General features: G+C 39.0%; 3 protein-coding genes across 10 annotated transcripts; 2 read left to right on the top strand and 1 right to left on the bottom strand.

Moving 5' to 3' along the window:
* The first annotated feature begins 130,394 nt into the window (after positions 1 to 130,394).
* LOC136874046 (uncharacterized) lies at positions 130,395 to 747,240 on the top strand. 8 transcript variants are annotated; one of them, XR_010860213.2, is made up of 26 exons: positions 130,395 to 130,523; positions 157,848 to 158,082; positions 185,509 to 185,665; positions 185,746 to 185,887; positions 211,762 to 211,814; positions 340,444 to 340,579; positions 365,850 to 365,963; positions 379,294 to 379,506; positions 387,722 to 387,942; positions 397,915 to 398,136; positions 404,977 to 405,102; positions 452,521 to 452,757; positions 468,747 to 468,888; positions 469,311 to 469,492; positions 497,982 to 498,044; positions 544,575 to 544,847; positions 553,727 to 553,897; positions 569,616 to 569,795; positions 577,519 to 577,632; positions 609,399 to 609,516; positions 614,876 to 615,101; positions 634,449 to 634,633; positions 634,730 to 634,957; positions 659,783 to 659,929; positions 690,774 to 690,853; positions 746,255 to 746,391. XR_010860213.2 is itself a non-coding variant. In XM_067147551.2 (25 exons), exons 2-25 carry the CDS (start codon positions 157,862 to 157,864, stop codon positions 746,572 to 746,574), a joined length of 4,188 nt encoding a protein of 1,395 aa, XP_067003652.2. In that variant the 5' UTR covers positions 130,395 to 130,523; positions 157,848 to 157,861; the 3' UTR covers positions 746,575 to 747,240. The 8 variants fall into 8 exon arrangements, 7 of the variants coding, with proteins under 7 accessions (XP_067003652.2, XP_067003647.2, XP_067003653.2 ...); XM_067147551.2 differs by lacking the exon at positions 690,774 to 690,853 and having other exon boundaries at positions 185,512 to 185,665; positions 746,255 to 747,240; XM_067147546.2 differs by lacking the exon at positions 690,774 to 690,853 and having other exon boundaries at positions 746,255 to 747,240.
* Positions 747,241 to 805,259: 58,019 nt separating this feature from the next.
* On the bottom strand, positions 805,260 to 868,001 carry ND-19 (NADH dehydrogenase [ubiquinone] 1 alpha subcomplex subunit 8). Its single transcript, XM_067147545.2, has 3 exons — positions 867,742 to 868,001; positions 849,446 to 849,621; positions 805,260 to 805,763 (listed from the first exon to the last, which is right to left on the bottom strand). The coding sequence occupies exons 1-3, from the start codon at positions 867,868 to 867,870 to the stop codon at positions 805,541 to 805,543; spliced, it is 528 nt and encodes a 175-aa protein (XP_067003646.1). The 5' UTR covers positions 867,871 to 868,001; the 3' UTR covers positions 805,260 to 805,540.
* Positions 868,002 to 919,688: 51,687 nt separating this feature from the next.
* LOC136874873 (uncharacterized) lies at positions 919,689 to 938,348 on the top strand. Its single transcript, XM_067148568.2, has 5 exons — positions 919,689 to 919,705; positions 927,685 to 927,734; positions 931,109 to 931,155; positions 935,675 to 935,905; positions 937,610 to 938,348. The coding sequence occupies exons 2-5, from the start codon at positions 927,689 to 927,691 to the stop codon at positions 937,721 to 937,723; spliced, it is 438 nt and encodes a 145-aa protein (XP_067004669.1). The 5' UTR covers positions 919,689 to 919,705; positions 927,685 to 927,688; the 3' UTR covers positions 937,724 to 938,348.
* The last annotated feature ends 103,592 nt before the right edge of the window (positions 938,349 to 1,041,940 follow it).

The following is a 1,041,940-nucleotide window of genomic DNA, read 5'->3' as shown; positions in this document are numbered from 1 at the left end:
ACACCAAGCCAAACATCAATTGACAAGTAGTTTTTAATTCTCTAATCTAATAAAATAAAGTACATTGGATATAAAAGCGCCCAACATGATGGCAAAATCCTTTTTTTTTTTTTTTTTTTTTAAATCTTCCATTGTTATTTGGTCACCGGTATACTGTTCATAGTCAGTTTATGAAAATCTTGTACCACGTAAATTAGGTCTACATCGACTTTTAAAGGTTATGTTGAACTCGAGAATATGGTTTTGAATTTAAGTATCGATTCTCAAGTTCTCGAATGCATTGTGTTCATTCCTGCTTGTCACTAATCACAATCAAATTGGGAAGGAAAAAAATCATCAAAACTTCCTAAATTATGGTTATTCGCGACCTTGAACTCAGCTGGAAAGCACACTCGCTGTGCAAGTTGGTACGAGTGCAAAATGATACAAAAAATTTTAATGTAACATACGCAGATAAAATGACTGCGGTTTTTATAACATTTTAACACAAAAACGTGAAATTCCCAGTCTTATATTAGGACCAAAACAGTAATAGGTAATTCCAAAACCTCCTATGGCTTTATGTACCGGTAGCTTATGTAAGGTGCAACATCTGTTCTGGTCTCGATAACATAATCGTATACGATACTATGAAAATACTGAATTTGTGTTACTTAAGAAGGAGCCATTTTGATTCCTACCTGAAAGCTCAGTGACTATATATATATATATATATATATATATATATATATATAAAATAGGAGTTTTGTCTGTATATTGCTCAGAATTTGAAAAGAATGGTATTTCTGTATCGATCATGTCCACAGTGACAAGGAAATGCATTTTTTACTTTTCCGTAATTTCTGTCTGTATGTATGTATGTATGTATGTATGTATGTATGTATGTATGTATGTATGTATGTACACGCATCACGAGAAAATGGTTGAAGAGAATTTAATGAAAATCGGTATGTGAAGTCGGGGGATGAACCACTACAATCTAGGCTATAAATAATTTTACTCACGCTGATTGAAATGGTAGTTTAGGGGAAGGCCTAAAATTTTATACTCAAATATGTATGTTATTAGTGGTCCTATCGATAAATCCTACATAACTAAAGTTACACAGAATTAAATTCCCGATCATTTGTGTCATACATCGTTACCATACAGGCTTTGATAACACAGATATTAATGAATTTGTATTTTTGTTGCCAAGTCCATATCAACGCCAAGCCACGAGAAAATGGGTTAACAGAATTTAATAAAAGTCTGTATATTGAGTTGGGGAATAAGAAACTACAGTCTAAGTTGTAAACAACTTTATTTGTCCTGTATGAAATTGTAATTTAGGGAAAGGCGCCTAAAATTTAATTTTTAGATACCTATGTTATTGGTCCTATCGAAATGTACTACATAACAAAAGTTATAGAGAATACAATTTCCGACCATTTATGCAGTGTTGCCAACCCATAAATCTTTTCTCCGCTAAATTTTAGTTGAAAATCCGCTAAATTCTACTAAATTTCGAACTGAAGCAAAATAAGATATACCAGCTGTTTTAATAAAGGATATTAACTCAACACTCACCAGTTTCAGAAAAGGAGTTCATCATCTTCTCCTCCCCGTACAATATGCTCTGAAGCAGATGTGCAGGTTTGAGGTCCTGTAGTTTCATTTGAAGCTACATGGTACTATTTTTTTTAAGAATATGCTGGCAGTTCACACAAGCAAAGCACATACGGAAATTTTCAAATCTATTTTGAAAAGTTATTTTCACTTTCATTACTGTTTTCATTGTTTTTGATAAGTCCGGAAAGAAATAATGTCAAAGAATTTCACGTTTATATTGCGCTGCCAATAGACACACCGTCTATATTTGGGATCACTGGGAAGCTCAACCAACTTAAAGTTTAATTATTTAACCACTCTTCACGAAATATCTGACTACCTATTCTTTCGACATATTGACGTACCAAAAAGAACCTGATGTCAAAAGAACCACGTTATCAAACACGACACTACGCGGCTCATCAATAGTGTAGTAACGATTGTAACAAATTCTGACTGAGCCTGTGGGCCAGAGCTAGTCTAGAAAATGAGTGGTAGTAACTTATGCAGCATAAGTTCAATACAACGGGAATAAATAGTCTGTTACGCCATACTAAGTTCTATATTATTTTTTTTCTCCTGGTGATGAAAGGTGATATTGTTACCACTGAAAATCGCTAAAAGAAGTTTGAAAATCTGTCAAAAAATCCGCTGTCCGCTAAATAGAAAATTTTCCCGCCTTTATATTTAAAAATCCGCCAAATTTGGTGGAAAATCCACTGTGTTGGCAACACTGCATTTATGTTTTATTCAATTTTACCGTACCGACCATGATAAGAGTGGTATTTCAGAGTTGGAAGAAAACTAAATGTGAAGGCTTACAATACTGAAAGCCCATAACACTGATCAACAATAACTTTACATTGACCATTGTTTGTGGTGATGTTCTTTGTCTCTTATGCTGCCGCTCAACTCCGATATATGGGATTACTGCTGCGTACCGAGTATAACAGCCTGACTGAATACTGGCAGGAAATAACTGGGGAGTTAGAAAACTTTGTTATTTAGCACGTCATTCCCCTGGGTCATACATTTTCTGATACCGTACTGCTGGTACTTAACTCACTGGTTCATCATAGTATTCCAGCTATTCTATCCCTACTATGACGCGCTCTATGAATGAGCAGTGTGCACTCTTAAGGCAGCGGCTCACATAGTAGTAGTAGTATGACCTGGTCTAGAATTACAATTTAGGCATATTCCAAATTATAACACCACAATTCACTAAATAACTCAAAATTCAACCCTGAAAAGAGCCGTTTCTTAAAATGAGCTTCTTCCTCCTCACTTTTATTAAATTCTACACTCATTTTATTTAAAATTAGCAGTGAAGAGGTTGTTTCTCCTCTGGCTTGGAGGAAAAAATTGCCTCCAAGTCAGATAGATTTTTCTGCTGCCAGTGTAGTGAATTGAGATTTTCCAACTCATCGGGTACTCCTAGGAAACAGGTATTTAAAAGGGCATAGTTTTGCCCTCGGAGTCTCCACTATTCGACCCTCTCCCCTCCGAAAAAGGACTAAGAGTGTTCACGGATCACGGCTGTCTGCGGCCTGGTCATTCCAGCTCTGGAACTTTGGACTCTTAGATCGGCACCGTAGTACTAATAATACCAATATAAATGGTCCGTTATTGGACATTATAAATTTTCCAGCTAGCTCATTCCTGGTTGCCAGCGTTTCGCCCTCGTGTGCTAGGGTGGGCTCATCAGTTGGTACCTAGCACACCTACCAATACATCAACATCTATATCACCGTAGTACTGTTCGTTAAAAGTGAGAAAATGTGTGGTATTTCATTTGATCAAGTTTTTCATGTGAAATCATTGCTTTTACTCGTGCTACTCCTACTGACGTCATTGTAATGACCTATGTTCATTTTATTTGGGAAAACCACTAAGACAGTCTTTCTGAGGATGTAAAGAGGAAGGTGGAGAGTGAGTGACTGCCATTATAATGCAATTCTCCAACCTGATTGTGACTGACGGTAGACAAGCGGACCTACAATTACAATGAAAATTCCCTAACCCAGTCTTCATATGAGAAAAGACGTTTGGTGTTTTCTCCGTCGCGTTTCCAGGGTAACGTTAAGAACTATGCAATTTAATGCAGTCTTGCTCACAACGTGTACTCTACCTAACCTACAACTCTGTATACAATGTAGAATTCCGTAGCGAAGCAAGGGTACATCAGCTAGTAGACTTCTAACCCTGGACATAATGTAGACGTTTTGCAAATACGAACATTTGTTGAAACTCGTTCCGTCTTCAAGTAAAGCTGTCGAAATGCACTCTATCTCCTTCCAATTGTTGTGGACACTCTCTGCTTTATGATTTTGATTCTCTAAACAATACCACCTGAATGCGATGCTAAGATGGTCCCTTATGCAAGTTCACCGCCGTTTGCTTTTCCGGTATAGTACTTCCTCAAATTACCGCAATGATGGGACGTTAACACCAGATTCGTAAGTATGTCGTAGCCGTCCTTTTGTGAGATACAGTTTTGTGAAAAACACGTGTTCGAGGATTTAGAGTTGATGGGACTGAAATTTCTGGATGGTTGATATGGGAAATTGTTTCTTCGAGGAACGGATAATGCAGGATTTTTACGTCACCTGATTAGGATGCTCGCGGGACCATGTAATTTGAATGAATAATATGGGAAAACGTAGCTTCCGGGAACGTATAATCAAGGTTCTACGTTTATAAAAGATAAACAGGATCGTATTATTTGCTGTGCAATAACTTGACACAATTTACTAGAATTACCATGCAGTTATACAATCAATCAATCAATCAATCAATCAATCAATCAATCAATACTGATCTGCATTTAGGGCAGTTGCCCAGGTGGCAGATTCCCTATCTGTTGCTTTCCTAGCCTTTTCCTAAATGATTTCAAAGAAATTGGAAATTTATTGAACATCTCCCTTGGTAAGTTATTCCAATCCCTAACTCCCCTTCCTATAAATGAATATAAAATTATTGACGACCAATGACTCAAGAAAACCAATCATCAGCAGCAAACATATTGCAATCCACATCACAAAAATATTCTGTGTGTGACCCTGAATGCCGTGCAATCCAGTACAATAGAATATAGTTCTAAGACATGTCCACAGATAGCGACACTAGTATGCTTGGACTCGCCTGTGGAGTCAAGTATACAGATTCTAAGAGCACATTACTTGATTCTACTCGATTGCATTTGTTGTGAATTTGTTGTTTTGTGAAACATTTGTTGTAACTGTAAATTTAATTTGTCAAGTTTATGGTTAGCTTGGATGTGTAGTATGAAACAAGCTCGCTGTCATCATCATTTTCCCATTTCCAGCTGACACCAGGTGGGAGGAAATATGATTCCTCTCCACTTTGTTCTGTCATTCCACTATCCTTCTTCCAACACCATGTTCCAATTCATGTTTTGTTTTCTAATACTACTCTTCACGAAGAGCATCCACTGCATTCTTGGTCTTCCTCATCCTCTCTTCCCTGTCATCCGTCCTTCCAGTGATCGTCTTGGTAGTCTTACTTCATCCGTTTGACATGTCCAAAACATTTCAACCTGTTTTTCTCCGGTTTGTCCTTTAATTTCTGTACTCCCAGCTCTTTCCGTATATCTTCATTTCTTAGTCTGTCTCTCCTCATTTTTTGTACAATACTTCTCAGGAATTTCATTTCAGCTGCTTGTACTGTGTTCTCATACCTCTGAACCATTGTCCAAGTTTCTGTTGCATATGTCATTATAGGAACATAATAAGCTTTATACATAACTTCTTTAGCCTTCATTGGTATATCCTTGTTCCATACTAGAAAGCACTCCCCAGTTGTATTCTTCTGTTAATTTCCAAATCTATTCTTCCATCTTCAGACAGTACACTTCCCAAGTAAAAGTGTTTTACTACTTCCAATTTCGTATCTCCCACTTTGATAATTCCTTTTCCTTCTTTCTCACCTCTACTCATCACCACTGTTTTACTCTTCTCCACATTTATCTTCAATCCCCATTTTTCAATATTTTTATTTGTTGTGTCTAACTGTTCTCGGACCTCCACTTCATCCTCACCCCAAATCACCACATCATCTGCAAACAACATCACCTTCATCTTCTTCCTACTGTAATCTTTCATTGCTGCCTTCATGATGTCATCCATCACCATTAAGAACAATAAGGGTGACAACACACTTCCTTGTTTTAATCCATTCTCAATTCTAAACCATTCTGATGCCCCGACTGTAGTCTTCACACTACTGTAGCAATCTTTGTACATTGCATTTATCATGCTTCTCAATTCCTTGTCAATCCCTCTGTTTATTAGGCATTCCCAAACTTTTGTTCTAGGGATGCTATCATAAGCCTTCTCCAAATCGATAAAGGTCATTATCATATCCTTCCCATATTCCCAACTTTTTTCCATATTTTGTCTCGGGATGAAAATGGGTTCTACTATTGACCTGCCTCCTCTAAATCCAAACTGTTCTTCTTCTATTTGGCTTTCTACCTTAAATCTAATTCATTTTTCTAGTATTCTTTCCATTACTTTGGCAATATGTGAGATGATTGTGAGTCCTCGGTACTTAACACATATCTTCCTATCTCCTTTCTTGAATATTGGTAATATTATTCCTTTTTTCCAGTATTCAGGAACTTTCTTCTCTCCACACACATCTGAGAAGTCTGTATGTCCATTGCAATTCCACTGGTCCTGCTACTTTGATCATTTCTATTGACACTTCATCTATTCCCACAGCTTTTCCCATTTTCATTTTACTAACTGCCCATTCCACTTCAGCCATAGTAATGTCTGATTCTTCTTTTATTTTTTCCTCCTCAATTTTGTTTGCTTGTATAATTTCTCCACTTACCTCATGTCTCACTTTTAGTAGCTCACTGAAATATTCTTTCCACCTGTCCATTATCTCTTCTGGTTTAGTCAATATTTCTCTTTCTTTGTTTTTTATGAATCCAGTGCTCACCTTTCTTTCTATTTTTTACAACTCCAAAAAGTAATTTTTCCCCACAATTTAAATCCTCCCTGATTTCCCGGGTGAATTCTTCCCAGCTTCTCTTTTCCTCTGCAATTACTTTCTTGCAATCTCTTTTTGCTTCTATATATTTTGTTTTACTTTCTTCAGTCCTTTTTGTTTTCCATTCCTTCCAAGTTTTCTTCTTTTCTTTTAAAGGAAAATTATATTCCAAGGTAGGATTGTTAAAAGGATATGCTGTTGCCACACAACAGGTATAGGATCAGGGGATAATTAATAGTAATGCTTTTAGAGTCCCCTTGATGTTCTTATAAATTAATACATTTTTCTAAATTATCAACCTGTACAGCCCCACGGTGTAGGGGGTACCGCATCCGCCTGTCACCTGGTGGCCCTTGGTTCGATTCCTGGCCAAGTCAGGGGTTTTAATTGTAATGATTAATATCCCTGGCCTGGGGACTGGGTGTTTGTGACGTCCTTAATCTTCCTTTCCTCCACACAACATTCCACACTACTGCCATTCCAATTACACGCAGGTTCATACAATATGGTGCCGGTAGGGGCAAAAAGATCCACATGGGTCGACGCCCCGAACAAAGAGTTATTAAAAAAAAAATTATCAACCTCTATTTAACCATTAATTTATTGTGATTTGAAATATCCCTGTAATGATAATATTTTAAGCCATATGGCAATTTTTATGAGCTGGGACATCATGTAGGTTCCAAAGGCAGAACCACAAATTCAAGTGCCTACAGATGTGTAGTTCTTAAATTGCACAGTAAAGCGATTTTGTTATTTTCCTTATATTGAAAGTTGGTAAAGCTCATGCTTACCTTAATTTTCCTTATACCGGGAGAGTTGGCCATGCGGTTAGAGTCGCACAGCTGTGAGCTTGCATCCGGGAGATAGTGGGTTCGAATCCCTCTGTCGGCAGCCCTGAAGATGGTTTTCCATGGTTTTCCATTTTCACACCAGGCAAACACTGGGGCTGTACCTTAATTAAGGCCACGGCCACTTCCTTCCCACTCCTAGGCCTTCTCTATCCCATCATCGCCATAAGATCTATCTGTGCCGGTGCGATGTAAAACACATAGCAATTTTCCTTATATGTCCCCCAAGCAGGAGTGATTTTCAAGCTAATTATGTTTGGGATTAATTCCATTAGTACAGTTCCTTCTTTTGGATGATATTAATTATGCTATATTTTAATTTTAATAAAATGTTTTAGTAAGAATTCTTGACTTCCATGTTCTGATAGCTCATCGCTCCAACAGGTTACAATTCCTGGACTTGCTTCCCACTCTTTGTTTAATCATTTTTAGTATGTGTTTAATTGTATGCCTTACCGTTTTGAAATTTTTTGTGTACCGTATCCTTGGCTTTATACTTTATCACCTTGGTGTGATGCCTTGTGAGTGCTGGAGCTCCAACATTGTCAAACACTCAATGTGATGTATATTGATACTTAGAATGTAACAACAATACATCATACAAACCTACATCCTCATTATAGATTGTTATGCCTTTTAGCGTTCAGTCTGCAAGCCTCTGTAAATTCACTACATTCCTCTACAATCCTCTATTTCCAGCCAACTCTTAAATTCAAATCATCAAAACTGAGTCTAACCATCGCCGTCTTGGTCTACCACTACTTCACCTACCCTCTATGGCCAAGTCCATTATTATTCTCCTAGCTAACCTATCCTCCTCCATTCTCCTCACATGATCCCACCACCAAAGCCAGTTATGCATACAGTTTCATCCACTGAATTTATTCCTTGTTATTTGTCTCCTCATTCTGAGTGCCCTCCTGCCATTATTTCCACAAGCTTGTACCAGCAATAATTCTCACTACTTTCATGTCCATTACTTCCAACTTACACATAGGATATATTGAATCCACCCAGCTTTCATTCCCTTACAACAAAGTTGGTCTGAAAGCAGACCAGTGTAAAGAAAATTTTGTCTGAAAACTCGCTTCTTTATTACAGAATACTGTTGATCGCATCTGTTAGCTTACTGCATGACATTCAATGTTCTTATATTTCTTCCCTACTGACATCACTTTAGTTTTGGAAAAGCTCATTTTCATATTATACTCATTGCATCCATTTTTAAGTTCAAAAATTTTAGACTGCAGGCTTTCAACACAGTCTGCTATTAAGACCAGGCCACTGGTATAGGTCAAACTGCTTACTACACTTCCACCTCACTGAATCCCTTCCTGTCCTTCTTATACCTTTCAATAAGTGAACCATCTAACTATGGACAACAAAGGTGAAACCCCTGCCTAACCTCTGTAACTATTTTGAACCAAGAACTCATTTCACCATCAATTCTCACTGCAGCCTGATTGTCAACATAAATGCCTTTGATTGCCTCTAATAACCTATGCCTAATGCCACTATACTTCAATACCAAAGACATCGTTCCCATTGGTACTCTTGTCAAAACGTCATTTCTAGATCTACAGAACATAACCATAAGTACCTACTCCTTTTGTAGCATTTTTCACTTACTTGACGCATGCTGAAAGTCTGGTCCTGACAATTTCTTCAAGGTTAAAAAGCACACTGGTTTTCATCCAACTTACTTTCAGCCACTGATAGCATGCCACATTCCAAAATACCTGTGACCTGGTATACCGATCAATGAAATACCATGAAAATTGTTGCAAACCTTTCTCTTCCCTTGTGTATAGATAGTTGCATTTACTGCTTCCATCCAATCAAAAGGTATCCTACTCACATTCCATGCTAATCCTACTGCTTTAGGAAGTCATGTTTCACCATTTCAGGTCAAATTTCATCTATTCCAGCTGCTTTAAGAAGATGCAGTTTATTTATCATCCTTTCCAATTCTAGTGCATTTTCACCACCTTCGTTATTACCATCCCAATGAACTCCATTGTTCAGAATTCCAGCAGAGACATTTCCTTTCACTTCTTCTTCTTCTTCTTTTGCTACCACTTTTTTCCACACCTGTGAGGCCGCGCGTGCGAACTGCATCGCACATGTGGATTTGGCCCTGTTTTACGGTCAGATGCCCTTCCTGACGCAACCCTATATGGAGGGGTGTAATCACTATTGCATGTTTCTGTGGTGGTTAGTGGTGTGGTATGTTGTCTGAATATGATGAGGAGAGTGTTGGGACAGACACATAAACCCAGTCCCCAAGCCAGAAGAATTAATCAGAACCAATTAAAATCCCCAACCCAGCAGGGATTTGAACCCAGGATCCTCTGAACCGAAGGCCAGTACGCTGACCTTTCAGCCAACGAGTCGGACAGACATTTCCTTTCACGTTGGGAAGATATTCAAAATCTTCCTTCCATTTGTCTAGTGATTGCATAGGATCCACAATGAGTCTACTTGAGTTATCCAAAATGCAAACTGCTATTCATTTCCCTTTTCCCTCCTTTTCTAAGATATTACAATCCAGACTGGTTTCCCTGTCACATGACAAAAACTTTATTAAAAAATCTTCCCATGATTTCTTATGGACTCTACAATGATTTTTTTAAACTCTATTTCTTTCACTCTAACAAATAATTCCCTGTCTGCATTAGTCCTTGTTTGGAGCCATACCTCCCTTCTACCGTAACTTCTGCAGCAACTTCTCCGGTATTTCGTATAGATATACGTTCAAACTATCGCGAAGGTAATAATTTACTACATTAAAAAACACGATACGCCTGTAAACTTCCATTTAAAAAGAAGTTAAAGAGATTACACGGTAATAGTTAACAGTCGTATTGTTATTGATTATTGTCGCTCCTCATATTCAAATATTGCATTGTTGGCTACAGTCGTGAACAAAAGGTGTAGTGTAGTCAAGTAAATATAAATAAAAATCAGCTGACCTTGTATTCCATTCATTTGTACTTCTGAGTAGGTAGTTAGTATCCGTAATTTATATTTCGCTCCCTCGATCTTTCAGTATTTATGAGTGGTTAGCTAATAATAATAAAGTTCATATATCCCAGTAATTGCAGTTCAAGTCCCTGGAGTAATAGTAGTAGTAGTTTTGACAGAAATATTTGAGAAATTATTGTAGACAACCTCGTATTTTTCAGTAGGCCCATGGAGTAGGGAAAATAATAGTAATCCACCAGCTGTAATAATCACATAACCACATTTCAGTAGAATTGTAGTGAAGATAAGGTATAATATATTAGATAGTATCTTGCCAGTTATATTCGTGTTTTTCTTCGTGTATGGCAATCCTTTTGATACTTAAGCATTTAACCAAACGCAGTATAGTGTAGTGTAGATACATTGTAGTATAGATACAGTACGGTACATTTAGATAGTGCCGTATCTTGCCTGCTATATTCGTGTGTTACCTTTCGTGTGTATCTATTAGACCCTAATACTAATAATAATTTGTCTAAGCATTTAGCTTCGTTGGTAATCTTTGAGTACAGTAGTCCTTGCAAATTTCATTTCTGTTGTGCTTAGTAGTGACATACGGTACGGTACCGGTATCGTAATTAGGATACGTCTGAAAGTAGTTTAAAAATTACTGTAGTGTACTGTACAGTAGTATACGAGTAATATCCTATTAGAATTTAGTGTGCTTATTTTATTATTGTAAAATATTTGTGTAGTACTGGTGTAGTAGAGGTATCCGTAGAAACTCTTACTAAAATATTGTTGAAATTAGGATAGGCTTAATTGAAGTTTGGAATTGTGTAGTTTTTGTGTATTACTTTTGATATTCAGTAATTAACAGCAGTTTTTATCCTGTTAGGGGTTGTAGGATAAAAAAAAAATAGAGCACGACTAAGTAGTATTGTAGTGTAGTCATATATTAATTATCTTATTGTTGTGTACTATCCCAGACAATATATCCCTCTGTTCATTTATTTTTTTGCAAATAAGTTACTTAATTTTTTTAATTTATAATTTTTCCCCCGTAAAGAATGGCTAAGGAGCGCAAGTGTACTTATTGTGGGTGTGGTGAGGCATTGAGGGGTATGAGGGAGGAGTTGGAAAGTTTGAGGGAGATAATTAGGATTCTCACAGAAGACAGGAAAGAAGATAGGACTCCCTCAAACAATGTACAGGTTACAGTAGGTGTACAAGAGGGAGGGGAAGGAAAGGGAGGAGTTGTAGAAGACAGGTGGTCTAATGTTCTAAGGGGAAGGAGACTGCAGGCCAAGGGCTCTATTCAGGATCAGAATTCAGGACAGGTGTCTGTGCGAAATCGGTACGAGTCACTCCAGGTAGAACAACAGAGGGAAGATGAGGGACAGGGAACTGTTGCTGAGATGCATGGAAAGTAGGAGGAAGGGAAAAGGTAGGAAAGGGAAATGTAGAGTAGAGGATAGGAAAAGACAGGTGGAACAGGGTCATGGGAAGGAGAAAAGGGAGGAGGAAGTAGATTCTGCAGCTATCAGGAAAGATAGGGCTGACCAGGAGGGGAGGGGATCAAATGAGGTGGGTAGGGTTGAGGCTCTGGTCATGGGGGATTCCATCGTTAGACACGTGGGGAAAGTGTGTGGAGGAAAGGGAACCAGGGTAGAATGTTATCCAGGAATTAGGTTGAGGCAGATGTTGAGGAAAGTAGAAGAGAGGGAGGAGGGGAAGGAGAAGGTGGTAGTGTTTCACGTTGGTACCAACAATGTAAGGCAAGCTGATATAAGTACCAACATAGTTGGAGATGTGTGGGATCTGGTAAATGCAGCACGGGTGAAGTTTAAGAAAGCGGAGATTGTTATTAGTGGAATACTGTGTAGGAGGGATACTGACTGGAGGGTGATTGGGGATTTAAATGAGACTATGGAGTGGGTATGTGGGAAACTGGGAGTGAAATTTCTAGATCCTAATGGGTGGGTAGGAGATAGGGATCTGCGCTCGGATGGCCTTCATTTAAACCGCAGTGGTACGTATAAGTTAGGAAATTTGTTTGGAAGGGTAATAGGGAGGTACATTCAGGGAAACGGGATGGCCTAGGGAGCGGTGATAAGGGAACAGGGAACTGGAAATCAAGTAGGGATGACATAAAATTGTTAGTGCTGAACTGTAGAAGTATTGTAAAGAAAGGAATAGAATTAAGTAATTTAATAGATATATATTTACCAGATATTGTAATAGGAGTTGAATCATGGCTGAGAAATGATATAATGGATGCAGAAATTTTCTCACGGCACTGGAGTGTGTATCGTAGAGATAGGATAGGAAAGGTGGGAGGGGGAGTTTTCATTCTGGTGAAAGAAGAATTTGTAAGCTACGAAAAAGTTAAAGATGAGACACATGAAATTCTAGGTGTAAGGCTCATTTCTAAAGATAATAGGCAACTTGATATATTTGGAGTGTACAGATCGGGAAAGGGTAGCACTGATGCGGATTCGGAATTATTTGATAGGATAGTCAGCTATGTGGGAAACAACATGGAAAGAAATGTGATTGTAGCGGGAGATCTGAATTTGCCAGATGTAAATTGGGAAGGAAATGCAAACGACAGGAAGCATGACTAACAAATGGCAAATAAGTTAATATGGGAAGGACAGCTGATTCAGAAAGTGATGGAACCAACCAGAGGGAAAAATATCCTGGATGTGGTGCTGATAAAACCAGATGAGCTCTATAGGGAAACTGAAGTAATAGATGGTATTAGTGATCATGAAGCTGTTTTTGTGGTAGTTAAAAATAAATGCGATAGAAAGGAAGGTCTTAAAAGTAGGACTGTTAGGCAGTACCATATGGCTGATAAAGCAGGTATGAGGCAGTTTCTAAAAAGTAACTATGATAGGTGGAAAACGGTAAATAAAAATGTAAACAGACTCTGGGATGGGTTTAAAGAAATTGTTGAGGAATGCGAAAACAGGTTTGTACCTTTAAGGGTGGTAAGGAATGGTAAAGACCCACCTTATTATAATAGAGAAATAAAGAGACTAAGAAGGAAGTGCAGACTGGAAAGAAATAGAGTTAGAAATGGCTGTGGAAGTAAGGAGAAATTGAAGGAACTAGCAAAGAAGGCAGCTAAGGATAACATGATAGCAAGCATAATTGGCAGTCATACAAATTTTAGTGAAAAATGGAAGGGTATGTATAGGTATTTTAAGGCAGAAACAGGTTCCAAGAAGGACATTCCAGGAATAATTAATGAACAAGGGGAGTGTGTATGTGAGGATCTTCAAAAGGCAGAAGTATTCAGTCAGCAGTATGTAAAGATTGTTGGTTACAAGGATAATGTCGAGATAGAGGAAGAGACTAAGGCCAAAGAAGTAATAAAATTTACATATGATAACAATGACATTTACAATAAGATACAAAAGTTGAAAACTAGAAAAGCGGCTGGAATTGATCAGATTTCTGGGGATATACTAAAGATAATGGGTTGGAATGTAGTACCATATCTGAAGTACTTATTTGATTATTGTTTGGTCGAAGGAGCTATACCAGATGAATGGAGAGTTGCTATAGTAGCCCCTGTGTATAAAGGAAAGGGTGATAGACATAAAGCTGAAAATTACAGGCCAGTAAGTTTGACATGCATTGTATGTAAGCTCTGGGAAGGCATTCTTTCTGATTATATTAGACATGTTTGTGAAATTAATAACTGGTTCGATAGAAGGCAATTCGGTTTTAGGAAAGGTTATTCCACTGAAGCTCAACTTGTAGGATTCCAGCAAGATATAGCAGATATCTTGGATTCTGGAGGTCAAATGGACTGTATCGCGATTGACATGTCTAAAGCATTTGATAGGGTGGATCATGGGAGACTACTGGCAAAAATGAGTGCAATTGGACTAGACAAAAGAGTGACTGAATGGGTTGCTATATTTCTAGAAAATAGATCTCAGAGAGTTAGAGTAGGTGAAGCTTTGTCTGACCCTGTAATAGTTGAGAGGGGAGTTCCTCAGGGCAGTGTTATCGGACCTTTATGTTTTCTTATATATATAAATGATATGAGTAAAGGAGTGGATTCGGAGGTAAGGCTTTTTGCGGATGATGTTATTCTCTATAGAGTGATAAATAAGTTACAAGATTGTGAGCAACTGCAACGTGACCTCGAAAATGTTGTGAGATGGACAGCAGGCAATGGTATGTTGATAAACGGGGCTAAAAGTCAGGTTGTGAGTTTCACAAATAGGAAAAGTCCTCTCAGTTTTAATTACTGCGTTGATGGGGTGAAAGTTCCTTTTGGGGATCATTGTAAGTATCTAGGTGTTAATATAAGGAAAGATCTTCACTGGGGTAATCACATAAATGGGATTGTAAATAAAGTGTACCGATCTCTACACATGGTTATGAGGGTGTTTAGGGGTTGTAGTAAGGATGTAAAGGAGAGTGCATATAAGTCTCTGGTAAGACCCCAACTAGAGTATGGTTCCAGTGTATGGGACCCTCACCAGGATTACCTGATTCAAGAACTGGAAAAAATCCAAAGAAAAGCAGCTAGATTTGTTCTGGGTGATTTCCGACAAAAGAGTAGCGTTACAAAAATGTTGCAATGTTTGGGTTGGGAAGAATTGAGAGAAAGAAGAAGAGCTGCTCGACTAAGTGGTATGTTCCGAGCTGTCAGCGGAGAGATGGCGTGGAATGACATTAGTAGACAAATAGGTTTGAATGGCGTTTATAAAAGTAGGAAAGATCACGATATGAAGATAAAGTTGGAATTCAAGAGGACAAACTGGGGCAAATATTCATTTATAGGAAGGGGAGTTAGGGATTGGAATAACTTACCAATTTCCAATTTCTTTGAAATCATTTTGGAAACGGCTAGGAAAGCAACAGATAGGGAATCTGCCACCTGGGCGACTGCCCTAAATGCAGATCAATATTGATTGATTTTATATTTACAAGCAGCTCTCACTCAATCATTCCACCAAGATGTTTGCTTTTTCCCCATCTTTATACACAGTTGTCCCTAGGCATTCTCTTGCTGTTTGTACTGCAGTTATGCCACCACATTCTCCTTCTATATCCTGAACCTGCTTACCATCTATTGTTTGCAACTTTTCACTAATCATATCCATGTACCTCTGTCTAATTTCCTTACCCTGGAGACTTTCTACCCTTATTCACTGCAGACAGATTTTAGTTTCTCTATTCTAGGCCCAGAGATACTTAGTTCACTATGGATTAGACATTCATCTTTAACACTGAAAAATTCGAACAGATTTCAGGAATTCAAAGTTGGTTATGATGTAGTCTATTATGGATCTGGTACCCCTACACTTGCAACTGTTACAGCATAACAGTGAATAGCCTTATGCATGAAGAATTAATTTGAACCTGATGATCCCATATTAGCACAGAAGTCCAGTAAACAATTCCCATTCCTATTAGCTTTCATATCTTCCCCACGTTTGCCCATCACTTTCTCATATCCTTCAATTCTATTTCCAACTCCTGCATTGAAACTGCCAATTAGCACTATCCTACCCTTGCTGTTAACCCTGACTATGATGTCACTCAGTGCTCCATAAAAAATGTCAACATCATCCTCATCTCCACCTTCACAAGGCGATTAGACTGAGACAGTTCTTGTCCTAATTCCTCAAAATTTTAAATCTACCCACATCATTCACTCATTTCCATGCCCAACAGGAACTATGTTGTGTGCTATGACATTCCTGATGGAAAGTCTTACCCTACATTCTGCCCTTCTTTTTTACAACAATTAAGAACACTTTATAATTTCCTATCTCTTCCTCAGTATCTCCTCTTACCTGAACATCATTAACTGCTAACACAACCATACACATCCTCTGCTGACTTGACAAGTTTTACTTTCTTTCTTCCATAAGCCCTATTAATATTGATAGCTCTCCTTTGAATTCCATTTCATTTGCCAAGCTGTTTCCAAGGAGTTCCTGGCCTCTCAAATGGGAGTGGGACTCCATCATTGCTACTTTCGAAGTTTGATTAAAACATTATGAACTCAGTGAATTTCTGTGAAGTAGGATGCTACCCTACTTCGACACAGCCCCATTGAGAGTTACTGTATTCCTCTAACAGTCAGAGATCCTTCATGGACTGTATAGTCCTAGCAGCCTGAACAAAGGTGCAGATGAGGATGAAGTTGACAAGTTTTATTAAGCATTGAGTGACATCGTGGTCAGAGTCAAAAGCAAGGATAGAATAGTGCTAATCGGCAATTTCAATGCAAGAGTTGGGAATAGAACTGAAGGATATGAAAGGCTGATTGGTAAATGTGGGGAAGATATGGAAGCTAATGGCAATGGGAAGCATTTGCTGGACTTCTGTGCTAGTATGGGTTTAGCAATTACAAACACATTCTTCAAGCATAAGGCTATTCACCGCTACATATGGGAAGCTAGGGGTACCAGATCCATAATAGACTATATCTTAACCAACTTCGAATTCAGGAAATCTGTTAGGAATGTACAAGTTTTCCAGGGATTTTTCGATGATACAGACCACTATCTGATCTGTAGTGAGCTAAGTATCTCTAGGCCTAGAGTAGAGAAAGTGAAATCTGTCTGCAAACCAATAAGGGTAGAAAATCTCCAGGACGAGGAGATTAGACATAAGTAGATGGATATGATTAGTGAGAAGTTTCGAACAGTAGAGAGTAAGCAGGTTCAGAATATAGAAAGAGAATGGGTGGCATACAGGGATGCTGTAGTAGAAACAGCAAGGGAATGCCTAGGAACAACTGTGTGTAAAGATGGGGAAAGGCGAACATCTTGGTGGAATGATGAAGTGAGAGCAGCTTGTAAATGCAAAAAGAAGGCTTATCAGAAATGGCTCCAAACAAAGGCCGAGGCAGACAGGGAATTGTACGTAGGTGAAAGAAACAGAGCAAAACAAATAGTTATAGAATCCAAAAAGAAGTCATGGGAAGACTTTGGTAATCACCTGGAAAGGCTAGGTCAAGCAGCAGGGAAACCTTTCTGGACAATAATAAACAATCTTGGGAAGGGAGGGAAAAAGGAAATGAACAGTGTTTTGTGTAATTCAGGTGAACTCATAATAGATCCCAGGGAATCACTGGAGAGGTGGAGGGAATATTTTGAACATCTTCTCAACATAAAAGGAAATCTTCCTGGTGGTGTTGGGAACAGCCAGGCTCATGGGGAGGAGGAAAATGATGTTGGTGAAATTACGCTTGAGGAAGTGGAAAGGATGGTAAATAAACTCCATTGTCATAAAGCAGCACCTCCCGTAAGTCCAACCCCTCATCCGCGTCGTGGAAGGTGGGCAACGGCATGAAGTAAGGGATTGCCTGCAAGGGTGATGTACAGCGGGGAGTGTGTGTGCCCCATGACCACTACGGTAGCTGTGAAGGCCCTACAGCAACCCTGAAAAGTGGCGGCTAACGGGGCTCTGGTGAAATCCTCAATGGCAGATGCGGCGGAAAAAGATACTTTTGGAACGGCAAATCTGGCAGACGAGGCAACCCTCTTCCCGTGGGGTTTAAAGAAACACGGGGAACCACTGCCTTGTGGTGAAGAAGGATCCTCAAAGGCTAAGGGAGACAACCCCTACAGAAAACAGCAGGCTTGGAGGCTTAGGTGGCAGTCCCACCACCAAGCTCGGGTTGCTGTGGGCTAATAACTCGCACAGCCTTAAATATAAACTATTAAAGAAACCGAAGTGAAACACAACCGGATGGATAATAAGTTGACGACTTTTGGCATGAAACGGAAAACGAAAATAGGTTTTTGGAATGTCAGAACCCTGAGAGAGAGCAGTAAATTGAAGCAAGTGGCTAAGGTGATGGAGGAATACAGGCTGGATATCCTTGATTTAGTGAAGTACGGTGGCCAGACTTCGGAGAAATACAGACTCTTAATAGGTGCACATGCCTGTATTCTGGGCAAATGGGGGAGGATGCAGAACATAGAGAAGGTGTAGGATTGCTACTGAATGAAACTGCAAAGAGGAGCCTCCTTGATTGGAAACCCATCTCAGAAAGACTGATGACAGCTCGATTCAAGACCCAGGTTCGCAATGTGACTGTGATCCAGTGTTATGCTCCCACAGAAATGTCAGAGATTGAAAAAAAAGGAAGAATTCTACTGCCAGCTAAATGAGACTATTAAGAAAGTTGAAAAGAGAGATATTATTATTGTGATGGGGGATTTAAATGCAAAGGTTGGTTCTAACAATGAGGGACTGGAACAAATTATGGGAGTGCATGGAGTTGGTGACTGTAACGAAAATGGGGAGCTTTTCATTGATTTCTGTGCTAGCTATGATTTGGTAGTGGGTGGCACTTTATTCCCTCATAAAGGTTGGTTCTAACAATGAGGGACTGGAACAAATTATGGGAGTGCATGGAGTTGGTGACTGTAATGAAAATGGGGAGCTTTTCATTGATTTCTGTGCTAGCTATGATTTGGTAGTGGGTGGCACTTTATTCCCTCATAAACCATGCCATAAGATTACATGGCTGTTGCCAGATCAGGTTACAGAAAACCAGATAGACCACATCGTCATAAGTAGAAAGTTTAGAAGATCATTGACTGATATTAGAAATAAAAGGGGGCGGATATTGGAAGTGATCATCACCTGGTAGTTGCAGAGTTTAGAATGAAAATTGTGGCAAATGGAAGGAAATTTGAAAGGCGAAACAAGAAATTTGATTCAGGTAAATTGCAAGATGAAAGTAAAAGGAAAGAATTCCAGATAAAATTAAGAAACAGCTTTGAAGCTCTTGCTGTTGAACCAGAACTTATGATGGATGTTGAACTCTCATGGAAGAAAGTTAAGGACACATATTTAGACGTTAGTGAGAAGGTGCTTGGATTTCACAATTATCTTAAGAAGGAATGGATGTCTGATGATACTTGGAAAAAAATAGAGACTAGAAAGCTAGTTAAGGCAAAAATTAATATGTGTAAAACAAGACAACAGAAAGTCGCAGCACAAAAGGAATATGTGGAAGCTGATAAGAGTGTGAAGAAAAGTGCAAGAAAAGATCATATACAGTGGGTAAATAATGAAATGTCGTATGGCTTTTTTTGGTGCCGGGACATCCCAGGACAGGTTCGGCTCACCAGGTGCAGGTCTTTTCATTTGACGCCCGTAGGCGACCTGCGCGTCATGATGAGGATGAAATGATGATGAAGACAACACATACACCCAGCCCCTGCGTCACTGGAATTAACCAATTAAGGTTAAAATCCCCGACCCGGCTGGAAATCGAACCTGGGACCCTCTGAACCGAAGGCCAGTACGCTGACCGTTCAGCCAATGAGTCGGACAGTGAGTAGATGAACAAGCACGAATGGCAGAAGAGGCATCAGCAAGGGGAGATGCTAATTGTATAGTATCACAAAGAAACTGTCAAGGAGAGGATTTATCAGGAATAAACCCGTTAAAAACAAGAGAGGTCAACTACTGACAACCTGGGAAGAACAGCTACGGAGATGGAAGGAACATTTCTCAGAGTTGCTCAATAGAGATACAGAACAGAATTATAACCAACAAATGGAACCAGTAGATAGTGACCCAAGAATAAATTTACATCCTCCAACCTGTTCAGAAATAGAGAAGGCCTTGAAACAGATAGAACTGGAAAAGCACCCGGTATGGATAATATCGCGCCAGAAATACTTAAAACAGATACTGAAACCTCGGCAAAATTATTGCACCCCCTGTTGGAAAGAATCTGGAATGAAGAAAAGCGACCAGCTGAATGGAAGAAAGGCTTGATTGTTAAGATACCGGTACCAAAGAAAGGGGATATTACTAAGTGTGATAATTGGAGAGGAATTACATTGTTGTCGGTACCAAGTAAGGTGCTTTCAAGGATCATTTTAGAGCGGGTGAAGGATGTTGTGGAATTGCGCCTTAGAAGGGAACAGACTGGCTTTCGTAAACACCGTAGCTGTGTCAATCTCATAAACACTCTGAGAATCATCTTGGAACAAAGTACAGAATGTCAGAACACCCTCTACTTGACTTTCATTGATTTTGAGAAGGCCTTCAACACTGTAAATAGAAGAGTTATGTGGCAAACACTTGAAAAATATGGTATACCACAAAAGATTCTGAATATTATAAAGGATATGTACGAGGGTTATAAATGTCAGGTTCTGCATATGGGAGATCTTACTGAACCAATAGATGTGACCTCGGAGTTCTCCGACGCTTTTCCTACTTGTGTTGGATAGGCTCAAGAGAGTGTATCGAGGTCAGAAAAGGGTGATCCAGTGGGGCTTACAAGATAGGTTAGAAGACCTTGTTTTTGCAGATGACATCTGCCTACTGGCTCAATGGTTCAGAGATATGGAAGAGAAGATTAAGCGGTTGAAGGAGGAGGCAGAGTATGCTGGACTTAAAATAAGTATTAATAAGACCAAGGAAATGAGGGTCAATTCCAAGATTGATGATAAATAGTCTATAGATGATAAAGAGATAGAACAAGTAGACTCCCTCATATACCTTGGGAGTATGGTTACTAGACTGGAGGAGCAGAAGAAGACATTAAGAGTCGTATCAGGAAAGCAAATGGTGCTTTTGTTCAATTGTATCCTATATGGAAAAACAAGAACATTTCTAGGAAAACTAAGTTACGACTTTTTTAACACAAATGTTAAGTCCATTCTGCTTTACAGCTGTGAAACATGGAAAGTTACCCAGACGACGACTAAACAACTGCAAGTTTTCGTGAATCGCTGTCTAAGACGTATCATCAACAGAAGATGGCCGGATGTTATTTCAAATGAAGATCTATGGGAAGGAACTAACCAGCAGCCAATTGAAATGCAGATAAGGGAGAGAAAATGGCGTTGGATAGGACATACTTTAAGGAAGCCCGCTGGAGCCATTGAAAAGACAGCGCTCGACTGGAACCCCCAAGGCGCTAGAAAGCGTGGACATCTGAAGAAGACCTGGTAAAGGACGATCGAAGAGGAATGTCTAACAGTGGAAAAAACTTGGAATGAAGTGAAGAGGTTAGCCAACAATAGGAACAGATGGAAGTGTTTCACGGAAGCCCTATGCTCCAGAAGGAGCAACAGGAATTAAGTCAAGTAAATCAAGTCATAAAGCAGCAGGAATAGATGAAATTGGACCTGAAATGGTGAAGTATAGTGGGAAGGCAGGGATGAAATGGCTTCATAGAGTAGTAAGATTAGCATGGAGTGTTGGTAAGGTACCTTCAGATTGGACAAAAGTAGTAATTGCACCTATCTATAAGCAAGGGAACAGGAAGAATTGCAACAACTATCGAGGTATCTCATTGATTAGTGTACCAGGCAAACTATTCACTGGCATCTTGGAAGGGAGAGTGCAATCATTGGTTGAGAGGAAGTTGGATGAAAACCAGTATGGTTTCAGACCACAGAGGGGCTGTCAGGATCAGATTTTCAATATGCGCCAGGTAAATGAAAACTGCTACGAGAGGAATAGGCAGTTGTGTTTATGTTTCCTAGATCTAGAGAAGGCATATGACAGGGTACAGAGGGAAAAGATGTTCACTATACTGGGGGACTATGGAATTAAAGGTAGATTATTAACACGTTCCCTGCGGCAGTGAATTTCGATGACTTAATGTTACGTCGTATCGGCCCACCGGTGACCCGATGCTGCCTTTAGTTATTATCGGTTCGGGTCACCGGTGACCTGACGAATTTGACTTTGTTTACTCCCTAGTATGAAATCCTAAACAATACAAGTGCGCTTGTTGTGTGCGTTATTGTTGAGGAGACATTCCAGCGTATTTACCTGTGCGACAGTGTTCCGATTCAACAATTGCGTGAAACAGAAATGACCCCTGAAATAATTGGGTCACCGGTGGGCCGATCAAAACTAGCAGTATGCCTTGATCCTTTACTTCAATTGGAACACTATGCTGCCATCAGTTAACAGAAATTCGTAACTAGGACGTAGTTACTTACTTCGCAATTCTGGGAAGTTCGCACGGACGGATAAGAGTAACGTTTCAGGGCACATGGTGACCCGAACCGCACGGAACGTGATATAGGCCCACCCCAGTGCTGTCCTAACCCTCTTTCTTTTCCGTGCCACCGGTGTGTCAGAATGTAAAAGCTCCATACCTAAAAAAGGACGTGAAATTCTTTGTAAATATTATATACGGAAGATAATAAATATGTCAATAACTACTCCAATAACCTTTACTGGCTTTCCTAAGAGCAATGTAGAAAGCAGATATCAGAAGGGTGGTACTCCTTAAACAACAATCTACGATCTGCGGGCAGCAACACTCTAGGCTTCATTCGCCGTAACCGCGCTAAGCGATTCCCGCGTAAAAATATAGGTCAGACAAAAATCGGGACTCAGGGTGACCCGAAGCGATATGAATGGAAAATGAAAAAAACTTCCTTCGGGTCACCGGTGGGCCGATCAAAACTAGCAGTATGCCTCGATCCTTTGCTTCAATTGGAACACTATGTTGCCATTAGTTGACGGAAATTCGTAACTAGGACGTAGTTACTTACTTCGCAATTCTGGGAAGTTCGCACTGACGGATAAGAGTAACATGTTTCGGGGCACATGGTGACCCGAACCACACGGAACGTGTTAAAATCAATCAAAGATATTTACGTTGACAACTGGGCTTTAGTGAGAATTGATGGCAGAATGAGTTCTTGGTTCAGGGTACATACAGGGGTTAGGCAAGGCTGTAATCTTTCACCTTTGCTGTTCGTAGTTTACATGGTTCATCTGCTGAAAGGTATAAAATGGCAGGGAGATATTCAGTTAGGTGGAAATGTAGTAAGCAGTTTGGCCTATGCTGATGACTTTTTCTTAATGGCAGATGGTGCCAAAAGCCTGCAGTCTAATATCTTGGAATTTGAAAATAGGTGCAATGATTACAGTACGAAAATTAGCCTCTCGAAGACTACATTGATACCAGTGGGTAAGAAATTCGACAGAATTGAATGTCAGATTAGTGATACAAAACTAGAACAGGTCAATAATTTCAAGTGTTTAGGTTGTGTGTTCTCCTAGGATGGTAATTTAGTAAGTGAGATTGAATCAAGGTGTGGTAAAGCTAATGCAGTGAGCTCACAGTTGCGATCAACAATATTCTGTAAGAAAGAAGTCAGCTCCCAGACGAAACTTTCTTTACATCGGTCTGTTTTGAGACCAACTTTGCTTTACGGGAGCGAAAGCTGGATGGACTCGGGATATCTTATTCATAAGTTAGAAGTAACAGACATGAAAGTAGCGAGAATGATTGCTGGTACAAACAGGTGAGGACAATGGCAGAATGGTACTCGGAATGAGGAGATAAAGGCTAATTTAGGAATGAACTCGATGGATGAAGCTGTACGCACAAACCGGCTATGGTGGTGGGGTCATGTGCGGCGAATGGAGGAGGATAGGTTACGTAGGAGAATAATGGACTCTGTTATGGGAGGTAAGAGAAGTAGAGGTAGACCAAGACGACGATGGTTAGACTCAGTTTCTTTTTTTTTTTTTTTTTGCTAGGGGCTTTACGTCGCACCGACACAGATAGGTCTTATGGCGACGATGGGATAGGAAAGGCCTAGGAGTTGGAAGGAAGCGGCCGTGGCCTTAATTAAGGTACAGCCCCAGCATTTGCCTGGTGTGAAAATGGGAAACCACGGAAAACCATTTTCAGGGCTGCCGATAGTGGGATTCGAACCTACTATCTCCCGGATGCAAGCTCACAGCCGCGCGCCTCTACACGCACGGCCAACTCGCCCGGTAGACTCAGTTTCTAACGATTTAAAGATAAGAGGTATAGAACTAAATGAGGCCATAGCACTAGTTGCAAACAGAGGATTGTGGCAATGTTTAGTACATTCACAGAGGCTTGCAGACTTAATGCTGAAAGGCATAACAGTCTATAATGATGATGTATGTATGTATGTACTGGTTTTGTTATTTAGCTGTTGTTTCTCAGGCACATTTTACTTTTACTACATTTTTATCACTTGTTTACACAAGCGCTTTTAATTTTTATCATTCTTTTAGTGAGATGATACGATGGCACAATAGTATCTGGTGTTGCCTGGGAAAATTTATTAAATGCAATTAACTGCATCACCCCACCCCAGCACCACCCCCACCCCTCTGAGCCTATAAAAATTACCTGTTTTCTATTTTCTCTTCCAGTTTGCCTTGAACTTCAATACTGAGGTTTTGTATGTGCAGTAGTTTATCCTTGCCAGCCCCGTGGTGTAGGGGTAGCATGCCTGCCTCTTACCCAGAGGCCCCGGGTTCAATTCCCAGCCAGGTCAGAGATTTTTACCTGTATCTGAGGGCTGGTTCAAGGTCCACTCAGCCTATGTGATTAGAATTGAGGAGCTATCTGATGGTGAGATAGCAGCCCCAGTCTAGAAAGCCAACAATAACTGCCGAGAGGATTCGTCGTGCTCTGACCACGTAACACCTTGTAATCTGCAGGCCTTCGGGCTTAGCAGCGGTCTCTTGGTAGGCCAAGGCTCTTCAGGGCTGTAGTGCCATGGGGTTAGTTAGTAGTTTATCCTTGTTACTGTAAAAACCTAAATAAGTCCCATCTACAACCCCTGTACCCTAGATTTCATCAAAATAATTTGCAGCTTAGTTTCTTCCCCCATTTATCTTGAACTTAAAATACAGATTTCACAAATTTATGCACTGCCATTTTCCCATATTTCTGCAAAAACCAAAATTAGCCCCCACTACCCCCACCAACCGCTTAAGTTAATAAAAATAATTTGCAGCTTAGTTTCTTTCCCCCTTTATCTAGAAATTAAATACTTAATTTCATAAATTATGTACCGCCATTTTCCTGTATTGCTGTGAAAACAAAAATGAGCCCCTGACTAAACCCTCCATCCTCTTGACTTAAAAATAACAATTTTAAGCTTAGTCTTTTTCCCCTTTTATCTTGAAATTAAATGTTGAATTTCACAAATTTATGTGCCACCGTTTCCCTGTATTGCTGTTAAAAACAAAATGATCCCCCTCTCAAAAACCCCTATTCCCTTGAGTTCCAAAAAATAATTGTCAGTTTAGTTTCTTCCTCCTCTTATATTGAACTTAAACACAGAGTTTCACAAATTTATGTTCCACTGTTTTCCCTTATTGCTGTGAAAACCAAAATGAGCCGCCTCTACAGCCCAATACCTTTGAGCTAATAAAAATTTAATAAAAGTAATTTCCAGCTCAGTCTCTTTCTCCTTTTATCAAACCCCACGGCGCAACATCCCTGAAGGATCGTGGCCTGCCAAACGACCACTCCTCAGCCCGAAGACCTGCAGATTATGAGGTGTTATGTGGTCAGCACAACAAATCCTCTCAGTCATTATTCTTGGCTTTCTTGATCGGGGCTGCCATCTCACCATCAGATAGCTCCTCAATTGTAATCATGTAGGCTGAGAGGAACTTGAACCAACCCTCAGATCCAGGTAAAAATCCCTGACCTGGCCAGGAATTGAACCCGGAGCCTCCAGGTGAGAGGCAGGTATGCTACCCCTACACTATGGGGCTGGTTCTTCCCCCTTTGATTTGGAACTTAAATGTTGTGTTTCACAAATTTATATTACACAGTTTTCCTGTATTGCTGTGAAAACCAAAGTAAACACCCTCTAAAACCCCTGTCCCCTTGAGTTCCTAAAAATAATTTCCAGCTTAGTTTCTCCCCCCGCCCCCCGCAATTAAATTCTAAGTTTCACCAATATATGGACCGCCGTTTTCTTGTGATGCTGTTGAGCAGAGCTGTTCGGTATGGCAACCTTGTTGTCATAAGAACAATACCCTTTTCTTAACATGGAATGACTATAGTTAAAACATATATAACACCATAACATACCTGTAAAAATAGTGTGTATTTTTGCATACTGGAAAGCTTTTAAATTACATTAACTAAGTTGACACTAGAAAGTATGGCTTCCTTCTTAACTAACAAACAAACAAACAAACAAACAAATAAATAAACAAACAAACAAAAATTGAACTAACAAAAAGAGTGTAAATCTTCAACTTCAATCCTGTCACGTTGAACTTAAAGCTAAGGTGAATGAACTTAAGGGTGGGTAGTACAAGTTAGAGGAAGTGCATCCTCTTGAAGTAAGATTACAAAGTGACGTTATGTAGGATGTAAGTGAAATGATACAAAATCCATTCAAGGTAATTCCTGAGACTGAGTCGAGGGTTTGTGATCTGAGGCAATAGATGAATGAAATGGTTCATAAACAGTTCAAGGTGATTTGTAACATCATGGAGTTCTGTGTTCAAGACTTGAGGCAAGAAATTAATAAAATGGTTGATAAATATTTCAAGGTAATACTTCAGATTATCGAGTCCTATGTTCAAGAATTGAGGCAAGTAATCTATAGGGATAAATGACGGCCCTAGAGACCAGAATGGTGCCTAACAGCAGCAATAGTGGCACCAGCATCACAAAAGTGAAACACCTGCGCTTTGATGGGACTACATCTTGGGTTGACGTTCCCGACCCAATTTGAGACCATGGCCAACAATATTGTATGGACACTGGAGGAGAGAACTGTACAACTCATCGCTGGGCTGCATGGATGAGCGATGGAGGTGCTACATAGCATCTGGCTGGGTGCTGTGTATGAAGAGATCATGGGGGCGCTTGAGGGACACTATGGCAGCTGGTAGCTGCCTACCAAATCCAAATGAAGAAGTGGACACAGCATGTGGGTGAATCACTACAAGAATTTGCCGTGGAGGAAGAACAGCTGGCCCACAAAGGATATTAGGTGGGTTATCACTGGAGCATGTAGAGCAGGAAGCAGAGAGTTGCCAACATCTCATATTTAGTGGGTAGCATTGCCTTAAGGAGGCAAGGAGGCCCTCACCATCACCCTTAGGATGGAAGCAGTGAAGACGACTGCAACTTTGACAACATTGGCAAATGTACGAGCCATCCAGGGTGAAGAGAACTCAGAGAGCGTTTTGTTATCACTGGAGTGATGCTTGCTACCTTCAGAATGTTGAAGCTCGAAGGTATTTATCTGCTGGCAATACAGCAAGTGTAGCCATTTGAGGAAGCTCTGCCAGCAGGAGGCAGCCCTCACCAGGAAAATGAAATGGGGCTGACAGAAAGAGGTGTTTATTGGCATCATCATTACAATCCCGTCACTTCATACTGAATATAGTCAGTAAGAGGAGTGACTACAGCTTCTCTCCTGAAGCCTTCCACAGCACTTAAGGATGATTCAGCTCCCTCTCTATCTGTCCCTTGGCGATGTTGGTCTTGCAATAGTGAGGGCTGCCCTCATGTCTTATCATAACACCACCTAAGGGTAGCCATCAACCAAATGAAGGTACGGTATGACCTGCAGGCAAACTCAGCAGGTTTCTGGAAAGGTGATCAGGTGTGGCTATACCAACCAGTACAGACAAAGGGGAAGTTGCCAAACCTCCAGTCACCTTGAGAAGATCCCTACATCATTATCACCAGGATTAAGAACATATTCTACAGGATTCAGCGGCCTCGCAAAATGAAAATGATGCTCGTCCACCTAGACTGGGTTGTGCCTCATCATAGAGCTACTCAGGGTGAGCAGTTTTAAGGAGGGAGCATTATGGCAATGAAGGTCGAGAGTGGGACAGTTGGCAATAATACCAGTGAGAGAAAATAACTGAGGTGCAGCAGCTGACAGTGTGGACAAGGCCAGTAGGAAGTAAAACAATAATGCTGGCAAACTGTTGAGGTTCGCGATGAAGAAGCTGGAAGCTTATTAACAATAGAACTGGTGCCAAAAACAATCTGGAGTTGAAAACATTTACAATCTTCTGTGAACCTATATAAAGAGCTCAACGGGCATGTGCCAGTTAGTCTGGAGTCAGTCTCAAGTGAATCAATCTTAAGTGAGACTGTGGCAAGTCTTTGACAAGTCATTCATTGGAAAAGTATCCATCACACGGCTATGTGGAGTTCAATGAGGGTTGCTATTGTGAACTCTACTGGAACAACACTCCACTGCACTGCACTGCACTGCACTGCATATGTGTGTTTGAGTGTGTTAGGATCAAGAGTAAAAACTGTGTCAAGTGGAAAACTCAAATTGGTGTGAACTTGCAATTAACTATAAATATTAGTTCAATAAATTTAATGGCTAGTAAAACACGCTACCTCTCGGTGTAGTCATTTTAGTTTTAAGGACCCTAATAATCTATGACAATATCACAGATTATTATTATTATTATTATTATTATTATTATTATTATTATTATTATTATTATTATTATTATTATTATGTTGCCCCTATATAGAATTTATACCTGCATGAGCGTATCAGTTTCAATATAACTCCTCAACAGTGATTTTTTTTTATTTATTTATTTATTTTTTTGTTATTAGTTTAACGTTGCACTAACACAGAAGGATTTTGGCAATGGAAGAATGAGAAATGGCTAGGATTGGAAAGGTAGCGACCATGGCCTCTATTAAGGTATAACCCTAGCATTTGCCTGGTGTGAAAATGGAAAACCATAGAAAACCATCTTCAGGACTGCTGACGGTCAGATTTGAACCCACCATTTCCTGAATGCAAACTCACAGCTGCACATCCATAACTGTACAGCCAACATACTTGGGGCTTGTTATTTTAAGGGATAAACAACTTCATTATCAGCACCTCTTAACAAATACTATGAATGCAACATTTGACATTTTAACAGAGCTTCAAGATGCCTCAGATAAAGATTCTCTAGTCACAGGCTTATTCACAGACTTACATAAAGCTTTCGATACAGTGAACTATGAGCTGCTAAGGGGAAAACTAATAGAAATTTGTATATGTGGAACAGTTTTAAGAAAGTTTCAAGATAATTTAAAAGATAGGCCCAGTTGGTATCTCTAAAAAAGTACAAAAAGTTCTTTAAAATCTATATCACAATCAAACAAAAATTAATACAGCGAGAGCAATTCACATGACCAGGGATCAGTAAACATTAAAACAACAACAAAATATTTCAGGAACACTTACCAACTCAGATCCCAAGTAAGGTAGTCGCATTGTGTAGAAGGCTGGACACAAGAGGTCGAGCGAACCACGAGGTACATTTTACCATTTTACCTTCTTTTTTTTTTTTTTTTTTTTTGACTGAAATAACAAGACTTATTCCAAGAAGAGAATACGTTAATTAAAATGAATTACCTCAAAACTCCAACAACGATCAATGATTAAAATTAAGAAAAATAATCTATAATGATTATATAAATCCTTGAAATCAATTAGGGTGAAAATTTTAAAAAAACTCAGGCAAAGTTTTGAAGATAAATTAATAATTATGACAAAGATTCCTTTTTTTAATATCATGAAATTAATTCTTTAGTAAACAAACTTACATAAATAACCATCACTGGCTATAAGAACAGATGATTAGATAATTAAAGTCAAAACAATTCCTAACGACTACCAGAGTAACCTCAAATTAAAATAACACAACGAGACAAACAGAAACAAAGGTTAAATAACCATAGATAGGTAGGTAAAATCGTGAGAATAATATAAAGATAACACCCGCGAAGTAATAATAAAATAATCACATAAGGTTTTAAGATACCAAAATTCGTTGAACGGTAGGTCAATTAAATACAACAAGCCTAAATCAAACCACCTGACCGTCAAATGTCACCTTCAACAAGGAACACGACACTTAAATGTCAAGATCAACAGAGCATATGCCCACAAAACGTTTATGCTATTACCATGGCAACAAATCACATGACACCACCAACAAAATGGCAGCCACAAAACAATTTCACTAGTCATTAGAAAATGACTTCACTTTACCATTTTATGCACGACCTAGGTGGTTGTGAGATAAACAGAACCAATACAATAACTCAATTAATTAAAGAGAAATACACTTGAACCACCAGATCAAGAGTTACACCCATTACATATAAATTAATATAGTTGTTAGGAGCTCCTAAACGATAGCTTAAACACCACTTATAAAGTTTGGAAGACTTTGAAGTAAATATTCAATTAAATTACCACCTTACAATTTCATATAAGCCCCATCTTAACTACCAACACATTACACAATTATGATATGACCTGAATTTCCTCTGCTAAGTCCAGGTTTCTTCAAATTTGAATAAACGGTAACCTTTTAACATCCATAAAGCAAAACTTGTTTCCCGTTGCACTTCCATAGTACCTTTACTCGTTGAATCCAATGGTCACTACGGTTTTGAAGAAATACAAATTATAAGCTACTTACAGTTGTCAGCAAGGTTATTTAAAAAAAATTTAAATTTGATAGGCTTCTCGCCAAGTTGGTGATTGACTCATCCAGGATCGAAATCAAACATTGTCTCTTCTTATCTAATTTCCAGTATAATTAATTTCACCAACACCAATACGTGAGAAGCTTCCTTCTTCAACTAGACAAATAAAAATCAACTGAATTACGATGCATTGTCTCCTCTCATGAGTTGACGATCAACTCAGTTTCATAGGATACCACTAGATGGCATCAGCGTATAGTCAGCCGCTCAGACACGTACATATCTCGCAGCATGGATGCATTCTCCAACCAAGCACAGAATGAGGTGACACATTATAATAACTCCCAGACAACTCAATGGACCCAAATCTCATAATTACATTACATGGAGATACTAATCAGTTCATGGGCCAAGTAAAATAATTAAAACTCAATTATACTATAGAGATAGGAGTGCCTCAGGGATATGTACTTGGACCAATGTTGTTTAATTTTTATTAATGATATAAGGAAATTAGATCTAAGAGATTTACCTGAGTCAGAGGCTATACAAATTTTAACATTGTGTAATTCTGTAAAATAATGGAATATTACAAAAGGACAATTAAGTAATACCATCTCTAAGGGAAGAAAATTAAATACGCTAATCTTTGCCCAGAATCGGGCAATGATGACTTCATTTTCTTCAGCCTTCATTAACTCTCCTTCTCTGCATGACTCAGGATAGAGTGGGCATTGACAGAGATGACTCATTGTCTGTTCTTCTCCACAGTCAGATTGTGTTCGTTCTTTGGAATGGCCACCTTTGACAATGTTGTCCCTGAATTTACCAACACCTCATCATAGCCTGTTCAATGATCTCCAGGTTATCAGGTCTAAAGTACATGCAGGAGGTAAACATTCAGCAGTTTTCATAAACATTTGAAGATGGTAACATCTAGCAGCCGACAGCTGTTCTCTGGTTCTCTGCAGACAAATAGTTAGTGCTGAAGTTGAACTGAGTAAACTTTATCTGAATTTCAACCTAGATCTTGGTGGTTGATGGCCATGGAGTGGGTGTAACTGATTTATTTCAGCCTTCTTTCTCTCAGCATCTGTAGCTACTTTCTGCTATCAAATGGTACAAAACCTGACAAGCAGTAAACCTTGTCTAAAGGTGTTGGTTTCTGCACCCAGGCACCCAGTGATAAGTCTAACAGTTTCATTTAGCGTGACATTCACTTGCTTTGCATGAGTGGAGCTATGTCATACATGACATGCATATTCCCCTACAAAGAATCAGAGTGCTATGGTGGAAGTTCTAATAACTTGAGGTTGGGCTCCTCAGTTACTGCAAGTGAATTTCCAAATCATGTTATTTTGGGCTGACACTTTTTGCCTTATATTGAAACAGTGTTTATGATATGTTAGAGACCTGTCTAAAGTGATGCCAAGGTATTTTGGCATAAAGCAGTGTTACAACTCGGTGCCCTCCCATTTAACTTTCAGTTTTCTGTTTGCCTGTTTGTTTAGGAGGTGGGAAGCACAGACCTGAGTTTTCTGGGGATTTCTTTTTTTTACAATTTGTTTTTTACGTCGCAATGACACAGATAGGTTTTATGGTGACAATGGAATAGGAAGGGCATAGGAATGGGAAGGAAGTGGCCGTGGCCTTAATTAAGGTACAGCCCCAGCATTTGCCTGGTGTGAAAATTGGGAAACCATGGAAAACCATCTTCAGGGCTCCCGACAGTGGGGTTCGAACCCACTATCTTCCGGATGCAAGCCCACAGCCGCGCACCCCCAACCGCACGGCCAACTCACCTGGTTTTCTGGGGGATTTGGTTTCAGGTGGTTCTTATTATAATATTCAGTTAAAGTTTTCAGTGATATTGTAAGAACTTGTTCAATTTCCTCACACTCTTTGGTTGAGTTGCTGAAGCAAGATCGTCTGCAAATGGAAAGTTTTTCATGTATTAGAGGTCATTAGTGTATTTATTAAACAGCACAGGGGACAAGACACTTCCTTGTAGCAAGCCATTCTTTTGGTTTCTCCAATGACTTTGCCTTCCTTGAAATTCAATGAAGAACCTACGGTTGTATAATGAAGTGCCTATTATTTCCAAGACGCCATAATCGTGTGTCATGTTGTAGATCTTCTGGAGTATTATATGATGTTGAACAGTATCATAGGCTGAGGATAAATCAATAAAAGCAATTCAAGTGTCATTACCTCTTTCAAATTCATCCTCTATGTATTGAGTTAAATGGGCTACTTGTGCTGTGCAATTCATTAGAAGTCTGAAGCATGTCCATTCAAGTACTAAAAAACTATTAATCATACAGTAGGTGTAAGATGGTTCAAAAGAAGCATTTCAGATACTTTATAAAGGTGACATAGGAGTGAAATAGGTCGATAACTTTTGGGGTTGGACGGTTCATTCCCAGGTTTCAGGATGGCAACTACTGTGGTTTTTCTCCATACTTTTGGGATTGTTTCTGTCGCAGACAGGTATTAAAGAATACAACAAGCCAGTTCATGGTTACTTGTCCACCTTTTTATTTGTTCCACCCGTATATCATACAGGCCAGCTGCTCTATTGTTCTTGCATTGTCATATGGCTTCTCGCAATTCTTCCTCAGGAAATTTTGACAATCTAAGAGGTAGGCTAACGTTATTTACTGATGGCTCTAACAGGTTTTATGCCAGAGAGACAGTGAGGGATTTACAGAATCATATGTATGATCTTGAGATTCTTGACAAATGGTTGAATGACAATAAATTATTTATTAATTTAAAACAACAAAATACAGAATGGTATATGATTTTTCACAAGCAGTCTGTTCCTGTTGATAGGTTTGAAATAAGACAATTTTAAAATGTACCACTTACCATGGTGAATGAATTTAAATATCAGGGATTGATAATTAACTCTCAGTTGGTTTGGGATGCTCGCATTACGGTGTATCATAAAGAAAATATCTTCACTCATTGGCGCCTTGTACAGATTATGCTATCCCACTTCCACATCTTGTGAGAAAATATTCATCACACAATGATCCAATGCCATTTTCAATAAATGTGTGTCATTCGGAGTTGGTGCAAAAAAGAACTCTTACAACAACTTTATATCTCACAGCTGTTCTCTGGTTCTTTGAAGACAAATAGTTAGTGCTGAAGTTGAACTGAGAAAACTTTTTCTGAATTTCAACCTAGATCTTGGTGGTTGATGGCCATTGACTTATTTCAGCCTTCTTTCTCTCAGCATCTGCAGCTACTTTCTGCCATATATCAAATGGTACAAAACCTGACAAGCAATGAACCTTGTCTAAAGGTGTTGGTTTCAGGCACCCAGTGATAAGTCTAACAGTTTCATTTAGCATGACATTCACTTGCTTTGCATGAGTGGAGCTATGTCATACAGAACATGCATATTCCCCTACACAGAATCAGAGTGCTATGGTGGAAGTTCTGATGACTTGAGGTTGGGCTTCATGGCTTTGACTAAGACCAATATTATTTTTAAGGATATTAAAATACTCAAAATTGACCATACCAAAATGAAAGTTGAGATAAAAAGGCATTTGTTAAATATGTTAAAAAATTAATTTGTTTTGTTAATAATACTATCACCATTGATCTCTGTATTTATTTATATTGTAATTATTATAATCTGGCATTGCTTTGTATCTCATGATCTCATGTATACTGCTCCTTTCAATGAGTACTTGCTCATGGAAGTCCCTCTTTTGAAAGAATACAAAATATTACATGGAAACAAAAAGAAAAATATTATATATACCTAAGAACGAAAACGTTGCATGTCTGATATAACTAATTTTACAGAAGAAGTAAAAAGCTGTTTTCATTAGATTTTATAGTCTCTCTCAATAGGTTTCTTGATAATTATGTTGCATAACATCCTAGAAACATGCATGTATTGACAACTTAAACAGTATTTACTTAATATACTTGTTACTGGATATACAAGCTTAATCATACTTTTGCAGTTAAGAGCTATGAAGTTTTCATTATATTTCAATACATTTTCAGAGAATATATTGTAACTTATATTGCACGGAAGGTGGGAATAATTTAATTTTTACTTGAAAATATTACTTAATTAAAGGAATGGCAACGGTCAATCTGACATGATCTTTCATTAGTTGTTTTATATTATTAAATAAGCTTTACTACAAGCAAGTAAATCTAAAATGTTTAATCATAATGTATGACCAATGAATATTTCACACTAAATTTTGCCAGCTCAGATATACGTGGGTTACTAACTGGTTGCTGAAGGGCAGTACAATTCAGCTTTTTACTTTTTATCATTTAAACGTAGGCTGTGCTACCATAGTCTAATTAGGAAAGAATCCTAGTATACTAAAAATGTAGCAACATTGCATGATCAGCCTCTTATGAAGTGCTGTTGAGAAACCCTCAGTATTCTAAGTTTCTTCATGTATGCAACTTTCAATTGGCAGATACAGAGCTGCTACATCAATCTTTCATCAAACTGAAATCTCACAAATTAGCACATATCTGCAACCAGCAGACAGTGTTTTGCAAGAGAAGCTCCATGTCACAGTGCATTGACTCAAGTTGACAGAGGTGTACAACAGAGGTTACCACTGCTGAAAAATTAAACCAATGCTATAGGGTCCATCACTGCAACTGTCTCTCAGGGACTGCCCTCCTTCCAGAAGTGAAGTGCAGAACTAAATCATCTACATACAGCATACAGCAATGCAACAACTTTTGACATTGACAATGATTGTGAACAGTGTGACACTTCATGCACATCTGTGTGGCACTAAACTTTCTAGAAAAAATATATCCCTTCTCAACTCCCACTCAAAATAGTTGGAGAGAAATGAAGTTTTCAATTAATGTTGGCAGATTTTCCCACACTGCTCACTGGTGAAGGGAGGAGATGATTCCATACCATTATGTAATAGTATTGTAGGCTAAGCCTTTTTTGAGATCAAAAAATACAGTGTTTACCTTCAAAAGGCACAATGAAGACTGAATTTGCACAAGAGATACTGTATGAATGCAAGTCGTTATGGCCTGAATTGCTATGTCCATTCTTATTATGAGAGGCATTCTTTATAGTATTAGTACCATTCACAACTAGACTCTAAAATAGCAAATGAAATAGCTGGTAGCAATTCACATTTATTTTCATAATATATTGTGAAAATAACATATTTTCAGTGCCAGTTGATTCAATATTAATCATTCATTCATGATACAAGAATAACAGGGCTTTTAAAGAGAAAAGAGAGTTGCAATAAATGTATCCTGAATGATTTTTCATGAATGATAAATAGATTTAAGAGGATATAAGTCTAAATTATATCTATAATAGAGAGGAAGGTACTGAGGATTGAGAACCATGACATTAAGTTATAATGAGCCAAAATCCTTGCTCATTGGCCATTGTTTCTTTGTTGTATACACATTTTTATAATAGATTGTATTATTAAGACCATTTCCTAATTTTTGTATTAGCCATATGTTAAATAACAGGTAATTGACATCAGTGCAGAAATATAATGAACATTCTAAAATAAATTTATGAGTAAACATTTCTTAATTAAAAATGTAATGTTCATTGTCTATAGACCAAAGGAAGAATATGTCATTACTCTGAAAATACCCTCACCTTGATATCATTGCTGAAGCCAACACCAAGGTTATCAATTGCTGTGCCAGCTGCAGCCACTTCTTTCACAGAATGGTCCAATATTTCACCAGTCCTAGGACGTTCATTTGGTGCTCCCGTAGTTATCACAGATGAGTGGAAATCAAATCTGGCACCTGGCCTAGATCAAAGTCAAAATGCATAATTACTGAGTTAACATGAAACATTTTTCTCTATCTTTTAGTAAAGTCTGTAGTTTCTTTATTTGTCAGACTGTAAACTTTCTTAGCAGTGCTTGAAATAGACTTCAGCATATTTGACCATTAAAAATTAACATTAAAAATTAAATAATTGAAGTTCAACCAATTCAATACATAAAAGAAAGAAATGTAGTAATTACATTCTTATTTAAATGGGACCGGTTTCGACGCTAGTCCAGGTCATCGTCAGCCGTAAAAACAAGTAGGCGAAATCACACAATGTTTATGAATATTGGAGAAATGGGTCAGTTTCACACTCTGTCAGGCACAAAGTCACAATCTTTAAATATATTTGACCATGTCGAGTACGTATAGTACATGCCAAGAAAATGTTAAGTACAGTAAAAAATGGCCAACCAGACATTGATGTTAGCACACAACCTTTGGATTTTGTATCTCATGGATGCTCTACTACTGGGCTAAGGTGGCCTAGGTTATTCTTGTTCTGTTGTCAGGGTTCTAAACTACAGGTCTGGCAGTACTGCCACCAGAACTGCAGAATGTGTTTGTTGTCTGCTGTGGGCCATTCAAAACAAATATTTCATTTTCACAACCACATTGTTCTTGAAATAAACTTTCAGCTTAATAGGACATTTTGAGTACATATAGTACATTAAAGTTCATTCCTTTCCAACACATACCAAAGATATGTTAAATACAGAACAGAAATGGGCAACCAGATACTGGTGGGAACCGCACCCCACAACCTTCAGATTTTCATCTGATGCTCTACTACTGTACTAAAGTGGCTGAGGGTATTCTTGTCCTATTGTGAAGGACCTTAGCTGCAGGTATGGCACTATGGAGCATGACTGTTGAGTGCACTAGTCAGCCACTGAAACCATTCAAATTTAATATTTAGCTTTCATGATCATATTATGGTTCATGATGTATGTAGGTGACTGTAGTCATGTCCTGGTTCGTGAACCATGGGCAACAGCTGAGAAGCCTAGTACGTGGTCCTGAGAGACCGGATACCAGTTCCTATGGAAGAGGAGTGGGCATCACAGACATATTCGGAGTTAAGGACCTCCTTGTGCTCAGGTGGCGAGGACAGTACAATCCACTTGTGGTCCCCAACCAATTAGAGGAGAGAATCTCACTGGAACTAAGTAAGGTAGCATCCTACTTCACAGTATTTACCAAACTCAGAACATTTTAAGCAAGTCTCAGATCTATCGGAGTAAAGTCCCACTTCCATTTGACAGGTGAGGGACTTCTTGGAAACAACTTGGCGAACAAAATGGAATTCAATGATGAACTATCAATATTAATGAGGCTTACAGAAAGAAGAAAGAAAGAAAGAACTGGCTGAGACAGCAAAGAGGATGTGTCTGGACATATAAAGATGATATTCGGGTAAGGGGAGATAACGAGGAAGAGATAGATTATAAAGTGTTCTTAAAATGTATTGAAAAGGAAAGGGAAGAGTGCAGGGTAGGACTATTCATCAAGAATACTACTGTATGCAACATAACTTCTGTTTAAGTAAGTAAATGAGTAAATGATGTGGCTAGATTTAGAAGTTGGAGGAATTAGGACAAGAATTGTTTCAATCTATTCACCATGCAAAGGTCCAGAAGAGGATGAAGTTGACAAATTTTATGAAACACTGTGTGAGATCATAGTCAGGGTCAACAGCAAGGATAGGATAGTGCTAATGGGTGATTTCAAAGTGAGAGTTGGAAACAGAACTGAAGGATATGAGAATGTGATGGGTAAATGTGGAGAAGACATGGAAGCTAATAGGAATGGGAAGCGATTACTATACTTGTGATCTAGTATGGGATTAGCTGTTATGAAGATACTCTTCAAGCATAAGGCTATTTAGCACTACACATAGGAAGGGAGGGTGGGAGGAGGAGGGGGGGGACACTAGATCCATAATAGACTATATCATAACTAACCTTGAGTTCACAATATTTGTTAGAAATGTAAGAGTAATCATAGGATATTTTGATGATACAGATCACTATCTGACCTGTAGTGAACTAAGTATCTCTATGCCTAGGATAGAGAAAGTTAATTCTGTCTGCAGACAAATAAGGGTAGAAAATCTCCAGGATGAGGAAATTGGACAGAAGTACATAGATGTGACAAGTGAAAAGTTCCAAACAATAGACAGCAAGAAGTTCAGGATATAGAAAGGGAATGAGTGGCATACAGAGATCCTGTAATAGAAATGACACGGGAATGTCTGGAAACAACTGTGTAAGGATGGGTAGTCAATAATCAATATTAAAATTACAATAGTCTAAAAACCAACTTACATTACATCTAAAAAAAGACCAACAACAACATTAAAGTACTTCTTAAAAACGTGATAACATGAATGATTAAAATGATCACATTGTCAATTCAAAGCCTTGTGTCTGAAACTAATATTGAATCTTCGTCTTAAGAACAGTAGTAAATGTTTTTCTATAAAACAACACCAAGGTGAACACCAATCTTATGGAAAAACGAAATTTAAATGCAACTTGTGTGACGTGGTGTATGTGCTATTGACTTTTTAATATGTTTATGAATGTTCAAGGACATCATTTTAAGATTAATTAAGGCTGAAGATGCTCATTAAGTGAGCGAAACATGTCCCTTAGAGAAATTAATTGTACGAAATTGTAAACGCCAAAAGGTTGATTGTATTGAATAGGTGGGCAAGAAATAACTTCTTATTATAATTGCTGTGAATAACATAATTCATTATGGAGTAACCATGAGGATAATGACCTGTAATGGAACAGCCATCCAGGCAAAGTCATTTAAACAAGTTTATTAATCTTAAAGTGAAAATAAGTAAACTAACTAAGGACATAGCCTTTTTAAAAGAGTGTCTGAAACTAAAACAAATTCCAAAATTTTTAAAGTCAACACAAAGAAGGAATTTAAGTAATTCCAATCAGATTAAAACTCAAAACAAGGTGAACAACTTGGTTAAGAAATGAAGTAAAAGGTTTATATAAAAAGAAAAGTCAGTTGAATGTACAACTATACAAGTCCCATTTAAAAATGGTGCAATTTCTGTCCCCATTGGAATGGTATTCCTTCCAACAATATATGGACTATAAATTAATAGGGATATTAGATAAAAAACAGGCAACTTCAGGTAAAAAACTAGGACAACTAAAAGATTCCCAGTCACGATCATCTAAACAGGATACAAATACATCTAATAAGACTCCAACACATACCAGTAATCCTATGATAATAAATTTGACTAATGTACAGTTTGCAGATATTGAAATGGAGCTCCTTAGTAAAGAAAAACAGAAGAGTACTTCAATGATAATAATTACACAATAGATTTAAAGGACCCATTAATAAGAGTACAATGGAATTTAAAATCTTTAATTAAGAAATCAACATATTTATTTAATGAACAGGACCAGCAGAAACTCATCAACAGGAAACCTAACATACCATTAGCGAGAGCTAAAGTACATAAAAAAAGATATCCCTATCCGACCTATTATTAATTGTCGTAATAGTCCAACTATAATCTATTAGTTTCATGTCCGTATTGATAGTTCAAGTACAGGTATGAAGGATGATTAGGTGGAGACCTCATCCTTCATACTTGTAATAGTCCAACTTATAAGGTATCTAATTACATCCATAAATTCTTAAAAAAACACTACGTTTTTTTATAATAAACAATCCTTGAAGAATTCGGTCAACTTTTGCGACATCTTAAAACAAGTTTACCTTGAAACCCAATCAAGTAATGTGCTCATTCGACGTAGTCAATATGCATCCTAGCTGCCTCTGTGGATCAGTGGTAGAGTGTCGGCCTCCGGATCCCAAGATTGCGGGTTCAAACCTGGCAGAGGTAGTCGGATTTTTGAAGGGCGGAAAAAATTCCATTCGACACTCCATGTCGTACGATATCGGCATGTAAAAGATCTCTGGTGACACATTTGGTGTTTACCCGACAAAATTCTTAAATCTCAGCCACAGACGCCCAAGAGAGTTTTGGTTTACTCGGTCTGCCATCTAGTGAGCCTAGAGTAAAATGGAACATCGAAATTGACGAGCAGACAGCCCGATGGCGTCAACTTGAAATGTCTGCACATGGTAGACGAGACCATATTATTATTATTATTATTATTATTATTATTATTATTATTATTATTATTATTATTATTATTATTATTATTATTATTATTATTATATGTATCCTAATATTCCAGTGACAGAAACAATATTTACAATAACATTTCCAAACACAGTGGCCTGAGTAAATTGGAAGTGAACGAGTTCATGAAGATACTAGAATTCGTATTGAACAACAACTTTTTTTTTTGTTTAACGGTAAAATATTCCAACAAAGTGGACTGGCATTGGGAGACCCTATATCTGGTATCATGGCGGACATATACATGGACACGATCGAACACACGAAGATAAAGGATAAAATCAGAGGCATAGATTTATGGTTAAGATATGTAGACACATTCGTTGTTATAGATAAAGAAATCACTAATAAGAATGAGATACTGGAAAGTTTAAACAGGATTGACCCCAACGTAAAATTTACAAAGGAAGACGAGTCTAATAAATCATCGGAAAAAAAATGAAATGGCGTATGGCTTTTAGTGTCGGGAGTGTTCGAGGACAAGTTTGGCTCGCCAGATGCAGGACTTTCAATTTAACGCCCATAGGCGACCTGCGTGTCGTGATGAAGATGAAATTATGATGAAGGCGACACATACACCCAGTCCCCATGCCAGGGAAAGTAACCAACTATGGTTAAAATTCCTGGCCCTGCAGGGAATCGAACCCAGGACCCCTGTGACCAAAGGCCAGCACGCTAACCATTTAGCCATGGGGCCGGACAATAAAGCACTGGAATTTTTGGACATAACGGTCACAAGATTAAATAACACTTTTGAATCCCACATATACAGCAAACCAACACATGCTCCAATAACCATAAACAACTCGTCATTACAACCCAGTTCATAAAAGCGGGCATCCTTCTATAGTTTGGTTTACAGAGCTTTGAGAATTCCACTCTCCCCTAATAAACTGAAGACAGAATTAAACTACATAAAGAATCAAGCAAAATTAAATGAATTTAAGTTGAGATGGTCAATCGTCAGGTTAATAAAATTAGAAATAAGCTGTTTACAAATCTGACACCAGACAGAATTAAAAAAACCAAATATGCCACATTTACATATAATAACCCAACGATTCACCAAATTACGAATACGTTCAAGAAACACGGTATGAACATAGCCTTTAGAACATCTAATATGAACCAAAGTATATTTAATCATGGTAAAATTAATCAGGGAAATTATCATTACTGAAGATCAGGTGTTTATAGATTGACATGCTCAGAATGCGGGTTTTCATATGTCGGACAAACTGGGAGATGTTTTTTTATGAGGTACATAAGAACATTTTAACGCAGAAAAACATAATAAATACTCGGCAATGAGTATACACATGAAAGAAACAGGACACCATTTTACTTCCATAGAAAAAGATTTGACAATAATTAGGAGTATGGGAAAAGGTAAGCTTTTGAATGAACTGGAAAGTCTATATATATATTTGGATCAGAATTATAATAAGGATAAAAATCTCAATGATGTTACAGAAGTCAGAAGTCCTTTACATGAATTAACACCCAAGTTATTAAATACTGCTAAATCAGGTCAGAAAGGAATCCAACAGATGTTTAAGTTGTTAAATACCAAGTCTTCTACCCCTCCTTCAAACGTTAAGCAAGCTCCTATCACACGTAAGAATGCCCCTCCTATACCACCAATGACGCAAAAGGGTCCACCTACCTCCTCTCCCCTGCCAGGTTCCTCACCACCTTCTACCCCTCCTCCAAACGTTAAGCAAGTTCCCGTCACTCGTAAAAAAGCTCCTCCTACACCGGCAATGACGCAGAAAGATGCGCCCAACCCCTCTCCCACTCCAGTTTCCCCACTACCTCTGTCATACAATTACAGTACTAGGAGCCGCACTAGCAGACAAGTTAACAACTCCGGACCAGTAGGACGTACCTAACATCTTAATAATAACAAGTAAGTTCCCATTTAAATGTTGGACAGTTAGGAAATTCACACACATTTATAATATTAAATTCACTTTTTTCTTTACAGATCCCATTATCTGTATAAATTGGTCGGAGGTCAAGTGCGACGTTCTATACCTCGCAAATTTGTGTAATACAACTTGCTACCTACATCTGTAAACAAGTTGATCAGCATTTTCAACTTGACCCCTGCACATATTCTGCGTCCTGTCTGTTATGTTTTAAAGCAATATGGATTATTGTGTTTTCACTATTCATCCTGTGGGCACTCTATTTTAATACACACATTCTGGATACACCATGTCACACAAGTTGCATTTCAATTTTGTTTTTCCGTAAGATTGGTGTTCACCTTGGTGCTGTTTTATAGAATAACATTTACTACTGTTCTTAAGATGAAGATTCAATATTAGTTTCCAACACAAGGTTTTGAACTGACAATGTGATAATTTTAATTATTAATGTTATCACGTTTTTAAGAAGTACTTTAATGTTGTTGTTTTTTCTTTTTTTTTAGATATAATGTAAGTTGGTTTTTAGACTATTGTAATTTTAATATTGACTATTCAAGAATATCATTTTACAATTAATTAAGGCTGAAGATGCTCATTAAGTGAGCGAAACATGTCCCTTAGAAAAATTAATTGTATGAAATTGTAAACACCAAAAGGTGGATTGTATTGAATAGGTGGGCAAGAAATAACTTCTTATTATAATTGCTGTGAGTTCAAAGGCACTCAAAACGACAAGGTGAAAGATGGATTTTCACCTATCACAAATCACGTTTCAATTATAGGTGGCATCTTAAATTGTGCCGAAGCCTATGGCAGGGTACAATTTATGAACTTCATCATATAGATCCGTATTGATACAGTTAAAACTAAGAAACAAAGTTAGGGTGGACCAAAACCTAACTTTGTTTCTTAGCCTATGGCAGGGTCCGAACAATTTACCTTCTTTATGTACACACAAATCTCTTAGACATTTCTCCCATCCTCACCCGGATTTGAACCCAGAATGTTGAGCAGGCCAGTCAAAGTGCCATTCTGCTGCTGAAATGTACCTGAAAATGAAATCAGTCGCCCAGAGATGGACTGATAAAACCCTGTGAGGGAGGGGAATTACGAGTATGTATTACGATATTTAAGCTGATAAAATTACTGCTCCATGCGGTCAGGGACACACGGCTGTAAGCTTGCATCCGGGAGATAGTGGGTTTGAATCTTACTGCCGGCAGTCCTGAAGATGGTTTTCCGTGGTTTCCCATTTTCACACCAGGCAAATGCTGGGGCTATACCTTAATTAAGGCCACAGCCGCTTCCTTCCAACTTCTAGGCATTTCCTATCCCATTGTTGCCACAAGACCCATCTGTGTCGGTGCGACATAAAGCAATTAGCAAAAAAAATTCTTTTTTAATTTACTGCTGAGCCACCTTGGAATAATAGCAATGAGATTTAATGTTATTTTAACACTCTCATGATTCCTGTACATGGCTATTATTTTCCACAGCACCTAGCACAGAGTGAGAGGCTTTGATTGTAGTTGTAGTAACTCCAGCCGGATCATGTGGCAACACAGCGCTCCCGCTCCTTCGCTCGGCGCAATTTGCTGTGAGCTGTCAGAACATGCACGTTGTTTTAATAGGACTATAATGATTTGTTTAAACATAAATAATGACACAGTAGACCAAAAAATTTATATCAGAGTTTAATTTAAACCAGATGATCTGTAAACAGTATAAAGAATTTGTAGGTGTTTAATACGACTCAAATAGAGTTAGGTTTTGTTATTAGGCACATGTAGTGATGAGTTTAAGGTTATTTTGGCATTTATTCGAGCAAGTAAACTCAATTCAAGAGTTTTATGACAGATTAATTATGGCCAAGATGACCTGAAATTAATTCAGCAAGTGAAAAAATATATTATTATGAATTAGGGTTGTTGTCTTTTCAGTGTATTTTCAATTAACCAAGATATGAGGTTAATCATTTGGTTCTTTCTGGTTTAGGTGTATTTCAAAATATAGTCAAGATCATCAGTTTCATCATCAAGCTTATCTTGAATTACATTGTATACATTTTTGTAACATGGGTGGGTAGATCAAAGAACTTTAACACCATCAAGAAATGACTATTTTTCATTTTACCATCGGAAAATGGCCTTTAATGTGCCATATTATTAATAATTGGCATGGGTGGAGGCGACATGTAGGGGAAACAAATTCTTGATAGGTAGCATATAATGGGCACCGAAATTCATGCCCTGTATACTGTATAAATGAAGGATTGCTGGAATCTCTAAGGAGGGTGCAAAATAAAAATAAAAAATTGGTGTATGGCTTTTAGTGCTGGGAGTGTCTGAGATCAAGTTTGGCTCGCCAGATGCATTTCTTTTGATTTTATGATGATGATGATGTTGATGATGAATGAAATTATGATGAAGATGATACATACACCCAGCCCTCATGCCAGCGGAATTAACCAATTATGGTTAAAATTCCCGGCCCTGCTGGGAATCGAACCCAGGAACCCTGTGACCAAAGGCCAGCATGCTAAGCATTTAGCCATGGAACTGGAGAAAACGAGTGCACAAGTACAATGCCATCTACCTCACAATGGCTTTTTTTAACCTGGACATCATATAGACCCATGATTCTGCTCCCATCACTAGAAATCCATTGGCAGACACATTTCTAATAACGTTCTATGACCTCTTTCTGCTACAGCTTGTTCTGGAAGCAACACATATCTCCAAAACATCCTGCTCTATATTAAACCTATTTCTCACCAATTATCCCTCCTCAGTATCCCAGGTTGAAGTCATACCTGGCTTCAGTGCTCACCATGCCATTTGTGCAACTCTAGCTACCCTAGGCTGCAGAAAACCCGTCAGACATAAATCCAGGCCTCAATATAACTTCAGGAGAGCTGACTGGAAATCCCTCTCCATATTACTACTGAATCACCTACCCACTCCAACCTCCTTATCAACCTGTGACATAGACTCTTTGTGGCTTCCCTGGAAAAATATATTTTTCTGGTGCGTTGACAAAACTGCGGCAAAATGCACTTTAGAAAGAGAGGAGAAAGTTCTGTGGATATAGAAAGAACTTTTGAAGTTAATAAGGAAACGGAACAGTCCATACAAAAAGTGGAAACAATGCCAAACGGAACAAGTGTGGGAAAAGTACAAATCCGCACAGAAAGACACAAAAAATATGATCAGGGAGGCTTACGATGAGTACATTCACAAGGCTTGCTCCAATACCAAAGAGCTGTGGAAACAAGTGAAAAGGAACTGTGCCAGCAATGCACCAAGCTCCTTTCAAACTAATGGGAAATCCATCTCCATGCTCGCAGACATTGCCTCAGCCTGCAGTGAAAAATTTAAAGCAAATTTCTCCCAGGTACAATCACCTGGGGACATGTATATAACCAACAGACCCACACCATCCCTCCCTCTCTCCAGCTTCTTCTTCTTCTTCTCGGAACCTGAGGTACTAGCGAGTTTGAAGAGCATTCGACCCCATGCGGTGAATGGCTCTGATGAAATACCCAGCTGTATACTCAGTGACTGTGCTGAGTCAGTGGCACCATATCTCTGTGAACTATTCAATCTGTCACTTCCTGTGGATCACTGCCTCAAGATTGGAAGTGTGCTGATGTAGTTCTGATTTTCAAGAAAGGGGACAAATCGCTCACTGACAATTATCAGCTGGTGTCTCTCACATCCCACATATGTAAATGTATGGAATGAAGGGTAACCTCCAATATACGGGAATACTTCCAGGAAAGTAATCTGCTAAGTGAAAGCCAACATGGTTTTCTTTCAAGAAGATCCTGTAATATTTTATTAACAAAGGTTATTGATGAGTGGCAGTCCTCCCTCGAGAAATCTAAAATTGTTCAGGTAGACAGCGATCACCATGCCATTTGAGCGACTCTAGCTACCCTAGACTGCAGAAAACCTGTCAAACATAAATCCAGGCCTCAATATAACTTCAGGAGAGCTGACTGGAAATCCCTCTCCACCTTACTATTGAATCACCTACCCACTCCAACCTCCTTATCAACCTGTGACATAGACTCTTTGTGGCTCGCCTGTAAAAATATATTTTTCTGGAGTGTTGACAAAACTGCACCAAAATGCACTTTAGAAAGAGAAGAAAGTTCTATGGCTTTGAACTGGGCTAAAGCTTTTGACGAAATTCCACATGAACGACTTTTGCTAAAATGAAGACAGATGAATATCAGCGGAAGTGAATGGTTGCGGTCTTTTTTCAAGGGTCAAAATCATCGTGTTGTGTTTGATGGAGTTTGATCTTCAACCATTAAAGTAATCTCAGGAGTATGTCTTGCACTGTCTTGAGACTTTTATTATTTAATGAATTTGCCTCTGATTTACCTAAATTTGTGACCTTAACCATGGCCCAATACGCTGAGGACACATTAATGTACAGGGATATACAATGAATAGATGATTGTCTGAAGTTACAGTTGGACTTGGACACTATAGCGGTGTGGTGTTACCTCAATGGTCTCAACATCAATGCTGGCAAATGTAAATGCATTAGGTTAAATAGGTCTCGAAACCCAATAAAATGTATACTTGTTTATCTTAATATGTAGACTTTCAAGACCACTAAATGACATAACAATAATTTGGGGATATTAGGTCATGTAATGTAAATAATCTGCTGACGCGTTTCGATCCTGCAACCAGGATTGTCTTCAGAGCAATAACAAAGCATGTTTTGGCAACTGTCACTCCATAGTAACCAGACTCAAGATAAAGAGAGACCCTGTTAGAAAAATAGTTCATTCCAGGGCCTCCAGAGTCAAGGAGAAAGATGTTGATGAGTTAACTATGGAGAGTAGCCATGAACTATTCAGTATATAGACGTCACCTTTTTAAAATTATTCGGGTGTTTTCTATCTCCTTATGAACGATTCTACATTTAAAATGTTTCTCTTTATAAATGACAGAAGTTGCATCAAAAATGATTTGTTGGTCATTATGTATGGTATGTTCTGCCACAGCAGACTTCTCTGGCTGGCACAGACGTAAGTGCCTGTGATATTCTTTAACCCTCGTTGCTACCTTCCTACATGTTTAGCCACCATAAACCGATCCCCAGGAGCAAGGAATCATAAATACTCCAACACAGTTTAAACCAATAGGATCTTTGACAGATCGCAAGCAATTGCCCCTGATGATATTAGGCTTAAAAAAAGGTCTTAATATTGTGCCTTCTGAGAATATTGGCAATCCTAATCGTGACAGATTGTATGGATAGCAAGAAGGCCAGACTCAAAGGACAAGAGTCACGTGACAATCTGTCTTTTGGCTTAGAATGTTGCACTTCATCAATCTGTTTCCTTGAGTAGTCACTGCTCAGGAATGTTCTGGTTAGGAACTCAAGTTCACTATTTAATCTATCTTCCTCGCAAACCTCCCTTGCTTGAGTAATAAGAGTGTTACGCACAGCACACTTTTGGCAAGGATGGTGATGAGAGGACCCATGAAGATATCTATTAGTATGAGTGGGTTTACCGTAAACCGAATGACCTAAAGTTCCAAAACATCCAGGAACAGCAAACATCTGGCCCCACAGTGAACATGAATTATCATTTTTTGGATCACTTGAACAGCATACATCCAAACACTGAATTTACCATGGAGACTGAATGTGGAGGATGTGAAATGATTTTAAGACTGTAACATATGACAAACTCAAAGAAAGTGGTTTCTAATGATTGTGAATGTACTACAGACAGATCCAGAAAAACATAGACACTCTTTGATTGTTAATATCTTTGGAACAAAATGACATATTGTTGCAATTCTTGCACGGTAGCATAGTCCATTGTTTTCTCAACAGATGATGAAGGTCATGTGAATGGCACAACAATTTTGGCATGCGTTTTGCAGCAGATGAGAGTATAGCAATGACTGAAGTAAGATTGTCGTTTGAGCAACGCAAAGCTGTAATGACATGGTACTGAAGTACAAAAACATGATGGAGGTACAACAGCAATGGTGTAATGTGTATGGAACTCAGCCACCAACATGTACAACAACTTATCGTATTCGGGATAAATTTGAAGCCGACGGTACTGTTCAGGATGTGCATAAGATAAGGTCTGGCTAACCAAAAACATCAACAAGTCCAGCTTCCAGAGCTACTGTGTTGCGACATTTTACTAGGTCACCTCAAAATTCTGTGAATCAGGGTGCATGTGAAAGCGGGGTGAGGTGATCAACTGTACGACGAATTCTGAAGGCTGCAAAGTGGAAAGTGTACATTCCAAGATTGCTGCACGCTATGAACAAGGACAACCCGGATCGAAGGATGGAGTACTGCGAGTGGTTTGAAGGCATGCTTCGCAAGGATGAACGGTATGCAGAGATAGTTATCTGGTCTTATGAAACACAATTCAAACTGAACGGTACTGTAAGCCGCCACAACTGCGTGTACTGGGCTCCTGAAAATCCTCATGTTCACGTGGACAAACACGTTAATCTAACCAGTGTTAATGTGTGGTGTGGTCTCTCATCGCAAGGCTTGATTGGCCCATTCTTCTTTGAAGGTACTGTACCTAGTGAGGTGTATCTTCATATGCTGCAAACATCGATTTTACCAGCCATCCAAGAGGTGTGTGGAAATGAAAGATTTTACCTTCAACAAGACAACGCTCTGCCTTACTACCAGAAAGATGTCAGAGCCTTCTTGGAAGAGAATCTACCAGGACGATAGATAGGTCGAAGAGGAGCTGTTGTGTACCCACCACGGTCTCCAGACCTTACACCTCTTGATTTCTACCAATTAGAAACCTTGAGAAATGAAGTTTATTGACAGATGCCAGTCGGCAACACTGACTGCCATAGTTCGGTCAGCAGTTCAGCGGCATCGACATTGTTTGGCTGATAATGGGGGTCACTTTGAATGCATAAAATAATCTTCCCCCCATGCAATGATTGTTCACGTTTTGTTCCATTAATATTGACTATCAAAGAGTATCTACATTTTTCTGGATGACACCTCTATATTTTAACTGTTAGTGTAAGCAATGGAGGACGAGCCACGGATTGAAACTAGTATTGCAGTTTAGATGTAAATAAATAAATTTTACACCTGCGAGTGTGCAGCAGTCCATTGCAGTCCTGGTACTAGAACCTGCACATCGCATTTCATTTGTGCTGCAGGGTATAGTTCCGAGATCATACTGTGTGGGTCACTTCCTTGCAAGCAGCAAGCCACCTTAAACAAAATCCTGCTTGTGGCACTTTTTCCTGCTGTCACGTCCGTCAACTCAAGTCCAATGGCGATGGGATAAGGATGGCGGAGGCAGGTTTTTGGGTGAAATTCGAAGCCGTTAGTTCAGACCTGCACATTGGCAGCAGATGTGTGATGGTCGTCTTTCTGAGACCCCATGACTACTCAGGAATTTGGTCCTACATCTGTGTTTGTGCAGGCCTATTTAGGATCACTGCTGCCCACCCTGAATGGGGAAGGCCCTAGAAAGTGTGGGCTAAACATTGGTAGTCACACTCTCAGCCGGCTGGGAGGCCGCACCCAGCGGGGCACCCCTTATGTGGTCGAAAAACGAAGATTAAGAAAACTTTGATTACAGGAACCTGGAATGTTCAAACCCTACTTGATCTGAAAGACAATAACAGACCTGAGAGAAGAACAGCGCTTATCTCCCATGAGCTTGGACGAATGAACATTGATATTGCTGCCTTAAGTGAAACCAGACTGTCCAATGAAGGTAAACTTACAGAGTTCAGCTCAGGTTACACAATCTTCTGGAAGGTAAAAGATGAAGGAGGACACTGCATTCATGGTGTTGGATTCGCTGTGAAGACCACATTGGTGAATGATTATCAACTAACTCCAACCGCTGTCAACGAAAAATTATGACTCTCTGAACCACACTCTCAGAAGCTGAATCTATGACACTCTGCACATGCTCCCACATTTCATGAGGATGGAGAAGCTAAAGACCAATTCTACAACCTACTGAGCACTACCATCACCAAAGTACCACCAAGAGACAAGCTCTTACTACTTGGCGATTTCAACACCAGAGTTGGTAAAGATCACCAATTATGGGGCAATGTGATGGGAAAACATGGACTTAGCAAATTTAATGCCCATGATCTAATGCTCCTTGGTTTGTGTGCTGAACGTTAACTCTTTATTATTTTTTTTTGCTAGGGGCTTTACGTCGCACCGACACAGATAGGTCTTATGGCGACGAAACTCTTTATTACTAATACACAGTTCCGCCTGCCTAACTGCTACAAGACCACTTGAATTCATCCTCACTCGAAGCACTGGCTCATCCTTGACTATATCATCACCAGGCAATGTGATAAAAAAGACCAGGCGAGTTGGTCATGCGGTTAGGGGCAGACAGCTGTGAGCTTGCATCCGGGAGATAGTGGGTTCAAACCCCACTGTCGGCAGCCCTGAAGATAGTTTTTCGTTGTTCCTCATTTTCACACCAGACAAATGCTGGGGCTGTACCTTAATTAAGGCCACGGCTGCTTCCTTCCCATTCCTAAGCCTTTCCTATCCCACCATCGCCATAAGACCTATCTGTGTCGGTGCGACGTAAAGCAAATAGCAAAGGAAAAAAAAATTATAAAAAAGATGTCATTGTTACAAGGACTGCAGGAAACGTCGATGACTGCTGGACAGATCATAAGCTCCTTTTTTGCCGGTTGAGAATCTCCTCAATCTGTTGCAAACCAAAAAGATCCATCCACAACCTGCCCAGAAAGAAATTTGATACTTCTAAATGTCAAATTGAATCCATTGCTACAGATTATAGAAATGCAATCTCAAACAAACTGGCTAGTCATCCAGTCAGCAGTGATAGTACAAATCAGGAGTGCACCATGCTTCAGAAGGTCATCACTGAGGAAAAAATTGGTTTTGTGAGGAATAAAAGACAAGACTGGTTTGATGAAAATAATGAAGAAATTAAGTGTCTGATCAATGCCAAATGTGAAGCCCTTCTATCCTTTCTTCAAGATCTATCTTCCAATATGAAGAAATCATGTTTCTTGGAACTTAAGAGGAGAATGTCAGGCACAAATTAGGGAAATCAAGAATAACTGGTAACAACAAAAAACTGAACAACTGCAAAGACTATCTGATGCCTGTGACCTGCAAAACTTCTATGCTGGCATAAAGGAGATTATGGTCCAATTCGATCTTCATCAGGTCATTGGAGACTGCTGAAAACTCCATCATTTTAACTGATAATGGAGAAATTTTAGAGCGCTGGAAGGAACATTTTTCTCCACTTCTAAATTGTGCCTCTAATGTAACTGAGGACTTTCTTTGTAATGCCCCTCAGCAGTCCCAACAACCATGGATGGCAGTTCCACCCACAGACAGAGACTTCACCAAAGCACTCAATCAACTAAAACCAAGAAAGGCTCCTGGTCCTGATAACATCACTCTGGAACTGATACAAAATGGAGGTATACCCTTGAAGACTAGACTTTTCTCACTCATCCTCTTGATTTGGAAAACTTGATAGGTACCTGACAACTTGAAGAATGATGCCATCATCACTATCGTCAAGAAAGACGATCGTAGTATATGTGGGAACTGACGTGGTATATCACTTTTGTCAATTGCAGGTAAAATTCTCACAAGAATTCTATTAAACCAGCTCCAAGTTATCTCAGAGAGGATTTTGCCTGAGTCTCAATGTGGTTTCTGAACATCCAGAGGCACAACAGATATGATCTGTGCTAGACAACTCCAAGAAAAATGCAGAGAGCAACCGCAGCCTCTGTATTTAGTTTTCTATGATCTGGAAAAAGCCTTTGATTTAGTACCAAGATCTGCTATGTGGAAAGTATTCAGACATTTTGGATGTCCTGAACATTATGTGGAATTGGTTCAAGCTCTTCATGATGGCATGTCTGGACAGGTTCTTCATGGTAACTCAGTATCAGATTCGTTCCCAATCATTCATGGATTGAAACAAGGCTGTGTGCTTGCTCCTACACTCTTTGCACTGTACATAGCTGCCATGCTGCACGAATCATCTGCAAACAACTTGGGCACAGAGATTAAATTTAGTTTTAATGGAGGCCTTTTCAATCTGGCAAAGCGCAGCTAAATAGCATTGAGGCAACAATCATCGCTCATAAACTGAGATGGCTAGGCCATGTTCACCGCTTGAGTGATACCAGGCTTTCCCACCAAATTATTTATGGTGAACTTTGCTCCAGTAGTATACCTCATGGAGCCCCTCTTAAGCGTTTTAAGGACCAGCTGAAATACATCATAAAGACAACTGGTATAAATATACAGACATGGGAAGAATCTGCTGTGGACCTTTCACTGTGGCAGAATACTACATCCACTGCTCTCAACTTGTTTGAAAGAGAACGCCGCAGACATCAACAGGCCAAGCGACAAACAAGAAAACTCCGTCAATTACAACCCCACACTCCTGCATCCATTCAGTGTGATTCATGTGGGCGTATGTTTTATGTTAAGACAGGTCTGTTTAGTCATTACAAACACATCCATAAACTGAGTTGAACTGCTCACTTTATGCAGAAAGAAATTATATATATCGGATCGAGTTACAGCCGCCGCTGATGAGTATTGATTAGGTGGGATGTCTGAAAACTCTGTAATTGCAAGATGTAAATCATCAATACGGACAAATAAAACTAATCACACATGACAGTCTCTTTCAGTGTCGACTCACAAGGAAACCCTTTCACCTGTAAGTCTTCAATCTGACTGAGATTTGGTAGGAATATTTTATTCAGCCATATCAAAATTAGATGCCCAGTGGTATATTTAGCACTGTTTTGGAGCATCAAATTTTGCATAGACAGGAGTGATCAGTGGGAAGGAGACAGAGGCGGCGCGACCAGCCAGTTGATCTGCCACGCTCTTGCTCTTTCTCTCTTGCACACACATTACTTCCCTAGCCTCTCCAATTCATGAAAGTTTGAAAAGTTCTGAAATGTACTAGAATTAAGTATCTTACCTCAGTGGAACTGCTTTTATTTTTCAACATAGTCTCCCTGTAGACTAATGCATTTGGTCCAGTGATGTTCCAATGCCTTGATCCCATAACAACAGTTATTGCCATAGAAAACTGTGTTACTGCTATAAATATTTTTTTGCTTGTATTAAGTACGTAGGTGGTTTGAAAAGTTCTCGGAATGTACTAGAATTAAGTATCTTACCTCGGTGGAACTGCTTTTATTTTTAGACATAGTCTCCCTGTAGACTAATGCATTTGGTCCAGCGATGTTCCAAGGCCTTGATCCCATCTCGAAAATGAGATTCCTCCAGGCCTGCAAAATACCTCTCCAATTCGGCTGTCAGTTCTTCCCTTGTAGAAAATCTCCGTCCACTGAGGAAAATTGTCAGCTTGGGGAATAGATGAAAGTCTGATGGTGCCAAATCAGGTGAATAAGGTGGATGTGGCAACAATTCGTACCCCGGTTCATGAAGTTTCGCCTTGGCAATAACACTTGTGTGCAGCGGAGCGTTGTCCTGATGAAAGATGACCTTTTTCCTTGCCAAGCCAGGCCTTGTTTAGCGTATCTTTTCCTGTAGTTGGTCTAGGAGGTTTGCATAGTATTGCCCCATAATTGTTTGGCCAGTAGGAAGATAATCTATCAGCAGAATGCCTTTTGCATCCCAGAAAACTGAGGCCATGACCTTTCCGGCCGAATGCACTGCCTTTGCTTTCTTTGGTGGTGGTGAATCTGCATGTTTCCACTGCTTTGACTGCTGTTTTGTCTCTGGGGTATAGTAGTGGACCCAAGTTTCATCTGTAGTCGCAAACCGGCGCAAGAAATCTTGTTGGTTGCACTGAAAACGGACCAGACTTTGTTCGGAGATTTCCAATCTGGTGCGTTTATTGTCCAATGTCAAGAGCCGCGGCACCCATCTTGCGGATAATTTTTTCATACCCAATTCTTCGCTTAAAATATAATATATCCATTCAGAAGACATCCCTACAGCTTCAGCAATCTCCTGCACTTTCAGTCGACGATCCTCCATGACCATTCTATGCACTTTTGCGATAAATTCTGGGGTCGTAACACTTTTTGGCCGTCCACTACGCGGATCATCATCCAAGCTCTCCCGACCAAATTTAAACTCGCTGGTCCACTTGGCAACAGTTGAAAATGAAGGAGCAGAGTCCCCCAGTGTGTTCTGAAAGTTGGCATGAATTTCCTTTGCTTTCATACCTTTCTTTACAAAGTATTTAATCACTGCTCGAATCTCAGTTTTTTCCAATGTCACAAATCACTACGCGGTAACAATAACAAAGAGTCGTCACTACCACACTCCTCCAGCTAGAGCACTGACGCGCCACGTGTTCACTAACAAAGGATGTGTGATTACTGCGCGGGAACCTCGTTGCTCCAGCACTGACATCTAGCGGTGATTCCGAGAACTTTTCAAACCGTCCTCATATTTTTATTACATTTTCTATTCAGTGTACACATCACCGGGCAAGTTGGCCATGTGGTTAGGAGCGTGCAGCTGTGAGCTTGCATCCGGGAGATAGTGGGTTTGAACCCAACTAGCGGCAGCCCTGAAGATGGTTTTCTGTGGTTTCCCCATTTTCACACCATGCAAATGCTGGGACTGTACCTTAATTAAGGCCACGGCCAATTCCTGCCCACTCCTAGTCCTTTCTTATCCCATCATTGCCATAAGACCTATCTGTGTCAGTACGACGTAAAGCAAATTGTAAAAAAAAAAAATTAAGTGTATACATACAAATGAATACTGTAGAAAAAGTGGTTAAGGCATAAATAAGACTTGCACCACGAGTACTTGATTAGCGATATTTCACTACAAAAAGCACATGAAACTGCGAAATCCGTGGAATGAAAGCAAAATGAAATCGGATTTTCAAAGTGGTCTGGCTGTCATGAACATACCCTGCCCTGTACCACACATATATCCACATTTTAGTAAATCTTAAAGAAGACAGCTCGTTATGTACAAAGACTTGGATGCGAAAAATATTGTTTCTCTCGTGAATATTGAGGTTCAGATTGTGGAACAAAGCAAAATCATAGAAGATTCCAATGATTTGTTCCCATATACTGAATCCGCATGGTTCCCATAGTGCCCTTTGTAATCGTCTTTACAAATACTTCTTTTCCTTCAACTCATATCATTTTAATATTCTTCTCTGTCTGACCCATCCATGAGTCAAGGATAAGCACACTGCTATCAGGTACACTGGGAAACCACGGAAAACCATCTTCAGGGCTGCCGACAGTGGGGCTCGAACCCACTATCTCCCGATTACTGGATACTGGCCGCACTTAAGCGACTGCAGCTATCGAGCTCGGTCTTTGGCTAATGTAGTCTAGTCCCCACGTTCATGTAATGTCCTGCCACCATGGAATTCAAAACTGAACACTGACTGGCCTGTGCTGAATGCACTAAAGAGACCATGTTTGCTGATTTTGCATTTTGCATCACTTAAAAAGTTATTTGAAACTGCAACAATAATGTTGAAATCATTTCAGTATCGTTTCATGACAAACTTTGTAATTTTTCATGACACAGTATTACAAGACTGTTTAAATTTATTCACCCATAAACTGGAAGCACTGCAAGAAAAAAAACGAACCCATGGAGCTGCTTGGTGTGTCCATCTTTTTAAATCATGATCATGGACGATTCTCCGTGTGGTCTTTGCATCCCTGAACTCTCACAACGTTTCTCGGAGGACATACTGGATTTTGTCACGTTTTGTCTCTTCTTCCTGTACCAGTTTTTCCCACCTATAAATATCTGATGGATGTTTTAGCCTTTGGCAAGTGTGCATAACAGACTTCAGATTTCTCTTTTTACCACCATCATTTTGCCAGTAATTGATGCTTCTTTTTGTTTTTTTTTGTTTTTGTTTTTGTTTTTGTAGGAAATATCTATAAAATTCAATTTCTTTTCTGGCATGTTGTCTTTAATGTCTTACCATCACCCACTGCAGTGTTAAGGAAATTAATTCCATATTCAATGGTGTCACCATCGGTAGCAGGATTGGGATCAAGAAACTGTAGTGAATCTCCTGCAATTACATCAACGGACACGTTGCCTTTAGTACATTGTATAAGTCTTGAAAATAAATGAAATAAATAAATAAATACTGTAAATCTAATTAATTAATTAATTAATTAATTAATTAGCACATGGTCTTTCTCCTTGTTTTAGTTTAAAAATATGTACAGAATACTTACTGCATATCTCAAAAGCCAGATCACACTCTGCTTTATTTATTGCAGTTTCCTGCTGGTCTTCAGCAAATAATGCCATTAGGCTTTGAACAACATTCCAGCCATTCATAGACAGCAGGATACAGTCATTCTTTGTGTTAGCTGTTTGTAATTAAAAACAACGATAAGTACTCACAAATAAACAGTATTGGCACATAATTTTTTACATACACATTGTATAACATTTACATAACTATTTACCACTCATCGCAATTAAACACATCTAATTCATGTCACACCGCCATAAAGATGGATTATTTCCACGAATACTGCAAAATATTGCATTGAGACACACACGGTCCTGCTTGCCTCATGGAGTGGCAGCGATTGCTGAGGCTAGGGAAGTAATGTGAGAGATAAAGAGCAAGAGTGTGGCAGATCAACTGGCCAGCTGCGCCGCCTCTACCTGCTTCCCCCGCAAACTTTGACACTCCAAAACAGGTGCTAAATATAAGATTGGGCTTCTAATTTTAATATGGCTGAATAAAACAATTCCAGTGAAGTCATACCAAATTTCAGCCTGATCAGAGACTTACAGATGAAAGTTAATATAACTTCCAAGATATTTAGTCTGTCTCCTACAACAATGGAACTGCTGCCTCCAGGCTCAAGGCAACTACTATAAACAGGTATGTTTAAGTGACCATTAATGACTCTTATCACCTTTCATTTGACCAAACCTTACACTGTAATTTAAATTTAACAAGGAAAAATGTAGACAATCAATATGCTGGCAATGATAATGCTACTGATATATTTTTCATGAGGAAAAATACAATCATCATGTTGGCATAGACAATAAATGATACTGGGGTCTGGAACACAACATTATACCACTGATTCACAGGGGGAGCTACTGTGAACAGTGCAATGTACTGTCAGATTCTGCAATGACTGTAGGCAATTCTATAAAACAAAAGCCAAAGAATGTTACACTCCAATTTTGTATGTTACAAATGTCCCCAAGCCCACACTATAAACTACATCTCTTCAATGCAAATTGCTACAGTAGATCCTGGAACATTCATCCTATAATCCAACAGTCCAGATATGGTACCCTGTGTTTTCCATTTAGTTGCCTTCTTGAGGAAACATCTTAAAGTTTGGGACCACCAGCCCACAGTCTTCTTACTACAACGTAAACATAGGCTCCTGCAACAGTGATACTGCTGCCTCCAGGCTTAAGGCAACTACTATAAACAGGTATGTTTAAGTGACCATTAATGACTCTTATCACCTTTCATTTGAGCATACCTTATAATTTACATTTGATGAGAAAAAATCAAGTCAATCAACATGTTGGCATACACAAAAATGGTCTCTGGCGCATTGCAGTTGGAATTCTTTCATTTCAGGGTTTAAGAATATATAAAAAATAGCTAGATTTTTGAAGTTTTAAAAGCAGAGACAGCATTCAATTGTAGAGGGTCTAAGATGAATAAAATACTAACATAGTTCAGAAAATTGATTTATTTTCTCTTTAATAATAATTTTATTTTGCTAACTGTTAAAAATTAAATCAATGACTCGTATTATGAAGACCCAATATAATATGCCTTATGCTCTTAAGCCCTGGCATGAAAGAATCAATACTCGAAAATCAATGTCAGACTGATATGTAATAGCATCTTCTGGTTCAATGAGGAATGGAATAAGAAACTATCTCACTTCTCATTTCCCTAGTATGCCCCTCCAGTGAGACCTCGGATGTCTATGACAGCTAACAGTAGAGTTGTTGGGAATCCAACCAACCACCAGAGTGACAACTCAACAATAATGCACAAAAGTATATATCTTTTTTTAGGAAAAAATCTCAACCTGTCTGAGCAGGAAACATCAAGCAATAATAAATGAAGAATGGTAAAAATAATAATTACAGTATACCACTACAACAAGAGGTAATCATGGCCACGAACATGAATATTAAGAAGAATAAAAGCAATAAATATGCTTCAAATGATTCAACACAAACTCTTAACAAGAACAAACCCTATTCTATTATTATAAAGTACGAGGGCCATCCAGTAAGTAGTGCCCGTTAGCGCCGCATGAACCGCTGACGACTCGGGTAGCCACTGGACAAGGTCAGACCACGTCAGTGGCTTGTCTGCCTGCTCTGTGCGAGGTTGCGTGATGCTAGCTTTGCCTGTGTTGTGTCTGTGATCATTTAAAATGTTTAAACAAATTGAGAACCCCACCAGTTGTGAAGTGAGGGTCGTGATTAAATTTCTTAATGTATGAAACGTTCCACCTTGTGATATTCATCGCCAATTAACGGAGGTGTATGGAGACAATGTGATGGACGAGTCGTCTATTCGGTGGTGGTGTCGCAACTTCAACCTGGGGAGGGGGAATACACACAACGAGGCGCATTCAGGGAGACCATCTGTCATTACAGACCAACTGTTGAGCGCAGTAGATGAATGTGTGAGGAACAATCGGCGCGTCACAATCGATGAACTCTGTGAACATTTTCCTAATGTGTCTCGAACAATTGTTCATGAAATTGTCAAAGACCATCTGCATTATTCAAAAATCTGTGCAAGGTGGGTCCCTTGCATGCTTACAGAGGAGCACAAAACCAAGTGTATGGCTGCAGCACTGACGTATCTGGGACGTTATTCCGATGAAGGAGACTCTTTCCTGACTCGCATCATTACGGGGGACGAAACATGTGTTTGTTATACATCACCTGAGAGTAAATGACAGCCAATAGAGTGGCATCATGCTCATTCACCAACCAAACCAAAAAAATTCAAGACAGTTCTGTCCACCAGGAAACTCGTGACAACCGTTTTCTGGGATCGCCAAGGTGTACTGCTCATTGATTTTATGGCCTATGGAGACACAATTAATGCTAATGCATACTGTGAAACATTAAAGAAATTACGCCGGGCAATACAAAATCGACGGCGAGGTCTATTGTCTACAGGCATCATTCTCCTTCATGACAATGCCAGGCCTCATGCAGCTGCGATAACACAACAACTTTTGCAGCAATTCAAGTGGGAAACCTTCGACCATCCCCCGTATAGCCCGGACTTGGCACCTTCGGATTTTCATCTCTTTACGAAGCTTAAAGACTTTCTGGCGGGAAAAAGATTTGACAGCGATGAAGAACTTAAATGAGCCGTGACTACGTATCTCAATATGCTGGCGGCAGCGGACTATGATGCTGGAATACAAAAACTCGTCCCACGTTACGACAAATGCCTAAATTTGCTTGGAGATTATGTGGAGAAGTAGTGTAAAGTATGCTCTTTCCAATAAAAATTAGTACATTTGTTAATATTTACTCCTGTGCCTTTATTGCGCAAACAGGTACTACTTTCTGGATAGCCTTCATAGAATTAGCCAAGTGAGTTGACCTGGATGTGTAAGGATTTAGGGAAGTTCATAACAGAGAAGAAATGGAAGAAGCATAAGAAGAAACTAGCGGAGAAAGGAAGCTGAAAGGTGTTTCTATTAAGTGTAAAAAAGGAGCATGGGAGAGAGGAAGGTAGGACTGTTTATCAGGGAAACACAGGTTTTGTTGGGGAACAAATTAATTTGATGAGTACATGAACTACTTACCTTCACCAGGATTACTTCAGATTGGAAGGAACAGATACTTAAATGAGGTACAGTAAGATGTTGTTATTATTATTATTATTATTATTATTATTATTATTATTATTATTATTGAATACTGAATTTTCACGACCGCACTGTAATCAAAATCAACTTTTAACCTATTAGGTCGTGTTACGTACATTTATTACGTGTTGAAGAGATGTTAAGTACGGAACAAAAATGGCCAACCGGACGACCTGATAGGTTGAAAGTTGATTTCGATTACAATGCAGTCGTGAAAATTTAATATTCAGTGACTTGGACCTCAACAGGCAACTTAAATGCACTCTACAGTGTGATGGCAGTAGTGCCAGACCTGTAGCTTAGATCCTTTCCAACAGAACAAAGATGACCTAGGCCACCATAGCTCAATTGGTAGAGCAACCGACGCGAAATCAGGAGGTTGAGGGTTCGGATCCCACTGGTGTCCAGTTGACCATTTTTGTTCTGTACTTAACATCTCTTCAACATGTACTAAATGTGCATAGCATGACCTAATAGGTTGAAAGTTGATTTTGATTATTATTATAACTGATGAGTACAACCGCGATCTGATTAAATGGAAATCAAAGTTTTCTGAAAACCTAACAGACGATGACTGACAATGCTGTTAATGACTTTGTCCAATTCTTAGCTTCAGTACCACATATTTTTTCCGGGCCAAAACACCCCACTCAGAAATATTATGAACTGAGAAGAAAAGGCCAACTTAATTCTGCCCAACGTTCATATAGTACCTCTTCAAACCCTGAAGAGAAGAAGGAAATACATGTATGAATTAACTCAGTTCTACAATTACAATGAGCGGCGAAAATCCATACACAATGTGTTTATAAACGAACAACCTATTTGCAGGCTGAAAGAAGTATTGCATACTACTTTTCGGACATATTTTCTAGGCTGTACAACCACAAAAGACCAGAATACCCTCAAAAAGGCACTGAGAGTGAACTCATGGAGACTAACGACTTATACAGTCCGGTCATATCCAAAGAAGACATTGTTCGGGCAACACAGAAAATCAAGATAGACACTGCAAGTGGTCCTGACCACATAATCGTCCGAACTATTAAAAACAACACGATTTCAGAATAATCGCAATAATCACCACTAGAATGCTAACAACAGGGTTAGTACCATCAACTTTCAAGAAAGCCTGTACAATTCTGGTTCATAAAGGAGGTGATGTAAATGATCCCTTAACTGGTGTCCAATTAATATATGCTCAGTTATTAGATGAGTCACCGAGAAAGTTCTTGATAAACAGCTTCGGAACAACATTGTGTTTTATGACAAACAAAGGGGTTTCATCAATACACCCGGTATTTACATAAATATCACAATTTTGGAAGCCGTTTTACAGCACACTAGGCAAGAAAAGAACGATGCATGCATTACATTTCTGGACGTTCAAAAAGCTTTGGATAACGTTGGACATGCGCACCTCCAGAGTGCATTGGAGTCGGTTGGAGTGCCCAAAAAACTGACGAGGCTGCTAATTGTTCTACAAGACGGAAATGTAACACAGATACAGACCTGAAAACAGGTGTAATGGTTATAGCGACTGCCATGCCAAGTCGCTACGCGCCAGGAGCGTCATCGTTTCGGCCCCACCCACCTTACGCCCAAGCGCACCAATCACGAGCAACACTTGGTGCTAGGTCGGCCCTCTCTCCTTTGTCCACGGTCCCACAGCAGAGGACGATGGAAATTACTTGACTATTAATCTGGAGTCTTCTAAGTCGCGAGGTTCCTGGATACATCTAGCATCCGGACTGTTCTGGAAGGCCCAGAGCAGGTATAGAAGGAGAGGAGTAACTTGGAGTGACAGTCAGTGAGAGTCAATTAGAGTTAGTTAGTGAGTGAGTGAGAGTGAGATTGAGTTCGCTGGAGCACAGTCAGTGATGGCCTGAGAGAGTGCAGCCTGATGGAGTATCTGCCTGTTGGAGTCAAGGACTCGTTCCTGTTCCCCTGACGTCGTGTGTGTGTGAGACCCTTGTGGCCGGCTGCTAGAGAAGAACCTTGGGTGTTCTGGAGTGGCGAAGGGTACACTGGGTGATGACGTGTGTAGACTGCGAACGGGGTTCGACGGATTGAGTGAACAGCGGATACTATCCCGACATGCGAGACTGACTTGTAGGCTGTGGACCGTGACAGCGCTAACGAGTGTGACTGAGTGGCTGAGAGAGTGTACTGTAAATAATCAATGACTCTGTGTGTGTGTCATTGTAGATGGAATATGAGAAGCTAAGAGAGAGAGCGTGAACCGTGTACGTGTGTAAGTAGTAAGCTCGGCTATCGTCTGTGTGTGTGTAAATCTGTAATTGTAGTGCTAAGTGAATGAATCTTAGAATAGGATGCTACCAGGTTCTGTACTCATTTATTTATCTATCTACCCCGCCAACACGTTACACAGGGAAAAAAAATCTTCAAAATTAATCATGGTGTGTTTCAAGGCTCCCCTTCATCACTGGCATTACTTAACATCGCTACCAATCATATTGTGGAAGAACTATCTGAAGATTCTTTAGCAGGGAATTACGGTTACTCGATTGCAAACGAGCAGCCTAACCTCACTATAATGTGTTTCGCCAACAATATGGTAATATTTGGGAAAAACACCGAATCTGCTGCCGAACTAGCCAGGATCGCCATAGAAGGATTCAAGGAACTCAGCCTGGACATCAGCACTTCAAAATCAGCTTCTATCAAGAAAGGTCAGCTAACGGAGGAGAACATCATCACAAATGACGACTGTGAAATTAAATCACAGTGCAACAGAGGTGCGATTCATTACTTAGGTGTCAACTTCATTAATGAACTTAAACTGGATCCACAAGCCATACTTGACAAGACGCAAAACAAGATTGACACCCTTGTTAGCTCACCATTGCTGCAATCCGACCAGGAATTTTCAGTTTTAAATAGTTCAATATCACCTACTCTTATTTACCACAAACATCATCTTCACGGTCCTTTTCAGGACCACAGTTAACAATTATTTCTATTAACATTGAAGGTATATCTTCAACAAAAGAGGAACTGTTACAAAATCTATGCAGTCGACACAATTGCCACATACTGTGCATACAGGAGACACACAGAAGTAGTGAAATGTGTAGACCAAAAATTAATGGAATGCGTCTAGCTGTTGAATGGCCACACCAAAAGTACAGAAGTGCCATATTTGTCCGATCTGATATTCAGCTTCAGTCCACAGCCTTCACGGAGGAAAATGATATTGAAGTCCTCACTATAGAAGTAGGTAGCTGCACCATCTCCTCTCTGTATAAGCCACCTGGAGTTGAATTTACTGTTAGTAATCCTTCCAATTTTCAGAATCAACACACGAAAATAGTAATTGGGGATTTCAATTGCCATAGTAATGTGTGGGGTTATGAATATGAAGATGAGAGTGGTATAGCAGTGCAAGAATGGGCAGAAGCAAACTACCTAACTTTCATTCATGATGCTAAACTACCAGCTTCATTTAACAGTGGCAGATGGAGACGAGGATATAACCCTGATCTGATTTTCAGCAGTAATAATATTAGCCAACAATGTGTAAAGTATGTCTGCAACCCAATACCTAACACGTAGCATAGACCAATAATGTGCCAGATTTATGCAGCAGTCAGACCACAGAGTGTACCATTCCGAAGGAGGTATAACTTCAAAAAGGCAAACTGGTCAAAGTTTGCAGAGATGTTAGATGCTGAAGTGTCCATCATCCAGCCAACACCAGAGTGTTACGATACTTTTGTTGATGCCATAAAGAAATGCTCCAGAAAGTCCATACCTAGAGGCTGTCGGACGTGGTATGTCCCTGGCCTTACCTCAGACCTTGTTGCCCAGCTTACGGAATATGCAACTTTGTTTGAAGAAAATCCCCTAGGAGAAAAGACAGTGGAAGTTGGGAACAATCTCATGTCATCATTGACAACATCAAAATGGAATCAGTGGATGAAAACTATTGAAAGTATAGATCTTACGAGAAATAGCCATAAAGCCTGGAGATTATTGAAACACCTTAACAATGATCCAACGAAGACTACCCAACATTTCAATGTCACTGCAAATCAGATAGCACACCAACTGCTCTTAAATGGGAAAGCAACCAATAAAATCCGAAGGCCAAAAATACAGAGGAAGATTCAAGAAGAAAGAAGTGACCTCACTGTCCCCTTCACCATGTTGGAGTTGGAAAAAGTCATCAAAGAATGTAAAAATGGAAAATCAGCGGGTCTAGATGACATTCAAGTAGAACAGATAAGAAATTTGGGCCTAAAACCAAAGAATGGGTTCTGCAACTCTTCAATAGATGTGTGAGCAGAGGTCAGATACCAAAGACATGGCGAAAAAAGTAGAGTAATTGCTTTGCTCAAACCTGGCAAGGAAGGAAATCATCCTAAAGACTTCAGACCTGTTACCCTTTTGTGTCATCTATATAAATTACTGGAAAGGATGATCCTAAATCGCATTCAACCCATGATTGACCCCCTCCTCATACCACAACAAGCTGGATTTCGTCCGGGTAAGAGCTGCACTGAACAACTACTGAATCTTACACAATTCGTTGAGGATGGCTTTGAAAGACACAAGGTGACAGGTGTAGTCTTTGTAGATTTGACTGCAGCGTATGACACCGTCAACCATCAACTTCTGTTAGTTAAAGTCTACAATCTGACCAAGGATATTAAAATAACCAGATTTATCGCAACCCTTCTTCAGAACCTTAGGTTTTTTGTGGACTTCCAAGGACAGCGCAGTCGGTGGAGGACACAAAGAAATGGTTTACCTCAAGGAAGTGTGCTGGCACCAATCCTCTTTAATATATACACGAATGACCAGCCAGTAGCTCCAAATAGCAGAAGTTTCTTGTATGCTGATGATCTTGCTCTGGCAACACAATGTACAGACTTTGAGACAGTGGAAAGGAATCTAACCATCGCCCTCGAAAGTTTGTTATCCTATTACAAGGCAAACCAGTTAAGGCCTAACCCTATGAAAACACAAGTTTGTGCCTTTCATCTGAAAAATAGGGAAGCTCATCGTAAGCTGCATATAGTGTGGGCAGGTGTTGAGTTACAATACTGTGAAACTCCAAAATACCTAGGAGTGACGCTTGATACAGCTCTTACATTCAAGAAACACTGCATGAACACTAAACTTAAAGTTTCCACCAGGAATCATCTTCTACGTAAATTATCTGGATCAGAATGGGGCAGTCAACCAAAAACTATTCGTGCTTCCGCCATGGCACTATGTTATTCTGCAGCGGAATATGCCTGCCCTGTTTGGTACAATTCATCTCATGCCAGACAGGTAGACATAGCACTTAATGAGACCTGCAGACTTGTTACAGGTTGTCCAAAGTCTACTCCAACTGAAAAACTCTATCGTCTTGCAGGGATAGCACCACCCGGTGTGCGAAGAGAAGTAGCTGCAAATAAGGAAAGGACAAAGGTTAAGCACGTAAGTACTCATCTACTGCATGGACATGAGCTTCCAGTACAGAGACTGAAATCTAGGAAGAGCTTCCTACGAACATTTCAGGAACTTATAGTACCAGCTGAGAAGGCAAGGATACAGCTATGGAAGACGAAGATCCCCCAAGGCTCTGAGCAGATGGCGGTTGAGGAACGTTTGCCACCCGGTTGCAATGAGAGCTGGACAATCTGGAAATCTCTCAATAGGTTGAGATCAGGAGTGGGAAGGTCCAAAGTTAATTTGGCAAGATGGGGCTTCATCAATGGCGACAACACCAAGTGTGACTGCAGAAAAGATCAAACCATCCAGCATATGCTTCAGTGTCCGCTGTGTCCATCTTTGTGCACACAAGATGACCTGCATCGAGCTACGAAGAGAGGACTCGAAGTAGCGTTGTATTGGTCCAAGATTATTTAAATGTTACTTGAAATTATTGTAACTGTTTTCTTTTTTTGATGTATCTGACACGAGAATAATAATAATTTACCCACTCCAAGTTACTACCCTAAACAAGATCCCTCAAACTTTTCTATCAGATGCGGATAAAATATTAAAGAGTGGAACTAAAGAATTATTACAACTACCAGCAGATGTTCCAGATCACATGGTGTACACCGAAAGTAAGTATAAAGACCTCGGTTTGTTTCACGCCACTTGGGAAGACAAACTACAGCATATTAACATCTGTAATAAATTAACGCTTGCAAATAACGGCTAAATTAATGCAACTAGGAACTTGGAGCAAGAACGTACAATTTGCTTGCAAGATCTAGGCATAGAAATGAATGATCAAGTTATGTCCAAAAGCAGCCATCTTCCCAATGTAAGGAAGGTCCGACAGATACTTCGAGACAGAGAAGTTCAGTCATGGATGAAGCTGCCGCACAAAGGAAAGGGTGTTTGACTCTTCCAGGAATACACGCCAGGGAACAAATGGATAAGAGATCACCGAGGCTTATCCTGTGTGGAATGGAGAGAGGCCGTCAAGATGACAGCGAATGTATGCACCATTCGCTCTGTGCCGGGAAGGCCCCAGGACAACACCATCTGTCAGCGTTGCCACAGAGAGCACGAAACTCTTGCCCATGTTCTGGGTGCCTGTCCTCACGGGGAGGTATTGAGAAATTTCTGCCATCATACAATACGACACATGATCGCGAACTCGCTGAGGGATCACGGTTTCACGGTGCACGAAGAGGTTTCTGGCCTAGCTACCGGTGGGAGTAACAGGCGCATTGACATGATAGCCTTTCAACCAGCTAGCAAGCAAGGACTAATCTTAGATCCCACAATACACTTCGAGTCGCGCGTTGGCCAGGCCGAAGAGGTGGACACCGAGAAGACATCGATTTACCAGCCAACTGTGAACTACTATAAAGACATATATCACCTAGACAATATTTTTGTCCATGAACTCAAGATCGAAGCTCGAGGCACAATCCCTAAATTTCTTATACAGCTATGGGATTCTCTCGGTCTCAACCGGACACGACTTCACAACATCGCTATCGCCATAATACGAGGTTCAGTAACCATACTCCGCAATCATCTATATAACATTTGAAGAACCATACATCATGCCACATTCCAAATTTATTCCTGAGCCTTGTGATGGTTATTTCTATCTGGCATACTAGCAAACTCATCAGTAACTTAGAAGACAAAATACTGTGTAGTAGACATACTTTGTCCTTGTGGCAGCCTCCTCATGGGGGAAGTTGTATTAATAATAATATGTCAAAGAATGTGGGAATGATGCCCAAATGAAACCTTGTTTTGGGTGTTCTGCATTTTGAAGAATGTCAGAGTGTGGAAAATATTCCACCCTCGTGTAAGAAGATGCAAAGACTGCTCATTAAAATTCTGCATGTGATTGGTCGATTGGTTTCCTTGTTTTAGAAGTGTGCTGTGTGCAAACTGGGGGGTGATATCTTAAGACGCAAGGTTAGTGCTGGGACTCTGATTTTCGTTCTCAATCAGTGTGGACGTGGTTCGTTCAAGCTCTTGTTCCAAAGAGGAGAATGGCCTAATGGAGATAAGGTAAATTTTATTTTCATTATATTAAATTAACTTGTTTCCCCTACAGGAATTGTCTTTAATTTATTTTAAATAGCTCTTTTCAGTGCTGTGATGAATTTTTATCTCGGAGCAGGCTACTTTACCAAGTAAATCGTAATATAAAAGTAATGTCATTGTATTTTTCCTTCTTGCCTCTCTCAGTAGAATGGGACTAGCTCGTTACAATAAGAGAATCTTCAATTCCGAAGAAGTTTTTTTTATTTACAGGGTTATGTCCTTAGAATCCCCTGGATGTTCATTAGCTCACTTGTGTTTTCTTATCTGCTACTGTTTAACCTTAGTTCTAAAACTGTATATTCCTTTGATATCACCTTTAAAACTGTTGGTGTTTATTTCGTGCATAGGACATTCCCCAGTTTCTGAGAGCAGGACCATGAACCCAAAGTGCATGTCCACACTCCCACAGTAAAATAGTTCATTTAAGAATTTAGTATATCATGAATTTGTGTATTGTAACAGGTCTAATTTCCACCGCCAATCATATCCGTTAATGTCTTTGAGCTATCTCCTTTTTTTTTTTTTTTTTTTTTTTTTGCTATTTGTTTTACGTCGCATCGACACAGATAAGTCTTATGGCGACGATGGGACAGGAAAGGCCTAGGAATGGGAAGGAAGTGATCGTGGCCTTAATTAAGGTAAAGCCCCAGCACTTGCCTGGTGTGAAAATGGGAAACCATGGAAAACTATCTTCAGGGCTGCCGACAGTGGGGTTCAAACCCACTATTTCCTGGATGCGAGCTCACAGCTGCGCGCTCCTAACCACGCGGCCAACTCGCTCGGTATATCTCCTTTTTAAACTGTTTCAAATGTTAAGTTGATTATAATTAATAAATGGTATTTTAAGGAACTTGATATTTGAGAGATCAAGCACTAACAGGTTACTTTTCCAGCAGGGCCATCCAGCATCTTCCACCCATCCTGTTGTGTATTTTGTTTATCTTCCCTCATGTATTATTTTCTAGTTCAATTCCCTTGAAACAATAATTACCACAACTGTGAATCAGTTAGTTAGTATTCTAGCTGGTCTACACTCCTCTATTTGCTTTACATGGCTTTACACTCTAAATTTAAACATATACATATTTTTATCTAATATTTTTATACCATACTTAATCTTGCCTTTATCTAGCAATATTTTCTGTCATTATACTCATTGCTTCCATGTTTGTATCATCCATCTTATGAATTAAAATACATTGTCCATTCAACATTCTTTAAATAAAAAGAAAGGGGATAAAAATTAGGACTGTACTAGAGACAAAAGCATCTCATATAATATACGAGTGACAGCTTGAGAAACTGAGATGCAGCAATGCTTCAAAGAAATTGTTCAGTCATGTTAGAATTGAAATCATACCTATGCATCTCATGTATGCTTTGAGGAACAGTCCCTCCACCATCATAGCCAACATATGCTCTGAAGTCAGTTCCAATAGGTACAGGTGGAAAGTACCCATGGTACTCTTTGTACTCTTTATCTGACCCTACTCGATCTCCATAGATGCTTTCAAGTTTTTCAGTGGATGGTTTGAAGTTCTCTTCCCTCTCATATGATCTCGGGACAGCTGTTCTTACAGTTGACCAGTGAGTTGTTGCATCTGTGTCTCCATAGGCAGAAGGTGGGCCTATGGTTGGAGTGAAAGGCACTTGTTGGTACTGAGCTGCAAAGGAGTGGCCATGGATTGCTACATTGAGATTCTCCCGCACAAAAGTTGGTGTTTCTCCAGAAGAAGGTGGTGGAGGCTGGTAGTCTGTACCTTTCTCATCAAACTTGATGGCAAAGTCCACCTAGAGCGAGAAAATATACATGACTTTAATATATTCACATTAATTTTTAATTTAATTCAGTTTAATTACTTCCCAATTTATGGGTTGCCATTATAACAAAGTAGACCATACAAAGTACATGATTAATGTTACAGAGGAAATATTTACAGAGTTAATAAATATTGAATTTTCACGACCGCATTGTAATCGAAACTGACTTTCGACCTATTAGGTAATGTTGCGTACATTTAGTACGTCATAAGTAACTAATCTCATGCCTATTCTGTATTGAAGATAACAATAAGTACATTTCTTTCAAGAATAAAATTCACTGTGTCCACCTATTCAATACAATTATATTCTGTAGTGATTATATCCTACATGAATTACATATACTAATCAGGTACATGTTTTGCCCTAGTTTTGGGCATCTTCAGCCTATGATAATCTTAAGGTCACATTCTTAATCTAATTAAACATTTGAACTCAAAACTAAACACAATGGTCTTGTACTTAAAAAATTGTATACAAGTTGTGCTTTAGATGATATTTACATAGGTTTAAAATATGTTCATTAATTAAAACACAGAATTTGTGACAAGGAAGCAATTAAAACTATAATACATTGATTAAAAATTGTCCAAAGTGCAAATTTGAACTTCACCAACTGTTGGATGAAACATTAGGTTGATAGTTTGTAAAAATGTGTTCATCCAAAGGTGCTTATGATCACCAATGTCGTAAGTGCGGCAGCTACAAAACCGGATCTGTGGTATAATGTCGATCTTGTTGAGCTTGAATATCCCATTAGGAAGAAGTGTAGTTGGATGGTACTATTTTAGAAGTTAAAAACGTGTATGTTGGAACATTTTGTCAAATCATTCATTAGTTAGGTGCTCATATAATAAAATGTTTCTTAGAATTTTTGTGCCGTTCTTATCGGATTAATGTTCCTGTTGGTACGTTACCCTTGGGATAGAGTCATTCAGACACAACTGGAACAAGTGGATCCAGCTAACATCTGACTGGATAATTACAGACAATACTCATAAATCATCCCAAGGGTAGAACAATGTACCAACAGGAATATCAATCTGAGAAGAACGGCACAAAAATTCCAAGAAACATTTTATCATATGAGCACCTAACTAATGAATGATTTGACAAAATGTTCCAACATACACGTTTTTAACTTCTAAAATAGTACCATAGAGTAATTTAATGTATTATTTGGGTCCACCTTTACAATACAAAATGTAAATAGTTTAAATTACATAAATGATTAGGTAGTAACTAGTCCCTAATCATTTATGTAATTTAAACTATTTACATTTTGTATTGAAAAGGTGGACCCAAATAATACATTAATTTACTCTATTGTAATCACAGTTCAATACGGATCTATCATTATGAAACTTATTTCATTTAATAAAATAGTACCATCCAACTATGCTTCTTCCTAATGGTATATTCAAGCTCAACAAGATCGACATTATACCACAGTTCCGGTTTTGTAGCTGCCGCACTTACGACATTAGTGATCATAAGCACCTTTGGATGAACACATTTTTACAAACTATCAACCTAATGTTTCATCCAACAGTTGGTGAAGTTCCAATTTGCACTTTGGACAATTTTTAGTCAATGTATTATAGTTTTAATTGCTTCTTGTCACAAATTCTGGGTTTTAATTAATGAACATATTTTAAACCTATGTAACTATCATCTAAAGCACAACTTTTTGTATAAAATTTTTTATGTACAAGACCACTGTGTTTAGTTTTAAGTTCAAATGTTTAATTGGATTAAGAACGTGACAATAAGATTATCATTAGGCTGAAGATGCCCAAAACTAGGGCAAAACATGTACCTAATTAGTATATGTAATTCATATAGGATATAATCACTACAGAATATAATTGTATTGAATAGGTGGACACAGTAAATTTTATTCTTGAAAGAAATTTACTCATTTAGTACATCTTGAAGAGATGTTAAGTACAGAACAAAAATGACCAACCGGACACCAGTGGGATCTGAACCCACAACCTCCCAATTTCGCCTAAGCCACCACAGCTCAATTGGTAGAGCAACCAACGCAAAATCGGGAGGTTGTGGGTTCGGATCCCACTGGTGTCTGGTTGGCCATTTTTGTTCTGTACTTAACATCTCTTCAACACGTACTAAATGTTCACAACACGACCTGATAGGTTGAAATACCAATATAATGGTCCGTTATTGGACATTATAAATTTTCCAGCTAACTCATTCTTGGTTGCCTGCGTTTCGCCCTCGTGTGCTAAGTTAGGCTCGTCAGTTGGGATTTACAGAGTTGTTTAGACAGTCTTCTAATCCAAAGTGATTTCTCAAAATCTGAAGGGAGAACTTCAGTGCTAATAGTCCTACACTCTGAACAAATTGTTTTCTTACTCTGAAGAGGGCACAGTACAAAGTCACAAAAGAATTTGGGATTGTTCATTGCAGTCCACTATAAAGTCTATAATGGTAACATTTTAAAGAATGTACATGTTTTTGAAGTAATTTTCCATGGGCTCATAATTATTTATTTTTTCTCCTTTGACAGCTAGCAATGGTTGACCTTTCTTTATTAGTTCAAACTGAACTGTCAGATCAATGATAAAGGTTGAGCTTAGTTTCTTACTGATTGCCACGATGTCAGTTCTACAGGTATTTTCATTGCTTGCAACACAATGGACTCCTCAAAGACCTCAAAAGTTTTGATGGCCACAGCTTATTTTGCTCCTGATCAGATGATATCTTGTATTCCTGAGGAAATCCCCATGCTGGCAGGAGGCAAGAACATGTATAAGAGTTTCAACCTTGTTTCAGAGTCTGCAATGGGTGCCATCCCGACTCCTTTCTTCGACAGCCCTCACAGGAGCGAACATTGCCCTGTTATTCAATAGTGTGACATCTTCCATAACTACTAAGGCCTTGTCTTGAGTCAAGCCACCAATACTGATAAACTTAACCATAATAGGTATTTTATTTGATCCTGTACTGACTTGTCTAAAGCTATTAAAAACTATTTTAAATAGTATGTATTTGCTCCACCTTGTCAATACACTTTTTATAACTGAAAATTATTTTTCATGCATATTTCAGGAACATAGTACATTCCCTTGATCAGTGAAGTCCAATCAAAGCATAAAAACCATATAACACTATCTTTTGTTTAGCCCAAAATTTAAAGAAGTATTATATCATAATTCATCATATCAATGAATAAACAAACATTAGGGTGAAATATTATGAAAATTATCATTACATAAAATTTTAATATTTTGATGATGTTGAATGAGAATACCTAAATAAATTTACGATCTTGTAATTTATCTTTTTCTTCCTTAAATGATTAAATGCTAGTTTATACAATCATTTCTCATTTAAACTTGATTCAAAGCGACTTTTCTGAGCAAGATAAATTTCTAAACTTTCTAAAACATTAATGAATTTTTCCTTTTTGGCTGAATGTATTAATTCCATGTCATTAGAAATGTCAGTAAATTTATGATTCTTTTCAACCATATGCTCTTCTATTGCCGATTACTTTTTATGTTTGACTGCATTAACATGTACTTTGTACCTTATAGCCAAACTTCTTCCAGACAGTCCAATGTATCACTGCCTACATGTTTGACATGTCAATTTGTAAATTCCTGACTCATTAAATATACTGTACATTTATTCTCAATTTTATTTGAAGTGAAAATTATCTTATTAGTATTTTTACCAGTTTTGTATATTATAAAAATAGTAAGAAAGAATTTAATGCAACACAACATATTAAGTAAGGTGGAAACTGAAGTTTTTAACACTACTAGAATTTACTTTGGAAAATAACTATCTTTTTTTTTTTGTTAGTTGTTTTACGTCGCACCGACACAGATAGGTCTTATGGCAATGATGGGACAGGGAAGGGCTAGGAGTGGGAAGGAAGCGGCCGTGGCCTTAATTAAGGTACAGCCCCAGCATTTGCCTGGTGTGAAAATGGGAAACCACGGAAAACCATTTTCAGGGCTGTCGACAGTAGGGTTCGAACCTACTATCTCCCGAATACTGGACACTGGCCGCACTTAAGCGACTGCAGCTATCGAGCTCGGTTAAATAATAACTACCTAAAGGCCTAGCAAAGGGTTTGCTGGTTTCAGGTATTTTAGCAAACATATTCATGGATTACATGGAATATAATAAAATAGTGGATAAAATAGATGGATTGATTACATGGTTAAGATATGTCGATGATATATTTGCTATTAACGATGAACAAAAGGTAAAACCTGATTGGATTATTATTAGAGTATTTAACCCATTTATGCCCAGGTGGGTCATTTTCAACCCATCAAATTATGCTATCCTTCTTTAAGCTATCACACTGTTGACACTTGTAAGATCGATTAAGTTAGCCATTATATATCTTGTCATACCTTTAGGTGGAAATTTGATTCATTGTTGGTGTTATTCTTGGTCTGGAGTCAACAGAAGAAAGATGGACTGTCAGCCCTCTACATGCGGGAGAAGAATGTAAGTAGAATTGACAACTATTCTCATTGGTATGTTATTCATTGCAGTATTTACTATTTAAAACTTCAATAATATACATACATAATTTAAAATCTGCATAACTTGCTTAGAATTTCCAGTATTTTCAGTAGAACCTAGTGTGGGTCGCTAACGACTCGCTGGGCAGTTACCCGAGAACTATCACTGACTTTCCCATTCACTCGATAATGACCTCATATTTATTTTAAACCTTATGTAGTCATACAATTGCTCTGTAACTTATTGCAGAGTACAGCAACTAACAGTTGCAGAAATTTGGATGAACTTGAAGCAGCCGATCCTTCAGATATCCCCAACTCAGGTGTTAATATCTTTATTGGGCTGCCTGAAGATCGAGGAGAAGAAACAGATGCTGACGCTGGTGATGAAGATTGTTCAGATCCTGACAGACTAAATAGTACTCAGCTTCAAGCTCCGGCAGAGTTAGTGATGCAGGTACCAAAAAACAGTAACTTCAATTCAGAACTTCCTCTCGAATTCAGTGATGAACCTGAACCACTTCCAGAAAATGAACAGGTTGACGGTAGTGACTTGGACACAAATTGTACTAATGGGACAGCTAAACCTTACTCCTTCAATTGGGAAATAGGTGATATGAAAATCCCACCTTCTTCTTTGTCCAATGTTCGTCACCCAGATAAAAGAAATTTTACGACCCAATCACACCCTATAGTTTTTTTAAAATGCGTTTCTCAAAGCAGATACAGTTCTTCAAATATTGAAATACAGTATAGTATTGGTTATGCCTTTTACACTAATAATCCACTGTTTCAATTATTGTTGGAAGAGATGTACTCTTTTCTCGGCATACTTTTTCTGAGTGGATATATATCCCTATCACGAAGAAGGATGTTTTGGGAGAACTCAGGTGATGTTAGAAACAAACTTGTTCAGAACAGCATGTGTAGGAATAGGTTTGAGGATGTATATTCCAATTTCTTCATGTTTGTGACAATCTGGATCTCCCAGCAGGTGACAAAATGGGTAAATTGAGAAATCATATGCCAAGTTTGGTACACAACAAATTCTTTTAAAATTTTATAATTGTACCTTTGGGACATTATTAATATTTGAAAACAGTTTTCAGATGCTCCTACATAGTACAAGGAAACACAGTTTGACTACGGGAACCACAGATGAATATTTTTAAGCTGGGAAAATATTTATATAATTATTATTATTGTTTGTGAAAATCCAGAATTTCAAACTTCATCAAATAAGTTTTCATTGATGAAACTTCAGTTTCAGGTGATTCCATTCACTGCAAGAGTGGTAGAGCTGTGTAATCATAGGATGACATTATTAATAAGTGTTGTCCAATATGTTGGAATTCCAAAGTACACTATGCGCCAACACAGTCAGTTAGAAAGAGTGGATTTTCCAATATATAGTTTTGTTGAACACTTACCAAAGTAGCGGTCTATTAATAATCCATTTGGGCTCACCTTTAAACCTTGGCACTAGAGCCCGGATTATATGAGGCGTTCAGAAGCCAAGCCGACTAACTCCAAAATTTTGACAAGTGCAAGTAATAACATGATTGGGTAGCATCATTGAATATTTGTCAGTGGGAAAAACAACTAACTCCACAGTTAAATGTTTTGCAGCCAGAATATGCTATCTGCTCTGGCAACGGAACATTTTACCAGTGGTTTCAGTGGTCAAACTGATTAACTCCACAGCTTTTTCTTTTGTTGAAAAAAAGAGCAAAAACTTGTAGCCACATCTATTCTCCAAGGGATTGGTATGATATCATTCTTGGCTCCAGGAAAACAAACAAATGTATCCTCACAGAAATGAACCATGAAAACTTGTATTCAACAGAAAACTTAGAAAAGTGTATCACCAACAGGAAACAAAGTGTCGAAGGTGAACCAGTTAACTGGCTGACAATGAGATGGATCAGGATTGAGAAGGCTGAACCATTCACTATCAAATTTAAAACTACTTTCTTCACAGAAATGCCTTTTGGAAAAATTAATATCCAGAAGAAAAAATGGAAACGGACGCCCTTTAGAAAGCCTAGCTAATGTTCCACAAGATCTTCTTTATAGCATATCAAGACCGATCTCCATGGCAAAAAAAGAACACTACTATAAAAACTTAAAGACTGCAAGAGATGAACCTGTCAGTGATGACTGCATCACGTATGCAGAAAAGAGGAAACAAATAACGTATTTGTAATTTAGGCACTTTTTATGTGTATTTCAAGTACTACTTAATGACAATAATACTAGTGCCGTGTTCATGTAAACAGGTTTTGATTGGGCATATTTGTTTAATAAAATGACTTGTATGCAAATCATTCAGAAAAACTCCATAGAAAGTGGCTTCTTTACGGGGGACAGAGACATGAGATGTTTTTATATATTTATAAAGTGCTGAATACAAAACCTTAATTGTAAGAATATAAATGAGTGTACTGTAAACATGCTGAAAAATAAATTGAGTTTTTTACAGATCAATAACTTCAACTGTTTGTACTGAACATTTGTATTTGATGGAGGCTTCGCTTCTGAACGCCTCATATGTAATATAAAAATGAGAAATATGTACATAAATATGTAGCTAAAATTGTCAAAATATGTAGTTAATATGTAACTTAAAGGAGAACACAACACGAAAGCACATATTTCATTATTCATTGCTAAATATGTATTATGGGAATGTAATAACAATGCCATTAATCCGGTGCCTCTATGTCCAACCATTCTCAAGTTATGTGCGGAAGTAGTAACTGGTCGTGACGTCACTGCGCTGTAGAGTCTACCTGGCAGCCTTGACGCTGGGAGTAAACTTGCGCAGTCTTTTCCCGCACTCCATCTGCTACTGCCGTGTTCTTCTGTTGCCAGTGTTAGTGGGCTTATTTTTATTTATAATGGATGTAAATATCATTCATCCGTATCAGTATGAGCCAGAACGAACGACGTTTGCTGATGTCTATTCAGATAGCGATCTTGACATGGATATGCTAAACACTACAGGCTGTGCCGGCACGCGAAAACAGTGAAATCTGAGAAATTTATGTGTATAACAAGAAATCGCTCGTTTACAAGGCTTATTTTAGACTGTGAAGTATTGGACAATGACAAGGCATAACATGAGCTTAAAAACAAAGAATATGGCAAGGAAACGTTTACTGACAGCTTTAAATCCATCAAATAGAACTTGGCGTTTTATTTGTTACAAACAGTTCACTTTGTGGGTAAATTCATGGACTGCGATTGGTAAAAAGAACAGAGTTGTCATACCATCATGTGTTGTCAACACCATAAGGAACACATTTCCGGAATCCGATGACACCTATGTGGGCTTCAAGCTATAAATGAAAAAATGAAATTAAAACAGTAGAATTATGTAAGAGTTTACTAAGCTTGTTTGTATGATAAATATAGATAATGTATTATTTTGACATGAAGTACGGTACCTCATTTATTGTTGCGAGTGAAATCATGAGAAGTGCTTCTTGATCAGGTTGTCATTGGAAGGTCGAGGTACTGGAGCAATGTTTTTAGGCAGTGACAGATCCATTACTTGATCTTCAGGTGAGGCTCTACTATAGTTAGTTTGCAAGGGATTTATTTTGTTCATTATTGCCCTCTTCCATCCATCGCTTGACGCCTCATATTTCTGTTTTATCACCAAGGCTCCTGTTGATTTTGAGTACTGAGTTTTGATACCAGCTTTCAATTTATTGATGTTCCAATTATAGTCCAATACAGCAATCACTGACCTGAGCTTTAAGCCTCTGTACAAGAAATGAACTCTTTTAGGAGCGTATTTCAAACGAAGGTTGTGATAACATTCTAGGCTTCTGGTGTGAACGTAGTATTTTATATGTTCCACATCTTTTAAAAAAAATTGTCTAAAACTATTTTCTTCAAGGCTTCATATGAACTTGAATTTCCTTTAATCCACATTTTCTTTCTCTCTTCCTCCTCCGTTAATGTATCGTGTTCACAGGATTTCCATTCACCGTTTTCTAACCACTTATGCTCATTTTTTACGTGGTGCAAAATTGACGTAAATTTATCGATTAACACAGAACTGTTTCCATTACATGTTTGTGCTGCCCACCATAAATGATTATTTATACTGGGCCTTTCACGCTTGAACTTCTGGATGATTTTTATCGAGAGCTTTCATCTTTTTCATTAGACTTTTTGATATGTGCTAAACATCAAATTCATATTCAATATCAGGATACTGCGTTCTCAGTAAATACCTTACTCCTTTGTGTCTATCGGAAAGGAAGAGTTTTATATTACAATTATCTTCCTGTACAATCTTCCTCATCGCGATTTCACATGCAGCTCTTTCAAGATCACCTTTCACCATCACTCTCTGAACAAGTTCCAAATGAGCTATGCGGCCTGTATTTATATCCATTAGTGAATACACTAAATATTTGGCTGAAAAGCCGGAAGCATCGTACTGGCCATCTCCGGTTAACCAAATGGGTTTGGCACTGCTTTTCAAACAATCAATAACATTAGTCCTTTCTTTATCCCAAGCACCCTCCACTATCGGACCAGTTACTCTATGAATAATTCTATCATATACAGTTCGTGACATCATATGTAAGTTAATGGATTTGCAGAATGACCAAAAAGGTTCAAACAGAATGCCTGACAACAATAATGCTGATGATATTAGGACATTTGCCTCCGGTTTCTTTCCTTCCATTGGTTGAGAATACCAACGGACTTTATTACCACAATCGCAAAGTGATTTTACGCACAACATAGTCCCTTTAATGTAATGTGAAATGTTTTTCACTTTACTTTTACAAATGTAACAAATTTCAAAGTGTGTGAGCAAACTTGTCCCCGCTACAAAGAAATATGAACCTGTAATATGTACATCGTCCTGAGTGTGTTCATTATCAGTATCACTGTCACTTTCATCTGGTTCATAGAAACTGTCATTCAACTGTTCTCCCATTACGTCACTGTTCAAGGCTGTGCCGGAAGTTGCAACGTCGAAGTATTTTCTAGCTATTTCACTTCCTAACTCACACTGTATTTCTACATTACATTCATGTCTGTCTGGTGAAATATTTTCACTCATATCATTCTAAATGTCGTATACATCATTATCGTTTTCACTTTCGTTTAATACTGTGTCAACAAACTCCCTTCGTCTTTTAGCCTCATACCTTTCCGTCCTGCTCCTTTAGGTTTCTGACGAGTACTCCCACAGTGTATTTTGTGAAGCGGCTTCTGTATGAATTAGAATTCCTGCCTGAGAAGTATCTCCATCTGTCGACGCCAGACATCTTATTGAAGGAACAGACCCTGGCTTCAATTTTGGATCTTGCAGCTTTTCTGTAGGCATCACCTTTATTTTCAAAAGTTGCGTTTCATCATAGTCTATTTTTAAAATGCATTGAGCACACAGTAGCTCCCTTACCGGGAGAAAAGTGTTTCCTCTTGCAAAATTGTACCCAACTGCTAAACCTTCAAGGCGACTTACTTCGATTTGGAAACCTATGGAAATGTATTTCTTTCTCTCTACACATCGGTTTCTACTCGTTGTGTTGTTACAGCCGTACACACTACAGGAAGGCATTTCGACAAACAGTCACCGCACTATTATAATAAACAACACTTCAAGTAAACGGAAGAGCGGCTGAGCACGAACTGCAGTAATCAACTGGATGGCTCGCTCAGCGCTTACAGCGCAGTGACGTCACAGCTACTCGTGTTTCCTTAGTTCACCGGCCTGTGGAGCGGCGCACAGCAAAAGCAAATATATAGTTGAACACTATCCGATACACTCTTTGATTCTGAGGCAACTTGATTTTTGTGTTGTGTTCTCCTTTAATATCTAAGCTTTATTTGATGTATTCTTGTACACAGGAAAGGAAGCAAAACTGGATAAAGATAAAATTGCAGATTTTACTCAATCTCTAATTTTGATTTGGAGGTGCAATAAATAACTAAATATTTTTCCAAATTTTCTGCGGTCATCGAATGCTTTCTGTCTGTTAGGATGTTCTTATATATAGAAAAAGACCTCTCAACTTCGCATGAAGTCACTGGCGCTTATTTCAAATGAGGAGTGATACTGGAAGATATGTTCTCATTCTCAGGGAGCTGCAAAGGCTCACTGTTAAGAATTTGCCATACATTTGAAACAAATTTTTATCCTGGGTTCTTTTTCAATACATCATTGAATTTTACTGAAACACACTCACCGATTGCTCCCCGCACAGCAGTCAATTTACTGATTACATATTCCACTATAGACATAGATTCATGAAGGAGCAGCCAGAAGTTCCCAGCTTTGTAATGTTGTTCAGAATCCAACTAAAATGGCTTGTGATGTATGCAATCGATGAAGCCGCCTTCGAATCTTGAAAGGCACTTATATGCTCACGTACAGACGCTGCTCTTTCAGGAGGAAATATTTCCATCACTGACTTCACTGCTTCATAATGTTCATTAAAGAAGCTCACAGCTTCTATCCACGTGATAGGGAGATTTTCAGGCCATAGATAATCTTATTCACGCTGAGTGAAATGGTAGTTTAGGAGAAGGCCTAACATTTAATTATCAAATATTTGTGGTCCTATCTTAATGAAAATTGGTATGCAAAGTTTGGGAATAAGTCGCTACAATCTAGGCCATAATGTTATTCACGCTGAGTGAAATGGTAGTTTAGGGGAAGGCCTAACATGTAATTGTCAAATATTTGTGTTATTAGTGGTCCCATTGACAAATACTGCATAACTTAATTTATACAGTATTAAATTTCTGATAATTTAGGTATACATTTTTATGGTACCAGCTATGATAACAGAAATATTCATGAATTTGGATTTTTGTTGCTAAGTCCACATCACCACAGAGTGATGAGAAAATGGGTAAACAGAATTTAATGAAAATTGGTATGTAAAGTCGCGGAATAAGAAACTACAGTCTATACTACAAATAATTTTGTAAGACGCCCTTATATCACCGAGTCAAAAGAAAAATATGTGAAAGCCTACAGTATAGAAAGCTCATAACATTGATCAACAATAACATTACATTGACCATTGTTTGTTGTGATGTGCTTTGTATCTTCTGTTGCCAATCAATAATTCAATACTGATCTGCATTTAGGCAGTTGCCGAGGTGGGATAGATGGAAATACCAAGTTTTTTTTAAATTTGCTTTATGTCGCACCAACACAGAGAGGTCTTATGGCGACGATGGGATAGGAAAGGGCTAAGAGTGGGAAGGAAGTGGCCCTGGCCTTAATTACGGTACAGCGCCAGCATACGGCCAACTCACCCGGTCATACCGAGTGTAACAGCCTGCCTGAATATTGTCGGGAAGTAGCTGGGGAGTTAGATAACTTTCTTCTTTAGCATGGTTCATAAGTTTTCTGATACTATCGGTACATAACAAACTGGTTCATCATAGCATTCAAGCTATTCAATCCCTGCTCTGGGGCACCGATTGGAATGAGCAGTGTGCATATTTAACAGAATAATGGCAGAGGAGTGTTCATGGCTGTCTGTGGCCTGGGCATTCCAGCACTAGATCTTTGGACTGTTAGATCGGCACCGTAGTACTGTTCGTTAAAAGTAAGAAAATGTGCGGTTTTTCATTTGACCGAGTATTTTATATGATAAAATTGCCTTTATTCGCTACATTCCTACTGACATTTTTGTAAGAGCTTAAGTTGACTTCAGTTAAGGAAACCACAAAGACAGTCTTTCCGATAATCCCGTAGCGAAGCACGGGTATATCAGCTAGTATTAAATATAAGTGGGCTTAGTGGATCACCTTGTAAGACACCATTTGTCTGTATAATTGTTTCTGACTTAGATGTTCCTTCATCTATCACAATTCTCTTCAAGGTTAGGGTTCTGTTCACTACACTAGTCACTATTTTCTTCATTTCTCCAATCATGTGTTCCAGTTTGCACATTAGTATTTGCGTATTAATAAAGTCAAAAGCTTTGTTGTAGTCAACAAAGACTACATAGAATATCTGCTTCAGGTGGTGCAGTGTCTCATCTGTGTTCTGCAGCAGATTTTATATTGTGTGCAGCATCAAGCTTCCTTTCTGGAAACCAAATTGTTGGTCTGGAAGCTTGTCACTAATTTTCTCCTCCAACCTTTTTGTTAGTAATCTGGTGAACACTTTCAACAAGCTATTCTCTAAAACAATGACTTTATAGGAATCCAGACAACTTATGTCTCCTTTCCCTTTGTAGTTGAGTTTTAATTATAAAGAAGTAAGTATAAATAACCACCTAATCGATGCTTTATTAATGCCTCAGGCAAAATTGAATAAAATTAAAACTTACAGGACATGTTTCGACCACTTAGTGGTCCTCTTCAGCTGTATAAATAAAGAACTGAAAAGAAAAACATTGACAATAAGCACAAATAAAAGATCTTTGGAGACTCCTTTGACAAAAATGGAGGTCATCAGAACAGGTCATCTTGCTGAAGAGGACCACTAAGTGGTCGAAACATGTCCTGTAAGTTTTAATTTTATTCAATTTTGCCTGAGGCATTAATAAAGTATCGATTAGGTGGTTATTTATACTTACTTCTTGATTAAACATCGATACGGTCATGAAATGGACAACTTGTAATTTTAATTATAAGTTAAAAACTTCATTTTCCCGTATTGAACTGAGATTCACAATTAGAATTACAGGAAGATTCAACCTTTTCAATACAAAATTTGTTGTACAGGTGTTCACAACATATTATTTATATTATTAGTACCAGTTTCGACGCTTAATGCGTCATCATCAGCTAAAAAATCACAAGTGGGCAGAGTACATATCACAAAAGTTGTATAAATAATTCTTACATGGCAAAATACAAATGATAGACTGCTTTTCTCCTTAAAGGGTAAAAGAAAAATGACTAAAATTTGATGATATAATGTGACACATAAAAACGTTATAGTCTAATAAAATAGGTGAGTATTGTGCAATAAAATTGGTCTGATGATTGAACATAAAAATCTGAATGTGATAATAAAACGATGTAGTAAAATTGTCCACTCTTCTGTTGTTGTTGATGGTCTTGCCAACCTCACATAACATCGGACCCGGACTTATGTGTCTCCATTGAACTGGATTTCTTTGGGGGACAAAATAATACACAAGGCCAACTCATTCAAATATCTTGGAGAGTGGATAACCCCAAATGTTAATGAGGATCTTGCAATGAAGAGTAGATGCACTAAATTAGAAAGAGCTTATCATCTTTGTAAGAACATATACAAGTCTAAATCCCTCTTCTTCAATCTTAAACTTAGACACTACAACACTGTAGTAAGACCATCTGTACTGTACGCCTCAGAATGCCTAAACATGACCCGGAAAGGACAACTCAGAAAACTAGAACTGAAAGAGCGAAAGATCCTCAGAAGTATTATGGGTCCCATTAAAGAAGGAGATGGCTACAGAATCAGGTACAACAAGGAACTGTACAGTAAAATAGAGAGCATTACAACAGCTATGAGGAAGAGAAGACTAATCTTCTATGGTCATGTAGTCAGGATGGACAGCCAGAGACTCACTTCAAGAATCTTCAACACTGTATCTAGAGGGAAAGCAACAAATGCCAAATGGACAAATTTAGTACGGAAAGACCTACAATATCTAAACATTGATCACATTGACATTAACAACCGAGATAAATTCAGAAAGTTAGTCAAGACATCTGACTCTCTCCAGTCACTAACAACTAAATCACTGCGTCCAGGAGTAGGAGTGAAATGGACTCAAGAAAGAAAAGACATCCATAGCGCTAGAATGAAAGAATACTGGGCTAAGAGGAAGAAAAGAGCTCACCAGAGTTAAGAACCACGTGGTCCATCGTAGGCCTAGAAGAAGAAGAAGAAGAAGAAGAATGTCTTTACGCCCCACTAAGTACTTGCACGGTTTCCGGAGATGCTGAGGTGTCAGAATTTTCTCCACGGGAGTTCTTTCATGTGCCGCTAAATCTATTTACAAGAGGCTTACTTATTTGAGCACGTTCAAGTAACACCGGACTGAGCCAGGCTCTAACCTGCCAACTTGGGCTCCGAAAGCTAGGGTCTAAACCGGTGATGATAATATTTTGTCTATTTTACCCCAAAATCTCGCCAACGTTTTTAGGCCTAGAAATTCACTCATCCGCTTCGTACGAGAGAGGATATTTTCGGTTGTTGGGCAGAATTATACCAAATTTCTCATCACTTACACAAAAAATAGCGAAATACACAAGCCCTCCTCTTAAACGTATGTTGTTAGAAAACTTAATATAAACAATAAATTGATTTTGTGTTAATTAACTGCACCTGAACACCGTCCTCTTCGCATTTAGTCCCGTATTCATGCTTTTCGGGCTTTCTTTTTTACTGGAGAGAAGCATCGCAAGTATACTGTAGTATCTGAGTAAATTTGCATATAAGAATTTTAAACCTTATGTATATACACACAGTTTTAAAAGGCCCCTATTTACATTGATGAGTACAGCGGAGTGAGATTTTTGCCAAACAGCTGCGATTTCAACATGCTCCGCTCGCTACAGTGATTCTCTTGTAGACGGTGGCGCTAATGCTACCTCTAGTGAATCATTTACTAACTCTATGGGTAGAACTTATGTTACAACAAAATATACAAGAAAAAAATAATCACCCACACATAAATACATAAACATTCTGTGATGACTTCCATCAGTACAAACCCAGGACTGTGACCATGTCCAGAATCGATGTCATATTTCAGAATACCTGAAATGGCCTATTTCCAAACTAGGCATTACTAAATTGAGGTGAATAAATTTTTAAAAAAGATATTGTGCTGTGTTCCTAATTATTCAACCAGACAATTCATGAAAATTATACACCAGGTTTACTTTCAATGACCCTACTCACTGCTGGAACAATTGCTTACAGCTAGGCTCGGTCGTGTGAGAGGCTAATTCTTTCGGGACCCTTGCCCTCTTCATTCACTTAACAGTTGACGACTTTACCCCGTCTCGTTTCACAATACAGCAACACATGGCCATTCTTTTATTCAAAACACTTCCTTATATGCCCTATCTTTGGCTCGCTTTAAAATATCCATTGGTTCATTATTCCACCAGGATTAACATTATATTCTTCTATTCAAATTAAATGAAATAATCTGTTGTTCACACATATGTGTCAAAATAGTATCATATTTTAATTATCTCTTTTCTTGTCTTTCACACGCGATCTTGTTCCTACTGTTTAAAATCACCCTACACGTTCCTAAATGGATAAATATAAAAGAACACCCATGAAATACAAATCACCTCACAACAATCGTATTACTATCAAAATAAAAAAATCAACTTCCTTGAAGAAGATCCTAGCTACATTAGCTGTAAATTGTAGATGGTCACTGGTTCAAACTAGATGCACATACATTGACAGGATTTCTCAAAGAAAATTACACACGAAGAGCGTGCTAATACACCATATGCCCGTGTAAGCACTACTTTAATGTACATAATGTCTTCTATCCTTAAAATCTCCCACTACAAGGAAAGACACATTGTACTCGTCCGGTACCGAAGAATCAACTACCAAATTCTAAAGAATAACACAACGGCAGGCACTAAACATACATGATCAATACGATTTTACAATAATAATTTCCCCCTGGCATTAGTACACCTAACTACTCAAATCAAAGTAATAACTCATGGCTTGAACTACTATTTACAATATGGAAGCTGGGGACGATGACCTAGATGTTAGGCCCCTTTAAACAACAAACATCATCATCATCTTCAACAATATGGAAGACAAACTAGCTAACACATCCTTTTTCATGATTAACAATCTTGCCTGGTCTGCCATCCTCCACATTGCTTCGGACATTGGGTAAAGCCCAAGCGATTCATGTTCACACCTCGCCTTCTATCAATCAATCACTACTGATCTGCATTTAGGGCAGTCGCCCAGGTGGCAGATTCGCTATCTGTTGGTTTCCTAGCCTTTTCTTAAATGATCGCAAAGAAATTGGAAAATTATTGAACATTTCCCTTGGTAAGTTATTCCAATCCCTAACTCCCCTTCCTATAAACGAATATTTGCCCCAATTTGTCCTCTTGAATTCCAACTTTATCTTCATATTGTGATTCTTTCCTACTTTTAAAGACACCACTCGAACTTATTCGTCTACTGAAACTATTAGGAATCTAATAATAATAATAATTTCGTGTGGCTATTTCTAGCCGAGTGCAGCCCTTGTAAGGCAGACCCTCCGATGAGGGTGGGCGGCATCTGCCATACGTAGGTAACTGCGTGTTATTGTGGTGGAGGATAGTGTTATGTGTGGTGTGTGAGTTGCAGGGATGTTGGGGACAGCACAAACATCCAGCCCCCGGGACATTGGAATCAACCAATTAAGGTTAAAATCCCTGACCCGGCCGGGAATCGAACCCGGGACCCTCTGAACCGAAGGTCAGTACGCTGACCATTCAGCCAACGAGTCGGACAGGAATCTAATGATGATTTATTACATTAAAGCAAAAAAGAAAATTATGTCTTTATTAAAAAGTGTTATTGTAAAGAAATTAAATAACTAAATAATTTACAATAGGATAAAAAACATTCTGGAACCACAACTTGGAGAATACCAAGGAGGATTTTGCCCATATAGAAGTTGCCCAGACCTAATTATCAGCCTGAAACTAATAATGGAATATTACAAATACAGAAATAAACAACTGTTTATTTCATTCATAGATTTCAAAAAGACTTATGATAATATACACAGACCCACTCTTTTAAAAATCCTCAGATCATATGGCCTTTATCCTAAATTAACAAATATTATTGAACTAACTAACTTTAACCAACACAATTTCAAAGGTAAAGTTCAGGGGTGAAATGTCAAATGCTTTTACAATAAATACAGGTCTCAGACAAGGTGACGGATTATCCCCACTGCTTTTCAATATGGCTCTAGATTACCGTACATCATGAAAATTTGGCAAAAAGAAAACCCACATAAAATCAAAAGTGGAGCAAAACCCTTAATAAGGACAAACTGCCTAGGATTTGCAGATGATTTAGCTCTCTTAGCCCTTGACATGGAAGAAGCCCATGCTCAGATCACCAGTCTCCAGAAAATTGCATTAAAAATAGGATTACAAATATCCTTTGAGAAAACTGAGATCGTGGCAATGAAACCCCTTGACATAAATGGTCATCATGAATGAAAAAAAGAAAAAAAAAAACAGAGTTCGATAGCTGCAGTCGCAGCCAGTATCCAATATTCAGGAAATAGTGAGTTTGAACCCCACTGTCGGCAGCTCTGAAGATGGTTTTCCGTGGTTTCCCATTTTCACACCAGGCAAATGCTGGAGCTAGCTCTTTCCTATCCCATTGTCGCTGTGAGACCTATCTGTGTCGGTGCGACATAAAGCAACTTGAAAAAAAAAATCAAAATTTAACATAGTCCTACAATTTAAATACCTTGGAGAAATCATTATGCACAACTTAAGCGAGAAAGCAACATGGATAAATAGAACCAACAAAACGAAAAAAGCACAATTTCTAACCTGGTCAACTTATAACAAAAAATGCTTGTCAATAGACACTAAGATCCGATACTACAAAACTGTAACTTTGCCCGAAGCCACTTACTCTTGAAAAACCTTGTTCCAAATTTAAAAAGAAAGAAGAACTGATTAGCACCTCAAAACTGAAAGAAGAATTATCAGAACTTGCATAAATAAAAAGTACCAGGTTGGAGTCTGGAGAATCCTCCCCAACGAAACTGTCTATTGACGATGAAGAAGAAAATAATTTCTTATTTCTTTCACATCTTATGATTACCAGAGAAAAAGGATTTTACAACAACTAGTGATGAGAAATCTGGGAAAGAAGACAGGAGGTCATTGGATCAAAGAAATTCAAGAGGATCTCAAAACAATTCTACTCGAAACTACAGATGCACAAGAATATAATTACCACCCTTCTTAACAATCACAAATTTTCAACTGAAATGATGCACAGAAGGCCTGTAGAGATTTCAAACGAATTAAGAATATTGTGATCAGAACGAATGAAGAAGGACTGGGCAGATAAAAAGAATCAAACTGTACAAGTGGTCCAATGTGGCCAATAAAGTTAATAATAATAAAGAAATTAAAGCAGCAAAAAGCAAGCTAATGATTATTTTTTTAACAACTCAAAAAATAAATGTAAGGAAGCTTGGTCAGTTACAAATGATGAAATTGGTAGTACAGAGGATAAAGTGTCGGTGCCAAAGGAACCTGATTTACTGAATGAATATTTTGTCAATAGTGTCAAATATATGAACCACAGTAACACCTCTCATGATAATGAAACAATGTACAGCAGTATGTTAAAAAATAATGGAATTCCTGAAACCTACAGACCTCCATTTAGGTGAAAAAAGATAAAGCCTGAAAAAGTCCTTAAAATAGTATCAGAATAAAATTCCTCAAATTTCCAAGATTATTATGGCTTAAGTAACTTTATCCTAAAGCAAGCTCCTGACATAATATTAGTTCCTTTAACTCAACTGATCAACTGGATACTGACTGAAGGAATTTTTCCAGATTGTTTGAAATTTACAGTCACAATACCTGTTTTTAAGAATGGTGATAGATTGGATCCAGGCAACTATCGACCCATTCAATTGTTTCAATTATATCTAAAATAACAGAAGATGCAGTTATCAGTATATTTTGAAAATTACAATTTATTAACTACTGCATAATTTGGTTTCAGAACTGGTAAATCCACCATTAAAGCTGTAGAAACTGTTGTGACTGAGGTAATACAGGGTTTTGAGTCTCACCACATAATATGTTCTACACTGTTAGACCTCAGTAAAGCTTTTGATTCTGTACCACATGATATACTAATAAGAAAGCTCAACTATTACGGGGTTAAAGATGTAGAATTATTATTAATCACATCCTCTCTCAACGACAGACGTCAAATTGTACAAGTTGAAAACCAAAGATCTGTGTCTGGCTCCATGGCTAAATGGTTAGCGTGCTGGCCTTTGGTGAGAGGAGTCGCAGGTTTGATTCCCGGCAAGGTCGGGAATTTTAACCGTCATTGGTTAATTTTGCTGGCACGGGGGCTGGATGTGTGTGTCGTCTTCATCCCATTTCATCCTCTTCATGACATGCAGGTCACCTATGGGTGTCAAGTCAGAAGACCTGTACATGGCGAGCTGAACATGTCCTCGGACACTCTCAGCTCTAAAAGCTAGACGCCATTTCATTTACCAAAGATCTGTAGCACTCAAAGTAAAAACAGGCGTAGTTCAGGGATCTGTTATAGGACCTTTTCTCTTCCTCGTGTATATAAATGATACTGTAAGTAATTTACCCTGCACCAAGCTCGATAGCTGCAGTTGTTTAAGTGTGGCCCGTATCCAGTATTCGGGAGATAGTGGGTTCGAACTCCACTGTTGGCAGCCCTGAAGATGGTTTTCCATGGTTTCCCATTTTTACACCAAGCAAATGTACCTTAATTAAGGCCACAGATGCTTCCTTCCCACTCCTAGCCCTTTGCTGTCCCATCGTCGCCATAAGACCTGTCCGTGTCGGTGCGACGTAAAGCAACTTGCAAAAAAATATTTCCCTGCAGGTCAGTACTCTATGCAGATGATATCACTTTAATAAAAAGTGGTAAGAACTTAACAAATGTGCAAGATAAAAGGTTAGAGATGCTACACAAATCATCCAATTGGTTGCAGGTTAATAAACTATTTTTAAATAATAACAAGACAGAACTTATTTATTTTCACTTGTTAAATCAACTTTTGATGAGAATGAACACAGTTCTGTCAAATTATTGGGAATACATTTGGAATGTAAGTTAACCTGGGATACTCACACACAAAAAATATGTAAAATACTGTCTAGAGGGTTATTTTTACTTTAAAGACTGAAAGAGTCAGTTAGTAGTAATTAGATGTTGTGTGCATACTATGCTTTCTTCCATTCTGCTTTTCTTCCATTCACATATCATACGGTACAATATTATGGGGGAATTCAAACAGGTGCACAAGATGTGTTTAAGTGGCAAAAGAAGGCAATAAGATGTATAAAAGGCAAGGCCAATAGGGAGACATGCAGGCCTATGTTCAAGAACTTGCTACTATGACTCCCCCATCACTATACATATTTCATTGCATCCTTAATGTCAAAGAAAATCTTGATGATGTGACATCTTGGAGAAATGTACATTCATGCAATACACAGGGAAGGAATGATTTAGATTTCCCACACGTTAGATTGAAAAAGACACAAGAAAATTATAGATATGATGGGATTAAATTATTCAATAAGCTATCTACCCAGTGGAAAGATATGCCCTTAAATGACTTCAAAACATATCTAAAAAAATGGCTGATAGTAAACAGTTTTTATTCACTATTTGAATTTGAAGAAAAAGTAACACTATCATTAAGGGGCAAATATGTAATTCATCATCATCATCATCATCATTGTACAGTTCCAGTTTCCAGGCTGCTGTTTATGAGCATCTTCAACTTCCTGCCCATATACAACTTGTCATGGAGAACATCATCCACTGTCCATCCTCTGGTAACTAGATCAACCTTGATCATGTCCATCCATTGGGTTTTAGGTCTTCCTGCAGGTCTTTTCCCCTCCACCTGTCTTTCTAAACTTATTCTGGCTGTTCTTGTAGGCTTCATCCTCATCACATGCCCATACCACCTTAGTCTGGATGTGCCGATTCGGTCTGAAAGGGATGTCTTTATTCCGGCTTCTTTGCTCACCTCCTCATTTTTTAACTTGCCCATCATGGTCTTCTGGATAGTGGATCTAAGAAATTTCATCTCTGATGCTTGCAGTCTAAATGATTCCTTTTTTGTGAAGGTGCACGCTTCAATACCATAGGTCAATATAGGTATGAAATAGCTATTAAACATCATCAGTTTGGCAGGTTTTGGAATCATGTCATCTCATAAAAGTGTTCTTACTTGTTGGCAGAATTCCAATCTCTTTTGCACTCTGTGTGTAATTTCATTTCTGACCAAATTATCACTGGAGATTACACTTCCAAAGTAAGGAAAACTATCCACACTCTCTAGCTGGTGGTCTCCTAGTTTTATCTTCCTAATAAGTAGGTAACACTGGTAGTTATGATCAGATCCACAGTTACTATTCAATAGACTAATAGCTCAGTGTCATGACAAACTTTCATTTTATTTTTGTTTAAAAAAATGCTATTTATTCGGGGCGTCGACCTAAGAAGATCTTTTGCCCCTACTTTGCACTATATGTTATGAATCTGCATGTATTTGGAAATTGCAGAAGTGTTAAGTATTGAATGTGAGAAAAGGAACATTAAGGATGACACAAACACCCATGTACAATTAAAAACCCCTTGACCCTGCCAGGAATCGAACCCGAGGCTGCCGGGTGACACATTGCTCCCTACACCGCAGGGCCGGACAAGCTTTCATTTTACTTTTCAGTGTATATAAACCTTTTATATGTAGTACTCTGTTTAATGACAATGAGATGTATTTATATTTTTTAAACTGTAATTTATGTATTGTATTTGACTTTGTCTTTTGCAACTGTATGTTGTCTAATGGCAATAAACTATATTGTATTGTAATGTATTGTATTGTATTGTACCATTCTCCTCATGGTCACGACACTAGTGTTGTATTCACCCATGATGTCCTTCACCATGTCCTCCAGTCCATGAAATACACAATTTGCAACATAATACACTTCCTTGACCCATCACAATGTGCATAACAATGTTCGTACTTCACTGAGCAGAAAAAACATCTATTATTCACACAATAAGATAAACACTGCCATTACATGCAATAAATATTCAGCTACAACACCGTCCAAATGATATTTAAGGAACAATCTGGCCATTCAACTTACCTATTTTCTATTGCCCTTACTCCAACAATTCTATTATAACCTCACTACTTTATCAATTCACGGATATGAAATAAAGCAACTAGTACTGGTACGTTTGCCCAACCACAGTTTATGTGCTCCGACAGACATGTAAGTTTATCATCATAAATTATTTTCTAAAAATGATAAATAACTCCTGTAATTTACAATTATACACAATCCCAGCAGATTACTCCATTTGAACTATAGTGCTTATATAACATTACAGGAATGATCAATAGTCTACCAGGCACGAACTAACACGTTTTTCCAGAGGAACATCGCAGCACATCCAAACCATTAAGATTACACAGTAAGAGTGTTTGCAACATGTCTTCTTTCTATCTTGACAGTGCACCCTAGAGATTCGCCTTGCACATTTCATCATGATTTCCACTTCAAGCAAATTAAGACATATTTAAACCCACAGAGTACACAATATCCTTCCATTGATTTTATTACACATTAATTCTCTTTCCTATTCACCAATGAAACACTTATTACAGAAATAATTCCATTTTTATGATCTCCAAATCATATTATATGCTTGACTCCTTCCCGCTGACTTACATACTGGGCTGTGATTCGCCAATTCGACTGCTACTTTGAAAATTCAAACTCTCCATCCTTTGCACTGCTCTCGTGCTTTCTCTGTCTTATGAATGGAAATTCCCAGAGCTAACGACGTTGCAATTACATCCGCTGTCTGACAAGTGTAGATAACACAGGCTTGAACATGCTCATTTACTATTGCATCATACTGGCAAGCAAAATGCTATATGCATTTCCATGATATCTCATTTATCCTTTCACATAAATAATTGGCAATGAACCAGTAGGGTTCAATATATCAAGATTTGCAGTCCAAATATGCTGACATGTGGTCACTGATACCCGAATAGTGTTAGTAACATCCTCAATGGTTTTACAATGATTCTGGCAAGCACAGTGCACCAAACAATTGAATCGGTCATTGTTATATGTTATGAATAGTTACTAATATGAAGGCTCCTCAGTTTTGCAGTTAGCTCTTCCAAGGGAGAGAGAGTATATAGCTTATCTATCTGAAGTCTTCCAAATCGTAATTGTAAGATGTTTCCTATAATACTGTAATTATAATTTATACTTGAATCAGGAGACTTGTCATATTAGAACTTGTAGATAATTTTCACAAGAAAGGTGGTGGTGGTAGTGATTGCTGTTTTAAGAGGAAGTACTGTTGGGCAACCATTGTCTATTAACACTAATCAGAAGGAAACTGGAAGATGTCTGACACTTTGAAAAATGAAGATATCAGCAAAATGGTACATTTCTGATTTCTAATCAGAGATTAGTCTCCACTCATTGTTGAGTTGTAGGCCTCAAAAACCTAACGCCACCGGGGTCAGAAAAGAACAAGAGTTGACTAAGGGAGGTCGGATAATATAGATGAAAGTGAGGAGCCTAGTACAAGTAAGTAGAAACAATGACAGGATTCAGCTAAGGGCCCCATGGTCACCAATCCACTCTCCCAAGTTAAGTCCCTGGAGCCCCTTTTATGACAGACAGACAGAGGATACCAGATGTTATTCTACTGCCCCCGCCTACAGGGGAATTTTGCAGGAAAGCGAGCATCTAAATAATTATATGAGTTTACTATAAACGGTATTTTTAATGTAGTAGAATTATTTTCACATTGGCCTTTCAACACTTCTTCACCAAGCAGTGTGTGAGTTAGTGCAGACATACTTGTACATACTCATGGGAAGAAAATTTAAACTACAGAAAGCTTTTTAACACACTGCTTTCCTTTCACATCAACATATGATGTAATGTTATAGTCTTGAACTATGGTTTTATTCTTTTTCTGTGAGCTATCAGGATCCAGATTATTTTACAGGAACAGGTTCCACTCAGGGAACTCAGGGAACCCCTCGTTGGGTGGAAACTAGTCCTTTAAATTAAGAAATTGTCTAAAAATCTCTTTGCCACTTTACTTGTAGTGTATTGAAAGGTGGATAACCTTGTACCTATTCTCCTGAAGCGTTTTTGTAATATTGTACAGCTTTGACGGTATCAATGTGGCTTTGTTCAAGGATGTGGAACAACAGATGTGAACTTTGCTGCTCATCAACTCACTGAAAAACACTGGCAGAAAAGAAAACCTCTGTATATAGCATTTTTTTTTTTTTACATCACACCAACCAGATAAGTTTTATGGCAGCGATAGGATAGGAAAGGTTTAGGAGTGGGAAGGAAACAATTAAGGTACAGCCCTAGCATTTGCGTGGTGTAAAGATGGGAAATCATGGAAAACCATTTTCAGGGCTGCCAACAGTGGGGTTCCAATGCACTATCTCCCGAATGCAAGCTGATAGCTATGTGACCCAAACCATGCAGCCACTTGCATGGTTTCACATTTCTTGATCTTGAGAAGGCCTGAGATAACATCCCTCATCAAATAACCTGGTACACTTTATGTCATCATGGAGTACCAAAGCAGCTCGCTAATTGGGTTCAGATGCTTTACCTACACATCAGTCGAGTGAGGTGTGCCACTGGCGTATCAGACAGCTTTCCCATTAAGGTTGGTGTTCACCAAGGCTCTGCATTGTCACCATTACTTTTCAGATGTGTTATGGACAAGATCACCCAAGATCTACAGAGTGAATCTCCTTGGAACTTGCTTTATCCTGATGACGTCATGCTTGCCAGTGCCACCATAGATGATCTGCAACATCAGGTCCAACCTGGAATGACCAATTTAGCAGGTTTGGTCTACAACTTAACATCATGAAGACAGAGTACTTAGTGACATGCCAAAGTGATAGCAACATCCAAGTCAATGGTGAATATCTAGTGAAGACAGAATCCTTCTCGGAAATCTGGAATCTCATCTGCACGGCAATACTGATGTTAGTGAGGAAGTGAGAGCAAGGGTGCATGCTGGATGGATGTGCTGGAGGGAAGTTACTTGTGTACTCTGTGACAGGCAGATGGCAATACACCTAAAATCAACAATATACCGCACAGTAGTTCGTCTAGTAGTCCTAGTAAATGGGCATCTAATGCCTTGACCACCTTTCGAATGCTGTCATCAAACAGAAAATTGGCATTGTCCCAAGCAATGAGAAAGTGCGAGAGAAGTGTCTCCAGTGGTATAGCCATGTCCAGTGTTCTGCACCGAATACCATAGATAATGGTGCTTACCAACTAGAAGTTGATGGAAAATGATGGCAAGACACCATTAATGCTGACTTGAAGCTTCAGCGGTCAAAATCAAATGATAGATTTGATTGAGCAAAACGGCATTCTAGGATCCAAACAGTAGACCCTGTACCAGCAGGACAAATGCTTGGAAGAAGAAGAAGAAGAAGAAGTTACATTCAGTTCAGTAAATGGAAACCTTACACATTTTTCCTTCTTATTTCATAAAAATTTGTCACGCTAGAGCTTGTTTCATTTTCACCTAGTGACAAGGGAACCATCTAAAATGAGGATGTGAGTTACCAAAATAACACCAATCTCATCTGATATAGGATGTAATAAATACCTATAAACAAAATTATACCTGAAGACTGCAATACAGAGAGCCTTGAGTGCCAGAAGACAGTTATGATATGATATCACATAATTTAAGAGAGTCATATGACTGATGGGGAGATGACGGAAAGAGTTGTCTGTTATTAGAAATGAATGCAAGTGTTCATACTGCTATCAGAAGTACATAACACAATAAATGAATAGAATATTTTTATGAGGTAGTCTGCATAAATAGTGTCAGTGAAATTAGAATAAGAAAACATCCTGCAGAGCCAAATTGTAGGCCTATGTATTTAACATGGGGGAGTAATCCAGCTCAACTCTGTGCCGGTCCCAAGCCCAGAAAAATGGTGAGGGTGAATGGCTGGTTATTGAGTCCCAGTGGAGGTACCTGTGCCAAGCAGGTACCTCTGGAAAATACTGGGAAATGCTCTAGTTGGCACGTTTACCTGCCTACGCACCCAGCAAATCCTACCCCGTATGGGGATGGGTGAAGGCGACTGCCCGGCGCCTTAAAACGGGACCTTCTTGGCTAAGGTATGGTAACCCTAACAGAAGGTTCCCTGGTCCTCCAGGTTGGGGGTTGGGCGTGGGGTTAACAGCTCCACCCCAGAAAAAAGAAATTGTTATCAATCCTCAACAAACAGAAGCCAGACGAATTGAATACAGACGACCCTGCAAGGATAAATGGCTACGATTTGGAACACGGAATGTACGATCATTATACAGAGCTGATGCCCTCCAAACTCTTGTAATATACAAGAATTAGCCCTACAAGAGATACGATGACTTGGGTATGGCATTATGGAAAAGAAGGAATACAACATGTATTATAGCTGTCATGATAAAACACACCAGTTTGGTACTGGATTCATTGTGAACAATAGTATGAAGCACCTAGTCATCGATTTTCAACCTATCACACCAAGACTATGCAAACTGCGTATCAGAGGAAGGTTTAGAAACTATACTTTATTCAGTGCTCATGCACCAGCTGAAGAAAAGAATGAGGAAGAAAAGGATTCCTTCTATGAACTCCTAGAAAGAGAATATGGAAAGTGCCCCAGACATGATATTGTGCTGATGCTGGGAGATTTTAATGCCCAAGTGGGTCAAGAGGAACATCTAGCACCTATAATTGGCAAGTATAGTCTTCATAGAGATAGTAATGAAAATGGCATGAGACTAGTTGATTTTGCAGCCTCACCGGGCGAGTTGGCCGTGCACGTAGAGGCGCGCGGCTGTGAAGCTTGCATCCGGGAGATAGTAGGTTCGAATCCCACTATCGACAGCCCTGAAAATGGTTTTCCGTGGTTTCCCATTTTCACACCAGGCAAATGCTGGGGCTGTACCTTAATTAAGGCCACGGCCGCTTCCTTCCAACTCCTAGGCCTTTCCTATCCCATCGTCGCCATAAGACCTATCTGTGTCGGTGCGACGTAAAGCCCATAGCAAAAAATTTTGCAGCCTCAACAGACATGGTAATAAGGAGTACAATGTTCCCGCACAAAAACATTCATAAAGGAACGTGGACTTCCCCTGATGGAAACACAGTTAATCAGATTGACCACATTCTTGTTGATAGACACCACATGACTGACCTGGAAGATGTACGAACCTTTAGAGGAGCTAATGTGGACTTGGATCATTTCTTAGTTATTGTCAAATTGAGAAGTAAAATTAATAGCAACTATAGACATCAGAAACAAAACAAATTAAAGAAATATGAATTGGAAAAGCTAAAAGACCCAGAAACTAAAACCCTCCATCAGGAGCAGATAAAGGAACACTTTGCAATGGTTGAAACTGCTGCAAAAGCCAATGACATAAGTTGGATGGATTGTAAGCGAGTGATAAAAGATACTGCAGAGGAAATAATTGGTGAAGTAAGCAGAAATAAAAGGAGCACATGATTTGATAAAGAATGTGCGGAAATAACTGAAAGGAAGAATATAGCCTACAAAGCAATGATCAATAAACGTACCAAAAATACTGTTGAAACATACAGAGGGCTAAGAAGAAGTGAAAAGCAGGTGTACACAAAAAGAAGAAAAGGGAGTATCATGAAGCAAGGCTGAAGGAAATAGAAGAGATGCATACCCAAAATGATTCAAGAAAGTACTATCGCTTGATTAACAATATGAGAACAGGATTTGCCCCAAGAATATTAAACTGCAGAAAAACTAATGGAGAACTGATGCGCAACAAAGAGGAGGCCTTAGAGAGATGGAAACAATATTTCCAGGAACAGCTTGAGGGAGTAGAGAATGATGCTCACTGTAATAAAGAAGTAATACTGGAAATCAGATCCCCACAAACAGACAATGGAGAAATGAATCTGCCTACTATAGAAGAGGTAGAACTTGCCATCGACAGATCGAAGAACAACAAGGCACCTGGGCCAGAAGATATAAATGCAGAGCTTATTAAAATGGCAAAACCAACTCTCTTGCAAAGGCTTCACAGGGTCATCTGTGAAATATGGAAAAATGAACGCTTACCTAGAGAATGGGAAGAAGGGTTGATCTGCCCAATACATAAGAAAGGAGATCCATTGGACTGCTCAAATTACAGGGGTCATATTGCTGAACATAGGATATAAGATATTCTCCAATATATTGTATATGAGGCTACTGCAGCATGTAGAAGAGACAATAGAAAACTATCAATGTGGTTTCAGAAAAGTGAAGTCGACCACCGATCAGATACATGCATTAAGACAGATCCTACAGAAGACCCAAGAGTACAAGATCACCAGACACCACCTGTTTATTGATTTCAAATCAGCATATGATAGTATAAAATGGGATAAACTACTTAGTGCAATGCAAGAACTTGGTATCCCAGAAAAGCCTTAACAAGAGCATCTCTCAGTACAGTCCGATGTAGAGTTAAACTACAAGGAAACCTCTCAGAACCATTCTGCACACAAAAGGGTATCAGACAGGGAGATGCATTGGCATGTTTGCTGTTTAATATTGCACTGGAAAAGGTCATGCGAGACTCTGGAATTGAAAGGTGGGGTACAATATTTCATAAATCAGTATAAGTATTAGCATATGCTGACGACATTGACATTATTGCAAGAACAGAAAGGGATGTCAAAGAAGCATTTACTAGGCTAAATGCTGAATCAAAACAAATGGGACTCACGGTAAATGAGAAAAAGACAAAATATATGGTGGTGTCAGAAAATCCGTCAAGACTGAAATGCCTTGAGATCGATGGCTATAAATTTGAAAAGGTGACTGAATTTGAGTACTTAGGGTCGCTGATGACATCAGACAACAAAGTCAGTGCAGAAATACACCATAGAATACTAATAGCAAATAGATGTTACCACGGACTAAAAATAAACCTAACGTCACGCTACACAAACCGTAGCTCTAAGGTTAAAACGTATAAGACCGAGCAGATTGGCCATATTTGAGAGGAAGATCTTACGGAAGATTTATGGAGCAGTCAATGATCACGGATGCTGGCACGCAAGGTACAACCATGAACTGTACCTACTGTTCAAGGAACGTGATATTGTAAGCGAAATCAAATGAAGAGTGAGATGGCATGGGCATGTGCGTAGAAAGGATGGAAATGATCCATGTAGGAAGGTGACATTTACAGAACCTTACAGCACCAGAAGAGTGGGATGACCCCCACTGAAATGGCTGGATGAAGTGGAGAAGGATCTAAGGGGAGCTGGAGTCGGAGGATGGAGAATGAAAGCAGATGACTGGGACACCTGGAGGCATGTTGTTGAGGCGGTCAAGGCTGGAACCCGGCTGTAGAACCAAATAAGAAGAAGATGTATTCAACATACATGTATTTATTGTCTGGGGTACATCTTCTCATGCAGTCATATTGTTATGACAGTACAACCCTGGAAATCTGAACTAATTGGGGCTGTGGTCTGTTTGGATTTGGAAATGTTCACATTTTCTGAAAAAATATGCAACACTCTAGATAACAGGCCTACACAATACACAGATACAGGAAAGGCAGCCACTTAGCAAAATAGCATAATGATGAGACAGTAAAGTGAGGATACAAAAAAAGACAATATGTGATCACGTGAACAGTAGCAGTATCTGCAGTACACCAGAATTTTACATACTCTGCAATTGGCTTTTGTTACTGGTAGCCTATACGCACAGAATTAATCAGGATGAGTTAAGTGCTTATAATTTTCATAGTTAAATTATGTGAATACAAATCTAGTGTTGGGTTATGTAATATCATGTACAAAAATGACAAACAAACAGAAATATTACAAGAAAAAAACATACACTTTAAAAGACTTTGGAAGTTTGATGTCAGAAAAGCCACTGTCAGTGACTGGAAAAAATAGCAAGGAAAAGTTTTAAAAGATTGTCATGCAACAAGTAAAAAAATGAATGCCGCAGCACACAACTCCATGTCTGTGCATGATAAAACTGATGAAGCAGCTTTCTTATGGTTTCCTCGGGAGAGACAAAGAGGCATTCCTATTAGCGGCTCATAGATTTAAGAAAAGACAGATCAACGAGTTATGAATGACAATTCACTATTTACTTCCGTAATGGTTGGTTAGACCACTTGAAAAAGAGGCACAGTATTCGGTAACTAACAATAAACAGAGAGAAATCATCAGCCGATGTTGCCACCACATAAAAATACAGTATTTAACACTAGAGTCTCCCATAAGTCCAACCCCTCGTTCACGTCGTGGGAGATGGGCAATGTCATAAAATAAGAGATTGCCTGGTGGGGTGATGTACAAGTAGGAACTGCGTGTGCCCCGTGACCACTTCGGTAGCTGTGAAGGCCCAGCAGGAACCCTGAAAAGTGGTGGCAAACGGGGCTATTGTGAAGATGTTGCTGCCTTGTAGTATGTGGGGTTGGTTCTCCAAAGGCTAAGGGAAGAAAACCCTGATTAAAAATTACCCGTCCTCCGGAAGAGGTTGGACGTAGGGCTGAACCCCGCTCTGTAAAAAAAAGTCAAGTTGCGAAACTTCAATGAAAGAAAGCCGAACTAATCAATGGAGACAAACTTGGCGTGGAAAAGGACAATGATAATTGACCATCAGTGCATGAAAGAAAGAAAAGAAATATAAAGCGTAAGTCAGATTTATATATTGGAACCTGGAATGTGAGATCTTTGTATCTCCCAGGAGCCCTGAAGGTGCTGTTGAACCAAACAATGAAGCTGAAGCAGAGTATCATAGCTCTACAAGAAGTAAGGTGGACCGGAAGTGGGATTCTAGAAAAGTGAGAAGCTAGTATATTCTATAGCTGTAGCAAAGAGGAGCACGAGTTCGGCACAGGATTTGTGGTACACCACCAACTAAAGCACGTTGTAATTGGGTTTACACCTATTATTCCAAGAATGGCAGTACTCAGGATAAAGGGTAAATTCTTTAATTACTCTATAATTAATGCCCATGCACCAACAGAAGAATCTGAGGAAGAAGAGAAAGAATTGTTCTATGAACTTTTGGAAAGAACATATGATGGTTGCCCAGGGCAACATTAAAATAGTACCGGGCGAGTTGGCCGTGCGCGTAGAGGCGCGCGGCTGTGAGCTTGCATCCGGGAGATAGTAGGTTCGAATCCCACTATCGGCAGCCCTGAAAATGGTTTTCCGTGGTTTCCCATTTTCACACCAGGCAAATGCTGGGGCTGTACCTTAATTAAGGCCATGGCCGCTTCCTTCCAACTCCTAGGCCTTTCCTCTCCCATCGTCGCCATACGACCTATCTGTGTCGGTGCGACGTAAAGCCCCTAGCAAAAAAAAAAAAACCATTAAAATAGTTGCTGGTGATCTAAATGCTCAGGTGGGAAGGGAACAGATATATAAGCCAACAATTGGTCCCCACAGCAAACATACTGTAAGTAATGATAATGGAACAAGACTTATATCATTTGCAGCATCTAGAAATATGGTTGTGGGCTCCTCATTGTTCCCATACAAAGACATATATAAAGGAACGTGGACATTGCCCGATGGAAACATAGTTAACCAGATTGATCATGTGTTGATAGATGCAAGGCACAAATCATATCTCTTGGATGTGAGGAGTTTCAGATACCCAAATATAGACTCAGACCACTTCCTGGTATGTGCGTGAATTAGGGCTAGGATCTCCAGTGCATTCAAAGGAACTCAAACCAACATACCAAAATACAATATAACAGTTCTAGAATCATCTGAAGTTAAAAAGCAAGACCACGAGAGGATAATACAGATCCTTGAAAATACTGAAGAATGCAACGACACTGAGTATCAGTGGGAAGTGATTAAAAATGCAGTGAAGACGTCAGCAAATGAAACACTGGGAACTGAAGCAAGATATAAAAGATCTCCTTGGTTTGACACTGAGTGTGAAATAGCAACAGAAGAGAAGAACATGGCATACAGAAAGACATTACAATAAAATTGTACAAGAAGAATGAAGGAAGTCTATAAAGAAACCCCCCCCACCTCCCAATGGCACTACAGCCCTTGAAGGGCCTTGGCCTACCAAGTGACCGCTGCTCAGCCCGAAAGCCTGCAGATTACGAGGTGTCGTGTAGTCAGCACGACGAATCCTCTCGGCCGTTATTCTTAGCTTTCTAGACAGGGGCCGCTATCTCACCGTCAGATAGCTCTTCAATTCTAATCATGTAGGCTGAGTGGACCTCGAACCAGCCCTCAGGTCCAGGTAAAAATCCTTGACCTGGCCAGGAATTGAACCCGGGGCCTCCACGTATGAGGCAGGCACGCTACCCCTACACCACGGGGCCAGCATAAAGAAAAACGGAGGATTGAAAAGAAGATCCATTAGAGGAAAAAGAGAGAGTGGATGAAGGTAAATATCGAAGAAATGGAGCTTCTGAGAAATTAAAATGAGGTGAGGAAATTTAACAGAGAGGTAAATGCTGCATGGAAACCCTTCTGTGGCAAAAATAGCCTGATAAAAGATGAAACAGGAAAAATTGTTAGCGAGGGGAAAGAGATAATGTGAAAGATAGTTATAGAGGAATTATGCTACTTAACTTGGGATATGAAGTATTCTCCAACATTCTATGTGACCGTCTTCTCCCAATTGTTCAGAGAGAGAATGGGATTTATCAGTGTGGATTTATTCCAGTAAAGTTCACTATAGATCAGATTTTCACCTTAAGGCAAATTTTAGAGAAGGCAGTCGAACTTGCGATTGGCACACATCACCTCTTCATTGATTACAAAGGAGCGTATGACAGTATAGCAAAGCAAAGAGCAAAGTCATCTCCCTACAGGCCATGAAGGCCCTTGGAGGGGTGGAAGGTAAAAGCTTCCACTATCCGTAACCTCGGCACTTGATGGGGTAGAGTGGTTAGCTCTACGCCCGGCCGTCTTTGCCCCCAGGAATTACCCTGGTACTCATTTTTGCTGTAGGCTGAGTGAACCTCAGGGCCATATGCACCTCCGGAAGTGGAAATCTCATTTCTTAAATTTTTCGACTTCCTGACGGGGATTCGAACCCACGTCCTTCCGGGCGAGCCAAGCACGCCTTTACCGCCTCGGCCAGGCAGCCCCTATGACAGTATAGACAGAGAGCAATTGTACCATGCTATGATTGAGCTGGGAATTCCTGGAAAATTGGCAAGGCTGTTGAGAATGACAATGAATGGGACACAAAGTAGTCTAAGAACAGAAGGAATGATGCCTGAGACATTAAATATTCAAAATGGGGTACGGCAGGGAGACGCGCTGGCATGTCTCCTTTTTAATGCCGCCTTAGAGGTGATGAGAGATGCAAACCTCCTGAATAGGGGAACAATTTTCTGTAGATCAGTGCAGATACCTGCTTATGCCGATGATATAGATATAGTGGCAAGAACTCGAAAGGCAATGGAAGAGACATTCATCGCCCTTGAACAGGCTAGTAGGAAAATGGGACTGAACATCAACCAGCAGAAAAACTAAATATATGGCTGTTGGGAAAGCACGTAAGGAGAACATGCCACCCTCAATAACCATAGGCAATTACACCTTTGGGAGAGTTGAGAAGTTTAAATATCTGGGATCGACAGTCACCTACTCGAATGATACCTCTCATGAAATTAAACAGAGATTATTAGCAGCCAACAGAGCCTATTTTGCTCTAACAAGGCTTCTCTCCTCAAGGCTCTTGACCTATCTATAAAAAACTTACAAGACCTGTGCTTACATATGCCTCAGAAACTTGGCCATTAACAGCAAAAGATACTGGAATGCTAGATGCCTTTGAAAGAAAGATACTTCGATGAATCATCGGCCCAGTCTGTGAAAGAGGAACATGGATGAGGAGGTACAATCATTAATTGTACAACATTTATATAAAGACCCACCTATTAGAAGAATAGTGAAATCAGCCAGATTGAGGTGGGCCGGGCATGTAGCACGGACGAGTGACACGGAAGTACCTAAAAAGATATTAAATGGAAATTCAGGAGGACAGAGAAGACGAGGTCGACCGAGAACCAGATTGATGGATGGATGGATGGAGTTACTGAAGATCTTCGGGAAATGGGCTACAGGAATTGGAAAGTTTTAGCGTTGGATCAAGATAAATGGCGGAAGATTGTTGAAGAGGCCAAGGTTCACAATGAACTGTAGAGCCATAGAAGAAGAAGAAGATTTAACACTAGAATGGCTGGCCTCTGGCACTCCTAGAAAGGCTGCAATGGTCAATTTGACCGCTGTATTGATAATTACTGTTTTAAAAGATTGTACGACATATTTTAAGGGCACAATTTGTCAAGAAATCTTTTCAAATTATGTCATCACTATGCTTTATTTTCTATTGTTATTTAACAATATGGAACTTTACATTATTGCTGAGAATTACATTCATTCGTCCAACAGGGTGGGACTACCAGTCATTCTTGCTGTGATTAGCTACATGACATTGTAATTCACTCACGCAATCTCTTTTTTTTTTAAATCATGTTTGTGCATTTCCGTACACAACTTTATTACACAATAAGCACACGTCCATTTTTTGTTGCCAGTACAACATGCTATATGTCATTGACGACATTTCATTGTGGTAGGTTCTTCTTCCTCCTCGTGACATTTTCAGATCATGGATAAGGCTTGCTGAATTTTGTAGTTTCTTTCTTTCATAGTTTTCTTAGTTTCTGAGCCACCTGAAGCAAAAATGATCTCTGACTAATTGTCTTTCCAGTGACGCCTGTGTAGAGAACTCGGGCATTGATCCCTGCAAAATCTAGCATATTGTAGAAAACCTGAACAGGTGAATGTCAGGATGGTGTACTCGTTGTCCACTCCATATTTTATTGCATTGTAATACTTATTTGTTTCAAGCAAATTCCTTTTGTGACTGCTTTCTACACCTGGACTTGGATTCACCATACTCAAAATGATAACATTAATTTGTTTCTTTCTTTGATACATATTAAGAGTGGTGTCATGACACTTCAACATTGAGGTGCTATATAACTCTGCATTAGAATTTCTCACTGCATTAGGAACGTCTCACTGTGATTTATTTACTGTACCCACAATACTTGTTCTCCTCTCTTTCAGTTTCTCTGCAGCAAAACTCACCAATGTAAAAAGTTGTCAGTTGTTATATTTCTTTCCTTGTCCAGTAATGGACATTCTCATATAAAATGTCTGGCCAGCTGGTTGCATTTCATCCTTTCCGAGCTACGGAAATGCATTCAAGATATATTTTGAATTTACATCCACATTACCCAGAATTTGATGCCAAACTTGTCAGGTTTGTTTGCTATGAACTGAATGAATCCACATCTCCTTTTAGTAGGAAATACAATAATTGTTCATCAATACACATGTTCAGATCTGGCTTATACATAATTGACAGCTTTAAATTTATTCCAGACTTCTGACATAAGCGCAAACTTATCATTCTGCAGACAATCTGACCTTGTACATTTCATATGCTATAAGTTTCATTTTTGATCCGTACAGGCACCAATTATGTGTGATTTGGTTTTAAATGGTCCACATATTCAGTACAAACACAAGTGAATACAACTATATCTTAGTATCAGTTATATTCTCCTTTTTTATTTTAGTACTAGTTTTGACCTTTTCGGTCATCATCAGCTGTCACAATCATTGGTACATAACAACATTAAACACCTGAATCCATCTAAAAAACATAAAAGACTTTAAAAACACTCCAAAAAAGTCTATTTAGTGATCTTGACACATGATCAGAGTGATCGGTCAGGGTGTAAGTTTTACATTATATATTTTTTCCTCCCCCGGTTCTTTCTTTGGTCTCATTCATTAATCAGTTAATAGGGTTCTTTTCATTTCTTTTCCAGATATTGTTTCTGGTTTCAAATACATGATCCATTGAAAACCTGCCTCAACAGTTTTGTTGGTTTGTATGGATCTGTTTTACGCATGTCCCCCTCATTCATGGTCACACACCTCAGTTTTAGTGACTACCACAAGTTACTAGCTTCATTCAAGGAAAGGTATTATATGCACCAATGTTAAATCAGACTTTTATAGTAGGCAATAATGACTGTCGATCTGATCATCACTGTCAAGATCATTACACAGACTTTTTTGAAGTGTTTTTATGTGTGTTTATGTTTTTAGACAGATTCAGGTGTTTAATGTTTTTATGTACCAATGATTGCGACAGCTGATGATGACCAAAACTGTCAAAACTAGTACCAAAACAAAAAATTATATAACTGATATTAAGATATTTTTGTATTCATACATGTTTGTATTAAGTAGTTGAATCATTTAAGACCAAATCATACGTTGTAGGTTTCATGTCAAAATGGAGGAAACACGTAATAGTTTTGAACTTCTGTCGTGACAGTCTCACTAATCAATCAATCAATCAATCAATCAATCAATCAATCAATCAATCAATCAATCAATCAATCAATCAATCAATCAATCAATCAATCATGCATTTAGGGCTGTCCACCAGGTGGCAGATTCCCTATCAGTTGTTTACCTAACTTTTTCTTGAACATTTTCAAAGAACTCTGAAATTTATTAAACATTTCCCTTCATAATTTATTCCAATCCCTTACTCCTCATCCTACAAATGAATATTTGCCCCAATTTGTCCTCTTGAATTCCAACGTTGTCTTCATATTATGATCTTTCCTACTTCTGAAAAGCTCCGCTCAAGCTTATTTGTTTACTTATATATTTGCCCCAATTTGTCCTCTTGAATTCCAACATTGTCTTCATATTATGAGCTTTCCTACAATTGAAAAGCTCCGCTCAAGCTTATTCGTCTACTTATGTCATTCCACGCCAACTCTCCACATAGTTGAGCATCTCGTCTCCTTACTCCCAAGACTTACCAGCCCGAAGTTTTTAACATGTTCGTAACACTACTCCTTAGTTGGAAATCATCCAGAACAAATGATGCTGCTTTCCTTAGAATTTTTTCCAGTTCTCATATCAAGTAGTCCTGGTGAGTGTCCCATACACTGGAACCATACTCTAACTGTGGTTTTACCACAGATTTATACGCTCTCTCCTTTACATCCTTACTATAACCCTTAAATACTCTTATAACCATGTGAAGAGATCTGTAACCTTTCTTAACAACTTCATTAATGTGATTACCCCAATGATTCATTAATATGATTACCCCAATGAAGAGGGTCCCATACAATGGAACCATACTCTAACTGTGGTCGTACCAGAGATTTATACGCCCTCTCCTTTACATCCTTACTGTAACCCCTAAATACTCTCATAACCATGTGAAGAGATCTGTAACCTTTCTTAATAACTTCATTAAAATGATTACCCCAATGAAGACCATTCCTTATTTTAACACATTAACACATAGATACTTACAGTGTTCCCCATGAGTAAGGAGGGATTTTAATGACCTAAAAATCTTCGAAATATGCAAGCAAATATGACCCAAAAATCTTTAATATATGATCAAAAAAGGAAAAAAAAAATATGACTTCTCATTGTAATTGATTAATTTAAGCCTATAAATTAACATTTGACAATTTTGTTTGTTACATTCAATTTCTGTTAATCACAAAGTTCTTTTTTATCTTCAGATATGGCAGCACACGTATACTGAAAAATCAAGAAATAATTAGCAACAGATGATGATCTGATAAAGCTGAATCGGCAAATTTCTATAAAAATGACAATGAATATATACATATCTGGTCTTTGTATTCCCTTCTGGAAATGAAATTCCACTGGATGATCATGTGCATTTTCAAATTGTCGAACTCGAATCTTCTTCAGTAGTCAGTCAGAATGTTTCTGTACCTGGAGAAATGACGCTCGATGTCACACGATATTATGGAGACAAATTTGAACAAGGTTATGTCCTCTGGAGAAAACTGCTGCTGAAAATCCCCAAATGTTGTATGGTGTCCACAAAGAATGTCTTATCTTACAAAGCATAGAATAACCTACATTTGAGAACAGCACTCTTTGCAGTTGTTCAGAAATTTTTTTCAGCCACTTCACCCTTTCCTTTCTTTAAATAACACTCAATGTTCTTCACAATATCCAACATGTCACTTAGTGGAAGCCCCACAGTTTCAAGACGAGTGATTGCTCTTGGTATCACACTGAAATTCACTGGTATGAACGCCAAATTTCCTACCAAGCTGGCAGAAATAAACAAATTTTGCACAATGCTGATAGATGATGAAATACAAGAATCAAATTCCTGAACAACCGTCTTGAAAGGATCATAATTGCTGCAGTAATATTGAACAGTGTTGAGCCAAGTTCCCCAAAGAGTAAGGACAGGCTGTGGTGGAATAGGCAGAGTAGGAGCAGTTTCTTTCAAGTTTTGAACTTGAAGGGGAGCCTTCAGGAATATTTTCTTTCCATTTGCAATTAACTTATCTACTTCAGGGTAGTTGATCCAAATCTCTTCAGCCACTCTATGCAAAGCATGGGCAAGGCATGTTACATGGACCATTCTCGGATAAAGTAGATTTAGTCCTTTGGCTGCCTTTTTCATGTACAGGGCACCATTAGTTACAAGAAGTAGTATGTTGTTTCTTTTCACCACATCTGGCCACAGTAACTTCATAGCATCATCAAACAGCACTGCAATGGAGGAATGATTACTTTCTCTAAAACCGCACACATCAGGAGAAACACATTACCTGGCTTGTCATCTTTCAGAATGCCATTGGTTGTGGCATCATACACAACCATTAACCCGGCCCAAGGGAGATAGGGTCACCGTTGCTACCCTTCACTTGAGTAATTCTTGTCTGGCGCATCCACGTTGCAGGGGTGTGTATCATCCACATCAGTAGGCTGGTGTGAAGGAGAGCTAAGTTCAGGCAGGGACCCAGTCTCACGGGGTATAACGTGGAACCCATGCCCAGGGGTTACGGGTGAAGACTTAACAGCATCTTAGGCAGAGAAGGAGACCTTTGCTATTTCCTTTACGTCGCACCGACACAGATATGTTTTATGGTGATGATGGGATAGGAAAGGCCTAGGAATGGGAAGGAAGCGGCCGTGGCCTTAATTAAGGTACAGCCCCAACATTTGACTGGTGTGAAAATGGGAAACCACGGAAAACCATCTTCAGGGCTGCCAACAGTGGGGCTCGAACCCACTATCTCCCGATTACTGGATACGACTGCAGCTATCGAGCTCGGGGAGACCTTTGGAATGGCGAAGATGGTGGATGAGGCAACTCATCCTCTCTGGGGAAAATTAGAAGAGGAAACCATTGCCTTGTGGAGAAGAGGGATCTTCAAAGGCTAAGGGAGTAAACCACAAAAGAAAATGCTCAGATGCGTTAGGCTTAGCAGGTCAGCAGATGAGTAAGTTTGTACTTGCTTTCAACTGTAATACAAGCCTCGGATGGAAGTTTAACACTTTCGCTGTGGAAATCGACTTTTGTTGACTTACTTCCCTATAGTATTGACTGCGGTAATCGACTTTTGTCGACTTGGTACTTTCTTGCTATAGTTTCCGCACGCTTCTTTAATAAAGGCGCATTTAATAATACAAACATCTATAGTCATGTATTGACTATGAACTAAGCATTGTTTGAAAAGGTTGCTGCCTATACTGGACCTATGTTTATTTGTTATCATTCACCCGCCTGCCCGCCAACATTCATGTCAGCTGTCTGGCCGATAGCAGGTGCGCTATGAGCACGTAGAACAACATTAGTAATGACAGTGAAGAAATCTTCAATCTTTTTCTGGCTGATTCTGATTCAGACTGTTCAGTAAATTTGGGCAATTAAACAAGTGATTATGTGCATAGTGATTGTTCAGAAGAAAGTGCCAACGAGGAAGATCTTCATTTTGTATCGGACTAGTGGGATATTAGTGATGACATTGAAACTGCACTAATAAATGGAAGAACACTGTACAATAAGCTTCACAAAAGGGCAATTAGTGCTCCTGACTTCAGAAATTCTGTCATAATGGGACTTCTACGAGAGTATCAGCGCAGTTCGCTGGTGAAACAAGGAAGACCTTCTAATTACATACCTCAAGTGCGCCTAACGGAGAGGCACTTTCTTGGGGAGCAGCAGGACAAGAGTCATAAACCTAATTGTGTTGTTTGTTCCATATTACCAGCATAATGTTCAAAGAAAGGAAAGGGACTGTGCAAGAGAAAACAGACAGTATTTTTTGTAAGAATTGCCCAGGACAGCTTGCAATGTGTCCAGTTCCATGTTCGGAGATGTATCACAGTAATGTGTGTTTCAAGGTCAAATGTCACTGATAGTTTGCCAAAGGTGAGTTAAAAATGGTGCAATGGTGCTGAATGTCACTAACCTTTTAAAAAAAAAAAATCAGTTCATTTGGAAAATACAAAAAAATTACATTTTTCTGTAAGTGTTGTGTTTAAAAATAGTGCAGCAAAAGAGTTAAAAACAGAAATGGATTTGACAAGTCTCTGGCTACAGTTGCACAGTGTGATGGTAATGCAAGTGTTAGATCAGAGAACAAAACCTGATTTGGAATAATAAATATTTAAACGATGAAGGAAAATTAATTGATTGACCTAATGGAGAGACAAAAACTTGACATCCTGGGATTAAGTGAAGTAAAATGGAAAGGGAAAGGAATGAAGAAACTAAGAAAGGGGTACACCTTGTACTGGATGGGTAACAGTAAAGAGAAAAGAAATGGAGTGGGATTTATAGTGAATCAGAATGTTGAACCAATAGGTGAAGTTGAGTATGTAAATGAAAGAATTATAATAATGCACATACATGTAAATAAGGAACTACTGAAGATAGTACAGGTGTATGCTCCACAGACAGGATGTAGTGTGGAAGAAAAAGAAGATTGACTCAATGAACTGGAAACACATATTGTTGGAGATGGGATCATGATTATGGGGGATCTGAATGCCCATGCGAAAAAGAAATCAAACATCACATCATTCTGGGACGTACAGCTATGGCAAAATTAAAGAAGATCTGGCAAGATAGAGCAATATCTATGAACACGAAGAAAAGGTTAGTCCATTCGCTTGTGTTCTCGATCTTCCTGTATGGATGCGAAACTTGGACCATAAAAGCTAAAGACAGGAACCGAATCAACGCCTTTTAAATGTGGTGTTGGAGAAGGATGTTGCGAATACCATGGACAGCCAGGCGAACAAATGATTCTGTCATCTGGGAAATTGGAATACAAGAAAGTTTATGCCAAGTTGTATACCAGAGAAACCTGCAATTCTTTGGTCACATTATGAGAAGAGAGGACGACAACCTGGAAAAGTTAATTGTCCAAGGGAAAGTTTCTGGCACAAGGACACGAGGACGGGTCACAAAAAGATGAGTTGATCAAGTAAGAGAGATCATGGACTTACCATGGAGAGTTACTGTCCAGAAAACGCAAGTATGTACAGAATGGTATCAGGTTATAAAAGAAACAACAAAGTCCTTGAGTCACGATACTCAGTCATGAGTGGAACAACTGGAGAGAGAGAATGCCCATGTGGGAACTGATAGAATGGGATATGAGAATGTTCTGAGCCCACATGGGTATGGCAATAGAAATGAAGATGGAGAGAAACTGTTGGACTTTTGTATCAGAAATAACCTGATTATAAAGAACACATGGTTTATGAAGAGGAAAAGCCATAAGATCAGCCGATATATTTGGGATGAACAGTATGGAACACTCATTGATTTTATAATAACAGACCGAGAATGGGGAAGATAAGTCATGAATACAAAGATGAACCCCAGTGAAAGTATGGAAGGTGATCACAGATTATTAATTGTAGAAAACAAGTAAAAATCTCTAAAATTGTACTGATGAAGAAACCAAAGATCAGGACTTGGGAATTGGAAGAGGAGGATAAAAGAATGGTATTCCAAGATTGTATAAAAAGGAAGTTGCATAACACAGAAATACGAAGTGGTGAAGAAGTGTGGGACAATTTAAGACAGACATTTGTGGAAGCAGCAATTGAGGTATGTGGGAAAACAAAAGCAAAGGCTAAGGGAAAGGAGACATGGTGGTGGACAGACAAAATAAATAAAAAATTAATAAAAAAAAAAGAAAGGAACAAGGTGAAGAAAGAAATGGATAAGGAAAAGCAAAAAATGTATCAGAGGGATGAGAATAAAATAGAAAGGTTACATGTGGAATACGAAAGACTGAAACTACAAGTAAAGAGGAGTATCCAGGAAGAAAAGGAGAAATGTTGGGGAAAGTTTACGAACAAAATTGAGCAAGACAGTTGAGGAAATCAGAAACTATTACGGTATACAGAGTAATAGAATCGAAAAGAATAAATCAAGAAAAAATCAAGGCATTAGAGAGAGAAGATGGATCCATAGTACATGATGAAAAGGGTCTTCAGAAGGTGATGGCAAAATATTTTGAAAAACTTTAGAATGAGGAGCCGGCCCCGTGGTGTACGGGTAGCGTACCTCCCTCTTACCTGGAGACCCCGGGTTCGATTCCCGTACAGGTCAGGGATTTTTACCTGGACCTGAGGGCTGGTTCGAGGTCCACTCAGCCTACATGATTAGAATTGAGGAGCTATCTGACGGTGAGATAGCGGCCCCGGTCTAGAAAGCCAAGAATAACGGCCGAGAGGATTCGTTGTGCTGACCACACGACCCCTCGTAATCTGCAGGCCTTCGGGCTGAGCAGCGGTCGCTTGGTAGGCCAAGGCCCTTCAAGGGCTGTAGAGCCATGGGGTTTGGTTTGGTTTTATAATGGGGATGACTGTTCAGAGGAAGGAGATAAGAAAATGGAAATAATAGATGGAGAAAAAGACAAGAACCTGATAACATGGCTGGAACTTGAAAGGGCACCGAAAGCAATGACTGAAGGTATTTTTTATAAAATGCTATTTGTTCGGGGCGTCGACCCATGTGGATCTTTTGCCCATGACCAAAGGTAAAGCAAGTGGTAAAGACGAATTCAATGCTGATATGATTAAGGCAGCAGGAAGCAGTGGACTACAGTGGCTATACCAAGCCCTCAATGCCATATGGAAGGATGAAAGGATACCTGAAGATTGGCAACAAGGAAGCACTGTACCATTGTTCAAAAAAAGAAATGGGAAGAAATGTGAAAATTATAGAGGTATAACCCTATTATCACATGGGCTAAAAATAATGGAGAAAATCATAAACAAAAGACTGAGGGATATAATAGAAACACAGTTAGAGGAAGAACAATATGGCTTTAGACCGAATAGATCAACAACAAACTTGATATTTACAGTGCGAACAATAATGGAAACACACCTGGAAAGGAACAAGGAAATCATCTTTGTATTTTTGGATTTGGAAGAAGCTTATGATACAGTTAAGAGAAAACATGTATGGGAATAACTACAGAAAAATGTATCAAAATCATAAATTAACGAGATAAAAATGTTGTAACATGAGAGTAAAAGCAGTGTACAAGTGGGGAGTGGTGATTGAAACATTTTATACAAAAAAAGTCTCAAACAAGGAAGTGCACTGTCGCCATTATTCTTTATTACATTGATGGATGAAATCATAAAACGTGTAAAACAGAGTATCAGTAGTGACGAAGTGAATGCTTTGATATTTGCAGATGAAGTGGTGATTTGAGGAAAGAGAGAAAAGAAAGTACAAAGGAGACTGGATATTTGGAATGAAAATCGGAAGGAGTTTGGAATGGTAATTAGTACAAAGAAAACTGTGTCATGCACTGTGGAAAAGAGAAAAAGAGAAGCCAAGTAAACATAGACAGAAAATGGTTGGAGAATGTAGAACACTTTATATGTCTGGGTAGCATTATTAATGGAAGTAATGAAATCAAGCCTGAAATTAATAACAGACTAAGTAAAGATACAACATTTTATCATCAAGTTAAAGAGCTTTTATGGGATGACAAAGTACCCAAGAGAACAAAATTAACATTATATAAACAGTATTTCATACCAATTGTAACATACAGACTAGAAAAGCTGGTAACTAATAAGAGACAGTAAGATCCAAGCAGTAGAATGAAACATCGGTTAAAAAGACAAGAAGAGATAGAATCCAAAATACTGTATTAAAATCAGAGAATATCTAACTATAGAACCCTTAGTAGAACATACAGAAAGCAAGACTGAGATGGTTTGGACATGTAAAGAGAATCGGAAAGGAATGGGTAGCAAGAAGAGAATTAGAAAGAGAAGTTAAGGGAAAGAGACCAGTTGGAAGACCGAGAAAAAGGTGGATGGATCAGATTTGGAAGGACATTAGAGAAGCTGGATTTGACATGGCAGAAGTAACGGAACAGGAAAGGTGAAAGGACAGAAAGGAGTGGAGGAGGCTTAACCACACCCGGGCGACTGCAGTGGGACACTGATGATGATGATGATGATGATGATGAATAACTACGTTAGCTACATACCTCCCATTTACATCAGTTGTTTTGTCCAATGAAACCCATATCTTGTAGTTGAGAACTTCAGATCTTATCTTCTTTAAAACATCTTCATGGAGACTCAAGATATAATATTTTCTCAAAGTTGATTCATTGGGAATAGGTTGACTGATATACTTCTCTAAGAAGGGCCTGAAGCTGGTACTGTTCAATTTTTTCAAGGGACTATTTGAAGTAACCATCATCCTGCAGAGATCCTTACAAAATTTCAATCTGTTGTCTGGTGGAGCAGTAGCTGCACGAGGCCCTTTCAAAAAGCAAACGCTGCCTATTCTCTGCCATGGAAGATTTTATTAAGCACTTCTGATGTATAGCTGTAACGCAGTGTTGTTGCATATTAAAATGTTCCTGAGCACATACCTTCACTTCACACCAGATTACAATATAACATAACACCATCACTACTAAAATTCTGCTCACCAAATTCCTTAACAAACTGCCTTAATTTCACACACTCTGAACAGTGGTTTAGGCATGTTGAAACTACACTGAGGAAGTGGTCTCAAAACAACAAGCCAGACAGTCCTCTATTTTCTAGGAAACAGAAATACCAGTTTATTACCTACCTATGCACCCAGGATTACTTTCTCTTGAGTAGCCTATTGGCAATCACTTTGCGCTCTTCATTAGGAAATTCCAAGAAGATCCCTTGTTCATAATTCCCGTTACCTGCTACCAGCCAATTCCCACATACAGAGTAATATTCAGTCCACAAATAGATTCCCTAACTATTACAGCAAGATTTCCTTTGCTGAACAGCATGCCACAAAAATTCACTCAATATGAAAATCCTTAGAATATGACAGGAAATATGACGAGTAGAAATATGACCATTATCTTAAATTAGTCCAAAATACGGCTTTACAAGCAGAAATATGATATGTCATTAAAATCTGCCCTTACTCATGAGATACTATCGCCTCGTCAACACAAAAATTAAAACTGAGAGGACTTTTCTTCTTGGTGAAACTTACAACTTGACTTTTCAACCCATTTACATTCATACCATTGTCTTCTGTCCATCTCACAACATTGTTTACGTACCCCTGCAGTCGCTCACAAACCTGCAACTCATTTACTACTCTATACAGTATAACATCATCCGAAAATAGCCTTATCTGTGATTCCAGTTCTTTAATCATATCATTAATATATATAAAAAAAACATAAAGGTCCAAAAGTCCAAAAGAAAGTCAACAGATTTTCCCTTCACACCATATACACAACAAATGTACAGTAATGTAAAAAAAAAAATGCATCCAATTCTTCCAGTGAAATGGTCCAGGTATTGTCTTGAAGTCTCCTCCTAGCCTCTACTTCAGTGCATTTTTTATTATTTTATATAACGAAGGCTTGATTCATCAATCAACTGCTGAAAAGCACTTGCTACATTATCACAAACACCGCGTTCAGCAAATGCAGTATGAACACCAGATGTTTTGCATAGTACGTTTTGATGTTGAAGTGGCATGAACTTCAATAACATCCAATGATAAACCATCATGAGCAATCAACTGATTGTTCACATCGTTCACAGGGATGTGCACACTTAGTTTCAGGGAGAGATGACAACTGTTGAAGTGCACTTTCAATTGGAAAAAGGGAGAGAACTATTTTAGCGATATGATAATTATATCATATAACTGAAAATAAGGTTCTGTAACTAACAGAACAACGAAAGCATATGGTACTTGAAACCCTACAACTAGAATAAAGTAATAGTATGGGTGCATTAACAATAAATCACAATATATTACATCATGATTTTTACTAGCCTGATTTTCCTGTATTTTGGTGTGCACAAATTTCATTATCACACTCAATGACATTGACACTATCTGCACTTTCACTCTCGGAATCACTGTGAACTGTAGGTAGAATGTATTCCCGATCATTATTGACTGCTGGATTCTTCACGGCCAGACTCTTTTTCTGCAATATTTTGCAGTATTCTCGCTGAGTCCACATGCACGGCAAGACATGCTACTCCACATAAGAACCAGTGTGCGACAACGAATTAGATACATTTATTTTGAGCAGAATCAAGACCATTGTTGTTCCATGATGGATGTATTACTTTGAACAGTTCTAACAGAATACAGTGTTCCAATGTTCTGTATAAATCTGCAGTATTATTCTATATGAAGAGGAAAGGGCATGAAGATCAGAGTGTCTGAAGAAGTACTGGGAGGACTGCTAAGCCCGAACAATCCCTTCAAAGAGACCTGAACGACGGACTGACTAAAGTGATCCTATGTGGTCAATCGGAATGATATAGATGTTGATTCACATAGGGAACCTGAAGATCGTAACTCAAACACGACTCCAGCAATCTATAAAATATTCCCAGTCAATATGACTGCTCCGGCCATTCTACGTAGGTCAACGATTTTTACGCCACTGCTTCAAGTTTTCAATCTAAATAAAAAGATAATGAGAAGAACAGCTAACCACATGAGAATTTTGTAAATGTCTGGTCAAAGGAATAAAAAACATGGAAATGGCAAAGTATTAAAGTTCCCCACTGATCAAACTGACTGCTGCAGCTGTTCTAGGGTTAAGTGAGTTTGCCAAATTGATTGTGTCAGAAAATTATGTGCCATAGCAAGTTTACATCTCTGGTGGAACTGGACTGAATTTCAAAGTGATTCCTACTCTTCCAAAGAGGAGTCATCTACACCAGGCTTTAAGATAAGTAAATAACATCTCACTGTTTTAGCCATTAACCACACTGTGGCAACAAATAAATTATCACTCATGATAATTGGAAAATCTGAAGCTCAGAAGCCCTAAAAAGCATGAACATGAAATCTCTACATGTTTATTACAGAAATCAGAGCAAAGCCTGAATTAAGATTGTTCTGTTTAAGGACTAGTTTGAGGAACAATTTTTTTTTTTTTTTTTTTTTTTTTTTTTGTCTGCTACAAGATTCAATTGAAAAAATAGACTGCCCCTCAAACTTTACTTTTGATTGGCAACATTCCATCTAATCCTTCGGATGTGTAACTAGTGAATGGAGACATAAAAGTAATCATTTCACCACCAAATATGACTTCAATCTTGCAACTTTTGAATCAAAATGCATTACAAAACATAGCTGTCTCTGTGGATCAGAGGTAGAGTGTTGGTCTCCCAGATCCCGAGATACCGGCTTCAAACCCAGCAGAGGTAGTCGGATTTTTGAAGGGCGGAAAGAAGTCCATTTGACACTCCATATCATACAATGTTGGCATGTGACACATTGGTGTTTACCCGACAAAATTCATTAAACCTCAGCCATAGATGGTCAAGAGAAATTTGCTTTACTCTGCTATCTAGTAGGCCTAGAATAAAACAGATATTTCAGATTCCCTATGGGAATCAACATCTATATCGTAAAACAGAATGTCGAAAGTGACGAGCAGACAGCCAGATGGTGTCAAATGGAAATGTCTGCACACAGTAGCTGAGGCCATATATATATTCTTTTTTTTTTTTTTTTTTGCTAGTTGCTTTACGTCGCACTGAAACAGATAGGTCTTATGGCGACGATGGGACAGGGAAGGGCTAGGAGTGGGAAGGAAGCAGCCGTGGCCTTAATTAAGGTACAGCCCCAGCATTTGCCTGGTGTGAAAATGGGAAACCACGGAAAACCATTTTCAGGGCTGCCGACAGTGGGGTTCGAAACTACTACCTCCCGAATACTGGATACTGGCCGCACTTAAGCAACTGCAGCTATCGAGCTCGGTGAGGCCATATAATGATGATGATGATGTTATTATTATTATTATTATTATTATTATTATTATTATTATTATTATTATTATTATTATTATTATTATTATTACAAAGTTTAAAGAACGCTGGCATTCAGAAGGCAAACAAAATGAAAACTAATCAGTTACAAGACCTCTTCATGACAGTGCAAAATGGAAGGAAATAAGGAATGGTATAACTGAGGCTGCTGAAGAAGTGCTGGGAAGAAGACAGTTACAGCCGAGGAAGCCATGGATGACTGTGGAAATCATAAACCTTATTCGCAAATGGAATATTAGAAGAGAGTATGGAATAAAGACAGGTAAAAAGAAATTAGAAATCAGATCACAACAAAATGTTGCGAGGCGAAGGAGAACTGGATGAAGGAGACAAGCAAGATTATAGAAAAGGACATGATAACAGGACAAGTGGAAAAGGCATATTTCAATATCAGAACCCTACAACAAAAACCATAAACCAGAAGCTCCATAGTCAAAGATAAAATGGCAAACCTCCTGTTCAACACCGAAGAAGTCTGTGAATGTTGGAAAGAATACATTGAAGACTTGTACCAAGGAAACGATGTAAGTAATGCAACCAGCTACATTGGAAAAGAATACAGGATAGACGAATGCAGAAAGGGTCCCTCAATCACAACTTCAGAGTTTAATGCAGCACTACACAGTCTGCAGGAAAAGAAAGCATCTGGTCCAGATAACATTCCGGCAGAACTTCTGAAACACTTAGGTGATGATATGAAATGCCTTTTTGTCAGCTGGTGTCAGTTTGCTATGAGAATGGCACAGTTCCTCCTGACTTTAGTAAAACCAGAACTGTTGCAATACCAAAAAAAAAAAGAATACAATGGACTGTTTAGATTATCAAACTATCCTGTTTCATGCTTCAAAAATACTGCTCATCATCATCAAGAATAGAATTAAAGGGAAGTTAGAACGCTATATCGATAAGGACCAATTTGGATTTCGATCAGGGAGGAGTACTAGGGAAGCAATTCTGGCATTACATTTAATTCTGGAGAGAAGACTTGAGAAGAATAGGAAAGTACACGTGACCTTCATCAACTTAGAGAAAGCTTTTGATCAAGTCAACTGGGAACAACTTTTCCTTACCATGAAAAAAGCAGGAATTGATTGGAAGGATAGATGCCTCGTACTAAATTTATACAGAATGCAGAATACTCTTTTAGAAATCAATGGGACAAAGAAAAATGCCAAAATAAGAAGAGGAGTTAGGCAAGGATGTCCACTCTCTCCCTATCTCTTCAATATGTTCATCGAAGAAGCCATTGCAGTCATGAAGAAGAAAACAACTGGGATCAAAATTAATGGTAATCAAGTACACTCTATAAGATTTGCTGGTGATATTGCCATACTAGCAGAAACAGGTAAAAGTATGCAGAGAATGATCAACATATTAACAGAAACTTTAGGCAAATAGAACCTCAAAATTAATAAAGATAACAATAACCATTACAACATGTAAATACAAGAAAACACCTATAACACACTTCAGAATTAGCCCTGATAAAATTGAACAAGTGAAACAGTTTTGCTACCTAGGAACCCTAATCATAAGTGATAATCAGAGCATATCAGAAGTCACGAAAAGGATAGCAATGGCAAAGAGAGCCTTCCAAGATAAAAAGCATCTGCTGGCCAAGCCATATAGATATTCAAACTCGGAAGGCCTTTGCAAAAACCTTTGTATGGAGCATGCTTTTGTATGGTTGCGAAATCCGGACAATTAGGAATGCAAGGAAAGAAAAAAGCTAGAGGTAATTGAAATGTGAATCTGGAGAAGAATGCAGATGATAAGTTGGACTGAAATGAAGAGCAATACCGAAGTCCTCAGAGAGGTAGGAGAAAAACGGAATCTGATAACTGAAACTGAAAAATGGAAATTAAATTTATTATCAAATTCTGCAGCATAAGGAGTTCCTTTGTAATATCATTTAAGGAAGAATTGCCAGCAAAAGAGGAAGAGGATGACCCAGAGTGTCTTATTTTAAGAACCTGCTTCTGAGGATGAACTGCAAGACCTACACTGAGTTGAAAAAACTGGTTCAAGATAGACATCTATGACTGCGGCGACAAGGCTTAGCCTTTAGAATACGATGATGATGATGATGATTATTATTATTATTATTATTATTATTATTATTATTATTATTATTATTACAAAACATAAAATTAAATTACTGGAATTGCTTCTACAAACTCTAACTTAAGGAGAGAACTGATCCGTCTTAGAAAAACTGAATAAAATAACCATAAAAGATGTCATCTACTGAGTAGCTGAGGCTTAGGAATAGTTAGCAAACATTTACTCCAAAAATTGTGGAAGAAACTGTGGCCAAGTCTTATGTTTGAAGAAACTCCGTCTGTTCAAACAATGAACAATGATGACTTTCAAAAACTTGTTCAAGAAATACTGGAATGCAAGGTGCAGGGGAAAATTGCCTTCAAGAGTGGATACCAGTTGATGGCAATGGTCATCAAGACTTCAGTGACGAAGAGATTGTCTCTCTTGTTCAGGATCAACCCGATGACATTTCTGAAGATACAGGATGTTCGGAAACAACGTTATCCGGGTATATGAGCATTAGAGGGTTGGTCATGTTGATAAATAATTTTAAAAATAATTTAATATCTTGCACCCTTGTCATTTTATAAAAGGCTAAGTTAGCCAAACAGATCACTTCACGGGCAAATTCAAATGGGTTTTGCGGGACACTTTTGCTAAATCTGTACGTGGCTTAAGACAAGCATGAGAGCACCAGTCGAAGAATAAAATTTTGACAACAGAGAGTTTTGAATACAGGCCTCCGAGCTGACAAAATCGTGCCAAAGCAAGTACACAACAGTGACACTGGCTGAAACCAACAGTATGTTTGTATTTGATTCCAATTTCTCGGCATGGCTTTCAAGCCACTCTTAAATCACATGCAGATTTAGCAACAATGTTGTGCAAAGCCTATTTGAATCCACCTGCGAAAATGATCTAATTGGCTAAATTCAGCAGCTGATAAAATGACAATGGTGCAAGATATCAAATTATTTCTTTCAAATTATTTATCACCATGACCAACTCTCTATCGCTGGTTACCTGGTTCACATGGTTTCCAACCACCCTGTATATATAGTCATATAGAAGACATCCCTGAAGGACCTTGTGTCACATTCAGATGCTGGAAATGCACTTGAACTGGCATTACGCCACGTACAATGGCATGCTGCTACCACACCAACTGACATATTGTTTATTCGACACATCAACCAGCAGGTTTTGTTCTTTATTCTGAAAGATTACTGATTTTTCTAGTTAAGTGAAAGTTGCTGAGTTTTCATACAAATGTGAGTTAGGCCTACATAATTAAGGTACATACAGGACAATACAGTAATGACGTTTTTATGTAACAAAAGTTCTATTCTGCTAAATGCTGGCTTAAAAACCGGAATCATTTTAAGTATGATATAGATGTTGATTCCAATAGGGAATCTGAAATATTTGTCCCCGAATGAGTAAATTTATAATACCTACCAATATAAATGGTCCGTTATTGGACATTATAAATTTTCCAGCTAACTCATTCCTGGTTGCCAGCGTTTCGCCCCCGTATGCTAGGTTGGGCTCATCAGTTGGTACCTAGCACACCTACCAAGATGCATGGTTAGTGCATACTGTGGAGGCCACTGCGTAGGCTACTTGAAGCCACCGGCAGTGCCAATGCACTATGAGAGACTTTGTCTCACTACCAAAAATTGATGCCTACTTGGCCATCAGATGATATAGATGTTGATTCCAATAGGGAATCTGAAATATTTGTCCCGAATGAGTAAATTTATAATATCTACCAATATAAATAGTCCGTTATTGGACATTATAAATTTTCCAGCTAACCCATTCCTGGTTGCCAGCGTTTCGCCCCCGTGTGCTAGGTTGGGCTTATCAGTTGGTACCTAGCACACCTACCAAGATGCATGGCTAGTGCATACCATGGAGGCCACTGCGTAGGCTAACTCCTTATATCAGTAATCACTAGCTGTACCCACATACTTATTAACTTATCTAACAGTAGCTGAGGCCAAATTATGATGCTGATTATTATTATTATTAGTATTCTTATTACCTAAGATGAGCTTTCTTGTTCTGTGTGATTTTCCTGATGAAAACTGCCACTTTGTAATCTGTTCAACTCTTTTAATACCCTCACCTCTTACTGCTTCTTCCTTCTCCTCTCTTATGCAAACATTACCAAATCCTAACATGTCTCATATCCTCCTCACTAATATAGTAAATAATTCCTTTCTTCCTTCTGTTATCATACAAGTATCATTTGTTTTCATAGCAAAACATTGAAAGCAAAGCCGAGTGCTAGACTTACACATTTCCACGGTGAGATTTTAATTCTTGTTGTTTAGGGACTATACATGCTGAAGTAGTCTGTCAATATAATCCCTATATTTCAATAGTGGAGAAACTTAAGGATGGTTATCTTAAATTTTTAAAACAAAAGCTCACCCAGTCACTTCATTTAGGCTACTGTACACTTATTTCAAAATACCTTAAATCATAACCATATGGTACCCAGAGGATAAACTGGTTATAGGCCTAAATAAAACAAAAATATGTAATGTAATGTAAAATTAACCATGCATTTCTGAGAATGTGAAACTCTGCAGTCTTTGAAGAAAAGCAATTAACTGTAATTATAACACATGCTTTGCAGTTCTTAATGACTGACTACTTATTTTCTGCATATTGACATCAAACTTAACTTGGGGCTGATCTTCCATCTTCTAAAAGTCCAACAACTCGTACGATTCTCAAAAGTTTATATCCAAGTAAATTTCAGTAATTATTTTTCTTACATAGTGATCAATCTTAATATCTAAGTAGTCTCCAAATTACCAGAATCAATCATTCCACACATTCAAGGGTGGGAGAAATTACATACTTGAGGTGGAGGGGTGCAAGCAGACCGAAGAATATTCATTGCGAGAAGATCGCACAGCAAAATGTTATTCTTTTATTATATCATACTGACAACAGGACAAAATTACGATACATAATTTGTTCTCATGAGTAAACGATTAAGAAATACGTTTGTATGCCATAACAAAAATTATAGCTTTTGTTGCAAGGACCATCTTGTGGTTGGTTACGGATGGTTGACGACATTTCTTAACTGCTTGCTGATTTCTTAGTGTGTCCTTCACTGGTACTTTCACACCAAACACTAGACACTCACAATTCAAACATAGCGCCAAACTTCCTGTTTCAATCCATGCTTCAATGTAAACTCATTTTTCTCCGTGGGATTCAAGATACAATGTTGGCAGCAATTCCGGAATATTTTGAATGACTTCTTAATTTTCTTTCTTGCAACATAGTTATTTCTATAACTATGACTTTTTAGCTCATGAATATTAAGACTTAATGAAAAATCAGTAATTGTTGAATCTGTAAGACTTCATATCTCATATTATAGTCTCTCTCTAGATATAAAAATTTGTTATAATTTCCTTCCTAGAAGGAACGCAGTACGCTACACTTTTCGTTTATTTCGTAACGAAGAAACCAAAAACTTCTAAACATGTTCGAATTGTACATAGCCATAATAATAGTTCCTCTGAACTTGAGGCTATACTTTTACAGAATCAGAGGACAAGTTTTAGCTCTTGATATAGAGGGATGTCGTAGAAGTACGGTATTCTACCCTCGGTGCGATAAGTTTGGTACTAGTCAAGAGAGAGACTTAAAATGCATTGTTTGATACATTAAATTCTGTACAAAAAGCGAAACGAAGCACAATAGCGAAGTTTTTCTTTCAATTTGTTTTACGTCGTACCGTAACAGATAGGTCTTATGGTGACGGAGTGGGAGGATACAGTCCTAGCATATGCCTAGTGTGAAAATGGGAAAACACGGAAAACCATCTTCAGGGCTTCCGACAGTAGAGTTCGAACATACTACCTCCCGGATGCAAGTTCACCGCTGCGCGTCCCTAACCGCACGGCCAACTCGCGCGGTAACAGCGAGTTTTGAACAAGCCAGAATGTGGCTTAATGGTGACGCATTAAGTTTCCTTTACTAAACCGGCCGATTTTAATTTATTTTTTGGATAAGGATAGAAATAGAAAAACTGAAATCGTATTTTACCAATATTATTATGTGTGTTAAGGAAGGCTTCGGTTATTCATTGATTTGAAGGAAGATACAAGGTACTGGTACCTAGTCTTTTATTTCGGGCCGATGACCTAGATATTAGGCCCCTTAAAACGACAAGCATCATCAGTCTTTTATTTCAAGTCAGAGGAAACTTATTGTTTCAGTTGCATAGCCCACAACTTCAGGAAACGACCGTAACTGAACCTGTTGAAAAAGTTGAAAAGGTATGCGAATCATAGTTTCATCACAAAAAAAAAAAAAAAGAGAAGACGTAGCTTTTATTGTATTTCGAAAAGACAAAGTCTACTATTACCAACTACTAAAATGTTTCCATTCCGTACCCTGATGGGGTATGGCGGGCCGCCTTGAGGGGAGCGGCCCTGGCCTATAAAAGGGACTGTCCCGGCATTCGCCTTAGTGCAGAAATCGAGAAAAACCGTTCTCAGGACAGCCGACGGTGGGTCCAGAACTGTATAGCCACCGTAAAGCCCTGGTCACTGTTAAACCGAACCCTACTCTGCTGGGTCTTCGAAAGGAACTTAGAGAAACGTCTATAGCTGAAGTGTAGAGCATTTTTAAAAAAATGTTATGAGACAAACTTGCGGCACCTGTATTGCAAAATTGTGAGATTCATTGCATATTCCATATTCGTATTCTTGCTTCCTGTTATCTTTAAATGCCCCTTATGATAATGCTATTACAACTGGTTCAAACACTAGTACTTGATTCATATCTCTAATACATGTATCGCAATTTGCATCGATATTTGTAACACCACAGGTTTCATGATGGATGGAGTCATGATGTATGTATGTATGTATGTATGTATTAGAGTGGGAGACCAGAGTCAAAAATGTGAATAAAATATGGTACCGGTAGTGGTAGTTACTACTTTCAGTCATGATGTGAATTAATGTAAGCTATAGAGAGTATGAGTTGCTGATCTATGACAATGAAAGTTAACAGAGACTTCATAGCTTAAGGGCTCAGAAAAAGGGTGGGGCGACTGAGTAGTCAGGTATGAGAAAGCAGAAAATCAAGCGTGAGTGCGTGCATTTACGCATTTATTTGTGTGCCGTAGTGTATAACTCGTCCCTTTTTTTAGGTACCGTAGCCTAAGTGTAACATGGAAACGACGTAGTTAGATATACGGGACAATATGCATGTGCCCATTGGCTCCAAGGCATTTTCACACAGTGCATACACAACGCACACCGGTACAGAGAAAGGGTTACATGTCATGAGACCCTGAATTTGATTAATCTGAGACAGTTCATGCATTTAAGGACAAGCAAAGTGCTAGGATTTGGAACGTGAGTGTGGTATTTGTCTGCATGTTTTGGATGTTGTTGGCTCCTAAGGCGTTTCTGTGGTGGTTGTGATTGGCATGCAGATTCGGCAGCCTGAATGTGGGGAGGTGATGTCAGTTTGTGTCAAATTTTCTGCATCTTCGTGTATCCTTGAATGTTTCTTTTAGGTGCAGCAGGTGAGTCAATTTGTGGGGATGTTAGATTCAAATAAATTGTTTGTGGAGGCGTAATGAGAACCGTAGCTTTGGAGGTCTGTGTGTGCGAAGATGATATTGGCTGTGTGGGAGGCTGACTTGGTGCTGGATTCACTTTACTGGGTGGAAAGTGACCGTTAGGGGAGGAGGAAAGATAAACATTGGCTGCTGTATGTTAAAATCGCGTCAAATGTACTAAACTATCACACACTATGGAGTTTATGAATCATGTTACTATTATCAAGGTATGAGTTTCCTCAATAATAATAATAATAATAATAATAATAATAATAATAATAATAATAATAATAATAATAATAATAATAATAATAATAATAATAATAATAATAATAACAGCAATCCGCGCGCACAATATGCAAAGTGCATACGGGTAACTTTGTTGTTACAAAATTGTGTGACTGTCACAGTTCTCTTTTTACACTTTTCCACTTGATGTTGTTTATAACGTTGATCACAGGGGGAACAAATGCAATCTTCATTCGGCGTATGAAAGTGCTGAGTACGGCATATCTTGTAACCAAGTGCCGTAAGTCGTAATTGGTTTCTTCCCATTCCTTGCTGATCAAATCGTCTATGACATAAAAATCGCTCCAGATCTCAGCTCACTTTTGGTGGTGACCTTGTAGTAGTTCCTGATAATGAGGTGTAGATGGCAGCGACAGCTCCAGCTTTTCTTACGGCATCTTTTCCTGCACAGTTCGTATATCACTCTTGATGGTGTGTACTTTGGTACACACAGATTCAGACCATAGGTAATCACTGGCTGTACCTTTATCTTAAATAATTCTATTGTTGTTTCTAAGGGAAGTTTATGCAGATGTTAAATGTCATTGATTGCCAACACGGCTGCTACAAATCTCAGCATCACATGTGACGTAAATGTGGTCTCACGAGGCTGGAGGTTCTTCCCTAGATATTTGGACCTGTTAAGTGGCGTCGGCGCTTCCCCTTTGTATGTGATGGCCTCTGGTGCTGTTACGACTTCCGCCTCTTTTCATATCATTATCATCATTTTATTGCTATTCATGGCTAGGTCGTTTTCTTGAGCTCAGACGAGTAGTTTGTCGAAAGCTTCCTGTAGTATGTTCTTGTTAGCCGATGCATCACCATGTCGTCTGCATAATTGTATACATTCACCCTTTCGGTTTTTACTGCTTGTTCCACGTCATATGTTGCAATATTAAATAGGATAGGGCTCAGAGTGTCACTTTATAAGACACCATTCATCTGCTCTGTTCCTGTTTGAGTTGTCGATCTGAATTTTGTTTATTCCTCACTATTTGCACCATATGGTTTCCTTCGCCTATCGTATTCGCCAGCTTGTCGATGCGTTTCCTTCTATTCACTGTATCAAATGCCTTTTAAGAGTGATCAGTTCAACTCTCTGAGAGCTGATCACGTCCTGAATGTCCTTTTGGAAACATTCAAAGGCGTCCAGTGCTGATCGGCTTACCCTGAAACCAAATTGCTCATCTGGGATGCGATTTTCCACTAGTTTCACAAATCCCTTTGTTATTAATTTGGTGAGTATTTTCAGGAGAGTGCATTCCAATGCGATGCCTCTGTAGGCCTTTGGGGCTGCGCTCTTGATGTGTTCATTAAAAACGAATGTTTTCTTGGCCGCAAGCCATTTTTGTACTCAGATTATAAATTACCTTTCTGTACCTCTTCCGAGATGAGAAATTGGTGACTTTCCAGACTACCTCTCGTTTAGATTCACTAGCGGACCTTATGTCTTCCGTTCGGAGTAAATTATTAAAATGCGAGACTCAAGTTTCTATGGGCATGTTCTGCAGAAATTTAGGGTTTCTCAGTGTGAGTGCTCTATTCGGGGCTTACTTTTTGTTGTTTTGTTTTGCTTCTTCAATCCATTTTCTGCGTATGTCCTCTTAATAATCTGTCTAGAATAAGAGGGCTGAAAACTTCCAGTGGTGCGTTGAACAACTGGCACCGTTCCTTGGTGGATAACTGAATGGTGAATTTCTTACATGTACTGGATCTGAGGGGGGTGATTATTCTTTTTAGATTAAGTTTTACTTGGCAACCATCCAGAATGTGAGACATCGTCCTTTACCTAATAATACAGGCAGGAAGTGTCATAATCTTGTACTCAGAGTCGTGGACACCAATTCTCAAGGGATTATGAAGGGAGCGGACCAATTAACCTCGATGACTGTGCTCATTAACAGGTTTTGAGAAGGAAAGAAGGTGGGAGAATGAAGACTAGCAGACGAGGGCGTCCAAAGATTCTAGGTTCTGTCATTGTCATCTAGAATGTGCGATTGATGTTTTACTTTAAAATATGGGTCTTAATGTTAAGTAAAGGGGGAGGATTATAATGGATGGGTAAGAATGAAATTGAGTTGAATCAGCATAGTTAATACGAGTCCTTCAAAACTCGAACGAATTACCACAACTAGTTTGACAAATTGTTTCTTTCTTTGGTTTAAGTTGATTTAGCTGCAGTGAGAGTGGCAATGCTTGTCGTTGCACCATTCGTTACCTCTGGCAGACTGCGTGCAGTTAATATCTTTTGTATGCCCATCTTCTTTTTTCCCTGGCCGTTTACGTGCCCGGAGCTGTATCTGGGCAACTGATGGACGGCTTTCTGTGCAGCATACAGAAATTCATCACGCCGCCAATGTGAAGTAGCGCATCAATGTATTTTGGATCTCCATCGTAGGAGAAAATGTTGCAATTTGGAGTGAAAAGCATCAAGGTCATCATACACCTATGACATACATATGACTTTAGATACCACCAAACTGAGCCGAGATTGAACTCGACTACTTGCAGTTGCAAAATTATTAACCATATGTTCTCTTTGGGATAATTTTTGTTTACTTGTAAGTTCACATTGATGTTAATAATAATAATAATAATAATAATAATAATAATAATAATAATAATAATAATAATAATAATAATAATAATAATAATAATAATAATAATAATAATAATAATAATAATAATAATAATAATAATAATAATAATATCTCCAAGTACAAAGAACTTGCAGAAGAGATAAAGAGGATGTGGAAGATGAAACTGGTACGAATAGTTCCTGTGATTCTGTCAGTCAACGGCCTCATTCCACACACACTTCTCAAGAGTCTGCGAGAACTGGGTCTTCTACCGAACATCTACAAAATTATGCAACATTCTGTCCTCCTGTCAACATGCAACATTGTGCAATCGTTCCTCTCGCAAGAATGAAGATCCCGTCATCTACACTTTTGTATATACCTGTACATCAACCTTTTGTATTATAATGTGTAAATACTTTAATTATGTAAGGCACTTGGTGCATCCCGTGCCCCATTACTACCCATATTTCCTGTGGAGAAGTGTATGAATAATAATAATAATAATAATAATAATAATAATAATAATAATAATAATAATAATAATAATAATAATAATAATAATAATAATAATAATAATAATAATAATTTTACGTCACATTAACCTCTTTTATAATATTTAGAGACGCCGAGGCACCGCAATTTTGTTCGACAATTATTTCATGTGCTTGTATCTCTATAGACACCAGGTTGCCGTTTTTGAGCACCTTCAGATACCACCAAACTGAGCCGACAACTTGTAGTTGCAAAATAAAACGAAAATTTGAGTATTTCTAGATTTATTGTCAAGTTATTGGGACTAAATGACTAAATGTAAAGTTATTCAGCCATTTTATATTTGACCGGAAGTGACATCACCTGAGGCATAAACCGGAAGTTACGTTTTGTAAATTGAGATGTGTATTCTCACGCATTAGATTCGGCGTTCGGTTAATTTTCTGAAAAAATCTACTTGAAAAATGCTGCAGTAATTACTGAATGTATCCAACAGTATCCTATTATACCTCAAAGGCATACACTATATAGTTCTTTTTTGAATCCTCCTCTATGTTGGAATACATCCGAATTTAAACTTTTATATTCGCTGAAGATGTGTAATTTGGGAGCGTATTTTGAACTTGGATCTATTTTACTGTATTACTGAATTATCTACGGTCTAATAGTGTGTGCCAGAGAATGGATTGATGTAAAAATGTTCATAATTTTGGGACTATTTTATTAATGATCAACGTAGTTGAATGACGTAGTTTTCGCGCGGCGAATGAGACTCTCCTATTGGGTAAGATGAGGTCATGTGTTTGAAGCTCAGCAGCCATCTTGTATAGAATTTCGCGGAAAATTACTTGAGTGTCACCCGCTTCCCAGTTAGTCAGTTTTCTCATAAATTGTGTGAAATTGTTTGGCTGTGGCTTGTTTCTGAAGACGGTGAGTTACGGAAAGCAAGTAGCAGATTGTATATACATGTTAGTTGTGTTTTTTACCGTGGAAGAATGTCTGAAATGTTGATATTAGTGAAGAACCGTGTGGGCGCCAAGCATTGATGTCTTTATGCGTATTTGCGGGGTACGGTCACTCAGGAATGTGTCTTAGTGATATCTAGTTGTATGTTTAACCTTTTAATTTGGCCGTGGGCATGGCATTACTTAGTTTGCCAAGATTTTATAGATGGGAAGTTTACTTGGTGGTATGTTCGTATGAGTGTTCCGTTCGTTGTAAGCCTACAGTCGTCGAAAAGTTGGATGAATAGTCATACTCCTTTTTGTTGAGAACTAGACATAACGAACTAAAGCACTGATTATGGATTTGGTATGTATCTGGCTGTAAACATTTCCTCTGAAGAGACGTTGTTGAGGTTAGGTTAGGTTTTGTGTTTTAGATGTTTTGATCCTTATGGCAGTGTTTTAAGTTGGTGAGTGATACTCGTTGATTGTTCGTGCATACTTCCATTAATGTTTGTTGATTTGCACTTAATTTTGTTACACTGAGTACTACAATTTATTGGATAAAGGGTGTCATTGTCCAGACCCTTCATTTTTGTTTTCCTCTGAAGTACTCATTATGGTAGTGTTCATTTCATTCTGTTAAATTATGCATTCCTCATTTTAAACAGTTGGACATCTTCAAGTTTTCTCAATGTTAGTAAGTTTTTTTATGTGGAGTGTTTATTGCTCCTTCTTGGTGTATCATTGTCATGGAATCCCATCAGTGTAGTTACAAAATTGTCAAGTAGTCGGCGATAAACTTATTGAATAACCTTCATACATCAAGTTGGATTTATTTTGTTATTCAAGTGTTGTTATTCTGTGATGCTGTTTCATGTGGTGCATGTTCCACTGTTTGAGCACCCTTGTAGGGTTTTGTTATGTTAGTAATGATTTTCTGCTTATGCAATATTTAGGTGTAGGCCTATAATTCTGAACAAATCTGCTATAGAATTAGGCAACTGCATAGAGTTAGTTTGCCAAGTTTTCAAATCTATTTATTGCCTTTGTGTGTCACTGCGATCATGTTCCGTGTGTTGGATCAGCCTTGTGAAATAATTCTCCCGTTTGCTTTGACATGAGATTTATCGATTAGTTTACTGTAGAAGGGTTAAGAATTATTTTCCAACTTTTCTGATTCTTAATGTCATTTTAGTTTCAATTCTGGATAATTTTGGAACACTTCATTTTTAGTGTGTACTTGTTCTTTTGTTCAACCAGTTTGCATTTGAAATATACTCCCCAAACAGTATCCAGGTGTGACATTTTGTATGTAGTGTGTAATTATTTGGACCTAGGATAGGGACTGACACCCCGGATAGATATGGCATACTTGAATTTTCCTGAAATTCTTGAAGGAATCACTATATTTAGACTTCCCAGTTGTGCGTTTGGTTGCTGTATACTTATTGTTACAAGAGCTGAGCACTCTCCTTGTACCGAAGAATCCGTGTCAAACTTTGTATAGCTCGTCTTGTGGTATAGTCTTTCATATTAAAATACTTCCTTCAGAACATGCATTGGGCCAATAAACACTGTTCCAGTAAACTTGCATAGTTCTATTAAATGTTAAACAGTGGTTAGGGCACTTTGTAGATAAGGTTATCATTTATAGTTGTTTTAAACACATAGAAGTGTCCTTATTTATTTGTTAATTTCCACATATCAACTGCTCCTCCCATTGATTAATTCTGCCATGCTTGTACTTGGATACTTAGAAATTTTCAGCCAATCATTTTGAATCTGAAAGTGTAGGCCTACATGAAGGTGGATTATATATGTTTTTGATATTTAGTGGAGTACCTAAATTACGAAATGAAATGGCAGAGGCATTTTTCCTTTTTGATTGGTTGTTAGTATTAGTGTTATTTTTGCAGTATATCCTATGTTACGAGTGACAGTATAAAAGGAATTAGTTCCTTAAGTACTACAATGCTGCATTGCTATACTACCGTAAATATAAAACATTATAACCCACTATCACATAATCGCATTGTTCATTATTTATATTGCTGTATTTATATTTTTACTCTTCATTTCTTTACTACTACTACTACTACTACTACTACTACTACTAACCACACGCATGCGTGCCAGTCTATTATAATTACACAATCGCAGAGCTTATGTACATATTAACAAAATTCTTCCTGACATCTTGTTTAAAATCTGCCCGAGGTAGGAACTTTATGTGGGATGGGAGATCCAGAGTCGTTCGTGTACGAGTTGTTCAGGTTTATGCATGGGAAAATGAAATAATAATGTTATTGGGTTTATGTCTTGCTAATTACTTTTATACTTTTTGGAGATGCTGAGGTGCCAGAATTTTGTCCCATGGAAGTTCATTTACACGCTGATAAATCTACTGGCTCCCGGCTGAGGTATTTGAGCACTTTCAAAACCCACTGGAATGAGCCAGGATCGAACCTGCTAACTTGGGCTCAGAAAGTTCATGCTTCTACCATCCAAGCCACTCAGTGTGGTGGGAAAGTTTTAAAGGAGCTTTGCATTTCGTATTCCATGCATTCCATTTAATATTAAAAATCCCCAGTATCTTGAGGGTTTCTTAGATGGTGGCCATAGATTTATGAACTAGGCTTAGCATTTACCTTCTCGTGCTAAAACCAGGCTCTTCTCTTACATATATTAATAATAATATTAAATAATAATCGTATGGTCTTGTACTGTGTGTAAGCACTTTAATTTGACACCATCTGGCTGCTTGCTCTTCAATTTTGATGTTCCGTTTTAGTCTAGGGCTACCAGTAAACCGAATCTCCCTTGGACGTTTGTGGCTGATTGTTAATTAATTTTGTCAGGTTAACACCAAGTGTGTATTCATAAAAAAATTATCAGAGATCTTTTACATCTTTATATCATATGACTTTGAGTGTCAAATGGACTCTTTTTCACCCTTCAAAAATCCGACTGCTTCTGCTGGGTTTGAACCCGCAATCTTGGGATGCATAGGCCGACACTCTACCACTGACCCACTTCTCTTAGTTTTCAAAAAAGGGATACATATATTGTTAGTGGTTTTATGTTGCACTAACACACATAGGCTGTCTACATAAGAAAGCATGGGGCAGTCATTTTTGGGATTCCTAATTGTGGGGTTTAGACCCACCATATCCCAAATGCAGTACTGCTTTTGAAGATCATCAATACATCATATTATTGGAAACTAATAGGATATGCTTTGAGAATTGTAAGTTTAGGTTACAAGTATGTAAACACCTCGATGAGTGAAAACTAAGAAATAATTATCATTAAATACTTTTCTTCAGCTGTACATATGGTTACTTTACAGCTGGGCTGAGTGACTTAGACAATAGAAGTGCTCTCCTTCTGAGCCCAAGTTTGAAGGTTTGGTCATAGCTTAGACAGGCTGGTGGTATTTGAAGGCTCTCATGTTGCTAGATTCACTGGCCTGTAGAAGAACTCCTGTAGGACAATATTCCGGCACTGCATCTCTGAAAATTGTAAAATTAGTGGAATATAAAAACCAGTGACATCATTATTATTTATTATTATAATTAATCATTTAAAAGTCGTATCAGCACACTAACACACATGACTGTTAAATGATCAATTATAATGATAAGTACTAATAATAATGTTGATTGCTTTACGTCCCACTAACTACTTTTACAGTTTTTGGAGATGCCAAGGTGCCGGAATTTAGTCTCACAGGAGTTCTTTTACATGCCAGTAATCTACCAATACGATGCTGACATATTTGAGCACCTTCAAACACTACCAGACTGAGCCAGGATCAAACCTGCCAAGTTGAGGTCAGAAGGCCAGCGCCTCAACCGCCTGAGCCACTCAGTCCGGCAATAATAAGTACTATCAGCACTGTTAATAAGATGGCTTTTATATTTTATAATGATTATAATAATAATAATAATCATTATTACTGTTCGGGTCATTTGGGCTTACTCAGGACTATGGAGCTCGTCTTGACTCTTGTCTAGGGCTTTCTATTGCTTCTTAGCCCCGACTGCTTTCATTTTCTGGCTGTGTGCCAACTTTTTCTTCTGTCCATTTGTGTCTAGGGGTCCTTGTACCCATCGTGCTGGTGAGGGACGGTGGGAAGACATCTTATAGAATAATCGGCTGAATTGGGGTTATTATCATTATAAATTTAGATGTTTGACAATGATATTGCAAAATCATAGTTAAGATAGTTCATTTGTGCATTTCTGAACCTTTCTACAGCATTGTGAAGATAAAGATGTATGCAACTTGGTTCTACTGCTTGAAATACTAAGAACAGCTACATACGTACGTACGTCATTCATTGCGAATCGGTGATATTATGATCAACTGAGATACAGTATGAATGTAGAAGTCTGTTATTGGCTTTATGACTTATTATTAGGGAGCAGATTGTTATGTGCTAAAAATGTGAAAAATATTTATTTTTATGTGCTGACAAACTTTAAAATATGTGATAAAAAATTGAAAATATTTTCCTCTAAATATCACATAACTAGTCGCGCTCAAGAAGTAAATAGGTATAATGTTTTGCATTAGAATATGGTGCTACCAAACGTGCTCCTTAAGGCAAAATGATGTCTGTGTATGGAAACGTGCTGTATGGTAGAAAAAATAGTACCATATCGTACTCACCCATCACACGCTGGAATATTAGTTGCTAGAAGTAGTCTCAGAATTGCAGTGAACAACAAAGGTCATCTCCAAATTGTCCATCACAAATGCATGCCGATTATCTCTAAAGAACGCCTTATACTGTGAAAACGATCGCTCCACATCACAGGAAGTCAGACGAGCATAGTTAAAGAGAGGAATGTCACCAACAATAACGTCATCAATTTCGCCAACATGAGCACCTGTAATACATTAGATATTTGGCACATTGTTTGAAATCCTCTGTTTTTCCTGAACAAATTTTGATATTTGACCTTTAACAGGCCCTGTACCTGCGAAGCCGGGAGTGAATCTAATTTATTTTCAACAGCGCGCACTTCCTTCACTGTTTCGGACAACAGGTTAGTGGATTTTTCAAGTATGTCTATAGTTTTACACAAGAAGCTTAGATTGGCAGTTATAAATGCCAAATCATTTTTCAAAGAGCTGTCTTTTAGTATCTCTTAAAGAACCTCAATTGACGACGCGTCGTTTTTATCTAGCACGTTCACAACGGATGCAAAACTTTCGAAATTGTCTGCGTAGTATACCACAGTGCTAAGCCAGGTACCCCACCGTGTAACAATAGGCAGAGGAGGAAGCGGAAGATCCGGGTTTTTCTCTTTAAAGAGATCGATTTTTGAGGGTGCTTTTATGAAGACTTTTTTGCCATTAGACACTAATTTATCCACTTGAGGATACTGAGCCCGCACAGTTTCACATAACCTGTGTAGAGCATGAACAACGCTAGTTACGTGTATCATTTTCGGAAAGCTCACAGAAAGGCCTTCGGGTGCCTTTTTCATGTAAGTTGCACTGTCAGTAAGGAGAAGCAATACATGGTCGTATTTTATACCTTTTGGCCAGGGTAAGTGCATGGCTTCGTTGAATAACCTAGCTACAGTGACATGGTTTGCAGCAAGCATTTCTTTACATGCTAGCAAATAAGAATGTTCACAAGCAGTTTTGTCATTCTTCAACACACCAACTACAACATTTCCTACTTTTCTGCCACTTGAATCAGTGGTTTCGTCAATGCTCACCCACAGTTTTTCGCTATCGCATACTGCCCGAATTCTCTGTAAAGTTTCTTTGTAACATTTTGGGAGATAGTTTTTCCTTAATGTGGATTCGTCTGGAGGCTCAAAATTAATGTACTATGTTAGGAAATTTCTCAGTCCTGGATTATTTATTTTACCAAGAGGAATGTTGGCGCAAACAAATGCTCTGCACACATCTAAATAATACTGGGAATATTTAGATGGGCCTGCATTTGAAGTAGCTGGTTCAGCTATTAGTAATTGTCGCGAACGCACACGCGAAGCAGCCGCAGTATGCTTATTTCCAGACAAATGCTGGATTACTTGAGAACATTGATCTGCACGTACTGTTTTACGATACGGTTGACTTTTCCATCGGTAGTGAAAATGCTTTTAAATTCCACTACATATTGTTGAAGAAGCAACCTTATACTCGACTTCTTTTTTGGCATTATTTTGCAGGTTACGACACACGCATTTACGGTGAATCACTGTTTCAATAAAAAGAATAGCAGCGGACACTGAAGGAAATATTTCTTATAAATCCATACAAAATCACACGACCACGGGAATGATATATATGGACCTGAACAGCTAACCTTACTCTTAGGAGTGATGAAATTCCACTACCTAATGGTGGGGCAATATTCTTCCGAGTCTCCCATGTCGTAACGGAATTACGTCACCTTATCTCTCCGTGATTGCCTTTCGCTTATATTCTATAAACAAAACCCGAGAGGGCTGACTCATAAAGAGTTGGAATGACATCATGCAAAGAAACATCTTGTTCAGCAAATCAAATCGCTGTCTAAATGTAACGACGTAGCCAGTGACCAGCAAGTTTTAGAACTTATGGAGGGAAGTCCATAAATGGTCGAAACATTCAGATACATTATGTTAAATATACTGTTAAAAACAATACCGTAATCGTAAAATGAAAATATGAGCATTGCTTTATAACACAGAAGCATTTTAAATTTTATTGATCAACAAATATTGCCGATTTATGTGCTTATTATAGATTTTTCTTAAAATATGTATTTACATAAATAAAATGTGAAAATATGTGTTTTTATGTGAAATAAGATTCAGTTTTTACACTTAGGGATGCACAATGGGAATAATGAACTTCGTAACTTGCGTTAAAACTTACGCCAAAAAAAAAATGTAATTACATAAAAATCCGCTCCCTACTTATTATGAATAAGATATCCTGAGTCCACCCCCCTTTTACTCTCATACAGTAGATGTAAAGTTTCTTCTGAGATTTCACTTTTTCCATGTAAAATACGATTGATCGCAGCTGCTAGCTTTGCTCTGCCTGGATTCCGTTTCACTTGGTATGCTACCATCCTGGGAGAAAACACACTCTAGATACTTGAAATGATCATCCTGTTCCAGTTTTGTATTCCCAACCTGATATTCAATTCTCTTTAAGTTTCTTTCCTACTGTCATCACTTTTGTTTTGAAAATTCATATCATACTCGCTGCACCCATTTTCAAATTCCAAGATCTACCATTAAAGCCTACTCGTTGGCCGAACTGCTTACTAGATTTCCACCCAGTTAGATCCTTCTTTCATTTTCGTGAAGTGATCCATGCAAACTACGAACAGCTAAGGTGTAAGATGCAAGCTAGATATATCTGTTACATATGTAAAGTTGTAACTTACCCCTGGAACTTCTTTGAACCACAGACTCACCTACCATCAGTCGATCAATTCATCAGTCATTCAGTTCACCAATCAGTCATTCACCGAGCTCGATAGCTGCAGTCGCTTAAGTGCGGCCAGTATCCAGTATTCGGGAGATAGTAGGTTCGAACCCCACTGTCGGCAGCCCTGAAGGTGGTTTTCCGTGGTTTCCAATTTTTCACACCAGGCAAATGCCGGGGCTGTACCTTAATTAAGGCCACGGCTGCTTCCTTCCCACTCCTAGCCCTTTCCTGTTCCATCGTCGCCATAAGACCTATCTGTGTTGGTGCGACGTAAAGCATATGGCGTAAGCATATCAGTCATTCATCAGTGGTCTGTGTTTAGGGCTGTTGCCCAGATGGCAGATTCCCTTTTGATTGTGTTCCTAGCCTTTTCTTAAATGCTTTCAAAGAACTTAGACATTTATCGAACATTTTCCTTCATAAATTATTCCAATCCCTCATCCCTCGTCCTATAAATGAATACTAGTCGCAATTTATGCCCTTGAATTCCAACTTTACCTTCATATTATGATCTTTCCTACTTTTGAAAGCTCCTTCAAGCTTATTCATCTACTAATGTAATTCCTCGCCATCTCTTCACTGACAGCTCAGAACATACTGCATGTGTATGAGCAAGTACAATTTGAAGGTCCACCTGTTCAATACACAAAATAATCCATTGATTATTGTCCAAATATTGGACAAAACATGTTCCACGAATAAAGGCACAATGAGACAATAAACAATGGATTATTTTATTTTGTGTATTGAACAGGTGGACCCTCAAATTGTTCTTGCTCAGACATTGCAATTTTCGATAGGGTTCATAACAAGACATACTGAATAGTGGAGCGCCTAGTTTCCTTACTCCCAACTCTTCCCATCCCGAAGTTTAGAACATTTTGGTAATTTGTAACACTACTCTTTCGTCAGAAATCAATCACCAGAACAAATCGTGATATTTTCTTGTGGATCTTTTCCATTTCTCCTATCAAGTAATACCGATGTCGGGTCTCATACACTGATGTTTTCTCAACATTTTTTACGGGACTAGGACCATAACTAGAACCGGACGATTTGCATGGTGACGGGCTCGTAGAATCACTAGATTTCTGGGAGTCATATTCTAGTTTCAAACTCGGGTCCGCTGCTTACTTGCGATCGGATGAAGTTTTTGTTGAGCAGATTCACATTGGTCGCTTTGACTGTCTCCACTGTCCACTCCAGCATATACATGTACGCTACTCTTGCTACCTCCCATTGATCTAGATGAGAGATTTGCTACATGATTTGAGAGACTTGTAGTTGCATCTGGAGGCTGATTTTCCGCATGTTGTCTTATAGCACAACGATTGTGTCAAAAGAATTCAGGATAGGTTTCGACCTGTCTTACCTGTTATTTCCCTTGTGGGAATACCGTTACAAACGAGGTAATGCTACATTGTTGTGGTTAGCGTAGCTTTCATGTCATCATTGCCTGCCGTTGACTCGGATTACCCAGCCATGTCCTTCGTATACCCCAACATCATATACTCCGATTGGCCCTCACTGAGTTGCATCAGCAGCCTGACATACCAAAGACTATCACCAGAACACCTTGCGGCAAACAGTTATCAGTGATATCAAGCTCATTGATTTAACCTGGAACAAGCCAGAATTTCGTGCTGGGGAACGACCTCATCACCCGATGTGCTCAACAGCATGGGAGTAGTTTAAACTTGAGACTGTTTAGAGCAGGGGAATTTTCTTTGATCCTAGTATTCAATGTGAATGAAAAAGTTTTGTTTTAGAAATCTGTCTGTTACGATTCGTAAGCTGGGAGGCAAGACTTTTCAACACCTGGATGAAAAATGAGTAAGGAACGAATCACAGATCATGTGTATTTCAATGCAAATTTAATATTAAATGGCAGTATACCTCGTTGATGCGGTCAGTTGTCTTTCTTCTACCGAACAAGCGGCTATGCTGTTTGGTCACGTAGCTATTCGCTTGCATTCGGGAGATAATGGGTTCAAACCCCACTGTCAATAGTCATGAAAATGGTGTTCTATGGTTTCCCATTTTCATACCAGACAAATGCTGGGGCTATACCTTAATTACTCCAGATATGCCTAGCATCCTATATGTAGGACACTTGCACTGCTGTGATATTTGATTACTGTAGTTGTTCCTTTTCTGCTTGGGAGATGGCAGTAGTCATCAGTGCTTCATCAGAGAGTAAACAAATGAAGCAAGACCTAAAGTGTCCATTGTTGTGGCAGTGTGATAATGAGTGCCAAAGTTGTAACTCCTTGAAAGATGACTTCAGCTTCACACTGTGATAGTAGAAAGTAAGTAATTATTGCACAATTATTATTGTTACAGGGCATTTATCACTTGTAATGGTCAGAAAACATCCAAAAAGAGACATGCAAATGGGAAGTATATACCGTATTTACGCGAATAATCCCAGCCACCGAATAATCCCCGCACCCTAACTTTAGGTAGGCTTATTTTGAAAAAAAGAAATGCCAACTTTGATGCAAATTTCGTGCTTCAAATTTTTAAAAAATGTGCGAGTATTATTCGCATAAATACAGGTGTTTACGCGAATAATACCCGCCACCGAATAATCCCGCACCCTAAATTTAGGAAGGCTGATTTTGAAAAAAAATGCCAACATTGACGCAAATAAAACCTGCACCCAGTTTCATGTCCCAATTTTTTTTTTTAAAATGTGCAGGTATTATTTGCGTAAGTACGGTACATACTTTCTGTGGTTCGGGTTAGGGTCTCTAGCCTGGTGTCCTATGTAGGACACATGGCAAATATACTACATCATTCAGTTGAAATCAAATTTTTTTTTTTTTCCCTTTTGCCGAACCATATATTTATCTTACATAATTTAAGCTCTAAGACTTCAGTACCAATACATGGGTTTTGTTTCTGATTCAGTACATATACACTGGATGAAATTTTGACACTTTAGGAAAGTAAAGGAATACATGTAAAGGGCAATGGTGAGGTGGATGTGTACATAGTTCCTCCTAATAATGCCAAGGAGAATATAAGTGATGAATACTCGGGGGGGGTGACAATGTTGTCACTCCAAATAACCTACCAGGAGCACTTCTCTTGGCCTCTGCTGGGCAGCCTCAGATGTCCCAGGATGATCATATCAGTGAAGAAGAAGTGAATGGTACCACAAATACACACCAACCTCCTATGAAAATATGCAGGAAAAGAAATGAAAAGACTTGCACTTGGTGTAATATAATTGTGTGCAGATTTTGCACGATAAACTGAGTGGATATTGGATAAAACCATTTCTTCTGTTCTTTGATGAAGATTTAACTTCTTTCATAGTGGATAAAACCAACTGTTATGCTGCTTTGCGCAACAAAAAGGGTGATGTTTCCACTAATGAACTGTTGTTTTATTGGCATACTTTTACTGAGTGGGTATGTCCCTGTGCCTCGGTGACGAATGTTGTGGGAAACTGCACCGGACACTCTAAATGAACTTGTTTTCTCATCAGTGTTTAAGGATCACTTTGAATGTTATCATGGCAAACTTTCACATTTGTGAAAATGACAAATTAAATAAGAAGATAGGTATGCTCAAGTTTGCCCTCTGTATGATGCACTGAACGAAAGGTTCTTACTGCATGCACAACATGAGGAAAACTCAATTGGTATGGGTACAAAACCTGGGTTGGCACTACTTCAAAAGGCTACGTCTTTTGGAAGGACCCTTATCAACGTAGATCTACTACAGTAAACTCTTGAGTATAAGGATCTGGGTGTGGGGGCATCTATTTTTCTTCAGTATTGTGATAATTTAACCTCCGCTGCTCCATTTCCTTACCATTTCGTGTGTGATAATTTCTTTGGGAGCCTTTTGTTATTAGAAGAACTGAAAAACAGAAATATAAGTGCATCATGTACAATGCATGAAAATCAGAGTGCAGAAAATCAAAGTGCAAAGTGTCCTTTGAAAGGCAGTACTGTTATAAAGAAAACGGAGTGGGACATGTTTTGCTTCAAGACAGAACCAAAAAGAAACTTGATTTTTATGAAGTGGAATGACAACAACATTGTCACAGCTGCATCGAATGCTGTTGAAATACACCCAGTTCATCTCACAAAAGGAGAAGAAACATGTAAAAATTACACAGCCTCACCTCATATATGTCTATAAGAAATATATGAGTGGTGGGGACAGATATGACCAGACTGAGAGCTTATATTGCATCACCATTAGAGGAAAGAAATGGTATTTTCCTCTTATAAGTGACTATATTGGCACTGCAGAGCAAAATGCTTGGCTATTCCACAAATGGAGTAGCTGTTGAAGACTAGGCAACTGGGGGAGTTTGTTCCAACATCACCGGTGAAGATGTGCCAATACTAACTCAGTTGGACACGCTTGCAGTTTGTGCTCCATTGCCTGTAATGACAACGGTGTGCAACATGTACTTTCCACGGGACTACAATCCTGGGGATTTTAATCGCTTCCGATTAATTCTTCTGGCTCAGGGACTGGGTGTTCGTCCCAACACACTCTTCATATTCACACAGCACACTACACTACCAACCACCACATAAACACGCAATAGTGATTACATCATTCCATATAGGGTTGGCGCCAGGAAGGGCATCCGACCATAAAACAGGGCCAAATCCACATGTGCGACACAGTTCGCACCTGCGATCCTACACGCGTGGGAAAAGCAGTAGGAAAAGGAGATAAATCAGCCTTAGCTAAGCAACGAATTGCTGAACTTTTGATAGGAAAGAGATGGGGATCAGCTATTACCAGACAGGAGTCTCCATTGAAGAAATCGGGGACAGAAAGGTCATGAAATGTTATCGGAATCAGATTGTTCTCATCAGGAAAGTGTTGAATCAACTTCAAGCTATGCAAGTCCTGCACCTATACCCTACATGTCATGACGGAAACTACAATCCCCATAACTTTGACTCAAGAAAGGTAATATTGTGAAGAAAAAAAGTGCAGGTGAATCATTTTCTGTTCTTTGGATAAGGAGAAGAAGAGACAAGCTTCCAGAGTTAGCAGTATTCGTACAGAAGCTGCTAGGAAGGGAAGGAAAAACATATGGTTCTGGTGACTTCGGTAATGAATCAGGAAGAAAATGTCATTTGAACTTTGATTTAATTTTTCCGCCACTTGTAATTTTTACGATAAATCCCATTTTTCTCCCATAATATTCAACCAATTGCAACAAAATTTGTATGGTATATGTATCACGGCTATATTAAGAAACCTGCATATCAAATTTTTGATTGCAGAATTTCTTCAAGTAGTAGAGATTTTTAAGTCCTAAAATCTATATATATGAAATAAGAGTTTTGTCTGTACATTGCTCAGAATGTGAAAATAATGGTATTTCTGTATCGGTCATGTCCATAGTAACAAGAAAATGCACTTTTTACTTTTCTGTAATTTCTGTCTGTCTGTATGTATGTACCCGCATCACGAGAAAACGGTTGAAGATAATTTAATGAAAATCGGTATGTGAAGTCGGGGGATGAGCCTCTACAATCTAGGCTATAAATCATTTTACTCACGCTGAAGAAATGGTAGTTTAGGGGAAGGCCTAAAATTGAATTCTCAACTATTTATGTTATTAGTGGTCGTATTTTAAAGAAAATGGGTATGCAAAGTTGGGGAATAAGTTGCTACAATCTAGGCTATCAATAATTTTATTCACGGTGAGAAAAATGGTAGTTTAGGGGAAGTCCTAAAATTTAATTCTCAAATATTATTAGTAGTCCTATCTTGATGAAAATCGGTATGCAAAGTCAGGAAATAATTCGCTATAGTCTAGGCTGTAAATTATTTTATTCACACTGAGTGAAATGGTAGTTTAAGGGAAGGCCTAAAATGTAATTCTCAAATATTTCTTATTAGAGGTGTAATTGATGAATGCTACATAACTAAGGTTATATAATATTAAATTTCCTATTATTCATGTCTTATACATTGTTACCGTACTTTCTATGATCATAAACATATTCATGAATTTGGATTTTTGTTACTAAGTCCAAATCAGCGCCGAGTAATGAGAAAATGGGTACCGGTAAACAGTTTTTCTTGAAAATCGCTATGTAAGTCGGAGAATAAGAAACTGCAGTTTACGGTGTAAAATATTTTACAAATCACAGAGTCGAAAGAAAACTAAATGTGAAGGCCTACAATATAGAAAGCTAACAGTGATCAACAATAACATTACATTGACCATTGTTTGTCGTGATGTGCTTTGTGTCTTCTGTTGCCCCTCATCTCCGGTAGATAGGACTACTGCTGCGTACAGAGTATTTTTTATCTGATTTACGTCGCACCGACATAGATAGGTTTTATGGCGACGATGGGATAGGAAAGGGCTAGGAGTGCCTTAGGCCTTAATAAAGGTACAGGCCCAGCATTTGATTGGTGTGAAAGTGGGGAAACCACGAAATACAATCTTCAGTGTTGCCGACAATGGGGTTCGAATCCACTATCTCTCGGATGCAAGCTCACAGCTGCGCACCGCTAACCACACGGTTAACTCGCCCAGTCATACAGAATGTAACAGCCTGCCTGAATATTGATGGGAAGTAGCTGGTGAGATAGATAACTTTCTTCTTTAGCATGCCATTCCCCTGGTTTATAAATTTTGTTATACTACTGGTACGTAACACTCTGAATCATCATAGCATTTGGGCTATTCAATCCCTACTCTGAGGCACTGATTGGAATGAACAGTGTGCATATTTAGCGGAATAATGGCAGATCAGTGTTCATGGCAATCTGCGGCCTGGTCATCCGAGCTCTGGAACTTTGGACTATTAGATTGGCACCGCAATCTATCCGCAGCACTGTTCGTTAAAAGTGATAAAACATGCGGCTTTCCATTTGATCGAGTATTTTATATGATAGCATTGCTTTTAATCGCTACATTCATACTTACGTTTTTATAATGACCTATGTTGATTTCAGTTAGGAAAACCACAAAGTCAGTCTTTCTGAGAATCCCGTAGCGAAGCATGGGTACATCAGCTAGTTTAGAACATAAAAATTACACAAACTTTAGTACGATATATCTCCTTATATAAATTATATACAGAAAAATCTATTCTTAGTGCTTTTAAAAGGTGTATTATCTACCTAATTACAAATTTACATTAAGATGTTAATTAAATTTAATGAAAAAATGGAATTAAAAACTTCATTTTTTTAATGAAAACTAATAGTTCTTGTAAACTAATAGTTATATATGAAAGTGTGTTTCAACCATGCATCAAATTTAAGACATCGTTTCTCCAAAACCCGTCATCTGATCAAATCCACATTTTAACACAATATACATTGGGATGTTTTAAGTATAGTAAGTATAGAATTTTGTTTCCAAGTAACAAGTTATCAAATTTCTAAGGCAACTTTTTCTCGGCTCGGCTGGTTGAAAAATTGCATTCCTGGTCGCGCTTTAAGCTTTACGTATCCAATAGTTATATATGAAAGTGTGTTTCAACCATGCATTAAATTTAAGACATCGTTTCTCCAAAACCCGTCATCTGATCGAATCCACATTTGGACTATGAAATACGGAAATGATTTCTTTTTTTATATCGGTTTGTATTTGGAGTGGGTAGGCCGACATAAATGTGTAGCTGCCTTGTGCTAGGAAGACCCTGTAATGTTACCGCGATATTGCTGGGAACCACGCCGCACTGAAGGTTGTGTCTGTTGATTACAGTTGCACGTACAGTGGCATTTGCTTTGCCATATGAGCTTAAAACGTTCCTCTGATATTTAATAATTACCTGGAATCGGCAATGAAGCAAATGGCATTATGAGGTAACGAAGAAAATTTCCGATCTGCTTTTCCCATAAAGAATAGTAAGCTTGTGTCCTCGTCCCAAGATGGTGCAGTTCTTTTCAGGTATACCTCCATCAGCTGCATGTACCATTCTATAATAGCCTCCCTGCCATTCTTAAATCTCTGGTGTTACTGGTAATCGAGCCCAGGTTCCCCAAGGACGGCAGCAAGTAACGCTAATCGTTACGCTATGGAGGAGGACAGCTTTTCTTTTTACAGTTTTACAATTTGCTTTACGTCACACTGACACAGATAGGTCTTATGGCGATGAGGGTATAGGAAAGAGCTTGGAGCAGCTGTGGTCTTAATTAAGGTACCCCGCCATTTGCATAGTGTGAAAATGTGAAACTACAGAAAATCATCTTCAGGGCTGTCGACAGTGGTGTTCGAACCTACTATCTTACAGCTGCGCGATGCTAATCGCACGGCCAACTCGTTCGGTGGACAGGTTTTCTCGCAAGGACAGTGGACCTCCAATCCAACTTTAAAAATGTGTTATTTTTGTTTTTATGTTTTGCATTTTACAGTTTTTAATTTTTAAAGTATTTGGTATTTACATACCAGTCTGAATTCTCCGCTGCTGCCTGGCCTCTCTTCTTGGAATTCCCGTGCTGGGGTTTTCTGCCCGCAATAAACACATATTTTCCGTCTTCGAATTAACTAGGTTCAGTTCAGTCTTGTTCAGTTTGTTGGGGAGTGCATATTCCTATAAGATGCCTCCATGACCTTCGTTCACTGAATTTGAGCTTTGTATGATAGTAAGTGCCATTTGGTTTTTACTTTAGAGGGCAAGACGCTAGGTGTAAAGTGGTTTCCTATTCATCAACAAACAGCTGATTGCCTTAGAATATCACTTCGGTATGTCAAATACGCAATGAAGAAGAATAACGAAAATAACGGCAAGAAAAACATTGAAGTACTCCCATGTCCATCAAGAAGAAAAGACTGTCAACAGGATTACCATGCATTGTAATAGATTAGTTCACTATTGGAGTTATCAGGCGTACCATTCACAGCCTTTTCTTTTGGAGAAGGCTGTCCCGACCATTTTAAAATTGAAAGAGAGGCTTTAGCATTCAATGACGGACTTTCCAGAAATAATCATTATCATCATTCGGGCTCGGATGTTTAGGAAAAGTCATATTTTTTCTTTGTCTCTATTTTCCCGTCTTGATTTGATTTCGGTGCAAATGAGGTGATTATCGTCTCAATTAAGTGATTTTCATTTGTCATATAAATGCATATTTTGTCTATGTTTTGCCATAAGGTAATATTTTGAGCTATTTTAGTAGAAACATCATATTTCGGCGGTTTGACGGCAGCTGTAGTTGTGCAAAATCATCTTCAACTTACCGAATGCGAATTAGTGTTCAAAAAACTGCCTCTCCGTATCATGCTGTTGATACAAGTGGAATTCCCTTTGTATATAATGAAGGTCATAGACCTGACCCTAACCAGCCCGCTGTACTCGGCAACCCAGTCTCCCAGGTGGTGACAGAAATAATCCGGAAAGTCCCGCCCCACCAGTGAGCTAATTACTGCAGGTAATCGCTCACTTGTCTTTGTTCAGATGTTAGGACCTCAGCCTCCTTTCACTTACACAAGTGTCAGTTTACAGTAAATCATATCCCAGCACACATTCCAGTATGCCTAAGGAAAAGTCTTCTGCTAGTGTTAAGTTACGAAGCTATGCTAAGGAATTTGGAGAAGACTATTTCTGTACATATGGTTTAGTTCTATTTTGCAAGTTGTGTGAAGTGAAAGTCGTGGCTGAAAAATGTTTTAATGTGCAACAACATTGTAACAGGCAAAACACAGCAGCAATGTCAAACGACAACATGCCGATAAGTAGAGGCAGCAATTGATATTCGATAAGGCTGTTTCATCTTCAGCGATGGAAAGATGTTCGGATTTTTCAATGGAACTTTGTGAGATGATGGTATCTGCAAACATTCCTCTAAACAAGGTAAACAATCCCCATTTCAAGAATTTCTTGGAGAAATACACTAAAAAATCTGTTCCTACAGAATCAACACTGCGAAAGAACTATTTATCGCGTTGTTGTGAAGATACTCTAAATCGAATACGACACAGTGTAGGAGACAATAAGATTTGGGTATTTACTGATGAGACGACGGACACTACAGGTAGATATGTAGGGAAAGTAATTATTGGAACACTCCGTGCTGATCACCCTGGGGATATTTTTCTTCTAACCTCAGTATTTTTAGAGAGAGCAAATCATTTGACGATTGCAATTCTTTTTGATAATGCGCTAAAAATTTTGTGGAAGAATGAAATTAAGCGGGAATACATTCTTCTTTTTGTTACTGTTGCTGTTCTGTACATGGTGAAAGCTGCTGAAGGCCTCAAACTGTTTTATCCAAAAATTATTCACGTCACTTGCCTTCCGCTTGCTCTACATAGGGTGGCGGAAGTAATTAGTGGAAATTTTCCTGAAGTCCATAAATTAATATCTAACGTGAGATTTTTTTGAAAGCACCACTGTTGGTTGCGACTTTCAAGGAGTTAGCTCCTTCAACACCACTCCCTCCACAGCCAGTTCGTACTAGGTGGGGGACGTGGCTCGATGCTGTAGCGTATTATTGCGAAAACTACTCCACTGTCAAAAATATTGTTAACTGCTTCAAAAAAGATGATGCTTCTTGTATCAAGATTGCGTGGGAATTGTTTTCCAACAGTTTGTCAGAAAGTCTGTCATATATTAAGTCGAACTTTGCAATTATATCGAGTGCAATTACTCGTTTAGAATCTGCTGGCTTAGAAATTCATGCAAGTATTGACATTGTTAGAAGTGTTGAACTTTCAGTACAACAATCACATGGAATATTTGGTGACAGTATAAAATGGAAACTTCAAAATGTGCTGAATCGAAATGATGGTTTTCACCGTGTGTGCAAGATAAATGATGTTCTTAGAGGAGAAGGTACCAGAAGGTACACTTCAAGATGAAATGCTTACTCGACAGCAGTGATTTAGCGTTATGTAAATATGCACGAATAACATCTTCTGACATAGAAAGGAGCTTCTCTTCTTACTAGAATGTGGTAAGTGATAATCGGAGGTCTTTTGCGCCTGGTGCTTTGAAGATGAATCTTGTCACACGCTTCATTTCCACCCGCGGAGAAACGGTATGGGAGTTTGCACTAGAGGCTGTGACGCCCTACCATAATGTATTGAAAGACATCTACTTAATTCGTTTCTTGGTGCTCAATTTAAACTTAAATGCATTTGAATAATGTTAATGAAATCTGAGCTTAAACTTTTCAAAACATTTTTTTAATGCATAGATTTCTAGTTTTCTCATATTTCAAACCACCAATGCAGGGTGCAAACATGTTTTGACTTTTAAAATGTTCTGTTATCTGATAATCGTAGCAAACTTAGTATTCTGTAGGTATGTATTCACAAATGTTTGATAATTGAATCAAGGATACTAGACTGTGAATAACTGCTGCCTATGTATATTCAGAAAACTAATATGAAAGTAAGAATAAAGAGGTTAGTTAACAAATATGTACCAGTATCAGAGGAATTGCCATTTCGATTTATACTTCATTTTCAAATGGCCATATTTTGATTAATGATTTTCGGATCATATTTTGTAATTTTTAGGTTATATTTAGTCACTTTTGAGGTCATATTTGCTTGCTTATTTGGGCTATTTTTAGGTCTTAAACATCTGAGCCCTAATCGTCATCTTCATTTTCCATTTCCAGCTTCCTGGGTCGGGTTGTGAATCAAGGAGTTCCATCGCTCCCTGTCTCTCCACCACTCTTCTGGTTTTCCTCCCCTCTTCTTTATGCACTCTCACACTGAATCTGTCCATCCCTTTCGGGGCCTTTCTCGTGGTCTCTTTCCTGTTAACTTCTCTGGAAAAGCTTCTTTTTTTGGCACTCTCTCTTCTCCCATTCTCATCATATGTCATACCACTTTAGCTTTGTTGTTTCTATCCTGTCTTGAATTTTCAAGATTCCTGTCCTTTTCCTTATCTCATCATTTCTAATTCTATAATTTCTGGTCTTGCCCTCAATACCTCTTAGGAATTTCATCTCTGCTCCCTGTATTCTACTCTCCTCTCGTTTTGTTGTAGTCCACAATCCAGCTGCATAGGTTAGTATGGGTTCATAATAGGTTGAATATACAGTAATACTTTCTTACATTTCTTCGGGACATCTTGGTTCCACAAAATACTCCTTACACTCTGGTAGAAGCTGTTTGCTTGTTGTATTCTTTTTCCAATTTCCTTGGTAATCTTTCCATCTTCTGTGATCACACTTCCAAAGTACTTGAAACTTTCAACCACTTCCAGAATTTTACCATTCAGTTTTATCTTTCCTTTTCCTTCCTTCTTTCCTTCCTTCCCCTTGTCATCACTATTGTTTTTCTTTTCACTGTGCTTACTTTCATCCCAAATTTTTCTATCTCTTGATTCCATACATCTACTTGTTTTTGCACTTTCATTTCATCTTAACCCCATATCACTATATCATCTCCAAACAATATGGCTATTGTTGCCTGTCTTCACAATCTCTAATGTTCTTATGAATTTCATCCATGACTATGATGAATAGTATGGGGGATACCACACTTCCCTGTTGGAGACCAGTTTCAACTTTAAACCATTTTGTTTTTCCTATACTAGTCTTCGCACTACTAACACAATTTTTGTACATAGCTTTTATCATTTGCACTTCCACTCTGTTAACTTGTTTTTTCCCCAATGTGTCCCATACCAACTTTCTGGGCACGCTGTCATAAGCCTTCTCAATGTCAATAAACGTCATCACTATGTTTTTTTCTAAACTCCCATCTTTTCTCCATCATATGTCTTAGATCAGGTCAAATGTTGATCTGTTTTCCCTAAAACCATACTGTTCTTCCATTTCTCCTAGCTTCCTCCTCAGTCTTCCTTCCAATACTCGCTCAAATATCTTAGTTACATGGCAGTTAGGGTGATCCCTCTGTAGTTATTGCATTCCTTTTTATCACGTTTTAAAATTATCAGGATAATTAAACACTTTCCCCACTCTTCTGGGATCTCTTTCTTCCCCCAGATTATTCTAAATAATTTATACAGAAATGTCCCTTGAAAAATTTAGCCAAATTGTTCATATTATCGGATTTCGCTTTAAAAAACTCAAACGCCTGTTCTTGTGGAATCGTTATGGGTCGCAGCCTCCAGACACACGTTTTTAAGAAGAATTTGCGGACTTTGGGAAGAAAGCTACAAGATTTTCTATACAGATGAAATATTGTGCGCACAAAACCACACGATGACCTAGGCGTGGCAAGAAAAGTTGTTGAAGCTCTGAATAGATGTAATTATGACCAATACCGATGCCACCTGCAGGAAATATACGGATGGAGGGGAGGTTTTAAAATTCCGACAGGAGCTGTACAGTGCATCATAATACTACACATTGGCAGTGAACAGGGATTTCTTCAAGGAACCGAGCTCTTATTGTGGGAAAGATAGGAACACGTGAATATCACCAGGAAATGAATTCCCTCCACTTTGAAGAATGGTTCAGGACGGTTTTAAGCCTACTCCCTCCGAAATCTGCCGTAGGTATAGACCACATATCTTATCACACAGTTTAGCCTACCAAGTCATGGTTAAGAGCCGACATTATTGCGTGGATTGAGAGAGGAAACATCCCACTGCCGCCTGATGCAATTGATTTCAATTCGTTAACAAAAGCAGTACTACTCCATCATGTCAAACCCTACTTAAGAACGTCTCAAAAGAAATTTAATGAATCACTAAAGAATTAAGAAAAGACATTGAACTTTATCTGGCAGCCAGTAGTTCACTGTGAAATGAATGCTACGTAATTGATTTGGGCCTTTGTGAAGAATAAAATTGCAAAAATAAACCTTGTGAGCGCTGAAGAGAAGAGACGAAGCATAAATGTGACAAGAGACCTATGCCAAGAAACCTTATGTTCCGTAAGCCTGAGTTCACATGTAATAAATATCATTTTTGATCCGTATTGATGATATTTGATTAGAATAATAACAGTAAGTTATTTTAGCCTGAGCTCAGGAAAAAATGTATAAAACATGCCATAGACATAGAAAAATATTATTGGAAAAAAGACTACCTTCCTGAAGAGAATCAAGTACAGCCAGTTGTAGTCAGTATTGAAAGTTCCGATTCTGAAAGCAATTAGTATGAATTATAAATTGATGACGATATTTCTAATGATAAACTGTAAGCTAAAATAACCAATGTATATATTGTAAATACCTAGATATACCTAAGTAAAAGCTGTCAAAAGAATCTAAAATAAAATATAAAAAGTATTTTATAGCTGCCATTGGAGTTCCAAAGCACTCGTGAGAAAAGATGATGGGAAATATTTTTCATCACCTCATAATGCCATTTGCTTCAATGCTGATTGTGGCGTGGCATGGGGCGGTGTGGCACTATTGCGGCAACGTCGCAGGGTCTTCCCATCACAAGCCACCTTCCCATTTATGTTGTCCTACCCACTAAAATACAAACTGATATAAAAAAAAAGTGAATCATTTACGTATTTCACAGTCATACAGCATAACTATTGGATTCGTAAAGATTACCACGCGACCAAGAAGGCAATTTTTCAACCAACCAAGTCGAGAAAAAGTTATCTTAGAAAATCGATAACTTTTAATCTAGGAAACACAGGGCCGATGACCTTCGATGTTAGGCCCCTTTAAACAACAAGCAACAAGAAAATACAAAATTCTGAAATTTAAACTATATTTAAAACATCCCAATGAATACTGGGTTAAAATCTGGATTCGATCAGATGGCAGGTTTTGAAGAAACGTTGTCTTAAATTTGATGCATGGTTGCAACACGCTTAAAAATGGGCATTTTTGGCGTTTCACTCGCAATAAAAAAATATTAAAATATAAATTAAAGTTTCAAAACCCATGACCTAACGTGAAATGAAATGAGGATAATGATATTGGATTTTCAATGGGCATATTGGTTATTTCATAAACAACCTCCAAACTAGAGTACACATAATATCTTGGTCGACAGTAGTTGGGTTCGTCCTTGTGACATGTCCATAGAAGGTCAGGCGCCCTTTCCTGGCTGCGCCCTGTGCTATTTTTTAGTATAACTCTATAGCTCCTGGTTTGGTCGCCTCCTGTACTCACCATCTACTTTTCTGGACCTCCAGTTTGTCCAACAATCCTTTCCTGTTCAGCATCAAGCATTCTGTGGCGTATAGGGCTTCTGTGCAGATAACTGTCTGGTAGTGCCTCAGTTTAGTGTTACGAGAGACATTTCTTGTTATAAATGTTCCTCGAATGATAAGAATTTCATTTGGTCCGTATTGAACTGAGATTACAATTAAATTAAAATTATATATTGGGGTTCCACCTATTCAATACAAGAAAACTTATTAATGCAGGTTACGTTATAAGTCAATCACAATAGGGACTGGTTTCAACCTCTAGTCAGGGTCATCTTCAACCTTTTGTTAAAAACGTGCAAGGTGCCAGTGAATTTTTACCTTGCACCTTTTGAACGACAGGCCTGACTAGAGGTCGAAACCGGTCCCAATTGTGACTGATTTATAATGTAACCTTGCATTAATAAGTTTTCTTGTATTGAGTAGATGGAATCACAAAATATTTTTAATTGTTTTAAATGTTCTTGGTCAGTCGATATGCTTACTAGTTTGTTAATCCGGGTTGTTAGTGCTACCCCTTCTGATATATTGGGTTCCAGTCATTCTCCCTGGTCCTTAAATCTGTTGACTTTCTCATAATTTACTGGGTGTATCACCGATACACATTGAAGACATTGTTGATTTTCACAGTAAGTTATATGTTTTTAAAACCAAACCTGAGCAAGGCAATTTTCTCATCAAATACACAAGGGTTACAGAACCTAAAACTCGCATGCCAAGAAACTAGATGAATCCAAGGCCAAGATTAGTAATGTAATACTTAATTAGAAGAAAACCGGACATATTATACGTGTGTGTGGAAAAACCTTTGCTACTATAACCAAAATATCGAGGAGGAAGTTGAATGATATAGCAAAGTGTTTCTCAGCAACTGGTGAAAATAGACCTGAGTGGAGAAGGGGCTCTCGAATTGGATCTAGAGATGTGGAGATTTCATAATCAGTGCCTGATTTCCTGAAGAGTCTGATGTGCAGGAAAAGTCACTACTGTCAGGGGAAATTATACATGTTTCCATGGATCCTTCTCTTTCAGTTAAGGAATGTTGGTGAATTTGGATGATCAAAAGAAATTACAAAGGCAATCCAAGTGCATCATTTTGTCATTAAAAAAAAAAAAAAATCCCAACCATATTTAACATAGGATTTGGAAATCCAGAAACAGATATCTGCTCATTTTGTGAGGATGCCAAAGGTCAAATCAAGAATTCCAGGAGCCCAGGTGAAAAAATAGAATGGATGACAAGACATTTTACACAAGCATAGATCAAAGAAATTTTATGAGATAATGAAGTGTGAGGAAGGAGGGTATTGTGAAGGTTGTCTTTGATATGCGGTAGAACCAGCCTCCTCCAATGATCAGGATATCTGAAACATTTTATGCACAACAGATATGGTTGTATAATCTTACCTTCGTTATTCATGAGAAAGAACAGTGCACAAATAACACTTTCGTCTACAATTGGACTGAAGATCAATCCAGACGTGGAACGAATGGCGTGGTGTCTGTACTACACAGCTTCCTACAGATCCTTGAAGAGAAAATTGCTTGTATTAAAGAGAATGCCCTAGCACTTCCTCATACCCTGAGACTCTTTTTAGATTCTGCAAGCAGCTGTATCAAAAATACAACAATGTTGAGTTTCCTTCTGAACACCAGTCATGTTTTGAATGTAGTAGAGTAGAGTACTACTTCCCGATCAGGGGGCACAGCTTTATGCCTTCTGATCAAGTTTTTGTTGTTGTTTTGCTAGTGGCTTTATGTTGTACTGACACAGATAGGTCTTCTGGCGACGACGGGATAGGTGTGTAACGGTTCAAATCATGTTACAAGCATTCATCATTATTATTATTATTTGATTCAGTTCTATAATCTGATTTTGGTACGTATTAATTATCGCTTGCTTCATTGTAGTTAATTTATTATGTGTTTGTGTATATTAGCATCAAAATAATATAGAGTGAGACTTAATGCCTAATATTGGATATGGATATATTATTTGTGATACTACATTTTAAAACATTGCAGCGCATGCTTCAATACTGTTATAGTAACTGTCGAGTCATCGCTCTGTCATTGTATGCTTTTAGCGATGAGATATATTTAGGGAGTTCCACAGTCTGCCTCAGGCTATTTCAACACAATATGTAACATTTGTAGCTGGGTGGGAGTGACATCATGTCTATTTTCAGCTTTGGCATGGGTGTTATACCATGTGTCAACTAATGGCTATATATAGGGCTGTATCCTATAGCGGCAGTCCGTTGGAGAAGTCAGTTGGATAGTTCATTTGGTAGGAAGGAGATAAATGGAGAGACTTGCCATGAAGTCAATTGGAAGGAGACGACTGGGGAACAGTGATATGGATACATAATCGTCAGTGACCAGATGGATTATACCTGTGTTCGTACTGTGTTTCATGCATCTGTTCGGTTGAGTTCTTGTGTCAGTTCAGTGACAGCCGAATATTGAGTCGTCGTAATTCAGCCTAACAGTTATCAGTGAATTACTTGTAAATTTGATTGTGAAGTGTAAATATAATTTCAAGCCATACTATATCTCAGTCGTGAAACTAAAAGGATACATCACCAAATTAGGCTTGAGATACCTACAGCTGATACCAACTCAAAGGAATACTTTGTAATAACACTCGAAGTGTTGAAGGTACAGTTAAGTGAACCAGTGAAGGATAAATTACTAGTACAACTTTTAAATGTCCGGCCAAGAAGATTTCAAATTTTATGCCTACAGTTTCCTTCAGTTATAATGTCAGAGTTTTATATTATCCTTTGAATTATCACAGTAAATCTCACTCGTTAAAGGCAATTTTTAAAGAATATAATTTGTTTAGTATCAAATAAATTAATTGTTTCATTTCAGTAGTAGATCATATAACCTCAAATTTTAATGGGGAAACCAAAAGCCATTCTCCTTTTCCCAGAACCTATATGTTATGCTGTCAAAGTAAGCATATTACCCTACACCCTAGAGATATTCAAGACTCTCATTCTATTATCATTACATCTAGTTATAGCTGGCGCCCATCAACAATTGTATGTGTAAGTAAGCAGGTAAGTACTAAGTGTGAATACATAGTCCGATGATTGAACATTTTATTGTATTTCATTATGATTCAGTCTTATATTTTTTAAATAAATGAGAGTATTCATATAGGAAAGGCCTAGGATTTAGAAGGAAGCGGCCAGGGGCTTAATTAAGGTACAGCCCCCAGCATTTTCCAGGTGTGAAAGTGGGAAACCACGGAAAACCACCTTCAGGGCTGCCGACAGTGGGATTCGAACCCACTATCTCCCGGATGCAAGCTCACAGCTGCGCTCCTCTAACCGCACGACCAGCTCGCCCGGTGATCAAGTGTTTGGGAGAGTTGAGAACGAGTACTGGTTTCAGCAACAGATACTTCATCCAGATGACTGCCATTTCATCCTGGCTAAACATGGTACTGTAAAAGTTCTTGGTAAAGACTGGAGGCTTCAAAACTTCAAAAATTCCTCTGATAGAGTTTTGAAGTTGAAATGACCATTTTTGATGAGGTAGCAAAGGGTGTTTATTTTCAAAAATACAGGAGTGCAGCAGCATACAGGTCAAAAATACATACACACGGGACACAAGTACATACAGTGTTCTGAAGAAATCAGGATCTTCCTAGAGATCCTGCTCAGAAATTGAAGGGAAGAACAAGATATGTGATTTAAAGAAGTATGTGGACAAACTATTAACATTTATGCATCTCAATCCACAGGACAAGGCCTTTTATGAAAAAGCCCTTGGCCACTGCACATCACTAGCTAAGGACAATGACTATTTTCACTGGAATGATGAAGAAGAACCTTTTCTGTACCAGTAATATAACCTGGATGTCAAGCTGTAAGATAACTTTAGTTATGTTTCAATGAAGGTAGCACTCAGGAATGCTTTTATTTTTATAAGCTATGTACCTAATCACTCATACTTATTTCCAATGATGCGGCCAATGACGATATTCACTGGGATGATGAAAAATCTTTTCTGTACCAGTAATATAACCCTGATGTCAAGCTGTAAGATTACTTTAGTTATGTTTCAATGAAGGCAGCATTCAGAAATGCTTTTATTTTTATAATCTGTGTACTTAACCACTCATACTTTTTTCCAAAATGCAATAAGTCAGCATGACTTAGTTCATTTTGGAAAAACCCAGCATTAAAATCCAGTACTTTTCCGAGAATGGACGTTTGTATTATAAAAATAATCATTCAACCTTTAAGAGGCAATTAAGAAAGGCCGTGGTACAAACATTATGAATAATACCCAAATATATAAAACATGCTTCTCCTGAAAAATACTATTTTTGACTTGGTGCATTTTGGAATCCACCTCTTCAGTTGATTTACCCAAATCATTCCATTTGTGTGAATCAATTGTATTGAGAGGCAGACCCTTATTAGCCCTGTTTTATCACAGATTAATAAATTATTTGTAGTCAATACGGATCTAGCAGAAACCAAAAATTGTCAAGTTCATTAATGCTTCTGTGTGGTGGCCTGAATGTAAGGTGGAAGTTGTGATAAATACGTTGGTGCAAAATTCCTGCTCCTTATTGATCTTGAACATGTGGTGATGGTAGTGGTAGTTTCCTGGAGAACTAGAATTGCATGAGTTGTTGAATATATTTTAAGAAAACTATAAAATTTTTTGGAATAAGTCATTATTTTTGAAATTATGATTTTTAAAAATTTTTAAAAAATGAATTCATTCTCTACTATTTTAAATTATGTGGTGTAACAATGTGCTGTTTATTTCTTATTAGGAAACTGATCCAAAATGAGCCGTGGAGGTGGCCGTAATGCTAAGAGGCCCCCAGATGTGGGTCTTTTGATGGAGTGTTTCGAAGAAGATCTAACTCCATGTCAAGCTAGTCACTACAACAAGGGAGAGCGAGAGTACAACGAAGTCATGGCTCGTGTCGACAGCATGATCAAGAGTGGTGGTGAGATAATTGAGAAGGGAGAAAATGTTATTGTGGTGCAGCTCAGCAATGCCAGGTGAAATATTGCTTTATTTTGAATTCGTCCAATATGCTACCCTGAAGACAGTATTGTAATACATACATTTCTCACTGATTCATAAAGGGTAATCTTTAATTGAATGTAACGGAGGTTGGATAACAATATTTACTAATCCATGATTACAGGTTTGACTTGATTGGGTCTTATTCCTTTGCCCTCAGTGGGTTAAATCAGAAAACCTTTCTCATAGTATATTGATCTGAAAGCTGGTGGAAAGTTGTAAAGATACACTATAGGAATAGTAGCCTTGACAAGTCGGTCATGTTAACTAAAATTGCACTTAAATAAATGGCAGGCTGAGTGCCCGAGACCGTTGAGGTGCTGGTCTTCTGACCCCAACTTCTCAGGCTCGATTCTGGCTCAGTCCATTGGTATTTGAAGGTGTTCAAATACGCCAGCCTCGTGCCGGTAGATTTATTAGCACGTAAAATAATTACTGCAAGACTAAATTCCGGCACCTTGGCATCTCCAAAAACGAAAAAAGTAGTTAGTCTGATGTAAAGCAAATAATACTTTTATTAAACATATAAAATTAAATAGTCCCTGAGAATCATGCTCTGAAGCTTAACTCAGTAGTAAAATTTTTTTTTTGAAAAAACTAATTGCTTTTTGCTCTTTAAAGTATTTACGACTGTAAGTTAGTAAATAATCCTCTTTCATTCTAAGCATAAGAAGTAAATACGTGAACCTTGATTATGGGGGTTCATAGGAGGAAATTTTGGGTGAAAAAGTTGTCAATTAAACATCGATTATGTAAGGTATTGACTGTCTTCTTTTTTCCCCACTGACTGGTGGGTCAGTATGAACTTTGTCTTAGCCCTATTTTATCGAGCTCGATAGCTGCAATCGCTTAAGTACAGCCAGTATCCATTTTCAGGAGGTAGTGGGTTCAAACACCACTGTCGACAGCCCTGAAGATGGTTTTCCGTGGTTTCCAATTTTCACGTCGTGCAAATGCTGGGGCTGTAGGCCTACCTTGATTGGGGCCACGGCCGCTTCCCTTCCCACTCCTAGTTCTTTCCTGCCCCCTTTGTCGCTATAAGACCTAAGACCTATCTGTGTCGGTGCGACGTAAAGTAGCTTGTGAAAAGAGCCCCTTATATTATGACAGGATGCCCGTCCATACAGTAACCCTACGTGGAGGGATATATTCAGTATTGAATTTTTCTACATTCGTGTGTAGTGCAGTGTAGTACAGTGCAGTGCAATGTGTTGTGTGTATATGGAGAGGAGTGTGTTAGTGCAATCACACATCTAGTCCCTGAGCCAGAGGAATTAATCAGGTGCGATTAAAATTCCCAACCACGCTGGTAATCGAACTCCTCTGAAGTAAAGGTCAGGAAATTGACCATTCAGCCACATGGCTAGACATTGACTGGTTAGATATCTTCTTTTAATAAATGACATAAGAATTTTAATCGTCCTGAATTCCCAACACAAAGTTGTGCTCACGATAACTGAAGTTAGTGGGGTTGATAAAGGTGAACTCCAGGAAGAGGTCCTCTGATGTCGATGGCTATCCTTTCAAAGGTCACCCTGACATACTGTTCCATCAGGCCCCTACTTCGGGTACGAGGTCCTTGACCTGCTGCGTAGTTGTTGCACATCTGCAAACTACTACGCGTTTTGCCTTGTAAGAAGATTGCACAACTTATTGATAGCATGCTCACCAAGAGGAAGTTTCGTGTAATACTGGGAAATGGCACTAGCAGTGAGAAAATTCTAAACAAGGGTCTTCCCCAAGGTTCTGTATTAGCTCCTCTGCTTTTCAACCTGTACATAGCTGATATACCTGAAACTAGCTCTAGGAATTTCGGATATGCTGAACATTGGGCTCTGGCAGTACAAGATAAATTCATGGAGGACACCGAAGGAACACTGACAGCTGATCTTACCACCTTGGGACAGTTCTTTCGCGCAAATGGAGATTGCAACCGAATGCTAATAGAAGTGAAGTTGTATGTTTTCACCTTAGCAACAAAATGGCCAGTCGTGAACTGAAGGTTCAGTTTGAGAACACTTTTCTTGCCCACAACAGATATCCACAATATCTAGGGATTACTCTTCACAGAACTCTGTCCTTCAAGAAACATCTTCGGAATACAGCTGCTAAGTTACGATCAAGGAACATCATCTTAAAGAAGCTGTGTGGAATCATCTGGGGATCGTTAGCAGCTACCCTATAGTCTTCAGCTATTCGTCTTGTGTACTCTGCTGCAGAATACAGCTCATCGATATGGCTGAACAGCAGCAACACCAAATTAATTGACTCAGCTGATTCACACTATGCGTATATCAGGGACAATTAGATCTACTCCCACTTTCTGGCTACCTATTCTATCCCATATTTCACCACCTCGCCTCCATTGGGAAAATGCTCTCCTATGAGATTATAAGAAAATAACTAATAACAGTCAGTTGCCAATCCATGGTGACATGAATGATGCTCTTATTAACAGGCTAAAATCGAGACACCCCCCTGTTAGAACAGCCAGAACCCTAGCAGATGCTAACTTTAATCTGCTTCAGGCCTGGAAACAGGTATGGATATCCAGTGCTCCATCAGAATATCAGTCTACCATGGCTGAAAAACAAACCGGAGGGTTTTGATCTTCCACGGAATACCTGGACAACCATCAGTAGGATTCGCACTGGCCATGGCAGATGTTCTGACTCCCTCCATAAATGGGGAATACCTAATTCGGCGGTGTGCAGTTGTGGTGCTGTAGAGCAGGCAGTTTGGCTCATTGAAAGAGAATTGCAGGATGCTGAAATTGAAAGGAAGATAGTTCTAGAAAACATGAAACGAAAACTGTAATGTTTTCGATAAGTTCAAAAGTTTCTTTTTCATTCCTTCCTTTCCTGACTGATTTGTCTTCAAATTTGAATTTGAATATAGGCCTGGACTAATTGGAATTCATTACTGGTATATTCACGTACGTTAGAAACACAAGTTAATTGTTTTTGATCTCAAGCATGCTTGAAATTCACATGAAATAGTATTAGATTGCTGTGGTAAAGTAATTTCATTTTCATACTAGCAGTTACCCACGGCTTCGCTTGTGTGGATTTCGTGAAAAAAAGTAATTGTTCCTCGGTACTGTACTATGACATTATCTGAGAATCCCTATAGTGTAAACACTCGCTGACAAATTGAGTTTTATTTACCCCAGAATCTTGTAAACCACGTTTGTGTTATTGCCTTTTAGGGCTAAGATGACAATGTGACATAGAAATGTACATGTGATAAAGAGTCTTCCTCATATCAAAAACAAAAACAGTTTTGAGGAGATTCCATATCTATTCCCCCGTCTGTAACATCTTCAGTTTTTGAGACATAAGTATCCTGTTAAAAAGAATTCAACCCCTTCATCAGTCCTTCCTCTACACCCACTTAAGTGGATTTTCCGAAAAAGGTAAAAAAATACATGTTTCATTACTTTTAAAGGAGGTTACAGATACCAATTTTCATGTCTGTAACATCTCCAGTTTTTGATATAAGCATCTTATTAAAAAATATTCACATCTTTTTTCACTCCCGTTAGGTGCCTTTTCCGAAAGAAAAAAAGTGTTCCTGTATTTTTAAAGGACTTTCCAAATACCACATTTCATGTCTATAACATGTTAAGTTTTTGACATATGCAGTAGATATGCCAGTACTAATTTTAAAAATTCACCCACTGTTTCAATTCTGTTCAGCCCCTTAAGTAGATTTTCTGAAAACAAAAAAAATGTGTTTCTGTATTTTAAAGGGAGATTCAAAATATCAAAATTCACGTCTGTAACATCTTCAGTTTTTGAGATATTTTCCTCATAAAAATAATTCTACTGCTTCTTCTCTTCTTTCCAACCGATCTCCCCTTTAAGTGGACTTTCCGAAAACAAAAAATGTGTTTCTTTATTTTTAAAGGAGATACAAAATACCAGTTTTCACGTCTGTAACATATTCAGTTTTTGAGGTATAAGCTAGTTATATATAAAACATGTCCTGACTGACGAATTCATCGTCGAGTCAAAACTACCATACGTTTGTGTTAAGAGTGTAGGTGCCCACTAAGGGAGGATTTTTGGATATATCATCGCTAAGGGGGTAAAAGGGGGGGACGAATTGTTTAAATGCGTATATATATATCAAAAACTTAAAACACAATTTTGTTTTCAGAAGCATGAAAGTATGATGTAATTGAACTTTTTTTAAATTTGAGCTTTATTACCGTTCGCTATTTGGTGGGAAGCCTGGCCGAGAAAGCTTGGATGCCATGCGCTATGTGTATGCATTTCTTTTTAACATTTTCTATTCAATACCCTACTTGCATCTTTCATTGATTAATTTTTCTTCTCAATTTACTCTTTCAATAAACTGGGAATTTGTGTGCTAATTCGCTTTTAATTCATAGTAGTGTTAGTCCTTTAGTATTATCACTATTATTAAGGAACTGATCTCCAGTTCAAGGCTAATATATTGTCGCCTTTCCCTATCGTGATTGCCGGACCTCGTGTTATTTGTGCACTCATTTCCTCGTTTTCCCGCATGAATTATTTATAAGAGGATACATATATCCCAGTTCATTTCTTTATCCGATTTCTAGAGCAGGGGTAGTGTAGTGCCAGTATCTCAATAACGGTTGGTTTTAGGGCCTTAAAACATGTTTTTCGGACCTATAGGGCTTTAGGGCTTATAGAGTTTTGTTCTTTGATCATCATCATCATTTCCCTTTATCCAGCTGTAGCCGGTGAGCCAATACTCGCACTCGTATCCCGGAAAAAGAGTTCAAGCGAGAGAACTGAAGATGTTACAGACATTAAAATTGGTACTTGGAATTGCCTTTAAAAATAAATGAACACACTTTTTTTTTTGGAAAATCCACTTAAGGGGGTGAAATAATAAAAAACACAGGTGAATGTTTAAAATGAGTGTCTTCGTCTTCCATTAAACGCTTTTCCCACACCTGTGGGGTCGCGGGATCAAACTGTGTTGCAAATGTGGATTTGACCCTGTTTTACGGCTGTATGCCCTTCCCGATGCCAACCCCATGTGTAGGGATATAATTACTATTGCGTGTTCCTGTTGGGGTTGGTAAAGGGGTGTATTGAGGAGAGTGTTGGGATAAACACAAACAACCCATCCCCGAGCCAGAAGAATTAATCACACGCGATTTAATTCCCCGACTCAGCCCAGAATACAACCCAGAACCCTGTGAACCGAAGGCCTCAACGCTGACCAGTCAGCCAAGGAGTGGAGCAGTTTTTAAAATGAATATATCTACAGTATATTTCATAAACTTAACATATTACAGAGGTGAAAATTGGTATTTGTAATCTCCTTTAAAGATAGCTTGGTCATCTTAGCCCCAAAAGGCAATACCACAAACATGGTTCACAAAGAGGTTCTGGGGTAAATGAAATGCAATTTTTCGGCAAACTTTTATACTTTAGAGATTTTTAGACAATGTCTTAGTGTAGTACCGAGGAACAATTAATTTTTTATCAGTTCCTTAATAATAGTGATAATACTAAAGGACTAACACTACTATGAATTAAAAGCGAATTAGCACACAAATTCCCAGTTTATTGAAAGAGTAAATTGAGAAGAAAAATTAATCAATGAAAGATGCAAGTAGGGTATTGAATAGAAAATGTTAAAAAGAAATGCATACACATAGAGCATGGCATCCAAGCTTTCTCGGCCAGGCTTCCCACCAAATAGCGAACAGTAATAAAGCTCAAATTTAAAAAAAGTTCAATTACACCATACTTTCATGCTTCTCTCCCCATTTTTTTTTTTTTCAAGACGCCCACATGGTCAATATTAACTTACATTGTTACTCTCAGTTCATTAAGCATTCATAAGATGACCCATCAGAAAGGCGAAAAATACATGCGTCAAAGAGGACAAAGGGGGTTGAGAAAATCAGTTATGAACCTCCGTGGCTGGAAACCATGAGATTGCGCATATCAGCAGTCAAGTAAGCAGAGGAATAAGGAAAAGAAAACCGGGAATGTGAGATAAAACGCCGGCCATAAAAAATAAGTCAGACACAAGGCCCAGTCAGGTACGAGCATAAATGGAGGAGCAGTATAAAAAACAGCACATGAATTAATAAGGGCAAAATATACATAATATAGTGTGTCTACTGCTCCATCCAATTCACACACACACAACACACACACGCATGACCATCCGCCCGAACACAATAATAAATATGTGGCGTGAGATCATTGGTCCGTCCCAAGGGCAATTACACAACGGTCTCCCCATCAAGCCGGGTTACCAAAAGAGTTTGCCTCAATATAAGGGACACAGTATTTTATAGAAATGAGAAGCATCGAACACAAGCTTAATGCGATAGGCAAACCAAAACACACGAGGTGATAAAGTCACAATTCGTACAGATCCAATTTTACAGGATCTTACACGAATGACCAGCACTCATGTAATCGAAGAATAAATGTAGAGGCACATAAATCGAAGCAATGGGAACCATACATCAAATAGGCAAATAACTCACCCGACACACCTGCGTGCGCACACACACACACACAACCGTGCGCTCAAGGACAGAACAGCACGCACAAAAGGGTAAAATAAAAATGAACGTACCAAAACGATAGAATAAAATGTACGTACATAGGGAAAATCATAGTTTAAATCTGCTAAAACTCTTCTGATAGGTCAGAAAAGCAGTCTTGTTTAGTGTGGAGTCCATCTTGTTGTTAATACTCCTCGATTCCATTGAAAAAAAAAAAAAAAACCAATGAATAACTATCATTGCATCATTACGACAGGAAACAAGGCCTGGAAATTAAAGATGGCGTAGCACTGCCATTTGACGACAATTTTGAAAATAAAATACAGCTCATGTCCCTCAGGGATAATGTATATTTACTTTAGTAAAATAATTCAAATTGAACCTATGTTGAATAATTAAATTAATAACTTGATGAGGACTGCTGAATGTCATTAATATCTTCTTCTGTTGACTAATATTTTATTGTTGATAGTGTGCTTCTGTTGTTAGAGTATTCGGATGTTGGTTTATTAGTTGAAAGGGGCTGTCAAACTGTGGTAAGATTTTAGCTCGTATATAAGCTCTGAAAGGAAGGAGAAATCCATAATAGAGTTGAAAGAATGAAGGAAAAGAGAGGAGGTTTACGCTTCCATTTTTGAGTCGGTGTTAACGCTTATCTTTAGTGTTGTTGGTCTGTTATCTTGTTGCTTAAGTGTGGAATACTGGAATACTGGCTGTCTGCTCCTCGTATTGTATGTGTGACGTCTTGGTGGGGGGGAGTGGACCTGAGAAGGCGGGGCTGTGGGCTTGTGGCTGGCGCATGGGAGGGAGTTGTGTGCATTGGGAGAGGACGAGGGGCGTGATATGTTTATCGCCCTAGTGGAGGTGCGTATTGATGTTGTCTTAAAAACTGCTGAGAATTTTTTTGTCTTGAAGATTTAACTTATTAAACAAAATCTATATATATAAAATGAGAGTTTTGTCTGTCCATTGCTCAGAATTTGAAAATAATGCTATTTCTGTATCGGTCATGTCCACAGTAACCAGGAAATGCACTTTTTACTTTTCCGTAATTTCTGTTTGTATGTATGTATGTACACGCATCACTAGAAAACGGCCAAAGATAATTTAATGAAAATCGGTATACAAAGTCTTGGAATAAGTTGCTACAATCTAGACTGTAAATACTTTTATTCACGCTGATAGAAATGGTAGTTTAGGGGAAGGCCTAAAATTTCATTTTCAAATATTTGTTTTTAGTAGTCTTATCTTTCCAGGAATACGTCGCTACAATCTAGCCTATGAATAATTTTATTCACACAGAGTGAAATGGTAGTTTAGGGGAAGGCCTAAATGTAATTCTCAAATATTTATATAATTAGTTGTTGTATCGATAAATACTACATAACCAAAGTTATAAAGAATTAAATTTCCGACCATTTATGTCTTATACATTTTTACCGCACCGGCTAGGATAACACAGATATTCATGAATTTGTATTTTTGTTGGTAAACGCCGAGCCACGAGAAAAAGGTTTAACAGAATTTAATGAAAATCGGTATATAGGTATATAGAGTCGGGGAAAAGGAAGCTAAAGTTATAAACAACTTTATTCATCCTGGATGAAATTGTAGTTTAGGGGAAGGTACCTAAAATGTAATTTTTAAATACCAATGTTATTGGTCCTATCGAAAAGTACTATCTAAAAAAGTTACAGAGAATACAATTTCCTATCATTTATCTCTTATTCAGTTTTACCGTACCGACTATGATAAGAGTGGTATTTCATAGTCGGAAGAAAACCAAATGTGAAGGCCTATAATATCGAACAATGACATTACATTGACCATTGTTTATTGTGATGTTCTTTGTCTCTTATGCTGTCACTCAACTCCCATAGATGGGATTACTGCTGCGTACCTAGTATAACAGCCTGACTGAATATTGGCGGGAAATAGCTGGGGAGTTAGAAAACTTTCTTCTTTAGCACGTCATTCCTCTGGTTCATAAATTTTCGTATACAGTTGGTACGTAACAAGCTGGTTCATCATAGTATTTCAGCTATTCGATCCCTACTCTGGCATGCTGTTTTGAATAAGCAGTGTGCATACTTAAGGCAGAGCCTCACTTAGTAGTAGTAGTAGTAGTAGTAGTAGTAGTAGTAGTATTATGGCCTGGTCTAGAAGAACAATTTAGGCTTTTTCCAAATTATAGCACCACAATATTCACTAAATAACTCAAAATTCAACTCTGAAAAGAGCCGTTTCTTAAGAAAAGCTTCTTTCTCTTCACTTTTGAAGAGAGGGTTTCTCTTCTGGCTTGGAGAAAAAATTTGCCTTCAATTCAGATAGATTTTTCCGCCGCCAGTGTAGTGAATTGATATTTACCATCTCATCGGGTACTCCTAGGAAACAGAATAGTAATTGGGCATAGTTTTTGCTCTGGGAACCTCCATTATTCGACACTCTTCCCGCCGAAGAGTGTTCACGGATCACGGCTGTCTGCGGTTTGGTCATTCCAGGTCTGGAACTTTGGACTGTTAGATAGGCAGTGTAGTCCTGTTCGTTAAAAGTGAGAAAATGTGTGGTGTTTCATTTGAACGAGTATTTCGTAATATGAAAGCATTGCTTTTAATTGCGCCATTCCTACTGACGTCATTGTATGTTCATTTCAGTTGGGAACGTAAAAAGGCATTATAATGAAAACATCCCAACCTGATTGACTGATGGTATGAAATTGCGTCTACCATTACAGTGAAAATTCCGTCAGTCTTCATACTGTATGAGAAAAGATGTTTGGTGACCTCCCGTTGCATTTCTAGGGTAACTTTAAGAGCTATACAATTTAAGACAATCTTGCTCACAACGTGTACACTACCTAACCTAGAATTCTGTATACAGTGTAGAATTCCGTAGCGAAGCACGGGTACGTCAGCTAGTAATTATATATGATCGTATAGAGAGGGCTTCTGTTGTCTATTGGATCATTTAGGTTTTTATTTATGTTGTATTTCAGGTCCAAGAAAATGTACAAATTCTCGAACTCGACATGAATTACGACATGAAACCATAGTCTTTTTGCGCTAGGCACATCATTAATACCGAGTGTGCTCAACGGAGGTGGATAGTCTAATGACATTTCGGCAAACTCTTTTGGTTGGTCTACAATAGACTTGCTCAACATATGTGCTCGGGTAGATCTGCGATATGAAAGTAACGTCTTTTTCGGCTAGTCACAAACTAAAAAGCTAAGAAATTCACAACTTGTGTGCTATTTTTGAAATACAGAGACTAAATCAATTCAACTACATAAGTTTTAAGGTTTACACACAACTGTAAATAACAAAAACTTAGTCTAGAAGGTCCTGTTTATGTACATACATATCGTAACCTTTCGTGGTATCAGTACATCAATTGATCATAATTGTCCCGCAACATGATGTTAAAATGGAGCGCCTTGGATGAGGCCTTCGCCCAGGTGGGTGCCGAAGACCCCTTCTCTCCTACTAGCGTTACAAGGCACTAACTGAGCCGGTAGAGACATACGGGTCGCAGTCTGTCCTTACTGGGCAGTAATCTAATAATTTACAGTGGGGGAATCCTAATAATGAGAGGAATACCATTTACCTATGAAATGAGAATGAATTATGTCCTTTTTTTTAATAAATTTTTAATGCCTGAGAAAACACATAGATAATTCATACATGGATATGCCACCATATTAAACCTACAAATGAGACATTGTAAACTTTCTTGAGTGTGTGACTGTCCTCTCTAGTCCTTTCTCTAGAATTGCAATTCACTCTGAAGATATTCAAAACACATTATGCACTAGTACCGTTGTACACAGAAATGATTGGATGATGGCTATCTTGTATTACTCGCTTTCTTTACATTATTAAATTTTATATTTAATTAGCAAGTCGTTGTCCTATCGGCGAGAATTAACATCAGCTATCGAATGAACCAGGTGAGACGTATTTGATATATGAACTTGTCTAAAATATCTGAAAGTAGTCTCACTTATTAGAAAGAAAAACACCTATCTCGCTATCTCATGAAATAAATAATGCACATTGTATGTTCCAATGGGATGTCACTTAAATATATACTCGAATTGGACATTCGTACAACGATGGTCCCTAAACGAATCATATTTAGCGAAACAGAAAACAACACAGTATTGAAATACATATCACTCCTGTGGATAGGAGACAATAAATACACTCGACATTCACAATATAAATCATGGATGGTGGGGGGGGGGGGGTGTCCGCCCGTAGCTGGTGGCAGCAGCGTAACTGCCTCTTGTGCTGACGAGACATGAATTCATGTCCCGTGACAATTGTGAAGTGTGACTTCCACTCTGAAAATCCCTAGTCGTTTTAATTAACATAAAGAAATGGGGAGTCCTCTCATTTATTGGAATTGTAGGTCTACCCAACGGTGTTTATTTCTGACTGGTTGCGTGTAATATCGATGCCAGAGAGACGGAGAACGAGCCCTCCAACACTAAGTCCCTCTCACAGCGGCGATAGCATTCCACAACCCTCCTTACCTGGCCGGACTTTAACTCTAACCGACCAGCTGTTTACATTGCCCTCATCCTGCGCTTTCACTTTCAACACAAGGGAACTTAGTCCCGTTATCTAGCCGCCTCGGCGTTTCGCTTTAAATATCATTATTCTTTGGATGCCACACGCATCAATTAAACACATCGGCTAGCATCTAGCCTAATTTATACCATTGGCGCGGGACAAAAACCTCGCGCATACCATTCATGTGGAGGAGAGGCTTATATATCAACACCGCATTCGATCTATTCCTTATCAGCTAGAGTAGCTCGGTTCCACTTCTCGGCATAACCAATACACGAGTATTATAGAAGAAAGAAAAGCCCTATCATTCGGGACCAATATGTTAACACTCACGTTCTAAATAAATTCACTTGTCACATCGAGGTCTCTTCCCCACCATACTTAATTTATACAAGGGAATGACCTAACACATCACGTGAAGCATTTACTACAGAAAACCTTGAAATTTCTAGATGACTTTTATTACTTGTATTTATTATCGATGATACATGGAGTGATATTTCAGGAATATTAAAGAATCCCTTTTAATTCCCATAGTGCTCCACGGTAAATCAAATCTAGGATCTTAAATTATCATGCATGAATTCCCATATAAAACAAAGAAATACGGTCGCCGACCGTGAAGAAACATAAGTACTAGCCCTATCAATAACTACTACTATCCCTTTGAGAACAACGAAATCCTGCCCTACATTTCTAAAGAATCTGCATGCATTAAATATTTACATTTTTACTGGAAATAGACTTTCAAATATTTTCACAATACTCATCTGCCTGGATCACCCCACAGCTCACCCAAGAAGGCACATCTAGTCGTTTAGTTGCCCATTAAGACTGCATCAGCAACCTGGAGTCCTGTTTTCGGCTACTGCTGGGTCGATGGCATGATGTCTTGACCCCCCGTACACTGTAGGAAGTCCTTGAGGTTCCACGGCGTCTTCGTTAAGTACGGGCCTCCCGTCAATTCTCTTCTTCCTCGGAGACTTATGTCGCTGGCACACAACACAATGAGGGAATCTGACTTAATTATAATTGTGATAATTGGCAACACATTATAATTTCTATGATCAGAGAGACTCATAGGCTCGAGTCCTCCAACCAAGCACCGGTAATGTTTGTAGCCCGTTGCTTTCCCTATTGGCTGTCTATTCCACTGTCGGCAGTTTAGGCCCTAATTATCACGTTCGCAGTTTCACTGTTATTAGGAGTCTCAAAGCTACCCTTACGAACGTGGTTTGACCTTGCCTAATTCAGCACTAGTTTATATGGGAGTACAGATTAGCTCCTACGTCTGGGATTTCTTAACCGATATCGCCCTGAGTTTACGCGTCGCCAATGAGCCGCACTTTCTCCTACACCTTATCATTCATCATTATATGGTTACTGGATCTCCTATGTTATTTCTTCGGTAGTTAATACACTCGTGAATTTACTTACACGATTTCACAACCTACTAGCGTTTGATTTAACGTTCTCTTTACTCATATATTCGTACACTTAAGCACTCTGCATATCACTTGACCGTCATGGTTAGGGTTAAATACCGCACTCTGTTAGTATCAATAAACCTTCACTCCACTGTTACATAATCATATCACTGATAGAACTTCAGATATATAAACACTGTTCAAACAATTATTGACTGGTCACACTTTATAGCACTGAAGCAAAGAATACTGAAGAGTCACTCACATTAGGTACCACCTCACTATGAAACTGGCAGAATAGAACAAGATGCTTGCTTCAGTTCGCACCCCCTTTTATCATGAAACGTGTCAGACTCGGGAGAGAGGGTAAGATTCCTCCTACCTGCAGAAATCGCTCCGGTGGCACGTAGTTCCCCGGATCGATCATTGCATCAAATTAGAGCTAAATTACCCGAGTTTCCACTGATCGCTTATCATTTTGATTGCTTCACGCATTTTTCTTTAATCTCGAAAGCGTCCTATGATATTCCAGTGAGGGAGGGGCTTGCGATTTGGCGGTTCAGTGGCTTCGGTCTCCCCGACAGCTTTCTCCAGATGGTGAACACCTGTGGGATGTCCGTAAACTGTGTAGATTATCCCATTAGAATCATGTAAAGGACTTCTTGGTGTCAAAATTTACCATAAAATTCGCCGCTTTTAATGAACCTTGAGTCATGAAAATCTGCCTTGTAGTATGCGAGTTATGTTAATTCCTCTCCTGAAAACAATTGAAGACAGGTCATTCGCAGTGGTGTTTTTGGGGGAAAAGGAGCGAAAAAGTGATATTTGCCAATGTTGGGCACGGTCTCTGTGACCTACTTACTGTTGGAGTGTTTCTTTCTCTGTCGCGCCTGAGTGAGAGCACTTCTGCCCGGAGGCGAAAATATGTCTCGGTGTAGCAAGTATACATAATGGAAGCTTGACCCATGGAACGAACGGCGCGCGACTCGTATCCTGGGGAGGATAGACGTGTGCTAACTTGGGCGCTAATTAACGTACGAAAGCGCGGAAAACGGCATATTTGAGCGGTAGAACGCCATGATATAGTCTTGATGATGTGATGAACGGTCACAATATATTATTAGTATTTTAATGTAGCTATCAAAAATGTCCTGCCACAATCTCATAGGCTGATGATGGCACAGTGTGTTGCCAAAACCAGTACCAAAAATGATATTCAATAAAAAGTGATGTTTTAATAATTTTACTATTTTGTAGTATTGAAAGGTGGAAAACCCTACCCTTATCTTCGATTGTAAACTGGTCATCCTCGCGAAGCATGCCTTCAAACCACTCGCAGTACTCCACCCTTCAATCCAGGTCGTCCTTGTTCAAAGCGAGCAGCGATCTTGGAATGTACACTTTCCACTTTGCAGCCTTTAGAATTCGTCGTACGGTTGGTCGGCTTGCCCCGCTTTCACGTGCACCCTGATTCACAGATTTTTGAGATGACCTGTTAAAATGTTGCAACACAGTAGTGCTGGAAGCTGGACTTGTTAATGTTTTTGCTGGGCCAGACCTTTTCTTTGCACACCCTGAACAGTACCGTTGGCTTGAAATTTCTCCCCAGTACGATACATTGTTGTACGTGTTGGTGGCTGAGTTCCGTACACATGACACCATTGTTGTACCTCCATCATGTTTTCGTACTTCAGTACCACTTCAATACGGCCTTGCGTTGCTCTAATGGGAATCTTACTTCATTCATTGTTGCACTGTCATCTGCTGGAAAACACATGCCAGGATTGTCACGCCATTTACGTGGCCTTCATCATCTGTTGAGAAAACAATGGATTACGCTCCCGTGAAAGAATTGAATCGATGTCATTTTGTTCCATATATGTTAACTATCAAAGAGTGTCTACATTTTTCTGGACCTCTCTGTATTTTAGCTGATGATAGTCCAATAGTGGACCGTAACTAGTCCTACTTTTAATGAGGTAGAATAAAAATTCAATCATATTTGTGTGGAGTTGATCAATTGGAAAGTCCTGATAAAGTTCTGGTTACTGAAACTGGGAAATCAACATGGAAAATGAAAATAATAAATTATGATTGTATTTTGTGGCAGAAAAGAACATCTGTAACAACGAAAAAGAAGACCAACAAAGAAATAGAAACCATGATAGCAGCAGAAATATTCATAGAAGTTAGGTTTGTTGTAGAATCCTCTGGCCCCCAAAACATGTTAACATTGATTGGAGTTGAATTCAAGCTGAAGATATCTATAGGAAGGTCATTGACTTTAAATGACTGAATGTTTAAATTACCGCATTGGTTATGTAGGACTGCACTGTATGCTGGGTTCACTCTTCGAGCATCCGCTACTCCATACCCTAACTCGCATCGCTCAGCATCTGAATTTGGACCATGGACCATATGCAGTTACACCATAATGCCGGCACTTACCAAAGTGGCGAACTAGTGGAGGCTTTAACCCTTGCCAAGCAGATAAGTTTTTGCTTGCGAGCGTAATTTTTTTTTTTTTTGTAAAAAATATTTTTTTTCTTAACACACAGGAAAATGCAAATATATAAGTAATTTGTGGTTTATTAAGTCATTCATACCTGATTTCAGAAGGTCAGCTTGTAGATATCCATATAATATTGAAAAAGTAAATCCTTAACTTCTGGTTATAGTGCAAAAACCGAGCTAGATAGTTGCAGTCGCTTAAGTGCGGCCAGTATCCAGTATTCGGGAGATAGTGGGTTTGAACCCTACTGTCGGCAGCCCTGAAAATGGTTTTCCGTGATTTCCCATTTTCACACCTTAACCCATTTATGCCCAAATTATTTTTTTCTTCTGATATTGATAACTTGTATATATAAACACTTAATATGACCGATTATTAATGTACAAATGGACAAAACCATATTTACTTGTCTAGAACCCATATAAACACATGGGTTGTTAACGATTTGCTAAGCACTTGCTCGGGAAACAGGGAGAGAGAATATTCTGAACATCAACCTTAGCAACAGTTTATTTCTACAGACTTACAGTTCACTTACCTTTAGAAATGAGTATTATAATGACACAAAGGGCAGTAGTTGTCATTGTTCTGATTGATAGATATATAGATAGATAATGCCTTTATTGGTGGCAAAGTTAGGGCTCGAGGCCCTCTCTTACACTTAACGACTAGATGAGTATACATATACATAACTTTTAATTTTGAATACAAATAAAACAAATAATACTAATAGCAATAATAATAATAATAATAATAATAATAATAATAATAATGAAAGAATCCTTAATTTTAAAATTCACAAAATAACGTACACTTAAATTATGTAACTGCAGTAATCCATTCATTCATCCCATTCCGTGCTTTCACTGGCACCATGGAAGACCTCAACACAGCAACACCCGAAGCAGTGAAGTGGGTGGCGGGTTTGGACATTCACATTTAGTGACATGTACATCACTCGCACTCAGTGTGTATATATGAACTGTCAGAATTGATAGGTGGATAGCGATGTAAATATATTGTATTTTCAAACTTTGTAAATTGCTTTCTTTGACTGTATAGATATGATAATTTGTATTTACTTTGTACTCATCTTTCACTGGTTGTGTAAATAGTTTATAGGTTGTCATTATTCATCATACGCCAAATAAATAAATAAATCCCATTCCTTCATTCACTCAACAATTATCCAGCAAGTCAGTGGGATCTACCCAGCAAATGCTCCCGGCAAGCCACTTTAAACTTGCGATGAGAAGGATTTTCTCTAATGTTCGCAGGTAGCGAATTCCATGACCTAGACACAGAGATTATAAAGGAGAATTTGTACACAGCAGTGCGGTTTACAGGTATGGCAAGAGAGGAACCAGATCTTGTATTGTGTTCATGATAGGACAAGAGGTAAGAAAAAGATGAAGACAGATAGTCGGGAGTATTAGTGGAAAGAACTTTGTGCAGAAGTGATAGCATGTGAAGTTCACGGCGCTGGTGCACTCGAAGCCACGACAGCTCCTTATAATAAGGTGATATATGAGCATCATATCGCAGATTAAAGAGATATCTTATGCAGCTGTTCAGGCTCCGGTCCAGTTTCTTGTTACTGTCCCAGGTTATTCCAGTCAACACAGTGTCACAGTAGTCAAATATAGGTAGTAAAAGAGAGCGAATTATTTGTACTTTAAGTCGAACAGAGAATATATTAGTGAACCGTTTCAGGGGATATAAGCATTTATGTACTTTATTGCATGTGCTTATCACCTGTTGAGTCCAGTTTAGTCTGTCATGATAATTCCTAAGTTGGTCACTGAAGTAGAGTAGGGTATGATTTTATTGTTTAAAATTATTGGGGGGATGTTCTGTTGCTCGAGGGAATAAAGGTTTTTACTGGTACCAATAATAATAACTTGAGTCTTATTTGGATTCATTAATAAACTGTTTTTATTTGCATAGTCACTAAGATGTTGAAGGTCAGAATTTATTTTAGTAATTGCAGTATCAATATCACTCGGTTTTGAATGATAGTAAATCTGTATATCATCCGCGCGCACTTGCAATTTGCAGAATTTAAGAGCTTTTGATATATCATTAATTTGGATGATAAATAGCAGTGGTCCGAGAACCGACCCCTGAGGGACACCGAGGGTCTTCCTTTGCCATCCTGAACTCAAATTTCCAGCTGTTACACGTTGCTGGCGATTTTCAAGATAAGATAAAAAGAAACGAAGTGATACACTATTGAAATTTAGCTCTCGAAGTTTCTGCAGTAGTAACTGAGGATTAACAGTGTCGAAGGCACTACTGAGATCTAATAATGTCAATACAGTCATGTCCCGTTGGTCCATTGCACGTCTGATATCATCTGTCACTCGTAGTAAAGCTGTCGCAGTGCTACGTCCTTTCCTAAAGCCGGATTGAAAGGGATTAAAGAGGGAATGCTTGGTAAGGTATTCAGTAACTTGTGTATGAACTAACGTTCAAGCACCTTGGATAAGGGTGGTAGAATGGATACTGGACAATAATCTGAAGGAGAATCTAACTTGGAGCTCTTTGGGATGGATCTAATTAGTGCATCTTTCCAAACATCTGGGAAAACTCTGTTTGTCAGGCAGTAGTTAAATATGAGTTAGTATTGGCAGAACAGCTCCTAAGATATCCTTAATAAGCGATATAGGAATGTCATCATTACCTGTGGCATTAGATGTTATAGCGTATATCACACGTTTAACTTCATTCGAGCTGACATTTCTAAAACAGAATTGCTCATACACAGACTGCTCTTGTAACAAGGGTAGTGAATTTTCTGGGAAGGAGGTAGAGGCTATTCTTGGCCGTGCGAAATGATCATTTAAGTCGAATTCAAAGGCCAAAAACTTAAGTATAACCCATATTCAAAGTATCTGGGCGTCACAATGGATCGGACACTTTCATATAAGCAACATCTCTCTAACACTGCAGCCAAGATAAAAACAAGGAACAACATATTACACAAGCTCGGTGGAACAGGATGGGGAGCAAATGCGACAGTACTACGAACATCAGCTTTTGCCTTGATCTATCCAGTTGCAGAATACTGCTGCCGTGTGTGGCTTAACAGTGTATATACTTCAAAAGTTGATACACAGCTGAATGATACCATGAGGACAATATCAGGCACCATCAAATCGACACCCCTAAAATGGTTACCCGTTTTATCCAACATCCATCCCCCTCACATACGAAGAGAATGGCAGAAATGTCGCAGTAACCCTCAACTGCCCTTACATCAGGACTGCAACCCTCAGAAACCGAAGAGATTAAAGTCCAGAAACCCATCATGGAAGTTAGGCGAGAAGCTCCTGGAAACACATTTTGATGCTGATGAGATCTGGCGCGAAGAATGGACCTCTTCAAATCCTGACCACCTGGGTTTAATCCTCCATCCTTGTAGAGCTCCTCCTGGTTTCAACTTACCGAGAAGGGAATGGACATCTCTAAACAGAATCAGAACAAACCATGGAAGGTGTAAATTCTGGCTTCGCAAGTGGGGAAAATCTGAAGACCCATTATGTGACTGTAATAATGTGCCTCAGACCATCCAGCACGTTGTTATGGACTGCCCAAAAAGAAGATTCAATGGATCCATTAAAGAACTACATAGTGCCTCTACACAAGCAGTGGACTGGCTGAAAAGTCTGGACATTAAGGTTTGAATGCTGACTTGTAATCACATACTTATTTAAGAAATATGTATTTATATGTACTTATAGTGTATCCTTGTTTTGCCATACGAAATAATAATAATTTAAAACATCTAGCGATATGCTTGGCACATGTTGCTCTACAGCTTTACCTATACCTAACGTGTGTAATTTATTCCATTTTTGTCTCGGGCTGTTATTGTTCATCAGTTCCTGAAAGTATTTATATTTAGCATTCCTAATTAACTGCTTGGTTCTGTTTCTCAGAATCTTGTATCGCTGGAAATCATCTGTGTCATGCGTCTGTCTGTATTGTCTGTACAGTTTGTCACGACTGGCCATAGCAGATCTTATCTCTGCCGTTAGCCAAGCGGAGGAATGGCGGGGGATTCTTACCTGTTTCTTTGGTGTGTGCTTGTCAAATATTTCCAGTACCAGTGAATTGAATTTGTTTACTTTAGAGTTAATGTTCTGAAAATTACGTATACTATCCCAACGCAAGTTATATGCATTGTAGCGTAGTTTATTCCGGTCCATATGTCGTAAGTCCCGTATTGTAGTGTAGCGTGGTTTGTACTTAGGTATTCGAGTAGAATAACACACGTACAATAGATCATGTGAAGAGATGCCAGGAGCAGGGATCTGTCCGTACTTAATTACTTTTTGAGGTTGATTTGTCACAAGAAGATCAATTAAGGTATGACTTGTGCGGTCAGAGTAATGAACATGATTAGTAGCGTTGAGGGGTAAAATTGTCATGTTTGTAGCGATAAATAAATTCAGTAGATTGTTCGCATCACTAGTCTGCTTCAAGAGGTCAGTGTTAAAGTCGCCCATGATTATAATGTCATCGTATGTCGAGATAAGATTTGCTAATGCCTCTTCAAAATCATTTAATCTGTTTAATTATTATAATATTTCGTATGCAAAACACGTAACTTCAGATTCCATTACTGACAGTGGAACTGAAACTCACTCATGGTAATTTACAAAACATCTGTCATGAAGGGGAACATTACACCTCGCACAGGCCTTCACTGTTTTATTACAATCAATCTTGCATCGGCGCCTAGGTTGTCGACTTATCAGCAGGTGCCCTTGATGGCCCTTCCTCTGGTGGTCGACCTCTTCCCTTAGGAGCTGTCCCATATTTGTAGAGAATTGCCTCGGTTGCTTCCTGACGGAAGTTAGGGCATCAAGAGACATACCATAGCTCCTGCTAAGAATCCAGGTATTTTTCATGCATAAATTGAACAATCAAAACAAAATAGGAATGTACCATTTTTTGCCATGAATTGAAATTCGCAAATCTTACACGTTATGTATGGTTCATGAGATCAACACCACCCATGCTTTGGTTGTACTTACGGAAAACATTTGGCTCTTTGACTTTTATTTTCCCCTGTTGGCTGACTGACTATCTTGTGACCTCTTGAAGGGGAGCTACGCCAAACTGATTTGACATAATGTTCACTACACCATTTTCTTTCCAAGACACAACCATCACACATGCTCTTTATCAAAACAAGATTCAAAGTAACCATGCTCTTTCTTTTCATTGACAGGCTTACCAGAAATAGGGCACTTTAGCATTCTGTTGCTTCTGAGAGTTCCTGTAGCATGATGGCCTTTTTCAGAGATCCTACATAGCAGCTTAGCTGACGCAAAAAAGTTGTCGAAATAGAAAGAAAAGGCAGTTCCAGGAAATACTTCAGAAATAATATTCACAAATGTCATCACTACTGCTTCACATAATCCCAATCTTTTCTCCCTCGTTTCTCCTCCTTTATATCCTTGGTAAATGTCAGCCTGGAGACAGTAGCCTGTCCGCTGAGCCTTTGAAGCTACTGGTAGGGCCTCCCTTGCCGGACAGGTCGAAGGTGATGATCCAGACTAAAAGGGATACCCTGGTCCTCCAGGTTAGGGATTGGGCATAGGGTTGACAACTCTATCCCATTAAAAAAAATAAACTGGTGAGAAGCCGCAAAGAGTAAGAACAAACCGGGCGGATAAAATTGACAAACGACCTAGGCGAGGAAATGGTTATGGATTTGTATTAGCGACTTGGAATGTGAGAAGCCTACTCCAGCCAGGGAAAAGCAGAAAACTAGAAGAGGAACTAAGAAAGTATAATGTTGAAATCGCTGCTCTACAAGAAATTAGATGGCGGGAAATTGAGATGTTCGATTTACAGGATTATACTTTAATCAACAGTGGGAATGGCGATAACATCTGTGGAACAGGCTTTATTATATCTAAACAACTGAAGCATACCTTAATGTCTTACAAGGCAGTAAATGAAAGAATCTGTATCATGAGAATCAGGGGCCGCTTCTTCAATTATACACTTATAAGCATTCACGCACCTACGAAGAAAAGGAGGATGAACTAAAGGATAAGTTTTATGAAGAACTAGAGAAACAGTACGATGAGGCACCTAGACATGACATTAAAATAGTAATTGGGGACTTCCATGCAAAAGTGGGACAAGAGGAAGAATTTAGACCCACAATAGGAGCACAGAGTTTACATTTGGAAAGTAACAACAATGGGTTACAGCTTATTGACTTCGCTACAGCAAAGGATATGGTAATCAGTAGCACTACATTTGAGCACAAGAGAATTCGTGAAGAAACTTGGGAGGCACCAGATGGGAACACCAAGAATCAAATCGACCACATACTGATTGATAAAAGACATGCATCTGATGTACAAGATGTGCGTACTTATAGAGGTGCAGATATAGATTCAGACCACTATTTGGTGAAAGCTAAATTGAAACAAAAGCTTGCGGTAAGAGTCAGAGGTAAAGCAGAAAGGAGGAAAGGATTTAACCAAGAACAACTTAATGATGATGCAAGGAGAAAGGAGTATGAAAGACAGGTTGAAGAAGGTTTGAAAAACCATAAAAATGCAGTAACAGTGGATGAATCATGGCGGGTGATTAAAGAAGCCATCACAAATGCAGCCCAGGAGGTACTGGGAGAAAGAAAGAAACAGCCAAAGAAGGATTGGTATGATGAGGAAGTAAAGATAGCCTTGGAGAAAAGAAATAGAGCAAGGATGATGTATATGCAAGGGCAACAAGAGCTACTCACGAAACGTATGTGGAATGTAGAAGGGAAGCCAAGAATCTTTGTAGAAAAAAGAAAAGAGAAATGGAAAAAGATCTGATAAAAGAGATGCAACAAGATTATGAGCATAAGAGAAGTAGAAAGTTTTATAGAAACGTAAAGCAGAGAAAAAGTGGATTTCAACCAAGAGTAAGCTGCATACAAAATGAGGATGGGCAACTACTTGGAAATACCCAGGAAATATTAGATAGATGGGCGGAATATTTTGAGGAGGTTTTGAATCCAGTTAAAATACAAAATGAAGAATATGAATTAGAATTGCCAAATAGTGAATCTAATGAAGGTGAATCTGAGGAATACAGTAGTGAACCACCCACTTGGGAGGAAGTAAAAGGTGTCCTCTTATCGATGAAGAATAATAAGTCACCAGGAGAAGATGGAACAGCTGAGTTGTTAAAATATGGTGGAACGGTATTGATACAAGCATTGTATAAGTTGATACTGGAAATCTGGCGAACAGAGAAATTACCAGAAGAATGGGAAACAGCTTTGGTGTACCCAATTCTTAAGAAGGGAAATAAATTGAAATGTGAAAATTACAGAGGGATATCTCTGCTTTGCATAGGCTACAAGATCTTTAGCATAATAATAGCTAAGCGTCTAACACACAAAGCAGAGCAGGATCTTGGAGAATATCAGTGTGGATTTCGTGCAAACCGTTCAACAATAGATCATATCTTTGCAATGAGGATCATCACCTGGAGAGGTGCTATGAATATAACATACCACTGTATCAACTGTACGTTGATTTTAAACAAGCGTACGATTCAGTGCAAAGAGGAAAACTACTCATCGAAATGAAAGCCCTTGGTTATCCTGGGAAGCTGATTAGGTTGGTAAAAACAGCTTTGAGTGGAAGTAAATCTAAGGTATGTGTACAAGGGAAAGTATCGCAAACCTTCGACGTAAAAGTGGGTTTGAGGCAAGGAGATCCAATGTCTGCTGTCCTCTTCAATATTGCCTTAGAAACAGCTGTGCGTACCATCACTGCAAATCGTGAAAGGAACATATATCATAGACTAATTCAAATAGTGGCATATGCAGATGATGTGGCCATTATTTCTCGTACAAACAATGCACTTCTCGAAACCTATGAAGAATTGGAGAGGGGAGCACAGAATATTGGCCTGGTAGTGAATAACAACAAAACTAAGTTCCTAGTGAGTTCCAGATCTAGTCAACCTCCAAATGCACTTAGGTGTGGAGAAAAGTGTTTTGAAAGGGTACAGGAATTTAGATATCTAGGCTCTCTGATTACTTCACAAAATGAAACAAAAAAGGAAATAAATTCTAGACTGGCTGCAGGAAATCGATGCTATGCTGCCTTAATTCCAACATTAAGAAATAAACAAATATCCAGGAAAGCTAAGTTGACCATTTATAAGACTGTCATTAGACCCGTGGTTACATATGGAGCTGAGACCTGGGTATTAAATAAAACAGAAGAATATAGGTTAATGACATGGGAGAGAAAGGTATTGAGGAAGATTTTTGGGCCAGTTAAAACTGCACTGGGATGGTGTATTAGATCTAATCAGGAGCTTAGAGACCTGTACCAAGAGCAGGATATAGTATCTTTCATGAAGACTGCTAGAGTGCGTTGGCTAGGACATGTCCATCGAATGGAGACTACAAGAGAACCCAAGAAAGTGCTGGAGGGACATCCAGGTGGAAGACGATGTAGAGGTAGACCAAGAAAGCGATGGATAGAAGAGGTGGAGGCTGATCTACGTACCATTGGAGTCCGGAGATGGAGGACCAAGGCAATCGACAGAGAGCTTTGGAAGAAGATTGTTGCGGAGACCGAGGTTCTGCAAGGACCGTAGCGTCAAGGAGTAAGTAAGTAAGTAACCTTCCGTTAAACGCGTGCTCTGTTGTAACACCACTGCACACGCGTAGACTGACAGTCCGCAATTGTTGGCAAGCATCCTTTCCTTTCATTTCAGTTCTTTTTCTAAGAATTCCTTATTTCTCTCTTTTGTCAATCTATTTCACATCGTAATTACTTTATTTTGATTTTTTTTTTAAATATTAATAAATTTATACATAATCTACATTTACAAGAACATTTCAATCCTTCAAAAAGTTATCAACTGAAAATCACATGACTTAGCAAACCCAATTGTAAATTAACAATAATTAATCTAAACTATAAACAAGGCATTTCTGCATTAAGGTGCCAAGTCAAATAAGCCGTAACAGTGATGATGGTAAACAAAATTTATTGTGAGAAACACTTTGGCCTAGATCGAGGAAAAAAAGAAAATATTCCTGCTCATTAGTCCTGTTCTCTTATGCAGGATCGGGAATGAAGTGAAATGTTTGACGCAAATCTCAGATGAGGGGTAAATAAATGACTGAGTGAAACTGGAATCCTGCCCTTGTTGAATACTAAGAGGATGCTAACTGCTTGACACTTTGTCGCTATTCACAGCAACTATAATAATTTCCGTTTCTATGGGGTGGGAGATGAGGTGTCATGCATTCGAATGGATTCGAACCCAGTTACAACAGCAAAGCAAAACTGGGTTTTGAGGATAATGACCTGTAACTTTGTCGCTATTCGAAGTTACTCTTCCATTGTCGTATATCCCCCACAAAAAGGTTTGGAATTTAATTCAGACTTGAAATTACTCTGCCGACTAACATTCTGATAATGAACATTTCTTTTACTACTGGGACTCGAATTACCTAACTTCAGTGTTAAATAAATAAAAAAACACAACTCTTGATGACTATGACTACAATGAATTAATGAATTATTTTCCTCCCTTAACTATTTCATTTTTCTCATTTCTCCCAGCACCTGAAGAGCTGCGCTTCGCTTTTAGCAAGGGACGCCTTAACCCTTTCTGAGGCATCATATCTGCTTTGTCTATATAGGCTATTGTTACGATGGGCTTGCCACACCCAAAGGCATTTTATACCTACTGTCAGGATCAACGCCTTTCCTAACATGGAGACATACGCCTTTCGTAGCCGCTCCTCTGGAGTACAGATGCTGCAGGTTTGCCCCTTCCGCCATCTCCACCGTACCGAAGTCCACCTTCTCCGTAGAGGCCGTTGAGGTCTTTACTTGTAACCCTGAGATGGGACCCATACCAGATGTTACACACCGGGTCAGTGTGCTCTGGGACTCTCACGGGCAGGAGCGCCACTCCCTGGGTAGGGCTGCCTCCGAAGAGGATCCCTAACATTCAAATACCTGGGGAGTGAATTAATGGAGTGTGCTTGACTGGATGCTGAGATTAGTAAGATTATTCAAGCTGGAAGTTGTTTCTATCATGGTGTAAGAAACATGCTATGGGGCAAAGATGTGCCAATGGAAGCAAAGGAAACTATGTACAAGATGTATTACGTACCCATAACAACTTACGGAGCAGAAACTTGGACAGTGACAAAGAAGAATGCAAGTCGAATATAGGCAGCCAAAATGAAGTTCTTGGGAGTATGATCCAGAAGAGTAGAAGAGAGAAAATAAGGAATGAGAAAATCCAGGAAGAAATTGGAGTGGAAAAGATGAATGATAGAGTAGAGAAGAGCCGACCAAGATGGTTTGGGCACATAAAGCGAATGAGTGATGAAAGAATGCCAAAAAAAGTGATGGAAATGCAAGGAAGGAGAGGCCTTGGACGAGCACGATTGAGATGGAAGGATACAATCCAACGCAGTATTATAGAAAAAACCTGGACTGGGACACAGTGTTGGAGTAAGTGTGGTGGAAAGACCGAAGAAAGTGGAGAGGAACCCTATTTGCCCCTATCCCGCTACAGCTAGATAAAGGGAAATGATGATGATGAACTACTTAATTCCATATCTATAGGGTCTGAGATGAGGTGACATGCATTCGAACGGATTCAAACGCAGTTTCAAGAACTAAAACTGCTTCATTCGCAGACCCGCTTGAATACTTTTTATTGTTATTTTTAACAAATACATCACAATTAGGAAATATCCCGGTAGCAATGGTCACTTACAGTAGTGTGATAATAAGGTAAAGTTAAAACAAATTACCCAACAACAACAACAAAACAAAAGTTCAACCTACCCTTCTTGTCATAACCATCAACCAACTGTTTTCAATATATTGTCCATTTAAACCCAGAATCTGGACTAATTCATGTCGGAACACAATATATCAGCTTAAAACTAAGAAACAATGCTAGGTTTTGGTCCACCCAATCAATACACATCATGAAGTTCGTAAATTGTACTATATATCAGGTTATCGTTACATTCTGAGACTGAAAGCAGTGGAAATGTCAAAGGTCCTAAATGACGAATCGGAACAGTTGACCCTACCGGTTCTTAACGTAACGTATTATGTTTGTCAATACTCATGTGGGGCAATTGAAAGGGTGGTAAAAAATTGCTTCTTTTTGCTCTAAAGCCAGGGGGGGTCTAATACACGAGTAAATATGGTATTTAATTTTCAAGTCCTTTGGTTGATGAATTAAATCTTGAGGATAACTCGTTCAAAAAAGGCTCCTGTGGAACAATGATAAGTGTAAAATAGACAATAAAAATGCAGATATTCCTATATCCTTGAATTTAAAAGTACTTTGGATTGTTCCAACTGATATTATTAAAGAACTTAGTTGCCAACTTGAACTACATTAAAATGCCCGTCCTAACACTTAGGTAAACAAGCTATAACTTCACATGTTTGTTATAAAAAATGTGTTGGGTTACCTTGGAGAATCTTATTGTTTAATTGGACTAAGATCCGGGAGAGGAACTACTCTCAATGGTTGTCGTTATTACTGTATTTTTTCACATTTGTTTACATGGCGTGCTTGTTCTACATCTGATATTAGAGATTTCCTTCTTTGCTTGAGGTCCTAAGTCAACTTAATAACATATTTGTGACAAGAAGATCATAACCATTTTTGTTAATATATGTATTTTAATGTTATAATTATTCCTGCAACATTGTCTTTGGTATACATATGTATTAGTTATCACATAATCTGTTTACGTTTTCTTTGGCTGAAGATGGCCACTAAGTGGCTGAAACTTGTCCCAAGACTGATGTAATATCATTTATATTTTGTATTGAAAGAGGGGACCTTCTTGTCAATTTATTTCTTATGAGTATAATATACAGTACCTGTATTGTCATTCTGATTTTTTCTGTGCAGCCTTAACACATAGTTGTCCCTTTATTTGAGAGCTAATAAAATGTTATATTGATCTCTAATTTTTAAATATTTATTTGTGGTAATTTAATATATTATTCATTTATAGCTTTTGAATGGCCCGTTTCTTGATTTCCAGATTCAATGCGATCATGGTCAGTGTTTACATTTGGTTTGATTATTGTGGGATGGAACAAGTTTTATCAAGAATCCCTTATTTTTCCACATTTTACATCCCTGAACATTAGGATATTGTTGATGCCATTATATGTTGTAGTTAAATAGTTATTTGCAAGACCATACCAGGATATCTAATTTACTCCAGATTGGACAATCCAGCACCCCACAATTATTTATGTATCACTTATGTGTTTTTCTTTGTTTCAAGAGAGCCATTAATTTTATTCCAGCAGCACTCCTCCCGTGCCCTCTCTGAATGCTACAACGCCTACAACTGGTAATGCTGCCAATTCTCCTGTTGCTAGACAATCCACTATGATAGCTCAGCCATCAGCAGCTTCAGGTCCTACAATGCTACAAGCTTTGCCCACACCAGTTATATTGCAGGTTTGTAATACATTGAGTTTATTTCATGTAAGTTATTGTACCCAACAGACTTAGTTCTAAACATCAATTACTTTTTATAGGGTACAACAACATCTCCTAGTAGTGTCATAACTCGTACCGGCAACACTATCCATAATCAACCAGGATCGTACCAGCTTGTCATGGATCCACGGGTTGGTCTTATTGTTGGTACAGTCACCACTGCACAACAGCCTTCTACAGGTATTTCCTCGAGCAGTCATTGTCTTTATCTCTTATTCTTCAACTTTTCTTGTTATTGGTAACACTGTGTATGGTAAATATTTTCCTACCTGTTTCCACTTCAGGAATTTAATATTGAAGAAACAACACAAAGGACCACATTTACTAGCTACACCCTGTTATTTTTAAAATCCTATGAAGTATTATCCAGTAAATGAAACATCTAATGCAGATATGATTTATTAGTGGGTTTATTCTTTATCATTTCCTTCTGTTCAGTTTTAACATTCTTTACATGTTAAGATTGATTTAGACCAGCAATGTTCAACTTGATCCTTCTTGTAGTCCATATTCAACATTGTAGAGAAATGTAACCTGGGCCAGATTGTATTTTGTTTCATTTGATCGAATTATTAAAATTGATTATATGAATCTTAATAAAAAATAAAATAATTGATACAGGTCAGTATACTTCTATGTAGATTGCAAGAATATAAGGTGAAAAGGAACGTTTGCTGAAAATCTAAGAATATTTCATTGTTGTGGAGATTAATGTTCAGAAGAATAAAATGCATTTTTTTAGAATTAGTTTTTTAAAAGTAAAATATTACCACATGTTTAAAACCATTCATCAATGCAAACAATGAAGAAATACATGACATAAGAACACCAACAGAAAAAAATTTGGAAGTACTGTAAATACGTGGATAATCCCCACTTATTTTTTTCTGCAGAGGAAAGTTGTGCGTGTAATACCGTACAAACTTGAATATCAGCTGCATCCCTAATTCTTGACTGAAATATTCATATAAATTTTTATGCCAATTAAGAGCTGCATACCCAATTCATGGGAATGCTGCAAGAATGTGGATTTGCTGTAACAAACGGAAAGATCCACTGCTGCGCATAGTCGGAACTCAACAGTTGTGGTGCTTGTTTAGTGAATATTTGATTTGTCATGGGAAAGAGTTAAGTTATTCAGTTTCACTCAGGCTAAGATGGTGAAATTCGCGAAAGAAAGTGGTCACAGAGCAGCGAGCCATGAGTCTTCCGTTCACAAAAAATGAATACAAAATTGGAGAAAGCAGCAAATGGAATTTAAAAAAAAACATTAGTTCATCCATGTATGCAATTTGTCGCCCGAAACAGCGCAAATTCCCACATATTGGGGAAGCACTATTGGTATGGACGAGAGAGATGTGGAATATTATTTAGGTGTAGTGAAGCATTATGGTGCAAAATCAAAACCATATTGGAATGATGTTACCTTTTATACATGGTATGAAAATGAAGTCAAAAGGGGTAGCTCAGAAGTTTCTAGTGCATGTTTTCATTATCTGACAAAGTTTTGTGCTGAAAATTCGTCAGTAAAATTTATTGATCTTTTCTGTGATGGATGCAGTGGCCAAAATAAGAATTACTGTATTTGCTCTCATATAACTCGCCACCCCGTATACCTCACACCCCATTTTCAGCATTTAGATTTTCAGGGAAAAAATCCCTGTACATAACTCACATTCATTTCTGACGTCAAATGGTCGGTTGCATAAACCGTTTGATCTTAGATCAGAGACGAAATTGATTTCAGTTCACTCTGAACTCGGGTGTTTTTATTGTACACTACACTGTTTTCTACACCTAGCCTTAAATCTAACAATCCCTAAAAGTCCAACACTGTGATTATTCCAAAAATCAATCCAAGTACTTCTCGAGGAAATTTAATTTATTCAAACGTTCTTCATTTACCAGCTGGGGACTGCCCTGTTCGATTCATGCTACGTGTGAAACATGAGCTAGCTATTGGCATGCAGAGTTGCTTCACCTTTTCCTGACAGATACATATTTGCTCTGCTGTGCTCATAAAAGCACCATGTCCACATCTATGATTTGGCAACTTTAATATCGCCATAGGTAACAGGAACCATAAAGGAAAAACGCACATGCAACAGGCTGTATGTGACAACGTTTTTATCCTGACGTGATCCCACCATTTAAGTATTGTGCAAGAGCAAAGCTTTTTCGTATTTCATTTCTTTTGCGGTGTTGCCACGTCCACTTTCCTGAACTCCGATTACAGTAATCGCTTCATGCACAAAGGGCGTTAGTCCAAAATAGTTAATTGTTGGGAAAGCAGAAAAAAAACTTATTACGAACCAATATATCACGTAAAACACACGAAAAACTTTTGCATGAAGTAGGTTAAAGAGTAGTACAAACTATGTAAGAGTATTTCATTTTTCAGTTACAAAATTTCCATTTAGGGGCTTTAAAAGTTGGTGGACTATGGCCTTTTCTGCATAAATCAAAAACATTTATAGGCAAGCACTAAACATTTTACAAAAAATGACTGAATTAATGTCATTATTCATACACCATATTTATCAGATACACTGAATACGATTTACGGGTGTTATCAATCATTATAGGCCCCCAACTGTCCTAAATGCAAAAGAAAATACCATATTTACCCGAATAGTCCCCGCCGTCGAATAATGCCTGCACCCTCATTTTAGGAAGGATCATTTTGAAAAAATGAAATGAACTAAAATTCCTTCCATCAAAAGAGTAGGCATAAACAAACATTTTGTATCACTTCGCGAGGTCCACGTGGTCTTTACGCAAATATGAACATGTAAATTTACGGATATAGCTGCTTTGCCTGAGATGATAAAAATACATTATCACTGCTATCAAATATATTTTCCATGAAAATGAGCAAGTAGGCCCACTATCTCCCGGATGCAAGCTCACAGCTGCATGCCCTTAACCGCACGGCCAACTCGCCCACTCACAGTAAGTTTAATATGGTTTACATGTTATACAGTCTTAGCAGAGTGTATACCAAGGATAATATAAAAATAGGCTTATGTTATCAAGAAACGGATGTGTATGAAAATAATATTTACCTGCAAGGATGTCCTATGACTTTCTTCTAAACTTTAATGAGTAGATGAAGAATGGAAAAACTCTAAAGAAAATTGTGGTTGGTACAGCTGAAAAAGTATGTGGATGACAGAGTCAAATAAGGAAACCTAAAGAAACTGCCTGGTGGAATGATGATATTAAAAAGACTATCAATGACAGAAACAATGCAAGAAGATCCTTAAATCAAGCAAGAACAAGGGGAGGTCAACATGACATAGAGGAGAAGCTGTCATTTTGCAGAAAGAAAAATTTACAGGTCAAACAGTTGGTTGTAGCTGAAAAGCAGAAATGCAAGGAAGATCTGGCTACCAAAATCACACAGGATGGAAATAAAAAACTGTTACACAGTATTGTTAAAAATAGAAGAACTCAAAATGAATCTATCCAATCTGTAGAACTTCCTAATGGTAGGGTGACTAGGGATAAGACTAAAATATTACAGGAGTTCCTAAAGCACTTACAAACTTTGCTGAGCTTATAAAAATGTCACCCCATTAGACGACAAACCTTATGATTTTGGCAGCAATTTTCTGTTACTATGATCAGTACAAGAAATATTTGTGACAATTTCAAGGGGTTCACTGACCTCTCCTTTGGCAGGAATTTTAAATATGTAAATTTCTTTCCATAGAAAGGTGATTCTGAGGATGTGTTGCTGTAGTTATGATCAGTGTTATCGTACGCACCAATCACGAAAAGACCCTGAAACAATTATGAGGAGCAAATAACACCTTCTTGAGCTCTGAGAATTTCCAATTAAGGAAGCCTTATCTCGGCATGCTTTCACTAAGCAGGCAGGGTTGCTCTAGTTGTGTTCTCTGCTTGAGTGTAACCATGGAGTAAATAATACACTAGAGCCAGAAGTTCTGGAGGAAAGCTTGCAGTCTGTTGATCTTTCTGGTGACCGTCAAGTCTTTTCTTCTTTTTTTCTTTTCCTAGAATATTACATTTCTAATTTTTTTAATGTATCTTTCACATGCAACAGTAACATCAAGGTTTTTCAGAATGAATGTTTTGAAAAATACTATGATCTCGGTGCAGGAAGAAATCTCTGCCTGAAAGTTCAGCTCTCAGTTGTGGGAAGTGATTGAGAATTCTCTTACATAGATGGGTGTAATGTGTATTTGGAAGGTCTTTACATTCCACACCCAGAAGATTTACTAGACTGTTTGTATCGAGAGGCGTTTTGAAAAAAATCTCAGTATTTCCAGATTCAGAGGCTTAGATTTTCTCTTTTGTGAAGTGTGCAACTTAACCAAAGGCCATACTTTTGCAGATAGAGCTTAACTGTTCCTCTTTTACTCCGCTTGATGTTTTTGGACAATTTGTCAGATTTATGTAGCACTTCAAGTGGTACTTTGCTTCTTTGGCAACTAAATTGCTACCCTTGAGGAACACCATAAGTTCAACGTTATTGATAATTTCAGCACACCTCTTAATTTTCTTTTCTTTTAGAGAAGCAACCTTATAAAGTGTTTTAGAATTGTCCTCTTCTCATTGCAAATAAAACATATTTCATCTTAATAGATTATATTGTGTGGCTCCCAGACCACGTTCCTTTCTTTCTTTTTTCATTGGTTCTGGTGGAGTCTGTATACTGTCTTCGGGTGACGTATTGGGCAAGGACAACATTTGTGTTTCTTTGCCCTGTCAAGTTTTGTTTTCTTCTTCTTCTTTTATGACCACATAGGATCACTTTAGTCAGTCCGTCGTTCAGGTCTCTTTGAAGGGATTGTTCGGGCTTTGCGGTCCTCCCAGTACTTCTTCAGACGCTCCGATCTTCGTGCCCTTTCCTCAGTTGAAAATGTGCGTGTTGTTGGTTTGTTTTGTGTAAGGGTAAAGCGGAGGTTTGTATTCTTGAGTTTTGTATTCAATTTTATCTTATTTTTGGTGTCTTCTGTTGTAAGGCCTATTTCCTTCAGATCCTCCCTTACTTCTCTGATCCATTTACATCCTGTTGTGGTATTTTTTGAGACGAGATTGTGTTGTACTAGTTGTTTCAGAAGTCTCGAGTCCTGCATCCTCATGATATGTCCAAAGAATCCCAGTCTCCTCTTACGCATAGTATCTGTAATGGGTTCTAGCTCTTTGTACACGACTTTGTTAGGTATTAACCGCCACTGTCCATCTTTCTGATATTTTTTGTTGATACAGGTTCTTCCAATCCTCCTTTCAATTTTCTGAAGTCTGTCAGTCTTTGATTGTTTATTCAGGTAAAAGAGTGTTTCTGCTGCATATGTTGCTTCCGGTTTTATAACTGTGTTGTAGTGTTTTATTTTTGTATTTATTGATAGACATTTCTTTTTGTAGATATCCCATGTTAATTTTTGTGCTTTAGCTAATCTATTTGTTCTTACTTGGATTGAGATTTTTTCATTTAAGTTATGTGTTATTACTTCTCCAAGATATTTAAACTGAGTTACTATTTTGATTTTATTACCATTTATAGTGACTTCTTTTAGCTGTGTTGGTTTTTGGGGCATAATTTCTGTTTTTTCAAATGATATTTTGAGGCCAATTTTATTTGCAATGTTTTGAAGTTCTGATATCTGGGTTTTTGCTTCTTTTATGTCCACTGCTAATAATGCTAAGCCGGCCCCGTGGTGTAGGGGTAGCATGCCTGCCTCTCACCTGGAGGCCCCGGGTTCGATTCCCGGCCAGGTCAGGGATTTTTACCTGGACCTGAGGGCTGGTTCGAGGTCCACTCAGCCTACGTGATTAGAATTGAGGAGCTATCTGACGGTGAGATAGCGGCCCCGGTCTAGAAAGCCAAGAATACCGGCCGAGAGGATTCGTCGTGCTGACCACACGACACCTCGTAATCTGCAGGCCTCGGGCTGAGCAGCGGTCGCTTGGTAGGCCAAGGCCCTTCAAGGGCTGTAGTGCCATGGGGTTTGGTTTGGTTTTGGCTAGTAACGCTAAATCGTCAGCAAAACCCAGGCAATTTGTTTTGATTTTTCGGCCAATCTTTATTTTGGGGGGACATTTTCTAAACCATTCCCTCATTACCATTTCTATTAAAGTTAAGGGCACACATATTGTTCCACTTCCTTTGTGTAGTGTTTTTTTAAAATTGTTCCCTCTATTCTTTCTCTCTCATTTAACTTTTGTAAATCCAAACCATGGGGCATTGCACCTAGATTCTGAAATTCCATTAAATGTTCTGCAAACATCCTGTAGCCGGCACCAACGAGTGAATGATTCGGCAGTTTGTTAAAAATTAAATAATTGAAAAAGAGGTTCAACCTATTCAATACATAAGAGAAAGAAATGTAGTGATTACATTCTTATTTAATAGTAATTTGAAATGGGACCGGTTTTGACCTTAGTCCAGGTCATCGTCAGCCGTTCAAAACATAACATGTAAAACAATGCATATGAAAAAGATTAAATGAACCCTGGATCGGTATAAGATGAAATATAAATTGATGATGGGGGTAGAAATTGTGAGTCACTTAAAAGAAAACAGTACGTATTATTATGAATGGTAGTACGGCACAGGGCAAATCAAGTCTCCATCACTAGACTATTAACATAAGAAACAGATGGTCCGGTCTATCACACTAGGAGAAGAATTAATGTGTGCCAGCCATAGATGCCTTGAAGCATTTTAAATTCAGTTTCAAAACGGTTCATTATGATACAAAGAACTTTCTGTGTTTAAAATGAGCAAACCTTTATAACAAACTGAAAAGGAAATAATTGAAAGAACACCCCAAATCATCAAACTACAAAAAAGACCTAAACATTAAAAAAATAATAATAATAATAATAATAATAATAAAATTTTAGAGAACCCTTAAGGTATAAAGACAATTGTATAGGGACAGAAAGTGTCCTCTTCAAAAGTTGAGGGCATACATTTTGTTCCAAAACAAAACAGAGAACATTTAAATCCAACCATTAAGGGTTGAGATCTAAAACAATATAGTGTGCCAGTTGGCAGCTAATGGCGTCATTTTTAATGGATGTCATTTTGGTGTTCTGCACAGATTTTCAAGTAGCTCCCTATCTGGAAAGTTACCTTTGGCATCAACTATGTCCACAGAAAGTGGCACATTCCAATCAAAAAGTGTACCCACCGTACTATCAATTAGTTCTTTTATTGCAAAACAAATTCAGAAACACACTGCATTGTAATGAAGCTGATTGACATCTGATGAGAGGTACCAGTCGTCCTGTAAACAAAGTAATTCGCGCCACAAACTTATTGTGTCCAGTACCCATTTATCCTTCTGGAAGGGTGTCAGGGTTATCTGGGTTAATGATGAGGAACAGCCTAGAACATTCATTCAAGAAGCTACCTCTATTATGTCTGATGGCAAGTTTGAATTACTTGGATATGAGTTCACAAATCCAGATTTACTTATAGAGGCTTGTCTCACTAATGTACTTGGTTTAATCTGGAAGAACAGAAAACATGGCACACTGGCTATAAGCCCAAACTGTTTCCAGATTTTACCAGAGAAAATTACCAAAAGCTGCAAAGTGTTTTTAAGTAATTGGTTTTCCATCTCATGTGACCCTAGAGCCAAAAGTTATTTTAAGAGAATTATGGAGTTTCAAAATTGGGTGGGATGAAGAAGTGGATCAGAGCATTGCCAGCAAAATTTGCAAAATGGGCAAATGATGTCACATTTTTGAAAGACTTGAATACTTCAAGGTGGCTACCTTCTAACAGTGAACCTGTTGAATATAGTGTGCATACTTACTGTGATGGCGGCAAGGATGCCTATGCTGTAGCTGTGTTGTTTGAGGGTGAAGACAATTCAGAAAGTAGATTAAGCAAAAAGGAGAATTTCCTCTACAAAGAATACAATCACAATACCTTGTCTAGAATTGCTTGCTGCATTGATAGGTGCTAGTCCCAGTAGCTGTGTATCATATTTCTGGAGTGATTCATCTACAGTCAGCATGGATTAGAAGAGATCAGTGGACTACCTTTGTGAGGAACCGGGTGAAGAGATAAGAAAGTTGACTCAAGTATAACAGTGGCATGCTCCATGTGTTTGAATTCCTGCTGACCTGCCATCTAGAGATGGTTTGGAGAAAGGGTTGCTTCAGTCATTGTGGTGGGAGCGAGCTGAATGGTTATACCATCAATTAGCAGTTGGCCTTCAGCCAGAGTCAAGTTTGAAGAGGATGATATTGTTGAAGAAAGAATACTGTTGTTTCCTCTATGATTTGTGCAGAAACTGTCTTTGGAGTGATTGGTATTGGTTTGTAAATAATTGTTTAGTAATTGGCTCTGAACATTTTATGAAGACTGGGGCTCTTTCTACTGAAATAACGGTCTTGAAGCTAGTGCAGAAAGATGTATTTCCCAGTACTACAGACTCCAGAATCTCCAGTCTGTAACCCTTCGGAGATCACAATGGTCTCCCCTGCTTACGAACTAAGCGCTCCAGTATACCCGATAGCCATGACTTCCGGTGTCCTGTACTTTTACCCAAAATCATCCCTTTGTGTCACGACTGATTATAGATGTTAATGTTCGAAGGTGTAATGTCGGAATTTTAGGTTTCCTTTCGATTCTGAGGGAAAGATTCTAGGTGATATGACGAAGAAGAACTGTATGGTAAGTTTTAACAGAATGTGTTCTGCAAAAACTATGAAGAGACTTGCTTATTCATGTATGGTGTCACCAGAACAGTCCACTACTCCTATCATTATAAACAGATGCATTTATGCAAGCATTTCATTGGTTTTTAAACAGGAGAGGACGACCAGCTGTAATTTTTTGTGATGACGGCGCTGACTTTTCTGGTACTGAGACTGCCTTCAGTCGAATTGATTGGTCAAAGGTATAAGACTACTGCTCAGTGGAGAGAATAAAGTGTAAAGTCAACCCAACATTTGCTGTCTGGTGGGGAGCTTGTTGGGATAGGTTGATAGGACTTGTAAAAAGGTTACTTTGGAGAACACTAAGATGAACATCTCTCAAAGTGCTTTGTGACTGTGGGAGTGTAGTAAACTTGAGACCTCAGATGCATACAGCTGATATTTCAAATGAACTAGGAGTAATAACGCCTGCCCATGTTTCTTCAGGATATTCATGAAGTTGCTGTGCCTGAGATTGATGCTTAAGTTTTCCAGTTTCAACAAGAGGTTAAGTACAGATTAACACTGAAGGAGAATCTGAGAAAGAGTTTCCGCAGTGAGTCTTTGGGTCAACTGTGACAGCAGATGGATGCAGAGCAACTAAAAAATGTACAGGTTGATGATGATGTCTAGGCCCCGGACTTTTAAAAAATGCATATGCAAATGCATATTTTGAACGTTAGTGCATATACAGACATACTTTTCTCTTATGTGTGATCGATTATCTAAGATTTCTGAATGAAATGAAAAATTTAATGAAATCTGTATGTTGCACATAACTTGGCAACATGAGAAACCTTCCCTGATTAAGGAAAGTGTTCTCAATATCACAATACAAGTAGGTAGAAGGATAATTACGTTTTTCACAACAGCAATTTCCTTCTTTCTGACATTCCTTCCTCCTTCTCCTTACAATTTGCTTAAATAAGTGCATTCATCTGTTAACTTGCTCTTCGTCTATTGCAGCGTATCACCAGATTCTTCTTCTTCTTTTTTTGGTATTGGCTTTACGTCGCACCGACACAGATAGGTCTTATGGCGACGATGGGACAGGATAGGGCTAGGACTGGGAAAGAAGTGGCCGTGTCTTTAATTACGGTACAGCCTGGTGTGAAAATGGTAAACCACGGAAAACCATCTACAGGGCTGCCGACAGTGGGGTTCGAACTCACTATCTCTCGAATACTGGATACTGGCCGTACGTAAGCGACTGCAGCTATCGAGCTCAGTGTTTTACCAGATTAAACTGCAAAAATGCCTAAAGTCTTTGCCAGAAAATGTCCCGAGCAGTCGGTGCCGGTGTAGAAGTATAGCCCAGTTACGTCCGTCGATGTAGAAGGATCATTTTCAGTGTATAAATTACTTCTGTCCGACAATAGAATCTCATTGACTCCTTAAAGGATTGAAAAACTGTTCAAACCTACTGCCACGCATCATTTTCTAAGGAATGAAACTTGTTTATGAATTTAACACTGAGTTAAAATTAAATAATTTGTTTGGTAATTGCAATATGTTTTATTTTTAGTGCATATTTTCGTGCATATTTTTAACATTTTAGTGCATATGTGCATGCATATTTTTGGAGTTTTTAGTGCATATGAATCCGGGCCCTAATGATGTCCTCATTGGCAATGGCAACTTAAAGGGACTGGATTGATCTTTCGGAAAGATCCTAGAACTTCTGCCGGGAAAGGATGTAGTCACCCGTCTTGTCCACCTGAAGACTGCTACTGGAAAAGTTCTGCTCCCAGTTCAAAGACTTTACCTTCTCCTCGAAGCCAAAGGTAGTGAACCTACATCAGATATTAAATCTTCTGTTCCAAACAGGAAAGGGCTGAATAGAATGTGAAAGAAGTTAGTGATGTGTCGTGATATAGTGTGAGTGACATAGGAGAAATAAATATGTATGCACTATTATATAGATAACTGTTATTTTATGTTTAATAACTCCATTTGGTGGAGGGCCGATCACTTGATGATGGTACAAAAGATGAGGCCGAGAGCTAAGTGATAAACTGGAATAGATCAGATGAGATCATTTGGACATTTGAAGCAGATGAAAGAAAACTGACTGCCAAGACAAGCACCGCTAAGACAGCTGACAGGGAAGAGAGAACGAGGAACACCAAGATTACGATGAATTTACTCTGTGAAGGACGGCATAGAACAATGGAAGCTGGACTGGAACACAGTGTTGGATGAGGAGTGGTAGAGAGGCCAAATGAAGTGAGAGGAACCTGTGTTTTCCTCCACCTAGTGTCAACTTTAGGGTAGGGGTTGACTGCCTTCAATATTTCCGTTATTTTTTACTGTAATGTATAAAGGTATAGAACAATAATTTGCAGTGAGCTATTTTCATGCAAAGCATAAAATTTTATGCTTGAGACCCTGTCTGAAGTTGCCCTTCCCAGTTAAACTTTTCAACAACATATAGCTAAGATCCTACTATACATTATTCCATATTGAAATACAATCTTTCATTAAAATCCACCCATCTATTTTTCTGTGATGCTATAACAGACACAGACAGACAAATGTTAAAATTAACTTGGCATAAGTCATTAGTTATTACTAGGGGGCGGATTTCTATGACCTAAAAATGTATGAAATATGTATGCACTTATGACCTAAAAAACATAAAAATATGACCTATAAAATTCAAAATATGACTTAATGAATAGCATTTACGTTACATAGAAGCACTTTTATTACGATTGCTACAGACTGCAATTAATTTAGAGTTTAAAAATGTTTAATTCTTCGAAATCTTTAACCCCAAATCAACTAAAATGATGAATATTTCATGAACTCGTTAAGGTTACACTGCATACTCCTAGGCAAGGACGGACTCTGTGAAGGACATAAACACTACAGTAATTTCACTGTTCAATATTCAATCAGTTTTAATGTATACACAAAACATATGTTATTTTAATGAAATTTTCATACCTGATCTATTCTCCATTATCAGAATTGTTGCAATTTATGACCACATGCATCTTAAGATTGTTGAATGAGAATCCCCTCCTGTTGTCGCTGAGTATCGCCTTGTAGCGAGAAAAACTTCTTTCGACATCACATGATGTAACGGGAGCGTACTTTAATAGAGTTAAATCACTTGGAGAAAATTCCTGGAAATCTGCAGATGAAGGGTTTCCACAAAGAATGTCACTTATTCCACACAGGTACACAAGTCTGCTATTTTTTTCCAGTATATTTTCTAATTTTCTACACACCCTAGATGCTATTGTTCCTTTTGCATGCTTTAATTCCTGTTCGATGCACTTTACAACATCCAGTGCATCGCTTAGTTCTGCACCTGAAACTTCCAGTTGCGTGATTGCTCCAGATAAAGAATTAAAATTGGACTTTATGTAAGCCAGGTCCGCTTTTAATGTAGTGCTTGAAAATAAATCTTGAGTGGCTTTTATGGAGGACGATTCTGCAGGATCAAAAGACTTCACGATCTTCTCCAAGACATCTAAGTTGTTGCAATAGTACACTGCGGCATCAAGCCAAGTCCCCCATCGCGTTATAACTGGCTTGGGAGGTAGGGGTAGTGAAGGTGCTTCTTCTCGAAATTTCTGAACGCAAAGCGGAGCTTTGACAAACACTTTCTTACAGTTCGATATTAATTTATCATCTTCAGGGTAACTACTCCTAACTTGTTCAGCTGCCCTATGCAAGGCATGTGCAAGACATGTCTCATGTATCATTTTCGGGTATAGCATTTTAAGTCCCTTGGCTGCCTTCACCATATACGGAGCAGCGTCAGTTACAAATAGAAAAATGTGCTCTCTCTTTGCCCCGTTTGGCCACAACAGATTCATTGAATTGTTGAAGAGAACTGCAATGGTGGAATGGTTTGTCTTCTCTAGCACTTCACATGTCGGGAGGAATGTATCTCCAGGCCGGTCTTCCTTCAGCGTGCCAACGATCACATTTGCTACATATCTTCCATCCACATCTGTGGTCTCGTCTATTGAAACCCATATCTTACTGTCTCCCATGCCACGCCTTATTATATCCAACATTTCTGCATAACAAGGGGTCAGATAGTCCTTCCTGAGAGTAGATTCGTTGGGCTCAGGATGCTTTGTATATTTTTCAAGAAACTGTCTGAAGCTTCGGCTGTTAAGTTTCTTTAAAGGAATATCAGACAAAACCATCATCTTGCAGAGATCTTGTGAAAATTGTGAACTCTGAGAACTTGATGTCGGGGTTTCGAATAGCAGACGTTGCCTATTTTCGAGTGCAGAATATTTAGTTACACAATTCTTATGTTTTACAGTATTACAGTGTTGTTGCACAGAGAAGCGTTTTTCGGCAGTAACTTTTACCTCACACAATTTACAGAATAATATCACTCCATCCGTACTGAATGTTTTCACCCAACTCGCGAACAAAACTTCGCAACTTTCCACAAATTGAGACTTTCGTTTTAGGCATATTGAAAGGAACTGAATGACTGAAGCTCCCTAATGACCAAGGTCATTCAGTGTGTTGAAGGTGGAAGAGGGAAGGGGAAGGGGAGAGATAAGAACAATGGCAAATAACTGCAGAATTACCTCTGCTTCCGTGTAAACAATTGCCCGGTTTCCAGGAATTGACCCAGCTAGCAAACAATAGCTCCTACCTGTTAGAAACATTCCATACACTACTTTATAATGGTTCTTCAGTAGTATATTCCAGTCTATCCTGAAAAATAATTTCTAGAGCTTATTCTGATTTTTATAATAAGAAATTAAAATGAAAATTACCAAAATATGCCGTTATAATGATATTTTGTTGAAAATATGCCATAAAACTTAAGAAAGCCAAAATATGCATTTATATGCCCAATAAAACCTATTTAATTTTGATTATCATGCTTGGAAACGTGTTGAAAATACAAGACTGTAAGATATAATGTTAAGGGAAAAAATATGACTGGTCATAGAAATCCGCCCCCTAGTTATTACTATGGCATCAGTATTCTTGGCAGAATACGGTATTAACCAGCTGGAATGTCACACAGTTAAAAGCAGTGCTATCATATGAAATGCTCATTCAAATGAAAAAGAATACATTTCCTTAAGGCGGATACAGACATGCGCCCCTAAGTCTGTAACGTAACCATGTCGTGCGCCAAGGTTAAACGAGGCAATGTTACTCACCGCGGTTGCGAGGTAAACTTTTCTACCCCGCGCCACAGGTCGTAATGCGTAACCTACCAGCGTTCCGCCAGTTGAGACAGTGCAGCTTTGAAAGATGGACATAGCTGCAGCAGCATATATTTATTTGCATTATGCAAACAAACGGAAACATAGGCGATGGTGGCAAACTCAGCCTTATTCACTTAGAACTACACATTGTGGTTCAAATTTGCTGGCTGACATGAAGTTTCAGACTGTTAGTGGGCATTATAAAAATTTTACTAGAATGTCACCTACAGACTTTGAATACCTCATCAATTTGATAGGGCCTGAAGTTGCTAAGAAGGATACCACATTCAGAGAGGCTATCTCGGTGCAAGAGAGACTGGCAGTAACAATACGATTTCTAGCAACCGGTGATTCATACACTAGTCTGCAGTATCTTTTCAAAATACCCAAGCAGTCTTTTAGTGTTACCGTACCTGAAGTGAGTCAAGCTCTGATTGCCTGAAAGAAAATATAAGCGTAAGTAAGGAATTTATTGCTGGGATATTCTATGTTACATTCATCAAACATTATCTATTTTAATTGCTTATTCAACACAGAAACACTACTTTGTAAGTTTAATCAAGTCCTGAAAATCCATGTCCACATCGTGGGAATTGCTTACTGTATTTGACTCAGTGGACAGATTGGAGTTCTAGTGAGGAGAATTGGGTGTAGTAGTAGTATTCGGTGAGGATAGGGAAGCTGAATGAGTGTGTGTTGGAACAGTGTAACCTTGAAAATGTGATGGGTTCGGCAACTGATGAACATTATGCTGTGCAGCATGATGGGGATATTGGTCCCGCTTAACAAGAAAATATGCAGACGAATTTCCTTGCGTAGAGAGTGGTATGATTCACCTCCCCCTTTCAAAAACACCTCATTAGAATGTTTTTTTACTTTATTATAGTCTTTGCCAAGTCTCCCGATTTGAGTGGGAGACTCCCGGTTTTTCATCGTTCCTCCCGATTGCCGGGTCCGACCTCCCGATTTTCAGAGCAATATCCGTAATTTTTGTATTATTTTAAACTCCCGCGGATTTTCTCGTTCTATCGATATATGGATGGTCGATAGTAGTTCTAATAATGATACCAGTTGGCAATACGGGGCACGGTGGCCAGTCATGTGCTGCTCTTTGGTCTGTAATACAGTCATTCCCTTTGCAAGCGAGTAACGTTCTCTTTGGAGTAACCTGACCTCAGAAACATAGTCGTTCTACCCGGGGCAAGATCTGCAGATGTGCTCGTGTTGTGCCTTAATATTTGTTTTGGCCAAAATGTCAATAAAAATAAAAATATGATGCGGTGTTTAAAGGTGCTTATGGGGAAGAGTATCCGTGTTTGAGTGAATCCAGAAAGGGACCAACATTCACATTCTGTACTATATGTAGGTGTGATTTTTCAGTTGCACATGGCAGGAAATGCGATATACTCAAGCACATGCAATCGAAAAAACATAAGGAGAGTGCTCAGTGTGTAGAAAGAAACCAGAAACTGAACTTTTTGTGTAAAAACCATGGTGTAAATCCTGTGACGAATGCCGAGGCGTTATTTACGTCATTTATAGTAGAACATAACCTGCCTGTATAATGTGCCGATCACAGAAATGTGCATGGAAGAAAGGGCGGAAATTGTATCGCATTTGCAGGTGAATGCATTTTCTTTTGCTACTGATTGTAGCAATAAAAGCGACTTGAAGATATATCCAATTGTTGTAACATTTTTTAGGCCTGAACTCTATGAAATTCAGAGTTGTCTACTCTCTGTGCCCTATTTAGAAGGGGATGCTAGTGGAGCTAACATTGCCAATCTTTTGCTCTCAACTTTTCGGGAATTCTGCATTCCATTAAAAAACTGCCTAGCTCTTGGTGCTGATAATGCTCCAGTAATGGTAGGATTAAAGAATGGTGTGGCAGGATGTTTGAAGCGGGAAAATAGTAAGATAATCATCGTAGGCTGCCCTTGTCACCTAATTAATCTTGCTGCTGAGAAGGGTGCGGCATGCTTGCCCGTAAATGTAGATGAAAGTATAATTGATATATTTTATTATCTGGAAAAGTGTGCAATGAGGAAAGAAAAAGTTCAGGGAATTTCAGACATTACACAACGTAGAGATCAGGAAAATTCTGAAGCACGTGCTTACTCGATGGTTATCACTAAGACGGTGTTTAGGTACGATTTTGCTTCAGTGGGACCATTTGGTTACATTATTCAGGAGCGAAATTTTGAGTAAGGATTCTCAGATGGGGACTTTGAAGACTTACAAAATTCCTAAGCACAGTTTAAGTGCAGATGTGTCTTGTTTGTCTGAAAACGTTAAGGATTGTCATAACATTTCACCTCACTCCTCAGTTAAAATGAGAACCCAGTCATCGGTTTCATTTAAAAAAATGAAACTACTTATGACACTGAAAGCCATGCATTGTCATGTGAAGAACGACTTTTCATGTTCCTTTCATCAAATTTACATAAATCTTTTGGCCTTTTTCTCTCAAGTTTTATGGATATCTTTGAGAATCCAAACTTAGCTCTTCAGTCAAGTATGCCGCACATCCACTTATTGAAGTCAGTTTTGGAGGAATTATTGAAGACTGTGATGGCAAGTTTTGTGAAACCAGACGTTATTAAAAGATCCTCCTCTCTCCTTGATGTAGATTATATACTCCAGCAAATTAAAAGAATGGTTGTGATCTGATGATAGGGAACTCTGCGTTTGTGTTAGTGAACACCTTGAAGTCTGAGGAAAAGTGCATATTCTTTAAGTCTGTTAGAAAGTGTTTCTCTTCATCGTGTGACTACATGGTACACAAATTTCCATTCAAAGATGTTTTAATTAATGCAGAAGTTGCAAATATTTCTGCTCTAAGGCGTCATTTTCTAGCCTTAGATTTTTCACAAACAAGTGTCCGAACATTTTGACTAGTGAAAAGGAACATTTGGATAAAGAAACTGATATTCTGCACTCCCAGTTCTGTAACTTTCAGCTCGAAGAAACAGACCTGGCAAAAGGAAGAATTGATGTTCAATGGGCATTGGTAGGTCAGATGAAATCAGCTGATGGTGTACTTAAATATGACACTCTCTCTAAGGTGATGCTTGCTATTTTATCAATTCCACACAGCAATGCAGAATGCGGAAGGATTTTTAGCAGAGCCACAAAGACAAAAACACACTTCCAATCCTTGCTGTCTGAACAATCTTTGGAGGAACTTTTAACCTTGAAATCAGTTCAGCAAGGCAAGTGCTTTGAGCAAAAATTTAGTTCCGAGTTTCTGAAGAAGGCTAAGTCAGCTACTGGTGTGTTCAACAACAATTAGTCATAATGTGATCACCATGTTGAAGGATGAGAAGTCACATTTTCCTACAGTTTGGGTATGTCCAGTATTTAGTATTCACATGTAAATGATGGAAAATATATACAGTGAAACTCGGTTAAGAAGTTCCCGCATAACTTTTTCTGCCTAAGAAGTGTGATATTCTTGGTCCCTTGATCAGTTGCATTACAATATATGTATATTTTTCCCGTTTAAAGTGTTCTGTTGTAAATATATTTCCCGGTTAAACAGTTCAGATTTTAGAGCCCCTTGAGATGGAAAACGTCCGCTCAAAGCAGCCCATGGTTAGGACCCTCCAGTCTCCGTGCAAGTTGCACCCTATGTTAGACCATTCACGCGCTCGCGGTGTGTGTCTGGTGTCACGGAACCTCTGCGGCACATTCTCTTTGCTGTGCGGGCTTGCCAATGCCATACAGCGTCACGCTATGGCAACACGGACACCAGATGCTCATTCTCACCTTGTGGGATCGAATCGAACCCATCAGTAGAAATTTCCACTCCACCGTTCCATCTAGCAGAATAGAACTGAACGGGATTCTACATTGGAATCGTAAAGCACGCAATGGATGGCTTGGTTTGATAAAACTTCAATGCAGTAATTTGCAGGCCGCAATAGGGTGAAGTCATTAATCGAGGTGGCCTAATCATTAATTGAAAACTGTAAAGTGTATTTGTCCACAACATTACTGTTAATATACCACAAAATTGAATATTGTAACCTGTTTGATTTTTCATTCCCTTGCTTATTTCCTTCCAGGCATTCTCTCCTACGTTGTTGTTGCAATAATACTTATGGGTCTTGTCATAGAGGAAATTACGTTTTTGAACTAAACTGATAATATTTTCAGTGTCCATTATTAGTGCGGTGAACAAAAACAACTTCCCGATTCTATGCAGGAAATGGCCGACTTGCCAGCAGCCAGCTGATACACATGCAGCCAAACAGCTGGCCGAAAGATCCCGATCGTTTACGAAGTTGAACGAATGTTGATAGCCAACTGGGTGTTGATGGGAGGCACACAGAGGCATTGCAATACCACGTGTTGGCATAAAATTGAAAGTTATTTTTAATTTTACCTTTATACGAGCTAAACATTGTATTATCGTGTCACTCGTAATTATTACATCGCATTATTAGAACATAGCACAAGGATGAGGAGACATAAAATAAAATTCTCGCAAGGAAAGAATTTGTTTACGTTTAGATGTGCTAGCGTTGCTACTGCGCCTTTATCACTCCCACGTAATACCCCAGGTACTTTTCCATACACTCATTTTTGCAACTTCGAACCTGTGTTTCTTTTCTTATTACCTATAGCATGAAGAGGATTGAAGCGGGAAAATTAAACTCAATACTGGCTTGGCCATGTGGTACTTGCGAAGCAGCCAGAAACTATGCCCGTTGCTGTGACAACCAATAGGAATGCAGGGGCGATTTAGGCCTAGGTTCTAAGAATCTCTAAGAATAAGTTGCCAGATTTCCCATTTGCTGCCGTTATCCTTGAATTATGTGTCGGGGGTGTGAGGAAGATGGAAAGCACATGCTAACAAAATGTAGAACACGTCTTTGCGTCTTGTAAGCCTAAGCTACGGATTGCCAAGCATAATGTAGCGTCGTAATTAGTATGAATAGGAGTCGGTGAAGTTAGTTGTACTTGTAATATCAACGCACAGAAACGTTTTAAGTGAAAATGAGCGGAACTCAGAGGAAAGAGATCAAGTGAAAGGCACTAACAATAAAAGACAAAGTGGAGATTATAAGGAAAGTGGAGTAATCTACACCTTTCCTTGTTGCTTTTGCAAAGGAGCTGGGGATGCTGCCGTCTACTTTGAATGGCATTATAGCGAAGAAAGAAGAGAACTTTGCTTCTGCAGGGAGCAAATTGTAAGGAAGTTAAATCTGAAAAGTACGATGAATAGAACAAGCTCTGCTAATATGGTTTAAACAGCAGTGAAGTTTAAACATACCTTTCAGTGGGACTATTATGCAGGAGAAAGCCACATGCAAATTAAGGGTACCTTTTACCGCGTTGAACGGGTGGCTGGACCACTTTAAAAATCGAGCCGGCATCGTTTACAAAAGAATTTGTGGCGAAGCAGAGAGTGTAAGTGCGGAGGAAAGGGAAGCGTGGAAGGAAATGGTTCTGCCTGCTAAAATAAGCAAACCTTGCAACGTTTTTATATGATATGTTCCCTTCTCTTATCAAATATATTTATAATACGGTATTTTCAATTATTTTACTTTATCTCTAAAAATATTGTCATGATAATCGAATTTTTATATTGTGGCTTTATGTTAGCAGCTCTTATATATCGGTCTATTTCGGTATTGTTCACAAACAAGGAAATCTGTTGGCTGTGTGTTTCACATATATTTCAAAGTACAGAATAAGTTTTTGGGCATTACCCCTTTTAAGAAATTTCCTGCTTAAGAAGTTTTTTTTTATTTTTTTAGTTTGCAGTCCCTTGAAAAACTTAGAGTTTCACTGTATATGGGCAAATAGAATTGTTAATGTATTGAATTATAATGAATTTGTACATGTTCTGCCATCAGTGATGTCATAATACGTCACGATTCGCTGCAAAATTTCTCCTGATTTTTCACTTTTGAAAGTTGGCATGTCTGTCTTTGGTTCATTTGGATATAATTTTTTTTTAAATATTCCTCTCAATTTGGTCTTTGTGTTTTTGAATGGGTGATGATTTTGTTATTCTTTATGCTGAGCACTATGAACATTACCTGTTGCAAAACATTCCCTTAATGTGTCTCTTTTAGAACAATTTTTAGTTCAAATTAGTGAGAAATCAGTCCGTATTACCAACAAGTCTTCTATCGTTCCTGTGTGCGCTCTCTAAAGCATCTGACAGTACTAATCACTTGCACTATGGAAAAAAGTGTTTCTCAGCTATGCCACCAGATTCCATCTGTGTTCGTTTATTTTCATTTTGTCTGTCTGTGTTGCAGGTTCTACAGTATTGTTTCCTTTCATGGGGGGTAACTGTGATGTAGTGTTTGTAAACGCTGGAGTTTCAGCCGATTATATGAATTCTCTTTGTGATGAGGGTGACTATATGCTGTCGGATGTTGAAGGAAGTTTTTAATTTTGTGTTTTTTCTTGCTATACATTGTGGAAATTGAACTGGGTGGAAACAAGAGAACTAAATGTGTGGGCTGCCCATCTGGTTGTAGGTGTAATATCTGATTGTAGTAGTCTTTAAAAAATGTCATATCCTGGATTCTATGTAACACAGGGCTGTGAAAATTTCTGTGCTGATGTCAGGAATTACAGAATTTAGGGAAGTGCTCCTGATAAACTATAGATCTTGAGCAATGAAATATATTTTTAATTTTTTTTAAGGTGGATAATACTTCCTTAGAATTGATGAAGTTATGACTACTTCACTCCACCTCTGTATATTAGGCTGTTTTCCTGTGGGTTTCTTATCACATGCTGAGCAGCACTAATATTGTAAAGAATAATAATGAAATGCTAAGGTAGACTACACCATTTGTGCTAGCATTATAATGGAATAGGTTTGTAATTTCTTCTCAACTTGCTTTCATGATTGGTGTTAGTGTAGATCATATTTAGTTTAAACAGATTCAGAGGCAGATTATAATTGTATGAAGCATCTTTGTCAGTAAGGAATGAACTGTTAAGTGTGCATATTCATAATTTGATCCTGGGTACGAGAGGTGAGTATGCTAATTGCTACAGCCTCTGACATGAAACTACAGTTGAACCTCCCTTCTGCAGACACCATCGGTTCCGAGGAAAAATGTTCGTTAAAACAAGTTTGTAAAAATAATCGAACATTTTAACGGCAAAGAGCATCCACCTTAAATATAAGCATACCTATCTTAATTTTTATTATTCTAAGTTTTCTGTGTTTAGTATTTCATACAGAGTTATTATAAGTTATTTTACATCATTTACAAACATTACAGCTTCGTGAATTAATCGTGAAGCTTCGCCTGTGTAAATTTAGCACGTTTTCTTAACTGCCATATTCCCGAGAATGGAATAGTCTATTAAACCGAGCTCGATAGCTGCAGTTGCTTAAGTGCGACCAGTATCCATTCATCGAGAGATTGTGGGTTCGAGCCCCACTGTCGGCAGCCCCTGAAGAGGGTTTTCGGTGGTTTCCCATTTTCACACCAGGCGAATGCCGAGGCTGTACCTTAATTAAGGCCATGGCCGCTTCCTTCCAATTCCTAGGCCTTTCCTATCCCATCGTCGCCATGAGACCTATCTGTGTCGGTGCGACGTAAAGCAATTCGCAAAAAAAAAGTGTCTATTAAACACTTCCATAGTGTTCTCGTCATACTCGTGGTCCAGCATGACACACAAATTCTTTATCTGCTTAACCATATTTAGTCTCTACTTCATTGACAGAACTTCTTGTTTTTCTTCCGCCCCACCGTCAACGTCACTTTTAGTTCCTGATTCAGGCTCTGTAAAACAAGTTTTATTTAAAATGGTCCTTTTGTATGACTAATGAAGACTGCTCTGGATAGCTAGAAATATTTACGAAGCGCAGTGACTCAAATTAAAGCTGAAAATTTAGCTTAAAAGAATTGAAAGCTATCACAAGAAGAAAATGAATGAGGAGTTGAGGTGCAAACAGACATGGACCTTACGATATGCGCAACACACAATTACTGTATAACTTGATAACACAGAAAGCTTGCCGTAAAGTGCGTCCTGGAGTCAGGACTGCCAGTCGTCCTCGAGATTATCACAGCAAAGAATTTTCTCTTCTTCGGCTTCAATATCATACGTCAATCCAGCTGTCGTTGCTAAAGTCTGAAATTCATCATATTAATTTTGAAGCTCTACCTCTGCTTATTCTTCAACTGTAGAATTAGGGATGCTGCATTTTGCAAAACATTTCCTGATTGTGGTTTCGCTGACTGCATTCCAGGCTGCCTTTGTCCACGAAACTGCATTGCCACCATTGATCTTCTTCATCAAATCAAAAGCTGAGTCTGCTTCATCAATGTGTGCCATTAACGACTGTAAAACCTTCTTACGATAGTCTAATTTAAATGCTTGAATGATTCCTTGATCCAATGGCTGAAGATGAGAACTGGTATTGGATGGAAGGAACAAGAGTTTTACATTTGAAAGCCATATTTCTGGATGACACGTAGCATTATCTAGCAATAAGATAATGTTACGGTTTCTGGCCTTCATCTTGGAATCCAAGGCTAGCAGACATTTCTCGAATTTTGCGGATGCCATCCATGCCTTTTTATTCGCATGCCATTTGACACCAAGACGATTTAAGCCTATGTTTTCAAAGCACCTGGGTCTCAAGGATTTACTTATTATTAGAGGATTTTCCTTTTCAACGAGTGCATTACAACAAAACATGATGGTGATTCTTTATTTTGACATTTTCCCACCCTTGCAACTTTCATTCGGCAAAGTTATTGACTTCTTCGGGATTGCCCTAAAGAACAGACTAGTTTCATCAACATTCAAAATGTCTTTCAGTTCGTAACTATTCAAACTATCTGGTAACCTATCTTTCCAATCCGCTACGTCAGTCGCAGACACATCACCACCTTCTGCACAGGCTGTTTTGAAACTAACGTTATGTCGTTTTTAAAAACAATCTAACCTACCATTGCTAGCTACAAAATTCTCAACTTTCAGGTTATTTGCGATTTCTCGAGCTTTTTCTTGTAACATTGGTCCACTCACACACGGTTTCTTCGCTCGAGCACACTTGAACCACTCATATACTGCAACGTTCACTTCTGAAAAAACTGACTCCCGCTTTCTTTTCACTCCTCGATTCCTATTTTCCTCCCACTACTTTATCTATTCTTCACAATAGTGTTTATTTGCGTTTTCCCGCAGTTGAATTTTTCGGCAAGCTTTCTCACTGAAAGTCCCTTGTTACTTTCCACTGTATAATCGCATTTCTTCTTGCCTGTAGATCTAAACACAATCGTCCCTTGTTACTCGTGTTTAACAGACAAACTGAAATGCTATGGTCTTTCTGTTTCACTAAGTAGCGCCTGTACTGTCTTTTCCTTCTCAAGTTGACTACCTGAGCTCGACTTTATTAGCGAAAATCCGAGTTATGAATAGAATGATTCAAGAAGAGAAGAAAATCCCCAGGTAACTTCTGAGTCAAGTCTCTGGCAGCCTTTCTGGGCAATTAGAATTCTTGGAATAGGCCTATACACCACCAGGTAGAACTGCTTCCCAATGTACCTTCTCTCCCCTTGCACTCGAAATAGTACAAACATTCAAAAGGGATTTCCTTATGTCTGAAGAATGGTTTTAAAAGAAAGGATGACATGTGGTCCGGCATAATAATTTGTCCTGCAACGTATAATGTGTCCGCTTAAGTCAAGTGGATGGGCCAAATGGCGATGTCTGCTGTCCGGAGTTTGAGGTGTCCGCTTAAATGAGACCAATTTAACACTTGTCTTATGTAAAATAAAATCACTTCCGAGGAGAATTGTCCATATAGGGAGGTGTCCGCTAAATAAGGGTGTCCGTTAGGGCAGGTTCAACTGTAGTATGTATTTTAATTCTCACTCTTATCAGTGATTGTTTTTAGAAGGGTAGACCAAGATTGAAATTTTTTTTGCAGGGGCCATGTGTGGGTATTGGCTAGTGTCTTCCCTCATTGTCACAAAATAACAACCCACTCATACTAATTACAAGATAGTAGAATCATTCTGTATTTACGGTTTTAATTTTACAAAAGAAAAAATCAATGTATTCTCTTATTCAATACATAATTCCATCATTAGACGGAGTGATAAAATTCGAACGTTTCGACTCGTTTGAGCCATCTGCAGTGAAAAGTGGTGTGGGTAAAGTTATTTACATAATACAAGATAAAAATGTCATATAAACATAATGAAGGACCAAATGAAAAATAAGAGACATGACTGAAATAAAAATACAATTTACAACATTTCCATCATTACATGAAGCAATAAATAACTCATTGAGACAAATTCAATGAAAAAAAAGGTTAATATTATGCATAATTGAATCTATAAAGTATGTTAAACCTAAGAAGAAAATAAATGAAAATAAATGATACAGACGGAAACAAACAATAAAGCCTTAATAGTGAGGTCTCTTAGTCTAAACATTTTTTTTGCAGTTTGATACACTTTAAAAAAACCAGGATGAAATCGCTGTGTTGAAAATTCAGAACTGACCCTCACCACGAATGGCGAGTAGGGCAGCGGAAAATCTTGAGAATACAAGTTCGAGAGGAGACGACATGCCGGGTGAAATGCATGTGACAACGTGATGGAAAAACTTCGATGAATTTCAAATTTTAGAATAGCAGCATTCTCAATTTCTTTCTGAATTTAGTGGTCCTGTTCTTGACATACTAACTTAAGATTAAAATATCTATCGATGGTGCGCGAACAGCACCTCATATCCCACAATGCACTTCTATCTATTATCCTCCTTAATCCATTCAAGTCACAATAAATGGCCACATTGTTGACTGTGGAATCAGAATTTAATTTTCCCACCCATAGTTTGAGCATACCTGTCACACAAAAAGATGCATAAAATAAAAGCTAATGCAGATAATTTACTCAAATTTTGCTTTCCTGCCATTGAAGGTTATGACTTACCTCTTCTTCAATCCTTGAGTGACTGCTGGCAGTTTTAACGATGTGTCATTTGAAATAATTCCAAAATGAGTGGATCCGTGTGCTGTAAAAACATTGCAATTCCGGACAGTGGGCGGACTATAAATTTTTCGTATTTCCGAAACACCGCTGTATCAATGAAATGGATCTATATATATTTATATCAGGATTATAGTCCTTTCTTCTCCAGTTTCCAATCACAACGGTTCTTTTGTCACCAGCTGCTCGCGTTTGGAGGGACCTGGCGCTGCACTTTCACTGTCACTTTCCTCAGTGTTCTGCCCACTTCAATACCTTTCACCGTTGATATAACTATCCTTGAACTCTGAATCATTTTCCAAAATGTCATTGTTCCCATAATCACCATCTAAAACAATGTCTACAATCGCTTTCAATCTCTCGTCAATATTACTGTGAAACCGGTTCTACTGCATAATGAATACTGAATTCCGATGAAAATAAACTGTTAATCACCAGTTTCATCATCACATAGAAATGGTACATGCCCCTTGTTTCCTACAGTGTGTATTGTTAGAAATTATATTGCAAAGGAAATCTAATATGCAAAGATAAGTGACGCACTGCGTCATTGTGAGTTGAACTCGTCATTTGATTCATGCACCAAAACACTGCGCGCGACCACGGTTCGTCATACCACGCAAATGGGTTAACACTTGTCACACCTTCCAGTCACATGGATATGTAATCCATAAGAACAACATTTGTTGTTAGTTTTCCTGTGCTAATATGTAGCGGAAGATGAACCTTAAATGTATTATACTGTAGAAGTGTGTAATACTTTATGGAAATTTACATTCCTACAGTATGGTACAATAAGGTTCATTTTCCTTTACATTTTGGCATAGGAAAATGAACACAGCGAACAGTGTTCTGATGGACTGCATATCCGTGTGTGGCTGGGAGGCATGACCAGTCAAGGAAAATAATGGATTGGAAGCGCGTTGTAGGATATGAGGTATTGCTTGTGCACCGTCGATATATGTCAGCACAGCATACGTGTCTGTAATTCGGTATTGTATGAAATTTGCAGATCAGTTTTTATTTTTCTCAGTGTCTATTTAGATTGCATAAAGCATTCTTTCCCATGATTATTATTATGTAATTTGAAGTTTTGTTGAGAAGGAAATACTATGAATATCATGTTAAAAAGTATTTCATTAAAATGAAAAATTTTCTCCTACCTCAGGCACTCCCACACCTGTCATTCAGACGTCAGCTAGTCTACCGAAGACTCCTGTGGTAAGTAGTAGTATTAATCAATCATTTTGGTACTTTTGTTCTTCGAACATTTTTTGGAGTTTCAAATGGAATAACATGACATGGATTGAACATACATCAAAACTAGTTCTCACTGGGCTTGGTGGACAACATTATGATTTTTAACTGATCACTTATTTGAAACTTCACAGAAAGAATGAAAGAAAGAAAGACATGTATTGTTTCGAACACACTGAATGTGATTCATGAACTGCCTGTTTGTCATAATTTGTACAGTGTGCAGACTGGGGATTGTTTTCTCTCAGCTTCTTAGTCCAATATCTTGTAGTCATCTTTTTTCTCTTCTGACCCTAATAATATTAGTTTTTTGTGACATACAGAGACTGTCATGTTACTGTCCTTCACACTCCTTTACTTTTCGTACCCAGTGCACTTACTCTCTGAAGAGCTGCTTGGAAAATGCTATGCAGATTGGTCCTTATTTGCTTAGGTTTGTACAAGTTGCTTTATCTACTTTTTTCTAGATTACTTTTACACAAACGTGGATTAATCTACATGCCTATTACACATTGGAGGTCACCTGTAGAAACTACAGGTGCGTTATTTCATTGCTCCTCACGGTGCATGGAGAATCTATGGGCACATGTATTCACAGTAGCTAAAAATAGCGGCTGCCATTACATCGAGCTGCGACTTCACCAGTATACTATTGAGTGCTGCTATAAACATAAAATGTACTAGTTATGAGCATATGTTGAGAGCTCTTCTTTCAAGACATTGGTAACACAGCCACGTTCCGACATAACCTGGGTAACTTTTGGTATTGTAAAGGTGGAATATTGACTTAACCTTAAAGTATACGTACGACAATACGGACTTAAAATGAAATTTATTTTATGTAATAACCTGGGGTTGTATGATCTTTCACTCTCAGCTGTGAAATAAGCTGCCTCTGTGGATCAGCGGTAGAGTGTCGGCCTCCGGATCCCAAGATAGCGGGTTCAAACCCGGCAGAGGTAGTCGGATTTTTGAAGGGCGGAAAAAAGTCCATTCGACACTCCATGTCGTACGATGTCGGCATGTAAAAGATCTCTGGTGACACATTTGGTGTTAACCCGACAAAATTCATTAAATCTCAGCCATAGACGCCCAAGAGAGTTTCGGTTTACTCGGTCTGCCATCTAGTGGGGGCCTACAGTAAAACGGAACGTCTAAATTGACGAGCAGACAGCCAGATGGCGTCAAATTGAAATGTCTGCACACGGTAGCTGAGGCCATACGATTATTATTATTATTATTATTATTATTATTATTATTATTATTATTAGCTGTGAAATGGACGGGAAAGTAAGTACTAATAATTTTTAATGTTTTAGGCTTTATGTCTAACTACTTTGACAGTTTTAGGAGATGGCAAGGTGCCAGAATTTAGCCCCACGGGATTTCCTTACGTGACATTAAATGTACAGATCCGAGGCTGACGTGTTTAAGCACCTCAACTGTCTGTGTTAGAGAGACTGGCTTGTTGGTATCATTCTTGTGAATGTTTAGTCTGTTAATTCCAGAGTGCGAAATTTAGACGGTGAATGCAAATTGGATTTTGTAATGGAAGACTAGGGTTCTGAAATTGAGGGCAAGGATAACAAATATACATCAAGTTAACATAATGATTCCTTCTGACCGTCTCCTATCTCCTTTATCAACTTCTCCTGATTTTCTGCTATCCACTTCTGGCTTTCTTCCATCTTCGTATAACCTCCTTACAACTTCTCCATAGTAATTTTCTGGCCTTTTCCTGTTTTCTTTTGGTCGTCTTTCATCTCTTTTCGATTGTCTTCCATCTTCTCCATCTTTTGATTTTCTTCCGTCTTCTCCTCCATCTTCTTCATCATATCGAAGAGCCTCCATTTTCATGTGGTCTCTTGTCTCAACTGGCATGCAGTAATTAACTCAAGATGAAAAGTAAAGATTTATGTGTGTGTGTTCACTATACACTGATGTTATGGAATGTTCCCGATGGCGGTTGAAGCCTGCAGTATCTGGTTCGCTGATTCACGCTGATTGCAATGATGTATCACACATGGAGTCTATTCTAACTTCTGACACCAGTTTGTTGCAAATAAAACTCCATCTGTTTCATTACTCTAATTTATTTCAGGATGACCCAATAAATGCCCCCCCACCCGCACATGCACACGTCTAATCAGCTAGAATGGCCACACTTACTAATTGCTGTGTATTTATGAGTCCCTCTTCCTTATGGCACAGCAGACGGTCCAGCCCATTGCTATACCTGCGAACGGTTAATCTTTACTTTCACTTCCCCAAGTTTAGTCTCCTCGTGTAGCAGCTGTATGTAGATCGCTAGATCTGAACATAGGGCTACAGGCCACTCGACACACTACACGATGACTCTTCGTTGATTCGACTCCACACACAATCCAGTAATTCAGTCACATGCGATGAACAGCTAAGCAGCCCAACAGTATTCAATAGCAGGACGATACTCACAACAGCGAACATTCATACAGGTCCATATGAGGCAGTCTGTTCCAAAACTCGTCTTATCCATTTTTTGAAAAAAATGAGTTAGAGGTAGCATTGCCTTCTTGGTGATGTTTGTGATAGTTCTGTCACAAAATTAAGCACCAAAACTCGCCTTTTCCCATAGAAATCTGTCACCAAACTTAGGCTATTGTTCCATAACTCGCCTTATCCACGGCGCTTGTCGTTCCAAAACTCGCCATATACAATCAACCAATAGGAATGGATAATTTCAGCACATGACTCGCGCTACAATTTACCTGCGTTTTATGCCAGTCTTTTCACGCTTTGAGTTGTTCTTGAACTGTATTAGTCTTTCATGCAGTTTTGTGCCTGAATAGAGTGTATTAAGATGTTGTGGAAGGTATATAAAACTTGCTAATACAGAACAGTTTCACATTCAGGTCTGCCAAAAGACATTCTTGAATGTATTGCATGTCAGCAAAGATTGGGTTGAGAGAATTGCCAGAAATCACTTCACGAAAGGGAAACTTCCAACAGAAAAGAGGGGAGGAGCTAGGATCAAACCAGAGTACACTGAAAAGAGGCACTCCGTGAAACGTTTCATCGAAAGTTTGCAGTGTTGTCAAAATCACTATTGCCGCGGAAATTCACCGGTCAGACAGTATCTACCCGGAAATTTAAGCATCGCTAAACTTTACAAAATGTATAACAAGAAATCACCTGAAGAACTCAGGGTGAAGCGGTGGTTCTTTCATGAAATTTTTACGCGTTGCTACAACATGGGATTCGGAACACCAGTTACTGACGCTTGCTCAAAGTGCATATAGCCCAAGGAGAAAATTAAACTTGAAAGTTCAAACGTATCACTGAAGAATGATTTAATCTTGGAACATAGAGTACACAAACTAAGGGCTGCGGCTTTTTTCAAAAAGCTCCAAGAAGAAAGGGACAGCATGGCAATATTTTCATTTGACTGCCAAAAGAATCTTGTGAATCCAAAAGTTCCAGATCAAATTGCCTATTACAGTCGCCAGTTGTACACCTATAATTTTACCATTGTGAGGGGTACCTCACAAGCCAAGTTGACAAAGGAGAATGTTTTTACATACACATGGATGGAGCATGAATTCAGCAAGTGGTCTAATGAAACGTCATCTACAGTTTACCATCGATTATCACAAACTGATTTGTCAAACTTCACTACTATACGAATTCGTGCGGATGGCTGCGGAGGACAGAACCGCAATTCTACAATGATTGCAATGTGCTCATATTTCTTGACACACACAGCTCCGCCTAATATAGAAAGTGTTGAATTGGTCTTTCCTATGACAGGCCACTCATATCTGCCCTCTGACAGGGTATTTGCTCAAGTCGAGAGAGACAGATACGGAAATGCCCTATAATCTGTAATCCAGCAGAATATGAAGACATCTTTAGCAATCATGCTGAAGTCTTCAAGCTTGGCAGAGACTGCTCAGTGAACAATTGGAAAATGGTTTCTGAAAATATGATGAGAATGCCTGCATCTTGGCACTTCGAATTTTCTTCAGTGAAACGATTTGTTATTAGCAAAGACTCACTGGGAAATGTCTCCCTTTGGGGAGAACCTCATTACAACTCAGACATCGGTTTAGGAAGATCCGTAATGAAAAAGGGAAAACGCCTGTGAGATATGCTAATGCCACCTGAATTATTGCCAGGAGTAAACTTGAATCCCGCCAAAGTAAAGGACGTAAAAAGTTTGCTCGAAAAACATTTTGGAATGGATTGGGATAGGAATGAGTTGCTTTCTTTTTATAAGAATCTGTTCACCTCAATTTCTGTAGACGAAAACAATTTTGTTGAAGAAACAGAAGTTCTTTGTGATGGATCTGAAGAGGAGGGAACAGATTTGAGAGTTTGATTAACAACAAAGTGATGTTTTATTGTTCAAGTTACTTCTATTGTGAGTGCAGTGTAGCCTATAAAGGAAGAATTCTCTCCAAATACTATGGATAGGATGTAAATATGATAAATCACACTGCTGTGTTTAATTTATTTGTGAATATGATTATACTGATAGCAAAAAGGTGCATGAGTGTACTGGTGAGTTTTATTAACAACATTATATTCTCAATCCTTTCATTTTTCTTGTTTTCAAATACAGATCTGTTCAAATTATTAGACTCAACAGGCAGATCAAGCACTTTTTTACTTCTCTTCCCAAAAACATGTTGAAAAACATATTTATATTAACAAAACTAGTATTTTAGCAAAACATCAGTCTCTTGCATAATTCGTTTGCTGTTTGCAGGTATCTCCAGTTAATCTAGCCCACTTTTGTCATTCATCACACCAACTTTTTTTAACTTCATACGTAAAACTTAATCAACCTACAAAAATACTACTACATCATTACAATTAAATCCCTGATTACAACTGAGCATTTTAGTACTTTGTGTGGTACCCTTTGCATTGAATGACACTCTTTAGCCATTTTGGCATGCTTTTCACAAGATTTACGTACATGTCCTTCAGTTCCACATCCATATACCACAGATTGTTTATTTCCGCAATCAGCTTATGTTTGTTGGTTATGTTCTTTTTTCATCACCTTGTGTTTCATGAAGCTCCATACATTTTCTATTGGATTCACGTCACGGCTGTTGTCCGGCCAATGAAGAACACTGATATCCTTGTCCTTTCAAAATTTTATGACACTTTTGGACACTTTTTTGGCCTTATGATAAGGTGCACTATCATGCATGAATATGAAAAAGCCACCGTCAAACCATTCTTCGGCCTGAGGAAGGAGTTCTTCTTCAAGAACCCGTTTGTAATTGTCCTGTTTCATTGTTCCCTCTACAATTTGAATTCGTCCAGGCCCATAGATGAACATCACACCCCGCACCATCACTGCAGTTGGGTGTTTCAGTCTGTTGTATGCACTCCAACTTGTATTCCTCTCCACGTCGACGACGTACATATCTTGAACATTCTTCAGAAATGCTGAAATATGACTCATCGCTAAAACACACTTTCTCCCATTCATCGGACCAGTGCTGAAGTCCTTTTGCCCATTCCAGACATGAATGTACCATTGATCGCTTCCTTCCTTGATCTGCACCATTTGATGCCCTCACTACACAAGATCCTCCGGACACTTCCAGGAGGAACAGCTGATCCATAACCTGCCATTTTAATGCTCAAGTCCTTAAAAGTGCATTTTCTATTGAGAAAAGCCAATTTTTTTTTTGTGCTCTAAGGCCTCATCTAAAAAGATGAGATTTTCGCCCACACTTTCCCACTATTATGGTGACAAGTTGTATTCTTCCTCAATTCTACACTAATTCTACCCACTGCTTTTTGACTTAAAGACACTTTACGTGCAATTTGCCTATGTGAATACCTTCCTTCACTCAGCAGAGTATTGACAACTGCAACTTCACGTGGGGAAATGTCTTTGCCTTTCCCCGTTATCAAAAAACATTCCGAATATACGGTACACAGCACTAGAAGTTGGAAAGAAACAACTAATTGAATAAAATTGTATGGGATCACCTCAAAATTAATGGTTAGAGATAGCTACACTTCCCTAGCAACAGTACAATCCACCAACAGTGGCCATAACTACACATTTTCACTCTTGTCTGAAGCAAGAATCCAATTGCTACTTGCAGTCCCAGAACAGGCAATGACCATCCCTCCAAAACAAAACACCTAAAGGTCAAAACAGAGTTGCCAACAGCTTGATGCGTTCATAAACTGTGTGGGAACTGATGATGCACATGTTCACCAATAATCTGACAAGAAAAGGCCCTTTTATGAAGAGGTATCTTCAATATATTTCAAAATGGCATGAATTTGTCTGTTGAGTGTAATAATTTGAACAGATCTGTAAGTTGCGTGAGGTAATATATTTTGAATTTTTTTGGGTGCTCCAAAACTTGTCTTATCCAAAATACAAATGTAATTTATTAACGTTCTACTAATTATAATTCTTCAGTAAGACGACCCTATGACATTGGACTTGGATGCGTCGTAATACATTTAAACAAGCGAGACTTATATTACAAAAATTACAGGTTTTTCTCTTTTCCTGAAAAATCGCTTATGATGGATAAGACGAGTTTTGGAACGGACCGCCTCATATATCCCCACACTTATGATAGTGGCTTCCCTCGCTGACTTACGCCAAGCCTCAGTTCACTGAAATACATGAACACACAGTACAGTCTTTCATTCAGTTGTCTCCAGTCCACTCACTCACTGGTCTCTCTGACACCTCAACAACAGCTCCTTGTTCAGACCTTGGTGGGGCAGTAGTGACAGTCAATGCCTCTGTTGCCCTCAAGGCATGGAACCCCAACACACTTGAGTCTCACACTCACTCCGCCATGGAGTCCAGCACTGACCATGAGTCCAACACTGACTCCACCACGGAGCCCAACAGTGGACTACTGTCCGTGGCTAGCCTTCCTTTTTTATAGGTCAGGTGATTTGAGCCAGAAGTTTTGCAAGGTGGCTAGAGGCAGAACATTCCCGTTGAATCTCCAAGGAACTCGCAGGTAAGCTGGCCGATGAGAACAGTACACGGAAAGGCCGGCCCCACCCCACAAGCTGGCTGGGAGAACCCAGGTCGTCTGAGTCACTAGCCCCTGCCTGGAAGTACCGAAAGGTGCTACTGTGGGGCTTGCACATAACAGTATATTCATAATATTTCCATTAAATTTGTATATCGATTTACATGAGCACGGAATAAGGGCTCACTGTATTGGCTAAAATGTGTCAACTAAAATCATTAGGGATTGCAAAAGAACTTAAAAAGGAGGGTTTTTCTACAAGCCGTGGGTGGATAAGGAACTTTTGTCGAAGGAACAGATCGTGTATGTGAAGGCCTATATCTATTTCACAATGTCTCCCTGTTGCCTATGAAGAAACGTTGATGGGCTTTCATCGCCATGTTTTTAGTTTGTGGAAGCAATATTCGTACTTGCTTTCTCAAATTGGGAATGCTGAACAGACACCCATTTATTTTGAAATGCTACTAGACAAATCTGTTCACATCAAAGGCTCTAAAAGCATTACTATCAGGACCGATGGTAACGAAAAGCAATGCTGCATGGTAATGTTATGCATGTTAACTGATAGAACCAAATTTCCTCTGTATTTGGTTCTGAAAAGAAAACACTTCCGAATGGAAATTTGCTGTCCAATATTTTTGTTTGAACCGAGGAATCCGGCTGGATGGACAGTGAGCTGATTGAGGACTGGGTGAAGTGTGTTTGGCAACGTCGCCCAGGAGCTTTGTTGCAGAAGAGCCTGCTTGTGCTCGACAGTTATCATGGGCATACTGCAGATGCCATAAAGGAATTGATAAGTAAAGGAAAAACTGATCTGGCAGTATTTCCAGGAGGGCTGACTTCTATGCTTCAGCCATTGGATGTTTGTGTAAACTGGCCTTTCAAAGCTGCATTGAAAGAGCTCTTCACCAAGTTGATGTCGTCTGGCAGTGATAATGCACTGACAACAACTGGACGAGTGAAACGATCTGAAGTGGATTTTTTATGCAAATGGATAAAGACTGCATTGGATTGCATCTCCAACGACTTGAGAAGTTTCAGGAAATGTGGAATTTCAAGTTCTATGGATGGTAGTGGGAACGACTATGTATGGGAAGGTGACAGTTTTCAAAGTTCCAAGGGTCATAGTTCTGATGAATCGTGACGAGTTTGTACATTGAACTAGTTTTATTTCTCCGGAGTTTTTAGTGTTTTTATTACTTGTAAAGTTAAGTTAATTAGCAATTTTGTGACACATTTGTAGAAATTAAAAAAAATTGGTAAGGATTTTTTTTTTTTCCAAATTTTCTCGTTAGACAGTCAGGTTTGCAGGTATAGACTTTGCTGTGATTGTGGCCAACCTTCAGTAATGGAGAAGGCACTGCAAGAAGAAGAAGTTATTCGTTGGTAGTGTATTCGGGGTTATGCAATGTTTTTTAAAATTTCTATAAATATATAAAGTATTGTTTTTCATTTATTACTAGCATTTTTATGAAAAAATGCAGGAATTAAAATAATGTATCAAGTTGCCGCTGTTTTAGATGAACTGGTAGACAACGGGAATATGAGTGTTACTGATATACCCTTTCTGAAGTAAGCAAATCTGACTTTGTGTGACTTAGAATTTTCCACAATATCAGACTCTGTTCATGGACAATCTGCAGAGATTTCAGATGGAGAACTTGGAGATGGTATCCATTGTGCACTGCAATGCCCAGAAATGTTCAGCAATTGAAGTGGTATGACTGATGAGTACTTAACAATTACTTGTGCCGTAGAACACCGCTGTGTAAATGGTATTTGAAAGAAAATATTTTGAACATTTTAGCAAACATTTTCAATTTTTAGCACAGAAGAAATAAATTTATTCAATTTTTTAGGACCTAGAAATCTTTTCCCCAGTTATTATAAGAATTTCATTGAATTAGCATATATCTCGGCTCTTCTAATGAGATATTATCAGTAGAAAGACATACAAATACAATTTTGGGTGCAGACTACTTTACATCTAAAAGAGGATCTGTACCATGTCTTTAAAGCACTGTACCATTTTCTCATTTTACTAGTAGCCTTCTGCATCATTTAGTCGCTGGCTGATTCCTGCTTCTCCGATAGCATAAAACATCCCAGCAGTTATAGGTCCTTTCTGCTCTGATGGCAGGCGGCCTACATGCTGTCAGGGGAAGTGGGGTGCGGGCAGTATGTCACTGCCCAATCAGACAAAAGATCGTCTAGCGGTAGTGCAGAGAACTACTCAGTCGCCTGGGTAGTTTGCCGCGCTCACTTCGTTCTACAAACTGCTGTGTTACATGTTATAATTCTCATGTTTAGATCGTATTGAAATGTATAATGAAGTCAAATAAATATTAAAGTTTATTTATTCCACCTGTTCAATACATAAAAAATATAATTAAATAAAATTACTGGGACATGTTTTGCCCTTTATCTTTTTTATGTATTGAACAGGTGGAATAAATAAACTTTAATATTTTTATTTGACTTAACTGCTGTTGTTGCCGAGTAGTCTTACAGTGTGCGTGTGGGTATTACAAAGAGCTTGTTTGACGAGTTTGTTTTATGGTTATTCTTGTTTTATGAGTAATTCTTACTGCATCCTTTACTGTATTCTTCGATTAGCGTGTTCGTGGCATGTGATGCGACGTTAGTTTGTTTCCATTCTGTTCTATTGTTTCTATTTGCGTTGCTCTTTGCTGTTGTTGTATGTAATAACTGCACTATATATTTTACAATGGCGAAAAGGAAGGAGATAAAGAGCCAGGGTAGAGAAATGATCACCGGCGAGTTGGCCGTGTGGTTAGGAGCGCAGCTGTGAGCTCGCATCCGGGAGATAGTGGGTTTGAACCCCACTGTCGGCAGCCCTGAAGATTGTTTTCCGTGGTTTCCCATTTTCACATCAGGTAAATGCTGGGGCTGTACCTTTAGGCCACGGCCGCTTCTGCTTCCTTCCCAGTCCTAGGCCTTTCCTGTCCCATCTTTGCCATAAGACCTATCTGTGTCGGTACGACGAAAAAAAAGGAAAAAAAAAAGGAAAATGATCAGCAGTGTTCATGAAAATTTTCAAAAGGAAGCAGAAAATAATGGCCCTTTGGTGAGTGTCGGAATCTTGTCAAGTTAGTATGCGAACTGTTCAGCGTATAGTAAAGGAGGGTAAAGACATTACCCAGCCATCTGGTTCCATCTCTTTTCAATTATCGCGCAAACGAATGAAAAGGAACTGTAAAACAAAGGCAATCGAGGGATTCCATGAATATGTAATAAGAACTACTCTCCTCAGTTATGACACTGAACAAATCATGCAGTGATTTAGAAAGATATAAAATTTAAATGGGGAGTTACGTCATTTTGGAAGTCTATGGGTTTAAGTATTTTTAAAAAAGCAACGATGGGAGAAGACATTTAACCCCTTAACTGGGTACTAAATTCTCCACATGCGTAACCTGCCGTGGGTACTTTTTTCCCACTTAGTGATATTTAGATATTTCCTTCATAAATGTGTACATTATTTACATTGTTATGAATCCAAATGTGTTACTAACATTATTTACATTGTTCTGTATCAGGATGATTATAGGTTTTGTAGATTGTTATCTGTGTGATATAGGCGGAAACAAGGTGTTACACACAAAGCCTTTTCACAGTCAGGACACCAGTATGTTGTTTCCTTCCTCTTCCCTTGGGACCAACACACAATACACCTTCGGAACTGTCGAAATACCCGCACAATCAAGCCGATCTACTTTACGTTTGGAAGCCATGCTTCGCGACATAAATGGCTGCGCGGGAACTTCGTGCAAGGCGCCAAAACAAATGCATTTCACGAAGCTGTGACAGCTCTAGACAATAATACACAGCGTGATCTCATAGAAGACATATCAACTAATGCGATAGATTCCATGGACACACCGTATGCCTTCAGCGTCAAGATACATACGCGATAAATTTTATGATCGACTAATGCCGTCATACCCACTGTAGAAGCCCAGCGTGAAAACGTCTAAAGACGTCATACCCACTTAAGGGGTTAATGGAGAGAACCGATATAGTAACAACCAGAGTATCGTTTTTGAGAAAAATGCATCTTCTTAGGAATAAGGACCCTTCGCCACATGTATTTTATTTAGATGAGACTTACGTTCGTCAGATTTACACCCCAACGAAAATCTGGCGTGATAAAGTGGGTACAAGAGGTTTTAAAAAAGTTCCTGTGGGGAAAGGCGGACGAATTATTGTTCCAGTAATACTGGTTTTCTACAGGAATGTAAATTGGTTTTCAGGCCAAAGGTGAAATTGACCAGTGATGACTACCACACTGATATGAATGCTATGGTTTTTATAGAGAGGTTTTTGATGTTTTTAGATGCTCTTGACGAGAGGAACATGAAAGACGCAGTGATTGTAATGGACAGTGCCAGCTACCATTCGGTACAGCTAGAACGAATCCCTACAACGAACACGGCAAAAGATGATGTTATATCGTGATATGTATTGCACGGCAAAAATTAAGAAAGAATTGCCGTAGCAAAAGAAGGCTTTAAGAAAAAATCAAAATTACTTAGTGGACCACTAAACAAATATTTGAAGAAAAGACTTGCTGAGTGTTATATTTGGAGCATAGCGCTGTATGGCGCAGAGACTTGGACGTTGAGAAAGGAAGATGAGAGAAGATTGGAGGCACTAGAGATGTGGGTTTGGAGGGGAATAGAATGAGTGAAATGGGAAGACCGGGTAAGGAATGAGGAGGTATTACGAAGAGTTGGAGAAGAACGAAGTATGCGGCAAATCATTAGAACAAGAAAAATGAACTGTATCGGACATTGTTTGAGGAGGGACTGTTTACTGAAAGAAGGAATAGAAGGAATGGTGAAAGGCAAACGAGGAAGAGGAAGGGAAAAATATCAAATGTTGGACAATATCCAAGCAAATAAATATTCGGACATGAAAAACTTGGCGCAGGACAGGCAACAGTGAATGAGATTCATCCCATGACTAGACCTGCCATAAGGCAGAATACCCTGATGATGATGATGATGATGATGATGATGATGATGATGATGATGATGATAATTATTATTATTATTATTATTATTATTATTATTATTATTATTATTATTATTATTATTATTATTATTATTGACTATCCCATTATAATAATAATAACCACGATATAATATCAGCTTTTCGTGTATTTGTTGTAGGAATATTCCTTATGACATTAATTACACCAGAGTCGAACTGTTGTCTCTTGTGAAACTAGTCAAGCCAAAGGCAAAAATGTATGAAATTGATAAACTTGCTGAGAGAAGAGGTCATGTCGTTATTCGCCTGTCACCCTATCACTGTCAGTATAACCCCATAGAACTGGTTTGGGGAAACGTTAAAAAATGCTGTAAGGAAAAGGAACAAAATGTTCAAACTAGCTGAAGTCCAGTCTTCAGTGGAAGAGGAGTTGGATAAAGTAACCGAACACTAGTGGAAGGCTTGTGTGTCACATGCTGAAAAATTTCAAGAGGGCAATTATAAAAAGGACGTGGTATTGGGCATAGTTATGGATGATACCATCATAAATCTGCGAGGCGACAGTCACAGTGAGGAGTCGAGTGACAAGGATATTTCCTACGACAGCTCTGGTGATCCTGACGAGTGTCGGAGTGCTGTTAAACGGATACTTCAGCTGGAATAAGGTATGGTAAAGTAAGAAAATATGTTGTGTAACTCTATACTTTTGAACGAATTGTTTTTCGGTCTGTTGTTAATGCATTTGTTATATGCATTATTAATTTACTTGTATCATATTACATCGAAGATATAATAAAATAAAAGTAAGTAAACAAGTAATACTCATTCACAGGCCATACTCGAACTCTTACATACGAAGCTGTGTATTTCATAATTACGTAGATTTCAACACAACTTTAACGCGCGTGCGGGCACTCCTGGCAACATTTTAGTAGTGGCCTCTCTCTTTTCCTTAACAGCCTCTTCTGTTATGCTGGATTGGTCGTCCCGATGCTCCCTGCTTCCCCTGACAGCATGTAGGCCGCCCGCCATCATAGCAGTAAAGACTTATAGTTGCTTATCCGAATTGTACCGGAACGTGTATGCAACTGTTGCTTGTGTATATTGCTTATGTATTAAGTAATGGATTTGAAAATTTTTTCAAGGGACTGCAAAAATAAATTCTTAAGCAGGAAACTTCTTAAAAGGGGTAATGCCCAAAAATTTATTATGTAATTTGAAATACATGTGAAACACACAGCTAACAGATTTCCTTGTTTGTGAACAATACCAAAATAGGCCGATATATAAGAGCATCTAACAGAAAGCCACAATATAAAAATTCGCCACAAATTGTTTTGTAAACGATGCTAGCTCGATTTTTAAAGCAGTCCAGCCACCCGTTCGACGCTGTAAAAGGTACCCTTGATTTGCATGCAATTTTTCGGATTTTTCCTTCACAATAGTCCCACTGAAAGATATGTTTAAACTTCGCTGCTGTTTAAACCACATTAGCAGAGTTTGTTCTATATCATCGTACTTTTCAGATTTAACTTCCTTGCAATTTGCGGAAGTATTCCCTGCTGAAGCAATCTTCTTTCTTCGCTATAATGCCGCTCAGAGTAGACGGCGGCATCTCCAGCTCCTTTGCCAAAGCAACATGGGAAAGTGTCGATGACTCCAGTTTCCTTATAATCTCCACTTTGTCTTTTATTGTTAGTGCCTTTCGCTTGATCTCTTTCCTCTGAGTCCCGCTCATTTTCCCTCAAAATGTTTGTACGTTGATATTACAAGTACAACTAACTTCACCAACTCCTATTCATCCTATTTACAACTCTACACTATGCTTGGCAATCCGTAGCTTAGGCTTACAAGACGCAAAGGCAAGACGTGTTCTACAGTTTGTTAGCATGTGCTTTCCATCTTCTTCACACCCCCAACACATAATTCAAGGATAACGGCAGCAAAGGGGAAATCTGGCAACTTATTCTTAGAGATTCTTAGAACCTAGGTCTAAATCGCCCCTGCATTTCTACAGGTTGTCACGGCAATGGGCGTAGTTTCTGTCTGTTTCACAAGTACCGCATGGCCAAGCCAGTACTGATTTTATTTTCCCGCTTCAATCCTCTTCATGCTATAGGTAATGAGGAAAAGAAACACATGTTCGAAATTGCAGAAATGAGTGCATGGATAAGTATCTGGGGTATTACGTGGGAGTGATAAAGGCGCAGTAGCAACGCTAGCACATCTAAACGTAAACAGTTTCTTTCCCCGCAAAAATTTTATTTTATGTCTCCTCAGCTTTGTACTACGTTCTAATAATGCGATGTAATAATTACGAGTGACACGATAATACAATATTTAGCTCGTATAAAGGTAAAATTAAAAATAACTTTCATTTTTATGCCAACACGTGGTATTGCAATGCCTCTGTGCCTCCCACCAATACCCAGTTAGCTATCAACATTTGTTCAACTTCGTAGACGATCGGGATCCTTTGGCCGGCTGTTTGTCGGCATGTGTATCAGCTGGCTGCTGGCAAGTCGGCTGTTTCCTGCATAGAATCGGGAAGTTGTTTTTGTTCACCGCACTAATAATGGACACGGAAAATCTTATCAGTTTAGTTCAAAAACGTAATTTCCTCTACGACAATACCCATAAGTATTATTGCAACAACAACGTAAGAGAGAATGCCTGGAAAGAAATAAGCAAGGGAATGAAAAATCAAACAGGTTACAATATTCAATTTTGTAGTAGATTAACAGTAATGTTGTGGACAAATACATTTTATGGGTTTTAATTAATGTTTAGGCCACCTCGATAAATGACTTCACCCGGTCGCGACCCACAAATTACTACATTAAAGTTTTATCAAACCATCCATTGCGTGCTTTATGTTTCCCACGTAGAATCCCGTTCGATTCTATTCTGCTAGATGGAACGGTGGAGTGGAAATTTCGACTGATGTATTCGAATCAATTCCACAAGGTGAGAGCGAGCATCTGGTATCCGTGTTGTCGTAGCATGACATCGTATGGCCTTGACAAGCCCGCACAGGTTCCGTGACACCAGAGACACACCACGAGCGTGTGAACGGTCTTAACACAGGGTGCAACTTGTGCGGAGACTGGAGGGTTCTAACCATGGGCTGCTTTGAGCGGACGTTTTCTATCTCAAGGGGGCTCTAAAATCTGAAATGTTTAACCGGGAAATATGTTTACGATAGAACACTTTAAACAGGAAAAAAATACATATATCTTAATGCAATTGATCAAGGGACCAATAATATCACACTTCTTAGGCGGGAAAACTTCTTATGCGGGAACTTCTTAGCCGAGTTTCACTGTATTCAGTTGACCAGTAATTTTATTTGGTGGAATGTTACTTGTAAAAAAGAAAGAAAAAAAAAAAAAAGTAAACACTATACAACATTCATTCAGAGATAAGTGGTGTACAACAGGTTCAGTTTGTGATTACAGAAAAAGCAGAAAAGACACGTTTTAACTGAAGATAAACTTGGAGATATTCATACGCGATAAGAAGAAAGTCCCAGAAAATCACTTAATTGTCTAGCACAGGAATTTAACATTTCTATAGGATCGGCCCACAAAGTAACCATACTGAACATTTCTGACCATATAAAATAGTTTATGCAGGAACTTCTGAGACAGATTTTGCTGCAAGGATACAGTTCTGTAATTGGTTTCATGAAAGTGTTTACTGTGGAAATTTGGATCCGCAACTGATGTTTGTGTCTGAGGAGGCATAGTTCCTATCTTTCTAGACATGTGAATTTTCAAAATATGCTATTGTGGAGTACTGACAATCCACATATTGTGCAGGAATTCTCATTAAAGTAGGTGTATGGTTAGAGAGTTAGAGGGAAGTGATCCACCATTCAATACAATACTAAAATGAAATGACTATAAAATATATAATACAACATTTTATGTTTATGGTACTGGTTTCGACCTTCTTGAGGTCATTCTCAGCCATACAATTCTAAATTTGCAAGTGGTGTTAAAAATTTGTACAAAACCTTTTAAAATACACTTATAGAATAACACTAGTTTTAGAGGACATGACAGGTTTTAGATATCATATGAAACACTTCCAAGTCCAAGTTGTGTTGTCTTACGAATCTTTTCCAGATATTTTAATCTTACGATAAATGTATGCGATTGCATAATAAATGAAAAGGCCCACTCATAAATGAGTATGTGCTGAGGTCAAGGTCACGCCTTATAGAGAACACCAGCCATGTAGCATGTATAAAGTACGGGATCTCGAGCACCAAGCGATGAAGGAAATAGCGAAGTGTTATAAATCAAAACAAACAACTAGACTCCAGCAGAGTTCGCGCAGTGATTGTGTGGTATATCGTGGCAGGTACATGAGAATAGGGAAAGTGGGGAAGTAAAGTACACCTCAAAACCACAAGATTCAAACCACAAGATGTATTAGTAACATGACCAAAGGGGAAACGTAATACAACCAAGTAAATTTCACACAATAGTAAAAATTGAGTTACAAAAATAGTTTCGTTTGACTAGAATTTTTAAAGTGTCATAGTTACACAAGTCATTTTCAAAGGGCGATCTTATAGACCAAGACTAGACCTGGGTAATAACCCTATAACTGGGAAAACAACATATTTTTACACTCGAAGAACACACTCCTGGAATAATAAGCAGTTTCGACTCGGAATAGAATAATATTATCGCAGTTAAAGAAGGAAACTAACAGTCATCCTGAAACATTTAAAGAGAGAACAGGTACGACGAATCACACACCAAATACCAATTGTTTTGAAATAAGTATAGGCCACTTTTACAAATCAAAGCAAATGAATTTAAAAAAAAGGGAAGAAAAAGGGCTGGGAATAGGAAATGAATTGACGTGAATGGCAAGGATGGAAGGAGGGAAAAATCAGGGTGGCGAACTCTTTGAAATCACACACACACAGGAAGTACAGAAAGTTAGTAACAGAGAAAGATGTTCGCCCAAGTACAAGTCCTTGCAGAAGTATCACAAACACTGTAGTGCAGAAAAATTCTATCCCAAACTGCTTGAAGTACCCAGCATGGGCCAGAGTTCGAAAAGAGAAAGTAAGTTAGGGCGTAAGAAGCCAACGTTTTTAAGAAGTCAGAATAATATGATTGTAAGTCTGCTCACCCTGCACAGTGAAGAAGAGAAGTCTCGTAGAATTAAATAATAATCTAAAAATCGCCACGGGCCAGCCGTGCGAAAAGGTGCCTGCTCCCACCGCTTATAATCACAGAGAATGCCTGACTGGCTATTCGATGGATACGGCGAGTTTATATACCGCAGCGAAGCGAGGCCCAGAACATACTGGAATCAGGTGACATAATCAAGTGCAGAGCAGGCAGTTGTAGACGAGGCGGATGAGGAGACGGAGTACAGTGATGCCAGTAGAAATGTTTTTAGCAGCAAGGCGATGAAGTAGGCAAAAAGGTAAGACGACAGATGAACATAATAGCGTAATTTTGGGAGCCCGTAACAGTTGTTGTTTAGGTTCTGAGGTTCCAATTTAACATAATTTTGCCTCCTTAGATTAATATAAAAATGAAGAAAGTTGAAGCAACTCCTGGTTTTTTGTGCCTGATAAATAATATTTCCAATGTATGGCTATTGTCTTTATCCTAGGAATCCTGATTGAGTGGCACGTCAATGTTGTTAGAAAGTTGAATGGGTCCATAAGTATGCCCCTGACCATGTCAGTTTGAATCAAGGTGCATAAAGATGTCTGCGAAAAGAAAGAAAATAGTGCAAGTAATGACTAGAGATGGGAATTTGCCTATTTTATTCCTGTGTTCAAAAACATAGGCTTTTGAGATATAAATCCATTTTAGGGTTCTTTAAGCTAGATTTCGTTGGTTTTATTGTGCCTATAAATGCCTATTTCAGGGGTTTGTGCCTATTTGGATTATAATTGCCTATTTGATGCCTTTTGAATATTTTAAAGAAGCCGATCTTCTTCCGGGGTATTATATTGTAACTGATGTGCTCGACGGTTTTATCTTCTAATTTCTCAAGGCCTGTTTACCCCACGAATAAAAATGAGAATTCTCAAAAGTCACCAGAAATAGTTCTTGGGTGATTTTCATCAGGAGAAACAAGGAACAATATGACCTGGAAGCCTTCAACCCCTCCAACCTTCTAACACATATGCGAGTACTACGAAGTACGTTGCGCAACCCATATCCCTTATACCTCTTTCTCGATGTGAACTGTTGTACGCGTACGCTTTATCTTCCGGACATTTTGCGATTTATTGTGAAGAAGTTTGTCTGTGGCAATGCCCAAAGAAAAATTACTGGGCGAGTTGGCTGTGCGCTTAGGGGCGCGCAGCTGTGACCTTGCATCTGGGATATAGTGGGTTCAAGCCTCACCGTCGGCAGCCCTGAAGATGGTTTACCGTGGTTTCCCATTTTCACACCAGGCTGTACCTTAATTAAGGCCACGGTCGCTTCCTTCCCACTCCTAGGCCTTTTCCACCCCATCGTCACCATAAGACCTATCTGTGTCGGCGTGATGTAAAAAAAATGTTATTGCAAAGAAAAATCATCGTCCTACTGGCTGAGGCAGTGGGTCACAGGGGATCCCAGTTTCTCTACGGATGGAAGGGTAGTCTTCTGCCAAGGTTGCTGTAAGGAGGTAAGTTGGTTTGTTCCTTTTGTGATTGAACTACGATCGCATTTCATTGTAGCATTTATAGGCCTATTAATTCATGTATCGTGAAGGGTTGTTTTGTTGCAATGCTGTATTAGACGTGAATTTTCAATAATTTATATTGCTAAAATGTAAATAATCATTTAATTACTGAACGAGGAGTTAGAACGCCGGTGGTCTCTTGTCACAGAATGCATGAAAATTAAAAATCAGTATTTTGAACTCTGATTCATTTCCTGTGAAAATAGAGATTTGCAAATGAAATATTTTCTTTCTTTCTTTCTGTCTCTTTCTTTCTTTCTTTCTTAATATCTTTACCCTCCAGGGTCTGTTTTTCCCTCGGACTCAGCGAAGGATCCCACCTCTACCGTCTCAAGGGCAGTGCCCTGGACTTTGGACCGGGGAATAAAACTGAGTAAGAGGACTAGTACCTCGCCCAGACAGCGTCGCCTTCTCTGCTGAAAAGGGGCCCTGATGAAGGCATAGGAAGATCAGAAGGGACAGGCAAAGAAGAGGGAAGGAAGTGGCCGATTCCTACCATCCTTGCATTTTCCTGGAGAAGTGGGAAACCACAGAAAACCACTTGGAGGATGGCTGAGGTGGGAATCGAACCCACCTCTACTCAGATGACCTCCCAAGGCTGAGTGGACCCGTTCCAGCCCTCGCGCCACTTTTCAAATTTAAGGCAGAGTCGGTAATCGAAGCCGGGCCTCCGCGGGTGGCAGCTAATGACGCTAACTAATACACCATAGAAACGGACTACAACTGACATGTCATTTAGAAAATTTTGAGTAACTTTCACCAGCGCTATGTGTAGGCTGGAGTGAACTCTATTACGCTTGCGCTAAGCCTTCGCGAAACATTGGTTGAAGATCAAATGTGGTGCAGCTAGGACGATGTCACAGCATGTTTTGCAAGGCTCCAAAGACTATCTTTACAAGACCAGGCCAGTGAAAAGACCATTGGTCTTGATTGGTGAGGTCCGGTTAGTAACCGTTGTGCTGTTGGGAGGGGGGCAAGCAAAGAGAGTCTGGGGTGTGTAAGCTCTAGCATCCCATCAAGAATCTTGCTAAATTGTGACAAAAAGTAGGGTATGGGCGTATGTCACCACAATTTCATATCACGCAGTTTTCTAATTTTCAACGCGGGTGGCAGCCTAATGGACACACATGATGCAGGATCTATTGCAGGCAACAGAAAATAGTTTTCATGACAGCTGACCCGGCTGACCAAAGCCGGCGAATTTTAACATAAGAAATTTGCATCCGGGAGATAGTAGGTTCGAATCCCACTATCGGCAGCCCTGAAAATGGTTTTCCGTGGTTTCCCATTTTCACACCGGGCAAATGCTGGGGCTGTACCTTAATTAAGGCCACGGCCGCTTCCTTCCAACTCCTAGTCCTTTCCTATCCAATCGTCGCCATAAGACCTATCTGTGTCGGTGCGACGTAAAGCCCCTAGCAAAAAAACAAAACAAAAAAAAACATAAGAAATGTTCACAAATCGGAGATTTATAGTGCCTCCGTTTTAAATCTTCTATATAAATAAGAATACTGCTAGGGTCAAGGGGCTGCCTGGCCGAGGCGGTAAAGGCGTACTCGGTTCGCCCGGAAGGACGTGGGTTCGAATCCCCATCAGGAAGTCGTAAAATTTAAGAAATGAGATTTCCACTTCTGGAGGTGCATATGGCCCTAAGGTTCACTCAGCCTACACCAAAAATTAGTACCTGGTTAATTCCTGGGGGCAAAGGCGGCCAGGCATTGAGCTGACCACTCTACCCCATCAAGTGCTGAGGTTACGGATAGTGGAAGCCTTTACCTTCCACCCCTTCAAGGGCCTTCATGGCCTGTACGGAGAAGACTTTGCTTTGCTTTTCCTACTTTAAAGTTTTGTACTTCTAGAAACATCACCTCTAATAGTTCTGTTTTTTTTTTTTATGAAACAGATGCATGTTATACATGTTATATACGAAGCAGAGTTGCTAATTAGCCCATCTGTAGAAATTTAAGATATAGGAACATTGTAATTTAAGTAAATTTTATTACTTTTCAGATCAAACGTGAAAATGTGAAAACATCAAGATTTAAATACCGCAATGCCTTTGACACGAGTACAGAAAGCGTTGCCATTGCAGCTTTTCTACCAGTCCATTGTGAACAGCAACCAACAACAATTTTCTATAGATCTGTGCACTGCAATGGTGGGAGCTAATATCCCTCTGCATTAACTGGAGCATTTTCAAACTTCAACAAGCTGCCGGGAGCAATCACCGTGTTGGATAAGAGTGGCTTTCCCTGGTTGAGTCATTTAGGGTTGTGGAAGAAGACTGGAGAAGTTTTGACCGAACCTTTGGGAAGGTAACTGGTATCAGCAAAAAGTTACATAAGAGTCCTGCAGCAGAATCGATTATGAAAAGAGACGTTAAAGGTAGCCAGAGTGCTACGAGGTGAGGCAGATGAAGCAGCTGAAATAATACCAGATGAAGTGGCTTCATTGAAGTTTTGTCCAATCACTTTCTGTGATGCTGAGAGATCTTTCTCTCAGTACAAAACATTCTGCCCTAAAGGAGAACAAGATTGTTATCGAAAAACATTGAAAAGTTGCTTGTTGTAAATTCCTTTTATAGTTATTGAGTGTGTTTTTAAATTATAAGTAATTTTGCCATGCCTATTTTGTTGCCTATTTTACACGTTAGTGCCTATTTACATGCCTATTTTGGCTAATTTAAGAGCCTATATGCCTGCTTATTTTAACTGTTTTTAGTGCCTATAATTCTCATCTCTAGTGATGACTATTGTGTGAAGAGAAAGTGATAAAAGCAGGTTTGTACGAGGCATACCCCTCACTCGTTCCCAGTATATTGTGTGTATTGGCGACTTGTTTGGTTACTGGCCTCAGGTCAGAGCGGAACTACCTGCTGAGCTCATGGTTGAGGGTATGGGAGGTACGTTAATAGGTACTGGCGTAGAATGTAGGGATAACGGTGTAGTTGCTCGTGTATGGTTTGCTGTGAATGCACGGCGGATAATTGGACCTATATCTTTTCACGACTGTGAATTCAGATGTGTATGCAGGAACAATTTTGGGCCCGTTTTTATCAAACTGGCACAGAAGGAAGAGGATTATGGCTATTTTCAACAGGACAGAGCCATAGCAATATATTATAACAGTAACATCTATGTGAAGACAACAGTGGGTAGAACAGAATAGTTTGGAATTGACAATGGGCTAAAACAAGTGTGTGTGTTGACACCTTTGCTGCTCATAATGGTGTTGGATGATTTCATAAAGGTAGCAAGGGGAAAGAATGAATATAATAATGTTTGTGGTGAGAAGATGAGTAGGTGCAAAAACAGCTGAATGTACCGGCTAGAAGGATTGAACAGTGGGGATTGGGGATCAACGTGGAGTAGAGAAAGACAGCAGTGATGAGTAAAGGAAGTTAAGAAGGAAAAGGAACTATCAAAATTGGAGACAAGGAACTGGAAATAGAACACTTCAAATACTTGGGAAATAAACTGATGAAAGATTGTTAATATGGAAATTAGTAGGAGGATACCTCTGGTTAGTGCCTTTTACCACCAGATATGGAGATTAGCATGAAACAAAGATTTGCCAATGAAGGCTTAAGAAGTATTGTACAAGAGATATTATGAGCCTATAATGGCATAGTGACTCAGAGAGATGTGAGTAGAGTGCAGGCAGTAGAAATGAAATTCCTGAGGAGTAAGGTACCGAAGACAAGGAGGGATAAAGTGAGAAATAAAGACGTACAAGAAGAGCTGAACTGCAAAAAACGACATGACAAGCTGGAACAGAACAGATTGGGTGGTTTGGATATGTCACGCAGCTGAAGGAAGAAAGGCTGCGAAGACAAACACTGAAAAGACAGACGACAGGAAAGAGAGGACGAGGGAGATCAAGATTACGATGGATGAACTCTGCAAAGAACAGCATAGAATAACGGAACCTGGATTGGAACGCAGTATTGGATGAGGAATGGTGGAGAGAGAGAGAGAGAGAGACAGAGAGGACGAAAGGGAGAGGAACCATATTTGCCCCCACCTGGTGTCAGCTGGAAAAGCGGAAATCATGATGATGATCATTATTCTAAGAATCAAAACAGAGTATACTGTTATTCTCTATGTACAAACCATTTTTATTTATGATATATTTAATACTAGTTGTTGTTAAACAAACTAAGTTATAATATTCCTCATAAGAATTATGACTCATTTATCCTGCCAGCCAACATTCTGATGGTGAATAATTTTTTCGACCAATGGGACTCGAACTGGCTAACCTCGGTGTCAGACCTTTTAGACTTCAGCGCCTTAACGATCATGGCCACCAGGCGGGTTTCAAATAAATAAATAAATAAATAAAACTATATGAATAAATAAGTATTCATTCACTAATATGCTGCAATGTTATGGTGAATTATTTACAGTTCATAAAGTAACTGAAGAGATCTCTTAACTTGTGTAAACTTAGTTCTGGTACTACTACTTCGTTTGCTCATTGTACAAACCAGTGCATCTGTATATATCAGTGAACAAACAATAGGCCTACATGAAAGTAATTATAATTTATATATACTACTCCTTTAAACAATTAAATAAGTTAAACAAATAAATAAAATACACTGCCTGACAAAAAGTATTGCAGTATGCATAAGAAAGGGTCGGATGCCATTGTAACTTTGTATATGCACACACCATCGGAGGGTATGTAAATATTAGACTTGCAATTCTCTGTGACAGGTAGAACAGCCACCAGAGTGCATTAGTGTTGTTACCAGGTCTGGTAGTGTTTATAAGGGGCATGAACAGCATCAGATGTTGAGTGATCACTGTGAAGGACATGGAGATGCCACATACTTGTGTGAGGCAACGTTATCAGCAGCAGATAAAATTCGAAAGGAGCCTTATTTTGGGTTTCCATTTGGCCGGCTGGTTGAATTGTGCAATATCCAGATCTGTGGGGCATTCAGGTGTGACAGTCACCCGATTTTGGACGGCATGGGAACGTGAGAGCAGGCATACTCGTCGTTAAGGTTCCGGTTGACCACATCTGACCATTACAAGAGAGAATCGCTGTATTGTACACATTGTAACCCGTTCACATCTGTGCCTGCCATCCGAGAACAAGTAATGGACTCCCTACAACATTCTGTGTCATCCTACACTATTGGTCGGAGACTAGCAGTAGCCGGACTAGGGAATTATCGACCCATGCGTAGGCTGCCATTGACACCGTAATGCAAACGGCTGTGTTCGTAGTGGTGCCGCGACCGGGAAGCATGGACAGCTGATTATGGCGTCTCACTGTGTTCAGCGATGAATCGTGGTTCTGCACTACCACAGATGAGCATTGTCAGCGAGTATGGCAGTGACCTGGGAGAGATCCCATTCTTTCAGTGTTTTGGAGGGGCACAGCGGTATTACTCCTGGCGCCATGGTGTGGGGAACCTTCGGTATGACTTCAGGTCACAGGTGGTAGTGATCGAAGGAACTCTGGTGGCACAACTGTACATCATGGACATTCTGCTTCCTCATGTGTTACTTCTCATGCAACAGTATTGTGGTGCCATTTTCAACAGGAAAATGCTCGTTCACACACGGCACGTGTGTCTGTGAACTGTCTGCATGATGTTGAGGTACTCCCATTGTTAGCAAGATCCCTACACCTGTCCTTGATAGAACACGTGTGAATCAGCTTGGATTTCAACTCCGTCCCAATGCCTGTATCCAGGATATCAAGGACCATTTACAACAGAATGGGCCAACTTGCATCTGGAGAAGATACAACGGCTTTGACACCCTTCCCAACCGAATTAGTGTATGCATCCAGGTCAGAGTGGGTGCATCGCCATAGTGATATGCAAGCTTGTACTGCCATGTTCTTTGTAAGTTTGACCCGATTTATAATCACTGAAATAACATCATGTAATCCTCTCTACACGTGAAGTTTAATTTAGATTTCTCCTCCCAGTCTGGGTGCTTCAATTTTTCTGTCAGGCAGTGTATATAAAAACTAAATCAATGAATTTAAACATAAATAACATAATATAAATATTGCCACTTCTCCAGTTATTTACATGTTTTCATGAAGAATTGCAAGGTCATTTCTTTGGATCTAGGTTAGATCGTTTATCTCCTACTAAGAACCCCGAACTGCTGGAAACTCTCACTTGGGGCACTTGTAGCTAGTCCCTTGTTTTGCTATGGTTACCAAATATGGAAATGTATTTCTACTGTTTCTCCACCATTGAAATAAATTATCATTAACCTGTGGATCTACATTTATGTATTGATCAAGTTCATCGTGATCTGTAGGATCTCTTATCCTGTCCTTAACTCTTCTTTTTTTTTTTTGTCACAGTAGTTTCCGTTGATGTTTCAGCTTCCCTCGATGCGATTAATGACACTGAAAATAATATTAATATGCTACAAGAGAGATCATGAAATGAAATAAAATGAACTGAAATGTTCATAAAGAAAACATTGGTGTTCTCACAGACAGACTGAAGCATTGGGCCTACCTATCGCACATAATTCACGCACAGTTGTAATGGAGTTGTTGCCTTTGATCTTGGGGCAGTTTCTTCAGGGAGCGATAACTGGGTACTACAAATGTGGCAAGTTTGTTAGGAATATGAACTTCAAACTGCTGATTCAGAAACATTATGCCAGTTTGTTTCAGTAGCTCTGTTAACTGAAAATAAAGTTATATATCTTTATCTATTTTTTATGTATTTATATTATTTTTAATTTCTTTCTCACAAAGTAAATGTAACATGATATTTGCGGCTGAGCATCTGATAAGTGTAACTAAGCAAGTCTCCTGATTTCAGAATTTTTTTTTTTTCTTTTTTGTATCACATCTAGTTTTAGTGTTAATCATCATTTACTGTGCAAAAATGTGTCATTGCGGCCTGGTGCTACACTGCAATAACAGTGAATCGGCTGTTTGTGTGGCCGCTGTTTGCGTGGTTATCGTTGTGCATGTTTGTCAGTTCACCCCCCTCCGCCAAATTTGTCGCTCCATTGAACTCGTCTGATATTGGAGTCTATTTTTAGAACTATTACTGTCTGAAATACAGAGTTACGGCCTAGTCCAGTGGCAGTCAGTTGAATCATGAGTGTAGTGGAAGTCTGACCTGTTATATTGTGTTGTGTTGTGAAAATGACATGTGTGTCAGGAATTAGATGTTTGAATAAGACAGACTCATTCTATTGCGCACAGTGTAGCGTAGGATATGAATTTCGTTATGATGCACATTGACAAACATTCACAATTATAAGAATTGAGGGAAGGTCCACCTATTCAATACAAATTGATATAGGATGTAGTTCATATATTATATTCTATTCTATTATATTATATTATATTATATTATATTATATTATATTATATTAAAACAAGCACAACACGTTACTTGGCCAACCTACAAGAAGAAATCTCTCTCGATAAATGCAAAATTTAAACACTACAACTCCGTTATTAAGCCTGAAGCAACCTATACTAGTGAATCCTTATTCAATTTGAATACGAAATCAACTACAGATAAATTACAGAAAATAGATAGACGCATCATTAGAACAATTCTGAACAAAAAACTCAAAGTAGGTGGACAATGGCGATTACTGCCCAATGAAATTGTATACCAGGAGACTGAGTCTATAATAGATACAATGTGGAAAAGAAGTCCAAGAAGATTTAAATGAATTAGGCTTGGCAATTCAACAAATTGAAAACAGAGAAGAGGATCCTGGGAAATAACGACGTGAGACTTCAAATGAAGGCCTATACATGCAAACAGTACAACATAACTGACAAAGAACGGGCAATCAGGTCAGAGAGAATGAAACATTTCTGGGAACAAAAGAAGAAAAATCAAACAAATTTGTAACCAATATTCATAAGACTTGACTGTATATAGATTGCTCCAATGTGGGCGTAAAATCAATTAAAAAAAATTGATGATATTATATTATGCGTATTTTATTGTGAAATTAGGAGACTTGGACAATGCATGGGCTCCCCACGTTATTTATAGAACGTATCTTGAAAATCTACGACAGTGGAGCCATGGGAAACTGAAGGCCCTTCCTTTCAGGATGGGAATTATTTGGCATGAGCCCTAGGACCATACCAGCGACTGTTACTTTTGCCCGAGTAAAGCAGCTGGATTTAATAATATAAACCAGGACACTGTTATGTACATCAATGTAAAGTTGGCAATGAGATCCATTCCTTATTAACCAGACATTCCAATACCTTCACCTCCTACCAGTTTACCTGACTCTGAACCTTCCTCAAATTCCAATGATGACCCTGTTGATATGGATATTTCAGCAGCCACTGAAGCAGTAAGTCCACAATTGTTTAACCTGCGGGAGTTGAGTAATTGATGCGAGACCTCCATCTCATGAAGGAAAAGAATGAACTGTTAGGGTCACGATTGAAAGAAAATTGTGCCTGGAACTACCTTTTCTTTTATAGACATAGGGATAAGTAGTTCAGGAAGTATTTCAAGAAGGAAGATGATCTAATCTGCTGTGATCTTCCAGGGCTAATAGAACAACTGTGGAATGATTACAAGCTAGAAGATTGGAGACTGTTTTTGTATTCATGTAAAGGGAGTTTAAAGGCTGTCCTACTTTAAAACGGAAACATTCTAGCTTTGATACTTGCGGTACTTTCTGTTTCACTAAAAGAACATAATATAACAGTGCAAAATGTTCACAACAAAATCAAATATCATGGGTACGGGCGGGATATGTGTAGTGACTTGAAGGTACGCGGTCTTTTATTAGGACAACAAGCAGGCTACACTAAATTCTCTTTCATTTATGTGAATGGGACAGCAGAGCTAGGAATGAACACTGGTCTACACCTACCTGGCCCAAGAAACAACTGTTGACGCCGGGTGTAAACAAATGCTTCCTTACTTGAATAAAGAAGTTATTTTGTCACCATTACACATCAGACCAGGAATCATGAAGCAGTATGTAAAGGCCTTGTACGAAAGTGGCCCGAGTTTTCAGTACATTGCAAGCAAGTTTCCACATTTATCAGGTGCGAAGGTCAAGAAAGGCATGTTTGACAGGACACAAATTAGAAAGCTTCTGAGAGATCAAAACTTTGAAGGGATGTAGGTATGTTAAAGGATAAACAGCTTGAATCAATAGTGAAAACAATGTTGGATCCCGTGAAATGAGCATGGATCTGCACTTCCTTAATTTTCATCTTCATCATTTTACGGAAAATTGGGGGGGCTGTTTGTGAAGAGATGGCGGAGGGGTTTCATGAAGACATCCAAGGGGCAGAAAGAAGATACCAGGAGAGGTAGGATGTACCAGTGATGACCAGAAAAGAGATGGAAAACTTGCAGCACTTAGATGCTGCACAACCAAGCTGTCATTCCAAGGGGACATCTAGGACTGTTCACATTAAGCTGACTACAATTTTTCCCTGTAAAAAGATTTTCTGGTGCTTTTCATATGCAGTGCCTTCTGTGTGAATTCTTTGCTCACACTTTGTTGCTAGAGCACAGAAATCACATCTATCTATCTGCATTTACATGAGCCAAGTGATCCTGGTTCGACCCCAAGTACTGGCAGTTATATAGTTGAAACTTCTGTTTATTTGGTCCGCACTAACAAAAATTATTGGAATACATATGCTGTGGACTATTTACAAAATATAAATATTTTTCTCTGAAAATATTTCCAAACTGACTTTTTTTCAGTACATACTCTTTATTATTATATGCAATATATCTCTTACTTTGGTGTAGTGATTGTGAGATGTGATCGATTGAAACGGACAACAGATTCATGTTCAGTGGCCCAGAGTTGGTTAAGATCACACCATTTGCGTGAAAAATTAAATTTCAAAATGCTGGGCAGTGATATCCGAACATATTAACAGTGAATGTAAATTGAATGTTACCTTGTCATATCCATGTTAACAGTACAATGCGACAGCAGCGTATGAAACCATACCAGTACCAGGTGAAAAGTAGGTTCCTTGTCCCCTTCTCAATCCTTTGTAGCATCCCTGAAAGTCATAAATGAAAGAAAAGTTCCACCTAATCAATACTATTTTATTGTCACATGTAGGACCGGTTTCCACCTCTCAAAAGGTCGTCCTCAGCTACACTAGAATTGCATTTACATATTATGCCTCATATTGAGAGCTAATGACATACTCTAGAATTCAACGATTTTAAAGTGGTTATATCCATGCTGAGAATTCAATATTATACAATTACAAAAATTAATTGCTCTTATTACACTCAATGTACATTTGTAAGAATCTAATATGAGTTTGTCTTTTCTTTAGTGTGATGAGTATGTCGGAGTATTTTTAAACATAGGCATTTGCCTAGTCAGTTTAATTGATCTCTAATCTTATGAATATTTAGTCCTGTATGAAATGAACTTAGTTGAACAATTGGAAATAATCAGTGTTATAGCCGTTTTAACAATAATTTACACTAAATGTAGAAATATACATGTTGATAGTTCAATAAAACAAATGACTAGCCAAAATAAAACAGTAGTAAATATAATTTAACGTGCTTGACTGCACTGTTGAATGTCTAATGCGGCAGGTAATAGTGGTTCTTGCGTTGTACAGTTCGTGTTATATTAGAATAATAAAAAGTTAACACATAAACAAACACTTAGACACATTAAAACAATAAAAGTCGCAATAAAAATTAGTGGACATGGTTTAACTTAATTGCACTGTTGACTGTCTAAAGCTGCAGATAATAGTAGTTCTTGCATTGTTGCAGTGCGTATTATGTTAGAATTATGTGAAATAGCTCATAAGCAAAACTCTTAAACACATTAAAACATTAAAATCACTGTAATGTGCGTTGGATGTAAACTTCAGTTGACAGTCCAAATTAATAAGAGACAGACACCTATGTTTTTTGCAAGTTTTAAGCTTAAAATATTGTAATCATTGCCAATATGTATGGATATTACTCAACCACTTTCCAGTTTAGTATTTTGTAACCTTTAATAATTTGTTTGTTTGACGTTGATTAATGTTCTAGAAATTTGTTCACTTTTTGAATCCAAGGTCATTAATGGTGGCTCTTTCCTTTCTTATGATGGTGAATATTGCTGTGGGGTGGTTGAGATGTTTGCTGTTTGGCTGTCTGTCGCAAGAACCACTATTACCTGCCGCATTAGACATTCAACAGTGCAGTCAAGCACGTTAAATTATATTTACTACTGTTTTATTTTGGCTAGTCATTTGTTTTATTGAACTATCAACATGTATATTTCTACATTTAGTGTAAATTATTGTTAAAACGGCTATAACACTGATTATTTCCAATTGTTCAACTAAGTTCATTTCATACAGGACTAAATATTCATAAGATTAGAGATCAATTAAACTGACTAGGCAAATGCCTATGTTTAAAAATACTCCGACATACTCATCACACTAAAGAAAAGACAAACTCATATTAGATTCTTACATATGTACATTGAGTGTAATAAGAGCAATTAATTTTTGTAATTGTATAATATTGAATTCTCAGCATGGATATAACCACTTTAAAATCGTTGAATTCTAGAGTATGTCATTAGCTCTCAATATGAGGCATAATATGTAAATGCAATTCTAGTGTAGCTGAGGACGACCTTTTGAGAGGTGGAAACCGGTCCTACATGTGACAATAAAATAGTATTGATTAGGTGGAACTTTTCTTTCATTTATGACTTATGGTGACTATCAATACGGAATAAAAATGGAATTTATCAATCAAAAAGCATCCCTGAAAGCCTGTAGGAAGAGCAAAAGGCTGAGCGGCTACATTTTGTTCATAGCAGTCTATTTTTCTCCGTTGCATTTTCTGCGCCGAGGATTATAGTTATATCCTCTATTTGGGAATGAACAGACTCCAGCATGGTCACATAACTATTCCAGCGAGTACAACAGTATTGTTTTAATGAAGACCGAAGTCGAATGCACAGACCTCTTCTCTTGAAGTATGATACAATAGTTTTGATGGCCTGCAGCAACTCATTTGCTTCAGGGATTTTATTTTTTAGGTGCCTCAGTACCGAATTGAGCCTGAGCGCAGTGCAGGGGGAGATGTTTGTAATGTTCTAGGGACTTAACAGTATTTTACTTCTCTGACTGTAACAAATACGACTTTCTACAAGTTTTCTTGAGAAATCCCTAGTTGTAAGAGCCAGAATTCTAACTCCTCTCCAATATTAGCTCCAGTTTTAGGACAGTTGGGGAAAACTGTACACCATAATACATATTTTCTCAGCAGCCACTCTTTGGTTATGTAGTGATAGCTGTCAGTCCACAAGTCTGTAGTGGTTGAGCAATTGCTCTCCTCACTAGCTTTAAGAACTTTTGGTATCATGCTTGCTCGAACTTTATTAGTGCATGCTTTCACGTGACGAGAAATCGTAACTTGTGAAGGCATAACAACCGTCCCCTAATGACATTGAATGATGGAACTACTAAAAGAGAAATATGTCAGTGTGGAAAGATGATGCTCCAAATAAGTGTAAGAAAATCATGTACAAGTTTTATTACATGTCAGTACTGACCTATGCCTCTGAGACATGGACAGTAACAACCAGGGAGTAGAGTAGAATACAGGCATTGGAATTGATGTTCCTCATAAATATGAAAGGTAAAATAGACAAAATAAGGAATGAGGAGTTCAGAAGAAAGTGAAAATATGGGAAACCAGATATGGAAAGTTTGCCTTAGGTGATTTGGGCATGTCAGTGCTATGAAAGCAGACAGAATTCTAAGAGTAATTTTGTAGTAGAGATGTGCTGGAATGAGGCCAAGACAGAGACTAGGAAAGAGATGGGAGAATAAGATTAAGGAAGATATTGGAAGACAAGTGGAGGAAAGAGACGACGAAATGCGGGGCAGTGATGCATTGCTCGACCCAGGAGTTCCCTGAACAATGGTGAGGGAAGTAGCAGCCACCGTATTTATAAAAAGTTGATGGTGTGATTCTTTTCTTTATGTTGCTTAGGCTGTGTTTGAAGGACAATACACCTTTAAAAACAGATTCGTACTTTCTCTGTTTTTTGTTGGTATGAAATTTTATACCGGAGCCATATGGAACGTTTAAAAACAACCACATTTTATGCATGTTTATGCTTTATTTCACATTTAGAACAACCAGCTGAAACCTTGTTTTTTAATATATCACACCATTTCCTAATATTATATGTTAGCAAAGTCAGTACTGTGCAATAGATCTCTAGCAGGAGTACACTAGAAGAACCTTTTTTTTTTCTTCGCTGCTTCTGTCCACTTGTAATCCTCATTCAGTACAGTAACATTATATATATAACAAACTATCAGAGATAGAACCTTCCTGAAATTGCGCCTGTTTCATTTCATGGAAGAGGCAAGACCTGGTGTGGTACAGAGCAAAGCATCCTCTTGGGTGTAGACCAGCTGTCCAACCTTTTCATGTGGTTTGAACCCCACTGTTGGCAGCCCTGAAAATGGTTTTCCGCGGTTTCCCATTTTTCACACCAGTCAAATGCTGGGGCTGTACCTTAATTAAGGCCATGGCCCCTTCCTTGCGACTCCTAGCCCTTCCCTGTCCCATCGTCGCCATAAGACCTACCTGTGTTCGTGCGACGTAAAGCAAAAAAAAAAAAAAAAAAAAAAAACAACACTTTTCATGTAATGCGGCGCATCTGTCTCTTGTCTGTGGAGGTGCGGGCGCCATTTGATTATCACAATAACAAAAGCAATAATAATAATAATAATAATACACAAACATGTAGTATAAAATTGGCTTCTTCCTCTTCTACCGCTTTTCCCACACTTGTGGGGTTGCAGGTGCGAACTATCTCACACATGGATTTTGCCCTGTTTTATAGCCGGATGTCTTTTCTGACGCCACTTATGTAAACACTATTGCGTATTTCTGTGGTGGTTGGTAGTGAGGTATGTGGTCTGAATCTGAGGAGGAGTGTGTTGGGACCTAACACCTGAGAGAATATTCTGAAATATCAGAGGGTGTAGACTGGAGTTGAGTACATCTAAAACTAAGAAGAGAAAGAGGTGTGGGAAAGGCATGGATCTGGGATACAATCAAGGTTACAGTTTTGATAGAATTTAAAAGCATTAAAAAGTGGACATTTATAATTGTTAGTGCTGTTATTCTTTTCTTTTCCCCGGGGGTTGTGCAAGGAATGTTAATCATGTTCTCGGGTATAAATGTAAATGAATGATTTGTGGAGTCCCTCAGAATCTGTATTACTATTTTTTTCTATTTCGCAGAATGGAACTTTCAAATTTTGTAATAAAGTCGATGTCTGACTAGGGAGGGTGCCTCTTGCTCCGAATAGCAGGCCTCTAACAATCCAGTGATCGATAGGTATTTTGTACTTTGCTGACAGGTAAGGCAAGCACGATTAAATAGGTCCACATCCCAAGCCTGATTTCTAATCTCTTTCAAAGCAAATGGTGGGATCTAAGATCATTGCTTTACTGTCTTTTCTGCTGATGTCTGTGAAGTCAGCTCACCGATTAGAGATCATCATTAGAGATGCAGTGAACCTTCTTGTGCACCTCCCATCCACGCTGTCTCAAGGTTCGGGCAGTCGGTGTTGGCGATGAGTGTGCATTAGCCCAGTGCTCCTGCAGAATTCCATCACATGTCCAACAGTTTCTGTCTCGTTGCAGCCATTTTGGCGACAACGGGTTGTGCTGAATGACCTGTCTGGAATCTGTAGCAAGCTGTAGAACTAACTTAAGTTCATTATAGTTTCCTTAGTCGACTATTCCACTTCGTCACCATCTAAATCCTCCAGCCGAGTTCACTCTGGAAAGAGAATTCTTATTTTCCTTTACTGATCATGGTATGAATACTTTATCATTTAACCTCTCATAACTTCTTCCGAATGTTTTGTATAATCCACCCCGTTTATACGCACAGTATGTGTGTTTATATAACTCAAGTCACAGAAGTGACAGTGCCAGGGTCAACAATATCGCTGATTTTGCGGCTTGTTATAGCATTAGATTCTGCACTCTCCACAACAAAGGCAAATGAATTACTGGAATTACACGGTTCAAACAATCTTCATCTACATCAGCCATTCCCAAACAGTGGTCCACGGACTCGTTCATAGCCGTGATGATAATCCAAGCGGTTCGCAGTAATGTAATTTACACTATTGAAAGAGCGAAATTTTATTGCAAACCCACAATTCATAGATTATTATTATAAGTTTAGGAATTATGTCTTCATTGTTGTATAATGTACATACACTATATAAAAGCAAAACCCCCATGGTGCAACCATCCCGAAGGGCCATGGCCTATCAAACGACCGCTGCTCAGCTTGAAGGGCTGCAAATTATGAGGTGTCGTGTGGTCAGCACGGCAGTTCCTCTCGGCCGTTATTCTTGGCTTTCTAGGCTGGGGCCGCAATCTCACAGTCAGATAACTCCTCATTTGTAATCACGTAGGCTGAGTGGACCTCGAACCAGCTGTCAGATGCAGGTAAAATTCCCTGACCTGACCGGGAATCGAACCTGGGGCGTCTTGTGTAGGAGGCTGGCACACTAGCCCTACACCGCGGGGCCAGCACATACAGTATATGCACACCTATCACCCTTGCGAACCCAAAAACGTTGAATTCTACACTAATCTCTGTCATTTTGGACTATTTACGTTTCACCCCATCTAGCCCCCGTCCCATTAGAGGCTCAGTGAGGATTTAAATGGTATCCAGAGTGTCACAATTCATCTTAGCAACCAAAAACAATGGATTCGGCATCATTATCAGCCATTTCCCATTATTTTACTTGCTTTTGCAATACCTCTTTCTAAGTAGGTAGACATATAGAAAGCAGACACATTTATATGTACAAAATAAATGAAAGACAATGGTATTTTGTGCATTAAATCTGTGGTAAAAAGCCAAAAGTTGACATGTCATAAAATGCAACTTTTCAGGAAATGAAATTTAAACTTTACATGGCATTGTAAAATACAAAACTGAATTTATTAACTTCAAACCATAGGAATTTGTAGACCATTATATTACAAAAATGAAGTTGATGTTTTCTATTTCTTTGGCTATTTTTCAGTTCATACATACAATAATTGCTTATTTAACACTTTTTACTAATATTTGATCATAAAATGTCATTGAGCCAAATGTTGATCCAAATGCTCCATTATTATGTACCACATATACAAAATAACAAATTGTGTTAGATGATGTTCTCTTCCTCTGAACATGTATCTTTACAATTTTTGTATTCTGTACCCAGGACGCTAAAGAATTCAGTCCAAATCCTCTTAAGCCCTATGGAATTCCAAAAAAAGACATATCATGGAGCGCAATGCCACACTTGCTGCATGACAATGAGATGTTCTGCTTTTTCCTTTTGTAGTGACATAGGTATTATCCGAAGAGTAGCTAGGAGGCAATTTGGTCCTGGAAGCGATCTTGGTGATCCATAGTTCATTGGAAGTGACCTTGCAAATTCTCTGCAGAACTTCTAATGTGTCTGATGAGTATCCCATTGATTTTGTCAGTTGACAGTCATTGTTCTTTGCTACATCAAACATGCAGAAGATTATAAGGGCATACCACTTCTTTCCTCTGATTGCAATCGGGTAGTGAAAATATTGCCATCCATCTGATCAACACCGCCATGTAGGTGTACTTTTTAGTTTTTTTTTTTGCTTTATGTCGCACCGACACAGATAGGTCTTATGGCGACGGTGGGATAGGAAAGGCCTAGGAAGTGAAAGGAAGCGGCCGTGGCCTTAACTAAGGTACAGCCCCAGCATTTGCCTGGTGTGAAAATGGGAAACCACGGAAAGCCATCTTCAGGGCTGCCAACCGTGGGGCTCGAACCCACTATCTCCCGATTACTGGATACTGGCCGCCCTTAAGCGGCTGCAGCTATCGAGCTCGGTGTACTTTTTAGCTACATTTTGTTGATCTACATCTATCTTACTCATAGTGGCAGCAGAATAGCGTCTCACAGTTCCTAAGGGATGCATGTTACATTCACTGGAGAGGAGGGTAACAACACTATTGTCATACCAGCGTACACCACAAATCTGGCTTGCTTCATCTACACAACAGTCATAAGAACCTCACTCCAATTTTTTCATATCTTTTTAATTCATTAGAGGATGCTTATCAACCAGACTAGACCTATCGAGTTGCTTGAGTATTTCAAAAGTAGTCAGACTTTGCGAATCCCTGAAAAACAATACAACATAAAACCATAATCCCATAAAGAAATTAAAAAATAAGCAGATAATTATATATTTATAGCTATTTTCCAGAAGATAATCTGCTTTTGAGCTTCACGGTACGTGAAAATAATTGAAAACGGACAATTTTGTAAAGAAACCATGTGCTAGGATATTTGCCCACCGGGTCGTTAAAAACCCAAACAAATTTTACCATTGTTTATGACTCAACAGAGAACATTTTCTATATAGATACCTAATATGAATATACTTTCACCCAAACCAATCATTGAACTACCTATGTCATGCCACTGGTGAAGGATACTTACATTTTTCCTCAGTACTGCATCTTCTGTGGAACACGATTGAGAGAATGCACCTATATATAAGGAAGCAACACGCACATTTTTGTCGAAAAGCACCAAGATTTCAAGTATTAACAACAGTGCATAAGGTTATACTCTGGAGCATTATTGTAATAATTCACATTGTACAAAACAGGAGTGGGGGATATACACCCATGGGTCGTTAATGACCCGGCAGGCATATCTGGGTTAATGAGTTTATCTGTCAGCAAATGTGAGTAAGAGTAAAAGTCATTCTGTCCCATCTCAGTAATTTTCATTGGTATCTTTCCTCTCACAGAGCGTACAAAATTATACCAGTCTCTGGGTACCATTATTTCAAATGGATTGTTCTTCTTTGCTCGTTCTATCCGAGCATGGTCCACATCGCACTGATCTGCCATATTGATGTTCCGGTTTTCTGCACCGCAAGTATCGGAATAAGTTGTGAGATGTGTCACTGTGTTCAAGTATGGACATTATTCTCGTGTGCAAACGAGATGCAATTTGCTCTGATCCTCGTCCTGCTGCTCCCTCATGCCACATAAAACACTCGGTTTCATTACGTCTTTCACTGCAATCTCTTACCAATTACATTGTATAGCCACAGCTGTCTTTTGTAATAAACTATATTACTGCTCAGCACTGGCATTGGCAGACATTGTTGCATGTCAAATACCAGTACATTCTGTTATTTTCATCTGCTAATTTCTTATCTTTTTCCTTGCTCTTATATGCATAATCTGCTAAAGCTAAATGATCATCATATTCTTGCTTAATAATATCCATGTTTTCCAGTTTACAACTCTTCAGCTTCATTTGAAACACGTCACATGTTTTACAAGTGTCTATTTTAGGATGTTTGAATCTGAGTGCTGTTGATAGAAATACATCTCTATAAACAGGATAAGCAGTCGCTCACCATTCTACTCCTTCTTAGTCACGTACAGTTTGTACATTTTGGTTATATTAAGATGATGTGGTAAGTATTTGCAACTGGTATGGCGTCTTGAATAATGGCTTTCATGCTGTGGAAAGCTGTTGATGTGAGCTAGTATTTCGTCCCTTTCAGAAACTAGTTTATTACTAGGTTCATGCTTTCCTCTCTGATCAGGCATTACATTACCAACTACATTAGTTTTCTTCTGGCGTATTAGCACATAAACTTTACCTCGTTTAATTCCATAAGCTGACATAATGTCTTACATATTTCTACAGGCACTTTATTTACAGGAACAAAAATTTTAGCAGTTACAGTCCTATCATGAAAGCCACTGTCTCTTTTTCCATGCCCTTTCTTTTCTGTCTTTTTTCCTGTGATATACCATTGCTAAAAATTTGATCTTGAACAGCAGGGTCAGAAGTGCCAAAAGTGAAAATTTTCAGGAAGCAAAGAAAAAAAAAGCTGCATATCTTTGTGAGAAATGAATATTTATTTTTAATTAAACACAAATTAACTTTTTACATGATTATAACATGTTGACAAAGGTTTGTTTAATTATCTTCAAACATGAAATAGTTATGTGGCCTTTTGAGCAGAAAGATGTAAGTACACAAAGTTTTGACACAGCTAATAGATCTAAGTGCTACGTGACAACATTGACTTTATTGAGCTAACAGCTGTTGGAAAAAGTCCTTGTTTTTTTCATCCACGTGATCAATAATGGTGGAAAGATCTTTTGGTTGTTTGGTGCCAACGGAACTGTAAGCTGGAAGTTTTTCCGATTCAACAGCTGCAATGTCTTTCGTTGTTTTGCCTTTCTTCGGTACATGAAAATTCACCCAGTCACACAGATCGGAAAAGGTTGTTTTTCAGGACACAATACCAGGCTGTTGTTTGCTTATTTTCAGCAAAGAAACCTGAATGATACAAATTTTTTTTTTTGTATCAATGCACTCAGAAGTCTTTTTCTCAAATTTGAAGAAACTGTCATACGTGTTCAACACTCGGAAAGGTTTTGTAGGCCTAGCTTGCTTGATCACATTTTAAAGATCTTCCATTACTTGCATTTTGGCTGTTTTGCTGCATTTCTCTATAAGAGCAAAATTGCGGCGGCAACTGAAAAATTGTACTCAGACAATATAAATTTTTGTTCTACTGACTTGAAAATACCTTGTTCTAGTATGTACATGTACAAAAATATTAACATTTGATTCTTTTATTTGGCCTGAGCAATTGTCACTCCATACAACAAGATTCGTTTTTCCGTTTGGATGTAAACCAGAGTTTAGAGCCTGCAAAATACAAGAAGTCATCGTATCGGCAATGTGAATGTTAGTTATAGCAAGAGACTTGACGCAAATAATACATGTTACTGTGCGTCAATTTAGGGAAACGGAAAACTTCTTCTAAATCGACAACAATGGTGCAGTGTTGGCTGCAAGGTAATGTGCTGGATATTGCGTCATTTTTCAATACGGAAAGGGCACTCCAGCTTCTCTATGGTAAAACGTGAGCGTGAGCTCAGCTAGCGGCAGACGGCTGTGGCCCACAGATCCACTAGCAGAGCAGGCCTGTCTGAACATAGGACTAGCACATTCTCTTAGGGACTGTAGCAACTCAAAGGAGCAAATGAAGCACATAAATCCCTTAGCACAGCACTGGCGCGAAGACATAGATTGGTTAATCAGATCAAAATTTAGATGGATGGCTTTTCCGGCATTTGCTCTATTAACCAGCGTTTCGTCTTAGGTCTGACACTAGACTCTTCAGAGTGGGATGTGTCAGACCCTACCCACTGACGCTGGGGTGAACTTATCAGAAGCTTATTTATGAAGCCCAGTCTGATAACTGCATACGGGAGATAAAACTCCACAATGGAACTAATGCCCGCCTAGCAATTCCAAATGGAAATTCTAAGTTCCCATGAAGGGAATTAGATTCTTTTCCACCAATAGAGCATATAAAAAATCAGATCAAAAATTAGATGGATGGCTTTTCTGGCGTTTGCTCTATTAACCAGCGTTTCGTCTTAGGTCTGACACTAGACTCTTCAGAGTGGGATGTGTCAGACCCTACCCACTGACGCTGGGGTGTATGCAGGTGAACTTATCAGAAGCTTATTTATGAAGCACAGTCTGATAACTGCATACGGGAGATAAAACTCCACAATGGAACTAATGCCCGCCTAGCCATTCCAAACGGAAATTCTAAGTTCCCATGAAGGGAATTAGATTCTTTTCCACCAATAGAGCATATCAAAAATCAGATCAAAAATTAGATGGATGGCTTTTCCGGCGTTTGCTCTATTAACCAGCGTCAGTGGGTAGGGTCTGACACATCCCACTCTGAAGAGTCTAGTGTCAGACCTAAGACGAAACGGGTTAATAGAGCAAACGCCGGAAAAGCCATCCATCTAATTTTTGATCTGATTTTTGATCTGATTTTTTATATGCTCTATTGGTGGAAAAGAACCTAATTCCCTTCATGGGAACTTAGAATTTCCATTTGGAATTGCTAGGCGGGCATTAGTTCCATTGTGGAGTTTTATCTCCCGTATGCAGTTATCAGACTGTGCTTCATAAATAAGCTTCTGATAAGTTCACCTGCATACACCCCAGCGTCAGTGGGTAGGGTCTGACACATCCCACTCTGAAGAGTCTAGTGTCAGACCTAAGACGAAACGCTGGTTAATAGAGCAAACGCCGGAAAAGCCATCCATCTAATTTTTGATCTGATTTTTTATATGCTCTATTGGTGGAAAAGAATATAATTCCCTTCATGGGAACTTAGAATTTCCATATAGATTGGTTAGCCGTAAAAAAAACCTGAAAGTTAAAAAATGGCACTTAGATCCTTGAATCCTTTAGCATTTCCACTCCTCAGATATCGATTTCTGATTACTTTCTTTGCATTTGTAACATACTTTGTATGTACGTACATTTCAGTACGGACCTAACATGAGAATTTTAAGTGTAAGATGTATGTTCCGAGCTGTCAGTGGAGAGATGGTGTGGAATGACATTAGTAGACGAATAAGTTTGAGTGGCGTCTTTAAAAGTAGGGAAGTTCACAATATGAAGATAAAGTTAGAATTCAAGAGGACAAACTGGGGCAAATATTCATTTATAGGAAGGGGAGTTAGGGATTGGAATAACTTACCAAGGTAGATGTTCAATAAATTTCCAATATCATTGAAATCATTTAAGAAAATGCTAGGAAAACAACAGATAGGAGATCTGCCACTTATGGTACTGCCTAATAGTCCTACTGTTAAGACCTTCCTTTCTGTGAAATTTTTGACTATGTCAGAAATAGCTTCATGATTACTAATACCATCTATTACTTCGGTTTTTCTATAGAGCTCTGTTTTACCAGCACCCCATCCAAGAAACTTTTACCTCTGGTGGGTTCCATCACTTTCAGAATAAGCTGTCCTTCCCATATTAACTTATTTGCCATTTGTTGGTCATGTTTCCTGTCGTTCGCATTTCCTTCCCAATTGACATCTGGTAAATTCAGATTTCCTGCTACACTCACATTCCTTTCCATGTCGTTTCCCACATAGCTGATTATCTTATCAAATAATTCTGAATCCGTGTCAGCGTTACCCTTTCCTGGTCTGTACACTCCAAAGATATAGAGTTGCCTATTATCTTTAGAAATGAGCCTTACACTTAGAATTTCATGTGTGGCATCTTTAACTTTTTCGTAGCTTACAAATTCTTCTTTCACCAGAATGAATACTCCCCCTCCTACCATTCCTATTCTATCTCTATGATACACACTCCAGTTCCGTAAGAAAATTTCTGCATGCATTAAGTCATTTCTCAGCCATGATTCAGCTCCTATTACAATATCTGGTGAGTATATATCTTTTAAATTACTTACTTCTATTCATTTCTTTACAATACTTCTACAGTTGGGCACTAACATTTTTATGTCATCCCTACTTGAATTCCACTTCCCTGTTTCCTTATCACCGCTCCCCTAGGCCACCCCGTTTCCCTGAATGTACCTCCCTATTACCCTTCATAACAAATTTCCTAACTTATACGTACCACTGCGGTTTAAGTGAAGACCATCTGAGCGCAGATCCCTGTCTCATACCCATCCATTAGGATTTAGAAATTTCACTCCCAGTTTCCCATATACCCGCTCCATAGTCTCATTTAAATCCCCAATCACCCTCCAGTCAGTATCCCTCCTACACAATATTCCACTGATAGCAAACTCTGCTTCATTAAATTTAACTCATGCTGCATTTACCAGATCCCACACATCTCTAACTATATTGGTACATATATCAGCTTGCTTTATGTTATTGGTCCAACGTGAAACACTACCACCTTCTCCTTCCCCTCCCTCTCTTCTACTTTCCTCAACATCTACCTCAACCTAATTCCTGGAAAACACTCTGCCCTGGTTCCCTTTCCTCCACACACTTTCCCCACATGTCTAACGATGGAATCCCCCATGACCAGAGCCTCAACCCTACCCACCTCATTTGATCCCCTCCCTTCCTGGTCAGCCCTATCTTTCCTGATAGCTGCAGAAGCTACTTCCTTCTGCCTTTTCTCCTTCCCATGACCCTGTTCCACCTGTCTTTTCCTATCCTCTACTCTACATTTCCCTTCCTACTTCCACACATCTCAGCAACAGTTCCCTTTTCGTCATCTTCCCTCTGTTGTTCTACCTGGAGTGACTCGTACCGATTTCACACAGACACCTCTCCTGAATTCTGATCCTGAATGGAGCCCTTGGCCTGCAATCTCCCTCCCCTTAGAATGTTAGACCACCTGTCTTCTACAACTCCCCCCTTTCCTTCCCATCCCTCTTTTACACTTACTGTAACCTGTACATTGTTTGAGCGAGTTCTATCTTCCTTCCTGTCTTCTGTGAGAATCCTAATTATCTCCCTAAAACTCTCGAACTTCACCCTCATGCCCCGCAATGCCTCGCCACACCCACAGTTCCTACACTTGCACTCCTTAGTCATTCTTTACGGAAAAAAATGAAAATAAAAGGAAAATAAAATAACTTATTTGCAAAAAAAAAAAAAAGGAAAATAAATGAACAGAGGAATATATTTTCTGGGATAGTACTCAAAGATCACACGGCAATAAGGTAATTAATATACGACTGCACTGCAGCACTACTTAGTCATACTCTGTTTTTATCCTACAACTTCCTACAACTGCTGTTAATTACTGAATACCGAAAGGAATACGCAAGAATTACACAATTATAAACTGCAATTAAGCCTATCCTAAACAACAGAATTGTAGTAAGAGTTTCTACAGATACCTCTACTATACCGGTACTACACAAATATTTTACAATAATAAAATAAGCACGTTAAATTCTAATAGGATATTACTCCTATACTACTGTACAGTACACTACAATAATTTTAAACTACGTTCAGACGTATCCTAATTACAATACCGGTACCGTATGCCACTACTGAGCACAAACAGAAATGAAATTTGCAAGAAGTACTGTACTCAAAGATTACCAACGAAGCTAAATGCTTAGACAGATTATTATTAGTACGGTATTATGCTCTAATACATACACATGAATATAGCATGCAGTATACGGTACTATCTAAATATACTGTATCTACACTACAATTCTCAGCTGAAATGTGGTTATATGAATTTTTACCGCTGGTGGATTACTATTATTTTCCCTACTACGCGGGACGGAGAATAAATGTGTCCTTAAATCCTGAAAAATAAAAGGTTGTCTACAATAATTTATGTCAAAACTACGCCGGGGGCTTGAACTGCAATATTATTGGGATATAGGAATTATTAACTTTTACTCGATGAATAAACGAAGGTGGGAATTATATACAAAATATGCAGGGAACTAAAACTACAAATTATCGGAATAAAGTAATCAGCTGATTTTGTATTTATTTACACAACTACCATGTGCTTCTAGCAACAATCGTCAACAGTCCAAAAAACCGTTAAGTACCGTAATTATCCAGTGAAATTACCGTGTATTCTCTTTAACTTCTTTTAAAATCGAAGTTTACAGGCGTATCATGTTATTTAATTTAATAAATTATTACCTTCATGATAGTTTGAACGGATATCTATACGAAATATCGCAAAAGTTGCGGCGGAAGTTCCAATGACTTACAATTCCTTATGATAATCTGCCTCTGTAAGTATTATACCAACGAACCTACAGATATTTAAAAATTTGTTTTAAAAATTAATAGTATTACTTAAAGTATTTCCTAAACCTAAATTCGAAACAAGGTACACCAAGCTAGCCTACTTAACCTAGAAAACGTAATCTACTGAACATCAGCTTGTTATAAAATTCAAATAATTATCACTACTCCCAATTTCTACCAACAAGCACTAAATGGAATATACACACACAAAATGTAAACAATTTCAATAGGTATTAACTACTTTATAATACAATAATGCAAGAGCTCTCTCAACAGCCAAACGTTCACAAGCGCATTCAACAATGCTCACAATGTTTCACATATCAAGTTTTGGCACACCATAAACTGTAATGCTAAAACATATCATAACTTGCCATGGCCATTTATTCCGTTACTATAATGAGTAGACATATCATCTTCTGGTGGAATATGGAGCATATGAAATATTACCAGCATCTGGCAAAACCTAGAAATGGCAAATTTTGGACATATCCTTTGGCTTTTCACTACAGAAATTCAATTTGACTAGTTTATTAAGGTAAGACCGAATGCCCTATCTCGCCAATGTTAATTTTGTATAATTTATGTTCCTTTTTCTCAGAAACTGGTAAAGATAAATGCATGAAATTTTTACAGTATATTCCTCAACTATTATTAGGTGCTGGGATCTACAATCGGAATTGTGGTTCAATAAATGCGGAAGTAATGAGTTTTTGTTTGAAATGATATATTCTAATAACAAATATCATGAACAATGAGGCATAACTCTCAAGGTGTTAGTTGCAATGACCTGATTGTAGATCCCCAGCTGTATTGTATACACATTAAGTACCTGTCAAAATTTCATGGTTATACATTGTATAGTTTTGAAGAAAAAGGAACATTTATTGAGATTTTTTTAGTTTCAAGAAAATCAACTCCAAAGTTGAAGAGTGAAGAAAGTATCTTAAAAGTTATTCCATTCGTTTTCCTAGACAAATTAGAAGCATCCAGCACCATAATCTGACTCGTCACTGGCTAACCTGCTCCTTTTTTCTTCTTTCTTGCTTCTTTTGTTGCCATATTTGCCGCAAATTCTGTTTTTTGCACCCTTAACCATTCAAGCACTTTCAATCCAGATGCTGTATGCTTTCCTACTCCCAGTTCTTCAAGAACCATAAGCCTGCCTGAATTCCCATGATTTAAGGTTATCCCTAACTTTAATTTATTATATCCCACACATCCTAATCCAGATGATATCATTAAAAAACTGAAAGAAATGTGAAACCACAACAAGGATTCAATAAACATATAACTTTATCGCCAATTATTTGTTTGTAAACAACAGTAGGCAGACTAAGTGGTATGTTCCGAGCTGTCAGCGGAGAGATGGCGTGGAATGACATTAGTAGACGAATAGGTTTGAATGGCGTTTATAAAAGTAGGAAAGATCACGATATGAAGATAAAGTTGGAATTCAAGAGGACAAACTGGGGCAAATATTCATTTATAGGAAGGGGAGTTAGGGATTGGAATAACTTACCAAGGGAGATGTTCAATAAATTTCCAATTTCTTTGAAATCATTTCGGAAAAGGCTAGGAAAGCAAAAGATAGGGAATCTGCCACCTGGGCGACTGCTTTAAATGCAGATAAGTATTGATTGATTGATGATCTTAGAGCGCAACAGTATAGCAAACTTCCGGAGCTTTAAAATTAGCCAAGCCACAGCCTTCTAGGTCAGCAAGTTCCTGATATATCAATGACTATACCAATCGGTGCAAGATGAAACGAAAATCCATGCAGTGTAGATGTAAACTTAAAAAATAATTAAAAATATTTCTAGGACGAATTTGCATATAAATGATACACCAAAATGTTCGTTAAATTCCAAGTTGTAACATAAGTCAATAAACGAAAAATGTCGTTTTTTTCAGATTTTGGCGTTCGGTCTTACCTAAGTGTTTTGGGTTATGCAATATTTTGTGTTATTGCGTCGCTGAATAATGATATCACGCGTATCACTTTCTTGTACATCTATAACAATCGCTACTTCATTGTCGGTAGGTGCGTTGTAGCCTCTGGCATGCTCCTATATGGATGGCGTAATTATCCGCCGGCAAGTTGTCACTTTTTTCAGGTTGTTGTACTGATGCAAAAGGTTTGCAGAGGTTATATAATTCTGACGTTTGTTGCCTGGAATTGCATTGCATCAATGATGGAACTCGCACGTGATCATCGCCTATGAAGAAGATTTGTAAGGATTTATGTTCAGCGTTGGGAAATGGTAGAAATGGACTATTTAATGGTGTCACTGAAGCCGGCAGCGCCATGGCCTTGAGGCTTCAAGTAAAGAAGACCAAGTGGATGGTTATAAGTTTGAAAGAAGTTGGCATTCGAGGTAATCTCACAGCATCAAAGGACCAGATCGCAAGAGTGACAACGTTTAAATACCTGGGATGTCACATCAATGCTGACTGGGACCTTACTCACGAGATCCGATGCAGAATTGAGCAGGCCAGAACTTCTTTTCAGGGCTTAGAAAACTTTTGACAAGCCGTGACCTTTCCATTACACTACGGACACGACTACTCCGGTGCTACGTTTTCAGCATTCTGTTATACGGCGCTGAGGCATGGACACTGAGACCATGTGCAAGAAGTTGCAAGCATTTGAAATGTGGACGTACCGAAGGATGCTAAAGATACCTTGGGCAGCTAAAATTACCAATATAGACGTTTTGCACCGTATGCACAAAGAACCAGAAATTCTCACTACCACCAGGAGAAGGAAGCTAGAATACTTTGGTCATATGATGAGGAATAGTAAATACCACCTTCTGCAAGTAATACTCAAAGGGAAAATGAATGGAAAACGTGGTCCAGCGAGAAGTAGGACATCGTGGCTCGGCAACTTGAGCCAGTGGTGTGGGGTGACAAAGCTTACTCTATTCAGAACAGCTGTGAACAAACAACAGATCATGCTACTGACTGCCAACGTTCTGCGAGGACATGGGCACATGAAGAAGAGGTGATAGCCTGTATTTGCCCTTAAATTTTGAAAGCTGGCATGTATTGGTCTTCGAATACTTTATCGGCTCTAAAGGATGTCAATTGGAAAGTCGAATTGTATTTACGAATGTTTTGTAAAACGTGCTTCGAATCGGCCGAGTTGCCCGAAAGGAATGACAACAGAGCTTCATGTGGTCGATGCAAAATCGGAAGTCTCAACTTCGCAATTCGCGCAGCACATTTCTGGTGTTTAATCTTGGGACATTCGTGCACTGTAATGCCCACACACCTTATTCATTTTGCAGATGTTGTCTACACTTGGTTGCAGATTCTAGTCGTAATTTTTATTATACTGGAATGCACCAAGATTCAAGACAGTATGCATGGTTTGTCGAGATCGAGTAGCTCGTGAACGTTCTGCTTCGACTCTTACTGTTCGTTGCTCTTCTGATTCTGATGCATGCGATTGAGAAACTCGTAAACGATGTGCTTCGTTGCTCGCTTGTCGTTCCTCGCTTCTTTGAAAACCTCGTGAAGCGAAGCAACAATATTGTATATTTTTTAACGTAATAGAGCACAGTGTACATCTACGTACAGATGTATCTTTTAACAGTTTTTAATTAGTGTTCCGTTTCTAGATCTGCCAGTTGCACCCATTATGTTTCTTTGCCATCACTACCAAGGATACCACGATGATGATGTGCACTTTTTCTATTCACGGCGTTGCCTAGGTCGCAGAGCCTGCCCCTACTGTGAGCCATCGTTATTTGCATGGTCATTAACCTCCTAGTAAGAAACGTACTTAATATATATTTGGAATTGCGCACAAATGTGCAAGTACAAATTATGGAATCCAGTCTTTACTGTAATTGACTATCAATCTCACTCTCTTGCTGCAAACAGTTATATGCAAGTTGCTTTTTCAAGTTGCTGTACGTCGCACCGACACGGATAGGTCTTTATGTCGACGATGGGGCAGGAAAGGGCTAGGAATGGGAAAGAAGCGGCCGTCACCTGAATTAAAGTACAGTCCCAGCATTTGCCTGTTGTGAAAATGGGAAACCACGGAAAACCATCTGCGGGGCTGCCGACGGTGGGGTTCGAACCCACTATCTCCCGAATACTGGATACTTGCCGCACTTAAGCGACTGCAGCTATCGAGCTCGGTAACAGTTATGATACTTGTCACATAATTTTCCACATAATACACACACGCACTTAATATTTGGCTCATGAAATTTCTTATTAATACACCATCTATGATGAAAGCCGTGAACTGCGAGTCTTGTCAAAACAGATGTTAATGGTTGGTTTTCATTCATCCATCTCCTGTCAGTCATTGCGTCAGGAGCGTAGAAGTCTTGAGGTATTTCTGCACGTTTTTGTTTTCTTCTCTGGATTACTTTAGTTGCAAGATTAGTAACAGGTAGTGGTAGCTTCAGCTGTAGATCTTCTAAATAGAATTGTTCTCTTGCCAGTTCATAAACTAGATGAGAAGATGCTGTTCTTGAGCCTCCCAACACTCTTTTCAGGTATGCTGCTTTTATTTTTTCCAGTATAGTTAAATCAGTTACATATATTTTTACCCAAATCAATTCTATTACGTATGTTAGTATCCGGGAGATTTTTGCGTGGAATTGCGTTAAGGCGGTTTGCAAAGACAATCTGGTTGTTTTTTTAATACCGTCTTACTAATAAAAACTCCTTATACAGTTGTTTAACTCTTGTATAGTTATACAGTGAATAAACCGTGTATAAAAAAGGAAGTATTCACAATATCCAAAACTATCGCCCTATAAGCTTACTCTCTGTTTTGTACAAACTTTTTATGAAGATCTTGTTACACAGAATCAGCTCTACTCTTGACTCAGCCCAGCCAGTTGAACAAGCAGGATTCCGCAGGAGCTTTAGCACAATGGACCACGTTCTGGCTCTGCGTGAAGTGATTAGCAGACCAAATGAATACCAGATGCCTCTGTGCATAGCCTTTGTTGATTTTGAAAAGGCAGTTGATTCAATCAGCCATTCAGCTATCTTACAAGCCTTAGATGAGCAGGGAGTTGAGGTGGCTTATATCAGAGTTCTCAACAACATCTACAAGTCCTTTTCAGCCTTTGTTAATGTCGGTGAAGCAACTCCAGAATTCCCTATCGGAAAAGGTGTTAAACAAGGTGATCCAATCTCTCCAAAGCTATTCTCAGCTGTTTGGAGATGTCAATGTCGAATTAAATTGGGAAGGAAAGGGTATAAGGATCAATGGCAGAAGGCTTAATAACTTAAGATTTGCTGATGACATTGCATTACTGGCAAACGACAATGATGAACTCCAGACATTAGTTACTGATCTTGCCACGGAATGTGAGTCAGTCGGCTTGAAGATGAACCTTTCCAAAACAAAAGTCATGTCTAACAAGTGGGTCACAGCAGGAAGTGTGAACATCAACAACATGCCGTTAGAGAAGGTCAATGAATATATCTATTTGGGCCAGTTGATGAATATGAAAGGTGATATAAGACCAGAGATTTTTCGACGCATTAAGCTAGGATGGCACGCGTATGGAAGAAACTCAACTGTCTTCAGATCAAATATGCTAGTAAATCTGAAGAAAATGATCAGTGCTTTCTACCTGTGTTGACTTACGGCTGTGAGACCTGGACAATGAACGAATTTACGAAAGGGAAACTTAGGACAGCGCAGAGAGGCATGGAAAGGTCAATGTTGGGTTTTACAAGGAAAGAAAAGAAGAGAGCAGATGACATCAGATCAATCACTAAAGTTAATGACATTCCTGAGAGAATAGCTACCTTAAAATGGCAATGGGCTGGACATATTGCTCGTAGGGAAGATGACAGATGCACGAAGCTTGTATTAGAATGGAGTCCAAGAGATCATCAAAGGCCTAGAGGAAGACCGCCAGACAGATGGGACAAAGACATCAAGAGGATAACTGGTGCTACCTGGCAGAGAACTGCTCGAAACAGTTCTACCTGGAGAGTTCTGTTAAAGTCCTACCTGAGTTCACGACTTAAAGAGGCCACATCATGTAATGATAGAATTGGCTGATGATGAAGCGTTTTACATTTTTCTTACTAATAAACGAGGTATACGCATTGTATTACTATACAGCACGTATACACTCGTTCCAAGGCGTACAAATCTCTTCTTGCAGTTCACTGACGTATTTCGCACGTTCACCGCCTTTATGATCGCTTCTGCTGGTTATCTACGAGCAAAACTTTCCGGAAAGTCGCACAGTAGCAAGGCATCTCAAAAAGGCAGTGGCAACACTGAGACAGCTGGAAATTGGCTTATACTGATATCAACAGTTCTTCAGCTTGCTTTTGTAATGAACCCCAAAAAAAGAAATGGAAAAGCTTAAGAAAAGATCAACAGCTCCTAACTGGGATAGTACGGAAAACGTAAGCATTTGTAATTGAATCGGCGAGTTGAAAAGGGTACATATTCCAAAATCCTTACTTTTAAGGAGAAAGGAAAACCTGTTTTGTCGCCAAAAGAAAGGTTTGATCAAAAAAGTTTCTATTAGGCATTTATACATCATGTTTCTGCGGATTCAACTACAAAGTATGGAAATCATATTATGTACGGTTCTCAAGTTATACCATTTTTTATGTCAAGGAATATGTCCCTTTTTATATTCAAATTTGAGAAAGATTTAAGATCTTTGTAGAGGCAGATATTGTATAATAAACTCGCAATTTGAAAAGTCTATAAAGCAGTAAGACATTATTACACAAACATACGCCCAACCATCATTTCTTTTATAGTTATTCATTGTCATTCCTTGAGACAACTAGAAATTGACTTATATTGATATCAACATTTCTTCAGCTTGCTTGTGTAATGAACGCCAAAAAAGAAATGGAAAAGCTTAAGAAAAGATGAAATGCTCCTAACTGGGCTAGTACGGAAAACGTAAGCATTTGTAATTGAATCGGCGAGTTGAAAACTGTATATATTCCAAAATCCTTACTTTTCAGGAGAAAGGAAAACCTATTTTGTAGCTAAAAGAAAGGTTTGATAAAAAAAGTTTCTATTAGGCATTTATACATCATATTTCTGCGGATTCAACTACAAAGTACGGAAATCATATCATGTACGGTTTTCAAGTTATACTGGTGTTGAGGATGAAGACGAACTAGAGGAGGATTTTGTAGAAGAAACTGCAGAACACAGTGATACTGACGATACACCATGACCAATAGTAGAAGAACAAGAGGATGAAAAACCCGTGCCGATAGAACCTGCTGTTGGAGCAACACATACAGATGCGACATCTATGTTTATGCGTGAGTTTTTATATTGGTAGAGAAAATAGAGAAAGGAAAGAACCATCTCGCTGGTATCTAGAACCCTTAGTCCCACGAACTTCAGGAACATCCGATTTCAAAATAGTACCAGCTTTTCAAGGCCTGGGCCTCAAGGAAATGCAAAACATGCAACAAGTCCACTAGCGTCATTGTCGTGTCTTATCGATGATTAAATGATTCGACATGTAGTTTGATGCACAAACATAATATAGAGGGTCTAGATAAGAAATACATTTAACAGAAATACAGATGCTAAATTTACAGATGAGTTGGAAATCAAATCTCTGCTAGGCATTATGTATACGTGTGGTGTTTTAAAATCAAGCAGGCGTAATGTGTTTGAGCTCTGGGACGATAGTTGTGGGAATGGTTGTGAGGTGATCTATGTCACGATGAGTGAGCATCGATTCAGATTCCTAATTCGATGTTTAAGATTTGATGACGTACGTGACAGAGAACAACGTAGAGCTCTCGGTAAGTTAGCTGCTATTAGGCTAATTTTCGACAAATTCGTCTCAAACTCTGCTAATGCCTTCAAACCGTCTGATTATCTTACCATAGACGAACAGCTTGTGGCTTTTCGTGGAAAATGCCCATTTCGGCAACATATGCCAAACAAACCCGCCAAGTTTGGAATTAAGGTTTATGCCCTAGTGTCTTCATCCAACTATTATACCACTAATCTAGAAGTGTATGTTGGGCAACAGCCAGACGGCCCGTTTCGCAAGAGCAACAAGGTAAATGATCTCGTGTGTCATTAGTTGAACCGATAGTTGGGTCACACAGAAATAAAACAGCGGATAATTTCTTCTCATCGATCCTTCTAGCTAGAATCCTTCTGCAAAAATCTCTGACTTACGTCGGGACTGAATATTTTCTGCCGAACCAAGATAGGGAACCTAAAACCAGCCTTTTTGGATTTCAAGACAAGTGTACACTTGTATCCTATGTTCCACAGAAGAACAAGGCAGTGTGTGCTATATCAACCACGCACCACAACAAGGCAATTGATGGTGACACTGGAGATGAAAAGAAGCCTTGTATCTTCACAACATACAACCGGATTAAGCATGAAGTGGACGTTTCATATAAAATGAGTGGACATTTTGACGTGTCCAGGAACTCCCGCTGGTGGCCGCTAACAGTCTTTTTTCATGTTTTGAATGTTGCGGGTGTGGACGCTATCAACATTTACAAAGCCAACAAGAATGATGCAAATATCAGTCGTAGGTAATTTCTGAATGATTTCGCATTTGAACTGATGGAACCAGCAATAAGACGCCGCGTCGCCATGGAAACCTTGACCAAAGAGATCCGATTTTTGCTTCGTATCCCTGAAGAAGCTCCAGTGGCAAGAGTGCAACCTCGTGCAGTAGGAAAATGTTTTCTCTGCGGCAGGCGTCGCAGTAAATCAACGAGGAAGACTTGTGAAACATGCCAGAGATGGGTATGCCCGGACCACCAGAAACTCGTGTGTGATGACTGCTACGAATAGACACTTTCTGTAGCAGATCGTTGTGCCTCAAAGAAAGGTTCTTTTTTAAAAAATATGTTTTGGATATCTTTGAAATCTTCTATTAAATAAAAATAATGCTGATGTGATGTTTAAAAAACATTAATTTTATTTAATTATGTGTTTATAAAAATAAAATGTTTTAATTCATAACATGGGTTTTATATCCTATATTTTACACACCCAAGTCCAAAATAATTGATAAAGTTATTTTAACAAGTGTAAAAAAAAAAAAAAACACCTGTGTTCTACAACAGTAGAACCCGCGACCATTCACGTAACGCTATGAGGCGCGACCACTGCAGTGTTAAAGTGTTTTACTTTACGAAGATGTCTAGCCTCCATAACCTCTGAATGGTGTATGTCTTCTATGTTTAAAATATCGTGACGATCATCAACGTTATCGTCCATTCTTTCAATGTGTGTTCAATATTAAATGGATGAGTCGAATATTTCACCACGATTGTGTTACTGTAGACAATAAATACCACGAAAATAAACTGCTCACTCGTTTCTTTTTCCGCTACTCGCTGCTATACAACGCTTATTTAAGGGTCCTGGTCTCTATAAACATTTCAGTGAATAACTATAACAGATGTATGCAGATGAGGCTTATACACGGTTTATCAGTAACGAATTTCACATAAACGGTGTATAAACCTTGTATAAAAGTTATACACCGTTTATTAGTAAGACGGATAGTGTATATTCCTCTGATAGCAGCTGTAGCTCTCTCCTTTATGTGGATCCGGAATGAATTACATGAAGTCTGTAGGGTAATACATGAATTTATAGTCTCAATCTCCTTGTTTCCTAGGGTCACTTTGCCTTCTGCTGAGGCTTTTCCCCCTTTTTGGAAGATCATGTGCAATGTTTTGGTGAAAGTAATGGTAAAGTAATTTTCATCAGCCCAGAGATATAAAGCATTTAATGTTCCTTTTAGTTCATACCTGTTTGATGAGCCCAGAACCATACCAACTCCATACATATATAAGGATACTGATTTTGTTGCCTCTAAAATCTTTGTAATATCTGCAGTTGCGATATTGAACAACAAAGGACTCATTGGGTCTCTTTGTAAAACCCCTCCTCGTCTGGGTAATCTCTCGTAATCCGTCCCTTGTTTCCAAATTGTTGAAAGTCAAAATGTTTTTAACAGCTGATGTGATTTCGTTTCCTCCTTTTGTCATGGCATCCAGTTATTCTAAAAGTTTCATTCTGTTTATTAGATGAGTGCTTTGGTGTAGTCGATGAAAACGGTGTGAAACTTTCTTTCAGGATGTCTTAGAGCTTGACCAATGTCGTTTAGAAGATGGCCTATGGCTTGTAGTGTTGATCTCCCTTCCCGGAAACCAAACTGTTGGTCAGGAATAGTGGCTCTATTATCCTCGTAGTGTCTCAGTGAGTAATTTTTAGTGGATTTTAAAAACATTGTTTTCCAAAGCTATTCCACCATATGAATTCGGATCCTTTTGTATCACCTTTTCCCATATAAAGTGCCTTTATTACTGATTTTCTCCTTCTGCAATCTCACTTTTGGGTAAACATTTGTTGAATAGTTCTGTCCAAATTTCGATTAGTACATCTGACAAATCTTTTAGCACCTCCTTATAAACCATATCTGGGCCAGCAGCTTTGTTGTCTTTTGTCTTCTTTATTGCTGATTCTATTTCATTTGCTGTGAATGAGGAGATCTTTTCTATCTCGAAAGATTGCCTTGTATCTGGTGGAGTACCTTTTTGTCCGGAATTCAAGATCCGGGTAAAATGATTCTCCCACTTGTCCATCGGGACCTCACCAGGTGTTGTAATTGGTCTTCTTTTAGGAGCAATGAAGGGGCCCGTGCGGGCTTTCTTTGCCTCTAATAAGGCTTCCTTTTCGATAAACTGTGACTTCTTATGCTTTAGAAGTTTCTTGTATTCCTTTCTCTTCCTCGCGTATTCTTTTAAGAGAATTGTACGGGAGTTATCAGCTAAATGGAAGACATCTACTATTCCTCTCCTGGATTTGTAGCATTCTGTATGGAACCAGGGTTTACTTTTCCTCCTTGTCTGGCATCGTTGCAGCATTCAGAGTATCTTGAATGTTACCCATAGCAAGGTCAATGTTATTTTCTGTCTAGTATCTTTTTGTAAGATTTAAACCCCTTTTGTTGTTGATTAAGCCTGACATATTTAACCTTCTTTAGAGTTTGTGTGAGTCTGAAGCTGGTCGTTTATTGACATTACTAGCCATTAAGGACGTACGTAAGCTGGTACGTATTGGTACATGTTTTGTTAGCGGGGTGTTTGCTGACTTCCGAACACTCTGTTGTTTTATGGCATATATATTATTTCCTTTGTGAAAGACTAAGTCTTCTACAATTGTAAGCAACATAGGTTATATCTTCTGCCTTGTTGATGAGAGTGTACCCTTTCTCTAGCATGATATCCAACATCATTGTTGTTTTGGGGTTTGGCTTGTCTAATCTACAATTAAAGTCTCCTGCCATGATGACGTTATTTTCATTTTTGAATAGTGAAAGGGCCGTTATTATCTGTTCTGCCGTGTCTTCGACCAGAAGGAGAAGTTTCCAATATATTGAATGACGTAGCAGGGAAAATTCAAGATACTGTAAAGGAAGAAAATATGATAATCTTGAAGCTTACGGATTTAACAGTAATTGGGATGTACATCAAATATGGAACCTCCGTCGAAGAAACGTACTTATAAAACATGGCGGCATGTTCCCATCCTACGTACAGCATTTCTTACCTGACTATCATGATACAGTGCCTTTGCTGGCGGGACCTAGTGTTTACAGTACACTACGTCTTCTGGTATGGGCTAGAGCAATTTTGTTACTTTCATTGATCTGTCTCAGCTTTATCCTTGGCTTTGACAAAATGAAAGTGACTGAGGTATGAGTGATACTAGTAATGCCATTCCTTCTGCAGCCTGTCCCTGCTATGAATGGTGTGAAAATATTGCTCATAGGGTCGGTTGGTGCATGCATTTCAGTGGGCTTGGCAGACTGATATGTAATAGCAACTTCTGGCTTAGTGAGGAAAGCAACGGGAAACTACCTCACTCATTTCCCTAGTACGCCTCTTCAGTGATGCCTAGGCTATCTATGACAGCTGAGGCAGAGCTGTTGACCTTTGCTGGCGGGACCTAGTGTTTACAGTATACTATGTCTTCTGGTATGGGCTAGAGCAATTTTGTTACTTTCATTGATCTGTCTCAGCTTTATCCTTGGCTTTGACAAAATGAAAGTGACTGAGGATGAGTGATACTAGTAATGCCATTCCTTCTGCAGCCAGTCCCTGCTATGAATGGTGTGAAAATATTGCTCATAGGGTCGGTTGGTGCATGCATTTCAGTGGGCTTGGCAGACTGATATGTAATAGCAACTTCTGGCTCAGTGAGGAAAGCAACGGGAAACTACCTCACTCCTCATTTCCCAAGTACGCCTCTTCAGTGCTGCCTAGGCCATCTATGACAGCTGATGGCAGAGCTGTTGAGGATCCCACCAGCGGAATCGCTGACGGACTGAACATACATACATCATGATACAGAGGAAGTCGCTGTCGCCTAGTGACAGTCTATCCATCAGATCGATCCAATCTTCGTGCGGCTTTGCCGTTAAATTGATTAGATAAAATTACTCATTAAAATATCTACCAATCGGATTTCCTTCAAATCACTTCGTAAACCCTCTCAGGAGTAATAAGAACAAATTGTGAACTTTTCAGCGAAGTCGAACCAATAGTTTTTGAGTCCAGTCGAGACGAACAAACAAATATTAATTTGTTATATATTAAATATCAAAAGATAAATACTCGATCTTCGCTTTTCCACGTACTCAAAGTCCAGGAATCGAGAAGCGAACGGCAATACAATTTAATAAAAGTGCAATAGTACTCGTAGACGATAATATGAATTGCTGGTTGAGAAACGTAATGGAAACTTTGAGTAGTAATGGTGTGCGTCTCATTCGAAACAATGATTAATGATACAGCTGAGTGTGTCCTGGAGGTCAGATCCGTCAGTCGGGAAACCATTCAACAAGTGCAATAACGTAAATATGCCAATAAATACCTCTACTGGGTTTTCCTGCGGTGAATGTTGGATATGATCAGAAGCCCCACTGTTTGTTGTGTGGTGATGTTTTATCCGAGAAGTGTACGAGACCATCGTATATGCAACGTCATCTCCAAACCATGCATGGCTGTGCAGCTGACAGCTTAATAGACCACCTTCGCAATTAACTCCTGAACTTCAGGAAGCGAAGCAAGTACTCACGAACAGTGTTACGGGAGGCGTGGAAAATGTAGTTTTAGCATCATATCAAATTTTCCTACGACAAGGTAGTGTTGTAGTGTAGCAGTATATTAATTATCTTATTGTCGTGTGATCCTTGTGTACTATCCTAGAAAATATTTCTTTCATTTTTTTTTGGTTCAGAATAAGTTACTTTATTTTTCCTTTTATCCCCCCCCCCCCCCCTGTAAAGAACGGCTGAGGCGTGCAAGTGTAGGAACTGGGTGTGGCCAGGCATTAAAGGAGTATGAGGGAGAAGTTGGAGAGTTTAAGGGAGATAATTAGGATTCTCTCAGAAGACAAGAAGGAAGATAGGACTCCCTCAAGCAATGTACAGGATACGATAGGTGTAAAAGAGGGATGGAAAGGTAAGGGGGAATTGTAGAAGACAGGTGGTCTAATGTTTTAAGGGGTAGGAAATAGCAGGCTAAGGGCTCTATTCAGGACAGGTGTATGTCAGAAATCGGTACGAGTCACTGCCGGTAGAACAACAAGGGGAAGATGAGGAACAGGGAACTGTTGTTGAGAAGTGTGTAAGTAGGAGGAAGGGAAAAGGTAGGAAAGAGAAATGTAGAGTAAAGGGTAGGAAAAGACAGATGGAACAGGGTCATGGAAGGGAGAAAAGGGGGGAGGAAGTAGCTTCTGCAGCGGTCAGGAAAGATAGGGCTGTCCAAGGGGAGAGGGGATTGGATGAGGTGGGCATGGTTGAGGCTTTGGTAATGGGGGGATTCCGTTGTTAGACATATGGGGAAAGTGCATGGAGAAAAGAGAACCAGGGTAGAGTGTTATCCAGGAATTAGGTTGAGGCAGATGTTGAAGAAAGTAGAAGAAAAGGAGGAGGGAAAGGAGAAGGTGGTAGTGTTTCACGTTGATACTAACAACGTAAGGCAAGCAGGTATAAGTACCAACATAATATTGGGGATGAGTGGGATCTGGTAAATGCAGCATGTGGGGAAATATAAGGAAGCGGAGATTGTTTTTAGTGGAATACTGTGTAGGAGGGATACTGACAGGAAGGTGATTGGGGACTTAAATGAGACTATGGTGTGAGTATGTGAGAAACTGGGAGAGTCTAGTAAGACCCCATCTGAAGTGTGGTTCCAGTGTAGGGGACACTCAGCAGGATTACTTGATTTAAGAACCGGAAAAAATCCAAAGAAAACCAGTTCGATTTGTTCTGGGTAATATCTGACAAAAGAGTAGCGTTACAAAAATATTACGAAGTTTGGGCTGGGAAGACTTGGGAGACAGGAGACGAGCTGCTCGACTAAGCAGTATGATTCGAGCTGTCAGTGGAGAGATGGCGTGGAATGAAATTAGTAGACGAATAAATTTAGCGGTGTCTTTAAAAGTAGGAAAGATCACGGTATGAAGATAAAGTTGGAATTGAAGATGACAAATTGGGGCAAGTATTCGTTTATAGGAAAGGGAGTTAGGGACTGGAATAACTTACCAAGGGAGATGTTCAATAAATTTCCAATTTCTTTGCAATCATTTAAGAAAATGCTAGGAAAACAACAGATAGGGAATCTGCCTCCTGGGCGACTAAATGAAGATCAGTAGTGATTGATTGATTGATTGATTGATTGATTGATTGATTGATGCAAAATATGGCCAACCACATACCATTGGAGAGAAACTAGTGCTGCCTGCAGCAAAACATTGTAAATATTACAGTTGGTGAACAGTACTCAAAACAGTTGGATGGTCTATCGCCTGATAACGCCGTCAAGTGAAGAATAGAAGTGGCAGAAAATGTGCTTGATACATTGTTGTAACGAGTGATAACTACTAATTGCTACGCGTTTCAGCTGGACGAAAGCACTGATATTTCTAACAGTGCAAAATTACTAACTTCAATTCGATAGAAATTTGAAAACGTGATCCAGGATTATTTGCTGTTTTGTTCAAACGTACCTACGGACGTGAAAGCCGATAGCATTTTTGCATTGCTCAACACATTCATGACTGAAAGTGGCATACTGGGAGCAATGGTTTGTATTAATTACCGACGGCACTAGGTCCTTATCCTGAAAATATAAAGGCGCAATTGCACACGTGAGGACTGTCTCCCTTCATGTTGAACGCATTGTTGCATCCACTGTGAAGCACTAACAACTCGCAGCATTTCCGCAGAACTGGATTATGTGCTAAAAGAAGCTCTGAAATTTGTTAATTTCATCATAGCCAGGCCTCTAAATGCCAGGTCATTTTTGGAGCTATGCAAGGATATAGTGTGTGACCATGAATAATTGTTTTTGCATGTATATATAAGTGGTTGTCTAGAGGCATATCTTTGACTTGCTTGTTTGAATTGAGTGATGGAGGTACGCCATTTCTTCTCAATGCGATATGCAATTTCAGAGACTTCTTCAATTATTTTTCGCGGTTTGAGAGACTTGGTTATTTAGTATGTATATTCAGTCACTTGAATGAATTGAATTGAAGGCTGCACGGAACACAAGTCACACTCTTCACAGTCCAAAACAAAATAAATCGAACAATAAAGAAAAACTAGTATATGGGCACACCGAATCAGCAAACCCGTATTCGGCTATTTCCCAGCACTTTGATCTGTCTGAAAATGAAGAAATGCTACAAGGCAGTGTAAGTGTTGTAATGAAGAGACACTTGAGATTGCTAGTACCACACTGACAATATTTTTCCGCCTCTGGTTGAGAAAATCTCGTTGATTAGAAATCCTTTCTTAGAAGCTGAACGGGAACTCTCCTCCCTTGACGAAGATCAACTAGCCGAAGTATTTTACGAATCTCTTTTAACAGACCCTGTATCACAACTTCACGTCTCTGATCGACTTTTGGATCCGCGAGTTCACCTAAAACCTACAATTTCTAGAAATAAAATATTGTTTTTAATGCTTTTCATGATAACATACCTGCGTGAATGTACCTTTTCTGCTCTCACACAAGTAATAATATAATGACACGTGGCCTCCGGAGAGACCTGGTGCAGGTCTTTCGAGTTGACACCGTATAGGTGACCTGCACATCTGTTTTGTTAGGATGATTTCTACATCTTTAAGACAAGAGACACGCGCGCGCGCGCCCATCCCCCCTCCCCCCTACCCACAGCCATCAGAATTAACCAATTGAAGTTAAAATCCCCGACCCTGCCTGGAATCGAACCCGGGACTCCCTGGACGAAAGGCCAGCGTGCTAACTATTTAGCCATAGAGCCGGACCTCGCACAAATGAAAAAGAAAACAAATACAGAAACGGAGCTGATGTAGAGGCTGACCTTTGGTTTGAGTGACTGCTTGTAAAGCGCTTGGTCTTAGGAAAACAGCACCGTCGCGTCGGTCTCATTGATCCAGCAATCGTACCAAGTGAATTTTCTCATCTCAGTTTCCAGGTCCAGACTGTTGTAATTATTAGCCAAGTGTCACCTTGTTTTATAATTTCCTACCGAGTGAGTTGGCCGTGAGGTTAGTGGCGCGCAGCTCGGATCTTGCATTCGGGAGATAGTGGGTTCGAACCCCACTGTCGGCAACCGTGAAGATGATTTTTCGTGGATTACCTTTTTCACTCCAAGCAAATGCTGGTGCTGCACCATAATTACGGCCACGTCCTTCCCACTCCTAGTCATTTCCTGTCCCAACGTCGCCATATAACCTATCTGTGTCGGTGCGACGCAAAGTCCATTGTTGTATAATTTTTATGCATATATAAAGTATCTATATGTAAATGAAGTTAAATGAAACTTCAAAGGAAAATACACGTTAGTACTAAATTACACGAATAAAATCAAACATCGTGCCATTGCTACATTCTGTTTTTTGTTTATTTAATTCATTATTATATTCTGTGGCTTGGGGTTCTTGAACATATGAATGTGATATACTAAGGGGGTCTTATACACCAGTATATCACATTCATATGTTCAAGAACCCCAAGCCTGGTCTACACCATTGAACCTACCACACAGGCGTGCATTCAAAAACGTGAGTAATTCACTTTGAAGTTACATCGTGCTTCTGTTACTATGAAATTCCATACCGTGGCCATTATTGGGTTGGATGACCCTTATTTATTGTCTTTTTTTACACTGTGCCGGTAAGGAAGCCTGTATCCATATGTACCGTGATTAAAGTTGCTAAAAATGTCACGTAAGATAAGACTAGAGAGATTCTATTCGTAACGGGCTGCACATGTTCAAGAAAAAGTAGGCGCAGGCAAGGTTCTTAAACACTACTAAAGGTTGGGCCCAACGCGAGCCCAGCTGCTATTTTTGGCTAACGAAACGACGTCACAGTAGAACCAAAGCAGCCGAGCCCAGAGCGCAAAATCAGTAGGAATCTCATAATATCAGCAAACATTACAGTTTCTCAGAAATAATTGCCGACCAGACATAAAGATTACTGCTGTTGTAAGATTGAAAAAGAATACAGCATAGTAAGTTTTCATTATTTCTATTACGAATAAGGCGTAAATGTAACGTGGCGGCACACTGACCAACGCTTGAAATTTATTAACTTTTCCAAGTTCCTCTATTTTGTTTGAGGAAGGTTACGCGCTTTCAAATATGTAAACATAAATATTTAGAGATATGAAATCTTTGTCATATTAAGTATTTACAGCAGAAATTCCGTGATGGAACTACCGTATGTTAACATACGATATACTGACTCACTTCCGGAGGTATCGAGTTTAAAGCTTAACACATATTATAACAGCAGCAGAAGCAAGTTCATATTCGAAACCATGCATAGATAGTCCTGGAAAACCTACAGCCTGTTTTCCTGTCTTTGACCGGGTCATTGATCTAATGAATGAACCATATAAAGGCTAATGTTACAGTGGGGTCGCCACTCCCAAAGTGATATATTAAGGACTGACAAATGCTATGAAATGATAATGGAGAGTGTTGCTGGAATGAAAGATGACAGGGAAAACCGGAGTACCCGGAGAAAAACCTGTCCCGCCTCCACTTTGACCAGCACAAATATCACATGGAGTGACCGGGATTTGAACCACGGTATCCAGTGGGGAGAAGCCGACGCGCTGCCGTCTGAGCCACGGAGGCTCCGCATAGGTAGTCTACTTTTTAAAAATTAAACAATAAGAAAGAACAGGAAAAACACATCATTAGAACACAGTCCTACCTGTGAGATTAGATGTCATGAAGTGGTTGCTTTTGAAGATGAAATCCACTGTCGTGCCTATGGATTTTCCAGTTCTTGTCCGAATGTTCATTTGTCGTATGCGTATAAATATTTTCGTTCTAACATACATTCTTAATATTTCTGGTGGTACAGCGGGGAATTTACTGCTAATTATTTGCCACACTTTGCGTATAATATTAGGTATGCGTCACAGTTCAGCACGTCCGTGAGTGTCCCTGAAAATTAACTCAAATTCCTTTATTTGGTTTACCATTTTAACGATGGAACGAGTAGACCTTCCCGAGATAACATTTCTATCCATCCCACAGGGACTGTACCAGAAGAAATGGAAAGCATTTCCTTAGTGGGACTTCGCATTGAATTGTCATATTTTCTTTCACGGTCGGCGAGGTACCGAAATCCCTCTGCTGAACAATCAGGTGTCGCTGTAGATTGCGGTGAATCTTTTTTTCCTTGCTATTTGCTTTACGTCGCACCGACACAGATAGGTCTTATGGCGACGATGGGACAGGAAAGGCCTACGAATGGGAAGGAAACGTCCGTGGCCTTAATTAAGGTACAGCCCCAGCATTTGCCTGGTATGGAAATGGGAAACCACGAAAAACCAGGGCTGCCGACATTGGGGTTCGAACCCACTATCTCCCGAATACTGGATACTGGCCGCACTTAAGCGACTGCAGCTATCGAGCTCGGTCGGTGAATCATTAACGGCACAGTTTTCTGTCGCAATGATACTGTACTATGAACACATACATTTCAGTCCAGCTACTATTACACTGTTCACGCAACTGACGAAAAGAAAATAAGTGCACCTCACTGCACGAAACACAGCAACTTAACAGAGATCTTACAGAAACGAACTACGACACACACACTACGTAAAATACAGTAGGCCACTATATAAACCAACAGCAATATACGGAAAGAAATTACGTATAGTTATTACGTGGTAATCCTTTCTTTATAAGACAGACATATATAAACAACGAAATGAGATACACGTGCGGTTGTATGCTGCACAGTCACGGTGCTCCTGTGATGACGTCACGAGCAGGACGGGGTGAAACTAACATCTACTGTGCAACCAATCTGGGCCACCCGTGGGCGCAGGTTATTCCGTTGCATACGAGATATACAAGGCCGGGAAGTAGACCGATAGAAATGCGGGTCGCAAGTAGTTTTACGAACGTCCCGCTAGAGGTCTCGACATTGTGCCATGCTGCTCGCGCGAAATACATTCAATTAATGGTACATGTTGGTTTTTAAAGACGTAAAACACCACAAGTAATGAAGTTAGGACCATCTAAATGTGATTTCGAATGATTGGATGTAAAGTAAAGCACATTTACGTGGTTTTGGAGTTGTTTTAGGCGAAGTCAAGTGCAATAAATAATAAAAGTAATACGTTAAAAGTACTTGCCATGATCACTGCTCGTATCACTCACATTTTTAAGATCTTCCAACTTACAGACGTTGTCCTGAGTTCTTTTCCAAGTCATGAGCATCTGTAAATGCATCGGCTTCATTGTCGAGTATTGGTTTTACAAGTTTTGTAATGAGAGTTACAGCCAGTATTCTCTGATCACACTCGTCACATTTGAATGCCTCAGTGAACTTTGGAACAACAAAAACGTTAAGTTTTTAAAACTAAATCCGTATTTCCCAGATAACGTAATTAATGACACGTAAAATTCTACATATTTTGCAGGAAGTCATTTTTGAGGGGTAGCGTAATGCTCCACGATCTTTCATCCTAATGAGGCACATCAGCGGACTGTCAGTAGTGGCCGAGGATACCTGTCCCAAACATGATTCACAGTTGGAATATTCTTCCGCAACTCGAACAAGATAACCACATATCATGGCCAAGGAAGACAACTCAGGAGTGACAGGTTTTTTTTTTCTGAAAAGACATGGTGTCATTCTTAATATCAATAGCGTCTAAGATAATATAAAACTTACAGATATTTTAGGCCTATTAAAATAGTACATCTGAAAGAAAATACAATAATCACGAATTGATTATTTAGCGTACTTTCGAGTGTCTCATCAAGTATTTCCAGAAATGTTGTTGATCAGGATAACGATTATAGTGTACTCTGGGCTTGATAGCTATTTTATCTGTATGATAAGGGATCTTAACGTTTCCTCCACGCATGTCAAATTCATGGCTTCATAATGGATGTTTTACTTTAAAGAGGTGGTGGTGGTGATTATTGTTTTAAGGGGAAGTACAGCTAGGCAACTATCCTCCATATAACACTAATTTGAGGGGGAAAATGAAGATATCGGCCAAAGGAAGACAAAGGCCTCGAAGGGCGTGAAAATGAAAGACTCCCTAGGCCTGGGGAACCTAATACTGTCGAGATCGGAAAATACAAGAGTTGACCAAGAGAAGTCGGATAGGATAGATGACACAAGTAAGTGGAAGCAATAGCAGGACTCAGCTAAGAACCCCGTGGTCGCTAACCCACGCTCCAAAGTTCAGATTTCCTGGGGCTCCTTTTATTCCCCTCTTACGACTGGCTGGGATACCGTGGGTGTTATCTACCCCCACCCCCACCCCACCCACCCGGAGATCTTTAAGGCAGTGAAGTGATCTAATGAATCTGTAGCCCATAATCTGAAGTCTCAATATTTATAATGTAAATTACAGACCTGATGACGTCCCATGCGACCAAACCGAACCTAATTTTCCCCCCTACTGTCCGGATGTAGCACTTCTCCTTTAAAAATGTATAGGCTGGAAATGTTTGAAAACTCCAATTGTTCCCCTTTCTTTGACGAATTGGACTTACAGTACGATATACCATATTTTATAGTGTATATGAAATTTACTTGGGAGTTCATTTGAACACTAACAGTAAGTGAGATCCATAGGTAAACGTATTAAAAACACTTGTCTCCATTATGTTGATACACTACAGCACATGTAAACTGTAGCACGATGTCGAGACATCTGGCGGCGGTACTGCGAACCTGGTTGAGAACGGTTTTTATGCTCAGAACTAGCAAGACCGACTCCAATCCTCAGACCGTAATGTTAAAAAAACATGGAGGCCGAAGTAGCCGGATTGCTGGTATTGGCTAACACGAAAATATCACGTATATATTATATAAACAGCGGTAATTTAACATGATAAATGTAACGTCATATGGAAAATTACTTTTATAGGTATGACAACGCTTCGCCAACAAGTACGTACCACATATAATCAACTAGAATCACATATACTCTACTAGAAAAGAGACCAACAAGCTGATTATTTAGAAATTTTAATTCGTCAAATAACGTTTTCTCTTATATTTCACTTCGCTGAATAGATAAAAATACATAATAAAACTGTTATATTGATATTTCTAACATAATTTTGAATGTTTCAAAATAAATTAAGGTGCGAAATTTCTCGATTCATTCGCTCTCATGAGAACTATGAAACATAATTTGTTGCCTTCGTTTTGAAGTGGTGGAAAATTTCTTAAATTCAGCACCCAATGATTGGGAAGTACACCCGAAATTATAATGTTATTGGCTTTACGCCCCACTAACTACATTTTTTACGGTTTTCGGAGACGTCGAAGTGCTAGAATTTAGTCCTGCAGTAGTTCTTTTACGTGCCAGTAAATCTACCGACACGAGGCTGACGTATTTGAGCACCTTCAAATACCACCGGACGGGGACAGGATCAAATCTGCCAACTTGGGGTCAGAAGGCCAGCGCCTTAACCGTCTGAGTCACTCAGCCCAAGTACACCCGAAATGATTATGTTAACCCAGTGAACGGCCCTCGTAATGTTAACATAATATTGACATATGGCATAACAGCACTTCACACAATGATAGTAACCTTAGCAATGAAACGTTCAGACACTAAAGATATAATAGTCTTTTACCTATTAAACAACATCAGTGCAAAAACTCTTTTGACTAAACATTGATATTTAACCAAATGGGCGAACTTCAGTTCGGCGCAGTCTGCTTGATAACAGATAACTACTGCATGAATCGGAAGGTGTTGGTAGTGTAAACCCCTACGTTACAAACCCAGCTAATTCCTCTAAGACGCTATTTCTTCTGTGCAACAGTGTACAGATTGATCCATCTGTCACACTTATATGTTTTGTTATACTCCAAGATCTAGCCAACATTTCCGCTGGCAAACCACAGATTATTGTAAAATACACTTGCATCTAAATCATTCGACGCTTTGAAGCACATAGACACTGACGGAATATCACAATATCAATTATATTCTGTCTGAATTAATATATTTCGAGGAACACGAATAGTTTGGAAGTAGAGAAATGGTTTCCCTAACCTCAGACTTATACTCAAAATGATGTATACATAGTGCAGTTTTGTCATGGACTTCAAAATAATCGCGATGCATATTCCTAATCCATTTATCTCTTAATTTTCTATTCCTTAGGAAACTTAAGAATAGTTGTATGAGAGGCATTTCCATAGTTAAACTAAAACCTGGTCCACCTAGTGCACTCGTGTTCTTTATTGGGTAAAAATACGATCAAAACAAGCACATTCTGACATTACTGCGTATAATTACAGATCCTAGGTGTCCACTGACTCATATAAATACACTCGCACACTTATATTCTACAAAGAAACTAACATTTATCGTCAACCTTCATAAAATTACACCGACTACATACGATAACAACAAACCAAAACAAACCCACATTTCCAACATTCCGGCTACTCGATTCGCCATCTTTGAACGATCGAGAGTAGCATTAAGGTCTGAGGACTGGAGTCGGTCTTGGAACTAGAGACGGCAAAATATCGATAGTAATCGCCATCGATATTTTCCGATGATATGAGCTCTACTATCGATAGTAATCGATAGTTTTCAAAAAAGTGGAACAAATCATATCCTTATGCCCGAAAATAGTACATTTATCGAACACAATCCACAAAAAATCAGTAGAAAGCACAACTATTTCATGCTATGTAATTTCTGAAATTCAGATCGGAATCGCTCATAAATCTCTTCACTGGCACGTCCGAGACATTCTCGGGCTGCACGCGCTTGCCCATAACGTGACCGCCCGAGAAATTCTCGTTCAGCTGCAGTATTCATTTTGCGACAGCCCGACATTTTCTTGGGTATTGTAATATCTTTGCAAAAATGTTTTACAGCGTTCTCAACATATGGCACAAGAGTATATGTATATATATAATGCTATTTACTTTGCGCCGCACCGACACAGATAGGTCTTATGGTGACGAAGGGATAGGAAAGGCCTGGGAATGGGAAGGAAGCGGCCTTAATTAAGGTACAGCCCCAGCATTTGCCTGGTGTGAAAATGGGAAACCACGGAAAACCATTTTCAGGGTTCCCGACAGTTGGGTTCGAACCCACTATCTCCCGTATGCGAGCTCACAGTTGCGAGCTCCTAACCGCACGGCCAACTTGCCCGATGCAGGAGTGTTTCCAGTTGCTTTCATGAAGTCTTTGACCTAAAATGTGTCTTATATTCTCTCGCCTACATACAGTCTCTGACAACATATAAATATCATTTTTTTTGTCCCGTTTTGTCATCGACTCAACTAAGGTTAGGTTGAATGGAGAATCGCACCTTCCAAAATGCTAAATAGCCTTTCTGCCGGCACTGAAGACGCAGGTACGCGGAGATACTTAAATGCACACGTATCAATGGGAACAAACTCCTCACCATTTAACTGCAAACAGTTGTACAATTTCTTTTAACGCGAAAAATAAGCCAATGAGTGGGGGTCTATCGTTGACTATCGATAATAGGCAACTGACTATCAATGTATGACGATAGTGGTCCCTATCGATAACCATCGATAGCGCTATCGATAGTTTTCCGCCTCTACTCAGAACTAGCGCACACTTCCCGGCCTTGTATATCTCGTAGGCAACGGTTATTCACTCGGTATAGTTAAAAGGTTAGATACAGCTCACTTCAATAGGGTGAACACACATCTTGTTTGTAGGGTATGTGAAGTGTTTGTTGTAAATATTTTTACTAACAGTAACCTAGTGGGCAAGTTCATTCCTCATATTTGGGTGTCATTAGCCGAAGTTTCATTGTTGGAATCTTTTAGACGTATCAGCTAAATTTAACCATCGAGATTGCATAATTCATTGCCATATGTTGACGTCACGGATGTCTTCCTGTTTATTGACGAACTATACAGTTTACAGAAGAGAAGTTTTCAGGAGGCCTTCTGTTGGGATCAGGCCATTTTTAATATCAGCTTTTACAGCTGGTTTTCTACAGTGTGTGTTTGTGTGCATAATTTATTTATGAAGCTTGTACTTCCAGTTTTTCTTTTCTATAATGATGCATAATAGTGCTTGCCGAAGTTTTATTCAGGTACATACCGGTATTATGATCTGTATTAAGTTATCTGAGGTTATGATTGTCTTGTTGTAGTGGTTTATACTAGTGTCATTTCTATCAATGTTTAGGTTAACTTGTTTAAATAAAAAATCTATGTTTTGTGTGAATAGCGTCGTGCAAAATGGACTCGCATAATAATGTGCGCATTTCTTTGTTACGTATTATAAATTCCGAGTGCCTATTAGCGACATGATTGAAAACGTTAACAGAGCTAAGTTTTCGAAGAGCTCAATTATCAATGAACTGGGTTGATCGCTACTTTGAACATGTTCGAATGGTGTTGCAAAATTGCTACTCTTTTCTTGCAAACTATTTTATTTTTTATGATACAACTGTATTGCATTCGGCGAAATTTATAACTTCTCATTGAACAGCCTAGCTTAGAAATGGCGGTTTGTGAAGCTATGATATCGTAGTGCAGAAAATAAGATTTGACTAGAGATTATGGAGTAAGTGTATTTTTTCAAGATCATCATTTAGTGTACGAGGTTATTTATATATTGTAGTAACGTTATTCACTTTAGAGATTATATTGGCCTCATATAAAGAAGTAATTTTCATGCTGCAGAGCACCCAACGTTGAGACAAGACTATGGGTCTTAAGGCGGGATTCCACTGAGGCAACATTTGGGTGACATGGAGCATGCGACAGTGAAGCATGCTGCAGTCGACTTTCAATTGAAGAAACACGGCACGACATGTAGCGTGCGGCTGTGTGGCATGAGACATGTTGCCATCTGTCGAACACACTCTGGTGCCCCATGCCTCAAAAATATGCTCGTCGAACAGTGTCGCCCGGGATCCAACTGCGTGTGGATCGGTGCGACAAGATGAAGTGGGCTATTGAAAACACTGCGAATTTAGTTGGAGATGATCACAATGCTCCGGAATTGCCGTATGTAATATTGAGTGATTATAAAACCAGTAGAAAGGAAAGCATACGTTAAAACGGCCCCCAGAAAAATATGACTGCAATGTCCACGAGCTGAAGAAAATTTACAAAATGTGTTCAGCTTTCCACAAAGAGCATTCAAAATTCAGAAAATGAAAACTGGTGTTGCTTCTCCAATGAGAGGAAATCTGTGGTTCGCGTATAATCTACTTACCTTTCTTCTTGACATCGATGCTCCAAACGTCAGGTGACAATGAGGAACGTGAGGTGAATTGATTGTATGCTACTGTTTTCTTCTAAGAAATGAAATAAGTTAACTGCTTGTGAACTTTTGTAAATAAAATTGTGATTTATTCAATGCCCACCGGGCTGAGTGGCTCAGACGGTTGAGGCGCTGGTCCTCTGACCCCAACTTGGCAGGTTCGATCCTGGCTCAGTCCGGTGGTATTTGAAGGTACTCAAATACGTCAGCCTCATGTCGGTGGCACTTAAAGGAATTCCTGCGGGCCTAAATTGCGGCACCTCGGCGTCTTCGAAAACCGTAAAAGTAGATAGTGGGACGTAAAGCCATTGTTATTATTATTATTATTATTATTCAGTTCCTGGTTTTATCCTTATTAGTACTGGCAATAGTTTGCACTAGAAATAAATAAATTAGAGATAACTATTAAAATAGAATTTAATGACATCATAGTTTAAACTACGACAACAACAATAATAATAAACTTGGCAGGTTCGATTCTAACTCAGTCCGGTGGTATTTGAAGGTGTTCTAGTACTGTAGACCTACGTCAGCCTCGTGTCGGTAGATTTACTGGCACGTAAAATAACGCCTGCTGCACTAAATTCCGACACCTTGGCGACTCAGAAAACCGTAAAAGTAGTTAGTGGGGCTTGAAGCCAATAACGTTATTGAATAATAATAATAATAATAATAATAATAATAATAATAATAATAATAAATTCTGCATATCAGTACATTATGGGATTTCCATGCCTATGGATTTTTCGTAAATACGTCGTATAATAGCATAACAAAAATGGTTCTCTTTTCTACACTGTCAACACACAACAATTTATCTACTTTTTATTCGGATATTCTTCTCCGCTACTCTAATTACGCAGCCTTCCAACACTGTTTCATCATAGTCTTTTTCTTCCTCACTATGTCTACTTATCACCGGCCCCGTGGTGTATGGGGTAGCGTGCCTGTCTCTTACCTGGAGGCCCCGGGCTCGATTCCCGGCCAGGTCAGGGATTTTTACTTGGGCCTGAGGGCTGGTTCGAGGTCCACTTATCCTACGTGATTAGAATTGAGGAGCTATCTGACGGTGAGATAGCGGCCCCGGTCTAGAAATTCAAGAATAACGACCGAGAGAATTCGTCGTGCTGACCACACTACACCTCGTAATCTGCAGGCCTTCGGGCTGAGCAGCGGTCGCTTGGTAGGCCAAGGCCCTTCAAGGGCTGTAGTGCCATGGTATTTTTGTCTACTTATTGTCATAGTTGCCACGAGTTATCTTTCATTCTCCTAGGATAACTGTATTAGAAATGTGAACTATAAGGGGGTAAAATAATCAGAATAGCGTTAGGATATTCTGCTTAGAACTAATACATTTTAATTTTTTAAAATATCATTAAATTCCAGTGAACAAGAAGTTTCTAAATCTTCCCGTACCTCTAGGCATACAGATTCTGTCATGGTACACGACTTTCATCTGACAAAGTACTCCAAAAATCATCACTAATGGCTTTCGCCTCTTGAAAATTCCGACGTGGTTTGTTTGCCAAGGGCTCCATGCCTTGTCAGCTTGGATCACTCCGCGCCATGCACATTTCCGGGATGATTCGTGAGATGATAGGTTGAGAAATTCGAAACAAGGAAGTATAGCTATCACCAGCCGGTCAAAGTCGAGTGAGGAACTGTTGTCTTGGTTGCCTTGATGGAATAACGTTTGTAGTTCGCGACAAGTCTCCACAAGTGACGCATGCTACACCCGGCAACACATGTAGCACACCACATCTTTTGTGCCCGACTGACAACAAGCCGCATGCTACAAAGAGCAACATTTGTTGCCAGCCGCATGCTCCATGTCGCCCAAATGTTGCCTCAGTGGAATCCCGCCTTTACGGGCTCAAAACGCTTCCGTTTTCAAGAAAAAAAAAAAGAAGTTAAACGTCATGACGCAGGATCCTCTTTGGACCAAGTGGAAGTGATGGAACACTAAAAGGTGAACAAATTTTACTTAAATACGTCAGGTCCGCAACCTAATAATTTCCGAAAAATTGATGAATCCCGGACTCCAGTGCAACGCATATAATTAGGCGGGAATTTGCCTATTTTATTCCTGTGGTCGGAAACGTAGGCTTTTGAGATATAAATCCGTTTCAGGTTCCTTTCAGCTAGATTTAGTTGGTTTTATTGTGCCTATAAATGCCTATTTCAGGGGTTTGTGCCTATTTGGAGTATAATTGCCTATTTGATGCCTTTTAAATATATTTTAAAGAAGCCGGTTTTCCTCCAGTGCATTATATTGCAACTGATGCGCTCGACAGTATTATCTTCTCGTTTCTCAAGATCTGTTTACCCCACGAACAAAAATGGGAAATTTTAGAAGTCACCAGAAATAGTCCTTGGGAAATTTCCGTCAGAAGAGACAAGAAAGAATTTGACCTCGAAGCCTTCAACCCCTCCAACATTCTAAGACATATGCGAGAACCAATCAACGTCGAACCCCTGTACCTCCTTCTCGATGTGAACTATTGTACGCGTACGCTTTATCTTCAAAACGTGTTGCGATTTATTGTGAAGAAGAAGGGTGTCTGTGGAAATACCCGAAGAAAAATCATCGGGCGATTTGGATGTGCGCTTAGGGGCGCGCAGCTGTGAGCTTGCATCCGGGAGATAGTGGGTTCGAGCCCCACTGTCGGCAGCCCTGAAGACGGTTTTCTGTGGTTTCCCATTTTCACACCAGGCTGTACCTTAATTAAGGCCACGGTCGCTTCCTTCCCACTTCTAGACCTTTCCCATCCCATCGTCCCCATAAGACTTATCTGTGTCGACGTGAAGTAAAAAATGTAATGGCAAAGAAAAGTCGGAAGTCCTGGCTGAAGCGGAATCCCAATTTCACTACGGATGGAAAAGTAGTCTTCCGCCAAGCTTGGCAAGTTCGTTTGTTTTTTTTTTTTTTTTTTTTTTTTTTTGTAACTGAATTACGATCTCATTTCATTGTAGCATTTATAGGCCTATTAATTTAAGTATTGTGGAAAGTCAATTTTGTTGCAATGCTATATTAGTCGTGAACTTTCAATAATTTTTATTACTAAAATGTAGATAATCATTTTATTACTGAACGAGGAGTTAGAACGCCGATGGTTTCTTGTCACAGAGTTGATGAAAATTAAAAATCGGTAATTTGAACTCTGATTCAATTCCCGCAAAAATAGAGATTTACAACTGAAATATTTTATTTCTGTCTGTCTGTCTGTCTGTCTTTCTTTCTTTCTTTCTTTCTTTCTTTCTTTCTTTCTTTCTTTCTTTCTTTCTTAATCTGTTTACCCTCCAGGATAGGCTTTTTCCTCGGACTCAGCGAAGGATCCAACCTCTACCGTGTCAAGGGCAGTGTCCTGGAGCGTGAGACTTTGGGTCGGGGAATACAACCGGGGAGGAGGACTAGTACCCTTCCCAGACGGCCTCACCTATGCTTAACAGGCGCCTTGTGAAGGCATGGGAAGATTGGAAGGGACAGGCAAATAAGAGGGAAGGAAGTGGCCACGTCTTTAAGTTAGGTACCATCTCGGCATTTCCCTGAGGAGAAGTGGGAAACCACAGAAAAGCACTTCGAGGATGGCTGAGGTGGGAATTTTATTTCTTTGCTAGCGGCTTTAGGTCGCACCGACACAGATAGGTCTTATGGCGACGATGGGATAGGAAAGATCTAGGAGTTGAAAGGAAACGGTATTGGCCTTAATTAAGGTACAGCCCCAGCATTTGCCTGGTGTGAAAATGGGAAACCACGCAAAACCATCTTCATGGCTGCCGACAGTGGGATTCGAACCCACTATCTCCCGGATGCAATCTCACAGCTGCGCGCCCATAACCGCACGGCCAACTCGCCCGGTGATGTGGGAATCGACCCCACCTCTACTCAGTTGACCTCCCAAGGCTTAGTGGACCCCGTTCCAGACTTCGTGCCACTTTTCAAATTTCATGGCAGACCCGGAAATCGAACCCGAGCCTACGTTGGTGGCGTCTAATCACGCTGACTACTACACCCCAGAAACGGACTACAGTTGAATTGTAATTTTTTAAAATGGTGAGTAACTTTCACCAACGCTATGTGTAGGATCTAGTAAATTCTATTACGCTTCCGCTATGCCTTCGTGAAACATAGGGTGCCGATCAAGTGTGGTGCAGCTAGGACGATATCACAGAGGCTAGACGTACAAGATAGGCACACATGATGCAGGATCTATTGCAGGCAACAGAAAATAGTCATGGCAGCTGTCCCGGGTGACCACAGCAGGCGAATAGCAACATATAAAATGTTCACAAATCTGAGATTTATAGTGCCTCCATTTTAATTTTTCTATATAAGTAAGAATACTGCTGGAGGCAGCTTGGTGAGTTTCTGACAAGCATGTAGGAAGAATCTCACCTCTACGCTACTCAGGTATCGTTTCGCATCATTTTCATGATTTTTTCACCCGGTGAACTCGACAGGAAACTGCCAGATTATAACTGAACATTTTGAGGACATATTTCCCATGTAAATTACGAATTCCCTTGTTCCTAGTTTAAAGTTTTGTACTTCTAGAAACATCACCTCTTATACTCTTTCTCTTTTTTATGAAACAAATGCATGTCTATACTGTCTGACTCGTTGGCAGAATGGTCAGCGTACTGGCCTTAGGTTCACAGGGTCCCGGGTTCGATTCCCGGTCGGGTCGGGGATTTTAACCTTAATTGGTTAATTCCATGGCTCTGGGGCTGGGTGTGTGTGGCATATTGAACATTAGAAATCATCACAGACATGCACGTCGCCTAATAGGCAGTCTACGAGAAAAAGACCCGCACCAGGCCTCTCCGGAGGCCATACGCCATTATTATGTTTATATTAAGCATTATTGCCAATTAGCCCAGCTTTAGGAATATAAGACCAGTGTAATTTAAGTCAATTTTATTATTTTTCAGATCAAATGTGAAAAAATACCATATAGATCAACATAGAAATGCTGCGATGCATTTGATATGAGTACAGAAAGCGTTGTCATCGCAGCTTTTCTACCAGTCCACTGTCAACAGTAACCAACAACAATTTGCTATAGACCTGTGCACTGCAATGATGGGAGCTAATATCCCCCTTGCATAAACTGGAGCATCTTCAGATTTCAACAAGCTGCCGGGAGCAATCACCGAGTAGGAGACGAGTGGCTTTCCCCCGGTGGAGTCATTTAGGGTTGTGGAAGAAGTCAGGAGAAATGTTGACCGAACCTCTGAGAAAGCCACTGTCAGTAAAATGTTCCATAAGAGTCCTGCAGCAGAATCCATGATGGAAAACGATGGTAAAAGTAGCCAGGGTGCTACGAGGTTAGGTAGATGAAGCAGTTGAACTTAAACCAGATGAAGTGGCTTCATTGAAGTTTTGTCCAATCACTTCCTGTGATGTTGAGATTTCTCTCAGTACAAAACATTCTGCCCGACAGGAGAATAAGATTGTTACCTGAAAACATTGAAACGTTGCTTGTTGTAAATTCATTTTATAGTAATTGAGCGTTTTATTGAATTATAAGTATTTTTTCATGCCTATTTTACACGTTAGTGCCTATTTACATGCCTATTTTGGCTAATTTAAGAGTCTATATGCCTGCCTATTTTAATTGTTTTTAGTGCCTATAATTCTCGTCTCTACATATAATATATACTTGACGAGTTACACCGTCGTCGATGTTCACAGGAAAGTACGATGACCACTTGGCCACCGCTCCGCTTGACTGCGTTGAAACTCTCCAAGTATACACCGGTATGCGTTGCATTGGAATTGAGGATTAATGAATGTTTGAAACTTAGGGTGCGGGCATGACATGTTTAAGTAAGATGTGTTCGCCTTTTAATGCCTATCACCTCCACTTCGTTCGACGCGGATCCTGTGTCATGACATTTGACCTCATTTTTTTCGAAAACGAAAGCGTATTGACCGAAACCCTTATGCGTAGTTTCATACCTGCCAACCCTTCCGATTTACCCGGAAACTTTCCGGTTTTTAACTCGTCTTCCGATTTTCCGATTTATTTTTACTTCTTCCGATTTTTGACTAGAATAAAGGATAAATTCTTACGTGCTTGTGTAATTTACGAAACCTAATTTTCAAGCGTATTTGATGCTTTATTTCGTGAGTGTTTCGTCCGTCGCCTTCGTGTATCGTGTTTCCCGCTCACCAGAGCAGCGTGTGCGCTTTATACAGCTGGGGATTCGGGGCGGCAATCGTCCTGCAAGCAAGAGGCTAGCGCGCGCTAACGACTCAGTTAATCGGGACGAAAGAATGAGTTTGTTACTGTTGTTCGCGCGCTGTTAACATCGTTTCTGTGCGTAGTTTCGTCGGAGTTGTAGGCCACGTGTTTTTCCTTGCATTTCTATGACCGTTTCTGGTATTTTCTTTTCTCGTTATGGCCAAAAAATATGACAAATGTTATCTCCAAGTGCTCAGAGATGCCTATAAATTTCTGTACATTTTACCGGCTATTGAAGGAAACTACCGTATTTTCCCGCGAACCGTAATCGACGCCCTTGAATAATTTACACATCCCAATATTTTTGGGTCCAAAGTGGAATTCGACGCACCCACAACTTTGAAGATCCATCACTCAGCTCCGGATGCGTTTCGAAATAAAGATGCCAACTACTCAGGTAGCAGGCTTCCTATTGCGAAAACGAGCATTCCAAATACAGGCAACGTGCTGTATTAGCCGGCAGGAAATCCCACTGCACTAGTTTTACGAGTGTTTCGCGTACGGGACATAATGTGATCTCAAAATTGTTTGTCAGTCCACAGTACTCGATTAATACTGCATCATACGAACTTGCGGTGATCAGTTACGCCGAAACATAGTGAATAGAGCAGCGGGCAGCAATTTTTCAGTGTGCAAATGAAACATGCGCTACCGCGGTAACAGAAGTGCACTTCAAGCGGCCAACAAGTCTCGCAAAGCATTTCGCGGACCAAAAAGCGGCAAGTTTCCGCAAGTAGAGGTTTATCTGCTTAACTATATGATTTTGTTACGCAATGTTGGATAAGCAGTTTCTCACAAAATGCTGCATTTTAAAGAATGAGAAATGGCCGCGGCACGTGGAATCATTGTCTCGTACCGTATTTGAAGGTTAGCCGAGGCTGAATTAATTTTATGAAGAGAAATGGACTTTCTCTTCGACGAAGAACAACATTATGCCAAAAAGTGACGAATGATTTCAACCATTTTCAGCGCTTTGTGATTGGGAAGCGTAAAGTGAAGGAATATTTTATCTCCCTTATAGGAACCGCAGGTCAGACGCCAATCAGTTTCCATATACCATTAAGTCGAACAATTGATAAGAAAGGAACGTACAGTGTTATCGCACGCGCTACCGGAAGCAAAAAAAACAACGATGTACTGCAATGCTTGCTGTAACACCTGATGGCAGAAAGCTTGCAGCTTACATTGTTCTAAAACGAAAAACAATGCCTAAAGCAAAATTTCCGCGAGTGATCCACGTTCGTATTCAAGAAAAAAGGTGGATGGACACGTCATTCGTACAAGATTGGATATGAACGGTTTGGGGTAATGTAGCAGGGTCCCTCCATCGATGCCCGGCCCTTCTCGTGTTGGACAGGTTTTTTTTGCCGGTATGTCATTCAGGTCGTATTGTCAGCTCGTAATGGGAAGAATGTTTTCCAGTGTCGGTACTTCAAACCCACGTGTCTAACTTATCTGATGTACCCTATTTGACTTTTCAGAAAAAATCTCACGCCGGAATTTTACGCCAAATGACGATAACTGCAAATGGGTTGAACCAATTGTGTTTGGATTATATTTGATGTACCAGTATCTTTTAAATGTAAATGAATATTGTAAATAATTTGTAAATATCCGATTTCCTTGAATCGCATCCGAAGTTTTCGCCTGTATTTTTCGTCAAAAAGGTGCGTTAATTACGCGAGAATATACGGTATTATGCATTTTGTTGCGCGTGTCGGTGTGACGAATATTATTCGTATGTTAATGTCAAAAACGAGAGTGATTAGGTACATTTTCATGTAACCATTTTTATGTTTTCTTAGTTTAAGATTTTAAATTTAATGGTCAATTCGCATCGTAACTGTAGACAAGTATGCCTTTTATCCTGACCTTTTTTCACGTAGACCTTGGTGGAATATATGTGATGAAATCCAATAATTAAAAAATCTTCCTATTTTTGGTTTCTAAAAGTTGGCAGGTATGGTAGTTTTCAGTGTTCCCCAACAGCTACACTGAATTTTGTTGAAATCGGTTGGGTGCAGGGTCTGGCCTCTCCCTGTTAATCGTTTTAAATGTTTCGCGGTTAGCACGCTGGAAAGAAGAGCCTCGTCCTGTGCTGCATGTTCGTCTGAAGCGAGCACGTGCTCTGAAGCTATCTGTCATTCGTGTAACTGTCGTGTGTCTGCATGCGTGTTTTATTTTCTGTTCAATCGAATTGAAATGCCTGATGTATTAGTGGACGAAGGAGAGGTGAGGCGCTGAGAATAAATATAGGGCTATAGTCGTAAACCTTTTCAACTACCGGTACCGGTATTTAAAGAGTAGATATCCATCAAAAGTGTGAGTTGGATCGCTGTAGAAACTGCTGTTGCTACAGGTGTATCCAGATCATTAGTGTTCAGACTTCGCAGTGAATCGACTCGTGGTCTTCTGGTGACACCTAGTAAGAAATAGGGAAGCAAAGTGGAAAGAAAGCAGACTTACGAAATTTAGTGACTTTGTTGAAAGTGCTATACGGCGCATGGTGTGTGATATTCTTTTAACGAAGCGAGTTGCTGCTCGGTCTTTCTCACGTAGCTTTCTGCTTGTATTCGGGAGATAGTGGGTTCGAACCAAGCTCTGAAGATAAGCACTCCTTGGTTTTCTATTTTAACACCAGGCAAATGTTGTACCCTACTTAAAGCCACGGTCGCTTTCTTCCTATTCCTAGCCCTCTTATATCCCATCGTCGACGTAAGACCTGTCTTATGTCGTGCGTCCTGAAGCAAATTGTAAATAAATAAACGACCTCAAATAATAGCCCCAGTTTTCCGCATTTTAAAAGAGGCACATACAAAACGAAAAATGTATAAACATTGATTCATATATCTTTCGAATTAGTTTCAAATCAAAATTGAAATTATATAGACCATGTGAAAGAAATAGTAGTCAGTATGTGGCTGCAGGAAAATTTAGACTGTTCATACTTCTGTTGTAAGAAAGTTCATCAAGAGACACATCTGGAAATTATGACCGCGATAGCGACATTTATATGGAAGGATTCGAACCACTGGCGATCGAGTGAAGGAATACATGGTAAGGAGAATGACTGAAAAGCCTTATTATTATTATTATTATTATTATTATTATTATTATTATTATTATTATTATTATTATTATTCATAAATTATTAAATAAATATTATTTACTGTCTGTCGTAGGAATACTGCTGGAGAGGTTAGATATTACCATCTCACGCAGGCTATAAAGAACTAACTCTTTCTGAAGTGTATAAAACAGCTCTTTCATCAGATGATTTGTACAAGGCATAAAGTTACATCTATACCTGTATAAAATTAGTTTTGTCTATACATTGCCCAGAATTTTTCTGTCGTGTCTACAGTAACAAGGAAATGCATTTTTTAATTTCTCGTAATTTCTGTCTGTATGTAAGCGCACCACGAGAAAACGGCTGAAGAGAATTTATTGATAATCGGTATGTAAAGTCGAGGAATAAGTCGCTACAATCTAGGCAATAAATACTTTTATTCCCGCTGAGTGAAATGGTAGTTTAGGGGAAGGCCTAAAATTTAATTCTCAAATAATTGTTATTAGTGGCACTATCGATAAATTCTGCATAACTAAATTATATAAATTGTGTTCGTGCAGCAAATTTGAGATACTTTGATATGTACAAGAGCGGGTGTACGGATTAGGAAGAGTTGGAACAAGACTGACACTAATCCTCAGACCGTAATATAAAAAACACATGTCGGCCGAAGTAGCCGGTTTGCTGGTATTTACTAACACGTAAATATCACGTACATATTATATATACGGCGGTAATTTGACATGTTAAATGTAACATCATACGGAAAATAACTTTTTCACGTACGAAAACGCTTCTCCAACAGGTACGCACCACATATAATCAATCGACTAGAATCGCATATATTATACTAGGAAAGAGAAAAACAAGCTTATTATTTATAAATTTCAGTTAGGCCTAGTCAAATAACGGTTTCTCTCAGATTTCACTTCGCTGGATAGAAGAATATACATGATAAAACTGTTAAAATGATATTTATCACGTTATTTTTAATGTTTCAGTATAAATTAAGGTGCAAAATTCCTCAATTTGTTCGCTCTCATGAGAACTATGAAACATAATTTGTTGTCTTAGTTTTGAAGTGATGGACAATTTCCTATATTCAGCACCCAGATGAAAGGGAAGTACACCCGAAGTAATACTGTTATTGGCTTTATGTCTCAGTAACTACATTTTTACGGTTTTCGGATACGTAGAAATGCCGGAATTCAGTCTTGGAGTAGTTGTTTTACGTGGCAGTACACCTACCGACACGAGGCTGACGTATATGAGCATCTTCAAATACCACCGGACTGAGCTAGGATCGAACCTGCCAACTTGGAGTCAGAAAGCCAGCGCCTTAAGCATCTGAGCCACTCAGCCCAAGTACACCTGAAATGATTATGTTAACTCAATGGACGGCCGTGGTAATGTTAACATAATGTTGACATATGGCATAGCAGCACTTCACACAATGATAGTAACCTTAGTAATGAAACGTTGAGGCATTACCAGGGCCGTTCATTGGGTTAACATAATCATTTCGGGTGTACTTGGGCTGAGTGACTCAGACGGTTAAGGCGCCGGCCTTCTGACCCCAAGTTGGCAGATTCGATCCTAGCTCAGTCCGGTGGTATTTGAAGGTGCTCAGATACGTCAGCGTTGTGTCGGTAGGTGTAGTGGCACGTAAAAGAACTACTGCAAGACTAAATTTCGGCACTTAGACGTCTCCGAAAACCGTAAAAAAATGTAGTTAGTGGGACGTAAAGCCAATAAAGTTATTATTTCGGGTGTACTTTCCATTCATTGGGTGCTGAATTTAAGAAATTTTCCACGACTTCAAAACTAAGGCAAGAAATTATGTGTCACACAGTTCTCATGAGAGCGAATAAATCGAAGAATTTTTCACCTTAATTTTTTTATGAACCAACCCCGGAGGCCCGGGTTCGATTCCCGGCTCTGCCACGAAATTTGAAAAGTGGTGCGAGGGCTAGAACGGGGTCCACTCAGCCTCCGGAGGTCAACTGAGTAGAGGTGCGTTCGATTCCCACATCAGCCATCCTGGAACCGGTTTTCCGTGGTTTCCCACTTCTCCAGGCAAATGCCGAGATGGTACCTAACTTAAGGCCACGGTCGCTTCTTTCCCTCTTCCTTGCCCATCCCTTCCAATCTTCCTCTTCCCCCGGCAAGGCCCCTGTTCAGCATAGCAGGTGAGGCCGGGTGGGCGAGGTACTGGTCATCTTCCCCAGTTGTATCCTCCGGCCCAAAGGTCTAAAGCTCCAGGATACTGCCCTTGAGGCGGTAGAGGTGGAATCCCTTGCTGAGTCCGAGGGAAAAACCGACCCTGGAGGGTAAACAGATTAAGAAAGAATTTATTTTGAAACATTCAAAATGATGATAGAAATACAATTTTAACAGTTTTATCATGTATTTTCATCTATCCAGCGAAGTGAAATCTATGAGAAACCGTTATTTGACGAATTGAAATTTCTAAATAATCACCTTGTTAGTCTCTTTTTTCGTAGAATATTATGTGATTCTAGTTGATTATATGTGGTGCGTACTTGTTGGCGAAGCGTTTTCATACGTGTAAAAGTGATTTTCCCTAGGATGTTACATTTATCATGTTAAATTACCGCCGTTTGTATAATATGTACGTGATAGTTTCGTGTTAGCCAATACAGCAATCCGGCTACTTCGGCCACCATGTTTTTTTTTTTTTTTAATGTTACGGTCTGAGGATTGGAGTCGGTCTTGTCAAGGTATAATAGGTTTTTACCCATTGCAGTGCAAAAACTCTCTTGACTCTGAACATTGATATTTAACCGCATGGACGAGCTTCAGTTCGGTGTAATCTGCTTAAAGAGATAACCACAAGCATGAATCGGAAGGTGTTGTTATAAACCCATCTAATCCCTCCAGGTCACCATTTCTTCTGTGAAACGGTATACAGATTGCTCCATCTCTCGCACTTATAAGTTTTGTTATGCTCCAAGATCCAGCCAAACATTTCCGCAAGCCAGCACAGATTATTGTAAAATACACTTGCATCTAAATCATTCGACACTCTGAAGCACATACAGTAGACACTGACGGAATATCATCCCCCTGTGGGTGGGGGTGGTAGAATAACACCCACGGTATCCCCTGCCTGTCGTAAGAGACGACTAAAAGAGCGTGGGTTGGCGACCACGGCGCCCGTAGCTGAGTCCTGGCATTGGTTCCACTTACTTGTGCCAGGCTCCTCACTTTCGTCTATACTATCCGACCTCTCTTGGTCAACTCTTGTTCTTTTCCGACACCGACGGTATTACGCATGGAGGCCTAGGGAGTCTTTCATTTTCACGCCCTTCGTGGCCCTTGTCTTCCATTGGCCGATACCTTCATATTTCGAAGTGTCGGACCCCTTCCATTTTTTCCCTCTGATTAGTGTTATATAGAGGATGGTTGCCCAGTTGTACTTCCTCTTAAAACAATAATCACCACCGCCACCACTGACGGAATGTCTAAATTAATATTTTTCGAGGGACGAGAATGGTTTGGAATTAGAGAAAAGTCTTCCCTAACCTCAGACTTATTCTCAAAATGATGTATGCACACTACAATTTTGTCATCGACTCAAAATAATTACGATGTATATTCCTAATCCATTCTATTTTAATGTTTTATTCTGTAGAAAACATAAGAATAGTTGTATGAGAGGCATTGGCATAGTTAGACTAAAACCTGGTCCACAACACGATCAAAACAAGCACTTTCTCATATTACTGCGTATAATTACAGATAGTAAGTGTCCACTGACTCATACAAATACATTCGCACACTTATGTTATACAAAGAAACTAATATATATTATCAAATTTCTTGAAATTACACCGACTACATACAATAACAAACCAAAACACACCCACACTTCCAACATTTCCGGCTACTCGATTCGCCATCTTTGAACGATCGATAGTAGCATTAAGGTCTGAGGATTGGAATCGGTCTTGGTTGGAAACGGTTTTGGATTCCCTCCTGCGCGAACGGTCACTTAGTAGTAAATATTGCCGTTAAATGTCAGCACCATTCCCAATTAATTTCTATTGGATTTGATGTAATATTAAAGTCTTTGGATTTGATTGAGTTTGTGTTCTACTGAACGCTATATTTGATCATAAATATTGCAAGATAATAAAATAACTTAATTTGAAGTCTATATTATGCAGTATCTACGGATTTGTGCAGGGTAGTATTAATAGCTTAATCAGTGACAATAATACAACACAAGGATGAATGAAAATTTATTTATAAAACAATTAGTTTCATTCTTCGGTCATTCTCTGTTTGGATTAATATCATCAAGGAAATCTAGATTCTCTTCATCAGTTGAAGATTCGCTGGAATCACTCGTAAAACTAATGTCTGACATTCGAAAATATACGGTACAAGTTTTTATATCAACGATCTGTGATATTCGTGTTTAGTTACCACCCTTGTCAGTAAGCATAGACTAACAGATTAAAATGCATCTAGTTTGTCTACAATACCTAGACTGATTTACATTGACAGTTCACATGATTGTGTCTTATCGTGATATTGTTTTTAACTAAGGATATGTACTAGGTGAAAATTAACCGTTCATGTACGGTATGTTCATTAAATAGAATGCGCTGTTGCTACATTTAATTAAGAATTTATTTAAAAATACCGCCGTCAAGGATGTTGTTTTCATGGAAAAAGCGGAGGAAATGTATTTACAAGGGCCTGTGCGTTGTGAACTGCGTGTGACGGGGGCTGATGCGAATGCCTCAGTTAGAAATCCAAAAACAATCCCCAAATTCTGTTGACTGTTCTCAACTGTCCGAAACTGGAATCCACGCCTGCAAGAACAGCAGACTAGCAGCCAGAACACCAAATTCTCGCTGCACGAACGCTTAAAATATAGCAAAGTGCATGTGCTCATGCGCCTGACAGTATGGGATAGTTTCGTATTGCTGCACGAACAAAGCTATAGTATTAAATTTCCGATCATTTATGTCACATATTTTTACCGTGCCGGCTCTGATAAGAGATATTCATGAATTTGGATTATGTCGAGCTTGATAGCTGGAGTCGCTTAAGTACGTCCAATATTCGGGAGATAGTGGGTTCGAATCGTACTGTCTGCAGCCCTGAAAATGGTTTTCCGTGGTTTCCCATTTTCACACCAGGCAAGTGCTGGGGCTGTACCTTAATTAAGGCCGCTTCCTTCCCACTCCTAGCCCTTTCCTGTCCCATCGTCGCCATAAGACCTATCCGTGTCGGTGCGACGTAAAGCAAATTTATAAAAAATGGATTTTTGTTGCTAAGTTCAATCAGCGCCGAGTCACGAGAATATGGGTAAACTGATTTTGATGAAAATCGGTATGTAAAGTCGGGGAATAAGGAACTACAGTGTCTGCTATAAATAGTTTTATAAGATGTCTTAATATCACAGAGTCGGAAGAAAACTAAATGTGAAGGCCTACAATATAGAAAGCTCTTGGAATTGATCAATAATAACATTGCATTGACCATTGTTTGTTGTGATGTGCTTCGTGTCTTCTGCTGCCACTCATCTCCGATAGGTGCTGCGGGAAAAGCACAAAGTCTTCCTGACGTGAGAATTCCGTAGCGAAGCACGGGTACATCAGCTAGTAGGCTATATAAAATAAGATTTTTGTCTGCACATGGCTCAGAATGTAAAAAAAAAGGCATTTCTGTATCAGTCGTGTCCACAGTAACAAGGAAATGCAGTTTTTAACTTTTCGTCATGTATGTATGTATGTATGTATGTATGTATGTATGTATGTATGTATGTACGGGCATCACGAGAAAATGGCTGAAGAGAATTTAATGAAAATAGGTATGTGAAGTCGAGGAATGAGCCACTACAATTTTGACTATACATAATTTTATTCACACTGAGCGAAATGGTAGTTAAGGGAAGGCATAACATTCATTTCTCAAATATTAAAGCTAAAAGGGGTCATATCGATAAATACTGCATAACAAAAGTTATAGAGAATTCAAAGTTTCCGATCATTTATGTCGTATACATGAATATGAATTTTTGTCGCCGAGTCCATGTCAACCCCGAGCCACGAGAAAATGTGTAAACATAATTTAATGAAAATCGGTATGTAAAGTCGGGGTGTAAAGAACTACAGTCTAGGCTATACATAATTTTATTCATCCTGGATGATATGGTAGTTTAGCGGAATCCCTGCTTGTGCTAGTCTGCATTTTATGTTCTTACCTCTCCCATCATTAGTTATTTTGCTCCCCAAGTAACAGTATACTTCCTTTAAGACTTCAATTCCTAATCTGATATTTCCTGCGTCACCTGCCTTTGTTCGACCGCACTCCATTACTTTTGTTTTTGGATTTATTTTCATCTTGCATTCCTATCCCCAGCCTCTGTCCACACAGTTCAGCAATTTCTCCAGATATTTTGCATATTCAGATAAAATAACAATAGCATCAGAAAATCTCAGGGTTTTGATTTCCTCTCCTTGAACTTTGATAACCTTTCCAAATTCCTCTTTGATTTCCTGTATTGCCTGTTCTGTGTAAACATTGAAAAGGAGAGGGGACAAACTGCAGCCTTGCCTCACTCCTTTCTGGATTGCTGCTATTTTTCAAAGCCCTCTATTCTTATTATTGCAGACTGGTTTTTTGTATAGGTTGTAGATAATTCCCCTTTCTCGGTATCTGATCCCGATCACTTTAAGAATCTCAGGAGCTTGGTCCAATCAACATTGTCGAATGCCTTTTCTAGATCTACGAAAGTCATGTACATGGGCTTGTCTTTCTTAATTCGATCCTCTAAGATCAGACCAGACATAAAGTCAGGATTGCTTCTCGTGTTCCCACATTTCTTCTGAAGCCAAATTGGTCTTCTAACCTAGTTTCAGCTTGTCTTTCCATTCCTCTGTACATAATACGTGTTAAAATTTTGCAGGCGTGAGGCACTAAACTAATTGTGCGCTATTTTTCACACTTGTCAGCACCGCCTTTCTTGGGAATGGGCATAACAACATCCTGCCGAAAATCAGATGGCACTTACATCTTACACACTAAATGGAACAACCTTTCCATGCTGGTTTCTCCTAAGGCAGTCAGTAATTCTGACGGTATGTCATAAATTCCCGGTGCCTTGTTCCTGCTTAGGCCTCTTAAAGCTCTGTCGAATTCTGACCTCAAAATTGGGTCTCCCACTTCATCAGCATCAACAGCCCCTTCTTGTTGCAGGACACTATCATCTACTTCTTTACCTTGATACAACTGTTGGATATGTTCCTGCCACCTTCCTGACTTGTCTTCTTTCTCCAAAGGTTTCCTTGATTTTCCTGTATACAGCATCTACCTTACCTCGGGCCATACAGCCTACAACACAGCGCGATTTGGCCGTGCGCGTAAATGCGGCTGTGAGCTTGCATCCGGGATATAGTGGGTTCGAATCCCACTGTCGGCAGACCTGAAGATGGTTTTCCGTGGTTTCCCATTTTCACACCATGCAAATGCTGGGGCTGTACCTTAATTAAGGCCACGGCCGCTTCCTTCCAACTCCCAGGCCTTTCGTATCCCATCGTCGCCATAAGACTTATCTATGTCGGTGCGACGTAAAGCCCCTAGCAAAAAAACAAACAAAAACCTACAACATCCTTGCACTTCTGTTTTAGCCATTCTTCCTTAGCTGTCCTGCACTTTCTATCTACTTCATTCTTTATTTGCCTGTATTCTTTTCTGCCTCCGCCCCCCCCCCCTCATTTTTTTGCATTCTTGTACTTACGTCGTTCGTCAATCACGTCTAGTATTTCTTGAGTTATCCATTGTTTCTTAGGTGATCTTTCCTCTCTTCCTAACTCGTCTTCAGCAGCCTTACTGATTTCATTCTTCATGACTGTCCATTTTTATCTGTTGTGTTTCCTTCATCCTTTTCATTTAGTCCCTGTGTTACACTTTCCTTGAAAGAACCCCTCACACTATTTTCTTTCAACTTGTCTAGATCCCATCTCCTTGCATTCCTTCCTTTCTTCAGTTTCTTGGAACTTCCGATGGCATTTAATGACCAGTATGTTGTGGTCAGAATCTACGTCTGCTCCTCGGAAAGTCTTGCAATGCAACACCTGGTTTCTAAATCTCTGCTAAACATAATGAAGTCTATTTGAAACCTGCCATTGTCTCCAGTTCTCGTCCATGTATACAGCCGCCGTTTGGGGTGTTTGAACCTAGTGTTAGCCAGGGCTAAATTGTGATCGGTGCAGAATTCAACAAGTCGGCTTCCTCTTTCATTCCTCTTTCCCAATCCGAATTCTCCTACTGTATTACCTTCTCTTCCTGGCCTACCAGCGCATTCGTGTCTCCCATCACAAGTAGATTCTCATCACCTTTTACATATTGTATTAAATCTTCTATCTCTTCATGTATTCCTTCGATTTCTTCATCATCCGCTGAACTAATAGGCACATAGTCCTGCACTGTTGTGGGGGGCATTGGCTTCGTGTCTATCCTGACCACAATAATTCTTTTCACTATGCTGGTCATAGTAGCTTACCCGCTGCCCTATTTTCTTACTCATTATTAAAACTACTGTACTCCTGCATTTCCCCTGTTTGATTTTGTGTTAATAATTCTGTTGTCGCATGACTTTAAAGGCGTACTGCTCTTCCTGCCAACGCACTTGCACCAACTACATTTAACTTTAGTTTATCCATCTCCCTTTTTAGATTATCTAACCTACCGCAGCGATTGAAACTTCTAACATTCCACGCTCCGACTCGCAGAATGTCAGTATCCATCTCCCTGATGATTGCCCTGTCTGGTGTAGTCCCCACCCGGAGATCCGGTTGGGGGGCTATTTTACCTCCGGAATATTTTACCCGAGAGGAAGCCATCATCAGTAGATCATTCATACAGAGAGAGCTTATGAATAAGATATCTTGAGTCTTTGCTGGCAGGACCTAGTGTTTACAGTGCACTTTGTCTGCTGGTATAGGCTAGAGCAATTTTGTTACCTTCATTGATCTGTCTCTATCTTATGCTTGGCTTTGACAATATGAAAGTGACTGAGGTATGAGCGATGCTAGTAATGCCATTCCTTCTGCAGTCAGTCCCTGCTATAAATGGTGTGAAAATGTTGCTCATAGAGTCGGCTGGTGCATGCATTTCAGTGGACTTGGCAGACTGATATGTAATAGCAACTTTTGGCTCGGCGAGGAAAGCAACGGGAAACTACCTCACTCCTCACTTCCCTAGTACGCCTCTTCACTGATGCCTATGCCATGTATGGAAGCTGATGGCAGAGCTGTTGAGGATCCAACCAGCCTTAGGGCTGAAGACTGATCATACATACATACATACATACATATATACATACATACATCATGAGTCCACCCAGTTTTCGTTCCCGTAAAGCGAAGTTGGTCTGAAAACATGCGGATGTAAAGATAGTTTCGTCCGGGAGCTGACACTGTTGATCGCAACTGCAAGCTCATTTGCATTAGCTTTTTTATACCTTGATTCAGTCTCACTATATTACCATCCTGGAAGGACACATAACCTAAATACCTGTAATTAGCTACCTGTCCAGCTTTGTATCACCAATCTGACATTCAGTTCTGTTGAATTTCTTACCTACTGTCATCAATTTAGTCTTCGAAGGCTAATTTTCACACCATTCTCACTGCACCTATTTTCAAGTTCCAAGATATTAGACTGAAGGCTTCCGGCACAATCTGTCATTAAGACCAAGTCGTCAGCATAGGCCAGACTGCTTATTGCATTTTCGCCTACCTGAATCCCTCCCTGCCACTTATACCTTTCAGCAGATGATCCATGTAAACTACGAATAGCAAATGTGAAGGATTACAGCCTTGTCTAACCCCTGTAAGTACCCTGAACCAAAAACTAATTCTACCATCAATTCTCACTGCAGCCCAATTGTCAACATAAATGCCTTTGATTGTAATAATCTTCCCTTAATTCCATAGTCACCCAGTATGGCGACCATCTTTTCCCTCGGTACGCTGTCATATGTTTTCTCTAGATCTACGTAACATAAGACAACTGTCTATTCCTCTCGAAGCATTTTTCAGTTACCTGGTGCATACTGAAAATCTGATCCTGTCAGCCCTTCTGTGGTCTGAAATCACACCGGTTTTCATCCAACTTCCTCTCAACCACTGATCGCACCCTCCCTTCCAAGATGCCAGTGAATACTTTGCCTGGTATACTAATCAATGAGATACCTCGATAGTTGTTGCAATTCTTCCTGTTCCCTTGCTAATAGGTAGGTGCAGTTACTGCTTTTGTCCAGTCTGAAGGTACCTTACCAACACTCCCTGCTAATCTTACTACTCTAAGAAGCGATTTCATCCCTGCCTTCCCACTATACTTCACCATTTCAGGTCTAATTTCATCTATTCCTGCTGCTTTGTGGCACTGGATTTTATTTACCATCCTTTCCACTTCCTCAAGCGTAATTTCACCAACATAATTTTCCTCCTCCCCATGAGCTCGCTTGTTCGCGACACCACCAGGAAGGCTTCCTTTTTACGTTGATAAGATGTTTAGAATATTCCCTCCACCTCTCCAGTGATTCCCTGGGATCTATTATGAGGTCACCTGAATTACCCATAACACTGTTAATTTTCTTCCCTTCGTACAGTTATTTCTGTTGAGAATTGTTTCCTTGCTGCTTGAGCTAGCCTTTCCAGGCTATTACCAAAATCTTCCCACGACTTTTTTTTTTCAACAACTATTTGTTTCGCTCTGTTTCTTTCATCTACGTACAATTCCCTGTCTGCATCGGCCCTTGTTTGGAGACATTTCTGATAAAACTTTTTTTACGTGTACAAGCTCCTCTCACTTAATCATTCCACCAAGATGTTCACTTTTCCCCATCTTTACACTCAGTTGTTCCTAGGCATGCTCTTGCTGTTTTTACTACAGCATCCTGTATGCCACACATTCTCTTCCTATATCCTGAACCTGCTTTCTGTCTACTGTTCGAAACTTTTCACCAATCATATCCATGTACTTCTGTTTAATTTCCTTGTCCTGGAGATTTTCTACCCTTATTCGTTTTCATATAGATTTTACTCCTATATCGCAGGCCTAGAGATACTCTACATATCAGATAGTAGTCTTTGTCATCGAAAAATCCCCGGAAAATCCGTACATTCCTTACAGACTTCCTGAAATCGAAGTTTTTTAAGATATAGTCTATTATGGATGTGGTACCCCTAGCCTCCCATTCTAGCGGTGAATATCCGTATGCTTGAAGAATGTATTCGTAACTTCTAATCTCATACTAGCACAGAAGTCCAGCAAACGCTTCCCATTCCCAGTATCTTCCATATCTTCCCCACATTTGCCAATCACCCTTTCTTATCCTTCAGTTCTATTTCCAGCTCTCGCATCGAAATCGCGCATTAGCACTGACTACGATGTCACTCAGTGCTTCATCATGCTTGTCAACTTCATACTCATCTGCAGCCTCACATGGTGGATACACTGAAGCAATTTTCGTGCTCCAACTACCAAATCTGCCCACATCATTCGCTCATTCACTTGCCGAACAGAAACGATGTTGCATGCAATAGTATTCCTGATAAACAACCCTACCCCACACACTGGCCTTCCCTTTTTAACACTCGTCGAGTACACTTTATAATCCATCTCTTCTTCGTCATCTCCCCTTACTCGAATATCACTTACTCCTAGCACATCCAGATGCATCCTCTTTGCTGACTCAGCTATCGATAGCTCCCCATCGAATTTCATTTCGTTCGCCAAGTTGTTTCCTAGGAGTCCCTCGCCTGTCAAATGGGAGTGGAACTTCGTTAAATCCTGTTAAACTACTCCTTCCTGGCCGCGTTCTATTTCAGGTAGGTACTGGTAGGGGCGTAACAAATGTAATACGGACCCACCTGCCAAAATAAAAATTCGGACCCCGCAAATGAAACGTATAACCTGTGTATAACTATAGCAAGCAGAACTAATTAAATATAGTATCAAATTGTATAACAAAGGGATCATTCATCAGTGTAAGATTCTTAACCTTTTAACCGATTGATCGGACGTTCCGGAAAAAAAAAATCCAAGTTATTTATTCGTTTTAATAATGTATAATACATGGTTTGGACTAGTATTGGATTAAATAAGACTATAAGTTGTGGGACTTGCTGCTGAGTGGCTTGGTGGCCAAGCGGCAATTCAGTTCCCGCGGGCAGACAACGACCCCCTTACTCTTTTACCGAAAAAAAGGAAAAAGAAAAGAGAACGCAATTGTTCCGTATGCAGTACTAGTCAAGGAGGTAAATAGAAAAAGACCAGATACATTTGTAAACAGTGCAAGAAGGGTATACACCCTTTGTGCCTCCCTAAGCACATTTTCTAGAACACGTCATAAACATATGTAAATATTAAGTAAGTTCCTTGTATTATATTTTTAAGGCAGGTAAGGTAAGGTAAAGTAAGGTAAGGGTTATTCTGCCCGAAGGCAGGTCCGAACCTCCGCAGAAGTGTTCCTGAGCCGGAGTTTACGTGCGGTAGGGTGGCCCGTTCCTTTCCGCTCCTCCATTCCCTTACCACCCCCCCCCAACAGCGCGTGGCAACCCATCCAACTCCTGACCACGCCCAATGTTGCTTAACTTCGGAGATCTCACGCGATCCGGTGTTTCAACATGGCTACGGCCGTTGGCTTTTTAAGGCAAAGGGTGAATTTTTGAATGTTAAGTTTGTATGAAATGGACATTAGTAATCATATTTTACTTAAAACGAACCAGGAACTGCAGCATTTGCATATAATGTGAGATCAGAAAATTTCACGTTAATGTAATCATTGTACCGGGAGGTACACCTCAACTCCGCTCATTCAAAATAAGCGCCTTGATGAACTCCTCTATCGACCAAAATGTGAAATTGCTACTACATACAGTTTAGACTTTAATCAGAAGATGTCACTAGCGGAGTATTAAGTAATTGTGTTATTCTGAATGCCTTTTGGGTTAGCCCAGAATCCTCTCGAACCTTCCCTGAGGGTATATAATTCGCGGCTTTTCGAGTTTCCTTGCCTATTGATCGTCGTATTTCTGAGTGTGTGTGTGTGTGTGTAAGGCAGGAGACGGGGCGCCTCTTTCTTCGGCCGGCAGAACATCGACCATGTAATGACCACGTAAATTCGATCTTTCTTGCTGTATCCGCATACTTATCCGAGGGGAAGGCCCAAATTTCTATCTATGTAACCGTGTTAATGTAACCTTCTTCCCTTTCATGTAAAATTTCATATAAAATGTTTAACTGTAAATCGGGGCTAGTGAGTGAGCTCCCCTTCATCTTGTTTTGAGGAGACTACGATTTCGCAACTTTTATTTCCTGCAATATATTTAAGTTATTTCCATGCGAGCCACCTGAGTATTTTGGGACTAGCCCCAGTTTCATCGGCCGAGAGCCCTGTAGGTTTCAAATATTTAATTATCTGGGAGCGCAGTGTACGCGTCCATTGAGGTTGTGTTCGGGCCATTTATTTAACCTGTTCTTTTTCCGCAAAGGCCCGGTAGATACCCCTGGGTAAAACTATTTCCATTTGTAATTCGTGCCTTATGAAGCCAGAGTGTGTAAGATTGTGATGTGATGTTGCCTTTGGTAGGCTGTAAGAAATCGATAGCATGTAAGCTCTTTTCAAGGTTTGGTAATAGTGAAGGGTGCCTCTGGAAGACTAGATATTGTAATTTTGGGAGCAAGTGCTCTTGAATTAGGGGATTTCTGCCCTTGTCTAAATTATTCCTCATTTGTGAATTTTGTAAACTTGAGCTCGTAGCTCAGAAATTGTAAATCGAGGGCTTGAAGCCCAAAATTGTTAAATTCCCTATTCTGGGGCGTTCCACCCTTGTTTGGCATTGTATCTGAGATATCATCGTTATTGTCACCTAGTGAAAATTTGTTAAGTTTGCTGTTTTGAGGAAATACAACCTTCAGTTCAAGTTTTAAATTAATTTTGATATTGTAGATAGACCCATTCATCCCAGCACCTTCTTTAACCTCTCTGAGATCCACCAAACCCCGGTAATAATAATAATAATAATAATGATGATGATAATAATAAAGTATTGTAATTGTAGAATTGTACATAAAGCTCTATTTTTATATGTGGCATGCCACCTTTCTAAAATACAGGGCCTTTCATAAAGAATGAACCGATTTCGAAGGCTTATTGCGCCGTACTCAAGCCGCGCAGTGAAACAAGTCGCATATCGCTACAAAGGGCGTGGCCGCACATTTGTATTAGTATTGTTGGGTGATCAGAAGAATGCACTTAGCCAGTGAGGCACGGGGCGAAGGGGTTTTCACCAGCAGAGCCAGGGACGCAATGGTTACCATAGCAATTCCGCTACTACCCAGGGGACCTTATATTATCTTTCACTGGCAACTCTTCGCTCTTGTCAGTTGTAATCCAGCAAACTGCAAAGTGTGAGTCAATGTTTTCGTGTAGCAGATAAGAGCCGATCTGTCTGGGCAGAACAGGAAGTTCGTGCTTGCAGGCCACATTCCTCATTCTTGCATTCTTCTCATCTCTACACAGTAGTCAGTTGAGTGCTCCGCGCCTTCCCCTCCCCCTCCCCTCCCCCTCCCCCACCCCCTCCCCGACTCCATTCAGCCTGCACAGTAGTGAGCTCACTCATTTGCCGCATGAGGTGTTAACAATCGCAATACCTCAGCACAGAGCGTTCTGTGTTGTTGCGTTCGCACGGACCGGGTCTGTTGTCGCGGTGTAACGCGAGTTCCATAGGAGATTTAATGACGACGCCTACAGGTAGGGTTACCAACCGTCCGGCTTTTGCATCATTTTGGTTATGTCCGGCCGGCATTTCTAATTTATCGACATTGTCCGGCATTTTTCGTTACAAGATTGCTCACTTCGGTTTTATTCTGAAGACAGCATGTTATTGTATCGTACATCAACTCCATGTGCTCAGGGCGCTACTTCCGAGGGTGGAAATACTAATATTCGATATATTGAACTCGAAGTCCAGGCATCGATCAACCAATCAACGCGCTTCATTTCCACGTTTATGTTGAGAGAAACTGGAAGTGTCGAGAGCTACAGTTTACACGTGCTTGCCATATGATTTGCAGCTATCGTGTTTGGTTATCTGGTTGTCGCCGTAAATTATAGTGCGAGTATGCAGCGAGTGGAGTGAAATATTAATCTCATTGCATCCTATTACGTACTGGTATGTCATCTTTGCAACCTGAAAGGAGTGAATCTAAAAAAAGAGAGTATACATTTTCGGATAAACTAAAACATAAGTTTCCTTGCTTTACTCACGGACGCAGTGAAAGTGAAGCGAAATGTGCAGTGTGTGATAGCTATGTTAATGTCGGATACAAAGGTGTTGGTGACTTGGAAAGACAAGTTAACAGTGAAAAACACAAAAAGACGCTGATGATAAAAAAGTTCAAGCCGCAGAAGCTACAATGTCATTTCATACAGTTTTCCATCACCAGTCGTACAAATCAATGGACTGCACAGGTAAATTGAATAAGAGTATGTTCTTAGGTTCTGAAGTAGCACAGAAACTGACCTGTGCAAGAACTAAAACAGAAGCCATAATAAATTATGTTATTGCTCCTCACTCGACAGATATTATAATTGAAACTCTTAACAATAAAGTTCCATTTCTTGGCCTAGGAACAGATGCAAGCAATCATGGTGCACTAAAGTTGTTTCCAATTGTCATCCAATTCTTTGATTACAAAAATAATGGCATTCAGATAAAAGTTCTTGATTTACAAGCATGTTCAAATGAAAGTTCTGAATGTATTTCCTCCTGTATTTCAGATACTCTCAAAATGAATAAAAATTACTTCTAGATACATTGCATTTTCTGGAGACAATGCCAATGTTAATTTTGGAGGCCTTCCACACAGGGAATGGAAGAATGTATTGTCTGCTCTCAAAAAAGACTTGAATGAAAACATAGTAGGTGTTGGATTCCTGCTCACATTCTACATAACTGTTTGCAACATGGAGCTGATGCTCTTCCTGTTGATATTGAGTGTGTGGCGATGAACATTTTCAACTTCTTTCATATATATGCAGTGTGCACTCAGGAATTGAAAGACTTTTGTGAATTTGTTGATGTAAATTATCTGCAGCTTTTAAATCATTCTAAGACTAGGTGGTTAACATTGTATCCAGCAGTTGAAAGAATACTGCAGTTGTTCCCAGCTCTGAAATCCTACTTTCTTTCTCAGGGTAGGAAGTCAGTGCCTTGATCAATTAGAAACTTCCTTGAAAATGACTTTTCAGAGCTCTATCTTTTGCTTCTTTCCTCAACCATGCACATTTTTCACTGTAAAATTTTGTCACTTGAGAAAGAACATAATTCAGTTATAGAAGTAAGTCAGACAGATGTTAAATACATTTTCAGAAGGTGGTTTGGATAAAGAATGCAAAGTGTTTATGGAGAATGTATCTTGCTTCTATGAAACCTGCACTGAGTACTTGGATAAATGGATACATCCTATAGAGGAATTCAAGTGTTTCAAATGGTTGAAACTTCAAAACATTAAAGACCTCAGCTTTGACGATATTGTACCATGTATTCAGTACTTAGTCAAAAGGTGTAGAAATAGATGATTCAAGATTATTCGACCCGTTCTGCAACGTAAGGGCTTATTCTAAAACTTCAACTTTGGATAAAGATACAACACTAGACCAACAATGGTCTGTTTTTTAATAAGTGCCAGAACATTGAGGTATTTTCTGAACTTTTTGAACATTTGCCAGTTTTTCCTTGCCATACCAGGCAGCAATGCCTCCACTGAACGTGTGTTTTCATTAATAAATGCTCAATGGACAAATGAAAGGAACCGTTTGCTGGTAGAATCGGTGAAAGGAATGTTACTTGTGAAGTTCAATTTCAAAGATGTGTCGTGTGAAGTATTTTATAAATATGTACTTCAAGAAAATAACTCGCCTCTTCTTTCAAAAGTAGGTACTGTTGAAAAATACAGCTTCAAGGAAATGAACTGCAGCAAGGACTGATCATTAAGTAAGGTATTTCCTTTTGTAAACAATTGTGTGTAGGCTAATATATGTATAATTTTGTTATCGATTGAAATTGTCAGGCATTTTACGCAAATGTCCTGCTTTATTGCTAAGCAATGTCCTGCATTTGGAAATTCTCAGTTGGTAACCCTACGTACAGGCCGTCTCCCAAGAACATCCCACGGTGGTTCCAGGAAACAGGATGTTTGTGTAAAGAGAAAAGCTTCCGTAGACCGCGAACTGCACGGTCAGAAGAAAATGTGGGCAGAATCCAAGAGGCGTTTACTTGGAGCCCCCGGAAATCCATATCTCAAGGTCGCCGTCAGCTTCAGGTGATCAGTACGAGTGTCTGGCGTGTCCTGAAAAGACGTCTACACATGAAACCGTGCAGATTTCGGCTGGTTCAGGCACTGAGACACGTTGACAAGGGACAACGGATGGAATTGTGCTTCGATGCTGAACATGGAAAATGACACCATTTCGCGCCTCATTTTTAGTGACGAAGCAACCTTCCATATCAATGGCTGTGCGAATCGAGCACGAACGGAATTCTTCCAAGGTAAATGTTTTCTGTGCGGTTAGTAATGTCAGGGTTTATTGGCCTTTCTTCTTCAACACCAACACTGTCACAGGACAAAGCTATGTCTCAGTGTTACGGACCTGACCCTTCCCTTTGCTGCAAACACACTCGTGCAACTTCATTTTCCAACAAGATGGAGCCCCGCCCCATTGGAGCTTACCTGTGCGAGCATTTCTGAATGAAACTGTGCCTCAACGGTGAATTGGTCGACACACTGCTACGGATCGTGCTCTACTCGCATGGTCTCTCAGATCCTCAGACCTCACTCCTTGAGACTTCTTCCTATGGGGATACGTCAAGGACAGAATTTGTTCCGCCAACTACCCCCTACTCTGGATGACCTTCAATAGCGGATAACACGTGTGATTAACTCAATGGATCGTGATATTTTGCAACGCGTTTTGGAGGTATTGTCCTATGATGTGGTCCGTGCTGCTTGTGGTGGTCATTTTGAACACTTAGAGGACTAAACTTGAGCATCAGTCAAACACATGTTTCTTAGGTTTATCCTTGTACTACTGACTAGAAAATATAGCTTGATGAAATCTGTTCATTCTTTATGAAGGACCCTGTAATGCAGTTTTTGATAGTAACAATATTGTTCTTAACGTTTTTTTAATTATGAAATACTTTTTCTTCAAAAGAAAGAAAGGAAGAAAGAAAGAAAGAAAGTATTATTTGAATTATCGCTTCATACAATAAAAGTTTATAAATTGAAGGTGCATTAATTTACATCAATAAAATGCCCATCCAGTTTACATAAATTGAACAGACATTATTACGAATAATCTACTGCAAGGTAAAAAGTGCTCATTAGACCTTCAATCAATCAATCAATCAATCAATCAATACTGATCTGCATTTAGGGCAGTCGCCCAGGTGGCAGATTCCCTATCTGTTTTTTTTCCGAGCCTTTTCTTAAATGATTTCAAAGAAATTGGAAAGGTAAAGGACATGGGCACCGCGTATGAGGCTGGCTGTCAAAGTCATGTTATAATAGGTTTACTTTGATTGCATCCTTGGTTTAACGGCGAAGCTGCTGAACTGCCAACGCAACCGTACACTACTTAGATATTCATACTTAAAATTCGTTACTTTTTTTACAGAACTATACTTAAGTCACAGTTATAATTTCAACCCAGAAAAATATACGAACAAAATTTAATAAAAAATTGACACAAAGTTTGAAAAATATTAAGCCCCACAACCTACAGTATAAGTCTTTTATAACCCTGGTGTGGGTGCAAAGAGTATTTGTTCGAAACTGAGTTGACTGATTGTTACTACACCACGTTATTGTTGGAATTATACATTGTTGTAGAAGAAATGTATGAAAAAGTTAAATGATAAACAAAATTTGCTTATACGGTCTCAGGTACACTGCACATCACGAATGCATCATTTTGTAACTGAAATATATTTTGGTTTGCATTTTTATTGCTATAATTATTCTTGAATAATTTGGTGCTGGTCTTTTGTGAGGAGCATGTCACGGTGTTGCGAGAGACGGCGCACAGTTTGTAATTTCAGGAATCTAGGCGGCCAAAAATCGTATCTCGGAAACTAATGGACCGATTTACATAAAACTTAATATGCAACTGCTATTATTGGAGATAATTAAGTGTCTGGTCAATCAAGTACAAAGAACAAATTACTACGCCAGTTGTAGAATTAGTAATCTTTGTAATTTTAATCATTTTTCGTTGTAGCTTTAAGAAATTAAATATATGTTAATAGTGGGACATGCTCTTTAGAATGTTTAAAGACAGATACAGGAATACATGTATTAGTAATTAGATGCAGTTACATCAGAATCGCGGAACTTCACTGTCATTATCTCCTTCGGCAGAACCAGATACAGGAGACTCAGACAGTAAGTTGAGCACTTCTCGTGAAAGCGGAATCAAATTCCTCCTCCTTTATTTCCTTAATCTGGTAATGTAAGGGTCCGATGGAATAAGCAGCCTATGGAAAAGGTCAGTATTTGTGTACTTTCTGGAAGGTTTCCTGTTATCTTTAATCCTGGTCTCCTGGGCTTCCTTGGAGAGTTGTCCAATTGGTATAATGCAGTGCCGCATTACCTCCTCTCCATGAACCAAGAGTTTGTGCAAATTTATAGGCATTTAGTACGATTTGTATTTTTGTAAGTACATTTGTATGGTTTCCTTTGCGTACATTCCAAATGTCACTTTATCAATGGCATACCCACACGAAAGAGTTTCTAAGATGACACGTAGATGGGTTATTAAATTTAGATCTACTCCAGTAATATCCGCAGAAGTGGAAGCCTCTCTGAAGAATTTTCTAGCGGTTTCCATCATTGGTATTGCCAGCATTTAGCTTCGGATATCAACCAATAGACAGGCCCCGATTTCAAGTAGTTAGCGCCCTGGGCAAGCAATATTTAGCCGCCCTCCCCCTCTGCTCGTTTTCCTGTTCCTCTAAAAATAATTGTTTACAAATTAAATATTACAGTTTTCAAGATAATGAGTTTTAAAACAGCACATTATCCGAACACAGTTCTCATAATTAAACTTATCAAACCAAATAAAGATAACAGCCAAATAAGAATGAGGCTGTTTTTATTTTTATTTAAAAACCCGTTGGTTTGTAAACAATTTTAGAAATAAGATACCTTTTTCTTTGTAAAATGTAAATATATATATTAAATTCAGGTTTTAAAGTTAGAATAGTAAGTGTTTTATATAGTCTAATAAAATAATTGGAATAATTTGTGGAATGTAAAAGTAATTTGAATATAATGAATTTAAGACGTAATTCACACAGTCCATAATTACTCGATCCGCCGGCCGCCGCCCCTCAGAAACTGGCGCCATGGGCAAATGCCCAGTCCGCCCATTTGTAAATCGTTTCCTCCCTGAACCGAACATGTATATTCTTCTTTCTTCAACCAGTTTCTTCGCCTCGGCATCTCTTATTTGCCACTTTCCTACATCAAGTCTGTACGCTATATGTAAAAGGCATTCTAAACATCGAATCCATGCATGAAGTGGTCATAACCCAAACTTAAGTGTTGTTGAGGTAATTACTCTTTGTCACTTCAGGAATATTACTCATCCCTGTAGGGGACGCGCCACATATACGAGTAAAGCACCTTTGGGAAGACCGATAGGAAGACAATGCACTGCACACAGTGAAGTGTAGCTCATGTTCAACTGCTGGCAGCTCACTTCTGTAGTGAAGTCATCTACAGTATTTATTTATTGCGTGTGTATTTTAGGCTTTAAATCAGTGTTATGCGATAAGCCTACGTGTGTGATTTCGTTCTTTAACATTAATACTGTGATCTTTTTTAGTCATCTGCCGTATTTATTTATTGCGTCCTTTTTCTATCTTGTATTGTCTGGATAAACTTATTAAATGCAATTAATGACATCCCCCGCCCTCGAGCCCTAAAATTATTTGTCTATTTTCTCCCGCAATTTGCCTTATATTTCAGTGCTGAGATTTCTTACGTGCTGTAGTTTACCTCTGATTCTGTGCAAACCAAAAGTGGCCCCTGTAAACCCCGCGTCCCCTTTAGTTCATAAAAATAATTTGTAGCTTAGTTTCTTTAGCTTTTTGTCTTGAACTTAAATACTGATTTCACAAAATTATGTGCCACCTTTTTCCCGTGATGGCGTTGAGAAAAGCCATTCGATATGGCAACCCCGTTGTCATAAGATCAATACTGTTTTCTTAATATGGAATGAGCTATCGTAGTGGCTGGCTCATCCTGACATTGTTGTGACGCACGTCCTTCTGCAAGGCTCATTCTCTGGACGAACAACTTTTATTGTACTTCAGCAATTTGTCCCTTTTTCTACTATGTTTTGTCCAGCGTGATCGAATTTTATCACACAAAATACTGACAGACTTCCTTATTGAGTTGGATATATCCTCGGAACAATCCTCAAAGCCTACATGTTCAATTACAACATTCGCAATAGCATCGTTCCGCCTTTATTCCCTGCTGTTCCTCAACAGCTCGAAAACCGACCTCCGGGTTACAGAGTACATGGCTTTTGAAAAAAAATTATTACTCTCATGGTCGCGCCTGGTCGCAGCAAAAAGTTAGTTTTCTATTTATTGAAGTATAGATAACTCTTCCAAAATACTTTCATTGCGGAAATCAAAGGCAAACCATTTTGAAAGTCAGCTCAAATTTGTATAATTAGACAGCGCTTGGACACCCTGTACCTGAATTTTAAGTGCATATTCCGGACAAAAATATAGTAATTTTCAGAAAATGCTACATACTATATAAAATACATACCTTCATCTAATATAATCACATTGCGAGCTAAAGAATTATTTAGTTCTGACGTCCTTACTGAGCCCTCACATAATACACTGGCCGGCAAAAAAAGTGGATCACTTTGAAAATGTTGATTTTCTGTTCGCTAAAACAAATTTTTAAGGACATATTTCATTTTGTGATGTTCCTCTTTATAAATAAATGTTTTCAGCACTCTCTGGTAAGTGTGTGGTGCATATGGTCCGAATTGATCGACTATTAGAGATAATTTTCCATGCCATTAGCTTTTATGACGATCCCTTTTAACTTTTATGGTTTTATGACGGTCCCTTTTAACGTGATTCCTCGCCCCCTAATCAAGCGTTAAAGTTACTGTAAACATTTGCTGTGATAAGATGTTCTTTGTAAAAACTCTGGGGAGTTCCAAATCAGTTTTTGTTCGATCCTTGATGAGTCAAGATGTCTCTAAGTAGAGAAAATGTTGCACGCGTAATCGCCTTGGTTGAAGACGGTCGCAGCCTTCGGTATGCGGCCCATGCTGTAGAAGCATCTTATGGAAGTGTACAACGGGCCGTGCAATGTTATCGTGAACGTAGAACATGCGAAAGGAGACCGGGATCTGGACGTCGACGAATTACGAACGCCAGGGATGAACGATTTCTTGTCCTCCAAGTCTTGAGAGACCGAAGAACATCTGCGGTTCAGGCGAGAAATCGTCTAGAGGCTACAAGAAATGTCCGTGTGAGTGAGAGAACCGTAAGACGAAGGCTCCAGGAGGCTAACCTTACTTCAAGAAGGCCCTCTACAGGGCCACTATTAACGGGGCAGCATCGGAGAAGACGACTCGAGTTTGCGATGCAGCATCGAAACTGGACCATTCAGGACTGGAGCATGGTGCTTTTTACAGATGAGAGCCGCTTCTGTCTGAGATCTCCAGATGGGCGAGAAAGAGTGTGGAGGAGGCCTGGAGAGCGATTCTCACCCGTAACTCTCTCCAAAGGACACCATTTGGGGGCGGGCTCTGTGATGGTGTGGGGTGGCATAAACTTTGAATCCCGTACCGAGCTTGTGATTCTTGATGGCGGTTCTCTCACTGCTCACCGCTATGTGGAAGAAGTTATGCAGGATCATGTCCCATTTGCACAATTTACGGGCGACAATTTCATTTTAATGCACGACAATGCTCGCCCGCACGTCGCCCGTATCGTCACCCGTTACCTAGAAGAAGTTGGAATTCAAACTCTAGACTGGCCAGCAAGGAGTCCTGACCTAAATCCCATAGAGCACGTATGGGATATGATTGGGAGAAGACTTCGGTCTCAGAATATCGAGACTCTGGCTGAACTGAGGGCACGATTGGTGACAGAATGGAACAGTATTCCTCAGGAAACAATTAGGAATCTAGAGCGCAGTGTACCACAACGCCTCCAGGAGGTCATCACTGCAAGAGGCGGAAACACCAGATTTTAATGTCTCTAGTGGTTTGCTAAATCATTTTCTGACAGTGTAAATCAGTGAAAGTGTTAAAATTGGAGTTAACTTAAATACAGTGAAAGACATGCAAATGAGTAAAAATTACAGGAATTACAGAAACGATAAAATGTCATAATAAAGTGCATGTCAGATAAATTTTGAAAGTGAATTTAGTGTTAAACGTGAAGGTAACATAATGTTTGATTAGTATTATCAGTATTATTATTTATTTAGGACACTGGACTAACACGATATCCATTGAAACAACTTTTTTCAAAGTGATCCACTTTTTTTGCCGGCCAATGTAATAACTGCGCGCTCGCCTCGCCAGAGTATGATGTCCTAACGGAGGAGAGCCACTTTAGGCCTGTGGTGAGATTAGATAATCAGACAGCGCGACTTTTCAATACTTAATTACTGTACCCAAGAGTCGTCTAAACACGACTCATAGAAAATGTGCACCAAAGACAAGGGTTAAAAATATTATTTTTGGCCGGCTGGATGCTAGAAATTACCCACTGTGCGGCGAGGGCAAGCACTTTTTACACTCAACACAGTTATATTAACAGCTGTTAAAAGCAAGGACATAGCCATACTTCTACATAGAAATAGTAAAAACAAACTATTTCGTTGTGATCTGATCTTCTGACCATTTGTATGCAGAGTGGCAGTAGGCTAGATATACGGTAACTGATATCATTTTATTTTTTTATGAGGAGTCTGCGGGCTCCTTGAAGTCCGGGGCTGGCTTCTGGCTACTAGAGTTATCTCTGACTTGTGAAAACACAGTACTTGAAGCGGTGAAGATAACGCATGGCGTCAATACTACCGCAGCTTTGAGCTAGTAACATTGTCGCCATAAGGTTCCATAGTTTTCCTCAACGCTGGATGCTGTATAGCATGTCAAACAGTAAATATGCGATGTTGGAAGGTAAAAATGAGTCATGTCGTCAGCACGCTTGTGGTATTTTTGTCTCTACTTTCTGTAATTTAACAGGCCACAGTTTCCGTAAATATAGCCTAATTCTGGAAGCAAACTAGTGTTGTCCACTCGGCGAGAGTCGTATAACCTGGCATTCGGATTCTCACTGGTTTCCCATTTTCACGCTAGGCAAATGCCGAGGCTGTACCGTTAACCCGTAGCTTACACGGTGAAATAAATTTACACAACTTACACCCATGGGACCCTAGAGCAAATTTATCTTCTTTCCTCAGAAAGCATAACTTTCCAGATATTTTCTACAATTTCAGGAGTTATAACACTCAATCTGGAATGAAGATATAGATTTTACATTTGCTTCTCTTTTCACATTTTTTACGTTACATATTCATTTAGAAAACTATGCCCATAAAAAATTCACTTCCTGGAGTCATTTGTTGATTGAAATTCATATTATTTACAACATTTTGTCAAAAAATAACGCAAGTTTTAGATCGTCTTTGAAATAACCCAGTATATCTCAAGGAAAAAAAAAATCACAAACGTTTTCTTCATACTAGAAATTATTACATTTCAATGTATGCTTGAAGTGTTCTCACAACAGTGCTGATATACAGACAACCGATGAGAAAAGCAAAACAAATAAACATGAAAGTAGTGACATTGGAATATCAAATAACAAAATCTTCAAATTTCAGCGCACTTTGAACAAATCACAGTTCCACAAGACCCGCAGAGTGGAGTTTCGCACTTGCCACATGCTCGGCAGGCTTTTCTGTCTTTCTTTACTGGACATTGGGAACATCTTTTTCTCTTCGATTTTTCTGGCTTGGGTGGCACCAAACAGATCCCTTGCGCCTCCTCTTTACCCAAACAGTGGAATACCATACCTCGTAAATTCCGTGGGAGTCTCGGGTTCGTGGCTCTCTCTTCCAGGTGTGGAGAGATCAGCTGCTTTCCCAACTGCAGCAAAAATGACCTGCGTTGTGTATCCCTCTCTCTTGGCAGAATACCATTGTAAATTACATGAGCATTTACAGCAGCGATATCCAGAATGGCGAAGAAAATTGCCATCGGCCATCTCTGAGTGCGGCGACCTGTGGTTTAGTTATGACACTTTTCATCCAGGGCATCTACACCACCTTTCGTATCGTTATAAAATAAAATCATCTCTGCCTTGTTGGTTTCAGGACATACAGAAGCCTGGTGATGCATAGTTGACACTAAATTTACTCTTTCCTTTTTTAGGTACAAACGATAGCAAAGTCTTTTTCCCCGAGAAGCTAAATATGGTTGAAGGTACTAATCTTCCTCGAGGTTGAACAAATTCTACTGGCAGTTCTCGCTTGTTTCTTCGTATAATGCCTATAGGTTAGATGCATCTTTTGTAGTTCATCCAATAATTCTATTAAAGTGAACCAGTTATCTCCGGTCACATTTCTGTTGGAACCAACAATGGGTTGTACAAGTCTCTTGACAACCTTTGTTGGGTTCATGAGCTTACAGGCGTTCGAACTTTCTTCTGTTCTTTTGCCGCAGTATATTTCTGCATTGAGGCAGTAGTGCATTTTGGCATCAGCTAAGATGAAAATTTTAATGCCACATTTTCTAGGCTTTGAAGGTATAAACATTCGAAATCGACACTTCCCTCGAAATCCTACTAGCATCTCGTCTATTGTTGTGCTTTCTCCCACAGAGTAGTTGTCTTGACAGTGTGCTATAAACTTGTTGAATAGCCCTGAAATATATGCCGATTTGTCATTCTTCTTGCGCTCATCTCTTGTTGAAAAGTCATCAAATCTGAGACATCTAAGTAAAAAATTAGAGCCGCTGTAATGACATAGTTGCGCGAAAAATATCTCTTCCAGTTCCATCAGTTGCATAGAGTGATGACAAGTCTTCGTTGTGGGATTTGAAAACACCCCATAAATAACATAGTCCAAGAAAAGCTCGTAATTCTGTTATATTTGTTTCACTCTGATAAGACTGCTTTTGTAGTTCGGCGGTGACTTTCCTAATTTTCTCATTTGTGTGAGAGACTATCTCAGAGAGCATATTATCTGAAAATAGAAGACTCCAGCATTCAGAAGCAGTTGATGCTGATGTAAGGCGTAAAGCTGGGCCTGCGATGCGAGGTAAATGGAAACGACTCAATATGAGATTATGCTGAGGGGTTCTCCCACGTACTGACGGGGTTGCTGACCATTTATACCTATTTCGACCATAAAATGAACTTGACGGTGTGTTTTGATCGCTTTCCGATTCAACTTCGTCCTCACTTTCACAACTTTCACAACTGTTGGAATCATGTTCACTGAATTCAAACTCACTCTGACAGTCCGAAATGTCACTTATATCCTCCTCTAATAAAACACGAACTTCATCGTTAGTTAGTGCCATTATATGCCCCAAAACACAAGCACGAATTTAAGACACACAATTACGGAATGTCCCGTAACTTACACAGATGGGTTCCAGGGACCCGAACACTTCAATTGCGCACACAAGGAAACTGTAGAAGTGTCAGCAGCTGTCAAGGTCAGATAGAGGACTGAGAGGGAGGAAAGTACAGAGGATGCTAAGCGCAGTGCGGCCAACGTATGAAAATTTATTCACGCAAGAAAATAGTCTTGGGTCCCAATGACCCAACCATGTAAGTTACGGGTTAATAAAGCCACGCCCGTTTCTTCCCATTTCACCGTCGCCGAAAACGCGTGTGTGTATTAGTGCGACATTAAATTGCTTGTAAATATTGTGTTTAACATTCAGGTCGCGAGAGTGTAGAACCATTAAATTAAAATTGACCATTGTTATTTACTCCCTCCTCGTGGCGATTTCCCCTGACCGTTCCTGGAAGCGACTAAACGGGGGAATTCCCCCTTTGTCCCTTAACTTGAGAGTGTAGCCTGACGACCACGCGGGTTATAGATTAGCCTGGCTTTATTTTCTATCCCTGCAAGGCTCCTGTTATCATTCTTTTCCTATCCCCATTTATGAATTCTTGTACCCTTCTGTCTCCGATGGTAGGCCTATAGGTTTACGATGCTCATTTTCACGAAGTCTTGGGCCTTTTTTATACATATTTTACAAAGCTCGTCAATCTTTTTCCACTGACCAGTGTTATGGGACTATGGTTGCCTCGTTTTACCTTCTGTTAAAACATTTTTAATTCACCACCGCCACTCTTCCGACGCCGGTGGTGTTGGGATTCGGAAAAGGCATAGGGATTCTTTTATTTGCGCGCCCACCGTGTCCCCCCCCCCGCCTTTTTTTGTCAATACAGTATTTTAATGTATTTGAAGGATCGGATCTCTTTCAGTTTTTTAAACAAGTTGTTTTACGTCGCACCGATACAGATAGGCATGGGCGCCCGCAGGATCTTTTCCAGGGGGGAGGCGCAAATTAACAATTTTCTTGAATATAAATACAATATAACGTCAGCAACATTAAATTGTTTACATAAATTTCCGGTTATAACAGATGCTAGCTGACAGTCGGCAAGTTCAGTTTATGAAATAATCTGGTATGATATTAAACAATTGAACATCAACCTTTTTTATAATTCGAGGGGGGGGGGTGGTCAAGCGCTCCGTCCCCTTGCGGGTGCACTTGCAGATATGTCTTATGGCGATGATGTGATAGAAAGTGCTAGGAGTGGGAATGAAGCGGATGTGGCCTTGATTAAGGTACAGCCCCAGCATTTTCCTGGTGTGAAAATTGGGAAACCACGGAAAACCATCTCCAGGGCTGCCGACAGTGGGGTTCGAACCCACTATCTCCCAGATGCAGGCTCACAGCTGTGGGCCCCTAATCGCTCTGCCAAATTTCTTTCAATTTCCAGTCTAGTTATATATACTTCCCCTTATCACTGCCTCCCTGGTAATTGTTATAGTTTGATTTTCGCGAGGAGGGGGGGGTGGAGACAGAATGGTGGACGCTTGATTCCTACTGGCTGTTAGGCAAAAGAGTTGCTGTGCCTGCTGCTGGTATTACATGGCCACTTCGTAAACGTTAAAATACGTAGCACAATGTAAAATATATCGTAGGCTATAGGATATTTCGCCAGTTCTTCGTCGTGAGCGTATTATTTTTATTCTCAACTAGCTGTGCGGCCCGTCGCTGATGGGTCGAATATGTAGGAATCATAGGTTCAGGAGGCGAGTTTCTGAAAAATGTTATAATCACGATAATGGCTTGCCTGGTGGCTATACTTGTTAAGGCGTCAAGTCTGTTCTAACCCCGTTGGGGGGAATCACGACCAGATTATTAGGCGGGGGGGGTGTGTGTGTGTAGGAAAGATACAGATAGTGTTAATCGTTTTCGAATAAAGATTAAAAGCCCAGATTCAGTCCGAATCTCTTTGCAGTGTTCATACGGAGTGAGGGCATATGGCGCTATTGATGTTGATTCTTCCGTTGGATGGGGGGCGTAAATATTTGAGCAGATCCCTAGGTGTTATTCGACAGGAGTAGACTGTACCGACACTCTCCCTACCTCGTCATCATCCCCCCACATCAAGACGCGCTGGTCGTCCATATGTGTCACCTGCACCATGGGAGCTGAACCTGGTCTTGCGGCACTAAAAGCCTTACGATAAATAAAAATCGAGATAAGCTCAGTCTTCCTTTTTTGCTAGTGGCTTTACGTCGCACTGATACTGATAGGTCTTATGGCGACGATGGGATAGGAAAGGCCTAGGAGTTGGGGAGTTGGAAGGAAGCGGCCGTGACCTTTGCCTGATGTTAAAATGGGAAACCACGGAAAACCCCGACAAAAGGATTCGAACCCACTATCTCCCGGATGCATCAGTTTTCTTTGTAGAAAAGATAACACATTACATTTTTTTTTTTACAACTTCTATTACATACAAGTTTTTCGATATTGACATATTAACTGAGAATTTGAACATATACCGTTTTGGCCATCTAAATATTGCTGCGTCACTTTATCACTCAAATAATATATACTGTAGCTTAGATGACATAGGGTTTGCCAGATTTCCTGACGGCAAATAAGGAACATTTTGATTTCGCTAACTTACAGCGCGAAAATGAAACTCCGCAGCCGTTTAATGATTGGCAGTATAAATTATCTAATCAATAACAATATTGTATATTAGTGTATTATATTTGTTACAACTTAGTATAAACTCACATTTCATTTCAACATTATTATATATTATTATCCTAATAGTGCCTCACTCAGCTTGTCAAACGGGCCTACAACGCCATAGAACCAATCTATAACAACAATAATTCAACAGCCTCTTCAAACTTCCATAATACTCTTCAATAGTATAAATGATTAAAATCAACGTTTTATAAAATATATTGTCATCGAAGGAGAACACAACAGCTCTCCAACCTTCACGTCAAAAAACCAAATCAACGTTGAGAATTTCCACCCATCATCATCTCTGCAACTTTCTTGATGACTTAATACAAATTAGGCCAACTATAAACATCTGGTGAACTTCTTGTCAACGCAATCTTGCCGAATAAATCTAAAATAACCTACGAACTGTTGACCAATAAATATCACAGACAAATGCATGCCAACGTCAAGTAACTTTTGTCAAACAATTGGAATGTTTTTCCTTCATATATTTTTTATACTAAGCTTTATATTTTGACTTATATCTTTTTACCATATATTAGCAGTTATTGACCTATACTTTAAACTTTGACTACGGCTTTAAGCCATCAACTGTCATTTATAGTCACATGACGCCTCATTTTTAAATGTACTGCTTATGAATCTACCAGTTTTTATGTATCAATTGATTGTATTATATATTCTCATTGAACTGATTTCATATGCCTTCCACTATTTATTAGACATCTATTAATGACTACGGCTTTAAGCCGTACAATCATACGACGTCCTAATCAACAAAGAACTACATATGTGTTTATCATTTTATTAGATCTTTAGTTATTTCATTGAACATTTTATATGTACTACCTATGAATCCACTAGTTTTTAGTATCAATTGAATGTAATGTATATTCTCATAGAACTGATATTTTATGCCTTCCACTATGTATTAGACATCTATTAATGACTACGGCTTCAAGCCACCTTCTTTTACTATAGTACAATCAAACAAGTCCTATTCAACAAAGAACTACACATGTTTTTATCAATATATTAGATTTTTAGTTACTTCATGAACATGTTTATAACAAACGTAAATCTTACCTCTCTTATAATCATCAAACACATTTTTGAATATCTTTAACCAGATGCCTGGTAAAATAATAAGGTTTTTGATAATGACTGAGGATGCCTCACAGTAGGAGGCGAAACATGTCTCATCTGAATAATGTTTTAAAGTAAATGCCAACATCTTGTAATGTATTGAATAGGTGGAAATAAACAAAAAATATTATCCTTTATACAGTTTATGAAACTTTCAATACGGACGAAAAATGATTTTCATCACTTACCACAGTCATAGCCGGTCATTCGCCCCCATGTACTTAAAGGCCAAGAACAAACAGAAGAGAGAAGGAATTGGAAACAACAATTACTCTCGGCTTCAGTACAGACTTATTCTGTGCAAGAAAAGTGCTAAAAATGAAACCACCACAAAGTTTTTTTTATATCAGTTAGTGAATGAATTTGGAAAAGACCTGTTTACGACAGATTAACGTGTAAATTGTGCAGTGTTAAAGGGAGTGCGGAAAGGAAGTATATTGTGCAGCAGCACATTAAACGAGAAAAAATCTGGAATCTGTCACAAGTGCGAAGAACAGCAAGAATTCCCAGATTTACGTCCAGCAAATCATCATGTCCATATGTACACTTCCAATTAAATTGGGAGATAATTATTTCTCTGAAGACAAGAGCTTTGCATTGAATAGAACAGGGATATGTTCCTTGTAAAACCATTGTTACAGGGTCACTAGAATTGAGTTTGATAAAATAATGGCTTTTTTTTTTTTTACATATTTTATAGCATTTTTTCATAAATTTAAGGGCAATTTTTTATGTCAACAATATCTGCCCCCTACTAATCACTCTATAGCTACTGGCAGGATCAGATGTTATTATGTAAAAGTAAAGCAGTAATTTTATTCATTCTAGCAGAAGTTCAAGTAATTTTGATAAGTCTGTGGAATTAAAATTGATAAAAAATCAGGGATTTGCCTCTTTGGTCGACATTGCAGACGAAGCAAAAGCCATCAGAGCCTTCTCGGACTGTCATATTGAATTTGATACATTCAGCTGTTGTCGTACTGATATTGAAATGTCTCTTTGAATAAGAAGTCACTGAAATTGAAGGTTTCCTTAATCCATTGGCTAAAAACCTGGCATGGTTTCATTTTTAATAGGACGGGAAGGAATGTAATAGCAGCATATGTATGTATAGGAAACAATTTTTTGTAGAACTGCCATACCTGTACAGGCCTGCATTATAATCCTCTGCAGCATGTTGTACCCGTTACCGAATGTGTGAAAGTTGCAAGATACCAATAGCAGTGCCTCTTTTGTTGACGTCCACAATGGAGCATCCTGCTGCTTGATTGATGTATGGCATCTCCTGTATGGAAAAGCTTCTTTTGGAGTGTTTCCTTTAATTTGGGGAACAGTAAGTTGCAGGGACTGTGTCTGAATAGGGTGGATGCAACTGGACCTCCTACCTACATCATACCTTCAACTCTCTCATGAAAGAGCTCTTTTTCTTTAAATTTTAAGCTGTTGATCTTTACATCGTTCAGCAACATGTTTGCTTCTTTTAAGGCACATAAAACTATATAACAGTTTTTTAAAATAACTATTTGTGGATATCTGATGGTTACATTACAATGCTGTAAAACAAAATAATGTGACAGGTTATTTAAATTTTAAGCTGTTGATCTTTACATCGTTCAGCAATATGTTTGCTTCTTTTAAGGCACATAAAACTATATAACAATTTTTTAAATAACTATTTGTGGATATTTGATGGTTACATTACAATGCTGTAAAACAAAATAATGTGACAGGTTATCGGGGTCACTGAAACTAAAAGTTGGTACTCAGAGGTAGCATGTTGTACTCTCTGCTAACTTTACTAAACTACTATTTCTGTTATGTACTGTTAGTTACAAGTTTGCTTGGGTTTGAGTTTCCCAGTTTACTACCTATGCATCTTGGTAGGTGTGCTAGTTACCATCTGAGGAGCCCAAATTGACACTGGGGTGAAATGCTGGCAACAGGAATGAGTTAGCTGGAAAATTTGTCTACTCTCTGTGCCTAATTTAGAAGGGGATGCTACTGGAGCTAACATTGCCAATCTTTTGCACCCACCTTTTCAGGAATTCAGCATTCCATTAAAAAAATGCTGAGGTTTTGGTGATGATAATGCTGCAGTAATGGTAAGATTAAAGAATGGTGTGGCAGGTGGTTTGAAGCAGGAAAATAGTAACATAATCATCATAGGCTGCTCTTGTCACCTAATTAATCTTGCTGCAGAGAAGGGTGCAGTGTGCTTGTCTGTAAATGTAGATGAAAGTATAATTGATGTATTTTATTATCTGGAAAGGAGTGCAAAGAGGAAAGAAAAAGTTCAGGGAATTTCAGACTTTACACAACACAGAGATCAGGAAAATTCTGAAGCATCTGCCTACTCGATGGTTATCACTAAGAAGGTGTTGAGATAGGATTTTGCTGCAGTGGGACCTTTTGGTTACTTCATTCTGGAGCGAAATTGTGAGTAAGGATTCTCAGATGGGAACTTTGAAGACTTGGAAAATTCCTAAGCACAGTCTAAGTGCAAATGTGTCTTGTTTGTCTGAAAAGGTGAAGCATTGTCATAACTACCTAATATCTTGGAATTTGAAAATAGGTGCAATGAGTATGGTATGAAAATTAGCCTATCGAAGACTAAATTGATGTCAGTAGGTAAGAAATTCAACAGAATTGAATGTCGGATTGGTGATACAAAGCTAGAACAGGTCGATAATATCAAGTATTTAGCGAATGTGTGTGTGTTTACGAGTTGATGCAAAAAGTGGTGTAGTGGTTAGTGTGATCAGCTGCCACCCCCGGAGGCCCGGGTTCGATTCCCGGCTTTGCCACGAAATTTGAAAAGTGATACGAGTTCCACTCATCCTCGGGAGGTCAAATGAGTATAAGTGGGTTCAATTCCCACCTCAGCCATCCTGGAAGTGGCTTTCCATGGCTTCCCACTTCTCCTCCAGGCAAATGCCAGGATGGTACCTAACTTAAGGCCATGGCCGCTTCCTTCCCTCTTCCTTGTCTATCCCTTCCGATCTTCCCCTCCCCCACTAAGGCCCCTGTTCAGCATAGCAGGTGAGGCCGCCTGGGCGAGATACTGGTCATTCTCCCCAGTTGTATCCCCTGACCCAATGTCTCACGCTCCAGGACACTGCCCTTGAGGCGGTAGAGGTGGGACCCTCGCTGAGTCCGAGGGAAAAACCAATCCTGGAGGGTAAGCAGATTAAGAAAGAAGAAAGATATGAGAACTGGAAAAAATGCAAAAGAAAGCAGCACGATTTGTTCTGGGCGATTTCCGAGATAGGAATAGTTTTACGAAAATGTTGCAAATTTTGAGCTGGGAAGACTTGGGGTAGGGTTTAGGTTGTGTGTTCTCCCAGGATGGTAATATAGTAAGTGAGATTGAATCAAGGTGTAGTAAAGCTAATGCAGTGAGCTCGCAGTTGCTATCAGCAGTATTCTGTAAGAAGGAAGTCAGCTCCCAGGCGAAACTATCTTTACGTCGGTCTGTTTTCAGACCAACTTTGCTTTACGAGAGCGAAAGCTGGGTGGACTCAGGATATCTTATTCATAAGTTAGAAGTAACAGACATGAAAGTAGCAAGAATGATTTCTGGTACAAACAGGTGGGAACAATGACAGGAGGGTACTCGGAATGAGGAGATAAAGGCTAATTTAGGAATGAACTCAGTGGTTGAAGCTGTATGCATAAACCGACTTCAGTGGTGGGGTCATGTGAGGCGAATGAAGGAAAGGTTACCTAGGAGAATAATGGACTCTGGTATGGAGGGTAAGAGAAGTAGAGGTAGACCAAAACGACGATGGTTAGACTTGGTTTCTAACGATTTAAAGATAAGAGGTATAGAACTAAATGAGGCCACAACACTAGTTGCAAATCGAGGATTGTGGCGACGTTTAGTAAATTCTCAGAGGCTTGCAGACTGAACACTGAAAGGCATAACAGTCTATAATGATTATGTATGTATGTATGTATGTATGTATGTATGTATGTATGTATGTATGTATGTATGTATGTACAAGTTCTGCCATCAGTGATGTGTCGTAATATGTCGCGATACGCTGACAAATTTCTCCTGAATTTTTACTTTGGAAGGTTGGCTCTACCTGTTTCAGTTTTGTATTGCTGACCTAACATCCATCCTTGTAGGTCTCTCTCCTACTGACATCACTTTAGCCTCAAAATGCTAATTTTGATAATCTGTAATAAACTACCCCTAATCCCATAATCACAGAGTGCAGCTACCATCTTTTCCCTGGTACTCTGCCATGTGTTTTCTCTAGATCTAGAAACATTTTTTAGTTACCTCACACATAGTGAAAATCTGGTCCTGACAGACCCTCTGTGGTCTGAAACCACACTGGTTTTCATACAGCTTTCAATCATTGTTATCACCCTCGTTTCTGAAATATGAATGAATACCTTGTCTGGTATGCTGATCAGTAAAATACCTCAATAGTTGTTGCAATCCTTGCTGTTCCCTTGCTTAGAGATAGATTCAGTTACTGCTTTCATCCAATCAGAAAGTACGCTACTAATATTAAAGCTGTTCATATTTTTCTGTGAAACCATTTCATCCTTGCCTCCCCACTATACCGTCATTGTCTTCGGCCGCTAGTCTTTTCCAAGTATACGTTTCTTTTTCCCATGCAATTCTTCTTAAAGCTTGTTGGCTCTGTGGAGACGTCGCTGATGACTGTTAAAGACAATCTTCTTGTGGAATATGCGGCGAGACAAGTCGCATCTAAAGGTGGGTGGAGGACGTAGTTATATCTGACGTAGTTTCCGCTTTTCATGGGTTTCAGTTTCTAGTCTGAGATATGCCTGTTCAAATAGTGAGCCACCTTCTGCAGTAGATTTGCACCAGAGACCATGGTTTAGTGCAGTTGTTGCCCAGATGTCAGCATTTGTTGTCTGAGTCATCAGTCCATAGACTGGTTTGATGCAGCTGTCCATGACCCCTATCCTGTGCTAACCGTTTCATTTCTATGTAAGTATTGCATCCGACATCTGCTCTAATCTGCTTGTCATATACCTTGGTCTACCCCTACCGTTCGTACTGTCTACATTTCCTTCAAAAGCCAGCTGAACAAGTCCTGGGTTTCTTAAGATGTGCCCCATCATTCTATCTCTTCCTCTCGCCAAATTTAGCCAAATCGATGCTTCACCAATTAGATTCATTATCTCTTCATTCATGATTCGATCTATCCATCTTGCCTTCTGCCTTCTTCAGTAACACCACATTTCAAACGCTTCTATTCTCTTTCTTTCTGGGCTAGTTATCGTTCATGTTTCACGTGCATACAATGCCACACTCCAGATGAAAGTTTTCAGAAACATCTTTCTAATTCCTATATCAGTGTTTGAAGTGAGCAAATTTCTTTTCTAAAAAAGCTCTTCCTTGCTTGTGCTAGTCTGCATTTTATATCCTCCTTACTTCTGCCATCGTTAGTTATTTTACAACCCAAGTAACAGTATTCATCTACTTCCTTCAAGACTTCATTTCCTAGTCTAATATTTCCTGCATCACCTGCCTTTGTTCAACTGCCCTCAGTTACTTTTGTTTTGGACTTATTTTCACCTTTACTCCTTACCCAAAACTTTGTTCATACCATTCAGCAACTTCTCGAGATCTTGCAGTCTCAGATAAAATGACAATATCATTGGCAAATCTCGGAGTTTTGATTTCCTCTCCTTGGATTGTGATTCCCCTTTCAAATTCCTTTTTGGTTTCCTTTATTGCCTGTTCTGTGTAAACATTGGGAGGGGAGGGGGGCAAACTGCAGTCTTGCCTCACTTCTTTCTGGGTTAATGCTTTTCAAGGCCCTCAATTCTTATTGCTGCAGACTAATTTATATACAGATTGTAGATAATTCTTCGTTCTTGGTATCTGATCCTAAACACCTTCAGAATCTTAAATAGCTTAGTCCAATATACATTATCGAATGCCTTTTCTAGATCTATGAACGGCATTTATGTGGGCTTGTCAAAAACTGCCACTTTGCTTATGTAGTCATCCCATTTGATCTTCATGTTGGGACTAAATTTCTGCTAATGGAAGCATTCCAGTATCTTTATGTCACATTGGTAAAGTGTCCAGGTTTCACATCCATATAGTAATGTTGTTATGACTACAGCTTGGTACACCGTTAGTTTAGTATTTTTTTTTAGATCCTTATTCAAGAAAATTCAGTGGGAGAGACGGCCATAAGGTGCATGGACAGAGCGTATTCTATTTTTCACATCCTTTTCTGAGTTGCAGCATATAGTTAGAATATTACCAAGGTAGGTGAATTGGTCTACCTGTTCAAGAAGTGTTCCTGCTATGGTGACATTTGGTTCATGGACGGTACCACCTGGTGCCGGCTGTGCAAGTACTTTAGTCTTATGGGTGTTGATGGTCAGACCAAGTCGTTCAAAAGTTCATGGATGTTTGAAGCTCCTCAGGTGTATGGGCCAGTATTGTGTTGTCATCTGCATGCTGAAGCTCCATTATGCAAGTATTATGAGTCAGTCCCTGAGAACGGAGCCTGGTTTGGTAGAACAGTCTGCCATTATACCAAAATTTAATTTCCACTCCAAAATGGTTGATAGTAGAAGTCTCGTGAAGCATGGCTGACAAGTACAGGGTGAAAAGGGCGGGGCAAGCACATAGCCTTGCTTAAGCCCATTTGTGGTAAGTAATTCTTCTGATAGCTCGTTCAGGTGAAGAACTCGTCCAACGATTCCATCATGAAGAGCCTGGATTAAGCCTACAAAATGGTCAGGACAGACAAAGCGCTGTAATACCATCCACATAGCTTCTCTAAGAACAGAATCAAAGGCCTTTTCCAAATTGTAAAATACTAAAAGAAGTGGGATTTTTTGTTCTATGCATTTCTCTTGGCTTCGTTGTCTAGCGCAAAATATCATGTTTGTGGTACTTCTTGAGGCATGAAATTCACATTGAGACCTAGGCAGTACCATTTCAGAGACAGTCTGGAGACTGTTCAACAAAATCCTTGCCAGAACTTTTCCTGCTGTGGATAGCAGGAAAATGTGACGATAATTGCCACGGATACCTCGATCACCTTTCTTGAAAATGGTTACTATGGTGCCGTTTTTCATGTTGGCAGGCACATTCTGTATGTCCCAAGTTACAAGAATTAGGGAGAAAATCCTGGTCTTCAAAGACAGTCTTTATGACATCAGGGCATTTTACATCATCTATCCGCGGGTACAGTGAAAACTATATCTACCATTTCCTCCACTTTGAATAAATTTCAGAGAGATGTTATCTGGTCCGGGAGATTTTCTTGGTTTCAAGGGACCCGGTAAATTGTCGTTACAGTGAAGTGCTGCCATAACCAAGATTTGTGCTGTCACTTAAATGAGCTGGAAAGTGGTACAGAACAAAACTTAATTAAGGCCTATTTAGATTGTACATATTTACTTTTAAGCCTGACATTAAAGTGAAAAAATGAGGTACTGTATGTGTAACATAAAAGATGGGGTGGAGGTATACGTAGGGAGAAGCTTGCCTGAAGATATTTCAGAAGGACGGTAATGGACGGGGAGAGTAAGGAATTTATCGGGCCACTATCTCCCCAACCCCGGCGTATGAATGTTCAAGTGACAATATGTATTTTAAAATACTTTAGTTCTAGACAATCCTGAAATCTTTGGTTAAAATTGACCTTATATACAAGGAAGTCACACATATATATGTCATATAAGAATCTTGTCAGGGCTGAAAAGCACTTTCCTTATGAGGAATATGTTGGTTTCTTCGGATGCCAGATGCTATAGACAAAGAGTCGTTTTAAAAACATTCTGCCGTATTTCACCAATTTAGGTCCACTTTAATCTATTCCTGCTGCTTTATGACATGTAGTTTATTATCCTTTCTACTTCAGCCGTAATTTGACTGCCATTGCTGTTCTCCTGCCTATGAAGGCTGTTCTCAATTTCAACAGAAAGATTTCCTTTTACGTTGAGAATGTTTTCAAAATATTCCTTCCTTCTCTCCAGTGATTCCCTAGGATTTGCAATGAGTCACCTGATTTACCCAAAATACTGTTCATTTCCCTTTTACCTCCATTTCTAAGATTTCTTCTTGGATTCTACATTGATTTGTTTCCTTTTGTATGTTTCCTTTTCAGCATCAGTTTGCCTTTGGAGCCATGTTTAATACATATTCCTTAGTACATCTACAAGATGCCCCGATTTCATCATTCCACCAAGATGTTCTATTTTTTCTCATCTTTATGTTCAGTTGTTCCTAGGCATTCTATTGCTGTTTCTACTAACGCGTCCCTGTATGCCACCCATTCTCTGTCTATACATTGAACTTCTGACTGTGTTTTGCTCTTTGGAACTTTTCTCTAATCATATCCTTGTACCTCTGTGTAATTCCCTTGTCCTTGGGGTATGGAGTTCCTGCTGAAAAGGATGAAAAAGTGTTCCAGAAAGTAACTGAAGTTGGCAAGGCGCTGGGAGTCGATATAAAGCCCGAAGATATTGACGCTGCACACAGACTTCCATCCACGAAACCTGGACCACAACCTATCATCGTGAAGTTTGTTAATCGATGGAAGAAAGAAGAAATCCTCAGTAGCAGACGACAAAAAAAGACACTAAAAACGAACGAAATCGGATATAGCTCGGTAAATAACATCTATATCAACGAGCACTTAACGCCTAGGAATGAGACCCTCGCCAAAAAATGCCGCGAGCTACGGCAACAGGGGAAAATATTTGGCACATGGGTCAGGGACTGTAAAGTGTATATCCGTAAGTTCCAGGACGGTCCTTCGAGGTTAGTGGCAAACCCTGAAGTTCTGCATGAACTTGCTCACTCCAGCTGATCTGGAAACAATGAGGTAACCTTTCCTTGTGTTGTGCCCGCTTCAATTCCAAGCTTTCTTTACTTAATTTCAAATTTTTGTCCTTACATAACCAAACCTGGATCCTGAAAACAAATTTCTTGAAGTACACGAATTTAAATGTGAAACCCTATATAATTATATTAAAGATAGAGTTTCAGAAAGTAGATCATGTGAATTGAAAGGCCTACACATAAATGCACAAAGCATGAAAAATAAATTTGATAATATACAAATTATCTTAGATCAGATTAAAGAAGTAGATATTCTTGCAATCTCTGAAAATTGGTTAACCAACAAACTAACCCACGCTTTTGAAATAAAAAACTACACTTCTCATCATGTGGTAAGAGAGCAGATAGGTGGGGGTGTTTCGCTTTATGTTTCAAACAAATGGAAAAGCAATGTCATAGTAAATTGTTTTTGCGTTGATACTGCTTCAAGTCTTCTAGCTCGTTCACGGCTGCCGTTGTCGCAATTTCCGCATTTTTCTTATCTTTCCTCAAAGTGTCTAGTTCTTTCTTGTGGTCATCATATTTTTCAGAAAGAAAGGTCGCTAATTTCCGTAATTCTTTGTTTTCTTCCGTTAGTACTTTGAGGGACTCTTCCAGTTGTTTGGAGAAGTTCGCCATAACCTCATTTATGTTAGGTTGTGCAATGCAGTCTTCACGTTTACACGACCATTGGAATTGTTCTTCCTTACGGAAGTTTTGGAGAGTTTCTTTGTTCACTTTTACACATGTTACGTGGAATCAACGTTCGCATTTACCATCACAGCCTACAGCCTGTTGATTGTTTTTTATTTTCTTGCCACACGGGGAGCACACGAACACCATGATGTTGTTTATCTTATTTATTTAGTTGTAGCTGTTTGAGTGCTAATTAGATTTTGTTTTAATGGTTTCCTGAGGGTAAGAGAGCAGATAGGTGGGGGTGTTTCGCTTTATGTTTCAAACAAATGGAAAAGCAATGTCATAAATGAAATAAATAAATCTCATAGCATACTGCAAGTCATGATTACAAAAGGAAATCAAAGATATGAAATCATTACCATTTATAACCCACAGGATAGTAACTCTCCAAGTTTTTTGTTTGATCTAGGAAATATCCTAAATAGCAGTTCAGGGCATACTTCAATAATACTTGGAGATACAAATATAGACTTGCTTTCTACCTCCAGAAACAGAACTTTGTATGACAATTTAATAACAACTTACGGCTATATAACATGTAATAACAAATACCCAACTAGAGTAACAAAAACAACCTCCACATTAATTGATCACATACTTGTCACAAATAGTAGTAAAAAATGTCATGTATTCAATATAACAAATAACTTAAGTGATCACTACCTACTGGTATGTGAAATTTCAAGTGAAAAATCAGTTCCAGCAGTACCAATAATCAAAGATAGTGGTAAGCAATTTGTAAATTACAACAAATTAAATCAGTATATCCTACAAAATAAATTTAAATGTGAGGAAATGGATATAAACACTTATTATAATAAATTTATTGAGTATATCAGCACAGGAATTGAAACCAGCTCAATTTCAATAAAAAGAAAGAACCCCAAAGACATTCCCCTAAAACCTTGGGTTACCCAAGAATTACTAACACTGATTCACATCAAAGACTCACTGTTTTCAAAAACTAAAGTAAAAAACCCCTCTGCAGAAGTAATTGAAGAATACAAAAGAATCAGTAATAAAATAACCAAATTGAAGAGAGAGTTACAAAAAAGGTATTATGAACACAGATTACAGAATTGCAAAAACCAAAAAGAAACATGGTATGTAGTCAATGAAGTGTTAAATAGGAAGCTTGGACATAAACATGAAATCAGCCATCTGGTGGTAAATGATGTCAGCATTACAAACACAGAGGACATATGCAATAACCTAAATGAACTATACGTTAATGTAGCTGAAAATATAAGAAAAGGTCTTCCTGAAGACGAGCAAGTTCATGGCAGCACAACAGCTGAAAGTCAAACTAATAGTATTTTCATGTCTCCTACTGATGAATGTGAAGTGCTCAAAATTATCACTTCTCTAAAAAATAAAAATAATTTAACTGAAGATAAAATAACCAATGTCATATTAAAAACCTGTGTTGAAAGTTTAGTACCATATATTGTGGAAATTATTAACCGTTCAATTCTCAGTGGAGAAATACCCCAATTACTCAAATGTGCCAGAATTGTACCTATCTTTAAATCAGGAGATAACACAGATCCATCCAATTACAGACCAATTAGTATATTATCTGCAATTGGAAAACTCATAGAAATGGTAGTAAAAATTAGATTGGTAAATTTTCTGTGTAAAACTAATTACTTCTCCAATAATGAATATGGGTTTCTCCCAAATAGAGGAACTGATAATGCTGTATTTGATACAGTAATAGATGTTCAAAAGACCTTAGATGAAAATAAATTAGCAGCAGGGCTACTCATAGATCTTAAAAAAGCATTTGACCTGGTTGACCACAAAATACTTCTGAACAAGTTAAAATTAGCAGGAATTAGAGGTTTAGCACACAAATGGTTCCAAAATTATTTATCAAATCGAACACAATATGTGATGATTAACGATACTAAAAGTTTTAAGCAGCAGACAAAAACGGAAATACCGCAGGGCTCAGTACTAGGTCCAATTCTATTTCTGATTTATATTAATGACATACAATCTCTAACACTAAAGGGGAAATGTAAAGTATTTGCTGATGATATCTTAATAACTTACAAAGGACTATGTGAAACACGAATTATGGAAGACATAAATTGTGACTTGGACAAGTTATCGGAATGGGCTTTATCTAAAAAAATGATCATAAATGTGACTAAAACAAAATACCTAATCTTTCATAAAACAGCCCATAAGATAACAGCGGCTAACACTGTTAACCTAAAGGACCAAGTAATAGAGCGAGTCAACTCAGCTAAGTATCTTGGTATAATATTAGACTCAACACTTTCCTGGAAAAGCCATATTGATTATGTAATCAGCAAAATTACCCCTTTGATAGGAATAATGCACAGACTAAGATACAGTAATTTTTCTCATCAACAATTGAAGTGTATATATTATGCAATAATCCACCCACATCTAACATACGCAAGCTTTATTTGGGGAAGATGTAGGAAAGATTACATTAATAATTTGGAAATCCTACAAAAAAGAGCCATCAAAATCATGTATGGATTCCCCTTCCTCAAACCATCACATGAAGTTTTTTCAGAGTCAAATATTCTGCCATTCCATAAACAAATTGCATTTTCATCAGCAGTCTTTATGTATAAGCTAGACAGGAAGTTAACCCATTCTACTGTTAACTTCTCCCACTTTAGTGAAATTCATGGATATGAAACTAGAGGATCATTAAGGATATATCCCTCTCATTCTAATTCAGTAAAGTACGGAGTGAAAGGCATAGAATCATCAATGTTTAGGGAATATAATGTGTTGCCTCCTGTTATAAAGAACTCTAAATCGATTATATGTTTTAAGAAAAAACTGAAGGAATATTACTCTTTTACAGATATCTTAATATAATCTCTATATAACTTGCTTTAATTAATACAATAATATATATATTGTCCATATTTAGTATATTACAGCCATGCAATATCTGAATATACTTCTGAAAAATTATGATCCTAACATGTAAAAAGAAAGAAAAAAAAAGTACTTGTCACTTTACAGAAAAGCCATTGTATATGAAATGTAATTATTGTGTTGCCTTAAAAAAGTATGTACTGTATTGTCCCTATCACGAGCCAGAGGCTCATGGGACCTTTTATCACCAATAAATAAATAAATAAATAAATAAATAAATAAATAAAAAAAATTGTCTTCCCATATTCATCTGCATACAGATCTCATTTTCACTACCTAGGCTTAGTTCACTGAAGTTGAGGTAGTGGTCTGTATCATCGGAAAATCCTATGAATACGTGCACATTCCCAACAGATATCCTGAATTCAAAGCTGGTTATGATGCTGTCTGTTATTGAGTAGTGTAGCAGTCAACAGCTTTATGCTTGAAGAATGAATTTCTATTAGCTTCCATATCTTCCCCATATTTACCCATCACCTTTCTCATGACACGTAGCACCACAGATACGATTCAGTGTTACCAACATAGGGGATACGCATCCCCATTATTGTCGGTCAAGTAGTATCATCAAGAGCAATCAGAGGTTGGAGAGGGACACAAACGAAACATGACTAGTCAGATAAACAACAGGTTTGCACTGGGCACTTACCTTAAATTGCACTAAAATTCCTTCTCCATGTGAAAGACATGCAAGGACACATCCCAAGAAAACAGAGGTGGGGAATAAATAAGGGTTGGCTACCATAAAGGATCAGTTCTACCACCAACCACACCCAATTACACTTGCCAATTTTTGAAATTCTAATTTAATGACACAACATTATTTAAGTTCAAATAACCAAAATCAAATGAATTAAAATTTTAAAATAAAAACTGGAATAAAGTATGAAAACATAAACTGAGAAACCCAGGACAATAAAAAAAACTGAAATAAAATATAAAACATATAAGCCGAGAAACCCACGTCGACAATTTATGCCGTAGCATGTACTCAAAAAAATTAAAAAATCGAGAAATAATAAGTGGATATTTAAGAAAACACAAAATCTGAATTTACAATCGCTTTCTGTAGGTAACTATGAAACCTTTTCTCTTGCTGAAATATCGGTACTGTTTATTTTACTCCCATGGAGTCTGAAATATTTGTTAATAAATTGAGGACTCCATAAAATTGAATTCTTTACCCGTAAGTTACCAGTAATAATATTTCATAAACTTCACAAATACTTCACATTTAAATCTGTGTAGCCTACATGGTGTTTATTTTACACTGTCTTCATAATCAGAACAACCCTTTTGAGATTTGAATTCCATACCACGATGTGATACAATGTTAATATTTTGCCTGTGTTCAATATATTAGTTGTTTTAAGATCTTCGCTAATTGGCTGATGATGACACTTGAGATGTGTTGAAACCGGTCCCAATAAACAGGTTGTAACTACTTTTTACTACGGAGTATTGAAAGGTGGATCCTTCCCTATAATATTGTACATCTTCTTATTTCTCTATTCAATACGGAACAATCATGAAGTTTTTAACTTGAAAAGTTTGTCAAAATTAATTAAATTATGCCAAAAATGTTTATAATTATCAAGAAGTCGCATCACAGAAAAACAGCTTCATCAAAACCGAAGCTTATCTTGCATAACCATCAAGTTAAAATACAAAGGATTTATATTCAGGGTTACCGAAATACAAGAATAATTAAGGCAACAACAATTCAGACTTAGTAATATTTCCCTCAGAATTGAGTACAATTACCCTAAATTACATACTAAAATCTTATATGAGGATAATAATAATAATTTCATTACCCAAAACTAGTGCACCGCTTGTTGTGAATTAAAATACAGAAATAACACAGGCTAGATGATAGAGAAGAAGAAAAAAAATGATCCCTATGGCTCTTTTCATGTGATGATGCCTTTGCATACAGATAATTACATTAGTAATTTCCAGATCAGCGCAAATAATTAAGAATGCCGTGCTAGGCCATGAATTCCAAATGGAATTTTTTAACATAGTTATCCAATGCAGCACACGCAAATTATTTCAACACTTCAAACATGTTAGTTTCTTTAATTTACATTGTAGAAGATCAGAACATACACTGTGGATAGGAGTCGTCCCAACTTTCTTCAGAGTGGAAAATAAATTGGTATACTCATGCAGGATGAAGAATCTTGGTGATCAAAAATCAAGTCCTTATCGGAGTACAGAAGATTGCTTGGCATAGTCACATTTTAAAATAAACATCAACCATATTACTTAGTGCACAGAGATGCTATAATGAGAAGAAAACAGATCCTTTAGCCCATATCAAGAGTGATGGCCATGATTTGAGTCTGGCGGCCATTACAGTCCAGACCGGGAGCAGGCACATCAACTCAGTAACAAGACGGGTGAATTACTGTTTGGAGGCGAAGACTCACTCCGGTCAGTAGCACACGCACACAGAGCTACAGGTTCGCAGACAAGCCCACAGTTTAAATTCGTGCCGTTAGATGGCAGACAAGTCCAGTCATGTTACGTTATTCCCAGATAGTTGATATAAAATATACACGCAGCATTCTGGGCGAAAATAGATTAAAGTCTTTCCATCCCACAAACAACACGGCGATATAATATGCATTAATTCACTGTCAGTATATTAACGCTACACCTTCGCTTGTACTTCAGTTCTGTTTCCAGTTCCTGTGATTGAAATTGCCCATTAGCACTATCCTGTCTTTGCTGTTGACTCTCACTATGATATCACTCAGTGCTTCATAAAACTTGTCTCCATCATTCTCATCTGCTACCTCACTTGGTGAATACCCTGAGGGAATTCTCATCTTAATTCCTCCAACCGCGCAATCTGTCCACGTCATTTATTCATTTACATGCCGAACAGAAACTATATTGCATGCTGTTGTGTTCTTGACAAACATTCCCTTCTGCTTTTAATACCTGTTGTGAACACCTTATAATCCTCCCTTCCTCCCTTTGTACAAAGGTCATTAACTCCTTGCATATCTTTGCTGACTTGGCCAGTTCTATTTTCTTTTTTTGACATCCCCATTGTAACTGGTAGCTCCCTATCGAATTCCGTTGTGTTCAATAACCTTCTCAGTGCTGCACATGTTTGTTAGGTACTAGCCTAGAGTGCCGCTCACTTTTTGTCCGATTTGCAACCCTCTAGAAAAGAATTACACTTTCTCAATTTATACCCATTCTCAGTGAAACTTTTTTCTGTTATATAAAAGGAATGTCCCTTTGAATTAACAGAACTTTATACGCAAAAGCATTTATAGTTCAAAGTAATATAAATCATGAATTTAAAAATTTAAAATTCAATGAATGAAAATCCACATTTTAAGGCAAATATGTAGTTCTATAAATCAGTATGAGACACTAACTGATGGTATTTCTTGTAATACAGCCTCCTGACTGTCATATTGGATAAAATTATGTTATTTGTAGTGATAATATGAGATAAAAGTAAAAATATAAGCTATAGGTTCGGCATTGTGAGGACGGGCATGTTTCAGTTCAGGTAACTCAAGGAAGGGGTGAGATGGTTGGTATGTAATTCACTATCAGGGGTAACTTCACTGAATAATGGCAATGTTACCAATATTACCACAGAAGTCTTCGTTACTTTCTTTAAGCACGGCAGTTGTCTGTGTTCCACTTACAAAATCGTTTTCAGAATCACTATCACTGACTATAACCTCACTAGGAGTGTTTTCAACACTTTTATGAAGCCCAGTTCACTTTCTGACTCAGCAGTCATCGTCATTCCCTAAACTATGTATGTAACAGTTAGTTCATCTTCATTTGTAAATACCCAAGAACCTTGTTTATCCGGCCCTCATTAATCTGGATCTCTGGTTTATCCGGATTGAAAATAATAAGAATGCATTCTCCTTTTACGGGGTCGACTCTTCTTGAATGTCTTCTCCACCAAGGATAGTTAACTACAGGAATTGGAAGTAATTCGACCACGGTCTATCAGAGATACTGCCTCGCTCGCCTGCAATATAGAATGGGAAACCGTGGAAAAACTTCCTAGGATGGGAATTCCCGGGATTCGAGCACATGCTCTTCTGAATGCAACACACAACTAACGTACCTCAGCACACAGAGATAAGTTGCTCGGTAAACATTGTTGAGTCACTTCATCAGTCATTTTTTTAATGATTGGTTCTGGTGATTTGGAGTCTATGACTCTCATCTACTACTGCAGATGTTATCTTAGATTCACATCGTTGCTCAATAATGACCTGCTGTGTGATTGTGTAAGACGATGAAAGAGGATGGGAATGAGTCATCACATTCAGTAGTCTGTGAGAGACCACACCAGTAGCTGAAGGTTAACACCACGTTGTACAGTTAGTGTTTTCCTTTGCAGTATTCTATTGTTTGAGTGAGCGGGACAGTGGCTTCGAAATGGAAGAAAGTGGTTATTCGCATGAACAAAAAGTTAGAAGCATTAAGCAGGCTGGACAAAGAAGAACTTTTGAAAAATATTTCTGTATTGCTGGAAGAAAAAGAAGTTGAGGACTTCTGCTTTAAAGGGAAGATGAAAGATAGTTTAGAGAATCGTGCCACAGTAAAGATAGCTAGAAACAAATCTCTAAATGATGCATTATCATGTGGTTTAGTGAAAAAAAAAGAGCATGGTGTTCTTATTTGAGGGCCAATATTACAAGAAAAGGCGCTTAGTTTAAACAACAAGCTAGGAAATAGAGATCCTAACTTACAACTAGTCAGGGTTGGTTGGAAAGGTGGAAAGCTCGTCATAGCATACGCCAACTTTCAGTGACTGGCGAATGTTTTTTAGGGGATAAAGTTGCTGCTGACAGTTTTGTAAAGGAATTTCAGGACATTTATTTGCTCCAATAACCGAATGCCAGATCAGATATAGCCTGTAACGCCGATGAAACTGGGCTGTGTTATCGCATGCTACCAAATAAGACACTAACATCTAAATTAGATCAATCGGCAAGGGGTTTTAAAAGAATTAAAGATCACATTACAATTATGGCTTGCGCCAATGCATCTGGAGGACATAAATTTCCTGTGTTAATAGGGAACTAAAAAAATCCCTGTGCTCTTAAAAATGTGAATTGATCTGCCTTGCCGGTTTCTTACACATCCAAAAGAATGCCTGGATCGACAGTGGAAATTTCAAAAACTGGTTTCAAGAAGACTTCGTGCCAAACGTAAAAAGGTTTTTAACAAAACAAGGTTTGCCACTGAAGGCCATTTTGTTTGTTGACAATGCACCGTCACACCCGGAAGAAGAGTTGGTTAGTGGTGATATTCGAGTGAAATTTCTGCTATATAATGTAACAGCTCTGTCGCAACTATTGGACCAGGGTGTATTGGAAAAATATCAAGCAGTTGCACAGGAGGCAGCTGCTCAGCAAACTGGTTGATGAAGAGGGGGGAATATGGTGTAATTTCAGTATTGAAATCAATAAATATGAAGGACATTATTTATATCATTGCATCTGCATGTGATCAAGTTAGTGAAATGACAAGATGTCTTGGAATCATCTATGGTCTTCTATCTGTGCATCTACCACCAAGATTTGTGATGTTTTGTACTCTTCTGAGTTCTTTGACACATTTGCACGCATTCCCAGATGCTCGGGCATAGACGAGAGCGACGTAAATGACTGGTTGAAAAATTACTGTATTCAGGCTACGGCATAATGACAGATGAAGAAGTTATTGCCTCTTGTTTCTCGGCAGGTAGTGACGAGAGTGATGGTGAATTCAAAAATGAAACCGGCACTCCATCGGAAGAAACAATGACTCATGGAGAGGCAACAGTGCAGCTGGACAAACTGGTGGCCTATTTAGAATTCCAGACTGAAACCACACTGGCAGAACTGATGTTAGTAAAATGTCTTTGTGATTGTGCTGCGCGCAAACGCTATACAAATGTAAAACAGAAAAATCTCTCACATTATTTTAGTGCATAAAACAGTCGCAAATGTAAGAAAAGTGTTCTTATGTTTCTCTGTACAATTGTAAAGAAAGTATTACTGTACAACTTATCTTAATGCATTTTATAACATGTACTGCATAATTTTTTTAGTTTTAGTCCCAAAAGACCACCATCACTTTTGACATATGCGCAAGATGTGCGGACAAGACCTTCACATTTTTAAACATTCGTCAAACGAAAAGAAATAGTTTTATGCGGCTCCTAGGGGTAAATTTGGAGACTGCACACCTTTCTTGATAACAGTACACTGCTATGTGCTACCATGTGCCAGAAAAGGAAAAACTATGACGGTTTTTAAACGAGTCTGCATGAGGGATGAAATATAATTCCTGGCTCTTTTGGTTAGTTCGCAAAGGAATGAAAAATCATCCTTTGGAGCTCAAAGAGTTAAGTTGTTTTCAAGATGTCCCAGCCTGATCCCTTCTTTTTTCAAAATCTTTACTTTGAAATAATATATCTTCTGTGGTATTCTTACTTTATGGCTAGTGTTTCCTTATATGCAACATTTCTTTTTTCACCAAGTGAGTGGTTGTGCGGTTTGGGTCACGTAGCTGTCAGTTTGCGTTTGGGAGATGGTGGATTCGAACCCCTCTGGTGGCAATTGTGAAGATGGTTTTTGCGGTTTCCCATTTTCACACCAGGTAAATGCTTGGCCTGTACCTTAATTAAGGCCATGGCTGCTCCCTTCCCACTACTAGCCCTTTTCTATCCCATCATCTGTCCTATCTGTGTCAGTGCAACGCAAGTCCAAAAAAAATAATCTTTTTTCTTGTTTAGCCAAAACAATTCATTTGAAAAAGTCTACTACTACTACTACTACTGCTGCTGCTGCTGCTGCTGCTGCTGCTGCTGCTGCTGCTGCTGCTACTACTACTACTACTACTACTACTACTACTACTACTACTACTTCCATATTTTAGATATATGACATGAATTAGGAAACTAGGCTGTATTTATGTGAGAGACTATCTGTATTTGTTTGTTACAGGTTTCAAGTTCTCCGCAGGCAGGTAGTCGTTCCACTCCACAGATCCGAGTTAGTGCTCCAAGAACAGTGCAACCTCCTACACCTGTCACCAAACAAACTAATCCTGCTGCAGCAGTACCTGCTAACCAGAGACAAGGTGCAGTTTCAGAATTTGGTCACTTTGCGCAGAGCTGGGTTTTGTGTGCTGTGGGGCTATGAGTCTCAAGTGGTAAAATTGGCATGCAACAGAAATTTGAACATAAATGACTTGGACAGTCAGTAATCAAAACATTTTCTAAACATTATATGAATGTATATAAAGAAAAATAAGAATAGAGTTGGACCTAAACTTTATACAGTTCAAATACCAGTTCAGAAGTTTATTGAATGCGTTTGGCATAATTTTGGCATTTTCCTTATTACTACATGCCATTTTTCCCTCTTCATTTTTCAACATTAATGAGGGTGGTTGAATTTCTTTAGTTGTCTACCAAAGATTTTATAGTTATCTCTAGAATTAGTTTAATGGTAGTTTTCTTCTATTGAAGTGATCATATCTTTCTGAAATTGTCTCTTAATTCTTCTAATAGTTTGAGTGATTTTTTTTTCTAATATTTTTGAGTTTGATAGCATTTTCTTCTGTTTTCTGAGTTTGAAATTTTAACCATGCCTAGTGACTTTCTTCATGACATTTGTCACATTCTGGTGTCCACCAAGCATATCTTTTTTGTGTATTTAAGGGAGCTAAATTTTCTGCCTGTAGTTTGAGAATTGATATAAGTTCTTCTAAATTATCTGTTAATTTTATAGTCCATGTGACTTCGTGATATTTGTCATTTCTGATTAATTGGTGTGGATTGTAATTCCTTTTTCCTTTATTGCTTTTTGATATCTTCTTTAATGGTGTGAATTTAATTTTGATTTTGACTATATAGTGGTCTGAACTGGTGTCTGTTCCTCTCAGCACTTTTACATTGTAAATTTCTCTATGAAAGGATTTGTCCCATACACACATTATCCAGCTGCCATTCCCCTTTTCTCCAGGCAGGGTGTTTCCAAGTTCTAAGTTTGTTCGGACTTCTTTTGAAGGATGTGGATTTGGAAATGAGGTTGTGTTCTCTGCATAATTCAACAAGGCTTTGACAGTTCTTATTTGTAAATTTATGTGGAGCCCAATTTCGAATTCTATCTCAGTATTGTTTTTCCTTTCCCAGTTGGGCATTGAAATCCCCTAATAGAATCTTAATATTGTTTATATTTATTTGATTTATTGTGTGTTGTAGGAGATCCTAAAATTCTTCCACTTCTTTCATGGTCTATGTTAGAAAATTTTTCTCATTTGTGGGGATGTGGGCATTTATATTGGTATAAAGTTTAGTTGTTGTTTTTGATGTTGTGATTATTGGTGAGATGGCTTGAAAGTCCATGCTAGAGTCTATGATGTTATTTACTATAAACCCTGTTACAAATTGCAGGCATTATTTTATAGTCTTTTGTCCAGGTTTCCCATTGTAAATTCTGTATCCTTGAGATTCAAACTGTTCTTCCGTTGTATGTCTCATCTCTTGGAGCCCTACTATCAAAATTTTTTGTTTATTCAATTCAACAATGAAACTTTTATGTTTTCCTGCTTTCAATATTGTATGTCACAATATAGTTGGTTTGGTTATGCTTGATCCTGTTCTTGCCTTCTGATGTATGTTTGGGTGATTGAGTGGCAAAATTTGGTTGTTTGGTGAAATTCTCTTGTGCGATTATTGTTAGGACTTCGTTGGTGGCTACGTTTTTTATGATTTCTCTTTGTGGTGAGGGTATTTTGTCGCAAGGAATTTCTACGTCAGTGTTGAGGTTTTTTATGTTGTTTTCGTTATGACGTTCCTGGCAATTGAATTTGAGGCCTTTCTCTAGCATATTTATTTCATTCTTTGAAAAGGTAGTGTTTGGTCTGTTAATTAATCTAGGGTGAAAATTAGCAAGTTTGTTGTGGTTATTGTTTTCTCGATTTTTCTGTTTAATCATTAGGTTATGGATTTCATTTTCAATGACCATCTCTTTCCGGATTGCTTTTTTAAAAATGTAATAGCTTTAAAAGTTGGAGTAGAACGTCCATTGTGTGTGGTGCCAGAAGTTGCTTAGGTTTAAATAGATGCGTAGAATTTGTTTGTTGATTTCAGTTTTCTTTATGTACGCAAATTTAATTTAGTTTCTGATCCATAATAATTGTGATTGAGATGTTGATATTTTAGCCGAAGTTGTTGTGGGTTTTGCTTTTATGGGTATGTACTTAGGAATGAGCTTTAATTCTAGGCATTTCTTATTAAATGCAATTGATTTGTCAATGTTCATAATTTTGATTTTAAGTGATTTGAGTTTTTTGGCTTTGTAATTTGCCTGACTGGCTGAAATGTCATTATGTCATGCCAGGTCAGCATGACCTATCCCTTATTGCCATTTCAAAAACCTGGCGACCGTTATTGATATGCACTATTCTCACAGAAGTGGATAGGCTCTTTAGAATTCACAGCATTCTTCAACAATCATCTTAAGTTTGTGATATCTGAAGCCATCTCTCTTCAGTTTTCATTCAGTTATTTTGTAACTGTTAGGTTCTTCAGTAGGCCTATGCCGAATCTAATTTTTAATGCATTTATAGACTGTATCTGACCACTTTATGTGTGGAGGGAGCTTCTACTTGCAACACGGTGTTATACTTTGTGATGATGATGATGATGATGATGATGATGATGATGATGATGATGCTTGCTGTTTAACCCTTAAACGCCCGAATTATTTATTTTTCGAAATGTTCAATTTTCTTAACAAAACATTCTTAGGATAGGGTATTATTCAAGGAAGATACATCATTTTGAAGCAAACATGTTTAGTTTCGGAAATATAGGGTGTTGCATATATACCACGCTAGGCGCTTAAGTAGTAGTCTGCAAGGTACCAGCATATATGTTGTTTTCTTCGAGAAAATAATGAAAATGAGCGTGAAGAAGAAGATATAAGTTATTGTTGCGTTTATTATTTACTAAGAGACAGAATAAAATAGTTTACATACAATAAGACATTATTTACACTACCTATTATATACGAGGACGGTTTGAAAAGTTCTCGGAATCACCGCTAGATGTCAGTGCTAGTTCAACGAGGTTCCCGCGCAATAATCACACATCCTTTCTGAGTGAACACGTGGCACGCCAGTGCTCTAGCTGCAGGAGTGTGGTAGTGACAACTTTGTTGTTGTTCCCGCGTAGTGATTTGTGACAATGGAAAAAAACTGAGATTCGAGCAGTGATTAAATACTTTGTAAAGAAAGGTATGAAAGCAAAGGAAATTCATGCCGACTTCTAGAACACACTGGGGGACTCTGCTCCTTCATTTTCAACTATTGCCAAGTGGACCAGCGAGTTTAAATTTGGTCGGGAGAGCTTGGATGATGATCCGCGTGATGGACGGCCAAAAAGTGTTATGACCCCAGAATTTATCGCAAAAGTGCATAAAATGGTCATGGGGGATCGTCGACTGAAGGTGCGGGAGATTGCTAAATCTGTAGGGATGTCTTCTGAACGGGTGTATTATATTTTAAGCAAAGAATTGGGTATGAAAAAATTATCCGCAAGATGGGTGCCGCGGCTCTTGACATTGGACAATAAACGCACCAAATTGGAAATGTCCGAGCAAAGTCTGGCCCGTTTTCAGTGCAACCAACAAAAGTTTTGCGCCGGTTTGTGACTACAGATGAAACTAGGGTCCACTGCTATACCCCAGAGACAAAACGGCAGTCAAAGCAGGGGAAACATGCTGATTCACCACCACCAAAGAAAGTAAAGGCAGTATGTTCGGCCAAAAGGTCATGGCCTCAGTTTTCTGGGATGCAAAAGGCATTCTGCTGATAGATTATCTTCCTACTGGCCAAACAATTACGGGGCAATACTATGCAAACCTCCTAGACCAACTACAGGAAAAGATACGCGAAACAAGGCCTGGTTTGGCAAGGAAACTGTTATCTTTCATCAGGGCAACGCTCCGCCGCACACAAGTGTTATTGTCATGGCAAAACTTCATGAACTGGGGTACGAATTGTTGCCACATCCACTTTATTCACCCGATTTGGCACCATCAGACTTTCGTCTATTCCCCAAGCTGAAAATTTTCCTCGGTGGACGGAGATTTTCTACAAGGGAAGAACTGACAGCCGAATTGGAGAGGTATTTTGCAGGCCTATAGGAATCTTATTTTCGAGATGAGATCAAGGCATTGGAACATCGCTGGACCAAATGCATTAGTCTACAGGGAGACTATGTTGAAAAATAAAAGCAGTTCCATCGAGGTAAGATACTTAATTCTGGTACATTCCGAGAACTTACGTATATACTGTATATATACGGTAATCAAAAATAAATATATTTATTGGAAAATTATATTGAACCGAGCTCGATAGCTGCAGTCGCTTAAGTGCGGCCAGTATCCAGTATTCGGGAGATAGTAGTTTCGAACCCCACTGTCGGCAGCCCTGAAGATGGTTTTCCGTGGTTTCCCATTTTCACACCAGTCAAATGCTGGGGCTGTACCTTAATTAAGGCCACGACCACTTCCTTCCCATTCCTAGGCCTTTCCTGTCCCATCGTCGCCATAAGACCTATCTGTGTCGGCGCGACGTAAAGCAACTAGCAAATTATATTGAAAACTGAAAGGGTATTCAGAGTTCTTCAGTTTACTGGTGTGATCATTTGCTGTGGGTTTCTCTGAAGACTGAGTGATCTGTATGTCCCTTTGTGTGGAACGGAATGAGGCAACTTATGCAGAGCCCAACGTCACACTTTACACATGCTATACTTTGCAAAGTCACTGTCAGAAAAGATACCGGAAGGTGGTGAAAAGTCTCTTACTGCCCAGTTTCGTGTAACTTGAGGTATGAACGGATTTCGATTAGAAACACAATGAGCAGCTGCAGAAGCCCTATCATTAGGCGGGACAATATCACACTTATCATTGCAACCTTCCTCCAGTCTTTCTTGGTTGGAAAGAACAACTTCGGCTCCCGCAGCAAGCTGCCTATGACTCAGGTTGTCAATAAGCCCTCCCTCGTCCTTATCTGCCGAAAGGGGTATAGGCTCAGGGGGTTGTATATAAATAGTACCTACTCCTTCAATTTGCTTCTCTACCTCCTCGAGAATTTCTGCTAATGTCAAGCCCCCGAAATAAATGTGAATCGAATAAATGGCGCTATTCAACTATGATTTACTCCTATATATACGAGATAAAATTTCCTAACACCACTTATAATAATAATAATAATAATAATAATAATAATAATAATAATAATATTATGCATCACAAAACTGGTATATGAGTTTGAATTGTATGCACAGCAACTTAGGGTTGTTATGTCAATAACAAACCCTTCAATACCAAATTGGTACATAAGGAAGTGATTTGACAACGGATCCGCCTAGCGTTGCGAACGTGCAACGCCGGGAATATGTGGATCTCACTCACCCACGAGTTATTAATTGTTAAAGGAATCGTGCTACATTCAAACTCTGATGAATTTACTTCCTGGATTTCCTAAAAGAGGTTAATTATTTCTAAATCGTAAAGTTATATGGCGAACCTTACCTCTTACAGTATGCCATTGTGGTAGCTGGAACACACGGTGAACTTCAAACATATACCTCGTCAACAATAAAGTGTGACTATTGATTAACGGATTCGTAACAAAGCACAACACTTCCCTTTACCGAATACGAGCGCAATTTTCATTCTTTTAATGGAAAACAACTTCATACATTGAAAGAAAAGAGCACCGGCATGCCGTTGCACATATGCAACGCTAGACGTTCGTGGGTTAAAGGGGCCTATCATCAAAGGTCATCGGCCCCTTGTGAAAATGGGAATGTGTTCTTCGGAAATAACAAGTAAAGTTCAATGCCATTATTTTCCATTGCTGCTTTCACTGCAAGAAATTTGCTGTTGCTGGTTTCTTCTGACTTGACTTCTTCCTGAACATGAAACAGCAACTTTTTTTTTTTTTTTTGCTAGTTGTTTTACGTCGCACCGACACGGATAGGTCTTAAATGAAAGAGAAGTTCCACCTAATCAACTATTTTATTGTCACATGTTGGACCGGTTTCGACCTCTCAAAAGGTCATCCTCAGCTACACTAGAATTGCATTTACATATTATGCGTCATTTTGAGAGCTAATGACATACTCTAGAATTCAATGATTTTGAAGTGGTTATACCCATGTTGAGAATTTCAATATTATACAATTACAAAAATTAATTGCTCTTCTTACACTCAATGTACAGATGTGCGAAACTAATATGAGTTCGTCTTTTCTTTAATGTGATGAGTAGGCCTATATCAGAGTATTTTTAAACATAGGGATTTGCCTAGTCAGTTTAATTGATCTCCAAACTTTTGAATATTTAGTCCTGTATAAAATGAACTTAATTGAGCAATTGTAAAATGATCAGTATTATAGTCGTTTTAACAATAATTTACACTAAATATAGAGATATACATGTTAATAGTTCAATAAAACAAATGACTGGCCAAAATAAAACTTTAGTAAATATAGTTTAACGTGCTTGACTGCACTGTCGATTGTCTACTGCGGCTGGTAATATTGGTTCTTGCGTTGTACAGTTTGGGTTATATTAGAATAATAAGAAGTTAGCACATAAACAAACACTTAAACACATTATTCTAATATAACCCAAACTGTACAACGCAAGAACCAATATTACCAGCCGCAGTAGACAATCGACAGTGCAGTCAAGCACGTTAAACTATATTTACTAAAGTTTTATTTTGGCCAGTCATTTGTTTTATTGAACTATTAACATGTATATCTCTACGTTTAGTGTAAATTATTGTTAAAATGACTATAATACTGATCATTTTACAATTGTTCAATTAAGTTCATTTCATACAGGACTAAATATTCAAAAGATTGGAGATCAATTAAACTGACTAGGCAAATGCCTATGTTTAAAAATACTCTGACATACTCATCACATTAAAAAAAAGACGAACTCATATTAGTTTCTCACATATGTATACATTGAGTGTAAGAAGAGCAATTAATTTTTGTAATTGCATAATATTGAAATTCTCAACATGGGTATAACCACTTTAAAATCGTTGAATTCTAGAGTATGTCATTAGCTCTCAAAATGACGCATAATATGTAAATGCAATTCTAGTGTAGCTGAGGATGACCTTTTGAGAGGTCGAAACCGGTCCTACATGTGACAATAAAATAGTATTGATTAGGTGGAACTTCTCTTTCATTTATGACTTATGGTGACTATCAGTACGGAATATAAAAAATGAAATTTATCAAACAGATCGGTCTTACGGCGACGATGGGACAGGAAAGGGCTAGGAGTGGGATGGAAGTGGCCATGGCCTTAATTAAGGTACAGCCTCAGCATTTGCCTGGTGTGAAAATGGGAAACCACGGAAAACCATTTTCAGGGCTGCCGACAGTGGGGTTCGAACCTACTATCTCCTGAATACTGGATACTGGCCGCACTTAAGCGACTGCAGCTATCGAGCTCAGTATAAACATCAATTTCAATGGCTCCCACTGGTCTATCTTGTTTATTGAATCAGTGAGAGATAACCATCTTGCGATGACATGTTTCAAAATTTTGTGGCTTTCAGATATGATTCTGTTACCATGTGTTATCTTTACCACATAGCTTATACATTTCATTTATTCAAAATTAGTTTTGGCAGACTGAAGAACCTAACTGTTATAAATAATCTTAAGTTGGACATTTGTGTGTTCTAAGCTGAGCCTTGTGATGCTTACCTTCCATATGTTAAGCTCTGCTTTTCATTTATTTTTTCATACCAAGCTTGATAGCTGCAGTCGCTTAAGTGCGGCTAGTATCCAGCATTCAGAAGATGGTGGGTTTGAGCTCTACTGTTGGCAGCCCTGAAGATGGTTTTCTATGGTTTCTCATTTTCACACCAGGCATATGCTTGGGCTGTACTTTAAATAAGGCTACAGCCGCTTCCTTCCCAATCCTAGCAGTTTCCTATCCCATCGTCGCCATAAGATCTATTTGTGTCGGTGCGACGTACAGCAACTTGCATTTTTCATGTTCTACCTTTGGAGCCTTATTTTTTCTTTTTTTTTTTTCTTTTCAATTCCGTTGCTGGTTGGAATGTAACATTATCCCTCTGCTGATTTCCACAGCTTTAATTTTTCCTAGCTTGCTACCATCATCCTTAGGAAATACAGATCTTCATTTTGTCTTGGATTTGGTATTATTGATGATAAGCCCATGCAACTCTGCTTGTATTAGTCAGTACTTTGCGGTGTAAGCAGCAGTCTTGGCCTGTTCTTATATCAGTGTCACCAAGCTCGATAGCTGCAGTCGCTTAATTGCGGCCAGTGTCCAGTATTCGGGAGATAATAGGTTCAAACCCCACTATCGGCAGCCCTGAAGATGGTTTTCCGTGGTTTCCCATTTTCACACCAGGCAAATGCTGGGGCTGTACCTTAATTAAGGCCACAACCGATTCCTTCCCACTCCTAGCCATTTCCTGTTCCATCGTCGCCATAAGACCTATCTGAGTCGGTGCGACGTAAAGCAAAAAAAAAAAAAAAAAAAAAAAAAAAAAAAAAAAAAAAAAAATCGGTGTCAGTGAATTGGGTTATTTTTGTTGACCATATAACCTATTTTGCTTCTTTGTCTTTTGTTTAAGGTTACTTTAAAAATAGCAGGAGTTTCTTGCTTCTTTTAGTTGCAGAATTATTCATACAGTATATGTACAATAGCTTGCGATGAATTGGATATTTTTCAGCGATGAATTATTGACTTATATTCCAACTTTAAAACTTAACTGTTTAACGCTAGAAAGACAGAGGGGTCATTTTTGACCCTTTTATGAATTCAACACTCTGCTGTTGCCATAATTTATCTTAGATTACGTTCAGGCTGTATGATTTTTCATCACTTAGGCTTTATTTCCTGTTGTAAAAATTTGGGTGCCCAGCCCTATCAGCTTGGTCCCTATAATTCAATTACCCTAGAAGGACGGAAGGGCCATTTTTGACCCATATTATATTTTACAAGAACGCGCATAGTATTTCAATAACTTTGCTTCTAATTTGTTTCCTATGCATGGTGCAGACTGTTAGCTTCTTCCCCCACTCCACTCCATCTGCTACCTTTTCCTATTTAGCTCCTCCCCTTTCCACCAACGTGAGTCAAGGTTAGAACAAACCCGCCATCCCGCCATTCACGGTATAGAGCTTGTGAAACTTGCATTATAAACAGTTTGTTGTAGTTATTGAGCTGTTTGTTGTGGTTGTTTAACAAATGATTCCTCAAATATGGGGCACAGAAGGTATTTGAGACAGGATGATGCAATAGTTTCTCTCGAGGAACTAAGGAAAACGACTTTGGGGACAAGTCAGGTCCAGCACCACATCGAAAACAAAATATTATTGATGGGTGTGTCACAAGCACATAGAGACTCCTCATGGCTGAATTTATTTTCAAGCACATACAGAAATGTATGTAAACAGAGGCTGAAAGGCAGCTGCAATGTAAGAGCTGGTCTGTGACTATGGATGAACTCTTGATGCATTTCTATAGAGCGTTCCAACCTTAAATTGCAATACAGCGTAGATGGAGCGCGCTGTTGCGAAATCGACTCGTGAAGATCACGCTTGAGTGTGACTTAAACAGGGCGTCACAGTTCCACATTTTTCGTTTGTAATTTTGTAATTTTAAGTTCATTTATTCATAAATTAATATTTGTAGGATGGTAAAATAAATACAACATACCTTAATCACTGGCGTTGCTCTCAGACATTGGACGTACACCTTCTATTCTTTCTGCAAGGCCTGATGTTCCCGCTTTGGATGAACCGGGTTTGGGAGATGAACTTGAGGATGATCCGGACGATGAAGAAAGTCGTATTAAAAACTTTTCGTCGTCGACATCATCCTGTAATTCGTCTGCTTTCCACAAATCTCTATAATTTTTCTTTACTTCGTTCACGTAATTTGCCCAATTGTCTTATGTTTTTATGGCAAAAAAATGTTAGTTCAGCATTTGGAAGAAAACCATGTTCATTACCCGCGTGCACAGGGGTCTCTTCCCGAATCACGCTCACTTGTTTCTCTCCCTGTCCTCCTTCTGCGTGACGTCATGTGGTATGAAACAGTGGTCGCCCGTCCTGCTGACACGTATTACCACTACAGTCTAAAATGGTCATAACTTCTGAACCATTCATGCAAATAATGTCCTGACAAGGTTTTTGTAATCCTTATAAAATACTGGAGGGGGGTCAAACAATTTATTTTGATGAGGAACTCGAGGATAATATTGAAATATTTATTTAATTTTAAGGAGTTACATTTTTTACCGTGGACTGTAGCATAAAATCGCTTTTAGTGGGCAGCCGGTTGGAAATAGGTATGTGCCATCGCGGACTTTTTTGTAGAGGATTCTATGCTCTACATTTCGTATGCTTACACTTGGGGTCTATCGTTGATGGTTCACGCAGCGTAAGCCAAGAAAGCAAGTGACCGACCGACCGACCGACATTTTTATCTCTTTCTACGTATTTACTGTATATCGGATCACGGATATATAGTAATTTTATAGTGGTTCACTACGTGAACAGTGCTCGTGTTGTCAGTATCTGAAGTAGAACCACTGTACTGGTTAAAATGCAGTCAATATATTATGGAAACGTGTGTGGCGCTATAAATTGTCGGCACGTAAAAGAACTCCCGTGGGACAAAATTACGGCACCTCGAGTCTCAGAAAACCGTAAATGTTAGTGAGACGTAACACAAATAACATTATTATTATTTCGCATATTATAAAGACAATAACGACAACAACCATCATAGCCAGTTAGTTTGCTACTGTGATTGCATAACAGTACTTCCACGTCAGCAATGCTTGGTTATTGAAACACTTTGTAATAAACTCTTAAATATCTCCATTATTACAGCTCATATGGTAAAAAGGTGTCTGATATAAATGACTGAATGAAAATCATATTTTCTATAATTAAGGTTATGTGCTAATAGCTGGGCTGAGTAACAACTCAAATGGTAGATCGCTGGCCTTCTTAGCCCAACTTGGCAGGTTCGATCCTGTCTCAGTTCGGTGGTGAAGGTGCTAAAAAACATAGTTAGTGGGACGTAAAATCCAATAACATTAACATTATTATGTGCTAATAACTTATATTTCTGAATATATTTCGAAGCTCGTGAAATAATATAGTATCTGTGATCCGATATACAGTAAATACGAAGAGACAAAAATGTCATGCGAGAAGAGACATGTTACTGGATTTTAAACCTAGGAATTTCATTTCTGTCCGTATTGAACTGAGAAAGGATGATAGGAAAAACTTAAAATGGTCCACCTTTTCAATACAAAAATGTTATATTTATTTATAACATGTATTTGCACTTGGAACTAGTTTCGACGCCGTGTTTGCGTCATCATCAGCCAAAATGTGGGAAATAGGCAAGATGTAGGCATTTATATTACACAAGGTGTTACATTAAACAATACACATCTTACAAGGAGATAAAAACAGGGACGAATATAGAAACAAATGAATCGTTGAGAAAACAAAAGTTATACATATTAAAAATAACCTTAACCACACATCTTGCAGTGCGAAAGTGTTCTTCTTGAATGATTCCTGAATATAAAAACACACGCACACACATTTCTGAAGAGCCAGCAGGCAGGACAAAGTAAAGTGAAACCTTAAGAGTTCTTCTGAGAAGAGTTCCTCATTTTTTCTATGTTACGACTAACTAATGAAGTCTCCCTTGAGTTCCTGATAAACATACACAACAGGAAATTCTCCTTCACTCTCAACAATAGCTCTAAAGACCAACGGTAAAATTTTTACTTTAAATATTGTGCAGAGACGTGAAAGCATGATTTTGAACATGATATAACTCCTTCATATAACCCAGTTGTTTATACAAGGTGTTGCATTAAATAATACACATCTTACGAGGAGATAAAAACAGGGACGAATGTAGAAACACATGCGTCGTTGAGAAAGCAAGTTATACATATTAAAAATAAGCTTAACCACATAACTTGCAGTGCGAAAATATTTGCCTTGAATGATTCCTGAATACAAAACGCGCGCGCACACACTTCTAAAGAGACAGCAGGCAGGAAAAAGTAAGGTGAAACCTTAAGAGTTCTTCTGAGAGGAGTTCATCATTCTTTCTATGATCTGACTAACTAATGAAGTCTCCCTTGAGTTCCTGATAAACATACACAACAGGAAATTAAACAATACACATCTTACAAGGAGATAAAAACAGGGAAAGTTATACATATTAAAAATAACCTTAACCACACATCTTGTAGTGCGAAAATATTCGTCTTGAATGATTCATGAATACAAAACACACGCGCACACATTTCTGAAGAGCCAGCAGGCAGGAAAAAGTAATGTGAAACCTTAAGAGTTCTTCTGAGAGGAGTTCATCATTTTTTCTATGTTCCGACGAACTAATGAAGATCATGCTTCCACATCTCTGCACAGTATTTAAAATACAATTTACCGTGGTCTTTTATAGCTATTGTTGAGAGTTAAGGAGAATTTCCTGTTGTGTATGTTTATCAGGAACTCAAGGGAGACTTCATTAATTAGTCGGAACATAGAAAGAATGATGAACTCTTCTCAGAAGAACTCTTAAGGTTTCACCTTACTTTTTCCTACCTGCTGGCTCTTTAGAAATGTGTGCGCGTGCGTCTTGTATTCAGGAATCATTCAAGGCAAATATTTTCGCACTGCAAGTTGTGTGTTTAAACTTATTTTTAATATGTATAATTTTGGCTTTCTCAACGATGGATTTGTTTCTACATTCATCCCTGCTTTTATCTCCTCGTAAGATGTGTATTGTTTAATGTAACACCTTGTGTAAAAAATTGGGTTAAATGAAGGAGTTATATTATATTCAAGATCATGTTTTCACGTCTCTGCACAATATTTAAAATGAAATTTACCGTGGTCTTTATAGCTATTGTTGAGAGTGAAGGAGGATTTCCTGTTGTGTATGTTTATCAGGAACTCAAGGGAGACTTCATTAGTTAGTCGGAACATAGAAAAAATGATGAACTCCTCTCAGAAGAACTCTTAAGGTTTCACATTACTTTTTCCTGCCTGCTGGCTCTTCAGAAATGTGTGTGCGTGTGTTTTGTATTCATGAATCATTCAAGGCGAATATTTTCGCACTACAAGATGTGTGGTTAAGGTTATTTTTAATATGTATAACTTTCCCTGTTTTTATCTCCTTGTAAGGTGTGTATTGTTTAATTTCCTGTTGTGTATGTTTATCAGGAACTCAAGGGAGACTTCATTAGTTAGTCAGATCATAGAAAGAATGATGAACTCTTCTCAGAAGAACTCTTAAGGTTTCACCTTACTTTTTCCTGCCTGTTGTCTCTTTAGAAGTGTGTGCGCGCGCGTTTTGCATTCAGGAATCATTCAAGGCAAATATTTTCGCACTGCAAGTTATGTGGTTAAGCTTATTTTTAATATGTATAACTTGCTTTCTCAACGATGCATGTGTTTCTACATTCGTCCCTGTTTTTATCTCCTCGTAAGATGTGTATTATTTAATGCAACACCTTGTATAAAAAACTGGGTTATATGAAGGAGTTATATCATGTTCAAAATCATGCTTTCACGTCTCTGCACAATATTTAAAATAAAAATTTTACCGTTGGTCTTTAGAGCTATTGTTGAGAGTGAAGGAGAATTTCCTGTTGTGTATGTTTATCAGGAACTCAAGGGAGACTTCATTAGTTAGTCGGAACATAGGAAAAATGAGGAACTCTTCTCAGAACTCCTCTTAAGGTTTCACTTTACTTTGTCCTGCCTGCTGGCTCTTCAGAAATGTGTGCGCGTGTGTTTTTATATTCAGGAATCATTCAAGAAGAACACTTTCGCACTGCAAGATGTGTGGTTAAGGTTATTTTTAATATGTAAACTTTTGTTTTCTCAACGATTCATTTGTTTCTATATTCGTCCCTGTTTTTATCACCTTGTAAGATGTGTATTGTTTAATGTAACACCTTGTGTAATATAAATGCCTACATCTTGCCTATTTCCCACATTTTGGCTGATGATGACGCAAACACAGCGTCGAAACTAGTTCCAAGTGCAAATACATGTTATAAATAAATATAACATTTTTGTATTGAAAAGGTGGACCGTTTTAAGTTTTTCCTATCATGTTACTGGATCTCGGTTATTTCAAAAGGGGGCCTCACACATCCCAGTCATGAGTGGTTAAGAAATATAGCCCAGTTCGAAATTTCATTTGGTGTGTTTCACGGTAAGACTGTATCCAGATGCAAAAAAGTGAAAACTCTTACTTCTATTATTAAGTCAAAATTTCCAGTATTCCATGACAAAATAATTTGTCTCTACGTAAGGATCAGGACATTTATTAGGATATGGCATTTTAATGCAAAGAGTAAGGAGCTAGCACTGAGAAAATATGCCAATAAGAAGGCTAAGCTTTGGGCTGGTTCATCAAGTAATTAAGTCTCTTGACACGTACGTTTTAATAATTTAATATAATTCCATAATGATGTCGATATGATGCATATTTTCCTATGCCATTTAATCTAAATATTTACTTCATATGGAAATAAATTAATTATTTTGAGTTGCATGGCAATATTTTATTTCTTATCGTATTATATGTCGTGTATTTGATAGTTGATGTTCTACCTGCTCAGCATGTGACGTAATTTAACGAATTTTCACGTTTTAAAATCTATTGGAAGTGCCGTTACTTATCGAATCGGACTAAACCAGACTATTATTTGATGAAAGATTGAGAAGATGTTTCACAGGCACGAGAATTCACAGGCTTGCTGTACTGCGACTGTGTTCCTCACTCGCTATCTTTCATACCGCGTGACGTCAGAGCGCTCCAGCCAATGGAGGCTTCAACCGCCGGAGTAGCCTACCTTATATTCTAGTTACCTTGACCCGCGTGGACTAAGGCAAATCATGGTCCTCGGCTTTTCGGTGGCCTAAGTCCCGAACTCACCCCTTCAATGGTGACCTGCCGTGCACTTTTCACTGTCATATTCTTCCATTCTTTTGTCACTGTCTGCCCAATATTTACCCACGATTCATCTGTGTAAATTATAGCTTTATTTTGTGCCCTCAAACGTTTTATCTCCCTGAAATATGTGTCTCCAATTAATAATTTCATCGGTTTTAATGAAAGCTGCCTTATTACCCCGCCTTAAATAACGGAAGCCTATATCATGTAAGAAGTGATACATCGTAGTTTTGGAAAATCGTGGCAAAGAATCTTCTCCATTTACCCGACTCAAAACCAAGTGGTATGTTAGCAAATAAAAGAGAGTATACCACCCGACGCACTCCACTTCGCACAATTTCATCATATTTAATTTTCCTTGCATTTTTCTGCCGTCCTTCTCTTTTTTCTTTTTTGCGTGAGTTCGCAAAGGAGCATGCATGTGTTCCTTCCTTATAACATAGATTGTTCTTTCGGAACAACCGGTAGCTTTAGCTGTTTCACTGACTGCACTGCTCATATTCATAGTCTTTAAAAATAATCCAGGACACTCATTATAATATTGCGTTCTTTTCCCCTGAGTTTACCTACGGAACGTTTCTTTTTAATTTGATGATCCATTGTACATCCTTCTACACTTTTTCTTCAAACTAAGAACGCATGAGCATGAACTGACAACTACACAGACTACACAAACACAACAAACACAATCCACTTGTCCTCAAGAACTATACATTTATCATTCATCTTGTCTGGCCCCATGGCTTAAATGATTAGCGTGCTGGCGTTTGGTCCATAGGGCCCCGAGTTCGAATCCCGGCCGGGTCGGGGATTTTAACCTTTATTAGTTAATTTCAATGGCTCGGGGTCTGGGTGTGTGTGCCGTCTTCAGCATTAGAATTCATCACAGCTAGGGCCACATTCTTATAGCCGCACAGGTCACCTGTGCGGTGTCAACTCGAAAGACCTGCACTCGGCCTCTTCGGAGACCACACGCCATTATATATATATCACTGATCTTTATTTAATCAATCTTATAATATTAAATGAACACCAGTGCACACGGCTGTCAGTATATTTAAGAGCTCAGCCAGCCGAGTCACTCGTGAAACGTAAACAAACGAGACGTTCTCCCTGTCATAAATTAAGAGATAACGAGGTAAGGACTTGAGGTATGATTTAAAAATAACTTCCATATCCAAAGACCGTTTGCTTTGCTTTAACCACGCCATGATCCTTCTGCACTTTTTCTTCGAAATTAGATCCCCATGCATGAGCACGAACTCACGAACCACACAAACTAAATACACTTTCCCTCAAGAATTGTACATATGTCACTGATATGTATTTAATCACTATTATACATACTACTGATGAAATGAGCACTGTACTGCATGCGACTGTCTGGAAATGTTAAAAGCGCATGTTTGGGAGATCATTACCGGTACTTCAGCCAGCAGAGTCACGCGCGAAACCAAAATTCAAGGTGATATTCTTCCTGTCACAAATTAAGAACTAAGCAAGATAAGAACTTTGGGATTGTTGTAAAAGTAACTTCCATGTCTGAAGACCATTTGCCTCGTTTCGACCCCCCATCCAAATTCACTAGGAAAGATGCTGGCCAGCGACTGACTTTTTCTTTCCTGCACATAATTTTCCCTGAACATGACTGAAAATAAATGCATATACTGCATTTTGTTATCATTTAAATTTAAAAATAAACTTATCTACATCAAGCTGAAATGTTTCTTTACCAGCAGTGAAAAAATTAGGAAAATTACGAATATAAAATAGGAGTTATGACATGATAAGTTCTATGCAATGAAGATTTTGCATTTGGCAAAACTTTCCATTATATTACCATTTTCACACTAAATTATTTGTTTACAATTTTTTTGTTAACGACATCAAATGCACCTTGAAATTCTGTACATAACATGATATTCACCCTTTTTTGCTTTACGTTGCACCGACACAGATAGGTCTTATGGCGACGATGGGACAGGGAAGGGCTAGGAGTGGGAAGGAAGCGGCCGTGGCCTTAAGGTACAGCCCCAGCATTTGCCTGGTGTGAAAATGGGAAACCATGGAAAACCATTTTCAGGGCTGCCAACAGTGGGGCTCGAACCTACTATCTCCTGAATACTGGATACTGGCCGCACTTAAGCGACTGCAGCTATCGAGCTCGGTATTCACCCATTTTAACCGATATCATTTTGATTTACGGATATTTGGCAAACCCGCTGCATTAGAGTAGGACAGCGCTACCCGCAAAACATGGGAGAAGGAAAAAGAGACGGAATTATCCCATTACTGCTGTACTGCAATTTAAGGTTGGAACGCTCTATATGTATGTAGTAGGTATATGCTTGTGGGGGCAACTTGTGCGAGTACCCTGGATTTGAAATCACTCAGATCCAAAAAGTGACTTGAATTGTGTAAGAATGCTATGTCTCAAGATCATATTATAGAAATTTTGAGAGATTCTTGAGTTTCAATATCAGTTCCTCAATGAGAGATTCTTGAGTTTCAATATCAGTTCCTCAATGTCAGAGAAACTTAAAACAGATAAGTTTGCCCTGATATCCGACGTATGGGAAAGGTTTATTTCAAATTGTCAGCTTGGATTACAATTGATGAGCAACTGTTCTCGAGCAAAACTCGCTTTCGCTTTTTGCAGTTTATGGCATCCAAGCCTGACAAATATGGGCAGAAATTCTGGACGGCCATGGATAAAGAATTGAAATACATCTTGAATGTATTTCCTTATCTAGGGAGGGATGAACAATCCCCTAAAAATGTGTGTTTGGATTATGTTGTTGAGAAGTTAATGGCCCCTTTCATAAACAAAGATAGGAATGTCACTTGCGACAGTTTTTATGCATCACTGTAGCTAGCTGAAAAGTTGAAACCCCAGGGATCCTGTCTTCTTGGTACAATAAATCAGGTAAGAGGTTCTGCCGGAGGTGAAACCTTCTCGAGCCCATGTTCTAAAAAGGAACAACATAACTTTCGAGTATTTATGAAGGCAAGGTCTGCAAGAATGTACTGTAATATTTTTAGACATATACTAATAATAATCATAAATAAAATTACTCCAAAACTTATAAAATAATTGAAATAAAATGAATTAATAAAATTAAGAACAATAATTAATTGAAATGTCTGTAGTATGGGTGCCAGAGTTCACCAGAATAGATCCCTCTAATTTAGATAGAGCATGATAATTCTTTATCTCCCAGGGCGTGTACATACTGCTGCGTACTGGTACATCTGTTTCAGGCCTTGCCTAACCTTCTGAAAGTGACTAAATAGGTAGGAACTGCACCTAGCTTCATTAGAAACTCCACTGATTCTAAAACAACTAACTATATTCTCAATAAAATCTGTGCATGAGCACCTCGTCAAAATATACATTTAATAAACACACCAAATATTACTGGAAGACTCCATATTTTCAACAACAATGAAAACAGTGGGAAAACGAAAGGGAGATTTAAGCCACCATTTGCAGTTAGTCCGTTGAACAATGTACATATATGTAGATAAGTACCCTTCACTGTCTCTGTAGCAACACGACTTGCTGATTGTCATAATCGGCTCTTAATCGCACAGTACTGTACCTCATAATACTGTGTTCACTGACTCTAACACTTGTTTTAAAGGTATATACATTTTAGCAACACACGCTTATCATTCCTGAATATAAATTATGGAAAGTCTGAGGTAGCTTTCACCAACATATAATACCAGGCCGCCACAAATTATTACAATACCCAGTGTGTAAGCACTCCACAGTTTGTAGGTCAGCCACTTTCCACTAACATAAAAAGACTATGTTCCATGAACGTTTGAAGTCCAGTCCAGTATAGTGCTGCAGCAGTGTCACTCCAGTACCATATTTCCAGTTTCACTCCTGTATCGTGTGTGTCGGCACTAATTCCTTCCCGTACAGTGTCGTCCTCTCTCGCCGTATCGTGTCATGCATATATAGAGCTCCACTTCCCCCTTCCTCTCAAAAAGATATGTCGATATTGATCCTGGCCAGCCAATCTTGAGTAGATCCTCTAGTCAAGACCACGCTCTGAACTTCTTCCTGTGTCACAAGGCAATCACAAGTTCAACAAACTCTGGGGTGTTTCACATGAGTCATTGGAAGTTCCCGACTACATCAACAAGTCTATCTCATCAGACTGGGATATCGGCATGAGTCATATGAATTTCCTGAGTTATGATAGCTTTGATTTTCCCAGCCGTCATACAAAACAAATTACTCATACCACATATGTAGAGCTCCCAGTTTACAAATATTAATGACAAAATATACAACTAAAATACAATAATAATAATAATAATATAATAATAATAATAATGATGATGATGAATCAAATACTGACAATAATCTCTCTTACTTCTAAATACAGTGCGAGGGTGTGATATATGTACTATCACAGTACATGTGCTTAGTTCACTTCATCCAGATGACCAGGTGGGAACGGACAGAAAGATGAAACCTGACACCGTAACATGTTTCAATGGAACTGAGTATGGAGTCGACGCTGTGGACCAAATGACCGAAAGTATACCGTCAAGCCAGCTGCACACATCCATTAATGTTCTTGAAATAACAGGAATAAACACTTGGGTGTTGTATAAATAGGTTACAAATAATAATATCTTGTGAAATAACTTTCTCCTACAACTTGCTGAGGAATTAACTGCATCAAACACCTAGAGTAGAAAGAAAAGGATCGATACTGCAGACGATGATGATAGTGATACAGAATCATAATCTGGTAAAAAACGCAGGAAATGCCAAGTGCACAACAAATGCAAGTAGGACCTGAAAGGTGGGCACTTGTGTAAGGCATGCAAAAAGGTTGTCTGCAAGAGATGTATTGGAAAAGAGAAAATTGTCATGTGTGTAGAGTCTGTAAGCTTTTAGGTTGACATACTCATTCACAGACATACTGTACTTCATCACATGCTCTTCAGACCACTGAAGGATGTGCTTAGTATGGATACATAGGTTCATGAAAACTAATCACACAAGAGACTTTCATTTTGTATCCACGTAATATCTGATTGTGACCTTCACTTGATTTTAAATTAATTTATAACTGGCCAGGTTGAGTGGCTCAGACGGTTCAGGCGCTGGCTTTCTAACCCCAACTTGGCAGGTTCGATCCTGGCTCAGTCCGGTGGTATTTTAAGGTGCTCAAATACGACAGCCCCATGTCGGTAGATTTACTGGCACGTAAAAGAACTCCTGCGGGACTAAATTCTGGCACCTTGGTGTCTCCGAAGACCTTAAAAAGTAGTTAGTGGGACGTAAAACAAATAACATTATTATTATTAATTTATAACTGAATGTTTGATATGACTGTGTGGGTTAGAACATAATATTTAATATAATATTCAATCAGAAAGGTCATTGATATTTATTTTCATTGTAGAAAATATATCCCCACTTGGGCGGGAAACTTCAAGTAAGAGAATGGAGAAAACTAGACATATAGGATTATATAGAGCCTATGCAGGAGAAGAAGCATGGGGAGATATCCGTGAGAGGCTTCAGTTGGAAAATAATTATATTGGCAGGACTGACCACAAATACAAAATTAGAAGGAATTTTAGCAGAAGTGATTGGGGTAAATTTTCATTCATTGGGAAGGGTGCGAAGGAGTGGAACAGTTTACCAGGGGTAGTGTTTGATCCTTTTCCAAAATCTGTACAGATATTCAAGAGGAGAATAAACAGCAACAGAGAAAATAAATGAAATGTTAGAGGGCATTCGACCAGTGCAGGTTAATGTAAATAAAAAAAAATGTGTGTGAATAAATTAATTCCATCCCCTGGTCTAAGGAGTTTGGACAGCCAAAGTAGTGGACTGCCTGTAGGGGTGAAGTACAGTGGGGACTTAAAGGGCCCTGGGACCGCTACGGTAGCTGTGAAGGCCCTTCAGGAACTGTGAAAAGTGGTGGCAAAAGGGGCTCTGTTTAAGACGCAGCAGGTCGTTATGCTACTTAGGTTCCAGAATGGGGGAAAAAAATAAATATATATATATATATATATATATATTTTAAAAAAATGCAATTTAAATTTTAATCTTATACCAGTTGTATAGTATCTTTTGAAGGAGTTCCACATACTGTATATCAGTTGACTATACTTGTAAGCAGTACAGGAGATATAAGTAGAATTTTGTGTAAACAATATAAATTTATTAAGGATGAGCTGTGTGTTTAATAGAAAAAATTGTTAGCATAAATTGTATAATATTGTATTTTGGGAAAATTTTCTTCACTAGTGCTTGGCAATAATGTTTTTTAGTGTACCATTTGCCACTGAGGAAGACACCTCATTTGCAAATTAAGAGATTTTGATTTGATTTTGATCAGTATTCACAAATCTATATATATAAAAAAATAAGAGTTTTGTCTGTACATTGCTCAGAATTTGAAAAGAATGGTATTTCTTTATCGGTCGTGTCCACAGTAACAAGGAAATGCACTTTTTTTACTTTTCCGTGATTTCTGTCTGTCTGTCTGTCTGTATATATGTATGTATGTATGTACGTATGTATGTATGTATGTATGTACACGCATCACTAGAAAACGGCTAAAGAGAATTTAATGAAAATCGGTATGCAAATTTGGGGTATAAACCGCTACACTCTAAGCCATAAATGATTTTATTCGCGCTCATAGAAATGGTAGTTTAGGGGAAGGCCTAAAATTTAATTTTCAAATATTTACGTTATTAGGAGTCCTATCTTGATAAAAATTGGTATGCAAAGTCGGGGAATAAGTCGCTACAACGTAGGCTATGAATAATTGTATTTACGCTGAGTGAAATGGTAGTTTAGGGGAAGGCCTAAAATTTAATTCTTAAATAATTACGTCATTAGTGGTCCTATCTCATTGGAAACTCATATACAAAGTCGTAGAATGAGCCACTATAACCTAGGCTATACATTATTTTATTCACGCTGAACGAAATGGTAGTTTAGGGGAAGGCCTAAAATTTAATTCTCAAATATTAGTGATCATATCGATACATACAACACAACCAATGTTTTATAGAATTAAATTTCCGAACATTTATGTCTTATACATTTTTACCGTACTGGCTATGATAACACAGATATTCATGAATTTGTATTTTTGTTGCCAAGTCCATAACGACACCCAGCCACAAGAAAAAGGGTTGACAGAATTTAATGAAATTCAGTGTATGGAGTCGGGGAATAAGAAACTACAGTCTAAGCTATAAACAGTTTTATTCACCCTGGATGAAATTGTAGTTTAGACGAAGGCGCCTAAATTTTAATGTTAAAATACCTATGTTTTTGGTCCTATTGAAAAGTGTTAGATATCAAAAGTTACAGAGAATACAATTTCGGAAGAAAACTAAATGGGAAGGCCTACAATATCGAAGGTGCATAACATTGATCAACAATATCATTACAATGACCATTGTTTGTTGTGATGTTATTTGTCCGTTACGCTGCCTCTCAACTCCGATAGATGGGATTACTGCTGCGTACCGAGTACAAAAGCCTGACTGAATATTGGCGGGAAATAGCCGGGGAGTTATAAAACTTTCTTCTTTAGCATGCCATTCCTCTGGTTCATACATTTTCAGATACAGCTGGTATGTAACACACTGTTTCTTCATAGTACAGTATTCCAGGTATACGATCCCTACTCCGACGCGCTATTTTGAATGAGCAGTGTGCGTACTTAAGGCAGAGGCTGACTTGTAGTAGTAGTAGTAGTAGTAGTAGTAGTAGTAGTAGTAGTAGTAGTAGTATGGCCTGGTCTAGAATAACAATTTAGCCCTATTCCAAATTTTAGCACCACAATTCACTTAATAACTCAAAATTCAACTGTGAAAAGAGCTGTTTTTTTTAAGAAAATCTTCCTGTTCACTTTTATTAAATTCTACATTCATTTTATTCCAAATTATCAGTGAAGAGGGGGTTTCTCCTCTGGCTTGGAGGAAAAATTTGCCTCCAAGTGAGATAGATTTTTCCGCCGCCAGTGTAGTGAATTGATATTTTCTGACTCATCGGGTACTCCTAGGAAACAGATTAGTAAAAGGGCATAGATTTGCCCTGGGAGTCTCCACTATTCGACCCTCTCCCTGCCGAAAAAAGACAAAGAGTGTTCACGAATCACGGCCGTCTGCGGCTTGGTCATTCGAGCTCTGGAACTGTGGACTGTTAGATCGGCAGTGTAGTCCTGTTCGTTGAAAGTGAGAAAATGTGTGGTGTTTCATTTGATCGAGTATTTCATATGAAAGCATTGCTTTTAGTCGCACCATTCCTACTTACGTCATTGTAATGTATGTTCATTTCATTTGGGAAAACTACTAAAACAGTCTTTCTGAGGATGTAAAAAGGCAGGTGGAGAGCGAGTGTCTACAATTATAATGAAAACTCCCCAATCTGATTGTGACTGATGGTAGGCAAGCGGGTCTACCATTACAATGAAAATTCCCTAACTGAGTCTTCAAATGAGAAAAGATGTTTGGTGACTTCCCCGCCGCATTTCTAGGGTAACGTTAAGAACTATGCAGTTTAGTACAATCTTGCTCACAACGTGTACACTAGAATTCTGTATGCAGTGCAGAATTCCGTAGCGAAGCACGGGTACATCAGATAGTAATAGAATAAAACTACACTTAACGGTCATTTTTGACCCCTCCGTCTTTCTAAGGTGGTGAGACTCATTCCTTCTTTCTATTGTGTTAATGGCTTCACATTAAATAAACCAGAAGTGTTAAATTACCACTGTTGAATTTTTGATGTTATTTGTTTTTAATGAGCTTTGTAAATAACTTGCTTCTTCATGATTTGTTGTGAAATATATTCAGCTGTTTTTCTGAAAATACTTTTTAACTTATCTCTGCCTACACCTGTTTTTGGAGTGAAGGAAGATTGGGCAATAAATACACCGTATTTTTTGGACCATAAGACACACTTTTTGTTACAGAAGATACTGCCTAAAATAAGGCTATGTCTTAGGTCCGAAGGTCTATCATACTTAGATACTGAGCATACGTGATTTGATACATCAATGCTGAAAAGATTCCTTACAATACTTTCAGCTATGGTATACCTGCGTTCGTCTGACAGGCACGTGAGTTGCTAGGGAATTCCTAACAAGACTGCTCGCAATTCCTTATTGTACCAGGCAAACCTTGACTACCATTATAGCTAACATTCAAGGAAAGGTGGAAGGAAAATCTTTCACTTTGTAATCGGTAGCAATTTACTGTACACAATGTCATTTGTACAGATGTAGTTCCTTTGCGACTTAGCATTTAATTTAAAAGTTATGGAATATGCAAAATTACATGTTAATAGGGTGGCAGGAAGACAATACCTACTTGTGATTTGTAACAGTGACAGTATTGCATTACCTACCGTTAATTTGTGTTTGTACACAAATTAAATTATTTCTGTAAAATTTTGTTTCAAAATACAGTAAAATTATATTTTTCCTTAAATTTTCATCAAAGTATCAGGGTGCATCTTATGGTCTACGTCATCCTGTGGTCCGAAAAATGTGTTAATTCAAGTCTATAACTTATTCAACATAATTCCAAACAAAATCCATGTTGACATGTGTTGAAAATACATTGCTGAGCAATTTAAACAGCTGTTTAAAAATATTCTAGGTATTATTTCGCATCATTCATGGAGTAATTAAAAAGAAACCTTATTAATTTTACTCTGTAGATGAGCATTTTTTCAGTTTGCTTTACAGACATTTGTATTGTAACATTAGTAATGCACTCCCTTGACCATACTTTTGGGTTGTTACATCACATAAAATTTTTATTATTTACTAATGTTTATGCAGTAAATGTGGCTGGCAATTTCGAAACATATGAATCCATCTTGTATAAATAGATTACTTTACCTGTCCTCTGGAAGTTGCCATTGGTACTTCAGTATTTGACGTGTTAATTTAGAGTGTCATTTAATTTTGGAAGCCATGATCAGTATATGATCAGTAAATGATCGGTAAATTTTTCATTATATATGAAAAATATGCATTAATTATACCATCATTTCCTATCTTGTTTTCTTGGTTTCTTGGATGGTACTACCCTCCCTCCCCCCCTCCACTGCAAGAACTGTAAATATATTGAGTATTATAGGATAGTGAGACTTTGGGCTTACATTTCTCCTAGCGCTGTCTGATATGATTATAGACTAGTTTATCAGAAATTATAGGCCAATTTTTATATTATTAGTAATTGTAGATTAAAAATATAATAGAATCATTCCAAATTTTTATATTGTATATTGACAGGCTCAACTAATACCAACGTGCGTGGAAAGAGTAAACAGCAAACCAGCCGCCCAGCTGAGAATAATAGTATTGGAGGTCTCTCGACTGGTGGGAACAAGAAGAACAACCAAGCAGGTATTAGGGTTAAATTGACCATATTCTTGATCTTTTATCATGTTGGCCATGCTTTTGGCTTTGTTTCCAAAATCTTTTTAGTAATGTAGGTAACAAGTACAAGTTGTGTTTGTCATTGATTGAAAATGTTACTGCACTGTTGATAATCTTAACCATAATGGTTAAAATGATTGATTGATCTGTATTGATTAGTTTGAATGTACAGTCGAACCTCCCTTCTGCGGACACCGTCGGTTCCAAGAAAAAATGTCCGTTACGAGAGGTGTCCGCTAAAACTAGTTTGTAGAAATAATCAAACATTTTAACGGTAAAGAACATCCACCTTAAATATAAGCATACATATCTTCATTTTTATTATTCTAGGTCATTTCTGTGTTAGTATTTCATAGAGAGAAGTGATTTTACATCATTTACAAACATTACAGCTTCGTGAAGTAATCGTGAAGCTTCGTCTGTGCAAATTTAACACGTTTTCTCAACTGCGATATTCTCAAAAACTCCTTTAAAATTTCAGTTTTATTCACAGTAGTGTTTGAGTTTTCCCGCAGTTGAATTTTTCGGCAAGCATTCTCATTGAAGGTCCCTTGTCACTTTCTATAATTACTTTTCTTCTTGCCTCGAGATCTAAATACGATCGTCAGTTGTTACTCATGTTTAACAGACAACTGAAATGCTATGGTGGGTACTGTATTTCTGTCTTACTAGTTAGCGCCTGTACTGTCTTTTCTTTCTCAAGTTGACTACCTGAGCTCGACCTAATCAGTGACAATCCGAGTTATGAGTAGAATGATGCAAGAACAGAAGAAAATCCCCAGGTATAACTTGTGAGTCAACAGTCTCTGGCAGCATTTCTGAGCGATTAGAATTCTCAGAATAGGCCTATACACCTCTAGGTAGAATTGCATTCTGATGTACCTTCTCTCCCCTGCACTCGAAATAGTACAAACATTCAAAAGGAATTTCCTTAATGTCTGAAGAATGGTTTTAAAAGAAAGGATGACATGTGGTCCGGCGTAATAAATTGTCCTGCAACATGTAAAGTGTCCGCTTAAGTCAAGTGGATGGGACAAATGGCGATGTCCGCTGTCCGGAATTCGAGGTGTCCGCTTAAATGAGGCCCATTTAACACTTGTCTTATGTAAAATAGAAACGGTTCCGAGAAAATTGTCCGTGTAGGGAGGTGTCCACTGAATAAGGGTGTCCGTTAGGGCAGGTTCGACTGTAGTACAGAAATATTTAAAATAGTTATATTTGAATCAGCCTCGTCAATTCCCGTCATCAGTGGAATGGTTAAATTCCTGAAATATGTTTGGTTGAGTAAATAATTTTCACAAATGCAAAGAGGATAAGAACTCCACTTAATCATTATTATTATTATTATTATTATTATTATTATTATTATTATTATTATTATTATTATTATTATTATTATTATTATTAATATTAATAATAACATTAATAATATTATTAATAATAATAATTGTTAATAATAATAATGCAGAACCGGTTTCGACCCTAACGGGTCATCTTCAGCTGGACATACTTATACGTATAATACATCGTACAGTTGTAAACATTACCCTATTTAGAAAGGAATGTCTTTTGATGGTAACATGAGTAGGGCATTTGTCAAAATACGCATCTGAGAAAAGTGAATATTCTTAAACTTAAAACTAACTTATAAGTATACATGAGATAAAGCAACATATGCATAGAACACTTTCATGTTTGTGAAAGTTCACGTTTATGACTTGCACTGTTTTCTTAGTTCTTCAATTTGACTAAAATTTAAAACTAACATATAAGTATTCATAAAATAATAACATGTGCGTAAAACACTTTCATGCTAGTGAATGTTCAAGTTTCTTGCATTATTTCTTAATTCTTCAGTTTAAGTGTTTTAATAAGTCCAGTTGTCCACAACTGTGCTTATGTTAAATAACTCAGTAGCTTGAATTGTGATATGAGTTACATTTAAAATACCAATATCACATTTAAAAAATATTTTGCCACATGTACACAAAGGATAAGAACATTTTACATCTCTAAAAGATAACATATAGACGTAGTGTAGAAGGCTTGGAAGGTAGTGTAGAAATTACAGCTTGTCGTATATAAAATCCAGTTGTTTACATTAAAGGATGAGTCGTAGTGTTCTTTGCCATATTAAGATGATGATGTGTTACAATAGACCAGAGTGGAGGTTCCTTCTCTTTTGTAGTTGTGTGATATTGTAGAAATTATCTGTGAAAGATAAGAATAAGGTGTAAGTGATACTAATATGTTGAAGGAATGTCTTGGGTCATGTGAGAGAAACTATGCGTGTACTTACTGCTATTGTGGTCTTGAAGTTGTATATGGTTTGAGAGCACATTGTGTACTACTTCGTGTCCGTCTCGGGCTAATGCCGTTTGCTGTGGAGGGAAGGGGTGGAGGGGCGGGAGGAGTGGCTGTTGTGGGGGTAGGGGTGGAGTTGGGCGTGTCTTCTGGTGGTTTTCTGGCGCATGTCAAGTTTTGTTTACTAATTCTCTTGAGATAAGCAATTTTTAGGGATGGAATGACTGTATTAAATGACATTTGTTTTTTCTGTGATTTCGTTTATGTTAAAATTAGGGTTGGCGTATTGATCTAGATTAATGTACAATTCTTCTGTTATGTTGAGCAAGGGGCCCTTGGTATTTATATTCAAAATTTGCATGTCATTTTCAATGTTTGTGAATTTATGTTTATAATCTTCGATGTGTTGGCCTATGGAGGAAAAATGATTGTGTTTTATGGCATTTAGGTGTTGATTATAAAAATTTGAACGTTCCTGCCAGTACGTCCCATATAGCTAGTGTCACAGTTATTGCATTTTATCCGATATACCCCTGAATGGTTGTATTTATTATTGTTGTTGATTGTTTTAGCGTTGTGTATGATATTGGCACTATTGTGTGTAGTTTTGTATGCTATTTTTAACTTGTATTTTTTTTAAATGTTGTTTATAGGATATATATGCGTATTATTGAAGGTAAATAATACGTAATCTTTCTTGGTTTTTTTCTGTTTTTGTTAATTTTGATTAGGAATGAAATTTTATTTTATGAATAATATTGTTGATCATTTCTTTCTTATACCCATTGTGTTTGGCTATTTCATGAATTAGTTGTAATTCTTTATTTAATTCTTCTGTTGTTAATGGTATGCTAAATGCTCTATGTATCATGCTATAGTATGCTGCTCTTTTGTGTATGTTGGGGTGAATACTATCCATTTTAATTGTGTTAGAGGTGTGTGTGGGTTTTCTATATATTCTGTATGATAGGTGATTTTCATGTCTGGTTATGGATATGTCTAAATAGTTTAGGGTACGGTTGTTTTCTATTTCTTTAGTGAATTTTATGTGTGGGTCTGTTGTATTCAATGGGTTCAATATGTTGGTTTCATTGGTAAATCTAGTATCGATGATAACAAAAATGTCATCAACAAATCGGCACCAGAAAAATATGTTATCTATTTTACTAATTGATTGATGCTCCAAATGATCTATGTAGATTTCGGCTAGAATGCCTGACGCAGGAGATCCCATCGGTAGGCCTTGCTGTTGATAAATAGTGTTGTGGAACTTGAAATAATTGTTACTGATGGCAAATTCGAGTAGTTTTATAAATTCTTCTTATTTTTACGGTATCATAATTTATAAGCTTCATATCCGTATTGATCATTTACACAAATGCAAAGAGGATAAGAACTCCACCTAATCAATACTTATTTATTATTATTTTATTATTATTATTATTATTATTATTAAATTTCTCAGGAAGTAAAATAACAAACACAGAAACACTACCCAAACACGCAGTACACAAAAAAGAACAAATAAGATTTGACTAAAAGAGGAAATTAAATTCCTATACCGCAAAAAACATCTGAATAATGAATTATACCAAGCACACCTAAAAGCATCCCACGAGCTACCACATACCTACTGGGACTACTTCCAACAGATATCCAAAGAAAAATTAGAAAACTTAGTGATTCTCAAACAAAACACACTGAATAGGAAACTAGAAGCACTCAAACCAAAACCGCAAACCAAGATTCCGGAAATGAATCCCTTCACCCATCCTAACGGCATTAATGAACACAAATTCCATCCACCTATAAAAAATTAACAGAAACGGAATTCGATGAAACGGAAACTGTCATATTGAGCAAGGGACCCTAACGTAACTGGGGAAACACATCAACTTTCCAGAACATTACAACCATTATCACAGAAACCAAAAACGGATACAAAAAATCCCATTCGATTTACGAGACAAAGCCAGATACGAAAAAAAAAAAAAAGACTTCCACAATATATGAATAGAATTCTCGACAATAGCCATAACAAAAACACTTATCAACAGTTCACATATAAAAAAGCTCAAGGACAAGATCACACAGAACAATCTACTCGTAACTAAAGCTTACAAAGGTAATACTACTGTTATCATTGACAAGGACGAATATATAACAAAAACTAAAGCATGTTTTCAAGATAGTATCTTTCATATCAAATGCAAAGATCCAACTACTAATATAAAAAGAAATTTCAAAGCATTACTAAAAAATACACATTTTCTTTTAATGGAAGAAGAATCCCCGAAACTTGTCGTAATGAATCCGCAATTACCAATTGCCAAAGCTTACCCCAAAATACATAAAGAACACATACCAATGAGACCTATCATAAATTACAGATTAAGCCCGACATATAAACTTTCACAATTTATTCAGAAATTCCTTAAAAAACACAACGTATTCTTAGCCAAAAAAAACAATACGGAATTCAACAGAATTTTGCAATATTACGAAAGAGCTAAAGATTGAACAATACCATATCTTTGCATCATTTGATATAATAAACATGTACCCTAACGTACCTACACAGAAAACCATAAAAATAATTGAATCCAATCTAATAAACTACAGTAATCTAAGCACCTTAGAAATAGAAGAATTTATAAAACTACTCGAATTTGCCATCAGTAACAATTATTTCAAGTTCCACAACACTATTTATCAACAGCAAGGCCTACCGATGGGATCTCCTGCGTCAGGCATACTAGCCGAAATCTACATAGATCATTTGGAGCATCAATCAATTAGTAAAATAGATAACATATTTTTCTGGTGCCGATTTGTTGATGACATTTTTGTTATCATCGATAATAGATTTACCAATGAAACCAACATATTGAACCCATTGAATACAACAGACCCACACATAAAATTCACTAAAGAAATAGAAAACAACCGTACCCTAAACTATTTAGACATATCCATAACCAGACATGAAAATCACCTATCATACAGAATATATAGAAAACCCACACACACCTCTAACACAATTAAAATGGATAGTATTCACCCCAACATACACAAAAGAGCAGCATACTATAGCATGATACATAGAGCATTTAGCATACCATTAACAACAGAAGAATTAAATAAAGAATTACAACTAATTCATGAAATAGCCAAACACAATGGGTATAAGAAAGAAATGATCAACAATATTATTCATAAAATAAAATTTCATTCCTAATCAAAATTAACAAAAACAGAAAAAACCAAGAAAGATTACGTATTATTTACCTTCAACAATACGTATATATATATATCCTATAATGAACATAATAAAAAGAAATACAAGTTAAAAATAGCATACAAAACTACACACAATAGTGCCAATATCATACACAACGCTAAAACAATCAACAACAATAATAAATACCACCATTCAGGGGTATATCGGATAAAATGCAGTAACTGTGACACTAGCTACATCGGACGTACTGGCAGGAACTTTCAAATCCGTTATAATCAACACCTAAATGCCATAAAACACAATCATTTTTCCTCCATAGGCCAACACATCGAAGATTATAAACATAAATTCACAAACATTGAAAATGACATGCAAATTTTGAATATAAATACTAAGGGCCCCTTGCTCAACATAACAGAAGAATTGTACATTAATCTAGATCAATACGCCAACCCTAATTTTAACATAAATGAAATCACAGAAAAAACAAATGTCATATTTAATACAGTCATTCCATCCCTAAAAATTGCTTATCTCAAGAGAATTAGTAAACAAAACTTGACATGCGCCAGAAAACCACCAGAAGACACGCCCAACTCCACCCCTACCCCTTCAACAGCCACTCCTCCCGCCCCTCCACCCCTTCCCTCCACAGCAAACGGCATTAGCCCGAGACGGACACGAAGTAGTACACAATGTGCTCTCAAACCATATACAACTTCAAGACCACAATAGCAGCAAGTACACACATAGTTTCTCTCACATGACCCAAGACATTCCTTCAACATATTAGTATCACTTACACCTTATTCTTATCTTTCACAGATAATTTCTACAATATCACACAACTACAAAAGAGAAGGAACCTCCACTCTGGTCTATTGTAACACATCATCATCTTAATATGGCAAAGAACACTACGACTCATCCTTTAATGTAAACAACTGGATTTTATATACGACAAGCTGTAATTTCTACACTACCTTCCAAGCCTTCTACACTACGTCTATATGTTATCTTTTAGAGATGTAAAATGTTCTTATCCTTTGTGTACATGTGGCAAAATATTTTTTAAATGTGATATTGGTATTTTAAATGTAACTCATATCACAATTCAAGCTACTGAGTTATTTAACATAAGCACAGTTGTGGACAACTGGACTTATTAAAACACTTAAACTGAAGAATTAAGAAATAATGCAAGAAACTTGAACATTCACTAGCATGAAAGTGGTTTACGCACATGTTATTATTTTATGAATACTTATATGTTAGTTTTAAATTTTAGTCAAATTGAAGAACTAAGAAAACAGTGCAAGTCATAAACGTGAACTTTCACAAACATGAAAGTGTTCTATGCATATGTTGCTTTATCTCATGTATACTTATAAGTTAGTTTTAAGTTTAAGAATATTCACTTTTCTCAGATGCGTAATTTGACGAATGCCCTACTCATGTTACCATCACAAGACATTCCTTTCTAAATAGGGTAATGTTTACAATTGTACGATGTATTATACGTATATATATGTCCAGCTGAAGATGACCCGTTAGGGTCGAAACCATCCTGTATTATTAATAATAATAATAAATAAGTATTGATTAGGTGGAGTTCTTATCCTCTTTGCATTTGTGTGAATTATCAATATGGATGTGAAGCTTATAAATTACGATAAATAATTTTCTTTCATTAATAAGTGTATTGACAAGGCTGATTCAAATATTACTATTTTAAATATTTCTGTACTACATTTAAAGGGACTGTATATGTAAGTCCTAACCAATCCAAGGCTCTGTAGTCATCTATGCCTGTTCTTCCAGTTTGAGTCGAAAATGGAAGCCATGTAAATTATAGCCATTTTAGGGATGCCATGGAGCTTAGCACTGAAATTTTTAAATTTCATACTGACATAAGTATGTGTACACACTCACTCACTCTCTCTCTCTCTCTCTCTCTCTCTCTCTGTGCAACAAATGCCTAGAAAAAGGAATATTTCCTACAAATTGTGAAAAAGCCAAAATCATTGAAGTAATTAAGCCAGGTAAAGAAAACTCAAGAAGATGTAAGCAAATATAGACTACTCAGCTTATTGAATATAATAGTGAAGGTGTTAGAGAAACTGTTTATAAACAGATTAATGCATCACTTACACTCGAATAATATGCTACCTGACGGTAAATTCGAGTTCAGGCCTAAATCCAGCGCAGTGGATGCAGTTATGGTTGCCAAGGACAGCGTCACTATGATCAGCTAGGACGTAGAAGGCTCCTTTGATAGTGCTTGGTGGCCTGGGATTCTTGATGCCTTAAGGGAATTTTATTGTTCTAAGAACCTCTACTGCTTGATCAGAAGTTACTTAACCCAGATAAACCTGAAACTTTGTTTTCGCAGATAAATTTGTTTTCTCTCTAAAATGTTTTCAATGGTGTTCCCTAAACACGACTGCAACAGTGTTTGGTCATTCAAAGGTTTGTCTGTGAAATAAATGGTGTCCTATATATAAGACGGGAGGCTTTAGAGGACAACATTTGGACAAACTATATGGAATGCCAGGATGTTTATCATTTATAACAATGACATATTTAATAATTCAAAATAAAATTACAATTATTGACAGATTATCAGGGAATCACATAAATCTCATCAAATAAAAGTTATCGAGCGCTGCACCTATTCCTTAGTATGATATGCCACAAAACACTTGACATGCAAACCAACGTCACACTTTCTACTCCGTGTTGTCTTCTTCTGGTGACAATATCGACATCTTGTTTGAGATTCTTGAGGGATGATCAAATGGCTTAGCCGGTCGTACCTAAAATCAGTGTGCTCCATTTGTGATGGTTTACTTGGTCCCCCTTTTGTTGCCCGCTTATTTGTTTCTACGAGGGCAGTAACAATACGTTGCCAGAATGCCAGGTGGTCAAGCCTCCCTCCACTTTGCATCTCCAAGAAATCTGTATATATAAAATTAGAGTTTTGTGTGTACAATGTTCAGAATGCGAGAAGAATTGTATTTCTGTATCGGTCATGTCCACAGTAACAAGGAAATGCATTTTTTTTTACTTTTCCGTAATTTCTGTCTGTCTCTGTATGTATGTATGTATGTACAGTAGAACCTCGATAATTCAAAATCCCACGTAATTCGAAGAAGCTCTCGTTCCCGGAAACATGAGATACAGTTCTGCATGTTATTTAAATTGTTTAATTCGAAATACGGATAATTCGTAATTCAAAGTACATTGTCGAAACTGCCTTTACATTTTAAAACAATAGTACCGGTATGTTATAGAGTAATTTCAACTCGAAATTTATCCGCGTCATAATACAACGCGTGTTCCGGAACGTGGAGGGGTAGCTTTCTGCATTTACAATCACTTCGGTGGGTCTACAGTGCGCTTCATGATTGCCAAGTTGAATGAAATCGGAATTCTTTTGTACTCAACCTTTTAAGGAACGCCGTAATATCACGCAACAGGCAGTGTGCGGGAAAACATAATGCGCGAACACTGGCGATGCCGACAGTTGACGAAAAAGCGTGGTTCATATAATAAATTCGTAGGCACCGAACAATACTGTCATTGCCGATGAAACTGCATTGTTTATTTTAATGCAAGCCCAAACGGTCTTATGGTTTTAAAGGAGAAAGTGTCAGCCGGGGAATCGTACAAGGGTCGGGGATGATGATCATTGTAGTGCGTTGCAATTGCAGTGCACATGGAAGCGAGAAATTTTATCCTCTCGTCATAGAAAAGTGCGATAAGCTACAATGTTTTAAGGGCGTCGGGCACTTTCCATCCCAGTACAAAGCATCTAAAAATGCAAACAGTACAGATATCCAAAAAATAATGCATTTGCACAGGGGAACCAGCATAATTTATCCTCGTCTTTGCATTGTGTGATTTTTTTCCCTTCCATTGCGTGAGGTTATGTTCGTCAGTGATTTATCCAAGTGCATTATTTGAACATTGTAAATGCACCTTGTTGGATACATTTCGGAAATAGTTTTTCCATGGCACTGGAAAGGTTTAAACCGTGAATCGAGGTGATTGCATGTATTAATGGATCTTAGAATACTTTGTGACGCGGCAAGTGTTTACATTTCTGAAGTACGAGAGAAGTGCCATGGCGGGAAATCGTACAAGGATAGAGTCATAGGAAAGTTTGATTTTAAGGGCATCGGGTACTTTCTGTGTAAATAAAAGGCATCTAAAATGCATACAGTATAGTACTCCAATGAATAAAGCACTTGCACATGGGAGCCAGCATAGATTTCTCCTTGTCTTTGAATCGTGCTTTTTTTTCCTTTCTTTCGTTGCTTGAGGTTATATTTGCCAGTGAGATATGCAAGTATTATTTGAATACTGTAAATGCACATTTTTTGATAAATTTTGGAAGTATTTCTTTTTTCATGGCATTTGAAAGGTATAAACTGTGAATCAAGGTTAACTGCATGCAGTAACGGGCCTTAGAGTATTTCGTAACGTGGCAAGGGTTGGTACTTCTGAATTGCGAATTGGCGGTTAATTCGAAATCACGTAATTCGAAGTCCGATTTTTGAGTCTCAACGACTTCGAATTAACGAGGTTTTACTGTATGTATGTATGTGTGTATGTATGTATGTATGTATGTATGTACGCATATCACGAGAAAACGGCTGAAGAGAATTTAATGAAAATCGGTATGTGAAGTCGGGTGATGAACCACTACAATCTAGGCTATAAATTATTTTATTCACGCTGAGTGAAATGACAGTTTAGGGGAAGACCTGAAATGTAATTCTCAAATAAGTTATTTATGTTATAAGTGGTCGTATCGTTGAATACTACATAACTAACATAACTTTAGTTATGTTGAAAGTTAGTAGTAGTTATGTAAGAAGTTATTAAATTTCCGATTACTTATGTCTTATACATTGTTACCGTACCGCTTATAATCGCAGAGATATTCATGAATTTGGATTTTTGTTACTAAGTCCATATCAGCGCCGAGTCACAAGAAAATGGGTAAACATAATTTAGTGAAAATCGGTATGTAAAGTCTGAGAATAAGCAACTACAGTCTACAATATAAATAATTTTGTAAGGCGCCCTAATATCACACAGTCGAAAGAAAACTAATGTGAAGGCCTGCAATATAGAAAGCTCATAAACTTTATCAACAATAACATTACATTGACCATTGTTTGTTGCAATGTGCTTTTTGTCTTCTGTTTCCACTTATCCCCGATATATAGAATTACTGCAGCGTACCAAGGTTTTTTTTAATAATTTGCTTTACGTCGCACCGACACAGGTAGGTCTTATGGCGACGATGGGATAGGAAAGGAATAGGGGTGTTAGGGAAGCGGCCTTGGCTTTAATTAAGGTACAGCCTGGTGTGACTGGTGTGAAAATGGGAAACCAAGGAATACCATCTTCAGGGATGCCGGCAGTGATGTTTGAATCCACTATCTCCCGGATGCAAGCTCACAGCTGCGCACCCCTAACCACACGGCCAACTTGGCTGGTTGTACCCAGTGTAACAGCTTGCCTGTATATTGGTGGAAAGTAGCTGGGGAGTTAGATAACTTTCTTCTTTAGCATGCCATTCCTCTGGTTCACACATTTTCTGATATTACTAGTACGTAACATACTAGTTCATCATAGCATTCGAGCTATTCAGTCCCTACTCTGAGGCACTGATTGGAATGAGTAGTGTGCATATTTAACGGAATAACGACAGAGGAGTGTTCACGGCAGTCTGCGACCTGGTTATTCCAGCTCTGGAACTTTGGACTGTTAGATCGGCACCGTAGTACTGTTCGTTGAAAGTGAGAAAGTGTGCTGTTTTTCATTTGATTGAGTATTTTATATGATAACATTGCTTTCAATCACTACATTCCTACTGACGTTTTTGTAATGACCTATGTTGAATTCAGTTAGGGAAACCACCAAGTCAGTCTTTCTGAGAATCCCGTAGCGAAGCACGGGTACATCAGCTAGTCATAAATAAAGTTAGTAGGACTTATCAGTAACATTATTTATTATTATGACTTAGTACGGCAGGTTGTTAGGGTCTTAAAAACTTAAATCACTACTCAAGAGAGGTAGTATGTTTTACTGTCCACTGAATTTAATAAACTATCATTCAGAGCTGTTTAAATGTCCACTAGTGTTTGAGTTTTGCAGTTAATGAGTTTCTTAAATATTCGTGATCATAACAGTGACTGATAAACAACTCCTTTTCTCCATCAGGCCTTTTACGGTGCAACCTCTTTCTGTAACAGTTGACTTCCTAGCTCACCACTGTTGTATGTCCGGCGCTCCCTTTCTCGCTCAGCCAGCCAGCTGCACGCGCGCCTGTGTATCATTCTGCTAGCTTCGACGCGCAGCCCTCAGTGCGCGTGCCTGACCATCGAGTGTACTATAAATAGGAGCTCCCTGCCTGCTCAATTGCCCACTCGCCCCGGTGTCCAGCTCCAGAATACACCCTACGTCGAGCACGGAGGCTACTCCTCTTGAAAATGTGCTTCGACCAGGTGGACTGAATTTCTGGCAGTACGAGGTTTCACCTCTGGTCACCGCTCCCTTTCCTGTTTCCACTGCCTATGTTCCGTAATTCTTTTACAAGCCATTTTCATTCCCTAATTCATGCAAGCTCCCTTAGTTTCGCTAGGTGGAATTTCTTCAATCAATTGAACTTGCTTTTTAGGAATTCAGGCACTTCAACAAACAAGGACTCTCAAAGACATTTATGTTAATGTGCCAGATAGTTCTCGACTATCAACGTGTCAATTCACAAAGACTATCTTTTCAAGATAGAAGTGTATATAAAGACTGTAAACCTGTACATATTGTATAAAGACAGACTTTTCTCAAGATTCAATATTCCTTTTTGCTTCAAAATAAATTTCAGTTATTTATGTAAATATCATAAAGTGAAGCAAATAAAAGTTGTGTTCTGTAAATTTCAACCTTAGTTACAACAACCACGATTCATAATCAGGACCATCCTGTTTACTACAGTGTTGTAATTGCCAAAGTGCAGGACTCGCAACTGCTGTAACTTGCTTGTTATTTATGCGATACTGACTCACTCGAGTCTGTCTCTGTGCTTTCACGGCTGTGCTCTTTATATAGGCATCTGGGAGATTTTCATAGTTTTAATTTAAAAATCATTCTTCACTGTTAACCCGCCTCCAGCTGTTTCTAGGAGTTTCTTGATAGCAAAATCTGACAATCTGCTGATGCTGTTGTTTTGCTTGCCGTTTATCCACCAACAGTTGTCACTGCTCCTGCCAGTTTTGTCATCAGTCAGCCTTGTACACATTCGGCTTTCATTGTCACAATATAAATTTCAGTAGGAACTTTTATTAATAGAATCTTACTCGTTCTGCCTAGTTTATATTTCTCGTAAATGAATTTCTAGAACTGGGTGCGTTTGGTATTGGAATATAATGAGAGAAGTTGATTATAGGAATAGTTTCCCATGAGTCTCAGTTCCAGAAAAATGCTGAAATTTAATCCAACATCATTTTGTCTCAAGGACTTCATCCTTTTTACTGCTAGAAGTGTCATGTGTTTTGAGCTGGTTTTCTAAGCAACTCACTTCATTTATAATCAGGCCATAATTGCTTCATTAATCTATTGCTTTCCAGTGAAGGATATTTAGACATTTATTCATTTTATTCCTCTGTGAAATTGAAATATATATCTTTATAATGTTATTTTCTCTCATGTGTTTACCTGAACATTTACTCAATTTTTCAGCAGCAAATGCAGCAGCTCCTATTGTTGATCTTACCGATGATGATCCAAAAGCTAACAGCAGTGTGAGCAATCACAACGTTGCAGACTCTCGTGAGGTGACCTTTAACAAGTTGTCTGGCAAGACGTTCCCTTCACTTGTGGTGGTAGCTCGACCAAGCCTGCGCACCAAAGATATGCCTCAAAGTACTGTCAGCCAGGAACGAGCTGCTCTTGGTAAGACACGTTTTGTACATTTGTTCTGTTGATTCATGGTAGACTTTTGATGACATTAAGGTAATAGTTTGCCTATTCACTTCTATTTGGAGTGAAACATGTCAAATCTGTATGTTGGAATCATGCATTTATCCTTTTATTTATTTACTTATTTATTTAGCTATTTATTTATTATTTCATAATATTACTCATAGTGTAAAGCATTGAATGATAGTGTTTACCAGGTAAGGGTGTGAATGTGGACCTCACATAATGATGGTGAAAATAAATTGCTAGGATAGGATGGATGTTCCTGCTATGTCTAAGGAAGCTGAACTGATAATCACAGAGGAATAGCAAAACTGAAAGTACATAGAATTGGACACTTACAATAAAAGAGATAATAATAATTTCGTGTGGCTATTTCTAGCCGAGTGCAGCCCTTGTAAGGCAGACCCTCCGGTGAGGGTGGGCGGCATCTGCCATGTGTAGAGAACTGCGTGTTATTGTGGTGGAGGATAGTGTTATGTGTGGTGTGTGAGTTGCAGGGATGTTGGGAACAGCACAAACACCCAGCCCCCGAGCCATTGGAATTAACCAATGAAGGTTAAAATCCCCGACCCGGCCGGGAATCGAACCCGGGACCCTCTGAACCGAAGGCCAGTACGCTGACCGTTCAGCCAACGAGTCGGACAAACTCGTGTCCTCATCCCGAGGTGGTGCAGCTCTTTTCAGGCACACCCCCATTGGAGGTGAGCTGCATGTACCATTTCAATCACATACCAGCCCTCCTGCCACTCTTAAATTTCTGGCAGTACCGGGAATCGAACCCGGGCCCCCGAGGACGGCAGCTAATCACACTAACCGCTACGCTACAGAGGCGGATAAACTCGTGTCCTCATCCCGAGGTGGTGCAGCTCTTTTCAGGCACACCCCCAATGGAGGTGAGCTGCATGTACCATTTCAACCACATACCAGCCCTCCTGCCATTCTTAAATTTCTGGCAGTACCGGGAATCGAACCCGGGCCCCCGAGGACGGCAGCTAATAACACTAACCGTTACGCTACAGAGGCGGACAATAAAAGAGATTAAAAATATGTAAATTGAAAGATAAGGGTACTGGAAGAGTTGGCAAAGGAAATTTAAAAAATGTAACGTCAGAAAAACAGATTCAATCACTGAAGAATAGAATATTTTTTGATGTAGATTTGTTGTTAGTGCAAAAAGAAATATGGACAGAACATTCAGAAATGTAAAAGCAAGGGAAAACACAAGGTTAAATTGCTGTATGAAAAAAAAAAAAAAAAAAGGAAAAATAGTGGGAAGAATGGAAAATAACAAAGATTGAAGAGAGTAAGTTGAGGGTATGTTACGAAGGTAGAAAATTTAGGAAATTGCTGTTGTAAAAAGAAAACTGAGTGGTGTTCATTCAGGAAAAGGTGATGATCATTTCTGAGGTAAGGCATTATTTTAGGGGAAGATGAAGATTGTAAAGAATGACGTTGTTAACATTGTATACTCGAAAGATGGCATTTACCGTAAGACGTTGAAATGGTTGTTATTATGGGAAAGGTTGAACTGAATGTTAAAACATGAAAACTGTGAGTACAGATGGAAAAGGAGTTGGCCGGGCTTGCAGTTGATATACCGATCATTCAGAAGTATAAGGAAAGAGAGACAGTTCTAGATGATTAGCTTCAAGAAGTGACATAAGATGTTCATTAATTAGGGACAAATCGTGATTATAACATGCATGTTGTATGTCCGGCGCTCCCTTTCTCGCTCCACCAGCCAGCTGCACGCGCGCCTGTGTATCATTCTGCTAGCTTCGACGCGCAGCCCTCAGTGCGCGTGCCTGACCATCGAGTGTACTATAAATAGGAGCTCCCGGCCTGCTCAATTGCCCACTTGCCCCGGTGTCCAGCTCCAGAATACACCCTACGTCGAGCACGGAGGCTACTCCTCTTGAAAATGTGCTTCGACCAGGTGGACTGAATTTCTGGCAGTACGAGGTTTCACCTCTGGTCACCGCTCCCTTACCTGTTTCCGCTGCCTATGTTCCGTAATTCTTTTACAAGCCATTTTCATTCCCTAATTTATGCAAGCTCCCTTAGTTTCGCTAGGTGGAATTTCTTCTATCAATTGAACTTGCTTTTTAGGAATTCAGGCACTTCAACAAACAAGGACTCTCAAAGACATTCATGTTAATGTGCCAGATAGTTTTCGACTATCAACGTGTCAATTCACAAAGACTATCTTTTCAAGATAGAAGTGTATATAAAGACTGCAAACCTGTACATATTGTATAAAGACAAACTTTTCTCAAGATTCAATATTCCTTTTTTGCTTCAAAATAAATTTCAGTTATTTATGTAAATATCATAAAGTGAAGCAATAAAAGTTGTGTTCTGTAAACTTCAACCTTGGTTACAACACAACTCTATGGCGACGAGGTAAAAAGCAACCACCTACAATTCTTCGACCCCAGTTGCCAACTCTATGGCGACGAGGTAAAAAGCAACAGCCTACCATTCTTCGACCCCAGTTGCCAACTCTATGGCGACGAGGTAAAAACGCAACAACCTACAATTCTTCGACCCCAGTTGCCAACTCTATAGCGACGAGGTCCAAAGCAACAAACTACACGTCATCAACCCCAATCGCCAACTCTATAGCAACGAGGTAAACACGACACTACAATTCAACAGGCCCAGTTGTCAACTCTACGGCGACGTGCTAAACAACAACGACACTCCAACCAGTTCTGACACACAGCTTACCTTACTCTTTCTTGCACGCATCTCGCAATGGCTACTGCGGAACAACTCGCTACGGTCTTCCAAGCCTTACAGCAGCAACAACAACAGTTTATGCAACAACAACAGGCCGCATTAATTCAGGCTATTCAAGCTATTTCTGTCTCTACACAGCCATCAGCTATTCCTCCGTTCTCTGCTTTTGATCCGGCTAAGGAAGAATGGTCAGTTTATTTAGCCCGTTTACAACAGCATTTCATCTGCCATTCTGTCACAGATGATCAACGCCGCCGCGCACTATTTCTTAGTTCGGTTGGCAATGCTACGTGTGAATTACTACGTAAAGTAAGTCCGGAAGAACACTTATCTGGGGTACCCTTCACGCAGCTCTTGGCCCGTCTCACGGAACACTATGCCAAAGCTCCTCACATAGTGGCTGCTCGCTATAAATTTTTTCAGAGCAGAAAGCAACCCCATCAGACACATACTGAATGGATAACTGAATTGCGTGGTCTAGCTAAACCCTGCCAGTTCATCTGCTCCAAGGACGGTTGTGGTTCATCCTACACTGATTCTCTCATTCGGGACATGATAATTTTACATACTCCTGAAGACAAAATACGTTTTGACGCTGTCAAGCAGAGTAACCCTTCTTTAGAAGACGTCCAGTGTATTGCTACGGTTTATGAGCTTACTACCAAGACTGCCGCAGCCATAGCTTCTCCACACGAAGTTGCACAAGTCTCGCCTCAGGCCCGCAAGTCCTCTGCTACAGTGAACCGTACGGATAAGGCGCTCTCCACCAAGCATTCTCGCCAGGTTCCCTCTCGTAATGCTACACGGAAGCCCAATTCTAAAAGCACCTCGAAACTCCTGCCTTCCTGCCGAGGTTGTTTCAAGCATCATGAACGTCGTGACTGTCGTTTTTTCAAAGCTACTTGTGAACGATGTAATAAACTTGGACACATTAAGACTGTCTGTCAAAGTTCGCTCCGCTCTGCTAAGACTACTGCAGCACGCCGGAAGCATATACAGCCCCGCCAAGACATGGAAGTTGATCAAATCAATCTTATTCTTCCCACAAAGGATTCTCACAAAATCATCATTCCTCTCTCATTCTCTGATCGATCTGTCGATTTTCAATTAGATACTGGATCACCTGTCTCTATTATTAACCTGACTACCTACCACAACTTAGGTTCACCTTCATGCTCTCCAGCTGACATCCAGCTCGTGACATTTAACAAGAAGAAAATTGACATCAAAGGTCAAATCAAGCTTCAGGCTAGTTATAAAGGAATTCAGAAGGCCATTCCTCTTCTCGTAGTTAACAACTACACTGCATCAAACATTATGGGCATGGATCTATTTAACTTATTTGGTTTCCAGATACATGACAACATTAACGTCGTATCTACATTGCATCCTACTTCTGACGTTACCGCTCTCCTAGCGCAGTTTCCTGAAGTCTTCGACTCTCAGCTCGGAACAGCCAAAGACTATACAGCTCACATACAGCTGAAATCTGGAGCTAAGCCTCGCTTCTTCAAATCTCGTCCAGTACCCCTAGCACTTCAAGACCAGGTCACGAAAGAATTAGAAAGATGGATACAAACTGGAATTGTTGTACCCGTTACTTCTAGTCAATGGGCTACTCCACTCGTGGTAATCAAGAAACCTGATGGTAATGTTCGACTTTGTGGCGATTTTCGATCTACAGTCAACGCACAACTCGACACAGATATCTTTCCTATTCCACGTCCAGAAGACTTATTCCGTCGTCTCTCTGGTGGACAATTCTTCTCTCGAGTTGATCTTAAAGAAGCATATCTCCAGCTACTTTTAGACGAAGAATCTAAGACATTTCTCACACTCAACACTCCTCTCGGACTGCTCCAGCTCCAGCGGCTCCCATTCGGTGTTTCATCCTCAGCGGCTATTTTTCAGCGCTATTTGGCTCAACTCACCGCCTCCATTCCCGGTTGTGCTAACTACCTGGATGATATTATTGTTACTGGAAAAGATCATCAGGAACATCTAACCAATCTACGCCTCCTTCTCCAGAAATTGAAAGACAATGGCCTACGAGCGAATCTCGCTAAATGTACCTTCTTTCAGCCTCAAGTTCACTACCTAGGACATATACTTGATAAGAATGGAATTCGTCCTAGTACACAGAATGTCTCAGCGATAGTAAACATGCCAGCACCTCAGAACCTCAAACAGCTTCAGTCCTTCATAGGCAAAGCGAACTATTATAATAAGTTCATTCCACGCTTCGCTACAGTGGCAGCTCCATTAAACGCTCTACGTAAAAAAGGTGTTAAGTTTCAGTGGACTCCGCAATGCCAACAGGCATGGAAAACAATCAACAACGCCTTAATTCAAGCTATACAACTCACTCATTTTCAGCCCGACAAGATCATCACGCTAGCTACTGACGCTTCAGACTACGGTGTCGGTGCCGTTCTCTCCCAGAAGGATCGTCATGGACAAGAACGCCCCATCGCCTTCGCTTCGAAAACACTTAATGACCATCAACGTCGATACTCACAGATAGAGAAAGAAGCTTTAGCCATCATCTTTGGTATTCGCCGTTTCAATGAATATCTCTATGGCAACCATTTCCTGATCATTACCGATCATAAGCCTCTCGTACACTTATTCCATCCTGGTAATAAGATCCCAGAGAATTCCCTCAGAAAGCTTCAAAGATGGTCCATGTTCCTTTCTGATTATTCCTATCAGATTGTATATCGAGCCACATCCCAGCATTGTAATGCTGATGCCCTCTCCCGCTTACCCGTTGGTCCTGATACTGCCTTCGATTCTCAAGAATCTGAATGTCTTCAGTTGGACATAGAACTTGAAGATACTGTATCCAGTTTTCCTATTGATGCTACCTGCATAGCTAAAGCTACGGATAAGGACAGTACACTTGCTACTGTACGTACTTACATCCGCAACGGTTGGCCTCTTCAGAGCACACTTCCTGCCCACCTGGCACCTTATCATCGTATGCAGCATCGTCTCACGACTCGTGCCGGAGTTGTATTACTAGAAGCAGGCACCATCTTCCGAGTGGTTATCCCACTTAGCCTACAGAAACAAGTTCTCAGATTATTACACCAAAGCCATTGGGGTATCTCCAGAACAAAGCAACTCGCCCGTCAACACTGCTACTGGCCCGGTATTGATGCCGCCATCGAAAAGCTAATACGTCATTGTGAGCAATGCCAAACGAATCAGAACGCCCCGTCTTCTGATCTTGCTTCATGGCCTCCTGCTACTACTCCATGGGAACGAGTTCACATCGATTTCGCAGGTCCTTTCCTCAATTCCATGTGGTTAATAGTCATCGATTCACTGTCAAATTTTCCATATGTCGTGGATATGCATTCGACTACTACAACCGAAGCTACCATTCGTGCTCTCCAGAAAATCTTTACTACAGAAGGTTTACCGCAAGTACTCATTTCAGACAACGGACCTCAATTTACAGCTACTGCTTTTCAGAACTTTTGTACACATAATGGCATTCGTCATATTCTAGCACCACCTTTTCACCCTCAGTCTAATGGTGAAGCTGAACGCTTCGTACAAACATTTAAAAGAAGTATGAAGAAAGCTGTCTCTTCAGGCTTAACTAAAGACCAAGCCTTGCTCCAACTCTTAAACAACTACAGAACTCTACCCGGCGCTGATAATATCACTCCTGCACAGAAGCTCCATGGACGACCTCACAGAACTTTACTTTCTCTGTTACAGCCTCTTCCAGCCCAGCATAAGACATCACCAACGAAGTTCTCCCTCAACGACAAGGTCTACACCAGGACATTCAAATCCAACCCACTCTGGATACCTGGAGTCATCTGCAGATCTTTGGGTCATCGTCTATACGAGATACAGACTACGGAGAAACGTATCTGCCGCCATCAAGATCAGATACGTCTGCGCTACCGCCCCTGTCCAGCTATTGATGCTATTGCTAAACCAGATAAATCTATTGCTGAACGCGCTTTAGATCATTTAATAACAATGGGTTCCTTTCAGGACGAGACAGCGCCACTCCGCCCAGTTCCAGCTCCGGACAATACAACAGCTACGTCAGCAGCTCCGCCCCAGCATCGCAGTCGCCGCCAGCGCCGCCGCCGTTTCACGCCGTACCGGCGTATTTAGGAGGGGAGGGTGTTGTATGTCCGGCGCTCCCTTTCTCGCTCCACCAGCCAGCTGCACGCGCGCCTGTGTATCATTCTGCTAGCTTCGACGCGCAGCCCTCAGTGCGCGTGCCTGACCATCGAGTGTACTATAAATAGGAGCTCCCGGCCTGCTCAATTGCCCACTTGCCCCGGTGTCCAGCTCCAGAATACACCCTACGTCGAGCACGGAGGCTACTCCTCTTGAAAATGTGCTTCGACCAGGTGGACTGAATTTCTGGCAGTACGAGGTTTCACCTCTGGTCACCGCTCCCTTACCTGTTTCCGCTGCCTATGTTCCGTAATTCTTTTACAAGCCATTTTCATTCCCTAATTTATGCAAGCTCCCTTAGTTTCGCTAGGTGGAATTTCTTCTATCAATTGAACTTGCTTTTTAGGAATTCAGGCACTTCAACAAACAAGGACTCTCAAAGACATTCATGTTAATGTGCCAGATAGTTTTCGACTATCAACGTGTCAATTCACAAAGACTATCTTTTCAAGATAGAAGTGTATATAAAGACTGCAAACCTGTACATATTGTATAAAGACAAACTTTTCTCAAGATTCAATATTCCTTTTTTGCTTCAAAATAAATTTCAGTTATTTATGTAAATATCATAAAGTGAAGCAATAAAAGTTGTGTTCTGTAAACTTCAACCTTGGTTACAACAATGCATGGCTAAAATAATGCAAGCAGAAACTAGAGAGAATTATGCAAGCACTAATCCAATAAGAACAAATTGGTTTTATTGTTTGACAAACTGTGGAACAGCACTGAAAATATGGAAAAGATAGGATCATGATCAGGGCTGCACTCGGCAAGAAATAGCCACATAAAATTATTATTATTATTATTATTATTATTATTATTATTATTATTATTATTATTATTATTATTATTATTATTTTAATAAACACCTGTAAAAATGTCCCCAGAGAAGAAGTTCAAAATGTCTGGTACAGAAATGTTTTGGGAAAGGAATACTGTAATAAAATATTGTGTAGGAGCATCATGACAGAAATGAACAAAACATGATGGTATGAAATTTAAACTTCACTGTGTTAAGGAAGTATCCTGTCACCTATTATGCCCAATGGAGTTCTAATATTAATAATTAATATTAGGCATATATCTCAGTATCATATTGTTTGCATAATTGCAGTTTTTGAGGATAAGTACCTCAAGAATACTGGCATGTTGTATGCAAATGTACATTTTGTGTTATTTATTTCACGTTTGAAGGATATATAAATATGATTTTCTGTACTGATTTTTACAGATTCTAAAGTGAAGAGTGTTTTGATGTTCACTCCTACTAAGTTTACAGAGTGGTTAATTCAGCAAGGATTAGTTCGGAGTGAACAGTATTGCTCTACACATTTTGCTGCTGATAGATCTCCTGTTCGTCTTAAATTGGGGATGTACTCGGATGTGAGCAAGTTCCCATACAGTGGAGGATATGTGTGGATTAGTGAATGCTGCCCGCAGAGGTTTGTCTCTGTAAGTATGTTTAGTATTAGAAGCTTTCTCACCTTAGTTGGTGATGATATTTATTTTATAGACATGATATAGACAATCAAGATTTTCTTATGAAGACATAGAGCAAAGTTCTCTGCAAAACGTAAAGAATTTCACTTTATTTTCTTGACTCCTCATAAACCCAAAAGCTACGGCCTACAAGTACGGGCCGTGAATGCATCAGTGGCAACTTATTTAATTAATTTAATGATGAACATAACAGGCTTTCGCCTAATTACAATGTTCACAATATACAGAATAATTAATCATTAATTCTGCTACAAATGGTTATCGTTAGCATTTTATTGACTCTTGCTATGGCAGGATCTGGGCCGTCACTTATTTGGGCGCTTTAATGCAATTACATTCGAAATTTTTGCTATTTGCCATATGTTAATTAAAATTTAGTTGGATATTGTGCAATCTCCTTATTCCGTATTCCATTTTTTGTATCAGCATGTCGTGAATAATTCACATGCCATTTCTTGACCCACGTATGCACTGGGTGTGTATCGTTCCACGCATTCCTGATCCTCTTTGTTGAGCCCAGTCTGATAATAAGCGTTCCTCGGTTTCTGGTTGCTTGCTGTATGGACAAGATGCATTGTCCTTTGGAGGAAATTCTGTATATTATTTGACGGATGTTGAAATTCTGCTGGACCGCAGTCGACTCCTCAGGGTATATTATGTATCCTCCTATGCCAAGTTCTTTCCGGAGCTGAAATAAATGAATGTGGGTGTTATTTTTACGTTTTTAGTGGTCTGGACCCCTCAGGTAACTTCATTCACTATTGGTGTCTCTTCCTAGGACATTTAGATGCAAGTAAGTGTGTGTGTATTCATGATATGTATTTCTTTTATAGCATTTGGATGTGAAATTCTGTGAATCTTTGTTGATTGTATATTCTAATTAAGGGATTATTCAAAAATTTCAGTACGGTCGAACAGGATGCCCCTTCGGCCTACATTTAGCTAACATATCGTTAGGTACCCGGTAGGGACTCTCTTCGGAAGCAGCCGTACCCAGGGAGTGGCACTCCTTTTTATGTGAATCCCAGAGCGGACTGACCTGGTGTATAGCATCTGGTAAGGGTCCCAGCTGAGGGTTACGAGCGAAGACCTCAACGGAATCTACAGCGTCGTCGGCTTCAGAACGGTGGAGATTGGGGAAAGGCAGCCTAGTACTCGGGGAATAGTATGAGTGCACTATTAATCAGCAGTGTTTGTTTCCTGTATTAGGGGCGGCTGCAAGCATGTTTGTTCCTCATGTAAGGGACGGCCTGAACAATTGCTGGCAGTACCTCTAAAATGCTTTTGGGAGTGGCCACTCCATTGTAACAGTAGCCTGAAATGAGTGGTGGGTGGTAATTATCAGCCTCGGAAAAGATCAGGGCGTATTCTGCTAAAAGCGAGGCACAATTCTTGTGCTGGGGGAGCTGGGATAAGTGGGCAACCAGCATTTAATATTATGAACGTGGGAATAAAAAATGTTATTACCCTGACAGGAAAATCAGAAGAGTTTATTGATTTTATGGAGAGGGAGAATGTTGCATTGATGGGACTGAGTGAGGTCAAGTGGAGGGTAAAGGGAGTGGAGAGGATGAGTAGATGGTACATCCTATACTGGAGTGGAGGAGTTGAGACAAAGAATGAAGTAGGAGTGATTGTTAACCAAATCCTGGATGAAAATGTGGATGGGGTAGACTACGTTAGTTATAAATAAAACAGTGTACGACTGAAGGCGGAGGAAGGTGTGAAAGATTTCATCCAAGTTTATGCTCCCCAAACTGGAAACAGTGAGGAAAATAGAGAGGAATTCTGGGAGACACTCGAGGAAGTAATTACTGATATGGTAGTGATAGTTGTGGGAGACCTCAATGCACAGGTTGGAAATGTCAGTCTTGGTAAAGAACAAGCGGTTGGTTAAAAAAAAAAAAAAAAAAAAAGAGATTATTTTTGGGTTGAAAAATAATTAAAACTATTATTGGATGTAACAGCACTACCAGGTGAGGCGTTCGTTGGAGACCACAGATTAGTGGTAGGCAAAATTGAAAATGGGTAAAATTTTAAGAGCAAAAGAAGTAAGACAGAAGAAAATGAAAGTATGGAAATTAAATGATAAAATAAATCAGGAGAAATTTCTGGAGGAATTAAAACAGCACATCCCTATATCAAGAATAGAAAGTGTAGAAGAAGAATGGACCAAATTTAAAAACACGTTAGTAAGCTGTGCAGAGAACTTTAGTGAGAGTGAAGGAAATGAAGACACCTTGTGGATTGGAAAGGTGAAGGAGGTTGTTAAACAAAAGAAGAAAGCATGTTAAGAATGGAATAGAGATAGGAAAGAAGGAAGTACGAATATGTATCAGGAAATTAAAAATAAGTGTAAAAAAAATGGTAAATGAGGAAAAGAAAAAAATGTTTGGAGAGATTCACACAAGAGTTGGAAAAGGGATGTAAATGGTGGGAAAAGTATATTGTATGGGTTGATAAAAATTAAGAGAAAAGAAAAATCTACACAAAACAAGTGTAAACATAATAACAGACCCAGAGGAAATAAAGAATGAGTGGAAAGATTATTTTGGTAAACTCCTGACAGGGCAAGTTGGCTGTGTGGTTAGGGGTGCGCAGCTGTGAAAATTGCATCCGGGAGATATTGGGTTCGAGCCCCACTTTAAGGCCACGACCACTTCCTTCCCACTCTTAGGATTTCCTATCCCATCATTGCCTTAAGATCTATCTTGTGTCATTGTGACGTAAAGATATGTAAAAGAAAATGAAAATTAAATAAAATTGATAAAGCTCCTGAATGTGAGAAACTGCAGAGGAGAGTGTACTCTCCAATCAGGATGATTCAGAAGTGGAGATTGATTTTGCAATGGCTGTTAAACAAATGAAAACAGGAAAAACAGCAGGGATTGATGAAATACGTATGGAAATAATGGCAGGAGGATCTATTGGCCTACATTGGCTATACAATAAAAACTAAGGTAATACGAAATCGTTGGAATGCAAAAATTGGACTTCGAATTATATTATTTCGAATTAACTCATAATTCAGAAATGCCAACCCTCACAAAATATTCTAAGACCCGTTACTGCATGCAGTTAACCTTGATTCACAGTTTAGATCTTTCAAATGCCATGGGAAAAAACTATTTCCAAAATATATCCAACGAGGTTGATTTACAGTATACCAATAATGAATCTGGATAACTCACTGACAAATGTAACCTCAAAAAATTCAATGATGAGGAGAAATCTATGTTGGTCCTTTGTTTATTGAATTACGGTATTGTATGTATTTTAGATGCCCTGTACTTGCACGGAAAGTACCCGATGCCCTTAAAAAATCGTGGCTTATCGAACCTTCCTATGACGAGGGGAGAAAGTCTCTTGCTTCCGCCTGCATTACAACAAAGTACAGTGACTCTATCCTTGTACGATTTCCTGGTATGGCACGTCTTTCGTAATTAAAAAATGCCATCACCTTGATTCACAGTTTAAACTTTTCAAATGCTGTGGAAAAAGCTATTTCCAAAATGTATCCAACTAGGTCGTCGCTATAACGGATTTCTCGTTATATGCCGTACTCGCTATAGCGGACTTCCACTGTATTTGAGTCAATGGGTTTTCCAAATTAGAATTTTAATACTGTAAAACTGTCTTATTTGAATGATAAGTCACAATTGTAAACATAATTCCATCAATTACATCCGAGTTTGAATGTTTAGCTTGACTATCACGTAGTGTCATGCGTGAGCAGTGTTTGAATTAGTGAAGAATCGTGTGCGAGCACTCGACTCCGCATGACGTCACAAATCCATATGGCACTCTTCGAGGAGGCTGTTGGTCAGTTGCCTTTATTTCTTGCAATCCTCGACCAGACGTGCTGCATCAAAGATGGTCAACCCAGTTATACTCTTGATAATGTTCGACCATTGAGTGGGAACTCATCCACGACCTCTCTTGCCGGAAACATTTTCAAGAATGATCAGTTTTCCTATGCTGTCATTCCCACTTCGCGTAGTGTGTCCAAATAATTGAAAACACTTTGTTTACATATTGATGATAATCTGACTCTCAGGTTAAACTGGTTTATAATGGTATCATTGGTGCGAAATGCTGTCAATGGTATGCAAAACATTCTTTGCGAGCACCTCATTTTAAAAGATTCGAACATTAGAAGTTCATAATACCCTGTTATGTCTTGTTCGTTATAAGAACCCTAAATCAGTTCAATATTGCAGTTAATGTTTACTTTTGAACTTCATACATAACCATTATTAACATATGTGGAGACAATACAATTCAAATCAAATCAAATCAAATCAAATCAAAATCTCTTTATTTGCAAATGAGGTGTCTACCTCGGTGGCAAATGGTACACTAAAATACATTATTGTCAAGCACTAAATATTAAATTAACAATAGAAGAAAATTTTCCTATAATACAATACAATTTACGCTAACAATTTTTTCTATTAAACACACAGCTCATCCTTAATAAATTTATATTGCTTACAAAATTCTACTTATCATATCTCCTGTACTACTTAAAAATATAGTCAACTGATATACAGTATATAAGTTTTGTCGCGTCTGGTTAAATTACGGAAAAGGCTATTATGAAAATTCATAGCGAGAAAGGTATAATTTCTCTACTGGCGCTAGAAGTGTGTTTTCATCATACGTATAGTACGGTTAAGTTGGGATACGTGACGTTGTTTGAATAAGAAAACTGAAACGTTTGCAAACAAAATGAGATCATCATCTTCGGTGCAGTATTGTTTTCTCACTTTGTGCATTTGCGAGCTCTCTCGTTGACATTCAAAGGCGATGTTGGAGTTAATTAGAAATACCGACCGACTGCTGTTCTCTAAAGAAAATTCGAAATGAAGGAGGATAACATGTTTTCGTAATAAATGCGTAAATAACATGGCCGATACCAGTTGTTAACTCGTTAAAAATAAAGACTGAAGTAAACTATTAATGTTATATACGGAAATTAAGTAAGAATGTGATACACCTCAAGATATGGCAGAGTACATTTCATATCTTCTCGCGTCTAGTTACGGCTATTTACATGTAAATTTTTCGCGAAGAGTTTATTTCTTTACGTGCGTTTCAAATATGATTTCATGATAGGCTACATATACGGTTAGGTGACACTGTTTGAAGAAGAAAGGTGAGGTGTTTGCAACAGAAATCTCGAGTGATACCGTATTTCTCCGAATCCAATACTTTTTCCCCTCAGAATTTCATGCGAAAACTCGAGGGTTGTCTTGCATTCGCGGCCTAACTGTAAGTTAATGGATACCACTCACTGGCAACTACCGCGGTAACCACGTTGCTTCTTTTCACACGCGCACAGAACTCGTTGACAATAATAAACGACCGCCTCTTTACTACACATCGGTAACCGCGACAATGATTGTACAGTGCCTGTGTGTTTCTCAAATCTGCAGATTGGCATCAAAACATTCTTAGAAAAGCCATAGCTACTCAATGGCAGAGTCATAACGCGTCTATTGTACTTGATGCTGAGTAAAATTAAGGTTTATTGGCAGCAAGAATATTTTCGTGATGGATAGTCATATTGTAAAGATACGTGGAAAAGGTATTGTCAGCAAATTTTCAACGGGTTCTAGTCGATATTATGATGCCAATTTTAAGTTAATGTTAATTAAACACTCAGAAATGTAGAATAATTGTGCAGCCGCAAGAAAATACGGCATAGGCCTAACTAAAGCCAATATTTGGCGTTAGCGTGAAGACAAAGAGCGAAACAAAATGCGTACTGTACAAAAAATACATTCATTGGTCCGCAACAAGGATGCTTTAAAGAAGTCAAAGATGAAATTGTGAGGAATGTGCATGAAAAAACGCAAGGGCGTAATGGCCATACCGTGGCGCAGTAAACTCTCCATGTATTCGATAACTTGAAGCCGTTTTCCCTATTAATGTTATTTGGGTGAAAGAATACATCAGGTCAGTCAAGAATGCACTCTTTCATCCTCTACAGAAAATGCTATAAGCAAGTCTGCAATAGCAGAACACTTCTACAATACAGACCATAAAATCCTCTTTGACCAGGCGAAGGTCATCACGCCTGAAAAAAGACTTCAGTGCTTAACTTGTACAGACTATGAAATCCTCTTTGACCAAGCGAAGGTCATTCATTCATATCCTAAAGGCAAGGTCTTGTCGCTGCAACCAGATTTTGAAGGTCATCACACCTGAAAAAAGACTTCTATGCTTAACTTGTAAGGGGAGGAGCCATAGAGATAGAGCTGCGCCCACATAACATCAACAGGGAAGAGAGCTTCGAGTTGTCAAATACATGGAGACCTGTACTCCAGAAATACAGTAGAAGTCAGTTATAGCGAGAATTCACAACGGTGAAAAATGTACCCTCTATAAGGGATAGTCTTCTATATCAGATTTTTCGTAAAGTTCAGGAAAAACCCCATCCACATTAAAATTGGTAACAAACTGCAGTCATTTTGTTCAAAATTTGCATTTTTGCAGATGATATCCATACTATGGCTTGCTCTTTTTTTTTTTTGTGTGTTAAATCTGATACTACGTGAAAGTTAATTTAATTCTGAAAAAGTTATAACACGCCAGAGGCCTCTATGATAAACGTTCCACTTTTCTTCTTCAAACAGTGTCACCTAACCTAACTTAACTGTACTATATGTATCATGAAAACATATTTCAAGGCAGAGTAGAGAAATGATAACCTTCTCGCTATAAATTTACATAATAGTAGCCTTTCCTAATTTTTATCGGACACAAGAAAACATAAAACTAACCTATGTAATCAGTGATTCACTTTGCCATATCTTGAGGTGTATCCCATTCTTTCTTAATTGCAGTGTTTAGCATTAAAATTAAGTGATTGTTTACTTCAGTTTTTATTTCTGACAGTTAACAACTAGAACAATTAGTAACAACTCTTACTAGAATTCTGTTGTAGTAATTAAGGTAGACTTAACTGCAGTTTAGAATTTTGTAAGCCCAATTCTTGTGTATTACCTTCGGTTTTCAGTAATCGAACACGTTATTTAAGCATTTATTACGAAAATATGTTCTCCTGTTTCATTTCAATTTTTTCTTTTATGGAAGAGCAGTCAATGGGTATTTCTAATCGACTCTGTCATCGCCTTTGAATGTCAACGAGAGAGCTCATTAATGGACATAGCGAGGAAACGATACAGAAGATTATCGATCACACGCATATAATCACTGCGTGCATAAATGTTGGTAATGGAAAAAATCGTGCACGCTTAATTGCTCGTAATAACAGATGCGTGTTACTGTAACTGAAGGATAATACAAAGTTCAACCTTTTAAGTGCTGAGTTACCAGTTGATTGTTTGGTACCTCAGTGCTGAGTTTTTTCATTTGTATGTAAAAAAAATTTGTAGAAGCCTCAATTTTTAACTTATCAGTGGGGTGATTAGCTTAAAATGTTTATAAATGTTGGTTGTTTATAAATCTAAATGCAAATGGAAAATCCTACACTTATGTTGAATATTATTTTGAGAGAAAACAAAGTTTCATTTATGTGCCCATGCGTGCATTATCTTTATACAAAGTAAAGACCCCAAAATAATATTATTTTCCTAAAATCTGTAGGCAACTAATACATGTAACTTCTTAGAAGTATATAAGTTGATATTTTAAAATACTTTCCAAACCTGGAATGTGGTGATAGTTAAATGTTTTCTACTGGTTGTTTGTGATGCTGAATTGTTCAAATATCTGCACCAACTCCACTGGCACAAAAGTTTCTAAAAAATCAATGATTTTTGGGTTGTCATCAAACATTACTTGGCCCCAGAGCCTGTCACAGTTACCTGAAACTCTGGTGAAGAGAAGTAATCCATCCGCCATGAAATTTGCGATAAAATAGCTTTTGTACTCACCATGTTTTTCTTCTTTCGTTTAGAAGGAGGCTCTGTTTCTCTCTCACATACATTATTTTTGGCACTCTCTCTATCACTCTCACTTTCAAAATCGCTTAACAATTCCTTAAAAATGATTATCTCCATCATCACTTTCCGCTGTGGTTAATAACTGAGAGATTCTGTGCTCCAAAATAACATTGCTGCAAGAGCAAGTGAATTGTTGTTCCGCCATGTTTGTTTACATCACAGATGAACTCCACAGACGTCTACAAAAAGCTCTTTAAGTTACTTCCCGAAGCTATAATCTCTGATCAGTTAGTTCTACATAATGTCCAACAGATGGCAGAACATGTCAGAGATCAAATTCGGACTCGAAAGTGAACCGGGAAACTAAAAAAAATTAAAATTCTCACTCACTGTCTACAGACGGGCGTAGCACTGGTGGACCGGCCGGGTCAGCCCATCTATAGGCGGGCGTAGCACTCATCGGGTTAATATAGGGATTTTGAAGGGACAGGTGCAAATGATCGTTATAACGGAGTTCTCGTTATGTGCAGCTCTTGTTATAGCGGACTTCTACTGTACTTGCATAACACCACCATGGCGCAGCACGGCGTACTCAAGGAACTGGCGACAGAGGGCGGTGAATCACTAATTCCCTCTGAAGCACCACAGAACAGTGCGAAGATCCCTGAGCCCAGTTAGTGGGGGCATGTGACTTTCACGTTACTTCAAACAAATTCTTTTTTCACTGTCGGAGGCAGACTTTCACATGCCCTGATGGCCTGTGTAATATGGTGGGGAGCTCGGCTTTATTAAATATATATTATGTGGTTTTAATTCAGTTAGCATATTTATTTCTTTATTTTAATCCTTTTAGGTAATTAGTTATGAGTCTTTCTGAGGTTTATACAATTTTATGCAACCTAAAACCACCATATACTTAGTCATCACATTTAAAACTTGTTGCTCTATCAAACAGGTGTCACCTATTGAAATTCCAAAATCTGAGAGAAATGTCTCTTATAAGCTTGCATTTGGGAGATGGTGGGTTCAAATCCCACCACTTGCAGCCCTGGAGGAGGTTTACTGTGGTTTCCTATTTTCACACCAGGCAAGCTGTACCTTACTAAGGCTATGGTTGCTATCTTCCCAATCTTAGCCCTTTTCTGCCCTTGCGTTGTCAAACACCCTGGATGTGTTACTGTAATTGATACAAAAGTGGAGCATATTGCTTGCAGCCCTCCAGTGTTGCTGAGTAGTATCTCTTGGAGGGGAATAGTGCTCCCCAAATGAGTAAATGTTGTTACGGATGTGAGGAATTTCTGGAACTGGAAATAAAAGTAATGTCTCTGTTTTATTGATATTGCCCAGTGTCTGCATTCTTCTTTGTCTTTTTTTCTGTTATTGAAATTTCTCCATAAACATTGTCACATATGCAATATTGTGCTACTGCTGTTGTGAGAAGATATACTGTAGTTTAAAAAAATTCTTACTCTGTTCAGTATCTGTATCTCTTTTGTTTTCATATAAATGAAGGATTTGAGTAGAGTTTCAGGGTAATCTTGGAGAGATCAACAAATCTGCGCCTCCTCCTCCTCCTCCTCCTCCTCCTTCTCCTCCTCCTCCTGCTCCTCCTTTTCCATCCCTTGTGCTAACCTGTGAGACGTGTAGCTTTCAGCTGCTGAAGGAATTGGTATGTCTGGGTAGTTATCTCAAGAGTTACGTCGTTTGAAACAACTGTACATTAAACTTTCCTAGTGTTGAGGCTCTTACTTGCTATTTTGTTTTTTGTATTCCCAGGTATTGATATATTTCCCTTAGGAAACTTAATATTTTAAGTTCTGTTATGAGTAATGATGAATATTTGTCCTGAATGTGCTAATTCATAACGGACCAATTATAGTGGAATTATTATTTCTCAGGTATTTACAATTGGTGCATGAAATCAGAAGTTTGAGATATTTAAGATAACCAAGCAGTAAGATAATTTAAAAAAAAAAGATAATTTGATTTTTTAAATATTTTATTTTTCCAGGTGTTCAGTGGCTCAATATTTGAGGGAGCACCACATCCCCCTACTGTGCTGCTGAAGTTGATTTATCATTGGTCATGCCAGACCAATGTGCAGAATGTTGTACAATGGGTGAAAGTAGACAATTTTTATGTTAAAAATTTTTACACCAACATGCGTGCAGTGTGCACTGCTGCCATCCATGAGAAGTATGAGAAGATGGGTGGCAATCGCAAACGTGTTGAGGTCTGTTACTTATTATTATTTAAAATTAAAAGAAAGATTTATTCAAATCTTATACTCTAGGCACAATGCAGTTTAACCTCATTAGTGCATTTCTTATCGTGATGGTTTTTCTTGTACTGTCAAACGGGGTGATTTCGGATGTTTTGAGGTTATTTTCGGTTTAACTCATGAAGGGAATCTTAAATTGTATTGTTTATCATCCTAATAATGAGGAATATATCCAATTAATGCAATACCCTACGAACGAAAAATATACGCCAATGCAGGTTTTCCTGAGAAAACAAAAAGTAGGGTCTGAATTCACCTCGTACTTCGGGGTGATTTTGGACACACTTAGATTTTAAACCGCTGTCCGAAGTTTCAAAGCGTATTAGGTTATTTCGGACATAAATAGTTCCTTTATTTCAATTCTTTGTGTTTTTTTTGCTTTATTTTTGTGATATTTAAAGAGTTCTGAGAGTGTCCAAAATATGAATAGCTGGTTAGAATCATTATAATAATAAACGTAAACCATGTGACCTTGCCGCGGTGGGGAGGCTTGCGTGACCCAATGATGCAGATAGCCGAGCCGCAGGTGCAACCATATCGGATGGGTATCTGTTGAGAGACCAGACTAACGAATGGTTCATCGAAAGGGGGGTAGCAGCCTTTCGGTAGTTCCAAGGGCGGCAGTCTAGATGAGTGACTGATACGGCCTTGTATTAATACTCAACATAGGTTAGCTGTATTGATACTGGTACACGGCTGAAAGCAACGGGAAACTACAGCCGTAACTAACTCGTGAGGACATGCAGCTCTCTCTGTATGAATGATGTACTGATGATGGCTTCCTCCCGGGTAAAATATTCCGGAGGTAAACTAGTCCCCCATTCGGATCTCGGGGGGGGGGGGGGGGGGGAGGGCTACACGAGAGGGGGCGATCATCGGGAAGATGGATACTGACATTCTGCGAGTTGGAGCGTGGAATGTTAGAAGTTTGAATCATTGTGGCAGGTTAGAGAATCTGAAAAGGGAGATGGATAGGCTAAAGTTATGTAGTTGGTACAAGTGAAGTACGTTGGCAGGAAGAACAAGATTTTTGGTCAGGTGACTACCGAATTATCAACACAAAATCAAACAGGGGAAATGCAGGAGTTGGTTTAATAATGAATAAGAAAATAGGGCAGCGGGTGAGCTACTATGACCAGCATAGTGAAAGAATTATTGTTGTCAAGATAGACACCAAACCAATGCCCACCACAATAGTGCAGGTCTATATGCCTACTAGTTCAGCGGATGATGAAGAAATCGAAAGAATATATGAGGAGATAGAAGATTTAATACAATATGTAAAAGGTGACGAGAATCTAATTGTGATGGGAGACTGAAATTCAGTGGTAGGCCAAGGAAGAGAAGGCAGTACAGTAGGAGAATTTGGATTGGGACAAAGGAACGAAAGAGGAAGTCGGCTAGTTGAATTCTGCACTGATCATAATTTAGTCCTCGCCAATACTTGGTTCAAACACCACAAACAACGGCTGTATACTTGGAGGAGACCTGGAGACACTGGAAGGTATCAAATCGACTTCATTATGATTAGGCAGAGATTCAGAAACCAGGTGTTGGATAGCAAAACTTTCCCAGGAGCAGACGTGGACTCTGACCATAACTTGTTGGTCATGAAATGCCATCTGAAGTTGAAGAAATTGAAAAAGGAAAGAATGCAAAAGGATGGGATCTAGACAAGTTGAAAGAAAAGAGTGTGAGGGATTGTTTCAAGGAACATGTTGCACAAGGACTAAATGAAAAGGCTGAAGGAAACACTATAGAGGAAGAGTGGAGAGTCATGAAAAATGAAGTCAGTAGGGCTGCTGAAGAAATGTTAGGAAGGAAGAAAAGATCAACTAAGAATCAGTGGATAACTCAGGAGATACTAGACCTGATTGATGAACGACGAAAATACAAGAATGCTAGAAATGAAGAGGGCAGAAAAGAATACAGGCGATTAAAGAATGAAGTGGATAGAAAGTGCAAGGTATCTAAGGAAGAATGGCTGAAGGAGAAGTGCAAGGATGTCGAAGGTTGTATGGTTGTAGGAAAGGTAGATGCGGCATACAGGAAAATCAAGGAAACCTTAGGAGAAAGGAAATCTAGGTGTACGAATATTAAGAGCTCAGATGGAAAACCACTTCTAGGGAAAGAAGACAAAGGAGAAAGATGGCAGGAACATATCCAACAGTTGTATCAAGGTGACGATGTAGATAATTTGATTCTGGAACATGAAGAGGCTGTTGATGCTGATGAAATGGGAGACCCAATTTTGTGGTCAGAGTTTGACAGAGCTGTGAGTGACCTCAATAGGAACAAGGCACCTGGAATTGATGACATTCCCTCTGAATTACTGACTGCCTTAGGAGAAACAAGCATGGCAAGGTTATTTCATTTAGTGTGCAAGATGTATGAGACAGGAGAAGTCCCATCCGATTTTCGGAAGAATGTTGTTATACCTATTCCGAAGAAAGCCGGTGCTGACAGGTGTGAAAACTACCGCACCATTAGTTTAGTATCTCATGCCTGAAAAATTTTCACAAGTATTATTTACAGAAGAATGGAAAAACAAGTTGAAGCTGAGTTGGGAGAAGATCAATTTGGCTTCAGAAGAAATGTAGGAACACGTGATGCAATCCTGACTGTACGTCTGATCTTCGAGGATCGAATCGAGGACAAGCCCACGTACATGGCATTCGTAGATCTAGAAAAGGCATTCGATAATGTTGATTGGACCAAGCTATTTATGATTCTCAAGATGATAGGGATCAGATACCGAGAACGAAGAATTATCTACAATCTGTATAAAAATCAGTCTGCAGTGATAAGAATCGAGTGCTTTGAAAAAGAAGCAGTAATCCAGAAAGGAGTGAGGCAAGGCTGCAGTTTGTCCCCTCTCCTTTTCAGTGTTTACATAGAACAGGCAGTAAAGGAAATCAAAGAGAAATTTGGAAAGGGAATCACAGTCCAAGGAGAGGAAATCAAAATCTTGAGATTTGCCGATGATATTGTTATTTTATCTGAGACTGCAGAAGATCTCGAGAAATTGCTGAATGGTATGGATGAAGTCTTGGGTAAGGAGTACAGATGAAAATAAATAAGTCCAAAACAAAAGTAATGGAGTGAAGTCGAACGAAGGCAGGTGATGTAGGAAATATTAGATTAGGAAACAAAGTCTTAAAGGAAGTAGATGAATATTGTTACTTGGATAGTAAAATAACTAACGATGGCAGAAGTAAGGAGGACATAAAATGCAGACTAGCACAAGCAAGGAAGAGCTTTCTTAAGAAAAGAAATTTGCTCACTTCAAACATTGATATCGGAATTAGAAAGATGTTTTTGAAGACGTTCGTGTGGAGCGTGGCATTGTATGGAAGTGAAACATGGACGATAACTAGCTCAGAAAGAAAGAGATTAGAAGCTTTTGAAATGTGGTGTTACAGAAGAATGCTGAAGGTGAGATGGATAGATCGAATCACGAATGAAGAGATACTGAATCGAATAGGTGAGAGGAGATCGATTTGGCTAATTTTGACGAGAAGAAGAGATAGAATGATAGGACACATGTTAAGACACCCAGGACTTGTTCAGTTGGTTTTTGAAGGAAGTGTAGGTGGTAAGAACGGTAGGGGTAGACCAAGGTATAGATATGACAAGCAGATTAGAGCAGATGTAGGATGCAATAGTTACGTAGAAATGAAAAGGTTAGCACAAGATAGGGTGGCATGGAGGGCTGCATCAAACCAGTCTATGGACTGATGACTCCAACAACAACAACGAGTTACTGATCGACCTTTTTTTTGACAAGGTAAATGTAAAGTTTTCTGGTCTAAATTGAAATATTAATAGTTTTAAATTTGTACAGAGATCCTACTGAGAAGTCTTAATATTTTTTCTTACAAACAATACAAATCTCAGAGCAAAAAATGGTCGATGCAATGAACATGTAGTTGCCACCGCCTATAAATCTAAAATACGTTTTCTTTGAAAATAAACATTCCTCTCTTCTCAACTTGGACTGGAAGTATTTTCGAAATTTGTTCTTTGTTCCTCAGCAGGGATGTTAGGGAACACAAACACTTTTCTTCTGTTTTTATATGGGCGCAAGTATTTGACATCCACATCCCTTGAACGAATATTTCGTGCCAGGCCAAAATACTGCCTGTATGCTCTTTGTTCCTCAATTTGTATTTTTAATCTGCAACCAGGAAAGCCTCTTCCTGCAACACCAGAACGTCATTACATTCATTATGTGCTTCATCGCATTCATTTTCACTGCTGCTGGCCGCACTGCTTTCATCTCGGCGGAAGTCACAGCCAAAAATCGACTTCCCAGGAAGAACATTTTATTTGTGGCGGCGGCGTGAACTAGCAGGTTGTGTGGTGTTGGAGCATGGCCGGAGGGTGACGAACTTCCTTGAGCATTTCCTTCTTCCCCATTTAGCATTGGTTGTCTTCCCATTTTTTGGATGTACATTCCGCACTTTATCTTGTAGGGTGGACCAAGGCATACCATAGAAATCAAATGCATTCCTATAAGACAACTTTCCACTTTTAATATCACGTACGGCTTTTTCTAATAATTTTGGTTCGTAATTATCCCTCGAAGCAGTTTCTTTCTACCTCTGATAATTTCTAGGCATTGTCCGAAATCACCCAGACTGCTTTCAATTTTCAGTAAAATGTGCGTAAAAACTATTTTTCACTAAATCACACCAAAATTCCACAGCAATCATTTATGAACACTTCAGTCAGTTGATCTCACTAAGAACCATAGTTATAATGGATTCCTTCCAACCGCGACAATCAAAAGTATTCACTTAATGATAATGCATGAACTTTCAACAGTGTCAGTGCACACGGGAAATTTTCCAAAGTATGAAGTCGTTTCATAATAAAAAGCACAGAACGTGGAAAACATAACCTCAAGGTCAAACTAAAACGCGCGTGGAACTGCAAAGCACCGGCGGCTCGTTGCTATGCGACAAAATACGGCAAATCTACCATACTGTCCGAAATCACCTCTGTGTCCAAAATCACCCCGTTTGACGGTACCTTTTAAATTTGAAGCTCTGATTCCTATTGTATAAAATCTATATTAAAATACCTCGCTTATCTTACATAAGTTTTTGCTGCTACCTCTTGGAACAATCACAATTTTCCCAGCCCTGGAAATGTTCTGTGGCACCTCATGTATAGAATGTAATTTCCAACACAGATAAGAGCCCTTGCCATAGGAGGCAGGTTGAGAAAAGTTGCACAGTAATGGAAGAAGACCTTCAATTCCTGAATTTTACAGGGTCAGTTTCACTGGCGGGGAACAAGCTGGTAGCATCAGAAAAGTTCAGTTTTGCTAGCCAGTTGGCAGTAGGGATACCAAATAATACATTTGCCTGTTTATGCTTGTATTTCACATTTAGGTCAGAAGTTAGAAATTTATTCTGTGTTGACTTCTACAGTGAATGGTAGTGAATAATCATTGTCATGTGTTAGTCTGCTTGTGGATTAGGAACATAATAGTTTTTATCATGTACATATTTTTCTTGTGATAGTCTAGTTACGAGTATGTGAAAGAGTAGTGAAATTGCTTACTAATGAAGATAAAATTGAAATCCTTTGGGAGCTGGATAGATGATTGATTTGATGTTGATTCCCATAGGTAACCTGAAATATTTGTCCCGAATTTATAATACCAGTATAAATGGTCTGTTATTGGACATTATAAATTTTTCAGCTAACTCATTCCTGGTTGCCAGCATTTCGCCCCAGTGTGCCAGGCAGGCATCAATTTTTGGTAATGAGACAAAGTCTCTCATAGTGCATTGGCACTGCCGGTGGTTTCAAATAGCCTTTGCAGTGGCCTCCGCTGTATGCAGTAGCCATGCGTCTTGGTGGGTGTGCTATTTACCAACTGATGAGCCCAACTTAGCAGACTGGGGCGAAACACTGGCAACCAGGAATGTGTTAGCTGTAAAATTTATAATGTCTAATAACGGACCATTTTATTTGTAACTGGATAGATACCTGTATCTGAGGCGTGAAGAGTAGGCATCAGTATTAACTCCTTCAACTTTGAACAATCATGAAAAAATTGAAAGTGCCTGTAAGGAAAACCGAAAAAGAAAGAGCATAAAGGAAAGTTTCCTGAGTTACAAAAATATAATTTTGAAATAATTCTTCCAAGCACATAATGCAAACATCTTGTGAGAGGCAAGTGAGGCTGAACTCCGAACCATTGCCTGGTATTGCTAATGTATTTTCACATTCAAGATGGTGGCCAAAGTCGTTCTAGCTCTTGGGCGAGTGCAGCCTCCGAGTATTCATGGTAGAAGGATGTGACCAGAATACAATGTTAATCCACTACTCCAAAACATAAGCCATCAACTAACGGTTCAAAATTACACATTTGTTTTAGAAAGAAAGTGACATGCAATATTAGGTTGTTAATTTTATGGGCCCCTATGCAAAAGGTTTTCATATTTATTCTCTTATGTTTTTTTACACCTTTTAGTAATAGTCTGTTGTTACTTACACAGGTCCCAGAGGAAGAGGTTTTCATACTCGTTTTCTCATGTTTTTTCTACTTGAAATGGTAGATGCAGCTTTCAGTGTTCAGGTACACAACATGAAATGCACATATGTTGAAAAAATGTGTAAAGTTGTTCCACGAGTCCTTTGGCTAGGTTTTACTTGGACATTGATCAGTACATTTTCTCATTTAACACGCCTTGTCCCCTGCAGAAATAGCTTATTGAGGTTTTACTGTGTTGTATTTGTATGGTGCATTGTTTTTTTCTTATTTTGGTGTAACAGGTTGGTGTTATTAGCCTGGGTACGACATCTCAGGATGGTAACATGCGACAAGTGAAAGTAGAAGTTCTGGGAGTTATGGATCCAGAGAACAAATTGATAAGACTTCGTGCAGTTGAACCCTTACAGGTAATAAGTTCATGTCTTAATTAGTACTGATGCATGATTATATAATTAAATATGTACCATATTTATTGCATTATAAGCTGCCCCCCCCCCCCCCCACAGGAAATCAAATGCAAAAAGAAAATTTAATGAAATACACAAGGCATAAGGAATAAATTTCTCCCATTTAATTGTTTAATCAGTTATCGCAAGCTGTCGACTTCATGGCCGTCTCGATGAGTATAATCAACAAATTAATCTAAAAAGCCACCTAATCGATACTTTATTTCTTTTGCCTTAGGCAAAATTAAAAATACATTAACACACACAGAACATGTTTCGACCACTTAGTGGTCATCTACAGCTGTATATAAATATCTTAGATGAGAACATTTGGACAGTAAGCTCATTTGATCTTAAAACTATGCCCCATGGGATCCTTAAAACTATTGTTCTAGGTGCTTTAAATGAAAAGGATGGAGGTGGGGTTTGGGGGTAAGGAGATATGTATGAATGATACTTCAATTACAACTCGCGTCTACAATAGGGAACATGCATAATTTTCAAAAATATTTTTTTTTGAAAAGTACACCAATGAAATAGTACGTAAACGTATGACATTGTGGTAAGTTGCCTTGTTTTCTACCATTTAAAAAATATTTAATAGTGCCTTTCCGCAAGGCGAGTGAAACGGCCTCCGACGTAAGCGGCGCGCTGTGACGTCACGATCCAGTACCGCATGCAGCTCTACCAGCCGCTGTGCATCAGCCGTTGCTAAAAGCCGATTGTTTATTATTCATGATCGCGAATAACTTCGAAATGACAGAAGAAAAGTTCAAAACAGCACAGTCAGACAATCTACCATGTGTAGATGTCATCATTCTTGAAAAAGAGTGACTTTTGTGGCTGCAGAAATTCGCGGATGAAAGCAAGTTTGTAAGTGGCGTCTTTTATATACGTGCAATGTACTGTAACCCATAGTATTAGAATAACAACGAACCTGGATAGATATCACATCACTTTCAACATTTCTTTCTAGATTGATTCCCATATTAAAGAATAACATTACATTTTCAGGCTTTCAGCATTAGTAAAGTAAGAAATCGGATTTCAGCACTGACATAAACATATAGGTAGCATTATAGTACTAGTCCGCCTCTGTGGTGTAGTGGTTAATGTGATTAGCTCCCACTCCCAGAGGCCCGGTTTCGATTCCCGGCTCTGCCATGAAAGGTGAAAACAAATAGTACTAGGGCTGGAACGGGGTCTACTCAGCCTCGGGAGGTCAACTGAGTAGAGGGGTTTCGAATCCCATCTCAGCCATCCTCGAAGTGGTTTTTCGTATTTTCCTACTTCTCCTCCAGGCACCTAAGGCCACGGCCGTTTCCTTCCCTCTTCCTTGTCTATCCCTTCCGATCCTCGCATCCTCCAACAAGGCCCCCTGTTGAGCATAGCAGGTGAGGCCGCCTGGGCGAGGTAATGGCCCTCCTCACCAGTTTCATCACCATACCCAAAGTCTCACATTCCAGGACACTGCCCTTGAAGCGGTAGAGGTGAAATCCCTCGCTGAGTCCGAGAGAAAACCAACCCTGAAGGACAAACTGATTAAGAAAAAAAAGAAGGAAAGAAAGAAAGAAAGAAAGATCATAGTACTATAGGGTTATAATCTATCATTCCCAGAAAAATATATATTTATTGTTGGGACAACTGGCCTACCCACTTCTGGTGCCCATGAAAGAGAAACTTTAAATATCTTTGTGGAGGAAAAAAGTTAAACATGATAAAGATACATATGACTTCATCTAATTTTCACAAGTCGGACCGAGTGGTTCAGACGATTGAGATGCTGTCCTGATCCCAACTTGGCAGGTTCGATCCTGGTTCAGTCCGGTGGTTTTTGAAGGTGCTCAAATACGTCAGCCTCGTGTCTGTAGATTTACTGGCACGTAAAAGAACTCCTGCAGGACTAAATTCCTGCACACCGGCGTCTCCGAAAACCGTAGAAGTACTTAGCGGGGCGTAAAGCCAATAACATTAATTACATTTGGCTTTTAACAAGCTGAGCATATCAGGCAAGAAAAGTGTCTGGTGACATTTTAGTCGTTCAATACAGGAATGTCTTTGGGTACTGTGACTTTTACCTTTTTTTCCCTGCTATTTGCTTTACTTCACACCGTCACATATCGGTCTTATGACGACGATGGGAAAGGAAAGGCCTAGGAATGGGAATGAAGCGGCCGTGGCCTTAGGTACAGCCTCAGCATTTGCCTGGTGTGAAAATGGGAAACCACGGAAAACCATCTTCAGGGCTTCGAAACCCACTATCTCCGGGATGCGAGCTCACAGCTGTGCGCTCCTAACCGCACGGCCAACTCACCCGGTATTTTTACCCTTCGGTTTATTGACTTGGCTTGTATAACCTAAAACTTAGGCTAAGTTGAATAATATTTTAAAAACCAACATCACTATTTTCACCTGTGTGCAATTATGTTATTTATTTCATTAATATTATGATAATTATTATAACTGAGCATTGTTAACTTATAAGACCCCAACAGACAAGCGTTGGTTTTGTGTAAAGTTACACATTTGTTAAATTCACGTTGTTTCCTTTCATGATGTACACGCCTATTTTTTGTTATATTAGTATATAGAGTATTTAGATATAGCCTAAATTTCTTGACAAATTAAGCTCTTCAATAAAGACATAAATAACTGTCACATGCCAAGATGAATTGCTAGAATTAGAGCTGTCAAAATGGTTTTTAACCCCTTTGATTTATTATCTTGACATGGATCACCCAAAACATAGGTTAGGTTTGGAGAATACTTTAATAAACAGTGCATTAATTAATGCACTGTTTATTACTTTCATATTCCAAGATGTAATTGAAACATCTAACCTTTACCACTCGTCTATCGGGTGAGGCCCGACATTACGATATTCCCGTTCCGGTCGCATGTCGGGCGAGACCCGACATGACATTTTATCGCCCACCGCTCGTCTGCCGTTTCTTAGCCGACAAAATAAACGATGCTATACTATACTGCCATCTTTTGATTCAGCGTGGAACTTTGTAGAATCCAGATATTATTTGACAATCAGTCAATAATCTGTTATTTAGAGGGCAGTGTAACTGTCAGCTGTCCACTCACGCGCACGAAAGGTCGAGCGATAGTAAACAATCATGGTCGCCATGTGCTCTTATAGTCATATATAGTTTAATGTTCAATGTTGTATATGTCGGGTAACACACAAATACACAGTATTTTCGCACCTCTTCACCTTCCTTGTACCCTGAAAGTGAACTGGCGATGTTCGGCTTGTGTACCGTAACCCAACATGTGCCTGATGCTGACGGCTGGCACAATTATAAATCAACTGATCCCGATTTCAAGAAATCGCCGTTTAGCCTAAAATCTACCGTGAGGTATGAAACCAGAGACTGAATAGAGTTTTTAAATTGCTTTTGAAACCAGAGACTGAATAGAGTTTTTAAATTGCTTTTTACCGATAATTTGTTCATTGAAATAATTAACGAATCCAATCGGTATGCGATAACGATAGTAATAGTAATAATAATAATAATAATAATAATAATAATAATAATAATAATAATAATGATAATGCAAAATAATTTGTCTTAAATTGCACACATTGCTTTTATTTGCTCCAGTATAGCTTACTTAAAATCTGCATAGCATAAATTCATCATTTAGAAGCAAATGCTACCTCCAAAATCGTGAAAGATGAATACAGGTCATATAAGATAAACATTCACATTTAAAATGCGAGTAGTAGAGACAACACAGAGAACTTTAATTCGAGGTGTAAGGGTTAAATAAAGCATCATACTTTAAAATTTCAAGTTTTACCACTAGAACAGCTGACATGGAAAAGTGATTGAAAATTCAAACAAATTTATCTTACGTTAAAATCTTCAAAAAAATAAACTGTAGACTTTTCCGATATATCGCCAGCATTTCTCCGGCTCGCGAAAATCCATTTCCCCCTAGTTTTAGCGTCTTCGGAACATTTATAAACAATTTGTTCGGGATGGTTTGCGATGTGCTGTTGCACATCGGAACTCTACACCGTTTATAAGTTTTCTGCCTCACTGTCTGCGCAGGATTCATTTTAAGTCTAAAATTTACCACTCAGATTATTATCCAATGTATAGACCTCGAATTTAACCATACTAGACGCGAAGTGTATCCTGCTTCTCACAGCACACTATGTGTTGTTTCGTCTGCTAATTCAGTCAACCTGTACGATGACGTCAAACCAATGAGATCGCGTACTTGCGTCACGTGACAGTTTTGTACATTGATTTAGATTTTTATCATGTTTGGAGTTATTATTTGTACATTCTGATCACATTTTTGAATTCTGCATGAAATTTTGAATCAGATTAGCATATTTTTAATTAAATCCTCGGATCATGCATGTTCCCTATTGTGTTTTAAAACTTATATACTAAAGTACATATTTAAAATATTTAGAAGCATCTATGGTGAAATACTTTTGTAATAACACTAGGTGGCATGAATAAAAAGTCAGTGTTTGTAACAATCTTCAGGCATTTGTGAGAAGAATACTCATTAAAATTCGCGTCTGCAGTGATGTTAAAAACCTTGTTTTCTAATAAACATACTTTAAACCTAAAGCGTCTATGGTGAGGGACTTATTTTTTTTTTTTAAACACTTGTGCTTGAATAAACGTCTATGTCATTGTATATAAAACTGTGTATTATCCTTCAGTTACAGCACGAGCCCTAACTGACACATCCGTTATTACGAGCGATTAAGCATGTGGTGTTTTTTTCCGTTACCGATAATTATGCACCCCAGCGATAATGTTGCTTGCGATCGATCACTTTCGGTATCGTTTCCTCACTATGTTCACTAGCAAGCTCTCTCCTCGACATTCGAAGGAGATGTCAGAGTCGGTTAGTGATACCCGTTGACTGCTGTTCCGTAAAGAAAATTTGAAAAGAAAGAGTATAACACGTTTTCGTAATAAATGAATAATAACTTGGCCGATAGCAGTTGCTAACTCGTTAAAAATAAAGGCTGAAATAAACAATCTCTTTTAATTTTAATGTTATACACCGAAATTAAGTAAGAATGTGAAACTCTCATGATATGGCAGAGTATATCACTGATTTCAGAGGATGGTTTATATTTTTTTTGCGTGTACTTAAATTTCGGAAAGGCTATTGCCATGGAAATTTGTAGTGAGGACGTTATCATTTCCTTACATGCGTCTGAAATGTTTTTATGATACATATACGGTTAGGTTAGCCTACACCATTGGTAGAAGATTATTGCAGTATTTGCCACAAAAGCCTCTGCAATGATACTGTATTTCTCCGATTCCAAGAGGACGGTTTTTTCTCAGAATGTCATGTGAAAAATCAAGGGTGTCTTGCATTTGCGGCCTAATGCTAATGAACACCACACTGGCAATGACTGCAGCAACCACACTGCTTCTCCCCTCCCCCCGTGCGCGCGCGCGCGCACACACGCACACACACACACACACACACACACACACACACACACACACACACACCCTCATTTACAATAACATCTCTAGCCGTGGCAACCGGTTGTACAGTGCCTCTTTGTAACGTCACTCTATATTTGGGAAATGCTGTATTTACGTGAATAATCCCTGCATATTTTTAAAAGAATTTTGAGGCACGAAATTGGGGTGCGGGTTTTATTTGCATCAAGATTGCCGATACACTCCTGGCTCACCTAGTTTTCGATGCTGAGTGTAGATTTACGCTTTGTGCAACCGTAGATGGAAGAAAACTGTCCCCATATGTCATATTTAAACGGAAAACAATTTAGACTTTTAATTCTAAACTGACTTTACATTTTTTTTAAATAGTACCATATTTTACAGAGTAATGTAAATTCAAAATTTCTCTGCATCCCGATAGAACGCGTCTTCTGGAACGTGCAGGGGTAGCTTTCAGCACTTTCACTCATTTCGGTGTGTCTATAGTGTGTTTCATAGTTGAAAATAGAGTGAAATCTTAATTCTTTTGTATTCAGCGCTTTAAGGAACGCCACAATATGACGTAGCAGGCAGTACACGGAAAAGCAGAATCCGCGAAAACTGGCGAGGGTTGACATTTCTGAATTACAAGATGGCTGTTTATTCAAAATCACATAATTGGAAGTCCAATTTCGGTATTACAAAGATTTCGAATTAATGAGGTTTTACCGTATCGCGAAACTAACATCAAATTTTGCCAGTGTGTCTATTTCAAGTGTTACATTGCATGAAAAGAATTTTCCACCACTGGTCGTGTTACTGTCCAGTGAAAAGAGACCACGTGTGAGAAGTGTTTTAGACGTGGAGTGTAACAAACTTGTAAGTAATTTAGGAGAGGATTCTAGTGATGCATGGGACAACGAATCTTTCTATCTACAGGGAATCGAGCCTATTGCAAGTTCAGATTAATGTACTACCTGTCACGTAAGTAGGCCTACTTGCTCATTTTCATGGAAAATATATTTGATAGCAGTGATAATGTATTTTTATCATCTCAGGCAGGGCAGCTATATCCGTAAATTTACATGTTTATATTTAAAGATAAAAATTTCATTGTTCCGTATTGAAAGTATTAACGTTAAAAATTAAATAATTGAAAAAGAGGTTCAACCTATTCAATACATAAAAGAAAGGAATGTAGTGATTACATTCTTATTTAATAGTGATTAGAAATGGGACCGGTTTCGACCCTAGTCCAGATCATCGTCAGCCGTTCAAAACATAAAAAACAAGAAAAACAATGCATATGAAAAAGAATAAGTGAACTCTGGATCGGTATAAGATGAAATATAAATTGATGATGGGGGTAGAAATTGTGAGTCACTTAAAAGAAAACAGTACGTAATATTATGAAAGGTACTACGGCACACGCAATGATAAGTAAAGTCACTCAATGTTTATGAATAGTGGAGAACAGTCAAATGGGTCAGTTTTTACACTCTGTCAGGTACAAAAGTCACAACACTATCGAACAACATATGAAGATCCATAAATATTTTGAAGCCGCAGGCTAATAGATTTACAGAAGCAAACTGCCAGCTCTCGGTGATCAGCGCGGCACATCCAAGGTCATGCGCTGTGGTCTCGAACGCCAAAGTAGATTGGAGAATATCCTGAAGGTCCAGTATTTGCCTCGGTTGCGGGAAGTTAAGTATGTATATATAGAAATATACAACAACGCAATTCAGTATAATTGAATGAGTAATTGTGCTCCTGCTGAGTTCTTGGAAAACAGTTGACTTGAAAAAACAACTGTAAAGAGAAAAAAAAATGTAGTAAAATGCGCAATATCGGAAAACATATATGCACAGTGCGCTATTTTTTAAATTGAAAAAATTTAGGTCATGATTGAAGTAGTCGAAGTTGGCGCAAGACAAGAGTTAAAATTTGAATGAGGAGAACCGAAATGAAGGTAGTGTTTTTTTTTTTTAAATAGAAAAGGTAGAATAAATTAATACCGGTAGAGGAAGAGTGATAGCGAAATAAGAGAAGAATAAAGGAAATTGAAGATAAATAGTGTTGAAGAAGGATAAGATAGGGAAATGAAAGAGGGGTAGTTTAGGGTGGGTTAGGAGGGTGGGTTATTGGAGGTAGAAAATGTGAGTGGGAACTTTGTAAGGCATGGAAAATAGAATTGGGGTTTTGGAATTTAGAATTTTTGAGAAGAAGAATTAGGAAGTCGAAAAGGATGTTGGGTTTTTCAGAAATGTCGTTTAAATTGAAATTAGTGTTGAAGTACTGGTCAAGGTGGATAAAGCAATTTTCAGTTATGTTTAAGAGGGGGCCTTTGTTAATGATCTTAAGTATTTTCATGTCATTTTCAATACTGGTGAAACTATGCTTTGAGTCTTGTATGTGCTGTCCTATGGCAGAGAATCTGTTGTATTTAATGGCGTTGACATGTTCAGAGTACCTGATATTGAAGTTGCGGCCAGTTTGTCCGACGTAGGAGGAATTGCAGTTGTTGCATTTGAATCCGTATACACCAGATTTAGAAAAAGCATTAGATTTATTTAGAGATTTATAGTTGTGTAAGATATCAAGATTTCTATTGTTAGTTCTAAAAGAAATTTTCATATTATGTTTTAAAAAAATATTAGTTATTTTATAAGCAGCCTGAGTGAAAGTGAAGGTGGAAAAAGCAGTTGGTTTTATTGTGTCTTTAGATAAAGTGGTTTTTGGACGGTGTTTGAATTTGTTGATGATGCGGTTTATGAAGGAGTTGTTAAAGCCATTGAATTTAGCGATGTTGCGGATGGTGTTTAATTCGTTATTTAAATCTTTTTTGGACATACGGGTGTTGAAGGCACGAAAAATTAAGCTGTTACAAGTAGCACGTTTATGAGCTTGAGGGTGCGAAGAATCTTGTCGTATTGTGGTTGCTGTTTGGGTTGGTTTTCTGAAAATTTTGTAAGATAAAGAAGAAGGATGTCTAGTGATAGTTAGGTCTAGAAAATTAAGAGTTTGGTTGTGTTCTGATTCGAGGGTGAATTTAATGTTAGAGTCTAAGTTGTTGAGATGAAGAAGTGTAGAGGCTGCGTTGGTTGATTCTTCATTTAAGATTACTAATGTGTCGTCGAAATATCTGGCCCAAAAGAGGATGTTGGAGAAATTATTATTATTATTATTATTATTATTATTATTATTATTATTATTATTATTATTATTATTATTATTAATTTTTGTGTTTTCTAAGAAGTCGAGGTAAATTTCAGCAAGAATGCCAGAGGCTGGTGAGCCCATAGCCAAGCCATCTTGTTGATAAATGGTGTTGTCAAAGGTAAAATAATTATTGTTCAGAACTAATTTTAAAATAGACATGAAGTCTTGAATTTCAAGTTTACTTAGGTTACTGAATTTGTTTAGGTTGTTGTTTATAATGGGGAATAATTTTGAAATTGGAATACTAGGGTACATGTTTACAATGTCAAAAGAATGGAGAGAGAAATTTGGTTGGATTTCAAAATTCATTAATTTGTTGATTAGGTCAGAAGTGTTTTTGAAAGATTTGTTGGATAAAAATCAATAATTTTTTAGTAAAAATGCTTGGATGAATTTAGAAGTGTTGTATAGGGGACTGGGTCTGTAATTGATAATAGGACGGATGGGAATGTTAGTTTTGTGAATTTTAGGGAGGGCTTTGGCAGTGGGTAGTCCTGGGTTCATGTTTATTCATTTAGTTTTTTCTTGATCTGTGAGGAGAAAGGAAGCGTTTTTTAAAGTATGTTTGAGTAGGCGTTGGATTTTTGTGGTTGGGTCTTTTTTTACTATAGAAAAAGAAGGGTCACTGAAAAAAATTTTGGTTTTATCTAAGTAGTCAGTTTTTTCCATTATGACAGTAGTGTTGCCTTTATCAGATTTGGTGATAATGAGATTATTGTCATTGATTTTCTTTTTAAGATCTGAAATGATTTTATTATCATTAATTAAATTATTATTATTATTATTATTATTATTATTATTATTATTATTATTATTATTATTATTATTAAGAGAAATGTTTTTGTTATTGTTAATGAAGATTTTTTCGAGTTTTCTTTTTACTTCATATCTGATTTCATCTTGTTCATCTATTGGCATTTTGTTAATGGCTATTTCAGATTCAATAATTAAATTGGTGGCTGCATTGAAAGTGTTGAGATTGGGCCAATTGTGTTTGAGGCCCTTCGAAAGAATTGAGTTTTCAACATCACTCAGAGTTGTTTTAGATAGATTTACAATGGGAGGATGGAATTGTTCAATAGTTTTGGAGGGTGTGTGGAGGTTCTTAAACTGAAATTTATGTGAAGAAGAGTTGTTCTTAAGAATTTTGAGTTTTTTCTCTAGGGTTTGTTGTTTAATTGACAGTACATGAAATAATTTATTGTCTACTTGAGTTAGGAAGAGGTTCTATTGTGCACTCGGGAGAAGATTAGCAATTTCTAGATATGTTTCGTATAATCTGTTGTTTAAAAATGATTTTTTCTTGTATAAGAAACGGATTTCGTTTTTTAACCAAATTTTGTTGGTTATTCTTTGGGTTTTTAACATGTGAGGAGAAGAAATGTTTTTTCTGGTACAACTTTGAAGAAATTTGGGGGTAAGATTGTAGGATATGCATTGTTTCCGGAAGTCGATGTCTTTTCCTAATTTAGCGATCTTGATCTTAAGGCCCATGTAAGAGAAGGCCTTTTGTTTAGCTTGGTTAGCTTGTGCATTTAAAGATAAAAATTTCATTGTTCCGTATTGAAAGTATTAACGTTAAAAATTAAATAATTGAAAAAGAGGTTCAACCTATTCAATACATAAAAGAAAGGAATGTAGTGATTACATTCTTATTTAATAGTGATTAGAAATGGGACCGGTTTCGACCCTAGTCCAGGTCATCGTCAGCCGTTCAAAACATAAAAAACAAGAAAAACAATGCATATGAAAAAGAATAAGTGAACTCTGGATCGGTATAAGATGAAATATAAATTGATGATGGGGGTAGAAATTGTGAGTCACTTAAAATAAAACAGTACGTAATATTATGAAAGGTAGTACGGCACACGCAATGATAAGTAAAGTCACTCAATGTTTATGAATAGTGGAGAACAGTCAAATGGGTCAGTTTGTACACTCTGTCAGGTACAAAGTCACAACACTATCGAACAACATATGAAGATCCATAAATATTTTGAAGTCGCAGGCGAATAGATTTATAGAAGCAAACTGCCAGCTCTCGGTGATATCAGCGCAGCACATCCAAGGTCATGCGCTGTGGTCTCGAACGCCAAAGTAGATTGGAGAATATTCTGAAGGTCCAGTATTTGCCTCGGTTGCGGGAAGTTAAGTACGTATATATAGAAATATACAACGCAATTCAGTATAATTGAATGAGTAATTGTGCTCCTGCTGAGTTCTTGGAAAACAGTTGACTTGAAAAAACAATTGTAAAGAGAAATAAAATGTAGTAAAAAGCGCAGTATCGGAAAACAAATGAAAACATATATGCACAGTGCGCTATTTTTTAAATTGAAAAAATTTAGGTCATGATTGAAGTAGTCGAAGTTGGCGCAAGACAAGAGTTAAAATTTGAATGAGGAGAACCGAAGTGAAGGTAGTATTTTTTTTTTTTTAAATAGAAAAGGTAGAATAAATTAATACCCCTCTTTCATTTCCCTATCTTATCCTTCTTCAACACTATTTATCTTCAATTTCCTTTATTCTTCTCTTATTTCACTATCACTCTTCCTCTACCGGTATTAATTTATTCTACCTTTTCTATTAAAAAAAAAAAAAACACTACCTTCATTTCGGTTCTCCTCATTCAAATTTTAACTCTTGTCTTGCGCCAACTTCGACTACTTCAACCATGACCTAAATTTTTTCAATTTAAAAAATAGCGCACTGTGCATATATGTTTTCATTTGTTTTCCGATATTGCGCTTTTTACGACATTTTTTTTCTCTTTACAATTGTTTTTTCAAGTCAACTGTTTTCCAAGAACTCAGCAGGAGCACAATTACTTGTTCAATTATACTGAATTGCGTTGTATATTTCTATATATACGTACTTAACTTCCCGCAACCGAGGCAAATACTGGACCTTCAGGATATTCTCCAATCTACTTTGGCGTTCGAGACCACAGCGCATGATCTTGGATGTGCCGCGCTGATCACCGAGAGCTGGCAGTTTGCTTCTGTAAATCTATTAGCCTGCGGCTTCAAAATATTTATGGATCTTCATATGTTGTTCGATAGTGTTGTGACTTTTGTACCTGACAGAGTGTAAAAACTGACCCATTTGACTGTTCTCCACTATTCATAAACATTGATTGACTTTACTTATCATTGTGTGTGCCGTAGTACCTTTCATAATATTACGTACTGTTTTCTTTTAAGTGACTCACAATTTCTACCCCCATCATCAATTTATATTTCATCTTATACCGATCCAGAGTTCACTTATTCTTTTTCATATGCATTGTTTTTCTTGTTTTTTATGTTTTGAACGGCTGATGATGACCTGGACTAGGGTCGAAACCGGTCCCATTTCTAATCACTATTAAATAAGAATGTAATCACCACATTCCTTTCTTTTATGTATTGAATAGGTTGAACCTCTTTTTCAATTATTTAATTTTTAACATGTTTATATTTGCGTAAGGACCACGTGGACGTCGCGGAGTGATACGAAATGTTCATTATGCCTACGTTACTCTTTCTATGGACGGAATTTTAGTTCATTTAATTTTTTTTTTCCATAATGTGCCTTCCTAAAATGAGCGTGTGGGGATTATTCGGGTAAATACAGTAGTTAAGATAGAGTGACGTTCTATTAGCCTCTACAAAAAACGTTTCTCAAATCTGCAGAATGGCATGAAAACATGCAAACCTTCGAATTCTTAGAAAGGCACAGCTACTCAGTAGCAGAGTTATAACATATCTACTGTACCTGACGCTTAGTAAAATGAAGTTTTATAAACAGCAGAGTTATTTTCATTATGGCGTGTCGTATTGTAAAGACACATGGAACAGAAATTTCTGGCAAATTTTCAATGGGTTCTCGTCGATATAATGAGGCCAATTTTCAGTTAATTGTTATTAAACACTTGGAAATGTAGAATAATTGTGCAGCCACAAGAAGATACTTCATAGGCCTAACTAATATTCTGCGCCAGCGTGCAAAAATTGCGTACTAAAAAAAAAAAAAAGCAGCAGCATTCAGGGGCCCGCAACAAGGACACTTTGAAGAAGTCGATGATGAAATTGTGACATGTGCATGAAAAGCGCAATGGCGGAATGGCCCGTACCGCAGCGCAATAAACTCGTTCGTTGACCTTCAACGCCCGCGATTAGGCCTATACATCGCTAGCCACTGAAGTGGTTTGAACCCGGCAAGCGAGACGGGCATGTACATAACAGAGTTTTATATTAAGCAAGAATATTTCCTGATGGATCGTCATATTGTAGAGACACGTGGAATAGGTATTGCTGGTAAATTTTCAATGATTTCTCTTCGATATTATGATGCCAAATTTAGTGATATTATGATGCCAATTTTAAGTTAATGATTATTAAAGCCGCGGAAATAAAATTGTTCAGCCGCAAAGAAGAAAATACGGCAAAACTAAAGGTCTTATTTTATGGTAAAATAAAACTGTTGATTTCGGTGTTAAAGCTGACACTATTTCGGTAGGTATTTTGTGAGATAATTTATCATACTGATCAATGTTTCATGTGATATCTTCCTTATAGTTTGGGGTGTAAATCTAACTCATTTTGTGATTAAGGATTTTAAAATGAACTCTTGTAATGTGTTAAATTGTTATTAAATCTTAGAACAACGAAATATACAAAATGTTATAGAAATAAATACCAGTATGTACATCAATGATGCCTCGAAATGACGTTAGGTGATCTGCCCTGTAATACAAATTTATGCATAGCGTACATTTTGTTGCATTTTGAATTACTTGTCTGGAAAATACAAACTAAGCATGGTTTCAATATTATCAGGATGCAGAATTGTGTGACAGTCAAAAAGTATCTTTGTGTGAGCAGGGAATCCCCTTTCGTTGACTACATTAGACATCAGAAACCATAATGTATGCAAACACTTGGATGCAAATTCACTGTGGTCTTCTATCAAACCTCCTAAAACTTCACTAACAATGTCTTCTTTCTTCTTCTGTACCAGATGTGCTTTCACTGCATTTTGCAAAGCCATATAGCCCTGGAAGATGTTCATGGATATGCTGGTGCTGCCCAACCAGGGATGAGTAGCTCAGACGGTTATGGTGCTCTCTTTCTGAGCCCAGGTTGGCAGGTTCAACCGATGGTATTTGAAGGTGCTCAAATATGTCAGCCCCGTTACACTACTTTTACTGGACCGTAAAGGAGCTCCTACTGGACAACATTTCGGCATCGTGGCGTCTCCTAAAACCGTAAAAGTAGTTAGTGGGACAAAAACAATAACATTATTACTACTCAGCCAGGCGATTTATTTACAGTAGTCCTACTAACACCGTCGTATTTTACAATCCATGTCCTCATGACAGGATTATCCAGTTTTTCTATAGGAATGCTGGCTTGGATGAGTGCTTTTGTTGTGTATTACAAACTCTCACTTCTCAACTTCTTTGCGATGTGTAAGGTATCACCGATTATTATTTGTCGCTCATTTGCTTCATTCTTCTTCCTTTTGTGTGTTTCTTAGTCTCTGCAATGTTTATCGCACGTGTCTTTTTGTTTCCACGTAATACGAACATTACAGTATTTACACTTGGAATCTTTCTTGCAGCATCAGATACATAGAATGCCTCGTTGTTGTATTCCTCAGCCCTCGAAATATTGCTGTGACTTTAGTTTTCGGCATTTTTGTACTTAAATGGTGGACATTTGTCGTAGCAAACTCTCACTGCTAAAGACTATAATGTGCACTGCAGTATCTACAACCGATCTTGCTACGACTGCAATGCCATTTGCGGTAATCCATAATATATACCGATTTTTGTTGATTGCCTTAGAGATCGCGGACCTGAATACACATATACTTCCGATACACAGTGCTCATTGCTTTGTATGCGTTTGTGTAGAGAATTTACAGCCTATCAAGCAACTGAGGAGGAAAATACAATAGTAAAATTCTCAGAAGCATTTCAACGTTTATTGGTGAGCTTTTTTGGTACTATTTTGCTTTTCTCATACCAAGTGGGGTGTATTTTGTGATTATTTGCGCATAATGCGCAATAAATCAGATTTTGCAAGTTCATTTTGCAAAAAAAAAAAAAAAAAACGGTTCTTTAAATCTCTACAAGGTCATATATAGGCAAGAAAGGTGATACTGTAGGAAACGAAATCGTGCCTATCGCTGTTACCTAAAATTACCGCCCCTAGGAATAACTAAAGCCAATGTTCAGCGTCTAAAAATAGTATTAAAATGCATACTGTTCAAGAAGGCATTCATATGAGTTTACAAAGCACTTTTTAAGCCTGATTGAAAATTTTGAAGGAAAAAGTGGGTGTCGTCTTGGATTTGGGTAAAATATGGTACTATAATTTTTTCAGAATGAAATTACACATACACTTTCACGTAGTATCAAATTTCGAAAAATAACGAACAAGTAATCTGTAGTGTGGATATTATCCACAAAAACACAAGTTTTGAACAAACTGATTGCCGTTCAATCTGATTTTAATATGTATAGGGGTTTTTCCTAATTTTAAAAATCAGATATAACGACAATCCGCTATAGCGTGTATATTTTTCACTGTTGTGAATTCTCGCTATAACGGACTTCTACTGTATTTATACGACCTTACAGTTTATTCTAGAAGTTGCGAGCCATAGAGTTGACGTCAGGGGAGGGGGAGAGTCAGCTGATTGTCCAAGATGGCAGTCAGTAAGTGCATAACAAGGCCAACAGAAGGTAGTGTAATATAAAGTGCTGGGGCTACACAAGGTAAGTTTGGGTCATCACAGCACAATATCCTCCCGGTTGCAGGAAAAAGTTGAGTCCCTGAAGATCATTTTCCGTGGTTTCCCATTTTCACACCAGGCAAATGCTGGGGCTGTTCCATAATTAATGCCAAGACCGCTTCCTTCCCACTCTTAGGCCTTTCCTATCCCATCGTCGCCATAAGATCTATCTGTGTTGGTGCGACGTAAATCAAATTAAAAAAAAAAGGGCATAAGAATTAAATTTTTAAAGAAGAACATTTAAAATTTTTTTGCATAACATTTAAATTTTGAGGAAGAATGAGAGGAACGATGGATTAAAAGTAGCAATGGATGAGTGAATGCACGAGCACACAAAAAACGGGCGTGCTAAGTGAGATAGAGATTTTTTGTACCCCGCTAGTCGGTAATGTGTACCCATATATATTTATTGAAGTAGAGGTTGTTGTTATCACTATCGAAACTATGTTTTCCTTCAATTGTACGCATTGCTACCCCCCTTTTATGTCCCGGATCCCTCTGGGCTTTGTTTTCTGCTGTGTACAATAGTGTTTCCTTATTATCATCATCAATATTTTGGTCATATCCTCGTTGCCAGGACAAAACCTCTTATGTGAAATATTTTAGCTTAGAACTTTGGCCGGTAAGGTTCTATCATCTAAGGTGCAATATTGTGTGACTGTTGTCAAGGCATTCTCGCTCTTCATAATGTATGTGCTGCGGGTCAGTATTGTCCCGGCAACTACGATATATATTGATCTTAAACCTGTAGCCTGTAATTGAACTCAAACTTTGCCCTAATTTACTGTAACTGCATGGTTGATAGAGATTTTCTTTCCAGATATAAACTTTGTTGAGGGAGAATGAGAGAGAGAAGCTCTCAATACATACAAATAAGGCATTGGAGTTGGGAGAGCCGTATAAGTAGAGGGCACTATGAACAAGTAAAGCATCTTTTCTAATGAACATATAATAGGGTTGACAATTAGCAATAGTTGAAGTTCTTCCGAGGGAAGGGTGGTGGGGGGGATGGCTTAAGAGATAAATGGTTTTAACAGAGGTAAACGAGTGCATTTAACGTTGGATAAATCCAAAATAATTTGCAGTAAGGCATTCACAAGGGAGGGAAAAGCAAGTATACGATATGGTCCGGTCCATTTAAAAAAAGTTTTGCAGATTGGCTGTTGATTGCTGAACTTTGAGGATGATTCAGTAATAAAACTGAATCCCCAAGTTTAAATGTGGAGGGTACATATTTAGAATTACAGTAGAAGTCCGCTATAGCGAGTACGGCATATAACGAGAAATCCGTTATAGCGACTTTTTCTGTCCCTTCAAAATTCCTATATTAAACTGTGTATCGTCCTTCGGTTACAGCGAGAACCCTACCACTGGCGCATCCGTTATTACGAGCGATTAAGCGCGCCCGATTTTTTTCCGTTACCGATATTATGCACCCCAGCGATGATATTGCATGTGATCAATTACCTTCGTCATCGTTTCCTCGCTATGTGCACTGGCGATTTCTCTCGTCGACAGTCAAAGGCAATGTCGGAGTCGATTAGTAATATCCGTCGACAGCTGTTCCGTAAAGAAAATTTGAAATGAAAGAAAACATATTTTCGTAATAAATACATAAATAACGTGTCCGATAACGGTTGTTAACTTGTTAAAAATTAAGGCTGACTAAACGACTGCTTAATTTTGAGGCTAAATATTGCAATTAAGTAAGAATGGGATACACCTCAAGATATGGCAGAGTGTTTAATTGATTTCATACGTTAGTTTGTATTTTGTCGCTTCTGGTTAAATTACGGAAAGGCTATTATGAAAATTAATAGCGAGAAAGGTATAATTTCTCTACCGGCACTTGAAATGTGTTTTCATCATATGTTTAGTACGGTTAAGTTAGGATACGTAATGCTGTGTGAATAAGAAAACTGAAACGTTTGCAACAAAATGCGATCGATCATCTTCGGTACGGTATAGTTTTCTCATTTTGTGCATTTGCGAGCTCTCTCGTTGACATTCTAAGGCGATGTTGGAGTTAGTTAGTAATACCCATCGACTGCTGTTCTCTAAATAAAATTCGAAATGGAAAAGAGGATAACACGTTTTCGTAATAAATGTGTAAATGACGTGGCCGATAGCAGTTGTTAACTCGTAAAATTAAAGACTGAATAAACAATATCTTAATTTTAATGTTATATACGGAAATTACATAAGAATGTCATACACCTCGAGATATGACAGAGTACCTCACTGATTTCAGAGGATATTTCATATCTTCTCGCGTCTAGTTACGGCTACTTACATGTAAATTTTTCGCGACGAGGTTATTTCTCTAGATGCGTTTCAAATATGTTTTCAGGTGTTTGCCACAGAAATCTCTGGAGTGACACCGTATTTCTCCGACTCCAGGACTTTTCTTTCTCAGAATCTCCTGCGAAAACTCAAGGGTTGTTGCATTCGCGGCCTAACAGTAAGTTAATGGATACCACTGGCAACTACCGCGGTAACCACGCTACTGCTTTTCACATGCGCACAGAACTCATTGACAATAAACGACCGCCTCTTTACTACACATCGCTACCGGTTGTATAGTGTACAGTGCCTGTGTGTTTCTCAAATTTGCAGAATGGCATCAAAACATGCGACCTTTCGAATTCTTAGAAAAGCCATGGCTGCTCAGTGGCAGAGTCATAACGCGTCTATTCTACTTGGCGCTTAGTAAAATTAAGGTTTATAGACAGCAGGATTATTTTCGTGATGGATAGTCGTATTGTAAAGGTACGTGGAAAAGGTATTGCCGGCAAATTTTCAACAGGTTCTAGTCGATATTATGATGCCAAGTTTAAGTTAATTGTTATTAAACACTCGGAAATGTAGAATAATTGTGCAGCCACAAGAAAATACGGTATTAGGCCTAAGTAAAGCCAATATTTAGCGTTAGCGTGAAGACAAAAAAATTTTAAAAATGCGTACCGGTACTGTACAAAAAATGCATTCAGTCGTCCGCAACAAGGACGCTTTAAAGAAGTCGATGAAATTTGAGGTATGTGCACGAAAAACGCAAGGACGGTTGGCCATACCATGGCCCAATAAACTCGTTCTTTGACTTTCAACGTTCGCGATTAGGCCTATACATCGCTAGCCGTTGAATTAGGCCGCACCGGACAAGCGAGACGTGCGTGTAGCGGTAGCCGGCTATATCTGACGCTGCATAAAAGTAACAGTTTTATAGACAGCAAGAATAATTTCCTGATGGTTCGTTGTATTGTAGAGACGCATGGAATAGGTATTGCCGGAAAATTTTCAACGAGTTATCTTCGGTATTATGATGCCAATGTTAAGTTAATGGTCCTTAAACCCGCGGAAATAATGAATAATTGTGCAGCCGCAAAACAATGAAATACGGCGTGACGAAAGTCAGTGTTCGGCGTCTAAAAATAGTCTAAAAATGCGTAGGCTTGTATGATTTTACAAACTTCTTATTGAGCCTGATTTAAATTTTTTGAAGGAAAAAGTGGGGTTAATCTTGGATTCGGAGGAATACGGAACTATATTTTTTTCAGAATGAAATTAAACATACACTTTCACGTAGTATCAGATTACGAAAAATAGCAAACAAGTAAGTCGTCTTGTGGATATCATCTGCGGAAACACAAGTTTTGAACAAACTGATTGCTGTTTCATACCGACTTTAAAGTGCATGAAGGGTTTTCCGACTTTTATACAAAAATGGGAAATAACGACAATCCGTTATAGCGAGTAAATTTTTCGCTGTTATGAATTCTCGCTATAACGGACTTCTACTGTATGTTTCTTATGGTGTAATTCCTGTGCTTTGTATAAATTTTTCAAGGCAGATTCCCAGGCTTGTTTTGAAGAACAAGTGTTCTGCTGAAATAAGTGTTGGGAGATTCCAGTTTAAGGAAAGGGAGAGTGATGCTCATGTCCCAAAAATAAATTAGCAGGAGTATGTTTAGTGGACACATTGATAGTAGAATTAAAGGCAAAAGTTAGGGAAGGGAGCTCTGTGTCCCAGGTTTTGTGATTATCCGAATGAAAGATAGAAAGAACTGTTTTCAGGGTTCGATTGTAGCTTTCGACCATATTCGCTGAAGGGTAATAGGGTGTGGTAAAGACCTTTTTGTTGCCTAGGGAGAAACAGAGAAGCACATGTCATAAAATGCTTCAGCAGTAAAAACAGCTGCATTGTGCGAGTCTATTTCTTGTGGAATTCCATTGAGGGAAAAAATTTGATTGACTAGAAGGTTTATTATGGTAGTGGTAAGGTAGACATATCTACATACCCTATGGGGCGGACAAGGTCTATATAAAAAAACTTCAATGCGATATGAGGGAGGTGCAGCAGAATAAATACCAGGAGGTAATACATTACATGGTTTAGCCTTCTGGCAAAATTCACAAGTACCTACAAAGGTTTGGACAGCATGATATATTTTGGGCCAATAGCAAATAGATGAAATACGAGAAAAGGTTTTTGAGATACCAAAATGGCCTCCGGCAGGGGAGCCATAATAATGCTTTGGGGAGGACAACTTTAGGTGTTTATTTTGGTATCGGCTTGTATACTAATAAATTGTTAAGAGCATAAAAGGGTCCTTTATAGTCTGTCTGAGAAATACTTTGGTGCAATTCCATGTAGTAAGGATCAGTAACCTGATAGATGTGGCACGATTTAAAAGATGAAGGAAAATTAGCCAGGGAAACCACAGCATTGACATCACATATATGGCCTGATGAAACATTTGAAAGGGAATCCAAATTACAATCCCCAGAAGGACTGAAAAGTCTAGGGAGAGCATCAGCCGCAATATTGAGGTGACTTGGTACAAATTTTAATGAGAACTTAAATCTAGACAAGCGCATTAACCAGCAACCAGTACAACCAATCTTAGGAGCATTATTTAAGAGCCAGGCTAACGCTTGATTTGTCTGTAAGGATGGTGAATTCCTTATGCTCGATATAATTTGAAAAGTGTTCTAAAGTTAATATAAGGGCTAAGGCTTCTCTTTCATAGGTAGAGTATTGGCGCTCACTGGGGGATAAAAGATGACTAGGCAACAGGCAATTCTAGTTGGTCAACAATTTGATGAAGAGCCCCTCAATTGGCAATATTGGATGCATCAGTGTGTATTTCAAATGGTAGAGATAAGTTTGGTATCTGAAGAATAGGGCTCTGATCGAGTAGGGATTTCAACTTAATGAAGGCTTGACTTTGGGCATTAGACCAATGAAATTTTACACCCGTACGTTTGAGAGTAAAGGGGTTCAGAAATGTGCAAATAAAGGGGAATAAATTTGCTATAAAACCCAGTCATTCTCAAAGAGGTATGAAGTGTTTTTAGATTCTTAGGGGGTGAATTGATTTATAGCAGCGTTCGTTTGAGGGTTGACAGAGATGCCTTCTGATGAGAGAATATGGCCAAGAAATTTTCCAGAGGTGCGAGCCAAGAAAATTTTTGAAGGGTTGACAGTTATGTTAGCTTGACGTAATCTAGACAGAAATTCTGTTAATTGAGCAATGTGAGAATCAAAGTCAGAGCTAAATATAAGTAAATCATCTATATACGGGAACAAATACTGAAATTTACTGTCAGAAAATAAAAAGTCAATAAGTCTTTGCATGATTTGGGAACCCAAATTAATGCCGAAAGGGACTTTCGTGAATTCACCAGACAGGTAAGTGTAATGAATGCCATGCATCGCCTACGAGCAGCATCCAGGGGGATCTGAAGAAAGGCAGAATTGAGATCCAATATAGGAAAATATTGGGCATTACTAAAGTACTGGAAGGCATTCTGGAAATTTGGAACAGGGTAAACATCATAAATGATCTCTGTATTCAAATTACGGTAATCCATGACTAAACGTGAAGTACCGTCAAGTTAGTCCACAAGAAAGCCTGGGGAGGCCTGGTTGGAAATAGAGGGAACAGTAATTGAGTTATCAAGCATTTCCTGAAGGTGTTTATTTTTTGCATCCTAAGTGGATTTAATTGATAAAAAGGTGAACATTTTGAAATCTGATCGATTAAATCAATATGTGCCTGATAATTAAGCACAGTACCTAAGTTGGGTGATATAACATTAGAAAATTGAGCAATCGGGTTATTTACTGCTTGTTGCTGAGAATGATCAGTGGAAGAATTGTCTGAAATAAAACAGGAATATTGAGTAGGGTAATCAAAAGGTTTGGTAAGGGGGATATGAAGTGAAGGATCAAAATAAAATGATATATAGGAATTTAAAGTGTCATAAGTCGCGTAGAGGAGAAAGAATCATATCCGAGAATAATAGGAAAGGGCAAATTTTTAACAATATAGAATGGATAGGACCAAGTACATTTCTGCATCTTCAAAGAAAAGTGTACCATACCCAGAATATTTAGGGAATGGTTTGATGCAGAACTACTTTGTATAGTGGAAGGAAATATCTAAAAGGTTTGATCGAGATCAAGTTATTAAAGGAAAAGGGAGTGATTAATTAATGATCTAGTAGAGCTAGTGTTCAATAGGGCTACAGAAGGGAGCTTAAGTATGACAATTACAGAAGTATGGGGAATGAACGAATGTAGAGCAATATCGTTAAGAAATGGCAGATTTTGATCATTATTGTGCAAACTGCTATTGATTTTAGTTAACATTAGAAACTTCATCTTGATTTACCCGTATTGAACTGAGATTACAATTAATTATAAAATCTCACAGATTCCACCTTTTTCAGCTATTTTACAACATATCTGTAATTGCAGTACTAGTTTCGGCGCTATTTACAGCGCCATCATCAGCTGCGTGACAGTAAAGAGAAACTTGGCAATACACTTACAATATTCAACAACATATTCTTACAAATAACTCCTTAATATCGTGTGTTAAATTGTGCTAAGTGAAAAATTAAAAATTTTAAAAAACGTAAGTGAAAATCTCATGTAATTATGATGTTTTGGATTCCATTATTTAGTAATACTTAATACTTTTTTCGCTCTGTATATCAGTTCGTTGGGATTGAACTCCAAGGTCAAATACAATATTAGAGTTAATAGTATAGATCTAAATTCAAATTAATGGTATTAAAATGTTCATTCCACAGGTATAATACTTTAAAAATCTTATGCCTATAAAACTCGTGTTTCGTTATTTATGTTATAAATAATAAAATATGCAGTCTTCTGAAGCTTGGTGGTTGTAGCAAAATGTAAAACTTGTGTTATTGTCTGATTAGGTAGAACTATGATGATGAAAGCCCAATATTAACGAAGGGAGACTGGTTGCAAAACTTGTCATATTAAACTGGTTTTTAGTAAACCCACCTCAACGGCCGTAGACTTAGCACAGCAGCTGCAGCACAACGAGTGTGGGCTGTTCGTGTCATATGTATTGTGCCGAGAGGTGTTAAGGAGGGGAAGTAGGAGTGACAGGTGGAAACCCTTATGGAGCGATAGTGGAGGAGGGGTCCATGGGACGTTGCACGAAAATAATAGTACGAAAAACTGTTACGTAGAGCTCGAAAAACTATTGAATTTGCTGGAAATGTTAATCCAGGTACAAATGGCTGACCTGGCCGGGAATCGAACCCGGGCCCTCCGGGTGAGATGCAGGCAAGTTAGACCGTGGGGCCGGCTTCAAACATTAATTACGGTACACGACTTAAAAATTTTGAAACTTTATGTTCACTTTTACCGGGAAAACTTCGTCAGTTTTTTCTTAAAACTTTTCGGTATTGAACTGAGATTAAAGTAAAATGAAAATGTTAATGGTCCACCTTTTCAATACCATGAATGTTTATTGATGTGAGTATATATAACATAACGTTTAAAGAAGATTCGTACTAGTTTTGACGCTCATTGCGCGTCATCAGCAAACAAATCAATTGAGCAAAATACAACTTATCAAATAAGAATATATAACACATGATAGCACCTACAAGACAAATGTTAAACTATGACTAGTTAAAATATAAAACACATGACAGCAATTATAAGGTTTAATGTTAAAAGTTAAATTGTAGCAAGTTAAAACAATGAAAGCAAATCAGAGAAGGTAACACAATTGTTAGGGTATGAGCGTCAAAACTTGTACCAATCTTCTTTAAACGTTATATATACTCACAATAAACATTCATGGTATTGAAAAGGTGGACCATTAACATTTTCATTTTACTTTAATCTCATTTCAATACGGAAACGTTTTAAGAAGAAACTGATGAAGTTTTCCCGGTAAAAGTGAACGTAAAGTTTCAAAATTTTTATGTTGTGTATCGGTAATTAATGTTTGATTATCAAAACTCTTTGAAAAATCTAACACCTGTAATGCCAACTCAAACAACAATCGACCACAAGTAGTTTTTAATTCTCTAATCTAATAAAATAAAGCACATTAGAAAAGCGCCCAACATGATGGCAAAATCCTTTCTTTTTTTTTTTTTTTTTTAAGTGTTCCGTTCTAATTTAGTCACCGGTATACTGTTCATAGTTTATGGAAATCTTGTACCATTGAAATTAGGCCTACATCGACTTTTGAAGGTGTTGAAATTGAGAATATGGTTTCGAATGTGTCTATCCTCAAGTTCTCGAATGCATTATATTCAGTTGTGCCCATCACTAATCACAATGAAATTGGAAAGAGAAAAAATATCATTAACACTTCTGAAATTACGGTTATTCTCGACCTTGCTCAGCTGGAAAGTGCGCTTGTTGCACAAGTCGGTACGACTGCGAAATGATACAAAGTTTTTAAGTAACGTGCACGGAAAAATCGACTGCAGTTTTTATAACATTTCAGCACAAAAACGTGAAATTCCTCAGTATTTGTTAGGACCAAAACAGTAATAGGCAATCCTAAAACGTCCCATAATTTTATGTACAGTACGTAAGGTTCTGGTCTTGATAACATAATTGTATACGATAATATTAAAATACTAAATTTGTGCTACTTAAGAAGGAGCAGTTTCGATTCCTGCCTGAAAGCCTAGTGACTATACAGTGCCCTGAGGGAAGTGACGAAAATCTGTTCGGCAATACACTCGAAAGAAGTAAAAAAAAAAATAAATAAATAAACCTGTAACCCTGGACATAAAGTAGATGTTTTACAAGTATGAACATTTAACGAAACTCTTTCCGTCTTCAAGTAGAGCTGCTGGAATGCGCTCTGTCTCCTTCCATTTGTTGTGGACACTCTCTGCTTTATAATTTCTGAGGATTCTCTAAACAATACCACTCGAATGCGATGCGAAGATGGTCCCTTGTGGAAGTTCACCGCCGATCGCTTTTCCGGTACGGTACAGTAGGCTACTTCCTCAAATTACCACAATGACGGGATGTTAACACAAAGATCCACAAGTATGCCATAGCCGCCCTGTCGTGAGATTCAGGTTATTGAAAAACACGTGATCGAGTATTTAGCATTGGTGGGACTGAAATTTCTGGACGGTTTATCCAGGAAATCGTTTCTTTGAGGAACGGATAATGCAGGATTTTTACAACGTGATTTAATTAGGATGCTCGTGGGAGCACGTAATTGGAATGAATAATATGCTAAAATGTAGTTTCCGGGAACGTATAATGAAGGTTCTACTGTACTAAACTCTTAAGGTCTGTTGCGTACAAGTGAGGACTTGATTAAGTGCCCGTTTTATAATGTGAAAGGTAACAAGAATTATTAAAGGAAGGGGTTGCCTGAAATACGGGATTATTTCGATAATCTGGCAATGTAAGAGGTTGCATTTTGTTTGGAATGGTATTTACCTGTAAGTTATGAACGGGAATTTCAGGCAAATTAGTATTAATAATGGTCATGGTTGGAATGTTTTATTCATGATGAAGAGGGGAATTATTATAAATTAATTTGAGGTTAGGTAACGATTGAACTTCAGGTTGTTGCCGTAGTTGAGTGTTATTAAGGTCAAAAAGATTGACAAAGTCGTCGGAAAAATTATTAATTTGAAAATGTTTCACAAGGTAAAGTTGTTACCGTACAGTGGGGCGAAGTCTGAGTTTGATGACATAGTACAGGTTTAAGATCAATATAAATGACCAAAATAATGATAATAACAAAACACTATTGTGCCCAGTGGGATCTGGGACGTAAAACTGTGGTAGCAATGTATACAATTAAAGGAAAAGATAGTTTCGATAGTGATAACCACCACCTTTACTTCAAGAAATATATGTGTGTACATTACTGGCCAGCGGGGTACAAAAGATTATCATAAATAATTCAAGAAGGAATTTCAGACAATATTCACAAGTGATGTTAAGGCAAGATATAGTATGAGTAAATTAGAAAGGGTGATGACAAACTTTATTTTAATTAGTTGATCCAAATTGCTAGATGTACAAAGACTAGTGCCAAAATCATTTACAAAGTATAATCTAGCTTGAGAACGTATAATAAAAATGTAAAAAAGAGGATGTAAGTTCAACTAAACCAGTAACCCTACTCGAGAAGATCGACTTTGACATTAATCAACATAGTTAGACAAAGGTGGCTAAATTCTTATACAAGTGTGTCATAAATCTATGTGCCATAAATCATATAAAATTTTAACCAAGATATGGGGTACAATGAGAGACAGGACGGCGATGAGGGAAACCGAGAGATATGACCAGTAAGAAAAGTGTTCTCATTAGGTGCATAAACATACCTGCCAAGTATTCCGGTTTTCCGTAAAATGTATGGATTTTGAATATCCGCGCTTCATTTCGTTTTTTAATTGTAGTTGGACTCAACAAGATGCATTGCTTGAAATTTGACCGGTAAATGTATCGATTATCACATTATCGATTATCACCGTGCTTTTGTCACCTGTTCTACCTCAACTGCTACTTTATTCAAGGAGATATTCCCAAACAAGTAGCAGGCTGCGATTTTGAAGAAAAATCCGTGAAAAATTAGGAGGCTGCGATTTTGAAGAAAAGTCTGTGAAAAGTAGCAGGCTGTGAATTTATATAAAACAACTTTAGTAACTGCATTGTGTGTCGTAGCAGCCGAACGGCTTTGTTTGTGTGCGTGTGTAACATTGGCGGTAGTTCTGAAACTCGTGGAATTGTGTGACGAATTTCTAAGCTATTTAGTATTTTTAGTGGTGTTTGTAATGATTTCAACTGAGAAACGATATTATCAATCTTTTCGGGGGGGGGGGGGGCATATTCTACTTAATTACCTTGTTGTATACGATCACGAAAAGTGTTCCCCAGTGTTAAGTGAAAACAGATTAGCACTCATCAAGATGTAACTTTGTGTATTTCATTTCAGGGGTGATCATAACATATACAGCAAATCCTTGATGCATCGTTTTTCAGGGGGCGAGGGGAAAATGACGACGGATGCGAGAAAACTAAATGTGGGCAACATAAAAAATAGGGGGCAAAGCAAAATAATAAAATACAGGTACTGTATTGGGACATTTTTCGTTATGTAAATATGTTGTTGTTGTTGTTGTTATTATTGTTATTGTTATTATTATTATTATTATTATTATTGTTATTATTATTATTACTATGATTATTATTATTATAAAAACAATAATGGCGTGTGGCTTCCGGAGCCGGGTGCAGGTCTTTCAAGTTAACGCATGATAGGCGATCTACGCGCATAATTAACAAAGGAGTGTTAAAATCCTCGACCCATTCGAGACCCCTTGAACCAAAGGCCAACACGTGCTAACCATTCAGCTCATACTATACATACCGGTATCAGAATGTTTTACCATGATATAAGCTTACGAGATGAAAACACAAAGCATGACTTTGGTGGTGTTTCGTTTCACATTTCGTAATAATTGAAAACCTTTAAGTTCAGTTCTTTTATTGGAAATTAAAGATATACGTGGATATTATGGTGATAACCTGTATTTAGGAAAAGATTCCGTAGACCCTTTGTGAACGATAGGTTAGATACCCAACACGGTGCGGCTCCCGCAGCTCGGCTCACGCAATGTGTCGGAGGTTAGAAAATCAACACGGCACAGCTCGAATGATGTCACAGTGGCTTGTGTGAAGCTGCCAACTTAGGAACTAGTTACAAGACTGAGCTTTGAGAAAAGATTATTGGTCTGGCTTGGTTAGGTCCGGCCTGTAATGAGACGTATTGGGCAGAGGGCAACAAAGCGGTCAACAGGCCTCTATAGCATCCCTCACACTCCACAAGGTGCAACGCGATTAATCACCCTGTGACTAATTAAAGCCTATCTGGCTACTGCGTGATTTTCTCTTATTTTCAACGAAGTTGGCAGCTCTAGCCAGCCTGTACCTACCCAGAAAATGGTCCCAAATTTGAGTTTTATGCTCTCTATGCTTTAATTCTTATAAACAAAAATACTTCCAGGGGTCAGTTAGTGGGCTGAGGAGAAGCATTGGCACCAGGAGGCTCTTGTGTTATTGTTCAAGCGACCGTTCCTTCACGACTTTTTTTCTCATTCTTATAATTATCTTCAAAATTTAATCACCATCACCACCAATGTTATTATAGTCGGAACGGTAAAATTGAATAAGCAAATTATCACAAAAATAATTTATTCTATTATCACCACCTATTCAATACATGCCACATGCTACGTGGATGAAATTTATACACTTCTCAGGGACATGTTTCGCCCCTTGTTAAGGGCATCATCAGCCTGTAGGTAACCTTAAGGTCAAATGTCTAAAACATTATCTATTCATACATGGATTACAATGAAAAGTATGTTACACTAGTACCGTGTAATTTATAATTTTGTGAATACATTTTAGTATTGAAAAGGTGGAAACGTTTACGTTGTTATTATTATTACTTATATGTTATTCTCAGTTCAATACGGACCAAAAACATGAAATTCATAACCATTAATCATCACGAGAAATGAAAAGTATGTTACACTTTAATCCATGTATGAATAGATAATGTTTCAGACATTTGACCTTAAGGTTACCTACAGGCTGATGATGCCCTTAACAAGGGGCAAAACATGTCCCTGAGAAGTGTTTAGAGTATTGTGCAGATTTCATCCACATAGCACGTGGCTTGTATTGAATAGGTGGTGATAATAGAATAAATTATTTTTGTGATAATTTGCTTATTCAATTTTACCGTTCCGACTATAATAATATTGGTGGTGATGGTGATTAAATTTTGAAGATGATTATAAGAATGAGAAAAAAAGTCGTGAAGGAACGGTCGCTTGAACAATAACACAAGAGTCATGGAAGAAAGGACGAATCGCTTTACATTAGATGCTGTAATATCACAGATTCGGAAGTAAACTAAAGTGAAGGCCTCCAATATAGAAAGCCCATAAAATTGATAAAAAATAACATTACATTGACCATTGTTGTTGTGACGTGCTTTGTGTATTCTGTTGCCATTTATTTACGATAGATAGAATTACTGCTGCATTTCGAGTATAACAGCCTGCGTAAATATTGGCGGGAAGAAGCTGGGGAGTGGGGAGTTAGATCTCTTTCTTTAGCATGGCATTCCTGTGGTTCATAAATTTTCTGATACTACTGGTACGTAAGACACTGGATCATCATAGTATTCCACCTATTCGATCCCTACTCTGAGGTACGGTAGTGATTTGAATGAGCAATGTGCAAACTTAAACGGAATAATTACACAGGAGTAGTCACGGCTGTCTGCAGCCTGGTCGTTCTAGCTCCGAAATTTTGAACTGTTAGATTGACACCGTAGTACTTTTAGCTAAAAGTGAGAAAATGTGCTGTTTTCATTTTATCGAATATTTCTTATGAAAGCATTGCTTTTAATTGCGACATTCATACTGGCATCATTGTAATGACATGTTGCCTTCAGTTGGGAAAACTATAAGGACAGTTTTTCTGAGCGAAGGAGGGTACATCTGCTAGTTATTTGATCTTCGCATAATCACGAGGGCGCTTGATGCAATATATTAATCTATGCATTTGCTAAGGAATGGCATCTAAGTGCATGACTGATTCACACATGTGGAGCATGAGTTCATACTATTTTCGGTAGGCTTATCGGAGACTGAACATCTCACTCACATACTTCCTGTGATGGAATAGAGATGTGTAATTTTTACCCTTGTAACCTCGTATAGCAACAGTCAGGCTTTGAGACAATAAGTGTTGTAAATATATCGTAGTACTGTATTGCGCAAGACATGTAGAATAAACAGTTTTGAACAATTGTATCTCCTGATTTCTCCTGATTTTCAAATCAGAATCTCCTGATTTTTGGTTTTGTAAAGTTGGCAGGTATGCATCAGGGCAGGGGGGAGGCATCAGCTGATTGTCCAAGATGGCCATCAGTAAGTGCAAAGCAAGGCTGGCGGAGGGTGTTGTAGTATAAAGTGCCCTGGGCTGCACAAGGTAAGTTCGGGGCATTACAGCATACATTTGCAGTTAATGGTTATTAAATGCTGAGAAATGTAGAATAATTGTGCAACCACTAGAAAATACAGCATAGGCTAAAGCCAATATTCAGCTTTAGTGTGAAGACAAAGATAGTTAAAACATGCGTACTATACAAAAAAATGCATTCAGTGGCCTGTAAGAAGGACTCTTTAAAGAAGTCGAAGATGAGATTGTGAGGTATATGCAAAACCGCAAGGGGGAATGGCCATACCAGGTGCAGTAAACTCGTTCGTTGACCTTCAACATCTGCGATTAGACCTTTACATTGCTAACAGCTGAAGTTAGCCGAATCTGGCGAGACGTGCGTGTAGCGGCCGGTTGTAGCTGGCGCCGAGTGAAAACAGTTTTATAGACAGCAAGAATATTTTCCTGATGGATCATCGTAGTGTAGAGACACGTGGAATAGATATTTCTGGCAAATTTTCAACGGGTTCTCTGCAATATTTACTTTAAGTTAATGTTTATTAAACCCACGGAGATAAATAATAATTGTGCAGCTGCAAAAAAATACGGCATAACTAAAGTCAATCTTCGGTGTTGGCGTGAAGACAAAGATAGTCTAAAAATGTGTACTGTACAAGAAAGGCATTCATATGATTTTACTAAGTACTTTTTAAGCCTGATCTAAATTTTTTGAAGGAATAAGTTGGGATCATATTGCATTCAGGGTCATCTTGGATAAAATTAAACATACACTTTCACGTAGTATCAGATTTTGGAAAATAACAAACAAGTAAGCTGTAGTGTGGATATCATCCCTAATCTGGTTTTCATCTTAGAAACTACTTCTTCAATTTTACCAATTCCTGTTTTTATCATTTCCTCTCGTCTCTTCTCCATTCTTTTACCCTGTGTTTGGACCAATTATCCTGTAATGAAAGCTTCCTATTCTGAGATGTCAAAATACAAAGGGCAAGTTGTGCCTTCATTTCATCAGCATTAACAGGGAACCATTGCTTCTCTTCATAAGAATTATTCAGTCCAGCATTCTCAGCAGCAGATTCCAAAACTAAATTTGCATAAGCATTTGATTTCCTCGTTACTTGCTTCCAAAACTGTTCAGTCAGGAATACATTCTGCACCTCTAGGGGGTACATTATTGTATCGTGCCATTTTTTTCTTTTTTAAACTTCTCGTTATATTGACTCCATTTTCCCTGCGAATCTATTCTTATCGACTCCATATTCTCTGTCAATTTCTTGATCTCGTCCTCTTTCAATCCTTGGATACAATTCTTACTTTCCGTTAGCTCGCCTCTAATCTTATTAATTTCATTTTGGATCTCTTTATTCTTATCTTCCATTTTTTCTATCATTTCAGTTTGCAAATTGTCTAATCTGGTTTTCATCTTAGAAACTTCTTCAATTTTACCAATTCCTGTTTTTATCATTTCCTCTTGTCTCTTCTCCATTCTTTTCATTTCTTCCATCTAGTTTCGATATCTCTCCTCTTGTTTCATCATCATTTCTTGTTGTCTTCTTTCTTGTCTTTCCTCCTGTTTCCATCATCCCAGTTATTCATGAAATTTGAGAAAACAGAAGAAAAAAAACATTCATGATATTTCGTAACTTATTAACCTGTTTACTATCTTTACCTCAACCGAAGAATCATATCATGATCTAAATTACTATTATTAACCATCTTAACCAACTAATTATTCAAATTTTTTTTTTCTTCTATTTTATTCATTATCATTATCATCCATTTCTTCTTCAGCTCCCTTCCTCGACCATACGACGTTTTGCCTAACTCTTCTTCTTCTTCCTCTTGGTTTCCCTCGTATGAATCGAATCTCAATCATTTGCTTCCTATCAGTCTTGCCTTCTTTATGGGTAAAGCTTTCTCATGTCCATCACTTTCTATATAATTCTTCATGCCACATATCCTCAGTTTTACTGCATTTCTGGGTGTCAATTAATGCGATTATTCTTCTCCAACGATGAACGTTAACTAATGCAACAACTATTTTCCAGAAACTGCTCTGCATTTGTATGCCAAATAATGTGCTAACAGTTATCTTATAGTTCGGCTGGGCGTCCTTGGCTTTGCTCCAAGGGTGAGTGCCAATTAATGCTGCGCTCAATAATTATCTTGTCACTGGACTGGGTGTCCTCAATTTTATTTCCATGTTAACGCTACCTTAATGCTGTGCCCCTGGGTATCCTCAGTTTTGCCCCACGTTGGGCACCAAATAATGAACCTGTAGGGGGTACATTATTGTATCGTGCCGTTTTTTTTTAAACTTCATCAAATACTCCGGCCAATAATTCAATATGTATTATGTAGGGCGATCAAATACATATATTGGTTTCTCGCAATCTCCGGGATATCACGCAGATGGGAATAAAAAAAAATAATGGCATCAACCTAAATCTGCGACCTGACATTAATATCAATAGCCATGTTTGCCACTTCACTTGAATATTTCATCCCATAAAAAAAAAAAAAAAAAGTACTCTTTCGCCGTTGCAACTCTTTGGTTATTCTGATAAATTCCACTTACATATCATGTATTCATGTCAATTTGTACCAATTCTCCGCACGATACCTTTCAGGGATAATTATTGGAGCTATATAAAAAAAAATTTAAAAAAAATAAAATAAAAATAAATTAAAAATAAATTATGTGGGCTCAACTGAAGTAGTGCACAGCCTCTTTCCTAAGTTCGTCGGCCTAACCATTTCCACTTAACTGTTGCCAATAAATGGGTAATACCCTGGATTCATCCACTGATTATCTTATACGTATTCCATCTAATACCTCTTCTGATAATGAAATGAATAAATAGCAAAAATTTCAATCAAAATCCTTATCTGCTAGTTTAATCAAAATATCATTGTATTTGGTATGAAAACATTATATTATTATTAACATCTCTAATCATCTTCACTGAATTCCGATCCAAAAATAAAGTATAGTTGACTTAATTATTGACTGAAGTTAAGTTTTAACCTCGTAGAAAGAAAGTGAACTAGTCATAAAAAAACCATAAAGTCACACTGATGGAAAACCACACAAAGGTCAGAAAGAACACAAGAATAGAATCAGATCACTATCTTACAGAAATCAAGTGCCTTTGGATTCCGCACAGAGGTAGACTGCCACAGACAAGTAGACCAACTGGAAAAATAAATATAGACAGAGACAAATTACGGCACAATCGATCCAAATACGAGGAAGGAATAGAAACTGCCAATGGATGGGATGACATGAAGCTGAATATGAGGAAACAGGCTGAAATATGGGGAAAGGAAGAAAAGAAAAAGAAACACTGGTGGTGGAATACGGACTGTGAGGAAGCGGTTGAGAATCGCAGGAAAGCCTGGAGAGACTGGAGCATTAAGAAGAACCTGGAAAAATGGGAAGTTTTCCTACGAGTAAGGAAGGAAACAGCCAGAACCATAAGATGGACCAAAAGACAGAGGATGAAGCAGGAATTGGATGAAATTGAAAACAACTTCAGGAAAAACAATAGTAGAGACTTTTTTGGGAAATTCAAAAAGAGCCTGAGTGGATATAAAGGCAGAGAACTCTTTATAAGAGATAAGAATGGGGATCTGGCAGTTAGTGCGAAGGAGAACTGTAGGATACTTGCAGAATACTTTCATGACCTGTTAAACTGTGAACCACCTGAAGAAGAGCTGGAGCTGGGGACAAACACAGAAGAGAGTCATGTCCTCCAACTAGAGATGAGGTCGCGCAGGCCATAAGCGATCTAAAGAATAACAAAGCAACCGGAGAAGATGGAATATCAGCTGAGATGATTAAGTGGGGAGGTGACAAGGCAGTAGACAACATGACCAACATCATCGGCCAGATTTGGAGAACAAAGAAGTTACCAGAAGGATGGAAGAATGCGATCATAATACCAATACATAAGAAGGGAGACAAGAGGGATGCAAACAACTATAGAGGAATTTCGCTACTAGAGATTGGCTATAAGGTGTTGTCGAAAGTCCTGCTCAATAGACTGGAAGAACAGTTAGAAAGTACAATTGGAGACTACCAAGCAGGATTTAGGAAGGGAAGAGGATGCATAGAACAGATATTTATACTGAAACAACTGATAGAACATAGGGCCTTAAAGAACAAAAAAACGGTGGTAACCTTTGTAGATTTCACTAAGGCATATGACTCCATCGACAGACAAACTCTTGGAAGAATCCTGAAGAACAGAGGATTAGATGGCACTACACATGAACTCATAATGGAAATTCTATCAGACACAAAGGCAAGGGTGAGATTCAGAGGAGTACTCTCTGAAGAATTTAATATCAACACTGGTGTAAAACAAGGAGATGGATTATCACCAATGTTGTTCAACATAGCTCTGGATGAAGTCATCAGACAGTGGAGAACAATAAATGAGACAATGGGAATACCAAAGACGCATGTTGGGGACAAAAAGGACAATAGGGCCCAAGTAGATTGTCTAGCCTTTGCGGACGACATAGTTATAGTAAGTGAGACAGAAGAAGATGCAAAGACACAACTCAACAACTTAAGCAATATAGCCGGAAGGGTAGGACTGAGGATCGCCTACAACAAGACAAAGACATTGAATACCACTGAGGATTGGACAACACCGGAAGGCACCGTGCAGAAGGTGGACAAATTCAAGTACCTAGGAGAATTTATAACAGGAAGGAATAGGAGCAATGAAGGAATAACAGAGAGGATAAAAAAGATGCGATCAGCCTTCTGTATGACCAGAGATATATACAATAAAAAGAATATATCTACGGACGCAAAGATCAGACATTACAAGGCAACGGTGAGAAATGCTGTATTATATGCTGCTGAGACTATAGCACTAGGAAGAAATGGTGCGGAACAACTAGAGAAAGAAGAGAGAAAAATATTGAGGAAAATACTAGGCCCTAAGAGAGGAGGTGAGAGATGGATGAGGAGACCCAGGGAAGAACTATACCGGAACATGAGGACAATCTCAGAAGAAATCAGACTGAAAAGAGCACGGTTTGCGGGACATGTAATCAGGATGAATATGGATAGAATGACGAAAAGAGTATGGGAAACAACAGCGAGGACATGAGGAAAGACAGGAACCAAGTGGGTAGTTGAACTCCGGAAAGATTGGTCAGAATTGGGGATCAAGGTGGAAGAAAAGGAAAATTGGAAAAGGAAGTACATACCGACTAATATGCCAGAGATCAACGATAGGGATGGATACAGGAAAAGGATTGAGAGTCACCAGTGGAGTAGACAAGAGAAGAGGATACTGAATATCTCGGAAGAAGAGCGGGAGAGAAGAAGAGAAAGGATGAAGAGGTTCTGGGAGGAGAAGAAGAAAATGCAATCCATGAAGGAGCTGTCCGTGGTCCTACAGAGGCCGTAACGCAAGAAGAAGAAGAAGAAGAAGATGGAAAACCAGTTAACACGTTCAGTACCTGCTTCTGAGCGGGACACTTGAATGCCTGGACCAGCCATTTTCATGCCCGGCCCTCTTGACGTGCATCACTTAATACAATTTACAATTACTCCTAAACTATAAATGTTGGAAAAATGATACTTTGTGCTTACCTCTAGTAAATATTTAGGGTGTGATATCTGGTCTCACAGGTTTCAAAATACGTCTAATTTTATACAGCCAATCTGTATTTTCGGCATAATGATTACTGTCACCGAAGTGAAGAAATGAAAGAATATGAAGGAAGCGTGTTCGGAACATTGTATTAGAAAATATCGGAGTATGAAAAACAGGGTCTTCGGTCCAGTACATTTTTATATCAGGATTTTGGACTGTTTCCACGATTACATGATCGATTTCTTTGTGAAAGGCCGGGGCACCGCACTTATCACTTGACTCGCGTATAGATTGGTCAGCTCACACACACATACTGATAAAATTCGTCATTCATGAAAATACTCACATAAGTCAAAATATCCTGCTTATTTTCTATTTGAACGTTTATAGCTGAATTCTCTGTAAATGGTGGAATGGGTGGACAATAACTAGGATGATATGCATCAGGCACTTCACTTTCTCTATAGGCCTATCGGATTCGGGAATTGGAATTTCCTCATCACTCTCACTTTCACTATCTGAGTATTTCAGGAATAAGTTAATCACCAGAATCATTGTGAACAATATCTAATAATTAATCTTCCGTAAGAAATTTTGTTTTATAAACCATTATACTACACTCGGCAAGAACAACACGCACTGCATTGGAACCTCAAGTACCGTCTTGACGCGCGAGGAAGTGCTGAGATATTTCCGCTAAAACAGCTAAGATAAACATGAGCCCACTCAACGCGAGGGTTATCTCAAAAAAAGTCAACCAACTTCCTGCTACAACCAGTAACGCTGACTAAGGTGTAAGAATGCATAAATGACGATTATAAACAGCATTGCTTTGCGCGGAACATTAAACGTCTTACGCTGTCCACGGCCCGCAGCATAGGAGCAAGCTTAAACGTCTTACGCCGTCCACGGTCCGCAACGAGTTAACATATTCTAAGAATCGTGTTAAGTATTTACATAAATAAAATATTAGTGAAACATTTTTAAAATGTACATGAAAATATATTACACATCAATGAAACATCACTGGAGTATCAATGAAATATCACTGCAATATCACTGAAATATCCTTCAATTATCATTGAAATATAATTGAAATGTCATTGGAATATCATTGAAATATCAATGAAATATCATTGGAATATTATTGAAATATCACTGAAATATTAGTGAAATATTATTGAAATATCATTGAAATATCAGTGAAATATTATTGAAATATCAAGAATGTCACTTGCACTTCGCACGTATCATCTCTTGCCTATCTTGCTTTCTCAAATGTTTTCTCAAATTTCCATTATAACGTAAGCAATATACCGTATTTCACGGCATAATCGTCGCACTTTTTATACCAAAATTTTCAAAAAAAATTGTAGGGTGCGACCATTATACGATGAATATTTAATACCAGTATTTGTATTACTCAAAAAATGTATTTATAATTAAATTGTATTTGATACAAATTTAAGATGCACGTAATACTCGCGTTTATACATCAAAATAATTAAAATAGTCTAAAACAAAATACATAATTTTTCGCAACAATTCGGCAAACTTTTTTCCAACCTGAAAATAAAAATGAACGTATTAAGTTAATTTGTCATTAATTTGAGTATTAAAGTTAAAATATTACACTTGCAAAATTATCGCTTTGTTGTGAAATGCGGACTTACCGGTACGCAATTTATTCCAAATCTTCGGTGTCGCTATCGCAGGTTTCGCTATCTGATGCGCTGTCCTCACCTCTGTTAATACCAGTATCAGATTCTTCGTCTCCTTGCCACACTGCGTCATCTTCGGAACCGTCTAGTGCATTCGAAATCCCAGTCCTTTTGAAGCTCTTGGAGACTAGTTCAGGTGGTATAAGATCCCAACTCTTCTTCACCCACGAGCATAACAAGTCCAAGGGTGGACGCGTGATATTTCCGGCGGGCGTCAATTGCTGATCGCCGCTCATCATCCACTCGTTGTAAAATCGACGTAAGTGGTCTTTAAAGGGTTTATTAACACATACGTCTAGTGGCTGCAAAGCAGATGTTAGGCCACCAGGAATGACTATCTGTCGTGTCTTATTTGTAGTGAGAATTTGCTTCACTTCGTTCACGAGGTGACCTCGGAAACTATCTAAAACAAGCAGAGCTGGTTGTTTTAGTAGTGCACCAGGTCTTCTATTCCACACAGTTTTAACCCAGTCCAGCATGAGTTCTACGTCCATCCAACCCTGTGGTTGCACTCGTACATGAATTCCACGGGGAAACTGTATATTCTTAGGCATCGTTTTCCTCTTGAAAATGATGTAAGGCGGCAACTTTCTCCCGTCAGCTGTAATGGCTAGCATTGCCGTGCATCGCAACTTCTCACTACCGCTGGTTTTCATTAATACACTCCGTGATCTTTTTAGCGCAATAGTGCTGTTGCGAGGCTTATCAAAAAAGATTGGAGTCTGATCGGCATTACCGATTTGAGAAAGCAAGTACGAAGTTTCCTTGCGCAAACGTATGACAAATCGGTGAAAATTTACAATCTTGTCCGTGTAATCAGCATGCAACTTTTGGCTTAGTGTTGTTCTCCTTCGCACTGACAGATTGTGTCGTCGCATGAACCCCTTAATCCACCCACGAGTCGCCTTAAACTGAGTTACCGGTATGTTGTGTTTGCGCGCTACCTCCTGTCCCTTAATTTGTAACATTTCATATGATACACTGCAGCCATTGTTACGTATTTCACTGACGTACCTAAACACTTCTTCGTCAATTATAGGAAACTTCCCTGTTTTAGGACCTCTAAACGCGCGTTTAGAAGGGTTTGTGCTTTTTAGCTTGTTTTTTACTTTCCGCCAGTCACGCACCAACTTTTCACTCACAGAAAATTTTCTTTCTGCAGCTCTGTTCCCGTGCTGTTCAGCGAAGGCAATTACGCTTAGCTTGAAGCCCGCAGAATAGTTTCTATATTTACCCATAATCGCTTATAAATGCTTCACACGTTAATGTTTTGCGATATAAATGACTTTCCATAATTGTTCACTATTAAAACAAATTATTTCTGCAAACACCCAAAACACAAATTAAAAACTTAAATTCTCATGCACACATGTCTACAGTAATCACGTAAATCTGAAACAAATAAATGCATCTGTGATCTGTCCATTCCAGAGCAGCCAATACTGTTAGGCAGCAAGGAAGCATGCAACAATTTATCAGTTTAGCTCGTTGGTTGTGACACACTACTGCACTTGCGCAAAGCTCGCAAATCGGAGCTCTAGCTAGCGCGGTGTAGATCTACTGTATAGTTGTTGACTGTATTCCGAGACGTCAGTAACAAACATTCTTTTCAATTTCTTTTAAACATACGGTAATTAGGTTAATATTTCTTCCCAGTTATTGATGATTTTACATTACATTACTGACGAGTTTATAAAATAAAACTTTAATAGCATTGGATAATAATTATCTTGACTGCTTGGATAAAAGTTTTCATCCCATGCCCGGACACTTATGACGTAGTAGTAAGATAAGAGTCTAGCGATGACAACTGAGACATTGTAAATAATTCGGCTGAATAATTCCGTGCGTTATCGTCTTGGATTTCACTTCGTGCGCAATAACACAGGAGCCGGCCCCATCGTGTAGGGGTAGCGTGCTTGCCTCTTACACGGAGGCCTCGGGTTCAATTCACGGCCGCGTCAGGGAATTTTTCCTGTATCTGAGGGCTGGTTCGAGGTCCATTCAACCTACCTAGCCGGTATTTCCTGGCGACGTTGCTGATAAGCGATAACTTACAGCCTTACGTATTTCAAATGGGAACTCATAATATGTAGGTGGTGAATAAATAGTACACTGTCTCGCGACCACGTTGTCAAACTGCCGATAGCCTACCGGTAAGCATAATATGTAGGGGGTGAATAAATAGTACACTGTCTCGCGACCACGTTGTCAAACTGCCGATAGTCTACCGGTAAGCATAATATGTAGGTGGTGAATAAATAGTACACTGTCTCGCGACCACGTTGTCAAACTGCCGATAGTCTACCGGTAAGCCATGCGTCGTACATATACCGGTATTATTTATTTATACGTTGTGCAACATGTCGCAAACGCGACTGTGTTGCCAAATTGCCCATAAACCATACACGTATTTAAATTGCGCATTCATGTGCAACTTACGTTTCAGTTCCATTTACCTTTTAACCAGATTAGTGAACAAAATTTGGACGTGCGACGATTATGTAATTAAAGGTTTAAAGTCCGATTTTTGTATTGAAAATAAAGGATGCGACGATTACGCGGTGGCGACGATTATGCCGTGAAATAAGGTAAGTAAGTTCCACATGACCTGGCTTAATATAGCCATTCAATAGCATACCAACGAAAATCCAATTAAAAATAAGAAATATCAATTAATTATCTCTACTAGTTGTAATTATTAATTCATAACATCTCCTGAAAATATGTAGGAGTATGCTAACGTACCGCACATATGTCGATAAGCAAGTCAGTCATCTGGTAGTGTCATACTTTCCTTCAAATACAATCACCTATCCGCGAAATTTCCAAAGAAAAATGTGTATGATAATTATCTATTTGCGGACAGTAGTTATATAAATCATGAGGGTGTTTCTTCCATCCAATCTTGTCTGTGACAGAAATCAACGTGGACTTAGCCTAACATGCGAAACTCTTTTAGAAAAATATCAAATTTCAGACATAAATGCATTATTTTAGGATATATTTTCGATGATCGTACACCATTGACAGCCTATTAATTCAATAACCCCACATCAACATATGCATGTGCCATTCAACCCGACATCGTACGCTACTTTATAATTCACATGGCAAAAACAACAACTATAACCTATCATTAGCATAACATTGCATTAATATCACCAATTACTCAAATATATATATATATATATATATATTTCGTCGTGTACACATCATATTTAACGTAATTCCCCATGAATCGTATACTTCCATATATCCGATTTATATTCTTGCCTATAATCTCATTATTCCGCTGATCATTTCATCATTTCCATATAATAACATTATTCGTTACCTCCCTAGTAGTGCAATGTATGCAAACTCCACTATCATAGTATAATGGCACATTACGGGCTTATTATAATACAGAACACAAGCAATTACTCATTTCCTGTAAAAAGAAAGGCATATGTTAATATTTCAGGCTCTATCTACTTACGTTTGGTGACGAATTACCGTTATATCATTTTTTTATAGTTCTAGAAGACGATCTTATTTCATTCCTCATTGCATTTGGATTGTTTTACACTATGAAAGACATAAATCTCCAGCACAATGTTGAGAATGTTGATTTTCAAAGCTCTCCTCAAATAAAATAAACATTCCTACACATTGAATATACATTTGGGTTGTCAAAGACTACCTAGGTCCGTATTCTCAAGCAAATTATATGGATTCCCTTTTAAAGACACTATTCATTGAACTTATGTCTCAAAGAGCTGAGTATTGACCTTGCTATAATCATATTTTAAATTAAACGCACACTATTTATACACTCAGATATGAATAATTTAACTACCTAAAAGTAAATATATGGAACTTGACTTATCTTTGCTTTCGTTACTTGTCTGGGTTGGATTTCATCATGGATCTTCTTTGGCCACCGGCTCGGGTTCAAGTACATGTCATCGCTGGTTACTGGTCTCCAGCCTCGGATGTGCAGAACGGCTGGTAAGAACTCCACCGGACGACGACCCCATCCTCTTGATTTACTCAGTCATAATAGCACCGTCGGTTACATGTGATGAAAAAATATTAAAGAACGACATTAGCTGCATTTTCCAATCACAAGATAAATTATCTTGAGTCTATTTACTATCTCTCTAGCAAATCACTTCTCAAAAAGGCAGTATTTAAACTGGTACTTAAAGTACTTTCTGTTTGTCGCTAACTTAAAAAAAATAATAAATTAGCGAACTCTAATTTCTTTAAGTGATTCTGGTTAACAGCTTTGGGTTTGGATTGACGACTTCTACCAACTGGTCTCTTCTTCTTTTCCTAATCTTCTTTTGGGCCTGATATTTTCAATTTGTATTCATGTTTTGGCATAATTTCTTTATATTTTTATATTGTTGCAATTATATTAACAGCAACTCTTTTTCCGACTTTAATTTCCTCTTTTCTTGCGTGCAGAATCTTGCCTGTTACCTGTACTTCGTTCCGATGTCAAATATTTTTAAATGTGATTGTTCACCAACCCGGGATAACAATTCATTTTTTTTTTTTTTTTTTTCACGGCCGTATGGATTCCTTAGGTCTGTTTGTAGTAATGTTAACTCGTGGCTTTCTTACTCGTTATGTCTGCAGTTCTTTTGACGTATTCACGGCTTATCTAATTCAGCTTGTCTGTATATTTTCCTTGTAATATACTTTTCCATCATATAATTTTCGTCATTCTACCGCAATGCATGGCAACTGTTAGTGACGTAACTCTCATTCATGACGCAAACTGGGCAATGAAATGGTACAATTCACTACTTCTAATTCACTAGGAGCTTATCCTAATTGTCTCAGAATTACAGCATCAGTTTCGTCAATAACACTTCAAATATTGTTCTTTGGAGAATTACTGACGTGCTGCTGTTGCTACTTGTTTTCATCCGAAATACAACCACAAACAGCTGGTGATACATTGCCAGCAAGCCTGATATTCATTGGCGTTCTTGCCGGTAAAGGAGTATTTTATTCATTGTCACTGACAAAGTCACACGAACTACTGTCATTTCCAACCCAATCTTCATCACGTATGTTGAGTTCTATGTCACTTTCTTTAGAACCTCGATAATTCAAAATCAGTTCATTCAGAATCTTGCCTAATTCGAAGCTCTTGTTCCCGGAAACATGAGGTACGGTTTTGCATGTTATTTAAATTGTTTAATTCAAAATACGGATAAATCGTAATTTGAAGAACAATGTTGGTCCCGTTATCGAAATTCAGACTTATAATTCAAAACTGCTTTTACAATTTTAAAAAAATTGTATTTTACAGAGTAATTTAATTCAAAATTTTTCCACGTCATGAAAGAATGCATCTTCCGGAACGTGCAGGGGTAGCTTTCCGCACTTAGAATCACAGGTGTATCTACAGTGTGCTTCATATGTGCTAAGTTTGAGTGAAATCGTAATTCTTTTGTATTCAGTGCTTTAAGGAATGCCACAATATCACGTAACAGGCAGTGTGCGGAGGAACGGAATCCGCGAACTCTAGCGGTGCAGACAGCTGTCAAAAAAGCGTGACTCATTTAATCATTTCGTACGCACCGGACAATATAGTCATTGCCATTGAAACTACATTTTTAAAATTTTAAAATGAGCCCACGTGGACTTACGGTTTAAAAGGAGAGAAGTGCCAGCTGGAAAATCTTACAAGGGTCAATGCACTGTGTTGCAAAGCACATGGAAGCGAGACTTCCTTCCCTCGTCATATGACAGTTCAATGAGGCATGATGTTTTGAGGGCGTCGGGGACTTTCCGTGCAAGTACAAGGCATCTAAAAATGCAAGCGATTAGTAATCCAACAGAGAAAGCATGTGCACAGGAGAGCCAGCATAATTTCTCCCTCATTTTTGAATGTTATTTTTTCATTTGTTGCGTGAGGTTATGTTTGCCAGTGTTTTATCCAAGTGCATTATTGAATAATGTAAATACACCTTGTTGGATACATTTAGGAAATAGTGTTTTCCATAGCATTAGAAAGGTTTAAACTGAGAATCAAGGTGATTGCATGCGTTAATGAGTCTTAGAATACTTTGTGACACGACAAGAGCTGGTATTTTGAATTATGAGACAAGGCGGCTGTGGACAAGTGCTACTGTAGGAAATTCTACAAGTATAGTCGCTGTACTGTGTTGTAATGCAGACGGAAGCGAGAAACTTTCTCCCCTTGTCATAGGAAAGTTCGATAAGCGACGATGTTTTAAGGGCATTGGGTACTTTCCATGCCAGTACAAGGCATCTAAAAATTCATTACAGTACAGTAATCTAATGAATGAAGCACTTACACAGGGGAGCTAGTATAGATTTTTCCTCATCTTTGAATAAATTCTTTTAAATTTTATTATTGCGTGAGGTAATGTTTGCTGGTGAGTTATCCAAGTGCATTATTTGAATACTGTAAATGCACCTTGATCGATGGACACATTTTGGAAATAGTTTTTTCCCCCTTTTTTTCCCCCTGGCATATGAAAGGTTATACTGTGAATCAAGGTTAATTGCATGCAGTAACAGGTCTTAGAATACTTTGTAATGCCACAAGGGTTGGCATTTCTGAATTATAATTTGGTGGTTAATTCGAAATCACCTAATTCGAAGTCCGAGTTTTGTATCCCGATGACTTTGAATTAATGAGGTTTTACTGTATCTCTTCCTCCTTGTTTTGTTTTGAAGCTGCCATCTTGATACACATGCGTAAAAGCCACGGATCCTTAGATATGAGATATCCAACTCGTTCGCATTATTTTCACAGCGAATATTCCCAGGAAATCGTGTATGTTATACGTTCTGTCATCTATGGAGAAGCTCTCGTACTAATACTAAGCTGATAAACAGAAGACAGCAGTCAAGATAGCGTTCATAAACACACACGGTACAGTACGAGAAGACACGGCATAGCTCAGACGGAGAGATCCGTCTTTGTAGGGGAATGGTTTAAATATACTGAAAATGGAACAGATACTTTCTCTATTAATGCTCTAGTGATTAGTGATCCTATGTTCCAAATCATAGATATGGGTACTAGATGGCCAGTTTCTGTAAACAACAGTATAATATAAATAACTCCCAAATCACAGCATGGCTTCAATTGGGCACAAGTTACAAAGGAGTCCTGATACCTTTTATGAAAGTATCTTTGAATCTTGTATCCTTAGACAAGACCTCAAAACAGTAATAATATAGCATATATCGGAACTCGCAACAGCATGGAAAAAGACTGTTTTCTGTTCTTACCTGAGGATTGTGGATCAAATGTTGAGACAGCCTCTTTATGTCATCTTCATGCACCATATTGTACAGCTTTATTCAAATAAATTCCCATTGGAGTGTGCTAAAAATAATGCCTGGTTCTGCCACTGTCTTCTAGATCATTGTTCGTAAATCTCATGAGTTATTATAACAATGCACTAGCTAACATTTCTCAGGAAGTGTTTGAAGAAACTCAAGAATGGTAACACATTAAATTTTAACATAGTGTAAACTAAGAACTTGTAGGTAGGCCTTTATAATTAATTGTTAATGAAAACCGGGCCTGAGTCAGTGTGGAGAAAACGTACTTTTAGGGACTTCGGATATGATTTTTTGGAACATTTTCCCTTACGTGTCGATTAAGGGTTTACTTTACTGCCTGTGTTGACAAAATGTATTCTAAAAAGGGGGGTATTTTTTGACAAAAAAGAAAAAAAAGAGAGCCGGCTCACTTTTACGATTGGGTAAATATGGTATACATCATTCTTAGCTAAATGTTTCACTAATTTTTGCAGATAAAGTTTTCATTATTGTAAGAATATGAGTTCTCTTTTGTGAGTTTCAACCACTGATCTCTATACCTGGATGGCTGGTAGCTTGGGTAACAGTAAGCCGAATAGAAGATGACTGGCGTGGTAAGATGGCAGCGAGCGCACGGTGCAGTAGACCATGAGGAGCGCACTTGCTTTGTTTATGCTTAGTTCAGTGACGCCAGGCCTCTTGATTGTAGTTCCACGAGTGTTCTGTGCTGTGTTATTGCAAAGTAAATAGTAGTGTATTTTACGAATTTAGGTTCGTTGCCTTGTAGTATACTTGTGGATTACAAAATTCAATTTAAATATGTATGTGTTTATCTGAAATATGAATGAAGAAACATTCTACGGGGTATTAACATACCGCAGTATTCAGCTTATGGATGTACAAACAGAACCGATCGGCAGAAGGAGAAATCATTTCATCGGGGAGTTTTAATAATAATGTTATTTGCTTTACGTCCCACTAACTATTTTTAAGGTCTTCGGAGACGCCGAGGTGCCGGTATTTAGTCCCGCAGGAGTTCTTTTATGTGCCAGTAAATCTACCGACACGGGGCTGTCGTATTTGAGCACCTTCAAATACCACCGGACTGAGCCAGGATCGAACCTGCCCAGTTGGGGTTAGAAGGCCAGCGCCTTAACCATCTGAGCCACTCAGCTCGGCTTGGGGAGTTTTATACTGTACATAAGAATCTTCCTAGGGTAGTGTTTTGAGTTTTAGGTTTGTTGTATCTTATTTCGCATATTCCGGGAGCAAAATGGCAATTAATTTTTGTAGGTTTCCTTTCTCGAGACCTGAACATCTACGATCATCGATTAGGAGTATCAGGTGGGAGAACTGGGAGCCTTCTAAAACAGCTGTTCTCTGCTCGGATCACTTAGAGGAAGACTGTTTTGATAGAAATGGACAAACTGTACACCTTAGAAGTGATGTACAGCCAACTGTTTTCAATTTTACTGAACATTAATTGCAAGTAAAGATTTACTTATATTTTTTTTTTATTTCTCATAATTAAACTGGCCGCCTCTGTGGTGTAGTGGTTAGCGTGATTAGCTGCCACCCCCGGAGGTCCGGTTTCGATTCCCGGCTCTGCCACGAAATTTGAAAAGTGGTACAAGGGCTGGAACGGGGTCCACTCAGCCTCGGGAGGTCAACTGAGTAGAGGTGGGTTCGATTCCCACCTCAGCCATCCTCGAAGTGGTTTTCCGTGGTTTCCCACTTCACCTCCAGGTGAATGCCGGGATGGTACCTAACTTAAGGCCACGGCCGCTTCCTTCCCTCATCCTTGCCTATCCCTTCCAAACTTCCCATCCCCCGCCAAGGCCCCTGTTCACCATAGCAGGTCAGGCCGCCTGGGCGAGGTACTGGTCATACTCCCCAGTTGTATCCCCCGACCAAGAATCTGAAGCTCCAGGACACTGCCCTTGTGGCGGTAGAGGTGGGATCCCTCGCTGAGTCCGAGGGAAAAGCCGAACCTGGAGGGTAACCAGATGATGATGATGATGATGATGATAATTAAACTGACGGTTTCGATTAAGTAATTGACGTGACCTTATAACAATCTTAGAAAATGAAGTCTGGAGGAATTCTAGACCTTATTTACATCAGTAATAATTATGGGTTTCAGACACTGGAGTGGTGGGAGAAGGGAAAGTGTGGTGGGTGTTTGGGGCTATCCCATTATACTATTCGTGGTATTTGGGACTCTTTTAACTGGTGTTACATATTTCTGATGATGACTATCAATATCGCTTTGCTAGCTGAATTTAATTAAAGATGTCTGTAATAGTAAATTAAGCTGCAGGTAATGTGATATATTGACAAGTTTAGAATATTTGCTGGTTTTATAAATGTGTACATTTGCTTCAATGATATTTTAATTTGATCATATGCGCGTTATTTCATGGAAACAGGAAACAGAAATTCATTATCAAGCACCGATTACGATATGTTTAATCTAGGCCTGTATATTGAGCTACGTTTATAGGTACATCATTTTAAGAATGCATAATTTCGTGGCATACATGTATACAATTTACAGCAATGTTTCCAGAAACTGGTTTTCACTCGTATTGTGTTACCGATCGCGAATTGCATGTATTCAGCACCTAAGTTAATATTTGTCGGCCGTTATTATACACTCATGTTTATTGCTATCCCGGAGATTTACTGACCTCGGAATGACGTGTCAGTGATCCCAATGTCCTTATGCTTTGAGTGAACATGTCTCTATATTTTTAATTATTCCAATGCGCCATTAATTGCGACTTAAAATTGACTCTATTATCATTGCTTCCCCATAAGGAGAGCTCTAGGTTGGGTACGCCAACATGGCGAACCGCGCGCTCAACTTGGCGTACTTTCTCCTGCAGCGGAGACCTGCCATCAGCGATCCATGTATAGAGATCAGTGGTTTCAACACTTACTTGTGATCATATATGTTTTTCTTTCTGTCATAGGATGGGGAACGCAACTATAAAAAGCGATTCGTGAAGATCCTGGAGCCAATGGATCAGTGGGTGGAGCGAGATTCCATCATCCTTACGGACTTCACTGTGGACAAGGGAACTTTGCATAACATGGGTTTCAACTCTGTCTACCAGGTGTCTGTGACGGAGAACCAGTCTTCTCAGAACAAGTACAGTAATGTGAATGTGATGGACTACCTCCGGCGGATTGTTCCTCGCATGTTTCAGGTATTTTAATTATATGTAGACTTTGTCCAAATGCAAGTTAACTAACGAGCATGGAAACTTTGTACCTTAAAAAGCGTCTGTGAGTTGCTAGTGAGTTAGCTCAGTGGAAAAAACGTTAGATTTCTTGTGTGTAAAATTTAGTGAGTTGAGCCAAACCAAGTCTGTGTCCAGCTCATTTTTTATTGAAATTTGCAATAATGTTGATCAGCTTAAACTTGTTAAAAAGATGGAAGTGTTTCTAGGAGAAATTTGGAATTGATTGTAGGAGTGCAGTAGTGTTTCCTATGTGAATTTGCTAATATTGGCTTGCAAAGTTGAATTTTTGTTCAGTGGCTTGAGTTTCTGCAAGTGCCTAAAGCTAGTTTTATCATTCTGAATTCAAAGAGGCTTACCACATTGTGGATCTTGTATGATATGGGAGGAAAATATTATTTATAAGATGTCTATTGAATCTTGCTGCAGAGTTTGTGAAACACTGTACGCACTAATACATTTCCCGTCGTTTTCTGTGTTGAGATTGTTAGTATAATCTAAGTAATCCATAAACAAATTTGAAACGTTTTCCTCTCTTATACGGCACGATATTAACATTAGACAACAAAACTAAACCTAGCTTACTCCATGCACGACTTGAAAGTAAATTGTGACCTGTATTCTTGTGTTATTTACTTCTTTAGTAATTTTCTACAAGATGGTGCTCTTCAACATTTTACTCTTGTAGTAGTTTAGTCCAGGGGTATCTGAAAGGACTAAAATACTTCGGAAGCAACTTTCTCTCGTATGGAAGTCGCTGAATGTTGATTTCAAGAGTACTTTACTACGGAAGTAGAACTTACTCTTGGTTAATACACACCACCCTAAGTCTCTGTAATGATTATTAACTCTCTTATCGCCAAGATCTGATCTATCGGATCACAGGTTGCCACAAATTGTCAAGTTGGCCTGATATATCGGATGTCAAAAGTTTTGTCACGATACGTTTGCAATTTCAGCTTTGCCTGCTTTTTAGTGGCTAGTTCTGTAGATTAGAGCGTAGAGTACCAATCATAGCCATCAGATGTGTCTGTAAAGCTTTCATGAAGAAACAAAATAAAGTTGAAATGCAGTTTGAGCTTGTTTGTAAACAACATGGAATCAGGAGAGAGAGAGAGAGAGAGAGAGAGAGAGAGAGAGAGAGAGAGAGAGAGAGAGAGAGAGAGAGAGAGAGAGAGAGAGTGGCTGAAGAAGATAATGGTTATTTACGAGCATATGTAGAAGATTATTCTAGTGATAATGAACATATTAAGGCGTGCGATTTGTCAGACAGTGATTTGGACATAGAATTAGCAAGTGAAAGTGTTGCTGACAACATTGTAAAACCATCTCACCCTGTTCTCAATGCATGTGACTCGCACAACATGCTAGGTAAGTCAGTCTCCTTGAATTTTAATTCTCCTGATGTTTAAGTGAAGATGAGACTGACTGTGAGGATGATAACACTCCTGTATAAATCCGTTACTGGACATTATAAATTTTCCAGCGAACTCATTCTTGGTTGCCAGCGTTTTGCCCCAGTGTGCCAATTTGGGCTCTTCAGTTGGTAACAAGAATGCGTGGCTAGTGCTTATAGTGGATGCCACTGTGTAGGCTACTTGGAGCCACAGGCAGTGTCAATGCACTATGAGAGACTTCGGGCCGATTGCAGAAACGGTCTACGGTTAAACAATGCTTAAGCATGGCTGCTGCATTGCAGAGACATCTAAAACCGATGTTCAACCAGTCATGTTTAAACACTGCCAAGAGCACTGTTTAACCTCAAATGAGAGGAGTGAATCAAGATCAGAGGTTATGTACCACGAAACGTGTAATTTGTATTATCATGTTAAGACGATTCCGGAAAGAAAGGTTAGTCCGACGGCCTCTCTGTGGGTCGCCCGCTGCTAAATCGCAGCAATTCATCTGACATGTACGGGGAGGTAGATCTTAAAATAAGGTTTCGCTTTTTAAGAGACTTGTTTCTTGAGACAGACAAAGGGATAGTCTGGTAACTGTCAACTTGAATACATTTCTTGGCAACCGATAATTTTATTATATACAGGGGGTAATTTCAATGGAATTATAGGTCACTCCGACTACATACATATTAGAATTACGTGTCCTGATTGTAAGAGTCTGTCACATACATCAACTGGGAGGGATTCACTTATATTTAGGCCTACTGCCAAGTAAACATGCATAATAGTGAAAACTAAAAAGTAGGTTAAGTGGTTTTTATGTATATAATTGTATAAGTTTTCGGCAACAATCAGGAAAAGGCAAGTGATGGTGATAGTGGTGATTGTTGTTTAAAGAGGAGGACTGGGGAAGAAGAGCCGTGGCCATAATAACAGCCCTAGTATTTGCCTGGTGTAAAAATAGGGAAACTATGGAAAACAATCTTCAGGGCTGCCGACGATGCGTTTCGAACCTACGATCTCCAGAATGCAAGCTACATCTATATGGCCCGTACAACACACTCGGTTGCACATTACTGTTGCTTCATCTTCCCTTCGTCGAAGCACCGCATTTATGAGTAGATTACACCCACTGCAACAACTCTATAATCAAAGTTACACTTCCCCGTGCGGTAGGGTGTCGCTTTAGTGTCGATAATATTATGAGATTTAATTTCCATCAAAAGCGATACTCTTATCTGCGGGCAAGTCATGCTCGTGCTTAGCCATATTTGAGTAACGTGTAGGAAGACAGACAGCTGACTGGCGTTCGGCACGAGCACCGACGAATTCCATTGGTTCCGACAAGCAAAGAGTTGCATGAAAGATACTTCTATCTCCATTTTCAAACCAATATTGAAACTTTTAAATGATATCTAGTTAAAAACTGGCTGAACACTGTTTATGCAATGGAAGATCATGCTTGATTTAGACGTTGTTTAGGTGGACGTTGCCTAAGGCTTAAAACTAGTCATCGTTTCTGCAATCGGCCCTTTGTCTCACTTTCAAAAATTGATGCCTGCTAGACCATCAAATGATGTAGTTAATTTTTAAATTATTAACAGTTAAAAATGATAAATTATAGGCCTAATAATAATTATAATAATTACAATAATTATAAATTATTGGGCATTTCTCCTTGCTAGAGGCCTTACGTTGCACCGACACAGATAGGTCTTACGGCGACGATGGGATAGGAAAGGACTAGCAGTTGGAAGGAAGCGGCCGTGGCCTTAATTAAGGTACAGCGCCAGCATTTGCCTGGTGTGAAAATGGGAAAACACGGAAAACCATCTTCAGGGCTGCGACAGTGGGATTCGAACACCCTATCTCCCGGATGCAAGCTCACAGCCGCGTGCTCCTAACCACACGGCCAACTCACCCGGTATTGGACATTGGACTTAATTATAAATTATGATGTCCAATAACGGACCATTTGTACTGGAATTATGGATTTACTCATTCAGGACAAATATTTCAGATTCTGTATGGGAATCAATATCTAGTATCACATGATAACACAGGCGGTGATAATACAAATCTTGGAATGAACGATGATTCAAATTCAGTTATGATAATATTTTATTATGGGATAGTGAGTCGGAGGGAGATGTTCACCCCCGTCCCCAGTGCCATATCCGTAAGTACCAGGACAGAAATATTTTCCACCACGAAATTCCTAATCTATTGAGTCATTTAACATAATATTTATCGTAACTTTCTTACAATTACCAGTAAAAGAGAGAAAGTGGTACGCAATGCAGTACATTGCTAAACATTCTCAAAGCATGTCTCCTTCCTTCAGGACTAAGACTTCAAAAAATATGACATTGCCAGAAATGAAGGCTTTTATTGCATGTATTTTAAATATGGGAATGTTAAAATTACCAACAAAATAGTGTCATATTGGTCACAGCATTTGTGCCACACTGTATCATGATTCCGAATAATATTTTCCTGAAACTGATTTCAATTAATTTTGAAGTTTTTCACTCTCTCTGGTCTGCCTGATTACAACCCATCTGCCATATTTGATGGTGGTAGTGGTGATTACTGTTTGAAGGCAAAATACAACTAGACAACTATCCTCTATATAACACTAATCAAAGAGAAAAAATGGAAGGGATCAGGCACTTCGAAAAATTAAGGTATCGGCCACAGAAGGACAAGGCTACAAAAGGCGTGAAGATAGTCCCTAGCCCTCGGAAACCTAATAGCATCAGGGTCGGAAAAGAACAAGTGTTGACCGAGGAAGGTTGGGTAGGATAGATGAAAGTGAGGAACCTGGCACAGGTGGAAACAATGCCAGGCGTCAGCTAAGGGGCCCTTGGTCGCACCCACACTCCAAAGTTTAGAGCCCCTGGGGTCCCTTTTATTTTATTTACCGTTGGTGATATTCTATCGCCCCCATTGTATGCCGTTGTTGATCCTGTAATGTCATTTAATTCCTCATCAGAACATCAGCATAGATGAAAGTCTAGTTGGAACGAAGAGCCACTCATCACTAATGCGATACCTGGTAGATAAAATGCAATCATCGTTGGGGTATCAAATTCTGAATGCTCTGTGACAGTGCAGTCAAATATTGTGTTGCATTTTATGTTTATAGAGGGGCCAAAGACACATCAGACAGAGCTGTCATGAAGCAACATAGCCTTGTGTATCTTGTGGTGAAGACACTGTTATCTAAAGTGAAATTACTAAAAAAGGGGGTACCACGAATTCTTTGACCGTATTTCTCCAAATCCAAGACTTTTTTCCCCGTAGAATCAATCAATCAATCAATATTCTAAAGGCTAATGCCTTGTCGATGCAATCACTCTTTTCTTTCATTGTCTGTTTGTTTCAGTTCCATGTAATTGACACATCCTAACCTCTTCTTGATGTCGTCCAAATTCTTCATCCTAGGTCTTCCTCTGCCTTTCTCTCCCAGCACTTTCCCTTCAAGTATGTTAGTGATGAAAGTATTTTTTCTGCTTTCCATTTCATTTAAAAATCTTCTCTCTTCTTTAACTTCCCTTAAGACTTCCAGGTTGGTTTTTCTTTCCGTCCAGCTCGTTCTTGTAATTTTCCGCCATATCCACATTTCAGCAGCTTTAAGTCGATTCCTTTCTAATTTACCCAGAGTCCAACTCTCACTTCCATACTGAAGTGTACTCCATACTGCCCCCATCATGCCGGGCTCAGCTCGCCGGTGAGCGAGAGTCTCAGAGGTAGATCATTCGCTTATCGGCTGTGCAGAAAATTTTAAAGGCAGGAATAGATGAAGGACTAGAGACAAATGAAAAGAAACTAAAATAGGTTTATACATTTATTAAAAACTATCACTCTTCCAATAAACAATTAAATTTACAAAATCTGGGTCTAATTCTTGAAAATCTCTTCTCCTCATGCTATCGTCTATAAGGAATCTTGATCAAATTAAAGCTCAATGAATGTTCTTGTCTGTAATAATAATAATAATAATAATAATAATAATAATAATAATAATAATAATAATAATAATAATAATAAAATAATAATAATAATAAAATAGGGATCATTAATTTACTATAAACTGGATTGAAAATCAAAATACTATCTGGTATCACTCTCTCCAATGATGATAATCAAATTGCTTAAATTAAAATATTCCTTCTGGATCTCACATAATTCTACAAGAAAATGATCATTTTCTTTCCCTTATTAAAATTATTGAAAAATGTTTAATTCAAGAAATTGTGGTTAATAAGTCTTCCTTAGACTTTCCCGTTATCAATCAATTCATTCTTATAATTATGAAGTGACTGAACTTCTCATAATTAATTCTTATTTGATCAACCTAAAGGTTACTCGTTGTTATGCAATAAGTGACTGTACAATAACTAAAATTCAGCCTCGTGACATCAATCCATGGACGTTCCCTTCTCTTATTCAATTTATTTTAGTAAATTAGATCCTAATCTACCTTAAATTATAATAAAATCTTCCAAAGATTCATAATTCATCAAATCACGGACACGCGAAAATAATGTAAATCGGTCAAAATTTGACGCACGCAGTGGAGAACATCATCATAAAACCATTCAAGAAAATTCACAAAACACAGAATATAAACAAATCACACAACAATATTACAATATTATTTACACGAACACTAACCCATTATTATTAAATTTTGGATTTATTCCAAATTAGGGAAATCATTCTCTAGATGACAATATCATGTATATTCCAGGTATCGATCTAGAACGTGATAGAGTTGAGGTTATCACTTTTATGCAGAAATTAATTATACAACGATATTCAAGGGAATCCTTTAAACAGAAATCATTCAAAATAAGCAACTAAAATACCTACAGCACAGGTCAAAATATTAGAATACACGCTTACGGTACATGAGTTGCGGCATTTATTCTTATTCTCCTACTATATCGTGGCTCTCGATTAATCTGCACTCAAGCTCGAAGAAATCATGTCCAGTGACACATTTCTTCCAAAGTGACTCTAATGGATGCATAAATTATCACACAATATATAATGTCCATCTGCAAGTCATAATCAAATTAATAGCACAGTAAAATATACGTATAATTCATCATTACTCCGTCCGGAGGATACCATGTTCCAGGCCTACTTTACACAAAGTGAGCACACGATAATTCTTTCCAAGAACAACCCAACATTAAACCCATGACCTTATTCAAATTTTAGCCCGTAATTAGGTTTAATTATTTTTACTCATTATTATTATTATTATTATTATTATTATTATTATATTTATTGACCGTGCCTAATCACACTTGCAAAGCTATCGTACGAAATTATTCAGATGACTCTAAACGAACTAAAGTCCACAGAAATGTTGTATAATTGTAGAATAAAATTTGACACTTAGAAAAACACTAGAACACTGTCCTAATCTGTCTCAATTAATTTTCAAACTATTTCAAAATCATTCAAGATTAACGCGGGGGTCATTTATTTTTATTTCTCCTGCCGTCTTAAATTTTTAGGACAGTTGAGGTCTCTCTCGATGACATTCACTCTTATCTCTAACTAATAGAACCGAATACACATTCATTCCAGAGCACAAACTACCTCCCACCGAGGAAAGAAGAATGAAAAGTCAAACTACTGCTAAACTAATAGAAAATCTAAATGAATAAGGTAAGGCTACGTTTTACAGACATTTTACAGAAAGATAGAAAGATGAATTCTTAAAGAATACTCATGTGGCTGGTGTTAACTGGATTCTGGTTGATGACCTAGTACGTGGTCACATCACCTTCCAGCGAACAAAGTCTTGCCCATGTCCGACGCCTTACATAATTAGTGACTCATGGAGGAGATGAAGGTGCACAGGAAACAGTAGGATTCATCTCGGAAAGGGATAGCCATCTTGAAGCGAGCTCGAAGCAACGACCTTCCTTTTTCTGAGTTCTCGTAGAAAAGCTGAAACTAATAAAAGTCTTAGCAATAGTCCAGGATACACACGCGATGTTTAATAATTTGGAGATGGACACTTATCTTATGACAGTCATAAATAAATCGTAGAGAAGTTTTTCAAATGCCTGAATTGCAGTTTATTCAGTCCTCAGTGCCTTCTCTAATGCAAAGTCTCTCAGTAAAGCAAACGACGTCCAGTCTCGACCGTAGCTGCATTCAGAGTAACGCTCAAATCAAGTGTTTAGAAGTAAATACCCTCTATAAAATTTCCTTTGGAATTACCATATATTCACTGTCTTAAGACGGAGGTGTGCCTCTTGATTATATCTGATTGGTGGATCTGTTGCATTCCTGTGAAGGTTGTCATTTTTATTGGCTGCCCAAGTTTCACGTCACACGACCTTACAATTATTGACCGATTATAATCACGCTGCCCGCCCGATCACGTGGTACACACACACACACATGTGTCTGAAGGACACCTAACAGGAATTTCACCCTGCTTCCTCGTTCTCTTGGTAGGTTGGGAAAACCGGTTCGCAGGCGGCTTGTTCACGCTAGCACGGGAGTGTAAAATCTCACCCTCCTGGCGATCGAAATAATGTTTCAACTCACTGATGAAATAAATCATTCTCCCTTAATAAATTATTTCCACTTTTGAAGGGGACAATACAAATGATTTTGCAAAGGTTTTTCTGACATCTATATTCATGTGTGTGCTGGTTAAAATGTTTTTCTTGCTCATAAATGCCTGTTTTGCCAATGCTATTCTTCTCTTTACTCCTAGGAAGCATCTATTATCCTTTATCATACTACCAAGATAACAGAATTGTTTGACCTGATCAATTCTGATGTCATCAATTTTGATATTGGTTTTAATTTCTTCCATATTTTTCCGTACTACCATTACTTTCATTTTCCGTTTGTTTACTTTTAATTTCCATAGTTTGAGTGCCTGAGAGGACTTTCAGCATTCTATTGATTTCTTTTTCTAAGTCTGCAATTAATACGATGTCATCTGCAAATCTGATACAATGTATCCTTTCACCATTGATTTTTATTCCCTTTGTCTTCTCCTTCATGATCTGAATAGCTTTCTCAATGAACACATTAAATAAATACGGTGATAGGGGACAACTTTGTCTAACTCCTTTCCTAATCCTGGCCTTTTCTTCTACCTGATTGATGATTATTTTTGTGCTTTGGTTCAGATACAGTTGATTAATCATTCTTCTATCCTTCCAGTCCAGTCCTATTTTCCTCATAGTTCTAAACAGTAGTTCCCAGTTCACATTGTTAAAAGCTTTTTCTAAGTCAATGAAGGTAAGATAAGTCGTTCTATTCACTTCAATCCTTCTCTCCAATAACATGCGTAAGGCCAGAATTGCTTCTCTTGTTCCTCTGCCTTCTCTAAATCCAAATTGGTCTTCTCCAACATACTTATCTACTTTTCCTTTTATTCTGTTCTCAACTATGTTAGGAGTATCTTGGAGGCATGTGGTAATATTGATAGTGTTCTGTAATTGGTGCAGTCAACTGCCCTTCCTATTTTAGGTATGGTAATGATTCTGCATTGTGTAAAGTCTTCTGGCACGATTCCTCTTTCGTAGCATTCATTTATTACTCTGAATAACTGGTCTTTCATGTTGATACCTAAATTTTTCAGTAATTCTGCTGGGATGTCATCTACACCGGTTGCTTTTCCTTCTTTTAGACTCTGAAGGGCATGTTCAAATTCATGTCTCATGATTGGAGGACCTTGAATTTCTCTTCCACACTCATTGATGTCTTCAATTAGCTTATTGTCATTCTTGAAGTCCTTATCATCGTATGTATTCTTTCCATCGAGCACATATCTTATCGTTGTCTATCAGTAACATTCCTTCTTTGTTTTTTACTACTGCAGATTTGGTTCAATTTTTGTACCGAAAGGAACTGATTTTCTTATAAAGTTGATGCTATTTTCCCTTTTATATATCTTCTTCCATCTCTTCAGCAATGTTTTTTGGTACATTTCTCTTTTTCTTCTCTGCATTTGGTTGTGATCTGATTTTTAATCCTTTTGTAGTCATCTATATAGTTTTCCTTCCTGAGCTTATTCCTGTCTTGAATTAGGTTTAGTATTTCTTCTGTCATCCAAGGTTTTGTGGGCTCCAATTTCCTTTTTCCTAAAAGGTCATTTGTTGCTTTAATTATCCTTATAGTGATGTTATTCCACTGCATTGGCTCATCATTTCCATTATCTACTTTATTGGTTCGTTCTTCAAAAGCCGCCTTTGTTACTGCTTCTTTCAGTCCTTCTAGTCTCCACTTCTTTTTGATAGATCTTTTGGTTCTTTTAAATCTAATGTTACACTTGGCTAACACAAGTGTGTGGTCACTATCTATATCAGGACCTGGGTAGCTGTGGCATGATTTTATCTGATTCCTGTATCTTCGCTTCATTAGTATATAATCTAACTGAAATAGTCTTTTGTCTGGCGCCTCCCACGTGTACCTTCTTCTAAGAGGAACTTCAAATAATGTGTTTGTAATAACCATATCATTTTGACTGCAGAAATCTACCAAAGTTTCACCTCTTTCATTTGTTTCCCCCAGACCAAAATTTCCTAGTGTCTTATTGCATTAAAATCGCCCATTATTGTGACATTATCTTTTTCTTTAGTTAGTTTTAATAGTTCTTCAATATCTTCATACATAGTCTCCACTTCTTCCAAGTCATGAGCCGATGTTGGGAAATACGTGTGAATTATTACTAAGTCCACAGGTGCACTATTAATTTTCACCATCAATAACTGGTTGCTGACATGGTAGGTACTGCAAACATTATTTGACCATTTTCCTCTTATTATAACTGCCACTTCATGCTTTCCTCTTTTCTCTCCACTGCTATAAATTACTCTAAACTCATCACTGTAGAAGTCTCCATTTCCTTCCCATCTTGTCTCACACATACCTAATATATCTATTTCATTCTTCCTCATCTGGTCTTTCACCTCATCCAGTTTTCCCGCTTTCAATAGCGTTCGTACATTCCATGTTCCCATCTTCATGGCGGTTTTAGAGGGATTTCGTTTGCTAATGACCTGAGAAGCCCTCTTACCTCTCCTGCCGAAATCCATGATCAGTAATTATCGTTTCCTCATTAATGTCAGCTTCCATGGTTGCATTCTACTTGGGATATCCTTAGGATCTTCAATGGGGTGGTTTCCCATTGCCTTTCCCATTTTATGCCGTTGACCAATATGTCTAGGTTCATCCGCCTTTAGGGGCAATTTCTCACCCCAAGGACAAGAGAGTGCCCTGACCTCAATTCGTTCATCCACCCTCAGAGGAGGCTGTTGACGACATTGAGGGGGGCCACTTATACCGGTGGCCACTCGGTCCCCTTTAAGTCCTCTTTTACGACAGGCAGAGGTTACCGTGGGTGAATTCTAACCCGCAGTCTACACCTTCCAAAAATGAACTGTAGAGTAGACACTACCAATAAAATATTATACAATATGTATTTTTGATGAGTAGTAAAATGACAATTATAATTCCTTGAAGTTATGTTTAATACTGATTGCAAGAGATGGAGCTTTATAATTTAGGGATTTATCCGGGACCTGAAGAGCAATATAAGCGAAAGGCAGTAGACCTCTCCAGCAGTCCTCAGTATTATCTTAAACGCAACGCTCTATTAGGTGACAAATTTTCGGCGGATGTATATTATTCTTACACGAAGCCAGTTCCTTATAAAAAGAATTCCGTGATGTCGTCGTACCATCTCCTTTAATAGGCGTATCGGAATGATTTTGGGACCAATGAATACGAAGACCTCTCGTACCTTTAATAAATTTATCCCAGAGGTCAGTTTCATTAACTCAGCGCCAACTTCGGAAGAAGTTTGCGAATGTAATAGTAATTCATATGATTGACACATCCACGAGTCAGCAGCGCTAGTAATAACCTGAACTTCCACATCAGAGATGCCAGCACAACTTCCGTGAATCCTCGAATGACACCTCACAGAGAAGTAATACATTGGATCTTACATCACCTGATTTCCTACATAGACATCAGGCATAATCTTAGGTGAAAAATCAAGGGTCATTAACCTAATGTTAATGAACACCACTTGCAGGTACCACAGTAACCCCCCCCTGCAATAAAACTCAACCTTCAAAGTTCGCGTCTATTACGCCTATATGATACATTGCTAGCCGCGGCAACCGTTTGTACAGTCCTTCGGTGTAACGTCACTGGTTCTTGGAAGATAGTGAAGAGAGAATGACATTCTGCTCGGAGTGAGGCAGGTAGGTGAATAGTTTAAAAAAAAAAAGGTCCTTGTATTAGCCTCTACAAAAACGTTTCTTAAATCCGCAAAATGCATCAAAACATGCGAGCCTTCGTTCGAATTATTAGAAAGGCCATGGTTATTCAGTGGCAGAGTTATAATGTGTCTGCTGTACCTGACACTTCGTAAAAATAACAGCAGGGATATTTTCATGATGGTTAGTCGTAATGCAAAGACACGTGGAACAGGTATTGCCGGTAAGTTTTCAACGGGTTCTCATCGATTTTATGATGCCAACTTTAAGTTAAAGGTTCTTAAACATGCGGAAATGAAGAATGTGCAGCCTCAAGAATGCAAGATATAAATAAAGCCAATGTTCTGCGTTAGCGTGAAGACAAAGCTTAAAAATGCGTAATGTACAAAAAATGCATTCAGTGGCCCACAACAGGGACGCTTTAAAGAAGTCAAAGTTTAAATATTGTGGTATGTGTGTGAAGAACTCATGGGCGGAATGGGCATAACCCGGCGCAATAAACTTGTTGACATTCAACGTCTGCATCTTCATCATACATTGCTAGTCGCTGAAGTCGGACGTAGCCTGCAAGCAAGATGTGTGTCTAGCGGCAGCCGGTTGTACCTGATGCTTTAGTAAAAGTAACAGTTTTATAGACAGCAGGAATATATTCCTGATGGATTGTCCATCGTATTGTAGAGACGTGGAACAGGTATTGCCGGCAAATTTTCTACGGTTTCTCTTCAATATTATGATGCCAATTTTAATTTTTTAATTTAATGGTTACGAAACTTGCGGAAATAAACAATAATTGTGTAGCCGCAAGAAAATATGGCATAACTGAAGCTACTGCTTGGCGTTGGCGTGAAGTCAAAGATAGTCTAAAAATGCGTACGGTGCAAAGAAGGCATTCTTATGATTTCACAAAGAACTTTTTAAGCCTGATTACATATTTTTGAAGGATTGTCTTCGATTGGGAGAAATACGGTAATTTCTTTACCAGTATACCTCTGGCCATAGATTTATAGAAGGAGAAGGTGTACACAAAAAAAATGGGACCCAGCTCGATAGGTGCAGTCGCTTAAGTGCGGCCGGTATTCAGTATTCGGGATGTAATGGGTGCGAACCCCTCTGTCGGCAGCCCTGAACATGGTTTTCTGTGGTTTCCCATTTTCACACATCTTAATTGAAGTCACCGCCGCTTCCTTCCCACTCCTAACCCTTTCCTGTCCCATTGTCTCCATAAGACCTATCTGTGTCGGTACGATGTTACGGAAATTGTTAAAAAAGAAAATATATATCTATATGGGTTGGGTGAGGCCAAAGTATTATTGATGTAATGAATTGATTTTGCTGGCATTTGGGTGGGGGAGTTGCAAACTAAACCTGCACTCCTTTTATCAGCTAATTCAGAAGCTAATCAATCATTCAATACCGATCTGCATTTAGGGCAGTTGCCCAGGTGGTAGATTCCCTATCTGTTGTTTTCCTAGCCTATTCTTAAGTGATTTCAAAGAAATTGAAATTTATTGAACATCTCCCTTTGTAAGTTATTCCAATCCCTAACTCCCCTTCCTATAAATTAATATTTGCCCCAATTTGCCCTCTTGAATTCCAACTTTATCTTCATATTGTGATCTTTCCTACTTTTGAAGATGCCACTCAAACTTATTTGTCTACTAATATTGAATAGGTGGTATTTAACAAAATCATAAGAATTTTATCACAAGTAGATCTTCAATACGGACAAAAAATGAAATTGATAACCTGCAACATACCACTTAGTTGAACAGTTCGTCTTCTTTCTCCCAATTCTTCCCAGCCCAAACTTTGCAACATTTTTGTAACACTACTCGCTTAATTACAATTAAATTGAAACAAGAAATTAAGTGATTCAACCTATTCAATACATTCAACATTAACATTGATATATACTTAAATGATTATTAACTTATATATTTTCGCGACAAGCATTTGCAGGCTTGTTCTTTAAGCTATTCACCGAGTTTCGTCGGCATTTAAAAGCACAGTGCCGGACATCGCGTATGTTGTGCTGATCCTCAGGAGCTAGCATCTTACTTTATTTAAGTGACTTGTCTTTGACTTCTACACAATTTTGGAACTTCAGATTTAGTAAATCGTGTTGTGACTTCACGCCTGGCAGTGTTTGCAGGCTTGTTCAATGAACTGTTCACCTCTTCTCGTATACATTTTAAGGCACAGTGCCGGACTTGAGTGTGTTGTGCTACTCTTCAGGGACTTGTGCCTTGCTACATATAAGTGACTGATCTTCGACTTCTTCTGGATTTTATGATTTAAAATCGCTCACTGCTATTTCCTATTGTCTTATATTGCTTCTTGAACTTCTTTTGTGAAAGACTTGTCCTTATTTTTTTTGTTTTCATATGCATTGTTTTTTAATTTTTAATCGGCTGATGATGACCCAGATTGGTGGTTGAAACCAGTACCGCTTTTAACCAAATAAGAATGTAACACTACATTTCTTATTGTATTGAATAGGTTGAACCACTTAATTTCTTGTTTGTATTTAATTGTGATACAGTTCAATACAGAACATTATGAAAATTTCATCTTTATACATTACTCTCTTGTCGGAAATCACCCAGAAATATCAAGCTGCTTATCTTTGGATTTTTTTTCCAGTTCTTGAATCAGGTAATCCTTGGTGAGGGTCCCATACACTGGAACCATACTCTAGTTGGGGTCTTATCAGAGACTTACATGCCCTTTCCTTTACATCATTACTACAACCCCTAAACACCCTCATAACCATGTGCAGAGATCTGTACACTTTATTTACAATCCCATTTATGTGATAACCCCAATGAAGATCTTTCCTTCACCTAGACACTTACAGTGATCCCCAAAAGCCACTGTCACCCCATCAACGCAGTAATTAAAACTGAGAGCAAGGTAAACGTGTAGGTAAGGGAAGAAAGAATGAAGTGATAGAACCTGATATGATTCTTCAATACACTAGATTTTTTTGGGTATTGACAGCATACTTGGATGAGGGATGAATGCTGAAGTACTGGAAGAAGACGTGATTCAATGTGTTTTGGCAGATGATTTTGTAGAATAGTTATATACTGTAGAAAAACAAAACACAGATGGGAAGATACTGATGAGATTTGATTTTACAGCCGACATACCGGTAGTTGAGACAATAGGGAAAGAGTGGATTGTTTTTAAGAAAAGCGGTGTCAATCTTGAACCAATTTTTGGAAGGGGGATTAGGGGGCTTAAAAAAAAATATTGGAAAGTAACAAGAAAAGTGGATGGTGTGCATTTCAACAAAGAAATTTGTGGAAAAGAAAAGCAATCCCACCCCATTTGCATAAAATGGGGGGGGGGGAAGTCTGCATGGTCTATGTTTTCCGAAGCACATGTGTTTGAGATAAACATGGGATTATGGGGTGATATTGTATACATTGAAATATTGACAGTTATTGAGTTGTTTTCATGAATGTTAACATTTTCAGTATTGGTTAAAATGCATAATGTTTTGTAAAAATTAATTTCCATATCCGTGAATCGAACTATATAATTTTTTGTTATTAAAATTAGTTTTTAAATTTTTAAATTCATGTGCAGTTTTGAGGCAGTAGAGTAGGAGAGTATTATTTTGAATTTTTATACAATGTGACTTAGAAATAAGTGAGATTATTTTTAAAAAATATGTTAGATTAGTAACGAGAAAAATTCACACTTTTCATGAGAAAATCGAAGAAATACACGTGCCATCAAATTTTATTATTTAAGAAACTAATTGATATATTTCTTGTTTTCTTTCTTTATAATGAATAGTAGGTATTGTGTGTTACATCATTATATAACTTGTATTCAAATTTCAAAAATACTTTTGAAAAATGCATGTTGTTTGGATTTTATAAAAATGTAGTTCCCTATGAAAGTGAAGACTTACATATGCATTTTTAATTTTAGGATTTTCATATCAGCTGTAGGACGTGTACCAATATAATGGTTAGAATCAGAGCAAATTTGAGTATGCTATGACCAACTGTTCTGTTCCTATGAATATTTTAGTGTAAGAAAGTAAATGGCATTAAATGTGCATGGCATTTTTTGTATGGGTATGCATTTCAGGCGTGGCACTAAGAGGGTTAGTTGAAAGATATTATAGGTTCTTTCTCTTCTCTGCAGTGTGGGGACAATCCTAAATTTCGCCCTGTTATCTTCTGTAGGCATTATTTCGTAACATGGTATGTTGTTTTGCAATTCATGCACTAATTGGAATAAAAATGTTGTGTTGCAGAATACACTGTCCTTATTGAGCAGACAAATTATACAGCAGTTCCTGGATGAATTGGTGTGGAGAGAAAGATTTGGACCAGTTCCATCTTTGGCATTTGACATGATTATCCAACACTTGGCTGAGCAAACAAAACTTGAAACTGGTACGTCTTTGTTGGCAAGAGTGGATAGGAAGATAATTCCCATACTTAAAATAACCTTTGTATTTGTAATACATGAGATACGAAAATATACTGAGTGAATGGCTGCATGGTTTGGGTCATGTAGCTGGCAGCATGCATTTAGGAGATAGTGAGATATTGTCAGTAGCTCTGAAGAGGGTTTCCCATTTTTACACCAGATAAATGCTGGGGCTGGACCTTAAATTACTCCTAGCCCTTTCCTACACCATTTTCGCTGTAAGACCTATGTGTGTCCATCTGACGAAAAGCAAATTGTAAAAAGAATATATTCTAATAGATGAGGGTATGCACATCAATTGTATTGGTACTGTTAATTCCTGTTGACGTTTTGATGCTTTGTGTTAATGGGAATAATATAATAGTATCATATTTCTCTCTGCTAGGTGAAAATCTACTAGCACGCCTTTCAAAGGTTTCCACCAATCCATTCAGAAACTGGAATTATGCCAATCTGAAAGGTGATGCAGCTGCTGCAGCATCTGCTGGATCTACTCCAGTACAAAACGGAACAACTCCTGCTAAAGGTGCAAAATCACCTCCATCCCCTGTACCTGCAACTCCCAAGGTAAGAAAAATTAACCTTCTCTTATTATTTAAAAGGAAGTTACTAAGGATAAGGATATTTTATACCGTATTTACTCACATATTTACCTCGGTTGCATACTTTTCCAGCTCCATTTCTCAGGACGGAAAACCAATTGTGCATGCGTGTTTGCATAATTTCCACATCCCCTGGTTAGCTCAACTACCCTAACATGTCCACCAATGCTTGGAAATGACAAATACTGTATAGCATGATTTTTAAATGATGGATTTCAGCATGTACATTTTACCATGGAGCGGGAAAGGAGGGAAAAAGAAAAGGCATGTACGGATCTTTTGTTAGGGTATGAATTGAGATCAATTTCACAAAAAAAGTTAACTGTCAGTATTTCTTCAGTTTTTCAAATTTTCCGTGGATAGCAAATTATTTTCAATGGACTTGTATTATTTGTTGAAACATGCCTCGGCGTTGATAGGTGACTGACAATTTGATAGAACAAGTGTGCCTTTAAAGCCAAATGCATGCCTCTCTCTTCTGTGAGCAGCGCAGAAGCACGGTATGAGTTAAAAGCAATTACAGTAGAAGTCTGCTATAATGAGTACGGCATATAACGAGAACCGCGCTATAGCGACACTTGTTGTCTGTCCCTTCGAAATTCCTATATTAAACTGTGTATTTTCCTTCGGTTACAGTGAGAGCCCAATCACTGACGCATCCATTATTACGAGCGATTATGCGTGCACGTTTTTTTCATTAACAATATTTATGAATCCCAGTTAGTATATTGCATGCTATCAATTACCTTCGGTATCGTTTCCTCTCTATGTCCACTAGCAAGTTCTCTCGTCGACATTCAAAGGTACGTAGGATGCTAAATGGTTTATTTTGACACCTATTCAATACTTATAAATTTTTACATTTAGGAATTTATTATTAATTCCACTTGATACATGTTTCGCCCTTCATTGAGGGAATCATCAGTCAAATCACCTCCTCAAGGAAAAAATCAGGTACCTGATTAGTATTTAACATGCACACAGTAATATACATTACAATGGGAAAATTAAGTACGAGAAACACTTGTACAATGGTGATAGTTGACAATATATGTTTATAGACTAAGTAGTCGCACCAATGCGTAAAATTACTGGGTACTTTTAGCAGAGCTAGCAGTGGTGCTCCGAAGAATAATTGACGCACTCATAGGAAATTATAACGTTTTTACAAATTATTTACATTATAACAGTCAGGGGAGAAAGGGTATAGTGCTCGGTGTCAATGTTTGTAACAAAAATTACTGTCATGGTTGGTAACTATACAGTAAATTTACATTATCCAATTGAACAGTTGAGAATTTACAGTTTATATACATATTTACAGGAGAGCCACTTGGTGAGCAAGGATATAACAATGTCTAGCACCAAGTGCGTCCCATTGTTTTAATCGTTGGAAGACGATTGCAGCATTGACATATCAGAAATATGCAGAGTGGGTTAATCTTATTTTATAATCACAGGGGACAGGAAAAATATTCCATAGCCAAATGAGGTTCTATAGGCATCAAACTGAAAGTTATCTGGTTGAAGTCCCAGGTTCGGTACGGTGAACTTGGTCAGCGTGGACGGAGACTCATTGGTTGTCACTGAGTGAACGGTGCATTTAAATGGCAACAATGATGGCAGTTATTTGTAGGTAATTGTATTATTGGGAATATGTTGCGGGTTGAATCTTTCGCTTTTACTTTAGTTAACTCCTTGTAGCTTGGAATGTTAGTGAAAACATCGGTGTGAGATGCCAGTGAGACTTAAAATGATATTATTACGTAAATGAAAGTATGAAGGACCTCGGGACGAAGTTACTGTTTTTGTTGCTGGTCTGGTGAAATAGAAAGGAGTTGCTTATGCTATGAACTGCAGTGGAGAGATTAGAATGTATAACTACAGAGTCAGAGCGTTGTAGCTGGGATGAGGCATCTTCTCATTCTGTCTGCAAAGAGGAGCCGTAATGGCATGCCATGTTCATGCCGGTGTGCGCTGGATTCTAGCGTGTTGTTGGAAGTTGTGTTGTATGAAGTGGAAGTTATCTGTAATCGAGATGTTATTAGTATTGGTATGTAGGACAAGATTATGGTAAGTAATGGAGAGTAAATGTTATGTTACATACCTGATGTGTCGCTGAGAGGCTATTTGTTGGTGTGTGTTGGTTGACTATGGAGGAGGCCCAGTCGGTAATACGCACGTGTAGTTGGCAATGGCGGCGGGAGGGGGTGGGGAGCATTGGGAGGGAGGAGCATGGGCAGAGTTAATGCGCAGAGGTGAGCTGACGGAATGGAGGAGGTTGAGTGGAGGGGTGAGCTTGTAATGTGTTGGGAGTGTTGATTGATAAGGTGTTGGTTTGTAAAAAGTGGGAGGGGGGGGGGGGGGGGATGTATGGACTTGAAAATTACGTGGATGGTATTGATGTCTTTTTATTAATGCGGTTGAATGTTATTTGCTTGCGTTGGGTGTTGTTGTGTTTTAGATGGTCAAGTGGTTTTTATTTCTCATATTGTATCGATGGGGTAGTGGTGGAGGGGGAAGTGCTTGGGTGGGAGGAGGTATGGGCTTGCTGTCATTGTGTGTGGGGGGGGGAATGTGTGTGAATGGTGGAGGTGGGGGGAGGGGGGGTAACTGTCGACATGCTGGGTGAGTGAGTTAATGTGGTATTAAAGAGTTTAGAAAAATTGTTGCCTTGAAAATTTATTTTTTGTAGTAAGGTGGGAATTTGTTCATAAAGGGTTTTTTTTTATATCTATTATCTCGTTGAGGTTTTTGTCTTTATTGAAGTGATGGTTTAGAAAGATGTATAGGTTCTCAAACTCAGTCATTAGTTTGCCTTTCTCAACTCTTTTTAGGATTTTTAAGTCTTGTTCTATTGTGGTGAAGTGGTGGCCAGTGTCCCTTATGTGGGTGCTCATTGCGGAAAATTTATTGTGTTTTTGGGCATTATAGTGTTCTAAATAATGGGTTTGGAAGCTTCGGCCAGTTTGTCCGATGTACGAGAAATTGCATTGTGAACAGGTGAGTCTGTAAATGCCTGAGCCTGCGTAGCGATTTTTTTCTTGGGTTGACAGAGTTCTGGTTGCAAAATATGTTCTGGTTCGTGTTCTACGTTTTGAAAGCAGTGTTGATTTCGTGCTTTTTTTAGGGAGTTGGCTATCTGGTGGATGACTGGATTTGTGTATGTGAAAGTTGCATATTTGGGTTTATTGGGTTTTATTGGGGAAAGCTGTGCTGTTAATTTTAGTTTTACTTTGTTGATGATCTTGTTGATCATGTTGGTGTTGAAACGGTTGAATTTGGCAATTTCTTTTATGTAATCAAGTTCTTTTTTTTTTAGATTGTTGAGAGGGGAATTTTTAAAGCTCTGTATATTAAACTGTAGTAAGAGGCTTGTTTATGAGAGTTGGGGTGTAAAGAATTATTGTTCATTGTTAGCAGGGTGAAGGAGGGGTTTCTGTGTATCTGAAACTCAAAAGCGTTGTCCATTCGTGTGATGTTAATGTCTAAAAAATTAATAGAGCTGTTGTTCTCATCTTCCTTTGTGAATTTTATATTGTTGTCTAAAGTGTTTAGGAATGTGAGGATGTTGTCGCTGCTATTGCACTGTTTATCAATGATGACTAATGTGGGGAGCGGAGCCAAAGATGAATACCATTAATGGAATTTATTATTTTACTGTGTTCTAAGTTGTCCATGTAGATGTTCGCTAGAATTCCAGAAATAGGGTCTCCCATAGCTAAGCCCTTTTGGTGGTATATCTTGTTGTTGAACGTGAAGTAAACATGTCTCAAGTGGAATTAATAATAAATTCCTAAATGTAAAAATTTATATATATTGAATAGGTGACAAAATTAACCATTTAGCATCCTACATTCAGTATCTTCAATATAGATTAAAAATGATTTATATCACTTGCAATTCGAAGGTACGTCGGAGTAGATTAGTAATACCCGTCGACTGCCGTTCCATAAAGAAAATTTGAAAAGAAAGGGAACATGTTTTCATAATAAATGCGTAAATAAAATGTCTGATAACATTTGATAACACGTTAAAAGTAAAGGCTGACTAAACAATCACTTAATTTTAATGCTAAATACTGCAATTTAGTAAGAATAGTATACACTCTAGATATAGGAGCGTGCATAATTGATTTCAGAGGTTAGTTTATATTTTCTTGCGTCTGGTTAAATTACGGAAAGGCTATTATCATGTAAATTTATAGCAAGAAGATTATTACTCTACTGGCGCTGAAGTATGTTTTCATCATACGTATAGTACGGTTAAATTACGATAGGTGACTGAATAAGAAAACTGAAACGTTTGCTACAAAATGCGATCGATCATCTTTGGTAGTTTTCTAGCTGTGTGCATTTGCAAGCTCTCTCGTCGACATTCAGAAGCGATGCAAATACAAACTCGTATCCTCATGCCGAGGTGATGCAGCTCTTTTCAGACACACCCCATTGGAGGTGAGCGATATTAAATCGTTGACGACGGCGTATTGTTTTCCGAGTTTATTCATGAGGAACGAAGTGAAAAATCAGAGGTACTTTAACTCTAATGATATATTACGTACTATTACACATCTTAATTACAGCCTGTAGGCGTTAGGGTGCACTGTGTGCTGAGACCGCCCGGCGGGTCTCATCGTCCACAAGTAACGCACGAGGTTCGCGCGCACTCTGTGACCCGCCGGCGACCTCACTGAAATTGGCGGTCTTTACTTGAACTCTAATGGATATATTACATACTATTACACATCTTAAGTATAGCCTATAGGCGTTAGGGTGCACTGTGTGCACTGTCTGCTGAGACCGCCCGGCGGGTCTCATCGTCCACAAGTAGCGCACGGGGTTCGCGCGCACTCTGTGACCCGCCGGCGACCTCACTGAAATTGGCGGTCTTTATGCAGCATTGTTTGTTTTGATCGAACGTAGTGTTGTGAATCAACATGTTAAGTGTGTGTCTATTCTTATATTTGTACATATTTTCTTCATATAAAATGATTTGAGTAAAGGAACAAGCATGTTGAATAATTTCTTAATTATCCTAGCTCCTATGTACTCCCTAAATGTCCCACTCTATACGAAGTTAGTTTGCGTTATGTAGAGATGAACCAGAAAGGACGAAAGCATAAACTGTGAACGGCGCACGATACAGCTCCAGTATATATAATGTGTCATGAGACCGCCGGCGAGTCTCACCGTCCAGAAGTAAAGAGTTGGCGTGACCCGCCGGCGGGTCTCATAGTCGCCAAAGTGTTAAAGTCTATCAGTAATGTACGTCGACTGCTGTTCTCTAAAGAAAATTTGAAATGAAAGAGAATAACGCGCTTTCTTAATAAATGCGTAATTAACATGGCCGGTAGCAGTTGATAACTCGTTAAAAAAAATAATGGTGGAAGATCTTAATTTAATTGCTATATACTGAAATTTAAGAATGTGATACACCTCAAGATATGGCAGAGTACATCATTGATTTCAGAGAATAGTTCATACTTTCTCGCGTCTAGTTAAATTTCGGAAAGGCTATTCCCATGTAAATTTTAGCGAGGAGGTTATAATTTCTTTACATGCGTTTCAAATATATTTTCACAATACATATACGGTTAGGTTAGGTGACACCGTTTGAAGAAGAAAACTGAAATGTTTACCACAGAAGCCTCGGGAGTGATACCGTATTTCTCCGAATCCAAAGAAACCTTTTTTTCTCAGAATTGCATGCGAAAAATCAAGGGTTGTCATGCATTCGCGGCTAACATTTAATGAATACCACTGTCAACTACCGCGGTAACCACGCTGCTTATTTTCACCCCACACCCGCACAGACACAGAACTCGTTGACAATAAACGACTGCCTCTTTATTATACATCGCTAGCTGCGGCAACTGGTTTTACAGTGCCTCTGTGGATATCGAGAAATAGTGAAGAGAGAATGACGTTCTATTAGTCTGTATAAAAACGTTTCTCAAATCTGCCGAAAGGCATCAAAACATAACATTCGAATTCTTAGAAAAACCGGCTACTCACTGGTAGAGTTATAACGTGTCTACTATACCTGACACTTAGTAAAATTAAGTTTTATAGACAGCAGGATGGCAGGAATATTTTCATGATGGATAGTCGTATTGTGAAGATACGTGGAACAGGCATAGCAGGCAAATTTTCAACAGGTTCTCGTCAATATTATGATGCCAGTTTTAAGTTAATGGTTATTAAACACTTGGAAATGTAGAATAATTGTATAGCCGCAAGAAAATATGGCATAGGCCTAACTAAAGCCAAATTTCGGCGTTAGCGTGAAGACAAAGATAGCTAAAAAATGGGTAATGTACAAGAAATGCATTCAGTGATCTGCAACAAGGACGCTTTAAAGAAATCGAAGATGAAACTGTGAGGTATGTGCACGAAAAACGCAAGGGCGGAATGGGCATATCACAGCGCAATAAACTCGTTCGTTGACCTTCAACGTCCGCGATTAGGCCTAACTTCGCTAGCTGCTGAAGCTGGCCTGACCCGGCAAGCGGGATGTGCGTGTAGAGGTAGCTGGTTAAATATGATGCCGAGTAAAAGGAACAGTTTTGTAGACAGCAAGAATATTTTCCTGATGAATCGTCGTATTGTAGAGACGCAGGGAATGGGTATTTCTGGCAAAGTTTCAGCGGGTTCTTTTCGGTGTTATGATGCCAATTATAAGTTAATGGTCATTAAACCCGCGGAAATAAAGAATAATTGTGCAGCCGCAAAATAATATGGCATTAGGAAAGCTTCGGAGTTTAAAAATGCGTACTGTACTACAAAGGTTTTCATACGATTTTACAATGGTTGTGGCTACTCCAACCACTACTCTTATACTTACATCTCCTTCACACAATATACATAACATTTGTTTGAGCGCCAGTTGCTTTTTTAAGAAAAACAACAAAATTCGGTAGAGCATACCTCTTATATCAATTATCTCAAGGCGTGAGGTGATAAACTCACATATCTGGCAATATACAGGGATATGGATCAGGACATTATTAAATTACTGTTGCATTTCCACAATTGAGGATTGTACATGGAACTGGAATCTCTTATTATAATTAAAAATAAAACTGAGTTTATGACTAAATTTACGTCACAATGAACAATCATTTACGTCTTTTAATTTAACATAAGAAATATATATTGTGAGATTTGCGGTACAAAAAAAAGAAAAATTTAATCTAAACAAAAAAAGCTATTGGCATGAACTTGAAGTGAGATGTGATATCGCCGCTGATTACACTCTTCTTCATGTTATGAATGCATAACATGTCTGATGCTTTAATTACCTGTTGTCTGCATACACCGCTGTTGAACTTGAAATTCTTGGGAAAACCTGTGAGCTGAAGTCGGGAGCCGTCTGCTGTAATCTTCTTATGTCACAAGGAGTTGGCCTACATACCATGTACGCGTGTAGGGAGCTCCAATGTAATTACGTCCACTCAATATATTATAAGAAATTGTAAAATATTCTTGAAGCACCTTGTGAAGTCCATCCTCACAAGAAGATGATGTTTCTTTATCAGCATAGTACCCGTCTCTGCTCGGATACAACCACCACTTGTAGACTTCCTCGATGATTACCTCTTCAAACACAACTCTTAGCTCTGACCATCACACTAAGACCACTTCTTCCATCTTATACATCTGACTGTTACATATGATCTGCACGATATGAACTGCTTATGAACTGAGTAAGAACAGAATACCTCTCCCCACCGTCGCCTTGACTTTATATAACCTCGCGATGACGACTCATCTCCCCACTCACTGTTCATCCCTTCCACTTCCACATACAGTAGCTGGCGAATACTGACACTTGGTCGCAATCACGTGTCCACGCACTGATGTCATCGGTCATGTGCTGTCTAAGCTTACCCAAGCGGTCCGAGAATGACTGTACCGAATGAGTCACCGGGAAATCTCCTTGTACACAACATTCCCAGTTAAACATAGCCTCGATTGCAAAATACTATGCCAGCTCATCTAGCCAAAGTTACAAGCCACAGCATGACAATATGAAACCAACAAATCTCACTTACTACAATACAGAATAATTACAAACATATTCACTTAACCTATGATTAAATACAATAATATACGCGATACCTAATTATTACAGTCTAAATGATGAGAAACAGAATATATAAAATCTAATGAATCAGGTTAATAATAATAATAATAATAATAATAATAATAATGATGAAGATGATGATAATAATAATAATAAATAATGAATGGAATCTGTAACCCTGTTGTACGGTTACAGAACGCCTCCCTCATGAAATAATCGATTAAATGAATCGATTGATTCATGAAATATCTACACAATCACCTGAAATCGAGTACACCATAGATACATGTATAAAAATGTCCTTTACAAATTTGGGTACATAGTATCATCCATCTGGATGTTCGTTGTTACACATATAAAACATTGATCAATTATCATTTTCACTTTGATTATACAGTATTATTTACATACAGAGATTACATTTCTTTCTCACTTCTGTCGTTTCAAACGTTCATTGAGTGTTCAAAAGTAGTTCTCGAAGACATTCCATTATATACACTTTCTCCAAGCACTGGAGTTTATTGCACTGCCATGCTTCACTTAATATCACAACACACGCTAATTTCACTGAAGTCCTGTTCGCAATGCCAGCTTCATAAAATATGGTGAATTAACATAATAATGAAAATTAATCAACAAACTCACATGATATATTTCTTAAGATTTCTTATATTGTATGTGCCTACGATATTTCCTTCCTTGTCTTCTAATGAATAAGCACATTTCCCAATCCGTTTCACTACGGTGAAGTATCCCTGATATAACAAGAAAAACTTAGAAAATTGACCAGCTTCTGCTGATGACGGGAGTGGCACTCTGAGTAACACCTTGTCACCAAGCTCAAATTCATCCAATGAAGTCTTACAAAAATCATCATGCACAATCTTACCGTATTATCCCTCTTAGGTATAATAACAAGTGGATTCAAATTAGGACTACATGATGGTTCAATTATATTATAATCTAGCATAATGTCAATCTGCTCTTCAACAGCGCTAGCGTATTTTAACGGAATTGGATATTTCGGTCCTACAAAAGTTGAGTTATCAATAACATTAAATTTGTGTTCGTAAAGATGTGTTCTACCAGGCCGATCGCTAAAAACATCACTATGTGATATCAATAATTCACACAATTCGTCCTTCTGACTTTCCGCTAAATTACATTTCTCCACTGTCTCATAAAATTTATCTCTAGAATCTCTCTGTATAGACACATGACAGACATCAATATTTTTCCTCATATTAGGAATTTCACAAGATCCTTCCGTACTAGAACACACTTTATTCGCACTAATTTCTGACAAAACATCATATGGTAAACTGACTTCCCTGCTACTCTTTCCCCAAATAAGATTGACATTACACAGATCAAAATTTAATTTAGCCTTGTGACACGTTAACCAGTCGGTACCTAAAATAACGGCATAAACTAAATTAGGCACAACTAAGCATGGTTGGAAAATACATTCTCCACTTATGCTAATGGGGACAGCTATTTGTTTATTCACTCTTTGAGACTTGTTTCCAACAGCTGTTACGATGAACGTATTCCTCACTGGAATTTCCGCTACCTCATACTTCTCTCTTAAAACTTCCTCATACAGCTTGGAATTTACACATGACTTCTCACTACCAGAGTCCAACAAAATCTTAACTTTTCTGCCCCATATCAGCAGTTCAATCGTCGGTGTAACAGTAACACTACTTAAATTATCCTCATTACATAATATAAGATCACTTAACAAATCTTGCCTTATATCTAAATTTAAATTACACTTATAAAATTTATTGTTTACGATTAAGTCGTCACTTAAAATATTTGAATTATTGCTACTTAGGTCACAATCATGTTCACTTACAACTATAGGCTGGTCGACATTAACATACTTATCTACCTTATACGTGAACTCACCATTTACGGACTGTCTCAGTGACCTGTTTATACAGTCCGTTGCGCGTTTAAAGTACTTGGTTCGGTGACGACTTGTTGGTTACACACCTCAGTCGGCCTCCCCTGTAGCCTATTTCCTCTAGCGTCATTATTATTATTATTATGGCCTGTATTCTCCCGCCTCCCAGCTTCTGGTTGATTACCATAATCACGCCTCCCAGTCCTGAAATTTTCCGAACTATTCTGATAATTTCTCTCCCTGTGGAAATTATTAGGTCTCTCCTGATATTCTCTTCTGTAGTTACGACTATTCATAGTCCTGTCCTGATTATTAGATTGGTTACCCCTTCCTTCTACATTCCTATTTAGTGTCCTACTATTATTCAAGCTACTACCTAAAGCATCAAAACTTTCCAACAAAATCTCCATTTCCTTAATAGTCTCCACTCTTTGCATACAAACAGCTTCTCTTATTCTATCGGGATAGTGCTTAGCCATAAGTCTAACTATATCAGCCTCAGGTCCAATACATTCTAAATTTCTCCACACCAAAACATGAGCCAAAAAGTATTCAGTCATTCTAACACCCTCGTTAGAATTATACCTGCCAAACATAACTCTCTCTCTCTCTCTACTCTGAACACCTTCACTCCAAAATTTAGCCATGAATTTCTCCTTAAATTCAGTTAGACTAGACATCGAGCTTCTATATACCTGAAACCAAGACTTAGTCTCTCCTACGAAAGCATTAGATAAGATCTCCAATACAGTTTCCCAGCTAATAATATTGTCTCTTAATTGAACAGCAAATTTCTTCTCTACTACTCTCATAAATTCCATTGGGTTAAATTCTTTCCCAGAAAACTTAGGTAAATCATGATCTCTAGTGATTAAACCATTATTTACAATTATCTCACGTACATTCTTACTATCACGCACTTCTTTCTGGAGTACTCTCTGGCAACTCAGAAATTTTTCTTCCACTGTTTCCTCAGCCTTTTCTTGAATTTTTCTTAATTCCTCCTGCAACTTTTCTTCCGATTCTCTCACCTTCTGTGATAATGATTTTTGTTCACTCTCTAGATCACCTACTTCTCCAAGTTTTCTTTCCACCTGTTCTACCCTACTAATACATTTCCTAGTTTCTTGCCCCACTGTATTGGTTATCTTTTCAAACCTTTCTTCTACTAACTCATTGATTTCTCCTTTATTAGACTCGATCTTGGCGCCTAATTCATCAATCTGTTTGATGCATGTCTCACTAATTTGTTCTATTTCCGTATGGAGATTGCTCCGACCCAATTCCATCTCAGCTCTGATGTCACTACACTCCCTATTTACCTTACTTTCTAAATTATTAATTTGCTTACTTATTTCTAACACCTTATGATCTATCTTATTACTAACATCATCAATCTTCTTATTAATACTATTTATGGCATTACTCTGAGCTTCAATTTTTTCACTAATGACCGCTTCAATTTTCTCACTCATAATATTATTCTGAGATTCAATTTTCTCACTAATGACCGTTTCAATTTTCTCACTCATAATATTATTCTGAGATTCAATTTTCTCACTAATGACCGTTTCAATTTTTTCACTCATAATATTATTCTGAGATTCAATTTTCTCACTAATAACCGTTTCAATTTTCTCACTCATAATAATATTCTGAGATTCAATTTTCTCACTAATGGCATTATTCTGCTCAGTCATTTTGGACATCAGCAAATTAAATAAACCTAGGTCAATCACCCCTTTACTTTGATCTTGCGTGACAGCGTTTTCCTCAGTTTCTACTATTTTCTGACTTTCAGTAGGTCCCACCTTAGTCACCAACTTCCTATTTATGTTACCACCTTGGATTTCCTTGGACACAATAACCTCAGCCTCATCACCTGACTGCATATTGCTATCCTTGTCCATCTTCGGTTTCCTACTAATTTTTCGCGATCTCAAAGCTATTTCCCCTTGCACTTCCTTTGACATTACCCCTTAAATACAAACTTCAACAAAATGACCTTCCTAACATTACTCGGTGAATTTAACATGTGCGTACTCATTAAAAGAACTGATCCATGTATATTGCCATTCAGAAACACTTTTTCTGAACCTTTCGAGTCCCACGTTGCTGGCGACACGTTGTGGCTACTCCAACCACTACTCTTATACTTACATCTCCTTCACACAATATACATAACATTTGTTTGAGCGCCAGTTGCTTTTTTAAGAAAAACAACAAAATTCGGTAGAGCATACCTCTTATATCAATTATCTCAAGGCGTGAGGTGATAAACTCACATATCTGGCAATATACAGGGATATGGATCAGGACATTATTAAATTACTGTTGCATTTCCACAATTGAGGATTGTACATGGAACTGGAATCTCTTATTATAATTAAAAATAAAACTGAGTTTATGACTAAATTTACGTCACAATGAACAATCATTTACGTCTTTTAATTTAACATAAGAAATATATATTGTGAGATTTGCGGTACAAAAAAAAGAAAAATTTAATCTAAACAAAAAAAGCTATTGGCATGAACTTGAAGTGAGATGTGATATCGCCGCTGATTACACTCTTCTTCATGTTATGAATGCATAACATGTCTGATGCTTTAATTACCTGTTGTCTGCATACACCGCTGTTGAACTTGAAATTCTTGGGAAAACCTGTGAGCTGAAGTCGGGAGCCGTCTGCTGTAATCTTCTTATGTCACAAGGAGTTGGCCTACATACCATGTACGCGTGTAGGGAGCTCCAATGTAATTACGTCCACTCAATATATTATAAGAAATTGTAAAATATTCTTGAAGCACCTTGTGAAGTCCATCCTCACAAGAAGATGATGTTTCTTTATCAGCATAGTACCCGTCTCTGCTCGGATACAACCACCACTTGTAGACTTCCTCGATGATTACCTCTTCAAACACAACTCTTAGCTCTGACCATCACACTAAGACCACTTCTTCCATCTTATACATCTGACTGTTACATATGATCTGCACGATATGAACTGCTTATGAACTGAGTAAGAACAGAATACCTCTCCCCACCGTCGCCTTGACTTTATATAACCTCGCGATGACGACTCATCTCCCCACTCACTGTTCATCCCTTCCACTTCCACATACAGTAGCTGGCGAATACTGACACTTGGTCGCAATCACGTGTCCACGCACTGATGTCATCGGTCATGTGCTGTCTAAGCTTACCCAAGCGGTCCGAGAATGACTGTACCGAATGAGTCACCGGGAAATCTCCTTGTACACAACATTCCCAGTTAAACATAGCCTCGATTGCAAAATACTATGCCAGCTCATCTAGCCAAAGTTACAAGCCACAGCATGACAATATGAAACCAACAAATCTCACTTACTACAATACAGAATAATTACAAACATATTCACTTAACCTATGATTAAATACAATAATATACGCGATACCTAATTATTACAGTCTAAATGATGAGAAACAGAATATATAAAATCTAATGAATCAGGTTAATAATAATAATAATAATAATAATAATAATAATAATGATGATGAAGATGATGATAATAATAATAATAAATAATGAATGGAATCTGTAACCCTGTTGTACGGTTACATGGTCTTTCTAAGCCTGTTTTAAATTTTTTAAGTAAAAAGTGGGGGTCGTCTTGGATTCGGAGAAGTAAGGTATTATATTTTTTCAGAGGGGAGAAAGAGAAGGGAAAGGTCAGATTAGACTTGCAGACAAGCCCGTGGAAGTAGTGGAAACGTTAAATACCTGGGGAGTGAATTAATGGAGAATGCTCGACTGGATGCTGAGATTAGTAAAAGGATTCAAGCTGGAAGTTGTTTCTATCATAGTGTAAGAAATATGTTATGGGACAAAGATGTGCCAATGGAAGCAAAGGATACTATGTACAAGATGTATTACGTACCCATAACAACTTACGGAGCAGAAACTTGGACAATGACAAAGAAGGATGAGAGTCGAATACAGGCAGCTGAAATGAAATTCTTGAGGAGTATGATACAGAAGAGTAGACGAGACAAAATAAGGAATGAGAAAATCCGGGAAGAAATTGGAGTGGAAAAAATGAATGATAGAATAGAGAAGAGCCGACTAAGATGGTTTGGGCACATAAAGCGAATGAGCGACGAAAGAATGCCAAAAAAGTGATGGAAATGCAAATCCAAGGAAGGAGAGGCCGTGGACGACCACGATTGAGATGGAAGGATACCATCCAACGCAGCATTATAGAAAGAAACCTGGACTGGGGCACAGTGTTGGAGGAGGAGTGGTGGAAAGACCGAAGAAAGTGGAGAGGAACCATATTTGCCCCTACCCGGCTACAGCTGGATAAAGGGAAATGATGATGATGATGATGATGATGATGATTTTTTTCAGAATGAAATTAAACATACACTTTCACGTAGTATCGGATTTTGAAAAATATTAACAAGTAAGCCGTAGGTTAGAAGGTTAGAACAAACTGATTGCTGTTTCATATCGATTTTAATGTATATGGGGGTTTACCGACTTTTATGCAAAAATCGGATATAACAACAATTTGCTGTAGCGAATGAATTTTTCGTTGTTGTGAATTCTCGCTATAACGGACTTCCACTGTACATGCAATGTACTGTATGTTATTTCAAGTTTTATAACAATACGTGTATACATATTCATTGTGTTACATCATTAAATGTGTGTTATTGTTCATACGAACTGGTTAGCAGGCCAATCTTTTCGAGTCTGGTAGGGCGGCCATCAGGTGGGATTATCTCTGTAACGTTTCCTGCCTACAAGTCAGTATTTCTTGTAATTTTCTTTAAAATGTCGTAGAGTTCTTACTTGAACTCAGAAAACATTGCATAATTTCCCTTCACCTCGGTTCCTTGCCTCAAAATAGTGAAAAGAAGAAAATAGTGGGGAAAATACATGAGTAAGTGCAGCAATGGTTGTTCAAATGAAACATAGGCTGGTGTCTAGAACCTTTCGCTATAAGTGGAAACACCGCCGTCTGTCCATTATTGCATTGACAGCATGTTGACATGCGTTACTGTGGAGCACAACCATTTTTGAGCCAGTTTTCTGGTCAATGCACATTCTTTCCACAAGAACTGAATCGTGCTGCACTGTATTCGTTTGGATATAACCATTAATGATGAATGTTGCTTCAATTTTTTCCTCTACTTAGCCGACACGTCTCAGACTGACCACGTTCTGTGCTATTGTCCCACATGCCAAACCATGCAGTGCCATCATCTCTTGTCCGCTCCTTTAGTTATTTACAGTGTTTCCAGCTCATTGTACAATTCTTATACACATTAAACCCCTCAAGCGTGACATTGTAGTACCCTGGGCTGCACCCAGAGTATGTATTATTTCTAGCCTACTTCCAATGCTGAGTGCAGTATCATATGAATTTTGCTTGAATTTCCAAATACGTTATCAGCAAAGTCGTTGTTGCATATTCACCATGATGACCATCGTTCTCAATGTGTGATGTTTTTATTTTACGAAAGAAAAATACCACACGAGACAACGTTTCCTTCTTTCTTAGCAACTTTGTCACTACGATACATATGCTGTTCACTTCAATCGTTCTTTTTTTTTTATTCTCGCACTTGTGTTATCTTTTTTATTACCTAAAAACAATTGCTCTTTTTTTAAACAGTCTCAATGAATATACAGTAAAACCTCGTTAATTCGAAGTTGTTGGGACACAAAAATCGGACTTCGAATGACGTGATTTTGAATTAACCGCCAACACGTAGTTCGGAAATGCCAACCCTTGTGGCATCACAATATATTCTAAGACCCGTTACTGCATGTAATTAACCTTGATTCACAAGTTAAAGCTCTCAAATGCCACGGGAAAAAATCTGTTTCCAGAATGTATCCAACGAGGTGCATTTACAGGATTCAAATAATGCACTTGGATAACTCACCGGCAAACATAACCTCACGCAATGAAATCAAAAGAAAGAAAACATGACTCAAAGACAATGAGAAATCTGTACTGGCTCCCCTGTGCAAGTGCTTTATTCATTGGATTACTGTACTGTATGCAATTTAGATGCCTTGTGCTTGCACGGAAAGTACCCGATGCCTTTATAACATTGCGGCTTATCGAACTTATCTATGACGAGGGGAGGAGTCTTTCGCTTCCGTTCACATTACAACAACAGTACAGCGACTATGCTTGTACGATTTCCTGCCATGGCACTTCTAAAAGACCATTAATGCATGCAATCACATTGATTCTCAGTGTAAACTTTTCAAATGCCATGGAAAACACTATTTCAGAAATTTATCCAACAAGGTGCATTTAAATTATTCAAATAATGCACTTGTATAAAACAATGGCAAACATAACCTCTCGCAATGAAGGAAAAACACAATTCTAAGATGAGGAAGATTTATCCTGGCTTGCCTGTGCAAATGCTTTATCTTTTGGATTACTGTACAGTCTGCATTTTTAGATGTCTTGTACTGGCATGGAAAGCCCTTAAAACATCGTGGCTATTCAAACTTTCCTATGACAGGGGAAGGAAGTCTCTCACTTCCGTGTGCAGTGTGCACTGCATAGCAACACAGTACATTTCCCGGCTGGCAGTTCTCTCCTTTAAAACCATAAGTCTGTTTGGCCTCAGCATTTAACAAAAAATAAATCAAACGCGAAACAATGCAGTTTCATGGGCATTGACAGTATTGTTTGATGCGTATGAATTGATTGTGGGCTATTTCGCCAACTGTTGGCATCGCCAGTGTTTGCGGATTCTACCTCTCCGCACACTGCCTGCTATGCCTACGTGATATTGTGGTGATCATTAAAGCGCCAAATACAACATAATTATGATTCCACTCAAGCATAGCAGATATGAAGCACACTGAACACACGCCGAAGTAGGTGAAAGTGCGCAAAGTTACCCCTGCACTTTCCAGGAGATGCGTTCTTTCATGACGCAGAGAAATTTTAAATTTAAATTACTCTGTAAAATACTAATTTTTTCAAAATATAAAGGCAGTTTTGAATTAAAATCCTGAATTTCGGTAACAGGACCGACATTGTTCTTCGAATTACGAATTATCCGTATTTCGAATTAAAGGATTTAAATAAGATTCAGAATCGTACCTCATGTTTCCGGGAACGAGAGCTGCTTTGAATTAAGCGAAATTTTGAATTAACGGATTTCGAATTATCGAGGTTCTACTGTGTACATATTTCACACCAATGACCTAATGGTGATGTTACTTGGCACCATATTGGAAGTTTTTGTGTGTTAATACGTCCATTGCTACGTCACAAGTCTTTAAAATTCCTTTCTACTGTTACGTTATTCATCGTAAAATGAGCATGCTAAAATATAAGCAGAATAAGTACATGGATGTTATACGTCGAAAGACAGAAAACATTAATATATTAACACAATTTATAGATCATCGTAACTCCTATTATTTTATCTATTATATTAAATATGATTATTGAAGTTTTTACCACAGTTAGGATATCGGACCTACTACAATTATCCCCATAAAACCTTCAATATCTATCCTGGACCTTCCTTTCTCTAAGTCTTAACTTATATCCAGGTGTCCTGATATCTATGTCTTCATCTCTCTTAACCTCCAAGGTAGGTATCATGTGTTGAACCTCCCTGGAGTCCGCATTCTTCTTGGGCCCGTAGAGAGTGTCCACTCTTCTGCCCTCTTTTAGGGGCCGAGGTAACGCTTTCAATTCCGACGTATGCACCTTTAATGCATGCAATCACATTGATTTGTCGGCGGTGTAGTCTTCAGGAGATGCACACTGTTTCCCAACTTTTTATCCACCTCGAAAGGTCTGAGCCATTTCGAAGCCATCCCAGCATGGAACTTTTGAAGCTTGTTGCTGAGGGGATGGTTTTGATGAAGAACTAGTGTTCCAGGTCTGAACTCCCTTTCTTCCGGTGCATCGTTATTCTTGGCTTCTCTCCTTGAAAGGTTTTTCGCTTGGCAGTGCGTCTGTTTAATCTGCTGCTGGTTCTGCACGTACCATGTATCAGGATCCTCTGGTTCCTCTCCTTGTCCATGGATGAAGTTCCAGTCGCCAGTTCTCTTGATTGGACGTCCAAGGATAAGTTCTGCAGGTGAGAAATCCGTGGCGCGATTAACCCGCTGTCTGATGGCCAGAAAGGACTCGTGTAGGTGTTGGTCCCACTCGGTAAGTTCTCTGTCGACCGAGTGAATCCGAAACATCTTCTTTGCTCCTGGTTTCTCCGTTCGGTGCGATTCGCCTGTGGATGGTAGCATATGAGTAACAACACAGTAAAGGTTTCCACCTATTCAATACAAAATATATTCACAATATTTTAAAATTACATGGAACTAGTTTCGACCCATCTATCGGTCATCATCAGCCACATCAAAGCAAAGATCACTCTTGACGAAATCCTAAGAACATGTTAATTTTAACAGTAAGATTATTATGGAATAACAAGCCCTCTTCCCCTCCTAAACCACCACCACTCTTCCTAAGCCATATATAATTTTATGTGTGTCATTTCACATTGCATTCTTCATTATAAGGACTTACTGTTTTCCATGATTATATAATTTTTACAACACTAAGCCCCCTTTTATACTTTGTTCCAAACCTCTTATGTATATTCCTTGTATATTTATTAGCTATTACTCACCTGTCCCATACTAACACCTCTTTTCATTTACCACATTCACTTGTTATTCCATAATAATCTTACTGTTAAAATTATCATGTTCTTAGGATTTCGTCAATAGTGATCTTTGCTTTGATGTGGCTGATGATGACCTCTAGATGGGTTGAAACTAGTTCCATGTAATTTTAAAATATTGTGAATATATTTTGTATTGAATAGGTGGAAACCTTTACTGTGTTGTTACTCATAAATGTTATTCTCAGTTCAATACGGACCAACAACATGAAATTTATAACCCTTAATGTGGATGGTAGATCGATGTCGTCCAGTATTCAATTCACCACTCCGACAGAGTTTGCAACCACTGTCTTGAAGTTAACCGACTGCCATTGTCCGTGAGTAGACACCGAGGATACCCATACAGGCTGAAAACTTCCGTCTTTAAAAGTTGTACGATATGTCCCGATGTAGCTTCAGGGATGGCAAATGCTTCTACCCATGTGGTGAATAGGTCAGTCACCAAAAGGATCCCCGTTTTTCCCCGAGATGTCCTAAGGTAGGGTCCCATAACATCAAGGGCAAGGACTTCCCAAGGTTAATATGGTCTCGTCCTCTCAGGCTGGTACTCGCCTTCTGGTTGTTCGCCTTAGTCCGAGCACAGATCGCACAGGCTTGAACGTAGTTCTTGATTTCCTGACGCTTGTGTTCTCAGAAGAAACGTCACCGAATCGAAGAATAGGTTTCCTCTTGACCAGGATGACTGGCTTCTGGATTATCATGGTATTTGTTCAAAATCCTCATGGTTTGCGACTTCAGAATGACGATGACCGGAGAAGATCTAGGCAGGTGGGAAGTATAGTATGCCGTCTTTGAGTCGGAAGTCCTTATAGCACATCTTAAACTGAACTGGGACAGATCGACAATCAGTGCTGCGTTTGCTGATCCAGGATGCCATTGTGTTACAGGGCATGTCCTCAGTGTGCCACTTCCTTATTAAATCTAAATCGATATCAGTATTTCCTCGTTGGATAGCAAGGAGCACAGGGTCAGTTTAAGGTCTCTTGGTTGGCCCAGGAATCTCTCTCTCTAATAAATTCGTGGCTGACTTCTGTCCGTCCTCAGGATTTCTTGATATACTCTCTGCAGCTTGATTGGTTGCACCAGGAACATGACAGATCTCAAAGTAAAAATCAGCAAGTATCAAGGCCCATTGCATCAGTTCCAGAAACTTGGTTCAGCCACTGAAGTGAAGAGTTGTCTATAAAGAGTCTGAACTTCCTTCCTTCTTGATAACCACCAAGCTCAATAGCTGTAGTCGCTTAAGTGCGGCCAGTGTCCAGTATTCGGGAGATAGTAGGTTTGAACCGCACTGTCGGCAACCCTGAAAATTGTTTTCCGTGGTTTCCCATTTTCACACCAGGCAAATGCTGGGGTTGTACCTCAATTAAGGCCACAGCCGCTCCCTTCCCACTCCTAGCCCTTATCTGTCCCATCGTCGCAATAAGACCTATCTGTGTCGGTGCGACGTAAAACAAGTAGCAAAAAATCCTTCTTGATAATCTCTGAACTTCACAACCGCCCATACAACTGCTAATGCCACCTCCTCGGCTGTACAGTAATTTCCTACTGGCATACTCAATTACATGATAAAGATATTGATTCCCATAGGAAACCTGAAATATTTGTTCTGAATGAGTAAATTTATAATACCAATACAGTTGGTCCGTAATTGGATATTATAAATTTTCCAGCTAACTCATTCCTGGTTGCCAGCTTTTCGCCCCAGTGTGCTAAGTTGGGCTCATCAGTTGGTAAATAGTACACTCACCCAGACACATGGCTAGTGCATACCATGGAGGCCACTGCCCAGGCTACCTGGAGCCACCGGCAATGCCAATGCACTGTGAGAGACCTTGTCTCACTTTTGAAAATTGATGCCTGCCTGGCAATCAGATGATAAAGATGTTGATTCCCATAGGGAATGTCAGTTACATTCTTGCCTCCTCCTCCTCTCTCATTGAACAGTACAGCCCCAAGACCGATGTCACTCGCATCCGTCTGTAAGCAGACCTCCCAGCTTGTATCCAGATGAGCTAGACTTGGAGCGTCACAAATAGATCTTTTTGTCTCCTGGAAGGCTGTTTCTTCCCTTTGGGTCCATTGAATGGAATGTTTTTATTGAGGAGGTCGGTTACCAGAGCAGCTTTCGTTTCAAAGTGTGCTACAAAGCTACTGTACCACCAACAGAGGCTTAAAAAAATTCACGTACCTGGCGTTTCGTATGAGGCCTTTCCTGTTCCTGAACTGCCCTATTCTTCTCATTTTGTCTCTTCAAGCCCTTATCCGTTAATACATGACCTAGGTACTCACCTGAGTTTGATGCGAACCGACACTTCTTGACTTGGCAGGTAAGTTCATGAACCCTCAACTTCTCTAATATTCTACCTAGGTGTTCCAAATGGTCCAAAGATGTCTTGGTGTACACGAGGATGTCGTCCAGACAGACCTGGCTGAATTCTCCTGTGTATCCAGACAAGACTTCATCCATCAGACGCATAAAGGTGGCTGTAGCATTCTTAAGACCAAATGGCATGACTCTTCTTCGACTTCTACTTGCCAGTAGCCAGAGTTCAAATTAGGGTACTGAAGACTCACTCACCTGTTCTATCAAATGGTGGAGACCCGGCATGGGGTAGGCATCTGATATAGTCTTGTTATTTACCTGACGTATGTCCACACAAAGTTGGTAATCACCATTTTTCTTCTTAGGTAGTACTATTGGAGAAGCCCATCCTGATACTGAAGGTTCAATCAATTCTTGGTTCTCCATTTCTTTGACCTTTCTTACTATAAATTTTTGTTTATCTGGGTTAAGTGGGTAGGGCGTTTGTTTAACTGGGGTATTATCCTTACAAAAAATTTTGTTTTACTGTTGTGGTAAATCTGATTCCATCAGTAATGACCTCAGGGAACTTACTCAGCAACTTCTCAAGGTCTTCCTTCTCCTCCACCCTCAACAGTCGTGTTTTCAGTTCGGCCAATACATTGGTTTCTAAAGTTTCCGACTCAAAGGCTTTATTTTCAACCCATGCCAACCTAATTCTGTTTCTATTACCAAAGAATATTTAATTGGCTGTATAATCTATCACTATCCCATACTTAACTAAGAAGTCATGTCCTAATATTATGTCAGGTATCAAATCCTTGACAACCCTCACCGGTATATCTGATTGGAGTAGAGCACTTGGCTTGAAGAAAGGTACAATCCTCAATCTGGTATTGCATGAGATGAGTTGCCCCCCTGATTGTTGCCACCTTAGCAGGATAAACAGTTTTCTAATAATTTCAAAAATGGCCAATCCAACTGATGAGCCCAAATGGCACGTCTGGGCAAAACTCTGCACATGCACACGGCCTAACCACCCAAAAGCTGGTTCTATTCCCGTGATTGTAAGGTTTCAATAATTTTGCCTCATTCGTGCTCACAACCGAGTGTGAAATTTGAGTATCAAGTATAGCGATTGAAGGCTTATCATCAATCGTCAAGTTAATAGCCTGGTGGGGTGGATTAGGTTCATCACCACTACAGATTTGACCAATATGTTTACCTTCTAGCTAGGTGTCATGTATCTGGGGCTTCTTCATTGTTCCGGAACCCTTCTTACCCCACAATTGAACGGTCCCAAGCTAGTTTTCCGGGCATTAGCCTTGTCTGCCCGCATCGGTAGCATTTCCACGGTTCCTCCGCTGTTTAGGTTTTCGTTTTTGAGGTATGGTGACTTGTTTCTTAATCTAATTTTGCTACGATGTGACGGAGCTCATTAAAGGTTTTTGGTTGTGCCACCTTAACAAGCGATCGAACCTTATCATGTAGCAGTTCAATTATATAGGGAGGTTCGTATTAATATTTTCCCTTTTGTGAACTCGCTTAAAGAGTTGGAGCTTTTAAATTACGAAAGCTCCTGCTCTCATCCCATTGAGTTGCGCTTCAGTTAGGAAATTTTTTGTATCGATGTTTGGACAGACTCGGAGTCAGATCTCTGGACGAATTCTTACTTAAATTCCTCCCAGCCGAGGCTGAGCCCTTTAATGTTCTGCCACCAAGCCCCTGGTGATGCTTTTAGCTGCTGGCTGGCAATTTGCAAGTATATTTCTGTAGGTATAGGCCTATTTGTCCTACCCAGTAGAGACTCCAATGTCTTCAGAAATGCTTTAGGACACTCCTTGATTCTCGCATGAAATTCCGGTAGGCTGTCTTTGATTACTCTAGGATCGACCGGTATCCCAAAGGGGAGGTCCATACCTCTGCTAGGTTGGCCACTGCCTACAGAAATGTTTTCTTCCAGGGTTAAAATTTTTCTATTAACCTCAGATTCAGACTTAGTTAATTTTTGGCCTAACTTCGGTTTTAAAACTGCTGGGTTCCCGCTCCCAATCTTTCCTCAACTTTGTTTTCCAAGGTGTGCATATCACTTACTAATTTATCTACATCTAATTCTATGCTGCTGATTTTGTCATTAATTTTTGAAATATCTTCTTTCAGATCTTTGACCCAGGAATTGATTTGGTCCTTTATTTCTTGAGACTGGGCCTCGATTTTCCCTTTGAGTTTTTCAGATTGGGTCTCGATGTTTTTAGACTGGGCCTTGATCAAAGTAGTTAGTTGTGCAAGCATAATGCTTATCCGGTCGTTGGTTTCCTTCTCCAAGGTGACTTTGAAGTCAAAACTGCCTGAGTCCTCCTTGTTTGCTATCAAATCCTGGCAACGCCTCTCTTGTAACCCCGCCTTGCTTCCAGCCGTCGGTAAACCTCAGGATGCCAGCGCCTTCCGTAAAATCACCATGGTCATTTGATCAATCTTCATCACCGAGTTTCGAAAATCCTGTCGCGGTCGCCAAGTTATTGTTCTCAATATTTAATTTTTTGCTTACGAAAGAATATCGCACAAGAACACGTTTACTTCTTTGTGTAACAACTTTATTCTGACTATGATATAACTGTTGTTCTCTTCAATCGTTCTCTTTTGTATTCTTGCACTTGCATCAACTTTTTTTTTATTTCTTAGAAAACAATGGCTCTTTTTTTAAACATTCAACAGAGAATATATACATGTTTCATACCAATGACGTATTGGTGATTTTTCTTGGCACCATATTGGAAGTCTTTGTGTTAGTATGTCTGCTGTTATGTCACAAGTAGTGTGGCAAGAAGCAAGTCAGAGCGAGGTTCATTCGAAATCAGCTATAGGGAGTGTCATTTATGACCTTGTCTTTTTTTCTTAGGATTTAAGCCAAGAATATGGTGGTTATGCAGCGCTGGTCTTTGCCATACGACAGGTAGTCTCACATGGCTTCAGATTTCTTCTACCAAATAATATTCTACAAGTTAATGCTTTTAATTGTTCTGATAAGGATTTAGTACCAATTTGTTCCTGAGGCCAGAATTTCGATCTCCCCAGTCAACACACTAAAACTACCAGATTCCAACAATGCTTGCAACATTTTTGAATTCAAAAAAGCCGGGCTGAGTGGCTCAGACGGTTAAGGCGCTGGCCTTCTAACCCCAACTTGGCAGGTTCGATCCCGGCTCAGTCCGGTGGTATTTGAAGGTGCTCAAATACGACAGCCCCGTGTCGGTAGATTTACTGGCACGTAAAAGAACTCCTGCGGGACTAAATTCCAGCACCTCGGCGTCTCCGAAGACCTTAAAAAGTAGTTAGTAGGACGTAAAACAAATAACATTATTATTATTATGAATTCAAAAAGAACTTCAGTTTCAAATACGGACAGCAGCAATGAACATTGATTCCATGTGAGACGTTATGGCAGGCTTGTCAATTTCAAGTTAATTTTATTTTTTAACATTGAAGACAAGAGCTTTTGCAAGAAGTAAGGTCAGTCAGTGTAAATAATGTATATATATATTTATATCTTTTGCATTTCCCAAATAGTCCTTAGAAAGACGTTGGGTTCTTCCATTTTTTCATTTTTTTCAGTTTCTGATTTAATTTTTGATATCTGCCACGTGATTTTATGACTGATGAAGTCTCTAATAGAGACATGTCCTTAAATATTTTTAATTTTTTCATTAAGTAGTTCACTTGTAAAGTTTCGTGTATTGATTGGGTGGACCATAACCTAGCATTGTTTCTTATTTTTATGGGACCTGTTCCAATGTTTTCGTATTTGTTTGGTGTTTGTAACACTTTTCAGTGCACTATTATTTTATGTGCCCCAGCGGAATAAGTTTCTATTTGTTTTCTCGTGTTTTTCACACCTTTTAATACTCTCTTCTCAGAGATTTCACTATACGCACGGATATACGGCTTAAAATCCCGTTATATCGGAAATACTCGTATCTAGTGTTTCCATTTCCCTGTTGGATAGTTTCTATTCGTGTATTCAGTAGTACATTTTCTTGCTTAACATGTTCTTTTTCCTTGTTCACTGCAGAAGCTTTTTAACAGGGTTTTACTGTATTAAAAAAAAAAAAAAAAAAGAGACACTACTCATATTGAAAATTGAGTCTCAAATTACATTTGAAAACTCTCGCAGCTGTATTATTCGAAAATTTAAAAAGACTGCCGCTCGTTCGTACCTGCGTTCACACTTCTGAACTACTGTGCAAGTAGGCTTTACTGTTTGCACATCCACCCTTCGCAACTGAATTTAGAACAGGTCAGCAACCTTGGGGTATAAGGTAAGTAGCCTAGGCTCCAACTGAAAGTGCATTCCTCTCGTATTATCTCGCCTTCGAAGATGAGGAAATTTGTGCTGTAACACTCACGACAAGATGATCTAATGTTACCAAGTTTGAAGCATTTTGTTGCAGTATGCAAGTAGGCATAATGTAACACTGAAGAAAAACTTATCTCATTGCATCGTATCGCTATAAAAGTCCTTTATACAATGAAGTGATATTAATTTACTACATGTGATAATTAGTTGCTATATAAATCACTCGTGTTTGGTTTTTCAGGCGTTTGCTCTATTAACCAGCATTTCGTTTTAGGTCTGACACTAGACTCGTCAGAGTGGGATGTGTCAGACCCTACCCACTTATGCTGGGGTGTATGCAGGTGAACTTATCAGAAGCCTCTTATGTGGCACAGTCTGATAACTGCATACGGGAGATAAAACTCCACAATGGAATCAATGCCCGCCTAGCAATTCATCATCATCATCATCATCCTAAACCATCTCCAGTTTCCCGGGTGTGGTATATGAGCCTCCTCCATCTCATCCTGTCCTTGTACCATTCTTCCTCCACCAACTTGTCCCAATCATGACCTCTCAGCATTACATCGCTCTTAACTAAATCTATCCATTTCCTTCGTGGCCTTCCCACGGGTCGTCTTCCTTCTACCTTTCTGTCAAATTCCTTCCTTACAGTTCTGTTTACTGGCATCCTCTTCATGTGACCAAACCACTTCAGTCTTGATATCTGAATCTTATTTAGGAGAGAATTGTCTATTCCTACTTCTTCTCTAATTTTCTCATTCCTAATCTTGTCTTTCCTGGTTTTCTGGATCATAGTGCGTAGGAATTTCATTTCAGCTGCCTGAAGTTTGGAATTATCTCTATTGGTCAAATGGTAATTCTAAATTCCCATGTAAGGAATTAGATATTTTTCCACCAATAGTGCATAAGTGGGTAGGGTCTGAAACATCCCACTCTGACGAGTCTAGTGTCAGACCTAAGACGAAATGCTGGTTAATAGAGCAAACGCCTGAAAAGCCATACATCTAATTTTTGATCTGATTTTGATATGCTCTATTGGTGGAAAAATATCTAATTCCCTCCATGGGAATTTAGAATTACCATATAAATCACTCCTCGAGACCCACGCGTTGGCTGCAAAGCAAATTACCTGGATGCGAATTACCAGGGGTCCACTGTATTTGTTTTTGTTGACAACACAGTAATCATAGCAAGAAACAAAGAAAATGCTACTCCCCTTACAAATATGGCAATTCCTAATTTCCAAGAAATTGGTTTAACCTTGATCACCATTAAATCAGTTTCCGTAAACATTGTTAATGGAAAACTCTATAGCTGTTCATTATACCAGGTGGTCCAACTGTCCCTATGATCTAGTTTTATGCAAACAGCCACATTTACTACAATTCTGAAATACATCGGTCTCCCTCACTACTGTAAGTGTTGCAATTTACAAACTTCATGATATTGAAGTGTGTAGATTGGGTGGATCATTAAACCAAATATTAGTTCTACCTCCCTCAGCCAGGGTAAAATAACGAGATGTGTCGTTGCGGGTGGTTACATCTGGTGGGATGATATCGAGAGCGCCACATCGAACAGGACTAGTTGGCGGAAGTTTGCTGCCCTATGCGCTTCACATGGAAGGAATATTTTTTCTTTCTTCTTTTTTTCTAGGGGCTTTACGTCGCGCCGACACAGATAGGTCTTATGGCTACGATGGGATAAGAAAGGCCTAGGAGTTGGAAGGAAGCGGCCGTGGCCTTAATTAAGGTACAGCCCCAGCATTTGCCTGGTGTGAAAATGGGAAACCACGGAAAACCATTTTCAGGGCTGCCGATAGTGGGATTCGAACCTACAATCTCCCGGATGCAAGCTCACAGCCGCGCGCCTCTACGCGCACGGCCAACTCGCCCAGTATGGAACGAATAAATTATTATGAAGGTGGTTAATGATCTCGATGAAACCCTAGTTTGTTCCACTTTTAAATTGGAGCAAAAATGTATAGTAGTTAATAAGGTTTTATTTTCATCTGTTTTATGTAGTTTTCAAAATGTTAATAAACTTAAAGATTAGAAAATGATATCTTGTGACATTGGACAGAATGATAAAACATACCATCTTACATCTTCCTGTTGATACACCGTATACAATAACATGTTTGGCTAGAAGTTTAAGTTATGCAATTTGTAACAGGAGTCTTCCATTCAGCAATAGAATTCTTATAGCATACTACTCAGTATAGCAACAAATACATAAGATCTATCCGAGACTTAAAAATATATATATATATATATATATATATATATATTTTTACCAGAATTGAGTATCAGTGATGTCACAGATAAGGTAAAGACCCTCAGTGACATTAGAATGATCCTAATGTTTGAAGATTTCAAAATAATGGTGCCAGTTGCAAATCCATGGATAAGGTGTGGTTCTCTATCAGAAATGCACCCCCCAGCCTATAAAATAACATGAATGGGAGTTTTCTTAATTGAGTTTGAAATCTTTGAAGCTATTGTAAATAAATAAAGGAGTTATATATAGAGAGAAATACGTATAGGGGAACACAACAGGATGGTGTATATTATCATTTGTTTCTTTTTTCATGTTGCCATCTCTCTATATGACTTGGTTCAACATTGTTTTCTTATATCATTCTGAAATATATATGTAGACATGAGATGATTATTTTTGTATTTCCTTCAGTTTACAAAGATACTGGATAACTTGTTTGTTGTTCCTTGAAACTCTCTTGTGGACTAATCGTTATATTTTCTCAAATGTTCCTTTGACAATGACTGTTGTATGAAGTATTGCAAGAAAAGCTACGTATTGTCACTGTGGTATCTTACCACAAACAGAGCATTTGAATTTACAGTAAGTAGAAGGAAATCAGCTCAGGTCTTAGTTGTTAAATGCTATCACCTTATACTTTATTTCCTGTTATATGGGTTGCAGTGTAGTTGGCTGAGTTTTTCATTATTTTTAAATTTTATTCTTGTGTGTTTCCATTGTTAAAATTGCTAGCATGGTTATGGTTTTGTTTTCGTTATGTTATTCCTTTGTTTTATTTTTCTATTATTTAGGAGGCGAGCACAGCTCCAGTAAAGGCTCCAAGTACTCCAAGTAATGTGAAAGAACCACAGAAGGTTAATATATCAAATTAAAGTACTTTCTTTCTTTCTTTTCTTTCTCTTTCTATTAGGCAACTCTTTTAGCATTTCATTTCAGTTGCTGATTACCACTACTGTATATACTCTACAGATTTTAAAGTTTAATTATTGCTGTATTTTATCTCATGAATGCTGTTTAATACATTGTTATTTGTATTGTGTCTCCTGTGATAATTTGTAGTCTTTCATGATAAATATTGACAATATTTCAAAAGACCATGGGGATAGGTGCTTGGTAATTATTATAGTTTTACCTTCTTTTCTTGAGAGTAAATTCAACGACAAATCTAATGTTCATTATGGTTTTCTAAGTAAGTGTTAGGTTTCATAGTATGTGGGTTAAATCTTGTGGGCTGCCTGGCTGAGACGGTAAAAGGTGTGTTCTGTTCACCTGGAAGGGCGGGGGTTCGATTCTCCATCAGAAATTTGAAAAATTTAAGAATTGAGGTTTCTAGTTTTCGAGATGCACGTGATCCTGATGTTCACTCAGCCTACACCAAAAAAGAGTACCAGTTTATTCCTTGGGGGCAATGGCGACTGGGTGTTAGAGCTGACCATTCTATCCCACTTGGTGCCGATGTTACGAGTAGTGGAAGCTTTTACCTTTCACTCCTCTAAGGGCCTTTCTGGTCTGTACGGAGATGACTTTTTTGACCATTTTGGTCAAATCTTATACTGATATTCTTTCTCAGAAAATCATTTCTCTGTTCTCTTATCCCTTTCAGACCTGAAAGAAAACTGGCGGTATGAATTTTTGTTTGTATGTCAAAAACTGACTAAAATGCTCTTAAATACATATATTTTTAGTTTATTTTACAAAATAAAAATTAACATCTGAGAAAAAGCACTCACACAGTTGTGCGTGTCAGGACTTAATTCACTACTTACAAAAATGAAAAATTACCTCAATGCATGTGAATATACATATGTACATGATCAAATGTTCTATTTTACAGTGGGGAATAATTTAAAACAATTAAATCTTCGTTCAAACACAAGTAAATATTACATTTTCTACACTGAGGACGAGTTTTGCTTTTACTGACCTTTTGGCAGCAGTACCCTGTCGTCGGATCTGAAAGAAAACTGGAGGTGTGAATTTTCGTTTGTACATCATAAACTTACTAATATGCTCTCAAATACATGTTTTTACAGTTTATTTTACAAAATGAGAACGTTCAGCTAAAAAACAGAACCCACACAATTGTGCATGTCAGGACTTGATTCACTACTTACAAAAAATAAAAATTAAGAAAATTCAGCTCAGTACATGTGAATATACACATGTACATGATCAAATGTTCTATTTTACAGTGTGGAACAATGTATTTTAAACAATTAAAATCTTATACATTACATTTCTCATGTAGAGTACTAGTTCTGCTTTCACAGTCTTTTGCTGGCAGCACCCAGGGGGGTGCACTCAGCCGTGCGCAGAAGGTGTAGCATTTTCCTCGCTTAGCGCATGACGTCACGGTGGAACAGCGAGCCACGCGGGACCAGGATGGATCGAGGCAAATTCTTCAGTTATCACATGTATCGGATGTATTTGTTTACCTTTAAAGTGCGTGGGTGTTTAAAAGAGTGTCAGAGGACCTAGTTTCTTTTTTCGTTTGTGCTGTTCAAATACATGGAATCTTTCGGCGTTAAATACATTCTCCCCCAACTTGGCAAGTTCGATCCTGGCTCACTCCGGTGGTTTTTGAAGGTGCTCAAATACGTCAGCCTCGTGTCGGTAGATTTACTGGCACGTAAAAGAACTCCTTCGGGACTAAATCCCGGCACCTCGGCGTCTCCGAAAACCGTAAAAGAGTAGTTAGTGGGACGTAAAACAAATAACATTAATTATATTAAATACATTCTCACAGCAAGTTTGAATCAAGATTGCCTGGAAAATTTCTTTTCGCGCCTGAGAGGTCTTGGGCATTTTTACGATCATCCATCTCCACCTGATGTGAAAAATAGCATCAGACTGTTGTTGTTAGGAGCCAATTCCAGCGATATTCCTCATTCCAATGAGTTACCTGTAGCTCCTGCCGAAGGAGGAGAATTTGTTACATCGGCTATGTTTGGCAACATCCTCCCGGATATGACAAGCTCTGGCGATGACTGAGGGTGACAAGGATATTAATGACATTGAATTGCCAGCTGTTGATAGTGATGATCTATCCTTACAGGAAAATACTGACTGTAGTGTGGAGGGATTCAAATACGTTGCAGGGTTCATCGCATATCGCTGCCGAAAATTTCACAGGTCCCTGGGCACGCCTACAGGAGAGTTGTTGATACCACCTGATGACCCAAGTCTGGGGTGGGTACACGTGCTGTTTCGGGGAGGTTTGCTCGTCCCTTCCGATAGTTTTATGGAAATTATCACTAAATTCGAACTGATATTTGCTGAAGTTCACGGACGAACAGATTTGAACAGGGAACCAGAAGTTGTGAACAATATGTTTGTGAAGTTGAAAAGCCGTTTTCCTGACGTCCATCCACAAGTCTGGAAATCATGTGCTAAGATCCGAACCTTACTCCGTTTGCGTTGGTTGGCTGCAAAACAGAAATAAAAAATAGAGGCATCCCGTAATAATTAATTAATTAATGTTATTTGCTTTACGTCCCGCTAACTACTTTTATGGTTTTTGGAGACGCCGAGGTGCCGGAATTTTGTCCCGCAGGAGTTCTTTTACGTGCCAGTAAATCTGCCGACACGAGGCTGACGTATTTGAACACCTTCAAATACCACCGGACTGTGCCAGGATCGAACCTGCCAAGTTGGGGTCAGAAGGCCAGCGCCTCAACCGTCTGAGCCACTCGCCGGTAAAGAGGCTGCCCGTAAGCGAAAAACGAGAATGTGGCATTTATCAACAAAGTAAATGTCAAGAAATGTTCGTTATCGTTGTATTTGTTGTTTTAAACTTCGTGTGCAAAGCCACGGGACCTTTGCCTTATGCGCAGAACTCGGAAAAGAACTTATTTCATACCCTGTCTCGCTTTCATTGACTACGAACTGTAGCCCTTTTGATGAAAATCGGATAGATAGTGAATATACTAGACTGTGATACTCTTCTAGACTTATGTTAACGGAAAGAAAGACAAACCGTTTATTTGGTGCTAGTGTTCCAAGACTTGAAGTTATTACATATCGCAATGTATCCTGTAAGTTTTCACCGTGAAGTGTTGAACAAATTAACAGTGTTTGTGATATAAAACAAAACTTTTTTTTTTTTTTTTTTTTTTTTTTTGGCTAGTTGCTTTACGTCGCACCGACTCAGATAGGTCTTATGGCGACGATGGGACAGGGAAGGGCTAGGAAGTGGAAGGAAGCGGCCGTGGCCTTAATTAAGGTACAGCCCCAGCATTTGCCTGGTGTGAAAATGGGAAACCACGGAAAACCATCTTCAGGGCTGCCGACAGTGGGGTTCGAACCTACTATCTCCCGAATACTGGATACTGGCCGCACTTAAGCGACTGCAGCTGTCGAGCTCGGTAAAACAAAACCCATCTGTCAGTCAGAGTGAGGTGCAGATTCCATGCATTTCGTCAACATCATCTTCGCTGAGGTAAGAGTGAATAACAGTAAATAAAAATAGTCTTATTTGTCCCGAATCTGTTGATTTAAACCTAACATATCGCGCACTTCTAAGTACCTCTTATTTTGTAGCGCTACGATGTTATACGTATTTTATCTTGTACAGAATGTATGTTTCTATAGAATACATTGTATGACGTTCAAAAATTCTAATATATCACTTCGGTATATTATTAAAATATGAAACTTTACCCGCGCGCTAATACAGTCTGCCGTCAGCGGCTACCAGCGATGTTCCATGGTGACGTCACAGCGACAGCCAATGGCAGCCCATAACGCGGAATGACTAACCTTACTGTTCTCTATTAACCTTGGGCAGCACCTAGCACTCTTCCCTGCATTGCCTGCAGGGAAGCCTAGCCCGCACACTTGTGCGTATCAACATTCAAAACCTCATGGTATCGTGTACGATGTTGTAAGTTCACAATTTACGTTCGCTAAACAATGTACGCACTTCATTGATTATATGCTGATATTCAGTAGAGCTTCTAGATTAATATGATTCCAATAAATAAATACTCATGTTAGGCATTATTGCTTCCCGCCATCTTGCCGATGAACTGTATTTTTAAACTCTACTTCCTGTCCCCTGGTGGTCAAGCTCTAAATAAAACAATTGAGGTACATGCTACGTGTCCTGCACAAGCACTGCAGTCCGGTCTAGCGCCAAGAAAACATCAAATAAGCTCAGGATAAATAAAATACGAACCCGCACAATTGTGCGTACATGGTCTGAAAGGGTTATGAATAGGTAACATAATTATATTTTTGTCGTATTGTTCTACATACATACATACATACATACGAGGGCTAATTTTTTTTTCAAGGTCCGATTGGTCACGAAATTAAACCGCAGTACAAATTTGACACTTTTCTATTAGTAACACTTACTGATACATCACAGCTATTTTTCAACATAGTTGCCTCGCAGATTGAGACATTTGTCGTAGCGTGGTACCAACTTGTCAATGCCCTCTTGATAGAACGTCGCCGCCTGCGCCTGTAACCATCTTTGTACACCGGTCTGCAGCGCCTCGTCGGTGTCAAAACGCTGTCCTCCTAGCCAGCGTTTCATGTGAGCAAAGAGGTGAAAATCTGATGGAGCCAGGTCTGGACTGTATGCTGGGTGATCGAAAACGTCCCACTGGAAACGCTGCAGGAGGTTCATGGTGGCAGCTGCAGTGTGCGGCCGAGCAGTGTCATGGAGGAGGACAATGCCTGATGACAACATCCCTCTCCACTTATTCTGAATTGCCCGTCGTAGACGTTGAATAGTCGCACAGTATGCGGCTGCAGTGATGATGGAACTACGTTCCATGAATTCCACCAACAGAACTCCTTTCCGGTCCCAGAACACAGTAGCCATACACTTTCTGTTGGAGAATGTTCGCTTGAATTTCTTTGGCTTACTCGGGGAGTGCGAATGCATCCACTGTTTGGATTGCTCTTTTGTTTCTTCCGTTTCAAAATGAATCCATGTCTCGTCCCCTGTGACAATTTTGTTAAAAATATCCGGTCCATCATGGTAGCACTGGAGAAACGCTAAAGCGGCGCCCATTCGCTGTGTTTTGTGACGGTCAGACAGCATCTTCGGAACCCATCTCACACAAAGTTTGCGGTACTGAAGTGTCTCACTCACAATTGTGTAGAGAGCTGACCTGGAAATTTCAGGAAACGAAGCACTGAACACAGAATTTGTGAACCGACGATTTTCTCGAATTGCCTGATCCACACGCTGAACAAGATCATCGGTTGACACACGCTTCCTTCCCTGGCCGCCTACACCCTGCTGTAAAGTTCCTGCACCATTGTCGCACTTTGCTGTCGCTCATGCACGTTTCACCATACACACGACTTATTCGGCGATGAATTTCGGCTGCATCGCACGCCTCAGCCTGAAGAAATCAAATTACACCGCGCACTTCACACTTGGCGGGCGAAGCGATCGTTGTAGCCATGTTTACGAGCGCGCTGCACGTTCACTACTGACGGGACTGAGGTGAGGCGTATAACGGTCATTTCAGAGACGTTGCGCAACACATCTGCGCAGTGGTTCATCATATATTCGCGGGCGTTTGACTGTCGCGACCGATCGGACCTTGAAAAAAAAATAGCCCTCGTACATACATACAAATACATACATACATACATACATACATACATACATACATACATACATACATACATACATACATACATACATGTTATAAACTCGTCATGGGTTTCGGCATTCATTCTGAAACCTCTGTGAGTTAACTAACTGCGTCCATAATTCTATTTTCACCTGTAGGTATAAGGCGTGTTTTTTAACTAAGTGCTGTTTCATTGCAGACACTAGTAGTTCGCGCACGTCGCAACAAGCGCATGCGTCATTCGCCTTCGCCGGCATGCTTCAGGAACAGCAATGTTCAGTTGCAGCTCTGTTGCTAACCTGTACAATTCTTTTCTGTGCTTGCTCAAATATAGAGGATTATCGACTCACCCGCCCCATGCGAGCTTCGGTCAGTGATACAGTTTTTGTCGGCAAGGAAAAAATGAAATGGCGTATGGCTTTTACTGCCGGAAACGTCCGAGGACATGTTCGGGTCGCCAGGTACAGAGCTTTCTGTTTGATGCCCGTAGGTGACCTTTGCATCATGATGAGGATGAAATGATGATGAACACAACACATACACCCAGCCCCTCTGCCAGAGAAATTAACCACTGGTGGTTAAAATTCCCGACCCTGCCGGGAATCAAACCAGGGTCCCCTGTGACCAAAGGCCAGCATACTAACCAGTTAACCATGGGACCTGTTTGCTGCAGACGTTCACCGACAGATTTGCGAAGTGTACGGTGCAAATGCTATGAGTTAAGGAAGTGCGTACGTGGGGACAAGACTTCAAAGATGGCCGTGACAACGTCCGTGGTGAGAGCCGCTCTTGGTCGCCCATCTTTTATCACCGGCGATTTGGTGGCTTCATTTGAAGCGAAGATTCATGAGGACAGATGCTTTGCATGAACAGCTCTCTCAAATGCATTTCCTGACGTGTCTAGGTCAGTGCTTTACTAAATTGTTTCTGAAAACCTGGACTTTAGGAAACTGTGTTCCCGTTGGGTCTCTGAACTCCTAACGGAAGACCACAGAAACAAAGCATCTAAGTGTTTGATGCCTTTTTTGACTTGTTTTGGCGAAAAACGTGACATGTTGAGTCAGATCATAATGGGAGACGAAACATGGGTTTCGGATATCATGCCTGAATCAAAATAACAGAGCATGGAATGGAGACACACACATTCGCCTGTAAAGGTGAAGGCCAGACAGACTCTGTCCCAGCGCAAGATCATGGTGTCCCGTGTTTTGGGATAGGCACGGTGTTCTGTTGGTCGACTTCATGCAACGAGGAACTACTATCAATGCGGAAGCCTACTGCCAAACCTTGAGAAAGCTACGCAGAACGATATGAAACAAAAGACGCAGCATGCTGAAAAGGGAATTGTCCTTCTCCACGACAATGGAAGGCATCACTCTGCAGCTCAGACCTGAGCTTTATTGGACACTTTTCACTGGGAAGTTTTAGACCACCACTACAAATATGATGAAGTGAAAACTGCAAGAAAAGGCGGCAAGTTTCTGTGAAGAGGGTATTCAAAACTTAGTTGTAAGGTATGATAAGTGTTTAAACAAACTTGGCGGCTGTTTTGAAGAATAGAGTAAAATATGTAGAATGTGCAAATAAATGTGGTGTTTGAAAAATAGTCTTTCATTGTGTAGTTATTTTCAAAGGGCCCTAACTTAAAAAACACACCTTGTAATTTCATGTTAAGTAAACAGTATTGGTCTTATTACAAGATTACCAAAGTAAACAGGTCTGCTCAGCAGTACCAAGGGAAAATGTCAGCATATATATTGGTGAAATTTGTTTTTAATTTCAAGATAAAAGGGTGAAGAAACTAAGTTGAAAATTATTTTTTGGGAACCTAAAAGGACTGGAGGTATAGAAAGGGGGTCATTTTGGTTTTCACGGCAATATAGGAAAATGGTGGCACATACATGTGTGAAATTCAGTACTTAGGTTCAAGATAAAAGGAGGGAGAATCTAAGCTGCAATTTATTTAGTGAAATATAAGGCACAGGTATTTTAGAGGGGCTTATTTACATTTCTACAGCAACATTGGTAAACTATTGTACATACAAAACCTCAGTATTCAAGTTCAAGGCAAATTGGGAAGAAAATAGTTAACGGATAATTTTTATAGGCTCGGAGGTGGGGGATGTAGTTAAATGTATTTAACAAATTTGCTCAGACAGTGCTAGCTACTACTGTGACATCATAGCGCCTGGTGAAGAAAATGGTAAAAATTTAATACACTCGTGAAAAAAGTGGTAGAAAGGTGGCAAAAATAAAATACGCTTAAACAGGTAAATATCAGTACCAAGCACAGATAAAAATCGTAGCAAATTTCTTTATCAGTACAAGTTATGCCGTGATGTATTGCTGCATACCACAGCATCAGTAACAACTACTGTTCAGTACAAGAATATTAGAAAACAACATGCACACACAGATAAATAGATGACTTCTCTTCCACTGTGATAAACTGCCAGCGATTCACAGCATAATGGATTATGCATTACATGTACCAGAGCAACTCGGAAGGAAAATGGAGGAAAGCAGCAAAGTGATGGCTGTTCCTGTCTATGTGCTTCCTCCCTGCGAATATATTTATGAAATAGTGTACTTCAATTGGTTATTTTAATAACTCGTGGGCAGGGACATGCCTTATCCTCTTTCTTTCTTTCTTTCTTTCTTTCTTTCTTTCTTTCTTTCTTTCTTTTTTTCATAATACAATATAAAGTAGAATACAATATTCCTTAATTACGAGGAATTATTTGTGTCTAACCAGGGTTGCATTCACTCCTTGTAGGTCCATAAGAGCAGTTACTGTTTTTCTAACATAGAATGATCTACAGCACTTCGAATCACTGCGGCACAGGGACTTGTATGGTTCCATACTTCTTATCGTTAAATACTGGGTCTTCCCATTGTTGCTTTTGTCTCCCTCTATTTCTCTTTCCCTCTGACCAAGTCCATTATTCTCCTAGGCAACCCATCCTCTTTCATCATCTCCCTTGATCTACTGAAACTGGTTTATACATACAGGTTCATCCATAATAGTTTATTCCTTACTTAGCCTGTGTCTCCTCATTTAAGTACCTTACTGTCATTGTTCCCATCTGTTTGTACCAGCAATCATTCTCCCTACTTTCATGTCTGTTACTTCCTACTTTTGAACGAAAGTCTGAGTGTGTCCAGCTTTCACTCCCATGCACTTAAGTCTGTTTGAAAATGAACTGATGTAAAGATAATTTCTTAAGAGAACTGACTTCTTTCTTACATAATACCATTGATCAAACTGCGATATCACTGCATTAGCTTTGCTCACTTTGATTCAATTTCACTTGCTATGTACAGTAGTACCCCAATGCATTGTTCTGTTCCCATGTTCATCATTCAGTTTATCCTGTTCCGAAACTGTTTCATATAAACTAATGTTAAATTTCCCTGCATTATCATTCCTCAAGAATTATCGTTTTATAACATCGATCATCAAAAAACAAAAAAATATTTGTCCTTGGCCACAGTTTTCAGTTTGAGCATAGAATAGTGGCAACCTGTTACATGACAATGTACGAGCAATTCAGAGTTGCTAGGCTTGAGCAAGTGTCTTGGCTGGAGCAAGGATCATGGAGGCTAGAGTACAGTGTGCATGTAATTCACGCGCAACCGCACTATGCCACCTTATCAACGATCCTCCTGGCGCCATAATTTTTGCTCGAAGTGCCAAGGCATCATTGTGCTGTTTCAGTTTATTCTGAGTGGTCCTGTGCCTTGACATTATTACAGACCATTTGCCCGTATTTACACTAGTGTCAGAAAGTTTAGACTCATCTATGAAAATTAATCATTTTCTTAAATAATTGTTTTCTGTGTGATGATAAATGGTGCTTTAGTTCTGCTACTTATGTATGGATGTTTTCAGCACTTTCATAACGCTATTTCAGTGTATATTGCGAGATTTTACTTTATCTTTTCAAAGAAGTTCACAGATTTATGGTCCCCAGCTCTTACTGCCTGCTTTTACCTGGATAACTTCCGGCCCTTTCCCAGATAATAAACATGCCTCTCTCACGTGATTACTTGTCCTTCTTGTTTCCTCGCTGTCTTGGAAGTTGACAGTTAGCGTACAGAAGTTATCCTGAGCAGTTGTATGTTAATCTCTGCACCAGATTGTTTATTTTCTACATTGTTGTTATCTGGGCATAACTGCGGTAACTACAGACATCAAACAATCAAATATGGGGTAGAAGGCTAATATAACCCAAGAAAACAGAGCCAAGGCTAGTGCTTATAAAGAAATTAAGTGGTTGAACCGAAAAATTGCAGAAAAATGGAAAATTTCAGAGTACAGCGTTTGCAGAGCAGTGAAATGCCGAGAGGACAGGGGTAGTCATGAGGATCGACCACGCAGTGGACGTCCAAGGAAGACTTCTAAAATTGAAGATAACCGTATTTTAAACCTCAGCAAGCATGACGGAAGGCGTACAGCGGTGGATATTTGCTCAGAGATAAATAAAACGAGAACAACCTGTGTCTGTGACAACAGTGAAAAATCGTCTGTTTGAGGCAGGATTGTTTGGTCGCGTTGCAGCACGGAAACTATCGTTGAAAACTTTACACAAGCAGAAAAGGCTGCAATGGGCCAAAATGCATGCTAACTGGACCGCTGAACGATGGAAAAGGGTGCTTTGGATGGATGAATCTAAATTTGAAAAATTTTGTTCCAATTGTTGCCAATACTTTCGTCACCGCCCCGGCGAAAGGGTTGTGGAATTCTGCATAAGTCCATCTGTGAAGCATGGAGGAGGAAATGTGATGGTGTGGGAATGTTTTGGAAATAATTAGGTTGGTGATTTGGTGAAAGTAGAGGGAATACTGGAAAAGAAACAATATCACCATATCCTTTCGCGCAATGCCGTGCCATCTGGAATGAAGCTGATTGGTGAAGGATTTGTTCTACAGCAGGACAATGATCCTAAACACACCTCTCATTTGTGCAAGCAGTATCTAGAAAGGAAACAAGCTGAAGGAAAATTGAAATTAATGGTCTGGTCTCCTCAATCACCCGATCTCTCACCAATTGAAATTTTGTGGGAAGAACTTGACAGGAAAGTGAAAGAAAAGGCACCAGGCAGTGTGGATAGGTTGTGGCAGTGTCTGTTAGAAACCTGGGGATGTATAAATACAGAGACTTTGGAAAATTTAATGGCTAGAATGCCACGCATCTGTAAAGCAGTAATCAAAGCAAAGGACGGGGCACATAGATGAACAGGCAGTGTGATTGCTTAAGATGTGATTGTGTTTCTAGCTCCCTGTGGATGATCAGTGGAAAGGAAAAGCTAGTGAAATGTGTAATAAAACTAGTTAGTTATAAAAAAGGTATTTTCACGTTGATTTTCAACAAATAACTCCTATCTTTCACGGTAAGTGAAAGTTCCTGAGTGAGTCTGAACTTTCTGACGCTAGTGTACGTTTGTGCATGCTGAAAATGCCTCTGACAATTAACGGTCCTGTGGAGTGTGAAGTAAGCACTGTGATTTGTTTTCTAAATCCAAAAGATGTGAAAGTTGTTGAAATTCATGGGCAAATTAGTGAAGTGTATGGAGAACACACTAAGAGCAAAGGACTGGTAAGAAAATAGATACCGAGCTCAATAGCTGCAGTCGCTTAAGTGTGGCCAGTATCCAGTATTCGGGAGATAGTAGGTTTGATCCCCACTGTCGGCAGCCCTGAAAATGGTGTTCCGTGGTTTCCCATTTTCACACCAGGCAAATGCTGGGGCTGTACCTTCATTAAGGCCACGGCCACTTCCTTCACCCTCCTAGCCCTTCCCTGTCCCATCGTCGCCATAAGACCTATCTGTGTCGGTGCGACGTAAAGCAAAAAAAGAAAAAAATAGGTGAGAGCATATAAAGAACGCCGCACTGTCCATGACAGGAAGCATAGTGGGCAACCGTATGTCATTACTGAAGACTTCGTGCAGAAAGGTGATGCAAAGTTTGGAGAAAACAGATGCTTTACGATTTTGTCATTAAGTTATGAGTTGCCTGAAATTTCAAGGCGTGTTCTTTATAAAATTGTGTCAGGGCACTTGAGATTATTGGAAGTTGTGCTCACACTGGGTACCGAGGTTGCTGTCAGAGGTGCACAACACCAAGCACGTAAGCAGGGCTGTGACTTTCCTTGTGCGGTAAAGTAATGAAGGTATGCGTTTCTAAGCTGAATCGTCACTGACGACGAAACACGGGTGGCTTATGTTACGCCGGGATCAAAGTAGCAGTCTATGGAATGGAGACACTCAGTATCACCAAAGAAAGTGAATCGCAGGCAAACAATTTAAGCTCGCAAACTCACTCGTGCACTGTGTTTTGGGATAGGCAGGGTGTGTTGGTTGTGGACTTTTTGCACCTGGATGACACAATAAATGCTGAGATTTATTGTGAGACCTTGTAAACTCTGTTGTGCAATCCAAAACGAACTGTGTGGCATGCTCACAAGGGGGATTCTTTTGCTTCATGACAATGAGTGACCTCATATGGCTAATCTAACCCAACAGTTCATCGCATCATTTGGTCGGAAACAATATGGTCATCCTCTGTATAGTCCTGACATAGCGGCTAGTGACTACCACTTGTTCCTGCACTTGAAAATAGCGTTTTGGAGTTCGGTGTCATGACTATGATGATGACCTAAAAACGATCATGTTGCAGTGGCTGGCACATCAGGGGGCAGATTTCTTTGAGGATGGAATTCAGAAGCTGGTTTCACGATATGACAAGTGTCTGAATATGCTTGGAACTTATGTTGAGAAGTATTTTAAGGTACAGGCTTACATGTAAAAATGAATTGTATAAAAATTTGCACTCCTTTATTTTGTATCAAAACGGTATACTTAAAATACGCCTCGTAGTTTCAGTATTGTTGCCAAGATAAGAAGATAGAAACAACAAAGACAATTAAAAGAAAAGGTAATGCGTTAGGTTTTGTTTGAACATTTGAATTAAGGAATAACTGTCCACATATCCCTTCATTGTTTTAAATTTAACAGCAACTTGCTTTTATTGTGGGCCTTATAAAAACACCTCAATTTTAAAAAGTCTTTATACTGGTGCCTCCATTCACCCTTCCCAAGAAACGACCGTTGACCCCTGGCCTCTGTAGCAAGCAGCAACTGCACATGCACGGATTACGGTTCATCAGCTGGGAGCAGACATCATGTTTATGATTACCATATTTACTCGCATAATTTTCCCCCTCGTGTAATTTTCCTCCCGTGATTTGTAGAATGAAAATTTGGAATAAAATGTAATTGCATAATTTTTCACCTTATTTTATCTATGGTTTCCACTAGTTGTGATCCTCGGACTTGTCTCGTCTTCGTGATTAATGCCGATGTACAGAAATCTGGAATTAGTTTGGAAATTCTAGTTCATTAGTACAATTTACAAACTTCACGTGTAGATCCGTATTGATACAGTTAAAACTAAGAAACAATGTTAGGTTTTGGTCCACCCAATCAATACACATCACCTTACAAGTGAACTATTGAAATAAATGTTTTTAAGTACATGTTTTTATTTAACTAGTTCACTTTTGAAGTGATGTGTATTGATTGGGTGGACAATAACCTAACATTGTTTCTTAGTTTTTTCTAATTCCAGTTCATGTTTACCATCCTAGGAGAGGAGGAAATGACTTGATTACTCAACATTGCAGGCCTCCGAGCCAGAACACACCTGTGACTGTGAGCTGTAACTCGCCATTATTATCAGCTGTGACTTGCACGCGTGCAGTAATCGCTTTCAGCCGTGTTCTTATGTGTGAATTGTTGTGCAGTAGTTACGTTGCACAATTTCAATTGTCTGTAATAGAATTTGCCGAGAATAATACAATCGTGCTGCATCTCGTGAATTTTCCATAGCACCATCACACGTGCGTTACTGGGGGAAGCCGAAAGAAGAATTACTGTGTACCAAGAAAACAACTTTATCATTTCGGGGACCAAAAAGCGGGAAGCATCCAGAAATTGAAAAAGAAATTTGTTTCTTACGTAAATCAATTGAGAAATGATAGCTTTTCAGTTTCCCATGAGATGCTCCAGTTAAAGGCTGTAGAAGTAGCAAAAAGCTTAAATATCCTTATTTTAAAGCAAGCAGAGGGTGGCTTTGTTGGTTCTTAAAAAGGAACAATCTTTCTGTTCAAAGAAAGACATCTGAATGTTTCATCGCAGGCGACATTAGAGGAAAGTGACGATGAATGACATGGTAAGTCTTCTTTAATGTGGAATATATATTAGCGTAGATAATTTTACAGATTTTACCCTAATACATTATTCTAATTTATTTCAGGTATCTGACTCCTATCATCAGCGAATTCTAGCTTGAGATTAAAAGACGACAAGTTTCCATATAATTATTGCTAGGGAGTGTATTATTGCCTTTGACTTTTTATTAAAATTAATTGTTATACATAATTTTGATTATTTTGTACTATTTTAGGCCTAAATAAATTGTAACTTAAGTAAGGTAATTATGTTCAATTTTTAATTTAGATTTGCATAATTTTCCCTCCCTGTTTTTGAGATTTAAGAAAAGTAAGCGGGTGGGATTACGTAAATATATGCGGTATAATTTACATGTCCATGATTATCTTTTTTTGGTAAATTGATGATTCAATTCAGGAAGTTTTCATCCATGTTGTATGTACAGTAAGGAATGAAACGAAGTTTAAAAACTTTCTTTTACAATTCTGAAGAATGTAACATTACACATTCTTTGAAGTAATTTGTATTACGCTGAAAATACACGTTATCACTGTCATGTCCACCTATAGCATCAGTTTGCAGTAAGAGAACTGACCATGAAGGTTTTCAGTTATTACGAGATGCAAGTAAAACTGAAGAGAAACGGCGTAAAAATCTCATACTTTTTATTTTCATGGTTCCATGGTTGTTTTTTTGCTTTGTGTCGCACCAACACAGATAAGTCTTATGGCGACGATGGGATAGGAAAAGCCTAGGAGTGTTAAGGAATCGCCCGTGGCCTTAATTAAGGTACAGCCCCGGCATTTGCCTGGTGTGAAAATTGGAAACCATGGAAAACCATCTTCAGGGCTGCCGACAGTGGAATTCAAACCCATTATCTCCCACATGCAAGCTCACAGCTGTGCGCTCCTAACCACTCCAACTCGCCTGGTGGCTGCAATTTTAGTGCCTCTGTATATGGTATGAGGTTTACATTTGTGTTACCTGCATTTATTGTTTTCCTTCATCATCATAATCATCCCTCGTAAAACTATGTATCAAGGTTTTGCTGTACTAGCATCCTGGGAACATACACATACCAAATACAGTAAAACCTCGTAGGGATGTTTCTGCAGGGGACAACAAAATTGAACGTGTTATGCCAGGAATCGTACTACTGAATAGATGAATAAAAACTATCCAACAGGGATCTGGAAACACTAGATACGATTTTTTGTGACATGAAGGCATTTTACGTCGTGTATCTGTGAGTACATGATGTATCCACAATGACGCACACAAAATCTATCAACTTGTGCACACAGATTTGTTTACAGTTATTTACAAATTGAATGCACATAACCTTAATCACTGTATCACAAATAACACGCTTCACTGCGAGAACATCAACCAAGCCGCCATTTTAACAACTGCCTATCACTTCAACATGGAGACTTCAACCACTGCATGTCAACTACCAACTTTACTAAGCCAATTCACATACTTCAAACACTCGTTAGCACAATATACGTCTGATCAGAACAACTCTTAAACTATGACTCTTACTAAACAATAACTCGTCTCTACCACCTCTTTATTTATGTACTTGGCCAGGCTTCTAAAAAGATACTTTTTCTCGTAAATTCTAGAGTGTTTAATGCCCAGATATTCTACCGAATTCTCGTCTACCCAGTACCATTCTAAATGTTACAGTGTGTCACAATTCTGGAGTGGATTACAAGTCATTAATACAGGTAATAATAAATTATATACAGGTTCTTACATTAACTATACTCATATAAATATCTATATACAACAAATGTTTCATGACATAAGCTCACATATAATGTGATTGTAAAGTAATAATGATACTAATAAGTGGATTACACCACAAGGAATAATAATAATAATAATAATAATAATAATAATAATAATAATAATAATAATAATTCCGGGGTATCTGTGGAACGCAGAGGTGAAAGAAGGTGCTGGGTAGAATGAGTCTGACTAAAATATCAAAAATTAATTTAAAACTTTAAATAAATAAAGGTTATATTTCTTTTCAGAAAACAAACTTAACAACTTTTCACTTACTGAAATAACAATGGCAAATTGGGGATAAAATTAGAGAGCCCCAGAATAGGGAATTTAACAATTTTGGGCTTCAAGCCCCCGATTTACAAATTTTTTAGCTATAACATCTAATTTACAAAATATGCAACATCTCACTGCTTAGACAAGGATAGGAATATCCCAATTTAAGAGCACTTTGCTCCAAGGATTACATGTACGGCCTTCCAAAGGCATACAATAATAAAGTTTTATTATGAATCCACCTGTTCAATACATTATAATGTTGTTACATTAAAATAACTTCATTAGTTAAAAAGTTATATATGGGACATGTTTCGCTCCCTTATAGAGCATCATCAGCCAAATCCGAATCTCAAACAATTGTTATTTACGTAACAAAGACTTAAGAACCATTAGAACACTTTTGACAAACTTAAAACTTATTCTATTCAAAAATCATAAAATATAAAATCCTTGTATACATGGCTCAATTACATGTGCTTAATAGGAACATACATTAAAATTATGGAAGAGAGAGTACTAAAATATAAAATAAATAATATATATATCATGTCCAAAATCCTAGAAAGATGTGAAGATCAATCTTAGGAGCCAATTTGTGGATCTTCTTAGTAATGAGATCTGGTAAAAAAGTTATTTATCCCTTGTGGATAAGAGTCTATAAAGATTCAAAATTTATCGTCAAATTTGATGATTGAACTTATAACAGGATAAATGTTGGTCTTCAAGAAATTTAAATGCTTGTCATATGACCTCGGCGAATGCTGTTGGAAAGATATGTTCTTATAGTTGTCAATGACCGTTCGTTGAACTAATGGATTTTATAAAGATGATTGAAAGGGACGTAAATCAATGTTTGTATTGAAAGCTGCTGCTTGGTTTATCTTGTTGAATGTCTGTAACAAGAAAAGGAATCTTGTAAGTAATCGGAATTTGTGTTGCTAGTTAAGAGTGTGTTTCTAGAAACTTCACTTACCCCTCCAATTGCTGTTTGTCGGTTTGGTGTTGTCCGAGGTTATGTGGTGACTGTCTGTTCTGTGTCTACTCCTTGTGTTGTAAGAGTGAGGTGGTGGGGGTTGAGGGGAGGGAGTAGGGGTAGGAGGAGAAATGTTTGTGGGTGTGGTTTTGGAAGGGGAATGTCTAGTAGGAGCGCAGGGAGGGGTTGAATTTTTTAATGTTGGATGATTATTAGTTATTTTGGGAATGAAAACTTTGGCAAAATTACTTTTTTCTAGATTAAGCGTCTTTAAGAGTTTCGGTAATTGTTCGTGCAACGGATTTCTTATTTCAATTTCGTCATTTAAATTTTTTTCTTTATTGAAATACTGGTCTAAGTGGATATAAATATTTTCTAATTCTGTCATTAGTTTACCTTTTTCTATCTTCTTTATAATTTTTAGGTCTTTCTCTATGGTTGTAAATTGGTGGCCTGACTCTCTCATGTGAGCACTCATCGCAGAATGTTTGTTGTGTTTTGTAGCATTAACGTGTTCTAAGTATCTTGTGAGAAAGTTACGGCCAGTTTGGCCAACATATGAACATTTACATTCTACACATGTTAATCTATAGATGCCAGAGCTTAGATAAGGGTTCTTGTTGGAATTTATACTATTGTGGTTGAAAAAAATGTTTCTGTTTGTATTTTGTGTTTTGAATGCTACATTTACATCTCGTTTTTTGATAGGATTAGTTATTTGAAAAATGGCTGGATTGGTGAATGTAAATGTTGCGAATTTGGACTGCTTAGTTTCTCACAAGATACTTAGAACACGTTAATGCTACAAAACACAACAAACATTCTGCGATGAGTGCTCACATGAGAGAGTCAGGCCACCAATTTACAACCATAGAGAAAGACCTAAAAATTATAAAGAAGATAGAAAAAGGTAAACTAATGACAGAATTAGAAAATATTTATATCCACTTAGACCAGTATTTCAATAAAGAAAAAAATTTAAATGACGAAATTGAAATAAGAAATCCGTTGCACGAACAATTACCGAAACTCTTAAAGACGCTTAATCTAGAAAAAAGTAATTTTGCCAAAGTTTTCATTCCCAAAATAACTAATAATCATCCAACATTAAAAAATTCAACCCCTCCCTGCGCTCCTACTAGACATTCCCCTTCCAAAACCACACCCACAAACATTTCTCCTCCTACCCCTACTCCCTCCCCTCAACCCCCACCACCTCACTCTTACAACACAAGGAGTAGACACAGAACAGACAGTCACCACATAACCTCGGACAACACCAAACCGACAAACAGCAATTGGAGGGGTAAGTGAAGTTTCTAGAAACACACTCTTAACTAGCAACACAAATTCCGATTACTTACAAGATTCCTTTTCTTGTTACAGACATTCAACAAGATAAACCAAGCAGCAGCTTTCAATACAAACATTGATTTACGTCCCTTTCAATCATCTTTATAAAATCCATTAGTTCAACGAACGGTCATTGACAACTATAAGAACATATCTTTCCAACAGCATTCGCCGAGGTCATATGACAAGCATTTAAATTTCTTGAAGACCAACATTTATCCTGTTATAAGTTCAATCATCAAATTTGACGATAAATTTTGAATCTTTATAGACTCTTATCCACAAGGGATAAATAACTTTTTTACCAGATCTCATTACTAAGAAGATCCACAAATTGGCTCCTAAGATTGATCTTCACATCTTTCTAGGATTTTGGACATGATATATATATTATTTATTTTATATTTTAGTACTCTCTCTTCCATAATTTTAATGTATGTTCCTATTAAGCACATGTAATTGAGCCATGTATACAAGGATTTTATATTTTATGATTTTTGAATAGAATAAGTTTTAAGTTTGTCAAAAGTGTTCTAATGGTTCTTAAGTCTTTGTTACGTAAATAACAATTGTTTGAGATTCGGATTTGGCTGATGATGCTCTATAAGGGAGCGAAACATGTCCCATATATAACTTTTTAACTAATGAAGTTATTTTAATGTAACAACATTATAATGTATTGAACAGGTGGATTCATAATAAAACTTTATTATTGTATACTAACAGATTTCAATACGGATTAAAACATGAGATTAGTCACTTGCACTTCCAAAGGCACCCGTCAATATTGCAGAAAAGTTAGAAAAGAGCTTAGATGCTCTCCAACGTTAACAAATTTCTTACAGCCTACTCAAGGCAACATTACATCAAAATATCTTACAAATCTGGCCTCTCTAGGCACAGTTTACAATTAAAATTACTTTTACACTGTAAATTACTGGGCCTTCATGGAAAAAAGAACAGATAAGATTACTGGCCCGAACACAAAATGAATGGAGGCGTACACTTGCTCTCCTAGAACCTTTTAAAACCCTAATTTGGCTCTCGGCCCGATGATGCAGAGGCTAATCCCAAGCTACTGAGGTGACTCAAATGAAAGATAATTTAATGCGTTACAGAAAAGGAAAACAAATTACAAGGTCGTAGTCACCTCGGACCAAGTTGAAGGGGATTTCGAGAGGGTAACGCACTCTCTATCCCCGATTTACAGTTTTAGGAATTTATGAAATTTTACATTAGCCGAAATGAGGTTTACATTTTAGAAAACAGAAGGTTAGAAATTTGAACCTTTTTCTTGTATAAGTCTGCAGAGGTAGCTACAGAAAAATAAGTCTGGTGGTCATTACCTTGGCTGCTGGTCTGCCTGGTGAAAAATGAGGCGCCTCGCCTCCTGTCTTAACACACACACTCTCAGAAATACGGCGATCAAGAGACAAGGTAGCTGGAAAGGCCGCAGCTTATATACGCGTGGGGACGGTTCTAGAGGGTTCTGGACTAATCCGGATACACCCTCTCGATTTTTTGGCAGAATCAAAAGTTACACCCAAAAAACCAACAAGAAGCCTGTGATAGGCTGAAAAATAATTACAGGTGTTTAGCAAAACAAAACAAATAAATCTAATCAGTTTAGGAAACTTAGAAATGCCGAACTTTACAATTATTCAGTAGTGACATCTTCTGATCAATGTCCCAACTTCATGCCGTAGCAGTTTCACGTTTTGTTGACTAGATAGAGTTCATTAAGACACTTCTTTTGAATGAGCGGAGTTGAGGTGTACCTCCCAGTACAATTATCATAATTGTAAAATACTAATAATTCGAGCTCAATACAGTAGAACCTCGACAATTCAAAATCAGTTAATTCAAAATCTCGCCTAATTCGAAGCAGCTCTTGTTCCCGGAAACATGAGGTACAGTTTTGCATGTTATTTAAATCGTTTAATTCAAAATACGGATATTTCGTCATTCAAAGAACAATGTCTATCCCGCTACCGAAATTCAGACTTTTAATTCAAAACTGCCTTTACATTTTGAAAAGAAAAAAAAAGATTTTACAGAGTAATTTACATTCAAAATTACTCCGCGTCATTAACGCGTCTTCCGGAACATGAAGGGGTAACTTTGCGCACTTTCACCTACTTCAGCATGTCTACAGTGTGCTTCATATCTGGTATGTTCGAGCGGAATCGTAATGCCACAATATCACGTAGCAAGCAGTGTGTGGAGAGGTAGAATCCGCGAACACTGGCGATGCCGACAGTTGGCGAAAAAGCGTGGCTTATAGCCTATAATCAATTTGTACGCACCGAACAATATTCTCAATGCCGATGAAACTGCATTGTTTGGTTTTTCATTTTTTAAAATGCTGGGGCCAAACAGACTTACGGTTTTAAAGGAGAGAACTGCCTGCCGGGAAATGTACTGTGTTGCTATGCAGTGCACACTGCACACAGAAGCGAGAGACTTCCTTCCCCTGTCATAGGAAAGTTCGAAAAGCCATGAAGTTTTAAGGACATCGGGCACTTTCCACGCCAGTACAAGGCATCTAAAAATGCAGACAGTACAGTAAACCAAAACATAAGGGATTTGCACAGGGGAGCCAGCATAATTTTTCCTCGTCTTTGAATCGTGTTTTTCTTCCTCTCTTTGCGCAAGGTTATGTTTGTCATTGTTTTATACAAGTGCATTATTTGAATAACGTAAATGCGCCTTATTGGATAAATTTCGGAAATAGTGTTTTCCATAGCACATGAAAAGTTTAAACTGAGAATCAAGGCGATTGCATGCATAAATGGGTCTTAGAAGTGCCATGGCGGGAAATCGTACAAGTATAGTCACTGTACTGTTGTTGTAATGTGGACAGAAGCCTGAGACTTTCTCCCTTCGTCATAGGAAAGTTTGGTAAGCCGCGATGTTTTAAGGGCATCGGGTACATTCCGTGAAAGCAAAAGGCATCTAAAATGCATACATTACAGTAATCCAATGAATAAAGCACTTGCACAGGAGAGCCAGTATAGATTTCCCCTCGTCTTTGAATCATGTTTTTCTTTCTTTTGATTTCATTGCGTGAGGTTATGTTTGCCAGTGAGTTTTCCATGGCATTTGAGAGCTTTAAACTTTGAATCAAGGTTAATTGCATGCAGTAACAGGTCTTAGAATATATTGTGATGCCGCAAGGGTTGGCATTAACATATCAGATGTAAGGCTTTCCAGGTGTTTGCTCTATTAACCAGCGTTTCGTCTTAGGTCTGGTGGCGGTTAATTCGAAATCACGTAATTCGAAGTCCGATTTTTGTGTACCAACTACTTCGAATTAACGACGTTTTACTGTACTTGCTTTATGTACCCATGGGTGGGAGAATATTGATTTCAAGTTATATCAGTTTATCACACTTGCGTCATACAGTGAAAACTGTATCTACTATTTCTCAGTATGAGAGGAAAGTATTCAAAGGCGTGAAAAAGACGAGAGAACAAATATGAAAACCTTTTCTGCTGGAGCTTATAAAATAACAAGTGCACTGAACGGTGTGAAAAAACACTAAACAACAAATATGAAAACATATGCACTGGGGCCAATAAAAATATCCAAGTATTATTGTTGATCACACTTATTCTAAAACAAATGTTAGCAGAAGCCTTTTATTTCCGAGCAGTGGGTTATAAAACATTACTTTTCAGGTCAGACTATTAGACAATGAACTGGAGGTTATATTCAGCCATGTGCTATTGCGACAGAATGACTTTGGCCACCATTTTGAAAACTTTGACCAAGTCGAATCGATCGAGTCGAAACTCAAGGGTGCGAGTTCAACATTGGCGAACTCTGCACGCTTAAAGATGCGGATGCCAGTCCATTTTCTGAAAGATTTTAATGTTGTCTTCATTAGAAAGGAATTTCACTTTTTCTTTATCCATGCGTAGGCTATCGCAAGACAAATATGCACCATGCTAGTCAATTTCACATGATTATGTTCCTAATCCAGATATAGGCTTCTGTATCATGTGAAAAAACTTCACAGTACCACTCAACAAAAAACAAATTTCTAACTTCTGAATGGAATGCAATACATAAGCACAAATAGACTCACTGTGTTATTCGGCAATCTTGCTGCTAACCGGCAAGCAAAATTGAACATTCCTGAGGCTACCAGTTTGCTCCCCAAACATGCAACTTGTCCTGTGAAGGTTCAGAAATTTAAGGCCTTCTTTGTAATCACGAAACCACTGTGATGGATCTTACCTGAGCTAAAATTACGTTTGTTTCACAAGGGATGACAAATAACATTTTCAGGGCTAGGAAAAATATGAATGTACTAAGCGATAATAGCAAAAATTAGTGGTGTGATACGTGATGTATTTTTATATAGATTTAATACGATGAGAATCGGGACTTCGAATTTACGACGTGCTAAGCGAGGAAACGTGTTAATGAGGAACGCACTAACGAGGTTTCACTGTTCTGGAAATGATCTCTCTGTTCCAGTTTCATTTTCCGTACCTGACATTCAGTCCTTGTAGGTTTCTTCCCTAAGTGCTAATTTGCACATTCTCACATTCGTTATTCTTTCCCAAAGAAAAGCCCTACTGTAAGGTTATGTCTTGGCCAAGTTACACAACGTTAAACAGTAATGTCTTAAGATTATGTAGCAGTATTATCTTGTAAATGCGACATATATTGACGAGGCTCACATTGTAAACTTTTCTGACATCTTTTTCAGCATTTGCGTCCAGTCAATAATATCACTAATGTAAGTGTTAGTGGGAGGAAATGGATAGATATATAATGGTACTTACTATGAAAGGATTCTGGTATTTTCATATCAGCTGGAATTCTAGGAACGGATGTTTCATTTTCATAACTGGAGGTCTTAAAGAAGCAAGATGTATAGAAGTAAAATTCTTAAGTAGACCATATACATACATGTTATACAAGGTCTCACTTTATTCCTTTTAACAACAAATAATTTAAAAATTATAATTTTATTTTAAAATTACAACTGGTAGCATTTTCACAAAACAGTGACAATCAGCATCATGTATGTTTCTTTAACCAGGTTAGTAAGTTCGTTGTTCGTTTTTTGCAACACAAACACCAGAGGATAAAAGAGATATTTGTGGTCAAATTATTTCAAGGACAAAAATCAGAAAAAGCAATAACACGGGAGAAAAGATTGGAGGTTATAAAGAGGTATGAATGTTATGAGTTGTAAGAATTTCAGGCTCAACTTGAAGAACGATAAGAAATCAGGTAGGAAGTATGATGAGGATGGAAACAGACTTTCAACCTATTATGTCGTGTTACGTACATTTAGTATGTGTAGAAGGGATGTTAAGTACAGAACAAAATGGCCAACTGGACACCGGTGGGATTTGATCCTGCAACCTCCCAATTTCGCGCCTATTGCTCTACATTTTTGTTCTGTACTTAACATCTCTTCTATACGTACTAAATGTATGTAAAACGACCTAATAGGTTGAAAGTCAGTTTCGATTAAAATACGGTCGTGAAAATTCTTTATTTTTGATGAGAATGTCTATGACTTAACACATTGCTGACCGGATGCTTGAGCTTGTCACATACCCTGTGGACCGGACATTTTTCTACTAACCATACTAGGGTGCACTTGATTATAAAGACGTTAATAAATATTAAACCAGTCAATATTTTATCTTCAAAGTTGGTATGGGTACTCTCCAATGCCCCTAGTAATAGTGGATCTGCTTTTACAAAACCATATTCAGCGTCAATTCCTAAAACATCATTAATGTTTACATCATTGTCTTCGTCAGAATCACTTGAATAAATAAGTACACTAGGTAAATTACGACCTGTAGAGGCTTGAATATCACTTCCGCTATCACTCTCACATTCAGTTTCCACTAATTCGTTAGACTATTTCCATTTGAACGAGCATCGGCATATAATTCTTCTAAAATATCGTCGTAGCTAACACCGTATTCCGCGGGTGCTCCATCTTGTCATTGACTGAACCGGCAGAAAGAAAGTCGACGTTTCGAAGCTAAATCAAAGAATAAAAGAGGCCGTGAATAAAAGAAAAGTGGCAGATGTACATCTACGATTTATTCTACTCAATGTGCACGTCCGAAATAGTTCAAGATATGGTCAAGAGATGTCACAGGAAGACCGAAAACAATGTCGTGAATAAAACCAAGATTTCTCGGGGCCCGTCACCTACAGCTGGCGAGCGTACTACGAGATTTCTCGGGGCCCGTCACCCATGTGTTAATTCATGTAAGAACACCAGTTTTCAAGAAAAGGGAAAGGATGTGACCAAATGGATTGAACATGAAAACCAATGTTTTGTTCTGTAAAAGTAAACTTATTTCCTTGTTCCAAGGTAGTGCAGCTCTTTCCAGGTACACCCCCATTGGAAATAGGCTTCATGTAACTTTTTAACCACACACCAGCACTCCCGCCGTTCTTCAATTTCTGGCAGTATCAGGAATGGAACACGGGCCACAGGGGACATAGTTCTAACGGTTATGTTATGGATACAGACCTTTGTTCTGTTATCTGTCTTGATACGTGCGAAAAAAGGGAGAATACAAATATCATGAAATCCACATTTTCTTTTGGAATACCTATTTGGAAAACTTTTAAAATTATACAATTATGAAGGAGCAGTTTTTGAGTTCATTTGTAAATGGAGGTAAATCTCATTTGATTTCTCTAATTCTTTCACCATTAGAAATGTTATTCCTTCCTGATTATTTTAAGCTATATGTAATTATGCTGACTTATCTGGAATTCATACACTTGTATGAAGTTCATTAAGTTGCAAATCCAGAACTTTTAAAATCTACATCGGAATTATATGGGTAACATTAATAGTCCGTAATGATATCTACAAGATAGTCCACGTCAGCATGTGTTTATCTTCAATAGTGCTTTTGTGAAACTATTTTTATGTAGTGAAGACAATGAACCACGCAGTAAGCTAGAAAATATAATAATTATCCATAATATAAGCTGCAATACACCAAGCTCGATAGCTGCACTTGCTTAAGTGCGGCCAGTATTCAGGAGGTAGTGGGTTCGAACCCCACTGTCGACAGTCCTGCAGATGGTTTTCTGTTGTTTCCCATTTTCACACCAGGCAAATGCTGGGGCTCTATCTTAAATAAGGCCATCGCCGCTTCCTTCCCACTCATAGCCTTTTTGTTTCCCATCTCCACCATAAGACCTGTCTGTGTCGGTGTGCTGTAAGGCAACTTAAAGAGAGAAAAAAGGCTGCAATACGTATCTTTGAAGAGTGGTATCTGTTAAAAAACATTCTGCCTCCACAGGTCATACAGGTAAGTATCACACAACATTCGCATGGCACGCTGATGTCTCTATGAATGCAACAAGTACCATGCATGCAAAGCTGCAGATAAAAGCTAGTTTATCATAAGTAGAATGAGCAGTAGTGATTCTTGGAATCAATTGTCAATCAATCGCTATTGATCAAGTCTGTAATTGAGGAGAGTGTACCCTTTTCAATACCAGATACCTTTAAAAGAATACTTTTTATTCACCCCTCGTTGAGAAGTCTTAAGCGTATAGATGATGATGATTTATGTAATATTGATATGAAAGAACTTAATTGCAGTCATTTGTCTCTGTCAGTTGAGTAGTAGGCCCTACCACACAGTAAAGCTGAGTATACCTAATCAGTGCTTTCATTTGAATTATCGTCTTTGTGCAGCCAACTTCCCTGTCAGCAGCATGTGATCATTCCAAATGACATCTTCACTGCCATCTCGTCAGTCATGCATTGAAAGCATTCGAGGTCCCATCTTTTTTGAAACTTTAAAAACTAGTTCCGTTCCCAACTATAGACTCCAGACAGTAAGAATCTATTCCCAAATTGTTTCTGGAGACGGTCTCTGATATTCCCTCATGGTATATGTGTAGCAGAAGCCACTCCTTCCAATTAAAGCCATGCTGTAGAAAGCATGCCAAACCACCACCTGATAACTAGCGTATGCTACGAGTTGTATTTCCGAATATAATACATAGTGACTGGAAGCGTTCTTTGGAAAACTGTGGCTGTTGAAAGCCAAACCTTTAAGTATATTTCATGCTTGTTCTCCACATTCCTCACATCAGGATTTAGCTAAACATCTATAAATGAGATAAGATAGACGGAATTGTTTAGGTTAGATATACTGCCAAATGCCCGCATAGTGCCAGAAATTCCATGACTGGAAGATTAAAAATAAATGACAGGAAAGTTTGCCGCTTTTATGGATATGTGCAGGTGTGGCGTTAATGCATTTTATTATCATAATGTTTAATTCCGTACGATTGTTGTCTCCCATTTGTTTACTAACGAATAGTATGTTTAGTTGGGCATCTCCAAATATCATTGGGTGAGGATGTAAACTTATATTATTGTTATTATTATTTGTGAGGTACATTGGCGAGTAAAACAATCATTATGATTGGATTGTTTTCACATTTTAAACTTACTTCTCTCCAAAAAATCCTGTATTGACCCGAGTTACGAGATATTAAACAATTACTTTGTTAATGATCTCGCCTTCTATATTAATAGCAACATCTATGAGTATTTCTTAACTAAAGTTAACGCGTTTCCTCATCCTGAGGAGGTGCAGCTCTTTTTAGACAGCCCCCCAGTGGAAGGGAGTTGGATGTACCATTTTTACCGCATGTCAACCTTTCTGTCGTTCGTAGATCTCTGGCAGTGCGGTACCAGGAATTGAAATCAGGCTTCCGAGAACGGCAGCGAATTGTGCTATCCCTAGGACCGGCAGACGTTCGTAACTGCAAAACACAGACACATATACATGACTGATGCATGCTTGCAACATGCGGGTCTGAAACGAAACTACTCACCTATTTGGTCAATGTCATCAGAGCTGCATTAAGCCTCCGCTACCGAGGTGTACATTTCTTAATTACAACACACAGATCTACTGCATGACTTTGACACGTCTTTCATTGCGTTGCTCGCATAGGACGAAACTATTAACACAGTTTGTGTGATGTCATCAGAGCTGCTGTAAGACTTGTACCCGCTTCGATGCAGAATCATTCTCTGACGAATTACGTTGGGGGTTATGCAAGATTTATTTTTCTCATGTTCTTCGCCTCGAAAAGCCATGGGATGTCAGTGTCTAATATGTGGTGGAGGATTTAATACGAGTCAATACGGTACATAAGAAATAAGCACACTGGGCGAGTTGGCCGTGTGGTTAGGGGTGCACCTGCATCCGGGATATAGTGAGTTCGAACACCACTGTCAACACCTCTGTGGATGGTTTTGCGTGTTTTCTGGTTTCCCATTTTCACACCAGGCAAATGCTGGGCCTGTATCTTAAGATCATGGCCACTTCCTTCCCACTCCTGGGCCTTTCATATCCTCTCGTGGCCATAAGATTTATGTGTGTTGGTGCAATGTAAAGCAGAGTGCAAAAGAACAAAAAAAAAAAAAACAAAAAAAAAACAAAAAACAAATGGGCGCTACTGTATAAAATTATTTTAAAAGTTTGAAATACTGTATATATATATATATATATATATATATATATATATTTTGCTAGTGGCTTTACGCCGCACCGACACAGATAGGTCTTATAGCGACGATGGGATTGGAGAGGCCTAGGAGTTGGAAGGAATCAGCCATGGCCTTAATTAAGGTACAGCCCCTACATTTGCCTGGTGTGAAAATGGAAAACCACGGGATACCATCTTCAGGGCTGTCGACAGTGGGATTCGAACCCACTATCTCCCGGATGCAAGCTCACAGCCGGACACCTCTAACTACACGGCCAACGCGCCTGGTGTACTGCTTATTAATGTACAGTTCTTGCATAGTACGTTTTATGGTAATGGTATTTTTGTTCTTAAAAAAAAAGATGTGAATTGACACTTTAAATTTTGTTGAATTAAAATTTTTCTTAGAAGTTGTTTGCTTGTAATTAATATTAGTGTGTAGTGAAATTTTGAAATTGATTATTATACTAGCAGGGGAAACTCCTCTCGGTATTGTTTGACTGCTATACAGATGTATAGTTCGCCGGTTGAACTTGCAGATTTTGTTGTCCTGCTGGTCCCTTCAGAATGTTGAGCACGTAACTGTAATACATTCTTTCTGCCTAGTTTTTTCTTCGATAAATTTCCTACTTCTTTGAAATCATTTAACATGTCTCTAGATAAAGTAATCCAATAATCTTAAGACCTTCAAGTTTATTGTCTGCGAATGTCATTTTCACACCTTCTCTTCATTGACAGCTTGGTAAGTACCATTAATTCCAGCTGGTATGGGAAGTTCCAACTTTTCACCACTTTAAAGTCCGACTCGTTGGCTTAATGATCAGCGTAGTGGTCTTTGGTTCAGAGGGTCCCGGGTTCGATTCCCGGCCGGGTCGGGGGTTTTAACCTTAATTCCAGTGACTCGGGGGCTGGGTATGTGTGGCGTATTCAGCATTAGAAATCATCCTAGGTAGGGCCCTCATCTTCACAGACATGCAGGTCGCCTAATAGGCCGTCTGCAAGAAAAAGACCTGCACTAGGCCTCTCCGGAGGCCGTACGCTATTATTATACCACTTTAAAATCTTACGATTTTTTTTTTAGATTACAATAACATTAATTTATTTTTTAAAGATGTTACGTTTTCCATGGAGAACATCTTCAGCCGTGATCTTAAATGATAATTAAAATGTAGACAAAAACACGAACATAGGTGAAACAAAATTAAAAACAACTTGTCCTTATCTGAAGAAAAGGTTTAAATGTGTAGAGCGTCAGTGGTTTTCTCTTCGTTATCTCTGTTTGGCACCTCTTGATGTGAAAGATGTGTTCATAAAGCCATTTAAAAACTATCCCAAAATGAAAGGATCTTAAAACAGTAGTGTGTAGCTGTGAAAGTTCTTGTAACATTCGACCTTGGTGTGATGGAGGAAAGAGGAATTCTCTTGCCCTATGAAGTGGAGTAGACCTAAGTTTTCAAGATGGAAAGCGACTCTTTGTGGTTGTGTCCAAATCTTGAAAGGAGAACAAATTTTGGAGCTTGGTAGCAAAATTAATTTATCTGTCGTGTTTACTAAGACTTTGAGGTTTACTCACCACCTGACACCCCTCATGGCTGACTCACACTGGGCCTCCTACTGTACTCAGCGCTGCTTTCCTCCTAGTGTTGTATCTGTGTGTGCTAGCATGGTCTGCATGCTTGGTGGTGGGAGGAGGAGCAACAGCTGCAGAAAGAGGTGGAGGGGAAATGTTCCTTCTAAGTGGGCAGAAAATATTCATTCTGTAGCCTATTTTGTTATTGACGCCTAGTAGATCTACTAAGGGAGGTATTGAATCAAATAAAGGATTCCTATTTTCTATGTTTTCAGACTGTGATTATTATAGAATTTGTCCAGGAAAATGAGTAGTTTCTCTGTTGTAGTCATGAGGCGCCCTCCTTCATTCTTTTCATTACTTCCAGATCTTGCTCAGTTGAGGTATATGTATGTCCGGACTCTTCCATGTGACTGCTTATAGCAGAGAATTTTCGGTGTTTAAAGAGCAAAATCCGGTTTGTGTATCGTAAGAAAGCCATGTTGAATGAGAAACTGTATAGGGCTCACTTGCAAACACCCCAACAGCTGACTCCCTTAGAATGGAGTTTGTTTTAAATACACACCATAAATAAGATGCAGAAAGTTGTATTTAAAAAAAAAAAAAAAAAAAAAAAAAAAAACCACCAAACAGGCCACTATTGATCACATGTTAGGATGCTTGAAAAATAGTCAGTTAAAAGTAAAAGAAGATCCTTCTAGACGTACAATCGTTAAAGCGAATGAAACCTCCGTAGTTAATAATTGTTCAGTGTTCATTTTACTGAGTCTGAATTAAACATTTTGAACAAAGGACCCAAGTTCAGTTGGCCTAGCCCAAATAAGAGGGAAGGTTTGTTAACTTCCATAGCAGAAATTGAAGCTAATATCAAAAAATAACCGATAGTTCAACAACAAGATGTTAAATATGAAATTAAAAAGAAACTCTCTAATTTAGCCCTAGGGAATGTTACCAAACAAAATAAGAAATTAAAAACTAGAATACAAGAAAACAATGTCATTGTTAGGAAAGCCGATAAGGGGGGAAAATTGTTTTATGGACAAGGACGATTACGTATCAAAAACAGAGACCTTTTTCTCAAACAGTTCATATACTATAGTAAATAAAGATCCCACAGCACAGATTCAAATGAAATTAAGAACACTCCTGAGAAACGCATCTTTCATTTTAACTGAACAAGAGAAAGAAAGGTTCTTCTTGAACATGAACCCCAGTCTTCCGACAGGCTGAGCACTCCCGAAACTACGTAAGACCGGAATCCCCATTAGAATGATCATTAACTTCCACAACAGTCCTACTTACAAGATCTCTAAATATATACATAACTTCTTACACTACAATTTCCATAGAAAAACATCCATAAGAAACTCATTAGATTTCTGTGAGAAATTGAGCCAGTTTACATTACCACAATTTCACGTCACGTGTTCGTACGACATCAAGGGTATGTACTCAATCATTCAGGTTAAATAAGTAATTAATATTATTAGAGGCAATCTTTTGGCCTGAAAACAATCAAGAAAGTTAGAAATAGAAAATTTCATCAATATTTTAGATTTAATTTTAAGCAATAATTATTTTACATTTAACCACAAAATATATCATCAAATAGGCCGTCCGATGGGAGCTCTGGCTTCTGGGATTTTAGCTGATGTTTTTCTAGATTCATTGAAAAACTCCAAAATTATTCGATAAGTGCAGAGCCTATTATCGTGGAAAAATGTATGGACACCAGAGTTTATATGTTAATAAAAAGTTTATCCATTGCCCCACATACAAACAAGCTACGCCAATATTATGCTTATTTTATTGTAAGTTTATTCTAAGTAGCCAACCAGGCAAAACAGAAAGCCTATTTATATTTAGGTCTTAAAGTCAAAATAGCCAAACTGGGCAAAGACATCGAATTTCTCAAACAGTGTATCACTCACAATTTGACACCCAACTTTCTTAAAAGCAAGTTTAAGAATCATCGTTCTTCTTTTCAAATGACTAAAACCCAAACTAGAACAAATAAGATTTGGCTGAGAGAGGAGATCAAATTTTTGCACAAGAAAACGTCCTTTTTTAACCACAGATTATATGAGAGACGCCTCGAAACTATAAGTTTACGTTCGGATGCTCACTGGAACCTATGTCAAGTCCTAGTTGGCAATGAATTATTTATTGTATTAGCAAAGAAACAACAAACCCAAAAGCTGCATACGTTAATGAACTGTAAACTCAACAATAACTGTGCTAAAGAAACCAACAAAAACACTAGGCCTAACATGCCCAACCAATTTCACCCTACGATCATAAATTTGTCCAAGGTACCATTAAAGTTCCATTTTAGCCAACTTGGCGAACGAAATGGAATTCGATGGGGAGCTATCAATATTAATGGGGCTTATGGAAGAAAGAAGGTAGAACTTGCTGAGTCAGCAAAGAGGATGCATCTGGATGTGCTAGGAGTAAGTGATATTCGGGTAAGGGGAGATAAGGAGGAAGAGATAGGAGATTATAAAGTGTACTTGACGGGTGTTAGAAAGGGAAGGGCAGAGTCTGGGGTAGGGCTCTTTATCAGGAATACCATTGCACGCAACATAGTTTCTGTTAGGCACGTAAGTGAGCGAATGATGTGGGTAGATTTGTCAGTGGGAGGAATTAGGACAAGAATTGTGTCCGTGTATTCACCATGTGAGGGTGCAGATGAGGATGAAGTTGACAAGTTTTATGAAGCATTGAGTGACATCGTGGTCAGGGTCAACAGCAAGGATAGAATAGTGCTAATGGGCGATTTCAATGCGAGAGTTGGGAATAGAACTGAAGGATACGAAAGGGTGATTGGTAAATGTGGGGAAGATATGGAAGCTAATGGGAATGGGAAGCGTTTGCTGGACTTCTGTGCTAGTATGGGTTTAGCTGTTACGAACACATTCTTCAAGCATAAGGCTATTCACCGCTTCACATGGGAGGCTAGGGGTACCAGATCCATAATAGACTATATCTTAACAGACTTTGAATTCAGGAAATCTTTTAGGAATGTACGAGTTTTTCGGGGATTTTTCGATGATACAGACCATTATCTGATCTGTAGTGAACTAAGTATCTCTAGGCCTAGGGTAGAGAAAGTGAAATCTGTCTGCAAACGAATAAGGGTAGAAAATCTCCAGGACGAGGAAATTAGACAGAAGTACATGGATATGATTAGTGAGAAGTTTCGAACAGTAGACGGTAAGCAGGTTCAGGATATAGAAAGTGAATGGGTGGCATACAGGGATGCTGTAGTAGAAACAGCAAGGGAATGCCTAGGAACAACTGTGTGTAAAGATGGGAAAAGGCGAACATCTTGGTGGAATGATGAAGTGAGAGCAGCCTGTAAACGTAAAAAGAAGGCTTATCAGAAATGGCTCCAAACAAGGGCCGAGACAGACAGGGATTTGTACGTGGATGAAAGAAACAGAGCGAAACAAATAGTTGTTGAATCCAAAAAGAAGTCGTGGGAAGATTTTGGTAATAACCTAGAAAGGCTAGGTCAAGCAGCAGGGAAACCTTTCTGGACAGTAATAAAGAATCTTAGGAAGGGAGGGAAAAAGGAAATGAACAGTGTTTTGAGTAATTCAGGTGAACTCATAACAGATCCCAGGGAATCACTGGAGAGGTGGAGGGAATATTTTGAACATCTTCTCAGTGTAAAAGGGAATCATCATGGTGGTGTTGCAAACAGTCAAGCTCATGGGGAGGAGGAAAATGATGTTGGTGAAATTATGCTTGAGGAAGTGGAAAGGATAGTAAATAAACTCCATTGTCATAAGGCAGCAGGAATAGATGAAATTAGACCTGAAATGGTGAAGTATAGTGGGAAGGCAGGGATGAAATGGCTTCATAGACTAGTCAAATTAGCGTGGAGTGTTGGGAAGGTACCTTCAGATTGGACAAAAGCAGTAATTGCACCTATCTATAAGCAAGGGAACAGGAAGGATTGCAACAACTATCGAGGTATCTCATTGATTAGTATACCAGGCAAAGTATTCACAGGCATCTTGGAAGGGAGGGTGCGTTCAGTCGTTGAGAGGAAGTTGGATGAAAACCAGTGTGGTTTCAGACCACAGAGAGGCTGTCAGGATCAGATTTTCAGTATGCGCCAGGTAATTGAAAAATGCTACGAGAGGAATAGGCAGTTGTGTTTATGTTTCGTAGATCTAGAGAAAGCATATGACAGGGTACCGAGGGAAAAGATGTTCGCCATACTGGAGGACTATGGAATTAAAGGTAGATTATTAAAATCAATCAAAGGCATTTATGTTGACAATTGGGCTTCAGTGAGAATTGATGGTAGAATGAGTTCTTGGTTCAGGGTACTTACAGGAGTTAGACAAGGCTGTAATCTTTCACCTTTGCTGTTTGTAGTTTACATGGATCATATGCTGAAATATATAAAATGGCAGGGAGGGATTCAGTTAGGTGGAAATGTAGTAAGCAGCCTGGCCTATGCTGACGACTTGGTCTTAATGGCAGACTGTGCCGAAAGCCTGCAGTCTAACATCTTGGAACTTGAAAATAGGTGCAATGAGTATGGTATGAAAATTAGCCTCTCGAAGACTAAATTGATGTCAGTAGGTAAGAAATCCAATAGAATTGAATGTCAGATTGGTGATACAAAGCTAGAACAGGTCGATAATTTCAAGTATTTAGGTTGTGTGTTTTCCCAGGATGGTAATATAGTAAGTGAGATTGAATCAAGGTGTAGTAAAGCTAATGCAGTGAGCTCGCAGTTGCGATCAGCAGTATTCTGTAAGAAGGAAGTCAGCTCCCAGACGAAACTATCTTTACATCGGTCTGTTTTCAGACCAACTTTGCTTTATGGGAGCGAAAGCTGGGTGGACTCAGGATATCTTATTCATAAGTTAGAAGTAACAGACATGAAAGTAGCAAGAATGATTGCTGGTACAAACAGGTGGGAACAATGGCAGGAGGGAACTCGGAATGAGGAGATAAAGGCTAATTTAGGAATGAACTCGATGGATGAAGCTGTACGCATAAACCGGCTTCGGTGGTGGGGTCATGTGAGGCGAATGGAGGAGGATAGGTTACCTAGGAGAATAATGGACTCTGTTATGGAGGGTAAGAGAAGTAGAGGGAGACCAAGACGACGATGGTTAGACTCTGTTTCTAACGATTTAAAGATAAGAGGTATAGAACTAAATGAGGCCACAACACTAGTTGGAAATCGAGGATTGTGGCGACGTTTAGTAAATTCTCAGAGGCTTGCAGACTGAACGCTGAAAGGCATAACAGTCTATAATGATAATGTATGTATGTATGTATGTTTAGCCAGGGGCCCTAAACACAATAGGCCTAATTGTAACATTTTTCAGATTTTACACATAGTCCATCCCAGATTTTAATGTCAATTGAGCGTTTGTTCATTTGTTTAGTTATTAGATGTATTACATTAAGGCTGAAGATGGCCAGCCAAGGTCGACACTAGTCCCTAGTTTAGTAATGTAATTCAAATAAATTGTATATTATAGTATTGAAAATGTGGACCATTACGACATTAATTTAATACAGTAGAACCTCGATAATTCAAAATCGGTTAACTCAAAATCTCGCCTAATTCGAAGCAGCTCTCGTTCCCAGAAACATGAGGTACAGTTTTGCATGTTATTTAAATTGTTTAATTCGAAATACGAATAATTCGTAATTTGAAGAACAATGTCGGTTCCGTTACCGAAATTCAGACTTGTAATTCGAAACTGTCTTTTATATTTTGAAAAAAAATTATTTTACAGAGTCATTTAATTCAAAATTACTCCGAGTCATGAAAGAATGCTTCTTCCGGAACGTGCAGGGGTAACTTTGCGCACTTTCACCTACTTCAGCTTGTCTACAGTGTGCTTCATATCTGGTATGTTCGAGCGGAATCATAATTATTTTGTATTCGGCATTTTAAGGAACGCCACAATATCACGTAGCAGGCAGTCTACGGAGAGGTAGAATCACTGAACACTGGCGATGTCGACAGTTTGCGAAAAAGCGTGGCTTATAGCCTATAATCAATTCGTATGCACCAAATAGTATTGTCAATGCTGATGAAACTCCATTGTTTGTTTGTTTTACTTTTTTAAATGCTGAGGCAGGCCAAACGGGCTTATGATTTTAAAGGAGAGAATTGCCAGCCGGGAAGTGTACTGTGTTCAGTTGTGTTGTTATGCAGTACACACGGAAGCAAGAGACTTCCTTCGCCCGTCATAGGAAAGTTATAAAAACTACGATGTTTTAAGGGCGTCAGGCACTTTCCATGCCATTACAAGGCATCTAAAAATGTAAACAGTACAGTAATCCAATGAATAAAGCACTTGCACAGGGGAGCCAGTATAGATTTCTCCTCGCCTTTGAATCGTGTTTTACCGGGCGAGTTGGCCATGCAGTTAGAGGCGCACGGCTGTGGGTTCGAATCCCACTGTCGGCGGCCTTGAGGATGGTTTTCCGCGGTTTCCCATTTTCACACCAGGCAAATGCTGGGGCTGTACCTTAATTAAGGCCACAGCCATTTCCTTCCAACTCCTAGCCCTTTCGTATCCCATTGTCGCCATAAGACCTATCCGTGTCGGTGCGACGTAAAGCCACTACAAAAAAAAAAAAAGAATCACGTTTTTCTTCCTTTCATTGCGTGAGGGTATGTTTGCCATTGTTTTATACAAGCCCATTATTTGAATAATGTAAAAGCACCTTGTTGGGTACATTTCTGAAATAGTGTTTTCCATGGCATTTGAAAAGTTTAAACTGAGAATCAAGGTGATTGCATGCATTAATGGGTCTTAGAAGTGTCATGGTGGGAAATCGTACAAGTAGTCACTGTACTGTTGTAATGTGGACAGAAGCAAGAGACTTTCTCCTCTCGTCATAAGAAAGTTCGATAAGCCACGATGTTTTAAGGGCATCGGGTACTTGCCATGCAAGCTCAAGGCATCTAAAATGCATACAGTACAGTAATCCAATGAATAAAGCACTTGTACAGGGGAGCCAGTATAGATTTCTCCTCGCCTTTGAATAATGTTTTCTTTCTTTTGATTTCATTGCGTGAGGTTATGTTTGCCGGTGAGTTATCCAAGTGCATTATTTGAATACTGTAAATGCACCTTGTTGGATACATTTTGGAAAGAGTTTTTTGTTCCATGGCATTTGAGAGCTTTAAACTGTGAATCAAGGTTATTTGCATGCAGTAACGGGTCTTACAATATATTGTGACACCGCAAAGGTTGGCGTTTCCAAAGTACGTGTTGGTGGTTAATTCAAAATCATGTAATTTGAAGGCGGATTTTTGTGTCCCAATGACTTTGAATTAACTAGGTTTTACTGTAATTATTATTCTCCTAAGGCAGTCGGTAATTGTGAGGGTTTGTCGTCAATCTTGGGTGCCTTATTCCTATTTAGGTTTCTCAAAGCTCTGTCAAATTCTGACCTTATAATTGAGTCTCCCATTTCATCAGCATTAACAGCCTTTTCTTGTTCCAGAACCTTAACATCAAATTCTTTCCCTTATTCAGTTGTTGGATATGTTCCTGCGTCTTTCTGCCTTGTCTTCTTTCCTTAGAAATGGTCTTACATCTGAGCTCTTAATATTTGTACACCTAATTTCCCTTTCTCTAAAGATTCCTTGATTTTTCCTGTAAGCAGCACCTAACTTTTCTCTAATCGTACAGCGAGGAATTAGGTTAAGGCAGTTGTTGAGAAAAATAGAAGGGTGGGTGGTGGGTAAGTAGATGGTAATTTTCCACGTTGGTATGGCTAACATAAGGCAAACAGGAATATGTTCTAACATAGCTGAGGATGTGCGGGATCTGGTTACGGCAGCATGGAAGAAGTATCGTTTGGATAGTATGTAGAAGGGATACTGTCTGAAGGGTGAGTGGGGATTTAAATGAGACTATGGCACGATGGGAAATTGGAAATGGGATTTTTAGATCCCACTGTGTGAGTAGGAGATGGGGATCTATGCGCAGATGGCCTTCACTTGTACCACAGTGGTACACAAAAGTTAGCGGATTTGTTTTTAAGTGTCATAGGGAGGTAGATTCAGGGAATCAGGGGGGACTAGGGAGCAGTGATGACAGTATAGAAAGCATGAAGACAAGTAAGGATGACATACAATTTTTAGTGTTAAAGTGTAGAAGTATTGTAAAGAAAGGAATACAGTAGAAGTCTGTTATAGCGAGAATTCATAACGGTGAAAAGTTTACTCACTATAACAGATTGTTGTTATATCTGGTTATTCGAAAAAGTCGGGAAAAGGTCCATTCACATTAAAAACTGTATTAAACGGCAATCGGTTTGTTCAAAACTTGCGTTTTCGCAGATGGTATCCACATTATGGCATACTCGTTTGTTATTTTTTGAAATCCAAAACTCCGTGAAAGTGTTTGTTTAATTTCATTGTGAGGATAAATTATAGTATCACTCCAGAGGCCTCTGTGGCCATCATTCCACTTTTCTTCTTTAGACAACGTCACCTAACCTAACTGTATATGTATCATGAAAACGTATTTCAAGCACACATAGAGAAATCTTGCATGGCTCTTCGAACTTCGTAAACATGTTGTCAGGAATTGCAAAGAAAATTATGAAAAATACTCGAAAAGAAATGAGACTATCGACTGTTTAGAACCATACATAATAGTTCTGTCACCCTTGACCCCCAAATAGGTCCCGTATCTCAAAAGATAGCACTAAAGTTCAGTCTGCTGGGTCTGCTGCTAACACGAGATAACTCAGGACCGGTCCACAGCGCTCGGCTAGGCAAACACGAGTTTTCTTGGGACCGGTCCGCATTGTGTTAAATATTACAGGGTCAGATAAAACTTTGCCTACCCTAATGCTTTGAGTTCTAATTTCTATTAATATAGCCATCCATTCAGTCACCCTTTTGTCTTGTCCAGTTTGCACTCATTTTTGCCCGTAGTCTCCCATGTTCTAACCTATCAAATGCCTTAAATAAGCCAGTTGTGATACAGTCCATTTGACCTCCTGAATCCTGGATATCTGCTATGTCTTGCTGGAATCCTACAAATTTAGCTTTAGTGGAATAACCTTTCCTAACCCGAACTGGCTTCTATCAACTCAGATATTAATTTCGCAAACATGTCTAATATAATCAGAAAGATTGCTTTGCCAAAGGTTACATGCAATGAATGTGAAATTGACTGGCCTGTAATTTTCAGCTTTGTCTGTCACCATTTCCTTTATATGCAGGGACTACTATAGCAACTCCCCATTAATTTGTTAAAGCTCCTTCATGCAAACGATAATCAAATAAGTACTAGATATTGTACTATATCCCATCCATTGTCTTTAATATATCCCCAGAAATCTTATCAATTCCAGCGGCTTTTATATCTTTAAATTTTTGTATCTTATTGTAAATGTTGTTATCGTAGGTAAATTTTAATATGTCATTAGTTTTAGCATTCCTGCGAAGTATTCAGGTTTTTCCGTAAAATGTACGGATTTTGAGTGTGTTTTATGGTTGTACAAATGAACGGTATTGTACGTATTTAGAATATCCACCCTTGGTTTCGCTTTCTGCGGTCAAATCAGAGCAACCGAGGTTGTGGGTTCGGATCCCACTGGTGTCTGGTTGCCTTTTTTGTTCTGTTCTTAACATCTCTTCAGCCCGTACTAAATGTACGTAACACGACCTAATAGGTTGAAAGTCGGTTTTGATTACAATGCGGTCGTGAAAATTCTATATTCATCAAATCAGATTTGTTTGACTTTCGATGGTAGCTGGTAGTATGAGATGCAGTGTTTGAAATTTGACCAGCTAATGTATCGATAATCACATTAACGATTATCACCATGCTTTTGTCACCCGTTCAACCTCAACTGCTACTTTATTCACTGAGATGTTACCAAACAAGTAGCAGGCTGTGATTTTGAAGAAAGGAAATCCGTGAATAGTAGCAGACTGTGAATTTATATATAACAACTTTAGTAACTGTGTTGTGCTTCCTAGCAGCTGTGAAAGGCTTTGTTTGTATGTGGTTAAGCGGAAACATATGAGCACTCATCAAGATGTAACTTTGTGTAAGTATTTTATTTCAGGGGTGATCATAACATATATTTACTTGTATTAGTATTGTTTTTAATCCCCCCCTGCCGTCCTTTTTCGTTAAAAATTTTCCGCTTTAGGATCTTCCGGATTTCTCTTTTTTAAATTGGCGGGTATGGTATTAATCATCTCTTCTATCTTGACATTATCATTGTAACCATCAATCTCTACATACTGCTGACTGAATACTTCTGCCGTCTGAAGATCCTCGCATGCACACTCCCCTTGTTCATGGATGATTCCTGGAGTGTCCTTGGAAGCAGTTTCTGCCTTGAAGTACCTATACGTACCCTGTCAACAACTGGATGTTTTATTAATTTAGGAGAGTTGTGGTGATCATTTGAGAGAACTGTGTGCATTATACTAGTATTTTTACTACAGAACAGTTCAGGAGGTGAGAAGAACATACAAAATCAATTAGTATTAATGAAAAGGGTAAAGGAAAGATTGAAGTATTTGATGGAAAGAGCATCAAGTTGAGGTACATGTTTTGTACCTGGGTTTTCATAAAAATGTCAGGAAGAGATATAATTATTTTCTGGGAATATGCATTCAATCCATGCTTCATCTACAGTAATTCACTGTCATTTTCATTTGCACTGTCACTTGAATTACCACACTCTGACATTGTAGGAACTGTTGCTGGCCCGTTAGCTATTGGCATGGCTCCATTGTTCACTGGTGCACTATCAGAAGACCCAGATACTTCATATTCATTACTTTTGCTAAAATTAAAGTCACATCTTCAAGGTGATCCGAGTGTTCCTCAATTTCTTCTCCCGAAATTGGCCTACATGACAACACGCCTTCTTTTGACTAATATTCTATTTACAACTTTACTAGGACTTAAATAAATTGCTGTGTATATATAACTACAGAGAAATAATAATAATCTTGATATTTTGCAATAAATAACTCATGTGGCAGAACGTAAAATTATTGAAAATAAATTACAGCTTGCATACATACATAAACAAGGTGGCTTTCATATTGTATCATAGACGTCCGGTGCTCGCAGACTGTACACTCGTAATGGACAAGTAAACTAGCAAAAATTAAGCTAAGTTAGTGCCATCTAATGACATGAGAAGGAATTACAAACATTCTGCCTTCATACTACCTGATTTGTAGAGCAATCTAGCACCACACTGCATAACTACACCAGTTATATGAGGGTGCCGGGTGAATCGGCATCCTGGCCTTTTTTGTGTAAAACTTAAATGCTGATGCATTGGTGTCATGGCACTGTAAGAGTTAATTAATGGGAGGTGAATATGTGAGAACTTACAGAAGACAGAAATATTCAGTTACCAGAATGTAAAGGTAGTTGGATATAAAGATAATTTCCAGATGGAGCAGGTGGCTAGTACTGACAAATTATTGAAATTAACATATGATAATAAAGACCTTTACAAAAAGATACAAAAGTTGAAACTTAAAAGGGCAGCTGGGATTGATAAGATTACTGAGTATATATTAAAGGCTATCTGTTGTGATATGTGGGATATCTGAAATACTTATTTAATTACTGTTTGTATGAATGAGCAGTACCAAATGAATGGAGATTTACAATCGTAGCCCCAGTGTACAATGTAAAGGGCGACAAACATAAAGCAGATAATTACAGCCCAATCAGCTTGATGTGTATTGGTTGTAATGTCTGGGAAAGGACTCTTTCTGATTGTATCACACACGTTTGCAAAATTACTAAATTCCTTTCATAGAAGGAGTTCAGTTGTAGGATATATTATCTCATTGAAGCTCAACTTCTAGGATTCCAGCAATGTATAGCAGATGTTTTAGATTCAGGAGATCAAATGGGCTGTATTGGTATTGACTTATCCAATGCTTTTGATAGTTTCGATCAAGGGAGATTAGTGACAAGAATTAGAGTAGATGAAGTGTTATCTGATCCTGTAATGATTAAGACTGGGAGGGGGTTGTCCCGCAGCGCAGCATTATCGGACCTTTGTTTTCTCTTATATATATAATATGAGTAATGACCTGTTACCACAGATAAGGCTATTTGCAGATGATGATATACTGTATATAGTAATAAATAAGTTGCAGGGTTGTAAGTGACTACAAAATGCCCTAGACAATGTTATGAAATTGACAGCAGACAATGGTATTATGGTAAATGGGATGAAAAATCAAGTTATAAGTTTCACCAAAAGAAAGTGTCCTCTCAGTTTTAATTACTGTGTCGGTGGGGTGATAGTACCTCACAGGGAACACGTGAGTACTTAGGTGCTAATATAAGGAATAAACTTCATTAGGGTAATCATATTAACAAGGAAGGTTACAGATCTCTTCACATTGTTGTGAGAGTATTTAGGTGTTGTAGTAAGGATGTAAAGGAGAGGGCATATAAGTCTCTGTTAAGACTATAATAATTAGGGTATGGTTCCAGTGTTTGGGACTCTGACCAGAATTACTCTATACGAGAAGTGGAGCAGATCCAAAGGGAAGCAGCACGATTTGTTCTGGGGGATTTGAGACAATGGAGGAGGAGTAGTGTTACAAAAATGTTGGGAACATTGCGCTGGGAAGACTTGGGTGTAAGGTGACGAGATCTTTGATTATGTGGTTTGTTCTTTTTTTTTTTTAATTCTACCTTTACAATATTAATAATGTATTCCTTTCAGAATAACATCAAAGAATTCTGGTTCATGTTTTGTCTTTGTTAAAAGGACATGTTCACCCATTAAAATATAAAAGTTGAGAACAAGTATGTATTTAATTTTGAAATGCACTATGTGTTACTTGCGTGTCTAACCCTGTCTGTGAATTCTAGTCAGAAACTGTCACTATTAAAAGCACATGATCACAGCAACACACATGCATATTGAGTTAAAATCTATGGACTCCAGTGAGAAATCATCATCATTAAAAAAACATAAAGTTTCCATTATTACACATGTACACATATAAGAATGCACTTGATGGTGTTTCTAATTAAAAATTAATATGTATAGTTTTTGCATGTCTTTAAATATCTTATTCTGTTTGAAATAACATATTATGTAAATAATATGCTTGTTTTTCCTAGAATCTTGAAGCATTTTTTTTTATGCAGCTGTTGAAGTCCCAAGTTTAAAGATGTAAATCCAACACTTTATTGAAAGGCTGTATAGACGATGGTTGCCTAGTTTTACTTCCTCTTAAAACAGTAATTAGCACCACGACCACCTGAAAGGCTGTAATTCTTGTAGTTAAAGCTGATTAAATTAGACTATTTCTAAGGGGATCTTCTCTCAAAATATTTACAAGCTAAATTGCCGGGCTTGGTTTCATTAAAGATGTTAAAAAAATAAATTTCCTCACCAGTCTTAGATTAGCCTCGCAATTCATGATCAGCTGTCTGCAGTTCAAAACAAGACCACACACAGGTTGACCAGGCTAATGTAAGACTGGTGAGCGATTTTATTTTATTGTAACATCTTTAATGAAACCAATCCTGGCAATTCAGCTTGTAAACATTTTGAGAGAAGTTCCAATTCAGTCAGCTTTAACTGCACGAATTACAGCCTTTCATTAAAGTATTTGACTTATATGTTAAAATTTTCTATTTCAACAGCCATGCCAAAAAAAAAAAAAAAAAAAAAAAAAAATGGAGATTGTAGGAAAAATAAGCGTATTATTTACATATTATGTTATTTCACACACAATAAGATCTTTAATGATCTGAAAAAACTATAGTCTGTATATTAATTTTTAATTTAGAAATGCCAAAAGGTGTCTTCTTATGTGTACTTGTGTATGTATTAATGGAAATATAGGTTTTTAAATGATGATTTTTGACTAGAGTCCAGAGATTTTAAATGAATATGTGTGTTGCTGTGATCATATACCTTTAACAGTGAGAGTTTCTGACTAGAATTCACAGACAGGATTGGGCACATAAGTAACATACAGTGTGTTTCAAAATTAAATATATCCTTGTTCTCAATTTTTGAATTTTAATGACTGACAATATCATTTAACAAAGACAAAACATATACCATGATTCATTGATGTTATTCTGAAAGAAAAAAATTAATTAGTATTGTAAAGGTGGAAATTCCTGAAAGAAGAACCATAACACTCTTGTTAAGGTTTATAATACAGGATAAAAAATTAATTTCATATTTCATTTCTTGTATGTGGCAGGTTTCATGCTGTCAGTGGGGAGGCGGCCTGGAAAGACATTAGTAGACGAACAAGCTTGAAGGAAGCTTTTAAAAGTAGGAAAGATAATCATATGAAGATGTTGGAATTCAAGAGGACAAATTAGGGCACATATTCATTTTTAGGATGAGGAATTAGATATTGGAATATATTATCAAGGGAAATATTCAAAAAATTTCCAAGTTCTTAGAAAACTTTAAGAAAGGAGCTAGATAAACAACTAATGGGGATCCTGCCACCAGGGTGACAGTTCTAAATTCAAATCATTAATGATATATTGAACCTTCGACAGGGTTGCTCTTCTCCTTCAACCCTTCTTCCTTAGCTGTCTTGCACTTGCTGTCTGCTTTATTCTTCAATCACCTGTATTCTTTCCTGCCCACCTCATTTCTTGCATTCTTGCATATTCATCATTCATTAACGAGTTCTGATATCTCTCGAGTTATCCACTGTTTCTTACTTGATGTTACCTTCCTTCCTAACTTTTCTTCAGCAGCCCGTCTGATGTCATTCTTCAGGACCTTCCACTCTTCATCTATTGTTCCCTTCAGTCTTTTCATTTAGTCCTTGAGTAACATGTTCTTTGAAACCATCGTTCGCACTCTTTTTCTTGAAATTACCTAGATACCATCCTCTTTCATTCCTTCCTTTCTTCAGTTTGTTCACCTTCAGATAATATTTCATGACCCCAAGATGTGGTCCGAGTCAACGGAGTTCCTGGGAGGGTCTTGCAATCCAACATCTGGTTTCTGAATCTCTGCCTAATCATAATGAAGTCTGATACCTTCCAATGTCTTCGGCTCTCATCCACATATACCGTCAGTGTTTGTGGTGTTTGAATCAAGATTTACCAAGGACTAAATTATGATCAGTGCAGAATTCAACCAGTCGACTTCTTTCATTCCTTAGTCCCAGTCCAAATTCTCCTTCTGCATTACTGTCTCTTCCTTGGCCTTCCACTGCATTCCATTCTTCCATCACAAATTAGATCCTTGTCTCCTTTCATATTTGGTATTTAATCTTCAAACTCTTCATGTATTCTTTTCATTTCATCATCATCATCTGCTGAACTAATAGGCTTATATATCTGCTGTATTGTGGTGGGCATTGTCTTGGTGTCTTGTTTTGACAACAATAATTTGTTCACAATACTCATCATAATAGCTTACCTGCTGCCCTATTTTCTTATTCATTATTAAACTAAGTCCTGCACTTCCCGTTTGATTTTGTGTTCAAAATTCTATAGTCGCCAGACAAAAAATCAGACTCTTCCTTCCAACGTGCTTTACTTACACCAATTGCATCTAACTTTAGTCTATGCATTTCCCTCTTCAGATGCTCTAACCTACCACAATGATTCAAACTTCTAACATTCCACACTCTGCCTCGCAGAATGTTGGTCTTCATCTTCCTGATTATTGTACCCCCTACTCTTATGTGCTCCCCACCCAGGGATCAGAATGAGGGACCATTTTACCTCCAGAATACTTTTCCTGGGAGGAAGCCATTACTGGTACATCGTTCGTTCGTTCGTTCGTTCGTTCGTTCGTTCGTTCAGAGAGATTTACATGTCCTCGGGCGTTAGTTACGGCTGTAGTTTCCTGCTGCTTTCAGCCATATAGTTGTATCAACACAGGTAAACCATATCAAATGTTGGTACAAAGCTATATCTGTCAGTCATCCAGACTTCCATCCTTGCAACTCCTGAAAGACTGCTACCCCACTTTCGATGAAGCATTCTCTAGTCTGGTCTCTGGACAGATACCTATCCGATGTGGTTGCACCTTCAGCTCTGCTATCTGCTTCATGGAGATGCACAAGCCTTTCCACTGTGTCAAGGTCACATGGTTCACATGGGAGATTGGTTTAAATAATTGAATGAGATTTGATTTGTCATCTGCTATTGTTTTGTCAGAGGGGTATGTCTGATTCAGGTATGGTGGTGATTAGACTATTATGGTTAGAAGGGTTGCCCCAATTGTGTTTTGGTTCCTTCCTTGTACTCAATAACAATGTGTTTCCATTTTTCTCATTCTCTTTTCTAACTGTTGCCCTCTCTTCTCACACTGACTGTTATTGTGTTTATGCTTTTACATGCTCCTGTTTCATGTTCTGATCTCTCTATATGACTTGTTTTGTCGCTTTCTCCCTTCCATTACATGTATTGACTTGTTCGGATACATTTCCCCTTTTATGTTTGTCCTGTGTTCCTTAGCTTTTACCACCTGTATTCATTGTTATCTTTGTCTCTTCCATTTTCCTGTGTTTATCTTGCTTTCCATTTATCCTTCTCTTCACACAGAGTGAAGATCTGTTCAGATGATCCTTCAATGAGTGTTGATACCTGCCCTTCTGATGAAGCTAAGAGGTGAAACTGAGCTCATCAGGGTCTTAGAAGAAATTGATGTAGATGAACTGGGATTAATGAGGAGAGAATACATATATAATACGTGTAGTATATGAAGATGTGGGGATATCATTGTCTTTCATTGTGTTCATAGGCTATTGTCTCCTCCATCTGTTGCTCCCTGTTTCTAAACTCACCTGTCATATTGTTAATCTTATTTACTCCGTGTTCTTATCTTTCTCTACATGACTTGATTTTCAAATGTCAGTTCTCTCATTAATTATGTTCACCATTCACTCTGTGTTCTGTCTAATAGAAGCACATATAAAAAAATGTTAGTAAACAAATGCAGTGTTTGGCTCAGAAAAATGAGAGAAACATGTTGACCAACTGAGTTTATTATGATGGGACTATTCATTATTTCTAACTCCACTGTTTCAGGCTGAAGTACCCCGTGGACCCATCAGTACTATTGATATGCTGCCACAGAGTATTCGCAATGTGGAGACACCTACACCACCCCCAGGTAGTAAGCGTAGTGGGCGGAAGCGAGCATTGACTGATGCTGTTACGCCTGAGCCTAAACGAGTAGCAGAGCTACCTACCCCTACTGTACCTGAAGAGCAAACTGCTTTAGATTCATATTATTACGGAACTCTGGAAGGAGATAAGGAACTAATTGAAAATGAATACAAGAATACCAACAGTATAAAGGTGAGCATACTTTGCTTATGTTGTTTATTATTCTAGGGAGATTTAGTAAGGTTGACTATAGATCTATGGAAGACTTCCTTTCGGGAAGTAATGGAATTCACCTTAATGTGTGTTGTTTAATGACACATCTACTCCTATAGTATACATTTAAAGAATGGTTCAATCGCAGGTTAAGATACTTTAAGACAGCCCTCTCAATTGAGTTTTCCCACATTTAACTCAAAGTGAATGGTGGGATATTACCTTGATTCTAGCATAGAACATGTTTTCTAATTCTAGCCAACCATAATTAACTACAATTCAACTCACATTATTAAGACATTGCAACAGCATAGGCTATCTGACAAAGTCGTACAGTCAAAATGCTGATATCGATTATATTTTGTACAGTTTGCTTCAAAAACTAGTGCATCCTAATGTACAGTGCTAGTGGTGATTGAGTGCTCCAGTGTTTTGGTTTCTCATACCAAACTGTTGCAAATTCTGTAGCCATTGAAATTAATCACAAATCTGATTTTAAAAATTATTTTCTAAATGTAATTTTATGAATGAGAACTCAAAAGGAGCTAGTTTTTGACCACAATGCCTAGGCACAGTCAACATGAGAAACTTGATGCATATAGGGTGGAAGATGATTGGTTTGGCAGCTGAAAACATACAGTTTCCTAGGTTGGAATAAGCTGAAAGACATTAAGAGAGACAATAATAGTAAATGTTGCATGGTTTAGTAGAGAAATGTTTAAGGTAAGATATTTCACCATATCTAGAATGTTAAGTGTGCTTCGTATTGGCTTTGTATTAGAGCACTGCAATGCTTGTTTTCCACTCGCTCGTATTCGTTCGAAGGTGCTGGACTCAAGCTATTTCCCCAGGTGGGAAGTGCTTGAAGCTGCGTTGATGAGCAAATTACGCTTGCGAGAAGGACAATCTCAGGAAACAACGGGCAATTGTTAAGATTCAACTGTCATTAAAAAAAAAATCTTCTGTAAGAAATAACACACATTAAAACACTGAAGAACAAAATAAAATAGTAAATTGTGTTCCTTCTGTTTATTCACTTCAATTTCTTATATTTTAATTTATTTACCATTGTAATTTCCTACATATATAGGGTGATTCAGCTAAGTTATCCACCTCGAATATCTTCTGATTTGTTAAAGGTACTGACATTCTGTTTTCATATTCTTAAATTGTATTAAGGGGTTCATGAAATACTATCCTATTCCTTTAGATCACATATGTAATTAAAGAGAAACCGGTAGCAACTTTGTTTTTTGAATGCGAATACAGTAATACCTCATTAAGACGTTTCTGCAGGGGAGAACAAAAATGAACATGTTAAGCGTGAAAACGTACTACTGAATATACAAATAAAAACTACCCAACAGGGATATGGAAACACTAGATACGATTTTTTCCGACATGAAGGCATTTTACGTTATGTATCTACGGGTACAATGAAAACTGTATCTGCCATTTCTCAAAATGAGAGGTAAATATTAATGTCGTGTGAAGTCAACACTTTGTTTGATATGTGGTTTGGTTCCGAAAAAGTAAGTGTGCATGTGATGGACTTGGTTAGACCCAAAGAATTAATTCTCACTTCAGTATGGGGTGATGGAACCTTGAGCAGCCTGTTTGAACAGCGGACGGAGCTCCAAAACAGACAAAGGAACTCAAATACATGCATGGAATGCTGATCATGTGACGAACAAAGAAAACTCTGCAAGATATCAAACTTTACAGGTGGCTATTGTTCCCGGTACTGGAAGCGCACACTGCGTTCGGCGCGTGTAAACTCAAAATAGTCTTGAACAAGGGAAAGGAAGAGGTAGCAGTATAAATGATTACTGAGAAACCTGAAAAGAATTATTCTGAGAAATCAAGCTGTAGTGGCGTTCCTTGTGTATCCTTTTCAACACTTCATACATGTACATTTAAAAATCAATAAAAATTCGTAATTTGTGGTGTTTCATTCGTAAAGGTGTAATCATGATTGGTAATTCATAATTATTGTGATTGTATCATAATAGTTGGCATCTCTGTGATTATTTGTGACAGGAAGTGGTCGCCATCCTGTTGCCAGTGTGCTAGGTGGTCAGAGCATGTTGCATATCACATCAACCTTTGAATTCCGCCAGTTCATGTGGTACCCACCGCGATGCGATATTATGCAGTTATAGCTTTGTCTGCAAAATCCTGTGGATGGTGCGTTTCTCTGTGCCACTTGCCCTCTCTAATTCCAGTAGCGTCCATTGTCTGTCCTCCTTCACGAGGGGCTTGATGACGGCACGTGCCACGTTGGTCCGTACACTGACAGGTGGTCCCGGGCATTGCTAATCAACAGTTGGCCACACGTCCTTGCTGAAATTTTCCTACCAACCATTATACTGTACAGTATGGGAAGGCATTATTCTCAAGGGCTTTCACCAGTTCACTGTGACATTCTCTCACATTTCTCCTGCGGAGAATTGAAATTTTGATGTATGTGTGCTGCTCAACACGGGTAACATCTGTCTCAGACACCACTCGCCACACAACTGATTTCATAGCACTCTGTGCTACTTCCGACAGTCACAGAGCCATCTATTTTTGTGAATACACACCATGTTACAAATAGCAATTTGTGATCCGCTCACATATCTGCAGGAAAAATAAAAGTTGCAATAAATTTTGCCCCAACCCTCGTATATCAGGTCATCTTATTTTCTATATTTAATTAAATACTGTGATGCCGAATGGGGTCGTATTGGTCATTATGAATTGTACACGTACACTCCCCCTCCCATACAGAGTCTCACTTACGCAGTGGTTAGTGTTCCAACTCTCAGCCGTACTTACGTTTATTTATGAATGAACATGTTATTTATGTTGTTGATTATAAGAGGGTTGTTTGCTCATTCATAATGTGAGCTTGCTATACCTGAAGTGTTATTTTTAATGCTGTTTTGTGGGATTTTTGTGGGGGTACTGCTTGCACGAGAATCTCCCTTGCCAGGGAACCATATATACATCTATAGTCTGGAGTCTTTACTTCCTGAAATCGGTTTTCTGTCGTGTCCACAAGGGGCTGTATTTTGTCCCGCTTGCCTACCTCTTGCTCATTGTAGGCGAAATGGCAGAATCTCGAGAGTAACTGAAACCTGTTTCTGCTCATAGCACTGCAAGCAACTTCCGTGTAGAACACAGTCTTAGCACTTCAGTATCATGCTAAGTATGGCAGTTGGACAAGACCCATCTGCAAGCGAAAACCAAGGAATTTTCTCATTTTGTCCAATGTTTTGTCCACACATTCATTAAGCAATTTGATGGACTTAAATACTTACTCATTAAAACTTGTTGAACTGGGCGAGTTGGCTGGGCGGTTAGGAGCGCGCAGCTGTGAGCTCGCATCCGGGAGATAGTGGGTTTGAACCCCACTGTCGGCAGCCCTGAAGATGTTTTCCATAGTTTCCCATTTTCACACCAGGCAAATGCTGGGGCTGTACCTCAATTAAGGCCACGGCTGCTTCCTTCCCATTCCTAGGCCTTTCCCGTCCCATCGTTGCCATGAGACCTATCTGTGTCAGTGCGACGTAAAGCAAAAAAGAAACTTGTTGAACATTATGGTTTGTTTCCTCTACCATGAAATTTATTCAAGAACCTTGTTTATCCAGGCCTCATTAATCCAGATCTCCGGTTTATCCGGCTCAAAAATAATAAACATTTATTTTTACTTGTACAGTATTTCTTTTACGGGGTCGATTTTTCTTGAATGTCTTTCCACCAAGGATAATTAAGGGCAGGAATTGGAAGTAAGTTGGCCGCGGTCTATCAAAGGTACCGTCCCAGCATTTGCCTGGAATTGAGAATGGGGAAACCGCGGACTCTTCTGAGTTCCTTGACACATTTGCACGCATTCCCGGATGCTCGGACGTAGATGGGAACGGCATAAATGACTGGTGGAAAAATGTCTGTATTTCAGGCTATGGCATAATGACAGATGAATAAATTATTGCCTCTTGTTCCTCAGCAGGTAATGACGAGAGTGATGGTGAATTCGAAAATGAAACCGGCGCTCCATCAGAAGAAACAATGACTTGTGGAGATGCAACAATGCAGCTGGACAAACTGATGGTCTATTTAGAATCCCAGACTGAAACCACGCTGACAGAACTGATGTTAGTAGAACGTCTTTGTGATCATGCTGCACGCAAACGCTATACAAATGTAAAACAGAAAAGGCTCACACATTATTTTAGTGCATTAAACAGTCATAAATGTAAGAAAAGTGTTCTTATTTTTATTCTACAATTGAAGAAAGGTATTACTGTACAACTCATGTTAATATATTACATAACAAGTACTGTATTTGGTTTTTGTAGTTTTTCCGGATTATCCAGATTTTCGATAATCCAGATCAGTTCGGGTCCCACTTATCCTGGATAAATGAGGTTCTTATCTAACAAACAAATGCCATAAGGTGAGGTATCGGAATCATTAGCCATCCCTGTGCCTCCACCTCTTGAAAAGGAATGTCACGCTAAGGGCCAATTTAAGATCCCTTGTTGTTGTTGTTGTTCCCAGCTGTTTCTTGAGTCGAACACCCTCCTCATTTTCACCTGGAGGCTCACTTTCAGCACTTTCTGAATTGTCATTACTTTCTACAATCTCATCATCTGTGCTCGGTTCAAAATCAGTGTAACCTTCGTCGATGACATCGTTTTACTTCTGCAGTATGTAATCCAGACTATCTGCACTTAGTTTTTTACTGCTCGATTTACTCATAATGACTTAAAGATAGTAATGAACAAACTAACTCACACAGAAGAAAACTAACAGCATTACACACTTCCACAAACAATCCACAAGATACACTGTTACTTTGTCAGCTTACAAAGCACTCCTGACGTACATGTATGGGGTCACACCAAACCAGGAATTGACGAATGAAAGGTGGACTATGCACACTTAAATCGACGCCCAGCAGACGGCAGGAAGAGGCTTTGTACAGATTCGAAACGTATACTTACTGCATACCCAAATAGGTTTGCACAGTTCTTGAAGTCAAACAAATGTATGTCATGACGTTAAAGAAATTAAGTGCTCCCACCCAAATGGGGTCGCTTGGCACTTAATGTGTTCATTTCTTCTCCTTCTCTGTTTCCTTTACATCATTCTGTCCTCTCGCTTTAAGAACATAATGCTTGCAAAACATATTTTCAACTGGAAGTTCTCCACTGCCTAGGATAAAGGAAATCAGAATATTAATAAAGTTGCTTGTGGTGTGGAATGTTTGCTCCCAGGAAAGCTGACACTGTACATGTCATGAATTCTTCCTTTTCAGTTTTAACACGTTTAGCACTATCAAAGCTGTCTCTGATTGAACGTTGTTTTATTTTGTTTCCTGGGTTTCTTTATTTATCTTGTGCACGTTGTTATTAAGATGTTGCCGGGCTGAGTGGCTCAGACGGTTAAGGCGCTGGCCTTCTAACCCCAACTTGGCAGGTTCGATCCTGGCTCAGTCCGGTGGTATTTGAAGGTGCTCAAATACGACAGCCTCGTGTCGGTAGATTTACTGGCACGTAAAAGAACTCCTGCGGGACTAAATTCCGGCACCTCGGCGTCTCCGAAGACCTTAAAAAGCAGTTAGTGGGACGTAAAACAAATAACATTATTATTATTATTAAGATGTTTGTCATATGAATCTTTTCTTTCCCATGTGACTCTCATATTACAGATTTTGCAGATCATCACTTTGTGTTTTGCAAGGAAACATAGTAGAAGCTTTCTTTTGCATGTTCTAAAGTACAGGAATGGACAGAAACCATGGATGGTTTCCCCATGTTTAAATACAGGTCAAAAACAGTGATTTCATTTGATAATTTCCCCACATGTACACTCCTGTGTAGTGATTGGCAGTCTAAGACAGGGTCTCAAGAGCAAGCAGCTGTTTCTCATGAGAAATTTTGAGAAATCTAGAGAGCGTTGTCCCCGGATTGTGTGGCGAGAAGCATGTCGGGCCTTTTCCATTCTGTAAATATATATCAGGAAGTAACTAGGCTGTTCATTTCTTTCATTTCTGCAGAGGTCTAATTTGATGCAGTATAACATAATTGTAAAGGATAAGCTTTCTGGCATTGTATGCTGTGGATAGTACACTAATGAGTAGGCTAAGTGTAGAAACTGACAGCTATTGTAGGTGTACATTGTTATCACTCATAATTTATCAGACTCCTCATTCAGTATCCATTTGAGCAGTGCTTGTGTTTACTAACATTATGGTGACAAAGGAAAGAATTCCTTGCAATGTTATATAGTTTTCCCATTATAATTAAGTACTTCACTACGTGTAATTGTAATAGTTTCTAATTGTACTCCACAACTTAAAGACGGTGTCTGAAACAGTGTAATTCGTGGACGTGAGATCATTGTGTGAACAGATGTCACATAGCACAGTGCACTGTGTTGTTTATTCAGAACTAAAATACATCAGCAGAAGTACTTCTGGGATGTTCCGGCACTTTAATACATATATCCCTGATGGAGATTTGTCATAGAGAACACCTCCGGCTCAGTCTGCATCACATGAAGCTACCCTGTCAACAACAATTGCGATGTTTCCGGGTAGGTGTACAGCATATCTGCAGTTGTTAACAAATGATATAGGGTTATTCAGCTAAAATGTCCACCTCAAGAACCTAATGAACCATTTAAAATACTGACATTCTGTTTTTACTTTTGTTAATGGTAGATGAACATGCAGTATTTTTCCAGGTTTTTGACAAAATTTATCAGCACACACACATTTCCATATGAGAACATTATTTCACACAATAACTGCTGATGTTACATTATCAGACTGACACTCATAGTTACTGGGATGTTGTACAGATTGCAGCACAGGAAAATCTGCCTCAAGATTCTTGCGAGAGTCTCGAGATCTGTGACGTCAGTCTCGAGAGTCTTCAAGAGGGCATTGCCCATCACTACTCCTGTGATGTGGTCTAAACCTGTATTTGTGTTTCACAGGAACTAGATAAATATTGCTAGTTCATTGAAATAGCCACTTCAAGCTCCATTGTGGTCAGGAGTGTTTCACTCTGTTTTGACTGCGAGGTGCTATTGAGAATGTACCGGATGTACACCTTCTCCGTTCAGTTGAACTGCACGTCTTCAAGAAGGCCATCTGTGATGTAAACCCTGAACGGTGTATCTAAAGAAGTTCGGACCTTTAATCTTTAGATGTCTGTACTATCGACTAATGTGCCCCATCTGGCGGGAGGACAGACAATTCATTTTTAAGGGAATGTTCTGTTTTCAAGATTTGTGAACTTGAAGAGCTTGTAAATTGTTCTTTTTATGTGCTGAGTTGTCGCACTTAAATGGCTTCCTTCTTCCTTATGTTATGGACCAATCAGAAATTTTTGTATATATTTTGTAACCAATTAAAATTGGGGGTGTGTACAGGCATTCTGCCTAGGTCAAGAGAGTTCGGGAACCTTCCATCTGAGTTGTTATATAAGTTGGGCGCTTTTGGGCCATTTTGTCATCTTTGCCGGTCCGGTCTTAAAGTGCATACAGAGTAAGTGGAGGCAGGGCGAGCCTTGCCCATCGTTAGAAGGCCCACCAGCTCAAGGTAAAGGCAGACATCTTTTAGCAGAAAGTTAACTTGAGGGGAAGGTTTCAAAATTATTTCTTATTGTAAATTTCTAAAGTAAATATCACCTTTTAAATGTAAATTTTCAGGCAAGTCTAAGGACTCTATTCAAATCCCTGCTGGGAAATACGTAAATGGGAATAAAGATTGTTCACCCTCTATTAATTCCCATTCAACTTGGTCTGGGGGTGACTATGATTTTCTAAAACTCTAAATTCTTCAAACCATTTTGGAGCTTAATATTTTGCCATCTAATCACCCTCTGTACTATTGGCTTAGCCTCTGTAACTTTGGGTCATAAGCCCATATATAATTTGGAGTGTAATTCAACAGGAGTTAAAGTGTTTCGTCTCCTAGCATTTTGTTCATGGCCGATTCTCTTAAACCTTTTCTTTGTACATTTAGGCCATTTAGAATGGGCACTTATTGCCCCTGTTTGAATTCTAGTTGTTTATAGACAAGTGTGGATCAGACTCTCGAGCAAAAATGACAGTAAACACTGTTTTCGAAGTTTTGTCTAGTATCAAATTTTTATAAGAAACTTGTGCCCGTGTGAGGCTGCTCTGTTGTAAATTTTGGAGCTCAGTCTCCTAAACGGTAATTGAGTGGAGCAAATATGCTCTGTGAAATAATGTACCTTTAGAGCTACCTTGCTCATTTATTTGTAAACTATTCTATCGAGAACCTTCTCCGTTGTACCTGATCATGATTTTAAGTCATTGTTGTGATCAGAGCTGACGAGCTCATCGTTATTCCATTTAACTGTTATTTATTGTTGTCCATTCAGATTATTTATCGGAAAAAAAATTAAAGAAATGAAATTTCAAAATTTTCTGTTTTAAATTATGCTGTCATCTTTTCTTTGTCCACCCATTCACACCCGCACCTCCTTACACCTCTGTAATCCTCGATATTACCATAACAGAGAACACAAAAATTACCCTGACAAATTGTTAATAGATTTTGGTCAGAAAGTTTATTGCACCCTTCTACCAGGGACTTATATGTTTTTTGTTTTATTATACATGTTTTGATGCTCATTGCAGAGGGAAAATTTTTCTCATTTAAATCATGTGTTAATTTCTCTTTTAAACTAGGTACTATTTCCTTCTTTTGTTGTTGTATTATACTTGTTACTGCAGTCATAACTGGTCTTGAATATTGCTCATTTTCAGGATGCCTTCATACATCAATTTGTTCTTTTGTTTAAGGATTTATAAAAGAACTTTTATCTTTTCAGTGTTGTGCATGTCAGCGGAAGTTTACAAACAACATCCAGCTGATGAAACACTTAATCTTGCATGCACAAAAGGAGTCCCATCTCTCAATAGAGCTTGTGGATGTGACACAATGCAAATATTGCCTTAAGATTTTTCCCACATCTTTCCTGATGCAGACTCACATAGAAGAGGTATGTACTGATTTGCCTAAAATCTAATTTTCTTCATAAAATATAATTAGAAATTTTTCATTTGGGCACTGGGGGTTACATTAAGTATAACAGAATATGTTCAGTGTCATTTGCTGACTTTCCTTTTTTTTATCCATAGCTTTCACTTGGTGTTATATCTGCTTTTTAAGCCGTTAAATGTCACTTTATTCAGTCACCTGCACTTTCTGATCTCAAGATGACAGTTCTTGTTTTGGAATTGACCGTATCATGCTAGCTATAGTTTGAATCATCCACATGATCTTCAATAAACTTTTTGTTGGTACTTGATGCTTGTTGTTGAATTTGGTGAAATGCAGTAAAACCTTGTTAAAACATTTCTGCAGAGGACAAGGAAAGAGAATGTGTTAGGTGAGAAAAATGTGCTATTAAATACACTAATAAAAACTATCTAGCAGCGATATAGGTAAACTTTTTTTTTTTGACGAGTGCATTTTACGTTGTGTATGTGCGGGGAAAGTAAAAGCTATGTGGGAGTTTGAAACTGATCCATTTTTGCATTCTCTCTGACTGTGACTTGTGCTCTCTGAATGTCTAGGTGCATTGTTAGGATATGTTTGTATCATCCAGGATATAGATTCTTTGAAATAAAATGGTAGCACATAGTTGACTGGAAGTGATCCCCCTTTTCATTTTAATCTGTTCACTACAAGCTATATCTACCCTTTCTAAAAATGAAAGGAGAGTATTAAAAGGTGTAAAAAACACACTGGAGCTTATAAAATAACAGCAGTGTATTGAAAGGCGTGAAAACCACCAAACATCAAAGAAGAACACATTTGCAGAAGAAAAATAAATATGCATTATTGCAGATCGTACACTTCCCTAAAATATATATATATTGTTAGGTGAAGCCTTATATTTAGATCAGTGGGTTATTAAACATTATTTTGTGGTCACACTCTTTGAGCATGGATTATTTTGCGGTTACAATCAACCACGTGCGAAGGAACAACTTTGGCCACTGTTTGGAATGTTAGGAGATTTTCGAATCTCTCTTGCTTTGACCTACTCAAGTTGAAACTCACAGTTTCAACATTTGCACCACCTCTACACGCATAAATATGCGGATACCAGAATACTTCCTGTAGGATTTTAATTTTTCTTCATTTGTAAGAAATTTTTTTTCCATATCCATAACTAGGCTATCACAGGGCAAATACGCACCACGCTTGTCACTTCACACGATTAGGTTCCGAAACCGTATGTAGGCTATCATAATTGATGATTTTAATTTCCATGCTGATATTGACAATACTTAAATTGGGAAAGATGTTCTACATAATCAGCACCTATATTTTAGACCCGTTTCAGTACATATTGTGCTATCTTCATTTAAAGACTTAAGAAATTTAAAACATAAATTAGCACTTACGAGAAAATTAAAAAAACAAAAACCTTGTAAATGCACATAAAACACTTATTTAAAAGTTTAATGTATCTATGTTGTGGATGAGACTTTGTCTTGAAATTGCATTTAAAATTAATATACGAGACATTTGAAGTACAGTATGTCCTTGTTGTGAATGAAAATGTGACACTTGAAACACTTATATGAATGAGTTCAATACATCCCGCTTTTGGATGAAACCTTGTCTTAAGATAACAATTACAATTAACACATGACACTGCACCCGTATGGTCGGTGCCATGGAGCTCCCTCCATACTCAAGATCTTGGACAGGTTCTTCTTACTACGAGGTTAAATTGAGATAATCGAACGCCTCAGTTAGCTAGGGTGACAGAACGCCGATTAAACATGATTACATTCACTCCCGAATGGATTTACGATGAAAAATGATGATAAAGTCGAATTGCATTGAGAATCTTATTGAGCGATCAACATCCAAAGTTGAAAATTTGACCTATCAGATTAATCAAATGAGTTTCATATGGTGACTAATTAAAAGCTCAATGTTGTATAATTGAATATACCTCATGATCGCATATTATTATGATAATTGTCTCCAAATTGCTTAGACTCATATTATTACTATTGCCTTATAAATATTAGTGAACATGATCTTGAATTGTATTATCATGGAAGGTTAAAAATGTCTACATTACATAAACAGCAACTGAGTTATTCTGGATAGGATCGTATTTATTCAATTAATTTATTCAATTAAAATCCCTAAATTATATTAACGTTACGTTAAAATATTTGAAAGTGAAATGTTAAAATAAAAATCAATTATCAAATTTAAATGTGTCAAAATATAATGCAGTGAACGTCAATTCATATCACTTAGCCAATTTCAATTGTTATATTTATACTGTACCAGTAAAAGAGCCCGACTTTAAGATTTATTTTCAATGTAAGCATGGAATAGTTCTCAGGGCTAAACTGGATGAATATTAGCTAGGGCTTGGTACAGGTGGCAGGGTCCTATCTACAAGAAAAGTTTGAATCTGATTTGATAAGAGTTTATTCATGTAATGCATATTAAATTGCACATCACTTCATGGTAGATAGGGCTTGTCTTCCACATTGTCCTTTAAATGGCCCGGGTCTCCAGCTCACCAGGCCACACCGGCTGGAACACGTTCCAGAAGATGCCCAAGTACTCCGTCAAGATGCAGACGGACCATCCAGGTTGGTTGCATGGAATACGCCTCAAATTCCCGATGCTCGTGATGACCTCCGCTGGTTCCTGACGATGTTGAGGGTAATCACATTACCCAAGTACAATGAGGTTGATAGAATCAATGCAAACTCCGATAATGTGCTCTTCGTCACTCACAGAATTTATAAATCAAAGTTCATGAAAACCTTGAGTAATTCGTTTTCTCACCACTAGTAAAATCACGAGACAATGTTCATAAAGACTTTCAAGAATCCACTCTTTAACACTCATGGAAATGACAAGTCCGTGGTCATGAAGACTTTCAATAATGTCATAGTTCATCAATGAAAAAAATTACAAGTCTTCAAGTAATCACTGGCAAAGATCACAAGTCTATGCTCATGGAAACTTCAAATAAATTTAGAGTTCATCACTCGTGAATATCACAAGTCTTTGAAAAATCACTGGTGAAATTTTAGAGTCCATCACTCGTAAATATTACAAGTCCCATTTATAAAGACTTAGAAAAATTCAGAGTTCCTCAACACTTGTAAATATTACAAGTCCCATTTATAAAGACTTAGAAGAATTCAGAGTTCCTCAACACACATAAATATTACAAGTCCCATTTATGAAGACAGAAGAATTCAGAGTTCCTCAACACACGTAAATATTACAAGTCCCGTTTATAAAGACTTAGAAGAATTCAGAGTTCCTCAGTGAGACTATAACCACACGAAGATAGCTTCCGACGATAATGGCAGCGAGTAGAGCCACGTTGACTATTCGACTGTGTCTGACTGACTGAAATATCAGGCTATATTGAGCCCTCCTTATATTTGGTTTGGGGACATCTACGTCACATATGCCGTGAAGCTGGTTGTCTCCTGAATCCCGCGACGGATTATCTTGAAATTCAAGCCTTGCAACTTTTATGTAATTCCCTTTAAAATGACATGTTGATCAAGTCGCTGCCACAATTATTATAGGAGTTTTAAATTTTTTCTCCATCAAATGTTCCGGAAGGTGTGACGCTTGAATCTGGAACATACGAGTTCAGGCTAGCTGCACGTGGCATGACAGGCGGGTGATCTAACTAGCTCCTGCGGCTACGTCATGCATACAGCTGTTCTCAGCTTGTTCGCTCGTCCTGCTGAATGTAAACAAACCAGGCTTGCACGGAATAATACGCGTGGTGATAAAATACGATCAACTCTCAAAAAATATGCATGTACAGGTCGTAACCGGTACAATACAAACACTAGTTCACAATAAATATTCACATTATTCTTTTCAATTATCATCAATGCAATGTACAGTATCATTTTATCTGACGTATTAAACCTGAATATGTTCATCTATCCCCTGACGATGACTTTTCAATATCCATGATAATTCTGTCACGTATATCGCAGTTATGAATTTACATATATATCATTTAGCAGTTCACATTTGCTTTCAGTACAGGGTTTTAATTAATAATATTCTTCCATAATTGAAAAATAAATAAAATTAATCTAAACCATCCTACTTTAAAATAAAATTGCCCTGAAGATACTCGCACATACATATAAGATCAGACACACAATAATATTCACACATACCTCCAAGGATCTATCCTATTGATAAAATAATATATGTAATGATGAATGGAATGATGTGAAATGATACCAAGAAAACAAATTTATATTTAGGAAATAATATAAATGAATTGCACAACATCTAAACTAAAAGTCAAACTATTACTTATTTCATAAAAAACTACAGTTAAATTATATTTAAATAAAAGGTTAGCTCTCCTTGTAGTTATATTTAATAATAACGATGACACTCGTATCCGGTCTCAGTATCAATCATTATTAGGTAAAAATATAGCGGTAAGGATCATTCAAATAAAGATCTAAATTTCGCAAGTAATAACCCAACATTATAAATTACGGCAGTTCACGAGTGGAAATCATGACCTCTGTCTTGTTGATATTCTCACAAATATATATAGAAATAGGCAGTACACACGCTCATTGCCTCACGTGCGTACGATATGTCCATAGCACATGGATTCAAGCATTAACCTTAATTTCCCTGTATCATTAACATCTGATATGGATTCGAATAACTTCACTCGCACTGATGTCTGTAAACATACCATATGCTTCTGACACATTTCATAGGATAATTCAGTATCAGTATGAAAATTACTATCAATACCTTATTATTAATAATATATCACCACAACATAGACCAATCAATATAAATACACACGTAGAATATCCATCATAAATTCAACACTACACACATGCCTTACCTACACAATATGTGTATGAAACCATATACAGTAGAACCTCGATAATTCGAAATCGGTTAATTCAAAATCCCGCCTAATTCTAAGAAGTTCTCATTCCTGGAAACATGAGATACAGTTTTGCATGTTATTTAAATTGTTTAATTCGAAATACGGACAATTCGTAATTCGAAGTACAATGTCGGCCCCATTACCGAAATTCAGACTTTTAATTCGAAACTGTCTTCACATTTTAAAACAATAGTATGTTACAAAGTAATTTCAACTCGAAATTTATCTGCGTCTTAATAGAACGGGTGTTCTGGAACGTGGAGGGGTAGCTTCCCGCACTTACACTCTCTTTGGTGGGTCTACAGTGCGCTTCATGATTGCTAAGTTGAATGAAATCTGAATTATTTTGTATTCAACCTTTTAAGGAAGGCCGTAATATCACGCAACAGGCAGTGTGCAGAAAAAAAGAATCCGCGAACACTGGCGATGCCGACAGTTGACGAAAAGCATGGCTCATATAATAAATTCGTAGGCACCGTACAATATTGTCATTGCCAATGAAACTGCATTGCTTTATTTTAATGCAAGCCCAAACGGTCTTACAGTTTTAAAGGAGAAAGTGCCAGCCGCAAGATCATACAAGGGTGGGGGATGGGGGTCATTGTAGTGCGTTGCAATTGCAATGCACATCGAAGCGAGAAACTTTATCCCCTTGTCATAGAAAAGTTTGATAAGCCACAATGTTCTAAGGGCGTCGGGCACTTTCCGTGCCAGTACAAAGCATCTAAAAAGGCAAACAGTACAGATATACAAAAAATAATACATTTGCACAGGGGAACCAGCATAATTTATCCTCATCTTTGAATTGTGTGGATTTTTTTTCTTTCGTTGCGCGAGGTTATGTTTCAGTGATTTATCCAAGTGCATTATTTGAACATTGTAAACGCACCTTGTTGGATACATTTCGGAAATAGTTTTCTCCACGGCATTTGAAAGGTGTAAATTGTGAATTGATGTGATTGCATGACGTATTAATGGGTTTTAGAATACTTTGTGACGCGGCAAATGTTTACATTTCTGAAGTACGAGAGAAGTGCCATGGTGGGAAATCGTACAAGGATAGAGTGATAGGAAAGTTTGATTTTAGGGGCATCGGGTACTTTCTGTGTAAATACAAGGCATCTCCCGTCAAAACTACGTGATATTAAACATTTCACGAAGATATAGCGACCTATTCCTTCCGAACATCATCAATCAACAACTAACAACAAGAAAGAAAAACATACATGCTTTAAAATAAAATTACCGGGCGAGTTGGCCGTGCGCGTAGAGGCGCGCGGCTGTGAGCTTGCATCCGGGAGATAGTAGGTTCGAATCCCACTATCGGCAGCCTTGAAAATGGTTTTCCGTGGTTTCCCATTTTCACACCAGGCAATTGCTGGGGCTGTACCTTAATTAAGGCCACGGCCGCTTCCTTCCAACTCCTAGGCCTTTCCTATCCCATCGTCGCCATAAGACCTATCTGTGTCGGCGCGACGTAAAGCCCCTAGCAAAAAAAAAAATAAATAAAAAATAAAATTGTGGAACATATCTTATTTTACGTCTGCTTGTGGCCGGGATAGTTATCGTACTGCTACATTCTTCCTCGGGTATGTTCTTCTCCGGACATCGGTTCAGTCATCGGCGAGTCTCGGCAGTTGAGCTCGTATTCACGGGTGCTGTCGGCTGGCTTCCATCAGTTGTCGATCCCATCTTTGATTTAGCAATTCATGACGTTGTTCTCAAGTGCATGCATGAAAAACATATTCAAAGACAATGTTAATAACATCTTCTTCTTAGTTGCAAAGCCTTCTTGTACTATAATTTTGCTTTGTGCGGTAAAATGTGACTTCAATTTATCTGCTATAGAGATTTCTAAGATGCTTATGGTAGCTTAAGATCATCTAATTCAATGGTATTGTACTTTAAATGCTGGCATTTTCTTAAAATGCGTTTCCTAAAGAAATTTTCGCTTTTCTTCCATGCAATCCCCAGGTGAATCTTATTGTATTTTATCTCCTCCTTCGTATTTCGTTTAAAATTTCATACAGATGATATGCACGGAACCAAGTTCTCATAATATCTTCCATTTTTAGCGTAACGTTTGATATTCTAGCTTCAGAATATGTTATTTTCTTTTACGAGACTACTCTTTCGATCCTCACGGCGGTTTATTTCAATTCAGTATTCTGTTGTTCTCTCTGTTGACTTTAACAATTTCAAAATAGTAAATTTATCTCGGTCACGGCCACTATGATTCCTATTGCTCGTATAATTTGAACTGTATTTTTCTGCCGTTTGACATACAAACTTTTTACGTACAAACTTTTTAGCGTTATTCCCGGCAAATGACTACTTTTAAATTCCGTATTTTACTAATCAGGACAATGAAAATGGCACACTAATATTATGGACGATATTGTCCCGTGTAGTATCAAAAGCTACATCGCGGTCATGATCACTACTTTTACTCTCAGGTCTATATCCTAGACCTCATTTAACAAAACAAAACTTTCTGTATCATCATTTGCTAAAACATAGTTAATTTTCGCATCTGTGATCACATAAATAGTTTAGTTGCTATGGTGTCAACAACAAAACTTATTGCTTTTTCAGACGCGATATTCATATGTAATTGATAAAAATTCAATAAATATACACATCAAATGTAAGATTGATACTTTGTCTATAGATACAGTGCACTCCCGGTAATTCCCGGTAATTAATGCACGCACTTCTGCGAATTATCCGCAGTCATTTTTAAGCCTGGTAAAAACAAAACCATAAGTTGAAATAGTGAAATCTATTTTATGAACAAGCAGAAAATAATTATGACACTTCGCATTGTATTGTAAGACACACGAGAGAAAAATTACAAGATACCATGTGGATTATGCCAACATTCGTATCTAACGAAAAAGTCTGTTATCACTTTTTGTTTCCTAGACGATTGTTCATTTTTTCTAATTTTGGATCATACATTTCTCAAGAAAACAATATCTGAAAATGAAAATTCATCTCTATTTTCTATATAAGAGATAAGTGTGTTTATAGAGACACTAGCTTGACTGTGGGAAATTTCAGAGTTTCCGTTGCATCACTCCTGCACTCGATATCATCTGAATCTCTGTCTTCATCACCAGCCGTCAAATTCCGTACAATATCCTCCTCACTTTCATGTCTTAAACCATAATCGTCCTCATCGACATCTAACCACTCAATAATGTCACTTTCTACTGCATCTTGGCATTTATCCAGGTTTTTCAGTAACGATATCATCGTAGCGAGACTACGTTGCCCTTACCAGTCGAGCATAGAAGTCTTTTACGGCACAATGACCTTTGCTTCTTCAAAGAGGATTTCATGGTCTGTACTGTAGAAATAGAAACCATAGAGATAGAGCTGTACCCAAATAACATCAATAGGGAAGACGGTTTCAAATTATCAAATACATGGAGACCTGTACTGCAGAAATACATGCATACCACCACAATGGCAGAGTGGAACGCACTCAAGAAACTATCGACAGAGGGCGGTGAATCACAGCGCTACGATCCTCGAGTCCAATTAGTGGGGTAGGCCGTGGGTAGTAAGGTCATGTCTTCCACGTTCCTTCAAATTTCACTGTCGGAGGCAGAAATTCACATGCCCTGATGAAGGCCAATGCAATTTGGATGAAAACTCGGTATCATTAAATAAATTAATTTAGTGGCTCCAATCCAGTATTCACTTATTTCTTTACGTTAATACAATGAGCCACAAAAACCTACGTTCATTAAATAATAGTATTGATTAGGTGGAAAGTTCCAATCTTTATACTTGTGGTCATTAAAATCATCAATACGGAAAATTAAGTTAATAGATTATGAATATCTAACAAAGTCGTGTACAAAAAGCTAGAACCCATTACAAATACTATGCATAAGGGAAGACTGGAATGCAGGATTCGAGACTTCTGAAACATCTAGTACAACACAATCTCATCTCAAAAAATACCACAACAGGGTGGAAATGGATCAGAGAAGTAATAGAGGATCTGAAGGAAATAGGCCTTACAACAGAAGACATCACAAATAAGATAAAATACAAAACTCCGGAAATACAAACCTCCGCTTTACCTTTACTTGAAGCAAACCCACAACATGCACATTTTCAACTGAGGGGCACGGAGATCGGAGCTTCTGCAGAAGTACTGGGAGGACCGCAAAACCCGAACAATCCCTTCAAAGAGACCTGAACGATTGACTGACTAGACCTGGCCATATTATTAGAATAAAATTTGATTTTCAGAATTTATTGACATAAATATTTGTTACATTGACAAATTAGGGAGATTGTTGTTTCAGTACGTTGTATGCCACCCTTTAGACAGAATGAGGGCCTTGATTCGCCTTGGCATCCCATTAATCAGTGTTTGGTGTGAATTTCTGACGTCATTGTCCTTAAACCAGATTTCTTGGACCTTAGCAATGAGCTCATCCCGTGTTGTTATTTTAGTCTTTCTCAATTTTTTCTTGACAATAGCCCAGAGTTTTTAAATGGGGTTAATGTCTGGGCTATTTCCGGGCCAATCCAGTATTTCTATGTCCTTCTGTTCAAAAAAATCGATGACTTTTTTGCTTTGTGGCGTGGGGCACCATCCTGCATAAAGATGCAGTCTTCTTCCCCATACCATCGGTCCATTTTGTGGTATCAGCTTGTTTTTCAGCGCTTTGATGTACTGATCACGTTTTATTGTCCCTTCTACAATGTACATTTCCCCGCAACCATGGCATGACATGACACTCCACACCATAATTGCCGTAGGATGTTTCATGGTTTGCTGTATACAGTCGACCTTGAACGCCTCTCCCTCCCTTCGTCTCACATATTGGCTGGTCTCTTCTCCTATGGAGAAGATACTTTCATCGCTGAAGCATACCTGGTGAAAGAAATAAAGCTTCATCTAATAACTGGTCCATTACAGTGTTGTAAAATGTAGCAAACAATGGCAGGTATTTTTGTATTCCATATAATCATAAAAGTAAATTGAATATATTAGCAGGTTTTAGCTCACAAAATGATTAAAACCTTTGAAATAGTACATACCTTCTTCCATTCATCCGCTGACCAGTTTTGATGCATTTTGGCCCATTGAAGTTGCCGGGAAGCCATGCATGGTGTAATCTTAACCTTCTTTCGTGGTCTCTTTGCCTTCAAGCCGCTGTTGAACAACTCCCTTCGTACAGATCTGGGGGACATATTAACCCCACATTGCTCCATTGTCTTGCTCAGGCCAGTACTTGTAAGTTTGCGATTACTAATCACAAGTTTCTTAAGTTTTCTTGTGCTTCTGGAGCTCAAAATCTTGCTTGGTCCACACTTGCCTGCTCGGTCCTGTGCGTATATTTGTCCACCATTTTCATGTTGTTTTTTATTCTATTCACTGAAGTTTGTGAAATACTTAATTTCTGAGCTATTGCTTGTTGTGTTTAAATCTTTTCAGCAAGTAAGGTCCTTACTATGCCAATTTTTCGTGGGGAAAGATCACCCTTTTCCCCCATAACCTCAAAATATTTTGCTCACACAATAATGGAACACCACTGACTTGTCAGGGTTAGAACACATTTCGAATACTTCAAAATACCTTTTAGTTGAACTATATTATACAAAAACAATGATTAAATTGCAGTACAAAACAACAGAAACACAAAATCTGTGAACACTCCGCAGTAGTCACAGGGTGGGAAATCTCATCTGAACAACATGTGCACTTCATCTTTCATTTGTTCTTCATTCTTGCCAACTGTTGTTGAGCAAAAGTATCCCAGAGGTACAAAATATACCAGCTACCATTATGCCTATCAGAATTAATCCACCACTTATCTACTTGTGGGCATATTCAGCCATTTTAGGCACCATTAGACTGAAATTGAACTTTATTCTAATAATTTGGCCACGTCTGTATAAAGTGATCCTATGCAGTCATAAAACAAGAAGAAGATAATAAAACTACCCATTCACTCCAGTGTGTTAATAAAACTCATTTCATTTGACATTGATATGTGTGACCGAACATTCCGTAACAAGATACACTCGGAACTCGCTCTCTGGATTGTGTTAGCTATCCTGATTCCTTATCTATCAGAACAAAAAGGGCTTCATCAGATGGTAGTATTGCTGATTGAGATAGAAGTAATATTGATTTTTACATGGGTAATTACAGAAAATGTAAAAGAACTGCTTAGTTGTAAAAATGACGAGTGATAAGTTTATGAGCACTCAATCTTTGCTAGAAAAAGTAACGAAGAGAATGGTATCTGCAAAGAAGCAAAAAGCACTAATTAGTAAAGTTTCAAACGTATAAAAAGATGAACTATTTAAGTATTTTTTAAATATTCATATGATATTGTTGAGGAATATTGTGTTGACATTAACAAAAGGAAGAGTATTGGTGGTTGGCGGTCGCTTGCTGGTTTGTTTTGAGGTGCCACGATGGTACAAGGCCTGAATTACTTCAATATGTCTCTCCCGAGATATCACCAGCATTACAGAAAACAGACAGCTGGCAATGGCCAATAAGTGGCTGAGGAATTGTTTTCCATTGCATTAGAATATGACTCATATGACTGACGATTGCTCCGTGAGGAAAAGTTATGTCATATCACAAAATAAGTTTGCTGCATCTTTATATCTAGTTTACCATATATAAAACACCTTTTTTTCGTATTGTATGATCATGAAATAAAGGTTGGTTACGAATCTAAGGTAAACTTATATCTATAGGTCAACGCAACTTACTGCTCTGATACAGTTTTTTTTATTCTTGACATTTCCAAAAGTTGATTTCTCTGTTCTGACAAAATGTTGGTTAGCCTGTCTCTGCAAATACCCATTCATTTTAAGAATGACATAACACTACCATCAGTTGAAAAATTGAATTTTAAATAAACACTCTTACTCCACTAATACTAAAGATTATTACCTAGTACCAGTTTCAGAAAAAGAATAAGATATAGCCATACTTGGACTGTGCGAGACCAAGAAGAGGGGTACAGGGGAGATCCCTCTGAGAGAAGGATACAGGCTGTATTACAGCGGAGGACCTGAAGCAAAAAATGGAGTGGCCATCATACTTAGAAGAGAAATCCAAGAATATCTGGAATATACAAAGTACGTCAGTGATAGGATGATGATGATGATGAGACTCCAGTTTGAAAATGGCGTGAAAGATCTATTTCAGTTGTATGCCCCACAAACTGGTTGCATAGATGAACATCTAGAGGACTTCTTAGAGGAAGTGGAGAGAGAGATAGAAGATAAGGAAGTACTATTGATGGGAGATCTAAATGCACAGGTTGGAATGGAAAGACAAGGAAAGGAAGATGTTGTAGGGCCCTTTGGATATGGAAATGTAAATCCAGAAGGCGAGTTGTTGGTGGATTTTTGCATGAGGAATCAAATGATTGTTGGAAACACCTGGTTTAGGAAGAAGAACAGTCAGAAGATTACAAGGTATGGCTGGGGAGACAGACGAACAAAGACCATGATTGATTATATAATCATAGAGAAAGAACACCGGAAGAAGCCTTTGGTGGAGATCATAGAGTTGTGATAGGAAAATTGAAAGTTGGAAAGATTGAAAAACCCCAGTTAAGAAGAGAGAAAAGAATTAAAGTATGGAAGTTGAAGGAGAAAAGTATACAAGAAGAATTTCAAAGGGAAATAATACCCTTGGTACCCAGGACAGAGGTGGGGAATGTTGAAGAGGAATGGAAAAGATTTAAGGAAGCACTGGTTGGATGTGCAGAAGAGGTGTGTGGTAGAACATCAGGAAATGTGAAAGACAAAGAAACACACTGGTGGAATGATAGGGTAAAGATTAAAGTAAAGGACCAGAAAATGGCATGGAAAGCGTGGAAAACATCTAAGACTGAAGAAAGTAGAAGAAAATATGTGGAGGCAAAGAATTTGGCCAAGAAAGTAGTGGAGAAAGAAAAGAGGAAAAGCTGGGCCTTATTTACACAGACATTGAGAGATGATACGCAGGGCAGCAAGAAATTACTGTATGGTATCTTAAGAAACAAAAAGAGAGATCAAGTAAACACCAGATTTGTGAAGGACAGGTGGCATAATTTTAACAAAGCCAGAAGAAATAAGAAATAGATGGAGAGAATATTTTCAGAAGCTGCTGAACATAAGAACGGATGACAGTCATTCAATGGACGACCAGGAAAGGCAATTAGTTGACGAAGAAATGGATAAAGAAATTACAATGAATGAAATTGAAATGGCAGTAAGAAAGATGAAGAATGGAAAAACTGCTGGAATAGATAATTTCAGTGGAGATGATAAAGGCAGCTGGAGCTGTAGGCCTGCAGTGGACATATCGGGTTCTCAGGAAGGTCTGGGAGAATAAGGAGGTCCCTGAGGATTGGCAAAAAGGAATAATCATCCCAATTTTCAAGAAAGGTGATAAGAAAGTTTTGAAGAACTACAGGGGAATTACTCTAATATCCCATGTTGCTAAGATAATGGAAAGGATACTGGAAAGTAGAATAAGGTTGAGGGTTGAGAAGCAGATACAGGAAAATCAGTTTGGTTTCAGAAGTGGAAGGTCAACAATAGAAGCCATTTTCATTATGAGACAACTAATGGAAAAGCATTGGGAGTACGGGAATGATATGGTGATGACATTCATTGATATTGAAAAGGCATATGACAGTGTCCCTAGGACGAAAGTTTGGGACAGTCTGGTGCAAAAAGGAATTGGACAGGGATTAATAAAAATGATCATGGCATTGTATAAGGAATGTTGTAGTTGCGAGCAAACACAAGTTGGCAGGACAAGTTGGTTCAAAATAACTAGTGGGCTGAGACAGGGAAGTGTTCTATCACCAATACTGTTTACATTAGTCATGGATGACATCATGAGAACAGCAAAAGCAGCATATGGAGGAAGAGAAATGAACATGATGTTATTTGCAGATGATATTGTGATTTGGGGAGAAGACGACAGGAAGGTTCAAGAACAGTTGAATGTGGTGAATGGGAAAATTGAAGAATGTGGATTGAAAATAAGTGTAGAAAAGAGTAAAACTCTTGTTATGACTAGAGGGGAGAAAGAAGGGAAAGGTCAGATTAGACTTGCAGACAAGCACCTGGAAGTAGTGGAAACGTTTAAATACCTGGGGAGTGAATTAATGGAGAATGCTCGACTGGATGCTGAGATTAGTAAAAGGATTCAAGCTGGAAGTTGTTTCTATCATAGTGTAAGAAATATGTTATGGGACAAAGATGTGCCAATGGAAGCAAAGGATACTATGTACAAGATGTATTACGTATCCATAACAACTTACGGAGCAGAAACTTGGACAATGACAAAGAAGGATGAGAGTCGAATACAGGCGGCCGAAATGAAATTCTTGAGGAGTATGATACAGAAGAGTAGAAGAGACAAAATAAGGAATGAGAAAATCCAGGAAGAAATTGGAGTGGAAAAAATGAATGATAGAATAGAGAAGAGCCGACTAAGATGGTTTGGGCACATAAAGCGAATGAGCGACGAAAGAATGCCAAAAAAGGTGATGGAAATGCAAATCCAAGGAAGGAGAGGCCGTGGATGACCACGATTGAGATGGAAGGATACCATCCAACACAGCATTATAGAAAGAAACCTGGACTGGGAGACAGTGTTGGAGGAGGAGTGGTGGAAAGACCGAAGAAAGTGGAGAGGAACCATATTTGCCCCTACCCGGCTACAGCTGGATAAAGGGAAGTGATGATGATGATGATGACCAGTTTCAGGAAGCCTCCTTCCCATTTTCAGCTAGGCTTCTGACTGATGACGGTCCATTTTTTTGCGGATGAACAAACTTTGTAACTAAGGCATGGTCTTTTGGTATTTCATTTTTCATGAGTATTTGTTTATTTTTCTTGATGTAGATTTTTCCCAGATCCTCCATTCCGAAGGCCTGGTAGGTTGTTTAATTAATTTAGTTTCTGGCTTTAGAAATTGGTCCAAAGATAAAATGTGCGGCAACAGCTGATTTTTCAACTTCCCCAGTAATCATTGCATGCCAAAAGCCTGGATTAAATTCCAAACCTCTTCACAGTGTTCATATGGAGTGAAGGCATACAACGCTGTGGATGGTGATTCGTCCATCGAATGGGGACACGGAGATTTGAACAGACCCTTTGGTGTTATTAGACAGCAATAGGCTACATGACGACATCGGGTTTCACCCTCTCTCTATCTCATCATCATCATCATCATCACATCGCACATCCAGGCGCGCAGGTTGCGATAGGCGTCAAATAGAAAGACCGGCCCAAGGCGAGCTGAACATGTCCTCGTACTCTTCCGGCACTAAAATTCATACGATCAGTAAAAGTACCTAGCCGCCTTTGAAGATACAATGTGTTATTGTCATTTTCTACTAGGTATTTGAAACATAAAAATATCAAAGAGAGCGAGATGCATTCAGTTATTTTTTGGCACGTGCAAAGGAAATAGGAATATGTTCACCCAGATTATAGGAAGTGAAGTTGTGGTAATTAAGCTACTTATATAGAACAGTTACAACAATTTTTGTCAGTTAATTTCCTGATCCTTCGGATCAGAATATATCTTTTAACCAACACTTGCAAATTACATATTTTATTAACACTTTCCCTGCAAGGTGAAATTAAGTTATTGCTTTCCTTGTCATATAATTTGTGTGTATATTTATTGCAGTGTTTGCATCATGTAACTACATAAGTTTTGAAGAGGGAATAATTATTTCCAAATGATCTACAGATTCATCTGAAAACATCCTTAAGCTTGCTGTGCAGAATCTGCGAGGAGAAGTTCCGTGACCACGCATCCCTTATTGCTCATATGCACCGGCTGCATGTAGCGATGGAGATGCCGTATGCCTGTGGTGTTTGTAAATTCCGCTCCTCAATGCACCGTGATGTCATTGACCACTTTTATGAGGTAAGTTGTTAATTTCTCTTTGTTATTAGAAAGTCTCTTTTTTCTGATAATATTCCTTCAGATATATGACAAAACATGTGCGTCATACTTTGTTTCTATAAATACTGCTTTGATTGTCTTTGTGCTGCTTTCTTATGATCACAAGTTGAATTGGTCTTTTGGAAAAGAAACAAAATTTGATTACAGTAAGCAAGTTTAAATGTTTTACACAATCATGCATCTCAGAAATGAATATATCAAAGAATACTTATAGCTAGGGAAGTGTTGCCCTGAAGGGTCGTCGTACCGATGTGGAAAGTGTGAGGTGTCCAGCGGAATCCACGATTCTGGGTAAAGAAATTAGTAGAAAACGGGAACATGGAATGTCAGAAACATTGACTAGAAAGAACGGAGATCTATTAGTATGATGCACCTAAATGTGAAGGTACAGTAGAACCTCGATAATTCAAAATCGGTTAATTCAAAATCCTGCCTAATTCAAAGAAGTTCTCGTTTCCGGAAACATGAGATACAGTTTTGCATGTTGTTTAAATTGTTTAATTCGAAATACGGATAATTCGTAATTCGAAGTACAATGTCGTCATTACCGAAATTCAGACTTTTAATACGAAATGACCTTTACATTTTAAAACAATAGTACTGGTATATTACAGAGCAATTTCAATTCAAAATTTATCTGCGTCATAATAGAACGCGTGTTCCGGAACATGGAGCGGTAGCTTTCCGCTCTTACACTCACTTCGGTGGGTCTACAGTGCGCTTCCTGATTGCTAAGTAGAATGAAATCTGAATTATTTTTTATTCAACCTTTTAAGGAACACTGTAATTTCACGCAACAGGCAGTGTGCGGAGAAACAGAATCCGCTAACACTGGCGATGCCGACAGTTGACGATAAAACGTGGCTCATATAATAAATTCGTAGGCACCGAACAATATTGTCATTGCCGATGAAACTGCATTGCTTAATTTTAATGCGAGCGCAAACGGTCTTATGGTGTTAAAGGAGAAAGTGCCAGCCGGAGAATCGTACAAGGGTGGGGGGTGGGTGTCATTGTAGTGCGTTGCTTTGGTGCGTTGCAATGCACTTGGAAGGGAGAAACTTTATCCCCTCATCATAGAAAAGTTCGATAAGCCACAATGCTTTAAGGGCATCGGGCACTTTCTATGCCAGTACAATGCATCTTAAAATGCAAACAGTACAGAAATCCAAAAATTAATGCATTTGCTCAGGGGAACCAGCATAATTTATCCTCGTCTTTGAATTGTGTGATTTTTTTTCTTTTGTTGTGTGAGGTTATGTTTGTCAGTGATTTATCCAAGTGCATTATTTGAACATTGTAAATGCACCTTGTTGGATACATTTCGGAAATCTTTTTTTTTTTTTCCGTAGCATATGAATGGTTTAAACTGTGAATTGAGGTGACTGCTTGTATTAATAGGTTTTAGAATACTTTGTGACGCAGCAAGTGTTTACATTTCTGAAGTACGAGAGAAGTGCCATACCAGGAAATCGTACAAGGATAGAGGCATAGGAAAGTTTGATTTTAAGAGCATCGGGTACTTTCTGTGTAAATACAAGGCATCTAAAATGCATACAGTATAGTACTCCAATGCACTTGCACATGGGAGCCAGCATAGATTTCTCCTCGTCTTTGATCCTGCTTTTTTTTCTTTCTTTCTTTCTTTCTTTCTTTCTTTCTTTCTTTCTTTCTTTCGTTGCGTGAGGTTATGTTTGCCAGTGAGATATCCAAGTGCATTATTTGAATACTGTAAATGCACCTTCTTGGATACATTTTTGAAATAGTTCTTTTTTCATGGCATTTGAAGGGTATAAATTGTTAATCAAGGTTAACTGCATGCAGTAACGGGCCTTAGAATATTTTGTAAGGCGGCAAGGGTTGGTACTTCTGAATTGCGGATTGGCGGTTAATTCGAAGTCCGATTTTTGAGTCCCAACCACTTTGAATTAACGAGTTTTTACTGTATTCTGCATTCGTAAAACCAAATGCAAAGGTAATAACATAGCTCGACAATTAAGAGAAGGATATAAAATATTCAGTTCTGGAACTGAAAGAGAATGGAGTGATGTTTGAGTTATGCTGAGTACATAGAGTTTTCACTTTACAAAGGGAAAAGATTTATTGCATCCTGTTGAATACTTAAATGTTCATCTTTAGATGGAGTAATAGTCAGACATGTTTCGGCTCATTTTGGAGTCATCTTGTGAACATACTAAAAACTGCATAATTAAAGCTAAAAGAATGTTATTTAAAAAACGTACAATGAAAATGAATATATAAAAACATGTGCAACATGATGCAGTTAATAAAATGTAAGGTTATAGCGAGTTCGAGAACCTCCAATTCGGAAAGCACAGCAGTCACAATAAAAACAAGGACAAAATCACAAAGTAAAACATGAGAGATGGTCTGTCTTAATTGAGCCACATACTCGAAAAGTCTGGAGGGCAACAGAAGTATAAGAACACGTTTACGAGGAAACAGGTGCCAAGTGTTGCATGTGTGACTCGGGAGTGAAAATTGTCAATAAAATCCAAATCTGTAAGGGAAAAATTGAATGTAAGAGACTTGAGCTAATAGAAGAAAAGATAAACGAAAGAAACTTTCGTCTGATTTATTAATTAAATGCCCTCTCGAACGGCCTGAACTTCTCAGTTTAGAGATCGCGCTTCCACTGGTCGTGTTAGAGAGGATAGGGGAAGAAGTGAAAGGTCTCCAACTCAACACCACCCCCTCCCTCCCCCTCCCTCCACCGACTTAGGGCCTCCTTTCTCACTCTTTTCACGTCCCCTATCCTCGCTAACACGACCAGTGAAAGCTGGATTTCTAAACTGAGAAGGTCAGGCCGTTCGAGAGGGCATTTAATTAATAGGTAAGTTAAGGTTTCCTTTCGTATCTTTTCTTCCATTAGCCCAAGCTTCTTGAATTCATTTTTTCCATTACAGATTTGGATTTTATTGACGATTTTCACTCCCAAGTCACACACGCAACACTTGGCACCTTTTCCTAACATCGCTTCAGAACTAGTTATTGAAACCGAAGTTGCCATCAATTGCACCTTTTCGTTTATTAACGTTCCCGCGGTGACGTCTTCTATTACGCCGCGTTGGAGCATTAACTGAATATACACATGTTTAAATATTGCTCCGGCCAGAAAATTTAAAGCATTGGGTCGAAAATCATACCTAGACTCTGAACTGAGATATAATTTATGAACACGAGCTACAACAACATGGTGCATATTCGCTTCTCAGGGTAAATTCGCTTCATTATATTCCCATATGCTTTAGACTAATCGTAGATTCCGTTGAAGAGTATCCGTCCGTTGAAACAGTCACTCCGTATCCATACGTGAAAGAAATTATCTAATCATCACCTAGTATTTAGCGTAAATTAATTCAACAGATCCGTATATTATCATACTACTATGTACTACAAGTTACTTAAGGAATAGAAACGCGAAATAAAAACTATATCTAGTTTATTAGCATGCTAATGTATTATAAAATTGAATAATATGCATCCATTGGCAATAAAGAAAGAGAAATCGCGTGAAATTACAAATATCATTCTCAAATGCTTGACTTCCGAGATAAACATATTTGAAAACCCTTAAATTATCATCGTATTTGCTTACATTTTCGTTAAGTTTCAAAAATATACCATATCTTCCATGTTTAAATAGATACAAGGGGAAAAATAGGGACCAAAACTTTATTAATCCAAAGAGGAGTGGAATATCATCCTTTCAGTATTGTTTGGGATTTTCTTTGGGGCATCATTTAGGTTTCATCTTTCTTTTCGGTCTGTTTGACCAAATTTACTTGGATACATGTTTGGATTCTTGTTTGTATTCTTCTTTGTGACTCACCACGTTACAAGATAAGCATTACCATGTTTAAATCTGGGTTCAAAACACCCATGCAGTTATTAATATTCCTATCATAGCCCAAAATGAATAAATTAAAACAGTACATTACCATATGTACAAAATAAACCAAACAATCTTACTACAGAGTGCCATAGATATGATGGTACGTCAGTCTAACCTGCGAAAATCGTGCCCTGCATTCCTAATCATGTGCCAATATATTTACATATTCTCAAATATCTCTTCGCTGTGCCAAGGTTTTGTCAAAGTAAACCGTACATCATATTAGCGTTAACGCGCTGACCTTCAAATATGTAAATATGCGAGACTTCATTCTATTCCTGAATATATATATTACGTAATGTATAACAAACACGTAACCTATCAATATCTTCTGCTGAAAATTACTACGAGACACATTATGCTTAACTCGAGACATACATTCAACTTAACATGGCCTAAATCCTTCACTTGCAGTGCTAGTCCAAATATAAATATAATATGTAACACAGGAATTCGCAATTCATTCATCTATCCCATTCTTAAGCAATGAACAGAAACATATCTCCTAACTCTAATTACAACTTGCCACATTAACATTCCATTTCCTTCATATATATATACCTCCATATTTAAAAATATCTTCATTCAATTCCACTTAAATAACCTCTGTGTTACGGTAGCAATACTTAATAACCTGATTATTCTCTCATACACTGCAGCTTCGTAATATTTCAAACATTTCCTTACAATGCTATTATCGTACTGGCCATGATTGCTACACATATTGACCTGAAGTTTTAGGTTACGATTCGTATCTCGCCTGCATTTTCTACAACCACAACTGGTTAAAGTTTCACGGTCTACACGTATGGATTGGCACTAAACATGCACAATACTCAATCAGATCTAGTCTCCATTAACCTTAAAATTATCACATTAGCACCGTAGTTATATAGCATAAATTGGCACATTTCATCGGCTAATTATTGGCATTTATATTCACATATCCTTTCATTGGCACTACATCTCTTACTTCTAGCACTCCTGTACACATATAAATATTTTTCATCAATTGATCTCAAATTCATTACGATGCAACTCATAATACTTATCTCGTAACGGGATTTTGCCGCTGGATCTCTCCTGGTCTACGGCATCTTGGAGTAGGCAGCTCCTGCGATTATTATATTAAATCTGATTCTACCACCACCACCACCACCACCACCACCACCACCACCTTAACCCTATGGAATAGGTTGGATTTCATCCAAACCTAACTGACGACATGCTTAGCAACCAGCTAAGCCCTTGTCCATTTATAGTCCAGAATATACAACAACATGGCTCTTCCCATTCACTAGTATACAGAATGTATTTCCTCAAGGCTGAAGTCCCACAGACCAGTTTGGAACTGTTCAAGTGAGAAAGATGCAGTCATTATTTACACATTAAAACTCAAAACGCTATTGCCAAAAACTTGATCACCACACTGGTTTTCATCCAACTTCCTCTCAACGACTGATCGCACCCTCCCTTCCAAGATGCCAGTGAATACTTTACCTGGTATACTAATCAATGAGATACCTCGATAGTTGTTGCAGTTCTTCCTGTTCCCTTACCAACACTCCATGCTAATTTCACTACTCTATGAAGCCATTTCATCCCTGCCTTTCTACTATACCCCACCATTTCAGGTCTAATTTCATTTATTCCTGCTGCTTTGTGGCAATGGAATTTATTTACCATCCTTTCCACTTCCTCAAGCGTAATTTCACCAACATCATTTCCCTCCTCCTCATGAGCTTGGTTGTTCGCAACACCACCAGGATGCTTTTACATTGAGAAGATGTTCAAAATATTCCCTCCACCTCTCCAATGATTCCCTGGGATCTATTATGAGTTCACCTAAATTACTCAAAACACTGTTCATTTCCTTTTTCCCTCTCTTCCTAAGGTTCTTTATTACTGTCCAGAAAGGTTTCCCTGCTGCTTGACCTAGCCTTTCCAGGTTATTACCAAAATCTTCCCTCGACTTCTTTTTGGATTCAACAACTATCTGTTTCGCTCTGTTTCTTTCATTTACGCACAAATCCCTGTCTGCCTCGGCCCTCTTTTGGAGCCATTTCTGATAAGCCTTGTTTTTACGTTTACAAGCTTCTCTCACATCATCATTCCACCAAGATGTTCGCCTTTTCCCATCTTTACGCACAGTTGTTCCTAGGCATTCCCTTGCTGTTTCTACTACAGCATCCCTGTATGCCACCCATTCACTTTCTATATCCTGAACCTGCTTACTGTCCACTGTTCAAAACTTCTCACTAATCATATCTGTGTACTTCTGTCTAATTTCCTCGTCCTGGAGATTTTCTACCCCTATTCGTTTGCAGACAGATTTCACTTTACCCTAAGCCTAAATATACTTAGTTCACTACAGATCAGATAGTGGTCTGTATCATTGAAAAATGCCCGGAAAACTCGTACATTCCTAACAGATTTCCTGAATTCATAGTCTGTTAAAATATAGTCTATTATGGATCTGGTACCCCTAGCCTCCTATGTGTAGGGGTGAATAGCCTTATGCTTGAAGAATGTATTCGTAACTGCTAAACACATACTAGAACAGAAGTCCGGCAAACGCTTCCCATTCCCATTAGCTTCCATATCTTCCCTTCACTCCATATGAACACTGGGGAGAGATCTGGAACTGAATCCAGGCTTTAGGCAGCAATCTAGTGATCAGAAATTGTATACTACCACCTCTCCTTCCCTGCTGGCCAACATTCTGATGGTGGAATAATTTTCTACCAACAGGACTCAAACTGCCTAACCATGGTGTCAAACCATACTCACATACAAGAATTGTTGATGTCCAACTAAACATAACAATGCAACTTGTTTCTGATGCATTCTTGTTACCTGAAGCCCAGTACTGAGCAACATCGTACCACCTCGCATCAGAAGGCAACAAGCCCTTTTATAAGGCTTTTAGTGCTGGGAGTGCCCAAGGACATGTTTGGGTTGCCTGATGCAGGTCTTTCTATGTGATGCCTGTTGGTGACCTGTATGTCTGGATGTGGGATGATGATGCTGAGGTAGAGCAAAGATAGCCTACTCTTGTTCAATAACACCAAGGAATCTGCTCAAGGCTTAACGTTCCCATCCGATGGATGAATCACCAGCACTAAAAGCCATACAATAAATAATTAATCAGCATAAATAAATTTCCATAAGTTTCTAAAAGGTCCTGAATATATGAGTTGAACAGTCATCATTTCCATCTCCAGTTTCCCAGGTGTAGTGTATAGATGCTCACCACTTCTTCCTATCAGAATATACTTTCTGTTCCTCTATGTCCTCTCACTTCATATTCCTCTTCCTGACCTCCAATTTCACTGTGTCTGTTCATCAATTCCTTGGCCCCTCTATTAATCTCTTCCCACTCACTTTCCTGTCATGTGATTTCTTACTGTTCTCCTTCTGTCCGTCCTTATTACATGTTCAAACCATTGTAGCCTGCGTCTTAAAAGCTTGGTAAAAGATACTTCGATGCCAGCCTCCTTCCTATTTACTTGTTGAATGGTATGCTATAGCTCAATATTCAGCTTATAAAAGCTCCCAGTGAAAACCTGGGACAGCTGGTTGCTAAGCATGTCGTCAGTTAGGTTTGATTGAAATCCAACCTGTTCCATAGGGTTAAGGTGGTGGTGGTGGTGGTGGTGGTGGTGGTGGTGGTGGTAGAATCAGATTTAATATAGCATGTATTTTGTGATATGTATGTCTCTAATTTGTTGGTACAGAACATAAATATGTTTAACTTCTATTTTCTAGGTACACAACAATGGAGAAACCATGCAGTGTCCTTTCTGTTTGAAGACTGTGGCCTTCAGTCATCAGGGCAAGCGGATTACTGCCAACGTTTACTTTTTCCTTACTCACATGCAGGTATGTAGTCTCTGTTACTTCCAGTTCACGAATAAGATGAGTCACGTTCTTCCAGTTTTGCTCTCGTGCAGCAAAATCTAATGTTGCAGTAAGTTGGTAGTGGCTCTAGTGATTATCCTAAAATAAGGCTTTTAAGAGAAAAGTATCTCTGTTGAAAACTAGCCTATATAGTAAACCTGAGAAAATTGATTTTTTTATATTCTAAAACAAAAGTTATTTAACTACTCTAAAATAAAAGTAATAAGTACAGACATTGATATGTTTGCATTAATCAGTTAGGTGGGATTAACCAATGTTTGTTAATATTTTTGTAATAAAAGGAACCATCTCTTTTGAAGATATTTCGTACAATAAAAATGCCATCAACTTTAACAGACATTTTAATTTTTACAGAAACCAGAAATGAAGTGAATTTGTTTGTAGAATATGGTAAAACATACATCTTCATTCATCAATTTTGGAAGTTTGCGTGGCACTCGAATTAGATCACCACCTTCTATGAGTATATCCTCCCTAACAATAAATTTGGTTTCAGAATGATTAATGCACACATTATAAGGCTTATCATTTGGTTCGAAGTTTTCCTTACGAATGCTCATAACCCATTTTTGCCTTAATACTAGGTCTTTTGGAAACTGGAACACTGAAGCTTGTGCCCTACCTCTTACTTCTAGGCACACAGCACATTAAACTATAAACATAATGCATAGGTAACTAAAAATAAAGAAAATACCTTCAGAGAAGAACACGTGAATCAACATTAACTTAATCACCACCGATATTCTTCGAATAAATAAGCTCTTTGATAACAAACAGATTCTTACGGCACTGAAAGAGGATCTATAGTCTTTTTGAGACTATACATAAATATGATTTACAATTAATAATATTCAAATTTCCGTGTGTACTTTCAGTCTTCAGCCCTAAGGCTGGTTGGATCCTCAACAGCTCCGCCATCAGCTGTCATAGATGGCCTAGGCATCACTGAAGAGGCGTACTAGGGAAATGAGGAGTGAGGTAGTTCCCGTTGCTTTCCTCACCGAGCCAGAAGTTGCTATTACATATCAGTCTGGAAGCCCACTGAAATGCTTGCACCAACTGACCCTATGAGCAACGTTTTCACACCATTCATAGCAGGGACTGGCTGCACAAGGAATAGCATTACTAGCTTCGCTCATACCTCAGTCACTTTCATATTGTCAAAGCCAAGGATAAGACAGAGACAGATCAATGAAAGTAACAAAATTGCTCTAGCCCATACCAGAAGACATAGTGCACTGTAAACACTAGGTCCTGCCAGCAAAAGGCATCAAATTTCTATAAATATTTGATAACAACACCATCTACACAAATCAAAACGAGCCCATGCTAGCAGTCCAGTTGCCGTCATTATGGACAGTTTCAATAGGTCGGTTAAGGTCTGCAGTATTGTAGTTGGTCTTGGAGAAAACTATACTGTACCAAAGGTGATCGATCGCATTTTGTGGCAAACGTTTCAGTTTCCTTATTCGCACTGCCTTACCTATCCTAAGTTAACTGTACTACACATATGATGGAAACATACTTCAAGCGCCAGTAGAGAAATGATAACCTTCTCGCTATAAATTTACATGACAATAATCTTTCCGTAATTTAACCAGGTGCGAGAAAATATAAACTAACATCTGAAATCAATTATGCACTCTGCCATATCTCGAAGTGTGTCCCATTCTTACTTAATGGCAGTATTTTGCATTAAAATTAAGTGATTGTTTAATCAGCCTTTATTTTTAATGAGTTAAGAACTGTTGTTGATAAACTAAACCATGATAGGTTAAAATGATTGTATGATCCACATTGACTAGTTTGAATGTGGTACAGAAATATTTATAACTTACAGTGAAACCTCGATTTTCCGTTTTTGGAGGAACCTGGGAATAAAAACGTACGATACGGGAAATCGGAAAATCCGGGAACGAATTAAAACCGTCAACAGTTTGACTGTACTTCACAGTAATGAAATATATATATCATTTTATTTGTACAAAAACGCCTGCATTAAATACATTAGTTTAAAAACTTTATACTTTAAATTCAGTTTTACCGAGAAACTTCGTCACGTTCCCGTGAAAACGTCTTTCAGGCCAGCAACTTTCATCAGTCAAGCTTATCGAAAAATATTCTACTAAATAAGTTACCAGAATTATATTGATATCTAAGAAATTTAAAAACATCTGAGACTCCAGTTTCACTATTGCTGCAAGGAGAGTGTATCGGAGTTACAGTAAAACCTCGTTAATTCGAAGTCGTTGGGACTCAAAAATCGGACTTCGAATTACGTGATTTCAAATTAACCACCAATTCGCAATTCAGAAGTACCAACCCTTGCCACGTTACGAAATATTCTAAGGCCCGTTACTGCATGCAGTTAACCTTAATTCACAGTTTATACCTTTCAAATGCCATGAAAAAAGAACTTTTTCCAAAATGTATCCAAAAAGGTGCATTTACAGTATTCAAATAATGCACTTGCATATCTCACAGGCAAATATAACATCACGCAACGAAAGAAAGAAAAAAAAACACGATTCAAAGACGAGGAGAAATCTATGCTGGCTCCCATGTGCAAGTGCTTTATTCATTGGAGTACTATACTGTATGCATTTTAGATGCCTTGTATTTACACAGAAAGTACCCAATGCCCTTAAAATCAAACTTTCCTATGACTCTATCCTTGTACGATTTCCCGCCATGGCACTTCTATCGTACTTCAGAAATGTAAATACTTGCCGCGTCACAAAGTATTCTAAGACCCATTAATACATGCAATCACCTCGATTCACAGTTTAAACCTTTCCAATGCCATGGAAAAACTATTTCCGAAATGTATCCAACAAGGTGCATTTACAATGTTCAAATAATGCACTTGGATACATCACTAACGAACATAACCTCACGCAACGAAGGAAAAAAAATCACACAATTCAAAGACGATGATAAATTATGCTGGTTCCCCTGTGCAAATGCATTATTTTTTGGATATCTGTACTGTTTGCATTTTTAGATGCTTTGTACTGGCATGGAAAGTGCCCGATGCCATTAAAACATTGTAGCTTATCGAACTTTTCTATGACGAGGGGATAAAGTTTCTCGCTTCCATGTGCATTGCAATTGCAAAACCATAAGACCATTTGGGCTCGCATTAACATAAAGCAATGCAGTTTCATCGGCAATTACAGTATTGTTCGGTGCCTACGAATTTATTATATGAGCCATGCTTTTTCGTCAACTGTCGGCATCGCCAGCGTTCGCGCATTCTGTTTTCCCGCACAATGCCTGTTGCGTGATATTACGGTGTTCCATTAAAAAGGTTGAATACAAAAGAATTCCGATTTCATTCAACTTGGCAACCATGAAGCGCACTGCAGACCCACCGAAGTGAGAGTAAGTGCGGAAAGCTACCACTCCACGTTCCGGAACACGCGTTCTATTATGACGCGGATAAATTTCGAGTTGAAATTACTCTGTAACATACTATTGTTTTAAAATGTAAAGGCAGTTTTGAATTAAAAGTCTGAATTTCGGTAATGGGGCCGACATTGTACTTCGAATTACGAATTATCCGTATTTCGAATTAAACAATTTAAATAACATGCAAAACTGTATCTTATGTTTCTGGGAACGAGAACTTCTTCGAATTACGTGGGATTTTGAATTAACCAATTTCGAATTATCGAGGTTCTACTGTATTATGCCGATCAGGAAAATATTATAATACAGTCACTTAAAACGTCTACGGTAGCTACCTCTGTTTGTTTCACCTTGAAGGAATCTAACTGGAACAGGTACAGTTATTTACAGTAATCGTTATCTGACGACAGTCTCATGTAAATTAGAAGACTTTGTTTTAATAACCTAAGAAAGAACAATGTAACTTATTTATCAGTAAAGGTTTTCGTGCTGTATTACGAACTTACGGCGCGAAATTTAACTTCGAGTTCATCCATGTTTTAGGCCTCGGTACTTTCCATTAATGATTTTTTTGACCGATAAACAGGCGAGAAATGTGGCTTGCATGATAGGCGTAATTACTGGTGCAGTTCACATGAACATACCTGTGCTATTATAGTTAGGAAAGATAGCTGAAAACACGTAAATAAGCATAGGTTGTAACACGTCCAGTCACATAGTCAAGTAAGCTAATCACAACGCACAAATACAAAAATGATACCAAAATACATTAAATCCCAGAAGATGTAATGAAACACTCTCGCACTCACAAAAATAAAGTGTCACATCACATACATATAGGTTACACACTGCACACACAACACTTAAACTGTCATTTCTTCAGTCACAGAATACAGTAGTCACTTTGTAGTGAAAAAATCTTTAATCGTCAGTTGTTTTTTGTTTTGTCGTGCCTTAACACGGTACAGTGCTCCCTCAATATTTAAAACGTTCTGTAGTTTGCTGTTGTCTGTGTCATACGCAGTAATATAGTCGCGAAAATGTCTGTGGTCATCCAAGGTTTACCGTTCGCGTAGTATCGCACTGGTAACTTCTTCACGTTCTTAAAGCATCTCGGTTTCGCTGCTTTGCCTATAACGATAGGGATATGTTTGTCTGACCTGTCACTGTTACAGCACAACAAAACAGTCATGCGGTCCTTCGCATTTTTGCCTCCATGACAAGATTCTCCTTTAAGAGCCAGCGTGCGATCCGGTAAACAGTTGAAAAATAGGCCGGTTTCATCCGCGTTATAGATTTTCTTCGGTTCGTATCCTTCGAGCAGCTCTGGGAGATTTTTCCCCCCATCTTCCACAGCCGAACCGTCAACTGCAGCACTCTCGCCGGCGAGCTTTTTATACACCAGCCTGTGATGCTCCTTAAACCGGGAAATCCATCCATTCGAAGCAGAAAAATTGTTGATACCCATTCTTGCAGCGATGCTTCGGGCTTTTACGCGCAAAATGTTACCATCCACAGGAATTCTCGACGCCCGAGCTTGCTGATACCAAGAAAAGAGAACTGCTTCCATTTTAGAATATCTCGATTCCTTCCCCGTTTTTCTATTCTTTGCGGAGGATCCACATTTTTTTACTTGTTCACGTATCTCTTGTTTTTTCCCTATTATTGTATTCAATGTCGAAGCAGGTAAGCCTAAACGTTTCGCGATGTCAACTTTTTTTTCTGTTGGATTTTTTTCAACTTCCTCTATAATCTGAAGTTTTTCTTGCAGGGTTTTCACATGCTTTACAGGTCACGCCATTTCAATACTGTACTGTGTAAGCAAACCGAAACTCGACTGCGTAAATTGTTGGTTTTCACCAGCTAGTAACACTGCCAACTGAAGGAAACATTCAACAGAAAGCTCTTAACAAAGCGCAAGTTGGCGGAGGCCTTCATTGTTAGCCTGGTACAGAATGTTCCGTAAGTATGATCACGCAAGATATCCGACGAAATTAAAATACGCTAGACTCGCAAATTCGATTCCTGCCGTCCATTCTCGAAATCTTGAAAAAGTTTGATCGAGGATGTAGCGTTGATGGGACTGAAATTTCTGGACGGTTGATGCGGGAAATCGTTTCTTCGAGGAACGGATAACGCGGGATTTTTAATACAGGTTTTAAATGGGATGCTCGCGGGACCACATAATTTGAACGAACATTACGGGAAAACGTAGTTTCGGGGAACGGATAATCGAGGTTTCACTGTATATCAAAGCTTTGATCTGACCACTGATGAAGGGAATGGTTGAATTCCTGAAACATGTTGGGTTGAATAAATAATTTTCTTTCATTAATAATTGTATTGACAAGGCTGATTCAAATATAACTATTTTAAATATTTCTGTACTGCATTAAGAACTGTTATTGGACACGTTATTTACGCATTTATTATGAAAGTATATTCTCTTTCAATTCAAATTTTCTTTACATAACAACAGCCGACGGGTATTACTAATCGACTCCGGCATCGCCTTGGAATGTCAACGAGAGAACTCACTAGTGGACATAGCGAGGAAATGATACACAAGATAATCGATTACATGCAACATAATCGCTGGGGCATATAAATATCGGTAACGGAAAAAGTCGCTCATCTTAATCACTCGTAATAACGGATAAGTCGGTGATAGGGCTCTCGCTGTAACCGAACGATAATACACATTTTAGTATAGGAATTTTGAAGGGACAGCAAAACATTGTCAGTTAAAAGGGGCTTCTCGTTATATGCCCTACTCGCTATAGCCGACTTTTACTGTATATTATATCAATATATTTGGCCCAGTTTGATATATTCCTTACAGTGCATCCCTTTGCCAAAAATCCAATGTGGTTTTATGGAAGACATTGATAAGTTAGATCAAAAGTGCTGTTAAAGAAATAATAGGAACACCAACTGACAGCCCGGATTCTATGCTGTATTCATCTAGAACAGTTCGTGGTTTGGATGTTATGAAGGCTACAGGAGAAGCATTTCTTCAACATATCAATACATGTAACCACCTGAAGCGCAGTCCAAACGTGTTTTTACAACATTCGAGAAATTTCAAAGAAGAAATTCATGACAGTTTAAGACATCTTAACCTAGAAATTGATGAAGAGCTCGAAGTAAAGAAAATAAGAAAGAAACTTCACAATCAGGAATATGAAAAGTGGAAAAGGCTTACCTCATTGCGGCAGAGGTGGATCACTTTTCTCGGTGTGGAAGAAATCTAATAGTTGGATATCTACAGAGACTGGTCTATCTTCTTTTCAATGGACGAATGTCATAAAAATGAACTGCAACGTTGTCATAGTTCGTCATCTTCCCGGCAGAAGCCTAGATGCCCGTTGCCTTGAGTGCAACAAGATTGAAATTATTATTATTATTATTATTATTATTATTATTATTACCGTATTTTTGTGGTAGGTAGAGGTGAAAGAAGGTGCGGGGGTGAACGGGTCTCAACCTACGAAATTAAAGTTAATGTAAAATTTAACAAGGTTATATTCTCTTTTCAAAATCAAGAAATAACAAGTATGGAAGGTACAGAGTAGCAAGGCAACAAAAGAGCAACAACAGTATTTATAGGCTTTGGGCTTTGAGCCCCGGACTCACAATTCTTGAGCAGTTAGCCCAAGCTTACATGTACATAAGGTTTAACAAAGGGGCAGAAAACCCCAGTCACACCCAGGGGCACTTGCTCCAAATTACACAGTAAGACCTCCTAGAGGCACGCAGAAACAAATTTCAAAAGAGCGATCCGCTCTCAAAATTTTAAGCCTATCAAAAGGCCACACCTAACTCGACCTTCAAGCTGTCCTCTAAGGACATAAACACAGGGGTAAGATACCCAACCTACTGAGGTCTATTAAATGAGAAAAGGTTAATTACATGGCCTCTAAAATACCAATTTGAGAGGAGGCGACCTGCACTCCTAATACATTTTGTTTTAAAACCTAATCTGGCTCTAGGCCACAAATGCAAGGGCTAATCCCATACTAAAGAGGTGACTTAAAAAAAAAAACAATTTACATTACGTTAAAGAAGAATAGGTTGTGAAAAGGTAAGTTCACCTCAAAACAATATGAGTGGGAGCTCGAGAGGGTTAAGCACTCTCTATCCCAATATGTAGCTTAAAAGAGAATAGATACTAAGAGTCTTTACATTTTAGGGAAAAGTTACATGGTGGAAAAGCTTCGGACCCGCCCCGAGAGTTAAACTGCTGAGCTAGCAAGAAAAGAAGTTATTATACGGCCATTACCTGGTTGTTGAACTGCTGCCCGAAGAAAGAGGCGCTTCCCGCCCCCTGCTATGTACTTTACACACTGAAAGATGGTAGAGAAGTGGCGCGGAGACCCTAAAATCAGCAGTTTATATACTCTCGCGGAAAGTTCAAGGCGTTTCAGGAAAGAAAACACCCGCCCACAATCATTTATTGGTTAGGGTTAAGCAGCATGTCCAATCTGAAGAAGAAACACCTTATTGGTCGTAAATTAATTAAAGAAATTCGGGATTGGCTAAATTCAAAACAAGGGGAAAGAAAGGGGGATACAGCCAACTTAAACAATACCAGAAAGAAATTTAACAAGAAACAAACTTTTGAAATAAAAATTTCTCCAAGAAACAGTTCTTTCACCTTGCACTAGGGTGCACTATTGTAGTTCTTCAGTAGTGTCCTCTAGAAGAGAAAGTTCACACTTCTTACTACAGGTAAAACAAAAATACATCAAAAATGACCCAGTTCAAAAACTCCAAAATTTCCAAGTGGTGACATCTTCTGAGAAACTTGAAAATTAATACATTAGATAAAGTTCAGACTTCCTTCGCCAGAGGAGTTTCAACTGGCGCAAATTTTCAATTAGCGGCGTGGAGGTGTACCGCCCGGTACAATTATTATTATTATTATTATTATTATTATTATTATTATTATTATTATTATTTAAAAGGCTCAGGAATAGATTTGCAATGCGATTCTTCAGATGTTATATAGATGATTGCGGAGTATGGTCACTGAACCTCATATTGCGGCGATAGCGATGTCGTGAAGTCGTGTTAGCGGCGTGGAGGTGTACCGCCCGGTACAATTATTATTATTATTATTATTATTATTATTATTATTATTATTATTATTTAAAAGGCTCAGGAATAGATTTGCAATGCGATTCTTCAGATGTTATATAGATGATTGCGGAGTATGGTCACTGAACCTCGTATTGCGGCGATAGCGATGTCGTGAAGTCGTGTCTGGCTGAGACCGAGAGAATCCCATAGCTGTACAAGAAATTTAGGGATTGTGCCTCGAGCTCCGATCATGAGTTCATGGACGGAAATATTGTCTAGGTGATATTTATCTTTATAGTAGTTTACAGTTGACTGGTAAATTGACTTCTTTTCGGCATCCACCTCTTCAGCCTGGCCAACGTGCGACTCGAAGCGTATTGTGGGATCTAAGATTAGTCCTTGCTTGCTAGCTGGTTGAAAGGCTATCATGTCAATATGTCTGTTACTCCCGTCGGTAGCTAGGCCAGAGACCTCTTTGTGCACCGTGAAACCGTGATCCCTCAACGAGGTCGCAATCATGTGTCGTATTGTATGATGGTGGGAATTTCTCAATACCTCCCCGTGAGGGCAGGTTCCCAGGACATGGGCAAGAGTTTCGTGCTCTCTGTGGCAACGCCGACAGAGGGTTTTGTCCTGGGACCTTCCTGGCACGGAGTGAACGGCGCACACATTCGCTGTCATCTTGATGGCCTCTCTCCATTCCGCACAGGATAAGCCTCGGTGATCTCTTATCCATTTGTTCCCTGGCATGTATTCCTGGAAGAGTCTAACGCCCTTTCCTTTGTGCGGCAGCTTCGTCCATGACTTAACTTCTCTGTCTCGTAGTATCTGTCGGACCTTCCTTACGTTGGGAAGATGACTATTTTTGGACATAACTCGATCATTCATTTCTATACCTAGATCTTGCAAACAAATTGTACATTCTTGTTCCAAGTTTCTAGTTGCATTAATGTAGCCGTTATTTGCAAGCAATAATTTATTACAGATGTTAATATGCTGTAGTTTGGCTTCCCAAGTGGCGCAAAACAAACCGAGGCCTTTATACTTCCTTTCGGTGTATACCATTTGATCCGGAACGTCTGCTGGTATTTGTAATAATTCTTTAGTTCCACTGTTTAATATTTTATCCGCATCTGATAGAAAAGATTGAGATATCATGTTTAGGGGAGTAACTTGGAGTGGATAAATAAGAGTAGGTGATATTGAACTGTTTAAAATTGAACATTTCTGGTCAGATTGCAGCAATGGTGAGCTAACAAGGGTGTCAATCTTGTTTCGCGTCTTGTCAAGTTCGGCTTGTGGATCCAGTTTAATTTCATTGATGAAATTCACACCTAAGTTACGAATCGCACTTCCGTTGCACTGTGATTTAATTTCACAGTCGTCATTAATGATGATATTCTCCTCCGTTAGCCGACCTTTCTTGATAGAAAGACAAGCTGATTTTTAAGCGCTGATGTCCAGGCCGAGTTCCTTAAATCTTTCTATGGCGACCCTGGCTAGTTCGGCAGCAGATTCAGTGTTTTTCCTAAATATTACCCTATCGTCGGCAAAACACGTTATAGTGGTTTCTGTTGCAAAGGGGGGAGTTTTAAGAAACAATAGGCACCACAGGCTAAAAAGAAGGATAGCTGACTGCTTTTGAAATACAAAACAGTTCGAAGTTAATGAAGAAGTAACCTGTACATCAACAAGTGGACATTATAGTCATTGATACGATATCTAACAAAGGCGCCCTTATCGATCCAGCAGTCCAATTTGAGTGAGATGAAAAGCAGTCCATAGAGGTTGAGACAGATAGATAAGCCACTATGAGCTTTGCTTTCGTGACTTGGGACACAACTATGAAATTAAGAATTGGGAAGTTACTGATGTGTTGTTTGGTGCGGAAAAATCACAAATTTCTCTGCGAATAATTTCAGGTTTTGACTCACAACTAATGTTTTACAGGAAATAACAACTGCGGTTTTGAGTAATTCACTCCAAATAGTAGAAAATCATCCATATAACTTAAAAGTTATTTGAATAAATAGAATCCATCGTAGTTGCCTGAAAATGAATAAATATTGCAATATTTTTAAAGATTCAATTGAAAATTGATTAAAAGTATTTTCTTATTTTTTTTATGGATTAATCAGTAGGCTGAACTTTTGTGGTTTCCCTAGAATTAGGGCAGCTATCCTAAGTGGATTTTCTCTCACCTCTTATCTTTGACTATTTCACTGCCATGTTTTCTCGTCCAAGTGAGTCCTCCTGGCCAAGTTTTTGTCCCCAGGAATAAGCACTTTCACAACTAATTTTTAACTATACTATTACGGGAATATAATTCAAAAGTGGTTTCAAATATGTCGAATACAGGCTTAAAATACACTCAAGAATCATTATTATACATTCAATGGTCTCTAGAAGTGTCTTGAGTTCATGAAAATTCTCACCATAATTCGTCCAAAAATCGGAGTGTGAAAGAGACCATCTGAAGACCACTACTCCTGTATAGTATGCTCTTTTTTTCCCTAGTCATGAGCATGGTCGTGGCAAAAAAAAAAACAACCCACATAAATCTCTTCCTCTGTAGGTTCAACCCATGACTGTAGCGTTGATTTAGGTGAAAGGGGGTATTTTTCAACCACGTGTTTGTTGTACGTGACGGTAGATTTAGCTATAACCTGCACTATTGAGTGAGTTAGAAAGTACAAGAAAAAGACAATTTCCGATTAATTAGCACGAACATTTGGCGATTCCAGAACTGGTGTCATCAAAACCGTGAACTGCCAAACATGAACCTGATAACCACGAAAATGCAACTGCTTACTTTTTTAGGCCTAATATGCAATGCCTTCATCCTCTTTGCAGAGGGAGGTGACAGTTCCTCACTGGATTCATCACTAGCACTTTCACTTGCACTGTCTTGGTGTTCATTATCACCCATAATATACTCACTATCTTCCTCTTCAAAAACATCCTCTCAGGATTACTATCAGATAATGTTCAATTACATCGTTTACAAGGGATGACCGAGTACTGTGAGACGCCATGATGCATGCGATACAGCGGGAAAGATATTGCCCTTCAACGAAGATGAAATAACATCAGATTGCTTCCAAAACACACATAAAGGAGTGGGATATCTTCAAAAGCGAACTTCCTTGAACATTTCCTGGGGAACTGAAAGCGTGACACTATATGTTGTACATATACAGGGTCAGCAAAGTAGGCACTACAACAAAACGTGTATATATATATATATATATATATAATATAGGTTTCACAGAGAGTTACAATAATTGTAAATCTTCCACCTTTTTGATACTTTTTATTTGCTTTTTAGCAATTTATTAATTATAAATAGTACATATTTCGTTCTCACTTGAGAACATCTTCATCTGTTGTTAAGCTTAGGTGAATTGCTAAGTTTCTGAATACATTATTTTCAGGTACATTGTTCCTCTTAAAGACTATTTGAATACAAATTAAATTGAAATGATGTTAAAACAATGTGAGGGTTAATGGGTTGATGAAATGAGACAGCATGATTACATAGCTAGCCTGCTTAAAAACTATATCTATTCATTAGAATAGTTGTTAAAAGTTTCAACTCTGTTACACTAAAAATATCTATTTGTCTTCCAGTTAAAAGGTTTTTTGAAAAATGAATGGCTTCTTGACACTGTTCTTATTACTGCTGAATGCTCATTTCACTCACTCCTTCCAGGTAGGCTGTTATTTATTTTGAGCTTGTTTAATGTGCCCTAAATTGAGTCTAATACGGAATTTTGAAGCTGATTGCCGGTCAGTTTTTGAGAAGGGAGCTTCCGTCTTAATTTCTGTAATGAAATGAGGAAAATAGGAATTTGTTTTCATTGTAATGAAAGCACGTGTCTTTACATAATAACTTAATGTATAAAATTGTTCCATACCTTACTGTTGTTAGATTCCAATTCTACCGTGACCCTGGAGGGGGAACGTTTGAAGCTGCTTTACGTCTAGTATAATAATGGTGTGTGTGTGTGTTCCGCTGTTTGCTCCTCCTTTCGGGGAGGCAAGGCTGCAGAGAGGGGAGGAGGCGTGTCACTTACTGTCATGGCTTCGGCTTTAAAAGGGGTGGGGAGAGTGGATGTACAAAATGGCGGAGGCTCGTTCTTATTTATCATTTTGTAGTCTGTGTTGTTTCTTTTGCCTGAAGTTTCAATACTTGATTATATCCCTTCGAATATAGGGTTTCTATTGTCAATTGTATCATTCAGGTTATTGTCCTGATTACATTTTTGTTCTAAATATATAGATTTTCTAATGTATTTAGAAGAGCTCCTTTGTTTATAGTTAAATCCTGCTCTATAGTTGTGAAATGATGTCCGGTTGTACTCATGTGTTGGCCCATCGCGGAAATTTTTTTAATGTCTTACAGCATTGACATGCTCTAGGTATCTTACAGTAAAACTGCGCCCTGTTTGCCCGACATAAGCTTTTTCACATTGATGACACTTCAATTTGTAAACTTCTGATTCTAAATGTTTGTTTTTTCCTAGGGAATTGACACTATTGTAATTAAAGAATTTTTGCTTTGTATTATTGCTGGTTGAATACACGATCTTATAGTTATATTTTCTAAACAAATTCGTTACTGTATATAAGTTGGGGTTATTGAACGTGAACTTGGCAAATTTATCTTTCTTCTTTATTTCAGGTGTTAGATTAGTTTGTAACTTCTGTTTGAATTTTCCGATTTTGTTTACCATTTTTAGTTCAAATCCGTTGTATTGGGCTTGTTTGCGGATAAGGAGCAGTTCTTTTTCTCGTTCCGTGTGTGTAAGGGGTATAGTAAATGCTCTATATATGTAACTGTAATAAGCTGACCTTTTTTGCTATTCCGGATGCAATGAGTAGTTCTTTATTGTAATGGGAGTAAAAGTGGGTTTCCGTGTATCTTGAAGACAAACTCTTCCTTTTTCCGTGTTATATTTGTATCTAAAAAATTTATGGAACCTTCTTTTTCTTTTTCTACTGTAAACTTTATTCTAGAATCCAGTGTATTTAATTTATTGAGGATATCGTCACTGTTGTTCACTCTTCGGTCTATTACTACAAAAGTGTTGTCTACAAAGCGTATCCATAAATTGAGACCTTCTATTTGTCCTATTATCTTGGTATGTTCGAGGTAATCAAGATAAATATTGGCTAAAATGCCCGATGCGGGAGCACCCATAAGGAGGCCTTCCTGTCTATATATTTTCTTATTGAAAGTGAAGTAATTGTGTTTCGTAACGAATTTGAGTATATTAATAAAATATTCTATTTCTGGTAGGCTGAGTTGTTTGTGTCCTATTAGATTCTTCCTGATAAGTTTTATTGTTTCTTCCACTGGAATATTTGTATACATGTCTTGATGTCAAAGGAACATGTTACTTAATGTGGTGTTAATTTAAAGTTTTTGAGTACTTTGCAAAAATCTACAGAATTTTTTATTGGTGTCTTGTTGTATAAAACATAATTATGGCTTAGGAATTTATGTACGTATTGCGATGTTTTATAAGTAGGACTGCTGCGGAAGTTTATTACTGGTCTTATGGGTAATCCTTCTTTATGTAACTTGGGTAAGGCCCATACAGTTGGAAGACTGGGATTCATATTTATCGGTTTCTGGACAATAAAAATTATCAGGAAGAATCTAATAGAACACACACAACTCAGCCTACCAGAAATAGAATATTTTATTAATATACTCAAATTCGTTACGAAACACAATTACTTCACTTTCAATAAGAAACTATATAGACAGGAAGGCCTCCTTATGGGTGCTCCCACATCGGGCATTTTAGCCAATATTTATCTTGATTACCTCGAACATACCAAGATAATAGGACAAATAGAAGGTCTCAATTTATGAATACGCTTTGTAGACAACACTTTTGTAGTAATAGACCGAAGAGTGAACAACAGTGACGATATCCTCAATAAATTAAATACACTGGATTCTAGAATAAAGTTTACAGTAGAAAAAGAAAAAGAAGGTTCCATAAATTTTTTAGATATAAATATAACACGGAAAAAAGGAAGAGTTTGTCTTCAAGATACACAGGAAACCCGCTTTTACTCCCATTACAATAAAGAACTACTCATTGCATCCGGAATCACAAAAAAGGTCAGCTTATTACAGTTACATATATAGAGCATTTAATATACCCCTTACACACACGGAACTAAAAAAATAACTGCTCTTTATCCGCAAACAAGCCCAATACAACGGATTTGAACTAAAAATGGTAAACACAGACGTGCCAAGTCTCCCGGTTTGAGCGGGAGACTCCCGATTTTTCATCGTTTCTCCCGATCGCCGGGACCGATCTTCCGATTTTTAGAACAGTATCAGTAATTTTCGTATTATTTTAAACTGCCGCCTTGTTCTATTGATATATGGGTGACCATGGCTGGTCGATAGTAGTTCTAATAATGATACCAGATAGCAGTACGGGGCACGGTAGTCAGTCATGTGCTCTCCTTTGGTCAAGCGAGTAGCCTAACCTCAGAAGTAGCACGCCATAGTCGTCTACGCGGGCCGGGACCTGCAGAAGTGCTCGTGTTATGTCTTAATATTTGTTTTGGCCAAAATGTTAAAAAAGAAGTATGATGCAGTGTTTAAAATTGCTTATATTGTAGAGTCTGAGTGAATCCAGGAAGGGACCAACGTTCACATTCTGTACTATATGTATAGGTGTAATTTTTAAGTTGAGTGTGGCGGAAAGTGCGATATACTCAAGCATATGCAAACGAAAAAACATGAGAAGAGTGTCCAGTGTGTGGAAAGAAATCAGAAACTGAAATTTTCATGTAAAAACCAAGATGCACATCCTGTGACGAATGCCGAGGTGTTATTTATGTCATTTATCGTAGAACATACCGGTAACCTGCCTGTAAATTGTGTCGATCACGTGGGACCTTTGTTTCACAAAATGTTTCCTGATTTGGAAATTGCTAAACGATATGGGTGTGCTAGAATGAAAACAGCGGCTATCATTACAGAAATGTGCATGGAAGAAATGGCGAAAATTGCATCACATTTGCAGATGAATGCATTTTCGGTTGCTACTGATGGTAGCAATAAAAGTGACTTGAAAATATATCCCATTGTAGTAACATTTTTTAGGCCTAAACTCAATGAAATTCAGAGTTGTCTACTCCCTGTGCCTAATTTAGAAGGGGATGCTGCTGGAGCTAACATTGCCAATCTTTTGCTCTCAACTTTTCGGGAATTCCACATTTCATTAAAAACTGCCTAGCTCTTGGTGCTGTTAATGCTGCAGTAATGGTAGGATTAAAGAATGGTGTGGCAGGATGTTTGAAGCGGGAAAATAGTAACATAATCATCGCAGTTATCATGCTGCAGAGAAGGGTACGGCGTGCTTGCCCGTAAATGTAGATGAAAGTATAATTGATATATTTTATTATATGGAAAGGAATGCAATAAGGAAAGAAGAGTTCAGAGAATTTCTTTCAGTCTGAACAAACTTTGGAGAAACTTTTAACCTTGAAATCTGTTAGCAAGACAAGTGATTTGAGTAAAAATTTAGTTCCTAGTTTATGAAGAGGGCTAAGTCAGCTACGGGTGTGTTGAACAACAATTATTCGTGATGTGATCTCCATGTTGAAGGATGAGAAGTCACATGTTCTTACAGTTCAGGTATGTCCAGTATTTAGTATTCACATATCAATGATGAAAAATATACACATAGACCAAATAGAATTGTTAATGTATTGAATTATTATGAATTAGTACATGTTCTGCCATCAGTGATGTGTTGATAATACGTCTTGATTCGCTGCCAAATTTCTCCTGATTTTTTAGTTTTAACTGTAAACAAAATAATCGGAAAATTCAAACAAAAGTTACAAACTAATCTAACACCCGAAATAAAAAAGAAAAATAAATATGCCAAGTTCACGTTCAATAACCCCAACTTATATACAGTAACAAATTTGTTTAGAAAATATAACTATAAGATCGCGTATTCAACCAGCAATAATACAAAGCAAAAATTCTTTAATTACAATAGTGTCAATTCCCTAGGAAAAAACAAAACATTTAGAATCTGGAGTTTACAAATTGAAGTGTCATCAATGTGAAAAAACTTATGTCAAGCAAACAGGGCGCAGTTTGACTGTAAGATACCTAGAGCATGCCAATGCTGAAAGACATAAAAAAATTTCCGCAATGGGCCAACACATGAGTACAACCGGACATCATTTCACAACTATAGAGCAGGATTTAACTATAAACAAAGGAGCTCTTCTAAATACATTAGAAAATCTATATATTTATTTAGAACAAAAATGTAATCAGGACAATAACCTGAATGATACAATTGACAATAGAAACCCTATATTCGAAGGGATATTATCAAGTATTGAAACTGTAGGCAAAGGAAACAACACAGACCATAAAATCATAAATAAGAACGAGCCTCCGCCATTTTGTACATCCACTCTCCCAACCCCTTTTAAAGCCGAAGCTGTGAAATAAGCGACACGCCTCCTCCCCTCTCCGCAGCCTTGCCTCCCCGAAAGGAGGAGCAAACAGCGGAACACACACACACACACCATTATTATACTAGACGTAAAGCAGCTTCAAACGTTCCCCCTCCAGGGTCACGGTAGAATTGGAATCTAACAACAGTAAGGTATGGAACAATTTTATACATTAAGTTATTATGTAAAGACACGTGCTTTCATTACAATGAAAACAAATTCCTATTTTCCTCATTTCATTACAGAAATTGAGACAGAAGCTCCCTTCTCAAAAACTGACCGGCAATCAGCTTCAAAGTTCCGCATTAGACTCAATTTAGGGCACATTAAACAAGCTCAAAATAAATAACAGCCTACCTGGAAGGAGTGAATGAAATGAGCATTCAGCAGTAATAAGAACAGTGTCAAGAAGCCATTCATTTTTCAAAAAACCTTTTAACTGGAAGACAAATAGATATTTTTAGTGTAACAGAGTTGAAACTTTTAACAACTATTCTAATGAATAGATATAGTTTTTAAGCAGGCTAGCTATGTATTCATGCTGTCTCATTTCATCAATCCATTAACCCTCACATTGTTTTAACATCATTTTAATTTAATTTATATTCAAATAGTCTTTAAGAGGAACAATGTACCTGAAAATAATGTATTCAGAAACTTAGCAATTCACCTGAGCTTAACAACAGATGAAGATGTTCTCAAGTGAGAACGAAACATGTACTGTTTATAATTAATAATTTGCTAAAAAGCAAGTAAAAAGTATCAAAAAGGTGGAAGATTTTCAATATTGTAACTCTCTGTGATTAGAATTTGATACAGAAAATGAAGCTGATTACCTGCAATATATACGGGTTTGCTGAATAAGCCATGAAGTTCTGAAACGTGTATATATGTGGGTTTGGCAGTTTTTGGGTTAAATCATTAGAAACTGAGTCTGACCATCATATTCTTAGTCTCCTTCTACTTCTCTTACCCTCCATGACAGTCCATTTTTATCGTAAGTAACTTATCGTCCTCCATTCGCCTCGCATAAACACTTTCCAGGTGTTTGATCTATGTACTGTTACCTGTCTGCATCAGTCCTCGTTTGGAGCCATTTCTGATACGCTTCATTTTTACATTTATAAGCTTAATCATTCTACCAAGATTTTTTTACACACACAGTTGTGAGGTATTGCTGTTTCTACTATAGCATCCCTAAATGCCACTCATTCTCTTTCTGTATCCTGAACCTGCTGACTATGTATTGTTTGGAAGTTTTGACTAATCATATCTATTACTTCTGTCTAATTTCCTCATCCTAGCACCTATACGCTGGAGAGATGGCATAAAACATGCAACAAAGACGACATTCATACAATCTATCTGTATAGCAGAAGACTGTGGAGGATGGAAATGGATACAAAGAAATTCTTCAGAGATCGCAATCCTCAGGATTGAGTGACCGATATAGACAGAGATTTTCTACACTTATTTATCTGCAGACAGATTTCATTTCCTCTATCCTACGACTAGAGTTACTTTAGTTCACTACAGATTCCATTTCATTTACCAAGTTGTTTCCAGGGAGTCCCTTGCCTGTCAATTGGCAATGGGACTTTGTTACTCCGGAGGTCCGAGGCTTGCATAAAATGTTGTTATCGTCATCGTCATCAATCTCCAGTTGCTCGGGTGTGGTTTGCAAGTCCCTTCCATCTTTGTCTGTCCATGAACCACTGTTCTTTCATAACCTTCTTCCAATCTTGTCCTCTCTCCTAGACATCTTTCTTCATCAGATAGGTCCATTTTTCTCTGGGTCTGCCCACAGGTCTTTTTACTTCTCTTTCATATCCTGTTCTTGGAGTCCTGCTTGCACTCATCTTTTCTACATGGCGAAACCACGTCAGTCTTCAGTAGGTAGCCTCCTGATCCCACTTCCTCGGACTTTTTCATTCCTGATATTGTTTTTTCTTCCATATCATTGTGCGTAGGAGCTTCATTTCTGCAGCTTGGGAATTGAGTTATCTTGTTAATGTGGTAGTTTCCAGTCTATACGTGAGGTTTGATGTATAATAGTATTTATATAATGTCATCTTAGCTTTCAATGTACTTGTTTATCCCACGGCAGTTGTCTTACTTGATGGTAAAATTGAGTTGTCTTGCTAATTCAGCTGTTCACCTCATAGTTTGCAAGGTTGTCCTTTGATACTATAGCACTCAAGTACAGTGGAACCTTGGATTGCGAGCATAATTCGTTCCGGCAACATGCTTGTAATCCAAAGCGTTCGCATATCAAAGCAAGTTTTCCCATAAGAAACAATTGAAATGCAGATGATTCGTCCACAACACAAAAATATTTATTCGCATACAATTTCTAAAACAAAATATAACGTAAAATAATTTAAAGTGCACTTTTCCTCACAATAGAATACAGTAAAACCTCGTTAATTTGAAGTCGTAGGGACTCAAAAATTGGACTTCGAATTACGTGATTTCGAATTAACCGCCAAATCGCAATTCAGAAGTACCAACCCTCGCTGTGTTACAAAATATTCTTAAGGCCCGTTACTGCATGCAGTTAACCTTGATTCACAGTTTATACCTTTCAAATGCCATGAAAAAAGAACTGTTTCCAAAATGTATCCAAGAGGGTGCATTTACAGTATTCAAATAATGCACATGGATATCTCACTGGCAAACATAACCTCACGCAACGAAAGAAAGAAAGAAAGAAAGAAAGAAAGAAAGAAAGAAAGAAAGAAAGAAAAAAGCAGATTCAAAGATGAGAAATCGATGCTGTCTCCCATGTGCAAGTACTTTATTCATTGAATTACTATACTGTAAGCATTTTAAATGCCTTGTATTTACTCAGAAAGTACCCGATGTCCTTAAAATCGAACTTTCCTATGACTATCCTTGTGCGATTTACTGCCATGGCACTTCTCTTGTACTTCAGAAATGTAAACACAAAGTATCACAAAGTATTCTAAGACTCATTAATACATGCAATCACCTCAATTCACGGTTTAAACCTTTCAAATGCCATGGGAAAGAACTATCTCCAACATGTATCCAACAAGGTGCATTTACAATGTTCAAATAATGCACTTGGGTAAATAACTTACAAACATAACCTCACGCAACGAAAGAAAAATATCACACAATTCAAAGACGAGGATAAATTATGCTGGTTTCCCTGTGCAGATGCATTATTTTTTGGATTTCTCTACTGTTTGCATTTTTAGATGCTTTGTGCTGGCATGGAAAGTGCCCGACGCCCATAACATTGTGGCTTATCGATATTTCCTATGACGAGGGGATAAAGTTTCTCACTTCCATGTGCATTGCAACGCACTATAATGACCCCCATCCCTCACACTTCTACGATTCCCCGGCTGGCACTTTCTTCTTTAAAACCATATGATCGTTTGGGCTCGCATTAAAATAAAGTAATGCAGTTTCATCGGCAATGACAATATTGTTCAGTGCTTACGAATTTATTATATGAGCCAGGTTCTCTTTTTTTTTTTTTTTCAACTGTCGGCATCACCAGTGTTCGTGGATTTTGTTTTCCCGCACACTGCCCGTTGCGTGATAATACGGCGTTCCTTAAAAGTTTGAATACAAAAGAATTCCAGTTTCAATCAACTTAGTAATCATGAAGCGCACTGTAGATCCACCGAAGTGAGTGTAAATGCAGAAAGCTATGGTACCACTCCACGTTCCGAAACACGCGTTCTATTATGACGCAGATAAATTTTGAGTTGAAATTACTCTGTAACATACTACTGTTTTAAAATGTAAAGGCAGTTTTGAATTAAAAGTCTAAATTTCGGTAATGGGGCCGACATTGTACTTCGAATTACGAATTATCCATATTTCGAATTAAACAATTTAAATAACATGCAGAACTTTATCTCATGTTTCCGGGAACGAGACCTTCGAATTAGGCGGGATTTTGAATAAACCGATTTCGAATTATCGAGGTTCTACTGTAATTGTTGGTGTGAGGGAGACAAGTTACTGTGTAGCACGAATTTCACTAACGGAATCACTGCTATCTGTTGGCTCACTGGAATTGTTTTCTTTTTGTGCAAATTTAACGAGGAACCTGTCCAGTGACTGTTGCTTTTGCCTCTTTTTTAGGATTTCACGAAAACTTGACATTTCATAATCATTGAACTAATTCATCGCTCACACTGTTACAGCCTTATTCGGGTGGTGTTTTTCTACAAAATATTGCACCATTTCCCACATTTTGCCCTTATCCCGAATCTCAGTTAAAGTGAGAGATTCCATTGAATTTTCCTCCTCCTCTTCCCTGGACGAAATCTCCATAACTTCCTCCTGTTGTTCGCGATTCAGGTCCATCAGTTCGTTGGTGGTCAGTTACTGGCTATGTTCTTCCACCAGCTCTTGAATGTCCACGTCATTCACTTCCGGCCCCATAGTCTTCCTAAGGACACAATTTCATCGACAATCGGTGGCTCTTTGTCACCAACAATCCCCCCCAAAGTCACGTCCAAGAACACAGTCAGGCCACAGCTTTCCCCAAGCGGAAGTGAGAGTTCTCTTTGTGACTCCATCCCAGGTGTTTATCGATGATCTTCAGGCAGTTCACGATGGGGAAATGATTTCTCGCAATCTCTTGGAGGGTAAGGTTTGTTTCTTTGGTCACTTCGAAGCATCGCTGAAATAGTGCTTTGGTGTATAGCTTCTTGAAGTTCGAAATGACTTGCTGATCCATAGGCTGGATTAGTGGTGTAGTGTTGGGAGGAAAAACTTAACCGTAACGAACTTGAATTCCTCCAGTAAGTTGTCCTCAAAGCCTCAAGGCCTGGAGGATGAGCAGGGGCATTGTCCATAACCAGCAAGAGTTTGAGCGTCAGATTATGTTCTGTAAGGTATATCTTCACTACAGGACCAAAGACCTCGTTCATCCATTCAACAAACGAAGCGGGGAGGGGAAAACATAGGCACACGTGACGCTCGCATTGCGGAACCTCACTCGCTTATCAAGTTACAATTTATTTAAAATGTTTGCTCGTCTTGCAAAAAACTCGTAGAACAAGTTATTCGCATTCCTATGTTTCACTGTACTTAAATTTTGTAATACTGTCCAGTTTGGTGTCATTTAGTCTGATTTGTAGTTAGTTGTCTCCCGTCTAACTTTATCACCAGCGTCTTAGCCTTGCTAGTATTTAAATCATGTCTCATAAACTCTTGACTTCATATCTGCAGCTTTTCCTCCACATCATTTTTGGTTTCACCCCAGATCACCATGTTGTCTGCAAAGATGAAAGCTTGCAAGTCCTCCTGCTCCTTCCTTTTTAGTGCCTTTATTATAGCATCCATCATGGTGACAAATATGATGGGTGACAAAGCACTGCTTTGCTATTCTCTTCTCTTCATTTCAAACCATTTGGAGAGCCCACAACCCTCTTCCACATAACTTGTGGTTTGTATCATACAGCATCTTCACTTTTGCAATAAGAATGTTGTGAACCCCCAGGTCTCCTAGGCATTCCCAGATATGTTTCCTTTGTAAGCTATCATAAGCCTTTTAGATGTCTAGGAGTATTGAAGTGGTTTCCCTTTTTCCAAGTTCTTTTCCATTAACATTCTTACAGCAAAGGTAAGGTCTATAGTTGTTCTTTTAGGCCTAAAACCTTGTTGTTCCTCTTCAAATAAAGGTTCTACAATTCCTCTTTATCTACTCTCTGTGTTGTTTTTTCTCTTTCTTCTCCCAGAAGTTTTCGACTGTGAGAGAGCAGAGTAATTCTGCGGTAGTTGATGCATTTTGTGACACCCCTTCCCCTTTTGTTATTCCAAATACAACATTACCAATCAGCAGAGATAACATGGAGAAGAACGCAAATGAAGAGATCACGATAAAGGAAGGCGATAAATATTAGATACCAGAGTCTAAGGCCGGGCGCACATTGAGAAGCAGGGAAGAGCAGAGCAGGACACCGCGAAGCTTACGAAACTGCGAAGTGCAGGTGAGTGCACATTGCCACGCAGGGTCTCGTCGGTTTTCAGAAAGAACATGTTTTCTTTTAGACTCTGTGATATTGAGGCATCCAGTATAAAGAGGCTCTTTGTTCTTTTTCTTCAAGCATTCGTGATTTTCTCATTTTGATAGTCATCTACACATTTTCCCTTGCGCTGATGACAACGCGGTTGTTCACCTTAAGACAGTCGCATTAAAAACAACCACCTTCGCCAGTTTACAAGACAGAACAATATTTATGTGTTAGCGATGTGCGGCATTCATATGGACTAAGCAAAAAAATCTAATTTCATGATTATTTTTTATATTTTTTACGTCGCATCGACACAGATAGGCCTTATGGCAATGATGGAATAGGAAAGGGCTAGGAATGGGAAGGAAGCGACCATGGCCTTAATTAAGGTACACCCTCCTCCAGCATTTGCCTGGTGTGAAAATGAGAAACCACGGAAAACCATCTTCAGGGTTGCCGACAGTGGGCTTCGAACCCACTATCTCCCGAATGCAAGCTCATAGCAAGGTGATCCTAACCGCATGCATGGTAACTTGCATGGTAAATTCATTAATAGGATCAGAGAGGGGGAGAGGGAGAAAATATTTATTTACAAATGTACTGCTAGATTTTCATCTAGTTGCCACAAGACAAGATACTAAAATCAACCAACATTGACAATCTGTTGTGAACACGTTTGCATTTATATTTGACAAGATATGATAATTTATTTTCCATACTTATTTCTTAGCATAAATGTGATGGTGGATGACGGCGACGGAGTCGGCGATGATGCTCTCCATAATCAGCATTAGATCTTTGTATTAAATACCCAATGTTGCGAGAACTTGGGCCACGGATTGTTTCACAAGTATTTGAGGATTACATTTTATTCCGTTCTCTAAATTACCTTGTTACCCAGCGTGAATAAAACGATTTATAGCCTAGACCTAGACTGTAGTGCCTTATTCCCCGAATTATCATACTGATTTTCATTAAACTCTGTTCAGCCATTTTCTCACGATGCATGTACATAGATACGTACGTATATACATACTGCATTGCAGTCCACATAATTCACATAGTACCTACAAAACACGGTGAGACCGAACGGCTGTGGTCATTTTCTCCTCCATTTCTTAACTAACTACGTGACACGTGCGCAGGAAACTGTGTTTCGAGGACTGCGCGTGGTAGGCGGAAGTAGGTGAAGAACCGGCCTGCTCTGCTCTGTCCTGCCCTGTCTGTCAACTTGCGATGGTGCAATGATTTGTGTGGATTACAAAAATCTGCTCTGCACTGCTTTAGCTGCTTCGCCTGCGTCCCAATGTGCACCCGGCCTAATACTAGGGGCAATGTTGTGGAAAGGGACTCAGGTCCAATAAATCATCGATCGGAGCAAACAAGAAACTGTTCAAAGTTGGACTCCTTTTGTCCTATGTATCCAACTAAGGGCCGGTTCTGCCATCTGCTGGTAAAGTGGCTGGCAGCTTCCCGGGTGGTAAACTACCTGGAGGTGTAAATTGGCTGGTACTCTGGCTCGCGTCCAACCACCTCCGCGCAAGCGCTAGGTAGCTATCCGGAGTTAGACACCGATATACGAAGTTGGCTAGACTGATTTTCAGCGACTTCTCGCTTTCGAGTGTGGTGCTATCGTCACATGCATGAAACTCATTTCGATTGTCTTATTTCCCTGTGCTTGCATCTGCTGATAATCACCAAAAAGCCTAATAAGGGGAGTCTTAAGAGTTATGGACAACGATTTATGTCAAGCTTCGTAATCTATAATCTATATTTATACACTAAATTTAGGACCTCAACATAATATTTTAGACATACAGTTGCAATATTGTACATACTGACATATATGCCAATTCACGTTAAGACATGCCTCATTTGTATATGACTAAATGCACATCATCATATGACATTCCTTTGACAATGCAATTTAATAAAAGCTTCATCATATAAATATGTATTCATGGTTCAGCTGAAGATGACCTTGTATATGGGGTCGAAACCGGTCCTGTGGCTTAATATAAGCAATAAACAAGTATTGATTGGTGGAAATTCTTTCCTATTTTTAATTGTTAATTATGTCAAGCTTTCGTGATTTTAATCTACGATCTTCAATATCAATACCTAATTGGGATTAAAATCTTCAGAGTACATTTTCTTACGCCAGTTATAACCTGTCATGTAAGGCAGCGTTTTTGAAAAGTATTCTCGTAGACTGGTCAAGTCGCTCACTCCGTAATAGAAGGTACTCAGGTTTTCATCGTATTTCTAATTTCTATTTTAAAATGTATTTTCGTGCCCTGCCATTGTTCTTAACTCTCTTTTACACGCTTCCATATACGTATATGCACACACATCTTCTTTACGGACTTATTGCCTTTGAGCATTCTATCTGCAGGCTTCTGTGAATTGATTAAGTATCTCCACAATGCTCTATTTGCAACTAGTTCTGTGACCTCATTTAGTTCCACATGCTTCCATTTATTGATAAAGCATTTCATGTAGGATGCTAGAGGTTTGTTTTTTTTACCTATTCAATACATACACTTGCAAAGCATTTCATTCCAATGTTGAACTTTATGAAGATAAAGTTGGAAGGTACTGTAAATGTAAAGAACTAATCGGGATAAATATCCATTCATAGGAAGAGGAATTCAGGAATGGAATAGTTTCTAATTTCTTCGAAATAATTTACAAGAAGACTATGTAAACAACCAATAGGGAATCTGCTACCTGGGCGACAGTCCTATGTGCTATTAATCATAACATCAATTTGTTAGTAGACATAATATTGTGATTAAATATTTCAGTGAAATATATTATTAACAAAAGAACGTATGAAAAGAGGCATACAGATTAACACAACACTAAGAATGGAAATAAAAGATTCGTTATAACTAAGACTAGAACCTGCATACCTCGTATTACGAAGTTAGCGTGTTAGCCATTACGCTACGAGAACGCTTGACATAATTAAGATGCATACATTAAGTTATACCTCGTGTCTGAAAACTGAGAAAGTAGAAAATTAAAGCCCATTTCAAGTGATTTCCAAATAGATTTTGATTTTATATCCTTTTAAAGTTTCTTTACGAAAGCTTGACGTATAAAATGTGTTCCCTAAGCTACCGATGCAAGAGGCTGGTGTGACCGTTGCAACTCAAGGGAAACATTAATGTTCAAGATCCTGCAATACAGTCTTGGCCACTGTTACAGTATCATGCTTTTTTTCAGTATACTAAGCTAATTTAAGTTGTATGTCACCAGAAATATAGCTAATAATGGTCAACTCTCAAAACTTGCCCAGCAGGTAAAGTCTTATCGGGCCCTCGAAGTGGCCAATAAATTACGCGCTGGGTAGCTATGATTTATGCTGCCAATAGCACTACCTGGGGTTGGTCGAACGGAAACATCCTTTTACATGGAGGGCAAGTTACGCGCTACTTTACCAGTAGGTGGTAAAACCGGCCCTAAACCAACTTTACCACGGCAAAGGAAAGAAAGAGATAAGACTTATTAAAAAGGTTCAGATGGAAGATAAATAAATTCATAGCAAGAAAATGAAACACAGATCATACATTCTTGTAGAGAGTACCTACTTACAAGTGTTTGCATGTGAAGATTGTCAACATAACTCCTCCCTAGCGACCTTCATAAGATAATACAATTTGTGTACAGTACTTCATTACCAAAGATGGGCTAGTGGCCCCACTCATTCTTTCATCAGGAGAAAAACTCTTCGCTTAATATCCCGTTTACCTCGGAGATGAAATATTTGCGATATTAATAACTTATTTCAAAATAATGTACTGTATAACGCACCACAGAAAAGGTACAGACTCCAGAGAAAAAGGTTCCTCAATAATGACTTAGGTCAAAAAAGAAAAGAAAATTGGGCAAAAAGTGAGTCGCATGTGGTGGGTGTGAAATGAAAAGATTCGCACAGAAAAATAAAATGGCTATCTCTAAAAAGGCGCAAAAGAAAGGATAAAGTTACCGCTCGGTCGCATAATAGCAAGACATTAATGGGATGTAAGACGAGGCAGCAAAATAAAACATTAATCTAGAGTAAAATAAAAACTCTAGGTGAAATAAATCTTTCTCTTTCATTGTGTAACTAAATACCATCTAATCCACTCAACCGCATGACAAACATACAGAATTGGGCATCTTACAGATCCAAAGTGCCATGTAGAAATGCACCAAAAGGCAACATCAGTGAAACACACTGGACTGACTACGGTTTCTTCACATCTGGAGATGGCACAATGTACAGTTCTGGTAACGACATCATTCAACACTGCAGAGTGGGCTTTGTGGTGAATAAAAGAATTGTCAGAGCCATTGAAAGAGTTTAGACTTTCAGCGACTGTATAATAACCATTCAGATCAAAGTGAAACCCTGTAATACGACAATTCTCCAGATATATGCCCCAACAGCTGATGCATCAGAGCGTGATGGTGAGGAATTCTATGGTGAACTTCAAGAAGCATTAAGTCAAATACATAAAAGGAATATTACACATATTATTGGTGATTTCACCTCCAAAATAGCTCGTAACGCAGAACCTGACATTGCTGGAGGATTTGGTCTTGGAGAGAATGAGGCAGGCGAGAGACTTATTAATTTCTACCAGGAGCATAGACTAAGCATTACCAACACTTCGTTCAAACAACCCAAACGCCGTCTCTACACCTGGATGTCTCTGAATGGAGAATACAGGAATTATATTGATTACATCCTATGTTAGAAGAAATAGAAGAGCTCAGTCTTGGCAGTAAAAACCTATCCTGGTGCTGAGTGTAGATCCAATCACCAGCCTCAGAGGGCTAAAATTAAAATATGATTCTGCATCAACAAACAAACAGAAACGTTAAAGAAATTTTATGCAGATAAAATCAGTTCCATTTATGCAGTTGAAGTACAAAACATATTGGATTTATTGTTGAATGAAGAGAAGCAACCAGACGAACTGTGGAAAGAAATCAAGTCAGGCATCACTGAAGCTGCCTTATTTTGTGTCCCATGCAAGAAACCTTGAGGTTAACCAAATGGATTTCTAAAACCACTGTCAACATCACAGAAAAAAGAAAAAAGGACAAAGCTGTAGGAAAAAAAAAAGAGAGAGAAGAGTTCAAATGGCTAAATGCAGTATTTCAGAGAGAGGTCAGAAGAGACAAGGAAAAGTACTGAAACCAACAGTGTTTGGCAATAGACTAAGAAACTAAGAAAGGCTTCTAGACATCTGCATGGTCATATCAGGAGGACTAGAAATCCATTTGTTGCTCATAAAGGAACCATCTGAGGAAACACTGCTCAAGAACTGCACGACTGGCAGGCAATATGAGACCGCTGGAAGGAATATACAGCACAGCTGTATGATAGTGGCCTACATGATCAACAGCCTGAGGGAAATCAGGAACTGGAACCTGATATCCAAAAGAAGTCATATGAGCAATAAACTAACTAGCCAGTCACAAAGCACCAGGCATTGATGGTATTTCTGCAGACTTATTGAAGCCAATACCACCATCAGTACCGACAACATTATGTCAACTCTGGTCATCAACTCTGTCATCTAGTAAACTTGGAATGGAAAAAATCAGTGTTCATATCTATTTAAAGATAAAAATTTCATAATGTTCCTTATTGAACTGAATCACAATTAAATTGAAACAAGAAATAAAGTGGTTCAACCTATTCAATACAAGGAAAATAAGAAATGCAAACTTTACATTCTTATTTGATTAAAAGCAGGACTGGTTTCGACCACTATACTGGGTCATCATCAGCCGATTAAATAAAAATATAAAAACAATATATAGGAAAACAATAAGTAAACGATAAGTCTTTCACTAAAAGCAGTTCAAGAAGCACTGTAACACTATGGGGATTAGCACTGCGTGATGTAAGATCCTAAAATCCAGAAGAAGTCGAAGATCAGTTATTTAATTGAATCAAGGTGCAAGTTCTTGACGAGCAGCATAACATATGTAATGTCCGGCACTGTGTTTCAGAATGTTTATGAGAATTGGTGAATAGTTCAGTGAACAAGCCTGCAAATACTGCTAGGCGTGAAGTTATAATACAATTTAATAAATTTGAAGTTCTAAAATTATATAGATGTTGAAGATAAGTCACTTAAATGAAGTAAGATGCAAGTTCTTGAAGAGCAGCACAACATACGTAATGACTGGCACTGTGCTTCTAAATGCTAATGAAACTCCGTGAATAGCCCAGTGATCAAGCCTGCAAATGCTTCTAGGCGCAAAAATATATAATACAATTTAATATAATTGGAGTATATATTAATGTTTGTAGGATCTTGTATGATAGGTCTTTTAGAGATGCAGAACTGTTGACATAAAAAACAATTTTGAGGAGAAAAATGTTAAAAAGCATAATATTGGAAACAAATGAAAAACGCATATGCATAGCGTGTATTTCTTGAAGATAAGAGTTCAGGTCGTATTTGAAGTAGCGTAAGGTATGAATTTAAATTAAAATGTTGTAATGATCTGAACTGTAGGTGATATTATAGTATACAGTTCAATTCAATTATTTTTTTTCCCCGAGAGGGAAGATGAAAAGAAAAGATAGGATATGGTAATAAATGAGGAGGATTAAGGAAGATTAATAGAACTGGAAGTTAAAAGATAGGAAAAGATAGGATAGGGAGATAAAGGAGGAATAGTTTAGGGTGGGTTAGGTGGATGAGTTATTGGAGGTAGAAAATGTGGGTAGGAACTGTGTAAGGCATGAAAATTGAATTCGGGTTTAGAAATTTAACATTTTTGAGAAGAATTAGGAAGTCAAATATAATATTGGGTTTTTCAGAAATGTTGTTTAAATTGAAATTAGGGTTGAAGTATTGGCCAAGGTGAATAAAACAATTTTTTCAGTGTGTTTAAAAAGGGGGCCTTTGTTAATAATTTTAAGTATTTTTATTATGTCTTTTTTTTTCAGTATTGGTGAAATTATGTTTAGAGTCTTGTATACCGAGCTCTATAGCTGCAGTCGCTTAAGTGCGGCCAGTGTCCAGTATTCGGGAGATAGTGGGTTCGAACCCCACTGTCGGCAGCCCTGAAGATGGTTTTCTGTGGTTTCTCATTTTCACACCAGGCAAATGCTGGGGTTGTACCTTAAGCCTACGGCTGCTTCTTTCCCACTCCTGGCCCCTTCCTGTCCCATCGTTGCCATAAGACCTATCTGTGTCAGTGAGACGTAAAGCAACTTGCAAAAAAAAAAAGTTGTTATATTTAATGGCGTTGATATGGTTGGAGTATCTGATATTAAAGTTACGTTCAGTCTGTCCAACGTATGAGGCGCTGCAGTTGTTACATTTGAATCTGTATACTCCAGATTTAGAAAAAGTATTAGATTTATTTAATGATTTAGAGTTTTGTAATATATCAAGATTTCTGTTATTGGTTCTAAAAGAAATATTTATGTTGTGTCTTTTAAGAACGTGATTCCTTTCCACTGTTGGGGTCTACCTTTGCTTTGGGTTGTGCTGCTGGTTGGATTTCCTGCCAGTGCTGTTTTCCTTCACTAGCCACCTCTCTGAAGCTCTTCGTGGAATTGGTTGGGCTTGTTGGTTCCTCGCTATGTTGTTCAGAATTTCTTCCCCTTCGTTTCGTTTTGTTGGTATCCGGAGTTATTACGTCACCTATATCTACTGTAGGGGTTCTGGTATGTTGTCCGGCGACGGTTGGTCTGATATCTGCTAATTCCTTCTTTGTTTCTCCCACCGTTTCCTTGATCATCTTCGGGATGCGATCAGTGAGATACTCTATGCGAAAATTCAACTTCTGATTAATTTAGTTTATTTCCCGCTCCCTGTCGTCATTCCATTTTAGTGCGTGGGGTTTGCAGCTACTGCATAACCAAGTCAGCTTGCAGTTCTTTCTTTTCTTATCATATCATATTCACCCCTGATCATGCCGGTGCATTCCTGGTGCTGCCATCTGTTGTAACTCACATTCAGTGGCGTGGTCTTCATCTTCCACTGGTTTCCTACAGATGTCACACTGCGCTTGCGTCTCAGTCTCGGTTGTTACTTGCTGCGCTCCTGACTTTGTATTCTCCTTGCTGCTTGTCATTGTCAAGACGTCAAAATGGCGACTTATTGCTATCCGCAAAGTAAAGTTCAATGTCACTCTCAGTCCACAATCCAGTGTCCAATCCCCTAGATAATACCTCCACTGAATGATTTGCTTCGTCACGCACTTCTCACTGTCACGTGCCGTCCTATTTTCATTATACCACTACTATCACCAGCTTATACACTAAAGACATCTACACGCGCCATTCGGTAGATTTGTTATCTTAATACGTCTATTATTTATGGCCTATCAGAACTTGAAAAGAACAAAACAGCCCTTGTAAATACAATGTAGGCACATTGAAATTTTCAGTACGGTATTTACAATACCTTAACAGAACAAATGATATTGGAGGATTTTAAATTTTTGGAAATAGTTCTAAGACTGCTGCAGATGATGAATGTGAATTATCAATTCCCCAAATTAAAATAAATTATTTACCGTGGCCTTATTCTGCACTCTTTACTTCAATTGTGGTAGCTATTCTTCATAGATTCCGACCCACAGATATGGTGTAAATACTAAAAACGTAGTGATTGTTTTGAAACTACTGCACTTATTAATGATCTTATTGTCTTTCTTTATGAGCATTTTTGTGCATTACAGAAGCATCAACGGAGGACAATCACTCGTAAATGTACTCGTTGTGCCATGTGGTTTGTGCACAAGGGCATTCAGAGGGAGCATATGCTCAATGATCATACGAGCTATAAGGGAGTTCCAGGTAAGCATACTGATAGCAGCGTTTTGAGTTATTCGTATGTAGGATTTTGGTAAAAGAGAAGCATAGAGAGTATGGAAAAATCTGTTCTTGTTTTTTGTATCAGGCATTACAAGTTTCAAATAAGTGACAAATAAAGTCATGTATCAGGTGAGCCAGCTACCCTTATAATTTTGGAAGATATGTAATTCTGTAATATGCATTAGTCATGATGATCGATATACCTCCGTTTGCCACCAATATGGTAACTCCTGTCTTCAAACATATAGTGCAAAGAACACTGGACTCTGTTAGCCTTTTGGAACATTAGAACAATACCATTCAAAACTATGACGATCTTCCAATTGATGTTAACACTGATGTTTTCATGGCCCGTACTTGTAGAAACATTATAGCCTTTTATGCCACGTGAGAAAACAAGGTGAAAAGCCAGTATCATGTCTACAGTCTCTCAATTAGTTTTACATTAATTCTATTAAAAAATAGATTTCTAGGTCATGCTAAGTGATTATGCATAGTAAAATTTGTTATTATTAATAATAATAATAATAATAATAACCCTTATAATTTTGGAAGATATGTAATTCTGTAATATGCATTAGTCATGATGATCGATATAATAATAATAATAATAATTATTATTATTATTATTATTATCATCATCATCATAATGCATGAAAAGCCTAAGCGTTGTCACTACAGCCAGTCTCTTAATCCTGCTGTTGTATTCACTTCCTTGTAGTCTTTACATCCCATTAAGCTTCTTACATCATCTAAGGAAATCTTCCCCCCCCCCCAGTATTTTTCCTTCAAAGATATTTACTAGGAAGTCATGTCTCGGGATATGACCTACTAGTTTTAACTTGCTTGCTTTGGAATTTCCTACCCTTATTTTTGTATTAACTCTCCTGCCATCTTTGCTCACAACTTAAAATTTGGTTTTTAATTCCTTTGAGCCTGCTACTATGGAATTGTCATCAGCAAATCTAATACTGTGGATTCTTTTCCCATTTCTCTTTTTTCCTTTAAAATTTATATTGTTTCTTCAATGAACAAATTGAAAAGTTATGGTGAGGGTGAACAACCCTGCCTCAGCCCTTTCCTAATTCTTGCCTTTCTTGTACATCCATTCACTACTACGTTTGTACATTGGTTCTTGTAAATTTTCCCAATGAGCCTCCTATCTTTCCAGTCGATTCCTGCGTTCTTCAAACATTCAAACAAAACAATAGTTTCCAGTTTATCATGTCAAAGGCTTTTTCCAAGTAAATGAATGCTGCAGTAGCCTTCCTGTTCATTTCGAGCCTCCTTTCCAGTATCATTTTTAATGCAAGGATTGCTTCTCTTGTTCCTTTGTCTTGTCTAAAATCAAATTGATCTTCATCTATGTACTGCTCTATCTTAAATGTTATCCTGTTCTTATATTATATTTAAGAGTACTTTTGAGGCCTGGGATACAATTGAGTTTGTTTTACAATTACTACATTCCATAAGCATTTCCCTTTTTGGGGACAGTGATTGTTCTGCTTTTAATGAAGTCGTCTGGGATCTCTCTTGTTTCATAACACAATGCGATAAGATTAAAATGATAAACCTTCAAGTCTGAACCAACATTTTTCGAAAGCACTGCAGTTATAGGTACCTGCTGCCTTTCTTTTAAGCTTGACAGACCTTTCTCAAATTCCTGCTGGGTGACTGGAGGATCCACTTTATGACTGCCTTCATCTGTTATATCTTCCAGTACTTCATTTATACCTCTGATTTCTTTATCACTGTGCAGTTCTTCTATATATTCTCTCCAGTGTCTCACCAATTTCTTCAGTATCCACCAGTACATTTTCATCTTTATCCTTCAGTAGGGTGGATTTTGTGTTAGGTTTGTACTGCAGGGATTTAATTCTTAGTATGCCTGATCCTGTCTTCCATTTCCATATCATTTTCAATTTCTTCAGCTACTTCTTTTGCCCAGTTTTCTTTCTCCTCTGCATTTACTTGTGATCTGATATTTTATTCTTTTATAGTCTTTCATTTTATTTTATTTTCTCAGTTTATTCCTCTTTTCTATATGATTTAATATCTCATCTGTCATCCGGTGTTTTCTTGGCTCCAGTTTCCTCTTAACTAAAACCTCATTTGCAACTTCTTCTATTCCATCCTTTACTTTGATCCATCCTCTTAATTCTTCTCGATGTCTTGCTTTCACTTCGTTGGTCTTCTCTTTAAAGAGTTACTTTGTTTCCTGATTCCTCAGATCATCCAAGAGCCATTTTTTTCATTTTGCTTTTCTGTATACTTCTTACCTGGATATTGCATTTAGCTATTGCATTATTTTATTAGTTAAAGTCAATTCTGAACAAACATGATATTAATCAATTGCAGAAGAGCAGGCTGACAAACTTTCAAAATGGACAGGCTATAAAGACAGATCCTGAAGAAAGTCTGGTTTTCAGAAGAAAAAAAAAACGAAATACTGAAGAAGAAAGGTACTGCCTGGATGGTGGAAAGAAAGGACCTAAACCAGGAGAAGATGGGACAATACTGAGTAAAAGCTCAACAGTTGAACAAGGATGGGCCCAGCAAGGGCAGTTGGAAGAATAATAATACTTTGAATTGCACGTGACTTCTGTAAATATCGTATGGTATTTGGATATTTATGAACACGAGTCCATTTCACTATTAGCCCGCTTGGTGGTCATGATTGTTACGGCGTGAAGTCTCTACGGTCGACACTGTGATTAGCCGGTTTGTGTCCCATTGGTCAGTATGTTGACCGACAGGGTAGGAGAGGTTGTAGTGTACAATTTCTAATTAATAGATTGCGTGTCAAAAGCCTGGGTTAAATTCCAAACCTCTCCGCAGTGCTCATACGGAGTGAGGGCATATGATGGTGTTAATGGATATTCATCCGTCGGATGGAGACGAAGCCTTGATCAGGCCCCTTGGTGCTATTTGACAGGAACAGGCTATGTGCTGGCATCTGGGTTTCACCCTCTTCCTTCCTACTATCATATATCACGTCATTTCACCACATTAACTCGTCTGATGAGGTTGATGCCAGAAAGGGAATCCGGTCATAAGAACTTGCTACGAAGATTCATCTCACTTCATGCCCAACCCCATAGAGAAACAGAACCGCCAGGCTCAGAGGCTCAGGCAGTTGAGGCAGTAGCCTTCTGACCCCAGTTTGGCACTTTCGTCCTGTCTCAGTCCGGTGGTATTTGAAGGTGCTGAAACACGTGAGCCTCATGTCGGTAGCTTTACTGGCACATAAAAGAACTCCTGCAGGACTAAATTCCGGCACATCGGAGTCTGAATATAAAAGTAATAAAGTAATTAGTGGGGCGTAAAGCAAATTACATTAATCGTTAATTAGAAATTGAACAAGGGGTTGGACATACATACATACATACATACATACATACATACATACATACATACATACATACAGTCCATTTGACTGTTATTATAATTCCGTTTCTATGTGTTTCGACTTGAAAGTTGACCGGAAGTCGGACATTGATGCTAAATTGTTACAAGTACAAATAGCAGATTCACAACACAAACAGAAATGTATATACTTGAATATAAGTCCAGAATCAATTATTCTTTGTAGCAACATGCATAACTCACAAAAGATTAACAATAACACATAACATATTTAGGATAAGTCTATAAGATAAAAACAGATCAATGCTCGAACAGATAAAACGCAAGAAAATGAAATTTCTACTCACCGTCTAGAAGTGCTTGCATTGCTTATCAATTCACTACCTCCTAAGGAAGGAAAAAATCCTGCAAAGGGAAATAAGGGAATACACCACTCATTTCTGAGTCACTATTGGCATTGCCATCGTCTGTTGATGTTTCACTCTCGCTTGACCGCAATGAGTTAATAACGTCTTCAATTTAATCGTCTGCGATACCTTCCCTCTCCCAAGCTTCATTTATAGGGTATAGAATTGTGTCTCGCAACCTGCACTTACACGGCCTTTGGCTTCCCAGAGAAGTCTTTCAAATTCCGAAACTGTGAAGAGTCAATTATTCGTAGCTACATAATCCTTCACTTGGGCCCAAATCAGTTCTATGGCATTAAAATGGCAATGGTATGGTGGAAGGCGAACTACGTTATGTCCTTGCCTCCTGGCTATTTCATCCACCATGTAAACTGGGTACTAGGGCTTGTTTTGTTTCGCAAGATGCATGAGATTCCCCTTTGCTCATGTCATCGCGAACCAAAATATTGTACTGCTCCAACCACTCAATCAACTCATCATTTCTAGCCACCAGTATTGGTGATTTGTCAAGAATGACAGAGTGAACTTGACAAAGACCATGAAAAGAACTGAGCACAATACAACACACAGCTGATAGCACGTGGTTTTAGTAAGCAATAGACTGGAACCAGAACTAGAGTCTAACGTGCTCTATCGGAGCGATCGGCTGCTTATGATTGGCTGTTTATTAATTCACTTAGCCTCTGTCAAAAGGCAGCGCTCAAATGTCAAGTCGAAACTCGTAAGAACAGAACTATAGAGATATTTGTTTTTTTCCCTCTCTTATGAATTTTGTTGATTATCCTCCTATTCGATACCACAATATTTACATCCAATTAAGATGAAATTTTAATAGACATGTTTCAACCCAGGTCAATACAGATCTAACATGAGATTTATAGTCGGTCGTGTTATTAGAGAGATCAATAAATTAATGACCTCAACACATTTATGTGTCTTCTGAAGTCCCTGGAGTTTGCATACAGGTTTACTTAAGAACATGGCAATCAGATTTGAATATCAGATGATTTATGCTTGTGTAAACTCCTCCTCACTGTACTTATGTTCGGCTCCATTGCTAAATGGTTAGTGTGTTGGTCTTTGGTCACAGGGGTCCCGGGTTCAATTCCCGGCAGGGTCTGGAATTTTAACCATCATTGGTTAATTTCTCTGGCACGGGGGCTGGGTGTATGTCTCGCCTTCATCATTTCATCCTCATCACGATGCGCAGGTCGCGTACGGGTGTCAAATCAAAAGACCTGCACCTGGTGAACCAAAATTGTCCTCGGACACTCCCAGCACTAAAAAGCCATATGACATTTCACTTTTTACTGTGCTTATGGCCCCTGTTCTTATGAGTGCTCACCAGGCACATGGAATGTGTGTACTTCTTCATTCTCATATAATTCATTTTTCTACTCGTAGGTAGTATCTTTACTTGATAATCATTTATTATGTACCTTTTTCCTGTTTGTTTCTAATTTTTGTTGCACCCATACATTATTACCTCAGTCTGTTACTATTTCCTCCAATGTTTTCCACTTCAGACTTACAGAATATTGAATTATGCTTACTGTATAATTATGCAGGAGTGAAGGTGTTTGTTCATCCCAGTGGAATGGATATCTTGATGCCAGTTCCTCCATCAACAAATGGGCCTTCAAAGAGTACTCTCTTTCCTAAGAAGACAAGTTCAATTAAACTACGAACAACGTACACTACAAAGCCATTCGAATCGTTGGTATTAAATGGTGTACCAACAGGCTCTGCTTGCTGTGAGTGTGAAGGTAGCTTTCTGGACGAGGAACACTTTCCGTAAGTACCGATTTATCATTACTCATCCTTTACATCATCATTTCTACTGTTAATGTTTCGACTACAATCCAGCGGTAACAATAAATATGATAACATAATTGTGTTCATTCATAGAGTATAAAATAGTACGTGGTGTACTAATTTGTTTAAGTAGAGAAATATATTTTCATATTCAGTTTGCTGGTTATGAGAACTGCTCTGTTCCTTTCTTGCTGTGAAAACAAAAATGGGGGAGATACAGTATAATCTTGAGAAAGGATATACAGGAATACATGGTAGAAGTAAGTAAATGACATGCTCATTATTCTGATAATTCAGTTGGAGAAAGGGATGAAGAATTTGTTTGAATTTCATATTGTACAAACTGGCATGTATACTGAGAAATTAGTTTGAGAGTGAAAATTGTACTACTACTACTACTACTACTACTAGTACTTCCACTCACCATCTAGAAGTGGTGGTGGTGGTAGTAGTAGTAGTAGTAGTAGTAGTAGTAGTAGTAGTAGTAGTAGTAGTAGTAGTAGTAGTAGTAGTAGTAGTAGTAGTAGTGTCATCTCACAGAAGGTTGACGATCACTGTGAAATAATTTTTCCTATTTTGTGTTTCCCATATCAGACTAGCCGTATTGTGGATGTTCAATTGCTGTCGGGAAGCTATGCACCCAGGATAATCGTCCCTGCCGATATGCACGTTTTCCTTCTGTCCTGCATTGTATGATCAGTTGTATCGTGCTGTATTTGTTATTTGTCATTTTAGAAGATGTGACCAAATTAGGCCATCTTCCTGCATTTTCCAAAGGTTAAAACTTCATATGATTTCTTGTCACAACATAGTATCTTTTCATTGGTGACAAGGTACACCCAAAGCCTTTTAAACATTCTGCAATACATCCACAGTTCAAACGCCTACATTAGGTTCACTTATGAAACCCGTAACAGCAGGTGAAACATGCAACACTCCATGCCACACAATTTCAAATAGGAAGTAGGATTGCACTTAAGATGTCTTAAGTTTTAGAAGAGAGCTAAAAGAGTAAAAACTTCGTCACCTACAGACTGTTTGAGAAAGCAAATCTTGCAGTATTAATGAGTGTTACAAATTTTGGTACTTGCTGAACAATGATAGCAAATCTAAAATTAGGCAGGCTTGCACGACTCAGGAAAGAAGGAAGCAAGAGAGCGGTAATAGAAAGAAGAAGTCATACAGGAAAAGTTTGTGTAGAAACTAAGGCAACTCCGAAAATCCCTTGCCGGCTCCATTAACATTGACCTGTTTCGCTGCCTTTCCCTATCCTTTAGCTCTGTCCACAGAGGCATTAGACTTGTCCCTCCATTTGCCTGTACCATCTTTTACAAATCCGGTTACTGCGGCCGCTTCACACGTCTCTGGAATGAGCTACGGCCTAAAATAAGAACCTTCCCTCTAACACAGTTTACAAACCATGTTAAAAGATGTAAATCTCTGTGTGTACATGGACGGGAATGAAAGGTAGTGTAAGTGTTGTCGAGTGAATGGATTATTGTACGAGTGTAAGTATATTAATAAAGTAATTATTTTAAATATTAGCTTAGTGGGTCTGTAAAGCAACTAATATACTTGGGTTTTTTTCACTAGACCATCCATAAAATCTGTATGATTTATGGTAAATAAGTAAATAAATATCACAGTTTCCCCCTTATCCAGCTCCTGCCGGGTCAGGATATTTATGGCACTTCTCAATCTTCCTCTTTCCTTCCACCATTCCTCTTCCACGATTTTGTCCCAATCTAAGTTTTGTCTTCTTATGCTGCTCTTCACTGATTCAGTCTGCCTTGTTGTTCTAGGTCTTTCTCTTGCTATCTTGCCCTCACACTTGGCCTCCAGCATCTGTCTTGGAATTTGATTCTCCTCCATCCTCTTTACATGTCCAAACATTGTTAGTTTATTTTTTATAACTCTCTCATTTAGCTTTCCTATCCCAACTTTCTTCCTAATGTCTTCATTTCTCGCTCTGCCACTTGAATTCTACTCTCTTGCCTGCTAGTCAAAGTCCAAGTCTCAGCTCCATAAGCCAGTATGGGCACATAGTACACCCTATACACCATCTCTTTACTCTTCCTTGGCACTTCCCTGCTTCAAACAAGTCCTCCCACACCCTGGTAGAATGCATTACCCTGCCGCACCCTCCTGCCAATCTCCATGTCCACCCAGCACCCTGCATCAATTCACCTCCCAGGCACCTAAAGTTGTCCACAATTTCCAGACTCTGACTTTTAATTCTCACAGTGCCCTGCACCTCCCCTCTCAACACCACCATAGTTCTGCCCCTCTCTGTACTGATTCTCATGCCATATTTCTCAATTTTTTCACTCAGTACATTGAGCCATTGTTGCACTTCATTGCTGTCCTTCCCTAGTATGGTATGGTACTAGGAAGTAAATAAGTAAATAAATAAATAAGAAGTAAGACAGGGAATTTGAATGTTGAACTGTAATTCTGACAATTGATTAGGTGAAAGAATATCATGAAATGTAAGATATGAAGAGGCATCACAGTGAAAAGAAAACTAAATCTGTTTAATTTTTTGAAGTATTCTGCAGTAGAGTAACCTCTTTAACCGAGTGTGATGAGTGTTTTTTTTTTTTACCAGTAGTCATTACTTAATCTTTCAAAAAGTGTCCTCAGTTGGGTGGGATGAGGTAACACATCCTATTACAGTATATTGTTGAAACTAGTCCATTGGTTTACATATGTCAGTGCTTTCGAACCTCAAACAAGCCTCGAATGGAAGAATAAATTAAATACCGGACATGACAGTTCTTATCGTACCATCCGAATTTATGATGGCCAAAAGCCTGATGCTCATCGGAGATACCAGAAGACACAAAACTCTCCCAAGAAAGAGCGGCTGAAAATTGGTACACTCAATATCCTTACTTTTACCAACAAATATGAAGAACTTATGGAACTTATGGGGTTGAGTGAGACAAAATGGAAAGGATATGGAAAGAAGCCCTTGAGAAAAGGATACGTGCTGTACTGGAGTGGCAACAATGATGAATCCAAAAATTGAGTTGGCTTCCTGCTTCATAAAGATATAGATACACAGACAGATGTCAAATATGTGAGTGATAGGCTCATCCAGATGAGACTAAGTGTTTCTAATGCACATCAAACTCTCCTGGAGGTATATGCACCGCAGACAGGATGTACCACTGAAGAGAAAGAGCAATTCCTTATCGAACTTGAGGAACAAATAACAGAGGAGAACACAATCATTATGGGTGATCTCAATGCCCAAGTTAATAAAGAAAGACTAAACTGTGAAAACATCGTTGGCCCCCATGGCTATGGTAACAGAAACTCTGAAGGAGAGAATCTGATTGATTTCTGTGTGCGGAACAACTTAATCATCCAGAACACATGGTATCAGAAGAGAGACAGCCATAAAATAACGAGATACAGCTGGGATGGAAAGCTCAAGACTATGATCGACTTCATCATCACTGATAGAAAAGCGGGTCAGTATGTTACAGATGTTAAAGTCATACCCAGCGAGTGCCTAGATAGCGACCATCGGCTATTAATCGCTGACCTAAAAGATGTTCATGTGCCTAAAATTAAACAAAAGAAAATGCCAAAGATTAAGACATGGCTGCTGAAGGACATGGAGAAGAAAGGAAACTATGAAGCAAGGATAACAGCTAAATTACCCAAAACTGAGAAATGGGTAGTAGAAGAAGAATGGTCCTTATTTAAAAAAACCCTTGTAAAAGAAGCCACGGGATTTGTGGAAAAGCAAGTGCCACACCAAAAGAGAAGGAAACACCTTGGTGGAATGACCGAGTGAAGACAGCAGTAAAATATAGAAATATACTGAAAAGAAAATTAGACCTCGAAAAACAGAAAACAGATGATAGATGAAATGAATTAGAAATTGAACATCTAGCACAGGAATACCGGAAAAAGAAACTGGCTGTAAAAAGACTGATCCAGGAAGAAAAGGAAAAGTGCTGGGACAACTTTACTACAAGGATAGAGGAAGACTGTCAAGGAAGTAGGAAACTAATATACAAAATAGTAAACAGTAAAAGAAATGAACATCCTTGCACTGGAAACAGATGATGGTAGCTTAATACAAACAGAGGAAGGGATCAGGGATGAAATGAAGAAGTACTTCAACATGCTGTTAAGTGGAGATGTAGGCAACACCACCACCAATGATTGTAGTGTAGATGAAGCCAAAAACAACAAATATCCATTAACATGGCTTGAGGTAGAAACAGCACTAAAGAGCGTGCAAAATGGAAAGTCCCCAGGCTTGAATTGACTATATAGAGTGTTATCAGTGATTTGGGAAAAAACAAAATTCCAGAAGATTGGAGTAAAGGAGTTATCATCCCAATGTTCAAAAAGGTCAGCCGACGGAAATGTGGAAATTACAGAGGCATCACGCTGTTGTCACACTCACTGAAGCTGCTGGAAAAGATCTTAGAAACAAGACTTAGGAAGATAACCTTTGCTTGAGGAAGAACAACACGGGTTCAGGAAAGGTCGAAGTACTGTGGATCTTATCTTTGCAGCAAAGATGCTGACAGAAAAGTACTGGGAATACGGAAGAAATCTTGTGATTGCATTTGTGGACATTGAAAAAGCATATGATAGTGTTCCTCGAAACAAGATATGGGAATGTCTGGAAGACCTAAAGGTGCCAAAGTACTTAATTGGTAAAGTCAAGATGCTATACCAGTAGTGCTACTGCTGTGTCCAGATAGGCAACAGACGATTAAAATAGTTTGAAACAAAGAGAGGTGTCCAACAAGGAAGTGCTGTCACCACTCCTGTTCGTAATAGTAATGGACAAGGTCATCAAATCTGTCAAGAAAATGGACAGTGAACCAAGCGCCCTGGTATTTGCTGATGATGTGCTTTTATGGGGAGAGACAGAGGCTGAAGTTCAGAAGAAACTTAATGAATGGAACAACACATTCAAAAATTTTGGACTGAAGATGAGCAAAACAAAGACAGGTCTCAATAATGAGACCGAGCAGGGAAGGACCTGGCAGAAAATATTTCGACCTTAATCTCGTAGGAAGAAGACCACAGGGAAGACCAAGAAAACGTTGGATAGAGACTTTAAGATCAGATGTGGAGGAGAGAGGATACAAATGGGAGGATGTACTGGATCAGAAGATATGAAGACAAAAGTAGATGGCGAGCGCTTGTACACCACACCCGGGAAACTGGAGTTGGGAGATGATGATGATGATGATGATGATGATGATGATGATGATGATGATGATGATGATGATGATGATGATGATGAGTGGTTTCCAGATTTGAAGTCTATTGCATTTACTGAACTTTCATTTGTGATGGCACAGTGTTTCAAGGCTTACCATATTACTGTAATAAAGAAAACTTTATGTAGAGTACAATTTAAAATTCTGTTCTAGTTGTATGTTTACAGTAATTGTCATAATGCACATTCAGTTAGTCAGCTTAAGATATTACCAAAATTTATTAGGATTCCTAATAAATTTTGGTAATATCTTAAACTGATGTACATTTCAATACGGACCAAACATGGAATTTGTAACATGTAACATTCATTTAGTGTAATGATAATGTAGGGTATGTGTATGCAGTGATTTTTTTGGTGTCAGAATTAGTCTCAGTGCAATATACATAAAGAAAGTGTAACAGAACATTGAATTCTGGTTTGAATCATGAAATATAAATCGAAACAGGCTAACTCATCTTTCATATGTGCATAATGGGCAGAATGATTTACTTCATCACCCACTTCAAAGTACTGGACATGACAAAATCAACTCATTTTCAGTCAATTCCCTGCTATGTTTTTGAAATGAAACCATGCCTATTAACACAAAAAAAAGCAGATATAATTTGAATCACAATGGTTTTTGTTGCAGGGTCCTATTGCAAGCGGTCATTTCCATCTGAGAGTCTCTTTTCTCCAGTTGACCGGCCACTACATGGGCATGTGTATTTACAGTTTTGTTCAAAATAATGACTGTTAGCCACAGTGTCTTGCACATAAAGATCTCTGTACATGACATAGCATTTCAGAAGAAATATCCATGCAGGCTGCTCCAATACAGCATTTCACGTTATCCAGTGTAGTTGGTATGTCCTTATAGACAACATCTTTGGCTTTCCCTTCAGAATAAAATCAGTAGAATGGGCCATCCAGCTTACAGATTCTCTTCGCCCAATCCAGGTTTTTATTTATTTATTTATTTTTTTATTTATTTATTTTTTATTTTTTTAATATATAGAGGTGCCGTTACTTTTGTTCAGCCACTTCAATATAATTTACAGTTTGTACACTAGATCCTCATAAGATGACTATAGAAATGGCATTACAAATCTCCAACATAGCCATCATTAATTACTTGCCATTATTTTCAGACATCCTATGAAATCCAATAAAACAATTACGGTCCTTGTTGAGGCACAAATGTACATTGCATTTGTCACATAGGAAATGCAATCTCCCAGTACAGCCCCGCTTCTTACATCTTCCTGCCTCTTTCTGTTGGTTGTGATGAGGCATATGATCAGTTAGATCCTTTTGAACCTCCACTGTGGTACGTATCTCACCTCCTCTTCTTGTGTTCCTGCTGCCTGTACTACTTCTTGTTCAACCTTCAGAAGGCCCTCTGCAACTCGCATGTGAAAGTGAGGTAGATCCATAACTTGCTTTTTAGGTACAGCAGATAACTCACAGTCTCTCCGATATTCAATCCACCTGTTACACAGAACTAAATCCACAGCACGTGAAAAAGCATTCTCAGAGTCCACTTTCTTGACCTAATATAAATTCGATACAAACTGATTGGTTGATCAAGGAGATCTACTCCACCCATTCCACGATTATATGGTTTCACAATTTCAACATACTTGCTTGTTTTTTAATCCTATCGTAGGACTGTATCAAATACAGTAGAGACAATACGCAACACTCTGCGAGATATCTAGGGACAGCGATTAGAGCTCTGTCTAGCGGAGTGACCTGGGGCTAATGATTCTGTCATAAGAGCATGTGTATTTTTTTGTAAAGTTTTTGGTGATATTTTTGCATTTGCAGTAAGTTGACAAGTAAATAGTAGTGTGTATTATTCCTTTATATCTTCTCTCAACATGAGATGAAAGATAAGTGCTGTGTTTGGCTGCAATAACTATGAAGTTCAGAAGGATTCGCGATCTTTCTTCCGGTCCCTCGTGACAAGAAAATGTAAGTAAGTATTGTGTTAGCATACATATTCTTCAAGTGACACAAGATTTTGATAGTACTTCCTAAACTTCTAAACTGCGCGACCCATATTTTACCTGGTTTAAATAAAATATAATAAGCTTATTTTATTGTGTAGTGCAGCAGTTAACCTTCAGTACCGATGTGTTGCTGTTGTAGGTGCGATCTGTGGGTTTTGTTTTAATTCAGGCAAATGCATGTGCATATGTGTGTGGCTGCCTGCGTTCCAAGTTACCCTATTTGGAATGCTGTAATGCGTTGTCAAGCACTGAAGAAAATATGGGTGACTTAAGAAATGTACATATTTCGTTGAAACACAGTGATTATGCGAATTTGCTTTATCGTAATGTAATGGCAAGTATTGCTTATAGGGAAATTTTGAATGTGTTTGAGGCCAAATTTGTAGATTTTCTTTCTGTTAGTAGGCTTCAAATTAACACTAGGTTTACCGCAACGGTCAAAATGACCGTTTTCAGGTTTTGTTTTCTCTATCACTCTCGTTATACGGTTAGAACATACAAACCCTTCAGTAGCTTTTATTGATATTAAGTGTACTTTTCGGCATATAGCTTCAAAAATCAGTAACTCCCTTCTAGTTAGCGCTATGAGGTCATATACCTACTTTTACCGGACGGTCATTTTGACCGATATTGCAGTAGCTACCCTGTTAGACTTTTGTGGCATTCATTTAGAACGGGATATCATTCTAACAAGCTGTTACAGTGTACTTTATTACCGTAGTATCGAATGGAACTTATTATTGTGCTGCAATGGGACAGCTGTTGGCTCTCTTCAAACAATGATACAAGTACACTAACAGGAAAATATAGTCGGTATTTGTTCAGTAATGAAAGGTGTGCAATTGTTACGAGCAGTCAATTGCCGTGTTCACTCGTTACAAAATTCAAACTCGATTTTCCGATTGTTTGTAATTACCCCGAAGAAACATGTTCTCACGTAGTCTACAAATGGATGCCAAAATTCTGAAGCATAAGCATAATTTCCTCATCACAATCAGGCGATGAAGCTGGGACTGATTTAGACCTCGATAATTTCGAAGAGGTATATAACTTGACAAACGGAAATAGTTTGGATAGTGATTCTAGTTGCGTCGAGCCTGCAGAATTTCCATGTGAACATGAAATCACACAACAGCCTTCGACCTCAAAGGTTAGGGAACTACTCACCAAATGGCGATGCACGCACACTAGCAAAGCAGCTGATGACAAAGGTAAGCCTATTTGAAGTTAGTCATTTTGTATTGATGTAATTCTGTGTACATTGTAAGTAAGTTTGGTGTTATATTTTGCAGGTGAAGGGAACACTAAGGAAGATGAAGAAATTACTAGCAAGGAGCACGATATCAACTACAGAAGGTCGAGCATACACTGTGGTAAGTCAACATATGAGCGTCGTCAGCACATGACAGTCGGCGAGGAAGAAGTCGCTTTGGATGGAACAGTGTGGACTTTTGTTGATCTACAAAGCCTTCCGTCGAGGACAGTGAAATATACTGAAGGAAGTCCGAGGTCCCACAGGACATGCAAAATGCTACATTGAAGGAAACTTGTGCCGCTACAGCTTGTCATCTTTTTATTGACGATTCCAAGCTGTGCCACATCAAATGATATACTGAGGTTGGAGTCCGCAAAGTTCTGAACAATCCTAAACGGACACTTTGTTTTGAAGAATTGGACGCTGTCATTGGTATTTTATACGCACGCGGAACTTATGAAGCTCACATGGACGTTCTCGATCTGTGGTCACAGAAGTGGAGTCCTGGAAGTTTCTCCCAAACTATGGCACAAAACTGTTTCCCGGATATGAGGTTTCTTCGATTTGATGAAAAATCTACCAGCAGGGATCACCTGAAAATTGATAGATTGGCGCTTGTATCTATTGTGCTGGACAAGTTTATACCTAATTTTACTATTTGCTTCAGACCAAGTAAGAACATTACCGTGGATGAACAGCTCTTTCCATCGAAAGCTGCCCATTTATGCAGTATATGGCCAATAAACCTGAAAAGTTTGGTATGAAATTTTGGTTGGCTGTCGATGTGGAAGCCAAGTATTTTGTAAGCGGTTTTACCTGTCTTGGAAAAATGAAACGCGACCCACCAATCAGACCCTAAGTGAACACGTAGTGTTGCGTCTTGCTGAGTTTTTCATCTATTAGGGAAGAAGTGTGCAAAGGGAACAAGACTTGAAAGGTGTGCAATGTGTAGAAAACTGGTCTGTGGTTAAGTTCACTTCAAAGGTGACCATGCAAAGTAAAAGAGAGAGAGAGAGAGAGAGAGAGAGAGAGAGAGAGAGAGAGAGAGAGAGAGAGAGAGAGAGAGAGAGAGAGAGAGAGAGAGAGAGAGAGAGAGAGAGAGAGAGAGAGAGAGAGAGAGAGAGAGAGAGAGAGAGAGAGAGAGAGAGAGAGAGAGAGAGAGAGAGAGAGAGAGAGAGAGAGAGAGAGAGAGAGAGAGAGAGAGAGAGAGAGAGAGAGAGAGAGAGAGAGAGAGAGAGAGAGAGAGAGAGAGAGAGAGAGAGAGAGTGTGTGTGTGTGTACAGTGCAACAAATAAGTTGAAAAGCAGAAAGTGACATTCATGCAGATATGTATCTAATGTAAGCTAAAGTGTGTAAGAAGAACATTCTGCCTTACTAGTGTACTTATTTGTTTGTTTGTTTATTTATTTATTTATTCATTCATTCATAATAGTGTTTACAAGTCATACATGATAAAAATGAAATTATGGTCTATGATGTTTTTATAATCAATTCGAACCTTTTCCTGGCACAGATATCCTCAAGAAACGAATACGTCCCACTATCGGTCAAAATTACCACTTAAAAGTAGGTAGAAAGAATGTTTGGTAATCCTAGTGTTAAGAGGAAAATTTCCAGCTCTTAAATGTTAATTAATTGAATCGTGTGTAAGGAATGTGTCGATATTTTTATTGACAAGTGTATTGATGTGATGATACAATGTTTCTAAATGAGATAAAAGACAAATCTAGGTGTGAAAGTTCAGGCAGGACTGCTAAAGCTAAAAAGTAATGCGTAAATGAAAGATCAGGCACTTTCACAGCAGTCCATTTCACATCTTGATTATATGTCTAATTTCAGTCTTTAAATAATAACCTTTTAAATAATTTTTCATTCATTTATCCAGAATAGCTTTACCAACTTTGATGTTGGTATCTTAATAATACTTTCTTTCTAGACGTTATTTATCCATTTCCGTATATGCTTTTCCATTGATATTTGAATTTAGCACAAATTTCCAGGTTATGCCACTAGGAGCGCCACTTGCGAATTGTCTCCCATTTTAACAAGGTTAAGTCCAGAAGTGTCGTGTATTGTCTCTACTGTATTTGTCTGTATCTTCTGTCCTGATACCAACAAAACTGGACGCAAGTACAACAGAATGATTGTCCATCCACTTGACCATCACCATATCATCATTACTAACAAGCTGATCATTATGACCTCTTCCTTCTTTGCATCACTGTCGATATTACATGTGGACTAGCAAACGTGTTTATTCGGCATGTACCTGTTGCCAGTATATTGTTACTTCGTACAATGCGGAACAACTTGTAAGTTGAGAATAAGTTATCAGAAAAATAATTTGTGACCATGGTTGTGAATTTGATTTGGTAGATGGAGTACTGCGGCTGCCCCTAGTCCTAACTGCTTTACATTATCGTGATTTATTTCCGTTGTGCTACCCTGATATACTAAGAAATCGTACATTAAACCACTTTCGCCACACAGGACAAAAATTTTGATCCACCAAGGATAGGGCTTACCCTTGGCATACTGTTTCACTGAAAAATGCGCTCATCAGTACATAAGTTTTCTTCTAGTTGTAACTGCAAGCAGCGATCACATACAGTGTTGTAAAGAGGGCGTACTTTGAGCAGTTTATCATTGTAGTCGTCAGGTCTATCTAAATTGTTCACGACATGCAAGTTGATATGCAATTGGAGAAATCTGTCGCGCATCATGTTATCTAGAAACATTATTTCGAGTGCACTGTCCCAGAAAAGTCTCACTCTAGGTAACTGCAAGCAGCCACTGGCAATATGCAGAGCAAATAAACCCTGAATATCATGGCTTGCAGCTGGTTTGAAGTTGGTTATGTTGTTCTGCAGACCATAAATATTAGCACACTCTGCAAACTTACCAAGGCAGACAGTTTTATATCCCTAAGAAAATAATTTACAGGTGCTAGCACTCCATCACATTTCCCTTCCTGGGCTCCCATTCAAAGTCAGGAATAACTAATGACCTTTGGCGCCACCTCATGTCCTTCTCAGTCATAAAATTTGCATATGTTTCATGAACTGATCCTTGGGTCGAAATTTCATCCTCTTCATCTTCTCTCCCTTCGTCACTTGATAGGTGCTGAGTTTTCTGTTGATAGTTGGCTCCAGTTCTCAGCGAGTGTCTAATATTCTTATCATGATTAATTACATCTTCCTCACCACTGAGAAAGTCATCCACTTCAGGTACATCACCTGCTCACCTGCTTCCAACAAATTGAGTATCTGAGATGCATCCAAGCATTATCACTTGTGTTAGATGGACCTAAAAGAAATAAAACTTTGTAATTATATCCTGAATAAGAAAATAAAATAGTTATAGACTCTTCAGGTTGATATAATTTACTTCACTATACTCACGAGTAATTCCGCTATGTTCACAGTTTCAAATATATTCACTATTATATCTAGACCTAATATGTGATAATTATTGTTACAGGCAGTTACATCAATCACTTCATTTTATATCATGTTTATAAAAGTTAATTATACTGTCAATGTATACTTCTTGAAGTGAAAAGTAATTGAGGTTATATATCCCTTACGTAAACAAACCTTGAGACTGGATGGACATGATCGTGTACATACTATTTTATACACTGATGATACATCGATTACACATCTTATCATATGTGCAATTTACTTTAAATATTAATAGTTCTAAACCATACAACAACGTTAATTTACTGATGACATAGAAAAATATAGAGGTCATACCTGATGAATTCTCAGCCATGGTTGCAAGATGATGCTCATTTATTCCTGTACTTCCATGAGTCCCCGATAGATGGTGCTAAGTTGCCCAAAAGCAGAACCAGGGAAGTGCATGAACATGGACAAGCTGTTTAAAAAGTTGTAACTAGACTTCAAGCATTCGAAAAAAAGAATGCAGAAAGCTGTGTACATGATCATGGACACTGGGTCCGAAAGAGTTAAGACAGTATGTACTATGTGTTGCACCACGAGCTGGGCGCTCGTGCTGATACCACTGTTCCTCGTTTGCAACGGAAGGTTTTCTAATATTAGTGGAACTTCCAGGGGTAGGAAGGTGGCATATTTGTTCATATTCTGTGACCCATCTGTAAATAAGGATCCTATGAGATTATGGACCATTGTTCTGCATTACACATTTACACTCCAGGATGTTGATGTTCCACTTGGCAAAGCCAAAAGGGATTGTTTATGGACCAATTGAATGGATGCATGCATAAAACGGGCTAACTGTCATTTTCCCAAATTGGAGGAAGTTCTTCACCAATGGAAAAAATAACTTTTTGGAGGATAAAATTAACGTTAGTAGAAGTCCGTTATAGTGAGAATTCATAACAGCGAAAACTTTACTCGTTATAATGGATTGTCGTTATATCCGATTTTCTTAAAAGTCGGGAAAACCCCCATACACATTAACCCTTTCCTGCCCGAAAGCGCCAGACTGTTCACTTTGCCTTCCGATCCTTAGCGCCTGAAAGCGCCCAGCTGCATTATCTGCACACGTCTGCGATCTATGCGATAGTTTTAATTTTTTTCAGCAGTGAAGTGTTTATAAGGCATTTAAGAACACGCTGAACAATCTACAAGGATTAGGAAATAAAAGAAGAGCGATAATCCATCTTGAAGTTGTCTAGGCAACGGTTTTGATCGTCCGCGAGTGCAAGTCAGTTGTTACGTTCGTAAACATGGCAGGATTGAATACTGCAGATATTGAAACTGAGCTGAATATGGATGGGGAAAAAAGACAGAATCGTTGAGTAGGGGTAGAGATGAATTTTTAGTGAGTAAATAACATATCAACGGAGATAATTTACGTGATAACAGTGGTATAAGTGAAAACGGATATTGAGAAATCGGACCTGATGGTGATGCCGCGGTAATTCAGGTAACACAAACATTTCGTTTCATTACTCTGAATGATTATATGGATGATGTACCTGTCCTTAATTTTGAAAGAGTGTTATGAGAAATAGATTATTTTTTATACATATGTTAGGAGGAGACAAATTACTCAGTAACATAACCAATTGTGTATATATCAATGCAGCATTCAAACAGGCCCATTCTGGTAATTAGATACAGAATGGGAAGATACTTGCTCAAAGAAAATAAAAGTTGATATACATGGGCACCATTCCACTTCCAGAATCACATAATTATTGGTATAGAGAGGTTCAGATAACATAAGAATATGACAAATACAGCCTACCTCTGTGTCGAGTATCACCAGCCGAGTTGGAGGTTTGAACCAATAACCGTATGATTCAGTGAATAAAGAAATGGATGTGATGGTATGTTTTCTAATATTATTGAAGACGTGAAACCATTGGGGTGAATAGTTTTTATAATTTTTAACTTTTTGTGAAACAATGTGCTCTTCTTCAATGTTTCCTAAATAATAGGTTGAAACCTGGGGATAAATGGAGAGAAAATGTGGGCGGGAAAGGGTTAAAATCAGTATGAATCGGCAGTCAGTTTGTTCAAAACTTGCATTTTTGCGGATAATATCCACACTATGGCTTACTTGTTTGTTATTTTTCATAATCCAGTACTACGTAAAAGTGAATGTTTAATTTCATTCTGAAAAATTATAGTACCATATTTCTTCAAATCCAAGACGACCCCCACTTTTTCCTTCAAAAAATTTAAATATCTTAAAAAATGCTTTGTAAAATGATTTGAAGACCTTTCTTTTAGAGTACGTATTTTAGTCTAGGTTTGGACGCCAATCATTGGCTTTAGTTATGGTGTATTCTTTTGCGGCTGCACAATTATTCTTTACTTCAGCGGGTTTAATAACCATTAACTTAAAATTGGCACCATAAAATCGAACAGAACCCGTTAAAAATTTGCCGGCAATACCTATTCCACGTGTCTCTACAATGCGACGATTCATCTGGAAAATATTCTTGCTTACTATAAAACTGTTATTTTCACTCAGCGTCAGATATAACTGACTACCGCTACACGTACGTCTCACTTGCCGGGTTCGGTCAACTTCAGGAGCTGGCGATGTATATGCCTAATCGCATACGTTGAAGGTTAACGAACGAGTTTATTGCGCCGCGGTATGGCAATTCCTCCCTTGGGTTTTAAGTGCACGTACCTCACAATTTCATCTTCGACTTTTTTAATGCATCCTTGTTGCGGACCACTGAATGCATTTTTAAGCTATCTTTGTCTTCACGCTAACACCGAATATTGGCTTTAGTTAGGCCTGTGCCATATTTTCTTGCGGCTGCACAATTACTCTACCTTTCCGAGTGTTTACTAACCACTTACTTAAAATTGGCATCATAATATCGACGAGAACCCGTTGAAAATTTACCGGCAATACCTGTTCCACGTAATCTTTACAATACGACGATCCATCACAAAAATATTCCTGCCATCTATAAAACTTAATTTTACTAAGCATCAGGTACAGTAGACGCGTTATAACTCTGCTACTGAGTGGCCGTGACTTTTCTAAGAATTCGAAGGCTCGCATTTTTTTAATGCCATTCTGCAGATTTGAGAAACGATTATGTAGAGGCTAATAGAATGTCTTTCACTCTTCAATATTTCCTGAAACCCAGTGACATAATAAAGAGACAGTCGTTTACTGTCAACGAGTTTTGTGTGCGTGCGCGCGGGGGTGAAAAGAAGTAGTGTGGTTACTGCATTAGTTGCCAGTGGTGTTCATTACTGCAGGATGACCCTTGATTTTTCACATGAGATTCTGAGAAAAAAATTGTCATCTTGGATCCGGAGCAATACAGTAAAACTCCAGAGGCTTCTATGGCAAACATTTCAGTTTTCTTCTTCAAACGGTGTCACCTAACCTAACCGTATATGTATCATGGAAAACATAATTCAAACACATGTAGAGAAATGATAACTTCGTCACTAAAATTTACATGGGAATAGCCTTTCTGAAATTTAACTAGACATGAGAAAATATAAACTATCCTCGGAAAGCAGTGATGTACTCTATCCTATCTTGAGGTGTATCACATTCTTACTTAATTTCAGTATATAACAATAAAATTAAGAGATCGTTTACTTTAGCCTTTATTTTTAACAAGTTAACAACTGCTATTGGTCATGTTATTTGCGCATTTATTACAAAAAATGTGTTATCCTCTTTCATTTAGAATTTTCTTCAGAGAACAGCAATCGACGGGTAGTACTAATCGGCTCCCAACATCGCCTTCGAATGTCGGCGAGAGAACTCGCTAGGGGACAGTGTGAGGAAATGATACCGAAGGTGATCGATCGCATGTAACATAATCCCTGGGGCGCATAAATATCAGTAACGGAAAAATCGATCATATTAACGGATGCATCAGTGATGGGGTTCTCACTGTAACTGAAGGATAATACAGAGTTTAATATAAGAATTTTGAAGGGACAAACAAAAATTGTTGTTACAGCGGGGTTCTCGTTATATGCCGTACTCACTTTAGCGGACTTCTACTGTATTTTTTGTTTGGCAATGTTAAAATAAAGCTTCTTCTTTCAGATTAAGAAAAAATGTTAAGTTTATCCTCCAAACCTTTATTTTTTCCATTAGTGAGGAACTTCCGCCAATTTAAGAAAATGATCCTTAACTCGTGTTTACATGCATCCATTCAATTGTGGATGTTTCTAAGGTTGGCATGGCCATGATTTGTAAACATTGCTTCTACCATGAAGAAGTTACATTACAACTCCAGTGTATCATTCTTCACACTCATTCATGAAAATTGACACAATTCTCTAAATCATTTCTATGTAGTTCCTGATAGAGAGAGGCATGGTACAGATGGAATGTATGACGGTGAAAAATATGTAGTGCACTTGCCTGACTAATGCCGCTTTACCTCACAGTAGCCTGGGAGCTAATGTGGGACAGCTGCCAAAACTTTAATTTCACCCTCTTCTGTAGTCTTTGTTTCATGAACGTTTTCTAGGTGTGACACTCCCAGTTTCACATAGTTAATTAAAGAGATTTGCAAATAGGCATGGAGATGGGTGATGTCTATCAGGATCTCTCTCAGTGTAGACATTGCCCCAAAAGCGTGGTATTCTTACTACATTCACCATACACTAGGATCATGTCAGTTTTCGCAGCATTTGTAAATACCATCGTCTCTAGCAAGTTGCTGTGTAATCTGTATTACAGGCTGCAAAATGTAAACATTAATGCACCCATTGGTACAGTGAGGAAGACACACATACACGAGCAGTGGCCTCTCAGCTGGAGCAGACGGCACTCCCAGATGGAAGAGGTCGTTTATTATGAACTACTGTATTTGTACCCGGACCCTGCAAAAAAAAAAAAAAAAAAAAAAAAAAAAAAAAAAAAAAAAAACCATTGTGATTCTGATCATCTCTACTTTTATTTTCTTTGTGATAATAGGCTAAGCAGAGTGGCCAGATGTCTTAACACAGAATAACTCTGCATTCGGGACACAAGTGGGTTCGAACCCCACCATCAGCTCTCCTGAGAATGGTTTTCTGTGGTTACCCATCTTCACTTTCACGCAAATGTCAGGACAGTTCGAATTCATAGGCCATGGTCGATTCCTTCAACTTCCTTACCAAATTTCCTTCACCATTATTAATTTCATCTTCATTAGCTCCTCAGCTGGGGTGGGCATCAGTAAGGGCATCTGGCCATAAAAACATGCCATATGAATTCATCTCACCTCATCTCCAATCTCATATCAAGAAATGGGAAATGATATTGTAGTAGCACGATCACTGAAAGACCAGAAATTCACAGGTCACTCGCAACCTGTTTTACCTCTTAACGCTCTTTTAAATGACACTGTAGTTGGTATTCCTCTGACGTCGTCTGGTAAACTATTCCATTCTCGTGCGGCAAACACCGAGAATGAGCCGTTATATGCGGCAGTTCGATGGTGAGGGATGATGAGCAGGTTGGATGTTTGTGCAGAAAGTTCCATGATGATATTTCCTGAACCACTCGTTTTTATATTTATTATCTTCAAGGCATGTTCTTTGAATAATCCTAAAACTATTATTGAGTGACATGCCTCCCCATATAATGTGTTTGGATACGTGGGAAGATATAAAAGTAAGGTGGAACAGATAATCATTCTTACTACTACTACTACTCTTTTGTCACCACTGTTATGTTATTGTCATTACGGTATTGAACAATGTGAATCCATTGTTTAGATTTACGAGATGACTAGTGTGAGCACATGTTCAAAGTTTGGACAATGAAACATTGTGAGTAAATTTAAGACTTTTGTAAAGAAATCTTGCACCCGTCGCACATAAAATACACTATTTCTATCACTTTTTGACACTTATCATGGTTACAAGTGATTGTTTTCATTTTGACCGTATTGAAATTAAATGATTAGATGTAAAACAATTAATTTATTGAAACCACCTATTCAGTACTATTCAGTAATAGTCCTAAAGACTGAACTAGTATTGGATAGGTGGTTTCAATAAATTAATTGTTTAACATCTAATACTTGTCATGGTACCAAACTTGTCAAAACTGGCATTCAGTCCATTTGGCCCCGTTCTTCCTGACGTCATCTGCATAAAAACCTCCACATGCCCCATAGTTGCCGTTAACATTTTTTCGAGGCATGGATTTCAGCTTGTGCCCTGTTGTAGATTTCATTCCTAATGTTGATGGCCTGTTCTGGTTTGGTTAGCTGTAAGTCCGAAACCCAAAGATTGCATTTTTGTAAAATAATTTACTATTTTAATTTCTCATTCAGATGGCTGACCAAGGGCTTTCCAATTCCAGCTATGGTGACACACTGAGGATCAGCTAAGAATTTAACACAATAATCCTTGAGCATGCTCCATGGAATTCCAAATTGTTTACTAGCTTTGTAAACTATCAGCCTTCATCCTTAACCAAACGCAGCGCTTCTTTCATACCTAAGAAAAACAATCATATTGCTAAGCTCATTCACCTCTACCCTGTAGCACGATTTGTTTGTAATTTTTAAATCTAAATTATTAGTATCTTACATATAACTCTTATTAAAATCAAACATTCACATTAAAACTGCTCTTAATAATGTATTACACAAAATTGCTTTCAGTACAAAGAAAAGGTGTGTTGACACTTAAAACTTTTGCAAAGTTCTCCGTGAAATCTCACACAGACTCCCACAGACGGTGTTAGCTACCTTTTAGAAGTCCTGTATTCTTCTGCCTTCTGGTGGTGGAATTTGGAGATATTCGGGCTTCAAGCTAAGCCGTGATAATGGAAATACCAACTATCACGGCATTACTTGATATCACGGAGTTACGGTATCTTACCCTACTTTAATGTTCCTTTCCTGGTCTTCTGTATTTTTCTTTCTTTCAATATTCAGAGATTTATTACCAACAACATCTATGATGCTCCTTCATCTCACAGTCGAAGAGAATATAGTCCACAACTGATTTCAGGGCCCTCTGATCCAGAGGCCAGTACGCTGACCGTTTATCTAAGGAGCCAGACATTAAATCATTCTTAAGTATCTTGTAATAATTATTCTTCTTTTAGTGCTAACATGGCGTCAATCTGTCGTAAAACTAATTTAATCATAACAATTTGGTGATGAATACAGTTACTGGTTTTGTGGCACACTAACTACTTTTATGGTTTTCGGAGATGCTGAGGTGCTGGAAAATTGTCGTGCAGCAGTAACAATTTAATGTAAATGCTAAAAGTGTGAGAATCTCTGTCTGGAAAGTGTACAACAATAGAATGACAACATTCCTCATGTAGCAAAACTGGAGATGATAGTCAAGGGCAATTTCTTTTGCTTGCAGAGGCTACATGACATGTAATAGATGTCGTTATGCTACATGCTGCAGTAAGGCTATGGCAGAGCATTCTGTAGTGTTCCACGACCCCGGCAAGGCAGTTGTGGAATTCACTATGGGGCGGCTTGTTCATCTACCCAAAGAAATGTACTGTGTTTGTGGCTTTCGGGCTGCATCTGGCAATCGTCTTGGTAAGTGGAAAGAGAAGAACAATGTTATGTTATTATTCTTACAAATCCTTTGGTTTCTATTGTAATAGAGTAAAATATTGTACTACTATTTTTCAGCTAAACATCTGGCTAATTGTGAACGTAAAAGCGCTTACCCAACTCCTGCCCATGCCAAGGCTTCTATGATACAGTCGGCATCCTTTCCGCCTCTTGTCACCCTGGATGATGCAGAGAATGCCAGTGAGGACCCTAGTGATCGCTGGTTGAAGGCTTTTGTACCCAGTAGGAAGGACGACTCTGAAACTAGTCGAGAGCTACCTGAGAAGAAACAGGCTGTTCAGCAAGGTAACTTGATACTTTTTGTACAATTTACTGAGAGAATTTCAGGTAACCTCACTGTTGTACAGGAAACAGGATTCTGAGATGCCAGGAAAGAGTTTTTAATATAAAATGTTATCTTATTAGAATTTGGAAACAATAAAAGAGCAGTAGGTAAAGGAAGTCTGGTAGTAGGCAAAGACGAGAGAGAGAGAGAGAGAGTGTGTGTGTGTGTGTGCAGGCTTGTTCCCATATGTCCAGCTGCAAGCCTAAATGGTGAGCGTCCTGGCCTTTGGTCCAAGTGCCCTTGAGTTTCGTTCCCAGCCATTTTGGGGATTTTAACCTTCATTGGTTAATTCCAATGGTTCAGGGGCTGAGTGAACGTACCATCATCAGCATTAAAATTCATCATAGGTAGGGCCCCATTCTCACAGATGCGCAGCTCACCTATCAGGCGTCGACTCGAAAGATCTGCACCAGGCCTCTCTGGAGACCACATGCCTTTAAATTAAATTCTTATATTTTAGGAAAAATGTAATTTTCAACTTATTCATTAGTTGCTGTAAGTAAAGTAAGTAAGTTGCATCTTTGTAGAGGAAATTGAAAATCAGCAATAACATTATAATAGCGTATTTATGCGAATAATCCCCGAATTTTTTTTTTTAATTTGACGCCCGAAATTGAGGTGCAGGTTTTATTTGCGTCACGGTTGTCAACATGTTCCTGGTTCACGTAGTTTTCGATGTTGGGTGTACAGTTATGCTTTGTGTAACCGCAGGTGGAAGAAAACTGACCCTATATGTCATATTTAAACATTAAACAATTCAGACTTTTAATTCAGAACTACCTTTACCTTTTTTTAAAGTAGTATTTTACAGAGTAATTTAAATTAAAATTTTCTCCGCAGAAGAATTCGAAGGCTCGCATGTTTTGATGCCATTCTGCAGATTCAAGAAACGTTTTTGTAGAGGCTTATTTTCCCTTCACTATTTCCCGAGATCCAGTCACCTTACACAGGCACTGTACAACCGGTTGTTGTGGCTAGCAATTTATAATAAAGAGGCAGTCGTTTATTGTCAGCGAGTTTTGTATGTGCTTGCACCTGTGGGGGTGAAGAGAAGCAGCGTGGTTATCGCAGTAGTTGCCAGTGATATTTGTTACTGTTAAGCCGCAAATGCAAGATAACGCTTGATTTTTCGCATGAGATTCTGAAGGGGAAAGAACCGTCATCTTGGATTCGGAGAAATACGGTATCACTCCAGAGGCTTCCGTGGCAAACATTCCAGTTTTCTTCTTCAGACAGCATCGCCTAACCTTATCGTATATGTATCATGAAAACATACAGTAGAAGTCCGCTATAGCGAGTACGGCATATAACGAGAACTCCACTATAGCGACAATTATTTTCTGTCCCTTCGGAATTCCTGTGTTAAACTGTGTATCGTCCTTCGATTACAGTGAGAGCCCCATCACTGACGCATCTGTTATTACAAGCTATTAAGCCCGCACGATTTTTTCCATTACCGATATTTATGCACCCCAGCGATGATATTGCATGCGATCGATTACCTTCGGTATAGTTTCCTCGCTATGTGCACTAGCAAGTTCTGTCGTCGATATTCGAAGGCGATGTCGGAGTCGATTAGTAATACCCGTCGACAGCTGTTCCGTAAAGAAAATTTGAAATGAAAGAGAACGTATTTTCATAATAAATGTGTAAATAATGTGTCCGATAACAGTTGTTAACTCGTTAAAAATTAAGGTTGACTAAACGACCGCTTAATTTTGAGGCTAAATACTGCAATTAAGTAAGAATGGGATACACCTCGAGGTATGGCAGAGTGCTTAATTGATTTCAGATCTTAGTTTGTATTTTCTCGCAACTGGTTAAATTACGGAAAGGCTATTTTGGAAATGTATAGCGAGAAGGTTATCATTTCTCTACTGGCGTTTGAAGTGTGTGTTCATCATGCGTATAGTACGGTTAAGTTTGGATAGGTGATGCCGTTTGAATAAGAAAACTAAAACGTTTGCAACAAGATGCGATCGATCATCTTCGATACAGTATAGTTTTCTCACTTTGTGTATTTGCGAGCTCTCTTGTCGACATTCAATGCCTGTCGACTGCTGTTCTCGAAAGAAAATTAGAAATGAAAGAGGATAACACGTTGTCATAATAAATGCGTAAATAACGTGGCCGATGGCAGTTGTTAACTCGTTAAAAATAATGACTGAAGTAAACAATATCTTGATTTGAATGTTACATACCATACGGAAGTTAAGTAAGAATTTGATACACCTCAAGATGTGGCAGAGTACATCGCTGATTTCAGAGGATATTTCATATCTTCTCGCGTCTAGTTAATTTTCGGAAAGGCTATTTGCATGTAAATTTTTTGCGAGTAGGTTATCATTTCTCTACATGCGTTTCAAATATGTTTTCATGATACATGTACGGTTACGTTAGGTGACGCCGTTTGAAGAAGAAGATGAAGTGTTTGCCACAGAAACTTCTGGAGTGATACTGTATTTCTCCGAATCCAAGACTTTTTTCCTTAGAATCTAGTGCGAAAACTCAAGGGTTGTCTTGCATTCGCGGCCTAACAGTAAGTTAATGGATACCACTGGCAACTACCGCGGTAATCACGCTGCTTCTTTTCACACGCGCACAAAACTCGTTGACAATAAATGACCAGTTCTTTCCTATAGCCTACATCGCTATCCGCGACAACCGGTTGTACAGTGCTTGTGTGTAACGTCACTGGATCTCAGGAAATAGTGAAGAGAGTATGACGTTCTATTAGCTTCTACAAAAACGGTTCTCAAATATGCAGAATGGCATTAAAACATGCGAGCCTTCGAATTCTTAGAAAGGCCATGGCTACTCATAGGCAGAGTTATAACGCGTCTATTGTACTTGACGCTTAGTAAAATTAAGTTTTATAGACAGCAGGAATATTATCGTGATGGATAGTCGTATTGTAAAGATACGTGGAAAAGGTATTGCCGGCAAATTTTGAACGGGTTCCAGTCGATATTATGACGCCAATTTTACTGTAAGTTAATGGTTATTAACCCATTAAAGGCCAAGCACAGAAAAAGCAGGGTTTTTTTTTTTTAAATATTATTTTATATTTCTCTTGAAATTATATCAGAAAGACCAGAAAATGTGGGAACAAAAAGTACGTACAAATAGTTTAGGTTCAGCATAATGTTGCGTTTACGCAACTTTGGGCCTAGTAGGCATCTTCATTTAGCAAGAGTGAAATTGTTGAAAACGGTTTGTATGAAGACGAACATTGCATTTTTGACACTTGTAAATTGTTGTGCTCTTGCACAGTCTGCATCTTCTTCTAGCTTTGTTTTTCTCTTGGATTATGAAATGTCCTGTTTGATCGCAACACACTTCCGTGGGTAAAGCAGCCTCTGATGGTCATCCATAATTAGAATTCTCTCTTCCTTCTATGCCAGTTTCTTTATTGTCTTCCCCATCATCACCACATACATCATCATCCTTAGTGTCATCACCTTCATATTTCATCAGGGCCAGAGCTATATATGGTCTATATTGCAGCTGAGAGATTTTTTCATCATTTAACTAGTCTATGTATTTTCCAAGAATTTACAATGACACTGTCAACCAAATAAATAAACAGAGGCCACTTTTTACCCCTAACACGAATGCTGTAATTGGCAATGCCATTGTCGTGCAGATGATTGTGTATCTTATTCTCCTCAAACGTTGAAGTTGCTCCAGAATGAAGCCGTACGGTGCAAAGATTTTGACGCAGTCAGTAACAACGCTATGGTAGCTGCTTCATCATTTGCAGAACTTGTGAATCGAAGTACAGTGAAAATACTTCGTAAGGTGCCTTACCACCTACATTGATTTTTATTTCTTCCAATTTTAGCTTATTCTTCTGATGTTGGTGAAGAAGTATAGACAGGAGCAACTTTTCTCCAGTTTGGGAGCTGCTCCTTCTTCCTTTCTGCTTGCTTTTTAGGTTTCTTTACAGCTGACCCTCCAGGTTCAGCCACAGTTAGTGTTTTCTGGTTGATGTGACACATGTCAGAAAACAATGAAATCCTAATATAAATACGAAAGATGTTATACATAATTCCACAGCAAAAAAAGTCCTATTTAATAGAGTTTAGCATACGGTACCTTTCTTGCAATTTTGTTTCTTTATCAGCACACAATTACAGTTTCATGCTTCCCCACTGCACTACAAACACACACTTCAACAATGAAGGAAGGAACAGAGTTACAAGTACAGTCAAGTGAGCAGTCTATGAATCGGGAATACATACTTGTTAATCCCAAAGTTGCGTAAACGCAACAATATTGTAAATTTCAAAAAGAGGCTTCACGTTATAGATTCATTGTGTGAAAGGGCCTATTGTCCTACAAGTATGTCTATCTATATATTTAAAAAATTGATGAAAACTAAAGTCAGTCAGTCCGGTCATTCTATCTGGTCAATTTCCTTCATTCTTTTTTTAACTGAAAGGTATTCATGCACAGATTTGTCATCAGGTACTATAAATCACTTCCGCCTTCCTCAAATTATTTGATTTTTTCTACTTTTTTTGTATCTTTGGCCTAAGAACACTCAGTGGATCAAGCTCTTTCATTTCAGCTCTTAATTATTCAAATTGGTTGATTCTGAGGAAAGTTATGACTGCATATTCAATTGACGTCTCATTTCTTCAACATTTTTTTCTCATCGAAGCAATCATATCTTTCGTTCTAATTGAAGTACGCGGTCCGTTTTGATCTAAAAACACTTAGTGGATCAAGTGCTTTATTTTGAGGTAATAACTACTTAAATTGGTAGATTCTGAGAAAAGTTATGAGTACATTTGTCTCCATGACGAACATCTTTGAAGGACTTTTTAACAATTCAGCGCGTAGTTTTGTTCCAAGGAACGTTTAATTCAATTTCTTTGTGTGATGTGTTTACCAGTGGTTTGTTGACATAATATTACATTCTATTACCACAGCAGATCATGTGCTTTATTTCATTAACTCGAAACTTTGCAAATACATCCCTGAGGATAGTAACGAACAACACCATACTTTGTACATTGCGGGCGGAGCCAGGAGGAAACTGCCAGTAAAACTTGAATATATAAAAAGAGACACATAATATCTATTCTATTGAAAAGAAAATTCATATCTCAACCTGGTTAGATGTTGTGATTTTCTTCAATCTTAAAAAATTCAGAAAAATGCCATTACATGTATTTAGCGTAGACAACTGGATCAACAATATTTCTAGGATGTTCCTTCAATATATCGATGCTTAAAATTAAAATTCACTGCAACCTTAATTCGGGACAAGGACAAAAATAAAATGTTGCGTTAACGCAACGTTGGGCCTTACACTCGTAAATGTAGAATGATTGTGCAGCCGCACGAAAATACGGCACAGGCCTAACTAAAGCCAATATTTGGCGTTAGCATGAAGACAGAGAGCTAGAAAAATGCGTGCGTACTGTACAAAAAATGCATTCAATGGTCCGCAACAAGGACGCTTTAAAGAAATCGAAGATGAAATTGTGAGATATGTGCACGAAAAATGCAAGGGCGGAATGGCCATACTGTGGCGCAATAAACTTGTTCATTGACTTTCAACGTCCGCGGTTAGGCCTATACATCGCCAGCCACTGAATTTGGCGGAACCCGGCAAGTGAGACGTACGTGTAGCGGTAGCCGGTTATATCTGACGCTGAGTAAAAGTAACAGTTTTATAGACAGCAAGAATACTTTCCTGATAGATCGTCGTATTGTAGAGATGCATGGACTAGGTATTGCCAGCAAATTTTCAACCGGTTCTCGTTGGTATTATGATGCTAATTTTAAGTTAATGGTCCTTAAACCCGCGGAAATAAAGAAAAGTTGTGCAGCCACCAAAAAAAACCACAGCATGACGAAAGTTAATATTCGGCGTCCAAAAATAGTCTAAAAATGAGTAGGCCTGCTGTACAACGAAGGCCTTTATATGACTATACAAAGTACTTTTTGAGCCTGATTTAAATTTTTTGAAGTAAAAAGTGGGGTTCATCTTGGATTCAGAGAAATACGGTACTATCTTTTTTCAGAATAAAATTAAATATACACTTTCATGTAGTATCGGATTTCAAAAAATAACAAACAAGTAAGCTGGTGTGGATATCATCTGCGGAAACGATAGTTTTGAACAAACCTATTCCCTTTTCATACCAATTTTAATGTATATGGTGGGGTTTCTCGACTTTTATACAAAGATCGGATATAACAACAATCCGTTATAGCAAGTAAATTTTTCGCTGTTATGAATTCTTGCTATAACGGACTTCTACTGTATTTGAAATGTATGTATAGAAATGATGACTTCCTCGCTAAAAATTTACGTGTGAATAGCCTTTACAAAATTTAACTAGACGCGAGAAAATATGAACTATACTCTGAAATCAGTGATATACTCTGCCATATCTTGAGGTGTATCACATTCTTACTTAATTTCAGTACATAACATTAAAATTAAACCGTTGTTTACCTCAGCCTTTATTTTTAACCAGTTAACAGCTGCTATTGGCCACATTATTTATGCATTTATTATGGAAACATGTTATCCTCTTTCATTTAGAATTTTCTTTAGAGAACAGCAGTCGACAGGTAGTACTAATCGCCTTCAAATGTCTACGAGAGAGCTCGCAAATGCACATAGTGAGAAAACTATACCGTACCAAAGATGAATCTATCAAAGAACTATTAAAATAGTTTTAACTTGAGTCCACCTTCTCAGTACACCTTATTATGATAGAAAACTATTTATTTTACCATACATGTTTTGGGAAACCCATCCATTCCCTTCGTCAGTGATACCAGTTCAAGGAATAAAACAATACACTATCTTTTGTTTTTTTCTTAACTTTAAAGAAGTATTGTGTCCTAATTCACCATATCAATGAATAATGAAACTAATATTATGAAAATGATCATTACATAAAATTTTGTTGAACTGAATGAGAATACCTAAATAAATTTAAGATCTTCAAGTATTTCTTCCTTAAATGATCAAGTGCTATTTTATACAATGGGTCATCTTCTGTACTTCTCTCATTTAAACTTGATTCAAAATAATTTTTTTGTGCAAGATAAATTTCTAAACTTTCCAAAACATTAATGAATTTTCCCTTTACGGTCGAATGTATTAATTCCATGTAAAAACTATTTTAAATAGTTCTTTAATAGATTCATATAAGTCAATACAAGTTCAAACATAATATCTATTATGGTTTATCAACAGTACCAAAGATGAGCGATCGCATTTTATGGCAAACATTTCAGTGTTCTTATCCAAACAGCATCACCTAACGTAACTTAACCGTACTATACGTATTATAATGAAAACGCACTTCAGGCGCCGGTAGAGAGATTATAATTTCTCTCTATAAATTTACACGATTTCCATAATTTAACCAGGCGCAAGAAAATATAAACTAACCTCTGAAATTAATTATGCACTCTATTATCTCGAGGTAAAGGACAATTTCTTTGTAATTACAGAACAGATCAACGAAGGTCACACTTCCTTGCAGTTATGTCATTCCTTAAGAACATAAAGTTTCATCCACCCGCATACATCTTATTTTTTCAACAATCCCATCCCCATCGTTATCTGCCCATGCACCAAGAAACAAGCAAAAGTAATATTTGTTCTGAGAGCTCCAGGAAGTTAAAAAGGGGTAAGCGAGCTCGTTCAGCAAAGACAAGACAAAATAAATGACTGCGGTCAGAATTGTGCAAACTACGTAGGGACCAAAGAAATTAAACATGTTGACTTTAAAAATGAATAATATAATAATAGGCCAACACGGGCACGAAACTACAAGCCTCGAACCGGCATTAAAACACAGATAAAATGGAAATGAATAAACAAAACGGGCAATCGATGTGACACGTCCTCCAACACACCTGTGCACTCATCCACACCGCCGTACATTTCAGTACTGATATGCAAATATTAGACAGGGTACACAGATCCAATAGTAACATAATTTCATAATTATCGTGACCCCAAGGTTGGGTTACGCAGATGGGCACAGGAATGTGCGTATTGTCCATGCATGAAGAACACGGTAACAAGACTGTGCAATACAACACTCCAAAGAATCCCCATCACGACCGCGATTTGTACAAGGCAAGAGAATTCTCGCGATGACACGAACGGCAATCACAATCTGATGGTTAAGGCAAGCGAGGAGGCTGACACAAATATACACTGACTAACAGAGCAAATGCACCAAGAAGGAGTGGTTCGAAAGGGATGAAAGTTGGGGAAAAAACAGAGACGGCACGGACGAATAATTGATGTTTATTTCAAACCGATATGCAGGTTACACAATGCGCACGGCATCGACTCAGTAGGATGTAGGACCACCGCGAGCGGCGATGCACGCAGAAACACGTCGAGGTACAGAATCAATAAGAGTGCGGATGGTGTCCTGAGGGATGGTTCTCCATTCTCTGTCAACCATTTGCCACAGTTGGTCGTCCGTACGAGGCTGGGACAGAGTTTGCAAACGGCGTCCAATGAGATCCCACACGTGTTCGATTGGTGAGAGATCCGGAGAGTACGCTGGCCACGGAAGCATCTGTACACCTCGTAGAGCCTGTTGGGAGATGCGAGCAGTGTGTGGGCGGGCATTATCCTGCTGAAACAGAGCATTGGGCAGCCCCTGAAGGTACGGGAGTGCCACCGGCCGCAGCACATGCTGCACGTAGCGGTGGGCATTTAACGTGCCTTGAATACGCACTAGAGGTGACGTGGAATCATACGCAATAGCGCCCCAAACCATGATGCCGCGTTGTCTAGCGGTAGGGCGCTCCACAGTTACTGCCGGATTTGACCTTTCTCCACGCCGACGCCACACTCGTCTGCGGTGACTATCACTGACAGAACAGAAACGTGACTCATAGGAGAACACGACATTCCGCCATTCCCTCATCCAAGTCGCTCTAGCCCGGCACCATGCCAGGCGTGCACGTCTATGCTGTGGAGTCAATGGTAGTCTTCTGAGCGGACGCCGGGAGTGCAGGCCTCCTTCAACCAATCGACGGGAAATTGTTCTGGTCGATATTAGAACAGCCAGGGTGTCTTGCACATGCTGAAGAATGGCGGTTGACGTGGCGTGCGGGGCTGCCACCGCTTGGCGGCGGATGCGCCGATCCTCGCGTGCTGACGTCACTCGGGCTGCGCCTGGACCCCTCGCACGTGCCACATGTCCCTGCGCCAACCATCTTCGCCACAGGCGCTGCACCGTGGACACATCCCTATGGGTATCGGCTGCGATTTGACGAAGCGACCAACCTGCCCTTCTCAGCCCGATCACCATACCCCTCGTAAAGTCGTCTGTCTGCTGGAAATGCCTCCGTTGACGGCGGCCTGGCATTCTTAGCTATACACGTGTCCTGTGGCACACGACAACACGTTCTACAATGACTGTCGGCTGAGAAATCACGGTACGAAGTGGGCCATTCGCCAACGCCGTGTCCCATTTATCGTTCGCTACGTGCGCAGCACAGCGGCGCATTTCACATCATGAGCATACCTCAGTGACGTCAGTCTACCCTGCAAATGGCATAAAGTTCTAACCACTCCTTCTTGGTGTTGCATTTGCTCTGTCAGTCAGTGTACAGTATACACTGGACCATCTCATAATCAAGAGGCATATCAACCAAGTACTAAAATTCACACGCACACAGTCTGTTCATACAATGGAATAAACATTGCATATCGAAAATAAGAAAAATACCAATATTAAATATAAAATAACTTACTAATACCTGGAGTTATCAAGGACTCAAACAGGAAAATGGAAGGTAGTTACAGGTGCACTTAAAACATTTAAAAAGTTCTTATAAGTCAAGAACGCTGCTCCAATGGGCGGGGAAGCCAGTTTTTTTTTACAATCCCCAAAATAACAACCACCAAAACAGTCAAGGAGTTAAGATTCCCAGGTGGCAGGAAGTTTGACCTTCGGCGACAAACACTGAGATATACGCCATCTCTCGTACACACATGGTACTATTAAACTCGTATCAAGTGAAGTGGCAAGACGCCATTACAGTAATACTTAATTCGGAATAAACAGAAGTGACGTGTCGACACGATAATAGCCAATGCAAGTTGGCTCCTTTATCATGAAATTATATATTTAAAACACCAGTAGAGAAATGAACATCATCTCGCTATAAATTTACATGGGAATAGCCTTTCTGAAATATAACCAGGCGTGATTTTTTTACAATTAGCTTTACGTCGCACCGACACAGATAGGTCTTATAGCGGCAGGTGTGAAAATGGGAAACCGTGGAAAACCATCTTCAGGGATGCTGACAGTGGGGTTCAAATCCTTTATCTCCTGAATGCGAGCTGATAGCTATGTGGCCCAAAATCTAAACTAACCTCCGAAATCAGTTATGCACTCTGCCCTATCTCGAGGTGTATCACATTCTCACTTAAAATTTCAGCATACAATGTTAAAATTAACTAATAGCAAGAATTCATAACAGCGAAAAATTTACTCGCTATAACGGATTGTCGTTATATCCGATTTTTGTATAAAAGTCTGAAAAACCCCCATGCACATTAAAATCGGCAAGATATGGCAATTAGTTTGTTCAAAACTGTTTGTTCAAAACTTGCGTTTCCACACATGATATCCACACTGCGGCTTACTTGTTTGTTATTTTTCGTAATCCGATACTACGTGAAAGTGTATGTTTAATTTCATTCTGAAAAAAATATAGTACCGTATTTCTCCAAATCCAAGACGAACCCCACTTTTTCCTTCAAAAAATTTAAATTAGGCTTAAAAGGAGCTTTGTAAAATCATATTAATGCCTTGTTGTACAGTAGGCCTACGCATTTTTAGACTATTTTAGATGCCAAACATTGCCTTTTGTCACGCCGATATTTTTTTTCTTTGGCTGCACAATTATTCTTCATTTCTGCGGGTTTAAGGACAATTACCTTAACATTGTTTTCATAATACCGACAAGAACCCGTTGAAAATTTTCCGGCAATACGTGTTCCATGCGTCTCTACAATACAACGATCCATTAGGAAATTATTCTTGCCGACTATAAAACTGTTACTTTTAGGCAGTGTCAGATATAACCGGCTACCATTACACGCACGTCTCCCTTGCCGGGTTCGGCCAAATTCAGCGGCTAACGATATATAGGCCTAATCACGGACGTTGAAAGTCAACGAACGAGTTTATTGCGCCACGGTATGGCCATTCTGCCCATTTTCGTGCACATACCTCACAATTTCATCTTCAACTTCTTTAAAGTGTCCTTGTTGCGGACCACTGAATGCATTTTTTGTACAGTATGGTACGCATTTTTTTAGCTCTCTGTCTTCACGCTACCGCCAAATATTGGCTTTAATTAGGCCTATGCCGTGTTTTCTTGCGGCTGCACAATTATTCTACATTTCCAAGTGTTTAATAACTATTAACTTAAAGTTGGCTTCATAATATCGACTAGAACCCACTGAAAATTTGCCGGCAATACCTCTTTCAGGTATCTTTACAATATGACTATCCATAACGAAAACATTCCCGCTGTCTCTAAACCTTAATTTTACTAAGCGTACTACAATAGACGCGTTATAACTCTGCCACTGAGTAGCCATGGACTTTCTAAGAATTCGAAGGGTCGCATGTTTTGATGCCATTCTGCAGATTTGAGAAACACACAGGCACTGTACAACCGGTTATCACGGCTAGCGATGTATAGTAAAGAGGCGGTCATTTATTGTCAACGAGATCTGTCTGCGTGTGAACGGAAGCAGCATGGTTACCTCGGTAGTTGCCAGTGGTATCCATTAACTTACTGTTAGGCCGTGAATGCAACAACCCTTGAGTTTTGGCATGAGATTCTGAGAAAAAAGGTCTTGGATTCGGAGAAATATGGTATCACTCCAGAGATTTCGGTGGCAAACACCTAACCGTGTATGTATCATGATAACATATTTGAAACGCATGTAGAGAAATGATAACCTACTCGCGAAAAATTTGCATGTAAATAGCCTTTCTGAAAATTAACTAGACGCAAGAAGATATGAAATATCCTCTGAAATCAGTGATGTACTCTGCCATATCTTGAAGTGTATCACATTCTTACTTAACTTCAGTACGGTATATAACATTCAAATCAAGATATTGTTTACTTCAGTCATTATTTTTAACAAGTTAACAACTGCCATCGGCCATGTTATATACGCATTTATTACGAAAACGTGTCATCCTCTTTAATTTCGAATTTTCTTTATAGAACAGCAGTCGATGGGTATTACTAATCAACTCCAAGGTCGCCTTTGAATGTCAACGAGAGAGCTCGCAAATGTACAAAGTGAGAAAACTATACCGTACCGAAGATGATCGATCACATTTTGTTGCAAACGTTGCAGTTTTCTTATTCAAACAGCGTCACGTATCCTAACTTAACCGTACTATACGTATGATGAAAACACACTTTTAGTGCCAGTAGAGAAATGATAACTTACTCGCTATACATTTTCATAATAGCCTTTCCGTAATTTAACCAGACGCGACAAAATATAAACTAACCTCTGAAATCAATTAAGCACTCTGCTATATCTCGAGGTGTATCCCATTCTTACTTAATTGCAGTATTGAGCTTCAAAATTAAGCGGTCGTTTAGTCAGCCTTAATTCTTAACGAGGTAACAACCATTATCGGACACGTTATTTACGCCTTTATTACGAAAATATGTTCTTTCATTTCACATTTTCTTTACGGAATAGCTGTCGACGGGTATTACTAATCAACTCCGACATCGCCTTCGAATGTCGACGAGAGAAATCGCTAGTGCATATAGTGAGGAAACGATGCCGAAGGTAATCGATCGCATGCAATATCATCTCTGGGGTGCATAAATATCAGTAACGGAAAAAAGTAGCGCGCGCTTAATCGCTCGTAATAACGGATGCGTCAGTGATACGGTTCTCGCTGTAACCGAAGGACGATACACAGTTTAACATAGGAATTCTGAAGGGACAGAAAATAATTGTCGCTATAGTGGAGTTCTCGTTATATGCCGTACTCGCTATAGCGGACTTCTACTGTATTTGTAAATTGCAGAATTGTAAAGTGTTGAATGTCAGGAAGGGAACATTAAGGACAACACAAACACCCAGTCCCCAGGCCAGGAATATTAATCATGTACAATTAAAAGCCCCTGGCCCGGCCGGGAATCAAACCCGGGGCCACCAGGTGACAGACAGATGCGTTGCCCCCTACACCGTGCGGCCGGACAACCTATTGTTTGCTTCGGCTATTATTTCTAATGAGTTAACAACTGCTATCGGTCACGTTATTTATGAATTTGTTATGAAAACTTGTTCTCTTTCATTTCAAAGTTTCTTTACAGAACAGCAGTCGACGGGTATTACTAATGAGCTCGAACATCGCCTTTGAATGTCAACGAGAGAGCTCGCTAGCGCACATAGCAAGAAAACAATACCAAAGATGATTAATCGCATTCTGAGGCGAACTTCAGTTTTCTTATTCAAACAGCTTCACCTATCTTGTAATGTATTATGGAAAACAGCATCAGTAGGGAAATGATAACCTTCTTGCTATAAATTTACAAGGGAGTAGCCTTTCCAAAATTTAACCAGATGCAGGAAAATGTAAACTAACCTTTGAAATAAATGTTGCACTCTGCCATATCTTGAGATGTTTCACGTTCTTAATTTCAGTATGCAGTATAGCGTTAAAATTAAGCAATCGTTTACTTCAGCCTTTATTGTTAACATTGATGCTTTCACAGCCCATTCTTGTTGACATGATATGGGCTTTTGAGCTTATGCCATGTCAAGAAAACAAGGTGAAACTCTTTACGTTTCACAGAGAACTTTGCTCACATCTTCAGAAGAAAATTTTGGCTGTTCATGAGGAAGTCTTCTACAATAATGAGGGTTTGAATTGATAAAGCTTTGCCATTGGAGCTGTAGTGGTACACTCGTTCATCACCAGGTGGCTTGCTGTATTCTGGCACAGCGCTCCAAGCGGGAGCGGACGACAACATTAAGCTCTAGTTAAGATGGTCTGTCATACCGTGTGCGCGTGATAAGTATCCGAGAGGACAGCCGTTATTTCTAACGAGTTAACAACTGCTACTGGCTGCGTTATTTGTGTGTTTATTATGAAAAATTCTCCACTTTATTTTGAGTTTTCTTTACAGTACAGCAGTCATTGGGTATTATTAATCGACTCCAACATTGCCTTCGAATGCCGACGAGAGAGCTGGCTAGTGCACATAGCAAGAAAACTGTACCAAAGATGACCGATCGCTAGGGGCTGTATTTTTTGGTAGCAGCGATACGCACAAATTTTTTTCATATCTTCTTTCTTGCCTATATATGACCTTCTGGGTACTTCAAGTACTGTATTTTAGCAAATTGAACTTGCAAAATATTGCAAAATTTTATTTATTGCATGAATTGGGCAAATAATCACGAAATGTATCCAACTTGTTACAAAAATTGTGAAATAGTATCGGAAAAACTCCTCAATAAGCGTTTAAATGCTTTTGACGACTTGACTATCGTAGTTTCCTTCTCAATTGCTGCGCTGTATATTCTCCACACAAATGTACACAAAGCGATGTACACTATGTATCGAAAGTAAGTGTTTTCAGTTCTCCGATCTGTATTGCAATCAATAAAAATCGATATCTGTTATCGATCACAGCAAATGCCATTGTGGTCTTAACAAGACCGTTCATAGATACAGCAGTGTGCAGTGAGACTTCGCTGCTTATGAACCTTTTTTGGCAAATGTCCACCGTTTACTTATCAAAATGCCAAAAACTAAAGTCAAAATAGGTTTTTCAAGGGCCAAGTAATACAAGAGTGAGGGGTTCTATGCATTTGATGTTGCAAGAAAGATTCTAATGTGTAAATACTGCAGAGAATTAGAAACACACACAAAGAAGAAGAATGAAGCAAATTAACATAATTCTAAGTGACAAATAAAAATCACCGACACCTCGCACATCGCAAAGAAGTTGAAAAGAGAGAGGGAGAGAGCAATTTGTAACAGACACAACAAAAGCATTCATGTAAGCCAACATTCCTCTAAAAAAACCTGGGTAATCCTGGCTTGAGGAAGTGGATGAATATAAAAGGAAAGATAAATAACACTGTTTTTATTGTTAAAATAAACTATAACAACAACAACAAAAAAGACGACGTACCGGGGAGGTGTTGTCCGATTGTAAGGAAATTACGTATGCAAAGACATTCAGACCGAACATGCAATTGATTAAAGTTTCGTGTCCAATAAATGAATAGCGGGAGCTCCCGCGCATCTGAACTGCACATGCATCAGGTGTATATAAGGCACGATTCTGAAGCATTTGCTCAAAGTAGCTGTTGCATTCGACTGCGCTATTGTAATGTCGGCTGTAAGAATGCCACGCCGAAGAATTTGTGCTCATTATGAGCAGATGTGAGAGTTTGAACGAGTTATGCGACCGGAGTGAAAGAAGCTGGTTGGTTGAATCTAGCTGTTGCAGGACATTTGGGTCGAAGTGATGCAGTGATCAGACAATGCTGACAAGCGTGGGTCAGCAAAGGCAGGAATCAGCATCAGGACGGCAGTGGTCGACCGAGGGCCACAACAGCACGGGCAGACAGAGTGATTGTCAGAACAGCTGTCACATTACCAGAGTTGTCGTTATCGACGATCCAGCATGTGACCCGCATGCATGTATCCACCATGACCATCAAGAGACGCCTGAGCAAGAGGAATTTGGGCTTGCGTTGCCCGTTACGCCGCTTACCACTCATGCCTGTTCACCGTCAAGCCAAATTACAGTGGTGCCGCGCTCGAGCAATGTGGAACTGCGCTGGCTGGGGTTGTATAGTCTTTAGTGACGAGTCCTGTTTCCAGCGGTGCCCCGACGACAATCGCAGACGTGTTTGGAGACGCACGCCACACAGCCTTACAACAGGGGTGATGCTCTGGGGTGCCATCTCCTTTGATAGCCGGACCCCTTTGGTTGTCATTCCTGGCACACTGACAGCACAGCAGTATATTGATGAATTCTACAGTCGGTTGTGTTATCGTTCCTTCAGTGACATCCAGGCCTTACTTTCCAGCAGGGTGACGCCCGGCCGCACACGGCACGTGTTGCTGTGAACTATCTTCAAGCTTGCCCTATCCTTCCTTGGCCAGCTTGGTCGCCGGATCTCTCTCCCATAGAGCACATTTGGGACGTCATGGGAAGGCGATTGCAAACATCCCGGAATGTCGCCAATTTAGCCCAACAGTTGGAATCCATTTGGCACGAAATTCCGCAGGACACCATCCAGGAACTTTATCACTCTATGCCACGTCGAGTGACAGCTTGCATCCAGGCCAGCGGTGGACCAACACCTTATTGACGTCCTCACTTTGTAACACTCTAACTCTGCAATAAATCATTCGATTGTTCTGCACTTATGATTGTTTTTCTATGTCTGTTTCTCACATCCACCTATTTTTATCGCCATCGGACAATTCCTTCGTGTTATACAGTGTTTGACAGTATTAGTAACCCTATTGTAAATAAATCGCCTGGTTGAGTAGTAATAATGTTATTGTTTTTACATCCCACTAACTACTGTCACGATTTTTGGAGATACCGAAATGATGGAATGTTGTCCTGCAGTTCTTTTACTTGCCCACGAACCCACTATCTCCCGGATGCCAAGCACACAGCGGCGCGCTCCTAACCGCACGGCCAACTTGCTCGATAGTAAAACTAGTGACACGGGGCTAACATATTTGACCACCTTCAAATACCACCGGATTGAGCCAGGATCGAATCTGGCAGTTTGTGCTCAGAAAGCCAGCGCCTTAACCGTCTGAGCTTTTCATCCCTGGACGGGCATCACCAGCATATCCATGAACATCTTCCAGGGCTATGTGGCTTTGCAAAATGTTTGTAGTTTAGAGAAAAGTAATTCAATATGTAATGAAATGTAGGCTATGTGTTAATTCATATTACAGGGCAGATCGCCTAACTTCATTTTGAGGTATCAGTGATTTATATATGTATTTCTACAACATTTTGTATATTTGGTTGTTTTAAGATTTAATTACAAGTATACATTATACGAGTTCACTTTAGTGTGTGTGTGTGTGTGTGTGTGTGTGTGTGTGTGTGTGTGTGTGTGTGTGTGTGTGTGTGTGTGTGTGTGTGTGTGTGTGTGTGTGTGTGTGTGTGTGTGTGTGTGTGTGTGTGTGTGTGTGTGTGTGTGTGTGTGTGTGTGTGTGTGTGTGTGTGTGTGTGTGTGTGTGTGTGTGTGTGTGTGTGTGTGTGTGTGTGTGTGTGTGTGTGTGTGTGTGTGTGTGTGTGTGTGTGTGTGTGTGTGTGTGTGTGTGTGTGTGTGTGTGTGTGTGTGTGTGTGTGTGTGTGTGTGTGTGTGTGTGTGTGTGTGTGTGTGTGTGTGCGTGCGCGCGCGCGCGCCGCGAAGGCCTCGTAACAGAGTACAGAAGCATAGGAGTGCAGAGAAGTGGTGGCAACGAGCACAGTGCTTGCACTGGCAAGTGGCAAAGAAGTGGCATGATTATGCCTATAGAAATTAAAGAAAACTGACCACACCAGCTGTTTACATGCTCAGGACAAATAAGTACATAAATCAAATAAGCCAGTAAACTTCTTACCAGTATTTACAGAAGGTGTTGAAAGTGATCTTGATCTGCGAGGCAGGCTCTAAAACTTGTAATGAGATTTCTAAAACACCTTTTTTTTCCATAAGTCAGTTCAGCAAAAATATGTTGTGGAATCGTGTTCTGAAGAAATATTGGACTGATAATTCTTCGGGCATTTATAGCTCTCTCACTTAGTTTACAAAAGGAGTATATTTATTACCCCACCTATTCAATACTAGCACTGCCACGTTTTCCACATTTACCTTCAATAAAGAAATTTACAACGTCACTAACATTTTTAAAAAACACAACGTTCAAATAGCCTTTCGTACTAACAATAGAAGCACAGAGATCCTACACAACTCTTCATCAATAAATAAAAGTAGTCCTTTTTCTAAATCAGGTGTATATAGGTTTTCTTGCCAAGACTGCAAAAGTTCTTACCTAGGGCATATAGGACGCAGCTTTAAAATCAGATATGCAGAACATGTCAATGCCATAAAACACAACCGTTTTTCCGCGGTCGGCCTACATATAAAAGAATTTAAGCACAATTTTACTGAAATAAATCAAGATCTTGAGGTATTAGACAGAGGGAAACAAGAAGCTTCTCATTCACAAACAAAGATATTTTCAGAGAAATCCAACTGCTTCAGGAAGTGATTAAATTACTGGGGAGGTATTAAAGACAATGGGGTGGTACATAGTGCCTTATTTAAAATTTCTCTTTGACTATGTCATAAATAATAGTGTAATACCAAAGGAATGGAAGGAATCTATAATAATACCAATTTATAAAGGAAAGGGTGATAAAAGGAAACCAGAGAACTACAGACCAATCAGCCTGACCAGTATAGTTTGTAAAATTCTGGAGAGTTTAATATCGAAGTACATCAGAGGGATATGTGATGATAAAAATTGGTTCATGAGGAGCCAGTATGGATTTAGAAAGAAATTTTCTTGTGAGGCACAACTGGTGGGATTTCAGCAGGACATATCAGATCAGTTGGATTCAGGAGGTCAGTTAGATTGCATAGCCATAGATCTTTCCAAAGCCTTTGATAGAGTGGAACATGGAATATTATTAAAGAAATTGGAGGGAATAGGATTGGACGTAAGGGTTACACGTTGGATAAAAGCATTTCTAAATTCAAAGGTTCAGAAAGTCAAAGTAGGAAATAATGTATCGCAGGAAGAGAAAGTTTGGAAGGGAATTGCACAGGGTAGTATAATCGGTCTGTTACTTTTCTTAATATACGCAAATGATTTAGGGAACAATATAACATCAAAAATAAGATTGTATGCAGATGACATAATTGTTTATAGAGAAATAAACAACATTGAGGATTGTTCAGAATTACAAAGGGACCTTGAAAGTATCCAACAATGGGTTGAAGAAAATAATATGAAGGTTAATGGAGGCAAATCAACTGTTACAACTTTTACAAACAGGAGCTTTAAAACTGAATTTGAATATACTTTGGATGAGGTAGTTATCCCAAACGATGGCAAGTGCAAATACTTAGGTGTGAGATTTGAAAGTAATTTGCACTGGAAGGGTCATATTGATGACATTGTTGGGAAAGCATACAGATCATTACATGTCATAATGAGGCTACTTAAAGGATGCAACAAAGAATTAAAAGAAAAAAGTTACTTGAGTATGGTTCGTCCATTATTGGAATATGCAAACAGTGTTTGGGATCCTCGCCAAGAATACCTAATAAAAGAAATAGATAGTGTGCAGAGGAAAGCAGCTAGATTTGTAACAGGGGATTTCAGGAGAAAGAGTAGTGTATCAGAAATGTTAAAGGAACTTGGGTGGGAAACTTTAAGTAAGAGAAGGGAGAAAACTAGACTTACAGGATTATATAGAGCCTATACAGGAGAAGAAGCACGGGGAGATATCCGTGAGAGGCTTCAGTTGGAAAATAATTATATCGGCAGGACTGACCACAAATATAAAATTAGAAGGAATTTTAGCAGAAGCGATTGAGGTAAATTTTCATTCATTGGGAAGGGTGTGAAGGAGTGGAACAGTTTACCAGGGGTAGTGTTTGATCCTTTTCCAAAATCTGTACAGATATTCAAGAAGAGAATAAACAGCAACAGAGAAAATAAATGAAGAGAGGGCATTCGACCGGTGCAGGTTATTGTAAATAAAAAAATGTGTGTGAATAAATTAATTCCATCCCCTGGTCTAAGGAGTTTGGACAGCCAAAGTAGGGGACTGCCTGTAGGGGTGAAGTACAGTGGGGACTTCGAGGGCCCTGGGACCGCTACGGTAGCTGTGAAGGCCCTTCAGGAACTCTGAAAAGTTGTGGCAAAAGGGGCTCTGGTTAAGACGCAGCAGGTCGTTATGCTACTTAGGATCCAGAACGGGTAAAAAAAAAGTAAATAAATAAATGCAATGTAAATATTAATGTTATACCAGTTTTATAGTATCATTTGAAGCAATTCCACATACTGTATATCAGTTGACTATATTTGTAAGTAGTACAGGAGATATTATAATTAGAATTTTGTAAACAATATAAATTTATTAAGGATGAGCTGTGTGTTTAATAGAAAACATTGTTAGCGTAAATTGTATTATAGGAATAATTTTCTTCTCTTGTTAATTTAATATTTAGTGCTTGACAATAATGTATTTTAGTGTACCATTTGCCACCGAGGTAGACATCTCATTTGCAAATAAAGAGATTTTGATTTGATTTGATTTGATTCTAAACAAAGGTTCTTTCCTAGACATCACTGAAAACCTCTATATTCATTTAGACCTATATTTCAATCCCAACCTAAACTTAAATGATATCTCAGAGAAACCAAAGATCCTATTCGACTTTCTCATTGAATTTTTCAAAAACATGAATATCCCGAAAAACAGATCTGTCTTTCAGATTATGCATAATACTTTGTCACGCCACACACTTTCACCACATCACCCTCCATACTTCCCCTCCTTCCACTCCTCCTCCCCTACCGCTCCTCCCCTCTCCCCTCCTAATCCAACAACGGCCGCTCCCCAGACCAAAACTATCCAACACGCTCTGTTCCTCTTCATCTCGCGCCATAGCTTTACCGCCTCATGTTCCGCAATAAACATCATAGAAACCTGCCCCCACCCTACACGTAACGCTGCAACAATACACCACAAATACTGGCACAGTCATCCTCCAAACTCTCAACAACGTATTCCTTAATACCTATTTTATATTCTTGTCGAGCTGAATACCGGACCTGTGAAGATTACAAGATTATTTTGTGCATCTACAGAATGGTGTCTTAATGAAGCTATGTAATATAGAGAGAGACTTTCAAAGGTGGTTAAATGAAGAAATTATATCATGTTCAAGATCATGCTTTCACATCTCTGCACAGTATTTAAAATACAATTTACCATTGGTCTTTTATAGCTATTGTTGAGAGTTAAGGAGAATTTCCTGTTGTGTATGTTTATCAGGAACTCAAGAGAAACTTCACTGGTTAGTCGGAACATAGAAAGAATGATGAACTCTTCTCAGAAGAACTCTTAAGGTTTCACCTTACTTTTTCCTGCCTGCTGGCTCTTTAGAAATGTGTGCACGTGCGTCTTGTATTCAGGAATCACTCAAGGCAAATATTTTCGCACTGCAAGTTGTGTAGTTAAGCTTATTTTTAATATGTATAATTTTTGCTTTCTCAACGATGCATTTGTTTCTACATTCGTCCCTGTTTTTATCTCCTCGTAAGATGTGTATTGTTTAATGTAACACCTTGTGTAAAAAATTGAGTTAAATGAAGGAGTTATATTATATTCAAGATCATGCTTCCACGTCTCTGCACAATATTTAAAATGAAATTTACCGTTGGTCTTTATAGCTATTGTTGAGAGTGAAGGAGAATTTCCTGTTGTGTATGTTTATCAGGAACTCAAGGGATATTTCATTAGTTAGTCGGAACATAGAAAAATGATGAACTCTTCTCAGAAGAACTCTTAAGGTTTCACTTTACTTTTTCCTGCCTGCTGGCTCTTCAGAAATTTGTGCGCGTGTGTTTTGTATTCAGGAATCATTCAGGATGAATATTTTCGCACTACAAGATGTGTGGTTAAGGTTATTTTTAATATGCATAACTTTCCCTGTTTTCATCTCCTTGTAAGATGTGTATTGTTTAATTTCCTGTTGTGTATGTTTATCAGGAACTCAAGGGAGACTTCATTAGTTAGTCAGATCATAGAAAGAATGATGAACTCTTCTCAGAAGAACTCTTAAGGTTTCACCTTACTTTTTTCCCCGCCTGCTGGCTCTTTAGAAGTGTGTGCGCGTGCGTTTTGTATTCAGGAATCATTCAAGGCAAATATTTTCGCACTGCAAGTTGTGTGGTTAAGCTTATTTTTAATATGTATAACTTTGCTTTCTCAACGATGCATGTGTTTCTACATTCGTCCCTGTTTTTATCTCCTCGTAAGATGTGTATTATTTAATGTAACACCTTGTGTAAAAAACTGGGTTATATGAAGGAGTTATATCATGTTCAAAATCATGCTTTCACGTCTCTGCACAATATTTAAAATGAAATTTTACCATTGGTCTTTATAGCTATTGTTGAGAGTGAAGGAAAATTTCCTGTTTTGTATGTTTATCAGGAACTCAAGGGAGACTTCATTAGTTAGTCAGAACATAGAAAAATGAGAACTCTTATGGTTTCACTTTACGTTGTCCTGCCTGCTGGCTCTTCAGAAAGTGTGCACGTGTGTTTTATATTCAGGAATCATTCAAGAAGAACACTTTCGCACTGCAAGGATGTGTGGTTAAGGTTATTTTCAATATGTATAACTTTTGTTTTCTCAACGATTCATTTGTTTCTATACTCGTCCCTGTTTTTATCTCCTTGTAAGATGGGTATTGTTTAATGTAACGCCTTGTGTAATATAAATGCTTGCATGCTTGCCTATTCCCACATTTTGGCTGATGATGACGCAGACCAGCGTTGAAACTAGTTCCAAGTACAAATACATGTTATAAATAAACAATAACATTTTGTATTGAAAAGGTGGACCGTTTTAAGTTTTCCTATCATCCTATTCAATACAATATCGTTGTTTTCAATACGGAACAATTATGCAGAGGTCTCGGCTGTAAAATCTGTGGGTTTTCTGTATCTTTGATCCTATTTTGGTGTGTACTGAGATTCCACAAATGTAACCATGCTTCGTCACTCTTAGAAAGAAAGTTTGGATCCACGATACAATCGTAGATACTATTCATTAGCCAGTGGCATGTGGCTTTTAGTACCGGGCGTGTCTGGGGACAAGTTTAGCTCACCAGATCCAGGTCTTTTTTTAATTTGACATCCGTAGGCGACGTGCGCTTCATGATAAGGATGAAATGATAATGAAGATGACACATACACCCAGCCCCCCGTGTCAGCAAAAGGAACCAATTATGGTTAAAATTCCTGCCAAGAATCGAACCTGGGACTCCTGCGATCAAAGGACGGCAGGCTAACCATTTAGCCATAGAGCCGGACATTCTTGCATTGATATCTGTGGAATGTTTGTTATGGACTGAATGAGTCTGGTAAGATTATGTTTTGTAGCATTACGTGCTGACAAATGTGAAATACCTGTTTTCTGAGCTGCTCTCCGAAGGAACTTATGTGGACTGACTTACAGTCTTGCCTGTGTATTTTCCAGCCTTTCCTGTGTGAGAGCTGTTCTCCTTCTCTTATTATTTACAGAACCTACTACGCCATTAGTGAACGAGTTGTTGTACGAAATGTTTTGATCGAACTGGAGAACCAGGAAACTGTGTACGGAATTTTCGAAGGCACCTTTTAGCTGGTTTCTTCTTTTTGTGCAAATGACATTCAACTAAAAAAATTCTCTGTGCTGTAATGTACTTAACTATTGTGGTAATAACCTGTCAACACCCCTTTAAAGTCAAATAGTTACTAGCGAACTGCTACGTTAGCTGTCAAGACTTCCTATCACATCAGACTTGACACAAGCAATATAGTGCTCGCTTGGGGATTCCCGTGGTATGTGAGCAGAAGTGCGTATTCTTAAACTGTACTCCATGTTTCTAAGAACCATAAGCAACTGCTGCAGTGGAGACACTGATAAGTTTGTCTGTGGGAAGCCCCCCCATGGTACTACAGCCTTTTCAGGGCCTTGGCTTACAAAGTGGCCGCTGCTCAGCCTGAAGGCCTGCAGATTATGAGGTGTCGTGTGGTCAACACGACGAATCTTGGCAGTTATTCTTGGCTTTCGAGACCGGGGTCATTATCTTACCGTCAGATAGCTCCTCAATTCTAATCACGAAGGCTGAGTGGACCTCGAACCAGCCCTCGTGTCAATGTAAAAATCCCTGAACTGACTGGGAATCGAACCCGGGGCCTCCAGATAAGAGGCAGGCACGCTACCCCTATTTCACGGTGCCAGCTCAGTCTGTGGGAAACTCTACCTATTTTGCATTGTTGAAACTACATAACAATTTGTGTCAAGCTTGCTGTATTTTACAAAGGGTTTATGAAGGCTGTGTCATTGTCAGAATTTAAACAGTGGTGTTCCAATACATCGTACCATTTGTGCTAGGTAACCAATCAATCAATCAATCAATCAATCAATCAATACTGATCTGCATTTAGGGCAGTCGCCCGATATGCATACAAATGTTAAGTATTCGTTTTTTTTTTTCAGTTGGAAAGGGCCATATTGTAAACTAAAAGTGAAATATGTTCTAGTTTTTAGAATTATGGTCATTTCTAGTCTACGGAGGTTAATGTATTGACATAAGTTTGTGAAAAGCAGGTGACCATGATGTTGGAGGAGGAGGATGATGATGATGATGATGATAATAATAATAATAATAATAATAATAATAATAATAATAATGATGATAATAATAATAATAATAATAATAATAATAATAATAGTAATCATCATCAGTGTACTAAGGATAGGAGAAACTTCCCTTTTACAGCAATAATTTCTGTATCTAACTGGCAACATTATATTACAATCTGGTCTGTTAATACCATTAATATTATCCTCTGTAGGTTTGTAAGTTTGGGTTATATATGTTCTTCCTGTCAGTTTGAAAGAACTACAGATTTTTAAAATTTTTATTTTTCTTTCTTCAGAACGAAGAGATCCTCCAAGTATGCTCAATATCCTGGGTTTAGTCCGTAAACCATCAACCGATGAGTCTAGTTTGGATCGAGCACCTTCAGATAACGAGGGAACTGTGGAAGCGAAGCTAGATGAGGGTACAATGGATAAAGAGGAAGGTATGTTGTCCCAGAATTTGTTTTCACAGTTGTCTTTTTATCTGTAAACTTAGAATTATTTTCCTATACTTCATTTATAGCTTTTATTATGCAAAAGGAGTGGAAGATGTGATGTTCAGTTTTGGTCCTTTTATCCATTATGGCATCATGTGAAAACTTCTGAATATAATTTGTGAGACTCTCTGTATGTAAGTTGACAACGTGACAAAAGAATAACAGCTAGAATAAAAGGAAAAATCAGAAAGTCACTGGTTAGACCCACAGTAACAAGACAGTGGCAAGACATGGGCAAGAGTATCCAGACACAATCAGCAAATGCATTTTACTGAAATGCAGATGCTACATTGGTCAGTAGGTGTGATTGTCGATGATAGGGTCAAGAACAAACTTGTGCGAGGGTCAATGAGCATCACTGATATCAAGAAGATGGATATTTACCAACTAAAGTTTGTAAAAATGCACCCTTCCCTGACCTTAATATGCATGGTTAACCCCTCAAGGATGTTTGGTCCTTGAGAAAATAACAAACTTCTAAATTAAATCACGCAGGGAGAAGGTACATTGTTTAATAATTGGAATGAGAATACAAGATTAAGGGGTAGAATCTAATTTATTGATCTAAGGCGAGGTCAGGTACAACAAAGAAATAATAAAACCAAAACTATGCATTTGAAATGGGGTACCAAGCCTCTCTGATTGTGTATCTACAGCTTGCTGTCTGTAGTTTGTTTTTTGTTTTTCTGTTTTTAAGTTCCTGTTGCATGTCGAAATAAATTCGTGTTATGGAAATTTGACCTTATGAAATAAGAGTAACACAAAGAAAGTAAACCGCACACATTTAGGACTTCCCTTCAAACACCCGTATTTATAAAAGCACGAACATGATATGTACTCGAGTGAGACTCTAATATTAACACACTCATTCCCTCACAAGAACACAGATTCTAACATGTGAACCAAGTCACTCTCAACACAAACTGGGCTAAAACCCACAACAAACTCTGAGCTCTTTTTTTTTAACATAAGAGTTTCATTTTTGGTCCGTATTGAACTGAGAATGGAAGATAGGAAAAACTAGAAAGGTTCCACCTTTTCAATACAAAAATTCTTCTTCTCAGAATTCTTAAGGTTTCTTAAGGTTTCACCTTACTCTTTCCTGCCTGCTGGCTCTTTAGAAATGTGTGCGCGTGCGTTTTTTGTATTCATGTATCATTCAAGGCAAATATTTTCGCACTGCAAGTTGTGTGGTTAAGCTCATTTTTTAATATGCATAACGATGCATTTGTTTCTACATTCGGCCCTGTTTTCATCTCCTCGTAAGATGTGTATTGTTTAATGTAACACCTTGTGTAAAAATTGGGTTAAATGAAGAAGTTATATCATGTTCATAATCATGCTTTCACGTCTCTGCACAATATTAAAATGAAATTTACCGTTAGCTATTGTTGAAAGTGAAGGAGAATTTCCTGTTGTATATGTTTATCAGGAACTCAAGGGAGACTTCATTAGCTAGTCGGAACATAGAAAAAATGATGAACTCTTCTCAGAAGAACTCTTAAGGTTTCACTTTACTTTTTCCTGCCTGCTGGCTCTTCGGAATTGTATGCGCGTGTGTTTTGTATTCAGGAATCATTCAAGACGAATATTTTCACACTGCAAGATTTGTGGTTAAGACTATTTTTAATATGTATAACTTTCCCTGTTTTTATCTCCTTGTAAGATGTATATTGTTTAATTTCCTGTTGTTTATGTTTATCAGGAACTCAAAACGAGACTTCATTAGTTAGTCGGAACATTGAAAGTATGATGAACTCTTCTCAGAAGAACTCTTAAGGTTTCACCTTACTTTTTCCTGCCTGCTGGCTCTTTAGAAGTGTGTGCGCGTGCGTCTTTTATTCAAGAATCTTTCAAATTCAAATATTTTCGCACTGCAAGTTATGTGCTTAAGCTTATTTTTAATATGTACAACTTTTGCTCTCTCAACGGTGCATGTGTTTCTACATTCGTCCCTGTTTTTATCTCCTCGTGAGATATATTATTTAATGTAACACCTTGTGTAAAAAATGGGTTAAATGAAAGGAGTTACATCACGTTCAAGATCATGCTTTCACGTCTTTGAAAAATGAAATTTACCGTTGGTCTTTATAGCTATTGTTGAGAGTGAAGGAGAATTTCCTGTTGTGTATGTTTATCAGGAACTCAAGGGAGACTTCATTATTTAATCGGAACATAGAAAAATGATGAACTCTTCTCAGAAGATCCCTTAAGGTTTCACTTTACTTTGTCCTGCCTGCTGGCTCTTCAGAAATGTGTGCGCGTGTGTTTTATACTCAGGAATCATTCAAGAAGAATATTTTCGCACTGCAAGATGTGTGGTTAAGGTTATTTTTTAACATGTATAACTTTTGCTTTCTCAACGATTCATTTGTTTCTATATTCATCCATGTTTTTATCTCCTTGCAAGATTTGTATTGTTTAATGTAACACCTTGTGTAATATGAATGCCTACACACTGGCCTATTTTCCCATTTTTTGGCTGATGACGCCAACACAGCGTCGAAACTAGTCCCAAGTGCAAATACATGTTATAAATAAACCTATAACATTTTTGTATTGAAAAGGTGGAACCTTTCTAGTTTTTCCTATCTTCCAAACTCTGAGCTAGAACCCAGAACAATACTGCCACATAAGCAACATAACAAAATACAGTAGAACACCTATTTAATGTTTTTACAGGGACTTAATTTTTTTAACCGAAATGGGGGGTTTACCTTAATCCGACAGCGTGGAACAACTTGTAGCATATGTCGTGCACTAACCATCTGCTGCTGTGGAGTGACGTGTCTGACACGCATTGTGCCGCATCTGCATTATCGTTCCCTCTTGTGAGTTTCCTTCTATGTCGTAGGTCTTTTCACAGCCATATGAATATTCATTTTTTGTTTCATACATCTATCCATCCATTTTAACGATTTTTATTATCGTGCGTAGAATTCATCGACTATTTGCTCGTGAACTTTTCTCACCATGGCGTCGGAAAACCATAATTTTTTTTGCGATGCTATATAAGACATGTTAAACAAGTGTTTTAGTGATTATGAGGATAGTAGTTATAATTTTACCAATGATTCTGATGAGAGCGACGTTGATATTGCCGAATTAGACCGTGATGGGGCTGAAAGGATACAGAAGAGATTGTTGTTTCCGACACTATTCGTGCTGGATGTGTTGGAGTGATTTTACTGGGATGATATAAGTACGTAAGAAAGAAACTTCTTATAAGGTCTTTTCACCCAAAGGTTTAGCTCTAAATGTCGTGCAACCAGTAAAGTCTTTCAAACATTTCTTTTTCACTTGATCTCGTCCAGCTGAGTGTAACAAAAACAAATCATTAAGTCTCGAGGAATATTTCCATTTCAATCTAGGGTAAGGGAATTCCTTCCAGTAAATGAAAAATGAGATGTAGATTACCTTAGCCCTGTTTATGTTGATAAGAATAGTACAGAAGCTAAATTTTAGGTCTTGCTTCTCGAAAAATTGTACCATTGTCACGCCTCTTATTTGATTCATATCTTCAGACAAACTTGTATCCATATGCAAATTACCTCACTTCAACGACAAGACTAAACACACTATATATGGTGGACCATAAAGCTATTTGCAATATAATCAAAATTGGTTGGAAATTAACCGAGATATGGTATCATAAAACAGTTTCGTGCACAGGTATGCTAGCCTTTAAAAGCCCAGTGTAAGCTACTCCCCCATCCAGTGAAGGCAAAATTTTTAAATGCTCCCGCTCAGAAGGGTTAAATCGAGTTTTCAGTAGAAAGCACACCTTTTCCAGAGATCTTTGCCTGTATTAACATAAATTGTACCATCAATACATTATTTACACAGTGACAGCAATAAAATAAGGAGTTATCTACTGTACACACTGTACTGCCATTACAGTTTGTGCTTCATTCTGACAGATTTTTGTTAGTGAATACAAAACTGCTTCGGTTTAAGGTTCTTATAACATTATACATGATTTTCCATAAAAGTCGGGAAAGATACCAAACTCGCACAAACTCATATTAAAATCGATATGAAACAGCTATCGGTTTGTTTAAACATTTTCACGAATGTTTTCCAAGCAGTGGCTTACTCATTAGAATATATTTTCTAATTCCAATAGTCTGAGCACGCATATTCAGTTTCATTCTTAAAAATTGCAATAGCATCACTCCAGATGCTTGCAGCAAACATTTCCATTTTCTTACTTTAAATGGCGTCACCTAACCTGGGTTTACTTCACACTTATTATGAAAACATATTTTGTGCAGTATCATTTTACCCTTCCTTGGTACTTGCTGATTCCAGACAAGGTTTCTTATACTCTGGTAGAATGCATTGCCCTGTTGCCCTCTTGTGTTAATCTCCATGTCCAGCCTTGTATTCTGCATTAATTCACTCCCTAGGTATTTGAAACTGCGAATTATTTCAAGGCTTTGACCACCAGTTTTCAAAACGCCTTTCCCTTGTCTTTCTCCTTTTGATATCACCATGGGTTTGCATTTATCTGCACTGATTTTCATTACATACTTTTAAATTTTCTCACTCAGTGCATCAAGTTGTTCTTGTACCTCTTTGCTGTTCATTCTCCAGACCACAATATCATCTGCAAATAGCAATAACTCCATCTCCCTATTCCCATGTGCTTTCCTCGTTCTCCTTTATAATTTCAGCAATAACCATCACAAACAAAATGGATGACAGCACGCTCTTCTTAGTTCATTTTCATTTCTAAACCATTCCGTCTTTCCACCCAAAGTCTGTACACAGCTGACATGGTTGTTGTGCATTGCTTGCACCATTTCTACAGTTTGTGTACCCAGTCTCCTTTTTGACCATGGTTTCCGAAACCTTCTCCTTGTGAACACTATCATATGCCTTTGTTAGATTTATGGATGTCATGATCAGATCCTTTCCATATTCCCTATTCTTTTCCTTTAGTTACGTAATGCTGAAGATTGGATCCACTGTTGTTCTTCTACCTCCAAAGCTGTACTGTTCCTTTTGCAACTTCCCTTCTGCCTTATGATTCTCCTCTCTAATATTCTTTCCAGTGTTTTTGCCACTTGTGATAAGAGTGTGATTCCTGTATACTTATCACACACTTTTTTCTATCCCCTTTCCCCAGTCTTGTGGCACACATTCCTGTATCCATATCCACTTTAAACTATCTGTATACCCATTGTAGTCTGAGGTACCTTCCCTATTTTCATTTTACAGGCTACTAATTCCACCTCTAATGTTGTTATATCATCATCTACTGTGTCCTCTGCACAATTTCTCACATTTAGCAGTTTATCGAGTTTCTCTTTATTTCTTCTCGATGTGTTATCAACTCTCCACCTCCCTCTTTCAACAGCATTGTATAAACCATTTCTTACCGAGCTCGATAGCTGCAGTCGCTTAAGTGCGGCCAGTATCCAGTATTCGGGAGATAGTAGTTTCGAACTCCACTGTCGGCAGCCCTGAAAATGGTTTTCCTATCCCATCGTCGCCTTAAGACCTATCTGTGTCGGTGCGACGTAAAGCAACTAGCAAAAAAAAAATTCTTTCCTACTACTGCTTCATGTAATTCCATACAGCATTGTTTTACTGCCAGCTCCAACCTTTTCCATCTTTTAGGTAAATTCTTCCCAACTTTCCTTCTCTTACCAGTTTCTTACATTTCCTGTTATCAAGATACTTCCTTTTGTTTTCATCTTTTTTAAATTTCTATTTCATTCTTGCCGTGCTTTCTTTTTTTTATTTCACTGCTTTTCTCATCTTTTCATTCCACTATGGTGTATCCTTTAATTTCACTCTCCCCAATGTTCTATCACAGGCACTCTCAAATCTACAAATTTCAGTTTGTGTTTCAGCCTCACCAGAATTTCTTCCATACATTCTTAACTTTTAATTTGTACACTTTTATTTTACTATCTCTTATCTCCTTTAATTTTTCCATAAATCAGATATCTGATAAATATTGCACCTTACCCTTACATGCAATTCTAAGTGTTTATTTGCAGTCTTGGTGCAACTAAAAGATAAGAATAAGTGAATGAAATCAATAGCAGGTAAATATGAAACGGATAAGAGGAATTGATGATGATGATTTTAGAATAAATAATTAAAAACAATTAAAACTAATATAAACAATTAATGAAAGCAGATCTTTACCTGTATAAAGAATCGTCCATGATTTCTGCGTACTGTAGATTTGACTGGGTATCACACACATACAAACAGACAAACACTTCCAGATATCACGGACTGCATATGGCTCCTCGTGTCAGGGACCAAAAATGACTTCCTACGCTATGGCCCTTAAAATGGCTCTTTGACTTGTATTACCTATCTTATGTAAGTTGCCTAATAACAGTAAATCTGTTTGTGTTATCCTGGTGACAGCACATTGGAGTTTCAAGTCCCAGCACAAGTTTTCAGCCAGTTTTTCGTTCATAACTCCCCAAAGAAAGCATCCCCACTCCCCACTTATGTTAAACCTTTCATATCTGCATGCCGTTCATTTGGCCAGGCATTGCGCGCACACAAACTCAAATACTTCCTTTTAATATTATAGATGATATTTGATTCAGGTGAAGCAAAGCTAATGCAGTGAGCTATCAGCAGTATTCTGTAAGAAAGAAGTCAGTTCCTGGACAAAACTGTTGGTCTGTTTTCAGACCATCTTTGCTGTATTGGAGTGAAAGTTTGGTGGACTCAGGATATATTATTCATAACTTAGATGTAACAGACATTAAAGTAGCAAGAATGATTCCTGGTACAAATGGGTGTTAACAATGGTAGGAGGGTATCTTGAATAAAGAGACAAAAGACCAAGTTTGGAACAAACTGGCTGGATAGAGCTGTATTCATAAACCAGCTTTAATTGTGCGTTAATGTGAGGCAAATGGAGGAGGATAAATTACCTAGGAAAGTAATGGTCTGTTCATGAAGGGTAAGAGAAGTAGAGGGAGACCAATACGATGATGGTTAGACTCCGTTTCTAATGATTTAGAAATAAAAGGTATAGAACTAAATGGGGCCACACAACTAATTACAAATAGGGGATTTTGGAGGTGTTTAGTACATTCAGAGTCTGGATGCTGTAGTATATAACAGTCCAAGATGAATATGTGTGCATGTACAGTGTGTACGTACTGTACTCTACCGGTCAAAAGATTTCAACCACCTATGAAAAACTATATATTTTATTTCAATGTAAAAACACATTGTAAAAATTAAATAGACCAACAAAATCAGTATTTTCTCTCTCCATCATTAAGTACAATGCAATATGGTTTAGATTTTAGCCTCTTCAAAGCATCCGCCCGTTGCCCTCAGAACAGCTGCACAAACTCTTGGCATTCTGGAAATAAGATTTTAAAATGTTTTTGCGGATATTGCAGTCCAACGCATCTGTAAATTATTCCATAGATATCAGTTTTCTGACCTCCCTGTAAAGTTCATCTCGTAAGAGTTCAATGGGATTTAAGTCAGGTGACTGAGATGGCCAAATCATATTTTTCCATTCCCCACATTTCTCTTTTCTGTTGACATACCTTCCGCACAAATTAGAAGCATGTTTAGGATCATTGTCCTGTTGCAGAACAAACCCACGACCAATAAGTCTCTTGCCAGATGGAACTGCATTGTTCATCAGTATCCTGTGATATCCTTCCTTCTTTAATGTTCCGTTAATTCTCACTCGGTCACTGACTTTATCACCCACAAAACATCCCCACACCATTACCGACCCTTCACAATGCTTCACCATTGGCATCACACACTGACTCTTCATACGTTCTCCATGAAGTCAACGAACAAATATTCGACAATGGCTTCCCAAATAGTTCAAACTTGAATTAATCTCTGAATACCACCTTGGATCATTGTTGCACGCTCCAGTTTTTATGTTGCTGTGCCCGTTCTTTTCACCTTATTTTGTTTGCGTAACAAAGGTTTTTTGGCCGCTATGCACGCCTTTAAACCTTGTTCATGAAGATGGCGTTGCACTGTTCAGACAGAGATTGGAGCCGCATTACACCGGTTTGCTTGAACCGCTGCAATGTATACCCCACTGTAGATTGGGCTACACCAATTTTTGTTGCTATTGTCCTACTAGAATAGCCTTCCTGATGCAGAGGTACAAATACAGGACGTTTTTCAATTCCAATCTACTGCTTCCGTCCCATTAGGAGGTAATTTGGTATGGACCTGTTCAGGAATACAAACACACTGCTAGATGCGCACAATGTACTGTAAACTAATGCAAACTGATTGCTACACAGACAGCTGAAGGAATGAGGTGTATTCGAATGGAAACGTCTTAGGTAAAGGCACGTCAGTGTTGTGGCCTCTCATAACGCCCCTCTGTGCAAACCACCAGTCAAATACACAACAGAGACGCTTAGTCTCTACATGTTTATACTTGTTTTATTATAGAATATTCAAAACAAAATCTCCATTTTAACCATAAATCCATAGTTGTGATAGGTGATCAAAAACTTTTGACCCGTAGTGTAAGTGATAGATGGTTTTCCCAGAACTCGAGTGGTTATTGTAGAGACAGAATAGATTTGATAGGGCGAGTTTTCATACTGTTAAGAAAAGAATTTGTGAGCTATGACAATTTTAGCGTGAGAAACATGAAAGGTGAAAGTGGTGGTGGTGGTGATTATTGTTTAAGAGGAAGTACAACTGGGCAACCATCCTCTATACAACACTAATCAGAGAGAAAAAATGGATGGGGTCTGACACTTCGAAAAATGAAGGTATCAGCCAAAGGAAAACAAGAAGAACAAGAGTTGACCAAGGGAGGTCGGATAGGATAGATGAAAGTGAGGAGCCTGGCACAAGTAAGTGGAAGCAGTGCCAGAACTGAGCTAAGGCCCCCGTGTTCGCCAACCCACGCTCCAAAGTTCGGAGCCCCTGGGGTCCCCTTGAGTCACCTCTTACGACAGGCAGGTGTTACCGTGGGTGTTATTCTACCGCCCCCACCCACAGTGGGTTGAAAGGCTTGTCTGTTAAGATAATAAGCAACTTGATGTTTTTGGGGTGTACAGGTATGGAAGGGGTTTCGTTGATGAAAATTATTTGATAAGGGAAGCAGCTGTGTGGAAGACAATGCAGAAAGGAATGCGAATGTTATGGGTGATCTCAGTTCACCAAATGTTAACTGGGAAGGTAGTATGAATGACAGGAAACATGACCAACAAATGGTAAATTAGTTTATGTGAGGAGAAACGGCTGAATCGGAAAGTGATGGAACCAATTAGTCTAAGTTTTTAATCATCATTTCATCCTCATCACGATGCGCAGGTCGCCTACGGTCGTCAAATCAAAAGACCTGCACCTGGCAAGGCGAACCCGTCCTGGGATCTCCCGGCACTAAAAGCCATACGCCAGTTCATTTCATTTAGAGTAAGTTTAAAGCTTTTCAGTTTGTTGAAAACATTAATTCTAACACATATAACACTGTAACATTCCTGTAATTTAAAAATACTGTATATGGAAATCAACTAATAAAGAAGGAACATGTTTCATTCTACAAGAACATCCCCACATTCTATCAGATCACTTTAAATCATTCACAAATGTACAGGATTGCTTATGTTGCATAAACTTGTCAGTGATTGTCAGTTGATGATGTTATGAACAAGTGAGACAAATTATGATTGTAGGTATTCTCCCTTGTCACCTTAGTAACTTTTAAGAAAGTTTTCTGTGCTTATCTAAGTTGTTAATCATCCGTTACCTCCAACGAGTAAGTTTTGTCTTAAGCGAGTTCCTTTTCTTTGTCATGGTTGCTATGTAGGGAGGTAAGAGGAATGCTCTAGGCCATAACTCTGTTCAGTGTTGATGAAGGGGGTAGGGAGGGGGGGCATGAGGGAATGCTGGAGGCAATAATTCTGTACAATGGAAAGGGGAGGGGAATTGCAGCTTCATCATGTTAAGTTTTTTCTTTTTTGTACTATGGAGTAAATGTAAGATAATGATTTTGGTTGAATAAAAATGGGATTAAATAAAAATGCATAGAAGCTGACATTGGAGCAAAATAATTTATGTTGGAGTCAAGATGAAAAGAACAAGTTTTTGGAAGATATAAAAGGGACCATCAGTGAAGAGAGGGCAATCATCATCGGGGACCTCAATGCGCAGCTCAGGACAGACAGGAATGGCTATGAAGAGGTGATGGAACCACAGGGCTATGCAAGAAGGAATTTGGAAGTGGAACATCTAGACTTCTGCATAAGAAATTGTTTGCTAGTAAAAAGGAGTAAGTTCAGCAAGAGAGTCAGTCGCAAGATTACCCGATACAACTGGGATGGACAGAGCAAGACGGTCATTGACTATGTCTTTATAAATAAAGAAAGAAGTAGACTTGTGACTGATGTCAAGGTAATTCCAAGTGAAAGTAGCAGCCACCGGTTATCAGTAGTAGATCTGAAAGACATTAATGTACCAAAGATAACAACTAGGAAATTATCTACAACAGATTAGAGCCGGGTTGAGTGGCTCAGACGGTTAAGGCACTGGCCTTCTAACCCCAACTTGGCAGGTTCGATCCTGGCTCATTCCGGTGGTATTTGAAGGTGCTCAAATACGACAGCCCCGTGTCGGTAGATTTACTGGCACATGAAAGAACTCCTGCGGGACTAAATTCCGGCACCTCAGCGTCTCCGAAGACCTTAAACGTAGTTAGTGGGACGTAAAACAAATAACATTATTATTAACAACAGATTGGAACTACCAGGACAACTGCCTACAAAAGAAGTGGTGAGTGGTGAGTTAGAATGAACAAAATTTAATAATAATAATAATAATAAAGTAGAAATGTGCACATATTATACAAAAGTTATTGTTTGACTATGGTTTTGTCCACTAGTCTATGATTGATTTCAAACGTTTTTCACATGTCACTACATGATATCGGCTACAGTATTTATCACGTAAATCACATACTCAGTCTTGTTCTGGGTCGTGAAATAATTTTGATTTGCATAGTTTATGATGGTAGCCGTGTATCGCAATAGAGTTCACGAAGTGGTGGAGTTCTTGATTTGTACCTGTCGATGATCTATTCAGCATTGCCTCAGTTGTATAGAATTTGGCCCAGATTTCCTTTCTTTTACTCTCCCTGTCTTCTATCGACTTCATTCATGTGTAGAGGGCAGGTCGAATTTCATTCGCAGGTCTTCCATTAAAAACGTTTCTTCCCAGGTTAACTGTATCCCATAAGTAAGGATAGGGATTATTTTCATTTCGAAAAGGGCCATGGCAGATTTCAGAGATATTCTTGTGATAATTCTGATATCATATATAGCTTTAGTAGTTGCTGCTGCTCTTTGTGCTGTGTGAATCGTGAACGAGTGCGCTGTTGTCTGCAATGTTAGGCCCAAGTATTTCAAACTGTTTACAGTTCGTAGTAGTCCTTCCGTGAAGTATACTTTTTCTTCTGAGGAGAGACGTCCTCCCTTCCTGAAGACCTGTGTTTGGTCTTCCCTGCGTTGATCATCTTGCATGTCATCAAAAAGGTTTTTGATAGCCTAGATTGTACGTCTTGCTTTCCTAATGCCGAATTGTTCCTCTGGAAATTTGTTGTCAATTTCTTTTATGATCCTTTTTGTCATCAACTTCGTTAGTAATTTAAGGAGGCTATTTTCTAAGGCAAAGAAGCATTTGAGGTTTACAGGAAGACAGTTGCGAGAGTAAGGGGAGGGGGGGTGGGGGGGGAAGACACCCTGGTGGAATGAAAGTGTAAGATCCTCAATAAAGGAAGAAAAAAGAGAGAAATCCAAGCCAGAACTGGTAAGGGATGAGGAGAAGATCAGAGACCTCATGCAAGAAACTGAGAGTTAAAGAAGTAGTAGAAGAGGAGAAGATAAAATGCTGGCAGAACTTTACTAAAAAACTGGAGGAGGACAGCAGAAGAAGTATGAAACTACTGTTCAGGGTAATCAAAAACAAAAGGAATTAAGTTAAAAACATCAAAGCAATCCCAATGGAATCATGGCCAGGAAAGAAGAGGACATCAGAGAGGTTCCGAGGAATCATTTTGATTACCTATTGAACAAGACAGAAGCAGATCAGAGAAAAGGAACCAGCTGTTGGTACCTACACAGAGGAAGCTCTCATTACATGGGCAGAAACAGAAGCTGCTCTTAAGATAATGCAGCAAGGAAAATCCCCAGGAATTGATAAAGTCAGCACGGACATGATTTAAGGCAGTAGGGATCCGGGGTGTACAGTGGCTTCACAGAGTGCTCATTGCAGTTTGGAAGGATGACAAGGATGTCGTTATCCCCCTGTTTAAGTGATAAAAATCATTGTTATCCGTATTGAAGATACTGAATGTAGGATGCTAAAAGGTTTGTTTTTTCACCTATTCAATACATATAAATTTTATAAATTAGGAATTTATTATTGATTCCACTTGAGACATGTTTCGCCCTTCATTGAGGGCATCATCAGTCAAATTATCACCTCAAGGTAAAAAATCAGGTACCTGGTTAGTGGTTGACATGCACAAATTAATACATATTATTAATACACATACAAAAATTAAGTATGGGAAATAGTTGTACAAAAGTGATGGTTGAACATATAGGTTTATAGATAAAAGGTCAGCACCAATGTGTAAAATTAACATAGTAGAGTTCGGCAGTGGTGCTCTGGAGAAACAGTTGACGCAATCATAGGAAAATAAAAGGTTTAAAAATATTTACATTATAACAATTAAGGGAGAAAAGGTGTAGTGTTCAGCGTCAAATTTATATGTATTGAATAGGTGAAAAAACAAACCTTTTAGCATCCTACATCCCCCTGTTTAGGAAAAGAAATAACCGAAAATGCTCCATTGACTGGGGAATAACACTCCTTTCTCATTGTGACGTTCAGCATCAGAGTAGCCTGTGGCATTAAGTACTCACGCAAAAAGCGTGAAAGGTATGGAAGTTAGTAGGGAGAATTTTATAAATGTGTGTAATTGTTGAGGTTGGTTTGGTTGGTAATGTAGGGTGGTAAAGGGGAGGTTGTCGGGAATAACTCGTTCAGAAGAGAGGGGAGGGAAAGTGCTGCTTGGGTCATTCTATAATTACTTTTTGTGTATGAAGGAGTTAAAGCATGGTGGAGATTTGATGAAATAAAAGTGTGGAATTGAATTGAGGAGTATCTTGTAAGACGATGCTTTTAGTGATAAATAATAACTAGACATCGGATTTAAATGCTGTATAAATCACCAATATATGCATGCAACTATGCTGCAAAAGGTGGTGAAATATGCATTTAAGTATGCACTTATCTTCATGCTATTAAACACTTGTATGAAATGCAGTTATAAGATTCCTTTACTAGACCTATGTGATTCACCCACACCAATATATAAAATCATGACCGTGAATAAACAACTGAATGAAATACAAAAAATCATACTACTTACAGCTGCAGCTGCTCCACTAGTACAAAAAGTCCATGCATAGTTTGTGGGAGGTATCAGTCTATCAATGTTCATTCTTAAAACAATATGCAAGCGTCTCCTAGATAAGACACTGTGTTGTATTAACTAACGCACATGATACATCAGTTAGTAAGGTTGTAAGGTACTAGTGCAAAAGAAGAAAAAACACAGATGTCAAGAAACACACTTAAATGCACATTCTTCTTTCATATTACCCTGCACACCCTACTTCACCCTACTTTTCCTGTAGTTTGCTTTGCAGTATACTACAACAGTCTTCTGCAAGTTTTTTGTATTAATCTGAAGCATTTGTCTGTTAAAATTAGCTTCAAAGCGGAAAGTAATCTCTTTACAGCGAGTGTAGGTGTTAAACATTCTGGTAGATCCACATTATCAGTAACAGTAAAATAGCTATCATAATGCCATAGCCCGGATTTCGTTTAAGGGACATCTCAATATTTTGTTTGCAGATGAAGTGCGAGGTTTCCTCTGATACCTTCCAGTTCACGTTCCCCTTAATATCCAGCAAATCACCCAGTTGCAACCCACGTGTTTCTAGCTTCTTGGTTCATTCTACGTGGTAGGATTTCGAAGTGTATCTTGATACATGCCAGTTGCTTTTCAATCGTTTCATTGCTGAAAGAGTTCACGGCATTAATTACTTTACATTGTCTTGAGGACTGCTTGTGAAACGTGTTAAAAAATGCACAATATAAGTCAAAAACCCTCCTCTGCGAACAATGTGACCTTGCCGCGGTGGGGAGGCTTGCGTGTCCCAATGATGCAGATAGCCGAGCCGCAGGTGCAACCATATCGGATGGGTATCTATTGAGAGACCAGACTAACGAATGGTTCATCGAAAGGGGGTAGCAGCCTTTCGGTAGTTGCAAGGGCGGCAGTCTAGATGATTGACTGATACGGCCTTGTAATAATACTCAACATGGCTTAGCTGTGTTGATACTGCTACAAGACTGAAAGCAACGGGAAACTACAGCCGTAACTACCTCCCGAGGACATGTAGCTCTCTCTGTATGAATGATGTACTGATGATGGCTTCCTCCCGGGTAAAATATTCCGGAGGTAAACTAGTCCCCCATTCGGATCTCCGGGTGGAGACTACACGAGAGGGGGCGATCATCGGGAAGATGGATACTGACATTCTGCGAGTCGGAGCGTGGAATGTTAGAAGTTTGAATCGTTGTGGTAGGTTAGAGAATCTGAAAAGGGAGATGGATAGGCTAAGGTTAGATGTAGTTGGTATAAGTGAAGTACGTTGGCAGGAAAAGCAAGATTTTTGGTCAGGCGACTACCGAATTATCAACACAAAATCAAACAGGGGAAATGCAGGAGTTGGTTTAATAATGAATAAGAAAATAGGGCAGCGGGTAACCTACTACGACCAGCATAGTGAAAGAATTATTGTTGTCAAGATAGACACCAAACCAACGCCCACCACAATAGTGCAGGTCTATATGCCTACTAGTTCAGCGGATGATGAAGAAATTGAAAGAATATATGAGGAGATAGAAGATTTAATACAATATGTAAAAGGTGATGAGAATCTAATTGTGATGGGAGACCGGAATGCAGTGGTAGGCCAAGGAAGGGAAGGTAGTACAGTAGGAGAATTTGGATTGGGACAAAGGAACGAAAGAGGAAGTCGGCTGGTTGAATTCTGCACTGATCATAATTTAGTCCTTGCCAATACTTGGTTCAAACACCACAAACGACGGTTGTATACGTGGACGAGACCTGGAGACACTGGAAGGTATCAAATAGACTTCATTATGATTAGGCAGAGATTCAGAAACCAGGAGTTGGATTGCAAAACTTTCCCAGGAGCAGATGTGGACTCTGACCACAACTTGTTGGTCATGAAATGCCATCTGAAGTTGAAGAAATTGAAGAAAGGAAAGAATGCAAAAAGATGGGATCTAGACAAGTTGAAAGAAAAGAGCGTGAGGGATTGTTTCAAGGAACATGTTGCACAAGGACTAAATGAAAAGGCTGAAGGAAAGACTATAGAGGAAGAGTGGAGAGTCATGAAAAATGAAGTCAGTAGGGCTGCTGAAGAAATGTTAGGAAGGAAGAAAAGATCAACTAAGAATCAGTGGATAACTCAGGAGATACTAGACCTGATTGATGAACGACGAAAATACAAGAATGCTAGAAATGAAGAGGACAGAAAAGAATACAGGCGACTAAAGAATCAAGTGGATAGAAAGTGCAAGGCAGCTAAGGAAGAATGGCTGAAGGAGAAGTGCAAGGATGTCGAAGGCTGTATGGTCCTGGGAAAGGTAGATGCTGCATACAGGAAAATCAAGAAAACCCTTGGAGAAAGGAAATCTAGGTGCATGAATATTAAGAGCTCAGATGGAAAGCCACTTGTAGGGAAAGAAGACAAAGCAGAAAGATGGCAGGAGCATATCCAACAGTTGTATCAAGGTAAAGATGTAGATAATTTGGTTCTGGAACATGAAGAGGCTGTTGATGCTGATGAAATGGGAGACCCAATTTTGAGGTCAGAGTTTGAGAGAGCTGTGAGTGACCTCAATAGGAACAAGGCACCTGGAATTAATGACATTCCCTCTGAATTACTGACTGCCTTAGGAGAAACCAGCATGGCAAGGTTATTTCATTTAGTGTGCAAGATGTATGAGACAGGAGTAGTCCCATCCGATTTTCGGCAGAATGTTGTTATACCTATTCCCAAGAAAGCCAGTGCTGACAGGTGTGAAAACTACCGCACCATTAGTTTAGTATCTCATGCCTGCAAAATTTTAACACGTATTATTTACAGAAGAATGGAAAAACAAGTTGAAGCTGAATTGGGAGAAGATCAATTTGGCTTCAGACGAAATGTAGGAACACGTGAAGCAATCCTGACTTTACGTCTGATCTTAGAGGATCGAATCAAGAAGGACAAGCCCACGTACATGGCATTCGTAGATCTAGAAAAGGCATTCGATAATGTTGATTGGACCAAGCTTTTTATGATTTTGAAGATGATAGGGATCAGATACCGAGAACGAAGAATTATCTACAATCTGTATAAAAATCAGTCTGCAGTGATAAGAATCGAGGGCTTTGAAAAAGAAGCAGCAATCCAGAAAGGAGTGAGGCAAGGCTGCAGTTTGTCCCTTCTCCTTTTCAATGTTTACATAGAACAGGCAGTAAGGGAAATCAAAGAGAAATTTGGAAAGGGAATCACAGTCCAAGGAGAGGAAATCAAAACCTTGAGATTTGCCGATGATATTGTTATTTTATCTGAGACTGCAGAAGATCTCGAAGTTGCTGAATGGTATGGACGAAGTCTTGGGTAAGGAGTACAAGATGAAAATAAATAAGTCCAAAACAAAAGTAATGGAGTGCAGTCGAACGTAGGCAGGGGATGTAGGAAATATTAGATTAGGAAACAAAGTCTTAAAGGAAGTAGATGAATATTTTTACTTGGGTAGTAAAATAACTAACGATGGCAGAAGTAAGGAGGACATAAAATGCAGACTAGCACAAGCAAGGAAGAGCTTTCTTAAGAAAAGAAATTTGCTCACTTCAAACATTGATATCGGAATTAGAAAGATGTTTTTGAAGACTTTCGTGTGGAGCGTGGCATTGTATGGAAGTGAAACATGGATGATAACTAGCTCAGAAAGAAAGAGAATAGAAGCTTTTGAAATGTGGTGTTACAGAAGAATGCTGAAGGTGAGATGGATAGATCGAATCACGAATGAAGAGATACTGAATTGAATTGGTGAGAGGAGATCGATTTGGATAAATTTGACGAGAAGAAGAGATAGAATGATAGGACACATCTTAAAGACACCCAGGACTTGTTCAGTTAGTTTTTGAAGGAAGTGTAGGTGGCAAGAACGGTAGGGGTAGACCAAGGTATGAATATGACAAGCAGATTAGAGCAGATGTAGGATGCAGTAGTTACGTAGAAATGAAAAGGTTAGCACAGGATAGGGTGGCATGGAGAGCTGCATCAAACCAGTCTATGGACTGATGACTCAAACACCAACAACAACAAGTCAAAAACATGCACAATAAATCCAAAATTTGAAGAGTATGCACTCATCTCAAATATATATATATATATATATATATATATATATATATATATATATATGCACTATTAAACTTAATGTTTCATCCAATTTCACCTTCAGTCACAATTCCTTGTCTATTGTGGAGGTCTACATATTGCCAAACAAAATATGCATTTGCATACAAATTCAGTGTCTAATAGTAACCTTGAGTAATCTTGAGTGGCAAGAATGCTGCCAAACTTAAGAGAATTTAGGACAGATAATTATCTCTTCACCCACATTCCAGACATTTAGCTTCAGAGCAGCCTCCTGTGGGATTCATTAGGCGCTAATGCAAAAATGTGAAATACTGCTCGAAAATTAAGTAACACAAAGAGGGGGAAGGTTTTTTTTTAAATGTGTGTGTTTGTTGAGGTTGGTTTTGTTGGCTTTTTTGTGTGTGTAAATTTTTATAGCTTCTTTAATGTTCAAAGATTTGCTTTTAATTTCAATGTGTAAAATTTGTAGATCTGTGTTTATGTCTGTGAAATGGTGCGAATTGCCATATGCATGCTCTCTGATACCTGAATGCTGATTCTGTCTCCTTGCATTTTTGTTCTCTTTATATCTGGCGTGCAAATTTTGTTTTGTTTGACCTATATATGTGTGGCATTGAAGTTTTTTTTTTTACAGGTATGTTATAGTGTAGTGTGTGTTATGATTAGTGTTTCCAACAGACTGAAAGGCTTTAAGATTACATTAACTATGTCTACATTGAAAGCATGTCTTCCTTAACTAAAGGAGCCAAGTAGAGCAATGTTCTGCAATTGGTATGCCATCAAAGGTGACAGGTACGCTGCAGACTTTTACATATTGTGTTCTTTTGAACATTTTATCACAGGTTGCTGTGTTTGCCACAGCACTGATGGAATACTGTGATGTTTGTTTGTTCATTATTACATGCTGCTAAGTTTTTAAAGTAAATGTAAATTATTTGCTCACATTGTTATATTGTAGATTTGCTTATCAGTTTATTTTTATTTGTTGCCTCTCCATCTCTGTTATGCAACTTTGTCTTGCCACATGTTTTGTGTAGGTGTTTTTTCCCTCAAACTGCCAGGATTAGCAGAACTTTACCTGTCCTTTACTACTTTATTATGTTGTTGATGAAACTTTGTCTCTGTTTGCTAGTGCTTCTTCAACTTTATTACTTTCTTCCTATACCTATTTACCAACCCATTGTTAGACTTTCTTTGAAGAGTATAGGTTCCATGTCTTACAATTCATCTCTATTACTGATGGTGCTCTGAAGTAGTCCAAAAAAACATGATTGCTGGCCAGTATTATTATTTTCAATTATTTACAGTCTGTTTTGAAGATGGACAAATTCCTTGTATGGTGTGTTCCATCGACGAGTCCAAGTAATAGAAGCATTAGCCTGATAGAAGAAACAAAACTAAGTTTACCGACAGTATAGTGACAATTAGAACCCAGATTTTTGGGTTCTTAAAAACCGTTTGTTTTTTAATAGCTCAAATTAATTTTTTTTAGTTTTTATCCACCTGAAATAGTATTTAATAATCATTTCAATCAATACTAAAGGTATACTATTCATTCAAACTTTTTTGTACTTTATTGTAATTCGCCGCAACTCCGATGCATGGACATTGACAGGAGGGTTGGTCTTTAGTAAGTAGACCCCATGGCCCAGCTGCTTATCCACCTCGACGGGACCAACCCACTTAGGTGCGAGACCTGCGTGAAACCCTAGCGACTGAATACCTCATCCTGTAGAAGACTGGTGATGCGTCCCTTCGTGGCTTCTGGTATCGGAAAGGCTTCACTCCATCTTGTGAAGAGGTCGGTGATTACTAGGAGATTTATCTCCCGTATGCAGTTACCAGACTGTGCCTCTTATAGTGGGCTTCTGATAAGTTCACCTGCATACACCCCAGCATCAGTGGGTAGGGTCTGACAAATCCCACTTTGATGAGCCCAGTGTCAGACCTAAGACGAAACGCTGGTTAATAGAGCAAACGCCTGAAAAGCCTTACATCTGATCTGTTTTGTTTTTTTTTTTTTTTTTTTTTTTTTTTTTTATACGTCTGATCTGATTACTAGGAGTTCGGTTTTACCCCATGGTATTCTAGGGTAAGGACCCATCAAGTCCAGGGCTTTGACCTCCCAAGGACGTTACAGCTGTCTTCCTCGCTGACTGGAATCTGCCTTCCTATTGCTTGCCTTGGTGCAGGCGCAGATGTAGCACCCCTTCACATACACCAAGATGGCTTTCCGCATGTTGCCTCAGAAGAATCTTCGTCAGATAGACTGATATGATATAGATGTTGATTCCCATAGGGAACCTGATATGTCTCTTCACCTCCTGGATGTCAGGCTTCAGTGCTTTCGTGGAACTTGTCGAGGATGTCCGTTGTGTGCTGTCTAGGGATCACCACTACTGCAGGCGTGTCGGAGAGGTTAGGTCTGTACATCAAGAGTCCTCTGCTAACCCAGAAGTTCTTGTAGCACATCTTGAATTACCTCGGGACGAGTCAACTGTGTTCTGTCTCCTAATCCACTGCGTCATGGTCCTGCAGGGCTTGTCTTGTTCTTGCCATTGCTTGATTACTCCCAGATCAAGTTCTTTCTTGATGATCATAAGGACAGGTTCATTGGGTTTGCTCTGGTGATTTTGTGGAAACTCCCTCTCGACAATGGTGCTCCTAACTTCAGGTTTCGTTGCCGAGTGCCTAGATGAACTGTCTGCTCCTATGTTCGTCGGTCCTGGGACGCAGCACACATCAAAGTCAAGTTCTGCCATTAACAGAGCCCATCACATCAGTTTAGATTTTGAGCCAGAGACCAAGTTCAACCATTTGAGAGCTGTGTTATCGGTGTAGAGCTGGAACTTCCTTCCTTCCAAGTAGCCTCTGAATTTGCCCATGGCCCACACCACGGCTAAGACTTCCTTCTTGGCCATGCAGTAATATTCTTCGGTGGGAGATGGCTTTCTGCTGGCATACTTGATGATGTCCCTTCCACCGTCACTCCTCTCCTGGAATAACACTGCTCCTAGGCTGGAATCGCTGGCGTCCGTCTGCATTTATATCTTCCATTGAAGGTTGGGTGGGCTAAACCGGAAGCATTGCATATCGCAGCCTTAATACCTTGGAATGCTGCCTCTTCCTTGCTGGGCCGTCAGAACGGGCGGTTGTTATAGAGTAGATCAGTGAGTTATATTGCTTTCTCTTCAAAGTGTGGCACGAAGCTGCTATACCATCCACACAAATCAAGGAACTGACGTACTTGTCGCTTGGTCCATGGGCGTTCAGCTTCCTCGATAGGTCGATTCTTCTCTGATTGCCTTTCTAAACCTTCATATGTTAGGTGGCCAAGATATTCTGCGCGGGACTGGGTGAAGTAGCACTTTCTTCAGGTGTACAAGGTGTTCGTGAAAGTTTTTGCTGTGGATTAAGATGTTGTCAAGATACACTTGGCAGAAATCTCCAATATATCCTGACAGTACCTTATCCATCAGTCGCTTGAAGGTTGCAGAAGCATTCTTCAATCCAAAACGCATTACTGTAAACTGGTACAATCCTCTTGGTGTCATGAAGGCAGTCAGTGGTCTAGAACTTTCCTTGACCTCTAGTTGCCTGTATCTGGAGTTGGAATCCAGCGAGCTGAAAGTCCTTGACCCACTTACTTGCTTCAGTGAGTCTTTCACGTCAGGCATGGGGTAGGTGTCACTAACCGTCTTTTCATTCAACCTGCTGAGTCCACACACAGTTGATACTCCCCATTCTTCTTTTTCGGTAGGACGATAGGCAAAGCCCAACGGGATGTAGAGAGTTCGATGAGACCTTGCCCTTCCATCTCTTGAATCTTCTGGTTGACGAAGTTGATTGGATATAGGCGTTGCTTGATGGGTGAGGAAGTGCTGCATTCAGTGGTGTGCGTTACAGTGGTAGCCCGTCTGATTTTATTGGTGATGACTTCTGGAAAGTCCTTTAAGGCATGTCTCAGCTCCTCTTCTTCATTTGGTTGAAGATGCGTTAACTGGATATCTCCCGTGTCTACGTCGATTTCCGCATCCTTGAGAGTCCGGAGATTTCCATTGTGCCAGGTGACCCTCAGATGTCTGTCCTTTCCCAAAAAGACCTCATGAGCTGCGTAGTCTAGGATCACCTTATATTCTACCAGCAAGTCGTGACCTAATATGATGTCAGGTATTAGATTCTGAATCACTGCAACATTAATTACAATAGGCAGGTCCATGCATTTAGTGGTGAGGTTAATCTGTCCTTGGATGGAATAGGTCACCCCGTCAGCTGCTCCCACTACCCTTCCGAGATGGTGAGACTTCATAGGCGGTAGAAATCTGGCAACAGTCCCATTTAAAAATGAATGGCTTGGCTTGACTGTCGAGTATGGCTGAAAAATTCTCATTGCCTATCCTCAAGATGATAGCTAGGCAAGGTTGGCCTGTTCTGCTCACAATCTGACCAATCCCTCTCCTGCTTGTCTGTCGGGTCTTGAGGCTCATTCCTCCTTCAGGTCCCATTCCCCCCTTATCCAGAATGGGCCGGACCTAGTTTTTCCGACGTCACAGCTAGGCACTTGTTCTTCAGGTGTCCCGTTCTTCCACATTGGTAGCATTTCCTAGCCGAGCCGGTCTGTTCTTTGGCTTTACTCTTGTGTTCTTCCAACTGGGCGATGATTCTATGCAGATCATCAAAGGATTCCGGTTACGATACATTCACTAGGGGTCTAATCTTTTCATGGAGTAGCTCTATGATGTCTGGTAAGATCTCGTTCTCGCTTCCTTCAGGTTGCAGCCACTTGAAGAGCTGGTACTTCTGGAGTACGAACGCGCTAGCTCTCATGCCGATCGTTTATGCATCACTCAGTAGCTTCCTTTTCACAGAGTTCTTCACCCCTTCAAAATTAAACCTAGCAAGGAATTCCCTCTTCATATCAGTCCAGTTTAAGCCCTTCAAGGTATTCCACCAAGTAGCAGCTTGTCCTTTTAACCGCGGTGTGATGAGTTGAGCGAAGATGTCCTCCGAGTCGTTCCTAGTAGACTGACCGATCCCTCGATGAAGCTAGTCACTTCCAGCCGCCCTTGGAATTCCGGAAGGCTCTCTATAATCACCTTCGGGTCTGGGTGTCCTATATTGCTGGTTAGGTTTGAGGGGTTTGGAGGTGTGGCGATAGGTCCTGTTCGAGTTAATCCATCTTCTACCCATCTCCCTTGATGGTCGAAATTTCCCCCTCACTCGGTTGTTTTATGCCAGAAACCTGGGTTTCCACCACCTGCTTGAGGTTTGAGATGTCCCCTTCCAGCTGGCTCACCCTACTATCGATCTGCTCCACCTGTCCCAGTTTTGACTGGATGTCCGGTATCTGCTGTGTTAATTGATTGGTGATGTCACTAATTTGGGAATTCATCTGCAAAATTTTATCATCTGCAGTTGAATTTTTTGATTCTAGGCACTGTTCTACTTTGTAAACCTCCATGTACGTTTGTGATATTTGTCCGGTTAAAACTAAATTAGCTTGAGAAATTTTGTCTGAACGTTTGTCATTCTGTTTCATTAAGGTGGAATTAACTCGTGAATCAGTGTCTAAGATTTTGTCATTTACTTTCGAAATTTATTCAGTTAAGGTGGAATTAAGTGCCTGTATCATGCTCATTAAGTTGGAACACATTATAGTCATATTTACCTTGTCTTCTGATGATGAGTCCCGATTTTTGTCCACCTCGATAAAAAGAACTTTCCGGGATCTTCACAGTTTTTATGAGATTTTCTCGTAACCGTGTCTTCAATGATTTCTTCTTGCCGTTCGTCAGAAGATTTCTCTTTGCGAGTTTGTCTTTAACTTGTCGTACAGACATATCTTCCAGTATCACTTGCATTTTGTTCCGATTCCTACTTACACTCGTATTCACTACCAAATATTATTCTTGCATCCTTGTCACGGTCGCCAATGTTGTAACTACAAAGATGCACGCATGCGATACTGTCACTTGTGTACACTCCTTTTATTTACAACACTTGACTGATAGGAAGAAGAAGAAAAAGGAGACTGCAACACTTGCATGTCAACCAATTACCAACCCAACATAGTTCACATACTTGACTTCAAACACTCGGCTAACGACTTCACTACAAATCTCGTTAAACAACTCCCAAGACTGCCTCTTTATATGCATTGCCTGGCCAGGCTGCTAGAAGAATGACACAACATGTTATCTAGTAATTTCAAGAGTCTCCAATAGCCTATTTGCAATGAAAGGAGTTTTCTACACAATTCCAGTGGCAAAATGCATTGTTCTGGACTATTGCAGTGTGTTGCACAACATTACACTGGATTTTTACATCATATTTACAGGTAATAATAAATTAAATAAACTCATATTAATAAACATACAACATATGTTTCATGTCATAACCTCACAAATAACATGATTACGATTTATACCAAATAAAGTCTGTACATAACTATGTAAAAAATAATAATAATAATACTAATAGATGTAAACAACTTCATAGCCACACCTCACAAGTCATAATAATAATCATAATCATAGTAATAATAATCATCATCGAGCTCGGTATTTCCATCATTTACCCATGGGTTAGATCATTGTTTCCAAGTTATACTAGTCCATTATACTTGCATCAATCTCCAGTTATATTGAGAGCATTATGAGGGAGAATACCAACAGCAGTCAGAAATTCTCATTTCAGATAAATGAGTCCATCAATATTAGTAGCCTCACACAACTTGCTTATATTCAGTACATCGATGAAGACGTAATTGCAACGAATTTCTTATTTTCCAAAGAACTTCACAAGTGAGTCACCAGTGAAGAAATATTTCGTGTGACTGATGAATATGTGCTCCAAAACGAATTAAAATGGAAGGGTTATGTTAGTGTATGAACAGATGGAGCCACTTCTAGGAGAGCTGAGTGAAAGGATTTGTCACTTTAGTATGCAAACTTAATCTTAACATATGATATCTAAGAGGGCCGTAATAGTAATGTTAATTTTATGTACTTAAAGAGCAAAATTTTACTGTGCACACACGATTGAATAGTAGTCCCATCAAATTATTCTAGCTGTTGTGTTCTCAGTCACTCTCCACAGACCTGCATATAATATTCTTTATGCTCATTCCTTTCCAGGTTCATTGAGGAACTAGATTCAAAGATAGCAGATTGAATGTTTCTTGCATGTTTCCCTTTTATAAGGACTTTCACCTCGGGGATCCTTTCAGTGTCAGTGTAACATTCATTTACTGTTACACGTTCTACATCTGATGAATCATATGTGATGCTGACAGCTTTGGAAATGTCCAGATATTTTCTAGAGATTATCTTGTTTGCCACAGCTTGAATGTTTAAAAACATTGAACTGTTCATGGAAATTACTTTGAAAGGTTTAACAACTTTTACTTCCTCGACCATTTTGCATAGGTCACTGGGTACAAATGCCTTCATCGCTGACTTCTTTCTGTATCAAGGCAAACTCAGAGTCTCAAGGAATATTTGTATACCTTATAATTTGAAGGGCAGTTATTAAAATAATAGGACAGAATAAAAGTCTATGCATACACTTATCATGCCAGGAAAGAGAAATTTAAAAAATTGAATGGCACATTGCACCATTCTTAAGAAATCATCGGGCAACTTAGCACTATTGCCATCTAGCAGCGGCATTTATAACCTCTTGGAATTCTCAGCGGGCATAGCCTTTTTTACATGTAATCCTCCTCAGTATTCTGCACCTTTCAAACCACTTATCACATTTTTCTTGAATTTGGAACCTTGCACCTTTCCTGAGTTCAGTGTCCAATTCATAGATCATTATTTTAAATTTGGAAACAATGTCTTTATTGTAGAACTTATGGGCAGGTAACTCTTAACTTGGCTGATATATGGTACAACCCTTAAAGTGGGGTATAGATGTCATGGATTGTCTTTGTTGGTAGCTTGGTTTGGTTCACAGCCAGTAGCGCCAGCGCAGTCAATTGTGTCACTTGATGCCTTCATTTTACATTAATATAAATAAAGACTCTGTCTTCGCTCTTCCATGTACTCAAACTGCAGGAAGCAAAAAGTGAACAGTAATAAAGTGTAAGTGTAACAGTACTTGCAGACGATAATATGAATCGCTGGTTGGAGATAGTTTCATTGAAAGAGGCCAGCTGGAATGAAAATTTCAGTAATTAGTTAAGTGTCCTTTTTGAACAATGATGCAACTGAGTGTTCTGGAAACCTGATCCACCAGATGGAAAACTGTTCAACAAGTGCAAAAACATTGCGTGTTATAAATCTCATTCTGTATTGACGGTTATCACTTTACAAATAAGAAGTCATATAATCCTTCTTTTCAATATAAAAAAAATTATATCGTCCCATCTAATATAGATGGTTTTTTGTGTGGCAAAGGATGATTATACAAGATTTTTTATTTGTAAAGTGAAGTGCATAAACATTGTATATATGACGATAAATATCTCTACTGGGATTTACTGTGGTGAATATTGGATATAGTCAGAAGCCCCAGTTCGTGTTGTGTGGTGATGTTTTATATAACAAATATATGAAACCATCGAATGCGTGGTTATGCAGCTGAAGCCAGTCAACTACCTTCACAATAAACTCGCTCAACTTCATGAACAATGTTATGGAATATGAGGAAAATGTAATTTTAGTATCATATAAATTTCGCTATTAATTGCAATACATGGTCAACCACGTACCATTCGAGAGAAGCTAGTGCTACTTCCAACAAAACTGATGGTAAATACTGTGGTTGGTGAAATGTCCTCAAAACAGTTGGGTGCTATAATGTTGTCTGATAACACCGTCAAGCGAAGAATAGAAGAAATAGCAGGAAATATACGGGATACATTGTTGGAACGAGTGAAAACGGGTGAATACTACGCGTTACAGCTCGACAAAAGCATTGATATCTCTAAAATACAAAATTATGAACTTTAATTTCATAGGAAATTGAAAACATGATCCACCTGCAGTTTTGTTCAGTCTTGCCTATGCACGTGAATGCTGAGAGTACATTTGTGATTCTCAACACTTTCCTGGCTGAAAATGGACTTAACTGGGAGCAATGCGTGGGATTACCTACCGACGGTGCTAGGGCCTCACCTGGAAAATATAAAGGAGTAATTGTGTACGCAAGGATTGTCACCCTTTGTGTAATGTTGACATATCGTTACATCCATTATGAAGCACTAAGAACTTGCTAATTGCCTGCAGAACTCGATGATGTGGTGAATGAAACTCTGAAAGTTGTTAAAATGAGTATATAGGCATGCTGAATTAGCAAATCCGAATTCAATTCTTTCTCAACAATTCATGATTTCCTGTATGATAAAAAAAGAAACTAGTAGTCAGTGTAAATGATGTAATAGTGAAATGCTTGGAATTTACAGGATCCACATTCAGACATTTTTTCCATCATTGGTTCAGAAAATCTCATGGTTCAGAAATCATTTCCTGGAAACTGAACAAGATCTGCCCTCCATTGATGAAGATCATCTACCTGAAGTATTTTGTGACTCTCCTATGAAGACCCTGTATCGCAACTCCACATCTCTGATCGACTTTTGTATCCTTGACATCCCCCATACTCTGCAATTTTCAGAAAGATCTTTCATGACAACATAACCGTGAATGTATACATTTTCTGCTCTCACACAAATGAAAACGAAGTACAGATACAGCTACTTTAGAAGCTGATCTTCGGTTTGGGTGATTACGCTTGTAAAATGCTTGTTTTTCATTTTTTAGGTCTGTAAATTTATTTTTCGACTGAAGATGTCGGGATAAAGGACAAAACATATCGAATTTTAATGTTGTCTTAATAAAGACAGGCAAATTGTATTGTAAAGGTGGAGTGTATGATCAAGAATTGCAGAAGTAGTTACCTGTGATTATATGGGGTTTATGTTAAAGTTCATTTTATGTAATATTCTTCAAACAATTCCAATAATAATGTGAAGAGGCAGTTCTTTTTCTTGCAATTTCTTAATGGCTGAAGGTGTGCAATGCAAATTGGAACGAATAAGTATAAGTTGCTCATGAACACCATCTTTGCTCAAGACTCCTTAAGCTTCTTTAATAGAAGCAGCTTCTTCAGAATCGAGGTCTTCAATTGCCTGTTTTTACTACCTCAAAATGATCGGCGTAATAAACTGCAGCTTTGAGCCACGTATGAACTGGTGAAGGCGGTAGCGAAACATCATCAACCACATGCAAAAAGAATTTCTTGTGACTTGGAGCCTTCAGGGACATTCTTTTTACTGTAGAGATCAATGCATTTACTTCAGGACAGTAAGCCCGGACTGCGTCAGCGACTCGCTGAACTACATGTGTTACACAAGTGACATATATCGTTTTGGGATATAATATCCCAAGACCTCCCATGGCTTTACACATGTAAGGTGCAACATCGGTGCAGGCCACGAGAACATGATCGTCAAGGATGCCTGATGGCCACAAACAAGAAAGTACATCATTGAAAAATACAGCAACTGTTGAATATCTGTGTTATCATTGCCGGTATGGTAAAAATGTATAAGACATAAATGATCGGAAATCTAATTCTATATAACTTTAGTTATGTAGTATTTATCGATAGGACCACTAATAATATAAATATTAGAGAATAAAATTTTAGGCCTTCCCCTAAACTACCATTTTATTCAGCGTGAATAAAATTATTTATAGCCTAGATTGTAGTGGCTCACCCCCGACTTTACATACCGATTTTCATTAAATTCTCTTCAGCCGTTTTCTCGTGATGCGTGTACATGCATACATACATACATACATACATACAGACAGACAGACAGACAGACAGACAGACAGACAGAAATTACGGAAAAGTAAAAAGTGCATTTCCTTGTTACTGTGGACATGACCGATACAGAAATACCATTCTCGTCTCCATAAGACCTATCTGTGTCGGTGCGATGTAAAACCCCTAGCAAAGAAAAAGAAATACCATTCTTTTCAAATTCTTAGCAATATACAGACAAAACTCTTATTTTATATATAGAGAGATTGTGAATTTCAGTGTTAAATTTTTAACTATAAATTTTTCATTAAAATGCATTTCAGAAATATGATCATGGTTATTTTTTGTAAAAAATACTAAGAATCTCTGCTATTTTAAACTTCATTTGTGAGTAAACTGAAACTTAACCCTATATTTTACATATTGAAGTACTCGATTTACGCAAATGCGGTACGCACGGCAATTCCGCGAAACGTAACTGGCATATAACGAGGTCTACCTGTATTTACAAAATGAGGAAAAGACAGCCCTTCTTTAAGGGAAATTTCAAAAATCATTACCCACCTAATTGCTTTACAGGTAGGCAGAACCATAGTGGATGTAGAGCTGGTGTTGGTAAATTTAAACACGCTGCCAACATATCAAACAGCCTATCTGAGGGTAACCAGCACAGCTCAACACTTCATCTCTCTCAAATACATGTCAAATTTTCCAATAGTGTCCTGCAGAAGCTGATGTCTACTCTCAAGACAAAAAGTACTTTTGAAGTATGCCCTAACAGGAGGAAAAACCCAAACTATGCAGTGTTCAGATAAAACTGCTCAAAATATGCGATCGCATATGCAATATGCAAATGCATAATTATCTGAAGCTGGCAATAACACAATTTGTAAAGATTTCTAGTTTACTGGCAGGCATACTGAAAGGAATAGAATGCGTAAATACCGGTACATAAAAGTCCTAGCCCTTATTATCACCATCCAGCAAGTTGGCTATGCAGCATGGGTAGTGTTGCTGTAAGCTTGAATTCAGAAGATGGTAGATTCGAAGCCCACCATCAACAGTATTGAAGATAGTTTTCATTAGTTTGCAATTTTCACACTAGGCAAATGCCTGGAGTGTAGCCCAGTTAAGGGCATGGCTGCTACTTTCTTAGCGATAGCCTTCTCTGGTATTATTTTGTGTTGCCAAAAGCCCGAAGTATTAGTGAGATGTAAAACCACTGCCCATGGAAAGTTATCACCAGGTCTAGAATTAACTTCTACCAATATACTGTTTATATATGTACTGTATGTTCATTATTATCATCATCATCATTTCCACTTATTCTTCTGCATCCAGATCAGGGCAGATATAGTTACTCTTATCTTTCTACCACTCCTCACCCACGGCCATGTTCAGTCCACATCTTACCGGGCGAGTTGGCCGTGCGCGTTGAGGCGCGCGGCTGTGAGCTTGCATCCGGGAGATAGTAGGTTCGAATCCCACTATCGGCAGCCCTGAAGATGGTTTTCCGTGGTTTCCCATTTTCACACCAGGCAAATGCTGGGGCTGTACCTTAATTAAGGCCACGGCCGCTTCCTTCCAACTCCTAGGCCTTTCCTATCCCATCGTCGCCATAAGACCTATCTGTGTCGGAGCGACGTAAAGCCCCTAGCAAAAAAAAAAGTCCACATCTTCTTTCCTTATACTGTTCTCATTCAGGTTCAACCTTTGTATTCTGAGTCTTCTTTTTCTTCTCTTTCCTTCAGTTGTAACTCCAAACTTGAATTGACATTCTTTCATATTTCTCTGTTTAATATGTCAAAACTATTTCAGGCTTTTGTTTTTATTTTCCTACCTTTGACCCTTTCTGTGTATCTTGGTTTTTTCACTCGATCTGTCTTTAACTTCTGGGGCATATCCCTCAGAAATGTCATTTCTGCTGCCTGTATGCTTATTTTATGGTTTCAAAATTAATAATAATGACCTGCATCATCAATTCATGTCTCAGCTATGCTTTTCTGTAATAGGAGGGAAGTTGGCTTTGAACTGTGCTACCTTGAGTTGGACAGCCAATTGTTTAACAGAATGTTTAAAATATGTACAAATAAAAACATATTGTCTTTAAATGTGTGGAAATATTTACTTCTGCCAAAAATTATTTTTGAAATGTAGAGAATGTTTTCAGACATTCTACATGCCATATGTTATTCAGATTACAAAATTGAGAAAGTGTTTGAATCACTTTTGCTATGATGTATCCCATCTGCAATTATGAATTCTATTATTGACTCTTATAGGCACTCAGAAGTTGATTGTGTGATATTCACAATTTAATATTATCGTTATGCCTGTATGAACGACCATATATCACTGAATATCAATCAGTAGGTTTCTTAGAGTTTTGATGTAAATGTCCGTGGTTAAAATGACATTTTTCTCTGGTTTCTAAGGTTGATGTTGGCAGTTACTGATCTTTTCTTTTCCACAACCTTTTCCAGTTGTATCATTTTGAGACATTTCTGCAGCCAGGATGTGTGGCTAACAGAATAAGGTGTTAGGAAATGCAAAGCTCCAGTGGGTGAGTGTATTGTTCGAAGAGGTTGTGTGATTTTAGAGGTGGTTGGTGGTGAATTTGGATGACTTAAGTATGTAAAGTGTGTAATGATTTGCTTTAGTGTATATCTGTTTCCAGTAGATTGCTAACTCTCTTATTAAGTGTTGGGCATAATATTACTCTTGTACTGAAAGTAAACTAGCATTTTGAATTCTGAAATTAGTTTTATTGTACAAGGGGTATTTTTTAAAGTAGGGGCCATGTTGCAATAACATAAAAAATACTAAATATTTTCGTACAATTTATATTTCTTCTGATTCTACAAACATTCAGCTACTTTTCAGCATAGTTTCCATCTTTGTTTAAAGGTTTGTCCTTTCGGAAGATAAGTATGTAATGTTTGGAAATGCTTACTGGCTCAAAACCTTTTCAGATGAAGTAAGAGATGGTAGTTGCTAGGAGCAAGGTCAGGGCTTTGGGGGAGTTGGTGAATGGGGAGCTTGATCGAATTACTGCCAACCAAATGATTCAACGTGAGCTTATGTTTGAGTTGCAGAATGAGGGCTTGCATTGTCGCGTACAGAGGGCCACGACATTTATTGTGGATTGCATGGCAAAGTTTTTTCAAGTTCACACAATATGCAGCTGCAGTGATTGTTGTACCTAGCAGCACAAAGTCCCCAAGTAGAACATTACATCTTTCAAAACACAGCTGCCATAACCTTACAAGTTGCAAAATTCTGCCTGAATTTCACTTTTGCCCATTGATTGTTGTACCTAACAGCACAAAGTCCCCAAGTAGAACATTACGTCTTTCAAAACACAGCTGCCATAACCTTACAAGTTGCAAAATTCTGCCTGAATTTCACTTTTGTCAGAGATGTGCATCACCGCTCCATTGATTGCTGCTTGGATTCAGTGGTCACAGAGGATACCCATATCTCATCCCTCTTGGTGATTTGGTCCAATAATGCACTTTGTCTTGGTACCAGGCCACAAGTGTCAAGGCACAGGCACATCTCTTCGTTTTGAGTTATTTGGTCAGCAATTTTGGAACTCGCTGATTGGACAGCTTTCTGTGGGTCAATTTTTCTTGCACAATTTTTTAGAGGGCTGACCTTTAAACATGTGGGAAGTGAAACGACATAATTGCATAATTGGTGGTGTCAACCTCATACACAATATCATTGCTGATCATAGTTGGCCAACCAGAGTGTGGGTCATAATGAACATCCTCCTGACCATCCTTGAACAACCTTACCCTCTTATGGAATTTTCCATCTTTCATAGCTCTCAGATCTGACAATGAATCTCTGTTGGTGACACATTCCGTCCTGTGAAGAGCAGGTAACTGACCATACCTCTTGCGCTAAGCATACGTATGTGCGCAAGGGATGTTGAGAGTTAGTGCACATGCGTAAAGAAGCGAACAAGGAGGATTTTTAAGAGATGCGGAAAACCAGTCCTTACTTTAAAATAACATTTGTATAAATCAGTTACTGTATATTTCAGTCCAGTTTCTTGGCTGAATGGTCAGCGTTGAGGCCTTCGGTTCAGAGAGTCCCGGGTTCGATTCCCGGCCAGTCGGGAATTTTAATTGCTTGTGATTAATTTCTTTGTCTTGGGAACTGGTTGTTTGTGTTTGTTCCAATATTCTCCTCTTCAAATTTAGACAACACACCACACTACCAGCCACCACAAATAGAACCTCTCTTGATACATGTGCACTTGGGTTGAACATTCACAACTTTCAATTACGGGACAAAAGGAATCTGTACACACTTTACCTTAGACTTACTCAGTGTTACTAGAGTAACTGAAATCCAGTATGCTGATGATACTGCATCATCGGCTCTCACGCCTGAGAAATTGCAACAGTCAGTCAACAGTTTCAAGGATGCATGTGACCTTTTTGGCCTCACCATCAACGCCAAAAATACCAAGGTACTTGCTCAGCCTGCACCAGGGACTAACATTCCAGAATTTAACATTACCGTCTCAAACAACAAGTAGACCACTTCATTTAAGTATCTTGTCAAAGAGCTGTACTTCAGAACAGGATGTGGACAGGCTTCGTGCTGCCCATGTGGCTTTTGGCCGACTATTACACAGAGTCTTTAGGAATAAAAATCTTACAATTTGCACACAAAACTAATGGTATACCAGGATGTAGTCATCTCTACTCTTCTCTATGGCTGTGAAATGTAAAACTTTTTTTTAATGTTATTTGTTTGAGGCATCGACCTATAGAGATCTTTTGCCCTACTTGCACCATGTGATATGAATCTGCATGTAATTGGAATAGAGGAAGTGTAGAGTGTTGAATGGAGGAAAGGAATGTCAAGGATGAAACTACGCTCCATCATGAACATCAAGTGGGAAAACTACATCTCTAATGTTGAAGTTCTCGAGAAAGCCTGTGCTAAGACTGTAGAGGCATTGGTCGTTGGCCATCGCCTCGGATGGGCAGGATATGTGCGCTGTATGAATGACACCTGACTACCGTGCCAGATCCTGTGTGGTGAACTTAGGTCCGGTTCAAGACCACAGGGCGCCCCTCTGAGACGTATCAAAGACAAACTGAAAGAAACCTTAAAGATGGCAGAAATAAACCCACAAACCTGGTAAACACTTGCCAAAGACCGTTTACTTTGGCGGCAAATTGTCTATGCCTCAGTTCAACACTTCGAACAAGAATGCCGCAGACATGAAGATATTAAACAACAGGAACGCAAACTTCACCAAACCCACCCAAGATCTCCCCCATCCCTCAGCTGCGCAATCTGTGGACGTATGTTCTACGCGAGAATTGGCTTGTACAGTCACCGTAAGTTTAAACACAAACTGCTGTGAATTGAAGTGAGCTGTTAGCCAAGAAATCTGTAAACTCAGAAACGAGTAACTGCTGACGATGACCATTCACAATAATATATTCATATATTTTATGTTAACGATTCCAAAATTAACATTTTATTTTAAGTACCCATTAGGATATCTTACTGTACTCCTTGCTTCTCTAATCTGTGGCAGAATTGTTTTGGATCTTATTTAGATGTGGTAGTATTGGTAGAGAAATGTAAGAAGTAACAAAATTTGTTTGTATGTCAGCATATGAATATATACAAAATAAAAAATACATGATCCCTCTTCTTCTAAAAAGTATTAGTGCCTTATACAGGTTGAAAGGGGTTTAATGGCACAATTTGCAACAGGCAGATTTGGTGTGTTAAATTAAATCTAAAGGCATCTTAACATTTCATATCTGCCGCGTGGAACTTGCCGTTAGATGTGTGAAACATTTTCATATTTGAGGGTTACTGAAGGTATATCAAAGAGGAACCTGCTGCTGCTTATAACCTACCATATACAATATGGAAGGCTTTGAAGAGATCTGGAACTGGTGTATTTCAATGTAAAATCAATCTCTAAAGAGGTGGGGCTGTATACAGTATTTATTAAGATTATAAGGCAGCAACGATTTGAAGCCTATCCCTGGGTAATCATAAAAAAATAATGAAGCACACAAAGCATACAGAATACATTTTCTGCCATTTAATTGTTTAGTCAGACATCACCATCAGATGATTCAAATTCATTATCACTTTTTTCCTTGTCACCGTCTTTGTACAGATTGTCTTCTCTGCCATCAAGCACATTTGAAAGAGAACCCTTTATAAACACACGACCAATGCTTTTTCATGTAATGTGTGGAGACAATGCTAGAATTTTGAAGTCATCAGTTAGTAGAATTGTAACCGTAGTTGTTTTTTTTTTTTTTTTTTTTTTTTTTTTTTTTTTTTTTTTTTTTTTTTTTTTTTTTTTTGTAGCATCTATGAGAATGTTAGATTTAAGTATTTCCTTCAGTAGAATGTCCATGACTTCTATGAAATATGCCACAGTCAGAAGGGATACTTTTTTTATTAATATTCAAGTGTTTAATGCTTCATCATCATCTTCATTTCCCGTTTCCAGCTTACTGGGTCAGGTTGTGAGTCAAGGACCTCCATTGTTGCCTGTCTCTCCACCACTCTTCTCTCTCTTTTTTTTTTAAGTACATCTTCTGCCTCCCCTCTTCTCTATGCACTCCCACACGCTGAATCTGTCCACATCTTTCGGGGTCTTCCTTATGGTCCCTTTCCTGTTAACTTCTCTAAAAAAGCTTTTTTGGCACTCTTTCTTTTCCCCTTCTCATATGCCCATACCACTTCAGCTTTGTTGTTTCTATCCTGTCTTGAAGTTTCAAGATTCCTGTCCTTATTCACTGGCCGTATTCTACTCTCCTCGCATTTTGTTGTAGTCCACGATCCAGCTGCATAGGTTATTATGGGTTCATAATAGGTTGAATATAATACTTTCTTACATTTCTTCAGGATATCTTGGTTCCACGAAATACCCCTTTCACTCTGGTAGAAGCTGTTTGCTTGTATTCTTTTCCCAATTTCCTCAGTTATCTTTCCATCTTCTCTGATGACAGTTCCCAAGTACTTGAAACTTTTAACAACTTCCAGAATTTTACCATTCAGTTTTATCTTTCCCCTTCCTTCCTTCCTTCCTTCCTTCCTTCCTTCCTTCCTTCCTTCCTTTCTTCCTTCCTTCCTTCCTTCCTTCTCCTTGTCATCACTATTGTTTTACTTTTCTCTGTGCTTACTTTCATCCTAAATTTTTTTATCTATTGATTCCATACATCTACTTGTTTTTGCACTTCCGTTTCATCCTCACCCCTTATCACTACATCATCTGCAAACAACATGGCCTTTGTTGCCTGTCTTCCCAATCTTTTGAATTTCACCCACGACTATGATGAATAGTATGGGGGATAGTACACCTCCCTGTCGGAGACCAGTTTCAACTTTAACTCTTTCCTGTGGTTTGCGTAATAAAGCATACTGGAGTCGCACATTGTCTCCCGCGGGTTGCGTAGTGAAGCGTACTCGACTTTCAAACCGACTTCCTCTGCCATCTGTCTGCTAAACATATAACTTTTTGGAACCAGTGAATTCCCTACGCTTCCTAGATACAACTGGCATGCATGGAATCCTAAAGTAAAGTGTTCTTTTATACGTTTTCTTAGATACAACAGACAGCTGACTGAACGTAAACACATTGCAGCAACATGGCTGCTCATAACCAATTGAGTGCGGAGGATATTTGTTACAAATTAGATCAATATGTTGACAAATCCAATGGTAGTGAGTTTGAAGTTGTAGGTATGATAATAAAAATGGTATGGGAAGCAGTTGGGACAGGATATGAATCTGAGGGAAATTGAAATACAGCACAGGACAAGAAATGTTCATTCAGCTACCGTCTCCTTTTAAAATATTAGGCCTACTTGTGCAAAACATCATTATCAGTTTTAATTCTCCAGTTAATTCTGTTTTGGACTATGAGCCTCTACTTAATTGCATAATATTCCAACTAATGTCAATTTATCTTCCAATCTCATTCAGTGAAAAATTGTTTATAATTTGTATGTCCGAGAGGAAGTATGATTTGTTATCTAAATATCTTCATCCGATTGATCCCGAAAATGAAATAAATTGGGAGACTCAGGGTGAATTTCTGCATTCTCTGCATTACCAAGAAAATAACAGCCCCATCACGTCGAGCAATTCAGACAGACTTCAAGAACAAGCAATTTAACTTTAGGCACCATATTGGATGCTTCTTGATGTATCATTCTGAACGGGGGCGGGGGTCCTGCATGTAATTAGGTGATCTCATTGTACCATTTTAGAATAACTATAGTGTATTTTCCATTGTTTCAAAATTTGAAAGCGATATCTTAAGTGGTTTTTACAGAATAAATCATTTAGTGAAGGTACTCCACAATATACCTGACAAGCAAATTATTACTCTAGGTTTTGCCAGACAGTGAGTCAAAGATAGTTCTTTGGAAAGGGTTAAACCATTTTGTTTTTCCTATACTAGTCTTCACACTACTAACACAATTTTTGTACATAGCTTTTATCATTTCACTTCAACACTGTTAATTTGTTTTTTCCTTAATGTGTCCCATACCGATTGTCTGGGCACACTGTCATAAGCTTTCTCAATGTCAATAAATATCATCACCTATGTCTTTTCCAAACTCCCATCTTTTCTCCATCATATGTGTTAATGTAAAGATCAGGTCAAACTTTGATCTGTCTTTCCTAAAACCATGTTCTTCCATTTCTCCTTCCAGCTTCTTACTCAGTCTTCCTTCCAATACTCTCTTCTGTAGTTATTACATTTCTTTTTACCACTTTTTTTTTTAATATCGGGATAATTAAACCCTTTCCCCACTCTTCTGGGATCTCTTTCTTCCTCCAGATTATTCTAAATAATCTATACAGCCACTGTAGCCCTATTGGTCCTGCTGCTTTTATCATTTCCATAGTTACCTCATCCACTCCTGCTGCTTTATCGCTCTTCATCTTTTGTATGGCTTCCTCTATTTCTTGTTCTTCTTTCCCCATTCTTTCTTCTTGTCCCTTCTCTTTTACCAGTTCACTGTATGTAATATTTAGTAATTCTGAGAAGTATTCTTCCCATCTTTTTAGTATGTCATCTCTTTGCGTCACTATCTACCCTGTTTCAGCAAATTTTGTATCTTCCCTATTTTGTAAACTATTCTTCCCTTTATATCCTCTTGTAGTGTTTCCGTGAAACTTTCCCAGCTCTTCCGTTTCTTTTTTTGTACTATGGTCTTGCATACCTTTTTGGCTTCTTTATATTTCTGCCAATTCTGTGTACTGTTGCTGCCTATCCACTTCATCCAAGCCATTTGTTTCTCTTTAACTGCTTCCTTTACCCTGCTCTTCCACCAAGGAGTCTCCTTTTCCTTTTTCCTCCCTGAAAGTCTTCCACAGATGTTTACCGCACACTTTACAAAACCATTTCTGGGCCTCATTTTTTGTGACAAGAATACTGTTTGAAAAATGTTTAGTTAAGAATAGAACTGTTATAGTTGTAAGCCTGTCTTCGACGGTCATAATTATGGTCTATAAAGTAATTGGAAATTCAAAATGGACTATTGATGTTTTTTATGAATAAAAGTTACACAATCCAGAATTTATATGGCATTCAAATGGAATCAAAACAGGTATTATAGTGTTTCGTTACAAACCATCTGGAGTGCAGTTTTAGTATGGAGTTGTACTTTGCCATCTATGGTCTGCATACTCTTGAGAAAGCCAAATACAACTGTCTAAAACACTGGAGTGAGAAGATTTATCCCAACTTCACAGTTTGTCCTGGTGACTTATTCATTGTGACAGAGAAGGCTAAATTTAGAGTAAACTGCCACCATTTAAGAATGAATAGTGTACCCAGATTCACAGGTGCTAAATCTGTTCTTGGAGTAAAGCACTTTCTGCCTGAAGATGAGTCAATCTGAATTTCTTCAGGGACGATATTTTTGTCTTGCTTCTGTAAATTCAATCTTGTTCCATTGCACAAACCAGCTTTATTAACTTCATTTACATCATCACACAGTATAGAGTCAGTGCTAATGTACGTTATTTGATCACCTATCAAACTATTCAGAACCTGTTGGTTGATGATGATATCTTGTTTGTATCTTGAGCAAAAAAGAATGTTACTTTGGAAAACATACTTACCTGGATGAAAAGAAGAACCAAGTGAATCTCATACAATATTATTTGAAATCCGGTTTTGTTAAATCTTGATAGTGCCATTTGGCCTAGTTTTCTGTTATCGAGTTTTAGAAGACATTCAGTGAAGTTAAATCTTAATTTTGGGCTGTAACGTATACCAATTATTCTGTAACACTGAGGAGTTACTGCCACGCATTGCTGGAAGTCTGCACCAAGCAAGATCACTCTTCTAGCAAAAGGTGATATATTGTTCATTATAAGTAGCTGGTTTCTTGCCGAAAGAGCATAATAGGGAGCCATGGTTGCCTCGTCCCGTATGATTAACTTCGCCTGTCTCATTTACTCTGCATCTTCTCTGCATCTTCTGATATTCTTTCATGGGACATAGAGGTCTGGGAATTTAGAGACATTACCATCTTTTCTGCTTTTGCCCTTGTCAGAGGTACCAAATATTATGGGTTGTTAATAGTTATTACGGATTTCGCCTCACAATTACGGCATTACAGTCAAAGGGAAAATTATTACGGAAAAGCGACATCGTGAAAAATCAATTTCCTGCGGAAAAAAGTAATAAAGAAGGAAAGATCTTCAATCCTTTCCAGCATTTCTGTTCAGTCCTCTTACCGGGCGAGTTGGCTGTGCGGGTAGAGGCGCACGGCTGTGAGCTTGCATCCGGGAGATAGTGGGTTTGAATCCCACTGTCGGCAGCCCTGAAGATGGTTTTCCGTGGTTTCCCATTTTCACACCAGGCAAATGCTGGGGCTGTACCTTAATTAAGACCACAGCCACTTCCTTCCAACTCCTATCCCATCGTCGCCATAAGACCTGCCTGTGCCGATGCGCTGTAAAGCCCCTAGCAAAAAGAAAAAATGATCAATCCTCCTCCTTTCATTGCTTGTGAGTTGGCAACGGTACTTATTCGATTGTCCTTTTGCTACCTACCAGGTATATGCATAAGTCTCTTCTGGTTTCACTAAGAGGTGGCACCAGCGAATAGTACACAGCGTATGAATTTGACACATACGTCAGTTTATTCATCTGACATTAACCTATCAACACACACAAATTGAGTCCGCCATTCACTAGCGTCTGTGTTGTATCATTCAGTGATCATGTCTATGTTTGTGCCTGAAAAACAACATTTGCAGCAAGCATTGGTTTTCTTATTAAATCAAAAGAAATAGGCTGTTGAAAGTCATAGTTTGCTGATAGAAATATATGGTGAACATGCTCCATCAATTAGACCATGTGAGACATGGTTTTGACAATTTAAATGTGGTGATTTCAGTATAAAAGACAGTGCACGTTCTGGTAGACCACAATGAACACTTGAAGCCCGGCGAAACTGTTCCTGCACAACACTATCATGAACAAATGGTTAATTCAAACCATGCATTGATCGAAAGACGACTGGAATGGGCCAGAAGACATGGCAAAGTAATTTTGTTACACGACCATGCGCCATCTCACACAGCAAAACCCGTGAAAGATGCCTTCAGATCGCTTGTATGGACATCCTTCCGCACCCGCTATACTGCCCCAACCTGGCGCCATCTATCATCTCTTTGCATCTATGGGGCAGGCGCTCGCGGAGTTGGAAAATGGTTCGACAAATGGTTTACTGCAAAAGACAAGCAGTTTTTGTGGCATGGTATTCATAACTTACCTGAAAGATGAGCGAAGTGTGTAGAAGCCGGTAGCCAATATTTTGAATAAACAAAAAATAAATACTGTAATCACGTGCTAGTTCGTGAACCATGGACAACGGCTGAGTGGCCTAGTAAGTGGTCCTGAGAGTCGGGATACTAGTTGCTATGGAATGGGAGTGGGCATCTCGAATGTATTGTGAGTCTTGGCCCTCCTTGTGCTCAGGCGGCTAGGACTATACAATCCACTGGTGGCCCCTAACCCGTTAGAGAAGAGATCCTCACTTGGACTATGTGTAAGTGGGGTAGCATCCTGCTTCATGAATTTACTGAGCTCAAAACATTTTTAAGCAAGCCTTGGACCTATGGGAGTAACGGAGTCCCACTCTCATTTGGCAGGCGAGGGACTCCTTGGAAACAACTTGGCGAACAGAATGGAATTAGATGGGGTGCTACTAATATTAATGGGGCTTATGGAAGAAAGGAAGTAGAACTGGCCGAGTCAGCAAAGAGGATGCAACTGGATGTACTAGGAGTAAGTGATATTCAGGTAAGGGGAGATAAAGAGATTGTAAAAGTACTTGACAGGTGTTAGAAAGGGAAGGGCAGAGTATGGGGTAGGACTGTTTATCAGGAATACTACTGCACGCAGTATCGTTTCTGTTAGGCATGTAAATGAGCGAATAATGTGAGTAGATTTGGCAGTTGGAGGAATTAGGACTAGAATTGTCTCATTGTATTCACCATGTGAGGGTGCAGATGAGGATGAAGTTGACACGTTTTATGAAGCATTGAGTGATGTAGTCAGGGTCGACAGCAAGGATAGGATAGTGCTAATGGGTGATTTCAATGCGAGAGTTGGGAATAGAACAGGAGGATACAAAAGAGTGATTGGTAAATGTGGGAAAGATATGGACACTAATGGGAATGGGAAGCATTTGCTGGACTTCTGTGCTAGTATGGGTTTAGCTGTTACGAATACATTCTTCAAGCATACAGTAAAGCTATTCACCGCTACACATGGGAGGTTAGGGGTACCAGATCCATATTAGAGTATATCTTAACCGACTTTGAATTCAGGAAGTCTGTTAAGAATGTACAGGTTTTTCGGGGATTTTTTGATGATACAGACCCCTGTCTGATGTATAGTGAACTAAATATCCCTAGGCCTAGGATAGAGAAAGTAAAATCTGTCTGCAAACGAATAAGAGTAGAAAATCTCCAAGATGAGGAAATTAGACAGAAGTACATGGATATGATTAGTGAGAAGTTTTGAACAGTGGACAGTAAACTGGTTCAGGATATAGAAAGAGAATGGCTGGCATACAGGGATGCTGTAGTAGAAGGAGCAAGGGAATGCCTAGGAACGACTCTGTGTAAAGAAGGGGAAAAAGCGAACATCTTGGTGGTATGATGAAGTGAGAGCAGCTTGTAAACATAAAAAGAAGGCTTATCAGAAATGGCTCCAAACAAGGGCCAATGCAGACAGGGAATTGTGCATAGATGAAAGAAACAGAGTGAAACAAATAGTTGTTAGATCCAAAAAGAAGTCATGGGAAGATTTTGGTAATAACCTTGAAAGGCTAGGTCAGGCAGCAGGGAAACCTTTCTGGACAGTAATAAGGAATCTTAGGAAGGGAGGGGAAAAAGGAAATGAACGGTGTTTTGGTAATTCAGATGAACTCATAATAGATCCCAGGGAATCACTGGACAGGTGGAGGGAATATTTTTGAAAATCTTCTGAATGTAAAAGGAAATCTTCCTGGTGGTGTCGCGAACAACCAAGCACATGGGGAGGAAGAAAATTAAGGTGAAATCACGCTTAAGGAAGTGGAAAGGATGGTAAATAAACTCCATTGTCATAAAGCAGCAGGAATAAATTAGACCTGAAATGGTGAAGTATTGTGGGAAGGCAGGGGATCAGATGGCTTCATAGAGTAGTGAAATTAGCATGAAGTGTTGGTAAGGTACCTTCAGATTGGACAAAAGCAGTAATTGCACCTGTCTATAAGCAAGGCAACAGGAAGGATTGCAACAACTATCAAGGTATCTCATTTATTAGTATACCAGGCAATGTATTCACTGGCATCTTGGAAGGGAGGGTGTGATCTGTGGTTGAGAGGAATTAGGATGAAAACCAGTGTGGTTTCAGACCACAGAGGGGCTGTCAGGATCAGATTTTCAGTATACGCCACATAACTGAAAAATGTTACGAGAGGAATAGATAGTTTTGTAGATCTGGAGAAAATATATGGCAGGGTACCGAGGGAAGAGATGGTCGCCATACTGGGTGACTATGGAATTAAGGGCAGATTATCAAAATCAGAGGCATTTATGTTGACAATTGGGCTGCAGTGAGAATTTATGGTAGAATGAGTTTTTGGTTCAGGATACTTACAGGGGTTAGACAAGGCTGTAATCTTCAACCTTTGCTGTTCGTAGTTTACATGGATCAGGCAGGGAGGGATTCATTTAGTTCGAAATGTAGTAAGCAGTCTGGCCTATGGTGACGACTTGGTCTTAATGGCAGATTGTGCCGAAAGCCTTGACAAATCACTAGTATCAGAATTGTCCAAACAATGTAATATCCGGTCCTCAGATAAACCTGTAACCGTAAATATTATGGAATTGGGCATCAATATTGCACAGTTATTCTATAAATATGAATTAATTCAAAAGTACTGCTTACAAAGTAATATTTTAATTTAAGGTTAGAATTCCCGCTGACCTGAAGCAAAACCTGACTGCCACAATCGTGCTAGTTGAACTTTGATGCAAATATAAATTAATAGTATTGTATTTACAACTAACTAATGCTCATAAAATCAGTAAGTATAATCTCTACAAATGACTTGGAACTTGAAAATAAGTGCAATGAGTTGATATGAAAATTAACCTTTCTAAAACTAAATTAATGTCAGTAGGTAAGAAATTCAACAGAATGAATGTCAGATTGGTGATACAAAGCAGAATAGGTAGATAATTTTAAGTATTTCGGTTGTGTGTTCTCCCAGGGTGGTAATATAGTGAGATTGAATCAAGGTGTAGTAAAGCTAATGCAGTGAGCTCGCAGTTGTGATCAGTAGTATTCTGTAAGAAGGAAGTCAGCTCCCAGAGGAGACTATCTTTACATCGGTCTGTTGTCAGACCAACTTTGCTTTACGGGAGCGAAAGCTGGGTGGACTCAGGCTATCTTATTCACAAGTTCAAAGTAACAGACATGAACATAGCGGGAAGGATTGCTGGTACAAACAGGTGGGGACAATGGGAGGAGGGTATTCGTAACAAGGAGATAAAGTCTAAGTCAGGAATGAAGTCGATAGATGAAGCTGTCCGTGTAAACCGGCTTCGGTGGTAGGGTCATGTGAGGTGAATGGAGGAGGATAGGTTACCTAGGAGAATAATGGACTCTGTTATGGAGGGTAAGAGGAGTAGAGGGAGACCAAGATGACGATGGTTAGGCCTAGTTTGTAACGATTTAAGGATACGAGGTATAGAACTAAATGAGGCCACAGCACTAGTTGCAAATAGAGGATTTGGCGACGTTTATTAAATTCACGGGGGCTTGCAGATTGAACGCTGAAATGCATACCACTCTATAATGATAATGAATGTATGTATGTATGTATGTATGTATGTATGTATGTATGTGTGTATGTATGTATGTATGTATGTATGTATGTATGTATGTATGTATGAATGTATGTATGTTGAAAATTACATTGTTTCGTTACCACAAAAACTAGCCAAAACTTATGCATACACCTAGTATAAGCGTTGTGAAATTCATTGTGTGAATGAAGGAGTTAGTCTGCTCTTCTCCAGTACAAATCCTTAAGTAATGTTGTATTTACAGAATTGAGGGCCACATTAAGTGCATGTACACTGGAATTATTTATGGTTCAGAAGATGAAAATGTAATCACAGGAGGAAGGATGTTTGGAGAATACCTACACTGAAAAGCATCTGCTGGATGCGAAAAAAAGTTACAAAGAATGTTTTATCACTGAATAAACAGGTAGTGTGCAAATGTTATTGTGTAATATGATATACTTTAGAATAGATTGCTGTTGGGAAGAGAAAAGTTTGTGTCATTATTGAGAAGGGAGGACATGCTTTGGACTTAACTCGAAAATTTTCTGCGGGGCGGAGGATGATTACTGATAACCCACTTCAAAAGTAGGGACCTCTGCCTTGTTTACTCTTTTCGTCTTCTTCGTGTAGTTTTAGTATGTTGGATGGTTGGCTCACTTAAAATTCGTTGATTTAACACACCAGGGGTCCACTGTTGCTCACGTCCCCAGAATTTACCTCTTCATTACTCTGCACATGTCCCCCTGGTGGTGCTAAGCGAGCAACAATAATCTCGATGAGACCTCCTTGGGAGCAGCCCGCAGGCTTTCATTCACCTCGATGACAGTGGTGTGTACTGAATAGGATAAGGACTGGCCAAGGAAGATGCGGTGCAATACTGTACAAGTGGGGTTGGAAGTCCTCTCCTCATTGCGACTGCGGTGAAGAACAGCAAACCATGGATCATATAGTGCTCGAATGTCCCCTCAGAGCGTTTAGAGGCTCAATGAAGGATCTCCACAACCTAACACAAGAAGCCGTTGAGTGGATTAACCATCTGGACATAGTATTGTGAATAATTTTATGAACTTGAGAGTGTGTGTGTATGTGTGTATCTTTGTACATATTTTGTAAATAGCTGATATTCCTCCTTTCATCATACGATAAATAAATAAATAAATAAATAAATTTAACACACGAAATTCGTGCAACCTTTGACGATCAAAAATCATTTTAGGTGAGACCTCATGCCTTCATGGATGTCGTAGTCTCCCGATGGACTTCTGATGGAGTGGTGGATGTAGCAAAAGTGATGGCATAAACTCCACAATCGATCATATATAGCAAATGTTCTACACGGTGATAAAAATTGGGACAGGAGTCTGGAACAGCCTAAACATAAAATCCTTCTGTCATGGCAACAAAGTATTAGTGTTTAAACTATTGTAAATATGAATGTTGAAGCTGTCATGATAAATACATATACAGTGCATGACATAATCAATGTTTTGACATTTCCTTTGTATGTGCGGACGAACAGCTTGTTAAACTAGGTCCAAGGCTCCAAGCTTCAATGAAAAGGAAAAGCATTTTATGGCCTAAAATTTGTTTCTCTGAGGACTATCGTGAAACAAATAATTAACATAATCTGATAATCACCAGATTCTAATTCCCTCATTGAATCTGCCATTGTAGTGTGAGCAAATGGAGACAGTGTCTACTACCGAGTCACTTAAATGCACAGAGCACAAATATATTGAATTATTGTCATTTGCTAATATCATTCTCTGTAAAGCGAGCACATCAAACCAGGCTGCAGGACATTGTTCAGTCTAATGCCATTAGATGATCTTCATGTTGCTACTTGTTCCAAAATGACAACCTCACTGCACTGAATGACAAGCATGAACGATTCTGTTATCACATTCAGTACACGAAAACTTCAAAGCAGATAGTAGAACTTAGTTTAGTCATGCCAATAAATGACATTAAAGTTGTTATGTGGAACAAAATGGCAATCTCACCTTGTTGAATGATAGGCATTTTGTTGGGAAAGAACCAATCAGACAAAATTCCATCTCAGCCGAATCATATCTCTACCACAGAAACACTTACAACGACCGGGCTAGTTGGCTGTGCAGTTAGGGATACGCAGCTGTGAGCTTGGATCCGGGAGATAGTGCGTTCGAACACCACTGTCGGCAGTTCTGAAGTTGGTTTTCCGTGGTTTCCCATTTTCAAACCAGGCAAATGCACAGCCGCTTCCTTCCAGACCTTTCCTATCACATCTTCGCCATAAGACCTATCTGTGTCGGTGCGACGTAGAGCAAATAGTATATTTTTTTAAAACTACAACAAGCATCCAAGATCAAAATTTTTAAGATGACAGTCCTGAAACTCAGCAGAAGGCGTTCTGTCTCGTGGTTGTATGTCAGACCCATGTCCCATTTCTCTACGGGGTCGGGTATGAAGTGAGATGAATTTTCATAGTGAGTTTTTACAACCAGATGCCTTTCCTGGCGTCAATCACATCAGAATCAGAGGAGTTAGTGAGATTAAATTAATGATGTTATATAAATTATAATAGGAAGTGAGAGGGTGAAACCTTGTGCTGGCACATTGCCTACTACTGTTGAATAGTATCAAGGGGTGTGCTCAAAGCTTTACGTCTCCATCCACCATAGGAATCGTCTTCAACAGCATCATATGCCCACACTCCATATGAGCATTGCGGAGAGGTTTTGAATTGAATGGTGGCTTTTGGCATGCAATCTAGGTCCAGCGATTAGAAATTGTATACCACCACCTCCCCTATCCTGCTGGCCAACAGGGCTCAAACCAGCTAGGCACAGTGTCAGACTACATAGACTTATTGCCTCAACGATCATAGCCACTAGTTGGGTTGTTCTATCTCGTGCTTATCGATGAAAATGGAATGGGGGAAAAAAAGGAAACCTTCATTTTACTGAAAGTATTTTTCACTAAACACTTCAAGTGTGATGGTAATCTTTGCATTGTTCTTGTAACCTATATCTGGTACCAGTTTAAGTCTCTCAAACTTTTTTTTCAGTATATATGTGGAAGACAACAGATTCAGGATGTATCTTGCTGATCGATATAGCTGTGTACCTATACCATCATTGCAAATATAGAGACAATAACTTTGCTGGTAGAATTTTTTTTTTAAGTACAAAAGTCATGGTCACAAGAGATTCATTGCATTTTTCTTGTAAAGAAGACATAACAGTCTATAACTGCTACCAGTTTCAGCTGTTGAAACATTCTTGTTGCCTCAGTATCACTGGGAATGACAAACAGATTAGGGATTTTATGTATTAAGATAATTGGATATTGAGAAGGCGTATGTCACGTACCATGTAAGCACATATGGGAATGTCTGAGATGTAAAGACGTCTCATAAGATCATTTGAGTAAAATAACTATATTGAGAGGCAAAGAACTGTGTATAAATTCAAGGAGGCAGGTCAAATCGTTTTGAAACCAAGGGTGGAGCCCAACTAGGAATTTTTGTCACCACTTCTCTTCATTATTATAATGGATGGGGTTGTAAAAACAGTAATTAGGAAGGATCAGACAACAAAAATGCACTTGTAGGTTTAGTGGTGAGTCAAAATCCTGAAGCAGTCCATCTGCGAGTGCTAAGTAAAGTAGATGTTATTAACTTAAAATACTTAGGGAGCTTATTTTCTTCTGACAATACCATAAACCAAGAAATAGGCATTAGAATACAAATTGCATCAAAATTGTACCACTCCACTCATCAACTACTTTGGAATAACATGGCACATTTCCCCTAGCTTCCAAGATCACACTGTATGAAACACATCTTGTACCAACTCTAATGTATGGACTGGAAGCAGCAACTTGGATTGGACTGCATACAGTTGCTTGCAGGCTACTGGAATGAAGTTCCTTCATCCTTGTCTCCAAAATACAGGGAAGGACAAAATAAGGAATGTATCCAGCAAAAACTTGGATTGGATAAGCATCTGTTGTAAACCTTAGAATTAAGCAGATTGCAGTGGTATGGACATTTGAGAAGGATGGCTTCAAATAGGACCCCAAGTAGTGTTGTTGGTAAAAGGCCCAGAGGAGACCTCGTAATGGTTGGGAAAATCATTATTCTCATTGACCTTGCAAGAAATGTTATAAGTTGATAGCAAAAAGTAGAACATAAGATGTAGTTGGGCAGAATGAACTAGAATTGGCTCGTAAACACTCTCATCTGGCTTGCAAGAGTGGAAAATTGATGATGAGGAAAGTTTGAATTATTTACAAACTCAGATTAAAAGCATTTGAATTGACCGTGTACTTTTAAGAGTTGATTTCTTTAAGAAACCTTTTATGGACAATTCTTCTTCACTCCCTATTCGATTCCCCACCAGTGACCACCACCTCTGCCTGTTCTTCCACCATTCTTCTCTGAGCACTCTGGGCCACTTCAGACCTCTACTCTCCGCTGCTTCCTCTACTTTGGTTATTCACATCTTCCTCGGTTTCCCGTAGGTCTTATTCCAGTCACCTTCCATTCCATCATTGCCCTGCGGGATCTCATTATTTCCATCCTGCCAACGTGACCAGTCTACTGGTCCCAATTCAGTTTTGTAGCTTATCAGTCCCCAGCCTTTCCCATATCTCTGTGTTTGTTATACGATCGTCCTCCTTCCCAAGCATGCTTCTAAGAAACTTCATTTCCATTCCCTGCTTTCCTCTCTGGATGTCGTCTGTTTCTGCTCTGTATGTCATAATAGGGACAAAGTGAGTCTTATATAACCCCTCTTGGCACTGTCGTGGGATCTTTCCATTCCATCCCATATGTTCTGTTAAAATTTCCAGTGATTTGCAAGAAAAATCATTATTAATTGAAAAACTTTTAATTGTTTTGTCTTTATGAAATGTTTGTCAGTATTATTGCTTTTACACCCTTGAAATAATATTTCTACCTGTGTATAATCATACAGTGATTAGTAATTAGTCTCTTGCAAATATCCAAGTGCTCTAATGGTCAGTAAGTAACTAATTATAATGGTTGTTATTATAAATTACTAACCAGTAACAGCATGTACATACTATAGTAGCATGGTATAAATAGGTATCAACAGTGAGAGCATTTGCATTAAGAACCAGCTGCACAGTTATCAGCACGACAGTGGTTGCCTTATGTTAGCCAACTTCAGTGGTGGTGATGCAAACATACAGTAGTATTATGAACTATTTTAAGAAGTTTGTTGCTTACCAACATTCTGAAAGGATATGCTGAAACTGCCCGCCTTTATTGTACTCACATTTTGGCACCTCTGTAAGAAAATACACATACCTCGCGGTAGTACTACACGTTGTGTGATGTTGTAAATTTTTTAGTGGATATTTTGTTTCAATTCATCTAGGATGTGTGGGTTTGTCCTTTTTTTATTATTATTATTTTTTTTATAACTATTCCTGAGATATAAGATGAAGAGCACGGATTGTTGTACAACCTGGAACTTGTACACTTGGGAATGTTTCTTGAAATTGTGTTTTGTCTTGGCAGGCTGACTTGTGTTAACACACTGGAATCCTAAACAAACACATGTTGTGCAGTATTAAACATGTAATACACCCCATGATTTAATACACAAAGAAGAACAGCACTTAGTTGCAAACACATATTTTGATAGGCACCTGCTCACGAACAAACTTTAACTGACCGGTTCACGGCGCAGTTTGAACTGCATAGCTGTGCGGTTGCATTCAGGGGATAGTAGTTTCTAGGGCAGCCTTGAGGATGGTTTTCCATAGTTTACCATTTTCATACCAAGCAAATGTGGGGGCTGTACCTTAATTAAGGTCACGGCCACTTCCTTCCCATTCCTAGTCCTGTTCTATCCTACTGTCGCTGTAAGACCTGTCCGTTTCAGTGTGACACGAAACAAATAGAAAAAATTCTAACAAGCTTGCCTTGCCTCCAAGACCAGGACAGATATGTATACACCTCCCTTGCATTGTACTTGGCAGACAATTGTCACCAGTAGGAGAAACACTGTGTGACTGGATCTTAGGTCAAATGCTCTCACCATAAAATAATGTGTTAAAAATAGATAATTTCACAGTAATACGTTACTAGTTGAGTACTCGGAGATGTGACTAATAGCTAGCTGCACAGTAACATGTCACAAGTAGGTAGCTGTAATGGTGTGGCAAATAGCAAGCTATAGTAGTATGTCTCATGTAGCAACTACAGTTATGCCAGTAGCTGAATATTGTAGCATTAAAGATAACATTATTTGTGAGGTGGTGGTGGTGGTGGTGGTGGTGGTGGTATGTTATTGTACTCTGTAGCATTAAAGTAACATTACAGGTAACATACTGTTCTAGCTCAAATAGACTTTCAGCTTATTAGGTTGTGTCGAGTACATATCAGGTACTCCATTGAGGAAGCCTGCAACCAAAAGTTTTGAATCCGTGTCTTTATTTTGTGTGTACCCCATCCACATGTTCTTACATGGTAAGTCGCTTTTATCTGTTTCCTATATGTGTATATATTTCTCTCCTGTTACCTTCCTGATGTGAACATTTATAGTACAGGTTAAGAGATATTACATATAGAACAAGAATGGTTCACCAGACACTAGTGGGAACAGAACCCATAACCTTCAGACTTTGCATCTGATATTCAGGTCTGGTTGGGCGTTTTTTTATTTTCCTTTACATAACATCTCTCTGGCATGCACTATACATACATCATCATGTGCATTTTCTAGCTGCTGGCCAGGTCTTGGTGCAATCTAATAAACTGAAAGTCTGTTTGAAGTACAATGCAGTCATGAAAACTAAAAATTGAAAATTGTTCTGATGTTTCGAATTGCAAATTACAGATTTGTTTCAAACTGCACCAGGTCTCGCATCTTGCCTTTTGAGAAGTAAGCGTGTTGGTTTCCTTAACTGCGTATATTTCACTTGTTTTGCAGTCTCAGTATATTGCATAACTTACGAATGCACGTCTGCAGCTACAGGTTTCTCATAAATACTGCAAAATAATACAGCTCCATAATTTTTTTAAAAGTTTCTCCAAACTTGTGCACAAAATGGTTCAAAGTAACACTCTTCACACTTTAGGGACACGTATTACTCATTGATACGAGAACTCCACACTGTCAGTGTATGTCTTATGAGTTTGACAGGCTACTGTAGTTTCAGATAAAATTTTCTCCTCTGGTATGGACTAGTGTAGTGGAGGGCAAAGAAGGCTTAATGAGACTCTGACTGCTCCAGGCCCTGCTGTCCTTAATGACCAGGTATTTAGTAAAATAAATATATTTAAGCACACATGCAAGTCTTAGTTATAACATAAAATTTAATGAATAAAATCAGTGAAAATTTTAATCGTTTGGTTACAATCACCTCAGTAAGAAAAAGAAAACACAACATTTAAATCTAAATAAATTTAAAATGGAGGAGGACACATTTGAAAATTAAAAATCAACATATCAATCAATGGTAGGACCTGGATTTCAGAATATGAATTAATAAAGTGAAATTTAAATTTTAAAACCAATAATTAACTGAATTCATGTCCTATATTTCAAATTTATTAATGTCAGTAAGAATGAAATTAATGAAATCAGTCAGCTATTCATAATGAACAAAAGAAAGATAATGACAAACATTGTTGTCTTGAATGAAGTAACAGACTATCAACCTCATGGTCCGTATCGATGTATTATACAACAAACAAATATACCAGTGAATCCACCTAATCAGTACAATAAATTTTTGCCTTAGGCAAATTCACATTTCAGTAGTGCATGTTTTGTTTATTAACTAAACATAATCAGCTGCAAGCTGTTTAGGTGAAATAATTAAAAACATACTCTTCTCATATTAATCTTAACACATTCACAACACCATAACAACTTTGTTAAGCCTTGAAGGAGATGAAGGGAGGAGGTAAATCAAATGAACTACAGTATATCTAGTGTTAAGATTAAAAACTTGTTGCCCAAAACACTCGTATAACATATCCAAATATTTTAAAAAATATAGTCCTCATGTTAACATGCTATCTCAGATCTACTGAGAAAATGAAGATCTGGTGAGAAAAAAGAAAGATCTGAGATCGCATGTTAACACGAGGACTTTTTTTAAAAATATTTGGATATGTTATCACAAGTACTTTAGACAATAAGTTTTTAATCTAAGAGTAGATCTACAGTAGCTAATTTTGTTTACCTCCCCCTCATCCACTCAGTGCTTAACAAAGTCAACGTGGTAGTTGACCAAACTTAAAACACACAAAATTATCATCAATCTAAAACATGTGAACCAATGTATACACAGTAAGAATAAAAATTGCACATACTGGCGACAGGACTTGAGCTGTAGGCCATCGCTATTAAACACCAATGCCAACTGATAAAGTACAGCTGAGGGATCTTGTTTTCTTTGTGTGTGTGAGGGAGGGGGGGTGCTGGTTTTTTTTTTTTTAGTGCTGCTATGCTTTATGATTTTTTTTAATTGGCTTTATGTCGCACCGGCATAGGTAGGTCATATGGTGATGATGGGACAGGAAAAGGCTAGGAGTTTGAAGGAAGCGCCGGTGGCCTTAATTAAGGTACAGCCCGATCATTTGCCTGGTGTGAAAATGGGAAACGGCAAAAAACCATCTTCAGGGCTGCCAACAGTGGATTTCGAACCCACTTGTCACATTGTTGCCACACAATACATGCCTCTAACCCTGTGTTTAGATTGCTGCCTTCCTTTGCACAGTGACTGTGTCAATTTTTCAAGGTCAGTCTTTCATACTCGGTTATACTGAAAGACACTTGCATCATGACTGACTACTGCTCTATCCCTGTACTACCTTTTATAGCTTGTGGAATTTCGTAGGAATCCCTGTCTTGAAACTTGTAACATATTTCACATACAAGTTCTGGAGAGATGATTCCCCTTAAAACAACAATCACTCTTCCTGACAGTTCAGTATTCTTGTCTTTTCTGTTATGTACATCTTTCACGTTGGGTTATCCTTGCTTTTATGCAACTGGATGATGTAAAAAGGGAGGTGATGGTGTTACAGCAGTGCACTCCATAGAGCCCACCTTTCCCGTGTTTGCTGTGACTCAGGCTGAGTTTCTGCACCAGTGCTCAGACCCAGGACAGCACCGGCTAAGACTGATACCGAAAAGCTCCGGAAATAGTTTTGCTTTTGCCAGTCTACGAGGTGGTTTGGAGATGGAACACATGAGAGGTGATAAGAGGAACATGCAGTAAGGAATTAAATGAAACTTCTGCACTTTAATTTGATTTTTAAGAAGTTTAATAAAGTAATTTAAATGCAATGTTTGAAAAGAAAAGGCTGTTGCCTGCAGGGGCTTTATCTAATTTAAGAGTTTAAGAACCGTTGAGCTGTTACCTCTAGTATTCTTTAACAATATCATAAAGCATCATAAATAAAAGGAGTGTTCAGCTGATACAAATAATTCAAATAATGGAAACCAAATAATATTGCTAACTAATGCGCAAGTCACCGTTTAGGTACACCAGTCTGTCCACTGAATCGGGATGGAGTCCATGCTTTTTCATCAATTAAAATATTTTCTGCCTTATTGAAACATCTTTAGGCAGAGGCACTACTGGCTAGAATTCATAAGATTAAACATGCCATGCAAATCTGCGGAGCCAATCACAGATATATACCTATTGTAATTGAAAGAATTAATATTAACTCATTCATCAAATGAATTAATAATATAATAAACTCATCATCAGATGACTGAAAGTAAGTACTGGTCTCTTAAACCATTTTATAGTAATTAACGCCTACTTCTGATGAAGAAATTAGTTAATTTATAACATTAGTATGTCATGCTAAAATAATTAAAAATCTTACGCAACCAGTATGAAACTTATTACTTGCAATAACCTTTACAGAAAAATGCATTCCTTCAAAACGCCCTGAAATATCATCTACCTTCCACTACTGCTACTGCTGTCCATATTTGTACATCGGTGCTTCACAAAATGTTTTATATTATTTAAGGAACTGAATGAATACACTTATAAGCATTTGTCACATCACACAAATCCAATATGCAGTCCCATTTCTGTATCGCAAAGAAGGCCCATAGACTTCCATATGCCATTACTTATGTTTTCCTTCAGCACATAGCTTCAGCTTCTATCTTTCCACAATTTCTTGCCCTCTTTAACTGCTTCCATATTGAACATTACAAGAGAGGCATGAGATGTACTGATGGGAATCAACGGAATTGACTGGACAAGCAGCATCTGACATTGCGTGCTGTGCGCAGAGACTTTTATGTTTTGCCGTGTTCACGCAGCCACAGATCACACTTGTGTAGCAGGATTCTTAATTTTCTATAGTGGAGAGGCATGGCTGCGACACAGTGGATGGCAGCAAAGTGGCCAGAACACTGTAACGAAGTGGTTAGCGACTTCTATACCTCAGACACTAGCCAGCTCAACACTATGAAGGGTCTTAATGTACAGAACTAACATCAGGCTTGAGCATGTGGTTGAAAATTTCACAAATGACTCAAATTGCTCAACTGTTTTAAAATGAAGTGTTCAAACCACACTAGCTGTATTAAAGGAACCATTTTTACACATGTTTGGATCAATTTTCATACAATTGTTCCTATCCTGATCCAATTAGCTAGAATGTGCCATTTAAGAAAATATATTTGTAAACTTAATTAGAAATTTTGAAAAGATATACATAGCTTTGAGCCCTTCAGATCAATTTTATGTGGTAGTTTGTTTATAGTGCTATTTACTTTTTACATTTTTGGCAAATTTGATGATATATTACCATTGTAATGATATATGAAACTAGCATATAAGTCTTTATTTTACAGCTACCAATACTCCTCAAAATAACTTGTCTGGAAGCTTCACCATTATTCCATGTGAATTCTGGTTGATATATATCCTATATTGACTTCATTGAATATAGTTGCCAGTTGTACGTTTCCTATACTTAGTTCACTAATGAAATGCAGAATGAATAAGAGTGACTTAACTGGTAAGACTGTGGTTGATTGCATATGAACTGAGGGACAGGAATCATACAGTCCTTTATCAGTAGAGAATAAGGACAGAGTTTATTGCTCATAGATGTATTGTCTTTGTGCTCTCTGCTGTGGTCTTGACTGGTAAGTTATTTTCTGGGTCCAAGCTCCATGTGTTTGTGACATAGGTAAGCTGGCCAGTTGGTACTTCGAGACTTGCAGACCTAAACATAATACTCTGTGAATAGAAGCAGTTTATCCGGAAATTCACCATTCTAAACAGTTTTACCTTAAGTACTGTTCTTTGAAAATGGAATCAAACACACTGTATTTTAAGGAAATCATGTTAAAAATATATATTACTTCATGTCAGAAAAAGCATTAATTATATCAAATTAAACATTTCAGTTATTTATCAGTTAACATATCGATGGTATGTTGCAAAAGAGGGCATTATCAACAATTTTGGTAAAATAAGTTCATAACATCAAAATTATCAGAATATGGTCAGGAATGGAATTTTAAAAAGGGTGTTGACATATTCCCCATAGAATTCAAGATGTTTTTAAACAGGGGTTTATCAATGGATGAACAAAGTTCCTGAAGTGTAAAAAGGGTCTTATTCCCATAATGGCCATTATGGTGAAGTACTGTAGCACCTCATCTGCCCTATTTGTTGTTATTGTTATTACTGGGGAGAAATTGAATTGTTGACTCTGTGAGACAGAGCAGTAATGTTTAAATTTAATTCTTACAATGGCAAATGATATATTGGTGGCTGATAACTGAAGAAAGAGGGGATGTAGTTTCATTAGCTTTGTATTGTGACAACTGCCCAGGCCACAGTTGGAAATACCTTGTTCTCTCTATGATCAAGCATTTTCTAAACATTGCTGTCTGTGTGAAAAACATGACAACTATATACTATCAGGACACTCATATATGCCTGTGGACTTGGTACATTCCGATAATGAAATGTATGCGAGAAATATTATCTGGGCTCCTTTTGAATGGCCTACTTGGATTCCGAAGTGGTACCTAGGCCGTATAAAGTTGAGGTAAGAACTCACAGGGACTTTCTTGTATAGGATCGTCTTAAAGAAAGCACTTTTCCCAAAACAACTACACTTTGCGAAAACAGCTCAAAATTTTATATGACCAATAAAAAAGCGTGAGTTTTAAACATGGTGATGATGCAATGGTATTTGCAGTAAGATACTCAAGAACACACAGTCTTACTAGGAAAAAAGCAAAGGCTGTCCTCCCAACTAGTTGGCCCAACAAAACTTCACACATCTGGGTTACCAATATCCTCGGTAAAATATAGGGGACTAAAAGGATTGTGTGTGAAAGGAATTATATCACAGAGATATCATTCAGAGTAGCTGGGGCTGCCAAATAAGTTAACAAAGACTTTTTACCAGAGACTGATGATGAAGATAGTGATGAATGAACATTGTAAGAACTCGTACAATGTAACCTGCATAATTATTATAAATTGTTATTTAAAATTGTAGTACCACTTTGGTTTTATCTTTTATTTTTTTCTTTAGAACTGCGTTCACGAGATTGCCTGTTGCGACCTAAGGAATCCTTTGTGTCTTAACAATATTTGGTTTTGTAACATGTAAACATTTTTATCTCATTGCAGTGTGTTTTACATAATAAATCCAATTAATCAGTTTTACTTTGTCATTCACCTCTTGAAAACTGAACCTGCAAAAACTGCATTATCAGCAATACTGTCCAACTGGTGGAAATGCCATATAGAAAAGGTAACCTAGGAAAAAGGGTGGTATCAGCAAAAACTCACACTTATCAGGATATTACTAACTTATAATTTAATTTATCCTTGTAATGTTAATACGAACCACACCCAGGCGATTGGAGTGAGGCATTGATGATGATGATGATGAAGAATGTTAATATGATTTACAGAATGTTGGTTTGTTCAACCCTTGCCCTCTTTCTCTGCGGGGTCAGGTATGAGGTGAGATGAATCTGTCATAGCAGGTTTTTATGACCGGATGCCATTCATGATTTTTTTAAACCTATTCTTCACTTCTTGAAAAGTTGAAATTTTGTTGATGATGCCCTTTTTGCAAAATGTGACAACTGACAGAATACGAATTTCAGAAATTATGATTAACAAAGAGAGCCTCCGTGGCTCAGGCGGCAGTGCATCGGCCTCTCACCGCTGGATACCGTGGTTCAAATCCCGGTGACTCCATGTGAGAATTGTGCTGGACAAAGCGGAGGCGGGACATGTTTTTCTCCGGGTACTCTGGTTTTCCCTGTCATCTTTCATTCCAGCAACACTCTCCATTATCATTTCATAGCATTTATCACTCATTAATAAATCACCTTGGGAGTGGCAACCCCATTGTAATAATAGCCTATATATGTTTCATTCATTATATCCCTGACCCAGTCAATGACTGGAAAACAGGTTGTAGGTTTTCATTTTCATGATTAACAAAGTAGAGCCTCCGTGGTTCAGGTGGCAGGGGTCGGCCTCTCACCGCTGGGTTCCGTGGTTTAAGTCCCAGTCGCTCCATGTGAGATTTATGTTGGACAAAGCGGAGGCGGGACAGGATTTTCTCCGGGTACTCCGGTTTTCCCTGCCATATTTCATTCCAGCAACACTCTCCAATATCATTTCATTTCATGTGTCATTCATTACTCATTGCCCCAGAGGAGTGCGACAGGCTTCGGCAGCCGGCACAATTCCTATCCTCGCCGCTAGATGGGGGCTTCATTAATTCCATTCTTGACCCAGTTGAATGACTGGAAACAGGCTGTGGATATTTATTCATGGTTAACGAAGAACCTGGTACTACAAGGCGTGTTTTTTAAGTAAGGTCTGTTTGAAAATAAGTACACAACTAAAGGTTATTAAAAAAAAGTAAAGTTATTTTCAGAAAGTACATACTGCACTCTTTTTTTCGACATAGTTGCCAAGTTTATTCAAACACTTATCATACCTCGTAACCAATTTTAAAATACCCTTTTCATAGACACTTGCCACCTGCTCCGATAACCAAGAGTTCACTGCTATTTTCACGTCGTCGTCATCATTGTAATGGTTGCCACTGAGGTGATGTTTGAGGTGGAGGAACAGATGGTAATCGCTCGGCGCAAGATCAGGACTGTAGGCTGGGTGGTCTAAAACTTCCCAGCCAAAACTGTCCAATAAATCGTGGGTCTGACCTGCAGTGTGAGGTCTTGCATTGTCATGGAGAAGGACAATTCCCTTTGTCAGCATGCCGTGTCTTTTGTTTTGAATCGCTCTGCGTAGCTTTCTCAGGGTTTGGCAGTATGTTTCTGCATTGATAGTGGTTCCTCGTTGCATGAAGTCGACCAACAGAACACCGTACCTATCCCAAAACACCGATGCCATGATTTTGCGCTGGGACAGAGTCTGTTTGGCCTTCATCTTTACAGGTGAGTGTGTGTGTTTTCATTCCATGCTCTGTTGCTTCGATTCGGACGTGATATGCGAAACCTATGTTTTTTCTCCAGTTACGATCTGATTCATGAAGCCGTCACCTTCTTAGTCATAACGAGTCAAGAACTTCATCGCACACTCAAATCTTTGGTTTTTGTGGTCCTCTGTTAGGAGTTTCGGGACCCAACGGGAGCACAGTTTCCTAAACTTTAGGTGTTCAGAAACGATGTTGTAAAGCACTGATCTCGACACGTCAGGAAATTCGTTTGAGAGACCTGTTATTGTGAAGCGCCTGTTCTCACGAATCTTCGCTTCAACTGAAGCCACCAAATCGTGTGTAATCAAAGAAGGGTGACCGGAGTGGTCCTCATCATGGACGTTGTCACAGCCCACTTTGAATTGTCCTACCCACTTATGTACGCACTTTGCTTTCACTCATAACAGTATCACCGTACACTTCGCAAATCTGTCAGTGAATTTCTGCAGCAGACAGGTTCCTTGCTGACAAAAACCGTATCACTGATTGGACCTCACATGCGGCGGGCGAGTTAATAGTCTTAAACATTTTGAAAGCACACAACAGAACCGTACAGGTTAGCTACAGAGCTGAAACTGAGCACAGTTGTTCCCGAGGCATGCCGGTACACGACGCACACGCTCGTTGCAACAAAACGGACCTTACTTAAAAAAACACACTTTGTATTTATATATAGTTAAGTACTTACAGGACAATATCAATAGCTTATGTAATACTGTATATACAGTTGCACATAACCAGGAATCACTTTGCACCCTTAAATGTAAAAATAAAACATTTAGAAAGCCCATTTCAGTGAGTGTAATTTCGCTGAAATTTTCTCGGTAATTTTACATCTTAATAGATCACATCAATTTCTTTGACAAATCTGTCTCTACATCCTCAGGTTGTTCCTTGTATTTCATTATAATTACATTGGTGTAAGTTTAATACCATTATCAGTTAAGGAGATAAACACCCAATCATCATCATCATCATCATCATCATCATATATGGGTCCCTTAACTTTCAGTATGGTACATGAACAAAATGAAAACTTCCTTTCTTTCCCAAAAGTTGCATGCTGCACAAAATTTTATAGCCCAGTATGTGTAGCCTCGGATTGATATGCAAGTGATGATACAGATGGGTTTGTTCCTACATCATCTCTTGATGTTATACGTTTGTGAACATATGGAGCTTGGACCTATATGATGATGCTTGCTGTTATTACGTTACTCTCTATTCTCTCTGTTAATTTTCCTGCCTGGTTATTTGTTAATAGATTTTATTTAGACTATTAATGATGCATGAGGTAGCTATGGGTGTGGTGCATGTCTAATAGCTGTTTATCTATTCGCACAGTCCCTCCCTGCTCCTTGGTTGAAAGCACCTTCCTGACACTTCTGAGATTGGTTCATGAATGGAAATAGCCTCCACATAGTATATCACTATTCCTGTAGGTAAGCCATGTTACCTTTGCCTGACAAATTTTGTCTCTCACTCACTTGTTAGCTGAATTTTGTACTGGAGAGGAGTGTAACTGAAACCAGCAGTGAGAAGATCTTGTAATATTTCAGATGCCTGTGAAATTTATTCTTAGTATTTTACAGTAATTATTTTATTCCCATAAATCGGTTGGGAATTTGATTTGTACATGCATGGATAGTGGAATTAGCTTCTTAAAAATTTGTTTATATAACATGTTCGTTTTTCATGTTGGAGATTTTTTATTTGCACAACACAGTAAACATGAAACTTCATCTCAAATAATTTAGACATTGTAGTGTTGTGTTTGGTTTCATTAAGCATATCTTATTTCAGTTTGAGAAGTGAATGATTGAAGATTAAGAGGCGGAAGTTTCAGTATTAGAAGTCCTGTTATGCATCCTATCATAATATTTCTAACTGGGACTATGCTAGGGCTGTTCCGTAATTAAATTTCCTTCCCACTCCTAGGCCTTTCCTATACCATCATCACCATAAGACCTATCTGTGTCAGTGTAACGTAAAGCAAAATTATCCATCCATCCAGTCCCATCCCATCCCAGTCAGTCAGTCAGTCAGTCAGTCTTGAGCAGTCCTTTTCATTGTGACATAGTAAGCAAAACCCAGCTGAGTGATTTTGTTCCTAAGTTCTTAAGGTATGAGAGGTGTGGTCTTTCTCTCGACTTCTTCCCTAGGACATTTCCTTCAAAGACATTCTGGAGAAAGGTGTCATGTCATAGGATGTGTCCAAGAAATTTAGCTTTCCTCTGCTCTATAAATTAAGGTCCGTTTCTCATTAACGTCATTCAAGATTTGGATATTAGTCTTTTTTTTCTGTCCAACTCGTCCCTGTCAGTCTTCTCCAGAACCACATTTCTGCAGTTTCTAGTATTGATTGTGCTTGTTTTCCCAAAGTCCAAGTCTCACAACTGTAAGTTACCACACTCCAAACTAAGGTTTAACAAATTTCTTCCTGGTTTCAATTCCTATGTACTTATTCAACAATAGATTGTTCCTGCTTTGAAACACTTGTTTTGCCATAGCAGTTCTTTTGACTTCTGTCAGGCACTGATTATCATTGGTAGTAACTCAAAAAGGCACTTGAAATACTGAAAATAGGCAGTACTGTAATTATAAAAGACATTTATTAGGAGTGAAAGCAAAGAGGAATCTGACTCATTATTAATGAAAATATGTATTTTAAATACTCATTCATTCCTTTATTATCAATTTATCACATAATTAGTATACTTACTCTTACTGTCTTTGGTTACAAGCGACAACAAGGTGCTTTTTCAAAGTACCAACTGTCATAGACAGACGCTTGTCAGAAAGAATGTTTTTCATCATGGAAAAGGAACATTCTACTTCCACTGAAGTGATTGGCACAAATTTGAAACAAGCTATTTCAGAAGGACACATGCCAGTTAAAACAGAATTTCCACCTTTCAGAACATCACGAATGTTCTTCATTTTTTCAATGTCCACGTTAGCACTCGGAACATGCTTACACTTTTCACTAACACTGCTTCCTTTTTCTCCTGGTGCTTGCAGCAGTTGATTTACTGCATCTTCGATAATCGCCATAGATGATACCAGTGAATCATCTCTTTTCTCCAACTTCAAGATTGCTTCCGGTATCACACTATAATGTGCTGTTATAAATGCTAGATCATTGCTGAGCTCTTCATGGTCCAACAACTTTTTTTACGTCGCAAACTGAAGCAACTTCGTCTACTGACATGGCATGATGTACTCCACGTACCTTGTCCAAATTGTTTTGCTTAATATATGACTGCTGAAATCCAAGTTCCCCCATCTAGTGAGAACTGGCTGTGGAGGTGGTAAAGGGAGCTCTAGTGCCACGTCCTCGAAAACCTGGATTCGGGAGGGTGGTTTTAGGAAGATTTTCTTGATATTCAAAACTAACTTATCCGCATGAGGATACAAACTTCTTATCTCTCCAGCAATTCTGTGCAGCCCATGGGCTAGACATGTGAGGTGGAGCATTTTAGGAAAGAGAACTTTCAAGGTTGTAGCTGCTTTTTTCATGTAAGGTGCCGCATCTGTGACAAAAAGTAGGACATCATCATGCTGTATTCCATCCGGCCGGAGTAACATTAATGAATTTGTGAACAACTGTGCCACTGTGGAACCATTTGCTCTCTCCATCTCTTCTGTCGTCAAAAGAAATGCTGATGATAGGTCAGTTTGTTTTGCTTCCATAGTTCCAATGATGACGTCCATGTAACATCCCATTGCATCCGTAGTTTCATCACTGGAGATCCAGATCTTCTTTTCCGCAACTCTGCTTTGAATCCTCTGCAGGGTCTCTTCAAAGGAGATATTCAAATACGTTTTTCTTAATGCGGATTCTGACGGAACTATTTCTTTAATGTACTTCTGCAGAAACATCCTGAGGGATTGATTTTCCAGTTTCCAGAATGGAATTCTGGAGTCCAAGAAAGCTTTACATAGATCTAGGGAAAACTGAGATTGCCTGCTGGATGTTGTAACTGCCAACAATATTTAACCTAGACTTATGTTTTGTTGTTGCAAAATGTTGAGTTATAAAGTACTTTTTTTTCATGATTAATAGATTTTTCACAGATTTTGCAAAAGAATATAGCTCTATCAGTAGAAAGTGTATCCAGACCGAATTTGCGAACATAGCCACGTAATTTACCACGCAACGATGAAAATTTTGGCATGATAAATACGTCAGCGCGAACACCCGAGTAACCTTTAACAAGTTCAGCAGTAGACTAACAACTTCTTTTATGTTTGACCTGTTAGACAGAAGTAATTTCCTCCCTTCCTCTGCATTATCTTATCATTTCGAAATCGGGAATACCAGGTAATTACACATTGTCACAGCAAAAGGGGTGTGAGGAAGGAGAAGACTTACTTCCCTCATCCTCTCTCTTTCCTGGCATTCATTATGCTTGTGCATTCCTTTCACTAATGAATGTTCTGCTATTTACAGAGGTTAAATGAATGGGTTGAGAAAATAAGCTTTCGAATGCCTGAAAACAAATAAACGATTTACAGGGAACATTATTTTAAATAGATATTTGTGACGGCAATATGTAATTTAATTTGTGCAACCTTTTTTGTCTTCGATGTACGGAAATTTATTATGTGCTTTTTAAAATGTATAAATCGCAGGAACAAAATTGCATAACGATCAAAAAAGGCTTTAAATCTTAAAATAGGCAACAGAAGCCAAAATAGGCAAAATAAAAATTGTCTCTACACTTCCTAAATGCGCGAAAACATATTTATCTCTGTCTGATTATTCAATATATCCAGTCAGATAAAAAAGGCATTTTGCCTAACTTCCGGGTTCTAGTAATAACACTACCCAAATAACAAAATTCTTTAACTTGATCTATTTTTTTCATAGCCTGATTTAATGTTTGTTTTCAATTCAGTCTTCTTCTTCTTCTTCTTCTTCTTCTCGTTCGTTCAAAAGCAAAATTGTAAAAAAAAATAAATAAATAAATAAAGCTAGTGCTATAGGTTCTCTTTGTACACATGAACAGTTGAGTTACATACAAAATTCAGTAGCTCTGGACAAAGGATGAATGTGAAATTTCAAAGCCCTGAATAATAATAATAATAATAATAATAATAATAATAATAATAATAATAATAATAATAATAATTTTAAGATGTTGTCTAATATCAGTTTTGCTACTAAAATTGAAGCTAGTGCTCCTGATTACCACTTACGGTTGCTGGAAAATAAAATATCCAAGATGTTAATAAAAAGTCGGGAAGAACATCCTTTCAGTCTTCTACAGGAACCAAAATAAAGCATTCAAAGAATAGTTTTGTGACCAGTTTTTGGCTCCGGTAAAAGGTGTAATGACGATGATCTACCACCCAGAGCTTTACTTGTTATTCATATCACACCAGCACACCACTCTACATGCGAATTTGATCAATGGATGTATAAGAGCAATTTTTCTGCCTCAGAATGTTATCAAATCAGTCATCAATCAGTCACGACTGGTCTGCATTTAGGGCAGTCGCCCAGGTGACAGATTCCCTATCTGTTGTTTTCCTGGCCTTTTCTTGAATGATTTCAACAAAATTGGAAGTTTATTGAACATCTCCCTTGGAAAGTTATTCCAATACCTAACTCCCCTTCCTATAAATGAATATTTGCCCCAATTTGTCCTCTTGAATTCCATCTTTATCTTCATATTGTGATCTTTCGTACTTTTAAAGACACCTCTCAAACTTATTCGTCTACTAATGTCATTCCACTCCATCTCTCCAATGACAGCTCGGAACATGTCCCAGTTAGGATGTTAATATTAATGTATCTTAGTTATAAGAAATAATATATTGTATTGAATAAGTGGAACATTTTAAAAATATATTGATATTTTAATGTTACACACTTAGTCGAGCATCTCATCTTCTTTCTTCCAAGTCTTCCCAGCCCAAACTTTGCAAGATTTTTGTAACAATACTCTCATATCAGAAATCACCCAGAACAAATCGAGCTGGTTGTTCTTTGGATTTTTTCCAGTTCTTGAATCAAGTAATCCTGGTGAGGGTCCCATACACTGGAACCATACTCCAGTTGAGGTCTACCGAGACTTGTATGCCCTCTCCTTTACATCCTTACTATAACCCCTAAACACCCTCATAACCATGGGCATGGGCCGAGATCTCTACCCTTTATTTACAATCCTATTTATGTGATTACCCCAATGAAGATCTTTCCACTGGGCGAGTTGGCCATGAGGTTATGGGCAGACGGCTGTGAGCTTGCATCCAGGAGATAGTGGGTTCGAACCCCACTGTCAGCATACCTGAGGATGGTTTTCTGTAGTTTCCCATTTTCACACCAGGCAAATGCTGGGGTTGTACCTTAACGAAGGCCATGGCCGCTTCCTTCCCACTCCTAGGCCTTTCCTATCCCAACATCGCCATAAGACCTATCTTTGTCGGTGCGACGTAAAGAAAAAGAAAAAAAAGAATTTTCCTTATATTAACACCCAGGTACTTACTGATCCCCAAAAGGAACTTTCACACCATCAATGCAGTAATTAAAACTGAGAGGACTTTTCCTATTTGTGAAACTTACAACCTGACTTTTAACCTTTTTTTTACACCATACCATTGCATGCTGTCCATCTCACAACATAATCAAGGTCATTTTGCAGTTGCTCACAATCTTGTAACTTACTTATTACTCTATACTGAAAAACATCATCTGCAAAATGCCTTATCTCTGATTCCACTTCTTTATTCATATCATTTATATTGCTCAGACAGCGAATTGTTGCTGGTGCTGGAAATCAGAACTAATACGCTCCGCCCAGCCACACGCCTGCAATAGAAGTGCAGTTGTCGCCAGCGAAACCTCATCGCATGTCGTGTGAGTGAATGATTCGTACTGGGTCGTGCATTGTGCATTGTATATTAGTGAATCCGTGTACGTAAGTGAAAAGAGTTAATAGACTCTATTGTTCGTTGAACAGTGGAGTAGATGTACTTTAACATATAATACATAGTACGAATAATAATAATAATAATAATAATAATAGAAACGCCAAAACAGAAAAAAGGGGGAAATGGACTCATTCCATGGAGAAAATGATATACAATGTTGTGCAGTTTTGTAAGCAAGAAAAAAAGAGAACAAAGTAATTATACCTCTTCAAAAAGTAATTTTAAGGGCGGCACATATGGTTGGAAAGTCCGAAGAAAACGTAAGAAATATTTTGAAAGACATTGAAAAGGTGGAGCAAACAGGCGAATAGGTTAAAAAAAAAAAAACCTGTCTGAAAGAAAAGTGATTTCTATAGATGACTTTGATAAATGTCGTATTCGTAGAAAATTCCTAGAGTATTATGAACAAAAGAAAGATATTCCAACACTGCGGAAACTTTTTGTGTTTGCAAAACATGAAATACAATTTAAGGGAGAAAAGGAAACTTTCCAGAAAATTGTAAAAGAAATGGGGTTTTATTTCCGGAGGTGTAAAAATAAATGAACTATCCTCGCGGAAAAGTCAGACATTGTTGCTAGACGTGCGGACTACTTACGAGCTATAAGAAATAACGCGAAGGATCCAAATAAACCAATAGTGTACACGGATGAAACATGGGTTCATACACACTACACTGTAAAAAAATGTTGGCAACATGAATACATCGCAGGGGTTATGACGAATCACAGTCCAGGGCAACGAGCTATTGTTGTCCATGCGGGAGGGAAAATGGGTTTCATAGAGGGAGCAGATTTAATTTATGACTCAAAATCCAAATCACAAGATTACCATGATGAAATGAATAGCTGCAATTATCAGAAATGGGTAGAAGATAAACTTATTCCAAATATTCCATCCGAGAGCATAGTTGTTATCGATAACACGCCCTATCATACTGCGCAAGTCAATAAAGCCCCCACTAATGCATCTCGTAAGGCTGAAATGGTAGACTGGCTTACTCAGCATAACATATATTGTAATCCCACTTGGAGACGAGATGAACTTTTGAAACTTATAACACGTAATAAATCAAAACCGGCATATAAAGTGGATACAATGTTAGAACAAAAGGAGTTTACTGTCTTAATGCTCCCTCCATACCATTGTGACCTTAATCTGGTTGGACTTATTTGGAATTTGTTAAAACAAAAGATTGCTGATAAAAATGTGTCCGCTATTAGCTTAAAAACCCTAAAGGAACTGACCAACACTTCTTTACATGAAATCACTCAACAGGACTGGGCAAAAGCTTGGGAAAAAGTGCAAACAGTTGAGGAAAGTTATTGGTACCGGGATGGGTCAATGGAGGAAATATTATCATAAATGTTGGCCTTGACAGTGACGATAGTGATGATGAAAATACAAATGAAAATGAGTGTCGTGACAACACTGAACAAAGTGATATGGATACTGATACTGCAAGTGAATATGACTGTACATGCGTTCCACCTCTTGCCCCTCTCCCGTCCACTGGAGCCATACCGTGGCGAGCTTACGTAATGTATACACAACAGCCCCGCTCCATGTCTAGCGGTAACAATTCCCTGGTGGAGTTATACATGTAAGAAAACATAAGGGTCCAATAATACTGCTTGAGGAATTCCCCTCTTAATTATAACAGGATCAGATAAGGCTTTGCCTACTCTAATTCTCTGAGATCTACTTTCTAGAAATATAGCAACCCATTCAGACACTCTTTTGTCCAGTCCAATTGCACTAATTTTTGCTATAGTGTCCCATGATTCACCCTATCAAATACCTTACACAGGTCGATTGCGATACAGTACATTTGACCTCCTGAATCCAAGATATCTGCTATGTCTTGCTGGAATCCTACAAGTTAAGCTTCAGTGGAATAACCTTTCCTAAACCCGAACTGCCTTCTATCGAACCAGTTATTAATTTCGCAAACATGTCTAATATAATAGGAAAGAACGCTTTCCCACAGGTTTCATGCAATGCATGTCAAACTGAGTGGCCTGTAATTTTCAACTTTATGTCTACCACCCTTTTCTTTGTACACAGGGACTACTATAGCAACTCTCCATTCATTTGGTACAGCTCCTTCGTGCAAACAATAATCAAATAAGTACTTCAGATACGATACCATTGTCTTTAGTATATCCCCAGTAATCTTATCAATTCCAGTTGCTTTTTCTAGTTTTCAACTTTTGTATCTTACTGTAAATGTCGTTGTTATCATAGGTAAATTTTAATACTTCTTTAGCATTAGTCATCTCCTCTATCTATACATTATCCTTGTAACCAAGAATCTTTACATATTGCTGTCAGAATACTTCTGCCTTTTGAAGATCCTCACATACACACTCCCCTTGTTCATTAAGGATTCCTGGAATGTCTGTCTTGGAACCTGTTTCTGCCTTAAAGTACCTGTAAATACCCTTCCACTTTTCACTCAAATTTGTATGACTGCCAATTATGCTTGCCATCATGTTATCCTTAGCTGACTTCTTTGCTAGATTCAATTTCCTAGTAAGTTCCTTCAATTTCTCGTTACTTCCACACACATTTCTAACTGTATTTCTTTCCAATGTGCACCTCCTTAGTCTCGTTATTTCTCTGTTATAATAAAGTGGGTCTTTACCATTCCTTTCCACCGTTTAAGGTACAAACCTGTTTTCACATTCCTCAACAATTGCTTTAAACCCATCTCAGAGTCTGTTTACATTTTTATTTATCATTTTCCACCAATCATAGTTAACTTTTAAAAACTCCCTCATGCCTGCTTTATCAGCCATATGGTACTGCCTAATATTCCTACTTTTAAGACCCTTTCTATCACATTTATTTGTAACTATGACCAAAACAGCTTTGTGATCACTAATACCATCTATTACTTCGGTTTCTCTGCTTTTACCAGCACCATGTCCAGTATATCCTTCTCTCTAGTTGGTTCCATCACTTTCTGAATCAGGTGTCCTTTCCATATTAACTTATTTGCTGTTTATTGGCCATGCTTCCTGTTGTTTGTAATACCTTCCCAATTGTCATTTGGTAAATTGAGATCTCCCCCTATAATCACATTTCTTTCCATGTTGTTTTCCACATAGTTGATTATCTTATCAAGTAATTCTGAATCAGCATCAGCGCTACCCGTTCCTGGTATGTACACTCCAAAAATATCAAGTTGCCTATTATCCTTAGAAATGAGCCTTACACCTAGAATTTCATGTTTGTCATCTTTACTGTAACTTTATCGTAGTTTACAAATTCTTCTTTCACCAGAATGAATACTTCCCCTCCTACCATTCCTATCCTATCTCTACGGTACACACTCCAGTTCCATGAGAAAATTTCTGTGTCCATTATATGATTTCTCAGCCATGATTCAAGTCCTATTACTGTATCTGGTAAATATTATATATCTATTAAATTACTTAATTCTATTCCTTTCTTTACATTACTTCTACAGTTCAACACTAACATTTTTATGTTATCCCTACTTGACTACCAGATCCCTGTACCCTTATCACCGCTCCCTAGACCACCCTGTTTCCGTGAATGTACCTCCCTATAACCCTTCTAAACAAATTTCGAAACTTATACGTACCACTACGGTTTAAGTGAAGGCCGTCCGAGCGCAGATCCCCATCTCCTACTCGCCCATTAGGATCTAGAAATCTCACTCCCAATTTCTCACATACCCACTCTGTAGTCTTATTTAAATCCCCAATCACATTCCTGTCAGTATCCCTCCTACACAGTATTCCACTGATAACAATCTCCACTTCCTTAAACTACACCCGTGCTGCATTTACCTGATCGCACACATCTCCAGCTGCGTTGGTACTTATACCTGTTTGCCTTACGTTGTTGGTACCAACGTGAAACACTACCACCTTCTCCTTTCCCTCCTCCTTCTCTTCTACTTTCTTCAAGATCTCCCTCAACCTAATTCCTGGATAACACTCTACCCTGGTTCCCTTTCTTCCACACACTTTCCCCACATGTCTAACAATGGAATCCCCCATGACCAGAGCCTCAACCCTACCCATCTCATTTGATCCCCTCTCCTCTTGGTCAGCGCTATCTTTCCTGACAGTTGCAGAAGCTACTTCCTCCTCCCACCCCCTCCCCCGCCCCAATGACCCTGTTACACCTGTATTTTTCTATCCTCTACTCTGCATTTCCCTTTACTACCTTTTCCTTTCCTCCTACTTCCACACTTCTCAACAACCGTTCCCTGTTCTTCATCTTCCTTCTGTTGTTCTACCTGCAGTGACTCATGCCGATTTCTCACAGACACCTGTCCCGAATTCTGATCCTGAATAGAGCCCTTAACCTGCAGTCTCCTTCCCCTTCAAACATTGGACCTGTCTTCTACAATTTCCCCCTTTTCTTCCCATTCATTCATATCCTAAAGGCAAGGCGTTGTCGCTGCAACCACGTTTGTCTCCTCTGCTGAGCGTTTCAGGTCAACATATTTTTTCAAATTCAGCCTGTCCATCACGGAATCCAGATACTTATTTCTCGGGCTTCCTCTTCCCTTCTTACCCTGAACTTTTCCTTCCAGCAGAGTCGTGAGGAATGTGTTATGTCGAAGTGTGTGGCCAAGGAATTTAGTTTTCCTCTTTTCTATAGCGTTGATCAATTCCCTTGTTTCATCTATTTCTTTAAAGACCCTGTTGTTTGACTTTTTCTCTGTCCAATTAATTTTCAGCATCCTCCTCCATATCCACATTTTCATTGCTTCCAGGCGTTTTATATCCTGTTTTGCTAAGACCCATGGTTTGCAACCATACAACAAAACACTCCACACAAACATTTTGGCAAATTCTTTCCTAACTTAAATGTTAATGTTCCTGCTTGTCAGAAGCTGTTTCTTGTTACTAAAGGCTTGTTTAGCTAGAGCAATCCTCCTCCTGATTTCTGTGGTGCACCTGTTGTCCATCCCTCTTTTATACATCCTGTATCCTGTACATTTTTTGTGGGAGGCCTACATTCTTTCCTGTGTTCTGAGAGAATCCTATTTATCTCCATCAAACTCTCCAACTCCTCCCTCATTCTCCTTAATGTCTGGCCACACCCTCAGTTCCTACACTTGCACTCTTTAGCCGTTCTTTACGGAAAAATCAAAAGAAAAGGAAAAATAACTTATTTTGTGCAAAAAAAATTAAAATAAATAAATATTGTCTAGGATAGTACACAAAGATCACACGGTAATAAGGTAATTAATACAGTATACGATATATATATATTTCGTGTGGAACAAATGATCTACATTATTTAACTTAAATATGTATGTAACAAATTTAAAATGAATATCAAGACTCTGCAGCCAGGAAAGCGCTGGAGCTGATGCTTTCTTGAACTCTTCCCAAACACCTGTGAAGCTACAGTGTGGACACTCCCGAATGATGTGGTTCATCGTCTGCTCTTGAGCTCTGCAGTCGCAAGCAGGTGAATCTAGCCATCCCCATTTGTGTAGCGTTGCTTTGCACCTACCATGACTAGTTCGTACGTGGTTTAGTTGGCACCACTTAGCTCTTGGTATATCAGTTCCTGGAACATGCTGGGAAGGATCATTAAATTGGATTTGACAAGATGATGAGAAATCTCTCCACCCTTCCTTCCAGACTTTGTTGAATACAGTATACTACTACACTGCAATACTACTTAGTCGTACTATATTTTTATCCTACAACACCCTAACAGGGTAAAAACTGTTAGTAATTACTGAATACCGAAAGGAATACACAAGAGTTACACAATTCTAAACTGCAGTTAAACCTATCCTAATTACAACACCAGGCGAGTTGGCCGTACGGTTAGAGGCATGCAGCTGTGAGCTTGCACCCAGGAGATAGTGGGTTCAAACCGCACTGTCGGCAGCCCTGAAGATTGTTTTCCGTGGTTTCCCATTTTCACACCAGGCATATAGCAAAAAAAAAAAAATTACAACAACAGAATTCTAGTAAGACAGTTTCTACAGATACATCTGCTATACTGATTTAGGAAATAGTTTTCCTTGTAAGTCAGTTGTTGAAAAAGAAAAGGAGACATTCCCACTGTCTGCAGTTACTCATTCGGAAGCAGCAGCATTGGCAACATCCCTGCAGTAGATAGTACAACACTCCATTTCTACAGTGGCGGACAAAATGTTCATGAAGCGATATGTAAATGATTGAAATAATAACATTAAGTTATTTATTAGACCACCTAATCAATACAAAATCGTCTTGGATGATTTACAAATTTATGTAAATCATGTAAATTTATGTAAATCATCCAAGACGATTTTGTATTGATTAGGTGGTCTAATAAATAACTTAATGTTATTATTTCAATCTAATATCATCAATACGGACCAAAAATGATATTTATTACATGTAATGTAAATGATTGACGTGAGATAGTTATTGTTTTATCATCTTACTGTTGGATTTGTTGAGTGTTAAATCTGCTGATCTCATCATTCACTTTATGGGTGAGAATGGATCAGCCTCCCTGAACGTGTGTGGCGTAATGATATGCCGCAGGATTTGAAACGCCCGCTACACGGATTTCTTAATAGTTATTTGTTTGTCAAAAGATAGCAAAAAGAGGCAATTTTTGGCTACACTCAGAGCTTACTATTTTTGCCAGAAATTTTCCATATCTTAGTCATTTATTTTTTTGAACTCAGCATACATTTTGAGTTTGTTTATAGACATAGCAGGTCTGGTTGAGTTATTGGTAACACAAAAATAGCTAATTTCCTTGTTAATAATGGCAGTGAAAATAATTCGAAGTGTAACAGTGACAGAGGATTAATTCGCAGTGAACATAGTGCTGCTGACAATGTAATTTGTGATAATACATGGAGAAATGCGAACACACAGGGGTACTGCCACATGAAAATCCCCAGTATTGATGTGCAGCTGTCCAGGAATAATGTGTTTAGGGTGTGTTTATAATATGTTTTATAGTATTTTGTTATGTGTTACTGCATTTTAAAAAAATATTTTTTCACCTGCTTGTTTGGAAATTCTAGCAAACCGGACGAACTGGCCGTGCGGTTAGGAGCGCCCGGCTGTGAGCTTGCATTCGGGAGATAGTAGGTTAGAATCCCACTGCCGGCAGCCCTGAATGAAAATGGTTTTCTGTGGTTTCCCGTTTTTTAAACCAGGCAAATGCTGGGGCTGTACCTTATTTAAGGCCACAGCCACTTCCTCCCAACACCTCGGCCTTTCCTATCCCACAGTCACCATAAGACCTATCTGTGTCTGTGCAACGTAAAGCAACTAGCAAAAAAAATTGTAGCTAAATTCATATGAAAGAGCACTCAGCATTGGGAGTAGGCTAGAAATAAAACATGCTATGGGCACAGCCTGGGTTATTGCAATGACATGCTTGAGTGGTTAATGAAGTGCATGTAAATATCAAGTGTCTTGTTATTCTGGGAACTTAAGTTCCCGTTTGATGTGTGTGTCAATTTTGGCCTCATAAAATCATTTGTCTTTTAAATTCATTTTTAAATTTTCTGTTTAATAAATTATTTTATTTTAATTTTTGTCTCCACTTAATTTGTTCAGATAGTTATCTAATTTTGCTTTCTCTTAAAATTATTACTACTATCACCACTGTACTGTAAATAACTACATAATGTATTGCTATACAGTACAGTTCTAATATGTAATACAAGGCCATTTTAGTCTGAAATTTCTTTGATAATTTTCCTTTCACAAATTTTTGGGTCTGGATTATCCAGGTTATTTCAGGTTAGTGAGCTTCCACTGTATATCCATCTTACTGTGATTACTGTTAGTAGGTTTTCAGTAAATTTACATTAAAAATTCTGAGAGATGCTCCAAATTTCAACAACAGATTTTTCACAGGTGTGTTATGAAAATTTGTCGGCCACATGTTCAAGTTGTCCACTTTTGGGATACTCTTTAAGTCACCGTTCAGCAATTTTGAGTCACATATCATATCTGTTTGGAAGAAGTTGTTCCACACTGGCAGATGCTGTATTGATAAATTCAGTGACACATTAAATAACCCATTTCAGTTCACTTCGGCTTCATAGTCCAGGCAGTCCTAAGGAACAGCCCTAAAATGGCCATTTGGTGTAGCTTTATAGTGAGGCTGATATAAAGTTGAGCTGGTTCAGTTAACAAGCAGGATGGGGCTGGCTGTCTAGGAAATTTGTTTCATTGGTATAGTGGAAGATAGAGATAAAAGAGGAAATTATGTCTTTTATCAGGTGTTACCCAGGAGTGGACATCACATCTGACCATATCCGTAGTGCATGCATCCAACTGTGCTTCAAGGCAATTTGTTAGATCATGAGACCTACACACAACCACAACAAAACCACAGATGGGTAGGCTATGTGTATCAAAGCAAGTAGTTTAGTTTAAATGTGGGGAACTAGATGGCTCACAAGTTCATAATTGAAAGGACACTATCTATCGTAGTTCACATATCACTTACAATCAGTATTGCACTCACATATTCTCTGGAAACCTGCACACTAACATCAAAGGATTGCAGTAGGATTCAAGCCTGCGAAATGAAATTTATTAGAACTGCCCTCCAAAACACGACTTGATCGTGTGAAAAATGATGAGATCCGATCTAACCTAGGTCTAAATGAATCGATGGAGGAAAGACTTCGGTCATCTAGACTTAACACATTGCGGATCAGGTGATCATCACACTGCTCAACCCCTGTGCCCGGTCATTTTCTGTGTAAAGCATATCTACAGCGCATGCACATAAATAAATGAGTCAAGCTTCACTGACCTTGTGCTGATTATGGTTGAATTTACAGGAGACCTTTGGTAAGAGTCCTAATAACATTTCCTGGTGTGGTGTTGTTGTTTGAGTCATCAGTCCATAGACTGGTCTAATGCAGCACTCCATGCCACCCTATCCTGTGCTAACCTTTTCATTTCTACGTAACTACTGCATCCTACATCTGCTCTAATCTGCTTGTCATATTCATACCTTGGTCTACTCTTACCGTTCTTACCACCTACACTTCCTTCAAAAACCAACTGAACAAGTCCTGGGTGTCTTAAGATGTGTCCTATCATTCTATCTCTTCTCATCAAATTTAGCCAAATCGATTTCCTCTCACCAATTCGATTCAGTATCTCTTCATTCGTGATTCGATCTATCCATCTCACCTTCAGCATTCTTCTGTAACACCACATTTCAAAAGCTTCTATTCTCTTTCTTTCTGAGCTAGTTATCGTCCATGTTTCACTTCCATACAATGCCACGCTCTACACGAAAGTCTTCTAAAACATCTTTCTAATTCCGATATCAATGTTTGAAGTGAGCAAATTTCTTTTCTTAAGAAAGCTCTTCCTTGCTTGTACTAGTCTGCATTTTATGTCCACCTTACTTCTGCCATCGTTAGTTATTTTACTACCCAAGTAACAAATTCATCTACTTCCTTTAAGACTTCATTTCCTAATCTAATATTTCCTACATCACCTGCCTTCGTTCAACTGCACTCCATTACTTTTGTTTTGGACTTATTTATTTTCATCTTGTACTCCTTACCCAAGACTTCGTCCATACCATTCAGCAACTTCTCGAGATCTTCTGCAGTCTCAGATAAAATAACAATATCATCGGCAAATGTCAAGGTTTTGATTTCCTCTCCTTGGACTGTGATTCCCTTTCCAAATTTCTCTTTGATTTCCTTTACTGCCTGTTCTATGTAAACATTGAAAAGGAGAGGGGACAAACTGCAGCCTTGCCTCACTCCTTTCTGGATTGCTGCTTCTTTTTCAAAGCCCTCGATTCTTATCACTGCAGACTGATTTTTATACAGATTGTAGATAATTCTTCGTTCTCGGTATCTGATCCCTATCATCTTCAGAATCATAAATAGCTTGGTCCAATCAACATTATCTAATGCCTTTTCTAGATCTACGAATGCCATGTACGTGGGTTTGTCCTTCTTGATTCGATCCTCTAAGATCAGGCATAAAGTCAAGATTGCTTCACGTGTTCCTAAATTTCTTCTGAAGCCAAATTGATCTTTTCCCAATTCAGCTTCAACTTGTTTTTCCATTCTTCTGTAAATAATACGTGTTAAAATTTTGCAGGCATGAGATACTAAACCAATGGTTTTCACACCTGTCAGCACCGTCTTTCTTGGGAATAGGTATAACAACATTCTGCCGAAAATCGGAGGGGACTTCTCCTGTCTCGTACATCTTACACACTTAAAATAGAATAACCTTGCCATGCTGCTTTCTCCTAAGGCAGTCAGTAATTCAGAGGGAATGTCATCAATTCCAGGTGCCTTGTTCCTGTTTAGGTCGCTCACAGCTCTGTCAAACTCTGACCTCAAAATTGGGTCTCCCATTTCATCAGCATCAACAGCCTCTTCTTGTTCCAGAACCAAATTATCTACATCTTCACCTTGATACAATTGCTGGATATGTTCCTGCCATCTTTCTGCTTTTCCTTCTTTCCCTATAAGTGGCTTTCCATCTGAGCTCTTAATATTCATACACCTAGATTTCCTTTCTCCAAAGGTTTTCTTGATTTTTCCTGTATGCAGCATCTACCTTTCCTAGGACCATACAACCTTCGACATCCTTGCACTTCTCGTTCAGCCAGTCTTCCTTAGCTACCTTGCACTTTCTATCCACTTCATTCTTTAATCGCCTGTATTCTCTTCTGCCCTCTTCATTTCTAGCATTCTTGTATTTTTGTCGTTCATAAATCAGGTCTAGTATCTCCTGAGTTATCAACCCGTTTCTTAGTTGATCTTTCCTTCCTTCCTATCATTTCTTCAGCAGCCCTACTGACTTCATTTTTCATGACTCTCCACTCTTCCTCTATAGGGTTTCCTTCAGCCTTTTCATTTAGTCCTTGTGCAACATGTTCCTTGAAGCAATCCCTCTCACTCTTTTCTTCAATTTCTTCAACTTCAGATGGCATTTCATGACCAACAAGTTGTGGTCAGAGTCCACGTCTGGTCCAGGGAAAGTTTTGCAATCCAACACCTGGTTTCTGAGTCTCTGCCTAATCATAATGAAGTCTATTTGATACCTTCCAGTGTCTCCAGGTCTCGTCCACGTGTACAGCCGTCGTTTGTGGTGTTTGAACCAAGTATTGGCAAGGACTAAATTATGATCAGTGCAGAATTCAACCAGCCGACTTCCTCTTTCGTTCCTTTGTCCCAATCCAAATTCTCCTACTGTACTACCTTCTCTTCCTTGGCCTACCACTGCATTCCAGTCTCCCATCACAATTAGATTCTCGTCACCTTTTACATATTGTATTCACCTTCCTTATTTTTGGTTGGTTCCTTCTTCTCTGCCATCTTCTTATAATGGCCCTATATTGCTCTGTGCCGATCATCTTCCTCGTCACACTCCACTCGACCAGTCCGCTCCCCACTCTTATTCCACTCACCGGGCACACTCAACACATCCGTTCCCGGCACTTACTTGCTTAGACTAGACTGCCTTTGCTATTTAGTGTCGGATTTTTATTATGGACACTCAGTTTAGACTTTAATTGTAAATGAACTGACAGACCTATTTCAAAATGAGTTATACCAATATTTTCCTTGTTTAATTCTGCATTAGAGTGTATAAGACTAATTGTTTTTGAAGTTCATTAATTATCTTTTATTTGTGGTTATAGTAAATATCGTCTAGGTTTTTGGCTTATTCACTAGGAACCACTCACTTAAAAATATATACTCATACCCGGAAAACTACTTATCTGATGGAAATGAGATTTATATATATTATATCCATATGTATTCGTAGTGTAATACTCAAGTTAGAACTTTTTTCAACCACCCCAAAAGTTATCAGTTTACTAAAACAATTTTTTCTCAGCCTTCAGAAACTACAACCAATGTAACCATACAGTGTGGTACTGAATTTATGAAGAGTAATATTGATGGGAAGTTGTTTGTGCACTGGACCCTGCGATTAACAGCAGGCAGGGCGGTGAAACAGGCTGCAGGATCGTCGCGTACACTCACCCCGGGCAGGTGAGAAATGGAATGCTGGTGACCTTGATTTGCCCACATGTAATTTTCAGTCTGCCTCTGTTCTGCATATTAACCACATCAATTATAGATACCGCCGAGACCAATGTAACCATACAGTGTGGTACTGAATTTATGAAGAGTAATATTTCTTCCGAGTGTCATGAAACTCGTATCGTACCAAGTTTCATCTAGAGTCCGGCTCCATGGCTGAATGGGTAGCGTGCTGGCTTTTGGTCACACGGGTCCCAGATTCGATTCCCGGCAGTGTCAGGAATTTTAACCATCATTGGTTAATTTCCCTGGCACGGGGCTGGGTGTATGTGTTGTCTCATCATTTCATCCTCATCATGACGTGCAGGTTGCCTACGAGAGTCAAATCAAAAGACCTGCATCTGGCGAGCCAAACCCGCCCTAGGATCTCCTGGCACTGAAAGCCATACGCCATTTCATTTCATTTTTTTCATCTAGATAGACAACTCTGCACCCTTCGGAACACAACTTCCAGAGACAGTCTATGAATTTATATCGCCAAGCTACTATTCTAGCAGATTCCATTACAATCTGTTTTTTCCTCAGAATACGGAAACAAAACCCAAGTTTTATCAACAGCTGTCATAGAGTAGTTTCTTCATAAGGAAAGCCACACACATTTTTCAAATGTTTTAACAGTTCCTGCACGGTTGGTGACTTACCTTTACTAAATGTATGTACCTCGCGTCTCACCAAGTCATAGCAAAAATCCTCAATTTTAATAAAGATAACCCTATTATTACCACACTTTTTCGGAGTTGTTAGGTCCCCTTTGTACTATTTTACTCAAGTTTTTCTATTAAGTTTCAACATTTGTAGGTGTCTCCGAAATACAACCCTTGCGTACGTTGTTCTTCATAACGTATTCGTATGCGTTACATACCAGCCATTGACTTTGCTTACTTAAAGTTTTAGTCACCTTTCTTTTCTCCGCGGAACAACTCCTACCCGGCTGAGTGTCACTTGCAGGTACAGAACCACTGCTACTCGGTCAAATATCACTTGCGGATATTGAACCAGTACTACTCGGTTGAATATCACTGCTACTGGTGCTCGGTTGAGGATTGTTTGCGTGCACTGGCAGATTTAATTCAGGATTTTCTGATGCGATAATTTCCAGGTGTGATTCCCTTGGCCTCAACATTACAGCATGAAGCTAAGTGAAAAGCAATACACTTCACAAATATTAATTAATGAAGTGAAGAAATAATCCAAAACTTTCAAACAGTGAACAAAGCAAGTGCGAATTGTCTGAGCTGAAAAAGAGACTAACGTCTATTTAACAAGAGGTGCATTGGCCACAGAGCTGTAAGGATTTCTGAAGGGGAATGAGAACTTCCATATTAAACCCTACTGATATCATAAATCGCCCCCTGCTTGGCCAGGGAGATCAAACGTTTGCCAAACTGTTTGAATGCCGCTGGGTACGCGTTGCCCGTCTCAACTATATGAAGGAAAAATCTTAGATCATTTGGTTCTGGAACAAGAAGAGGCTGTTGATGTTGATGAAATGGGAGACCCAATTTTGAGGTTTAGGTTTGACAGAGCTATGAGAGACTTGAATAGGAACAAGGCCTCTGGAATTGATGACATTCCCTCGGAATTACTGACTGCCTTAGGAGAAACCAGCGTGGCAAGTTTATTCCATCTAATGTGTAAGATGTATGAGACAGGAGAAGTGCCATCCGATTTTCGGCAGAATGTTGTTATACCTATTCCCAAGAAAGCCGGTGCTGACAAGTGTGAAAACTACCGCACCATTAGCTTAGAATCTCATGCCTGCAAAACTTTAACACATATTATGTACAGAAAAGTGGAAAGACAAGTTGAAGCTGAGTTGGCAGAAGATCAGTTTGGCTTTAGAGGAAATGTAGGAACACATGAATCAGTCCTGACTTTACGTCTGATCTTAGAGGATCGAATTAAGAAGGATAAGCCGCACGTGGCGTTCGTAGACCTAGAAAAGGCATTCGATAATGTTGATTGGACCAAGGTATTTAAGATTCTGAAGGTGATAGGGCTCAGATACCAAGAACAAAGAATTATATCCAATCTGTATAAAAATCAGTCTGCAGTGATAAGAATCGAGAGCTTTGAAAAAGCACCAGCATTCCAGAAAGGAGTGAGGCAAGGCTGTAGTCTATCCCCCCTCTTTTTCAGTGTTTGCCTAGAACAGACAGTAATGAAAATCGAAGAGGAATTTGGAAAGGAAATCACAATCCAGGGAGAGGAAATCAGAACCTTGAAATGTGCCAATGATATGTGCCAATGATATTGCTATTTTATCTGAGACTGCAGGAGATCTCGAAGTTACTGAATGGTATGGACAAAGTCTTGGGTAAGGAGTACAAGATGAAAATAAATAAGTCCAAAACAAAAGTAATGGAGCGCAGTCGAACGAAGGCAGGTGATGAGGTAATATTGTTACTTGGGTAGTAAAATAACTAATGATGGCAGAGGTCAAGAAAAGAATTTTGCTCATTTCAAACATTGATATAGGAATCAGAAAGATATTTCTGAAGACTTACTGTACATTTGGAGCATGGCATTGTATGGAAATGAAACATGGATGATAACTAGCTCAGAAAGAAAGAGAATAGAAGCTATGGTGTTGCAGAAGAATGCTGAAGGTGAGATGGATAGATTGAGTCACAAATGAAGACATACTGAATCGAATTGGTGAGAGGAAATCGATTTGGCTAAATTTGACTAGAAGAAGAGATAGAATGATAGGACACATCTTAAAACACCCAGGACTTGTTCAATTGGTTTTTGAAGGAAGTGTAGGCGGTAAGAACGGTAGGGGTAGACAAAGGTATGAATATGCCAAGCAGATTAGAGCAGATGTAGGATGCAATAGTTACTTAGAAATTAAAAGGTTATCACAGGATAGGGTGGCATGGAAGGCTTCATCAAACCAGTCTATTGACTGATGACTCAAACAACAAGAAGTAACAGTACTTCCATTTTGCCCTGTGTTGCTGCTGAGCTTGAGCTGCTTGTTGTTCAATTTCCTCGTCGTGACCTGTACAATTATTGAAGTCCTTAAGCGGTGTGACAAGCCTTTTCCAGCCAGTCTCTGTTTCTGCCAAAGCTCAACAAATTTTCTTTGGGGAGTTAGCAAACTTTACTGCCTGGACTTAGTCTCACATACCGTTAAGTGAATATTACGTACAAATTAATTGATGCCATATTCAAGATGTTATAGCACATAGGCTAACACCTGGTTTTCCTTCCACAATTCATGCTGTGTCACATTTGATCAAATATGACAACACTCCCTTCGGTCTGGTTGTACGTAAGAACCAATTTGTGATTTTCATGTGTCTTCTCTAATCGCTTTTCCTCCTTGCATTGTTGAAAGCGGAATTACTATTTTGTCAGACCTTGTTTTATAAGAAACTAACATAACTTGCTCGTTTTCATCATATAAGAACATTAATGTCCTAGAAATTCATTTGTGGTACTTTAAATACTTTTAAGTATGTTAATATTAAATCTTAATAATTATATTTTAATTATAAATGAGGTGCCTGATTTAACCTTGAGGAGGTACAATGACTGAAGATGCCTTCAGTGAAAGGCGAAACCTGTCTCACATTTCATAAGGTAATAAAATAATAATAATAGTAATAATAATAATAATAATAATAATAATAATAATAATAATAATAATAATAATATGGCCTCAGCTACCGTGCAGACATTTCAATTTGACGCCATCTGGCTGTCTGCTCGTCAATTTCGACGTTCCGTTTTACTCTAGGCCCACTAGATGGCAGACCGTGTAAACCAAAACTCTCTTGGGCGTCTATGGCTGCCAAATGTGTCACCAGAGATCTTTTACTTGCCGACATCATGTCAAAACGAAGCCATGATGATATTTATCACTTGCAAAACCCTGAAGATGGTTTTCCATGGTTTCCCATTTTAAAACCAGGCAGATGTTGGGGCTGTACCTTAATTAAGACCACGGCCACTTCTTTCCCACTCACAGCCTTTCTTAACCCGTCATTGCAATAAGACCTATTTGTATCGGTGTGAGGTAAAGCAAATAATGACAGATGTTTGTCAGGTTTTGCTACACTTCAGGGATAGAAAGAACATGCTGATATACATGCACCACAGAAGAATCACTCATATTAATCGTACTTGGATTTGTCTTTGACTTGCCATACTGTCAAGAATTGTGGCAAGTTATCCCTCATATACAATCTCAGTTGAAACAGGCTCTTCTGAACTTATCTTCCTATACTCATCCATCTTCTGTCTGCATTATAGGTGCGTGTTACATACTATGAGAGATACTATTGTAAGGAGATGGTTGTACTAAGTTGCTTATGGCGATAACATGCAGTCATTGTGTCTTGATGACTGGCAGCTGCATATGGAATTGTGCCATAAGTGGAAGACATAGCCTGTTGATACATGGCCTTGCGTCATGTTCAGCAGTGAACCTTGGTTCACATATGACTACCGTGTCCAAAAGGCGAGAACATTTCCTTCCAATGTTGTGGATTGACAGGCTGGTGTTACTCCTGACAGCAGAGTGTGCAGAAGCATGGGACATGACTCAGGTTATCTAATAGTGATACAGTGGACCTGGATAGCATAATGGTATGTCAGCGAGATCTAGTGTCCTCATGTGTTACCCCTCCAGTTTCTACTGGCTGCCTGTGTACATCATATTAACATACTCTCGTGGCTAGCAAGGTCCCTCCATATGTCCCCATTAGAATGTGTGGGATCAGATTGGACGTCAACACCTACCGAGAGCTGACTTTCAGGATATCTAGGATGAAAATTGGTGTATGTATCCATTGTCTGAGGAAGTACATCATCATACTGGTATACTGCCAACTACGTTATCGATTTGATCTGATATTGTACCCTTTGCATTACAGTTACATTTTTCAACACATGCTATTTCATTTTATTCCCACCACTTTTTAAGCAATAAGTGTACTGTATTCAGTTTATTTATGTTGCTAACTTGCCTAGCTAAGCAGTCAGAAAACTTATTCTAGCATTGTATACTAGGATGCTATTTTCCTATGAATGAAAAACTTAGGAGTCAAATTCTTGAAGGCAAATATACTTAATTTCTGACTGGGTTAAGTCTAGAGAAGTTTACCTTACACTCCCATTACTTATGGATTTATGGATGTAAACTTAGAAAAATAGATGTTATTCAGTTGTAATATGTTAACTGCCAAGGAATAGAAAAGTGCATCTATTTGAATAGTTGTGCATATTTTTAGATGTAAAAAATAGTGTGCAAAGCTGACACTAGAATCACCTCCATGTGGCTACCAAGTCATTGCCTTTGGAATATTTGTAAATGCTGAGCAATATCTGATGTCTTGATAATCAGAGTGGCTTACTAGCATAAAGCAGGGGACTTTTACAGCAGGGCGGTCCTCTTTCCAGTAACGTAGATTAAGGATGGGTCATAGAAGATCAACCTTGTATTCACAAAGAAAAAAGGAACCTTGCCCTTGTGTGTCCCATAGAAGCAGAGCTCATCTTGCTTCATCTTCTTACCAGGACTATGGTTCTCTAACCTTCGTCGGAACCATAATCTGCTGAAAACACTCCATCTCTCTCGCACTAATTTGAGAAAACCGTTTGACCTTGTAATTTGCAATATGAATCAGGTCCACTGCACATTGAATGCAGGGCAGCACACAGCTGAGGACTCGTCGAGAGCCAGCTGTACTCTGTGTTACTATCACAGTAATACTTGACTGATCAGAAGTGCCAACTCTCCTCCTTTCATTCCTGTAGCATTTTGCAAGTTTTTCTGTTCCAATATATTGCTGTGCTTTACTTCTCTACCCTGAATTCATGTGATTTGATTAACTGCTGTACTTCATCAAAATGATTCAATTTAAAGGTCTTCTGGTCAAAACCAAATTCCTTACATTGATTGGGCCAAGGTAATGGCAAATGATGTTCAAAGAGCTTTAATAGAAAGAATTGAATGGCTGTGAATTCATATATTTACTGGGGGAAGTTTGTTCCCTTTTGATGTGCATAATTTTATTTTAGTACTTAATTTTCATCTATTTTATTTCTTTCTGGAATTCTGTGATTATATTCAGTAAATATTTACATTTTAGTTTCTATGAGTATTGAGAGCCCGTAAAACTTCACTTGCCATTATCTAGCCTCAGTGTAACACAAATTATGTTTGGGATGAATTTGACTTTGACCAAAAGGTCTTACACACAATGCAAATAGAACATTGCAGATAAGTTTTAAGTGTTAATTCACAAGTGAATCTACATGCAAGCAGGGTAAAAGATACCCCTTCTTGTGATGTTACTGAGGCAGAAAATAAATCACTCTTTGGAAGTTCACTATTCATATACCAACCCACCTGACTTGCTGCTGGTTTATGATACCACTGTTTACCCTTCTTCATTTCCATTAACTTGATTCTTATCATCATCATTCCCATACAAAAGTACAATAGGTCAACATTGCAGATTTTGTTTGAGAGTACCCTGAATGTGATTCCTGGTTGAGCCGGGGATAATTAGCTGCATCTGGTTAATCTCTCTGACTTGACGACTGGGTGTTCGTGTTTCAATGGCCTAGTTCTAATACCATGTATCTGACAATGCTTTTCCTCTCCATTATATTCCTTAAGACTGGTCATGCCTCTTAGCCGCATATGGATATGCAGACCATTGGAACACTTTTCATTGACTTAATTTTCCTATGCTTATGTGTAAAAGAAAATGAACCTCAGGTATATTATACTATAGGAGTGCATAAATATGTCATGCAAACATACATTCCTACAACACTGTACGGTAAGGTTAATTTTCCTTTACACATTAGTATAGGAAAATGAACACAGCAAACATTGTTTTGATGAACTGCTTATGCATGCGTGAGGTGTGACCAGTCTTAACCCTCAAGGATTTGTTGCACAGTCTGTTTGACCGCTCATTCACTTTTTCCTCCGTAACTTGCAGTGAGCTTAAATCTGGCTTTGCTCTTCTTCCTCTTATCCTTTCTTGGACTGTTGGCAGCACTAGTGCAGCAACCGTTAATTCAAATTTAGTGTCCATTGTTGTTTTCTGAACTCAATAGAAGTTGCAGTCTTTTCTTCTGCACGAGAGTAAATGTGTTTCCCTTTGTTCTTTTGTTTGTGCTGTGTGCTTGTGAGTCTTAATGCTTAATTCTGCAGATTGTGTTATTTTTCCTTATAGAAGACATGGTTCCTATGGAACAAGAAAGAATTGATCAGCTTCTCCGGAGTGTAGAAAAAGAAGAATCGGTGATCTGTGATCAACGAGAACAAATTACTGCGAGGCGCTATTTGTTTGATGATGGCGATTCTGTGTGCATTTGTTGATACCCAGACTTCTGAGCATCCGCCAGGGAATGAAACAGACATTCCTTCCACAGGGTCTAATCCAGCACCATATCTGATTGGTAAGGACACTAAAACAAGGTGGGATGCTCACGAAATAGAAGAAAATGAAATATAGTAAAACCATCTCATTTACCAGTTGCTATAAGAGAGGCAAGATAATGTCCAGTCTTCCTTAGAAGCCTGGCAGCTGGATTTCCCTGATGAGGTACTTGAGGAAATTGTAACATATACCAATTTATGGATTGGGAAAAAGCGGCCCAACTACGACCGACCCTGTGATGCTGCTGACACAAACATTGTAGAAATAAAGGCTGTGATTGGTCTTCTGTATTTGGCAGATGTATACAAATCAAGACATTTGAACTTGAGAGACCTGTGGGCTACAGATGGAATTGGTGTTGAAGCTTTTCACCTTACAGTATCCAGAACAAGTTTTTAGTTTATCTTATGTGCACTCAGATTTGATAATATAAATGATTGAAATGATAGCATTAAAAGTTGATAAGCTAACATGCATCAGGAAGATGTTTGAGGACTTTGTATCTAGATGCATGAATTATTATTCATGTCACTGGCCTTCTGACCCCATCGTGGCAGGTTCGATCCTGGCTCAGTCTGATGGTATTTGAAGGTGGTCAAATACGTCAGCCTCGTGTCGGTAGATTTACTGGCACATAAAAGAACTCCCGTGGGACTAAATTCCTGCACCTTGGTGTCTCCGAAAACCATAAAAAGGTAGTTTATGGGACGTAAAGCAATTATTATTATTATTATTATTATTATTATTATTATTATTATTATTATTATTATACCTCATAATTGATGAGATATTAGGGGGTTTTCGCAGTCGTTTCTTCAGGCAATATATTGCAAATAAGCCAAAAAATATGGTATCAAATTGTTTTCCTTGGTAGATGCCAGAACATTCTACACCTAGAAGATGGAAGTATATGTAGTTAAACAACCTGAAGGGCTGTATAAGGTTGATAACAGTGGCAAAATGTAGTTGAGCGGCTAGTTCAGACGGTTTCTGGATCTGGTCACAATATTACTATGGGCAACTGGTATACCTCAGTACAACAAGCCAAATCACAATTCAATAATCACAAACTTAATGGTCAGAACAGTGAAGAATAAACCACAGATTCCCCCAGTCTTGGTCCAGATCAAGCCTCGTGAAGAAAATACTAAGATGTTTGCATATCGAAGGGAACAGAAATGTATTTCTTCTTTCTATGATGCATGACGATAAGGTCACCCCAGATTCAAGAGAAGCCTATAAACCCGACATGCTTACTTTTCTTTACATGCAAGGGGGGGTGTTGAAATTGTTGAAAAGATTAAATCTGAATACTCTGTTTCTAGAATCAGCAAACGCTGGCCCCTTACATTGTTTTTTGTGACAGATGTTTAAAATTTTTTTTATTGGTGTTAGAGGATGAAGATAACTAATGACTCTCGCCAAACGAAATCCGCAATGTTGACCTATCGTACTTTCATATGAGAATGATGATGATAAAATGAGACATGATTTTCAGGAGTCCACTCTATATATTATGCTTCATCAAAATATTTATCACATTCCTAGGATCTGCGAGATGTCAGAAGCGTTCTCGTTTATGTATAATGACAACTATTTTAATTTGTTTTTCAGTAAATGCTCATTTTTAAAAGAGTTTTAAACATTATATGATGATTTCTCTCTTTCTAGTTTCAGAAAGTCAGAAGGAAGAGGATAAGATGGACGTAGATGCCGATGAAGCTAAGGAAGAAGCAGAATTACTGAAATCAGAATCTGAAGAGAATGAAATGGAGGGAACTGGTCAGACCATGGACTCAGAAGATGAACCACAGCGTCCTCCTTCAGTACCAGCAATGGCAGTCAAAGAAGCTGAAGCAGTCTGTGAAGTTCCCAGTACTCCATCAGAAGCTCCAACAGCTCCTGCTGCTGATGCTACTAATGCTGTTGCTACTGCTGCTAATGATAATCATGAAATACCACCTGACTCTAATGAATCTGAAGAACTTTAGGCAAGCACTGGTTGCTCAGGTTTCAATAGTTTCTGTGGACCTATTCTTAAGTTGCAGGAATCAACTTTCAAAAAAAGATAATAAACAATTTATAGATAATTCAGATTTGTGATTTTTGTTATTACTTTTATAAATTTCTATTTTGTACTAACGGAATTACTGCAATGTAGGCTTTTCTTTTTATATATATAGTATATAGGTGTTCATTATATCTGGTGCTAATTTGGGATCAGCTTTATCGTTATTACTTTTGCTCTAAGCTGTTGTGTTTTTTTGTTTTATTACTAACTGCAATATCCTAAGAATATGCTGTCTTATATTTTCAGTTTGTTGCTCATGCCACATTGCAGTGATTTTTCAAGTATTTTGAAAATGCAGATCCCAACATTATTATCAATTATAATTTTCCTCAGTGAATATTTATCAGCTTAAAGTGAGACCTGCTGACCTCAATATAAACTTTCTTCCACAATTCAAGACCTGTGGCTGATGCTTAGTGTAAATTTTAAACCTGTAAAGTGTTTTTAAAAGACAACATTCCATTCCAGTGTTCCATAGTGATCAAGAATTGAACTCGTGAATTTGTGTTGTTTCAGTCGTCGTATCATCTTCATCACTTTGTAATATTTAAAATATACAATTTACAAAAGAAAATGTACCTGAATGATGCCTTGAACAGTTGAGCTTTTCTAGCTCTTTTTGTTATTGGCCTTCTCCTTCTCTGTAACCTTTCCAGTTCCATGGAGTAAAACTTGTTGCAGGAAAGTGGTGGAAACCAGAACTGCATAGTACAGGTTCTTTCCAATGATACAATAACACTGCTGCATGTTTACTTGTAACTACCAACTCTCAACCTGTTGTGAGTACAGAATTCATAGACACATTCCAAATGTCAAATATTACTGTGATTATTTTGTAGAATCCAGACAAGAACTTCTATCAAAATGAACATATGGGAACTATAGAGAGAAGAGCACATTGCGAGTATGAAAGTAAGTCATTGTTACTAGTTTTGTTATATTTTTGGTGCTGAAGTTTTTCACCAGAGTATGTGCTTATTTACATTACCATAAAACCTAACCCGCCTGGTGAGCTTGATCATTGCAGCGTCATGTCTGTATGTTCTGACTCTGTGGTAGCCGGTTCAGTTTTTCACCATCAGAGTATGGGCTGAGAGTATAGGAGAGGTGGTAGTATACAATGTTTAATCACTAGATTGTGTGTGTGCCAAAAGCCTGAATTCAATTCCAAACCTCTCCGCTGTGTTCATATGGAGTAAATATGGAGTAAGGGTATATGAAGCTTTTGATAGCGATTTATCTGTTTTCGGGAGATAGTAGGTTCGAACCCCACTGTCGGCAGCCCTGAAGATGGTTTTCCGTGGTTTCCCATTTTCACACCAGGCAAATGCTGGGGCTGTACCTTAATTAAGGCCACGGCCGCTTCCTTCCCACTCCCAGTCCTTCCCTGTCCCATCGTCGCCATAAGACCTATCTGTGTCGGTGCGACGTAAAGCAACTAGCAAAAAAAAAATTTATCTGTCGAATGGGGAGGTTAAACCTTGAGCAGACCCCTTGGTGTTGTTTAACAGGAGTAGGCTATGTTCCAACACTGGATTTCACCCTATCTCATCATCATCTCGCTCCCAAACGCACAGGTCACCCACGAGCGTCAGATAGAAAGCCCAGCAACCAAGTTGGACATTTCTTCAGCCATACCAGTATGCTAAATAAATAAACCATAAAACCTGGACTACCGGACGAGTTGGCCGTGCGCGTAGAGGCGCGCAGCTGTGAGCTTGCATCCGGGAGATAGTAGGTTCGAATCCCACTATCGGCAGCCCTGAAAATGGTTTTCCGTGGTTTCCCATTTTCACACCAGGCAAATGCTGGGGCTGTACCGTAATTAAGGCCACGGCCGCTTTCTTCCAACTCCTAGGCCTTTCCTATCCCATCGTCGCCATAAGACCTATCTGTGTCAGTGCGACGTAAAGCCCATAGCAAAAAAAAAAAAAAAAAAAAAAAAAAAAAAAAGCAAAAAAAAAACCCTGGACTTGAAAGACTACCATTTCACTGTGGATGCGGAACAGCTGTGAACATAAATACACAGACACAGGCTTTCAGAGTATGATGTGAATTAAGTTCTGTTTACCACAATTTGGGCAACTTGTTAAAAATGCAAAGAAAAGCAGCTCGATTTGTTCTGAGTGATTTCCGGCAAAATAGTAGTATTACACAAATGTTGCAAAGTTTGTACTGGAGCGACTTGGGAAAAAGGAGATAAACTGCTCGACTAAGGGCTGGTTCAACCATCTGCTGGTAAAATAGATGGCAGCTACAAGGGAGGTCAACTACCCGGGGGTGTAAACCAGCTGGTACAGCGGCTTGCGTGCTACCACCTCCACGTAAACAGTAGACGTCTACCCGTTTACGTGGAGGTGGTCTACCCAGAGCTAGACACCAATATAAGGAGATAGCTAGCCTGATATTCAGCAATTTCTCACTTTCGACTGATGTGCTATTTATCGCTAGATATATGAAGCTCATTTTGATTGTCTTATTTTCCTGTGCCTGCATCTGCTGATTATCACCAAGAAGCCTAATAAGGGGAGTCTGTAGAGTTATGGAAATCGATGTATGTCAAGCTTTCATGACATTAATCTATGAGGTTCAAAATCAATACCTAATTGAGCTTAAAATCTCAAGATTTTAACGTTTGCATTTTCCTATGCTAGTTATGATCTGTCATGTAAGGCAGCATTTTGGAAAGTATTCCCTTAGTAAGCACTCACTCCAAAACAGAAAGTACACAGGTTCTTTTTTTCACATTTATTTTCATTCCCTGTTCTTAACTGTCTCTTATGTACTTCCTTAAACATACACCAAGTGGCCAAAAGTCACGGGAAGAGGTGAACCGTTAGAAAATGTGCCACGTATTACCCCTGAGCATTGCGGCTAGCTGCGGCGTAGTTGAGCAGTCTGTCACAGACACCAGTGTCCTGAAGATGGCAATACGTTGCGAGTTAACTGACTGAACGTCGTATGATCATCGGCACGTGGGTCACAGCATTGTGGAGATTACATGCGAATTCAGGTTTCTGAGGTCAACAGTGTCGAGGTTGGATCTTCAATATTGCAGAGAGAATGTTACCATCTACGTAAATCGCCACATGGGAAGACCACTGATGTTTAACGAATGGACAGCACATCGCCTCCGCAGAACCATACTCGGCGCTCAACGGGCTACTGTTAGTCAGATCACCGTCCAGTTGAATGTTGGGAGTCGGGAACCCATTTCTACCAGGCAATTGCATCGCATAGGCTTCACCAGCCGACGACTAACTCATGACCCTTTGCTGTCACCTCAACACAGTGCTCAACGACGTGCATAGGCCCGCGAACATCGGCAATGGACCATGGAACAGTGGTGGCGTGTGCTATGGTGCGATGAATCCCGGTTCCAGTTGTATTGAGCTGATGGGCACGTGAGTGTGTTGTATGCCTCATGAAGCTGTGGATCCTTCGCATCAACAAGGTTGTGTCCAGGCAGGAGGTGGCTCAGTTCTGGTCTGGGCCGCTTTCTCATGGCCACAATTAGGCCCCATTGTCCGGCTGCAGGGAGCGCTGACATGTGCATATTATGTAGACATTCTTTCAGACCATCTGCATCCCTTACTGGCCCTAGAATACCCTGATGGAGATGCCATGTTTCAACAAGACAGTGCTCCATGTCACCGCAGGTGGTTGGAGGAGCACTCCAGTGAAGTTACGACCATGGATTGGCCATCCAGATCCCCCAATCTTAATCCAGTTGAGCATTTATGGGATGCTGTTGATGCTGGTGTATGCTGCATGAGCCTCGCACCAACTACATAAGACCAATTGTGGGTAGCAAGATGTGCAAGATGTGTGGGTCCAGATCCCTCCAGAACTATTCCAACACCTTGTAGAGTCTATGCCTCACCATATTGCTGCCATTTGGAGGGATCACAGAGGGGCAACCCGTTATTAACATCACATTCAGTGTCTTCCGATGACTTTTGGCCACTTAGTGTACATACCCACATCTTCCTTATGGACCTATTGCCTTTCAGCATTCTATCTGCAGGCTTCTGTGAATTGATTAAGTACCTTCACGATCCTCTGTTTGCAGCTAGCTCTGACCTCGTTCAGTTTCACATGCTTCCATTTATTATGTTTTTCATTCTTATGTTTAACTTTGTGAAGATAAAGTTTGAAGATAAAGAACAAATTAGGGTAACAATAATCGTATGGCCTCAGCTACCGTGTGCAGATATTTCGATTTGACACCATCTGGCTGTCTGCTTGTCAATTTCAACATTCTGTTTTACTCTAGGGCTACTAGATGGCAGACTGAGTAAACCGAAACTCCCTTGGGCGTCTATGGGTGAGATTTAATGTTTTTGTCGGGTAAACACCAAAATCTTTTACATGCCAACATCGTAAAACATGGAGTGTCGAATGGACTTGTTTCTGCCCTTCAAAAATCTGACTCCCTCTGCCGGGTTTGAACCCACTATCTTGGGATCTGGAGGCCGACACTCTACCACTGATCCACAGAGGTAGTTAAATATCCATTTACAGGAAGAGGAATTCAGGAATGGAATAGTTTACTAAGGGAAATGTTCGAAAGATTTCCAAGTTCTTTGAAATCATTTATGAGAAGACTAGGTAAACAACTGATAGGGAATCTGCAACCTTGGCAACAGTCCGTGACTAAAATTACTCATAACATCATTTTCCTAGTAGACATAATATTGTGATTAATCATTACCCATAGGTGATAGAATTGGCCCTAAGTGGTATGTTCCGAGCTGTCGGTAGAGAGATGGCATGGAATGACATTAGTAGATGAATAAGTTTTAGTGATGTTTTTAAAAGTAGGATATATCACGATATGAAGATAAAGTTGGAATTGAAGAGGACACATTGCAGCATATATTAATTTATATGAAGGGGAGTTAGAGATAGGAATAATTTACCAACAGAGATGTTCAGTAAATTTCCGCTTCTTTGCAGTTATTTAAGAAAAGACTAGGTAAACAACAGATGGGGAATCTGCCCCCTGGGTGACTGTCCTAAATCCAGATCAGGATTGATTGATTGATTGATTGATTGATTGATTGATTGATTGATTGATTGATTGATTGATTGATTGATTGAACCTGTTTTCACACTCCTCAACATTTGCATTAAACCAATCCCTTACACTTAATTGTAACAGGATATGTTATAAATATGGTTGTTTTTAGGTCTCCCATAGAAAGAAATCGTAAGGGACTTAAATCTGGGGATCTTGCAGGTCATTCAGTATTCCTCTGCTGCTTATCAATCTATCTGTTCAGAAATGTATCAACGAACCATTGTCGAACATTCTGTGTTTAATATGGTGTTGTTCCATCATGCTGGAATGTAAGCAAGTTTTCATTTAAAGCAGCTCTACCACTGTCATCTTGATTTTCAATTTCTTCATTAAGGTGATACTGCGGAGATAAAAATCGATATTTTGGTCATTTTGGCGAATTTTTTTTTTTTATGACAGAAATTGAAAGGATTGAGTCTTTTTTCTTGTCACAAAGTTATTCCGTTTAATTCAAACAATTTATCACCTTAATAATGCTTTGTTAGGTAATCATGCCATTGTCATGTTTTAATTCAATCAAATATGCCTGTTCTTTGGGCCAACAGTCCCACCCCCCTATCCTGATATATTTATACAGAATCCAGCTGTAAGATCTACCATATTTCTGAAAGAATTTGTAATCCCTGTTATGGACTAATATTTCAGTACTCCACTGTCATTGAGCAACATTGTATGCCTGAACTGGTATTCCTGATGGCACTACAATAGTGCCGACAACTATAAGTTTTATAATACCAATATAAATGGTCCGTTATTGAACATTATAAATTTTCCAGCTAACTCATTCCTGGTTGCCAGCGTTTCGCCCTCGTGTGCTAGGTTGGGCTCATCAGTTGGTACCTAGCACACCTACCAAGACGCTGGTTAGTGCGTACCGTGGAGGCCACTGCGTAGGCTACTTGGAGCCACCGGCAGTGCCAGTGCACTATGAGAGACTTTGTCTCTTTACCAAAAATTGATGGCTGCTTGGCCATCAGATGATATAGATGTTGATTCCCATAGGGAATCTGAAATATTTGTCCCGAATGAGTAAATTTATAATACCAATATAAATGGTCCATTATTGGACATTATAAATTGGACCATGTTATGCATCACTAGACTAAGCGCCAAAATACCATTCTGAGATAATTGAGCTTAAAGTTTCCAGTCGATTAAAAATCCATTCATTGTTAAATTTTCCCAATTTTTTGCAATAAGTTAGAATTATTATTTTTGAACTCTTTTGTAAAACCTCAACCTAATTACTTATCAAACAACGCTAGAAATAAATAAAATGGAGGTTAGTATATTTACGTTTGTTGTTTGATTGCGCATTTTTGTTTTGCATCAACAGACTAAGTGACTTTTAAGTCCTTTGGTTGCGTTATGCATAACTAAACAGTGCATTTGGACTAGTCTGTGATAAAGCATAAGTAAACTACACGACGTTTCTGAAATTTACAGTTCAATAAATAAATAATCATTTCACTATATTGGACACATAATCGTAAATGAAGTTGTAAATTACATTACCTAAGATACAAATCATTTGTGAAATTTACAATTTAACGTTATGGAATTATGAAATAAGTCGGTTATTTTTGCTCTCAAGACTTTTGTAGAAATTCCTTTTCTTACCAGTAGTGTGAGGGAATAGCAATAACGCACAATTTTGTAATAAAAAGTACTTTATTCTTTACTAATTGGCACAAAACATAGTAATGTAATGTAAAACAACTGAATAAAAATGGAAATAATAAAGCTTACAAGACAACAACAAATCCAAAATGAACCCGGACATTATGTATTTTACACTTTAAAGCTTTTTATTACCTGGCTTGAATCACAATACTGTAAAAAATGAATTATAGCGAAAGATATTTGATTAATCTCATAAACATAAACTAAACCCCTAAAATTAAAAGGTGCCATTGGAAGGCTTTTTCACTAATTAGCATGAAACACAATACTGCTCAGTAACTAAACAAAATTTAAGAAAGAAACATAAATGAAATCAAAATCTGTCATTCACTTTCTATTTCAAAGTCAAGTTGTCCATTGAACCCATCAATATCGTCTTCCACACTATTATCGGTGAAAAAAGACCGATACATTGGTCTGGCATCTTCTGGAATCAGCGGCAGAAGAGACTTCAAGTCTTCAAGTTTAGGTTTTGAAATTGGTTTCCCTCCTGGCCACAGTTGAATTAAGTGTTCACTCAAATGAACTGGTTGCGCAGAAGTTCTCTTTCCTTTCTTTTCTTTGAATACTTAATTCATCTCCAGTGTCCTGGTCAAAGTCACTCTTCATGAAAATGCTTAGAGGTTTGTCTTTTCTGATTTCAAGTTCTCTCGTTTTCAGCCAGTTTATTTTGGGATTTTCCATGTCAACTTTACGGTTTGTTATCTGTTTTCCAGCATTTGTGTTCCAAAGAATTCTTTCTGTTCCATTCTGTGAACAGCCAAAGCATTCTTTTTACGACGTACTTTCATTACATTCATATAGTCATTCACAGTGTACAACTGTTGTTGAAGCTTCAACGCGCACTCTATGTCTCCAGAATTGCTGTCGTTGGGCAAAAAACTACGTCCTGGGAGAACATAGCGCAAAGTAATCTTTTCTAGCGTGGGGTGAGTTTCCAAAATCGTTCGTTTTCTTACCTGTGAAACCTCATAGTTATTAGAAATCCTTATTGCATTTGTAACAATGCGTTCGGTTCTTGCTCTGATAGCCTCAATCACTGGTACCATAATGTAGGAAATACGACAGCACAATCGTTTACCATCTAAACATGCACAGTAACAACATACTAGGTTAGTAAACACTACACAGCTGATGTCTGGTCTGTTGTGAACCAGTGCATCCACCTGTTTCGTTTAGCATCACTAGACCACAGACCGGTAAAAGGCGCTTGGTCTACTGTTGCATAACTAAACATTGGCTTATCGCTTTTGGTTTCGTGATGCAAAACACAAAATCAAACATAGGTAAATTTGCACTTAGATTTTTCACATATTTTAAGGCAACTGTTACTTGGACATGTACGGTGATTTTTGTCCATTTAAGTTACGTTGTTTCTCAACAGAATGCGCACAAATATTGATTTTTACAAAATGGCGCTTGGTCTAGCGATGCATAACATGGTCCAATTTTCCAGCTAACTCATTCCTGGTTGCCAGCATTTCGCCCTCGTGTGCTAGGTTGGGCTCATCAGTTGGTACCTAGCACACCTACCAAGATGCTGGCTAGTGCATACCGTGGAGGCCACGTCCAATAACAGACCATTTATATTGGTATTATAAATTTACTCATTCGGGACAAATATTTCAGATTCCCTATGGGAATCAACATCTATATCATCTGATGGCCAAGCAGGCATCACCTTTGGTAAAGAGACAGTTTCTCTTAGTGCATTGGCACTGCCGATGGCTCCAAGTAGCCTACGCAGTGGCCTTCACGGTATACACTAGCCAGCGTCTTGGTAGGTGTGCTAGGTACTAACTGATGAGCCCAACCTAGCACACGAGGGCGAAACGCTGAGTTAGCTGGAAAATGTATAATGTCCAATATCGGACCATTTATATTGGTATTATAAATTTACTCATTCGGGACAAATATTTCAGATTCCCTATGGGAATCAACATCTATATCAACTAGAAGTGTTGTTATTCTTGTATGTTTAATCATTTTTTGGGAGTTCTGTTGTGGTAGCCAGTCTGTTTACTTTTGTGAAATACGCGGGCAAGTAACCTCTTGTAGTTGCGTATTGAAAGATAGTGTGCTCAGTGGTTTAGCTGGACTGGAACGGGCCGGAACGCCGTTCCAGAAAATATTTTCCCGCTTTACAATGACGTAAGATTTTTACATTCAGTAAGAAAATCTTATAATCTATACATAGCACTGAAACGTCATGGGTGTACTCTAGCGGACTAATACAGAAACTTAGGTTTTATGTTCATAAGATAGGTCGATTTTACACTCCTGGGTAGTTTTCTGGTTCTCTAATGTAAGATACACTGCTATTGGATTCGGTGAGCAGGAAGTGAGCACAACAACCTTCTTCCACTTGTTATGTTTGTGTGAATCCAAGTGAATCCAAAATATTTACAATAAGATGGGTAGCATTGAGCCAGAGAACTGTAAAAGCTGTCTGGGAAAACTATAGTGCAGTAGTAAAACATTTTTGTGAGCCCAAAAATGACCACCAGAGAGACTCCAAAGAAAGGGCAAAATTCCAAGGCCTAGAAAATATGTTAACATGTGTAGAATTCCTAGAAAATAGAGCAGTTATGTATGATGCTCTTGTTGAGTTAGCTGATTTGTCATTAGAGTTGCAGAAAAGAGAGACAAGTCTGACAGAGGCTCAAAATGCAATCAAGCACACTATAAAAGTGTTTGAATCTATGTGTAACTCAGATCCTGGAGAATACTACAGAACAGTTCTTAAAGCAGCAGAAAACAAAATGTTTAGAAACATAGGATTACATGATTCTAAAAAAAAGTTGTCAGAAAGCAGTTTTTCAGAAGTCTTGTGAACAATTTAAACAACAGGCTTATGGAAAATGTGTCCAAATCATCTCATCTTGGTTCCAGCTCTAGACAGCAAAGACATGAGAGTATGACAAAAGGTATCAGTGATTCAAAGGTACCATACAAAAATAACTGGCCCTCCGCTTCTACTTTGGATATATACTATGGTGATGAGAGTGTTGGCAACCTTTGTGACTTTTTCCACATGTCAGACAAGACAATGCTTTTAGAAAGTATGTCAAGACCAAGGAAATTCCAGTGGAGCTGATGCCTTTAATCAAGACTGTACAGACCATTCCCATCTCTTCAACAGAAGCTGAAGGAGCTTTCAGTACCATGAATGAGATCCTCACCGAAAAGAGAAATAGGCTGCTGGATGAAAGATCAAGCGGTCTTATTTTCATAAGCAGCGTTGGACATCCTGTGCATATATTTAACCCACATCTATATGTCAAGTCATGGCTACGAAAGGGGAGACGTTTAGCTGATGAAACAACTAGTCGGAAACATGAGGCCGCTGATTTTGACACCCAATACAAGTCCATTTGTAAATTGCTAATGTGAGTTCTTGTAAATATTTCATTACAACTAAATCACTGAGTGTGCTGTAATAATCGATAGCTGGTATTCAAGGGAATAAACAATATGTGTAAATATAAATCGGCCTTAATTAAGCAACGAATTGCTGAACTTTTGATAGGAAAGAGATGGGGATCAGCTATTACCAAACAGGAGACTCCATTGAAGAAACCCGGGACAAAAGGTCATGAAATTTTATCAGAATCAGATTGTTCTCATCAGGAAAGTGTCGCGTCTACTTCAAGCCATGTAAGTCGTGCATCTATAGCCAACAATCATGACATGACAGAAACTACAATTCCCATAACTTCGACTCAGGAAAAGTTGCATTGTGAAAAACAAAATACAGGTGAATCATTTTCCGTTCTTTGGAGAAGAAGAAGAAGAAGAGACAACCTTCCAGAGTTTGCAGTATTCGTACAGAAGCTGCTAAGAAAGAAAAGGAAGGAAAGAAATATAGTTCTGGTGACTTTTAGGTAATGAATCAGGAAGAAAACGTCACTTGAACTTTGCTTTAATTTTCCCACCAATTGTAATTCTACATTTAAATCCCATTTTCTCCCATAATATTCTTCCAAATGTAACAAAATTTGTATGGTATATGTATCACAGCTATATTAGGAAACCTGCATATGGAATTTTTGATTGCAGAATTTTTCAAGTAGTCCAAAATTTTAGAACAAAAAAATTACACATATTTTAGTACAATATATCTCCTTATATAAATTACTGGCTGTTATCCACGGTTTCGCTCACGAGGATTTCATAAGTTGATAAAAATTAATTGTTCCTCGGTACTGCACTAAGACATCATCTGAAAATCCCTGAAGTATAAAAATTTGCCGAAAAATTGTATTTCATTTACCCCAGAACCTCCTCGTAAACCATGTTTGTGGCATTGCCTTTTGGGGCTAAGATGACCAAGCTACTGGCAGAGCTAAATCTGGAACATGCGACATGAAACTCTACATGTGAGAAACAGTCCTCTTTTAAGTCGAAAAGAAGAAAGGGTTTCTTTATTTCTAAAGGAGATTCCAAGTACCAATTTTCATGTCTGTCACATCGTAGTTTTTGAGATATAAGTATTCTCATAAAGAGAATTCAACCCCTTCTTCACTTATCTTCGAGCTCCAGCTTAAGATGATTTTTCGAAAACAAAAAGTACACGTTTCTTTATTTTTAAAGGAGATTACAAATACCAATTTTCACGTCTGTACCATGTTAAGTTCATGAGATATACTGTAGATATACTCATTTTAAAAACTGCCCCACTCCTTGGTTGAGTGGTCAGTGTTGAGGCCTTCGGTTCACAGGGTTCGGGGTTCGATTCTGTGCTGAGGCGGGGAATTAAATCGTGTGTGATTAATTCTTCTGGCTCGGGGAAAGGTGGCTTGTGTTTGTCCCAACACTTTTCTCTTCATATCGACTCAACACACCACTTTACAAACAACAACAGGAACACGCAATAGTAATTACATCCCTACACATAGGCTTGGCGTCAGGAAGGGCATCCAGCCGTAAAACAGGGTTAAATGCACCCTTGCAACACAGTTCGCACCCGCAACCCCACAGGTGTGGGAAAAGCGCTAGAAGAAGAAGAAGATCCTCATTTTTAAAATTCACTCTCTTTTTTTAATTATTATTTCACCCCCTTAAGTGGTCTTTCCAAAAAAGTGTGTTCAGTTCTTTTTAAAGGAGATTCCAAGTATCAATTTTAACGTCTGTAACATCTTCAGTTTCTGAGATATATATATCCCCATATAAATAATTCAAATCCTTCCTCACTTCTTTCCACCTTCCCTTCCATCACCCCTTAAGTGGACTTTGTGAAAACAAAATTTGTGTTCTTTTATTTTTAAAGGAGATTCTAAATACCAGTTTTCATGTCTGTAACATGTTAGGTTTTTGTGATACATTGTAGATAATATCGCTGCTGTAGGATCTTGGAGCTGATGTTGCCATGGTTACGACAGTTCCTTTCCTTATCCGATTCCTAGAGCAGGGGTAGTGTGGTGCCAATATCTCCATAACGGTTGGTTTTAGGGCCTTAAAACATGGTTTTTACAGAGTTTTATTCTTTGCGTCAAGCGTCCTTGTACGAAAAATCTGATTTTGCCTATATTAGCCTTATATTTTTATATCCCCCCCCCTCGAATTGTTTTGAAAATAAAACACAGCCCATGTTATTGGCAATGTAGCTTTCTATAGGTGAAATAATTTTTTAAATCGGTACAGTAGTTTTTGAGTCTATGCGTTACAAACAAATAAACAAAGTACTGAAAAATCAATATGTAGTGCTTTTTAACGAAGTATTATTTACCTAATTATAAATTTTCATTAACATGTTAATTAAATTTCATGAAAAAATGAAATTAAACATTTCAAAATATTTTGAAAAGCTATTAAATGCATGTGAAAGAAATGTTTGTTATATCTCTACTTTTATGTAAGTGACATTCCTACAAAATTTCATGAAAATCCATGCATTAGGTAAAAATATCTGTTTATCTCAAGGTGTCATCTTAATGAGAGGATTCATAACATCATCTAACATTTCTAGGTTCATAGCACCAATGATATTTATCTCAAAAAAATAATGGTCCAATGATTGTATCACCTAGAATAACTACCCAGACATTTATTTTCCTCTGCATGGTTTATTTTCACTCCAGTATCTTCAATTATGTTTGCTTAAAGAACTGTTAAGGGAAAATGTACACTCATCAGGAAAGCAGATCATTCATTTCCTTCATCCAGCTCTCACTGAGTTGGGATTTTTGTTACCTTTCCATCTTCCTCTATCCAACCACCATTGTTTCTCCTGAACTGTGTTCCAATCCTGGTGTCTTCTAATTATACTATTCCTTGTCATTTTCAACCACCTTAGTCTGAGTCGCCATCATCTACTATGGAATCCTTCCCACTTCTATCCTCTTAATATGTCCAAAACATCTACGTTTATCTATCTCCATTCTGTCATGAAACTTTTTCACTCTGATCTCCTTCCTGACATCCTCATTTCTTACTCTATCCTCTTGTCCTTTCTATCACACTCATATTTATTAAAAATTTAATTTCACTGGCCTGGATTTTATTCTCCTGATTTTTTTTTTTGTCAGTGTCCAGGTGTCTGCTGCTTATGTCACAATTGGGCAGTAGTACATCTTATACGTCACCTCCTTACACTTCATTGGTACTTCCTTCCTCCATACCAGGCTTCTCACACTCTGACAGAATGCACTTCCTTGTTGAATCCTTTTGCTGATCTCAATGTCCGAGCCCTGCATCCTGCATCAATTTGCTTCCCAAATACTTGAAGCTCTCCAGCTTTTGTCCCTTTATTTTTATAATTCCTTTCCCTTCTCTTTCTCCTCTAGTCAGTGCCATTGTCTTACTCTTGTCCATGCTGATTTTGACTCGTTGGCTGAATGGTTAGCGTACTGGCCTTCGGTTCAGAGGGTCCCGGGTTCGATTCCTGGCTGGGTTGGGTATTTTAACCTTCATTGGTTTTCCAATGGCTTGGGGGCTGGGTATTTGTGCTGTCCCCAACATCCCTGCAACTCGCACACCACACACAACACTATCTTCCACCACAATAACACGCAGTTACCTACATATGGCATATGCCGCCCACCCTCATCAGGGGGTCTGCCTTGCAAGGGTTGCACTCGGCTAGAAATAGCCCCACAAAATTATTATTATTCCATAATTTTCAATAATCTTGCTGAAAATCTTGAGTTGCCTTTTACTTCCTCTCTGCTCTCCACATAACAATATCACTGGGTGAATTGGCTATGCGGTTAGGGGCGCGCAACTGTAAGCTTGCATCCGAGAGATTGTGGGTTTGAACCCCGCTGTCGGCAGCCCTGAAAATGGTTTCCCATTTTTACACGAGGCAAATGTTGGGGCTGTACCTTAAGGCCACGGCCGCTTCTTTCCCACTCCTACACCTTTCCTATCCCATCGTCGCCATAAGACCTATCTGTGTCGGTGCGGCGTAAATCAACTAGCATAACAGTATCGTCTACAAACAGCATTGCCTTCAGCTCCCTGTCGCCATATTTTACCTTTGCCTCCTTCACAATTTCGTAGGTGTGATCTGTGGGTTTGATTTAATTCAGGAAAATACATATGCATAGGAGTGTGGCTGGTTGTGTTCCAAGTTACCCTACTTGGAATGCTGTAATGTGTTGTCAAGCACTGAAGAAAATATGGGTGATTTAAGAAATGTACATATTTTGTTGAAACAATATGGTGATGCAAATTTGCTTTACCGTAATGTAATGGCATTATGGCAAGTATTGCTTATAGGAAAAGTTTGAATGTTTTTGAGGCTAAATTTATATATTTTCTTTATGTTAGTAGGCTTCAAGTTAAAGGGAAAATTGTCCAGCTCTTAAATGTAAATTCATTGAATCATGTGTGTAAGGAATGTGCCAATATTTTTGTTGACAAGTCTTTTAATATGATGATACAATGCTTTTAAATGAGAAAAAGAAAAATCTAGCCGTGAACGTTCAGGCAGGAATTCTAAAGCTAAAAAAGTAATGCATAAATGAAAGATTTCACATCTTGATTAAATGTCTAATTTCAGTCTTTAAATAATAACCTGTTAAATAATTCTTCATTCATGTATCCAGAATTGCTTTGGCAACTTTGAAGTTAATATCTTAGTAACACTTTCTTTCTAGACGTAATTTATTTATCCATTTCCGTATGTACATTTCCATTGATATTTGAATTTAGCACAAATTTTCAGGTCAAGCCACTAGGAGCGCCACTTGTGACTTGTCTCCCATTTTAACAAGGCTAAATCCAGAAGTGTCGCGTATTGTCTCTACTGTATTTGCTCGAACCCACCACCTAAAAAACTAATTAAAAAGGATAAATAAAACTAAAAATCAAATTTAAAAAATACAGTAGACCGATCGCAGTGTCAGTCCCTGTAAGGAACACAAGCCAACCAACCCTTTGACGCCGCCACCAGCCTTGTCACGTGAGAACGGATACCATATTTCTCCGGCTCTTGCTGACAATGTGTTTCCTTCCTTCTCTTGCGTGGCAAGCCATCTGCGGCGGAAACCAAACCAGCAGGCGGCCTGCCACACTCTTTCGCCCGATGTGCACGTCACACCTACTCTGATCTATTGTCATCGCACTTCCTTCCCTCTCCTTTTCTTCACCTGCAGACATGCTTAAGCCTAACTTCCTTGGGATGGATCAGGTCTACCCCTCCCTCTTCCGCTGATAAGTCACGCTCTCCTCCCTCGCGCTATTCCCACGAGCTCCATCTCACATTAATATAACTCTCTATATTTTCTAACTCTCCATAACATACTTTCACAATTTTCAACCTTGCCGCACTTACATACATACATACATACAAAACAGTTTTCCATTCCAAGTCGATACGTTCACTCCGTCTTCTCGCAGTTATTCCCCTCAGGTTTAACTTATGACTTACACCTGAACAACCAATAATCTACAGCACCACACTTCTTCTTCTTCTTCTTCTTCTTCTTCTTCTTCTTCTACTTTTCTAGCCTATTTCAATCCACTGCTGGATATAGGCCTCTTCCATATGTTTCCATCGTCTTCGGTCTTGAGCCACTTGGAACCAGCGTGTTCCACACTTATACACATCAAAACGTTTTCTTACCCAAACAGTTTGTTCACTCAGTTTTCTCCCAGTTCTTTCCATCTTATTAAACTTAAGACTTAAACACCAACTATCAATCATTCTACATCCCTCATCAATGCACCTAAAACAATGTATCTCCATACTGCCAACATTTTATTTTTAACTACACTACCCACTTAATCTACCTTAATTACTATTATATACACCTACTTTATCCTCCCTCCTCAACACATACACCTGAACAATCCAATTTTCTTCCACACCTCACTTACAAACAAACAGTTTTTCATTCCAAGACAATTAATTCACTCAGTCTTCTCACAACTTTTATTCACTAGCTTCTAACTAAGCGTCATTTCAGCCGTCAACGATAAACTTAAACTATATTTCAACTTCTTCTATTTTCACTACCCTCAGAGTCTACTCAGCCTCCCCTTCTATCCACTCCCTTCTAATTTTTCAGGCTTTTCTTTGTTACATACTCTTTTTATAAACACACCTACTCTCGTATTACTCATATCTTACATATCACACACTCCCCTACTACTGCTCCTCAATCTACTTCCCAACAACTTGCCCCGGGGTTATCACCATTCCACAGGGCAAGGTTCTCTCCCCCTTCCCCTAACAATACAGCCCCCTCCTCTGATATCATGGTCACCATGATACTCTACCCGCATCTGCTCAGGGAGGATAACCATTCCTCTGAACAGAATACTCTCCCCAGGGGGGGTCCCAACATCACTTTATATGAACAACCCCTGTTATTCCCTCAGTTTCTCTAAAAATCTAGCTCTAGCCACATTTAAGAATTTCGCTATACTCGTTCCTTTCCCCCATTCTTTACATAACCAAGATGTCATCTTATAACTTTTCCCTACCTTATCCACCACCTTGCTTAGTATTTTAATCTTTATCCCCTCCAAAGCTCGACATTGATTGAATATATGCAGGTCCGTCCACCTCTCTCCACATAATACACATCTATCCTTATTCTCACTTCCTACCATCCCCTATTTTTCGGAACTCCTAATACGTACCAATACAAACCTCTCTTATACCTTCTACCCTCTAACTCAGTTTTCGGGTTTATTACTTCCACCATTTTATTTAATACTGATAAAGAAACTCTCTCTCTACATTCACTCTTTAAACTCTGTCTTTCTATATCTAGTAGCCTTCCCTTTACCCTTTCCCATACCCATTTATTCCTACCTGCCCCCAACCATCCCCATATACCCCCAATCCAATCTTTTGTAACTTTTTTTGCACTTGTTCACCAGAGTCCTGCAGAGAGACCCAGTCCATGAGCTGCTTCGGCAGTAGGCTGCAATGGGCTCTGAAAGGCTCGAACATATGAAGCCCGTGACATCATAGTACAGGCTGGTCTGGGCCAGCGCTCTGTCATTCGTACGCGGTGAGCCAAGGACAGCACTGTGGTAGTTCTATGCAAAGACTTTAATATTACTTATCTAGACTCTCAGAGCGCGCTGAGGCTAAGTGGAATAATGAACACTTTCGCACATCGCCATATTGCGGGCACTTCAGCTTCGAATGCATGGCTAGCATGTGGTAATGTTTACAGACCCTTGCATGTTTTCGATTTGAATCATGCCTGTTAGTGGATCCGGTTTGGTATTATATGTGACGGAGTGATAATATATTGTCAAATATTTTCAAGGAATGTGGGAGCTGATACATTACGTTAGTTAAATTGACCGGCAATATTAGGCCTAATGTTGGGTATTACCTGTGGAATGGAAATATATTCACAAGGGTGAATTCGTGTGCAGCCTTCATTTGTACAGACTGCTATCAGAAGGGATCTGGTATTTCTTTTCACATGTGAGTAGAAATTGAACTGTTAAAAAATAACTTTCATTTACCATAATCAAGAACTAAACAGGTTATAGAGTGGTTGATTCAGAGAACGCATGGACATGCAAATTAGAATATTTAGGGTTCTTTTTCTTGTTTTCTTTTTTCCAATTCATCGGGAATAATTGTTTAGAACTAAAAAGCTGTTCTGAAACAGACTACATATTTTTCATACAAACTGTGTAGCGCTATTACAAATTTGATAAACCTGGATCTAGAATCAGTAAGATATGATTCATACAACTTCATAAAACCTTCTAATATTAGGGTAAGGTATTGCTTCAAATTATCAATTATCTGAAAAATGATTTATTAGTACCGTGTCTTAATTTCTCCAATTTTTCCCACTTGCTTAATAATAAAAGAATACAATTGTTAATATGCTATTCCAGAAAAATCTGACAATATAAAGTCTAAAAAAAGCTCATTACAATCTTGTCAATCCTAGTCTGCATTAGAAAACGCTAATCAAATTAACTTTTCACTATGATATTAATCTTTTTTTGTTTGCAAGTGCTTTCCTTTCAATTTTATTTTATTTTCTTTCTGGTGTAAATCATGGTGCTCATATTAGAGAAAAATTAGAACGCACTTTCAATTTTTATGCGCTCAGATAATGCTAATTCAGAATGAGTTTGTAGAAGTAATATTTAAGAAGATAATATTCTGAGGAGGGTTTTATTCTTACTTAAGCCTAACCGGGCGAGTTGGCCGTGCGGTTAGGACCGCGCAGCAGTGAGCTTGCATCCGGGATATAGTGGGTTCGAACCCCACTGTCGGCAGCCCTGAAGATGGTTTTCCGTGGTTTCCCATTTTCACATCAGGCAAATGCTGGGGCTGTACCTTACTTAACGCCACGGGCTCTTCCTTCCCATTCCTAGGCCTTTCCTATTCCATCGTCGCCATAAGACCTATATGCGCTGGTGCGACGTAAAGCAAATTGTAAAAAATAAAACTTAAGCCTAAACCACGCAGATAAACTCAAACTAACCCTAGACATTAATTTCATTTTAAGAAATACACAATAGAAGACTAGCATCAGTGTAACGAATGTCAGGCAGCATTTACCTAAATCCAAATCACATAAACATGATAATTTAACTTCTACTCATCCAATTACGTTATTTCATATCCAAACCAAACCCCATGGAACAACAGGCCTGAAAGGCCATGGCATACCAAGCGACTGCTGCTCAGCTTGAAGGCCTGCAGATTACGAGGTGTCATGTGCTCAACACGGCGAACCCTCTCGGCCGTTATGTCACCGTCAGATAGCTCAACAATTGTAATCACGTATGCTGAGTGGACTTTGAACCAGCCCTCAGATCCAGGTACAAATCTCTGACCTGGCCGGGGATTGAACCCGGAGCCTCCGGGTAAGAAGTAGACACGCTACCCCTACACCGCAGAGTTGGCATTTCTTATTCAGAAAATGAAAAAAACTTGTATCTGATTATTTTAGAAAGATTTCTGCAGTCATGTACTTTTTAAACAATCTGTTCAGACAGTTTGCTGTAATGACTTATCTGCGAGGAATCATAAGCTATGTACCTTTTATAGAAAGATTTTATTTCACAGGTTTCCTTTTTTGTTGATATTGAATATTACTGTTATCGGTACAGGAGTTTGTAAGTATTTAATTGATGTGTTTTCCATTCTGCTGAGAGACAAGTAATTTTTATCTCACGATATGTAATCATACTTAAGTTGTAGACCGCGTTTAGAACATGTCTTCATATTTTCAATAAAGCTAAATAATTGTTGGTCCTAGGTCTCTCAAGAGACAGATTACCACGTGATTTTCGTCCTTTGAGTCTGGCCTTCTTGCCATACGTACAATGTTTAAACACATCAGTTACAAACATGACCCTTATATTAAAGTGAGCGACATGATCATTTTCGAGGTATCGATAGTGTATTTTTCAGTCTGCTAAAGGTTTATTTTTTTTAGGTGCGCCACCTATAGGCTATCCAAAGGATTTGTGTAGATTGTTCAGTTTTTATACAGAATTATATTTTAATATTACCACAGTCTTGATATTATGTATATTTATTGCGTGTGTACACGGTAGTCGGTGTAGGCTGTCATTAATTTTATAAGGGGAATGTTTTCATGTGTTCTGTATGTGATTTGTAGAAGTCGCCAAGTAGCGGTCGCTATGGCGTGAAGCCTAGTACCTTGTGTCCCCGTGTTTTTTTCTTGTGTGTAGGGTTTGTAGTTTCTTTCTATACTTACACTTACCTTTAGCATCAAAGTACCAGCATCCTCTATCTTTTGGCTTTGTTTTTTTGGATGCGTGGCTGGGTATACCGCTCCCAAGCGAAGCTCATTAAATAACCGAGACAAGACAAGACTGCTTCAATGTGTACGGTGTATTGCGTGTCAGCGGAGGGCGTTGCGTTACGGTCGAGTGGAGCCGATCAAATTTGCTGTGGTTTTCAGTTTGACTTCTCCCGTCTATCCTGTTATCTGAAGCGAATGTGAACTGTCGTTCCAAAAGAAAGGAAACCGTGGCAAAAATCGTGAAGTAAAAAAAAAAAAAAAAAAAAAAAAAAATCACTAAAAACCGCACAATACAAGACTTCTGAACTGGATCCTAAACTTAAAAGTCGTATTTAGTTGGTATTCAAGCCTGCAGTTGACGGTGATGGGAAAGACGTTAATTTCGTGTGCTGTACGATCTGCAGTGCACTTTATGTACACACTAGCAGTTACCCGCGGCTTCTCGCGTGGATTTCGTAATTTGTTAAAAGTAATCGTTCCTCAGTACTGTACTAAGACATTATCTGAAAATCCCTGAAGTACAAAACTTCACTGAAAAATTGAGTTTCATTTACCCCAGAAACTCTTTGTAAACCAAGTGTTTGGTATTGCCTTTTGGGGCGGAGATGACCATGCGACATAGAACTGTACACGTGAGAACGTCTTCTCTCAAGTAAAAAAAAAAGAAGTTTATTTTTAAAGGAGATTACAAATACATATTTCCACATCTGTAACATTTCAGGTTTTGAGATATAAGTATCCGCATAAAAAGAATTCAACCCTTTTATCAGCCCTTCCTTCCTCCACCCCCGCCTACGAAGATTTTCCGAAAACAAAAAAAGTTACATGTTTATTTTTAAAGGACATTCCAAGTACAAGTTCCATGGCAAGTTCCATGTCTGTAATATGTAAAGTTTTTGACATACACTGTAGATATACCGGTACTCATTTTAAAAATTCACCTACTTTTTCAATTCTTTTCAGTCCCTTAAGTGGTTTTTCCGAAAACAAAAGAATTTACGTATTTATTGATAAAGGAGCTGCCAAATACCAATTATCACGACTGTAACATCTTCAGTTCTTGAGATATTTGTATCCTCGTGAAAAGAATTCAATACCTATTTCAACGCCCCCCCCCCCCTCCTTCCGAAGTTAATTTTACCCCCAAAAATGAGGGGTTTTTTATTTTTAAATGTGAATCCAAATACCCATTTTCACGTCTGCAACATATGTAGGTTGTTTAGATATAAGTGTCCTCGTATAAATAATTCAACTAATATTTCATTCCTTTCATCCCCCCTTAAGTGGATTTTCCAAAACCGAAAGAAAACGTATTTCTTTCTTCTTAAAGGAGACTTTAAATACCAATGTTTACGTCTGTAACAACTTCAGTTTTTGAGATATCAGTACCCCCAAAAAATTAATTCAACCACCTTTTCAGTCACTTTTACACACACACACCCGCCGTGTAGTGTTTTTTCAAAAACAAAATAATACCTGTTTTTTATTTTTTAAATATTGAAAATATCAATTTTTCACATCTGTAACGTGTTAAGTGTTTGAGGTATACTGTAGATATGCTCATCTTAAGAATTCACGCCGACCCACATTTCAGTCCTCCTTCCCCCTTAAGTGTCTTTTCCGAAAACAAAATAATACATCTCTCTTTATTTTTAAAAGAGATTATAAATACCACTTCAGGTCTGTAACATGTTAAGTTTTCGAGATATATTGAACATATGCTCAGGTATTATGTGCACAAATTTTGGTTGGCAGCTATGCCCAAACGTACACGCATAATCTCGCTGCTGTAGAATCCTGGAACTGGCGTTGCCATGGTTACGGCAGTTCATTTCTTTATCCGATTCCGAGAGCAGGGGTAGTGTGGCGCCAATATCTCCATAACGGTCGTTTTAGGGCCTTAAAACATGGCTTTCGGGCCCGTAGGACTAACCGAGATTTATTCTTTGGGTCAAGGGGCTTAAAATGAGCTTAGTCTCGTCCTTGCACGACAACTTCGATATTTCGCCTATATTAGCCTATTATTTTTATATCTCCCACGTTGAATTGTTTCGAAAATAAAATACAGCCCATGTCTCTCAGGGATAATGTATATTTACATTAGTAAAAGGATTTTTAGAATCGGTCCAGTAGTTTCTGAGATTACCCTCCAGATATACACAAACTAACACAATTCGCGCTCTCTCTTTATTATATTAGTATACTGTAGATTAAAGGAGTCGGACTGATTTTGTCTTTTTATGATTAGATAAAAAACTTACGATGAACGAGTTGTGCTTGACTGACGAGCATTCTAATGTTTCCGTGTCATCAGACTCCACGACTATTATGCCACAACCTGCCAAAGTAATGAAGTTCTCTTCGTGGACTGACGTTCATTATGCTCCTATTCCAACAGATGAGCCGGAAAGATACTTAAAACAAAATTGTGGAATGGAAGAAAATAGATATAGCGTCCTATGGGAGAACAAATGGACAAAACTGTTCAAAATTTCACCAGATCGCTAAGAAAGTAATATGTATGCAAGCATCAAGTTCAGCTTCAGAGAGAAATTTCAGTTCAGCGGGCTTCATTCTCTTCTACAGCCAGACAATTGCTGATGATCTTTTCATTCACAGTAATTCCATTCCACCACCATTAACAATGGCCAATAAACTACGCACACTAAAAGCTATGTTCAGGTTTGTTTTTGTTGTTGGCAAATTGCACGTCATTTCTGTTTGTATTTTATTTTGAGGTAAACGCGAATGAAGTCACATGAATATGTTTCGTGTTATTTAGATTAATTTTCAGTTAAATTGATCTCAATTGCAAACGAATATTAGTTTATAACAAAGTTTCTGTTTGTTTTCAATTATTATTATTATTATTGTACCGGGCGGTACACCTCTACGCCGCACATTTAAATCTTGCTCCAATTAGAACTTCTCTACAGGAGAAAAACTTGGAACTAGATCTACTTAAACGTTTCCTCAGAAGATGTCACCTCCTTAATTCTGTGGTTGTGAAGTTTCCAGTACTGTATAAAATTCTACGCGTTTTGTTTACCATTTATCTAGAAGTTTGCACTTTCTGCAACAGATGTCACTACAAAAACCATGATCATGCACCCTGGTGCGAAGTGAAGGAACTTTATTTGAAGATATTTTGTATAACTGTAATTCGGGATAGAGAGTGATTTACCCTCTCGAGCTCTCCTTCATATTGGTTTGAGGTGACTACGTTTTGTAACTGGTTTTTCTTCCTTTCCGTAATGTCTTAAATTATTCTTATACGAGTCACCTCCATAGTTCGGGAATAGCCCTTGTGTCGTCGGCCTAGTGCCCTTTAGGTTGTAAGAAGTCACATCGAGAAGTGCAAGCATTCGCCTCCTTTCATTTTGTGTTCGGGCCATTTGTTTAACTGTTATTTCTTTTACACGAAGGCCCTGTAGGTTGGGTGCGAGATACCCCTGGTTCATTTTTGTAAGGTTCTGATATTGCCTTGAATAGGCTTGAAAAAACTGAGAGCGTGTCAGCTCTTTTCTAGTGTTGTAAAAGTGCCTCTGGGAGGCTTGATGTTAAAAATTGGGAGCAAGTGCTCCATGTATCGAGGGGTGTTCTGCCCATGCATAAAATGGTGATCTTTGTAAAGCTAAGTGTGTAGCTCAGGAATTGTTAAGTGATAACTTGAAGCGCAAGTTCTGTTTATACCATTAATCTTGTCTTTATTAGACTTGTTTTCGCTACCGGTACCTGTGACATTGTTACTTGTTGGTTTTGTTTTAAAAGAGGAAAAAAATATAACCGTTGTCACAGTTTAAAATTAACTTTGGTTTTGTAGTTAGATCCATTCACCCCGGCACCTTCTTTGACCTCTTTCTGCTCCACGGGTATCTCCGGAACAATTATTATTACAGTGCAGGAGAAATCTCTACCGTTTAGTTTCCAAATACGATTAGCCTACTTTAAAGTATGTTATTATCGTACGGAAATTCGTAAAATGAATGATCCTAAGAGTAGTTTAACGTGAACATTTCGTTGTGCACGGCGCACATGTTACTGTGGAGAAATACTCAAGGTTATTTTACTGAGCCCGCCCAGTGTGGTGGGCTGTATGAGCCCAGTCCTGTGGGCCAGTACGCTGCCGCGTCAGAAGAGAACCGCACTGCAAGGGCTGGGCTGCCGCAGCCCGTGGGTTTGAAGTGCTGCCTCTAAACGCCTCTTGTAATAATAACCCACCCTTCCCTTCTTCCAATCTAAGCCAATACTTGAACACCCTCTTAGTTATTTCAACACCGAGCTCGATAGCTGCAGTCGCTTAAGTGCGGCCAGTATCCAGTAATCGGGAGATAGTGGGTTCGAGTCCCACTGTCGGCAGCCTTGAAGATGGTTTTCCGTGGTTTCCCATGTTCACACCAGGCAAATGCCGGGGCTGTACCATAATTAAGGCCACGGCCGCTTCCTTCCAACTCCTAGGCCTTTCCTCTCCCATCGTCGCCATAAGACCTATCTGTGTCAATGCGACGTAAAACAAATAGCAAAAAATAAGTTATTTCAACCTCCGTCGATTCTTTACACCAGTGGCGGCGCGTGACTTTCGTCACTGGGAGTAGTAGTAGTAGTAGTATTTATTCATTCTCATGTCGTTTACATATTTACAGGACTCTGATTTATATATACATAACTCTTCTAATAACATTATTACTTGAGAAATATTAATCTTATAACTAAACCACATATATTACAGAAGTAGTAGTATTATTATCAACATATTAATACTTAAAATAAATTGAACTTCTAACTATCTCTTGCACACATTAAATATATTATTATTATTATTATTATTATTATTATTATTATTATTATTATTATTATTATTATTATTATTATTATTATTATACAAAATCACACCAACCTCAACAGAGTCGAGTAGATATCAGTAAAATACCACGTAAGGTGAAACCTTGTGTGTGGTAATTTAGAATATTAATTACATAGTGAGAAATATATTTTAAATGATCAACAGAAGAAAGAAAGAAGAAGAAAAAATTGCACCTCTCCACCTCTTCCGTCGTGGGTGTAACCTCCTAAAATAAGATGATAAAAGTTTTGAAAATGTGATCGAATACGAGAGAAGCAGACAATACATGCCGATATTTACCACATGCAAAAATAAGGAATGTTTCATTATCAACTTACCCTATGCAGACAGCTTGTACAAAAAATCCATCCTGCGCTCCTGGAGGGATGCAAACTTATCTATAATTGCTTCGTTGAAGTCCACAGAGTCTCGAACCAAATCCTTTTCAATTGCTTTTTTCTTTGCTAGTTGCTTTACGTCGCACCGCCACAGATAGGTTTTATGATGACGATGGGACAGGGAAGGACTAGGAGTGGGAAGGAAGCGGCGCTGGCGTTAATTAAGGTACAGCCTGGTGTAAAAATGTGAAACCACGGAAAACCTTCAGGGCTGCCGACCGTGGGGTTCGAACCTATTATCTCCCGAATACTGGCCGCACTTAAGCGACTGCAGCTATCGAGCTCGGTCCTTTTCAATTGACAGCATAGCAAGAACATTAAGTCTATCTTCGGTCATGGTGCTGCGCAAGAAAGTCTTTATTCTCTTCAGGGTTGAGAAGCACCTTTCTGCTTCCGATGTCGTCACGGAAATAGTAATAACTATAATTATTTAAAAGTTTTATGCTTTCGCCAAAGACATGCTGCAACTTATTTTCTAAAAGAAACTGGAACAAAGTCGTAGCCCCAGAAACAGTTCGAAAATCATTTTTCATGTATATTTCAAGTTTGGTTCTCAGTTTCGGTTTGTCGAGAAATGGGTAGGCTTCACACGCTTTGTACAGAAGTGACTGGGGAAAATGCTTCTGGAAGCTGCCGAAATTCTCAGCTTGAAACAGGTTTACTACAAGAAGGTGGTTTGTGAATTGAAACCGCCCCTTTGCTTGAAGAATGGCCATGTCACAAACTTATTTTTCCGCAATTCATATCGAAGTTCGCAGCGGCCCTCGTGGTACCTTCACTGGCGGGGGCAGTGTGCCATGTTCGTCAGCGATGTGTTCAATTTTATTTTCCCGAACCATTTTTATAGCAGCCTCGAAACCTGAAAGTGAGCCTTTGACTTCCAACGGATCTGAATTTCGCTTTTGTAGCTGACAGTATAAAATGACCACATGAGGCATTATCTGATGGTTAACAGGCAACCAGGACTGAAATAACGGGTGCTCCGATTTTAAACGCAAACCTCTGGCTTGCGATATGGTGTTAGGGTGTCGAGAGGTAGTTTCCAGTTGATCCAGGCATTCGATAAGGGCATCTCTGTTCGCGTAAACTACTTCAACGGTCCTTGATTTAAAATTCCACCTTGTGTCTGAAGCATGAGGTACTCTTTTACCAACTACTTCGGTCAATACACCTGATCGCTGCGGGGAGTTATGAAAGAAGCTGGGGATTTCACTCAAATCAGCAAAAAATATACGGACATCCGTATTCTGGCTTGTCGCTTGTGCAATGACTAAATTCAAAGAATGGGCATAACAGTGAACATAATGTGCATGCTTAAAATCTTCCCTGATGAAAGCTTGCACTCCTGAATGGCGACCACTCATTACATTTGCCCCATCGTAACTTTGTGAAATTAACTTACCTGGGCTATCCACAATATCGTGCTATTGTCTTAGCATCATGACTAGTGGGTGAGAGGAAACCCCAAAATCTTTCAACTGGCCTACCGTTGGGAAAAACGTAGCGCAGTACAATAACTAATTGTGCTGTAGTTGATATATCGGTGGTCGCGTCTGCGATTACCGAAATGAAGTGCGCAGTTGTGATTTCCTTCTTTATTTTCTCGCGGCAGATTTCAAACATGCACGAAAGCAATTCATTCTGAATCTTTCGAGGTGCCTTTGAAAACAAAGGCCTCGAAGTATGCCAGGATTCGAAGATTCACTTGTTTCGTCATGCCCGCGCAATGCCAACTCAAACGCACCACACAACTTTACACAGCCGATAATTTTTGATAGCACATTAACGGTTTTTCCGTTCTTGATCGTTGTGTCTTTCCACAGATTTCCTGTAAGCACAGTCAAGTTGCTGCCGGTTATCGTGTCTTCCCAGAAGATCGAATTCTAACTGGGCAACCACAAGAGATTTAGAACTTTCGTGTTTCTTTACTTTTTGGGACAAATGTCCTAAATCTACCACTCCCGACTTTGGTCCAAGTCCCTTCGCTTTCATCACTCACGAAGCATAAAAACACGGAAAACAAAACCTGTTGGTAACTTCGCACCCACAGATCCACTCGGTTCTTTTGTACATATCCATTCCGAATTTACGCACGATTTCTTTACTTTTAGTCTGTCTCGTTATATCAAGATCAGGCATTGGGTATTTTGGTTGTTTTACATGGGGTGTAATGGGGTAGGTGCCCGGCATTCTCAATCTCAAGTTTTCGCTCAAGAGAGAGACGAGGAAAGTTTTTCTTAAGTATCTGGACACTTTTCAAACTCGTTACGTAGCTCCTTACCTTTCCGGGGCACAAAGATTGTGGACCCAACTACAACGCACAAAAATACACACACGCACACGGGCAAAAGATTGTAACTTCTTTCTATCCTAAAAATTAAGTTTCTGAACGACACAACAGTGCAGGAAAACACCCATACGCTTGCACAGCGAACAATAATATTACGAATTATGACAATTACTACGTACAAACGTTTACAAACATTAGTGTCACACTTGAAAGACATGAGGAAACTATAGGAATGAATGTTCGCACTGTTCACAATGTTGGTAATTTAATTTTAAGAACTAGTGTGGGCTGGTCAATTAACGCTTTCATTGGTAATACCTTCCCGTTACTCTTTGCCTCAATGATTTTTAAGCTTTCTCTCAAAACTAGTGTGGGCTAGTCAATTAGCGCTTTCATTGGTAATACCTTCCCGTTACTCTTTCCCTCAATGATTTTTAAGCTTTCTCTCAAAAAAAGTAATTATTCCAAAGAAGGCAAATGAATAGATGTTTAGTAAGTACTGATATATTTGGAATAAGATATGTTGGAATTTGGCAGTTTAATGTGACTTTTGGTAGTAATGATGCTGTCCAACACTAGCGCTAATTATGTGCACTATTCTCTGCTGCCTGGTTAAATTCCTGTAAGGGCAACAGATGGCAGGCCCATACTATTACAGTTTTCTTACCCCAACAACACGACTTGCGGCAGACTTGAGAGTGTGGCATACTGCGCATGCGCAAAGCACAGATATCCTTTTCTGCAATATCCAGCCCTTGCCTTCATGCTGGCAGACTTTCCCCGCACCTTACTGCTCCCTTCGCTTAGGTTCGGGAGGACCAAGGGACCAAGGGGGAGGTTTTCATCCCTCTTCCCGAAGGGAAGGGGCGGCCACCTAGAAGGTTACGCCTTCTCTCTGGCCAGGAGATTTAGCGGATTTGATGGAGTTGGAAGAGAGGGATGGAGATATTCTATGTTGAAGTTGGGAGGGGGTCCCGACCTCTTGGCTAAGTATTTATTGATTTTTTCTCACAATTTACATGCGTTTTACATTGTGGTTTTACATCAATAATTGTTTCATTTTTCAGTAATTTCTTGATTATTTACATCTCCTATAATATTTTGAAGTATATCCATTACCCCCGTTTTTTATTGGGGTTATTAGGATATTTACAATGGTGTTGTTACAGGTTATTTACAATACATTAGTTGATTACAAAGTTACAAGTTATTTACAATACATTTGTTGATTACAGAGTTATTTACAATATGATTTACAGTTGTTGATATCAATGTATTTACAGTTGTTGATAATCAGATTATTTACTTTGAGGATATTTACAATTACTAGTTATTTGCAAAATTTACAAGATTTGTTGTTTTTGGTGTTGGTTACAAAGTTATTTACGTTGCTGTAGTTGGTATTCCCTGCTTCTGAAACATACAAGTGGTACATTAATACGTGGGCTTGTATTTTACGATTAAAATATGATGGTGGGGAGGAGGTCGCCGAGGGCTCATTGGGTATTTTGGTTGTTTTACATGGGGTGCAATGGGGTGGGACTTTTAGGGGTTGTAGTATTATGGGAGTTAGAATGATGAGGTCTTGCGTCACAGCTTCCTATTTTCTTAGGTGGCATCCCCATCGGGTGGGGTGAGGGACCGGAAAAGATGGAACGGTGTTTTTGGGTGAAGTTGGGGTCGGGGGGTGGGTCTCCTCGTAGGAGTTGGTTGAGGGTTTGGTTATCACGGTCTAGGGCCCGACGGTAGGATCGTTGGAATTGTGTGAGGACGTAGGAGTCTAGGGGTGGGAAGGGGAATATTGCGAGTAGGTCAGTTGTGGGGTATCGAAAGGCGAGTCGGAGGGCGTGACGGACTGTGCGGCGTTCTATAGATTGTAGGGGGTGGTAAAGGTTCGGGTGGGAGTTGGCAACGGCCGCCCAGGCGATTAGGCCGTAGGTGAGTTGGGGTCTACGAATGATTTGTGTGTGTGTGTGTGTGTGTGTGTGTGTGTGTGTGTGTGTGTGTGTGTGTGTGTGTGTAGGAGTAGTGAGGATTTGAGACCCCACCGGGTCCCGGCTAGGCGGCGCACTAGCCGGGCTCTGGCGATAGTCTTGGTTTTTAGGTATTGGAACTGGGGGCGGAAGGTGAGGTGTTGGTCGAAGAGGATACCTAGGTATTTTAGGGTGGGTTGTGTGCGGATAGAGGATCTGCGGATCTGGAGTTTGAGGTTGTTCGGGTTGCGGGATACGCTGGTTTTTCCCCGTCTACGCCTGAAGAGGATGTACTGGGTCTTTTCTGGATTTTTAGGTGCCACCGTTCGCACCATGTTAGGAAGGTGTTAAAGTAGGGTTGGACTGAGCGGTTGATGGCTTGGACAGCGTGTAAGGGACCTAGGATGGCGGTGTCGTCGGCGAACTGAAGGAGATGAATGGGGGGAGGGGGTTGGGGGATTTCGGCCACACAGAGGATAAGTAGGAGTGGGGAGAGGGGTGATCCTTGCGGGACGCCCAGTGTGAGGGGGAGGAGGGTATGAAGCGAACGTCGGAGGCAGGGATGGCAAAGAACCTGAGTTTGAATAGTAGGGCGGGGTGCCAGACAGAGTGGAAGGCTAGCTGGAAATCAAAGGTAATTAGAAGGGTAGGGCGGGCTCGGTTGAAATTGTTGGCTGTGGTTTGGACGAGTCGGAGGAGTTGGTCTTCTGTGGAGTTTTGGGTGGAAGCCGAACTGGAATGTGGGGAGTAGATGGTGGGATTGTAGGTGGGGGGTGGAGGCGATGGGCCAGGATTTTTGCTAGGACTGTAATGAGGATTATGGGGCGGTATGAGCCTAGTTCGGAAGGGGGTTTGCCTGGTTTGGGAAATAGCATTGTTTTGTGTTTCCAGGATGAGGGGTAGAATCCGGCGCGGAGGATGTAGGTGTAGAGGTCGGGCAGTAGGGATAGTAGGCTTTGCGGTGCGTATCGGATGTGGAGGTACCGGGTTTTATCTGGTCCTGGAGCGGTATTCCGGGATTTGGAAAGAACGGACTGTATTTCGGCCGGGGTGATGGGTGCGTCTAGAGAGTGGTTTGATAGAGAGTGGATATTAGAAGGTTTGAGTAGGGGTGAGGAGGCGTGGTTTAGGTATAGGTCTGTGTTAGATTTATCGAAGTGAGGGTCTCCGTGGGTGTTGAAACGCTGGCGGAAGTACCGTGTGAAAACTTCCAGATTTTCCTCGGTATTCGCTGGTGCTATGCCTCCATGGGTGATGGGGCAGCGGGGTGCGGGTTTGGTGCCGAGGAGGGTGTTGAGTTTGGCCCAGAACTTGGCGGGATGGGTTTGTAGGTCGTTGAGTTTGGAGCAGGTTTGGGACCAGGAGCGGCGAGTATGGGCAGCTAGGTAATTGCGGATAGTTCGGAGGATTTGGCGGTGTAGTCGCAGAAAGTATGGGTCTCGGGTGCGCATGAATTCTCGGTGGTATGAATGGGGCAGCTTTTGGACGTGTACGATGCGGAGGGGGGGGGGGAGTCGGGGTTGGGATGGAATGGGGAGTGGAGTGTTGTGGGGATGCTGAATTCTGATGCTGTGGCTATGGCTATGGCGGAGAGAATGAATGTGTTTATCTACAGAAGGTTAGTCGGTAGGAGTGGGAGGGGGGTGCTCGAGTGCTTGGTCGAGTGTGGCTTGATAGGAGGGCCAATCGGTTTTGTGGAAGTTAAGAATTGTCCTAGGAGGGGGAGGTGGCGGGGGTGGGTTGGTGGATGGGATTTGGAGTAGGACTGAGAGGTGGTCGTTACCGATGCTAGGTAGTAGTTGGACTGTGATGAGATGGATGAGGGAATTGTGGGCTATTAGGGAGGCTGGTGTGGTGTTGGACGTAGGATGGGTGGGACCAGGGAAGGGTATTAGGGAGCAATTCAGGTCGCTTAAGAGGTTTTGTAGTTCGGTCATGGCGCGACGGGATCGGTTGGTAAGTTTGAGGTCCGCAATGAGTATGAAGTGGGGGAAGGTGTCACTAAGGTAGGTGATTGAATCCAGTGGGAGGGGGATATTCGACCGGTGGTATATGGTTGCTAGGTGTAGGATTCGGGAGCGGAAGTATACAGTAGTTAAAACGGCTTCTGGGAACTTATGGGGGTGGGGGCGGGTGGTGAGGGAGGAACGGAGGCGATGCCCCGCGCCCTATGTCGTGAGGGTGGTCGGCTCGGTGGATGGTGTAGCCGGGGAGGTGTGCGGTCTGGTAGGGGCGAAGCATTGTTTCATTGAGGATTGCGTGGGTGGAATGTTGTGAGAGGGCTTTTAGGTGCAGTCGTTTGGAATGGAAGGATTGAATATTAAGGAAGAGGATGGAAATGGATTCTGGGGGCCAAGAACGACGGGATGGATTATGGGCCATGTTTATACTTGTGTTTCTAGGCGGGTGAAGTGGAAGTGGGTGTTTAGTCCTGAGTGGGAGGTTAGGAAGTGGGCGTTAAGATTTTGGTTGACCGCTGCCTGGAGTTTGGCTAGAACCAGTGGTCGGTGGTAAGGATGAATTTTCATGAGGGAGATAGTGACGAAGCGAATTATGTCCTCAAGGGTTAGGGGAGGGAAAATGGATTGAGTGGGTTGGGTGGGGGTATCTCTTGTTTGAAATGGGGCTACCAGTTCAGGGCGATTTTCGGGTGGTTGTGGGCGGGCTTTACATTTGCGGGAGTAGGTGGGGTGGGGTTCGCCGCAGGTGGTGCATTTAGGTGGGAGCTGGGTGTTGGAGCATCGGGAGGTGAGGTGAGGCTGTAAGCAGTGACTGCACACTGGTCGTTCAGCGGTGCAGTGTGCGGTGTCGTGGTTATTATAGGTGAGGCACCGCTCACACCTGATGGGTTGGGGGCTGGAGCGCGGGAGGGTTCCACCCGGTGGTGATGTCTAAAGATGTAGACCCCGTTTTCCAAGACATCCACGTTCTGGATGGTGGGTAACAGGATTCAGACCATGAAGATAGGCACCGAGTTATTCTTAATCCGGAAGACCTTCCGTGCGGGAATGCCTTCCTCGTTCAGTTCCTGGACTATCATGTCATCTGGGATGTCTGGGTCCACTCCCCGGATTACGCAGCTAAAGAGGCTGTGACGGGAGAAAGTTGATTTTTTGTTTTGGGTTGAGATAATGGTTTTAGGGGGTTTTTTGAGCCGAAGTGAGCAGATCCCACTGACTGCGAGAGCCGTTTAGCGGCGTCCTCCCCATTGATTTTTAGAATAACCACGTTGTTGGTGGGGCGTATGTCGGCTATATCGTCTCGTTTATGGTTGAATTGAAGTAACTTGTGAAAAATTCTTTAGGGGTTTTTGTATTCCGGTGAGGGATTTTCGAGGAGGAAGGTATGCGTCCCGGAGGGACGTTTTTGGAGGGTTGGAGATGGGTCGGCGAGCTCCGAAGAGGTGGGGGGGGGGGACTCGGATTCCGATGAGGTGCTGGGCGGAGAGGGAGGGGGGCTGTTGCGTCCGGTGTTGGTCCATTGCTCCGTTGCTTGAATCTTCGTTCGTGGCTGTTCGTCGCTTTCTTCCATGGGGCTGGAGTTGTGCCGTTTGGCGACTGCATGGGAAGGTCCACGGTTGGAGATTGGGGCTACTGGAAGTTGATGGTGGCTATAGTTTGGGGGGACTCGTTTGAGTATAATGTCTGGTTCATACTGGCCTTGGAGATGGTGTTGGTAGTTGTGGTGGTGAAGGTGGCAGCACTGGCGAGAGACATGGTCAAGATATTGTCCATGAGTCAGTTTTCACACTTTATGAGCACTAATACTTGTTATACGGCTGTGCACTGTTCACTAGCACTCACCATCTGTATTTCACAGTAGCACTTCTTATATACGAACTTGATCGTCTATCACTAGCGAGTGCTACTTGGTGTAGGGCCCACGGAGGGCAGCTAGAAGTGCCTCCCGATCTAACTGGGTGCACCTAAGGACCACCAGGTGTGCCAACACCAAACTAACAGTCCTGGGGTGAAACCCCTCGAGTAGCCGCATATTCCACCGATCTGAACGTGTTTTTAAGCTCCTCTGGGAAGCAGCGCCAGCTTACGGTGTAGGGGAGGTACGGACGGAGATGTTGCCTTGTATGGGGGTTCAATTGAGACGAGTATCCAGCCACAGACCTTGCGCAGCTCACCGGAATTGAAAGCCAGTACGAATATATTACTGACAGATGAGCTTAGCACGAGCTTCGAGATTGACAAGGGAATCGTGAAAATTAAGTAGCTGAGTACAATTTGATATAAACTGGAGGTTCATTGCTCCATTGTGCTATACCAGAAACCGCCACTGTTTTACACACTGAACTGGCACCCGCATTGGCTGTACAGTTCGGCAAGCCCATCATGATCTTACTAAATTTCACCACTACCTGGTTTAGTTCACCTCTGCCCTCCCCCAACCCCTATACTTCCACCCCAAATAGCATTATTGCCCATTACCAGTGATTTAAACACCATTTTCTGAATTTTGTATTTAACATATGGGAATTTCTTTTCTAATGCCTCCACTGCCGCAAGCGCTCCTCTTCCCTTTACTTTAGCCCTCCTATACTGTTCTTTCCAAGAGCCATTCTTACTAATTATTACACTCAGATACTCATTTTCTCCTCCTGGTCTAATCCCTTCCTGTTCTATCGTCAAGACTTCCTTATTCTTCCTCCGACCCCTTTTCCTACAAACCATTATCTGAGTCTTTCTTACGTTTACTCTGAGTGACCACTTACTAGTATACTCAACTACTTTGTCTAACCCTTTTTGCAACCCCGGAACCTCCATTTTGCCTATCCAAGGACATTGCCACCTCTCTCCCCCATGGCTCTCTAAAATAGTATTTATAAATAAAATAAATAATATCGGTAATAGCTTACACCCTTGTCTCACCCCGCTCTTCGATTCAAAACACCCATCCTTCCACCCTGCAGTTTAATCAGCACAAATACTTTATCATAATTATATTGTTTATATTGCACCCTCATTTTCTTCGATATTCCAACCTCCCTTAATCGCATAAATAGCGCCTCCCTAGTGACCGTATCGAAAGCTTTTTCTAAATCAATCGCTGCTACATATAATTACGCCCTGCTACCCTCGCATACTTTGTAATCAACGTGTCCAGAATCCACACATTATCGACTGTTCCTTTTCTAAATCTATTTTGAAACTCAGATTCTCCCCGTACTGTTCCGCCCAATTTTTTTACCCTCTTCGCCAAAACCCCTGTATACACCTTCGACAACGCGTCTAAGAGTGTAATTCCTCTGTAGTTGTTAGGATCGCTACTAGCCCCTTTATTTTTATAAATTGGGCAGAATACCTCCTTCCTCCATTCCCTCGGAAATTTCTCCGTTTCCAGCAACCTATAAAAAAAATTTACAATCCCCTTTAACATCGGTTCAATTGCCCCAACTCCTTCCACAGACTATTGGAAATACCGTTCACATCTCCTGCTGCCTTGGGTCTTGCATTATTTATTACTCTCATTACCTCCTGCCTTGTTATCTCCTCATCCAATATCTGGATTCCTATTTCCAATTCTCTTCCCACGTATACCTTGTCTATTTCTTTGCCCGAATTTCCCTTTCCTCCTAAAAGCCTTTTAAAATGCCTAACCCACTCGTTTTCTCCTATTTTATCTTGTTTATAGACTCCCATATCCTCTCAAATGTCTTCTCTCTACAATATCTATTTTTTTCAGCTTCCGCCTCCTTCCATCCTCTTTTATTCTCATTCAATACCTCCATATATTTCCTTCTTAAATTACAATACCCCTTGTATTCCTTCCTTTTGTTCCTTCCCTCCTTCCTATACTCCGCTAGAGCTCTCATTACAACCTCTCGTTTCCTCATAGTCTTCATCAAACCAACCATTCATTTTGTTTTTTATTCCCTCTACCCTTTTTCTCACTTACTTCCCCACCTTCGAAACAGGGAGCTCTATTAATTCTTAACACCCTATCCATGTTATTTCCTTCTACCGCCCTTTCAATTTCTACCCTTGATATTTCTCCCCTTTTCCAATCCCGTCTGTTTCTCTTTCGCAGTATCATCCCAGACATACTTCCATCCTCCATTCCTATATCTCTCCCTCATTTCCTCCAGCTTGCACTCCCCATCAACAACCCCAGTTCTGAATTTAATTTTAATAGGCATATGTTCAGTTAAGCCACATTCTAACACCTCAAAACTTATTCTCACTAAGGCTATCTCTGAGCTTATTCCTATATCCACTACACTCCCTCAATTAATAATATATTATGAAGACAAAACTCTCAGATAGTCGCTAATTTGGACTTAAATTACATAAAACAAAAATGTGACAAAATACTCTGAAATAGTCTTCAATTTAATTTTAAATGACATATCTATGATAAACATAAAACCAGTTCACTGGAAAATCTTTCCAGGTGACATCGCACTCGCAGTAAAAACTAATACCCTGCAAATAATATACACAAACATGAAAAACCGGAGAGTGCATAGAGTATTTATTTTTAACGGTTTCATCTATGTTCGAATTATGTTATTGGCTTTACCCATATTAGATACTTTTTCATCTTTTATGTGCAATTCATAATGATTTACCATCGATATCTGTCAGTTTACTGATTACGACAAATAAATACGTGACATTTATGCCCGTAGTCTACTATGCCGATTCTTTCTGACTTGACACCTATTTTATTTCAACTACACCATTATGCTCGTCGTCTTCGTTAACGATACCGAACTTCATTCTACAATACTCTTAAACTTTAGATTTAAATGACATACCTATGACGATCATAAAACCAGTTCACTGGAAAATGAGAAAATGAGCAGAAACATGCATGATATTTAATGTTATTTTCCGTGCTTCGACATGCTTAGTGGCCCCGCAACGAGAGTCAAGTTAGCTTGGAGTCGCGAGGCTTCATGCGAACCGAGCCCGGTGTTCAGAGTCGATGGAGTCGACACTCTCAATTCCAGGCTACAGTCGCGTCCATCCCTACCAGTGACGAATGGCCTGGGTGAGGATTTGGTAGAGAACTTAATTTCACGGCGGTGGCGTGTCGACCTACAGCTGCAGCGAGCGTCAGTCACGAATGAAGAGGCATTTTATGACACAAATAAAAAGACGGCGGGATCATATAACAGGCCATATACTTAGACATGATGGGTTATTGAAGAAAATAAGACTGTTCCTTTGAGGAAAATGATCAAGATTAGAGCACATGACGCAAATACTGTATTAGATGACACGAGATGTAACTCCTACTACGAATTGTAACGTGAAGAATGGAGGGCTGCTGCTGCTGCCAACCAGCCTCATATCTGATGACTAGAGAGAGAAGTTGTGTAACGACGTGCATAAATTTGGCCTACCGAGCTCCATAGCTGCAGTCGCTTAAGTGCGGCCAGTATCCAGTATTCGGAAGATAGTAGGTTCTAACCCCACTATCGGCAGCCCTGAAGATGGTTTTCCGTGGTTTCCCATGCTCGTACCAGGCAAATGCTGGGGCTGCACCTCGATTAAGGCCACGGTCGCTTCCCACTCCTAGCCCTTTCCTGTCCCATAGTCGCTATAAGACCTATCTATGTCGGTGCGACGTAAAGCAACTAGCAAAAAAAAAATGGCTTACTGTGCTTACGCATAGTGATTTGCAGGACAATCAGTTATGGAGAAGAAGAAGAAAGCTAGACATTTTACAAATTATGAAAAATTAAAGGTTATTGAGAATGCGGATGGTATTCCACACATGAAACGTGTGCGGATAGCCCAGATGTTGGACATTCCTACGATAACTTTAAACATAAATGTAAGCGACGTGCGTAGTTCGCGTCTCTAAAAAGTTTTTCCTCGATACTTTGCTTTGTTGGTACTCTTAAAATGTACGTATATTATTTAATTATTTCATTAATTATAATTGTAAATACTTGTTTCTTTGTTTTCATCGTAATTCTTTTTTACATTCAAAGCTAACCTGAAATTAAACAGCGTAATTGTTTTTCATTTTAGCACGTTCCCTCTTTAAGTCGTATTTTTTTTCGGTCCGCACAAAAACGTCCTAACCAGTTTTGACTGTATCAACTAACTAGCTTAAAGGAAAACTTATTCTAATATGAGGCAAAAAGAAATAAACTGAATATTGAGGCAACTGTACATACTCGGGAGGAATTAACGGTTGGCTGTTTTAAACGTCCTAGACGCGCAAGACTTTTTAATGTCTTCCGGTATTGTATTCCATAACCTTGAAGCGGTGGCCGGGAATGAATGGCTGTTGGTATTTGTTCGATGCGGTGCTATTTCATGTAATGATCCGGAACGAGTGTTAATTTCATGGACTGAAGAAAGAAGCCTAGAATTCGACAACAGATAAGTGGGGATGTTTATAGAAAGCAACTGATAGACCAGAGACATTTGGTGGGTTTTTGTACGGACGTTGAAACGTAACCATTCCAACGTTTTGAAGTAAGGTGTTATATGAGCATCATGTCGGAGCTGGAAGGCATATCGAATGCAAGAGTCCGTAGTTTTGCTGCTTTTCACAGGTTAGGTCAATCAGTATACTGTCACAGAAGGCAAGGATTGGAAATCTGAGTAATTGTTTGAGTTTTAATTTAAGGTCCAGTTGGCGAACAGGTACTTTTCCTCCTCCGGACGAGATCTCCATAACCATGAGAATGACGTAGAATAAAGTTTTAGCTGGTGATATACCTGGGTGTGAGGTATTGTTTTGTGGAGCATGGCTACTTGCTGGCCTTGTATATTACTCTTATAAATAAAGCAATGGAGAGGGGTGTCTCAATTGTTTCTTATGGGAAAACTTGCTTTGATATACGAGCGCTTTGGATTACAAGCGTTCATTTTCAGAACACAAACGGAAATGTCCAAATAGGGGCGAAAACAAAGTGATCACAGTCATCCAGGGTGGATTTCTATGACAGTTGGAGAGCTTCAGTATGCTTATGTCCTCCACGAGCATTTATCACACCTTGGCACCTACGTGGCATGCTCCGTATATGTCGACGGAGGTCACGTTGCGGTATCAGGTCCCATTCTTCAATGAGAACCTATTTGAGGTCTTGGAGAGTCTGTGGTGGAACAGGACGCCCACGAACACTTCTGTCAAGCCTATCCCACATATGCTCAATGGGATTAAGGTTGGGACTCGCTGCTGGCCATTCCATCTCTTGAATGTCCAATTCTCGCAAGACAGCTCTGGTGATGCGCGCTACCTGAACCCTGGCATTGTCGTGCATAAGTACGAATTCAGTGCCACCACCGTATGCAGCAACCAACACATGCTGTAGCAGTATCAGCTCGATGTACCCCGCAGCGGTAAGATTACCACGGACGACGACAAGATCCGTTCGGCTATCAACACTGATGAACCCCACACGACAGAACCTTGTCCGAATAGGTCACCTTCCTCGACAACATTTGGCATGTACTGCTCACCACACACGTCTATCAAGCCGTGTCAGGGGAAATCTGGACCCGTCTGTGAACAACAGAGGTCTCCATTGGCGATGTTGCTATGTTAAACGGGGCACTCGAACAGGATGTATGGGTCGTAAGACACTTCTCTTAACCTGTTCCTTACTGTCTGGTAGACACCGTGACTCCAGTGACCCTTATGAGGTCTTTATGAGGTCTTGTTGCAGTTCTCTGGCAGTTGCTGAACGACGCCGCAACGCATAGATGGTCAGATATCGGTCATTCTGTGGGGTTGTCATGCGTCCACAACCTTGTCCAACCCTCCTTGTGAACTGGCCTGTCTCACTGTAGCGATTTCACAAGCGTTGAATGACTGACGGAGAGACATTGAGATTCACAGCAACACGACGAAAAATCTATCCTTCCTGGATCGAAGTGACGGCCCTTGCGACTTCAACCTCGTTAAGATGTCTCATGGGGTGTGCTGGTTGACGTACAACGTGTTCAAATGACCGCAGTAGTCTGTGTACCTCACAACGAAACACGGACGCACCGCTATTCACTTTGTTTTGAGGGGTCACCTAACAGTTTAATGCATGGGTACGCCTACAGATGGAGTATAACTTCGACTTGACATAACCTGAGTAACTAAGGTCTCAAGGTATGCTGTACGACCATTGGAATCCCAGCTACCAAATTAACGTTCACATACCAGACGTTACAAAACATGTTCCCCTATTTTTTTTGAACTGTGTATATAGTTTCCTGAGTGTAGAACTATGAATTGAAGTTGATGTGCAACTCAGTGACCGTTTACCATGTTCTCATTTTTTTCAGATATTTGTGGTTACCAAACCATTACGGATACCAATCATACATGGTGCTCCATCAGTTCCTATACGTATAGTTTTGTACCCGTGAAGAATACTCCAAGCCCTAACTGAAGCAATCCTTGTTCTAGAGCAAGGCCTCTCAGGGTGCATGCATTAGTGTATTGCACTGCGCACGGTGCAAAGACGACTTCGCTTGGTTGAACAGAGTGCAAACCGTCCCTCCTCGATTTTGAGCAATAGCGCGCTCTCTCTCTCTCTCTCTCTCTCTCTTTCCCCACGCCTGTCTCGCTCGCTCCGCCTGTCTCCCTCTTCCTCACTTGCTCCGTAGCGCTCCAAATCCGAGCCGAGTTAAGTCGAGCTTAGCCGGGTCACCCCGAGACGACGCGCTGTCCGAGCCGAGCCGATTGGGGCCGATGCACTGTACACAGGACCTCTGCGCCTCAGTTTGCCCACATTAGAGGCCCTGTTCTAGAGCTTCCATATAGCCATCACTTGTTGAATCCTCTAAGGACACAATAGAAGTAAAAGTCTTTTTTTTTTTTTTTTCTAGAAAAGGAATGTAAAGTATCAGATCCATCAAGTAAGATTCTGACATAAGAACTTTCCTTAATTTCACACATCAAATCTTCACGATGATCCGAGGCAATGTATGAAATACATTCTCTGCATTGTTTATCATTCACATACTTTTGAATCAGTAACATTCAGCTTGCTTAACAATGCAACGAAACCTTCGAAATCAGTGTAAGATCTTATTTTTTTGCAATATGATTTACATGCCATGAACAATGTATTCATATGCTGTAACATATTGATGGGCAGTCTGAGACGGGGTCTGGAGATTTGTCGAGACTAGCGCACACACTGTTTCTCGCGAGAAATTTCGAGAGCGTTATCCCCGCAACGTGTGGCGAGCAGCGTGTCGTAGGTCTACAGATAGACGGAGCTGAATGCCGTTTGTGCCGATTATGCGAACAGCCAGTGGCGAAACTACGTGGAGTCATTTGAGGCAATGCCTACCCTAGGAAATACGATTAAACATAAATATCGTAACAAATTTGTCTGCTGTTGTTATCGGGTTAAATCAACAACAATCTCTATTTGATATGTGTTACATGATGATAACAGACACGGCCGACTGGATCCCTCTATGCGCACCGACCCATCAAGTAGGCCGTGCAGCAGATGATGTGCTTCGCTGATCGCCCGCTAGATGGCGACAGCAGACTACTTGTTCTGACCGGGAGGCAGTCTGTAACATGTCTCTCCCGGGACTTTTTTGTTTTGTTTCCCTTCCTTCAGCTTGATGACTGGAGCGGAGTGGCGGAGGAAAGATAGGTTACCGACCGCGCTCCTCTCTCCGCGAGGTCTAGACCCCAGAGAGGCATGCCTCGTCTGCTATTTAAGTGTGCAGGAACTCCCCGCGCGAAGGTGACAATGAAATACCGTATTGTTAATTGTGTGTTATTCTTTTGAATTAGTAGGCAATCAGTGCATTATTGGCTTTATTTGTGACAATTCAGACATGGACAGTTAGTTGTGTAGAACAAGACTGACATCATCCGTCATTCGGGAACTTACGAGTCTTTTGAACTCTTTAACCCGTAAAATCGTTATCATCTTGGACTTTCGAAGATAACTGTGAAGCCAAAAGCAAAAGATGTATGCCTAATTTGGGCATTAAGTATTTTGACTGTAAAGTAGCGAGAACATTTCAGTTTTCTTAGTATACGCGATATTCATGGTTAACAGCCTATTCCGAAAGCAAGAGAAGCTTTTACAATATAAGAGTGTTTTGTTGGTGGTGAAAAGGAATGGACTTTAAATGGGGCAATCGTTACAAAAACCTTTCTTAGAAAAGCAGAGAAGCATAAACATATTCGGAATGAAGGTGCAAGAATTCAAGCCGTTAAAAATATCGAAGTCGTGAAACAAAATCGGCTTGTTGTTGAGAGACTTGTTGACATTGTGTGTTTCTTGGATAACAGGAGCTTGGATTTCGAGGTCATTTTGAAGGGGAAGACTCGATCAACAGCGGCAATTACCTAGAGGTGTTAGATCTTCTTTCGAAACAGGAACAGTACATTCGAAATTATCTCCAGTACACATCGGGCTTTAAAGGCAGATCAAGTGAAATACAGAATGAATTAATTGAGCCTGAAACTGCCATAATTCAGGAGGCAATCATAGCAGATTTAGATTCTTGTGATTTCATTGGTATTCAGGCAGATGTATCAAACAGATCAAGTTAGTGTAATATTCCGGTTCTGCTCAAAACAGGTTTCCACAGAAAGATTAATAGGCTTTTATGATGTTTCGATTGATAAGACCGCATCAGGCTATCATGATTAATTGTCAACATTCTGCGAAAGTAGGGAGTGATTGATAAAGTCGTACGTCAATAGCAGGAAAGCATGGGGGTGTTTAGCATTACGTTAAACTTTGCCCAAGGGCAGTATTTCTACACTGTTATGCCCACAAGTTAAACCTCGTTCTTCTCCATTGCTCCAAAACAATAAAATCAGTCAGGCTCTTCATTCATAATCTGACAGCGTTTCATTTTTTTTAGCAGAACCTCAAAAAGAGCTCATCTTCTGGAAAGGAGTATGAGCACTCTAAAGAGGATAAAGACATACTTGCGTAATACAAGAACAATGCAAGAATCAGCAGTCTTAGTACCATTTCTGTCGAGAAAAAGTTTGCGAAGGAATTGATGAGTGATCAAGTGTTGAAGGACCATGTGATTGACCATTTTGCAACCAAGAAAACTCGATGTTTGGAACTAAAAACCAAACCCCATGGCGCAAGAGCCCCGAAGGGCCTTGACCTACCTAGCGACCGCTGCTCAGCCCGAAGGCCTGCAGATTATGAGGTGTCATGTGGTCAGCACGACGAATCCTTTCGACAGTTATTCTTGGTTTTCTAGACCGGGGCTTCCATCTCACCGTCAAATGGCTCATCAAGTCTAATCACGTAGGCTGAGTGGACTTCGAACCAGCCCTCAGATCCAGGTAAACATCCCTGGCCTGGCCGGGAATCGAACCCGGGGCCTCCGAGTAAGAGGCAAGCACGTACACCTACACGCGGGGCCGGCCGACGTTTGGAACTACCCTACAAAAAACTTTAAGGTAAGATTTTCTGCCTACCCATTCATTAACTAATACCTTCGCCACTGCGAACAGCCAACCATGGGCCTTCTCCATTCCGTAAATACGTGTCAACAAGCGACTAGGGCGTTCATTTCTTTCATTTCTACAGAGGTATATTCTGGCGCAGTACAGTATAACATTTTGGCACAGTATGCAGCGATAAATGCACGAATGAGTAGGCTAAATACAGAAACTGGCGGCTACTGTAGGTGTACTTCCCTGTATACTAGAAACGTGCAATTTTCGAAATCAAGACGGAGCAAGATACTTCTGGGATGATCCGATACTTAACAAGACATAATATTGCTAAAGGGGTATCGTATCCAGCCCGGCCTGCATCACAAGTTGCTATACTGTTGACAATTGCGAGTTATCCATGTAGATTTACATCCTATCTACAGTTATATACAATTTATGCAGGGTTATTCAGCTAAGATTTCTACCTCTAACTCGTGAACCGTTTAAGATACGGTACTGACATTGTGTTTTCACTTTCATTAATGGTATTAAGGGGCTCACAGTTGACCATGGAGTACTTTTCTAGGCTTATGACAAGATTTATCGCCACACAAGTTTCCATGACAACGCTGACATACTATGAAGCTTACGCTCGTATTTACTGGGACTTTACACAAATCGCAGCACAGGAGAATCGGCCTCACTAACCTGTCGAAAGAATTTGAGCAAACTGAGGCGTAGATTGCACGTTCCACTCATACATAATGGTGGTTGCATATGCAGCACGGCGCACCTCCTATATACAGTTATTCACAAATAGGGAACATGCATGATCCGGGGTTTTAATTAAAAATATGCTAATCTGATTCAAAATTGCATGCAGAATTCAAAAATGTGATCAGAATGTACAAATAATAACTCCAAACATGATAAAAATCTACGAAAATGTCACGTCACGCAAGTACGCTTTCTCATTGGCCTGACGTCATCGTACAGGTTGACTGAATTAGCAGACGAAATAACACATAGTGTGCTGTGAGAAGCAGGATACACTTCGCGTATTTCTACTTTACGTTAGTGTCTAGTATGGTTAAATTCGAGGTCTATACATTGGATAATAATCTGAGTGGTATATTTTAGACTTAAAATGAATCCTGCGCAGACAGTGAGGCAGAAAACTTATAAATGGTGTAGAGTTCCGATGTGCAATAGCACATCGCATACCATACCAAACAAATTGTTTATAAACGTTCCAAAGACGCTAAAACTACGGAGAAATGGATTTTGGCGAGCTGGAGAAATGCTGGTGATATACCGGAAAAGTCTGCAGTTTATTTTTTTGAAGATTTTAACGTAAGATGAATTTGTTTGAATTTTCAAATCACTTTTCCATGTCAGCTGTTCTAGCGGTAAAACTTTAAATTTTAATGTATGATGCTTTATTTAAATGCTTCAATTACATCTTGGAATATGAAAGTAATAAACAGTGCATTAAATAATGCTGATTATTAAAGTATTCTCCAAACCTAACCTATGTTTTGGGTGATCCATGTCAAGATAATAAATCAAAGGGGTTATGAACCATTTTGACAGCTCTAATTCTACCAATATATCTTGGCATGGGACAGTTATGTATGTCTTTATTGAAGAGCTTAATTGGTAAAGAAATTTAGGCTATATCTAAATACTCTATAATGTAACAAAGGATAGGCGTGTACATCATGAAAGGAAACAACGTGAATTTAACAAATGTATAACTCTACACAAAACCAATGCTTGTCTGTTGGGGTCTTATAAGTTAACAATGCTCAATTATAATAATTATCATAATATTAATGAAATAAATAACATAATTGCACACAGGTGAAAATAGTGATGTAGGTGTTTAAAATATTATCCAACTTAGCCTAAGTTTTAGGTTATACAAGCCAAGTCAATAAACCGAAGGGTAAAAATACCGCGCGAGTTGGCCGTGCGGTTAGGAGCGCGCAGCTGTGAGCTCGCATCCGGGAGATAGTGGGTTTTGAACCCCACTGCCGGCAGCCCTGAAGATGGTTTTCCGTGGTTTCCCATTTTCACACCAGGCAAATGCTGAGGCTGTACCTAAGGCCACGGACGCTTTGTTCCCATTCCTAGGTCTTTCCTGTCCCATCGTCGCCATAAGACCTATATGTGACGGTGTGACGTAAAGCGAACAGAAAAAAAAAAAGGAACAGCATCCAAAGACATTCCTGTATTGAGCGACTAAAATGTCACCAGGACACTTTTCTTTCCTGATATGCTCAGCTTGTTAAAAGCCAAATGTAATTAATGTTATTGGCTTCACGCCCCGCTAACTACTTCTACGATTTTCGGAGACGCCGATGTGCAGGAATTTAGTCTTGCAGGAGTTCTTTTACGTGCCAGTAAATCTACCGACACGAGGCTGACGTATTTGAGCACCTTCAACTACCACCGGACTGAACCAGGATCGAACCTGCCAAGTTGGGGTCAGAAGGCCAGCACCTCAACAGTCTGAACCACTCAGCCCGACTTGTGAAAACTAGATGAAGTCATATTTATCTTTATCATGTTTAACTTTTTCCCTCCACAAAGATATTTAATTCTGTTTCATGGGCCCCGGAAGTGGGTAGGCCAGTTGTCCCAACCACAAATATATATTTTTTGGGGAATGATAGATTATAGCCCTATAGTACTATGATCTTTCTTTCTTTCCTTCTTTTTTTCTTTCTTAATCAGTTTATCCTTCAGGGTTGGTTTTCTCTCGGACTCAGCGAGGGATTTCACCTCTACCACTTCAAGGGCAGTGTCCTGGAACGTGAGACTTTGAGTATGGTGATGCAGCTGGTGAGGAGGGCCATTACCTCGCCCAGGCGGCCTCACCTGTTATGTTCAACAGGGGCCTTGTTGGAGGATGGGAGGATCGGAAGGGATAGACAAGGAAGAGGGAAGGAAACGGCCGTGGCCTTAGGTGACTGGAGGAGAAGTAGGAAAATACGAAAAACCACTTCGAGGATGGCTGAGGTGGGATTCGAAACCCTTCTACTCAGTTGACCTCCCGAGGCTGAGTAGACCACGTTCCAGCCCTCGTACTATTTGTTTTCAACTTTCATGGCAGAGCCGGAAATCGAAACCGGGCCTCCGGGAGTGGCACACATTAACCACTACACCACAGAAGCGGACTAGTACTATAATGCTACCTATATGTTTATGTTAGTGCTGAAATCCGATTTCTTATTTTACTAATGCTGAAAGCTCGAAAATGTAATGTTATTCTTTAATAGGGGAATCAGTCTAGAAGGAAATGTTGAAAGTGATGTGATATCTATCCAGGTTCGTTGTTATCCTAATACTATGGGTTACAGTACATTGCACGTATATAAAAGACACCACTTACAAACTTGCTTGTTATCCGCGAATTTCTGCGGCCACAAAAGTCACTGTTTTTCAAGAATGATGACATTTACACATGATAGATTGTCTGATTGTGCTGTTTTGAACCTTTCTTCTGTCATTTCGAAGTTATTCGCGATCATGAATAATAAACAATCGGCTTTTAGTAACGGCTGATGCACAACGGCTGGTAGAGCTCCATGCGGTACTGGATCGTGACGTCACAGCGCGCCGCTTACGTCAGAGGCCGTTTCACTCGCCTTGCGGAAAGGCACTATTAAATATTTTTTTTAATGGTAGAAAACAAGGCAACATACCACAATGTAATACGTTTACGTACTATTTCATTGGTGCACTTTTCAAAATATTTTTGAAAATGTTGCATGTTCCCAATTATGCAGGGTTATTCAGATTAGAGGTGTACAAACTCCGCATTTAACTTGCCCATGCTTGCCTGCTTTCCAGGCAAGCAAGCTAGCCGCACGTAAACAACAGTACAGGCAGGCTGCTGCACTCCTGGCCAGGTCAAGCTCAGCCCAACCTGGGCAGGCTACAGGTTAGCTTGCTTGCTTGCTTTCTTCTTCCTGCTGCATTAATCGATGTTTGCTCGTTCATTGTGCTGATATGAGACTAGCGTGAATGCAGGCAGGAAAGGGGTTGTTACATGCCAGAATTTATATAGGATTCGTCAACACAAATATTATTTTGTATGGTTATTTAGTATTATGTTAATCATTACAAAGTTATGTTTAAATTTATTTCGTAAGTCAGACGTCTTATGTAACTAATTAACAAATAATATTTCTCTATGTCAAACATAGTTACTTAATAAAAAGTAGTTTCTCTGAACAAAATATTTGAATATTTAAATAAACATAATGACAGCTGATGGAAGTATGGCCATAAATATAATGCATTATTTACTATTCGAGAAAATTTGAAACAAAGATATACGTAATGTAGCTACAGGTCATAAATATCTTTAAAAGAATAATTTCATAGGTAACTTTTTTGAAATACATTTAATAATTTAGGAACCCCTTCCCCACAAAACCAAAAGAAATAACTATAAAACTAATCAGTTTAGAAGTGTAATTTTACCATTTGCTCTCTTAGTTTGTGGTCGCCTCATACTATGCATACTGCATACCAATATTTAATGCATGGACACATTATCGCTTGTGTGTATTACTATGATGCCATTAAGTCTTTATAAAGACGGGAACGTTTTCGCTGATAAAATTTCCCGAGCAGCTGAAGACCCTCTCGCTGGAGAGACTCGTAGCGGGTATGTTAAGCACCTTTTTCGCTACGGTACAAGGCAAGTCGGAGCAGCCTGTGCGAATTATTTTTCCACCACCGCAGTATATTTTCGTTACTAATAAACCCTTCTTGCAAGTACCTACTGACCTCACCATGTATCATTGGCGAATTTTCTGCCCAATCATCAAATTTCATTTTCCTACGTTGCACTGAATTTTCTTCATATGAAGATGGGACTTCTTGTCTATTTTGATTGGGTAGCTGCTCTGAAAATATATCTGCCCAAGTTATTGATATTTTATGCTAATAACAGAATGTTAAAGATATCTCATTTGCATAGGTATAATAATAATAATAATAATAATAATAATAATAATAACAACCAGAGAACCTTACCTTCAGCACACATTTGTCGAGCTGCCTCGAAAACAGACATTCGTTCTCCTGCATTTAGTTTCTTTAATGTGCGATATTTAGGCACCAAAAGTGTTGCAGTTTTGTGTAACATAGTGACTTCCATTTTCTGCTCCAGGAAGACACCACCGGTTTGTTTCAAAAGCGTCAAGTAATGAAAATTCATTTAGTATGAATACATTAAAATTTAAAAGAAATGAAATATTAGCTGTTCATCGTCATTCTGTGGAGTACAATGGGCTTTTAAAGCATAAAACCACGGAACGACCAGATGTAAAGTCGGGTCCTCATCATCCTCGAGATCAATTGTGGCTTCCTTAAATAGCTTAAGAAATGTTATAAGCAGGCCAGTAATGTCCTGATCATAACCGAACATCTTATCAGAGGCACCCTCCTTCTCTAAAATAGTTCTCACAGCATCTATCTGGGAGTGAACTGATTGCAGCATGTCAAAATAACTGTTCCACCGAGTGGAAACATAGGGTTTCAGAGATGATTGTAACCTCACACATATGCCTCTTCTTTTAAAGTACGAAACCAGAGATTTCACTGAATGGATAACAGCTAACACATTAGGAACTGTTTCTTTCAAAAAGGGTTCACTCAGAACATGCTTCAAGACCGTATTAATAATATAAGCCATGCATGGAAGACGCTTGTATATGCTGAGGGCCTTAACAATATTTCTTCCCTGGCCTGTTACAAATGGAATTTTGCAATTATCTTCATGAGCAACGCCATGTCCTTTCAAACGATCTTCCAATTCACTGCGAATATTTTCACCAGTTTTTGGACAGTCAGGGAAGGCCGAACACATTAATACATACCGTACTTATTGAGAGACCAATCTCTATTTATATATTGCATTGTGACAGACATATAGTGCACACCCTTGTACTAATATGTCCACAGGTCAGTGGTACTCGCACAGATACCTGATTTAATAGCACGTACTACATCAGGAAGCGTTTTACTGCGCACTTTGTCCGCGAAAGTTGTACCTTCCTAGCAACTGTGACTCGAGATAACATTTTAAATATCCACCGAGCCATACTTTTTGCGGATTTCTATCAGCGTTTGCCCTAAATTTAAAAATCCTTCACCCTCAATAGTTGTAAACGGTCTCAAGTCCTTGGCGCACATTTCCACGCACTTGTCAGTCACCAAGTCCTTGTCCTCTTTCAAAATATTTTTAGACTGTGAAAAATTTGGGTCAAATTTGCAGACATGTCACAACATACTTGAGGTCCCTGAATGGGTGTTGAGTAGCTTTTTGCAAAAATTGCATTGCGAGTAACGTACTGGCTTATTTGATACCTGTACATAAACACCTGAAAATTTTTCCCATGCTAGACTTGAGCCCTGTTTTATTGCTGGAATAAATCCACCATTTTTTAATTTTTCTTCGATTTCCTTTACGGTTGATTTGTTCATTTCTCTGCTGGTTGCACCTCTAACTACAACAGAGCTGCACTCGACGCAATACGTAGCTACACTAACATATAACGGCACAATCACGTCGCATCGATAGCAAACTTCACGTTCTCTCTTGTCAAGCCCGGCAGTCCGAACGGGTCCCAGGCAACCTGTCAGGCTTAGGGAAACCCAGGTTTTGGTTTGCTATGACTAGCAGCTCAGTACGCGCGCACTCTTGCTTCGCTGACGCTCAAGCTAAGCTGCTTTGCTTGTTGCAGAGCAGCTTGGGGCAGGCAAGCCTGAAGTACAATTTGTACACCTTTAATTCAGATACGATGCCCACCTCAAATAAGTCGTAAACAGTTTCTTCTTTGGCTTTCGTTAATGGTATTAAGGGGATTATAGTTGAACATGCAATACTTTTTCAGGCTTTTGACAAGGTTTATCGGCACACACGTTTCCACACGAGAACGTTATTTCGCTCAAAAACTGCTTATGCTATGCTATCAAGCTCACACTCGTAGTTACTAGGACGTCGCATAGATTGCAGCACGGGAGAATCCACGGTGCAGTGACTCTATTGCCACAGAGAGCACGAAACTCTTGCCAATGTCCTGGGAGCCTGCCCTCACGGGGAGGTATTGAGAAATTCCCGCCATCATACAATACGACACATGATTGCGACCTCGCTGAGGGATCACGGTTTCACGGTGCACGAAGAGGTCTCAGGCCTAGCTACCGACGGGAGTAACAGACGTATTGACATGATAGCCTTTCAACCAGCTAGCAAGCAAGGTCTAATCTTAGATCCCACAATACGCTTCGAGTCGCACGTTGGCCAGGCCGAAGAGGTGGACGCCGAAAAGAAGTCAATTTACCAGCCAACTGTGAACTACTATGAAGATAAATATCACCTAGACAATATTTCCGTCCATGGACTCATGATCGGAGCTCGAGGCACAATCCCTAAATTTCTTGTACAGCTATGGGATTCTCTCGGTCTCAGCCGGACACGACTTCACGACATCGCTATCGCCGCAATACGAGGTTCAGTGACCATACTCCGCAATCATCTATATAACATCTGAAGAACCGTATTGCAAATCTATTCCCGAGCCTTTTGGTGAATCTTCTACCTGGCACACTAGCAAAGTCAACAGTAACTTAGAAGACAAAATACTGTGTAGCCGACATACTTTGTCCTTGTGGCAGCCTCCGCATGGGGGAAGTTGTAATAATAATAATAATAATAATAATAATACATATAGTCACTGTAATCCACGGTAGCTAAAGAGAGATGGTAGGTGTCATACTCAGCCGGCCAGGAGCGTGACGTCAGCGGACCCTAGTCTGCGAGGCGCTGTAACTTACTACGAATCAATGTGCCGAGCGGCCCGCATATCTTCATCACAAATACGTTTACGTTGTAATATATTTTCACGCGAAAAACCACAGAAATATTGCATAAAAGTATTTTTATTATTTTGATTGTGTGCTTTTGTAAATATTGCAGACCTACTTTACAAGCCAGAATAGTTTAAAAAACATTTTTAAATGTTCCAATAAACCGGAAATTTTAGTATTTACAGTTCTCAATTACTTGAAAGAATTTACACGTACAGATTAAATCAAAGCTTACCAATTAAGAAATTATATTAACCGTAAGTCTAAAAAGAATACACAATATTAAATATTGCATGTTACTTTTTCTGGAAATAGTAAGTACTGTACTAACAGAAATCTATAATAATAATAATAATAATAATGTTGAATATCCAGTACAATATGGAGCCTTATTTCACAAAAGTATATTAAGGCTGTAGTTTATAATCACAAAACACTTCAAAATAAAAAATTAAGAGTTCAATTTGTTAAAGATAATAATGTCCGACTCATTGGCTGAATGGTCAGCGTTGAGGCCTTCGGTTCAGAGGGTCCCGGGTTCGATTCCTGGCCGGGTTGAGGATTTTAATCGCCTCTGATTAAATCTCCAGGCCCGGGTGTTTGTGTTTACCCCAACACTTTCTTCTTCATCATACAACACACTACACTACCAATCACCACACAAACACGCAATAGTGATTACATCCCTTCACATAGGGTTGGCGTCAGGAAGGGCATCCAGCCGTGAAACAGGTCCAAATCCAATGTGCGACACAGTTCGCATCTGCGACCTCACATGTGTGGGACAAGCAGTAGAAAAAGAAATCTGCATAACAAAAATAACATTACGGTACTATTAATTTAGGCCTAACTTTCAGGGCTTAATTTTGTTCATCTTCTTCGATTTTTTCCGTGCAGCGTCAGCATGCGCATCCGTAGCCCAGCTTTCATTCAATTACCTCTTGAGTGTTCTCTGTTTATTCATTTCTTTCATTCTAATAAATGAAAGAGTTCTCACAAAACACGTAACAGCGAAGTGTTTTCAATAAGTTCTTATTTTCATTATTCAAGCAATCTACGAGATTGTGCTACTCAGTAAACTGATCTATTAATGAGTCAACTATACAATTAAAGTCTTTATACTCTGAATCAAGAATTTCCAACTTAGTTTCGTCTTATTCTAAGGTGTCATTAGTAACAGCACAGTCTACTCGGTCGAGGACGTCTACAGTTAGTGTTTCACACTCTTCCCTGTTGCAGTTGGCAGTTTTAATTGTGTCATATGCACTTTTGTTCAGTAACGGGGACTTTATTCTCTGGGTAACTGTTGTGGGCAGAGGGAGGTCATAAAACTGACCTAAGCCTCTGATCATAGAAAAATATGACTCTAAAACATCTTGAGTACATTTCGATGCTAGTAGATATTGATATTCATTCAGATTTTAGGTTTCGAAATAATCCCTGAAAAATTACGGATGGAAACCATATAGCTTATTCGAAAAGGTAATAAGTCAGTCTTTCCAATAACTCATGCTGATGAAAACAGGTCGAACATTTTATTCAGGATAACATCCTGTTCCTCTAAACTTATTCCGTAAGCACTTTTGAACTTGTTTGTTGGATAATGAGGGATTTTTGTCATTAAGAACATCAAAACCATCATGAACAGTTTCAACAAACTGTACTACATGTTCATTCCCAGAAAAAATACACGATATAGCCTTAGCCACAGTCCCAGAGTAAAGTTCAGTAGCTTTTCTTATGTTTTGTCGTTCACTACCAGTTACTAGCAAATGTTTGCTTATTTCGTGAGTGAATTTTAAGTCCCCAATTTTCTGGTACTGTACTAAGTCTACAAAGATGTCTTTTGTAACCGTTTTTTGGTCTGACAGATGATTTCTTATTAACTTACGGATGTGAGTAACGTCACCAAACGCCCAAATCGCACCTTTATCAGTACATGGATTTTTTATGGAAGACTTTTCTGGACTTATTCCCAGGTCGATGCTAAACTTTTGCTTGGAACCACCCATATCATTCACAAAAGCCCTTAGGCGAAATCCCGTTTCCTCAACAAGTTTTACCGTTTCATAAAATAAATCAGTAGTGACGGTCTGGTCGAACTGATAGTAAACAGGCTGTTTCCATTTACCAGTTGGACTTCTTATTATAATAACTTGCACATTTACATCAGGCCCTCTAAATACATCTTCGACACTATCGTAGCATGTATCAGATTTAACTTTCATCTCATTAAAGCTCATCACTACATCTCTTTTACAATTATCATTCATAATATTTGCTTGACCCTTTCGTAAGTTAAAACTGATATCCAAAAACCCAGGTGGAGTTAAAAATTGTGACAACGCCGTGTTATTGTTTCACTAGGAAGAAAGAAAACTGCAACTGAATAGTTAGTTTCCCTAACATATGACAAAGCTTTTTTGGAGATACACTGAATTGTAACTGCTTTGGCTACATCTTCAGGTGACCATTTTGTGCATTTTCCCTTTTGTAAATATTGTTCTTGTCATTTAGAAAAAAAATCCTCATAATTCTTTAAAACTGCCTCCAATTTCGTTATTTTGGTTTGTGCAGATCTCTTATGAGTAATTTTATTCTTTCTTTCAATTTTTCATTTTCGACCATCACACCAACTAGTTCGCACTTCAAGGTCAAGTTGTCTTTCTTATGGCATAACTGTTCGTTAATTTGTCCTTCTTAAGAAAGGACATCAAGCTCACTTGATTTCTCTACAGATTTGCTTATTAGCGATTCTAGAACTTTTTTACAATCCCGCCTTTCGGCGCGTGTATTTCTCGCTGAATTATCTATTGATGCAGAAAACGTTTGAATATTTTGTGACGGAACTGCTCCTTTTTTCAACAAGCGGCTAGGGGGAAGGCCTAACAGTTCAGATTGTAGATCTCTTTCAAAATCAGAGGACAGAAAATGTTCGGAGCATATACGTGCGATTTTAGAGTTAAAAGCATCTTTTCTTCTACGAAAACATACCCAATGTTTGTGTAGGGTTGAGTCTTTTGGGAATGTATAAAAGGACAACTTAGAATTCTTTCAGTTGTTGTGATGGTTTGTACAGCCTGCAACCGCACAGCACGGCATTTTAACAGCACAAACATGACATATAAACTGGAATTCACGAACGAAGTTCACGACTTTCAAAACATTTGCAAACCTCGAACGTAATTAGACAATTAACGAAACAACGTGCAGACCGCAGACGAACAGCAATGCTCTGAACTTCACTGCTTGAGTGAAATCACCGACACCAAAGAGTATATAGACTAATATTAGGGCGCCAAACAATATTATTTAACGTAATAGTTCTTTACGCATCTCCAGAACTCTGGTCTATTCCTTGTATTCGGCTACTAATCACCTGCAATGGAATTTGATTTGTTATGACATGTGGACATTAAGGGCTACTTGTCTGACGGCCTACTACGATGTCTCATGTCCGCTAGGCACCTCTCGTGCAGAACTGAAACGTCAAGTTCCAAGGCACTAAGCGCCAATTACGGAATTCAAGACTGCCAAAAGCAGTGAAATTTTTTATTGCAGATAATAGAATACATGAGCTACAGAAAACATGCAAAACACCATACGACTTGTTACTGTATAAAGTGGTGGGAACGTATATGTAAGGAAACCCTGTATTTCGAATATAAATTTTCAAAAGCGATTTGGATAATTCAGGCGCAGGTAAAAAATTTCGGGCGTCATGAAGACTGGGTGCCCACTGTTTTCCGACCCTTGGACATGATTATTAAATGCAAACATTATTAAAACTAACATTGAGTACGGTACCTCCGTGGAATAACGCTGGATGTGACATTTTGGTCTGAAGCGAGGTTCCAGTGAAATAACGTTGGTTGTTACTCCCTCCATAAGATAGTAGCCTAAGAGAAATTTCGTTTGAGAACACTTTATTTTGATCGCAAAAGCTCGCTTCCCTGGAAGAACGTTGGACGTTGTGCAAGATGGCGGATGCATCCTGTTGTAAGTTGTCACCATCGGTTCTTAAAAACATGAATAACTCAAAAAAAAAAAACATAAGCTGAATTTCAATAAATGACAAGACAATGAGAGGAAAATTGCAAGGAGCAGTGGGAAAGAGTATTCCAATCGGAAAGGAAAGGTTGTCCAAGAGAAAAGGCCTTCATCTGAGGTAAGTGAAAAAAAAATGTTGGATGTTACTGTAGTTGAATTTTATATGAATTTAATGCACGTACATTGGCAATAACCAATTTTTGTATATTCAGCCACTTCATTTCTTATTTCTACTGGTTTCTAACTGGTTTAAAGAGAAATTTAGTAGAAATTCACTAATTTTGAGGTTAAAGCAGTCTTGTAACTGGGTAAAATATAGCATTAATAAGTAACTTGAAAATATTTTACTGATAAGTAATATTTTAAACTTTCAAGAATGGTAGGGTTTATTAGTTATTCACTTTCTCCTGTCCCTGTAGGATCAAGTTTGCTCCAACAAGTGCTTCAGACCTGGATGCAAATTTATGGATGTTGATAAAGAAGAAGCAAGAGTTCGACAACTTCTACAATAAGGATTACAATGATCAGACTGAGTGACAATATGAGTATAAGTGAACCCAGTAGGAAGAGACCTGGGAAGTCAGATGCAACATCAAGCTGTAAGGCGTCGTTTTCTTATTACGTGAAAGTGGGCGGTGAGTTAATGCAAGTGTGCCAAAAAACATTTTGTGACACATATCAGATATCTTTTAGGAGACAAATTTTGCAAGGTAAATTGAAAAATGCAGACAGAACACTAGAGGACAAACGTGGTCGTCATAATAGACCACATGCAACACCAAACACAACTAAAGATTATATTAGGGAATTCATTAACAGACTTCCATGTCAGCCTAGTCACTACAGCCGAAAGAAAAACTGCAACTGAATATTTAGATCCCAAGCCGAATGTTTCAAAATTAGCAGAAATGTTTAAAGAATTCCCTGATATAGATGCTGGTAAGCACATTTTCAAAGATATTTTTCATTCTGAATTTAACCTCAAGTTTGGACTACCGAGAAGCAACACACGCAGAGTATGTGACGAATGATTTGTTAAGCTTCAAGCAGTGGAAAATGGAAAAGTGAGGCAGGAGATACAAGTTGAAAGTGACCTCCACCATGCAAGGGCAGATAGTGCATATGCGTACCTCAAATCTAACATTGAAAAATCAAAGACAAAACCCAGTTAGGTTGTGTTATGTAAGGATATGCAGCAAGTCTTATTTTGTCCAGATCTTAGGCTCAGCAGTATTTTCTATCAGCGGTAACTCTCTTGTTATAACCTTGCTATTCACAGCATGGGAAGAAACCAAGTAACAATGCATCTTTGGCATGAGTATTGCCAGGAGGGGTTCTGTAGAAGTCGCCTCGTGTACGTATCATTAAATTACAAATAATTTCTCAAAATGACCACTTTCTGAAGAAAGAAGTCTTATTGTATGGTCTGATCGGTGTGTTGGGCAAAATAATAATTGGAAATTAATAGGCCATACCAGTTTCTTGTTAATTCAGGATTATTTTCTACAGATGAACAAAAGTTTTTATGTTCTGTCCATAGTTTTCTTCCCTGCAATAGGGATTTTGCCCTAATTAAGGTAAAAAGAAGCATCTAGTGTTATGGTTTCAGAGGAATGGAAATACGTTATTGCACATGCGGGTGCTACTAGATCTTTTGAAGTCGTAGAAAGGAAACAATGATTTTAAAGATTTTTCGTCTATTGATAGAAACATAAAAAGGGATCTGAACCTTAAGATTACCCAGAATATGTGGCTTCAGATCTCCAGTGATGACCCACACACCATCAGGGTTAGAAAGAGCCACAATGTTCTTCAACCAGGGTCACAGTATGTGATAACCAAGTTTGGAAAGGGAAAGAAGTTACCACCTCTCACAGAAAACTTCCCGTCAATCTACAAAGCTCCTCTTCCTATTACTTCTGACAAAAAGCATGACCTTGTGAACATGTGTCCCCTTTTGGAATCAAAATACAGGGACTTTTATTACTCCTTGCCTGCATCCGATGCACCAAAACAGAGTCAACCAGGGGAAGGCATATGCGAATGAGAAGACAAACATCATTATAACGCATATTCATTTGCTGCTAAATTCTGTACATTGTAAATGTTCCATTGTTATATTTTATGTTTTCATAAATTTAGTAAGACAGTGTGAAAATGAGTGGTTGAGGAATGCTTAAATAATGCATGTTATGCTACATCCAATGTTCTTCCACACTCAAATTTATATAGGCTATAACAGGACTGTTTATCACATCTAACTTTCTGCCACTGTAAAGCTGGAAAAATAACATTTATTCAATACATTAAAATTGAGAAAATAAAATGTGTCATGGAAGTATGTTGTCTGGCTTGCAATTAACATTGTCTTAACATTTTTGACATATTTTATGTTCTCGTACCCTAAAATTTTTTTCATCTCCTGAAAAATTGTCCAAGTTTTACATCCCACCTTATTCCATGGAGACCTCAATTACTGTTTAAATATTGGAATAACTACATAAAAATTACACACCAATAAAGCAAGCAAGAAAGATACTGTCTAATAAAATAACTGCACTTAGACATATTCTAATTACAATAGGTTGACTGAAACAACAGAAATGTAGTCTAATCTGAATACATTTTTGACAGATTTTCTCTTCCTGCAAGCTAACAGAAATTAAAACTATCTTTAAATGCTGAAAGACAAAGTAGTATGAAGTTTCCTGGAGACTTGAACTTCAAATATTGGAAAACAGAAATAAGCTGATAAATTGTTTTTGTTTGCTCGACTGTATGCAAACAGTGCAATATTTGAATATGAAGAGCAGCAATACTCACCAAAAAAGACGGATGACTATTTTGCTTCTGAAATACTGTATGTCGTAAAATGGGGTGAATCCGATCGAGAATTGGGGATTTTAAAAATCCATTCACTGTGTTTATATTGCTATGTAAATTTGAAATGTTTGCTATTCAACTTTGATGATGTTAGATTCACAAATAAATTTATATATTGTTCATATTTTCACCTATCATTTAAATTTAATTGTTGATCATTTTCACCTCGCAAGGTTGGGAGAATCCAATCCAAGTTATTTGGCTTATAAGAACAGAATCAAATCTCTATTTTGAGGTTTAAAACGCATGTTAAGTATTTATGAATCAAACTTTATTAGTCTTAATTTGTAAAAATAGTACAATTCACTTAACTCTAATAGTGCTATATAAAGCATTTGAATTACGAATGATTTCAAACAAATTTAAATTATACGAGTTCTAAGTGGGTAAATGATTTACTGTCAACATTAGTGACGATTTAATCGTTAACATAATCATTTATGGCATTAAATATATATACCACACCTAACTCCACAATATCTAACCATGATGTAGATGAGCAAATGAAAATAAAGGAGGAAAAGCGAATCCCAAATTAAAAGTATACTAACCTAAATACGTCAAAACCTGGTAGTCATGGGTAAATATTTAGTGGGCGATTTCCATATATAAGACATTCTTTGGACAATTACTTTTTTTGGCAGTGTTGTAACTGTAAGGACATCATAAATTTGCACTCTTGACACTGCAACATATGCCATGGCTGAAAACTGGCAGCATTTATGCATCCTAGAATAAGATAATAACTTTATTAACTAACATTTATAGATTGCAACTGGCCATAACTTAAGTTTGATAAGGTGGAAACTCTCAATAAGAAGCAATGTTTGTGGATCGATTAGATTCAATTTTCCACCTGATTTTCCTTATTAAACCTGTTTCATCACTCAATAGTAGACTTGTTTTCATTGGATATTAGGGTAATGTAGAACATAAAATTAGAACTAGACATGAAATGAAATATATTGCCTTCTTTTCCATCTACAATTATAAAAAGTTACAGAATTACAAGCCACTTATTTTCTACCAATCGATCTGTTAATCGAGAGATATATTCTTTTGTAATACAGAACGGATCTTAAACTGAAAGCCATTGCAGGAGTCTGCTGGACCTGGTTCAGCTGCTTCTCTGCTGTTGACTATCAACCCTACATCTATTCTTGAACATTTTAGCAAATCTGCCCCTCCAAGGGCTTCAAAGCTTCTACTAAAACCTTCAACCATCATTAGTTTAAAAAGTGGAAACGGGAACCATATTTAGCTGGAGGTCGAGGGTAGTCTTCTGGTAAATATGGAGTAGCATCTGGGTAGACAGCAGGCTTGGGCTCTTCTGGCTTAGGACGATTTGTATCATGGATCTTTGCACGGCAGAAGTATCCATAGTGAGGACGCTCAACACCAACATTGTCAAGCACACACTTGTCATAAACTGCTTGTGTCTTTCGGCAGCTGAAACAAGTAGCAGTATTATTGTTCCAACTGTGTCAATGATAAAGAATGGAAAAGCTTTACAGAAAGTTCATTAGTATTATAAAAGCAATAAAAAAAAACCTAGTTATCCAGTTCGTATTACAGACAAGAAAAAAAGAAACGACAATTTTTTTCAATCTGCTTTACATCACACCGACACGGATAGGTCTTATGGCGACAATGGGATAGGGGAAGGGTTAGGAGTGGGAAGGAAGCGGCTGTGACCTTAATTAAGGTACAGCCCCCCAGCATTTGCCTGGTGTGAAAATGGGAAACAGCGGAAAACCAGCTTCAGGGCTGCCGACAGTGGGGTTCAAACCCACTATCTCCCAAATGCAAGCTCACAGCTGTGTGCCCTAGACTGCATGGACAACTCGCGTGGTAAATGACAAAATACTGACAATATTTTTGTGGACTGCACTGATCTCTACTATATAGCCAGGGTGTAAGAAAATATTTTTTCCAATTGGTGTAGGCCTATGCTTCATTGTTTGTCAAGTATAATGATCAATTTAAATTCTGTGTTTTAATACTATTTTGGGCATTTACATTACATCATGTATTTAAACTAGTTTCTTTCTCATGACTTATTCTTTTAGATAAAAACACCAACTAGAAACTTTGTTTACACCAAGCCTGTTGCTAAATAGTTCTTCATCTTCAGAACATTTATAGCTTCCTCATTTAAGTGTTTATACAAAAACACATGTTTGGAAGATTTGCCTTACACCATGCCTGTTCCTTAACTTTGAATAAACACCACCAAATGTTTAAAACACACGTTCCATACCAGCGGATGATGCTCTAGCTGTGAAGAGTTGCATAACTTTGCCTATTACCACTTTGCAAGTTATAAATCTCATTATAAAGCCATACTGGAATTCAAAATAAGAAATTGTTACAGTAATAAAAACCACCTCTTCAATACTTAGTAATCCTTTATATTTAGGATAAAACCATTAACATATATTAAAAATAGGACATGTTTCGCTCATGCTTTGTGAGCATCATCAGCCAAAATAACCTAATTCAAGATAGGTCAGGGCCCTGATCCCAGTACATATAATGTAAAAACGTCTATTAATACAATGATAAAACTAATTACAACAATATAAAAAATGATCAATAAGAATATAATATGTCTATTAAAATATTTGGTGACATTAAAATAGCTTAAAGTGTAGGTGAATGATATGAATTGTTGATACGTTGCTGCGAATGATTATTCGTACGGAACGATAAGCATAATCCTCGTACAATGGCATTAAACTGTTTACAGTTGGGAACACTTTTTGTGCAATAAAATGAACGATTGTGAACTGCTATCTTAATGTCTAAGATCAATATGTATTGGTTGAAAAACAAATTGTATAGATGAATAAAACGTCGCCGTTTCAACATTATCCATGTAATTTTCGAGTCCATACCCCCCCCTCTTTTTTTTAACTCAACACCTTATCAACCGTCACTCCCAACACACTGCAAGCTCAACCCTTCACTCTACCTCCCTCCATTCCATCAACTCTCCTCTGCGCATGAACTCCGCTCATGCTTCTCCCTCCAAAAGCTCCTCACACCCCGCCGCCAAACACATGCGCGTAATACCGACTGAGCCTCCTAGAATCCAGCGCGCACCGGCACGAACATGGCAGGCCACTACGGCTCCTCTTCACAAACAGTAAAAGAAGATGTCTCGTCCCAGCTATGAAGCTCGGACTCTGTAGTAATGTACTTTCTCTTTTAATCCCTCCACTGCAGATTATACCATAAGCAGCTCCATTCTATTTCACCAGGCCAGCAGCACAAAACAACTTCGTCCTGAGGTTCTTTATGTTTTCGTTTACAAAATAATTTCAGTTTAAAGTCTCACTAGCATCTCACACTGATGTTTTCACATAGTATTCAAAGCTACATGAAGTTAAAAGAACTAAAAAGTGAAAAATTCTAACCCGCAACATATTCCGTGTAAATACAATTATCAACAAATAACTGCCATCATTGTTGCAATTCATGATGCACCGTGTACTCAATGACACCCAATGAGTCTCCGTCCATGCCAACCAAATTCAATGTACTTATTGAACCATATTCATGAACCCGTGACTTCAACCAGACAACTTCCAGTATAACTAGGCCTATAGAACCTCATTTGACATTCATGAATAAACGGTGGCATATTTTTCCCTGCCCCCTATGGTTATGAACTGAGGTTGGACCACTCTGCATATTACTGATAAGTGTTAATGCTGCAATCGTCAACCAACGGCTAAAACAACGGGACGCACTTGATACCGGACATTTGTATCCTTTCTCCCCGAGCTGCTCCCTTGTAAAATATGTATTATAAGCTTGTAATTTCTGAAATGTTCAATTGGATAGTGTAAAATTACTGTATAATTACCCTGTCAACCTGTAATCGTCCAACCAACGGTAATTAATAATTAGTGTATGAACATTGATGCCAGACACTTTATACCCTTTCTCCCCTAACTGTTTCCATGTAAATATACATATAAACTTTATAATTTCCTATGATTTCCTAACAGAGTAGCGTCAATTATTCTTCGGACCACCACTGCTGGACTCTGCTAAATACCCTGTGATTTTACGCATTGGTGCCGACTACTATGTCTATAAACATATATTCTTTAACTGTGTCATCAGTGAACATGTTTTTCTTTTTTCTTTCCCATTGTAACATGTTATGTTTGTATCTTAGTGTTTGCAATTTAATTACCAATCAGGTGCCTGATTTGTACCTTGAGGATGTGCTTTGACTGATCATGCCCTCAATGAAGGGTGAAACATGTCTGAATAGGAAATAATAATAAATTCCTAAGTGTTTAAAAATTTATAATGTATTGAATAGGTGACACAACAAACCCTTTATCATCCTACATTCAGTATCTTCAATACGGATTAACAATAATATTTATCACTTGCAAATTTAACCAAATCGATCTCCTCTCACCAATTCAATTCAGTATCTCTTCATTTGTGATTCGATCTATCCATCTCACCATCAGCATTCTTCTGTAACACCATATTTCAAAAGCTTCTATTCTCTTTCTATCTGAGCTAGTTATCGTCCATGTTTCACTTCCATACAATGCCACGCTCCACACAAAAGTCTTCAAAAACATCTTTCTAATTCCCATATGAATGTTTGAAGTGAGTAAATTTCTTTTCTTAAGAAAGCTCTTCCTTGCTTGTGCTAATCTGCATTTTATGTCCTCCATACTTCTGCCAATGTTAGTTATTTTACTACCCAAGTACAATATGCATCTACTTCCTTTAAGACCATTTCCTAATTTAATATTTCGTGCATCACCTGCCTTCCTTCGACTGCACTTCATTACTTTTGTTTTGGACTTATTTATATTCATCTTTTACTCCTTACCCAACATTTATCCATACCATTCAGCAACTTCAAGATCTTCTGCAGTCTCAGATAAACTAACAATACCATCAGCAATCTCAAGGTTTTGATTTCCTCTCCTTGGATTGTAATTCCTTTTCCAAATTCCTCTTTGATTTCCTTTACTGCCTGTTCTATGTAAACACTGAAAAGTAGGGGGGACAAACTGCAGCCTTGCCTCACTCTTTTCTGGATTGCTGCTTCTTTTTCAAAGCCCTCGATTCTTATCACTGTAGACAGATTTTTATACAGATGGTAGACAATTCTTCATTCTTGGTATTTGATCCTAATCACCTTCAGAATCTTAAATACCTTGGTCCAGTCCACATTATCGAATGCCTTTTCTAGATCTACGAATGCCATGTACGTGGGCTTGTCCTTCTTGATTCGATCCTCTAAGATCAGGCGTAAAGTCAGGATTGCTTCACATGTTCCTACATTTCTTCTGCGGCCAAATTGATCTTCTCCCAACTCAGCTTCAACTTGTTTTTCCATTCTTCTGTAAATAATATGCGTTAAAATTTTGCAGGCATGAGATACTAAACTAATGGTGCGATAGTTTTCACAGCTGTCGGCACCGGCTTTCTTTTTTTTTGCTAGGGGCTTTACGTCGCACCGACACAGATAGGTCTTATGGCGACGATGGGATAGGAAAGGCCTAGGAGTTGGAAGGAAGCGGCCGTGGCCTTAATTAAGGTACAACCCCAGCATTTGCCTAGTGTGAAAATGGGAAACCACGGAAAACCATCTTCAGGGCTGCCGATAGTGGGATTCGAACCTACTATCTCCCGGATGCAAGCTCACAGCCGCGCGCCTCTATGCGCACGGCCAACTCGCCCGGTACCGGCTTTCTTGGGAATAGGTATAACAAGATTCGCCCGAAAATCGGATGGGAATTCTCCTGCCTCATACATCTTGCACACAAAATGAAATAACCTTGCCATGCTGGTTTCTCCTAAGGCAGTCAGTAATTCAGAGGGAATGTCATTAATTCCAGGTGCCTTGTTCCTATTGAGGTCACTCACAGCTCTGTCGAACTCTGACCTCAAAATTGGGTCTCCCATTTCATCAGCATCAACAGCCTCTTCTGGTTCCAGAACCAAATTATCTACACCTTCACCTTGATAGAACTGTTGGATATGTTCCTGCCATCTTTCTGCTTTTTCTTCTTTCCCTATAAGTGGCTTTCCATCTGAGCTCTTAATATTCATACAACCTTTGACATCCTTGCACTTGACATAGATGTTGATTCCCATAGGGGATCTGAAATATTTGTCCTGAATGAGCAAATTTATAATACCAATATAAATGGTACCAACTGATGAGCCCACCCTAGCACACGAGGGCGAAACGCTGGCAACCAAGAATGAGCTAGCTGGAAAATTTATAATGTCCAATAACGGACCATTTATATTGGTATTATCCTTGCACTTCTCGTTCAGCCAGTCTACCTTAGCTACCTTGCACTTTCTATCCATTTCATTCTGTAATTGCCTGTATTCTTTTCTGCCCTCTTCATTTCTAGCATTCTTTTATTTTCATCGTTCATCAATCAGGTCTAGTATTTCCTGAGTTATCCACTGATTCTTAGTTGATCTTTTCTTCCGTCCTAACATTACTTCAGCAGCCCTGCTACTTCATTTTTCATGACTATCCACTCTTCCTTTATTGCGTTTCCTTCAGCCTTTTCATTTAGTCCGTTTGCAACATGTTCCTTGAAACAATCCCTCACACTCTTTTCTTTCAACTTGTCTAGATCTCATCTTTTGCATTCTTTCCTTTCTTCAATTTCTTCAGCTTCAGATGGCATTTCATGACCAACAAGTTGTGGTCAGAGTCCATGTCTGCTCCTGGGAAAGTTTTGCAATCCAACACCTGATTTCTGAATCTCTGCCTAATCATAATGAAGTCTATTTGATACCTTCCAGTGTCTCCAGGTCTCGTCCACGTATAAAGCCGTCGTTTGTGGTGTTTGAACCAAGTATTGGCAAGGACTAAATTATGATCAGTGCAGAATTCAACCAGCCAACTTCCTCCTTCATTTCTTTGTCCCAATCCGAATTCCCTTACTGTATTACCTTCTCTTCCTTGGCCTACCACTGCATTCCAGTCTCCCATCACAATTAGATTCTCATCACTTTTTACATATTCTATTAAATCTTCTATCTCTTCATATGTTCTTTCGATTTCCTCATCATCTGCTGAGCTAGAAAGCATATAGACCTGCACTACTGTGGTGGGCATTGGTTTGGTGTCTAACTTGATAATTCTTTCACTATGCTGGTCGTATTAGCTTACCCGTTGCCCTATTTTCTTATTATTAAACCAACTCCTGCATTTCCCCCGTTTGATTTTGTGTTGATAATTCGGTAGTCGCCCGACCAAAAATCCTGTTCTTCCTGCCAACGTACTTCACTTATACTCACTACATCTAACTTTAGTCTATCCATCTCCCTTTTCAGATTCTCTAATCTACCATGATTCAAACTTCCAACATTCCACGCTCCGACTCGCAGAATGTCAGTATCCACCTTCCTGATGATCACACCCTCTTGTGTAGTCCCGACATCCGAATGGGGGACTAGTTTACCTCCGGAATATTTTACCCGGCAGGAAGCCATCGTCAGTACATCATTCATACAGAGAGAGCTGCATATCCTCGGAAGTTAGTTACGGCTGTAGTTTCCTGTTACTTTCAGCCGTGTAGCAGTATCAACACAGCTAAGCTATGTTGAGTATTATTACAAGGCCAGATCTGTCAATCATCCGGACAAGTATTCCATCAAATTTTTGAGGCAAGATTAATGACCGCCCTCCTTCACTCCTCAATTTTGCATTGGCAAAATGATTATTGCAGAAGAATTTCACAATTTCTATTACATTTTCCCTTATATGTGTCCTTGGTAAAATCCTCTGAGAGAAGATGCAAAATATGAGCAGAACAGGCATATGTAATTACATCAGTATCTTCCCTTTCTTTAACAGTACTCATCATTTTTGGCATATTGCTTGCATTGTCTATAACACATCTTCTCACATTACACTTTAATTCACTCTCACAACTTTCACTGAATTTATTTTAAGTTCAATTAAATAGAGGTGTGTGTGTGGCCAGATGTATCAACTCTGTTGAACGGATGTACATTCCTGTTTTCACTGGTCACTGTAGCACACAATGGGTTCATTATGCACATCTGATCATCCATCAAAACTCATACAAACTGTATACCTAAATAAATCCTTGAAACACATTTATCTCTCTCACTTTGAAAAATTTCTTCACGAAGAGGTCCTGCTACTGCAGCAGATGGAGGAGTATAGCCAGGGTTGCAATATACTTATGAGCAGGGCCCGGATGTTTATGAAATGTCACTTGTTTTAAAAAATTATTTCCATGGAAAATACAAGTTAATTTTTTTTAATTTACGGTGACTAAAACTGTGCATTTTTCACGGGTCATATAAAGTCATATTTTGGTTTCCTTAATGGTTTTTGTCATTTTCCAGTAATTTTTCATATCATGCTGATATTTCCCCATGAATTTTTGTCATTTTTTAATCTTTTTTCTTCTATTTCCGCATACCTGCTAGCAATCATCTAAAAGACTGACTTTTCACATCTTCTAATTGTCTGTAATTTCTTACAACTACCTTCCTTAGAAATATATATTTATGTACATTAGGAGGGTAAGCTGTAAAGAAACAGATGAGTAGAAAGCAGCAGATGTAAAGGAAGCATAAGGACAGTTGAGGATGGCCTACTGTCAGGTTCTGTGCCAAGATCAACTGCTTCTGTAAATAACTTTAGCAGGTAGAATTGTCTTCACACGGGTGCCAAAGGGGAAGATGGTGATAGAAAGGTACAGTGGGCTCAGTTACTGGATAGATTTCGCTGTATGTGTGTTTGATCGCGAATACTCTCAACTCATTATGCCAAAAACTAACGGTTCGATAAGTGATGAAAAATTATGAGTATTTGTGTGGAAGTTTGGAAATAATCATTTCAGTACAGATGGCACTATTCTGTTCTATAAGCTGTGCAAAATTAAAATAGAAGCTTAAAAGCAGTTTAATGTCAAACAACACTGCTGCAGTACAGCAAAACATATAAACAATTTGGCTCGAAAATGTTACATCACAGAACCATCAACAGCTCCTATTCCAGGGAATTTCGTCACTATGACAAACAAAACTTTGGATTTCAACAAGGATTTATGTACGATGGTGATGTCTGCTGATATGCCAATGGAGAAAGTTAATAATCAGCACTTCAGCAATTTTTTTAAGAAATACACCAATCAACACATTCCGAACACTTGTCAAGAACTTCGTGACTACCTGTTACGAAAACAGTTTTAAATAGAATACGATCCTACGTCGCTGATAACAAGATCTGGGTTTCTATGGATGAAACCACTGATGCTGAAGGAAGATACGTGGCAAATGTCGTCGTTTGTGTTCTACGGGGAGACCAAGCAGGAGATAAATTTCTCATTTCCTGTGAAGCACTGGACAGAACAAACCACTCAACAATTGCCGTAACCTTTGGTAATGCAATGATTCTGTTGTGGCCTGAAAGAGTAAAGAGAGAATATGTTCTACTTCTAGTCACTGATGCAGCTCCCTATATGGTGAAAGCTGGCGAAGTCCTGCAGTTTCTCTACCTTAAAATGATACATGTATGTAACATGCATTGCACATGCACGAAATAAAGTTGCAGAAGAAGTTTGTGGAAATTTTCCTGATGTGGATAAGTTAATTTCAGTAGTGAAAAGAAAATCTACATTAAAGCTCCACTACGAGTGCAGAAATTCAAGGAAATGGTTCCTTCTGTGCCATTGCCTCCCCAACCCATCCTCATACATTGGGGAACGTGGCTTAATGACGCAGACTACTACTGCACCAATTACAATGCTATGAAAGATGATGTAAATGTATTGAATGAAGGCGAAGCTTCCTCCATCAAAACTGCCAAGATGCTGTTTTCAAGTACCTCAATGACTGGAGATCTTCCTTATATCAAGTCAAATTTCTCCATAATATCAACAACAATCAAACAATTAGAAGGAACCGGTGTTCAACTCTGTGATGCCCTTCAACAGGTGAAAAATGTTGAAAGTGAGTTAAAGGCTGTGTGTGGTGAATTTGGTGAATGTGTAAATGTAAAACTACAGTGTGTGCTGGGTCAGAATGAAGGGTACTCTACTCCCTCCAAGATTGGCGACATTCTGAGAGGCAAGCTGGCAACATTCCATGAAGGTGAGCCTCAACTGAACTCTGATTTGACTTATTTCAAATATGCCCTAATAACATCCTGCGATGTTGAGCGGTCTTCTTCTCATTACAAGTCAATGTTAATATAAGAGAATTTATTGGACTTCAACCTATTCAATACATTACATTACTTGTAACAAGTCAATGTTGCGTGAAAATAGAAGATCGTTCCTATTTGGAATCTTTAAAATGTATGTCTTTTGCTATTGTAACTCTTTCTGATCGCCCATTTATTTCATTCTGTGCAGAGTCGCGTTACTTCTGGAATGAGTAATTAAATAAATTCAAAATACAACAATTAAAAATTATTATTATTAATTAATTATTATTATTGAATGTGCTAGGTTTTAACAGTATATTTTCAATATAATTTTATTTTAAACAGCAGCAAGATTTTGAAGATTTTGAAAATGTGACCAAAATATTTTATAGTCATATTTATTGTCATATTTTAATACATTTTTAGGTCATAAATGTTTGCGTATGTCTAATATTTTTAGATCTTAAACATCCGGGTCCTACTTATGAGTACTGTATTCTGAATTCTCAATGATTAATGAAGCGGAAGTAACTGTTTGCAGCATAACCAAATTTTGCAACCTGTTTATACCAGTTATCACAAAAACTATGTTTTGACAAATGGCTGGGGGTCATATGAAAACCTTTGTCATGTGTGACGCAAGTGTTGCAAATTTCTTTGCCTGATTTAGAGCAAGATGAAACGGCTGCCATTTCTCATACCAATTAGACAACTATTTGATGCTGTTTGAGACTCCATGTTGAGCAAATTTTTATAAACAGGTTGTTGATTACTGATATAACTACTGGAATGCCTTCTTATAAAATTGTGGAAATAACAACATGCTAGAACTATGGCAGTGACCTTAGTTGGCAATTGATGGGTTTTTGAAATATTGTAAATTTGGGAACTAAAATTCCAAAAATATTCTCAACAATTCGTCTGGCTCTAGAAAGGCGATAGTTGAAAATGCGCCTTTCACAATGAAGCACAAAAAAAGAATAGGGTTTATGTTTTTGTTATAGGAACTTCTTCAGAACCTACACCCACAGCCAATTTGTCTGCACATATTAGCAGACAGAGAAAGTCAGACCCTTCAGCACTTGATCTCCTTACAATGGCCTTGGGGTATTTGAAAGCTGAAGACGAGGAGTTTCTGGTATTGGCAAAGGGTTACGCTGTGAAATTAAGGAAATTAACTCAGCAACAGCTAATGTTTGCTGAAAGAATAATCAACGAAACATTGCTTGATGGTCAAATGGTCCTTTTGACCAGAGGCAGATACCTGGTTCACTCATTACGGCCTTTATGTACTCCATCACCAGCTCCCAGCTGCAGTTCCAATTCACAATTTCATCATTCTGAACTCCAAACAGCAAGGACTCTGTTGGAGGGATTCTCATATGATAACAAATACAATAATGTACTACGAAGGCCATCGGGAAAATGGTACCCGTTTGCGCAATAAAGACATAGGAGTATATATTAACAAATATACACATTTTTATTGGAAGGAGCATACTTTACACTACTACTCCACATAATCTCCAAGCAAATTTAGGCATTTGTCATAACGTGGGACGAGTTTTTTTATTCCAGCGTCACAGTCCTCCGCTGCCAGCGTATTGAGATAAGTAGTCACGGCTCGTTTAAGTTCTTCATCGCTGTCAAATCTTTTTCCCGCCAGAAAGTCTTTAAGCTTCGTAAAGAGATGAACATCCGAAGGGGCCAAGTCCGAGCTATATGGGGGATGGTCGAAGGTTTCCCACTTGAATTGCTGCAAAAAATGTGTTATTGCAGCTACACGAGGCCTGGCATTGTCATGAAGGAGAATGATGCCTGTAGACAATAGACCTCGCCGTCGATTTTATATTGCCCGCCGTAATTTCTTTAACGTTTCACAATGCAGCATTAATTGTCTCTCCACGGGCCATAAAATCAATGAGCAGTACACCTCGGCGATCCCAGAGAATGGTTGCCATGAGTTTTCTGGTGGAGAGAACTACCTTGAATTTTTGGTTTGGTTGGTGAATGAACATGATGCCACTCCATTGATTGTCATTTACTCTCAGGTGATGCATAACAAACCCATGTTTTGTCCCAGTAATGATGCGAGTCAGGAAAGAGTCTCCATCAGAAAAACGTCCCAGAAACGTCAGTGCTGCAGCCAGAAGCTTGGTTTTGTGCTCTTCTGTAAGCATGCGAGGGACCCACCTTGCACACATTTTTGAATAATGCAGATGGTCTGACAATTTCATCAATTGTGACGCGCCGATCGTTCCTCACGCATTCGTCTACTGCGCTCAGCAGTTGGTCTGTAATGACAGATGGTCTCCCTGAACGCTCCTCATCGTGTGTTTTCCCCGCCCCAGGTTGAAGTTGTAACACCAGCGCCGAACAGACGACTCATCCATCACATTGTCTCCATACACCTCCGTTAATTGGCGATGAATATCGCAAGGTCGAACATTTCATGCATTAAGAAATTTTTTAATCACGGCCCTTACTTCACAACTGGCAGGGTTCTCAATTTGTTTAAACATTTTAAACGATCACAGACACAACACAGGCAATGCTAGCGTCACGCAACCTCACACAGACCAGGCAGACAAGCCACTGACACGGTTTGACCTTGCCCAGCGGCTATCCGAGTCGTCAGTGCTTCATGCGGCGCAAACAGGTACAACTTTCCGGATGGCCCTCGTATATTATATACCTACATACGTACATACCTACTCAATTTGTGCGTTTTATTTTGTATTTCTACATGTACTTATTCGGTAACTGTGATAATAGACTATGGTTCCTACTTGAAGAATATTTATTTAGTCACACCTATGGTCTTATCAAATAATTCAAATATTATTTATTATGCCTTTGTAGGTGGCGAAGTTAGGGCTCTTGGCCCTCTCTTACACTTAACCACTGTAGTGATACATCATTGAGAGCAGAGTTTGAGTACATAATAATACATAGTAAATAATAACCTACACAAAAATACATTACACTTTTCTAACTCACATTCATTCGATCTTCCAGTCATACAAGTTAGTCAGCTGCATTCAGCAGGTAGTATTGGCAAGCAGTCTTAAATTTAAGTAATGAGGTGGAATTTCTGACACTGACAGGCAGGGAATTCCAAAGTCTAGAACCCGCCACAACAAAGGAATTGTTGTACAATAGAGGATTGGTGAACAGGAATAGAAAGGGAGGAACCAGAGCGGGTATTACTGCTGTGAAAGGACAAATACTTAAGCTGGGATGAAATGTATAGTGGTCTGTCTTCAGAGAGCAGTCTGTATATCTGCATCAGTATGTGATACGATCGTCGTTTGTCAGGTTTCAGCCATGAAATAGTGTGATAGTATGGGGTGACGTGTATCAACTCAGACTGTATATAAATCTAAGGCAACAATTATGCGCTCGCTGAAGTTTCGAAGTCTGCTCTTTTGTTGCATCTACCAGAATGACGTCACAGTAGTCAAGGACGGGAAGCACTAGCGTTTGTATGAGTTTGACTCTCACAGTACAAGGTAAAATATTGCTGTTTCTTTTAACCGAATGAAGTATCGAAAATTTTTTTTTTTTTTACACACATTCTTAATACATTCAGACCAATTTAAAGTTTCGTTCATTGTCACTCCAAGATTTCTCACAGTTTGGCTGAATGGAATAACTCTACCATTCAGTATAACTGGAGGAATAGTTTCGTATCTTAGTGTGGCCAACAATTTTTGAGAGCCAATAATGATTGCTTGTGCCTTGGAGTTTTAAGAAGGAGGGAATTTTTCAAGGAGTAAGCATTAAGTCACTGAAGGTGAGCATTGATGCCTGTTAAGGCAGGAGGCAAATCAGAGGTTTTACAGCGACAGTAAATATGTAAGTCGTCTGCATAAAGATGGTAGCGACAATTCTTTAAATTAGATGAAATGTCATTTATGTACAAGATAAAGAGCAATGGGCCTAAAACACTACCCTGCGGCGTGCCTTCCTTCCTGGTTAGCCAGTGAGAGCTTTGATCAAGGGTTATAATTCGTTGCGCGTGATTTTTGAGGTACGATGGAAAGAAATTAATAGTTCGTTGATCGAAGTAGTAAGATTGAATCTTGTTTAATAGAGTCTGGATGTTTATAGTGTCAAATGCGCTACTGAAGTCGAGGAGAGTAAGTATTGTCACCACTCTTTGGTCCATTGCGTGCCGTATGTCATCAGTCACTTTGAGCAGGGCAGTTGCTGTGCTGTGTCCCTTCTTGTAGCCAGATTGCAATGGGTCTAGGAGAGAATGGTTGTTTACGTATTCCAACACCTGCTAATGAACCAGACGTTCGAGTGCTTTGGAAATCGCTGGTAAGATAGAAATTAGTCTGTAGTCGGATGGTAGGGAGGCGTCAGGTTTCTTAGGCACAGGGATAACATTAGCTAGTTTCCATAGTGAAGGAAAGGTTCTGTTTTTAAGGCAGTAGTATAAAATTTGGGTAATAATTGGGAAAACAGCACCAATAATGTTGTGTAAGAAAGTTATAGGGATATCATCCACTCCTCTGGCTTTTGATTTGATAGAATATAATACTTTTTAAACTTTATTAGCAGTAACAGGGGTCGAATGTAAAATGTTGTTGGTCAGGTAAAGGGTTAATAACGGAATTGGGTACTGAGTTTGGGGAATTTAGTACATTAGGTGGTGTTCTTTCTTCAGTAAAAAACTCATTTAACCCCTATGCACCCGTAAGCGGACTGGTACGCGCTCGAGCGCCTGGGCCAGGACTCCACAAGCGGACTGGTACGCCGGGATGCAAGGTCGCATATTGGAGACATTTGTGACATCTGTTGGCATTTTCCGGAAACATTTCTAATTGAAATCTGTTCTTGGTGTCTCAAAGTGTCACCAGAGTGCTCTGGTATGCAACTTTGGCAAATAGAATTGATTAAAATATCGATCGAGAAATCTGTATTCTGTTGTTGACAAGATGGCTGACTGAGAAGGAAGTTGCTTGCTCGCGCGAAATGCTCAGTAATAGCGAAATTCAAAGCATATTTGATGTTTTAGGCTCTCATTTCAGCAGTATTAGTGATCCTGTGCATGAATGAAAACAAAATATATCACCAGAGATCTTTCGTGTAGTAATATCGCACGCCATGGAATGCCGAATGAACTTTCTCCCGCCCCTCAAGATCCGATTGCGACTGCCGGATTTGAACCTACAATCTTGGTACCTGGATGTGAACACTTTACCACTGATCCTCAGACTGAATCTTAATAATAATAATAATAATAATACACCGAGAGAGACATACGACTGTAAGTTCGTATTTGGGATATAGGTTCGAATCTCTTCATTCACTTACTGGTGATTTGTTTCCCAATTCCTTATTTCCAAATCAGGCAAATGTTAGGCTCATGTATTGGTTTCCTATTATTTCCTTATTTCAAATCAGGCAAATATTAGGCTCGTGGCGTATAATTAAGGCCATAACACACACTAAAATACTTCCGGGGTGAGATAAGGTAATGAAAAATTTAAGATTTCAAAGGGATTTTTTATGTGTTTTATTTCTGTATTGTTCTGTTTTTTATGTCATGAGCAATAGTGTGGAATTTCTCAATAATATACAACAGGTCCTGTGATAATACGCGTAGTCGATCACCCACTATACCGTTTTAACCGAAAGCTTGCAACACCCAGGTTGCATACTAAAAAGTTGGCGGATTCCTAGCAATGTCAGAGCAAAGGGCGGGTGGATGCATATGGGTTAACTTATCGAGTGGTATGACTGGCACATGAGGTTGTTCAGAGACATAATTGAAAATCTTCCACCTTTTTGATACTTTTTATTTGCTTTTTAGCAAATTAATTAATTATAAGCAGTACATGTTTCGTTCTTATTTGAGAAAATCTTCAGCCGTTGTATAGCTTAGGTGAACCACTGAGTTTTTGAGTTCAAGGTACTGAAAATAATGTACTCAAAAACTCAGTGATTTACCTAAGTTATACAACGGCTGAAGATGTTCTCAAATAAGAACGAAACATGTACTGTTTATAATTAATTAATTTGCTAAAAAGCAAAAAAAAAGTATCAAAAAGGTGGAAGATTTTCAATTATTGTAAGTCTCTGTGATTAGAATTTGATACGGAAAACGAAGGTGATTACTTGCAACCTGAGGTTGTTGCTGAGGTTTCCCTATGCCTAAGGAACGAAGCGTGTTCCAAGCACTGCTAGAAATCATGTTTGCAGTCATGTTTTGCAAGTAAGTAAATTCACGGTTTCTAACGAGCTGTTTAACTCTATTTCTAAGGACCCGATAATTTTCGAAGTCACTTTGGTCACAAGTTCGTTTAAAGCGTCGGTAAAGTGCATCGCGGTGGGCCATCATGTTTTTAATTTCATTATTTAGCCAGGGACAAGATGGGCGAGTAACTTTTATCTTACATGTATAGCTGAGACGGGCAAAGCGTACCCAGCGGCATTCAAAGAGTTCGGCAAACGTTTGATCTCCCTGGCCACTCACTTGCCTAGCAGGGGGTGATTTATGACGGCAGTGGGCTTTAAAACGGAAGTTTGCATTCCCCTTCAGAAATCCTCACAACTCTGTTGCCAAAGCACCTCTTGTTAAATAGACGTCAGTATCTTTTTTCAGCTCAGACAATTCACACTTGCTTTGTTCGCTGTTTGAAAGTTTTGGATTATTTCTTTGCTTCGTTAATTAATATTTGTGAAGTGTGTTGCTTTTCATTTCACTTCATGCAGTGATGTGGAGACCATGGGAATCACACCTGGAAATTATACAACCGGGGAGAATGACCAGTACCTCGCCCAGGCGGCCTCACATGCTATGGTGAACAGGGGCCTTGGTGGGGGATTGGAAGATTGGAAGGGACAGGCAGGGAAGAGGGAAGGAAGCGGCCGTGGCCCTAATTTAGGTACCATCCCGGCATTTGCCTGGAGGAGAAGGGGGAAAACATGGAAAACCACTTCCAGGATGGCTGAGGTGGGAATCGAACCCACCTCTACTCAGTTGACCTCCCGAGGTTAAGTGGACCCCGTTCCAGCCCTCGTACCACTTTTGAAATTTCGTGGCAGAGCTGGGAATCAAATGCGGGTCTCTGGGGGTGGCAGCTAATCACACTAACCACTACACTACAGAGGCGGACAATTAATATTATTATTATTATTATCCCAGTCCCTAGTTCGTGATTTTACTTTTCCTTTGCTGGGCGAGTTGGCCGTGTGGTTAGGGACGCGCCGTTGCGAGCTTGCATCGGGGAGATAATGGGTTCAAGCCCCACTGTCGGCAGCTCTGAAGATGGTTCTCCTTGGTTTCCCATTTTCACACCAGGAAAATGCTGGGGAAGTACCTTAATTAAGGCTACGGGCACTTCCTACCCACTCCTAGGCCTTTCCTAGCCCATCGTCGCCATAACACCTATCTGTGATGGTGCGACATAAAACAAATTGTAAATAATTGTTGTACTTTTCCTTTCTTTACTGAAAGCGAGACACTGATATTAGCTGCATGAAATTACGTATACTATTTCAATAGGCCTACTTTGGTATCAATTTAAGTTTAGTCTTTGTCGAGTTTATTTGCCAATTCCTTCTTCCTGTTTTTTCTTTCTTTCTTTCAACATCTGCGACCACCGCACGTGTTAACCACGAAACAAATTATTCTGCGATATCGGTGTGTGCTGTGGTTCATGATCAAGTTTTTATATTTTGACTTTAGAATAAATTAAATGTTAACGTGTTTAAATAATCAACACAAAATATGACAACCTTGCTTTTGACAGAGCTCACTTGCCTTTTAAACGACACGCGCCTCTTGTGTTCAGAGGAAAGAAACCGACTGACAACCCTCATTATCACTAGGGCGGGCAGAATGACAACCCTCAATATTACCAGGTGGGCAGAGGTGCCAACCTTTGAAGTGGATTATCAGTAATCGCCCTTTGCCCCGGAGAAAAATTTCTAGTCAAGTCCAAAGTGTGCTCCTCCCTTCTCGATAATGGCACCCTTTTTGTCCCTCCCTCTAGCAATCCATTCGAAAGTATATCATATTACAGAATAACATTTGCACACAACCTGTTAGTTCTAGTTCTCTTATAAAACATTCCTTGTACCTTGTTTCTCACGAAGCAGCTGATTTTCAGTGTAGTTTTTCTTGAAACATCCTTCACACTGTGATGACATTTTCGTCTTGTGAACCATAAGCGATTCCAGTGCAGATGTGCTTAATGTAGGCCTCACTTCTTCCTGTCAACTGTCAGGTACACTTAACTCAGCAAATACAACTTCAAGGATTTATAGTAGAACATTATTTTTTCTAATAATGACAGCTTTTCCGTAATAGTTTTCCCTTTGTCCGTAATTCCGTAATCGTAAGGTGAACTCCGTAATCATTACGGACAATCCGTAATAGTTGGCACCTCTGGGTGGGCCAAGTTTTGAAATCAGAGGATACCGCGTGGGTATGCTTTGAGCATCAGGACTATAATAAATATCATTTTTGGTCTGTACTGATATTTGATTGGAATAATAACAGTAAGTTATTTGTTAAATAGACCACCTAATCAATACAAAGTCTAGTCTTGGATAATTTACATAGATCTGTTAACTAATAGTGGTACATGTTTCGCCTTGTATGAAGGCATCATCAGCCATTCTCTTAACCTTAGATTGAAAATAAGCATCTAATTAACATGTAATAATGAAATGAATTTTAAAAATCTTGAAGAGATTTGAAGTAAAATAATATTAAAAATAACAATGATGGTTTAAAAATATACAATGTGATGAGTTACAATGGTGGAAGTATTAACAAAATTAATATTAGAAGGCTGCTATAATAAGTACAATGGATAGAGGCATGATTTTTTTTGCATTAACGATAAGCGCGACAAAAAATATTTTGAAGCGATTTTGCGATATCTTTACGAATCATATGTTTCTGGTTAAGAAAATATGGATATTATGTTCGCGAATTAAAGCGAATTCAAGTGATAAGGCCATTTTACAGCGAAATTCAATTATTTTGTGATAAGCGTGATTTCACAGCGAAATCTGTAGTGAATAACGAACTTGGCATTTTATTCCAAGATTATGTATGAAAAGAAAAGGAAGAGCGAAAAAAGATTCATCAACAGGAAAGAAATATGTTATCATTAATGTTCTGGAAAATCTCTTTAAGACATAGCATCAAAGAAAACGGGTTGGCTCCAGGTCTTTTGGCAAATGAAATGTTTGGAATGTTATTCTTGTGGTGGCTGGTAATCCCACCCCAACCCGTCTCCTCACGACATTGTGCAATCCTGGAATACCTAATGACGTCCGTCTACAAGCAGCACAATCGACTGGTGTATTTCGGCTTCGTGGTGAGGTAAAATTAAGAAAGTGATCGCAGACAGTAGTGAAGATGGGTCGCTCGCTCAACAAGTGTTACGGTGCACAGCAAAGCTAAACAGTTTGCGAGTGAAGGTTCATACGTTTCGGAAAGCAATTTTTTAATATGTAACTTTTGTAATGTTCGTATCGAGTGGGAGAAAGAAGATACTGTATCAAACATTTTAAAAATAAGGAACATTAAGTACGTAAATTTAGCACTCCAAAAGTGAAACGGCAGGCAAGAAAAGAACTCTCATTATATGTGAAAAAGAAAGCTAAGAGTATAAAAATAGAATGTATTCACGAAACAACTGCAATGCTACTCAAAGCCAACATCCCGCTGGAGAAGGTAGATGACCCTGCAGTTCGGAAATGGCTTCAAAAGTATATACCAGGTATGTACAGTCGTATCAATTAAACCTCCACAATCAACGATCAGTGATAGTAATTAAACCTTTAATGATTAATTTTAGAATTTCATTAAAGCGAAATTAAAGCGATACGGCAATATCTATTTCGCGAAATAACGCGAAAATTAGTATCCTTCTCGCGAAATCGTTAAAAAATTAATGCAAAAAAAATCATGCCTCTAACAATGGATAAAACAGACTGTTATACAACAAGTAGTAAGATTGCTATAAAAATAAAGTCGACTGTCCGGCGGTTACAATTAGACGAAGGTTGGTCGAGAGATCCGAAGTTAATCATAATCAGGAAGATAAAAAACGAAAGTCAGAGGCATATGGTGAAGTTGTAGAACACATTGAAGATATGTTGTAGAATAGAAGTTGAAGAACAGTTTTAAATTGGATCTCTATGGACCATCTCAATTTGAAGCAATGCTCAAATGTTGCAAAAATGTGAGTTTGTTGATATTCTAGTTGAAAAGGCATATAACAGTGGAATCTGTAAAAGGAAGCAAGAAACGTAGAGTTAATTGTGTGAAAAGATATTTTAAAATTATTGAAGTAGAATTGTGTGCACTTACCATTTGACGATGACGAAGATAACTTGTAACGTTATGAGTTAGAAGTATTTGCAACAGTAGACTTCTTACTACGTGTGTTATAGCTGAAGGTTTGTGTTGGAGGGGGATCTGTTCGCGGTAACGTAACTATTCGCTTGTTTGTAGTACTTGCTCATGCTCATGCTGATGCCTTCATACAAGGCGAAACATGTACCACTATTAGTTAACAGATCTATGTAAATCATCCAAGACTAGATTTTGTATTGATTAGGTGGTCTATTTAACAAATAACTTACTGTTATTATTCCAATAACTTTTATCCGTCGCTTAGGGGCGTGTTTATCGTACAGAGCAGTTACAAGGGAGTTAAACTTGTCTACTTTCGCGTCTATATCGTCCAATAGGAGTATGTCATTCCAGGGTAGATTGCAAGCATCATGTTCTAACCCTTTCCTGCCCACATTTTCATTCCACTTATCCCCAGATTTCAACCTATTATTTAGGAAAAGTTGCAGCAGAGCACATTGTTTCAGAAAAAGTTAAATATAATAAAAACTTGATCACAATGTATTCAAATTTTCAATGATATTAGAAAACATACCATCACATCAATTTCTCTATTCATTGAGTTATAAGGTTGTTAGTTCAAAACTCCACCCCCCCTAATGGTGGTAATCGACTCAGAGGTATGCTGTATTTGCCACACTCTCATGTTATATGAATCCCTCTAAACCAATAACCCCGTGATTCTGGAATTGGAATGATGCCCATATACTGTATATCACCTTCTATTTCCCCTGACTAAGTGTCTTCACATTCCGTATCTATGTTACCAGAATGTGCCTGTTTGAATGCTGCACTGATATATATAAAAGTGGCTATCTCACTGAATAGTTTGTCTCCCCCTAACATATGTAAAAATAATATATTTCTAGTAATACTCTTTCAAAATTATGGCACAAATTCAACATCATGCATATAATCATTTGGAGTAACGAAACGATATGTTTGTAATACCGTGGCATTGCCATCAGTTCCGAATTCTCGATATCCGTTTTCACTTATATCACTCTTATCACTAAAATTATCTTCGTTGATACGTTATCCACTCACTAAAAATACACCTCCACCCCTACTCAACCATTCTGTGTTACTTTCTTCGCCTATATTCAGCTCAGTTTCAATATCTGCAGTATTCAATCCCGCCATGTTTACGAACAAGACAGCTGTCCCATACTCGCAGAAGTTCAAGACCGTTTCCTAGGCGACGTCAAGACAGATTATCACTCTTCTTTCATATCCTACACCATGTAGAACGTACTGCATGTTCATAAATGCCTTATAAACACTTCACTGCCGAACAGAATTAAAAAAAAAACTATCGTACAGATCGCAGAAGTGTGCAGATAATGCAGCCGGGCACTAAGGACCGGAAGGCAAAGTGAACAGTCGGGCGCTAAGGGTGGGAAAGGGTTAATTCATCCATTACCATGCCTTTTGTGTTTCTAGAAATAACATACTTAGGTTTATATTTTGGCATTCAGAGGGAGTAGGATGGGTAGATAAGGTCATGAATGGAGATGGCTGGGACTGGAATCTGGCAGTGAGTTATAACTTTGTTTAGGTTATTTGTCACAATGTGGTCAATGAGCGTGTGCGTTTCATAGTTTTCTGTGTAAGTGTGATTAATAGGCTCTAAACGGAGGATGGTTATAGCACAGGAAGAAAACATGTCAATAAATTGTTTAGTTTCGTGCGTTTTAGTAAGTAGGTTAATGTTGAAGGCACCTATGGGAATAATATGCTTGTAACTAGGTAGTAGGTCAAGTAAGCGAAATTCGAATTCAGTCATATTTGTTACAAAACTATAAGGAGTTTCTGTTGGTTAATAATGACTTCAACAAACAAATTCTGGCCCCAGCTGTGCATTGTTAGATGATACACATATCACCCGGCTTTTTAAGTCGTTTCTGGAGTACAAGGCAACCTCACCTCCTCTTCTGCCATCGGATCTATCATGATGTAAGAGGGAATACAGGTCAAGTTGTACCATACCAGAGGGTATGCTTGGTGTAAGCCACCTTTCACTAATAGCAAGAATATGGACATTATTTTCCCTCATTATGGCTTGAATTTTGTCGAAATGCGCTACCAGGAGGAGTGCATTGACATGGCAGCACTGTAAACAGTTGGTAGAGGGAGGTAATGTCTGTTTGAGGAGCAAGTCGGTGGTAACAGGTGATGGGGTGAGAGGGGGGATGTTGCCAAGATCAGTGTCTGGATAAAATTCTGCAGTGCTTTCCATATTGCCACGCATGTTCCTATTATCTCTCTGAGTGCCTGAGGAGATACTCTCGTTGAAAATTTCAAATCTTGAAAACTTCTCCCAGCTGCCAGAAACCGAGGAGTCTAAATCAGTCACACATGTGGTGATATTGCATCTCTCAAAACTGTGGTCTTCCCAATTACGGGAGCAACTTTGCTCAATAAAATTTGAAATGCATTTTCATCCATAATTAGGTAACTTTTATAATCGTTAATCCCCCCCCCCCCCCTCTTGTAACTCATTCAGTAAATGACAATCGCTCGGCAAAATGCTTGTTTGCACATACCAAATACTGTACCAATCTTTGCCCCAACGTTCATGGCATCATTAATTTTTTTCCTTCTTTTTCAACTGCAATTACACAACAAACTGTGGATCTTCTTTTTCTGTCACCCATTGAACTTCATTTCTTTTAGAACAGGCTTACAGGAGCAAAGCTGTCAAAAGTGACGAGAGAACTGAAGAAAAATCAGACAGAACTGAGGTGAAAACTAAAGGTATCCACACACCTTCAGTTCAGATAAAACTACATATTTTTACATAGTTATTTACAACAGATAACTGCACAGATGTCCGACTCGTTGGCTGAATGGTCAGCGTACTGGCCTTCGGTTCAGAGGGTCCCAGGTTCGATTCCTGGCCCGGTCGGAGATTTTAACGTTCATTGGTTAATTCCAATGGCCCGGGGGTTGGGTGTTTATGCTGTCCCCAACATCCCTGCAATTCACACACCACACACAACACTATCCTCCATGACATTAATACGCAGGTACCTACATATGGCAGATGCCACCCACCCTCATCGGAGGGTCTGCCTTACAAGGGCTACACTCTGGTGGAAATAGCCACACGAAGAAAAAAAAAATGTGCAGATAACCGGAAGGTATGTAGCCCCTTTCAGAGTAAAGATGGTCGATATGATCTTGTAGGCTGTGATGTGAAGTACTGACAGATGGCCATAACTACACTTGTCGATTCCAAATTCCATACAAATTTTTCCCAAAAACAATGCAAATAATATCATCAAATTTGAGTTTCATCGCTTGAAGAGCATATTTCTGATCATTTGATTTTTCCAAAGAGAAATTTGAAACCATCTTTCCTTTTTTTGCATTTTCATATTCAATCAATCACTTCTGATCTGCATTTAGGGCAGTCGCCCAGGTGATAGATTCCCTGTCTGTTTTCTCAGCCTCTTCTTAAATGGTTGCAAAGAAATTGGAAATTTATTGAACATCTCCCTTGAGTTATTCCAATCCCTAACTCCCCTCCTATAAACAAATATTTGCCCCAATTTGTCCTCTTGAATTCCAACTTTATCTTCATATTGTGATCATTCCCACTCAAACTTATTCGTCTACTGATGTCATTCCACGTCATCTCTCCGCTGACATCTCGGAACATACCACTTACAAGTAACTATTCTCATTTTGGTTCTTTATAGATCCACCTGTTCAATACAATACAATCCAATCCACTATTTCATGTGGTTAAAATTTATACATAATATTTAAAAGTCACAGGTACACATTTCACCCTTTTTAAGGGCATCATCAGCCTATATCAATCTTAAATTTATTGGATATGGGATCTTTCTAATCTTATAAACTATTGAACAATGGTCTCATAAAACGTTCTACTATAACATCTGATATAACTATATGATGACAATGCACAGAAAGTATGTTAGAAATACTGTAAATTAACAATTTTGAAGATTATAATGTGGTTAATCTTGAATATTTGAGTGTTTAAAACCAAATTGGATCCTCTTCTTATACACCATTGGACTAGGACGGCCTTGAGTGTGAAAGCACAATCATCCAAGGGGGATATTTATTCCACACCCATAACATGAATTTAAGATATTTAAAACAGAAGTGCGAACATATCAAGTGTGTTAAAATATATACGGTTGATTTATCAGAAAGTCATAGAAAAGAGATAGGACTTATTGTAGGAGACATTGCTAGTGATAAAATGTTGAGGTGTCAAAGCTAGCTGATGTCAAGAAATATTTCAACAGGGATAATAACACCCACTTGATTGTCTTTCGGATCCGATCGATTACCGTATTAGCATAGCTCGATAGCTGCAGTCGCTTAAGTGTGGCCAGTATCCAGTAATCGGAAGATAGTGGGTTCGAACCCCACTGTCGGCAGCCCTGAAGATGGTTTTCCGTGGTTTCCCTTTTTCACACCAGGCAAATGCTGGGGCTGTACCTTAATGTACCACGGCCACTTCCTCTCCATTCCTAGGCCTTTCCTATTCCATCGTCACCATAAGACGTATCTGTGTCGGTGCGACGTAAAGGAAATAACAAAAAAACTTATCGTTTCCCACATAGCTGATTATCTTATCAAATAATTCTGAATCAGTGTCAGTGCTACCCTTTCCCGGTCTGTCCACTCCAAAGACATCAAGTTGCTTATCTTTAGAGATGAGACTTACACCTAGAATTTCATGTTAGTCATCTCTAAATTTTTCATAGGTTACAAATTCTTCTTTCATCAGAATGAATACTCTCCCTCCTACTATTCCTATCTCTATGATACACACTCCAATTCCTTGAGAAAATTTTGCCATCCATTATCATTTCTCAGCCATGATTCAACTCCTATTACAATATCTGGTAAGTATATATCTATTAAATTACTTAATTCTATTTCTTTCTTTACAATACTTCTACAGTTCAGCACTAACATTTTTATGTCATCCCTATTTGACTTCCAGTTCCCTGTTTCCTTATCACCGCACCCTAAGCCACCCCATTTCCCTGAATGTACCTCCCTATAACCCTTCTAAACAAATTTCCTAACTTATACGTATCACTGTGGTTCAAGTTATGGCCATCTGAGTGCAGATCCCTATCTACTACCCACCCATTAGGACCTAGAAATCTCACTCCCAGTTTTCCACTTATCCACTCCATAGTCTCATTTAAATCCCTAATCACCTTCCAGTCAGTATCCCTCCTACACACTATTCGACTGGTAACGATCTCCGCTTCCTTAGCCCTCTACTGCATGAGTTTTTCTTTTGTCCAGAAATTAACTGAAAAAAAAAGTAGTTAAAATATATTACTTAGTAAATAATATAACTTGCAACAAAATTATATTGATATTTCTGGGAAAAAGTCCATTTTACATTTTGTTGCCATGTGGCAACATTATGCACTGAGCGATGGAATGAGCTTTAGAGTTCTTATACCGAGATATGGTACTTTGAAAGGTAGTTCACACACAATTACTATACATAATTTAGACGGATTGAACTTTTAAAAGTATCTTTTCAGGTCAGGAAAAAAAGAAATAAATTAGGACTATACATGTATATAAATGCAAAAATACAAAAATGTTAGGCACAGTTTCTCTGTCCACAAGTTCTACTTGTCGTTATGAAATGTCAGGAAACAACTGCTTTGTTTGGTAAAACACAAATACACCTTGTACTTTATGCACTCAACCCTCACAGTTCCTTTACATCCTGGATTTCTGCACCTCTCTCTCTCTTCTCAGACATTTCAGTCAGTGACCCACACCATCAAGTCTCATGTCAACATGAGGCGAAGCTGTAGGTGTTCCTCTCTTCTTTTTCATCAGTGCACTCTGTATGGAACTGTTAGAAGGCCTCCCTTGTTTTCTCGATGGGGTTCCAGGTTTTCCTTGATACATTAGACTTCTTGCCACACTTCTCCTGAAGTACAAAAGTTGCATCATCTGATTTTGACCCGCACCATTTGCTAAGTAGTCTTTCCTGTACAGAAACCAGGCATTGACCCACATGAGATCTAACAAATGAAAGAAAATTCTGCGGTACCATTTCTTAGACTTGATTTGTGTCCTGTACAGAGCAATCACTGAGTCGACAATATCTACACCTCCAAAAAATAGGTTGTAGTTTACCACAGTGTTCGGGCACGGAATGGTTTTGCCTCACAGTTCCTACGGAGAAGATCTTCCTCTTAGCAAGCTCCTCTTGCAGTTGCAACTACAAAATCAGTTATCAAAGTACACATACCAGTTTTGACCTTCAGGTACCACTCTAGCCAGTTTAAACACAACATTTCCACTAGCATCTATATCAGGGAGCCCCACACACTGATCTACCTTCCCAATATAAATTTCCAAGTCATAGACAAGACCCCCAACTTCTTTGGTTTCTTTGGGTTGTTTTAGAGTTTGTCTACCTTTCAATGGGGCTGTTTGTTCATCAACACTATATTTTTCTGTCTTAAGGTAAACTCGACAGTTGAGATTATATGGTCAAGGAAAATTCTAAATTTTATGTAATTTATCACACCCTGGGTCACAAATATCTTTTGCCAGTAGATTGTCACTAAAATGAAGGTTGAGTTTTATGTTCTCAAACCTGTTTACTGGCATACGATCTGCAATCAAAGGAACACGCATTTCTGAATCCCAGCAGTCCCTTGTGTTCGGCAAATGTATTATCTGCATGTAAAATACCATACCTAACCACACTTCCAGGTCCTCTCGAGTCAATCTGAGCAGTTTGTTTGGGTTCTTCTGCACCGAATACATAACAGACCGTTGAAGTATAGTGTGAAGTATTTCATTACCCACAAACATTCTGAAATACTCTATAGGCGTAAAAACAAGAGTTGGGCCAGGACAGTACCAGTCCACACAGGTTCAGTCATAACACCACTAGGTTCCTGCCAGCAATTCACACGTCTTTTCCTTTTCCTGGAGGTTTCTTGTGGAGAAACTACATCACCATCTCATCATCATCACTACCACCTATATTATCACCACCACTGCCATCCTCCTCACTCTCTGGTGTTACAGTATTATAGTATTTATTGCACTCGTCACTTGATTCGTCAGCTAATACATTTGACAAATCTTGTTCTTCATCACTGCTATCTTCAAGTTGTAAATCATCACTGTCATCTGGAGGCACACATAACGTCACTTTCTGGCTCCAATAAAACGATGTTGACGGTATTGGTTTCATAGTGCTGTAGAAAGGGATGCAAATATTAGTAATGTACATAGGCCTACATCACAAAGCTGCTGTATTGTGTACATACTGTTGCCATGTGTTAACAAATGCGTGAATATGTTTAGAAACCACTGTTTACATATTATTAGGGTATCTACTTCCTAAAATGATTTTATAGGCCACGTTTATAATTACAATAAAAACGAGAGGTAATAAATCAAGTCACATGAAGCTACTCAAGTCAACCATTTTCATATACGGAAGAAATCAATTGTCTTCTGTTACTACCAACCTTTGACAGAAAAATCTCTTCTCATTCCATATGGCCAGTACCTGCAAGTTGACATATGTTAACAGTATGTGTATAAAGCTTGTCTGTTACGCTTGAGAATTAGATTTCTTAATTGTTGTCAGGTGGCAACATGATGCAGTAGAGGGTTAAACTTAACCCGTGCTGATTTACCAGATCCCACACATCCCCAACTATTGTGGTAATTATACTTGCTTGTCTTACGTTGTTTGTAGCAACGCGAAACACTACCACCTTCTTTCCCTCCTCTTTCTCTTCTACTTTCCTCAACATATGCCTTAACCTAATTCCTGGATAACACTCTACCCTGGTTACCTTTCCTCCACACACTTTCCCCACATGTCTAACAATGGAATCCCCCAAGACTTAGTCATACAGCTAATATTTAGAATCCATGATAACGAATTTACACCCAAAGACACACAAGTAAAAAAGAAACATCACAATATTTTCACTCAAAACATGTAGTTATGGTAACCATTTAAAGTGCCATTACCAGTACCATTACTGCTAATTGTTTGTTTGTCCAACTCTTGTCCCGTTTCCCTATGGGGTTGGATATGGGGCGAGATGAATCTGTCGTGGCGGGTTTTTATGACCGGATGCCCTTCTTGATGTCAACCTCATCAGAGGAGTTAATGAGATGAAATTAATGACGTGATATATGGTAGTAGAGAGAGGGTGAAACCCGGTGCCGGCACATAGCCTACTCCTGTCGAATAGCACCAAGGGGTCTGCTCAAGGCGTAACGTCCCCATCCAACGGACCAATCACTATCAACAGAGTCATATGCCCTCACTCCATATGAGCATTGCGGAGAGGACTGGAATTTAATCCAGGCTTTTGGCACGCAATCTAGTGATTAGAAATTGTATACCACCACCTCCCCTACCGGCCAACGTTCTGATGGTGAAATTTCTTTCGACCAACGGGACTCGAACCGGCTATCCTCTGTGTCAGACCGTTTAGATTTCAGCGCCGTAACGATCATGGCCACCAGGCGTACCACTATCATTACTGCTACATACAAAAAATGCTTTTCTGCAACGAGCACCAAACTAGAATTGAAAAAATCGAAGGAAACCATGTTCATTGTGTACTGGTGCCACACCCACCTCAGACTGAGACATGGGTACACTGAAGTATTCAAATCAATTTTCTGAACATACTTATGTACAAAACATGTAAAAACCATATATTTTCTTAAAGTAGAAGAATTAAGCTTTCATCAGGAAACAAAAATTAAACATTCCGTTCAAACATGGCATTTCAAATGTAGTCTATATAACTAAAACAGTTCATTTTTATATGAATTTGAACAGCAGGTAATACAATGAGAATAAGTTAACCCAAATGATTATAATCACAGATTCTTATTAAAAAAAAGACTGATTTAAATTATTGTACCCTGCATACAGGTAATTCATTCAGCCTACTGACCTTTCTTAAAAGAGCAGTCTGGTATAAAATAAGAAAAAGCTGAAAATGGAAGGATTGAATAAAGAAACACAACTGTGTCTTCAGCCTAAGATTCTGATTTTGTCTTTGGGAGATAAATGGCCGAGTGTCAAACGTAGTAATATCACTTCTACCATTCGCTAGTTCAGCATCAAGTTGCCTGCACGCAATTATATTAATGAAGCTCGTAAATAAATCAGTGGTTTACAAGATGCCTCAGTGTTGTGTGTGTGGTTGCAATTATCCTTGCTTCACGATCTCCAGTAATGGATGATAATCATCATCATCATCTAGGTAGGATGATAATGGTTGGCTATAATACAACAAAGACACACAGTAAGCTCAGGAGATTCTGCTAGGGAGAACAATGAAGTCATGAATTAGAAAAACACAAGCTAATTAGACTAAATAGTAATTGTTCCAATTTGGGAAGGATACAGCAGACGCTGAAGCTCAGAAGCAAGAAGAGTTCATGGTGTAAATGTGAAAATTCTATTCGTATATTAACTAACATCAAACACTTTTGTTTTTGTAGTCACGAGTTCCAAAATACAATAAATGAAGTAGAAGGGTGTGTATCAATCAATCAATACTGATCTGCATTTAGGGCAGTCGCCCAGGTGGCAGATTCCCTATCTGTTGTTTTCATACCCTTTTCTTAAATGATTGAAAAGAAATTGGAAATTTATTGAACATTTCCCTTGGTAAGTTATTCCAATCCGTAACTCCCCTTCCTATAATCGAATATTTGCCCCAATTTGTCCACTTGAATTCCAACTTTATCTTCATATTGTGATCTTTCCTACTTTTAAAGACACCACTCAAACTTATTCGTCTACTGATGTTCTCCCACGCCGTATCTCCACTGACAGCTTGGAGCATACCACTTATATCACAAATATTATTATAATATTTGTGATATACGTCATCTTCAATATGGAACCAAAATGAGAATATAATTACTTGTAACTAGCATACCACTTAATCAAGCAGCTCGTCTCCTTTCTCCCAAGTCTTCCCAGCCCAAACTTTGCAACATTTTTGTAATGCTACTCTTTTGTCGGAAATCGCCCAGAACAAATCGAGCTGCTTTTCTTTGGATTTCTTCCAATTCCTGAATCAAGTAATCCTGGTGAGGGTCCCATACACTGGAACCATACTCTACTTGGGGTCTCACCAAAGACAAATATACTCTCTCTTTTACATCCTTACTACAAACCCTAAACACCCTCATAACCATGTGCAGAGATCTGTACCCTTTATTTACAATCATATTTATGTGATTACCCCAATGAAGATCTTTCCTTATATTAATACCTAGGTATTTACAATGATCCCCAAAGAGAACTTTCATCCCATCAAGGCAGTAATTAAAACTGAGAGAACTTTTCCTATTTGTGAAACTCACAACCTGACTTTTATCCCCGTTTATCATCATACCATTGCCTACTGTTCACCTCACAACATTATCAAGGTCATTTTGCATTTGCTCACTATCTTGTAACTTATTTATTAATCTGTACAGAATAACATCATCTGCGAAAAGCCTTATCTCTGATTCCACTTCTTTAGAGATATCATTGATATATATAAGAAAACATAAAGGTCCGATAATACTGCCTTAAGAAATTCTCCTCTTAATTATTACAGGGACAGATAAAGCTTCAGCTACTATAATTCTCAGAGTTCTATTTTCTAGAAACATTACCACCCATTCAGTCACTCTTTTGTCAAGTACAATTGCACTCATTTTTGCCAGTAGTCTCCCATGATCTACCCTATCGAATGCCTTAGACAGGTCAATCGCGATAAAGTCCAATTGACCTCCTGAATCCAGGTTATCTGCTATATCTTGCTGGAATCCTACAAGTTGGGCTTCAGTGGAATAATCTTTCATAAAACCCAAACTGCCTTCTATCAAACCAGTTATTCATTTTGCAAACATGTCTTATATAATGAGAAACAATGCTTTCCCAAAACTTACATGCAATGCATGTCAAACTGACTGGCCTGTAATTTTCAGTTTTATGTCTGTTACCCTTTCCTTTATATACAGGGGCTACTATAGCAACTCTCCATTCATTTGGTAAAGTTCCTTCATGCAAACAATAATCAAACAAGTACTTCAGATATGGTACTATATCCCAACCCATTGTCTTTAGTATACCTCCCAAAACCTTTTCAAATCCAGATGCTTTTGTAGTTTTCAACTTTTGTATCTTACTGTAAATGTCATTGCTGTCATAGGTAAATTTTAATACTTCTGTAGTATTAGTCGCCTCCTCTATCTGGACATTACCTTGTAACCAACAATCTTTACATACTGCTGACTGAATACTTCTGCCTTTTGAAGATCCTTGCATACACACTCCCCTTGTTCATTAATGATTCCTGGAATGTTCTTCTTGGAACCTGTTTCTGCCTTAAAGTACCTATACATGATCTTTCATTTTTCACTAAAATTTGCATGGCTCCTAATTATGCTTGCCATCATGTTATCCTTAGCTGACTTCTTTGCTAGATTCAATTTGCTAGTAAGTTATTTCAATTTCTCCTTACTTCCACAGCCATTTCAAACTATTTCTTTCCAACCAATGCAGCACAGATGAAGTTTAAGGAAGCAGAGATTGTTATCAGTGGAATACTGTGTAGGAGGGATACTGACTGGAAGGTGATTGGGGATTTAAATGAGACTATGGAGTGAGTATGTGGAAAACTGGGAGTGAAATTTCTAGATCCTAATGGGTGGGTAGGAGATAGGGATCTGCACTCAGATGGCCTTCACTTAAACCACAGTGGTACATATAAGTTAGGAAATTTGTTTCGAAGGGTTATAGGGAGGTACATTCAGGGAAACAGGGTACGCTAGGCAGTGGTGTTAAGGGAACAGGGAACTGGAAATCAAGTAGGGATGACATAAAACTGTTAGTGCTCAACTGTAGAAGTATTGTAAAGAAAGGAATAGAATTAAGTAATTTAATAGATATATACTTACCAGATATTGTAATAGGAGTTGAATCGTGGCTGAGAAATGATATAATGGATGCAGAAATTCTCTCACGGAACTGGAGGGTGTATCGTAGAGATAGGATAGGAAAGGTAGGAGGGGGGGGGGGTATTCATTCTCGTGAAAGAAGAATTTGTAAGCTACGAAAAAGTTAAAGATGACAAGCACGAAATTCTAGGGGTAAGGCTCATTTCTAAAGATAATAGGCAACTAGATGTCTTTGGAGTGTACAGACCAGGAAAGGGTATTGCAGAAGCTGATTCAGAATTATTTGATAAGATAATCAGCTATGTGGGAAACGATAAGGAAAGGAACGTGATCGTAGTGATCTCAATTTACCAAATGTAAATTGGGAAGGTAATGCGAACGACAGGAAACATGACCAACAAATGGCAAATAAGTTAATATGGGAAGGGCACCTGATTCAGAAAGTGATGGAACCAACTAGAGGGAAGAATATTCTGGATGTGGTGCTGGTAAAACCAGATGAGCTCTATAGAGAAACCGAAGTAACAGATGGTATCAGTGATCACGAACCTGTTTTTGTGGTAATTAAAAATAAATGTGAAAGAAAGGAAGAGATTAAAATTAGGACTGTTAGACAGTACCATATGGCTGATAAAACAGGCATGAGGGAGCTTTTAATAAGCAACTATGATCGGTGGAAAACGGTAAATAAAAATGTAAACAGACTCTGGGATGGCTTTAAAGCAATTGTTGAGGAATGTGAAAATAGGTTTGTACCTTTAAAAGTGGTAAGGAATGGTAAAGATCCACTATATTATAACAGGGCAGTAAAAAGACTAAGAAGGAGGTGCAGGACGGAAAGAAATAAAGAGTTAGAAATGGCTGTGGAAGTAAGGAAAAATTGAAGGAACTTACTAGGAAATTGAATCTAGCAAAGAAGTCAGCTAAGGATAACATGATGGCAAGCATAACTGGTGGCCACACTACCTTTAGTGAAAAATGGAAGAGTATGTATAGGTACTTTAAGGCAGAAACAGGTTCCAAGAAGGACATTGCAGGAATAATTAATGAACAAGGGGAGTGTTTGTGCGAGGATCTTCAAAAGGCAGAAGTATTCAGTCAGCAGTATGTAAAGATTGTTCGTTACAAGGATAATGTCCAGATAGAGGAGGTGACTAACACTAAAGTAGTATTAAAATTTACCTATGACAGCAATGACATTTACAGTAAGATACAAAAGTTGAAAACTAGAAAAGTAGCTAGAATTGATAAGGTTTCGGGGGATATACTAAAGACAATGGGTTGGTATATACATGTTTGCAAAATGAATAATTGGTGTGACAGAAGGCAGTTTGGGTTTAGGAAAGGTTATTCCACTGAAGCCCAACTTGTAGGATTCCAGCAGGATATAGCAGATATCCTGGATTCAGGAGGTCAGTCGGACTGTATTGTGATTGACTTATCTAAGGCATTTGATAGGGTAGATCATGGGAAACTACTGGCAAAAATGAGTGCAACTGGACTTGACAAAAGAGTGACTCAATGGGTGGCTCTGTTTCTAGAAAATAGAACTCAGAGAATTAGAGTAGGTGAAGCTTTATCTGTCCCTGTAAAAATTAAGAGGGGGAATTCCTCAAGGCAGTGTTATTGGACCTTTATGTTTTCTTATATATATCAATGATATGTGTAAAGAAGTGGAATCAGAGATAAGGCTTTTCGCAGATGATGTTATTCTGTACAGAGTAATAAATTAGTTACAAGATTGTGAGCAACTGCAAAATGACCTCGATAATGTTGTGAGATGGACAATAGGCAATGGTATGATGATAAACGGGGATAAAAGTCAGGTTGTGAGTTTCATAAATAGGAAAAGTCCTCTCAGCTTTAATTACTGTGTTGATGGGGTGAAAGTTCCCTTTGGGGATCTTTGTAAATACCTAGGTATAAATATAAGGAAAGATCTTTATTGGGGTAATCACATAAATATGATTGTAAATAAAGGGTACAGATCTCTGCACATGGTTATAAGAGTATTTAGGGGTTGTAGTAAGGATGTGAAGGAGAGAGCATATTTGTCTCTGGTGAGACCTCAACTTGAGTATGGTTCCAGGAATTCTTGATTCAGGAACTGGAAAAAATCCAAAGAAAAGCAGCTTGATTTGTTCTGGGCGATTTCCGACAAAAGAGTAGCGTTACAAAAATGTTGCAAAGTTTGGGCTGGGAAGACTTGGTAGAAAGGAGACGAGCTGCTCGACTAAGTGGTATGTTCCGAGATGTCAGTGGAGAGATGGCGTGGGAGGACATCAGTAGACGAATAAGTGTGGATGGTGTCTTTAAAAGTAGGAAAGATCACAATATGAAGATAAATTTGGAATTCAAGAGGACAAATTGGGGCAAATATTCATTTATAAGAAGGGGAGTTAGTTATTGGAATAACTTAGCAAGGGAGATGTTCAATAAATTTCCAATTTCTTTGCAATCATGTAAGAAAAGGCTAGGAAAACAACAGATAGGGTTATCTGCCACCTGGGCGACTGCCCTGAATGCAGATCAGTAGTGACTGATTGATTGAACCTGCACCTCCTTCTTAGTCTCCTTACTTCTCTGTTATAATATAGAGAATCTTTACCCTTCCTTACCACCTTGAAAGATACAAACCTATTTTCACATTCCTCAACAATCGCTTAAAATCATCCCAGAGTCTGTTTATATTTTTATTACCGTCTTCCACCTATCATAGTTACTTATTAAAAACTCCCTCATGCATGTTTTATCAGCCATATGGTACTGCCTAATAGTCCTAATTTTAATATCTTCCTTTCTTTCACATTTATTTTTAATTACCACAAAAACAGCTTTGTGATCACTAATACTATCTATTACTTCGGTTTCTCTATAGAGCTCATCTGGTTTTACCAGCACCACATCCAGAATATTTTTCCCTCTAGTTGGTTCCATCACTTTCTGTATCAGGTGCCCTTCCCATATTAAGTTAATGACCTACATACTCACTCCATAGTCTCATTTAAATCCCCAATCACCTTCCAGTCAGTATCCCTTCTACACAGTATTCCACTGATAATCTCCACTTCCTAAAACTTCACCCGTGCTGCATTTACCAGGTCCCACACACCCCCATTTGTTGGTCATGCTTCCTGTCGTTCGCATTACCGTCCCAATCGACATTTGGTAAATTGAGACCACCCACTACAATCACGTTCCTTTCCTTATCGTTTCCTACATAGCTGATTATTTTATCAAATAATTCTGAATCAGCATCTTCGCTACCCTTTCCTGGTCTGTACACTCCAAAGACATCAAGCTGCTGCTTATCTTTAGAGATGAGCCTTACCCCTAAAATTTCGTGTTTGTCATCTTTAACTTTTTCGTAGCTTACAAATTCTTCTTTCACCAGAATGAATACTCCCCCTCCCACCATTCCTATCCTATGATACACCCTCCAGTTCCGTGAGAAAATTTCTGCATCCATTATATCATTTCTCAGCCATGATTCAACTCCTATTACAATATCTGGTCAGTATATATCTATTAATTACTTAATTCTATTCCTTTCTTCACAATACTTCTACAGTTGAGCACTAACATTTTTATGTCATCCCTACTTGACTTCCAGTTCCCTGTTCCCTTAACACTGCTCCCTAGGCTACAGTGTTTCCCTGAATACATCTCCCTATAACCCTTCTACACAAATTTGCTAACTTATATGTACCACGTTGAAGGTTAGGTCAAATGTTCCACCTTTACAATACCAAGATTCTTTATTAACTAAATATTTACATGATTTTTAATTATATTGGGACATGTTTCGTCTACCTTGTAGACATCATCAGCCATAAAAACTTTTGAGAAAAAGCTACAAGGACAAGGACAAAGTAACACATTAAAATAATTCGGATAACCGAATATGTCATTTAAAATGGTGAAGAATTCAGAACTGTTTTGAGCACAGCACTTAAGAATACCGTTGACATTAAAATTAAAATTGTCCACATGGGATGATTCAGTAAAAACTTTGCGTTAAAATTCTTCCTTTTTGAGTGATGTGTTAATATATAATATTCTGTTATGTCGTGAAGGCTTGATAATGAATTGCACAATGTTCATTCCAATAGGATAATAACGATGTATAAGAAATCCAGCGAGCATATGTTAAAGCCGTCTTATTGGTGTAGTGTTGGCATTTCCTGTTGAGAAGTTAGGTGGAAAATTTGAACGTGATGACGTAATGTGGAATGTGCAGTAGAGGGCCCTAGAATAAGAAAGATAGCTGTTGTTAGTGTTAAAATAGGCAAGTTCTTTTTTTGTGTCTTGAGATGTAAAGTAATGAAAAAATGAAAAATGAGAAGTGCGGCACATCTGATTACTTACGGTCTCGCCTGTCTGACAGCGACTAGTTCAGTGTGGAAGCCTGTGGTTGACTGAGAGCGAACTATGGAGGTCGTGTGTGAAGGGAGCCGCCATGAGGGTAAATTAGGGGAAGGTTAGGATCAGTAGGCGGGAAGCCGTCACATGGAAGCTTGTTAGTGGGTTTGTCAAAGTAAGAACTATTGAGCAATGCCTCAAAAATTACGTTCGCAGTTTCGGAAATTTCATTCAAATTGTGAAAGGGATTGCATTTATGATCTATATTAATATAGATGTTTTCTAAAACATTGAGTAAAGTGCTTTTATTATGAAAATAAAGAATTTTTTAAGTCCTGTTCTATGGAAGTGAAGGAGCGATTGGATTCTGTCATGTGAGTACTCATGGCGGAGTACCTTCTATGTTTAGCGGCGTTGATATGTTCCTTATATCTAACTGAAAAGCCTCTTCCGGTTTGCCCAATGTAGCTCGCGGAACATTGGTTACACTTTAACTTATAAACGCCTGACCTATTATATTTATTCATAGCGTTGTTAATTTTATGTTGGTTGTAAAAAAGATTAGTATTATTGTTGACTGTTTTAAAAGCAATGTTGATCTTATGTTTCTTGAGGGTGTTGGTGATATCATAAATCTTACTATCTGTATAAGTGAAAGTGGCGTATTTGTCTGTTTTTCTTTTTGTTTCTCTAAGTAAAGTTGAACTGGATTTGTTAGTAACTTTATTGATTATCCTGTCAATGAAATGCCTACTAAAACCATTTTTACTCGCTATTAAGCGGATAAATTCAAGTTCTTTTTTACGATTAGCATTTGATAAAGGGACGTGAAAAGCTCTGTGGATTAAACTATAAAATGTTGCTCTTTTTTGAGATTCTGGATGCGTTGAGTCTTGTCGAATAGTATTAATAGTTTGGGTGGGCTTCCTAAATATGGTATAAGAGAATTTGTTGGAGCTATTGTTAATAGTGACATCTAAGAAGTTTAATGAATTATTGACTTCCGCTTCGGAAGTAAACTTGATCCATGGATCGACTGCATTCAACTGTTCAAGAACGATATCGCCGTTGGAGACGTTGTGATCTATTAAAGTAAATGTATCATCAACAAAGCGTGTCCAGAATACGATACCTTTAATTTTGTTAAGAATTTTGGAATTTTTCAAGTGGTCTAAATAAATTTCTGCCATTATTCCTGAAGCCGGGGAGCCCATAGGAAGACTATCCTGCTTATAAATTTTCCCATTAAAAGTGAAATAGTTGTTGGAAGTTACAAATTCTAAAATATTTAAAAATTCTTCTATTTCTTGTATGCTTAATTTTCTGTGTTTTAGAAAATTATCCTTGATAATCTTTAAAGTTTTCTTGAATGGTATATTGGAATACATGTTTTTAATGTCAAATGAGTACATTTTTTGTTGCGGCTGTAATTCTAGGTTTTTTGTCAAATTACAAAATTCTATAGAATTCTTGATGGAGTTGGGATTTTCAAATTTGTAGTATTTCTTCAAGAAATTATGAATAAATTTGGAAGTTTTGTAAGTCGGGCTGTTCCTGCAGTTAACTATGGGTCTTATGGGAATATCTATTTTGTGGACTTTAGGCAATGCTTTAGCTGTGGGGATACTGGGATTCATATTAATGAGTTTTTGAGAATCATGTTCAGTAAGAATAAAGGACGTTTGTTTCAATAATTGTTTTAAGTTTTTTTGGATATTGTTAGTAGGATCTTTTTTTATCAGTTTAAAAGAGTTATCAGAAAAGAAGGTTTCAGTTTTTTGCACGTAAGTTTCTTTGTTCATAATAACTGTGGCATTGTCTTTGTCCGCTTTCGTGACTATTAGATCATTTTCGTTAATCTTCTTTTTTAACGAGTCTATGGCTTTTTTGGGAAATTTTTTTTGCGAATATTAAGTCTAATTTCTGTTTGGCTGTCAATTGGTAGTTTTTGTATGGCGTTTTCAGTTTCGGCAGTGATAGTAATGGCATCTTTCAACTTAAAAGCAGTAGGCCAATTGAATTTAGGGCCCTTCTCTAAAATTTCAATATCCGAAGCGCTAAGTTGGGCATCAGAAAGATTTATAACCGGATCATGGAACTTCACGTCTTCCAAGTCGGAATCGATGTGCCTATTGTATGGAAGGAAGTTTTTATTGTGACTATTATTACGCAAAAGTGTGTTGAATTTGTTGTCTAAAGTGGCCTGTTTTTTGACAATTACATTCTCTATCTTCGTAAGAGCGAATTTCTGAAAAGAATCCCATTCTAGAGGGGTTAGGGAGGACGAAGCAAACAGATGTGCTTCATATAACTTTGTGTTAAGTAAAGATTTTTTCCTGTGTAGAAACTTAATTTCATTCCTGATCCATAATGAATTAGACCTAGATTGGGTTTTTCTGTGCCAATAAGAACTGTTGTTCTTATTTTGATTGAACTTCAAAAAATTTGGAATGAGTCCATTATGTAAACATTTCTTCAAGAAAGCAATGTCCTTGCCTATTTTTGATAGCTTAATCTTAAAATTCAAGTAGGTGTTAGCTTTGTTTGCCTGGTTGGCATAATCATTACATAAAATAAACTTCATTATAAAGCCCGTATTGTCGTGAGTATACGTTGAAGGTTAGGTCAAATGTTCCACCTTTATATGCGAGAAGGCCATGAGAAGAAAAGAGAAGACGGTCACTCCACACAGACTAATATTGAAAGTCGTGGACTTAAGTTTTGATCACCATTCATTCATTTATTTACTTAGTGTATGGCTTTACAGATATAATACATACGTACATCATTTTGGAAAACAAATTATATCTCTATGTCCAGGTTGTTTATGCAAACTAACTGTTTCTGGAAACACATCAGCAAAATTACTGATGTCATTGATGCTTTCACGGCCCGTACTTATAGACATGATACTGCTTAGGCTTTTGGGCTTATGCCGTGTCAAGAAAATAAGGTGAAATTCTTTATGTTTCGCAGAGAACTGTGTTCTGCGTCATCAGAAGAAAATCTTGACTGTCCACAAGAAAGACTTCTACAAATACTCTTTAAATTTAAACGTTATAATAGAAGTGGAAATGGTACGTTCATTCGCCACCAGATGGCTCCCAGGACATGGCACAGTGCTGTGGATAGTCGAGAATTTCTTCTGACGACGCAGGGCACAGTTCTCTGCGAAACGTAAAGAATTTCACCTTATTTTCTTGACACGATATAAGCCCAAAAGCCTATACAGTATCAAAATCACTGATGTCGCCACTGTACTTTCTTTTAGGAACTGGGTCTTGCTGGGTAACCTTAGTATGAATTAAAATTTATGGAAATCTTACTTGGAAATAGGTAACCTTAGTAACATTAGTAGGAATCAGAATTTATGGAAACCTTACTTGAAAATACTTTTAGAAGAGAGATGTGTTCATCGCACTGTCCTGGAACCCACCATCTTACGGAAATCTTACCCGGTCGCTTGTAAAATATGTTACACTAGAAGTTGCCTCTTTTAATGGAGGATTATGGCTAGTGATTCATTCATCTGCGTTTCGACCTTGAGAATGGCTTTGTACATCAATACTGTGCGATGCTGGATAGTCTGCTTAGAGGCACCACAATGCAGTTAAGATTTAGACATTCTTTATATTTGTAGTGAAAAATCTGCACAGTTACCTTTGCCCAATCGTATCCTGTTAAAAGAAGACCAGGTTTTACGAGAAAGCTAAAATCCAGATGGCAGCGATGAACCAATGTGTGGCAGAGTTGACTTAGGCCTAGTATCGTCCTCCCTGCCATACTGAAGTTGGTATTCTTCACTTCTATTGCAGTTCTTATTGATGGATTTCAAGACCTTAAGACTATTCAGATGGACATCAATGATGTCGCCGTGTATTGGTAATTATAGTCGCAACACAAACTGATGACCGGCTGTTGAAACAATAGGACTATGACTAGCCAGTTGTTGAACGTAGCAGTTTTCAGGAAAATGCAAATAACAATTTATTCTGTTCACCCTGCCTAGACAATATGTTAATAATGCACTTGTCTATGCATTAAATTATGCAGGTTTAGGAACATGCCGACTACACAATACAGTAGAACCTCAATAATTCGAAATCGGTTAATTCAAAACCCCGCCTAATTCGAAGTAGCTCTCATTCCCGGAAACATGATATACGGTTATGCATGTTATTTAAATTGTTTAATTCGAAATACAGATAATTCGTAATTCGCAGTACAATGTCGGTCCCATTACCGAAATTCAGACTTTTAATTCAAAACTGCCTTTACATTTTAAAACAATAGTATGTTACAGAGTAATTTAAATTCAAATTTTATCCGTGTCATGATGGAACGCGTCTTTCGGAACGCAAGGGTAGCTTTCTACACTTTCACACACTTCAGTGTGTCTACAGTGTGCTTCATAACAGCTAAGTTCTAGTGAAATCGGAATTCTTTTTATACAATGTTTTAAGGAACGCCGTAATATCACGCAGCAGGCAATGTGCGGAGAAACAGAATCCGCGAACACTGGCGATGCCGACAGTTGACGAGAAAGCGTGGCTCATATAATCAATTTATAGGCACCGAACAATATTGTCATTGTCGATGAAATCTCATTGCTTTCTTTTAATGCCGAGCCCAAACAGTCTCATGGTTTTAAGGGAGAATGTGCCAGCCGGGCAATCATACAAGGGTGGGGCTCATTGTACTGTGTTGCAATGCACATGGAAGCAAGAAACTGTATCCCCTCGTCATAGGAAAGTTCGATAAGCCACAATGTTTTAAGGGCATCGGTCATTTTCCGTGAAAGTACAATGCATCTAAAAATGTAAAGAGTACAGTCATCAAAAAAAGAAAAAGAATGCATTTGCACACGAGAACCAGCATAGTTTATCCTCGTCTTTGAATCATGTGATTTATTTTTTTCTTTCGTTGCGTGAGGTTATGTTTGTCAATGATTTATCCAAGTGCATTATTTGAACATTCTAAATGCACCTTGTTGGATACATTTTGGAAATAGTTTTTTTCCATGGCATTTGAAAAGATTAAACTGTGAATCAAGGTGACTGCATGCATTGATGGGTCGTAGAATACTTTGTGATGTGGCAAGTGATTACATTTTTGAAGTACGGTACGGGAGAAGTGCCATGGTGGGAAATCGTACAAGGATAGAGTGACTGTATTATGTTGTCATGCAGAAGGAAGCGAGAGACTTTCTTCCCTCGTCATAGGAAAGTTCCACGATGTTTTAAGCGCATCAGGTACTTTCTGTGCAAGTACAGGGCATCTAAAATGCATACAGTACAGTAATCCAATGAATAAACAAAAAACACTCGCACATGGGAGCCAGCGTAGATTTCTCCTCGTCTTTGAATCGTATTTTTTTCTTTCGTTGCAAGAGGTTATGTTTGTCAGTGAGTCATTCAAGTGCATTATCTGAATACTCTAAATGCACTTTCTTGGGAGCATTTTGGAAATAGCTCTTTTATTCCATGGCATTTGGAAGTTTTAAACTGTGAATCAAGGTTAACTGCATGCAGTAATAGGCCTTAGAATATTTTGTAACGCGGCAAGGGTTGGCACTTCTGAATTGGCGGTTAATTTGAACACCGATTTTTGAGTCCCAACGACTTCGAAAGAGGTTTTACTGTATATTTTTAATAAATTGCCTTTGTTCTAGGGCCTTGGTGTAGACAGTCCAGTATTTTTGAAGAAATTAAGTTCTTTGAACAGTAATGTGAGAATTAAACATAGAATGAAGAGCAATTGTTTTGTTATTGGCTGTCAGATGATATCGGGAACTGAAAGGACAAGAGAAAGGGTAGATACATAAAATAATTGGCAGCTGACCCAGTCGCTCGTAAAATATATTACTTAATGTACACTAGAAATTGCCCCTTTTAATGGAGGATTATGGCTCGTGATTCATTCATCTGCGTTTCGACCTTGAGAATGGCTTTGTACATCAATATTTTGCGATAACTTCCGTAGTGTCTAACCAAGTCATATTCCATGCCACTTTGTGCATCCTTAGGCACAACTATAGAAAGAGACACGCAAGGATTAGTAACACGAGCCACCACCAGGTGGCGCACGCGAGTTTACTGTCGCACTAGAAGTGCTTAGATGGAGCGCCGAGAGGAACGACAATGCTGCCAACTGTATTTCTTGCATTTTAGAATCCCTTATATGACTTTTTTCTTGCTGTGCGGACAGTATGCGCCGCGGCCATAGTTAAGAGCCTCACAAAGGGAGTGTGGTTCTCGAAGGGAGCCACTGTTCTCATTTCAGAGATTGGCCTCGAGGTGCAAAAATACCTTAAAGCTAATAAATGATCTTTATATCTCGCGCCGAGGCCATTTCAAACTTCCCTGGCCGCTTCATAATTTTTTTCTTCTGCAATGGTTGGTAACACAATCTTGGCCTCCTCCTAGGTGTCAATGACGTCATCCTCTTCCATACGTGAACCAATCACCGTTATAAGCAATGGAGTATGGCGTCTAAAACAGTATTTTTGGTTATAACAGCAAATGTACTTCTAGGGGCGGGTGGGGTGGTTCCTGGCTAGCGTATTGAACATTCCTCTTCCACAATCATTTTCAGGTGAGAATAGCAGCATTTAAAATAACATTTTATGTTATAATTCTTGTGTGTCCCTTTCTATATTTCTACCCATACTTATTGCGTTATTCAATGAATTACATTTAAAATATGCCTGTCTAGCTGCAGCCTTAACCTTTTCACAATTGTGCTTTTTGCAAGAAAATAACAGAAAACTCATTGATGCTGGAAACCATTTACATTATCATGGCAGGAAAATTACACAAGTAAATATGTCAGAAATATTCATAACAGTACACAGCCAACATCGAAATGGCACCCAGGTAGGAGAAGAATCCAGAGATATTTAAATACTGGGAGAATGGATAGGGAACAAAACCTGTCATTGAGGATCAACAAGATGACCCTAGTGTATAAACTAACCATGAACATCTACACCGAGGAGATGATCTCAATCAGTGCAGAACTGAGACACTGACTATCTGTAATCTGTCTGGAAGCCTTATATGCAGATGAATGAACTTGACAAAATCAGGATTGGTCAAGTTGGAACATGGACCCAGGATAGGGAGGTTCTCCCCGGTATGCTGGCATCAGGTGAAACGGACCTAGAAGAAATTGGAATATAAAGAACAGAAATATGCAACAGGGAAATCTACAAGTCTAGAATCATGAATATCAACAGTTTCCAAGAAAAGATTAGATCCTGGACTCAACCATCATGGATGGAAGGAAGGATACTGAGTGAAAGAAAGGAATGAATCAAAGCTCTGAAGAAGCTGAAATAGAATTAATTTGGCCCAAAGTCAGCCTAAATTATAAGAGGAATATAAATACTGTAATATCTATTTTATCCAAATTTATAAACTGTCAGGAGATCATAATTATGAAGAACTCAAATGAGAGCTTGGCATTCTTTAACCAATCTGTCAGCCTACATTGCCCCCACATTAAGAAGTCAAATATTTGTTCTTTTAGCATAACATTTTCACAGTTCTAGAAATTCTTGTACACTGATATCAGTTATAAGAAGGTTAATTATATGAACAACTGAAGTAAATTTTTTAACTGTTGCAAATTCATTCCTGTAGCTCTAACTTACTACTTGGATCAACTGTGAACTTTCAAACAATTCAGGAATTTTTAATTATATAATATTTATAAAGATGACTATTGCACAGGATGCAGCAAAACAAATACTCTTGAAATTACAAACATGCTCTGAACATCAAAATACGTCATTAAAACATGTAAGGTTGATGACGGCAACATATAGGGTACTGTAGGTGGATCATCTGACAGGAAAACAAATTCTTGCAGCATGCCCTGAATTTATGGTAACCTGTGTTCATGTGTTGTAATTTAAGTATTGTTTGTTTCACTGCACTACACTTTAACAGTGATCAAGAGAAAGTTTCAACAATTTTCTCTCAATATTGGACAATAATGCAAACAATCACAGAACAGGCATTTTAGAAAATAATGTTTTTCATCCCAGAAAGTGCTTGCAATTTCTTTACCGACAGAAAAAGCTAGCAAATTAAATTTTCAACATTCTTCGAAGATATAAGTTAATGAAGACAAAGAAAATAATGTTAGAAGATATAGTTGAAGAAGATTAAACATTGTACTCACTGTTGGAACTCAAAAAGACTGCTTGACTTATCTAGACAATTGGCATATTGAGTGAACTCATCGTAGCAAGACGACTTCACTTTGCGGAAGAACTCTAGTGCACAGCTAGTAACATCTTTTCCCTCATTGATACACTTCCTGGGATCATCAAGTTCTTTTCGACATAACATAAATTCCTGAAACCAATAATAATAATATTAATAATAATAACAATAATAATCATCATATGATCTTACCTACTGATTAAATGCTATTTAGGCTGCCTGCATTTCTATTTTGATGGTCTGTTTTACTCTACCAGATGGCAGAGAAACTGGAAATCTATGGGAGATTTTTATTGCTAATACTGTTCACTGAACACAGAGAATCTGTCACTGGAGATCTTTTATATGCCAACTAAATTTGTTACGAAATGGTGAATGAACTCTTTTCCCTAACATTGACAGTTAACAGAACACAGACAGCCAAAGTACAGTCCATCAAGCAGCGTCTGTCAACAGAAACAATTCCATCATGATCATCAAGTGGCAGGGCAATGTCTCTATTCTCACCATTTTCGAGGAAACAGGTCTTACCAATATAGGATAGAAGCTATTATCATTGGTCGTCGGCTTAGTGCGAATGCATGTTTTAAGCAAGAATTGGCCTGTTTAATCACAGAAGTTTGTATACAAAATGTACCATGTGTGAATCGGTTAGATAGGAATAGTTGTATATTCAATCAAACGTACCAGCCGAGGAGTTTAATTATCTCTTAAGCTTTTATGTGTAGGCAAGTCATATTGACCGAGCTTTTACTGATCCTGCAAGTGATTTTAACACTAAGACATTCAGCCCCATGACTGGAGAAGGGCAGAGTTGTGTTTCCTTTCAAAGAGTGATGATACTGGTAAAAGAAAGGACTCTTAACGTCTTGTACAGCCAACCAACCAACCAACGATCTGCATTTAGGGCAGTCGCTAAGGTGGCAGATTCTCTATCTGTTTTCCTAGCCTTTTCTTAAATGATTGCAAAGAATTTGGAAATTTATTGAACATCTCCCTTGGTAAATTATTCCAATCCCTAACTCCCTAACCTATAAACTAATATTTACCCCAATTTGTTCTCTTGAATTCCAACTTTATCATATCGCGGTCTCTCTTACTTTTAAAAACACTGCTCAAACTTATTTGTCTACTAATGTCATTCCACACCATCTCTCCACTGACAGCTCTGAACATACCACTTACATGTAATTAATCTCATAATGGAACCATATTGAAGTTGATACATTATTTTTTTGCTAGTTGCTTTACGTCGCACCGACACAGATATGTCTTATGGCGACGATGGAGCAGGAAAGGGCTACGAGTGGGAAGGAATCGGCCATGGCCTTAATTAAGGTACAGCCCCAGCATTTGCCTGGTGTGAAAATGGGAAACCACGGAAAGCCATTTTCAGGGCTGTCAACAGTGGGGTTCGAACCTACTATCTCCCGAATACTGGCCGCACTTAAGCGACTGCAGCTATCAAGCTCGGTGAAGTTGATAAATTAAAATTATAGAATTTTATTTACAACTACCTATTAAACATATTACAATATACTCACTGGATTATAGTATAATAATGAAGTATCTTAATGGGACATGTATGTATTAAAATTATAAAATTTTATTTACGACCACCTATTCAATACATTACAATATACTCATTGGATTATAGTACAATCATGAAGTATCTTAAATAATGGGACATGTTTTGTTTGGCATATGGATCATCATCAGCCATTAATGCACAAACACTAGGTCAGGCCCCTGAGTTTAGAAATGATCAACATAGTATCCTCATATCAAAGAGTAACCATGTTGTGATAAAAAAAAAAGAGTGATATCAACACAATATAAACAATAGACTTGACATTGTAACAAATTATGTGCAAAATAAAAACAAGTATTTATTGTGAAATGCATTAACAGTAGACAATCTGTAAATTAAAAACATTCATGGTGTTGTTAAAGTATGACAATAGGCATTGTGGAATTAAAATTTACATCAATGCGTGAAGCGTAGATTAAATTAAAAGTTGTGAGATTGGAATTCCTTCAAACCAAAGTTAAAATAAGGTTCGTTGAATCATCGCGTGTACAAGTTGAACCAGTCAAAAGGCACATAACAGCAATACAGACTAAGGTTTACGTATGATGTGGACACCAATGTTTGTGAATTCCATAGGAGAGATACAATCTTGATACCATAAGAGTTCGAGCTAGTCAATATGCACATGCTAGCAATAAGACTAGAAAACTGAACGTGACGTGGAACACCCCTTGACTACTCAGGAATTCAGTCCTGCATCTGTGTTTGGGCAGCCTGTTTAGGATCAGCGCTGCCCACCCTGAATGGGGAAGGCCCTAGAAAATATGGGCTAAACACTGGTAGTCATACTCTCAGCTGGCTGGGAGGCCGCACCCAGTGGGTCACCCCTTATGCGGTCGAAAAACAAAGATTATCAAAATTTTGATTATAGAAACCTGAAATGTTCGAACCCTACTCGATTTGAAAGACAATAACACACCTGAGAAAAGAACAGTGCTTGCCACACATAAGCTTAGATGAATCATTGATATTGCTGCCTTACGTGAAACCAGACTGTCCAGCGGAGGTAAACTTCCAGAGTTCAGCTCAGGCTACACAATCTTCTGGAAGGGAAAAGATGAGGGAGAACACTGCATTCATGGTGTTGGATTCTCTGTGAAGACCACAATGGTGAATAATTATCAGCTAACAACTGTTGTCAGCGAAAGAATTTTCCAAAACTCTCCGAATCCCACTCTCTGGAGCCAAATCCATGACATCTCCACGTATGCTCCCACCTTGGATGCTGATGTGGAATCTAAAGACTAATTCTACAACCTTCTGAGCACTACCATCACCAAAGTACAACCAAGAGACAAACTCTTACTACTTGGCGGCACCGGGCGAGTTGGCCGTGTGGTTAGGGTCACACAGCTGAGAGTTTGCATCCGGGAGATAGTGGGCTCAAACCCCACTGTCGGCAGCCCTGAAAATGGTTTTCCGTGGTTGCCCATTTTCACACCAGACAAATGCTGGGGCTGTAACTTAATTAAGGCCACGGCCGGTTCCTTCCCAATCCTAGGCCTTTCCTATCCCATCGTCACCATACGACCTATCTGTGTCAGTGCGATGTAAAGCCAATTGTAAAGAAAAAAACCTACTTGGCGATTTCAACGCCAGAGTTGGTAAAAATCACCAATTATGGGGCAATGTGATGTGATGGTCGACTGCTCCTTGGTTTGTGTGCTGAACACCAACTCTCTAATCGCTACAAGACCACTCGGATGCATCCTCGCTCAAAGCACTGGCACATCGTTGATTATATCATCACTAGGCAATATGATTAAAAAGATGTCGTCGTTACAAGGACTGCAAGAAATGTCGACGACTGCTGACCAGATCATAAGCTCCTTTTTTGACGGCTGAGAATCTCAATCTGTCGCAAACCAAAAAGATCCATCCACAACCTGCCCGAAAGAAATTTGATACTTCTAAATTTCAAATTGAATCCATTGCTACAGATTACAGAAATGCAATCTCAAACAAACTGGCTAGTCATCCAGTCAGCAGTGATAGTACAAATGAGGAATGGCCACGCTTCAGAAGGTCATCACTGAGTCAGCTGAGGAAACAATTGGTTTTGTGAGTGAAAAACGACAAGAGTGGTTTGAAGAAAATCATCATCCTCATCACCTATTTTGGACTCCAGCAAACCGGGTGCGGGTGTTTAGAAGCCTCTTCCAGTTCGTCCTGTCCATCCACAGCTGATGTTCTACCTTTTGCTGCCAATTTACATCACGTTTTGCAAGGTCTTAGAAATTTTGTTTTTCCCAACTATCATGAGGCCTCCCTCTGGGCCTCTTACCAACAACATTCCTTTCATAGTATGGTCGTAATCGGAGCCATTCTTCTCATATGTCCATAACATCATAATCTGCTTAAATCTATGGTTTCCAACAGGGTTCTGTCCAATCCAAGTTGTTACCGAATACTTTCATTTCTTATTTTCTCTCTCCTTGTCTTTTGGAGACATGACCGAAAAAGTTCATTTCACTGGCCTGTAGGCGACTGTGCAGATCTAGTCAATGTTGCTGCTTCCAGTCTGTATGTTAGAACTGGTACAAGATAGGTTTTGTACAGTTGATGAAAATAATGAAATTAAATGTCTGATCAATGCCAAACGGGAAGCCCATCCATCCTATCTTCAAGATCCGTCTTCCAATGTGCAGAAATCACATTTCTTGGAACTTAAAACAAAAATGTCAGGCACAAATTAGGGAAATCAATAACTGGTGGCAACAAAAAGCTGAAGAACTGCAAAGACTATCCGATGCCTGTGACCTGCAAAACTTCTATGCTGGCATAAAGGAGAGATATATGGTCCAATTCGATCTTCATTGGGGTCACTGAAGACTGCTGACAACGCCATCATTTTAACTGATAATGGAGGAATTTCAGAGCGTTGGAAGGAACATTTCTCTGTGCTTCTAAATTGTGTCTCCAATATCGCTGAGGACTTTCTTCGTAATGTCCCTCAGTAGCACCAACAACCATGCCTGGCAATTCCACCTACATACAGAGACTTCACCAAAGCACTTAATCAGCTAAAACCCAGAAAGGCTCCTGGGCCTTGTTTCATAAAACATCTTTCACTAATATTAGTAAGAAACCAATAATATTAACTAATAATATTAATATCCTCCCCTGCGAACCATGTGACCTTGCCACAGTGGGGAGGCTTGCGTGTCCCAATGAAGCAGATAACCGAGCCGCAGGTGCAACCATATCAGATGGGTATCTGTTGAGGGACCAGACTAAGGAATGGTTCATCGAAAGGGGGATGGCAGCCTTTCGGAAGTTGCAAGTCTGGATGATTGAGTGATATGGCCTCGTAATAATACTCAACATGTCTTAGCTGTGTTGATACTGCTACACAGCTGAAAGCAACGGGAAACTACAGCCGTAACTAACTCCCGAGGATATGCAGCTCTCTCTGTATGAATGATGTACTGATGGCTCCCTCCTGGGTAAAATATTCCGGAGGTAAACTAGTCCCCCATTCGGATCTCCGGGTCGGGACTACACAAGAGGGTGCGATCATCAGGAAGATGGATACCGACATTCTGCGAGTCGGAGCGTGGAATGTTAGAAGTTCGACTCATGGTAGATTAGAGAATCTGAAAAGGGAGATGGATAGACTAAAGTTAGATGTAGTGAGTATAAGTGAAGTACGTTGGCAGGAAGAACAGGATTTTTGGTCAGGCGACTACCGAATTATCAACACAAAATCAAACAGGGGAAATGCAGGAGTTGGTTTAATAATGAATAAGAAAATAGGTCAGCAGGTGAAGCTACTATGACCAGCACAGTGAAAGAATTATCATCAAGATAGACGCCAAACCAATGCCCACCACAATAGTGCAGGTCTATATGCCTACTTGCTAAGCGGACGATGAGGAAATTGAAAGAACATATGAAGAGATAGAAGATTTAATACAATACAGACACTATTTATCCTCAATACTCTTACTTTGTAATAGGCATTTTTCTATATTATAATTGTAGCATGTTAACATAAGATGTTTTTAAAGTGTAACATTTTCAGTGTATTCCTTGTATATTTGTTCTCAATACTCTTAGTTTGTAATAGGCATTTTTCTTTATTATAACTGTAGCGTGTTAACTTAAGATGTTTTTAAAGTGTAACATATTTTCAGTGTATTCCTTGTATGATTGGTTAAGGATTCTGACTTTTGACCTTAAGGTTACCTACAGGCTGATGACACCCTTAACAAGGGGCGAAACATGTTCCTAATAAGTGTACATAGTATTATGTAAATTTTACCCACGTAGCACGTGGCCTGTATTGAATAGGTGGTACAATAGAATAAATTAGTGATAATTTGCTTATATATGTAAAAGGTGACGAGAATCTAATTGTGATGGGAGACTGGAATTCAGTGGTAGGCCAAGGAAGAGAAGGTAATACAGTAGGAGAATTCGGATTGGGACAAAGGAACGAAAGATGAAGTCGGCTGGTTGAATTCTGTACTGATCATAATTTAGTCCTTGCCAATGCTTGGTTCAAACACCACAAACAACGGCTTTATACATGGACAAGACCTGGAGACACTGGAAGGTATCAAATAGACTTCTTTATGATCAGGCAAAGATTCAGAAACCAGGTGTTAGATTGCAAAACTTTCCCAGGAGCAGACGTGGACTCTGACTACAACTTGTTGGTCATGAAATACCATCTGAAGCTGAAGAAATTGAAGAAAGGAAAGAATGCAAAAAGATGGGATCTAGACAATTTGAAAGAAAAGAGTGTGAGGGATTGTTTCAAGGAACATGTTGCAAAAGGAATAAATGAAAAGGCTGAAGGAAACACAATAGAGGAAGAGTGGATAATCATGAAAAATGAAGTCAGTAGGGCTGCTGAAGAAATGATAGGAAGGAAGAAAAGATCAACTAAGAAATGGGTTGATAACTCAGGAGATACTAGACCTGATTTATGAACGACAAAAATACAAGAATGCTAGAAATGAAGAGGGCAGAAGAGAATACAGGCGATTAAAGAATGAAGTGGATAGAAAGTGCAAGGTAGCTAAGGAAGACTGGCTGAACGAGAAGTGCAAGGATGTCGAAGGTTGTATGGTCCTAGGAAAGGTAGATGCTGCATACAGGAAAAATCAAGAAAACCTTTGGAGAAAGGAAATCTAGGTGTATGAATATTAAGAGCTCAGATGGAAAGCCACTTATAGGGAAAGAAGGAAAAGCAGAAAGATGGCAGGAACATATCCAGCAATTGTATCAAGGTGAAGATGTAGATAATTTGGTTCTGGAACAAGAAGAGGCTGTTGATGCTGATGAAATGGGAGACCCAATTTTGAGGTCAGAGTTTGACAGAGCTGTGAGCGACCTAAACAGGAACAAGGCACCTGGAATTGATGACATTCCCTCTGAATTACTGACTGCCTTAGGAGAAAGCAGCATGGCAAGGTTATTCTATTTTAAGTGTGTAAGATGTACGAGACAGGAGAAGTCCCCTCCGATTTTCGGCAGAATGTTGTTATACCTATTCGCAAGAAAGACGGTGCTGACAGGTGTGAAAACCATTGGTTTAGTATCTCATGCCTGCAAAATTTTAACACGTATTATTTACAGAAGAATGGAAAAACGAGTTGAAGCTGAGTTGGGAGAAGATCAATTTGGCTCCAGAAGAAATGTAGGAACACGAGAAGCAATCCTGACTTCACGCCTGATCTTAGAGGATTGAATCAAGACGGACAAGCACACGTACATGGCATTCGTAGATCTAGAAAAGGCATTCGATAATGTTGATTGGACCAAGCTATTTAAGATTCTAAAGGTGATTGGGATCAGATACCGAGAACGAAGAATTATCTACAATCTGTATAAAAATCAGTCTGCAGTGATAAGAATCGAGGGCTTTGAAAAAGAAGCAGCAATCCAGAAAGGGGTGAGGCAAGGCTGCAGTTTGTCCCCCTCCTTTTCAGTGTTTACGTAGAACAGGCAGTAAAGGAAATCGAAGAGGAATTTGGAAAGGAAATCACAATCCAAGGAGAGGAAATCAATACCTTGAGATTTGCTGATGATATTGTTATTTTATCCGAGGCTGCAGAAGACCTAGAGAAGCTGCTGAATGGTATGGACAACGTCTTGGGTAAGGAGTACAAGATGAAAATAAATAAGTCCAAAACAAAAGTAAAGGAGTGCAGTCGAACGAAGGCAGGTGATGCAGGAAATATTAAATTAGGAAATAAAGTCTTAAAGGAAGTAGATGAATATTGTTACTTGGGTAGTAAAATAACTAATGATGGCAGAAGTAAGGAGGACATAAAATGCAGATTAGCACAAGCAAGGAAGAGTTTTCTTAAGAAAAGAAATTTGCTCACTTCAAACAGTGATATAGGAATTAGAAAGATGTTTTTGAAGACTTTCGTGTGGAGCGTGGCATTGTATGGAAGTGAAACATGGATGATAACTAGCTCAGAAAGAGTGTAGAAGCTTTTGAAATGTGGTGTTACAGAAGAATGCTGAAGGTGAGATGGATAGATCGAATCGCAAATGAAGAGATGGCGAGAGGAGATGATTTGGCTAAATTTGACGAGAGAGAGAGAATAATAGGACACATCTTAACCCTTTCAGTCCCAACTTATTATTTTTGGGAGAAACTTTTTTCTTGTTTAGAATAGTTGTTTTAGAACACAGTGATCATGTTTAATAACAATTTTCAAAATTTCCCAAATAAATTTAGAAAATCCAGCATGTTGCTCTAGGTTAACATTGGGACTCTGTGGTAACATTCGAATGCGACATATATATTTCACAGAGCTATTTACATGGTGTTCTTCTGTACACAAAATTACATCTAGCAAACAAAATAAGCTATTTCTAACATTTTCTCACAATATAATTCTACAAAGGTAAATAGAACAGTAAATTATGCTTCAAATGTTTCTTCAATTACTTGTTATGAAATTCGAAGAAGTAGTTCTTAGCTCCTGTCAAGCACAAATTAACACTACATTTAGAGCAGGTCAGCTGGGTGATTCCACTAGGACAACATTTACATCAGCCTTTCCTTTTTTTCTTACTGAGCCAAGTGTGGATATGCATCATACCTTACATCATCGACTGGTCTTGGAGCAAACTTTTCTCGACTGGGTTCTGGAATTGGACTGTCACTTGGTCAGCCACGCTTTCGATTCAGAACTTTCCCTGCTCTAGTCAATGCTTGAGATATTTCTAACTGAAATTGTACAAGGAAATACATGCATTTTTCTCCTTGGTCCTTTTTTTTAATGTTTACCGTACAGTAGCCAACCATGACTACTGCAACACTAATACACCAAAACACAATTCTCATATACCAATTGACCGATCTAATGTCTATTTTGTATAGCTCAAGCAGCATATCTGCTATATCTACTACCCCCATGAACTGATTATATTCTTTCACCGCCGGACTGAGTAGCCCAGACGGTTGAGGCGCTGGCCTTCTGACCCCAACTTGGCAGGTTCGATCCTGGCTCAGTCCGGTGGTATTTGAAGGTGCTCAAATACGTCAGCCTTGTGTCGGTAGATTTACTGGCACATAAAAGAACTCCTGCAGGACAAAATTCTGGCACCTCGGCGTCTCCGAAAACCGTAAAAGAGTAGTTAGTGGGACGTAAAGCAAATAACATTATTATTGTTATTCTTTCACAACTTGGGGACACTCTATTCCCACAGTTTTCTTTTCCGACTGGCTCCATCGTTGGCATTTATCTTCTGGGTCTACACCGATATATGTAGAAATGAAATTGATTGCCTTCCTATTGAACCACAGAATGAGGGCAATGTTGTGTTCCTCTTCCACTCTGTAGTCATATGTGTCTCTTCCTTTCTTCTTTAGGTCATTTTCAGCCATAAGCGGACATTTCCCCATTCTGTCATTCAGGATGGTACCAACACAAAGAATACCCCTTTCTTTCGGGGCAATAGCTAACTGTAGGGAGGAAAACCAATTGTCAAAGTAAACTTTAAAATTTTTATGATCAGGAAGTTCACTTGTGAGAGCCATTACAATGTCGCCAGAAAAACCTAGACCCACATCTTTGCAACTACCCTTCCCGGTATAAAATTCAAAATTCAAAACGATACTTGGGATGTTTTTTCTTTTCTGGGACATGTTCATTTATGCTGTTGTCTAAACTTCCACCAGCACATTGTTCTCCGTAATCTGGATTTGCATCTCTGACCTACAGAACAAATGATTAAATCAAGGCGAGTATGATGTTCATAATACACTATTTATATATAGGCCTATATAGTTACAAAATTCATCACTTGAATCACTTATCTTCGAAGTCAGATATTGTCCCGTCAACAAGCTTCTCGAGAATATCCTCTATTTCTGTCTCTTTCAGTGCCCTACCAAAACGCTTCATATTGCTCATTATTGTTTTGAGGTTAGGATATGATAACACAGTTTACCCCTTGAGTTCCAATGTTGCTTTAGATTAACAACAACTTCAGATATATTTATAACAAAATGATATTGCTAAATTTAAGTATATGTGATACACACGGTATTTTGAAAGGTTTCTACACAAAACAAAATAAATACACTCCTAATTCAATACACTCTCACTTATAAAATGCAGAAAGTAAACACCAAGACATCATCCTCACTGACCATGGAGTGCACCTCTGTCAACTTTTTTATCTAAGATAAATTATATTCAACTTTTCTGCCATCTCTTGACTGATTATGGAAGCTTATACCTGTAGTTAATTCACAGCAACATTGGGACTTAGGGGGAAGTAATAAGCTTAGTGCATGTGTGTACTGAATATCATGTTAACCTAAAGCAACATTGGGACTGAAAGGGTTAAGACACCCAGGACTTGTTCAGTTGGTTTTTGAAGGAAGTGTAGGTGGTAAGAATGGTAGGGGTAGACCAAGGTATGAATATGCCAAGCAGATTAGAGCAGATGTAGGATGCAGTAGTTAAGTGAAAATGAAAAGGTTAGCACAGGATAGGGTGGCATGGAGCTTGCATCAAACCAATCCATGGACTAGCCATAAGATCAGCCGATATACTTGGGATGGACAGTATGGAACACTCATTGATTTTATAATAACAGACCGAGAATGGAGAAGATACGTCATGAATACGAAGACAATTCCCAGTGGAAGTATGGCAGGTGATCATAGATTATTGATTGTGGAATTAAAACAAGTAAAATCCCTAAAATTGTATTGAAGAAGAAACCAAAGATCAGGATTTGGGAATTGGAGGAGGAGGATAAAAGAACTGCATTCCAAGGTTGTATAAAAAGGAAGTTGCCTAACACAGAAATACGAAGTGGAGACGAAGAGTGGGACAATGACAGACATTTGTGGAAGCAGCAATTGAGGTATGTGGGAAAACAAAAGCAAATGTTAAGGGAAAGAAGACACGGTGATGCAAATGTTAAGGGAAAGAAGACACGGTGATGGACAGACAAAATAAAAAAAAAATAAAAGGAACAAGGTGAAGAAAGAAATGGATAAGGAAAAGCAAAAAATGTATCAGAGGATGAGAATAAGATAGAAAGATTATATGTGGAATACAAAAGATTGAAACTACAAGTAAAGAGGAGTATCAAGGAAGAAAAGGAGAAATGTTAGGGAGAGTTTACCAACAAAATTGAGCGAGATAGTCGAGGAAATCAGAAACTACTATACAGAAGATGGATCCATAGTACAGGATGAAAAGGGTCTTCAGAAGGTGATGGCACAGTATTTTGAAAACTTTATAATGAGGATGACTGCTAGGAGGAAGGAGATAAGAAAATGGAAATAATAGATGGAGAAAAGGAAGAGAATCCAATAAGGTTGGAAGCTGAAAGATCAGTGACCGAGCTCGATAGCTGCAGTCGCTTAAGTGCGGCCAAGTATCTGGTATTCGGGAGATAGCAGATTCGAACCCCACTGTCGGGAGCCCTGAAAATGGTTTTCCGTGGTTTCCCATTTTCACACCAGGCAAATGCTGGGGCTGTACCTTAATTAAGGCCACGACCGCTTCCTTCCCACTCCTAGCCCTTCCCCGACCCATCGTCGCCATAAGACCTATCTGTGTCGGTGCGACGTAAAGCAACCAAAAGGTCAGTGAAGACAATGACCAAAGGTAAAGCAAGTGGAAAAGACGAATTCAATGCTGATATGATTAAGGCAGCAGGAAGCATTGGACTACAGTGGCTACACAGAGCCCTCAGTGCCATATGGAAGGATGAAAGGATACCTGAAGATTGGCAAGAAGGAAGCATTGTACCACTGTATCACACGGGGTAAAAATAATGAAAGTCAGAGACTAAAGACTGAGGGATATAATAGAAACACAGAGGAAGAACAATATGGCTTTAGACCAAATAGATCAACAATAGACTTTATATTTACAGTGCGAACGATAATGGAAAAACATCTGGAAAGGAACAAGGAAATCATATTCGTATTTTTGGATTTGGAAAAAGCTTATGATACACTTAAGAGAAAACATGTATGAGAATGCCTACTGAAAAGGAATGTACCAAAATCATTAACCTTCTAAGCGCCAATGTCTTTTCAAAAAGATGTTCAGAATTTATTTTTTATTATTAAAAATAACAGTCATTTCCTTTCAGAATTTCCCAATATAGTTAGTTAAAGACTTACTATTTTTGCAATAAACAGCCTCATTCATTTTCAAGGCCATTCTTTCAGTATATTAGTCTAATCAGCAGGCATATTTATTGGTGTGCTTTACTTGTGTGGCTGTGCAACTTGTCCAATCTGTGTGTAGTTGCTCTTGATCTTTTACTTGTTAATTTATTGCTGTAAAAATGATTATATAGCCATTGTGCTTGACAAAACATAAGTGTGTTTGAGAGGTCTTGGAAAATATACTTGTACTGAATTTTATTATTATTATTATTATTATTATTATTATTTGTAGTATGTTATGTAAGTGTTCTGCAAAAGACATTTGTGCCAAATTTAGTAAGTAATGATATATAAACAAAATGAGTGTATTTAGACTTGTATTTTTGGCTCATTTGTATTTATAAAATAATTATTTTTACTACAGATTTATTTTAGGCACAAAACAAAATTTTCAATATAGCTTCATAATAGGTTGTACTATTCAATAAATATGTTCGCGATGTATAAAAAAATTTTGTTCTACCTACATTTTATTGCTAAACTTTTGTTTTATTTTTAATTAATATTTTTTTGGTTTTGGCTGCCAAATGTTTACTAATGGTCATAAATGAACTGAGTAAGGCTTTATTCGTATAGGCAATCATATTAGTAAACGAATAACGAAAATTTCAAGTTTCTACCTACAGTAACAGCTGAACTGTAAGTGATCAAACAAAAGCTTGCAGAAAACGGAACTGACCTTGCGCTCAGCGGTAGGAAAACCGTAATAGCACGTGGCGCTCAAAGGGTTAATTAACAAGATTAAAAATGTTGTATCATGAGAGTAAAAGCAGTGTACAAATGGGGAGTGGTGACTCTGAAACATTTTATACAAAAACGTGTCTCAAGCAAGGAAGTGCACTGTCGCCATTATTGTTTATTATAGTGATGGATGAAATCATAAAATGAGTAAAACAGAGCATCAGTAGTGATGAACTGAATTTGCAGATGATGTGGTGATTTGGGAAAAGGGAGAAAAGTATTATCCGCACACTTTATCTTGGTGCATTTACACCCTAGTGCTGAATCGGTCGACCTCGGCGATCTTCGAGATTCGTACTGGCAACCTTTGAAACACAAACTACGAATCGCTTAAGCGTCGTCGTGCGACATCTGGTGTACACTTTACGTACTAGTACTGTTGTTTACACAACAAAGCCAAAGTATAGAATTCATGCTCGGAACAAGATTCGCATCGAGAAATGTTTTATCATGTTATATAATATGTATGTGATATAGTTGTTGGCTTAAGATGATAACGGTATAGAAATTTCATATCGATCGGTCATATTCTCGATTCAATTCAGATTTCATTTTCATTAAGTTGGCAGCACCAGGCAGCAATATCGATACCGGGACAGCTCCCTCGTTACTCCTCACCCCCGTACACAAATACACCAAGATAAAGTGTGCGGATAATACTAAGGAGACTGGACATTTGGAATGAAAATCTGATGGAGTTTGGAATGATAATTAGTTATAAAATAAAATTAAAAAAAAAAAAAACTGCAGTCATGCACTGTGGAAAGGAATAAAAGAGAAGCCAAGTGAACATAGACGGAGAACAGTTAGAGAATGTAGAACAGTTTACATATCTGGGTAGCATTATTAATGGAAGTATGGTAAGGAAATCAACCCTGAAATTAATAACAGATTAAGTAAATGTACAACATTTTATCAACAAGTCTGAGAGCTTTTATGGGATGTAGTAATAATAATAATGTTATTTGCTTTACGTACCACTAACTACTTTTCGGTCTTCGGAGACGCCGAGGTGCCGGAATTTAGTCCCGCAAGAGTTCTTTTACGCACCAGTAAATCTACCGACACGAGGCTGACGTATTTGAGCACCTTCAAATACCACCGGACTGAGCCAGGATCGAACCTGCCACGTTGGAGTCAGAAGGCCAGCGCCTTAACCGTCTGAGCCACTCAGCCCGGCATTTTTTATGGGATGACAAAGTATCCAAGAAAACAAAATTAACATTATATAAACAGTATTTCATTCCAATTGTAACATACGGACTGAAACGCTAGTAACTAATAAGAGACAAGATAGTAAGATCCAAGCAGTAGAAATGAAATTTTTAAGAACATCGGTTAAAAAGACAAGAAGAGATAGAATTCAAAATATTAAAATCAGAGGAGTTAAATATATAGCAGAACCTTTAGTACAGAAGATACAGAAAGCAAGACTGAGATGGTTTGGACATGTAAAAAGAATGGGAAAGGAACAGGTAGGGAGAAGGGAACTGGAAAGAGAAGTTAAGGGAAAAAGGCCAGTTGGAAGACCAAGAAGAAGGTGGATGGATCAGATTTTGAAGGATATTAGAGAAGCTGGATTGGATGTGGCAGAAGTAATGGAGCAGGAAAAGTGGAAGGATAAAGGAGTGGAGTAGGCTTGTTAACCACACCCGGGTGACTGGAGTGGGACATTGATGATGATGATTTCTCTGAACTAAAGGCATGTCTGTTGACCATTCAAACAAAGAACTGGACAAATTTTCTTCAGCTTATCTCAGGTATTTCTGGGATCAAAGAAACTATCCAGGCTCATTTTGGTTTTGGACAGTTAAGGCCAGATACCCTTTCTGACCCCATGTGATTTTTTAAAATAAATCTCGACTCAGGATCAGAACCTCAGCCTTTTTATTCCTGTCACTCATTTTATTATCAACTCTCAAAATATCCTACATGGTAATTATTGCCTGTCAAAACCAACCTCCTTGTTACTCTCTTCCCATGTTTCACTTTGTGTCAATTGCTTTTTCTAAATCTACAATACCATACATAAATATAGCTGTATATTTGACATTGTTGGTATTTCTCAATTTTTTATACAGTACTGAGAATAAGGTCCTGACAACTTACTACTAGTCTAAAAATCGCAACTGCCAGGCTGAGTAGCTCGGATGTTGGCTTAGTCGGTGAAATTTGAAGGTGCTCAAATACACCAGTCTTGTGTCAGTGGATTTACTGGCATCTAAAAGAACTCCGCAGAGACAAAATCCCGGCACCTCAGCATCTCCGGAAATCATAAAAGTAGTTAGTAGGGCGTACAGTAAAACCAATAGCATTATTTATAAAAGCCACTTTTTTCCCCTTATTGACCACTAGGGACTGGAATGGTGTGCACTAAGCCTCAGAACTAAGTTTAAAATTCCATTTTAGACCACCTTAGCTGCAGTTTCCCTCCACTCCAACTCCAGAGTGATGCTGAGATGGTAATGGTGTCAAATCAAAATGCCAGCACAAGGTAAGTTAGCTCTGAGCCCATACAATTATATGATACCCAGTAGGCAACCCTGGCCCCAACTGATTGCAAATACACAAGAATAAAGTTATAGAGTTTCAAAGAGACTTAATACACAATATATACCTGTCTATTACATCTTCACCTTAACAATTCTCTAACAGTGATCTTAATCATCTTTCCTCCAAAGTCTGTAAAGCCACAAAAGCTATTTGTACCGGTAACAACTTCTATTTACTTGCTTGAAGACTGATGTGTGGATAATGTCTCCATCTGTTGCCATCTTACCAAAACATAACTTAATGCTAATAGTTTTACTTCATACATATGCAGCTTCCAATGGACTTCTCACCAGGAAAGTAGTCTGGCAAATTTCATCCCACTTTTCAGCTTGAGGACACCATATAATGTTCTCTCCACTTACTGCGATACTGTATTAACACGTTTCCTGTCAATGAGCAGGTTTTAAAACTGCGCGCCTTCATAAGTCCAGTGATTACCTTGCATAGGCTACAACTAGGGTCTGAAACTAGGTTCACCGAGCTCGATAGCTGCAGTCGCTTAACACGTTGGGTGCCACGTGGCGGCACACCGTTCTTGAAATCAGAGTTGGCGTGACGCCATATGGCGGCACACCGTTCTTGAAATCAGAGTTGGCGTGACGCCATATGGCGGCACAGTTGAGTTTCAGCCGATGCGCCGTAGATAATCAGCTGTGACATCTATTGCGTGTAAAATTGGAACTACGTGAAGGGCGAACTTCAGGGTCTATTCCAGCTATGTATTTTTACTGTATGCCACCATGTGGCGCCACAGTATTCTTCCGAAGCCACTGACTGGCCAGTGGTCATTGTCACAGGTGAAAGCGCGCCAGGCTTTGTTTATTCCACGTTTACGTACGTATTATCACTCAGTTTATATAGTTGTGCAAAAATATTAAAAAATGGAAGATATTGGTAATAATCTTACGAGGGAACACATACATGTGTTACACTCGGATTCGGTTGAAATTTGGTAGGAATATTCGTGGGAGGCAGTGGAATGCCAAGGTGAAAACTGCATGTACCCAGCGCAAGTTTAAACCCAAAATTGAGCAAATAAAGTCATAAAATTAAAAGTGCCGCGGGAGTATCGGGGTGTGGCGGAGAGGTAGGGAGGAGCGAAGCAGCGGACGTGAACCAACCGGGCTGCGTCGAGCTGCGCCAGTAGCCAGGTAGCGTGTAGTTAGCGCGTTCCCCTTAACTTCCCGATCAGATGTGCAAAACGTAAATATGAGAACAGCACATGAAACAAGTGTACAAAAGGACGATGTTTGAACAACGATGCCAATAAGGTTTGAAAAATTACAACGAGTAACAAGAACTCGGGCATGCCGAGACGCATATTTTCATTGTTTAGAGTTATCAGAAAACTGTTCACAACAATATGTAATGTAATATAAGTACTTGTTTTGCATTTTACTAGGTTTTCATAAATATTGCGTTAATTTGAATTAGGAAATAAATATCCCGTATTGGAAATTCGTATTGAACATTCCATGTCAAAAAATTCTGTGACACCATATGGCGTCACGCTATATTTTATCTTTCCTAAAAATTGATGTGACACCATATAGCGTCACGGATGACCATGGTATGGTGAGATAAAATTTACTTAGTACATCATATAAATACATCCCAAGATTATATAAACAGTCTACAACGCGTACAATTGCTTTGGCACCAGCGGAATGCAATTCAAAAACATGCCTGGCACCAGTGGAATAGTGTGCTACAATCGGCTCGGCACTCAACGTGTGAAGTGCGGCCAGTATCCAGTAATCGGGAGATAGTGGGTTCGAGCCCCACTGTCGGCAGCCCTGAAGATGGTTTTCCGTGGTTTCCAATTTTCACACCAGGCAAATGCCGGGGCTGTACCTTGATTAAGACCACGGCCGCTTCTTTCCAATTCCTAGCCCTTTCCTATCCTATCGTCGCCATAAGACCTATCTGTGTCGGTGCGACGTAAAGCAAAAAAAGAAAAAGAAACTAGGTTCTTTCAGTTGCTACATTACTGTAGAGTAAAAATTACTGCCTAATTTCCAAATTCTTCATTGAAAAGCACGCCAAGAAAATGATATAGCTTTTGTTTTGATTTTCCAACGTCTTTTTCATTAATTATACCTAACAGGCACAGTGAAGATGAAGCCAGTGACAGGCAGAAAATTAATTCATTTACAAACTAAATGCCAATATGAATAAAAGGCCATAAAGAAAACGTAGGTATGACATGAAAAAAGACCTCTGCCGAAGACCAATCAATCAATCATTGATCTGCATACAGTAATAATGCAAAATGATATCTAAAGTTACGCCGATTATAATAGGCTCAAATCATTAAATTCAACATACAGGTGCAAGGGACTGAATAACCAGATGATTGTAGAACAATCTCTTCAGCAACTTTTACCAAATACAGTCAAGGATCACTTCTTGGCAACTATTCCAATAAAATGATCATTGCCAAATATTTTACGCGTTGTTCGTATTTTAAATTTAAAAAATAGAGGTCAACACCCATAGCCGTGCAATTTGTATTTAATACCACGCACTCTTCGACCTTTGGATACGTACCAAGCGCAGCTTGTTCAGTATACCCTAACCTTGTACAAGCTTCCGCATAATGATACATAGTCTAAAACTCCGCCACCTACTTAAATTATATCCTACTAATACACGTAATTAAATTAATGCAACAGTAAGTGAAGATATATCTTACATTATTCTGGTTTTCGCAATATTTTCCAACATGGAAAGCTCCAGCGCGTAGCGCTGCTCCAGTTATGTTCAATTCTTCTACTGTTAAGTCTTCGTCCGGGGGCAAAGATATATCTGCAGTCACTACCATATTAATTATTATTAACGACAAGGTTTAAATAACTTATTTTACGTGCTTTCAACCTAATAAAGATCACTCAACTCCGTGCATTTGGTAGTGAATGCAAATGTTAAGATAATACAGGCATAACAACATAAGAATAATGAATTCTTTAGGACAGTGCCAAAGAGAATAAGTAGGACAGTGCTGCCAGATACATGCTGGGCAACGTTATGCCTTGGTCGCAGGCAGTGACTGAAACACTACCGATAGATGTCTCACGTGTAGTACCCGGTATGCGCTTTTCGATCGTCATTTGTTTATATGTGTTTTTAATGGAAGTTACCTAGTTAAATGCTGAAGTTAAAAATTTAATATATCGTTACGACAACAAAGACGGCAAGAAAATTGTGATGCCTGACTATTGCTGTGTCCCAATACCCCCAAAATCAAGGTCGACCGAATTCATACCATCAATTTTCTAAGCAAGATGCTTTCCGTAAAAAGTGGTTGCATGCGATTCGTAGGCAGGACCTACGTAATAAAAATATGACTCCTAATATCAAAGTCTGCTCGAAACATTTTACAGTTGAAGATTATGTCATTACTGAAACTGGTAAGTAAGCCAATTAGTACTAATTACGAAATAATTTTATAATAAGGTAGTACATTCTGAAAAGTTAATATGACCTATTTCAATAATTTTAAGCGAAAGACGAAGACTTTAAGAGAACGCTGTACCTTCGATATTTGCATGGAGTGGCACAGGCAGTGGCGAAGCTATTAGTTAATTAATGGGTAGGCAGGAAATCTTACCTTAAAGTTTCCTGTAGAGTAGTTCCAAACGTCGAGTTGTCTTGGTTGCAAAATGGTCAACCACACGGTCCTTCAATACTTGATCACTCATCAATTTCTGCACAAGCATTTTCTCGATAGAAATCTTTCATTGTTCATTGAAATACCCAAGTATGTTTTTATCCTGTTCAGAGTGCTCATACTCCCTTCATAGGGAGGCGTGGTCACAGGAAATGTTAATATTAAAGGAATCCATTTTGACACTTCCACATACACTGGTTAGAGGTCATCGAGGATAATATAATGTAAAAGTTTTAGGGGACAAATGTTTGTCTATATCGGAATAAATGTTAATAAATTCACTTTCCAGTCTTTCCCTATCAAAAACGCGATAACTGAACAGTCTTATGTTCTGTTTAATAGCAGGGAAGCTCTCTTTGTAAACTATGAACTGAGTTGGATCCAACAACTCAAACTGGATGCTTTCAAAATCGCCAAACCTTATTTCCATTTGCATAATTAAGGTGTCAAAAACTTAATATGTAAACATTTTGAGCTTTAGGAATGTCCTGTCATCTACACTTATCTCGTTATTTATTTTGCGACCTTTTACAACGCAAAATGATACTGTATTTTCTGATCGCAGGACCTTGAGGATACCAGTGGTTTTTCTAATTTCAGTATTGCACAGAATTACATCAGATGTGTTTTTATGTTGTGGTAGAGCAACGAGATGGTCTCTATAAAAAAAATCTCTATAGAGATAGAGCAAATAAATTAATTGGGTCTTCTTGTGTATGGCAAGCAACCCAACAGCTCAACTGTACGACTCACTGTCCCAATCCTCATCATTCTCTGCAATGTCTTCAAAAACCTGTCGTAGATCATCATAGTGTGAAAATATTGTGTGGACTGCTCTCGAATGAAGGCTCCAATGGGTAGCGCATGCTTTTGGAAGTCTGAATCCTTTGGATTCTAGAAGATGAGCTCTTTGAGGATATACTAAAAATGAATGAAACGCTGTCAGATTATGAAAGAAGAGCCTGACTGATATTGTCTCGTTTTACACAACTAACAGTCCATATCTGAATTGTCACAAATACAGCCAATAATGCATTGATTACCTTCTAATTCAAAAGAAAAACACACACTTAACAATAGGGTACTTCATTGTCACCTTCGCGCGGGGAGTTACTACACTCTCCAATAGCAAGGAGGCTTGCCTCTCTGGGGTCTAGACCTTGAGGAGGGAGGAGTGCGGGCGGTAAACCAACCCTTCCTCCACCACCCCGCGCCATTCACAAGCTGACGGAAGGGAAATAAAACAAAAAATTCTGGGTGAGACAAGTTACAGACTGCCTCTCTGTCAGAACAAGTAGTCTGCTGTCGCCATCTAACGGGGCGATCGCGAAGCACATCATCTGCTTCCATCATGTAGCACATATCAAAAACAGTTCATTGTTGATTTAACACAGTAACAACAGCAGATGCATTTGTTACGATATTTATGTTTAATCGTATTTCTTAGGGTAGGCATTGCCTCAAATGACTCCAAGTAGTTTCGCCACTGGGAACAGCTACCTTGGAAATAGATATAGAAGTGGGAAAACAGCCATAACACCGTGTGCGGTACGGTACCCCGAATCACACAGTGACCTATAATTTGACACTGAAGCACCATCAATTTCAGACTTCCTGAACAGGAAATAACTCATTACTTCTAAATTTGAAATGTTTTTACCGGTATTTGTCTTATGGTCCGAAACAAGATCCTGAAACTCGTGCGCTACACGGAAATTAAGTTCAGTTGTACTGGATGTAGCCCCAGTATTGCTGCCATACCAATGTCGGGCCTTATGTACGCCTATAACCGACAAAGGAAAGAAAAAATACCGTATTAGGAATGTTTTCAAAATGCTATTTTTACTTTAATAATTCAATCTTAACAAAAACGCTAAAAGAAGGAGTTGCTGCATTTATTCCTTACTGGTACCTTTCAATCAACTCTTGCATTTTTCCGGATATTTTTTCGCCCCTTTTCTTCAATTCTGCTTCCAAATCCGCAATCGTCATTGCACCTATACCATTTCCCGTCTTGTTGAAAACATTGGCAGAATATGAAAACTCCATTTTAATGCATTTAAAGCAAAAGTTTCGTTTCGATCGCAGATGTAGGAATACTTCACGTAAGTCTCATGTAAAACAATCGAGCAGCGGAAAGCGCATACCGGGTATTACCATTACGCTGCCTAGCGGACAAGCTTTGCGTGATATATCCCTATTATGTAATAATTCCCTTACATGCTACCAAAAATCCTGTTCTCAATATTTCGGAAATCATGGACAGGTATTGATAATAAGTTTCACGCGCGAAACCAAAATTCAAGGAGAGATTCTTCTTGTCACAAATTAATAACTAAGCAAGATAGGAACTTCGGGATTGTTTTAAAAATTTCCATATCTGAAGACCATTTGCCTCGCTTTGACCCTGCATGCAAATTCAATAGGAAAGACGCTGGCCAGCGACTGACTTTTTCGTGCCTACACATAAAATTCCCTGAACATGACTGAAAATAAACGCATATACTGCATTTTGTTATAATTTAAATTTAAAAATAAACTTATCTACATCGAGCTGAAATGTTTCTTTACAAGCAGTGAAAAAATTAGGAAAATAATGAATATAAAATAGGAGTTATGGCATGATAAGTTCTATGCAATGAAGATTTTGCATTTGGCGAAACTTTCCATTATATTACCATATTCACACTAAATAATTTTTTAACATTTTTTGTTAACGGCGTCAAATGCGCCTTGAAATTCTGTACATAACACGATATTCACCCATTTTAACCGATAACATTCTGATTCACGTATATTTGGCAAACCCGCTGCATTAGAGTAGGACAGCGCTACCCGCAAAACATGGGAGAAGGAAAGAGACGGAATTATCCCATTAATGCTGTACTGTAATTTAAGGTTGGAACGCTCTTTTTTATAGAATAAGAGTTGCATCTAAATTTTGAGAAAATTTACAATACTAGAAACACAGAATGAACTGTACAAATGAATAGATGGTTATTATTTACGTGAACACTGACTTACAAACTACTTTTGAATAGGACGTAATTATATAAACAATACATATATACATGCAATGATAGATGAGCTGAGTATGAATAACAAGGTACATTGAATATGAAGAATGTGAGATGACAGACAGTACAACTGAGAGGTCAACTGTGAGGAGATCCAACAGGTTGTCTGAGCATATAACTGTTATTCACTGATGACCATTGCTGGGAGGGTGTACTTGAGGGGGAGGGGATTTGGGATAAAATTTATCCCAGTGCAGCCTGTTCCTGTGGAGGTGCCGGTCTGTGGGTTCGGTGAGGATGCTGTGATATTGAAGTGGGGATAGAGTATATAGGGGGATCGTAGGGTCGATTGTAGGAACTGGAATGCGACAAGGTTGTTGGGATCTAGGGCCTGGTCGAAGAATCTCTGGAAGAGAAGGGAGACATGGGTGTCAAGTTTGGGGAGCGGGAAGATATCGTGTAGGTCCTTGGTATGGAATAAGGGAGGGAGTCAGAGGGCAGTGCGGACTGTTTGGCGTTCCATAGACAGGAGGGGACGATATAGGATGGGCTTGGCGTGGGCCACAGCTGCTCAGGCGGGTGACCATAGGTGATGGCTGAGCGGATAAAGGTTTTGTAGGTGAGGAGAAGTAGTTTGGAGTTAAGACCCCAATTGGTGCCGGCAAGCCGACGTACCAGATGAGATCGTTTGGAGGATTTGGTTTGTAGGTTCTGGAAATGGGGGCGGAATGTGAGGTGCTGGTCTATGGTAACGCCAAGGTATTTGAGGTAAGATTGAAGGCGGATGGGGGTGTCATCAATGGTGAGTCGGAGTCTGGCAGGATTGCGGGTGATGGAGAAGCGCCGTTTGGGAGATCGGATTAGGTTGGATTAGGTTTTGGAGGGATTGAGGCGGAGGTACCTTTGGTCCAGGAAGGGTTGCAGGTTTTTATTGATGCTCTGGACGGAAGGGAGTGGGGGCAAGGATGGCGGTGTCATCGGCGAATTGAAGTTTTTTTGGATGTATGGTGATGGTTGGGGAATGTCGGTCACGAAAATAATAAAGAATAGTGGGGAGAGAGTGAAAAACCTTGCGGTACACCTAGGAACATGGGGAAGGGTGGCTAGAGGTGGCCATTGAATGATATAGAGGTTGTACGGTTATTAAGGTAGGCAGCGAGGAATCGGATGTGGGAGGCTGGGAGCGTGAAGTAGTGGAGCTTGAAAATAAGGGCAGGATACCAGACGGAGTCGAATGCCTGGTTAAAGTCGAAGGTGATTAGGCGGCTGGGCTAGGTTGAAGTTGTTACTTATGGATTGGATGAGGCGAAGGAGTTGGTTAGTAGTAGATAGTCCTGGGGGGAATCCACATTGTGATGGAGGTAGTAAGTTAAGTGACTTGAGGTAGAGGTGCAATCAGCATATGAGCATTTTATCTAGGATATTGGCAAGGATTGTGATGAGACAGATGGGGCGGTAGGAGTCTAGGTTGAATCGGTCTTTTCCGGGTTTGGGGAAAAGGAGCATGGTGGATCTCTTCCAGGAAGTCGGATAGAAACCGGAAGTGAGTATGAATGTATAAGGGGATGCTAGGAGCGTGAGGAGTTCGATAGGGACTTGCCGTATATGGCGGTACCGGATTTGGATAGGACCTGGAGCGGTGTCGTGGGTTATTATTGTAAATGAAATTAATTTCTTTTGAAAGTGCTTGTGACATGAAATTGAGTGGAAATGAGATCGTATATAAGATTTTGAGGGCTTGATAGTAAAATGTGGTGATATTTATTAATTTATTCAAAATTGAGAATACAACGGAATAATAAGGTGAATGATCAATGATGGCATAATAATATACGTCAGGTTGAAATGAATTGATGTGTTTAAGGTAATGTAGAATGTTTTATTAGATGAATGATGTGAAGTGATGGTTTTATATGCGAGTAATGGTAAGAGATTATGATGAATAATGTCGGTGATATTTATTGTTTCATCGCAAGTAAAGTTTTAGTTTATTTTAGCGATGATATTGTTTCAATTTGCGTATTTTTGAGATGATGGATGATTACAATTTGTTTTCAGTCGACCGTTGATACATGAATAAGCCACATATAGCGTAGAATACGATCTCAGTAACAAATATTAGAATCACATCTTTCATCTTATTAACTATTGTGCGAAATGTTGTATTGTATTGTATTGTATTGTATTGTATTGTATTTTATTTCGTCCAACTGATCATACAGTGATATGGGACACGTCAATAATCATATTTACAGTAACAAAGGATAAAACAGTAATATACATGCCATGATAAATAAAGAGAAATATACAATGTGGTAAAGAGGCACAGATTTTAAAAAAATAAAACAAAAGTGATACATAAGTTAATTTTCAAGAGCTAAGTATTCTTCAATAGAATAAAAACAATGGTTAGAAACAAATTTGAATAATTCTTTCTTAAATTTTGAACATGGTTTTATCTGCTTAATGCAGTCTGGTAATTTATTAAATAAATGTACTCCTGCATAACTCAAACTTGATTCATATAGCTTAGTTTTGTGTGGTTCTATGTGCAGACTGTGTTTATTTCTAGTATTATACCTATGTACATCAGAATTTATGGTGTAGCTGTTTACATTCTCCTTCATATATACAAGTGTATGGAAGATATAAAGGCTAGGCAATGGTAAAATAAAATAAAGTTTAAAGTATTTCTTGCAGCTTGTCCTCCTGCCGACACCGGCCATTCCTCTAATTATTTTCTTTTGTAACTTAAAGATGACTTTGCTATATCGTGAATTCCCCCAGTAAATGATTCCATAGGTTAGTATGGGATGGACATATGCAAAATACATGTTCCTACAATATATTTCGCCTTCATCAAACACTTGCTAATTCCATCACAGTGCAACGATTTCGCTTCATTGTAACTGTTCATGTTCAATTATGGACAACAGGTTATTCATGAGAAAATGTTTTCATAAACCATAAAAGTATTCAACATGTATTGCACTTTTCTAACATTCTTTCAAGATTCTTAGCGCTTTCTTCTTTTAGAGAAAGATAATCCATTTCGTTACTATATCCTTCATAAAAACATGATCAAAATATAATGCCTAAAAATTACTCAAATTGTTCTCTTAGTTGTAAGTCTTAATTAATTTAAGTGCTTATCTATGTCATAATATGGTACTATTATCTATATCTGATAGTCATTCAACCAGATCATGCTGTTTTCTGGTGATCTAGCTTGTACGAAGACTCTATCGATTATTAACAATCTTCAATTGTGAGAAAAATTACCAGTGATATTGGGTAATGCAGTAAAATAAGCTTCCTAGCTTTGCTAACCTGACTAAGAATTCTTGTGATTAGAAGAAACACATGAAAATAGTCTATTTCTACGTTATCCCTCTTATTAGGAATTATTCGATGATCTACCAACTGAATATCAACACAAGAACGTTTTCGCCGCCATGTACCATTCCAGCAACACTCTCCAATATCATTTCATTTCATCCGTCATTCATTAATCATTGCTCCAGAGGAGTGTGACAGGCTTCGGCAGCCTGCACAATTCCTATCCTCGCCGCTAGATGGGGCTTCATTCATTCCATCCCTGACCCGGTCGAATGACTGGAAACAGGCTGTGGATTTTCATTTTCATTATTATTATTATTATTATTATTATTATTATTATTATTATTATTATTATTATTATTATTATTATTGTACCGGGCGGTACACCTCCACGCCGCTAATTTAAAATGTGCGCCAGTTGAAACTCCTCTGCTGGAGGAAGTCTGAACTTTATCTACGGTATTAATTTTCTACTTTCTCAGAAGATGTCACTACCTGGAAATTTTGGAGTTTTTGAACTGTGTCATTTTCGACGTATTTTTGTTTTGCTTGTAGTAAGAAGTGTGAACTTTCTCTTCTAGAGGACACTACTGAAGATCAACAATAGTGCACCCTAGTGCGGAGTGAAAGACTGTTTTTTTTGGAGAAAATTTAATTTCAAAAGTTTGTTCTTTGCTAAATTTCTTTCAGTCATTGTTTAAGTTGGCAATATTAACCCTTTCTTTCCCCTTGTTTTGAATTTAGCCAATCCCGAATTTCTTAAATTAATTTTCCACCAATAATGTGTTTCTTCTTCATCTTGTGTAGGGGTTTTCGTTATCCACCAATAAAGAGATTGTGGGCGGGTGTTTTCCTTCCTGAAACGCCTCGAACTTTCCGCGAGAGTATATAAACTGCTGATTTTAGGGTCTCTGCGCCACTTCTGTTCCATCTTTCAGTGTGTAAAGTACATAGCAGGGGGCGGGAAGCGCCTCTTTCTTCGGCAGCAGTCAACAACAAGGTAATGGCCGATTAATAACTTCTTTCTTTGCTAGCTCAGCAGTTTAACTCTCGGGGCGGGTCCGAAGTTTTTCCATAATGTAACCTTCCTTAAAATATATCTATTCTATCTTTGAACTGCATATCGGGATAGAGAGTGCTTAACCCTCTCGAGCTCCCAATCATATTGTTTTGAGGTGAACTTATTTTTCTCAAGCTATTCTTCGTTAACGTAAAGCAAATTGTTCTTTTCTAAAGTCACCTCTGTAGTATGGGATTAGCCCTTGCATTAGTGGCCTAGAGCCAGATTAGGTTTTAAAAACAAATGCATTAGGAGTGCTGATCGCCTCCTCTCTAATTGTTATTTTAGAGGTCATGTAATTAACCTTCTTCTCATTTAATAGACCTCAGTAGGTTGGGTATTTTACCCCTGTGTATATGTCCTTGGAGGACAGCTTGAAGGTGGAATTAGGTGTGGCCTTTGACAGGCCTGAATTTTGAGAGCAAGTTGCTATTTTCCCGAAAATTTTGTTTTCTGCGCGCCTCAAGGAGGCCTTTCTGTGTATTTTGGAGCAAGTGCTCCTAGGCATGAATGGGGTTTTCTGCCTCTCTGTTGAAACTTGTGTTTGGGGTAAAACTGGGCTAATTGCTCAAGAAGTGTGAGGCTGGGGCTCGAAGCCCAAATCCTGTAAATATTGTAATTGTATTTTTATTGCCTTGCTACTCTGTACCTGCCATGATTGTTATTTCCTTATTTGGAAAAGAAAATATAACCTTGTTAATTTTACATGCACTATAATTTCGTAGCTTGAGACCCGTTCACACCCGCACCTTCTTTCACGCATAACTACCACAAAAACACGGTAACAAGTGGTAGCAGAGCGTGGTTTAATGGGTCTCAATTTAGCCCCTTTTGACGGCTAAACATTGCTTTGATTCAAACTCTAACAATTTTCTCAGTTGCTGGAATTTTCTGATTTTTTCAAAATTGTTCTGTCATCATGCCCGGCCCTCGCGATGTTCTCCATCTTAACTATTTGCGCAAGGAGGAGTTGATCTATGAGTTAACTATCAGAAATGTGCAATCTGGAGGCACGGTTGCGATAGACACCAACAAGCTTAGAGAGTCCCTTGATTTGCCCATTTCCATCCCCAATTTGGGAGAGAAAGAAATTGACGACTCTCTTTCCACGATCACCGAGAATACTACTGGGCTAGCATCGGTAGTTAGTTTTTTTGACGAAAATGATCCTTCTCCTAATCAAATTAAGCGTGTGCAAGCCAGGCTATATCATTTTTCAAATAGAGTTAACGATCTGTTGTCTCTGAAGTTGAATGACGTTCAGAGAAAGGAAGCTAGTACGTTGCTTGAAAGTATTTCTGAATTATCTAGCAAGGTCACTCAATTGTTAACTGGGGAAGTTCCTCCCAAAATTGATCAACCCACCACGATGAATGTAGGTAGCGAGGAAGAGCCTCCTAAGGGAGAAGCCAATAGGATAACCGTTGCCGCTCAAACTATCTCTGCCCCATTGGACAACGAGTCTGAACGCCGTGCATCGTTGAATAATATACGTTCTGAATTAACTTCCTTGCCATTGAAACCTTTACCTACTATGTCGTCCGGGTTTAGCAGCTTGCCTTATCCATTGGCAATGTTGCTCAGAGGTATTTCTAAGTTTTCCGTTAATACCACCAATGACGTAATTTCATTTTTAAGATTTTTAGTTGAATTTCAGGATCATGCTCTTGTGTTTTCTCTTTCTCCATGTCAAATTTTGCAAATTATCTATCCCTATGCAATAAGTATTCTCTCAGACAAAATAGTTAGAGCCATTGCCGAGCAATCATCGATTGAAGACTTCCACGCCCACTTGCTAGCTAACTTCATCCCGGCCAGGGCAAGGTCCTCCCTTATTCAGAAGTACTATTATCGGGTACAGCGCTTGGATGAAAACTTGGCAGATTTCATCCAAGATATTAAGTTCTATACTAGGGTGTTTGCTCTTCACTTCCCTGAGGATCAGATTGTACAAGCTATTGTGGAAGGAATTTCACCATCCTATAGGTCATATTTGTGTTTCGCGGCGTGCCCGCAAACCTTCTCTGAACTTGAAGCATTGGCCGTCTCAGCGGAAGGAGTTAGATACGCCGACTCTTTGCGTGTCGCGAAAGAACCCCCTCCCTCTTTTAGTAATCTTCGGCCTCCACCTCGCCGACCTGTCACACCCCGTAAATGTTATGCTTGCGGGTCGCCCGACCATCTGCGCAATAAGTGTCCACTGATCAAGTCGAGTGGGACAAGGAATGGGGCTGGTTCATCACAAGGCTGTTTCAAATGTGGGGCTTTCTCACATATCGCCAAAAATTGCCCAAATTCAAATAGCACCCCCTCCTGCTCAACTTCTTGTGCAAACTCCATCTATGCCAATAATAAAAAATGACTAGTGGCTTCGGCTGAGTCCACTAATCCCTCTTCCCGAGGCTCAGCCCCTGGTAAACAGGTCGAAAATTCAGGGAATGTTCTATCTTCAAATTCATCTTTCGAATGCCCCAAAGAATGTCTTAGGATTGCGGCGGATACCCCCGCACCTGCTCCTTTTCTTAAGATTGAGTTAAATAACGAGCCTATAACAGCTCTATTAGATTCAGGCAGTGTTTGTTCAATTATTTCGGACCAATGGTATTCAAAATTGAAATCTGTTTGTAAACTACCTGACTATGTCTCATCTCCTGTTCAATATGTTTCGGCTAATTCATCTCCATTGGAAATCCTAGGTTCTGTAAATGTCAAAATTCGTATTTTTAAATTTACATGGAAAATCAAATTGTTTGTGGCTAAGCACTTGTCTTGCCCCATTATATTGGGAGCTGACTTCATTTCTTACACCGGTCTTGTGCTCGATCTCCAGAGTAGGTCGTGCACATTCAAATTTGCGTCCAATTGTAAAATTCCCTTGTTAAAGTGTAATTCTGTATCATGTTCATCTATTTCGCCTACCCAGGATGAGATGTTGTTAGACCTTAGACATCTACCTGAGGAGCAGGCTGATAGTATTCGTAAATTATGTCAGTCATTTCCAGAGGTGTTCTCTGATACTCTTGGTGTTACTGACCTTATTGAATACAAAATTGAGGTCACGGATTCGATTCCTGTCCGTTTTCCACCATATAGGCTATCTCCACCTAAAATGAAGGCATTGAAAGAAATCATCGATCAAATGTTGAAGGATGGTATTATTAGGCCCTCTAATTCGGCGTATTCTTCGCCTATTTTTCTAGTCCCGAAACCCCAAGGAGGCTTTAGGCTTGTCATTGATTATAGGGCTCTCAATCGGAAGGTGGTGTTGCAATCCGTGCCCCTTCCTGACCTTCATTCTTGTTTTTCATGGTTTCGTAAGGCCAAGTTCTTTACTATCTTGGACTTGAATCAGGCCTATAATCAAATTCCCCTTGCCGAAGAGTCTAAACATCTTACAGCGTTTGCCACGGACTGGAACTTATACGAATACAACCGCGTGCCTTTCGGGCTCCCCACGGGAGCAGCTGTACTCACTAGGCTGCTAGATAGGGTCTTCTCCGACATCAAATTTGAGTACTTGTATCACTACTTGGATGATGTCGTCGTATTTTCGGAGACCTTTGAAGAACATCTAGATCATCTGCGAGAAGTTCTCAATCGCCTTCGTAAGGCTGGGTTAACTGTCAAGTTGTCCAATGTGGCCTTTGCTAAGCCCTCTATGTCATTCCTAGGGCATATTGTGTCACCTGATGGTGTTGCCGTCGATCATTCCAGAACACAGGCCATCCGTGATTTTAAACCTCCCAAGGACGTTAAAGGTATCGCCAGATTCATTGGTATGGTCAATTTCTTCAGGAAGTTTATTCCTAACTTCGCTAATAGAGCGGCGCCCTTAAACCTTCTTCGTAGGAAAGGCATCAAATTCGAGTGGGGACCTTCTCAACAAGCCGCTTTTGAAGATCTTAAATTAGCTCTCTGTAATGCCCCTGTACTTGCTATGCCTGATTTCTCGAAGAAATTCATCGTCCAAACCGACGCGTCGTCGTCAGCAGTAGCTGCAGTCCTTCTTCAAGAGACTGAACTAGGGAGGCGACCCATCGCCTATGCATCTAGGACTCTATCGGCTCAAGAAGCCAAGTATTCTATCTATGAGCTCGAAGGGTTGGCAGTCTTATTTGCCTTAGAGAAGTTCCGTCTCTATCTGGAACATGTCAAATTCGACCTGGAGACAGATAATCAAGCCTTAAGCTGGGTCTTAGGTAGGCCGCGTCGTACTGGTCGTATAGCCCGTTGGGCCATCCGTATTTCTGCCTTTCAATTCGATGTCCGGCATATCAGAGGTACCGAAAATGTTGTTGCTGATGGACTCAGCCGTATGTTTTCCAACGACGTTGAGAACCATGAACCGGTCGATAGTTCATCTCCTCCCGAGTCCATGCTATCTGATGTTAATGCCATCTTAACAGATGCTCCCATGCTCTTTAGGGATATCGAGAAATACCAACGTGAAGATCCGACGCTGGCTCCGATAATGGAAACCCTTTCTTCTGGGGAACATGTTGTCCCTTATGTTCTGAGGAATGGTGTTTTATGTTGCCCATCGAGGCATGATAAGATGATGAAAGTTGTCGTTCCAGCTGTTCTTGTACCTATGATCTTCAAGTATTATCATGAGACCCCATTAGGAGGGCATCTTGGTATCTTTAAAACTCGTGAAAAGATTCGTGAAAGGTTCATCTGGAAGGGTATGGACGGTGAAATCCGTGAACTAGTAAAAGCTTGTAAATCTTGTTTGCTCAGTAAACCAACCATGTCCACCAAGGTAGGCCTTCTGTCTTCACATCAAGCGTCGCGCCCCATGGAACGCCTGTATATTGATTATGTAGGACCCTTCCCCCAGTCAAAGGGAAATGCCAACAAGTTCATCTTTGTATGCGTAGATGGTTTCACAAGATTTTCCTGGTTATTTCCGACTAAGCTGGCTACCGCTCAGTCCACCATTACTTGCTTAAATTCTATTTTTGCCTCTTTTGGTCCGTGCCAATATATTGTGTCTGATAATGCTAAGGCGTTCACATCAAATCTTTTTCGTAAATTCTGTTTTGACTTGTCCATCTCTCATGTAACTACTTCTGCTTATTACCCTCAACCATCTCTGGCTGAACGGGTTAACCGTAATCTCAGGTCCGCGCTTATTGCCTATCATCATGAAGACCATTCCAGGTGGGACACGTCCCTGCATTGGTTAGCTTTTGCTTTGAATTCGGCGGTTCATGAATCACATAAATTTACTCCAGCCTCTTTGATGTTCAAGTTTGTTCCCAACACGCCGCTCTCTAACCTCTGGTCCCTGAGTTACATTCTACCTGAGACAATAGATCCGGACAACATTAAAGATCTTTGGAAGAAGGCTAAAGCCAATCTTAAAGTGTCTCATGAAAAGGTTAGGGAAAGGTATGATCGTGGACGGAGACCCACCCCTTTGAAGGTAGGTGACCAAGTAATGGTCAAGAATTTTGTTCCCGCGGGCAAGCTTGCCCCCAGATTCCATGGGCCGTGTGTCATTCTCGATTTCCTTACGCCGGTTACGTTGTTATTAAGCAATCCAGCCACCGAGAGGATATTTAGGGTTCACTTGTCGCAGGTGAAACCTGTATAATTTATGTGCTAACTTGCCTCATATTATCTTGAAAGGAATATGAAGGTTATATTTTTTTTTGAGTTTCACTTTTAAGGCTTTCTGCCCCTTCTATAGTATTTTGTTTTATATGTAAGCATTTTTGTGAAACCTGCCCCGAACCGTTAAACTGCCATCCTGTCCTTGCCACGGCCATTACCACGCTCCCGTCTCCTGCTCCACTCTACACAGTGGCTTAATTAATGCCATGGATATCTGCACGCCGCTAGCCCCTCAACCTCTCCACAAGCCTGTGCCCTCAAAAAGATGATGGTCCAACAAATTCTGCCGCCTAGTTTTAATGTTTCAGTGCCCCCGCAGCCGCGCGGCGCCGTGCCGCAACTGGGATAGAGGAAGGGCCCCCTCGACCCCAGCGAGGACGACATGTGCACGGCGAGCCGGAGCTCTCCTCCCGGCCAAGGCTGATGTGCGGCGCACGACCTACTACTTGCCCGCAGCCTGTATATGTTCACCGCGGGCGCGGCGTGCTTCAACACTACTGTTCCCCTCATAGTGCGGGCGAGCGGTATCTCAGGGTACTTGTGCGGTCCGAGCGGCCGCCTTTGGACGCAAGCTGCAACGGCCGGTCTGGCCATCCAACTTAATCAACATCAACTACATGGACAGTTACTATCAGCAATTACTATACCTGAGATTTCAACAACAATATCTGGTGGACTTAGAAAATTTTTCCTCAACTTTAAAACTAAAGTTTTCCTTCTGAATTCAACTTCTACAAACATAAAGACTTTACTTCGCCAGTCACAACAAAAATTTTGAAACTGAATCAAACCACATTAAGAAAATCCTATAAATACTTCTGCAATTAATCTCCATATCAACATCAAAACTTGGACCTTGTTTCCAAACAAATTGCATGTGTCACCCCTGGAGGAACTTTTGGTGGGGGGGGAGGTCTGTACCGGGCGGTACACCTCCACGCCGCTAATTTAAAATGTGCGCCAGTTGAAACTCCTCTGCTGGAGGAAGTCTGAACTTTATCTACGGTATTAATTTTCTACTTTCTCAGAAGATGTCACTACCTGGAAATTTTGGAGTTTTTGAACTGTGTCATTTTCGACGTATTTTTGTTTTGCTTGTAGTAAGAAGTGTGAACTTTCTCTTCTAGAGGACACTACTGAAGATCAACAATAGTACACCCTAGTGCGGAGTGAAAGACTGTTTTTTTTGGAGAAAATTTAATTTCAAAAGTTTGTTCTTTGCTAAATTTCTTTCAGTCATTATTTAAGTTGGCAATATTAACCCTTTCTTTCCCCTTGTTTTGAATTTAGCCAATCCCGAATTTCTTAAATTAATTTTCCACCAATAATATGTTTCTTCTTCATCTTGTGTAGGGGTTTTCGTTATCCACCAATAAAGAGATTGTGGGCGGGTGTTTTCCTTCCTGAAACGCCTCGAACTTTCCGCGAGAGTATATAAACTGCTGATTTTAGGGTCTCTGCGCCACTTCTGTTCCATCTTTCAGTGTGTAAAGTACATAGCAGGGGGCGGGAAGCGCCTCTTTCTTCGGCAGCGGTCAACAACAAGGTAATGGCCGATTAATAACTTCTTTCTTTGCTAGCTCAGCAGTTTAACTCTCGGGGCGGGTCCGAAGTTTTTCCATAATGTAACCTTCCTTAAAATATATCTATTCTATCTTTAAACTGCATATCGGGATAGAGAGTGCTTAACCCTCTCGAGCTCCCAATCATATTGTTTTGAGGTGAACTTATTTTTCTCAACCTATTCTTCGTTAACGTAAAGCACCTCTGTAGTATGGGATTAGTCCTTGCATTAGTGGCCTAGAGCCAGATTAGGTTTTAAAAACAAATGCATTAGGAGTGCTGATCGCCTCCTCTCTAATTGTTATTTTAGAGGTCATGTAATTAACCTTCTTCTCATTTAATAGACCTCAGTAGGTTGGGTATTTTACCCCTGTGTATATGTCCTTGGAGGACAGCTTGAAGGTGGAATTAGGTGTGGCCTTTGACAGGCCTGAATTTTGAGAGCAAGTTGCTATTTTCCCGAAAATTTTGTTTTCTGCGCGCCTCAAGGAGGCCTTTCTGTGTATTTTGGAGCAAGTGCTCCTAGGCATGAATGGGGTTTTCTGCCTCTCTGTTGAAACTTGTGTTTGGGGTAAAACTGGGCTAATTGCTCAAGAAGTGTGAGGCTGGGGCTCGAAGCCCAAATCCTGTAAATATTGTAATTGTATTTTTATTGCCTTGCTACTCTGTACCTGCCATGATTGTTATTTCTTTATTTGGAAAAGAAAATATAACCTTGTTAATTTTACATGCACTATAATTTCGTAGCTTGAGACCCGTTCACACCCGCACCTTCTTTCACGCATAACTACCACAAAAACACGGTAACAATTATTATTATTATTATTATTATTATTATTATTATTATTATTATTATTATTATTATTATTATTATTATTATTATTATTATTATTATTATTATTATTATTATTGCTCAGTATTTGAGATCGGACTTCTTGGCAAAATTTTAGCGGTTTTTAGTAGTATTTAGCGGATCTTGAAAATATAAGTTGGCAACACTGTGGAGTAGTGCACTCTCGTGACTGATTACGGTGTAGCATTACCGTTGGACAATGAAGATGAGTGGTATGTGCGTGTTATCGGTTAGATGTGTGGCGAGTGTAAGAGAGGTAATGAGGGGTAAGATCTTCGACTGTTAAATATATTCATGAAAATTGTTAACATAGGGAGGGAATGAGTGTTGAATGAATGTGAAGTTCTTCCAGTACACCAATAGCGACATCGCCATGGCCTTAGTTGGGGCGGTCAGCTCGAATAAAGTTATACGAACCGAAAGTTGGATTCTGTTTTGGTGTAAGGAAGGTTTCGTTGAGTATGAAGATATCCGGAGCATGCAAAGTGAGAGAGGTATCCAGCAGCAACCGGTTAGAGTGCACGATCGATTGTTGACGTAATATAATTTTAACATTTCAACGCACAAGCGGAACAGTACTCTGGAGGGGGGGGGGGGGGATGCGAAGTGCAAGCTACTCGCCGAGTAAGCTACATCAACGTGGGTATTAAGGAGTAACTGGGCCGCTACCTGGATTTGTGTGAAGACGTGGGGGCGTTTGAAAGGTAAGACGTTCTGGAGAACCACATAAATTAAACGAATAAGGTTCTCCGAACTAGGGGCGGGGAGGGAGGTAGGAGGAGGCGGGGTAGGGAGGTCGTGGGACGTGACTGGGATTACGGTTTCTGGTTGAGTGGGATCTAGATTAGGTTTCGCTTTGCATTTGTAACTAAAGGAGGGATTGGTTAATGAACAATTTACACATTTAGGAGTTGACCTGTTAGGGCAAGATGAAGTGGCATGCTCCTCACTATTACAAAGGGCGCATACCTCAGGGTGCACACAACGTGTTGCCGGTGCCTGGGTGTAGCGCTGGCATCTGCCGCAACGGATCTTCTCTGGCGGCGGCGTTTTCGATGGCTCGACCCTGTGGCGCCGTCCATAGATCATCGCGCCGTCACGGAGTAGGGCATCCAGAGTGGTCACATCACGTGACAGGATACGGACTAGGCTGGTCGTTCCTGGTCGTTCCTGATGCGGAATAACCTGCAGATTTAGTGTCCGTCCATTTGGAGTTGGGTGGCCACCTTGTCCTCGTTAAAGTCGTTAAAGGCAGATAGAGTCGTCGTTGGCCTAGATGGTGGTACAGATCTCCTGACAGGGCGCTGCTGGGTTAGGTTGGACGCCTTGTCGTGCGGTCCGAGTTGATGAGCCTCAGTGTTAGATGTAAAATATGTGTAGAAGTGTTTACTGGTTTTTACGTTATAGCCTCTATCTCTGGTACGTTGGAGTTCTAGCTGATATTCTTGCAGGTTGGGAGTGAACCCGGTGATGAGTCGGTATGTAAAGCTTGTATTGGGTTTAGCTGGGTCTATGTTAGTGGGTTTAATAATGTACAAGTTTGGTTGGATGGCGATAGATGGTGTTGGTGTTACAAATCTGCTATTCCGGATATGGGGTGGTAGCGCCGGATTACAGGCCGCCTGTGCATAACTCCATACGTTCGTCGGCATATAAGGACCAGGTGCTGATGATGGGCCAGCAACCAGGAAGCCAGCCAGAGACGATATTTCCCAGCGGTGATATTCCCAGGAATTGCGATGGAGAGCCTGGAGGATCACGAACTGGCTTCAATGAAGTACGGGTGGAGCCAGTGTATGTTGATCGGGAGGTGCCTATAGATGTGGCAGCACAGAGCTTCTTACGGCCTCCTTCTGGGCTAAGGGACGCCGCCTCTTCACGGAGCCTTGTTTATTTGGCCAGTTCTAATTCATGATACTGTGCTGGCGAAGTAGGTGGATGACTTGACTTACTTGACTTAATTCCTGTTGTTCCTTGTGGAACATAGGGCATCAACAAAGCATCTCCACCTGATCCTGTTGTCAGCCAACCTCTTCACCTCTCTCCAGGTCTTGCCTTCTTCCATTGCCTCCATGAGTACAGATCTTCGCCACGTAGGTTTGGGCCTTCCTCTCCTCCTTTTACCCTGCAGGTTCCAATCCAGTGCCTCTCTCTCAATGGCTTCATTCCCTTTTCTCAACGTATGCCCTATCCATTTCCATTTCCGCCGCTTTATCTGTATGGCCATCTCGGTTTCACCCGTCCTTCTCCATAGTTCATGATTGGAGATTACTTCCGGCCAGTAGATGTTTAAAATCTTCCTTAAACAGCGGTTGACAAAGGTCTGCAACTTGGAGGTAATCACTTTAGTCACCTTCCTTCCTTAACGGCAACTGAGGCGGAGAAGGAGACCTTTGGTACGGCAAAGTTGGCGGAGGAGGCAACCCTTCCTCTTGGGGTAAAATAAAGAGGAAAACCACTGCCTTGTGGTGAAGAGGGATCTTCAAAGTCTAAGGGAGACTACCGCAACAGGAAACAGCAGGCTTGGAGGCGTAGGTGGCAGTCCCACCACCAAGCTCGGGTGCTGTGGGCCAATAACTGGCACAACCTTAAATTACCTTATTACAGAAATATCAACAATGAGAAACCGGACTGATCCAAAGATGACGACCTTTGGCTTGAAGAGGCTAACGAAAATTGGGCTATGGAATGTGAGGACTCTACGGGAAAGTGGAAGGCTACGACAGGCAGTGGCATGTATGAGGAGTTATGGCCTGAACATCCTAGGTTTGGGTGAGGTAAGATGGAGTGAGTTTTGGGAATTGGCAACCCATGATGGAGCTAGATTTGTATACTCTGGAAGACCCGAGGGCGACGGAGCGAGTTATGGCGGTGTGGGTATATTAATGGATAAGGAGGCCAAGAGGAGCCTTATGGAGTGGTACCCAGTGACGGAAAGGATAATAGTGGCACGTTTTAAGACTAATATTAGAAACATTTTGATAGTATGCTATACACCTACGGAGTCGGCGGAGGAGGAAGACAAACAGGCGTTCTATGGACATCTTAATAGAACGGTTAAGAAACAGAAAAGGAAGGATATCATCCTAGTTGGAGGAAATTTGAATGCAAAAGTGGGACAGGACAACGAAGGACTTGAACATATTATGGGAAGGCATGGTTTAGGGGGAACGAAATGAGAATGGACAGCTGTTTGTGGACTTCTGTGCAAGCCATGATTTGGTTATAGATGGTACTATATTTCCACATAAAGACTGCCATAAGGTGACATGGGTATCACCGGATCATAGGACAGAAAACCAGATAGATCATGTGGCTATTGGACGAAGGTGGAGGAGTTCATTGTTGGATGTGATGAATAAGAGAGGTGCGGACATTGGTAGTGATCACCATCTTGTTGTGGCTACCTTTAGAATGAAGATACAGGCAAAAAAGAGATCGATAGAGCAAATTAGGAAGCGATATGATGTTGGAAAGCTAAGGGATGACAGAAATGTGAAAGAAGCCTTCAGGATAGAACTAACGAATCGATTCCAAGCACTCACTGAGGTGGAGGATGAAACTATTGAGGAGAAATGGGTGAAGACTAGATCTGTATTTACTGAAGTAAGTGAAAATATCCTGGGTTTTAAGGACAGGAGGAAAAAAGACTGGATGACTGACCAGACATGGGAAATTATCAGACAAAGGAAAGGTGAATGGCGTCGCGGGGAATCCTCTTTAGACATCTTGGAACAGCTGACGTAACTTCCTGGGTGATGTGATGTCGATACTCGGAGATGTATAATGGCTGGCTTGATCTTTCGCATGTACTGTTCTGTGCGTACGCATTGAATTTTGTACAATACCAACTGAGCTCACCGTTGCTTATCACTTTAAACCCGCCAGTTGACTTATTCTGACAATTTGGCATAGCGCACTGTTTTCCTTAAATTTTCAAATATATTTCACGTTATCACATCGGGCTCACCCACATCATAACGATGCTTAAGACTCAAGGATTGTGGGAGCGTGTCCAGACCTTCCTAGACTGACCTTGTATGGAGGTGAGGTATAGTTTCGAACTGCATTGACAGATGGCGTATTTGTGACAATGAAACCTACTGTACAGTTTCAACGACTCTTGAGAGAGCGCGCATGCATAATCTCGTGATTAAAGACATTGTAATATCACAATATTCCAGAGTTCATGCGTAGATGATCGCAAGTTGCGCAATCTGTAAATCTCAGCATATTTCGTAATACTTACTTATTTACTTATCGTATGGCTTGAAGTGCCGGGTGTGTTCGAGATGTTCGACTCAGCTGATGCAGGGATTTCTGTTTGATGTCCATGGGCAACCTACGCGTCTGGATGTGTGGTGGTGATGGTGACAGTGAGGTAGGGAGAGGGTAAAACCCGGTGTCGGCATGTAGCCTTCTCCAGTCGAATAACACTATGAGGTCTGCTCAAAGCTTTACTTCCCCATCCGACGGACGAATCGCCATCAACAGTTTCATATGCCCTCACTCCATACCGGGTTCGATTTCCGGCAGGGTCGGGAATTTTAACCATCATTGGTTAATTTCGCTGGCATGGGGGCTGGGTGTATGTGTCGTCTTCATCATCATTTCATCCTCATCATGACGCGCAGGTCTCCTACGGGATTCAAATCAAAAGACCTGCACCTGGCGAACCGAACGTGTCCCCGGACACTCCCGGCACTAAAAGCCATACGCCATTTCATTTCATACTCCATACGAACACTGCAGTGAGGTTTGAATCCAGGCTTTTGGTACGCAATCTAGTGATTATAAATTGTACACCACCATCTCTCCTACCTTGCCGGCCAACATAATAAATATTCAAGTTCGGAATTATCTTGGTCTGGAGACGTGGATGGTGAAGTAGTCGGTTGGTGTCTGTCAAGGCATGTTTGCGTGGGCCATGGCGTGCTCAGTTTCCTTGGATCACCTGAAGAATTCCCCTGCGGAGTGAAGCGAATGGAATCCAAAGGCAGGAAGATCCTGAAGTCTTCGTGCATGATGTAGTGAAATTCAAATAGTCCTTAATTTCCGGGTTTCGGCACCGTATGTTAAGTACACACACAAAACACACACTTGATTCAAGATAGCATCTTTATTTCTCACCAACCTACTGTGCGGCTCCATGACTAAATGGTTAGCGTGCTGGCCTTTGCTCTCAGGGGTCCCGGGTTCGATTGCCGGCAGGGTCGGGAATTTTAACCATAATTGGTTAATTCCTCTGGCACGGGGACTGGGTGTATGTGTCGTCTTCATCCTCATCACGACGCGCAGGTCACCTACGGGTGTCAAATAAAAACCTGCAACTGACGAGCCGAAGTCCTCGGACACATCCCGGCACTAAAAGCCATACGCCATTTGATTTCAGTTCATTACCAACCTACTACTACATTCTAGTAAACAACATTTAGGCCTACAAAGACTAAGCAAAATCGCAGAAGGAACACTTTCTCTTAATCTCTGTCAATCCTTCATACGGTTTTGGCACTCCTTTCTCTCTTTCAGTAGACGATGAGGGGTATACGTTTTGAGGCATCGTAATCTGAAGGCCTTCGAGCTCAACGGTGGTCACTTGATATGCCAAGGCTCGTACGGGCTGTGGCGCCATGCATTACCGTATGTTTGTTAGTAAATGTTAGATATATCTCTCGTCTGCACCCAAACACATTGCTATATTGTCATTAGCATGATTACAATTTTTATGGTACGAGGTATTGGGTGTTGCTTTAAAGGACGAAACAACGAAATCATCAACTTAACATGAATGACAGATGTAAGAGAAAGAAGTCAGTGAGAGCACTGCCGCGTTTTCAGAATGATGAATGGCAACTACTTGTGTCTCACGTTGAGTGATATACTGTACGTGCCGCAAACTCAAGCACAGGGATTATATTATTGAAGGGGAGGGTGGACTGTACCTTATGTCGATAGATTTTGTTACTCTAACAGTGAGAAATTTGAGGAGAGAAAATGATCATGAATTGTTAATCCTCAAATATAAACATGCATTTTTTATTTTGCTCGTATGTAGGCCTAATATTAAAAAGTGGTTAAATGTTCAATTGTGTGTGTGTGTGTGTGGGGGGGGGGTTCAAACTTGTACCTCCCTTGCGCACGCCTCTGATTGACCACACTTCTTTGCTCGATATCCTCCTTATCATCGTCCCAGTCACCTGCCTGCGTTTTGCCGTAGAGGAATGTGTGTATATATACATACGGGATGGTTTAAAATGTAGGGCAGAAGGCGAAATAATCCGTAGACGGGTTGACTATTCTGGGCTATTTTAAATAGGAATGTGTGGTATTGGATGCAGTCCTGGGTCAAGTCAAACTTTGATATGTCATGACCGAGATAACGTAGTATGTATTTTCTTTATTTTTCCAAAATTCTTTACATTTCTGAACAATTTAGAAGTGACAATTAGTGAAAAGATAGTCGTTTATGCACACAGTGACACATGACACCGAATGTTGTTTACGAAAGCTGTTCGAACTGGTGCTGCCATATTCACCCCATACATCACACCAGCGTCGTAAACTCTGGCGAAATCTATCTCTTCACTTTATATTCACACTTGCGTCAGACTCCTCGCTTCCATCCTTCCTGCACGACAATGCCCACTGTTACCATGCTGTTCCTGTGAGGGGATTTTGTAGCCGGTGGAGCAGTGTTGCCAGGTTTACAAATAAAAATCGGTAGATTGTACAAAAATTATCGGGAGTTTTAATGAAAATGTCGGTAGTTTATCGAGCACTGAAATGTTATAAAACAAGTAAATTAAAGAATGCTATAGTTACTTGAAGTTATTATGAGAATAACATAGAGTTTCACTCACCCGTAGGCTACTCTCTGGCTACTATAGGATTCTTCTTTTCCTTCTTCTCTTCTACCCCCCCCCCCCATCTTCTTGTAGATGTAGTTATTCATCAGGCGTAGAAAATGAGTGCCAATTTTGAAGTCGTAGCAGGATGCAGATTCTGTATTCTATATGCGAACCGGTGATTTCCCTTCGAATGATGCAGTGAAGTGTGAGTTTTTAGTTCAGTTAGAGGGGAGAGATTACGTGATTCGAGCCTAAAATGAATGCGGGGAAGTACCTAACGAGTGATGTTATCGATAAAACGTCACGCAATGAGAAGAGGATAGATTTTCGGCAAAAATATAATATGCCCCATTAATCATTATTAGGCTATTCACTTTCCTTAGATGTGGATTAGAAGACATTTCGGAGGATTTTTTGTTTTTTCGGGTTTTCTTGTGTGTTGGAAAAAATCTGAAATTTCGGGAGACCTGGCAACACTGCGGTGGAGGTTGGAGGACCACCATGTTCACCGCACATGAATCTGTTTTGGACGCTCCATTGCGGACAGCAACGAAGGCGGCACTGCTACTGTCATACTGCGCCTTCCACACATCTGGCAATGGGTGCAACATGAAGGTCCGTAGATGTATGGTGGATCAACAAAAAACATATTTCGTATATATTATGCCGGGCTTAGTAGCTCAGACGGTTGAGGCACTGGTGTTCTGAGCCCAACTTGGCAGGTTCGATCCTGACTCAGTCCGGCGGTATTTGAAGGTGCTCAAATACGTCAGCTTGGTGTCGGTAGATTTACTGGCACGTAAAAGAACTTCTGCGGGACAAAATCCCGGCACCTCGACGTGTCCGAAAACCGTCAAGAAAATAGTTAGTGGGACGTAAAACCAATAAAGTGAGATTTTTTTGAGATCAGGAAAACTAGGCGCACTGGTATCAGGAGGTGAAAAAGACCTGGAAGAGAAGGAAATCAGCAACAGGGATGCTTACAAGTCGAGGATCAAGGCCAAGAAGTTTCAAGTAAACGTTAGTTCCCGTACCCAAGCGCCGTGGACAAAAGAAAGTAAAAATAATGTTATTGGCTTTAGCCTACGTCCCACTAACTACTTTTACGGTTTTTGGAGACGCCACCAGAAGAAAGGAGGTGATAGCAGAGTGAAAGGATGAAGGCGAACTGGACGAGGATTAAAACGCAGAAACATATGAAGCGATTCCAATTAACGCGGTCCATAGTCGGCCAAAACGAAAGAAGAAGAAGAAGAAGAAGAAGAAGATATGCATATGCATTGTCAAAAATGCAGTCTCATAAGAATGGGAAAGAAACATAGGCAAGGGAACTTTCAACATTGTCTTGCATCGGACGCTCTGGTAGAGACTGACTCATGCAAGTACCTAGGGATTCGCGTTGAGAGAGATCTAAACTGGAAGTGTAGGTAATTTCTAAAGCGTACGAGTCCTTACATTTCGTGATGAGGGTGCTAAAGGGCAGCAGTTCCCAGGCGAAGGCGGAGGGCTATATATCACTCATTAGACCAGTCCTGGAATACGGAGCAGCCGCATGGGATCCGTACTCAATAAAGAACTTGAGATGGTACAGCGAAAGGCTGCATGATTCGTGCTTAACGATTTCAATCCTGGAAGTAGTGTGTCAAGTATGATAGGAAAACTTGGGTGGGAGACACTGTGGACTAGAAGGAAACGAACACGGTTATGTGCCATGTATACACGAATAAGCCAACTTGAGGGGAGTTTAACAGTCGAATAGAAAAGCCCTGTTAAATAAGCAGGACAGATCATCCACATAAAGTAAAAGGTAGATCGCAGAAAACTGTGGTAAACATTCGTTTGTAAATAGGGGAACTGATTATTGGAATGAATTACTTGCAGCTGTCTTAGAGCCTTTTCCCCAAAATGTAAGATGCTTCAAGAATAGACTCCAGCATTCTGTAAATTGTGTGCGCATTTCTATGTGATGGTGTCATATTTTAATGCAACGCTCAACCCATTGTAAATTGTAGTATTAAGGCACCTGAATTATTTAAGGTATGTGTGAATTTGTACATGACGGTATTATAATTTTAAGCTAGTAGTAAGCTCAACCTACCGGGCGAGTTGGCCGTGCGCGTAGAGGCTCGCGGCTGTGAGCTTGCATCCGGGAGATCGTGGGTTCGAGCCCCACTGTCGGCAGCCCTGAAGATGGTTTTCCGTGGTTTCCCACTTTCACATCAGGCAAATGCTGGGGCTGTACCTTAACTAAGGCCACGGCCGCTTCCTTCCAACGCCTAGGCCTTTCCTCTCCCATCGTCGCCATAAGACCTATCTGTGTCGGTGCGACGTAAAACAACTAGCAAAAAAAGAAAGAAAAAAAAAAAAAAGCTCAACCTATAGACTAGTACTGTTATTGTAAGCCGTAGCTTAAGCATTGGAAATACTTAAGTTGTGAGTGAATTTGTATATGATGATGCTGGATTTAGAATGTTAAACTAGTATTATTTCTTGGAATATTTTCTTTCCATGGAATTGCTTATTGTACTCTTGTTGTTGTTGTGGCAATAATAGTAGTAGTAGTTGTTGTTGTTGTTGTTGTTGTGTTATTATGTTTTAACTTGATTACCACACTATTGTAAGTGATCACTGCACCGGGATATTTCCCAATTGCGATGTATTTGTTAATAATAATAATAATAATAATAATAATAATAATAATAATAATAATAATAATAATATGCTACCACTGCATTTTTTCCAAAAATACTCGATTCGAACCAACAGAAAATTGAAGAGAATTTGTTGTGCGCGTAGTTCTCACCAGGTTAACAATTCTTTTCGATTGTAAGAAAGCTGGAGCAGAAAACACAGACCTGCAGTGACTCAAGCTTGTGTTACTGATGTTCGAGGACGTTCAGTCAACTCACAAAAGAAATCGTTGCGGTGATTAAGTCAGGAGACATGCTACTCATATAGCGCTTTTTAATTAGTTATAACTGTCCGACTCCATGGCTAAATGGTGCATGCTGGCCTTTGGTCACAGGGGTCCCGTGTTCAATTCCCGGCAGGGTCGGGAATTTTAACCATAATTGATTAATTTCGCTGGCACGGGGACTGTATGTATGTTTCGTCTTCATCATCATTTCATCCTCAGCACGACACGCAGCTCGCCTACGGGAGTCAAATCGAAAGATCTGCATCTGGCGAGCCGAACTTGTCCTCGGATACTTCCGGCACTAAAAGCCATACGCCATTTCATTGCATAAGAGCAAACAGTCCGAATTGTGGGAGAGTAATTTTGTCCAAGTCATGCGGGAAATGCTGGCCCCATCATCTAGGAGTAGCGATCCTGCCTCTTACCTGGAAACTCCGGGTTTGATTCCCGACCAGGTCAGCGATTTTTACTTGGATCTGAGGGCTGGTTCGAGGTTCACTTAACTTACGTGAGAATACTTGAGGAGCTATCTGACAGTGAGAAAGCCAAGAATAAAGGCTGAGAGGAATCGTCGCACTGATCAAGTGTTGCCTCGTAATCTGCAGGCCTTCCAGCTAAAAAGCGGTCGCTTGATAGAACAGGCTGTAGCACCATGTGGTTTGTTTGTTTTCAAATACTGAAAATGCTTTTCTCCTTTAGCCAAACACATCTGATCGGTATATCATCATTTCGAATTTTCATGATAGGTGTTGGTAAGTGTTGCTCTAAGGAGCGAAACTTTTTTTTTTTTTTTTTTGCTAGGGGCTTTACGTCGCACCGACACAGATAGGTCTTATGGCGACGATGGGATAGGAAAGGCCTAGGAGTTGGAAGGAAGCGGCCGTGGCCTTAATTAAGGTACAGCCCCAGCATTTGCCTGGCATGAAAACGGGAAACCACGGAAAACCATTTTCAGGGCTGCCGATAGTGGGATTCGAACCTACTATCTCCCGGATGCAAGCTCACAGCCGCGCGCCTCTACGCGCACGGCCAACTCGCTAAGGAGCGAAACAACGAGATCATCAGCCCCTCTTAACTGTAGTGATAGATGAAAGAGGTCCGACCGATCGAAGAGGAAAACAATGAGTCAGAAAATTAAATAAACTTCCTAGACCGCACAGATTTAATACGTTGGAGTTGGAGGAGACAAAGGATAGACCAAGAAACGTCAGATGCGTGAGGCGAAAGAGAGACTTTTACTAACGGTTTTAAAAACATCGCACTGGCCTTTGTTAAGGTGTGATGATGGTATGAAAATAAGATACTGTGGAAACTGTTTTCAGGGCTGTCGATAATGGGGCTCGAACGAACCACCCGCCGTATGCAAGCTTACAGCTACACGACCCGTGCCGCGTAAAAGTAATAATAATAATAATAATAATAATAATAATAATAATAATAATAATAATAATAATAATAATATGTTTTATTTATCCTGGCAAAGTTAGGGATCTACTCCCTTTCTTACACTTAACCAGTCTTAACCTAGAACACTTAACAATAACTACTGATGACAATAATATGATAATATTAACAATAATAACAGTTATAGTATTGACAAAAGTAAACACACTTTAAAAAAATCATATCATCTATATAATACAAATCGTACGTAGAGTACATTAAAAATATATGAATAATGAGTACTATAACTACTATTTAAGAAAAAGTTTAGAAAATATATACATTTCTACAGTACACCGAAATATCGCCTTCATTTGAGAGGGGAAGAGAAGGATTAGTACGAAGAAAAATAAGAATATCTGTGAAAGGGAGAGGGAAATAATGATGGAGAAGCGGTAGGAGGAGGTGTTTTCAGGTCATAATTTAATGATTCATGCATGTTTACCTGGTATTTCGATACAGGCATGTTTAAAAGCTGAGCTACTGAACATGCTTCTGACGTCCACTGGTAAGAGATTCCATTGTCGGGCTGCGGTAACGGTGAATGCTTTCGTGTAGATTGCTGTCCTGTGTACAGGAAGGGATAAACACATAGTGCGGCAGGATTGGGTATTATTGTTATGGTCTGTGGAGAGGAGCTTCATGCGATCACGGAGATAGGCTGGTTGAGAAGTTTTAAGAATAGTATGCAAAAAGCAAAGAGTATGAAGTGTGCGTCGTTCTTGCAGGCGAAGCCACCCGAGCCTCGTGTAAGACGGTGTGACATGGTTAGCGTAACGAAGTCCACTAATAAATCTTACACAAGCATTCTGAGCACACTGTAATTTCCTTCCCCAGTCAACTCCTAGGTTGTTATAAACTATATCGCAATAATCAAAATGAGGTAATGCGAGTGATTCAACAAGAATTTTCTTTAGTTTAAAAGGGAAAGTGAATTTGAATTTACTGAGACTGTGTAGCGTTCCGTATATTTGTCTACATACAGATATAGTTTGGGCAGACCAGGACAGATGTTCGTCAAATATTATACCAAGATTTCTTACAAGTAGAGAGCAATTCTAGACAAACTCACAATGAAGCTGATGACTTCGATGTTTGACTCCTTAAAACAACAATCAACACCATCACACACATACATATGAGTCCCTGGAACGCTACAGCTCTTACAGTTCTTCTTACCTTTCCACTTGTCGTCCAGTTAGTTTAGTTTGTTTACAACTATCCTGTTGTTATTTTAAATATCTGTTCTGGTGTTTTCTTCACGTATTATCCGCCTGACAATATACGTCTTGATCACTAACGCAAGTTTACCTTATTTATGGTATTTCCGCATCATGTTTATCGTCTTTGCATGCCTTTGTGCGTGCGTGTGGCTCTCAGACATTGGCGGCGCTTCAAGTCCCGCGCAGTACTTCCTGTCCTTGGCCTCGGCTGGACAGCGTGTCAAGTACACAGTTCCAGACACCTGCTGTAGGGCACTGGGCACCAGACATTTCTGTGCAGAGCGATCCAATATTGCAGGCATGGCCCACTTGTTGTAAGGTGTGATCCAACTTTTCTTCTTAAAACTAATACAAAATACTGACTGAGATCTACAAATAACAAAATATCTACTTTTTACATTTAAAGAAAGTTATAATTTGAATGAGAATTTTGTGGTTTCATGACATCTACCAGGCTTCCAAAATCAGGCGTGAGCGGCGACAGGACCAGGCTAAACTGGAGTGACATTTTGTCTTCCTTACTTTCAAGTATCAAGATGCAGATTCACAAAAAAATATGTTGATCGAAAGCAATTCACTGCATTTCCTAATGTTTAAAAAAAAATTCCTTTCCTTTGTAAATAGATCATACCAATTACGTTGGACGTTGATGAACTTAGCAATACAAATCTAAATTCATGAATATCTCTGTTATCATAGTCCACACGGTAAAATGCATGATCGATCGAGGTGGCCGTGCGGATAGGGGCGCGCAGCTCCGAGCTTGCATTCGGGAGATAGTAGGTTCGAACCCCACTGTCAGCAGCCCGGAAGATAGGTTTTCCGTGGTTTCCCATTTTCACCCCAGGCAAATGCTGGGGTTGTACCTTAATTAAGACCACGGCCGCTTCCTTCCCACTCCTAGCCCGTTCCTATCCCATCGTCGCCATAAGATCTACCTGTGTCGGTGCGACGTAAAGCAACTTGTAAAAAACAAAAAAACAAAAAAATGAATGAGAAAATGCTTTTGTAAACTTTCACGTTTGGTTACACTTATAGGCCAACTAAAAGTGAACTCGGAACCTTCGGAAGAGTAATATTAAATGGTTAGTGACAGCTTGAATTATAATAAACGGATAAGTACATGTTGTATAGGTAGTATCCAGTCATTTTACTGCAACTCTGTATGTGCAGTGATGCGTAAGCTTCAACATAGTCACCACTCGGAAGGAATAACACTAGTAATCGTTGCGAAGAAAGAGACTTTTTTCCTAAAATATCTCTGTTGTTGGACATTTAAATTTTCTTTTCGACATACGGTTATTTCTAGGCATGCCTGAAGTAAAGAAACGCATTTAAAATGTTCATTTTGACAGTTTCAAGGTAAATGGACGAGAGTCCGTTGATGTATGTTCGTTTGTGGCTATTAATCCCTTGTAGATGACCGATATGAACTTTCCCAACTCATCATCGAAGGGAGAATTAAATGAAAACGATCTGTGGGGAGACGGAGAAATTCCTGGCTTAAAGACCTGCGCCGCTGGTATGGACGAACTGCCATTGAAATCTTTCAAGCCACTGTTTCGCGAGTTATCGTAATCAATTGGATCGCCATCCTTCGTAGGGAGACAGCGTCCTAATAATAATAATAATAATAATAATAATAATAATAATAATAATAATAATAATAATAATAATAATAATAATAATAAGAAGAAGAAGAAGAAGAAGAAGAAGATAATATTATCTGGTAACCTGTGTTACTGCCGGTGTCTGTGATCGAATTGTTCGCGGAATTACTTATTGTATCCAAGATCTCAGTCAAAGTGCATTTTACATACATACATACATACATACATACATACTGTACTGTACTGTACTATCAATATGAAGAAGATCGATGTGTTTGTTGAACGATCGAGATGAACGGAATTGTTGTGTACGTTTTGGATGTAAAGGCGACTGTCAATAAAAGGTTTATTTATTTCGTTTAAATCGCTATTTATTCAGTACATTGGCACAGTCAGTAAAATCCGTTGGTTAAATCCGTAAACTAAACCTTCAGAAGACATTAAAATGGAAAGAAACAGTACTATACCAATTTTCGATGCAAATGGAGATCTCACCAGCCTAATAATAATTTTTTCTTAGGGGGGGGGGGGAAGGAAACGTTCGGTCGAATTTTATATTGCCGCAAGAGGAATAACAGATTCTGCTAGAAAACAGGCAATTTACGTACATTCGGGTGGAGAAGGCTTGCAAGACATATTTTGTTCTATCCCTAAACACAAAACTGTTCCTACAGGTACAGCTGTGCATGAATATACTTTAGAATTGTTAGGCAAACATTTTTTACCCAAAAGCAATCCGCTATTTGAACGGCATATTATGAGGTCTATGAAACAAGATATTAATTAAATATCCGACGCCTTTATATCGAGGTTGCGTCAACAAGTTGTCAAATGTAACTTTAAAGATACCACAACAAAAAAGAATTGGAAGACATGTTTATTTGTGAACAGTTCGCAGAGGGTTGCAAATCAGCTCAAGTTAGAAAGAGAATATTGGAAAAATCCTCTATCACACTAAACGAGTTGGTTGACATTGGACGGGCTCACGAAATGATAAACATGCAGACATCACATTTTAGTAAGGACGACGGTTCTGGGCAAGAGGTGTATAGTATATCGAATAGGAAGAAATGTGGGACTTCACAAAGAAGTATTTACAATAGTCGCAAAAACACTGGTGCTCCGCGCCGAAAACTAGTTATAATAGTAATAAAAATAGAGGAGAAAGGAAATGTTATCGCTGCGGGGGAACAAATTACTTAGCAAGTGACCCCCAGTACCCTGCGAGAAACAAAGTTTGCCAGGCTTGTAATCTAACGGGGCACTATCGGAAGCGTTGTAGAACAAAAAGGACATATACGTTAGAATCGGGGGAGTCAGTTGTTGATGACGAAGTTTCTTACGTGGGCGACGTCAAATATGAAGTCGGCCCTGGATGTAGTAGTGATTTAGACTACTTTTTTACAAATGACGAGAAAAACGGGAGACAACGGAGAAGACCACTTGTCTATTGTCCGGGGTACCCTTCGTTTTTATTAATGACTCGGGATCTACTTGCGATGTTATTGACCAAGAAACTTGGAAGGAATTTAAAAGGAAGCAGGTAACCGGTAAGGTAAAATGACTAAATAGTTCAAAAAGACTTTTCACTTATGGTAGAACCGATCCCTTGGATATTTTGGGAGAGTTCGAGGCGGACATAATGCATTCCAGTAGAAAAATGAGTACAACTGTTGTAGTTATTTTGGGACGTTCCTCGGCTACAAAACTAGGAATATTACAAATTTCCGAGCAGGTTAATAATATGGTGGTTTCTGACACATCGAAGGTGGGCCAAAATAATGAATTTTCAGCTTAAATTACCAATGACCCGAAAGTCCCGCCAGTTATTAAACCTCTGCGGAGGGTGCCATTGGCATTGAAACAAAAAGTAGCACAACGTATCCTTGAGCTGGAGCAAAATGACGTAATTGCAAAGGTTGAAGGACCGTCAAAATGGGTTTCCCCTCTTGTACCAATTCTAAAAGGTGACAGCGTTAGATTGTGTGTCGATATGCGAATGACAAATAAAGCGGTACTAAAGGCTATCCATCCCTTACCAACCATGGAAGACCTACACCCTGAAATTAGCGAAAGCAAATACGTTTCAAAGTTGGATGTTAGGTCAGCTTTTCACCATGTGGAATTGCATCCAGACTAACGGGAGATTATCACATTTAACACATATTTAGGATTACAGTGGCTCAAAAAAGTTTTGGTCTGCCCATAGCCGTGGTATGAACAGAAGAGTATAGTACAAATAATGGAACATATAATGGAATTACACGTATGTGGATATGTAGGACAGCCAAGTACATCAGTTGGTTGAATTTGGATCCAAGGAGATTCATGCTGTTTGCAAACGGACCCGTAATACAACGGCGTGCATCATTACACGTCAAAGAAGTATTGGTCTAGTAAACAATATCATCGTGACATCGTGCTGTCTGCCGCAACTCGGGCTCATTGTGTCTGTACTGACACGTTGGAAGGTAATATTCAGCACTGTTTCCGCGTTCAGCTAGCAATAGAAAGGAAGATGAAAGAAACAACCGTGGAAGAAAGGAGGACTGCAGTGCGACTATTTCAAAAAGGTAAATCTTTCAAGGACATAAGTGAAATTAATGGAAGAACTGTTACAACTGTTAAACATATTGTGTACAGGTACAAAATAACAAAGACAATAGCAAACAGGCCAAGAAGTGTCCACCGCTCGAAGTTATCAGTACAAGACAAACTGCAAATTGTGCGTGAAGTGGCCCAAAATCCTCAACTAAGTGCGCCGAAGATAGCAGCTGCGTTACAATAAGATGTAGAAGTGCAAGCGTCATCTGAAACCATCCGAAATGTGCTGCGCGAAGGAGGGTATGTGGGCAGAATAGCCCGTAGAAAGCCGTACAGCAGTAAGGCTAACCGGAATAAGATGTTTGCATACGCTAAAGTGCACAAAAATTACAGCTATGAGGATTGGAAGACAGCCGTTTTTACCGATGAGAGTAAATGTACCGTCTTCAGGTCAGACAGACGATTGGCTGTGTGAAGGAAAACGAATTCTGAACTTGAAGAGAATAATCTGACAGCTACTCTGAAACGTGGAGATGGTTCTCTTGATGGTGTTTGGTTGCATGAGTGTGAATGCTGTAGTTGAATTAGCCTTTATTGAAAGGACTATGGATCACAAAGCATACATGAACATCCTCAAGACACATCCTCCATCAAGTGTACAAAAAATGGGACTCTCAGCAAAGTATACGTTCACGCAAGATAACGGCCAAAACGCACAGCCCTAAACACGAAGCTACGGCTGTTATATAATACACCTCGTTGGATAGAAACTCCACCAAAATCTCCCGACATCAACCCCGTCGAGAATTTGTGGCACTATTTGGAGCAAAACATGAGAAAGCATGCAATATAACACAAAGCTGACCTGAAAGAAGTCTTACTCACCAAATGGAATAACATACTAAAGGAAACTACGGAAACCTTGGTACGATCGATGCCAAATAGGTTAGGTGATATTATAAAGAGGAAAGGAGAACCTACCAAGATCACGAAGGATCAAGAAACTGCGTTATGTTAATTCAGACCAATACTTTTTTGGTGGCAAGTGAAAATGATTGTTTTAAGTTATGGTTTTTGTAGTTACGGGTATATGGACATGGAAGAATTATGTTTTTTACAATGCACATGTTTCACAAGATGATAAATAATCAAGGATTCCAATATATGTCAATTTTTATCATCAATCCATTCGATTCCTCGTCCTCACATGTGACATATCTCGACAGACCAATACTTTTTTGAGCCACTGTATATAGGTTCAAGCGGCTAATGTTTGATTTGAATTGGGCAGCTCCTGAGTTCCAAAACATAATGAAGCATCTGATAAGGAACAAGATTCCTGCCGGAGTATACTTATTTGTTGATGACATTCTGGTGTATGTGGAAGGTAAATAAATTCATGATTCACGATTTAAAAAGGTTCCTGAAGTTTTTCGCGAACACGGTATTGAACTGAATGAGGAAAAGTGTGAATATGGCAAAACTTCAATTAAGTTCTTGAGTCACATCATATCACCAAGTGGCATTAGGCCTACCGAAGACAGAGTGCCGGCTCTGAAGAATTGCAGAAGACCGCAAAATGTGTCTGAGCTGAGAGATTTTCTAGGCCTACTGAACTACGTAAGTAGATTATTTCCTAACATATCATCCATGACAGAACCACTGCGAAAGCTTACATACAAATATGCACAGTTTGTATGGAAACAAGTTCACCAAGAGGCTTTTAAATAAAAAGTACTTAGTATGTTTCAACCCCAGGGACGAAACGGTAGTGATGGCAGACGCTGGCCCAACACGGACTTGGTGTGGTGCTGATACAACGGAACAGCGAAGGAATCCCACGCATTATTTGCTACGTTAGTCGCAGCCTGTCGGACGTCGACCAAAGGTACTCTTAGACGGAGAAATAAGCACTTGGGATTATCTGGGCGTGTGAGCGTCTAAGGATTTTCCTAATGGGTAAGCAGTTTTGCCTGTATACGGACCATAAACCACTAGAGGTAATGTTTGGGCCTAGATCAAAACCCTGCGCGAGAATTGAACGTTGGCTTCTGAGACTCCAATCTTTTGACTTCCAAGTTAAGTATGTAAAAGGGAAAAATATAATTTATCATGGTTAAGTGAGAATTCAATGGTGAAGCCAAGAAGGACAATTATCTGATGCACTTGGCTACGTACTTGGCTACGTACTTGGCTCCAGTTGCATTATCTTTGGAGGAAATAGATGCAGCTTCAAAAATTGATCCCACTCTAAAAAAGGTCCGGTCACATTTACAAACAGGGTGTTGGGATCGTAATGACGTTGACCTCCTTCCATTTTGGGCGATAATGTTGCAATTATGCGCCATGGACGATATATTATTGAAAAAACTAAGTTGGTAATTCAGGAAAGTTTACACATTAGGGTCCTTTGTTTGGCACACGAGGGTCATCCGGGAATTTGGAAATGAAAAACAGACTCAGATCTAAAGTATGGTGGCCCGGAATGGACAAAGCAGTGGAACGGACAGTGAGAACATGTCTGGGTTGTCAGATTACCAGGAAACCCGAGAAGCCCGTAAAATTATCTCCGACAAATATTCCTAAAAAGCCTTGGGAACGAATAGCTGCTGATATTTTGGGTCCTTTTCCTAGTGGGGTACAACTATTGATCGTGACAGATTATTTTAGCCGTTTCATGGAAGTGATCCAACTAAGTAGTACGGACTCTGAAAGCATAATAAAGGCCCTAGATGGTATTTTTGCAAGATACGGATATCCTGAGGTTGTCTCAACAGATAACGGCACGGACTTCGCCAGCGCAGAGACGGAAATTTACCTGCAACAGTGCGGAATTCATCACCACAGAGTTATCCCGTTACACCCACAAGCAAATGGCACAGTGGAAAGACTGAACTCAGGGATAACTAAACGACTACAGATTACCAATGCCATGAAATTAGATTGGAAGTTAGAACTAAACAAGTACCTACTGATGTACCGGGACCATTAGCACGAGACTAAAGGGGTTAGTCCGGCTGAGTTATTTTTAACAGAAAATTGAGCGACAAAATTCCCGGCCTGGCCCCATACAAAGCAAAAAAAAAAAAAAAAAATAGAAGAGGTGGTGGAACGAGACCTTATTCAAAAGTTTAAAAAGAGAGAATACGCGGACATTCGACGTGAGGCTCGAGAAAATAAGTTATCAGAAGGCGACACGGTTTTGATGAGTAACCGCAAAGTAAACAAATTTTCAACCACATTTGGACCCACACCTTTAAAAGTCGTCAAAAAGAATGGCAACGCTATGACAGTAGAGACTTCGGGCGGTAGACAAATAACTCGCAACTCTACCTTCTTCCGGCCTTTTCATGAGCTGTTGTCTGAGGACGAGTCGGAGAGTGTGGAAGAGGAACCAGAGGAGCCAGAAGAGGAAAAAAAACAGAGAAGAAAGAAGAAGAAGGGATCCAAGAATCGGGACCGAGACAAAGTCAACGGAAAAGGGAACTTCCGGGATTTTTGTCAGACTACGATTTAAAAAAAGAAGGAATGATGTACTTTACTATCGATATGAAGGAGATCGATGTGTGTGTTGGACGATCGAGATGAACTGAATTGTTGTGTATGTTTTGGATATAATGGTGACTGCCAATAAAAGGTTTGTTTATTTCGTTTTAATCGCTATTTATTCAATCAATCACTACTGATCTGCATTTAGGGCAGTCGCCCAGGTGTCAGATTCCCTATCTGTTGTTTTCCTAGCATTTTCTTAAATGATTGCAAAGAAATTGGAAATGTATTGAACATCTCCCTTGGTAATTTATTCCAATCCCTAACTCCCCTTCCTATAAACGAATTTTTGCCCCAATTTGTCCTCTTGGATTCCAACTTTATCTTCATATTGTGATCTTTCCTATTTTTAAAGACACCACTCAAGAGGATTGTTGTCCAGTTTTACTTCCTCTTGAAACAATAATCACCGCCACCATCTTACCACTTTCTTGTCTGTTCCCTCCATATTGTGAGTAAGTCCGTCCAACTGCCACTCCCGTATAGCAAAGTCGTTATGAAAATGGAGCGATGCAAGTCTAGTTTGATCTACAACTCCTCACAAACGTTAAAAGCCGGGAAAGTCCATAGTACTTATTCTATGAACTCATTGACTGTTCGACAAAGTTCTCCCAGCATACTGTACGTGAGTGTTATGTAGTATTTTCACTGGCTCCTTACCAAGGCGGCCGTGGTGAGAATATCCATCAATCCAAGTTCGATTTTTCAAAGGAAGAAAACGTGTCCTTGTGCGCGTATAATCACACCACTAGCTGGCACATAAAATAACAAACTAGCCCGTTTGTATGAAATTATTGATTTCGTTCGTATTATAGGAACACTAACCAGTAGCGGCGATTGGGAGTTAGAAGTAGGGGGTGGGGGGTGGGGACAAAAATCTATAGACAGCAAAATGTACCCGGGTTTAAGGGCTACAGCAGAAAAGGAGGGAGGCATAAATATATATTTTTTTAGAGTTACAAAACGGAAAGCCTTTTAAATGCTCTCTGAGCGAATTTCCATAGAGACGTAAACGTTGAGTCTACCAACTTCAGTGCGGTAATAATTAGTGGTATACAATAAAACCAAATATTGTAGAGACAATACGCGACACTCTGCGGGATATCGAGGGACATCAATTAGGGTTCTATCTAGCGGAGTGACCTGGAGTTACTGATTCTGTCATAAGAGCACGTGTACTTGTTTGTGAAGTTTTTGGCGTTATTTATGCGTTTGCATTAAGTTGACATAAGTAAATAGTAGCGTGTGTCATTCCTTTATATCACCTCTCAGTATGAGTGGAAAGATATGTGCTGTGTTTGGCTACAATAACTATGAAGTGCAGAAGGATTCGCGGTCTTTATTCAGTTTTCCTCGTGACAAGAAAATGTAAGTAAATATTGTGTTTGAATAATGTATCTTCCAGTTACAAAGAGATTTTTATAGTACTTCCTAAACTTCTGACCTGCGCGACCCATATTTTAACTGGCTTAAAATATAATAAGCTTATTTTATTGTATAGTGCAGCAGTTAACCTTCAATACCGATGTGTTTTTGTAGGTGTGGTCTGCGGGTTTGATTTAATTCAGGAAAATGCATATGCATATGTGTGTGGCTGGTTGTATTCCAAGTTATCTCATTTGGAATGCCGTAATGCGTTGTCAAGCACTGAAGAAAATATGGGTGATTTAAGAAATGTACATATTTTGTTGAAACAATATGATGATGCTAATCTGCTTAGCCCTAATGCAATGGCAAGTATTGCTTATAGGGAAAGTTTGAATGTTTTTTAGGCTCAATTTATAGATTTTCTCTCTGTTAGTAGGCTTCAAATTAAAAGGAAAATTGTCCAACTCTTAAATGGAAATTCATTGAATCATGTGTGTAAGGAACATGGAGTTAGTAAATAATACACTAGAGGTAGCATTGGCGCCACCGTCTACGAGAAAATCACTGTAGCGAGCGGAGCATGTTGAAATCACAGCTGTTTGGCAAAAGCTCGCTATACTGTACTCATCAATGTTAAAAGGGTATTTTTAAAACTGTGTGGATATAGACACAGTTTAAAATTCTTACATATATATATTCTCAGAGACTACAGTACCGGTATACTTTCTACGTTTCTCTCCAGTAGAAAGAAAGCCCAGATAGAAGAAATACAGGACAAATGCTTGATAAAAGAGGACGGTGTTCAATTGCAATTAAGTAAACAAAATCAATTTACTGTTCATGTTAAGTTTTCTAACAAAATGCATTTAGAATGGGGATACGTATATTTCGTTATATTTTGTGTAAATATAATAAATGAACAGGTCTTCGACATAATTCTGATCAACGACCGAAAACATTCTCTCTCCTACGAAGCGAATAAGCGAGTTCTTAGGCCTAAAAGAGTTGGCGAGATTTTGGAGCAAAGTAGACAAAATAATTGTAATCGCCGGTTTAAGGCGCTGGCTTTCTTAGCCCAAGTTGGCAGGTTCGATCCTAGCTCAGTCCGGTGATATTTGGTGCTCAAATATGTCAGCCTCGTGTCAGAAATTTGCCGGTACGTAAAGGAACTCCAGTGGGACAAAATTTATTATTATTATTAATAATAATAATAATAATAATAATAATATCATCATCATTATCACTGTTTCCTAAATGTGATTACAAATGGAAATATGATACATGGTTGTGGTTTCAGTCAATTATTGAGTTTTTTATTTAGCTTTTTTGTGAAATGTTTGATTTGATTTAAGATTTTAAGTTGTAAAATTACTTCCTTTAATGGAAAGTGAGAGTGATAAATATGAATCCTCCTTCCGTCTGCAAAGGAATATAACTCTCATTCAAGAAAATGATGCCAAGTATACTGAAGCCACCATCATGACTAACTATGCCGCGGGTGTAGTATTCATTCCTCGGATTCAAATGATCTCTTCGGATATGCCGTTTCAATTTAGATATATGCAGTTCCCCCATTTGTTTGAGTTTCGATATGCACATCAACAAGGAACAAGGGCATTCTCTTAAAGTTGTAGGACTGAATCATCGGAAACTGTGCTTCTCTTATGGTCAACTGTATGTGGGTTGTTCAAGAGTTCGAATGGCAAACACACTATACAACTTAGCTCCGAATGGAAGGACAATAAATATAGTTTATCCGGAAGCTCCGTTATGTTGTGTTAATATTATTTGTTCCATCCACAAACCTGGTACGTCTTAAGCGTTGGAGTTACAATATTTTTAAAAATAAAATAATATAATTAATGCAATTTATGTAAAAACGATGTGTGTTAATAAAGATTTTAAATAAATAGTTTTAAAACCCCTAGCTGTTGAATTAATAAACGCGGGTGAACCCGCGGGTACGCGCTAGTAACTCATAAAAGGACAGGCTGTGTCAGGACACGGGTGAAAAACATTGTTGAGAATGGAAGTGTTGATATCTATCGATTTTATCCCACTTTGGTAGGATCCGGGTGCAGTCTGTGTCGCATAGGTAGGAAGGATGCCCTTCCTTCCAGACGTCAACCCTGTATGGACGTTATTGTGTGTTTCTGTGGTATTGGTAGTGTGGTATGTTACGTATAAATGAAGAAATATGTATCGAAGAAAACACAAACACCCAGTCCCGAGTTCGACACTGATAAAATCTCCAGCCTTTCTAGGAATCGATCCCTGGGTCCTCTGAACGCAAGAGAGCTACGGTGACTATTTAGCCTGTTGTATGTTTTATACTTTATTATAATGTTGTTTATCTGGAGTCCTAAATATAGGGAGCTCTTCAAGTCAGTCGGTTCTCCAGCTTTAATGGAGCAGTGTTTATGAGCGAGAGTCGCAGAATCGTTTTATAGAAACAAAATATATCACCAATTTTAAGGAGAAAATTACTGGAGCCTCTGTGGTTTAGGCGGCAGTGCACCTGCCTGTCACCACTGAGTTCCGTGGTTCAAATCCCGGTCACTCTATGTGAGATTTGTGCTGGACAAAGCGGAGGCGTGACAATCAATCAATCAATCACTACTGATCTGCATTTAGGGCAGTCGCCCAGGTGGCAGATTCTCTATCTATTGTTTTTCTAGCCTTTTCTTAAATGATTGCAAAGAAATCGGAAATTTACTTGGTAAGATTCCAGTCCCTAACTCCCCTTCCTCTCCATGGCTAAATGGTTAGCGTGCTAGCCTTTGGATCAGAGGGTCCCGGGTTCAATTCCCAACCGGGTCGGGGATTTTAATTGGTTAGTTTCAATGGCTCGGGGGCTGGGTGTGTGTGGCGTATTCAGCATTAGAAATCATCCTAGGTAGGGCCCTCATCTTCACAGACATGCACGTCGCCTAATAGGCCATCTACGAGAAAAGACCTGCACCAGGTCTCTCCGGAGGCCATACGCCATTATTGTTACTCCCCTTCCTATAAACGAATATTTGCCCCAATTTGTCCACTTGAATTCAGGCTTTATCTTCATATTGTGATCTTCCTACTTTTTAGACACCACTCAAACTTATTCGTCTACCGATATCATTCCACGTCATCACTCCACTGACAGCTCGGAGCATACCACTTAGTCGAGCAGCTCGTCTCCTTTCTCCCAAGTCTTCCCAGACCAAACTTTGTAACATTTTTGTAACGCTACTTTTTTGTCGGAAACCGCCCAGAACAAATCGAGCTGCATTTCTTTGGATTTTTCCAGTGAAACGAAATGGCGTATGGCTTTTAGTGCCGGGAGATCCCAGAACGGGTTCGGCTCGCCAGGTGCAGGTCTTTTGGTTTGACTCCCGTAGGCGACCTGCGCGTCGTGATGAGGATGAAATTATGATGAAGAGAGCACATACACCCAGCCCCCGTGCCAGGGAAATTAAGCAATGATGGTTAAAATTCATGACCCTGCCGGGAATCGAACCCGGGACCCCTGTGACCAAAGGCCACCACGCTAACCATTTAGCGAAGGAGCCGGACATTTTTTCCAGTTCTTGAATGAATTAATCCTGGTGAGGGTCCCGCACACTGGAACCATACTCTAGTTGGGGTCTTACCAGAGACTTAAATGCCCTCTCCTTTTTTACATCCTTACTACAACCCCTAAATTCCCTCATAACCATGTGCAGAGATCTGTGCCTTTTATTTACAATCATATTTATGTGATTACCCGAATGAAGATGTTCCTTATATTAACATCTAGGTACACAGTTTAAAAAATATATATTAGGGGAATATGTTTTTGAACCTATGCCATGCTACACAAAACAATACCTCACACCCAGGTATATTACTAACTAAACCTTATTCTTTACCGTTTCCGTGGTTTTCCATGTTCACACCAGGCAAATGCTGGGGCTGTGCCTTAATTAACGCCACGGCCGCTTCCTTCCCATTCCTAGGCCTTTCCTATCCCATCGTCGCCATAAGACTTACCTGTGTCGGTGCGACGTAAAACAAATAGAAAAAAAATCTTTACCGTTGAAGTATACAAAAGAACATCGATGGATTCGCGTTCATTTTCAGAACACAAACGGAAATGTCCAAATAGGTGTCAAACCAAAGCGATAACAGTCCTCCAGGGTGGATTTTTATCACAGTTGGAGAGCTTCAGTATGGTGTATGTCCTCCACGAGCATTTATCACAGCTTGGCATCTACGTGGCATGCTCCGTAAAAGTCGACGGAGGTCACGTTGCGGTATCAGGTCCCATTCTTCAATGAGAGCCTGTTCGAGGTCTTGGAGAGTCTGTGGTGGAACAGGACGCCCACGAACACTCTGTCAAGCCTATCCCACACATGCTTGATGGGATTAAGGTCGGGACTCATTGCTGGTATTCCATCTCTTGAATGTCCAGTTCTCGCAAGACAGCTCTAGTAATGCGCGCTACATGAGCCCTGACATTGTCGTGCATGAGTACGAATTCAGGACCAACACCGTATGCAGCAACCAACACATGCTGTAGCAGTATCTGCTCGATGTACCCCGCAGCGGTAAGATTACCATGGAAGATCCGTACGGCCATCGATACTGATGCCACTCCACATCATCACAGAACCTTGTACGAATCGGTCGCCTTCCTGGATAACATTTGGCATGCACTGTTCATCACGGCGTCTCCATACACGTTGACGTCCACCGCGCTGTGTCAGGGGAAATCTGGACTCGTCTGCGAACAACACAGGTCTCCATTGGCGAAGTTGCCAGTTGACGTGGGTACGGACAAACAGAAGACGAGCTGCGCGATGTTTGCTGCGTTAAACGGGGCACTCGAACAGGACGTCAGGGTCATACGGACACTTCTCTTAACCTGTTCCTTACTGTCTGCTAGAATGAAATGGCGTATGGCTTTTAGTGCCGGGAGTGTCCGAGGGCAAGTTCGGCTCGCCAGATGCAGGTCTTTTGGTTTGAATGGTAGATATATGTGTTTAGTTAAGAATAAAGGGTTACCATACTGTCAAATACAGCTGTTGATGTTAGAATATTTGTACAATATACAATATGACATATTCTCGTAATATGTATGCAGTGAAATATATATTAAGTCGATATAGCCATCAAGAACAACGTAGATAAAATATATCGGAATACTATGATGAAAATATTTGTGGAGTCACTTGGACAAGCTTGAATAAATATGAGCCTAGTGAGTGTATGCATATTGAGCCATATAATAGCGAATTAAGAATTTTTTAGGTAGAAATGTGTTGTAGGTTATTTCTATATTTTTGAGTGGAGATTGATAATTTACTTAATATTTTAGATGTTAGGCTAGGATGTTAGGAGCCTAGATTTTTGGTAGGCAATAGGGATAGTAACCTTAGCCCGTCAATCATCAGAAAACATTTCTACGCCTGTGAATGAATTAAATAACAAATTCAGATTGCAAATATTCAAAATTTATCAATTTTTAAGGAAATATTTGAGTTTTAACTTCAATGTTATTGTGTTATTGATATGAATCATGAATTTTCTTTCAAGTCAATTATTTATTTGCACGGCAACTGAATAATTGAATTAGTTCTCAAACATGATGAAATGTTAGAAGACACAAGTTCATTTCAGAACCAATGAATTCATTATATTTTTTTATTAAGCCAGCGCTGACTTATATACGACATTGTGAATAGTGATTGATTTCAAACGTCCATGATGGAATTTACAACAATTCGAGTTCTCTATTCTTTAATTCATGATCACTTTAATAAATGTTTAAAATTGTCTTAATTGAGTTATAATTTGTAGAGTTTGGTTGTAGATAGACTTAGTTGATAAGATATCTTCATACGATTTTCTTCGATTTTTTGCGGTGAATGAATGATTTATTCGAGAATGCGATAGTGTGGAGACGTTCATCGATAGTTGTCACGTGCAGTCCCTATCTTCGTTTTGGAGCTCACGTTAATCTTAGCCTAAAAATAAAAATTAGATATTTTTCTTCTAAGAAGAAATGCCCTGAGATTACATCTGACTGTCGGGAAATTCTACTGAGTGGTACCTGAACGCGGGAAGGGCGCAATATATATAAGAAAACTTAAAGGTCCAATAATATTACCTTGAGGAGTTCCCCTCTTAAATATTACAGGGTCAGATAAAGCTTCGCCTACCCTAATTCTCTGAGTTCTATTTTCTAGAAATATAGCCCCATTCAGTCACTCTTTTGTCTAGTCCAATTGCACTCATTTTTTCCAGTTGTCTCCCATGATCTACCCTATCAAGTGCCTGAAATAGGTCAATCGCGATAAAGGTTTTCCTCAAGGCACTCCGGTGTTCCCTGCCATCTTTCATTCCAGCTACACTCTCCAATATCATTTCATCTATCAGTGATTAATCATTGTCCCAGAGAAGTGAGACAGGATAATTCCTATCCTCGCCACTAGATGGGGCTTAATTCATTCCATTCCTGACCCGGTCGAATGACTGGAAACAGGCTGAGGATTTTCGAGGAGAAAAATACTGGTGGATGAGGAGATTTTGCAGTACGTGTTCCAGTCGAATCCAATTAACATTATTTTCATTGTAGCTGCAGAAAATTGCAAGAAATAAAATTAGTTTTTTGTTCGTTTTTATTGGTTTATACTAGGGTCTAAAGGGGAACCCCGGCCATAATTCTTGTGTGACTGTGGAACAACCCTCCCCCACTCCACTTTTGTTATAGTATAATAAATAAGTAACCTTGCCTGTCGGAAACGCGACTAAAAGAGGCAAGCCTAGGGGCTCTGTCTCTGGTAGCATAGGTTGGTGAATACAAGCCCCCTAGGTTAGTACATCCCCTGTGGGTGGGGAGGGTTGAATACATCCACGGTATTCCCCGCCTGTCATAAGAGGCGACTAAAAAGGGAGATCAGTGGCTCTCGACGTGGCAACGGAGTAGGTAGGCGACCACGACCTCTTAGCTGAGCCTGGCATAGCTTTCATTTACTTGTACCAGTCTTTCCTATCTGACCTCCCTTGGTCAACTCGTGTTATTTTCCGACCCCGACGGCATTAGGTTTGCAAGGCCTAGGGAGTCTTTCATTTTCACGCCCCCCCCCCCATGGCCCTTCCCTTTCTTTTGCCGATACCTTCATTCTTCGAAGGGTCGGATCGTCCTTTTCTCCCTCTGATTAGTGCTGAGAGAGGCTGATTGCCCAGTTGTACTCCAGTTCAAAATAATAATCACCATCACAATATTGTGGAAACTAACTGATAAGTCTGTAGTATTGTAGGCCTACGTCACTTTAAAGTTAGTATTATTCAGTGGCAACTCCTGACTCCTGGTTTAGGGGATGTAACCGAAATAAAAATCTACAAATATCAACGCAAACAGACCGTCATTGCAAACACATTTTTCAAGAGAAAACAACAAACGAGGCCAACAGAAAATTTTATTTAAGATCTCACATCCACTAATCCAATGATCTGTTTCATAAATAATTCTGTTGAAATGACGAACATACTACTTAAGTTGTATTAGTTACATTCAGAGTTGGTCGCGGTTGTGCTTCATTTGCAATTCTGCTCTTCGCCGTAAAAGAAAGTACTATACTGAAAGGTTCTCTTAATAATCGTTCAATTACACAATCGTTAGAATTCAATTCGGATTGCGCGGCAGAAACGCGAGACCCATGCCTGCTGAACTACTCTCTGATTGGTGTAATGTTATGTCAAAATCGCATCATTCCCGCATTTTCTTTGTTTGATATTTACACTACAAGCACACAAAACTGAATCATTTATATTACAACAGTACACATTTGTGATATATCATCATTTATATCACAATAAAAGAACCACTCACAAGCAAGAAGGCCAGTATTTCACTATTTCACAAATAGCAAATAAATCCCGGCCACACGCGATAACTTACAGGATTCCACCTTACACCGCCCTCTTGACAGATGTGGGTGTTCGTCCCGCATTCCAACCCCACGGAAGAGATCAACAAACTACAGGGGCCCAATGCTCGTGCTGCCATCTCTGGAGTAGTTTAGGCAATTAGTAGCAATCACTAGCCAACGACACTCGTTTCATCTATCTCTGAGTATCGATAACTGTGCGTTTGAATTTTATCAAGTACAGTAGAGAAAATACGCGACACACTGCGAGATATCGAGGGACAGCGATTCGAGCTCTATCTAGCGGAGTGACCTGAGAGTTACTGATTCTGTCATAAGAGCATGTGCATTTGTTTGTGAAGTTTTTGGCATTATTTATGAGTTTGCATTAAGTTGAGATAAGTAAATAGTAGTGTGTGTTATTCCTTTATATCTCTTCTCAATATGAGTGGAAAGATATATGCTGTGTTTGGCTGCAATGACTATGAAGTGCAGAAAGATTCGCGGTCTTCCGTTTCCCTCGTGACAAGAAAATGTAAGTAAATATTGTGTTTGCATAGATATTCTTCCAGTTACAAAGAGATTTGTATAGTACTTCCAACATTTCTGACCTGCGCGAGCCATATTTTAACTGGTTTAAAATACACTGACTGACAGAGCAAATGCAACACCAAGAAGGAGTGGTTCGAAAGGGATGAAAGTTGGGGAAAAAACAGAGACGGCACGGACGAATAATTGATGTTTATTTCAAACCGATATGCAGGTTACACAATGCGCACGGCATCGACTCAGTAGGATGTAGGACTACCGCGAGCGGCGATGCACGCAGAAACACGTCGAGGTACAGAGTCAATAAGAGTGCGAATGGTGTCCTGAGGGATGGTTCTCCATTCTCTGTCAACCATTTGCCACAGTTGGTCGTCCGTACGAGGCTGGGGCAGAGTTTGCAAACGGCGTCCAATGAGATCCCACACGTGTTCGATTGGTGAGAGGTCCGGAGAGTACGCTGGCCACGGAAGCATCTGTACACCTCGTAGAGCCTCTTGGGAGATGCGAGCAGTGTATGGGCGGGCATTATCCTGCTGAAACAGAGCATTGGGCAGCCCCTGAAGGTACGGGAGTGCCACCGGCCGCAGCACATACTGCACGTAGCGGTGGGCATTTAACGTGCCTTGAATACGCACTAGAGGTGACGTGGAATCATACGCAATAGCGCCCCAAGGCATGATGCCGCGTTGTCTAGCGGTAGGGCGCTCCACAGTTACTGCCGGATTTGACCTTTCTCCACGCCGACGCCACACTCGTCTGCGGTGACTATCACTGACAGAACAGAAGCGTGACTCATCGGAGAACACGACGTTCCGCCATTCCCTCATCCAAGTCGCTCTAGCCCGGCACCATGCCAGGCGTGCACGTCTATGTTGTGGAGTCAATGGTAGTCTTCTGAGCGGACGCCGGGAGTGCAGGCCTCCTTCAACCAATCGACGGGAAATTGTTCTGGTCGATATTGGAACAGTCTTACACATGCTGAAGAATGGCGGTTGACGTGGCGTGCGGGGCTGCCACCGCTTGGCGGCAGATGCGCCGATCCTCGCGTGCTGACGTCACTCGGGCTGCGCCTGGACCCCTCGCACGTGCCACATGTCCCTGCGCCAACCATCTTCGCCACAGGCGCTGCAGCGTGGACACATCTCTATGGGTATCGGCTGCGATTTGACGAAGCGACCAACCTGCCCTTCTCAGCCCGATCACCATACCCCTCGTAAAGTCGTCTGTCTGCTGGAAATGCCTCCGTTGACGGCGGCCTGGCATTCTTAGCTATACACGTGTCCTGTGGCACACGACAACACGTTCTACAATGACTGTCGGCTGAGAAATCACGGTACGAAGTGGGCCATTCGCCAACGCCGTGTCCCATTTATCGTTCGCTACGTGCGCAGCACAGCGGCGCATTTCACATCATGAGCATACCTCAGTGACGTCAGTCTACCCTGCAATTGGCATAAAGTTCTGACCACTCCTTCTTGGTGTTGCATTTGCTCTGTCTGTCAGTCAGTGTATAATCTTATTTTATTTTATTAGTGCAGCAGTTAACCTTCAATACCGATGTGTTGTTGTAAGTGTGATCTGTGGGTTTTGATTTAATTCAAGAAAATGCATATGAATATGAGTGTGGCTGGCTGTGTTCCAAGTTACCCCAATTGGAATGCCGTAATGAGTTGTCAAGCACTGAAGGAAATATGGGTGATTTAAGAAATGTACATATTTTGTTGAAACAATATGACGATGCAAATTTGCTTTACCCTAATGTAATGGCAAGTATTGCTTATAGGGAAAGTTTGAATGTTCTTGAGGGTAAATTTATAGATTTTCTTTCTGTTAGTAGGCTTCAAGTTAAAAGGAAAATTGTCCAGCTCTTAAATATAAATTCATTGAATCATGCGTGTAAGGAATGTGCCGATATTTTTTTTTTTTTGACAAATGTCTTAATGTGATGAGACAATGCTTTTAAATGAGAAAAAAGACAAATCTTGCCGTGAAAGTTCAGGTAGGAATACTAAAACCAAAACAGTATTGCATAAATGAAAGATCAAGCCCTTTCACAGCAGTCCATTTCACATCTTGGTTATATGTCTAATTTCAGTCTTTAAATAATAACCTGTCAAATAAATTTTCATTTATTTATCCAGAATTGCTTTAGCAACTTTGAAGATAATATCTAGTTGCTTTACGTCGCACCGACACCTATAGGTCTTATGGCGATGATGGGATAGGAAAGGTCTAGGAGTTGGAAGAAAGCGGCCGTGGCCTAAATGAAGGTACAGCCCCAACATTTTCCTGGTGTGAAAATGGGAAACCACGGAAAACCATCTTCAGGGCTGCCGACAGTGGGATTCGAACCCATTATCTCCCGGATGTGAAGTTAATATCTTAGTAACACTTTCTTTCTAGACGTAATTTATTTATCCAGTTCCGTATGTGCGTTTCCACTATTATTTGATTTTTTTTGCTAGGGGCTTTACGTCGCACCGACACAGATAGGTCTTATGGCGACGATGGGATGGGAAAGGCCTAGAAGTTGGAAGGAAGCCGCCGTGGCCTGGCGTGAAAATGGGAAACCACGGAAAACCATCTTCAGGGCTGCCGATAGTGGGATTCGAACCTACTATCTCCCGGATGCAAGCTCACAGCCGCGTGCCTCTACGCGCACGGCCAACTCGCCCGGTTTATTTGAATTTAGCGCTAATTTCGCCACTTGCGAATTGTCTCCCATATTAACAAGGCTAAATCCGGAAGTGTCGCGTATTGTCACTACTGTATTTGATTTTATATAATTTACATCAAAATATGAGCAATTAATATTTGTTTTTCTTTGAAAATACAAGGGATGTAACACATCAATCGCATGTATGGGAAATTCGCAACTGGTGTTATTGCCTTAGGACTAAAAAATAAGGCAGGCTACCGTTGTGCTGCACCATACTATGAATAGCGACCGTAGGAGGGGAATTCGAATATCACAGTTTCGAACCGTTTACTTCCTTAGAAGTTATGTTTTAATAAAAATGTTATTACTTTTACGCCCCCTAACTATTTTAGATAGTTTTCGGAGACGCCGAGGTGCCGAAATGTTGTCCCTGCAGGAGTTCTTTTACGTGCCAGTAAATCTACCGACACGAGGCTGACGTATTTGAGCACCCTCAAATACCACCGGACTGAGTCAGGATCATACCTGCCAAGTTGGGGTCAGAAGATCAGCGTCTCAACCGCCTGAGCCACTCTGCCCGCCAGAAGTTATGTTTTACCCAATGTTTCAGTATTGCATATTCAGCTTTCATAAAACTACAAATCATATCATGAGACGACAAACAGAATGAATATACAGTACAAGTAGCGGCTCGTGGCTCAAATGGCAGGTGGGGCTAATGTGGCTATTTTTATTATTATTATTATTATTAATATTATTATTATTATTATTATTATTATTATTATTATTATTATTATTATTATTGTTGTTGTTGCCGCCTCTGTGGTGTAGTGGTTAGCGTGATTAGCTGCCACCCGCGGAGGTCCGGGTTCGATTCCCGGCTCTGCCACGAAATTTGAAAAGTGGTACGAGGGCTGGAACCGGGTCCACTCAGCCTCGGGAGGTCAACTGAGTAGAGGTAGGTTCGATTCCCACCTCAGCCATCCTGGAAGTGGTTTTCCGTGGTTTCCCACTTCTCCTCCAGGCGAATGCCGGGATGGTACCTAACTTAAGGCCACGGCCGCTTCCTTCCCTCTTCCTTGCCTATCCCATCCAATCCTCCCATCCCTCCCCAAGGCCCCTGTTCAGCATAGCAGGTGAGGCCGCCTGGGCGAGGTACTGGTCATACTCCCCAGTTGTATCCCCCGACCAAGAGTCTGAAGCTCCAGGACACTGCCCTTGAGGCGGTAGAGGTGGGATCCCTCGCTAAGTCCGAGGGAAAAACCGAACCTGGAGGGTAAACAGATGATGATGATGATGATGATGATTATTATTATTATTATTATTATTATTATTATTATTATGTTGTAAATGTAGGATACATGTGACCTCAGAAACGGTGTCTTACTGTATCACAGTAGGTACTGTCAGATGGAAATTAGCAAATAAAAAATGCGCCTCAACCCAGGATCGAACCATCGACCTGCATGCAACCAAGAATTCTACCCACTGCACCAACTGTACAGCACGACGTGGATGTGCTGACAGCGGTAGTTATCCTACATATGGTTACAGTGTTGCCAGATTGCTACTCTTTAACGTCCGTTTTCTACCGGATATACTCGCAAGACGAAATTTTGTAAGAGACATTTTTTTATTGCTGGCATGTGAGGAGTCGCGCTGCGATGCCCGAGTGCGCGAATTACGCTTCACTCTGTATATATATAATGCCAGTTCCATTTTCAGTTTTTTCTTCCTTCGTACCGATATTTTGGTGATATATTTCGTCCTTCGTTTTTTTTTTTTTTTTTTTTCAATTTGCTTTACGTCGCTCCGACACAGACAGGTCTTATGGCGACAATGGGATAGGCAAGAGCTAGGAGTGGGAAGGAAGCGGCCGTGGCCTTAATTAAGGTACAGCCCCAGTATTTACCTAGTGTCAAAATGGGGAACCACGGGAAACCACGGGAAGCCACGAGAAACCATCTTCAGGACTACCGACAGTGGGGTTCGAACTCACTATCTCCCGGATGCAAGCTAGCAGCTGCGCGCCCCTGTCAACTCGCCCGGTATTTCGTCCATCCATGATATAAGGCCATATCCGAACCACATGCGGCTCCTTCGCTGAATAGTGAGAAACCGAGCTCGATAGCTGCAGTCGCTTACGTGCGGCCAGTATCCAGTATTCGGGAGATAGTAGGTTCGAACCCCACTGTCGGCAGCCCTGATGATGGTTTTCCGTGGTTTCCCATTTTCACACCAGGCAAATGCTGGGGCTGTACCGTAATTAAGGCCACGGCCGCTTCTTTCCCACTCCTAACCGTTTCCTGTCCCATATAAAAAAAGGTGAGAATGGTGGTCTTCGGTCAGAGGGGCCCGTGTTCGATTATCTGGCGTGCCAGTGATTTTAACTGCGTCTGGTTAATTCATGTAGCTCGGGGACTGGGTTTTTGTGTTCATCTTACTACAAATCTTCATTTCCATACAACACATCACACTACAAATAACCACAGAAACACGCAATAATGTATACATCCTCCCATATAGGGTTGGCGTCAGGAAGGGCATCCAGCCATAAAACTGGGTTAAATTCGTATAAAGTGCCGACCCCAGTTAATTCGGAAGATTACAGGATGATGATGATGATGATGATAATAATAATAATAATAATAATAATAATAATAATAATAATAATAATAATAAAAGGAACCATCCTAGTTATGTGGTGACACCTGCCACAGATACACGGTCGACGTTGCCTCTAACGTCGCTAACACGTCCGCATCAATGACCAACTTTGAATAATCAGGAAGAGTACTCATGTTCATGAACTTGAAATAGCAAGTTATCAATGCATTGTCCGAGGAGTGGAAGGGAAGGCAAGCCTCAAGGCTCCGATGCTGCTGTATATAAGTGAGCGCGGGCCCAGGCTGGCATCAGTCGAGCAAGACGCGCTCTTGGTAAGTTAAACTTCACGTAGGTCACGGTCTTGAATGGATTGCTAGTGCATGCTACAGATCTCAGTATTCTTTCAGATGCATTCAAATATTCTTTCAGAAATAGAGAATGGTTCTCAAAAATCTATAAGCTAATTCTTTCGTAGTTTTTTCATGCATCCTAAATTTTTCAAAATAATTACATCATAATGAAATTTAATGGACTTCATACGATTTGCTTTATTGTTAGTTGGTTTGCTGTATGCTAGATTTGTGGCAAAGAAGTTTCTGATGAATATATAGTTCCGATGTCTACAGTCTAGATTGATTTCGAGTGATAACACGGTTTGGAAGATATGTAGTTTATCTTACTCGTATTTGATATCATTTAGTCCAAATTATTTACTGGAGAATTTAACTTCATACAGTCAACTAAAATCCTCACAATTCTGCAAATAATTTCCACTTTCTGACGTTTTTAAAATATTTAAATAGGGAAGGACGAAGTTTTGGTTAATACTATCAATTCTGAAGATATTCCATCCAGTGGAAGCCAATAAAATCAATTTTCATGTAAATTAGATCTATGGGTTGCCAATAATAGGCTGGTAACCTACGGTGCTGCACGTCTCTTAGGAGAGCAAGTTGTGCGAAGTTTGGTACTGTACTTTAGTTACTTAAATGTTGTATGTGACCCCGTGTTGTTTTTTATCTGGGTGAAAAGTAACCTGAAAAAATATTTACAGAAAATTATAGGCATATACAATTTAAAAAAGAAAGTAATAATAACGTATTTTCTTTACGTCCTACTAATTAATTTTACGGATTTTCGGAAGCGCCGATGTGCCGGAATTTAGTCCTGAAAGAGTTATTTTACGTGCCAGTTCTTTTACGAGGCTGACGCATCTGAGCACCTTCAAATACCACCGGACTGAGCCAGGACTGATCCTGCCAAGTTGGGGTCAGAAGGCCAGCGTCTCAACTGGCTCCGCGCCCCTAACCGCACGGCGGACTCACACGAATGCAGTGCCGACGTACAAGGGAAGATAGGGCATATGTAGCAAGTAGAGATCACTGCAATATATCTCCTGGCCTGAGAAAGGGCACTCTGGGAAGCCTGCCGTACCCCTTCAGGGCATGGAAGGAAAGAAAAAAAAGTGGTATCGCTACCGGCGCGCTAACTGGTCAGCGTCTTCGGAAAGTGCGGTTTCGAACTGATGAGCCCAAGTAGTGCTGGGGCGAAACATTGGTGCTTTTACAATTCAGTTTCCTGAATGTATTTATTCATAAGCGACGTAAAATTACAAGATTGCTTTGTGAACTATATCTTCATTAATTTCAGACCATTTTATTATTTTCTGTAGCATGTATTTATGATTTTTATTGTAATAGTTTTCGTACACATTTATGTACCAATTCTGTGGAACGTAACTGAAGATTAGTCATTAACCTGGCACTTTTACTATTAAAAGCATGCATTAAAATATTAGGATAAAGTAATGAAAATCAACTCTTTATCATTATCATTATCATTATTTATGTCTTTTTCAATACCCCAATTTCTTCACGAAATCATACTTGGCTTCTGAATGTGAAATAACCTTTCTGATATAAAATGTATCGCATTTAACATTATTACATGCTGTATATATTTACATATTAAACTTATAACAATGAGGTGGAGCAATGGATAATAATACACTGCCAAAAGGTATAAAGATCGTTTATCTGTTTCTCAATATTTACGTATTTAACAATCTCATTGTGTACCATATCCACTGGACGTCACTCTGCCTTAATCTTGAGATAATCATTTAGTAGTCCAGTGACATCGTGACTGACATCTCAATAAAACTCTGTTTCTAGTCTGACTATTGTATGATAGAATTTTCGAAACGGGAAATGCAGGTCACTACACTTCAGATTTCGCGTAAACCTGTATGGTGGGAGGGGGAGTGTTCATTCTGGTGAAAGAAGAATTTGTAAGCTACGAAAAAGTTAAAGATGAGACACATGAAATTCTAGGTGTAAGGCTCATTTCTAAAGATAATAGGCAATTTGATATATTTGGAGTGTACAGATCGGGAAAGGGTAGCACTGACGCGGATTCGGAATTATTTGATAGGATAGTCAGCTATGTGGGAAACGACATGGAAAGAAATGTTATTGTAGCGGGAGATCTGAATTTGCCAGATGTCAATTGGGAAGGAAATGCGAACGACAGGAAGCATGACCAACAAATGGCAAATAAGTTAATATGGGAACGACAGCTGATTCAGAAAGTGATGGAACCAACCAGAGGGAAAAATATCCTGGATGTGGTGCTGATAAAACCAGATGAGCTCTATAGGGAAACTGAAGTAATAGATGGTATTAGTGATCATGAAGCTGTTTTTGTGGTAGTTAAAAATAAATGTGATAGAAAGGAAGGTCTTAAAAGTAGGACTGTTAGGCAGTACCATATGGATGATAGAGCATGCATGAGGCAGTTTCTAAAAAGTAACTATGATCGGTGGAAAACGGTAAATAAAAATGTAAACAGACTCTGGGATGGGTTTAAAGAAATTGTTGAGGAATGCGAAAACAGGTTTGTACCTTTAAGGATGGTAAGGAATGGTAAAGACCCACCCTATTATAATAGAGAAATAAAGAGACTAAGAAGGAGGTGCAGACTGGAAAGAAATAGAGTTAGAAATGGCTGTGGAAGTAAGGAGAAATTGAAGGAACTTACTAGAAAATTGAATATAGCAAAGAAGGCAGCTAAGGATAACATGATGGCAAGCATAATTGGCAGTCATACAAATTTTAGTGAAAAATGGAAGGGTATGTATAGGTATTTTAAGGCAGAAACAGGTTCCAAGAAGGACATTCCAGGAATAATTAATGAACAAGGGGAGTGTGTATGTGAAGATCTTCAAAAGGTAGAAGTATTCAGTCAGCAGTATGTAAAGATTGTTGGTTTCAAGGATAATGTCGAGATAGAGGAGGAGACTAAGGCCAAAGAAGTAATAAAATTTACATATGATAACAATGACATTTACAATAAGATACACAAGTTGAAAACTAGAAAAGCGGCTGGAATTGATCAGATTTCTGGGGATATACTAAAGACAATGGGTTGGGATATAGTACCATATCTGAAGTACTTATTTGATTATTGTTTGGTCGGAGGAGCTATACCAGATGAATGGAGAGTTGCTATAGTAGCCCCTGTGTATAAAGGAAAGGGTGATAGACATAAAGCTGAAAATTACAGGCCAGTAAGTTTGACATGCATTGTATGTAAGCTTTGGGAAGGCATTCTTTCTGATTATATTAGACATGTTTGTGAAATTAATAACTGGTTCGATAGAAGGCAATTAGGTTTTAGGAAAGATTATTCCACTGAAGCTCAACTTGTAGGATTCCAGCAAGATATAGCAGATATCTTGGATTCTGGAGGTCAAATGGACTGTATCGCGATTGACCTGTCTAAAGCATTTGATAGGGTGGATCATGGGAGACTACTGGCAAAAATGAGTGCAATTGGACTAGACAAAAGAGTGACTGAATGGGTTGCTATATTTCTAGAAAATAGATCTCAGAGAGTTAGAGTAGGTGAAGCTTTGTCTGACCCTGTAATAGTTGAGAGGGAAGTTCCTCAGGGCAGTGTTATCGGACCTTTATGTTTTCTTATATATATAAATGATATGAGTAAAGGAGTGGAATCGGAGGTAAGGCTTTTTGCGGATGATATTATTCTCTATAGAGTGATAAATAAGTTACAAGATTGTGAGCAACTGCAACGTGATCTCGAAAATGTTGTGAGAAGGACAGCAGGCAATGGTATGTTGATAAACGGGGTTAAAAGTCAGGTTGTGAGTTTTACAAATAGGAAAAGTCCTCTCAGTTTTAATTACTGCGTTGATGGGGTGAAAGTTACTTTTGGGGATCATTGTAAGTATCTAGGTGTTAACATAAGGAAAGATCTTCATTGGGGTAATCACATAAATGGGATTGTAAATAAAGGGTATCGATCTCTACACATGGTTATGAGGGTGTTTAGGGGTTGTAGTAAAGATGTAAAGGAGAGGGCATATAAGTCTCTGGTAAGACCCCAACTAGAGTATGGTTCCAGTGTATGGGACCCTCACCAGGATTACCTGATTCAAGAACTGGAAAAAATCCAAAGAAAAGCAGCTCGATTTGTTCTGAGTGGTTTCCGACAAAAGAGTAGCGTTACAAAAATGTTGCAATGTTTGGGTTGGGAAGAATTGAGAGAAAGAAGAAGAGCTGCTCGACTAAGTGGTATGTTCCGAGCTGTCAGCGGAGAGATGGCGTGGAATGACATTAGTAGACGAATAAGTTTGAAAGGCGTTTATAAAAGTAGGAAAGATCACAATATGAAGATAAAGTTGGAATTCAAGAGGACAAACTGGGGCAAATATTCATTTATAGGAAGGGGAGTTAGGGATTGGAATAACTTACCAAGGGAGATGTTCAATAAATTTCCAATTTCTTTGAAATCATTTCGGAAAAGGCTAGAAAAGCAACAGATAGGGAATCTGCCACCTGGGCGACTGCCCTAAATGCAGATCAGTATTGATTGATTGGTTGATTGATTGATTGATTGATTGATTGATTGATTGATTGATTGATTGATTGATTGATTGATTGATTGATTGATTGATTGATTGATTGATTGAACAACATTTATACTCTAGTTTCATAAAACTCCAAACTTGCTTGACAAACACTGATTGAAAACTGCGCTCAGAATGAAGAAGCTTCTTTGATCATTCCTTTAAAAGGAGAACTAGGTAAAATATAACGAGCACAAAATAATAAATAGTTTATGAAATGTAATAACTATATCAACAATGCCAAACGGTGTCAGTTTTAATGTGAATTTCTTTCGGAAATTGTCGTAAGACTACGGATTTGTAAGTCAGTCTCTGTAGGCCTAATCTGTGATGTCAAGTTGGAGTGAATGGTTTTTATTATTATATCTTCTTATTATTATCAACAAATGGTCCGACTCATTGGCTGAATGGTCAGCATTGGGGCCTTCGGTTCAGAGGGTCCCGGATTCGATTCCCGGCCGGGTCGGTGATTTTAATCGCGTCTGATTAATTATTCTGGCCCGGGGACTGGGTGTTTGTACCAACACTTACCTCTTCGTATTCAGACAACACACTATACTACCAACCACCCACATAAACACGCAATAGTAATTACATCCCTGCATATAGGGTTGGCGTCAGGAAGGGCACCCGGCCGTAAAACAGGGCCAAATCCACATGTGCGACACAGTTCGTACCCACGACCCCACAGAGGTGGGATAAGCGGTGGGAGAAGAAGAAGATGATTATCAACAAATGCATATGCATTGCTATCGGGGGATTTTCCGGAGGCAGTGTGAGCTTATACTAGAATAGCAACGAAATTAAATGAGAACATACGTTACTTAACAAAAAAAAACTACGTGAAAAAATATATTACAAGAAATTACATTAAAACAAATTTCATGATGACGGCAAAGTAGTATACAGAAATATGTGGTAAAAATCTATGAAAATGAACCATAGTTCTGTGTGCATGAAGAAGTCCATTATATGTTTGTCACATGCGGTACTAGGCGTGGTAACATAATTGCCTTTAAAGATAAGGACAAGAAAAGCTTCATTATCGATCCGTGAAGGCCAGCCTGTAAAGTCAACGTTGAGAAGCAGAACATTTACGCACCTACCATACCGTTCTACAACAACTACTACTACTATTTCTAGGCCTACTGCTACCACTACTAGGCCTACTGCTGCTACTACTAAAATGTTTTCATTCCTCCCCTGAAGGGGGAGGCGGGCCTCTTAGACGGTAACTCCGTCTCTCAGGCCGGGAGATTTGTTACGGTCAAGGAGATGCATGGAGAAGGTGAGGAGGTTGGCTGCCGTGGCCTATACTAGGAATTGTCCTGGCATTCGCCATAGTGCAGGAGAAGGGAAAACCACGAAAAACTATTCTCAGGACAGCCGACGGTTGGGGCCAGCCGTGAGGCACAGCCCTGTCCCGTCTCCCGAATGCAGAGGCGTAGAACCACGGTAGAGCCGTGGCCACCCCTACTCTGCTCGGTTGGCCGGTCAGAGTGCAGAGCTGTTGGAACACGGGCCAGCCGTGGCGACTTGTGAGTTGAGACCCACTCTGCATCCACCGACCCCGTTCTACAAAAACAAGTAGCAGCCGAATGAAATCAAGATTGTTGGGCCAATGGTTGGGATTCGTGTCACTGTACCTGTCTTGTCCATAGAATTCTGGAAAAAGTTCGAGCTGCCTGTGAACAGCATTGAGAACATTGTTAACACTACCATACGTACACATTCTGAGATCTCACTTGTTTGGACCTCAGTAATTTAAAAACCGTTTTCCACCATATCTCTGCAAGATAAAAATGTCTGTATCCCCGATACGCTATAATTGTGGCAACCCGAAATTGTAGGAAGTCGTTGATTCGTTCAATAAATATACTGTACATACACAAACAATTCCATAGGAATTCATACGAAATTTACAATAAAAATAACCTTTCAATTTTACCTTTTTTACCTTACAGGTACCGTAATATTATTACAACGCAGTCACTCAGAAATTCACACAGAATGCATTTATTTATTTATTTATTTATTTATTTATTTATTAATGCCTTTTTTCAGTGGCGAAGTTAGGGCTCGAGGCCCTCTCTTCCACTTAACCACATACTAATCAAAACCATACATAAAGTTATGAGATATTTAAAATACTTAAAACCAAACAAAAAAATTAATAGAATTGAGAGCAATTTTAAATACATTACTAAGTTAATAATAAAACTAATTAAAAGTAAGAACTCTTAATAATGACTTATACTCAGGCGCGCACACATTCATACTTCAACCATTCAGTTAGCTGTCCTCAGCAGGTAGTCTCGGCAGGTGACCTTAAACCTTTGTAAAGAGCTAGTTTCTCTGACCTGAGCTGGCAGGGAATTCCATAATCTGGCGCCGGTCACTACAAACGATCTATTAATTTTATTTGTGCGGTGCACTGGAATAGAAAGAGTGGATCTGGAACGTGTATTTAAGTTGTGAAATGATGATAGAAAGGTGAATTTACAGTGGCTGACTTTCCGCTAGTACTCTAAATACCATCGTTAAAATGTGTAGCTGCCAACGTTTATCAGGCTTCAGCCATGAGAGAGCCTTATAGTATGGAGTAATGTGAACATCGTACCCAATATTGTAAATAAATCGCAGGCAGGAATTCAGTGCTCGTTGAAGTTTAAGTGTTTCTTCTCTTGTCATATCAACTAGAACAACGTCACAATAATCAAGAATAGGGAGAACCAGTGTCTGTATTAGTTTGGCCTTAAGCTCAAATGGAAATACATCCCTTTGCCGTTTAAGAGGGTGTAGCGCTCCAAAAATCTTTTTACAGATGATTTTCGTGTGATCAGACCAATCAAGTGTTTCATTCATAATTACGCCGAGATTTTTAACTGTTTTATTGTAGGGAATAATGTTACCATTCAGTAGGATAGGCGGGACTGCAATATTGTTTGAGCAGTTCAGTAATTTTCGTGTTCCTATTATGATTGCCTGAGATTTTGTGGAGTTTAGTATAAGAGAATTTCGTTGTGCATATATACTGAGTCGTCGGAGGTCATTGTTAATATCTTGTATTGTTTCATCTAAGTCTGAAGTCTTGCAGTGTCGATAAATCTGAAGATCGTCAGCATAGAGGTGGTGTGTGTTATTTCCTGTCACCGATGATATGTCATTGATATAAATACAGAAAAGTAAGGGCCCTAGAATACTGCCCTGTGGGGCACCACTAAGTTTCATTTTCCATTTAGAGACCTTTTCGTTTACTGTTACACGCTGCTGAATAGTAGCTTAATACTGTATTTACTACACATCACATTGAAAGTTTCGCACATTTTACGGAATATTAGAATCTTGTCCTGCTTTAATATCTGAATTCTTCTCTTTCAGGTAAATGATTGAACAAGAGAGAAACACAATGAGTTATATCATCATACTTGGTAAGTCAACTTTTATTACACACCTACATATTTGCAGCAATTTAGTTGTATCCATTTTACTCATAGAATAGTCTTGATTAATTATTTTAACAGCGGGAAGAGCTTTGCTTTTATTAGATTTCCTTTTTTAAACAAGCTCTGACTGGGGGAGTACGCTACGCAGTTCGGACCCCGTAGCAGTAGTGAGCTTGCATTCTGGAAATAGCGGGTCAAACCCTACTGTCGGCATCCCCGAAGATGGCTTTCCGTGGTTTCCCATTTTCACACCAGCAAAGCGCTGGGGCTGAACGGTAATTAAGGCCACACACCTACATATTTCCTTTCCTGCCCTAACCCATCGTCGCCATAAGACCTGTCTGTATCGGTGCGACGTGAAGCCAATAAAAAAAGAACAAAAACACATAAACATGCTCTGTCTCGAGAACACGGTTTCTTTCATGAAATCTATTAAAATATCTTCACAATGGTATAGTTTTTCAATGAGTACAGTAAAACTTTACTATACCCTGTCCGTTACTCGAATTAATTTTAAGAAATAGAATACTGTCTAATCTCAGATACTTTAAGATTAAGACATAATTTTCCAGTATCTTCATGGCATTCCAGCGCAGCTTTGACAATGATCGATGTATTTCCCAGTTTTCATATTCCAGTACATACATTTTTTTTCCCACAATATCATCTGTTGGAAATATTTTGAAGTATCTAGCCAACACGTTTCTGCAAAAGTCGACAGTTTCTTTATGCAGTGTATGTAGGCACTCCCTCCCCCTTGCATGCCACATACAGTATAGCCCATTAAGAGTTTTGACCTACCAAGGTAATTGCTGCCCAGCCAGATGCCCTGCAGAGTTTGGAGTGCACGTAATCAGCGCGACGACTTCCTCAGCCGTATTGCTTGACTTCCTTGCTTCATCGCTTCTATATCAGACAGCTCCTCAGTTGACTTCAGGTGGCAGAAATAATCTTGTTTCAACCCTCAAATCTACATTAGAATCCGTGAAAGAACCGGGAATCGAACTTGAGGCCCCTGGTAAGAATCAAAGACGTTACGCCCACACCATGAGGATGGAGTTTAATATTTGAAAAGAACAATAAATTCTAGTACGGTACTTATGTTTTTACATGTTAAGCGCTGACAAAATTATTGGATTGATAGGTTATTTGGATGCCTTTGCTGGCAGGACCTAGTGTTTACTGTGCACTATGTCTTCTGGTATGGGCTAGAGTAATTTTGTTACCTTCATTGATCTGTCTCTGTCTTATCCTTGGCTTTGACAATATGAAAGTGACTGAGGTATGAGCGATGCCAGTAATGCCATTCCTTCTGTAGCCAGTCCCTGCTATGAATGGTGTGAAAACGTTGCTCATAGGGTCGGTTGGTGCATGCATTTCAGTGGGCTTGGCAGACTGATATGTAATAGCAACTTCTGGCTCGGTGAGGAAAGCAACGGGAAACTACCTCACTCCTCATTTCCCTAGTACGCCTCTTCAGTAATGCCTAGGCCATCTATGACAGCTGATAGCAGAGCTGTTGAGGATCCAACCAGCCTTAGGGCTGAAGACTGAACATACATACAGGTTATTTGGCTCAACTTTTTACTCTTTAATTTTAGAGGCGATCTCGCCTATAACAGGGATTTTCGAAATGTGTTCTCGTGGTTCAGTCTAGGAAAAAAATTCGAATTCACTCCACGTTTGACACTGTTTTTACACGTTTCAGGCTCTCTGAAAACCAATGCACAAAAAAAAAAATCAAATTGTCTGCCTGTGTTTGTTTGATTGGTGTGGGAGAACTACTTGAGATATTTCAACCAACTTTAGACCGTACCAACTAAAAGATACCTCTCTAGACACATATCATTTCGAAATCCCTGAATGCAGTAAGGGTTCGCAGCAGGGATGAAACAAAATTTTCCAAATATCTCTGTTGATATTGGGTTTACAAACAAATGTTATAGAATGGAAGTGATTTAAAAGTAATTTAAAAAGTGCCCAATCTCTTGCTGTAACTTCGATTATAGCTTTTCCCACATCTCAAACTACGACTGTTGTAGATCAAGACGCACTGGAACAGTCAAATGACCCTGCCGTTAGTTCCATCAGTTACAAGTAACTTACGCTAACTGGTGAGACGAAAGTCAGTAACATCCTAAACAATCGACCCGTCAACTGTATGTTCTGCTGGTATACACAAAATATTCTATCAGTAGGTACTCTCTTTCGATGAACAGTCTGACTCATCGGCTGAATAGTCAGCATTGAGAATTTCGCTCCAGTGGGTCGTGGGTTCGATTCCCAGCCGGGTTTTAGGATTTTAACCGCGTCTGGTTAATTCTTCTAGCTTCGTCTTAATACACACCTCTTCAATAACACACCACACTCCCGCAGTAGAGAATACATCCTTGCACATAGGTTTGACAAACCCCTGTGGGTGCGGACGGTAGAATAACACCCACGGTATCCCCTGCCTGTCGTAAGAGGTGACTAAAAGGACCCCAGAGACTCTTCATTCGTAGTATGGATTGACGACCACAGGTCCCTTGGCTGAGTTCTGGTACCGCTTCCACTTACTTGTGCCAGGCTCCTCACTATCATCTATCCTATCCGACCTCCCTTGGCCAGCTCTTATTTGTTCCGACCCCGACGATATTAGACCATTCGAGGCCTAGGGAGTCTTTCATTTTCACGCCCTTCGTGGCCCTTGTCTTTATTTGGCCGATACCTTCATTTTTCGAAGTAAAAATACACATGTCCTCATCCCGAGGTGATGCAGCTCTTTTCAGGGCATGTACCATTTTAACCAAATCCCAGCCCTTATGCCAGTTTTAAATTTCTGACAGTACCGCGAATCAAACCCGGGCCCCCGAGGACGGCAGCTAATAACACTAGCCCTTTCCTACAGAGGCGGACATTTTTCGAAGTGTTGGTCCCCTTCCATTTTTTCCCTCTGATTAGCCATCGCCACATAGGGTTGGCATTAGGAAGGGCATCCGGCCATAAAACTGGCTCAGTTTCACATGTGCGACTCCCGTCACAACCGCAACCTGTTTCCCTTTCCACTCATGTAACAGTGAATACAAGTCCGATTAATGATTGATTGATTGATTGATTGATTGATTGATTGATTGATTGATTGATTGATTGATTGATTGATTGATTGATTGACATTGCGTGGTCTCATCACATCACTCTTGTATTGTTGAGTAGCGAACACAGCACAGTTTGAGTGTACTGTATAGGCCTAATGACTCCAAACTGGTAAAATATTGTTTGATTACTGACGCAAACTTTCATTGCGTGAACACTGCATATCATGTAACTGTGAAATTATATTTCAAGAGGCGATAATACTGAGTTTTTTCTTAATGTAGGTGCAATCCTCACCATTGCGGCTGCGAGTCCGTCCCCCAGAATTAGGGTAAGTTTTACGAAGGTGATATTTTGCATGCAATTTAAAAAGTAAAATGTTATGTAATAGAATTTTATCTACTTTAGTGTCGTAAAGTCGAATGTTTTACTTACTTTATAGCACTGTCACTTTACGTAATCAAAATACCGTAACGTCCTGCTGTAACTATGAAAATAATTATGGGGAAACAAATGCACTCATGAATGAATATAAAGCAGCCATATTGGTGAATGTATAGCAGAGCTGACACTCAAATCTAAAAAAAAAAAAAAAAAAAAAAAACCTTCAAAATTGTAGTTTAAATCAATTTCATTTCAAATAGATAGAACAATTTACAATATATCGTCGCTGCCGGGACAAAACCTCCTATGTGAAATATTTTAGCTTAGAACTTTGGCCGGTAAGGTTCTGTCATCTAAGGTGCAATATTGTGTGAATATTGCCAAGGCATTCTCGCTCTTCATAATGTATGTGCTGCGGGTCAGTATATCTCCAAATATATTATCACATAGGAGGTTTTGTCCCGCCAACGACGATATGCATATTGCAGTATCACAATGCAGTTCCCCCTGTGGATGGGGGCGGTAAAATAACACCCACGGTATCCCCTGCCTGCCGTAAGAGGCGACTAAGAGGGGCCCCAAGGGTTCTGAACTTTGGAGCGCGAGTTGGCGACCACGGGGCCCTCAGCTGAGTCCTGGCATTGCTTCCACTTACTTGTGATAGGCTCCTCATTTTCATCTGTTCTATCCGACCTCCCTTGGTCAACTCTTGTTCTTTTTAGACCCCGACGGTAATACGTATGGAGGCCTAGGGAGTCTTTCATTTTCATGCCCTTCGTGGCCCTTGTCTTCCTTTGGCCGATACCTTCATTTTTCGAAGTGTCGGATCCCTTCCATTTTTCTCTCTGATTAGTATTATATAGAGGATTGTTGCCTAGTTGTACTTCCTCTTAAAACAATAATCACCACCACCATCACACTGCAGTAGGCTACAATAATTTTCCATCTGGTACTGTAAACAACAACAATTAAAACCTTAGCTCATGGTGTGTCTGACCGTTCTCTATAAATCTATCTACAAGCTCTACGCCCGGCCGCCTTTGCCTCCAGGAACTAATCTGGTAGTCATTTTTGGTGTAGATTGAGTGAACCTCAGGGCCATGTGCACCTCCGGAAGTGGAAATCTCGTTTCTTAAATTTTACGACTTCCTGACGGGGATTCGAACTCACGTCCTTCCGGGCGAACCGAGCACGCCATTATCGCCTCGGCATATTCACCATCATATCTGTTCGTTTCAATTTAAAATAATTTAAACACAATATTCAATATTTTGTCCAAGTTTTTAGAATTTTTAGCGGGAAGTATTGTGGTTGCTTCTTTTAGTTTCCGATTACGTGCAATCACTCTCCCATTTCTGTCATGCTAAGTGAAGGCTGTGAAGAGGCGATAATAAGAGAAAGTCTCTTGGGTCTTCTTGTGTAACATCGTTAGTAAAAACAGGCTTTGTTTGAACTGAAGAGCGCATCATCCATGCAAGGCTGGACCGACGTTTATGAGTGAGAAAACTTGTTCATGGTTAGTGATCTAATATGAGCATGGAGGCTGAGATAATAATAATGGATCCACTGCTGCCGACACTTCTGTAGTCTCTCACAGTGGCGGCAAGTGTTTTCTTCAGAAAAACAGATCCAACTGGTCAGGGGAGGAACAGTTTTACTCGATCTCTGTTAGGAAGTACAGTGTGAATCGCGAGAAGTCGTTTTATTTATAATAGATGGGCCATTTTGAGAAAAAAGGTGTTATTACCAGTGTCCTATTTTCACTATCTGCGGATAACATTAATGTGAAAGTATTTTGTAAAATAACGTTTCCTTTATAATCAGTAAGCTTTCTTTAAAAAGTCCGGCTCCATGGCTAAATGGTTAGCGTACTGGTCTTTGGTCACGAAGGCCCCGGGTTCGATTCCCGGCAGGCTCGAGAATTTTAACCATCATTGGTTAATTTCGCTTGCAGGGGGCTGGGTGTATGTGTCATCTTCATCAACATCATCATCATCATCACAACGCGCAGGTCGCCTACGGATGTCAAATCAAAAGACCTGCACATGGCAAGCCGAACATGTCCTCGGACACTCCCGGCACTAAAAGCCATACGCCATTTCATTTTTCTTTAATAAGCTGGTGGTAACTTACTGCTTCGCACAGACGTATTTAAAAATATGTTTTACTACAGAATTACAGTATGCTTTCTCAGTCTAGACTATGATCGCGTGTCGTTAGCTTTCAGCACTTTATTTGCCTTATCCTTTCTAGATATTCGCTGTCATGGCTGTCTTTGGTTTGTCGAGTACAAATTAAACTATTCTCTCAAGCTTTCCATCTAGAGAATTTCTTCTTCTACCTTCTAGTGTCCCTTATATTATGGCTTGTAGAAGCAGATATTTTTGCTCGTTTCCCATAATGTGCTCAAGATATTGAAACGTTTTTTAAAACTAACATCATCTATTACGGTTGATGATTCATTCTATGAAGATCTTAATGTGGTTGGTCCGCGTCCACCCATTCATCCACATTAAAAAGCTTGCATCTTCTCTGTACCAATTGGAAGGTTCCACATCTCAGTGCCATATAAAAAGTAGCTCAACCAGGAAAAAATTCCGACGCTTTACCGTTTCTTAAACTTATGGTGAATGGACGTTCCACAACAACAACTATTATTATTATTATTATTATTATTATTATTATTATTATTATTATTATTATTATTATTATTGTTATTATTATTATTATTATTATTATTATTATTATTATTATTATTATTATTATTATTATTATTATTATTGTAAGTGGGTCTAGACTCTTCGCAGTTCCATTTTACTTTAAAATAATGAGTCACCGAGTTTTAAAATCCTTCCCAACATTTCAACGACAGTGACATTGCTTACATTGGCCAAGGCCTCGTGTTATTCACAGTGAAGCATTTAAAACAATAATTACTTCGGGAAAGTTAATTATGTCTTCTCGACCATCAAACTAAAGAAGGTGTTTTACAAACAACTCTCAATTCTGTAAATAACGGGAATATGTTATGTTTATCGCTCAATACCAACGTCTTCAGAAATGGGCTCCATAACTGTTGGTTTGTCGTCGTGAATCATATGGGGCCTTTCCATTTCCGTTTCATATCTAATTGTCTTATTCACTCATTCGGTACTCACGCCTTGCATAACCTTTAATGTAATTTGAACTTTATTCAGGGTACTAATGTTGTTTTGTACAGTGGTCCAGATCCCGGCAGTGGAAGCTGGTAGCCAACTGATAGCGACCATTGAAGGTAATAATTTCCGCTGGGCTTTCTACTTTTGCTGTAGGCAACTGCTGGAAGGGGATGGTGCCTCTCTGAAATCTCAAAACCTCCCTGTTCTCATTTCTCCTTTAAATCTATCTAATACGTTTGAAACACATATAGTAACACATTTCCTTGAGAACCCCTCAGTAACATTACATTTCAAAAGACCTCAAATTGATTTTATTTTATGGTGAATGAATGTGAGACCCAAGGTGTAGGGATAGCGGTATGCCTCTTATCCGGCGACCCTGAGTTATATTCCTGGCTAATCTAAGAATTTTAATTCTGGACTGAGGAGCCTCGTGAGACCAACGGAGGAGCTACCTGATACGATTGGCGGTGGATCCGGATAAGGAAGCTAAGCAATACGGCTAAGAAGGTCGTCACACTGACCACGGGACATTCCAGTATTGTCAGGCCGTCTTTGTTGGGCAGCAGTCAACTTGGCAGACGCAGACTCTAAATGATCTGTTACTCCATGGATTAATGAATGAATGAATGAATGATTTAGTTAATAAATCAATTATGTCGCTTAAAATGTCGTGCTAGTTGTGCCAGTCTGTTGGAGTGTGAGTTGATGGTCACGAGATTGCAGTTTGGTGGAACATTGCATCCCATCCACTCGTGCCAGACAACTATTTTTGATCTCCCTGAGCTCCCTTCGTCAACCTCCGTTCTCTTCCGAGCCTGATTGCATTAGGATTGCGAGTCGTTCAATCTCCCGCCTTTCAGGGCCCTTTTCTTTCTATTGTTGATATCTTCGAAGGTTCGAACCTCTTCTTTCTCCTATAATAGGAGTAGGAGAAGCTGATAAAGGTTTAGTTGCCCCTTAATACAACAACTACCACCTCATGTGCACTTGACGTAAGGATCCCTCAATTAACCAGATGATACTCGTTTTACCCAGCGTTGAAGTCTCCGTTAGGTTTTGGAATGAAAGTGAATGTTGTGGACATATGGGGAACAGGAATCTAGTGAGAGCTGTAATAGATGGCATCTTATTATATCTGTGATAGCTACAATATCAGGTTCGGTGAAAGGAATGTGACCAGAGATCACTTCCTTACACTAGCGTATGTTAAAAATGAATTTCTCCTTGACACTGAAGTAACCTGTTGATACTTTCTCTAACCTTTGAGTAACCTCGCACGTATAAAACGACAATCACTGTTCGCAGGTGACCCGCCAAGCCTTGGAAGAACCTCTTGGGCTACCCAGCAATGCCACCTCTATTCGCTCCAGCATCTCAGACCAGTTCTCTTGCGACTCTCGAGGATACGGATATTATGCAGACGTTGACAATGAGTGTCAGGTATTCCACGTGTGCCTACCTGTGTTGTTCCCGGACGGTAAGGAGCAGACCTTCAAGTGGAGTTTTATCTGCCCCGAGGAGACAGTTTTCAACCAGGTGAGTCGCGTAGTAGACGTCATTATACACCTTAGCAGTGTAACTAAGAAGAAACAACCGACAGCTGAATGGTCAGCGTGGTGTCGTTTGGTTCATAAATTCTGAGTTTGATTCCCGATTGGGATGGGAATGATGATCTTAACACACATCTTCATTTGCATAGAAAACATCGCACTACGAGCTACCACACAAACATGCAATAGTGGAAACATCCCTCAAGATAGAGTTAGCGTCAGGTTGGCCTCTGGAGGTAAAAGTAGTGTTTTTTATTGATTTTTAGAATTTGTTTTACGTCGCGCCGACACAGATAGGTCTTATGGCAACGATGGGATGGGCCTAAGTATAGGGACGAAGCGGCCGTGGCCTTAATTAAGGTACAACCCCAGCATTCGCCTGGTGTGAAAATGGGGAAACCACGAAAACCACCTTCAAGGCTGCCGACTGTGAGGCTCGAACTCACTATCTCCCGGATGCAAGCTTGCAGCTGCGCGCCCCTAACCGTATGACCAACTCGTCCGCTGAAAGTGGGTTTTATGTTGACACACATATGTACAGGCAGCGAATTCCACAAATTTAGACTTCTGTACTTTGTAGTAAACACATCAAAGCTACGTTCCTCAATAGCAACCATCTGTCTTTTGTATTGAAAAGGGGAACATTTCCGGTTTTAAAAATGCTATTTGTTCGGGGCGTGGACCCATGTGGATCTTTTGCCCCTACTGGCACCGTATTGTATGAACCTGCGTGTAATTGGAATGACGGTAGTGTGGAATGTTGTGGAGCAGGTCGTCACAAACACCCAGTCCACAGTCTAGGGGTATTAATCATTACAATTGAAAACCCCTGACCCGGCCGGGAATCAAACCCGGGGCCCTCGGGTGACAGGCGGACGCGTTGCCCCCTATACCGCGGGGCCAGACATTTCCGGTTAGTATAAGTCGAAAAATTCCGTAAATATTTATACACCTTGCTATGAATGATGCCTTCGGGGGCTATTTTTCAACTGAAACTGTACCGATCGACTGTTTAAGTAACACATGAAATTGTTTTACCTTCACCGGAAACCCAAATTTGTAAAATAATGCTGAATACTACTAAGTTAAATACCGAGTGGAGTGACCGCTACGGCTATGAAGCAAAGCGTGGGTTCGGGTCCCACCGTCGGCTGTCTTGAGAATGGTTTTCTGTGGTCTCCTATTTTCACTTCCAGATAAGTGCAACAGCCGATTACTTCCACCTTCTTACCCAGTTTCATTCACCATCATTCATTTTATCTTTATTAGCTCAACTGAGTTTGGCGTCAAGAAGAGCATGAAGAGACATGCCATTCAAATTCATCTCCCCTCATCCCCGACCCCGTATCAAGAAACGGGACTAAGGAGTAGACAAATATACATCTTCACGCGTTGAATTCTGTCGTATCTCACGTACACATATGTACAGGCAGCGCATTCCACAAAGTTAGACTTCTATACAGTGACATCTAGACTTCGTGATTTGTATAGGAATGACTTGATGATTGATGCATTACTATAATTGTCATTAAAACCAAGATAATCTGTTTCATTAGATCCACATTTAACTTACCGTAGGCAGAATGTTTCCACATAGTTTTACATTATTCAAACCCAGTCTTTACAGAGACTGAGTAAAGTATTTTAGTGAATCTTCATATCACTCAGACCTAATTTACTTTTGTTTCAGGAGAGTTTTACATGCACGCGTGCAGAGGATGCTGTCGCCTGCGAGGAGTCCCCCCAGTACTATGGCCTCAACGACGGGTTTGGACAGACAGAACCTCCTGACAACTCCGTTTAGATCCTTACGTTTAGTGTTCCATTAACGTGTTCCTCAGACATCCTATAAGTATGGATGACAAGAAGTGCTAGGGTACATGATGATCAACTCGTACCGTATTATTTTAGATTCCCTAGTATTGAACCTAGTCTCTTAAGTGGACCGAAAACCCAATTACATCAATTAATATATATAAAATAAACTGAACGAACGCTCAATAAGATCAGTACAACAGTCTAAGTGCGAACTCTCCAGAGTATTGATACGACTACACATTCACCAGCTGTTAAAGAACTAGGTACAAGGAGAATGGTGTCATTCGAAAATATCTGTTTCCGTATTTTCCCTAAGCCTTCGCATAGGTTAATTTATGTTATTGACTGAGATTCATTATTGTTGCAAAAGTACATTGCGCTTGAATTCCATGTTTAACTTTAACTGCTAGTATTTCTGCATTAGCCCTTAAAACAATGCAGATTTTGAATAATTAAAGTAGGCTTTTTTCCCTGGCAACAGGATGATGATATGGCCGGGAAGTAGAACATGTACGAAACTACTAATATACACACACAAAATAATGCTTTATATTGTGAAGAACTGGAGCATAAAGACGTCGAAGAGGTTCCAACTCTTCCGAAAGTTAAAGGAAAAACAATTGCCATATATACAATGAAGTAGTTTATAGTAGTTACTCTCGACACAAAGCGGCGTAGTGTGGCTTGCTCCACGTTCTATATTTACCCTGGTCTCATTTCTGTTGAAGACTGAGTGAGCTTTTAAGTGGAAATGCTGTAGGCCTATCTATCTGGGAAAGGCAACGTTGTTCCTAAACGTTTTGATTACCTGACAGGTCATTCAGGGGAACCAGGCATATCTCTGCCATTTGAGCTGAATGTCTTCCTCTTTCATTCTAATGAATGCGAAGAAATAATAATAGTAATACATTTATTTTCGTTATGGACTGTTATACTGTCATATCAGAGCTCTTCCAAAGAGTCGATGTGAAAGAACGAAATGCCTCGATAATTCTCTGTGGTGCTTTCTGTTTCCATGCCTCTGACCTTGAAATAAATACGGAGTCAAACGATCGTTCCCTAGGCCTCCGCCCTCTATGGGCGAGTGTTGCAGCCGTCAGTAGGGTCTACCGTACAGCGAACAAATGCTCACTTAAGCCATAAGTTTGATGAAGGGATAATTAGGTCTGTAAGTTCTTTTTCTGAATATGTTGATCCCAACAGTGAACTCACTGCCTTAGCTTTTCTGTACCTTGATTCAATTTCTTTCATTGCCATTCGAAGAGAAAATGCAATCACTTGAAATACTCCACCGAAACCAATTTTAAATTTCAGTTTTAAATGTCTCTCTTTCACACATGACAATAGTTTTGAAAAGTATTGATGACGATAATAATAATAATAATAATAATAATAATAATAATAATAATAATAATAATAATAATAATAATAATAATAATAATAATAATAATGTTACACTTCTTTACTATGGGCATTCTTCCTCCCTGATCAGTGTCAGCTGTTATCCTCCCTATTTTAATTTTCTTAACATATCTTAATGATTGAGAGCAGGTCTTCTGAACAACTGAGTATGTCTGAATGCTGAACGATGTAAAATTAATAAAAATATATACGATTTCCTGGAAACATAATCATCTGGCAATTGAGTCATGTTGTAATGATCTCCCCTTTGGCAAAACAAAGTAGTCTTTGGCAAAGGCCACCAATCACTCATGATGTATCTCACACTATAGACAATGCCTTTGGATGATGCAGGAGTTCTAGTGAACTACAATTTTACTGCCTTGTAGATTTTATGACAATAGAATGTTAGTTAGGACAGGGTGCCAACAGCTGATATTCCTCCCTTACAGTACTTATTTTGACACTAAATTGCAAGCTGGAAGCTGTCTGGAAGACATAGGAAGAAGACATTGGTCTTTCCAGTTGAACTGAATTGGATGACACAAAATGGAACATGCCATAAAAAGCAAAAAAATATTTAGCTCTCTGAAAATGTAATCAAATATGTCTGCACCTTATAAGTGTCATGATGGCATCCACTAAATGTAATTAACTTATCGTAAAGTAAAACTGAATATTGATTATTTAACTTTAGATAGTCCGACTCATTGGCTGAACGGTCAGCGTTCTGGCCTTCGGTTCAGAGGGTCTCGGGTTCGATTCCCGGCCGGGTCGGGGATTTTAACCGTAATTGGTTAATTCCAATGGCACGGGGGCTGGGTGAATGTGTTGTCTTCATCATCATTTCATCCTCATCACGACGCGCAGGTCGCCTACGGGAGTCGCATAGAAAGACCTGCACCTGGCGAGCCGAACCCGTCCTGGGATATCCCGGCACTAAAAGCCATACGACATTTCATTACATTTCAACTTTAGATACAGCATGCTTGTGTTTATTGCAATCCCCTGATGGATATAACATGTTTAAATCTGATGCTCATGATGTGAAAGATGCTACTCAAGGAATCAATGGTGCTGCAGTAGCCCTTTGTGCTCAGTGAGGAAATTTGTAATTATCTTTCTCCTCACTTTGCCAAGTAAGTCTTGTTATAACTCTGTTTTACATGTTTCCTTAGGAACCGACCAGCCTCTAAGCTGATGACTCAATAAAGACAACATAATATAATTTCTTTCAGTAACACTTCTAAGAGGTGCAGAGCCAGGCTGAGTGGCTCAGACGGTTGAGGCGCTGGCCTTCTGGCCCCAACTTGGCAGGTTTGATCTTGGCTCAGTCCGGTGGTATTTGAAGGTGCTCAAATACGTTAGCTTTGTGTTGGTAGATTTACTGGCATGTAAAAGAACTCATGTGGGACTAAATTCCGGCACCTTGGCATCTCCAAAAATCGTAAAATTCGTTAGTGGGAGTAAAGCCAATAACATTATAATTATTTCAAGAGTTGCAGAAATTTTCTGGTGAAACTCTTTCTAGGGATTATCTTTATCATGTCTTAGTTATCAACTGGAATCACAAGGTTAACAGTCATCAGAGGGGGGAATGTTTCTCTTACTCCTTACATTCGATAAAATCAAATATAAAGATTTCTTTTCTACATACCAAATAAAGAAAGTCTGCAGTTTCAGCATCCTTTATGAAGGACTTTGAATATCTACTCTAGCAGATAAACCTAAGTCTAGCAGGATAGCCACTACTTCTACATTAGAATTGAATTCTACCATAATAATCTCACTTTTGAGAGCAATAGAACTGAGGTTATGACTGCTTCATCTACCCATACTGAAGATTAATACATTGCAACTTTGGCATTTGGATGTATTTCTAAAGTTTTACATGTTCTAGACTATGCAGATACAGAAGATTTTGATATCATTTATGAATGTAATATTGCGATAGGAAATTATTCTCACTTCCTTTTCTTTCTAATTAGAGCATCGTCTGTATGTTATGCTCTGATCATCAGTATAACTGTTTTCTTGTGCCATGCACATGTAGTTAGAGTTTAAAAAGTAACTTGAGTCTATTTTTTTTATGCGATTAAGTACCAGTAACTGGTGTGAGTGACAAGAGCATGTCCAATGTGTGTGCATTTATTTAAATGAAATATTGCTTTCTGGAAACATCATAAATATATGTGGTCTTCACAGTGATCTCTAACACGGCCAGTAGTGCTCGGTGTCAGCCTCAACTTCTCACATGATTAATGTAAGCATGCCATAGCTAAATACAATTTGATCAATGTGAAATATCAGCTCATGTGTATAACTTACTGTATTTCTTTAAGAAATGAATAAATCGTTAAATGTAGACATTCATACGTTTTACTTCATCATCTCTCCTTCCATGACCATTGTTTCCATACAAGTACCACGAAAATCACAGAATAAAACCTTATTTCAAGTTGTGGGACATATTCCTTATTTCTAACCCAAAGTTATTACATTACTAGTATGCAAGCCTATCTCTGACAGTCAAAATCACTATTTGACAAGTAGTAATTGTAAATCTGAAATTAAAATGTTAATCTTACACATAAAAGTTACACTTCTCATGTTACATGTCATTTGAATTAATTTAGAACATGTATTGTAATTATATGGAGAAAGAACCAAGCATGCAAAATTCTACCTCACCTGATGATGTCTTTACCATATAAATACCTACAAAGAAGCATCCAAGAAAACAATTTGTTAGAAATAGTGCTGAATCAGAAATATATTTTTTAATTATGGTACTGTTTGCATAGGGGAGGTATAACAAATGAACAGAAAGTTCCAATAGTAGCGCCAGTGTACAAGGGAAAAGTTGATAAACATAAAGTGGATAATTACAAGCCAGTCAGCTTGACATATGTTACACGTAACCTCTCAAAAAGCATTCTTTCTGATTATATTAGACACATTTGCAAAATTACCGGTGTGATAGAAGGCAGTTCGAGTTTTGGAAAGGTTATTCCTGCGATCAACTTGTAGGATTCTAGCAATATATAGCACACATTTTAGATTCAGGAGGTCAAATGGTTTGCATCACTATGGACCTATCTAAGGCTTTTGATAGGATAGATTATGGGAGACTGACAAGGACGCCCATACCCGGCGGCAAGGGTGTCCGCGCCCCCCCCCCCCCAGCTCTCAGAGAAAGGAAAAATTCTAATGTAGTCAGGTGTTTTTCTTTCAAGAAAATGATTTAAAAGTCGGTATTACGTAGAAGTGGTAGTACCGCCCCCCTCCAACAGGCAGGGGATACCGTGGGTGTTATTCTATTGCTGAATACAAAATATTAAATATTAAAAATATTAAAAATTCTACATACCCCCAGGTCTAGCCCCCCCCCCCCCCCCACCTACAAACTGTCATATGGGCACGGCACCCATGGAAACTGATGATGAAAATGAGGGCTATTGGACTAGACAAAAGAATGGTTGAATGGGTGGCTAAATTTTTAGAAAGCAGCACTCACAATAATGAAACTAATTTACTCACCTTGATGGTACTTTTCTGAAGATCCAATTGCCTTTAGGAGGTTTGACTTTTCTAACTTATTTAAAATATACACATGTAAATTCCTTGAAATACTGTGCCTGTTTCTGACTACAAGGGAACTTGTTAAATTTGAAATCATTACCACTCTCATTCGGGAATATGCAAGCCCACAAAGTCGTAGTACACGATTATCTAAGCAACCAATTACCACAACAAGCTGCGAGTAAATGAAAGAGTGTACATCATATCATTAGGTTCATAATTTATATCATTAGCATGATGCCTTAAGAGTGCTGGGGTTCCAAAGTCACCAAAGCTTCGAAGTGATGTATATTGATTACCAGAATGAAAAGAATTACTATTTTATTTCAAGATGTAAAAATTACATTTTGTGAAAAGTAAGGATTAAAAGTAAAAACTGATAAAAAAAAGTATTTATTACAAGTGATTTGATTACTTTTCTTCTACTCATTTACTTCCCAACTCTGTACAGACATAATGTAAGTTAGGTACTGTAGGCCCTACTGCAATAGATTTTCCTCCATCAAATCTTGGTCATCCACTTCAATATCACCATTGATCTGCATGTAGGGCAGTTACCCAGGTAAAAAAATCCTATCAGTTGTTTACCTAGTCATTTCTTAAATAATTTCAAAGAATTTGGAAATTTAATGAACATCACCCTTGGTAAATTATTCCAAATTTCTAACTCATATAAATGGATATATGCCCTAATTTGTCCTCTTTGGTTCCAAATTTATATTCATATTACAATCTTTCCTACTTTTAAAAACACCACACAACCTTATTTGTCTACTAATGTCATTACACGCTATTTCTCCACTGACAGATCGGAACATCCTGCTTACAATAAAGAATCTCATCTTTTGTTTTCTTCCATATTGACTGCACAGTAAAAAATATATATAATTGGTCCACCTTAGTCAATACAAGCATGTCTTAAAAGAAAAATTAAGAAAATTCACATATGTTTCTTTTACATAGTGCTTAGTCGAGCAGCTTGTCTCCTTACTCCCAAGTCTCCCCAGTCCAATGTTTGCAACACTTTTATAACACTACTCTTTTGTCAGAAATCACCCAGAAAAGATTGTGACTTTTCTTCAAATTTTTTCCAATTCTCGAATCAAGTAATCCTGGTGAGAGTTCCATACACAGGAGCCATACTTTAATTTTGGTCATACCAGTGATATACCCTCCCCTTTACATCCCTACTGCAACCCCTAAATATCCCCATATGCATATGAAAAGGTGTGTAATAATGTTTTGTTATAACCTTTGTAATTAACTCCACAGTATTTACAGTAATTGCCCATGAGGTACTATCACCCCATCAACACAATAATTAAAACTGAGAAGACTATTGCTCTTCATGAAACTACAATCTGGTTTTTTATCCCTTTCACCATTATACCATTGTCTGCTGTCCATCTCACAACAATGCTGAGGTCTTTTTGCAGTTGCTCATATCCTGTAACTTACCGGTATATACTATGATATTCTATATAGTATAACATCATCTGAAAAAAGCCTTATCTGTGATTCCAGTTCTTTATTCATATAATTTATATACTGTATATAAGAAAACATAAAGGTCCAAAAATACTGCTTTAAGGAACTCCGGTCTTAATCATTCAGGATCAGATAATGCTTCACTTACTCTAATTCTCTGAGTTCTGTTTTTAGAAATGTTGCCACCCATTCACTCTTTTGACTAGTCTAGTTGGCCTCACTTTTGTCAGTAGTCTTCCATAATCTACCCTATCAAAAGCCTTGGATAGATCAACAGCGATTTAGTCCATTTGACTTCCTGAATCTAAAATACCGGTATCGGCTATATATTACTGGTATCCTACAAGTTGAGCCTCAGTGGAATAACTTTTCTTAAACCTGAACTGTCTTCCCCCTGTGGGTGGGGGAGATAGAATAACACCCATGGTATCCTCTGCCTTCGTAAGAGGTGACTAAAAGGGGCCCAAGGGGCTCTTAACTTAGAAGCTGAGTTGGCAACCATGGGGCCCTCAGCTGAGTCCTGGTATTACTTACACTTATTTATATCAGACTCCTTTCATCTGTCCTATCCAACCTCCCTTGTTCACCTCTTGTACTTTCAGCCCTGACGGTATTAGGTTTGAGAATCCTAGGGAGTCTTTCATTTTCATGTCCTTCATGGACATTGTCTTCTTTTGGCCAATACCTTCATTTTTTGAAGTGTCGGATCCCTTCCATATTTTCTTTCTGATTAGTGTTAATAGAGGATGGTTGCCCAGTTGTACTTCCTCTTAAAACAATAATCACCGGGCGAGTTGGCCGTGCGCGTAGAGGCGCGCGACTGTGAGCTTGCATCCGGGAGATAGTAGGTTCGAATCCCACTATCGGCAGCCCTGAAAATGGTTTTCCGTGGTTTCCCATTTTCACACCAGGCAAATGCTGGGGCTGTACCTTAATTAAGGCCACGGCCGCTTCCTTCCAACTCCTAGGCCTTTCCTATCCCATCGTCGCCATAAGACCTATCTGTGTCGGTGCGACGTAAAGCCCCTAGCAAAAAAAAAAAAAAAAAAAAAAAAACAAACAATAATCACCACCACCACTACCCGAGTAATCCAAACGGTGTCATATAAACATATTTTTGTCATCATTCCTCATCCCCTAGTCAAAACCCCTTAGCAGTGTATTGTTTTAAGTCCACTTCTTATTTGTATCCTCATAAAAAGAATTCAACTCTTTTTACACCTCCCTTAAGTTGATTCCCTCTCCCCCAAACAAAAATGTGTGTTTCTTTATTTTTAAAGGAGATTCCAAATACTAATTTTTATGTCCGTAACATCCTTCATTCATGTGATATAAGTATCTTCATACAAAGAATTAAACTCATTCTTCAATTCATTTATCCACCTTTAATTGGATTTTCCGAAAACAAAAGAATGTATGTTCCTTTTTAAAGAAAATTCCAAATACAAATTTTCATGTCTGTAACATCTTCAGTTTTTGAGATATAAGTATCCTCATAAAAATAATTCAGCCTCTTTTCAGTACTTTTTACACCCCATTTAAGTGGATTTTACAAAAGAAAGTGTTTATTTATATTTAAAGGAGATTCCAAATACTTATTTTCATGTCTGTAATATCTTCAGATTTTGAAATACCAGTATTCTAACAAAAATAATTCAACCCTTCTTTGAGTCCTTTTTAACTTACCCCCCCCCCCCAGTGATTTTTCCGAAAATAAAAAAGTATGTATTACTTTATTTGTAAAAGTGATCAAAATACCAGTTTTTACATCTGTAACTGTTCCATTTTTGAGATATACTCATTTTAAAAATTTATCCCTTTTGTCAGTCCTGTTCAGCATGGCCCCCCCTCCCTTAAGGAGGTTTTCCAAAAACAAAAAAATACGTGTTTCTTTATTTTTAAAGGAGATTTCAAATAAAAACTTTTCTTGACTCTAATATCTTCATTTTTTGAGATATAAATATCTCCAAAAGGGTATTCAAATACTTTCTCACCTTTTTTCACTGCCTTTAGAGGATTCTTCCAAAAACAAAAAAAATACATGTTTCCTTGTTTTTAAAGGAGATTCCAAATACCAATTTTCACGTCTGTAATATCTTCAGTATTTGATGTATAAGTATCCCCATAAAAAGAATTCAACTAAGTTCACTTCTCTTCACCCACTCTATGCCCTTAAGTGGATTTTCCAAAAACAAAAAAAATATGTGTTTCTTTATTTTTGAAGGAAATTCCAATTTTTATGTCTGTAACATGTTCAGTATCCACATAAAAGAATTTAACCTCTTTTTCATTCCTCCCCACTGAAGTGTTTTTTCCAATAACAAACAAATACGTGTTAATTTTTAAAAGAGATTAAAATCCCAATTTTCACATCTGTAACGTGTTAAGTTTTTTGATATGTTCTGTATATATGCTCATTTTAAAAAGTTACCCCCCTTTAATACTTCCCCTTAAGTGGATTTTCCTTTACTTTTATGGGAGATTCCAAATACCAATTTTCATGTCTGTAACATTACATTTTTGAGATATACTCATTTTAATAATTCACCCCTTTTGTCACTCCTGTGCACCATCCGTTAAGTTGATTTTCCAAAAACAAAAACAAAACAAAACAAAAAATGTTTCTTTATTTTTAAAGGAGATTCCAATAACCAATTTTCATGGCTGTAACATCTACAGTTTTTGAGATATAAGTATCCACATAAAAGGTGTTCAACCCCTTTCTCACCCCGGTTAATGGAATTTTCTGAAAACACTTTATTTTATCATCATCATCTTCCTCCCAAGTATTGGGCCAAGTGTTCCGTTATGGTCTTGCATTTTTCGTTTTGTAAGACTTGAAAGCAATAAGATGTTCTTCCGACGGGTTGCTAGCCTGAAGGAAGTAAGACCATTGGTGGGGCTGCCACCTTTCAGCTAATGGACTAGCTGAAATTACAGCATTTCCTCCATAATTGATGTAACGGTTATACCACCGTGACTTGGTTGACAGGGCCTCGTTTGTGGGAACAGGTTTGTTCATCCCAGGAAGGTTAGGTTCGCATTTGGGCAGGAGAGGTTATGTCATCATCATCATCATCATCATCATCATCATCATCCTACGGTCTTGCATTTTCTTTCCATCGTTTCATTGGACGTCCTATAGATCTCTGTCCTCTTGGTTGATAGCATAGGATCTCCTTTGGTAGTCTTCCAGATTCCATCCTTTGAACGTGACGTTTCCAGTTTTCTTGGTAATCATAGATGTAATTGATTACTGGTTTCACATTCAGTCCCTTAAACACATCTTCATTTCTTGTATGATCCCATTTCGTATAGCCTGCTGCTCTACGCACGAACGTCATTTCATGTTCTGTAATTCTGGAAATGTCTTGAGTTCTTTTTGTCCATGCCTCACTGCCATAGCAAAGGGTTGGTCTGGCTATAGTGTTACGAAGGTGTAAGGGAGTGTGTTTTTGGACAAGAGATGGCTTCATGATATGATTTATGATTCCTGTTGTCCTGTTGTTCTAGTAAATTTGGTTATTTTTGCAGAGATATCAATTTCCCCTTGGTAAGATAAATTGTATCCCAGATAATTGAATTCGCTGACTCTTTCCAAAATTTTGTTATCTAAACAGATTTTATACTGGGAGTAGGATCCTTTCCCTTAAAGGCCATTATTTTGCTCTTTCGTGATGAAATGATCATGTCGAATTTTGAAGAGACTTTCTGGAGATTAAATACTGACCACTGTAGATCATCTTCTGATGATGCTACCAATGCAACATCATCAGCAAAGAGTATGACATCAAGGTGTGTGTGTGATATCTGCTGACTGGGATTGATCCATGCCTTTCATGCCTCCATTCCTGTATTATGTTGTTCATGTAGATTATGAACAACAAAGGAGAAAGTCCACAACCTTGTCTCACACCTCTGCTGATCATTGCCCATTTTGTTTCTTTATTTTTAAAGGAGATTCCAAATACCAATTTTCATGTCTTTAAACTGTTCAGTTTTTGAGATATAGATACACTCATTTTAAAAATTCACCCCCCTTTTCACCCGCTTAGCGATGGAATATCCAAAAATCCTCCCTTAGTGAGCACCTGGATTGTATTATAAATGTATCCCCAAAATTTAATTTCTTTATGTCCAGTAGTTTTGGCTCGGAGATGATGAGTCAGTCAGTCAGTCAGTCAGTCAGTCAGTCAGTCAGTCAGTCAGTCAGTCAGTCAGTCAGTCAGTCAGTCAGTCAGTCAGGACAAGTTACTTTATGTATAAAGATGAAACACCAGTCTGAGCTCTGTTATACTGACCTCACTGGTAGCATGTCTGACTAGGAGTTTTGTTGATTAAGAATCAAGTTCTCACCCATTCTGACAATTCAACTCTGTATATTATTCAGTTAATCTTTTGTCTAATTGTGGTAGAGAGGGAATTCATTAGATTTTTGTCCTCAGACCTGTGTTCTGCATGTACGTTTATCATTTATCATTATTTTACTAGATTATAACTAAAATGAGTTAATATTATTCAGAACAGAGGTTGAGTTGAAAAAAAGTAGGCAGCATTGTTCCATTTCATGAAGAACTGACTGGATTCATTGTTAATGTATTTTCATTAAATACTAAAAATAAATTTACTAACAGTAAGCTGGTGGACCTGACCAGACATACCATCACAGAGGGCAACCTAAGTGTCTCAACCCTGTTCACACAGCAGGTATTTGGACAAAACAAAGGCCTTTTCCAGAGTACAAAACACTGAGGAGAAAGGTTGTTGTTATTCTCTGATATTTCTTGGAGTTGCCATAATTTCAGTTGTGCCTCTCTGTCATTTGTGCAACAAGAAGAAGTAATATTTTGACAGGAGAATGTCCACACACATAGCGTTTGTGCAATCTAACATACTCTCCAAGGTGTTTGTCAAATCCTCTAGCCGACATGATTGTTAGACTTGTTTCCCATTAAGCATATGTTGGACTGGATTGGATGCTGTCTGACCTGGTTATCAACATGGGTAACAATCATTTCCCAACTGTGTTCACACCAGAGTACAGCAAGGGAGAGATACATTGAGATATTGGAGATCGGTTTTCACAAACTCTCTTTGTGTGTAATCGCTCACATTCGGATTTGGCCTTCACTTGCTCAGCATCTCCCAACCGAGCGCTCCCTGGTCAAAGAGAGCTATCGCTTTCCAACTCTATGATACGTATAGTTGTACCACAAAAACAGTCTTCTCTGAAGTAACGGTGTGACCCGTGTAGTACAAGCTAACAGTAGGAGCTGAGTGTAAATTAATTATCTTCAGTTTTAATCGGCACTATTACGTGTTGAAACATCAATATGGAACTTGTAATAACAGTATTATTTGTTATTCATTGCGAAGCATCATGTCGCTACCCAGATCATTAACCGCAGTTTTCTTTCTTGCAACTGCTGGCACTTTCCTTGTATTTTGATAAATGCTATCTCATGGATACAGCAAAAAACATACTTCTGTTAGAAAATTATTTACATATTTTTACTTTGATTGAAATGGAACAGTCTAGGATAATTTAGTGTACAGATATTATATTCAAGTACTACTCAATATAATATTCATCTTGACGAAAGACATTTACTTGGAAAACAAATTAAAACACAATTTGAACATGGTACTGAAAAAGTAAATACAAATTTAACATGTGATAAAAAACTCTACTTGTCACTTTAAACTATTTTCTAGAAAATATTTTTTGCAGCTATGTTAATATTATTGTTTCAGAAGCCTGTTAACTCCTAGAAGGCGCATCCCCAGGTGGCTGATAGGGGAACTGTACAGTTCAGTAGGGCTGGTTGAAATACCCAATACAACCTGCAGACCAACAGGCAGCTCAGTTCCTGGGGTCTTTAAAATACTGGAACAGCCCCTCTCCAGGGGTCACAAATATGAAGGACCCAAGCCCAGAAAATGGGTGAAGACCCTAACAGCATCAGTGTCAGATAAGGTGGACTTCGGCTTGGCATCTGTGGTGGAAGAGGGAAACTTGTAGCATCTGTACTCCTGAGGAGTGGCTGCAGAAGTCGTCTGTACTCCAGTGGAGTGGCACAGAATAACACCTGGCAGTAGGTATAAAATGCCTTTGGGAGTGACAACCCCATTGTAATAATAGTCTATACGTGATATGGTACTAGTAAATCAGCCTCGACCGAGCTCGATAGCTGCAGTCGCTTAATTGCGGCCAGTATCCAGTATTCAGGAGATAGTAGGTTTGAACCCCACTGTCGGCAGCCCTGAAGATGCTTTTCCGTGGTTTCCCATTTTCACACCAGGCAAATGCTGGGACTGTACCTTAATTAAGGCCATGGGCGCTTCCTTCCCACTCCTAGCCCCTTCCCGTCCCATCATCGCAATAAGACCTATCTGTGTCGGTGCGACATAAAGCAACTAGCAAAAAAAGAAAAAGAAAAAAAAATCAGCCTCCGAAAACGTTAGGGCATCCCCTGCAGGTGACGTGCAGTTCTGAGGGTACTGGAGGAACTGTGAGAAATTGGCGACCAGTAACCAACATTAAGATAGGAATAGTAAATCTTATGACCCTGACAGGAAAGCTGGAGGAAGTAGTAGACTTCATGGAGAAGGAGAAGGTGGAAGTGATGGGGCTGAGTGAAGTGAAATAGAAAGGTAAGGGAAGGAAGAAACTGAGGAAAGGATACACATTATACTGGAGTGGTGGCCAAGAGGCAATAAACTAAGTGGGACTAAATATTTCAAAGCAATTGGAGGAGTATGTTGAAGTGGTAGAATGTGTGAGTGACAGAAGAACGAAGATTATACTAAAGATAAAGAATGAAGTGATGGACTTGATACAAGTGTATGCACCACAGACAGAAAGAAAGTAGAAAGAGAAATTTCAGGTGTGGAATTGGTTGTTATGGGAGCTCTGAATGCACAGATCAGAAACGAGAGACAAGGAGAGGAAGAAGTCATTGGACCATATGGATATGGGAAAAAGAATCGTGAATGAGAGGAACTGTAAAAGGAATGGACTGATAGTAGGGAATACATGGTTTTGAAAGAAAAACAGCAGGAAAATTATGAGGTATGGGAGGAGTGACAGAAGAACAAAATCAGTAATTGACTACTTTTTGGTGGAAAGGACAAATTGCAGGAAGTTGATGGATGTGACAGCTTTACTAGGAGAAGCATTTGATGGAGACCATAGAGTTCTGATGGCAAAATTATGATTGGGAAAAATGGAGAAACTGAAAGAGATATGAGAAAGTAAAATAAAAGTATGGAAATTGAAAGAAAAAAATGTACAGGAAGATTTTCAAGAGGGATTGAAGCAACAAAACCCAGTTACTGAAGTGGAAAATGTAGAAGAGGAGTGAAGGGGAAGATCTACAGTGGACCCAATCTTTAGCATGAGACAGCTGATGGAAAAGAATTGGGAATATGGAAAGAATCTGGTCATGACTTTCATAGGTATAGAAAAGGCATATGATAGTGTCCCTAGACAGAAGGTTTGGGAAACTATGGTTAAAAAGAGACTTGGAAGAGAAATGTTGGAAATAGTGCAAGCAATGTACAACTGTGTTAGCAGGGTACTGAGCCCAGTTGGAAAGACAGAACGGTTTAGGAATAAGACTGGACTAAGACAGGGGAGTGTGCTGTCACCTTTTTTGTTTATTGTGGTCATGGATGAAATTGTAAAGGAAACAAAGGAAGCCTATGGAGATAAAGAGAAGAAGATTTGCAGATGATGTTGTGATCTGAAGCAAGAACAGCAAAGAAGTGCAACAACAACTAGATGTAATGATAAAAGAATTGAGAAGTACCGGTATGGCATGAATATCAGTACAGATAAAAGTAAGACTATGGTGATGTCGAGAGGGGAAAGGCAAGGAAAGGGCACTGTGAAAATTGGAAGTTAGAGTCTGGAAATTATGGAGAGCTTAAAATACTTAAGAAATGAATGAATGCAAAATGCTAGGGTGGATATGGAGATTAGCAGGAGGGTACAGCAGGGCAATGCATTCTATTTGTTTAGAGCAAAGAAGTACCAAGGTAAAGTAAAGAGATAATGTACAAAATGTACTATGCACCAATACTGACTTATGCAGCTGAGACTTCGAATTTGACTAGCAGGCAAGAGAGTAGAATTCAAGCCAGCAAGATGTTCCTAAGAAGTATGATAGGAAACACAAGGAAAGACAGAGTGAGAAATGAAGATGTTAGGAAGGAAGTTGGGATAGGAAAGCTAAATGAGAGAATTGAAAAGAATAAACTAAGGTGGTTTGGACATATAAAGAGGATGGAGAAGAATATAATTCCAAGACAGATGCTGGAGGCAAAGTGCAAGGGCAAGAGAGCAAGAGGAAGACCTAGAACAAGGTGGATTGAATCAGTGAAGAGCAGCATAGGAAGACAAAATTTAGACTGGGACAAGATCGTGGAAAGGGAATGGTGGAAGGAAAGAGGAAGATGGAGAAGTGCCATAAATACCCTGACCTGGCAGGAGCTTGATAAAGGAAAATGATGATGATGATGATGATGATGATGATGATGATGATGATGATGATGAAGTTAAAGGAGGGCTGGACATGTAAAGAGGGTGGAGAAGAATATAATTCCAAGACAGATGCTGGAGGCAAAGTGCAAGGGGAAGAGAGCAAGAGGAAGACCTAGAACAAGGTGGATTGAATCAGTGAAGAGCAGCATAGGAAGACAAAATTTAGACTGGGACAAGATCGTGGAAAGGGAATGGTGGAAGGAAAGAGGAAGATGGAGAAGTGTCATAAATACCCTGACCTGGCAGGAGCTTGATAAAGGGAAATAATGATGATGATGATGAAGTTAAAGGAGGGCTAATTTCTTCATCCTAGTTAGGAGTTAGTTAGTTATGAAATAATTGAATGAATGAGTGAAAGTAATAGTTTTTGTGAAAAAAATAACCTACGCCTAAGGGGTCTTAATGGACTTCTAGGTTTTCCTGCAACCATAAACACTTGTTTGGGGGCGGGGTATTACATTATTCCAATACAGTACAGTATATAATAGTGGCATTAGATAATAACATATATATAAAATAACTAATCCTCCAGACTGGAGAAATAACTCAATTTATTTTATGGCTGAAAAGTTTATTTCTTGCAATTACCTATTATATATATATTACTTTATTGGTTATATATTACTTTCTAGATCTATTTCCTTATGTTCCCTATGTTTGTGATTTTTCTGTTTTTTGAGAAATACTTGAACATCTTGCTGAAATGACACATCTTGCTCTGTTGAATACTCTCTAAACTTGGAGCACTTGTTGTGGGAATACCCAAAATTATTTGGGTTACACATCTTAGTTTAGGAAATCGTCATTCCTGCTAATGCCACCAGTTATATAAGTCAGAGCTGTCTCCGGGAACCCCATGGAAGTAAGTTTGAATTTCATCCTTTCCATTGCCAACTTCACACCAGACTTCATACGTCATCTTTCACCCTTTTTACGGAGGATGATAGAAGTGGATTTTCTGAGTCAACCTTTTTGCACATAGCTCTTACTTCATTAAGCACCTAATGGAGAAACAGCAATGGTGAGTCATAATAAATAACAGAAAAAAAGAGATAAAATAATGTTGCCTAATTAAACACAATAAAAAATAACAGACCTCTTCCTGCTTATTAGCAGACAGCATCTTCCGATTCCTGAACTGCAGCCAGAGGAACATTGCAATTTTGTGCATTTTATCAAGTGTAAATTTTTGTTCCATCAAATTATATGCACTCTGTTGCAGATTATGCATTCCATCATCATTAAGACCATTAAGTAGATGGTGCTTTCTTAGCCTGGAATAACTGAGAAGGTAGTATTCCAAAGTAGAATTATTTTAATCTCCTAGTTTCTCTGTTTCCTCTTTGAAAACTAACAAGAAATCGATCAGTGATGCAGTTTGGCTTTGCTCAACGCTTGACAGTGTAAGATCTTCTTTGTTGTACTCTTTCAAACTGGAATTCACCTGTAAATAAATAACCAACAATGTTGTTATTTGAGTCATCAGTCCACAGACTGGTTTGATGCAGCTCTCCATGCCACACTATCCTGTGCTAACCTTTTCATTTCTATGTAACTGCTGCATCCTACATCTGCTCTAATCTGGTTGTCATATTAATATCTTGGTCTAACCCTACCGTTTTTACCCCATTTACTTCCCTCAAAAACCAACTGAACAAGTCCTGCGTGTTTTAAGATATGTCCTATCATTCTATCTCTTCTTCTTGTCAAATTTAGCCAAGTCAATTTCCTCTCACAAATCTGTTTCAATATCTTTTGATTCGTAATTCGATCTATCCATTCTTCTGTAACGCCATGTTTCACTTCCATACAATGCTACACTCCAGACAAGTCTTCAAAAACATCTTTCTAATTCCTATATTGTAACCGTAAAAGTTTGTTTTGATGGCTAGCTGAACACCAGACTTGGCACAGGGATGACCGGTCCTTATCTGAATTGTTACAGAGGAGAGGGAAGTAAGATAAGTATAATGGAACACTAATTGTTTTAAAAAGTTTATTACCGAGCTCGATAGCTGCAGTCGCTTAAGTGCGGCCAGTATCCAGTATTCGGGAGATAGTAGGTTCGAACCCCACTGTCGGCAGCCCTGAAAATAGTTTTCCGTGGTTTCCTATTTTGACACCAGGAAAATGCTGGGGCTGTACCTTAATTAAGGCCACGGCCGCTTCCTTCCCACTCCTAGCCCTTTCCTGTCCCATCGTCGCCGTAAGACCTATCTGTGTCGGTGCGACGTAAAACAACTAGCAAAAAAAAAAAGTTTATTCATGAAATAAAGTCAGAATTTAACATCATCTCAACACAGCAGTTACAATCAGTACTTCTCCTTGGGGTTGAACTGGTCCTGATACATTGCGGGGTTGCAGTGTTTGCTTATGGTGCCACCATCTTCCGAGCCGGTCTCGAATATCTGGGAGGTCTCGAATATCTCGGAGGTCTGGATGGTCTAGGAGCACTAGTAATCTTGGTTGTAACGTGGCACTGGGGCATGAAATGGATTCAAAGTAATTGGTCTTCACAAATTAAATTGTAGTTAGTAGCGATCCTTGAGTCACAAGCTGCACTCAATTGTCTTCACAGTGGGATTTCGCTAATTAGTTAGAAGAACACAGTCATTGCTGATGGAATAAATTGAACTCAAAATTGAACTTGTGATGTATTAATCACGTAAAACAGAATCACCTTATTAAGTTAAGTGTGAGAATACTGTTCATGTTGTATGTCCGTCGCTCCCTTCTCGATCCGCCAGCCAGCTACACGCGTGCCAGTGTGTTATTCTTCGAGCCTCGACGCGCAGCCCTCAGTGCGCGTGCCTGGAACGTCGTGAGTGCTATATAAAGGAGCTCCTAGCCTGTCCAGACGCCCACTGACCCCGGTGTCCAGCTCCAGAATACACCCTACGTCGAGCACGGAGGCTACTCCTCTTGAAAATGTGCTTCGGCCAGGTGGACTGAATTTCTGGCAGTAAGAGGTCTCACCTCGGGTCACCGCTCCTCTTGCCTATTCCGCTGTCCATGCCCAGTCTTACCATTATATGCCACTATCATTCCCTAGCTAATGCAAGCTCCCATTATCGACTTAGTTTCGCTAAGTAGGAACTCTTCAGTCATTGAACTTACGTTAATGAACTCAGACACTTCAACAAGGAAGGACTCTCTGAGATGTTTACGTCAGTGCTTCTGATAGTTTTCGACTATCAAGAACTTTTCATGTCACAAAGACTATCTTTCCGAAATAGTAGTGAACGTGAATACTCCAACGTGTATATAGTGTACAAAGACAGACTCTTTCTCCAAATTCATAGTTCAATTTGCTTCGAGATAACTTTCAGTTTTGTTAGTGTAAATATTGTAATTTTACATGTGAAGCAAATAAAGAAGTTGTGCTTTGTGTAAACCCAACCTTGTTTACAACACAACTCTGTGGCGACGAGGTAAAACCAAAAAAAAAAAACAAAAAAAAACTACACTTCATCGGCCCCAGTCGCCAACTCTCGGGCGACGGGATAACAAACTTACAATTCATCTGCGCCAATCGACACTCAGTGGTGACGAGACACAGCACGAACTTTATAGGCCCCGTCATCCACTCATTCACACCGAGATACAGCCAACTCTGTGCCCTCAGACACTTATACATTGGCGACGAAGTCAATCAGTGCTCAGTGTGTCGCCCACTCGGTCGAAACAAAGTGCAAGCCTGTGTCCATTCGGTTATCAACTCATTTGCAACAGACCAACAAACTCTTGCGGGATATTGTCCACTCATGGGCACAATGACATTATACTACGTAACTATCATCATTCCACATTGGCGCCCGTACGACCTATCACAGCAGTTCGCTTTTCTCAAGTGAAGCTATTACACTTCTTCACACTCCGGAACGTCAGCCGACATTCCACAGTTCTCTGTCGTGCGCTCCACCTGTGTGGCACGCTCCAGCGTGTTTGCTTGCTCTCTCTCTCACTCCCCGCTATACCGGTCAAGGTCTCGCATACAACCAGTCCTGACACACAGCTATACTTGCTCTTTATTGCACGCATCTCGCAATGGCTACAGCTGAGCAACTCGCTACAGTATTCCAGGCCTTACAGCAGCAACAACAACAGTTTATGCAACAACAACAGACAGCCTTAATTCAGGCTCTTCAAGCTATTTCTGTCTCTACACAGCCATCAGCTATTCCTCCGTTCTCTGCTTTTGATCCGGCTAAGGAAGAATGGTCGGTTTATTTAGCCCGCTTACAACAGCATTTCATCTGCCATTCTGTCACAGATGATCAACGCCGCCGAGCACTATTTCTTAGTTCAGTTGGCAATGCTACGTGTGAATTACTGCGTAAATTAAGTCCAGAAGAAAACCTCTCTGAGGTACCATTCGCACAGCTCTTGGCCCGTCTCACTGAACACTATGCCAAAGCTCCTCACATAGTGGCTGCTCGCTATAAATTTTTTCAGAGCAGAAAGCAACCCCATCAGACACATACTGAATGGATAACTGAATTGCGTGGTCTAGCTAAACCCTGCCAGTTCATATGCTCCAAGGACGGTTGTGGTTCACCCTACACTGATTCTCTCATTCGGGACATGGTAATTTTACATACTCCTGAGGACAAAATACGTTTTGACGCTGTCAAGAAGAGTAACCCTTCTTTAGAAGACGTCCAGCGTATTGCTACGGTTTATGAGCTTACTACCAAGACTGCCGCAGCCATAGCTTCTCCACATGAAGTTGCTCAAGTCTCGCCTCAGGCCCACAAAGCCTCTGCTACAGTGAACCGCGCAGACAAGGCGCTCTCTACCAAGCATTCTCGCACGGGTCCCTCTCGTAATTTTACAAGGAAGCCCAATTCTAAAAGCAACTCGAAACTCCTGCCTTCCTGCCGAGGCTGTTTCAAGCATCATGAACGTCGTGACTCTCGTTTTTTCAAAGCCACTTGTAAACGATGTAATATACTTGGACACATTCAGACTGTATGTCAGAGTTCGCTCCGCCCTGCTAAGACTCCTGCAGCACGCCGGAAGCATATACAGCCACGCCAAGACATGGAAGTTGATCAGATCAATCTTATTCTTCCTACCAGGAATTCTCACAAGATCATCGTTCCTCTCTCATTCTCTGATCGATCTGTCGATTTTCAATTAGACACTGGATCACCTGTCTCTATTATTATTAACCTGGCTACATACCACGACTTAGGTTCACCTGCATGCTCTCCAGCTGACATCCAGCTCGTGACATTTAACAAAAGGAAAATTGACATTAAAGGTCAAATCAAGCTTCAGGCTAGTTATAAAGGAATTCAGAAGGACATTCCTCTTCTCGTAGTTAACAACTACACTGCCTCCAATATTATGGGCATGGATCTATTTAACTTATTTGGTTTCCAGATACATGACAACATTAACATCGTATCTACATTGCATCCTACTTCTGACGTTACCGCTCTCCTAGAGCAGTTTCCTGAAGTCTTCGACTTTCAGCTCGGAACAGCAAAAGACTATACAGCTCACATACAGCTGAAATCCGGAGCTAAGCCTCGCTTCCTCAAAGCACGTCCAGTACCCCTAGCACTTCAAGACCAGGTCACGAAAGAATTAGACAGATGGATAAAAACTGGAATTGTGGTACCAGTTACTTCTAGTCAATGGGCTACTCCACTAGTGGTCATCAAGAAACCTGATGGTAATGTTCGACTTTGTGGAGATTTTCGATCTACCGTCAACGCACACATCGACACAGATATCTTTCCTATTCCACGTCCAGAAGACTTATTCCGTCGTCTCTCTGGTGGACAATTCTTCTCTCGAGTTGATCTTAAAGAAGCATATCTCCAGCTACTTTTAGACGAAGAATCTAAGAAATTTCTAACACTCAACACTCCTCTCGGACTGCTCCAGCTCCAGCGGCTCCCATTCGGTGTTTCATCCTCAGCGGCTATTTTTCAGCGCTATTTAGCTCAACTCACCGCCTCCATTCCCGGTTGTGCTAACTACCTGGATGATATTATTGTTACTGGAAAAGATCATCAGGAACATCTAACCAATCTACGCCTCCTTCTCCAGAAATTGAAAGACAATGGCCTACGAGCGAATCTTGCTAAATGTACATTCTTTCAGCCTCAAGTTCACTACCTAGGACATATACTTGATAAGATTGGAATTCGCCCTAGTGCACAGAATGTCTCAGCTATCGTAAACATGCCGGCACCTCAGAACCTCAAGCAGCTCCAGTCCTTCATAGGCAAAGCGAACTACTATAATAAGTTCATTCCCCGCTTCGCTACAGTGGCAGCTCCATTAAACGCTCTACGTAAAAAAGGTGTTAAATTTCAGTGGACTCCGCAATGCCAACTGGCATGGAAAACCATCAACAACGCCTTAATTCAAGCTATACAACTCACTCATTTTCAGCCCGACAAGCTCATCACGCTAGCTACTGACGCTTCAGACTACGGTGTCGGTGCCGTTCTCTCCCAGAAGGATCGTCATGGACAGGAACGCCCCATCGCATTCGCTTCGAAAACACTTAATGACCATCAACGTCGATACTCACAGATAGAGAAAGAAGCTTTAGCCATCATCTTTGGTATTCGCCGTTTCAATGAATATCTCTATGGCAACCATTTCCTGATCATTACTGATCATAAGCCTCTCGTACACTTATTCCACCCTGGTAATAAGATCCCTGAGAATTCCCTCCGCAAGCTTCAAAGATGGTCCATGTTCCTTTCTGATTATTCCTATCAGATTGTCTATCGAGCCACATCCCAGCATTGTAATGCTGATGCCCTCTCACGCTTACCAGTTGGGACTGATACTGCCTTCGATTCTCAGGAATCTGAATGTCTTCAGTTGGACATAGAACTTGAAGATACTGTATCCAGTTTTCCTATTGATGCTACCTGCATAGCTAAAGCTACGGATAGGGACAGTACACTTGCTACTGTGCGTACTTACATCCGCAACGGTTGGCCTCTTCATAGCAAGCTTCCTGCCCACCTTGCACCTTATCATCGTCTGCAGCATCGTCTCACGACTCGTGCTGGAGTCGTACTCCTAGAAACAGGCACCATCTTCCGAGTGGTTATCCCACTTAGCCTACAGAAACAAGTTCTCGAATTATTACACCAAAGCCACTGGGGTATATCCAGAACAAAGCAACTAGCACGTCAACACTGCTACTGGCCCGGTATTGATGCCGCCATCGAAAAACTCATCCGTCATTGTGAACAATGTCAAATGAATCAGAACGCCCCGTCTTCTGATCTAGCTTCTTGGCCTCCTGCTACTACTCCATGGGAACGAGTTCACATCGATTTCGCAGGTCCTTTCCTCAGTTCCATGTGGTTAATAGTCATCGATTCACTATCGCACTTTCCATATGTCGTGGATATGCATTCAACTACTACGACAGAAGCTACCATTCGTGCTCTTCAGAAAATATTTACTACAGAAGGTTTACCTCAAGTACTCATTTCGGACAACGGACCTCAATTTACAGCTACTGCTTTTAAGAACTTTTGTACATATAATGGCATTTGTCATATCCTAGCACCGCCTTTTCACCCTCAATCTAATGGTGAAGCTGAACGCTTTGTACGAACATTTAAGAGAAGTATGAAAAAAGCTGTCTCTTCAGGCTTAACTAAAGACCAAGCATTGCTCCAACTCTTAAGCAACTACAGAACTCTGCCCGGCGCTGATAATATCACTCCTGCACAGAAGCTCCATGGACGACCTCACAGAACTTTACTTTCTCTGTTGCAGCCTCTTCCGGCCCAGCCTCAGACCTCACCACCGAAGTTCTCAGTCAACGACAAGGTCTACACCAGGACATTCAAGTCCAACCCACTCTGGATACCTGGAGTCATCTGCAGATCGTTGGGTCATCGTCTCTACGAGATACAGACTACGGAGAAACGTATCTGCCACCATCAAGACCAGATACGTCTGCGCTACCGCCCATGTCCAGCTATTGATGCTATTGCTAAGCCAGATAAATCTATTGCTGAACGAGCTTTAGACCATTTAATAACCATGGGTTCCTTTCAGGACGAGGCAGCGCCACTCCCAGCTCCGGACAATACAACAGAGACATCAGCAGCTCCGGCCCAGCATCGCAGCCGCCGCCAGCGCCGCCGCCGTTTCACGCCGTACCGGCGTATTTAGGAGGGGAGGGTGTTGTATGTCCGCCGCTCCCTTCTCGATCCGCCAGCCAGCTACACGCGTGCCAGTGTGTTATTCTTCGAGCCTCGACTTGCAGCCCTCAGTGCGCGTGCCTGGAACGTCGTGTGTGCTATATAAAGGAGCTCCTAGCCTGTCCAGACGCCCACTGACCCCGGTGTCCAGCTCCAGAATACACCCTACGTCGAGCACGGAGGCTACTCCTCTTGAAAATGTGCTTCGGCCAGGTGGACTGAATTTCTGGCAGTAAGAGGTCTCACCTCGGGTCACCGCTCCTCTTGCCTATTCCGCTGTCCATGCCCAGTCTTACCATTATATGCCACTATCATTCCCTAGCTAATGCAAGCTCCCATTATCGACTTAGTTTCGCTAAGTAGGAACTCTTCAGTCATTGAACTTACGTTAATGAACTCAGACACTTCAACAAGGAAGGACTCTCTGAGATGTTTACGTCAGTGCTTCTGATAGTTTTCGACTATCAAGAACTTTTCATGTCACAAAGACTATCTTTCCGAAATAGTAGTGAACGTGAATACTCCAACGTGTATATAGTGTACAAAGACAGACTCTTTCTCCAAATTCATAGTTCAATTTGCTTCGAGATAACTTTCAGTTTTGTTAGTGTAAATATTGTAATTTTACATGTGAAGCAAATAAAGAAGTTGTGCTTTGTGTAAACCCAACCTTGTTTACGACAGTTCAAATAACGATGTATAAAACAAGGTATCCCATTTTAATACTTCATACAACATCAAATGAAAAAAAAAGTTCCGTGAATCTAGTCTCGTTCACTATCTAAAATGGCAAAAGAAAACACTGTCCTTCCTGGAACCGTCCTGGGTTCGACACAAGTCTTATCGGGATAATTATGGAATGTTAAATGCACCAGATCGTTAAATACTGTACTGAGTTTATGCTCACTTAAGAATCTGGGCATTTGAAAAAGAGAATCAAAGTTCGACGACACTGTTAAATGTGATTAGTTATATCAGTCGTTCGTAACATAGACGAACAGTTTGAAAAATATTCCAACACCTTTGGTAGAACAACTATGCACTGTGATGCTTCACTACCGTAAATTCAATAACCTGAACAGTCTGAAAATATTGGATTATATTCCACTACTAGCACAGTTTACCATTTGTCAAGATCAAATAGAAAATCATGGACAGTTTGACGTCTCGCTGACGATCACGTTTCAACAACACCTTCAGTATCCAATGTTAAGTTAATTCAAATACGAACATCACTTATATTAAGGTAATATCGTATTGGTTAAAAATGTAAGTTTCAATCACACTGTTCTCGTAAATGATAACACTCCTCAACTGTTCGCATTTCAACTAAGGCGCAGTTTCTAACACCACACACACGACACTGAAAATCCTCTAAGTCTTGCAGTGCGTCGTAATACGCGTACTTAAACTTTCGTAGAGAGTCGAACTGACGACTTACATCGTGACCGCAGAATATTCAACTGCCAGCCGTCCGATCTCGGCTGGGGTACAAGGTGAACTGGCTTGACAAGCGAAATGCCTGCTATTTATTCAGTATCCCCAAGAAATTGTAATGGTTAATATCTTCCGTAATTTTCAACATCTCCTTGAAACTTGGGAATCATGATTATAAGAAATTAGGCTACACGGTGATGTAGTTCATTCTTTCATATCTTAATTCGTTTAGAAGAAATTAATGATGGAAAAGAATAGAACATTCTGTCGTCTGACGTAATACAACCTTGACCAAGTTCTCCAGTTGTGACGTCTCACTTCCCCGCTGCTCTCAGCTGACATGCTCGCAGGAGAAGCGCGCTCGGCGGGTAACATAACTCCACACATATCGGGGTCTTTAACTTAGAACCGTGTTACGGGTATATATTTCCCCCTCTCCACGAAAAAGAAAATCTGATCAGGGTTTTCTTTTCTTCTCTAGTGTTCCCGATGATAGTATTTCTTCAAATTGGCGGAGTTGTAAATTCCTTCCAGGTTTCCATTTATCTTACTCACTTCATAAGCCCCATTATCAAAGACTTCTGCAATCCTGTAAGGTCCTACATAGAAGGGACAACATTTAGCAAATACACGAAGTTCTGGACGCGAGACAGCGGGTTTCCTAATTAACACCATGTCATTCACTCGAAGTGGTGGTTGAAACCCTCTTTCTCATCCTCCTCTCTCGGATCTGGGCTGCATGTCGAAGTTCCTTTGTAGCTTCCACGCGAGCCTAGCGGGTGATTACCATGTCCTGAAGAGGTGGTAACAGCTGATCGCATGGCCTATTGGGTGTAATATCCTTATGGACCTTCACGGGAATATCACGAATAGACTCGTGAACTGTTGAGTTTATAACCTGCTGCATTATGGGTAGAACCTTGACCCACTTCCAGTGTTGAGTCCCACAGTAAAGTCTGCAAAGTCTGGCGATTTCCCTCATGACCCTTTCGGCGGGGTTAGCCTCAGGATGACGTATCGAGTTCATGATATGCTTGATGTTCATGTCCTCTAATGCTACTTGAAATTCCATAGAGGTAAATTGAGTACAATGATCTGTAAGTAAATATTCCGGCTTACCCATTTCCGGAATAATATTCCGTTTGATCTTATGGAGAATGTTCTTAGCATTTGCTTTTTGTATTGGAAGTAGCATGGTGTACTTAGAGAATACGTCTACCACGACGACGATGTGTCGGTTGCCGCGGGTTGCCTTAGGCAAAGGGCCGTACAGGTCCACAGCCAGTATTTCCTCAGGTCTCTCTGGTGTAGGTGGCCTAGGAAATTCCCTCATTAACCTATTATTAGGTTTGATCGTTGGCAAACGTCACAGGTGCGGATAATGTCTCTAACATCTCGCCTCATGTATTCCCATACAAATTTTTCTCCAATGAGAGCAACCACCTTATCAGTGCCAGCATGTCCAGATAGAGAATGACAATGCCACACGATGTCTTGTCTAAGTCTAGGATGAGCGTAAATCTTACGCTTAGTCTTAGCTGGATCCAGGTACTTATAAACCACTCCATCCTGATAGAAAGAGATCGTGCGAGGCGGGAGAGACGGTCATAATCGTCATTATCAACGGGAATCGAACCCTTGAAGAATCTAAGGAGTTCTCGGATTTTGACATCTCGCGCTTGAGCTTGCGGTAAATATTGGAGTCTTCGAATAAACTCTTCATCTTCATTGTCTAAAACTTCGATTGGATGAACAGTAATAGCGTTGACTGGGTTGCGACTTAGGGCATCAGCAAGGATATTTTTCTTCCCAGGTCGGTGAACTAGAGTGATATTAAATTGTTGGATGAAGAGAGTCCAACGAGTTACTCGATCACTGGTAATGTCGGAAGACATGATGAAATTAAGTGCTTTATGATCGGCATAAATTATCACAGGGTAGCCGAAGATTATCTTCCTCCAATAAAGCAGGGACTGAACTACAGCAAGTGCTTCAAGTTCCTTTACTGTGTAGGCTCTTTTGTGTAGTATCAACTTTCGACTCATAAATGACAAAATATTCTAACGTCAGCTTTTTCTGGATTTATCTGATAGAGAACGGCACCCACTCCCACGGAGCTAGCATCGCATTCAATGTAGAATGGCCATTAAAAATTCGGATAGGCAAGTTGTACACTATTCCGGAGCATTAACTTGGTTATATGAAATGCTTCGTCACATGCTTCTGACCATTTACATCGATTATTTTTCTACAATAGTGACTGCAATGGTGCTACAGTTTCTGTATAGTTGTGTGCCATTTCACTGTTCCCAAGCAGGTCTAATTGGAACAGAAATGGAGTTTGAGCCATGAGAACGTCATTGGTAAAGCGTCAGAATATTCCTACATGTCAAAGGAGTACTGTTTTCGTCAGGTACTTGGCGAGAAAGGAGCATAGAAGGCGGTGGTAAAGAAAGACGCAAGATGATCGTTAAAATTTATCATTGGAATATAACATTCGATTCGCACTGAAGGTACAGAAGGAGAACCTGATCCAGAACTACTCGAGAGGAAGAACAATATTGTCCAGACGAAGTTTAAGACATTAGATACATAAGGGTTACTGTCCACGAACTATTTTGCGAGATATCGGCGCTGAATAATATTTCACTTCGAAAATTGAAACTGTCCCTACAGAGTAAAAAGACTTCCGTACTACTACGTCACGATATATTTATAAAACGACGTGTTAGCCGGTATAATTGACTTTGAAAGGCCACATAGCAGTGATATCAGCATAGCGAAAGAGAGAAGAAAAACGTTTACTACCAGAGCTCAATTGAAATATTCGTAGATACATTACAAGTCTTAGAATAACCCAAAGATCATTTTTAAGAAGCCGTATTCCCATATAATATATCGATTATAGGAGGCTATATGTATAAGATGACGAAATTAACCATGCTGACGTATTGTTCTGTTTTGATTGCGCAAGAGACCAAGAACATCATGCACTAAGAAAGAGGAGGCACAGCCACCTAGATTATGGCGACACGAGATGACAGATCCAACCCATGATGACCGGTAACCGACCGAGACTGTCCCAGGAGTTCCCAAATAGATGAGGGAAATGACGTGAACCAAGCCTGCATGTCTAACCACCGAGACATGTGATGACAACGAGGGAATACAGAGAAAGATAAGTCATTGGAGTTATTATTGTAAATTAAATTCATTTCTTTTGAAAGTGCTACATTAATTAGGAGTAATAACATATGAGAAGACGACTTCTATAAATAGGTTAGAGGTTGGTAGGCAATCATCTGACATAGCTGTCAAATCCATATATAGGAAGCAGTTAACCAGTGATAATTAGGTATTCCGTTCGTAAAGCTGTCAATATTAAGTGAAAAGAGGTTAAGTTTTTCCTTTAGGTGAATGATATACGACGTTGTGGTAGTCACTAGGTTTGTAGAAGAACATGTGACATGAAATTGAGTGGAAATGAGATCGAATATAAGATTTTGAGGGCTTAATAGAAAAATGTGGTGATATTTATGAATTTATTCAAGATTGAGAATACAATGTGAATGGTCAATGATGGCATAATAATATACGTCAGGTTGAAATGAATTGATGTGTTTAAGGTGATGTAGAATGTTATATGAGATGAATAATGTGAAGTGATGATTATTTTATATTTTCATGAGCCAAATGTGGAAACCAATCAAATTACGGGTAGGAGACGTCCACTACGTAGATTAGGTCTTTCCTGCAAGCATAAGCGATCTTTTCTCGAATGCGGAACCCATAGCCCATAAATTTTGAGAAAGGAGAAATTAAGGTATATTCGAGCTAGCCTGGATCTCATGCGACTCGATCTGGACACGGGAACGGCGCAAAGAGAAATTGGCTTCCGACAGTGGAGCAATCGAAGAGAAAGACACAGGCATAAAGGGAATTTTTACGGCTCAACGCGGGTCTTTTGAAGAGAAAGACACCGAGGGACTAAATAAGACAGGAAGGTGTCAGAAAAGGTCAGCAACGCAATAGAGAAATTGACGCAAAATGATGGAGTAGTCGAAGAGAAAGACACTGGCTCAGAGAGAAATTGATATTCAGCGTGGCGATGGAAGAGAAGGACGCCGCGGGACTTAGTTGGATCTAGTAAGAAATGGGTGTATGACCTGAGAATCACTGATTTTGGGATTAAAGAGAAGACAGAAAGGATTATCGGAAGGATTACTGGAATAAGTAAATGCCTGACAATATAATGGAAAACGGGAGAAAGAAGAGATAGATGAATGAGAATAGGATAGAATATGATGATTTCATAATTTTGAAGATACCAAGTTAGGAATTCATTTAAAAATGATATAATCATATATCAACCACATTTTTGATAAGAAATAATGTCGATATACGAATTAGATTTAAGGGAATCATATTGTTTGAATTTCTTTTGAATTTAGTCAAGATGGAGAGTTAACTAAAATTAAAATCACGTTAAGTCAAACATTTCAAGATTCTTGGTAAAAAATGGGACAAGGTCACTCGTGAAACCTTATCTAGGTAGTTAAGCCTATTTACAGAATATAGGTACACATTTATAGAACATAGTTGTAAGGATATTGCTGGATGAGCTGATATATATAGAGCAAGTTTGTGGAGATATTAGAGTATTAATAGGTCAATAGAGAATTTGAAAGATATATATAGATCAACATGTCGGCATTGAGCCATATGAAAGTACAATTTGAAGAGTATCAGAAAGAACAAGAAGAGAAGTGGAAAAGAACAGAAGAAGCGATAAAGAATAATAGAGAAGAAGTGCAAAAGACGAAGGAAGATCAAGGAGGATTGTTAGAGAAGTTGCAACAGATGATGGACGAAATGAACAGAAAGCGTGATGAGAAACAGAGGGAAATGATGGAAGAAATAAGTAGAAGAAGAGAAGCAGAAGACAATGATTTAAGAAATGAATAAACACCAGAAGGAGATGAAACAAGAGATGAAGGAAGAAATGAATCAACACCAGAAGAGAATGGAAGACATAAGTGGAAAAATGGAGGAGGAGATCAAGAAAATAGGGCCAGATATGGACAAAATCAAAAGTAACATGGACGAATTAAACGCAGAAATGAGTGGAAAGATGGAAAAGAAGAACAAAGAGATTCAGGAAGAAATAAATAAGATCAGAGGAGAAATGATAGAGAATAAGAACTACCTCCAGCATTTGAAAGAGGATGAAATGAAGAAATTAACAGACAGCATGACGATGTTAAGTATTGATTCTCAACGAAAATGGAAACAGTGTGAAGAGAAGATTGATAAGTTGAATGATGGAATTCAAATGACGAATAAAAATATAGAAGCGAAATACATGCTAGCTAGTGAGCAGATCGGTGGCAAGATAAGCACGATAAGGGACGAAATCAAGCAAAACAAAGAAGAGATGGGTCAGAGAATGGACAAGTCAGAAGAAGGAATCAAACAAATACAGAGACAATTGCAAGAAATCGGAGAAGAAGCTCAAGCAGCAAAGGCAGCTATGTCATCCTGCAGTGAGAGGCAGAAAACTCGAGCTGCAAATAAACGAAAGGGAAGCTACGCCTACAGTGATTACACAATCTAATCACAGTAACGGAGAAACAAATATAGAGAATGTGAATAATGGAGGCCTTGCTATCATTAATATAATTAAAACATACGATGACAGGCCAAAGCATTTTAATAACACGGCCAACATCTCACCTAAACGATTTCTTAGGGGGATGGAGGATTGTTTTAAAGAAGATAACATTCCCGAAGAGAAAAGACTAAAGTTTGTAGAGAGGCATTTAGACTCAAATCCTAGCTATGGTTCCAAGCATTTAAGTATACATTCCACGAGTATAACGATTTTAAGACGGCTTTCTTATGGAGATTTTGGAATTCAGAGGTGCAGCAAAACCTCCGTCTAGAACTCTATTAGAGAAAATACGCGTCAAATAGTCAAACTAGGTACAGTGACTCTTTTGCCTATCAGTTCCATCGTTTCCAAGATCTAGATTCGCCATCTAGCGAGCTAGAAGCCATTAAAACAATACAGCGACAATTCTTACCGGAAATTCAAAAATTGTTAGCTGCTGCCAACATAGAAACTGCAGTGAAGATGGAAGATACTCTTAGGCAGGTAGACATGACCACAGTACCACACACTAGTAGGATAATTCGGAATGTAAATGGTGAGGAAACCATTAATATGCTAATTCAAGAGGACATGAGCAAAAATATTTCCAATGAACAAAAGAAAATAAGTAGGAAAAGGGAATGGAATAATCTTGAAGATAGATGGAGAGAAGAAGAAAGATGAAATTACAGGAAGAATTCCTATAACCATGAAGCATATACCAGAAATAGAAGACATAGACCATATATGCAGTACAAAAATCAGTGTAGAGAAGGAAGAGGAAGATATAATCCTAGAAGAACCGGGTACGAAAGAAGAAATGACAGGGATAGTCGAGACAAAGAGTATTAAAACAGAAGGTACATTCAAGAGTTAAGCCCGAGATGACAAAGATAAATGTGAAAGATCAATACGAGATCAGGACGTTAATGCAGATGTAGAGGGGGCTGAAATTCTTGAGTTGTAGATGAACAAGAGAAGGAAGCAAGAGGAGCAAAGACTCAATCCGAAAATGAAAGAATTCGAATGTAGAAGGGAAGAAGAGAGGACTACAAGTAAAAAACGCCAATATCCGGATAGATGGAGAGATAAAAACATGTTGACGATGCAGAAAACCACAAAATTCTCAGTTATCTAATTGCACAGGTAGATTCATGGGAAATAGATTCAGCAGATTTAATGAAAGATTTGTCAGCAAATCCTAGGAAGAAAAAAATAGTTTACCCATCATAGTGGCAAGAGTCGGTGAGTTAAGGGTACACTGTCTTGTAGATTCAGGTGCCAGCATCAGCGTATTATCCAAAGAATTATTCCAAGATGTGAATAGAAGCATGAAATTGTTGATAATACCCGTATCAAATGTCAAAATACGCGGGATAATACCAGACAAAACAGTGGAGTGTGATATCCAAACATACCTCGAGATCAGTATTGGGAAAATGAACTTTGAACACCCATTTATCGTTATGAATTCTTGAGTATAATATAATACTGGGAATCGATTTTATGACGGCGACTGGAATGACGATAGATATGGAGAAGCAGGAAGTGAGATTCCCTATGTATGGCAAGGATACAGGAAATGGATAGACGTGATTAAAATAATCGAGGATAGTATCAATAATACAATACATGAATCCATTGGACAGATACCGCGCATGGTACACCATAATATACGCCCAACAAGACCATGGGACGCGGTAGTTGATTCACACATCGATCAGAGATTAAGTCAAGATGAGATCAACCAGCTGGTTAGAGAGAGGATGTACAGACAGCCTCAAAGAAGGCTATGAAGAGTTCAACACAAGAGATTCCACCCTAAGCTAAAGGAAGGTGATCTCATATTAATTAAAAGACCAATAGTTTCCAGCGTATCGGCCAAGATTTTCTCAAAATTCACGCATTTATTCGACGGACCGTTTGTGATAAACAAATCATTTAACCATACACTGCATGAATTTATTTACACCCACGACTCTGACGTGAAAATACTCTTAGAGGGAGATTGGATATGTAACATCACACTGACAACACATTTTTGATGTATTTGATCATATTGGGAGCAAAAATGAAAATATTCAGGAATGTGCAAAAACGCTACATCATGCGTTAAAGGCTACGTATGTACAAATGTTACCCAGTACAGTATATGAGTAGAATTATTGTTTATTACTTACAATAACATAGAAAACTAATAACATTATTTTTAAACAATTAAAAGAGATTTATTATATTGAGGGAATTGTAAAATAATAGCATGCTCAAATGGGTAGGTCATGTCCGCTGTTCAACTGATGTGATAGCCTTTGAAACATTCTGCATTCTTTTTCAAACAGAGTGCTGCTCGGTCATGGCCATCCATCAACGGTTGCTAATTTCAGATGACCACCAGCCATGAAACATTGATTGCATGGTTGCTGGTTAACATTGCTTGGCCATCCATCCATCCATACTTCACATCACTGCCTGCACGGTTCCTAGGTAACATTGTCTGGTCAGCAATCCACACCTTACATCACAGCCTACACGGTTACTAGGTAACATTGTCTGGCCATCCATCCACACCTTACATCACAGCCTGCACGGTTACTAGGTGCCATTGTCTGGCCATCCATCCATACCTTACATCACAGCCTGCAGAGTTGCTAGCGTTACACTTTTGTCAAGCTAACTTCCGCAACCGCATATATTCAGATGATCCCCAGATATGACATTTATGTCAAAAGGAATTACGAATGTATTTGATAAAGGTAAACAAATTCATGTTGAGAAAATGCAAGATAAATTACAATGCTTATTATTATTATTATTATTATTATTATTATTATTATTATTATTATTATTATTATTATTATTATTATTATTATTATTATTATTATTATTATTATTTGGACTTAATTCTTGCAGCATTAACGAAATAATCATTAAATAGAACACTATCCATAAGTACTTCAAGTCATTGCTGCCCATAACCTTCAAACATGCAACTGAAAATAAATGCCTTAGCTGCATGATGTAGCAAAAACGCTACACTCATATTTCATGACTTTTTAGTAATAAATATTGTAAATAAAACATTTATGCTAAAAGATAAGTATATTGTGGATAGTGCAGTATTTTTGTTAAACTTCAATCGTCAGCGAATCACCTAGAATTATATTTCAATGCTACTCATGCACGTACAGCCGCCATGACACATGTCCAACTGCCCCAGGCTAAGATAACATAGCACATAGATGGAGAAAATCATTGCCCTTAGCCCCCTGTAGCATAATTTCTGGAAGTACAGGTTTCAAAGATATTATGTACATAGCTAGGTTTGCCATCTTTTAGCATATTACTGAACTACAAGAAGAAGAATATTATGTAGCTAAAACGCTACACTATGCAGTGTAGGGTTGACAATAATGCCTATGAAGTCAGAGACATGGATGGAAAATACAAAGGTATTCACAATGCCTCTAATATGAAAATGTATTTCAAGGAATAGTGAAAGAGAATGTTGCCAAACATCCCAGATAAACAAAGAAATATGAACAGACACTACCTAAGGACGTCTCGGAGTAAAGGTGGACGGTCATACTCCAACACTAGTCTCTCATTCAGCCGGTGTTAGTGATCACAAAGCTGTTTATGTCATAGTTAAAAATAAATGTGGAAGAAAGGAAGGTATTAAATTTAGGACTATTAGGCAGTACCACATGGTTGATAAAACAGGCATGAGGGAGTTTTTAAAAAATAACTACGACCGGTGGAAAACGGTAAAGGAAAATGTAAACAGACTCTAGGATTAGTTTTAAGCAATTGTTGAGGAATGTGAAAACAGGTTTGTACCTTTAAAGTTTGCAAGGAATGGTAAAGATTCACTATATTATAACAGAGAAATAAAGAAACTAAGAAAGATGTGCAGGTTGGAAAGAGATAGAGTTAGTAATGGCTGTGGAAGTAAGGAGAAATTGAAGGAACTTACTAGGAAATTGAATCTAGCAAAGAACTCAGCTAAGGATAACATGAAGGCAAGCATAATTGGCTGCCATACATATTTTAGTGAAAATGGAAGAGTATGTATAGGTACTTTAAGGCAGAAACAGGTTCCAAGAAGGACATTCCAGGAATCATTAATGAACAAGGGAAGTGTGTATGCGAGCATCTTCAAAAGGCAGAAGTATTTAGTCAGCAGTATGTAAAGATTGTTGGTTACAAGGATAGTATTCAGTTAGAGGAGGTGACTGATACTAAAGTATTCAATTTTACCTATGATAACAATGACATTTACAGTAAGATACAGAAGTTGAAAACTATAAACGTAGCTGGAATTGATAAGGTTTTGGGGGATATGCTAAACACAATGGGTTGGTATATAGTACCATATCTGAAGTACTTATTTGATTACTGTTTGCATGAAGGAGCTATACCAAATGAATGGGGGTTGAAAGTTACTCACGTCCATAGGTATTACCCCAAAAAACCTGCACGTGACCCTCGGGTGATGCAAACTGAGTAACAGCGTTAAAGGTGATATACAATATGCCCAGAAACATAACAAATAACGGTTCTTTTCAGAACCATCAAACTAGAGGTGAGAAACACCCAGTCCGCATTATGCAACTTAATATTGAAGGCATAGGTTCTGCCAGATGCGAGTATCTGCAAAAACAACTGCATGACCTTAACATTGATGCTCTCAACATTCAAGAAACCCATACCAAAGATGAATTGGATCTCCAGCATTGAGGACGAATATCCGGTTATACACTGGTTGAAGCTATCCACCATGCACAATATGGAATGGCCACTTATGTGAAGTCAAGTTTAAATGGAGTGCAAGTAATTGGTTGCACTGAAGATGGCTACATTTACACTATAGCAATCAGATAAATGACTTAAAAATTGTCAATCTATACAAGCCTCCGTGTGTGAATTGGGCTCCTACAGTACTGCCGGCTTTTGATCACCCTTGTATATACACTGGAGACTTCAACAGCCATCACACAAACTGGTGGTATGACACCGTGGATGCAAATGGGGAGTCTCTACTTCTATGGGCAGAAACTAACAATATGCATTTGGTTTTTGGTGTAAAAGACAAGGGAACTTTCCATTCCGTATGCTGGAACAAGGATTACAACCCAGACTTGACATTCGTGTCTAAAGTTCAACTAGACCAACCACTCAACAACGCTCGCACTGTTCTGTCCAACTTCCCAAACAGTCAACACCGACCTGTTATGGTGGAAATCGGTTTAAATTCCCCTTGTAAACTCAATGCCCTTACCCAGATGGAACTTTCAACGAGCCAACTGGGATGGATTCACAAAAGATGTTCACTTCAGTCTAGCTGCGCAGAATCTTCAGCCGACAGCAAATAACTACAACGAATTTGTTAAACTAGTTATCAAAGCTGCTAAGTCCAACATTCCTAGGGGTTACAGAAAGGAATATGTACCTGGATGGAATGAAGATAGGCTTTATACCAAGAATACCAAAGTTCTGGAAATCAGACAGGGCTCATAGCTACTCCACTCTTTAAATAAGAACAGACGAGAGAAATGGGAAGCTACACTCAAAGAAATGAACTTCGCAAAGTCAAGCAGGAAAGCTTGGAGAATCTTGAATGGGCTAACTGGCAAGCAAATACCTCAAAAAGCCGCATCCTAAACTGAGTCCTGACATTATTGCCAACAAGATCGTAGACCTGACAAGGACAAAGAGGGACAAGAATCAAACCAGAATAGTAAAATGTAATCGTTCTAAACTCAAGCGCAGTGCCCCGAGAAATGAGCCACTTTCCAGACCCTTTTCCACAGTGCAAGTAGAAAATGCAATTAAACAACTGAAAATCAGCAAGGCTGCTGGTTCCAACAATATCTAAAATGAATTTATGAAGAACATGGGCCAACATTGTATATACTGGCTCACTTCTCACTTCACTTACGTACATATTCCAAGAGAACAGATTGCCCAGACAATTCAAACTGTCTAAAGTTATAGCCATTCTCAAACCCGTCAAACCTGAGGACAGCCCCAAAAGTTATCGACCAATAGCCCTGCTAAGTTGCATATTCAACTTCTTGAATGGATCCTCCTAACCAGAATAGCTCCGTTCATTGAGGCTGTTACTCGTCCTGAACAAGCTGGATTCAGACATGGACGCAGCTGCACTGATCAAGTTCTTGCCTTAACTACATATATCGAAGCTGGTTTTCAAGGACAACTAAAATCAACAGCTGTTTTCATCAATTTGACAGGTGCATATGACACTGTTTGGCAACAGGGACTGATCTAAAAACTACTGCAAGTTGAACCAAGTCGAGAAATCGTGAATCTAATATCTAGCATGCACAGTGAAAGACAATTCGAAGTATTTCTAGGCAACACTAAAAGCCACAAACGAAAACTAAATAATGGTCTACCACAGGGATCTGTTTTAGCACCATTGCTATTAAATTTGTACATTCATGATTTACCAACCACAACATCAACTAAGTTCATATATGCTGATGACATCGCACTGGTAGCACAGAGCAATAACTTTGAAGACGGTGAGCAAATTCTTACGGAGGACCTCAAGAAGATGTCAACATTCTTTAAGACCTGGAGATTGATCCCCAGCACAACAAAAACTGAAGTCTCTTGTTTCCATCTAGTGAATCGTGCTGCAAACTACAAACCAAGAGTTCTGCTCATTGGACGAAAGCTGAGGTACAATCCTTTCCCAAAATATCTTGGTGTCACTTTAGATAGAACTCTGAACTTCAAAGAACACATCACTAAGCTTTCTCATAAAGTCGCTGCAAGAAACAACACACTGCATAAGCTCTGTGTTTCCTCCTGGGGAGCCTCTGCTGATTGTCTATGCTTAACTGGCATCAGCCTTGTCTACTCGGCTGCTGAGTACTGTGCTCCTGTCTGGAAGGAAAGTGTACATGTGAAGAAGGTAGACACAAAATTGAACGATATATTGTGTTGCATTACAGGTACCATCAAATCAACTCCATGTTGTTGGTTACCTGTGCTGAGTCACATCCCTCCACCTCACTTAAGGTGGAAGCAGGCTCTACTATGGGAAGCCAAGAAAATCTTTGCATCACCCTCTTTGCTACTGCACCAAGAATTCTGTCATCTGTCACTGCAGCGACTGCAGTCAAGAAGACCAACAAGTGTCACTGCAGGGCAACTCATTGCAGATGGATTTGACCTAAATGAAAGCTGGAAGCATGAGTGGTCAACAAAAACATTGGGCACAAGTGTCCACTATCCTGATCCCATAAAGAAGCCAAATGGTTTTGACCTACCGAGGAATCTCTGGTGTTGTATCAACAGGTTAAATACTGGACATGGTTGTTGCAGTTACTTCAGGTACAAGTAGGGTTGGATCAGTTCACAAATGTGTGATTGTAACCTGGAAGAACAGACCATTGAGCACCTGGTCCAATGCTGTCCTCTTCATTCGTAACCTGGCACTCCTGACGATTTGCTCACTCTCACATCTGGTTTAACTGAATGACTGAGAAGGATGGTTTTTGATTTTGCCTTGTATATATATATATATTGTATAAAATCACCATACGATTAAATAATAAAAAGTACCAAATGAATGAAGAGTTGCGATAGTAGACCTTGTATACAAAGGAAAGGGTGATAGACATAAAACTGAAAATTACAGGCCAGTCAGTTTGACATGCATTACATGTAAGCTTTGGGAAAGCATTCTTTCTAATTATATTAGGCATGTTTGCAAAATTAATAACTGGTTTGATAGAAGGCAGTTTGGGTTTAGGAAAGGTTATTCCACTGAAGGTCAACTTGTAGGATTCCAGTAAGATATAGCAGAAATCCTGGATTCACGAGATCAAATGGACTGTATTGCAATTTACCTATTTAAGGCATTTGATAGGGTAGATCATGGGAGACGACTGGCAAAAATGAGTGCAACTGGACTAGAAGAAAGAGTGACTGTGATGTGAAAGAACATGTAATCACCTTTTATAAGGTTTTATTAAACTTAAGACGACCATCTGGTGTATAAACAAATTCAGTGGCAACAGTAACATCTGACTAGAAAGTGTCAGAGAAAATATACAAATAAGGCAACTTTAAAGCTGGATTAAGACATGTCAAAGAGATCACACAAATAAATTATATCATTCACCCCCACCTATATAATAGTCCTTAAGGTGGGCGGGACAGCGACGGATTCTTGTGCTCCGTCTCGGTAGCTGGTCAGGAGTGGGAGACGCGGTTGGACCCCTTTCTTCTAACCTTAATGATTCAGGAGATTCCGTCTCGCATGGAGCTGGATCTGAGGATCCGGGTGAGGAGACAGGGGTCTGGTAATGTTCTGGGCTTCCATGGGAACGTTGTCCATCTATTACTCCTCCGGCATCTTCTTCTCCCCTTTCTTCAGAAATGACTATTGAAGTAGGCAATGGTGCCAGGTCTCTAGTCGAAACAGTAGTTTCCCTTCCATCTTGGTATTGTATATGAGCATACTCGGGATTTGCTTCAAGAAGAGTAACTTCTTCCACGAGTGGTCCGTACTTAGATTGCCTGACATGCTTTCTTAGGAGTATTGGACCTAGAGTTAGAAGCCACGAGGGGATTGAGTGTCCATAACTGGATTTTCTCTGGTGCTTAAACATCCACTCGTGGGGAGTTTCATTGGTAGTAGTACACAGCAGTGATCTGACGGCATGGAGGGCATCATGTACAACTTCTTCCCACTGTTGGATATGCATTCCCCTTGATTTCAAAGCTAGTTCTATAGTTTTCCACACAACTCCAACATATTTTTCTGCTTGGCCATTACCTCTTGGATTGTATGGAGTCGTTCTGCTTGTCGCCACACCAACAGCCGTGAAGAATGTCTTCAATTCCTGGGTCATGAATGCTGAGCCTCGATCGGAATGAACATATGAAGGCAATCCAAATATGGAGAAAAGTTGCTTAAGTTTAGAAATGACAGTGGACGAGGTGACATCTGGGCAAGGAAAGGCGAAGGGGAATCTGGAATATTCATCAACTAATATGAGGAGATAACGGTTTCTAGATTTGGATGGTAGAGGTCCCTTAAAGTCCATGTTGATGCGCTCAAAGGGACGGGTAGCTTTGAGGAGATGACCTTCATGCCTGATGAATCTAGGTTTCAATTCAGCACAAATTTTACAAGCTGATATGACCTTCTTTACATCTTCTAGCGAATAAGGCAAGTTCTTCGACTTAATAAAGTGATTAAGCCGTGTTATACCAGGGTGACATAAAGCTTCATGGAGGATTTTCAGTTTAGGTCCGCAACACTCAATAGCCAAACAAACTCTGGAGAAGGCATCTGCAGCTTCGTTATGTTGTCCTGGTCTGTAAACTATTTCATAATCAAAACACGAGAGTTCAAGTCTCCAGCGCAATATCTTCTCATTCTTCACTTTACCAAGATGTCTAGTATCAAACATAAAGGCTACTGATTTCTGGTCAGTGATGAGTCGAAAATGTCTTCCTAGCAGGAAATGTCTCCATTTTTTCACGGATTCAATGATAGCCTGCGCTTCTTTCTCCACGGATGAATGTCGTTGTTCAGATCGGTTTAGTGTGCGAGAGAAGAACGCAATGGGGCGTCCATTTTGTGTTAATGTTGCTCCAATGGTGTGTTCTGAAGCATCAGTCTCTACAGTGAACATAGCTTTATCATCTATAGCTGATACTAGTGCATTTTTCACATCATCTTTCAGCGCTTTAAATGCGTCAATAGCTTTGTCATTTAATGGAAAACTACCACTTGAAAAGTTATGTATTTTCTGGGAGAATCTTGGGATGAAGTTGGCGAAATGAGCGAACATGCCCATCGCTCTTCGAAGAGAAGCAGTGTCAGTTGGTAATGGGAGTTCTTGTAAAGGTGTCAATCGGTCGGGATCTGGGCGAATTTAATGATTCGAGATGATATAACCCAGTAGCTTTATTGTTTTGACCGAATAAACGCTCTTCTTCTCGTTGATCGTGAATTCATACTTTTGCACGGCTTTCAGAAACTTCTTCAAATTGAAGTCGTGTTCTTCCTTGGTCTTGCCACGCACAATGATATCGTCTAGGTAAGCAGTAACCCCATTAATTCTTTCATTTTTGATGATCGTATCTATTGTTCTTTGGAAACAAGGTACCCCATTTGTGGGGCCAAATGGAATCCGTTTGTACTGCCAAAGTTTACCGCATGCCTCGAATGCTGTGTAAAGGCGATCCTCCTCACAGATGGGGATCTGGTGATAGGCGTTTTTCAAATCAACTGAACTGAACACTTCATAATTTGCTACCTTGTTGACTATATCCTCGATACGTGGGAGTGGTAAGCATCTAGCTCGGTATACTGATTTATTGTTCGAGAATAGTCAACTACCATACGGCGTTTGTGGTTTTCTGAGTGGGTAACAAGAACCTGAGCACGCCATGGAGAAAAGCTTTCTTCTATAACATCCTCATTCAAAAGTCGCTGAACTTCTTGTTCAATGAATTTGGTATCAGTTGCTGTTTAGCGTCGGGACTTTATGGCGATTGGCTTGCAACCTGGAGGTATATTTCGAAAAGTCGAACAGTTCGACCTTCGCGACTGTTAATCCGCAGATACTCAGAGGTTCTCTGTGACCCCCAAACTTAATCTCTACAGATGAATGACGGCCAAGTATATCATGTCCTAAAATGACGTCAGAGCAAAGGTCTGCCAAAATGTTAAGTTCAACATCCTTGTAAATGTGGTCTTCAATTTGTATATATACAGAACAGGCTCCTTTCACTAGAGAGCTAAGCGACGTTGACGCCATAGTAACAGTGAGGCCGCTAGCAGAAATAGGTACTTTGAGCTTTTGGACCAGCTTCTCGGAAATAAAACTTGTTGAACTGCCCGTATCAACTAGAGCGTTGGTCTTCATTCCATTCAAACGGATGGGTATTATAGCTTTAGATAAACAACCCAGTGGAGAAATAGAAGCTAAAAGTATGGTATGACAATGGCAAGATTTGTTGGAGCTTGAAGATTTTGAGCTCTTACACACCTTTGCGTAGTGGCCGATTTTTGAGCAGGCACGGCAAATGGCCTCCCTTGCTGGACAAGAGTTTCTATTGTGATAATTAAGTCCACAGAAGTAGCATTTCTTTGTTGTTGCGGCGACAACCTCACCTGATATTTCACTACCCGCCGAGCTACATTCACGTCTTTCGCCGATTGAGTGAGATGAACTAGAGAAACGATGCTCCTGGACAGTATTGACTAAAGCAGATCCTTGGTACTGAATAGATTGTTCCAGTGCCGACTCTAAAGCCTTTGCTTTCATCGAAGCCTCCTCGAGAGTAAGATTAGGATTCTCCAATAACCTCTGACGAATGCTTGAGTCGAGAAGGCCGGCAATGAAAGCATCGCGAATACAATCGTCTCTGTTCATTTCTGCCGTCACAGCTTTAAAATTACAATCCTTGCTCAGAAGCTTTAAAGACTGTATATATATCGATACAGTTTCGCCAGATAGCTGCTTCCTAGTTGCCAATTTGTGTCGGGCAAATATCTCGTTCACGGGCTTGGAAAAAATACTAACCAGGATACTAATGGCGTCATTATAAGTTTTGGCTTCATTGATATATTCGTAAACGGTAGGTGAAACATGGTTGATCAATATGCGTAATTTGTCAGCGTCACTTACTTGATACGCCAAAATGAAGTTCTTGAACGTGCTGTACCAATGTTTCCATTCTTGTTGAGCGTTACTGGATTCTGGGTCAATGCTTAAACGTTCCGGACGAAGTAATTTTTCCATTATCTTGCTTTCTTCTTAAGTTTAATAAATTGATGTGAAAGAACATGTAATCACCTTTTATAAGGTTTTATTAAACTTAAGACGACCAACTGGTGCATAAACAAATTCAGTGGCAACACTAACATCTGACTAGAAAGTGTCAGAGAAAATATACAAATAAGGCAACTTGAAAGCTGGATTAAGACATGTCAAAGAGATTACACAAATAATTATATCAGACTGAATGGGTGGCTATATATCTAGAAAAATTAACTCAGAGAATATGAGTAGGCAAAGCTTTATCTGTCCCTGTAATAATTAAGAGGGAAATTCCTCAAGGCAGTATTATATTATCTATATTTTCTTATATATATATATATATGTCAATGATATGTGTAAAGAAGTGGAATCAGAGATAAGGCCTTTTGCAGATGATGTTATTCTGTGCAGAGTAATAAATAAGTTACAAGATTGTGAGCAACTGCAAAATGACCTCGATAATATTGTGAGATGAACAGTAGGCCCTAGGCAATGCTAAGATGATAAATGGGGTTAAAAGTCAGGTTGTGAGTTTCACAAATGTGAAAAGTCTTCTCAGTTTTAATTATCGTGTTGATGGGATGAAAGTTCCTTTTCGGGATCATTTTAAGTACTTAGGTGTTAATATAAGAAAAGATCTTCATATAAATATGATTGTAAATAAAGGGTACAGATCTCTGCACATGGTTATGAGGGTATTTAGGGGTTGCAATAAGGATGTAAAGCCAGCGCCGTGGTGTCGGGGTAGCGTGCCTGCCTCTTACCCGGAGGCCCCGGGTTTGATTCCCGGCCAGGTCAGGGATTTTTACCTGGGCCTGAGGGCTGGTTCGAGGTCCACTCAGCCTATGTGATTAGCACTGAGGAACTATCTGATGGTGAGATGACGGACCCAGTCTAGAAACCCAAGAATAACATCCGAGAGGATTCGTCGTGCTGATCATACACAACCTCGTAATCTGTAGGCCTTCAGGCTGAGCAGCGGTCGCTTGGTAGGCCAAGGCCCTTCAAGGGCTGTAGTGCCATGGGGTTTGGGTTTGGTAGTAAGGATGTAAAGGAGAGAGCATATAAGTATCTGGTAAGACCCCAACTAGTGTATGGTTCCAGTGTATGGGACCCTCACCAGGATTACTTGATTCAAGAACTGGAAGAAATCCAAAGAAAAGCAAAATCCAAAGAAAAGCAGTTCGATTTGTTCTGGGTGATTTCCGACAAAAGAGCAGCGTTATATAAATGTTGCAAAATTTAGGCTGGGAAGACTTGGGAGAAAGGAGACAAGCTGCTCGACTAAGTGGTATGTTCCGAGCTGTCAGTGGAGAGATGGCATGGAATGACATCAGTAGACGAATAAGTTTGAGTGGTGTCATTAAAAGTAGGAAAGATCACAATATGAAGATAAAGCTGGAATTAAAGAGGACAAATTGGGGCAAATATCTGTTTATAGGAAGGGGAGTTAGGGATTGGAATAACTTACCAAGGGAGATGTTGAATAAATTTCCAATTTCTTTGCAATCATTTAAGAAAAGGCTAGGAAAACAACAGATAATGAATTTGCCACCTGGACAACTGCCCTAAATGCAGATCATTAGTTATTGATTGATTGATCCGATGCAAGCACATCTACGGTATGTCAGATTAGTAGGAATGTCGGTTTGTGAAAGAGAAAAAAATAATATTGTGAAGGCTTACAAATTTTCTAATATTACATTCTTTATAAAATACAATTAAAATATTTCAGCATTAAAAGATGTTGATACAAATTTAAATGTTAAAAATGTTTGTAATAACCTTTAATTTTGCCTGTTTAATAGGTATCCTTTTCTTGCCACCATGTCATGTATATCTGTAAAAGTAATACTCCATTGCCAGATGTTTGTTCTGTTGCTTCACATATTTCAATGCTGCTTGAAGAGCTTTGAATCCTTCATTGTGTAGACTATTAATTTGGCTCCATTTTCATCAAGTATGTGTTCTTTCTCTTATGTTTATGTTTTACCATTATTAACAATGCCAACAATGTCTTCATCAATCATTTTAAGCTAGTCATCAAGTACAAACCACTCATTGTGGTCTTCATCAGTCACATCTGCAAATCCAGGGGATTTATTTAAAACAACATATTATCCATGTTTTCTGTGCTAATTTTGTCATTGTCAGATTTTTCTCTGTCTCCTCAATTAAAACATTTTTCCACAATTTTGCCATTGTACCTACACCAACATTTTTCCAACTCTCTGTTTCTGAAGACCGAGTTAGATAGCTGAAAAAAATGCTAAATGAGCAGCACGTTAGGCAGGATGCTCCCAAGGGATGAGAAGTATTCTACCTGTTCCAGAATTTCTTCTGAGACAGAGACATTGAACTTTGCAAGACTAATCCCTGGGGCAGGTTGGGCAAGAATCTTGTTTTCTCTTTCTGCTTTGATTGTGAGGGGAAAAAACGATCATATGCACCTTTGAAACTATAAGCTGACTGCTGCAGCTCCTCAGGTGTAAGAGCAGGAGATGTAGTGTCACCAGAATACTACAGTTCAGTTACCCTGGTCGCAAGAGTTATGTGGCGTGAACAAAATCTCGCCAAGTTGAAGAGACTTCCATCAATGTGATACCTTAAATTAATGCCAGAGGTGTTGGTACATGATGTATCACAACGTATAGCAGTCAGGTACAGAGCAAAAAGTGCTGGGCAAGTATACATCTTTGTTTTCATCCATATGTGATAGAATAAATATCAGAGATGTTTTCCTGGTGGAACTGATCATACATACCATCATGGAGTACTCAAACCAGGCCAAGAGAGCATTCAGAGCAACTGAAGTGTCTCAACACTGCCCACATAGTAGGCCTTGAAACAGAATCAAAGACCTTTCCCCAATCATAAAACACTAAGTGAAAGGTGCTGTTATTTTCTGCACTTTCTTTTTTTTTTTTTTTTTTTGGGAGATGCTATGTGCAGATTATCATTTCAATTGTGTCTCTTGAGGCACAGAAACCACAATGAGACTCAGTAAGAATCTTCTCAGGAAAACCTGGAGACAGCTAAGTAGAATCCTTGCAAGAAGTTTGCCAGCTATGGACAGCAAGGAAGGGCTGTTTCCCAGGTGGCAGATTCTTTTCTTAAATGATTTCAAAGAACTCGGAAATTCATCAAACATTTCCCTTGATAAGTTATTCCAGTTCCTAATTCCCCTCCTTATAAATGATTATTTTCCCCAATCCTGGATTCCAAATTTATCTTCATATTATGATCTATCCTACCTTTAAAAACTTCACTCAAGCTTATTTATCTACTAATGTCATTCTACACCATCTCTCCACTGACAGCTCAGAATGTATCACTTAGTCAAGCGGGAGATAGTGGGTTTGAACTCTACTGTCGGCAGCCCTGAAGATGGTTATCCGTTTTAATACCAGACAAATGCTGGGTCTGTACCTTAATTAAGGCCACAGCCGCTTCCTTCCTACTTATAGGCATTTCTTATCCTATCGTTGCCATAAGATATCTCTGTGTCGGTGCGACATAAAACAAATTTAAAAAAACTTTGTTGAGCAGCTTATCTCCTTGGTCCCAAGTATTCCCAGCCAAAAATTTGTAACATTTTTGTAACCCTACTCTTTTGTCAGAAATCACCCAGAACAAATAGTGATGCTTTTGTCAGAAATCACCCAGAACAAATAGTGATGATTTACTTTCAATTTTTTCCAGTTAGTGTGGGTGCCATAGACTGAAACCATACTCTATTTGGGGCCTTATCAGAGACTTACATACACTCTCCTTTATATCCATACTACAACTCCTACATACTCTCATACCCATATGAAGAGATACTTTTTTCACTACCTTGTTAATGTCATACCTCAATGAAGATCTTTCCTTATATTAACTTCTTGGTATTTACAGTGATCCCCATGAGGTACTATCCTCCTTGTGAAAGTAAGTGTGGGAGATAGTGGGTTTGAACTCCACTGTCGGCAGCCCTGAAGATGGTTATCCATGGTTTCCTGTTTTAATACCAGACAAATGCTGGGGCTGTACCTTAATTAAGGCCACAGCTGCTTCCTTCCTACTTATAGGCCTTTTCTATCCCATTTTATCCTGTTTACCATCATACTATTGTACAGCCTCAGTGGCTCAGGCGGCAGCGCGCTGGCCTCTCACCGCTGGGATCCATGGTTCAAATCTCAGTCACTCCATGTGAGATTTGTGCTGGACATAGTGGAGGCGGGACAGGTTTTTCTCCGGGTACTCCGGTTTCCCTGTCATATTTAATTCCCGCAACACTCTTCAATATCATTTCATTTCATCTGTCATTCATTAATCATTGCCCCAGAGGAGTGCGAAAGGCTTTGGCAGCCGGCACAATTCCCATCCTTACCGCTAGATGGGGCTTTATTCCATTCCTGACCCGGTCGAATGACTGGAAAAAGGCTGTGGATTTTCATTCATTCACCATCATAGTGTTGTCTGTTGTCCACCTCACAACACTGTCGAGGTCTTGTTGCAGTCGTTCACTATTCTGTAACTTATTACTCTATAAGGGGTGTGACAATAAGGTATGGCCAAACATTCAGGACATATTCCTCACACATAGGACATGGATCCAGAAATATTCTGTTTCCATATTAGAACTCATTTTCTTCAACTCTACATAGTACATTAATCATGGGAAACACACAGGAACAGAACGTACCAGCATTTCTCATGAAACTTTTTCTTACATGAAATGATCAAAATTGAAATGAAATGATATGAAAATGTAATGAAAGTAGCGTCCCTTCTCTCCCATAGGCGCCAGTCTTGCTTAAAATATTCTCAGCTGGTAATTACTCTTAAGTAGGATGCTACCCAACTTGCACATAGTCCTAGTGAGAATCTGACTCCTAATGGGTGCCAAAAGATTGCATGTCCTAGCCACCTGAGCACAAGGAGGGTCAGACTCAGGATATGTCAAAGATGCTTGCTCCTCTTCTATGACAACAGCTGGTACTCCCATTCTCAGGATCACTTATCAGGCCACTCAGCTGTTGCTCATGGTTAACAAACTAGGACATGACTACAATAACCCATACTACGAACCATGCAGAGGTGTGAAAGTGAGAATAAGGGAAAGCACGTAAGGGGGGAAAGATGATGGTAACACCAAGTGATGGCATTTTCCACCTCTCCTTCCATCCGCCGCACCTCCCACTGCAACTCCGCAATCGGTCCTCGATCAACTTCAGTTGCTTTTATATACCTTTGACAGCCTTGTGCACCACTTGTATTATAACATCACTGAGTTTTAATAATTTTTTGCGCATTGTATTCTCATTTTGTTTATGTTACACTTTTGCACCTACAGTTTCTATTTTACCTCTCCTTCTTACAGACCATATAAAGTTCATCAACCTGGCTGCATAAACACCTATTGACTGAGGGTATTGGCTTGACAACTTGGTTTTAGATCATTTTACATAATTCTTAATATCATTCTACTTGAATTTTATAAGGGAGTATTGGATCACCAAGGACACAGTGACATCACATTGCAACAGTGCTCAGTGCTCAACATTTTATCCATATAGACATCATCCCACTGTGTTTATATCCATCAATTTTTAATATGTTACATTGTACTTGTCATTGTTTTAGGTTTCTTAAAGGGGGCCCCCATTTTCATTAGGTCTTATTGTATACACAAATTTTAACCTAATTAACTGAATAAGAGAATGTGCATATTCTCGAAACATGTACTAAATATCATGTAAATGTGAAATGTAAATATAAAAGAAGAAAATGTTAACACATAGTATTGACCAGGTGAATCATCCATCTCTCTATTTACTGAAAGTGAGTAGATTCAGTGCCAATTGTATATATTTTTGCGATTGGTATTATTTCTAAAAATTGACATGGATATGTTTTTCAGTGCTGTGAGGTTTCATATTGCTGTAGTCCTCTGTCTGAAATATAAGTTAACATCAGAGAAGTTTATACAGCAGAGGCACTTCTGTTAATTTAGACTCCTAAGTTTCTATGTAAGCATGCTAATTTAAATTGGAATCAAGTCAACTTAGTATTTTACAGACATTTTCCTTTTCTTGACCTATGCTCTGTTTTGTTGAGCATTTGAACTTTTAGTATCTGAAATACTGGAAACTGAGGTGTAGAAATTTAATATAATCAAACAAGTTTCCATTCTCCTCACAGTACTGTATTTAAGAATTTTGCTATTTTGCAAAATTTACTTGGATTATGATCACATTCAAATATAGGGTGTCATGAGCTATGAAATAGAAATGTAATTTAATTGAAAACTTAAACTAATGCTCTTTTATTTCTAATTTTCACCCCTCAGTATATAATATATACCATATTAACTTATCTATCTAATATCTTTGGTTGAGGTATCAGTTGAATCATTATTATTGAATACATGAATGTAATTAAGAAATTATTTTGGGCAATTGATTTTTGAATTTAGACATGAACTGACAAAAAAGTTAAATACCTAGAAGGAGTGATAGAAAAGAAACTGTGTTTGTTGAAGTGTTATGTGACTTTATCACAATGACTACAATTTGAGATCAAACGCACAACATAGTAGGCAGATCCCATTTTTTGGGTTTGGATAAGTATGCTCATTTGGTTCAGGAGAGAGTTGTGTAGTCAGTGTATCCTCTGCTGAAGCAAGAAGACCCACAGTTGGTGTACTGTACTTATCCCTTCATATCCTATACATCGACTCTGGGTCAGAGTTAACGTCTGAGATGATCTCTCATACTGTATTACACTGCTCAAAAAATAAATTTGATCACTATTTTATATGTTCATATCTCCATGACATGCGTACATATTGAAATGAAAACAGACACTCAATGAAAACAAACCTTCTTCTTTGTTACAATTTAGAATTGAAATGTAAAGCATTCTTTAGACACTCGATATATGATGTCATTCCATCATCAAAGTGGTCCCTGGTCATGCACCAAAAAGACTACAGGGAAATTAAGCATCTTAATAAGGAGTATTGGTATCCCTCGCATGGAAAACCATTTCGCAATGCCTTCTCGTACTTCTAACAGGGCACCAGATTTTTGGTCGTGGCAGAGGTCTCCACTCTTTCAAAATGGCATCTTCAAGGGATTGCAGTGTTTGGGCTGGGAATTTCATGCTTGGATGCGTTGCTCCAGTTGGTCACAGAAGTTCTGAATGGCCATTCCATTCATTGCAAGTAATGCTCATGCAGGAATCCACGAACTGTATTGCATCATCCACTCTAGCATTAACATGCATGTCAAAATGTCATGTGCTTACAGGCCATGAAGGCCCCTGGAGGGGTTGAAGGTAAAGGCTTCCACTATCCGTAACCTCGGCACTTGATAGGGTAGAGTGGTTAGCTCCATGAATACTGCATTTTCTCCAATTTGCCTCAAGTGAGGAATCACATGTGGCTCTAAGATCTTGTCGATATACTGTTGAACAATTAAGGATCCATCAGGAGATAGGTTCTTATTTCAAGATTTATGCCCGCTCACACCATAATAGATCCACCTTCATAAACAATGGCAGATTGTACAGTTGTCAGGTAAAATCACTTCCCGCATCTTTCCCAGGTTCACAGACGATCATCTAAATGATATAACACAGAATGGATGGATCTCATCCGAGAATAGCACAGGACGCCAATATCTGAGCTGCCCGTGCAGATGATCTCTACCAAACAGCAGTGTCCTGCCACAGTGTCATCTGTCTAGTGCCAGGTACTTGAGAGTAGATTATTGAGATATTAAATTGGCCTCTCAGAGCCCGTCACTAATTCGTACTTCAAAAGCCTGTCGTAGGTCCACATATAGTGCTCGTGTTGTAACTTGGCAGTTTTGGAGACCTTGTAGACACATAAAACAATCCTGCCTTGGGGTTGTTTTTCTTTGGTAGCCAGAGTGCGTGCAACACTTTGTTTTCTGGAAACGTTTCCGCAGATGCAAAATCGTACTTTGAGCAACCTCTAGCATTCTGGCAATGTACTTCTGTGAGTAGCTTTCTTGATGCAGTGTAAATGTATGAGTGGCTTCATTCACAACAACTGCTTCCCCTTTTGCCTACCTCAGTCCACATGATCAGCTAGGGCTTATAAACAGACCAACTTTCAAACACACTTTGAACTGAGTGTGACACCTCCAAACACTGGATGACAGTAGAGCCCTCTATTATATAAACAGGACGAGTTATTGAGGAAATAGTCCAACCCCATCTCTCTATCCATTCCTACAATGTAGTTAGGAAACATCTATCATCAATTGGTAGACTTCCCAAAAACAAAATTCACCTTGATTGCCTCGCATTTCCTGTGTATGGTGTGTGAGATGCTTGGATATTGGAGATTATACAAACACCCAGCCCCCAAGTCAAGGGAACTAATCATTTAAGCTTAAAATCCCCAAACTGGCAGACGACTTGGCAATCCTCTCCAACAACAAACAAGAAGCACTCCAGTCCGTAGAAAAACTTCATGAAATAGCGACAAGAACAGGTCTGCTAATTTCATAAAAAAAGACAAAGTATATGGAAAGTACAAAATCAGGATTTAACAACCATCCTCTAATCACTAGATATGGGAAAATCTCCCAAGTAGATAAATTCAAATACCTCAGTGAAATTATACAACCAAATGGGATAAATCAGCAAGCAAACAAAGAAAGAATTACAAAATTACAAAAAGCATGAAAAATTGTCTGGAGCAGACACAACAAAAAATCTATATCCCAAAACGCAAAATTACGACACTTCAACACAGTTGTCAAACCAGAAGGTATGCATCAGAAACTCTGATAATTAGTGGCAGATAACAAATAAAAATGAATATTTGCCCCAATTTGTCCTCTTGTATTCCAACTTTATCTTCATATTGTGATCTTTCCTTCTTTTAAAGACGCCACTCAAACTTATTCGTCTACTAATGTCATTCCACGCCATTTCTCTGCTGACAGCTCGAAACATACCACTCAGTCAAGCAGCTCGTCTCCTTTCTCCCAGTCAACAGAAAAAATCACAGACACCATTAGAAAAAGAATATTAAAATTCCATGGTCACCTGCTCAGGATCGATAACAATAGGCTAACAAAGAATTACTAAATCTCACAGTATCTCCAAAAAATCACAATAATTGGCTTACAGAAATAAACAAAGATCTTCAGGAAATTGGTATAAATGAAGAAATCTTGCAAGGCGGAAAAAATTCAGAAATCTCATAAACAAACACGAATTTGCTGATCAACCTAAAAGACAAGCTACAGGATGGACGGAAGAACGCAAAAGGAAGCACAGCAAAAGGATGAAGAGATTTTGGGAAGACAAGAAGAAACGTTGTGCTAAATAAATTTACACGTGCTACTTTGTTGGGCATAATGAGTAAAAAATAAAATAATATGTGAACAAACAGTTTCCATGGCCACATTGTACTTGGAATAAACTTATAGCTTATTAAGTCATGTTGAATGCATATTGAACAGTAGTATATGTAGATACATTGAGTAGGTCAATCGGTTGAGCATCCAACACGAATTTGGAAGTTTGTAGGTTGTGGTTGTTGTGGTGTTCCCACTGGCATCCCATTGTCAATTTTTGTTCTGTAATTAGCATCCCTTTGGCATGTGCTGTGTAGCCAAATCAACACAAATATGCTGCAAGTTAATTTATAAATAATAATAATAATAATAATAATAATAATAATAATAATAATAATAATAATAATAATAATAATAATAATAATAATAATAATAATAATAATCTTCTCTTCTACCGCTTTTCCCACACATGTGAGGTCGCGGGTGTATACTGTGTCGCACATGTAGATATGACCCTGTTTTACGGCCGGATGCCCTTCCTGACTCCAGACCAATATGAAGGTATGCAATCACTATTGCGTGTTTTTGTGGTGGTTGACAGTCAGTGGCGTATCCTGGAATCTCCACTGAGGCGTGCAACTAGTAACCATGCAGTTAACACAATGTATTAAGTAAATTTCAATTCTACTCACCCTAATTTCACGTAGGTGAACTCGAGCCAAACAGTTTTACTGTAAGTTTCTGGATTGAACGTGCGTACACAATTCTTGTTTTCTGTTTTTAAATTTAAGAGGGTCTGCTTCTGTGGTGTAGTGGTTAGTGTGATTAGCTGCCACCCACGGAGGCCCGGTTTCGATTCCCGGCTCTGCCACGAAATTTGAAAAGTGGTACGAGGGCTGGAACGGGGTCCACTCAGCCTAATTACATGTAGGTGAAAGCAGTGCCAGAACTTAGCTAAGAATCGTGTGGTCGCCAACACGCGGCCGCCTCTTACGATAGGTGGATATATTCTACCGTCCCCATCTGCAGGCAGTGGCAGGTCAACTGAGTAGAGGTGGGTTCGATTCCCACCTCAGCCATCCTCGAAGTGGTTTTCCGTGGTTTCCCACTTCTCCTCCAGGCAAATGCTGGGATGGTACCTAACTTCAGGCCATGGCCGCTTCCTTCCCTCTTCCTTGTCTATCCCTTCCAATCTTCCCATCCCCCGCAAGGCCCCTGTTCAGCATAGCAGGTGAGGCGAGGTACTGGTCATCCTCCCCAGTTGTATCCCCGACCCAGAGTCTGAAGCTCCAGTACACTGCCCTTGAGAAGGTAGAAGAGGGATCCCTCGCTGAGTCCGAGGGAAAAGCCAACCCTGGAGGGTAAGCAGATTAAGAAGAAGAAGAAGAAATTTACGAGGGAAGGTAGAGGTCTCCCGGCTTTAAGTATTTTAATCTTTTCATCAAACGAACGGCCAGTAAATGGCTTTTCAAACTGATTTACAATTATATCCGTTTTAGACTCATCCATCGTTAATACCACATGTGCGCAAAATATTATAAAACACCGAAAACACAATGAATTAACTCACTAGTTAGCCACAACTCAAGCACTGGAGGCAAAGAGAATATGTACTGGAGGTAAGTCACCCCAGTGGCATTGGTCAGTTTCGTCACGTTGGGTTCTCGCTGGGGGGTAATCTGTGGGTCACGTTCGCTGTAAAGATGCCGACTTTCTCCAAGTTGCTAACAGATGGCAGAGGGTAGCACGAGTATGGGGTGACAAAGTCTGACCAAGTTTCAATTGCAGCGACATCGTTCGGAGGGTTTCAGAACTACGTCTGCCACCGAATGCAATTTTAAGATTGAATGCTTTACATCCTTAACTCCTCCATTCGCTGTCTCTTTCTTCCTAGAGTGGTGTAGACGGCGAGACTACACCAGCACCACACGTAGTCAAGCAACGGAACCAGTACAGTTGCGCGGACCTTTTGAACTTCTGAGAGATGAAATCGTTAATATTCGACTTGAAACAACCTAAAATCGTACATCAGACAGTTCTTTGTGTTATCATAATGCATGCAACGAATGCCTTGCATTCAAGGAGAATACGCCCCTGGGTGACCTGAAGTATTACTCTATAGCTCACCACACCATGGTGCCAGGCGCAGTGCCGGTGTGTAAAAATATGATGCTACGCCACTCTCATATGTTAAAGGCAGCCTACATATTATGGGACGGTGAACCCGTGGTCGAGCTAATGTCAGTCGTCAAGGCGTGCAGGACAAGGTGGTGTAGGAAGTCCAGTAACAGCGTATAAATGGTAGGTACGGGTGTCACGGCGTTGGTGCACAATGCGGTAATCACCCCTAGGTGTGGCCTGTTATGGTCGACTAAAACCTTCACAATGTGTATAAGTGCCTTCCCACATTCATTTATCCAACATTGGGGCACTGTGACATCCGAATGTCTCCCCTCGCAAATCACTAGGCCTATACGATCACACAGGCTCATGAAGACCCAAAATTCGGCTCCTATTTTTACTCCGTCAAATGCTTCTAATGCTGGCTTCAAGCCATACTCAGTATTTCATAATCTTCCCTCACTGGGCCGACTATCCGCATACCTGATGACACGATCGCTATAATCATGATGGCGTCATTTATAGCCTCTGTAATGGCCGTTCTGGACGTTACAGATCATAGCAATTCTAATCCTTTACAAACCTATCGGATACCAAATTATGTACAAATTAGACCATTCCTTCTGGGAACTTAACTACTTTTTGTCGATGAGTGTTAATGATAAATTTTGTGTGTTTTTTTTTAAATAAGTCCGCTTCTGTAGTGTAGAGGTTAGTGTGATTGGCTGCCACTCCCGGAGGCCAGAAATTTGAAAAGATACCAGGACTGGGACGGGGTCCACTCAGCCTCGGGAGGTGAACTGAATAGAGGGCGTTCAATTCCCACCTCAGCCATCCTCGAAATGGTTTTCCGTGTTTTCCCCACTTCTTCACCCGGCAAATGCTGGAATGGTACCTAAGTTAAGACTACGGCTACTTCCTTCCCTCTGTCATGTCTATCCCTCATAATCTTCCCATCCCCACAAGGCCCCTGTTCAGCATAGCAGGTGAGGCCACTTGGCAGAGGTACTGGTCCTCTCCCCGGTTGTAACCCAGACCAAATGCCTCACGCTCCGGGACACTGCTCTTGAGGCGGCAGAGGTGGGAACCTCGCTGAGTCCGAGGGAGAAACCAACCCTGGAGGGTAATCTGACTAGAAAATAAACAAACAAACAAAAAACTAAAAGCATACATTGTCAAAGATTTCAGCAAATGAATTCTACCTTCCTGATCTTGGTTATCCGAGAAATAGATTTACAGCAATCTGAGTGAAATAGGGTAAACATTATAACTCATTGCTTTCAATATGAAATCATGGCCACGTACAAATATAGCTTAATCGATACTAATAGGTAGTTCATAGCTTGTCTGTAAAATTATCAGCCGGAAGGCCGGTTGAATCCTCAAACAGCACCACTAGAGGTTGTGTAGTTATAGGAAAACAGGAGGCTCTGTAACGAGGCGTACTAAACAAGATGAGGTATCAGGTAGTTTGCTATTGCTTTCCTCACTGAGCAATTGCAGCACAATTGTTTTGACCCTATGAGTAACACTTTTTACAGCAATCAGATGCACTAGTCGTGTTTTAAAAGTTATTATTCAGCACTACACATACTCCAGCTATCATTTGTACTGTCACAGTCATAAGTGAGACTGAGACAGATTGAGACTTTGATGCAAGATCCATTTTGTTCTAGCCTGTACCAAGAGGCAAATGCAAAAATACTGCATCCATCAAGAAATAGCAACAAACGGATAGTCCACAGTAACCCTTAAAGGGTTAAAATTCTATGATAGGTGTAATTAAATATTTTTTGCAGTTTTTAGCTCCTTAGAAGGTCCTTTTTGACAAAACATGGTTTTCAAAAGTTTGGATGGTCAATTCCAACAGATATTTGAATTGGGACACATATGTCCCACCAAACGTGACACAGGCATGGTTGTCGTTTATGAGTTCTAAATATTTTCAGAATAGTTTTCAAATAAACAATGTAACATATCATACTTTCAAAATGAATTTATTACCAGTTAAAAAAGCTGTAAAATAAGAAAGAAAATTACAAAATACTAAGTACCGTCAAATAAAACTGACTTCAATTTGCAAACAAGGATGTGAAGCAAAATTTGTCTAGCAAATGGAACATTGTTATAAAATACCCTTATACAAGAAATACAGAGTATACAATTGCAAAGTTACAAAGCACTTTCCTCCCTAGTAATAGGCTAGCAAAGTTGAAAATACACCTGGCCCTTGATAGTGAGGCATCTTACTGATTATGAAAAAGTGCAAAGCATGGGCTGGCACACAAGGGTACATTGCAGGCTTTGCATAATATTTTAGTTTCCTTCTGTTTCTCTTTTTTGCTGCTCATTCTGCACCTCCTTCTTGTCTCAGATTGCTTGGAAACATGGTTGCCCACATTTTGGAGTCAAACTTCATCAGAAACCCCTATATGAGCAAACTTTTTGCATACCATAAACTGAGATTTTACTCCCCTTTTCTTCCTGGATGAATAGTCATCAATAAGCTGTCTAGCAAGCTTCAACCTAAAATTCAGCTGTGTACTTTTGGGGTGCTGGAGCTTGTATAAAATAAAAGAATTTATTATGGCTAAATTCAGGAGAAAATAAAACAGTCTATGCCATCACTTTCTAGATTTCCTGCCCAACTCATAGCGCTCTCGAAATTTATCAAAATGATTGACTCCACCCATTATGTTGTTGTATATGCGAACCACAAGACAAGATATTTCTTCCTTGGAACCATCTTTCTGCTTTCTTGTTACATAAACTACATCTTTTGGGTTGTGCAGTGTTGAAAGCAAGACAACATCTCTATTATTTTTCCATCTGGTTGCAGCAACTCCAGATTTAGTTTGGAATGAAAATTCTCCTCAATTCAGTTTCAGTTTCTTGTCACCCATCCAGTTCGGTTTGTTCTGACAGTTCCACAAGAGTGCAGACAATCAGACATCAGCTTCCTCATCAGTTTGTAAGTGGTGAAGAAGTTGTCAAAGGCCACCAGTCACTGTGTATGGATTAGAGGTTTACACAAATTCAAAACCACCTTCCGGCACATTGAAAAATTTCCAGTATTGTTGTCATCAGATTTTCCTAAACACACTTAAAAATTGTACACTTAGCCTGTAAGTGCATCTGCCAAACACCATACTTTGTACCCTCGTTTCACTGGTTTGAGGGGCATGAACTGTTTTATGGAGGATCTCCCCTTGAATTTCACCATGGTTTCATCCACAACTACATTTTCACAACAGCTGTAATTGGAAATATATTTCTTCACTAATTCTTCAATGAGAGGCCTAATTTTGTAAAGTTTATCAAATGCTGGATTACCTAATTTAGGTTGTTTTTCATTGTCATTTAGATGAAGATTTTGTAAAATTTTCTAATACCTGTTCATTGTCATAATATTTGACACCCCTGCAACATGCAGCATTGGATCACTGTGCCAATAATGAGATACAGCAGGTAAAACATGTATCCCCATTATAATATTCATCCCAGTAAAAGCTTTCAGTTCTGCCACTGTAATGTCTCCCCTCTTCAGCCTTCCATTTCGAATTGTATATTTATTTGTTTCATCGCAAACCAAGTTTAGAAATTCCATGCCTAGGAATTTATCAAAACATACGATTTCTTTATCATTAGCAGTAAACTGGTAGGTTGATTCTGCACTATAATGGGCGAAAACTTCATCTAATTTTTCTAAACTCTCAACACCATCTCCCCATTCCTCATCACTGTCTTCATCTGACAAAAGTGTATTTCCCACAGAATCCCCATCAACATGTCACTAGTGAGGATTTTGTCCATTTGTGACAAGGCCCGTAGATGTAGGGCTATTTGAATTTACACAGTCTGAGTCTATATTGTTACTAAACCAATCAGTAGGTACAACATTTCTTGAAATTTGAGTCGTTACCATTAGAGGTTCTGGACTGTCAGTAAAACCGGCTTGTTCATCACAAAATGTGCGTTCAAGGGACGGTATGGTACTATTGCAAGATACGTTCACATTCACAGGGCCTAAATCTGGATCTCTACTACAATACTCAACTTCCTGTAGAGAGATCAATGGTTCAGGTACCGGTATGCTACACTCACACACTGTTTCATCATCAGCCTCATCACAAGCTGTTTCACCATCAGCCTCAAATGATACAACGAAACCATGCAATACGGAAGAATTGCCACTTGATAGGGTTTAATTATCTTCAGAATCGTCCCAATCATCTCCTTCGACATCAGAAGAAGTTGGATCATCTGGCAAGCCATGCAGGTAGTGCAAAATGTCTTCCTCCCGTAATCTCTAGAAGGCAAGCATTTTGTATAAATTTCTTGAAATATACTCGCCTGAATACTATTCTTAGTTAATTAATAATGTCAATGACATTTTTAAAAGAAAATACATTAGAAAACATCGCAAGTTCAGAAAATAAACACCATCAAGTTAGCACCTGTTTTCGTCTACCAAGTCACTACAGTACTTATTTCTTACATTTACGAATGAATATAAATACTACTTGATTTGTATGCATAAATATATCAACAAAATTAACACATGTTTACTAAATGAAGAAGTTTTGCGATAATATTTGCTCATTTATAGTGCGAATTTTGATGTTGGAAAGAAGTCCATTCACATTGAGGTTAGTGTTCCACATAACGAACACTTGAAAAACTGCCATTGAAATAATTTATATAATACTTGATTATCAAACTCTGGTTCAATTTACTTCAGAAACATAATTCAACACAGTGATATTGAATATAAGTTACTCACTTTATCCACGATGAACGCCGGATAATAACCAATTTGCGCCAAAACAGACTTGTGTAGCCTCCATACTCTGGTGAATCTGCTGTTCCACAGAGGCCAGGCGCTACTACCACGATCTACAGTGAATGGCATCGGAGTAAATGGCATCACGAGAAGGATTTATATGATCGCAATCAAAAAGAAGAAAGGATATAATTATATTAGACCCCATAGTAAGATTCGAGGAGCCTTCGTGGCTCAGACGGCAGCGCGTCGGCCTCTCACCGCTGGATATCGTGGCTCAAATCCCGGTGACTCCATGTGAGATTTGTGCTGGACAAAGCGGAGGCGGGACAGGTTTTTCTCCGGGCTCCGGTTTTCCCTCTCATCTTCCATTCCAGCAACACTCTCCATTATCATTTCATAGCATTTATCACTCATTAATAAATCACCTTGGGAGTGGCGACACCATTGTAATAACAGCCTATATATGTTTCATTCATTACATCCCTGACCCGGTCAATGACTGGAAAACAGGTTGTAGGATTTCATTTTTCAGTAAGATTCGAAACACACTCCGACCAACCAGACGAAGTGGACCAAGAAAAGAAGTCTATCTACCTGCCTACAGTGCCGTATTATAAGAACAAATACGAACTGGATGACATAGAAGTAAGGGGTCTCATGATCGGTGCGAGAGGGAGAGTCCCTAAGAAGACGCTAGACGATAGAACCAAGGAGTTCATCGACTGGGGGCTGAAAGCGCTCAGTTCTCTTTTGGTACTCAGACACCACTTATACTCGCCAGACTGAGACTCGCCAGATTGAGACATTACTTATTTTATTTTTGAATGAAAATGTTTCTGTATTCTTTGTCTTTGGCAGCTCCAAGTGGAGGAAGATTTTGAAAATAAAAAATATAACTTCCATGTGTTATCATTATACAAGTCTTCCAGCAGATAGCAGCACCAGCTTCATGTGTTCCAGATAGATCCCAAAGAGTCTATGACAGAAATACGGAAATGTTCCACATATGTCCCACCAAGCTATAAAGGGGTAAACGACTAACAATACCTTTAAGCAGTCATAAAATACATCTAATAAAATTCTTAACTTGTGGTCCATTCACTTTATGAGTTTTCTATCCTTGGGCCAGATTGAGTAGCTCAGATGAACTGGCCTTCTGAGTTCAAATTGGCAGCTTCGATCCTGGCTTAGTCCGGAGATATTTATAGGTGCTCAAATATGTCAGCCTCGTGTCAGTAGATTTACTGGCACTGCGGGATAACATTCCGGTCCCTAGGCAAGGGCGCCCATGCTCGGGGGAAAGGGGGGCCGCGGCCCCCCTCTAGCTCTCAGGGAAAGGAAAAAGTCTAATGTAGTCAGGTGTTTTTCTTTTAAGAAAATGATTTAAAAGTCGGTATTACGTAGAAGTGGTAGTACCACCCCACCAACAGGCAGGGGATACCGTGGGTGTTTTTCTACAGCGGAATACAAGTCACCATTCATCTTCCAAAATATTAAAAATACTACATAACCCCAGGTCTAGGCCCCCTCTACAAACTGTCATATGGGCGCCCATGTCCCTAGGTGTCTCCGAAAACCGTAAAAGTACTTAATGGGACGTAGAGCAAATACAATTATTATTTATTATTAAAACACCTATTCCCAAGAAAGCCGGTGCTGACAGGTGTGAAAACTACCGCACCATTAGTTTAGTATCTCATGCCTGCAAAATTTTAACACGTATTATTTACAGAAGAATGGAAAAACAAGCTGAAGCTGAGTTGGGAGAAGATCAATTTGGCTTCAGAAGAAATGTAGGAACACGTGAAGCAATCCTGACTTTACGTCTGATCTTAGAGGATTGAATCAAGAAGGACAAGCCCACGTACATGGCATTCGTAGATCTAGAAAAGGCATTCGATAATGTTGATTGGACCAAGCTATTTATGATTCTCAAGATGATAGGGATCAGATACCGAGAACGAAGAATTATCTACAATCTGTATAAAAATCAGTCTGCAGTGATAAGAATCGAGGGCTTTGAAAAAGAAGCAGCAATCCAGAAAGGAGTGAGGCAAGGCTGCAGTTTGTCCCCTCTCCTTTTCAGTGTTTACATAGAACATGCAGTAAAGGAAATCAAAGAGAAATTTGGAAAGGGAATCACAGTCCAAGGAGAGGAAATCAAAATCTTGAGATTTGCCGAAGATTATGTTATTTTATCTGAGACTGCAGAAGATCTCGAGAAGTTGCTGGTATGGATGAAGTCTTGGGTAAGGAGTACAAGATGAAAATAAATAAGTCCAAAACAAAAGTAATGGAGTGCAGTCGAACGAAGGCAGGTGATGTAGGAAATATTAGATTAGGAAATGAAGTCTTAAAGGAAGTAGATGAATATTGTTACTTGGGTAGTAAAATAACTAACGATGGCAGAAGTAAGGAGGACATAAAATGCAGACTAGCACAAGTAAGGAAGAGCTTTCTTAAGAAAAGAAATTTGCTCACTTCAAACATTGATATCGGAATTAGAAAGATGTTTTTGAAGACTTTTGTGTGGAGCGTGGCATTGTATGGAAGTGAAACATGGACGATAACTAGCTCAGAAAGAAAGAGAATAGAAGCTTTTGAAATGTGGTGTTACAGAAGAATGCTGAAGGTGAGATGGATAGATCGAATCACGAATGAAGAGATACTGAATCGAATTGGTGAGAGGAGATCGATTTGGCTAAATTTGACGAGAAGAAGAGATAGAATGATAGGACACATCTTAAGACACCCAGGACTTGTTCAGTTGGTTTTTGAAGGAAGTGTAAGTGGTAAGAACGGTAGGGGTAGACCAAGGTATGAATATGACAAGCAGATTAGAGCAGATGTAGGATGCAATAGTTACGTAGAAACGAAAAGGTTAGCACAGGATAGGGTGGCATGGAGAGCTGCATCAAACAAGTCTATGGACTGATGACTCAAACAACAACATATTAAAACAATAGTCTAATCACCACCGCCGTGCAATTTAAGTCATTTACTACAAAATTATTTTTCAGTAGTAAACCATATGAATTTCAGCAGCTAATTGAGTGTCTTCTTATCCATCTCCTTGGCTGAATAGTCACCGAAGTGAGGCTAACGTATTTGAGCACCTGAGCACTGAGTCAGAATCGAACCTGCCAAGTTGGGGTCAGAAGGCCAGCGCCTTAACCGTCTGAGACTATTGTTTTACGGGAAAGTACAAACATGCAAGCATCCCCTCTTAAATCTAATCTGATCTTTCAAAGAATGACGCTACGGTGAAATACCCCTCCCGACCCATTGGCGCAATAGCCCCGAAGGGCCATGGCCTACCAAGCGACCACTGCTCAGCCCGAAGGCCTGCATATTATGAAGTGTTATGTGGTCAGTACGACGAATCCTCTCGACCGTTATTGTTGGCTTTCTAGACCGGGGCCGCCATCTCACCGTCAGATGGCTCCTCAATTGTAATCACGTAGGCTGAGTAGACCTCGAACCAGCCCTCAGATCCAGGTAAAAATCCCTCACCTGACCGGGAATCGAACCTGGGACCTCCGGGTAAGAGGCAGGCACACTACCCTTACACCGCGGGGCCGGCAACGGTAGAAGGAAGGGTGTGAAAACGAAAGACTCCATAGGCCTTGCAAAGCTAATACTATCGTACTTGGAAGAGAAGAAGTGACCGAGCGAGGTCGGATAGGAAAGAGGCTAGCAATGTCAGACACAGCTAGAGGTCCCTTGGTCGCCAGCGCATGTGCCTAAATTGAGAGCCCCTTTTAGTCGTCTCTTACGACAGGTAGGATATAATGTAGATTTCTTCTATTCCTGCATCCACAGGACAGTGGAACTGTCAAGATGTGTCATATGTCACCGTACGCGGGTGAACTGTCCAGATGATGTCCATGAGAACAAGACAACATAAACTACATCTCGAGCCCGGTTAGTATTACACTTCCGTTTAGGTAACCATGATCTCAATCCATAAGAATGAATTTGTTCATAACAAAGATTCGAAGAAAGGAAGAAATTACCTCCCAAGAGAGTTAATTAGACCGAGCATAACTCACGGAAGAGCTGGTCTGGCCTACTTGGTGTCCTCGTGGGAAGATGTGCAATTGTTCACTTTTTTCGATATCAGACATTTCTTGTCTGCGTTCACGTAACTAATGAAGGGCTTTTCGTGTGAGCTAATGGGCTGTGAGGTAACAACGCGACGCTCCGCCTCTGACAGTTCCCAACATGGACTAAAGATCTTAAGCACCGAGTTCCCAAATACTGGAAGTTACCGTACGCACAAACATGCATGCTGTTTTCGAGCTACCAGTGGAAATAAAGAAGGCCGAATAATTGATTCAAATACTAAATAAATAAATAAATAAATAAATAAATAAATAAATAAATAAATAAATAAATAAATAAATAAATAAATAAATAAATAAATAAATAGCCAGGCTAAGTGGCTCAGACGGTAGTGCATGCGTTCTGAGGTCGAGGTGGTGGGTTCGATCCCGGTTCGGTCCGATAGTATTTGAAGGTGCTCAAATACGCTAGTCTCGTGCCATTGGATTTACCAGCACGCGGAGAACTCCTAAGGGGAAAATATTCGGCACCTCGGCCTCTCCAAAAACAGCAAAAGGGTAGTTAGTGGGTTGTAAAGCCAATAATATTATTACATAAATACACTTATTTTAATTGTAGTGTTGTTTTGCTTCTCAGCGTTCACCTATAAGGTATTGTGAATGAACAAAGCGCCTACATTACATTACATTCTACATTACACTACATTACTTTCTACCTTAACACTTGTGAGGTTTTCCTATTCCTCACGATTATTTCTGGAGTTACTGGAGCTACCTTGACTGAAGATGGTGATGATGATTGACTCATTTTGTAGTCTATTTACGTCGGGGTTTAAATTCAGGAGCCCCTTTTGACACCACAAGATTTTTTGTTAAAACCTTACAGTCTCAGGAATTCGAACCTTCGTCGGCAAGGTAGAAAACTAGAAGTAAAGCCATTGATTGAACCATTGGGTTTTTAAAAAGAACACTGAGATGTTTATCAATTCTCTGAAAGCCTTGTGGGATGGAAAAAATAATGAAAACTGACAATGATATTAGGAGACGTTCCCAGACGTCATCTCCTATTTTCATTATTGTCGACGGAACTGCACGTTAAACCTACATGCCTATTCTGATTGCTTCAAACTGTGACCGATAATCATTAGACTGTATTGTATTTTGACTTTTTTGTTTTAACATTTCTACCTTAGTGTGTGTTCTGACCCTGTCCAACGGAAGTGTTTGTATGTTTTGAGGAAAAATTATATATAATTATACCAAATAAGCTATAAATTGACCCCTTTAATCTCTCGCAAGAATGCGTAATAAGCACATCCTGAATTCTTCGCAAAAGAACTAGTCTTTTAGAAATTAAAGCGACAAACGTTTGTCGTTCCATTTCTAAAAAACTTAACCAAGTGCTCCATATGAGATAATTTTACTAACCATTCAAATCCTCGGTAATGGTATGGAGGAAAGTGAGATACATTTCATTATTTTCCCAAAAATGAATCCACAAATGGCCGAGCGAGTTGGCCGTGCGATTAGGGGCGCGCAGCTGTGAGCTCGCATTCGGGAGATAGTGGGCTCGATCCTCACTGTCGTCAGCCCTGACGGTGGTTTTCCGTGGTTTCCCATTTTCGTACCAGGCAAATGTTGGGACTGTACCTTAATTGAGGCCACGGCCGCTTTCTTCACACTCCTAGCCCTTTCCTAACCAATCGCCATAAGACCTTTCTGTATTGCTGCGACGTAAGACCACTTGTAAAAAAATCCACAAATGTGAAAATTTGCTCCTAATTTTCAAAGGGAAGGATATCTCCAATCACCTCGCGAAAGTCCAAACTTATTTCAAATTTACCCTGTACAGTAGGCCTACATTGTGTATGGAGTGAGTGAATAAGGGAGAAGAATTTGTTCATTTATTTTTATATTTTATTAATTAACTAATTCATGTATTAATTTATTTACTGATTGAAGACTTCCAACTCCTCGTACACAAACAGTAGAAGGGAGAAGGGAAAAACCGAGTTCGGTAGCTGTAGTCGCTTAAGTGGGGCCAGTACCCAGTGTTCGGGAGATAGTGGGTTCGAACCTCACTGTCAACAGCCCTGAAGATGGTATTCCGTGGTTTCCCATTTTCACACCAGGCAAATGCTGGGGCTGTACTTTAATTAAGGTCACGGCCGCTTCCCTCCCACTCCTCGCCCTTTTCTCTCCCATTGTCGCCGTAAGACCTATCTGTGTCGGTGCGACGTAAATCAACTTGTAAAAGAAAAGAGAAAAATAATACATTTTCCAGGACTAGCGTTCCTCATACTCCCGACGGCTGAAACAGAACAAGAAACAATTAACGGAAGACCATTACTATGAGGTTTTTTTTCATTCATACTTGTCATCGCTCATATCATGCAAATGACGTAGGCTAAACATTTCTGTAGAAAACTCGCCTCTTCCTCACCTTCGCATTACAAACGTAGGCCATTTGGCATTCCGTATGCACTGTTTAAGATATTATAATAACTACCACGGGTGCCACCACCTGAACTTACATAAAGCAAATACACTATAGGCATAGCCATCTACAGTTAAAGCCGGAAGCTACGCTTGGCAACGCTGTATCTATCTGTCAAGCGGAGGCCGAGATAAAAGGGGGCCTGTCCGATTTTGAATGACTTCACCCATATTCACTACATTTAGACCAACACGATGATTATGATAAATGCACACTCTTTGTAAAATGGTACTAAGAAACACACACATCAGTAAATGCATTCACTGATTATCCTCACTGCTGACATAACTCGTGTTCTTCATCTGCTTTCAGCATTTATTTAACACGACATTGGAAAATGTAGACAATAAACAATCTATCGCACCATTATTGTCACGCCCACAATGACAGCGTTCAAACCAGGACTGTTGATTGCCATCCCTTCCTAAAGCAGCTCAGGATAGAGGGAACAGAAATTCTTTATAATTTTCACAAGCCAGGCAGTCTTCGTATACCACTGTTCTGCAGACACACACAACACAATGTGATGGAACCACTAACCCACCTCTGAAGTTCTTCAAAATAGGGATCACCTGTTTCATTACTTTGCAGCAGACCTAAACAAGTGTCACAGCTTATTCTTCTGGATATTGTCCTTAGTGTATACCCAGAAATGTACAGCATATTACTGCTAACATCTCAAAATGCCCACCAAAAAGTTCACATGATAAAAGTGAGTCTAACTTGTTTATTACGTCCCTATTGAGCCCAATAACATCTGTCTTGATGGAATCAGATATTTATAATTGGCTACAGCCAAACCTCACTTTTCCATACCATCATCACCACCGCTACCCTAGAACACCCTCAATCCTAACTTTCATCTCACTTTCTAGGACTTGAAGAGCAGTAACATTGTAGTTACAACCAATAAGCTGTAGGTACTGACTATACCTTCTTTCTAAATTATCACTTTGAAACTTTCTTGGCTGTAAATAATTTGCTTTCCCAGTTCCAAACGAAATTTTTTGAGTAGGGCCTAACTCTTCTTCCTTTTAGTGAAAATAATAATAATAATAATAATAATAATAATAATAATAATAATAATAATAATGTTAACTACTTTTATGGTTTTTGGAGACACCGAGGTGCCAGAATTTAGTCCCTCAGGAGTTATTTTACGTGCCAGTAAATCTACCGACACGAAGCTGACGTATTTAAGCACCTTCGAATACTACCGGACTGAGCCAGAATCGAACTTGCCAAGTTGGGGTCAGAAGGCCAGCGGTGAGCCACTCAGCCCAGCTCTTTTAGTGCAAAGTTCAAATTGTTCCCTTAAAATATGAGGCAAGACAAAGGGAGTGCTTTCACTGCTTACCTCACGATACTCCATGCGATTGTGAAGCATTTTAATAGATTTGTTTGAACACATTTAATACTAACACTACAAGAAGTGGTTCCTATATAATTTAATAAATATGCATTTAGTTGAGACCACTTTGATATTTTACCATCTGCTAAACATGTCATTTATTTTACCAACACCTGATAACTTAATATATACAGTATTATCTGCGCACTTTTTAGTGATAGATTTTTGTACTCGTTGGAGAAGTAAGAAGGGTTCCGTTAATACTGCCAACTGAATGGAAATGAAATCTGAATTGAATCGATAATATGATCGATCGATATGAATTTTATAAACCTTTATTATTTTAAGCAAACAACTGTGTCACACACACAATATATAATACTATATAACATTTCCCATTGCGAAACGTGTTCCTAGCATGAATTCTATAGTTTGGCTTTGCTGTGTAAACAACAACAGTACGAGTACTTAAAGTGTACGCCAGATGTCGCACAGCGATGATAAGCGATTCTTAGTTTGTGTTTCAAAGGTTGCCAATACGAATCTCGAAGATAACCGAAGTCGACCACTTCAGCACTAGAGGGTAAATCTATCACTAAAAAGTGCGCAGATAATACAGTGACATTCATATCTTGGTGTATTTTGAGTAAATGGTTTACGTTTGGCATATCATCCATCTTCTTGCTTACCCTACTCTACATTTCCAAGCCCCTACCTTCAAAATCTTTTTTTTAAAACACTTTTCGATGACAATATTTTTGGCAAATTTGAGAAAATAATTGGACATGCACCAGGGAGAAGCTCATTAGGTTTAGGTGGTAGTATAGTTACGTTGACTTTACTATCACAAATTTTATCTCCTGTTGAAAAACTTTCGTGTGTGGCATGTTTTATGCTTACGACTGAATCCTTCCCAGGTTCCCAATTATCCCGTTTAAAATGACAAATCCATTTTTGTTTTAATTCCTCGTCTGAAGGAAAACTAAACGAGGTAACAAAACCTTTTTTAATTTTATAGTTGTTACGGTACATGAAAATACAACATTTTCTGGCTATCTGCAAATTCACGAAATATTTTATTAATAGGCCTACGCCAAATTCAGTCCGCACCTTCACAAATAATAACGTTATTGATTTAAGGTCCCACTAACTACTTTTACGGTTTTTGGGAGACGCCTAGATGCCGGAATTTTGTCCCGGAGGAGTTCTTTAACGTGCCAGTAAATCTACCGACACGAGGCTGACGTGTTTGAGCACCTGCAAATACCAGCGGCCTGAGCTAGGCTTAGAAAGCCAGCTCTACAGTCCAAACTACTCAGCTCTGCTTAGCCTCCACATTATTTCGATAATAGGCTCTACGTATGCTTATTCTATCACTTATCTTGTTACATATACTCGAAGCTATCTCCGTGAAAAATTAAACGAAACACGAGACGAAGTTCACTAGACATCAACATACACGGATAGATCCCGCGCTTTCACCTTGGCCTCCACTGGATGTTGCCAAACTTGCATGACTCCGGCTTGTAGTCGGCTATGTTATAGACAATACTGGACACTTCCGTATTCTCCTGTACTGAACTGAGAGACATGTTGACAGTGGCACACCTGGCGGCCCGACCTTAAACGTCAGGCGGCAAGATTGAAAGTACGAATACACAAGTTGCATGTTAAAATTGATAGAAATAAAATTAAAATGAAAACCTACGACCTATTTACCAGTCAGTGACCGGGCCAGGGATTGAATGAAGCCCCTATCTTGCGGCGAGGATATGAATTGTGCCGGCTGCCGAAGCCTGTCGCACTCCTCTGGGGCAATGATAAATGACTGACAGATGAAATGAAATGATAGTGGAGAGTGTTGCTGGAATGAAAGATGACACGGAAAACCGGAGTACCCGGAGAAAAACCTATCCCGCATCCGCTTTGTCCAGCACAAATCTCTCATGGAGTGACCAGTATTTAAACCACGGAACCCAGCGGTGAGAGGCCGATGCGCTTGCGTCTGAGCCACGGAAGCTGCACTGATAGAAATAATGGAACTCAATAATGATTTCTGTTTGTCCGAATCCTAGGCTGAATGGTCAGTGTTGAGGCCTTCGTTTCAGAAGGTCCCGGATTCGATTTCCGGCCGCATCGGAGATTTTAATCGCATCTAAATAATTTTTCTGGTTCGGGGACTGGCTTTTGTGTTTGGCATATCCTGGCCACCTCTATCTTTATCTAGTTCACTTTTCTGATGAACTTGCCTTCTGTTACATACGTGTGAGTGATGGCGGCCTCCAGTGGAGGGTTAAAACCGCCTGTATAGTTACATCTACTAGTAAGTCATAAAGAAATAGTGAATATGAAGGAAGACACTATCGTGGATCTTCCCTCTGTGACTTCTAACCAAGTGCAAACTCCACTCAATCAGGGAGAACCCGAACAAGCTCAATCATCCATTAATCAAAGGGAAAACGATAATGTGCAACCTCTCACTAATCAGAGAGACAGTGATAGACAACAGACCCCATCCAATTTGGATCATGAATATTATCCAGCCTCACATTGTGGTCCATTTGTTGTATTTGTTGAATCCAACAATGACAAAAACATTGGTCAGTTGCACCCTATGGCTTTAGGTCGAATGTTTTATGATAGGGATATTTATGTGAAGTCCATATCACGCAAGGGGCGTAATCGTTTGCAGGTCACATTTAACTACGCGGTCCAAGCAAATGATTTTTTACGTAACCCTCTACTTACTACTCTTAAAGTTAAGGCATATATCCTTAGTTCAAATGTTCTTCGTGTTGGCATTATTCGTGGTGTTGATAAGTCTTTGAAGGATGTTGAAATTCTCAAAAATTTGAAATCGATAGCTCCGGTCAAATACGTACAACAGCTTAATAGGAAAGTGGTTCAAAATGATAATATTGAATACATTCCCACAGGATCCGTTAAAGTCGTGTTTCGCACCCAGAACTTACCCCAACAAGTTTCATTATTTCAAGTATACTTGGACGTTGAACCATTTATATTTTCTCCCATAATATGTAAAAAATGCCAGCGGTATGGGCACACTGAGAGAAATTGTAAAGCGCAGGTATATAGATGTGGTTCCTGTACATTACAGCATGCAACCAATCAGTGTTCCGAAAACTTTCGTCAATGTGCACACTGTAAAGGACCCCTTCAACCGGCTACCCCGAATGTCTCCAACAAAAATATCAATAACAAATCAAGAAAATAATGAATAACGTTACCGAAAATATCCCATTCCCCGAGACCAAATCTAAGCTTTCTCCTACAACCTATAATCCTGATCGGTTTTCACAACAATTTCCTCCGCTTTCACACGAACCTCCTTCACCCCCTCAGGAAAATCCTCGTAAATGTAAATTTACGCAAGTCGTACTTAAAAATCCTAGACCCACTCCCACCCCGGGGTATGACAGAGCAGGTTACCTGAACCTCCTTCGAGAGCAGAATGTACCGCCATCACAACCAGTAGTGACCCCATTTACCCCATCACCTTCTTCCCAATCCTCACCCTCTACGTCCACGGCATGTGACATGCCCCCTCGAGTTCCTTTGCCCCAATCGGAGCATCCCGTCCAACACCACAAAGACTTTTTACAAAACCAAATACAGCAAACATTGATGCTTCTTTTACAAAGATTAGGGGATCAACCCCAGATATCCTCCGTAATTTACCAACTTCGTACTGTATATCCCATATCATTAATATATATATATGATCAACATCATACAATGGAGCGCTAGGAGCGTCCTTCATAAAAAGTATGAATTGCAATTGATTATCCAAGAGACCTCCCCGCAAATTCTCGCAATTCAAGAAACCTGGTTTTCGCCCCATGTCAATTTTCATACCTCAGGATATCACATTCGACGACAGGATGGTCAAGGTTGTGGAGGTGTACGATCTTCATCCATCATACCCTTCCTTATCGCATACTACCAATCTCTTATATCATCCACAATAATTTTGCTCTAGGAATAACGTACAAGAACTTACATTTTATTAATATCTGCTGCCCCCTTGATATTTTTATTTCCAAATCACAATTTTATACCCAATTCGATTATTTATCACATGTTATTTTCCTCGGTGACCTAAACAGTCATCATACGATGTGGGGAAGTATTATAGATACCTCTAAGGGCACTCATCTCCTCACAGCCTCTCAACAACATGATCTTATTATTTTAAATGACGGTTCCCCCACACGACTATTTCCTCCCGGCTCCCCTCCAAGCGCGGTTGATCTCACGCTATGTCGTAGCTTTCTGGCTCCCATCAACACATGGAACACTTTATCCGATACCTTCACTAGTGACCATTTTCCTATTTTTATCACATATGGTATAGGCAACCCTATTCCTCACACCTATGCACCAGCACGCGTGAGCAATATCCGAACACACCGTAACTTTGATCCTCGAATATACAACACCTATTTCTTTACCCACCTCAACCAATTAAATGATCATCCATTAACGTATTCAACATTAATTACAATTCTGAACGATTATATAAATACTTTTCACCCCTACAAATCGGTAACAAACTACACCACTCGCCCCTCCCAATGTATTTATTGGTGGGACAGAGAGTGTCATCAGCTGATACAGACGCGTCGCACGCTATTTCGAACATATCGAAACGATTTAATACCTTCCAATTATTTCAAACTTAAACGACATATTGCGCATTCAAAACAAATTTTCGACTCTAAACGCAGAAAAGCTTGGAGAGAGTTGATTACGTCCCTTTCAACACATATCCCATCCACTCAACTGTGGAATGCAATCCGTGCATCACAACATTCGATACCAAAACCAGTTCCCAGCTCAATTCTATCCCCATTCCTTAATTCCTTAACTCCTGATTACAGAGTCCCACCCTCTATCTTCACTGAACCTTCATCGCGTCCTCAATTTACAACTTTACTCCGACCTATTAATTTACGGGAATTATACATGACCCTCACTAATGCCTCTAATTATTCACCTGGCCCGGATTATATTACATATAATATGCTACGCTTATTGCCCGATCGAGCTAAACAGGTTTATCTTACCTTCTATAATCATATCTTACTCATACACCCCCTCGTGGAATGAATTCTTGTTAATACCTATCTTAAAACCCCAAAAAATATCATCTGACCCCGCCAGTTGTCGTGGCATTGTTTTAGGGTCGTGTATCCGTAAGACCTTAAAAATTATACTCCAACGCTTAATTTGGGCTTTAGAACAGTATAATCTGCTTCCTAAAACCCAATATGCATTTCTGAAAGGGAAAAGCACACAAGACCCAATAAATACTCTTATTCTTGACATCCTATTAGCCAGACATCGAAAACACAGTACTATTGCAATAATTTTGGACATTAAAGGAGCTAATGACTCTGTTCCCCTTCACCTTCTTTGGGAAAAATTTGCATTAAAAGGTTTCCCTCTCAAATTCATATATCTTATGAAACAATTATACTTATCGAAAACTGACAATTAAATCCCCCACACACCACATTTCCAGTCGCCAATCGTCACATGGACTCGCTCAAGGAGATATACTAAGTGGGCTACTTTTTGCCCTTTATATAAGTGACCTCGAACAAATTATATTACAATCTGCTAGATTATTAGTGTACCGGGAGGTACACCTCTACGCCGCACATTTAAATCTAGCGCCTAAAAGAACTCCTCTACTGGAGAAATCGTGAACTTGAAACTAGTCCTACTTCAACCTTTACTCAGAAGATGTCACTACAGTAATTGGATGTAATTTTCTTATTGTGAAGTTTCATGTGCTGTATGAATTTCTACGTGTTTTGTTTACCAGTCATCAAGAAGTTTGGACCTTTTTAACAGATGTCACTGCTAATAAACTATGATCATGCACCCTGGTGCGAAGTAGAAGAACCCTTTTTGAAGAAGTTTTGTATTCATAAGTTATTTTTGTTACTAAATTATGTTCATTCTTTTTTGGGTTGGCAATATTGATCTTTTCTTGCCGCCAGTTTTGAATTTAGCCAATCATGAATTTCTGTAATTAATTTTCAGCCTATCACAGGCTTCTTCCTCGATTCTGAGTGTCACTTTTGATGTTAACCAATAAAAGTGAGAGGGTGTGGCTGGTTTATTCATGAAAGGTCTCGAACTTTCCCCGAGGGTTTATAAACTGTGGATTTTCACGTCTCTTGGCCATTTGATCAACATCTAACTAAGTGTGTGTGTGAAGCAGGAGGCGGGAGGCGCCTCTTTCATCTGGCAGCAGTTCTTCAGCAAGGTAATGGCCAATTAACATCTTTATTTCTTGCTAGCTCTGCGGTTTAACCCGAGGGGGAGGTCCGAAACTTTAACTATGTAACCTACCTTTCTCAAAATGTAATTTCTGCCGGCTTATGTAAAAACTTCATAATATATTTAACTGTAAATCGGGGATAGAGAGTGAGGTACCCTCTCGAGCTCCCCTTCATATTGGTTTGAGGTGACTACGTTTTGTAAATGTTTTTTTTCCTCTCCGTAATGTTTTTAATTTCTTTCTTATACGAGTTATCTCCATAGTTTGGAAATAGCCCCTGTTTCATCGGCCTAGTGCCCCTTAGGTTTTTAGAATGCATTTTTAGGGTGCAAGTACTCGCCTCCATTCAATTTGTGCTTCGGACCATTTACTTAACCTGTTTCTTTCCGCAACGGCCCAATAGGTTGGGTACTAGATACCCCTGTTTCAAATTTGTAAGTTGTGCCTTGATGGCAAGTGATTGTAATTTTCTGATATCGCCTTGCATAGGCTTTCAAAAACTGAGAGCAAGCCTGCTCTTTTCTAGTGTTGTAAAAGTGCCTCTGGGAGGCTTGATATTGTGTATTGGAAGCAAGCGCTCCTGGTATTTTGGGGATTTCTGCCCTTTTGTAAATTTATGCCCTTCTGTAAATTTTGAGCTGGAAGCTCAAAAGTTGTAAAACTAGGGGCTTGTAGCCCAAGAGTGTTAAAGTCTTGAAATCTTGGATTTTTCTAAGTCTTGTTTCTAAATTGCTATGCCATTGTTATCTCACTAAGTGAGAATTTGTTAACTTATTGTTTTTTGAAAATATAACCTTCCATTTCAGTTTAAATTCTTGCTTGACATAGTAGTTAGACCCATTCACCCCGGCACCTTCTTTCACCTCTGCTGGTCCACGGGTACCCCGCAACAATTAGTATATGCGGATGATTTTGTTTTATATTTCTCTCATCATAGTATAGATACGTGTAAAAACTATTTATCTAGTGTCATGAGTAAAGTCTTCATCTGACAACCTACATGGTTTAAAACTTTCCATTACGAAAAGTGCGGCGATGCTTTTTTTACACCAAAACGCTCTTATGACCGCTCCCCTATCACGTTTGACGGACATGAAATCCTTTTCACCACCCATCATACCTACCTAGGCATTACCACTGATCATAAACGTAATTGGAAGATCGATATAAGTAATTTACGACAAAAAGCTAACGGGTATATAAAAATATTGAAAAAAAATCACACGACGTAATTGGGGATCAGATCCTATAAAAGATCTTTCCTTATATCGCGCGACCATAAGGGCATACTTTGATTATAGTGCAACTATAATTGAAACTGCACCCATTTCCACTTTACAACACCTTGATACTTTACAATATCAAGCTATACGTATCTGCTTAGGAGTCCTTCGATCTACACCTACTAAAGCATTACTTGTAGAATCGGGTGAACATCCACTTTTTATTCGACGACAAATGATAGCCAAAAAATATCTCCTTAAAAATTTGCCCTTTTGAATTACCCACTCATTCCAAAACTACAACTTTTGAATGAATATTACAATACAAGACCTCCTAGAAATGCGCGAGCGCCAGCAGTATATTTTGCATACAAGGAATTACATACCTACCGCACTTCCTTATTAAGAACCCCTACTTTGCCTATGATAGTCTTTGTTATAAACCTTACATTATAAAACCCACTGCGGAGAATTTTACAGGACTTTCTCACTCGTCACAAAATATTACACCCAGGTATAAAAAACTCAAAGTACCTCTTACGGATTGTGGTATTGACATTTACACTGATGGATCCAAAACTAAACAGGGAGTAGGAGCAGCACTCTTTGTTTCCAACACCTTTGTTACCGAGCATTATCACTTACCACAAACTTTCTCCAGCTTCTCCGCTGAATTATTCGGGAAGCGTCAAGCGTTAATTTATATTCAAAACCACTCCTTACCGAAGGCAACCATATGTACCGATGCATTAAGCGTGTTACAATCACTAACGTCCTGTAAATAATCATTTAATTGGTACCTGTACAATGTCAAGCATCTTATTTATGAACTTGAACAATCTGGAGTTTCCTTAACTTTAGTATGGACCCCTGGACATTCCGGAATCATAGGTAATGAACAAGCGGATTCTGCAGCAAAATACGCGGCCCATCTTCAGACTGACCCTATTAATGTAGTCACCCCCCCCCCCCCTACGGACTATTGTAACCTTGTCAAGGACTCAGCCAATCATGCTTGGCAACAGGAATGGGGTAACTCTGCCCGACTTAAAGAAAATTTTATTATCAACTTCAACCTCACATACCTACTAAGTCTTGGTACACACAAGGTTCATACACTAGACGACACATTACCAACATAATCCGGTTACGCTTTAATCATGCCCTTACCCCATAATATAAATATCGCTTTCATCTCACCACCCTACCACACTGCATATGTGGAGATCGAGATGGTGACATTAACCACCTACTTTTCCAATGTCCTGTTTATTCTTCCGCACGGAGATTATTTTTCGAACGATTAGCACGCATAAACACCTCTTTCCCAGCCAGTGTTTCTTTTATATTGCTTGACCCCACCCCTGTAATGATTCAGATAATCAATCGTTTTCTTGATGACTCACACCTAACGTTGTCAACATTACAATTGCATTTGTTTCCTTGTAAGCTATTTGCTCCTGCTTCCACATGTATTTTGTTTATATACATGTAGGCTATCGCTTGCATGGGATAACAATATACGGTCATCTAACTCAGTGATGTGAATATGTTACTACTCTCGAGAAGTTTGTGAGTGAATATCGGTACTTCAATGTTTTTAGACCAAGTGAACCGTGTTATAATGTGTATTGTTTTAAAATTATGTAATAATAATAATAATAATAATAATAATAATAATAATAATAATAATAATAAGAAGAAGCTTTATCTTGGTGAAGGGTAATGGAGAGCGACATGATGTTTCTCTCGCTTGTTTTTACAAGCGTTACTTCAAACGTTTTAAGATGTGAACACTACTGGCCGAAGGGGTTTGCAACGTGCTTTATTGCACTTATGAATGGCCTGATTAAGGTAATTTAACTACTATTTTTTATTTTTTCGGTTTCTTTCTCCTTGTTATTTGGGGTTGGCCTCGTGGATCATGTTTGTTTTATATCACCACGTGGCATTGTGGTTGGATACTATATCTTTATTCTCCGTAGGTATTAATTTATTTTGTGGCCCGTCTTTGTTCGTTCTGTTGTTATCCGTGAAACATTATTTATATTAGCTGTGTTTTTCTTGGCGTCACAGCCCTCTAGGCCTTTAGTTTCGTGTGGAAACACGACTGGTCTGGATTGGTTCTTGTCGTGCAGATGGTTAGGATCGTTAGGATAGGACCTGGACAAGACCATTGGTCGGGGTTGGTAACGGATTATGATTAACATTATTGGCGGGAACGAGATCACGTGCCACTTCACATTGGCCAATAGGAATAATAATTTATTAAGGTGCGTTCGAAAGAGCATTACTTAACCTAGTAAAAACATTTACAAATTAGCAATTTTTATATTCTCAGTTCAAAACTTTAGAGTTTTCCCTACTATATTCTCTAATTGATTTAACCCTTTTCGGACATTGCGTTATATGATATAAACTGCACTTCTGATCACAGAGGGTGCAAACGCACTCAGTGTTTGGTTTATGAAAGGTCGTATTCCTACAAATACAGTGATGAAAGCCATGTATGGCCAGCCTGATAATAACATGCCTTTGCTCTTGACCTTCTTTAGTCCAGTTTCTGTCCCATATAGCGCTTGTGCTGTAGAACTCCTCTTCTATCTCTTCTCTCTAGGAAAGCAAAGGCTAGGAAAGCAACAGATAGGGAATCTGCCACCTGGGCGACTGCCCTAAATGCAGATCAGTATTGATTGATTGATTGATTGATTGATTGATTGATTGATTGATTGATTGATTGATTGATTGATTGATTGATTGATAACTTGTGCTTGGTTTTGTTATTTAGCTGTTCTTTCTTAAGCGCATTTTAATTTTACGACTCCTTTTTTACAACCGCATTTAAATTTTACTAGTTTTTGTGATTGATTGATAACTCTCTTCGCCTCTCTCTGTCGTTGAAGCTTCTGGCTTGATCTAGTAGCTGGCAAAGAATGTTTTAATCGCATGTCTTCTATGAAGAAGGTTTCCCTTATAAGAACATAAACTAGCCTAGAAGGGGATGCCTTGCTCACACCCAATAGGAATGCAAGTAGTTTCTCAGAAATGAAAATGGCGTGTAACAGTCTTCATTAGGTTATAAAAGTAAACGTACTTCTTCGGGCGAGATGGTGGGTTCATAGATATCGCAATGAACACATCTCTCCTCTGTTCCACTTAATATAACATTACAAATAAGATGGCAGCCGGGCTTGAGTAATACCTTTGTTTCTGATTTTCGTGTGGCCATCGATATTATTTTGATCTAATGTTTATTTAATAAACTCTTGGTTTCCTACTCGGCGTTATTATTGTAGGAGTAGGAGGGGCAGCCTCTTAAATTTTACCCTTTTGATTTAATAGACTCGAGTTCTGTTCATGACTTTTGTCTCTGGTGATTTTCGACCCTATCCGCGCAAACTATGATAGGTAAGTATATATTTATTACCCCACTACCTCTGGTTGATTTGAGCTTCCATTGATTTTGGTTTTTATTTTTCGATATCTTTCTGCCTGTGTATGTGTTGTGTTTTCTGGTTATTTATTATTCGGTGCTCATCGTGCCCAACCCTGCCGTGGGCGTGCAAGAAGAATAACATAGGCTGGTAACAACCACATACCATATTCATCGAAATAGCAGCGGAGGGGCGCAACTGGTTAGCAGAGCGTTGGTTGGTTGAAATGTTTCATCAAAAGAATAATTTTTGGTGAAGCAGAGCTGAACTCGTTTAAACCCCATGATTTTACCTCGTGTTGTTATATTACGGCATTATAAGTGATCCATAACCTTCTGCTGCCGACATCATCTCCCTATATATGCAATTAATTCCATCTTGAGTAGAACTTTGTGCTTTCATTCTCGATTTTGTGTTTGCCCTGAGATATCCCCCTGTATTACGTAGTTTATACAGTAATATCTGTGAACAGTGGATAATGAAACAGATAGGAATGCTTGTGGTGATACTGAAATTATGCCCGATAACCCTCCCAGAATTGAATTAAATAAGAAAAGGGAAGTAGGTAATAATGCTTCCATACAGTCTGTCGCTAGTCGCAGCGATGCTGAAATAGGATTTAGATATGGTCGTAATTAACTTCTCTCTGATACGAATATGAACATGATGGACCACATTTCTCATTCAGTAAAGGGTGAGTTGCCCCACGTTAGTCCTGCTCTGGACATTATTCACAAATGGGATTTAAAATTTTCCGGCGAAGAAAACTTTCGTCTGCAAAAATAATGGTCTTTCAGAAGTCAAAATCTTATTCTATACACTCCTTAACGAAGCTCAACCTTTTCTTCCTATTAATCTTGCTAACAAATGGTCTTTTCCATGCCTGTTACTTTTTCTTAGGATAAGTCGAATAGTTTCTGGATGTGCTCTCTTCTTGCTATGTTCCTCAGCCATCATAGCCAGTTTCGGAGTACTAATCACTGGATTTTTCTTAACTTGTCTTATTATCCAACGTTCCTTCCTGAGGTTGAAAATGTTTCTTCCTTTCACTTGTATTTATTTTCAATGCTGCGTCTACTTTTATATATATTTATAACGCACTGTACAGTTGCATGTCTCCTGTTTGCAAGTTTACCAATTTCTCGAAGTGATTTTCCTCCCTTATGGTAAAAAATCATCATTTCTTTCTTCTTTCGAAGATTGTCCTTTTTTACGCCCCATGATAGTCTGTACTCAGTCGATTGGAGCCCTGCAAACGAAGCAGACGTGTGTGCGGAGTGCTGAGTGTTGTGGCGTAAGCATAATGGGAATAAGCATAGAACTCTACCGAGCGGTCATCGGCCGATGGAACAATCGAATAAAATATCAGGTATGTGGTTTAAAATGTGATATAAAATACTCTGAAATCATGCTGGCAGCGTTAGTGATTGCTGCATTATTAGTAATTGGAGGAGTGGAAAGCAACCCTGGGCCACTGAATTGGGAAGATATAGCTAAGATCAAGGAGGTGATAAAAGAGGGCAGCCAAACAGACACAACGAGGGAGCTCATTATGGCACAGAACAAAGATATTCAGGATATGAAAGACAGCCTTCGGGGCGATATGGCAGGTATAAAAGAATCTCTAGATAAATACCAGGAAGAAATGAAAATTGCTAAGGAACACCGACTGGTATTGGAGCAGCGCACACGGGAGCTGGAGATGCAGGTCCGGAGATCAGTGCTTGCCCAACGTAGCAGATGTCTGGTCATACATGGGATTAAGGACAATAGAAGCGAGGACAAACTGGCGTTACTAGATGCTGTGTTGGAAGTGTTCACACAAGGAGTGAAAGTAAATTGCACGGAATCCGATGTGGACGACGTGCAGAGAATAGGAAGGATCCAAGGGAACAGACCGATTAAAGTACAATTGGTATCTGGAATGAAAACTCACCAAATTCTCCGGAATGCCAGGAATTTAAAAGGGACGGAAGTCTGGATCCAGAGAGACCTGGGAATTGAAGAAAGGAAAGAGATGAAAATCCTAAGATTCCACTTGGGAAGAGCAAGAACAGAGGGCCTTACAGCGTTTATTAGAGGCAAGAGACTATTCATCACAGGCGACGGTTGGAGAAAGAGCTACACGCCATCCCAGCTGGAAGCCCTGGCGCGAGGAGGAAGTGCGGTACCGGCGCAACACGGAAGAAAGAATGATGACGTGCAGGAAACAGGAGCAGAGCTCGTGTCGCCAAGGTTGCTGACACCTACTGACAGTGAGGGCGTTGCCACTACTAAGGAGAGACGACCTGTAAGTAAATGTTTAACACCTGATGAGGAACCGGGTAATAGCTCATGTACTACTCCGGTAGCTGAAAAAAGCAGCTGCAGGACAGAGGACGATAAGAAAAAGAAGCAGGGACAGAGCTTGAAGGACTTATGGGCTAAGAAGGGAGTGTTCTCAGATGGAAGAGGTAATAAACGGGAAGGAAAGAAGTTAGGGGAAATTTATAGTTCCTCTCATGGAAGTATAGTACAAATTGATAAAACAATAAACACACGTAGTAAAACAGGTAGTGTCTCAGTTAATAGGAAAGTGAAATAACTAGCATTGAAAATTGGTTTTGTAAATATAGAAGGCATATTAAGTAAACTGGGGAATGATGGAGTGTCTGAGCTTGTGGAAAATTTTGAGATATTTGCTTTTTTAGAAACATGGATGCCGGAAGGAAAGATTTTAACATGGAAGGGCTATGTTACGAGAAGTGTAATAAAAAGAAAACGAGGGACTCGAGGGAGAATTCCGGGAGGAATAACACTTCTGATAAAGGAAGAGTTTAGTAGTCAGATAGAAGAATTGCCTAACGATATGCAAGATGTAATTTGGATCAAACTTAAACTGGAAGGGAGTAAACAGAGAGACATATGCTTAGTCTTTATATATAACCATCCGATGGGGTCACCATATACCAATGTGAACTTTTTTGAGGATTTAATAGAGGAGATCAACTTAATGAGAGGTAAATATGAAGAAGCAGGAATCATTATGTTGGGGGATTGGAACGCACGAATTGGAGAGTAAATTCCCGCATATAGTAAAGAAGGAATAGAGCCAATGAGAGGTAGCAGAAACAGTCGGGATAAGGAACGTAATGTATATGGGGATAAACTACTAGAACTATGTACCGCAGAGAATTTATATATTCTAAATGGATGGTGGCGGGGAGATGAAACGGGAAAGCTAACATATATTACAGCGCAGGGAGGTAGTGTAATTGATTTGGTTGTGTGTACGGGAGATATTTTAGAGATGGTAAAGGAAATAGAGATATTAGAATGGGCCGAATCACATCATTCCCCGGTATCTGTTACCCTAGAAGTGTATGAGAAAGAACAGGAGGAACGTAACACTGTAACAGAAAAAGATAATATTAGGATAATTAATAAATACAAGTGGTGCAAGAATACCCCAAAAAGAGTAGAGTCATATTTAAAGGGAGAAGAATTCCAGATAATTAAGAGTGGAATAGAGGTTGCGTTACTGAGTAGTAAGGTGGACTTAGCGGTAGAACTGGTAGAGAAACCCTTTAAAACTATAGCTCATGTGAAAAGGAAACAGAATAATAATAATAAAGATAAAAGGAAAGGATGGTACAATGATGTATGTAAAACAAAAAAAATGGAGGTGATTAGAGCCCTAAAGGCATATAGAAAAGAGGGGGAGCCTAAGGTTCGGGCACACTATTGTAAACTAAGAAAAGAATATAAAGTGTTGTTAGTAGAGCAAAAGAGGATATGGCAACAGGAGGAAGCAAAATTAATAAACATAGACTGTAAGAATAATCAAAGTGATAAGGTATGGAATAGAATTAATAAAATAAGTAGAGGTGAGAGAGGATATGCCAATGTTAAAATTGAGAATGTAGTCTGGATTGATTATTTTAATAAATTGCTAGGAGGACAGGATACTTGGATAAATAATAGAACATGTATGGATATCTCGAGGGGCTTAGAGATTTGTATCCCCTGCTTAGATGAAGAAATAACAGAATGTGAGGTTTTAGAAATGATTAGAAAGGTCAAATGTAGGAAAGCGGGGGGCTTCAGTGGTATAACTAATGAATTTTGGAAAGAAGCAGTAAAAAGTCAACAAATGCTGGAAATATTAGTAAAATTGTTCAATAGGATATTTGATTCTTTGGAGTTTCCTAAGGCATGGCAGACAGGTATAATATGTCCAATTTACAAGAAGGGTTGGGAGAGAAGTAATCCAAACAACTACAGAGGTATAACACTATTGGACTCCCTAAGTAAATTATATACAGGAATTCTGGCAAATAGACTGATGAAATGGGCGGAAGAATTCTCCATCCTCTCGAAATATCAAAGTGGTTTTAGGAAACGCAGAAGAACAATAGATAACATCATGATTGTAAAAACAATAATAGATAAGTATATAAAACCGAAAGCAGGAAAATTATATATATCGGCTATAGATTTTGAAAAGGCCTTTGACACAGTCAGCAGGAGTGCATTGTTCGCAAAATTACGCCTATTAGGGGTATCTAGTAAGATGGTACAAGCATTGGAGGCAGTTTACCGAAGGGTGCAATGCAGTATAAGGGTAGGTGATGGGGTAGCATGTGGTCAAATAGATTCTTTATTGGGTTTGAAACAAGGATGTAAGCTATCTCCTATTTTATTTCTGTTATTTATAAACGATATATTAAACGGACATGGAGGTGATAACTGGATGAGTCCAGTTTTAGTAAATCAAGAAATACCAGGCCTAATTTTCGCGGACGATGTCCTGCTGATGACGTTAACGGCCGGAGGCATGCAAAAGAGCATTAATGCTGTGACAGAGTTTGCTAAAACGTGGTCATTAAAAATTAACATTTCCAAGACGAAAGTTCTGATCTGTAAGAAAGGCTGTAAACGAGCGAAGAATGAACAATGGACGATTGACGGTTGTCAAGTGGAGGTCACAAATAGATTAGAGTACCTGGGAATATATATAGCAAACAACGGGAAGTGGATCCATCAAATAAAACAAGCCAAATGGAAAGGTCTTGCAGCATTATCAGTAATTAGAATTCTTGAAAATAAATTCCCAAATATAGACTACAAGATTCAGAGAAATGTCCTGCAAGCCGTAGTTAAAAATCGAATGCTTTATGGAGCTGAGCTATGGGGTGTAGAGAAAGAGTGTGAGATGCTGAATCAGGTTATAAGTAAGTTCTGTAAAATTGTAATGGGGTTACCAAATTGTACAGCAAATTGTGGAGTAAGATTAATATGTGAAGAAAATATCCAAGTAGATGTTCTTAAGAGAGTTCTGAAATATCTGTGGAGACTGAAAGGAAGAGAGGGTGGCGAGCTTCTGCAGATCGCATATCAACATCAGAGAGATAATATCCAGGGAGAGTATTGGTTAACGAAAATCAGAAGTATATTAGATAGGTTGGGATATGGAAGTTATTGGGAGAGGTTGGAAAGATCAACGAATAAACTAATCATTAGACGACTCAGAGATATTCAAAGACAGTGGTTGGTATCCGAGTGTAGAAGCAAGGCGACCCTCTCAGAGTTTATTAGGATAAGGCAGGATATGAACATAAATATTGTGATTGTAAATAGAAGAGAAATCAGGGGTTTGATATGGTGGTTAATGGGAATTTACAAGAATAGGGGATGGATTAAAGTGAAAGATGCAACAAGGTGCCTTCTCTGTGGTGAAAACAGAGAAGAATTTCACATGTTGAAATCATGTAAAGAAACCATAGTGGTGAGAAGGAAATTTTTGAATAACAAGGAACAATATATGATAAATGAGGATGAGAATGGCTATAGGATTATTAAGATGATAAGCAAAGAATGGTATAAACCTGGTAATCTCAGTAAACTGTTAATTGTAATTAGAAATTCATGTAGAAGAGTGTTGAAAGAGCCTACAATGAGGGTAGGTCATATTACGGATGGATGATTGTGTTGCGAACCGATTAGTTAAGAAATTGCCAATAGGGCTATGTAGTAAAAGGAATATTAGTATATGTAGCACTGTAAAGTCGATATGTTAGTAAGCCATAACGTAATCAACTGTCAAACTGTTTGTAATGAGACAGGGCCCAATGGATATAATATTTCATCCTCAGCTGCTGGCGATCCGTGGCTGAAGGTTGATAACATTCACTACTCATTCCACATATTATTCATTCAATCATTTATTTAATTCATAACAAGGGCTCTCTCCCCAGTTACTGGTTATCCGTACTGGGAGGGATGAGTATTTTTTCCTAACATGCATGCATGAATATCCATATACCCATTCATAAATCCATCCATACGAGTTTTCTCAATACAGTTAGGGAATTGGTAATTAATTAATCAATTAATTCATTTATCCATACACTCATGTAGATAATCGTAGGCATGGCCCTTGCATGTGGAATGGCGATCCGCCTGTGCAAAGGGCACTATTTTAGATAGGGAATCATAGCCAATTAATTAATTAATTAATTAATTAATTCATACACTTATGTAAGGCTATAACCGAAGTAGGACGGGATAGGACGGGCCTATCCCAATCGAATATGTAGAGTGATCTAAATGCAACAGAGAAAGAAGAATAGGGAGGGGGCACATGAGGTGCGGGATTTCCGCTTATGTGTGCCTCGCAGAAATTAGGGAATGGTGAGAAATTAGTGTTTGACAGCTATTAGATCAGGTGGGGTCTTCTGTTTGGGCCTCAAGGGAAAGGGCCGGACGTGTTATCCTTGGGAAGGTGGCTCCTTTTTCTCACCAGGGGTGGATAACACGACCGGGCAGTAGTCATGCATAATCCCATCCATGCATTTATCCTGCCAACCGAATGCTCTCTCCTCAGTTGGTGGCTATCCGTGACTGGGAGGGAAGTGTTCATTCATTTATTCATGCATGCATGACAATATTATTCGGTCATGGAATCATAAAAAAAATAAAAAACCTCATTCATGCATTTATGTACACCTATGTATAGTGTCTGTGTAAATGGAGGAGAACTCTGTACAGACTTATGATAAATAAATAAATAGTCTGTACTCCACAACTCTCCACAACAAACTGAATGTGGTGTCGAAACACAAATACAAAGCATTTGTACTGCCCTCTTATCTGCCCATGTAGGACTGTATGAGTTTCATTTTGACGTGCCCCAGCAGCATATGACAAAGAATCTGTTTTATCTTGCTAAGTTAAGGGATACGCTAAATATCCTGTGGTGACTTACTAGTTCAAGATATATCTTTATTGTTCCACACATAAAATGCGAACATTAATTATTGTCCACATTTTTATTCATAAACACATACTAGTTACATGGGAGTATGAGTTTCACTTTGACTCACTGTAAATCCTGGGACGGGAATATTGGTATACTATCTATCATCCATGCTTTCTCGAAATTCGTTTGGCTATTTCCTGTCCGAAAAATTAACTCCAGTGCCTCTATCCGTATGTTATCTAAGCAGCTTTTCGCAATTTTTGGCCCTCTCAACACTTTAGTGTCAGACAACGCCTCTGTTTTACTTGTTCTAATTTTCAAAATATGTGCATCATATGGGGGGATAAAGCACATTCATCTTTGCCCTCACCATCCCCAAACCTCTCTGGTTGAAAGATCCCACCGTAATAATCAATCCCTTTGAGATTCTTATCTGTGTTTTTTTATTCTAGGTTTCAACACTGCTATCCATTAATCTAGTCGATTTACACGGACTGAACTGTTTCTAGGGAGAGTTCCGAATGACCCACTTATGCTACATTGGAACATTGAATACCTCTCTGTGCCTTTTCGTCACATGAGTATAGATAAATGGAAGATAGCACCTGACATTTGATTAAACCTAAGAGCAAAGTGGCCATTTATATCATTTTGATATAATGTTTATTTAATAAACTCTTGGTTTCCTACTCGGCGTAATTATTGTAGGAGTGAGAGGTGTAGCCTTTTAAATTTTACCCTTTTGGTTTAATAGCCTCGAGTTCAGTTCATGACTTCTATCTCTGGTCATTTTCGACCCGGTCCGCGCAAACTATGATAGGTAACTGTTTATTTATCACCCCGTTACCACTAGTCGATTTGAGCTTCCACTGATTATTTTGTTTTCATTTTTCAGTATCTTTCTGCCTGTGTATGAAAATGAAAACCTACAACCTGTTTTCCAGTCAATGACCGGGTCAGGGAAGGAATGAATGAAGCCCCCATCTTGCAGCGAGGATAGGATTTGTGCCGGCTGCCGAGACCTGTCCCACTCCTCTGGAACAATGATTAATGATTGACAGATGAAATGATAGTGGAGAGTGTTGCTAGAATGAAAGATGATAGGGGAAACCGGAGTACCCGGAGAAAAACCTGTCCTGTCTCCGCTTTGTCCAGCACATATCTCACATGTAGTGACCGGGATTTGAACCACAGAATCCAGCGGTGAGAGGCAGACGCGCTGCTATTTGAGCCACGGAGGCTTTTTCTGCCTATGTATGTGTTGTGTTTTCCGGTTATTTATTCGTCGGTGCTCATCGTGCCCAAACCTGCCGTGGGTATGCGAAAAGAATAACATAGGCTGGTCTGACACAACCACATACTGTATTCATCGAAATAGCAGCGGAGTGACGCAGTGTTTGTTCCAACACGTTTCTCTTCATATTCAGACAACACACTACACTTCTAAACACCACAGAAGCATGCAATAGTGATTACTACGGTAGACCTCGGATTATTAGGTGCTTACATGTTATTTTAGCTGCCTAAAATAGACACTCAAATAGGTTATAAAATAATTTTAGGCAGCTTCAATTTTACATATTTTAATAGGCATCAATTAAAATACCATGTTTATTTTGATAAATTCATAATAACTCGTAAGGGTTAAATATAAAACAAGTTTCACTCCCCTCTTTGCTGCAGACGTCACAGAATATAATTTTACCATCCGATATGAAGTGGGGAAACTCCTGTGACGACTTTCTAATTAAAGACGACTTGGAACCTGACATTTTCGTCATAATTTATGATGTACGGTGTACTACTACACTCAGTTCCAAGACTGTCTCGCTACGTGCGATGGCAATCAACGTCTTGCGATATCTCGCAAAGTGGCATGTATTCTCCATAGAGTATTTGCATGAAGTCTTAGATCATCATCATCATCATCATCATCATCACCATCATCATCTTCTTCTTCTTCTCCTTCTTTATCTGTTTATCCTCCAGGGTCTGTTTTCCCCTCGGACTCAGCAAGGGATCCCACCTCTACCGCCTCAAGGGCAGTGTCCGGGAGCTTCAGACTCTGGGTCGGGGGATACAACCGAGGAGGATGACCAATACCTCGCCCAGGTGGCCTCACCTGCTATGCTGAACAGGGGCCTTGCAGGGGGATGGGAAGATTGGAAGGTATAGACAAGAAAGATGGAAGGAAGCGGCCGTGGCCTTTAGATACCATCCCGGCATTTGCCTGGAGGAGAAGTGGGAAACCACTGAAAACCACTTCCAGGATGGTTGAGGTGGGAATCGAACCCACCTCTACTCAGTTGACCTCCCGAGGCTGAGTGGACCCCGTTCCAGTCCACTTTTCAAATTTCGTGGCAGAACCGGGAATCGAACCCGGACCTCCGGGGGTGGCAGCTAATATTTTGCCTGTTGTCATCTCATAAAAGATACAATAATTTTGCATTAGTCCATAGGAACAGACTAGAGGAGAAAGGTCTTCTATCGTAGCGTAACAGTTAACCTATTAACCGGCGTCCTCCGAGGCTCGGAGTCGATTCCCGGTATTACCAGAGAGATAAGAACGGCAGGAGGGTTGGTATGTGGATATGGTATATGCAGCCTGGAGTTGTGTCTGAAAAGAATTGCACCATCTCGGGTAGAGGATATGAATTTACTGGGGGAGGAAGGAGTTTATATACAGAGTGCAATTGAAATAATGTCCGTTAAATTGGTAGTAGATTAGGCTATTCTAAGCAAATGATGGCCATAACATTTTGATCTACCTTTAAATTTACAACTAAGTTACCGTATAAAAAGCCAATGATTTTAGGTTTTCAGTAACTCTTCAGGCAGCAGTGACGAAGTACGTCTACCGTACCTAGGTGGGAAGCAGAGTCAGTGAGGGAAAGTTTTTGCGTACTCCAAACATGACTGACTGTTGGCAGGGGCGAGAACGACACGTGATGAGAATGGTTCAGTGCCATTTCGTCCAGCTCGGTTTTACAAATTATTACACAAGCTCATGAGTGCCATCTCGTCCAGACGAAATGTTGACAAGGGTTGAGGCAGTGCAGGTCGGAGGTCAATGACCCCTGTGCTTACGTGCACAACCACAGGCTGTGGGATTTCCCACCCACCCCTGCTGTGAAATTCTATTCCTCCCCTCCCCATCTTTGTTTATGAACAGAGACTTCATTCGTTCGAATGATCTCTATGAATTATTATCTTTGTTAATTATGGAGTTTTCAACCACCACAAGGGGCCAACCTAGTTTATTACTTAACGGGTATCGTTATACGGTTAAGAATGAGAAGTGCGGTGAAGTTGTGTGGCGTTGTGTTAACCGTTCTTGTAGTGGAAAAGTGTTTACTATAACCGTGAAATTATGAAATAACAGATCCACAATACGTGTGTTTCTGATGTGGCTGAGCAAGAAGTCCACAAGGCTATGGCACAGGGAAAGAAGAGAGCCCGCGAAGAAACTGATAAATCCATTTCACAGGTAGGTTTATATTTTTATTAGTGACAATATTTACGCCCCAGACTCTAGGACTCCTCCCCACTAGCTTTTAAATGGGCATATATTAATTTAAATTGAGTTTGAACTCCTTGCAAATAGGGTGAAGGCCGAAGGAAGTAAACATTCTGCGAGCGACGTCTTGCTCGACAGACAGACATAAATTGAGATAAAATGCGATTCGGCTTGTACGATGTATAATACATGAAATTATGCAAAAATCTCACTATTCCAAGTAATGTACAGACATAACTCTTATTTTATTTATATAGATAGTATAGTTAGTTCCTTTTGGTTTCAGATTTGTGACGACGAATTGAAACCACTTCTACAACCCGGATTTGAACTAGTTACCAGAATTCCTCAATTATATAACTGCAAGTGTACTCTGCATAGACAGCGAAGGGATGCGAAGGGAATTCAAGTTGAACCCAATCATCGAGATGAAGTTCAGTTGGATTCAGAAAGTTTGAAGGTGGCAGATGAAAATAATTCCTTACTAGCTGACGACTGTGATGGTGAGCGGATACTTAGGCCCTATATTTGCCAGTTCCATAGGAAAAACTGCATTAAGAGAAAATAATAATTTTTCATGGATGGCACCTTTAAGAGTATTAGCAAACAATTTTCTCAGTTGTACACCATCCATGTAGATTTAGGAAGCACTGTGGAAGAAACAAACACAAACCCCGTAGTTTTTTCATTACTTCCTGACAAGAGAAAGTCAACTTACATTCGCCTGTTTAACGGCATTCTTCGGGTGATTCCAGACTGGTCCTCTGAGGCAGTAAACGGAGATTTCGAAGCTGGAGTGATCGAGGCAATCAACACTGTATTTCCTGCTGCAGAATTTCATGGCTGCTTTTTTAAATTTTTCACAAAGTCTATGGAGGAATGTACAAAACCTTGGGCCACGCCAGGAAATATGAGACTCCGTGAGAATGTGCGCTGCTCTGGCCTTTTTAAAGACGACAGATGTGGAGGAAGGCTGGCTACATATCCACAGTGTTGCTGTAGCACACGAGAAACTCAATGAGTTTTTGACAATTCCATTGACCAGTGGTTAGAAAACCCTCATTTCCCAATTGATGCATGGAATTGTACTGGCAGGCGACATCGTACCAACAACGCTGTGGAAGATGGAACAACCCCTTGAATGCAATTATAGGCAAACCATACCCTGCAATCTATATATATAAAATAACTTGTCCTGACTGACTGACTCATCATCGCCGAGCCAAAACTACTGGACATAAAGGAATGAAATTTTGGGGATATATTCATATTAAAATGTAGGTGCTCGCTAAGAGAGGATTTTTGGATATTCCGTCGCTAAAGGGGTGAAAAGGCGGGTGAAATTTCAAAATATGCGTATCTATATCTCAAAACTTTAAAAGTTTACAGATGTAAAAATTGGTATTTAGAATCTTCTTTAAAAATAAGGAAACACGTATTTTTGTTTTCAGAAAATCCCAATAGGAGGGGTGAAAAAAGGTGAAAAAGGGGTTGAATGCCTTTAATGAGGATTCTTATATCTCAGAAACTGAAGATATTACAGACCTGACAATTGGTGTTTGGGATCTCCTTTAAAAATAAAGAAGTATATTGTTTTGGAAAATCCAATTAATGATGGGTGGTGAAAAGGGGTGAATTTTTAAAATGAGTGTATCTATATCTCAAAACTTTTAAAGTTTATAGATGTAAAAATTGGTATTTAGAATCTCCTTTAAAAATAAAGAAACGAGTATTTTTTGTTTCCGGAAAATCCCATTAGGAAGGGTGGAAAAGGGTGAGAAAGGGGTTGAATGCCTTTAATGAGGCTACTTATATTTCAGAACCTGAAGATATTACAGACCTGAAAATTGGTAGTTGGGATCTACTTTAAAATTTTTTCGTTTTTGTAAAATCCAAATATTGGGGGGTGAAAACGGGGTTAAATTTTTAAAATGAGTGTGTCTAAATCTTTAAACTTTAAAAGTTTACAGTTGTAAAAATTGGTATTTCGAATCTCCTTTAAAAATAAAGGAACACGTATTTTTTGTTTTGTGTAAATCCAAATAGGAGGGGTGTAAAAGGGTGAATAATAGGTTGAATGCCTTTAATGAGGATGCATATACCGATACCTCAGAAACTGAAGATATTACAGAAATGAAAATTTGTATATGGGATCTCCTTTAAAAATAAAGGAGCACGTATTTTTTTGTTTTTGGAAAAAACAATTAATGGCGGTTAAACAGGAGTGACAAATTGGGGTGAATTTTTGAAAGACTATATCTATAAAATATCTGAGAAACGTAAAATGTTACAGACGTAAAAGTGGTATCTGGAATCTCCTGTAAATGTAAAGAAACATAGGTGATTTGTTTTTGGAAACTCCAATTAAGTGGAACTAAAAAGGGGTGAAATTTTAAAATGAGACTTTCTACAGTATATCTAAAAAAACTTAACATGTTACAGAAGTGAAAAATGGTATTTTTTAACTCTATAAAAATAAAGAAACGTGTATTTTTAGTTTTCGGAAATACCACTTGGGTGGACGGGGGGGGGGGGGGGTGGTAAAAGTGACTGAAAATGGTGTTGAATTCTTTTAATTAGGCTACAGATATCTCAAAAATGAAGATGTTACAGATGTGAAATTTGATAATTGGAATCTGCTTTAAAAGTAAAGAAACACGTATTCTCGGAAAATCCAATGAAGGCAGGGGGGTGGGGGGTTGAAAAAATTGAAAAATTAATTGACTTAATTGTATGAGAATACATACATGTTATAAAAATTAAAGTTGTTACAGACGTGAAAATTGGTATTTGGATCTCCTTTAATAACAAAGATAAACGCGTTTTGGGGGAGGGGGAACATCTTGGGGGGCTGGAGTGAAAAGGAGTTGAATTCCTTTCATAAGGACACATACATAAAAAACTGAAGAAGTTAGAGTCGTGATAATTGGTATTTAGAAGATCCTTTACTATTAAAGAAATAAGTATTTTTGCCGGAAAATTCACTTAGGGGGGGGGGGGCGGGAGTGTGAAAGGAAGTGAAAAAAGTGAATTATTTTTATGGGGATACTTATATCTCAAAACTGAAAGTAATAGACGTGAACATTGGTGTTTGGAATCTCTTTTAAACATAAATGAATACGCCTACTTTTAATTTTTTTTGGGGGGGGGTAAATAAACTTAACGGCAGTGGGGTGCAAAAGGAGGTGAGACCAATTGATTATACTGTTCATAATGTACTTATAAGGAGCCCCCGTTGCTCAGGCGGCAGCGCGCCTGCCTCTCACAGCTGGGTTCTGTAGTTCAAATCCCGGTCACTCCATGTGACATTCGTGCTGGACAAAACGGAGGCGGGACAGGTTTTTCTCCGGATACTCCGGTTTTCCCTGTCATCATTCATTCCAGCAACACTGTCCAATATTTCATTTTATTTGTCATGAATCGATCATTGCCCCAGAAGAGTGCTTCGGCAGCCGACACAATTCCTATTGTCGTCGCTAGATGGAGCTTTATTCATTCCATTCCTGACCCTGTCGAATGACTGGAAACAGGCTGTAGATTTTCGATCTACTTATTCTGATCATAAACCGATCATTTTTAATCTTTCCTGGGTTCGTTTTCAACAGCCATATTTTCCTTCGGAGAACGTTCTTAGATTACAGTAGATTCTCCTGGCATGTAAATAAAAATTGAAAGACATTTGAAATAAACGATAGTAATGAGATTGCCCGTCAAAGTGTTCACCTCTATAATACGGTCAATAATGCACGGAAGTATGTCATTCGTATCGCCAGAAATCCCGCACCCTTGCCTACGCGCGTCACCTTGTCAACAATGACAATGGCAGCAGATGTAATTTACCGCCAAGTAGCGGTCTTGCATCTTGCTGTGGGGTCCAGAACATCTAATAATAATAATAATAATAATAATAATAATAATAATAATAATAATAATAATAATAATAATAATAATAATAATAATAATAATAATAATAATAATAATGTTCTGGACCGTCGTCAAATGTGCGGACCGCGCTGGAAACGGGTCCTGGACGGGTAATAACTAAGAATGCAGTCCGGCCGCGGGTTCAGTACCGCCAAGGCACCCTAGACGACACCACGCCGGATCTCCTGAAGGATTTGATCCATATTAAAAATGCTTATAGGAAAAGATGGCAAATATTTATGGACCCAACTGACCGGGTGGAATACCTGGACCTAGCCCGGGAAGTACGAAATCGATTGCTGGAAAGAAAGATTAAAAAATGGGAGGAAACTTGCCGTAATCTATTAGAAAACGAGTCAGATCGCGAATTTTGCCGGATTCTCGCAGAAAACGAGTCAAATCGCGAATAAGCAATAACAATAAGCATTCAATTATAAATTTCAGTATAATACCGTAGCGAAGTACGGGTACCTTGCTAGTAAAACATAATTATGGCACTAAAGAAAGAAGCAGAATATTCTGACACCAAAATCATCACGATTGACCTAAATTTAGAAGGTGTAAAGAGGAGAAACAAGTACATTGTAATGGACAACAGAATAGAAAGAACCATTGAAAAATTGAAGAAGTCACGAAACATTGAAAAGTTTTTGAGGAGTGTCTCCTACATAATTAAAATGGATTAATAGGAACAAAAAAGTTACTGACAACGCATTAGCTGCTGCATACATTGTACAAACTGTATATATTTGTAAATAGACACAAAACTTGACAAGGCTGAAAGGCCGCTTTTGCATTGCCAGATTTGGTTCGTGTTTTTAATCAAACCTTTGTAGTAATGTGAAAATTGGCTGAACGTGATTTCATAGCAGCCTCTAGGAACGCAGCTAATAGTGAGTATATTATCTTATATTTAATTCCGTAAGGAATTTTTTGTCCAGTGAACTACTTTTTTATTATAAGTCCGATTTTGATTATTGAGGTGTCAAATTAAAGGGAACTTTCCCGAGATGTCTCGAAAGGATATGACTTCCCTAAATTCCCTTAGAGCTCCCTCCCCAAAGCTCTTCAAATTCCCCATGCAATTTTAATGAATAAACAAACATTCCTGTTTGATATATGATAAGATATTTATTTAAACAGATGTGTTAGTAATGCAACTTTGGATATATTTTAATTATCACCTGATTTGTAAAAATATTTGTTTTTATTCTCACTATGTTGTTTACATTACATTATAAGCATTTCATTGTAAAATGTAGTTGACTGGTGGCAAACGAGCGGAGCGAGTAACGTCCATTATTACAAAATCAAAAAATTACTCATTTCTAACAAGGAACGCAATGAAATGAAACAGTTATTGTAGACTTGTCAAACTGTCAATCATTGGTGTTTGGACGAAATAGCACTAGTGGGCCGGTAGAGAGTTAGCCACCTGCCTCTGTTCGTGGAATTTGTACGAAATGGCACCTGGACGAAATGGCACGACACGATGAGAATAGCGCTGCTCATCTTGGAAAATCCCTACGTAAAGAAACTGGTATTGTTGTTATTGCTGTTGTTGTTTCAACCTCACAGAAAGGATTCAGGTATTTGGACCGGTAATACTGTGTAGCCTACCTATAAGTGTTGGGAGTCATTGATTGATTGATTGATTGATTGATTGATTGATTGACCGACGTCGACACACATTCACCTGGACGGGGTGGGGGTGGGGGGAGGGTGACGTGGGAAAATTAGCTGTGTTGACGAGAAGTACCCAGCCTACTGACTTCTCAGAAACATTGACCGAAGTTTTATGATTTAATTTCTTCTACAATAATTAATTAATTTATTTATTTATTGTTGTTTTAAAGGACAAATCATTTCAGTAATCATCCCCGGTGTGAAAGTATGTTTGAAAACGTATGGTTATGCGTTATCTGTCAATCCCCGTCCTACATACATGTCACATGATCTTGCCGTGATTTGAAAGCAAGATTCAATGGATAATGATTAGGAAAAAAAACAACCGAAAAGCTCTTCACAATGCGGAGGGTTGAGGGATGAAATAAAAGAAAATAAAGCTCATCGCTGTGCTGAGGAATAAATGGCAAAAGAAAATTGCACAATGTGGACCGATCCCGCACTCTTAAGCAGGTTCTTGATTTACAAGAGGTGAACTAAGTGACCATCCCGGGCCACTCGTTGGTACAGTGCGTTCAAATTAAAATAGGCCCCGATACAGAACATGACAACATCTCATTCATTATTCCTCGATCTCAGTATTTCAAGTGGATGTATTATCCCACTAATAACGCCCTGTTAACTCACGTATAAAAAAATAGGAGAGCCGCTTGTTGGTCTGGTACTTCGCACCAACTATCAGGCTCCTGGGGGCTGCAGTGAACCGACGTCGACACACATTCACCTAGACGGGGCGGGGGTGGGGGGTGGGGGTGGGTGACGTGGGAAAATCAGCTGTGTTGACGAGAAGTACCCAGCCTACTGACTTCTCAGAAACATTGACCGAAGTTTTATGATTTAATTTCTTCTACAATAATTAAGATAGGAGTATAATTTTTGAACATGTTTGCTTAGAATACGATCTTCCACCTCCAGTTCAACGGACTTCATGTATTTCAATTACACCCTCAATCTCATTTATTGCTGGTACAACATGGAGACCGGGCGAGTTGGCCGTGCGGTTAGGGTCGCACAGCTGTGAGCTTGCATCCGGGAGATAGTGGGTTCGAACCCCACTGTCGGCAGCCCTGAAGATGGTTTTCCATGTTTTCCCATTTTCATACCAGGCAAATGCTGGGGCTGTACCTTAATTAAGGCCACGGCCGATTCCTTCCTACTCCTAAGCCTTTCCTATCCCATCATCGCCATAAGACCTATCTGTGTCGGTGCGACGTAAAGCCAAAAAAATAAATAAATGAAAACACCAACATGGAGAACATTTTCTGGAATGATAAACCAAGCCTCTTACTTTTCCTTAGCCTTAAAAAAACCCACTAAATGACAAGGAGTCAGACAGTAAACCAATTGTTTAGTGAGTCTTTGTTGTAGGGATGGAATGCAAAATTTACTTAATATGCTATATTAATGCGAAACGAACGATTTAAAAATGTTCTTTTTTGTTTTCTTCTAGAAACATAAACAGAGGGGTTGTGTAACCTTACACTGCTTGCAGATTCTGTTGGCTGTTGAGCACAAATGCCCAAAGTTGACCCAAGTACCTCTGCGATGTATTTCGGCTCTTACCGAGAATATAGATGGTGAAATATATTTCAGTAAATACAATTTTCGTCCGCCTCTGTGGCGTAGTGATTAGTGCGATTAGCTTATACCCTCGGAGGCCAGGGTTCGATTCCCGGCTCTGCCACGAAATTTGGAAAGTGGTACGAGGGTTTAAACGGGGTCCACCTATCCTCGGGAGATCGAATGAGTAGAGGTGGGTTCGATTCTCACCTCAGTCATCCTCGAAGTGGTTTTCCGTGCTTTCCCAGTTCACCTCCAGGCAAATGCCGGAATGGTACCTATCTTAAGGCCATGGCTGCTTCCTTCCCTTTTCCTTGTCTATCCCTTCTGATCTTCCCATCCCCCCTCCAAGGCCTCTGATCAGCATAGCAGGTGAGGCCGCCTGGGCGAGGTACTGGTCCTCCTACCCATTTTTATCCCCGACCCAAAGTCTCACGCTCCAGCATACTGCCCTTGAGGCGGTAGAGGTGGGATCCTTCGTTGAGTCCGAGGGAAACACCAGACCTGGAGGGTAAACTGATTAAGAAAGACAGAAAGAAAGAAAGAAATACAATTACATTATGGTTGACAGAACAGGACAAAATGTTCAGATTTCCTTCAACAGTGGCACTTATTCATGAACATGACTTAAGTTACTTTACTTACTTTTTATTATTCGGATTTTGCATCAATATAAGTTTGTTTTGTATGTCATATCTCCTACATCGATTGAAAATGCACTGGCGGAAAAAATATACAAACACAATGGAATAAGGAATGTAGAATACGGAAATTTTGGAAATATATTTTTCGAGGTAACATATTTAATTGATTAAAGGTACAAGACTACAGGTTAATATCCGCGCCAGAAAAGCCATCGCGAATGTGACATGTTGGTCCATTAATAACCGGTGTAACCGCCTGACTGTTGAATGCAGGCATGCAAACGTGCAAGCATTGTGTCGTACAGGTGCCGGATGTCAGCTTGTGGGATGGAGTTCCATGCCTGTTGCACTTGGTCGGTCAATACAGGGACGGTTAATGCCGGTTGTGGTTAGCTCTGGATTTGTCGTCCAATGATGTCGCATACGTGCTCGATTGGAGACAGATCGGGGATCGAACAGGCCAAGGTAACCTATCGACACTCTGTAGAGCACGTGGGTTACAGCAGCGCTATGGGGGCATGCATTATCCTGTTGGAAAACACCCCCGGGAATGCTGTTCATGAATGACAGCACAACAGGTCGAATCAACAGACAGACGTACACATCTGCAGTCAGAGTGCTCCTGCTGTCACAGGAAATTGCTCCCCAGACCAGAATTCCCGGTGTAGGTCCAGTGCGTCGACGTCGCAGACAGATGGAATGCAGGCACGCACCTGGTCCCCTTATAATCAACATACGGCCATCACTGGCATCAAGGCAAAACCGGCTTTCATCGGAAAACACAACGGACCTCCACTCCATCCTCCAATGAGCTCTCGCAGACGGCAGTGGTTTGGGGTAAGTGGAATGTACACCGCAGGGCGTCTGGCTCGGAACTGTCCTTCAAGTAACCGATTTCGAACAGTTCGTTGCTTCACTGCAGTGCCAATTGGTGCCAACTGTCTTTCGAATTGCTGCTGCAGACGCAGTCCGCTGTGCCAAAGCCATACGCCGCATACGGCGGTCCTCCCTCTCGGTGGTGCCACGGGGACGTCCAGAGCCCGGTCTTCTTGCGAGAGTACCTTCACCTGACTACTGCTGCCAGCACGCATGCACAGTGGAGATATTCCTGCCAAGTCGTTCTACAATAGCGCGGAAGGGAAGTCCACCTTCACGTAGCTCTATTATACGGCCTCGCTCAACCGCAGTGAGTTGTTGATACTGGCCTCTTCGTCATAGTCACTCCGTCCAATCTCACAGGTAACAAACGCTCTCGCACAGTACGGCCCGTATATAAAGCAAACCTGATGTGCAACGTCATAGGGCCGCAACTAGCATAATGCGATTTGCGGGAAATTTGTATCAACGTCATCTTTCAGATGTATAAACACGCCTACCAACGTTCGTTAATCTAGCAAAACTCGTTCTTGGTGTTTGGATATTTTTTTCCGCCATTGAATGCAGAATTTTCATTTTACTTTATGTATTTTTATCTTACTTTTAGTTCTGTTCAAATGCTTTGTTAATTTCACGTTAGTATTATCAAAATACATTACCTATTTACCAGAATTAACTCAAATTCTGTTTTATCAATACTCTATAGAACACAAAATTACAAACGCTGCAAAAGGTTAAATTTGCTCATCAAAATACTAATTTTTTATTTCAAAAACACGATAGTTATAAATTATTTTGTTTCTGTTGATGTATGTTTGGGTTTCAATCAATAGTGAATAGTGCCACCTAACTTACCTGTAACAATTTCAGCTGTTGCTTGAGGCGGTTATGAATCACCTTCTGCGATGCTCCTCTGCACCAGCTGGCTAACAAGGCGTACCATGAACACCTGCTGGGATATACTCTACCTTCATCAGTGGTTATGACGTCAACGACTGCAGTATGTTTAACAGTGTTACAAAATGTAATGGGAGTCGCAATAACAGAGATTTTCTACGCCACCTCTGTCTGTACAGACAATATTTTGGCTGTTGTACCGTTCTGACTAGCAATGGTAGAATATGACGTAATGATGTAACACTTCAGGATATCAGTTACTTTGATTTATTTGTCACATAACCTAGTATATAGTAAAATATATTTCCTCCACAAGGTCTCGTAAATATTGGAAGGTATGTACTGAGAATGGGGACTCATTTGAGGCGAGCATTGACTTGATGTACTTGGGAGACACTCCTGACTTTCACCTGTCCTATCTTCCCTTTCTTTGTTCTGTTCCGACCTAACAGTAGTATCTTAATCGAAAACTAGGATGTCATTCATTTTCACTTACCTTTTAATAGTTCTTCATCTTAGGTAGGCTTGTTTCCACTACTTATACAAATTTTTCATTTTCATCTTTTTTTAATCATCATCATCATCATCATCTGTTTACCCTCCAGGGTTGGCTTTTCCCTCGGACACAGCGAGGGATCCCACCTCTACCGCTTCAAGGGCAGTGTCCTGGAGCTTCAGACTCTTGGTCGGGGATACAACTGGGGAGAATGACCAGTACCTCGCCCAGGCGGCCTCACCTGCTATGCTGAACAGGGGCCTTGTGGAGGGATGGGAAGATTGGAAGGGATAGGCAAGGAAGAGGGTAGGAAGCGGCCGTGGCCTTATGTTAGGTACCATCCCGGCATTCGCCTGGAGGAGAAGTGGGAAACCACGGAAAACCACTTCCAGGATGGCTGAGGTGGGAATCGAACCCACTTCTACTCAGTTGACCTCCCGAGGCTGAGTGGACCCCGTTCCAGCCCTCATACCACTTTTCAAATTTCGTGGCAGAGGCGGGAATCGAACCCGGGCCTCCGGGGGTGGCAGCTAATCACACCACAGAGGCGGACATATTTTTTATAAAAAAATAAATACTTAGTTTACGGTTTAGGTTTGGTTTCTCCTCAGGACTCTGCGAGGGATCCCACCTCTACCGCCTCAAGGACAGTGTCTTGGAGCGTGAGATATTTGCTCGGTGATACAACTGGACAGGTGGATCAGTATCTCGCTCAGGTGACCTCACGTGGTATACTGAGCAGCGGCCTTGTGGGGGATGGGAAGATTGGAAGGGATAGGCAAGGAAGAGGGAAGGAAGCGGTCCTGGTCTTAAATTATGTACCGTCCTGGCATTTGCCTGGAGAAGAAGAGAGAAACCATAGAAATCCATTTCGAGGATGGCTGAGGTGGGAATCGAACTCCCACTACTCAGTCGACCTTCCGAGGTTGAGTGTACCCCTTTCCAGTCCTCGTGCCACTTTTCAAATTTCGTGGCAGAGCCGGGAATCGAACCCGGGCATCCGGGAGTGGCAGCTAATTACACTGACCACTGCACAACAGAGGCGGGTCATTTTCATTTTTCCTATGAAAATTCCTTTAGCGTACCATAGTTCTGAAAAAAAAAGTGAGCAAGCAAATTTTCGGTTTTTACGTGATTGTCGATCTCATGATAATAGCCACGAGACCTCTAGTTTTCATGGAACCTGAACCACATGGACCTGATTTTTCATTTCAAAAATCCCAAATGCATTGGCCGGCATTCGAACTGCGACCACCTTGGGGAGAAGCAAGGTACTCTGCCACTCGGTTATCAGTTTCCTCCTGTAGTCCAGCTTTTTGCATACTAAGCAAGTAGCTGTGCTGGTTGGGTCACTTAGCTGTGCGCTTGCATTGAGGAGATACTGGGTTCGAACCCCGCTGTCGTCAGCTCTGAAGAAGATTTTACGTGTTTTCCCATTTTAAAACTAGGCAAATGCCGGAGCTGTATCGTAATTAAGTCCACGGTCGGTTCCTTCCCACTCCTAGCCCTTTTTTGTTCCATTGTCGGTAAGACATAAAAAATGTTTACTAGGTCTGTGGAGTCTTTCATATTTTACTTACCTTTCTTTAGTCGATACCTTCATTTCTCGAGAGGTCAGAAAACTTCACCTCTCCTTCCCGTGATACATTAGTTTTGTCAACTATCATCGCCGTCGCCATCACATTACCTCTCTCTCTGAGTTGATGGCGTACACGTTAACACATAACTCAAAAAGTAATCAGTTCATTCCCCTCTCCTGCACCCTCTTGATGAGCTTTTTGTTGGTAACATATCATCGAACGGCTCCATGGCTAAATGGTTAGTGTGCTGGTCTTTGGTCCAAAGGGTTCCGGGTTCGATTCCCGGCCAAGTCGGGGATTTTAACTTTCATTGGTTAAATCCAATGGCTTAGATGCTGGGTGTGTGTGCGATCTTCATAATTAGAATTCATCATAGGTAGGGTCATATCCTCACAGACGCGCAGGTCGCCTATCAGGCGTCAACTCGAAAGACCTGCAGCAGGCCTCTTCGGAGACCACACGCCATTATTATAATATTGCACGTTACTTGAAGCCTATGAACTCTATACAATACACATCGACATTTATACTGCAGCTGTAGTTATCTGGGCTGGGGTTAGGGTGGATACTCAGGAACGTGTAATAAGGTACTATCTCAGCATTTTCCTGAAGAATGTGTAATACCTTAGCACATCCTAGATGACGATGATGATGAAATGAAATGGCGTATGGTTTTTAGTGCCGGGATGTGTCCGAGGACTCCGGCTTGCCAGGTGAAGGTCTTTTAATTTGACCCCCGTAGCGACCTGCGCGTCGTGATGAGGATTAAATGATAATGAAGACGACACATACACCCAGTCTCCGTGCCAGGAGAATAAACCAATTATGGTTAAAATTCCCGACCCTGCCGGGAATCGAACTCGGGATCCCTATGACCAAAGGCCAGCATGCTAATCATTTAGCCATGGAGCCGGACATGATGATGATGATGATGATTATTATTATTATTATTATTTATTATTATTATTATTATTATTATTATTATTATTATTATTATTATTATTATTATCTAGCCAATTATGAAAAAAGCACTATTATTGAAAAATTAACCATTGTCCGGCTCCTTGGCTGAATGGTCAGCGTAGTGGCCTTCTGTTCAGAGGGAACCGGGTTCGACACTCGGGCGAGTTGGTGACTGTGTGTTTGTGTTTTTATTTACACGCGCTACATAAGTACCAACCACCACAGAACCACGTAATAGTGAATACATCCCTCTAAATAGTTTTGGCGTCAGGAAGGGTGGCCTGTCGTACAACTGAGCCTAATCCACACGATGGACCGATTGCACAAACGATGACTAGTTTTACGCCTTAGACAACGTTTACATAGACAATGTCTAAGTTACGTACGATGTTCCATTGCATAAGCAATGTTCAGCCGGTGTTTAGCTAGACGTCGTTTAAAGTTTCAATAATGGTTCGAAAATGGAAATAACACATTGCTTGTCGCAACCAATGAAATTCGTCGGTGCGCGCCCCAAACGTTAGTCAGCTGTCGTCTTCCTACACATTAGTCAAATATGGCCAATGGCGATGATTGGGGTGGTAGGGAGCGAGGGGGGTAATCGCTTTGTGGAGAAAGCATTACATTTTTATTTAATTTTAGCCGTCTGAAACTAGGAATTATAGGAATTGTTAAAAAAAAGCAATTTGTACAAGCCCTGTTGTCTTATCAGGTAATTCGTTCCTTTATTTTCCTTAACAGTTAACAAACCCGGGTGCTTTTTTGTAATTGAAATTGGAAACATACATGCCTTTGATTGCTTTTAATAATCTACCCTTAATCCCATAGTCCCCCAGTACGGCAAACATATTTTCTCTCGGTACTCTGTCATATGCTTTCTCTAGATCTTCTTCTTCTTCTTAATCTGTTTACCCTCCAGGGTTGGTTTTTTCCCTCGGACTCAGCGAGGAATCCCACCTCTACCGCCTCAAGGGCAGTGTCCTGGAGCTTCAAACTCTGGGTTGGGGGATACAACTTGGAAGGATGACCAGTATCTCGCCCAGGCGGCCTCACCTGCTACCTGAACAGGAGCCTTGTAGGGGTGGGAAGATAGGAAGGTATATACAAGGAAGAGGGAAGGAAGCGGCCGTGGCCTTAAGTTAGGTACCATCCCGGCATTGGCCTAATGGAGAAGTGGGAAACCACGGAAAACCACTTCGAGGATAGCTGAGGTGGGAATCGAACCTACATCTATTCAGTTGACCTCCCGAGGCTGAGTGGACCCCGTTCTAGCCCTCGTACCACTTTTCAAATTTCGTGGCAGAGCCGATAATCGAACCCGGGCCTCCGAGGGTGGTAGCTTATCACACTAACCACTACACCACAGAGGCGGGCTTCTCTAGATCTACGAAACATAATGCACCCTGGTGGGGGTGTGATAAGCGTCATGCAATTGTAATTATGATGAATTATTGAGGAATATATATTTCATGTTCAGAATAAATAGTATCTTACTGTACATACAGTAAGAACAGGCCAGGCCGAGATGGCAGGTTTCACCATACCACAGAATGTTGTCTCCAGTGAGATTAACAAACACAATGAGGGACAGAATTAGGTTTCTCAGAACTTGGGACAACGAAGGAAAGAGAGAGGGTAACTTGTTGCCAAAGTTTTCATAGCCCCGGGCAGTCTTGGTAGTAGCAACAGCGCAGGGAGCCGGGTGCAAATTTCTGAGAAATGATGGCGAGGTATCTCCATGTAACTAGCGGGAGTGGAAAACGGGGTTGGCACTGGAAGAAAAAAATATGAGCCTTCCTGGTCACGAGGTTAAGGTGGACCTATGGAAAAATTCACTTGACCAAAGCAAGGCGACAACTTCGTATTGTAAGAAGCACTAGCGAGGCTAATTCCGTGGATTAAACTGATAGGAAGAAGTGAAATATCGATTCAGAATAAAGTGGAATTTAGGAGCCTTACTATACCATAAAACTTATATAAAGTTAATAATTGCGGGAGATTGCATGGTGTAATTCTGAGAATTCATGGACGCTATTCGCTGATTGGCTGAAGGCAAAGGAAGCCACAAAAGAGCGCGAAATCCCGAGCCGGGATACGGCAGCTAAATTCGCGAATATATCCATTACCAGCGAACGATAATAGTTGAGAATTGGTATAGAGTATTTGAGAACATAATTACATCATTGGATCATATATTTAAGCCACGGGCCAAACCGCAAACTGTCGTATGAAGATATCGGGACTGTGCGTTCCAAGATGACCTCCGTTGAACTCGGAAGAGAGGGGATACAAGTATAAATATGAGGTCGTATACTAGGACTAAAAGTACTTCTGATATTGTGTTCGAGCTGATAGCACGCCAGTGGTGCGAAAGTACTTCTGATATTGTGTTCGAGCCGTGACTACGCCAGTGGTGCGCAAGTACTTCTGATATTGTGTTCGAGCCGTGACTACGCCAGTGGTGCGTAACTACTTTTGACAAAGCGTTCGGGCCGTGATTACGCCAGGGGTGCGAGTGTGTACTTACTCGTGGAGTAGAGTTCGAAGTATTATATTGTTACATAGTACAGTGATTCATGACGTGATGTAGCTCATATTACAGTTTTGAGCAGTATACTAGTTTGAAGTGTTTCAAATAGACAGGACTCAGTAAAGCATAACTTACGGAGTGTGAGATTCTACCAACAGATTAGGAAGTGCGTTACATGAGAACGGTCACGAGTGTTTATGTCACTTAGTAAACAGTCGATTCTTAACTGATACCTGGTCAGCTACACGAGCGTGAGACGGGAAATTCAAGTGCGCGCACGGGCCGTTGTAAAGGGAAACCCGAGGTATCCCATGTTCCTAGTGTCCGAGAAAGGAATGAAGAATGTATATCTACATTAAGTGGGCTAGATACAAGGCCGAGAGTGTAAAATTTGTGAATAGAATTTAGGGTGGAAATTATTCCAAAGTGCAACAGTTAATTTATTTGTTTTTATTCAAAATGTGTAAAGTTGAAAAGGGTCAAGGATTAATTCTTCAAGCTGGCATGAATACCAGTGGAATGCATTGCTAAAAACCGGAGGGGCTATGGCTTCTCGTCCGGTTTTAGCAGACTACAATGGCAGAGTTGAGTACCTTTTAATGTATTTATAGATTGCTATCGTTAGGGGGAGGAAATCATATTATTTTATCATGGTAACTTGATTGTGAAACGAGCCGTCTACGGCTCGTATAAGTTCAAAGATAGATAGACAAAGGGACAAATTAATATGTAGATTAGATCAAGCACTCATCATAATTTTGATTATTAAATAGAGTATAGTAGGGTTGAGTTGTTCATTCAAGTGCTTGAGTTGTTTGCTATGATATGGAGCACGTTTCACATAAAGATAATGTAAATATTCATTTAGGAGTGCTTCCAAAGTGTTTTTCCGTTATCGGAATTTTTTATAGATATTAAGGCATGTTGTTAAGATAATCCAGAGGTAGGATTGCCAAGTGATTTAAATTGTTGTGGGACGGAATGAAGTCCATTGATTTATTTGTAAATATCGCGAAGTTCGCCAGTGGACAAAATAATAATAATAATATGTACAAGTGTCGAAG

This window comes from Anabrus simplex, chromosome 5 (assembly GCF_040414725.1).
Source record: "Anabrus simplex isolate iqAnaSimp1 chromosome 5, ASM4041472v1, whole genome shotgun sequence".
Classification (NCBI taxonomy): domain Eukaryota; kingdom Metazoa; phylum Arthropoda; class Insecta; order Orthoptera; family Tettigoniidae; genus Anabrus; species Anabrus simplex.
This window is presented reverse-complemented; position numbering and strand designations above follow the sequence as displayed.

Excerpts from the sequence above, each read along its gene's own strand:
- LOC136874046 (XM_067147546.2), top strand. The coding sequence starts at position 157,862 with ATGAGCCGTGGAGGTGGCCGTAATGCTAAGAGGCCCCCAGATGTGGGT. Across the intron at positions 185,888-211,761 it reads TGCACAACAGCCTTCTACAG|GCACTCCCACACCTGTCATT; the intron begins GTATTTCCTCGA and ends CTCCTACCTCAG. Across the intron at positions 659,930-746,254 it reads TACAATGGATAAAGAGGAAG|TTTCAGAAAGTCAGAAGGAA; the intron begins GTATGTTGTCCC and ends CTCTCTTTCTAG.
- ND-19 (XM_067147545.2), bottom strand. The coding sequence starts at position 867,870 with ATGGTAGTGACTGCAGATATATCTTTGCCCCCGGACGAAGACTTAACA. Across the intron at positions 849,622-867,741 it reads ATTGCGAAAACCAGAATAAT|GAATTTATGTTATGTCGAAA; the intron begins GTAAGATATATC and ends TATTGGTTTCAG. Across the intron at positions 805,764-849,445 it reads AGTCTTTTTGAGTTCCAACA|CTGCCGAAAGACACAAGCAG; the intron begins GTGAGTACAATG and ends TACTTGTTTCAG.
- LOC136874873 (XM_067148568.2), top strand. The coding sequence starts at position 927,689 with ATGATTGAACAAGAGAGAAACACAATGAGTTATATCATCATACTTG. Across the intron at positions 927,735-931,108 it reads GAGTTATATCATCATACTTG|GTGCAATCCTCACCATTGCG; the intron begins GTAAGTCAACTT and ends TTCTTAATGTAG. Across the intron at positions 935,906-937,609 it reads AGGAGACAGTTTTCAACCAG|GAGAGTTTTACATGCACGCG; the intron begins GTGAGTCGCGTA and ends CTTTTGTTTCAG.